Source organism: Macaca thibetana, chromosome 1, assembly GCF_024542745.1.
Source record: "Macaca thibetana thibetana isolate TM-01 chromosome 1, ASM2454274v1, whole genome shotgun sequence".
NCBI classification, from domain to species: Eukaryota; Metazoa; Chordata; class Mammalia; order Primates; family Cercopithecidae; genus Macaca; species Macaca thibetana.
In genome coordinates, this window is record NC_065578.1 from 107,371,198 (window position 1) to 108,465,688 (window position 1,094,491).

The following is a 1,094,491-nucleotide window of genomic DNA, read 5'->3' on the forward strand; positions in this document are numbered from 1 at the left end:
TGAAATGCAGAATTTCTCTGCAGTCTTATGTTTTAATTTTTAAGTCAAATTTTGCATTTGTAATCTGCATTATAAAATTTTTAAAAATTACTTACCAGTGAATTCAACTTAGAATTTTTTCCCCACAATTTTAAGACAAACTGATACTCCACGGCAAGATGAGCCAGGCCAATCCTGTAGCTCTGGGTCCCCCTTGGTACTGGGAACCCCAGGGCTGTAACTCTAGTTGGTAAATGTGGAATTTTGATATCACAAAAAATATCATCTTGTGTCAAAATGCATCATACAGACAATATCTACAAAGGCTGCTCGGGAAGGGCCAAAATGTTTGGAAAGACTACATGGAGCCAGATGTAAAAAGCATGATTCAAACCGGTGCCAAACATCTAAGCCAGCTAAGCTGTAGGACACACTTTTTGCTTTATTTACAATTTTTTTTTAATTAGGAAACTGAGACTTAAGAATTTTCTCTGAAATAATAAAAACTGGAAAACAAGTAATTTTAGAAACAAATATATATTTTTGATAGAAACTGTAAGTAAATATTCAGTACTGCCAGAAATATACTATCTTCAACTCTTGGCTTTTATCCAAAAGATACAGAATTATTTTTTGGAAAAGATACAAGATGTACAGACAAATCACATTCATACCTTACAAATGTTAAATAGGGAACAATTTAAATTCATAATGAACAATGAATATTTTCATATCTTCCAGAAGTTTGAAATTTCAAAAGTTAGCAAAATTATTCATTTCCATAATTTTTATGAGTAAAATTAGAAAGAGCTGATCATGTACCTTAATATTGTCACTTTATATATTACTCAAAAGTACAAATAACCCTTAAAATAGAATCCCAGGCTTATCATATTATAAAAATACTAAGATATTTATCAAACATAACTAATATAAATGAAATTACATTTTAAAAAATGTTTCACAAACACCAGTCCATCTTTCTCTTTGGTTCAGAAAATAAAAGAGGTAGGTTCAAATAAAGAAAATGCCTATTACATCATTAGATTTTCATTAAAATGCTGGCAATTTATAACAGAAATTATTAGAAGTCAAATGAGTTTAAGAACTAAATTAAAAACTGATAATAACTTCAACTAGTAAATATTTTTCTATGTTCCAATCACACAAATAAGAGAGTTGACTACAAAAATGGTTTTAGTAAAATTTAAAAAAAATGCTCTCATTATTATAAATTAAGTCTCCTATATCATAACATGTTCCTAAAACTTGGGGCAAGAGAAAATATGAATGCATATGTTTACAAATTGGGCCTTTCATTTAAAAATAGGTATCTAATGTATAAGAGTAATACATACTACTATTAATATGTATCTCTCACCTTTGTGCTGCCCAAATTGAGAACAGCAAGTTCAAAGACATTCAACAATGAGGGAGAAATAAGCACGTCATTTGCTCACGATCAACCCACTTCATGCAATTAAAAAAGAAATTTCAGGTTACTAAGATCGGTCCCAAGAAGTCTTCCTGACTAAAATGGAATCTGATTCAAAACGTAGGAAACAAAGGACAAAGGAAAACAAAGATGCTCTTCAGAAGCTGATATAAGTCAAAGGATTTCATTTCTTGCTGCTTTTCAAAGCAATGGTAGAATAAACAGAATCTTTCAAATAAGTTGTCTTGTGTTGATAATTTAACAGTAATACACTGAAAATGAGTGTATAACTCCAGGAACCAAATAACGGTACATATAAAATGGAAAAGTGCCCACTGAAATAAATATAATTTCATCACTTCTCTTTAGAAATTCTACCACTGTGTTCACTCCTATTCAGCTGAGAGAAAAAGAAGGACATAAACCCTACACTTCTTTGGATGCTTTTGCTGTAAGGTATATTTTAAATGTAATGATTTTCTATTAATGGTTCTTTTACAAGGAAATTTAAAGAAATCCATAAAGACATTCAAAATATATAAAACAAGACATTTAAGTATAAAGGAACTGGCATAAACATGAACCACCCAAAATAAAGATTAATGATTTATAACTCTACCACACAAAACAAATTTTGTTCAAGCAAGTACATTTTCAGATTTCGGATTCAGGGCAGAGATTTGCAGGATTATTAAGAAAAGACAAAGTATAATTGTGTGGCCTTTTCAAAACACATTAAAACTATGATTTTTAACATTTCTGTGTACATATAATTGAGCCCAAAAGTTTGAAGTGACCATTGTTATCGTCTTCCCTTTTGTGAAAAAAATGCAGCTTCTTTTGCCATAGACTTGTTTCAATTTGAGGAGAAAAAGTCACTCCAAGGATTGTTGAAAGTTTCAATTATCACGCTAAAGCAAAAAATGCAACATCATTTCTGGGTTACTCCTAAAGTTTGCTTCATATTTTCATAAACCACATAACTGATGCCTACAGCAGGTAGCACCTTCATGAAGTTTGGGGTGATGCCTCTGTAAAGTCCTGGAATTCCTTCTTTGGAAATGATTCGTCGAAAGAGGCCAACCATGTTCAGCTGTGGGGAGCCTTCTAACATGGCTAAAAAATAATAAAAGAAGAGAGTAATTTAATATTCAAGCATGTTTCATTATTATTACAACAAACAATTATGATTCAGAATGATATTCTAGAATACGGTAAAAGGATAACATTTATTCCAAGGAGCCCAAGACAATATCCCTTTTATGATCCTCTTTGCATAGCACCTAACAGTGCGTGTCCTAACTATAAAAATGATGGTAATAATAGTTATTTATTAATTACTATGTTCTAAAGACTGGGTTAATTACCTTCCATACCAATCCTGCAAGATAAATATTATATCAATTTTATAAGTGAGCAATTGGAGGCTTAGAAAGATGGAGAAATTTGTCCTAAAAATCCTAAGTAGAAAATGTTGGGGCTGAGATCCAATGGTCTGACTCCAAAGCTGGTATACTTTCCACCACCCCACACTGCTGCTGTCTCCTTCTTACCAGACAAGCGCTGAAGAGAGAACAGTTAAATCTCAGGATGTAAGGGGAGTATGGAAGAAGCTCTGGGAAGCTTGGGGAAAGCACAAGGACCTGGGCCTTGGAAATGACCTCAACAAGCAACAAGAGAAAGCGAAATCCAGTGTTGCTGGCACAACCAAGACAACGGGAGGAGCACCATGTGCTATGGAGATGCAGCTGATTGTCGTATGTGGTTATTACACAGATAGTGAATAAAATGGGGCCAGATTATTAAAGGCTTTGAAATTCCCACTAAGAACTTTGGAACTGATACTGAAAGGTTGCAAAGATGTCTGAACAGATGTAAAATGATCAGACTTTGAGGTCAGAAATGACAATCTATCAGCCACAGACAATCTATCAGCCATATCAGCCATGCAAAGGTCTGGATCGGAGCTGGCAGACAAGAGGGTTGGAATCAGACTGCATGTGTCTGATTTCCAGTCCCACTATTTACCACAGGTATAATCTTGTGGGAGTTACTTAATTTCTCTCTGCCCCAGCTGCTCATCTGAAACACGGGGATAAGAGTAGTATTCCCATCCCCAAGATGGTTATGATGGTGAAATGAGAGAATACATAAGAAACGTGTAGTTCACTACTTTGTGTTTTTCTCTACAGCCATGACTGTCTCTCAGCTCCTCCAATACACCATGTTGGTGCCTGCCTCAGTGTCTTCACACATGCTTTCCCTCAGCTGGAATGTTTTCTGCTCCCACTCCACTGGCCTGTGCCCACTCATCTTTCTAGTCTCAGCTTCACTGACAGCATTCTGCAGCTCCCAAGTTAGGTTATAGCTCCTTGCTCTGTGCTCCCCTAACAAAAGGGGAGTTGGTTTAAACAGGTTATTTACTTGCTGGATATACGTCTTCTCTACTCTACACTGGTGGGGCCACATCTGACTTGTTGACTGCTCTACCCCAAGCATCTGTCAGTGTCTAGAATAGGACAATGGCTCAGGGAGTATTTGCCAATTAATGACTGACTGCTTGGCTGGGGTTGCTGTGGCTGGCACTTGGAAGGGAGGTTGGGAATGGAGCTGTAGATGCCCAAGGTGTACTACTTAAGAAAACAATGGATAAGACTGACCAGGGAAAACATCAAAGAGAAAAGAAAGGCATTTGAATGCATACTTTAATAGAGTTGGGATAGCAATAAAAGTGAGCAAATGGTAGCAGTTATCAATGGGCTGGCAGAACAACCAGGACGGTACAGTGTAATCAAAGCCAACCATGGAGATAGTGTCACAGTGAGGAGGAATCACAGATCAAAACTTGTAGGGTCCACACAACACTAAAAACTGATTCCAGCCACCGTTTACCAAGAATTTAACAAACCCAAGATGCTTTATTTATATTGTTGGTAATTCTTACAACACTGTACAATTTTCATTCCCATTAAAAACCCCAAGAAGTCTGAGGCAAGGATATGAACCCAAATCCATCAGATACCAAAGCTTATAATCTTAAAACGTGCATGTAACACAGTCAAAAAAATCTTACTCTGTTTATATATAAGGCATATGTATGCACACAGTACATATGCAATGCTTCAGTCACATAAAAATTTCATGACGAGGGAGTATTCAGAAAAAGAATTTCTGAGAAGATTCCTTAAGGAGGCAATAATGAAAAAATGGTTGAGAAATGCCATCTTAAAACTACACTCTGCATTTGAGTAGAACTTGGAGTTCTAAAAGCATATTACTGGTGCAGCACTTTTATCGGTGTGGTTCTGTAATCAAAAATTCACCTTGAGCCTGCATGCGAGTTCTCACCAAAGCCAATGGGTAGCTGGCCAGCTGACCACAGGTGCTGGATAAGGCACCGCATCCCAGCAACACCATGACTCCAGGGTTCACAGAGTCTTTTGCAAAATTATCCAGCCAATAGGACTTCAAGAGCTGCCAGAGAAATAAAGAAGAAAAATAATTAACGAACTCTACAACTTCACTCAATGCAAACATTTTCACAGTTATTCTCAGCCTCATGAAAAGCCCCATTTCTGCAGCACGGGGCCACGCACTGGTAGAAGCTGCAGGCACTGTAGGAGGCAGCGGCTCTGTGGAGAGGTGGGAGGCCACTAGGGATGCAGAACACATGAGCTTTGCACTGGTTACTCACCTTCTTCTAAACAAACGTGAACTGCGTACCAAACGCTGCAGGATCTAAAGAACACCTCTTATGGTGAGTATTAATAAAACAATATAATTCTACTAATTGTATCTCATTTTACACTTTACATATATTTCATTTGGGCCTTACAAAAACTCTGACATAAATCTATTATTCTGATTTTATTCTGATTTATTCTGAAATGAGGAAAATTCATCTCAGTGGAGTTCTTCTTTGTTTGTTTTTTTGAGATGGAGTCTCACTCTTTTCACCCAGGCTGTAGTGCAGTGACCCAATCTCAGCTCACTGCAACCTCTGCCTCCTAGGTTCAAGCGATTCTTCTGCCTCAGCCTCCTGAGTAGCTTGGATTACAGGCGTCCACCACCACGCCCAGCTAATTTTTGTACTGTTAGTAGAGACGGGGTTTCACCATGTTGGCCAGGCTGATCTCAAACTCCTGACCTCTCAGGTGATCCGCCCGCCTTGGCCCCCCCAAAGTGTGGAGACTATAGGCATGAGCCACCACACCAGGCCCAGAGTTTTTAAAGAAGGACTCAGAACCAGGCATGCTGATCAAAAGGCCATACTTTATCCCCTATTACTCTAGATCTCTGTATTTCATTAGAAGGCAATAATTAGGAGAAACTGCATAAAATATATATGATAATCAACTTTTTAAACATAAGCTATTTTAAGTATAAAATACATGTTAATTGTTATATAACTAGTTTAATTTTTTTAATCCTGTAAGACTAAAAATTTTAAATCCTACAGGATTAAAAAATTATCTCAATGGATTAAAATCCATTGAGTGCATTTCTCAAGCGAAATCTTGCAGGTTAGAAGGAAATGGAATGTTATATTCTATGTTTTGAAACTTAAAAAAACTGCCGAACAAAAATACTGTATGGGCAAAACTGTCCTTCAAAAAAGGAGAAATTAAGACTGTCCCTGACAAACAAAAGCTGACATAGCTTATCACGACTAGACCAGCCCTACAAGAAAGGCTAAAAGGAGAAACAAAAGGATGATAAATAACAACACAAAACCATATGAAAACATGAAACTCTATGGTAAAGGTCAATATTTAGAATATTATAAAATTCTATAGTGTTGTAATGAAGGTATAAAAATAACTTTAAAATCTATTTCAAAAACAAAATTTAAACAGAATTTAAAGAAGAAAAGCAAAAAAAGTAACTATAAATCTATGTTAAGGATATATAATATCAAAAGACATAAAGTTGGTGGGGAGGAGGTGAAAGATGTAAAGAAACAGTTTTCTATACCACTGAAGTTAAGTTGTAAACAGTTTAAAATAAGTTGCTATAACTTTAGTATGTTTTATGTAGTTGCAATGGTAACCACAAAAATAGCATCTATAGAATGCACACAAAGGGAAATGAGAAGGGAATCAAAACATACCACTACAAAAAAAAAAATCAACAAAACACAAAAGAAGCCAGGAAGAGAGGAAAGGAAAGACAAAAAAGCTACAGGACAAAGACAAAAGGCAGCTAGCCAAATGACAACAGTAAGTCCTTCCCTATCACTAACTGCTTTAAATGTAAATGGATTAAATCCCCCAATTAAAAGATACAAATTGCTGAGTGAATAACACATACAGAATCAACTATACCTTATATATGAGACTCACTTTAGATCTAAGGACACACATAAGCTGAAAGTGAAAGGATGGAAAAAGATATTCCATAAAAACGGGAACCCAAAGAGAGCAGAGTGGCCATAACTACATCTGACAAAATAGACTTTAAGACAAACTATCACAAGAGACAAAGATGGACATTACATCATGATAAATGGGTCACGTTACCAGGAAGAAATAATAATTATAACTATATATGGACCAAATATTAAATTCCTACATATATGAAGCAAACATTTATAGAACTGAAGGGAGGAATAAACAGCAACACAGTAATAGTAGGAGACTTCACAACCCCACTTAATGGTACTGGGGAAGACGTGGACAAATTGGAATCTTGGTGTACACTGATAGAAATGTTAAAAAACAAAAAGGTCTAGTCACTGTGGGAAATGACATGGAGATTCCTCAAAAACTTAAAAATAGAATTACCATCTGACCCAGAAATTCCACTTCTGAGTATATGTCAAAAAGAAATGAAAACAGTATCTTGAAGAAATATTTGCACAACCATGTTCACTGCAGCACTATTCACAATAGCCAAGATGTAGAAACAACCCAAATGTCCATCAACAGATAAAGAAAGTGTGATATATATATACCCAATGAAATATTATTCAACCTCAAAAACAAAAAAAAAATCCTGTCATATGCTATTGCTATCACATGGATGAATCTTGAGGAAATTATGTTACGTGAAATAAGCCAGTCACAGAAACAGAAATATCACATGATTTCACTTATACAAGGTATTTAATGTAGTCAAACTCATAAAATGAGAAAGTAGGTTACACGGCGCTGGGGTGAAGGGGAAATTGGGAGCTGTTGTTTAATGACTATAGAGTTTAAGTTTTGCTAGGTGAAAAAATTCTACAGATCTGTTGCACAACAAACCACAAACAGCTAATACTTACTGTACCATATATCTAAAAATGGTTAAAATTGTAAACTTTATGTTATGTGTTTTTAATCATAATTTTTTTTAAAACTCAGCACAAGAAGTAAAGTCCTAAACCATGATACCACCTCACATCTAAGAGGATGGCTACAATAAAAATAAGCTTTTTTAAAATGGAAATTAAGTGTTAATAAGGGTGTGGAAAAACTGGAACCTTTGTATGTTGCTGGTGAGAATGTAAATGGTGCCGCCACTGTAGAAAACAGTCTGATAGTTCCTAAAAGCTAAACACAGAATGACCACGTGACTCAGAAATTCCATTCCAAGATATATACCCAAAGGAATTGAAGGCATAGACTCGAACAGATACACAGATGCCAATGTTCACTGCAGCATGATTCACAATATTGAAAAAGTAGAAACAATCCAAATGTTCTTCAACAGATGAAGGACTAAACAAAATGTGGTATATACACATAACGGAATATTACTCAGCCATGAAAAGAAATGAAGGGCTCTGATACATGCTACAACATGAACAAACCTTAAAGACATTATGCTGAGAGTAATAAATCAGACACAAAAAGAAAAATACTGTGTGATTCTACTTATAAGATATCTTGAATGGGTGAATTCCTAGACATAGAAACCTGATTAGAGGTTATCAAGGGTTTGAGTTAAGGAGGGTAGGAAGTTATTGCTTAAAGCTTAAGGTGTTTCTGTTTGGAGTGAGGAAAAGGATTTGGAAACAGATAGTGTTGATGGTTGCACAATATTGTGAATGCAATTAATGCCACCGAATTGTATACTTACAATGAGTAAAATGGTAAAATTTTATATTTTATCATAATTTTTAAAAATTATGTAAGAAGCCAGGTGCGGTGGCTCACGCCTGTAATCCCACCACTTTGGGAGGCCAAGCCGGGCGGATCGCGAAGTCAGGAGATTGAGACCATCCTGGCTAACGTGGTGAAACTCCGTCTCTACTAAAAGTACAAAAAACTGGCTGGGCGTGGTGGTGGGCGCCTGTAGTCCCAGCTAGTCGGGAAGCTGAGGCAGGAGAATGGTGTGAACCCGGGAGGCGGAGCTTGCAGTGAGCCGAGATCATGCCATTGCACTTCAGCCTGGGCAACAGAGTGAGACTCTGTCTCAAAAAAAAAAAAATATGTAAGAGGCCAAAAATGATTTGCTTGTATACTTCAAATAAGTGAAATGTAAGGAATATGAAGTAAATCTCAATAAAGCTCTTAAAAAAAAAGTCCAGTCTTCTTTTCATTACACATTACACTCTTCCTCTATGCTGTAGCTTAGGTGCCATCCTAACATTCACCCTGGCTCATGTCTACCACAGCACAGCTAACCACACTAGGTGTTAGTTGTTTGTCTCCCCCACCAGACCTTCAGTTTCTTCAAGGCACACACTAAGTCCTTTGAATCCCCAGATCCAGTGTCTAACCCAGAGGTTTGTATAGTGTGTGCTCAATAAATGTTTGTGAGATTCATAAATTATTAAATGATTTAGATTACAGGGTTGATCCAAGATTTGTATTCTTCAGTACAAGAAATGAAACTGTATTACTCACGTTAGTCACGTTAATCACTTGGCTTAGTGTCAGATTTTTGCAAATCCAAAACAAAGGAATTTATTTGCTTTGTCTTCCCTGAAAACAATCTCTATAACCGCCTTTTAAGGTGAACAACTATACCTAACTTTGGATCTACTCTTCATTAATAAAAGCAATTCCCAAGAAAATCTAATACAAAAGTGGCCCTATGTACATTCACACTCAAGTTACTTGAAAGTTCAAATAACATATACTTGAATTTACTTCTGGTCACAAACTGTTTTATGGTATATGTCTACTTCACATAAAGTCCAATTCTAACAAGAGCTATTTAACTGCATTTTCAGATTCAAAAGATTTCTATAAACTCACCTCATACACAGCAAGATCTATGCCTGCATAAGGTATGATACCTAATAAATTGGGAACATAACCTTTGTAAAAAGCTCCCAAGCCTTCATGTTTCAAAATCTTCTTGGCACAATCATATATTCCGGAGTATTGCCCAGTTTTGCCTACAGCCAGCCTGGTTTTCATAACCTGGATATAAAAAAAATAACAAAATATTATTGTTCATATTAACTCTATCATCACAGAATTCAAATGAAGTAATTTTACACGGATCAAATACCTAGCACATATTGTCACTCAAAAGACTGTACAGTTTGTTGATACATTCTCCTTCATGTATTACCTCTATTGAGGGGCTAAGACCACAGCCAGAGAGACCCGTTGACTGCAAGGAGGATCTGGTGAAGGAAGTGACCAAGGAAATGGAGGCAAGATAATCTGTTAATGCCTTAACAAAACTGACCAGTGACCACCTGCATCTGGAAGGTGAGGGAAATGGTAGTATAAAGGATAACCCCAGTGTTTCTAGCTTGGAACACAGGATGGGGCAGTGGGGAGTTGGGAAGGTGATACTATTAATTGATATGGAGGATATAAGGGGAAAAATAGGTATTAAGATTTTTGTTGAGAGGTGTGTGGAGTAATATAAACAATCATATTAAGATGCTTGGGAAAAAAGCTATATTAGCATGCATACCACATATCGGTGAAAATCGTATTTATCTTGCTTAAGTCTTATCAGTTACTAAAAAATCCTCTGCTATATCAATAAATTCCACATCTACAATATTATTTTTTGCTATAAAGCAGTAGTTGGAAAACTTTTCCTGTAAAGACTAAATAGTAAAATATTTGTCATTGCAAGCCTAAAATATTAGGTCTTGGTTGTACATTCTTTTTGTTTTCTTTTGTTTTTGCCTGCTTTCTAAAAAGTATACTTTAAGCTCTGGGATACATGTGCAGAACGTGCAGGTTTGTTACATAGGTATGCATGTGCCATGGTGGTTTGCTGCACCCATCAACCCGTCATCTACATTAGGTATTTCTCCTAATACTATCCCTCCCCTAGGCCCCCACTTCCAACAGGCCCCAGTGTGTGATGTTCCCCTCCCTGTGTCCATGTGTTCTCATTGTTCAGCTCCCAGTTACAAGTGAGTAAGTGTGGTGTTTGGATTTCTGTTCCTGTGTTAGTTTGCTGAGAATGATGGCTTCCAGCTTCATCCATGTCCCTACAAAGGCCATGAACTCATCCTTTTTTTATGGCTGCATAGTATTCCATGGTGTATATGTGCCACATTTTCTTTATCTAGTGTATCACTGATGGGCATTTGGGTTGGTTCCAAGTCTTTGCTATCATGAATAGTGCTGCAATAAACATACATGTGCACGTCTTTACAGTAGAATAATTTATGATCCTTTGAATATATAACCAGTAATGGGATTGCTGGGTCAAATGGTATTTCTGGTTCTAGATCCTTGAGGAATCACCACACTGTCTTCCACAATGGTTGAACTAATTTACACTCCCACCAACAGTGTAAAAGCATTCCTATTTCTCCCCATCTTTGCCAGCATCTGTTGTTTCCTGACTTTTTAACTAACTGGTGTGAGATGGTATGTCATTGTGGTTTTGATTTGCATTTATCTAACAACCAGGGATGATGAGCCTTTTCTCATATGTTTGTTGGCTGCATAGAGGTCTTCTTATGAGAAGTATCTGTTCATATCCTTCACCCACTTTTGATGGGGTTGTTTTTTTCTTGTAAATTTGTTTAAGTTCCTTATAGATTCTGGATATTAGCCCTCTGTCAGATGGATAGATTGCAAAATTTTTCTCCCATTCTGTAGGTTGCCGGTTCACTCTGATGATAGTTTCTTTTGCTGTGCACAAGATATTTGTTTAATTAGATCCCATTTGTCAACTTTGGCTTCTGTTGCCATTGCTTTTTGTGATTTAGTCAAAAAGTCTTTGCCCATGCCTATGTCTTGAATGGTATTGCCTAGGTTTTTTCTAGGGTTTTTTATAGTTTTAGGTCTTATGTTTAAGACTTTAATCCATCTTGAGTTAATTTTTGTATAAGGTGTAAGGAAGGGGTCCAGTTTCAGTTTTCTGCATATGGCTAGCCAGTTTTCCCAACACCATTTATTAAATAAGGAATCCTTTCCCTATTGTTTTTGTCAAAGATCAGATGGTTGTAGATGTGTGACATTATTTCTGAGGCCTCTGTTCTGTTCCATTGGTCTATACATCTGTTTTGGTACCAGTACCATGTTGTTTTGGTTACTGTAGCCTTGTAGTATGCTTGAAGTCAGGTAGCGTGATGCCTCCAGCTTCATTCTTTCTGCTTAGGATTGTCTTGGCTATAAGGGCTCTTTTTCGGTTTCATATAAAATTTAAAGTAGTTTTTTCTAATTCTGTGAAGAAAGTCAATGTTAGCTTGATAGGGATATCATTGAATCTATAAATGTCTTTGGGCAGTATGGCCATTTTCATGATATTGATTCTTCCTATCCATGAGCAGGGAATGTTTTTCCATTTGTTTGTGTCCTCTCTTATTTCCTTGAGCACTGGTTTGTAGTTCTCCTTGAACAGGTGCTTCACATCCCTTGTAAGTTGTATTCCAAGGTATTTTATTCTCTTTGTAGCAATTGTGAATGGTAGTTCACTCGTGATTTGGCTGTTTGTCTATCATTGGTGTATAGGAATGCTTGTTATTTTTGCACATTGATTCTGTACTGTGAGACTTTGCTTGAAGTTGCTTATCAGCTTAAGGAGATTTGGGGCTGAGATGAGGAGGTTTTCTACATATACAATTATGTCATCTGTAAAGAGACAATTTGACTTTCTCTCTTCCTATTTGAATACCTTCTATTTCTTTCTCCTGCCTGATTGCCCTGGCCAGAACTTCCAATACTATGTTGAATAGGAGTAGTGAGAGAGGGCATCCTTGTCTTGTGCTGGTTTTCAAAGGGAATGCTTCCAGCTTTCGCCCATTCAGTATGATATTGGCTGTGGGTCTGTCATAAATAGCTCTCATTATTTTGTTATACATTCCATCAACACCTAGTTTATTGAGAGTTTTTAGCATGAAGGGGTGTTGAATTTTATTGAAGGCCTTTTCTGCATCTATTGAGATAATAATGTGGTTTTTGTCACTGGTTCTGTTTATTGATGAATTCTGTTATATTGATTTGCATGTTGAACCATCCTTGCATCCCAGGGATGAAGCTGACTTGATAGTGGTGAATAAGCTTTTTGATGTGCTGCTAAATTCAGTTTGCTGGTATTTTATTGAGAATTTTCACATTGATGTTCATCAGGGATATTGGCCTGAAAATTTCTTTTTTTGTTGTGTCTCTGCCAGGTTTTGGTATCAGAATGATGCTGCCCTCATCAAATGAGTTAGGGAGGAGTCCCTCTTTTTCTGTTGTTTGGAATAATTTCAGAAGGAATGGTATCAGCTCCTCTTTCTACCTCTGGTAGAATTCGACTGTGAATGTGTCTGGTCCTGGGCTCTTTTTGGTTGGTAGGCTATTAATTACTGCCTCAATTTCAGAACATGTTATTGGTCTATGCAGGGATTCTGTTTCTTTCTGGTTTAGTCTTGGGAGGGTGTATGTGTCCAGGAATTTATCCATTTCTTCTAGATTTTCTAGTTTATTTGCATAGAGGTGTTTATAGTATTCTCTGACGTTAGTTTGTATTTCCATGGGATCAGTGGTGATATCCCCTTTATCATTTTTATTGTGTCCATTTGATTCTCCTCTCTTTTCTTCTTTATTATTTTGGCTAGTGGTCTATCTATTGTGTTAATCTTTTCATAAAACCAGCTCCTGGATTAATTGATTTTTTGAAGGGTTTTTCGTGTCTCTATCTCCTTCAGTTCTGCTCTGATCTTAGTTATTTCCTGTCTTCTGCTATCTTTTGAATTTGTTTGCTCTTGCTTCTCTAGTTCTTTTAATTGTGATTTTAGCATGTCGATTTTAGATCTTTCTCGCTTTATCCTGTGTTGCACACTTTTTAAAAATGTAAAAAAGCATTCTTAGCTCACAGGCTGTACAAAACAGCCCGTAGGTCTGTGTTTTGCCAACCTATGCAATAATGAAAGGATGTCTAATTAGGATACCACCATATAATCAAATCCTGAGATTCCATTCCTAAATTTATCACACAGAAACTCTTTGGACAGGAGTGAGAATTATATTTCTCACCAACACAGTGGCAGCCAGCCTCTAATGTGACCCCCAATGATATTTGTCTCCTGGTATTCACATCATTATACCATCCCCTCCCACACTCTACCAGGGTTGGTCTGTATGATCAACAGAATACAGCAGAAAAGGCAAAAGATATCAGCTTTCGTCTTGGGCACTCTCTCTCTCTCTTTTTGTTGGATCACTGACTACAGAGAAGCCAGCTACTGTGTTCTGAGGATACTCAGGCAGTCTACAGAAAGGCTCATGTGGTAAGGAACTGATGTTTCCAGCCCATAGCCAGTGAGGCCTGGCAGCAACCACATGAATGAGATTGGAATCCGCCCCCAGCCGAGCCTCCAGGTAACTGCAGCACTGACTACCATCTTGACTATGGGCTGTGAAAAACCCTGAGCCAGAGGCACCCAGCTAAGCTGCTCCCAGATTCCTGACCCATAGAAACTCCGCGATGATAAATACTTGTTTTAAACTGTTGATTTGGGGATAACTTGTTAGAGAGCAATAGACAACCAACACGAACACCATCACACAGTCAGACTGCACAATGGTACTCACCTCCATTGGATATATAAAAGTCTGTGCAGTTGCTCCAGCCATGGAACCAGAAATAAATCTCTCAAATGTTCCAATTTTTTGTCCTTCTTCAGTAAGTAACTTCTTATACTGTATAAATAAGTTTTAAAATGCACATTACTACCTGCCGTGGACTGAGCTGCGCCCCCACCAAACTCATATGTTGAAGCCCTAACCTCCCATGTGATGGTGTTAGGAGATGAGGCTTCTGGATTAGGGTTATGAGGTCATGAGGATGGAGCCCTCATGAAAGGATCAGTGTTCTTGTAAGAGCAGACACCAGAGGGCTCACTCTCTCTCTCCCTCCCCTCACATGTGCACCAAGAAAAGACCATGTGAGCACACACCAGCTGTCTATAAGCTGGAAAGAGAACCTCACTAGAAATCAAACTGGTTTGGCCCTTGATCTTAGGCATTCTAGCCTCCGAAACTGTGAGAAATGAATTTCCTCTGTTGATTCCACACACTCTGTGATATTTTATGGCAGCCCAAGCCAACTAGACAATCCTAGAATACAAATCAGCTCCTAGAAATCAATAAATTGACAAATGTGATGATGTGTCTCGAAATGTATATACTACATTAATAATACGTAGCAGAAGAGTAAGGCCTAAATGCTACTACACGCAGTTACTGGACAGTGGTTTTCAAGTCAGATTTCTACAGAACACAGATGTCTCCCAGGTTGGACCAAGTTGCTCCTTTGCTGAAACAGCATAACAGCATTCTTCCCCAGATGTACAGAAAATACAAGGTTAATCAAGTTTTCACAGTGTTTGGATAGTTTCCCCACAGTTTTTAAAAGATGAGTTTATTTCCACCAGTGCAAATAAAACGAATAAATAGGTGACAAACAAATATTAACACAACAATTCATAAAAACAGTTTTTGCAGGTAATACATAGAATTATACTAACCTATCAAGCCCAGCATCTCCATGGCTATCAGTACTAAAGTGACCCAACATAGCTAACTGGACCAAAGGTGGAAATATGACCCCAATACAGCCAAAATAGTGACTGGTCAGGATATTAATATCATGCGATTGAGAGTCAGGCAGACCTGGGCTGGAACTCAGGCTAGACTGCAATGGTGTGATCTCAGCTCACTGCAACCTCTGCCTCTCGAACTCAAGTGATCCTTCCACCTCAGCCTCCAGAGTACAGGCACACACCCCAAGCCCAACTAATTTTTATATTTTTTGTAGCAATGGGGTTTTGCCATGTTGCCCAGGCTGGTCTTGAACTCCTGGGCTCAAGCAAACTACCTCTCAAAGTGCTGGGATTAGAGGCGTGAGCCACCATGCCCAGCTTCCCTTCATCTTAATGGCTTGAGATTGAGGCAAATTGAGCTCAAATTCCAGTCCGGCAGTTCTGTCTTTTCATTCACTTAATAAGAGTTTCCTGGCACTGGTCAAGGTGCTAGGAATACAAGTAGCTACTGCCTAAGGAAGCTCACAGTCTCACCAAGAAGGTAAGTGCAGAGAACATCAGAATTCAGTGTGAAATAACAAAAGAAAATTAAAACAGAAGCATTCCCGGAGGAACTAACTCCTGAGTAAGGTACTAAAGGACATTCCCCACCATATGACATATAGAAAGAGGAAGGGTGTGTATGTGTTGCTGAAGCAGGGTCAGGAGACAGGGAGTAGCAGAAAGATGACGTGCATGGTGGATATGTTGAGTGTGAGGCACTCCTAGGCCATGCAAGCAGAGATGCTGAAACACACAGTACACAGGTAGATCTATGGTGTTGAGATAAAGAGAAAGATATTGGAGTGGAATGCAGTCAGTACAGAGATGGCAGCTGAAACCATGAGAACACTATCCCACACTACCACCCTGTCAATGACACAATTACACTACTATCGTAATGACAACCCACAGAGAACACAGCTTTACCCCAAACTGATGATGTGTTTGACAGAGCTACACACCAGGTTGAAAAGATCTTTTTCTTAGTTTCCTAAAGTACTAGCTAGTCAATGAACAAAACCTATCTGAATCTAAAAGTGAGCTAGTTACATACTCGGGGAAATTTGAGAATATATACAGCCTATTTACCCTGAAGTAATTTAGAACCCACGGAGAAAACAATGGGTTTACCATCATCCAATGAAAAATGGGATATTCTGCAATTCAGCACTCGAGGGAGGCTAGACAGGGGAGGAACTGATTTTGGTTGAGATGCTTAGGACATGCTTCTCATAGGAAAGTGGCTTTTAGAGAGCCCCGAGGGATGAATGGACCTTCAGCAGGACAGGAGAAAGCGGCACCATAGGCCCAGAGCCCATAAGAACACTACACCACACTGTGTAGACAGCTTTCTCTTGATGTCTAAGAAAGTTAGTGTGCAGAAATCACAATACTATAAACAGGTCTTAGGAAGGAGCTTGGGTGGACAGAAGCAGAGGATGCCTGCTGGTGGTATCCAAGGTAAGAATCTGACAAATGACATAAAGTAAAATATGCATATTTGTTTGTAATACCCATGGACTTTCAAAAATACTAAACTTCTTGCATACTAAAATAACTGCATTGAGTATTTGTTTATTTTAGGCTCTGGCTTTCCTATCATAAAATCCAAGTATGAAGTCAGAATAACCTAAGGGTATCTCAAACATTAGCCCTTAATAATCATGATTTGAATCTTCAAACCTTCACATAAGGAAAATAACCTTCCCAAGGATACGTTCTCATTAAAATCCTGGAGACTAGATTCTCTTTAAATTTTTTTTTTTTTTTTTGCTTCTCTATTTCCCAGGCAAAGAAAAAGGATACCATAATCTTCTCAAGAGTATTCTGTTGCTCAAGAACAAAACACTCTCCAGAATAATCTAAAATCTACATGGAATAATACAAAAACTATGGGGGTGGGGAGTTGAATTTCAAGGCCCTTACAGTCCTTGATAAACAACGATAGAATAAATAATGGAAAAAGTAATCTGTGGCTGCTCAACTAGACAGTTCTGCCAACGACCATAAAGAGAACCCAAACTCTAAAACTTACCTCTGTACTTCCCCTTTACATTGAGTTAGGCTGAAGCAATAGCTCAAAAAATCCAAGTTAACAAAAGTCAACAGAGAAGTGATTCAGAGGTAAATGCCTTTGTTCAGTCATTCATTCTTTCAACACTCACTTGGCACTTATCACATGCCAAGCTCTGTCTAGGTGCTGGAGTACATGGGGAAGAAGCCATGCCCCTGCCTTCATGGAGCTGTCACTCCAAACTCAGCTCAGTTTTACAGCAATGTCAAATTACACAAAGGACTTCAACTTGTAAGTTTTCCTTCCACAGGTTAGATTGTGACACTTTCATAAAACTTACGTTAGTGTGCTGCTTCTGCTCAGAATTCAGAATGAATAAACTAAAATTCTACCCTTCCTTTAAGAACTACTTAGAAAAACAAACTTTCTTTATAAATAATATGATGACTTAAGAATCCCGTAACTTGGTCATGAGAAATCTCTGATTTTATTTAGTCTAATCTATAAGTGATACTTCTTATGGAGTATACGTGAAAGATTATTGTGTATTAAAACAAGAATCCCAAAAGCATTATACATTAACCTTTATTGAATCCGTTTACTAACTCCTCTTTGTTAATAAATTCCATAGGTGATAAAAAATTACCTGTTCATATGCCCAGAACTTAACAGCTGTCTCAGGAGCAATTTTGATGACGTTGGTACCATTTCCCCTCCAAAGGGAGCGGATCCCTCCCTCTTTTACCATCTGTCGAAAGCCACCAAATATGTTCATTTTGTCTGATTTTGAACCATGAACCTAAAAATAAAAGCAGAATGATATAAAATGCTGCTGGCATATTACTGTTACTTTTTCTAAAGCAACCATACAATCTTTTTCAATACTGTTTCTAACTGCAAGAAGATATATTTGAAAATAAAATATAGAAAGGTTGAAAAAATAAATTATACATAATGATGGGAGGGAGTATTGCCATGATTTTAGACACCTGTCTCTGACTCTAAAACTAAGAATAATTGGTATCTTCGGTGTGAGAAAGCAGAGAGAGAAGACAAGAAGAATATTAAAATTATGAACAACCTTCATAAGATAATATTAACTAAATTATGTATCAGGCAATGGAACACCCTTTGAAACATGAACAAGCTCAGTTAAAGAGAAATAAAAAAGTATACTGCAGGTAATTATATTATATTATATTATATTATATTATATTATATTATATATACTACAGGTAATACTGTTTATATTCTTGAGGACAGGGAGTAGTATCTTACTGTAGTCCTCAAGAAGTAGTAAGACATGAACTGTAAATGGGTCTGAAATGGTTTGGATATTGTGTATATCAGGGTATACATACAGCCTGAAACCAAAAATAAAAATTGTACCTTCTTTGGCATTTGAGGCCTCTCTAGGCAATAAATTCATTACAACATGTACCCATCCTGTGAATACTGATAAATTACTTGGCTTATACTACAGATGTGGTAGTCATTTAAAAATACTATACCTTATGACCACCTACAGAAAAAACTGATTAAATCCAATACACCAAAAATAATTAAACAAATCAGACATTCTTCTGATTGTTTCAGCTCACATAAAAGGGGTGATTACCACTAAACAGACACACACACACACACTCACACGCACACACACGCACTCACAGAAGCGGGTAAATTCTGAAGGCCAGCCATATGGCCAGTATGAAAATGGGGCCCAATAAGAACTCTGCACACCAAAGGCTCAGGTGAGCTTCCCTGGTTGGTCTGCAATATTCCGTGCCTAGTGTCACACAACAGTGCCAGGAAAGTAAGACACGGAGATTCCACAGGGAGAGGATAATAGAAGCTCTGCCCTATGAGCTTCCTTACTTGACTGATTTTCATCTGTATTTTTTCCCTGTAATAAACCATAACCAGGGATAATAAGCTTTCAGTGAGTTATGTGAGTATTTCTAGAGAAGTATCGAACCTGAAGGTTGACTGTGAAAACTCCTCACATTTGCAGAAACTAAATTCCAGAGAAATCCATTTTATTTTAAGTAAATAAACTTCACAATAAAATAGGACAAAGGAAAAAATAAATGCTTATTCAAGTTCTCTAAAAGTCAACTTAACTACTGTTCCTAAAGAAAAACACACACCAATCCCCTCTCCTTTTCCTTTAAAGCATTAGCTTTGCCCCTAAATACATTTTGGGATTTGGGTACATTCTGAAGGAATGCTAGTTTAAAATACTGTCAGAAATCTTTTTGTCCAGAAATCTATGGACAAATATAAAAGCTGCTGACCATAAGTATAACAAAGTTTTAAAAATATTTTGTAAACTACTACTATGTTCCAATAGGTTATTCCAGTGTACCGGACATTTTCACATACCTGATATTGTTTGATTCTCACAACCATTCTTGTTAGATATTCTTATCCCCATCCCAGAATGAAGGAAAATGAGACCTCAGAGGTTTCATGCAGCATGAGAACCAAAAGCACTGGAGGCAAAGATACTCCATTTCCCCTCTCATTTGTGGTAAAGGAAAAGTTAATTCTCTGGGCCTCAGATTCCCCCTGGAAAAATGATAAAATACCTACTTCACTGGGCTGCTGCAAGCATTAACTGGCTTACCACAATAAGCAACTACATATTAATTATTTTCCTTTCCCTCTTTCCACTCTGGCCAGCCCAATGCTACACTGCTAGTAAATAACAAAATCAGTCTATAAAGCCAGACTAACCTCAGCTCCAGAACAATTTTTAAAATTACATTGCTGGTCTAAGATTCTAGATTTCAGAAACACTTTACTTTTGATAAAGTATATAAAAAGGAAGGAAACTATAAATAAGGAGAACCCACAAGAATAGCTAGAGATATTATTTAAATGAAACGTTTGAATAGTCATAGAATGCCAAAGATTAAAAGTTCATTACATACACGTACTAACAATCTAAGGTTTGGTACACTGCCATACTTACATGGACTGAATTCAGAGTTAACAGCAACAAAATAGATTTATTTTTTAGGGTATAAAAGATTATTACTGAGAAATTTTAAAACTTCTTTTTAAAAGCACCACATTTCTCACTGTTTTAGAATATTTAGGGCAAACCTGGACACACGATAATAAAGCTCACCTGCATCATGATTTTCAGACGGTCCAAAGGGGCAGTGCTTGTTCGAGAGACAGCACCAGCAATGCCTCCTGCCAAAAGCTGCCTCCACCATTGTCCGGATTTTTTTTCATCTTCCGTGAATTCATCTGGAATAGTTAAGCTATCCCCTATGTCAATTCCCTGTTAAAATGAAAAAAAGATCCCCTTAGTTAAAAATATATAATCCCAGAAGACGTTTCTGTTTTAGAGAGAATCATATGTTATTTTACTGTTAATATGAACTTCACTCCCTAGAATTTATACTAAACCAATTTGAGCACAAAGATTATGTCTTCTATTCACAATGAACAATGTACAGTATCAGTTCACAAGAAATAAAAATAAACAGTAATTACAATATACAAAACCAACAGTTACAACTTTCTTTCATCATAGAATCACAGTATCTTTTCTTCTCTAGGTCTAGGTTAGAATGAAAGGGCAGCATTTTATCAGATATAGTCAATCTTTTTTACTGCAACCACTTTTCATAAGGCTAGAAAACCAATTGGTGATGACATCTTTTAAGAAATTAGTTCATCAGTGCTTAAACAATACTTCCTTTATCTCAAATTTATATCCACATTACACTTTATACCATGATGTTTTGAATATGTAAATAAAAATTAAAATTGTGTATGTGAATACCCCAAACTCATTTTCTACTGTTTATAAAAATATTTTTATAAATCTGACTTGTCATTTAAAACATGCAATAGATTCTATATAAAATTTAGCTAATGGAGAGGTATTGTTTCAAATCATCACCCCTTCAACCTATTCTACATTACCATAGCTTGAGAGAAACAATTCTATAATATTATTTTTACAATTCTATTATCTAAATTGTTTTGGCATAAAATTTTTTTTACAAGCAAGAGTGCCAGGGGAAGGAGCTATCCTATTATCCTATGGTAGTAACCCTCTCTTCCTTCATTCTACCATCAATAAAATGGAGATATGATTGTAGTCTCACCTGTTATCAACTACCTTAAAAAATACAGTAAGAATTATGTAAATAAAACTTCACATAGTGTAAAATTTATCTAGGCAACTGAACTACTAGTATATTATTTTATACAGCTGAGAAGGCACTAATCGCCAACAATTTTATAATGCTTTATGTAAGCTTAGGCATTGTTACTAGTGGCAGTGTGAACTCCTGACTTCATTTAATGCATATTTAATTTAGTAAAATCTTAAGTGCGTAGAAGACAAGCCCACTAAGAAAAAAGAAAAAGGCTGGGCCCGGTGGCTCCGCCTGTAATCCCAACACTTTGGGAGGCTGAGGCGGGTGGATCACGAGGTCAGGAAATGGAGACCATCCTGGCTAACATGCTGAAACCCCGTCTGTACTAAAAATACAAAAAATTACCCAGGCGAGGTGGCGGGCGCCTGTAGTCCCAGCTACTCAGGAGGCTGAAGGCAGGAGAACGGCGTGAACCCAGGAGGCGGAGGTTGCAGTGAGCCGAGATCGCGCCACTGCACTCCAGCCTGGGCGGCAGAGTGAGACTAAGTCTCAAAAAAAAAAAAAAAAACTCCTTCAGAGAGTTCCCAATAGTTTCAGGAGCAGATTGCATAATAATAGAACTTGGTTTACATCAGTATGCAGAATATTAATGAAACAATCAAAATTTGAAAGCTTTGTGGAAAACAAACTGGTATGAAATGCTAAGCAGACGAAGCAAAAAGATTCTGTAACCTTTAATGCCTTTAATGAATATTTTAAGTGCCTTAAGCCAGAGATAAATCTAAGCAAATCTGACCAAACAAGGACACAGATCCTTAGCAACCATGAGGTGCTGAGATTATTTGGACAATACGCCTGTAATCCCAGCACTTTGGGAGGCCGAGGCGGGCGGATCACGAGGTCAGGAGATCGCGACCATCCTGGTTAACAAGGTGAAATCCCATCTCTACTAAAAAATACAAAAACTTAGCCGGGCGAGGTGGCCGGCGCCTGTAATCCCAGCTACTCGGGAGACTGAGGCAGGAGAATGGCGTGAACCCGGGAGGCGGAGCTTGCAGTGAGCTGAGATCGCGCCACTGCACCAACCTGGGCGACAGAGGGAGACTCCCTCTCAAAAAAAAAAAAAAAAAAAAAAGTAAAAGAAAAGGCTACAACTTTTACACTTCCCTATGGCAGAATACATAAATGCCGATAAAAGCTGGACAGCTTATTCATCAAGGTGGTATTTCTTCCAAGTTTTCAGAATGGACATTTATGCAGTCTTGGGTTTTTGTTTTTTTTTTTTTTTTTTTTTTTTTAAATAACTCTATAAATCTATGCCTAATAGAATAAATAGAACTCTACAGGTTAAGGAGCTACTGGGACTCAGGTATCCTGGCCCATAAGTGTTACAGAGTGTTCTTGGTTGATAACTGTACCTATGGTTTATAGCTCCAAATAAGTATAAATACATAAAGTACACTTACTGTAGAATGTTTCCAGAAACGGATAATTTCCTCAATGTCTGTAACAGGATTAAATAAGAAGTAGTCTCTCCATTCATTCCAGTCCACGGTCATTGTCCCATCAGCATCAATGCTGAAATTTAAAAAAAAAAAAAGATCAAAGAACAAAACTAAATTGATACATAAAACTAACAATACTGGCCACTTTACAGAATGACAGTTTCTTTTCTAACATAATATTCTTTTTAAATTAAAAAACCCCATCCACAAATATAGGTTGTTGGAAATGGCAGCAAGCATTTTATGGTTCTGTTAGATAGTTTTAATTATCTACATAAAAATGGGTCCCAAAATTACAGCCAGCTCACCAAAGACTACTTTCAGCACTCTGTCAAACTCTGCCAATGAGCTACAAAACACAAAAACTGAAAGATAAAATATTGAAAGATGGTAATGAATAGATTCACTATCCATTTTTTCACGCACTTAGTGAATCATGAAGATAATTCTTAATGTTCTATTGCAACATTTGAATGTAGTTTTGAAATATACTCAAAACATGTTATCAATTTCCTCCAAGTTAGAAAAATTAAAAAATTAACAGTGATTGTAAAAAATCAAACTCTCAGTGACTGTGCCTTTGCGTCTTAAGAAATCCTGGCACCTCATTTTCAATCTTAAAATTAACATATTGTAGTCTTAAATATTTATCATTAATATTTGGCTTGTTTTACAAGTTTCTTGGCAATTAAGTTTTCTCCTAAGAGAAATTCCAAATGTGCCAGGATTTTGACTGTTTTATTCCCTTCTTTGGGCCACCTCTTACAGCGGCTGGCACAAAGAAGGTACTCATTTATTTACTGAATTAATGGATTTTTTTTTTTTTTTTTAAAAAGCTTTGGTGCACCCTACAAATTTTATTCTATAATTAGTATGAAAATGATGCAAAAGGATAGCAGTCAAATAAAATGCAATTTTCAGATACTCATTATTGTGTTTTCTAGTGTCATTTTTTCATTTTGACCTGCACATGGGAAATTACACTTAAACTTTCACTTGTCCCAGCACAGAGGTATATCTGCATGAGAGTCCTAGTCACTACTTATGTTTATAGTATTACTCTGGGTTGCAATATTTATAGCTTTATTTATATCACTATTTTCTATTTTAATGTAATTGTTTGTTGCCTGACCCCACCACCCAACCTCCCACACATAAGCAGCCTGCACAAGGCAAGGATTTTTTTAAAATTTCATTCAAAGTTATAACCAAGGTTTCTAAAACAGTGCCTGCCACCAAGTATTTATTGAATAAATAAATGAACTACAAACTCTGTAGCTTAAAACCACAGAACATTTAGTGTATTGACAAACTTCTTAGATAAGATAGTCTTGCTGTGGGTATAACTTGCATTTCCCTTCAAATCACTAAAGATGTCGCGCATCTCTTACCATGTTCATTTGCTACTGCTGTTTCTTCCATGTGAAATATGCTGTTCATGTCTTTGCCCATTTTTCTAACAGGTTGTATATCTTTTTCTTATTTATGTAGTTCTTTATATCGTTCATTCTAATCCTTCAAGTTATAAGTTGGCAAATACCTTCTCTTTGTCTTTCCACTCTACGCTGTCCAAGTACAGATGCTCTTGATTTTAATGCAGCTGAATTTAATCTTTTTAATGTAGTTGAATACAGTCTTTTCATTTCTGTGTATGGCTTTTTGTGTCTTCTTTTTAAAATAAATTCTTCCCTACACTGAGATAAAGATATTTCTTCCCCACCACCTCAAGCTGTTATAGTTTAACTTTCACGTTTAGGTTGATGTTTGTGTACAGTAAGAGGCAGGTGTCCCAATTTCCTTTTTGTCTGCATGAGCACGAGCATGAGCATCATCTATTGCATACACTCTCCTTTTTGCAAAGTTTTGCGAAGCTACTTCTTTCATGTGACAAATCCAAAATATGGATGGGTCTGTTTTTGGGCTCTCTATTATGTTCCATTTGTTAACTTGTCTGTTTCTGTAGAAATAGCACTGACTTGGTTATGGCTTAGTAACAACCCTTGGTATCTGATAGGGCAGGCCCCTGGCTTCTTACAGTTCTTCATGGATGTCCTGGATATTCTTAGGCCTTTGCTCTTTGATATAAATTTGAGACTCAGCTTGACAAGTTCCTCAAAAAAAACCAGGTGGGTTTTTTTCAATGGCACTGAATCTCTATTACCAATTTGGAGAGAAGGTACATCTTTTCTATACTGAGTCTTCTTTAATGTCTTCTAATAAATTTCATTAAGTTGCTCTTATAAATGCATTGATTGTGGTGTATTTTTTAATACAGCTGATTCAGTTTGCTAACATTTTCTTTAAATTTTACATATAAGTCATAGGTATCTTGGCCTATATTTCCCTGTTTCATAGACTGTCTGCTTGTGGTGTTAAACAATCTAGAAAGGATAGGATAGTGTACTTCTACACTCTGGAAATGTTTGTACATCTGTTCTTTAATCATTTGCAAGAACCATCTGGGGCTAACGTTTTGTTTATGAGAACATTTTAAATTACTGACCCAATCTCTTCAATTGCTTAGGTACTATCAGCTATTTCTTCTTGATTCAGTCCCAGTAAGTTCTATTTTTCTAGAAATTCATCTACTTTGTCTGTTTTCAAATTTATTGGCATTAATAATTCATAATATTTTATCAGTTTTTTAAAAGTTCTTATGTGTCTCTTTGTAACTGAACATGATTTACTTACATCTCATTTCTCTTTTTTCTTCATCAATCTTTCCAGAGGCTTGCCTTTTCCAACAAACAGCTTCTGGCTTTGTTGATCCTGTTACTGCATCTTTGCTACATATTCTTTATTACCTCCTTCCTCCTACCTTCTTTGAGATTATTCCAGTTTCTCTCCCCTAACTTAGCACATTAATTTTCAGACTTAATTATTTTCTAATAAAAGCTTTCAGACTATAAAATTCCTACAAGTGCCATCTTAGAAATATTCCATAAGTTTTAATGTTTTCAAGTCAATGTGTCCTTGAATTTCCACTTATGATTTCCTTTGACCCATAAGTTGAGAAGTGTATATTGCATTTTAAAATATTGGCATTTTTATAATTTATGTCTGTAACTGACTTCTACTTTAATGCACAGTGGTCAGAGAAAGTAGTTCTTGTGATACCAGTTCTTTGAAATGTGTTGAACCTGGCTTTACCGCCTACTGTGAAATCAATTTTTATACATGTTCCATATGCACCTAAGAAAAAATATTTCTTCTAATTTTTTGATGCAAGGTCCTATTACATGCCCATTAAATCAAGCTTATGTATTTAAAATGTTTTGTCTTCACTAAAGTTTTTCTCTGCTTGACCTACCAAATACAGGAAGAACTGTGTTAAAATCTCTCACCACTGTGATGGATTTGCCAATTTATCCCCAGAATTTTATCAACCAGCTTAAAAATTTTATATCCTTATACTGAATTTTAAAATGTGGTGACATTCTATTTTTACTAATGTTTTTACTATATAATCTATTATGAATAGATTATTAATAATAATTAATATTAAATTAGTTGATATTAACATAGCTATCCCATAGCTGATATTAACATAGCTACCCCAGCTTCTTTTTTTGGTTAGTAGGACTTTATTTTGCTTGTTCTTTCATCTTACAATCTCTACCTTCTGACAAAATGTACATTAATTTTTATTAATTGGAAAGTTCTAACTGATCAAAAGGTGATTATCTTCTAACTTACTAGTCGCCCACCTCAAACCCCCATGGAAACAGGGTAAGAACTTTATTTAGCCTGCCCCATTTGAGAATGGAAATGAAGGGAAATCATGCCCCAACATTATTGCAGGGCACATTTTAGTGGAGTTTTACTGCACTTGAATTTATTTCTCACATCTTACCTATTGCTTTCTAATTATCTCTTTCTTTCTATGTTTTTCCCTCTCCTCTCTCCCCTTCATTGGATTGTTTGAATCTTATGTTTTTGTATTTATTTTCTTATTCCATTTCTTTCCTCCCTGGTTTTGAAGTTATATACTCAACTACTGTAGTTTCAATCATTTACCTTGAAATTTTACCACATACATATAACAAAGTCTAAACTTAATGTTTGACCCCACCATCCTAAATAAGGTAACAATTTTAGAACAGTTTAAAATAAATCATCCCCTCCCCTCTTAACTTACACACTATTATCTAGTATTGTAGTTGTCCTTTTTCTTAAAACTCACAAATGGGTCATTATTATCACATCCATGGCTGTTTCCAACAGACTACTGAAATAATCCATAGACCACTAGCTAAGAGGTGGCCCACTATGGTCTAGAGAGTACCAAGAAACATTGTGTGACCCATTCCCCATATATGCTGCTTCCAGGACTGTATGTGCCCTTTCCCCTACCTACCTTCAACTCACCCTTTTCAGTAGCATAATTCTACTCATTCTTTAACATATTCTTCAGTATTTTCTGAGAGTCCATTATTGTAATATGGTAGACACAGAACTGTTAACCAGATACACATGGTCTGTGCCCTCAGTGGGAACAACGAGCACTAAACAAAAGCAAGCAATACCCAATATTCATTGAGCATTTGCCAGGCATTGTTCTAAGTACTTCCCATGTTAACTCATTTAATCCTTAAAACAAGCCCATGTATTTACTATACTCTCCATTTTACAGACAAAGAGAGGTTAAGGATTTTGTTACAGTCACAAGGCTAGTAAGTAGAGTACAATTAAGAGTTTCAACCCAGGCATTTTAATTCCAAACTGTACTCCCAACCACTGAGATACACAAATAAGTCAATGATTACAAACCATAAGAGCCATGAAGCAGAGAAACAAGTTGAACAGACAAAGAATAACTGGAGTGAAGGGTTCCAAGGTTCTGAATAATTGTGGAGAAAGAAACCTAAAGATATGAAAATGAGAGGAAATGGGAAATGAGATGGAGATGAAAGCCTAAAAGAAAAATGAGAGCAGAAGATAATTATGATGTATGTGAAACCCGTTTCAGAGGGAATGCCTGCTTTAGCTACTTCATATCTATAGCTTCTACTGAACAGGTGTAAGTAGGAAGCTATATTTCAACCCAGTGACTCCTCTCTCACACTGTGATGACCTAGTCACAGCTGTTTCAATCAGCACTGTTAATCTGTTTTGCGTTATTTTAAACGAACACCTGAGACTCAGGAAGTTATAAAGAAATGAGGCTTATGTGGCTCACAGTTCTACAGACTGTACAAGCATGGCACCAACATCTGCTCAGTTTCTGGTGAGACCTCAGGAAGCTTTTACTCATGACTGAAGGAAAAAGGTGAGCAAGTGTGTCAGATGGTGAGAGAAGGACAAGAGAAATGAGGTGCCAGGCTCATAAAACAAGCAGCCCTCATGAACTAATAGAGTTCACTTATCACCAAGCCATTAATGAAGGATCCACTCTCGTGACCAAATTAGTCCCTACTTCCACCACTGAAGGTCACATTTCAACATGAGATTTGGAGGGGACAAATACCCAAACCATATTAAGCACTATTTAGATGTTTTTCCCATGAATTCAGGTTTGGGACACAAAGAGACAGTGAAATGGAAGAAAACAAGCTGACATTTGGAGTGACATGAGTAACACTAATGGCTAAGCACTTGAGGGAAGGTCCATGATGGTTATATAACTATAGGAAACTCTGGTCACTTTCTGCCTTTAAAAAGTGTTTTTAACATTTTTACTGAAGTACAAACACTAGTAATAATAATAATAATAATAATAATATCCCAAAAGTACAAAAAAAGTCACCAGCCATGAAAGAAATATAAATCAAAGCCACAATGAGATATCACTTCATACCAATTATATATTAGTCAGGGTTATCTAGAGAAGCAGAACCAATGGATTGTTAAAATCAAAAGAAATCAAAAGACAGTTCAGATATGATGGCTCATGCCTGTAATCCCAGCACTTTGGTAGGCCAAGGTGGGTGGATTGCTTGAGCCCAGGATTTCAATACCAGCCTAGATGATATGGTTTGGCTATGTTCCCACCCATCTTGAATTGTAGTTCCCATAATTTCCATGTGTTGTGGGAGAGAGCTGGTGGGAGGTAATTGAATTATGGGGAGTGGTTAACCCCATGCTGCTGTTCTCGTGATAGTGAGTGAGTTCTCATGAGAGATGATGGTTTTATAGGGGTTTTTCCCTCTTTGCTCAGCACTTTTTCTTCCTGCCACCATGAGAAGGACATGTTTGCTTCCCCTTCTGCTATGACTGTAAGTTACCTGAGGCCTCCCCAGCCATGCGAAACTGTGAGTCAATTAAACGTCTTTCCTTTATAAATTACCCATTCTCAGGCAGTTCTTTATAGCAGCATGAGAATGGACTAATACAGTAAATTGGTAGCAGGAGTGGGGTGCTGCTAAAAGGGTACCCAAAAATGTGGAAGTGACTTTGGAACTGGGTAACAGGCAGAGGTTGGAACAGTTAGGAGGGTTCAGAAGAAGACTGGGAAAGTTTGGAACTTCTTAGAGATTTGGAGGGCTCAGAAGGCAGAAAGATGTTGGAAAGTTTGCAACTTCCCAGAGACTTGTTGAATTGCTTTGACCAAAATGCTGATAGTAATATGGGCAATGAAGTCCAAGCTGAGGTGGTCTCAGAGGGAGATGAGGAACTTGTTGGGAACTGCAGCAAAGGTGACTCTTGTTATGCTTTAGCAAAGAGACTGGTGGCTTTTTGCCCCTGCTCTAGAGATCTGTGGAACTTTGAACCTAACAGAGATGATTTGGGGTATCAGGCAGAAGAAATTTCTAAGTGGCAAGGCATTCAACAGGGAGCAGAGGATAAAAGTTTGGCAAATTTGCACCCTGATGATGTGACAGAAAATAAAAATCTATTTTCTGAGGAAAAAATTCAAGCCAGCTGCAGAAATCTGTATAAGTAACAAAGAGTGAAATGTTAATCACTAAGACAATGGGGAAAATGCCTCCAGGGCACTTCAGAGGTCTTTAGGGAAGGCCCTCCCATCATAGGCCCAGAGGCCCAGGAGGAAAAAATGGTTTCATGGGCCAGGCCCAGGGCCTTGCTGATTTGTGCAATCTCAGGACTTGGTGCCCTGCATCCCAGCCGTGGCTAAAAGAAGCCAACGTACAGCTCAGGTAATGGCTTCAGAAGCTGCAAGCTCCAAGCCTTGGCAGCTTCTACAAGGTGTTGAGTCTGCAGGTACACAGAAGAACTAAGGTTTGAGATCCTCTGCCTAGATTTCAGAGGATGTATGGCAATGCCTGGATGTCCAGACAGAAGTTTGTGCAGGGGTGGAGCCCTCAAGGAGAACCTCTGCTAGGACAGTGCAGAAGGGAAATGTGGGGTTGGAGCTTTCACACAGAGTCCCCACTGGAGCACAGCCTAGGGGAGCTGTGAAAAGAGGGCCACCATCCTCCAGAACCCAGAATAGTAGATCCACCGACAGTCTGCACCATTCACCTGGAAAAGCCACAGACACTCAATGCCAGCCTGTGAAGAGAGCCAGAAGGGGGTCTGTACCCTACAAAGCCACAGGAGTAGAGATGCTGAAGGCCATGGGAGCCCACTTCTTGCATTAGCATGAGCTGGATGTGTGACATGGAGTCAAAGGAGATCATTTTGGAGATTTAAGATTTGACTACCCCACTAGATTTTGGACTTACCTGGGGCCTGTAGCCCCTTCATTTTGGCCAATTTTTCCCATTTGGAACAAGTGTATTTAATCAATGCCTGTACCCCCATTGTGTATAATAACTACCTTGCTTTTGATTTTACAGGCTCATAGGCAGAAGGGACCTGCCTTGTCTCCAATGAGGCCTTGGACTTTTAGGTTAATGCTGGAATGAGCTGGGGGACTGTAGGGAGGCATGACTGTGTTTTGTAATGTGAGAACATGAGATTTGGGAGGGACCGGCGCAAAATGATATGGTTTGGCTGTGCCCTCACCCAAGTCTCATCTTGAATTATAGTTCCAATAATCCCCATATGTCATGGGAGGGACCCAGTGGGAGGTAATTGAGTCATGGGGGAGGTTACCCTCATTCTGATGTTCTCATGATAGTGAGTAAGTTCTCATGAGATCTGATTATTTTATTTTATTTTATTTTTTGAGACACGGTCTGGCTCTATCGCCCAGGCCGGAGTGCAGTGGCACGATCTCGGCTCACTGCAACCTCCGCCTCCTGGGTTCACACCATTCTCCTGCCTCAGTCTCCTGAGTAGCTGGGACTACAGGTGCCCGCCACCACGCCCAGCTAATTTTTTGTATTTTTAGTAGAGACGGGGTTTCACTGTGTTAGCCAGGGTGGTCTCGATCTCCTGACCTTGTGATCCGCCTGCCTCGGCCTCCCAAAGTGCTGGGATTACAGGCTTGAGCCACCGCACCCAGCCGAGATCTGATTATTTTATAAGGGTTTTTTTTCCCTCTTTGCTAGGCACTGCTCTTCCCGCCATCACGTGAAGAAGGACGTGTTTGCTTCCCCTTCCACCAATGCTTGTAAGTTTCCTGAGGGCTCCCCAGTCAAGCAAAATTATGAGTCAATTAAACCTCTTTCCTTTATAAATTACCCAGTCTCAGGCAGTTCTTTATAGCAGCATGAGAATGGACTAATACACTAGGCAACATGGCAAAACCACATCTCTACAAAAAAATATAAAAAGTAGCCAGGCATTGTGGTACATGCCTGTGGTCCCAGGTACTCAGGAAGTGAGAGGATTAACTAAGCCAGGGAAGTTGAGGCTGCAATGAGCCATGATTGTGCCATTGCACTCCAAATGGGATGATGGGATGACAGAGCAAGACCCTGTCTCTCAAAAAATAAAAATCAAAAAATCAAACGACAGACAGTAATGAGTATTGATATGGCTGTGGAGAAACTGAAACCTTCATTCATTGCTGCTGAGATTATAAAATGGTGTAGACACTTTAGAAACAGTTTGAAAGTTCTTCAAAATATTAAAGATATTTAATTAAATATTAAAGAATCTCTAGACAGGCTAACTGTTGAAGGGCATTCTCAGACAAAGCCAGTCTGCAAAGACTGAAATAAGCGCCTACTTCTTCTAATGCACAGACATAAACACAGGGCCACAACCATCGACAACAATCAGGAACAAATGACATCACTTATGAAACAAAATAAAGTACCAGTGACCATCCCTAAAGAAACAGAGATGTATGAACTTACAAAGAATTCAAAATAACTGTTTTAAGAAAGCTCAGCAAACTTCAAGAAAACACAAAGAAACAATGCAATGAAATTAGGAAAATAATCAGTGACCACAATTAGAAAGGTAATAAAGAGACTGAAATAATAAAAGAAAAACACCAAACAGAAATCATGGGGCTGAAAAATACAATGAACAAAATTAAAATACAATATGGGAGCATCAACTGCAGAAGTAGTCAAGAAGAAGAAAGAAACTATGAACTCAAAGACAGGTTATTTGAAAATACACAGAGGAGAAAAAAGAATGAAAATGAATGAAGAGCCTGGGCACGGTGGCTCAAGCCTGTAATCCCAGCACTTTGGGAGGCCGAGACGGGTGGATCACGAGGTCAGGAGATCGAGACCATCCTGGCTAACCCGGTGAAACCCCGTCTCTACTAAAAAATACAAAAAACTAGCTGGGCGAGGTGGCGGGCGCCTGTAGTCCCAGCTACTCAGGAGGCTGAGGCAGGAGAATGGCGTAAACCCGGGAGGCGGAGCTTGCAGTGAGCTGAGATCCGGCCACTGGACTCCAGCCTGGGTGACAGAGCGAGACTCCGTCTCAAGAAAAAAAAAAAAAAGGAAAAAAGAAAATGAATGAAGAAAGCTTACAAGATTTATGGAACAGCATCAAAAGAGCAAAGTTTTGAGTCACAGGAGTTAAAGAAGGAGAAAAGGAAGATAAAGGGGGTAAAAAGCTTAATTAAAGAAACAGTAACAGAAAATTTTCCAAACCTGAAGATGTAAATCTCTACATACAGAAAAAGTCAAGGGTCTCTAATCAGATTCAGTCCAAACAAGACTACCTCAAGACATATTACAATCAAACTATCAAAATTAAAAACGAGAGGATCCTGAAAACAGCAAGAGATAAGAAGCAAATAACATATAAGAGAGTCCCAATATGGTTGGCAACAGACTTATCAGCAGAGACCTACCAAGTCAGGAGAGAAAGGGATGATATATTCAAAGTGTTCAAGGAGAAAAATACCAACCAAAAGTAATGTACCCAGCAAAGTGTCCTTCAGAAATGGAGAGATACTTTCCCAGACAAACAATAGCTGAGGGAGTTAATCATGACCACACCTATTTTATAAGAAATGTAAAAGGAGTTCCTCAAGCTGAAAGAAAAATATGCTAATGAGTAACACGAAAACATCTTAAAGTATAAAACTGACTGCTAAAAGAAAGTACACAGGTAAATTAAAAATACTCTAATACTGTAATGATGGTATGCAAATCACTTATATCTGTAGTAGGAAAGATAAAAGAGAAAACTATTAAAAGTAATAATAGCTAAAATAATTTGTTAAGGGATACACAATATGAAAAAATGTGAACTGTGACATCAAAAATTCAAAATGTTAAGGGATTAAGTAAAAGTGTAGATTTTGTTTGTTTGTTTGTTTTGGAGGGTTTTTGCAATAAAAATGAAGTTGTCAAGCTAAAATAAACTATTATAACTCTTAAGATGTTTTTTGGTAACCACAAATCAAAAACCAATAGGAGACACACAAAAACTAAAAAGCAAGAAATCAAAACATACCACTAGAGAAAATCACTTCACCACAAAAAAAAGACAGCAAGAGAGGAAGAAAAGAATAAAGGATCTACAAAAGAACCATGAAACAATAAGCAAAATGGCAGTACAAAGTCCTTACTTATCAATAATTACCTTGAACATGAATGGATTAAATTATCCAATCAAAAAACATAGGGTCTGAGTGGATAAATAAAACTAGATCCAACTATATGCTGCCCATGACAGACTCATTTCATCTGTAAATACACACACAGACTGATGGTGAAGGAATGGAAAAAGATATTCCATGGAAACAGAAACCAAAAGAGAGCAGGAGTATACTTATATCATATTAAACAAACTTTAAGTCAGAAAGTGTAAAGGAGAAACAAAGATCCTATATAATGATACAAGGGTCAATTCAATAAGAGAATATAACAATAAGTTATATGAAGGCACTTTTACTCCAGTTCTCCCATTTTGAATTTTCAATGTCACAATTTATATATTTTACATTGCATATCCCTTAATAAATTACGTAGCTATTGTTTTTTATAAATATATATGAACCCAACATCAGTACACCTAAAGATAAATACCAAACATTGGCCAGGCGCGGTGGCTCATGTCTGTAATCCCAGCACTTTGGGAGGCCAAGGCGGGTGGATCATTAAGTCAAGAGATCAAGACCATCCTGGCCAACATGGTGAAACCCTGTTTTTACTAAAAATACAAAAATTAGCTGGGAGTGGTGGCAGGTGCCTGTAGCCCCAGCTACTCAGGAGGCTGAGGCAGGAGAATCACTTGAACTGGGAGGCGGAGGCTGCAGTGAGCCGAGACCCCGCCACTGCACTCCAGCCTGGCAACAGAGGAGACTCCGTCTCAAAAACAACAACAACAACAACAACAACAAAGATAGACTGCAATACAGCAATACTAGGGGACTTCAACACACTACCTTCAGCAATGGACAAATCATCTCAACAGAAAATCAGTAAGAAACATCAGATTTAAACTATACTCTAGAACAAATGGACAGATCAGACATAAAACATTTCACCTAATGGCAAGAGAATACACATTCTTCTCAACTGCATATGGAACATGCACCAGGGCGCACCAGGAGATATCACATGTTAGGCCACTAAACAAGTCTTAACAAATTTAAGCAGAAGGAAATCATATCAAGTTTCTTTTCTGACCACAATAATAAAAAATTAGAAATCAGTAACAGAGGTGCTTCAGCAAATTCACAAATACATGGAAATTGAACAACATGCTCCTGAATGATCAGTGGGTCAATGAAGAAACTGAAAGCAAAATTCAAAAATTTCCTGAGATGAAAAAAAATGGAAACACAGCCTACCAAAACCCATGGAACACAGCAAAAGCAGTTTTAAGAGCAAAGTTTATGGCAGTAAATGCCTACATAAAAACAAAAAACCTCAAATAAACAACCAAAAAACCCCAATAGACATCTTTCAAAGACATACAAATGTCCAAAATGTACAAGAAAAAAAAAAAGCTCAATATCACTAATTACCATAAAAATGCAAATAAAAACCACAATGAGATATCACCTCATACTACACTTAGAATGACGATTACCAAAGAGACAAAAGATAACAAGTGTTGGCAAGTATGTAGAGAAAAGGGAATTTTTGCACCCTGTTGGTGAGGAGGTAAATTAATACAGCCATTATGAAAAGCAGTATGGAGTTCCTTTAAAAGTTAAATACAGAACTACCATATGATCCTACAATCCCACCACTGTATGTATGTGTGTGTGTATACATATATATACATATATAAAATGAAATCAATATATCAAAGAGCCATGTGCATTCCCATGTTCATTATAGCACTATTCATAATAGCCAAGATATGGAATCAACCTAAGTGTCCACCAATGCATGAACAGAGAAAATGTGCTACACATACACAAGAGAAAACTGTTCAGCCATAAAAAAGAAGGAAATCCTGTTATTTGTAACAACATGAATGTAATAAGCCAGGTAAAGACAAATACTGCATGATCTCACTCATGTGGAATCAGAAAAAGTTAATCTCATAGAAGCAGAGAGCAGAATACTTTGGGAGTGGGGTATGGTTTGTGTTAAAGGACCCACAATTTCAGCTTGACATGAGAAATAAGCTCAAGAGCTCCACTGTACAACATGAAGACTATAATTAATAATAATATATTCTTGAAAAATACTAAGAGAATGGATGTAAAGTGTTCTCACCACAGAAATCATTAAATATGAGATGTATCATGTTAATTAGCTAGACTTAGTCACTCCACAATGTATATATACTTCAAAACATCATGTTGTACATGATAAACACATAAAATTGTCAATTTAAAAATGAATAAATGTTTTAAATCACTTAATTGTATACTTTAGAAAAGTGAATTTATGGTATGTGAATTACAACTCAGTAAAGCTGCCGGCTGGGCGCAGTGGCTCACTCCTGTAATCCCAGCACTTTGGGAGTCCAAGGCAGGTGGATCACCTGATGTCAGGAGTTCAAGATGAGCCTGGCCAATATGGTGAAACCGTCTCTACTAAAAATAAAAAAAAATAGCCAGGCGTGGTGGCACGTGCCTGTAGTCCCAACCACTCGGGAGCATGAGGCAGGAAAATTACTCGAACGTGGGAGGTGGAGGTTGCAGTGAGCTGAGATCACACCATTGCACTCCAGCTGGGCAACAGAGTAAGACTCCATCTCAAAAAAAAAAAAAAAGTTACATAAATCGGAGGAAAAAAGACAAAGAGATCTTGGACATACATAATGAAGACTAGGGAGGTGTTTTAAAGCCACACTTACAAACACAGAGTTCTAATGCAGGATATTAAAGTGAAAGTCAATTGTTGACCAACATGAAGAGCTTACCTTTGAAGAATCAACTCTGCTTGTTGTTCAGAAATAGTCAGACCCAGTGTCTGGAGAGACTGGACAATTTCTGAAGCCTCAATTTTTCCTTTAAAAAAATAAAAAGGGCAAAAATAAAACTCAGAACTGACAAGAGCCACAGAAATCATGAATTTCAAATCTCTCATTTAAGAGAAAGCTTTAAACTGATTAAGGCAAAATTATGCATGTAGGTGAGTTATAGATTTGCTTAAATGCCTATCCCAACATCAATACTAAAAATGTAACAAATACATTAAACAAATAAACACACATTTTTTAAAAATTCAGTAATTATAACAGCCTTATAGATAAATAATATTCCCCCAAAGAGACCAACTTCTCAAGTGGCCTTACCAAGTAATGTAATTAAGAAGTAGCAGAACTAAGATCCAAATCAAGATATTCTAACTCTAAGACAAATTCAATTAAAGTAGGATCTAGTCATTTAAAAAGTATCTATTTCTACATTTTTAATAAATTACTAGACATTTACTATGCAAAACATCATATATGGCTGAGTTAAAGAGAAGTAGTAAATGAGGAAATAGAGCTAAAGCACAGACTATTCTTTTAAAAATCTGGCAGTAAAAGGCCAGGCATGGTGGCCCACACCTGTAATCCCAGCACTTTGGGAGGCTGAGGTGGGTGGATCACCTAAGGTCAGCAGTTTGAGACTAGTGTGGCCAACATGGTGAAACCCCATCTCTACTAAAAATACAAAAATTAGCCAGGCATGGTGGCAGGCACCTATAATCCCACCTACTCGGGAGGCTAAGAGAGGAAAATTGCTTGAAGCCGGGAGGCAGAGGTTGCAGTGAGCTGAGATTGTGCCATTGCACTCCAGCCTTGGTGACAAAGTGAGACTCCGTCTCAAAAATAAATAAATAAAAATAAAAATCTGGCAGTAAAAATAAGGGGAGCAAGGAAAAAAGAACAATAATAGAAAATTTTTAATACTAGGGAAATTAGAGCATGTTTGTAGACAGAAGGAGAACAATCAGAAGACAGGAAGAGAATATAGAAAATAAAATAGAAGCAATAAATGTAAGCAGTGCTATATTTCCTTCCAGCAATTCACAGGCTCATGAGAATCCTAAGACTACTGTACATGAAAAAGAATGAAACAAAACAAAGAGAGGGTCTGATGCTGAAGCAGCATAAGCAGCTGACTTCTCCAGAAAAAGAGGAAGACAAAAATTACTGTTAGTGGTGAAAGGATAGACTTTCTTGGAGAAAGGACCCTGGAGAGATGACAGGATTGTGAGAGAATCCTCCTGGGGAGAGGGAAGGAGCAGCATGAGAATCTGGACCATGTAAGGACAGTGAGAGGCAGCATCTGTTAGCAAAGAAATTATGCAAATACCCTTCTGAATATTCTTCTTTAGAACTGCACTCTTAAAGAGATATGCTCAATTCTCATTATTCACAGTAATCATGTTCCATAAAGTTCTATATTCATTGCAAACACTGAATTAGCAAATACCGAACCATTGTTCCTACAGGAAAAACAGGGTTAGGTTCCTGTGAGCCTCTGATCACAACACTTTCATAACTGATTAATACATAACCTTGTTTTATGTCTGTTTCTCTTTGAAGGCACCTCATTTAATGTGTGTTGTTGATTCACTAACATTGAATTTGGGGCAAAGCTTATCTAATGCATATATTTTCTCCATAAGGCATGCCATGGCTTTCTTGCATTTAGGAACACTAGATAGCATTTCAGCACTACATTTGGTGAACATTTTAAAAAGGAAATTACCAATAAAAATACGAAAATGCAAAAACTGGCACAAAATAGACTTTGAAAGGGATATTTGCTAATTAATAGTATGAAAGCTGAAACAAGAAGGCAGAGTGTTGTCTTATTCTACTAGTTAGGAATGTACATGCTAAGCAACTCAAGTTTTTCACTGCTCTGTGCGTGTCCAGGAATGCCTGGGAAAGTACTGTGAGTATATATTTTGGGGTTACTTTTGGGATAAATTTTATTGAGTAGGCAAATTCACAAATACAGAATCCCCAAATAATGAAGATCAACTGTATATGTTTTGTATTAAAGAAGTCTGAAAAATAAAAATATGAACCTATAATGCCACAATGTTTTAAAATATACAAACATGGTAAATTATGGAAACATTGTGTGGATTTCCCACAAATATACCATCAAAATTTCATCTTTAGTTCATTCAGAATTTTATAAAATGAACAATTGATATGTATACAACTTATGTACTGGGATGACTGACCTCTGATTATCTGGCAATTGATCTTAAGGTAGCTCCATCTCTCAGCTACTGCCTGCCATAACAGCACACAGACAATCTGACCCGCAAGACAATCCGAACTGCAGATGGTCCATGTTGGAATGAAAGTTTGCAGAGAAGAAAGAAAGCTGAATTTTGCTAGAAGACTGGACTAAGGCTAGACTTGGTGGCATATATTGTAAGGCTGATGGGCAACAAATGTTTCAACAGTACTACTTCCAACCCAAACTCAGCTCTTCCTGGCTGAGAGTCACAGATGTGAATAATCTTCAAAACCATTTAAAGACTTCAGTTTGTTTGTTTGAAGGAACTTGCTTTGAATTAAACTTTAATATTCAGTGTAAATCAGGGATGGCAAACTATAACCCTCAAGCCAAATAAGGTGTATTAACTATCTTTGGAAATAAAGTTTTATTGGAAATCAGCCATCCCCATTCATTTACATATTGTCCATGGCTGCTTTTTAGGTACAACAGCAGAGATAAGTAGCTACAACTGAGACCACATGACCCACAAAGCTAAAATATTTATTATCTGGACTTCTGGACAAAAAAGTTTGCTTATCTCAGACATGAACCACATCTCCTGTCAATGTATTTGTTTAACTTGTTTCTTTAATAACAAGTCTGTAAATGAAATGACCCTGACTATTCACAAGTAGGGCGGGGTCTGGTACTGCATTACAATTTTTATAAATTCTCTCTTCCTGTTAAAGGTTGCCTCTGGTGATGAGGGCTTCAAGACTCTATTTCTAATTAGAATTAGATAAGGTCTTCAGAGTAGGGTCCCCATGATGGGACTAGTGGCTTTATAAGAGGAAGAGAGATCTGAGGTAGCGCATTTGCTCTGTGATGCCTGCTAGCATGTTATGACACAGTAAGAGGCCCTCACCAGATTCAGCTCTTCAACTTTGAACTTCCCAGCCTCCAGAACTATAAGAAATAAATTTCATTTCTTCATAAATTACCCAGTCTATGGTATTCTGTTATAGCAACAGAAAACAGATTAAGAGAAACTCCAACCTATTAATCAAAATAGAGAAGTCATACTCTTAACTAGAAGGTACATACTTATATGTTTATATGCTACTTTCCCCTAATTTCCAGGATCAGAGTATCTTCTCTAAATTAATTCTTCCAAAAATACTAACAAATGCAAGATAATCTGAAAGTTTTTTAAATTTTAGACTACACAATTGTCATTCTTGTATACAAATAAAAACAAATCTCACTTACCTAGAGGACAAGAAAATGCAATTATTATTTTTAACCTACAGGTTTAAGTCAAATCAGCATAATGTTCCATAGTTAATATTTACAACAGGCCCTGCCCACAGTTTATAATTCAGCAATGTAATTCATTATATTTCAAAGTAATGAAAAAGAAAAGCTATCTATAAGTTTTCTTCACTAAATAATATAAACTCTACATAAAAATCATATTACTAAGAAAAATAAGTATTAACACAAATAATAATTATCATCTAAAACCACAGAGATTAAATAAGCATGCTTTTAGACTCTTGGAAGCACGAGAAATGCTTCTTCATAGCTGATGATAAATATAAAAGAAAGACACACCATCATTATTTTTGTCTAAACTCTTAAATGCCAACTTCATTTTCTTCTCATGGTCTTTAAGGTACTTCATAAATTCTTCAAAATCCAGCTTCCCATCTTTGTTGACATCTCCAGTAGTAAAAATTTTCTATAAAAAGAACAAAAAACATTAGAAAGAAGTTGTTGCCAATATGGGCTGATACACTAAATTATTTCTACACATATTTCAAGCAGATTGGCTGTTTTCCTAAAAGACTATAGTACCTATTTTTGGCCAGATGTATCATCATTCATTATGGCAAAGATCTATAATAAAAGTAGTTGTACTGCTAAAAAAAGATTCCGGGTCTTGTGTTAAATTTTCAATCAGAAAAATGATGCACTGATTTTTATAAAACATGACATTTTTAAAGCTAATATAACCACACCCTAAATTTCTTGACATGTACTTTATAAACCCCAAGATAGAAGACAAACACTTGACCTACCACAGGATTTAAAATATTGCAGCACTTTGGGAGGCTGATGGGGGAGGATCACTTGAGGTCAGGATTCAAGACCAGACTGGACAACACAGTGAGACCTCATCTCCATAAAAAAATTTTAAAATTAGCCAGATGTGTTGGCACATGCCTATAAATACTAGCTACATGGAGGCTGAGATAGGAGGATCACTTGAGCCCAGGAATTTGAGGTTACAATGAGCTATACTGCACCACTGCATTCTAACCTGGTGACAGAGAAAGACCCTGTCTCTAAAAAAGAAAGAAAGAAGAAAGCCTAAAATGGTGTTTTTCCCTTTGATTTCAAAAATTAAATAATCTTTTACTAAGGATGATCCGTATAAAAAGCTGTCATAGCAAACTGTAAGCCCTCTCCTACCACCACCCAAAATATAACCTATCTACCTATTATGACACTCACAATCACCCACTCAAAGATTACAAATTCTACTGTTCTGATGGTCATACTCTTCCAGGTAAATAATGCCAAGTTGGGCCGGGCTCGGTGGCCGACGCCTGTAATCCCAGCACTTTGGGAGGCTGTGGCAGGTGGATCACCTGAGGTCAGGAATTCAGGACCAGCCTGACCAACATGGAGAACCCCCCATCTCTACTAAAATACAAAATTAGCTGGGCGTGGTGGTGCATACCTATAATCCCAGCTACTTGGGAGGCTGAGGCAGAAGAATTGCTTGAACCTGGGAGGTGGAGGTTGCAGTGAGCCGAGATCACACAACATTACACTCCAGCCTGGGCAACAAGAGTGAAACTCCATCTCAAAAAAATAAATAAATAAATAAAAATAATGCCACATTGTGACTGGATAGTTTAATGGTCATAGTCAGATCTCCAACCTCCACACTTAGAGAGACAGATCTGAAACTTGTGAGCTGCAACTAAAGCTACATTTAGAGAAAGATTTCTGGTTTAAAATCTTTAGTAATTAATCTTTCATAATTAGAAAAAAAGAAAGACTGGAAATCAGTGACCAATCACTGAGGCTTATCTCAATCTCAGGAAATTATTTAAAAATGAAGCAAAAAAGAAGTTGAAGGAAATAAGGAGCAAAACGTAATGAGAAAGAAAACACGTCATTGGGAAGATTAACAAAGCCAAAAGACAGTTCTTTGAAAAGACTCTTAAAATTGATAAACTCCTAAAACTGGCCAATAACTAGTGTCAGAAAGTAAAGATGGAAACTACTAGACACTATAGACATTAATGGCCACTATAGACAAAACTGGCCAATAACTAATGTCAGAAAGTAAAGATGGAAACTACTAGACACTATAGACATTAATGATATTATGAACAGCTTTATATCAAAAATGTGAACGTGAGATAACAAACGCCTATAAAAACTTATTAAAAACTGACAGAAGACAGCAGAAATTCTGAGTAGCCCTATACTCAGATTTTAAAGAAATGTAAAGTGTAATTTGTAAACATTCCCATGAAGAAAAATCGAGGCCCACATGGTTTTAACAATAATGTCTACCAAACTTTAAGGAAAAAAAAAACACCAATTTTCCAGAGAATTGAAAGGGTGGGAACATTTGCCAACCCATTTTATGAGGTGGGTATACACTTGATTCTAAAACCTAACAGGGACATCACAAAAAAAAAAGGAAAATTACAAGCAATGTCAACTAGTGAAAAAGATGCAAAACTCCTACAAAAAATACTAGCAAATCAAATCTAATAATACACAAAATGGATGACATTATATATATATGTGTATATATATTCATGCACTGTATACAGTTCAGTCAATGACAGACCTCATATATGACAGTGGTTTAGTAGGATTATAGTACCATATTTTCACCATGGAATACTACACAGCCATAAAAAATAATAAAACCATGTCCTCTACAGCAACATGGCTGCAGCTGATGGCCATTATCCTAAGCGAATTAACGCAGAAATAGAAAACCAAAAACCACATGTTCTTACATATACATGTGAGCAAAACATGGGGTGCACAGGGATATAAAGATGGAAACAGCAGAAACTGGGGACTACAAGAATGGGGAGGGAATGGGAAAGGGTTGAAAAATTATCGATTGGGTACTATGCTCACTACCTGAGTGACAGGGTTCAATTGTACACCAAACCTCAGTATCCTGCAATATACCCTTGTAACAAATGTACACATACCCCCTGAATCTAAACTAAAAGTTGAATAAAATTACCATATTTTTACTGTACCTTTTCTGTGTTTGGATACACAAATACTTAGTGTGTTAAAACTGCCTACAGTATTCAGTACAGTAACCTGCTACAATCCAAGAGAAAATTCACAGCATTCTGTGGCGCCATTTATGTACTGAAGTTTCCTGTAAGAGGTTTATATTTTGGCCAATGGAAACATCAGTGAACAAGAATAGTCACTGACCAAAAGGGGCTTGCTGCCCAATGAACTAGAAGTCAATACTATAACACCAGGTTTTGAGAAAAGAAAAGCTTCTTATTGCAAGATGACCCACAAGAAGACAGGAGTCCAACTCAAATCTGTCTCCCTGTGCTGGCTTTAAGGTAGTCATTTTATTAGAAAAGGTTTGGGGGCAGATTCTGGATTAGTGGGTGATTGGTGGAAGGAAAGGGGGAGGTCTCCCACGACCTTAGGCATGCATAGTTATCTCTTCATGCTACCTCACGGATTGTTAGTGAAAATCTGGGGGGAGTTAGTATAAAATACGTGGTGGAAATTTGGGCTGTAACATCAGCAAGTTCGTTCTGTGCAGACTTGAGTTGACCATATTCATTCCAACCAGTTTTAACTAATTTTGTGTTATAAGTGGAGAGATTTTCAGTGTTTCAGCAAGTTGCTTATTTTTTAATCTGTCATCCTGAAAACAAGATTTTCTCTTAGTCATTGGTTCCTTTCACTCTTTGGGACCGCAGTTTTCACTACCATTTTGGAAGTAACAAGCTAAAGGTCAGTTTTGTTTTGTTTTTTTCAAAAAAATTTCGAATAGTTTTTTTTTTTTAACCCATCCAGCATTTCTTGTGGTAAATCAAGAGTTATGATTGCCTAATGAGTCTGACTTATCAATACAATAGTCATCCCTTATCCACAGTTTCACTTTCTACAGTTTCAGTTACCTGCGGTCAATCATGGTCTATTAATCAATCATTTAATCAAACTATTAAATGGAAAACTCCAGAAACAAACAACTCATAAGTTTTAAATTGCACACCATTCTGAGTAGCATGATGAACTCTCTCAACATTCTGTGCCATCCAGCCCAGAAGGTGAATGTCCTTTCATCCAGCATATCCACACTATAGATGCTACTTGCCTGTTAGTCACTTAGTAGCCATACCAGTTATCAGATCAAAAATATATAGTCTATGGCCAGGCGCGGTGGCCCACCAGCACTTTCGGAGGCCAAGGTGGGCGGATCACTTGAGGTCAGAAGTTCGAGACTAGTCTGCCCAACTTGGTGAAATCCCATTTCTACTAAAATTTAAAAAAATTAGCCAGGCATGGTGGCATATGCCTGCAGTCCCAGATACTCTGGAGGTTGAGGCACAAGAACTGCTTGAACCCAGTAGAGAGAGGTTGCAGTGAGCCGAGATTGCACCCCTGCACTCCAGCCTGGGCAACAGAGTGAGACTCCATCTCAAAAAAAAAAAAAAAAGAGCTAAAACTAATTAAAGTAAAAAAAAAAAAACTAAAATATACATATGTGTGTGTGTATATATATATGGTATATACAGGATTCAATATTACCCCCCAGTTTCAGGTATTCAGTGGGGATCTTGGAAAATATGCTCCCCTGCAGATAAAAGGGGACTACTATAACATGAAAGACTAGGAATGGATTCCCTTTTAAATTTTCCTGTATGTTCCTTGTAGAAATAAAAGACCAATCAAATGAGAAAAGCAAAATCTACCTGGCCCAAGCTTGCTATAGCAAGGCAGTCACACACTCTCACTTGCGTATTGAGAGAGACTCAAAGGCAGGAAGAGGAGAGGGAAAACTTTACAGTGGGAAAAAGGGAAGGCTTCAGGCATTTCCTGACTGGGGGCTGCTGGCCCAGGGAAGCTGTAAGTGGGCTCAATAGAAACAGGGCATCCTATTTGATTAGTAGGTGGTGCATATTTAACTTTCTCTGGTTTGTCCTAAGTTGGAAGTGAAGAAAAAAATTAGAGGGGCTGTCAGTCATTAATCAAATTCTGACCATTTGGGGCTGTTACAGCAGTTATTGCATAGCTTTGTGTATTGTCTCTAGAGATAGTAACCTGACTTCCTATAAGTCTGACATAATAGGCTGGTTTCCTGGTCTGTTTATTTTAGATAAAGGGCTGGTTTTCTGGGCAGACTGCTGTAAATTTTGAGTCAAAGTTCTATTTTTATTTATGGTCTGACCATTATCTCTTCATATACTTAGTTTCTCAACTTTCACAGGAAAAAACAAAACAATATATTGTTCAAAAAACAGACCATTTTCACAACAAAAAGTTATTGCTTTTGTATCTTAATACGACAATGTAAGTACCATTTCTTTCTTTTTTTTTTTTTTATCAGTTGAGTTTTGTCTATATAAACAAATTTTCCTACTAGGGGAGGTAGAGATGTGTGGGAAGAGACTTCATATCAAAACTTCCTAGTGATGTGACTGCCACCTGAGGAGAAGTCACAACGGTGCTCTTCTGAAACAGAATGTTCTGTGTGGTTGGTGCAGAATTCTCTGGGGATACCCCTCCCTTGGGTTTTGACATGTGAACCCTCGTCAGTCACCACTAGGTACACAAAGCCTCCTTGCCAAAAATGCAAGACAGATCTGCAAACCTTTTGTTTCAATAAGGAAGAAATGTGTTTCAAAAGATTCGACTTGATGGCCTAACCCATAATTTCTTATGAAAGGCTAGTTTGTATCAAATAAACGAACACAAGTCACACTTGCAAATCTAAATATGAGTGTCTTTAAACAAATATGAAGAACACTTAACTTTTTTCTTTTCTTTTTTTTTTTTTTGAGATGGAGTCACTCTGTCGCCCAGGCTGGAATGCAGTGACACAATCTCAGCTTGCTGCAACCTCTGCCTCCCAGGCTCAAGTGATTCTCCTGCCTCAGCCTCCTGGGACTACACACACCCACCACCACACCTGGCTAATTTTTATATTTTTAGTAGAGATCGGGTTTTACCATATTGGCCAACCAGGTCTTGAACTCCTGGCCCCAAGTGATCCACCTGCCTTGGCCTCCCAAAGTGGTGGGATTACAGGCATGAGCCACTGCACCCGAACAAGAACACTTAACTTTAAAAGGAGAAACACTTTTTTTTCTAGAAATTAAAAATCCAGATAAGCTTTGCAGAAATAACATTTTGGACTGAATTGGTCCACAGAAAGTACACAGTCCAGGCCTCTGATACAACAGATGAGGATACCAGGGTACAGGGCTTGGAATATAGAATGTGCTCAAACTAGAACTGACCCATGACTAAATGGAGCTTCAATACTCCCAAAGTTCATGTGGCTAATAGAAAGAGTTTTACTAAATTTTAACATGTCAACTGACAGCTTTTTGGGCACAAAGTACCAATTATCCAAAATAAATTCAATAGGCCGCATGCCCATGGATCTCCCAGTCTACTGGGTCAAACATCCAAAGAGCAAATATACTTATAAAGTAATTATTATATACAACAATGAATTCCAAATGGAAAATGACTTGGAAATACTGCAATAGGAGTATCTACGAGGCATTGCTGAGAAGGAGCCTGTACGTTAGCCTGCTGGGAAAGAGAAGGGTTAGCCTAAGCTCAGTACTGATAACTAGGGTCTATTATTAAGACATATTATGAGGAAACCTCAGCACTAGTGAAACCCAAGAGTACAAGCCACTTATACTGCCGCCCTTCCAGGAACAGAAATCAAAACATAACATCAGAAAATTTCCAATCACCACCCCACTCCCAAATACATGTAGAGTGATTATCCCAGTTCTCTGAACTGGGGAGGGCGCCATCTTTGGCCTAGACGCCCCTCTGGGTGACTGACAGGTGAGCACATTGAACAAGGTGACTCTTAAGACAAGGCTGTATGTAGCCAACATCTTGACAGCAATCTGAAGTTGGAGATTTTACTACAGCCAGGGAGAAAACGGAGAAAAATACTTGAGAAATGTGTTAGCTGTGTTGTGTTATTCTTAGTAAACAGTTAACGTTGGTCAACCACCTGAACACTGCAGTGGGCCCAGGTCAAGCATGAGAACATGTAAATTTTGCCCTCTCTGCCCAGTGCCTCTCCAGGGCTCCCAGCCCCAACGTCTCTCTGATTAACAGCGCCAGTGAGACCCACCTTCGCTTCCTCTAGAGACTGAATGGCCCCTATATCCTCCAGGCCTTCCTGAAGCTCAGAAATGTCCAAGGCCCCATCCTCATTATAGTCCAGGTACCAAAAGAGATCTCCGTAGAGGGAGTCCATCGAGGATGTCTCCCTCCTAGCTCCGAGGCCGGAGTGAGCCCCAGCGGGGTGGAAGTGCGACGGACCAAGGGGGATCTCTGCCCACCACACGGCCAGTGGGAAGAGGCCTAAGACAGCATCCTCCTCAGGGGCGCAAACACAAAGCACCTTCATCAGTTAAAGCGCTGGAAGGAGAGGGCTCATCCTAACGGCTCCAGCGCAAAGGCGCGAGCGCGCAGGGCCCAGGACCGGGACCTCGGTGGGACCGCACTTGGGGCTTCGCTGAGAGACCGCGGAGTTCCTGCCGCACTCACGTCTGATCAGAAGTGCGGGCTCCCACTCCAGGAAAAGTCCAGTTGGGGCAAGTCACACCCCTTTCCCCAGAACCTTCCAGGGAGAACCCAGCACAGGGCCATCTAAAACTAGATCTAAAAACTTTAGGGCCATCTAAAAACTTCTTTTTGGAGAGTAGGTCGGGAATGTTGGGACATGGGCTATTGTAGCATAAGTGATTGGCGGTGGGGGCCTGCCAACATTTAAAAAAAAATTGTTTTGCTGCACCTGTCTAGGAATCCTTCTTTTTAAAAATCTTTATAATGATTTTTAAAAATAAAATAATTTTATTGTAGATTCAGGGGTTACACCATCAGCTTGCTACAAGGGTATACTGTGTGATACTGGGGTTTGAGGTCCTAATGGTTCCATCAACCAGATTGTGAACAAAGTACGCAGTAGGAAGTTTTTCCAGCCCTTGCCCTCCTCCCTCCCTCCCTCCTTTTGGAGTCCCTGGTGTCTATTATTCCCATGTTTATGCCCCATTTACCCAAGGTTTAGCTCCCCTCCTATAAGTGAGAACACAGTATTTGTTTTTCTGTTAGTACATTAATTCATTTAAGTTATTGGCTTCCAGCTGCATTCATGTTGCTGTAAAGGACATGATTTTGTTCTTTCTTATGGCTGCATAGTATTCCATGGTGTGTATGTACCACATTTTCTTTATCCAATCTGCTGCTGATGGGTACCTACACTGTGTTGTAGGAATCGTTTTCTAAGGTTGCAGCACTGGAGAATTGCTGTAATAAAGACTAAGAATTGAATGAAAATCTGCCCACATGGGCTGTTTCTTCCGTGACACCTCCCCTCACAGTTTTTTATCTTTTATCTTCATCTAACCACTACAATGGCTCCAGGGCAAGCCTATCCTTCAGCTGTTAGTGGCTGGATTGTAAAGATGATCTCAAAATAGGCAAAAGTTCAGTGATCTTGAGTCCCAGAGAGAAGTTAGGAGATACTCATAAACACTATCCAGGGCTTCCTCTTAATCCTCACCCTCTGGAACCACAGAGGGCCCTGGTTCCCCCAGACAAACACCTGTGGTCCCTCATCCTGCACCACAGGGAATGTGGAGGTGCAGTTTCACAATAAAAACTCTCTACTTTTTATGTAATTTATTTTCCTAAATATGGAGATTGGGTACCCTAAAAAGTTGAATATTAAAATTCAAAAAGAAAATTAATTTAGCCATTATCTGTTAGCTCTTGCTCTACACCACCCATCATGTCAGATACTGGGGACATAAATGGACCATCACATGTCCCTGAAATACTCGTAAGTTTCCCCTGGGAGGAGGTTGCACCATGGTTAGTCAAAAAAAACCACTGTATGCTTCTCAATCAACATTTTCCCCCAGAGCTGTTGAGCAGTGGCAAATGTCTAATGCTGTTTCAAAAGATGTGCTGTGGCCCAATCAAGAATGAATTCTTTCAAAAAGAGAATTTTATGGTCCACAGGGAATGGTGCTTCCCTGTGCATCACAGAGAATGTAGGTAGTGGCAAAGAGCCACAGAAGGCAGATAGCCAGGCAGAGAATGAGCCTTGGGTTAGAGTTTACAAGACCAAGCAGAAAAGACAGAAATCATGGCCAGGGTGATAAGGAACACAGACTGACGGCATTTAACAGAACTGACAGGAGAGAGCAAACCATAGAGTTGAGAGTTTCATCTAATAAAAGGCAGGTATTTTTGTTGAATAGCTCTTTCCGCTTTTTGAAATTACCCTGTTCATTATTTGCTTATTATTTTTTATTCCCCAAGCACCTATGCAACACACGCAGACCTATTTACTATAGGGAGGGTGTTGAGAATACAGTGAAGAAGGCTGTCGGTATTTACTATAGGGAGGGTGTCGGGAATACAATGAAGAACACCGTAGGTCTTGTTTACCACTATATCACCAGTTCATTAAACATGTCTGGCACTGTTTGAAAATATTAAATGAATGAATTTACTATTTATGCTAAGTTACTGGGTAGTTCTTACCATTTGTAGTTAACATTTGAGGCCTCCAGGCATTAAATAACATGCCCAAGGCCACAGTCTAGCAAGTGGTGAAAACATTTGAACCCTGTTGTTTCCACAGCCTGTAATAATAACCATTATATCCACTAAACCAGTTCATGTGTAGTAAACACTACGATCCACATTTCAGGGTTAGGCTTCAAACTTTCTCAACAAATCCTTTTATTTTCATAAATCCTGTCAAATATAGATAACTTGGTGGGCTCCATTTGATCCTTAAAAAGATAAGATTTTTGAACTCGGCATGGTCAAAATAAGCAGTGTATTACAGAATGTTGTCTTGTGGAAGCTTCTTTCTAAATGTTTTTTCCGGAATACCAATAAAGAAAGTGGGCTAGGAAAATTATAAAGGTTAGCTGTGCCCTTAAACAATGGGAATCATATACCAGGCAGAGAAGGGGGAATGAAAGAAATCTCAGGCAGAGAGAAGAAAATAAAGGGATCAATGTACACAGTTGTGGTCTAGTCAGGGAATATGGCATGTTGAGAGTTTGGAAAGGTGACTGAAAAGGCTTAGAATGCTACAAAGATTGAAAGGGTATTTTATGCCTTACTAAAGAATTCTTCCATTTTTTCATTCTTTCAGACACTTTATTTCTGCAGAGAAGGGTAACATCAAATTTGGAATATAAATCAGGAGAAAACACAAAAGATACAGATTTTATATATTTTAGAACATTTGATAGAAATGTAGTTGGAATTTCATTGTTTTTCTTATACCATAATCTTTCTGTTGTGATGCCCTAAAATTCACCCTATCATTTCTATATCATGTCTCCTTAATATTGTGCCAGAAACCATAAAGTGTCTGACAATTAAAATATTAAGTAAATGGGCCAGCCATGGTGGCTCATGCCTGTAATCTCAGCACTTTCAGAGGCAGAGGCAGGCAGATCACTAGAGGCCACGAATTCAAGACCAGCCTGGCCAATATGGCAAAACCCCATCTCTACTAGAAAACACAAAAATTAACCAGGTGTGGTGGCATGTGCCTGTAATCTCAGCTGCTTAGGAGGCTGAGGCACAAAAATCGCTTGAATCCAGGAAGCAGAGGCTGCAGTGAGCCGAGATCGCACCACTGTACTCCAGCCTGGCTGATAGAGCGAGATTCTGTCTCCAGAAAAAAAAAAAAAAAAAAAAGCAATATTAATGAAATAAAAATGGAATGAACTCTCCTTGTTAACAGAGGAATTACTTAATGGAGTGAATCCTGATTCCATTCAATGCAATAAACATTTGCTAAGCTACTATTCTTCTATGTGACTATTTTTTCTGTGATTGTAAATGTAAAAATTTAAAGACAGAATAAAAAAAATCATAGAATGTAAGAGTTAGAAGGGCCCTTAAATCAGGTTACCAGTCCACACACTCCTCTAACACTGGGTGATCATTCGGCATACACTTCATACCCACGGGCACAGAGGGTCCTCAAGAAGTTTACCAGCTAGTAAATGGGACGCCACATTTTAAAGGGTTTTTTAACATGAAATTTCATATTCAGCCACATATGACCTTGTTAAAAGCTCTGTTCAGGACGCAGGCAAGATATCTGCATTTTAAGAAGAAGAAAGTAAAGCTCCAGTAAGGCTCAAACTTGACAAGGGTTACACAGTCAATTCATACCAAGGATGGAACCTTTTGTAGCTTGCTGCTTCCCTTCTTGTTCTTGGCAATTGTCCTAGTCCATCTGGGCTGCTATGACAAAAATACTATTGGCTTACTTAAACAATAAGCATTGATTTCTTGCAGTTCCAGATACTGGAAGTCCTCGATCAAGGTGCTAGGAGATTTAGTGTCTAGTGAGGACCCACTTTCTGGTTCCATGGACCACTGTTTTCTCAGTGTCCTCACACGGTAGAAGGGGCAAGGAAGCTCTTCTGGGTCACTTTTATACAGGCACTAATCCCATTCTTGAGGGCTCCACAAAAAGAAAGAAGATGGGGGTAGAAGGAGGAAGAGGAGAGGGAGAAGGAGGTGCATAAAGAGAAGAAAATAACTGAAGATTTTTAAAAGGAAATAGGATTACTAGACAAGTATGAGAAAATTAGTAATGTTAAATACTGTATCTTCTTGTTCTCATACTACATTCTACTCTCAGTCTATACCCTTATACTACTGAGTCGTAGGAGAACTTAATGTGAATTTTCTCTAATTTTTAACTTTAATTTTTTACTAATTTCATAATGAGATTTGGAACATATAGAAAACAAAGGTCATATCAGAAAAAAAAAAAAGTACGCTTTCACTTCTAATTGGTTCTTAATTTTGTCTCAGGACTTGCCTTGAATTCTTTTCTCTTCCCTGGATAATTCTGGAACATTTAGTAATGGTTAGCTATTATAGTCCTTATGCCTATTTCTACATTCTACTCTTATTTCTACATTCTTTCCATCTAAAATCTAAAGAAACTTAAACAGAAATTTGTTCTCTTCTAAATGCTCAATTCATTACAAATGCTTGGAAACACGGAGATGAGATCAAATCAGATGAAAGTTTATAGAGATTTCGCTTCAAGCTGAGTTTTGGTTTCAATACAAACTACTATCTTGAAACTTTCCACTGAAGAGACATCCCACAGTTCTCATTTCTATGCCCAAGTGGCCAATCTCCCCACTCCTTGACATTACACAAACCCCTGACACACCTCTGAAATTTCCCCCCATAAATGTAATCCTAATTCTATCCCACGTGTGATGGTTAATTTTATGTATCAACTTGTCTGGACTAAGGGATGCCCAGATAGCTGGTAAAACATGATTTCTGAGTGTGTCTGTGAGGATGTCTCTGGAGGAGGGTAGCATTTGAATCAGTAAACCAATTAAAGAAGACTGCCCTCACCAAATGGGTAGGCATAATGCAATCCTGTGGAGGGTGTGAAGAGAACAAAAAGGCAAAGCAAGTACTATGTTTTGCCTGTCCCCACAAAAACTCACGTTGAAGTCTTATCCCTGATGTGGCCATGTTGGGAGGAGGGACCTAGCAGGAGGTGTCAGGGTCACAGAGGCAGATCCCTCATGAATGGCTTGGTGCCATTCTTGCAGTAGTGAGTGAGTTCTCTCTCTCATGAGACTGAATTAGTTCCCTCAGGAATGGATCAGTTCCCTCGAGGCTCGGTTGTTATAAAGCCAGAACAACTCTCATATTTTGCTTCTTCACACATGTCCACTTCCAATTGACTTTCCACCATGTTATGATACAGCAGAAAAGCCCTCACCAGAAGCCCAGCAGATGCCAGCACCACACTTCTTAAACTTCCCAGCCTGCAGAACTGTGAGCTAAATAAATGTCTTTTCTTTATAAATTACCCAGTCTCAGGTATTCCATTACAGCAACACTAAATGGACTAAGATAGGAAGTGAAAAGGAATTCCACCTGCAGAATAGGAGACTTTATAAAGACTGATACCCTGAATGAATGAGGATGTGGAGAAGCAAGCACTGTCAGTCAAAAAAGAGTGAAAATGGGTCCAAGGTTTCCGAAAGGCAATATGTATCCCAATTTAAAATGCGTGTTACCTTCAGACTCAGCAATGTCCACTTCTCAAAATTTATCCTATGAAAGTAACTGGACCAGAATGAGAAAATGAATACAAAGGATATTCATTGCAATTTCACTTACATCGTTTTTAAACTATCAGTAAGCTAAATGGTGGTTTAAAAAGAATTGGTAACATATACTACGATACATACATATAACAGAATATGATGCAGTTATATAAAAAAGATGGTACAGCAGCGATTCTCAAGCTTTTTGATCTCAGGATCCCTTTACAATCTTAAAAATCACTGAGGACTCCAAAGAGCTTTTGTATATTGTAGGGACTATGGAGTTGTACCACTGAGATCTCCCTTCAAAGGCGCCTACTGTAAGGAACACAGTCGACTTCCACCCTCTAGCCTCTAGCCCTGGCATCTGCTGATGCACTGCAGCAAGGCCGTCTCTTTCCTGGGCTGCTTCCAGCCAATGATTGGACATGGTGGGGAACTCCAACAGGGCCATTTCTGGGACAATCAGCAAAAAGTACCAAAAGTTGATTCTTTCAAAATATTAATAAAATACACAAAACTTTGGCAAGATTGAAGGGGAGAAAAGGATAGATATGAGGAATGAAATAGAGAACCTACCTACAGATATAGTCAGAAGTTTTATAAAATCATCAGCGAGTATTATGAACCTTGGATAGAATGGGCAGTTTCAAAAAAGAAAATTGTAACTTACTAAATCTGACTCTAGAAGAAACAGTAAACTGAAGAGGCCTGTAACTACCAAAGACATTAAAAGAGAAGTTAAATATAACAGTATAACAGTTGTAGGCCCTCACAGTAACCTAATCACTTTCCCTCTTTGGATAGAGAATGCCAGTGTCAGGGAACGCTTCAACAGGGTTGGAGAATTTCCACATATCTCCACCCTACTAAAGGGGCAGAAGTTCAGGGGCACAGTTAAGATGACTCAGAGAAAACGAAATTGCTCAGCCGCAGGTTAACCCTTCAGATCAATTTCTGTACCTAGGGCACTAACCTAGAAATGTCTTAAACAATGGAATGTCGCCATTCCTTCTCAACAGGAAGTGGGGGAAACATGCGATTCTTTTTCAAACAGTTTTGAAACAGTAGACAACACATATAGCTGGTATAACAAAGCAGCTTCGAAGAGATCGAAGGTGTGCGCCTTTTTACAGAACCTGGGACACACTTAATTCTGACGGCTAAAAATGATTACATGTTTGCAAGGTATTAAAACAAAACAAAACAAAAAAAACAAAGAACCTGGGATGGATTCAGGACAAAAGGGTCTTAAAAATTTAACAGTGCCCGTGGGCCACAGTGTCCACAACACTCATTTTATCTGGACAAATACCAGTAGCCTTTTGTATTATGACCCACTTCTGTTACCGGGGTCGCCGGTCGCGGCCCCATGCCCGAGTTTCTGAAGCCACCGGAGCGCTGGGCGCCACAGTTCCTCCTTCCTCCTGGCAACGCCTCGGGCCGCCGCCCTCCTCGGTCCTCGCAGCGTCCCCAGCGCCCGCAGCCCTCCCTGCGCTCAGGCGGCGCCCCGGCGGCGACCCACCTCCTCGGCGTCCTGGCCCAGGGGGATGCCCAGGTGCCTGAGACCCTCCTGCAGCTCGCCGATGTCCACCACTCCGTCCCCATTGCGGTCCAGCGCCTGGAAGAGAGTCTCGTAGCGCGTCGGTGGCTCCGCTTCCTGGCAGGCCGCGGTGGGCAGCACGAAGCCCCGCAGCCAGCGCAACATGGTCGCAGAGGCGCGGGCGGCCTGGCCGAGGAAGTCACGGGAGATCGAGGGCTGCGGGGCGCGACTGGGACCAGCGCGAGGCCAGGCTGGGCCGGACGTGCGGCTCAACAGCGTTTGGGGCGCCGTCTGGTGTGCGGCTGCAGCGCGCAGGGCGCAGGAGCGGAGACCTCACCCGAGCCCGCGCGACGCGCAGGGTGTGGCCGTCCCGCCGCTGCTGAGGAGGAGCTCGCCGCGCTGGCCTCCGCGGCACTGGCAGGGCCCGCCTCCGGAGGGCAGGAAGTGAGGGAGCTGCGAGGTGGATCTCGGGAGGGGCTGTGCGGGCCCGGGGTCGATCTCCGCGCAGTTGCCAGTCCCGCCGTCAGCAGTGCGGGTCCGAGGAGGAGGACCCCAGAAGGTCTAGGGCTGCAGCGTCAGCGCGTCAGTGGTTTGGGAGCCGGGTCTTGAAGACCGGTTACTCCACCTAAAGACCCCCTCGGGCCAGAGCCTAGGCGGTCCGCCCAGAGCCGCTTCTCTCTGCCTGGAAAGTGGGCCATGGAGGGCATTGTCTCTCATGGATGTCTAACTTTTTCGTGGTAGCGCACCTGGGATGGCGATTCTGCTTTAAAAAGCGGAGAGTTAAATCCGAAAGCTTCTATTGGAGCAATTATAAAAACAAAAAGGAGAAACTCCTGGATTTGTTGCAGAAAAGACCAACAGCCATCTACGTGGGCAATGGGAAAAAGAGGGACTAGTTTGGTAGACAGCTTAGCTACGATTTGCCGTGATTAAACGTACAGAGTGTGTGCCAGCTGCGCTTATCAGAAAAAACAGCGCCCTCCTCCTTCTCAAGATGGGTGCGGTTCCGAGGTTTGGAGCTTATTACTCAGGCAAGACAGAACTTGTTACTGCCTAGCATGGAATAACGGAAGGAACATTGGACTCAACAGAGAAAGTACCCAATCCTTCAGATGTGACATAGCCTCTCCAGGTAGTCTCTCATCAGTAAAATGAGAATGTAAATATCTGCCTTCACAACAAGGTTGTATATTATGTGTGAATGGTCTTAATTATCTAAGGCGCCCATCCAATGAGATCTGGTTAATTGTAATAATTCTGTTCATTCACAGTTGCTTAAGAGAAACTATTGTTGTACTGCTGTTCGCAGGAAAGAAGACACCTCTGTACTTGTAAATTAGGCTGTCTTACATCTTCTGAATCATTACACAGAAATCAGTTGTTCCAACAGCCAGGAGCTCAGACCCTGAGCTTACCTCCCTTTATATCATTTTGTATGTTTAAGACATATATGAATCTAGAATTTGTAAGTTAAGGGCTGCCTGCTTAGTAAAGTCATCTTGAAACTGATTTCTCTTTTTATATTACTTCCAACTTCCAATCTTACTAAGAATCATCGCTTTCCTTTGGAACTGCCTTCAGACTTCAACAAATTTTCTATCTGTCCTTGAAAACCTCTTTTAATCCCTGCTGTGAATATTCTGTACATGAAGAGCGGTTGCTTGAATTAGTCATCTCACACTTACATGCTTTCATTTTACTTTTTTTTTTTGAGACAGTCTCGCTCTGTCTCCCAGGCTGGAGTGCTGTGGTGCAATCTCAGCTCACTGCAACCTCCGCCTCCTGGGTTCAAGTGATTCTCCTGCCTCAGCCTCCTGAGTACCTGGGGCTACAGGCTATTTTACTTTTTTAAAAAAGTAATACTTAGAAACATTACCTGTCAACATATTTTCTGAGAAAATTATCGTCACACCGAAACTTTCCCTTGAGTGTTTATAGCAGTTCTATTCATAACTGTCAAGCTCAGAAACAAAATGTTCTTTAATGGGTGAACTGGTAAACAACCTGTGTTGCATTTATACAGTGAGATAGTAATTAGCAATAAAAAGGAATGAATTACTGATACCTGTCAACAATGACATTCTGGAAAAGGCAAAACTATAGGGACAAAAAGCAAATCAGTAGTTACCAGGGCCTGGGACTTGGGGGAGGGGAATTGATGACAAAAGAGCATCAGAAGGCTTGTGGGGGTGATGGAACTATTTTACATCTTGCTTATTATGGTGGCAGTGGTTACACAACCGTATGTGTGTGCCAGCAGAGCTGCATACTAACATGGGTTAATTTATTCTGGGATATCTCAATAAATCTGACTTAAACATGAGTAAAATGGAACAAGAATTTTCAAAAGATCAGTGTGAAAATCAAAACGGTTTATGAATAGTTATGAAGTATGGGCCACACGCCAGCAGCATTGGTGTCACATCAGTGTTACTGTGAAAATCAAAGAGTTTATGAAGTGTGGGCCACAGATCAGCAGCATCAGTGTCACTTGGGAGCTTGTCAGAAATAATCTCAGGCCTGCCCAAGCCCACTAAATAAGAATTGCACTTATACAAGAACCCTGGATGAGCATTTCATAAAGTTAGAGAAGCACTGCTAGTATGAAACAAACCACTCGAAGTGCAACCTGTTACCTGTCTGCAACGAGTCAGACATTGAGAGGAAGGATATAGAAATTTTATAGCAATTTGATAGAGTAATTTTTTTTGTTATATCTAATAATAAAACTTGTCTTTTTAATTTCAATTTTCTAGTATTGCATTTTTACTGTATTTTACACAACTATGTCTGCAATGAATTGAGATAATACCATGAAGATAAAAGGTGTAATTTAACACTAGCAACTTCCTGCATAAGAGAAGAAATCTTTACACGGATATTTAAATATCTGGGCGAAAGAAGGCATCCCTGCTTACTTCTGCTGGCAATTCCCAAAGACCAGTGGTTCCTAGAGGCCAGTAGTAGAAACCCAGAATTCACACTTCCTTAATTCATTTCCTTGGTCAGAACAAAAGTCTAGGGTTCAGCCCAATTTAGCTACTTCTATTGTCCCCAACTTCTAGCCTTCTCATGTACTACCATTTTCCACTGGAATAACCTTCAGACTTGACCAGTTTCAGTCCTTGAAGACCTCTTTCAGCACCTACTTTGGAATCTTTTAATAATCATTCTAGATTCGGCTAGTTTTAGTTGGTAAACACATTTCTCCCTTCTATGCACTGAATCACTTACTTATTGTGTAGTGCTAATAAGACCAAAGAATCTGCCTCTCCACAAGGAGCAATTCTATTTCAAAATCCTTCAAGAATATTCAAAAAGGAAAAAAAGATCCTGGTCATTGCTCCCTCAAATTTGAGTAATCACAGCATAGGCTGTGTAACAGAATTTGATTGGTTCAGTGTAAAGCCATAACCATTACTGGAAGGATGCTACTTTTTTTTTCATTGTACTTTAAGTTCTGGGATACATGTGCAGAATGTACAGGTTTGTTACATAAGTATAAATGTGCCATGGTGGTTTGCTGCACCCATCAACCCATCACCTACATTAGGTATTTCTCCTAGTGCTATCCCTCCCCTCCCCAACCCCAACAGGCCCCGGTTTGTGATGTTCTCCTCCCTGTCCATGTGTTATTGGTCAATGCCCTCCTATGAGTGAGAACATGCAGTGTTTGGTTTTCTGTTCTTGTGCTAGTTTGCTGAGAATGATGGTTTCCAACTTCATCCATGTGCCTGCAAAGGACATGAACTCATTCTTTTTTATGGCTCCATAGTATTACATGGTGTATATGTGCCACATTTTCTTTATGCAGTCTATCATTGATGGGCATTTGGGTTGGGTCCAAGTCTTTGCTATTGTGAATAGTGGTACAATAAATGTACATGTGCATGTGAATGATTTATAACCCTTTGGATATATACCCAGTAATGGGATTGGTGGGTCAAATGGTATTTCTGGTTCTAGATCCTTGAGGAATCGCCACACTGCCTTCCACAATGGTGGAACTAATTTACATTCCCACCAACAGTGTAAAAGTGTTCCTATTTCCCCACATCCTCTCCAGCATCTGTTGTTTCCTGACTTTTTAAAGTTCACCATTCTGACTGGTGTGAGATGGTATCTCATTGTGGCTTTGATTTGCATTTCTCTAATGACCAGTGATGATGAGATTTTCTTCATATGTTTGTTGGCCACATAAATGTCTTCTTTTGAGAAGTGTCTGTTCATATCTTTTGCCCACTTTTTGATGGGGTTGTTTTTTTTCTTGTAAATTTGTTTAAGTTCCTTGTAGATTCTGGATATGGCCCTTTGTCAGATGGATAGATTGTAAAAATTTTCTCGCGTTCTGTAGGTTGCTTGTTCACTCTGATGATAGTTTCTTTTGCTGTGCAGAAACTCTTTAGTTTAATTAGATCCCATTTGTCAATTTTGGCTTTTGTTGTTTTTGGTGCTTTTGGTTTTTCAGTCATGAAGCCTTTGCCCTTGCCTATGTCCTGAATGGCATTGCCTAGGTTTTCTTCTAGGGTTTTTACAGTTTTAGGTCTTATGTTTAAGTCTTTAATCCATCTTGAGTTAATTTTTATATAAGGTGTAAGGAAGGGGTCCGGTTTCAATTTTCTTCCTATGGCTAGCCAATTTTCCCAACACCATCTATTAAATAGGGAATCCTTTCCCCATTGCTTTTGTCAGGTTTGTCAAAGATCAGATGGTTGTAGATGTGTGGCATTATTTCTGTGGCCTCTGTTCTGTTCCATTGGTCTATATATCTGTTTTGGTACCAGTACCATGCTGTTTTGGTTACTGTAGCCTCATAGTATAGTTAAAAGTCAGTTAGAGTGATGCCTCCAGCTTTTCTCTTTTTGCTTAAGATTTTCTTGGCTATACGGCCTCTTTTTTGTTTCCATGTCAAATTTAAAATAGTTTTTTTCTAATTCTGTGAAGAAAGTCAATGGTAACTTGATGGGATTAGCATTGAATCTATAAATTACTTCGGGCAGTATGGCCATTTTCATGATATTGATTCTTCCTATCCATGAGCATGGAATGTTTTTCCGTTTATTTGTGTCCTCTTATTTCCTTGAGCATTCATGTAGTTCTCCTTGAAGAGATCTTTCACATCCCTTGTAAATTGCATTCCTAGGTTTGTTATTCTCTTGGTAGCAATTGTGAATGGGAGTTCACTCATGGTTTGACTCTCTGTTTCTTATTGGTGTATAGAAATGCTAGTGATTTTTGCGCATTGACTTTGTAACCTGAGGCTTTGCTTAAAGTTGCTTATCAGCTTAAGGAGTTTCTGGGCTGAGACAATGGGGTTTTCTAAATATGCAATCATGTCATCTGCAAACAGAAACAATTTGACTTCCTCTCTTCCTATTTGAATACCCTTCATTTATTTCTCTTGCCTGATTGCCCTGGCCAGAACTTCCAATACTACGTTGAATAGGAGTGGTGAGAGAGGGCATCCTTGTCTTGTGCCAGTTGTCAAAGGGAATGCTTCCAGCTTTTGCCCATTCAGTATGATATTGACTGTGGGTTTGTCATAAATAGCTCTTATTATTTTGAGATACGTTTCATCAATACCTAGTGTTTTGAGAGTTTTTAGCATGAATGGGGCGTTGAATTTTATCGAAGGCCTTTTCTGCATCTATTGAAATAATCAGGTGGTTTTTGTCATTGGTTCTGTTTATGTGATGAATCACATTTACTGATTTCTGTATGTGGAACCAGCCTTGCATCCCAGGGATGAAGCCAACTTGATCATGGTGAATAAGCTTTTTGATGTGCTGCTGGATTCAGTCTGCCAGTATTTTATTGAGGAGTTTTGCATTGATGTTCATCAGGGATATTGGCCCATTTCTGTGTTGTGTCTCTGCCAGGTTTTGGTATCAGTATGATGCTGGCCTCATAAAATTAGTTAGAGAGGAGTCTCTTTTTTTCTATTGTTTGGAATAGTGTCAGAAGGAATGCTACCAGCTCCTCTTTCTACCTCTGGTAGAATTAGGTTGTGAATCCATCTGGTTCTGTGCTTTTTTTTTAGTTGGTAGGCTATTAGTTACTGCCTCAATTTCAGAACTTGTTATTGGTGGTATTCAGGAAATCGACTTCTTCCTGGCTTAGTCTTGGAAGGGTGTATGGGTCCAGGAATTTACCCATTTCTTCTACATTTTTTAGTTACTTTGCCTGGAGGTGTTTATAGTATTCTCTGATGGTAGTTTGTACTTCTGTGGGATCAGTGGTAATGTCCCCTTTATCATTTTTATTGTGTCTATTTGATTCTTCTTTCTTTTCTTCTTTCTTAGTCTGGCTAGCAGTCTATCTATTTTGTTAATCTTCTCAAAAAACCAGCTCCTGGATTCATTGATTTTTTGAAGGGTTTTTCATGTCTCTATCTCCTTCAGTCCTGCTCTGATCTTGGTTATTTCTTGTCTTCTGTTAGCTTTTGAATTTGTTTGCTGTTGCTTCTCTAGTTCTTTTAATTGTGAAGTTAGGGTGTCGATTTTAGATCTTTCCCCCTTTCTCATGGGGGCATTTAGTGTTATAAATTTTCCTCTAAACACTGCTGTAGCTGTGTCCCAGAGATTCTGGTACGTTGTGTCTTCGTTCTCACTGGTTTCAAAGATGTTATTTATTTCTGCTTCAATTTCGTTATTTACCCAGGAGTCATTCAGGAGCAGGTTGTTCAGTTTCCATGTAGTTGTAAGATTTTGAGTGAGTTTCTTAATCCTGAGTTTCAATTTGCACTGTGGTCTGAGAGACTGTTTTTATGATTTCCATTCTTTTGCATTTGGCGAGGAGTCTTTTACTTCCAATTATATGGTCAATTTTAGATAAGTGCTGTGTGGTGCTGAGAAGAATGTATATTCTGTTGATTTGGGGTGGAGAGTTCCGTAGATGTCTATTAGGTCTGCTTGGTCAGGAGATGAGTTCAAGTCCTGAATATCCTTGCTAATTTTCGGTCTCATTGATTGGTCTAGTATTGCCAGTGGGGTGTTAAAGTCTCCCACTATTATTGTGTGGGAGTCTGAGTCTTTTTGTAGGTCTCTAAGAAGTTGCTTTATGAATCTGTGTGCTTCTGTATTGGGTGCATATGTATTTAGGATAGTTAGCTCTTCCTGTTGCATTGATCCCTTTACCATTATGTAATGCCCTTCTTTGTCTTTTTTGATCTTTGCTGGTTTAAAGTTTGTTTTATCAGAGACTGGGGTTGCAACCTCTGCTTTTTTTTTCTTTCAATTTTCTTTGTAAATATGCCTCCATCTCATTATTTTGAGCCCATGTGTGTCTTTGCACGTGAGAAGGGTCTCCTGAAAACTGCACACCTATGGGTCTTGAATCTTTATCCAATTTGTCACTCTGTGTCTTTTAATTGGGGCATTTAGCCTATTTACATTTAAGGTTAATATTGTTATTTGTGAATTTGATCTTATTTGTTATTTGTTATTTGTGAATTTGGTCGTTATGATGCTAGCTGGTTATTTTGCAAATTATTTGATGCAGTTTCTTCATAGTGTCAATGGTCTTCACATTTTGGTATGTTTTTGCTGTGGCTGGTACCAGTTTTTCCTTTCCATATTTAGTGATTCCTTCAGGAACTCTTGTAAGGCAGGCCTGCTGGTGACAAAAATCCCTCTGCATTTGCTTGTCTGTAAAGGATTTTATTTCTCCTTTGCTTATGAAGCTTAGTTTGGCTGTATATGAAATTCTGGGTTGAAAATTATTTTCTTTAAGAATGTTGAATATTGGCCCCCATATTCTTCAGGCTTGTGGGGTATCTGCAGAGAGATCCACTGTTAGTCTGATGGGCTTCCCTTTGTGGGTAACCTTACCTTTCTCTTTCGCTGCCCATAACATTTTTTCCTTCATTTCAACCTTGGTGAATCTGACAATTATGTGTCTTGGGGTTGCTCTTCTTGAGGAGTGTCTTAGTGGTGTTCTCTTTATTTCCTGAATTTGAATGTTGGCCTCTCTTTCTAGTTTTGGGAAGTTCTTCTGGATAATATCCTCAAGTCTTGTTTTCCAAATGGTTCCATTCTCTTAATCACTTTCAGGTACACCAATCAAATGTAGGTTTGGTCTTTTCACATAGTCCCATATTTTTTGGAGGTTTTGTTCATTTCTTTTCTTTCTTTTTTCTCTAGTCTTGTGTTCACACTTTATTTACTTAAGTTGATCTTCAATCTCTGATATCCTTTCTTCTGCTTGATCAGTTCAGCTATTGATACTTGTGTATGCTTCATGAAGTTCTCGTGCTGTGTTTTTCAGCTCCATCAGGTCATTTATGTTCTTCTCTAAACTGGTTATTCTAGTTAGCAGTTCCTGTAACCTTTTATCATGGTTCTTAGCTTCTTTGCATTGGGTTAGAACATGATCCTTCAGCTCGGAGGAGTTTGTTATTATCCACCTTCTGAAGTCTACTTCTGTCAGTTCGTTAAACTCATTCTCCATACAGTTTTGTTCCCTTGTTGGAGAGGAGTTGTGATCCTTTTGGGGAGAAGAGGCATTCTGGTTTTTCAAATTTTCAGCATTTTTGTGCTGATTTTTTCCTCATCTTCATGGATTTATCCACCTTTGATCTTTGATGTTGGTGACCTTGGATGGTGTTTTCGCATGGGCTTCCTTTTTGTTGATGTTGATGTTTTTGCTTTCTGTTTGTTAGTTTGCCTTCTAACAGGCCCCTCTTCTGCAGGTCTGCTGGAGTTTGCTGTAGGTCCATTCCAGACCCTGTTTCCCTGGGTATCCCCAGCAGAGGCTGCAGAACAACAAAGATTTACTGCCTGTTCCTTCCTCTGGAAGTTCCATCCCAGAGGGGCACCTGCCAGATGACAGCCGGAACTCTTCTCTGTGAGGTGTCTGTCGACCCCTAGTGGGAGTTGTCTCCCCGTTAGGAGGCATGGGGGTCAGAGACTCACTTGGGAAGGCAGTCTGTTCCTTAGCAGAGCTCCAGCGCTGTGCTGGGAGACCTGCTGCTCTCCTCAGAGCTGGCAGGCAGGGATGTTTCAGTCTGCTGAAGCTGCGCCCGCAGCTGCCCCTTCCCCCAAGTGCTCTGTCCCAGGGAGATGGGAGTTTTATCTATAAGCCCTTGACGGGAGCTCCTGCCTTTCTTTCAGAGATGCCCTGCCCAGAGAGGAGGAATCTAGAAAGGCAGTCTCGCTACAGCTGCTTTGCCGCACTCTGGTGGGCTCCGCCCAGTTCAAACTGCCTGGTGGCTTTGTTTACACTGTGAGGAGAAAATTGCCTACTCAAGCCTCAGTAATGGTGGACACCCCTCCCCGCAACAAGCTCGAGTTCCAGGTTGACTTCAGAGAACTGTGCTTGCAGTGAGAATTTCAAGCCAGTGGTTCTTAGCTTGCAGGGCTGCTTGGAAGTGGGATCTGTTGAGTAAGACCACTGACTCCCTGGCTTCAGCCCCCTTTCCAGGGGAGGAAACGGTTCGGTCTCACTGGTGTTCCAGGTGCCACTGGGTTATGAAAATAAACTCCTGCAGCTAGCTTGGGTGCCTGCCCAAATGGTCGCCTAGTTTTGTGCTTCAAACCCAGGCCCTGGCGTGTAGACACCCCAGGGAATCTCCTGATGTGTAGGTTTTGAAGACCGTGGGAAAAGCATAGTATCTGGGCGGGATAGCACTGTCCCTCAGGGCACAATCCCTCAAGGCTTCCCTTGGCTAGGCAAAGGAGTTCTCCCGCCCCTTGCACTTCCCAGGTGAGGCGACACCCCACCCTGCTTCTGCTAGCCCTCCGTGTGCTGCACCGTCTAACCAATCCCAATGAGATGAGCCGGGTACCTCAGTGGTAATTCAGAAATCACCCGCCTTCTGTGTTGGTCTTGCTGGGAGACCAGAGCTGTTCCTATTCAGTCATCTTGCCCCACAAAAGATCTCTAGAAGGATAATTTTATGGTGCAATAAATTTTGAATTTGGGTGTCCTAGTAGTCTTTAGTGAAACAATCATTTTAAGTTTTGGCTCACTTACATCACATTAAGCTAATTGGAAATTCCATCAGGTTTTCCAATTCATTTAGGAAATGGAATTCCAGGTAAAACACATTCCATCTCTTACTCTGCCTATCTACTAACCCCATTCCATCCTCCAAAATAAATGCAAGCAATTCTCAACCACAAAAATGTGGCTCTTAGTTACCGGAAAATTGCCATCATCACTAAAATATGTAAATACTTCTCATTTCAACATAGTTGTGTTAAATTCAAACTGCCTTAAAAACCACATACCTCAGCATTTTGAAATGATTAAAAAGACTATACTAAGACTGTTTCTAGATTTTCAGAATTTAAATTATGTCCTAAAGATTGATATATCTAAAATTAAAAAATGTACTTCCAAGAATCAATAATCATGGAACTTGAATTGATATTTTACACTTATTTTTTATGTATAAAGCCCCCACATCCCTACTTTCCTTCCTTCCTTTCTTCCTTCCTTCTTCCTTCCTTACTCCTTTCTTTTTTCCTTCCTTCCTTCCTTCCTTCCTTCTTCCTTCCTTCCTCATCAGATTAAAGTCATTAGGCAGGCTCGAATGAGAAAAGCTGCTCAACTAGAGTCAGAACTCAGGGCTGAGAAGGGCAACAGCCTAATAAGGCTGAGGGATTGGTTATAAACAAGGGGATTGAGCAAATAAATATGGTGAGGATATTGAGAGCTAAGTCAGAGAAGTGAGTTACAAATATGAAAAGAGTTAAGATAGAATGAATCCCATAGTGTTGTATTATAATTAGTAGTTTTGGTGTGAGATCATGGTTTTAAATATTTGTAGATGTAGAAATATAAAGGGATGTGTGTGTATGTGTGTAATGTGTATGTATGTATGTACACACTTACATACATATATTTTCTACCTCTGTCCACTGACAGGGCCTAGTAGCAATGAGCACATCCAGTACCCAGATCTTTCTTTCTAAATATCACTCTCTGAAAGAAACTAGGGACCCTTGGAGAAATAGCTGATTCCAGGATAGGGAGAACAAAGGTGCAAAATAAGCCCAGAACATCTTGTTTCACCAGATAGTAAGTGCTCAAAGAATGGAGTAGTGTCGAAAGGACACAGAGTCAGCTCCAAGGGGCTCTCCCTGGAAAAACCTAAGACAATTTGCACATCAAAATAAATAATGTTAGCAGATTATATCACAGTAGATGAAACAGGAATCATCAATCCACATAGATGTCATACAAAGGGGATAAAAGAAATTTCTTCTCTAAAGTTGAATGCCAACTAATAAATGTTAGTGGAATGATGGAATTAGGATATCACCATCTGGTGATCATCATGGTAAAAGTAATTAATTCAGGCAAAAAACATCAAAAATTGCAAACATTCAGTGGGTAAGAGTTGAATAAGAAGTGTGATATTTACCTTGTTTCAAACTGTCTCAATAAAATATTATACATTACAAATGGAATAAAGAATTTATAGTGAAGAAGCTTAGCAAATACTTGCTTACTCAAATGACCAAATTTAACATCACCAGTAACAGGAAAGAAGATCCTGGGTCATGTGATAGAGAGAATATCATTTCTGTGATAGTCCCAACAAAATGCATAACATGAATCGAATCATGAGGAAACATCAGAGAAAACAAACTTGAGGATATTTTACAGAATAACCAGCCTGTAACCTTCAGATATGTAAAGTCCCCAAAGATCAGGAATGACTGTGTTGTTCTGAGTTGAAGAAACTGAAGAAATCTGACAAGTAAGTGTAATAAGTTGTTGGGACATTTGGTGTGAAACGTGGATGGAATCTCTGGGTGAACGTATATAGGCATTCCTTAAAGTGTGCTTGCAACTTTTTTGTCAATTAATTTTTCTTATTGTACAAACTTCTAATGCCCTTTAAAAAGCCCTCCCTAACTTCCTCAGATTGTACCACTCCTCAGGTTTGCCTGTGATATATTTTCCCCTGCAAACTGCCTCTGTGTGATCTAAACAAAACCAACCTATAATACTGTATCAGACCAGCAGTGCACTACAGCAAAAGTGGTCAAAGTGATGCTAGACTGATGGAATACCCGCCGTTGTTGCCTAGTTTCATGGCCATGACTGAAGTTTATCAGGGGAACCTGCCCCCGATAGTTAACGTGGGTTCTTTTCTATTTCCCTAAGTGTCAGCTGGTTTGAGAAATAAAGGGAAAGAGTACGAGAGAGAGAAATTTTAAAGCTGGATGTCCGGGGGAGACATCACATGTCCGCAGGTTCCGTGATCCTCCCTGAGCCGTAAAACCAGCAAGTTTTCATTAACAATTTTTAAAAGGGGAGGGAGTGTACGAATAGGGTGTGGGTCACAGAGATCACATGCTTCACAAGGTAATAAAATATCACAAAGCAAATGGAGGCAGGGCAAGATCACAGGACCACAGGATGGGGCGATATTAAAATTGCTAATGAAGTTTCAGGCATGCATTGTCATTGATAACATCTTATCAGGAGACAGGGTTTGAGAGCAGACAACCTGTCTGACCAAAATTTATTAGGTGGGAATTTCCTCATCCTAATGAGCCTGGGTGTGCTACAGGAGACGGGGCTTATTTCATCCCTTCGGCTTTGACCTTAAAAGATGGCCGTCTCCAAGGGGGCCATTTACAGACCTACCCTCAGGGCGCATTCTCTTTCTCAGGGATGTTACTTGCTGAGAAAAAGAATTCAGCGATATTTGTTTGTGAAAGAAAAGAAATATGGCTCTGTTCCGTCTGGTTCACTGACAGTCAGAGTTTAAAGTCTTATCTCCCTTGTTCCCTGAACATTGCTGGTATCCTGTTCTTTTTTCAAGGTGCCCAGATTTCATATTGTGCAAACACACATACTCTACAAATAATTTGTGCAGTTGATGCAATCATCACAGGGTCCTGAGGTGACATACATCCTCCTCAGCTTATGAAGATGATGGGATTAAGAGATTAAAGTAAAAAACAGGCATAGGAAATCACAAGGGTATTGACTGGGGAAGTGATAAGTGTCCATGAAATCTTCACAATGTATGTTCTTCTGTCATGGCTTCAGCAGGTCCCTACATTCAGGGTCCGTGACTTCCCTCAACAAAGTTACAGCAGATAATTTACCTTCCTGCAATCTCTCCACTTGTGATGCTGTCTCTGATGCTGCTAGCATCACGGAGAATGGGTTAGAAAGCTGGCATGAAGACGGCTGCAAAGGTGAGTGGAAGCAGTGATTATTCCATACCCACAAAGGTCACTAAGGGAAAAGGGAATTGTATACTAGGTGCATAGCATATGATCCATCCTTAACCAGACAGAATCACAAGGTAAGATTATGCTGGCATTCGTCCCAAAAATTCCCTCTGGAATACCTTCCTTCTGCTTATTTTGGGGCCAAATGTGTAAAAGAAAGGGTGAACAAAGAATAAACCAAATTCCCGTAATACTCACATTTCTTCCTATTTGTGTAGGAGACATTTCAAATAAGCACTGGCAAGATGCAATGTATGTAATGGGCACTGAGCTTATTTGATGTTGTTTCTTATATACTTTGAGAATATATTCTATGGAAAAAGTTCATAAAGACTCCAAACTTTCCCAGCTTTCATTTGAAGATATCATGTGCCAGGAGCAAAATGTGTTCTATTTGTTAGGTGATACATGGGGATAACACCTCATTCATATGAAGACGGAATTCTCAGCTCCACACAGAGACTGTGCACTGAAACCCTGATTTTTGGTCCTTATTCGGAGACATATTCAATTTTATTTAATATCTGGCTCTTGTCATATTTGCTTAATTGCTTTCCAGCAGAAGAGCAGGTTCATAGCAGGAAAGCCTCAAGGGTAGCTGGGGAGAGGTCAGGAATGTCTGAGCCAGACACAATGACAGAAGAGACTAGTGAGTGGAGGAAGAACTAACATCCAAGCTAGAATTTCATTACAACACAAGGCCATCATAAATATTAAAACAAACAGAAAGCTTAACTTCAAAAAAGGCTAATTATTATCTACATTCTTTGCTTGAGAGGACAGGGGAACTGCTACTACATTAATTAAAAGTTTAGATAGGATTATTTAAAGAGAAGCACAGTTACATGAATTCTCTTATATAAACTACTTTCCCCCAATCATTTTAGATGTCTAAAGTTTTACAAGAAGAGATCCAAACACTGAAGAGTTAGGTACCGTATTGTAACAATGGTGATCAAAGTTCTAAGAAGAAAAGGGCTCTAAGTAAGATGGAAATGAAAGGACAAATCACAAGTGGTTCCATAGTAAACTCTTCTGTGCTTTTCAACACGCAAAGCAGGTGTGTGTAGACATTTCTTCCTACATACTTTGTTCCTTCAATTATTAAATATTTATTGAGTGTCTACTATGTGTCATACGCAGATCTTCATATAGGGGATGCAGCAGTAAAGAAAACCAACACAATTCTCAGTCTTCCTACAGCATATAATCTAGTCAAGGGTCACACTTAAGGGTTTTATAGCTAGAAGAAATTTGGGTCATATAAATAACAATTAACCTAAGAATCTATAAAAATTGTTCCCCTATCATTCATTTTAACAGCTAACACACGCTGCAGAGAAGAATTTTAAATGCACATTTCTTATTTGAAAGTATCTATTACTCATTTTTAAAGTAGAACTTTTTGTTATTTTCCTTCATGTCTTTCTGCTAAAAACACTCAAAAGCTGAATGTCCTTTACATTAAAGTCTGATTGTATCTTCAAACTCATGACTACTTGTTTCTTTGCAGTAATGTGGCTGTAAATGTATAATTGTAATAAGTTTCAAATAGTTTGAGAGCAATTGGATTTGCAGAGAGTTCATCTCTGTAGTGCATTGTCAAAATATTATTTTGAAAATTATATTTTACTTCTGGAAAAAAGGTACCTACTAATGGAAAAATGGCCACAACGTAATGTTGCTAACAGCTCAGCAGAGGGTGCTGTAACTGAAAGCTGAAGAATGGCTCTGGACTAGATTATTAAAGCTGAAAGGTGAATGCAGGCTGAGGGGATAAGAGGAAAGAAAACTAAGTGGATCTTTCCTTTTTTATTCATCACTACAGTTATAGAGCCTTAAAATACACCAACAAACAATACAGAGCTAAAAATATTATGATTTAAAACCTGAGCGTAACACTTTTTTTGTTTTAAAAAATATTCTCTGTCCATATTCACTCACTGTGCACTTCAGTATTACTAAAAAAAAGAAAAGAAATGTAACACATTTATATTTGAGAATTATATTTTATATTGCAAAAACGATTACATCAGCATCCCTCCAACAATAATAAAATTAAAGGTTCATATTGAGTCAGGACTTTTGTAATTCCTGTAAATGATTTATCCATGACTCAGTCATCTATTTAAGCCTGAAGTGTATAATGCAATTTTATGCTGCAAAAATGGCATAAGATGGTTAAAGTTAGTTTTCTTTTCTTTTCTTATTTTATTTTATTGAGACAGTGTTGCCCAGGTTGAAGTGCAATGGCATAATCATGGCTCACTGCAGCCTCAAACTCCTGGGCTCAAGTGATCCTCCTGCCTCATCCTCCCATGTAGCCAGGACTACAGACGTGCACCACGATGCTCAGCTCATTTTTAATATTTTTTTGGTAAACATTGGGTTGCACTATTTTGCCCCATCTGAGCTCTAACTCCTGGGTTCAATGACTCCTCCCACCTTGGCTTTCCAAACTGCCTGGATTACAGGCATAAGCCACCATGCCTGGCCTTATTTCTTAATTGTGGTAAAATGCACATAACATAACATTTACCATCTTAACCATTTTTAAGTGTACAATTCAGTGGCATTAAGTACATTCACACTAGTGCAACCAAACTCTAAATCTCTTCATCTTACAAATAGGAAACTTTGTAGCCATTAACACTAACTCCTTATTCCTCCCTCCTGGAAGCCCCTGGCAACCACCATGCTACTCTATTTATGAATTTCACTACTCTAAGTACTCATATAAGTAAATCATACAGTACTGGTCCTTTTCTGACAGGCATATTTCATTTAGAATAATGTCCTCAAGGTTCATTCATATTGTAACACGTCAGAATTCCTTTCCTTTTTCAAGTGGAATAATATTCTATTGCATGTATACACTGCATTTCTTATCCCCTCTTCATGACAGACACAAAGCTTGATGCAATTGTCACAGGTTTTGAGGACACAGTGAAATAATTAAGAAAGGTCAGCTAACAGTTCTCACAATAAAGTGAAAGAGAAGCTGCTGCCTTGGGTAAGTTTCTCACTCAGTTTGTTGAAAGAAAGAATATATGAATTTTTCTCCTGTACCAGATGTGGACTGTGCAAAACAGCCATGGTGGGGTTGTCTTGGATTTTTTTCTGAAGAGAATCTTCTGGAAGAAATACAGATTTCAGCAGGGGAAAAAATGTTGAGGCACCATCAGACGTCTAGGACCTGAAAAAGGAGACATAAGTGACCAGCCAGGGAGGAGAGAACCTGATCCCCACTAAGAAACTACATGAGAGATCCATAGTAATGGGTGGGGTAAGTCTCCACATAACTCCCCAAAAAGAGTCATAAGAGCAAGAGAGGGTTTTAAAAGCTCTCAGGGCAGAGAACGTAGTGCAGCTCACAATTGTATGAGTAAAGTGAGAACCTGCTGACTGCCCGCTTCCTCTCCTCTCTACCCTGTTGTGACTCTGGTGTGGTTAGAGAGCCAGAGAAGGAACAATCCTGGAAGGAGAAAAAAGAAAAAGGCCAACACATCCACTTTCTCCGCTGCAGGCTTTTGATCTGCAGCTGGCCTGAGTGGAGGGAGAAGAAGTTTTAGCTTGAAATTGAGGTTGAAGTTTTGATGACCACCCTGGGTCTCACATACGAATTCCTTTTTTGAAGAACCTTTCATTAACTGGAAGTGATAAGTTGTAGGAGTTGCCTTTCATCTAGAGCAAGGGAAGAATTTATCCCACAGGAGAAATTCATGGTGACCCAGGGAATCACAGTGAAAATTGTCTATAATTGCATCCCCCAGTCATGCTTGTTTCCATGCTTAAAATATTCAGCTACAACTGTCTCCTCAACATGAAGATATTTAAGAGAAATGAATGGAGATGGCTGTCAAAGAAACATCCTAAATTCTAGATGCTTAACATGTATTATTCTTATTTAAGTCTTATAATATTTCAAAAAAGATGGAATTAATAACTTTTTTTTTCATATGTGAAAACTGATTATCAGTGAGATTGAGAGACTTTCCCAAATAACAGAATCATGACTCATATCCATGCTTGTCTGGTTCCAACCACCTTGTCCTTTCTGAATATCATCTTAGTTCACATTTCCTTCTGTTAGACATCTTCAACTTCAGGCAAATTAACTGAAAATCTCTAAGTTCCAGTTTCCTTATGTACAAGACCAAATTCATAATGCCGGCTCCGCCATCCTGCAAGGAGTATTGAAAGAATCCTGAGACCCACACAGTACACTCTAAAGTACTACATGAACTCAAGAATGTTATTATTGGCAGAAGAGAGTGATACCTTAAGTCCTCACTCTTCTGCAAATGGAAGAATTATACTGGAAGCTACAACATGTGTTTGGGGACCAAAATTCATAATCGTAAATTGTTTAGAATATACTATCACACTAAAGGCCTTTATGACCTCGGAAAAAATACTTAAATACAAGCTTAAGTTGGCCAGATTTGGTGGCATATGCCTGGTAGTCCCCGCTACTCAGGAGGCAGAGGTGACAGGATCACTTCAGCCCAGGAATTTGAGGCTGCAGTCAGCCATGATCACACTTCTGCATTCCAGGCTGGGCGACAGAGTGAGACACCGACTCTAAAACATTTTTTTTATAGTTAAAAAAATGTGTATTGGTCTAAAACAATAACAGTTCTACCAAAAAAAATAAAAGTAGAGAAATGAAGACCATTGCTCTTCATTTGTGTCACTGAATCTAAAAAACTCTTCGGATTATTAATATTATTTTTTTGAAACAGAGTCTTGCTCTGTCGTCCAGGCTGGAGTGTGATAGCACAATCTCGGCTCATTGCAACCTCCGCCTCCTGGACTCAAGTGATTCTCGTGCCTCAGCTTCCCAAGTAGTGGTAATTACAGGTATGCGTCACCCTACCCAGTTAATTTTTGTATTTTTAGTAGAGACTGGGTTTCGCCATGTTGGCCAGGCTGGTCTTGAACTTGTGTCCTCAAGTGATCCACCCACCTTGACTTCCCAAAGTGCTGGGATTACAGGTGTGAGCCACCAACCCGCTCACCTATTTGGTTTATTAAATCGTTATCAACCTAATGATGACTTGGCTACAGTAATCCAGATTGCACATGCATGAATTGGAGTACTGGCCACTACGTGCACCCATCAGAATTTTATTTAGCCAAATTTATTTGTTAAACCTCACAACTTCCTGCTACCCACCAAACATCTTTCACAAACTTCCTGGTAGCCTTTTGCGACCCGACAGGATGAATCAATGAACAGCATTGTAAACAATACTTTGCTTGCATTGAAATATTACCGTGCTCCCCCTCGAAGAACATAGGTTATTTATGAAAGCAATGGTGACTAAGAAAATCAACTCTTATAAAGTTACTAAGTTTTAAAAATAGATTAAAATACACTTGTTTTATACTGATTATATGCTGTCTAAGCAATTAATCTTTAAAACAAAACAAAGAAACTATATTAGCTAACTGGGTCATATTAGAATGAGTTTTTTCAGCAATCTTAAAATTATCTCTTTCGTATCAATTTCTTTTGCTAATTTTAAATGATCTTTGTAATTTCATTTCTGATTATGAAACTGGCACGTATTTACCATATAGAAAATATAGGAGATCACAGAGGAAAAAATACTCATGATTTCACTATCCAGAGATTTAAGTGTGTAAGTTGAGTATCCCTAATCTGATAATCTGAAATACAATTTATTGTTAAGTACTGATCTCATGTCCTGTAACCCTGATGAACTTACTAATTCTACTAGTATTTTAGTACACTCCTTGAGGTTTTCTACATATAAGAACATATCATCTGCAAATAAAGGTAGTTTAACTTCTTCTGTTCCTATCTGGATACAATTTTTTTTTTTTTCATTCTCTTACCTAATTGTCCTGGCTACAATCTCCAGTACAACATTGAATGGAAGTGGTGAGAGTGGACATCTTTGTATTATTCCTAATCTAAAGGTGAAAGCATTCGGTCTGTCCCACTAAACATGATGTTAGCCGAAGCTTTCTGACAGATGTCCTCTATCAGGTTGAGGAAGTTCCCTTCTATTCCTTGTTTGTTGAAAGAATATTGAGTTTTGTCGTATGCCTTTCCTACGTCTATTAAGATGATCAGATTAGTTTTGGTTTATTTTCTACTGATACTACATTAATTGGTTTTCAGATGTTAAACTTACCTTCTATCCCTGGGATAAATCCCACTTGGTCATCATGTATAATTTATGCAGATGCTACTGGATTCAGTTTGCTAATATTTTGTTGAGGATCTTGCGTCTGTATTTAAACACGATATTCATTTGTAGTTTTCTGGCGATGCTTACAGTGTTTGAGTACTACTGGCCTCATAGAATAAGCTGGGAAATGTTCTCTCCTCTATTTTTGGAAGAATTTGTGAAAAACTGATATCAACTCTTCTTTAGATATTTGGTAAGATTTAGCTGTGAATCTGTCTGGGCCCAGGCTTTTCTTGGCCATTAGTTTTTTTGATTGCTAATTCAATCTCTTTAGTTTCGGAAGTCTATTCAGATGTCAGTTTTGATGGCTTTTTTTTTTCTTTTTTTTTTTTTCAGTGTATAAAACTATTACAAACTTCCAGTTTGTAATGGTTCTGATAAGAAATCGAATGTCATCATTACATTTAGTCCTCTGTTTGTAATGTGCTTTTTCTCCTTTTATTCCTTTTAGGATTTTCTGTTTATCACTGGTTTTGATCAATGGGAGTACAGTGTTCCTTGGTGTAGGTTTCTTCATGTTTCTTGTCCTTAGGATACACTGTGTTTCTGGGATATTTGGGGTTTATGACTTTCATTGACCATCAATGACAGACTGGATAAAGAAAATATGGTATATATACACCATGGAATACTACGCAGCCATAAAAATGAATGCCTCATGTCTTTTGCAGGTACGTCATTGAAGTTAGAAGCCATTGTCCTCAACAAACTAATGCAAGAACAGAAAACCAAACACCACTCTTTCTCACATAAGTGGTAGCTGAATGATGAGAACACATAGATACATGGGAAAACAACACACACTGGGGCCTGTCAGAAGTGAAGGGTGAGGGTTGGGGGGAGGGAGAGCATCAGAAAGATTAGCTAACAGATGTCGTGGTTAATAGCTAGGTGATGAGATGATCTGTGCAGCAAACCACATGGCACATGTTTACCTATGCAACAAACCTGCACATCCTGCACATGTACCCCGGAACTTAAAATAAAAGTTGAAGGAAAAAACTAAACAAAGATCTTAAAAATCCACTTAAACCTCCATACTGGCATCACAATTAAATCAAAATTAATTACAGAACTAAATGTAAACTGCAAAACTAGAGAACTTACAGTAGAAAACATAAGAGAAAATCTTCACAATGTGGAGTTAGGCTAAGTATTCTTAGTTATCACATCAACAAAACAATTAAAGAAAACATTGATCAATTCAACTTTATACACATTGAAAATTCTTGGTCAGCACAAGACACTATTTATAGAATAAAAAGACATGCTACAGATTGGGAGAAAAATATGAAAATCACTAATATGACAAAGAACTTGTGTGATGGTTAATTGTGTGTGTCCCTGTGACCGAGCCCCAGGGTGCCAGGACATTTGTTCCTATGTTATTCTGTGTACTGGAGGGGGGATCTGGATGACATTAACACTGGAATAGGCAGTCTACGTGAAGCAGATTGCCCTCCATAAGGGGAGTGGGCCTCATCCAATCAACCAAAGACCAGAGGAGGAGAAAAAGGCCTAATAAGAAGGAAATAGTTTCTTGGGTACCCATCTTTCTGTCTTGGGAATTTCAGCCTCCAGAATCTCATGTCCAAACTGTCTGTATACACACACACACACACACACATATATAAACACATACACAAAACACACACACACATATATGCCATATGCATATACATACATATATATTAATATATTCGTATACACACACACACACACTCTTCATAGGTAAGTAGGAAGGATTGCATTTTGTAAAGCTCAGCCATTCGATGATAATTGTTGAAGTCGGCCAGTGATTATGGGGATGTTGTAGTGTAGGATTCTGTCTCCTTTTTTATACTGTTGAAGTTCTGCATTTGAAGAAGTAGGATAGAATAATAGCTGAATTTCTACACATACACTTCAAAGCCCTAAGGATTAACACAGAGTCAAAAAACCACCCATAATCCTGAGCACTGGGGACCCCAGGTGATTTTATTTAGCCAGGTCTGGGAACCACATAACAGCAGAGGGAGAGGAAACACCAGACAAACAGAGGCCAGCACAGCAGTGAGGGCCTGTTAATGACAAAACACAGGTAAAATATTCCTCAGAAAGCGAGTGTGGAGAAACACAGATGAGGCCTGAGACCTGGTGGATCAGAACCCTGCTACTGGGCAATTGAAAACCTTTTCAGTGCAATGTTAAACGGGAGCTATACAACTCTTCCTAAATAACAAACCAAAAGCACACACACACACACAAACACAAAAAGAAAACAACATCAACAAAGAAATACAGTAAATACAATTGTACAATCTACAATCTACAACATATGGTAAACATAGACTAGAACATGGAGGAGTTTAGAATGAAACAGAAAATAAAAATGGTTTTATTAATCTAAATTCTTATACACCAAAATCAATCATAATAATAAAGCTTAAAACATTATCCATAAAAAATCCAATAGTCCAGAGTGAGAGGCAAAAAATGTTTTAATGAAACAGATTTAAAACTTAAACATTTTAACCGATGGACTAAAATTAATTTTGGATGCAAGTTAAAATTGGGGCAGAGAATATTCTTTTTCACAACAGAATGCCAGCAAAAAGAAATTAAAATTAATTTTGGATGAAAGTTAAAATTCGGGCAGGGAATTTTTTTTTTGTGAAGAATGCCAGCAAAAGCAAGTATAAAGTGAGATTTTGAGATAGAAAGTTTTCAAAGTACAGACATAAATATAATAACTGACACAGGCAGGGGTGGTTAATGATAAAATGTTCAGAGGAAGATTGTTAGAATACAGGATATTAATACTATTTCAAACCGCTTTCCAAATTAATTATAACCAAGGTGTCTTTACAAGGGACAGAGCTCCTAGACCCCTCCTTTACCAAGTGACCATCCTAGTATCACAACAATGGGGATGGACACACTGGGCCTTCTCTGCCTGCAGATGTACTGAGGTAGGAAGCTCACAGCATGGACTCTGCAGTGTTCCTGGCAAAATGTTTACATTGAATTTAATCATGAGGACATTTTCAGATAACTTCAGAATGTAGACCATCGAGCCACACAGCTGACCTGTCCTCTACAAACAAGTCCATGTCACCACCATCAATGACAATAACAAAAAGACGAGGAGACGTTTTGGGTTCAAAATGACTAAAAAGGCACAAGCTACACTGTCTTTTTACACTTTTTGAGCCCAAAATGTCTCTTCTCCTTTTTGTTGTGTTCTTGGTGGTGACATGGACTGTTTGAAGGAGACAGGTCAGTTGTCCTGTTCAATGTTCTACATTCTGCAGTTGTCTGAGGGTTACCTCCTATGAAACTCAGCCTAAGCGTTTTCAGCAAGAACATGGCATTGTTCATACTCTGCCCTGGCAGAGTCCCGGCTGACGTGCAGTCTCCTGCCAGCGGCTCCTGACTCCTGTTCTCTACACGATGGGAATTGAGAGGAGCAGGGCTAAGGCCTGTGAATGTTGTTTGTCCATCTGGGCATTGGTCTCCCTAGGCATTGATTACAATTGGAGGGGGATGGACTGTGGCTTCTCAAATCAAAGGAGCATAGTGGTTTGAAATCATCAAGAGTATTCTGTGTCTAAAATTCAATCCTCAGTGAAGGACTCCTGCAGTATTGTGTTTGGACTTGAACTTGCTTTGCTGTTTTTGTTTTTTTCATCAAGTGTAAAAGCTACTTTTTGTGACATCCTTTCATCCTTTGCATCCTTCCAGCAGTATTTGGTATCTGTAGGGGCGAGAGAGAAAAACTCAAATGAGCATTTTTGTCAGGTCCTCCCCGTGGTTGAGTCTGGAGAGACTTCTAAGTAGTGATATCTCAGGGGCAAACGGATCTCCTGCTGGGAGGATGAGCTGAAGGGTGAGCCCTGGGCTGGCTGAAGGGGGAAGCGCCATCCACAAGTGAGAACAAAACATTCCTGAACTTCCCTGAGCTTCCAGTCAGCCTTGGGTGCAGGATATAAGGACCCCACCTATGCACAACCAGCAGCGGGGAACATCAGCCCCTTTCCTCCTGATCCCCTCTGTCTGGAGCAGAGTGATGGCTTTTCCTCCACGTGAGGATGTGCTCAGCATCAATGATGCCTGCCAAGAAACAGAGGGGAGCAGAAGGAGAGAACCTTCTGCAGAGAAACCCACCCCTTTACAACTCCCTGTCCTAGTCTTCTAGGGAGGAACGTGAAGGCCCTGGGAAGAACCCTGGGTGTGAGAAACAGCAGAAACCTCAGACAATATCCACGTCCAGTTCCATCTTTTACAACAGAGGAGTGGTGATGCCACAGAGGTAAGATTGAGCTAAGGCCACATGACTTGCTATTGACAACCCAGGAATCAGAATCCACCCACTAAGACCCTTTCAATAAAGATTGGAGAAAGTGAGAGGAAAGGCTCCAATCTGGACGTCTCAACAGTCATGAGAGGAGGTTGGGTCACCTTGGCAACTGCAGGAATAAGATTTTACAAATAAATATGATGTTGCTGCTGCTTCTTTGGTTGGTTAAAAAGAAAAAAAAAAAGATAATTATAAGTATTTGTCCAAAGGGGATCAGGAAAGAAAGGAAATTTTTAAAAAGAGACTCAAAATGGAGTTAGTAAAGAGAGAGTGGGGACTGTAACCACGGCCCAACTTATTTTCTCTAATGCCCTGAAGTTGATTCCACATCTGGTTCCACCTGAAGGCATCTCTGGAAATATTCTCAATATCTAGAACAAGAAAACTCTGAAGTACAAAGTGAAACGGATTAGTTTGTGTTTTACTACATTCTCCTCTACCACTTACTGTTTTCCTCAAGTACATTTTGGGAAAGGTTTCTTTTTAATATTTTATGCCAGTGTGAAGAGAGGCATTAAGAAGTATTCATATAAAATCTCTTGCAGAATTTCAGCCTTGGTTTGTTATTGTATTCTCTTCAGGAAAGTGAGACCAATGAGTTCTCTTTGGGGATTTTGTGGAAGGACAATAACTGACCAAAAGTAAAATTTTCACATTGCAGTGGTGATTCCATGAGTGGGCTATAAAATGGGTGTGGGGAAATGTAAACTGGAAGTTTTCTTTTAAAATGCAAAAGAAAATACTAAATTCCACTATATGTAATGTGGGAGGTATTATTTCTGTAAATTAGGTGTTAATATAATGACTATTTCTTATCTTTTATTCAAAACTGAGCAAGTGTGCTTCAAGCAGAGGCTAAAAGTCTAATCTATTAATTTTCTTGTTTTTCCTATTGATTTTTTCTATGCTATACAAACAGTACTATTGGGAGGGGAATACAGATCCCATCAAAGACTGATGGATACTCAGCCTTTTCTGTGGAGTAGCCACACGTATGTGACACTTCCATGTTGGTAAGCTGAGGTCATAGTAGACCAGAGGTCCTTGTCACCTTTAGCCACATATTAGAATCACATGGGAGCATTTTAAAACTACGGATGCTCAAACCACACCCCAGGCCATGTAAGTGAGAATCCTGAGGTGTGAGTTGAAGGGATTCATCTTAATTGAAATCTCACCAGGTGCTTATTAAATGGCAGCAGGAATGTAGAGATACTAAATGGACCAGTCCAATTTCCCATCATTTTCTTCCCTTTCCCCATTTATCTCATGATTGGCTTTGTTCCCAGTGGTTCCATGGATTGTAGCCTTCTCCCTGACAATTTCAGTTCAATCTCTCTCTTATCAACAGGGCTGGGCCAAGGAAAAGATTGTCCTGTAGACAGATTCCTGTCTGTCATCTTGCGTATGCATAAAGCTGGTCCTGGAGTCACTTTTCTCAAAGTTAATTCATAAAATGCTCTCTCATATACGCTGGCCTCAAGATGTATCTGACTTGCATTTTAGACCCTTCACTGGAGTTATAGAAGTGGAAATGAGAATAAAAAGGAGAGAGGTTGGAATGATGAACCTCATGATGTATGCAGTTTTGAAGTCCTGCCCTCTGCATGTACTTTTGGAGTGATGTCCCTTTAGAATGTCATAAGTGTTCTCCAGTTAACGTCAGCTCAAGCGAGTCCATGAGGTGAGAACACTGAGACCCTGGCAACTCCATCCACATTGACACTAGGCTGCACATCTGGGGCTGAAGACAAACCTGACTCCAGGCCAGTGGGGAACCCCCGCCTGTGACCCCGGTTCTAATTTAGTTTCCTAAGTGGGGCTCTTTGTGCTTAGTTTTAACACTTCCCATTCAGAGGAACAAGTGATGATTAAGAGTTGACTTGGTTGGGTTGCTCAAAGAAGATTCAAGGGGAAAATCTATGTGTAAATGATGTATTGAAGCAATGATTTCTGCAGAAAGAGGCAATGGAGTCGGGGATGCAGGGAGGAAAGCTAAATTTCCCAAGAGAGTGTGTGATTCCAGGCAAACGTCCTTGTGTTCAGCAGCTTAACCTATGCACTTGGATGAGGACAAGGAGGCCTGGCTCTCCGGTGTCCATGAGACGGGCTGTCAAGACATTAAAGAAGGAATAGAGCAGAGTTCAGAGAGCAAAGAGGACATGGGGGTAGAAAGGGCTTGTCAGGGTGGGAACCCAGGGGACACAGAGGTAACACCAGACAGAGGTTACAGCTGCTGTTGGAGAGAACAAATGGAAGAGAAAAAGCAGTGGGAGAATGAGGTGTCACCATACACAGAGAAATAAGAAGTGAGTGCAGCTATCAGCCATAGATGTGATTACCTCTGCACCCTAAGCTTGCAGGCCAGGGAATCTGCATGCCAGTCTCCACTTGCTGAGTGGTAGTTTTCTTTTGATGATCTTTGGTTTCGGGACACTGGAGGCATGAATCTGGCCAATGACTTGACACCCTTGTGTGTTGTCTGCTGAGCCTTTAAGTGCATCATCTTCCAGCTGGGGAGGGTTCTTCATCCCCAGGGAGGGCTCCAAAATGAGCTCTGAAAATAAAACCACAGCCAATGGGATCCACTGGCACCCATGATCTTACTGTGACTTTCTCTTCCACCCAGAGGACATTAAATCAAGAAAGGGGCCTTGGACAAGAAAGTCCAAAGAGTGAGGGGAAGCCAATAGAGTCACTTTAATGTTTTCTTTTTGATTATCTTTCCTACATTGCTCAGTAATGACAAGATTGCCAGGAGCCATAGGCACTGCCAATTCACAGCAATATTCAAGAAACACAAGATTAAGAAACACAAATAGCTTCCAGGTAGATAAGGCAAAGGCAAGGATATAAAACTCTATGTAGGCTACGCTTTGGGGAGAGCTGAGATTATAAAAATCAAAGTTAAATCAGAGCTGTGTTCAAACAGGAGATGGGAATGGAAGGGCCTGGCAGGGTGGCAGCCCATGTGGCACCGAGGTGAGATCAGACAGAGGTGACAGCAGGTGATGAGAGAAAGAACCAGGAAGACTAAACCTAGAGAATTTATAAAAGTTGCATCATTATACGATCTGCTACATATATATACACCCTATATAGCATACACACCAGATATACATAATCACACATAATAGGACAAATGATATAAATGCATATATCTGTACATGTTAATTTAGAGAAAAAATATTATATAGGGATTTGGGAGAGATTGAATGTAACAGTATCATCACTATTCAGGTCCATTGAAATGGGAAAAAAAATAGCAACATGAGAAGAATGAGAAAGAAAAGGTGTGGGAGAAACAAATGACCTGGTAGACAGCGGGGAGAAATCACCAGGTGAAGGAAAATATTAATGAAACAAAAGGCATTCACTCTGTCCTCTTACCTGGTCCCTGGTTCAGGCTCTGGACTCCAGGGGAGGTGAGCAACAGGGAGTGTGTCTGAGCCAGTGGGGTGAGTCTTGGCTGGGGGTGTGAGAATCCATAGAGAAGCAAAGGAGAGTCCAGTGGGAAGAAATCAGTTTAAATAAGTCATCCCGGGACGTGTCAGGGACTGCGTATCCCCCGACACTCCCTGAGCGCCTTCCATGTGTCCTCTCCACGGGCCCAGATGGTGCTCGTTATCTCACCCAACCCTCCCTCCTCCTGAGGACAGGGGTCCCCTCATTCCTCAGCGAGGGCATCGCATGACAGATGAGCACCAGGCAGCCCCAGGGGCTCCAGGAGGAGATACTGAGTGGGAAGAGAGTGAGAATAAACACGACCCAGGGTTTTAAGGAAATCTGAGCACAAGTGGATCCCTGTGAGACAGAAACTGAGGACATGGCCATGGACATGAGTGGAGAATTTGAACTAAATGGAATTTCATAAAACAGACTGATGTGAACACTTTCCATGTGAAAGTTGCCCTTTTATTTCCAAAAAAAAAAGCAGAAGAAAAAGCAGAGGAAGCTGGACATGTCAGGAGACTGAGTGTGGGCCGAGGATTTACACTGTTACTCAATGTGCCTCATAGGTTGTTAGTGAAAGTGCCCGATAGGGGAAAATTGGCTTCATGAGGGATGGGGAAGGAGAGGAAGAAAACTGGCAGAAGAGTCTGTGTGAGAAAGGAGAGGAAGAGGGGCCCTAGAAAGCAGAGATCTTCATAACTGCTCTACTTCAGAGGACACATCATCCGTGAAGTCACTTTCTAAGTGTAAATTGAGCAGAAAGATAAAAGGATTAGATAACACCTATTCATAGGTTTATGGGGCAATTCTTATGGAATCAGACCCTTCAGAAATTATAATAATAAATATTCCCAACAATGATTGCAGGTAGATATTATTTTTCAGCTATCTCAGATGAGGGAACAGAGATGTAAATAGCAAAAAGACAAAAACCTTGGCCAAAGTCAACAAGCAGAAAGTGGCAAACCCAGAACCTGAGAGCAGATTTGGTTCTAAGCCCCAGACCTTTGCTCATCTCACTGGCTTGGAGCATCATGAATTTCAACTTGACCCTGAGGAAGCACAGAGTGGTCCCATTCTCTCCTGCACCCACAGCACCATGACCACCAACACCTGGAAGAGAGCTTCATGACTCTGTTTCTTTCCCTACCTTGGAAGGGCCGGTGGTTCCCAGAATCAGCATTGGCTGAGAAGCTGTAGGTGGTGGAGGAAAGGCCCCGCCTGGCCAAGCCATTCCCACAGTGGAACCCTTGATCCAGCTGTAGTCGCAGACATTTGGGCACTAGGGTGCTTGGTTCCAGCTGTGCCTGTGAAGCCTGCACCTCTGACAGGTGGTGGCTCAAGTCTCCACTCCAAGTTCCTTGGGGACAGGCCACCTTGGTGGGAGCTGAAAGGAGAAGGGGCTTCAGTGGAAACAATCTGAGTTTTCCCTTTGTTAAGCATGCCCAGAACACGCATCCCTGATGTCCCTGCTTTCAGTAAAGCCACCCAGTGACCCACGCCACACAGACAGACATCATGTCAGTGCAGGCGACGTCACCTTTCCTGTCTGTGTCTGGGTACACCGACACAGCAGGGGCCCAGGCTGGGGTGTCCCTGAAGTGAAAAACCTCTGCTTCAGTCCAGTGGGCTTTGGATCGTCTAACAAGACCATCTCGATTATTCTGTTATTATTCATCTCTTTCCTGTGCCTAGAGGGAAAGTTCTAGAGAGGCCTCAGAGCACAGGAGAGGCGGAGCTGTTTTTTCCCCACACAGGGCTGTAAGAACAGGCCAAGAGTTAGAGCTGCGAGGCTTTGAGAAAGAACCACGAGAAAGGGGGCTGGGATGCTGCAGACCAAACACTAAGTGAGGCAAAATTTCTGGGTTCTGGGGCATTTTGAATTTCCCATTGCCTATAATGGTTTGACCCCCTGCCCACACATATCCATCCTATTGCCATATAGTGGGTGTCAGCAGGCAGAGGCAATGTAGGAGAGGGACCAGTCCCTTCCCAGAAATTCAGGGGCCACAAGAGCCACAGATCAGCATGTGCGGTTCCTTAGGAAGGTCACAGAGGACACGATCCTCACATTACCCACTGCTCCAGTGGCGTTCGGGTGGCACCCCTTAAACAAATTATTTCCATTTCCACAGGGAGAGGAACACACATTCTGAGTGGACTAAGAAAAGACTTCCAATGACCTCATGCAAGTCCAGGTCAGGCTCAGGATGGGGACGGGGCCTGCAGGGCCAGATCCACGTTGCTGTGAGGCTCCTCTCTCTCCTCCCCTCTCCACATCCTCATTCTCTGCAAGGTTTTCTGTTTTCTTAAAAATGCCTCAGTGACCTCAGCTCCAACATGGAGATGACACTGCCCACTCACAAGTGTCCCTTGAGCCCTGAATGGGTTATAGCAGGACAGAGCTTGCTTGCAAAGGGGCAGGGCATACAGCAGGTGCAAGGACAGTGTGTATTTTAATTGTCTCATGAATCACTGTGATCCTAGAAAAGCATTTGCTGTTTTGAAACTCAAATGCAAAATGGGAAAGGTGATGGTCCCAGTATGAAAGGCACTTACTGACCAAAATAGAATAGAGGCCAACATTTTTGTTGCTAGTTTCTTTCTTTGTGTGTGTGTGCCTATGAGTATGTGTGTGTGTGTGTGTGTGTTTGTGACACAGGGTCTCACTTTGTTGCTCAGGCTGGAGTGCAGTGGTGCAATCATGGCTCACTGCAGCCTCAACTAACCAGGCTCAGGTGATCCTTCCACCTCAGCCACCCAAGAAGCTGGGACTACAGGTGTGTACCACCATGCCCCGCTAATTTTTTCTGTGGAGACAGGGTTTCACCATGTTACCCATGCTGGTCTCAAACTCCTGAGCTCAGGCGATCCATCTCCTTGGCCTCCCAAAGTGCTGGAATTACAGGCGTGAATCACGACACCTGACATTTTTGTTAATTTCATTACAACATAATTCAATATACTGAGGGACAGCACAGAGTTACTTGCTCTTACTAGAAGACAATGTAATGGGTAAAACCCCCCAAAATCTACATGAAATTCCCAGAATAGAGGTTAAAAAAAAGAGAGAGAATGAGCAAGAAGAAATGAAAACTGGATTTTGTTTTTACACGTCCTGTGAAGCTGCTATCTCAAGGGGCACTTGCTCAGAGAAAGGCCTTTTGGGACATAATGGGGACAGGAACCACTCTGCTTTGCTCATCGGTTACGCCAGAACCTCATGAGGGACACTAGTTGTGGATGGTTTTCATGAGAATATAGCACTGAGCCCAAAACTTGATTGAAACTAGAAACCCACACGTGGAGAAAACCACTGGAGCTCTGCAGAGGATGCAAGCCTGGCCACGCACAAAGGAAGGGATGCTGGACTGCGTCAGTGGAGGGAGGACCCCTCGGAGGAAGTAGAGCCGCAGTCCCCAACCTTTTTGGCACCAGGGTCTGGTTTCATGGAAGACAGTTTTTCAGGGACCAGGGTAGGGAGAATGGTTTTGGGATGATTCAGGCACATTATATTTACTGTGCACTTTATTTTTATAAATATTACATTGTAATATATAATGAAACAATTATACAACTCACCATAATGTAGAATCAGTGGGAACCCTAAGCTCATTTTCCTGCAACTAGGTGGTCTCATCTGGGGGTGACAGTCACTGGGAGCCAGTGACAGATCATCAGGCATTAGACTCTCATAAGGAAAGCACAATCCAGATTCCTGGCATGTGCACTTCACAATAGGATTCGAGCTCCTGTGAGAATCTAATGCCCCTGCTGATCTGACAGGAGGTGGAATCCAGGCTGAAAAGCTCTCCCACCGTTCACCTCCTGCTCTGCGGCCCAGTTCCTAACAGGTCATGGACCCATAATGGCCCATGGCCCTATGGCTGGGGATCCCTGAAGAAGAGAAACTAGCTTGGGACACAGGAATCATGAAACAGGCCTCCAAATAATTGGGAAAAACTCCCAGCATATGTGCATGGCCAGAGAAGAGATAAGGGCATGTAGTTAGCAACATAATTTCAGAAAAGACAGATGCCCTATCTTAAAGAAGGAGGTCTGTTATATAAATTTCTCCAAGAGAGCTACTATGGCCAAGAGTTTGCAATAAGCCCTCATCACACCCCTCTCTGGCCTGTTTTGACAGCCACAGCCTGCTCTTGTGAGAAGGATCCAGGTGACAAAGGAGGCACTTGGAACAGGAGAAGAGGATGCTTTACCCAGTGGATGTCTGTCCTTAAAACTGGATCCAAGAGCCAAATTCAAAACAGGCTCAGTGTCTAGGGCCTGCCTGCAGAGGTGGTCTGTCTGAGTTGCACAAGTTGCAGAAACAAAACATACAGAGGCTGCCTGGGAGGACAGCGAAGGTTTGTGACCTCCAGGCTGGAGTACTCACAGGCTATACCCAGAGGAGTGCAGGCGAGTTGATCCTCCAGTGAGGACAAGGTGCTGCTATAAGGCTGGTGGCAGTCAGATAGGTCACGGTCAACTAAAGGAGTCAAGTAAACTTCATCCACGGAGTCCTGTGGAATTTCCTCCTCCTTTACCTCTGGCAGCTCCTGGCTGAGCCTGGAGTAAAGAAGACAGAAGATAAACACCAGAGAGAACCAAGACCACTGCGCCCAGCTGGTTCTATAGGGAGGGCCTCAGGAAGGCCCAGAGGAAGCAAAGTACAGTCCCCTCAGAGAGATACAACCATGCTTCCATGTCTGAAGCAGGAGACAGAGTGTGACGGGCTCTCAGTGCACTGGGCAGGCAATGATCTGGGGAGAAGGAGATGGAGTGATCCCTGTGGGAAACTGCCAGGACACAGTGCATTGGGCACTTTTGCATACATTTTGTTGAAATTAGCATCAGTAGCCAAATGAATACAGACTCTTGAGTCTTCCCAGACAGAGTTCCTGTATCCTCAACATCTCTTGCTCTCAACATTGTAGCATGACAGAGTTATTTTCATTCACTTTCGTGCTGTCAAATACTTGTAAACATGGTAATGCCAAAGAGGCAGACATCAGATGTGCAGCTCAACTTCACTTAAGCAAAAAGGACAGAAAAGGGAACTGAAGAAAATGTCTGTGATTGATCAGTTCAATAGAATCAACTGAATGCAGATTAGTAGAAATGAAAGCAATTAATAAGGAAGAAATACAAATACAGGTGTACAATGAAAAGAGTCAACCTTATGAATATGGCTATTTCATGGTTGGCTGAACAGATGGAGCAGGTATATTCTGTACACTCTGACTTTCCCTGCATCTGAGACTCCTCATATCAACACTGAATTAACTGTCCATGATTCCTCAGAGTTACCTGGGGCACGGTGGGTCTTGATCTTCTAGCTCCTCTTGATCGTTTTCAGTTTCTGCAAATAAATTCAGACAGAGACAGACACATTAAGCAGGTTCTCCTACACACACAAACAATCCACTGTGCAGTCCTAACATAGGAACATCAGTTTCCTCAGTGGGAGAACAGGACAGTGTGAGAGAAACATTCCAGGAGGCCTGAGGTCCTGTCATGAGAGAGATGCTTTGGTTTTCTTCCCTGAGCCTAGGAATGAAATCTCCCTGTTCTGGTAGATCATTATCCCAACATCAACCGTCCTGATTTTGTGCAAATAGTTATGCAATTTTTTCACACCAATTCAAGGCAAACACCCCAACTGCTTTCTAGAGGGAAAACTACACTATTCAGCCTTCAGTCATCAAATAGCCACATTGTTCAAGGTTGCAAGGAGTTTAGACACTGAAATTAGAATGAAGGAGAGAACGTACAGACCCTGCAATCAAAATGAATCATTGGTACTACAAAGAGACATTGTCTATTCGAGACATCTAGGAGTGACAAGGCCCAGTCTTGTTTCTAGAAACGTAACAAAAGCAAATGTACTGCTCACCTAAAACAGGCTAACATCAGAGACACAGACAATGAGACTAGGTTCTTTGAAATGTGGGTAATATCTTTACCAAAACATAGACAAAGATGTCACAGGCCTTGGGCAGGGGTAGAATCTCATAGGACTTGGTTGGGGAAAGAAATTTGTAAGGAACACAATAGGTGGCAAGATGAATCTTATTCAGATTAAGAGGCCTGACAGATACCTGTTGGGCACGTGCTACGTAGGTTGGTGTGAATTTGTCAATGTCGTGGCGGTGGCCCAGGGTGACACAGGCATGGTCTGAGATGAGGAGGAGAGCAAAGCTCACTGACCCACCCCATGTCTGTGCTTCCAACTTGATTTTCGATTCTGATGCAAATCATCCTATTTCTGTGAGTCCTGCTCACACTAATGACACGTCTTTGTCCAGCCAGGGGTGAAAGGAATTCAAACTCTACCTGGGATACCAATTGGAGATTTATCGTGTTCACAATGGGGTACTCACTGTCTACAAGAGCCAAGCTGACTTGCTTTTCTTCAAAACAGTACAAAGTGCTCCAATAAGGGTGGTAGGAGTGACGTAGGTCAGAAAGGATGGAAGGAGTCAAGCAACATCCATCCAGTGACTCCTGGGGGACTTCACGCTTGTCCCCCCTCAGCGGTCCCCTGCTGAGCCTGTAAGGTAGGAAGGAGTAAGGATTAATCCAAGGAGTTTCAGAGCCCTGCTGGATTCACGTGAGGCAGGAGGGAGTGATGGCAGAAAACAAATGGGGCAGCCCATTAAAGAGTTCAATATTCTTCTCTTCTTGGTGGGTCACAGTGTGGTTGCCATGGGGTAGGTTGCAATACAGAGAGAGGGAAAGAGAGAAGAGAGAGAGAGAAGCAACAGGAGCTCAGCGAAGTGGCCAGATCACGATTTTCTGAGGAAGGAGACTGAGTCTCTCTGTATGGTGCAGTCGTGACTTACTGAATATCATGTTCCATAATTATGGCTTCATTACTTTCTTTTAAATGGTATTAAATTTTATGTGTAGTGACCAAGTAAACATAGCATTTGAGGCATAATAATGTTCCCAAAATCTCATGCCATCAAGTCCTTCTTCTCTCATTACTATGTGTGGTATAATAATAATTTTTTTCTACCTAATTTCCTTGCCTTGAAATGCTTAGCACTGTGTTAATGCAAAGCCAGCAGAAAGCAGATATGCATCTCAGGGTGGTTGAAAACATAAGAAGTTAGCTGCTTTACGGAAATCTCTGGGACTGTTTAGTTGTTCAGAAGATCAACTGGTTTTATGTACTGAACCTGAGAAGTTAATGCAAAATGGCCAACGATGCAAGTATCACAATGAAAATGTAAAACATGGTTAGAAAGGATTATTTCTGGTTGGATGAAGGGATTAATTTGGTATATTTAGGACTTTCCGGGTTTCTGTGGATATGAGTTCCAAAGGTATCACCCCTGAATTGACAGCCCCTGATTTTTTTTAATTACCTGGGATCAACTGTTTCTTTTCCTTTCACCTCTTCAAGATTATTTTGCTTTTCTGCAAGGAAATTAAGACCAGTCACATGAACTTTATCCCATTCAAATGGGCACAACCTTGTGTGCAAACCTACCTAGGGGTATACATAAACTCGGTGTGATAACAGGCTATTGTGAGAGAAATTTTCCAGGAGGCCTCAGGGTGAGCCTTGTGAGAAGTCACTAGGTTTGCTTTCCTGAGCCATGGACCAAATCTCCCTGATATGACAGGTCATCATCACAGTCCCTTCTGTCCTGAGTCACAGCAAAATGTTAACCATATCCTATTTACTGACAGATCCCGGAAATCTACTTAAATGTTTCCTAGCAGGTTACTGCAGTATTCAGTATGTTTCCATCTGATAACATGTTTTCGGTGTTTTTGTAGAATGTACATTTAGAAGGACAGATTAAATCAAATGATTCTCTAACGCTACATGGAAACATAGGCCTTTCATGTGGCAGGGAGTTCCAGGGCCCAGCCTCCTTTCAGAAACATACAAAATCTAATAGTGGTGTCATGTTCTGGTACTCAGAGACCTCTTAGCTAAGACAAGCCTGTTAAAAGGGGAGGGAGTCTAGCCTGAGAGAAGTGAACGAGGGTAATGACAGGATATACATAAGGCTGCCAGTGGCCTTGGACAGGCAGAGAAACTCAGGTTGTTTGGGAGGGAAAATTAGAAGATTTCATGTGAGATGACAGATGAAATCTAAATCAGGAGGACTGGTGGATACATCCTGCACCCAGGCTGCAGAGGTGGGTATGAATTTGTCAGGTCAACCTTGGGTACAGTGATTTGACAATGGGGCAAAGATGAAAGACAATATGTGGTTTTGGAGGAGGATGGAGCACAACTCTGACTCCTAGGATGCCTTCCTACAAACTTAATCCTAAAGCCTGGTTCTAACCGGTATATAAGCATCGTGTCTTCCTGAAGGTATGACATCTATCATTATGGACAGATTGTGGGGTGCAAAGAATATGGAGTCTACCTAGGAAGCCAAGTGGCGTTTCATCCTGTTTGGAATTGGAGTAATCCCTGGCAACATCCTGAGCAGAGCAAACTTTCTCTTCATCCAGCGCCAAGAAAGTGACTTCATGATGCAGGTAAGAGTTGGATATATCATGGTGTCTAGAATGAGAAAAATCACATTCCTCTGTTAAGTCCTGCAGGACTCCCTTCTCTTCAGACTCCTGCAGCTTCCTGATGAGCCAGGTAGGATAGGAGCGACAGCAGATTAGATCAAGACAGACTCAGCACCACAGCATGTCATGTGATTTGATGGGACACAAAGGGAGTGGCCACAGAGAGCAAAGGGGGCATCTCCTCCAAGAGAGAAAACCCATCCTTCTAAATGTGGGGTGGATGTGACTGTCCTGGGGACAGAGTAACGCGAGCAGCAGGTGCTCAGTGCACTTGCCACAAACGAGCTGCTGCAGGAGACCCAGACTCTCCCTGTAAACTAGCAGCATGACTTGCCTCAGAGAGATCTAACATGGGACTTCACTTCCTTCACAAAAATTGTGTTGACATTTACATGCAGCATCCAAGTGACCAGAGCTCTTGGGGCATTCCAGACACACAGATGCTGCTTTATGGTCCCCCTTTTTCAATATTTTGACATCATATGAAATTTTTATTTTTAATTTTCTCTCTTGCAACTAAGTAGTTGCCAACATGCTGACACAAAACACACAGAAATCATATATGCATCTCACTCTGGATTAACCACATGGGAGACCACAGGTGAGATCAGGAAATCCCTGAGTTTAGTCAGTTCACCTGGCTCAACTGATTGTCAGTTCCCATGCTTGAGAGAGATTAAGAAATTGAAAGCTATTCAAGTACCACAATAAAGAAGACAACATTGTTAAAGGAGTAATTTGCAGTCGGATAAATGGAGGAGACAATTCGTCGCTTCCTGTTTTCCCTGGATCCGTGGTGTCCAGGTGTCACTATTGAACTAACAATCCACGAATCCATAGTTACCTGGGGAGCACTGGTGCTTTCCCCTCCTCTTCCTCATGATCATTCTGATTTTCTGTAAACAAATTCAGAAGAGCAGGTCACAGTAAGGAAATCACACTTCACACAAGTCGAAATCAGTGTCCAGTGATAGCACAAGAACATAAATATCCTCAGTGTAAGAATGTGACATTTTGACAGGAAGGTTCTAAGGTGCCCTACATTAAGTGATGTCAGAAGTAGATGAGCCTTCTTTCCATACCCATGAAACAAAATCTCCCTCGTCTGGCAGATCATAATTACCTCTCCTCTGACCTAAGTCTGTGCCAACAGTTAAACAAAACTTTTCTCACAAGAATTCAAAAATGGCCCTTACTACCCTCCAGAAGTGTTGTTGCAATACCGATTTATCTCATCATATATCATGGTCAATGAATGGTTAGAGAAATTTATATAGGAGACTGAACTGATGGATAAATTCTAACAACCCCTGCATAAAAAAGAGTCTGCGATGCTACACAGAAACATTGGCCACTCATGGGGTGAAGAACTCAGGGCTCAGCCTTGTTTAGGGAAACTTATAAGCAAGATAAAGGTAGAGGTGTTTATGTCCTGCTTTCAAGGTGACTGCTTAACTGGGACAAGCTGACCTAAAGGAGACCCAGCCTCGGTCTGAGAACAGTGAATCCAGAGAAACAACAGCTCCAAATACACAGGCGAGACTGTCAGTGGCCTGTGACAGGCATAGAAACTCCATGGACATTGTTCAGGGACACTAATCATTATTGCATGTGACAAGAGACATAGGAACCGAGCCAGGAGGCCTGACAGCAACCTCCTGTACACAGATGGCTATGACTTTGTCACACCTGCCTGTGGTCCAACATGCTGACATTGGGGCCAGGAAGACAAAGTGATGCCATGGGCCAAGGAGGAGAGGAAAGGTCTCTGACTCTCAGATAACTGTGTGCAATATTCCATCATAGTTCCTTCCTTCCTTCCTTCCTTCCTTCCTTCCTTCCTTCCTTCCTTCCTTCCTTCCTTCCTTCCTTCCTTCCTTCCTTTTCTTTTCTTTCTTTCCTTCCTTCCTTCTTTCCTTCCTTCCTTCCTTCCTTCCTTCCTTCCTTCCTTCCTTCCTTCCTTCCTTCCTTCCTTCCTTCTCTGTTTCTCTGTCTTTCTTTATTTTTCTTTTTTTCGAGACACGGCCTCTGTCTGTCACTCAGGCTGGAGTACAGTGGTGCAATTATGGCTCACTGCAGTCTCTGCCTCCTGGGTTCAGGTGACTCCCCCGTCAGCCACCGAGGTAGTTCCAATGGCAGGCACGCACCACCATGCCTGGCTAATTTTTCATATTCTGTGTAAAGATTGGTTTCACCACATTTCCCAAGCTGCTCTTGAATTCCTGAACTTAAGTGACCCACCCACCTAGGCCTCGCAAAGTGCTGAGATTACAGGTATGAGCCACTGCACCCAGCTCTGTCTTAGTTTGTAAATCAAACCAATATGTATGTACGCAGCCTGTCCTCAGAATTGATCTTCCTCAGCCTAGACAGAGGCAGGAGGGACAAAGAATAGAGAGGCTACCTGGGAGAATGTTTAGAGCTTCCTTCTCTTCATCATGAGAGGGTTCATTCTCTACAACCAGAGCAGAGTCGACTTTGTCTTCCTCAGATGTGATTTTGGTGCTCCTGTGAGGCTGGTTGGAGTCAGATGGGTCGTGACTATTTGAACAAGTGACAGCACATTCCTCCAGTGAGTCCTGAGAGACTTCCTTTCCTTCAGCCTTCTGCACCTCCCTGATGTGCCCGGTGGGATAGAAATGACAGAAGATCAAACCAAAAGGCATTGGACCCCAGGAAGTCCTACTGGTTTTGACAGGAGGCATAAGAGAGTGGTCTCAGAAAGCAAAGGGGAGTTTCCCTTTAAGAAGGAACAGACAATCCTCTCCTCTCTGCAACAGAGCAGAGAAAACCAGAGAGGAAACAGTGGCTGGTGATCACTGCACTGGGTAGATAGGAGCTGAGGACGGAGACTCAGAAGTCTCTGTATGGTACAGTCTTGAGAGCACACAGACTAAAAACAGCTGCCACACAGTGTGTCTAACCTGGGTTGTAGTTAACACATGGTGGCCACGGGAATACAGGCCTTTGAGCCATTGTAGACTCCAGAGATGGTGTGCCTTCTATTTTTTTTTTTTTAATTTTAATATTGTGCTGTGAAATGTAAACTTTTTGTCTAGGTGCTTTTCTTTGTGTTCAACTTTGCTAGGTACTTCCTAATTCCTCTGCTTGTTGCCTCTCTGCTATTTATCTTTCCGTAAAAGAACATAAAGACAACCGTGTAGAAAGCAGCTTTGCACCTCCTCCTGGCTTTCACTGCAGGGGAGAACATGTCTCCTTTGTGTGTGCAGGAAGTCCCTTGGGCTGTGAGTTCATCTAGGGTCATGCTTAGAGGTACCATGAAGACAATGGACAAGCATGTTAACAGGGCTATTTCCTTGCTGGGTCAGTGGATGGAATCAGTGGACTCTGCAGCTTTATTTATCCTGCATCTGGAATCTGTGACTACCTTCACCCGCCTTGGGTTCTTTCTGAGACCCTTTTCATGTTTTACCACCCATTACTTGCTCCTGATTATACAGTGTTACCTGGGGGCAGGTGATTTCTGTACTTTCTCAACCTCCTCATCTTTCTCATCTTCATCCTCATCTTCATCATTCTCTGCAAATACAGAAGTGTCCATTCAGATATTTCCCACTTCACCTACGCAAGCACAGTGAGCCCTATGTGCATGGACACATGAACATCTATATGGGTCTGCACTGTACTGAACGCTCTGATGTTTTATATTTAGGAAAATGCCCTGGAATGGTTTCCTGATGCATGAGGCAATGCGTTTCTGATCTGCAGGGTCACCATCAAGATGTGGCCAAATATTGAAAAGATCTTTTCCTCTTCATATCACTGAAGACTTGTCCAGCCTCTCTCTGAACTTCAGCAGCTGTCTCCCCAATCCTGCCACACATCTGATTCCCAGGCACAGGCTCTGTGTCCTGTCACAGCTCGCATTTAGAACCTGTATCTTTCTCTTAGAATAGGACAAACAGCCTTGTCCCACAATACTCCATACATCAGGGACTTCATGGGCCCTCCAGGTGCCTTACACTTCGTTATCTAGGGACATCGTCTCCATGGGGAGTGCTCCAGCCTAAGCCACTTCCTACCACCAAATGCCAGCACTTCAAATACCTTCTCCAACAGCACACAGCAAGGGGCTTTATCTCATGTGAAATAGAGTCATAAGTGTTCCCATATTTGAATGCCAGAGACAATTTGTTTGCCTTTACAGATTTAGAGACAGAAACCTAGGAAGAATAAATTAATCAGTTGGTCACAGTTGCTAAAGACATTGCTGAAGACAGAGCCTGGGAACCTTCACTCTTAGTCCGGGTCTCTTTTCACTCTAACAAGCTGCCTCCTGTCACAGCCTCCTTCCTGTCCTTTAAAACTGGATGAATGCTGCCTCTTGCTCCAAAGACCATGTTCCATCAAGAAAGGAGGAGACCTTTGCAATACTGTGACCTCCAGCCCAATGGGTTTCCCATCTCTGTTTTTACACAGGAAGTTCTGGTCATGTCACGCCCACAGATGTTTACTGGAAAGATACACTACCCATAAAATTGTCATTGTGGAGGTGTGGAGGTCTGGGGACTTCCATAAGCCTAGATCTGTGTGTCATCAGGGCCCGTGGCCACCTCACCTGGGCTCAGCTTCTGGAGAAGGCGCTCTGCCAGCCTGCGCCCCTCAGCCAGTTGCTCTCGGAGATCCTGACCCTGGGACTTGTCAAGGTCATCAGGAGCGAGGAGGGCCTTGAAATGCTGATTCAGTGAGCGGGAGGCATCTCTCCCTTCCTGTAACTTCTCCCGTAACTGGGTCAGCTCTCGTGCCTGAGAGTGAACCAGGGCTTTATATTGCCTAAGGTGAGATAGTAGAGAACATTTAATAATGGAAAGGGATGAGTGATCAGTTCTAATACTGCAACAGAGGTTTCTGTGAGAATGTCCTCAAGGAGCCTTCCAAGCAGAAGGTCAGCACATATTTGGGGAAATGCCTTTGGCCAAGAGAAAAATAAAATAAAATATATATATATTTTTTAAGTTATACATATGTATATATTTTTAAAGGCTTCCTCTACATAAGAGAGTACTCCTGTAAGATCCTCCATGATGTTCCATTCATCTTTCTTTTCTGTAAACAAAAGCCGGTGTCTTCCTAGATCGGTTCCAAAAGGATGTCCTTTCAGTTCTTCACTTTGGCCATGGACATTTCTATATGGAAATTCACACAGTGCATCTTGCAGTGACTTGAACTAAAGCCATGCACAGAAATGTGACCAGGTGCAAATGGGGTGAATTGGAAAGATGTAGCAAGAAAAAAAGGACAGGGTCAAGAAGGCAACATTGATTGAACGAATGACATGCGGCAGTCAGGAGGTGATTCTAACTAAGAGTAAATGGGGTGGTGATCACACACCATTTGAGTGTGCTAAATGCTGCTGGGTGGTTCACTTTCTTTTGCATAACTTTGGTTATGCAAATTTCACCTCAACAATGCCTTGTTTTAAAAAGAGAAAACAAGGTTCAAGAAACAACTGCAACCCATAACTTACTAAGATGACTGTTCTCTATTTTATAAATATTTGTGTGACATATGCCTGCCATGTAAATGCCTGCCCTTGTCCTGGCCCAGCTTAGCTCTTAGTTCTCCCAGCTGAGTTGCTGCACTTCAGAGATTCACACCCCTGCCCATCTGCCTGCCCCCAACGGGGCCTACTCACCCGAGCTCCTCAGCTTGTCTGAGCTTCTCTGCCAGCTTCTCCACGAACTGCTGTTCATCCCTCAGCACAGAGTCTATGATGTCTTTGTACTCTTCACACTCTGAGAAAAGACAGACACACCTGCCTCAGTGGAAGGCTGAACAAGCTGCTGGGATCACTGCCTACAGGGCAGGCAGCAGCATCCATCCCAAGGACGAAAGCAGCCCCAGTACCAGGCTCCAGGCGGGCATTTCCACATCTTTAGTTATCAACCTCCCAACTTTCTGGCATCTGATACTCTCCAACTTAGAGATGGGGACAAAAAAACTCAAGGGCACATCAAGTAACTTGAAAAGATGATTCACCTGGAACAAGGCAGAGTCAGAATTCACAGCCCCTGAGGTCTGACTCTGAATCTTGGGACACTTTCCCAAGCCTTGCAGCCTCTCCTGTAAAACACTGCACTGGGGCATGAAGTAATAATATCCTGCACAGTCGGAAAGACCCTTAGCACTATGGGACTCATGGGGGTTTCCCTGGTACTGGAAATTTTAAGCACAAGTATGTCAAATATGTAAAATATCGTATCTGAATATAACTGCATAAAATATGAGGCATAACACCCTGAGGCTTTAGTGGAAATATGCCCAAATACTAATAAACTTTGAATTAAGTTAGACCCAGTAGAATGAAGAACTAATAGAGAGTGTTTTCTCTGTGCCAAGAACTGTTCTAGGAGATTGAGAAGAAATGGATTATGTAAGTCATTGCGGCACTTTTCTGAGGTACGTATTATTGTACAACCCATGTACAGATGAGGAAACCTAGGCACTGAGAAGATAGGCAACTTGGATGGAGCCCAGGAGCCCAGGGTCCCTGCTCTGTACACTACACTGCTACCTCCACAATGTCTTATGTGCCAGCTTTCTTCCTCTTTAGGAATGAGAGCCTGTGCCCCAGGAAGCAGGACTTCCCTCTCACCATGGTACTCCTTGCTCTTGATGCTGTCACTTATGGCTGCCGCAGTTACTATTAGGAGTAGTCTCCTCTTTAAACTCCTTAGTGCGGGTGCTGTGTACTGTCACTATGTTTCCCCCAGGGTGCCCAGAATAGAGCTTTGCCTACTGGGCCTCAAAGAAGTTTGAAGTGAATGGAAGTTCATTAGTCCCAGATGTTTAGACCAACATACTAGATGTTACCTGTCTGCAGCATCTTACATGGTACAGAGAGGATTCTCATAAACATGATTTAGCCTCTTGCTGAGAAGAACAGGTGGTTCTGTGCCTGTGTCAGCAGTCAATATGTTGGATTTTAACTCTCCTCTCACCTCACACCAGACTGCAAATGTGGAAAAGTTGCTAAATACTTTGTGCCTCTGTTTTCCATCCTTAACACCATGAAGTTAAAAAACCCATTTCCATTTTCCTAGAAGTATGGGAAGGATGACATTAATTTTGATGAAGAGACCGTTCATTTTCTCAGAGAGAAGACAGGTGGTCATTCATCACTTTCGTGATGGTGAATCTATAGAACTTACTGTATTTCTTCAGCTGGTTGGCCAGGGAGTAGGCAGTAGCTTGAGTTATAAGGAATTTCTCTTTGAGGTCTCGGAACTGCTGATTGCTCTCTGCCAGCTGGGTACGCAATTCCTGGTTGATTTCTAGGATGTTCATCTCTGCCCTCTCACTGGACAAAGGGTCGGTAGATACCACCATGCTGACGTTTGTGGCAGAAGAGGTAGAGTCAGGGACTGGGGAGAAGAAACCCAAACACATGATGGGTCAAAAACTAGTGAAATCAGTTAGGTTTAATCAGGACTGAGAGATGACAATAACTGCAATTGTTAACTTACAGTTGAGAAAAACTTGATCAACACCCACAACACTTTAGAGTCCTTAACCACAAAAACAGGGTCCAGGATGCCTGAGCTCAGAGGTGAAGGCACTGCCTAAAGCTCCGACTCTGACAAGAGTGAAGGAGGTAGCAGCCAGCGTGCCAGGTAACGGTCTGCAGTTGCAATAACAGAATTAGAAGGTGGGGGTGTCATGGAATCTTAGGAGCCCTGCATTCCAATTGCCCAGCCTGTGCTGAAACACTTGGCTCCCTGGTCTCACCTGATGGTCACTGATGGGGACCATTTCTTTAGCAGTCACTCTCAGTATTAGTGCACCCTGGTGACAATGCTATAGGCCCACCTCTTTCCCAATACATCTAAGCCTATTCCTCATTGCTCATCTCTTGTGTGTATAAAATCATCAAAGTAGAGATAGTTTCCCATAAGGTTGTTTTCTTACTGGTAGTCACAAAGTCACCCCATCTTCTTTTTAAGGTAAAATGATCTCAATGCTTTTCTGCAAGTGAAAGATATCAAATTTTAGACTGCTATGGTATCCTTTGGGTCTTCTGCAGTTTTTTTCTGTGCCTACTGAAAATGAGTGAATAATTTATTTTTAAAAAATATTTTCTATCCTTTCTCAGTATTCTTGATGCATCCCATTGTTATGTTGGTTTCTTTTCTCTTACTGGGGAAGCATCTTGTCCTTTCACTACACTTAAGACCAGTTTCACATCCCTACATCCATAGCTCTTCCTCTATGCGTGGATTGGTTTGCTTTTTTAATGTCACTGAACACTCGTTTCATATTTATCACTTACAAAGATCATTCTGGTTCCACAAGAGTTCTTTTCAAGGTGTCAAGTGATGAAAATCATTTGTATATATCCCCTGAAAGCATGTGTGACCATGTATCTTGGGAAGTCTTGTAAACCTGTAACTATTTTCATTTAGTTTTCCCATATATTGAAAAGAACAGGGCCATGAACACTTCTTATGGAACACTGTTGGATATATATACATTTTGAGTTGCTCTAAACCACTGATGTGTGGTTGCATTCCAGTAACAGAACCTGGCAAGATCAAGCTCATGGTCAGAGGTGGTTGGTGATCCTCAGTGTTCCTGTGCAATAGAAGGTGAGTTTGAGATGAGAGGGATGAGTAGGGGAGCGTGATCCCCTGAACCACCTCCTCACTTTCTCAGCTTTCATCCCCACCTAGATTTTGTGATGCTAGAACTTGGGAGATTGTCCTGTAGCCCAAGTCTCCTAAGTTTGGCTGCTGGACTTGCCTGAGTTGAGGTGTGATAAGTGTGACCACGGGCTACTCAGCATTCATGTGGAAGTGAAGGGAGGAGGACTGGATCAATCCCATTGTAAAGCGTGCCTCTCAGCAGCCTGCACCATCCTCCAACTACACTGTGTAATGACAGTGCTTTGAGAGGTAGCAAAGGCTGTAAATAAATCTATTTTCTGGTGTGTGTGAGACCTGATATTATATGGGAGGAGGAAAAATTTGCAAAATTTCTTCATTTTAAAAATGGTGAAACTGCAGATCAGAAAGATCAGAAAGTTATATGGCTTACTTGAGGTCACACAGGGATGAGTCTTGAGCATTGTCAATAAAAGCAATCACATTTATTCAGTGATTATTCACAGAATCCATAGAATTCAGTGAATATTCATATAATTATGAATAATATTAATCGACCAATTTGTACCAGGCATTTTCCCCAAAACTGCACATATTTAGACTTTGTATTTTCATCATAATCCTTAAGGTAATGTTATTATCTATAAGAAACAGGTATGAAACCTGAAGAAGAGGATAGCAAATCATGTATTTGGTCATATTTCCATTTTTTTGTTTCTGTGATTCTGGCAGAATGACCATATTGAGTCAAGGGAATAGTATTCACTACTGTATCATTTTCCAGAACAGAGATGTGCCTTACTAGAGTATTTGGGGTCAAAGTTTAGAAGTGTCTGCAACCTTGCTTTAACATTATGGGAAATAACCTCTATTACCTGGAATTTCAATGGAACTTCCTAATATACAAGAGAAGTATGACACTTGGGTCTTCCGTTGGCTGCATTTAATTCACTCTTCTATAGAATACCAATTATTCTCATTAAGATTTTTGCCTTTTTGTAACCATTATATATATTTTTTATGGAGAAGATTTTATACTCTTAACTCTATTTAGAAAGAATAAATATAAGCTATGGCTTAGGTTTTATGCCCTGGACTTAATAGTTTTCTGATTTCTATTTTGAGGTTAAATTCTCATGTAAATAGAAAAATACTCGTTATTACTTATAAGAGCAAATTAGTTATTGGTTTGAGTTTCTGAAATTGAAGCACAAACTTTTGTTTTTAATCTTTGTCTGTCCCCATCAGCGCCACTCATTGTCTTTCAGTATGACCTGGCCGTGACCTGCACTTACCCTCATCCTGCTGAACCATTTACATGCACTGTCCAATTCCACCAGTGATTCAGGCTCTTCTCAAAGCTCTCTGAAATGGGTCCAGGTCTCAGGATGTCAGACACTCTCCAGACACAAAAGCAAACCATACTGTAGAGTGGGCAGCTGTGTTCCAACCTCCCTGAAGTTGGCAGGGATGTCCTACAGCAGGAAGGAATGCTTTCCCTTTTTAGGGGGTCTTTTCTTCATGTCTCAGTGCTTCTGATCTAGTGAACACAATTGTCCTGAATGAAAAAGAACTTGCTAAATTTCTGGTTTCTTGTTAGGCGGCTAGAACAGATTTATAAGACTTACTTACCCAAGTCTGCTGAAGTTTGAAGTCTTAGCAGTACGATTCCTTTTCTTGTAAGTTGAGCAGCTTGGAGAAAGTTGGCCCTGTTGCCATGCAAAAAGATGTAAACTTAACATCTACTCAAAGCAAGCTTGAATTTGAAACTAGGGCTTCCACTGTTCCAAGGTTGGACTGTCACTGCCTCAGGCATGTGTCCCGAAGGGCTCGTGTCTCTGCCATACTCAGGATAAAGTTAAGATGGAGCCCAGCAAGGCATGTCTCCTTCACTTCTAGGTTCCCCCAACAGTTTTCTCCTCTTTCGAGACTGCATTGAATACATTCTTGTTCTGCTTTTGTGTTTTGGCTTTGGAATGATGTGATGGAGCTCAATGATTCCTACCCGCAAGTTGACCAGAGTAAGAAACACCTGGAAGGTCAGTGCAAATAGAAGTCCAGTGTCCTCCTTGCAGGGATTCTGATTCAGTGCCCTCAGGTGGGGCCTGGAATGTGTTTGTTAACATGACTCAGATGTGCAGTCAGTTTGGGGACACTCTGATACCACGGACCTTACAGTTTATGGGATGATTCTGTTTTGCTGATGAAGAAACCAAGGCACAGAGAATCTGTAACTTGCCCAAGTTCCCTTTGCTGTAAGCACTGGAGCCCGATGTCAAGAAGAGTCCCCCTTCCCCAATCCCCTTTCCACATTTTCCAATTCAGTTGTGTAGGTGCTTTCCAAGTAGGTGTTTCTCTCCCCCGTACCTCATTTCTGCAAAACAAGCAAACACACATTAAAACAAACAAACAAAAAACAAAACAAAACAAAAAAATTCTTGAATTCAATTTGTTTCATTTAATATATTTCCTTACAACTTGCAGTCAGCATTATATTCTGGCCACTTACTATTAATGTGAGATGCTTGTTTTTTTTTGTTTTTTTTTTTGTTTTTTTTGTTTTGAGACAGATTCTCATTCTGTCATCCAGGCTGGAGTGCAGTTGTTATTAGAGCTCACTGCAACCTTGAACTCCTGGGCACAAGCAATCCTCCTGCCTCAGCTTTCCAAGTATCTGGAACTCTAGGCACGCATCACTATTTCTGGCTAATTTTTTGTTTTTAAATTTTTTGTAGAGACGAGGTCTTGCTATGTTGCTCAGGCTGGTCTTAAACTTCTTTCACTCAAGAACTTTTTATTGAAAAGTCTTTCATTTCCCTAATGAGAAGCACTGGTGTCTTTTTTTTAAAAAACTTTAAATAACTGTATATATGTGAGCATAATGTTTGAGTCTGTATTCTTTGTATGTTGATATACTTCTATATACTTACACTAGTACCATAGTTTTTAAATTATTGTAGCTCTAAAATGAGTTTTGAAATCCAGCAGAATAACTCCTACAACTTACTGCTTCTTCAAGACTGACTTGCCTGTTCTAGGTTCTTTGATTTTCAAATACATCTTGAAATTAGGTTTTACATTTCTCTAAAAATTCCTACTAGAAACATTAATCAGAACTATGTTGATGTAATATCCTAACAAAATTGAATCTTCCAATCCATGAATGTAATATATTTCTCTATTTAGTCTTCTTTAATTTCTCTCACCAATAGTTTTCAGGGGCTTTGTACCTGCTTCATTATATGCATTCTTAAGCATGTAATGATTTTGGATATTAATCTCTATTATTTTTTATTGAATTTCATTTTCTAGCTGCTAATTGCTAGTATGGAGATATTAAGATGACTAAATCAACGTTATAAGGATATTTATTAGGTACAATAGACTGCACCACTTTAAAATGAATAATCCAATGCATGTTTACAAAGGTATACACTAATGGAACTACTGCTACAATCAAGATACAGGAATTTCCATAAGCCCAAAGTTTCTTGTAACCCTTTGCAGTTTATCAATCTTTCAACCCTCAGGTCTGAGGAGCCACTGTCACTTTCTGGCAGTGCATTTTTAACCATTTTCTATAAATGAAATTATACCTGTGTTCTTTTGTGTCTGCCTTCTTTCATGTGTTATATTAATTTTAAAATCCATCCATGTGAGTATTTTCAGCAACAGTTAATGCCTTGTAATTGCTGAGTAGTATTCCTTTGTGTGGCTATACCATGTCTGTTTATACATTCACTTATTGCTGGACATTTGTATCATTCTAGATTTGGGCTATTTTGAATAAAGCATCATGAGCATCCACATACAGATCATTGTGTGGATATAGTGTGTAAATTCCTAGGAGTGGAAGGACTGTCCATCTGATCTGTACACGTTTAGTCTTACAGGAAACTGTTAGCCAGATTTTCAAAGGAGTTGTACCATTTTTCATTCCCGCAAGTATAAAACTTCCAAGTGCTTTATATGTGGTATTTTCTGTCTTTTTAATTTCAGCCGTTCTCATGGATAAGTAATGGTATCTCATTGTTGTATTGATTGATCTCCCTGATGACTAAAGAGTTGAGCATCTTTTCATTTGCAAATTGACCATTTATGTATCTTATTTTCTGAAGTATCTATTCAAGTCTTTTGAGAAATTTTTTCATTGTGCTGTTTATCTTATCAGACTGCATTATATATACATACTATTAAAAAATCCTTTGTTGGAGATAAATATAATTTCTCCTCTATTGTGGCTTCTTTTTATGTTCTCTGAATGTTACCTGCTTTGAAGATAAAGATAGATAATCATCAAAAGGTGATTATGTATATATACATATAACTATGTTCATATCTAAGAATCATTTATTAGACATATACATAAGGATCTATTTCTGAATTCTCTTTTGTCTTATATTGATATATGTTCTATTTTTCAACAATACACATTATCTTGATTTCCATAGCTGTATAGTAAATCTAGAAATAGGGAGTGAATACATTCACCATTGTTCTTTTATAATATTGCTCTCTTATTATTATTGATCCTTGACATTTTCATACAAATCAGCTTATAAATTTCTACCAAATTACCTGTTGGAATTTTTCTTAGAATTGCATTGCATCTGGAGATCAATTTGGGTAGAACTGACTTTTTAACTATAACAGCACTTCTGATTCATGACAAGGTTTATCTCCCCACTAATTTAGTTTTTTTTTTTTTTTTTAATAATTTCTCAAAGCAGTGTTTTGTAGTTTTCAGTGTTCTGGCCTTACATAAATTTTGTTGATTGTTTCTAAGCACATCATGAATTCAGATGTTACTTTAAATGAAATTGTATTTTTATTTTATTTTCCAAACACTCATTGCTAATATACAGAAATACAGCAGACTATTTATATTAAACTTACATTCTGCAACATTGCCAAATTCACTTAATAGTTTTGGTAAATTTCTGTATATTTCTGGAATTGTTTACATACATAATCATGATCTGTGAAGAAAGATAGCTTCAATTCTTTCTTTTCAATCTTTGCAATGTTTCTATTTATTTACTGTTCTTACTTTATTGCAATGGATAATATCTCTAGTATAATGCTGGATTGAAAGAGTAACAGCAGATATTCCACGTTTTTCTCTATTTAATAGAAAGCATTCAATCTTATTAATGTTACCTGTGGGTTTTTCAAATATGCCCTTAGTAGAGTTGGAAGTGTTGCCTTCTGTTCTTATCAAGCTGAGAGTTTGTTTTCTTTAATCATGAAAAAAGTTTTCAATTTGCCAAATGCTTTTTCTGTGTATGTCAAGGTAATCACATGGTTTTTCTCTTTTGTCTTGATAATATACAGAATTATATCAGTTTTTAAATATAAAAAGATTTATTAAATCAAGCTATGGCAGTTTTAAAATAATATTTTAAACTTTTAGCAATTATATTGAGATATAACTTACATGCAAAAAACTGCACATAATTAAAGTGTTTAATTTAAAAGTTTGAACATCGTATCCATCTGCAATCAGGATAGTAAATATATACAGGCATGGTGGCTCATGCTTGTAATCCCAGCACTTTGGGAGGCCAAGGCAGGTGGATAGATTGAGCTCAGGATTTCAAGACCAGCATAGGAAACGTGGTGAAACCCGTCTCTAAAAAATATACAAAAATTGGCCAGGCATGGTGGCATGTGCTTGTAGTCCCAGCTACTTGGGAGGCTGAGTTTGGAGGATGACTTGAGCCCAGGAGACAGAGGTTGCAGTGAGCCAAGAATGTGCCACCACACTCCAGTCTGGGTGACAGAACCAGACACTGTCTCAAAAAAAAAAAAAAAAAAAAGATAGTGGATATATATACCATTTCCAAAGTGTCCTTGCATCGCTAGTAATTCCTCCCTCACCTTTCTACCCCACCTCAGACAACTACTGGTTGGCTTTCTATCATAATAGATTAAGTTTTCTATAAATAGAATTATACACTATGTAAATTATTTTGGTTTGATTTTTTAATTCAGAATAATTATTTTGAGATGTAGCCATGTTGTCATGTGTATTAATAGATCACTGTGTTATACTGCTAATATTCCATGTGATGAATATATCACAATTTATTTTATTTATTCATCTGTTCATGGATTTGGATGGCTTCTGGTTATAAAACTAAAGCTTTTGTCAACAAATCTGTATGGACATATCCTTTCCTTTCATTTGGGTGAAATAGCAGTATCATATGGTAGGTACAGGTTTACTATTTTAAGAAGCTGCTAAACTGTTTATAAAGTGCTTGTAAACTTTCACATTCCCATCAGCAGTGTATGAGAGTTTTTGTTTCCATACATCTTTGCCAATATGTGGAATGGTGATTCTTTTAACTTTAGTCATTTTACTTGGTATACAGTGGTTTAAATTTGCACTTGCCTAATGACTAATGATATCGAATACCTTGTCATATTGTTATGTGCCTTCCATATATCTTCTTTGCTGAATATCTCTACAAATCTTTTATTCACTTGAAAATTTGATTGTCTCTTTATTAATAAATTTTGAGAGTTCCCTTAGTGTTGTAGACAGAGGTCCTTTATCAGATCTATAATTTCCAAACATTTTCTCCTTAAATATGGCTTGTCTTTTCTTTCTCTTACCAATGTCTTTGAGGAGCAATTTTTTAAAAGTGTTATTGAAGTGTAATTTATTGTTTTGTTCTTTTACCAGTTTTTAGGGGGAATGCTTCCAGCTTTTGCCCATTCCATATGATGCTGGCTGTGGGTTTGTCATAGATAGCTCTTATTATTTTGAGGTATGTTCCTTTGGTGTGTAGTTTGCTGGGAGTTTTTTTTAACATGAAGTGATGTTGAATTTTATCAAAAGCCTTTTCTGCATCTATTGAGATAATCATGTTTTCAGTTTTAGTTCAATTTATGTGATGAATCGTATAATGTATGTTGAACCAACCATGCATCCCAGGAATGAAGCCTGCTTGCTCATGGTGCATTGGCTTTTTGATGTGCTGTTGGGTTGGATTTCCTAGTTTATTGTTGAGGAGTTTTGTATCTATGTTCATCAGGCATATTGGCCTGAAGTTTTCTTTTTATGTTGTATGTCTCTGCCAGGTTTTGGTATCAGAATGATGCTGGCCTCTTAATATGAGTTAGGGTGGAGTCCTTCCTCCTCAAGTTTTTGGAATAATTTCAGTAGAATTATTAGCAGCTCTTCATTATAGAAGAATTTAGCAATGAATCCACCTGTTCCGGGCCTTTTTCTGGTTGGTTGGCTTTTTATTATCAATTCAATTTCAAAACTCTTTATGGTCTGTTCCAGGATTTCAGTTTTATCCTAGTTCAATCTTGGGAGAATGTATGTTTCCAGGAATTTACTCATTTCTTCTAGTTTTGTTTTCTGGATTTGTTGAGCTTTTTTTATGTACTTTCACATCTCAATTTTATTCAGTTCAGCTCTGATTTGGTTTTCCTTTCTTGTGCTAGCTTTGGGGTTGGTTTGCTTTTCTTTTTCTAGTTCCCCTTGGTCTAATGTTAGGTTGTTAATTTTTTTTCTTTGATTTTTTTCAGCACAGAGTTGTTGATTCATAGATTTTTCATTTGAGCTGTTCCTAACGTCTACAAGAATGCCCACTTTTACCATTCTTATTCAACATGGTACTGGGAGTCCTAGCCAGAGCAATCAGGCAAATGAATGAAATAAAAGGCATTGAAATACAAACAGAGGAAGTCAAACTATCTCTCTTTGTTGATGATTTAATTCTATACCTAGAACACCCCATTTTTTTGCCCGACTATCCTTTCCACATTGGGTGTTATTGGGGTCACGGTCAAATGTAGTTGACTGAATGTCTTTGCCCAAAGGCTGCTAGAAATGATAAGCAACTTCAGTAAAGTTTCAGGATATAAAATCAATGTACAAAAGTAGTAGCATTTCTATACACCAGTAACATCAAAGCTGGGAGCCAAATCAAGGATGCAATCCCATTCAAAATAGCCACAAAGAGAATAAAATGCCTAGGAATACAACTAACCAGGGAGGTGAAAAATCTCTACAACAAGAATTGTAAAACACTGTGGAAGGAAATCAGAGACAAGACAAACATTTAGAGAAACATACCATGCTCCTACGTGAATTAATGCAGAAACAGAAAACCAAATACAGCACGTTCTCATATATAAGTAAAAACATTATTTGTGATGGACATTTAAGTTGTTTCCATATCTTGGCTATTGTGAATAATGCTGCAATGGATATGGGAGCGCAGATATCTCTAGTAGGTGCTGATCTCATTTCTTTTGGATATATACTCAGAAGAGGGATTGCTGGGCCATATTTTTAAGTTTTTGAGAAAACTCCATGCTCTTCTCCATAAGGACTGTACCAGTTTACATTTCTACCACCAGTGTACAAGTGTTTCCTTTTCTACACACCCTTGCCAACACTTCTCCTTTGTCTTTTATACAGTTGCCAACCTAACAAGTGTGAGGTGATATCATGATTTTGACTTGCATTTCCCTGATGATTAGTGATATTGAGCAACTTTTCATATACGTGTTGCCCATCTGTTTGCTCTCTTTGGAGAAATATCTATTCAGGTCCTTTGTCCATTTTTTATTTATTCGGTGATTGAGTTCTATCAGTTCCTTATATTTTGGATTTAACCTCCTTAACAGATATATGGCTTGCAAATATTTTCTCCAAATCCATCGGCTGCCTTTTCATGTTGTTGATTGTTTCCTTTGCTGTGCAGAAGCTATTTGGTTTGATGTGGTCCCTTTTTTTTTTTTTTTTTGGCGGAGTTTTGCTCTTGTTGCCCAAGCTGGGGTGCAATGGCACAATCTTGGCTTGCTGCTACCTCCACTTTCTGGGTTCAAGTGATTCTCCTGCCTCAGCCTCCTGAGTAGCTGATATTACAGGCTTCCGCCACCATGCCTGGCAAATTTTTTTGTAATAGAGATGGGGTTTCATCATATTGGCTAGGCTGGTCTCATACTCCTGACCTCAGGTGATCCACCTGCCTCGGTCTCCCAAAGTGCTGGGATTACAGGTGTGAGCCACCATGCCCAGCTGGTCCCATTTGTTTGTTTTTGCTTTTGGTGTCCTATCCCCTGCAACTCCCACCCCACCCCGCAAAACAAAAGTCATCACCAAGACCAATGCCAAGGAGTCTTTCCCCTTTGTTTTCTTCTTGGAGTTTTATGATTTTAAGTCTTACACATAAGTATTTAATCCATTTTGAGTTGATTTTTGTGTGTTTTATATATGAATCCAATTTCATTCTTTTGCATGTGGATACCCAGTTTTCCTAATACCATTTATTGAAGAGACTATCCTTTCTTCATTGTGTGTTATTGGGGGCATGGTCAAAAAGTAGTTGACTTTATGTACTTGGGTTTATTTCTGGGCTATCTATTGTGTTCCTGGTCGATGTATCTATTTTAATGCCAATCCCATACAGTCTTGATTGCTATAGCTTTGTAATATAATTTACAAATAGTAAATTTAACCAAGGAGGCAAAGATCTATCCACTGAAAATTATAAAACATTGTTAAAGAAATTGAAGGTACAAATAAATGGAAAGATATCCCATGTTTATGGTATGGAAGAATAAATATCATTAAAATATCAAAATTCCAATAGCATTTTTCACAGAAATAGAAAAAAAAAAACCTCTAAATTTGTATGGTGTAGTGTATGCAAATCAATGTGATACAGAATGAAAGATGAAAACCACATGATCACCTCAGTAGATCCAGAGAAAGCAGTGGACAAACCTCAACATTCTTTCATGAGAAAAACTCTCAACAAATAAGGCATATACTACACCAAACTTATACCCCAGGGATAAATTCCACTTGGTTAAGACATATATTCTTTTTGATGTGTTGTTGAATTTGGGTTGATAGTATTTTATTGAGGAATTTTGCATCTATGTTCATCAGAGATATTGACCTGTAGTTTTCTTTTCTTCTGGTGTCTTTGGCTTTTTGCTATCAGAGTGATGCTGGCTTCATATTTGTTATTGGTCTGTTCAGGCTTTCTATTATTTCTTGATTGAATCTGTATAGGTTGTATGTGTCTAGGAATTTATCCATTTTCTATAGGTTATCCAATTTGTTGCTATATAGTTGTTTATAATAGTTCCTTATGATACTTTTTATTTATGACGCATCTGCTGAAATACCTCCACATCATTTCTGATGTTATTTATTTGACTCTTCTCTTTTTTTCTTAGTCTAGTGAAAAGTTTGTCAATTTTATTTTTTCAAAAAATTAACTCAGTTTTGTTAATTTTACTAGTTTTTCTATTCTTTGGTTGATTTGTTCCTGCTTTGATTTTTATTATTTCCTTCCTTTTGCTAACTGTATTTCATTTTTTTCCTAGTTATTTACAGTATAATGTTAGGTTACTTATTAGAGACCCTCTTTCTTAATGTGGGTTTCCTTTTCTTTCTCTTTCTTTCTTTTCTTTTCTCTCTTTCTTTCTCTTTCTTCTCTTTCTCTCCCCCCTTCCCTCCCCTCCCATCCTTCCCGTCCTTCCTTCCCTCCCTCCCTCCCTCCCTCCCTTCCTCCCTTCCTCCCTTCCTCCCTTCCTTCCTTCCTTCCTTCCTTCTTTCCTTCTTTCCTTCTTTCCTTCACAGGATCTCACTCCATTGCACAGGCTGGAGTGCAGTGGCATGATCTTGGCTCACTGCAACTTCTGCTTCCTTGGTTCAAGAAATTCTCTTGCCTCAGCCTCCTTGAGTAGCTGGGATTACACGTGCGTGCCACCATGCTGGGCTAATTTTTGTACATTTTGGGTAGAGATGGGGTTTCACCATGTTGGTCAGGGTGGTCTTGAACTCCTGACCTCAAGTGAGCTGCCTACCTTGGCCTCCCCAAAGTGCTGGGATTACATGCATGAGTCATTGTGCCCAGCCAATGTAGGCATTTATCATCATAAACTTGCCTCTTAGAGCTGCTTTTGCTGTTTCCAAAGGTTCCATTATGTTTGTTTTCATTTTTGTTTGTCTCAAGATATTTTTAAATTTCCCTTTAGATTTGTTCTTTGACCCATCAGCTGTTCAAAAGCATGTTATTTAATTTCCACTTATATGTGAAATTTTCCAGTTTTCCTTCTGTAGATTTTTAGTTTCATACTATTGTGGTCCAGAAAAATACTTGATGTGATTTCAATCATCATAAATGTGTTTATGATCTATTTTTCACTAATGTTTTAATTGATGTATAGTAGTTGTACATGTTTTGGGAGTATGTGTGATAATTTGATAATTGTATATAATGTGTAATGACCAAATTAGGGTAATTAGGATATCTATCACCTCAAACTTTTATATTTTCTTTGTGTTACACACATTTCAATTCTTTTCTTATAGCTATTTTTAAAAATATACAATAAATTATTGTTAACAGTAGTCTCCCTACTGCACTATTGAACACTAGAACTTATTTCTTCAACCTAACTGTATGGCACAGCATAACCTAACCTAATGTACCCATTAACCAACTTCTACCCTCTCCCCACTCTCATTCCCAGCCTCTGATACACACTAACTTTTATATATGGAATGACACGTGAATCTGATTTTTACTTATTTTTGTATGCACATAGATGTCATGTCCATTTGTTTAAAAGAAAATACTCTACCATTTGTTGAAAGTTTATACATTTTTAAATATTTTTCTTTTTCATGTTTGTCAAATATCTTTTTCTCCATATATGCATTGGTTTATATTTGGACTGTGTATTTTGTTCCTATTTTACTAATTTTTTTTCTTTTCTTTTTTTAAGACACAGTCTCATTCTGTCACTCAGGCTGGAGTGAAGTGGTGTGATCTCCACTTCCTGGGTTCAAGTGATTCTCATGCGTCAGCCTCCCCAGTAGCTGGGATTACAGGAGTGTATCACCATGCCTGGCTTTTTGCACTTTTAATAGAGATGAGGTTTCGTCATGTTGCCCAGGCTGGTCTCGAACTCCTGAGTTCAGGCAATCCACATAGAGGGATTGCCTCAGCCTCCCAAAGTACTAGGACTACAGGCGTGAGATCATATCCCAGTACCATTCTGTTTTGATTACTATAACTTTATAATAATTCTTCAAATCAGGTAGAGCTAGTCCTCCAAGTTTGTTCTTCATTTTACTAGCATTTTGATTATGCTAGTTCATATTAATTTTGGAGTCAGCTGATCACTTTCTACCAAAGATGCTCACTGAGATTTTGAGCGGAATTGCATTGAATTTATAGATCAAATTGGGGAAAATTTACATTTCAACAATATTAAGTCTCTTGACCCACAAAGAATTTCTCTCTAGTTTTTAGGTATTCATTATATTCTCTGTGAAACATTTTGTAATTTTCAGTCAGATTTATCTCTATGTATTTTATACATTTGACACTATTGGAAGTGGTATTGCTTTTTACATTTCAATTGTGCATTGGAATTACATAAAATAGAATTGATTTTTGTATATTGATCTTGTATCCTGCTAGAAACAAATGCTTTTCAAATTGAAGTTACATTTGGCAGTGACAACATCTTTGCAGGCAGGGGAGGGGGGGGGGTCCTGCGTATTTACCAGGTGAAAAGAATCTTTTTCATTTTACTTGGAGCTTTATCATCAGCCCAAGGAAGAGGAATGTCCCAATCTATATTAAGTTTTGAGGCTGGGCAGAGTGTGTACCTTGTGGACCAATGCATGTGAAATGTTCTGTTATGTTCATCAATAGGTTTTCCTTAAGAGTGCTCATGCAGTTGATGAGACTTCCCATGTGCCTGTCTGTTTCTGCAATGTTATCCCTTTTTTAAAATTTAGTATTCAATAATTTATCCCAGCATTATGTAGTATCAGGGACTTTGTGATGGTCTTCAATGATATATCTATCGAGTTATCATGAGTTTGTACCGGATCCTGACTATTCTTATTTCTGGTGTGATCTATTATAAAATGAGACCAAAAGCTTTAAAATAACTAATAATTTTGGGCTGAGGGGATTTCTTTGTGGGATACTCAGCCTTAGGAGACAGTAGATCGTATTACACATCTGAAGTAGGAACCCACTCACTTCGGTATGTGAGCATCAGGACCCTGATTCTGCAGTCCCCTGCTGTATCAGCTTCATTCCCTCAAGGGAGAATGAATGGCCTTCAGTTTGTTATGTCACAGTTGACATGTGTAGCACATTTGAGTACCTCTTTAGTTATTGACCTAGGTTTATATCCAATCATGTCAAGTTTGCTCACCTGGGTGACTCACAAGGTCACGTTCCCAGTGGGTCAGTTGACTGTGTCACAAAAAACAAAAGCATTCATTTGTCATTATGTATCTCTCCTACAGTTCAAACTTGATAGGCTGAAACATGGCTCACAAACAGCTTTAAAGGTGGTTTCTTAAATGTTTGTCTGTGGTTTACTAAAGTCTAGTTACTTAAATGAATTTATCTTATACTCCAGTTTTTTATTTCTCAATGTTCTGCCTCTATGACAGAACCCAAGAGCCAGTACAAACATAGATTTAATTCCACTGATTTATAATCAATCAACAGTTTGTATATTACATATGAATCTGTACACTGGGTTGTCAGCCTTCTTCCTTCTTTTACCTGTTTCCTGTTGGATGTTCAGATGATATGGGCCGAAGGTGATGGCTCAAGCTTGTGATTCCAGTACTTTGGGAGGCTGAGGTGGGAGGATCACTGGAGTTCAGGAGTTTAAGACAAGCCTGGGCAACACAGTGAGACCTCATCTTTTTTTTTTTTTTTTTTTTTTTTAAAGAGGATGTAATGTTATTTGCCACTTTTATTAACATCCCTGGACTACAGTTCTAACATTTCTTTTTTTAGAAAGCATATCTTATTATCATAAGATGTACCTAAATCTTCATATTTGTGAGCATCATTAATATTATTAATAGTTAAAATCTATAATGGTCAATTCTTTGGTTAGGTCAGAGACTAAAATCTGAAAATTAGAAATTCACTATTTCTTTCAGATGTGTGTGTGCTATTGTGCTAATCCCTCACCTCTCTCAGAAAAGTCATTGTAGGCCCAAGCCAATAAGTAGATAGTCTGTGAAAGAATGAATGCAGATCCTAGAATAAATATGTAGTGCCCACTGAGTGGAGGAAAATTTTGCAAAAGTTGTTTTTCTACAACTGTGCAATGTTCCTCTAAGCCAGTTCACCTGCTGCTTCAAGGCCCCAAATAATTTTTTCATCATCTTATGGCCATTGTCATAAACTCCATTCTGCCCCTGCCTATGTCACCTACCATGCAATCTGTTTCACTGCATGGCCCTAGAGGCACACACATTTTTTCCAGTTTTAAGTGTATTAAGGTTCTCCTGTTTCTGCAAGATAATGGAAGTTAGTGGTTCTCTTTTTTGGTATTTAAGTCCATCATTAGGGTCAGTTGGGAAATATGTTTTCTCCAGAAGCTGTTAGATGCTGTTCAGTGCAATAATTTTTCACTTCTTACACTATAATTGATCCCATCTATGCATTATAGTTCCTAAAATCACTTTCTGAGAAGGCCCTTGATCACTTTTTAAAAATCGACAGCCCACCCAGCAGCATTATAATATCTTTTCTAATCATTAGAAGGAACATCCTCATGCTCCTTCTGCTGATGTTCCTACTAACAACGTGTAATCTGTGAAATGAAACAGAGGGAGGAGACCCATGCCACTCTGTGACACTCAACTATGACAGTTGGCAGCTGGGCACTCTCTGCAGAAGATTCTCCTGAGGTTGTTTGATCAGAATCCTTGGGAGGTTGAAAGCCCAGCCCTATCAGAACCACCATCACAAGGCCAGGTGTGGTGGCTCACGCTGTAATCCCAGCACTGTGGGAGGCCAAGGAGGGAAGACTGCCTGAGCCCAGGAGTTCGAGACCAGCCTGGGCAACATGGCAAGACACTATCTAAAAAAAAAAAAAAAAAAAAAAAAAAAGAAAAAAAAAACCCCACCATTTGTTATCATCTCCCTTTTACCAGAATAAGCCTGTGGGTGTTGGCTATTGGTTTTCTCACAACCCAGGCTGAGCTGGGCACAGATACCCAGTGTAACCAGCACAGAGCTTTACTCACAAGGGCTCAGGAAATGCATTTGCTGAGCTCAACAAATTGACAATCCAAGTCATCTCGATAAGCAGAGATTTTGTAGTTTAGAGAATTGATTACGGTAAGCAGAGGAACAAAACAGAATGTCATTTTAGTTTGTTTCTAAGAGTACAAAAATCATAATCATCAACCTCTTGGGAATCCCAAGGCAGAATTTTATTCACAGATCCCCCAACATCCTCACTACATACATGGAAGTTGCTTTACTCCTTTCTACCTTAGTTATTTGACCTATAATTAGAGGATAAAGTACAACATTCTAAAAACCTGGTAATACAGCAGATATATAATTTTATTTTTGATGTGGGTGAGAGTCTTGAAATCTGGAAAGCATTTAAGTTATTAAAAGACAGATCATCGGCCGGGCGTGGTGGCTCAAGCCTGTAATCCGAGCACTTTGGGAGGCCGAGTTGGGCAGATCACAAGGTCAGGAGATCGAGACCATCCTGGCTAACACGGTGAAACCCCGTCTCTACTAAAAAATACAAAAAATCTAGCCGGGCAAGGTGGCGGGCGCCTGTAGTCCCAGCTACTCGGGAGGCTGAGGCAGAAGAATGGCGTAAACCTGGGAGGCGGAGCTTGCAGTGAGCTGAGATCTGGCCACTGCACTCCAGCCTGGGCTACGGAGCGAGACTCCGTCCCCCAAAAAAATAAATAAATAAATAAATAAATAAATAAATAAATAAATAAAAGACAGATCATCATCATCACTCGCCATCAGAGAAATGCAAATCAAAACTACAATGAGATACCATCTCACACCAGTTAGAATGGCAATCATTAAAAAAAATCAGGAAACAACAGGTGCTAGAGAGGATGTGGAGAAATAGGTACACTTTTACACTGTTGGTGGGATTGTAAACTAGTTCAACCATTGTGGAAAACAGTGTGGTGATTCCTCAAGGATCTAGAACTAGAAATAGCATTTGACCCAGCCATCCCATTACTGGGGATATACCCAAAGGATTATAAGTCATGTTGCTATAAAGACACATGCACACGTATGTTTATTGTGGCACTATTTACAACAGCAAAGACTTGGAATCAACCCAAATGTCCATCAGTGGCAGACTGGATTAAGAAAATGTGGCACATATACACCATGGAATACTATGCAGCCATAAAAAAGGATGAGTTCGTGTCCTTTGTAGGGACATGGATGCAGCTTGACACCATCATTCTCAGCAAACTATCACAAGAATGGAAAACCACATACCGCATGTTCTCAGTCATAGGTGGGAATTGAACAATGAGATCACTTGGACACAGGAAGGGGAGCATCACACACTGGGTCCTATTGTGGGGAGGGGGTAGGGGGGAGAGATAGCATTAGGAGATATACCTAATGTAAATGATGAGTTAATGGGTGCAGCACACCATCATGGCACATGTATATATATGTAACAAACTTGCACGTTGTGCACATGTACCCTAGAACTTAAAGTATAATTTAAAAAAAAAAAAAAGACAGATCATCACTGATCATTATGGCAAGGACAAATTTAGAAGACTTATTAAACTTACCTCTGTGGGGAGGGGCCAAGTTGGCCGACTAGAAGCAGCTCTGGTCTGCAGCTGCTGGTGAGAGGAAGGAGGAAGGTGGCTGATTTCTGCATTTCCAACTGAGTTGGAAACTGATACCCAGTTCATCTCATTGGGACTGACTAGATGGTTGGCATGACCCACAGAGAGCGAGAAGAAGCAGGGTATTGCTTCACCCAGGAACTGCACAGGGCAGGGGGACCTCCCTCTCCAGCCAAGGGAAGTGGTAAGGGACAGTGCTACCCAGCAAGGGTACTAAGCTTTTCCCACAGATTTTTGCAATCCGCAGATCAGGAGATGCCCTCAGGAGCCTATCTCAGCAGGGCCTCAAACACAAAACTGGGTCTCAAACACAATACTGGGCAGACCAGTGACAGCTGCTTTTGTTGGCAGCTGTTTGGGCAGGTGCTGAGCTGCAGGCGTTTTTGTTTTTGTTTTTGTTTTTTTGAGATGGAGTTTCGCTCTGTTGCCCAGGCTGGAGTGCAGTGGTGCAATCTTGGCTCAATGCAAGTCTGCCTCCCTGGTTCACATCATTCTCCTGCCTCAGTCTCCTGAATAGCTGGGACTACAGGTGCCCGCCACCACGCCTGGCTAATTTTTGTATTTTTAGTGGAGACGGGGTTTCACCTTGTTGGCCAGGATGGTCTGGATCTCCTGACCTTGTGATCCACCGGCCTCGGCCTCCCAAAGTGCTTTGATTACACGCATGAATCAGGGCGCTCAGCCGAGGAGTTTTTACATACTCCCGCAGCACCCAGAACTCCAGTGAGGTAGGAGAAATGTCCACTTCATTGGAAAGGGGGCTGTAGCCAGGGAGTCAAGTGGTCTCGCTCAGACGGTCCCAATTCCACGGAGCCCCACAGGCTAAAATCCACTGGCTTGAAATCCTTGCTGACGTCAGAGCAGTCTGGAGTCCGCCTGTGACAACTCATTTCCCAGGGGAGGCGCGACCATCATTACTGAGGCTTTAGTTGGAGGTTTTTCCCTGACAGTGCTAAGGAGACTAGGAGGTTTGGATTGGGCGGAACTCCCCCATAACACAGGAAAGTGGCTGTTGCAGATCATGGCCAGACTGCTTCCTATGTGGGACCCGAAGCCATCCCTCCTCACCAGGCAGGGGATCCCTGCAGGAATTCCAGCAGCTACAGTCAGGGGTTTACAGACAGAACTCTTATCTCCCTGGGACAGAGCACCTGGTGGGAGGGGCAGCCATGGTCTCAGGTTCAGCAGACTTAATCTTTCCTGCCTACTGGTTCTGAAGAGACCACCTGATCCCAATGAGGGCTACTCCTCCAGTACAGCACACCAGCTCTGCTAAGACACAGTCAGTCTGCCTCCCTAAGCAGGTCCTGGATCCAATCCCGTGCTTCTTGACTGGGTTAGACCTCCCATCAGGGGTCTCCAGACACCTCATGCAGGAGAGTTCTGGCTGACATCAATCATGTCGATGCCACTCTGGGAAGAAGCTTCTGAAGGAAGGAGCAGACAGCAATCTTTGCTGTGCTGCAGCCTCCACTGGTGATACCCAGGTGAACACGGTCTGGAGTGGACCCCCGGCAAACTGCAGCAGACCTGCAGAAGAGAGGCCTGACTGTTAGAACATAAACAAACAGAAAGTAACAACAACAACCACAACATCAACACAAAAGACCCCACAAAAACCACATCCAAAGGTCAACAGCCTCAAAGATCACAGGTAGACAAAACCATGAAGATGAGGAAAAACCAATGCAAAAACACTGAAAATTTCAAAAGCCAGAATGCCTCTTTTGTTCCAAACGATCTCAACCCTTCTCCAGTAAGAGCACAGAACAGGGCTGAAGCTGAGACTGATTAACTGACAGAAGTAGGTTTCTGAAAGTGGGTAATAATTAATTTCACTGAGCCAAAGGATTATGTTCTAACCCAATACAAGAAGTTAAGAACCATGATAAAAGATTACAGGAGGTATTAACTAAAATAACCAGTATAGAAAGGAACATAAACGATCTGATGAAACTGAAAAACACAGCACAAGAACTTCATGATGCAAACACAAGTATCAGTAGCCAAAGCAACCAAGTGGAAGAGAAGATATCAGACCTTGAAGACTATCTTGCTGAAATAAGGCAGGCAGACAAAATTAGAGAATGAAGCATGAAAAGGAACAAGCAAAACCTATGAGAACTATGGGACTATGTAAAAAGACTGAAACTATGACTGGAGTACCGGAAACAGTTGGGGACAATGGAACCAAGTTGGAAAACACACTTCAGGATATCATCCAGGAGAACTTCCCCAACCTAGAAAGACAAGCCAATATTCAAACTCCGGAAATCCAGAGAACCCCAATAAGATACTCCACAAAAAGTTCTACCCCAAGGCACATAATTATCAGGTTCTCCAAGGTTGAAATGAAGGAAAAAGTGTTAAGGGCAGCCAGAGAGAAAGGCCAGGTCACGTACAAAGGGAAGCCCATCAGACTAACAGTGGACCTCTCAGCATAAACTTTACAAGCCAGATAAGACTGGTGGCCAATATTCAACATTCTTAAAGAAAAGAAATGCCAACCCAGAATTTCATATCAGACCAAACTAATCTTCATAAGCAAAGGAGAAATAAAATCTTTTTGAGACAAGAAAATGCTAAGGGATTTCATCACCACCAGGTCTGCCTTGCAAGAGCTCCTGAAGGAAGCACTAAACATGGATAGGAAAATCACCTGCAAAAACACACTGAAGTACACAGACCAGTGACATGATGAAACAACTACATTGACAAGTCTGCAAAATTAACTAGCCAGTATCATGATGACAGGTTCAAATTCACACATAAAAACATTAACCTTAAATGTAAATGAGCTAAATGCCCCAATTAAAAGACACAGAATGGCAAGCTGAATACAAAGCCAAGAGCGATTCGGTATGCTGTATTTAAGAGACATATCTTATGTGCAAAGATGCACATAGACTCAAAGTTGAGGGATGGAGGAAAATTTACAAAGCAAATGGAAAGCAGAAAAAAAAAAAAAGACAGGGGTTGCAATCGTAGTTTCTGACAAAATAAACTTTAAACCAACGAAGGTCAAAAAAACAAAGAAGGGCATTACATAATGGTAAAGGGATCTATTCAACAGAAGAGCTAACTACCCGAAATATACATGTACCCAATACGGGAGCACCTAGATTCATAAAACAAGTTCTTAAAAACCTACAAAGAGACTCACACCCCCACACAATAATAGTGGGAAACTTTAATACCCCACTGTCAATATTAGACAGATTGTCAAGACAGAAAATTTACAAACATATTCAAGATTTGAACTCAGCTCTAGATCAAGTGGACCTGATAGACATCTACAGAACTCTCCACCCCAAAACAACAGAATATACATTTTTTTGGTGTCACATGGCACTTAATCTAAAATTGATCACATAATTGGAAGTAAAACACTCCTCATCAAATGCAAAAAGAACTAAAATAATAACAGTCTCTCAGACCACAGTGCAATCAAATGAGAACTCAAGATTAAGAAGCCCACTCAAAACCACATGACTACACGGAAATTGAACAACCTGCTCCTGAATGACTCCTGCGTGTGTAATGAAATTAAATCAGAAATCAGGAAGTTCTTTGAAACCAATAGGAACAAAGAGACAATGTACCAGAATCTCTGGGGTGCAGCAAAAGCAGTGTTAAGAGAGAAATTTATAGCACTAAATGCCCCATCAAAAAGCTAGAAAGATCTCAAATCAACACTCTAACATTACAACTAACAGAACTAGAGAACCAAGAGGAAACATACCCCAGAGCTAGCAGAAGACAAGAAATAGCCAAGCTCAATGTGAAACTGAAGGAGATAGACATGAAAAACCCTTCAAAAAAATCAACAAATCCAGGAGCTGGATTTTGAAAATAAAAAATAAAAAAGTCAATAAAATAGACCACTAGCAAGACTAATAAAGAAGAGAAGAGAGAAAATTCCAATAAACACAATCAGAAATGATACAGGGGATTCACGTGCCTCAGCCTCCCAAGTAGCTGGGACTACAGGCATGCACTACCATGCCTGGCTAATTTTTTACCCTGTTGACCAGGCTGGTCTCGAACTCCTGACCTCAAGTGATCTGCCTGCCCAGCCTCCCAAATTGCTGGGACTACAGGTGTGAGCCACCGTACCTGGCCTGTTTCATTAGTTTCTACTCCTATCTTTACTATTTTCATGCTCCTTTCTTTCTGTTTCCTGTTTAATCTCCTGGGTTTGAAGTTTAGGTCATGGGTTGGCAAACTTTGGCCTGAGGGCCCAATCTGACCTGCCACCTATTTCTGTAAATTGAATTTAATTTAACACAGCCACTTCTATTTGTTTATGTATTATCTATGGCTACAAGGGCAGAATTGAGTAACTGCGAGAGATCACATGGTCTGCGGAGCCTAAAATATTCACTCTCTGGACAGTTACAGAAAAAGGTTGCTAATTCCTGGCTTAAATAATTGACTTTTTTTTTTCTTTTCTAGTATATTAATTTAAAGTTTTAATTTCCCTCTAAGTACTGCTTTCCCTACACTCAATAAATTTTGGTATGTAATGTTTTCATTATTGTTCATTTCAAAATGTCCAGTTTCCATCGTGATTTCTTTTTGACCCATCAGTTATGTAGCAATATCTTGCTTAATTTACAAACATTTGGGGATTTTTCCAATTATCTTCCTGATGGTGAACTCACGTTTTAATTGCACTGCCATCAGAATGTGCTCTGTATGATTTCTGTTCTTTGAAATAAATGGATTTTGAAGTTGTATTTTGTGTTCTATATATGTGTTCTATAAGATCAATTAGTTAAATGTGTTATCAAATGTTTTAGATTATTATTAATTTTTTTGTCTGCTTTTCTTACTGGCTACTGAAAAAGGTAAATCTCTAACCACGTTTATATCTCTAACCATGATTGCAGATTTCTCTATCACTGCTCTACATTTGCCACTTTAGCTTTATATATTTTGAAGCTGTATTATTATGTACACACAAATTTAGGATTGACCCTTTTATTATTATAAGATGTCCTTCCTTACTGCTTGTAATAAGAAAGAAAGTCACTGCTTCAAGTTATGGGAGGGCAAACAACGGGACAGCAAACAATGCAAGCAAAACAAAGAGAAGAAAAGTACACTGACATAAGAACTTCATTCACTCTGTTTTTTTCCTTAGATATTTAACAAATTTCAGCGTAGGTGAATAGGGTCCATGTTACTGGACATATGGTAACTATTTGAGAAAGAAAACAAAGATGTTATTAAACTGAGGAGACAGTAAATTGCACAGCCTCTCCTATGAAGTATTTTTGCCCAAATTGTTTTTTACTACAATCTGACCATGTCTTTAGAACTGTAGAAAATACAGGCGATGGAGGAACAAGTTAAATAATACCATTAAGAAACAATCAAACAAATCATGATTGTGGAATATTCTATAAGACAGTTGGGCTGGGTTCTTCAAAAAGTCATTGTTGTGGGAAAAACAGTATTGGTGGTGGACTGGTACCAGTCTTGATTAAGAGAATAAACATTATAAGGGCAATGGGTAAATTTATTTGGATATTAGTTTGAAAAAATCTGTAAATGGCATTTTTGGGGACAATTGGGAAAATTTGAATATAGAATAAGTATTGATGATATAGAGGTTATTTATTTGTTTGTTTGTTTATTTATTCATTTATTTTTAAAGAGACAGGACCTTGCTATGTTGCCCAGGCTGGCTTCAAACTCCTGAGCTCAAGTGATCCTCCTGCCTTAGCATCTCAAGTAATAGAGAATTATTTTTAAATTTCTCAAATATCATCATGGCATTGTGGTTACGTAAGCTAATGTCCTTGTTTTTAGGATATGTCCAAGTACTTTATGGTTAAGTGTCATCATATCTGTAACTTACTTTCAAATGGCTCAGATAGACACACACACATTTATATACATGTTTAAGTAGAATGGAGAGAGACAAAATGTAATTACGGCAAAATGTTGCATTTTATAGGTGGTGAATATATAAATGTTCATTGTGCTATCCTTTCTAGAGTTTACAGTTTTCATAATAAGTTGGGAGAAAATCAATGGGCAAAGTAAATTCAACAGTAGAAAAAAGTAAGAAAGTTTCCAATTTCATTACAAAACTATAAAAACTGGAGGGGATGTTATTAGTTTCTGATTAAAAAAACAAAAAGATGCATACAGCAACAGAACATTTTCCAAGAAATTCCATGGCAAGTAATATTTTCTAAATTTTCAAGGGATCTTCTCTACATTTTAGAGGAGTTATTTAATTTCTTGTAGGGGTGGGTGGGAGGGGGAAACAGAATGTTTAGACTAAAACGAACAGTGAAAGACTTACTTTTCAATTGTCTTGATTTTACTCTATTTAGCTACATCTATTTTGGGAACATAATATAAAGATTAGAGAGAAAAATACTAGGATAATATAAAGATTAGAGAGAAAAATACTAGCTATTGTAATTTGAGAATTTAAGGTAGCCAGGTACTGTGCAACAAGCCAAGCACATGGTATTTGGGTGAGCAAAAAGAGACCCTGCTGTTATAGAATTGATAGTCTAGTAGGGAAGATAGAAATTAATTAAAAATGTATACAAATATATAGTTATAAACTGCGATTAAAAGGGAAATGTCATGGATACCTTCTAGGGTTTCAGTTGCAGAAGCTATATGAATGGTGCAGTCATTCCCTGAAAAGTGAAACACAGAATGAGAAACATACATATATTTTTTGTTGTTTTTGAGTTTGAGACGTTCTTAAGACATGAGAGGTTGAATGAAGGTACCTGTGTATGTCTAGAGAATTTTTTAAATTGTAACTCCACAATAATCATAAGTAGATTTCACTATTTGTGGACAGACTTTGTTCCTAAAAGGAAGGAAAAATAAATAGTGATGATCATCAAATAGTTCCATGAGAGCCTCTGACTATAAACTATAATTAACTAGAGATTTTCCCTTGGGGATCCTTGTGCAATAATTTATTTAATTTTATTTTATTATCTGTTTTAGCATGTTTTAACTTAACATTTAAGAAAGCTAAAATATCAAATTAATTGGTCTTTTCCCTTCCTTTGCATTCTCTAGCCATGATATGAGTCCCACAGCTAAATATGATCAGCTTATTTTGTCAAATTTATAAAAGGAGTGGAGTGACAGGGTTTTCCAGAGGCGTGACTCCAAGTTCCTTAAAGTTTCTTATGTCAGTGTGTTGTAAACTGTGTGGTTTATGAATCAGCAAAACTGCTCTTGGGAATATTTTAGAAATGAAATCTTGAGACTGGGCGTGGTGGCTCACACCTGTAATCTTAGCACTTTGGAAGGCCGAGGTGGGTGGATTGCCTGAGGTCAGGAGTTCGAGACCAGCCTGACCAACATGGAGAAACTCTGTCTCTACTAAAAATACAAAATTAAGCGGGTGGTGGCGCACGCCTGTAATCTCAGCTACTCAGGAGGCTGAGGCAGGAGAATCACTTGAACCCAGGAGGCAGAGGTTGTGGTGAGCCAAGATTGTGCCATTGCACTCCAGTCTGGGCAACAAGAGTGAAACTCCATCTCAAAAATAAAATATAGAAATGAAATTTTGAACAGTCATTATCTGGACACTTGTTTAGAAATATGAAAATGTCTTGGCTTTTTCCTTAATTTGCACAAGGTCTGTATGAAAAGATGCTATATCCATTTTCCCAAAAGGTAAACATACAAATTAGACTTAAATATTGAATTTTAAGTAAACCAGAAATACAGTTTATTAATTTCTTGGTGAATTAAAATCTGCAATATTCATAAAATCTATTTATATTTTTCCAAATGTTAATGATAACAGTCAGAGAAATTTGCATTTAAGTGAATTAAAATGCAATTTATAATACAGAATATAACCTGATTATATAATTAACCTAGTATAATTTCATATTAAAGAGTTAGAATATTTTGAAGCTTTTCTGAATTCTCTACTTTGTATTTTAAAAGCTAATATTTTAGTGCTTTATGTGCATTTTAAATTTATTTTTATTTTTTCACCTCTTCTTGCCATATGTGTATATTTAAAATATTTGAAAGTACTAATAGAAAACTCAAGCATTGAAAACTATAATTCACAGCAAAACAGTCGAGTTGGGGCTCCTTTTCCTTCTCTAAAATAAACAAAACAAAATAGAAAGCCCTAAATGCAATTTCATGGCATCAGAATACCTCAGTCTCCTACCAGTGTTGTGAATGGAATAATTACAAGAAAGTCACCAATGTAACCAAAGTAATTCAGAAAAATGTGTGAGCTCTTATACTTAAATTTGTGTTTAAAAAGACTGGGTTTTTCTTTTTTTCTCTATGTACTTTATATTTTACTTTCAAGCTCCGATCTACTAGAATAAAGAAAGGCTGACTGGAACTTCCCTTTACAGTCTTAAACTTATATGAATAGTATTCTTCTCCATCCCTCCTTTTTTTGCCTCTATCTTTTCAATTTATGTTGAAAGAGACCAGGCCAAAGATATTTTAAGATGTCTATGTATAGCTACATTATAAAGATTAGATGCGTTTTAAAATTGTGATTTAATAAATTTAACTATAATGATATAATTTATAATATACCAAACAACCAGTAATACATTAGATCAGTCAATTTTTCCAGTTTTTCAGGGCACAGAATTTTCTGCCATTTTATAAATTAAAGATTTTGATTACTTTAATATTTGGGGTTGTATCATACTTCTCAAGGTTATTAAAATGTAGTTAAAATCTGCTCTCACTGTAAAGTGTTAAAATTCAGAAGAATATTTGATATAATCTTTTTCCCTCTTGTTAAATGCCACGTTTGAATTTGCTGTGACATTAGAGAAATTCAACTTTCTCAGGTTGGGATAGGGTACTTAATAAACTATTAATGATGGAATTAAGTTGTTACATTTTCTAAAAATTGAAATGAATATAAACGCACAATTAACATAAATTTGAGTAACTAAAGTCAATTTTCAGACAGATTATCCGTTTTTTTCTTAATAGGATTAATAGAAAGATATGAAACATATATAATCAACTCATACAGTTTACATAAATGTGACTAATATAAAGCACATCTTGATAAATTAGTATGTTATCATGACTCATAATTAACAAGCAATTAGAAATTAAATTTGTTTATTTGAACTTCTATTCTAAAATATAGAGGAAAAATAAATGGGAACTGGATCCCTTAATAGCCCTATAGATAATAAAAATCAGAGATTGATTTAAAAGAAATGCATACCAAAGATACTTTGAATGCTTCAGATCTACTTGAAAGTATTTTGCTATTTACTTTTTCTCTCTATTTTAGAACAAAATTTATGAATAGAAATGTGGCATACAAATTGGAACTGTTATGATGTGTGTTTCATATTTCTGGATTTGGAGAAATGTTCTAGTTTAATCGTATGTATCTTACCTTTATTATTTATTTTTATCTTTCGTTTATTAATAGAGATAGAAGTATTTCTGCACACAACCCAATTAACTGGAAAAAGGTTACATAAAAACATGAAAAGTCTAATCCCACTATGGCCAAAATAGGTTTGCCAACATGGGCTCGGCAGGCAAGGAGGGAAGAGAGAGACAGGGATAGGGCAGAGGCTCCTCAGGAGGCCTTTCCTCTTTAGACCGCTTTTGCGGGGTCGCCGGGGTCCTGACCTCTAGGTGCAGGTCCTCCTGGGAGGAAGGGTGGCACCAGAGTACTGGACGCTGGCATAAGAGCGCGTCTGAGCGGCTCACTCCTGGCCACATCTCCCACGGCGGCAGTGACTTCCGGCAGGCACTGAGTCTGCATCGCGAGAATCTCACACCCTCGAGTGCCCTTTGGAGCCTGCTGGGGAACGCGCTCCCTTTCCCCAAACGTCCCTCGGCTCCCCTGTCGACCACCCGTCCAAGGGCCCTGGGTACCCAACGCGACCACGTCTGGCTACTCAACTCATGTCTGGCACCTCACCTCACACCTGGCGCCTCAGATGTCGCGTGGCGCCTCGGCCAGAGGTCCCACAAGGTGGCGCCGCCTCTCCGTGGCCCCGAGAGCCCGCAGGCGCGGGTGGCTGGGCTCGCGTGGGCTCCGAACTGCAGCGGCTCCGCCAGACAGTTGCAGAAGCTGGCTGACAGCCGGGACCCCCTGGTTTGCGCAGCCAGGCGTCGAGGAGGCGGCGGCGAGTGCCGCGGTGCGGGCGGGGTGGCCTAGTGGTCCCCGCAGCCTCTGGACCCAGCCATGCTGCTCTGGATACAGGACTTCGTGCTGGAGGCGGTGGCTTGCCAGGATGACGAAGACTACTTACGCTACGGGATCCTTTTCGAAGACCTGGACCGCAATGGGGACGGCGTGGTGGACATCACTGAGCTCCAGGAGGGGCTGAGAAACTGGAGCTCCGCGTTTGACCCGAACTCCGAGGAGGTGAGACCGTAAGGTGGCACGGGCAGCCTGGGGAGACGTTGGGCAGAAGGTGAAGCAAACCCTGCCCTTTCCAGAGCTGCTGTCAAAGGCCTTTGGAGTAAGGGTGGGGTTCTCCTCTGTGAGCCTCGTCATGCAGAATAATGCGACCCGGCGAAACATGTTCTGGGTCTTCTTAAAATAGCCCCTTTCCGGCCAGGCGCGGTGTCTCACGCCTGTAATCCCAGCATTTTGGGAGGCCCAGGCGGGTGTATCGCCTGAGATCAGGAGTTCGAAACCAGCCTGGCCAATATGTTGAAACCCCGTCTCTACTAAACAAATACAAAAATTAGCCGGGCGTGGTGGCGCGCACCCCTAATCCCAGCTACTCCGGAGGCTGAGGCAGGGGACTCCCTTGAACCCGGAAGGCGGAAGTTGCAGTGAGCCGAGATCGCGCCATTGCGAGATTCCGTCTCAAAATCAAAAAAAAAAAAAAAAAAAAAAAAAAAAAAAGAAAAGAAAAAGAAAAAAAGCCACTTTCCTGGGTGACAAAGACCTCCAGGGTTTTTTTTTTGCGGAGATGCGGTTTTTGGTGACTCGTTCAACATTTATGGAACCAGCACACAGCATCAGGGGCCATGTTAGCCTTTGTGCAGAAGTAAAGTACCATCTCTTTTCTTAGGGGTTTCTCTGCCCAGCGCAGTGTGCTTCAGGGTCGTCTCCAAACGACAGGCACAGATAAGAGCCCCAGAGCTATTCTCTTTCTGACATCCACACCAAGGTCTAGGGGAAGTCAGACCTTCATCCATGGGTTTACACTTCAGCTGATTGTTTTAGAACCTCACGTAAATTAGGAATACCTTCCTTTCTAGGCCAGTCTTGACTTGATTATTTTTAAACTATTTACATGGAAGTTTCAGGATATCAAGAAAAAAAATTATTTTATTTCTTCTCTTTCATTGGTTAGCAGTCTTCACATGTAACTCCTGTTGAATTTTACGAGTTATGTCTGAAGACTGTAAAGCTTTTTTATCGGTGAGTGAGTGTTTTTTTTTTTTTTTTTTTTTTTGGTTGTTGCTAGAAGTCCAAACCATCTGGACTCCTCTTTAGTGATGCTGGGCATCTTTTCATGTGCTTAGTAGCCATGAAAAGAAGTTTGTATACTTCTTTGGAGAAATGTCCAAGTTCTTTGCTCATTTTCAAATTAGGTTATTTTTTGTTGTTGTTGTTGTTGAGTTTTAGGAGTTTTCTATATAGTTTGTGTATGAACCCCTTATCATATATATGATTTGCAAATGATTACTTCCATTTTATGAGTCTCCTTTTTACTTTTGATGCACAAAGTTTTAAATTTTCATGAAGTCTAATTTGTCATATTTTGGTTGCCTGTACCTTTGATGTCATATCTAAGAAATCAATGCCAAATTCATTGTCGAGAAGCTTTTGCCCTATGTTGTCTTCTCTAAGATTTTTATAATTTTAAGAATTGCATATAGGCCATAGATCCATTTTGAATTAATTTTTAATAGGGTCCAGTGTCATTCTTTTGCATGCGGATATTCAGTTTTCCCAGTTCCATTTGTTGAAAAAACTATCCTTTCCCTATTGAATGGTCTTTGCACTGTTGTCAAAAATTATTTGACCACATATGCATGAGTTCATTTCTTGGCTCTCTATTCTATTCCATTGGTGCATATGTCTGTCTTTATGTCAGTAGCACACTATTTTAATCACTCTTGTTTTGTAGTAAGTTTTGAAATCAAAAAGTGAGTCCTCCTGCTTTGTTCTTCTTTTTCAGAATTGTTTTGGCTATTTGGGGTCCCTTGAGATTCCATGTGGATTTTAGTATGGGTTTTTCTACTTCTGCAAATTCATCATTGGGATTTCGGTAGGGATTGCACTGAATCTGTGAATTGTTTGGGGTAGTATAGATATCTTAACAATATTAAGTCTTCCAGCACATGAACGTGGGACATCTTTCCATTTATTTACGTTTTCTTTAATTTGATTCAGAAATGTGTTATAGTTTTCATTGCATAAGTCTTCTACATTCTTGGTTACGTTAATTCCTAAGTGCTTTATTCTTTTGATGCTTTAATGGCGTCGTTTCTTTAATTTCCTTTTTGGATTATACGTTGTTACGGTATAGGTATAGAAATGTAACTGATATTTTTGTGTTGACTTTGCATGTTGCCACTTTGCTGAATTTGTTTATTCTAACAATTTGTGTGTGTGTGTGTGTGTGTGTGTGTGGTGGGGGGATGGAGTCTTTAGGATTTTCTACATATAAAGTCATATAATCTGAAAAAGGGATAATTTTACTTCTTACTTTCCAAATTGGATGCCATTTATTTCTTTTTCTAACCTAATTGCTCTGACTAGAACTTCCAGTACTATGTTGAATGAAGTGGTGAAAGTGGGCATACTTGCCTATTTCTAATCTTAGAGAAAAGCTTTTAGCCTTTCACTATTGTGTATGATGTTCATTGTAGGTTTTTCACATACGATTTTTATCATATTGAGGATAGTTTTCTTGTATTCCTAGTTTGTTGAGTGCTTTTATCATGAAAGGATATTGACTTTTGTCAAATGCTTTTACTTCATCAATTGCAATGTTTGTGTTTTTTGCCATCATTCTGTTAATGTTATGTATTACACTGATTGATTTTTTAAAATTCCTCCTTGTATTCCAGGAATAAATATCACTTGAGGATGGTGTATAACCTTTTTAATCTAATAAATTCAGTTTGTTATCATTTTTTTGGAGGATTCTTGTATCAGTGTTCATGAGAGATACTGGTCTGTAATTTTCTTTTCTTGTAGTGTCTTTGTATGGCATTGGTATTGGGGGTAATGCTGCCCTCATAGGATGAATCAGATTTTAAAACTTTATTTGGAAATACTTGAGAAGTAGTGGGGTTAGTTTTTAAATGGTAGAATTTAGCAGCAAGGCTATCACATCCTTGGCTTTTTTGTTTTGTTTTGTTTTTAATTGGGAGATTCTTGATTACTGATTCAACCTCCTCATTAGTTATAGACCTATTCAGATTTTCTATTTCTTCATAATTTAGTATTGGTAGGTTTTGTGTTTCTAGGAATTTTCTATTTCATCTCAGGTATCCAATTTGTTGGCATGTAGTACATAGTACTTTCTTATAATCCTTTTTATATCCGTAGAATCAGTAGTTATGTCCCCACTTTCATTTCTGATGTTAGTAATTTGAGTCTTGTTTCTTTCTTTTTTCTTAGTCCATCCACCTAAAGGTTTGCCAATTTTGTTGATCGTTTTGAAGAACTAACTTGTGATTTCGTTGTTTTTCTCTATTATATTTCTTTTCTTATTTCCTCTATATCTGTTCTAATCTTTATTTTTTCTGCCTGCTAGTTTTGGATTTAATTTGCTCTTTTTTTTAGTTCCTTAAGTTGTAAAGTTAGGTTGCTGATTTGAGATCGTTCTTCTTCTTTTTTTTTTTAGTGTAAACATTTATCTCTGTAAACTTCTTAGTACAACTTTTTGCCATATCTCGTAAGTTTTGGTGTCTTGTACTTTTGATTTCATTTGTCTAAAGATACATTGTAATTTTCCTTGTTATTTTTTTCTTTGACACATTAGTTTTTCAAGAGTGTGTTATTTAATTTCTATCCATTAATGAATTTTCCAGTTTTCATTTTGTCATTGATTTCCGGTTTCATTCCACTGTGGTAAGAGAAGATACTTGGCATGATTTCAGTCTTTTAAAATTTATTAAGACTTGTTTTGTGACCCAGAGTATGATCTTTTCTGGAGAGTGTCCTGTGTGTCCCTGAGAAGAGTGTGTACTTTTTTTCCTGTTGCATAGTATATTCTGTATAAGCCTGTTAGATCTAGATGGTTTATTGTGTTGTTCAAATTCTCTGTTTCCTTACTTATCTTCTGTTTGGTTATTCTATTCATTATTCAATATGGGGTATTCTTCAACTAATATTGTAGAACTATTTCTCCCTTCTATTCTGCCAATTTTTGCTTCATATGTTTTGATGACCTGTTATATGCAAAAAAAAATTTGTAATTATTGTATCTTCTTGATGTATTGAAGCTTTTATTATCTCATAATTTTTTTTTTAGTTTAAAGTCTGTTTTATCTCATATTAATATAGCTATGGCTGGTCTCTTCTGGTTACCATTTGTATGGAATATCTTTTTCATTCTTTTACTTTCAATGTATTTGTGTCTTTGGATCTTAAGTGAATTTCTTATATAGAGCAGATAGTTCGATTATGTTTTCTCATTTTTCTGCTAATCTCTATCTTTTGATTGGAGAGTTTAATCCACTTAGGTTTAAAGTAATCAGTGATGCATCAGAAGGAAAGTGGTGGATAGTGGTGTGACCTCGGTTCACTGCAACCTCCACCTCGCAGATTCAAGTGATTCTCCTGCCTCTGCCTCCGGAGTAGCTGGGATGATAGGCGTGTGCCACCACACCAGGTAACTTTTGTCTTTTTAGTAGAGACAGGGTTTCACAATGTTGGTCAGGCTGGTCTTGCACTCCTTACCTCAAGTGATCTGCCTACTTCAGCCTCCCAAAGTGCTAGGATTATAGGCATGAGCAACCATGACTGGCCTTTCATTTATTTCCGCGTTGATTTTTAATATTTCCTTTTGTTTTTGCTAACTTTGCACTTAGTTTGTTCTTTTTCTACTTCCTTTAGGTGTAACATTAGGTTAATTATTTGAGATGTTTCTTCTTTTTTTATCTAGGAATTTATTGCTGTAAATTTTACTTTAGAACCGCTTTTGTTGTATCCCACAAGTTTTGGTATATTGTATTTCCATTTTAGTTTGTTTCAAGATATTTTTAAAATTTTCCTTTTAATTTCTTCATTGACTCATTTGTTGTTCAGGGCATGTTGTTCAATTTCTATGTATCTGTGAATTTTCCAAAATTCCTGTTCCTATTTATTTCTGGTTTCATGGCATTGTGGTCAAAAGAGATTCGATACTATTTCAGTGTTCTTTCATTTGCTGAGGCTTGTTTTGTGCCCTAACATGATCTGTCTTGGAAAATGTTCTGTGTGCCCTTGAGAAGAATGTGTATTCTGTTTTTGTTGGATGAAAGGTTTCGTATTTGTCTGTTAGGTTCATTTGGTTGAAAATGTTGGTCAAGTCCAATCTTTCCTTACTAATTTTCTGTCTAGATGAGATATCCATTGTTGAAACTGGGATATTGAAGCTCCTGAGTATTACCATATTGCAATCTATCTCTCCCTCCAGATCCTATAATTTATAAATTATGGTCTGCTGTTGGATGAGTACATATTTATAGCTCTTCTGTTCTCTTGATGAATTGAGTCCTTTATCATTATATAGTGTCTTACTTTGTCTCTTTTTAGAATTTTTGACTTAAAGTCTATTTTGTCTTAAATAATTTTAGCTATCCCTGCTCTCTTTTGTTTTCCAAAATAGTTTCAATTATGTGTGTCCTTAAAAATAACAAGAGTCTTTTGTAGGCAGCATACAATTAAATTGTTTTTAAAAAAACAAGACTTTTAAAATCCATTTATCACTCTATAGCTTTCTATTAGGTTATTTAATACATTCACATTCAAGGTAATTTTTGATAGGTAAGGATTTAATACTGCCATTGTGTTAATTGTTTTCTGCTTGTTTTGTAGATACTTTGTTTTTCTCTCCCTCTCTTGCTATCTCCCTTTATTGTTTGATATTTTTCTGTACTGGAATGCTTTCTATTTTTGTTTTGTCCTTCTACTAAAGATTTCTGATTTGTGGTTACCATGAGGCCTACATAGAGCATCTCGTATTTGTAATAGCCTATTTCAAGCTGATAACAACTTAACTTTGCACATAGCAAAGTACTTTTATGGCCCCTTCCCCATATTTTATGCTTTTGATGTCAGAATTTATGTCATTTTATAATGTGTTTCTTTTGACAATTTATTTTAGCTATAGTTATTAATACTTTTCTTTTAACCCTTGCACCCGGAACAAAATTGCTTTGTCACCATTGCATTCCCAGAATATTCTAAATATGGACCTGTTTTACTTATACCATTTAGCTTAGTGTTTTCATTTGTTTCAATTCATTAAATACCAACCTTTTGTTTCAGCTTAAAGAACTCTCTTTAGCCATCCTTGTAAAGCAGGTCTCATGGTAATGAACTCCCTTAGCTTTTTTTCTGGGAAAATTTGTATGCCTCATTTCTGAATTACAGTTTTGTGTATGAAGTATTCTTGGTTGGCAGTTTTTTTTCTTTAGCACATTGAATATATCATCTTTAGCACTTTGAATATATGTCTCCTAGCCTGTAGGGTTTCTGCTGAGAAATCCACTGATAGTTGTATTGGCACTCCTTTTTATGTGATGTGTTTCTTATCTTTTGCTGTTCTCAGAATTTTTTGTCTTTGATTTTTGGTGGTTTGATTATTATGTGTCTTGGTGAACTCTTCTTTGAGTTGAATTTGATTGAACAACTCTGTGTTTCCTCTACCTGGATATTGGCATCTATCTCCGATTAGGGAAGTCTTTAGCCAATGTGTCTTTAAATACGTGTTCTTGCCCTTTATTCTATTATGCAAAGGTTTTTGTTTGTTTGTTTGTTTGTTTGTTTAGACAGTCTCGTTCTGTTGCCCAGACCCGAGTGCAGTGGTACAATCTTGGCTCACTGCAAGCTCCACCTCCCGGGTTCACACCATTCTCCTGCCTCAGCCTCCCAAGTAGCTGGGACTACAGGCACCCACCACCATGCCCCAGTAATTTTTTTGTATTTTTAGTAGAGACAGGGTTTCACCATGTTAGCCAGGATGGTCTCGATCTCCTGACCTTATGATCCAGCCGCCTTGGCCTCCCAAAGTGCTGGGATTACAGGTATGTGCCACTGTACCTGGCCAGGTTTGATCTTTTGATGGTGTCCATAGTTCCTATAGGTTTTCTTCATTGTTTTTCAGTCTTTTGTCTTCTTGTTCCTCTGAGTGGATAATTTCAAATTTTCTATTTGTTGGCCCATTGATTTCATCAGAAGAAAGATGGAGTCTGTTGTTAATAATTTTTACTGAATTTTTCAGTCCAGTGATTGTATTCTTCATCTCTAGGATTTCTACTTGATTCTTTTTAATGTTTTTATTTTATTGCTGAGCTTCTTACTTTGTGTATTGTTTTGCCAAATGTCATTAAATGTTATATTTGTATACTCTTGTGTTGATCTTTTAGAGGATTATTTTGAATTCTTTGTCAGTAATTTCATAGATCTTCTTTTCTTTGGTGTCTATCATTGGCACTTTATTAGTTTCTTTTGGAGGCGTTATGATTCCTTGATATTTTGTAATCCTTGTGTTCTTGTATTGTTATCTGCACATTTGCAAGACAGCCCCTCTTCTGTGCTTAAAGTTGTTTTGAGGCAGCGATAAATCTTTGCTATTTAGTCCAGCCTTTGATTCTGGAAGGACCAGCTGGTGATGACTCCTGGCAGGCAGAGCTTATTGTGGGTTCTCTAGTTGGTTGAGATGTTGCCTTTGCTCTGATATCATCTGATATCCACATCTGGTATCAGATACTGGCTGGCTTGCACTATCTGATGAGACCACTGGCTGGGCTCTGGTCAGGCCAGTCACAATGTATTCTTTTAATGAACAATTTCACTATTTGGGTTCTTTAGTTGGACAGGACCATAAGCTGGGCTCTGAGTTTAAGCAGAGTTGCTGCTCATGATAGGTGGGACTAGGGGCAATGTTCCTTAGAAATGCATGATTGAGGATTGTTTCCCTGTAAGGGTGAATCCATGGGATGGGCTTTTGGTAGGGTATGACTGCTGCTTGACTTACGTAGTCAAGCTGGTTTTGTCCCTTTGCTTCTTTGAAATGGGTACGGGTAGGCATCTCCCTGCCTGGTTGGGGTCACTGGGAGCCTCTGAGGCTGGGCATGAAGACTAGTTGTCTTGGGACCCAAGCTAGGTCCCCCTGTGTTTCTGAAGGTTAGCACCGTGGGTTATGAAGTTTGCTGGTATCTTTGATTGGGTGCCACAGCTGGCAGGAACACAGAGGTATCACCAAGATTCATGGTGCTCGTACTATGACCACTGCCTCCTTTCTTTGTTTCTACCTGACTCCAGTGGTCAAACCATGCCATTTTCCTTATTTTCTCTGTGAGATGAGACTGGAGTGGGCTTCCTGAGAAGAATCTCAAAATGCTAGGGAAGCTGGATGACTGTTTCCGGTCCTCTTTTCCCTGGTAGAAACCCTGGGCCTAGGGAAATCGTTTGTCTAGTGTTGTGTTGACTTGGGGAGAGGCTGGTGGTGTGGTCAAAGTAAGACAAGTCTTCTTATTCTTCTATTCAGTTTTCATTCAGTTCTTTGGATCACACAGACATCTCAGGCTTGTTTGTAAGTGTTGGAGTTTACAAAAAGATGTTCTGGTCTGTGTATAGTTCCTAGTTGAAGTTTCTTGGAGGGGAACTGGAGCATGAGATTTCCTTTTCCACCATCTTGCTGATGTCATGCTTAAGAAATTTATTTTAAAATAAAAACTTATAATTGCTGTAAATGGAAAATGAGTAGATTACAAGTTAGCATAAAATAAACAAATTGAAAACAAATGAGTATTATTAAATTTTGGCTAATTATTATACAGATACACCTCAGTTTACAATGGGGTTATGTCCTGATAAACCCATCATAAGTTAAAGATATCGTAAGTTAAAATGCATTTAATACTCTAAGAAACCCATTGTAAAGTTGAGAAAAAGCAAACTGTTTTAAGTTGGGGATTGTCTGTATTGTCTGATAAAGGTGAGCCCGAGGCTTATACTCTGATTTTTTTCTGTAAGAAGTTGCCAGTATTGAGGTATTTTAGCACAAAATTGATATGTTATCCATGATATAATCAGAGGATTGAAAGAAAATTGGAACAGGAATAATTTCCTCACACTGTAATTTAGTGTTATTTAACTATTTTCACATATGCACCATATATACTCCACTCATTGGGAAATTCCTGCAGAATTAATTTGAAATCCTTTTTGTGGCATGTAAATCCTTTCATGATCTCTCCCTTGCCTGCCTTATCTTCTACATTTTTCCCTTGCATTTTCTCCTTAGCAAATTGGATAAGGGATTATTACAATGATTAAATGAGTTCATTCATATAAAACACTTAGAAATGCTCAATAAATATTAGCTGTTACTATCATCACTATTATTATTATTATGTTCTTCTAATTAGCATATATTCTGCCTCTTTGCAAACACTGTCACCTATTCCTGGAACATCCTGTCCCATTTATTTGTACAGCTATTTTTCTCTATAAGTCTCAGCTCAAGCGCTCTTCCTCTGTGAAGGCTCTCCTGAAATACACAAACCTCCCTGTACCTTGAATACATTCCCTTAGGTCAGCTAACACATTGCCTTTGGTTATATACATGGTTTCTACTGGTCTGTAACTTCCTTCAGGGCAGAAACTGTATCTTCTTGTCTTTTAATCCCTAGCACCTCACCTAATCAGACAGTGGCCATTGCCTACAGTATTTATTTTTTAATTCAATTAAAATGTATTAAGGGCTTATATATGCCATACTTTATGCTGGATATTGATGGTCCAAAGATGAAAAAATGGTCTAGAGGTAGAAGTTTACTGAAAATTGATTTGCATTACAAATATTAATTTTTTATTTAAAAAAGCATAAGGCTCCAGTGGGACTTGAACATACACTCTCACTTTATAAGGCTAAGTCTCAGACCATTATGCTGAGAGACACACTAGAATTCTACATAATTTTTTTCTTAGTTAACAGATTTTTTAGGTCTCCAATGGCAAAGGCTGTGTATCTGAGTGTTATTATCCCTTTCAGGTACTTGGCATTAATAGTTTATCTCAGGTAAATAATTACTAATAAGATTCATAATTATTTGAAATGGCATTGTGGCTGCTTAATCTACTATTGCACAAATTAAAAAATCACTTAATATACATAGCCTGTAGCTGTGACTGAAAAGCTAGGATAATGGATGCTGATGGAAATCATAATTAGTATGAGTGAAATGTGTACATGTTAACATGGTATAGTAGCTTTATTTATGATACATCTGTGCAATGAGTTTCTTCTTTTTTGTAGATCATTTTTAAGTCTGGAGATACCAACGATGATTTAGTATTGGACTTTGGAGAATTTATGCGGTATCTTCAAGACCATGAGAAGAAAATGAGGCTGGCATTTAATAGTCTGGACAAAAATAATGATGGTATGTGTGTTTTTTAAACTACAGTTAATTTAATATGAATATAACTGTCAGTCTAAAGGGCACTTTTAATAGCCTTTAATTTACTCTTACTATCAAAGATTTGGTTATTTCTGCTAGTTGTTCGGCACTAATTTTTAAATTTCTAAGAATAATACATAAACTATATTTATTAGTACTATAATTCCTATGTGGTTACCATCTTTTTAATAAAATAATTTTTCAGAAGCCTGTGACTTCTAAATTTAAAATTTCTTTGGTTAGTGAGTAGTGTTTTCCATTTTTTGCAATATATGAGCTAAAAGTATTATGATAATTAAAAAATGACATTTGTTATTTTTGTGATGACTATAAAAATGTATTGGTTGCAGGAAAGTTAGAAAACACAAAAATGTCCCGAAAGAAAGTAAAGGTTACTTATAACCCTGCTATCTAGAGACCAATTTTAACATTTTGATACATTTTAATGTTTCCTTCTAGACTTTTTTCTCTGTTTCTTTCTGCCTGCCTTTCTCTTTAAATGAAATTGCAGTCAAACTGCATGTATAGTTTGGTATCTTCCTTTTTTCTTTTAATGCTATATTGTAAGCATTTTCACTTTATTTAATATTCTTCCCTCTGGTCCTTTCAGGCATTATTCTTCCTCTTGGGACTCTCCCGGTTCATCACGTGTTTATATGTGTTAAACAGTAGTAGTAGAGAAGATTCTTTTTTTTTTTTTTTTTTTTTTTTTTTGAGATGGAGTCTCGCTCTGTTGCTCAGGCTAGAGTGCAGTGGCGCGATCTCGGCTCACTGCAAGCTCTGCCTCCTGGGTTTGTGCCATTCTCCTGCCTCAGCCTCCCAAGTAGCTGGGACTACAGGTGCCCACCACCACGCCCGGGTAATTTTTTGTATTTTTAGTAGAGACGGGGTTTCACCCTGTTAGCCAGGATGGGAGAAGATTCATTTTTAATGACCCCTGCCCAGTTGCCTAGAAGGATTTCCAGGCCTTATGCCGATAATGGAGGCAAGTGGATGCATGTGGGCTGGTCTACTATCAAATTCACTCGTTAGAAGGATGCAAGGCCCCATGTGAACTGACCTGGTTAACTTCTTTCACTGTATTAGTCCGTTCTCATGCTGCTAATAAGGATATACTTGAGAGTGGGTAATTTATAAAGGAAAGAGGTCTAATGGACTCACAGTTCCACATGACTGAGGAGGCCTCACAATCATGGCTGAAGGCGAATGAGGGGCAAAGTCACATCTTACATGGTGGCAGGCAGGAGAGCTTGTGTGGGGAACTCTCATTTATAAAACCATCAGATCTCATGAGACTTAATCACTACCATGAGAACAGTATGGGGGAAACTGCCCTCATGATTCAGTTATCACCACCTGGCCCTGCCCCTGACACGTGGGGATTGTTACAATTCAAGGTGAGATTTGGGTGGGGACACAAGCCAAACCATATTAATCACCAAGAAAGCATCTAAACCCCTGCTGTGTTCTGTCAAAATGTCCATGGAATGCTGTTGCAAATATGTGAATGAAGTAATTATCATTAAGGTTCTTTTTTTGGATAGAGCTTTCTGGGGATTGAGGAAATGGAGGGAATGGAACTAACATTTACTGAACTCTCCTACTTGCCATATTTGTTCTACCTATTTTACCTTCTACATCTTATTTTTATCTCACACAATCATCACAGCAGCTACATTTTATAATTGAGAACTCTAAAGCTTAGGAAGGCTCAATAATTTTGCTTACGTTTGGTATCCCAATGACCAAAACCTCTCAGGATTCATGCCCTTTTGTTGCCATGTGCCACACTGACCTGAGCTTGGCCATTTAGCTTACTTTAGCCCTTGGAACATAAGCAAATCTTGATACAAGTACTTGTACATTGGGGCTTGTCTTCTTGAGTGCTGTCTCTTGAACACTGTAAACCACCAGAAAAAAGACTAGCTGACATGGGATTATTTTGGTGCTTCTTCACCAGCTGGAAACCTTTGTGGCTGATGGCGCCTTTGCCCAAGTTTTGCTTGTGCCCACTGGGCTTGCTCTGCCCACTTGGGCTGGCAGGCTACATTCAGCTTGTGCTGCTGGCCTGGATCCCGCACCTGCTGGCTCTGCACTCAGCCCATGACTAGTCCAGGCATGCTGCCTTGAATGCCTTCCACCTTGGGCACCAGTGTCTAGATAAGGGGGATGCAGTAGCACTTGGCAACTCAGGGAAGACAGCAATTGCAGAGCCCCAAGATGTGTTACAGCCTTTTGCTCGGGGAGTCCTGAGCACTGGCCACCAGGAAACGTTACAGCTTGTTTGTGTTACAGCTTATTTGTTCCTGCCATCCACCCACTTTGGCAAATGGGGGCCTGTCACAGCTTGTTTGGTCCCACCACCCTGCTCCAGTCATGGCTCCTGGGCTGGCCCAGCCCTGCTGCTGCGGCTTCCCATCACATAGGGTGGCAGCCCATTGCTGGGGAGAAGGGTTACTGTGTTATAGCTCTGACTTGGGGAATTCTGAGGTCTGGACCCCCAGAAGCATTGTTGCTCTTCATTCCCATAGTCGGGCAAATGGGAGCATGTCACTGCCTGTAGCTCAGAGAGTTGGCCAGGAATGTGTTATAGCCTTTTTTGCTCCTGCTGTTTGGCAGGCTCTGAGTTCTTGTCCTATAACCAAGAAGTATGAGTTTACATGGACACTGGAGAGTCAGCAAGGCAGGGCAGAATTTTATTGAGTGAAAGGAGGAAAGCTCTCAGCAGAGAGGGGACTTGAGGGCGGGTGGCCCTGTGTGTGGGAGTGGGCCTGAAAGTGGGTAGTACAACGTGTGGCTGAGTCTGGGGTTTCTAATGAGCTCTGAATGGGGGAGTGCATGCTGACTGGTCCATGTGCAGGCCTGGAAAAAGCACCATTTCATTGGGTAAAAGGCATTGAGGAAGTTCTCGCATTAGTCGTGGACTCTGGTAGCTCACTTTTCAGACTTTGGGCTGTCTTTGGTTTGAAGGTTGGGTTTCAGCGGGGACTTGCTCATTTTTGCCTGGGAATTCATCTGCCTCCTGCTGCTATCATAGCTACCCAGGGGGAGAGATCACCTGGAGACAGCTACCCAGTGAGTCCTTAACTGTTCTATATTCTCATCTGAGGTGACAGACATGTGATTGAAGTAATCTTGGCCAGCTGCAGTGGAACCAATAGTTGATTAAATTTACATGAATGACCAAGACAAGATCAGAAGAAGAACCAACCAACTGAGCCAACAAGTTTAACCAAACTGAGATTGCATATTCATAACTAAATATAGTCTTTGTAAGCCACTAAATTTTGGGGTGATTTGTAACTTAGCAATAGATCACTGGTACGGGAATGGAATATTTTACATTTCTCCCTGGAATTACATTGTTAGAATGGTTGCAGTCCTCCCCTCCATCTCTCTAAATACTGTTATCCCATTCAATTCATTTCAATTCCATCTTCTCAGTGAAAGCTTACTGCATATAATTAAAGACAACACTGAATGTCCCTTTAAGCCCATAGACCTTGATTATGTTCTGGATTGGATTACCTATTTTTTTTCCTACATATTTGCCTGAATTCTAGGTTCTTTTAGGTAAGGATTACTTCATATATTTTAGTCAATTAAGCAAACAGTATTCGAGCATTATATATGAGCTAGTGCACTAGGAACTGTGTTAACAAAAGTCTTCAGAAACACAGTTTTGGGTGGAGTAATAAAAGACGTATATAGCTATACACAAGGTAGACTATGATCATTGCTATAAAAGTGATACAAGAAGAACTTAATTGTGTCCAGGCACAATTAAGATTTGTACTGGGTTAATATATAAACAGAAATGAAAAGAAACGGTTTCTTGAGCGGATACAATAGCTTGAACAAAGGCATAGTTGGGAAATTACCAGAGAAGGTCAGAGCTGATTAAATGACATTTCCAGTTTGTCCCTGACTTACTATTTTTTTGGAACATTTCATTGATATATAACATATACTGCAAAATACATAAATTATAAATGTAAGCTCCATGAATTTTCACAAGGCAAACTTGCAGCATGAAAATAGCATCTAGACTAAGAAGTAGATTATTACAAGCATCTCAGAAACATTCCTTTTTTACCCACTCCAAATCACTACCCCTGCTCTGCAGGTACCTACTGTCCTGATTTCTGATACCATATGTAAGTTTTCAATACATCTTAGTTAAATAAATATGTGTACCTTGCTCATACTGTACCTATTATTAAAATGCTTTTTGTTTCTTTGGTGGTCTCTTGTTTATCCTTTATAGTATCTCATTTGTGACTCTTATTTACTCCTTAATTTACCCTTCCATTGCATTTTATTCCTAGCTCTTCTATTAACAAACATGTAGCAGTAATTATTTTTAAATAATTGGTGCATCTATACAAATTGGTAAACTCCTTTGGGGTATTTATTAATTTTTGGATTCCTTCACATTTAGCATAGTGATTTGCATAGTAGGTTTTCAAATTTTAAAAAATTATTAAATTGAATTAAAGAGTATAGTATTTGAAGATTATAATGATATATAAGGCAGAGGATCCTGCCTCCCCATTGAAGAAACTTTGATTTCTAGGTTGAGTAATAGACCAGTAAACTACATTCTATGGAGCTTGAAATACTGGAGGCCCTTGAGTCATTGCAAAGAGTCTGAGATTCTATAGATGAATAACGGGCTTTGTCTATTGACCAAATAAGTAACATCTCATACATATATGTGTGTATAAAGGTATGCATAGGCAGCTGTAGTTCATAAATACAAGTTAAAGGTGTGACTAAATTTATAGTAACTTTTTGACATTATGTATTTTTCAACTAGGAGACGCTAAAGTTAATTTATTTTTACATTAAAAACATTGTCCTTATATTTAAAAATATTGGATATCCTCAACTACTTGCTTTATGCAAGGCAGGAATCAAAGTTTCTTTGGACTTGGAGAGTGATAGGATTAGATCTGTGTTTTAGAATTTGAGAAGAATATGCAATACATAATTTTCCCTTCACAACCTCCAGCATTGTGAGTGCAATGCATAGTAAGCTTATATTAAATATATTCATTGATTTGAGTTATTTAACATAGTATATGATGTGTTAAAATATATACTATGATTTAGTATATAAATCATATAGATTTGATTTATATATTATCATAATATATCATAACATATCATATATCATAATATATACATCATATACATCATATTATGTGTTAAATCATGAGTTTGGTGCTGTATTTTAAGTCAATTGTTTCTTTGAAAGCTTACCTTATAAAACATTGACTGGCCTTATTTTCAGGCTCATGGAATTGACTTTTTCAGTTCTTTCCAAGTCAAGAATATCTTATAGCCCTACAATTCCATTGGAAATGCCTGGGGCCAAATGTGGTTTGAAATTTAAAATTTGGATTTTAGAAAAGTAATGCAGTACATATATGATATGGGGACTGTGGGGCATCACCATGTAGTTATAAGTATGAATGCTTCTGCAGTGAAATGTGAATATTCACACTAAATTAGATAAGTAATTGACTAAAATTAACCTAATATCTGTTTAAGGTAGATTTTGCCACCAAATGAACTTTGGTACCAATTTTCCAGAAAGTTTGTTAGGCTTTGACATGTGGATATGGGATTATAGGTCAAAACATATGGGACTTATAGGTCAAAACCATATGGGCCTTTAAAGCCTTTTACATTGTAAGTATATTTGCCTTATTGTCTTTTCAGATACTTTAACTTGACATTTTTTCATTTTTCAAGGAGTAATAGATGCTTCAGAAATAATTGCTGCTTTGAAGTCTCTGGGTATGCATATTTCTGAAGTCCAGGCAAAAACAATTCTGAGCAGGTCAGTCCTTGTCTTTATTTTTAATAACTTTTTCTTGTGTTTTATACTTGATGTTAGGAACTAATTGCTATAAATGTGGCATTTCACCCCTTATTCTATAACTTGGTAAACAAACCTGCTTGTGTGTTTGCTCAATTCTATCTTACTTGAAATCTATCCCTTTAAGAGCAGCCTGCAATGTCATTCCCTAGGTTGACCATTTAAGCCGCCGAAACCAAATGAAATTACACATACTACCAGTGTAATGGTTTTTCAAACTGTTCTTAAGAGGGGCCTCTGTGTATTTGTGGGAGGAAGGAAGGAGAGCCAGATCAGAATGAGTTTCTGGCTTCCAACTATTGCTTGAACCAAACAGTTCTGCCTTCATTTGTTTTATGTCTTAAACTTTCAGGAAGATTTCTTTTGAAGAAGGGATTCCATGGTTGAAACCATTAGTCTCTTATAGAACGGGACAGAGACAATTTATCCTAAGGAGAAATTTTAAAAGAGCATGAGGGATGCGGAAGTAGAGGAAGGTGGAGTTGAAAAGAAAACCTTATGTTTTCTGGACGCTTTTACTCACGCTTAATCTGCCATTGTCTCTTGTACCTGCAAAGCACAAAAGCTTGATAGTAGTATGCTGGTTCTCAAACTTCCTTGGGCTTGAGAGTAAGAACTGTGAAGTGAGCACTTCGGTTAACTGTAGGATCCTCTGGAGGTGGTAGATGGGTTTTCAAACCCTCTTTCAGCTAGCTCATCCCTTAAGTTACAACAGTTTGGATTTGCCCATAATGCTGCCAAGTGTCTAGTGCTTCATATGCCCTCTGCATAGAATAGATTCTGACTGGGTTAGAATGACATGTTTAATGATATCTGTGACTTTAAATAGCCTCAAGCTGTGATATTCTAGTTTTTAACAAGGATGCAAGATGTGTTTATACCTTGAGAAGAACCAGATAAATTGTGGTGTGGGAAGTGGAGGAGACAGAAGCTATAATTGCCATGTAAGATACTACTCGAAAGATAATACTGTGAATTCTAGTGGTTTTATTTCTGTCTTTCCAACCCTTAGACCTTTGATCAATTAGTTTTTCTATTCTTGCTGGAATGCTGTTGGTAGTGATGGGCATTCTCTTTCCTGATCTTAAAGGGAATACTTCTAATATTTTACCATTAAAAGTGGTTTATCATCTTCGTCATGTTAAGAAAGTTCCCTTCTATTTTGTCAAGAGACTTTCAAAAATTACAAATGGGTTTAGATTTGTGAGGTGATCATATATATCTTTCTTTAATCTGTTAATGTGGTGAATTAACTTACAGATTTTTCTCTTTGTTGATTCATCCTTAGGATAAACACAACTTAAAAATATTGTGGTTGATTCGATTTGCTAAAATTTCATTCATGGCTTTTACATTTATGTTCATGGCTGAAATTGTCTTGTTCTTTTCTTTCTCTACTGTCCTAATCTGATTTTGTTTCTTAGATTACAATGACCTCATGGTGCGAGTTGTGGAGTAGTCTCTCTTTTTATATTCTCTGTAAGAGATTGAATGTAATTGGATTGATTGTAATACTGATTTACAGTATTTATAGGGTTTTCTTTTTCCTTTCTTTTCTATAAAATTTTTCTCATCTTTTTTCTTTTTTTTTTTTTTTTTTTTTTAGTGGTTTGGATTTATATACTTTGTTTCTTGTTAGTAGTTAGGCTTGAAATTCTACTATACAAGTTTAATTTAAAGGCTGAAGTTAAACAAAATCTTTATACCCTCTGCAAACAATAGACTTTAGAACACTTTTAGCTCCAGTTACCCCTCTTCTAATTTATATGCTGTTTTATTCTCTTTTTAAACTGAACAAATAGGTATTGTAATTGTTATTTTATAGAGACAATTTGATTGATGTTTTTATATTTAGCATCTTATTTACTCACGATTCTTCCTTGCATCCCACACTACTCATCCAGGATAATTTTTCTTCATGAACTGCATCCTTTGGAAATTCTTTTAGTGGAAATATATTGGTACTTAACTCTTAGTTGTTGAGCATCTGAAAGCATGTCTATTTCACTTTTGTTCTAGAAAGAGAGTTTTGCTCGATACACAGTTTTAGTTTGACAATTATTTTTACTCAGAACTTTGAGATATTATTCTACTGCTTTTAGATTGCACTATTAGATGGAAGATTGGGCTAGTCTTTATATTGATCCTTGGTAGGGGATTTGTCTCTTCTCTCTGTGTTCTCTTATTATCTTCTTTTTGTCTTTTAGGTTCTGTAGCTTTTTATCTAGTGAATAGGCCTGTCTTGCTTTCTTTTTATTAATTTTACTTCCTCAGTGTTGTTGTACTTCTTGAAACTATATGTTTATGTCTTATGACAGTATTAAAAAATTCTCAATCTTTATATTTTAAAATACAGTTTCCTCTTCATTTTCTTTGTCTTTTTTTTATATTTTCTACTTTCTTCTTTTTCTGTGCAGCATTCTGGGTAAGTCCTTCAAATATATCTTCAATTCCCCTCTTCATCTATCTCTTTTCTTCACTTAACCATTCTATTGAGTTTATTAACAATTTTTTATTTATAGAAGTTTATGTCATTTGGTTTTTTCAGATATGTTTGATAATTTCTTATAGTTTATTATTTCTTGATTGTTTTATGATTCTTTTATGTCTTAACATGAAATATATCCTGTTAATCTGTATCTTATATCTGACAAAATATTTTGGCTGTTGCTGTGGACAAAATCTAATTACATACTGTTACAAGAGGTATATTTTTAAGTAAATGGAAGTGTTAGAAGAAAAGGATGGAGAAAGCAAAACATTACAAAAATAAAAAGGGGCATTTTGTAATGATTAGGGATTTTATTTATCCAGAAGATAGAATTCTAAATTTGTATAGGTTTAATAATATAGCCCAAATTTATAAATCAAGAATTAATAAACGTACAAGGAAGAATAGATAAGCAGTCAATGATTATACTAAGAGATTTAACTCAGATTTCTCAGCATTTAATAGAACAAGCAGATGGAAAATACCATTAAAGATTAAATATAGCAATACCATCACCCACCATTACCTAGAAAGCATTCATAGAATATTACACTCGAAAACTGAAGAATATGTTTTTCTTAAAGCACACGAAGGATATTGATAAGAATTGCCCATACATTGGGTCATAAAGGAAATGTGAAATATTTTAATAAAGAACTGGAATCATACAGAATATGTTCTCTATTCATAAGTAATTAAACAAGAAATAAGCTTTCTTAAAATAAAAAATAACATTTTTTTAAAAAAGAAGTAACAGGACAAGTTTTATAGAAACTTGGGAGTTTTGTCAATCTGTGGATTTTTTTCATTGATATGACAAATGGTATTTTATAAGCCAGTACTCACAAAATTATATGTTGTTATGTTTTTGGAAAATTTGAAATACACTGCTGAATCGTACTCTAATTAATTATGAATTACTGATAGCAATGATTTATTCAAAATTTATTTATAGAACTTCTATAAACATCAGTCATAGCTGTAGCTACAAAAGATGCAGTTGTGAACAAAGCTGTGAACAAGCCAAAGTCCCCACTTGAGGGTTTCAGGCTAGTAAATAATTCCAGATGATTACAATGTAATGTCATAAGGCAAAGCAGATTGAAGCGGTACACATTGCTCACAGGTGAATTTTGTAGGGAATATTTAGTTTACCTGAAAATGTCTTTATGTAACCTTCATTTTTGAAGGTTATTTTTATTGCAGTTGCATTCTAGGTTGACAGTTTTTTTTTTTTTCCAGCACTTTGAAGTTATCACTAAAGATGTCTACTATTGGCCAGGCGCAGTGGCTCACGCCTGTAATCCCAGCACTTTGGGAGGCCGAGGCAGGTGGATCACCTGAGGTCAGGAGTTCGAAACCAGCCTGACCAACATGGTGAAACCCTGTCCCTACTAAAAACACAAAAATTAGCTGGGTGTGGTGGCAGGTGCCTGTAATCTCAGCTACTCAGGAGGCTGAGGCAGGATAATTACTTGAACCTGTGAGGCGGATGTTACAGTGAGCCTAGATCGTGCCACTGCATTCCAGCTTGGGCTTGGTGACAAGAGCCAAACTCCATCTCAAAAAACAAACAACAACAACAAAAAAGATGTCTGCTATTAAGAGCTGACTCTGATGTCAGTGGTTGCTTTTTTTAGTTCCCCCTGTATGTAATGTTTCTTGCCCTCACTTCCAACTTTGCTTTCTTTTTTGAACTCCAGTATTGCTCAGCTACTGAATTTCTACAGACTCACAGTCCTACAGTAGCTATTTTTGTCAGGCTGATGGAGTCAAGTGTAGCTTAGTATTCGGCCAAAAATTCAAGGTTACCTGTATAGTTTCTGGAACACTGTCCAAAATTTGACCTGAAAATTCCTGCCGTCTCAGCAACCCTGAGCTCCAATCTTTGTTTATTCTACCTACCTGTTCTTTATTTAGGCTCCTACTTGTCTATGCTACTATTTGAAGTGTCCCCAACCAAAAACGAGAATCAATGGAGAGCTCAACTTCTGGGTTTCCTTCTTTCAAGTATCACAACCCTGTCCTGTTTGTAGACCGATGCCTGAAAACAGTTGTTTCATATATTGTGTCCAGTTTCAGATTGGTTTACTGTGGCAATCTAAGTTCTGTAGCCACTATTTTGTCTTGGCTAGAACTGGAAATTGTACTAATCTTTTTGTTGGCAGAATGGAATTTGTTTTTTAGAATTTGTATTTACAATAATGCTACCTAAAAAGCATTTCACTAATTCCACCTTTTAGTCAGACAATGAAACAACTTAAAAAAATTGAGATGCTTAAAAATTGAGTAAATCCTAAATTTTCCATGGTAAAAAGTGAGTTTTTAAATTAATAAAAGGTTGTTTTAAAGTTGATTAAAAAGCTATAAATAGGGAGAAAAGGATCAGAAGTAAAAATAATATTTGAAGAGCCAAAAGATATAAAATTACCCTTCAATCAGTTTTATTCACTTTTATTGATTCAACAGATATTTATGGAAGGCTAAGTGTTGGAGATACACAGATGACTTGGTCTTTCCCTTCAAAATATCATAAGAAAATATGGGAGAAATACATACAAGTAAATAGTTAAAAAGCAATATGGAATAAAATCCACTAGAGAGGCATTCTGCCAATTACCTGATCAGCACTCCTTGAAGCTATCAGGGTTATCAAAAACAAGGAAAGAGAAACTATCATAGCCAAGAGAGCCTAAGGAGACGTGATGACTAAATGAAATGTGCCATTTCAGCTGGGATCCTGAAACAAAGAGAGGACATTAGTTAAAAACTAAGAAACTCTGAATAAAGCATGGACTTTAGTGAATAATAATGTAGCAATATTGGTTCATTAATTATAACAAATGTACCATAATAATGTGAAATGTTACCAATGGGGAAACTGAGTGTGGGGATATATGGGACTCTCTGTATTATCATCTCAATTTTTCTGAAAATCAAAAATTGCTTAAAAAATAAAGTCCATTTAAATAACAATATGAAAATACAGTAATTTCATGAAGTCCAAAGGAGTGGCTCCAATAATAAATATTTAAGAAGTATTTATTTTTATAGTGGTGCTAACTTTGATATAAATGTTGCAAGCACTATTTTCTTTTTTTAAAAATTTCAGCATGGATACTGATGGGTCAATGACAGTAGACTGGGATGAATGGAAGTACTACTTTTTACTGCATCCTGCAAAAAATGTCACTGAAATTATTCATTTCTGGAAGCGTTCTACTGTAAGATTACTTTGTATTTTACTTTGTTTTTATTTTGTTCTAAATGTCATAGCTGTTATGATAATATCACCCCTAAAATCCTTGCAGCCTCAGGGGCTAAACTTACAATATTTCCCCCCAATAATGTTCTGCTAATTTAATGAGGGGTATTAGTATTACGTGTATAAACATAGCAACCAGTTTCTTTGTTTTCCCAAATCTAGAACTTAACATCCTAATCTACCTGTTGAAAGTGCCTACTTTGTGTTAAGAATTAATTTCGATGACATAGTATTTAGATTGTCCTAGAAAAGTGAAAAATAATGTATTTTTCTTTTTTCACAGATATGCTGTATCTGATTGGGTCTTCTGTCATAGAAAACGTAAAGTCAAATATTAGGATTTGAAAATTTTAGAACCAGAAAGGGTCAAATATTTAATAATCTACCTGCTCATGTTATATAAGCACTTGATTTGGAGTTGTAACAAAGAGATCTTGTAATTGAAGACTTTGCTTCCTTTTGCAGATCTCAGGTGTGGGGGTTAAGTTAATTAATTTTTCATGGCATACTATTCTCATTCACCCTCCTGAGTTTTTGCCTCCTCTCCATAGAGAACATAGGGGAAGCAAAGAGTACAGGCTCTGGACTGCCTGGGCTTGAATTCCACATCTGCCACCCACTTGCTATATCAACCTCTCTGTGCATCATTTTCCTCAGTTATATAGTAGAGATAAAAATGATAAACGTTTTGAGAATTAGATTAGTACATTAGTTAGTATATTTAAAACAGGGCTGAGCACGTAAGTGTTCAATACATGTTAGTTGTTATGATAGGCACTTATTCTATCTAATATGTTTCATTTGTGTTCTTGGATATTTATATATTTACATATTCTTAGGATGCATGTAGTATTGTTTCACACATGTGTTTTTGATTTGTATAGCTAGTGTTGTGCTAGAGGCCACATCTGATTTCTTACTTTATGATTTGTCCTTGACGTTATATGCTCATCTAATTTATTGCTTCTAACATACTCATAGTATGAACTTATTACTTCTTTCTTGTCTATCCCCCAAGAAATGGACATCTATTTTTTCTCCAACTTCACCCATAAAAAATGCTTTCCTTTTATGTACTTTAGAGAATTTCACACAGTTTTGTAAGTCAGAGGGAATACATTTTACAACTGCTAAGGTATCCAGTTTCAATTTTGTTTTAATTTCATGAAATATTGTCATATTTTTTTTTCCAGAATGGCTAGCTGTAGCAATTCACACTCCTGCCAGAATGTATGAAGGTTCCCATTTCTTTATGTGTTGTTTATTACTTGGTATTATTCAGTTTTATAGTATTTGCTGTTCTGTTGGGCATAAAGTAGAACTTCATTGTTTTAACATGCATCTCCTTGATTCCTAGTACATTCTGAACATCTCTTCATAGGAAGATGATATTCACATATTCTTTTCTATGAATTGTCTGTTTATATGCTTTATCTAGTTTTTTATGGATTTTCTATCATGTCCCTAACGTTTCATAAGAGTTACATATTTATCCTAGATAGTAATCTTTGGTGTACTCAGACTTGCACATATTTTTTCTAGTATGCCATTTGTCTGTTGTTTCTTTGTTTTGCCCATGATATTCCTGGTTGAACAGAAATCTTTGATTTTTGGTGAGTAAATCCACAAAATATGTAATGGTTTACAATTGTGGTATCTTATTTAAGAAGTGCTTTCATACCTCTTGGTCACAAAGATGTTCTCTATCTTCTATTCTATGGTTTCTGCTTTTACATTTAGGCCTTTAATGCATCTGTTAGTTCACATTTCTATACGATTAAAAGCAGGGCTCTGATTTTATTGTTTTTATATGTAGAGGGAATTTTCTCACACATCAAGCTTCCATAAATACTTGGATATTTTCTTGAACTCTCTTTTTCTGTTGCATTGTTTTTTTTTTTTAATGCCAGTGTTGAACTGTCTTTATGACTATGGTTGTGTAGTATCATACTGACCTGGTAAATACTTCCTCTTTGTCTTCCTTCCCTCATTGATTTTTCTTATCTTAAAATAATTATTCATTGTATTTATTTATTTATTTATTATACTTAAATTTCTGGGATATATGTGCAGAATGTGCAGGTTTGTTACATAGGTATACATGTGCCATGGTGGTTTGCTGCACCCATCAACCCATTACCTGCGTTTTAAGCCCTGCATGAATTAGGTATTGGTCCTAATGCTCTCCCTCCCTTTACCCCTCACCCCCTGACAGGCCCTGGTGCGTGATGTTTCCCTCCCTGTGTCCATGTGTTCTCATCGTTCAACTTCCACTTATGAGCGAGAACATGTGGTGATTGATTTTCTGTTCCTGTGTTAGTTTGCTGAGAATGATGGTTTCCAGATTCATCTATGTTCCTGCAAAGGACATGAACTCATTAGTTTTTATGGCTGCATAGTATTCCATGGTGTATATGTGCCACATTTACTTTATCCAGTCTATAATTGATGGGCATTTGGCTTGGTTCTAAGTCTTTGTTATTGTGAATAGTGCTGCAATAAACATGTGTGTGCGTGGATATATACCCAGTAATGAGATTGATGTATTAAATGGTATTTCTGGTTCTAGATCCTTGAGGAATCTCCACACTGTCTTCTACAATGGTTGAACTAATTTACACTTCCACCAACAGTGTAAAAGTGTTCCTGTTTCTCCACATCCTCTCCAGCATGTTGTTTTCTAACTTTTTAATGATCGCCATTCTAACTGGCGTGAGATGCTATCTCATTGTGGTTTTGATTTGCATTTCTCTAATGATCAGTGAGGATGAACTTGTTTTCATATGTTTGTTGGCTGCGTAAATGTCTTATTTAGAGAAGTGTCTGTTTGTATCCTTTGCCCACTTTTTGATGTGGTTGTTTTTTTCTTGTAAATCTGTTTAAGTTCCTTGTAGATTCTGGATATTAGACCTTCATCAGATGGATAGATTTCAAAAGTTTTCTCCCATTCTGTAGGTTGCCTATTCACTCTGATGATAGTTTCTTTTGCTGAGCAGAAGATCTTTAGTTTAATTAGATCCCATTTGTCAATTTACGCCTTTGCTGCAATTGCTTTGTATGTTTTAGTCATGAAGTGCTTGTCCATGCCTATCCTGAATGCTGTTGCCTAGGTTTTCTTCTAGGGTTTTTATGATTTTAGGTTTTACATTTAAGTCTTTAATCCATCTTGAGTTAATTTTTGTACAAGGTGTAAGGAAGGGGTCCAGTTTGAGTTTTCTGCATATGGCTAGCCAGTTTTTCGAGCACCATTTATTGAATAGGGGATCCTAAAGAAGCAAGAGCAAACAAATTCAAAAGCTAGCAGAAGAGAAGAAATAACTAAGATGAGAGCAGAACTGAAGGAGATAGAGACACAAAAAACTCTTCAAAAAATCAATGAATCCAGAAGCTGGTTTTTTGAAAAGATTAACAAAATAGAACAGTAGCCAGACTAATAAAGAAGAAAAGAGAGAACAATCAAATAGACACAATAAAGATAAAGGGGATATCACCACTGACCCCACAGAAATACAAACTGCCATCAGAGAATACTATAAACACCTTTATGCAAATGAACTAGAAAACCTAGAAGAAATGGATAAATTCCTGGACACATACTCCCTCCCAAGACCAAGCCACGCAGGAATCGAATCCCTGAATAGACCAATAACGAGTTCTGAAATTCAGGCAGTAATTAGTAGCCTACCAACCAAAAAAAGCCCAGGACCAGATGGATTCACAGCCAAATTCTATCAGAGGTACAAAAAGGAGCTGGTACCATTCCTTCTGAAACTATTCCAAACAATAGAAAAGGATGGACTCCTCCCTAGCTCATTTTATGAGACCAGCATCATCCTGGTGCCAAAACCTGGCAGACACACAGTAAAAAAGAAAATTTCAGGCCAGTATCTTCGATGAACATTGATGTTAAAATCCTCAATAAAATACTGGCAAACCAAATCCAGCAGCACATCAAAAAGCTTATCCACCACGATCAAGTTGGCTTCATCCTTGGGATGCAAGCTGGTTTAACATACAGAAATCAAAATGTAATCCATCACATAAACAGAACCAGTGACAAAAACCACATGATTATCTCAATAGATGCAGAAATGGCCTTCGATAAAATTCAACACCTCTTCATGCTAAAACCTCTTAATAAACTAGGTATTGACGCAACATATCTCAAAATAATAAGAGCTATTTATGACAAACCCATAGCCAGTATTATACTCAATGGGCATAAGCTGGAAACATTCCCTTTGAAAATCAGCACAAGACAAGGATGCCCTCTCTCACCACCCCTATTCAACATAGTGTTGGAAGTTCTGGGCAGGGCAATCAGGCAAGAGAAAGAAATAAGGGGTATTCAAATAGGAAGAAAGGAAGTCGAATTATCTCTGTTTGCAGATAACATGATCATATATTTAGAAAACTCCATCATCTCAGCCCCAAAACTCCTTAAGCTGATAAGCAAAGTCTCAGGATACAAATTCAATGTGCAAAAATCACAAGCATTCCTATACACCAATTCTAGACAAACAGAGGGCCAAATCATGAGTGAACTCCAATTCACAATGGCTGCAAATAAAATAAAATGCCTAGGAATACAACCTATAAGGAACGTGAAGCACCTCTTCAAGGAGAACTATAAACCACTGCTAAAGGGAATAAGAGAGGACACAAACAAATGGAAAAACATTCCATGCTCATAGATAGGAAAAATCCATATCATGAAAATGGCCATACTGTCCAAAGTAACTTATAGATTCAATGCTATTCCCATCAAGCTACATTGACTTTCTTCACAGAACTAGAAAAAACTACTGTAAAGTTCATATGGAACCAAAAAAGAGCCTGTATAGCCAAGACAATTCTAAGCAAAAAGAACAAAACTGGAGGCATCAGACTACATGACTTCAAACTGTACTAGAAGGCTACACTAATCAAAACAGTATGGTACTGATACCAAAACAGATATATAGATCAATGGAACAGAACAGAGGCCTCAGAATTAACACCACACATCTACAACCATCTGATCTACGACAAAACTGACAAAAACAAGCAATGGGGAAAGGATCTTTCTTATCAAAATTAGCTTAGTTTTTTTTTTTTTTAAAAGAAGAACCTCTATTTTAGATTTTCTTAATTTCAACTGAATTTTTGATTTTCTTAATTTCAACTGTATATTTTCAGAAACTTGATTGTGATTACATTTGTCTTGGTTTGGGCTGCTCTAAGAAATTACCATGTCCCAGGTGATTCAAACAACAAATCTTGATTTCTGAGAGTTCTGGAGGTTAGAAATTTGAGATCAGCGTGCTGATATAGTCAGGTTCTTGATGAGTGCACTTTTCCTGGTGTACAGAGGGCTGTCTTCTTTCTATTCCCTCACATAGTGGAAAGAGAGCTAGCTAGCCCTCTGGTGTCATCTTGTAAGGGCACTAATTCCAATTATGATGGATCCACTCTCATGACCTAATTGTGTCCCAAAGGCCCCCAACTCGAAATATCATCACATTTCGATTAGGATTTCAATATGAATTTGGAGGCATACATTTCATTCATTGCATTCTGCCCCTGGCTCCCCCAAGTTCATGTTCTTCTCACATGCAAAATAAATCCATTCCATTCCAACAGCCCCCAAATACTTAACTGGTTCCAGCATTATCTTTAAAAGTCTGAAGTCCAAAGTCTCATCTAACTATCATGTAAATTGGATGTGGGTAAGATTTGAAGTACAATTCATCCTGAGGCAAATTTCTCTCCAATCGCGAACCTGTGAAAGTAAGCAAGTTATGTGCTTCCAAAATATATAGGCATAGGAGAGACATTCCCATTCCAAAAGGGAGACAGAGGAAAGAAGGAAAGGAAAGATGGGTCCTAGGCAAGTTAATAGCAAGGCAAGCTCTGTGAGATCTTAAGGCCCAAGAATAATCATTTTGATGTTCTACCCTCTGGACTCATGGTGGCAGTGGTTCCTCATTTATGACTCTGGCCAGTGGGGGTGGTGTCCCAGTGGGTCCCAACAGCCCTGCCCCATGGCTCTGCTGGGTGTAGGTCCCACCCTTTGAAACTGAGGTGGAGGCAGCCCCATTCTCAGGCTCAGCCCATGGCACTCTGGGCCGATGGTGGGAGTGGCAGCTCTGTGGATTTCTGAATCTCCTTTGGAGTCCTTCTTCCCTTGTTTTGGATAGTGCATGTTTGCTGTTTAGTGGTTGAGTCCTGTAGTCCTGAAGTTCTAAGAAGTCTGATGGTCTTCCTTAATTGTATCCTATTTTCTCTTTCTTTTAGTCTCAGCTTGCTCGAGATTTCCTCTTGCTAATTTCTGCTAGAATTGCCCTATCTCTGTTCCTGGTTTCTGTTGAGATGGCTGATTAAGTCCATGGTTCACACTTACACGAATCTCCTTTTCAAGTGGTTAGTTCACCATACCCTTAGTGTTCTCTTCTGAACATGCTTTTTAAAAATTTTTTTGTAACATTAACAGTTCAGAATTTTTCAAATATTTAAGTTTTGGTTCCTTTTTGGTTAACGATTCCATCTTCAACTTATTTCTCTCTTCTTACGTTTTTCTATAAGTGATCGGGAAGAAGTAAGCCACTCCTTTAACACTTTGCCTAGAAATTTCCTCTGCTAACTATCCACTTTCATCACTTACAAGTTCCACGTTCCACAAAACACTAGAACATAAATACAATTCAGCCAAGTTTTTTACCACTTTGTAACAAGGGTGGGCTTTCCTCTAGTTTTTAATAACATGTTTCGTCATTTCCATTTGAGGTTTTATCAGAATGGCCTCTACCATCTAACATGATTCATAATTATGTACTGTCTTAAGAAGACAGAAGCTTTCTGTACAGCTGTCCTCTTTTATTTCTGAGCCATAATCACACTTGCCTTTAAAATCCCATCATGGCAGCATTGACATTTTCTAGCACGTACTTCACACTTCTTGTAGCCTATACCCGTTACCCACTTCCAAGACTGCTTCCACATTTTCATGTACTTGTTATTGCGATGTGTCATTTCTCAATACCAATTTCTGTCTTAGCCAGTTCATGATGCTATATATACTGGGCTACTTAAACTGCAGGCATTTATTTTTCAGAGTTCTGAAAGCTGGAAGTCGTAGATCAGGTTGCCAGCATGGTTGGGTTCTTGGGGAATGCCCTCTTCCTGGTTGACAGAGGGCCATCTTCTTGCCATCCTCATATAGTATGGAAAGGGAGCTAGCTAGCTGTCTGACTTCTTATGAGGCTCCTGATGTAATTATTTTTCAAAGGCCCCACCTCCAAATACCATCACACTGGGATGAGGGTTTCAACATTTGAATTGATGGTAGAGGGGGATACAAACATTCAATCCATTGCAGCATTGAATTTATAGAATAATTTGGGTAAAATAGGTATCTTCATAATTTTAATTTACTCTATCCACAAACATGATCAAATTCTCTATTCAGATCTGTTGTTATATTATTTAACAGAGTGTTACATTTTTTTCCCTGAAATGGTCTTCTGTACTCTTTGTTAGGTTAAATCTTAGATGCTGTATAGATTTTGCCACTATTGTGAATGTATCTTCTTTCCTATTAAATTTTCCACTTGATTATTTCTGCTTTCAGAAAGTCCTTTTTGTAATTTGATCTTCTATGTGGTACTTTGCTGAACTCTCTTATTTATTATAACAATTTGCCACCTAATGCTTTTGTTTTGCCTTGTTTATATTTTCTTAATGATTTTATTTCTTTTATTTTAGTTCCCACATGAAAATATTTTTAGCTTATATCTTTGGCCAGAATCTTCAGTACTATGTTAGATGGTAGTAGGGATGGCAATCATTGTTTTTTATTCATGAAGCATTTTTTTTAAATGCTTCTAAAATTTCTTCTATTAAATATGATGCTTGCTATGTTGTTCTTATAATTATTAGCAAACTAAGGAAGTTTTCAGAATTTTAAAAATAGAATTATTTAAATACATTTATATAACATAAAATTCACCCATTGTAAGAGTGCAAATAAATTCAATTATTTTAGTAAATTATGAGAACAGTACAACAATCACCATAATCCATTTTTAGAACATTTCCATTATCCCAAAAATTCCTGGTACTTGTTTACAGTTAATCACTACTCTTCTACCTATCCCTGGACAACTGCTCTTTACTTTCAGTCAGATATATATTTTTAATGATAAATCAGTGATGAGATTTATTAAATGCCTTTTTTGCATCCATGGAGATAATTTCCAAGAAGCAGTGCAGTATAGCATACTGGTTAAGAGACAGACTCTGAAACTACACTTCCTAGTCTCAAATTATAACGTTGACAATGACTGATTGGCTGTGTAACTTGGGCAAGTTATTGAATCCGTCTGTGCTTCAATTTCATCAGTAAAATGAGTATAATGATATGAACTATATGAAATTTCTGATATCCAACTATTTTTGACCTACAAGAATGGTAATTTGCAGAAAGCCCCCATCAGTGAGCAGGTTCTCACAGATGTGGCCCCTCACCCTTGGACTTCTCAGCCTCCATAATTGCATGAGCCCAATGAATAAATTTCTGCAATAAACTATCGATCTGTCTGTCTGTCTGTCTATCTATCTATCTGTCTGTCTGTCTGTCTGTCTGTCTGTCTGTCTGTCTATCTATCCATCCATCCATCCAATTGGTTCTGTCTTTCTGGAGAGCCCTGACTAACACAGAGTGCTACCATGTTTTCACCATTTCATGTTTACAGAAGGATATATTTTATGTGTTTCTCAAACTACTGGTACCTGTATTCTGCGAGTTTTTCTTTCCTAGGCTCCAACTGATACCATATATGTTTTGATATATGGTGTTTGTATTGTCGTTCAGGCACCATTCATTTTACAATTTCTCTCTGAGATTTCCTCTTTAATCCTAGAATTAATTAGATATATCTTTATTTTATGCGTGTGCACAATTTTCTGGCCAAAGGTTTCCTTTTAAAGACATCCTTTTGTTATGTATGATATTGAAATATAGTCAGGGATTGTAGAGGGTATGATATAGATTCCTGGGAATTTATTGTGGCTTCCTTTGTAGCCTATTAAATGGTCGATTTAAAAAAATATATTCTATGCATGTGTCCTAAAAAATAATACATATTTTTTTGCTTGTTGGATGTAAATTTCTATATAAATCAATTAAGCTAAAGCTTATTATTTTATATGCATTATAATTTTTATTCTGTTTGATCTGTAAAATTCTGAGAAGAATATTTTAAAATTAGCAAGTATAGTTGCTAATTTATTTCTTCCTGTAGTTCCATTGGTTGTTGCTGAAAATATTTTGAGGCTATGTGGTTAACGTGTATTTATCTTCATGATTTTTATATCTTTTTGATTAGTTGTTCCTTTTAACAATCTCTCATGATGTTTTTCTTCTCAAGTTCAATCTGTATCTTCTCCTAAACAATATAGGTATACTTCAAAATACTCTTACTTCCATTTGGTTTTTGCCATAACCCATATTTTCTTGGTACTATCTAGAATTTTAGTGGATTTTATTCGATATAGTTATATGTGTACAGTGTGTATCTTTGCCTTTTTAAAAAAATAATATATTTTAGCTGACTTTATTTATTTATCCTTGCTTCTCATTTATGTTTTAATGTTCTCCTGGGTTTATTTCTCTGTTTGCTGGAGTGCCTCTTCCAAGAATGTTTTCAAAGAAGGTCTTTGTGTGCTAAGTCTGCTGAGATGTTCAATAATTGAGAATATTGTTCTTGTATTTTTGCTTTTAAGTGATATTTTTGTTTAAAATTCTAGATTAAAAGTTTCTTTCATTGATTGGTTTGAAAATATTACTGCATTACCTTCTTATACCATATGACCTGAGTTGGATTCTTGTTTGTACATTGTCCCTAGGTATCCACAGGCATTGGTTCCAGGATCCCACTCTCCCCCTCAACGCCTGCTGTCAATACCAAAATCCATGCATACTCTAGTCCCGAAGTTGCCTTGGTAGAACCTGTTATATGAAAAGTCAGTCTTCGGTATCAGCAAATTGCACATCTTATGAATACTGTATTTTCAATCTGTTTGGTTGCAGACATGAACAGATACAGAAGGCCAACAGTATTTATTGCAAAAAATCTGTGTATAAGTGGACCTACACAGTTCAAACCTGTGTTGTTCAAGGATCAGCTGATTTGTTCTTTATCTCAGAACACTTAGAAAACTTTTTCTCTCCTCATCTTTGATGTTTTAAAATTTATTATAATGCATTTGGATGGCCAGGAGTGGTGGCTCATGCCTGTAATACCAGCACTTTGGGAGGCCAAGGTGGGCAGATCTCTTGGGCTTAGGAGTTTGAGGCCAGTCTGGGCAGCATGCCGAAACCCCTCTATCAAAAAAATACAAAAATTAGCCAGGCATGGTGGTCAGGAGGGTCAGAAAGGTGAAGTGGGAGAATCATCTGAGCCCAGGAAGTGAAGGCCGAAGTAAGTGATGATAGTGCCACTGCACTCCAGCCTGGGTGATGGGAGTGAGACCTTGTCTCAAAAAAAAAAAATAAAATAATAAAATAAAACAAAACAAAACCTATATATATAAATATGTAACTATGTATATCCATATATTATATATATAATATATGTGTATCTATATATTATATATGTATATCTCTATATTATATATAATATATATCTATGTATATCTATATATAATTTCTATATATATGTAGTATATAATACATTTAGGTAAGCTTTTCTCAAATATCTTCTCTGAGCCCTCCGAATATGAGGTGCTTCATCTCTCTCCAATTTTGGAAAATTGTTGGTTATTCTTATATTTTCTTGACATTTATTTTTTCTACTTTTTAAAGACTCCTTTCTTGTTCTATCTTCACAGTCTCTTACCTTTTCATTTCTAGTCTCTGTGCCTTTCTTCCTGCCTGATGTTTTCTGGGAGAGTTCCTTTACTTGATCATTGTTTGGCTGTAGCCATTTGGTTATTTATTCCATCAGTGGGTAAAGTTATATATTTCACGTCTAATATTTCTACTTCGTTCTTCTTTATACCTCAATGCCCGCATTTGGTGAATAATATGCAATATAGCTCCAATATTTTGGAGAATATTTATTATTATATTTATTATGTATATTTAAATTCTTGATTTGTCTATCTATTAATCCTAATAGATAATGTATCCTAATAGATAATATAGTAGAGGTTTAATTTGTATTCTTTCTTTTTATAGGAGTTACGGATTTCTTTTTTGTAAATTTTATTTTAGGTTCAGGGGTACATGTGCAGATTTTTTTAATATAGGCAAACTCATGTCATGGGGGTATGGTGTAGAGACCATATTTTCACCCAGGTACTAAGATAGGACCCAACAGTTATTTTTCCTGAACCTCTTTCTTCTCCCACTCTCCTTCCTCAAGTAGGCTCCAGTATCTGTTGTCCTCTTTGTGCCCATTGGTTCTTATTATTTAGCTCCCACTTATAAGTGAGAACATGAGGTATTTGGTTTTCTTTTCCTGCATTAGTTTGTTAAGGATGTTGGCCTCCAGCTCCATCTATATTCCTGCAAAGAATATGATTTTGTTGTTTTTTAAGGCTGCATAGTATTCCATGATATATATGTACCACATTTTCTTTATCCAATCTGCCACTGATGGGCATTTAAGTTGTTTCCATGTCTTTGCTATTGTGCATAGTTCTGCAGTGAACATACATGTGCATGTATCTTTATGGTAGAATGATTTATTTTCTTTTGGGTATATACCCAGTAATGAGATTGCTGGGTTGAATGGTAGTTCTGTTTTAAGTTCTTTGAGGAATTGCCACACTGCCTTTCACAAGGGTTGAACTAATTTACATTCCCACCAGCAGTGTATAAGCATTCTTTCTTCTCCACAACCTCATCAGCATCTGTTATTTTTTGAGTTTTTAATAATAGCCATTCTGACTGGTGTGAGATGGCATCTCATTATGGTTTTGATTTTCATTTCTCTAATGATCAGTGATTATATTAGTTCATTTTCACACTGCTGATAAAGACATACCCGAGATTGGGAAGAAAAAGTGTTAATTGGACTTGCAGTTCTACATGGCTGAGGAGACCTCAGAATCATGGCAGGAGGTGAAAGACACTTCTTACATGGTGGTGGGAAGAGAAAATGAGGAAGAAGCCAAAGCAGAAACCCTTAATAAACCCATCAGATCTTGTGAGACTTATTCACTATCATGAGAATAACACGGGAAAGACCTGCCCCCATGATTCAATTACCTCCCCCAGGTCCGTCCCACAACACGTGGAAATTCTGGGAGATACAATTCAAATTGAAATTGGGTAGAGACAGAGGCAAACCATATCATTCTGCCCCTGATGCCTCCAAATCTATGTCCTCACATTTCAAAACCAATCGTGCATTCTCAACAGTCCCCTAAAATCTTAACATTTTAGCATTAACCTACAAGTCCACAGTCCACAGTCTCATCTGAGAAAAGGCAAGTCCCTTCCACCTCTAAGCCTGTAACATCAAAAGCAAACTAATGACTTCCCGGATACAATGGGTGTACAGGTATTGGGTAAATACAGCTATTCTAAATCAGAGAAATTGACCAAAACAAATGGGTTACAGGGCCCATGTAAGTCCAAAATCCAGTGAGACAGTCAAATTTTAAAACTCCAAAATGATCTTCTTTGACTCCAGGTCTCACATCCAGGTCATGCTGATGTAAGAGGTGGGTTCCCATGGTCTTGGGCAGCTCTGCACCTGTGGCTTTGCAGGGTACAACTTCCTTCCCAGCTGCTTTCATGGGCTGGCATTGAGTATCTGTGGCTTTCGCAGGCACACAGTGCAAGCTGTCAGTGCATCCACCATTCTGGGGTCTGGAGGACAGTGGCTCTCTTCTCACAACTCCAGTAGGCAGTGCCTCAGTAGGGACTCTGTTTGGGGGCTCTGACCCCACATTTCCCTTCCACAGTGCCCTAGCAGAGGTTCTCCATGAGGGCTCCACCCCTGCAGCAAACTTTTGCCTGGGCATCCCAATGTTTCCATACATCTTCTGAAATCTAGGCAGAAGTTCCCAAACCTCAGTTCTTGACTTCTGTGCACCTGCAGGCTCAACACCACATGGAAGCTGCCAAGGCTTGGGGTTTCCACCTTCTGAAGCCACAGTCTGAGCTGTATATTGGCCCCTTTCAATCATAGCTGGAGCATCTGGGACACAGGGTACCAAGTCTCTAGGTTGCACACAGCATGGGGACCCTGGGTCTGGCCCAGGAAGCCACTTTTTCCTTCTGGGCCTCCAGGCCTGTGATGGGAGGGGCTGCCATGAATGTCTCTGCTATGGCCTGCAGACGTTTTTCCCATGGTCTTAGGGATTAACATTAGGCTCCTTGCTACTTATGCAAATTTCTGCAGCTGGCTTGAGTTTCTCCCCAGAAAATGGGTTTTCTTTTCTATCACATAGGCTGCAAATTTTTCAAACTTTTATGTGCTGCTTCCCTTATAAAACTGAATGCCTTTAGTAGCACCCAAGTCACCTCTTGAATGCTTTGCTGCTTAGAAATTTCTTCCACCAGATACCCTAAATCATCTCGCTCAAGTTCAAAGTTCCAGAAATCTCTAGAGCAGGGCCAAAATGCCTCCAGTCTCTTTGCTAATACATAACAAGAGTCATGTTTACTCCAGTTCCCAACAAGTTCTTCATCTCCATCTGAGATCACCTCAGCCTAGACCTTATTGTCCATATCACTGTCACCATTTTGGGCAAAGCCGTTCAGCAAGTCTATAGGAAGTTCCCAACTTTCCCACATTTTCTTGTCTTCTTCTGAGCCCTCCAAACTGTTCCAATCTCTGCCTGTTACCCAGTTCCAAAGTCGCTTCCACATTTTTGGGTATCTTCAGCAATGCCCCACTCTACTGCTACCAATTTACTGTATTAGTGCTTTTTCACACTGCTGATAAAGAGATACCCGAGACTGGGAAGAAAAATAGGTTTAATTGAATTTACAGTTCCACATGGCTGCAGAAGCCTCAGAATCATGGTGGGAGGTGAAAGGCACTTCTTAAATGGCAGTGGCAAGAGAAAATGAGGAAGAAGCAAAAGTGGAATCCCCTGATAAACCCATCAGATCTTGTGAGACTTATTCAATATCACAAGAATAGCATGGGAAAGACCAGCCCCCATGATTCAATTACCTCCCCTTGGGTCTCTCCCATAACACATGGGAATTCCGGGAGATACAATTCAAGTTGACATTTGGGTAGGGACACTGCCAAACCATATCACTGATATTGAACATTTTTTCATATGCTTGTTGGCTGCATGTATGTCTTCTTCTGAAAAGTGCCTGTTCATGTCCTTTATACACTTTTTAATGAGGTTATATATTTTTTTTCTTGTAAATTTGTTTAAGTTCCTCATAGATGCTGGATATTAGACCTTTGTCAGATATATAGTTTGCAAATACTTTTCCCATTCTGTAGGTTGTCTGTTTACTCTGTTGATAAGTTTCTTTTGCTGTGCCGAAGCTCTTTAGTTTAATTAGATCCCATTTGTCAATGTTTGCTTTTGTTGCAATTGCTTTTGGTGTCTTTGTCATGAAGTCTTTGCCCCCTATGTCCAGAATGGTATTTCTTAGGTTATCTTCCAGGATTTTTATAGTTTTATGTTTTACATTTAAAATCTTTAATTCATCTCAAGTTGATTTTTGTATATGGTGTAAAGAAGGGATCCAGTTTCAATCTTTTGCACATGGCTAGTCAGTTATCCCAGAACCATTTATTGAATAGGGAGTCCTTTCCTCATTGCTTGTTTTTGTCAACTTTTTCAAAGATCAGGATGGTTGTAGGTGTGTATCCTTATTTCTGGGCTCTCTATTCTGTTCCCTTGGTCTATATGTCTGTTTATGTACCAGTGCCTTGCTGTTTGATTACTAGAGCCCAGTAGTATAGTTTGAAGTTGGGTAACATGATGCCTCGATCTTTGTTCTTTTTGCTTAGGATTGTCTTGACTATGTAGGCTCTTTTTTGGTTCCATATGAATTTTAAAATGGTTTTTCTCTAGTTCTGTGAAGAATGTCATTGGTAGTTTGATATTAATAGCTTTGAATCTGTAAATTCTTTTGGGCAGTATAGCCATTTTAACAAGATTGATTCTTCCTATCCATGACCATGAATGTTTTTCTATTGTTTGTGTTGTCTCATTTCTTTGAGCAGTGTTTTGTGATTCTAATTGTAGAGATCTTTCACCTCCCTGGTTAGCTATATTCCTAGGTATTTTGTTCTTTTTGTGGCAATTGAGAACATTATTGTATTACTGATTCCACTCTTGTGTTGGATGCTGTTGGTTTATAGGAGTGCTAGTGATTTTTGTACATTTATTCTATATCCTAAGACTTTGCCAAAGTTGTTTATCGGCTCAAGGAGCTTTTAGGCTGAGACTTTTGGTTTTCTATATGTAGCATCATGTCATCTGCAAACAGGGATAGTTTGACTTCCCCTCTTCCTATTTGGAAGTCCTTGATTTCTTTCTCTTGTCTCATTGCTCTGGCTAGGATTTCCAGTACAGTGTTGAATAGGAGTGGCGAGAGAGGGTATCTTTGTCTTGTGTCAATTTTCAAGGGGTATGGTTCCAGATTTTGCCCAAACAGTATGATGTTGGCTGTAGGTTTGTTGTAGGTGGCTCTTAGAATTTTAGCAGGAATAGTACCAGCTTTTCTTTGTACAAGTGCAATAATTTGTATTTTAAAGTATGTTTCTTATATGCCTAGTTTATTGAGAGTTTTTAATATGAAACGATGTTGGATTTTGTCAAATGCCTTTGCTGTATCTATTGAGATAATTGTGTGGTTTTTGTGTTTAGTTCTGTTTATATGATGAATCATATTTATTGATTTGCATATATTGATCCAACCTTGCATCCCTGGGATAAAGCCTACTTGATCATGGTGGATTAACTTTTTGATGTGCTGCTGGATTCAATTTGCAAATATATATATAGTTTTAGAGACAGAGTCTCACTCTGTCACCCAGGCTGGAGTGCAGTGGTGTGATCTTGGCTTACTGCAGCCTCGTCCTCCTGGGCTCAAGCAATTTTCCTACCTCAGCCTCCTCAGTACCTTGGAACACAGGTGTGTGTCACTGTACCTGGCTATTTTTTTTTTTTTTTGGTGGGGGGATCAGTGGGTAGAGATGTGATTTTGCCATGTTGTCCAGGTTGGTTTCAAATTCTTGAGCTCAAGTGATCTGCTCACATTGGCCTCCCCAGATGCTGGAATTACAGGCATGAGCCACTGTGCCTGGCCGTTTGCAAGTATTTTGTTGAGGATTTTTGCATCAATTTTCATCAAGGATATTGGCCTGATGTTTTCTTTTATTATTGTGTCTCTGCCAGGTTTTGGTATTGGGAAGATGCTGGCTTCCTAGAATGAGTTCAGGAGGAATCCCTCTTTCTCAATTTTTTGGAAAAGTTTCAGTAAGAATGGTACCAGCTCTTCTTTGTACATCTGGTAGAATTTGACTGTGAATCCTTCTGGTCCTAGGCTTTTTTGGGGGCTTGGGGGTTAGTAAGCTATTTATTACTGCTTTGGTTTCAGTTTCAGAGCTTGTTATTGGCCTGTTCAGGGAATCCATTTCTTCCTGGTTCAGTCCTTAGTATATGTATCCGTCCTGGAATTTATCCATCTCTTCTAGGTTTTCTAGTTTGTGTGCATGGAAGTGTTTGTAGTAGTCTCTCATGGTTGTTTGTATTTCTGTGGAGTCGGTGGTAACATCCCCTTGGTAATTTCTAATTGTGTTTATTTGGATCTTCTCTCTTCTGCTTTATTAGACTGACTAGTGGCCTATTTATCTTATTAATTTTTTCAAAAACCAACCCCTGAATTTGTCGATCTTTTATATGGTTTTTTGTGTCTCAGTCTCCTTGAGTTCAGCTCTGATTTTGATTGTTTCTTGTCTTCTGCTAACTTTGGGGTTGGTTTGCTCTTGCTTCTCTATTGCTTCTAGTTGTGATGCTAGGTGGTTAATTTGAGATCTTTGTAACTTTTTGGTGTGGGCATTTAATGCTATAAATCTCCCTCTTTTTTATTGTACTTTATGTTCTAGGGTACATGTGCACAACATGCAGGTTTGTAACATATGTATACATGTGCCATGTTGGTGTGTTGCACCCATTAACGCGTCATTTACATTAGGTATATCTCCTAATGCTATCCCTCCCCACTGTCCCCTCCCCACAATAGGTCCCGGTGTATGATGTTCCCCTTCCTGTGTCCAAGTGATCTCATTGTTCAGTTCCCACCTATGAGTGAGAACATGCGGTGTTTGGTTTTCTGTTCTTGCAATAGTTTGCTGAGAATGCTGGTTTACAGCTGCATCCATGTCCCTACAAAGGACACAAACTCATCCTTTTTTATGGCTGCATAGTATTCCATGGTGTATATGTGCCACATTTTCTTAATCCAGTCTGTCACTGATGGACATTTGGGTTGATTCCAAGTCTTTGCTATTGTGAATAGTGCCGCAATAAATATACGTGTGCATGTGTCTTTATAGCAGCATGATTCATAATTCTTTGAGTATATACCCAGTAATGGGATGGCTGGGTCAAATAGTATTTCTAGTTCTAGATCCTTGAGGAATCGCCACACTGTCTTCCACAATGGTTGAACTAGTTTACAGTCCCATCAACAGTGTAAAAGTGTTCCTATTTCTCCACATCCTCTCCAGCACCTGTTGTTTCCTGATTTTTTAATGATGGCCATTCTAACTGGTGTGAGATGGTATCTCATTGTGGTTTTGATGTGCATTTCTCTGATGGTGAGTGATGATGAGCATTTTTTCATGTGTCTGTTGGCTGTATGAATGTCTTCTTTTGAGAAGTGTCTGTTCATATCCTTTGCCCACTTTTTGATGGGGTTGTTTGCTTTTTTCTTGTAAATTTGTTTGAGTTCTTTGTAGGTTCTGGATATTAGCCCTTTGATGAGTAGATTGCAAAATTTTTCTCCCATTCTGTAGGTTGCCTGTTCACTCTGATGGTAGTTTCTTTTATTGTGCAGAAGCTCTTTAGTTTAATGAGATCCCATTTGTCAATTTTGGCTTTTGCTGCTGTTGCTTTTGGTGTTTTAGACATGAAGTCCTTGCCCATGCCTATGTCCTGAATGGTATTACCTAGGTTTTGTTCTAGGGTTTTTATGGTTTTAGGTCTAACATTTAAGTCTCTAATCCATCTTGAATTAATTTTCATATAAGGAGTAAGGAAAGGATCCAGTTTCAGCTTTCTACTTATGGCTAGCCAATTTTCCCAGCACCATTTATTAAATAGGGAATCCTTTCCCTGTTTCTTGTATACCACTGTTAACACTTCTCCTCTGGCTAGGCCTTGTTTAAATGCTCCCTCTGGAGGGGCATAGTTGCTCACACCTGTAATCCCAGCACTTTGGGAGGCCAAGATGGGAGGATTGCTTGAGCCCAGGAGTTTGAGACCAGTCTGGGCAACATGGTGAAACCCCATCTCTACTAAAATACAAAAATTAGCCAGACGTGGTGGCGCATGCCTGTGGTCCTAGCTACTTGGGAAGCTGAAGTGGGAGGATCACCTGAGCCCAGGAAGGTTGAAGCTGCAGTGAGCCGTGATCACACCACTGCACTCCAGCCTGGGCAACAGAGTGAGACTCTGTCTCAAAAACACGTGTATGCGCGCATGTGCGCGTGTGCGCGCACACACACACACACACACACATCTTATTCCCTCCGTGAGTGGATGTCCACTGAGTTCAGTCTGCTTTTCCTTTCTGCTTTAACAGGACAGCACTGAGTTTAATGCCTCACAATTGCTGTGCTCCCCCTCCCCCAGTGCCCAGAGACCCTCTCCGTACCTTGCCACCACTGTTGGGGGGTTGTAGGAGGGATTTTTGCCAGTGATTTTAGGCTGTGTTTTCTATCTCTTCAGTGCCTCTTTCAGTGATACAAAGCTAAAATCAGGTACTATGAGGGCTCATCTGATTTTTGGTTCTTACAAAGGTGTTTTATCTGGGTAGATGGTTGTTAAATTGGTGTCCTTGCAGGCGGATGATGGGTAGAGTCTTCTGCCTTCTTGCTCTGCCTCGAGCCTCTATACTGTCTTCTGAAGACACCTTTATTTGCTACTGTTGTTATTGTACTTATTTTCTCTGTATTATAATTGCTTTGTTTCCTTTCCTGTCTCTTTTATTACTCTGTTAATTCCTAGAGGGCAGAAACTAACTTCTGCACTAAACCACATTGCCTCAACATTGCGAAAAAATCGATCATCTTGTCAAAAGCAAGTATGATCACTGAAAAGAAACTAAAATGCAAACGTGGTAGGAGTGTAGACTTTTAAAAAGGAAACTGACATTTGAAGAAAGAGTCAATGCAAATAATAAAGAAATTTAATCAAATCATATAACATGCTACTCTTGAATTTTGACTTAGGTTTAAGTGATTAAAGGAGTTTGAGAGAATTTGAAATAAAAGAGGGAATATTTATTATTTACTCCTTGCCTAGTATGTGGCAGACACTGTGGTGAGTGGCTTGGATGTGATCCATGTACTCAGGGTTTACATTTTTCATAGAACAGATTAACTAAATAGTTTGAGAATTTAAAATTAATAATTGCTCTAATTTAATTGATTTTACATTAAATCGATATGTCAATGCCTTATTAAAAATCATTTTATGTAGTATAGGTGCTAAGAAAATTGTTGATCTTAGTAACAGGAGGTGGTATAAAAAAATCTTTGGATTTTTGGTCCTTGTAAAAAGTTATCCTTGGTCCTTGTAGAAAGCTATCCTTATAATTTATCAAGTGTTTACACTTTTCTTTATTGTCTAATTATTCTTCCTATTTATCAGTTAATTGACATAGGAGAGAGTATAGCTATTCCAGATGAATTTACCGAACAAGAAAAGCAGTCTGGAGATTGGTGGAAGCGTTTGGTGTCAGCAGGAATAGCTAGCGCGGTTGCACGGACATTCACAGCACCTTTAGACCGCTTGAAAGTCATGATGCAGGTTTTTTGCTCACCTTACCTACCCTTTAAGAGTTAAAGTAACTTGAAAAGTCTTTGGCAGCTTTCAAAAAAGGTTTTAAAAAGTGTTTTGGCACATACTGCTTCTCATTAAAAGTTTACATTTTCCTGAAAATGTAAATGCTAGTTTTCAATATTAAAAGATTTCTTAATTTTCTTAAATAAGCTACTGTGTATTCAAATCAGTTTTTATTTTAAACAATAATAGAACTGCTCTATTAGAATCTTTTCAAAAAATTAGCTAAATTTATGAAAGAAATGAGAAGATATCATTAGACTTTGTATTGGTTATCTCTAACCTTGGCACCAACATAATAGCATGGTTCTATTCTACCATTTAATTACTAAGAATATTTCCAAGAGGCAGAAAATAAGTTGTTTACAGTTTATTATTATATTTTGTTTAATTACATTTCCTTCATTGAAAATGGATTTTCAACAGTAGTTATAAAATAGTGCATGGCTTAATGTGTTAATTATCATAAGTAGAATCCACAACTAAAATTTGATATTTGCGGAATACTTTCTCTGCAAGGATATAAAAATTGATAATCCACAACCTAATGAACTTAAATTTCAAATTAAATTTACATAAGTGGGTGTTTTACTATCTTTTGCTTTTTGGTAATGGTGACATTTTAGTAATGGATTATGAACAGTTATTACATAAAGTGAATTAATTGTGTCATAAGTTTAATGTCACATGTTTAAGAACTATTTAGTTTATACTCTTGCCTCATTCTGAAAAATGATTTATCTTAATTAGGAATTAAACTTACATAAATATATCATTTATGGAAAATATAGGTTGTTAGAAGGATAGCTTTTGCGGGGGAAACACTTCATTCACTAATTCCACATGTATTTATTTAGGGTCAATTATGTACTAGCTGCTTTAATAGGCATTAGAGACTATAGGAAAATGTTAGATGTAGTTTTTGTCCTTAGAGAATTTACAAGCTTTCTTGGACAATAGTTAGTTAGATAGGTAATAATAAAATGTGATATAAGTGCTATCTACCCAGACAGATGATGCACATAGTACTGTGGGAGTACCAAGGGGAGTAAATACTATTTCCCCGTATGCCTAATATTTCTTACATAAATATAGGGTGAGATTCTGCTTAATGCATCCCGTGGAGATAAACCTTTAATTCAGTGGGCTACGTGTAGGGAATATACTTTGAATGGCATTAGACAGTAAGACACACAACCCACCATCCTTCCGCATGTTTGATTCCATCTGTGATCTATATTCTTTTCAGATAGGTGACTCAGTTCAGTCAGTCCTTAGGTAAGAGCAGGAGTTGAAAATTCTGTATTGCAAGTGGAAATATAAAACAGCTTCCTCAATAACTATGCCTGTCAGAAAATTAAATAATGAAGTTTAAAGGAGAAAGATACAGACATACAATGCTACACAGAGATAGAGACATGTAGGGAGATGAGAAACATGGAAAAGGGACCAAGAGTAAAAATAACGACAATGTATTTGTCATGCGCCTGTCATATGCTAGGCACTAAAAATACAAAGATGAAAAAGCATATTTCTTATACTCCAGGACCTTACAGAGATACAAACAACATATCTACATGATGATGATGATAATATTGAAAACAATAATTGTCAATTAATTGTACATAATCACTGTGTGCAAGATAGAAAATTATATTTATGGCTATTGTAAGGACACAGGGTAGGGGTAATCAGTTCTCTGAGGGCATGGAAAAGAGTCAGTGGATTAGGGACGGAGCAAATGGGGGATCTGAAAAGAGTGAAAAAAGAGAAAGGAGTAAGGGAGGTGGATAGAGAAGAGTAGGAAGAGGATGGGAGAGAGAAACATAAAAAAGATAAGGAAAACAGGGGAAAAAAGAGGAGGGAAGATGATAGATACAAGCGAGTTAGAAGTGGGGTGAGGAGAGTACTATAATGAGAAACAAAGGAAGGAAGGGAAAGCAGGAAGGAGTCACTGCCCTTTTATGCTATTCTGGGTTGGATCTCTTGGCTTTCATTTATCCTTATATTTGACAGTGAAAATGGGTTCATTAGAACTTGTGCACTCTATTGATAGAGGTATTATTGTGTGAGCTTCACACAACTGGAAAAGAATTCTGTGAAATAGAGGAAGATATGTATTGTGGTCAGAGGTAGTTTAATATGGTTCGTGAGCAGAGACTTTACAGTCAGAGAGCCCTGGGTTGGAATTTTTGATACTTTAATCACTTTTTCTGATCCACAGACCTGTAGGTGGTTTTTACTCCTCCTTTTTTAAAGCAATTATTCATAATTTTATGATGAACACCACTATTTATTAATCTTTTTTCATATTTAAGATTACTTGTTTAAAAAATTCCTAGTTTAAGTAATAATATGAACATTTTTAAGGCTATACATATTTTACCAAATTTTTTTCTAAATTTGTTCTACCCACAGAAGATAATGTTCATTTTGCCTTGTTCTCCCATGATTTTTCTCTTACTTTATAGGCAGGAGGGCATTTTATTAACATTTAACTTTACTTTCTTAAAAATAGCATTTTTTCTTATTATAACACACTAGAAAAATGGGAAAACACAGAAAAGGATAAAGGAAGACATGAAAATGACCTGTACTCCTCATGTATGAGGTTGTTAGGGATGCTGTAACAAAGTTCTGCAAACTGACTGGCTTAAATAACAGAAACTTATTGTCTTGGTTCTGGAGGCTAGAAATCGAAAATCAAGGTGTCGGCAGGGTTGGTTCCTTTTGAGGGGTGTGAGAGAGAATCTGTTCCAGGTCTCTTTCCTAGGCTTGCAGAAGGCGGTCCTCTCTATCTCTTCACATTGTTTCCTCTCTGTGTGTGTCATGTCTCTGTGTCCAAATTTCCTTTCATAAGGATGCCAGTCAGAGTAGGGCACACCCTAATGATGTCACTTTAACTGGTTAAAGACCCTGTCTCTAGGTCACATTCTGAGGGAATGAGGATTAGGACTTCAACATACAAATTTTGGGAGACACATGTTAACCCATAACACCTTGCCACCCAGGAATATCCACTGTTGAAAGTTTGATGTATTTTCATTTATCCTTTTCTCATTGCATATATCAATGCACTCTTTAATAATCTTGTAGTATATTTGTACCATCAACATATCTTGTTTATGCTAAAATTCTCTGGTAATTAAGTTATTTCTGTTTTTTTAAGTTGTCCTTTTTTCTTTGATGTGTTAGATTAAAGTATGTATTTTGGCACAAGAAAATATTAACATATCAGTTTTAGATGTCTCTGAGGGAAAATTAAAACTGTTGAAAATCATGAATTTATGCATAATGTATATTTATTTTTATTAGCAATAGCAATACCAATACCATAAAGCCAGCAAAATGAATTGAAAAGTAAATAAATGTGCTATTTATTTATAGGTTCATAGTTTAAAGTCAAGGAAAATGAGATTGATTAGTGGCCTTGAGCAGTTGGTAAAAGAAGGAGGAATTTTTTCCCTTTGGCGAGGAAATGGTGTAAATGTTTTAAAAATTGCACCAGAGACGGCACTCAAGGTTGGGGCCTATGAACAGGTAACAACATTTTTGTCTGTGGAATTTTAAACAAAAATCAGATTTTAAATTTAATTTTCAAAAATTCATATTCTCATGAAAGAGAAAACTGGAGTGTGTACAAGCAGTAGTTTTCAATGTAAATATTAATGACTGTGTATTCTCATTTGATTTTTTGTGTTTTCATATTGCTATGGTTTACAAGAGAAGTTCCATAAATTACTCTATATTATAACTGATGTCTTTTAGTATATCTTTTAATTTCAATGTCAGTGTAGGAAGTCTTCACAAAACATTTCATCATTGATTTTATCTTTGAACAATTTGAAAATTTTACAGAAATTTCAGTTCATTTGTTAATGAATATAGAGGATCAACATCTTAATTTAGTCAAGTGAAGAGATGAAAAAAATGCATTGAATTTTAAAATTTGTTAATCTCATTTAAATTATTCACTTTGAGATGAGATATGTCTATTTTCAAATATTATAAGATATTAGCATCATATAAGAGTCCAAGAGTGCTCTGGGTGCCTCTCAAGTTTTCCATCTTCACTGTAAAATCTTGTAGTAATTCTCCTTTCTTTAAACATTTTTATAGCATATAGCATTAAATAGCTTATTTTGCAGACTCTTGTTTATAAGGTCACCAGAACCTCAACATTTTAAGAAAATATTAAAGAATGATCATATCCTTTTCCAACCCAAACAGTTGAAAAGCAAGTAGATGGATGAGTAGGACTCTGGACTTAGTTGTAATGCATGCACATCTTAAAAACATGCATCTCTTACTTAAGTGGGGATTGACTTACTCATTCAGCAAGTATTTCTTTTATTAACTAATTTCTCTTGAATACTTAGTGTGATCAGCTTCTTTTCTAGGTGATGGAAGTGTCATAGCAAATAAAACAGGAAACCTACCAACCAACCAACCAAACAACAAAAACCCGACTTCCTTTGTCAGAATTGTATTAGAATATAGGTAGGAGGAGACAATAACTAAAGAAGTGAAATATACGGTATGCCATGTGGTGACAATGGCTATGGGGAAAAGAGGATAGAAATTGGAAATAGAAATTGATAACTCTTTCAAGGATTTTTGCTGTGAAGAGAAGGGAAATGCAATGGTAACTGGAGAAGGTATGGGATTAAGAGAATGTTTTTCTAGAAATTGAAGAGGCAACGTTTGTATGCTTAGGAGAATAATCCACGGGAGGGGGTACAAGTGATAATACAGGAAAGGAGGGGAGTGTTGGTAGGGGATTGTCCTTAAATCTTTGAGTGGGTGAGAGGAGATGGGAGCTAATGGTCATGGACGGGTTTGACTTTGGTGAAGCATTTTATCCATAGTTACAGAAGTGCTACTATGTGGACACAGTCATAGCAGGTTTGTGGAAGCATTTTTCCTAGTGCTTCAGTTTCTTCCATGAAATGGGAAGCAAGGACATGTTGGATGTTTGAAGAAACAGAGGGTATGAAATAGTCTTCTAGGAGAGTGGAAGAGCAAATGGATTGAGGAAACATAATAAGATTTCTGGCAGCAAAGGTGCAGTTGAAGTCAGTAGTTATGAATTTAAAGTGATATCAGGCAGCATGTAGATCTATAAAATCTTGTTTTCAATAGGTTTTGAACTCTGGCAGTTTCATATATCTAAATATTTATTGTGTGCCTACCATGTGCTAGCTAGGTCCCATGTCTGGGAATACATGAAAGAACAAGATAAATACTGTGTTTGGCCTTCTAGATCTTACATTCTATCAAAACTAGATATTAAAATTTAAGAAGTGTTTATTTAAATGCAAATATCAATTTAGGCCAGGCACAGTGGCTCACATCTATAGTCCCAGCACTTTGGGAGGCTGAGATGAGGGGATCACTTAGGCCCAGGAATTCAAGACCAGCTTAGGCAACATAGTGAGATCCTGTTTCTATAAAAAATAAAAATAAAATTGGCCAGATTTGGAGGCACACTCCTGTATTCCCAGCTACTTGGGAGGCTGAGGTGGGAGGATTTCTTGGCACTAGAAGTTTGAGGCTGCAGTGGGATGTGATTGTGCAGCTGCAATCCATCCTGGGTGACAGAGTGAGACCCTGTTTCTTTAAAAAACAAAAAAGAAAACTATGTTGCAAAGTATAAAAGAAGCATACCAGTGTGTATATTCATGATTATTACTAGGAATATGCATGTTGTTATTTGTGAGGTAAGGCACAGATGGAAAAAAAATGGCCTGTACCGTAAATCATCAGTATGTCATCCTCACTATTTATGGTGATACACAGGTGGCATAAAGGACACTCCAGGTAAATGTACTGTTTATTACTAACAGGACTTTGGTTTCAAATTTCTTTCTTGTCTTCAACCCTGATGAGCTGGAGTGGATCAAAATCTGCAACAAAGGACATCCTTTTCTCTATTTAGTGCCAAGCTTGATTAGAGGCAGACTGAAGTAGTCCATTTCATACTTCTGCTCCCTTAGGACCCATCCTGATTCCTGATAGCTTTCCAAGGGCACACCACCTTATGGGGGAAAAAGAGAATGAAAGGAATGCCACAGAAGATGCAAAAACCAGAAGTTGCTGCTGCCCAATTTTATTTATTAATATAATCTCATTTGTTTCCTCACTGTCTAGAAGCCCTACCTTCTCTGGTTAACCCACTTTTCACTTCCCTAGATTTTTCCTGAGGACTCAGTTTTTTTCCTTAACCCATAGCAGAGCACCTTATCATGGGAGGAGTGTTGCATGGGGTGAGGTAAAATAAGTTGTAATATAGGTTGTATTTTACTTCTTGGACCCTGTATAAAGTTCTTATCCCAGCATTATCCATACTTAACATGTCCAGTACTGCTGCTTGACAAGTATTGCTTTTCAAGTAAAAGAATTTTTTTGTTATTCCTTAACAAGTTGTGCTTTTCCTGTCTCCTTGATTTTGCTCACACTTTCTTTCTAGTTGAGTTACCCTTTTTCTCCTTTTAACATATCTAAATTATTTCAAGAACTGAAGTCTTTCCCTTCCGGAGAAGTAACCTATTTCGGTGTCTGCTCTTTCTGCCCTAGTATATTTATTGCTTGTACCACTTATGTAAACTAGAATTAGGTTTAGATGCATGTGACAGAAAACTCCAAACAATAGTGACTTAAATAAGATAGAAATTTCTTTCTTTCTCACAAAGTCTGAGGATAGGGAATTTAGGACTGGTATGGAAGTGCCTTGAAGGTGAAAAGAAACTCACTTGCATCCAGCTCACTGTTTACCATCTGTAGAGTATGATCCTTGTCTCCATGAGTCTGAGCTGGAACTCCAGCAATGACATGTAAGTTTTATGCAACAACTAGGGGAAGAAGCAAAGAAGGGCATGTCCCCTTCCATGCAGGACACTTCCACAAAGTGACATACAATACTTATGCTTATATATTATAAACCAAAACTTGGACACATGAACGCATCTAGTTGAAAGGAATCTAATTATATAGTCTTTAGCTGGGAAACAATATGTACAACTGTAAATTTTTGTTTCTTAGGAAAAAAGGAAGATTGATTCTTGGGATACCACCAGCAGCCTCTGCCACTTAACCAGTTTGTGTCCTCTCTTTTAAAACCTATGTTTTAAACAATGTCTTCTAGAAAAATAGTATGATTCTTTAGAATAGGGACCATAGCATCATTCCCAGAATAGTGCCAGCACATCACTGAGTATTACTAAGAGCCTAGTGTCATTATTTTATAGATGTAAAAATTGAGGCAAGAGAAGATAAATTACTTGAAGTGACACATTTAGTTGGCAATACAGTCAGAGTCAGAATCCTGTCCTTGGTCCCAGTTCTTCTACCTTGGGACAATGTTTCTAATACTATGTTAGAGTATAGGTCCTCAATCAGACTGGTAGGACATATCAGTGTGGCTTTAAGTGGTTAACTGAGATTTGTAAATTATGATTAATAGTAGTTGAATACCAAAGTTTACGAGTGATTTACTCAAAAGGGAGATTTTATAGGGTAATACTTAAGGTCTGGCACTGGAACCAAGCTTTCTAAGTTCAAATCCTAGCTCTACCACTTGCTAGCTATGCAAAATACAGCAAGCTTCTTAACCTCTGTGTGCTTCAGTTTTCTTACATGTTCCTTAACTTAAAATAGAAGAAATAATGATTAGAGTTGTTGTGGGAATTAAGTGAATTAACATGTATATAAAGTGCCTAGAACAATATCTGACACAAGCATTTATATGCATTTTCTATTTTTTTTTTTTTTGTAATAGACAAGGCTATATCTTTAACATAATGGGCACTTTTACTTACTTGCAGCTAGGAGAGAAAAGAGGGCCTTATACTGGCATGTGTGGAATTGTACATAAAACATAACCCGTGGAAATGTGTGGCAAATGTGAATGTCAATTGTCATGTGTTCAGCTGGAAAAAATGTCTAAAAAATTAACAGATATTTTAGATTGTCAGGGTCTGCAAAACCACCCCCAGGTTCAGTGATTTGCTAGGAGTACTCACAGGACTCAGTGTATAGTCACACGTGTGGCTACAATTCATTACAGTGAAAGGATACAAAGCAAAATTGCCAAAGAGAAAAGGTGCATAGGGTGAAGACCAGAGGAAACCAGATGTAAGCTTTCAAGTGTCCCATAGAGTCACATTCCACATGCTTAAATCCTCCAGCAATGAGTTATAATAACACATGAAATGTCTATCCCATTAGAGACTTAGTGCCCAAGGTTTCACTGGGGTTGGTCACGTAAGTACCCTCTGCATGGCATGTTCCAATATTTCAGACTCCCACAAGGAAAGCAGATATTCAGCTCAAATAATATTGCTTGCATAAAAAGTTTAGGCACAGCGAGCCATTCTTATCAGGGAATGATGGGAACCCTTCCCAAATCCAAGTTACCAAACACCAGCCAAGGGCCAACTTTGAGGGCAGTCTTTTCTAAAGATAGCAGTTTCAGTCCTGCTATATTAACTCTTTTCTTCACACAAACCATTTTAGAAATGTCACCATGAAGGGTAAAAAATTTCCTGGTAAACTTTTAGCTTAAAAAAAAAATACTATCTAATTCTTTGGCATCAAGGGATGCTATTATTTCTTTCTTTTATTTATTTATTTTTATTATTATTTCTTATATCTTTTTTTGCCTGTTCTTTCCCCGTACAGCTTTATTGAGGTATAACTGACAATTAAAAAGTTGTATATTTAAGGTATACAACTTGATGATTTGATATACCTGTACATTGTGAGGTGATAATCAAAATCAAGCCAATTAACATGCCCATCGTTTCACATCATAACCAGCTTCTTTTTGGAAATGTGTGATGAGAACCTTTAAGATCTATTCTCTTAGCAAAATTTCAAGTGTACAATACATTGTTGTTAACCATATTCACAGTGTTGCACGTTAAATCTCCAGAACTGATTAACTTTGAATAACTGAAACTTTGTACCCTTTGACCAATGTCTTCCCATTTCTGCCTCCTCCCAGGCCCTTGCAATCATCATTCTACTCTCTGCTTCTGTGAGTTTGACTATTTTCGATTCCACATATAAGTAAGATTGTGTAGTATTTGTCTTTCTGCATTTGGTTCATTTCACTTAGCGTAATGTCCTCCAGGTTCATCCCTGTTGTAAGTGGCAGGATTTATTTCTTTTTAAAGACTAAATAATATTCCATCGTATGGATTGTATGTATTCTGTTGTAATATTCCATTATATACCACATTTTCTTTAACCATTTATTCATCAATGGACATTTAGGTTACCTCCATATCTTGGCTATTGTGAATAATGCTGAAATGAACATCAGAGTGCAATTATCCCTTTGAGATACTGATTTCATTTCCTTTGGATATATACCCAGAAGTGTGATTGCTGGATCATCAGGTAGTTCTGTTTTAAATTTTTTGAGGAACCTACATATTGTTCTCTATATGGATATAGCAATTTATATACCATCATGAGTGTATAAGAATTCTTTTATTCTTTTTTAATTCACATTCATAACACTTGTTATCTCTTGTCTTTCTGATAGTAGTCCTTCTAAAAGGTGTGAGGTGGTTTCTCTTTGTGGTTTTGGCTTGCATTTCCCTGTTTATTAGTGATGTTGAGCAGCTTTTCATATACCTGCTGGCCATTTGTATGTCTTCTTTGAGAAAATGTCTACTCAAGTTCTTTGTTCATTTTACAATCAGTTTCTTTTGCTATTCAGTTGCATGAGTTCCTTATCTGTTTTGCATACTAAACTCTTATCAGAAATATTATTTGCAAATATTTTCTCCCATTCTGCAGGTTGCCTTTTCACTCTGCCCAGTTATTTCCTTTGCTATGCAGAAGATATTTAGTTTGATGTAATTGCTCTTGTTTATTTTTGCTTTTGCTACCTGTGCTTTGGTATCATAAATATTTGAAAAATCATCACCCAGAAGAATGTCAAGAAGCTTCTCCCCTATGTTTCCTTCTAGTAGTTGTACTGCTAGAAGTACAGTACAACTGTACAGGCCTGATGTTTAAGTTTTTAATCCATTTTTAGTTGGTTTTTGTATATGGTGTGACATAAGGGTCTCCTTCTACATGTGAATATCCAGTTTTTCCAACAGTATTTATTGAAGAGACTATCTTTTCCCCATTGAGTGTTCTTGGCATCTTATCAAAGGTCAGTTGACTGTAGATAAATGGGTTTGTTTCTAGGCTTTCTCTTCTGTTCCATTGATCTAGCTGTCTGTCTTTATTACCATCCTCCTTTTGTTATTATGGCTTTATAATTAATATGTTTTGAAATTGGAAAGTGGTTATGCTCCCAGCTTTGTTCCTCTTGCTCAAGACTGATTTGTATATTCAGGGTCTTTTGTGGTTTCATATGAATTTTAGGAGTTTTAAAAATGTCTATAGAAGGAATAACACTGAATTTTTTGGGGGATTGCATTGAATTTGTAGATAGCTTTGGCTAGTATGGACATTTGAACAATGTTAATTCTTTCAATTCTTTCAATGGACATGGATGTCTTTCTATTTATCTGTGTCTTCTTTAATTTCCTTCATCAATGTTTTATAATTTTCAGTGTACAAGTCTTTAACCTCTTTGGTTAAGTTTATTCCTACATATTTTAATCTTTTGTGCTATTGTGAATGGCAAAAAAGATTAAAGATTATTATTTTCTTAATTTCCTTTCCACATAGTTCATTGTTTGTGTACAGAAACACTAATGAATTTTGTATGGTGATTTTTCTATCCTGAAAATTTACTGAATTTGTTTATTATAACATTTTTGGGGAGATGAGTCTTTAGAATTTTCCATATATATGACCATGTCATCAAAAACAGAGATAATTTTACTTCTTTCTTTAGTTATGTCTTTACTTTTTCTTGCCTAATTGCTTCAACTAGGATTTCAGTACTATGTTGAAGTAGCAAGAGTGGACATCCTTGCCTTATACTGAATGTTAGAGGGAAAGCTTTCAATTTTTTCCCATTTATTATGACGTTAACTGTGGACTTTTAATATATGGACTTTATTGTGTTGAGGTAAGTTCCAAATATGCCTATTTTGCTGAGCATTTTAATTATAAATTAATGTTAAATAATGCTGTTTCTGCATCTATTGAGATGATTATGTGTTTTTTTTTTTTCCTTTCATTTTGTTATTGTGTTGTATCACTTTGATTGATTTGAGTATAGTGAACCATCTTTGCATCCCAGGGATAAATCCCACTTGGTCATCGTGTGTGAGCCTTTTAATGTGCTATTGAATTCAGTTTGCTAGTACTTTATGAAGGATTTTTATATCTGTGTTCATTAGGGATATTGGCCTTTTTTGTGTGTTATCTTTGTCTGGTTTGAAATCAGCCTGATGCTGTCCTCATAAAATAAATTTGGGAGTGTTCCCTGTTCTTCCACTTTTTGGAAGTGTTTGAGAAGGATTGGTATTAATTCTTTGAATGTTTGGTAGAAGCTGTCCATAAAGTCATCTGGCCCTTGGCTTTTCTTTGTTGGGAAGTTTTTGATTACTGATTCAATCTCCTTTTTTTAACTGGTGTGTTCAGGCTTTCTATTTCTTCTTTATTCAGTTTTGGTAGATTGTATTCTCCTAGGAATATATCAGTTTCTCTCAAGTTATTCAATCTGTTGGCATATAATTCTTATAATCCTTATCAGTCTCTTATAATCCTTATTTTTATAACATAATGCTCCTTTTTATTTCTATTTTTATTTTATTTTTATTGTTTTTTTTGAGACGAAGTCTCACTCTGTCTGCCAGACCGGAGTGCAAACGGCACCATTTCGGCTCACCTCTATCTCTGCCTCCTGAGTTCAAGTGATTCTCCTCCCTCAGCCTCCCGAGTAGCTGGGACTACAGGCTGGTGCTACCATGCCCAGCTAATTTTTTTTGTATTTTTAGTAGAGACAGGGTTTCACTGTGTTAGCCAGGATGGTCTCGATCTCTTGACCTCGTGATCCACCCACCTCGGCCTTCCAAAGTGCTGGGATTACAGGCATGAGCCACTGTGCCCAGCCACTATTTAATTTTTTTTTTAGATGGAGTCTCGCTCTGTCTCCCAGGCTGGAGTGTGATACATGGTGTTGGCTCACTGCAACCTCCACCTCCCGAGTTCAAGCCCAATTCTCCTGCTTCAGCCTTCTGAGTAGCTGGGATTACAGGTGCCTGCCCCCATGCCTGGCTAATTTTTTGTATTTTTAATAGAGATGGGGTTTCACCATATTGGCCAGACTGGTCTTGAACTCCTGACCTCAGGTGATCTGCCCACCTTGGCCTCCCAAAGTGCTAGGATTACAGGCGTGAGCCACCAAGCCCGGCCTATTTATAATTTTGATTATTTAAGCCTTCTCTCTTTTTTTCCTTAGTCTAGCTATGGTTTTGTCAGTTTTGTTTATCTTCAAAAACAAACAAACAAAAAAACCAACAACTACAACAACAGCAACGCAGTTTTATTGATTTCTTTTATTGCCTTTCTGTTCTCTATTTAATTTATTTCTACTCTCTGATCTCTATGAGTTCCTTCTTTATGTTAATTTTGGGATTAGTTTGTTTTCCTTTTGCTAGTTTCTTCATATTAGGTTGCTTACTTTTAATCCAGGCATGTAAGCCTATAAAATTCCCTCTTAGTACTACTTTTGCTGCATCCTGTAAGGTTTGATATCTTGTAGTTTGTTTGTTTGTTTCAAGATATGTTTAAAATTCCCTTTTGGTTTCCTTTTAGAAACTGGGGTTTGGCTAGGCATGGTACTCGTGCCTATAATCCCAGCAGTTTGGGAGGCCGAGGTGGGCAGATCACCTGAGGTCAGGAATTCGAGATCAGCCTACCCAACATGACGAAACCCTGTCTCTACTAATAATACAAAAAATTAGCCGGGCGTGATGGTAGGCGCCTATAATCCCAGCTACTTGGGAGGCTGAGGCAGGAGAATTGCTTGAACCCTGGAGGCAGAGGTTGCAGTGAACCAAGATCGTGCCACTGCATTCCAGCCTAGGCTATAAGAGTGAAACTCCATCTCAATAAAAAGAAAAAGAAAAAAAAAAGAAATTGGAGTTTAAATTGGTTTTGAAACAACTTATTAGTTGTTCAAGAGTATGTTGATTAATATGCATTTATTTTTGTGAATTTTTTCATTTTCTTGTTGCTTATTATTTTCCAGTTTTGTTCCATTGTGGTCATAAAAGATACTTGGAATGACTTTAGTTTTCTTAAATATGTTAAGACTTGTTTTGTGACCTAACACATGGTCTGTACTGGAGAATGTTTCATGTATGCTTGAGAAGAATGAGTATTCTGCTGCTGCTGTTGGGTGGTAAGTTCTATATATGGTTGTTAGGTCCATTTGGTTTATTTGTTGGTTAAGTCACCTGTTTCTTTATTGACATTCTGTCTGGGAGTTCTATCCATGACTGAAAGTGGGGTATTAAAGTTCCCTACTATTATTGTGTTGCTATCTTTCCTTTCAGTTTTGTCAATATTTACCTTATATATTTAGGAACTCTGATGTTGGGTGCACATATATTTATATTTGTTATATCTTCCTGTTCAATCACTCCTTTTATATTATATAATGTCATTATTTGTCTCTGGAGATGTCTGTTTTGTCTAAGTATAGCCGTGCATGCTTTCTTTTGGTTACTATTTGCATGAACTGTCTTTTTCTATCCCTTCACTTTCACCCCATATGTGTCTTTAAATATAAAGTGAGGTCATGCATGGTGGCTCACACCTGTAATCTCAGTGCTTTTGGAGACTGAGGCAGGAGGGTCACTTGAGGCTAAGAGTTCAAGACCATCCTGGACAACATAGTGAGACCCCCATCTCTACAAAAAGAAAAAAAAAATAGCCCTCCCTATAGTCCTAGCTACTCGGGAGGCTGAGGCAAGAGGATCATTTGAACCCAGGAGTTCGAGGCTGCGGTGAGCTATGATCATACCATTTCACTCCAGCCTGTATGACAGAGGAAGGTGACCTTATCTCAAAAATAAGGGAAAAAAAAAACCAACATATGTATATATATAAAGTGGGTCTCTTGTATGCATTCAGCTACTGTATGTTTCTTGATTGGCGAGTTTAATGCATTTACCTTTAAAGTGATTATTAATAGGTAAACACTATTGCCATCTTATTAACTGTTTTCTGTCTGTTTTGCAGTTGTTTTCTTCTTCTCTTCCTGTCTTTCTTGGTTATTTTATGATTTTTTTGCAATGATTTGCTTTGATTCTTTTCACTTTATCTTTTGTGTATCAGAGTTTTTCTTTTGTGGTTACTTTGAGACTTGCATAAAATATTTGTAATTGTAATAATCTATTTTAAGTTGATACAACTTAACTTCAGTCACATACAAAAACTCTACACTTTACTTCCCTCTCTCATTTTGTGTTATAATCAGAGTTTGATAGTTTTTATATTGTGCATTCATTAACAACTTTTTAAATTTTTTAAAAGTTTTAATTTTTAATTTTTATTTTTGAACATTTACCTTCAGGGGCACATGTGCAGGTTTGTTACATCGGTAAATGTGTGTCATGGGGGCTTGTTGTGCAGATTATTTCATCACCCAGGTATTAATCCTAGTGTCCATGAGTTATTTTTTCTGATTCTCTCCCTCCTCCTACCTTCTACCTTCTAATAGGCCCCAGTGTATATGGTTCCCCTCTATGTTTCCATGTGTTCTCATCATTTAGATCCCACTTATAAGTGAGAACATGTAGCATTTGGTTTTCTGTTCCTGCATTAGTTTTCTAAGGATGATGTCCTCCACCTCCATCCATGTTCCTGCAAAGGACATGATCTCATTATTTTTTATGGCTACATATTATTCCATGGTGTATATGTATATATATACCATTATAAAGAAATGTATACCATTTTCTTTATCCAGGCTATCATTGATGGGGATTTAGGCTGATTCCATGTATTTACTATTGTGAATAGTACTGCAATGAACATATGTGTGCACGTGTCTTCGTAATAGAATGATTTATATTCCCTTAGGTATATACCCAGTAATGGGATTGCTGGGTCAAATGACATTTCTATCTTTAGGTCTTTGAGGAATCACCACGATGTCCTCCACAATGCTTGAACTAATTTACACTCCCACCCACAGTGTATAAGTGTTCCTTTTTCTACATAATCTTGCCAGCATCTGTTATTTTTTGACTTTTTAATAATAGTCATTCTGACCGGTGTGAGATGGTATCTCGTTGTGTTTTCATCATTTCTCTAATGATTAATAATGTTGAGGTTTTTTTTTTTTATATGCTTGCTGGCCACATGTATATCTTCTTTTGAGAAGTATCTGTTCATGTCCTTTGCCCGCTTTTTTTATAGGTTTTTTTTTTCCTTGTAAATTTGTTTAAGTTCCTTATAGATGCTGGATATTAGACCTTTGTCAGATATGTAGTTTGCAAAAAATTTTCCCTTTCTGTAGGTTGTTTGTTTACTCTGTTGATAGTTTATTTTGCTAACAAATTTGTATATTTTAACTTTCATATTATACTTAAAGTAATTTGTGCATCCCCATTGCAATGTTACATTCATATATATTTGTTTATATGTTTACCTTTTCCAGTGAGATTTATTGTTATACGTGTTTTTGCATTGCTGTTTGGCATATTTTCTTTTCATTTTGAGGAATTCTCTTAAGCATTTCTGTACGACAGGTATAGTGTTGACAAACTCCCTCAGTTTTTGTTTGCCTGGGAAATATTTTATCTGTTTTTCATTTTAAAGTATAATTTTTCCAGGTATAGTATTATTGGTTGACAGAGTATTTCTTCTTTAGTGCTTTGACTATCATTCCACACTCTGCTGCTATACATCTTTTAGCTGAGAAATTAACTAATAGTTTTATAAGGGTCACCTTATATATGATGAGTCACTTTTCTTTTGCTGCTTTCAGAATTCTCTTTGTTTTTCACCTTGGAAATTTAATTTGATCATAAAGTGTCTTAATATAGTCCTATTTGGGTTGATCCTGTTTGGGGAATCTTTGAGTTTCGTGAACCTGGATGTCCATTTCCCTTTCAAGATTTGGCAAGTTTTCAGCTGTTTTTTCTTTAAATAAGCTCTCTACTCCCCTTTTATCTCTCTTCTCCTTCTGGAACTTCCATAATGCATATATTGATTTGCTTGACGGTGTCCCATAAATTCCATAGGATTTCTTTTTTCACTCTTTTTTCTTTTTTTCTCTTCTGGATAATTTCAAATGACCTGTCTTCAAGTTGACATATGTTTCACTAGCTTGCTGAACTTCTTTAAAACAATTACTTTGGGTTATTTGTCAGGCAATTTGTGTATCTCCATTTCTTTGGGTCCGGTTACTAGAAAATTATTATATTCTTTTGGTGATGAAAAGTTTCTGTGATATTTTCCTGTGTTCTTTGTAACTTTGTGCTTGCATTTAAACATTTGAAGGAAGAGTCACCTCTTCTAGGCTTTACAGACTGGATTTGGTGGGGGAAAACCATCACCTGCCGGTAGGTGTGAGGGTGTGGATGACTGCAGTGTGGCAGCTCTGGTTAAAGGGGAAGTAGAGTAGCATAGACTGCAGGTATCTCCATCAGCTTAGGTCCACATCAGCAAAGACTGCAGTGGTCCCTGGTGACCAAGGTTAAAGGTCTGCAGTGACAGTGAGGACTGATTAGGTCCTCTGTGGTGAAGGCTGTTGGCATGCCCTTCTCTTCTTTTCACTCACTGGGAGAAGTTGTGGTTGACAGGATCCCTCTTTGTACTAGGATCTGGGATACAGGGGTACTCATAGTGGTGGTGGTGCCATTGTCCAGGACACAAATAGTGGCAGTGGTGCCTAGATCTGGAGTGTAGAACACACATTCCAAACATTAACACACACTGTCTGTGTGTTATCGGAGCCTGAGGCACAAGTGTGTGTGGAGCAGTGGTGGTGCTAATGTTTAGAATGCAGGCATGAGTGGAACAGTTGCAGAGCTGGGGTCTGGGGGTATGTGTGTGGAGGTGCTGGATAGTACATGGCTCTGGCCTGGACGGGGCACAGTGGCAGCACTTTCTGGTTGTGGGGCACAGAAGTGTGTACTTCAGGCAGCTGTCAGCTGAGGCCAGCACTGGCAAAGACTGTGGTAGTCCTTGGCGGTGAAGGCTGCTGGGGTCTTTCTACTCATGTGTCCTCTCACCAGAGGGCAGTTATGACCTAGGAGATCTCTCTTGGTGCAGATCTGGACTGGACTGAGAGCTAGGGTGACACAACTAAAATGCTTCCTGTGTTTTCCTTTGTGATCAGTCTCAGTTTTGTGTTCCATTGGGTTGTTGCTGCTCCTTCTTTGTACTCTGGAGCTCTCTCAAAGCTATTTTCATCAGTAGGTAGTTGTTTAAACATTGTTTTTGTGGGGGACTAATGTTGAGACCTTTTAGTCCACCATCTTGCTAAACATCCAGAAATCTATTATTTCTTATCTTGTAATCAGTATTGCTGGCCAGTCATCTTTTGCCTGGACTACTGCCATGGATTCCCAACTGGTATCATCATATCTCCAATCCATTTTTCACACTGCTACCAGAGTAGTCCCTTAAAAAGATAAATCTGGTTATGTCATCTCTCTACCTTAAAACCCTCCAGTGGTCACTCACTTCTCTTAATTGCAACATCTAAAATCCTTATTTTGACTAGCAAGGTGCAAAATGACTTGGCCTCTTGCCCTCTTCTTCACTTTCATTATTCTTTGCAGCCAAACTGGCTTTTTATTTTTCCACTTATTCTAGTACACCATGCTTCTTTTTATTTCAGGTACTTCTCATATGCTGTTTCCTCTACCCAAAAGGAGGGAATTACAACCAATACTATTGTTAACTGTTCTCAAAGCTATACTTGATATTTGTTATCTCATTTGGCCAGTACTTTGGCTAGGTTTTTGTTTGGTGGGTAACATGAGCTTTTATCCCTGAGGAATCTGAACTTTTAGTTGCTTTGTTCTTCTCTCTTTTTGTTTGCTATCATTCCCCCATTCACTGTTACTACTATGCAGTAAAATACCATATATATAAGTGCTCACCTGTGTATCCTTGGGCTTTACCATATCAATGAAAGGTGACATGATTTTTACCTGCCAGCATCTAAGATCTATTTGCCTAGGGTCTTCCTCTGGCCTCTGGAGCCTGTTCTGTTTCTGGAAATGGCAGGCTGGAAATGATAAGGAATTAAGGCCCCTGGGAGCAGCCTTCACTAATAAGTGATGGACATTAGTAGATAAATACCCTAATGCCCTTGTTCATTTGGGTAGGATAATTCTGAAGTCTATGCTCTACATTATTTCCCAGAAGTTCTTAATAAGATTAAGCCCCAGTTGCATATCACGGCAGCTTGCTTAATAACACATACTTTATCAGCTTTCGCTATTCCCTTTCTCACATCCTCAGTCCCCTACCAGTATGTTCTAGCATCACCTCCAATGCCTTGTCTCAGGGTTGTGAAGCAGGTTCACTGTGCATTGGTTACTCTTCCACTTGCATGGTTCTGGTGAGACAGAACACTCGCACAATAAGTTAAGTGAAGGAACTTTATTACTCATAGATAGGCAGCAAGGGCCGATAGTAGCCTAGAATTCATGGCAAGCCAGTCCCCCAAAGCTCAGGAAGGCCATCCAGGGTGGATGGAGTCTTGTCTACATGTGTCCCATGTTACACTGCAGATGAGGGACTCTGAAAGGCACTCAGCTCTGGGTTTCATACTCAGAGGCAACTTGGCATGTGGGCTACTGCTGTAGGATATCCTGTTTTAGGATGCTTGGCGACTGAGCCCAGGCTAATCTGGCCAGTTTCCCCATCTCAGGATGTTGCATTTCCAGCACATTCTACAGTTATTCTTGAGAACTACAAGCAAGAAAGGAAAGAGCTTGGTTGTCAGGGTCATCAAAGGACTTGTCCTGCAAGAGTCTATTAGTATTATGTCTGTCATAATGATCTGTGATCAGTGATCTTTGAGATTATTATAGCAACATCTGATTTTTGCAGATAGTCAAGCTCTTTAGCATAATCGTATTTTCTTCTCTTGGGATACAGAAGCAGGTGACTTTCAAATATGAAGTGCCATGTTTCTTGACTCTCAACCCAGGCAAAGAAAGCTCCCTTAGCAGAGCTCTATTCCTCCCATTTCTGCTTGTAAAGTGGCTTTGGAGAAGGCCTTGCAGCATAAATTAGAGCAGTGCTTAAGCATTGTCTCATAGATCTTCCTTAAAGCAGCAAGGAGCAAACAACACCAACCAACATTCTGAGATTTTACAAGGAGTTTTCCTAGAACTTCAGGCTCAAAAAGCACATAGTCTACCTTTAAAGTTATCACAGGAGGCAGTTCAGTCAAGCATTTCCGTAAAGCATCAAAAAGGTCATCACCTTCTTAGCCTGTAATATCTGTGTCCTGTCCTAACAATAAAGCAAGTGCCACATATTTTAGGTTTTAGTTATGGCAGCACCCTGTATCCAGGAACAAATTTCTATACTCGTTAGGGTTTATTTTAAGCTATTGTAACAAAGAGATTCCAAAATACAGTAACTTAAATAAGATAGAGGCAAGTGGCCCAGTGTTAACAGTACAGCTCTGCCAACTTCAATACAATTGTCTTCAAAGGTTGTACCTGTCTTTGCCATTTCCCAGGTAGAAGTAAGACAAGTGTCTTTAAGGTGATGTCTCAGAGTTTGTGTGTGCAACTTCCCCTCATAGCTCATTGGCCAAAATTAGACACTTAGCCATATATATCTAGCTATATAATGAATATATATGTAATGAGTACTAGATATAGTATTCATTATACAGAATGTGCTTACTAGAGCTATCTTGGATTCTAAATGGTTTTCTAGTTTTAATCTCCATGAAAATTGACTTTAGTTCCTGTGAAGCCTGATCTATAGGGTTAGATTTACATTTTCTTTTTTTTTCCACATTGTTCTTGTGGTATACTAGCTATTACTCAGGCTAAGGCATAAAATCCTTCTCGTAAAAATAAAAAAAAAAAAGCCTCTCACATTAAGTTACTATTCCTGACTATCCAGTAACCAAACAATATTGAATGCCTTGTATATGTAAAGTGTGGTGCTGAAAAGAGATAAAAGATATGATTTCTGTCTCCTTTGTGTCATTTATATGCCTCTTATGAAATAGCACATTCATATATATGCATAAAGTGATTTAATATTGTCAACTTATTCTGCAAAAAAGGAAAAGAGAGACTAAATGAAAGGGCTTTACTTATTATCTTAGATAATCAATTGCATAAAAATGAAAGGAATTCTAGGTTGTACTAATATTGGGTATCTAGTATACTTTTAAATATAATTTTATACTACTAATTAATATTATAAATATAGAAACAATATATATCTTGTTTCACTAACATTACACATTTCAATATTTTTTATGCAGTATAAGAAATTGCTTAGTTTTGATGGTGTTCATTTAGGAATTCTTGAAAGATTTATATCTGGCTCATTGGCTGGTGTAACTGCCCAGACCTGTATTTACCCCATGGAGGTATGTATTATAAAATCCTAACTAAAGTCATACTTTTAATGCAAATTATAACTTTTTATAAATGAATCTCAGATAAGTATTTTGTACAATAAGCAGCTTTATAGGTATAGGATTAAAATCTCATATCAAGAGTGAGTTGGTGGTCAAGCACAGTAGCTCATGCCTGTAATCCTGGCACTTTGGGAGGCCAAAGTGGGAGGATCACCTGATTCAGGAGTTTGAGACCAGCCTGGGAAACATGGTGAAACCCCATCTCTACTAAAAATACAAAAATTAGCCAGGCATGGTGGTGCATGTCTGTAAAAAAAAAAAAAAAAAAAAAAGTCAGTTAGCCTCAATGGATTTTGTTGTTGTTGTTTAGGACAAAGGTATTATTGTGTATGAACCAAGAAGATAAACAATTTTGTTGATCAATTGATTGAGAGAATCACATATTCATTCATTGGGTAAATTTGTATTGTATACCTACTAAGTTTAAGGTATTTTGCTAGGTGCTATGCAGGGTCCAGAGAAGAGTCATACAGGGATTTTTGGCCATGTAGCTTGTAGTCTAGAAGGGGAAATAAAATATGCACATCAATAATAATAATCTAAAATAAGAATTATAAATTATAGAAAGATCAATATAAAGTGCTATGGAAATTGAGAAGGGGAGAAATTATTTCAAGCTAGGGATTTCATGAAAGACATGAATAAAGACTGGGTGTGGTGGCTCTTGCCTCTAATCCCAGCACTTTGTGAGGGTGAGGCAGGTGGACTATGTGAGCCCAGGAGTGCGAGACCAGCCTGGGCAATATGGTGAAACCTCATCTCTGCAAAAAATACAAAAATTAGCCAGGTGTGATGGAGTGTGTTTGTAGCACCAGCTACTCGGGAGGCTGAAGTGGGAGGATCACTCCTCTATCAGGAGGTGAAGGTTGCGGTGAACCATGATTACACCATTGCACTCCAGCCTGGGCAACACAGCGAAAGAGACTAGAAAGATGAGAAGACCAGATGCAAGATATTGCCATCATTCAGGGAACTGATAATGAGAGTTCAAATTATGATAGTGACTAGGGGAAATTAACTCATGATAGAGCTGTCCTGAGAACTGTCAACTCGAAAAGTGGAAAGCAGGGGAAGGAAGAGGGCGAAGTTCTATTTGGGTCCTGTGTCTGAGTGTTTAGGAGAGTTGCATCGGAGGTACATCTTGAAAACAGGTAGAGAACGGGAGGAAGTGAACCAGACTCAAGAGAGGTGATGAGTTCAGATTTACACATATTTAAATTGAGCTGTTGATGGGACCACCAAGTTATGATTTTCAGTAGGCCGTTGCAAATGTGAAACTGAGACTTAAGATTTCAGGTGTTGGTGTGTTACCTGAGAGAGCTGTTATTTGAGGCCAGGAGATTGCCTCTGAAAAAAGTAATGATTTTAAAAATGCTGAGAAGAAGACTTTTGAGAAGGCCTTAATTTAGGGAGTGAGAGGAGAAAACCATGCCAATGAAGCAGACAGAAAAGATTTACTTGGGTAAGAGGAGAGTGCACTGCCCTGGAGAGGAGTTTTAAAAATGGGACTATCTAAAGTGTCTAGTTCCGCAGAGAAGTCCATAAAACAAAAGGCTTCCTACTGACCGCTCAGAGGCAGCCCCATCAAAATACACAGTTTTGTCAATCAAGACAAAGTTTATACTTAAAAAAAATTTAACTTTTGTTTTAGATACAAAGGGTACATGTCTTGACTGTTTTAGAGAGCCATTTCTCCAAGCATGTATAAAGTACCTTTGAATTAATGGAATTAAGATGACAAGGAGTGAGACTCTATCAGGAGAATTAAATTGTGTGTAGGAATATTGATCATATACAGCCTACCAGGGCCTACTATTATCCTTATAGCTTCTGGGATTTCAATTCTTTATGAGCATAGAATGAGCCCAAGTCATATAAAATTGCAGTTTATGGGCCTCACTGTTACAATAGTTACCAGAGTATGTACTTTAAGCATATGTAGAATGTTTTATTCATGCTGGTTCTTTAGTTTAACATGACCATATATGTTTTCCCTTGAAATTTGGCTTTCTTTATTCTGAAGCAATAATGAATTTATTTCAGAACATGTTGCCTTTCAGCACATTAAAGGAATTTGCATGGATATATCACTCAAAGGCACCGGGATTGATTTTATTTTCCTGCTTGAATAATTTTAAAATATCTCTGTACTGTATCAGTTGTTCATAAGTAAGAGCCAGTTATTGAGAAGTTACAATCATGTTTATGATTGCTTTCTTTTATGATTTCTCTGATTTATAAACATCATGAGATAATGCAAATCCCTGGATTGCTAGATAAGATGGGTGAATCTGATCAATATATCTTTATTATATTCTTTTACATTTAGGTACTAAAGACCAGACTGGCTATAGGTAAAACTGGAGAGTATTCAGGGATTATTGATTGTGGCAAGAAGCTTCTAAAACAAGAAGGTGTCAGATCATTTTTCAAAGGTTATACTCCTAACTTGCTAGGCATTGTACCTTATGCAGGCATAGATCTTGCTGTTTATGAGGTGAGTTTATTCTCATAATATGACGTTATATGTTAGATTTGAAAATATGGCACAAGTTTTATTGTAGAAATATTGTTATAAATGACTTTTCATTAAAACAGCTTCTGACCAAGAGAGAATTGAATGGTTTTATCTTATTTTTCATTTTATATGTTACATATCTGGTATTCCAGTAATACTTTTATTTGGTGTTTTTTGTGAATCAATTTTTGGTAATAATAATTTTAAGTTCTGATAAAACAGTGATTCTCAATCCTGGATGCATATCAGAATCACCTACATATGGCTCTTTAAAAAATATGTTTTTTGTTTTTTTGTTTTTTTTTTTTTTGAGATGGAGTCTTGCTCTGTCACCCAGGCTGGAGTGCAGTGGCGTGATCTCGGCTCACTGCAAGCTCTGCCTCCCGGGTTCACTCCATTCTCCTGTCTCAGCCTCCCGAGTAGCTGGGACTACAGGTGCCCGCCACCTTGCCCGGCTAATTTTTTGCATTTTTAGTAGAGACGGGGTTTCACTGTGTTAGCCAGGATGGTCTTGATCTCCTGACCTTGTGATCCACCCGCCTTGGCCTCCTGAAGTGCTGGGATTACAGGCGTGAGCAACCGTGCCTGGCCAAAAAAATAGGATTCTTGGGCCACATCCTGAGATATTCTCATTTAATTATCCTGAGGAGACCGAGTGCGGTGGCTTAGGCATGTAATTCCAGCACTTCGGGAGGTTGAGGGGGTTGGATCCCTTGAGCCCAGGAGTTTGAGATCAGCCTTGGTAACACAGTGAAATCCCATCTTGACCAAAAATACAAAAATTGACCAGTCTCATAACTTGGTCTCAAAATAAATAAATAGATTTTAAAATTTTTAAAAATTATCCTGAGGAGAGGCCTAGGATTCAGGTTTTTTAACTGCCCGGAAAAATCTGTTGTATAAGTAAGATTGTGAAAGTTGAGATATCATCACACAGTTGTAAAAATGAGAATGGAGGACAGGAGTAATTGCGGCCTGAGGAAGAAAGGCAGGATGGAGATAGGACAAAAAAGCTGATAGTGTAATGCATAGGCAAGATGCCAGCTTACTCCCCTTTCAGCTGATCATTTTATTTCTATGGCCATACATCTGTTTCAGGAAGCGCATCTTAGCAGTATATATACCATTTTGTCATAAGAACCAGGTGAAGGTGTGTGATTAGAGAATAAATTCATTCTCAACACAGGAAGGGCAGTTCTCTAGATATAAGCCCAGTGATATTTTTGGCAAGTGGTGTCATCATCATGTGAAAGACAGATAACTTCCTTTAGCACTTTTAAAAGTACACTTATATTTTTGTAGGTGTTTAAAGTATTGAATATTACAGCATGCATTTATTTTCCTTTTTGTTTTCTTGCATCTATGATCCTATTACAATAAATTTGTTGCTGCTGTTTGTGTTGGGCTGTCGTCATTCTTTGATTTCTATGGTTCAGTATCTTCTGCTTTACACATTTGCCAGATGCCATTACACATTTCTCTTTGTATTGTTACATGACTGTAGTAAGTGCATACTGAGTAAAAACATTTCAAAATTTATTTTTTCAAAAGCATCACATTACACATTTTGTAGTAATCACTGCAGTGCATAATGGTAAAGTTGCTGTCCTTTAATAGATGAACAGTTCTGGAAGCACTTACTGATGTTTTAAACTCAATATTTCTTAATTTCTTACAGTCACTTTTATTCAACGAAAAGAAAATAGGGACAGAGGACTCTTAAAAGTTGAGAAAATGTGATTTTGTTAACCTAGAGTGGATTGTGCAGTCTTCCTCTCTACAATAGTCTGTTGATCCCTGTGAGAATCTCCAGGTTTTTGTTTGAATATAATTACAAACCAAAGAACAAGCAAAGCAAACAAACAAACAAACAAAAAAACACCAAAACTCAAAACAAAACATAGGGGAACTCAAACTGAGGCAGTATGAATATGTTGGTTTGAAAACATTAGTGCAACCTGTCCCTGATAAGACTACAGGGATAAAGGCCGGGTGCGGTGGCTCACGCCTGTAATCCCAGCACTTTGGGAGGCCGAGGAAGGCGGATCACAAGGTCAGGAGATAGAGACCATCCTGGCTAACACGGTGAAACCCCGTCTCTACTAAAAATACAACAAATTTAGCCAGGTGTGGTGGCGGGCGCCTATAGTCCCAGCTACTCAGGAGGCTGAGGCAGGAGAAAGGCATGAACCCGGGAGGCAGAGCTCACAATGAGGTGAGATTGCACCACTGCACTCCAGCACTCCAGCCTGGGGGACAGAGCAAGACTCTGTCTCAAAAAAAAAAAAAAAAAAAAAAAAAGACTACAGAGATAGCCCCCACCTTACTAAAACTTTATTCCACTTAGAGTTGCATAGTAGTAAGTTTTGTTTTCTATTGCATAGTAGTTGCGCAGTAATATATTTACTACTCTCTTCTCTGCCAGATTTTGAAGAATTATTGGCTAGAAAATTATTCAGGAAACTCTGTGAATCCTGGGATAATGATTTTGGTGGGATGTAGTACGTTGTCTAATACTTGCGGTCAGTTAGCCAGTTTCCCTGTGAACCTTATTAGAACTCACATGCAGGCTTCAGGTGAGTTTCTTTTCTTTAATGAATGAATAATAAGTTTAAAATTATGTTTTAGGGCCGGGCGCGGTGGCTCAAGCCTGTAATCCCAGCACTTTGGGAGGCCGAGACGGGCGGATCACGACGTCAGGAGTTCGAGACCATCCTGGCTAACACGGTGAAACTCCGTCTCTACTAAAAAATACAAAAAACTAGCCGGGCGAGGTGGTGGGCGCCTGTAGTCCCAGCTACTCGGGAGGCTGAGGCAGGAGAATGGCGTAAAAACCCGGGAGGCGGAGCTTGCAATGAGCTGAGATCCGGCCACTGCACTCCAGCCTGGGCGACACAGCAAGACTCCGTCTCAAAAAAAAAAAAAAAAAAAAATTATGTTTTAAATGAGTATAAATTAATGACTTCAAAAATAAAACTGTAGAATTGATAAGCAAGAATCCCGAATTTATTATTTTACTGACTTTAGTCAGCTTTAGCTTTTTGTGCTTTTTAGATTTTATTTCCTCTCAAAGTATTGTTTGGAACTCTCCACATTTTCTTCAGTTACTAATGATCTCTTTAAGGAGTTTACAATTAGAAAGTACCATGCAGAACAATAGAAAAGATTATGCTTTTTTTCAAATAAACAGTTATTCCATATGATCATGGAATTTTACCTTAGTTCCACTATTATCATCATATTCTGCAACTGGAACTTAATACATTTGTGGAATGGAACTCAATTTTTTTTTTTCCAATTTACTTAAGGAAGAGATATTAAGAAAAGGGAGGATATCTCTATTGTTTGTCTCAGTAAAATGTTAGGAATTTAGTTTTTAAGAAAATATCTTTATCACTTTTCAAGAAGGAAAAAAAAATCCACACAATCCTATTGTTATCTTCTTGACTAAACTGTTTATAGTTCATGTGTTAAGTGATATTCTTTAACATTCTCTTTCTTCTTGTCTTTTTAGTTAGATTTTTGGTTTTGATTTATATTCTCCAGGTGGAATATCTCTCCATCCATCCCATCGCCCATCCTTTCCTCTCTCTATTTGTGTCAGATCCAATTCCAAATACTCCTTTGAGGTCCCTTATGAAAGACTTTCAAGTGTTGTTTAATAGAATTTTCTGTGATGATGGAAATATTTTATATTTGTGCTATTCAGTATGATAGTCACTATTCCCAAGTGAATACTTGGGATTGTTGCCAGCGCAACTGAGGCAATGAATTCTTAGTTTTATTTAATTTTAATTAATTTAAATATAAATAGCCACATGTATCCATTGGGTACCATATTGAACAGCACAAGACATTCTACAGGTAGGGAGAGAGGTATATTCTGAAATAATTTCAATCTCTGTAAATTCTCATTTATCATTGGATTTTCTTTATAAATATTAAATATTGAATTATGCTTTTTTTTTTTCCAATTTATAGCCCTAGTGGAAAAAGGAAAAACAACTTCTATGATTCGGCTCATTCAAGAAATATATACCAAAGAAGGAAAACTGGGATTTTACAGGGGTTTCACCCCAAACATCATAAAGGTGCTTCCTGCAGTAGGCATTGGCTGTGTGGCCTATGAAAAAGTGAAGTTACTTTTTGGATTAACCTAGAAGTGATATATCAAATTGTTGTCATTGCCGTAATCACTTAATTGTAAGATAATACCTGGATTATAAAGAGATGTTATCTTGTCCTAAGAGGAAAGAAATGTCAGATAATTGTTAAAATATTTTTTCATTATTACAAAATATATAAATTAAATAATAATTTTTATGAAGTTCTTTAATAATTTAAAATCTTTAATAGCCAAAAAATACTATTTACATTTTCTACTACTCTCCCTTGAATCCTAACTTAAAATTTGTTCTTGATTTGATTTGAACACACCATAGAGTAACATAAAACATTTGGTCAGCAATAGGAGTTTATCTTTGAAAACGTTTTTATATTTGAAAACTTATTTTTAAAAAGCTGAGCTTGAAAAAGCTTTATACACTAAAAGAAAAATCAGTGCATTTAAAATTGATGTTATAGCAAATAATTCGGAGTCTGTTTCTTTTACTTAAGCAAAATGGAAAATTAGTTTCTAATTCCTTCTATCACATTTTAGATGGAATAATGATAACATCTTTCTTACATCTCTGGGCGTTTTTATTTGTACATGTGAATACTGTTGGTTCATTTTGATTCTTGATATTGTCAGCTTATATAAGGAAGTTGGCATTGATAACAAATCCAACACTGGACAAATTTTATTTATCTTCTGGTTGAAAACATTCGAGTGGAAGAATTTCATATATTAAAACCATTATCTCATAGTTGTTGAAGCAATTCTTACTTCAACTTAAGAGTTGATTAAGTCAACCCTTTGATACCCTAAATATCTTCTCTTCACTTTTATTTAAAAAAATTATATTCTTTCCTGGGATTAAATAATTGTGTGGAGAGATGGTGGTAATGGGTTGATTGGACACTAACAGGCCTCAAATGAAGACGCCTGGCTCAACCGACTGAAGTCCAGGCTTTGATTTTTAGCCTTGATGGTCCAAAAGTTTGACCTTATTAATTTCCTTAAAATGATCAGTTTTTTGGTGCTAGATTAACAAAAATTGCTCACAGGATTGAGATATAGATCACAAAGCAAACCCATTAAAATTCACAGTGGTGCTTAATACTTTCCATTAACCAGAGAACTTTCGTCCCTTCTCCAAGGCACACTGTTTCCTAGTGTCAAACTACCTTGGAAACCAAATAGTTACTAGGAAGAGTGATGTGGAATTAGAACAAAGAGAAGAAGATACTTTTGAGGAATATTTTACTTAGGCCCATCCCAGTTAAGGTGGGAAGAGTTGGGAAACTTGCATACAAGGGGAGAGGAGCTGAGAACTAAAGTAGGAGAGTGGAAAGAATTGTGAAACTTGAGCTAAATTAAGCCACAGATCAACAGAAGAGAGAAAGGCAAATCTCATGTGAACCCTGGGAATAGGTGTGTAAGAAATTTGACTAATGGCAGTAGTTGTACAGATAGACTTTTATAAAGCATTCCAAGGTTCATGAAACAACTTGAACAGTAACATGAAAATGGAGTTCATGGAACATCGGGAAGATTGCAAGTAACCTGGTCATTTGAAAATGTATAGTATATAGGAAGATATAGTGAGCTACAAGGCTACTGCCTTGTAGTAGGTTGGCAGGTTGGCAACAGGGGCTTTCTATTATATATGCTAATAACATTCTCTAGTGTAAAAAGATAATTTTGGCAATAGAATGAAACCATTGAAAGAAGAGATAGGGCCAAGTGTGGTGGCTCACACCTGTAGACCAAATGCTTTAAGAGGCTTAGATGGGAGGATCACATGAGGCTAGGAGTTCATGACCAGCCTGGCCAACAAAGTGAGACTCTGCCTCAGCAAAAGAAATATAAAAAATTAGCATGGTGGCACACGTGTGGAGTCCCAGCTACCTGGGAGGCTGAGGCAGGAGAACCACTTGAGCCCAATAGTTAGAGGCTGTAGCAAGCTATGATTGTGTCACTGCACTCTAGCCTGGGCAGCAGAGCAAGAATCCATCTAGTAAAAAAAAAAAAAAAAAAAAAAAAAAAAAAAAAGGAGATAGTAGAGCCAAGGAGATCAATTCAGACATTATTACCATAGGTCTAGTTAGAATATGCTGGCTTCTAAGTAAAGACTTCTCTTTAGAGTAGGTAGAAGTCTAGACTTTTTGATTATTGTATCCGAGGTCAAAGTCTAATCTGTCTTTTTTAAAATTAGAAAATTAAAATTTATTTTATTAAGTGCCTAATATGTGCCAGGTACCCTTTCAAAGCACTTTTAAAGGTTCTCTTGCTTAATTCTATCAACTCTACTAGAAGGTTGAGATTATTATCCTGATTTTCAAATGAAGAAACTGAGTTCAGAGAGGTAAGTGCCCTAAGCAAATCTTCTAATATTTCCCACTTTATGAAGGATTGTGCTCATTTCTTACCTTCAGGGCCTTCATTTTGTATAAGAGCCTGCTGTCAGCCATAATCTTGGCTGTGACTTGGATATTTTGTAAAAAACTTAAAAAATGATGATTTAGCCCATGTCCTCAGTGTGCAGCCTCTCAGTACTCTTTTAGTCCAAGCCTGACTGATACTCTTCTTGCTCTTAAATACTGAGAATGCTTGAGAGATAACATTTATGTAAAAATGGTTATCACAATGTAACATGAACACTGAGACTTGAATCTAGAATGAATCATGAAGAAATACCAGCAGTTCTTTCTAAGCATCAGAGAAGAAAATAACTGGATAATATTTTAAGGACTGCGGTGTCAGGAGTTGAGTTTAACACAGAGGCACATTTCTGCATGGTTTCTCAGATAGCACAGTTTAAAGATCAGCCTCCCCAGTTACCTTGCAGGCCTGTGATACAAATTAGTAAAATTCTGTCTCATGGCCCCTGGGTTACTCTGTTTCACTCAGGCCCTTCCCAATTAAGGTGGGAAGAGTTAGGAACCTTGTATACAAGGGAAGAGGACCTGAGACCTAAAGTAGGAGAGTGGAAAGAATTGTGGAACTTGAGCTACATTAACCCAGAAACCGCCAGAAGAGCATAGTAGAATGTTATAGGATATGATTAAGATTTTTGGCTGGGAATTAAATATAAAGAAGACCATAGCAGATGTCATCTGGGAGGTGGTTAGGATTAAGTGCCTATTGAAATTTTTGACTCCAAGAAATCTCTGCATCTCATCCAGAAAGATAAAAAACTCTCTGGACAAGTACAGAATCCTTTCAGGAATTTATTTGCAGTCCACAGAAGCAAAACAGTAAGCCCTCAGATCTCTAGAGTGCTGTAGTAGAGTGCCCACTTGCCTAGTTTCAGGCAGAACCTGTGTTTCTGAAGGCACTGCTGAATGTTTTGATACTCCCACTCTGCTCAGACTGCATATTTAAAAGTTAGTTTATTAACCCATTTATTTTAGAGAAAGCAACTGAAAAAGTCATACTATATTAGTCATAACATGCTAATGGAGGGTTATAAACCTTTGCAGAACTCAAAAAGCAACCATGAGTTCTTGTCATAGTCTTTTTTTTTTTTTGCTGTTATAGCAGAATACCACAGACTGTGTTATTTATTTATTTATTTATTTATTTTTGAGATGGAGTCTTGCTCTGCCACCCAGGCTGGAGTGCAGTGGTATGATCTTGGCTCACTGTAACCTCCACCTCCCAGGTTCAAGAGATTCTCCTGTCTCAGCCTCCCCAGTAGCTGGGACTACAGGTGCGTGCCACCACGCCTGGCTAATTTTTGTATTTTTAGTAGAAACGGGGTTTCACCATATTGGCCAGGCTTGTCTCAAACTCCAGACCTTGTGATTTGCCCACCTTGGCCTCCCAAAGTGTTGGGATTACAGGCATGAGCCCCCACGCCCGGCCTTGTAATTTGTAAGAACAGAAATTTACTTGGCTTATGATTCTGAAGGCTGGGAAGTCCAAGGCTGAGGGACTGTCTCTGGTGAGGGTCGTCTTGCTATGTTATAACATGGCAAAGGCATCACACTGGTGGGTGAGAGAGAGGGAAAGAAGCAAGCCAAACACCCTCTTTTATAAGGACCTCTCTCCTGTGATAATGGCATTAATCCATTTATGAGGGCAGAGCCTCTCTCTCACCTTATATAAAAATAAACTCAAAATGGACAAAGACTTTAAGATGTGAAATGATAAAAATTATGGAAGACAACCTAGGAAAAAAACTTCTGGACATTGCTGCAGGCAAAAAATTCATGACTAAGACCCCAAAAGCAAATGCAATTAAAACAAAAATAAGTAAATGGGACCTAAATAAATAAATGGAACCTAATTAAACTAGAAAACTTCTGTGCAGCAAAGGGAATAATCAGCAGAGTAAACACACAACCTACAGAATGGGAGAAAATATTTGCAGATTATGCATCTGACAAAGGACTAATATCTAGCATCTACAAGGAACTCAAATCATCGAGAAAAAACAAATAATCCCATAAAAAAATGGGCAAATTATATGAATAGACATTTCTCAAAAGAAGATATACAAATAGCTAACAAACATATTAAAAATGTTCCAGATCACTAATTATCAGGGAAATGCAAATTAAAACCTCAATGAGATACCACCTTACTCCTGCAAGAATGGGCTTTATAAAAAGTCAAAAGACAATAGATGTTGGCATGGATGTGGTAAAAAGGGAACGCTTAGACACTGCTGGTGGGAATGTAAAGTAGTGCAACCTCAGTGGAAAACAGTATGGAGATTTCTTAAAGAGCTAAAAGGAGATCTATCATTTCATCCAGCAACCCCACTACTGGGTATCCACCCAAAGGAAAAGAAGTCCATTTATCAAAAAGACACCTGCATACGAATGTTCATTGCAGCACAATTCACAAAGTATGGAACCAACCTGAGTGCCCATCAACTAACGAATGGATAAAGAAAATATGGTATACATACACCATGGAATACTACTCAGCCATAAAATAAGAATGAAATAATGTCCTTTGCAAGAACTTGGATGGAGCTGGAGGCTATTATTCTAAGTGAAGTAACTCAGGAACTCGCAGAACCACAAGATAAGGGGTTGATAAATGAAGGCCTGGGGAGGTAGACAGTGGGAGGGAACAGTCCTGCTCCTGATGTGGAAAACCAAATACTGTATTTTCTCACTTATAAATGGGAGCTAAGCTATGGGTACACAAAGGCATACAGAGTGATTAATGGACTTTGGAGACTCAGATGGGGAAGGATGGGAGGGGTTGAGAGATAACAAACTACATATGGGACACCATGTACATTTCTCAGGTGGTGGGTGCACAAAAATCTCAGACTTCACCAGTATACAGTTCATCCATGTAATCAGAAATTACTTGTACCCCAAAAGCTATTGAAATAAAAAATTATTAATAAAAATATATGCAGAAATGTTAGGTTACAATTTTCATATATTGTAGCAGGTATTTTTGTGCAGGTAAGTTTTCAATGATAAAAAAGTTGGTGCTATTGTGTTTTTTTCCTCATAATACCTTAATTTAAATGCTGAGCATATTCCTTTTTGTTAATCATAGAAGAATGAAATGGAAATTTCTGAATCAGAATTAAAAGTTTCAGTGGAGTAAGTGGGAGAAGGCAGGGTAGTTTTCCAAGCTTCATAGCTCAGGTTAACAGCTTAAAACAGCTGCCTTTGTATTGCCATATCTTGTCTGGTTCTCAGAACTCAGTCTCGCTTAGGAGCTGTGGGCTTCCACGGGTTTTTTTATGGGTTACTATGACTAAGAAACACAATAATCACCTTCCAAGATGATACACTCACTTTTAGAAGTATTAGATTGTGGGCACTTTGTGAATCTGCCCTCTCAGAGTTCTATCCCCCAGCGTTTTCTGAGCATTCTTTCTGCCTTTCTCCACTGGTGTCGTATCCAATTTTCAACTTGTTCACAATAGTTTCTTCTCTATGTCAAGCCCTCTTCTGCAGTATATTTTGTGTAGAGTCTTAGATTTTCCACTCCTGGGCTGTCTGTTCTTCCCTAAGACATCTGTCACACCTCTTGTTCCTGTTTAATTTTTTTATGATTAAAACTATGGATTTAGCAGTCATCACAGATTCATGCATTTTCATTGCTAATAAAATATACCACAATCTGTTCATCCCCACACTCAATGATGGGCCTTTGGGTTGTTTCAAGTTTGTGGGTGTTTCCAGTCTGCAGCACAATGTGGCTATGGTTGTTCTTGAAAGGTGTCCTGGGGCACAGGAGCGCACCTGTCTCTGGGTTATAAAACAAGCAGTGGAATTCTAGGGTCATAGTAACCACAATACAAGCCTTTTTCAGGTAAAACATTTCTAAAGCAAAGTATGCAGATTATATAATGTACACGAACAAAGTAAAACAAATCAGTATACATGATTTGGAGTTAAATGTCAAAATTGTAATCACTATCTTTTCTGTGTACATCATCTCTGCTCCACTCATGCTGGATATTTTCCTAATTGTCATCTAGAATGACCTGGGACAGCTGGATTCAGATTCAGCAGAGACACTCCACCCCTCCATGAGGAGGCCTGGTTTGCACTTCCATTGCATTTTGGAGATTCTTGTACTGTAGACTATGCAGAACCACAAGATAAGGGGTTGATAAATGAAGGCCTGGGGAGGTGGGCAGTGGGAGGGAACAGTCCTGCTCCTGATGTGGAACTTCACAGCCTAAGCCTGGAAAGACCTGGTATCAGGGAACAAGGAGGAGGGGTGAGAGGCTATTTTAGGGGGAAGTACGGACAATGGAGGATGAGAGACCAGGGCAGGACATGTGGGCACAGAATAGGATCAGGAGGTATTACAGAGGAAGAGGCAGCCATTCTGGGGCCAGGGAAGAGAATCATATTACTCAGCTCTCCCTCCTCCCTCCCCTCAGCTCTCCTCGTATTTCTCCCATATTGTGTCTGCTCATTCTGTTCCCCTTTCTTCTGCATCCCGGGAGGACACACAGGGCCTGCTATGGACTGAAAGTTTGTGTCTTTCTCTATTAGTTCATTTTCATACTGCTATAAAGAACTGCCCAAGACTGGGTAATTTATAAAGGAAAGAGGTTTAATTGACTCACAGTTCAGCATGGCTGGGGAGGCCTCTGGAAACTTACAATCAAGGCAGAAGATGAAGGGGAAGCAATGCACCTTCTTCACAAGGTGTCAGGAAGGAGAAGTGCTAAGCCAATGGGGAAGAGCCCCTTATAAAACCATCAGATCTCATGAGAACTGACTATCATGAGAACAGCATAAGGGAAACTGCCCCCATGATTCAACTGCCTCTACCTGGTCTCTCCCTTGACACCTGGGGATTATGGGGATTACAATTCAAGATGAGATTTGGGTGGGGACACAAAGCCTAACCATATCACTCCCCCACATACTTATATCGAAATCTTTACCCCAAAGGTAATGGTATTAGGAAGTAGGAGCTTTTGGGAGTTATAGATTATAAAAACAGTCCTCAGATGGGATTAGGGTCCTCATAAAACAGGCCCCAGAGAGCTGCCTTGTGCCTTGTATCGTAAGAGAGAGGTGACATCTGTGATTTAGGAAAAGAGCCCTCCCTGGACACCAAATTGGCCAGTGCCTCCATCGTGTTCTTTCCAGATGCTAGAACTGAGAACAATTAATTTCTACTGTTTATAAATTGCTGAGTTCATGGTGTTTTGTGGTTTCAGCCTGGATCAGCTAAGACTGGGGGTCATAGGACCCAACATAGTAGGCTCAAACAGTAATGTTTTCATTTATTCTAAAATCAGAAGAAAAATCATGTTGTTTTGGATTAAAGAAAATCTTTTAACATACAGTCATAATACATTCTCTTTATAACAGCACAATGGGATATATATCTTACTCTTTGATAGATGGAGGGGCCCAACAAGGCAAAAGTATTAATATCTAGTGTTTTGGAACATCATAATGTGAATTGGATACTATAAAGTCTTATTTGTAGTGAAAGTAAAGATATACTCAAAAACTCAAACACAAGAGAATGAGTCAAACTTTTTAACCTTTGTCCTTAGCGGCACCTAACTAGAAGCTTTCTTTTTCCAGGGAAGGGGTCCTACCTGGAGAGCCCAGAGTAGGTTTCTTTCAGCTCTTGCAGTTCAGCCTAAGTTTGTTTCTTTCAGGTCTTGCACTTCAGCCTAAGTTTATTTCTTCTTCTTTCCGTGTTGGAGGTTCTCAGAGCTCAGATGAAGAAGGTTTTCCTGAAGATTGCAGATACTGCCTCCTGTTTTAGGAGAAATGAGGAAGAGCTGCATTATGCATCTTATCAATGACGCAACTCTCTCCCAATCCACACAGATGAGCTGAAGTGAAATAATGATTTAAAGAGGTCAGATGATCAAAGATGATCCCAGTAGGACATGGCAGCAGTAGGGCAGCTCCTAAATGAAATGAATCAGCCCCACTACCAGAACAACTATTTCCTCAGCTCTATGGGCCCTGGAAATTGCTGTGAGTGGGAACAGTCCTACCCACAGAAGAAGAGAAACAGCCATCAGAAGGAAGTATAGGATCCCAAAAGTAAGCGAGAAGAAAAACAGTGAGCAAATTTATTGAAAACAAAGGTGTTCTAAAATTATGCTGTGTTTGCTATCTTACCTTTGAGATAAAGTGTCTCAAGGTAACTCTCATCTGTCATGTACCTTCATAAGATCCCCCATAACCTCAGAATTTTTGACCACAAAGAATAAGCCTCAATATTGTAGAGCTCAAAGCTGCATTTTTCCCCTGGTTTTGTTTGTCTTTTTTTTTTTTTAATTACATAGTTAAATCACCCATTCTCTAGGAAAAAAATGAGATGACATATTGAAAACTATGAAAGTTGGTCAACTCCACTGGTCTGAAGAGAAACAGGAGTCTATTTATGCACTTAGAAAAGCTGTACATATGTGTCTGCCTCTAGGATCATGTAATAAAAAAAGTTAGCCAGGCATGGTGGTGCATGCCTGTAGTCTCAGCTACTAGGGAGGCTGAGGCAGAAGAATTGCTTGAACCCGGGAGGCGGAGGTTGCAGTGAGCCAAGATCACGCCATTGCACTCCAGCCTGGGTGACAGAGCAAGACTCTGTCCCCCCTACTCCCGCCCCCCAAAAAAGAAAACTGTCTTTTAAAGAGAGCAAGACTTTATATCATCTAGAAATCACACACAATAAAATTGGATAATTTAGCTCTATGAAAACAAGTTTAGCTCTATGTTATCCAAAATTGCATAATATTAGTTCTCTAAAACCCAACTGTCATACAGTTTTCATCAGGTAACATTGGTCAGTGAGAATTTCCTGTGGTTATCCTGGGAATGACCTGCAAAAAATGCTATTGACAAATAGCATATCTCTTTAATATACCTTGAATAATTTTTTCAAAGATCAAAGGAAGATCTGCTCACATAGATGAGAAAAAACCAGTGAAGAACTCTGGCGACTCTAAAAGCCAGAGTTTCTTCTTACCTCCAAGCATCCATACTAGCTCATCAGCAGTGGTCCTTAACCAGACTGAAATAACTGAAATGATAGACATATGATTGGAATTTGGAAGACAAGGAATCTCATCAAGATGCAACAGAAGGTTGAATCACAATCCAAGGAAACCAGTAAAACAGTTGAAGAGTTGAAAGATGAAACAGTCATTTTAAAAGAGAACCAAACTGAACTTATGGAAATGAAAAATTCAATACAGGAATTTCAGAATACAATTGGAAGCATTGATAACAGAATAGACCAAGCTGGGGAAAGAATCTCAGAGCTCAAAGAACATTGCTTCAAATGAATACAGTCACACAAAAGTAAAAATATAAGAATTTTTAAAATGAACAAAATTCCTGAGAAATATGGAATTCTGTAAGGAAACTAAACCTACATACAACTCATTGGCATTCCTGAAAGAATTGGAGAGAGAGCAAGAAACTTGGAAAATATATTTGAGGATATTGTCTACAAACATTTCCCCCAGGTTCTCTAGAGAACTCGACATGCAAATTCAGGAAATTCAGATAACCCCTGTGAAATACTATACATGATGACCTTCCCAAAGACACATAATCATCAGATTCTACAACATTAATGTAAAATAAAAAAATCTTAAAAGCAACTGGAGAAAAGTTTTGGGTCATGTACAAAGCGGGGACTCCTCAGGCTAACAGTGGATCTTTCAGGAGAAACCTTGCAAGCCAGAAGAAATTTGGGGGTCTACATTCAACATGCTTTAGGAAAGAAATTCCAGTTAATAATTTCATATTCATCCAAAGTAAGCTTCACAGTGAAGGAGAAGTAAAATCCTTTTCAGACATGAAAATGTTAAGGAAATTCATTACCACTAGACCTGCATTACAAGATGTCTTTTGGGAAGTGTTAAACGTGGAAGCAAACACATGTTACTTGCCACCACAAAAACACGCTTAAGTACATAGCCCACTGACACTATAAAGCAACTATATAATGAAGTCTACATGATAGCCAGCTAACAACATGATGACAGGACCAAATCCTCACCTATCGATACTATCCTTGAATGTAAATGGACTAAATGCCCCACTTAAAAGACACAGTGTGGCAAGTTGAATATAAAGAAGCAAGACTCAACTGTATGCTGTCTTCAAGAGAACCATCTCATATGCAGTGACACTGATAGGCTCAAAGTAAAGAGATGGAAGACAATCTATCAAGCAAAGAGGAGAAAAAATAGGGCTTGTAATTCTTATTTCAGGCAAAACAGATTTTAAACCAATAATGATCTAAAAGGACAAAGAAGGGCATTACACCATGATAAAGGGTTCAATTCAACAAGAAGACTTAACTATCATAAAAATACATGCACCCAGCAGTGGTGAACCCAGATTCATAAAACAAGATCTATAAGGAACTTAACAAGCAAAAAACCAACAACCCCATTAAAAACTGGGCAAACAAGGTGAACAAATACTTCCCAAAAGAAGACATATATGTAGCCCACAAGCATATGAAAAAAATTCTTAACATCAGTAATCATCAAAGAAATGCAAATCAAATCCACAATGAGTTACCATCTCATACCAGTCAGAATGGCAAATATTAAAAGTCAGAAAATAACAAATGTTGGCGAGATTGCAGAGAAAATTGAATACTTATACACTGCTAGTAGGAATATAACTTAGTTCAGCCACTGTGTAAATTAGTTTGGAGATTTCTCCAGCAACTTAAAATAGAACTACCATTCAAACCAGCAATCTCATCACTGGGTGTATACTCATAGTAATATAAATTATTTTACCAAAAAGACAAACGCAGTCAAATGTTCATCACAGCATTATTCACAATAGCAGGAAATGGAATCAGCCTAGATGCCCATCAGTGGTGGCCTGGGTAAAGAAAATGTGATACATATACACCATGGACTACTATGCAGCCATAACATACTGTGCCGTTTTTTAAAGGCATAAACATATCCTTTGCGGCAACATAAATGAAGGTCCTAAGCAAATCAGTGCAGGAACAGGAAACCAAATACCACACATTCTCTCTTATAAGTGGGAGCTAAACATTGAGTACACGTGGAAACAAAGGAAAATATAGACCAGAGTCTACTTGAGACTGGAGGGTAGGAGGGAGGTGGAGGGTGGGGGTAGAAAAAATACCTATCAAATACTATTCTCACTAATTAGGTGACAAAAACATTTGTATACCAAACCACAGTGACACACAATTTACTCATGTAACAAACCTGCACATGTACTGCCTGAACCGAAAATAAAAGTTGAAAAGGAAACATAAAATTTGAACCCATGTGACGTATTTTTTCTCTAAATTGAAAACTCTGTACAAAACTAATGTTGCTACTGTCTTCCATCATGCATCAGATGAAACACACGCACACATATATCCGTGTGTGTGTATATGTATATATGTGTGTACATATGGTGTATATGTATATATAATTTTGCATAATGTTGATTTGGAAAAGTAAAGGTGACTCAAGAGAAGATATATTGTCTATTAAAAATAAGTCCACATAAGAAAAAGACTAAGCCATAACATGTAGTGATGAATGAGCAAAGGAATGTTAAAATTTTACTTTATTTTTTAATCAGTTCCCCTTAATCACTCTTAAATTTTAGCATAATCAGCAATGGAAGATCCTTAGAACTTTTGAGAAGTAATACATAACAAATATTAACAACAAAATACAAAAATGAAGAAGAGAATTAAATAATGCAGTGACTACATAAAATAAAACCATTAGTCTAATGCTGTGTTTTTCTAAAGGCATATATACAGGTAATTGCCACATGAAAAGGTGCTGAATATCATTAGTCAGTGGAAAATGCAAGTAAAAACAACGTAAGATACCATTTTACACTCACTAGTGTAGCTAAAATAAAAAAAAAAAAAGAGAACAGCAAATTTGCTGAGAAGGCGGAGAACTGGAACCTTCCTATATTGCTGGTAAAACGTAAAATGATAGAACTACTTTGAAATCCACTTTGGCAGCTTTTTAAGAAGTTAATCGGCGGGGCACCCTGACTCAGGCCTGTAATCCCAGCACTCTGGGAGGCCGAGACAGGTGGATCATGAGGTCGGAGATCGAGACCATCCTGGCCAACACGGTGAAACCCTGTCTGTACTAAAAAAATAAAAAATACAAAAAATTAGCCGGGCATGGTGGCAGGTGCCTGTAGTCCCAGCTACTCAGGAGGCTGAGGCAGGAGAATGGCGTGAACCCGGGAGACGGAGCTTGCAGTGAGCCGAGATTGCGCCACTGCACTCCAGCCTGGGTGACAGAGTGAGACTCCGTCTCAAAAAAAAAAAAAAAAGTTAAACATAAGTTTACCATATAACCCAGCTATTTCACACTTAGAAATCTGAGAGAAACAAGAACATAGGTCTACCAAAAACTCGTGCTGAAATGTTCATTGCAGTGTTATTCATGATAGCAAAACCTGGAAACAAATGTCTGTCACTGTTATGTGAATAAATAAAATGTGGTATTATCTGCACAATGGAATTCTAGTCAGCAATTAACAAGCAGAGAAATCTGATACATGCTACAGCATGGATGAATCTTAAAACACTATGCTAAATGAAAGATGCTAGTCACAAAAGACTGTCTATGGTCTGATGCCATTTATGTAATGTGTCCAGAAAAGATGACATTTGTAGGCAGAAAACAGATTGTTTTGTTGGGGCTGCAGAAGAGAGTAGGATCCGCTACAACAGCACTGGAAAAAATTGGGAAGGTAAAGGGTAATGTTCTAAAAGTGTATTATGGTACTGGTTGAGACACTCTATATAAATTGAGTCACATATTTACAATGGGTCCATTTCATTATATACAAATCTGATATGAAATTAAGACAGGAAAGTGCTAAATCAAGGGGTTGGGTGTCCTGTGATCCTGTGACGATCACTGCATGTTGAGGTGCAACAATCTGAGTCAACAGCAGATGGTTACTTAGAGCAGATGGCGACTCCGATGTCACATGCTTGAGAAAGGGGTTCCTGGGCCTTCAGTCTCTGGCCCTGCAAGCTCCCACAGAATTCAGATAATAGATGTGATAAATGAAGACAGCCTCTGCCTCTCAGGTAGTGCAAGGAGACCAGTTGTACCATATAAAGGTCTGGGGAGAGTCAGTTTGTTGGAAGAAGCTTTGCAGACATTTTGGGCGACAAAAGGAAAAAATCATGGGGGAGAAGTGAGAGCTGCAGAATGAGGGGGTTGCTCGAAGCAAAAGCTGCTCAAAAATCTTTGGTGGGATTTGAGGAGATTTGTGTCTTGTATGGTCTGACCCAGCAACCTTTTGGTTAACAGAAGGCACCAGAGAGAAAAACTGCTATGAACTTTTGCTATATGCTAATAGTACAAAATGAGAACATACTCCCTACCCACAATACTATTTCATTGATTTCCATCTTTATCTTTGTAATTTACTTTCTTCTTACTTTAAGATTAATTTACTCTTCCAGGTTCCTGTGGTAGAAGCAGAAATCACTGATTTGAAATCATTTTAAAATTTTTATGGGCTTTTATAAATACAGGCTTTATAAGTATAGACTTTTAATGCTATAAATCCCCTTCTCCATTTTCATATGTTTTCACCTTCCTTCAGTTCAAAACAATTTCTAATTTCCCCTTTTTAAAATTATTTTATTTCAATAACTTTTGGGGGAACAGGAGGTGTTTGGTTACAGGGAGAAGTTATTTGGTGGTGATTTCCAGGACTGTGGTGCACCCATCACACGAGCATTGTACCCAATGTGTAGTCTTTTATCCCTCCCTCTTCCTTTCCCTTTCCCTGGAGTCCCCAAAGTTCACTTTATTATTCGCATGCCTTTGCATCCTCATAGCTTAGCCCCAACTTATGAGTGAGAAGTAATGATGTTTGGTTTTCCATTACTGAGTTACTTCACTTAGAATAATAGTCTCCAACTCTATCCAGGTTGCTGTGAATGCCATTATTTTGTTCATTTTTATGGCTGAGTCGTATCCCATGGTATACATAAACCACACTTTCTTTATGCACTTGTTGATTGATGGGCATTTGAGTTGGTTCCCTATTTTTGCAATTGAAAATTGTGCTACTATAAACATGAGTGTGAAAGTGTCTTTTTCATATAATGACTTCTTTTCCTCTGGCTAAACACCCAGTACGGGGGTTGCTGGATCAAACGGTAGATCTACTTTTCGTTCTTTAAGGGATCTCCACACTGTTTTCCATAATGGTTGTACTCGTTTACATTCCCATCAACAGTGTAAAAGTGATCACTTTTCACCAAATTCAAGCCAACGTGTATAGTTTTTTGATTTTTTAAATTATGGCCATTCTTACAGGAGTAAGGTTGTATCATATTGTGGTTTTGGTTTGCATTTCCCTGATAATTAGTGATGTTGAGAGCATTTTTTCATATGTTTCCTGGTCATTTGTTTATTTTCTTTTGAGAATTGTCTATTCATGTCCTTGGCCCACTTTTTAAAAAATTTTACTTTTAAGTTCTGGGATGCATGTGCTGAACAAGCAGGTTTGTTACATAGGTATGTGCCCTGGTGGTTTGCTGCACTTATCAACCCATAATCTAGATTTTAAGCCCTGCATGCATTAGGTATTTGTCCTAATGCTCTCCCTCCACTTGCCCCCAACCCCCTGTCAGGCCCTGGTGTGTGATGTTCCTCTCCCTGTGTCCATGTGTTCTCATTGTTCAGCTCCTACTTATGAGTGAGAACATGCAGTATTCAGTTTTCTGTTCCTGCATTAGTTTGCTTAGAATGATGGTTTCCAGCTTCATCCATGTCCCTGCAAAGGACATGCACTCATTCTTTTTTATGGCTGCGTAGTATTCCATGATATATATGTGCCACATTTTCTTTAATCTATCATTGATGGACATTTGGGTGGGTTCCAAGTCTTTGCTATTGTAAATAGTGCTGCAATAAACATACATGTCAATGTGTCCTTATAGTAGAATGATTTATAATCTTTTGGGTATATACCCAGTAATGGGATTGCTGGGTCAAATGGTATTTCTGATTCCAGATCCTTGAGGAATCGCCACACTGTCTTCCACAATGGTTGAACCAATTTACACTCCCACCAACAGTGTAAAAGCGTTCCTATTTTTCCACATCCTTGCCAGCATCTGTTGTTTCCTGACTTTTTAATAATCACCATTCTAACTAACATGAGATTGTCTCTCATTGTAGCTTTGATTTGCATTTCTTTTTCTTTTCTTTTCTTTGTTTTTGATGGAGTCTCGCTCTGTCACCAGGCTGGAGTGCAGTGGCGCGATCTCAGCTTACTGCAAGCTCCGCCTCCCGGGTTCACGCCATTCTCATGCCTCAGCCTCCCGAATAAGCTGGGACTACAGGCACCCGCCTCCATGCCCGGCTAATTTTTTGTATTTTTTTTAGTAGAGATGGAGTTTCACCATGTTGGCCAGGATGGTCTCGATCTCTTGACCTCGTGATCTGCCTGCCTCGGCCTCCCAAAGTGCTCGGATTACAGGCATGAGCCACTGCCTCCGGCCTGATTTGCATTTCTTTAATAACCAGTGATGATGAGCTTTTTTTCATATGTTTGTTGGCTGTATAAATGTCTTATTTTGACAAGTGTCTGTTCATATCCTTTGGCCACTTTTTGATGGGGTTGTTTGTTTTCTTGTAAATTTCTTTAAGTTCCTTGTAGATTCTGGATATTAGACCTTTGTCAGATGGATAGATTGCAAAAATTTTCTCACATTCTGTAGGTTGCCTATTCACTCTGATGATAGTTTTTGTTTGTTTGTTTGCTGAACAGAAGCTTTTAAGTTTAATTATATCCCATTTGTCAATTTTGGCTTTTGTTGCCATTGCTTTTGGTGTTTTAGTCATTAGGACTTTGCCCATGCCAATGTCCTAAATGGTGTTGTGTAGGTTTTCTTTTAGGGTTTTTATGGTTTTAGGTTTCAGGTTGAAGTATTTAATCAATCTTGAGTTAATTTTTGTATGAGATGTAAGGAAAGGGTCCAGTTTCTGTTTTCTGCATATGGCTAGCCAGTTTTCCCAGTACCATTTATTAAATAGTGAATCCTTTCCTCATTGCTTGTTTTGTCAGGTTTGTCGAAGATCAGATGGTTGTATATGTATGGTGTTATTTCTGAGGCCTCTATTCTGTTCCATTGGTCTATACATCTGTTTTGGTACTAGTACCATGCTGTTTTGCTTATTGTACCCTTGTGTGAAGTCACGTAGCGTGATACCTCCAGCTTTGTTCTTTTTGCTTAGGATTGTCTTGGCTATACGGGCTCTTTTTTTGGTTCCATATAAAATTTAAAGTCGTTTTTTCTAATTATGTGAAGAAAGTCAATGGTAGCTTGATGGGAATAGCATTGAATCTATAAATTACTTTGGGCAGTGTGACCATGTTCATAACATTGATTCTTCCTATCCATGAACCTGGAATGTTTTTCCATTTGTTTGTGTCCTCTCTTATTTCCTTGAGCAGTGGTTTGTAGTTCTCCTTGAAGAGGTCCTTCAAGTCCCTTATAAGTTGTATTCTTAGACATTTTATTTTCTTTGTAGCAATTGTGAATGAGAGTTCATGCATGATTTGGCTCTCTGTTTGTCTACTATTGGTATATAAGAATGCTTGTGATTTTTGCACATTGATTTTTTATCCCAAGACTTTGTTGAAGTTGCCTATCAGCTTAAGGAGTTTTGGGGCTGAGATGATGCAGTTTTCTAAATATACAATCATGTCATCTGCAGACAGACAACTTGACTTCCTGTCTTCCTATTCGAATACCCTTTATTTCTTTCTCTTGCCTGATTGCCCTGGCCAGAACTTCCAATACTATGTTGAATAGGAATGGTGAGAGAAGGTACCCTTGTCTTGTGCTGGTTTTCAAATGGAATGCTTCCAGCTTTTGCCCACTCAGTATGATATTATTTTGAGATAGATTCCTTCAATACCTAGTTTATTGAGAGTTTTTAGCATGAAGGGGTGTTGAATTTTATTGAAGGCCTTTTCTGCATCTATTGAGATAATAATGTAGCAATGCAGCTTTTGTCATTGGTTCTGTTTATGTGAAGGATTACATTTATTGATTTGCCTATGTTGAACCAGCCTTGCATCCCAGGATGAAGCTGATTTGATCGTGGTGGATAAGCTTATTTATGTGCTGCTGGATTTGGTTTGCCAGTATTTTATTGAGGATTTTTGCATGGATGTTCATCAGGGATATTGGCCTGAAATTTTCTTTTTTTGTTGTGTCTCTGCCAGGTTTTGCTATCAAGATGATGCTGGCCTTATAAAATGAGTTAGGGAGGAGTCCCTCTTTTTCTATTGTATGGAATAGTTTCAGAAGGAATAGTACCAGCTCCTCTTTGTACCTCTGGTAGTATTTGGCATGAGTCTGTCTGGTCCTGGACTTTTTTTTGTTGGTAGGCTATTATGCCTCAATTTGAGAACTTGTTATTCGTCTATTCAGGGATTTGACTTCTTCCTGGTTTAGTCTTGAGGGGGGTGTGTATGTATCCAGAAATTTATCCATTTCTTCTAGACTTTCTGGTTTATTTGCATAGAGGTGTTTATAGTATTCTCTGATAGTAGTTTGTATTTCATGTGGGATCAGTGGTGATATCCCCTTTACCATTTTTTATTATGTCTATTTGAATCTTCTCTATTTTTTTATTAGTCTGGCTAGCAGTCTATTTTGTTAATCTCAAAAAAATAGCGCCTGGATTCACTGATTTTTTGAAGGGCCTTTCGTGTCTCTATCTTCTTCAGTTCTGCTCTGGTCTTAATTATTTCTTGTCTTCTGCTAGCTTTTAAATTTGTTTGCTCTTCTCAAGTTCTTTTAATTGTGATGTTAGGGCATCGATTTTAGATCTTTTCTGCTGTCTTGTGTGGGCATTTAGTGCTATAAATTTCCCACTAAACACTGCTTTAACTGTGTTTCAGAGATTCTGGTACATTGTCTCTTTGTTCTCATTGGTTTCAAAGAACACTATTTTTGTCTTAAATTTTGTTATTTACCTGGTAGTCATTCAGGAGCAGGTTGTTCAGTTTCCATGTGGTTTTGCTGTTTTGAGTGGGCTTCTTAATCTTGAGTTCTAATTTGATTGCACTGTGGTCTGAGAGACTTTTATGATTACTGTTCTTTTGCATTTGCTGAGGAGTGTTTTACTTCCAATTATATGGTCAATTTTAGAATAAGTGCTATGTGCTGCTGAGAAGAATGTATATTCTGTGGTTTTGGGGTGGAGAGTTCTGTAGATGTCTATTGGGTCCACTTAGTCCAGAGCTGAGTTCAAGTGCTGAATATCCTTATTCATTTTCTGTCTCATTGATCTGTCTAATATTGACAATGGGGTGTTAAATTCTCTCACTATTATTGTGTGGGAGTGTAAGTCTCTTTGTAGATCTCTAAGAACTTGTTTTATGAATCTGGGTGCTCCTGTATTAGATGCATATATATTTAGGATAGTTAGCTCTTCCTGTTGAATAGATCCCTTTACCATTATGTAATGCCCTTCTTTTTCTTTTTTGATCTTTGTTCGTTTAAAGTCTGTTTTATCAGAGACTAGAATTTCAACCTCTGCTTTCTTTTGCTTTCCATTTGCTTTGTAAATATTCTTCCATCCCCCCACCCCCTTTTTTTTTTGTTTTGAGCCTATGGGTGTCTTTGCACATGGAATGGGTCTCCTGAATACAGCACACCGATGGGTCTTGACTCTTTATCTGATTTGCCAATCTGCATCTTTTAATTGGGGCATTTAGCCCATTTACATTTAAGGTTAATATTGTTATGTGTGAATTTGATTCTGTCATCATGATGCTAGCTGGTTATTTTGCACATTAGTTGATGCAGTTTCTTCATAGTGTCATTGGTCTTTATATTTTGGTGTGTTTTCACAGTGGCTGGTAATGGTTTCTCCTTTCCATATTTAGGGCTTCCTTCAGGAGCTCTTGTAAGGCAGGCCTGATGGTGACAAAATCCCTCAGCATTTACTTGTTGGAAAAGGATTTTATTTCTTCACTTATGAAGCTTAGCTTGGCTGGATATGAACTTCTGGGTTGAAAATCCTTTTCTCTAAGAATGTTGAATATTGGCCCCCACTCTCTTCTGGCTTGTAGGGTTTCTGCAAAGAGATCCACTGTTAGTTTGGTGGGCTTTCCTTTGTGGGTAACCCGACCTTTCTCTCTGGCTGCACTTGATATTTTTTCCTTCATTTCAACCTTGGAGAATCTGATGATTATGTGTCTTGGGGTTGCACTTCTTGAGGAGTATCTTAGTGATGTTATCTGTATTTCCTGAATTTGAATGTTGCTTAGCCCACTTTCTGATGGAATTATTTGTTTTTTCTTGCTGATTTGCTTGAGTTCCTTGTAGATTCTGGTTGTTAGTCCTTTGTCAGATGCATAGTTTGTGAAGATTTTCTCCCACTTTGTGAGTTGTCTCTTTACTCTGCTGTTTATTTTGCTGTGCAGAAGCTTTTTAGTTTAATTAAATCCCATCTATTTATCTTTGGTTCTGTGGCATTTGCTTTTGGGTCGTTGGTCATGAAGTCTTTGCCTAAGCCATTGTCTAGAAGGGTTTTTCTGATATTATAGAACTTTTATGGTTTTAGGTCTTAGGTTTAAGTCTTTTATCCATCTTGAGCTGATTTTTGTGTAAGGTGAGAGATGAGGATCCAGTTTTATTCTTCTACATGTGGCTTGCCAATTTTCTCAGCACCACTTGTTGAATATGGTGTCTTTTCCCCATTTTATGTTTTTGTTTGTTTTGTCAAAGGTCAGTTGCTGTAAGTATTTGGCTTTGTTTCTGAGTTCTCTATTCTGTTTCATTGGACTATGTGCCTATATTTATACCAGTACCATGCTGTTTTGGTGACTAAGACCTTTTAGTGTAGTTTGAAGTCAGATAATGTAATGCCTGATTTGTTTTTGTTTTGCTTCATCGTGCTTTGGCTAGGTGGGCTCTTTATGGCTCCATATGAATTTTAGGAATCTACAAGGAACTCAAATCAGCAAGAAAAAAAAAACAATCCCATCAAAAAGTGGACTAAGGACATGAATAGACAATTCTCAAAATATGTGTACAAATAGCTAACAAATGTGAAAATTGCTCAACATCACTAAATATCAGGAAAATGCAAATCAAAACCACAATGCAATACCACCTTACTCCTGCAAGCATGGCCACAATTAAAAAGTCAAAAAGTAATGGATGTTGGCCTGGATGTGGTGAAAAGGGAACACTTTTACACTGTTAGTGGGAATGTAAACTAGTTCAGCCAGTAGGGAAAACAGTATGGAGATTCTTTAATGAATTAAAAGTAGATCTATCATTTGATCCAGGAATCCCACTACTCAGTATCTGCCCAGAGGAAAAGAAGTCATTATATAAAAAAGACACTTGCACATGCACGTTTATAGTGGCATAATTTGCTTATTGCAAAGATATGGAACCAGCCCAAATGTCCATCAATCAATGAGTGGATAAAGAAAATGTGATACACACACACACACACACACACCCCATGGACTACTACTCAGCCACAAAAGGAATGAAATAAAGGCATTTGCAGCAACCTGGATGGGGTTGGAGGCATTTTTTCTGAGTGATGGGGTTGGAGGCATTTTTTCTGAGTGAAGTAACTCAGGAATGGAAAACCAAATATAGTATGTTCCCACTTATAAGTGGGAGCTACGCTATGAGGACAGAAAGGCAAAATAATGATATAATGGACTTTGGGTACTCGGAGGAAAGGATGAGAAGTGGTGAGGGATAAAAGATTGCACACTGGATACAGTGTATACTGCTCAGTTTATGAGTGCACCACAAGCTTGGAAGTAATTATTAAAGAACTTGTCCATTTAACCAAACATCATCTGTTCCCCAAAAACCTATTGAAATAAAAAAATAAAAATTTTTTAAAAATTAAAAAATTGCACAATCTATTGCTATTATTGTTTATACAATCGATTTTCTTTTTCTTTTCCTTTTTTTTTTTTTTTTTTTTTTTTTGATGAGTCTTGCTCTGTTTCCCAGTATGGAGTGCAGTGGTGCAATCTCAACTCACTGCAACCTCTGGCTCCTGGGTTCAAATGATTCTTGTACCTCATCCAAGTATCTGGAACTACAGGTGCACACCACCATGTCAGTGTAATTTTTGTATTTTTAGTAGAGACAGGGTTTCGCCATGTTGCCCAGGCTGGTCTCGAATTCCTGTCCTCAAGCAAGCCACCTGCATCAGGCTTCCAAAGTGCTGGGATTATCAGCATGAGTCACTGCACAGGGCCTCAATTTTCTTTTAAAGAGTTTTAACTAATAAGAAAATGAAATGTGTATATTTGTTCACGTGTTACCATTTCTAGTGCTTGACATTGTTTTGTGGACACCCAGATTTCCATCTCATACCTTTTTCCTTCTGTAGGAAGGATGTCCTTTAACATTTTTGGAGCACAGGTCTGCTGGTGATGAATTTTCACATTTTATATTTTTGAATGTACCTTTATTTCACCTTTGTTTTTTTGAAAGCTAATTTTGCAGTGTATAGAATTCTATGTGGGCAATTTTAGTCTTTGAGTGTTTAAAGCTGTGACTCCTCTGTGTTCTTATGTGCATTGTTGCTGGTGACAGATCTGATGTCATCCTTATAATATCTTTGTTCCAGTGTAGATAAGGTGTGTTTTTCCTCTGGCTTCTTTTAAGAGTTTTTTAATCATCATTGAACAATTTATGATATGCCTTGGTGTCATTTCTTCATATTTCTAGTGCTTGAGTATGTTGACTTTGTGGATCTGTGGATTTATAGTTCTTATTACATTTGGTAAGATTAGATTTTTGTTTTTTGGGGGGTTGTCTCCCCCTTTGGGACAGGATCTTGCTACATTGCCCAGGCTGTTCTCAAACTCGTGGGCTTACCTGATCCTCCTGCCTCAACCTTTTGAATAGCTGGGACCACAGGCCTGTGCCACCACACCTTACCTCGCTTGGTGAGTTTTGGATTATTATTTCTTTCAAGAGTTTTTCTGCCATCACTGTGTTTGCCTTTGATGGACTCTAGTCACCTGTGTATGAGGTCAGCTGAATTGCTCCACAACTCATTGATGCTTTTCCCTTTATTTTTTTTCTCAGTATTTCTTTTTACTTTTCTTTGCTATGCCTTAACATTTACAATATTTTTTCTTCATTTTCTAATTTCCTGTTAATCCCTGGCAGGACACTTCCTCTCAGATATCACAGTTTTTATTTCTTTACTCTTTTTAGCTTTTGTAGAGATGGGGTCTTACTTCGTTTCCCAGGCTGCTCTTGAACTCCTGGGCTCAAGTGATCCCCCTGCATAGGCCTCCCAAAGTGATGGAATTGCAAGCATGAGCCACAGCACCAAGCCTCAGTTTTTATTTCTTAATGTTAGCTTGAATCTTTTTATACCTTTTTTTTTTTCATCTACTTAATTTGGGGGATGTATGGAATACAGTTATAAAAACTGATTTAATGATCTTTTCTGGTAATTCTAACACCTGTGTCAGCTCTGAGTCAGTTTAATATGATTGATTTGTCCCTTCATTGTGGTCATTTCCCTGTTTTAGTGTGGCTCAAAAGTTTGATAGAAAACCAAACACTGCGAATTTTACTTTGTTGGTTGCTGCATACTTTTGTGTCCCTATAACTTTGCGTTTTGTTCAGGGAGGCAGTCAAGTTGCTGTCAAACTGTTTGATCATTTCAGGTCTTGCTTTTATGATTTGTTTCAAGAGGTCCACAGCAGTGCTCAGTCTAGGGGTAATTAGTTCTTACTACTGAGACAAAACCTTCCTGAGATCTCTACTCTATGCCTTGTGAATTATGAGGCCTTTTTTTCAGTCATCTTTGGGAAATAGGCATGATTCTAGCTCCGTATGAGTTCCAGGCACTGTTCTCTCTAATCTTTTGAGATGATTTTTCCTCTGAACCTGAGTGGCATCCTCATACGGATCAGCACTGTGCTGCATGCTGGGTCATGTTCTGCAGTTCTTTCTGATTTACTTTCCACGGTTCGCTGCACCCTGCTACTCTCTCTATGGACTTTATGCTATCTTGGCTTCTCTGGACTCTCAGCTCAGTGTCCTCGACTCAAAAGGCTCACTGAGCTCCTCTTCACTTTGCCCTTCCTGTGCCTAACTTGGAAACCCTCTAAAGGTAGTAAGTTGGAGCAATTATAGGGCTCACTTGTTTGGGCCCTTCTTTAGGCATTACAGTCCTGTCCTGTTTTGCCTGATGTCCACAATTTTGAAAATGTTCTTTTCATGTATTTTGTCTGTTTTATTTTTTTCTTTATTTTACCAGGTAGGAGAGTGAAATCCAATTCCTCTTAATTATAGAGGTTGCAGCAACCATTTAGGGGAGTTTATTCTGCCTACCACAGCCACTCACCTCAGTGAACATATTTCCGCAAGCCCCTCACTCAGTGCTTGCCCCTGACTTCTGAAAGTAAGCCAGTTGAAAGCAACTCTGTCCAATGAGCAGCTCTGAGTGCCAACCAATCCACACCAGCTCACTGAGGTCTGTGCCCTCAACCAGTCTCTGAACCCCACACTTTCCACAAATTCTAAGTCTACTCTGCTCAAAGAGACTGAATGATCAGCAGAGCTTTCTCCCTTTAAGAAGAAATAAATTCAGGCTTGTTTATTAATGCAGAAATTATGAGGTGGTCTCTTCATTTGACAAATGCCTAATGTTACATGTATAGACCTACCTAGAAAGAAAACAGAAAGAAAAGAATGCAAGGAAGGGGGAAACTATAAAGAAAGACCATGCAAGTGCCACTGCAGAGGGATCTGAATCACAGAGAGGAGGAGAAACTGGGGGGGAGAAGAAGAACCTGAGTATCCAGTGCCTGTGAGGCTCCCTCAGAGCTGGGAGCTGCTGACATCTGAATGTGGGGAGCAGGCTGAGGAGGAGCCAGAACTGAAGGTTTACAGCCTTCCAAAATGTACATGTTGAAGCCCTAACCTCAGTGGGACTTATATAGTGCCAAGACCTTTAAGGAAGTGATTAAGATTAATGAGGTCATAAACATGGCGCATTGATCTGATAGGATTAGTGTCCTTCTAGGAGGAAACTCAGGGAGCTTGTTCACCCCATTCCTCCTCCCACAAATCAAACACAGCGAGAGAAGGCCATGTGGGGACACAGAGAGTCTGTGTGCATCTGCAAGCTGGGAAGAGAGCTGTCACTGGAATCCAATCTTGATCTTGAACATTTAGAATCCAGAACTGTGAAACAGTACATTTCTGCTTTTTGAACCACCCTGTTGATGGTATTTTGTGATGGCGGCCTGAGCTCACTAATACAGAAGGTTTCTTAGACTCTGGCCTAGGCAGCTCCTCCCTGGGCCTTTGTGGGAGCAGCCCAAGTTTGCTCAGAGCTCAGTTTCTGTAATCTGCATCCACACCTACTCTACCCTGGTTAAGGCTGACCTTTGGCTTTAGAAAGAGAATTGGTCATAATCGTTTCATAGCTTAACTGTCCACAAGAAAAAATGAACTGAACCAAGGATCTTCTTTGATTTTCTTTGGGAAAAGTTTGACATCTGACCTTGGACAATGGCACTTAGATTCTGCAGGGTGACCCTGTGACCTCAAGTGTCCTGCACTTTCTTTTCCTGAGAGCTTTCAGTGCTCTGGACTCTCTAGAGCCACAAGGCAAGGGTTTGGCTGCAGGTGAAGAACCTGAAAGAGCCCTGGAAGACCCAGTGGAAAAAGAAAGAATCCCTAGGATGAGGAATGGGAGGAAGTGTGAGAGGCTGATCTTATAGGAAGAAAGGAGGCTGGAGGACCAAAGAACTCTGTGTGTGTGTGTGTGTGTGTGTGTGTGTGTGTGTGTGTGTGTGTGCGCGCGCGCGTGCACCCAAGATGAGGTTAGTGGAGTTCCAGAGAGACAGGGATGCCTTTCTGGGGCTGAGAATATGGATTCCTTGGTATTCAGGCTCTGGTCCTCTTCCTCTCCTGGTCCTCCTCATCCTGCCTCCCCACTCCTCCCCTCCTCCTCATTCTGTCCTTCAGGCTGTTTGTCACCACTCCCCCTCCTCTTTCTGCTCCCCCTCCCCCATGCCCTGTCACCTCCTCTTCCTTTCACACACACACAAGCTGAAGGAATGTTTTATGCCAGCAGGAGAATCACAATTACATTTCTGCGTTGTCACGACCTGATTTGAGGAGACCAAGCAAGATAGTTCCAGCTGTAGGGCGGAGCCTCCACAGACAAACCCTGAGGCCAGGGCAGCACAAGCGTTAGGTCAAGCTCGGATATGATGTGACCAATAGGAAGGAAGCACCAGTACTTTTGGTCCCTGGCTAACAACTGGCCCCCAGTCTCCCAGGAACTTGAATATTCCAGGTGCCCTGCTCTTCTGCAAGGGAGTTCCAAGGGGAAGGACCATGCTACTTTCTTGTGTCCCCTTGGAGTGGGGAGGGGGCAAGTGGACAAGGATCCCCATCGTCCTAGGAGCTGGGGGTAGCAGGGGGCTCAGGCCAGGGCACGTTCTAAGCAAACTACCCAGCTTCTCCATTTAGACCTAGCTGAATGTTCAGAGTGGAAGGTTAATGCGGCCCCAGACTCACCTACTCTGTTGTGGCCTTTTCATCTTTTCCATTGGTCTTTGCTTCCTATGAGGGTTCTGCCACTGAAGCCAGCCTATTGGGAAGTAAAAGCAACACTTAAAATAACCAAAGAGACCAGCATTAGTATTGGTGCAATCCTATGGTCCTCAGTGGATTACCTAGGATGCAGCCAGCACCTGGGTCACCTGGCTAGGGCCTGCCCAAAGAAAAGCTTCCCATATGCTCATTGAGACCTAGGTGAGAGTTCCAGGGACCTAGCCGCTCACCAAGAGATTGACCCTTACATCCTCATGAGTGTCTGGAGCCTTGGTGCTGAGAGTTCTTAGTCTACACCAGGGTACTGCTCACTCTCGGGGTCCAGGGCTTTCAGTCCACGAGTGTCTGTGTCTCTAACATTGAATCCTCCTCGTTTGTTGCTCCAAAGGGCCCCTCCCACAAAGTGGGCAGACATGGAGAGTTACCAGATGCAAAAGGTATGCAAAAAGTGTATGTTATGTGATTCATTATATAAAGAGAACTAAAACCAAAAACAACATGATTCTCTCAATAGATGCAGAAAAGGCCTTTGATAAAATTCAAAATCACTTCATGTGAAAACTCCCAACACACTAGGCACTAAAGGAACATATCTCAAAATAATAAAAACTATTTATGACCAACCCGCAGTCAGCATCATACTGAATGGGCAAGAGCTGGAAGCATTCAGCCTAAGAACTGGTAAAAGAACAAAACAATAAATTGCACTTAAACACTTTTAAAATTTGCTCTTCAAAGACGTTGGTAAGAGAATGAAAAGACAAGCCACACTTAGGGAGAAAATATTTGGAAATCGCATATCTGATAAAGAACCTCTGTGTACAACAATAAGGGAACTCTCAAAGTTTATTAATAAAGAGACAAACAATCAGATTTTCAAATGAATAAAATATTTGTAAAGGTACTTCAACAAAGAAGATATATGGAAGGCACATAACAACATGACAAGGTATTCATCATCATTAGTCATTAGGAAATGCAAATGTAAACCAAGTAAAATGGCTAAAGTTGAAAGAATCACCATTCCAAGTGTTGGCAAAGATGTACGGGAACTAAAACACTCATGCACTGCTGATGAGGTTGTGAAATGTTACAAGCACATTATGAAACAGTGTGGCAGTATCTTAAAATAGTCAACCTGTACCTACCATATGATACTGCTATTTCACCCAAATTAAAAGAAAAGCTATCTCCATACAACTTTGTTGATAGAAGCTTTAGTTTTAAAACCAGAAGTCATCCAAACACATTAACAGATGAATGAGTAAAATAAATCGTGATATATCCATCACATGGAATATTACATTACTCAGCAGTATAGTGGAGTGATCTATTAATACACATGAAAACATGGCTACAAATCAAAATAATTATTCTGAGTGAAAAAGATATACAAAAATACCAAAATATATAAATGTATAAACCAAATATGGATACATAGTATATGATTCTATTTAGAGAAAACTTGGGAAAATTTAAATTGATCTATTATAACAGAAAGTCAACCAATGGTTGTCTGAGGTGGGGGGAGAAAGGTGAGGGAGGAATTACTAGGTACACAAGGACACTTTGGAAGTAGGTAGATATATTCACTATCTTTTTTTTTTTTTTTTGAGACAGGGTGCAGTCCTGTCACCCAGACTAGAGTGCAGAGGCAAAATCTCGGCTAACTTCAACCTCTGTCTCCTGGGCTCAAACCATCCTTGTAACTCAGCCTCCCAAGTAACAGACTACAGGCACATGTTGCCATGCATGGCTAATTTTTTTGTTTTTTTAGAGATGGGGTTTCACCATGTTTCCCATGCTGGTCTTGAAGTCCTGAGTTCAAGGAATCTGCCTCCTTGACCTGCCAAAGTTCTGAGATTACAGGCATTCCTTTTTCAGCATTAGATTAGTGATCTTAACCAATGCAATGAAGTAAGAAAAAGTAAATAAAACATTGAAAAGGTTGAAAAGGAAGAACTGAATCTGTCTGTATTAACAGATAATGATTGTGTATGTACACAATCCTAGAAATCTATAAAAATCTATAAAAATTAATAAGTGAGTTTGCAATGTTGCAGAATATAAGTTCAATATAAATGTTATATTTTTGTATATAACCAATGAGCATTTGGAAAGTGAAATAAAAATACAATTTCATTTAAAGTAACATCTACATACAGGATGTGCTTAGAAATAAATTCAACAAAATTGATGTAAGGCCAGTATGCTGAAAACTACAAAACATTGCTTTAAGAAATTATAAAAGAACTAAATTAGTTGGGATGTAAATGTTGTCAAGGATCAGAAGAGTTGTTGTAGTTAAAAAGTCAATTTTCCCCAAATTTGATCTTTGGGATCCAATGCAATTCTAGTAAAAATTCCACAGGCATTTTGGTAGAAATTTACAATCTGATGCTACCGTTTATATGGAAATGTCAATGATCAGGTATAATAAAAAAGGAACATTATAAAAGAACAATGGTGAATGAATTCAATACCTATTTCCAGATTTACTATCCAGCTATGGAAATAAAGATCAAGTGTATTATTGAAAAAAATAGAACATATATCAATGGAAGAGAAGAGAGAATTCAGAAATAGATCCTTTCATATATGTTAGACTAATGATTCTCAGACATAAATATAGTTATATGTGTATATATAATCACCTTTTTGATGATTATCTATCTTTACCTCCAAAATAGGGAACATTAAGAGAACTTAAAAAGAAGACACAATATAGGAGATACTATATTTATCTGCAACAAAGGATTTTTTTAATGGTATATATCCAATGCAGTCTGATAAGATAAACAGCACAAAGGAACGATTTGGCAAAAGGCTTGAATAGATACTTCAGAAAAGAAGATACATGAATGGTCAATTAGCACAGGAAAAGATGCTCAACTCTTTAGTCATCTGGGAGATCAATCAATACAGTGCTGAGATACCATTACATATCCACGAGAACGATAAAAAGGCTGAAAATACAACATGTTGGTGAGGATCTAAAGCACTTGGAAGTCTTATACTTGTGGGAATGAAAAATGGTCCGACTCCTTTGAAAATCTGGCTAACAGTTTCTTCTCAGTTTAAACACATACAAATCAGATGGACAGTCTTTCTGTTATGGCACCTGGCGCATTTGCGGGGGTCCTTGCTCCCAGAGCTCCCAAGATGGTGGCGGGCTGCTTCTAAGATGCTGGCAAACCTTGTGTTCTCTGACTTGGGGTTCTTGGCCTCACGGATTCCAAGGAATGGATGCGGTGAGTGTTATAGCTCTACTAGAAGGGTAGGTCATGGAAGAGAACTATGGAACCCAGTGACTAGTGTTCAGCTCGATTAGGATGAATGAACCCTGGCCCTTAGCCATGCAGGAACAATGACAAGCCTTTAGCCTGACAGGGAGCGGCAATGGGCTCCTCCCTGGATCAGGAGCAAAGCGGACACCCTGCCAGATCCGGAGGGATGGAAGTTGGCGGTGGGTCTGTGATGGTGGCAAACATCAGTGGTGGATGGCAAGCGAAAGCTCAGCTCCAGCTGTAACAAACACGGCCCAGGAGATTGTGCAGTTGCAAGATTTAATAGAGTGAAAACAGAGCTCCCTACAAAGAGAGGGGATCCAAAGTGGGTAGCTGTTGCTGGCTCAAATGCCTGGGTTTATATCCCGATCACTGTCCTTCCCACTGTGCTCTCAGGCAATAGATGATTACCTCCTGTTTTTGCCTAATTAGCACTTTAGTGAGCTCTCTCTACTACCTGATTGGCAGGGCATGAGCTAAGTTGCAAGCCCCGTGTTTAAAGGTGGATGTGGTCACCTTCCCAAATAGACTTTGGGGTTCTTAGTCGGCCTAGGAAATCCAGCCAGTCCTGTCTCTCAGTTCCATTCCTAGGAATTTACATACTATGTCTGCACAATGATTTGTATGTGGATGTTTATGATACTTTATTCATAATAGCCCAAACCTGGAATGACACAAATGTCAAATAACAAGTGAATGTATAAACAAACGTGGTGTAACCACACAAAGGAATACTACTCAGCAATTACAGTGTATTAACTGTTGATGAAAATACTCATATGGATGGATTTTAAAATTAACATGATTCATGAAAGAAGGCAGACACAAAAGAACACAAGTATAATTTCATTACATAAAATGGTTAAAAACGCAAACTGACCTAAAGTGACACTGGCTCCTTGGGGCTGAGGGTTGAAAGAGTGATGAACTGCAAAGGGTTACAAGAAACTTCGGACTTATGGAAATTCCCATATCATGATTATAGCAGTTGTCCCATTTGTGTATACATTTGTAAATATGCATTTAATTATATGTTTTAAAGTGTTGTAGTCTATTGTACTTAATTTATACCTTTATAACATTGATTTAATCATCTTAATTTCTCCATACTAGCACTTACCAGATAGAAAATGAAATTCAATAAAACATAATGGAGATTAATATAGAAAATAATTACATGCTTAAGAATACATATAATGAAGCAGATACAAAGCCCCTAAAAGCTATTGGTGATAGAAATTAAAGAAGACTAAATAGAGAAATATGTATCATGTTCATGGACTGGAAGACTCAATTTTGCGAATATATCACATCAACATAATTCTGATTAAGAATTCTAGTAGAAGTTTTAGAGAAATGTAAATGCTAATTTTAAAATGTATATCAAAATCAAATAATCTGGAATAGGCAAGTTGGTCTTGAAAAAGTTGGAGAAATTACTCTGCTAGATTTCAGAACTCATTTTAGAGCTACAATAATTTAAAAGCTATGGGAAATGTGTAACTATTCATAAATACATCAAAGTAGAAGAGTACAGATTCAAACAATATGCTCCCTATGTACAGTTATTTAAACGTTTTAGAAACAAAGACACCAATGCCCTTCACTGGGGAAATGACTTTTCAATAGAAAGTTTCTGAGTGAAATAATATTTGTTGTTTTAAAAAGTTAATAGTAACCACCACTTTTTACCATACATTGAAATTAACCTATGATGTGAAAGTTAGAATTAGAAACTTTCTAAAGGAAAAAATACAAAATATTTTCGTGAACTTGACATAGGAAAGTATTTCTTAGACCAGAAAATATTTCTTAAACTGTAGCACTGACCACAATAATAAATCAATTAAATGTACTTCATTTTTGAAAAGCTTCTGCTTATTATAGGTTAGTGTTTAATAAGACAAAAGCTATCTGGTGGCCAAGAATAATGATTTGCAACATATATGCATGTTGCAAATAAATATATATTCCATATATATATATACAAAATTAGTCTTGACTAGGTCCAACCCCTATGGTCCCCTCTCTGGCGTGGGCTGAGGAAGTCCATTCTGGCCTTAGAACAGCATGGGCTGCCAAGCATTCTCAGAGAGGCTCTCAACTTCAATGCTTCACATGTACATAAATGAAACAATGGACTCTTTCAAAATGTGTAAATAACTCCAATAGATCACAAAGAAAACAACAAACAGCCCAGTATATCAATGAGTGGAAAAATTTGAAAATGTGCTTTACATAAGATGTCTTAATGATCAATAGGCATGTGAAAACCAAAATAGATGATATCAATACACACCTGGTAGAATGGCTAAAACTTAAAAGACTGAAAATATTAAGTGTGTGGGAATGTAAAGCAAATGGAAATAGCCTATATTTGTCATAGAAATGTAAAATAATATAACTTTTTTGCAAAACTCTGTGTCCATTTTCAGCCTTTCACCAAGCAATTCCATCCCTAGCTATCAATACCCAGGAAAAACGAGTATGTATCTTCACAGAAAGAAGTGTACAAGAATATTTTCAGTTACTTATGCATAGTAGCCAACAAGTAAACCTGTCTACCATCACAAAAGTGGATATCAAACTGTGTGATAATTATACATTAAATAGGATATTTCTAGGCCAAAACAAAATGAAATGAAAGAAAAAAACAAATTAGTAGCATATATATCCAACTGATTAAGAGAAGTCAAAATAAGAGAAGATACTGAAATGATTTCATTGTTATGAAGCAAAAAAATCAGCAAAATTAATCCGATGTGGCTGCTATAGTTTCGATATTTGTCCCCTTCCAATCTCATGTTGAAATTGGATCCCCAATGTTGGAGGTGGGGCTTAATGGGAGGTGTTTGGGTCATGGGAGTGGATCCCCCATGAATAGATTAACCCCCTCCCTGGGAGAAGGTAGTGAGTGAATTCTCACTCTATTAGTTCCCACAAGAGCTGGTTATTAAAAAGAGCCTTGCGCTTTTCCTCTCTCTTTGCTTCCTCTCTCACTATATGATCCTTGCACACACTGGTTCCCTTTCATCTTCTGCTGCAGGGGAAAGCAGCCTCAGGCCCTCATGAGGAACAGTTGTTGGTGCCATTATTCTTGTGCAGCCTACAGAACTATGAGCGAAATACCTCTTTTTTCTTTATAAATGACCCAGCCTGTAGTATTCCTTTATAGCAACACAAAGGGACAAAGGGACTAAGATAGTAACAAGATTTAGAATATATTCTTCATTTGAGGATGAGTATTGACAGGCAAGGAGCATGTCAGAACTCTCTGGCATAGAATAAAAGTGTTGCCTCTCTTGATCTGGATGTTATTATACAATGTACAATTATATTAAAGTCATTAATCTGTACCCTTAGGTTTTTGTAGTTTATTCCATGCAAATTACACCTTAGCGAATAGCTAGTAGCATAAAACAAAGTGACAGATAACAAACACTCAAAAAAGTAAAAATTGACAGAAGATAGGTAACAAATATTGAGCAGATAAATAATAGGGATCCCTTGAGAAAAAACAAAACAAAACAAAAACAATGAAAGAGAACACAAAAAAAGTTTTATTAAAAAATAGAATTTGACATTTAAAAGTTTAAAATATATTAAAGCGACACACTGTTTCCTTGGAAAAACAATGCAGAACCACAAACTCTGAGACTTGCTTTAGCAAAAGTACTGTCATTCAGTTCGATCTAATGGTATAAGGTTAGCTTCGAAGGCCAAAAGAAACTAGTTTCTAATTCTTATTCTTCTCCTCACAACATTTGTGGCCTAGTAATTTTGTAATCTTTCTGAGTCTGTTTTCTCATCAGGAGCAGGACAATTCCTAAGTAATAGATAGTATATAGAAGTAAATATGATCTCAGGCAGTGGACATCAACCATAATTAAGTATTAAGAGTATATTTACATTGAGCTCTCCTTTATCTACTCTAAAATTGCAGACAAACAACAATTGACAAATAACTGATAAAATGTTCTAACATAAATATTCTTCCATTCTTTCTAGGAAGAAGTCACACATACTGTAAAAATAATTAAGAGAGGACCCACTTCATATCGAACAACCTTCCCCAACCCCTGAAACAGGTCTGCTTCCTAACACCAGAGATGAACGCAGTCTATTCCAGACAGAGGGGCTTGTAGGGGCTGGACCCCCTGCAGTCCTGTCTGGCTGGAATAGACTAATAAAGTCTGCTCCAGCCTTAGAATAGCATAGGCTGCCAAGCGTTCCCACAGAGGCTCTCGACTTCAGCTCTAGATGTCTGAGGAATACATGCATGTGGGTCAGGTTAAGGCCAACAGAATCACATGTTCAGGGCTCTCATCAGTGTCAAAGTCAGTGGAAGGATGCCAGTCCCCAGAGCTCTGTTCCAAGCCATTGGATGCTCCATGGAGGGGCGGTGGTCGTATGAATACCAATCAAGAGAAATATCTGTAACAGACAAGAGGCATAAATAAACAATGTCCGTCCTCCACTAAAACCCAGGAGAGTTCTCATTCCAAAAGCGATGTCTTGAAGAAAACATAGGTACAAATCTTTGTGACTCTGGATTACACATTTCTAAGTGAAAATATAATCCATATAATGGGAGAACTATTTGCAAATCATATACCTACAAGGGTCTAGTATCTAGAGTATATAAAGAACTCACATAAGTGAGCAAAAAGACAAATGACCCAATTTAAAAATGGGAAAAATGTTTCAAAAGACATTTCTGTAAAAGATACATACAAATGGCCAACAAGCACATGCAGAGATGTTCAATGTTTTTCCTCATTAGGAAAATGTAAACTTAAATCAAAATGAGATACCACATCAGACCCACAAGGGTGACTTTAAAAAAACACAACATATGTTTGGAAAGTTATAGTGGAAATGGAATTCTCATATACTATTAGTGGGAATGTAAAATGCTGTAGCCACTGAGATTGGAAAACAGTCTGTCAGTTCCTCAAAAACTTAAACATAAAGTCATATATGATACAGCAGTTGCACTCCTAGGTATATAACCAAGAAAATTAAAATCAGATGTTCACTAAAAAAACATGTACAAAAATGTTTATAGCAGCATTATTCATAATAGTGAAAAAGTGGAAACGTTCCAAACCACCATCAGTTGATGAACAGGTAAACAAAATCTGGTATAACTATAAAATGGAATATCATTTGGCCACAAAAAGGATTGAAGTACTGATGCATGTAACAGCAAGGATGAACCTTGAGAACATTGTGATAAGTAAGAGATGCAAAAGGTGATGTTGCATTATTCCATATACAGGAAATGCCCAGAACAAGTATATCTATATACAGAGAAGGTAGATTAGTGTTTGACAGGGACTGCAAAAACGGGGGAATTGGAGAGTGACTGTCAGTAAGTACAGGCATGCTTTCCGGCATTACGAAAGTATTCTGAAATTAGGCAGTGGTGATGGCTGCAAAACCTTGGGTATATAGTAAAAGACGCTGAATGGTATGCATAAAAATGGAGAATTTTGTGATATATGAATTCTACTTTAGAAGTAATAATAATAACAACAGTAATACAGAGAGGTATCTTTCCACATCTCCATGCCCTGCTTTTTTTTTTTTAAAGCTTTTTAGGGCCAGGATCAATGGCTCACTCCTGTAATCCCAGCACTTTTGGAGGCCTAGGTGGGAGAATGGTTTGAGGCCAGAAGTTGGCAAAAAAATTTTAAAAATTAGCCAGAATGGTGATATGTGCCTAGAGTTCCAGCTAATTGGGAAGTTCAGACAGGAGGATCACTTGAGCCCAAGAGTCTGAGGTAGCAGTGAGCAGTACAGACCATTGCACTTCAGCCCGAGTAACAGAATGAGACCCTGTCTCAAAAAGAGGCATGTCACATAGTGAGTTTTCAGAATAGGTTGCTGACAGCATGTTGAGAGGAAATGTATTAGATGAAACAAATTAAATTAAAAAAAAATTTTGAGGCGGGGATGCAGAAATGAGGTACAGGGGAGAGAAACACTTACTTGGAAAGAAACCACACAACTGAATTGGAAAACATGGAATGGGGCTTGTGGGAGGGAGACTCTACCTGAGATCTGGCTTCAGTCCTTACAGCAAAGGGAACTTGGGTGAGTTACAGACTCTCTGTGCCTTGGTTTCTTCATCAGCAAAACAGAATCATCCCATCAACTGTAAGGTCCGTGGTATCAGAGGGTCCCCCAAACGGACTGCACATCTGAGTCATGTTAACAAATAAATTCCAGGCCCCACCTGAGCGCACTGAATCAGAATCCCTGCAAGGAGGACACTGGACTTGTATTTGCACCGACCTTCCCAAGTGTTTCTTTCTCTGGTCAACTTGGGGGTGGGAATCATTGAGCCTCATCACATCATTCCAAAGCCCAAACACAAAAGCAGAACAAGAATATATTCAATGCAGTCTCTTAAAGTGGAGAAAATTCTTGGGGGAACCTAGAATTGAAGGAGACCCGCCTTGCTGCTCTCCATCTTAACTTTACCCTGAGTACGGCAGAGACACGAGCCCTTCAGGACACACGCCTGAGGCAGTGACAGTCCAACTTTGGAACAACGGAAACCCTAGTTTCAAATTCAAACTTGCTTTGAGTAGAAATTAAGTTTACGTCTTTTTGTACAGCAACAAGGCCAGTCTTCTGCAAGCCGCTCACCTTACAAGGAAAACAACAACAATCATACTACCAAGAACTCAAACTTCAGCAGACATGGGTAAGTCTTATAAATCTGTTCTAGCCAACTGAAAAGAAACCATAAATTTTGCAATTCTTTCACATTCAAGACAGTTGTGGTCACAAGATCAGAGGCACTGAGACATGAAGAAAAGACCCCCTAAAAAGGGAAAGCATTCCTTCCTGCCCTAGGACATCCCTGCCAACTTCAGGGAGGTGGGAACCCTGCTGCACTCTCTACAGTATGTGTTGCTTTTGTGTCTGGAAGGTGTCTGACATCCTGGGACCTGGATCCATTTCAGGGAGCTTGAGAAGAGCCTGAATCACTGATGGAATTGTACTGTGCTTGGAGATGGTTCAACAGGACGAGGGTAAGTGCAGAAGCACGGCCAGGTCATACTGAGAGACAATGAGTGGCACTGATGGGGACAGACAAAGATGAAAAACAAAAGTTTGTGCTTCGACCTCAGAAACTCAAACCAATAACTAATTTACTCTTATAAGTAATAAAAAGCATTTTTCTATTTACATGAGAATTTAATCTCAAAACAGAAATCAGAAAAAATATTAAGTCCAGGGCGTAAAACCTAAATCATAGCTTATATTTATTCATTCTAAATAGAGCTAAGAGTAAAATCTTCTCCATAAAATATATATTGTGGTTATAACAAGGCAAAAGTCTTAATGAGAAGAGTGAATTAATTGCAGCCATGGGAAGACGCAAGTGTCATACTTCTCTTGTATATTCCAAAGTTCCAGTGAAATTCCAGGTAATAGAGGTTATTTCCCACGTTGTGAAAGCAAGATTGCAGACACTTCTGATTTTTGTCCCAGTGCTGAAGGAGGGCACACCTCTGTCCTGGAAAATGATATAGGGATGAATGCTCTTCCCATGACTCATTCTGGTCATTCTTCCAGCATCACAGAAACCAAAAAATAGGAATACGGCCAAATACATGATTTGCTATCCCTCTTCTTCAGGTTTCTTACCTGTGTCTTACGGAAAATAACATTGCCTTAAGGATTATGATGAAAATAAGATATCCAAGTATGTGTACAGTTTTGAACAAAATGCTTAGTATGAATTGGTGAATAAATAATTACGTGACTTTTTACTGAATTACATGGATTCTATAAATAATTACTGAATAGCTTTTGTGATTCCTTTTTTTGGCAGTGCTCAAAATTCATCCCTGTATGACCTCAAGTAAACCATGTAACGTTGTGAGCCTGCAGTTTCATCATTTTTTAAATGAAGAAACTAGACAGATTTTCACTCTGACACAGAATGTCAAGTCTCTGAGACACCAGAGACTAGATAAATTTATAGCCTTTAATACATCTCAAAGCACTGTCATTACACAGTGTAGTTGGAGGATGGTGCAGGCTGCTGAGAGGCACGCTTTCCAATGGGATTAATCCAGTCCTCCTCCCTTCACTTCCACATGAATGCTGAGTAGCCCGTGGTCACACTTATCACACCTCAACTCAGGCAAGTTCAGCAGCCACACTTAGGAGACCTGGGCTACAGGACAAATTCCCAAGTCCTAGCCTCAAAAAACCTAGTTGAGGATGGAAGCTGAGAAAGTGAGGAGGTGGTTTGGGGGAGCACGCTCCCCTACTCGTCCCTCTCATCTCAAACTCACCTTCTGCTGCACAGGAACACGGAGGATCACCACCCACCCCTGACTGTGAGCTTGATCTTGCCAGGTTCTGTTAGTGGAATGCAACCACACATCAACGGTGTTAGAGCAACTCAATATATACATATGTATATATCCAATAATATTCTCTGAGAAGCATTCAAGGCCGTGTTCTTTTCAATATATGGGAAAACCAAAAACAACAAAATATCCTCGGGTTTACAAGATTTCCCAAGATACATGGTCATACATGTTTTCAGGGGATATGTACAAATGATTTTGATCACTTAATACCTTGAAAAGAGCTCTTGTGGGACCTGAATGATATTTGTAAGTGACAAGTATGAAACGAGTGTTCAGTGACACTAAAAAACAAATCAACCTACACATAGAGGAAGAGCTATGGACATAGGGATGTGAAACTGGTCTTAAGTATAATAAAAAGCCAAGATGCTGCCCCAGTAAGAGAAAAGAAATCAACATAACAATGGGATGCAGCAAGAGGAATACTGAGCCAGGAGAGAAAATATTTTCAAAAATGAATTATTCATTCACTTTTCAGTAGCTACAGAAAAAAATGCAGAAGACCCAGGGGATATCACGGCAGTCTAAAAGTCTGATATCTTTCACATGTGGAAAAGCCTTAGGATCTGATTCAACTTAGAGAAGGTAGAGTGATTTTGTGACTACCACTAAGAAAATATAAGCTTTTGGGAAACTACCTCTACCTTGACGATTTTATACACACAAGGGATGAGCAATGAGGAATATGCTTAGATGTATTGGGAAAGAGGTGGGCCTGTAGCATTGTCACAAGGGTGCACTAACACTGAGAGTGACTGCTGAAGAAATGGTCCCCATCAGTGACCATCAGGTGAGACCAGGGCCCTAGTGTTTCAGCACAGGCTGGGCAATTGGAATACAGGGCTCCTAAGATTCCATGACACCCCCACCTTCTAGTTCTGTTATTGCAACTGCAGACCGTTACCTGGCACGCTGGCTGCTACCTCCCTCACTCTTGTCAGAGTCGGAGATATAGGCAGTGCATTCAGCTCTGAGCTCAGGCATCCTGGACCCTGTTTTTGTGGTTAAGGACTCTAAAGTGTTGTGGGGTGTTGATCAAGTTTCTCTCAACTGTAAGTTAACAATTCCAGTTATTGTCATCTCTCAGTCCTAATGAAACCTAACTGATTTCACTAGTTTTTGAGCCATCATGTGTTTGGGTTTCTTCTCCCCAGTCCCTGGCTCTACCTCTTCTGCCACAAACGTCAGCATGGTGGTATCTGCCGACCCTTTGTCCGGCGAGAGGGTAGAGATGAACATCCTAGAAATCAACAAGGAATTGCGTACCCAGCTGGCAGAGAGCAATCAGCAGTTCCGAGACCTCAAAGAGAAATTCCTTATAACTCAAGCTACTACCTACTCCCTGGCCAACCAGCTAAAGAAATACAGTAAGTTCTATGTATAGATTCACCATCACAAAAGTGATGAATGACCACCTGTGGCCTCTGAGAAACTGAACGGTCTCTTCATCAAAATTAATGACATCCTTCCCATACCTCTAGGAAAATAGAAATGGATTTTTTAACTTCATGGTGTTAAGGATGGAAAACAGAGGCACAAAGTATTTAGCAACTTTTCCACATTTGCACTCTGGTGTGCGGTGAGAGTAGAATTAAAATCCATCATATTGACTGCTGACACAGGCAACAGAACCACCTGTTTTTCTCAGCAAGAGGCTAAATCATGTTTATGAGAATCCTCTCTGTACCATGTAAGATGCTGCAGACAGGTAACATCTAGTCTGTTGGTCTAAACGTCTGGGACTAATGAACTTCCATTCAGTACAAACTTCTTTGAGGCCCATTAGGCAAAGCTCTATTCTGGGCACCCTGGGGGAAACATAGTGACAATAAACAGCACCCGCTCTAAGGAGTTTAAAGAGGAGACTACTCCTAATAGTAACTGCGGCAGCCATAAGTGACAGCATCAAGAGCAAGGAGTACCATGGTGAGAGGGAAGTCCTGCTTCCTGGGGCACAGGCTCTTATTCCTAAAGAGGAAGAAAGCTGGCACATAAGACACTGTGGAGGTAGCAGTGTAGTGTGCAGAGCAGGGACCCTGGGCTCCTGGGCTCCATCCAAGTTGCCTATCTTCTCTGTGCCTACGTTTCCTCATCTGTTCACTGGGTACTATAATAATACATACCCCAGAAAAGTGGTGCAATGACTTACATGATCCATTTCTTCTAAATCTTCTAGAACAGTTCTTGGCACAGAGAAAACACTCTCTATTAGTTCTTCATTCTACTGTGTTTAACTTAATTCAAAGTTTATTAGTATTTGGGCATATTTCTATTATAGCCTTTGGGTGTTATGCCTCATATTTTATGCAATTATATTCAGATACGATATTTTACATATTTGACATACTTGTGCTTGAAATTTCCAGTACCAGGGAAACCGTGAGTCCCATAGTGCTAAGGGTCTTCCTGACTGTGCAGGATATTATTACCTCATGCCCCAGCGCAGTGTTTTACAGGAGAGGCTGCAAGGCTTGGGAAAATGTCCCAAGATTCAGAGTCAGACCTCAGGGGCTGTGAATTCTGACTCTGCCTTGTTCCAGGTGAATCATCTTCTCAAGCTACTTGATGGGCCCTTGAGTTTCTTTCTTCCCATCTCTAAGTTGGGGAGTATCAGATAACAGAAAGTTGGGAGGTTGATAACTAAAGATGTGGAAATGCCTGCCTAGAGCCTGGTACTGGGGCTGCTTTCATCTTTTGGATGTATGCTGCCACCTGCCCTGTAGGCAGTGACCCCAGCTGCATGTCCAGCCTTGCACTGAGGCAGGCATGTCTGTCTTTTCTCAGAATGCGAAGAGTACAAGGACATCATAGACTCTGTGCTGAGGGATGAACAGCAATTCACGGAGAAGCTGGCAGAGAAGCTCAGGAAAGCTGAGGAGCTCGGGTGAGTAGGCCCCATTGGGGGCAGGCAGATGGGCAGGGGTGTGAATATCCGAAGTGCAGCAACTCAGCTGGGAGAACTAAGAGCTAAGCTGGGCCAGGACAAGGGCAGGCATTTACATGGCAAGCACATGTCACACAAATATTTATAAAATTGAGAACAGTCATCTTAGTAAGTTATGGGTTGCAGTTATTTCTTGAACCTTGTTTTCTCTTTTTAAAACAAGGAATTGTTGAGGTGAAATTTGCATAACCAAAGTTATGCAAAAGAAAGCGAACCACCCAGCAGCATTTAGCACACTCAAAATGGTGTGTGATCACCACCCCATTTACTCTTAGTTAGAATCGCCTCCTGACTGCCGCATGTCATTCGTTCAATCAGTATTGTGGTCTTGACCCTGTTATTTTTTTCTTCTTATATCTTACCAATCCACTGCATTTGCACCTGGTCACATTTCTTTGCATGGCTTTAGCTCTATTTACTGCAAGATGCACTGTGTGAATTTCCATATAGAAATGTCTATGGCCAGGGTGAGGAACTGAAAAGAAATCCATTTGGAACTGATCTAGAAAGACACCGGCTTTTGTTTACAGAAAGAATAGATGAATGGAACATCATCGAGGATCTTACAGGAGCACTCTCTTACATAGAGGGAGCCTTAAAATACATATATATACACCTTAAAAATATATTTTTATTAATATTATTATTTTTCTCTTGGCCACAGGCATTTCTCCAAACATGTGCTGACCTTCTCCTTGGAGGTCTCCTTGAAGACATTCTGAAAGATATCTATATTGTAGTATTAAAACTGATCATTAATTCCTTTCTTTTATTAAATGTTCTCTACTATCTCACCTTAGGCAATATAAAGCCCTGGTTCACTCTCAGGCACGAGAGCTGACCCAGTTACGGGAGAAGTTACAGGAAGGGAGAGATGCCTCCCGCTCACTGAATCAGCATTTCAAGGCCCTCCTCGCTCCTGATGACCTTGACAAGTTCCAGGGTCAGGACCTCCGAGAGCAGCTGGCTGAGGGGCACCGGCTGGCAGAGCGACTTCTCCACAAGCTCAGTCCAGGTGAGGTGGCCACGGGCCGTGATGACACACAGCTCTAGGCTTATGAAAGTCCTCAGACCTCCACACCTCCACAATGACCATTTTATGTATAGTGTATCTTTCCCGTAAACATTTGTGGCTGTGACATGACCAGGACTTCCTGGGTAAAAACAGAGATGGGAAACCCATGGGGCTGGAGGTCACAGTATTGCAAAGGTCTCCTCCTTTCTTGATGGAACATAGTCTTTGGAGCAAGACGCAGCATTTGTCCAGTTTTGAAGGACAGGAAGGAGGCTGTGACAGGAGGCAGCTTGTTAGAGTGAAAAGAGCCCAGCCTAAGAGTGAAGGTTCCCAGGCTCTATCTTCAACGACGTCCTTAGCAACTGTGGTCAACTGATTAATTTATCCTTCCTGGGTTTCTGTCTCTAAATCTGTAAAAGCAAACAAATTGTCTCTGGCATTCAAATGTGGGAACACTTATGACTATATTGCACAATGAGATAAAGCCCCTTGCTGTGTGCTGTTGGAGAAGGTATTTGAAGTGCTGGCATTTGGTGGTAGGAAGTGGTTGAGGCTGGAGCACTCCCCATGGAGACAGTGTCCCTGGATAACACAATCGAAGCCACTTGGAGGGCCCATGAAGTCCCTGATGTATGGAGTATTGTGGGACAAGGCTGTTTGTCCTATTCTAAGAGAAAGATACAGGTTCTAAATGCGAGCTGTGACAGGACACAGAGCCTGTGCCTGGGAATCAGATGTGTGGCAGGATTGGGGAGACAGCTGTTGAAGTCCAGAGAGAGGCTGGACAAGCCTGCAGTGATGTGAAGAGGAAAAAGTCTTTTCAATATTTGGCCACATCTTGATGGTGACCCTGCAGATCAGAAACGCATTGCCTCATGCATCAGGAAACCATTCCAGGGCATTTTGTTAAAGATAAAACATGAGAGCTCTTGTACAGTCTGGTCTCATACATATAGATGTTTGTGTATCCGTGCACATAGGGCTCACTGTACTTGCGTAGGTGAAGTGGGAAATATCTCAATGGACACTTCTGTATTTGCAGAGAATGATGAAGATGAGGATGAAGATGAGATGGATGAGGAGATTGAGAAAGTACAGGAATCACCTGCTCCCAGGTAACACTGAATAATCAGGAGCGGGTAATGGGTGGTAAAATATGAAAAGGGTCTCAGAAAGAACACAAGGCGGGTGAAGGTAGTTACAGATTCCAGATGCAGGATAAGAAACCTGCAGAGTCCACTGATTTCATGCACTCACCCAGCAAGGAAATAGCCCTGTTAACATGCTTGTCCATTGTCTTCATGGTACGCGTAAGCATGACCCTAGATGAACTCACAGCCCAAGGGACTTCCTGCACACACAAAGGAGACATGTTCTCCCCTGCAGTGAAAGCCAGGAGGAGATGCAAAGCTGCTTTCTACACGGTTGTCTTTATGTTCTTTTAAGGAAAGATAAATGGCAGAGAGGCAACAAACAGAGGAATTAGGAAGTACCTAGCAAAGTTGAACACAAAGAAAAGTACCTAGACAAAGAATTTACATTTCATGTCACAATATTAAAATAAAAATAAATTTAGAAGGCACACCATCTCTGGAGTCTACAATGGCTCAAAGGCCTGTATTCCTGTGGCCACAGTAGGTTAACTACAACCCGGCTTAGACACACCGTGTGGCAGCTGTTTTTAGTCTGTGTGTGCTCTCAAGACTGTACCATACAGAGACTTCTGAGTCTCCTTCCTCAGCTCCTACCTACCCAGTGCAGTGATCACCAGCCACTGTTTCGTCTCTGGTTTTCTCTGCTCTGTTGCAGAGAGGAGAGGATTGTCTGTTCCTTTTTTTATTTTATGAGACGGAGTCTCACTGTGTCCCCTAGGCTGGAGTACAGTGGCGCGATCTCCGCTCACTGCAAGCTTCGCCTCCCGGGTTCACGCCATTCTCCTGCCTCAGCCTCCTGAGTAGCTGGGACTACAGGTGCCCACTACCGCACCCGGCTATATTTTTTGTATTTTTAATAGAGACGGGGTTTCACCGTGGTCTCAATCTCCTGACCTTGTGATCCGCCTGCCTCGGCCTCCCAAAGTGCTGGGATTACAGGCGTGAGCCACCGCGCCCGGCCTGTCTGTTCCATCTTAAAGGGAAACTCCCCTTTGCTTTCTGAGACCACTCTCTTATGCCTCCTGTCAAAACCAGTAGGACTTCCTGGGGTCCAATGCCTTTTGTCATTGGATCTTCTGTCATTTCTATCCCACCGGGCACATCAGGGAGGTGCAGATGGCTGAAGGAAAGGAAGTCCCTCAGGACTCACTGGAGAAATGTGCTGTCACTTATTCAAATAGTCACGACCCATCTGACTCCAACCAGCCTCACAGGAGCACCAAAATCACATCTGAGGAAGACAAAGTCGACTCTGCTCTGGTTGTAGAGAATGAACCCTCTCATGATGAAGAGAAGGAAGCTCTAAACATTCTCCCAGGTAGCCTCTCTATTCTTTGTCCCTCCTGCCTCTGTCTAGGCTGAGGAAGATCAATTCTGAGGACAGGCTGCATACATACATATTGGTTTGATTTACATACTAAGACAGAGCTGGGTGCAGTGGCTCATACCTGTAATCCCAGCACTTTGCAAGGTTTAGGTGGGTGGGTCACTTAAGTTCAGGAGTTCAAGACCAGCTTGGGAAATGTGGTGAAACCAATCTTTACACAGAATATGAAAAATTAGCCAGACATGGTGGTGCGTGCCTGTCATCGCAACTACCCGGCGGCTGATGGGGGGAGTCATCTGGACCCAGGAGGCAGAGACTGCAGCGAGTCATAATTGCACCACTGCACTCCAGCCTGAGTGACAGACAGAGATTCTATCTCAAAAAAAAAAGAAAAAGAAATACAGAGAGAGAGAAACAGAGAGAGAGAGAGAGAGAGAAAGAGAAAGAAAGAAAAGAAAGAAAGAAAGAAAAGAAAGAAAGAAAAGAAAGGAAAGAAAGAAAGAAAGAAAGAAAGAAAGGAAGGAAGGAAGGAAGGAAGGAAGGAAGGAAGGAAGGAAGGAAGGAAGGAAGGAAGGAAGGAAGGAAAGAAAGAGAAAGAAAGAAAAAAGGACAGAAGGAGAGAAAGGAAGGGAAAGGAGAGAAAAGAAAAGAAACTATGAGGGAATATTGCACACAGTTATCCGAGGGTCAGAGACCTTTCCTCTCCTCCTTGACCCATGGCATCACTTTGTCTTCCTGGCCCCAATGTCAGCATGTTGGACCACAGGCAGGTGTGACAAAGTCATAGCCATCTGTGTACAGGAGGTAGCTGTCAGGCCTCCTGGCTCGGTTCCTATGTCTCTTGTCACATGCAATAATGATTAGTGTCCCTCAACAATGTTCATGGAGTTTCTATGCCTGTCACAGGCCACTGACAGTCTTGCCTGTGTATTTGGAGCTGTTGTTTCTCTGCATTCACTGTTTTCAGCCGCAGGCTTGGTCTCCTTTAATTCAGCTTGTCCCAGCTAAGCAGCCACCTTGAAAGCAGGACATAAACACTTATACCTTTATCTTGCTTGTAGTTTCCCTAAACAAGGCTGGGCTCTGAGTTCTTCAAACCATGAGTGGCCAATGTTTCTGTGTAGTACCACAGATCCATTTTTATGCAGGGGTTGTTAGAATTTATCCATCAGTTCAGTCTCCTATATAAATTTCTCTAACCATTCATTGACCATGATATATGATGAGATAAATCGGTATTGCAACAACACTTCTGGAGAGTAGTTAGGGCAATTCTTGAATTCTTGTGAGAAAAGTTTTCTTTAACTGTTGGCACAGACTTAGATCAGAGGAGAGGTGATTGTTATCTACCAGATGGGGAGATTTTGTTTCATGGGCCTGGAAAGGAGGCTCATCTACTTCTGACAAGACTTAATTTACGGTGCCTTACAACCTTCCTGTCAAAATGTCACATTCTTACACTGAAGATATTTGTGTCTTGCGCCATGACTGGGCACTGATTCCTTACTGTGACCTGCTCTTCTGAATTTGTTTACAGAAAATCAAAATGATCGTGAGGAAGAACAGGGGAATGTGCCAGTGCTCCCCAGGTAACTGTGGATTTGTGGGCTGTTAGTTCAGTAGTGACACCTGGACACCACGGATCCAGGGAAAATAGGAAGTGACGAATAGAATTGTCTCATCCATTCATCCAACTGCAAATTACCCCTTTTACAATGTTGTCTTCTTTATTGTGGTACTTGAATACCTTTCATTTCTTAATCCCGCTCAAGCATAGGAACAGACAATCAGTTGAGCCAGGTGAACTGACTAAACTCAGGGATTTCCTGATCTCACCTGTGGTCTCCCATGTGGTTAATCCAGAGTGAGATGCATATCTGCTTTCTCTCTGTTTTGTGTCAGCATGTTGGCAACTACTTAGTTGCAAGAGAGAAATTAAAAATAAAAATTTCGTATGATGTCAAAATTTGAAAAAGGGGGAACTTAAAAACACAGCATCTGTGTGTCTGGAATGCCTCAAGAGCTCTGTTCACTTAGATACTGCATGTAAATGTCAACGCCATTTGTGTGAAGGAAGTGAAGGCCTGTGTTAGTTCTCTCTGCTGCAGGTCATGCTGCTAGTTTACAGGGAGAGTCTGGGTCTCCTGCAGCAGCTCCTTTGTGGCAAGTGCCCTGAGCACCTGCTGCTGGCATTTGCTCTGTCCCCAGGGCAGTCACATCCACCCCACATTTAGAAGGATGACTTTTCTCTCTTGGAGAGGCTCCCCCTTCACTTTCTCTGACCACTCCCTTTGTGTCCCATCAAATCACCTGAGATGCTGTGGTGTTGAGTCTGTCTTGATCTAATCTGCTGTCGTTCCTATCCTACCCGGCTCATCAGGAGGGTGCAGGAGTCTGAGGAGAAGGGAGTCCTGCAGGACTTACTAGAGGAATGTGTTTTTTCTCATTCTAGACAGCATGACATGTCCAACTATTACCTGCATAGTGAAGTCTCTTTCTGGCACTGAATGAAGAGAAAGTTTGCTCCACTCAGGATGTTGCCAGGGATTACTCCAATTCCAAATGGGATGAGACCTCACTTGGCTTCCTCGGTAGGCTCCCTATTCTTTCCACCACACAATCTGTCCATAATGAGAGATGTCATACCTTCAGGAAGACACTATGCTTATATACTGGTAGAACCAGGCTCTAGAATTGAGTTTGAAAAAAGGCATCCTAGGGGTCAGTGTTTTGCTCCATCCTCCTCCACAACCACACATTGTCTTTCATCTTTGCCCCATTGTCAAATCACTGTACCCAAGGTTGACCTGACAAATTCATACCAACCTCTGCAGCCTGGGTGCAGGATGTATCCACCAGTCCTCCTGATTTAGATTTAATCTGTCATCTCACATGAAATCTTCTAATTTTCCTTCTCAAATAACCTGAGTTTCTCTGCCTGTCCAAGGCCACTGGCAGCCTTATCTATATCCTTGGAGCTGTCATTACCCTCGTTCACTTCTCTCAGGCTAGACTCCCTCCCCTTTTAGCAGGCTTGTCTTAGCTAAGAGGTCTCTGAGTACCAGAACATGACACCACTATTAGATTTTGTATGTTTATGAAAGGAGGCTGGGCCCTGGAACTCCCTGCCTCATGAAAGGCCTATGTTTCCATGTAGCATTAGAGATTCATTTGATTTAATCTGTGCCTCTAAATGTACATTCTACAAAAACACCAACAACAGCTTATCTGAAGGAAACATACTGAATACTGCAGTAACCTGCTAGGAAACATTTAAGTAGATCTCCAGGATCTGTTAGTAAATAGAATATGGTTAACATTTTGCTGTGACTCAGGACAGAAGGGACTGTGATGATGACCTGTCATATCAGGGAGATTTGCTCCATGGCTCAGGAAAGCAAACCTAGTGACTTTTCACAAGGCTCACCTTGAGGCCTCCTGGAAAATTTCTCTCACAATAGCCTGTTATCACACCAAGTATATTTATGCCCCTAAGTAGGTTTGGACACAAGGTTGTGAATGTATAAATGTGATTAAGTTCATCTGACTGGTCTTCTCTTAATTTACTTGCAGAAAAGCAAAATAATCTTGAAGAGGTGAAAGGAAAACAAACAATTGATCCCAGGTAATTAAAGAAATTCAGGGGCTGTCTATTCAGGGGTGACACCTGTGGAACTCATATCCACAGAAAACCAGAAAGTCCTGAATATCAGGACTTCAGCCAACCAGAAATGATCCTTTCTAACCATGTTTTACATTTTCATTGTGATCCTTGCATTGTTAGCCATTTTGTGTTAACTTCTCAGGTTCAGTACATAAAACCAGTTGATCCTGTGAAAAACTAATCAGTCCCAGCGATTTCCTTAAAGCAGGGATCCTCTTATGTTTTCAACCAGCCTGAGATGCATATCTGCTTTCTGCTAGTTTTGCATTAACACAATGCTAAGCATTTCTAGGCAAGGAAATTGGGTAGAAAAAAATTATTATACCACACATAATAATGAGAGAAGGACTTCATGGCATGAGAGTTTGGGGATATAATTATGCCTCAAATGCTATGTTTACTTGGCCCCTACACATAAAATTTAATACCATTTTTAAAAAAGGAATGAAGCTACCATTATGGAACATGATATTCAGTAAGTCACGACTGTACCATACAGAGAGACTCAGTCTCCTTCCTCAGAAAATCGTGATCTGGCCACTTTGCTGAGCTCCTGATGCTTCTCTCTCTCTCTCTCATCTCTCTTTCCCTCTCTCTGTATTGCAACCCACCCCATGGCAACCACACTGTGACCCACCGAGAAGAGGAGAATATTGAACTCTTTAATGGGCTGCCCCATTTGTTTCTGCCATCACTCCCTCCTGCCTCACGTGAATCCAGCAGGGCTCTGAAACTCCTTGGATTAATCCTTACTCCTTCCTACCTTACAGGCTCAGCAGGGGACCACTGAGGGGGGACAAGCGTGAAGTCCCCCAGGAGTCACTGGATGGATGTTGCTTGACTCCTTCCATCCTTCCTGACCTACCTCACTCCTACCGCCCTTATGGGAGCACTTCGTACTGTTTTGAAGAAAAGCAAGTCAGCTTGGCTCTTGTAGACAGTGAGTACTCCATTGTGACCACAATAAATCGTCCCAGGTAGACTCTGTAATCCTTGCACCCCTGGCTGGACAGAGATGTGTCATTGGGGTGGGCATGACTCACAGACACAGGATGTTTTGCATCAGAATCGAAAATCAAGTTGGAAGCACAGACATGGGGTGGGTCAGTGAGCTTTGCTCTCTTTCTCATCTCAGACCAGGCCTGTGTCACCCTGGGCCACTGTCACGACATTGACAAATTCAAACCAACCTACGCAGCACGTGCCCAACAGGTGTCGGTCAGGCCTCTTAATCTGAATAAGATTTGTCTTGCCAGCTATTGTGTTCCTTACAAGTTCCTTTCTGTAACCATGTCCTTTGAGATTCTCTATGCCTGCCCAAGGCCTGTGGCATCTTAGTCTACTTTTCCTTAAAGATATTACCCAAGTTTCAAAGAACCTAGCCTCATTATCTGTGTCTCTGATGTTAGCCTGTTTTAGGTGAGCAGTACATTTGCTTTTGTTATGTGTCTAGAAACAAGACTGGGCCTTGTCACTCCTAGATGTCACAAACAACCAATGTCTCTTTGTAGTACCAAAGTTTCATTTTGATTCGAGGGTCTGTACGTTCTCTCCTTCATTCTAATTTCAGTGTCTAAAATCCTTGCAACCTTGAACAATGTGGGTATTTGATGACTGAAGGCTGAATATTGCAGTTTTCCTTCTAGAAAGCCATTGAAGTGTTTGCCTTGAATTGGTGTGAAAAATTTGCATAGCTATTTGCACAAAATCAGGACTGTTGATGTTGTGATAACGATCTATAACAACAGGGAGATTTCATTCCTAGGCTCAGGGAAGAAAACCAAAGCATCTCTCTCTTGACAGGACCTCAGGCCTCCTGGAATGTTTCTCTCACATTGTCTTGTTCTCCCACTGAGGAAACTGATGTTCCTATGTTAGGATTGCACAGTGGGCTGTTTGTGTGTGTAGGAGAACCTGCTTAATGTGTTTGTCTCTGTCTGAATTTATTTGCAGAAATTGAAAAGGATCAAGAGGAGCTAGAAGATCAAGACCCACCGTGCCCCAGGTAACTCTGAGGAATCATGGACAGTTAATACAGTGTTGTATCCGGAGTCTCGGATGCAGGGAAAATCAGAGTGTACAGAATATACCTGCTCCATCTGTTCAGCCAGCCATGAAATAGCCATATTCATAAGGTTGACTCTTTTCATTGTACACCTATATTTGTATTTCTCCCTTATTAATTCATTTGAATTCTATTAATCTGCATTCAGTTGACTCTGTTGAACTGATCAATCACAGACATTTTCTGCAGTTCCCTTTTCTGTCCTTTTTGCTTAAGTGAAGTTGAGCTGCACATCTGATGTCTGCCTCATTGGCATTACCATGTTTACAAGTATTTGACAGCAGAAAAGTGAATGAAAATAACTCTGTCATGCTACAATGTTCAGAGCAAGAGATGTTGAGGATACAGGAACTCTGTCTGGGAAGCCTCAAGAGCCTGTATTAATTTGGCTACTGATACTAATTTCAACAAAATGTATGCAAAAGTGCCCAATGCACTGTGTCCTGGCAGTTTCCCACAGGGATCACTCCATTACCTTCCTCCCCAGATCATTGCCTGCCCAGTGCACTGAGAGCCTGTCACACTCTGTTTCCTGCTCGAGACAGGGAATGATGGTTGTATCTCCCTGAGGGGACTGTACTTTGCTTCCTCTGGGCCTTCCTGAGGGCCTCCCTATAGAACCAGCTGGGCGCAGTGGTGTTGGTTCTCTCTGTTGTTTATCTTCTGTCATCTTTACCCCAGCTTGATCCAGGATCTGCCAGAGGTGAAGGAGCAGGAAATGCCAGAGGACTCCGTGGATGAAGTTTACTTGACTCCTTTAGTTCACCGTGACCTATCTGACTGCCACCAGCCTTATAGCAGCACCTTGTCCTCACTGGAGGATCAACTTGCCTGCTCTGCTCTGGATATAGCCTGTGAGTACTCCAGCCTGGAGGTCACAAAGCTCCACTGTCCTCCCAGGCAGCCTCTGTATGTTTTGTTTCTGCAACTCGTGCAGCTGAGACAGACCACCTCCGCAGGCAGGCCCTAGACACTGAGCCTGTTTTGAATCTGGCTCTTGGATGCAGTTTTCAGCACGGACATCCACTGGGTAGAACTTCCTCTTCTCCTGTCCCAAGTGACTCCTCTGTCACCTGGCTCCTTCTCACAAGAGCAGGCTGTGGCTATAAAAACAGGCCAGACAGGGGTGTGGTGAGGGCTTATGGCAAATTCTTGGCCACAGTATATTTATATAACAGACCCCCTTCTTTAAGATACGGCATCTCTGTTTTCTGAAATTATGTTGCAAACTATATGTCCTTATCTCTTCTCTGGCCATCCATCTATGCTGGGAGTTTTTCCCAATTATTTGGAGGCCTGTTTCATGATTCCTGTGTCCCAGGCTAGATTCTCTTCTTCAGGGATCCCCAGCCATAGGGCCATGGGCCGTTATGGGTCCATGACCTGTTAGGAACTGGGCCGCAGAGCAGGAAGTGAGCATTGGGAGAGCATTTCAGCCTGGATTCCACCTCCTGTCAGATCAGCGGGGGCATTAGATTCTCACAGGAGCTCGAATCCTATTGTGAAGTGCACATGCCAGGAATCTAGATTGTGCTTTCCTTATGAATCTAATGCCTGTTGATTTGTCACTGGCTCCCAGTGACTGTCACCCCAGATGACACCACCTAGTTGCAGGAAAACGAGCTTAGGGTTCCCACTGATTCTACATTATGGTGAGTTGTATAATTGTTTCATTATATATTACAATGTAATATTTATAGAAATAAAGTGCACAGTAAATGTAATGTACCTGAATCATCCCACAACCATTCCCCCTAACCTAGTCCCTGAAAAACTGTCTTCCATGAAACCAGACCCTGGTGCCAAAAAGGTTGGGGACTGTGGCTCTACTTCCTCCGAGGGGTCCTCCCTCCACTGACGCAGTCCAGTGTCCCTTCCTCTATGCGTGGCCAGGCTTGCATCCTCTGCAGAGCTCCAGTGGTTTTCTCCACGTGTGGGTTTCTAGTTTCAATCAAGTTTTGGGCTCAGTGCTATATGCTCATGAAAACCATCAACAACTAGTGTCCCTCATGAGGTTCTGGCATAACCGATGAGCAAAGCAGAGTGGTTCCTGTCCCCATGACGTCCAGAAAACCCTTTCTCTGAGCAAGTGCCCCTTGAGGTAGCAGCTTCACAAGACGTGTAAAAACCAAATCCAGTTTTCATTTCTTCTTGCTCATTCTCTCTCTTTTTTTTAACTTCTATTCTGGGAATTTCATGTAGATTTTGGGGGGTTTTACCCATTACATTGTCTTCTAGTAAGAGCAAGTAACTCTGTGCTGTCCCTCAGTATATTGAATTATGTTGTAATGAAATTAGCAAAAATGCCAGGTGTCGTGATTCACGCCTGTAATTCCAGCACTTTGGGAGACCAAGGAGGTGGATCGCCTGAGCTCAGGAGTTTGAGACCAGCATGGGTAACATGGTGAAACCCTGACTCTACAAAAAAAATTAGTGGGGCATGGTGGTACACACCTGTAGTCCCAGCTTCTCGGGAGGCTGAGGTGGAAGGATCCCCTGAGCCTGGTTAGTTGAGGCTGCAGTGAGCCACGATTTCACCACTGCACTCCAGCCTGAGCAACAAAGTGAGACCCTGTGTCACTCTCTCACAAACACACACACACACACACACACACAGAAAGAAACTAGCAACAAAGATGTTGGCCTCTATTCTATTTTGGTCAGTAAGTGCCTTTCATACTGGGACCATCCCCATTCCCATTTTGCATTTCTCCCTGAGTTTCAAAAAAGCAAATACTTTTCTAGGATCACAGTGATTCATGAAACAATTAAAATACACACTGTCCTTGCACCTGCTGTATGTCCTGCCCCTTTGCAAGCAAGCTCTGTCCTGCTATAACCCATTCAGGGTTCAAGGGACACTGCCAAGTGGGCAGTGGCATCTCCATGTTGGAGCTGAGGTCACTGAGGCATTTTTAAGAAAACAGAAAACCTTGCAGAGAATGAGGATGTGGAGAGGGGAGGAGAGAGAGGACCCCACAGCAACGTGGATCCAGCCCTGCAGGCCCTGTCTGTATCCTGAGCCCAACCTGGACTGGCGTAATGTCATTGGAAGTCTTTTCTTAGTCCACTCAGAATGTGTATTCCTCTCCCTGTGGAAATGGAAATAATCTGTTTAAGGGGTGCCACCCGAACGCCACTGGAGCAGTGGGTAATGTGAGGATCGTGTCCTCTGTTACCTTCCTAAGGAACCGCACATGCTGATCTGTGGCTCTTGTGGCCCCTGAATTTCTGGGAAGGGACTGGTCCCTCTCCTACATTGCCTCTGTCTGCTGACACCCACTATATGGCAATAGGATGGATATGTGTGGGCAGGGGGTCAAACCATTATGGGCAATGGGAAATTCAAAATGCCCCAGAACCCAGAAATTTTGCCTCACTTAGTGTTTGGTCTGTAGCATCCCAGCCCCCTTTCTCGTGGTTCTTTCTCAAAGCCTCGCAGCTCTAACTCTTGGCCTGTTCTTACACCCCTGTGTGGGGAAAAAACAGCTCCGCCTCTCTTGCGAGCTGAGGGCTCTCTAGAACTTTCCCTCTAGACACAGGAAGGAGATGAATAATAACCGAATAATCGGGATGTTCTTGTTAGACGATCCAAAGCCCTCTGGGCTGCAGCAGAGGTTTTTCATTCAGGGACACCCCAGCCTGGGCCCCTACCCTGTCAGCGTCCCCAGACACAGACAGAAAAGGTGACGTCGCTTGCATTCAGGCACAGACAGGAAAGGTGATATCGCCTGCATTCACATGAGGTCTGTCTGTGTGGCGTGGGTCACTGGGTGGCTTTACTGAGAGCAGGGACATTAGGGATGGGTGTTCTGGTCGTCTTAACAAAGGGAAAACTCAGGTTGTTCTTACCGAAGCCCCTTCTCCTTTCAGCTCCCACCAAGAGGGCCTGCCCCCAAGGGACTTGGAGTGCAGACTTGAGCTACCACCTGTCAGAGGTGCAGGCTTCACAGGCACAGCTGGAGCCCAAATGTCTGCGACTACAGCTGGATCAAGGGAATGGCTTGGCCAGGCAGGGCCTTTCCTCTACCACTTGCAGCTTCTCAGCCAATGCTCATTCTGGGAACCAATGGCCCTTCCAAGGTAGGGAAGGAAACGGCGTCATGAAGATCTAATCCAGGTGTTGGTGGTCACGGTGCTGTGGGTGCAGGAGAGAATGGGACCACTCTGTGCTTCCTCAGGGTCAAGATGAAATTCACGATGCTCCAACCCAGTGAGATGAGCAAAGGTTCTGGGTTTGCCACTTTCTGCTTGTTGACTTTAGCTTAGGTTTTTGTGTTTTTGCTATTTACATCTCTGTTCCCTCATCTGAGATAGCTGAAAAATTACATCTACCTGCAATCTCTGTTGGGAATATTAATTATTATAATTTCCAAAGGGCCTGATTCCATAAGAATTGCCCCATAAACCTATGAATAGGTGTTATCTAATCCTTTTATCTTTCTGCTCAATTTACACTTAGAAAGTGACTTCACGGATGATGTCTCCTCTGAGATAGAGCAGTTATGAAGATCTCTGCTTTCTAGGGCCCCTCCTCCTCTCCTTTCTCACACAGACTCTTCTGCCAGTTTTCTTCCTCTCCTTCCCCATCCCTCATGAAGCCAATTTTCCCCTATCAGGCACTTTCAGTAACAACCTATGAGGCACATTGAGTAACAGTGTAAATCCTGGGCCCACACTCAGTCTCCTGACATGTCCAGCTTCCTCTGCTTTTTTTCCTGCTTTTTTTTGAAATAAAAGGGACCATGGAAAGTGTTCACATTAGTGTCTTTTATGAAATTCCATTTAGTTTAAATTCTCCACTCATGTCCACGGCCATGTCCTCAGTTCCTGTCTCACAGGGATCCACTTCTGCTCAGATTTCCTTAAAACCCAGGGTCGTGTTCATTCTCACTCGCTTCCCACTCAGTATCTCCTCCTGGAGCCCCTGGGGATGCCTGGTGCTCATCTGTCAGGCGATGGCCTCGGCTGAGGAATGAGGGGACCCCTGTCCTCAGGAGGAGGGAGGGTTGGATGAGATAACGAGCACCATCTGGGCCCATGGAGAGGACACATGGAAGGCGCTCAGGGAGTGTCGGGGGATACGCAGTCCCTGACACGTCCCGGGATGACTTATTTAAACTGATTTCTTCCCACTGGACTCTCCTTTGCTTCTCTATGGATTCTCACACCCCCAGCCAAGACTCACCCCACTGGCTCAGACACACTCCCTGTTGCTCACTTTCCCTGCAGTCCAGAGCCTGAACCAGGCACCAGGTAAGAGGACAGAGTGAATGCCTTTTGTTTCATTAATATTTTCCTTCACCTGGTGATTTCTCCTGCTGTCTACCAGGTCATTTGTTTCTTCCACACCTTTTCTTTCTCATTCTTCTCATGTCTCTAATTTTTTTTCCCTATTTCATTGGACCAGAATAGTGATGATACTGTTACATTCAATCTCTCCCAAATCCCTATATAATATTTTTCCTTTAAAATAACATGTACAGGCCAGGCGTGGTGGCTCATGCCTGTAATCCCAGCACTTTGGGAGGCCGAGGCAGGCAGATCACGAGGTCAGGAGATCAAGACCATCCTGGCAAACACTGTGAAACCCTGTTTCTACAAAAAATACAAAAAAAAAAAAAAAAAAAAAATAACCCGGCGTGGTGGTGGGTGCCTGTAGTCCCAGCTTTTCGGGAGGCTGAGGCAGGAGAATGGCATGACTCGGGAGGCAGAGGAGCTTGCAGTGAGCAGAGATCACGCCACTGCACTCCAGTCTGGGTGACAGAGCAAGACTCCGTCTCAAAAAAAAAAAAAATTAAAAAAATTAAAAAGTAAAATAACATAGTATGTACAGATATATGCATTTATGTCATTTGTCCCATTATGTGTGACTATGTATATCTGGTGTGTATACTACATAGGGTGTATATATATGCAGTAGATCATATAATGATGCAACTTTTGTAAATTCTCTAGGTTTAGTCTTCCTGATTCTTTCCTCCCATCAGCTGCTGTCACCTCTGTCTGGTCTCACCTCTGTGCCACATGGGCTGCCACCCTGCCAGGCCCTTTCATTCCCATCTCCTGTGTGAACCCAGCTCTGATTTAACTTTGATTTTTGTAATCTCTGCTCTCCCCAAAGCATAGCCTACATAGAGTATTATTTCCTTGGCTTTATATTATCTACCTGGAAGCTATTTGTGTTTCTTAATCCTGTGTTTCTTATTGATGTAAATTGGCAGTGCCTTTGGCTCCAGGCAATCTTGTCATTACTGAGTAATGTAGGAAAGATCAACAAAAAAGAAAATTTTAAAGTGACTCTACTGGCTTCCCCTTACCTGTTGGATGTTCTTGTCCAAGACCCCCTTCTTGATTTGATGTCCTCTGGGTGGAAGAGAAAGTCACAATTAGGTCATGAATGCCAGTGAATCCCACTGACTGTGTTTTTATTTTCAGAGCTGGTTTTAGAGCCCTCCCTGGGGATGAAGAACCCTCCCCAGCTGGACGATGATGCACTTAAAGGCTCAGCAGACAACACACAAGGGCATCAAGTCATTGGCCAGATTCACGCCTCCAGTGTCCTGAAACCAAAGATCATCAAACGAAAATTCTCATTCAGCAAGTGGAGACTGGCATGCAGATTCCCTGGCCTGCAAGCTTAGAGTGCAGAGGTAATCACATCTATGGCGGATAGCTGCATTCACTTCTTATTTCTCTGTCTATTATTGACAGCTCATTCTCCTACTGCTTTTTCTCTTCCATTTGTTCTAACAGCTGCTGTAACCTCTGTCTGGTGTTACCTCTGTGTCCCATGGGCTCCCACCCTGACAGGCCCTTTCTGTCCCCATATCTTCTTTGCTCTCTGAACTGTGCTCTATTCCTTCTTCTAGTGTCTTGACAGCCCGTCTCATGGCCACAGGAGAGCCAGGCCTCCTTGTCCTCATCCAAGTGCATAGGTTAAGCTGCTGAACACAGGAATATTTGCCTGGAATCACACACTCTCTTGGGAAATTTAATTTTCCTGTCTGCATCCCAACTCCATTGCCTCTTTCTGCAGAAATCATTGCTTCAATACATCATTTACACATAGATTTTCCTCTTGAGTCTTCTTCTGAGCAACCCAACTGAGTCAACTCTTAATCATCATTTGTTCTTCTGAATGAGCAGTGTTAAAACTAAGCACAAAGAGCCCCACTTAGGAAACTAAATTAGAACCGGGGTCACAGGCGGGAGTTCCCCACTGGCCTGGAGTCAGGTTTGTCTTCAGCCCAAGATGTGCAGCCTAGTGTCAATGTGGATGGGGTTGCCAGAGTCTCAGTGTTCTCACCTCATGGACTCATTTGAGCTAATGTTAACTGGACAACATTTATGACATACTAAAGGGACATCACTCCAAAAGTACATGCACAGGGCAGGACTTCAAAACCATCATGAGGTTCATCGTTCCAACCTCTCTCCTTTTTATTCTCATTTCCACTTCTACAAGTCCAGTGAAGGGTCTAAAATGCAAGTCAGATGAATCTTGAGGCCAGAGTATATGAGAGAGCATTTTATGAATTAACTTTGAGAAAAGTGACTCCAGGACCAGCTTAATGCATACACAAGATGACAGACAAAAATCTGTCTATAGGACAATCTTTGCTTTGGCCCAGCCCAGTTGATAAGAGAGAGATTGAACTGAAATTGTCAGGGAGAAGGCTACAATACATAGAACCACTGGGAACAAAGCCAATCATGAGAGAAATGGGGAAAGGAAAGCAAATGATGAGAAACTGGGCTGGTCCATTTAATATCTCTAAATCCTGCTTCCATGTAATAAGCACCTGCTGAGGTTTCCATTAAGATGAATGCCTTGAACTCACACCTCGAGATTCTCACTTACATGGCCTGGGGTGTGGTTTGAGCATCTGTAGTTTTAAAATGCTCCCATATGATTCTAATATGTGGCTAAAGGTGACAAGGACCCCTGGTGTACCGTGACCTCAGGTTACCAACATGGAAGTGTCGCATACGTGTGGCTACTCCACAGAAAAGGCTGAGTATCCATCAGTCTTTGATGGGATCTGTATTTCCCTCTCAATAGTACTATTTGTATAGCATAGAAAAAATCAATAAGACGAACAAGAAAATTAATAGATTAGACTTTTAGCCTCTGCTTGAAGCACACTTGCTCAGTTTTGAATAAAAGATAAGAAATAGTCATTATATTAACACCTAATGTATTGAAATAATACCTCCCATATTACATATAGTGGAATTTAGTATTTTTTCTTTTTTCTTTTTTTTTTGCATTTTAAAGGAAAACTTCCAGTTTACATTTCCCCACACCCATTTTATAGCCCACTCATGCGCTCACCACTGCAATGTGAAAATTTTACTTTTGGTCAATTATTGTCCTTCTGCAAAATCGCCAAAGAGAACTCATCAGTCTCACTATCCTGAAGAGAATACAGTAACACAGTAAGACTGAAATTCTGCAAGAGACTGTGTATGAATACTTCTTCATACCTCTCTTCACACTGGCATAAAATATTAAAAAGAAACCTTTCCCAAAATGTACTAGGGGAAAACAGTAAGTGGGAGGGGAGAATGTAGTAAAACAAAAACTAATCCATTTCACTTTGTACTTCAGAGTTTTCTTGCTCTAGATATTGAGAATATTTCTAGAAATGCCTTAAGGTGGAACCAGATGTGAAATCAATTTCAGGGCATTAAGGAAAATATGTTGGGCCGTGGTTACAGTCCCCGCTCTCTCTTTGCTAACACCATTTTGAGTCGCTTTTTAAAAATTCCCGTTCTTTCCTGATCCCCTTTGGACAAATACTTATAATTATCTTCTTTTTTTTTTTTTTAACTAGCCAAAGAAGCAGCAGCAACATCATATTTATTTGTAAAACTTTATTGCCGTCCTAACCAAGGTGACCCAACCGTCTCTCATGACTGTTGAGACCTCCAGATTGGAGCCTTTCCTCTTGCTTTCTCCAATCTTTGTTGAAACGGCCTTAGTGGGTGGATTCTAATTCCTGGGTTGTCAATAGCAAGTCATGTGGCCTTAGTTCAATCTTACCCCTGTGGCATCACTACTTCTCTGTCGTAAAAGATGGACCTGGATGTGATGTTGTCTGAGGTTCCTGCTGCTTCTCCCATCCCATGGCCCTCCCATTCCGCCCTAGAAGACTAGGACATGGAGTTGTAAGGTGGTGGGGTTCTCTGCAAAGGGTCCTCTCCTCCTGCTCCCCTCTGTTTCTGGGCAGGCATGATGGATGCTGAGCACATCCTCACTGGGAGGAAAAGCCATCACTCTGCTCCAGACAGAGGGGATCAGGAGGAAAAGGGCTGATGTTCCCCACTGCTGGTTGTGCATAGGTGGGGTCCTTATATCCTGCACCCCAGGCTGACTGGAAGTTCAGGGAAGTTCAGGAGTGTTTTTTTCTCACTTGTGGATGGTGCTTCACCCTTCAGTAAACCCACGGCCCACGCTTCAGCTCATCCTCCTGGCAGGTGATCCTTTTGCCCCTGATATATCACTACCTAGCAATCCGTCCAGACTCAGCCATCAGGAGGACCTGACAAAAATGCTCATTTGATTTTTTTCTCTCTCTCCCCTACAGATACCAAATACTGCTGGAAGGATGCAAAGGGTGAAAGGATGTCACAAAAAGTAGCTTTTCCACTTGATGAAAACAACTAAAACAGCAAAGAAAGTTCAAATCAAAACACAATACTGCAGGGGTCCTTCACTGAGGATTGAATTTTAGACACAGAATACTCTTGATGGTTTCAACCCACTATGCTCCTTTGATTTGAGAAGCCACAGTCCATCCCCCTCCTATTGTAATCAATGCCTAGGGAGACCAATGCCCAGATGGACAAACAGCATTCACAGGCCTTAGCCCTGCTCCTCTCAATTCCCATCGTGTATAGAACAGGAGTCAGGAGCCGCTGGCAGGAGACAGCATGTCAACCGGAACTCTGCAAGGGCAGAGTATGAACAATGCCATGTTCTTGCTGAAAACGCTTAGCCTGAGTTTCACAGGAGGTAACACTCAGACAACTGCAGAATGTAGAACATTGAACAAGACAACTGACCTGTCCCCTTCAAACAGTCCATGTCACCACCAAGAACACAACAAAAACAAGAAGAGACAATTTGGGCTCAAAAAGACTAAAAAGGCTATGTAGTTTGTGCTTTTTTAGTCATTTTGAACCCAAAACATCTCTTCCTCTTTTTGTTGTCATTGATGGTGATCACATGTAATGTTTGTAGAGGACAGGTTGACTGTGTGGCTCAATGGTCTACATTCTGAAGTTATCTGAAAATGTCCTCATGATTAAATTCAGCCTAAACATTTTGCCAGGAACTCTGCAGAGTCCATGCTGTGAGCTTCCTACCTCAGTCCATCTGCAGGCAGAGAAGGCCCAGTGTGTCCATCCCCATTGTTGTGATACTAGGATGGTCACTTGGTAAAGGAGGTGTCTAGGAGCTCTGTCCCTTGTAAAGTCATCTTGGTTATAATTAATTTGGAAAGTGGTTTGAAACAGTATCAACATCCTGTATTCTAACAATCTTCCTCTGAGTATTTTATCATCGATTAACCACCCCTGCCTGTGTCAGTTATTATATTTATGTCTGTACTTTGAAAATTTTCTATCTCAAAATCTTACTTTAGACTTGCTTTTGCTGGCATTCTTCATAAGAAAAAATATTCCCTGCCCAAATTTTAACTTTCATCCAAAATTAATTTTAATTCTTTTTGCTGGCATTCTGTTGTGATAAAGAAGATTCTCTGCCCCAATTTTAACTTGCATCCAAAATTAATTATAGTCCATCAGTTAAAATGTTTAAGTTTTAAATCTCTCCATTAAAACATTTTTTGCTTCTCACTCTGGACTATTGGATTTTTTATGGATAATGTTTTAAGCTTTATTATGATTGATTTTGGTGTATAAGAATTTAGATTAATTTAAAAAGTCTTATTTCTCTGTTTATATTCTAAACTCTTCCATGTTTTAGTCTATGTTTACCATACATGGTAGAATGTATTTACTGTATTTCTATGTTGATGTTTTCTTTTTGTGTTTGTGTATGTGTGTGTGCTTTTTGTTTTATAGGAAGAGTTGGACAGCTCCCGTTTAACATTGTACTGAAAAGGTTTTTAATTGCCCAGTAGCAGGGTTCTGATGCACCAGGTCTCAGGCCTCATCTGTGTTTCTCCACACTGGCTTTCTGAGGAAGCCTTTACCTGTGTTTTGTCATTAACAGGACTTCGCTGCTGTGCTGGCCTCTGTTTGCCTGGTGTTTCCTCTCCCTCTGCTGTTATGTGGCTCCCAGACCTGGCTAAATAAAATCACCTGGGGCCCAGAGTTCCCTAGCCCTGGTTGGGGGCAGGATTATGGGTGGTATTTCTGACTCTGTGTTAATCCCCAGGGCTTTGAAGTGTCTGTGGAGAAATTCAGCTATTATTCTATCCTACTTCTCCAAATGCAGAACTTCAACAGTATAAATAAGGAGACAGAATCCTACACTACAACATCCCCATAATCACTGGCCAGCTTCAAGAATTATCATTGAATGGCTGAGCCTTACAAAATGCAATCCTTCTTACTTACCTAGGAAGTGTGTGTGTGTGTGTATATATGTATATATTAATATATATTTATGTATATGTATATGGTGTGTGTGTGTGTGTGTGTGTGTGTGTGTGTGTGGGGGGTGTGTGTGTATACAGACACTTTGGACATGAGATTCTGGAGGCTGAAATTTCCAAGACAGAAAGACAGATACCCGGGAAAGTATTTCCTTCTCATTAGGCCTTTTACTTCTCCTCTGGCCTTTGGTTGATTGGATGAGGCCCACTGACTTTATGGAGGGCAATCTGCTTCACATAGACTGCCTATTCCAGTGTTAATGTCATCCAGATCCCCCTCCAGTACACACACAGAATAACATAGGAACAAATGTCCTGGCACCCTGGGCCTCGGTCACAGTGACACACACAATTAACCATCACACAAGTTCTTTGTCATATTAGTGATTCTCATATTTTTCTCCCAGTCTGTGGCATGTCTTTTTAATCTATGAATAGTGTCTTGTGCTGACCAAGAATTTTTAATTTGTATAAAGTTGAATTGATCAATGATTTCCTTAATCATTTTGTTGATGTGATAACTAAGAATACTTAGCCTAACTCCACATCATGAAGAGTTTCTCTTATGTTTTCTCGTGTAATTTCTCTAGTTTTTCAGTTTACATTTAGTTCTGTAATTAATTTTGATTTAATTGTGATGCCAGTATGGAGGTTTAAGTGGATTTTTTAAATCTTTATTTAGTTTTTTCCTTCAACTTTTAAATTGTGGGGTACATGTACAGGATGTGCAGGTTTGTTGCATAGGTAAACATGTGCCATGCGGTTTGCTGCACAGATCATCTCATCACCTAGCTATTAACCACGACATCTGTTAGCTACTCTTCCTGATGCTCTCCCTCCCCCCAACCCCCACCCCTCACTTCTGACAGGCCCCAGTGTGTGTTGTTTTCCCATGTGTCCATGTGTTCTCATCATTCAGCTACCACTTATAATTAAGACCATGTGGCGCTTGGTTTTCTGTTCTTGCCTTAGTGTGCTGAGGATAATGGCTTCTAACTTCAACCATGTCCCTGCAAAAGACATGATCTCATTCCTTTTTATGGCTGCAGAGTATTCCATGGTGTATATATACCATATTTTCTTTATTCAGTCTATCATTGATGGTCAATGAAAGTCATAAATCCCTAATATCACAGAAACATAGTGTATCCTAAGGACAAGATACATGAATAAACCTACACCAAGGAACACTGTACTCACATTAATCAAAACCAGTGATGAACAGAAAATCCTAAGAGGAATAAAAGGAGAAAAAGCACATTACATACAGAGGACTAAATGAAATGATGACATTCTATTTCTTATCACAAACATTACAAAGTAGAAGTTTGCAATAGCTTTAAATACAGAAAAAAAAACCACAAGCAATCAAAACTGAATATCTGAATAGACTTCTAAAACTAAAGAGATTGAATTAGCAATAAAAAAAAAAAAAAAAAAAAAAAAAAAAAAAAAAAACCACATGCTAAGAAAAGCCTGGGCCCAGATGGGTTCACAGCTAAATCCTACCAAACATCTAAAGGAGAGTTGATATCACTTTTTCACAAACTCTTCCAAAATTAGAGAAGAGAACACTTCCCAGCTTATTCTATGAGAGCAGTATTACTCCAACACTCCAAGACATCACAAGAAAACAACAAATGAATGTCATCTTTAAATACAGACATAAAATCCTCAAAAAATATTAGGAAACTGAATCCAGTAACATCTGCACAAATTATACTTGATGACCAAGTGGGATTTATCCCAGGCATAGAAGGTTAGTTTAACATCTGAAAACCAATTAATGTAGTATCAGTAGAAAATAAACCAAAACTAATGTGATCATCTCAATAGACGTGGGAAATGCATATGACAAAATTCAGTATTCTTTTAACAAACAAGGAATAGAAGGGAACTTCCTCAACCTGATAGAGGACATCTGTCAGAAAGCTTCAGTTAACATCATGTTTAGTGGGACAGACTCAATGCTTTCACCTTGAATTAGGAATAATACAATGATGTCCACTCTCAACATTTCTATTCAATGTTGTACTGGAGATAGTAGCCAGGACAATTAGGTAAGAGAATGAAATAAAAAAAAAAAAGGTATACAGATTGGAACAGAAGAAGTTAAACTACCTTTATTTGAGGATGATATGTTCTTACATGAAGAAAACCTCAAGGAGTATACTAAAATACCACTAGAATGAATAAGTTCATCAGGGTTACAGAAATTGAGATCAGTACTTAACAATAAATTGTATTTCAGATTTTCAGATTAGGGATACTCAACTTACACACTTAAATCTCTGGACAGTGAAATCATGAGTATTTTTTCCTCCGTGATCTCCTATATTTTCTATATGGTATATATGTGCCAGATTCATAATCAGAAATGAAATTACTGAGATCATTTAAAAATAGCAAAGAAATTTGTATGAAGGAGATAATTTTAAGGTTGCCGAAAAAAATCATTCTAATATAACCCAGTTAACTAATGTAGTTTCTTTGTTTCTAAGATTAATTGCTTAGACTGCATATAATCAGAATAAAACAAGTGTATTTCAATCTATTTTTAAAACTTAGTAATTTTATAAGAGTTGATTTTCTTAGTCACCACTGCTTTCATAAATAACCTTTGTTCTTCTAGGGGGAGCACGGTAATATTTCAATGCAAGCAAAGTATTGTTTACAATGCTGTTCATTGATTCATCCTGTCGGGTCGCAAAAAGCTACCAGGAAGTTTGTGAAAGATGTTTGGTGGGTAGCAGGAAGTTGTGAGGTTTAACACATAAATTTGGCTAAATAAAATTCTGACGGGTGCACATAGTAGACAGAACTCCAGTTCATGCATGTGCAATCTGGATTACTGCAGCCCAGTCATCATTGGGTTGATAATGATTTAATCAACCAAATAGGTGACCCGGCTGGTGGCTCACACCAGTAATCCCAGCGCGCTGGGGACCCGAGGCGGGCAGATCACTTGAGGAAGGAGTTCAAGACCAGCCTGGCCAACATGGTGAAACCCAGTCTCTACTAAAAATACACAAATTAACAGGGTGTGGTGACCCATACCTGTAACTCCCACTACTCGGGAGGCTGAGGCATGAGAATCCCTTGAGCCCAGGAGGCAGAGGTTGCAATGAGCCAAGATTGTGCTATCACACTCCAGCCTGGGCGACAGAGCAAGATTCTCTCAAAAAAATAATAATACAAATAGTTTTTTAGATTCAGTGACACAAATGAAGAGCAATGGTCTTCATTTCTCTACTTTTATTTTTGGTAGCACTGTTATTGTTTTTAGACCAATATACCCTTTTTAAAACAAAAGAAAAAATGTTTTAGAGTCGGTGTCTCACTCTGTCGCCCAGCCTGGAATGCAGAAGTGTGATCATGGCTGACTGCAGCCTCAAACTCCTGGGCTGAAGTGATCCTGTCACCTTTGCCTCCTGAGTAGCTGGGACTACCAGGCATATGCCACCAAATCTGGCCAACTTACGCTTATTTTTAAACATTTTTTCTTAAGAGAAGACATAATGGCCTTTAGTGTGATAGTATATTCTAAACAATTTACGATGATGAATTTTGGTCCCCAAACACATGTTGTAGCTTCCAGTATAATTCTTCCATTTGCAGAAGAGTGAGGACATAAGATATCGCTCTCTTCCGCCAATAGTAACATTCTTGAGTTCATGTAGTACTTTACAGTGTACTGCGTGGATCTTCGGATTCTTTCAATACTCCTTGCAGGATGGCGGAGCCGGCATTATGAATTTGGTCTTGTACATAAGGAAACTGGAACTTAGAGATTTTCAGTTAATTCACCCAAAGTTGAAGATGTCTAACAGAAGGAAATGTGAACTAAGATGATATTCAGAAAGGACAAGGTGGTTGGAACCAGACAAGCATGGATAAGAGTCATGATTCTGTCATTTGGGAAAGTCACTCAATCTCACTGATAATCACTTTTCCCATATGTAAAAAAAGGTATTAAGTCCAACTTTCCTGAAATGTTATAAGACATAAATAAGAATAATACACGTTAAGTATCTAGAATTTAGGATGTTTCTTTAACAGCCATCTCCATTCATTTCTCTTAAATATCTTCATGTTGAGGAGACAGTTGTAGCTGAATATTTTAAGCACGGAAACAAGCATGACTGGGGGATGCAATTATAGACAATTTTAACTGTGATTCCCTGGGTCACCTTGAATTTCTTCTGTGGGATTAATTCTTCCCTTGCTCTAGATGAAAGGGCAACTCCTACAACTTATCATTTTCAGTTAATGAAAGGTTCTTCAAAAAGGAATTCATATGTGAGACCCAGGGTGGTCATCAAAACTTCAACCTCAATTTCAAGCTAAAACTTCTTCTCCCTCCACTCAGGCCAGCTGCAGACCAAAAGCCTGCAGTGGAGAAAGTGGACATGTCTCCCTTTTTCTTTTTCTCCGTCTAGGATTCTTCCTTCTCTGGCTCTCTAACCACACCAGAGTCACAACAGGGTAGAGAGGAGAGGAAGCGGGCAGTCAGCAGGTTCCTACTTGACTCATACAGTTGTGAGCTGCACTACGTTCTCTGCCCTGAGAGCTTTTAAAACCCTCTCTGTCTCTTATGGCTCTTTTTTGGGAGTTATATGGAGACTCCCTACCCCACCCTATTACTATGGATCTCTCATGTAGTTTCTTAGTGGGGATCAGGTTCTCTCCTCCCTGGCTGGTCATTTATGTCTCCTTTTTCAGGTCCTAGACATCTGATGATGCCTCAACATTGTTTCCCCTGCTGAAATCTGTATTTCTTCCAGAAGATTCTCTTCAGAAAAAAATCCAAGACAACCCCACCATGGCTGTCTTGCACAGTCCACATCTGGTACAGGAGAAAAATTCATATATTCTTTCTTTCAACAAACTGAGTGAGAAACTCACCCAAGGCAGGAGCTTCTCTTTCACTTTATTGTGAGAACTGTTAGCTGACCTTTCTTAATTATTTCACTGTGTCCTCAAAACCCGTGACAATTGCATCAAGCTTTGTGTCTGTCATGAAGAGGGGATAAGAAATGCAGTGTATACATGCAATAGAATATTATTCCACTTGAAAAAAGAAAGGAATTCTGACATGTTACAGTATGAATGAACCTTGAGGACATTATGCTAAATGAAATATGCCCGTCACAAAAGGACCAAAACTGTATGATTTACGTATATGAGTACTTAGAGTAGTGAAATTCATAAATAGAATAGAATGGTGGTTGCCAGGGGCTTCCAGGAGGAAAGAATAAGGAGTTAGTGTTAATGGGCACAAAGTTTCCGTTTTGTAAGGTGAAGAGTTCTGGAGTTTGGTTGCATTAGTATGAATGTACTTAATGCCACTGAACTGTACACTTAAAAATTGTTAAGATGGTTAATGTTACGTTATGTGAATTTTATCACAATTAAGAAATAAGGCCAGGCATGGTGGCTCATGCCTGCAATCCAGGCAGTTTGGAAAGCCAAGGTGAGAGGATTCCTTGAACTCAGGAGTTTGAGATCAGACAGGGCAAAATAGTGAGACTCAGTGTTTATCAAAAAAATTTTAAAATTAGCTGAGCATCGTGGTGCACGTCTGTAGTCCTGGCTACATTGGAGGCTGAGGCAGGAGGATCATTTGAGCCCAGGAGTTTGAGGCTGCAGTGAGCCATTATTATGCCATTACACTTCAACCTGGGCAACAGTGTCTCAATAAAATAAAACAAGAAAAGGAAAGAAAACAAAACAAAACTAACTTTAACCATCTCATGCCATTTTTGCAGCATAAAGCTACATTATACACTTTAGGCTTAAATAGATGACTGAATCATGGATAAATCATTCACAGGAATTGCAAAAGTCCTGACTCAATATGAACCTTTAATTTTATTATTGTTGGAGGGATGCTGATGTAATCGTTTTTGCAATATGTAATATAATTTTAAAATATAAATGTATTACATTTCGTTTTTAGTAAGATTGTAGTACACAGTGAGTGAATATGGACAGAGAATATTTTTTAAAACAAAAAAAAGTGTTACACTCAGGTTTTAAATCATAATATTTTAGCTCTGTATCATTTGTTGGTGTACTTTAAGGCTCTTTACCTGTAGTGATGAATAAAAAAGGAAAGATCCACTTAGTTTTCTCTCCTCTTACCCTCTCAGCCTGCATTCACCTTTCAGCTTTAATAATCTAGCCCAGAGCCATTCTTCAGCGTTCAGTTACAGCACCCCCTACTGAGCTGCTTGCAAAATTACATGGTGGCCATTTCTCCATTAGTGGGTGCCTTTCTTTCAGAAGTAAAACATAATTTTCAAAATAATATTTTGGAAATGCACTACAGAGATGAACTCTCTGCAAATCCAATTGCTCTCAAACTATTTGAAACTTATTACATTTATACATTTACAGCCACATTACTGCAAAGAAACAAGTAGTCATGAGTTTGAAGATACAATCAGACTGTAATGTAAAGGACATTCAGCTTTTGAGTATATTTAGCAGAAAGACATGAAAGAAAATAACAAAAAGTTCTACTTTAAAAATGAGTCATAGATACTTTAAAATAAGAAATGTGCATTTAAAATTGTTCTCTGCAGAGTGTGTTAGCTGTTAAAATGAATGTTAGGGGAGCAATTTTTATAGATTCTTAGGTTCATTGTTATTTATATGACCCAAATTTCTTCGAGCTATAAAACCTTTTAAGTGTGATAAACTTATTTCCTGTATCCCCTGACTAGATTCTATGCTGTAGGAAGACTGAGAATTTTGTTGGTTTTCTTTACTGCTGCATCGCCTATATGAAGATCTGCGTATGGCACATAGTAGACACTCAATAAATGTTTAATAGTTGAAGGAACAAAGTATGTAGGAAGAAATGTCTACACACACCTGCTTTGCATGTTGAAAAGCACAGAAGAGTTTACTACGGAACCACTTGTGATTTGTCCTTTTATTTCCATCTTACTTAGAGCCCTTTTCTTCTTAGAACTTTGATCACCATTGTTACAATATGGTACCTAACTCTTCAGTGTTTGGATCTCTTCTTGTAAAACTTTATACATCTAAGATGATTGGGGGAAAGTAGTTTATATAAGAGAATTTGTGTAACTGTACTTCTCTTTAAATAATCCTATGCAAACTTTTTATTAATGTAGTAGCAATTCCCCTGTCCTCTCAAGTGAAGAATGGAGATAATAATCAGCCTTTTCAGAGTTACCCTTTCTGTTTGTGTTAATATTTGTGATTGCCTTGTGTTGTAATGAAATTCTAGCTTGGATGTTAGCTCTTCCTCCACACACTAGTCTCTTCTGTCATTGTGTCTGGCTCAGACATTCCTGACCTCTCCCCAGCTACCCTTGAGGCTTTCCTGCTATGAATCTGCTCTTCTGCTGGAAAGCAATTAAGCAAATATGACAAGAGCCAGACATTAAATAAAATTGAATATGTCTCCGAAAAAGAACCAAAAATCAGGGTTTCAGTGCACAGTCTCCGTGTGGAGCTGAGAATTCCGTCTTCATATGAATGAAGTGTTATCTCCACGTATCACCTAACAAATAGAACACATTTTGCTCCTGGCACATGATATCTTCAAATGAAAGCTGGGAAAGTTTGGAGTCTTTATGAACTTTTTTCATAGAATGTATTCTCAAAGTACGTAAGAAACAACATCAATTATGCTCAGTGCCCATTACATACATTGCATCTTGCCAGTGCTTATTTGAAATGTCTCCTACACAAATAGGAAGAAATGTGGGTATTAGGGGAATTTGGTTTATTCTTCATTCACCCTTTCTTTTATACATTTGGCCCCAAAATAAGCAGAAGGAAGGTATTCTAGAGAGAATTTTTGGAACAAATGCCAGTGTAATCTTGCCTTGTGATTCTCTCAGGGGAAGGATGGATAATATGCTATGCACCTAGTAGGCAATTCCCTTCTTCTTTAGCGACCTTTGTGGGTATGGAATAATCACTGCTTCCACTCACCTTTGCAGCCCTCTTCATGCCAGCTTCCTAAGCCCTTCCCCATGATGTTAGCAGCATTAGAGACAGCAACACAAGTGGAGAGATTGCAGGAAGGGAGATTATCTGCTGTAACTTCATTCATGACCATGAAACTAGGCAACAAAGGCGGGTATTCCATCAGTCTAGCATCACTGTGACCTCTTTAGCTATACAGCACTGCTGATCTGATACAGTTGTATAGGCTGGTTTTGTTTAGATTACACAGAGGCAATTAGCAAGGGAAAATATATCACAGGCAAACCTGAGGAGTGGTACAATCTGAGGAAGTTGAGGAAGGCTTTTTAAAGGGCATTAGGAGTTTGTATGTTAACAAAAATTAATTGACCAAAAAATTGCAAGCACACTTTAAGTAATGCCTATATATGTTCACCCAGAGATTCCATCCACGTTTCACACCAAATGTCCCAACAACATCCTTGGGACCCACATATTACACTTACTTATCAGATTTCTTTAGTTTCCTCAACTCAAAACAACACAGTCATTCCTGATCTTTGTGGACTTTACATATCTGAAAGTTCAGGCTGGTTGTTCTGTAGAATATCCTCAAGTTTGTTTTCTCTGATGTTTCCTCATGATTAGATTCACATTATGTATTTTGTTGGGATTATCCCAGAAGTGATGTTCTCTCTATCACATGACCCAGAATCTTCTTTCCTGTTACTGGTGACATTAAATTTGGTCATTGGAGTAAGCTAGTAATTGCTAAGCTTCTTCACTATAAATTCTTTATTCCATTTGTAATGTATATTTTATTGAGACAGTTTGAAACAAGGTAAATATCACACTTCTTATTCAACTTATTATTATTCTTATTCTTATTCACACTTCTTATTCAACCCACTGAATGTTAGCAGTTTTTGATGTTTTTTGTCTGAATTAATTATTTTTACCACGATGATCACCAGATGGTGATATCCTAATTCCATCATTCTACTAACATTTATTAGTTGGGATTCAACTTTAGAGAAGAAATTCCTTTTATCTCTTTTGTATGACATCCATGTGGATTAATGGATTCCGGTTTCATCTAATGTGATATAATCTGATAACACTATTTATTTTGATGTGCAAATTGTCTTAAGATTTTCCAGGGAGAGCCCCTTCAAGCTGACTCTGTGTCCTTTTGACACTACTCCATTCTTTGAGCACTTACTATCTGGTGAAACAAGATGTTCTGGGCTTACTTTGTGCCTTTGTTGTCCCTACTCTGGAATCAGCTATTTCTCCAAGGTCCCGTAGTTTCTTTTGGAGAGTGATATTTAGAAAGAAAGACCTGGGTACTGGATGCGCTCATGCTACTAGGCCCCGTTAGTGGACAGAGTTAGAAAATATGTGTATGTAATTGTGTATATACATACATCCACACACATTAGACACATATATACACACACATCTGTTTATATTTATATATCTAAAACTATTTAAAACCATGAACTCACACCAATACTACTAATTAGAATCCAACACTATAGGGTTCATTCTAGCTTAACTCTTTTCATATTTGTAACTCACTTCTCTGACTTAGCTCTCATTATCCTCAACATACTTATTTGCTCAATCCCCTTGTGTATAACCAATCCCTCAGCCTCATTAGGCTGTTGCCCTTCTCAGCGACCTTCCTTTCTGAGGTCTGACTCTGGTTGGGCAGGTTTCCTCATTCGAGCCTGCCTAATGACTTTAATCTGATGAGGAGGGAAGGAGGACAGAAGGAAGGAAGGAAGGAAGGAAGGAAGGAAGGAAGGAAGGAAGGAAGGAAGGAAGGAGGGAAGGAGGGAAGGAGGGAGGGAGTGTGAGAGGGAGGGAGGGAGGAGGGGCTTTACATATAAAAAATAAGTGTAAAATATCAATTCAAATTCCATGATTATTGATTCTTGGAACTACAAAGTATTTTTTAAATTTTGGATAAATCAGTCTTTAGGACATAATTTAAATAAATTCTGCAAATCTAGAAACAGTCTTAATACAGTCTTTTTAAGCATTTCAAAATGCTGAGGTATGTGGTTTTTAAGGCAGTTTGAATTTAACACAACTATTTTGAAACGATAATTATTTACATATTTTAGTGATGATGGCTATTTTCCGGTAAGTAAGAGCCATATTTCTATGGTTGAGAATTGTTTGCATTTATTTTGTGATTAACAGATAGGCAGAGCAAGAGATGGAATGTGTTTTACCTAGAATTCCATCTCCTAAATGACTTGGAAAACCTGATGAAATTTCCAATTAGCTTAATGTGATGTGAGCCAAACATTAAAATGATTGCTTCCTTGAAGACTACTAGGACACCCGAATTCAAAATTTATTGCACAATAAAATTATCCTCCCAGAGATCTTTTGGGGGCAAGATGGCTGAATAGGAACAGCTCTGGTCTGTAGCTCCCAGCGAGACCAACGCAGAAGGCGGGTGATTTCTGAATTACCAACTGAGGTACCTGGCTCATCTCACTGGGACTGGTTAGACAGGGGGTGCAGCACAGGGAGGGCTAGCAGAAGCAGGGTGGGGTGTCGCCTCACCCGGGAAGTGCAAGGGGCGGGAGAACCTGGCTGAAGTTTGCAAAGGTTTGCAAGCCAGCTGTTAGTGAGACAGAGTTTGCAGGAGTTCAGGTGTATTTGCAGGAGGGGAGCACAGATGTCTACACGTATTAGAGTAGGGTGCGGACAATGGCTACAGAAACATTAAAAGTAACCACAAAAGTTGAGCAAATCATTTCCACGAAACATTATAGAGTGGATTGAAAGAAATGTGTACCATGTGAAATAAAAAGTGATTGCTAGGGGAGAGAAGGAATTCAACCCCCAAACATAAGTCCTTCTGTTGCATGTCAAGTTACTGTCACATTGCACCTTTCCGACACGGACTCTCCTTCCTCCCTCTCTCATTTACATGCACCCTTGTGATGGTGCTGGGCTCTCCTGGATAATCTGCCTTTCTCAACATCCTTAACACCTCTCCAAAGTCTCTTCTGTCATGGAAAGTAACACATTCAAAGGTCCCAGGGATTAGGATTGGACACCTTTAGGGGAGTTTATTCTGCCTACCAGAGCCACTCACCTCAGTGAATATATTTCTGCAAGTCCCTCACTCAGTGCTTGCCCCCCACTTCTGAAAGTAAGCCAGTTGAAAGCAACTTTGTCCAATCAGCAGCTCTGAGTGCCAACCAATCCACACCAGCTCACTGATGTCTGTGCCCTTAGCCAGTCTCTGAACCCCACTTTCCACAAATTCTAAGTCCAGGCTGCTCAGAGAGACTGAATGATCAGCAGAGCTCTCTCCCTTTAAGAAGAAATAAATTCAGGCTTTTGTTTATTAATGCAGAAATTATGAGGTGGTCTCTTCATTTGACAAATGCCTAATGTTACATGTATAGAACTACCTAGAAAGAAAACAGAAAGAAGAGAATGCAAGGCAGGGGGAAAATATAAAGAAAGACCATGCAAGTGCCACTTCTGGGGGAGAAGAAGAACCTGAGGATCCAGTGCCTGTGAGGCTCTCACAGAGCTGGGAGCTGCTGACATCTGAATGTGGGGAGCAGGCTGAGGAGGAGCCAGAACTGAAGGTTTACAGCCTTCCAAAATGTACATGTTGAAGCCCTAACCTCAGTGGGACTTATATAGTGAAAAGGCCTTTAAGGAAGTGATTAAGATTAGTGAGGTCGTAAACATGGGGCATTGATCTGATAGGATTAGTGTCCTTCTAAGAGGAATCTCAGGGAGCTTGTTCACCCCACTCCTCCTCCCACAAATCACACACAGTGAGGAAAGGCCATGTGGGGACACAGAGACTCTGTGTGCATCTCCAAAGCGGGAAGAGAGCTGTCACTGCAATTCAATCATGATCTTCAACATTTAGAATCTAGAACTGTGAAAGAGTATATTTCTGCTTTTCAAACCACCCTGTTGATGGTATTTTGTGATGGCGGCCTGAGCTCACTAATACAGAAGGTTTCTTAGACCCTGGCCTAGGCAGCTCCTCCCTGGGCCTTTGTGGGAGCTGCCCAAGTTTTGCTCACTGCGCAGTTTGCAATCTTCATCCACACCTACTCTTACCCTTGTTAAGGCTGACCTTTGGCTTTAGAAAGAGAATTGGTCATAATGGTCTCATAGCTTAACTGTCCACGAAAGAATGACCTGAACCAAGGATCTTCTTTGACTTTCTTTGGGAAAAGTTTGACATCTGACCTTGGACAACGGTGCTCAGATTCTGCAGGGTGACCCTGTGACCTCATCTGCCCTGCACTTACTTTTCCTGAGAGCTTTCACTGCTCTGAAGTCTCCAGAACCACAAGGCAAGGGTTTGGCTGCAGGTGAAGGACCTGAACCAGCCCTGGAAGACCCAGTGGAAAAAGAAAGAATCCCCAGGATGAGGAATGGGAGGAAGGGTGAGAGGCTCTTTTTAAAGGAAGAAAGGAGGCTCGGGGATCAGAGAACTCTGTGTGTGTGTGTGTGTGTGTGTGTGCGCGCCCAGGATGAGGTTAGTGGAGTTCTAGAGAGACAGGGATGCCCTTCTGGGGCTGAGAATATGGATTCCTTGGTATTCAGGCTCTGGTCCTCTTCCTCTCCTAGTCCTCCTCATCCTGCCTCTCCACTCCTCCCCTCCTCCTCATTCTGTCCTTCAGCCTTTTTGTCACTACTCCCCCTCCTCTTTCTGCTCCCCCTCCCCCATGCCCTGTCACCTCCTCTTCCTTTCACGCACACAGGATGCAGGTCAACACCAGAAAGGGTTGCCGCAGTCTGAGAAGCTGAAGGAATGTTTTACGCCAGAGGAGAAGCACAATTACATTTCTGTGTGGTCAGGACCTGTTTTAGAGGAGACAAAGCAAGATGGCTCCAGCTGTAGGGTGGAGCCTCCAAAGACAAACCTTAAGGCCAGGGCAGCACAGGAGTTAGGCCAAGCTTGGACATGGTGTGACCAATAGTAAGGAAGCACCAGTACTTTGGTCCCTGGCTAACAACTGGACCCGTCTCCCAGGAACTCGAATATTCCAGGTGCCCTGCTCTTCTGCAAGGGACTTCCAAGGGGAAGGACCATGCTGCTTTCTTGTGTCCCCTTGGGGGTGGTGGAGCAAGTGTACAAGGATCCCCATGGTCCTAGGAGCTGGGGGCAGTAGGGAGGTCAGGCCAGGGCAGGTTCTAAGGAAACTACCCAGTTTCTCCATTTAGACCTAGCTGAATGTTCAGAGTGGAAGGTTAGTGTGGCTCCCGGCGCACCTACTCTGTTGTGGCCTTTTCCTTCTTTCCATGTGGTGGTGGCTTCCTATGAGGGTTCTGCACTAAAGCCAGCCTATTGGGAAGTAAAAGCAACACTTAAAATGACCAAAGAGACCAGCATTAGTATTGGTGCGATCCTATGGTCCTCAGTGGATTACCTAGGATGCAGCCAGCACCTGGGTCACCTGGCTAGGGTCTGTCCAAGAAAAGCTGCCCATATGCCCATTGAGACCTAGGTGAGAGTTCCAGGGACCTCGCTGCTCACCGAGAGATTGACCCTTACCATCCTCCTGAGTGTCAGGAGCCTCAGTGCTGAGAGTTCTTGGTCTACACCAGGGACACTGCTCACTCTCGGGGTCCACGGCTTTCATTGGAGTCTCCACGGCTCTAACATTGAATCCTCCTTGTTTGTTGCACCAAGGGCCCCTCCCACAAAGTGGGCAGACATTGAGAGTTACCAGATGCAAAAGGTAAATTTTATGTTATGTGATTCATTATATAAAGAGAACTAAAACCAAAATCAACATGATTCTCTCAACAGATGCAGAAAAGACTTTTGATAAAATTCAACATCATTTCATGTGAAAATTCCCAACAAACTAGGCACTAAAGGAACATATCTCAAAATAATAAGAACTATCTATGACCAACCCATAGTCAACATCATGCTGAATGGGCAAAAGCTAGAAGCATTCCGCCTAAGAACTGGTAAAAGAACAAAACAATAAATTACACTTCAACAACACTTTTAAACAAGTACTCTTCAAAGACATTGGCAAGAGAATGAAAGGATAAGCCACACTTAGGGAGAAAATATTTGGAAATCACATATCTGATAAAGGACCTGTGTATAACACTAAGGGAACTCTCAAAGTTTATTAATAAAGAGACAAACAATCAGATTTTCAAATGAATAAAAGATTTGTAAAGATGCCTCAACAAAGAAGACATATAGAAGGCACATAACAGCCTATCAAGGTATTCAACACCATTAGTAATTAGGGAAATGCAAATGTAAACCAAGTAAAACGGGTAAAGTTGAAAGACTCACCATCCACATGTTGGAAAAGATGTACTGGAACTAAAACACTCACACACTGCTGATGAGGATGTGAAATTCTACAAGCATATGATAAAACAGTGTGGCAGCTTCTTAATATAGTCAACCTGTACCTACCATATGATACTGCTATTTCACCCAAATGAAAAGAAAGGCTATGTCCATACAACTTTGTGAGAGAAGCTTTAGTTTTAAAACCAGAAGCCTTCCAAACCCATTAACAGATGAATGAATAAAATAAATAGTGATATATCCATCACATGGAATATTACATTACTCAGCAGTATAGCGGAGTGATCTATTAATACACATGAAAACATGGCTACAAATCAAAATAATTATTCTGCGTGAAAAAGATATACAAAAATACCATAATATATAAGTATACAAACAAAAATGTATACATAGTATATGATTCCATTTACAGAAAACTTGAGAAAAGTTAAATTAGTCTATTATGACAAAAAGCCAAGCAGTGGTTGTCTGAGACCGGAGGAGAAAGCTGAGGGAGGTATTACTAGGGACACAAGGACACTTTGGAAGTAGTAGATATATCTACTTTTTTTTTTTTTTTTTTTTTTGAGCCAGGGTCCGGACCTGTCACCCAGATTGGAGTGTAGAGGCACAATCTTGGCTAACTGCTACCTCTGTCTCCGGGGCTCAAACCATTCTCATAACTCAGCCTCCCAAGTAGCTGAGACTACAGGCACATACTGCCATGCCTGGCTAATTTTTTGTTTTTTTAGAGATGGAGTTTCACCAAGTTTCCCATGCTGGTCTTGAACTCCTGAGCTCAAGCAATCTGTCTCCCTTGACCTCCCAAAGTTTGGAGATTACAGGCATAAGACACTGTGTCCTGCCTATATCCACTATCTTGATTACAGATGTTTACATATGTTCAAACTTTTAAATTTATACAGTTTAATTATGTTCAGTTTTGCATGTAAGTTATATCTCGGTATAGTTGTTAAAACAGTTTAAAATATTAAAAAATGTCATAACTTGATTCAATAAATTTTTTGTATATTTGCAGAAAACCCAATGTAATTCTCTACATTATCAGGATGAAAGTGAAAGACTGTATGATTACCTCGATATACACAGAAAAAATGTTTTTGGTAAAATTGAAAACTTTTTTCATGATTATAAAAAATCAAACCCCGCAAAATTCTCAGCTTGATAAGAATAGAAGGCAACACTTCCAACCCCACTAAGGTCAGATTTGAGAAATCCACAGGTAACATTATATTGAATGGCATAAGATCGAATGCTTTTCTATTAAATCAAACAAAAGGGTAGAATATCCACTTTTACTGTTTCAATCCCGCATTAGATTAGCGATCGTAACGCAACGAAGCAAGAAAAAGTAAATAAAGCACTGAAAAGACTGAAAAGGAAGAACTGAATCTGCCTTTATTAACAGATGATTGTGTATGTACACAATCCTAGAAATCTACAAAAATCTATAAAAAATTAATAAGTGAGTTTGCAATGCTGCAGAATATAAGTTCAATAAATAGTCTGTTGTATGTTTGTATATTACCAATGAGCTTTTGGAAAGTGAAATAAAAATACAATTCTAATTAAAGTAACATCTAAATACATGATATGCTTAGAAATAAATTCAACAAAATTGATGTAAGACCAGTATGCTGAAAACTACAAAACATTGCTTTAAGAAATTATAAAAGAACTGAATTACTGGGGAGATAAATGTTGTCATGGATCACAAGAGTTGTTGTTGCTAAAAAGTCAATTCTTCCCAAATTGATCTCCAGATCCAATGCAATTCTAGTAAAAATTCCAACGGGCATTTTGGTAGAAATTTATAATCTCATGCTACCATTTATATGGAAATGTCAATGATCAAGAATAATAAAAAAGCAACATTACACAAAAACAATGGTGAATGAATTCACTACCTATTTCCAGATTTCCTGTACAGCTATGGAAATCAAGATCACTTGTATTGTTGAAAAAAAACAGAACATATATCAATGGAAGAGAAGAGAGAATTCAGAAATAGATCCTTACATATATGTTTGACTAATGATTCTTAGACATGAATATAGTAATATGTATATATATATATATAAAATCAACTTTTTGGTGATTATCTATCTTTATCTCCAAAATAGTGAACATTAAGAGAACTTAAAAAGAAGCCACAATATAGGAGATACTATATTTATCTCCAACAATGGATATTTTAAATAGGATATATATAATGTAGTCTGATAAGATAAACAGTACAATGAAACCATTTGGCAAAAGACTTGAGTAGATACTTCAGAAAAGAAGGTATATGAATGGTCATTTAGCACAGGAAAAGATACTCAACTCTTTAGTCATCTGGGAGATCAATCAACACAACGATAAGGTACCATTACATATCCATGAGAATGACTAAAATTCAAAAGATTGAAAATACCACCTGTTGGTGAGGATATAAAGCACTTGGAAGTCTTATGCTTGTGGGAATGAAAAACAGTACAACTCCTTTGAAAATCTGACTCACAGTTTCTTGTAAGTTTAAACAAATATAAATCAGATGGACAGTCCTTCCATTCCTAGGAATTTACATACTATGTCTGCACAATGATTTGTATGTGGATGCATATGATACTTTATTCATAATAGCCCAAACCTGGAATGACACAAACGTCCAATAACAACTGAATGTATAAACAAACATAGTGTAGCCACACAAAGGAACACTACTCAGCAATTACAATGTATTAACTGTTGATGAAAATACTCATATGGATGGATTTTAAAATTAATGTGAGGCATGAAAGCAGGCAGACACAAAACAACACAGGTCTAATTTCATTTACAGAAAATGGTTAAAAAACGCAAACTGACCTAAAGTAACACTGGCTCCTGGGGGCTGAGGGTTGAAAGAGTGATGAACTGCAAAGGGTTACAGGAAACTTTGGGCTTATGGAAATTCCCATACTTGATTATAGCAGTTGCTCCATTTGTGTATACATTTGTAAACCTGCATTTAATTATACGTTTTAAAGTGCTGCAGTCTATTCTACTTAATCTATACCTTTATAACATTGATTTAATCATCTTAATTTCTCCATACTAGCAATTAGCAGCTAGAAAATGAAATTTAATAAAACATATTAGAGAATAATATTCAAAATCATTACATGATTGAAAATACATATAATGAAGCAGGTGCAAAGCCCCTGAAAGCTATTGGTGAGAAAAATTAAAGAAGACTAAATAGAGAAATATATATCATGTTCATGGATTGGAACACTCAATTTTGTGAGGCTATCGTGTCAACATAATTCTGGTTAAGAATTCTAGTAGGAGTTTTTAGAGAAATATAGATGCTAACTTAAAAATGTATTTGAAAATCAAATAATCTAGAATAGGCAAGTTGGTCTTGAAAAAGTTGGAGGACTTTCTCTGTTAGATTTCAAAACTCATTTTAGAGCTACAATAATGTAAAAGCTATGGTACAGTCGTACATATACATAAATATATCAAAGTAAAAGAATACAGATTCAAACAGTATGCCCCCTATGTACAGTCATTTAATTTTTTTAAAAACAAAGACATCAATGCCCTTCATTGGGGAAATGAGAGATTTTTCAATTGAAGGTTTCTGAGTGAAATAATAATTGTTGTTCTAAAAAGTTAATTGTAAAAACCACTTTCTACCATACATTGAAATTAACTTAAGATGTGAAAGTTAGAATTAGAAACCTTGTAAAGGAAAAAATACAAAATATTTTCATGAACTTGACGTAGAAAACTATTTCTTAGACCAGGTACTGTAGCACTGACTACAGTAAGAAATCAATTAAATTGTACCTCATCTTTAAAAAGCTTCTTCTTATTATAGGTTAGTGTTTAACAAGGCAAAAGCTATCTGGAGACCAAGAATAGTGATTTGCAACATATATGCATGTTGCAAATAATTATATATTTTATATATAATTTTATAGATATATATACACACACACATATAAATATATATATATATATATATATATATGTCTTAACTGGGTCCAATCCCTATGGTACCCTCTGTTTGGCATGGACTGAGGAAGTCCACTCTGGCCTTAGAACAGCATGGGCTGCCAAGCATTCTCAGAGAGGCTGTCAACTTCAACGCTTCACATGTGCATATATGAAACGATGGACTCATTCAGAATATATAAAGACCTCCAATAGATCACAAAGAAAATGACAAACAACCCAGTACATCAATGAGTGGAAAAATTTGAAAAGGTGCTTTACATAAGAAGATATCTAAATGACCAATAGTCATGTGAACACCAAAATAGATGATATCACTACACACCTGGGAGAATGGCTAAAACTTAAAAGACTCAAAAGACTAAATGCATGGGAATGTAGAGCAACTGCAAAGAGCCTACATCTTTCATAAAAATGTAAAGTAATACAAACTTTGCAAAATACAAAAATACAAAATTTGCAAAACTCTATGTCCATTTCAGCTTTTCACCAAGCAATTCCATCCCTAGCTATAGATACTCAGGAAAAATGAGTATGTATCTTAACAGAAAGAAGTGTACAAGATTGTTCAGTTACTTATGCATAATAGCCAACAAGTAAACCTGAATTGTAATAATCCCCACGTGCCAAGATGACTTCAATCACATGTCTGTCACCTCAGATGAGAATATGGAACAGTTAAGGACTGTTCAGGGGCAGGCCCAGGTGGTGATAACTGAATCATGAGGGCAGTTTCTCCCATACTGTTCTCATGGTAGTGAATAAGTCTCAGGAGATACGATGGTTTTATAAATGGGAGTTCCCCGCACAAGCTCTCCTGACTGCCACCATGTGAGATGTGACTTTGCCCCTCATTTGCCTTCAGCCATGATTGTGAGGCCTCCTCAGCCATGTGGAACTGTGAGTCCACTAAACTTCTTTCCTTTATAAATTACCCACTCTCAAGTATGTCATTATTAGCAGCATAAGAACGGACTAATACAGTGAAAGAAGTTAACGAGGTCAGTTCACATGGGGCCTTGCATCCTTCTAACTAGTGTATTTGACAGTAGACCAGCCCACATGCATCCACTTGCCTCCATTATTGGCATAAGGCCTGGAAATCCTTCTAGGCAACTGGGCAGGGGTCATTAAAAATGAATCTTCTCCCATCCTGGCTAACAGGGTGAAACCCCGTCTCTACTAAAAATACAAAAAATTACCCGGCCGTGGTGGTGGGCACCTGTAGTCCCAGCTACTCGGGAGGCTGAGGCAGGAGAATGGCACAAACCCAGGAGGCAGAGCTTGCAGTGAGCCGAGATCACGCCACTGCACTCTAGCCTGAGCAACAGAGCGAGACTCCATCTCAAAAAAAAAAAAAAAAAAAAAAAAAAGAATCTTCTCTACTACTACTGTTTAACACATATAAACACGTGATGAACCAGGAGAATCCCAAGAGGAAGAATAATGCCTGAAAGGACCAGAGGGAAGAATATTAAATAAAGTGAAAATGCTTACAATATAGCATTAAAAGAAAAAAGGAAGATACCAAACTATACACACAGTTTGACTGCAATTTCATTTAAAGAGAAAGGCAGGCAGAAAGAAACAGAGAAAAAAGTCTAGAAGGAAACATTAAAATGTATCAAAATGTTAAAATTGGTCTCTAGATAGCAGGGTTACAAGTAACCTTTACTTTCTTTCAAGACCTTTTCCTGTTTTCTAACTTTCCAGCAACCAATACATTTTTATAATCATCACAAAAATAACAAATGTCATTTTTTAATTATCATAATACTTTTAGCTCATATATTGCAAAAAAATGGAAAACACTACTCACTAAGCAAAGAAATTTTAAATTTAGAAGTCACAGGCTTCTCAAAAATTATTTTATTAAAAAGATGGTAACCACTTAGGAATTATAGTACTAATATATATAGTTTATGTATTATTCTTAGAAATTTAAAAATTAGTGCCAAACAACTAGTAGAAATAACCAAACCTTTGATAGTAAGAGTAAATTAAAGGCTATTAAAAGTGCCCTTTAGACTGAAAGTTATATTCATATTAAGTTAACTGTAGTTTAAAAAGCACACACACCATCATTATTTTTGTCCAGACTATTAAATGCCAGCCTCATTTTCTTCTCATGGTCTTGAAGATACCACATAAATTCTCCAAAGTCCAATCCTAAATCATCGTTGGTATCTCCAGACTTAAAAATTATCCACAACAAAGAAGAAACTCATTGCACAGATGTATCATAAGTAAAGCCACTATACCATGTTAACATGTACGCATTTCACTCATACTAATTATGATTTCCATCAGCATCCATTATCCTAGCTTTTCAGTCACAGCTACAGGCTATGTATATTAAGTGATTTTTAAATTTGTGCAATGGTAGATTAAGAAGCCACAATGCCATTTCAAATAATTATGAATCTTATTAGTAAGTATTTACCTGAGATAAACTATTAATGCCAAGTACCTGAAAGGGATAATAACACTCAGATACACAGCCTTTGCCATTGGACACCTAAAAAATCTGTTAACTGAGAAAAAAATTATATAGAATTCTAGTATGTCTCTCAGCATAATGGTCTGAGACTTAGCCTTATAAAGTGAGAGTGTATGTTCAAGTCCCACTGGAGCGTTATGCTTTTTTAAATAAAAAATTAATAATATTTGTAATATATATCAATTTTCAGTAAACTTCTACCTCTAGACCATGTCATTTTCATCTGTGGACCATCAATATCCAGCATAAAGTATGGCATATATAAGCACTTAATACATTTTAATTGAATTAAAAACTAAATACTGTAAGCAACTGCCACTGTCTGACTAGGTGAGGTGCTAGGGATTAAAAGACAAGAAGATACAGTTTCTGCCCTGAAGGAAGTTACAGACCAGTAGAAACCATGTATATAACCAAAGACAATGTGTTAGCTGACATAAGAGAATGTATTCAAGAAGCAGTGAGGTTTGTGGAGATTCAGGAGAGCCTTCAAAGAGGAAGACCGCTTGAGCTGAGACTTATAGAGAAAAATAGCTGTACAAATAAATGGGACAGGATGCTCCAGGAATAGGTGACAGTGTTTGCAAAGAGGCAGAATATATGCTAATTAGAAAAACATAATAATAATAATAGTGATGATAGTAACAGCTAATATTTATTGAGCACTTCTAAGCGTTTTATATGAATGAACTCATTTAATCATCGTAATAATCCTTTATCCAATTTGCTAAGGAGAAAATGCAAGGGAAAAATGTAGAAGATAAGGCAGGCAAGGGAGAGATCATGAAAGGATTTACATGCCACAAAAAGGATTTCAAATTAATTCTGCAGGAATTTCCCAATGAGTGGAGTATATATGGTGCATATGTGAAAATAGTTAAATAACACTAAATTACAGTGTGAGGAAATTATTTCTGTTACAATTTTCTTTCAATCCTCTGATTATATCATGGATAACATCAATTTTGTGCTAAAATGCCTCAATACTGGCAACTTCTTACAGAAAAAAATCAGAGTATAAGCCTCAGGCTCACCTTCATCAGACAATACAGACAATCCCCAACTTAAAACAGTTTGCTTACAATGTCTCAACTTTACAATGGGTCTCTTAGAGCATTAAATGCATTTTAACTTACGATATTTTTAACTTATGATGGGTTTATCAGGACATAACCCCATTGTAAATTGAGGAGTATCTGTATAATAATTAGCCAGAATTTAATAATACTTATTTGTTTTCAATTTGTTTATTTTATGCTTATTTGTAATCTACTCATTTTCCATTTACGGCAATTATGAGTTTTCATTTTAAAATAAATTTCTTAAGCATGAAATCAGCAAGATGGTGGAAAAGGAAATCTCATGGTCCAGTTCTCCTCCAAGAAACTTCAACTAGGAACTATACACAGACCAGAACATCTTTTTGTAAACTCCAACACTTACAAACAAGCCTGAGATGTCTGCGTGATCCAAAGACTTGAATGAAAACTGAATAGAAGAATAAGAAGACTTGTCTTACTTTGACCACACCCCCAGCCTCTCCCCAAGTCAACACAACACTAGACAAACGATTTCCCTAGGCCCAGGGTTTCTACCAGGGAAAAGAGGACCGGAAACAGTCATCCAGCTTCCCTAGCATTTTGAGATTCTTCTCAGGAAGCCCACTCCAGTCTCATCTCACAGAGAACAATAAGGAAAATGGCATGGTTTGACCACTGGAGTCAGGTAGAAACAAAGAAAGGAGGCAGTGGTCATAGTACCAGCACCATGAATCTTGGTGATACCTCTGTGTTTCTGCCAGCTGTGGCACCCAATCAAAGATGCCAGTGAACTTCATAGCCCACGGTGCTAAGCTAGTCACCTTCAGAAATACAGGGGGACCTAGCTTGGGTCCCAAGACAACTAGTCTTCACGCCCAGCCTCAGAGGCTCCCAGTGACCCCAACCAGGCAGGGAGATGCCTACCTCTACCCATTTGAAAGAAGCAAAGGGACAAAACCAGCTTGACTATGTAAGTCAAGCAGCAGCCAACCCTACCAAAAGCCCATCCCATGGATTCACCCTTACAGGGAAACAATCCTCAATCATGCATTTCTAAGGAGCATTGCCCCTACTCCCACTTATCATGAGCAGCAACTCTGCTTAAACTCAGAGCCCAGCTTATGGTCCTGTCCAACTAAAGAACCCAAATAGTGAAATTGTTCATTAAAAGAATACACTGTGACTGGCCTGACCAGAAGCCATCACAGTACTGCCTGACAGCAGAGCTCAGCCAGTGGTCTCATCAGATAGTGCAAGCCAGCCAGTATCTGATACCAGATGTTGATATCAGATGATATCAGAGCAAAGGCAACATCTCAACCAACTAGAGAACCCACAATAAGCTCTGCCTGCCAGGGGTCATCACCAGCTGGTCCTTCCAGAATCACAGGCTGGACTAAATAGCAAAGATTTATCCCTGCCTCAAAACAACTTTAAAGGACAGAAGAGCCTTGCAAATGTGCAGATAACAATACAAGAACACAAGGATTACAAAAAATCAAGGAATCATAACACCTCCAAAAGAAACTAATATTAAAGTGCCAATGATAGACCCCAAAGAAAAGAAGATCTACGAAATTACTGACAAAGAATTCAAAATAATCCTCTAAAAGGTCAACAAAAGAGTATACAAATATAACATTTAATGACATTTGGCAAAACAATACACAAAGTAAGAAGCTCAACAATAAAATAAAAACATTAAAAAGAATCAAGAAATTATAGAGATGAAGAATACAATCACTGGACTGAAAAATTCAGTAAAAATTATTAACAACAGACTCCATCTTTCTTCTGATGAAATCAATGGGCCAACAAATAGAAAATTTGAAATTATCCAGTCAGAGGAACAAGAAGACAAAAGACTGAAAAAGAATGAAGAAAACCTACAGGAACTATGGGACACCATCAAATGATCAAACCTGGCCAGGTACACTGGATCATACCTATAATCCCAGCACTTTGGGAGGCCAAGGCAGGTGGATCATGAGGTCAGGAGATCGAGACCATCCTGGCTAACATGGTGAAACCCTGTCTCTACTAAAAATACAAAAAAATTACTGGGGCATGGTGGTGGGTGCCTGTAGTCCCAGCTACTTAGGAGGCTGAGGCAGGAGAATGGTGTGAACCCGGGAGGCGGAGCTTGCAGTGAGCCAAGATTGAACCACTGCACTCGGGTCTGCGTGACAGAGAGAGACTGTCTAAAAAAACAAACAAACAAACAAACAAAAACCTTTGCATAATAGGATAAAGGGCAAGAACACGTATTTAAAGATACATTGGCTAAAGACTTCCCTAATTGGAGATAGATGCCAATATCCAGGTATAGGAGACACAGAGACGTTCAATCAAATTCAACTCAAAGAAAAGTTCACCAAGACACATAATAATCAAACCACCAAAAATCAAAGACAAAAAATTCTGAGAACAGCAAAAGATAAGAAACACATCACATAAAAAGGAGTGCCAATACAACTATCAGTGGATTTCTCAGTAGAAACCCTATAGGCTAGGAGACATATATTCAAAGTGCCAAAGATGATATATTCAAAGTGCTAAAGAAAAAAAAACTGCCAACCAAGAATACTTCATCCACAAAACTGTAATTCAGAAATGAGGCATAAAAATTTTCCCAGAAAAAAAGCTAAGGGAGTTCATTACCATGAGACCTGCTTTGCAAGGATGGCTAAAGAGAGTTCTTTAAGCTGAAACAAAAGGCTGGTAATTAATGACATGAAACAAATGAAAGCACTAAGCTAAATGGTATAAGTAAAACAGATCCATATTTAGAATATTCTGGGAATGCAATGGTGACAAAGCAATTTTATTCCTGGTGCAAGGGTTAAAACTATTAATAACTATAGCTAAAATAAATTGTCAAAAGAAACACATTATAAAATGACATAAATTCTGACATCAAAAGCATAAAATATGGGGAAGGAGCCATAAAAGTACTTTGCTATGTGCAAAGTTAAGTTGTTATCAGCTTGAAATAGGCTATTACAAATACGAGATGCTCTATGTAGGCCTCATGGTAACCACAAATCAGAAATCTTTAGTAGAAGGACAAAACAAAAATAGAAAGCATTCCAGTACAGAAAAATATCAAACAGTAAAGGGAGATAACAAGAGAGGGAGAGAAAAACAAAGTATCTACAAAACAAGCAGAAAACAATTAACACAATGGCAGTATTAAATCCTTACCTACCAAAAATTACCTTGAATGTAAAAGTATTAACCTAACAGAAAGCTATAGAGTGATAAATGGATTTTAAAAGTCTTGTTTTTTTAAAAACAATTTAATTGTATGCTGCCTACAAAACACTCTTCTTATTTTTAAGGAGACACATAATTGAAACTATTTTGGAAAACAAAAGAGAGCAGGGATAGCTAAATTTATTTAAGACAAAATGGACTTTAAGTCAAAAATTGTAAAAAGAGACAAAGTAAGACACTATATAATGACAAAGGACTCAATTCATCAAGAGAATAGAAGAGCTATAAATATGTACTCACCCAACACCAGACCATGATTTATAAATTATAGGATCTGGAGGGAGAGATAGATTGCAATATGGTAATATTCAGGAGCTTCAATACCCCAGTTTCAACAATAGATATCTCATCTAGACAGAAAATTAGTAAGGAAGGATTGGACTTGACCAACATTTTCAACCAAATGAACCTAACAGACAAATATGAAACCTTTCATCCAACAAAAACAGAATACACATTCTTCTCAAGGGCACACAGAACATTTTCCAAGACAGATCATGCTGGGCACAAAACAAGCCTCAGCAAATGTAAGAAGACTGAAATAGCATTGAATCTCTTTTGACCACAATGCCAGAAACCAGAAATAAATAGGAACAGGAATTTTGGAAAATTCACAGATACATAGAAATTGAACAACATGCCCTGAACAACAAATGAGTCAATGAAGAAATTAAAAGGAAAATTTTAAAAATATCTTGAAACAAACTAAAATGGAAATACAATATACCAAAACTTGTGGGATACAACAAAAGCAGTTCTAAAGTAAAATTTACAGCAATAAATTCCTAGATAAAAAAAGAAGAAACATCTCAAATAATTAACCTAATGTTACACCTAAAGGAAGTAGAAAAAGAACAAACTAAGTGCAAAGGTAGCAAAAACAAAAAGGAAATATTAAAAATCAAAGCAGAAATAAATGAAAGGCCAGGCATGGTGGCACATGCCTATAATCCTAGCACTTTGGGAGACTGAAGCAGGCAGATCACTTGAGGTAAGGAGTGCAAGACCAGCCTGGCCAACATTGTGAAACCCTGTCTCTACTAAAAAGACAAAAGTTACCTGGTGTGGTGGCACACACCTGTCATCCCAGCTACTCCGGAGGCAGAGGCAAGAGAATCGCTTGAATCTGCGAGGTGGAGGTTGCAGTGAGCCGAGGTCACACCACTATCCACCACTTTCCCTCTGATGCATCACTAATTACTTTAAACCTAAGTGGATTAAACTCTCCAATCAAAAGATACAGATTAGCAGAAAAATGAGAAAACATAATCCAACTATCTGCTGTTTATAAGAAATTGACTTAAGACCCAAAGACACAAATACATTGAAAGTAAAAGAATGAAAAAGATATTTCATGCAAATGGTAACCAAAAGAGACCAGCCATAGCTATATTAATAGGAGGTAAAACAGACTTTAAACTAAAAAAAAATTATGAGATAAAGGACATTATATAATGATAAAAGCTTCAATACATCAAGAAGATACAATAATTACAAATTTTTTTGCATATAACAGGTCATCAAAACATATGAAGCAAAAATTGGCAGAATAGAAGGGAGAAATAGTTAGTTCTACAATATTAGTTGAAGAATTCAATACCCCACATTGAATAATGAATAGAATAACCAAACAGAAGATAACTAAGGAAACAGAGAATTTGAACAACACAATGAACCCTCTAGATCTAACAGCTTATACAGAATATACCATACAACAGGAAAAAAAGTACACACTCTTCTCAGGGACACACAGGACATTCTCCAGAAAAGATCATACTCTGGGTCACAAAACAAGTCTTAATAAATTTTAAAAGACTAAAATCATGCCAAGTATCTTCTCTTATCACTGTGGAATGAAACCAGAAATCAATGACGAAATGAAAATTGGAAAATTCATTAATGGATAGAAATTAAATAACACACTCTTGAAAAACTAATGGGTCAAAGAAAAAAATAACAAGGAAAATTATAAAATATCTTTAGACAAATGAAATCAAAAGTACAAGACACCAAAACTTACAAGATATGGCAAAAAGTTGTACTAAGAGAGAAGTTTACAGAGATAAATGCTTACATTAAAAAAAGAAGAAGAAGAAGAAGAAGAAGGATCTCAAGTCAGCAACCTAACTTTACAACTTAAGGAACTAAAAAAAAAGAGCAAATTAAATACAAAACTAGCAGGCAGAAAAAATAAAGATTAAAACAGATATAGAGGAAATGAGAAAAGAAATATAAGAGAGAAAAACAACGAAATGACAAGTTAGTTCTTCAAAAAGATCACCACAATTGGCAAACCTTTAGGTGGATGGACTAAGAAAAAAGAAAGAAACAAGACTCAAATTACTAACGTCAGAAATCAAAGTGGGGACATAACTACTGATTCTATGGATATAAAAAGGATTATAAGAAAGTACTATATACTACATGCCAACAAATTGGATACCCGAGATGAAATAGAAAATTCCTAGAAACACAAAACCTACCAATACTAAATTATGAAGAAACAGAAAATCTGAATAGCTCTATAACTAATGAGGAGGTTGAATCAGTAATCAAGAATCTCCCAATTAAAAAAAAAAAAAGCCCAGGATCTGATAGCTTTGCTGCTAAATTCTACCATTTTAAAACTAACCCCACTACTTCTCAAACATTTCCAAATAAAATTTTAAAATCTGATTCATCCTATGAGGCCAGCATTACCCCCAATACCAAAGCCATACAAAGACACTACAAGAAAAGAAAATTACAGACCAGTATCTCTCATGAACACTGATACAAGAATCCTCCAAAAAAAATGATAACAAACTGAATTTATTAGATTAAAAAGGTTATACACCATCCTCAAGTGATATTTATTCCTGGAATACGAGGAGGAATTTTTAAAAATCAGTCAGTGTAATACATAACATTAACAGAATGATGGCAAAAAACACAAACATTGCAATTGATGAAGTAAAAGCATTTGACAAAAGTCAATATCCTTTCACGATAAAAGCACTCAACAAACTAGGAATACAAGAAAACTATCCTCAATATGATAAAAATCATATGTGAAAAACCTACAATGAACATCATACACAATAGTGAAAGGCTAAAAGCTTTTCTCTAAGATTAGAAATAGGCAAGTATGCCCACTTTCACCACTTCATTCAACATAGTACTGGAAGTTCTAGTCAGAGCAATTAGGTTAGAAAAAGAAATAAAAGGCATCCAATTTGGACAGCAAGAAGTAAAATTATCCTTTTTTCAGATTATATGACTTTGTATGTAGAAAATCCTAAAGACTCCACCTCCCCACCACACACACACACACAAATATCAGAATAAACAAATTCAGCAAAGTGGCAACATGCAAAGTCAACACAAAAATATCAGTTGCATTTCTATACCTATACCGTAACAACGTTTAATCCAAAAAGGAAATTAAGGAAACGACGCCATTAAAGCATCAAAAGAATAAAGCACTTAGGAATTAACGTAACCAAGAATGTAGAAGACTTATGCAATGAAAACTGTAACACATTTCTGAAACAAATTAAAGAAAACATAAATAAATGGAAAGATGTCCCACGTTCATGGGCTGGAAGACTTAATATTGTTAAGATGTTTATACTACCCCAAACAATTTACAGATTCAGTGCAATCCCTACCGAAATCCCAATGATGAATTTGCAGAAGTAGAAAAACTCATACTAAAATTCACATGGAATCTCAAGGGACCCCAAATAGCCAAAACAATTCTGAAAAAGAAGAACAAAGCAGGAGGACTCACTTTTTGATTTCAAAACTTAACAACAAAACGGGCGTGATTAAAACAGTGTGTTACTGACATAAAGACAGACATACACACCAATGGAATAGAACAGAGTAGAATAGAATAGAATAGAGAGCCAAGAAATGAACTCTTATGTGGTCAAATAACTTTTGACAACAGTGCAAAGACCATTCAACAGGGAAAAGACAGTTTTTCCAACAAATGGAGCTGGGAAAACTGAATATCCGCATGTAAAAGAATGACACTGAACCCTATTAAAAATTAATTAAAAATGGATCTATGGCCTATATGCAGTTCTTAAAATTATAAAACTCTTAGAGAAGACAGCATAGGGCAAAAGCTTCTCGACAATGAATTTGGCATTGATTTCTTAGATATGACATCAAAGGTACAGGCAACCAAAACATGACAAATTGGACTTCATGAAAATTTAAAACTTTGTGCATCAAAAGTAAAAAGGAGACTCATAAAATGGAAGTAAACATTTGCAAATCATATATATAATAAGGAGTTCATACACAAACTATATAGAAATAAACTCCTAAAACAAAACAACAACAACAAAAAATAACCTAATCTGAAAATGAGCATAGTTCTCCAAAGAAGTTATACAAACTTCTTTTCATGGCTACTAAGCACATGAAAAGATGCCCAGCATCACTAAAGAGGAGTCCAGATGGTTTGGACTTCTAGCAACAACCAAAAAAAAAACCACTCAAACACTCACCGATAAAAAAAGCTTTACAGTCTTCAGACATAACTCCTAAAATTCAACAGGAGTTACATGTGAAGACTGCTAACCATTGACAGAGAAGAAATAAAATAATTCTTTTTCTTGATATCCTGAAACTTCCATGTAAATAGTTTAAAAATAATCAAGTCAAGACTGGCCTAGAAAGGAAGGTATTCCTAATTTACGTGAGGTTCTAAAACAATCAGCTGAAGTGTAAACCCATGGATCAAGGTCTGACTTCCCCTAGACCTTGGTGTGGATGTCAGAAAGAGAATAGCTCTGGGGCTCTTACCTGTGCCTGTCCTTTGGAGACGACCCTGAAGCACACTGCGCTGGGCAGAGAAATCCATAAGAAAAGAGATGGTCCTTTACTTCTGCACAAAGGCTAACACGGCCCCTGACGTTTGTGTGCTGATTCCATAAATGTTGAACGAGTCACCAGAAACCGCACCTCCCCAAAAGCCTCTGGAGGTCTTAGTCACCAAGGAAAGTGGCTCTTTTTCTTTTTCTTTTCTTTTTTTTTTTTTTTTTTTTTTTTTTTTTTTTTGAGACGGAATCTCGCAATGGCGCGATCTCAGCTCACTGCAACTTCCGCCTTCCGGGTTCAAGCGAGTCCCCTGCCTCAGCCTCCGGAGTAGCTGGGATTAGGGGTGCGCGCCACCACGCCCGGCTAATTTTTGTATTTGTTTAGTAGAGACGGGGTTTCAACATGTTGGCCAGGCTGGTCTCGAACTCCTGACCTCAGGCGATACACCCGCCTGGGCCTCCCAAAATGCTGGGATTACAGGCGTGAGACACCGCGCCTGGCCGGAAAGGGGCTATTTTAAGAAGACCGAGAACACGTTTCGCTGGGTCGCATTATTCTGCATGACGAGGCTCACAGAGGAGAACCCCACCCTTACTCCAAAGGCCTTTGAAAGCAGCTCTGGAAAGGGCAGGGTTTGCTTCACCCTCTGCCCAACGTCTCCCCAGGCTGCCCGTGCCACCTTCCGGTCTCACCTACTCGGAGTTCGGGTCAAACGCGGAGCTCCAGTTTCTCAGCCCCTCCTGGAGCTCAGTGATGTCCACCACGCCGTCCCCATTGCGGTCCAGGTCTTCGAAGAGGATCCCGTAGCGTAAGGAGTCATCGTCATCCTGGCAGGCCACCGCCTCCAGCACGAAGCCCTGCATCCAGAGCAGCATGGCTGGGTCCAGAGGCTGCGGGGACCACTAGGCCACCCCGCCCGCACCGCGGCACTAGCCGCCGCCTCCTCGACGCCTGGCTGCGCAAACCAGGGGGTCCCGGCCGTCAGCCAGCTTCTGCAACTGTCTGGCTGAGCCGCTGCAGTTCGGAGTCCATGCGGGCCAAGCCACCCGCGCCTGCGGGCTCCCGGGCGCCACAGAGAGGCGGCGCCACCTTGTGGGACCTCTGGCCGAGGCGCCACGCGACACCTGAGGCGCCAGGTGTGAGGTGAGGTGCCAGACGTGAGTTGAGTAGCCAGACGTGGTCGCGTTGGGTACCCAGGACTCTTGGACGGGTGGTCGACAGGGGAGCCGAGGGACGTTTGGGGAAAGGGAGCGCATTCCCCAGCAGGCTCGAAAGGGCACTCGCGGGTGTGAGATTCTCGCGATGCAGACTCAGTGCCTGCCGGAAGTCACTGCCGCTGCGGGAGATGTGGCAAGGAGTGAGCTGCTCAGACGCGCTCTTATGGCAGCATCCAGTAGTCTGGTGCTACCCTTCCTCCCAGGAGGACCTGCACCTAGAGGTCAGGACCCCGGCGACCCCGCAAAAGAGGTCTAAAGAGGAAAGGCCTCCTGAGGAGCCTCTGCCCTGTTCCTGTCTCTCTCTTCCCTCCTTGCCGGCCGAGCCCATGTTGGCAAACCTATTTTGGCCATAGTGGGATTAGACTTTTCATGTTTTTATGTAACCTTTTTCCAGTTAGTTGGGTTGTGTGCAGAAATACTTCTATCTCTATTAATAAACGAAAGATAAAAATAAATAATAAATAAAGGTAAGATACATACGATTAAAATGAGAACATTTCTCCAAATCCAGAAATACGAAACACACATCATAACAGTTCCAATTTGTATGCCACATTTCTATTCATAAATTTTGTTCTCAAATAGAGAGAAAAAGTAAATAGCAAAATACTTTCAAGTAGATCTGAAGCATTCAAAGTATTTTTGGTATGCATTTCTTTTAAATCAATCTCTGATTTTTATTATCTATAGGGCTATTAAGGGATCCAGTTGCCATTTATTTTTCCTCTATATTTTAGAATAGAAGTTCAAATAAACAAATTTAATTTCTAATTGCTTGTTAATTATGAGGCATGATAACACATACTAATTTATCAAGATGTGCTTTATATTAGTCACATTTATGTAAACTGTATGAGTTGATTATATATGTTTCAAATCTTTCTATCCTATTAAGAAAAAAACGGATAATCTGTCTAAAAATTGACTTTGGTTACTCAAATTTATGTTAACTGTGAGTTTATATTCATTTCAATTTTTAGAAAATGTAACAACTTAATTCCATCATTAATCGTTTATTAAGTACCCTATGCCAACCTGAGAAACTTAAATTTCTCTAATGTCACAGCAAATTCAAACGTGGCATTTAACAAGAGGGAAAAAGATTATATCAAATATTCTTCTGAATTTTAACACTTTACAGTGAGAGCAGATTTTAACTACATTTTAATAACCTTGAGAAGTATGATACAACCCCAAATATTAAAGTAACTCAAAATCTTTAATTTATAAAATGGCAGAAATATCTGTGTCCAGAAAAACTGGAAAAATTGACTGATCTGATGTATTACTGGTTGTTTGGTATATTATAAATTATATCATTATCGTTAAATTTATTAAATCACAATTTTAGAATGCATCTAATCTTTATAATGTAGCTATACATAGATATCTTAAAATATCTTTGGCCTAGTCTCTTAAAGATAGAGGCAAAAAAAGGAGGGATGGAGAAGAATACTATTCATATAAGTTTAAGACTGTAAAGGGAAGTTCCAGTCAGCCTTTCTTTATTCTAGTAGATTGGAGCTTGAAAGTAAAGTATAAGGTACATAGAGAAAAAAAGAAAAACTCAGCCTTTTTAAACACAAATTTAAGTATAAGAGCTCACACATTTTTCTGAATTACTTTGGTTACATTAGTGACTTTCTTGTAATTATTCAATTCACAACACTGGTAGGAGACTGAGGTATTCTGATGCCATGAAATTGTATTTAGGACTTTCTATTTTGTTTTGTTTATTTCAGAGAAGGAAAAGGAGCCCCAACTCGACTGTTTTGCTATGAATTATAGTTTTAAATGCATGAGTTTTCTATTAGTACTTTCAAACATTTTAAATATGCACATATGGCAAGGAGAGGTGGAAAAATAAAAATAAATTTAAAATGCACATAAAGCACTAAAATATTAGCTTTTAAAATACAAAGTAGAGAATTCAGAAAAGCTTCAAAATATTCTAACTCTTAAATATGAAATTATACTAGGTTAATTATATAATTAGTTTATATTCTGTATTATAAATTGCATTTAATCCACATAAATGCAAATTTATATGACTGTTCATTAACATTTGGAAAAATATAAATAGATTTTATGAATATTGCAGATTTTAATTCACCAAGAAATTAATAAACTGTATTTCCGGTTTACTTAAAATACAATATTTAAGTCTAATTTGTATGTTTACCTTTTGGGAAAATGGATATAGCATCTTTTCATACAGACCTTGTGCAAATTAAGGAAAAAGCCAAGACATTTTCATATTTCTAAACAAGTGTCCAGATAATGACTGTTCAAGATTTCATTTCTATATTTTATTTTTGAGACGGAGTTTCACTCTTGTTGCCCAGACTGGAGTGCAATGGCACAATCTTGGCTCACTGCAACCTCTGCCTCCTGGGTTCAAGTGATTCTCCTGCCTCAGCCTCCTGAGTAGCTGAGATTACAGGCGTGCGCCACCACACCGGTTACTTTTGTATTTTTAGTAGAGACAGAGTTTCTCCATGTTGGTCAGGCTGCTCTCGAACTCCTGACCTCAGGTAATCTGCCCACCTCGGCCTTCCAAAGTGCTGAGATTACAGGTGTGAGCCACCGCGCCCAGTCTCAAGATTTCATTTCTAAAATATTCCCAAGAGCAGTTTTGCTGATTCATAAACCACACAGTTTATAACACACTGACATAAGAAACGTTAAGAAACTTGGAGTCACGCCTCTGGAAAATCCTGTCACTCCACTCCTTTTATAAATTTGACAAAATAAGCTGATCATATTTAGCTGTGGGACTCATATCATGGCTAGAGAATGCAAAGGAAGGGAAAAAGCCAATTTATTTGATATTTTAGCTTTCTTAAATATTAAGTTAAAACATGAAACAGATAATAAAATAAAATTAATTAAATTGCTGCACAAGGATCCCCAAGGGAAAATCTCTAGTTAATTATAGTTTATAGTCAGAGGCTCTCATGGAACTATTTGATGATCATCACTATTTAATTTTCCTTCCTTTTAGGAACAAAGTCTGTCCACTAATGGTGAAATCTACTTATGATTATTGTGGAGTTACAATTTTAAAAATTCTCTAGACATACACAGGTACCTTCATTCAACCTCTCATGTCTTAAGAACGTCTCAAACTCAAAAACAACAAAAAATATATGTATGTTTCTCATTCTGTGTTTCACTTTTCAGGGAATGACTGCACCATTCATATAGCTTCTGCAACTGAAACCCTAGAAGGTATCCATGACATTTCCCTTTTAATCGCAGTTTATAACTATATATTTGTATACATTTTTAATTAATTTCTATCTTCCCTACTAGACTATCAATTCTATAACAGCAGGGTCTCTTTTTGCTCACCCAAACACCATGTGCTTGGCTTGTTGCACAGTACCTGGCTACCTTAAATTCTCAAATTACAATAGCAAGTATTTTTCTCTCTAATCTTTATATTATCCTAGTATTTTTCTCTCTAATCTTTATATTATGTTCCCAAAATAGATGTAGCTAAATAGAGTAAAATCAATAGACCATTGAAAAGTCTTTCACTGTTCGTTTTACTCTAAACATTGTTTCCCCTCTCCCACCCACCCCTACAAGAAATTAAATAACTCCTCTAAAATGTAGAGAAGATCCCTTGAAAATTTAGAAAATATTTACTTGCCATGGAATTTCTTGGAAAATGTTCTGTTGCTATATGCATCTTTTTGTTTTTTTAATCAGAAACTAATAACATCCCCTCCAGTTTATATAGTTTCATAATGAAATTGGAAACTTTCTTACTTTTTTCTACTGTTGAATTTACTTTGCCCATTGATTTTTCTCCCAACTTATTATGAAAACTGTAAACTCTAGAAAGGATAGCACAATGAACATTTATATATTCACCACCTATAAAATGCAACATTTTGCCATAATTACATTTTGTCTCTCTCCATTCTACTTAAATATGTATGTAAATGTGTGTGTGTCTATCTGAGCCATTTGAAAGTAAGTTACAGATATGATGACACTTAACCATGAAGTACTTGGACATATCCTAAAAACAGGCTTATGTAACCACAATGCCATGATGATATTTGAGAAATTTAAAAATAATTCTCTATTACTTGAGATGCTAAGGCAGGAGGATCACTTGAGCTCAGGAGTTTGAAGCCAGCCTGGGCAACATAGCAAGGTCCTGTCTCTTTAAAAATAAATGAATAAATAAACAAACAAACAAATAAATAACCTCTATACCATCAATACTTATTCTATATTCAAATTTTCCCTATTGTCCCCAAAAATGCCATTTACAGATTTTTTCAAACTAATATCCAAATAAATTTACCCAAGGCCCTTATAATGTTTATTCTCTTAATCAAGACTGGTACCAGTCCACCACCAATACTGTTTTTCCCACAACAATGACTTTTTGAAGAACCCAGCCCAACTGTCTTATAGAATATTCCACAATCATGATTTGTTTGATTGTTTCTTAATGGTATTATTTAACGTGTTCCTCCATCGCCTGTATTTTCTACAGTTCTAAAGACATGGTCAGATTCTAGTAAAAAACAATTTGGGCAAAAATACTTCGTAGGAGAGGCTGTGCAATTTACTGTCTCCTCAGTTCAATAACATCTTTGTTTTCTTTCTCAAATAGTTACCATATGTCCAGTAACTTGGACCCTATTCACCTAAGCTGAAATTTGTTAAATATCTAAGGAAAAAAACAGGGTGAATGAAGTTCTTATGTCAGTGTACTTTTCTTCTCTTTGTTTTGCTTGCATTGTTTGCTGTCCCGTTGTTTGCCCTCCCATAACTTGAAGCAGTGACTTTCTTTCTTATTACAAGCAATAAGGAGGGACATCTTATAATAATAAAAGGGTCAATCCTAAATTTGTGTGTACATAATAATACAGCTTCAAAATATATAAAGCTAAAGTGGCAAATGTAGAGGAGTGATAGGGAAATCTGCAATCATGGTTAGAGATATAAACATGGTTAGAGATTTACCTTTTTCAGTAGCCAGTAAGAAAAGCAGACAAAAAAAGTAATAATAATCTAAAACATTTGAATAACACATTTAACTAATTGATCTTACAGAACACATATATAGAACACAAAATACAACTTCAAAATCCATTTATTTCAAAGAACAGAAATCGTACAGAGCACATTCTGATGGCAGTGCAATTAAAACGTGAGTTCACCATCAGGAAGATAATTGGAAAAATCCCCAAATGTTTGTAAATTAAGCAAGATACTGCTACATAACTGATGGGTCAAAAAGAAATGATGGAAACTGGACATTTTGAAATGAACAATAATGAAAACATTACATACCAAAATTTATTGAGTTTAGGGAAAGCAGTACTTAGAGAGAAATTAAAACTTTAAATTAATATACTAGAAAAGAAAAAAAAAAGTCAATTATTCAAGCCAGGAATTAGCAACCTTTTTCTGTAACTGTCCAGAGAGTGAATATTTTAGGCTCCGCAGACCATGTGATCTCTCGCAGTTACTCAATTCTGCCCTTGTAGCCATAGATAATACATAAACAAATAGAAGTGGCTGTGTTAAATTAAATTCAATTTACAGAAATAGGTGGCAGGTCAGATTGGGCCCTCAGGCCAAAGTTTGCCAACCCATGACCTAAACTTCAAACCCAGGAGACTAAACAGGAAAATAAACAGAAAGAAAGGAGCATGAAAATAGTAAAGATAGGAGTAGAAACTAATGAAACAGGCCAGGTACGGTGGCTCACACCTGTAGTCCCAGCAATTTGGGAGGCTGGGCAGGCAGATCACTTGAGGTCAGGAGTTCGAGACCAGCCTGGTCAACAGGGTAAAAAATTAGCCAGGCATGGTAGTGCATGCCTGTAGTCCCAGCTACTTGGGAGGCTGAGGCATATGAATCCCCTGTATCATTTCTGATTGTGTTTATTGGAATTTTCTCTCTTCTTTATTAGTCTTGCTAGTAGTCTATTTTATTGACTTTTTTTTTTTTTTTTTTTTTTTTTTTTTTTTCCAAAATCTAACTCCTGGATTTGTTGATTTTTTTGAAGGGTTTTTCATGTCTATCTCCTTCAGTTTCACATTGAGCTTGGCTACTTCTTGTCTTCTGCTAGCTCTGGGGTTTGTTTCCTCTTGGTTCTCTAGTTCTGTTAGTTGTAATGTTAGAGTGTTGATTTGAGATCTTTCTAGCTTTTTGATGGGGCATTTAGTGCTATAAATTTCTCTCTTAACACTGCTTTTGCTGCACCCCAGAGATTCTGGTACATTGTCTCTTTGTTCCTATTGGTTTCAAAGAACTTCCTGATTTCTGATTTAATTTCATTATACATGCAGGAGTCATTCAGGAGCAATTGTTCAATTTCCATGTAGTCGTGTGGTTTTGAGTGGGCTTCTTAATCTTGAGTTCTAATTGGATTCCACTGTGGTCTGACAGACTGTTATTATTTCAGTTCTTTTTCCATTTGATGAGGGGTGTTTTACTTCCAATTATGTGATAAATTTTAGATTAAGTGCCATGTGACACCAAAAAAAATGTATATTCTGTTGTTTTGGGGTGGAGAGTTTTGTAGATGTCTATCAGGTCCACTTGGTCTAGAGCTGAGTTCAAGTCTTGAATATGTTTGTAAGTTTTCTATCTTGATAATCTGTCTAATATTGACAGTGGGGTATTAAAGTTTCCCACTATTATTGTGTGGGGGTGTAAGTCTCTTTGTAGGTCTTTAAGAACTTGTTTTATGAATCTGGCTGCTCCTGTATTGGGTGCATGTATATTTCGGGTAGTTAGCTCTTCCTGTTGAATAGATCCCTTTACCATTATGTAATGCCCTTCTTTGTCTTTTTTGACCTTCATTGGTTTAAAGTTTGTTTTGTCAGAAACTACGATTGCAACCCCTGTCTTTTTTTTTTCTGTTTTCCATTTGCTTCGTAAATTTTCCTCCATCCCTCAACTTTGAGTCTATGTGCATCTTTGCACATAGATCTGTCTCTTGAATACAGCATGCAGAATGGGTCTTGGCTTTGTATTCAGCTTGCCATTCTGTGTCTTTTAATTGGGGCATTTAGCTCATTTACATTTAAGGTTAATGTTTTTATATGTGAATTTGATCCTGTCATCATGATACTGGCTGGTTAATTTTGCAGACTTGTCAATGTAGTTGTTTCATCATGTCACTGGTCTGTGTACTTCAGTGTGTTTTTGCAGGTGATTTTCCTATCCATGTTTAGTGCTTCCTTCAGGAGCTCTTGCAAGGCAGACCTGGTGGTGACGAAATCCCTTAGCATTTTCTTGTCTCAAAAAGATTTTATTTCTCCTTTGCTTATGAAGATTAGTTTGGTCTGATATGAAATTCTGGGTTGGCATTTCTTTTCTTTAAGAATGTTGAATATTGGCCCCCAGTCTTATCTGGCTTGTAAAGTTTATGCGGAGAGGTCCACTGTTAGTCTGATGGGCTTCCCTTTTACGTGACCTGGCCTTTCTCTCTGGCTGCCCTTAACACTTTTTCCTTCATTTCAACCTTGGAGAACCTGATCATTATGTGCCTTGGGGTAGAACTTTTTGTGGAGTATCTTACTGGGGTTCTCAGGATTTCCGGAGTTTGAATATTGGCTTGTCTTTCCAGGTTGGGGAAGTTCTCCTGGATGATATCCTGAAGTGTGTTTTCCAACTTGGTTCCATTGTCCCCAACTCTTTCAGGTACTCCAGTCATAGGTTTAGTCTTTTTACATAGTCCCATAGTTCTCATAGGTTTTGCTTGTTCCTTTTCATTCTTTATTCTCTAATTTTGTCTGCCTGCCTTATTTCAGCAAGATAGTCTTGAAGGTCTGATATCTTCTCTTCCACTTGATTGCTTTGGCTACTGATACTTGTGTTTGCATCATGAAGTTCTTGTGCTGTGTTTTTCAGCTTCATCAGGTCGTTCATGTTCCTTTCATACTGACTATTTTAGTTAATACCTCCTGTAATCTTTTATCATGGTTCTTAACTTCTTTTATTAGGTTAGAACATAATCCTTTGGCTCAGTGAAATTAATTATTACCCACTTTCAGAAACCTACTTCTGTCAGTTAATCAGTCTCAGCTTCAGCCCTGTTCTGTGCCCTTACTGGAGAAGGGCTGAGATCGTTTGGAACAAAAGAGGCATTCTGGCTTGTGAAATTTTCAGTGTTTTTGCATTGGTTTTTCCTCATCTTCATGGTTTTGTCTACCTGTGATCTTTGAGGCTGTTGACCTTTGGATGTGGTTTTTGTGGGGTCTTTTGTGTTGATGTTGTGGTTGTTGTTGTTACTTTCTGTTTGTTTATGTTCTAACAGTCAGGCCTCTCTTCTGCAGGTCTGCTGCAGTTTGCCGGGGGTCCACTCCAGACCCTGTTCACCTGGGTATCACCAGTGGAGGCTGCAGAACAGCAAAGATTGCTGTCTGCTCCTTCCTCCAGAAGCTTCTTCCCAGAGTGGCATCGACCTGATTGATGTCAGCCAGAACTCTCCTGCATGAGGTGTCTGGAGACCCCTGATGGGAGGTCTAACCCAGTCAAGAAGCACGGGATTGGATCGGGGACCTGCTTAGGGAGGCAGACTGACTGTGTCTTAGCAGAGCTGGTGTGCTGTACTGGAGGAGTAGCCCTCACTGGGATCCGGTGGTCTCTTCAGAACCAGTAGGCAGGAAAGATTAAGTCTGCTGAACCTGATACCATGGCTGCCCCTTCCACCAGGTGCTCTGTCCCAGGGAGATAAGAGTTTGTCTGTAAACCCCTGACTGTAGCTACTGGAATTCCTACAGGGATGCCCTGCCCGGTGAGGAGGGATAGCTTCGGGTCCCACCTAGGAAGCAGTCTGGCCATGATCTGCAACAGCCACTTAGCTGCATTGTGGGGGAGTTCCGCCCACTCCAAACCTCCTAGTCTCCTTAGCACTGTCAGGGGAAAACCTCCAACTAAAGCCTCAGTAATGATGGTCATGCCTCCCCTGGCAAATGAGTTGTCACAGGCGGACTCCAGACTGCTCTGATATCAGCGAGGATTTCAAGCCAGTGGATCTTAGCTTGTGGGGCTCCGTGGGAGTGGGACTCTCTGAGCGAGACCACTTGACTCCCTGGCTACAGCCCCCTTTCCACAGAAGTGGACATTTCTCCTGCCTCACTGGAGTTCTGGGTGCTGCGGGAGTATGTAAAAACTCCTGGGCTGAGCGCCGTGACTCACGCCTGTAATCAAAGCACTTTGGGAGGCCGAGGCCGGTGGATCACAAGGTCAGGAGATCCAGACCATCCTGGCTAACACAGTGAAACCCCGTCTCTACTAAAAATACAAAAATTAGCCAAGCATGGTGGCGGGCCCCTGTAGTCCCAGCTATTCGGGAGACTGAGGCAGGAGAATGCTGTGAACCCGGGAGGCAGACTTGCAGTGAGCCAAGATTGCACCACTGCACTCCAGCCTGGGCAACAGAGCGAGACTCCGTCTCAAAAAAACACACAAAAAAAACACAAAACAAAAAACAAAAAAAAAAAAAAACTCCTGCAGCTCAGCACCTGCCCAAACAGCCGCCAACAAAAGCAGCTGTCATTGGTCTTCCCAGTTTTGTGTTTGAGACCCAGTTTTGTGTTTGAGGCCCTGGTGATGTAGGCTCCCGAGGGCATCTCCTGATCTGTGGATTGCAAAAATCTGTGGGAAAAGCTTAGTACCCTTGGTGGGTAGCACTGTCCCTCACCACTTCCCTTGGCTGTAGAGGGAGGTCCCCCTGCCCTGTGCAGTTCCTGGGTGAAGCAGTACCCTGCTTCTTCTCGCTCTCTATGGGACATGCCAACCATCTAGTGAGTCCCAATGAGATGATCTGGGTATCTCAGTTGGAAATGCAGAAATCAGCCACGTTCCTCCATCCTCTCACCAGCAGCTGCAGACCAGAGCTGCTTCTAGTCGGCCATCTTGGCCCCTCCCCACAGAGGTAAGTTTAATAAGTCTTCTAAATTTGTCCTTGCCATAATGATCAGTGATGATTTGTCTTTTTTTTTTTTAATTATACTTTAAGTTCTAGGGTACATGTGCACAACGTGCAGGTTTGTTACATATATATACATGTGCCATGATGGTATGCTTCACCCATTAACTCATCATTTACATTAGGTATATCTCCTAATGCTATCTCTCCCCCCCACCCCCTCCCCACAATAGGACCCGGTGTGTGATGCTACTCTTCCTGTGTCCAAGTGATCTCATTGTTCAATTCCCACCTATGAGTGAGAACATGCGGTATTTGGTTTTCTGTTCTTGCGATAGTGTGCTGAGAATGATGGTTTCAAGCTGCATCCATGTCCCTACAAAGGACATGAACTCATCCTTTTTTATGGCTGCATAGTATTCCATGGTGTATATGTGCCACATTTTCTTAATCCAGTCTGTCACTGATGGACATTTGGGTTGATTCCAAGTCTTTGCTATTGTGAATAGTGCCGCAATAAACATACGTGTGCATGTGTCTTTATAGCAACATGATTTATAATCCTTTGGGTATATCCCCAGTAATGGGATGGCTGGGTCAAATGCTATTTCTAGTTCTAGATCCTTGAGGAATCACGCACTGTCTTCCACAATGGTTGAACTAGTTTACAGTCCCACCAACAATGTAAAAGTGTTCCTATTTCTCCACATCCTCTCCAGCACCAGTTGTTTCCTGATTTTTTTAATGATTGCCATTCTAACTGGTGTGAGATGGTATCTCACTGTGGTTTTGATTTGCATTTCTCTGATGGCGAGTGATGATGATGATCTGTCTTTTAATAACTTAAATGCTTTCCACACTTCAAGACTCTCACCCACATCAAAAATAAAATTATATATCTGCCGTATTACCAGGATTTTAGAATGTTGAACTTTATGCTCGAATTATAGGTCAAATAAATAAGGTAGAAAGGAGTAAAGCAACTTCCATGTATGTAGTGAGGATGTTGGGGGATCAGGGAATAAAATTCTGCCTTGGAATTTCCAAGAGGTTGGTGATTATCATTTTTGTACTCTTAGAAACAAACTAAAATGACATTCTGTTTTGTTCCTCTGCTTACCGTATTCAAGTCTCTAAACTACAAAATCTCTGCTTATCGAGATAACTTGGATTGTCAATTTGTTGAGCTCAGCAAATGCATTTTCTGAGCCCTTGTGAGTAAAGCTCTGTGCTGGTTACACTGGGTAACTAGTGATACAGAGGATGAGTAGAGCATTCTTTCCTGAAAAAAACCTAAGATTTCTGTGCCCAGCTCAGCCTGGGTTGTGAGAAAATCAATAGCCAACACCCACAGGCTTATTCTGGTAAAAGGGAGATGATAATAAATGGTGGGTTTTTTTCTTTTTTCTTTTCCTTTTTTTTTTTTTTTTTTTTTTTTTTTTTTTGAGATGGTGTCTTGCCATGTTGCCCAGGCTGGTCTCGAACTCCTGGGCTCAGGCAGTCTTCCCTCCTTGGCCTCCCACAGTGCTGGGATTACAGCGTGAGCCACCACACCTGGCCTTGTGATGGTGGTTCTGATAGGGCTGGGCTTTCAACCTCCCAAGGATTCTGATCAAACAGCCTCAGAAGAATCTTCTGCAGAGAGTGCCCAGCTGCCAACTGTCATAGTTGAGTGTCACAGAGTGGCATGGGTCTCCTCCCTCTGTTTCATTTCACAGATTACACGTTGTTAGTAGGAACATCAGCAGAAGGAGCGTGAGGATGTTCCTTCTAAGAACTAGAAAAGATATTATAATGCTGCTGGGTGGGCTGTCGATTTTAAAAAAGTGATCAAGGGCCTCTCAGAAAGTGATTTTAGGAACTATAATGCATAGATGGGATCAATTGTAGTGTAAGAAGTGAAAAATTATTGCACTGAACAGCATCTAACAGCTTCTGGAGAAAACATATTTCCCAACTGACCCCAATGATGGACTTAATTACCAAAAAACAGAGAGAACCACTAACTTCCATTATCTTGCAGAAACAGGAGAACCTTAATACACTTAAAACTGGAAAAATGTCTGTGCCTCTAGGGCCATGCAGTGAAACAGATTGCATGGTAGGTGACATAGGCAGGGGCAGAATGGAGTTTATGACAATGGCCATAAGATGATGAAAAAATTATTTGGGGCCTTTGAAGCAGCAGACGAACTGGCTCAGAGGAACATTGCACAGTTGTAGAAAAACAACTTTTGCAAAATTTTCCTCCACTCAGTGGGCACTACATATTTATTCTAGGATCTGCATTCATTCTTTCACAGACTATCTACTTATTGGCTTGGGCCTACAATGACTTTTCTGAGAGAGGTGAGGGATTAGCACAATAGCACAAACACACCTGAAAGAAACAGTGAATTTCGAATTTTCAGATTTTAGTCTCTGACCTAACCAAAGAATTGACCATTGTAGATTTTAACTATTAATAATATTAATGATGCTCACAAATATGAAGATTTAAGCACATCTTATGATATAAGATATGCTTTCTAAAAAAAGAAATGGTAGAACTGTAGTCCAGGGATGTTAATAAAAGTGGCAAATAACATTACATCATCTTTTTTAAAAAAAAAAAAAAAAAAAAAGATGAGGTCTCACTGTGTTGCCCAGGCTTGTCTCAAACTCCTGTACTCCAGTGATCCTCCCACCTCAGCCTCCCAAAGTACTGGAATCACAAGCTTGAGCCATCACCTTTGGCCCATATCATCTGAACATCCAACAGGAAAAGAAGGAAGAAGGCTGACAACCCAGTGTACCGATTCATATGTAATATACAAACTGTTGACTGGTTATAAATCAGCAGAATTAAATCTATGTTTGTACTGGCTCTTGGGTTCTGTCATAGAGGCAGAACATTGAGAAATAAAAAACTGGAGTATAAGATAAATTCATTTAAGTAACTAGACTTTAGTAAACCACAGACAAACATTTAAGAAACCACCTTTAAAGCTGTTTGTGAGCCATGTTTTAGCTTATCAAGGTTGAACTTTAGGAGAGATACATAATGACAAATGAATGCTTTTGTTTTTTGTGACACAGTCAACTGACCCACTGGGAACGTGACCTTGTGAGTCACCCAGGTGAGCAAACTTGACATGATTGGATATAAACCTAGGTCAATAACTAAAGAGGTACTCAAATGTGCTACACATGTCAACTGTGACAAAGCAAACTGAAGGCCATTCATTCTCCCTTGAGGGAATGAAGCTGATACAGCAGGGGACTGCAGAATCAGGGTCCTGATGCTCACATACCAAAGTGAGTGGGCTCCTACTTCAGATGTGTGATAGGATCTACTGTCTCCTAAGGCTGAGTATCCCACAAAGAAATCCCCTCAGCCCAACATTGTTAGTTATTTTAAAGCTTTTAGTCTCATTTTGTAATAGATCACACCAGAAATAAGAATAGTCAGGATCTGGTACAAACTCATGATAACTTGATAGATATATCATTGAAGACCACCACAAAGTCCCTGATACTACATAATGCTGGGATAAATTATTGAATACTAAATTTAAAATAAGGGATAACATTGCAGATAAATGGACACGCACATGGGAAGCCTCATCAACTGCATGAGCACTCTTAAGGAAAACCTATTGATGAACATAACAGAACATTTCACATGCATTGGTCCACAAGGTACACACTCTGCCCAGCCTCAAAACTTAATATAGATTGGGACGTTCCTCTTCCTTGGGCTGATGATAAAGCTCCAAGTAAAATGAAAAAGATTCTTTTCACCTGGTAAATACGCAGGACCCCCCCCCCCACACACACACACAAAGATGTTGTCACTGCCAAATGTAACTTCAATCTGAAAAGCATTTGCTTCTAGCAGGATACAAGATCAATATACAAAAATCAATTCTATTTTATGTAATTCCAATGCACAGTTGAAATGTAAAAAGCAATACCACTTACAATAGTGTTAAATGTATAAAATACATAGGGATAAATCTGACTGAAAATTACAAAATGTTTCACAGAGAACACAATGAATACCTAAAAACTAGAGAGAAATTCTTTGTTCGTGGGTCAAGAGACTTAATATTGTTGAGATGTTAATTTTCCCCAATTTGATCTATAAATTCAATGCAATTCCGCTCACAATCTCAGTGAGCATCTTTGGTAGAAAGTGATCAGCTAACTCCAAAATTAATATGAACTAGCATAATCAAAATGCTAGTAAAATGAAGAACAAACTTGGAGGACTAGCTCTACCTGATTTGAAGAATTATTATAAAGTTATAGTAATCAAAACAGAGTGGTACTGGGATATGATCTCACACCTGTAGTCCTAGCACTTTGGGAGGCTGAGGCAATCCCTCTATGTGGATTGCCTGAACTCAGGAGTTCGAGACCAGCCTGGGCAACATGGGGAAACCTCATCTCTACTAAAAGTGCAAAAAGCCGGGCATGGTGATACACTCCTGTAATCCCAACTACTGGGGAGGCTGATGCATGAGAATTGCTTGAACCTGGGAGGTGGAGATCACACCACTTCACTCCAGCCTGAGTAACAGAATGAGACTGTGTCTTAAAAAAAGAAAAGAAAAAAAATTGATAAAAGAGGAAGAAAATACACAGTCCAAAAATAAACCAATGCATATATGGAGAAAAAGATATTTGATAAACATGAAAAAGAAAAATATTTAAAAATGTACAAACTTTCAACAAATGGTAGAGGATTTTCTTTTAAACAAATGGACATGACATCTATGTGCATATAAAAATAAGTAAAAATCGGATTCACGTGTCATTCCATATATAAAAATTAGTGTGTATCAGAGGCTGGGAACAAGAGTGAGGAGAGGGTAGAAGTTGGTTAATGGGTACATTAGGTTAGGTTAGGTTGTGCCATACAGTTAGGTTGAAGAAATAAGTTCTAGTGTTCAATAGTGCAATAGGGAGACTACTGTTAACAATAATTTATTGTATGTTTTCTAAAATAGCTATAAGAAAAGAATTGGAATGTGTGTAACACAAAGAAAATATAAAAGTTTGAGGTGATAGATATCCTAATTACCCTAATTTGGTCATTACACATTATATACATTTATCAAATTATCACACATACCCCCAAGATATGTACAACTACTATACATCAATTAAAACATTAATTAAAAGATCATAAACACATTTATGATGACTGAAATCACATCAAGTATTTTTCTGGACCACAATAGTGTGAAACTAAAAATCTACAGAAGGAAAACTGGAAAATTTCCATAATATAAGTGGAAATTAAATAACATGCTTTTGAACAGCTGATGGGTCAAAGAACAAATCTAAAGGGAAATTTAAAAATATCTTGAGACAAACAAAAATGAAAACAAACATAATGGAACCTTTGGAAACAGCAAAAGCAGCTCTAAGAGGCAAGTTTATGATGATAAATGCCTACATTGGCTGGGCACAATGGCTCATGCATGTAATCTCAGCACTTTGGGGAGGCCAAGGTAGGCAGATCACTTGAGGTCAGGAGTTTGAGACCACCCTGACCAACATGGTGAAACCCCATCTCTACCAAAATGTACAAAACATAGCCCAGCATGGTGGCACGCATGTGTAATCCCAGCTACTCAGGGAGGCTGAGGCAGGAGAATTTCTTGAACCAAGGAGGTAGAAGCTGCAGTGAGCCAAAATCATGCCACTGCACTCCAGCCTGTGCAATGGAGTGAGATTCTGTGAAGGAAAGAAGGAAGGAAGGAAGGAAGGAAGGAAGGAAGGAAGGAAGGAAGGAAGGAAGGAAGGAAGGAAGGAAGGAAGGAAGGAAGGACGGAAGGAAGGAAAAGGAAGGAAGGAAGGAAGGAAGGAAGGAAGGAAGGGAGGGAGGGAGGGAGGGGGGAGGGAGGGAGAGAAGAGGGAGGGAGGGAGGGAAGAGAGAGAGAGAAAAGAGAGAGAGAAAGAGAAAGAAAGGAAGGAAGAAAGGAAGGAAAGAAGGAAGGAAGGACGGACGGAAGGAAGGAAGAAAGGGAAAACCACATTAAGAAAGAGGGTCTCTAATAAGTAACCTAACATTATACCTCAAATAACTAGGAAAATAATGAAATACAGTTAGCAAAAGGAAGGAAATAATAAAAATCAAAGCAGGAACAAATGAACCAAAGAATAGAAAAACTAGAAAAATTGACAAAACTGAGTTAATTTTTTGGAAAAATAAAATTGACAAACATTTCACGAGAGTAAGAAAAAAAGAGAAGAGTCAAATACATAGCATCAGAAATGAAGTGGAGGTATTTCAGCAGATGCGTCATAAATTAAAAGTATCATAAGGAACTATTATAAACAACTATATAGCAACAAATTGGATAACCTAGAGAAAATGGATAAATTCCTAGACACATACAACCTACACAGATTCAATCAAGAAATAGCAGAAAGCCTGAACAGACCAATAACAAATAAAAAGATTGAAGTAGTAACTATAAACCACCCAAAACACAAAAGCCAGGACCAGGACTCAGGACCAAATGGCTTCACAGTTGAACTCTACTAAACATTCAAAAAAGAATTAATGCCATTTCTTCTTAAGCTCGTCTCAAAAACAGAAGTAGAGAGAATACTTCCAAAATCATTTTATGAAGCCAGCATCACTCTGATAGCAAAGCCAAAGACACCAGAAGAAAAGAAAACTACAGGTCAATATCTCTGATGAACATAAATGCAAAATTCCTCAATAAAATAGTACCAACCCAAATTCAACAACACATTGAAAAGAATATATGTCTTAACCAAGTGGAATTTATCCCTGGAGTGTAAGTTTGGTGTAGTATATGCAAATCAATGTGATACAGAATGAAAGATGAAAACCACATGATCACCTCAGTAGATCCAGAGAAAGCAGTTGACAAACCTTAACATCCTTTCATGAGTAAAACTCTCAACAAATAAGGCATAGATGAAAATTTCTTCAACATCATAAAGGCCACTTATGAGAAGCCCACAGCTAACATGATACTCAATCAAGAAAAACTGAAAGCTTTTCCTCTAAGATCCAGTCCAAGTCAAAGTTGCCCAGACTCACCACTTCTATTCGACATAGTACTGGAAGTACTAACAAAAGCAACCAAGAAAGAAAAAGAAATTAAAAGGCATTCAATTTGGAAAGGAAGAAATGAAATTATCCCTGTTTGCAGATAATATGATCCTATATGTAGACACCTCTAAAGACTGCAAGAAAGCCCTGTTAGAACTAATAAATGAATTCAGTAAAGTTGTAGGATATAAAATCAACTAATAAAAATCAGTTGCATTTCTGTACACCAATAGTGACCTATTCAATAAAAAATTTTAAATCCTATTTATGATAATATCAAAAAGAACAAAATCATGAATAAGTTTAACCGGCCAGGCGCGGTGACTCAAGCCTATAATCCCAGCACTTTGGGAGGCTGAGACGGGCGGATCACGAGGTCAGGAGATCGAGACCATCCTGGCTAACACGGTGAAACCCCGTCTATACTAAAAAAATACAAAAACTAGCCGGCGAGGTGGCGGACGCCTGTAGTCTAAGCTACTCGGGAGACTGAGGCAGGAGAATGGCGTAAACCCGGGAGGCAGAGCTTGCAGTGAGCTGAGATCCGGCCACTGCACTCCAGCCTGGGTGACAGAGCGAGATTCCATCTCAAAAAAAATAAAAATAAAAAATAAGTTTAACCAAGGATGCAAAGATCTATCCACTGAAAATTATAAAACATTGTTAAAAGAAATTGAAGGTACAAATAAATGGAAAGATATCCCATGTTTATGGTATGGAAGAATAAATATTGTTAAAATGTTCATACTGCCCTAAAGTGATCTACAAATTCAAGACAATCTGTATCAAAATTCCAATAGCATTTTTCACAGATATAGAAAAAAAAAAGTCTAAATTTGTATGGAACCACCAAAAAACCAGAATAGACACAGCAGTCCTGAGAAAGAAAAGCAGAGTTGAAGGGATCATACTAGCTAATTTCAAATTATATTACAAAGCTATAGTAATCAAGACAGTATGGGACTGGCATTAAAATAGACACATCGACCAGGGACAGAATAGATAGGCCAGAAATAAACCCAAGTACATAAAGTCAACTACTTTTTGACCATGCCCCCAATAACACACAATGAGGAAAGGATAGTCTCTTCAATAAACGGTGTTAGGAAAACTGGGTATCCACATGCAAAAGAATGAAAATGGACTCGCACACAAAACACACAAAAATCAACTCAAAATGGATTAAATACTTACATGTAAGACTTAAAATCATAAAACTCCAAGAAGAAAACAAAGGGGAAAGGCTCCTTGACATTGGTCTTGGTGATGACTTTTGTTTTGCGGGGTGGGGTGGGGGTTGCAAGGGATAGGACACCAAAAGCAAAAACAAACAAATGGGACCAGCTGGGCATGGTGGCTCACACCTGCAATCCCAGCACTTTGGGAGACCGAGGCAGGCGGATCACCTGAGGTCAGAAGTATGAGACCAGCCCGGCCAATATGACGAAACCCCATCTCTACTGAAAATACAAAAAATTAGCCAGGCGTGATGGCAGAAGCCTGTAATCCCAGCTACTCAGGAGGCTGAGGCAGGAGAATCGCTTGAACCCAGAAAGTGGAGGTAGCAGCAAGCCAAGATTGCGCCATTGCACCCCAGCCTGGGCAACAAGAGTGAAACTCCGCCAAAAAAAAAAAAAAAGGGACCACATCAAACCAAATAGCTTCTGCACAGCAAAGGAAACAATCAACAACATAAAAAGGCAGCCTATAGATTTGGAGAAAATATTTGCAAGCCATATATCTGTTAAGGAGGTTAAATCCAAAATATAAAGAACTCATAGAACTCAATCACCAAATAAATAAAAAATGGACAAAGGACCTGAATAGATATTTCTCCAAAGAGAGCAAACAGATGGGCAACACGTATATGAAAAGTTGCTCGATATCACTAATCATCAGGGAAATGCAAGTCAAAATCATGATATCACCTCACACTTGTTAGGTTGGCAACTGTATAAAAGACAAAGGAGAAGTGTTGGCAAGGGTGTGTAGAAAAGGAAACACTTGTACACTGGTGGTAGAAATGTAAACTGGTACAGTCCTTATGGAGAAGAGCATGGAGTTTTCTCAAAAACTTAAAAATATGACCCAGCAATCCCTCTTGAGTATATATCCAAAAGAAATGAGATCAGCACCTACTAGAGATATCTGCGCTCCCATATCCATTGCAGCATTATTCGCAATAGCCAAGATATGGAAACAACTTAAATGTCCATCACAAATGATGTTTTTACTTATATGTGAGAACGTGCAGTATTTGGTTTTCTGTTTCTGCATTAATTTGCCTAGGAGCATGGTATGTTTCTCTATATGTTTGTCTTGTCTCTGATTTCCTTCCACAGTGTTTTACAATTCTTGTTGTAGAGATTTTTCACCTCCCTGGTTAGCTGTATTCCTAGGCATTTTATTCTCTTTGTGGCTATTTTGAATGGGATTGCATCCTTCATTTGGCTCCCAGCTTGGATGTTACTGGTGTATAGAAATGCTACTACTTTTGTACATTGGTTTTATATCCTGAAACTTTACTGAAGTTGCTTATCATTTCTAGCAGCCTTTGGGCAAAGACATTCAGTCAACTACATTTGACCGTGACCCCAATAACACCCAATGAGGAAAGGATAGTCTTGGGCAAAAAAATGGGATGTTCTAGGTATAGAATTAAATCATCAACAAAGAGAGATACTTTGACTTCCTCTGTTTGTATTTCAATGCCTTTTATTTCATTCATTTGCCTGATTGCTCTGGCTAGGACTCCCAGTACCATGTTGAATAGGATTGGTAAAAGTGGGCATTCTTATAGAAGTTAGAAAGAGCTCAAATGAAAAATCTATGAGTCAACAACTCTGTGCTGAAAAAAATCAAAGAAAAAAATTAACAACCTAACATTAGACCAAGGGGAACTAGAAAAAGAAAAGCAAACCAACCCCAAAGCTGGCACAAGAAAGGAAAACCAAAATCAGAGCTGAACTGAATAAAATTGAGATGTGAAACTACATAAAAAAGCTCAACAAATCCAGAAAACAAAACTAGAAGAGATGAGTAAATTCCTGGAAACATACATTCTCCCAAGATTGAACTAGGAGAAAACTGAAATCCTGGAACAGACCATAAGGAGTTTTGAAATTCAATTGGTAATAAAAAGCCAACTAACCAGAAAAAGGCCCGGAACAGGTGGATTCATTGCTAAATTCTTCTATAATGAAGAGCTGATAATAATTCTACTGAAATTATTCCAAAAACTTGAGAAGGAAGGACTCCACCCTAACTCATATTAGGAGGCCGGCATCATTCTGATACCAAAACCTGGCAGAGACATACAACATAGAAAGAAAACTTCAGGCCAATATGCCTGATGAACATAGACAGAAAACTCCTCAACAAAATACTAGCAAATCCAACCCGGCAGCACATCAAAAAGCCAATGCACCATGAACAAGTAGGCTTCATTCCTGGCATGCAAGGTTGGTTCAACATACATTATATGATTCATCACATAAATTGAACTAAAACTGAAAACATGATTATCTCAATAGATGCAGAAAAGACTTTTGATAAAATTCAATATCACTTCATGTTAAAAAACTTCCAACAAAATACACACCAAAGGAACATACCTCAAAATAATAAGAGCTATCTGTGACAAACCCACAGCCAGCATCATATGGAATGGGCAAAAGCTGGAAGCATTCTCCCTAAGAACTGGTAAAAGAACAAAACAATAAATTACACTTCAATAACACTTTAAAAAATTGCTCCTCAAAGACATTGGTAAGAGAAAGAAAAGACAAGCCATATTTAAGGAGAAAATGTTTGGAAATTATAGATCTGATAAAGGACCTCTGTCTACAACACTAAGGGAACTCTCAAAATTTATTAATAAAGAGACAATCAAATTTTCAAGTGAATAAAAGATTTGTAGACATATTCAGCAAAGAAGATATATGGAAGGCATATAACAATATGACAAGGTATTCAATATCATTAGTCATTAGGCAAGTGCAAATTTAAACCACTGTATACCAAGTAAAATGACTAAAATTAAAGGAATCACCATTCCACATATTGGCAAAGATGTATGGAAACAAAAAGTCTCATACACTGCTGATGGGAATGTGAAACTTTACAAGCACGTTATAAACAGTTTGGCAGCTTCTTAAAATAGTAAATCTGTACCTACCATATGATTCTGCTATTTCACCCAAATGAAAGGAAAGGATATGTCCATACAGATTCGTTGATAAAAGCTTTAGTTTTATAACCAGAAGCCATCCAAATCCATGAACAGATGAATAAATAAAATAAAATGTGCTATATTCATCACATGGAATATTAGCAGTATAGCAGAGTGATCTATTAATACACATGACAACATGGCTACATCTCAAAATAATTATTCTGAATTTTAAAAACCAAAATAATTTACATAGTGATAATTCTATTTCTAGAAAACTTAATCTATTATGATATAAAGCCAACCAGTAGTTGTCTGAGGTGGGGTAGAAAGGTGAGGGAGGAATTACTAGTGATGCAAGGACACTTTGGAAGTGGTAGATATATCCACTATCTTTTTATTTATCTTTTTTTTTTTTTTTTTTTTTTTTGAGACAGGGTCTGGTTCTGTCACCCAGACTGGAGTGCGGTGGCACATTCTTGGCTCACTGCAACCTCTGTCTCCTGGGCTCAAGTCATCCTCCAAACTCAGCCTCCCAAGTAGCTGGGACTACAAACACATGCCACCATGTCTGGCCAATTTTGTATATTTTTTAGAGAAGGGGTTTCACCACATTTCCCATGCTGGTCTTGAACTCCTGAGCTCAATCTATCCACCTGCCTTGGCCTCCCAAAGTGCTGGGATTACAAGCATGAGCCACCATGCCTGTATATATTTACTATCTTGATTGCAGATGTATACTATGTTCAAACTTTTTAAATTATACACTTTAATTATGTGCAGTTTTTTGCACGTAAGTTATATCTCAATATAATTGCTAAAAGTTTACATGTTATTTTAAAACTGCCATAGCTTGATTTAATAAATCTTTTTATATTTAAAAAACTGATATAAATCTGCATATTATCAAGACAAAAGAGAAAAACCATGTGATTACCTTGACATATACAGAAAAAGCATTTGGCAAATTGAAAAGTTTTTTCATGATTAAAAAAAAACAAACTCTCAGCTTGATAAGAACAGAAGACAACACTTCCAACCCTGCTAAGGGCAGATTTGAAAAACCCACAGGTAACATTAACAAGATTGAATGTTTTCTATTAAATAGAGAAAAACATGGAATGTCTGCTGTTACTCTTTCAATCCAGCATTATACTAGAGATATTATCCATTGCAATAAAGTAAGAACAGTAAATAAATAGAAACACTGCAAAGATTGAAAAGAAAGAATTGAAACTTTCTTCACAGATCATGATTATGTATGTAAACAATTCCAGAAATCTACAAAAATCTACCAAAACTATTAAGTGAATTTGGCAATGTTGCAGAATGTAAGTTTGATATAAATAGTCTGTTGTATTTCTGTATATTAGCAATGAGTGTTTGGAAAATAAAATAAAAATACAATTTCATTTAAAGTAACATCTGAATTCATGATGTGCTTAGAAACAAATACAACAAAATTTATGTAAGGCCAGTACACTGAAAACTACAAAACACTGCTTTGAGAAATTATTTAAAAAAAAAAAAAAAAAAAAAAAAAAAACTAAATTAGTGGGGAGATAAACCTTGTCATGAATCAGAAGAGCTGTTATAGTTAAAAAGCCAGTTCTACCCAAATTGATCTCCAGATGCAATGCAATTTCTAACAAAAATTCCAACAGGCAATTTAGTAGAAATTTATAAGCTTATTTATATGAAAATGTCAATGGTCAATAATAATGAGAGCAATATTATAAAAGAACAATGGTGAATGTATTCACTCCCTATTTCCAGATTTACTATACAGCTATGGAAATCAAGATAATGTGTATTGTTGAAAAAATAGAACATATATCAATATAAGACAAAAGAGAATTCAGAAATAGATCCTTACATATATGTCTAATAAATGATTCTTAGACATGAATATAGTTATATGTATATATACATAATCACCTTTTGATGATTTTCTATCTTTATCTCCAAACCAGGTAACATTCAGAGAACGTAAAAAGAAGCCACAATATAGGATAAATTATATTTATCTCCAACAAAGGATTTTTTAATAGTATATATATATAATGCAGTCTGATAAGATAAATAGCACAATGAAAAAATTCCTCAAAAGACTTGGACACTTCAGAAAATAAGATACATAAATGGTCAATTTGCAAATGAAAAGATGCTCAAGTCTTTAGTCATCAGGGAGCTCAGTCAATACAACAATGAGATACCACTACTTATCCATGAGAACAGCTAAAATTAAAAAGACTGAAAATACCACATATCAGTGAGGATATAAGCACTTGGAAGTTTTATACTTGCAGGAATGAAAAATGGTACAACTCCTTTGAAAATCTGGCTAGCAGTTTCTTGTAAGACTAAACATGTACAGATCAGATGGACAGTCCTTCCACTCCTAGGAATTTACACACTATATCCACACAGTGATCTGCATGTGGATGCTCATGATGCTTTATTCAAAATAGCCCAAACCTAGAATGACACAAATGTCCAAAAACAAGTGAATGTATAAACAGACATGGTATAGCCACACAAGGGAATACTACTCAGCAATTACAAGGCATTAACTGTTGCTGAAAATACTCACATGGATGGATTTTAAAATTAATATAACACATGAAAGAAGGCAGACACAAAAGAACACAAGTATAATTTCATTTATAGAAAATGGTTAAAAATGTACTGCCAGAAAGTGACAGTGACTCCTCAGACCTGAGGGTCGAAAGAGTGATGAACTGCAAAGGGTTACAAGAAACTTTGAGCTTATGGAAATTCCTATATCTTGATTGTAGCAGTAGTTCCATTAGTGTGTATATTTGTAAACATGCATTGGATTACACATTTTAAAGTGGTGCAGTCTATTGTACCTAATAAATACCTTTATAACGTTGATTTAGTCATCTTAATTTCTCCATACTAGCAATTAGCAGCTAGAAAATGAAATTCAATAAAAAATAATAGAGATTAATATCCAAAATCATTACATGCTTAAGAATACATATAATGAAGCAGGTACAAAGCCCCTGAAACCTATTGGTGAGAGAAATTAGAGAAGACTAAATAGAGAAATATATTACATTCATGGATTGGAGGATTCAATTTTGTTAGGATATTACATCAACATAGTTCTGATTACTGTTTCTAGTAGGAATTTTTAGAGAAATGTAAAACCTAATTTCAAGATGTATTTGAAAATCAAAGAACCTAGAACAGGCAAGTCAGTCCTGAAGAAGCAGTAAGTTGTAGGAGTTATTCTGCTGGATTTCAAAACTCATTCTAGAGCTACAATAATTTAAAAAGTGTGGTACTAGTGTAAGTATACAGAAGTATATCAACATACAAAGAATACAGACTCAAACATTATGCTCATATATATACAGTTATTTAAAGTTTTTAAAAACAAAGACACGAGTGCTTCTCATTGGGGAAATGAAAGACTTTTCAATGAAAAGTTCTTGAGTGAAAGAAGTTTAAGACCAGCCTGAGCAACATAGCAAGACCTCGTCTCTACAAAAAATTTTAAAACAAAAAATTAGCCAGAAATGGTGATGCGTGCCTAGAGTTCCAGATACTTGGAAAGCTGAGGCAGAAGGATCGCTTGTGCCCAGGAGTTCGAGGTTGCAGTGAGCTCTAATAACAACTGCACTCCAGCCTGGATGACAGAATGAGAATCTGTCTCAAAAAAAAAAAAGAAAAAAAAAGAAAAAACAAAAACAAGCATCTCATATTAATAGTAAGTGGCCAGAATATAATGCTGACTGCATGTTGTGAGGGAATGTATTAAAGGAAACAAATTGAATTCAAGAATTTTTTTGTTTTGTTTTGTTTTTAGTTTGTTTGTTTTAATGTGTGTTTGCTTGTTTTGCAGAAATGAGGTACGGGGGAGAGAAACACCTACTTGGAAAGCACCTATACAACTGAATTGGAAAATGTGGAAAGCGGATTGGGGAAGGGGGACTCTTCCCGAGATCTGGCTCCAGTACTTACAGCAAAGGGAACTTGGGCGAGTTACACACTCTCTCTGCCTTTGTTTCTTCATCAGCAAAACAGAATCATCCCATAAACTGTAAGGTCCGTGGTATCAGAGGGTCCCCAAACGGACTGCACATCTGAGTCATGTTAACAAACACATTCCAGGCCCCACCTGAGGGCACTGCATCAGAATCCCTGCAAGGAGGACACTGGACTGACCTTCCAGGTGTTTCTTACTCTGATCAACTTGGGGGTAGGAACCATTGAGCTCCATCACATCATTCCAAAGCCAAACACAAAAGCAGAACAAGAATGTATTCAATGCAGTCTCTAAAGAGGAGAAAACTGTTGGGGGAACCTAGAAGTGAAGGAGACATGCCTTGATGGGTTCCATCTTAACTTTATCCTGAGTATGGCAGAGACACGAGCCCTTCGGGACACATGCCTGAGGCAGTGACAGTCCAACCTTGGAACAGTGGAAGCCCTAGTTTCAAATTCAAGCTTGCTTTGAGTAGATGTTACGTTTACATCTCTTTGCATGGCAACAGGGCCAATTTTCTCCAAGCGGCTCAACTTACAAGAAAAGGAATCGTACTGCTAAGACTTCAAACTTCAGCAGACTTGGGTAAGTAAGTCTTATAAATCTGTTCCAGCCACCTAACAAGAAACCAGAAATTTAGCAAATTCTTTCACATTCAGGACAATTGTGTTCACTAGATCAGAGGCACTGAGACATGAAGAAAAGACCCCTTAAAAAGGGAAAGCATTCCTTCCTGCCCTAGGACATCACTGCCAACTTCAGGGAGGTTGGAACCCAGCTGCCCACTCTACAGTATGGCTTGCTTTTGTGTCTGGAAGGTGTCTGACATGCTGAGAACTCGACCCATTTCAGAGAGCTTTGAGAAGAGCCCGAATCACTGATGGAATTGGACAGCACATGGAAATGGTTCAGCAGGATGAGGGTAAGTGCAGGACACGGCCTCGTCGTACTGAGAGACAATGAGTGGCGCTGATGGGGACAGACAAAGATTAAAAAAAAAGTTTGTGCTTCGACTTCAGAAACTCAAACCAGTAACTAATTTGCTCTTATAAGTAATAACGAGTATTTTTCTATTTATATGAGAATTTAACCTCAAAACAGAAATCAGAAAAATATTAAGTCCAGGGCATAAAACCTAAGCCATAGCTTATATTTATTCTTTAAAATAGAGATAAGAGTAAAATCTTCTCCATAAAAAACATATACCATGGTTACAAAAAGGCAAAAATCTTAATGAGAATCATTGGTATTCTATAGAAGAGTGAATTAAATACAGCCAAGGGAAGACCCAAGTGTCATACTTCTCTTGTATATTAGGAAGTTCCATTGAAATTCCAGGTAATAGAGGTTATTTCCCATACTGTTAAAGCGAGGTTGCAAACACTTCTAAACTTTGACCCCAAATACTCTAGTAAGGCACATCTCTGTCCTGGAAAATGATACAGTAATGAATACTATTCCCTTGACTCAATATGGTCATTCTGCCAGAATCACAGAAACAAAAAAATGGAAATATGGCCAAATACATGATTTGCTATCCTCTTCTTCAGGTTTCATACCTGTTTCTTATAGATAATAACATTACCTTAAGGATTATGATGAAAATACAAAGTGTAAATATGTGCAGTTTTGGGGAAAAGGCTTGGTACAAATTGGTCGATTAATATTACTCATAATTATATGAATATTCACTGAATTCTATGGATTCTATGAATAATCACTGAATAAATATTGTGATTGCTTTTATTGACAGTGCTCAAGACTCATCCCTGTGTGACCTCAAAAAAGCCATATAACTTTCTGGTCTTTCTGATCTGCAGTTTCACCATTTTTAAAATGAAGAAATTTTGCAAATTTTTCCTCCTCCCATATAATATCAGGTCTCACACACACCAGAAAATAGATTTATTTACAGCCTTTGCTACCTCTCAAAGCACTGTCATTACACAGTGTAGTTGGAGGATGGTGCAGGCTGCTGAGAGGCACGCTTTACAATGGGATTGATCCAGTCCTCCTCCCTTCACTTCCACATGAATGCTGAGTAGCCTGTGGTCACACTTATCACACCTCAACTCAGGCAAGTCCAGCAGCCAAACTTAGGAGACTTGGGCTACAGGACAATCTCCCAAGTTCTAGCCTCACAAAATCTGGGTGGGGATGAAAGCTGAGAAAGTGAGGAGGTGGTTCAGGGGAGGATCACCAACCACCCCTGACCATGAGCTTGATCTTGCCAGGTTCTGTTACTGGAATGCAACCACACATGAGTGGTTTAGAGCAACTCAAAATGTATATATATATCCAACAGTGTTCCATAAGGAGTGTTCATGGCCCTGTTCTTTTCAATATATGCGAAACCTAAATGAAAATAGTTACAGGTTTACAAGACTTCCCAAGATACATCGTAACACATGCTTTCAGGGGATTTATACAAATGATTTTTATCACTTGACACCTTGAAAAGAACTCTTGTGGGACCAGAATGATCTTTGTAAGTGGTAAGTATGAAATGAGTGTTCAGTGACATTAAAAAAGCAAACCAATCCATGCATAGAGGAAGAGCTATGGACGTAGGGATGTGAAACTGGTCTTAAGTGTAGTGAAAACACAAGATGCTTCCCCAGTAAGAGAAAAGAAACCAACATAACAATGGGATGCAACAAGAATACTGAGAAAGGATAGAAAATATTTTTTAAAAATGAATTATTCACTCATTTTCAGTAGACACAGAAAAAAACTGCAGAAGACCCAAAGGATATCATAGCAGTCTAAAATTTGATATCTTTCACTTGTAGAAAAGCATTGAGATCATTTTACCTTAAAAAGAAGGTGGGGTGACTTTGTGACTACCACTAAGAAAACATAACCTTAGGGGAAACTATCTCTACCTTGATGATTTTATGCACACAAGAGATGAGCAATGAGGAATAGGCTTAGATGTTTTGGGAAAGAGATGGGCCTATAGCATTGTCACCAGGGTGCACTAATACTGAGAGTGACTGCTGAAGAAATGGTCTCCATCAGTGACCATCAGGTGAGACCAGGGAGCATAGTGTTTCAGCACATCCTGGGCAATTGGAATGCAGGGCTCCTAAGATTCCATGACACCCCCACCTTCGAATTCTGTTATTGCAACTGCAGACCGTTACCTGGCACGCTGGCTGCTACCTCCCTCACTCTTGTCAGAGTCGGAGCTATAGGCAGTGCCTTCACCTCTGAGCTCAGGCAGCCTGGACCCTGTTTTTGCGGTTAAGGACTCTAAAGTGTTGTGGGGTGTTGATCAAGTTTTTCAAAAACGTAAGTTAACAATTCCAGTTATTGTCATCTCTCAGTCCTGATGAAACCTAATTGATTTCACTAGTTTTTGAGCCATCATGTGTTTGGGTTTCTTCTCCCCAGTGCCTGGCTCTAACTCTTCTGCCACAAACGTCAGCATGGTGGTATCTGCCGACCCTTTGTCCAGCGAGAGGGCAGAGATGAACATCCTAGAAATCAACAAGGAATTGCGCTCCCAGCTGGCAGAGAGCAATCAGCAGTTCCGAGACCTCAAAGAGAAATTCCTTATAACTCAAGCTACTGCCTACTCCCTGGCCAACCAGCTGAAGAAATACAGTAAGTTCTATAGATTCACCATCACGAAAGTGATGAATGACCACCTGTCTTCTCTCTGAGAAAATGAACGGTCTCTTCATCAAAATTAATGTCATCCTTCCCATACTTCTAGGACAATAGAAGTGGGTATTTTAACCTCATTTTGTTAAACATGGAAAACAGAGGCACAAAGTAGTTAGCAACTTTTCCACAACTGCAGTCTGGCGTGAGATGGAACTAGAGTTAAAATCCAACATGTTGACTGCTGACACAGGCACAGAACCACCTGTTTTCCTGAGTAAGGGGCTAAATCATGTTTATGAGAATTCTCTCTGTACCATACAAGATCCTGCAGACATATAACATCTAGTCTGTTGGTCGAAATATCTGGGACTAATGAACTTCCATTCAGTTCGAGCTTCTTTGAGGCCCAATAGGCAAAGCTCCGTCCTGGGGGCACTGGGGGAAACATGGCAACCGTACACTGTACCCGCTCTAACAAGCTTAAAGAAGAGACTGCTCCTAACAGGAACTGTGGTATCTGTGACACCCTTCAAAGCAGGTAGTGTGCCAGTGAGAGGGAAGCCCTGCTTCCTGGGGCACAGGCTCTTGTTCCTAAAGAGGAAGAAAGCTGGCACATAAGACATTGTGGAGATAGCAGTGTAGTGTGCAGAGCAGAGACCCTGGGCCAGTCTCCTGGGCTCCATCCAAGTTGCCTATCTTCTCTTTGTCTCAGTTTCCTCATCTGTTCATTGGGTACTATAATAATACCTACCTCTGTAAATTACTGCAATGAATTACGTGACCTATTTCTTGTACATTTCCTAGAACAGTTCTTGCAACAGAGTAAATGTTATGTATTAGTTCTTCATTCTACTGTTTCTAACTTAATTCAAACTTTATTAGTATTGGGGCATATTTCTGTCGTTGCCTCACGATCTTATGCCTCATATTTTATGCAATTATATCCAGATCTGATTTTTTAAATGTTTGATATATTTGCACTTGAAATTCCCAGTACAAGGGAAACCATGAGTCCCATAGTGCTAAGGGTCTTTCCGACTGTGCAGGATATCATTACTTCATGCCCCAGCGCAGTGTTTTACAGGAGAGGCTGTAAGGCTTGGAAAGTGACCCAAGATTCAGAGTCAGACCTCAGGGGCTGTGAATTCTGACTCTGCCTTGTTCCAGGTGAATCATCTTCTCAAGCTACTTGATGGGCCCTTGAGTTTCTTTCTTCCCATCTCTAAGTTGAGGAGTATCAGATAACAGAAAGTTGGGAGGTTGATAAATAAAGATGTGGAAATGCCTGCCTGGAGCCTGGTACTGGGGCTGCTTTCATCCTTGGGATGGATGCTGCCACCTGCCCTGTCAGTAGTGATCCCAGCAGCATGTCCAGCCTTCCACTGAGGCAGGTGTGTCTGTCTTTTCTCAGAGTGTGAAGAGTACAAAGACATCATAGACTCTGTGCTGAGGGATGAACTGCAGTTCGTGGAGAAGCTGGCAGAGAAGCTCAGGCAAGCTGAGGAGCTCGGGTGAGTAGGCCCCGTTGGGGGCAGGCAGATGGGCAGGGGTGTGAATCTCTGAAGTGCAGCAACTCAGCTGGGAGAACTAAGAGCTAAGCTGGGCCAGGACAAGGGCAGGCATTTACATGGCAGGCACATGTCACACAAACATTTATAAAACAGAGAACAATCATCTTAGTAAGTTATTGATTGCAGTTGTTTCTTAAGCCTTGTTTTCTCTTCTTGAAATCACTAATTGTTTAGGTCAAATTTGCATAACACAAAATAAACCAAAAACAAGTGAACCACTCAGAAGCATTTAGGATACTCAAAATGGTGTGAGATCACCACCACCTTTACTCTTAATCGGAATCACCTCGTGACTGACTGCGGCGTTTCATTCATTCAATCAGTGTTGCCTTCTTGACCCTGTCATTCTTTTCTTCTTTAATCTTTTCAATTCACCCCATCTGCACCTGGCCACATTTCTGTGCATGGCTTGTGTCTAGTCACTGCAAGATGCGCTAAGTGAATTTTCACATAGAGATGCCCATGGCCAAAGTGAGGAGCTCAAAGGACATTCTTGTGGAACTGATTTAGGAAGACACCGACTTTTGTTTACAGAAGAAAAAGGTGAATGGAACATTATCGAGGATCTTATAGAAGCACTCTCTGATATATCAGAAGGCTCTGTGTGTGTGTGTATATATATATATGTATATGTATGTGTATATATATGTGTGTGTCTATATGTGTGTGTATGTGTATACAAACACATATATTCTTCTTTCTCTTGGCCACAGATATCTCCCCAAACATGTTCTGACTTTCTACTTGGAGGTCTCCTTGGGGACATTCTGAAAGAAACCTCTGTTGCAGTATTAGACCTGATCACTCATCCCTTTCCATTATTAAATGTTCTCTACTATCTCACCTTAGGCAATATAAAGCCCTGGTTCACTCTCAGGCACGAGAGCTGACCCAGTTACGGGAGAAGTTACAGGAAGGGAGAGATGCCTCCCGCTCACTGAATCAGCATTTCAAGGCCCTCCTCGCTCCTGATGACCTTGAAAAGTCCCAGGGTCAGGACCTCCGAGAGCAGCTGGCTAAGGGGCGCAGGCTGGCAGAGCACCTTGTTCACAAGCTGAGCCCAGGTGAGGTGGCCACAGGCCCTGATAACACGCAGCTCTAGGCTTATGGAAGTCCCCAGACCTCCACACCTCCACAATGACAATTTTATGGGTAGTGTATCTTTCCAGTAAACATTTGTGGCCATGACATGACCAGGACTTCCTGAGTAGGAATAGAGATGGGAAACCCATGGGGTTGGAGGTCACAGTATTGCAAAGGTCTTCTCCTTTCTTGATGGAACATAGTCTTTGAAGCAAGAGGCAGCTTTTGTCCAGTTTTAAAGGACAGGAAGGAGGCTGTGACAGGAGGCAGCTTGTTAGAGTGAAAAGAGACCCAGACTAAGAATGAAGGTTCCCAGGCTCTATCTTCAGCAATGTCTTTAGCAACTGTGGGCAACTGATTAATTTATCCTTCCTGGGTTTCTGTCTCTAAATCTGTAAAGGCAAACAAATTGTCTCTGGCATTCAAATGTAGGAACACTTATGACTATATTTCTCAATGAGATAAAGCCCCTCACTGTGTCGGGTTGGAGAAGTCACTTGCATGGTGGCATTTGGTGGTAGGAACTGGTTTAGACTGGAGCACTCCCCATGGACAGGTTGTCCCTGGATAACACAATGAAAGCCACTTGGAGGGCCCATGAAGTCCGTAATGTATGGAATATTGTGGGACAAGGTTGTTTGTCCTGTTCTAAAAGAAAGATATAGGTTCTAAATGCGAGTTGTGACAGGACCCAGAGTCTGTGCCTAGGAATCAGATGTGTGGCAGAATTGGGGAGACAGCTGCTGAAGTTCAGAGAACCTGGACGAGACTCCAGTGATATGAAGAGCAAAAAGTCTTTTCAATATTTGGCCACATCTTGATGGTGACTCCCAAGATCAGAAACGCATTGCCTCATGGATCAGGAAAACACGCCAGGGCATTTTTTTAGAGATAAAACATGAGAGCTTTCAGTACAGTGTGGACTCACACATAGATCTTCATGTCTCTGTACACATATGGCTCACTGTACTTACGTAGATGAAGTGGGACACATCTGAATGGACACTTCTGTATTTGCAGAAAATGATGAAGATGAGGATGAAGATGAGATGGATGAGGAGGTTGAGAAAGTACAGGAATCACCTGCCCCCAGGTAACACTGAATAATCAGGAGCGGGTAATGGGTGGTAAAATATGAAAAGGGTCTCAGAAAGAACACAAGGCGGGTGAAGGTAGTCACAGATTCCAGATGCAGGATGAGAAACCTGCAGAGTCCACTGATTTCATGCACTCACCCAGCAAGGAAATAGCCCTGTTAACATGCTTGTCCATTGTCTTCATGGTACACGTAAGCGTGACCCTAGATGAACTCACAGCCCTAGGGACTTCCTGCACACACAGAGGAGAACTTTTCTTCTCTGTAGTGAAAGTCAGGAGGAGGCGCAAAGCTGCTTTATACACGGTTGTCTTTAGGTTCCTTTTAGTAAAGATAAATAACACAGAGGCAACAAGCAGAGGAAATAGGAAGCACCTAGCAAAGTTGAACACGAAGAAACGTATTTAGACAAAAAAAATTTACATTTCATGTCACAACATTAAAATTAAAAAAAAAATCTAGAAGGCACACCATCTCTAGAGTCCACAATGACTTCAACACCTGTATTCCCGTGGCCACAGTGAACTACAACCCAGCTTAGACACACAGTGTGGCAGCTGTTTTTGGATCTCTGTGTGTGCTGTCAAGACTGTACCATACAGAGACAACTGAGTCTCCATCCTGCTCAGCTCCTATCTACCCAATGCAATGATCACTAGCTGCTCACTTCCTCTCTCGTTCCCATGGCAGCCATGCTCTGTTGCAGACAGAAAAGGATTGCCTGTTCCCTCTTAAAAGGAACCTCTCCTTTGCATTCTGGGACCACTCCCTTAAGCCTCCTTTCAAAACCAGCTAGGACTTCTTGGGCTCCAATCACTTTTGGATTAATCTTTTGTCATCTCTACCCCACTGGGCTCATCAGGGAGGTGCAGAAGGCTGAAGGAAAGGAAGTCCCTCAGAATTCACTGGAGGAATGTGCTGTCACTTGTTCAAATAGTCACAACCCTTCTAACTCCAACCAGCCTCACAGGAGCACCAAAATCACATTTGAGAAAAACAAAGTTGACTCTGCTCTGGTTGTAGAGAGTGAACGCTTTCATGATGAAGAGGAGGAAGCTCTAACCATTCTCCCAGGTAGCCTCTCTATTCTTTATCCCTCCCACCTCTGTCTAGGTTGAGGAAGATCAATTCTATGGACAGGCTGTATACGTATGTATTGGTTTGAATCACAAACTATAATGGAGCCGGGTGCAGTGGCTCACACCTATAATCCTAGCACTTTGGGAGGCCCAGGTGGGTGGATCACTTGAGTTCAGAAGTTCAAGACCAGCTTGGGAAACATGGTTAAACCCACCTTTACAAAGAATATGAAAAACTAGACAGGCATGGTGGTGTGTGCCTGTCATCCCAATTACCCAGGCAACTGAGGGGGGAGAATCACCTGAGCCCCGGAAGTAGAGGCTGCAGTAAGCCATAATTATATCAGTGCACTCCAGCCTGAGTGACAGAGTGAGGCTCTGTCTCAAAAAAAGAAAAAGAAAGAGAGAGAGAGAGAGAGAGAAGAGAGAGAGAGACAGAGAGAGAGAAAGGAAGGGAAGGGAAAAGAAAAGAAAAGAAAAGAAAGAAGAAAAAGAAAGAAAGACACTATGATGGAATAATAAACACAGTTACTTGAGGGTCAGAGAACTTTCCTCGCCTCCTTGGCCCATGGCATGGACTTTGTCTTCCTGGCCCCAGTATTAGCATATTGGACCACAGGCAGGTGTGACAAAGTCATAGCCACCTGTATACAGGAGGTAGCTGTCAGGCCTCCTGGCTCGGTTCGTGTGTCCCTTGTCACTTGCAATAATAATGTCCATGGAGTGTCTATGCCTGTCACAAGCCGCTGACAGTCTTCCCTATGTATTTGGACATGTTTCTCTGGATTCACTGTTCTCAGCCCCAGCCTTGGTCTCATTTAGGTCAGCTTGTCCCAGCTAAGCAGTCACCTTGAAAGCAGGACATAAACACGTCTACCTTTATCTTGCTTATAAGTTTCCCTAAACAAGGCTGGGCTCTGACTTCTTCACCCCATGAGTGGCCAATGTATCTGTGTAGCACCACAGATCCTTTTTTACGCAAGGGTTCTTAGAATTTATCCATCAGTTCAGTCTTCTATGTAAATTTCTCTAACCATTCATTGACTATGATATTTGATGAGATAAATCAGTATTGCAACAACACTTCTGGAGAGTAGTTAGGGCAATTCTTGAATTCTTGTGAGAAAAGTTTTCTTTAACTGTTGGCGCAGACTTAGGTCCGAGGAGAGGTGATTATGATCTACCAGATGGGGGAGATTTTATCCCATGGATCTGGAAAGAAGGCTCATCTATTTCTGAAAATAAGTCAGAATGGTCCTGTCAAAATGTCACATTCTTACACTGAGGATATTTATGTCTTGCGCCATGACTGGGCACTGATTTTGGCTTGTGTGAAGTGTGATTTCCTTACTGTGACCTGCTCTTCTGAATTTGTTTACAGAAAATCAAAATGATCATGAGGAAGAGGAGGGGAAAGCACCAGTGCCCCCCAGGTAACTGTGGATTCGTGGATTGTTAGTTCAATAGTGACACCTGGACACCACGGATCCAGGGAAAATAGGAAGTGACGAATAGAATTGTCTCATCCATTCATCCAACTGCAAATTACCCCTTTCACAATCTTGTCTTCTTTATTGTGGTACTTGAATAGGTTTCAATTTCTTAATCCCTCTCAAGCATAAGAACTGAAAATCATTTTAGCCAGGTGAACAGACCAAACTCAGAGATTTCCTGATCTGAGCTGTGGTTTCCCATGTGATTAATCCAGAGTGAGATACATATATGTTTTCTGTATGTTTTGTGTCAGCATGTTGGCAAGTACTTGAATGCAATTGAGAAAATTAAAAATAAAAATTTCATATGTCAAAATATTGAAAAAAACAAGACTTTAAAAATGCAGGATCTGTGAGTCTGGAATGCCCAAACATCTCTGTTCACTTGGATGCTGCATGTAAATGTCAACGCAATTTGTGTGAAGGAAGTGAAGGCCTGTGTTAGTTCTCTCTGCTGCAAGTCATGCTGCTAGTTTACATGGAGAGTCTGGGTTTCCTGCAGCAGCTTGTTTGTGGCAAGTGCACTGAGCACCTGCTGCTGGAGTTTGCTCTGTCTCCAGGGCAGTCATATCCACCCCACATTTAGAAGGATGGGTTTTCTCTCTTGGAGGAGACTCCCCCTTCGCTTTCCATGACCCCTCCCTTTGTGTGCCATCAAATCACATGACATACTGTGGTGTTGAATCACTCTTGGTCTAATCTTCTGTCAATCCTATCCTACCCGGCTCGTCAGGAAGCTGCAGGATGTTGAAGAGAAGGGAGTCCTGCAGGACTTAACAGGGGAATGTGTTTTGTCTCATTCTAGACAGCATGACATGTCCAACTATTACCTGCATAGTGAAGTCTCTTTCCTGGCACTGGATGAAGAGAAAGTTTGCTCCACTCAGGATGTTGCCAGGGATTACTCCAATTCCAAATGGGATGAGACCTCACTTGGCTTCCTCGGTAGGCTCCCTATTCTTTCCACCACACAATCTGTCCATAATGAGAGATGTCATACCTTCAGGAAGACACTATGCTTATATACTGGTTAGAACCAGGCTTTAGGATTTTGAAGGAAGGCATCCTAGGAGTCAGAGTTGTACTCCATCCTCCTCCAAAACCACACATTGTCCTTCATCTTTGCCCCATTGTCAAATCACTGTACCCAAGGTTGACCTGACAAATTCATACCCACCTCTGCAGCCTGGGTGCAGGATGTATCCACCAGTCCTCCTGATTTAGATTTAATCTGTCATCTCACATGAAATCTTCTAATTTTCCCTCCCAAACAACCTGAGTTTCTCTGCCTGTCCAAGGCCACTGGCAGCCTTATCTATATCCTTGGAGCTGTCATTACCCTCGTTCACTTCTCTCAGGCTAGACTCCCTCCCCTTTTAGCAGGCTTGTCTTAGCTAAGAGGTCTCTGAGTACCAGAACATGACACCACTATTAGATGTTGTATGTTTCTGAAAGGAGGCTGGGCCCTGGAACTCCCTGCCACATGAAAGGCCAATGTATCCATGTTGCATTAGAGATGCGTTTGATTTAATCTGTCCCTCTAAATGTAAATTCTACAAAAACACCAACAACAGCTTATCGGAAGGAAACATACTGAATACTGCAGTAACCTGCTAGGAAGCATTTAAGTAGATCTCCAGGATCTGTTAGTAAATAGGATATGGTTAACATTTTGCTGTGACTCAGGACAGAAGGGACTGTGATGATGACCTGTCATATCAGGGAGATTTGCTCCATGGCTCAGGAAAGCAAACCTAGTGACTTCTCACAAGGCTCACCCTGAGGCCTCCTGGAAAGTTTCTCTCACAGTAGCCTGTTATCACACCAAGTATATTTATGCCCCTAGGTAGGTTTGGACACAAGGTTGTGAATGTATAAATGTGATCAAGTTCATCTGGCTGGTCTTCTCTTAATTTATTTACAGAACAGCGAAATGATCTTAAAGAGGTGAAAGGACAAGAAACAATTGATCACAGGTAATTGAGAAAAATCAGGGGCTGTCTATTCAGGGGTGATATCTGTGGAACTCATATCCACAGAAAACCAGAAAGTCCTGAATATACCTACTTCATCCCTTCAGCCAACCAGAAATGATCCTTTCTAACCATGTTTTACATTTTTCATTGTGATACTTGTAATGTTTGCCATTTCTTATTAACTTCTCAAGTTCAGTACATAAAACCAATTGACCTTGTGAACAACTAATCACTCACACAGATTTCCTTAAAATAAGTATCTTCTTCTTATGGTGTCCATCAGCCTGAGATGCATATTTGTTTTCTGCTGATTTTGCATTAGCACAGTGGTGAGCATTTCAAGGCAAGGAAATTAGGTAGAAAAAATTATTGTTATACCATGCACAATATTGAGAGAAAGAGGACTTGATGTCTTGCGATTTGGGGGATATTATAATGCCACAAAACCTATGTTTACTTGGCCACTGCACATAAAATTCAATACCATTTAAAAGAAAGGAATGAAGCCACCGTTATGGAACGGGATATTCAGTGAGTCACGATTGTACCATACAGAGAAACTCAGTCTCCTTCCTCAGAAAATCGTGATCTGGGCACTTTGCTGAACTCCTGATGCTTCTCTCTCTCTCATCTCTCTTTCCCTCTCTCTGTATTGCAACCTACCCCATGGTAACCACACTGTGACCCACCACGAAGAGGAGAATATTGAACTCTTTAGTGGGCTGCCCCATTTGTTTCTGCCATCACTGCCTCCTGCCTCACGTGAAGCCAGCAGGGCTCTGAAACTCCTTGGATTAATCCTTACTCCTTCCTACCTTACAGGATCAGCAGGGAACCGCTGAGGGTGGACAAGCATGAAGTCCCCCAGGAGTCACTGGATGGATGTTGCTCGACTCCTTCAATCCTTCCTGAACTACCTCACTCCTACTGCCCTTATGGGAGCACTTCGTACTGTTTTGAAGAAAAGCAAGTCAGCTTGGCTCTTGTAGACAGTGAGTACTCCATTGTGAACACGATAAATCTCCAGTTGTTATCCCCGGTAGACTCTGTAATCCTTGCACCTCACATCCCTGGCTGGACTGAGACATGGCATTACTGTGGGCATGACTCACAGACACAGGATAGTTTGCATCAGCATCAAAAATCAAGTTGGAAGCACAGACATGGGGTGGGTCAGTGAGCTTTGCTCTCTTCCTCATCTCAGACCATGACTGTGTCACCCTGGCCCACTGTCACGATATTGACAAAATCACACCAACCTACGCAGCACGTGCCCAACAGGTATCAGTGAGGTCTCTTAATGTGAATAAGATTTGTCTTGCCAGCTATTGTGTTCCTTACAGGTTTCTTTCCCCAACCATGTGCTATGAGATTCTATGCCTGCCCAAGGCCAGTGGCATCTTTGTCTACTTTTTATTAAAGATATTAACCAGGTTTCAAAGAACCTAGCCTCATTGTCTATGTCTTTAATGTTACCCTGTTTTAGCTGAGCTGTCCATTACCTTTGGTTATGTTTCTAGAAACAAGATTGGGCCTTGTCACTCCTAGATGTCACGAAAACCCAATGTCTCTGTGTAGTACCAAAGATTCATTTTGATTGGAGGGTGTGTAGATTCCCTCCTGCATTCTAATTTCAGTGTCTAAACTCCTTGCAACCATGAACAACGTGAGTATTTGATGATAGAAGGCTGAATATTACAGTTTTCCTTCGAGAAAGCAGCTGGAGTATTTGCCTTCAATTGGTGTGAAAAATTTGCATAACTGTTGGCACAAAATCAGAACAGATGATGTTGGGATAATGATCTTCTGGAACAGGGAGATTTCATGACAGGACCTCAGGCCTCCTGGAATGTTTCTCTCACAGTGTCCTTTTCTTTCACTGAGGAAACTGATGTTCCTATGTTAGGATTGCACAGTGGATTGTTTGTGTGTGGGGGAACCTGCTTCATGTGTCTGTCCCTTTGTCAATGTATTTACAGAAATTCAAAAGGATCAAGAGGAGGTAGAAGATCAAGACCCGCCGTGCCCCAGGTAACTCTGAGGAATCAGGGACAGTTAATACAGTGTTGATATCCGGAGTCTCAGATGCAGGGAAAATCAGAGTGTGCAGAATATACCTGTTCCACCTGTTCAGCCAACCATGAAATAGCCGTATTCATTATGTTGACTCTTTTCATTGTACACCTGTATTTATATTTCTTCCTTATTAATTCCTTTCAATTCTACTAATCTGCATTCAGTTGACTCTGTTGAACTGATCAGTCACAGACATTTTCTGCAGTTCCCTTTTCTGTCCTTTTTGCTTAAAGAGAAGTTGAGCTGCACATCTGATGTCTGCCTCTTTGGCATTACCATGTTTACAAGTATTCCATACCAGGGAAGTGATTTAAAATAACTCATGTCATGCTCACAATGTTGAGAACAAGAGATGTTGAGGATACAGGAACTGTGTCTGTGGAGACTGAAGAGGCTGCATTCATTTGGCCACTGATGCTAATTTCAACAAAATGTATGCAAAAGTGCCGAATGCACTGTGTCCTGGCAGTTTCCCACAGGGATCACTCCATTACCTTCCTCCCCAGATCATTGCCTGCCCAGTGCACTGAGAGCCTGTCACGATGTGTCTCCTCCTTGAGACAGGGAAGGATGGTTGCATCTCTCTGAGGGGACTGTACTTTGCTTCCTCTGGGCCTCTCTGAAGCCCTCCCTATAGAACCAGCTGGGCGCATTGGTGTTGGTTCTCTCTGATGTTTATCTTCTGTCTTCTTTACCCCAGGCTCAGCCAGGAGCTGCCAGAGGTGAAGGAGCAGGAAATCCCAGAGAACTCCGTGGATGAAGTTTACTTGACGCCCTCAGTTCACCGTGACCTGTCTGACTGCCACCAGCCTTATAGCAGCACATTGTACTCATTGGAGGATCAGTTTGCCTGCTCTGCTCTGGATGGAGCCTGTGAGTACTCCAGCCTGGAGGTCACAAAGCTCCACTGTCCTCCCAGGCAGCCTCTGTATGTTTTGTTTCCTGCAACTTGTGCAGCTGAGACAGACCATCTCTGTAGCAGGCCCTAGACACTGAGCTTGTTCTGAATCTGGCTCTTGGATGCAGTTTTAAGCACAGACAGCCACTTGGTAGAACCTCCTCTTCTCCTGTCCCAAGTGACTCCTCTGTCACCTGGCTCCTTCTGACAAGAGCAGGCTGTGGCTATCAAAACAGGCCGGGGAGGGGAGTGGTGAGGGTTTATTGCAAATTCTTGGCCACACTAGCTCAGCTGGAGAAATTTATATAACAGACCCCCTTCTTTAAGATACGGCATCTGTCTTTTCTGAAATTATGTTGCTAATTACATGTCCTTATCTCTTCTCTGGCCATCCACCTATGCTGGGAGTTTTGCCCAATTATTTGGAGGCCTGTTTCATGATTCCTGTGTCCCAAGCTAGTTTCTCTTCTTCAGGGATCCCCAGCCATGGGGTTATGGGCCGTTATGGGTCCATGACCTGTTAGGAACTGGGCCGCAGAGCAGGAAGTGAGCATTGGGAGAGCATTTCAGCCTGGATTCCACCTCCTGTCAGATCAGCGGGGGCATTAGATTCTCACAGGAGCTCGAACCCTATTGTGAAGTGCACATGCCAGGAATCTAGATGGTGCTTTCCTTATGAGAATCAAATGCCTGATGATTTGTCACTGTCTCCCAGTGACTGTCACCCCCAGATGAGACCATCTAGTTGCAGGAAAACGAATTTAGGGCTCCCACTGATTCTACATTATGGTGAGTTGTATAATTGTTTCATTATATATTACAATGTAATATTTATAAAAATAAAGTGCACAGTAAATGTAATGTACCTGAATCATCCCAAAACCATTCCCCCTAACCTGGTCCCTGAAAAACTGTCTTCCATGAAACCAGACCCTGGTGCCAAAAAGGTTGGGGACTGCGGCTCTACTTCCTCCGAGGGGTCCTCCCTCCACTGACGCAGTCCAGCGTCCCTTCCTCTATGCGTGGCCAGGCTTGCATCCTCTGCAGAGCTCCAGTGGTTTTCTCCACGTGTGGGTTTTTAGTTTCAATCAAGTTTTGGTCTCAGTGCTATATTCTCATGAAAACCATCGACAACTGGTGTCCCTCATGAGGTTCTGGAGTAACCGATGAGCAAAGCAGAGTGGTTCCTGTCCCCACGACGTCCAGAAAACCCTTCCTCTGAGCAAGTGCCCCTTGAGGTAGCAGCTTCACAGGACGTGTAAAAACAAAATCCAGTTTTCATTTCTTCTTGCTCATTCTCTCTCTTTTTTTTTTTAACCTCTATTCTGGGAATTTGATGGGCATTGTTGGGGCTTTTACCCATTACTTTATCTTCTTGTAAGAGCAAGTAACTCTGTGATGTCTCCCAGTATATTGGATTACGTTGTAATGAAATTAGCAAAAATGCCAGGTGTCGTGATTCACGCCTGTAATTCCAGCACTTTGAGAGGCCCAGGAGGTGGATCACCTGAGCTCAGGAGTTTGAGACCAGTGTGGGTAACATGGTGAAATCCTGTCTCCACAAAAAAAGAATTAGCAGGGCATGGTGGTAAACACCCGTACTCCCAGCTTCTCAGGAGGTTGAGGTGGAAGGATCCCCTGAGCCTGGTTAGTTGAGGCTGCAGTGAGCCACGAATGCACCACTGCACTCCAGCCTGAGCAGTGAACTGAGACCCAGTGTCTCACACACACTCACACACACACACACACACACACACACACACACACAGAGAGAGAGAGAAAAGAAATTAGCAACAAAGACGTTGGCCTCTATTCTATTTTGGTCAGTAAGTGCCTTTCTTACTGGGACCATCCCCTTTCCCATTTTGCATTTCTTCCTGAGTTTCAAAAAAAGCAAATGCTTTTCTAGGATCACAGTGATTCATGAAACAATTAAAATTTGTTTTTTGCACCTTGCACCTTTGCAAGCAAGCTGTATACTTTGCCAGCAAGCTCTGTCCTGCTATAACACATTCAGGGCCCAAGGGACACTTCCAAGTGGGCAGTGTCATCTCCATGTTAGAGCTGAGGACACTGAGGCATTTTTAAGAAAACTTAGAAAACCTTGCAGAGAATGAGGATGTGGAGAGGGGAGGAGAGAGAGGAGCCCCACAGCCACATGGATCCAGCCCTACAGGCCCCATCCCTGCAGGCCCCGTCCCCGCAGACCCAGTCCCCATCCTGAACCCGACCTAGACTGGCGTGAGGTCATTGGAAGTCTTAGTCCACTCAGAATGTGTATTCCTCTCCCTGGGGAAATGGAAAGAATTTGTTTAAGGGGTGCCACCCGAACGCCACTGGAGCAGTGGGTAATGTGAGGACCGTGTCCTCTGTGACCTTCCTAAGGAACCGCACATGCTGATCTGTGGCTCTTGTGGCCCCTGAATTTCCGGGAAGGGACTGGTCCCTCTCCTACATTGCCTCTGTCTGCTGACACCCACTATATGGCAATAGGATGGATATGTGTGGGTAGAGGGTCAAACCATTATGGGCAATGGGAAATTCAAAATGTCCCAGAACCCAGAAATTTTGCCTCACTTAGTGTTTGGTCTGTAGCCTCCCAGCCCCCTTTCTCGTGGTTCTTTCTCAAACCCTCGCAGCTCTAACTCTTGGCCTGTTCTTACAACCCTGTGTGGGGAGAAAAACAGCTCCTCCTCTCCTGCACTCTGAGGGCTCTCTAGAACTTTCCCTCTAGGCACAGGAAGGAGATGAATAATAAAAGAATAATCTGGATGGTCTTGTTAGACAATCCAAAGCCCTCTGGGCTAAAGCAGAGGTTTTTCACTTCAGGGACACCCCAGCCTGGGCATCTGCTGTGTCAGCGTCCCCAGGCACAGACAGGAAAGGTGACATCGCCTGCATTTACATGATGTCTGTCTCTGTGGCATGGGTCACTGTGTGGCTTTATTGAGAGCAGGGACATCAGGGATGCGTGTTCAGGGCATGCGTAACAAAGGGAAAACTCAGATTGTTCCTACTGAAACCCCTTCTCCTTTAGCTCCCACCCAGGCAGACTGTCCCCAAGGGACTTGGAGTGGAGACTTGAGCCACCACCTGTCAGAGGTGCAGGCTTCACAGGCACAGCTGGAGCCAAGCACCCTGGCACCCAATTGTCTGAGACTACAGCTGGATCAAGGGTTCTACTATGGAAATGACTTGGCCAGGCGGGGCCCCTCCTCCACCACCTGCAGCTTCACAGCCAATGCTGATTCTGGGAACCAACGGCCCTTCCCAGGTAGGGAAGGAAACGGCGTCATGAAGATCTAATCCAGGTGTTGGTGGTCACGGTGCTGTGGGTGCAGGAGAGAATGGGACCACTCTGTGCTTCCTCAGGGTCAAGATGAAATTCACGATGCTCCAAGCCAGTGAGGTGAGCAAAGGTTCTGGGTTTGCCACTCTCTGCTTGTTGACTTTAGCCTAGGTTTTTGTGTTTTTGCTATTTACATCTCTGTTCCCTCATCTGACATAGCTGAAATATAATATCTACCTGCAATCTTTGTTGGGAATATTAATTATTATAATTTCCAAAGGGCCTGATTCCATAAGAATTGCTCTATAAATCTATGAATAGGTGTTATCTAATCCTTTTATCTTTCTGCTCAATTTGCACTTAGAAAGTGACTTCACGGATGATGTGTCCTCTGAGGTAGAGCAGTTATGAAGATCTCTGCTTTCTAGGGCCCCTCCTCCTCTCCTTTCTCACACAGACTCCTCTGCCAGTTTTCTTCCTCTCCTTCCCCATCCCTCATGAAGCCAATTTTCCCCTATCAGGCACTTTCAGTAACAACCTATGAGGCACATTGAATAACAGTGTAAATCCTGGGCCCACACTCAGTCTCCTGAAGTGTCCAGCTTCTTCTGCTTTTTTTGAAATAAAAGGGCAACTTTCACATGGAAAGTGTTCACATCAGTCTGTTTTATGAAATTCCATTTAGTTCAAATTCTCCACTCATGTCCACGGCCATGTCCTCAGTTTACGTCTCACAGGGATCCACTTCTGCTCAGATTTCCTTAAAACCTGGGTCGTGTTCATTCTCACTCTCCGTCCCACTCAGTATCTCCTCCTGGAGCCCCTGGGGCTGCCTGGTGCTCATCTGTCATGCGATGCCCTCAGCTGAGGAATGAGGGGACCCCTGTCCTCAGGAGGAGGGAGGGTGGCGTGAGATAACGAGCACCATCTGGGCCCGTGGAGAGGACACACGGAAGGTGCTCAGGGAGTGTCAGGGGATGCACAGTCACTGACACATGTCGGGATGACTTATTTAGACTGTCCCACTGGACTCTCTTTTCCAACTCTGTGGATTCTCACACCCCCAGCCAAGACTCACCCCACTGGCTCAGACACACTCCCTGTTGCTCACTTTCCCTGGAGTCCAGAGCCTGAACCAGGCACCAGGTAAGAGGACAGAGTGAATGCCTTTTGTTTCATTAATATTTTCCTTCACCTGGTGATTTCTCCCTGCTGTCTACCAGGTCATTTGTTTCTCCCACACCTTTTCTTTCTTATTCTCCTCATGTCTCTAATTTTTTTTCCCATTTCAATGGACCAGAACAGTGATGATACTGTGACATTCAATCTCTCCCAAATCCCTATATAATGTTTTTCCTTTAAATTAACATGTACAGATATATGCATTTATATCATTTGTCCTATTATGTGTGACTATGTATATCTGGTGTATATACTACATAGGGTGTATATAGATGCAGTAGATCATATAATGATGCAACTTTTGTAAATTCTCTAGCTTTAGCCTTCCTGATTCTTTCCTCTCATCAGCTGCTGTCACCTCTGTCTGGTCTCACCTCTGTGCCACATGGGCTGCCACCCTGCCAGGCCCTTCTATTTCCATCTCCTATTTGAACGCAACTCTGATTTAACTTTGATTCTTGTAATCTCTGCTCTCCCCAAAGCATAGCCTACATACACTGCTATTTCCTTGCCTTTGCCTTATCTACCCAGAAGCTATTTGTGTTTCTTAATCCTGTGTTTCTTGAATATTGTTGTGAATTGGCAATGCCTTTGACTCCTGGCAATCTTACCGTTGCTCAGTAATGTGGGAAAGATCAAGAAAAAAGAAAATATTAAAGTGACTCTATTGGCTTCCCCTCACCCTTTGGACTTTCTTCTCCAAGGCCACTTTCCTGATTTGATGTCCTCTGGGTGGAAGAGAAAGACACAGTAAGATCGTGGGTGCCAGTGGATCCCATTGGCCGTGGTTTTATTTTCAGAGCTGGTTTTAGAGCCCTCCCTGGGGATGAAGAACCCTCCCCAGCTGGGAGATGATGCACTTAAAGGCTCAGCAGACAACACACAAGGGCGTCAAGTCAATGGCCAGATTCATGCCTCCAGTGTCCTGAAACCTAAGATCATCAAAAGAAAACTCCCGCTCAGCAAGTGGAGACTGGCATGCAGATTCCCTGGCCTGCAAGCTTAGGGTGCAGAGGTAATCACATCTATGGCTGATAGCTGCACTCCTTAATTCTCTGTCTATGGTGACAGCTCATTCTCCCACTGCTTTTTCTCACCCGTTTGTTCTCTCCAACAGCTGCTCTAACCTCTGTCTGGTCTTACCTGTGTGTCCCACGGGTTCCCACCCTGACAGGCCCTTTCTGTCCTCATGTCCTCTTTGCTCTCAGAACTCTGCTCTATTCCTTCTTCTAGTGTCTTGACTGTCCCTCTCATGGCCACAGGAGAGCCAGGCCTCCTGTCCTCATCCAAGTGCATAGTTTAAGCTGCTGAACACAGGAATATTTGCCTGGAATCACACACTCTCTTGGAAAATTTAACTTTCCTCCCATCGTTCCCAGCTCCATTGCCTCTTTCTGCAGAAATCATTGCTTTAGTACATCATTTACACATAGATTTTCCTCTTGAGTCCTCTTTTGAGAAATCCAACTAAGTCAACTCTTAATCATCACTTGTTCCTCTGAATGAGAAGTGTTAAAACTACGCACAAAGAGCCCCGCGTAGGAAACAAAATTAGAACCAGGGTCACAGGCGGGAGTTCCCCACTGGCCTGGAGTCAGGTTAATCTTTAGCCCCAGATGTGCAGCCTAGTGTCAATGTGGATCGAGTTGCCAGGGTCTCAGTGTTCTCACCTCATGGACTCACTTGAGCTGACGTTAACCAGAGAACACTTATGACATTCTAAAGGGACATCAGTTCTAAAGCACATGCAGAGGGCAGGACTTCAAAACTGCATACATCATGAGGTTCACCATTGCAACCTCTCTCCTTTTTATTCTCATTTCCACTTCTACAAGTCCAGTGAAGGGTCTAAAATGCAAGTCAGATGCATCTTGAGGCCAGTGCATATGAGAGAGCATTTTATGAATTAATATTGAGAAAAGTGACCATAGGACCAGCTTTATGCATACACAAGATGACAGACAAGAATCTGTCTACATGACAGCTTTTGCTTTGGCCCAGCCCAATTGATAAGAGAGAGATTTAACTGAAATTGTCAAGGAGAAGGCTACAATCCATGGAACCACTGGGAACAAAGCCAATCATGAGATAAATGGGGAAAGGGAAGAAAATGATGGGAAATTGGGCTGGTCCATTTAGTATCTCTAAATCCTGCTGCCACGTAATAAGCACCTGGTGAGATTTCAATTAAGATGAATGCCTTGAACTCACACCTGGAGATTCTCACCTACATGGCCTGGGGTGTGGTTTGAGCATCTGGAGTTTTAAAATGCTCCCATGTGACTCTAATATGTGGCTAAAGATGACAAGGACCCCTGGCCTACTGTGACCTCAAGGTACTAACATGGAAGTGTCCCATATGTGTGGCTACTCCACAGAAAAGGCTGAGTATCCATCAGCCTTTGATGGGATCTGTATTCCCCTCTCAATAGTATTGTTTGTATAGCATAGAAAAAATCAAGAAGAAAAACAAGAAAATTAATAGATTAGACTTTTAGCCTCTGCTTGAAGCACACTTGCTCAATTTTGAATAAAAGATAAGAAATAGTCAGTATGTTAACACCTAATGCACAGAAATAATACCTCCCACATTACATATACTGGAATTTAGTATTTTCTTTTGCATTTTAAAAGAAAACTTCCACTTTACATTTCCCCACACCCATTTTATAGCCCACTCATGGGCTCACCACTGCAATGTGAAAATTTCACTTTTGGTCAGTTATTGTCCTTCTGCAAAATCCCCAAAGAGAACTCATTGATCTCACTTTCCTGAAGAGAATACAATAACAAAGTAAGACTGAAATTCTGCAGGAGATTGTGTATGAATCCTTCTTCATGCCTCTCTTCACACTGGCATAAAATATTAAACACAAACCTTTCCCAAAATGTACTTTGGGAAAACAGTAAGTGGGAGGGGAGAAACTAATGCCTTTCACTTTGTACTTCAGAGTTTTCTTGCTCTAGATATTGAGAATGTTTCTAGAAATGCCTTAAGGTGGAACCAGATGTGGAACAACTTCAGGGCATTAGGGAAAATAAGTTGGGCTGTGGTTACAGTCCCAGCTCTCTCTTTACTAACTCCATTTTGAGTCACTTTTTTTAAAATTCCGTTTCTTTCCTGATTCCCTTTGGACAAATACTTATAATTATATTTGTTTCATTTAATTTTTTTAACCAACCAAAGAAGCAGAAGCAACTTCATATTTATTTGTAAAATCATATTCCTGTCCTAGCCAAGGTGACCCAACCGCTTCTCATGACTGTTGATACCTCCAGATTGCAGCCTTTCCTCTCGCTTTCTATAATCTTTATTGAAATGGCGTTAGTGGGTGGATTCTAATTCAGGGGTCATCAATAGCAAGTCATGTGCCCTTAGTTCAGTCTTACCCCTGTGGCATCACTACTCCTCTGTTGTAAAAGATGGAACTGGACGTGGATATTGTCTGAGGTCCCTGCTGCTTCTCACATCCAGGGTTCTTCCCATGGCCCTCCCGTTCCTCCCTAGAAAACTAGGACATGGAGTTGTAATGGGGTGGGTTTCTCTGCAAAGGGTCCTCTCCTTCTGCTCCCCTCTGTTTCTTGGCAGGCATGATGGATGCTGAGCACATCCTCACAGGGAGGAAAAGCCATCACTCTGCTCCAGACAGAGGGGATCAGAAGGAAAGGGGCTGATGTCCCCTGCTGCTGGTTGGGCATAGGTGGGGTCCTTATATCCTGCACCCCAGGCTGACTGGAAGTTCAGGGAAGTTCAGGAGTGTTTTCTTCTCATTTGTGGATGGCTCTTCCCCCTTCAGTCATCCCGCGGCTCACCCTTCAGTTCACCCTGCCAGCAAGAGATCAGTTTGCCCCTGATATATCTCTACTTAGCAATCTCCCCAGACTCAGTCATCAGGAGGACCTGACAAAAATGCTCATTTGATTTTTTACTCTCTCTCTCCTACAGATACCAAATACTGCTGGAAGGATGCAAAGGATGAAAGGATGTCACAAAAAGTAGCTTTTCCACTTGATGAAAACAACTAAAACAGCAAAGCAAGTTCAAATCCAAACACAATACTGCAGGGGTCCTTCACTGAGGATTGAATTTTAGACACAGAATACTCTTGATGATTTCAACCCATTACGCTCCTTTGATTTGAGAAGTCACAGTTCATCCCCCTCCAATTGTAATCAATGCCTAGGGAGACCAATGCCCAGATGGACAAACAGCATTCACAGGCCTTAGCCCTGCTCCTCTCAATTCCCATCGTGTAGAGAACAGGAGTCAGGAGCTGCTGGCAGGAGACAGCATGTCAGCCGGGACTCTGCCAGGGCAGAGTATGAACAATGCCATGTTCTTGCTGAAAACGCTTAGCCTGAGTTTCATAGGAGGTAACCCTCAGACAACTGCAGAATGTAGAACATTGAACAGGACAACTGACCTGTCCCCTTCAAACAGTGCATGTCACCACCAAGAACACAACAAAAAGGAGAAGAGACATTTTGGGCTCAAAAAGAGTAAAAAGACTGTGTAGCTTACGCCTTTTTAGTCATTTTGAACCCAAAACATCTCTTCATCTGTTTGTTGTTGTCATTAATGGTGATCACATGGAATGTTTGTAGAGGACAGGTCATCTGTGTGGCTCAATGGTCTACATTCTGAAGTTATCTGAAAATGTCCTCATGATTAAATTCAGCCTAAACATTTTGCCAGGAACTCTGCAGAGTCCATGCTGTGAGCTTCCTACCTCAGTCCATCTGCAGGCAGAGAAGGCCCAGTGTGTCCATCCCCATTGTTGCGATACTAGGATGGTCACTTGGTAAAGGAGCGGTCTAGGAGCTCTGTCCCTTGTAAAGACACCTTGTTTATAAATAATTTGGAAAGTGGTTTGAAATAGTATCAATATCCTGTATTCTAACGGTCTTCCTCTGAGTATTTTATCATCAATTAATCACCCCTGCCTGTGTCAGTTACTATATTTATGTTTGTACATTGATAATTTTCTATCTCAAAATCTTACTTTATACTTGCCTTTGCTGGCATTCTTCGTAAAGAACAATATTCCCTGCCCAAATTTTAACTTTCATCCAAAATTAATTTTAATTTCTTTTTGCTGGCATTCTGTTGTGTAAAAGAATATTCTGTGTCCCAATTTTAACTTGCATCCAAAATTAATTTTAGTCCATCAGTTAAAATGTTTAAGTTTTAAATCTGTTTCATTAAACATTTTTTGCCCTCACTCTGGACTATTGGATTTTTTACGTATAATGTTTTAAGCTTTTATTTTATGATTGATTGTGGCAGATGAGAATTTAGATTAATAAAACCATTCTTATTTCCCTGTTTATATTCTAAACTCTTCCATGTTTTAGTCTACATTTACCATATGTGGTAGATTGTATTTACTGTATTTCTTTGTTGATTTTGTTTCCTTTTTTGTTTGTGTATGTGTGTGTGCTTTTTGTTTGTTATTTAGGAAGAGTTGTATAGCTCCCATTTAACACTGCACTGAAAAGGTTTAGAGGTCACTAATCCCATTTTAAGTTGACACATTTCTACTATTTGGTTTATAAATTTTAAATTCTTTCTTTCAACTTCAAATTTTTACCACTATGACAATCAAAGACAATATTTTCCTCTTCTCTAACCCCTGTACCTGCAATTTTTATTTGTTATTTTAACCCAAACATTAAGTGACAGCCTATGTGACAGCTTAGTTTTTGGTTGAGACTTACATTTAAATATGTTTATGCACATGAGCTATTCAAAAGTGTGTCCTAAGCATCACTCGTTGAGTGGAATTTATCCTTAACAGAGTCCTCATGAGGGAATCAGGTCTCGCTGACTTTAACATACTTAATAATAAACTTTTCCCAATGTCTTGACACATGGATTGCATCACTGTATATTAGGCACTTGCCAAAAATGATTTTTTCTTGGGATTTTAGGAAATATTGTCTGACTTTGGGAAACAGGCATGTGTGCTCTCATTCTGGGATTGTATTTTGTTCAAGCAGGAACTTCAATTTCTGCCAGTTACTTCATTCATTCTCCTCACCACAAGTCTCCAGAGGATGCTTCCTTTGTCCAGGCCTCCCCGTCTCCCAGCAATTCTGCCCTTCGAAGACTGGCCCCTCTGATCGTCTGCACTGTGAAGCCCCTGCCTTTCAATACCCCAGTAGCAGGGTTCTGATCCACCAGGTCTCAGGCCTCATCTGTGTTTCTCCACACTCGCTTTCTGAGGAAGGTTTTACCTGTGCTTTGTCATTAACAGGCTGTCGTTGCTGTGCTGGCCTCTCTTTGCCTGGTGTTTCCTCTCTCTCTGCTGTTATGTGGCTCCCAGACCTGGCTAAATAAAATCACCTGGGGTCCCCAGTGCTCCCTAGCCCTGGTTGGGGCAGGATTATGGGTGGTATTTTCGACTCTGTGTTAATCCCTAGGGCTTTGAAGTGTCTGTGGAGAAATTCAGCTATTATTCTATCCTACTTCTCCAAATGCAGAACTTCAACAGTCTAAAAAAGGAGACAGAATCCCATAGTAGAACATCCCCATAATCACTGGCCAGCTTCAACAATTATCATCGAATGGCTGAGCTTTACAAAATGCAATCCTTCCTACTTACCTAGGAAGTGTGTGTGTGTGTGTGTGTGTGTGTGTGTGTGTATTAATATATGTATGTATATGTATATGGCATATGTGTGTGTGTTTGTGTGTGTGTGTTTGTGTGGGGTGTGTGTGTACAGACAGTTTGGACATGAGATTCTGGAGGCTGAAATTCTCAAGACGGAAAGGCAGATACCTGGGAAAGTGTTTCCTTCTTATTAGGCCTTTTACTTCTCCTCTGGCCTTTGGTTGATTGGATGAGGCCCACTCATCTTAGGGAGGGCAATCTGCTTCACATAGACTGCCCATTCCAGTGTTAATGTCATCCAGAGACCCCTCCAGTACACACACAGAATAACATAGGAACAAATGTCCTGGCACCCTGGGGCTCGGTCACAGGGACACACACAATTAACCATCACACAAATTCTTTGTCATATTAGTGATTTTCATATTTTTCTCCCAATCTGTAGCATATCTTTTTATTCTATGAATAGTGTCTTGTGCTGACCAAGAATTTTTAATTTGTATAAAGTTGAATTTATCAATGTTTTCTTTAATCGTTTTGTTGATGTGATAACTAAGAATACTTAGCCTAACTCCACATCATGAAGAGTTTCTCTTATGTTTTCTACTGTAAGTTCTCTAGTTTTGCAGTTTACGTTCAGTTCTGTAATTAATTTTGATTTAATTGTGATGCAAGTATGGAGGTTTAAGTGGATTTTTAAAATCTTTAGTTTTTTCCTTCATCTTTTATTTTAAGTTGCGGGGTACATGTGCAGGAGATGCAGGTTTGTTGCATAGGTAAACATGTGCCATGTGGTTTGCTGCACAGATCATCTCATCACCTAGTTATTATGCACAACATCTATTAGCTACTCTTCCTGATGCTCGCCCTCCCCCCAACCCAACCCCTCACTTCTGACGGGCCCTAGTGTGTGTTGTTTCCCCCATGTGTCTATGTGTTCTCGTCATTCTGCTACAACTTATAAGTAAGAACATGTGGCATTTGGTTTTCTGTTCCTACATTCGTTTGCTGAGAATAATGGTTTCTAACTTCAACCATGTCCCTGCAAAAGACATTGTCTCATTCCTTTTCATGGCTGCATAGTATTCCATGATCTATATGTACCATATTTTCTTTATTCAGTCTATCACTGATGGGCAATGAAAGCTATAAACCCCATATATCCGAGAAGCATAGTGTATACTAACGACAACAAATATGAAGAAAACTACACCAAGGAACACCATACTCAAATTGATCAAAACCAGTGATAAACAGAAAAATTCTAGGAGGAATAAAAGGAGAAAAAGCACATTACATACAGAGGACTAAATGTAAGGATGGCATTTGATTTCTTATCAGAACCACTACAAACTAGAGGTTTGCGGTAGTTTTAAACACTGAAAAAAAAAACACGAGCAATCAAAACTGACATCTGAATAGACTTCTAAAACTAAAGAGATTGAATTAGCATTCAAAAAAAATACATGCCAAAAAAAGCCTGGGCCCAGACAGGTTCACAGCTAAATCCTACCAAACATCTAAAGGAGAGTTGATATCAATTTTTCACAAACTATTCCAAAAATAGAGGACAGAACACTTCCCAGCTTATTCTATGAGGCCAGTATTACTCCAAGAGATCACAAGAAAACTACAAATGAGTATCGTCTTTAAATACAGACACAAATCCTCAACAAAATATAGCAAACTGAATCCAGTAACATCAGCATAAATTATACACGATGGCCAAGTGGGATTTATCCCAGGGATAGAAGATAAGTTTAACATCTGAAAACCAATTAATGTAGTATCAGTAGAAAATAAACCAAAACTAATCTGATCATCTCAATAGACGTGGGAAAGGCATATGACAAAATTCAATATTCTTTCCACAAACAAGGAATAGAAGGGAACTTCCTCAACCTGATAGAGGACATCTGTCAGAAAGCTTCAGTTAACATCATGTTTAGTGGGACAGACCGAATGCTTTCACCTTTAGATTAGGAATAATACAAAGATGTCCACTCTCACCACTTCCATTCAATGTTGTACTGGAGATTGTAGCCAGGACAATTAGGTAAGAGAATGAAACAAAAGGTATCCAGATAGGAACAGAAGAATTTAGACCACCTTTATTTGCCGATGATATGTTCTTCATGTAGAAAACCTCAAGGAATGTACTAAAATACTACCAGAATTAATAAGTTCATCAGGTTACAGGACATAAGATCAGCACTTAACAATAAATTGTATTTCAGATTTTCAAATTAGGGATACCAAATGTCTAATCTCTGAACAGTGAAATGATGAGTATTTCTTCCTCTGTGATCTCCTGTATTTTCTATATGGTAAATATGTGCCAGTTTCATAATCAGAAATGAAATTACAAAGATCATTTAAAAGCAGCAAAAGAAATTGGTATGAAGGAGATAATTTTAAGGTTGCTGAAAAAAAATCATTCTAATGTAACCCAGTTAGCTAATGTAGTTTCTTTGTTTTTAAGATACATTGCTTAGACAGCATATAATGAGAATAAAACAAATGTATTTTAATCTATTTTTAAAACTTAGTAATTTTATAGGAGTTGATTTTCTTAGTCACCACTGCTTTCATAAATAACATATGTTCTTCCAGGGGGAGCACGGTAATATTTCAATGCAAGCAAAATGTTGTTTACAATGCTGTTCATTGATTCATCCTGTCGGGTTGCAAAAGGCTACCAGAAAGTTTGTGAAAGATGTTTGGTGGGTAGCAGGAAGTTGTGAGGTTTAACACATACATTTGGCTAAATAAAATTCTGATGGGTGCACATAGTAGCCAGTACTCCAGTTCATGCATGTGCAATCTGGATTACTGTAGCCAAGTCATCATTAGGTTGGTAATGATTTAATAAACCAAATAGGTGATCGGGCCAGTGGCTCACACCTGTAACCCCAGCACTTTGGGAAGCCGAGGCGGGTAGATCACTTGAGGACAGGAGTTCGAGACCAGCCTGGCCAAAAAGGTGAAATGCAGTCTCTATTAAAAATACACAAATTAACTGGGTAGGGTGACACATACCTGTAATTCCCACTACTCGGGAGGCTGAGGCACGAGAATCACTTGAGCCCAGGAGGCGGAGGTTGCAATGAGCCGAGATTGTGCCATCGTACTCCAGCCTGGACAACAGAGCAAGATTGTGTCTCAAAATAACAATAATAATAATCCAAATCATTATTTACATTTAGTGATACAAATGAAGAACAATGATCTTCATTTCTCTACTTGTATTTTTGGTAGCACTGTTATTGTTTTTAGACCAATATACATTTTTGTAAATTAAAAAAATAATTGTTTTAGAGTCGGTGTCTCACTCTGTCGCCCAGCCTGGAATGCAGAAGTGTGATCATGGCTGACTGCAGCCTCAAACTCCTGGGCTGAAGTGATCCTGTCACCTTTGCCTCCTGAGTAGCTGGGACTACCAGGCATATGCCACCAAATCTGGCCAACTTACGCTTATTTTTAAACATTTTTTCTTAAGAGAAGACATAATGACCTTTAGTGTAATAGTATATTCTAAACAATTTATGATTAGGATTCTTCGTCCCCAAACACATGTTATTGCTTCCAGTATAATTCTTCAGTCTGCAGAAGAGTGAGGACATAAGGTATCGCTCTCTTCCGCCAATAATAACATTCCTGAGTTTATGTAGTACTTTAGAGTGTACTGTGTGGATCTCAGGATTCTTTCAATACTCTTTGCAGGATGGCGGAGCCGGCATTATGAATTTGGTCTTGTACATAAGGAAACTGGAACTTAGAGATTTTCAGTTAATTTGCCTGAAGTTGAAGATGTATAAGAGAAGGAAATGTGAACTAAGATGATATTCAGAAAGGACAAGGTGGTTGGAACCAGACAAGCATAGATAAGAGTCATGATTCTGTCATTTGGGAAAGTCACTCAATCTCACTGATAATCAGTTTTCACATATGTAAAAAAAGGTATTAAGTCCAACTTTGCTGAAATATTATAAGACTTAAATAGGAATCATATATGTTAATCATCTAGAATTTAGGATGTTTCTTTAACAGCCATCTCCATTCATTTCTCTTAAATATTTTCACATTGAGAAGACAGTTGTAGCTGAATATTTTAAGCATGGAAACAAGCATGACTGGGGGATGCAATTATAGACAATTTTAACTGTGATTCCCTGGGTCACCTTGAATTTCTCCTGTGGGATAAATTCTTCCCTTGCTCTAGATGAAAGGGCAACTCCTACAACTTATCACTTCCAGTTAATGAAAGGTTCTTCAAAAAAGGAATTCATATGTGAGACCCAGGGTGGTCATCAAAACTTCAACCTCAATTTCAAGCTAAAACTTCTTCTCCCTGCACGTAGGCCAGCTGCAGACCAAAAGCCTGCAGCGGAGAAAGTGGATGTGTTGGCCTTTTTCTTTTTCTCCGTCTAGGATTGTTCCTTCTCTGGCTCTCTAACCACACCAGAGTCACAACAGGGTAGAGAGGAGAGGAAGCGGGCAGTCAGCAGGTTCCCACTTGACTCATACAGTTGTGAGCTGCACTACGTTCTCTGCCCTGAGAGCTTTTAAAACCCTCTCTTTCTCTTATGGCTCTTTTTGGGGAGTTATATGGAGACTCCCTACCCCACCCTATTACTATGGATGTCTCATGTAGTTTCTTAGTGGGGATCAGGTTCTTTCCTCCCCGGCTGGTCACTTATGGCTCCTTTTTCAGGTCCTAGACATCTGATGGTGCCTCAACATTTTTTCCCCTGCTGAAATTTGTATTTCTTCCAGAAATCCCTTTCAGAAAAAAATCTAAGAAAATCCCACCCTGACTGTCTTGCACAGCCAATATCTGGTACAGGAGAAAAATTCATATATTCTTCCTTTCATCAAACTATATAAACTTGCCCAAGGCAGCAGTTTCTCTTTCACTTTATTGTAAGAACTGTTAGCTTAGCTTTCTTAATTATATTCGCTGTGTCCTCAAAACTCATGACACTTGCATCAAACTTTCTGTTTGTCATGAAGAGGGGATAAGAAATACAGTGTATACATGCAATAGAATATGATTCTACTTTAAAAAAGAAAGGAATTCTGACATGTTACAATATGAATGAAACTTGAGGACATTTTGCTAAATGAAATATGCCCATCACAAATGGACCAATACTATATAATTTACTTAGAATAGAGAAATTCATAAATAGAGTAGAATGGTGGATGCCAGGGGCTTCCAGGAGGGAGGAATAAGGAGTTAGTGTTAATGGGTACAAAGTTTCCAATTTGTAAGATGAAGAGTTTTAGAGTTTGGTTGCACTAGTGTGAATGTACTTAATGCCACTGAACTGTACGCTTAAAAATGGTTAAGATGGTAAATGTTACATTATGTGCATTTTACCACAATTAAGAAATAAGGCCAGGCATGGTGGCTCATACCTGTAATCCAGGCAGTTTGGGAAGCCAAGGTGGGAGGATTCCTTGAACCCAGGAGTTAGAGATCAGACGGGGCAAAATAGTGAGACCCAGTGTTTACCAAAAAAAATTAAAACTTAGCTGAGCATCGTGGTGCACGTCTGTAGTCCTGGCTACACGGGAGGCTGAGGCAGGAGGATCACTTGAGCCCAGGAGTTTGAGGCTGCAGTGAGCCACGATTATGCCATTGCACTTCAACCTGGGCAACCCTGTCTCAATAAAATAAAGGAAGAAAAGAAAAGAAAGCTAACTTTAACCATCTCATGCCATTTTAGCACCAGAAAGTTACATTATACACTTCAGTCTTAAATAGATGACTGAGTCATGCATAAATCATTCACAGGAATTACAAAAGTCCTGACTCAATATCAACCTTTTATTTTATTATTGGTGGAGGGATGCTGATGTAAGCGTTTTTGTAATATATAATATAATTTTAAAAGCTAAATGTATTACATTTCTTTTGTTTTTTTTAATAATATTATAATGCACAGTGAGTGAATATGGACAGATAATATTTTTAAAACAAAAAAAGTGTTACACTCAGGTTTTAAATCATATTTTAGCTCTGTATTGTTTGTTGCTGTATTTTAAGGCTCTGTAACTGTAGCGATGCGTAAAAAAGTAAAGATCCACTTAGTTTTTTTCCCTCTTAAGCCCTCCTGGAGGCCTGCATTCAGCTTTCAGCTTTTATAATCTAGCCCAGAGCCATTCTTCAACTTTAAGTTACAGCACCCTCTGCTGAACTGTTAGCAACATTACATTGTGTCCGTTTTTCATTAGTGGGTGCCTTTCTTTCAGAAGTAAAATATAATTTTCAAAATAATATTTTGAAAATGCACTACAGAGATGAACTCTTTGCAAATTCAATTGCTCTCAAACTATTTGAAACTTATTACAATTATACATTTACAGCCACATTACTGCAAAGAAACAAGTAGTCATGATTTGAAGATACAATCAGACTTTAGTGTAAAGGACATTCCGTTTTTGAGTATATTTGGCAAAATGCATGAAAAAAATAGCAAAAAGTTCTACTTTAAAAATGAGTAATAGATACTTTAAAATAAGAAATGTGCATTTAAAATTTTTCTCTGCAGCGTGTGTTAGCTGTTAAAATGAATGTTAGGGGAGCAATTTTTATAGATTCTTAGGTTAATTGTTATTTATACGACCCAAATTTCTTCCAGCTACAAAACCCTTTAAGTGTGGTAAACTTATTTCCTGTATCCCCTGACTAGATTATACGCTGTAGGAAGACTGAGAATTTTGTTGGTTTTCTTTACTGCTGCATCCCCTATATGAAGATCTCTCTATGGCACATAGTAGACACTCAATAAATATTTAATAGTTGAATGAACAATGTGGGAAGAAATGTCTACTCACACCTGCTTTGCACTTTGAAAAGCACAAAAGAGTTTATTATGGAACCACTTGAGATTAGTCCTTTTATTTCCATCTTACTTAGAGCCCTTTCTTCTTAGAACTTTGATCACCATTGTTACAATACGGTACCTAACTCTTCAGTGTTTGGATCTCTTCTTGTAAAACTTTATACATCTAAGATGATTGGGGGGAAGTAGTTTATATAAGAGGATTTATGTAACTGAACTTCTCTTTAAATAATCCTATGTAAACTTTTAATTAATGTAGTAGCAATTCCCTGTCTCCTCATGCGAAGAACATAGATAATAATTAGCCTTTTTTGGAGTTATGTTTTCTTTCTGTTTTAATATTTACGATTGCCTTGTGTTGTAATGAAATTCTAGCTTGGATGTTAGTTCTTCCTCCACCCACTAGTCTCTTCTGTCATTGTGTCTGGCTCAGACATTCCTGACCTCTCCCCAGCTACCCTATAGGCTTTCCTGCTATGAACCTGCTCTTCTGCTGGAAAGCAATTAAGCAAATATGGCAAGAGCCAGATATTAAATAAAATTGAATATGTCTCCGAATAAGGACCAAAAATCAGGGTTTTAGTGCACAGCCTCTGTGTGGAGTTGAGAATTCCATCTTCATATGAATGAGGTGTTATCTCCACGTATCACCTAACAAATAGAACACATTTTGCTCCTGGCACATGATGTCCTCAAATGAATCCTGGGAAAGTTTGGAGTCTTTATGAACTTTTTTCATAGAATGTATTCTCAAAGTACGTAAGAAACAACATCAATTATGCTCAGTGCCCATTACATACATTGCATCTTGCCAGTGCTTATTTGAAATGTCTCCTACACAAATAGGAAGAAATGTGGGTATTAGGGGAATTTGGTTTATTCTTCTTTCACCCCTTCTTTTACACATTTGGCCCCAAAATAAGTAGAAGGAAGGTATTCTAGAGGGAATTTTTTGAACCAATGCCAGTGTAATCTTACCTTGTGATTCTCTCAGGTTAAGGATGGATCATACACTACGCACCTAGTATGCAATTCCCTTTTTCCTTAGCGACCTTTGTGGGTATGGAATAATCACTGCTTCCACTCACCTTTGCAGCCATCTTCATGCCAGCTTTCTAAGCCCTTCTCCGTGATGCTAGCAGCATCAGAGAGGGCATCACAAGTGGAGAGACTACAGGAAGGTAAATTATCTGCTGTAACTTCATTCATGGCCATGAAACTAGGCAACAACAGCGGGTATTCCATCAGTCTAGCATCACTTTGACCACTTTTGCTATACTGCACTGCTGATCGAATACAGTATTATAGGTTGGTTTTGTTTAGATCACACAGAGGCAGTTTGTAGGGGAAAATATATCACAGGCAAACCTGAGGAGTGGTACAATCTGAGGAAGTTAGGGAGGGCTTTTTAAAGGGCATTAGAAGTTTGTACGTTAAAAAAAAATTAATGTACAAAAAAGTTGCAAGCACACTTTAAGGAATGCCTATATACGTTCACCCAGAGATTCCATCCACGTTTCACACCAAATGTCCCAACAACATCCTTTGGACCCACATATTACACTTACTTGTCAGATTTCTTTAGTTTCCTCAACTCAGAACAACAGTCATTCCTGATCTTTGTGGACTTCAATATCTGAAGATTATAGGCTGGTTATTCTGTAGAATATCCTCAAGTTTGTTTTCTCTGATGTTTCCTCATGATTCGATTCAGGTTATGCATTTTGTTGGGACTATCACAGAAGTGATGTTCTCTCTATCACATGACCCAGGATCTTCTTTCCTGTTACTGGTGACGTTAAATTTGGTCATTGGAGTAAGCTAGTATTTACTAAGCTTCTTCACTATAAACTCTTTGTTCCATTTGTAATGTATAATATTTTATTGAGACACAGTTTGAAACAGGGTAAATATCACATTTCTTATCCAACTCTTACCCACTGAGTGTTAGCGTTTTTTGACTTTTTTTTTTTTTGCCTGAGTTAATTACTTGTACCATGATAATCACCAGATGGTGATATCCCAATTCCATCATTCCACTAATATTTATTAGTTGGCATTCAACTTTAAAGAAATTTCTTTTATCCCCTTTGTATGACATCCATGTGGATTGATGGATTCCTGTTTCATCTGATGTGATATAATCTGCTAACACCGTTTATTCTGATGCCCAAACTGTCTTAGGGTTTTCCAGGGAGAGCCCCTTCAAGCTGACTCTGTGTCCTTTTGACACTACTCCATTCTTTGAGCACTTACTATCTGGTGAAACAGATGTTCTGGGCTTATATTTTACCTTTGTTATCCCTACCCTGGAATCAGCTATTTCTCCAAGGTCCCCTAGTTTCTTTCAGAGAGTGGTATTTAGAAAGAAAGATCTGGGTACTGGATGTGCTCATTGCTACTAGGCCCTGTCAGTGGACACAGGTAGAAAATATATGTATGTCGGTGTGTTCATACATACGTACACACACATTACACACATACACACACATATCCCTTTTTATTTCTGTATCTAAAAATATTCAAAACCATGAACTCGCCTGAACACTACTAATTATAATCCAACACTATAGGGTTCATTCTAGCTTAATTCTTTTCACATTTGTAACTCGCTTCTCTGACTTAGCTCTCAGTATCCTCAACATATTTATTTGCTCAATCCTCTTGTGCATAACCAATCCCTCAGTCTTATTAGGCTGTTGCCCTTCTCAGCGACCTTCCTTCCTAAGTTCTGGCTCTGGTTGGGCAGCTTTCATCATTCAAGCCTGCCTAATGAGTTTAATCTGATGAGGAAGGAAGGAAGGAGGAAAGAACGAAGGAAGGAAGGAAGGAGAAAGGAAGGAAGAAGGAAGGAGAAAGAAAGGAAGGAAGGAGCAAGGAGAAAGGAAGGAAGGAAAAAGAGAGGAAGGAAGCAAGGAAGGAAGGAAGGAAGAAGTAAAGAAGAATGAAGAAGGAAAGAAGAAGGAAGAGGAGAGGAAGGAAGGAAAGAAGGAAGGAAGGACGGAAAGAAGGAAAGGAGGGAGGTGGGGCTTTATATATAAAAAATAAGTGTAAAATATCAATCAAGTTCCATGATTATTGATTCTTGGAACTACAAAGTATTTTTTTAAATTTTAGATAAATCAGTCTTTAGGACATAATTTAAATAAATTCTGCAAATCTAGAAACAGTCTTAATATAGTCTTTTTAAGCATTTCAAAATGCTGTGGTACGTTGTTTTTAAGGCAGTTTGAATTTAACACAACTATTTTGAAGTGAGAAGTATTTACATATTTTAGTGATGATGGCTATTTTCCGGTAAGTAAGAGCCATATTTCTATGGTTGAGAATTGTTTGCATTTACTTTGGAGGATGGAATGGGGTTAGTAGATAGGCACCGCAAGAGATGGAATGTGTTTTACCTGGAATTCCATCTCCTAAATGACGGAAAACCTGATGAAATTTCCAATTAGCTTAATGTGATGTAAGTGAGCCAAAACTTAAAATGATTGTTTCACTAAAGACTACTAGGACACCCAAATTCAAAATGTATTGCACAATAAAATTATCCTCCCAGAGATCTTTTGTGGGGCAAGATGGCTGAATAGGAACAGCTCTGGTCTGTAGCTCCCAGCGAGACCAACGCAGAAGGCGGGTGATTTCTGAATTACCAACTGAGGTACCTGGCTCATCTCACTGGGACTGGTTAGACAGTGGCTGCAGCACAGGGAGTGCTAGCAGAAGCAGGGTGGGGTGTCGCCTCACCCGGGAAGTGCAAGGGGTGGGAGAACCTGGCTGAAATTCACAAAGGTTTGCAAGTCACCTGTTAGTGAGACAGAGTTTGCAGGGGTTTAAGTGTATTTGCAGGAGGGGAGCACAGATGTCTACACGTGTTAGAGTAGGGTGCGGATAGTGGTTATAGAAACATTAAAAGCAACCACAAAAGTTGAGCAAATCATATCCACAAGATGTTTCAGAGTGGATTGAAAGAAATGTGTACCATGTGGGATAAACGTGATTGCCAGGGGAGAGAAGGAATTCAACCCCCAAACATAAGTCCTTCTGTTGCATGTCAAGTTACTGTCACATTGCACCTTTCCGACATGGACTCTCCTTCCTCCCTCTCTCATTTACATGCACCCTTGTGAGGGCACTGGGCTCTCCTGGATAATCTGCCTTTCTCAACATCCTTAACACCTCTCCAAAGTCTCTTCTGCCATGTAAAGTAACACATTCACAAGTCCCAGGGATTAGGATTGGACACCTTTAGGGGAGTTTATTCTGCCTACCACAGCCACTCACCTCAGTGAACATATTTCTGCAAGCCCCTCAGTCAGTGCTTGGCCCTCTGAAAGTAAGTCAATTGAAAGCAACTCTGCCCAATGAGCAGCTCTGAGTGCCAACAAATCAACACCAGCTCACTGATGTCTGTGCCCTTAGCCAGTCTCTGAACCCCACACTTTCCACAAATTCTAAGTCCAGTCTGCTCAGAAAGACTGAATGATCAGCAGAGCTCTCTCCATTTAAGAAGCAATAAATTCAGACTTCTGTTTATTAACACACAGGTTATGAGGTGGTCTCTTCATCTGACAAGTGCCTTAATGTTACATGTATAGAATTACATAGAAAGAAAACAGAAAGAAGAAGAGAATGCAAGGAAGGGGGAAACTATAAAGAAAGACCATGCAAGTTCCACTGCAAAGGGATCTGAATCAGAGAGAAGAGGAGAAACTCTGGGGGAGAAGAACCTGAGGATCCAGTGCCTGTGAGGCTCCCTCAGAGCTGGGAGCTGCTGACATCTGAATGTGGGGAGCAGGCTGAGGAGGAGCCAGAACTGAAGGTTTACAGCCTTCCAAAATGTACATGTTGAAGCCCTAACCTCAGTGGGACTTATATAGTGAAAAGGCCTTTAAGGAAGTGATTAAGAGAAGTGAGGTCATAAACATGGGGCCCTGATCTGATAGGATTAGTGTCCGTCTAAGAAGAAACTCAGGGAGCTTGTTCACCCCACTCCTCCTCCCACAAATCACACACAGCAAGTGAAGGCCGTGTGGGGGCACAGAGAGTCTGTGTGCATCTCCAAGGCGGGAAGAGAGCTCTCACTGGAATCCAATCTTGATCTTGAACGTTTAGAATCCAGACCTGTGAAAGAGTACATTTCTGCTTTTCGAACCACCCTGTTGATGGTATTTTGTGATGACGGCCTGAGCTCACTAATATAGAAGGTTTCTTAGACCCTGGCCTAGGCAGCTCCTCCCTGGGCCTTTGTGGGAGCTGCCCAAGTTTTCCTCAGTGCTCAGTTTCTGTAATCTGCATCCACACCTACTCTTACCCTGGTTAAAGCTGATCTTTGGCTTCAGAAAGAGAATTGGGCACAATGGTTTCATAGCTTAATTGTCCACAAGAAAGAATGACCTGGACCAAGGATCTTCTTTGATTTTCTTTGGGAAAAGTTTGACATCTGACCTTGGACAACTGCACTCAGATTCTGCAGGGTGACCCTGTGACTTCACATGCCCTGCACTTCTTTTTCCTGAGAGCTTTCACTGCTCTGAAGTCTCCAGAACCACAAGGCAAGGGTTTGGCTGCAGGTGAAGGACCTGAACCAGCCCTGGAAGACCCAGTGGAAAAAGAAGAATCCCCAGGATGAGGAATGGGAGGAAGGGTGAGAGGCTCTTCTTATAGGAAGAGAAGACGCTGGAGGATCAGAGAACCGTGTGTGTGTGTGTGTGTGTGTGTGTGTGTGTGTGTGTGTGTGTGTGTGTCTGTGTCTGTGTGTGTGTGTGTCTGTGTCTGTGTGTGTGTGTGTGTCTGTGTCTGTGTGTATGTGTAGAGGATGAGGTTAGTGGAGTTCCGGAGAGACAGGGTTGCCCTTCTGGGGCTAAGAATATGGATTCCTTGGTATTCAGTCTCTGGTCCTCTCCCTTTCCTGGTCCTCCTCATCCTGCCTCCCCACTCCTCCCCTCCTCCTTATTCTGTCCTCATTCTGTCCTTCAGACTTTTTGTCACCACTCTCCCTCCTCTTCCTGCTCCCCCTCCCCCATGCCCTGTCACCTCCTCTTCCTTTCATACACACAGGATACAGGTCAACACTGGAAAGGGTTGCCGCAGTCTGAGAAGCTGAAGGAATGCTTTATGCTAGCAGGAGAAGCACAATTGCATTTCTGTGTTGTCAGTACCTGTTTTTGAGGAGACAAAGCAAGATGGCTCCAGCTGTAGGGTGGAGCCTCCAAAGACAAACCCTGAGGCCAGGGCAGCACAGGAGTTAGGCCAAGCTTGGACATGGTGTGACCAATAGTAAGGAAGCACCAGTACATTGGTCCTTGGCTAACAACTGGACCCGTCTCCCAGGAACTTGAATATTCCAGGTGTCCTCCTCTTCTGCAAGGGACCTCCAAGGGGAAGGACCATGCTGCTTTCTTGTGTCCACTTGGGGGTTGGGGGGCAAGTGTACAAGGATCCCCATGGTCCTAGGAGCTGGGGGCAGCAGGGACGTCAGGCCAAGGCAGGTTCTAAGCAAACTACCCAGCTTCTCCATTTAGACCTACCTGAATGTTCAGAGTGGAAGGTTAATGCAGCCCCAGACTCACCTACTCTGTCATGGCCTTTTCCTCCTTTCCATGTGGTCTTTGCTTCCTATGAGGGTTCTGCCACTGAAGTCAGCCTATTGGGAAGTAAAAGCAACACTTAAAATGATCAAAGAGACCAGCATTAGTATTGGTGCAATTCTATGGTCCTCAGTGGATTACCTAGGATGCAGCCAGCACCTGGGTCACCTGGCTAGGGCCTGTCCAAAGAAAAGCTACCCATATGCCCATTGAGACCCAGGTGAGAGTTCCAGGGACCTAGTCGCTCACCAAGAGATTGACCCTTACCATCCTCCTGAGTGTCAGGAGCCTCAGTGCTGAGAGTTCTTGGTCTACACCAGGGCACTGCTCACTCTCGGGGTCCAGGGCTTTCAGTGGAGTCTCCATGTCTCTAACATTGAATCCTCCTAGTTTGATGCACCAAAGGGCCCCTCCCACAAAGTAGGCAGACATGGAGAGTTACCAGATGCAAAAGGTAAATTATATGTTATGTGATTCATTATAAAAAGAGAACTAAAACCAAAAACAACATGATTCTCTCAATAGATGCAGAAAAGACTTTTGATAAAATTCAACATCATTTCATGTGAAAACTCCCAAAAAACTAGGCCCTAAAGGAACATATCTCAAAATAATAAAAGCTCTCTGTGACCAACCCACAGTCAACATCATGTTGAATGGGCAAAAGCTGGAAGCATTCAGCCTAAAAACTGGTAAAAGAATAAAGCAATAATTTACATTTCAACAAGGCTTTTTAAAAATTGCTCTTCAAAGACATTGGTAAGAGAATGAAAGGACAAGCCACACTTAGGGAGAAAATACTTGGAAATCACATATCTGATAAAGGACCTCTGTGTACATACTAAGGGAACCCTCAAAGTTTATTAATAAAGAGCTAACAATCAAATTTTCAAATGCCATTCAAATTTTCAGAAGCCATCCAAACCCATTAACAGATGAATGAATAAAATAAATCGTGATATATCTATCACATGGAATATTACATTACTCAGCAGTATAGCAGAGTGATCTATTAATACACATGAAAACATGGCTACAAATCAAAATAATTATTCTGAGTGAAAAAGATATACAAAAATACCAAAATATATAAATATATAAACCAAAAATGTAAACATAGTGTATGATTCTATTTATAGAAAACCTGAGAAAATTTAAATTAATCTATTATGACAGAAAGTCAAGCAGTGTTTGTCTGAGGTTGGGGGAGAAACATGAGGGAGGAATTACTAGGACACAAGGACACTTTCGAAGTGGTAGCTATATCCACTACCTTTTTTTTTTTTTTTTTTTTTTTGAGACAGGGTCTGGTCCTGTCACCCAGACTGGAGTGCAGAGGCACAGTCTCGGCTAACTGCAACCTCTGTCTCCTGGGCTCAAACCATCCTCGTAACTCAGCCTCCCAAGTAGCTGAGACTACAGGCACTTGCTGCCACGCCTGGCTAATTTTTTGGTTTTTTAGAGATGGAGTTTCACCATGTTTCCTATGTTGGTCTTGAACTCCTGAGCTCAAGCAATCTGCCTGCCTTGACCTCTCAAAGTTCTAAGATCACAGGCACAAGCCACAGTGTCCAGCCTATATCCACTATCTGGATTACAGAGGTATACATATATTCAAACTTTTAAATTTATACAGTTTAATTATGTTCACTCTTGCATGTAAGTTATATCTCAATATAGTTGTTAAAACAATTTAAAATATTAGAAAACTGTCATAGCTTGATTTAATAAATCTTTTTTATATTTGCAGAAAACCCAGTGTAATTCTCTACATTATCAGGACAAAAGCAAAAGACTGTATGATTACCTTGACATACACAGAAAAAAAGCATTTGGTAAAACTGAAAACTTTATTTCATGATTATAAAAAATAAACACCACAAAACTCTCAGCTTGAGAAGAACAGAAGGCAACACTTCCAACCCCACTAAGGGCAGATGTGGGAAACCCACAGGTAACATTATATTGAATGGTATAAGATCAAATGCTTTTCTATTAAATCACACAAAAAGGTAGAATATCTACTTTTACTTTTTCAATCCAGCATTAGATTAGCTATCTTAACCAATGCAATGAAGTAAGAAAAAGGAAATGAAGCATTGAAAAGATTGAAAAGGAAGAATAGAATTTGTCTTTATTAACAGATAATGATTGTGTATGTACACTTTCCTAGAAATCTACAAAAATCTATAAAAATTAATAAGTGAGTTTCCAATTTTGCAGAATATAAGTTCAATATAAATAGTCTGCTGTATTTTTGTATATTATCAATGAGCATTTGGAAAGTGAAATTTATACAATTTCATTTAAACTAACATCTAAATACATGATGTGCTTAGTAATAAATTGAACAAAATTGATGTAAGGCCAGTATGCTGAAAACTACAAAACATTGCTTTAAGAAATTATAAAAGAACTAAATTAGTGGGGAGATAAATGTTGTCACATTTATCAGAAGAGTTGTTGTAGTTAAAAAGTGAATTCTTCCCAAATTGATCTCCAGATCCAATGCAATTCTGGTAAAAACTCCAACAGGCATTTTGGTAGAAATTTACAATCTGATGCTACCATTTATATGGAAATGTCAATGATCAAGAATAATAAAAAACCAACATTATAAAAGAACAGTGGTGAATGAACTCACTACCTATTTCCAGATTTACTGTACAGCTATGGAAATCAAAATCATGTGTATTGTTAAAAAAAAACAGAACATATATCAATGGAAGAGAAGAGAGAAGTCAGACATAGATCCTTACCTATATGCTTGACTAAGGATTCTTAGACATGAATATAGTTATATGTGTATATATAAGCACCTTTTTGATGATTATCTATCTTTATCTCCAAAATAGGGAACATTAAGAGAACTTAAAAAGAAGCCATAATATAGGAGATACTATATTTATCTCCAAAAAGGATTTTTTAAATAGTATATATATAATGCAGTCTGATATGATAAACAACACAATGAAACAAATTGGCAAAATACTTGAATAGCTACTTCAGAAGAGAAAGTACATGAATGGTCAATTAGAACAAGAAAAGATGCTCACCTCTTTAGTCTTCAGGGACATCAATCAATACAACGATGAGATACTATTACATATCCATGAGAACGCTAAAATTCAAAAGACTGAAAATGCCATATGTTGATGAGGATATAAAGCACTTGGAAGTCTTATACTTGTGTGAATGAAAAATGGTACAACTCCTTTAAAAATTTCGCTAACAGTTTCTTCTAAGTTTAAACAAACACAAATCAGATGGACAATCGTTCCATTCCTAGGAATTTACATACTATGTCTGCACAATGATTTGTATGTGGATGCTTATACTTTATTCATAATAGCCCAAACCTGGAATGACACAAATGTCCAGTAACAAGTGGATGTATAATCAAACATGGTGTAACCACACAAAGGAACACTACTCAGCAATTATGAGGTATTAACTGTTGATGAAAATACTCATATGGATGGATTTTAAAATTAATGTGATGCATGAAAGAAGGCAGACACAAAAGAACACAAGTATAATTTCATTTGCAGAAAATGGTTAAACAGGCAAACTGACCTAAAGTGACACTGGCTCCTTGGGGATGAGGTTTGAAAGAGTGATGAACTGTAAAGGGTTACAAGAAACTTTGAGCTTATGGAAATTCTCATACTTGATTATAGCAGTTGTTCCATTTGTGTATATATTGGTAAACATGCATTTAATTACGTTTTAAAGTGTTGCAGTCTATTGTACTTAATGTATACCTTTATAACATTGATGTGACCATCTTAATTTCTCCATACTAGCAATTAGAAAATGAAATTCAATAAAACATAATAAAGATTAATATCCAAAATCATTACATGCTTAAGAATACATATAATGAAGCACATACAAAGTGCCTGAAAGCTATTGGTGAGAGAAATTAAAGAAGACTATATATAGAAACATATATCATGTTCATGGATTGAATGACTCAATTTTGTGAGGATATCACATCAACATAATTCTGATTAAGAATTCTAGTAGGAGTTTTTAGAGAAATGTAGATGCCAATTTAAAAATGTATTTAAATGAAATAATCTAGGATAGGCAATTTGGTCTTGAAAAAGACAGAGGACTTACTCTGCTAGAATTCAAAACTCATTTTAGAGCCACAATAATTTAAAAGCTATGGTACAGGTGTAAGTATACATAAATATATCAAAGTAAAAGAGTACAGATTCAAACAATATGCCAGGTATGCACAGTTATTTAAATTTTTTTAAAACAAAGACATCAATGTCCTTAATTGGGGAAATGAGAGATTTTTCTATAGAAAGTTTCTGAGTGAAATAATATTTGTTGTTTTAAAAACTTAATGGTAACAACCACTTTCTACCATACATTGAAATTAACTTAAGATGTGAAAGTTAGATTAGAAACCTTGTAAAAGAAAAAATACAAAATATTTTCACGAACTTGACAAAGGAAAATATTTCTTAGACCAGGTACTGTAGCACTGACCACAATAAGAAACCAATTACATTGTACTTCACCTTTAAAAAGCTTCTTCTGATTATAGGTTAGTGTTTAACAAGGCAAAAGCTATCTGGAGACCAAGAATAATTATTTGCAACATATATTCATGTTATAAATAATTATATAATACATATATATATATGTCTATATTGGGTCCAATCCGCATGGTCCCCTCTGTCTGGTATGGACTGAGGAAGTCCCCTCTAGCCTTAAAACAGCACGGGCTGCCAAGCATTCTCAGAGAGGCTCTCAACTTCAACACTTCACACATTCATATGTGAAAAAATGGACTCATTCAAAATATATAAATAACTCCAACAGATCGCAAAGAAAATGACAAACAACCCAGTACATCAATGAGTGGCAAAATTTGAAAAGGTGCTTTACATAAGAAGATATCTAAATGACCAATAGGCATGTGAAAAACAAAACAGATGATATCACTACACACCTGGTAGAAAGGCTAAAACTTAAAAGAGAGAAAATAATAAGTGTGTGGGAATGTAGAGCAACTGGAAACAGCCTACATTTTTCATAGAAATGCAAAATAATACAAACTTTATGCAAAACTCTGTGTCCATTTTCAGCCTTTCACCAAGCAATTCCATCCCTAGCTATAGATACCCAGGAAAAATGAGTAAGTATCTTCACAGAAAGAAGTTTACAAGAATATTTTCAGTTACTTATATATAAAAGACAACAAGTAAACCTGTCTACCATCACAAAAGTGGATATCAAACTGTGTGATAATTATACAATAAATAGGATATTTCTAGGCCAAAACAAAATGAAATGAAAGAAAAACACAATCAAACAAATTAGTAGCATATATATCCAACTGATTAAGAGAGGTCAAAACAAGAGAAGATACTGAATGATTTCATTGTTATGAAGCACAAAATTAAGCAAAATTAATCTGTTGTGGCTGCTATAGTTACCATATTTGTCCCCTCCCAATCTCACGTTTAAATTTGATCCCCAATGTTGGAGGTGGGGCTTAATGGGAGGTGTTTGGGTCATGGGAGTGGATCCCCATGAATAGATTAACCCCCTCCCTGGGAGAAGGCAGTGAGTGAATTCTCACTCTATTAGTTCCCACAAGAGCTAGTTATTAAGAAGAGCCTTGCGCTTTTCCTCTCTCTTTTGCTTCCTCTCCCACTATCTGATCTTTGCACACACTGGTTCCCTTTCATCTTCTGCCCCGTGGGGGAAGCAGCTTCAGGCCCTCATAAAGAGCAGTTGTTGGTGCCATTCTTCTTGTGCAGCCTACACAACTATGAGCGAAATACACCTCTTTTCTTTATAAATGACCCAGCCTCTGGTATTCCTTTATAGCATTGCAAAGGGACAAAAGGACTAACATAGTGACAAAATTTAGAATATTTTCTTCATTTTGGGGATGAGTGTTGACTGGCATGGAGCACGTCAGAACCTTTTGGCATAGAATAAAATGTTCCCTCTCTTGATTTGGGTGTTATTATATAAGATATAATTATATTAAAAGTCATTAATCTGTACCCTTAGGTTTTTTTGTAGTTTCCTCCATGCAAATTATATCTTTGTGAATAGCTGGTAGCATGAAACAAAGTGACAGATAACAAACACTCAAAAAAGTAAAAATTGACAGAAGATAGGTAACAAATATTCAGCAGATAAATAACAGGGATCCCTTGAGAAAAAAAAATACAAAAACAATGGAATAGAACGAACACAAAAAAGTTTTATTTAACAAAAAAAGAGTTCGACATTTAAAAATTTGAAATAATATTAAAGTGACACACCGTTTCCTTGGAAAAACAATGCAGAACCACAAACTCTGAGACTTAGTCTAGCAAAAGTACTGTCATTCAGTTCCATCTAATGGTATAAGGTTAGCTTTGAAGGCCAAAAGAAACTGGTTTCTAATTCTTATTCTTCTCCTCACAAGATTTGCGACCGAGAGTTATTTTGTAATCTTTCTGAGTCTCTTTTCCCATCAGGAGCAGGACAATACCTAAGTAATAGATAGTATATAGAAGTAAATATGATCTCATGGCAGTGGACATCAATCGTAATTAAGTATTAAGAATATATTTACATTGAGCTCTCCTTTATCTACTTTAAAATTGCAGACAAACAACAATTGACAAAGAATAGATAAAATGTTCTAACATAAATATTCTCCCATTCTTTCTAGGAAGAAGTCACACATACAGTTAAAATAATTAAGAGAGGACCCACTTCACATCAAACAACCTTCCCCAAACCGTGAAACAGGCCTGCTTTCTAACACCAGAGATGAACTCAGTCTATTCCAGACAGAGGGGCTTGTAGGGGCTGGACACCCTGCAGTCCTGTCTGCCTGGAATAGACTAAGAAAGTCTGCTCCAGCCTTAGAACAGCATGGGCTGCCAAGCGTTCCCACAGAGGCTCTGGACTTCGGCTCTAGATGTCCGAAGAATACGTGCATGTGGGTTGGGTTAAAGCCAGTTGAATCATATGATCAGGGCTCTCATCAGCATCAAAGTCAGTGGAAGGATGCCAGTCCCCAGAGCTCTGTTCCAAGCCATGGGATGCTCCATGGAGGGGCAGTGGACATACGTATACCAATCAAGAGAAATATCGGTAACAGACAAGAGGCATAAATAAATAATGCACATCCTCCACTAAAACCCAGGAAAAGTCTCATTCCAAAAGCGATGTCTTGAAGAAAACACAGGTACAAATCTTTGTGATTCTGGATTAGACATTTCTTTAGTAGGCACAAGCAACCCCAAAATAGAAAGATAAATGTTCTTCATTGAAATAAAAAATCGTTCATGTTTCCAAGGACTCTGTCAAGGAAGTGAAAAGATAATCCATGTAATGAGAGAACTATTTGCAAATCATATGCCTAACAAGTGTCTAGTATCTACAGTATATAAAGAATTCATATAAGTGAGCAAAAAAGACAATTTAAAAATGGGAAAAAAGTTTGAATAGACATTTCTGTAAAGGATACATACAACAAGCACATGCAGAGATGTTCAATGCTTTTCCTCATTAGGAAAATGTAAACTTAAATCAAAATGAGATACCACTTCAGACCCACAAGGGTGACGTTAACAAAAACACAACAAATGTTTGGAAAGTTATGGGGAAAATGGAATTCTCATATATTACTAGTGGGAATGTAAAATGCTGTAGCCACTGAGATTGGAACAGTCTGTCAGTTCCTCAAAAACTTAAACATAAAGACATATATGATGCAGCAATTGCACTCCTAGGTATGTAACCAAGAAAATTAAAATCAGATGCTCACTCAAAAACATGTATAAAAATGTTCATAGCTGCATTATTCATAATAGTGAAAAAGTGGAAATGTTCCAAACTGCCATCAGTTGATGAACAGGTAAACAAAATGTGGTATAACTATAAAATGGAGTATCATTTGGCCACAAAAAGGATTGAAGTACTGATGCATGCTATAGCAAGGATGACCCTTGAGAACATTGTGCTAAGTAAGAGATGCAGATGCAAAAGGCGATGTTGCATTATTCCATATACAGGAAATGCCCAGAACAAGTGTATCTATATAGACAGAAGGTAGATTAGTGTTTGTCAGGGACGGCAAAAACGGGGGAATTGGAGAGTGGCTGCCAGTAAGTACAGGCTTTCTTTCCAGCATTACGAAAGTATTCTGAAATTAGGTAGTGGTGATGGCTGCAAAACCTTTGGAATATAGTAAAAGATGCTGAATGGTATGCATAAAAGTGGAGAATTTTGTGATATATGAATTATACTTTAGAAGTAATAATAACAAAAGTAATACAGAGACGTATCTTTCCACATCTCCATGCCCTATATTTTTATTTAAATATATTTATTTAAAAATAAAAATTTTAAAAAAAAAGCTTTTTAGGGCCAGGTTCAGTGGCTCACTCCTATAATCCCAGCACTTTTGGAGACCTAGATGGGAGGATTATTTGAGGCCAGAAGTTCGAGAGCAGCCTGAGCAACATAGCAAGACCTCATCTCTACAAAAAATAAAAACATTAGCCAGAATGGTGATGTGTGCCTAGAGTTCCAGCTACTTGGGAAGTTCGGACAGGAGGATGGCTTGAGCCCAAGAGTCTGAGGTAGCAGTGAGCAGTACAGACCATTGCACTTCAGCCTGAGTAACAGAATGAGACCCTGTCTCAAAAAGAGGCATGTCACATAGTAAGTGGCCAGATAAGTTGCTTACAGCATGTTGAGAGGAAATGTATTAGATGAAACAAATTAAATCCAACATGTTTTTTTGAGGCAGGGGGCAGAAATGAGGTACAGGGAAGAGAAACACCTACTTGGAAAGAACCCACACAACGGAATTGGAAAACATGGAATGGGGCTTGTGGGAGGGGGACTCTACCTGAGATCTGGCTTCAGTCCTTACGGCAAAGGGAACTTGGGCGAGTTGCAGACTCTGTGCCTTGGTTTCTTCATCAGCAAAATAGAATCATCCCATCAACTATAAGGTCCGTGGTATCAGAGGGTCCCCCAAACGGACTGCACATCTGAGTCATGTTAACAAATAAATTCCAGGCCCCACCTGAGCGCACTGAATCAGAATTCCTGCAAGGAGGACACTGGACTTGTATTTGCACCGACCTTCCCAAGTGTTTCTTACTTTGACCAACTTGGGGGTGGGAACCATTGAACTGCATCACATCATTCCAAAGCCAAAACACGAAGGCAGAACAAATATATATTCAATGCAGTCTCTTAAAGCGGAGAAAATTCTTGGGGGAACCTAGAATTGAAGGAGACCTGGTTTGCTGGGACCCATCTTAACTTTGTCCTAAGTATGGCAGAGACACGAGCCCTTCAGGACACACGCCTGAGGCAGTGACAGTCGAACTTTGGAACAGTGGAAGTCCTAGTTTCAAATTCAAGCTTGCTTTGAGTAGAAATTAAGTTTACGTCTTTTTGTACAGCAACAAGGCCAGTCTTCTGCAAGCCGCTCACCTTACAAGGAAATAAACAAAAATCATACTACCAAGAACTCAAACTTCAGCAGACATGGATAAGTAAGGAAGTCTTATAAACCTGTTCTAGCCACCGAAAAAGAAACCAGAAATTTAGCAATTCTTTCACATTCAGGACAGTTGTGTTCACTAGATCAGAGGCACTGAGACATGAAGACAAGACCCCCTAAAAAGGTAAAACATTCCTTCCTACCCTAGGACATCCCTGCCAACTTCAGTGAGGCGGGAACCCAGCTACCCACTCTACAGAAGGGGTTGCTTTTGTGTCTGGAAGGTGTCTGACATCCTGGGACCTGGACCCATCTCAGGGAGCTTTGGGAAGAGCCCGAATCCCTGATGGAATTGTACAGTGGATGGAAATGGTTCAGCAGGATGACGGTAAGTGCAGAAGCACGGCCAGGTCATACTGAGAGACATTGAGTGGCACTAATGGGGACAAAGATTAAGAACAAAAGTTTGTGCTTCGACTTCAGAAACTCAAACCAATAACTAATTTGCTCTTATAAGTAGTAAGAAGCATTTTTCTATTTACATGAGAATTTAATCTCAAAAGAGAGATCAGAAAAAATATTAAGTCCAGGACATAAAACCTAAACCATAGCTTATATTTCTTCATTCTAAATAGAGCTAACAGTAAAATCTTCTCCATAAAATGTATATTGTGGTTATGAAAAGGCAAAGTCTTAAAGAGAATCATTGGTATTCAATAGAAGAGTGAAATAAATACAGCCAAGGGAAGACCCAGGTGTCATACTTCTCTTGTATATTCCAAAGTTCCAGTGAAATTCCAGGTAATAAAGGTTATTTCCCGCACTGTTAAAGCAAGGTTACAGACACTTCTGAATTTTGGTCCCAGTGCTGAAGGAGGGCACACCTCTGTCCTAGAAAATGACACAGGGATGAATGCTCTTCCTGAGCATTCCTGACTCATTCTGGTCATTCTTCCAGCATCACAGAAACCAAAAAATAGGAATACGGCCAAATACATGATTTGCTATCCCTCTTCTTCAGGTTTCTTACCTGTTTCTTATGGATAATAACATTGCCTTAAGGATTATGATGAAAATATGATATCCAAGCATGTGTACAGTTTTGAACAAAATGCTTAGTATGAATTGGTCAATAAATAATTTTGTGACTATTTACTGAATTACATGGATTCTATAAATAATTACTGAATAATTATTGTGATTCCTTTTATTGGCAATGCTCAAAACTCATCCCTGTGTGACCTCAAGTAAACCACGTAACTTTGTGAATCTGCAGTTTCATCATTTTTAAAATGACGAAAATAGATTTTCATTCTGACACAGAATGTCAGGTCTCTGAGACATCAGAGAGTAGATAAATTTACAGCCTTTAATACATCTCAAAGCACTGTCATTACACAGTGTAGTTAGAGGACAGTGCGGGCTACTGAGAGGAGCGCTTTCCAATGGGATTGATCCAGTCCTCCTCCCTTCGCTTCCACATGAATGTTGGGTAGCCCGTGGTCACACTCATCACGCCCTCAACTCAGGCAAGTCCAACAGCCACACTTAGGAGACCTGGGCTACAGGACAAACTCCCAAGTCCTAGCCTCACAAAACCTGGTTGAGGATGGAAGCTGAGAAAGTGAGGAGGTGGTTTAGGGGAGCACGCTCCCCTACTCGACCCTCTCATCTCAAACTCACCTTCTACTGCACAGGAACACTGAGGATCACCAACCACACCTGATCGTGAGCTTGATCTTGCCAGGTGGAATGCAACCAGACATCAACACTGTTAGAGCAACTATAGATAAAGATAGATATAGATATAGATATAGAGATAGATATAGATATATCCAACAATATTCTCTGAGAAGCGTTCCAGGCCCTATTCTTTCCAATATATGGGAAAACTAAAAACAACAAAATAGCATCAGGTTTGCAAGACTTTCCAAGATACACGGTCACACATGTTTTCAGGGGATATGTACAAATGATTTTGATCACTTGATATCTTGAAAAGAGCTCTTGTGGGACCAGAATGATATTCGTAAGTGACAAGTATGAAACGAGTGTTCAGTGACATTAAAAAAACAAATCAACCTACACATAGAGGAAGAGCTATGGACATAGGGATGTGAAACTGGTCTTAAGTGTAATGAAAAGCCAAGATGCTGCCCCAGTAAGAGAAAATAAATGAACATAACAATGGGATGCAGCAAGAGGAATACTGATCCAGGAGAGAAAACATTTTTAAAAATGAATCATTCATTCACTTTTCAGTAGCTACAGAAAAAAATGCAGAAGACCCAGGGGATATCACAGCAGTCTAAAAGTCTGATATCTTTCACATGTGGAAAAGCCTTAGGATCTGATTCAACTTAGAGAAGGTAGAGTGATTTTGTGACTACCACCAAGAAAATACAAGCTTTTGGGAAACTACCTCTACCTTGATGATTTTATACACACAAGAGATGAGCAATGAGGAACATGCTTAGATGTATTGGGAAAGAGGTGGGCCTGTAGCATTGTCACAAGGGTGCACTAACACTGAGAGTGACTGCTGAAGAAATGGTCCCCATCAGTGACCCTCAGGTAAGATCAGGGCCCTAGTGTTTCAGCACATCCTGGGCAATTGGAATGCAGGGCTCCTAAGATTCCACGACACCCCCACGTTCTAATTCTGTTATTGCAACTGCAGACCGTTACCTGGCACGCTGGCTGCTACCTCCCTCACTCTTGTCAGAGTTGGAGCTATAGGCAGGGCCTTCAACTCTGAGCTCAGGCAGCCTGGACCCTGTTTTTGCGGTTAAGGACTCTAAAGTGTTGTGGGTGTTGATCAAGTTTCTCTCAACTGTAAGTTAACAATTCCAGTTATTGTCATCTCTCAGTCCTAATGAAACCTAATTGATTTCACTAGTTTTTGAGCCATCATGTGTTTGGGTTTCTTCTCCCCAGTCCCTGGCTCTACCTCTTCTGCCACAAACGTCAGCATGGTGGTATCTGCCGACCCTTTGTCCGGCGAGAGGGCAGAGATGAACATCCTAGAAATCAACAAGGAATTGCGCTCCCAGCTGGCAGAGAGCAATCAGCAGTTCCGAGACCTCAAAGAGAAATTCCTTATAACTCAAGCTACTGCCTACTCCCTGGCCAACCAGCTGAAGAAATACAGTAAGTTCTATAGATTCACCATCACGAAAGTGAGGACCGATCACCTGTCTTCTCTCTGAGAAACTGAACGGTCTCTTCATCAAAATTAATGTCATCCTTCCCATACTTCTAGGAAAATAGAAATGGGTTTTTTAACTTCATGGTGTTAAGGATGGAAAATACAGGCACAAAGTATTTAGCAACTTTTCCACATTTGCAGTCTGGTGTGAGGTGAGAGGAGAGTTAAAATCCAACATATTGACTGCTGACACAGGCACAGAACCACCTGTTCTTCTCAGCAAGAGGCTAAATCATGTTTATGAGAATCCTCTCTGTACCATGTAAGATGTTGCAGACAAATAACATCTAGTCTGTTGGTCTAAACATCTGAGACTAATGAACTTCCATTCACTTCAGACTTCTTTGAGGCCCAGTAGGCAAAGCTCTATTCTGGGCACCCTGGGGGAAACATAGTGACAGTACACAGCACCTGCACTAAGGAGTTTAAAGAGGAGATTGCTTCTAATAGTAACTGTGGCAGCCATTAAGTGACAGCATCAAGAGCAGGGAGTACCATGGTGAGAGGGAAGTCCTGCTTCCTGGGGCACAGGCTCTTATTCCTAAAGAGGAAGAAAGTTGGCACATAAGACATTGTGGAGGTAGCAGTGTCGTGTGCAGAGCAGGGACCCTGGGCTCCTGGGCTCCATCCAAGTTGCCTATCTTCTCGGTGCCTAAGTTTCCTCATCTGTTCATTGGGTACTATAATAATATGTACCTCAGAAAAGTGCTGCAATGACTTAACATTATCTATTTCTTCTAAATCTTGGGAAAGTGTCCCAAGATTCAGAGTCAGACCTCAGGGGCTGTGAATTCTGACTCTGCCTTGTTCCAGGTGGATCATCTTGTCCAGTTACTTGATATGCCCTTAAGTTTTTTTCTCCCCATCTCTAAGTTGGAGAGTATCAGTTGCTAGAATGTTGGGAGGTTGATAAATAAAGATGTGGAAATGCCCGCCTGGAGCCTGGTACTGGGGCTGCTTTCGTCCTTGGGATGGATGCTGCTGCCTGCCCTGTAGGCAGTGATCCCAGCAGCATGTCCAGCCTTCCACTGAGGCAGGTGTGTCTGTCTTTTCTCAGAGTGTGAAGAGTACAAAGACATCATAGACTCTGTGCTGAGGGATGAACTGCAGTTCGTGGAGAAGCTGGCAGAGAAGCTCAGACAAGCTGAGGAGCTCGGGTGAGTAGGCCCCATTGGGGGCAGGCAGATGGGCAGTGGTGTGAATCTCTGAAGTGCAGCAACTCAACTGGGAGAACTAAGAGCTAAGCTGGGCCAGGACAAGGGCAGGCATTTACATGGCAGGCACATGTCACACAAACATTTATAAAACAGAGAACAGTCATGTTAGTAAGTTATGGGTTGCAGTTGTTTCTTGAACCTTGTTTTCTCTTTTTAAAACAAGGCATTGTTGAGGTGAAATTTGCATAACCAAAGTTAATTAAAAGAAAGTGAACCACCCAGCAGCATTTAGCACACTCAAATGGTGTGTGATCACCACCCCATTTACTCTTAGAATCACCTCCTGACTGACTGCCGCATGTCATTTGTTCAATCAATCTTGCCTTCTTAACCCTGTCATTTTTTTCTTCCTACATCTTTCAAATCCACCCCATTTGCACCTGGTCACATTTCTATGCGTGGCTTTAGTTCAAGTCACTGCAAGATGCACTGTGTGAATTTCCATATAGAAATGTCCATGGCCAAAGTGAGGAACTGAAAGGATATCCATTTGGAACTGATCTAGGAAGACACCAGCTTTTGTTTACAGAAAAGAAAGATGAATGGAACATCATCAAGGATCTTACAGGAGCACTCTCTTATGTAGAGGAACCCTTTAAAAATATATACATATGTATAACTTAAATATATATATATTTTGTTAATATTGTATTTTTCTCCGTGACAAAGACATTTCCCCAAATATGTGCTGACCTTCTGCTTGGAAAGCTCCTTGAGGACATTCTCACAGAAACCTCTGTTGCAGTATTAGAACTGATCACTCATCCCTTTCCGTTATTAAATGTTCTCTACTATCTCACCTTAGGCAATATAAAGCCCTGGTTCACTCTCAGGCACGAGAGCTGACCCAGTTACGGGAGAAGTTACAGGAAGGGAGAGATGCCTCCCGTTCACTGAATCAGCATTTCAAGGCCCTCCTCACTCCTGATGACCTTGACAAGTTCCAGGGTCAGGACCTCCGAGAGCAGCTGGCTGAGGGGCGCCGGCTGGCAGAGCGACTTCTCCACAAGCTCAGTCCAGGTGAGGTGGCCACAGGCCCTGATAACACACAGCTCTAGGCTTATGAAAGTCCCCAGACCTCTATACCTCCACAATGACAATTTTATGGGTAGAGTATCTTTCCAGTAAATATCTGTGGCCATGACATGATCAGGACTTCCTGAGTAGGAATAGAGATGGGAAACCCATGGGGTTGGAGGTCACAGTATTGCAAATGTCTCCTCCTTTCTTGATGGAACGTGGTCTTTGGAGCAAGAGGCAGCATTCGTCCAGTTTTAAAGGACTGGAAGGAGGCTGTGACAGGAGGCAGCTTGTTAGAGTGAAAAGAGACCCGGACTAAGAGTGAAGGTTCCCAGGCTCTATCTTCAGTAATGTCTTTAGCAACTATGCCCAAATGATTAATTTATCCTTCCTGGGTTTCTGTCGCTAAATCTGTAAAGGCAAACAAATTGTCTCTGGCATTCAAATGTGGGAACACTTATGACTATATTGCACAATGAGATAAAGCCCCTTGCTGTGTGCTGTTGGAGAAGGCTCTTGAAGTGCTGGCATTTTGTAGTAGGAAGTGGTTGAGGCTGGAGCACTCCCCATGGAGACAGTGTCCCTGGATAACACAATCGAAGCCACGTAGGGGGCCCATGAAGTCCCTGATGTACGGAGTATTGTGGGACAAGGCTGTTTGTCCTGTTCTAAGAGAAAGATACAGGTTCTAAATGCGAGCTGTGACAGGACACAGAGCCTGTGCCTGGGAATCACATCTGTGGGAGGACTGGGGAGACAGCTGCTGAAGTTCAGAGAGAGGCTGGACAAGCCTGCAGTGATGTGAAGAGGAAAAAGTCTTTTCAATATTTGGCCACATCTTGATGGTGACCCCCAAGATCAGAAACGATTGCGTTATGGATCAGGAAACCATTCCAGGGCATTTTGTTAGAGATAAAATATGAGAGCTTTCAGTACAGTGCAGACCCATATAGATGTTCATGTGTCCATGCACATAGGGCTCACTGTGCTTGCATAGGTGAAGTGGGAAATATCTGAATGGACACTTCTGTATTTGCAGAAACTGATGAAGATGAGGATGAAGATGAGAAAGATGCGGAGGTTGAGAAAGTACAGGAATCACCTGCTCCCAGGTAACACTGAATAATCAGGAGCAGGTAATGGGTGGTAAAATATGAAAAGGGTCTCAGAAAGAACACAAGTCGGGTGAAGGTAGTTACAGATTCCAGATGCAGGATAAGAAAGCTGCAGAGTCCACTGATTCCATGCATTCACCCAACAGGAACTAGCCCTGTTAACATGCTTGTCCACTGTCTTCATGGTACCCGTAAGCATGACCCTAGATGAACACACAGCCCAAGGGACTTCCTGCACACATAGATGAGACCTGTTCTCCCCTGCAGTGAAAGCCATGAGGAGGTGCAAAGCTGCTTTCTACATGGCAGACTTTATGTTCTTTTACGGAAAGATAAATAACAGAGAGGCAACAAGCAGAGGAATTAGGAAGTACCTAGCAAAGTTGAACACAAAGAAAAGCACCTAGACAAAAAGTTTACATTTCATGGCACAATATATAAATTTAAAAAAAAATTAGAAGCCACACCATCTCTGGAGTCTACAATGGCTCAAACACCTGCAATCCCGTGGTCACCATATGTTAACTACAACCCAGCTTAGACACACCATGTGGCAGCTGTTTTTAGTCTCTGTGTGTGCTCTCAAGACTGTACCATACAGAGAGAGCCGAGTCTCCTTCCTCAGCTCCTATCTACCCAGTGCAATGTCTCTAGTTGCTGTTTCCTCTCTGATTTTCTCTGCTCTGTTGCAGAGAGGAGAGGATTGTCTGTTCCTTCTTAAAGGGAAACTCCCCTTTGCTTTCTGAGACCACTCTCTTATGCCTCCTGTCAAAACCAGTAGGACTTCCTGGGGTCCTATGTCTTTTGGTTTAATTTTCTGTCATTTCTATCCCACCAGGCTCATCAGGGAGGTGCAGAAGGCTGAAGGAAAGGAAGTCTCTCAGGACTCACTGGAGGAATGTGCTGTCACTTATTCAAATAGTCACGACCCATCTGACTCCAACCAGCCTCACAGGAGCACCAAAATCACATCTGAGGAAGACAAAGTCGACTCTGCTCTGGTTGTAGAGAATGAACCCTCTCATGATGAAGAGAAGGAAGCTCTAAACATTCTCCCAGGTAGCCTCTCTATTCTTTGTCCCTCCTGCCTCTGTCTAGGCTGAGGAAGATCAATTCTGAGGACAGGCTGCATACATACATATTGGTTTGATTTACATACTAAGACAGAGCTGGGTGCAGTGGCTCATGGCTGTAATCCCAGCACTTTGCAAGGCCTAGGTGGGTGGGTCACTTAAATTCAGGAGTTCAAGACCAGCTTGGGAAATGTGGTGAAACCCACCTTTACACAGAATATGAAAAATTAGCCAGGCATGGTGGTGCGTGCCTGTCATTGCAACTACCCGGGTGGCTGACAGGGGAGTCACCTGAACCGAGGAGGTAGAGGCTGCAATGAGCCATAATTGCACCACTGCACTCCAGCCTGAGTGACAGACAGAGACTCTGTATCAATTAAAAAAAAAAAAAAAAAAGAGAGAAAGAAAGGAAGAAAGAAAGGCAGAGAGAGAGAAAGAAAGAAAGAAAAAGAGAGAAAGGAAGGAAGAAGGAAGGAAGGAAGGAAGGAAGGAAGGAAGGAAGGAAGGAAGGAAGGAAGGAAGAAAGGAAGAAAGAAAGGAAAGAAGGAAGAAAGAAAGAAAGAAAGGAAAGAAAGAAAAGAAAGAGAAAGAAAGAAAGAAATGAAGAAATAAATGGATAAAAGTAAAGAAAGAAACTATGAGGGAATATTGCACACAGCCATCCAAGGGTCAGAGAACTTTCCTCTACTCCTTGTCCCATGGCATGACTTTGTCTTCCTGGCCCCAATGTCAGCATGTTGGACCACAGGCAGGTGTGACAAAGTCATAGCCATCTGTGTACAGGAGGTTGCTGTCAGGCCTCCTGGTTCAGTTCCTATGTCTCTTGTCACATGCAATAATTATTTGTGTCCTTGAACAATGTACCTGGAGTTTCTATGCCTGTCACAGGCCACTGGCAGTCTTGCCTGTGTATTTGGAGATGTTGTTTCTCTGGATTCACTGTTCTCAGCCCCAGACTTGGTCTCCTTTAAATCAGCTTGTCTCAGCTAAGCAGTCACCTTGAAAGCAGGATATAAACACTGCTACCTTTATCTTGCTTAGAAGTTTCCCTAAATAAGGCTGGGCCCTAAGTTCATCACCCCATGAGTGGCCAGTGTTTCTGTGTAGCACCACACTCTTTTTTCTGCAAGGGTTGTCGGAATTTATCCATCAGTTCAGTCTCCTATATAAATTTCTTGAACCGTTCATTGACCATGATATATGATAAGATAAATCAGTATTGCAACAACACTTCTGGAGAGTAGTTAGGGCCTTTTTGAATTCTTGTGAGAAAAGTTTGTTTAACTGTCGGCACAGACTTATGTCAAAGGAGAGGTGATTATGATCTACCACATGAGGGAGATTTTGCTCCATGGGTATGGAAAGAAGGCTTATCGACTTCTGACAAGACTTAATGTAGGGCGCCTTAGAACCTTCCTGTCAAAATGTCACATTCTTACACTGAGGATATTTATGTTCTTGTGCCTTGACGGGGCACTGATTTCTTCTTGTGAAGTGTGATTTCCTTACTGTGACCTGCTCTTCTGAATTTGTTTACAGAAAATCAAAATGATCATGAGGAAGAACAGGGGAAAGCGCCAGTGCCCCCCAGGTAACTGTGGATTTGTGGGCTGTTGGTTCAGTAGTGACACCTGGACACCACGGATCCAGGGAAAATAGGAAGTGATGAACAGAATTGTCTCCTCCATTCATCCAACTGCAAATTACCCCTTTCACAATCTTGTCTTCTTTATTGTGGTACTTGAATAGGTTTCAATTTCTTAATCCCTCTCAAGCATGGGAACCGACAATCAGTTGAGCCAGGTGAACTGACTAAACTCAGGGATTTCCTGATCTCACCTGTGGTCTCCCATGTGGTTAATCCAGAGTAAGATGCATATCTGCTTTCTGAATGTTTTGTGTCAGCATGTTGGCAACTACTTAGTTTGCAAGACAGAAAATTTTAAAAAAAAATTTCATATGATATCAAAATATTGAAAAAGGGGGACCTTAAAAACAGCAGCTGTGAGTCTGGAATGCCTCAAGAGCTCTGTTCACGTGGATGCTGCATGTAAATATCAACGCCATTTGTGTGAAGGAAGTGAAGCCCCGTGTTAGATCTCTCTGCTGCAAGTCATGCGGCTAGTTTACAGGGAGAGTCTGGGTCTCCTGCAGCAGCTCATTTGTCCCCCCTTTGCTTTCTGTGACCACTCCCTTTGTGTCCCATCAAATCACATGACATGCTGTGGTGCTGAGTCTGTCTTGATCTAATCGGCTGTCTTTCCTATCCTACCTGGCTCATCAGGAAGCTGCAGGATTCTGAAGAGAAGGGAGTCCTGAAGGACTTACCAGAGGAATGTGTTTTTTCTCATTCTAGACACTGTGACATGTCCAACTCTTACCTGCATCATGAAGTCACTTTCTTGGCACTGGATGAAGAGAAAGTTTGCTCTGTTCAGGATGTTGCCAGGGATTACTCCAAATCCAAATGGGATGAAACCCCACTTGGCTTCCTAGGTAGGCTCCCTATTCTTTGCACCCCACAATCTGTCCATAATGACAGATTTCATACCTTCAGGAAGACACAATGCTTACACACCAGTTAGAACCAGGCTCTAGGATTGAGTTTGAAGGAAGGCATCCTAGGAGTCAGAGTTGTGCTCCATCCTCATCCAAAACCACACATTGTCCTTCATCTTTGCCCCATTGTCAAATCACTGTACCCAAAGTTGACCTGACAAATTCATACCCACCTCTGCAGCCTGGGTGCAGGATGTATCCACCAGTCCTCCTGATTTAGATTTAATCTGTCATCTCACATGAAATCTTCTAATTTTCCCTCCCAAACAACCTGAGTTTCTCTGCCTGTCCAAGGCCACTGGCAGCCTTATCTATATCCTTGGAGCTGTCATTACCCTCGTTCACTTCTCTCAGGCTAGACTCCCTCCCCTTTTAGCAGGCTTGTCTTAGCTAAGAGGTCTCTGAGTACCAGAACATGACACCACTATTAGATTTTGTATGTTTCTGAAAGGAGGCTGGGCCCTGGAACTCCCTGCCACATGAAAGGCCAATGTATCCACGTAGCGTTAGAGAATCATTTGATTTAATCTGTCCCTCTAAATGTACATTCTACAAAAACACCGAAAACAGCTTATCTGAAGGAAACATGCTGAATACTGCAGTAACCTGCTAGGAAGCATTTAAGTAGATCTCCAGGATCTGTTAGTAAATAGGATATGGTTAACATTTTGCTGTGACTCAGGACAGAAGGGACTGTGATGATGACCTGTCATATCAGGGAGATTTGCTCCATGGCTCAGGAAAGCAAACCTAGTGACTTCTCACAAGGCTCACCCTGAGGCCTCCTGGAAAATTTCTCTCACAATAGCCTGTTATCACACCGAGTATATTTATGCCCCTAGGTAGATTTGGACACAAGGTTGTGCATGTATGAATGGAATCAAGTTCATGTGACTGGTCTTCTCTTAATATACTTGCAGAAAAGCAAAATAATCTTGAAGAGGTGAAAGGAAAAGAAACAGTTGATCCCAGGTAATTAAAAAAAATCGGGGCTCTCAATTCAGGGTGACACCTGTGGAACTCATATCCCCAGAAAACCAGAAAGTCCTGAATATACCTAATTCATCCCTTCAGCCAACCAGAAATGATCCTTTCTAACCATGTTTTACATTTTCATTGTGATACTTGCATTGTTGGCCATTTTGTATTAACTTCTCAGGTTCAGTACATAAAACCAGTTATCTTGTGAACAACTAATCAGTCCCAGAGATTTCTGTAAAGCAGCTATCTCTTCTCATGTTTTCAACCAGCCTGAGATTCATATCTGCTTTCTGCTGTTTTGCATTAACACAATGCTAAGCATTTCAAGGTAAGGAAATTAGGTAGAAAAAGATTATTATTATACCACATATAGTAATGAGAGAAGAAGGACTTGATAGCATGAGATTTCGGGGATATTATTATGCCTCAAAAGCTATGTTTAATTGGTCACTACACATGAAATTTAACACCATTTAAAAGAATGGAATGAAGCCACCGTTATGGAACAGGATATTCAGTAAGTCACGACTGCACCATACAGAGAGACTCAGTCTCCTTCCTCAGAAAATCGTGATCTGGCCACTTCGCTGAGCTCCTGATGCTTCTCTCTCTCTCTCATCTCTCTTTCCCTCTGTCTGTATTGCAACCCACCCCATGGCAACCACACTGTGACCCACCACAAAGAGGAGAATATTGAACTCTTTAATGGGCTGCCCCATTTGTTTCTGCCATCACTGCCTCCTGCCTCACGTGAAGCCAGCTGGGCGCTGAAACTCCTTGGATTAATCCTTACTCCTTCCTACCTTACAGGCTCAGCAGGGGACCGCTGAGGGGGGACAAGCATGAAGTCCCCCAGGAGTCACTGGATGGATGTTGCTTTACTCCTTCCATCCTTCCTGACCTACCTCACTCCTACCGCCCTTATGGGAGCACTTCGTACTGTTTTGAAGAAATGCAAGTCAGCTTGGCTCTCGTAGACAGTGAGTACTCCATTGTGACCACAATAAATCTCCAATTGGTGTCCCAGGTAGACTCCGTAATCCTTGCACCCCTGGCTGGACTGAGACGTGTCATTGGGGTGGGCATGACTCACAGACACAGGATGATTTGCATCAGAATCAAAAATCAAGTTGGAAGCACAGACATGGGGTGGGTCAGTGAGCTTTGCTCTCTTCCTCATCTCAGACCAGGCCTGTGTCACCCTGGCCCACTGTCATGACATTGACAAATTCACACCAACCTACGCAGCACATGCCCAACAGGTATCAGTGAGGTCTCTTAATCTGAATAAGATTCGTCTTGCCAGCTATTGTGTTCCTTACAAGTTTCTTTCCCCAGCCATGTCCTTTGAGATTCTATGCCTGCCCAAGGCCAGTGGCATCTTTGTCTACTTTTCGTTAAAGATATTACCTAGGTTTTAAAGAACCTAGCCTCATTCTCTGTGTCCTTGATGTTGGCCTGTTTTAGGTGAGCAGTACATTTGCTTTTGTTATGTGTCTAGAAACAAGACTGGGCCTTGTCACTCCTAGATATCACGAAATGCCAATGTCTCTTTGTAGTACCAAAGATTCATTTTGATTCAAAGGTCTGTATATTCTCTCCTTCATTCAAATTTCAGTGTCTAAACTCCTTGCCACCATGAACAATGTGGGTATTTGATGACTGAAGGCTGAATATTGCAGTTTTCCTTCTAGAAAGCTGATGAGGTGTTTGCCTTGAATTGGTGTGAAAAAATTGCCTAACTATTTGCACAAAATCAGGACGGTTGATGTTGGGATAATGATCTACCAGAACAGGGAGATTTCATTCCTAGGCTCAGGGAAGAAAACCAAGGCATCTCTCTCATGACAGGGCCTCAGGCCTCCTGGAATGTTTCTCTCACACTGTCCTGTTCTCCCACTGAGGAAACTGATGTTCCTATGTTAGGATTGCACAGTGGGCTGTTTGTGTGTGTAGGAGAACCTGCTTAATGTGTCTGTCTCTGTCTGAATTTATTTGCAGAAATTGAAAAGGATCAAGAGGAGCTAGAAGATCAAGACCCGCCGTGCCCCAGGTAACTCTGAGGAATCAGGGACAGTTAATTCACTGTAGATATCTGGAGTCTCGGATGCAGGGAAAATCAGAGCATGCAGAATATACCTGTTCCATCTGTTCAGCCAGCCATGAAATAGCCGTATTCATAAGGTTGACTCTTTTCATTGTACACCTATATTTGTATTTCCTTATTATTAATTTTTTTCAATTCTACTAATGTGCATTCAGTTGACTCTGTTGAACTGATCAGTCACAGACATTTTCTGCAGTCCCCTATTCTGTCCTTTTTGATTAAAGTGGAGTTGCACACTTGATGTCTGCCTCTTTGGCATTACCATGTTTACAAGTATTAGACAGTACCATGTTTACGAGTATTTGACAGCAGGAAAGTTAATGAAAATAATGCATGTCATGCTACAATGTTGAGAACAAGAGATGTTGAGGATACAGGAACTCTGTGAAGACTCAAGAGTCTGTATTCATTTGGCCAATGATGCTAATTTCAATAAAATGTATGCAACAGTTTCCCACAGGGATCACTCCATTTCCTTCCTCCCCAGCTCATTTCCTCCCCAGTGCACTCAAAGCCTCCCACGCTCTGTCTCCTTCTCGAGACAGGGAAGGATGATTGTATCTCCCTGAGGAGACTGTACTTTGCTTCCTCTGGGCCTTCCTGAGGGCCTCCCTATAGAACGAGCTGGGCGCAGTGGTGTTGGTTCTCTCTGGCGTTTATCTTCTGTCATCTTTACCCCAGGCTCAGCCAGGAGCTGCCAGAGGTGAAGGAGCAGGAAATCCCAGAGGACTCCGTGGATGAAGTTTACTTGACTCCTTCAGTTCATCATGACCTGTCTGACTGTCACCAGCCTTATAGCAGCACCTTGTACTCACTGGAGGATCAACTTGCCTGCTCTGCTTTGGATATAGCCTGTGAGTATTCCATCCTGGAGGTCACAAAGATCCACTGTCATCCCAGGCAGCCTCTGTATGTTTTGTTTCTGCAACTCGTGCAGCTCAGAGAGACCACCTCTGCAGGCAGGCCCTAGACACTGATCCTGTTTTGAATCTGGCTCTTGGGTCCAGTTTTAAGCACAGACATCCACTGGGTAGAACCTCCTCTTCTCCTGTCCCAAGTGACTCCTCTGTCACCTGGATCCTTCTCACAAGAGCAGGCTGTGGCTGTCAAAACAGGCCGGGGAGGGGTGTGGTAAGGACTTATTGCAAAGTCTTGGCCACAGTAGCTCAGCTGGAGATATTTATATAACAGACCTCCTTCTTTAAGATAGGGAAACTCTCTTTCCTGAAATTATGTTGCTAACTACATGCCCTTATCTCTTCTCTGGCCATCCAGATATGCTGGGAGTTTTTCCCGATTATTTGGAGGCCTGTTTCATGATTCCTGTGTCCTAAGCTAGATTCTCTTCTTCAGGGATCCCCAGCCCTGAGGCCATGGGTCATTATGGGTCCATGACCTGTTAGGAACTGGACCACAGAGCAGGAGGTGAGCGTTGGGAGAGCATTTCAGCCTGGATTCCACCTCCTGTCAGATCAGCAGGGGCATTAGATTCTCACATGAGCTCGAACCCTATTGTGAAGTGCACGTGCCAGGAAACTGGATTGTGCTTTCCTTATGAGAATCTAATGCCTGATGATCTGTCACTGTCTCCCAGTGACTGTCACCCCCAGATGAGACCATCTAGTTGCAGGAAAACGAATTTAGGGCTCCCACTGATTCTACATTACGGTGAGTTGTATAATTGTTTCATTATATATTACAATGTAATATTTGTAGAAATAAAGTGCACAGTAAATGTAATGTGCCTGAATCATCCCAAAACCATCCCTCCTACCCTGGTCCCTGAAAAATTGTCTTCCATGAAACCAGACCCTGGTGCTAAAAAGGTTTGGGACTGCGGCTCTACTTCCTCCGAGGGGGTCTTCCCTCCACCGACGCAGTCCAGCATCCCTTCCTCTATGCGTGTCAGGCTTGCATCCTCTGCAGAGCTCCAGTGGTTTTCTCCCTGTGTGGGTTTTAGTTTCAATCAAGTTTTGGTCTCAGTGCTATATTCTCATGAAAACCATCGACAACTAGTGTCCCTCATGAGGTTCTGGCGTAACCGATGAGCAAAGCAGAGTGGTTCCTGTCCCCACGACGTCCAGAAAACCCTTCCTCTGAGCAAGTGCCCCTTGAGATAGCAGCTTCACAGGACGTGTAAAAACCAAATCCAATTTTCGTTTCTTCTTGCTCATTCTCTTTTTTATAACTTCAATTCTGGGAATTTGATGTGGATTGTTGGGGATTTTACCCATTACATTATCTTCTAGTAAGAGCAAGTAACTCTGTGATGTCCCTCAGTATATTGGATTATGTTGTAATGAAATTAGCAAAAATGCCAGGTGTGGTGATTCACATCTTTAATTCCAGAATGTTGGGAGGCCAAGGAGGTGGATCGCCTGAGCTCAGGAGTTTGAGACCAGCATGGGTAACGTGGTGAAACCCTGTCTCTACAAAAAAATTAGCAGGGCGTGGTGGTACACACCTGTAGTCCCAGCTTCTCGGGAGGCTGAGGTAGAAGAGTCACCTGAGCCTGGTTAGTTGAGGCTGCAGTGAGCCATGATTGCACCATTCACTGCAGCCTCAGCAACAAAGTGAGACCCTGTGTCACACACACTCACACTCACACACACACAGGCACACACACAAAAAGAAAGAAACTAGCAACAAAGATGTTGGCCTCTATTCTATTTTGGTCAGTAAGTGCCTTTCTTACTGGGACCATCCCCTTTCCCATTTTGCATTTCTCCCTGAGTTTCAAAACAGCAAATGCTTTTCTAGAATCACAGTGATTCATGAAACAATTAAAATACACACTGACCTTGCACCTGCTGTATGTCCTGCCCCTTTGCAAGCAAGCTCTGTCCTGCTATAATCTGTTCAGGGCTCAAAGGACACTCCCAAGCAGGCAGTGGCATTTGCATATTAGAGCTGAGGGCACTCAGGCGTTTTTAAGAAAACTTAGAAAACCTTGCAGAGAACGAGGATGTGGAGAGGGGAGGAGAGAGAGGAGCCCTACAGCAACGTGGATCCGGCCCTACAGGCCCCGTCCCCATCCTGAGCCCAACCTGGACTGGCGTGAGGTCATTGGAAGTCTTTTCTTAGTCCACTCAGAATGTGTGTTCCTCTCCCTGTGGAAATGGAAAGAATTTGTTTAAGGGGTGCCACCCGAACGCCACTGGAGCAGTGGGTAATGTGAGGATCGTGTCCTCTGTGACCTTCCTAAGGAACCGCACATGCTGATCTGTGGCTCTTGTGGCCCCTGAATTTCCGGGAAGGGACTGGTCCCTCTCCTACATTGCCTCTGTCTGCTGACACCCACTATATGGCAATAGGATGGATATGTGTGGGTAGAGGGTCAAACCATTATAGTCAATGGGAAACTCAAAGTGTCCCAGAACCCATAAAAGTTTGCCTCAGTTAGTGTTTGGTCTGTAGCCTCCCAGCCCCCTTTCTCGTGGTTCTTTCTCAAAGCCTCGCAGCTCTAACTCTTGGCCTGTTCTTACATCCCTGTGTGTGAAGAAAAACAGCTCCTCCTCTCCTGTGCTCTGAGGCCTCTCTAGAACTTTCCCTCTTGTCACAAGAAAGAATTGAATAACAACAGAATAATCGTGATGGTCTTGTTAGACAATCCAAAGCCCTCTGGGCTGAAGCAAAGGTTTTTCATTTCAGGGACACCCCAGCCTGGGACCCTGCCGTGTCAGCGTCCCCAGGCACAGACAGGAAAGGTGACGTCGCCTGCACTGACATGATGTCTGTCTGTGTGGCGTGGGTCACTGGGTGGCTTTACAGACAGCAGAGACATCAGGGATGGGTGTTCTGGGTGTCTTAACAAAGGGAAAACTCAGATTATTCCTACTGAAGCGCCTTCTCCTTTCAGCTCCCACCAAGATGGCCTGTCCCCAAGGGACTTGGAGTGCAGACTTGAGCCACCACCTGTCAGAGGTGCAGGTTGCACATGCACAGCTGGAACCAAGCACCCTGGTGCCCAGTTGTCTGCGACTACAGCTGGATCAAGGGAATGGCTTGGCCAGGCGGAGCCTTTCCTCCACCACCTGCAGTTTCACAGCCAACACTGATTCTGGGAACCAATGGAACTTCCAAGGTAGGGAAGGAAACGGAGTCATGAAGCTCTAATCCAGGTGTTGGTGGTCACGGTGCTGTGGGTGCAGGAGAGAATGGGGCCTCCCATGCTTCCTCAGGGTCAAGCTGAAATTCACGATGCTACAACCCAGTGAGATGAGCAAAGGCCTGGGGCTTAGAACCAAATCTGCTGTCAGGTCCTGGGTTTGCCACTTTCTGCTTGTTGACTTTGGCCAAGGTTTTTGTCTTTTTGCTATTTACATCTCTGTTCCCTCATCTGAGATACCTGTAAAATAATATCTACCTGCAATCATTGTTGGGAATATTAATTATGATAATTTGCAAAGGGCCTGATTCCATAAGAATTGCCCAATAAACTTATGAATGGGTGTTATCTAATCCTTTTAAGATCTTTCAGCTCAATTTACACTTAGAAAGTGACTTCACGGATGATGTGTCCTCTGAGGTAGAGCAGTTATGAAGATCTCTGCTTTCTAGGGCCCCTCCTCCTCTCCTTTCTCACACAGACTCCTCTGCCAGTTTTCTTCCTCTCCTTCCCCATCCCTCATGAAGCCAATTTTCCCCTATCAGGCACTTTCAGTAACAACCTATGAGGCACATTGAGTAACAGTGTAAATCCTGGGCCCACACTCAGTCTCCTGACATGTCCAGTTTCCTCTCCTTTTTTCCTGCTTTTTTTGAAATAAAAGGGCAACTTTCACATGGAAAGTGTTCACATCAGTGTTTTTTATGAAATTCCATTTAGTTTAAATTCTCCATTCATGTCCATGGCCATGTCCTCAGTTTCTGTCTCACAGGGATCCACTTTTGCTCAGATTTCCTTAAAACCCTGGGTCGTGTTCATTCTCACTCTCCGCCCCACTCAGTTTCTCCTCCTGGAGCCCCTGGGGCTGCCTGGTGCTCATCTGTCAGGCGATGCCCTCGGCTGAGGAATGAGGGGACCCCTGTCCTCAGGAGGAGGGAGGGTTGCGTGAGATAACGAGCACCATCTGGGCCCATGGAGAGGACACATGGAAGGCGCTCAGGGAGTGTCGGGGGATACGCAGTCCCTGACACGTCCCGGGATGACTTATTTAAACTGATTTCTTCCCACTGGACTCTCCTGTGCTTCTCTATGGATTCTCACACCCCCACCTCTGTGCCACATGGGCTGCCACCCTGCCAGGCCCTTCCATTCCCATCTCCTGTTTGAACTCAGCTCTGATTTAACTTTGATTTTTGTAATCTCTGCTCTCCCCAAAGCATAGCCTACATACAGTGTTATTTCCTTGCCTTTGCCTTATCTACCTGGAAGCTACTTGTGTTTCTTAATCCTATGTTTCTTGAATATTTTTGTGAATTGGCAGTACCTTTGGCTCCTGGCAATCTTACCTTTGCTCAGTAATGTGGGAAAGATCAAGAAAAAAGAAAATATTAAAGTGACTCTATTGGCTTCCCCTCACCCTTTGGACTTTCTTCTCCAAGGCCACTTTCCTGATTTGATGTCCTCTGGGTGGAAGAGAAAGTCACAGTAAGATCGTGGGTGCCAGTGGATCCCATTGGCTGTGGTTTTATTTTCAGAGCTGGTTTTAGAGCCCTCCCTGGGGATGAAGAACCCTCCCCAGCTGGGAGATGATGCACTTGAAGGCTCAGCAGACAACACACAAGGGCGTCAAGTCATTGGCCAGATTCATGCCTCCAGTGTCCTGAAACCAAAGATCATCAAAAGAAAACTCCCGCTCAGCAAGTGGAGACTGGCATGCAGATTCCCTGGCCTGCAAGCTTAAGGTGCAGAGGTAATCACATCTATGGCTGATAGCTGCACTCCTTATTTCTCTGTCTATGGTGACAGTTCATTCTCCCACTGCTTTTTCTCACCCGTTTGTTCTCTCCAACAGCTGCTCTAACCTCTGTCTGGTGTTACCTCTGTGTCCCACGGGTTCCCACCCTGACAGGCCCTTTCTGTCCTCATGTCCTCTTTGCTCTCTGAACTCTGCTCTATTCCTTCTTCTAGTGTCTTGACAGCCCCTCTCATGGCCACAGGAGAGCCAGGCCTCCTTGTCCTCATCCAAGTGCGTAGTTTAAGCTGCTGAACACAGGGTCGTTTGCCTGGAATCACACTCTCTCTTGGGAAATTTACCTTTCCTCCCTTCGTTCCCAGCTCCATTGCCTCTTTCTGCAGAAATCATTGCTTTAGTACATCATTTACACATCGATTTTCCTCTTGAGTCTTCTTCTGAGCAACCCAACTAAGTCAAAACTTGATCATCACTTGTTCCTCTCAACGGGAAGTGTTAAAACTAAGCACAAAGAGCCCCACTTAGGAAACTAAATTAGAACCAGGGTCACAGGCGGGAGTTCCCCACTGGCCTGGAGTCAGGTTTGTCTTCAGCCCCAGATGTGCAGCCTAGTGCCAACATGGGTGGGGTTGCCAGGGTCTCAGTGTTCTAACCTCATGGACTCACTTGAGCTGACGATAACTGGAGAACATTTATCACATTTTAAAGGGACATCACTCCGAAAGTACATGCAAAGGCAGGGCTTCAAAACTGCATACATCATGAACTTCATCATTCTAACCTCTCTCCTTTTTATTCTCATTTCCACTTCTACAAGTCCAGTGAAGGGTCTAAAATGCAAGTCTAAAATGCATCTTGAGGCCAGCGTATATGAGAGAGCATTTTATGAATTAACTTTGAGAAAAGTGACTCCAGGACCAGCTTTATGCATACACAAGATGACAGACAAGAATCTGTCTACAGGACAATGTTTGCTTTGGCCCAGCCCAATTGATGAGAGAGAGATTGAACTGAAATTGTCAGAGACAAGGCTACAATCCATGGAACCACTGGGAACAAAGCCAATCATGAGATAAATGGGGAAAGGGAAGAAAATGATGGGAAATTGGGCTGGTCCATTTAGTATCTCTAAATCCTGCTGCCATGTAATAAGCACCTGGTGAGATTTCAATTAAGATGAATCCCTTCAACTCACACCTCGGGATTCTCACTTACATGGCCTGGGGTGTGGTTTGAGCATCTGTAGTTTTAAAATGCTCCCATGTGACTCTAATATGTGGCTAAAGATGAGAAGGACCCGTGGCCTACTGTGACCTCAGGTTAGCGACATGGAAGTGTCGCATACGTGTGCCTATTCCACAGAAAAGGCTGAGTATCTATCAGCCTTTCATGGGATCTGTATTCTGCTCTCAGTAGTGCTGTTTGTAAAGCATCGAAAAAAATACAACAAGAAAAACAAGAAAATTAATAGATTAGACTTTTAGCACCTGCTTGAAGCACACTTGCTCAATTTTGAATAAAAGATAAGAAATAGTCATTATATTAACACCTAATGTAGAGAAATAATACCTCCCACATTACATATACTGGAATTTAGTATTTTCTTTTGCATTTTAAAAGAAAACTTCCAGTTTACATTTCTCCACACCATTTTATAGCCCACTCATGGACTCACCACTGCAATGTGAAAATTTTACTTTTGGTCAATTATTAACCTTCCACGAAATCCCCAAAGAGAACTCATTGGTCTCACTTTTCCTGAAGAGAATACAATAACAAAGTAAGACTGAAATTCTGCAGGAGATTGTGTATGAATACTTCTTCATGCCTCTCTTCACACTGGCATAAAATATTAAAAACAAACCTTTCCCAAAATGTACTTGGGGAAAACAATAAATAGGATGGGAGACTGTAGTAAAACACAAACTAACCCTTTTCTCTTTCTGCTTCAGAGTTTTCTTGGTCTAGATACTGAGAATATTTCTAGAAATGCCTTAAGGTGGAATAAGATGTGGAATCAACTTCAGGGCATTAGGGAAAATAAGCTGGGCCATGGTTACAGTCCCCGCTCTCTCTTTACTAACTCCATTTTGAGTCTCTATTTAAATTCCCTTTTTTTCCTGATCCCCTTTGGACAAATACTTATAATTTTATATATATTTTATTTTTTTAACCAACCAAAGAAGCGCAGCAACATCATATTTATTTCTAGAACCTTATTCCTGTCCTAGTCAAGGTGACCCAACCGCCTCTCATGACTGTTGAGACCTCCAGATTGGAGCCTTTCCTCTCGCTTTCTCCAGTCTTTATTGAAACAGCCTTAGTGGATAGATTCTAATTCTTGGGTTGTCAATAGCAAGTCATGTACCCTTAGTTCAGTCTTACCCCTGTGGCATCACTACTCCTCTGTTGTAAAAGGTGGACCTGGACGTGTATGTTGTCTGAGGTTCCTGCTGCTTCTCATATCCAGGGTTCTTCCCGTGGCCCTCCCGTTCCTCCCTAGAAAACTAGCACATGGAGTTGTAATGGGGTGGATTTCTCTGCAAAAGGTCCTCTCCTTCTGCTCCTCTCTGCTTCTTGACAGGCAGGATGGATGCTGAGCACATCCTCACTGGGAGGAAAAGTCATAACTCTGCTCCAGACAGAGGAGATCAGGAGGAAAGGGACAGATGTTCCCCACTGCTGGTTGGGCATAGGTGGGGTCCTTATATCCTGCACCCCAGGCTGACTGGAAGTTCAGGGAAGTTCAGGAATGTTTTCTTCTCACTTGTGGATGGCGCTTCCCCCTTCAGCCAACCCACGGCCCACCCTTCAGCTCATCCTCCCAGCAGGAGATCAGTTTGCCCCTGAGATATCACTACTTAGCAACCCCTCCAGACTCAGCCACCAGGAGGACCTGACAAAAAATGCTCATTTGATTTTTTCTTTCTCTCCCCTACAGATACCAAATACTGCTGGAAGGATGCAAAGGGTGAAAGGATGTCACAAAAAGTAGCTTTTCCATTTGATGAAAACAACTAAAACAGCAAAGCAAGTTCAAGTCCAAACACAACCCTGCAGGGGTCCTTCACTGAGGATTGAATTTTAGACACAGAATACTCTTGATGATTTCAAACCACTACGCTCCTTTGATCTGAGAAGCCACAGTCCATCCCCCTCCAATTGTGATCAATACCTAGGGAGACCAATGCCCAGATGGACAAACAACATTCACAGGCCTTAGCCCTGCTCCTCTCAATTCCCATCGTGTAGAGAACAGGAGTCAGGAGTTGCTGGCAGGAGACAGCATGTCAGCCGGAACTCTGCCAGGGCAGAGTATGAACAATACCATGTTCCTGTTGAAAATGCTTAGCCTGAGTTTCATAGGAGGTAACCCTCAGACAACTGCAGAATGTAGAACATTGAACAGGACAACTGACCTGTCCCCTTCAAACAGTCCATGTCACCACCAAGAACACAACAAAAAGGAGAAGAGACATTTTGGGCTCAAAAAGAGTAAAAAGACTATGTAGCTTGTGCTTTTTTAGTCATTTTGAACCCAAAACATCTCCTCATCTTTTTGTTGCTGTCATTGAGGATGGTGACATGGACTTGTTTGTAGAGGACAGGTCAGCTGTCTGGCTCAATGGTCTACATTCTGAAGTTATCTGAAAATGTCCTCATGATTAAATTCAGCCTAAACATTTTGCCAGGAACTCTGCAGAGTCCATGCTGTGAGCTTCCTACCTCAGTCCATCTGCAGGCAGAGAAGGCCCAGTGTGTCCATCCCCATTGTTGTGATACTAGGATGGTCACTTGCTAAAGGAGGGGACAAGCAGCTCTATCCCTTGTAAAGACACCTTGTTTATAATTAATTTGGAAAGTGGTTTGAAATAGTATAAACATCCTGTATTCTAACAATCTTCCTCTGACTATTTTATCACCAATTAATCACCCCTGCCTGTGTCAGTTACTATATTTATGTTTGTACATTGAAAATTTTCTATCTCAAAATCTTACTTTATCCTTGCTTTTGCTGTCATTCTTCATAATATAGAATATTCCCTGCCCAAATTTTAACTTTCATCCAAAATTAATTTTAATTTCTTTTCACTGGCATTCTGTTGTGAAAAACAATATTCTCTGCCCCAATTTTAACTTGCATCCAAAATTAATTTTAGTCCATCAGTTAAAAATGTTTAAGTTTTAAATCTGTTTCATTAAAACATTTTGCCTCTCACTCTGGACTATTGGATTTTTTACGTATAATGTTTTAAGCTTTTATTATTATGATTGATTTTGGTGGATATGAATTTAGATTAATAAAAACATTCTTATTTCCCTGTTTATATTCTAAACTCTTCCATGTTTTAGTCTATGTTTACTATATGTGGTAGATTGTTTTACTGGATTTCTTTGTTGATGTTATTTGTTTTCTTTTTTGTTTGTGTATGTGTGTGTGCTTTTTGTTTGTTATTTAGGAAGAGTTGTATAGCTCCCATTTAACAATGCACTGAACAGGTTTTGATGTCACTAATCCCCTTTTAACGTGACACATTTCTACTATTTGGTTTATACATTTTAAATTATTTCTTTCAACTTCAACTTTTTACCACTATGACAATCAAAGACATTATTTTCCTCTTCTCTAACCTCTTTACCTGCCATTTCTTATTTGTTATTTTAACCCAAACATAAAGTGACAGCCCATGTGACACATTGGTTTTTGGTTGAGATCTACATTTAAATATGTTGATGCACATGAGCTATTCAAAAGTGTGTCCTAAGCATCACCCGTTGAGTGGAATTTATCCTTAACAGAGTCCTCATGAGGGAATCAGGTCTCACTGACTTTAACATACTTAATAATAAACTTTTCCCAATGTCTTGATACATGGATTGCATCACTGGATATAAGGTCCTTGGCAAATATGATTTTTTCTTGGGATTTTAGGAAATATTGTCTGGCTTTGGGGAACAGGCATGTGTGCTCTCATTCTGGGATTGTATTTTGTTCAAGCAGGACCTTTAATTTCTGCCAGTTACTTCATTCATTCTCCTCACAAGTCTCCAGAGGATGCTTCCTTTGTCCAGGCCTCCCCGTCTCCCAGCAATTCTGCCCTTCGAAGACTGGCCCCTCTGGTCGTCTGCACTGTGAAGCCCCTGCCTTTCAATACCCCAGTAGCAGGGTTCTGATCCACCAGGTCTCAGGCCTCATCTGTGTTTCTCCACACTCGCTTTCCGAGGAAGGTTTTACCTGTGTTTTGTCATTAACAGGCCCTCACTGCTGTGCTGGCCTCTATTTGCCTGGTGCTTCCTCTCCCTCTGCTGTTATGTGGCTCCCAGATCTGGCTAAATAAAATCACCTGGAGTCCCCAGAGTTCTCTAGCCCTGGTTGGGGGCAGGATTATGGGTGGTATTTTCAACTCTGTGTTAATCCCCAGGGCTTCGACGTGTATGTGGAGAAATTCAGCTATTATTCTATCCTACTTCTTCAAATGCAGAACTTCAATAGTATAAAAAAGGAGACAGAATCCTATACTAGAACATCCCCATAATCACTAGCCGACTTCAACAATTATCGTTGAATGGCTGAGCTTTACAAAATGCAATCCTTCCTACTTACCTAGGAAGTGTGTGTGTGTGTGTGTGTGTGTGTGTATACATATATATTTATATATGCATGTATATGTATATGGCATATACGTCTGTGTGTGTTTTGTGTGTCTGTGTTTGTGTTTGTGTTCGTGTGTATGTATATAAACACAGTTTGGTCATGAGATTCTGGAGGCTGAAATTCCCAAGACGGAAAGGCAGATACCCAAGGAAGTATTTCCTTCTTATTGGGCCTTTTACTTCTCCTCTGGCCTTTGGTTGATTGGATGAGGCCCACTCAGGGAAGGCAATCTGCTTTACATAGACTGCCTATTCCAGTGTTAATGTCATCCAGATCCCGCCTCCAGTACACACACAGAATAACATAGGAACAAATGTCGTGGCACCCTGGGGCTCAGTCACAGTGACACACACAATTAACTATCACACAAGTTCTTTGTCATATTAGTGATTTTCATATTTTTCTCCCAATCTGTAGCATGTCTTTTTATTCTGTGAATAGTGTCTTGTGCTGACCAAGAATTTTTAATTAGTATAAAGTTGAATTGATCATATTTTCTTTAATCGTTTTGTTGATGTGATAACTAAGAATACTTAGCCTAACTCCACATCATGAAGATTTTCTCTTATGTTTTCTACTGTAAGTTCTCTAGTTTTGCAGTTTACATTTAGTACTGTAATTAATTTTGATTTAATTGTGATGCAAGTATGGAGATTTAAGTGGATTTTTTAAATCTTTTTTAGTTTTTTCCTTCAACTTTTATTTTAAGTTCAGGGGTACATGTGCAGGATGTGCAGGTTTGTTGCATAGGTAAACATGTGCCATGTGGTTTGCTGCACAGGTCATCTCATCACCTAGCTATTAACCACAACATCTATTAGCTACTCTTCCCGATGCTCTCTCCCCCCTCAACCCCCACTCCTCACTTCTGACAGGCCCCAGTGTGTGTTGTTTCCCCCATGTGTCCATGTGTTCTCATCATTCAGCTACAACCTATAAGTGAGAACATGCGGTGTTTGATTTTCTGTTCTTGCATTTGTTTGCTGAGAATAATGGCTTCTAACTTCAACCATGTCCCTGCAAAAGACATGATCTCATTCATTTTTATGGCTGCTTAATATTCCATGGTGTATATGTACCACATTTTCTTTATCCAGTCTATCATGGATGGGCAATGAAAACGATAAACTCCAAATATCCCAGAAACATAGTGTATCCTAAGGACAAGAAACATGAAGAAAACTACACCAAGGAACACCATACTCAAATTGATCAAAACCAGTGATGAACAGAAAATCCTAAGAGGAATAAAAGGAGAAAAAGCACATTATATACAGAGGACTAAATGTACGGATGACATTCGATTTCTTATCAGAACCACTACATACTAGAAGTCTGCAATAGCTTTAAATACTGAAAAAAAAAAAACCACAAGCCATCAAAACTGACATCTGAATAGACTTCTAAAACTAAAGAGATTGAATTAGCAATAAAAAAAAATACATGCCAAGAAAAGCCTGGGCCTAGACAGGTTCACTGCTAAATCCTACCAAATATCTAAAGAAGAGTTAATATCAATTTTTCACAAACTCTTCCAAAAATAGAAGAGAGAACACTTCCCAGCTTATTCTATGAGGCCAGTATTACCCCAACACTCTAAGACATCACAAGAAAACTACAAATGAATATAGTCTTTAAATATAGACACAAAATCCTCAACAAAATATTAGCAAACTGAATCCAATAACATCTGCATAAATTATACACGATGACTAAATGGGATTTATCCCAGGGATAGTAGGTTAGTTTAACATCTGAAAACCAATTAATGTAGTATCAGTAGAAAATAAACCAAAATTAATGTGATCATCTCAATAGATGTGGGAAAGACATACGACAAATTCAGTATTCTTTCAACAAACAAGGAATAGAAGCAAACTTCCACAACCTGAGAGAGGACATCTGTGAGAAATCTTCAGCTTACATCATGTTTAGTGGTGAAAGACCAAATGTTTTAACCTTTAGATTAGGAATAATACAAAGACATTCACTCTCACCACTTCTATTCAATGTTGTACTAGAGATAGTAGCCAGGACAATTAGGTAAGAGCATGAAATAAAAGTGTCCAGATTGGAACAGAAGAAGTGAAACTACCTCTATTTGAAGATTATATGTTCTCATATGGAGAAAACCTCAAGGAATGTACTAAAATACTACTAGAATTAATAAGTTCATCAGGGTTACAGGACATGAGATCACTACTTAACAATAAATTGTATTTCAGATTTTCAGATTAGGGATACTCAACTTATACACTTAAATCTCTGGAAAGTGAAATCATGAGTATTTTTTCCTCTGTGGTCTCCTATATTTTTCTATATGGTAAATATGTGCCAGTTTCATAATCAGAAATGAAATTACAAAGATCATTTAAAAATAGCAAAAGACCTGGACACATACACCCTCCCAAGACTAAACCAGGAAGAAGCTGAATCCCTGAATAGACCAAAAACAGGCTCTGAAACTGAGGCAATAATAGCCTTCCAACCAAAAAAAGTCCAGGACCAGACGGATTCACAGCCGAATTCTACTAGAGGTACAAAGAGGAGCTGGTACCATTCCTTCTGAAACTATTCCAATCAATAGAAGAAGAGGGAATCCTCCCTAACTCATTTTATGAGGCCAGCGTCATACTGATACCAAAGCCTGGAAGAGACACAACAAAAAAATAAGAATTTTAGACCAATATCTCTGATGAACATTGATGCAAAAATCCTCAATAAAATACTAGCAAACTGAATCCAGCAGCACATCAAAAAGCTTATCCACCACGATCAAGTTGTATTTATGCCTGGGATGCAAGGCTAATTCAACATACGCAAATCAATAAATGTAATCTATCACATAAACAGAATCAAAGACAAAAACCACATGGTTATCTCAATAGATGCAGAAAACGCCTTCAACAAAATTTACAGCCCTTCAGGCTAAAAAATTATCAATAAACTAGGTATTGATGGAATGTATCTCAAAATAATAAGAGCTATTTATGACAAACCCCCAGCCAATATCATACTGAAGGGGCAAAAACTAAAAGCATTTCCTTCGAAAATTTGTACAAGACAGGGATGCCCTCTCTCACCACTCGTATTCAACATAGTGTTGGAAGTTCTAGACAGGACAATCAGACAGGAGAAAGAAATAAATGGTATTCAATTAGGAAAAGAGGAAGTCAAATTGTTCCTGTTTGCAGATGACATGATTGTATACTTAGAAAAACTCATTGTCTCAGCCCAAAATCTCCTTAAGCTGATAAGCAACTCGGGATACAAAATCAATGTGCAAAAATCACAAGTATTTCTATACACCAATAACAGACAAACAGAGAGCCAAATCATGAGTGAACTCCCATTCACAATAGCTACAAAGATAATAAAATATCTAGGAATCCAACTTTCAAGGGATGTGAAGGACCTCTTCAAGGAGAACTACAAACCACTGCTCAATGAAATAAAAGAGGACACAAACAAATGGAAGAACATTCCATGCTCACGGATGGAAAGAATCAATATTGTGAAAATGGCCACACTGCCCAAGGTAATTTATAGATTCAATGCCATCCCCATCAAGCTACCAATGACTTTCTTCACAGAATTGGAAAAAACTAAAGTTCATATGGAACCAAAAAAGAGCCTGCATTGCCAAGACAATCCTAAACCAAAAGAACAAAGCTGGAGGCATCACGCTGCCTGACTTCAAACTATACTACAAGGCAACAGTAACCAAAACAGTATGGTACTGGTGCAAACACAGAGATATAGACCTATGGAACAGAACAGAGTCCTCAGAAATAATACCACACATCTACAACCATCTGCTCTTTGACAAACCTGACAAAAACAAGAAATGGGGAAAGGATTCCCTATGTAACAAATGATGCTGGGGAAACTGGCTAGCCATAAGTGGAAAGCTGAAACTGGCCACTTCCTTACACCTTATACAAAAATTAATTCAAGTGGATTAAAGACTTAAATGTTAGATCTAAAACCATAAAAATCCTAGAAAAAAACCTAGGCAATACCATTGAGGACATAGGCATGGGCAAGGACTTCATGACTAAAACACCAAATGCATTGGTAACAAAAGCCAAAATTGACAAATGGGATCTAATCAAACTAAAGAGCTTCTGCACAGCAAAAGAAACTACCATCAGAGTGAACAGGCAACTTACAGAATGGGAGAAAATTTTTGCAATCTACTCATCTGACAAAGGGTTAATATCCAGAATCTACAAAGAACTCAAACAAATTTGCAAGAAGAAAACAATCCCATCAAAAAGTGGCCGAAGGATATGAACAGACACTTCTCAAAAGAAGACATTTATGCAGCCAACAGACACATGAAAAAATGCTCATCATCACTGGTCTTCAGAGAAATGCAAATCAAAACCACAATGAGATACCATCTCACACCAGTTACAATGGCCATCATTAAAAAGGCAGGAAACAACAGGCACTGGAGAGGATGTGGAGAAATAGGAACACTTTTACACTGTTGGTGGGACTGTAAACTAGTCCAACCATTGTGGAAGACAGTGTGGCGATTCCTCAAGGATCTAGAACTAGAAATACCATTTGACCCAGCCATCCCATTACTGGGTATATACCCAAAGGATTATAAATCATGTGACTATAAAGACACATGCACACATATGTTTATTGTGGCACTATTCATAATAGCAAAGACTTGGAACCAACTCAAATGTCCATCAATGATAGACTGGATTAAGAAAATGTGGCATAAATACACCATGGAATACTATGCAGCCATAAAAAAGGATGAGTTTGTGTCCTTTGTAGGGACATGGATGCAGCTGGAAACCATCATTCTGAGCAAACTATTGCAAAGGACAGAAAACCAACACCACATGTTCTCACTCATAGGTGGGAATTGAACAACGAGAACACTTGGACACAGGGTGGGGAACATCAGACACGGGGAGGCCTGTCGTGGGATGGGGCAGGGGGGAGGGATAGCATTAGGAGAAATACCTAATGTAAATGACGAGTTAATGGGTGCAGCACACCAACATGGCAAATGTATACATATGTAACAAACCTGCACATTGTGCAAATGTACCCTAGATCTTAAAGTATAATTAAAAAAAAAATGAAAAAAAAAAAAAACTACCATTCAGCAAGTGGAGATTGGCGTGCAGATTCCCTGGCCTGCAAGCTTAGGGCTCAGGGGTAATGACATTTATGGCTCTTAGCTGCACTCACTTATTATTTCTCTCTGTCTATGATGACAGCTCATTCTTCCACTGCTTTTTCTGTTCCTCATTTGTTCTCTCCAGCAGTTGCTATAACCTCTGTTCAGTCTTACCTCTACGTTCCATGGGCTCCCACCCTGTCAGGCCCTTCTGTACGCATCTTTGCTTTGCTCTCTGAACTCTGCTGTGTTCCCATTGTTACTGTCAGTGTCCTCACCTCATGGATTCATTTGAGCTGACATTAACTGGAGGACATTTATGACATTCTAAAGGGACATCACTCCAAAAGTATATGCAGAGGGCGGGACTTCAAAACTGTATAGATCAGAAGGTACATCATTCTAACCTCTCCTTTCTATTCTAATTTCTACTTCTATAAGTCCCGTTAAGGATCTGAAATGCAAATCAGATAAATATTGAGGCCAGAGTATATGAAAGAACATTATATGAATTAACTTCTAGAAAAGTGACTTCAAGGCCAGCTTTATGCATACACAAGATGATAGATAAGAATCTTTCTACAGGACAAACTTTGCCTTGGGCCAGCCCAATTGATAAGAGAGAGACTTAACTGAAATTGTCAAAAAGAAGACTAAAATCCATGGAACCACTGGGAACAAAGCCAATCATGAGAGAAACGGGGAAAAGAAAGAAATGATGAGAAATTGGGCTGGTCCATTCAGTATCTCTAAATCTTACTTCCATGTAATAAGCATCTGGTGAGATTTCAATTAAGATGAATGCCTTGAACTCACACCTCGAGATTCTCACTTACATGGCCTGGAGTGTGGTTTGAGCACCTGTAGTTTTAAAATGCTTCTGTGTGATTCCAATATATGGCTAAAGATGACAAGGACTCCTGGTCTACTGTGACCTCAGGTTACCAACATGGAAGTGCCCTATATGTGTGGCTACCCCACAGAAAAGGCTGAGCATCCATCAACCTTTGATGGGATACAGATCCCATTCTCTTCTCAATAGTACTATTTGTATAGCATATAAAAAATCAAGAAGAAAAACAAGTAAATTAATAGATTAGACCTTTAGCCTCTGCTTGAACCACCCTTGCTTGATTTTGAATACAAGATAGTCATTATATTAACACCTATATACAGAAACAATACCTCCCATATTACATATAGTGCAATTCAGTGTTTTCTTTTGTATTTTAAAATAAAACCTCCAGTTTACATTTCATAACCCACTAATGGGCTTAGCTCTGCAATGTGAAAATTTTACTTTTGATCAATTATTGTCATTCTGCAAAATCCACAAAGAGAACTGATTGGTCTCACTCTCCTGAAGAGAATACAATAACAAAGTAAGACTGAAATTCTGGAAGAGGTTGTGTATAAATATTTCTTTATCCCATTCTTGACACGGGCACTAAATATGAAAAAGAAATCATTCCCAAAAAGTACTTTGGAAAAAAATAAGAGGGAGAGGAGAATGTAGTAAAACACAAACTAATCCTTTTCGCTTTCTATTTCAGGGTTTTGTTGGTCAAGATATTGAGAATATTTCTAGAAATGCCTTAAGGTGTAACCAGGTGTGGTATCAACTTCAGGCCATTAGGGCAAGTAAGTTGGGCTACAGTTACAGTCTCCACTCTCTCTTTGCTAACTCCATTTTGAGTTTCTTGTTTTTTCCTTCTTTACTGATCCCTTTGAGAGAATATTTACATTTCTCCTTTTTGTTTGTTTTGGTATTTTTAACAAACCAAACAAGCAGCAGCAACATCACATTTCTTTGTAAAACCTTATTCCTGTTCTAGCTAAGGTGACCCAACTGCCTCTGATGACTGTTGAGACCTCCAGATTGGAGCCTTTCCTCTCGCTTTCTCCAATCTTTATTGAAAGGGCCTTAGTGGGTGGATTCTAATTCCTGGGTTGTCAATAGCAAGTCATATAGCTTTATTTCAATCTTACCCCTGTGGCATCACTACTCCTCTGTTGTAAAAGGTGGACCTGGACGTGGATGTTGTCTCAGGTCACTGCTGCTTCTCACATCTGGGATTCTTCCCATGGCCTTCCCATTCCTCCCTAGAAGACTAGCACATGGAGTTGTAATGGGGTGGGTTTCTCTGCAAAAGGTCCTCTCCTTCTGCTCCTCTCTGCTTCTTGGCAGGCATGATGGATGCTGAGCACACCCTCACTGGGAGGAAAAGCCATCACTCTGCTCCAGACAGAGGGGATCAGGAGCAAAGGGGCTGATGTTCTCCGCTCCTGGTTGGGCATAGGTGCGGTCCTTATATCCTGCACCTCAGGTTGACTGGAAGTTCAGGGAAGTTCAGGAGTTTTTTCTTCTCACTTGTGGATGGTGCTTCCCCCTTCAGCCAGCCCGTGGCTCACCTTTCAGCTCATCCTCCCAGCAGGAGATCAGTTTGCCCCTGAGATATCACTACTTAGCAACCCCTCCAGATAACCATCAGGAGGACCTGACAAAAATGCTCATTTGAGTTTTTCTCTCTCTCCCCTACAGATACCAAATACTGCTGGAAGGATGCAAAGGATGAAAGGATGTCACAAAAAGTAGCTTTTCCACTTGATGAAAACAACTAAAACAGCAAAGCAAGTTCAAGTCCAAACACAACCCTGCAGGGGTCCTTCACTAAGGATTGAATTTTAGACACAGAATACTCTTGATTATTTCAACCCACTACACTCCTTTGATTTGAGAAGCCACAGTCCATCCCCCTCCAATTGTAATCAATGCCTAGGGAGACCAATGCCCAGATGGACAAACAGCATTCACAGGCCTTAGCCCTGCTCCTCTCAATTCCCATCGTGTAGAGAACAGGAGTCAGGAGCTGCTGGCAGGAGACTGCATGTCAGCCGGGACTCTGCCAGGGCAGAGTATGAACAATACCATGTTCTTGCTGAAAACGCTTAGCCTGAGTTTCATAGGAGGTAACCCTCAGACAACTGCAGAATGTAGAACACTGAACAGGACAACTGACCTGTCCCCTTCAAACAGTCCATGTCACCACCAAGAACACAACAAAAAGGAGAAGAGACATTTTGGGCTCAAAAAGAGTAAAAATACTAAGTGTCTTATGCTTTTTTAGTCATTTTGAACCCAAAATGTATCTTTATCTTTTTATTGTTGTCATTGATGGTGGTGACATGGAATGTTTGTAGAGGACAGGTCAGCTGTGTGGCTCAATGGTCTACATTCTGAAATTACCTGAAAATGTCCTCATGAATAAATTCAGCATAAACATTTTGCCAAGAACACTGCAGAGTCCACGCTGTGAGCTTCCTACCTCAGTCCATCTGCAGGCAGAGAAGGCCCAGTGTGCCCATCCCCATTGTTGTGATACTAGGATGGTCACTTGCTAAAGGAGGCATCTAGGAGCTCTGTCCCTTGTAAAGACACCTTGTTTATAATTAATTTCGAAAGTGGATTGAAATAGTATAAATATCCTGTATTCTAACAATCTTTCTCTGAGTATTTTATCATCAATTAATCACCCCTGCCTGTATCAGTTATTATATTTATGTTTTTACATTGGAAATTGTCTTTCTCAAAATTTTACTATATGCTTGTCTTTGCTGGCATTCTGTCATAGAAAAGAACATTCCCTGCCCAAAGTTTAACTTTCATCCAAAATTAATTTTAGTCTATTAAAGTTAAAATGTTTAAGTTGAATCTCTTTAATTAAATTGTTTTGCCTATCACCCTGGACTAGTAGATTTTTTACATACAATGTTTTAAGCTTTTATTTTATTATTGGTTTTGTGGATAAGAATATAGATTAATAAAAACCTTCTTATTTACCTGTTTATATTCTAAACTGTTCCATATTTTAGTCTTATTTATCATATATAGTAGATTGTATTTACTATATTTCTTTGTCGATGTTATTTGTTTTCTTTGTGTGTTTGTGTGTGTGTGCATGTGTGTGCCTTTTGTTTGTTATTTAGGAAGCATTGTATAGATCCTATTTAACATTGCACTAAAAAGTTTTTGACATCACTGGTCCCCTTTTAACCTAACACATTTCTAATATTTGGTTTACAAATTTAAAATTATATCTTTCAGCTTCAAATTTTAACACTGTAACAATCAAAGACATTATTTTCCTCTTCTCTGACCTCTTTACCTGCCATTTCTGACAGTGTTTTTCAACCCAAACATATACCAGTGACAGCCTATGTCTCCCACCTTGTCCCCACCTTGGTTTTTGGTTTAGATTCACAATTAAATACATTGCTGCTCACGAGCTATTCAAAAGTGCATGTCCTAGGCATCACTTACTGAGTAGCATTCATCCTTAACCATGTCCTCATGAGAGAATCAGGTCTCACTGATTTTTGCATCCTTAATAAACTTTTCCCACTGCCTTGGTACATGGACGCCTCACTTGATATAAGATACTTACCAAAAGTGATTTTTCTTGAGATTTTAGGAAACATTGTCTTGCTTTCAGCGACATGTATGGTGTGTGTTCGCATTCTGGGATTCTATTTTGTTCTACCAGGACCTCTAATTTCTGCCAGTTACTTCATTCATTCTCTTCACTACAAATTTCCAGAGGACACTTCATTTGTCATAGTGTCTCTACCACTCCTGCTGAACGAGCTTGGGTATGTATAAAAACTGAGGCCAAGGGAGAAAATTTTTGCAATCTACTCATCTGACAAAGGGCTAATACCCAGATAAAGAACTCAATCAAATTTACAAGAAAAAACAAACAACCCCATCAAAAAGTGGGCAAAGGATATGAACAGACACTTCTCAAAAGAAGACATTCATACAGCCAACAGACACATGAAAAAATGCTCATCATCACTGGTCATCAGAGAAATGCAAATCAAAACCACAATGAGACACCATCTCATACCAGTTAGAATGGCCATCATTAAAAAATCAGGAAACAACAGGCACTGGAGAGGATGTGGAGAAATAGGAACACTTTTACACTGTTGGTGGGACTGTAAACTAGTCCAACCATTGTGGAAGACAGTGTGGCGATTCCTCAAGGATCTAGAACTAGAAATACCATTTGACCCAGCCATCCCATTACTGGGTATATACCCAAAGGATTATAAGTCAGGCTGCTATAAAGACACATGCACACGTATGTTTATTGCGGCACTATTCACAATAGCAAAGACTTGGAATCAACCCAAATGTCCATCAGTGACAGACTGGATTAAGAAAATGTGGCACATATATACCATGGAATACTATGCAGCCATAAAAAAGGATGAGATCGTGTCCTTTGTAGGGACATGGATGCAGCTGGAAACCATCATTCTCAGCAAACTATCGCAAGAACAGAAAACCAAATACCGCATGTTCTCACTCGTAGGTGGGAATTGAACAATGAGATCACTTGGACACAGGAAGGGGAACATCACACACCGGGTCCTATTGTGGGGAGAGGGGAGGGAGGAGGGATAGCATTAGGAGATATGCCTAATGTAAATGACGAGCTAATGGGTGCAGCACACCAACATGGCACATGTATACATATGTAACAAACCTGCACATTGTGCACATGTACCCTAGAACTTAAAGTATAATTAAAAAATTTAAAAAAAAAAACTGAGGCCGAGTTGTGTCACTGGACACATTTGGGCATCGACATCAAATGTCTGGCATCAAATCCCAGAATCAAACAGGCAAAAAAGAAAGGAAAACATGAAACATAATGAAGAATGTAATAATTCCGTTGAAAATGACACACATGTTAAAAATAGAAGATAAGGACATTAAAGCAGTTATAATTTTATTTAAGTGAAGATATTGGAGATATTTTAAAATATCAAATTCCATAAGAGAAAACTATAGTTTACAGTCTGAAATTTTCAAAATGCACTGAATTAAACATTGCAGTAGAAAATATTGAACTAGAAGAAATAGCAGTAGAAACTAACACAAATGAAACACACAGAGAAAAAATGAATTTAAAAACTAAAAACCAGCCGGGCGCGGTGGCTCAAGCCTGTAATCCCAGCACTTTGGGAGGCCGAGACGGGTGGATCACAAGGTCAGGAGATCGAGATCATCCTGGCTAACACGGTGAAAACCCCGTCTCTACTAAAAAATACAAAAAACTAGCCGGGCGAGGTGGCGGGCGCCTGTAGTCCCAGCTACTCGGGAGGCTGAGGCAGGAGAATGGCGTGAACCCGGGAGGCGGAGCTTGCAGTGAGCTGAGATCCGGCCACTGCACTCCAGCCTGGGTGACAGAGCGAGACCCCGTCTCAAAAAAAAAAAAAAAAAAAAAAACTAAAAACCCCATCAGTGGGAAATCTTTAAATACTCTACTGTAGGGGTAAATGGAATCCCTGAAGGGAATGGAGTGGGTAAGAGCGATAGAAAAATATTTAAACCATACTGGATGAAAGCTTTCTAAGCTTCATGAAAACCATAAACCCCAAATATCCCAGAAACATAATGTATCCTGAAGATAAGAAACATGAAGAAAACTACACCAAGAAACACCATTCTCAAACTGATCAAAACCAGTGATGAAGAGAAACTCCTCAGAGGAATAAAAGGTGAAAAGACATGTTACATACAGAGGACTAACTGTAAAGATGGCATCCAATTTCTCATCAGAACTGTTACAAACAAAAAGTTTGCAATAGCTTTAAAGTACTGAAAAAAGAAAACACTGTCAACCTAGAATTCTATACCCAGTCAAAATATCTTTCAAAAATGAAGATGAGCAAAAAAGTTTTGGAAAGAAAAAAAAATTATCTCAATTTGCAGATGACATGACCCTATATAGAGAAAATACCAAATACTAACACCCCCCACCCTCTGCCACACACACACACACACACACACACACTCACAATTACTGGAGTTAATAAACTAATTCGGCAAACTTGCAGCATACAAGATAAACAGATAAAAACCAGGTTTGTTAGCAATGAAAAATCTTAAAGAAAAATTAATACATTTCATTTATAATAGCACCCATAAGAATAACATACCTAGGAAGAAATTTAAGAAGGTGAAATATATGTACACTAAAAACTACATAACATGGCATAAAAAGATCGAAGAAGAATTAAATAAATGGGAAAACATCCTGTGTCCATGGGTCGGAAAATTTAATATAGTTAATATAGAAATACTACTCCAAGCAATCTACAGATTCAATACAATCTGATCCAAATTCTGTGGCCTATTTTTTTTCAGAAATAAAAAAGAAGAACTTCTTATTCAGAAATAAATTGCAAGTATTCCCAAATAGCAAAAACAACCTTGAAAAATAAGAACAAACACCTCCTATTCCAAAGGTCTTTAATTGCTTCCAGCAATATTGTGTAGTCTTCAGCATATGGGTTTCCACATCCTTTGCAATGTAGTTTTTATATTTTGATGCTACTGTAAATGTTTGCTTAAAATAATCTTTTTAAAAATTTTAGTAAAATTGTATATATTTAAGGTCTGCAACATGATGTTTCCACATACATCTACATAATGAACTAATGGCTATATTCAAGCTAATTAGCATATCCACCTTTTCACATAGTTCCTTTTTTTTAAGAGTAATGAAACACATGATCTACTCCTTTAGCAAACTCCAAGTATACAATACAGCATGAACAATAGTCCCCATGACATACATTAGGTCTCTAAAACTCATTGTGTAACCAAAAGCAGGTTAGTTGCTCACCACATGCAGAGTGCAATTAAGTGTGAGGCCTGGCACAAAAAAAAAAAAAGTGAATTTATTTCCAAAGCTGGCTTGGGGAAAGAAGAATAACATGTCCTGCTTTGAATGTGTCACCTCACCTTTGGAGCAAAAAGTGGAATTTTTATAAGTTAAAGGGAGAAGTGAGCAAGGACAGAGGGGTCTCCCTGCTCTCAGGCAGTTATCCACTGGGCAGTCAAGTTGGTATCTTTCTGGTCAGAAGTAAGTTGTAAAAGTGACCAGGTGGGCATGCTTTCGACATGCCCTCCTAGTAGGTAAAAGTTCTGAGATGACCCTGTATGGTGGAAGTTCTGTGATGGGTATGGTTTGGTCTGCAAATCGACTGTGCACTCCTGAGGAGAGATCTGTCTTGAAACTTGTTTAAAGGGTATGTCTGGTGATGGGGAGGTGATAGGTTATGTTTGCATTTCCAAAGGACTACGTAGACAACAGAGAACAGGGGGAAAAGGGGAGAGGAGAAGAGAAGAAAATAATAATAATAATAAAATAACCCATTCTTTTTATCTTAGGAGAAATTGTGGCAATCTGTTACAATTCATTCTACATAACTGAAGCTCTGTATCCTTTGACCAACATCTCCGCATTCCCCATCTCCCACCCCCCCTCTGGTAACCGCCATTCTACTGTCTGCTTCCATGAGTTCAACTTTTTTAGTTTCCATGTATAAGTGAGATCATGCAGTACCTGTTGTTCTGTGTCTGGCTTATTTTGCTTAGTATAATGTCTTCCAAGTTCACCCATATTATCATAAATGACAGGGTTTCCTTCATTTTCATGGCTGAAAAATACGGCATTGTATATGTGTTACATACACACACACACACACACGCGCACACCAAATACACATTGTGCATTCCTAATAGGTCTGGGTTTTACCTGTAATCATACAGCATGTGTTCTCTTGTTCCTTTGCTTCATTGAAAATTTAGTTTGAAGGATTTCCTTTCATCTTTCTTTTTCTCTGGTTTCCAGAAATAAACATTCTACCTCATTCCAATGGAACCCGAAAATCCAAGTAAGACAAAATATATTCTGCTGAATGTTTAGACTTTTTTTATATTTGACTCTTTTAAAAATATGTATTTTTTGAGATGGAGTCTCACTCTCACTCAGCCTGGAGTGCAGTGGCGTGATCTCGGCTCACTGCAACCTCTGCCTCCTGGGCTCAGGCAATCCTCCCTCCTCAGCCTCCCAAGTGGCTCTGACCGTAGGTATGCACCACCACGCCCAGCTAATTTTTTAAATATTATTTTTGTAGAGACAGGGTTTCACCATGTTGCCTCAGCTGGTCTTAAACTCCTGAGTTCAAATAATCTGCCCGTGTCAGACCTCCCAAAGTGCTGGGATTACAGGCACCAAGGGGGATTTATCTCAGGGACAGAAGGTTAGTTTGATCACTTCACAATGATAAAAGATTCAGCTTACCACGAGCATATCAGCTTTTGGCCTCAATACATATAAAGGAAAAATTGATAGAGCTCCAAGGGGAGGGCAAGGTCTGGAAAGGTTCCTGCCCCATGGCCCTGGGGGTTCAGCCTTAGCAGAGAAGTCTGAGCGAGGGCGGCAGAGTGTAGAACCTTGAGCCTGCCATGCAGGGAGGGTAAAGGAAGCTGGCGACAGAAACAATGACACTACAAAACATTTGGGGAGTTGTCAAGAAATCGGTTCAAAGGGATTTTAGTTCTGTGGTCATTCCTCAGTCCTCTTGATGACAAAGAGAACATAAACAGAATGTGTAGATTCCTTTTATAACAAAAATTCTGTGAGAGAAACATAACTAGAAAATACAACTAACTGTAGAGAAATCTGTATCAGCTACCTAAAATATGAAGTCTTTCATTTTGACCATGAAACAACAACAAAGGATCACCACATGTTTGGGGGCATGAATGGCAGCATAAAAATCTAAAACTAAGATAAACACAGTAACTAATTCCAGAGAATATAGTAACAATTCAGGAAACTACAGTCAACTAAAACAAAACTATATAAAGCACCTCTAATATCCTCAAAAAGAATCAAGATGATAATTAAGAAAAAAACTACCAAGCAAGGAACTATGAAAAGGGATAAATGCAATCAAAGGGATAAAAAGAGCTCTTGGAAGTAAAGATGTGATTGTTGACATGAGTTCAATAGAAGGGATAAACTATATGATTGAAGAAATGTCCTAGAAAATGACATAGTGATAGAAAATATTTATGAAAAGATAAGATGCAGCTAGGTGCAATGGCTCACACCTGTAATCCCAGCACTTTGGGAGGTTGAAGAGGGCAGATCACTTGAGCCCAGGAGTTTGAGATCAGCCTGGGTGACTTAGTGAGACCTTGTCTCCAAAAAAATAAATAAATAAAAATAAATAAATAAATAGGTAGGTGTGATGGTGAACACTTATAGCCCTGGCTACTTGGGAGGCTGAGGTGGAAGGATCACTTGAGCCCAAGAGGTCGAGGCTGCAGTGAACTGTGGTCATGCCACTGTACTCCATTCCTGAGTGACAGAGTGAGACCCTGCCTCAAAAATAAATAAATAAATAAGATTCATGGAGGGTGAGATGGTTAATTTTATGTGTCAGCTTGACTAGACTAAGGAATTTCCAGACAGCTGATGAAATACGATTTCTGAGTATGACTGTGAAGCTGTTTAAGAAAAAGATTAGCATTTCAATCCATATGCTGAGTAAAGAAGATCCACTCTCACCAATGTGGGTGGACATTATCCAGTCATTTGAGAGCCCACATAAAACAAAAAAGCAGAAGAAAGGCAAAATCCCTCTGTCTCTGTCTGTGTCTCTGTTTCTCTGTTTTCTCGAGCTAGGATATCCATCTTCTCTTGCCCTCAGACATCAGAGCTCCTGGTTCTTGGGCCTGAGGACTCTGATACTTACCCCAATGGCCCTGCCCTCCATCCTAGTTCCCAGGCCTTTGGCCTTAGACTGGGAATTTCACCATTAGCTCCCCTGGTTCTCAGGCCTTTGGACTTGGAATTGGAAAGCACCAGCTTTCCTGGTTCTCCAGCTTGCAGAAAGCCTATTGTGGAATCCACACCTTCTAATAATCCCATGAGCCAATTCCCATAATAAACTTCTGATATAGAAATATCTATCAAAGACTGAATACAAAAAGAATGATTTTCTAAATTCTAATAATAATTTTAGCTATGATGAAACACAGGCTACACAAACAACTGATGAGGTAGTAACTATTTAACTGGCAATAACAACAAAGTGTCTTCAGTGTTCAAGACTTCGTAGATCCCTATGTTATCCTCAGTCAGATGCGTTGCCTTGAACAAAACAACTATAAAAGATATATATATCATATATATATATATATGTTTCTCTAGAGAACCCTGACTAACACACAAGGTCTATTTCTCTAGAGAACCCTGACTAACACACAAGGTCAACCCAGAAGGTATGACATCCAAGTAATAAGAATTCTAGAGATAGAAAAGAGAAGGAAGAAAATTAAGAAAAATAATAGAATACACTAATGCTAAGAAAAAATAAATTTATAGTTAGGAAGAGCCCACTAAATGTCAAGCATAGTGAATGAAAAGAAAACCTACCTAAATTCACATTGTAAAATTTCATAACAGCCAGGATAGAAGCATGACTAAAAGTTTGCATGGAGGAAAAACAGGTCATATATGAAAAATCAGAGTGGTTCAGGCTTCTCAGAAATAACACTAGATGCTAAAAATTAACAGGGTAATCAATGCCTTAACAGCTCTGAGGGAAAGCATTTTTGAACTTGATGCTCAAACTCAGCCAAACTGCCAGTCTAGGAAAAAAGCAAAATAAAATAATTTTTAGACATGCAAGAAATTAACTTTCAGTAAAAATGGCCATTGACCACACATATTTTTCTCTTTCCCTCCCAAAACCACACAAAAACACCAATAACGTAATAAAGAAGGCAGTATCTAGGGTGGTACACATATCTTTCTTTGCCCAAGTGTTGTCCCTTGGTGATTATTAAGCACTCCCTTTCACTTTTTTGTGTGTTTGTTTTTAGACGGAATCTCGCTCTGTCGCCCAGGCTGGAGTGCAGTGGCAAGATCTCGGCTCTCTGCAACCTCCACCTCCTGGGTTTAAGCGTTTCTCCTGCCTCAGCCTCCCGAATACCTGGGATTACAGGCGCCCACCACCACAGCAGGCTGATTTTTGTATTTTTCCAGTAGATACAGGGTTTCACCATGTTGGCTAGGCTGGTCTCGAACTCCTGACCTCAGGTGATCCACCCACCTTAACCTCCCAAAGGTGCCGGGATTACAGGCATGAGCCACCACCCCCGGTCCCCTTTCACTTCCAAAAGGATCTTGGTCTGTATGAAAATTATATGGTCACCCTATAACTAATCTACAAATTAAAAAAAAAATACTATCAATTTCAACAGATTTAGAGGAGGTGGAAAGCAAATGGAAAAGTGATAACTGACTTAGCAGAATAAAAATTACAACAAATTCTACAAAAGGGAATGCACATAGAAGTTGATTTGCCCTTAAACACCCCTGGAGGCTTTATTCTCTGGAGAAAATGAAGAAGTTCTTGATTCAAGAATAAAGAATACAGAATTCAATAATTCTGTAAGGACTGGAAACACAGGGATTCAGTGAAAAAAAAATGCACGATGGATAGAAGGCCTTCTGCCTCTTTCTCTGCTTTGAACCCAGAATCCCAGCAGCCAGGCATACTTGCTTGCTTTGTATGTGTCTATAAAAATTAGAAAGAAATATGTTCCTTGATGGCCCAAAAAATGTAAAAGGAGATAGTGACTGTTACAGGCCCATAATTTCTGCCTTGAGTAGAGCAATGAAGAAGGTGGAAACCCTTCTCCCCTATCCTGGTTGCACAGTGAGTTTCTCCATTGCTTGTCCTATCTTCAAAGAGACCAGAACAGTTCTAGGACCCAAAACCTTTCACACAATTAAAGAATTCCATCTATATGACCCTGCATTTGGTAAGGAACACAGAGTGAGTACAACTTTTTCACCAGTCTCTGTCTTTTGGTGTCAAAATTTCTACCTCATAGAGAGAATCACAGAATGGTTTAGATCCACCTCTACATACCTCCCCATAAAAAGGAGGCTTCTCTAATTTTGTCCCTCCTTAGAACACTAGAGCTACATTATTAGACTATGTTTAATTATTTTTTTTAAAGATCTGTCTTCATCACTAAACTCCAAAATGCATATGGTTGAGAATGATATATATTTGGTTTTTGTACTGTCAAGATGAGTTCAGTGCCTGGCAGCTTGTTGAAGAAATTAGTCTAGTAGATTATTGGTAATGAAGCCATTTGCACATGAGAGTATCAGATAATAATATTAACACCTCTGAAATCCTTCTTTCAAAAATTATCAAACATTCATAATGTTGCAGGAAGTCAGGGACCCTGAACAGAGGGACTGGCTGAAGCCACGGCAGAAGAACATAAATTGTGAAGATTTCATGGACATTTATCAGTTCCCAAAATTAGTACTTTTATAATTTCTTATGCCTATCTTTACTGCAATCTCTGAACATAAATTGTGAAGACTTTGTGGCCATTTATCACTTCCCCTATCAATACTCTTATAATTTCCTAAGCCTGTCTTTACTTTAATCTCTTAATCCCACCATTTTCATAAGCTGAGGATGTATGCCACCTCAGGACCCTGTGATGACTGCGTTAACTGTACAAATTGTTTGTAAAACATGTGTGTTTGAGCAATATGAAATCAGGGCACCCTGAAAAAGAACAGAACAACAGCAATCTTCAGGGAACAAGGGAAGATAACCTTAAGGTCTGACTGCCTGAAGGGTCAGGCAGAATAGAGCCATATTTTTCTTCTTGCAGAAAGCAAGTAGGAGAAATATCACTGAATTCTGTTCTCGGCAAGGAATAACCCTGGGGAAGGAATGCATTCCCAGGGGTAGGTCTATGGATGGCTGCTCTGGAAGTGTCTGTCTCATGCAGTTGAAGATAAGGGATGAAATACGCCCTGGTCTCCTGCAGTGCCCTCAGGCTTACCAGGATTGGGAAATTCTAGTCAGACTGGTTGTCTGCTTTCAAACCCTGTTTCGTGTTAAGATGTTTATCAAGACAATGTATGCCCAGTGGGACCTGGAACCTCATCAGTAATTCTAATTTCACCCTCTGCCATGTGATCTTTTATTGCCCTCTGAAAGCATGTGATCCCTGTGACCTACTCCCTATTCATATATCCCTCCCCTTTTGAAATCCTTAATAAAATCTTGCTGGTTTTGTGACTCAGGTGGGCATCACAGAAACCGCCGATATGTGATGTCACTCTCCGAGGCCCAGCTGTAAAATTTCTCTCTTTGTACTCTTTCTCTTTATTTCTCAGACTGGCCGACACTTAGGGAAAATAGAAAACAACCTACATTGAAATACTGAGGACTGGTTCCCCAGATACATATCACTGAAAATCATACACACGAACTATGCAATATACCTGCAGCAGAATTTTCAGATGATCTAATGTCATTGTGCATGTCTGAGCATAAGTACCAGCTATGCCTCCAGCCAACAGATATTTCCACAACAGGCCAGATTTTCTTCCTTCATCAATGAAATTTGTTTCAAAAAGTCCATTTATCTCCCATTTCAATTCCTTATTTTAAAAAATAATAATAATAATTAGATGAACTCAAATAAAAATTTTATCACCTTATAAGATCTAAATAATGTTTTATATATCTCAGATCCACAGTAAATTAATATCCTCTCCAAGAATATTGGGCTTCACTAACTAGCACAATTTAAAATAACTCACAAATAAGCTTGAAGTACTGTCAATTATAAATTAATAAAGAAACTATTTTAAAATTCATATGGAACCAAAAAAAAAAAAAAAAAAGAGCTCACATAGCCAAGACAATCCTAAGCAAAAAGAACAAAGCTGGAGGCGTCATCATGCCACCAGACTTCAAACTATACTACAAGGCTACAGTAACGAAAAGAGCAAGGTACTGGTACAAAAACAGACACATAGACCAATGGAATAGAATAGAGAACTCAGAAATAAGACCACACATCTACAACCATCTGATCTTCAAAAAACCCGACAAAAACAAGCAATGGTGAAAATATTCCCTATTTAATAAATGGTGCTGGAAGAACTGGCTAGCCATACCCAAAAAATTGAAACTGGGCCCCTTCTTATACAAAAATTAACTCAAGATCAATTAAAGACTTAAATGTAAAACCCAAAACTATAAAAACCCTAGAAGAAAATACAGGCAATACCATTCAGGACATAGGCACAGGAAAAGATTTCATGATGAAATCACCAAAAGCAATTGCAACAAAAGCAAAAATTGACAAGTGGGATCCAATTAAACTAATTAAACTAGTTTCTTTGCTGTACAGCAAAAGAAACTATCATCACAGTGAACAGGCAACCTACAGAATGGGAAAAAATTATTGCAATCTATGCATCTGACAAAGGTCTAATATCCAGAATCTACAAGGAACTTAAACAAATTGACAAGAAAAAACAAATGACTCCATTAAAAAGTGGGCAAAGGACATGAACAGATACTTCTCAAAAGAAGACATTCATGTGATCAACAAACATATTTAAAAAAAAAAAAAAAGCTTGACATCACTGATCATTAGAGAAATGCAAGTCAAAACCTCAATGAGATACCAACTCACGCCAGTCAGAATGCCAATTATTAAAAAGTCAAGAAACAACAGATGCTGGAGAGGTTGCAGAGAAATAGGAACACTTTTACACTGTTAGTAGGACTATAAATTAGTTCACCCATTGTGGAAGACAGTGTGATGATTCCTCAAAGATCTAGACCCAGAAATACCATTTGACTCAAATTCCATTACTTGGTATAGAGGAATATAAATATAAATATTTATATTGCAGAGGAATATAAATATTTCTATTACAAAGATACATGCATACATATGTTCACTGCAGCACTACAGCAAACACATGTCACAAGAGCAAAGACATGGAATCAACCTAAATACCCATCAATGATTGACTGGATAAAGAAAATATGATACATATATTCCATGGAATACTATGCAGTCATAAAAAGGAATGAGTTCATGTCCTTTGCAGGGACATGGATGAAGCTGAAAGCCATTATCCTCAGCAAACTAATACAGGAACAGAAAACCAAACACTGCATGTTATCACTTATAAGTGGGAGCTGAACAATGAGAACACATGGACACAGGGAAGGGAACAACACACACTGGGGCCTGTCAGGAGGTGGGTGGGAGGAGGGAGAGTATTAGGAAAAATAGCTAATGCTTGCTGGGCTTAATACCTAGGTGATGGATTGACAGGTATAGCAAATCACCATCACACACATTTATCTGTGCAACAAATCTGCACATCCTGCACATGCACCCTGGAACTTAAAATAAAAATAAAAATTAAGAAAAAAGGCCAGGCATGGTGGCTCTCGCCTGTACTCCCAGCACTTTTGGAGGCCAAGGCAGACAGATCACTTAAGGTCAGGAGTTTGAGACCAGCCTAGCTAACATGGTGAAACCCCATCTCTACTAAAACTACAAAAATTAGCTGGGTGCAGTGGTATGCGCCTGTATCCCAGCTACTCCAGAGGCTGAGGAAGGAGACTCACTTGAACCTGGGAGATAGAGGTTGCAGTGAGCCAAGATCATGCCACTGTACTCCATCCTGGGTGACAGAGCAAGGCTCCGTCTCAAAAAAGAAGTAAGAAAGTAATAGTAGAAACCACAATTACTTTTCCACCAACCTAATATCTTCAGTCAGACTCTTTGCTTTTAATGAAACAGATATAAAATATACAACACACATTTAAAGCAGTTTCCTTTTACATCTTTACCTACGGTGGAAGTGACAAAAAATTAGGTCTTTCTATGTAATGCCCAAAGCAGATAGTAAGCTCTGCTACACATATATCATAAAGTAGGAATATTTTGAGGGCCCAGAAGTTTGATAACATTTGTCATGATTAAGGACCTGGGCTCAGGAGCCAGATAGAATTCAAATTCTGACCTCCTGAATTCCTAATTGAATGATCTCTCTGGGTCTCAATTTCCTCAAATGCAAAATGGAGACAATAGTAATACCTACTTTGTTGAGTTCTTAAGATTAAATGACTTAAAAGTACATAAAGCACTTATCACAGTGCTTCGCACTAAAAGAGACTCAGTGAATGTTAGTTACTGGTATTATCAGTTGTAAAACACAGACTCTTTGGTGGCATTTGGGCGTCCAGTGCCTATGCTATGCATAGTCATTAGCAATAATGTGACTAAAAAATAGGTTAGTATCTGTTACATATATAAAAACTAACATTTGCAGAGCAAAGTCAGTACTATATTAAAGCTATATGTGTCATTTTTAATTTTCATAATAACCCTGAGAAGTATTATCATCCCAGTTTTAGAGTTAAGAAAACTGAGGCCCAGAGAGATTAACTAATTTACCCCAATTCACCCAGTAAGTGGCAGAGCCAGGATTTGAACCAAAGCAGCCTGAATCCAGAGCCTGCACTCTGTATTCCACCCTGAAAACGGGCTGTTTTCTACTTCTTTGCTGTACAGCTATACTGCCAAACCTATTTGTTTCTCATGAAATTACTATAAGCCAAACAGTGAAGGTGCCCCTGGAACAAATGACGCACCCTTTGTTAGCACTACACTTAAAAAGACAGTTTATTGAATTTAATTTATATTTCTTTATTAGATTGTCACAGACAATATGTCATTGAATCTTCAAAATAGCTATTTCCCATGTATTTATCTTCCTTTTATCTTCATTATCAAACAGAAAACTTATCCTATGGTAGGCATAGACAACAAATGTATTTTTTCATTGACTTGAATTTCCTTTAATCATCTTTAAGAGTACAGAGGAAAAAGTACCAAAAAGATAACATATTCACCTAATGATTACATATGTTTTAAATTAAAATAATGTTGGTAACTGAAGAGCGTCGTAAGTAAGTGGTAAGAGTTAAGAAAACACGCTATTCAAGCTAAGGCTATAGTGGAATGTCTTTGATTTTTCTACCTGTCAATAGTAATGTGATTCTACTGATCATCTCTCTTTCTCAGAGCAATCTCTTAAAGATATAGGAAAAGCTATAGAGCTTCATGCAAAACTTGTTTTCACTTAGTTCAGTTTCCTTAGAAGGCAGTTAAAAGGAGTTAAGTTAGGCTTAGCTTTCACATACTTGACTTAGGCATCTTGGGATTTGGGGAGTTATAGAAAATAGGATGGTGGCAGGTTGGTATTTATTGCAACTTTTTCTTAAATACATAGACTATTAAAAGAAAGTCCTAATGTTAAAGAAAAATGAAAGAAAAAAACATAGTTTTCATAAAGAAACAATAGATGTCACAGATTTGAAATACAAGTTTCAGTTCAAGGTTATTTCCTACCAATAATTGATAATAATAGCTAATACGGTGTTTAACATGTGTCAGCTGCTGTTGTAAGTGCTTTGCCTATATTAACTAGTTTAATCCTCAAAACAACTTAAGGTGTAGGTACTGTCCATAGATCATTTTACAAACATTAGGAAACTGAAGTAAAGAGGGGTCACAGCTTGTAAAGGTGGAACTAAGATCTGAACTCAAGCAAGCTAGCTCCAGAGTCCTTGCTCCTGACCACTGACCAGCATGCATTAATTATTTCCTGTTCACAAGGCACTGTATTCAGTATTTTAGTACGATTGTCTCATTAATCCTCTCACCAGCCCTACGGAGTAGGTAATATCACCTCTATAGTTCAAAAAAACGAGACTTAGAAAGGTTAAATGATGTCCCCAAAGTCACAGGGATACTAAGTAGGGGCACTAAGAAGCACACTCCGGAAGTATGATTCTAGAGTTCATGAGCTTAAATGTTACACTAGCCTCCTTACCTTTAGAGGCCAGTTACTTGGGTGCAGTGGCTCATGCCTGTAATCTCAGCATTTTGGGGGATTGAGGCGAGCAGATCACTTGAGGTCAGGAGTTTGAGACCAGTCAGACATGGTGAAACCCTGTCTCCACTAAAAATACAAAAAATTTAGCTGGGCATGGTGGTACATGCCTCTAATCCCAGCTACTCAGGAGGCTGAGGCAGGAGAATTGCTTGAATCTGGGAGGTTGCAGTAAGCCAAGATCACGCCACCACACTCCAGCCTGGGCAACAGAGCGAGAAACTCTGTCTCAAAAAAATTTAAAAAAAGAAAAGACCAGTTACTTAACCTCTCTCTGCCTTGGTTTCCTCATCTATAACATAGGAATAATAATCCCTACCTTAGAGTTGTAGAAGCATATTGTAGTACACAGAAGAACAGTGTAGATTATAACTGGGAATCACCAAGCAACATTTTTAAGAAATGTTTTAAAACCTTTTAAATTTTAAGACTTTTTTTTTTTTTTTTTTTTTGAGACAGAGTTTCACTCTTGTTGCCCAGGCTGGAGTGCAATGGTGTGATCTGCGCTCAGTGCAACCTCCGCCTCCCAGGTTAAAGCAATTCTGCCTCAGCCTCGCAAGTAGCTGGGATTACAGGCATGTGCCACCAAGCCAGGCTAATTTTGGTTAGTAGAGATGGCATTTCGCCATATTGGTCAGGCTGGTCTTGAACTCCTGACCTCAGGTGATCTGCCCTCCTCAGCCTCCCAAATGCTAGGATTACAGGCATGAGCCACCATGCCCGGCCTCAAATTTTAAGACATTTTGAAGCATAGATCTCTAAGAGTACTTGGAGACAAATGCTATGCAGACTATGATATATATATGACTATGTGCCTTGCCATTCTTTCAAGAGAATTCCAGTTATGGTTTATACATTCATCCAGTAAATATTAGGAAAGCATTATCTAAATCTACAATTCACAATTCCTACTTTCAGGTAAGTAAATAGGCAACTATCATACAGCGTGATGGTGTGCTGAGTAGGAGTAACCGACTTTTTTTTTTTTTTTTTTTTTAGACAGAGTCTTGCTCTGTCGCCCAGGCTGCAGTGCAGTGGCGCGATTTCGGCTCACTGCAAGCTCCGCCTCGCGGGTTCAAGCCATTCTCTTGTCTCAGCCTTCTGAGTAGCTGGAACTACAGGGGCCCGCCACTACGCCCAGCTAATTTTTTGTATTTTTAGTAGAGACGGGGTTTAGCCAGGATGGTCTCGATCTCCTGACCTCGTGATCCGTCCACCTCAGCCTCCCAAAGTGCTGGGATTACAGGCGTGAGCCACCGCGCCTGGCAGTAATCAACTCTTAAGAATGTAGTTGTTCTCAATAAATGGATGCTTTTTGCAAGTTGAGACTCTGGTTGAAGTAGATATTATATGCCAATTCTTGGCATTGTACAAATTTCTAAGGAAACAACATTCTATAGCATCACTTGTTTAATCAGCAAGATCTCACTAGCAAATCTAACAGTTTATAATGTATTACATTTTAATGCCCATGACGCATAGCATAAAATATACCAATAGTGAGAAAGAGACCACTTTCAGTAAAATGATTCTGGTAATGGGCAACTTCAACATCTTTTTTTGCAGGTTTAAGTAAAAAATACTTCCTCCATTCAACCCAATTCACTGTCATTGACCTGTCAATATCTGTGCTGTATATTATTTAAGAAGAATATGCTCAAATATAAATTACGATTCATATATTTCAAAAAACATTATCGAAATGACATATTCTTAAAGTCAGAAAAGTTAGGTTATAGTTGAGTTCTTCCTGTTGTTACTTTTATGATATAGAGTCCACTTAACATCTCTGAACTTCAGTTTATGTGAGAATAATTCCTACAACCCAGAGCTATTAGACTATTAAATAAATTTACAAAGAACTACAGAACTTGTAAGTCAGTAGTACCGCATCCCAATTTTCTAGTATTTCTTCTTAAACATTTCTCCTTAAACATTTCTCCTTCTTTCTGTCTTATAACCTCATTTTGTAACTTCTTGTATGTTCTCTAGCAAAGAATGGTTGACAATTACCCTTTTTGGTTATGGATCTTATAAGACAATATACACTTTCTATGGCTATAAAATATCCAGTATCCAAAATATCAAGATGTCCATATATCCATGGAAATATAATTCCCATTAATATGAAATAATAGTTTTGAAGCCAACTTTTTTTGAGACAGGGTCTTACTATGTTGCCCAGGCTAGTCTTGAACTTCCAAGTTCAAGCTATGCTTCCGCCTCAACCTTCTGAGTAGCTGGATCTACAGGCAAGTGCCACTGTCCCTGACTCAAGTCAATTTTTAAAATTTTAGGAATTCTCTGCTATGCAGTCATAAAAAAGAATGAGTCCATGTCCTTTGCAGGGACATGGAGGAAGCTGGAAACCATCATTCTCAGCAAACTAACATAGGAAGAGAAAACCAAAGACCGTGTGTTCTCACTCACAAGTGGGAACTGAACAATGAGAACACATGGACACAGGGAGGGGAATATCACACACTGGGGCCTGTCAGGGGGTGCGGGAGAAGGGGAGGGAGAACATTAGAACAAATACCTAATGCATGCAGGGCTTAAAACCTAGATGACAGGTTGATAGGTGCAGCAAACCACTATGGCACATGTATACCTGTGTAACAAACCTGCACATTCTGCACCTGTATCCCAGAACTTAAAATAAAATAAAAAATTTTTTAAAGGAAAAAAAAGAATGTTAGGAATTCTCATTGAAGAATTTCTCAAATCCCTGAATGCAGTTAAGAATTTGAAGAAAGCCCTTCTGCATGGTCATGCTGAGCCAGCTCCTGTGCCTGGAATTGGGCCACAGTCCCCAAGCTTCACCCTCCACCTCTTGACCATGGACCCCCACCAAGTGAGCAAGCCTGGGGCCTTCATGCAATTGTGAAAGCAGGATCCGGGTGTTCTGCACACCAAGGAAATGCACTTTCTGAGGGAATGGGTGAAGAGCATGTGGGGTAAAGTACCACCTGATATTCAGAAAGCTAAATCAGAAGAAAATATCAAGGAAGGAAAAACAGAGAGCAAGAAGACAGAAAGAAAACGTAAAGACAGATGAACCGTCAAGTGAGAAAACTGATCTAGAAATTGATAATGATGGTGTGACTGAACAAGATACTGATGCCCCTCAAGAAATGGGAGATGAAAAATGCAGAGAAAACAGAGGAGATGATGGATCAGCAAATGGTAAGAAAGTGGTTGCCACTGAAACCGTAAATGATGGTGAACTGCAAAAAGCCATTGGCTCATTCACAGATGCCATTAAGCTGAATCCTCACTTGGCCATTCTGTGTGCCAAGAGAGCCAGTGTCTTCATCAAATTATAGAAGCCCAATGCTGCCATTCAAGACCGTGACAGAGCCATTGAGATAAATCCTGATTCATTTCAGCCTTACAAGTGGTGAGAAAACACACATAGACTTCTGGGTCTTTGGGAAGAACCAGCCCATGCCCTTGCCCTTGCCTGGAAGTTGGATTATGATGAAGATGCTAGTAAAATGCTGAAAGAAGTTCAAACCTAGGGCCTAGAAAATTATAAAACATTGGAGAAAGTATGAGTGAAAACATGAAGAGTAAGAGATCAAAGAAAGAATAGAAAAGGTTAAGAAGGCTCTTGAGAAAAGCATGAGAGAGCCCAGAGGGAGGAAGAAGCCAGAAGATGATCCGGAGCTCAGTAAGGCTCTTTTCCAAGTGGCTTTCTGGGAGAATGCCTGGTAATTTTCTCAGAGAAATGCTTGGAATGGGTGGGGACATATCTGGAATGGCAGGAATGCCTGGACTCAAAATTCTTAGTGACCAGAGGTTCTCACAGCCATGCAGTGTTCAGAAATTATGGTGGCCTTCCAGGATGTGGCCCAGAACCCAGAAAATACATCAAAATGCCAGAGCAACCTGAAGGTTATGAATCTCATCTATAAATTGTCAGCCAAATTTGGAGGTCAAGCGTAATGCCCTTCTGATAAATAAAGCCTTTGCTAAAGGAAAAGCAATCTAGATCACCTAATCGATGCTGCAATAATGCAAACCAGTGTACCTCTGACCTTATCAAGACAGCTGGGGTGCTTTGAAGATAATCCCTACCCATCTACCCCAAATGCAACTAAAGCATTTTACAGTGGTTTGCCATTAGGGTATTCATGGAGATAACGCTTTCCTACTAGGAATTACGAACTTTAAACACTTTTTAAAACTTAAAAATATTTAAAACAAATTAAAAGGGTTTGTTAATTCTTTTTTTTTTTTTTTTCTGAGACAGAGTCTTGCTCTGTTTCCCAGGCTGGAGTGCAGTGGTGTGATCTCGGCTCACTGCAACCTCTGCCTCCCAGGTTCTTGTCTCAGTCAATCCCTTTCTCACTTTCATCAGCAACTATTGCTAAACTTCATGCATCTCCTCAGGCCATCCAGTGAATTCCTGATACTCACTTTCAGGCCATGTCATTCCCTATTTCTCCCTGAAATATGAGTGTGCAAGCAATCTCATCTTTAAAGAAACAAAAACAAAAAACCTCTTGACCCCACTTTCCCCACTATCACCTTTATCTCTCTTTGCCTTTGCAGCAACACCCCTTAAAGACTTGTTTCCCTTGCATGTCCACCTTCTTCTTGTAATTCTCTCTTGAGCCCACTCTCAGGCTCTCACCACCATTACTCCACCAGTGGCCTCCATGGCACTAAATCCAGTGGTCCATTCTCTGTCCTCAACTTAGTCTATCAGCATTTGACAGACAGAACTGTCTCCTCTCTCAAATGTGTTCTTTATTTGGCTTCCAGAACAAAGTATTCGCCTGGTTTTCTTCCTTTCTCTCTGGTTCTTTCCTCTTATTCTCCTTCCCTGGTTTCTCCTCATTTCCCTTGCCACATTAACATTAGAGCATACCAGGACTCAGCATACTGTACTCCCTCCCTGGTCATCTCAGCCATTCTCATGGCTTCAAACATCATCTATAAGCCCGTAACTCCCAAATCTGAACTCCAGACTCATTTCAAGATACCTACTTGATATCTCTACTTGGAGGTCTGATTAGCATCTGAAACTTGAGAACAAAATAGGACTCTGAGATCTACTCCATCTTAAATCTGCTCCTCTCACAGTCTTACTCATTTCAATACATTAAGGCAGCTACAGCCTCCTAGATGCTCAGACCAAAAACTTTGGTAGTATCCTTAACTATTCACTTTCTTTTATGCCCCACACATAATCCAGAAGTAAATCTTGTCAAAATTTCAAACTCTATCCAGCATCCACTCACTTCTCACCTTCCTCCATCCTGGTGCAAGCCGTCCTAAAATCTTGTCTGTTATTATTGCAACACTGTCTTAATTGGTCTCTCTGTTTCACCCTTGCCCCGACAAACTATTCTCAGTACACCAGCCAGAATGACATGGTTAAAACTTAAGTTAGATCATGTCACAGCTCTGTTTAAAACCACCCAATGACTTAACCGAGTAAAAACCAAAGTTCTTACAATTTCCTGCAAGCCTTATGTGATCTGGCCTCCTATTACCTCTAGATTTCATCTTCTACCATGCTCTCCCTAATTCACTCTATTCTGCACACACTGGCCTCCTCTCAATGCCCTAACCCTGTCAGACACACTGCCTACTTCACCCTTTGCTGTTGCCATTTCCTTTGCCTGGAAAGCTCTTCCCCCAAAGATCATCATAGCTCCCTCTCTTACTTCCTTCATATCTCTACTCAAATGTCACTTTCAAGACTTCCCTACTCACCACAGTTAAATTGCATTTCCCCAACACACACACACACACACACACACACACACACACACGAGTCTCCCTCTTCTGTTTTATTTCCCCTTAGCACTTTTCATCATCTAACATAGCTTAATTATTTATTTAGTTAATTGTTTTTCTCCTCTTGTTTATAGTGAGCTCTATGAGAGCGAAGATTTTGGCCTATTTCCTTCACTACTGCATCCTTAGCACCTAGATAAATGACAGGCGTATCACAGACACTCAATAAATATTTGTTAGACAATAAATAAATCCACTCTTCATCGCCACCTCTTGTGCTTTACACTCAGAGGTTGAAATATTGAGTCTTATTCAAGGACTCTCTGTCTTGAGCTGTTGGAACCCTTTTCTCCCAATCAGTCATCTCCTGTCTCTATAACAGATCCAACATGTCCTTCTCTGATGGCTACTTCTCAGATCTCTCCTATCCTCCAAATGATAATAAAAATAAAATTTAAAAAGACTTGTCTTTTCGTATCATTTAAATTTCTCTTAAACCACATACCTACATTAACCATTTCTCTTAAACCACAGTCCTCACATCCTCACCCTCACTCACTCAACAGCCCTATGCAACCTGACTTAACCCTTTACCACCCTACTCAAACTCCTTTCACTGAGATCCCCAGAAATCTCCCAAATGCCAGATCCAATGGATATTTTCCAATAATGTTATTTCTGTTCTTTTCTGTTTAAAAAAGAAAAGATCTAAAAAATGAAGACACATAAAATGTTCAAGAAATAGAGGATGAAACATCATAAATACGTCAGTTCTCCCCAATATTAAGCTATAAATTCAATAAATTGCCATCAAAATTCCAAAAATCATATATGTGTGTGTGTGTGTGTGTGTGTGTGTGTGTGCGCGCGCACATGTGTATGCACATGTATATACCTAAACAATCTGATTTTAAAATTCATATAGAAGAGGAAAGGGTCAAAAATAGCATTGATACTACTGGAGATGAATATAAGTCCAGATATCAAGAGGTATTATACAGTGATAGTAATTAAGACATGTGGTATTGACACACAGTAGACAACAACTAATATAACAGGAAAAGGAAACCAGAAATACATTCATACACAGATGAAAATTTAATATATGACTAGAGGTAAGCATTTCAAATCTGTAGGAAAAGGATGGGACTAACCAATACATGGTGATAGGACAACTGACTATAGAGGAAAAAAATGAAATTGAATCCTTATTTCACACCACACACAAACATCAATTACAGGTGAATTAAAGAACTAAATATGAAATATCAAAAAATTTAAATAAGATATTGATGAATATCTTCATGCCCCAGGGTAAGGAAGAATTTCTCAATATGTCAAAAGCACAACCATAAAAGAAAAAGAGACAAATAAAACTACATTGAAATTTAAAATGTCTGCACAACAAAAAAAGCACTGAAAAAAATTTTTTTAAATAAGCAACAAACTGGGAAAAGATATTCATATTGCATAATATTAACGTAGGATTAATATCCAGAATTTAGAAAGAACACCTACAAGCTATTAAGAAAAAGACAACCAATCCCACTGAAAAATTGACAAAAGGAATGAACAGGTAATTCACAGAAAAGGAATATCCAAATGGCCAGCAAATATATGAAGAGATAGTTTTACTAGTAATAACGAATATAATTAATTATATTTAGTTACATTAAAAATAATGAGATAATATTTCTGACCCATAGGTTTGGAAAATATTAAAATATTAGAATACTACAGTACCAAGTGTTGGAATGGAAATACATTTTTGGTAGGAATATAAAGTGGTACAACTACTTTGGAGAGCAATTTGGGATATTTAATTAAAGTTAAATAACTGTACATTTATGCAGCCAACAGACACATGAAAAAATGCTCATCATCACTGGCCATCAAAGAAATGCAAATCAAAACCACAATGAGATACCATCTCACACCAGTTAGAATGGTGATCATTAAAAAGGCAGGAAACAACAGGTGCTGGAGAGGATGTGGAGAAATAGGAATGCTTTTACACTGTTGGTGGGAGTGTAAACTAGTTCAACCATTGTGGAAGACAGTGTGGCGATTCCTCAAGGATCTAGAACTAGAAATACCATTCGACCCAGCCATCCCATTACTGGGTATATACCCAAAGGATTATAAATCATGCTGCCATAAAGACACATGCACACGTATGTTTATTGTGGCACTATTCACAATAGCAAAGACTTGGAACCAATGCAAATGTCCATCAATGACAGACTGGATTAAGAAAATGTGGCACATATACACCATGGAATACTATGCAGTCATAAAAAGGATGAGTTCATGTCTTTTGTAGGGACATGGATGAAGCTGAAAGCCATCATTCTGAGCAAACTATCGCAAGGACAGAAAACCAAACACCACATGTTCTCACTCATAGGTGGGAACTGAACAATGAGAACACTTGGACGCAGGGTGGGGAACATCGCACACTGGGGCCTGTTGTGGGGTGGGGGAGGGGGGAGGGATAGCATTAGGGGATATACCTAATGTAAATGATGAGTTAATGGGTGCAGCATACCATCATGGCACATGTATACATATGTAACAAACCTGCACGTTGTGCACATGTACCCTAGAACTTAAAGTATAATAAAAAAAGAAAGGTAAATGTCTGTAAAGCCTATGACCAAACAATTCCACCACAAGTAATACACAAGGAGATGTACACAAGAATATCCATTGCAGTATTATATTATATTATATTATATTGGCAAAAAAAGAAACTTTTAACCTAAATAACCACCATCAGAATTCATAAGTAAATTGAGTTATATTTATTAAATGGAACCATACAGTGGTTAAAATGATTGAACTAGAGCTATATGCATTGACATAAATAAATCTCCAAAAATTGAAGGATTAGAAAATAGTCATAAAAAATCCAGTAGGTCACCATTTAAAAGCTTAAGGCATAAGAAACAATATCCTATATTTTAGGAGTGTATCTATAGTAAAATGTACACAAATATAAAAATCTATATGAGAATGATAAGTTCAGAATAGTAGCTACTTCTGGCAGGAATGGAGGAAATGGGTTTAGAGAATAATACATTGAAAATGTTTGCTGCCTATAATATTTTATTTTTAAAAATCTGAGTCAAATATGTAAAATGTTAAATATTACAAACCCAGTGGTAGGTATGGTTTTTGGTTATATTATTCTCTTTATTGTTCTGTATAAAATAGTTCTTTTTTTTTAATTTATTTATTATTATTATACCTTAAGTTGTAGGGTACATGTGCATAACGTGCAGGTTTGTTACATATGTATACTTGTGCCATGTTGGTGTGCTGCACCCATCAACTCGTCATTTACATCTGGTATAGCTCCCAATGCAATCCCTCCCCCCTCCCCCCTCCCCATGATAGGCCCCGGTGTGTGATGTTCCCCTTCCTGAGTCCAAGTGATCTCATTGTTCAGTTCCCACCTATGAGTGAGAACATGTGGTGTTGGTTTTCTGTCCTTTGCAATAGTTTGCTAAGAATGATGGTTTCCAGCTGCATCCATGTCCCTACAAAGGACACAAACTCATCCTTTTTGATGGCTGCATAGTATTCCATGGTGTATATGTGCCACATTTTCTTAATCCAATCTGTCACTGATGGACATTTGGGTTGATTCCAAGTCTTTGCTACTGTGAATAGTGCTGCAATAAACATACGTGTGCATGTGTCCTTATAGCAGCATAATTTATAATCCTATTCGGCCATCTTGCTCCGCCCCAGTAATGGGATGGCTGGGTCATATGGTACATCTAGTTCTAGATCCTTGAGGAATCGCCATACTGTTTTCCATAATGGTTGAACTAGTTTACAATCCCACCAACAGTGTAAAAGTGTTCCTATTTCTCCACATCCTCTCCAGCACCTGTTGTTTCCTGACTTTTTAATGATCGCCATTCTAACTGGTGTGAGATGGTATCTCATTGTGGTTTTGATTTGCATTTCTCTGATGGCCAGTGATGATGAGCATTTTTTCATGTGTCTGTTGGCTGTATGAATGTCTTCTTTTGAGAAATGTCTGTTCATATCCTTTGCCCACTTTTTGATGGGGTTGTTTGTTTTTTTCTTGTAAATTTGTTTGAGTTCTTTGTAGGTTCTGGATATTAGCCCTTTGTCAGATGAGTAGACTGCAAAAATTTTCTCCCATTCTGTAGGTTGCCTGTTCACTCTGATGGTAGTTTCTTTTGCTGTGCAGAAGCTCTTTAGTTTAATTAGATCCCATTTGTCAATTTTGGCTTTTGCTGCTGTTGCTTTTGGTGTTTTAGACATGAAGTCTTTGCCCATGCCTATGTCCTGAATGGTACTACCTAGGTTTTCCTCTAGGATTTTTATGGTATTAGGTCTAACATTTAAGTCTCTAATCCATCTTGAATTAATTTTCGTATAAGGAGTAAGGAAAGGATCCAGTTTCAGCTTTCTACTTATGGCTAGCCAATTTTCCCAGCACCATTTATTAAATAGGGAATCCTTTCCCCATTTCTTGTTTCTCTCAGGTTTGTCAAAGATCAGATGGCTGTAGATGTGTGGTATTATTTCTGAGGACTCTGTTCTGTTCCATTGGTCTATATCTCTGTTTTGGTACCAGTACCATGCTGTTTTGGTTACTGTAGCCTTGTAGTATAGTTTGAAGTCAGGTAGCGTGATGCCTCCAGCTTTGTTCTTTTGACTTAGGATTGTCTTGGAGATGCGGGCTCTTTTTTGGTTCCATATGAACTTTAAAGCAGTTTTTTCCAATTCTGTGAAGAAACTCATTGGTAGCTTGATGGGGATGGCATTGAATCTATAAATAACCTTGGGCAGTATGGCCATTTTCACGATATTGATTCTTCCTATCCATGAGCATGGTATGTTCTTCCATTTGTTTGTGTCCTCTTTTATTTCACTGAGCAGTGGTTTGTAGTTCTCCTTGAAGAGGTCCTTTACATCCCTTGTAAGTTGGATTCCTAGGTATTTTATTCTCTTTGAAGCAATTGTGAATGGAAGATCATTCCTGATTTGGCTCTCTGTTTGTCTGTTACTGGTGTATAAGAATGCTTGTGATTTTTGCACATTAATTTTGTATCCTGAGACTTTGCTAAAGTTGCTTATCAGCTTAAGGAGATTTTGGGCTGAGACAATGGGGTTTTCTAAATATACAATCATGTCATCTGCAAAGAGGGACAATTTGATTTCTTCTTTTCCTAATTGAATACCCTTGATTTCTTTCTCTTGCCTAATTGCCCTAGCCAGAACTTCCAACACTATGTTGAATAGGAGTGGTGAGAGAGGGCATCCCTGTCTTGTGCCAGTTTTCAAAGGGAATTTTTCCAGTTTTTGCCCATTCAGTGTGATATTGGCTGTGGGTTTGTCATAAATAGCTCTTATTATTTTGAGGTATGTTCCATCAATACCGAATTTCTTGAGCGTTTTTAGCATGAAGGGCTGTTGAATTTTGTCAAAAGCCTTTTCTGCATCTATTGAGATAATCATGTGGTTCTTGTCTTTGGTTCTGTTTATATGCTGGATTATGTTTATTGATTTGCGAATGTTGAACCAGCCTTGCATCCCAGGGATGAAGCCCACTTGATCATGGTGGATAAGCTTTTTGATGTGTTGCTGAATCCGGTTTGCCAGTACTTTATTGAGGATTTTTGCATCGATGTTCATCAGGGTGATTGGTCTAAAATTTTCTTTTTTTGTTGTGTATCTACCAGGCTTTGGTATCAGGATGATGTTGGCCTCATAAAATGAGTTAGGGAGGATTCCCTCTTTTTCTATTGATTGGAATAGTTTCAGAAGGAATGGTACCAGCTCCTCCTTGTACCTCTGGTAGAATTCAGCTGTGAATCCATCTGGTCCTGGACTTTTTTTGGTTGGTAGGCTATTAATTATTGCCTCAATGTCAGAGCCTGCTATTGGTCTATTCAGGGATTCAACTTCTTCCTTGTTTAGTCTTGGAATAGTGTAAGTGTCCAGGAAATTATCCATTTCTTCTAGATTTTCCAGTTTATTTGCGTAGAGGTGTTTATAGTATTCTCTGATGGTAGTTTGTATTTCTGTGGGGTCGGTGGTGATATCCCCTTTATCATTTTTAATTGCGTCGATTTGATTCTTCTCTCTTTTCTTCTTTATTAGTCTTGCTAGTGGTCTGTCAATTTTGTTGATCTTTTCAAAAAACCAACTCCTGGATTCATTGATTTTTTGGAGGGTTTTTCGTGTCTCTATCTCCTTCAGTTCTGCTCTGATCTTAGTTATTTCTTGCCTTCTGCTAGCTTTCGAATGTGTTTGCTCTTGCTTCTCTAGTTCTTTTAATTGCGATGTTAGAGTGTCAATTTTAGATCTTTCCTGCTTTCTCTTGTGGGCATTTAGCGCTATAAATTTCCCTCTACACACTGCTTTAAATGTGTCCCAGAGATTCTGGTATGTTGTGTCTTTGTTCTCATTGGTTTCAAAGAACATCTTTATTTCTGCCTTCATTTCATTATGTACCCAGTAGTCATTCAGGAGCAGGTTGTTCAGTTTCCATGTAGTTGAGCGGTTTTGATTGAGTTTCTTAGTCCTGAGTTCTAGTTTGATTGCAGTGTGGTCTGAGAGACAGTTTGTTATAATTTCTGTTCTTGTACATTTGCTGAGGAGTGCTTTACTTCCAATTACGTGGTCGATTTTGGAGTAAGTACGATGTGGTGCTGAGAAGAATGTATATTCTGTTGATTTGGGGTGGAGAGTTCTATAGATGTCTATTAGGTCTGCTTGCTGCAGAGATGAGTTCAATTCCTGGATATCCTTGTTAACTTTCTGTCTCGTTGATCTGTCTAATGTTGACAGTGGAGTGTTGAAGTCTCCCATTATTATTGTATGGGAGTCTAAGTCTCTTTGTAAGTCTCTAAGGACTTGCTTTATGAATCTGGGTGCTCCTGCATTGGGTGCATATATATTTAGGATAGTTAGCTCTTACTGTTGAATTGATCCCTTTACCATTATGTAATGGCCTTCTTTGTCTCTTTTGATCTTTGATGGTTTAAAGTCTGTTTTATCAGAGACTAGTATTGCAACCCCTGCTTTTTTTTTGTTCTCCATTTGCTTGGTAAATCTTCCTCCATCCCTTTATTTTGAGCCTATGTATGTCTCTGCGTGTGAGATGGGTCTCCTGAATACAGCAGACTGATGGGTCTTGACTCTTGATCCAGTTTGCCAGTCTGTGTCTTTTAATTGGAGCATTTAGTCCATTTACATTTAAGGTTAAGATTGTTATGTGTGAACTTGATCCTGCCGTTAGGATATTAACTGGTTATTTTGCTCGTTAGTTGATGCAGTTTCTTCCTAGCCTTGATGGTCTTTACATTTTGGCATGTTTTTGCAATGGCTGGTACCGGTTGTTCCTTTCCATGTTTAGTGCTTCCTTCAGGGTCTCTTGTAAGGCAGGCCTACTGGTGACAAAATCTCTAAGCATTTGCTTATCTGTAAAGGATTTTATTTCTCCTTCACTTATGAAACTTAGTTTGGCTGGATATGAAATTCTGGGTTTACAATTCTTTTCTTTAAGAATGTTGAATATTGGCCCCCACTCTCTTCTGGCTTGGAGAGTTTCTGCCAAGAGATCTGCTGTTAGTCTGATGGGCTTCCCTTTGTGGGTAACCCGACCTTTCTCTCTGGCTGCCCTTAAGATTTTTTCCTTCATTTCAACTTTGGTGAATCTGGCAATTATGTGTCTTGGAGTTGCTCTTCTTGAGGAGTATCTTTGTGGCGTTCTCTGTATTTCCTGGATTTGAATGTTGGCCTGCCCTACTAGGTTGGGGAAGTTCTCCTGGATGATATCCTGAAGAGTGTTTTCCAACTTGGTTCCATTTTCCCCCTCACTTTCAGGCACCCCAATCAGACGTAGATTTGGTCTTTTTACATAATCCCATACTTCTTGCAGGCTTTGTTCATTTCTTTTTCTTCTTTTTTCTTTTGGTTTCTCTTCTCGCTTCATTTCATTCATTTGATCCTCAATCGCTGATACTCTTTCTTCCAGTTGATCGAGTCGGTTACTGAAGCTTGTGCATTTGTCACGTATTTCTCGTGTCATGGTTTGCATCTCTTTCATTTCGTTTATGACCTTCTCTGCATTAATTACTCTAGCCATCAATTCTTCCACTTTTTTTTCAAGATTTTTAGTTTCTTTGCGCTGGGTACGTAATTCCTCCTTTAGCTCTGAGAAGTTTGATGGACTGAAGCCTTCTTCTCTCATCTCGTCAAAGTCATTCTCCATCCAGCTTTCATCCGTTGCTGGCGATGAGCTGCGCTCCTTTGCTGTGGGAGATGCGCTCTTATTTTTTGAATTTCCAGCTTTTCTGCCCTGCTTTTTCCCCATCTTTGTGGTTTTATCTGCCTCTGGTCTTTGATGATGGTGATGTACTGATGGGGTTTTGGTGTAGGTGTCCTTCCTGTTTGATAGTTTTCCTTCTAACAGTCAGGACCCTTAGCTGTGGGTCTGTTGGAGATTGCTTGAGGTCCACTCCAGACCCTGTTTGCCTGGGTATCAGCAGCAGAGGCTGCAGAATATAGAATATTTCTGAACAGCGAGTGTACCTGTCTGATTCTTGCTTTGGAAGCGTCCTCTCAGGGGTGTACTCCACCCTGTGAGGTGTGGGGTGTCAGACTGCCCCTAGTGGGGGATGTCTCCCAGTTAGGCTACTCAGGGGTCAGGGACCCACTTGAGCAGGGAGTCTGTCCCTTCTCAGATCTCAACCTCCGTGTTGGGAGATCCACTGCTCTCTTCAAAGCTGTCAGACAGAGTCGTTTGCGTCTGCAGAGGTCTCTGCTGCGTTTGTTATTGTTTACTGTGCCCTGTCCCCAGAGGTGGAGTCTACAGAGACAGGCAGGTTTCCTTGAGCTGCTGTGAGCTCCACCCAGTTCGAGCTTCCCAGCAGCTTTGTTTACCTACTTAAGCCTCAGCAATGGCGGGCGCCCCTCCCCCAGCCTCGCTGCTGCCTTGCCGGTAGATCACAGACTGCTGTGCTAGCAATGAGGGAGGCTCCATGGGTGTGGGACCCTCCCGGCCAGGTGTGGGATATGATCTCCTGGTGTGCCTGTTTGCTTAAAGCGCAGTATTGGGGTGGGAGTTACCCGATTTTCCAGGTGTTGTGTGTCTCAGTTCCCCTGGCTAGGAAAAGGGATTCCCTTCCCCCTTGTGCTTCCCAGGTGAGGCAATGCCTCGCCCTGCTTCAGCTCTCGCTGGTCGGGCTGCAGCAGCTGACCAGCACCGATCGTCCGGCACTCCCCAGTGAGATGAACCCAGTACCTCAGTTGAAAATGCAGAAATCACTGGTCTTCTGTGTCGCTCGCGCTGGGAGTTGGAGACTGGAGCTGTTCCTATTCGGCCATCTTGCTCCGCCCCTAAAATAGTTCTTAACAAGTTAGTTTTATTTCAGGAATGTTTAACATGAGAAAATCTATTACTATAATTCATTACGTAAATAGGTCAAATGACACATTTATATAGTTTAATAAAATTCAGCACTATCCCGATAAGATACTTTTCTTTGTTGTTCTTCTATGTATTTCTGTCACAATCCTTGCCACATTGCAACTGCCTGTTCACTGTTAGCACACGTGCACACACACACACACACACACACACACGCACACACACAGTGGACTGTCAGCTCTGTAAGGACAGGCACAAGGGCCAGGCTACCATTGCATCCTTATTCGCTAGTACATGCCCAGCAAAAAGGATCAAACTTGATAAATATAAAGGACATAATCTTATAAAAAGCAATAAATATATACACTAAAATGATACCAGGTTAACATTTGGGTGATTGTATTATGGTGACCTTGGGCAAGTTACTCAACCTCACTTGTCAACAATTTCCTCTTCTGTGAAAAATATTAGACTTTGCCTCTAAAGTCCTGTGAGGATTAAATGAGATAATGTATGTAATATTCTTAGAAGAGTGCTAGCAGACAGATGTTCAATAATGAAAAGCCATTTATTCATATTTTTCTAACATTTCCATAGTCATCACTTTTATCACTAAAAAGGGTTTAGAGATAATAAAATTAATAATAATAAAAATTAAGTTTAATATATATACACATATATAAGGGCTGACCTTTCAAGAATCTTCTCTGCCTCTTTTTTAGAAATTTTTATACCTGTTAACTTGAGAGCATCGATAAATTTCTGAAGTATCAATCACTTCTTTAAAGGAATAAAGAAAATAAGGATCAACTGGAAAGTTTGAAAAGATACAGAAGCAAATATTATTTAGTGCATTATTATCCTCAAAGCCACTCAGGCAAAGAATACACTTTTAGAAAAAAAAAAAAAAAGAAATGGCCTCAGGTGTAAGCAACTGGAAGCATTCCTACATGGTTTCTGGCGGCAGAAACACAACAAGATGCCTCTCAGATGACTAGAGGTGAAACCTCATGCCTTGGAATTGCCAAATAAACATTCCCTGGCCTTTGTTGTACACATCCTGAAAATTAATAGCATGAGTTTACTGGTGCACAGAACCACTGCAAGAAGAAAATGGTTCACCTAAAGAAAATTTTTAGTGGTGTCTTTGTAAAAGTCACCTCCAGAGCCTAAAACTGTTGTATATATTGGAATCTAATATGACCTGGGGATTTCAAAATCTGAAGCCCATCTGGGAACTCATCTTCAAACATGGATAAGCCAAGGTCAAGAATAAGACTATCTCTCCAACAGACAACACAGTTAGGAGCACCTGAGGAAGTTTGGTGTCATTTGCTTAGAAGATTTCATTCATGATATTGCCTTCCCAAGGAAGTATTTCCAGGAGATCTCATGGTTCCTGCACCCTTCCCAGCTCTTGGTGGCCCATCACGCTACCAAGAATAGAGTGAGGTTCTTCCAGGAGATGGGCTCGCCTGGCTATCAGAGTAAATGCATCAATCAGCTCATTCACCAGCTGAACTAGACCCAGAATACCTGAATGCATGGTGCATTGGAAGCATGTGTTTCTGTTTTTTTGAATTGTTATCAAAAATAACAACTGGAATTGTATCTTGAGGGAAGAGTATTTCCTGCTTTATCTTCAAAAACTGGAAGAGAAGAGTCAATGAAACTACAGCAAGTTATGTACATGGCAGGCACCTCTCATCACAGTCCAGCTCCAAGGAAACATTCCAGTGTTTCCTACACTGGCTGTCGCCTCCTCTGAAATAACCACATGTCATGAAAGGAGTCCTGCTGTGTCACATTTGCACAAGGCCCCCTAAGACTCCTGCAGCAATGGACCAAGCCCAAGGACATAATTGAATCTGAGAGTTCCTAGGGCCTTGTTTTGAAAAAACTTGAAATACAATTAGGAAGATGGGCACAAAAACAAGTGGTGGGTTGTCTCTTGTGAGTCTACGTTCCAACTTTTCACTGATGTCTTTGAGAGTGCTCAGACCTGGCTGGATCTAATATACCTGCTGGCTTTTGTATCATAGCCTGCAACTAGCTTAGTCCTTTTCTCTAAAAGCTCAGGATTTGAGAATGAAGGACCCCTTCACCAGAAAAACATGTATGTACTCAAAATTTTGCTTGCAGTTTCAGGATGTTTAGACCCTTCTCCTCAGGGACCTATGCACCTTATGTGAGGAAGTCCTGCTCTTATGAGGATTGGTCATCCAGGCCCTGATCTTGCTTGTCTCTGGTTCCATGTCCCATGGAAGACCAAAGCTTACCAAGACAGCTTTTTCCCTTCACTGTGGCAGATTGTGTTGCCCCCTGCACCATCTATAACTCTGGGAAATGCCCGTCATCCGTCATATCTTCTCTTGGGCTTCAGGGTAGAATGTCCTGGTTTCCCTGATGATCAGCACTCTCCTTAAAACCCAGATCAAAAAGGAGTGAACCATTTTCTTGGTTTGGCATAGATAAAATTAGTGCAGTTTGATTTTTTGGGCCCCAGGCAAGTTAATTAGCATTTCCTGGCATATTCTAGTCTCCAGTAGTCTAGTCCAGGAGACTCTAGTCTCCTGCTGGTAATGATACAGTAGTAGAGAGTAGACCAGCAACTGGGCTTCTGGGGATTTTAATCCTGAAAACAGTGGGTCTGACACTGTAGTGTTTTTCATGAGTGTCCACCCCTAAGTGGGCCTTCCCAATACTCCCTTCACTTGGTTGCCTCCACTTGCCATCTGAGCAATTGGCGAGGATGTGCCAGGCCTAGGTTACACTTGAAAACATGCTTGACCTTGCATTCCCTGGTCCTTTCAGGTCAGTTTTGCTGCAATTTTGGCTCATGGGGCCCTCAAACATGGCTGGGAAATTGAGCTCAAGGTATAACAGTGCCTTAAAACGTTTCAGCCTATGAGGTAATTAATTAGGTTGGTTGGCTCCAGAGGTAACCTGGCTCCAGAGGTAACCTATTAGGAAGATGTGCTATAGATGTTATTCTTACACTGTAATTAAACATTGTGAAATCAGATTACTTTAAAATAATGTATCACTAAGTCATGGGAGAAAAGCAGTTGTGGGTATGGAAGCCCAGGGCTTACATCCCAGCTCTCTCATATACTAAATATGGGTACAGCGTTTCCACTCTTGGTCTATAAAATGCGAGCTAATATCCTCTAGCCTCTCTGTCTCACATGGTAGTTAAAAGGATTAAGCAAAACAATAGTTTGTAATTCATAATTCTATACAAATAAAAGATGTGATTATTTTAAAAATAAATCTTGAAGCTTGTAATCTGGTCTTTGGGGAAAAAATCATAAATCATAAAATACAAATTCGGTAAAATTGAAAACATCTGTGCCTCAAAATACATCATTAGAAAGATGAAAAATAAAAGCCACAGAACAAAAATACAAACCTTACAACTAACAAAAGATAGTATTCAGAGTATATAAGAAATTCAATCAATCAATAAGAAAAAGACAAACAATGTAATGAATAAGCAAAGAACATGAAAAGGGACCCCACAGGACCTACAACTTATTCGTATTTCTACATTATCGCAGTCCTCACCTCACTGTGCTCTCATTTCTTTCCTTACTCCCACTTAGATTCCATGATCCATCATCTTAACCAATACCTTACATACCCCTTTACTCCCTCTTTTATTTCCCTTATTCATTTGGCAAAACCATAACCTTGAGTAAATCCCTGCAACTTCACCTCTGTGGCTAACTGGAGCTATAGGCACACTTCTTCCAATGCAGCTGAAAAACGGGTACAAAGTCGGTTAAGAATTTGCAGATATGGTAGCGGAAAGATGAAGGAGGTCCATAAAATGGCTTCCATGTCTTCAGTGAAGAATGAAGCATGTGGTAAAAGTGAGGATGTAAGGATGTGAGGGAGAGAGGATCAGAAAGACAGGATGTGAGGACCAGAAGTTTGAAGGGATTTGAAGAAGGTATAGCATCATTTTTATGGAGACTGGGAGACTATGTTACCAGAGAAACTGGGCACTATGAGCACCAATTTGCAATTACAATTTTTTAGGATATCAATTCGTGAAACTTGCAGTGCATCAAGTAGCTCACAACTGAGCACACTGATCTTATGTAGCTTCAGTGGACCATCACATCAGAACCTTTTGTCAGAGTATACCAGCCTCCACTATGCTATGACACGCAGTTATTCTAATCTACAATCCGAGAGGCTCTGTGCCTATCTATTCCTCTTAGTGTACAGAGTTTAGGCATTAGGAACTGAACAACAGAGGGATCCAGGATCCTGATGACTATGGAAACTTCATGTCATCCTGTATTACATAGGTTTATGTGTGACAGAAATAAACTCGGATTGGACCTTAAGCCACTAGTATTTCAGGTTTTCTCCACCACCCCCAACTGATTGTAAATCTAACCAATAAAAAGCTCCAATGAATAAAGTACAACTATTCAGAGTAACAGATCACCACAAAAATGCCCATGTTAAACCACAGTGAAAACCCTATCAATATAGGGTTTGAAACTGTTAATTAAATTGAAGTCAAAATAACTTTCGCATTTATATGAAATCAAGAGATTAGAAATATCTGTTTTACTAACTTTTATAAGTCCACATAGTAATGATATTTATGAAATAAAAAACTTTGTAAAAATGATAAATGAAGACCGCAACAATTGTGCAAATTACCTCAGCATTTCATTTAGCCAATATTTATTGAGTATATACACAGTGTTACACAGTATGTTGGCTGCTAGGGATATGAATATAAAATAGTCTCTAACTTCCATTGAGGAGCTAACAGAGACATAAACAGATAACTTTCTCTCTGTTTATTTTCAGTATGGGTTTTTATTTATGAACAGATTTTATAGATTTAGCAAATGGACAAAAAAATATTTTTTTAGCCTTGGAAAAGATACCAATTTTGGTGGGGAAAAAGGCTAAATGTAATTTGTCTCACTGATCAGTAGAGGGTGATAGAACATCAAAATGACAGCTTAAGAATGCCTTTAGACCACATTGTAAGTATTTTTCTATAGACAATTCATTCAATTAATATTTTTCCATAAACTCAATGACATATTTAACTATGAATACAAAAGTACATGAGGAAATTATAAATAAAATGCATTCATAATTTGGAAAAAGCAAGGTGAAAAAAACAGCAATTTTCACTTATTCCTGTTTTACTTGTTATTCTTTATTACATTTTTTTCCTCCATGTTACAATATCAGGAAAGCTCATCAACCGAGGAAATACATTGCATCAGTTTTTTCTCATAAGTGTTACAAATACAGGTTGTCTTATTGGTATCTTTCACGTTAAGGGTCAAGTTAATGAAAGCCAATGTGATGGGTGCATGGCGACAGCTATGGCTGTTGACAAAAGAATGATAAAAATCTTTATATCTGTGGGTAGCATCTTTTTGAAGCATGAAATTTAATAACCCTCATTTATGCCATTCTTTTGACAGTAATATTTCATATATAATATTCACATGATAAAACTCTTTAAAATGCAACTACAGCAAAGCGGCATTTCCTCATCAGAATATATTTTGTTTAAAATTATTGTGAAAGTGCCTCTTACTTATGTTATTATAGTGTATTTTCTACAAAAAGAGAAAGTGGTTTTTCTTCATCCGAATATATTTTGCTTACAATTATTGTGAAAGTGCCTCTTATTTATGTCATTATAGACAATTACCTCTCCCTTTTCAAGGGTATAAATTAGCAGTTATTTGTGGAGCACACACTAGGTGCTCAATTTATGTATGTTGAGAGGAAGAGATTTTTGAAACTTTGAGTTAGGCTAGTATGCTGTTTTAGTTTCCTAGGACTGACTTAACAAATTACTAGAAACTGGGTGGCTTAAAACAATAAGAATTTAGTCTCTCACAGTTCAGGAGGCCAGAAGACCAAAATCAAAATGTTGGCAGGTTTGGTTCCTTCCAGAGGTTCTAAGGGAGAATCTGTTCCCTGCTTCATTCCTGGTTGCCAGCAATCCTTGGCATTCCTTGGCTTGTGGCTTCATCACTCTAGTCTCTGCCTCCACCATACATGGCATTCTCTGTGGGTGTCTGTGAGTTTTTTTATATATACTTTAAGCTCTGGGATACATGTGCAGAATGTGCAGGTTGGTTACATAGGTATACATGTGCCATGGTGGTTTGCTGCACTTACCAACCCATCATCTAAGTTTTAAGTGCTGCAATCATTAGGTATTTCTTCTAATGCTATCCCTCCCCTTGCCCCTACCCGCTGACAGGCCCCAGTATGTAATGTTCCCCTCCCTGTGTCCATGTGTTCTCATTGTTCAACTCCCACTTATGAGTGAGAACATGTGGTGTTTGGTTTTCTGTTCCTATGTTAGTTTGCTGAGAATGATGGTTTCCAGCTTCATCCATGTCCCTGCAAAGAACATGAACTCATTCTTTTTTATGGCTGCAAACTATTCCATGGTGTATATGTGCCAAATTTTCTTTATCCAGTCTGTCACTGATGGGCATTTGGGTTGGTTCCAAGTCTTTGCTATTGTAAATAGTCTTGCAATAAACATACACGTGCATGTGTCTTTATAGTAGAATGATTTATAATCCTTTGGGTATATACCCAGTAATGGGATTGCTGGATCAAATGGTATTTCTGGTTCTAGATCCTTGAGGAATTGCCATACTGTCTTCCACAGTGGTGGAACTAATTTACACTCCCACCAACAGTGTAAAAGCATTCCTATTCTCTATATCTTCTGCACCATCTGTTGTTTCCTCACTTTTTAATGATCATTATTCTAATTGGCATGAGATGGTATCTCATTGTGGTTTTGATTTGCATTTCTCTAATGACCAGGGATGATGACATTTTTTTCATATGTTTGTTGGCCACATGAATGTCTCCTTTTGAGAAGTGTCTGTTCATATTCTTTGCCCACTTTTTGATGGGGTTGTTTGCCTTTTTCTTATAAATATGTTGAAGTTCCTTGTAGATTCTGGATATTAGCCCTTGGTCAGATGGATAGATTGCAAAAATTTTTCTCCCATTCTGTAGGTTGCCTATTCACTTTGATGATAGTTTCTTTTGTTGTGCAGAAGCTCTTTAATTTAATTAATCCCATTTGTCAATTTTGGCTTTTGTTGCCATTGCTTTTGGTGTTTTAGTCATGAAGTCTTTGCCAGTGCCTATGTCCTGAATGGTATTGCCTAGGTTTTGTTCTAGGGTTTTTATGGTTTTAGGCCTTACGTTTAAGTCTTTAATCCATCTCGAGTTAATTTTTGTATAGGGTGTAAGGAAGGGGTCCAGTTTCAGTTTTCTTCATATGGCTAGCCAGTTTTCCCAACACCATTTATTAAATAGGGAATCCTTTTTCCATTGCTTGTTTCTGTCAGGTTTGTCAAAGATCAGATGGTTGCAGATGTGTGGTGTTATTTCTGAGGCCTCTGTTCTGTTCCATTGGTCTATATATCTGTTTTGGTACCAGTACCATGCTGTTTTGGTTACTATGGCCTTGCAGTATAGTTTGAAGTCAGATACTGTGATGCCTCCACCTTTGTTCTTCTGATTTAGGTTTCTCTTGGCTATACAGGCTCCTGTTTGGTTCCATGTGAAATTTGAAGTAGTTTTTTCTAATTCTGTGAAGAAAGTCAATGACAGCTTGACGGGAACAACATTGAATCTATATATTACTTTGGGAAGTATGGCCATTTTCACTATATTGATTCTTCCTATCCATGAGCATGGAATGTGTTTCCATTTGTTTATGTCCTCTCTTATTTCCTTGAGCAATGGTTTGTAGTTCTCCTTAAAGAGGTCCTTCACATCCCTTGTAAGTTGGATTCCGAGGTATTTTGTTCTCTTGGTAGCGATTGTGAATAGGAGTTCACTAGTAATTTGGCTCTCTGTTTGTCTATTATTGGTGTTTCGGTATGCTTGTGAATTTTACACATTGATTTTGTATCCTGAGACTTTGCTGAAGTTGCTTATCAGCTTTAAAAGATTTTGGGCTGAGATGATGGGGTTTTCTAAATATACAATCATGTCATCTGTAAACAGAGACAATTTGACTTCCTATCTTCCTGTTTAAATATGCTTTATTTCTTTCTCTTGCCTGATTGCCCTGGCCATAACTTCCAATACTATGTTCAATAAGAGTGGTAAGAGAGGGCATCCTTGTCTTGTGCTGGTTTTTAAAGAGAATGCTTCCAGCTTTTACCCATTCAATATGATATTGGCTGTGGGTTTGTCATAAATAGTTCTTATTATTTTGAGGTATGTTCCACCAATACCTAGTTTATTGAGTGTTTTTAGCATGAAGGGCTCTTGAATTTTATAGAAGGCCTTTTCTGCATCTATTGAAATAATCATGTGGTTTTTGTCATTGGTTCTGTTTATGCAATGGATTACATTTATTGATTTGTATATGTTGAACCAGGCTTGCATCCCAGTAATGAAGTTGATGAAGCTGACTTAATCATGGTGGATAAGTTTTTTGATGTGCTGCTGGATTCAGTTTGCCAGTATTTTATTGAGGATTTTCATAATGATGTTCATCAGGGATATTGGCCTGAAATTTTCTTTTTTTGTTGTGTCTCTGCCAAGTTTTGGCATCAGGATGATGCTGGCCTCATAAAATGAGTTAGGGGGGAGTCCATCTTTTTCTATTGTTTGGGATACTTTCAGAAGGAATGGTATCAGCTCCCCTTTGTACCTCTTGTAGAATTCGGCTGTGAATCCGTCTGGTCCTGGACTTTTTTTGGTTGGTAGGCTATTAATTACTGCATCAATTTCAGAACTTGCTATTGGTCTATTCAGGGATTGGACTTCTTCCTAGTTTAGTCTTGGTAGGGTGTATGTGTCCAGGAATTTAACCATTTTTTCTAGATTTTCTAGTTTATTTGCATAGAGGTGTTTATAGTATTCTCTGATGGTAGTTTGTATTTCTGTGGGATGAGTGGTGACGTCCCCTTTATCATTCATTTTTTATTGTGTTTGTTTGATTCTTCTGTCTTATATTCTTTATTAGTGTGGCTAGCAGTCTATCTATTTTGTTAATCTTTTCAAAAAACCAGCTTCTGGATTCATTGATTTTTTTGGAGGGTTTTTCGTGTCTCTATCTCCTTCAGCTCTGCTCTGATCTTAGTTATATCTTGCCTTCTGCTAGCCTTTGAATTTGTTTGCTCTTGCTTCTCTAGTTCTTTTAATTGTAATGTTAGGGTGTCGATTTTAGACCTTTCCTGCTTTCTCTTGTGGGCATTTAGTGCTATAAATTTCCCTCTAAACACTGCTTTACCTGTGTCCCAGAGATTCTGGTACATTGTGTCTTTGTTCTAATTGGTTTCAAAGAACTTATGTATTTCTGCCTTAATTTCATTATGTACCCAGTAGTCATTCAGGAGCAGCTTGCTCAGTTTCCATGTAGTTGCATGGTTTTGAGTGAGTTTCTTAATCCCGATTGCTAACTGGATTGCACTGTGGTCTGAGAGACAGTTTGTTATGATTTCTGTTCCTTTACATTTGCTGAGGAGTGTTTTACTTCCAATTATGTGGTCACTTTTGGAATGCTATGTGGTGCTGAGAAGAATGTATATTCTGTTGATTTGTGGTGGAGAGTTCTGTAGATGTCTATTAGGTCCGCTTGGTCCAGAGCTGAGTTGAAGTCCTGAATATCCTTGTTAATTTTCTGTTTCATTGATCTAATATTGACAGTGGGGTGTTAAAGTCTCCCACTATTATTGTGTGGGAGTCTAAGTCTCTTTGTAGGTCTCTAAGAACTTGCTTTATGAATCTGGGTGCTCCTGTAGTGGATGAATATATATTTAGGGTAGTTAGCTCTTCTTGTTCATTGATCCCTTTACCATTATATAATGCCCTTCTTTGTTTTTTTTTAATCTTTTTTGGTTTAAAGTCTGTTTTATCAGAGACTAGAATTGCAACTCCTGCTTTTTTTTTTTTTTTTTTTTTTTGCTTTCCATTTTGCTTGGTAAATATTCCTCCATCCCTTTATTTTGAGCCTATGTTTGTCTGCACATGAGATGGGTCTCAATAATACAACACACTGATGAGTCTTGACTCTTTATCCGATTTGCCAGTCTGTGTCTTTTAATTGGGGCATTTAGCCCATTTACATTTAAGGTTAATGTTGTTATGTGTGAATTTGATTCTGTCATCATGATGCTAGCTGGCTATTTTGCACATTCGCTGATGCAGTTTCTTCATAGTGTCGTTAGTCTTTATATTTTCATATGTTTTTTAGCAGTGGCTGGCACCAATTTTTCCTTTTCATATTTAGTGCTTCCTTCAGAAGCTCTTATAAGGCAGGCCTGGTAGTAATAAAATCCCTCAGCATTTGCTTGTTTGTAAAGGATTTTATTTCTTCTTTGTTTATGAAGCTTAGTTTGGCTGGACGTGAAATTCTGGGTTGAAAATTCTTTTCTTTAAGAATGATGTATATTGGCCCCCGACTCTCTTCTGGCTTGTAGGAATCTGCAGAGAGATTTACTGTTGGTCTGATGGGCTTCCCTTTATGGGTAACCTGATCTTTCTCTCTGGCTGCCCTTAATGTTTTTTCCTTCATTTCAACCTTGGTGAATCTGACTATTATGTGTCTTGGGGTTGCTCTTCTTAAGGAGCATCTTAGTGGTGTTGTCTGTATTTCCTGAATTTGAATGTTGGCCTGTCTTGCTAGGTTGGGGAAGTTCTCCTGGATAATATCCTGAAGTGTATTTTCCAACTTGGTTCCATTCTCCCTGTCAGTTTCAGGTACACCAATCAATCGTAGGTTTGGTCTTTTCACATAGTCCCATATTTCTCGGAGGCTTTGTTTGTTCCTTTTCAGTCTTTTTAATCTAATCTTGTCTTCACGCTTTATTTCATGAAGTTGATCTTTAATCTCTGATATCCTTACTTCTGCTTGATCGATTTGGCTATTGATACTTGTGTATGCTTCACGAAGTTCTCATGCTGTGTTTTTCAGCTCCATCGGGTCATTTATGTTCTTCTCTAAACTGGTTATTCTAGTTAGCAGTTCCCGTAACCGCCTATCGAAGTTCTTAGCTTCCCTGCAGTGGGTTAGAACATGCTCCTTTACCTAGGAGGAGTTTATTATTACCCACCTTCTGAAACCTCCTTCAGTCAATTCGTCAAACTCATTCTCTGTCCAGTTTTGTTCCCTTGCTGGCAAGGAGTTCTGATCCTTTGGAGAAGAGGCATTCTGGTTTTTGGAATTTTCAGCATTTTTGTGTGGTTTTTCCTCATCATCGTGGATTTATCTACCTCTGATCTTTGATGATGAGGACCTTTGGATGGGGTTTTTGCTTGGGTGTCTTTTTCATTGATGTTGATATTATTGCTTTCTGTTTGTTAGTTTCCCTTTTTAACAGTCAGGCCCCTCTTCTCCAGGTCTGCTGGAGTTTGCTGGAGGTCCACCCTAGACCCTGTTTGCCTTGGTATCACCAGCAGAAGCTGCAGAACAGCAAAGACTGCTGCCTGCTTCTTCCTCTGGAAGCTTCATTCCAGAGGATCACACAACAGATGCCAGCCAGAGTTCTCCTGTATGAGGTGTCTGTTGACCCTTGCTGGGAGGTGTCTCCCAGTCAGGAGGCAAGGGGGTCAGGGACCCACTTGAGGAGGCAGTCTGTCCCTTAGCAGAGCTCGAGCACTGTGCTGGGAGATCCACTGCTCTCTTCAGAGCCTGCAGGTAGGAACGTTTACGTCTTCTGAAGCTGCGCCCATAGCTGCCCCTTCCCCCAGGTGCTCCGCCCCAGGGAGATGGGAGTTTTTTCTATAAGGCCCTGACTGGGGCTGCTGCCTTTCTTTCAGAGATGTCCAGAGAGGAGGAATCTAGAGAGGCAGTCTGGCTACAGTGGCTTTGCCACACTGCAGTGGGCTCTGCCCAGTCTGAACTTTCCAGCAGCTTTGTTTACACTGTGAGGAGAAAACCGCCTACTCAAGTGTCAGTGATGGTGGATGCCCCTCCCCACATCAAGCTTGAGTGTCCCAGGTTGACTTCAGACTGCTGTGCTGTCAGCGAGAATTTCCAGCCAGTGGATCTTAGCTTGCTGGGCTCCATGGGGGTGGGACCCACTGAGCAAGACCACTTCCCTGGCTTCAGCTCCGTTTCCAGGGGAGTGAATGGTTCTCTCTCACTGGTGTTCCAGGTGCCACTCAGGTACCAAAGAAAACTCCTGCAGCTAGCTCAGTGTCTGCTCGAGTGGTCGCCCAGTTTTGTGCATGAAACCCAGGACCCTCATGGTGTAGGCACCTGAGGGAATCTCCTGGTCTGTGGGTTGTAAAAACTATGGGGAAAATGTAGTATCTGGACCGAATAGCACCATCTCTCATGGCACAGTCCGTCGCTGCTTCCCTTGGATAGGGGAGGGAGTTCCTCAACCCCCTGCACTTTCCGAGTGAGGCAACAGCTCACCCTGCTTCAGCTCACCCTCCGTGGGCTGCACTCACTGTCTAACCAGTCCCAGTGAGACGAACCGGGTACCTCAGTTGGAAATGCAGAAGTCACCCACCTTCTGCATTGGTCTCGCTGGGAGTTGCAGACCAGACCTGTTCGTATTCAGCCATCTTGCCCAGAACCCCCATCTGTGTTTTTATGTAGCCTTCTTATAAGGATACCAGTCATTGATTTAGGGCCCACTCTAACCTAATATGACCACATCTTAATGAATTATATCTGCAAAGACCCTATTTCCAAATAAGTTCGCATTCTGAGGTTCCAGATGAATATGAATTTGGGCGGACATTGTTCAACCCAGTAGAAGTATAGTAATACTATTTAGTATGTCTTCAAATAAATTGTAAAAAGGAAGAAAATTCCTTTATGGAAATATAATATGAATACTGAATATGTTATATTTAGAATAGACACATCCCAAAGTACATTCAACTGAGTCTTTTTATTTTACGTTATTTTTATATTTATGTATATTTATGTTTACATTTTAAATATTTATATTTATACCTTGCCTTGTTCTATGAGGGTTTTGGGGTGTCTTACAATAAAAAGACTTAGTTTATAATATGCGCAGCATAAAATATATGCTGCTCATTGTCAATAGTGTATAGTTTTTATTAACACTGTAAAATTAGAGATTCAGTAATAAAGGAAGATATAGTAAAATCCTTACTATACGTGCAGTCTAAAAAGTTTAATCACATAAAATCCATGTCTACATTATTGCAAAGTTTAAAAAAAAACTGCTCAATTAGTCTTCCAGTTAATGTGTGCTTTATTTGTTTTCATTTATGAGCTATGTAAGAAATAGACCAATTATTACAAAATATGTAGCATACACTGAGTTGAGAAAGCCCCAAATTATCACAAAGTAGTCACTTCCTGACTCTTCACCATGCAGAACATAATACCTTTAGCTGGTCTTCATTTGAGAATTGCACCCAGGTAAAGAAGGGGAGCCAATTGCCAGTTGAATTCCATCTGAATTTACATTATCTCAGAGATATTATCACAGTTTTAACACAGTCAAGACCAGAGAATGCTGAAATAGAGATGATAAAGGGAAATACAGTCTGTTGCGCAATTCTCATTATTAGAAAAAAGAGAATGCATCAGCTCCTTTGGAAAAGCCAAGCTTTGCTATGAGTTGTTTAAAAATGTCTTGCTGAGTATGAAGGGAGTAGATAATGTCCTTTTAAAATTGCTAAAATAATTGCAAACTCAGCTTTAAAAGACTGCTTCTTATCAATTGTTTTGTTATAGTGGAGGCCATAATGCTAAAACACAACTCGGTCAAGGCAGTTATGGGAAGGGCCAAGATAACACAAGCCAATGATTCCAGCTTATTCCAAGAATACAAGTTAAAGTAACTGGATTGTAACTAAAACAAACACCCTTCAAACTCACCTCCCCAAATATCACCTTCCCACCCAGGCATTTGTTAGGTATGGGATAGGAGACTCTACCTTCCTATGCTCACTGATGAGAACACAGAAAGCCAATATTCAGAGCTGCTAAATCTATACATGCTTTAAAAACAAGTGAACTGACAGATAAATTACATATTTCTTTAAATTTTACATTTGGGGGTACATGTTCCAGTTTGTCAGATGAATATATTATGTAGTGGTAATGTTTGGATTTCTAATGAACCAACCAGCAATAGTGAATATTGTACCCAATAGGTATTTTTTGAGCCCTCATCCTCCTCCCATTCTCCCTTTTTCTGGAGTCCTCAGTGTCTATTATTTCCATTTTTATGTCCCTGTGTTCCTATTGTATAGTTCCCACTTACAAGTGAAAGATTTTCTGTTTCAGAGTTATTTCACTTATGGCCTCCAGTTCCATCCATGTTGCTGCAGATGACATGATTTTATTCATTTTTATGGTTGCATAGTATTCCTATATATATATATAAAAGATATATATGACATATTATATATGTCATATATATATAAATATGACATATTACAAATATATATATCTCATATATATGACATTTTCTTTTCCCAATCAACCATTGATGTACACTTGACTTTCCTATTGTGAATGGTGCTGTGATAAACATATGAGTGCAGGTCTTTTTGACATAACAATTTCTTTTCCTTTGGGTAGATTCCCTGTAGATTGCTGAGTTGAATGATAGTTCTATGTTTAGCTCTTTGAGAAATCTCTATACTGTTTTCCACAGGAGCTGTACTAATTTTTATTTCCATCAATAGTGTATAAGCATTCCCTTTTCTTTGCATCCTTGCCAATATCTGTTATTTTTTGACTTTTTAATAAAGCCATTCTGACTGATGTGACATGGTTTCTCATTGTTGTTTACTTTGCATTTCGCTGATGATTAATGATGTTGAACATTTTTTCTGTTTGTTTCACGTTTGTTGGCTACTTGTATTTTGAGAAATGTCTGTTCTTGTCCTTTGCCCACTTTTTTATGGGGTTGCTTTTTCTTGTTGATTTGTTTGGGTTCCTTATAGATTCTGGATATCAGTCCTTTGTTGAATGCATAGTAAGTAAACATTTTCTCCTTATATTAGTCTGCTCTCACACTGCTACAAAGAACTGCCCAAGACTGGGTAATTTATCAAGGAAACAGGTTCAATTGACTCATAGTTCCACGTGACTGGGAGGCCTCAGGAAACTTATAATCATGGCATATGGGGAGGCAAACATGTCCTTCTGTACAAGGCAGCAGGAGAGAGAAGTGTGGCTCGAAGGAGGAAGAGCCCCTTATAAAACCATCAGACCTCGTAAGAACTCACTCACTACCATGAGAACAGTATGGAGGATACCACCCCCCATGATCAAATCACCTCCCACCTGGTCCCTCCCTTGACGTGTGGGGATTATGGGGATTATAATTCGAGATGAGATTTGGGTGGGGACACAAAGCCAAACCATATCACTCCCACTCTGTAGGTTGTCTTAATTTATTCTGTTGTTTCTTTCACTGTGCAGAAGCTCATTCATTTAATTATTTGTCTATTTTTGTTTTCATTGTATTTGCTTTTGAGTTCTTAGTCATAAATTCTTTGCCTAGACCAATATCCAGAAGAATTTTTCAAAGTTTTCTGCTAGGACTTTTGTAGTTTCAGATCTTACTTTTAAGCCTTTAATCCATCTTGAGTTAATTTTTATATATAGTTAAAGATAAGGGTCCGGTTTGATTCTTCTGCATGTGGTTAGTCAGTTTTCCCAGCACCATTTATTGAATAAGGAGTCCTACCTCCATTGTTTATTTCTGTCAACTTTGTTCAAGATCAGATGGTTGTAGCTATATGGCTTTATTTCTGGGTTATCTATTCTGTTCCATTCATCTGTGTCTATTCTTGCACCAGTATCATGCTGTTTTGGTGACTATAGCCTAGTAGTATAGTTTGAAGTCAGGTGATGTGATGTCTCTGGCTTTGTTCTTTTTCTTAGGATGCTTTTGCTATGTGGGCTCTTTTTTGGTTCCATATGAATTTTAGAATTGTTTAGAAAAGTTACATTTCTAAGACAATGAAATAAAAATGCAGCCTGGGCAACATAGTGAGATCCTGCCTCTACAAAAGAAAAATGAAGTCACTAGCCTGTCAAAATACAACTCTAGACAAATACCTGAATGGTTCCTGCAGGGAAACTTGGGATTTCCTAATGAAAAGGTTCTGGGGCCTTCAAGTCCAATACAGTAGACCCAGCACAAAGCTTTTTCTTCTCTACCTTCTGAGACCTAAGGGTAACATACAGGTTAACTCAGAACAGTAAAGAGAACAGTAAGAGGGTCACCAGTGGATGAGAGTTTAAAACAACGGAAGACAGAAAGATACTAGAAGTCTATGGCTAGATAAGAGAGAACCAGCAGCCTAGAATGTGCAGTAAAGGGTTTTAATGTCAGAGTGGGTCTGTCTCTACGGCAGAAACCCACAAAAGCCCAGGGCTGAGCTGGCAGGTGCCTCAGAGGTTAGGGGCAGAGGAGAGGTAAAAATAGAAGGGTTAATTGAAAGTGTGCCTAGTGCACAGTCTACACCAGACACCTCCCTACACTCCCAACCCTCCTCTCCCACTCCTAAATACACAGAATACCAACTAGTATAGAAACCTGGCCACAAAAAAAAAAAAAAAAAAAAAAAGTTTCTTTTCTTGAAAAATTGAGTAAACTGGTTTGTAACACCATTCCTCCCTACAAAAACTAAAAGGCTCCAGCATTCTAACCCTAAAATGAACACGACTAGTGGATAAGTCTACTTTCAAAAGCAATGGCTAGAAGTGAGTGACAAAAATTTGTGTTCCTCATTCCTTACTGTGATGCCTCTTGTGGGAGGTAACTTCCAGGCCAGGGACTATATTTTCCAGCCTTGCTTGCATTCCAATATAGTCATTTAGCTACATGGGATATAAGTAGAAGTGATATGTATCACTTACAGGCCAGGGCTTTTAAGAAAGTAGATGTGCCTTTGCACTTTCTTATTTACTCTTCTGCCAGCCAGAGGCAGAAGGCACCAAAGCCTGCAGAGATGCTAGTAGTGCCAGGCGAAAGAGCCTGGGTCTCTGAATCACCACATGCAAGAAGCCACCTGCCAATCAAGCACTGGACCACAATACAGATGAGAAACAAACATCTGTTATGTAAAGCCATTGAAATTTATATAACTAGCATTACCACAATCAATTATCCGCACCAATCCCCCCGCCACCCCGCGTCCACCACCCATGTACACAGAGCTCCCAACTACTGGCAGATATCCCATGGGAAAACAGACTTGTATATATCACAGTAAGAAACTCCTAAAAGTTACTTAGAAGTCTCATTCTGAAATATGATGGACAACTAAAGATCACAAGAAAGAAAACAAGCAACACAAAAGAGAAAGACCAAGATAAACAGTATTTATCCTAAGAAAAGAACAGAGATTATCTATGGAATAGAAAATATTAAATTTTTAATTAGTGATCTCAGAGACATTTGAAAAGATACTGCTTCCAAGAAACTACGACTGGATACTCCTACACCCTATCCTGACTTCACACACACAAACCAAAATAAAAATCCAAAAGAAGAAAGAGTTCTTGGAAATTAAGCATATAATTGCTGACATTTTAAAAATCAGAAGGGTTGAAAGACAGCCTAGAACCTCTACAACATAAAGCAAAAGATGAAAAGAGAGAAAATGTCAGAAGAAAGATGAAACAAAGAGAATAAATCCAGAAGATCCTATATCCAGCAAATAGAAGTTCCAAAAAGAAAAAAACAAGGAATGAAACATCTTTTAAAGCTATAGTATGTATGTGGGTACACACACACACACACGCTATATATATATATATATATATATATATATGTCTCATCAAGAGTTAAAGAAAGATGTAACTATTACCAGTGAAGGGCGTAAATGAGTGCCAGGCAAAATGAATGAAAAAAAGATCAACTAGACACCACATTATGAAATCTTGGAACATTAAATATTAAGAGGTTTTTAAGTTAATTAATTAATTTCTTTACTGTGGTAAGAACACATAAGACCTACCTTCTGAAAAAAGTTTAAGTTTACAGTACTATTAACTGTAAACACAATGCTATACAGCAGACCTCTAGAACTTAATCGTCTTGCATAACTGAACCTTTACACCCACTGGACAGCCCTCTCCATTTCCCCCTCCCTCAGTCCCTGGCAGCCACCATTCTACTCCCTGCCATAGAAATGGACAACTAGCTTATTTCACTTAGCGTAATGCCCTCCAGATTCATCCACGTTGTCACGAATGACTGGATTTCCTTTCTTATGACTGAATAATATTCCATTTTATGTATATACCAAAGTTTCTTGATCCATTTATCTATCAATGGACATGTAGGTTGTTTCCACATCTAGGCTATTGTGAATAGTGTTGCAATGAACATGGGAAGACTCTAGAAAGGAAGAGAATAAAGGTCACCTACCAAGGAACAATAATACACCAGCATCAAGCTGCTGCTTCTTTTTATTTTTTCTGCCAAGACGGGGTCTTGCTCACCTCAGCCTCCTGCATAGCTAGGACTACAAGCACGAGCCACAACACCCAGTTTTGGTATTTTTTGTAAAGATAGGATTTTGCCATGTTGCCCAGGCTGGTTGTGAACTCCTGGGCTCAAGTGATCCTTTCACCTCAGTCTCCCAAAGTGCTGGGATTATAGGCGTGAGCCACTGTGCCCGGCCCAAGCTTCTTATTAGTAATACTCCATGCTAAAGACAGTGGAACAATTCCTTCACAGTTCTTAAGGGAAAAAATGTTTGAATATAGAATGTTGTACTCTACCTAACTATAAATCAATGTGAAGGCATACTAAAGACATTTTCAGATTTTCAAGTACTCAGAAATTTCATCTCCCATCTGTTTTTTCTGATGAAGATACTTTTGGAGATATTCCAGAGAAGTGAAGTGCAAACCAACAAAAAGGAAGATATGGAATACAAGAAAGAGTAGAACTCATTCAGGAGTAGAATGAAAAGTCATTTCGGAGTGACAGCTGTGCATGGGGTTTACAGAACAATCTAAATCAGAAGAGGGAGTCAGTGGGTCTCAAGTATAACATTGATACTATATTCAGGAAGAAAAATGAAATGTAGTTTACACAAAAAAATAGCATGACCGTGGAAATAGATGATATCAGTGACATGGCGAAGAAAACATGTTTCTTCTCTCAGCAAGATTAAAGAAAGATAATTGGAAATTCCAGGGAAAAAAAAACAAGAATTATATAGAAAAGTCAAGATACAAATATGAAGCCAGCTAAAATGTGGCACAATTTTCAGCAATTTCTGTAATTATAAAAGAGAATTTATTTAATTTAGACTCTAGAATATCTTTCTTCAAAGAGCCCAGATGTCATGGTCTTGGACCTATAAAAAAAGAAGTGTAATTTTGGCATATTATTTGCCTATGAAATGAATATTAATTAAATAGTCATAATAACATAAATTGGGGGGTTATGTTGATTTTTAATTCCCAGAATCAAACTAAGCAACACATAAAAGATGGGTTACAATAAAGAAAGAAGTTAGCATTAACTCTGAAAACATAAAAACAAAAGTCTAGGCCAGACTTGATGGCTCATGCCTGGAATCCCAACACTTTGGGAGGTCAGGGTGGGCGGATCACTTGAGCTCAGGAGTTCGAGACCAGCCTGGGCAACATGCTGAAACCTCATCTCTATACAAAATACAAAAATTAGCCAGGCATGGTGGAACTTGCCTGTAGTCCCAGCTATTTGGGAAGCTGAGGCAGGAGGATTGCTTGAGCCCAGGAGGTGGAGGTTGCAGTAAGCCAAGATCATGCCACTGTACTCCAGCCTGGGTAATAAAGCAAGACACTGTTTCAAAAGTAAAATATATATATATACTTGACAGAATATTATGGTAGGTGGAAGGGTAGAAGGTGGAAGAAAGGAGAAAAGGGCCAATAGTCTCATCAGCGTATCTCCAGAATGTGACCTCTTCTCACCAACTCCATGAGTACCTCCTGATCAGTACTACCCGTATCTCTGTCTTGATGACTGTAAGAGCCTCCCGACTACTACCCTACCTCCCCCTATGCCTTCCTACAGTTCTCAACATGGAAGCTATACAAATCCACAAGTAAGACTGGGTCACTCCTCTGCTCAAAACTTTGCAATGGCTTCTCATTGTACCCAAAGTAAAAGCAAAAATTCTTTATATTGATCCACATGGTCCTATATCATCTCACCCTGTTATCTCTCTGACCTCATCCTCCACCACGCTGCCCTTTGCTCACTCCATTCTAGCCCTACTAGCCACCTGCAATCCTTGAATGTGCCAGGCACACTCTTTCCTTGGGGCCTTTGCTGTTGCCTCTGCCTGCAACTCTCTTCCCTAAAATGCTTGCGTGAATAATATCCTCCTTGCCTTTGTGTCTCCTCAAACGTCATCTCTCAGTGAAGTTAAATCTGACCACCCGATTTAAAATTATTATCCCCACTTTCCAGACTCCTGAACTATCTTTTCCTGTCTTACTTTTTTTCTATGTTGAATGTATTGATGTCTACTATATAATTTCTGTATCTGAACAACCCTACCCCCAACTACCATGTAAGTGCCAATGAGCCTGAGAGCTCTGTTTCGTTCACTGAGCACTTAGAACAGTGCCTGTCACCATAGTAAGTACCCAATAAATAATCATGATTATATAAATACAGCTTGGGCGTCAAGAGGTATTATATATGGCTGATGGGACAAAAGCTAGAGGTTTAAGTGTATTATTTAAAGGTATAAAAGCAACTAAGAATAAAACTATAATAATAACTATAAAAAACTGGGAGAGGGTAGCTAAATCCTTGTTTTTATTATAGAGAATAAGTACAACACATAGAAATAAAGTCTTGAAAGATACACACCAAATTACTTGCAGTTGTAACTTTGCAGGAGGCAGTTTAAAGGAATAAAGGGATAAAAATCAGTGATTAAAATTTTAATCTTGGCCAGGCACGGTGGCTCACGCCTATAATCCTGGCACTTTGGGAGGCAGAAGTGGGAGGATCGCTTGAACCCAGGAGTTCAAGACCAGCCTGGGCAACACAGCGAAACCCTGTGTCTACAAAAAATGAAAAAATTAGCCAGGCACAGGGGCACACTCCTGTAGTCCCAGTACCCAGAAGGCCGAGGGGGAGGATCCATTGAGCTTGGAAGGTCAAGGCTATAGTGAGCCATGGTCACACTACTGCACTCCAGTCTGGGCAACAGAGTAAAACCCTGTCTCAAAAAAAAAAATGCAATTTTTTTAAATCAAAAAAGGGAGGTGGTTTTCCTCTGAAAAGTGGGATTGGGAAGTGTGGCAGACAGCTGTTGTTTTTCAGTACAAACTCCTCAGCACTACCTTATTTTTACTATGTATACATATTACTTTGATGAAAATTAAAAGACAATAAATTTTATTTCAATTTTTTTGCTAATCAGCTGACTTTAGAAAATACATTTTTAAAGAAGCAAAGGAATAAGCAGTTCTAGGTTCACTCTAGTACGTAAACAAACATCCAATAGATTCCCCAAAGTACCATACCTCATAACTGAGATGACGTTGGCCTTGGAAATTTTCAAAGCTGATGTTACCAATTGATCACTATGGTTATAAAAATAAAAGGAGATATAATAACATTAAACATTTGGTTTTAGGCACTTTAACTCCCTGATATGTACCTGTATGGATTTCAAATTTTTCCTCTATTATCTAAGATAGTCACTGTTTGAAAGCCAAGGCCTCCTCTCCCATCCATCTGTTATCTGCTAGGGGATTAGTATAGTATTTGAACATTTGATCTTATTTTCTCCCTTCTGGATCATGTGGATTGGCTTCGCCATTGTATGAGTTTGCCAAAAGCAAGAGTAACATGCCAAACCAAACATCTGTCACTAAACTGCAGATTTATTATTTTTACCTAAAAGAATACTTGCTACATCAAGAATACTGTAGTCATTAAGCCAGATGAGGCCCCAGGCCAGGTGGGTGGTGTGACCACGGACACCAAGGTCTCAGAGAACACCCTGCTCTTCCCAATCACAGAGCCCTGAAGGACCTAGCCTTTCCTAGTGGAGTGCTGTCAAAAAAGACAACTAAGAGGAAAGTTCTGATGAGGGGATATGCATATCTACAAAGAGTTATTTGAGTCACTTTTATAGTTTCTACAAAATTTAAAGACTGAGACTAAAAATGGCCCTCAGCCACTTATTCATTGGTCAGCCCTAGCATCTAATATAAATGCTCTTCCACAACCCCTAGCAAGCCAGGAGGGGGTAACAAAGATAGCTTTTGGCAAGACCTCAGGTGAAAGAGAAATTCTGATTCTCAACACTCTATCCCAGGAGGGTAGGGAAGAAAACAGGGAATTAATATCAAAGGACAGTGTTTCTATATCTCCACAGCATATCTTTAGGATGGGAATCAGGCTGTTACCTAGTTTCAAAGATCAACTTACAATAGCAAAGGTAAGGTGACAAGCCATTCAAGGTATTTAAAACATAAGTACTAAAATTTTATCCGTACATTTATGTGTGTGCTTTTGAAAAAAAAGGCCTGTATTGCAGTCCCCACTGGATAAATATATTTTTTACTAAATTTATTAGACATACAACAATTTTAGAAGACATCTGTCAAATACAATAACTTTAGTTTTAGAACTGTTAACATTATGCCATTTATTTTCTTTTTTTTTTTTTTTTTTTTTTTTTTTTTTTTTTTGAGACGGAGTCTCACTGTGTTGCCCAGGCTGGAGTGCAGTGGCGGGATCTCAGCTCACTGCAAGCTCCACCTCCCGGGTTCACGCCATTCTCCTGCCTCAGCCTCCCGAGTAGCTGGGACTACAGGCGCCCGCCACCTCGCCCGGCTAGTTTTTTGTATTTTTTAGTAGAGACGGGGTTTCACCGTGTTAGCCAGGATGGTCTCGATCTCCTGACCTCGTGATCCGCCTGTCTCGGCCTCCCAAAGTGCTGGGATTACAGGCTTGAGCCACCGCGCCCGGCCGCCATTTATTTTCTAACAGTGTTTATTAGGCAAGGACTGATTGCCTATAATTACCTAGACTCCCCCCACACCATTATCTAAAAGAGTGGGACAAAGGATCAGAAGGTGACCAAGCAAAACAAGTACTTTGTTTTAGAGCCTTTACATTTCAGAAAAATCACTCCTGTGATGCTCAGAGCTTTCAATGCTATTAAACCACAGACTTTTGGCCAGGCACAGTGGCTCATGTCTGTAATTCCAACACTTTGGGAGGCCGAGGCGGGAGGATGGCTTGAGTCCAGAAGTTCAAGACCAGCCTGGCAACATAGTGAGAACCCATCTCTACAATTTAAAAAATGCAAAAATTAGCCAGACATGTGCACACACCGGTAGTCCCAGCTACTCTAGAGGGTGAGGTGGCAGGATCACTTGAGCCCAGGAGCTTGAGGCTACAGTGAACTATGATTGCATCACTGCACTCCAGCCCAGATAATAGTGAGACGCTGTCTCTAAAAAATAAAATAAAATGCATAGCTTTTAAAGCATCAGTAACCAGGAATCTCTATTAAGATTGCACACCATTCTTGTCCTCCTCAACCTCAGTCATCTCAATTCCATCCAGATGTCCAAACCAGAACCCTGGGAGTGATTCTTGTCCTCTCCCTCTACCTCAGTCTCCATATCAAATCATCCCCCACAAAGCCCTGTTGAATATCATTCTAAAATACATCATGAGCTTTTTCACACTCTCTGGTTAAAGGTAGTCCAAGTCAACACTGTCTTACACTGGGGCTTACATTGGGGCTTACAATGCTACAATCAGAATTTTTAAATAAAAATAGTAGCAAACACCTTATAATCCTTATTATGGGTCAGGTACCCCTCTAAGTGCTTTAAATGCATTAGCTGATTTATGCTTCTCAATAACCCTATAAAGCATTCTAGTACCACTTTAAGATGAAGAAACTGATGCACAGAGAATTTAACTGACTTTCCCAACATCACACAGCTAGGAAGTGGAGGAGCCAGCTGTCCCCTCCTCACTGACCCTTTGTATTCACACCTGCCATCCTCTGGTCTGATTTCCACACAGCAACCAGTGTGATTGTTTAAACAAGTAACTTTTATACAGAACCAGAAACCTTGAAGTGAGAACAGAAAACAACTTCTATTCTTTTCTTCCCAACAGCCTGATCAAACCGGCTCTGCAGGACAGGTTCTTTCCTGGAGCCTGGGGCAAGTCCCTTGACATTTTTTTGGCGCTCTCAGTTAATACAAATTCTCTTTTAGTCGCAAATAGTCTCATTTCAATAATAAAAATGCCCAGTTCAACGTGTTGGTTGAACTTCTGAACTTCATTACAGTTAATACTTTCTCTCTACCACCCATCCAAACCCCAAACCTGCTTGGGCTGGCAGCCTTTGTGGTGGGATTGGCTCCTCTCTCCTGGCCTCCTCCTCTTCATTGTCTCAGCCACTTCAGCCAGCCAAGGTTGGCTGTGGCAGTGGCAGTGGCAGGTGTTTAAAGCTGACTCTTGCTCTCAGGACTTTTTTTTTTTTTAGACTCTGGCCGTTGCAGGTGGCCGTGGCAGGTGGCAGGTGTTTAAAGCTGACTCTTGCTCTCAGGACTTTTTTTTTTAGACAGAGTCTCGCTTTGTCACCCAGGCTGGAGTGCAGTGGCGCATGGGCTCACTGCAAGCTCTGCCTCCTGGGTTCATGCCATTCTCCTGCCTCAGCCTCCCGAGTAGCTGGGACTATAGGTGCCCGCCACCACACCTGGCTAATTTTTTGTATTTTTTAGTAGAGACGGGGTTTCACCGTGTTAACCAGGATGGTCTCGATCTCCTTTTTTTTTTTTTTAAACGCAGCCTAGATAGTCCCTGTAAGTTCCTCTGATTGGAGCTCACTGAAATAGGCAAAGCCTCGACCTTAGCTGGATGCTTACACATCCACTCCAGCCCCACGATCAACTTGACATGTGAACTGAATCTGAAGACATCTCCAGCCTCTTTCTGCTAAGGTTGTCTGGTGTGGGCAGAAGGTCTCTTAAGCATGATTCCCTTTTAAATGACCACATGTATATATTCCTGCCAAGGATTTCATACCTTGGAGCTGCCAATGAAACTCTCAATACCAGTTAACTTTCCAAACGCAGTTTCTTACTTTGATGACAGTAAGCTATTTACCGGGTATTTCTGTGACCCATGGACTCCATAGGCTACAAATCAAACCTTCCATATGGTCTCCTTGGAGCATCCCTCACTAGCACACCTGAGGCAAGGTAAAAATACCTGTCCTACCAATCTTTCATGGGGTTATAGGGAAGACACAATGCATTGGAGATTCTCTCAATGGGAATTTCCAAATCTCAACTATCTCCTTGGCCTTTTCAATTTTAGTTCCTATATAGCCTTAAGATAGGCAAATGGGTGAAGATCCACAGAAGTGGTTTCAGCACCTCTTCCATAATTCTGCTATACATGATCCGACTCACTGCACTTTGAAATGTGGGGGTAATTAGGCCCTCAGCTGTGGTGAGTCAGGAAGAGTCCTATTTTAACATTCTGTTAGAAATACTAACCACATCGTGCCTTTCCATTGCCATTAGCATTAAATGCTAAAAAAACACTAATCATATTATGTCCTTCCACTGCTATTGCTATTAAATGCTAACTCTTTACCATGTTCTTTGGAGCACTGCATGATATGGGCCTTGCCTACCTGTCTAGCCTTGTTTCATAACTCTCTTTTCCAGCTTTAGCTGCATGGGTCTTCTTGCAGGTCCTTGGATTCTCTAAGCTCTTTCCTACCTCAGGACCTTCATACATGCCTAGAACATTCTTTCTCCTACCACTCTTGTCCTCATTTGTTAGGTCTCAGCTTAAATATTATCTCATAGCAAAGGACTTTCCTGAAGTATTATAGCTCTCCACCCCCAGCCAACTATTCTCATTCATATATATTATTTTACATTACAGCATTTACCACAAATTGTAAATGTGTGATTGTGTATTTTCAAGTTTATGGCCATATGGCCAGAAACTGGTTAACGATTTACCCAATTATTTCTGCTTTCCTCCTGGACATACAGTTGAACTACATATCCCAGCCTCCCTTGCAGTTAGGTACAGCCATCTGACTGTTGTAGTCAATGGAATGTAGGTAGAAAAAGAATACTTCTAGGCCTGGCCTGTAAAATCTTGCCATGTCTGATCCCCCATTCTTTTTTTCCATTCACCAAATTAATAGAGAAGATTCAAAAGACCCAAAAGAGCATAGAATTACAAGAGGAAAGTGATCTGAGTTAGTGCTTAGAGGGGAGAGTCCAGTATAGTCAAGACATCAGCAGCAGCCTTACTGGACTATTGTTTGAGCAAAAAAACAAACTTTTATTAGGTTAAGTCATTGAATTTTCTCTTATAGAAGTATTCCAGCAAGTAAATTGAAGAAAGAATGACAGAATTAGATTACCACTATATTAAACCCTAATGAATTCACGAATCTAGACAATGATCATCAATGGCTATTATTTGTGATGGGAAGAGGAAGCTTTGAGAATATTCACAGATATTAAATATATTTCATTGCATCCTGGGCTCTCTTTTCTTTCTTTTGTTTTTTTTCAATTTTTATTTTAGATTCCAGGGTACACACACAGGTTTGTTAGAAAGGCATGTTGCATGATGCTGGGGTTTGGAGTATGATTAAACCCATCATCCAGGAAGTGAGCATAGAACCCAATAGGCATTTTTTCAACCCTTGCCCCCCTCCTTTCCCATTCTTGTATTTTCAAGTGTCTATTGTTCTCCTCTTTATGTCCATGTGTACTCCATGTTTAGCTGCCACTTGTAAGTGAGAACATGTGTTATTTGATTTTCTGTTTCTGCATTACTTCAGCTGCATCCATGTTGCTACAAAGAACATGGTTTCATTCTTTTTTATGGCTGCATAGTACTCCATGGTATATTAGTATTAATGCCACATTTTGTTTATCCAATCCACTGTTGATGGGCACCTGGGTGGGGTCCATGTCTTTGCTATTGTGAACAGTGCTGCAATGAACATACAGGTGCATGTGTCTTTTTGGTAGAATGATTTATTTTCCTTTGGGTATAAACTCAGTAATGTGATTGCTTGGTTGACTAGTAGTTCAACTCTTATTTCTTTGAGAAATCTCCAAACTGCTCTCCCCAGAGGCTGAACAAATTTGCATTCCCAGCAACAATGTATAAGCATTCCCTTTTCTCCATAGCCCCACCAATATCTGCTATTTTTTGGCGTTTTAACCAAACCCATTCTGACAGGGTGAGATGGTATCTCATCGTGGATTTGATTTGTATTTCTCTGATATTAGTGATGAGCATTTTTTCATGCTCATTGGCTGCTTGTATATATTTTTTAAGAAGTGTCTGTTCCTGTCCTTTGCCCATTTTTAATGGGGTTGTTTTTTGCTTGTTAATTTAAGTTCCTTATAGATTCTGAATATTAGACCTTTGTCAGATACATAGCTTGCAAATATTTTCTGCCATTCCCTAGGTTGTCTATTTACTCTGTCATTAGTTTCTCTTTCTATTCAGAAGCTCCTTGGTTTAATTAGGTCCCACTTGTCAATTTTTGCTTTAGTTGCAATTGCTTTTGAGGACTTAGCCATAAATTCTTTGCCAAGGCTGATGTTGAGAAGGATATTTCCTAGGTTTTCTTCTATAATAGTTTCAGGTCTTACATTTAAGTCTTTAATCCATCTTGAGTTAATCTTTGTATATGGTAAGAGATAGGGGTCCAGATTCATTCTTCTGCATATGGACAGCTAGTTATCCCAACACCATTTATTGAATAGAGTCCTTTTCCCATTGCTTACTAGCTGTAGATGTGTGGCTTTATTTCTGGGTTCTCTATTCTGTTCCTTCCATTGGCGATTTTCTATTTTTGTACCAGTATCATGCTTTTTTTAGTTACCGTAGCCTTGCAGTACAGTTTGAAGTCAGGTAATGTGATGTCTCTGGCTTTGTTCTTTTTGCTTAGGATGCTTTGGCTATGTGAGCTCTTTTCTGGTTCCATACAAATTTTAGAATAACTTTTTTTATTTCTGTGAAAAATGAAGTTAGTAGTTTGATAGGAATAGTGGACTCTCTTTTCTATTTATATTCACCTCCAGATGATCACATTTGGTCTCAGGCTTTTAATACATCTATCCATTGACAACTTCCACATTTTTATCTCCAGAGCTATTAATTCCAGTGAAGTTCTGGATTTCTATATTCAACTGCCTCCTCAAAGTCTCTACTTGGCTGTCTAAAAATTCCTTAAGTTTAACATGTACACAATAGAACTCTTTATTTCTCTCCAAAAACCTCCTCCCACAGTCTTCCACATGTGAACAGATGAATCTAAGCCACCATCATATCTATCCAGTGATAGCTGATGTCCATATAATGAGTTCTTCACACAACATCTAGGGTGAGTGAACTTTTTAAAATTCAAATCAGATAACGCCACTTCCCTGTTCAAAACCTTTGTACACTCCAATACACTCAAAAAAATTCAAACATTTTTTCATGGCCTCCTGCTTCTTGGCTGCTCTGACTTCATTTTCTACCACACTTTCCACTGCACACTCTTCTCAAATCTTCTTATTGTTCCTTGAAAGAAGCAAGCTCATTCCTGCCTCAGGACCTTTGTATTTGCTATTTCCCTGCTTGGAACTCTGTTCTACCATCTACTTATGGCTTTGTGCTACACTTCATTCAGACATCCTTGAGAAGGCGTGTCCAGTCTATCAAAAATAGCACCTTGCCTCCTCCCACTGTCCCTGCCCTGACTCTTACTCTATTTTATTTTTTTCATTGAAGTTATTACTATTTGATATTACATATTTGCTTCTTTGTTTAAATATCATCTCACTTGCCAGAATGGAAGCTTCATGAATGCAGGAATTTTGTTTGCCTTGTCCATTGCTGTTTCTTCAGTGCATAGAAGAGTCATTACCAATGAGTGGGAACTCAATACGTATTTGTTAAATAAACAAATTGATTAATGGATTATAAACAAATGACCATAAAACCTTCCAAGTTCGACTCAATCACAGTTACGAGCCACATTTAGGAAACCCTGACATACAAGCATTCTGTCATTTATTGACTAGGTAATCTTGGGAGAGATGCCTGATCTCTCTGTGCCTCCGTTTTTTCATCTGTATAATGGAAGAATAATATCATCTGTTTCATAGAGTGCGAGGCTTAAATAAATGAATACATGAAGTTCTTAGACTAGAACAATGCATAGTATAATACATTGTAGGTACTCAATAAATATTTGCTACATTATTATTATTACAGAATTCCAGATTTTCAGTGTTTTAAGAAAGTAGAGGAAAGGGCCGTTTTTCACATTAAAGGAATTTTTAAAGTCATAACCAATAAATATGTATTGGTATTTACAAAGCAGGCCTTAACTGCGTGAGAGGTAAGAAATAACAGAGAAACTCAGAATGAAAGTATTAAAAACCGCTTCCAATTACAAATCAATATGAAATAAAAATAATTCTGAAAATACGATGTAGTCATTCAGATTTGATTAACAACCAAAATAAATCAGTTTACATACAACTTTTCAGGAATACACCTACAGGGTAAATTAAACGACAGCTGAATTCTTCAATACTTAATGTCACTATAATCAGCAAAGACAGATGGAGCCCTTTCCTCCTGCCCTTGCCCCCTCTACTCCACATAACCACTATATCCCTCTCTTACTAACAACTTCTATCTTGAAGGCAGCAACATGATTCATACTATAGCCCAGGCTTATCATATTAGAGCAAGACCAAAATACTTAGCCTGAAAACGGGGTTCCACAAATGAAGGTGCTTGATTAGCTAAGCTACATGTTAAGAAATCACTTCTGCACTAAAAGTAAAGCCAAAAATTGAAGCCAAACACTGAATAATTTTGATAAAACTTGCTTTTAAGTAAGTTGTTTCTGCATTTATCTCAGCTTCATTTCCTACACGTCACTGAGAGGAATATTTCCTCTTTTTATCATCCACAATTATTGTTTTGACATTTTGTTGTTGTGTTGGTTTGTCTGTTCATTTGCTTTCTTGCTTTACTTGCATCCTGATGGATTAAAAGCATCAGGGTGAGATTCTGCTACAATCTCCTTTGGCCAAACTTACTTGCCAAGCATGCAGCAGTCTTCCTGTTCCCACATAGCAACCTCCCATCTTTTCTTAGTATTTGGAGGCATGCCAAAGCAAGAAAATGATACTGGGTGTCTCAACATACCTTAAGATTTGGCCCTCCTGTCCCTCAAACAACCTAACAAACAAAACATAGCCTTTTACAGAGCCCACCACAGCTCAGCAAGGCCTACTGCCTCTGTTGATTCCACCTCTGGGAGCAGGCCATAGCTGTACAAAAGGCAGCAGAAACTTCTGCAGACTTAAACATCCCTGTCTGACAACTCTGAAGAGAGCAATGGTTCTCCCAGCATGGCGTATGAGCTCTGAGAACAGACAGACTGCCTCCTAAAATGGGTCCCTAACCCCCATGTAGCCTAACTGGGAGACATCTCCCAGTAGGGGCCGACTGACACCTCATAAAGGCAGGTTACCCTCTGGGACGAAGCTTCCAGATAAAGAATAAGGCAGCAATATTTGCTGTTCTGCAATATTTGCTGTTCTGTAGTCTCTGCTGGTGATACCCAGGCAAACAGGGTCTGGAGTGGACCTCCAGTAAACTCCAACAGACCTGCAGCTGAGGGACATGACTGTTAGAAGGAAAACTAACAGAAAGGAATAGCATCAACATCAACAAAAAGGACATCCACCAAAACCCCATCTGTATGTCACCAATATCAAAGACCAAAGGTAGATAAAACCACAAAAATGGGGAGAAACCAGAGCAGAAAAGCTGAAAATTCTGAAAACCGAGAACCTCTTCTCCTCCAAAGGATTGCAGCTCCTCTCCAGCCACAAAACAAAGCTGGACAGAGAATGACTTTGACAAGTTGACAGAATTAGGCGTCAGAAGGTTGGTAATAACAAACTTCTCTGAGCTAAACAAAGATGTTCGAACCCATTGCAATGAAGCTAAAAACCTTGAAAAAAAAAAGATTAGATGAATGGCTAACTAGAATAAACAGTGTTAAGAAGACCTTCAATTACCTAATGGAGCTGAAAACCATGGCACGAGAACTATGTGACTCATCCACAAGCTTCAGTAGCCAATTCGATCAAGTGGAAGAAAGAGTATCAGTGATTGAAGATCAAATTAATGAAATAAAGCAAGAAGAAAAGTTTAGAGAAAAAAGAGTAAAAAGAAATGAACAAAGCCTCCAAGAAATATGGGACTATGTGAAAAGACCAAATCTACATCTGATGGGTGTACCTGAAAGTGATGGGGAGAATGGAACCAAGTTGGAAAATACTCTTAAGGATATTATCCAGGAGAGATTCCCCAGCCTAGCAAGGCAGGCCAACATTCAAATTCAGAAAATACAGAGAATACCACAAAGATACTCCTTGAGAAGAGCAACCCCAAGACATGTAATTGTCAGATTCACCAAGGTTGAAATGAAGGAAAAAACGTTAAGGGCAGCCGGAGAGAAAGGTCGGGTTACCCACAAAGGAAAGCCCATCAGATTAACAGTAGATCTCTTGGTAGAAACTCTATAAGCCAGAAGAGAGTGGGGGCCAATATTCAACATTCTTAAAGAAAAGAATTTTCAATCCAGAATTTCATATCCAGCCAAACTAAGTTTCGTAAGTGAAGGAGAAATAAAATCCTTTACAGAGAAGCAAATGCTGAGAGATTTTGTCACCACCAGGCCTGCCTTACAAGAGCTCCTAAAGGAAGCACCAAAAATGGAAAGGAACAACTGGTACCAGCCACTGCAAAAACATGCCAAATTGTAAAGACCATCGATGTTAGGAAGAAACTGCATAAACTAACGGGCAAACTAACCAGCTAACATCATAATGTCAAGATCAAATTCACACATAACAATATTAACCTTAAATGTAAACGGGCTAACTGCCCCAATTAAAAGACACAGACTGGCAAATTGGATAAAGAGTCAAGACCCATCAGTCTGCTGTATTCTGGAGACCCATGTCACATGCAGAGACACACACACAGGCTCAAAATAAAGGGAGGGAAGAAGATCTACCAAGCAAATGGAAAGCAACAAAAAGCAGGGGTTGCAATCCTAGTCTCTGATAAAACAGACTTTAAACCAACAAAGATCAAAAGAGACAGAAAGGCCATTAAATAATGGTAAAGGGATCAATTCAACAAGAAGAGCTAACTATCCTAAACATATATGCACCCAACACAGGAGAACCCAGATTCATAAAGTAAGTCCTTAGAGACCTACAAAGAGACTTAGACTCCTATACAATAATAATGGGAGAATTTAACACCCCACTGTCAATATTAGACAGGTCAACGAGACAGAAGGTTAACAAGGATATCCAGGACTTGAACTCAGCTCTGCACCAAGTGGAACTAATAGACATCTACAGAACTCTCCACCCCAAATCAACAGAATATACATTCTTCTCAGCACCACATCGCACTTATTCCAAAATTGACCACACAGTTGGAAGTAAAACACTCCTCAGCAAATGTAAAAGAACAGAAATCACAACAAACTGTCTCTCAGACCACACTGCAATCAAATTAGAAGTCAGGATTAAGAAACTCATTCAAAACCACACAACTACATGGAAACTGAACAACCGGCTCCTGAATGACCACTGGGTAAATCACGAAATGAAGGCAGAAATAAAGATGTTCTTTGAAACCAATGAGAACAAAGACACAACATACCAGAATTTCTGGGACACATTAAAAGCCGTGTATAGAGGGAAATTTATAGCACTAAAAGCCCACAAGAGAAAGCAGGAAAGGTCTAAAATCGACACCTTAACATCACAATTAAAAGAACTAGAGAAGCAAGAGCAAACAAATTCAAAGGCTAGCAGAAGGCAAGAAATACTTAAGATCAGAGCAGAACTGAAGGCGATAGAGACACAAAAAACCCCTCAAAAAATCAACGAATCCAGGAGCTGGTTTTTTTTAAAAGATCAAGAAAATTCGGTAGACCGCTAGCAAGACTAATAAAGAAGAAAAGAGAGAAGAATCAAATAGATGCAATAAAAAATGATAAAGGGGATATCACCACTGGTCCCACAGAAATACAAACTACCATCAGAGAATAATGTAAACACCTCTATGCAAATAAAGTAGAAAATCTAGAAGAAATTGAAAATTCCTGGACACATACACCCTCCCAAGACTAAACGAGGAAGAAGTTGAATCTCTGAATACACCAATAACAGGCTCTGAAATTGAGGCAATAATCAATAGCCCACCAACCAAAAAAAGTCTAGGATCAGACAGATTCACAGTCGAATTCTACCAGAGGTACAAAGAGGAGCTGGTACCATTCCTTCTGAAACTATTCTAATCAATAGAAAAAGAGGGAATCCTCCCTAACTCATTTTATGAGGTCAGCATCATCCTGATACCAAAGCCTGGCAGAGACACAACAAAAAAAAGAGAATTTTAGACCAATATCCCTGATGAACATCGGTATGAAAATCCTCCATAAAATACTGGCAAACCGAATCCAGCAGCACATCAAAAAGCTTATCCACCATGATCCAGTCAGCTTTATCCCTGGGATGCAAAGCTGGTTAAACATACACAAATCAATAAAGGTAATCCATCACATAAACAGAATCAATGACAAAAAACCACATGATTATCTCAATAGATGCAGAAGAGGCCTTTGACAAAATTCAACAGCCCTTCATGCTAAAAACTCTCAATAAACTAGGTATTGATGGAATGCATCTCAAAATAATAAGAGCTATTTATGACAAACCCACAGCCAACATCATACTGAATGGGCAAAAGCTAGAAGCATTCCCTTTGAAAACTGGCACAAGACAGGGATGCCCTCTCTCACCACTCCTATTCAACATAGTGTTGGAAGTTCTGGCCAGGGAAATCAGGCAAGAGAATGAAATAAAGGGTATTCAATTAGGAAAAGAGGAAGTCAAATTGTCCCTATTTGCAGATGACATGATTGTTCATTTAGAAAACCCCATCATCTCAGGCCAAAATCTCCTTAAGCTGAGAAGCAGCAACTCATGGTACAAAATCAATGTGCAAAAATCACAAGTATTCCTATACACCAATAACAGACAAACAGAGAGCCAAATCATGAGTGAACTCCAATTCACAATAGCTACAAAGATAATAAAATATCTAGGAATCCAACTTACAAGGGATGTGAAGGACCTCCTCAAGGAGAACTACAAACCACTGCTCAACGAAATAAAAGAGGATACAAACAAATGGAAGAACATTCAATGCTCATGGATAGGAAGAATCAATATTGTGAAAATAGCCATACTGCCCAAGGTAGTTTACAGATTCAGTGCCATCCCCATCAAGCTACCAATGACTTTCTTCACAGAATTGGAAAAACTAAAGCTCATATGGAACCAAAAAAGAGCCCGCATTGCCAAGACAATCCTAAGCAAAAAGAACAAGGCTGGAGGCATCACAGTATCTGACTTCAAACTATACTACAAGGCTATAGTAACCAAAACAGCATGGTACTAGTACCAAAACAGATATAGACCAATGGAACAGAACAGAGGCCTCAGAAATAACACCACACATCCACAACCATCTGATCTTTGACAAACGTGACAAAAATAACAAATGGGGAAAGGATTCCCTATTTAACAAATGGTGTTGGGAAAATAGGCTAGCCATACGTAGAAAGCTGAAACTGGATCCCCTCCATGCACCTTATACAAAAATTAATTCAAGATGGATTAAAGACTTAAATGTTAGACCTAAAACCATAAAAACCCTAGAAGAAAACTTAGGCAATACCATTCAGGACATACGCATGGGCAAGGACTTCATGACTAAAACACCAAATGCAATGGCAACAAAAGCCAAAATTGACAAACGGGATCTAATCAAACTAAAGAGCTTCTGCACAGCAACAGAAATGACCATCAGAGTGAATAGGCAACCTACAGAATGGGAGAATATTTTTGCAATCTACCCATCTAACAAAGGGCTAATATCCAGAATCTACAAAGAACTCAAACAAATTTACAAGAAAAAAACAACCCCCTCAAAAAGTGGGTGAAGGATATGAACAGACACTTCTCTAAAGAAGACATTTATGCAGCCAACAGACACATGAAAAAATGCTCATCATCACTGGTCATCAGAGAAATGCAAATCAAAACCACAATGAGATACCATCTCACACCAGTTAGAATGGCGATCATCAAAAAGCCAGGAAACAACAGATGCTGGAGAGGATGTGGAGAAATAGGAATGCTTTTACACTGTTGGTTGGAGTGTAAACTAGTTCAACCATTGTGGAAGACAGTGTGGCGATTCCTCAAGGATCTAGAACTAGAAATACCACTTGATCCAGCCATCTCATTACTGGGTATATACCCAAAGTATTATAAATCATGTGACTATAAAGACACATGCACACGTATGCTTAATGCAGCACTATTCACAATAGCAAAGACTTTGAACCAACCCAAATGTCCATCAATGATAGACTGGATTAAGAAAATGTGGCACATATACACCATGGAATACTATGCAGCCATAAAAAAGGATGAGTTCATGTCCTTTGCAGGGACATGGATGAAGCTGGAAACCATCATTCTGAACAAACTATCACAAGGACAGAAAACCAAACACTGCATGTTCTCATTCATAGGTGGAAATTGAACAAGGAGAACACTTGGACACAGGGCGGGGAACATCACACACCGGGGCCTGTCGTAGGGTGGGGGACTTGGGGAGGGACAGCATTAGAAGAAATACCTAATGCAAATGACGAGTTAATGGGTGCAGCAAACCAACATGGCACATGTATACCTATGTAACAAACCTGCATGTTGTGCAGTTGTGCACATGTACCCTAGAACTTAAAAGTGTGTGTGTGTGTGTGTATATATATATACGTGTGTGTATATATATATATATATAGCCTTTTAGAAAGATGGCTCTTAAGATATAAAGGAGAGTTAAAAATTAGTAAAGTTAAATATGGCATTATAATTATCATACTAAATAGGCCTACTGCATATTCCTACTGTAATTCTTTTTAGAGTGAAAATGAAAAACCATAGATATGGAGTAAAGTACTGCTTGAGACATTATGTCTTTTACAGACTCACTGATAATAACAAATCTTCTCTATCCACCTATTGGAGAAAATGCTCCAGTAAAACAACTGTTAAACCCTTAAAAACATTGTTTTAACCAATTCTACTGAAACCTGAATGTTCCTTCTTAGAAAGGTTGAATAAAAATTATGCTTTCCAACTGAGAAATTATATTTCATTTTATGACGGTAATTGTCTGCAGGCTATTTGTTTTAAATATATTAACCACATCAGATTTAATCTAGAAAGCTCTTCAATTTAAGTGTTCAAAAAGCGTATAAGCTAAAAGCTTAAATCAAGGCCATCCATGGATGGAAACTTTTTGTTGTTAAAGATAAAGATCTTTTGTGCTATTTTAAGAATCTCCTTGTTGAAAGATCTTGAATGCAGTAAGAAAATCTATATACTTCGGACACTTGGCTAAACCAAGGTCAGGTTAAGGTTACAAGAGGGATTTATCCAACTCATCAGAGAACATAAATATACTTAAATAATAAAAGACACAACATTGAATATAAGTAACTCAGCTACTCAGATTACTATCACAGTGCAAAAATTCAAGATATCCCCAGTGCACTTCACATTTTCATCACTAGCATCAGTTAAAGTTAGTTGAATATATGTATATACATGTTCAACCAGAATGTAAAATATTTTTCTTCCCTACAGAGTATATTTTCTACATCAATCTAAATCTGTTTCTCTTCCTCCTCTTTTATGAAGATGTACAATATTGGAGACATTTTTACTTCTTCTTTTCCTTATTCTATCACTATATGCCATAAGTTGCCAGGTCTTATTGATTCTACTTTTACAATAACCCCTCGTGAGCCCCCTCCTCTCTAATCTCCTGGTAGTATCCTAATTCAGGGCCTCATAGCAACCTATCATCTGCATGGCTATAATAACTAGCCTAATAACTGGTCCCTGCATTTAGCCTCTCCCTACCCCAACATAACTTAAATACTTCTGCCAGATTAGTTTTCCTAATGAACAACTCTGATTTTTCATCCCCTTGCGCAAACACCTTACATAAAGTCTAGACTCCCCAGCCTACCATTTAAAAGCAGGATCTAGCCACAAACTATGTTTAAAATCAGATTTTCCTCTACTTTTTCACAGCTATTTTTTCCTTTGTTTTAACTCACATTCTTCTCCTCCCTAATTTCGCGCTTTCCTGCCTCGGAAATGGCCTTTCCTTCCTTCTCTGCTGTTGCAGATTCTACACTTCCTTCAAGGCTCAAGGTCTAGCTCAGTGCCACATCCTCTGCAAAGCCTTTTCTTAATGTCTCATTTGGAAGTAACTGCTTCCACCTTCAAAGTACTCTGGAGGACATTTTGAAAAAGCCTCTTTCTCAACTTTCTTCTGTTTCTTATTTTCTTTACCAACTCCTTAAGAAGACGATCCAACTCTTATTTGCTTTTGTATTCTCTAATTGAATAGCACTCTGATAGTGCAAAATAGCACAGCAATATTTGCATGCTGGTCAACTAAATAAATAGTTGAAGAAATAAATACGTGTATATCCAACAAATAAGAGACAACATCGCATCAGTTTTATGTAAAAGAAGACATGATCTAACACATAGAAAAATACTGTACTTGATACTGTAGCTAGACATCAGCAAAAAACAAGTACATTGAAAAGGAATAAATATTTATACGTAGGTAAAAGTATGAAAGAATCTTTTCTAAGAAAGATCTCAGAGTATTTACTTTAACCAATATATTCTATTGTAAAGCATGTGCATAGTTTTTAATGACCAAATATACCCAATTCTTTCATTTTCACTTTATTTATTACTAATACTAGGAAATGCTGATGATTTGGCTCTAGAAAGTTGAAATAACATTTGAAACACCATCAGTTTTAAATATGGTCAAAGTGAACCCAGAATCTGGTAATTCATTTCCTGAAAAATAGTGTTAAAGTCGGTGTTTCACTATGAACCTTGGAAATCATCATAAAATTCATTTTTTTTCATGTGTGCCTAGTGAAGTGCTTGGCACATAAACACTCACCAAATATTAAATGAATCAATCAATAAATCAACAAGAGTGCTGATAGGAGTGTAGCTACTACCCTCTGAGTGATAATCCTGCACCAATACATTGAGCTGATAAACAGTTGCACAAAAACAGGTGCTCAGTAAATTTTTGTTGAGTTTAATTCATATAATTTTAGAGCTGGCCAGTCACAGTGGTTCATGCCTCTAATCCCAGCACTTTGGGAGGCTGAAGCAGGAGAATCACTTGAAGCCCCGAGTTCAAGACCAGCCTGGGCAATATAGTGAGACCTCCTTCTCTAATTTTAAAAATAGATAGATAGAGAGATAGATAGATAGATAGATAGATAGATAGATAGATAGATAGATATCATGTACATAGAGATTCATAAATACATATAAATATTAAAATATATATTTGAATGTATATATTTATATATTTATATATTAAATATATAAATATATAAAATATATAAATATATATAAAATATATAGGATGTATCTATCTCTGTATTTTTTAATATATACAGAGTTCAAGACAATTTATGAATATATTCATAAATACATATGGATATACCTCTGCTATACAATATTTTAATATATAAATAGGTTTAAATATATAAATATATGAATATATAAAAATATATATTAAAATATACAGATAGATACATATGTACATATGTATATCTATGTATATATTTTAGAGCTATCTAGATATTTAGATATTTAGATAGCTCTAAAATATATACATAGATATAGGTACACATAGATATGTGTATATATACAATTTAATATATATTTACATTTATATATTATATATGTATATATTTAAATATATTTATATATTAGAATATTGGATAGCAGAGGTATATTCATAGATATTTATGAATATATATCCATTTAAATCTATCTAAATATGTATCTATCTAATATATATACATAGATATACATATATAGATATATATCTGTAGATATATACATATATATCTATAGTTATTTAATTTTAGAGCTGGAGAGGACCTTAGAGATGATATACCTTCTGGTTATTGCTCTCTCCTCTATGAGTACACAGAGCTTTTTGCATATGCTTATTGAAGCACAGGTACTAGCAAGTACTTAGTTTTCTTCAAGTTAAGTCCTTCAAGACAAAGATGTTGTGATGTTCTGCCCCACCTAGCCAGATGCTTGCTTGGCAGATTGTAGGCACTTGAATGCTTGCTAAGTGAGTGAATGAGAGTGAGTCTAGACCTCTGCTATCCAATATAGCCATTAGCCACATGTGGCTATTTAAATTAATTAGAATTAAACAAAATTTTAAATTCAGTTATTTAGTCACACCTATTGCATTTCAAGTGTTCAGTCACTACATGTGGCTAGTGACTACTATATTGGACAGAGCAGAGAATATTCCATTATTACAGAAAGTTCTATTGGACAGTGTTGATCTAGACTATTTCCCTCACTTTGCAGAACAGAATGAGCTCAGGGAAGTTGTCACTTGCTCAAAATTAAACCATCAGAAGCAGAACTGAGATTAAAACTGGGAACTCCTAGATCAATATCCACTGTTGTTGAGTCATACCTCTGATTCATTTCAGAATTCTAACTGTATGTAGCCTTAACTTAAAGCTCCATATGAGCTTATGGTATGATACTAGGGAAAACATCGTCTTTGTCTTATGATTGTCATAGAAGCGATTTTATTTTTGTATTTTACTTGATCAATTTGCATGTTTGATAAAAATATACATAACAGGTATAAAAATGTACCTGGAACTTCTGTACCTCTGGTATAAAAAGAAAAAAAGAATGCTAATTTTGAAAATACTTTCCAGGTATCTAGCTAAATAAAATATTATAGTATTCTGGTCTTGTGACAATTTACTTAGAAAATGCATAGCGTAGGCTCTGGTTGAATGTGCTTTTTGCTTGGGTTTTTTAAAAGCATTCCTCTTTGGTTTATTAATTTTTGAAAATTATTTGGATCCAAATCAACAGGTTACTTTTTTCAAAAAACAAAGGGGATTTTTAAAAATTGAAAACAAAGGCCATATTTTAATACAACATCACCAGATATGTGAGTGCATACCAAAGAACTGCAAGAAAATTGGTCTTAAAAAAGAAAAAAGTACAATGACAGAAAACATAATTCAGTGCACCTCTAAGGAGATGGGAACCAGACTAACTGGAGAAAAACACACACCTCCCAACCATTTCCACATACACATATGTACAGGTTATATAAGAAAAGCAAATCAACAAATTACTAAGATTTTCCAGATTTGGAATTTAAGATGGGTTTGGTTTAAATTCTTAAAAGATTTTCGCAACTGTTTTAGAAAGTATCAGTATTTTCTAAAATGCTCTTTCTTAGAGAAAGAGCCTTATTTTCTACAACTTCCGTAAATGTGTGTTGTTATAAAATTAGTATTTAGTATTTCCCAGAAAGAGAAATCCAGTTCTGCCTGGTGGGACAGGAATAATTATATGAGGTCAGGAAGCGATCATCCCCATAGCTATCCTAACATTAGAATGTGAAGGAGGCAAGGAAGAGGGGGCAAAATTGGAGTTGAGATCACCTGCATGCTATCAGTCTAGGGTTCTTAGGGATATTACAATTGCTCAAAGAACACTTTTTGATCCACTCTAGATATGTCTTGACTGGAAAGAAGTTATTGAATAAATATTGTGGTTTCTGATAGAAAAGTATATAATCTTGTGTTACTTTTAAGAATTACAAAGGCAATTTGCCATCTTTCCATAGAAATTTGAAAATTAGATGAAAAAGAACTAGTTATGAAAGAGATCAAGTTTTAGAATTAAAGGAGGTGCCTCAGAAAGTATCTGGTTCTTTCCTTGAAAGCCTTTATTCTCCTGTCAGACAGACTAGTAATCAAGATGATAAAATGTCAGTACTTAGGTATCAATAGCATCCCTATTCAACCATAGGCCAAAGAGAGAAGTTTTTTTTGTTGTTGCTGCTGTTTTTTTTTTAACTGTCATATTTCCTTTGATATAAACTAAAAAACTTTTTGCTTGCCTGGGAATGTAATTATTCAAGCTCCTATGTCATTCTCTGATAATCAATCCTCAACAACTCTAGTCGAGTTTGGTTTTAGGCAATGGAAAATTAAAGCAAGTTCTTGATTCAATTTTCTTAGAATATATGCATTTTTAAACAACCCAATATAGCAGTTTTTCCCAAAAATAAATGATGTATAGGGGTAAAAAGTCATGGACTCCTGATGTTGATTTAAATTATTGTAATTATAATGTTACCTAAATGTATATTACACATAAAATTAAACATCTTATAACTTTTATATCATTATAAAACAATATAAATTTATAAATTAAATACAATGTAATGTCCTAAACATACATTTCAAATTAACAATATTTGTTCACTTACTCAGAAAACATTTTTTTGAGGATCTACTCTTTTCTAGGCACACAGTATGTAATTCTAGCTGCTATAACAAACACATCCCAAATTTCAGTGGCTTAAAAGATTAAACGTTTAAGTGAATAAGCCAGTTACAGAAGGACAAATATTGTGTGATTCCATTCATAGAGACTCAAGGTAAAGGAGTGGTTTCCAGGGAATGGGGAGTTATTGTTAAATGGGTACAGAATCTCAGTTTTGCAAGATGAAAACAGTTCTGGAAAAGGGTGGTGGTGATGGTTGCACAACAGTGTGACTATACTTAATGCCACAGAAATGTGCACTTAAAAATGGTTAACATGGTCAATTTTATGTCATATGTATTTTTCCACAATCTTTTAAAATAGTAATGTTTAAAATCACACACAGCAAATTAAATGCTAATTTCTCACTTACCTCGCAGACCGATTTCCTGGTTATAAATTGCCAGTAGAGACCCAGGCAGGTAGAGGCTTCTCCATCTTCCACATCTGGCGTCCAGCATCATCCTTGACGTCAACATCCAGCTATCAGATGGGAGAAGAATGAAAGGGTCACATGTAAGAGGTTTTTATGGGCCAGGCCTGGAAGTTGCACACATTCTACTGGCTGGAAGTCAGTCTTGCAGCAGCACCTAATTGCAAGGGAGACTGGAAAAAATAGTGGAACTGTGTACTCAAGAAAACAGGTTTGGTGATGACCTAGTAATCTATGCCATAGTCCATCCATTTGATCACCAAAAAAAGCCATTTCACTCTTCTTCCCAAATAAACTATACACTCATTATCGTCACCAAATGAGATAACCTAAAATCCACCCAGTCACTGCTTCAAGTTCAAAGTGCAGGATTTCCACGTAATGCACAGAATTCTCTGTCAGATCTGAATATAATTCCACAATGTACTGTGACCCAGTTATTCTCAACTAAGAATGATTTTGTCCTCCAGGAGATATTAGGCAATGTCTGAAGATATTTTTGATTGACACAACTGGGAGTGAGGGGGATGATACTGGCAACTAATGGGTAGGGGCCAGGGAAACTGCTAAACCTTGTACAATACACAGGACAGCCCCACTGCAAAGAATTGTCCAGTTTAACATTTCAATTAGAGCTGTGGCCTATTATCTGATAAAATATCTTCCCTCACTCACATCCAATATATAGTGATATAACAAATATAGTAAATACTTCCAGGTAGGAAAGGGGGAAAAGTGGGACCCTGGCCCATCACAAAAATGAAATTTTGCAGGGAGGCATTGTGATGGCTCTGAGCTGGCAGTGGCAGCTGTTTCTCAGCTAGACCCTGTTTCCATTCTCTGTGAGGAATCTGCTTATCTGTTGTCCTCTGTGGTCCCTGGCTCTGCCCTCTGGAAATTTTCCCTCTAAGCCCACATTTAAAATGAGTGTTGAGGAACGTGACTTTCTTGAGGGGAGTACAACTTTTAATGCCGGCTCACGATTTCTTTAGCAATACAGTACCTCAAAAACTGAAAAGTCTTTGATCTTTCTGCTTCCAGTCAGTTCCATATGCCAGCAACACTAAGGTTTCCTAGAGATAATTCTCAATCCTGATTATTTCTTTGCTTCTTCACTCCATGCCTCTCTTCCTTTCAATTTAAGGAGGCTACTTTGAGACCATCAAACTTAAATGTGAAGACCACACCCTAAATATAACCTTTGTTTCATGGCTGAGTCTTAATGGGTCCTTGTTGCTCAAGAGCTTTTTCAATCTTATTTCTTATTCTTTGAGGTATAGAGCAGTTAGTTTTTCCAATCCCTTGAGGCTCCAAGTTTCTGGACTGTCTATATTCCTTTTAATTTATGCTTCCAAACCTCCTAATTATTGCATGAGTTCATCTTATGTTTCCAATATCTTACTGAAAGCAGCCAATAAATATAACCTACTAACATTCCATTTTTCAACCTCTTATAGAACTAAGGGTTTTATAGGTATCTTACTTTCTTTCCAAATTATTGTAGGTATAAGGTTGATGGGAAAGCTTCCCTTCTGCCTTCTGAAGCTTTGCTGAAATGACTGACAATAGACAGATTAACAGGAGAAAAGGCATACAAATTTATTCGTGCACATGGACAGAGTAGTCCTGCAAATATGAGACTCAAAGACAGACCAGAGGGTTGAGACTTAAATATCCTCTTTGTAGGGGATAGGTAAAGGGGGAGTGTACTAAATTTTAAGGGGTAGTAAATGCTTTTCAAGGGAATTGAATAAGCCTATAAGAACTGTCACACCTCTGGCAGCAAGCAATCTATTCACTCTATTGTTTTACCTGAGAGTTAAAACACTTAGGATAGGTCTATAAATTCAGATCATTTCAAGAAACATGTATTGAATACCCACTAGGTACTGGGCTATTCAGAAAAGATACAAAGATGATCAGCAAACCACTCCTGCCTTTGAGAAACTTGCATTGTAAGTACTGGAGTAGATACTTAGACCTGCTGCCTCAACATTCATTCCACCATCCTATCTGAAGAAGTTGGAAAGCTGAAAATTACATTTCTCAGACTCCCTTGCCACTCAATTTTTGGGTGCAAATAAGGCCTGCCAAATAAATGTCCATATGAAAACACAGGTGCAAGTGAAATGGAGGCTGTCTTCTTGCTGCTATGTCACTTGCAAGCAAGATGTGATGACATGTCTGTGGCATTCAGACTCCTCATACTCTTAACGGGTGTGATAGCCATTGGTGCTGGCAGCAGCAGTAGCAGTGTTCCAGTGTCAGCTTCCCATCCCAGCTACAGTGTATGTCAGTCAGAATAAACTAGCCTTATGCTGTAGTCACAAGCATCCTCCAAAATCTCAGTGGCTTAATATAATAAAAGTTTCTTTCTCACAGACAAAATGCTTCCTGCAGGTGTGGGCAGTTGCTCTCCATATGCTGACTTAAGAGATTTGGGCTGTTTCAATCTTGAGGTTGCTACATCTTAACCCAAGGTCTCCTCTATAACTATTGCAGCAGGGAAGAGGTAGTCTAGAGAACTGCCCAAAGGCTTTTCACTGTCTCATCCTGGAAGTGACACGTCACTTCTCGCATTTTATTGGCTAGAACTCATCACAAGGCCCCACCTAACTGCAAGGGAACTAGGAACTGTAAACTCCCATATGCAGGAGGACCAGATACTAGTGAATACTAGTAATGTTCACCACAAAGCATGTGACTTTGAATTCAACAGCCTGCTGACCTCAACTTCTCCAGCCCTTCCACAGATTTCAGAAGCAGTGAATTGCTTGGATGAAAGCCCTTTGTTTTTTGTTTTTTTGTTTTTTTTGTTTTTAAATATCCAGAGTGGTTTCAGCTTCCTACAGTGAACCCTGCCTGTATCATTTGTGTGCTGGTGGCTTTCCGTCCCCTTACCTCCATCCATTCTCTAACTTTCAGTGCCCTACTTTGTGCCCCAGGAGTCTGTCCTCTATGAACAGCATGTTTCGGGCCCCTCTATCCTCTGGCCTTGCTTGGTTTTTGGATCACAGAAGGCACCACCAAGAGATCAGAAAGTAGGAGGTGAGAGAAATCAGGATATGTACCCTTCTTCCTTTCAGCTTCTCACCAGACTGTGGGTCCCTTACCCTGTCAACTCTGTGAAGAGTCCTTTCATTAAACTTTCCTCATTTAAACACATTGAACATGATATCTGTTTCCTGCCTTGCCTATGACTCCTATCAGGTGTTTAATAATAAACCATGAGTCTAAAAAAGAGTAACAGACTGTCTCCTATCTTCCATTTTATAAAGTAGAAGAGTTTTATAAAATGCAAATCTGAATATATCATTCCTCTGCTTTAAAACTTCAATGGCTCTTTGTTAACCCCTGTCACTGTACCCAACTCTAAGTTGCAGCCAGACAGAACTAATTTCAGTTCCCTCTGCAACATGGTCTCCTTTCCTCTGAGCCTCTGCACAGGCACTATCTCCTTCCTGGAAACTGCTCCCCACCCATGCTCATTATTCAGGCCTCAGCTCAAAGGCCTGAATTCAGGCTTCAATTACCCCAGAAAGCATTCCATAAACCTACTACTTATCCCTGTTAGATGCTTTTATAGTCTCCCACAGCAGCCTCCATTCACCATCATACACAGAGAGCACTCAGTGTTACATTGTACTGCAACTGCCTGCTTACTTCTCGGTGTCCTCCAGTAGACCATGAGATCTAAGACAGGGACTGCATCTCAGATCCATAGGACCTATTAAGGTGCTTGGCACCTAATAGACACTCAATAAATATTGGATAGTTTCTGAATGTTATTGAAAAAGCTTGAACTGTCCTCCTCTGGTCACCATTCTCTCTCTCTCTTTTCATTTACTGACAAAAAAGTCAGAAAAATATAATTTTTATTTACCCACCTTTGTCACTATCGTACTTTTCACTATCATCTTTTCACTTACTTTGTCACTTTTCATCTCACTTTGTCACTATCTTTTATGATGACTTCTCTTGCCAAGATTACCAACGACCTCCTAGACCTTCAATTCAGTAAAATCCTCTGGGACTGCTCTGCATCACTCTCTTGAAATGATCCTCTATCCTGCATGGATCACGGATCGCCCTCTCTCTCTCTCTCTCACTCTCTCTCTCTCACACACACACACACACACACACACACACACACGCACACACTTTAGTTGATCTGTTTGCATATCTCTGTTTTTCTCCATTCATTTATAAGCTCCTATGTGTTATTCATTTGCATCTCTAGTAAACAGCATAGTGCCTGGCACACAACGGAACTTTGTAACTACGAATGTTACATGATTAAAACTCTCTGGGCTTCCAGGCCATCTCTTTCTTCATCTCCTTTTTCTCTTAACTGCTTGTTCTTAGGCACCTTCACAACCTCCTCTTTGTCTACCCTTTAAATATTCTTCAGAGGAACTCATCCTTATCCACCTTTTGGGCTTCAGCTATCAGTGATTACCTCAATTTCCAAACGTATATTTTCAATTCCCAATGCATTTTTATGAGCTAAGGCTGCCTCTCTCTCTCTACATGTACTGCAAGCAAATCCCATAAAGACTCATTATCTCTTCCATTCCCAACCTGCCCTCCTCCTGCTTTCAATTTCAGTCAATGAAATTAACATTCATCCAGTGCTCTAAATGACAAACCTCAAAGTCCCCTAATGCATCTCACTGTCTTTGCCCCCTGTCCTGCAGGGTAAGAAGCTTTACCCATTACCAATCCCCACCCCCGAACCTGCCTCTGAGTCTTTTTGCCTCTGAGTCTTTATTTTTTTATTTCTTTCTCCTGGAACACCTTACCCCACTTTGTCCCAAAACATTTTCATCCTTTGAAATTCAAAAAACTGATTAATTTCAATCAATTGTTTCTCTGAGTTCTACATAACTTGGTGCTAGGTTTTGTTTTTTTAATGACCTGTCTAAACATATCTTCCTCACTAGATTGTAAAATTCTTGAGGGCAGTTACTGGCTTTTGGTTGTTGGGTCTAGCCAATGATTGACATTTTAGGCAATTTTTTAAATTTTTTATATGAATGAGTGAGTAAATGAGTAAACTGAGAAAGAAAATCTTTTCAATTAAACCCTTTCAGAGATTACTGTGATGGAACCTTAGTGAAAATGACAATAACTCAGTTTAAAAACATGAACATCACGTAACCAACTTTACAACATTCATTGTAACAATATATGCATGATTATAGAAGGCAGGTAATTGTTATTCATCTAGGGAGGTTTTTTGAGTTTGTGTGTGTGTGTGTGTGTGTGTGTGTGTGTGTTTTTGTTTTTTTTAAGCCTGCCCTGATGATTTTGTTTTGTGTTTAGGACCGGGTCTCGTCGTGCTGCCCAAGCTAGAGTGCAGTGGTGCGATATTGGATGACTGCAAGCTCCGCTTCCCGGCTCAGGCTAACCTCCCTCCTCAGCCTCCCGAGTAGCTGGGACTACAGGCGCGCGACATCACGCCAGGCTCCCTGCAGAATTTGATTTTAAGCATTTCAGTTCTCAGTATAGGCAGACAAATTTTTAAAGGGAAGGTATTATTTTAACTGCTTCTTTGCTCTTTTATCTTTTGTCCTGGGTGACAGGAACTAGCTAAGCTATACCCGAAAGAAAGTGCCTGCAGCAGTATGGTGCCTGGGCACTTGATAGGCCCTCAATACATCATTTTCCCTTTTCTTACCTTATCTTCCTTTTATTTGAAGGCTCGTGAATTTAGAGTACCTAGAGGAAATTTTAGTTTTAGGATTTCAATTTGACCAAAACAACGCTGAGATTTTAATTGCCTCTATTAACCCATGGCTCTCAACCCCAAAGGAAAGAAACCACTGGAGGGGGTGGGGGAGAAAGGAGGCGGTGCAAAAACTCAAAAGAAAGCCGGAGAGGAAGCGGTAGAAGGAAGCTTTCTCTCTCGGGTTTGTCTTTTTTTAACCCCAGAAAGGCGTGACGCGCTAACTGCCGTCGCGGGTTAGAGTCCGCGGCCAAGCCCGCGCCCGCCCACAAAGTCCCCGCCCGTTCTCCCGCTTCCGCCCCGCCGTGCGCTGCAGGCCGCGGCCGCTTGGGGCGCCCCCGACCCCCGAGGCGCTGAGGCGGCGGTTCCTCGAGCCTCTCCTCTCCCGACTCCCAGACGGGAGGCAGCGGCGGCGGAGGCGGCGGAGAGCTGCGCACCGAAAGGGCGCTCACCTCTCCGGGCGAGCTGCAGTACGACCGCTCCCCGCGGGCGGTCGGGGTCCGCGCCGCAGCTGCCGCCGCGCTCCGGCCCAGGCTGCCGCGAGAGGCGGCGGCAGCGGCCCCGGCCGCGGCCGGCCTGCGGCGCCCCCCGGCCGCGCCCCCGCGCGCAGCTCGCGGCCCCGGCCATGGGGCTGGGCGGATCCAGGGCTCGGCCAAGCTGAGGCGGCGGCGCCCGGCCGTGCGCCCAGCTTGCAGGCGCCTGGCTCTCACGATGATGAAGAAGAAGAAGTTTAAGTTTAAGGTGGACTTCGAGCTCGAGGAGCTCTCCTCAGTGCCCTTCGTCAATGGGGTCCTCTTCTGCAAGATGCGGCTGCTGGACGGCGGCAGCTTCACCGCCGAGTCCTCCAGGTAACTCGCCTCCCCCGCCTCCTCGCCCGTGTCTGCTTGGCCAGGGCTTGTTGGATAGGCAGCATCTCTCCTTGGCCCATTTGCTCGCCTTTCCCTAGGGACCGCTCTGAAATCAGTCGAATTTATTGATCTGCAAAGTGCTTTGCAAATGGGTTCCTCTCAGCTGGCCTTGGCTCCTGCGCTCCTGACTCCAGATGGTGCCTGGTGTCTGCTCTTCCCTCCCAAATCCTCTAGAAATGGGAGCAATGGCCGGAGAGAGAGGATGCTTCTGGTTTCTCTTAAGACATGTCCATATTTGTGAAATGCAAAGTAGAACTTGAGCTGTTAAAAACAAAAATAACACAAACTGCTGGAGTTCCAAGAGCCCAGCTCTGAACAGAAACCTAGGCTTAGCACAATTCTTTCTCCCTTGTAGGTTACACGGGGACTTGGCCACCCAGTCTAAGACTGGGGTAGGCCTGGCCGGGCTTGACTTGAGTCAAGTGCTCCTGGCAGACGAGACAACAGTCTGTGCCTCATCAGAGAGCGGCGTCTCCAGTTAGACGCTAATGCTGGATGAATTAGTCTTGAAGCGGCCACTAGTGGATCTCCTTGTGGAGAGCTTAGAGCCAGACGGGTAGCCCAGGCCCAGCCCTCATTTTAAAATGAGCCCCTGGGCACTCCCAGAGAGAGGCATTAGCAGGTTACAGAATGAAGCTGTTAAATAATAGGTGTGGCATTAATAATAGGTGTGGCAGTGTTTCTTGAGTAATTTCAGAGCTACTCACAGGTTGACAGATGTACCCTAAGGTGCTTTCTTTAAATATGTATATAGAGAGAAAACAATTTTTTTAATGAACTTTGCAGTTCCTGAGATCAAGAATGGTTAAAAGTTCATGTTTATTTTGCCCATATATACTGGTCTTAGACTTTATTTTTGCCCTAAAAATATTCTACTTAAAAAAAAAATTCAGTCATCCCATTTATAATGTAAAGGAAATAATGTCACTGGATTGTGGAATTGGGGCCAGAAACTTGTCTTCTGGGGCCATATTGAAGGCTATGGAAGCCAGAAAATGTCTAGTTGGCTAAACCAAAGGATATATGAAATTAATAGTTTGCTGAAGACAGTTTTTAAAATTAAACTGTGGTGACACATCAGTAGATATTCAGCTAAGTATTTTAAACACCTGTTAGAGAAGAATGTAACCTATTTTGGTGCAAAAAAAAATATTGGACCGTCTCTTAGTTGTGAAAAAGCCTAAGCCAATTCGTGAAGGTCCTGTTGGTGCAGGTGACAGTCTTACCCTGAGGCCTAGACTGTTTTTCTGCAGGGTCCCACCCCCTATGTCAGGCAGTTAGACTGGCGCTCCTGGGCCAGTAGTGACACCTGGTGGTCAGGGCATTTGTCTACGGGGCTTCGTTCCTACCTCAGTTATGTTGATTTGACTTACTTCCCACAAGTCAGTTATTCTTTCGTTGTAGGCAGTCATTTATTCAGCCAATATATGTTGGCTTCTAAATATATTATCTTATTTAATTCTCACAGCAAGTCTATAAGGTAGGGGTCCCATTTTGTAGATAAATAAACTGAGGCTCAGAAAGCATAACTCACTTTCCTAAGGCCACCTCAGCTGGTAAGTGCGATGCCAGATTCTGATCAGGTCTGTGTAACTTCAAACAGGGTGATGCCAGATAAAGGAGTAAATCGTGTGCCATATATGAAAGTTTCTGAATAGGGAGCTTCCTAATGACTTTAATGAGCAAAAAGTATACTCTGCAAGACTTAGAAATGAAAATGTTGAGTATCTTGGGTTAAACTCACGCCTTTTTCTTCCAACTAAAATTTGACTTTGATCAATTTGATTTTAAGTAAGATTAGGAATAGTGCTCTGTATAGCCAAACCAAAAAGCCATATAGTGTGAGGGAAATGACTCATAATAAGGAGCCTGTGCCTTTGACATTAGGTAGAGATAGTTGGTGTAAAGCTAAGAGCAAGGGTTTGGAATGTGGTGGGTCTAAGCTTAAACCCCAGTTCCACAATGGTAAACCTGGATGGGTTACTTAGAGTCCCAAAACTTCTGTATGTGGAATGGAAACCATCACTGACATGTGGTGGTGTGAGGATTTAGTGAGATGATGTGCCCAAAACACCTAAACAGTGCTTTAGCATCCAGTTGGCACTTAAAGAGGAGACCAGGGACTTGTCCAAGAAGGTCCAATTGCTTTAGATGTTATATTTGATTCCTTTATCCTAACAACTACAAAATTGTTGGTTTGAGAAGGAGGCCTTATTTTACAAGAAAAAAAAAAAAGAAAGAAAGAAAATCTGAAATATCTAAAGGAAGTGAATTATTTCAAAATCACAGAACTTTTAATTAGTGGGTGCCAGTCAAGGCAGTGCATCTCTAATTGAACGCTAGATTTTAACTTTTTAAAAATTGCTCTATGTGCCCCTTAAAAGTCATGTATAATTAACACTGTAACATTTCTCCTGTAAAAATATGAAATGAGTTACATGGAAAAGAGGTAACATAGCAGGCTCAAGACTGCTATTCTTAGAAAGGCCTATGTACGTGGCTGGCCCTTGGCTGGCATCTGGGAGTTTGAATGGTAAATGGTTCCATACATGATATAAAACTACCTAAATGATAAGAGTGGCTCACTGTGCCTAGACTGTACAGAGTGGTTTATGCTAAATTCCGTCTGGAATTTTGGTTCTTGCCAGGCAGCCTGCATGACCGGCCCTAATACGAATTTTAGGCATTGAGTCTCTTATGAGTTTCCCTGTTAGACAGCACATCACAATTGAATGCTAGGGAAATTAAGTGTGTGATGATTCGACTTTGTATCTTTACATTGTAGTAAATCTTAGCCATGAGTGGGACTGTATGCTGAATCCTGTGAGTCCTAATGAATCACCAAATTCAGGATTAGTCTTGGAGACTCCCCGATGGATGAACCTATATAAAATAATACTCATCTTGCTACAGAAAAGCCTTAGAGGCACACAGAAAATTACATATATAGATATAGATATAAATAGAGAGACCCAAATATATATAGGTCATATACATTTGATATATATATTTATATATTTGGCTTTGTACAACAACTAAACATGCAGATCATTTATTGTTCACCAAATATTAGTTGAGCATTTACCAGGTTTCTATTTATGGCTCTCCATCTGGGATTGTGAGAAGTACAACAAATATGAGGATCCACAAGGGAATTACTTCTAATGAAATTAGATCATAGATGTATAATTGCTTGACAGTAGAAGACAGTGTGACTTAGTGCCCAATGAATGGATCAGACAATATATGAGTGTTGTTGAAATTCTAAAGCAAAAGAGTTTATTTACAACTGTAATGGTTACTAACAACCACATTGGTATTTCAGTGGAGCACGCTGGGAGGATGAATTTGCATTGACAAAGTGAGGGTGGGAGGACAGCTTGAGCAAGTCATTAATAAGAGTTGATGATAGATCAGCCTGATTGCAGAGCGTTCACGTTGGACAGAAGCAGAAGATCAGATTAGAGAAACACTTTGAATACCATAGTAAAGAGTTTCTTTCTACTCTCTTTCTACAAATGAGAGTTGCTTTCAGGGTAAAATTAAACCCAAGATTCTTGAACTGACTTGTGTGATTAAAGTGGTGTTTAACCTGGCTGATAGGCTGATGCTATTTGTATTCAAGGTTGGGTGGGGGGGAAATTAGAGATAGGGAGACAAATTAGGAAGCTATTAAAATAAACCAAGCAGGAGCTAATGAGAACCTGAACTCAGAGTTGTCTCATGTAAGTGACTGATAAATGATTATATTATGACAGATGCCTTGATGCCACGACAGAAGTAAAGAAGTCAGGAAAATAATTTGTTTTGTTTAAGGGGAATATTGCATATGGTGGTGGAAGATATGGTGGGTTAAGTTGCATGCTTAGCACTCTACATTTGAGGTGACAGTGAGCCTGATGAGTAGTTGGAGGCATTTATTACGGTATGTGGATTTCTTAGATGTTGTCTATTGGAGCCATATAGGACTGCTTACTAAACTTATTTAGAATTTCCTTACATTGTTTTTACCCTTTTAAAGATTATTACTGAAAAAAGGCCAGGCATAGTGGCTCATGCCTGTAAATCCCAGCACTTTCGGAGGCCGAGGTGGGCAGATTCGTTGAGCTCAGGAGTTTGAGACCAGCCTGGACAACATGGTAAAACCCCATTTCTACAAAAAATATACCAAAAAATTAGCAAGATGTGGTGATGGACACCTGTAGTGCCGGCTACTCAGGAGGCTGAGGTGGGAGGATCACTTGAACCCGGGAGGCAGAGGTTGCAGTGAGCCGAGATCACCGGCACTGCACTCCAGCCTGGGCAACAGAGTAAGACCCTATCTCAAAAATAAATAAATAAAAATAAAGATTATTAGTGAAAATTAATTTTAGAATCCAGTTTTTCTCAGTATTGTTTTCAATGAAGAGATTGGAAAAATATAAAGACTAAAAGGTAATTATTTGTGATAAATGTTGTTAAAATGATCAGGGTAAATTGTCAGATTTTTACATGCCATAGTTAATAAAATATTTGGAAAATACATTGTACAATTATAGTGGTCTATTCAACTGAGGCTAAATTGTTGCCTAATAAAATATAGTCATGTATCCCTTAACAATGAGGATCTGTTCTGAGGAGCGCATCCTTAGGCGATTTCATCATTGTGCAAAAGTCAGAGTGTACTTACACAAACCTAGATGGTATAGCCTACTACGTGCTTAGGCTATATCGTATAGCCTGTTGCTCTGCCCACGTTGTATATTTGGTCTGTTGTTGACCAAGATGTCCTCATGCAGTACATGACTGTATTTCTGAAGATGTTTCAAAAGGACAATATTATTTTATTTAAATATTTTCACAGTACTTCCTCTGCAAAAGCATTTAAATCACTTTTGAGGTTTATTAAAACTGTCAGGGCAGGTTTGATTGTGGCCTACTTAAAGGAATAATTGGAAGACATTTTTCCTATATCTTTTAGAATTCCCTAGTTAGCCTTATTTTGTTCATCTTTTTTTTGTGCTGATAGCCAAATAGTTTTCTAAGTTTCACATGAGGCTGTGGCAGAAACACATGTGAATTTGGGGAGTGTCCGGGAAGCCGATGAGCACATCTGTGTACTGGACCTTTTACTTTGTAAACAAGCGGAAAGAATTTCTTTCTTTTGGCCAGAGTACATCCTTCTGTTTTCAAGATTTTAGTTCACTGCACATTGTGTATTTGTTTTTAGTAAACATTTCTTATTGAAAAAGTAATACAGATTCATGTGGAAATTTTAGAAAATAGAAAGACAAAAAGAAAGGAACAAAAATTGCCCATAAATGAACCACCCAGGGATAATCACTATTATAAATATTTTAGTATAGAAATGAGGAGCCTTTATTGATCCGTACACATACATGTATACCCACACTCCCCCACACGACTATCACATATCCTTTTTAAGCCAAAATGAGATTATACTATACTTAGTACAGTTTTTTACTTCATATATCTTTTCATATCATTAAATATTCAATTGCAAAATTATTTTAATAGATGCATATTATTCTATTGTATGAGTTTCCATCATTTATTGAACCAAGTCACTTTTAAAGTCTTTCTCCTTTCCTTTCTTTTTTATTAATAGTTTTATAAATAAACTACAATAAACATCCTTATAACCAAGTTTGGTATACATCTATTATTATTTATTTAGAATTAACACTTAGAAATGGAATTATAGAGTCACAGGGCGTGCAGATTTTTAAGGGTTTTGATATATATTTTCAACTTGCTCTTCAGTGCATTAAATTGATTTTTTAAGATCAGTAATCACTAACAAGCAGCAAATTATCAAAAGTTACTAGCAGTAGAAAGTACTATCTGACCATATGGCACAGAATTCTTTATACCCTAAATCCAGCAACCCCTCTCCTAGGTATACATTTGAAGGAATTGAAATAAGTATGTTGAAGAGAATTCTGTGCTCTCATTGTCTTTGCAGCATTATTTACAATAGCCAAGTTATTGAAACAACTTAAGTGTCTGTAAACAGATGAATGGATAAAGAAAATGTGGTATATACAATGGAAATTATTAAGCCTTTAAAAAAAAAAAAAGAAATCATGTCATTTATGACAACATGGATGAACCTGGAGGACTTTTTTTTTTAAGTGAAATAAGCCAGGCACAGAAAGACAAATACTACATCATCTCACATATATGTGGGATATAAAAAAGGTGAACTCATAGTGGGTGAGGGAACAGAGAGATGGGGAACTATTGGTCATAGGGTACAGATGGGATGAATGTGTTCAGATCTGTTGTACAAACTGGTGACTATAGTTAATAATAATGTATGATACTTGAAAATTGCTAAGAGAACAGATCATAAGTGTTCTCCAACAGCAAAAAAATAAGTGTGTGAGTTGATGGATATGTTAATTGGCTTGATTTAACAATTTCACAATATATACACATATCAAAACATTACATAGTACACAGTGAGTAGATACAATTTTTATTTGTCAACTATATTTTAATATAGATAAGTAATTAAAATTTAAAAATTTTAAAATTTTAAAAATTTTTATTAAAAAAGTTCCTTATACCCTGACCAGAAATGGAGTCATCAGTTCACATTATTAAAGTACCAGGAATAATAGCAACTGACACTTATTTGAGCACTTTCCCAGTGCATCAGGAACTTTTCTAAGCCTTTACATTTAATCTTCAAGATATTCCTGTGAGGAAGGTGCTATTATTACGTCATTACCATTATGAGTACCCTTGCCATGATTATTGCTGCTATTACTCTCGTTTTATACCTGGGGGAACAGAAGCATAAAGGGATGCTGAAAGTTACTCAGCTAGTAAGTGGTAGAGCTAGGAGGCATTCTAGCTCCAAGGACCACTGTTAATCACTAAATTCTACTGCCTTTCAGGCTTTGTGTTGTATGCTTTCTCATTTTTATGTTTTATAAAAATGGCAGATAAATATATAGATATACTATAACTTTTTCTGAATGTCAGTTTCAGAAAACTGGTTCCAATATGTGACATCATTAAACAGGTTACAAGACCTGGCCCCTTTAGATTTGAGGCAGTTGTATATGAAAGCTAAGTAAAGTGCAGCTGGGCATTTTTGTGGGCTCATGCCTGTAATCCCAGCACTTTGGAAGACTGAAGCAGGAGGGTGACTTGAGCCCCGAAATTCAAGAACAGCCTGGGCAGCGTAGTGAGACCCTGTCTTTGAAGAAAATTTAAAAATTAGCGGGGTGTCGTGGCATGCACCTGTGTTCCCAGCTACTCAGGGAGAAGGAGGTGGGAGAATCGCTTGAGCTTGGGAGATTGAAGCTGCAATGAGCCATGATTGCATCACTGCACTCCAGCCTGGGTGATGGAGCAGGACTCTGTCTCAAAAAAAAAGAAAAAAAGAAAAAAGAAAAGAAAAATGGTACTCATTCTACTTTTTTTTTTCAAGATGTGGCTTTGTACAACCAAGTTCACAAAATTTAGTCACATTATTGGATAGTCATATCTTATAAAAATAGTATTAATGCCATTTTACACCCATAAGTTAATATTCACCATTGTGTCACTGAGCCTTACATAGCAGGCATTTTGTAAATATTGAAAGAAAGCAAATATTTGGAGAAAAGATCTGTTGTAGTTTTGCTAAAGATGACACATATGCAGAGATCACTAAACTAAATATATGGGGGAAGTATATCCTGTTTTATCTACGCAGCTTATGAAAAATTATGTTCAGTTTGGAGTGTAGGTCTTTGAGGGTTATCAAATGGAGGTCCAAGGAAGGTATTGGGATTCTTAAGAATCTTGAGTTATGCTAATAGCAGGAGACTGGGGTTAGTCTTGAGAGAAGATAATGGTCTTAAAATACTAAAAAAATGACTTGTATATATGTATATTTTACATTCCTAATTTTATTTGATTTTTACAAAACCCCTTTAATAGAAGTAGAAAACCATTGTCACCTGTTTTTGGTTTAGGATGAATAGCAGGTGCTATAACAAGGTATTTTTAAAAAGTAACAAGTGGCTTAACCAAGATAGAAGTTTACTTCTTTTTCATATGAAGTCCAAGCTAGTGTGGTAGCTGTGCTCTGTCCAGTTGTCAGGGGCCTGGAGTCTTTTTGTCTTGTTGCTCTCAGGGTATTGTTCTCATCCACAGGGACTAACTTGGCTTACCCCACATCCGAATTCCAGCCACTGGGAAGGAGGAGAGGGGAAGGGGAGGTCCCTTGTGCTCACAGTCCATTGACCAGGACATCAGCACCATGCCACATCCAGCCCCAAGGTTGAGAAATGTAGTCTTTGCTGGGTGCCTATATGCCTAGCAAAACACTCACTTAGAATAAAGGGAGGAGAGGACAGATATCAGGATAATTAGCCTCTGTCATACTGCTCTTTTAGACATGAGAAAGTTGATCCTTAGAAAATAATTTGTCCAAAGTCACATATCAACTAATGAAAGATATTTGAAAAATTGTCCCATAAAGAGGGAATAGACTTATGCTGGGTGCAGCTGAGGACAGAACTAGGACCAGTGGGGAGCTGTTAAAGAAGGCATGTTTCTATTCAGATAATATTAAAACAAATAAGTTATAACATTTAGGAGAGTACAATAGTGAGTAGGCTACCTCAGTACTACTAACAGTTGAATGACCTCACCCTTTTGTCAGGAATGTTACTCATCATTAGGAGGATGGGTCATCTAGATGATGATGCTGATTATTCTTTTTACAGACAGAGTCTTACTCTGTTGCCCAGGCTAGACAGGCTTGAGTGCAGTGGCACGATCATAGCTCACTGCAGCCTTGAATTCCTGGGCTCAAGCGATCCTCTCTCCTCAGCCTCCTGAGTAGCTGGGGCTACAGGTATGTGCCACAGGAACATGCTAAATTTTCTATTTTTGTAGAGATGTGTTCTTGCTATGTTGCCCAGGCTGGTCTCAAATTCCTGGCCTCAAGCAATCCTCCCGTCTCAGCCGCCTAAAGTGCTGGGATTACAGGTGTAAGTCACTGTACCTAGCCTCACCTAAATGATTCTTAAGGCCCTTTCTAACTCCAAAATTCTATGATTAAGCTTTCAATTTTGTCTTTTAATACTACTCTTCCTAATCCTTTCATTATAGCTGGGTCTGGACAGCTTATATCAGCCAATTATATATGCATTTGTGTCTCCTTGATATCCTCTCCTTCACCCTTCTTTTAGTCAATCTATATTTCAGCCATTCTTTAAGATCTAAATCAGATATCTTCTCAGTTTTATACCCATACGTGTCCAACCTACAGTCCACCCACTGCTGCTAACATTACTATACATACTGTACCCTTAATTAATGTTCGTTACTTGTTGAATGAATGAAAACTTTTCTCACCATCCCACTGTGATTTCACTTCTCACTCAATTCTTACAGTTCTTGTTGCTACCAGTCATTTCACACCAAATTTACTCTTTCAGTTACCTTCATGAAAAATTACCATACGGTGTACAATTTGCAGTAATAAAAACAAATTCAAGAATAGGTAGAAAGGTGAAAGTGTTTAACTGGGAGTTTTTTTGTGGGGGTGGGATCAGGGGAAGTGTCATGGAAGAGAATTCCTTAGCAGGGTTTTTTTAAAAGTCTAGCTGGAGGGGAAAACGGAGTGATAAAGGGAACAGAAGACACGGTGACATGAAGCAGTGTTGTGTTGAGGGCACAGTGGGTAGAGTGGTGTATAACTGCTGCCACATAGAGGGAGAGGAAGTGGTCATTTCAAGGAGCCTAGACTTGGTTCTGTGCTGTAGTTTAGGGAGCCAAAAGCAGGGAGTGATATGCAAAGTTAGTGGTTTGGTTTAGGGTTGGAATTGAAGAGAATTCTCATCTGACACATGACCTTAGCTTTCTCAGTAGCAACCAAGAAAGGTAGAGTAAGGGATATGAGGATAATGATGAAAGATCAGAAAAACTTCCACAAGGAATGGGAGAGGAAGCTGACCAAAGACAAGTCCAAAAGTCCCAACCGAAATTTAAAAACATGAATTTTAATGATAGCAGTATACGCATTCATGCAGTTTTCTCCAGCAGGGCTTGTACATTAGGATAGGAGGCAGTGGGTAGTAGAATTGATTCAGGTTTGGAGGTTTATAGGTATGTGGAAAAGCCTAAGGCAATTGGGAGTACTAGTGAAAAAGGAATCTAAAGAATTGGTAATGGAGTCCAGATTTCATAAGGAGCAAAACCAGGCCAGGAATAAATAAGGAAAATATGGAACAGTTGGAGGATGAAGGCCTCAGTGATGTTAAAGGAAGATATGTGTGGAAGGAAAGACGCTGTGCAGAATTAGGTGGTGGGGAGGGGCTGTGCTCAGAGTGGGATATTAATGCTTGTGATTATTTCAGTAGAGCAGTCCACAGTTGGGTGTTGGTATGGATGTTGCTGAGATGGTGTGAAGAATGGCATAGGGCAAAGAACCCTGAGTCTAGGGCGTGCTGTTTGCATGGTATTAAGATAGCCAGAATGATTGCAGGTGTTGGATTGAAGAGAAAAAGACTGCAAAACAGCTACTTCAGTGTCTCATCAACCTGGAAGGGAAGAGTGTGACATAAGCCAGACATCATGTGCCTCAAGCTTTTAAGCCCTAAACTTAAAACTAGAAGAGTTACAGCCTGCATGTGGCAATGAATTGTTCGGAGAGTGCTGGCACTGCCTCTGGACCTGTGGAAGATGGGGGTGGAGAATAAACATCGCCTCTGCTGTAGGGGATACAATACAGCTAGTGTCCTCGTGAGATAGCCGGGTTTCAGTTAGGCAGTAAGAGGAGTGTTCGGTGAAGAGGCTGAGAGTATGAGGGTTTGTTTAATCCTGCAACAGAGGTTTCAGGTGGTATCATGGAATGAGTTGGGAGAGAGAGGAGCAAGAGAGTAAGTCGGAGTGAGGAAGAACGGAACAGTAGGACAGAGCAGATTGAGGATTTAGGGAGAATAGGTGACCAAGACTTTCATCTTAGATTTTTCGTACAGATTCCAGGAATGAAAGGTATAATTTGAACTGACTGGCCTTAAAATTTTCAGTTTTCAATTAAAAGTGATACAAGACAGTTTCTCCAGCTGCTACTTCTTGGAGTGTAAAAATGAGGTTGCGTTAGGTCCTGCCACCCACTGCCTAGGAAGTTGTGCCTTCTTTCTTACTGTCTCACACCCCTCTACTGACAAACTTAATCTTCATCCTCACCAATCTTTTAACTATCATTTCAGAGGATGAACTATTCTTCCTCCTGTTCCTTGCCATTTCTCTGTATCTTTGATCCTATCCTTGTTTACCTTCGTTCTCCTTCTCTATACAATTCTGATACCAACTTCATGAGAAATATATCTACATTTCCTGTCTCTTAAGCATTTGTGCTCTCCCCTCAATCTTGTACTCTGACTGTTGATCCAGCACTCAACTAAAACTGTTTTTGCTAATACCATCAGTCATCCCTGATTGCCATGTCTAGTCAGTATTTTCTCATTTGTACCTTTGTACTCGGTTTGAAACACTCTGAAAATTACCTGTTTCTTGAAACTTGACTATCTTGACTTCCATGAATCCTATTCTTCACATCTCTAATTCCTTCTCTGAATTGCTTGAAGGCACTTCTTCTGCCTGCCCTTTTTTTATAGACTTTATTTTCAGAGCAAAATTGAATGGAAAATACACAGAGTTTCCATATGCCCACTGCCTCCTGCTCACATAGCCTCCCCCACTAGCAACATCCTGCCACACGGTCGTACATTTTTGCCAGTAGAGAACCTACATTGACACATCATTATCACCCAAAGTTCACAGCCTACATTAGGGTTTACTCTTGGTGTTGTACATTCTAGGGTGTTGGCAAGTATCTAATAACATGTATTCACCTATCTAGTGTCATACAGAATAGTTTCACTGCCCTAAAAATCTTCTGTGTTCCACCTTTTCATTCCTCTTTCTCCTCTAATCCTTGATTTATGTTATTTATTTATTTATTTTGAGACAGAGTCTTGCCCTGTCGCCCAGGCTGGAGTGCATTTGCAATGGTGCGATCTTGGCTCACTGCAACCTCCGCCTCCCGGGTTCAAGCGATTCTCCTGCCTCAGCCTCCCAAGTAGCTGGGATTACAGGAGCGCACCACCACACCTGGCTAATTTTTTTGTGTGTCTTTAGTACAGATGGGCTTTCACCATGGTTTTGCCTTTTCCAGAATGTCATATAGTTGGAATCATGCAGTATGTAACTTTTTCATATTGGCTTCTTTTGCTTAGTAATATGCATTTAAGGTTCCTCTTCCTTCATGGCCTCGTAATTCATTTCTTTTTAGCACTGAACAATAGTAATTATCTGGATATACTGTGGTCTATCCATTCATCTACATATCTTAGTTGCTTCCAAGTTTTGGCAATTATGAATAAAGTTGCCATACACATGTGTGTGCATGTTTTTGTGTGGACATAAGCTTTCACCTTATTTGGTTAAACACTGAGGAGCACGACTGCTGGGTCATATTAGAAGAGTATTGCCCACCCATCTTTAAAGGCTTTACAGGATCTGTGAGGCAAGGAGGGCAATTATTAGGATTCTACTTTGCAAATTTTTTTGAGATTCCGTCTCAAAAAAAAAAAAAAAAAAAAAAGATCAGAAAAGGTAAATTATTTACCCAACATTATACTAGTAGTAAGTGATAGAGCAGGTCTAAAATTCAAGATTCCTGCTGACTCATCCAAGACTTTTTCATTATCTTATGTGACCTCTTTATTACATAACAGAGAAATAGAGTTTACATTTCTCACCTGGAGGTCCAGGCCAAAAACTTCTACACAATCCTTGAAAAACTACAGTACCTCGTATAGCCTTGGCTGGGAAAGGGAATAGGCTGGAAAAGTAACTATAGTCTTTGCTAGGGCCTTTAGTGATGAGGATATTAGAGTCTCCCATAAATCCAAGAATTTGTTTGTATTTACAATGTATTAGGCCAAGAGTGAAAAGGCAACTCAGAAAATATTTGCAAATCATGTACTTCATAAGGGATTGATATCAAGAATAAAGAACTCCTACAACTCAATAACAACAAAAACACCAAACAACCCAATAAAAAGTGGACAAAGGACTTGAATAGACATTTCTCCAGAGAAGTTATACAAATGGCCAAAAGCACAAGAAAAGGTACACAACATCACTTATCATTAGGGAAATGCAAATCAAAACCACAGTGAGGTATCACCTCTCACTCATTAGGATGGCAACTGTCAAAAACAAAAAACAAAAACAAAAAAATAACAAGTATTGGCAATGATGTGGAGAAATTAGAACCCTTTTGCATTGTTGGGAATGTAAAATGGGGCAGCCATTGTGGAAAACAGTATGGTGGTCCCTCAAAAAACTTTAAAACAGCAATTCTTCTGGATGTATACTCAAAGAATTAAAAGCAGGGACTTAAATATTTGGACACCCATGTTCATAGCAGCATTATTCTAAGTAACTGAAAGGTGGAAGAAAACTAAGTGTCCATCACAGGATGAATGGATAAACAAAATGTGGTATATACATACAGTGGAATATTATTCAGCCTTAAAAAATGAAGGAAATGCCAACACATGCTACAACATGGGTGAAGGTTGAGGACATTATGCTAAATAATCCAATCACAAAAAAAAAAAAAGACAAATACTCTGTAATTCTGCTTAAATGAGGTACCAAAAGTAATCAGAGTCATAGAGATAGAAAATAGAATGGTGGTTGCCAGGGGCTGGGGTAGGGAAAAATGAAGAGTGTAATGGATATGGAGTTTTGGTTTTGCAAGATAAAAAGAGTTCTGGAGATTGAATGCACAACAATGTGAATGTACTTAACACTACTGAACTGTACACTTAAAAATGATTAAGATGGGCCGGGCGTGGTGGCTCATGCCTGTAATCCCAGCACTTTGGGAGTCCAAGGCGGGCAGATCGCCTCAGGTCAGGAGTTCAAGACCAGCCTGGCCAACATGGTGAAACCCCATCTCTACTAAAAATATGGAAATTAGCTGGGCGGTGGTGGGCGCCTGTAATCCCAGCTATTCGGGAGGCTAAGGGAGGAGAACCGCTTGAACCCAGGAGACAGAGGTTGCAGTGAGCCAAGATCACACCACTGCACTCCAGCCTGGATGCCAAAAGCTAGACTTCATCTCAAACAAAAAGGGGGTGGGGGGTTAAGTGGTCAATTTTATGAGTATTTTACCACAATTTTTTAAATGAATAAATATTTCACCCCCCCAAATTTTTATTAAGCCAAACCAATTATTTGTACATTAATATATTCAACTAATGTAGACTTGTATTTAAAAAAAAAAGTTTTCTGTTTTTTAAACTTCGTAATTTAGGAACATTTTATTATGAATTTTTCTGCAGTAGCAATGATGAGTTCATGCAATCATTCTACCAACTAATGTGATTTAGTAGAATATTCACATATGGGCTTAAACAGTAATTGATTTTTATTTAACAGTTTTAGAAAAATCCCTCTGTCAGATGATAACTGTTTACCATCAGAGGAATTGCCAGACTGTTTTTCAAAGAGGCTACACTGCTAAATGCTTCCCTGATGAAGATTCAGGGTTGCTATAGCACTCTTTAAAGTGGTTTTTCACAATAAGCACAAGTCAAAATGTTATTAGAGTCAAAATGTCTGACATTCTATTATCCCATTTTCCCCCTTCCTCGTTAAGTCCTACTAATCCTTTAAAGCTCATAGATGCCATCTCTTCTAAGGAGTCTTCCCTAATTTCTCAGCTAAAATTAATAGCTCCGTTCCTTCTGGGAACTTTCAGGGATTGGTGGGACTTAAACAGAAAAGGGAAACAGTTACCATATGACTCAGCAATTCCACTCCTAGGTGGAATGAAATTCTGTATTCAAGAGAAAAGAAAATATGTCACACAAAAATGTGTACATGAATTTTCTTAGCACCATTGTTCATAACAGCCAAAAAGTTGAAACAACCCCAGTGTCCATCAACTGATGAATGGATAAATGAAACGTGATGTATCCATAGCATGGAGTGTTACTCAGCAATAAGATGAAATGAAGTACTGCTAGATGCAACAACATGGATGAAGCTTGAAAACATCATGATCAGTAAGGAAGCCAGTCACAAAAAAACACATATTCTATGATTCAATTGATATAAAACATCTGGAATAAGCAAAAATCTACAGAGACAGAAAGTAAATTAGTGGTTGGCTAGGGCTGAGGGACTGGAGGGAAATGGGCAGTGACTGCTAGTGGATATGAGGTTTCTTTTGGAGGTGATGAAAATGTTCTAAAATTGACTGTGGCGATGGTTTCACAAACTGAATATACTAAAAGCAATGAATTTGTACACTTAAAATGAGATACGATATGTGGATGATATATGTGAATTACATCTCAATAAAACAGGCTTTTCCATTTTAATGTTATTTGTTTTGTGTATGTGTGTGTGTGAGATGGAGGTGTCACTATTTGCCCAGGCTGTTCTCAAACTCCTGGGTTCAAGCAATCTGCTCGCCTCAGCCTTCCAAGTGGCTGGGACCACATGCACACACCACTGTGCCTGGCTCCTAAAAAAGCTTTTTTTAAAAAAGCATTTTTTGACAAAATTCCCCTAAACTAATACAATTCCTGGGCAATTCATTTTTTAATTTAGCAAATACCTGCCTAGGTAATATATTGTTTTATTCTGCTTCTATACTGAGTAGCTGGGACTATAGGTGGATGCCACCACCCCCAGATAATTTTTCATTTTTCTGTTGAGACAAGGTCTTGCTATGTTGCCTGGGCTGGTCTCGAGCACTTGGCTTCAAGCCATCCTCTCACCTAAGCCTCCCAAAGTGCTGAGATTACAAAGTGTGAGCCACTGTGCCTGGCTCAGTGCTATTTTTCCAACAGCATGAGCTCACTTCGTATCTCTAGGCCACGTTTTGGTAGTTTTCACAACATTTCAAACTTTCTCATTATTGTTATAGCTCTTATGATGATCTGTGATTAGTGATCTTTGATGTTACTGTTGTAATTGTTTTGGGGAGCCATGAACTGCACCCAGAGAAGGTGGTAAACTTAGTGAGTGTTGTGTGTGCTCTGACTGCTCTGCTCACTGGCCGTTCCCTCATCTCTCTTCCGCTTCTGGGACCTCTCTATTCCCTGAGACAAAAGAATATTAAAATTAGGCTAATTAGCCCTACAGTGGCCTCTAAATGTTCAAGTGAAAGGAAGAGTTGCGCATCTCTCACTTTAAGTCAAAAGCTAGCAATGATTAGGCTTAGTGAGGAAGGCATGTCAAAAGCTGGGATAGGCCAAAAGCTAGGCCTCTTGCACCAAACATTTAGCCAAGCTGTGAATGCAAAGGAAAAGTTCTTGAAGGAAATTAAAAGTGCTACTCCAGTGAACACATGAATGATAAGAAAGTGAAACAGCCTTATTGCTGATATGGAGAAAATTTTAGTGGTTGGACAGAAGATCACACCAGCCACAATATTTCCTTAAACCAAAACCTATTCCCTGACTCTCCTCAATTCTACGAAGTCTAAAAGGTGAGGGAAATGCAAAAGAAAAGTTTGAAACTGGCGTAGGTTGATTCACGGGGTTTAAGGAAAGAAGGCATTTCCATAACATAAAAGTGCAAGGGGAAGCGGCAAATGCTAAAGTAAAAGCGCAGCAACTTACCAAGAAGATCTTGCTAAGATCATTGATGAAGGGGGCTATGCTAAACAACAGATTTTCAATGTAGATAAAACAGCCTTCTATTGGAAGGCAATGCCATCTAAGATTTTCGTAGCTAGAGAGAAGTCAGTGCCTGGCTTCAGAACTTCAAATGATAGGCTCACTCTCTTGTTAGGAGCTAATGCAACTAGTGACTTTCAGTTGAAGCCAGTGGTCACTTATCAGTGTGAAAATCCTAGGGCCCTTAAGAATGATGCTAAGTCTACTCTGCCTGTGCTCTATAAGTGGAAGAACAAAGCCTGGATGACAGCACATCTATTTACAGCATAGTTTACTGAATATTTTAAGCCCACTGTTGAGACCTACTGCTCAGAAAAAAGAAAAAAAAAAAGATTCCTTTCAAAATACTTTCAAATCGTTGGCAATACACCTAGTCCCCAAGAGCTCTAATGAACATGTGTAAGATAAATACTGTTTTCACACCTGCTAAAACAACATGCATTCTGCAGCCTGTGGGTCAAAAAGTAATTTCAACTTTCAAGTCTTGTTATTTAAGAAATACATTTTGTAAGGCTGTTGCTGCCTTAGATAGTGATTCCTCTGATAGACCTGAAAAAATTAAATTGAAAACCTTCTGGAAAGGATTTACCATTCTAGATGCTATTAAGCTTGTTTGTGATTTATGGGCGGAGGTCAAAATACCAACATTAATGGAGTTTGGAAGAAGTTGATTTCAGCCCTCATGGATGACTTTGAGGGGTTCAAGACTTCACTGGCTGTAGATGTGGTGAAAATAGCAAGGGAACAAGAATTAGAATTGACCCTGAAGATGTGACTGAATTGCTGCAATCTCATAATAAAACTTGAATGGACAATGAGGTGCTTTTCTACATATGAGCAAACAATGTGGTTTATTGAGATGGTATCTATTCCTAGTGAAGATATTGTAAAAATTGTTAAACTCACAGCAAAGGATTTAGAATAGTTCATAAACCATAAACTTAGTTAATAAAGCAGCAGGATTTGAGGGGATTTTTAATTTTGAGAGAAGTTCTACTGTGGGTAAAATCCTGTCAAACATCACATGCTACAGAGAAATATTTTATGAAAGGAAGTCAATTGATGCAGCAAACTTCCTTGTTCTCTTATTTTAAGAAATTGCCACAACCACCCCAGCCCTTAACAACAACCACCCTGTCAGTCAGTAACCATCAACATCGAGGTTTGCTACCAACAAAAAGATTACTACTCACTTAAAGCTGAGATGATTGTTGGCATTTTTTAGCAATAATGTATTTTTAAATTAAGGTATATACATTTTTTAGACATAATGCTGTTATACACTTAATAGACTACAATATAGTATAGACATAACTTTTTTATGCACTGGGAAACCAGAAAATTAATGTGACTCACTTTATTGTGATATTTGCTTCATTGTGGTGGTCTGGAAGCGAACCCATAATATCCCTGATATATGCCTATATTCCAAGCCATTGAACTATTTAAATTTTTCTTCACTGCAATTTTTTTACATTATGAGATTAGTTTTTAGTGTTTATTATCTTATCTGCACAAAGTATAAAGATTGTAATATCTATCCTAATTTGTATTAATCTGCCATAATATATATAATGGCTATAATTTTTATTAAATTCAGTTTTTCAGGACTAGATTTTACATACCTAAATTCTGTTAAGAATTTTTAATTTTTTTGTGGCAATTTATAGTCAAGAGCAAATGCTATCATGTCATTTTAGCCAGTGAGTTTTATGTTTGTTATTACTACCACTAATAATCATCATGGATTGAATAAAAGACTTACAGAATTTTTTTCTTTCTTAAGCAAATCCAAGAGAGAATTTTGAGCATTGCCCTCCAGCTCTGTAGCAGGGTTTAGGCAGCAAAGATATTCAGGATAGAAATGTCCTGCTTTGGGGTAGGACAGAAACAGACTTGAAAAGCACATGGAAAGATACATTGCAGAGAATATAGTGGCTGAGTTGGGGAGCAGAGTAGAGCATATTTGGGGGATACAGTGAAGGACAAGACTGGAAAAGTCCTTTGGGAACCAGAATTTGGCAGGCCTTGGATGGATTTTGTTCTTGGATTTGAAGATTGGATTTTATTCTTTAGGTAATATGATTTGAATCCCCACACACACACTTTTTCCTGATCAGCATACAAAATGTAGAAAATATATAAAATTAGAAGAATATGTTGCCTATAAGAGGTAATCACTGCTAATATCTTGGAATATAGCTTTCCAGTTTCTTGCAGTTTGTGTTTTACACAGTTGAAACCACATTACGTACATAATTTTTTATCCTGCTTTTTTTTCTTTTTTTTTCCCTGAGATAGGATCTCACTCTGTCATCCAGGCTGGAGTGCAGTGGCACAGTCATAGCTCACTGCACCCTTGTCCTCCCCGGGCTTAGGTGATCCTCCTCCTGAGTAGCTAAGACTACAGGTGCACACCACCCACACCTGCTAATACTGTATTTTTTGTAGAGATGGAGTTTCGCCACATTGTCCAGGCTGGTCTTGAACTCCTGAGCTCAAGCAATCCACCTACCTCGGCCTCCCAAAGTGCCGGGATAGGAATGAGCAATCGTGTCCAACCCTCCTGCTTTTTTTTTTTTTTTTTTAACTGAACACTGTAATATAAGCATGTCCCATGTTACTAAAAACTTTAGTGTATTTATTTCAATAATACTATACATATTCTTTCATGGATGGAGTGTAAATTTAGTAACAGTTCTTCTGTTTTGGTTATTACTGTTGTTTCCTGTGTATTCCCTTTATTGCTAATTCTGAACTGTTTCCCTTAAAACAGTTGAGTATAAGAAGCAAGGTATATGACAGTATGTGGTAGGTGGCTGAAAATTTAAGTCTGAAAACTGACATAAACTGTTAGGATTGCAAAATAGTTAGGGTTGCAGACCTAGATTTTAAGAAAATCCACCGGGACAAGATAATAAAGCCAAGGATAGTATGCAGAACAAAACACAAGGGCCAGAGGACAGAACCTTGGTAGAAAAGACCTAATTGGGGCCAATGAGACCAAACATTGGGGAGGTATGTGGTATCGCAGAAGCTAACTATAGAAAGTACGTTAGAGGAGAGGGCGTTCAGCTCTGCCATAGTGTGAAGAGATGGGGTAATATGAGAGATGCTCTGTTTATTTGGCAATCAGCAAAGCTAACTATGGAAAGTACATTAGAGGAGAGGGTGTTCAGCTCTGCCATAGTGTGGAGAGATGGGGTAATATGAGAGATGCTCTGTTTATTTGGCAATCAGCAAAGCTAACTATGGAAAGTACATTAGAGGAGAGGGTGTTCAGCTAGAGATGCTCTGTTTATTTGGCAATCAGCAAGTCTTCAGTGAATTCTGAGAGAAAAGTTTCAATGGAGTTGTAGGAGCAGAAACCAGGTTTTAAGGGGTTAGAGAGTGAGCAGGTGGTGAAGGAGCAGAAGCATGGAGTGTAACTTCTTTTGGAAGCCTTATTAATGAAGAAAAGGAGAAAAATGCAATTGGATAAAAGAGACAAGAATAAACAGCAATATTTTATTTATTTTTAGGAGAGGGACTTGAACTTGATTATATTTTGAGGCAAAGGATTACTGTAAATGAAAATAGTGATACAAATATTAAAAACAAACTCATGATTGAGAGTCTGTATGCTTTCTTTAAAAAAATATTTTTTTTTCTGTCTTAAAACCTGATTACTAGTTTAAGAAGAAATTCCCAGGCTTTTCCTAATCAAATGCTATTTCCAAGCATTGTGGCTTAAAAACTGGCTTACACCCGAGCCTTACTTTATCTTACTGAAATGAGGAACTACCCATAGTATTGATTTTGGGCTTTGTATGTTTGCTTTGTTTTATTTAAGTGAGTCATCGCTAGCATAGCATGAGCATAAAAGCATTTAGTGACATTTTATTTCTAGTTAACATGTTCTGTATTTCCTTGTTCACAGATTGCAACCACTTTTCAATGGCAATTTCTGAGAATTCTCTAGTGCTGGTGTCTACATATAAAGTTATTAACAGTTTATCTTCTGTTGTTACCTTTTTGAGGCCAGTTCAGGTTACCGTAAGGTTTTGTATTGTTAAAGTATCACCTCTGTGTACCATCCAAGGCATCTTTATGGTTAAGAAATGACTTACAGGAAATGGACCTGAGGCATTATGTGGGCAGTTCTGTGGTCATCACTATTTCCCTTATGTATGAGGCAGAAAACAGTTTTAGAAATAGCCTCAGGAAGTAGTTAGAAAAGATTATTCATAGTCCTTCCAAAAAAAGGTAATTGGTTGCAAGATTTTGCTTTAAGCTAAATTAATAATCTCTTATAAGCAATCATAAATTACCTTTATAATTTCCGTTAATAGAAAAGTAAACATAATCATCAGACTAGTAATACAGATAATATGCATTTGTAATTATACACAATTGAAAACTGTAACTTCCGTCATTATGGTAATCAAGTGTAAGCCTTCCTGAAGCAACTAGGAACTCAGTAATAACTGCAGCATTAGCTCTTACTTGCTCATTCAAGAAACTGAAAATTATTACCAACTGGTAGTAAGTCAAAATGAATTCAAGAGCTATTTTTGCTAAGATAACTTATATAAGCCCTAGCTGCCACATGACTCTCTGCTGGTACTGTATTGCCTTCAAAGGAACATTAATCCAGCATTCAAAATAATTAAGAAGCTGGTTAACTGTTTGTTAGAGTTTCTCTCACTCGCCTACCCTGCTCCCTCTGGGGTTTTCTTCTATGTGAGGAGTGGTGTCAGATAAGTCAAGAAACACAATGTAAGGCATAAACATGAAGTCTGTTTACACTGGCTGCGATCAATATCAGCAGGAGATACCTCAGCAGGTCTGTGCCACTCAAGGAATGTCCCAGCATGTATGCTCACTACAGTCCTTTTATATACAGCCATCTGTAATCTCATCCTTTCACCAATGCATATGATCCCTTCCATCTCCCCAGACCTTCCTTCAAAGTAGAGCTACATTAATAGTAGGCTGTGCTGCTGTGCCTTTGATTATAAGTTACTTCATCTGCATCATTTCTGAATTATTGTAATATCATTAGTTATAAGGATAAGCAAAACAACCAGAGCAGAGCCTTCATGGTACAGTTTGTACTAACTCTTTGTGCTGTTTTGTCATACCCTGGCCATGTCGTTGGCTCATTTCTCTCTTGATCATAAGAATGTAAACACCCTGCCATCTCCTTACCTATATTTCCAAGTATGTCTTGGTGACCCAGACATATTCTTTTGAACTTACTGCTTAATATTCCTGTTCCAGAAAACTGATACATTTTACTTCTCTGATATTATAGAGTTCCCTTTTGATAATTATACTTGTGAAAATACCAACAGAGGAATACTTTCATAATATGTGGCAATATTTTTCACAGTACTGGAGGATGGCAAAACTAATAATACATAACAGAAATTTCACTAAACTCCTATTTCCCTTACTCTCAGTAGCTTTCATTTGCAAGGAAGCTACTCCAGACATGCATGCAGAAGACTCCAGGAGTTTATAGGAACCAAAGAATCATTTTACCCAAGGACTCAGGAAATGCATCGTAGGAAGAGCTTTTGAGCAATGTCTTGAATTATAACACTTGGTGGTTTACGCAGTGGGGGGTGTGTGTGTGTGTGTGTGTGTAATGCCATTTAATTTAGTAAGTTTTTATAAGCATTTTAGATTCAGACAACATATGTTTACCAATTTGTACCTGACTATAAAACATTTTATAAGAGGAAATTTATGCAGAGGAAAATAATTACAAATTACTTTCACCATCCATTCAGTGTTGAAATTAAACTTGAGCTCAGATCTGCTGAGTCTAAAATTTGTTCCCTCCTCTTTTTACCATGTGGGTGAGGCTGTATACTAGGAAAGGATAAGAAGACATTTGGGAGGGCATCCTAAAGGATGGGAAAGCCAAGAAGGCAGACATGCAGGTGCATAGTGTCAGGGCAGAAAATAGTGAAGAACTGTAGGGACGCAAATTTGAGAGGTTGAAGGGAGAAGACTGAATACTAGCTGAAGAGTTTGGTTTTTCATGTACATACATAAGAAGCCATAAGTTTATTGATCTGGAAACTGGCTGATTGGATCTGTAATTGAAGAAACTGCTTACAGCTATTATTTTCACACACCTTTTTAGAATATTTAGAAAGAATAAAAAGTCTTTTTGTTCAAAAGTAAAGTCTTTTTGGAAGAACAAGTAACCTACTAGTTTGGTTTCTTGCCTTTTCTTTTTCCTATACAACACCAACGTACCTTTTCCTGTTTCTTAAGATCTAACTTGTAATTCATTTTTCATTTCTTCAAGTGTTTTATTCAGAAAGGGTACTTGGGTGATAGTTTTTTGCCTAAGAGTTATCTTTCTTTTTCCTTCCTACACAATGCTTAGTTTGGGCTGGTTATAGAATACATAGTTCACATCAACTTCTGGGTTTTGTGAAGTTATTTATTCCCTGTGTCCTTGTTTTTAAGAGTTTTGGAGAACATATTTTCATCTCTATGTGCATAATCTGATTTTGAATAGACTTTTTTAGAGCAGTTTTAGCATCACAGAGAAATTGAGTGGAAGGTACAGAAATGTCTCCTATACCCTCTGTCCCCACATACACACAGTATCCCCAGCTATTAATATTCCTAACCAGAGTGGTGCATTTGTTAACGTTGATGAACCTTCCTTGATGCAGCATCATCTAAAGTACTTTAAAGTTTACATTAGGCTTCACACTTGGTGTTGTCCATTCCGTGTTTTGACAAATGTATAATGACATGTATCCACCATCATAGCATCATACAGAGAAGTTTCGCTGCCCTAAAAATCCTCTGTGCTCCACTTGTTCATCCCTCCTACTCCCAACCCCTGGCAATCACTGATTCTTTTACTATCTGTAGTTTTGCCTTTTCCAGTATGTCATAGTTCATAAGCTAATTTTAATTACCTATATCCTCGCAGGATTTTTGCCTTATTGGTAGGAAAATTTTGTGTAGTTTTCATCAAATTTCCCAGGCTATGATGTGTATTCTGAAATTTTCAGTATGAAGTCTTTCCTTAAATTAATCTAGGAATATTTTTTCTCCTGTTATTTCATTTTTATTGTGTCCTCTGCATCTGTATTGTTCTTTCTAGAAAGTGGAGAGGTGATGCTATGTAGAATTTGTGTAGTTAGAGCAAAATAAATTCTGTGAGTTTGATTTTTTAGGTTCCACATATAAGTGAAATTATGTGATATTTGTCTTTCTGTGCCTAGGTTATTTCACTTAGCATAATATCCTCCAGGTTTATCTATGTTGTCACAAATTGCAGGATTTCCTTCCTTTTTAAGGCTAAATAATATTCCATTGTATATATATACACCCCACATTTTCTTTATCCATTCATCTGTTAATGGATATTTATGTTGTTTCCGTATTTTGTCTCTTGTGAATAATGATGAAATGAACATGGGGGTGCAGATATCTCTTCAAAATACTAATTTAATTTCCTTTGGATATATTACAGAGGTGGAATTGCTGGGTTATATCATGGTTCTATTTTTTATTTTTTGAGGAACATCCATACTGCTTTCCAAACTGTACCAGTTGACATTCTCACTAGCAGTGTGCAAGGGTTCCCTTTTCTCCATATCCTCACCAACACTTTGTCTTTTGTCTTTTTGATAATATCCATTGTAATTGATAGGAAGTGTTAACTCCTTGCGGTTTTGATTTGTATTTCTCTGATGATTAATTGAGCATCTTTTCACATACTTCTTGGCCATTTGTATGTCTTCTTTTTTTATTGCAAATTGACAATTTGTAATTGTGTAAGTTATGGTATAAAAAGAGATGTCATAATTTATGAGTTTTTGTGGTAACATTTGAAATTTACTCTCTTAGTGTTTGTCTTCTTTTGAGAAATCTCTATTCGGGTCCTTAGCCCATTTTTTAATCAGGTTATTTGATTTTTTTTTTTTTTTTTTTTTTTTTTTTTTTTTTGCTGTTGAGTTGTATGAGTTTCTTATATATTTGGGATATTAACCCCTTATCAGCTATATGGTTTGTAAATATTAGCTCCCCTCTGTAGGGGACATATGTTTTTTAATGAAATTTTTCATCAAGACATCTGTCAGTCACTGAATAAAAACCCTGCATGAAGCTATAAGACTTTTTGTAATATAGAAGATTATAAACAAGTATTCATTTGAGGACCTACTGTGTGCCAATTAGTGCTGTATTTTTATATGAAATTTCTCATATGAACAGTTCTAGACAATGAACAGTTGTCTGCTGACAAACTTCCCTGCATTAAAGCTCACTCTTTTCTTTTTGTCTCCTCATGATGGAAGAGGAGCCTCTTCTCCTGTTCAGGGCCAGTCCCCCTAGCTGTCACCTGGATCACGTCCTCTCTGGCATTCTCAAGGGTAGACCTCCTCTGGCACCATTACTCATACCCTCTCAAATCTTTTCTCCTCACCGTTAGTGCTGGCAGGTTCTTTACTATCAGCACTAAACCATGCTTAAGTCTCTTCTTACATGTTAAAATGAAATCCTCCCTTTATGCATATCCCCATTTCGCTGCCACCCTAATTTTCTCCACTTTATTACTAAAATATTTGAAATGTCTGTGTTCCCTGTCTCCACTCCTCATGGTAATCTGGCTTCCATCCCTCCTTTTACTGAAACTACACTTGCTAGTGTTACTTTATTGCTAATTTTTTTAAAGCCTTTATCTTACCTGATCTCTCTGCCACATTTGATAGTTCAACAATTCTTTCTTTAAAGGTTTTCCCCTTGGCTTTGGTGACAACGTAATCTCCTTTGCTTCTCCCACTGTTGACGTGTTAGCCTCCTTTGCCTGTACCCCTTCTTCTCCTATACCCTAAGTGTTCGTGTTCCTTGGAGTTCCAAACTCTGCCTTCTTCCCTTTCTCCTCTACCCACTCTCCCTGAATGGCCTCATCCATTCCCATAGCTTCAGTGACTATTTACATGCTGAGGTCTCTTGTCCTTTTTTTTTTTTTTTTTTTTTTTTTTTTTTTGAGACACGGTCTCACTCTGTCACCCAGGCTGGAGTGCAGTGATGCAGTCACAGCTCACTGCAGCCTCAAACTCCCAGGCTTAAGCAGTCCTCCCACCTCAGCCTCCCAAGTAGCTAGGATTATAGGTTTGAGCCATCATGTGCAGCCAGTCTTTTACATTTGTATTTTCAGCCCTGACCACCTTTGAGTTCTAGATCTGTGTATCTGTCTGCCTCCTAGACATTTCCAAATAGGGGACCCACAAGCTCCTCAACCTCAAAATGTCCAAAACTGGATTATCATTTCTCTCACTCCCTAATCCCACTAGCAAAATGAATGAGTGAATAAATAAGAAATAAATAAAACAAAATATTCTTCTGTCCAATTCTTCCCGATGAATTGATGTTACTTTTCACCCATTTACTCAAGCCAAAAATATCTCTGATGTCTGAGATGTTCATTTATCCTTAGTGTTGTAATTAAAAGTTACAATTTTGTAGATCTGATTTATCCTTGGAGTGTTAAAATACTTGTTTTTGCCTCTGTTCTCACAGGTTTCTTTTTTCTCAAGAGTCTGTATCTTTTAAGAAGTAGAAATCTTCATTAACATTGAAAAAAAACTTTCCTTATAAATTTGACCATTTCACTCTGGTGGGCAAATTCAGGTGGACTATATACATCCTTTATAATAACTTGCAACATTTATTACTGAGATACACTGTAAGCCAGGCACTGTTCTAAACTCTGTGTGTAGTAATTCATTTGGTTTCCCCAAATTCCCATGAGTTGTACGTATTGTTACATCCTGTTTCACAGAGGAGGAAATGCAGAATACAGGCAGAGAGGTTAGGAACGTGTCCAGAGTGACAGTTGGCAGAGAGCAGAGGCAGGATTTGAACACAAGCAGCCTGGCTCTGGATCTAAGCTCTTAACCTCCATGCAATACTATCTGGCAAACGGTTTGCATTCTTCATAGCAGTTTCTTATCACTGTTTTTTAAAAAGTTAAAAATACACAGAATTACCAAGACATGGCATAATTTTAAATGTGTACCTAGGGTATACATATGCAAGTTATTCTGAGAATAAGTAATGCATTTTGCTGGTACAGTAATTAGTCACAAAAAATGGATCCATCATTTTGCTTTTATATTACTTTTATTTTTTTAAAGACTTTCTAGATTTTCTTCGACTCCTTTGAAACACAAGGCCATCGTAACATTATCTTCTTCTGAGTCCTCTGCTTATTTTATGTCAGCAGCTGTATCACTTTATCTTAGAAATGCTTGGGTTTTCACAGGATCAACACAAATCATATTCTGTTGCTTTGTTTCTGGAAAGTGGTTAAGCAACTGTATAAAAGTCATAGGAAATTAATGACTCACATAACGGAAAGCATTTACTAATGTGACTTTTGTCTCCCATGCCAAGTAGTCTGAGTTTGTTTCCATGGTAACCCATCAGTATAACAAATGGTCGCAAACTAACTTTGCTACTTTTTTGGTTGTTTGTTTCCTTTGGACAGCTTTCTGGCAGCTGTGTATGTGCCTGTATGTACACATTAAAGATTATCACATGCAAAAAAAGTCTGAGTAATTGCCTTAGTTGCACAAACAAAACTTTTTTTTAGAGAGATTGTTTAAGAATCCAAGGCTATGATTTTGATGTTACAAAACTATAAAGGTTACTTAACATATCTTTCTACTTCAGTTCCTATTAAGAAAGGATACAGTCAGCAATTTCTAAGCCCATACATTTAAAAAATTCATTTATAATATTTGTTTATTTAAAATATATCAATCATAGAAGACTCTGCCAGAAACAAGGCAGAGAGAAAGGGAAATGAGGACGCTGTCTTGGGACACTGAAGACTGAGTGAATGATGGAAGAAGTGGAGGCAGCCAGCTCTTCCCCACCCTGCCCCTGGGAACAGTGCTGTAGGGTAAGGAAAAGAGGACACTGAGAAGGGAACCAAGGCAGGCCTGGTCATATGGGACACCGAGTTGCAGAGAGATTTCTAGAGGAGGTAATGGCAAAACTAGGTGAGTTAGAATTAAACTGGTGAGTGCGGGAAGTTGAAAGGAGAGTGGATGGAATAGAAGGAAAGAAAAAGTCATGAACAAAGGCATACAAATGAGAAATAGTGTGAAGTAAATGGGAATGACAAACAGTATGAGACAGAAAGAAAGGGTCAAGAGATAAGACTAAAGACAGGCAGGGCCTTAACATAAAGAGGCCGCATTAAGGAGGTTGAACCTAATCCTATAAGAGGAAGCAGTGAAGGATTTTAAACAGAAATGACATTTTCAAGTTTGTATTTTTAAAAGACTTCTCTGGTACCAATGAGGAAGATAGATCTGCACGGGGACTGTTAAGCAGACTGTTGCCATGCTTGAGGGAAACAATATTGAGAGTCTGAATTGTAGTAGGCGCTAGACACAGGAAAGGGCTTAATTTACAAAGAGTTAGGAAGTAATACAGGCAAGAATTGGTAGCTGGAACCAGTCATTTGTGGCCCATACGTGACTTCAGTTATTCATTTGGTCAACAAATCTTTATTGTTTACTGTGTTTGGCAAATGATTAGTGTTATGCTGTACTCTTTCCCACCTTCATCATTTCTGGGTTTCTTCTCCATTAAGGAGTCTTTGTTTGCACATCATGAGGTAATTAATAGACAAGTGCACATTGCACAGCTCTAGTTCATCCCAACCTGATCTCTTGTCTTGGCTTATTTGACTTTCTTACATAAGAACCTGTTTCAGAGTCCTAGCACATTTGTCAGTCTACTACTTGGGAGGCAGTATCTATGTGTTTGGATAGGGGCTTATTGCCCGGGAAGTGAATCGGAGCTTATTTGTGTCTTCATTGGGTGGGACTCTACAGGTCATGAAAAATATGTGCAATAGGTTCCAATGTATTTCATCCATATACTTAATCTTAAATGAGGGGAACAGGACTCTGGAATGGACCACCTACAACAGTGTGAATAACACTTGAACTTTACAGATTTCTTGGAAATGGTAAGACTTAGTCTATGTCAGTTAGGATTTAGTTCAGCTGCATATAACAAAACCTAAAATAAACATTTTAAATAATAAGATTTAAGAAGTTTGGGCCAGGTGTAGTGTCTTGGCCAGGCACGGTGGCTCACGCCTGTAATCCCAGCACTTTGAGAGGCCAAGGTAGGTAGGTCACTTGAGCCTAGGTGTTTGAGACGAGCCTGGCCAACATGGTGAAACCCTGTCTCTACAAAAAATACAAAAATTAGCCAGGCGTGGTGGCGCACACCTGTAGTCCCAGCTACTCGGGAGACTGAGACAGGAAATTTGCTTGAACCTGAGAGGTGCAGTTTGCAGTGAGCTGAGATTGCACCACTGCACTCAGCCTGTGTGACAGAGTGAAACTCTGTCAAAAGAAAGAAAGAAAGAAGGAAGGAAGGAAGGAAGGAAGGAAGGAAGGAAGGAAGGAAGGAAGGAAGGAAGGAAGGAAGGCAGGCAGGCAGGCAGGGAGGGGAGGAGGATGAGGAGGAGGAAGAAGAGGAGGAGGAAGAGAGGGAGGGAGGGAGGGAGGGAGGGAGGGAGTTTGGAGGGAGACAGTCCAGGGCTACATGTTTATTAGAGACCCACCTTCCTTCTGGCTCTGCACCATCATCACGTGGCTTTTCCTGAGGGTAACCTCGTGGTCCAAAATGGCTGTTGAGAATCTAATCATCATCATGACAGTTTTCCAGGCAGAGGAAAGAATAAAAGGTAAAAGGGTACATTTCAACTATCCCTCTTTTACTTTGCCTTTCCAGAAGTTATACCCAATAACCTCCATTTATATCTCATTAGCTTGTACTCCATCCCATGCCTACCCTGTAGCTGCAAGGGAGGGCAGGAAAATGCAGTCTTTTAACTGGACATATTGCCAGTTTGAGTAAAATCAGGGTTCTCCTTTTAAGGAAGAAGAGAGACTGCATATTGGATAAGTAACTGACAGTCTTTGCCACATACATTCCTGGGCAAACCATTTGACTAGTCAAGCTGCTAGCTTACTTACTAGGCTGCTGGGAAGTACCATGATAAACAGATGTCAGAGACCTAAAGCCTTACCTAGAGGCTAGGACTACTAGGTGAGTTCACCAGTTAACATGTTGATATATGAATCTGAGGACTAAAGAAGAAGACTTAGTTTTGTTCGTTTGTTTGTTTTCTTTTGTTTATTTTATTGTTGTTGTTTTTTGAGATAAAGCCTCACTCTGTTGCCCAGGCTAGAGTGCACTGGCACAATCTCGGCTCACTGCAGCTTCAACCTCCTGGGCTCAAGCAGTCCTCCCACCTCAGCCGCCCGAGAAGCTGGGACTACAGGCGTACACCACCACACTCGACTAATTATTATATTTTTTTGTAGAGATGAGGTTTCGCCATATTGCCCAGGCTAGTCTCAAACTCCTGAGCTCAAGCAATCCGCCTGCCTTGGTCTCCCAAAGTGCTGGAATTACAGGTGTGAGCCACCACGCCGAGCCTGAAGACTTAGATTTTTAAGTTCTCAGTAGATGCGTAATAGTTAAGTCTATCAGAGTAAAAAAAAAAAATGAGAAAGCCAAGGATAGAAGCTTGGTGGACATCAACATTTTAAGGAGACAGAGGAACAAGAAACTGCAAAGAAATAGTCACATAAATAGCAAGAACAAGACTATTGCAAGAATTTATAGAAGGGTCAAGTATGATACTAAAAAAATTACCCTTGGATTTGGCAATTAATTACACACTGGTGAGCAGTTTCAATGGAATTGTGGGGGGTAGAAGCCTGATTAAGAGGGACTGAAAAGTAACTGGGAGGTGAGGAGATGGAAAATGTCTATACTGTAGAGACAGTTCTTCAAATTTCAGTTCCAGCCTTTCCTGCTGAGTGACCTTTGACAAGTCACATAATTTCTGTGTATCTTAGTTCCTTTATCTATAAAATGGAGTTAGTAGTACCCTCCCCATATAGTCGCTTTGAGGATTTAGTAGTTAATATGTGTAATTTTTAATATGTGTATTTACAACAAGGCCTGTAATAATAAGCACTCAATAATAAGCACTCAATAATAAGCACTCAATAAATGCTGTTATCGTTATCCTTAGTATCATCATCTTCAGGGAGCTTGGACCTGAAGGCAGAGTGATAGTAAGTAGATGAGGACATGGAATTGTGGGAAGTGTACTTTTTCCCTTAAGATTAAAAGACACTTGCTGTATGAAAACCAGTTCTCTATCTCTATTTTACACTGTAATTCTAATTACCTGCCCGTATTTAGAATGCTATGCTGAAGAAGTTTTTATTTTAACAAAGTCATAAATACAAATAATTTAGAGTCTAAGTCCTACAAGGCATATTATGAAACAGCATAGTCCCCAACCACTACCTCTTTCTCACATGGCCCAACAGGGAAGGAGCCAGAAGAATAAATGCATCAGCTTCCCTCTCCTCCTGCCCTCTATCCTTGCAGTGTTTGTCACTTTAGCACAATCGGAGGTAGAAGGCAAGGGAGCCTGATTGATGTAATTCATAAGACTGGCCTCCTGGACCACAGAGAAGGGTAGAGTGAATCTGGAATGACAAAATATCAAGCCCAGTAGTTTGGATTTCCATGAGCACTTTAATTTCCTGTATGCTTTTTTTTTTAAAATATAGCATCCTATTCCTGTATGGTAGATGCAGTTTCTTTTTTATATCACTCAAAATTTTTTTTCTTCTTCAAGCACAGGCTCTGTTTTGTTCAAGTTGCTATTTTTCTCTTCTTTTTTTTTTTTTCTTTAAGACTGAGTCTTGCTCTGTCACCCAGACTGGAGTACAGTGTGGCACACTCATGGCTCACTACAGCCTTGAACTCTTGGGCTCAAGTGATCCTTCTGCCTCAACCTTTCAAGTAGCTGGGACTACAGGTGCACGCCACCATACCCAGCTAAGTTTTAATTTTTTTATTGAAACAGGGTCTCCTGTTGTTGCCTAGGCTGGTCTCAAACTCCTGGCTCAAGCGACCCTTCCACCTTAGCCTTCCAAAGTGCTGGAAATACAGGCATGAGCCCCTGCAACCAGCCAAGTTAGTTTTTTTTCTATTCATCTTGGTTTATTTCATATTAAGAGACTTTCCTCACTTATCTGCCCATATTTAACTGTGAAGCACTAAAAGTTGATTAGGAGCTTTGTGTATGTGGTGGGTGCTTGTCATCTCAGATTTTTATTATAGGCTGATTTGGCTGGCTGTGTCATTGGGAACCCTCAACATCCGTCTCATGAAATCTTTTCTTTGAGGCTGGTTGGATTCCCCAGAGAATATTCTTCCCACATCTTGAAGAACAGGTGCCTGGTTCTGGCATTGTGAGAAGCCAGGTTAGGGGAAGGTTGGAAGTCTCAGCATTAAGTCATCTTTCATTACCCCAGCCAGCATGCCGTTGTGCTCTTTGTGCTGTTTCTGATACTTGCCCTCACTTCAGGCTGTCCAGAGATCCTTCTGTTTCATCTTATTAGGGGAATACATCTCAGTCATCCTCAGGAGTCAGGGAAGGAGAAGTCTGCAGTCTATTTCTAAAACAGCTTTTGATCAATCCTCTGCCGTGTCCCTCCTTCATTCGACTTCAAAGCCTGTTTAAGTTTCCTACTCTTGGCTTTTTACTATTACCAGTGTAAGGTTCAAATATCCTCAGTATGCTAAATTAGTTATCACTTGTCTGTCTGTGGCCACTTATTTTTGTCTCTAGTTCTCTTTGTGCCTGTGAGATAATGCCTTTACTTGTTTTTATTTTAGGAGGTTTGGGGAAGGAGCAGAGGCTAATACATGCAATTAACCTGCCATGTTTAACTATAAATTTGTATATAATTTTGTAAGAAAAGTAAGAGTTTTATTGTAAATGTTATTTATTGATATCTGATCATATATCAGTGGTCTCAGTGACAGCAACAACCAAGCGCCTTGATGCTCAGTGGACCTTGAAGGGTCCAGGACATCAATGTTTCTATCTATATCTCCTTGTTGGGAGCACCAGACACCATAGCTGATGGCTCCAGCAAGTCTTGAGGCCAAGAGATGTTGGGAGAGAAACAATAATAAAAAATTTTAGGCCGGACACAGTGGCTCACGCATGTAATCCCAACAATTTGGGAGATCGAGATGGCCAGATCGCTTGAGGCCAGGAGTTTGAGACCAGCCTGGCCAACATGGTGAAACCTCGTCTCTACAAAAATACAAACATTAGCCAGGTGTGGTGCTGCACACCTGTAATCCCAGCTACTATTCAGGAGGCTGAGGCATGGGAATTGCTTGAGCCCGGGAGGCGGAGGGTGCAGTCAGCCAAGATCATACCACTGCACTCTAGCCTGGGCAACAGAGCAAGACTCTGTGTCCAAGAAAAAAAAAAATTCTGGATTTTTTTTCTTGCTTATTTTTATTACTATTCACGGTTTTTTTAATGTATTTATTTTTGAGTATACAGGTTAGCAACTGCCCTCCTTACCAAGGAGTCCTCCAGCTGCCTGACAAGTACCTCCAGGTCCATCCTTTGTCAAATAACACTCATCTCGCCTGCATTGTGACTGTACCAATAAATTACACCCTGCCTGGATTTCAAGGGAGATTCCACTGTGAACCTACACATACATTCTTCATATCATGATTCCTTAAATCACTTAAGGGTTCCTAAGGAAAAAAATGGCCAAAGTTATCATAGTAGAACTGATGGTAAAATGCATTCCCTCCTCTCCCATTTGTGTGTCTGTTTAGTATATAAAAGTAAACACGCATACACATATGACACACAAATACATACTTGATTTTTAAATTATGTTTGGTTTTTTTGTAATTCCTGTTCTTGGATTTCTGTGTATTGATGGAGAAATCAGAAAAACCAGGCCAGGTGGCTCACACCTGTAATCCTAGCACTTTGGGAGGCTGAGCCAGGAGGATCGCTTGAGCCCAGGAGTTTGAGACCAGCCTGGATAACATAGGAAGACCCATCTTTACCAAAAATTACAAAAATTAGTCGAGTTTAGTGGTGCATGCCTGTGTTCCCAGCTACTTGGGAGGCTGAGGTGGGAAGATGTCTTTGACCTGAGAGGTCAAGGCTGCAGTGAGTTGTGACCGCACCACTGCACTCCAGCCTGGGTTACAGAGTGAGACCCTGTCTCAAAAACAACAACAACAACAAAAAATAACTGATAGATCCTAATAAAAATCTGTTTTATTCCCTGAGGCAGCTATAAGTTTGACTGCCTGTCACTTTCACCACAGCGGTTTTCCTGTCTCTAAGCCTTTATCTAAATTTTCAACTCACCTCCCAGTCTTATCACTCCATAGACATTACTTATTACTCCCCTAAGAAAATCAAAACTATTCAACCTGGGCTCTCCTGCCATTCTCTTTTGCTTTCTCTAGTTTTCTCTTTATTTCATCCGTTATCTTTGTCTCCTTCCTATGTTAGAGGAATGGTTTTCCTTTTCTTAGGCTGAGCACCCTCCACCCCAATACCTACACATGATAGCAGAGAGAACAGTATGTACAAAGGCCTGGGAGCTTGAAAGAGCAAAGTTGTGGAAAAATACAGATTTTCCTTTGTGGACAAGTGGGCTTTAGAGTTAAACAGGCCTGGTTTGAAGCCAGTTCTTCTCTACCACCTCCTACTTAAACGACCTTGAGTTCACTTCTCTCATCACACTTCATTTTCTTATCTTTAAAGTGATGAGGCTCACGCCTGTAATCTTAGCACTTTGGGAGGCCAAGGCAGGTGGATTACCTGAGGTCAGGAGTTCGAGACCAGCCTGGACAACATGGCCAAATGCCGTCTCTTAAAAACACACAAAAAAATTAGCCTGGCATGGTGGCAGGCACCTATAATCCCAGCTACTCAGGAGACTGAGTGAGGCAGGAGAATAGCTTGAATCCAGGAGGCAGAGGTTACAATGAGTGGAGATCACATCACTGCACTCCAGTCTGGGTGACAGAGCAAGACTCCGTCTCAAAATAAATAAATAAAGTGAAGAAAATGCTAGCTACTTCACAAGGTTATTGGGAAGTTTCATAGCATATGGTAAGCTCTCAATAAATGGTAGCTGTTCTTGCTGTTGTGGCTGAAGTAAAACTATGACAGTAGTTCCGCTTAAAATAAGGATTTGCTTATTCCTAGAATAAGCATTTGTTCATATTTATGCCTCTTGCATTAACTATGAATATAAGCCCTACAAAGTCAGGAACTCTGTCCTCATCTTTATGTTTTAAACACGTACCACATGCGCAACATATAAAGTAAATGTACATTATGTGTTGAATGAATGAATGGTGTAGCCTAATATATATTGATTTAATTGATAAAGTAAATTCACTTTTTTTCCAGCTTCCTGTGGATAATTAAAACCTTCCAAAGATTTTCAGATCACATTGTTAGGAATTTGCTTCCTTCCTGTTAACACTGTTTACAAATACTGGCTTTTAGCACATTATTTTTGCATGTTAGACTTGAGTGAAAGTATGGGTGTGCTTTTTAACATGTCATCAATAATAGTTAATTAATTGGCTCTTTTTTTCTTTTCTTCAGGGAGGTGGTACAAGCAAACTGTGTTCGCTGGAGAAAGAAGTTCTCATTTATGTGCAAAATGAGCGCAAGTGCTGCCACAGGCATCCTAGATCCTTGTATCTACAGAGTGTCTGTGAGGAAGGTATAAAAATAGCCTATTACTTCTTCCCTTTCAGGAACCATAATTAGTTCCATAGTCACTAGCTTGCTTTGTTTAGCTCTGCTTTATCTTTTTCATTAGAACTGTATATGCAGTTTCACTTCACACTTGCTGTAGTAATTAAAATACCATGGCAAATATGATGAAGAATCTGAGGTTATAAATTACAATTATTATTCAAGAATCTTCATCTCACTATACATATAAGTATTAATCTTATTTGTATTAGTTTGGGGACTATATATATCTATATCCAGTATTTGTTAAATACCTAGTTTTTATTAGGCATTGTTCTGGGAACTTTATGTGTAATATATCCAGTAACCCTGAAATTAGATGTTATTTTCTCCATTTTCAGGAAAATCAGCGCTCAGAGAAGTTACTTGCCCAAATTTACATAGTTAATAAATGGCAAAGTAGAGACTCAAACACAGTTTTCTGATTCCAAGTCTGTTTTCTCTCCTGTATATTGTCTTTCCCAGTGTTAGGTTGAAGCAAATTACCAATAATCTAAAAAAAATGGTAATTTCATATGGTTCAACTTTGTGTGTGTGTGTGTGTATGTATGTATGCATATGTTTTACTTACCAAAATAATACATATAATGGTCAAAAATTAAATAGAGAAGAAGGATTTAGAATGAAAGCAAGAGTCTCTGGCCTTGCTCTTTTCCACGCCAGTTCTGTGTCCTTCTGTATCAGAATACCATTGCCATGGTGTTTTAAGTATATGAAATACTTAATATGATATACTAAATAATATTTTAAGTATTATATAAAAGAAGCCATAAAAGAAAAATTGGTAAACTCAACCATATAAACACTTTATGCATTGCAAAATATAACATAAACAAAGTCTTAAATTAGGGGAAAATAGTCACAAATTGTGACAAAGGACAACTTTCCTTAGTATAGAAAGAGCACCTTCAAATAAATTAATTTTAAAAATCAACAACCCTTTAGAAAAATAGTCAAGGGGCAGAATAAACACTTCACAAAAAACTATAAATAGCTTTTAAACATAAAAATATGCTGAATCTGACACAAATTAAAACTACAAATTAGATACCATTTTTTACCCATAAAGTTGACAAAAATAAAAAAGTTTGATAGCGCACTCTGTTGCCTAGGACACAGGGAAGCAATCAGTGACCAGCCAATGGTACTTTTGCAGGCACTGGGAGGACAGTGGTGAACTGGAATGAGTTTCTGCCCCCAAGGACTTTACTTTCTGGATGGAGTTGGGGGAGGTGTGATAGGAAAGACAGAGACCGTAAACATGTAGCCAAATAAGATTATTTGAGGTCATGATAAGTTTTATGTGTAGGAAACAATTCAGTAATGGAGAATAGCTTGGGCAAAGGAGATTATTTTAGAGAACTGAGGCAGGAGTCAATGAAGACTTCTCTGAAAGGTAACATTTGAAGAAGAGGCAACCATGTAAAGGTCTAGGGAAAGGCCATTCTAAAGGAGTAGGACCTGAAAGCAAGAAGTCCCTGTATTAGTTTCCTAGGACTGCTATAACTAAATAGCACACTCTGGGTGGCTTTAAACAACAGAAACTTATTGTCTCAGTTATGGACAACAGAAGTTCAAAGTCAAGGTGTCAGCAGGGCCATGCTCCCTCTGGAGGTGCTGGGGGAGAAACTCACACCTCTTGCCTAACGTCCAGCAGCCTCAGGCATTCATTCCTTGACTTGTGGATACATTATTCCATTCACATGATTGTTTTCTCCCTTTGTGTCTTCACATCATTTTCCCTCTGTGCATGTCTGTTTCTCTGTCAAAATTTCTTGTTTTTATAAGGATACCAGTCATACCGGATTAGGACCTCATTTTAACTTGAGTACCTGTATGAAGACCCTATTTCTGGCCAGGCATGGTGGCTCACACCTGTAATCCTTGAAGTTTGGGAGGCTGAGGCAGGCAGATTGCTTGAGCCCAGGATTTCAAGACCAGCCTGGGTCACATGGAGAAATCCCATCTCCACAAAGAATACAAAACTTAATCAGGTGTGGTGGCACGCACTTGTAGTCCCTGCTACTTGTGAGGCAGAGGTGGGAGGATCACCTGAGCCCAGAAGGCTGCAGTGAGCCGTGATCATGCCACTGTACTCCAGCCTGGATGACAGAGCCATACCCTGTCTCAAAAAAAAAAAAAAAAAAAAAAAAAAAAACCCTACTTCCAAACAAGGTAACATTCTGAAGTAAGGACTTCATGTCTTTTTTTGGATTAGGGAGACAGGGGACATAATTCAACCCATACCAGGCCCTACAGTATAATAAACATGGAGATTATTTTAATACTTCTGAAACTAATGGACTAGCTTGTTGCAGACCACCGCTCCCTCTAAAAACTATTAGAAAAGCTAGACAGAATATCCAAAACAGCTGCTTGAAGGCATCGGAAGCTACTGAGGTAGTCAGGACTTGAGGGGCTTAGAATCCATAGGGAAGGGAAGCATAGAGATAAGCCTGACATTTGGCATTGCTTTTACCCTCAAAGCATTTTTTGATTTGCAAGTAGTGGCAAAGAAGCTGCGCACAAAAGAATGAGCAGTGAAGACACTAAGTTGAGATTGCAGCAATCTTACAGGTCTAAAGGAACAAAAACTGGAATCTGGGGACCACCAGGGAGGAGGGGCCTTGGTAAACACCTCAGGTTTTCAGTTGGGACTCACTCTCTAAGAGTTTCAACCTACTAGGAAGAGTGTAACACATACAGATCAGCCTTACAAAGACTGAAACCCAGCCTCCAGTCACCTCAATCCCTTCTTAGATGAAGGTGATCTGCCTCTTCCTTACTACTTGCCAAAAGCAAATGTATGCCTTCTCCTATCACTCTGAACCTCAAATTATTTCTTCAAGTTTTCATACACAGTTATCAAGCATATAAAGAGACATGACTACTTGACCAAAAATCAAAAGGAAGAGTATATGATAAAAAGCGACCTATGGAAGATACAGATTTTGGAAAGATCAAAGACAAACTTTTACAATAACTATAATTAGTGAACAAGATGGAGAATTTCATCAGAGAGCTAAAATTGTTTAAAAAAAAAAGCAAATTCTAAAACTGAAAAGTACATTAACTAAAATTTAAAGCTAAGTAAATGAATAAAACTTCAACAGATGGATTTAACAGCAGGTTTACCATAACTGAAGAGAGCATTGGTAAATTGGAAAATAAGACAGAAGAAAATATTCAGGCGAAATCACAGAGAGAACAAGGGTGGAATACACAAGAAAGAAGGTAAGACATGTAGGAGACAGTAGAAAGGTCTAACTGTATAAGCCCTAGGAGGAGAGACAAGTGAGTGTGACTGAGAATCTTCTAAAACTGATCAAAGATATCAAACCACAGATTCAGAAGTACTGTGAACCCTATGCAGTGTAAACAGCAAGTCTGGCATGTTTAAATGACAAGACCAGCCTGGCTGCGGCGTGGGAAACAGAGAGGCAAAGTTATTGGTAGTGGGATTGGATGCACTAGATCAGGCCGGGCCTTATGAAAAGTTTACATCTAATCATAATTGGAAGTATTGGAGGATTTTAATAAGGAGAGACATCATCTTCTGTAAGATCACTTTTGCTGCTGTGTTAGATGAATCACAGAGACCACCTAGGTGTTTTTTGATAGTGGAAGGGAGAAGTGCTTATGTTTTGACATAGAGTTACAACATATAAATGGTCATTATTGTGCAGCCAGATATCCAACTAAAAATAGAGGATTCTGTTACTATGGAGTGGGGGGAAATGGATGATTGGGATATGACTAGCATTCTTTCTACAGAGGTTGAGTGAAGGAATAGGTCCAGCAAACGAGAGTGAGAAGTTGCCAACGAGGTAGTAATAAAACCAGGCAATTGTGGTACTGTGGAAATTTAGCAAAGAAAATGATGCAGCAAAGGAGGTGGAGTGGCCAAGCCTGTCACCTACCGCTGAGATGTTGAATAAGATGAAGACCGGGAACCTTTGGCTTTAACAAAATGAAGATCATTGGTAATCTTAAGAGCTATTACAAAGGGCTGAGCACACCTATAATCACACCTATAATCCCAGCAATTTGGGAGGCCGAGGAATGAGGACTGCTTAAGACCAGAAGTTTGAGACAAAACTAGGCAACATGGCAAGACCCCATCTCTCCAAAAAAAAAAAGAAAGAAAAAAAATTAGCTGGGTGGGGTGGCATGCACCTGTAGGCTTAGCTACTCAGAAGGCTGAGGTGGGAGGATCTCCTGAGCCCAAGAGTTTGAGGTTTCACTGAGCTATGGTCATCCCACTGCACTCCAGCCTGGTTGACAGAGAGAGACCCTGTCTCTAAGAAATAAAATAAATAAAAAATGAAAAAGAACTATTGCAGAGGGAAAATAAGGATGGAAGCCCAATTGGAGTGGGTTGAATAGAGAGTAGGATATAGCAAATATAGATAAGTCTTTTGATGAGTTTGGCTATAGAGGGGAGCAAATAAAAGAATTAGCTAGCAGAAACAAGGATCATCTGGAGAAAATTTTGTTTTCTTAAGGAAAGGCACTATTAAAGAATATGACAGTCACCTAATGAAAATGCGATCATTCATAATGGGGTAGATGTAGTAGCATGGCCACACCTGAAATCAGTGAAGCAGGGAAGGGGAGGAACAGCAAATATTCATGAATGACAATAGAGTTTATCATAGATTGTTCCTTAACATATTTGTATTCACCGCTTGAAAGATGGAAATGATAGATAATGCATTATGTATCTGATTTATGCAAAAAAGATGAGACAACACCATCCAGCAGATGCATTTTTAAAAGTAGGTAGGGAGTGGGGAGTTTGGCCCTAATAATGACAAAGACATATATACAAACACATACCATGTGCTAGGTATTGTCCTGAGTGTTTTATACTTAATTCTCACAGCTGTACGAAAACAAGTCTAAAGATTTGACAAATTTATGTACAGTGACATATTTTAAGTTAAAAAAGACACATGTCTATTTTTTTTATTATTTTCACTTTGGTCAACCTTGTTCACCTTAGGTAAGAGAGTTTGTACTATACTAAATGTACACTTTTACATGCATAGAGTATCTCTTCAGTGATTCATAAAAACTGGTTGTCCCTGGGGGGTGGTTTCAAGTCCTGTTGAAATCTTTCTATACTATATTAGTATGCTTAACTAAGTAAATAATTTAACCTTTGTTTGGTGATTCAGGTTTTTGCAGTGAGTCCACAACACTTTTTGACCATTTCTTCTTCAGCGAATAGATAAAATATTAGCTTATGTTCTCACCATTTGTCTCATTTAGATTAAAGTGAAATGCTAAATAAAAATTCTGGTCATTTGGGGGGCTTGTGGGAGTCTTAAATAGTTGGATTTAAGATCATCAGAATTTTACTGTCTATGATATTTTCCAACATATATATGTCTACTTCAGAATTATTTGACATATTTATTTTTAAATCTTTTATTATATGATATCCTTACAGTATTTTATGTCTTTGGCAGGAATTAAAAGGTGGAAAAGCTTATGCAAAGGTAAGCAGATGTTCTTTAACTGCTTTGGAACGTGTAATGTTGCTTATTGCTATTTATAGGCTTAAAAATTAAATTGTTTACTCTTCTAATATCTGTTCAAGCTTGTCTCTTTTTATATAAAGCAACTTGGAGATTGAACAGTTGGATCTAACAGTAAATTATAGGCATAATCTTTCTAAATGCTGATTATGGGATGTTATTCTTTAGATTCAGCCTCCCTGCTCTAGAGGATGATCTCTAGTTTGCATTAAGCCATAGCATGTGATAATTCAAAGGATCTCACCTGGGAAGTGTGGCCAGGCCCACCTCCCCCCACTGTAAGAGGACCTGTCCTTTTTGCTGTCTTAGCACTCTGTGTATACATGATAAGTACTGCTGGTTTTTACTTTTGCTAGCTCTGTGGAATTACTAGTGGATGTGCTCACCTGTTTGCTGACTAGAAAGATTTAGTAACAACATTACCAGAAACTCACATAGTCCTTTTTAACTTCCAGTCTCTGTGAATGGTACCTCCATCAATCCAGTCACCTGAACTGAGAGATTGTACACTAGTCTTTTTTTTCCCTAACTTTTTAAATTTTGTTTTTTATGTTTGTAGACATGGGGTCTTGCTATGTTACCCAGGCTGGTCTCGAACTCCTGGCCTCAAGTGATCCTCCTGCCTTGGCCTCCCGAAGTGCTGAGATTACAGGCATTAACCACCTTGCCTGGCCCCTGTACATTAGTTTTAACCTCCATATTTACTGAACACCCTAAATCTAGTTGGTTGCAATGCCAGGATGTTCTTTGTTAAAGTAATAGAAAACCTTCCTCAACTAGAGATTTTTTTAATATTACCAAACAAGGAGATGTGACATAGACTTGCTCCAGAACTGGTCAATCCGCTGACTGAAGAACATCATCAAGAAGTCATTATTTTTCTCTTTCCATTCTGCCATTCTCTGTGTGACGACTTTGTTCTTGGCCAGCTCCCCTTCTGGACACCAGCTGGCTGGCTGCTTAATTTTAAGTCAACACATTCACATATGACAAAAATCCAGCTGCTTCTCCCTGTATTACATTTTTTTGAGTGAAGAAACATTTTCTAGATGACCCTCAGAGGGTTTTCCCATACCTTTCATTGGCTGGAACTGGATTATACGCCCACCCTAAACTGGTTGTGGGCAATAGGAATGGATTGCCATGGTTAGCTTAAACTAATCACAGTCTAACAATGAGCTAGGGTTTGGGTTTCCTTCCTTGTACACATGGATGAACTGAGACTGGACACCTGAATAAAACCAGGGTTTTGTGACTGGGCGTGGTGGCTCATGCCTGTAATCCCAGCACTTTGGAAGGCCATGGTGGGAGAATCACTTGAGCCCAGGCATTCATGACCATCCTGGACAACATGGTGAGACCCTGTCTCAGTAAATAATTAATTAATTAACTAATTAAAAATAAATCAAGGCTTTGCTATCAAGGAATAGGAGGGCATTGATTCTGGGCTAGACAGACAACAAGGTCTGCTGTAGTTGACCTGTCCTCTTCATTTTTCCCCTCTAAAAAGGTCTTGAAACCATACCTTCTCTCCATTCCCAGGGCCACTGCCTCAGGTTATGTCTTCATTATTTTTTATTTACAGCCTGCACTGGCCTTCTGTCTAGTCTCTCTGTCTCTGTTATCTCCCTCCATCCTCCATATTATTGCCAAAGTCATCTTTCTAAAATTAAAACGTGATCATATCATTCCCCCATTTTTAGTCCTTTAGCAGCTATTCATTGCTTATAAAGGAAAATGAAAATTTCTTAACCTGGCGTGTAAGACACATCTTGTCATCTCTACTGTCATCTGCACATGAACACACACATACACAATCATACGCTCATCCTTATGCCTCACACATACCACCCTCACAAACCTCCTGGAGTATCCCATGCTATCTTATCCTTTTGCTTTGTAACTTGATGTCTTTTCCTACCATTTTTATATTTCTCCCTCCTCTTGTCCTGTCAACTCATGTATCATTAAAGACTTAGCTTAGTCATCCCTCCCCACTAAGAACTTTTCTTTTCCTCTGTTTCTTGTAACTGTCTCCCTCTATCACAGTACTTTCACACTGCATTAAGGAATCTGTTCACTTTTCTGTCCTCCCCTATTAAACTGTAAGAGTAGGAATGACTTCCATATTACCTGAAATGTAGATGCTGAAGATTATTTCATGAATGAATTAATATCTGTGACAAATACAGCTAGTGTTTATGTATAAATATGCCATTTCATGAGACAGTTACTCAGTGAAGCCAAAGAAAAAGTCGTAAGGAAACATAGACTTTCTGGTTCTTCACTAGAATGTAAGCTCTTTGAAAGCAGAGTAGATGTCCTATTCATCACTGTTTCCCAGTGTCTACAACTGGGCCTGTCATATAAAAGATGCTTGATAATATTGACTTCACTCATTAGTAACTGTTAGCCTGAAATACCACATTGACATGCCCCACGTTTTAATATACTTTCTTAATAGGAGCTGTCTTAGTTAGTTTGGGATGCTATAGCAGATTACCATAGATTAGGTGATTTAAACAACATTTATTTCCCACAGTTCTGGAGGCTGGGAAGTCCAAGATCAAGGTGCTGGTGGATCCAGTCTGGTGAGGGCCTGCTTTCTGCTTTGCAGATGTCTGTCATCTCGTGGTGTCCTCAAATGGCAGAGAGCAGAGAAAAATGAAGCAAGCTCTCTTGTGTCTTTTTAAAAGGGCATTAATCCATTCTTGAGGACTCCACTCTTGTGACCTAATTACCTCTCATAGGCCCTGCCACCTAATACCACCCTTTCGGGGGTTAGGGTTTCAACATAGGAATTTGGGGGGAACATAAACATGCAGGCCTAAGAAGCACTGATCAGATTCTCCCCTTTTTTAACTTATCGACAGTGTAATATAACAACATTACAACAGTAGGTGGTAAGCCAATGGGCTATTCTTTTATTCAACAAATATGTATTAAGTGCCAGACACTGTTCTTGGTACTGTTCTAAGTACTGGAGATACAGCAGTGAACAAGACAGACAAAAACCCCTGCATTTGTGGAGCTTACGTGCTAATGGGAGCAGGGGTCGTTGGAGGGACAGACAATAAGCAAATATGAAATATGTGTGTACGTGATGTGATGATAACTACTAAGGAGAAAAATAGAGCAGGTAAGGGGAGGAAGGTGGTAACTACAGGGTAAGGAAGGGAAGAGGGATGTGATATAGGATGGTCAGGGAAGGCCCCTTTAGAGAGATGACTTCTGAGCATTGACCTGAATGGAGTAAAGGAGAAAGCTATAAGAAAATCTGAGAGACAGCATTTCCAGCAAAAGAACAGTAAGTGCTAAAGGCCTTGAAGTGATCTTGGCATTTTCAAGAAACAGGACATTGTGGCTGCCAGAGTAAATGAGAAAAAGGAGGAAATGAAGTTGGTCAGGAGCAATAGGAGACTGCAGAGAAAACTCTTTCAAGAGAAACAAGATCATGTCCTTTTCAGGGACATTGATGGAGCTGGAATCCATTATCCTCAGCAAACTTATGCAGGAACAGAAAACCAAATACTGCATGTTCTCACTTATAAGTGCAAGCTGAACAAATGTGATCACGTGGACACAGGGAGGGGATTAGCACACACTGGGGCCTGTCGGGAGGGGGCCGGGGGGAGCAAGAGCATCAGGAAAAATAGTTATTGCATGCTGGGCTTAATACCTAGGCAATGGGTTGATAGGTGCAGTAAATCACCATGGCAAACTATGTGACAAACATGCATGTCCTACACATGTATCCTGGAACTTAAAATAAAATTTAAAAAAAAAACCTCTTACAAGAAGTTTTGCTGTAAAGAGGGCCAGAAAAAAAAAATGGTTCAATAGCCTGGAGAGAGATGTAGGGTGAGGTTTTGTTTTCTTTTGTTCATTAAAGTAGGAGAAAATCCAGCATGTTTGTGTGCTTTTGGGAACGATCCAGCAGAGTAGGGAAATTTTAGAATGCACAAGAGCAGAAAGAATAACTGAAGTGATTAACTTGAGTGGGCAAGAGGAGAGTGGTTGGCCTCAGACAGTACTGTAAGTGGGAAAGCAAGTATGTGGGCACAGATGCAGGTAGGTGAGTGGATGTCACTGGCAGTAAAAGCTTATGGAAGTTAAGTGCTCTTTTGATTGCTTTAATTTTCTGATTGAAATAGGCAGTAAGGTCATCAGCAGAAAGTGAGGATGAGAAAGCAGTGTTGGAGGGTCAAGGAGAAGGATAATGTATGAAATAGGGTGCACTGATAATGTGTGATCAGTCATGTGAGTCTTCACATGCCCGGTTGGATATGGCTTTGTCCTGGACATATCCAGGCTTTTTCTGCTGATCTTTTGCCCCTCCAAGAGAGGCAATAAGACAGCTGGGCGCGGTGGCTCACGCCTGTAATCCCAGCACTTTGGGAGGCTAAGGCGGGTGGATCACGAGGTCAGGAAATCGAGACCATCCTGGCTAACATGCTGAAATCCTGTCTCTACTGAAAATACAAAAATAAAAAATTAGCCGGGCATGGAAAATACAAAAAAAAAAAAAAAATAGCCAGGCATGGTGGCGGGCGCCTGTAGTCCCAGCTACTCGGGAGGCTGAGGCAGGAGAATGGCTTGAACCCGGGAGGCAGAGCTTACAGTGAACCAAGATCATGCCACTGCACTCTAGCCTGGGTGACAGAGTGAGACTCTGTCTCAAAAAAAAAAAAAAAGAGGCAATAAGACTAGAGTAACCATGTGTGAATTAGGTGAGTATTACTGCTGCTTGATGTGTGTTTGACTTACTGCATTTGGGGTTTGTGGTCCTTCGACTGCTCTCTGGGTTCTAATTCTTCATTCTTTTTGTATCAATTAAAAGGTGTTAAAATAATGCTCCAGCCTGCAATTAAAATATTCATCTCAAATGTGATTTATATGTGCCCACTGTGTGTTTTAAAACCCTAAGGCAAACAACTTAGAATCACAGCAGTTTTTGAAATGTATAATACTGTGAAATGTATAATACTTTTTGTTGTATATTTATGGAAACATGCTTAATAAATTGCAACTCAATTCATTTTTTGTTGTTAATAAAAAGACTACACTTAGTCATGTAGACTTAGCTTGCTCAAAAAATGATATAATGATAAAATAGGGTTGATTTGTTGTACCACATGGAAATGAGAAACAGGGTTGAGCAACATCAGAGGAAAGACTATACGGCAACCTTTGGCAGCTGCAGAAAATGGGGACTGAACCTGGGCAGTAATAACAAGAAGGAACAGGTTTGAGCTGAACTTCTGCACAGCAGCGGAGAGGGTTGATGTGGGGCAGAGCTCTGAGAAAGGGATGAATTAGGTTTCATAAAGAGAGATTCAGTTCAAGGATAATCAGCAAGAAGACACTGGTACCAAAGAAAATAGGTGATTCACTTAAGTCACTCCAGTTCTTGCATGGGGAGTGAAAACTTAATAACCTGCAACTATCTGCCTTCACCAGTGGTTAACTTGGCATAGAGCCTGACCCAGAATAGGGAGAGGAGAGTCTAATCATTCTTTTCTATGTGTATGCAAATTATCACTCTTGGTTTGCTAGTATTTCCCACAGGGTGGTGTGAATACCATTACTTGCAATGATTTTAGCTGTTTGATATACATTATTTTTACTTTAACAGTAATATATATTTTTAATGTATATAGAAAAAATATATTTACTGCATCAATTCTGATTTCAGAGATCCTGTTGCTGAAGACAAGAATAAATAAATAAATTCATATAAAAGGTGAACCAATTTAAAAACACAAAGCAAATAATAGAACAGGTATTAAGTTGTCAAAAATTACAAATAAATGAAGTTGGAGAAAACCTGTCCTAGGGTATGGGTTGAATATTTATTTTAAGGAGCATATGATAGAAGCCTACTAGATAGTCTATTAATATAATTCTCTTTCTTTTCATAGCTGGGCTTTGCAGATCTAAACCTGGCAGAGTTTGCTGGATCAGGAAATACCACTCGCCGCTGTTTACTGGAAGGCTATGATACCAAAAATACAAGACAGGATAATTCCATTCTTAAAGTAAGCACGTTTCAGGATTTACTTGTCAAGAAATAAGATTATCTGCCTTTAAATAAGCATATGTATATATTGTAAAGGACAAGATGTGAATCAATGCTGATATGATAAACTGACCATACCACTGAAGTATTCATCACCTAAGGAAAAACCCCATCTAAGTCACAAAAGCAGTGAAAAGTAACAAATGTTCACCTTCATGGTCCTAAGGTGTTTTTCTTTAATATTTTGAGCATTCAGAGAATACATACGCCACTACAACATAAGAGTTCATTGGGAGGAAGGAGCATGATGAATTAATGAATACCTTAAAATGTTTGTAGCTCCCATAAGGTGATTTACAGAGCAGCTGTGATAGGTACATAGAAGCCACTGGGTTCTCTTGTAAACTAGTGAAGTGACAGATGGAACCCACTTCTGGGCATCTGCCCGGCTTTTTCCGAGTACCATCAGGAGCCATGTACTCTAGTAATGAGTGCGAATGTATACTTCATAGAGTTAATTGTAGTATTAAATGAAATTAATTGAGAAAATATTTGTAAAGTACTTTGCACCTAGGAAACTCCGTTAGATAAACCTTTTGCAGTGTTTCAGCTAGGTTACCCCATGATGGTAAGTTATCTAATAAGGAAGGAAAATAATTCTGAATAAAAACTGGGTGTTCAGAAGTTAGTGAAGCAAAGAATTACCTTATATTCTACAATTTTCAAACTTTTTTTGCAGCAAATCTTAAGCTCTGCACATATGAAAATGTGTAAAATGGTTATTATAGCCAGTCCAATGCATAAAATGGTTTTTGTAACCCTCACACGAATTTAGCAGCTGGAAAGAAAGGTGGGATAGCGAGTTGATATGGGAAGGAAAATGTTCAGAAGACAAGGAAGAAATTAGAAAAGTATCACAGTATAAACTTCTGTACACATCATGTTGATTATATAGCTTTGTGGTTTTATAACTCTAAGAAGTTTTCAAAGCACTTGCCCGTATCTCCATGAGATGAACAGGGTTAGACAGATGAGAATAGATTGTTATTCACATTTTGTAGATGAAGAGCTGAGACTAAAGTATCTCACAAAAGTAGTCAGTGGCAGAGCTGGGACCACAGCGCATATCTTCTGCTGCCTGGTCAGGGATCTTATTTCTTATATGAAAAGATGGATAATTCTTCTCTGAATGACAGTGTTTTCGTTGGAAATTGAAATAACTTTTTAGTTTCAGACCCTCACATTCCTAAGAGCCAACTCACGGAGTGTTTCCTTCTGGCTTCCCATTCATCCTTCCACACCATCTCTCCCACTTTGTCCTACAAAAAAAAACATACTTTTTGAAGATTACACCATTCAGTCATAACACTCTCTCCTTTCCTAATCTCTGCCATCTCCTGACCCCTTAGGTACCTTCTCGCTCCTATCCATTGATGACTTAGCTCATGGCTCACAGTCTTTCTCTATATCTCTTCTCAGGTCATCATTTTTCCGTGGCTTCACCATCTCTGTGGGCGAGCTAGCCTTGTGGACTATCTTATCTGTATTTTTTTTCCTGATAGCTGATCATCTATGAGTCTAAGGCTTCTCAGTTCCTTAAACTCCCTATCTCCGGCAATATTTTCCTCCTCATCATCTCAGTTCCTACTCCCATGGTCACACTCTAGAGTCTAGACCTTTTTACTCCTAGAAACTTCAGCCCCCCAAAAAAATTCAATTTAAAGTTTTCTTCCTCCTACACTATCTGTTTCCAGTCCTCTTAGTCTCACTTAGCTGTCTTTAACCTTACCACTTTCCCACTATCCATCAGCCCTGACTTGCTTCCACTTCCCTCTTTATCCAGCTTAAATTTCATGGTCCATAAGGCCAGGAGTTCAAGACCAATCTGGGCAACATAGTGAGAACCCCATTTAAAAAAAAAAAAAAATACTCCTGGCTCCTCTGTCCCTGTCTCCCTGCATTGTCTGAATAATCCCCAACTTTTGTTGAACTCAGTTATTAAATATCTATCCTTGCATGCCGAGCATTGCTGAAGAGAATCACACAACCAGACTAGCTGTCATTACTGAAGCCGTGCTCACTGCCATCTGGCAGTCATACTCTACTTCCTTCATATGCTTCCTTTCTCAATTTTAGATATTCTATCTCATACCTTTTTTCTCCTCGTATCCCAACACACTATTCCTGCTCTCAGATACTGGCCTTGCCTTATCCTGTTGAGAAAACAGAAGCCATTAAACTCAAATTCCCTCATCTTCCCATCACAGACTTTACCTGCCTCTCCTGCCTTATCCTTTTTGTCTCCTGTTACAATGGATGGCATGTCCCCTCTCCTATTAGAAGTCAGTCCTTCCTCTTGGCTTCTGGAATCCAAAGTTTGCCTAACCAAGAGCTTTACCCCTTAGATTATCCCCTCTTCTCATCATCTCTACCTCGAATGAACCATCCTCATCAACATATAAAGAAACAGCTCCACTATCTCCCATATTTATTTTAAAAAAGGACAAAAATTAATCTCTCATCTTCTCCAACTACTGTCTCACATCTCTGTTCTACTTCACTATTCAGTTCCTTAAAAGCTGTATGTGCCACCTCCATCTCCTTTCTGAGACATCCATGATATTCAACAGTGCAGTTTTGATGGAGTTGGAAAGCAGACCTCAGGGTTCTATGAAAGAAGAGATGATGAGGAAATCAGTGCAGTAGGATAGATTTGCCATTTAAAGAGAAAAAGAATAGTCATGGAGGTGCTGGGGTGAGGAGATAGGAATGAAATAAGTTTATATAAGATACATGTCAGCCATTAACTGGAGAACATACAACAATGTACATATCATTTTATTCATTAAGACTATGAATTTTGCTATGTGCAGCCCTGGGATCACATCTCAGCTCTGCCCTTTACTAGTTATCTGGTTTTTAAAATATCACTTAATCTCCTGAGGTTAAAATGAAAATATTGTTCTCTCATAGGAATACTGAAAATTAAAGGAAATAATGCATATTAAACACGTAGCTTATGCCTGGCACATAATGAATTCTCAAATCATGATTGTTGTTAATGTTACTGTTACTGTTACCATTATCATTATTATTCCCATAAGAACATAAAGAGGTCCTATGACTGACTGTTAAAGGTAGTCAGCAACTAGAGAATAGCAGCATCTTAGAAAGTATTAGAAAAGCTTTAAATCCTGACTGGGCACAGTGGCTCACACCTATAATCCTAGCACTTTGGGAGGCCAAGGTGGTAGGATCACTTGAGGCCAGGAGTTCAAGATCAGCTTGGACAACATAAACAAGACCCCATCTCTACAAAGGAAAAAAAAAAAAAGAATTCACCAGGTGTGGCATGCACCTATAGTCCCAGCTACTCAGAAGGCTGAGACAGGAAGATCATGAGCCCAGGAGTTTAAGACTGCAGTGATCTGTGATAGCACCACTGCACTTCAGCCTGGGTGACAGAGCAAGACCTTATCTCAAGAATTTAAAAAAAAAAAAAAAACTTTAAATTCTGATCTAAAGCTGGAACAAAGGCCAGAAGCTTTTTACCCTTAGAAGCCACCAGCCAGCATCCCTTGAAACATCAACGTGGCAACTTGAAGGAAAACATTACCAGACACTTAGGCACCACAGAAATTTGAGAGTAAAGACAGATAGATTAGCATGGCCACACACCCACAGGATTATTACTGATGAATTATTATTGCTATTTGTTTCCATTATTTCTGTTCTGATTTTTGCAGTTTTGAGGTTTTGAATGTTAAAAATTATTTTAATCTATATGGAGCAGTAATTTAATATTGAATATAACCCACTTCTTTTTTTTTTTTTTTCTAATAGAGACAGGGTCTTGCTCTGTTGCGCAGGCTGGATGACCATAGCTCACTATAACCTGAAACTCCTGGGCTCAAACAATCCTCCTGCCTTAGCCTCCCATGGATATAACCCAATTCAACAATCATTTTAGTTAATGCTTTCCCAATAGAAAATATCAGACTAGGTGCTGTGAAGGAAGCATTTTATAATTTTTTATAATCATGATGTTTCTTGTTTTATGTTTAGGTTTTGATCAGTATGCAACTGATGTCTGGTGACCCATGTTTTAAAACGTAAGTTGATACCCAATAAGTGGATTATGTATCTAAAAGTATAAGAAAGATTTATTTGTTTAAATTTTTACATTAATATTTTGTAGTGCTTATGGGAAAATACCAGTTAAGAGATAGTTTCTTCCGTGGGAGACTGACCTGACCCTCTTAGAAGTTATGTTTACCTATTACCAAATGAATTCTCCATACTCTAAATTATTAATGCTATAGGTCTTTTATCATCTTCAGGTTTTGGGTAAAATTATATAAACAAAAATTTTTAATACAGCTTCTGTGAACATACTCATTTCTTCAGTAAATACCTATCAAGTGCCTTACCAGGTGCTAAGCCATATTCTAGATACTAGAGAAACCGCAATGAACAAAATAGGTTAAGTCCTTGCCATCCTGGAGCTTATATTCTAAGAGGAAAATGGACAATAAGCTAACAAGTAAATACATAATACACCGATGGTCATAAGCGCTTTGGAGAAAAAGGATGGGAGGGCCATGGTGAAGAGAAGTGTCACTATTACATATATAGTAGTCAAGGGAGGCCCCCCTGGTAAAGATGATATTTGAGTAGAGACCTGAAGGAGGTGGGAAGCAAGTCACACCGGCATTAGGGGAAAGAGCATTTGAGGTGGAGGAAACGAGGACAGAGACCTTGAGGGAGAAGTGTTCTTGGCACGTTCAAGTAGCTGCCTGGAGAGCAGCAGGTCTAAAGCAGGGTGAATAAAGAGGCGGGTGACAGGAGATGAGGTCAGATGATAAGGAGTCTTGTGGCCATTATAAAAAGGACTGCCACTCACACTCTGAGTGAGATGGAAAAGCTATTGGAAGTTTTGAGCAGAGAAGTAAAATTGTCTGACTTGTGGCTGCTGGATAGGGAATAGACAATCTGTAGGAGTAACAAAGGGGACAGGGGCACAAATAATTAGATAAAAGGCTATTTCAGTAATCCAAGGTTTTGAGCCTGAGTAACTGGACAAATGGCACTTTCATTTGTTGAGATGAGATAACAAGTTGGGAGTTTGGGTGTCAGACATTTTAAATTTGAGATCCCTATTTAACATCCAGCGGGGCATGTCAAGTAGGCAATTGGATAGATCAACTAGAGTCCAGTAGGGAGATCTGGGCAGGAGATAGAAGTGTGGAAATTATTACATCATTCGCATACAGGTAGTAATTAAAGCCATCAGACTTGAATAAATAACTGGAGGGAACGAGTAGAAATGGAAAAGGACCAGAGACTGAGGTGGGGACACCCCAGCGTGTTAGAGGTCAGGGAGACTGGGAAGAAGAAGGAGCAAAGAAACCATGAGTGTGATCGGAGGAGGAAAGCAAAGCAGAGTCCTGTCCTGAAAACCAAATGAAGAAATGGCCTCAGAAAGGCAGGAATAAGCACCTGCATCACACGCTGCTGTAGTGGATTTCAGAAAATGAGGACTGAGGATTGACCCTTGGAATTTGCAGTGCAGAAACTGTTGATGACTTTGGCAGGCACTTTGGTAGAATGCCCTTAGACTAAAGCCTTTTGAGCATGGGTTAAAGAGACTTTGGGAGGAGAAAAATTGGAGACAGTGAGTATAAACAGTTCTTATGAGGGGTTTTGCTGTAAAAAAGAAACAGAAAAATGGAGTCATAAGTAAAGAGAGGATTTGGAGTAGGGCAGGTTTTATTCATTTTTAAGATGGAAGATGGTATAGCATATTTGAGTACCAATAGTATTGGCTCAGTAAGAGGGAGAAACTGATGATCCAGAAAAGGGACTGTTGCTAGAACGGCATCCTTGCATTGTTGGAAGGGAGGAAGGCTGAGAACGTAGCTACTGACGCAGGTAGAGGAGAAATGGAAGCATATAGAAGTTCTTTTCTAATTGCTTCTGATTTCTTAGTGCAGTAGGAAACAAGGTGCTCATTGAAGAGCAAGGACAGGGAAGATAGAGGAAGGGGTTTGAAGAAAGGAGAAGGTATGCAGAAGTCTCACAGAGTGTCAGCATGAATGGAATGGGAAATGCAGGATTGCTTCTCAGCAGCCTTGAGGACACTTAATGATTAAAAATGAAAGTTCATTGATATCATTGAAATATCAGAAAAATACACATAGAAAACTAAAGAAAACATTACCTCCCTGTATATCAACTTCATGTTTTTAATAGCTGTAACTTAGAAAGCAACACCTAGCCGGGCGCGGTGGCTCATGCCTGTAATCCCAGTACTTTGGCAGGCTGAGGCAGGAGGATCACTCTACAAAAAATACAAAAATCAGGCATGGTGATGCATGCCTGTGGTCCCAGCTACTTGGGAAGCTAAGGGGAGGATTGCTTGAGCCTGGGAAGTGGAGGTTGCAGTGAGCCGAGATTACACCACTATACACCAGCCTGGGCGACAGAGCAAGCCCATTTCAAAAAAAAAAAAGAAACAATTCTTGATTAAAACCACACATCTTCCTATAACTTAGCCTTCCTATGCTGTCTTCTCAGAAACCATGGTTTCCTGACTCCTTTATTTTCTGCTTTCTTGGGATCAAACCAATTTTGCTATACTATTTTTGGTGTCTCGGGTAACAGTTTGTTTTTCTAGTGGAGTAGGATTTAGGGTAAAATAAGAGAATGAGCAGCAAAACTTAGCAGAAGAAAATAAATTGATCATTCCTTCTCATGAACTTTTTATGGATATTCCCTTTCTTGCCCTTTCTCTGCTCTTTTCTCTCTCTACTTAAACTCACATATTGAAGAACTTGAAAATAGATCATCTAATGTTTTCTATTATCTCCATAAATTTAATTCTGACAATCTGGAGTTTATATTTACAGAGAAAGACTTTTATAATTCATAAAAATAAGCAGACATTACCTAATTCCAAATACATAAAAGTATTTTTCGAGAATCAAATCCTCAATAGTTTTTCTTTTCTCTCTGAAATTGTTCAAATGTCATTGAAAAAGGGGAAATTCTAACACATTCATATACTTGCACATCCTGAATATGTACTGAAGAGAAAAAACATTTTAGCTACTGATGTAAACAGTAAATTCATTTTATCAGGTTATATTTAAATATATATCAAATATGTAAATTCACATTACTTTAGAACTGAAAAGAATGTTGGAAGTTGTCTAATCCAGTGATTTTTTTTTTTCAGATTATTTAGCTACAAAATCCTGTGTTCGAATATAATATGAGGCCAGGCATGGTGGCTTATGCCTGTAATCCCACACTTTGGGAGGCCAAGGCAGGTGGGTCACTTGAGCCTAGGAGTTCACGACCAGCCTGGGCAACATGGTGAAACCCTGTCCCTACCAAAAAATAAATTTAAAAATTAGCCAGGCATGGTGGTGCACCTGTAGTCCCAGCTACTCAGGAGTCTGAGGTGGGAGGATCACTTGAGCCCAGGAAGCAGAGGTTGCAGTGAGCCAAGATCATGCCACTGCACTCCAGGCTGGGTGACAGAGTGAGACCTGTCTCAAAAAATAAAGCAAATATATTATGAATCCTAGTATATAAAATTTTACTCTATATCCCCTCCAACTTAGGTAAGATGAGAATAAATTTTCTACTGGGCACTCTCCCCTATCTGTTTCTACAAGACCCTAAAAGATATCATGAAACCAGTTTTAAAAGTGTTGCTGTAATCCAAGTTCTTATTGTACAGATGAGGAAACTGAGGCACAGAGCAGTCGAGTGACTTTACTGAGTATCTTTGTCCAGTACGAAGATATAAATAACTGCTGGAGGGCTTCATTCTATTATTCTCTGCTTTTGTCTATCTTTAAATTTTTCATGATATAAATTTTTTTAATTTACTTGAGAAACAAGAGTACAGCAGATCCTTAGTCTCAAGTTTAAATCCTAGTTTTAATATTTTCTGAGCAGAAGATCTGTGACATAGATTGTATAATTCTTTTGAAGCACCAATTTTATACTATAAGATCAGAATTTATGAAGAAGACAGCTGGTAAGTCAGCCTAACCACCTACCCTAAACTTTATTTCATAGTTCTCTACAACTCATCAAATATCCACCAACTCTTGTAAAAGAATGAAACTCACTCTGAAAAGTGCTGATAAAGAAAAAAGATATTTTAAGAGAGAAATTGTATACTCTGCTGGCATTTGGGAATCTGGTGGCAAAGCAGATCTAGGGGTGATGTGGCAAAGCAGATCTAGGGGTGATATAAGTCTCTCGAATAGCAAGGTTCTGACGTGTTCATATTCCAAAAGGAAGGAAATTATCATTTGTGAAAATGATTTCATGAATGTTACTGTCTCTCAATTTTTAAAACAACTCTGTAATGTAAATACTATCCATGTTTTTGAGTAAGGACATTGAGACTAGGAGGTTAAGGAATTATTTCTTCCAGGGTCCCAGGATGCAGTCATTCATTCAGTACATGTGTATTGATTGCCTGCCACATGCCAAGACTTAACAAGCTAGAAAAGACCAGCCCCTGCTCTGAAGGGATTCATTGATTATGTGGGAGACAGGCAAACAGCATACAATGTCACTGGGGCACACAGGATAGGATCCCTAGCCACAGTTCCTTAGAAACCAGGGAAATCTTTACTGAGAAGGGGATGCTGAGCTAAGTTTAAGGGATGACTAGGAATTTACTAAGCACAGGAGGTAGGTAGGGACACCCCAGGACAGAAAACAGTTTGCACAAGTTTATGCCATCATTACAGGGCATTGAGTATTTAAGAAGTGTCAAGTAGGTAATATTGTCATTTTATGAGGTCATTTTTCACACATTCTTAACATTACTATAATGCAATCAAATTAATCCCATCTCTTTTTCGATACTTGATCTACATTAAGTGATTTCAGATGACGGATATAAAAGCATTTTCAGAACAAAAGAGGTAATAGAACAAAAACTGGCACATGGCAAGCACTCAGTGATTATTTATTCAACAAGACTGAGTTGTCCAGGGAGCTAAGAGAGCTGCCAAGGCCCAGCTAAGATTTTGGATTCTAAATTTGCTTTACTATTAGTCCCCATAGCCAATGAATTTTCTCCATAGTGCTTAGTTGCCCCAGTAATGGAGCAGTTAGTACAGATGGCTGATATTATGAAGGGTTGCAGTTCTTCAACCTGAGACAGCAGAACAAGGGGTGCCAAATTGAAGGTGTTGCTTAAAGAGTTGTGGCTGTGGAGTCAGGCTGGAAGGGAGAATGGAGCCAGAGGGGAAGAGAGAAGGAAGGGGCCAATGTTTGGGAGGGCTGAGGGCTGGAAAACAGGTGTAAGACACAGAGGGGATAGAGACATTGTAATCAGGTCACCTGTGAAAGAAACTGGCATTAAAAAGGTAATAATTTTTAGACATGCAGGCGTGAGTCAGCTATCAATGATTAATGACTATGACTATAGGCTCCGTTCTTTGTGTTTCTTCTTTATATTAGTTTTTCCCATTAAATATTTAATGCAGTGTGTTTTGTTTTGTTTTGTTTTGTTTTTCCACAAAGCTATTTTACATTATTTGAAAATACTGGCTGGGCATGGTGGCTCATGCCTGTAATCCCAACACTTTGGGAGGCCGGGGTGGGCGGATCACCTGAGGCCAGGAGTTCGAGACCAGCCTGGCCAACGTGGCAAAACCTTGTCTCTAATAAAAATACAAAAATTAGCTAGGCATGGTGACGGGCACCTGTAATCCCAGCTACTCGGGAGGCTGAGGCAGGAGAATCACTTCAACCCAGGAGGCAGAGGCTGCAGTGAGCCGAGATCGGGCCATTGCACTCCAGCCTGGGAAACAAGAGCAAAACTCCATCTCAAAAAAAAAAAGAAAAAAATATATATAGCTGTTGGTAATCCAAGAGGCAGGTCTAGGCCAGACTGCAAATTCTAAGGGATTTGAGTTTTATGCCGAAGAAGCTATGGAAGGGTTTTAAATAAGAGAGTAACATGTTCAGAGGCATGTTTCAGAAAGACCAGTGACAGTAGCATGGAGTAAAGGTTGGCAGACCAGCAAGGAGACCCTTGCAGTCAGCCCGGAGAAAGGTACAAAGCCAAAACTCCAGTAATTAGTAAAGATGGAAACGAGATGATAAGTAGGAAAAATACTAAATGAGGATCTGGGATTTGGAAATTGATTGGATATGGGAAAATGTTATTAGGAAGGAGGCAGAGGTGATATCCATAATTCTAGTTTTGATGACTTTGTGGATTACAATGACATTTACAGAGAGAGTAAAAGAAGAAAGCAGGTTTTGGGAAACATGAGTTTAGTTGGGTATATACTGAGTTTCATATATATGAGTTTCAAGGACAAATACTTGAAAGTGTCTCAATAGGGTATCTAAGTCTAGAATTTAGGAGATCCTAGGCTGGAAGTAGTCAATAAATGCAGTAGATTTAATAACAATCTTAAATGTCTCTATCCCCAAGAATCCGAGTAGCCTGAGAACTCCATTAAGATAACAGGGTAAGAATTTAAGAATTGCCATAAAGCAGATCAGCTTCATTATTCCTTCAACCACCTCCCTGTTTTATCTCAGGTCACCAAGGGATAGTTTCTAGGAAGATGTGGTTTTCCTCTGCAATATCAGCCTCAAAAGGTTAGGGATTGGCTGGGCATGGTAGCTCATACCTGTAATCCCAGCACTTCAGGTCAAGGTGGGAGGATCACTTGAGGCCAAGAGTTAGAGACCAGCCTGGGCAACATAACAAGACCCTGTCTCTACCAAAAAAAAAAAAAAAAAGTTTTTATAAGGTTAGGGATGTTTTCTAATAAAAATCCCTATGATAAAAAGAAAACACAATGGGATGACGACAGTCAACAATAATTTATTGTACATTTTAAAATAACTGAAAGAGTCTGGGTGCCATGGCTCACATCTGTCATCCCAGCACTTTGAGAGGCTGAGGCATATGGATTGCTTGAACCCAGGAGTTCGAGACCAGCCTGGACAACATAGGGAGAACTCCCCATCTCTACAGAAAAGAATTTTTAAGTCTCTACTAAATATTTTTTTAAAAAGCCAGGCATGGTTCTGTGTGCCTATAGTCCCCACTAATTGGGGAACTAAGGCAAAAGGATTACTTGAGCTGGAGAAGTGGAGACTGCAGTGAGCCATGATTGCACCACTGCACTCCAACCTGGGTGATAAAGCGAGACCCTGTCTCAAAATAAATAAGTAAAAAATAAGAGTATAATTGGACTGTTTGTAAGAAAGGATAAATGCTTGAGGTGATGGATACCCCATTTACCCTAATGTGATTATTATGCATGGCATGCCTATATCAAAATATCTCATGTAACTCATAAATATATATACCTACTATGTATCTACAAAAATAAAAAAATAAAAAATAGACTTTTTTTGAGACGGAGTCTCGCTGTCGCCCAGGCTGGAGTGCAATGGCGCGATCTCAGCTCACTGCAACCTCTGCCTCCTGGGTTCAAGCGATTCTCCTGCCTCAGCCTCCTGCGTAGCTGGAATTACAGATGCACGCCACCATGGCTGGCTAATTTTTGTGTTTTTAGTTGAGACTGGGTTTCACCATGTTGGCCAGGCTTGTCTGGAACTCCTGACCTCAGGTGATCCACCCGCCTCGGCCTCCCAAAGTGCTGGGATTACAGGCGTGAGCCACTGCACCTGGCCAAAATTTTTTAAAGGAAAAAAAACTGTTTGAAATTAAACTTACACCTCCTTGCTTCACAGCTTTTATGTGGAATAAGAGTTTGAATTAACCAATGAAAATAGATCCATTACTACTCCCAGAGAATCCAATCCAAAAAGCAAATCTAAACAACTGGGCCTCTCTGTAGACTCTCCCTGGGCAGATGAACTGTTTACAGAGATGAAGGTAGAAGATAAAACCGTGGATACTATTCAAGAAGCAAGTGGAGCCAGCCAGGGAACACAGGCTCTAAAGCAGGAGGCACGAGGCATTCTCCTCCCAGCCTGATTCAAAAGGGCTTGGCGCTGCCTTCCTCAGCTGAAACGTGCCATCCTGAGTTGACAGTTAGAGCAACACTCCCTTGACCAGTGCCGGGTTCACACTGACAGAGGCCTCTCTTTTTAGGACTCTATGGAGACAATGCCCTTTTCTTGTTATGTAAAAAAAAACCTTTTTCTCTTATGAATTGTATTCAAATTTGAAAAGATGCTTATACGTTATCTGCTGATCTTTATGACTTTCACCCTCAAAGGGGTAACATTACCCAGCAGTTTATGCCAGGGCTTCCTCAGCTTACCAATCAATGACTGTGTTGCCAACTTTGAGGCTCCCCCACAACTCCAGTTTGCAAATGTTTTTTACAGGCCTCCCTCCACTTCAATGTCTATACCAATTGCTGGCGAATCTGAATCTTTGCAAGAAGATAGAAAAGGTGGAGAGACTCTCAAAGTGCATCTTGGAATAGCAGGTATGGATGTGTGGCTTACTGGTTTTGTAATTTGTGAGAGACTACTTGATGCCCTAAAAATTCCCAAAGCCCTTCCAGATTTAAAATTGTGTGGATATTTGACTTGAAACAGGCCAATAAGAATCAGCAGTTTTAATTATGTAATTCTTGGTTGGTCCAGTGCTTTATTTAGTCTAAAGTATTGTGCTCTGACAGATTAAAAACTAGATGTTACAATGACACTCCGGTCATCACTGTATGCATCTACCCCCCACAAGTACAACAGAATACTACAGGATTTTTTCCATTTTTCCTATTCCATTACCCTGCAACTTCTGTAAAGCAACTTCTGCCTCTCAGGTGTTGCTCCTCTTCCATGAATCGCTTTCCCTCTGTCAGTGGTTCTCAAGCCCTAGTGTGCATCAGTCACCTGGAGGGCTTGTGAAAACACAGGTTGCGGGCGCAGCAGCCAGAGTGTTTGATTCAGTAGATCTGGCTTAGAGCCTGAAGTTTTGTATTACTAAGACATTCCCACAAGACCCTGATGCTGCTAGTCCCTGACCACACCTTGAGATGCACATTTCCAGGCACACTTCTGGCAGCAGTCAGAATCTGCTCCAGAAGTAAAAGCGTGGTGGGGAAAATGTCAAGGTCACAGGAGGAAAAGGACTTAGGAGCTTCCTTCTGTCTTCAGTATTATGGGAACAGGATGTATTGTTGGAAAGAAGGGAAAGAAAGGTGAAGTGATATAATTAACCCTTTCACTACCTTTTAAAATATGCAAATATATGGTTTCTTATAAATAATGGTGACTCTGAAATGTCCTGTTTTGGGATCAGTGGATCTTTTGGGAACTTGTAACCATTCCATTAGCTCCTTCTCTTCAGCATGTAAATATTCTGAATTCTTTCTCATATTGAAAAAATAAAAACAAAAACTCCTTAGCCCTACATCCTTCTCTATCTACTGCTCTCCCTTAGGCTCCAGCAGGCTGGCACATGTGCTCACATGCTCTGTGTCTTTCCCCACCCTGCCCCAAATATATAGAGACCTCTCTCTCTCTCTCTCTCTCTCTCTCTCTCTCTCTCTCTGTGTGTGTGTGTGTGTGTGTAGAGAGAGAGAGAGAGAGAGAGAGAGAGATCAGCAAGAGATGATATATGTACCACACATTTCTTATAGCCAAAACTTCTAGAAATAATATACCATTTATTCCTGAACACAGTAGCCATCTGGCTTCCATTGTCTGCCCTCTCTTGATGCTATCCCCAGATACATGATTGTCAACTCCTGTGGATATTTGTTCTGGTCTCATCTGATGGCCAGTTATTCTTTCTTGACGCTTTCTCTTCCCTCAGCTCCTTTCTGACCTTTCCTTTTCTAGCTTCTTAGAGTCTTCTTCATCTTCCTCCGACTTCCCTTTACATATTGATGTTCCACAGGGTTTGGTCCCCTCACTTCCTTGAGCAATGCCATCTATACCCTTGGCTTTATCTGTCACATAAATGTAAACGTGATTGTTTGGTGTAAATGTGATCAAATGCTTTGGGGAAAGGTCCACTTCATACCAAATGTTACACTGAAATTCATCTGTTTCTCTTTCTCCCCGGCCAGACTCTTAAGTTTTTCATGATCAGGTCTTATTTATCTCTGTATCTCCGGCAGAAGGCCCGGGACACAGTAGATGTTGAGTGACTGTTGAATAGGCATCCTTAGGTGTCTAATTCCGCATATCTAGCACAAGTCTTCCTACCTTTTCCTCCTGTCTTTTCTACCTCAGTTTTCCTGACACAAACTTCTGCTTTGTTATTGAGTCCTGCTATTTGTACCTAGGAAACATCTCTCACTCTCAGCCGGATTACTATGAAAACCTTCACTCATACGCCCCCCGTTTATCCTGTTGCCAAAGTCTTCTTCCCAAAATGTAGATCTGATCATGTCACACCCTTCCTTGAAGCCACTGAACTGTTTCCTTCTTTAAACTCATAGAAAGTTCTTCATCAACAGGCATCTACTCATCTTTCTAGCCTCTTTGCCCTCAGTTGTTATACTACACTACCCTATATGCCAACTTTACCAAACAATCTGCTTCCCTACAAACAAGGCATGCTCTTCCTGGTGCTTTTCCTTGCTCAGAAGTTCCCAAACATTGCTCAAGTCCTGGGGTTAACCTCCTCTGTGAGGTCTTTCCCCCATTACCAGGTTGTGTCAGATGCACTGTCCTTTGGAGCTCTTAACAGCTGCCTTTTGGTGCTTGTATTTTTGTACTTACCACATTGTATAAGTTTTGCTTCTACCTCTAAACTCTAAGCATGTATTTTGTCTTACTTATTTTGTACTTCCTATACCTTGTACAGTATTAGGCACCTGACTTGATAAAATATTAATAAATATTGATTGAATGAATAAATTTTGAAAACCAGAAGATATGTGGATGACTTAAGATCTGAGCCAAACCCAGAAGTAAAGAGCGCTGCATAACTCTTGATATGAACTAACTTTTTGAGTTCAGATTTTGCTGCATGTTTGGGTTTGGACCACTGTAGAGATGCTTGGGCCACTTATACTCTGTCCAGCAATGAGAAACCTTTGCAGAAGGACCAGGTTACTCCAGTAGCTTCCTTGTTTTGCAGCATTTGTTGGTCCAACTGCATGCAATATCATTTATAGAATGGTTGCTATAATAGCTATGTTAGTTGCTTTCCTTCTGCTTCTATGTTAAAAACGGTTCTTGTTTCCAAATATGATTGTGCCCTAGGGAAAATGGTCACAGTTCTGCATTCTCTGGAAGAAGCCTGGTTCTGAAAATATATAATTGGCACCTGGAATATACACATAATCAGAAACTATTAGAAATGGCTTTGACACTGCCTTTTGTACATTTACTTTGAATCTGAATACTATAATCACTTTCTTAAGAACTTTTATTCTCAGTGCAACATCCCATGCTGTGTTGATTTAAGCCACAGATATTGCCCAAATTACAGCCTAGCACTAGCAACACTAACATTAAAGTAATAGAGTACTCTGTAGCTTGTTGTTGTGATGGATTTTTAAGGAAGCAGTATTTGCTTAGAAACCACACTAAAACCTACCAATTTTGTGAATATTTATAAGAATACATCAGGCTGGGCGCAGTGGCTCAAGCCTGCAATCCCAGCACTTTGGGAGGCCGAGACAGGCAGATCACAAGGTCAGGAGATCAAGACCATCCTGGTTAACACGGTGAAACCCCGTCTCTACTAAAAAATACAAAAAAACTAGCCGGGTGAGGTGGCTGGTGCCTGTAGTCCCAGCTACTCGGGAGGCTGAGGCAGGAGAATGGCGTAAACCCGGGAGGCGGAGCTTGCAGTGAGCTGAGATCCGGCCACTGCACTCCAGCCTAGGTGACAGAGCAAGACTCCGTCTCAAAAAAAAAAAAAAAAAAAAAAAAAGAATACATCAGAGTCGTTTTTATTGGAGAATACTGAACACTAAAACTATAGCAGTTTTAAGATAGAGTGCTGTTAAATGTTTTGAAAAACAGGAGTTTATTGCATGGACTGAACTAATAAGGACCGAAATAATTTTTTTAATGTTATGAAAAATATAATACTAAGGTATTTAAATACTTTGTATTTCTTGCAATACAGTTATTTCCATTGTACTGACTTAAAAGGATATCTCTCATTTTTTAGCTTATTGTTTTGATAATGAACTTGGCAGAGTTTATAAAGTCTGCAGATTAGAATACAAGCTGACCGTTCACTTTTTGGCAATAAGAATGACATCATGTTATGACATATTACAGATCTTTCAGCAAAGAGTGCCTCTGTTCCAGACGAACTTGGTGCCTGTGGACATTCTAGAACATCAAGCTATGCAAGCCAGCAGTCAAAAGTATCAGGTAGAGGCTAACAGTGAAGTTGAATTCCTTACTGTTCCAAAGGGACTTGAAACTGCTGTGGTGTGGGGGAAGGATGTCAGATTGCAGAGTGTTTGATATGAGTATGATATCCAAGGTGATTTTCTCTGACAGGGTATAGCACATGTCACTCCCGGTCATCTAGTTTCTCTGAGCTCTGCCACAGAAGAAATACCTCAGTGGGAAGCACATCAACAGGAGTTGAAAGTATTCTAGAGCCATGTGATGAAATCGAGCAGAAAATCACTGAGCCAAATCTTGATACAGCTGATAAAGAAGATACAGCTTCAGAAAAACTCAACAGGTATCCTTTTAGTTTAAAGAATAAATTTTAATTTTAAAAAAACTTTGTTTTCATAACATAATAAAAAGGAAAAAATGTAATTCTTTTCAAAGATGCCCAGTGAAACAAGATTCTGTAGAATCTCAGCTGAAGCGAGTTGATGACACCAGGGTGGATGCAGATGACATTGTGGAGAAAATATTACAAAGTCAAGACTTCAGCCTTGATTCCAGTGCTGAAGGTGTGTAGATAACTGTTAAGCATAGATTCCTGTAATCCAGGTTTTTGTAATCTGTGTAATCAGCAGTAAAGAGGCTCAGAACATCATGATATGACTGTTGCATATTTGTATAGTAAATTTCATGCCCATAAAAATCTCAAGATAACTTTATAACTCATTTATTAATGAGAATGATTATTGAATTTAGAAAAAACACATTTTAGTTAAAAGTGATCAATTTTAAATAAAACATGTATTGTGTTTTTAATTATGCCCAGATGTCTACAATGTTTGTATACCTAATGATAGGTATCTACATCTGCTTTTGTTACAAGTGCTTTAAGCCACAGTTGTAATTTGGAGGTGGTCTTAGAACAATAATAGTGAATAATGGAATCCTTCATTCCCTCCTTAGAATTTTCACTGAAACTGAAAATTTGTATGCCACCAATTTGAAAGATATAATTACTCATGTTGATGTGAATAGAAAGCACTTAACAATGGACTTATTTTCATTATGTAGCTGGGTATAAAGAGAAATAATTAAACCTTACTTATGGAAATTTGTAGGAAGAGCTATCTCCATTACTCAGCTAAAAGAAAAAGAGCTTTAGAAAAGTTGGTGAGCAATAACCTTTAGAGTATCTTTTAAATTGCCTATTTTAAAACATGTGTATGTAACTTTGGTTTTTAAGTTATTTCTTTAATAAACTGAATTGTAAAATATGGATTATTACAATATCAATACTATTTGACAATATCAATACTATTTGACAATAGTCTAATAATTGTGCATGTAACAAACATTTTAAATGTGTATTGCAGAAGAAGGACTAAGGCTATTTGTGGGTCCTGGGGGAAGTACAACCTTTGGCAGTCATCATCTTCCAAATAGGTAAGTAGTACAAATAGTGTCTTATTAAAATATAGACTAATTTTTTTTTTAATCATGAGTAGAGGATGATGGTTGCAAAGTTTATATTAGGCTGAAGCTAGGAAACACAGCAGTAGTTACATAAGAAGAGTTACAGCTCTTAGCGTAGCTCTGTTTCCTTTATTCTGGATATGTTTGACATTATATTTTATAAATTAGTTTTTAATTTCCTTAGAAGTATTTTTAAAGTGTATTAGTCAAGGACCAGTAGACCATTGGGAAAGCTGCAATATAAAAGCACATTTAGAAAAGAGTACATAGTCTTTTAAAACATTAATTTTTTATTAATTTATTTTCTAGAGACAGTGCTGTTTCCCAGGCTGGAATGCAGTGGTGCAATCATAGATCACTGTAACCTCAAACTCCTCAGCTCAAGTGATCCTCCTGCCTTAGCCTCTTGAGTAGCTGGGACCATAGGCATGTGCCACTGTACATCACTAGTCTGATATTTTAGGAAGAGCAAAGCAAAATTACATTCTCAGTCAATGGTGTTATCTTTTCTGAGCAGTTACACAGCCACTGAGCAACTTAAGCTGCTGTTAACCTTTCTTGTACTCTCCTTTTCTCCACCCCACTGCCATACATATTAAGAAAAGTTCTGAAAACCAAATACCGTTTTGCTAGTTATTCAGATGCAGATGAAGAAAAGTCACCTGCCAAACTTACCACTGATTATCAGCACTGCAGCAGGTAACAGTGAGCACAGACACCAAGGACAGTGTAGGAATTCTGATCACTCCCTTGCTCCTTACAGCCTGCTCCCCACACTTCTGTGCACCCCTAATTCCATTCCATGTCATATTTATGTAGAGTCCCTGCAAAACTACAGAGTGAGTCACAGTTTCAGGGGGGAGCCCCTTGGACCAAGACAGTTATTTTATTCTCTCATGCTCAAAACCTAAAAGAATTTTGCATTCATTTCTTTTACTAATACTCATTTTAATGAGTACCTCCTATTTGTCCAGCACATTACAAGGCTCAAAAATAGACTAACAGCAAAAACCTACATCAACAATTAACTACAATCAGATATCATAGGTAGGTAAGAGAGAGACATATAAAACTACTTCCAGGGAGTAATGTGAAAAAGGATTTACAGAAGATATAACACTATTTAGATCTTTAATTGACTCATCTGCTCATTAAATTCAGTAACTGTTTCTTGGGCCAATTTCTGGGTAAGAATGCAAGTAGAAAAGACCAAGCTCTTACCCTCTGCCGGCTTATGGTCTAGCACATGGGGCTGGCAGGCTATAGCTCATAGGCCAAATTGGCCCACTGCCTGTATTTATAAAGTTTCATTGGAACACAACTATGCCTGTTTATTTGTATAGTGTTTATGGCTGCTTTGATGCATTACAGTAGCAGAGCTGAGTGGTGCCACAGAGACTCTGTGGCCCACAAAGCCTACAATATTTACTGTCTGACTCTTTCTTACAGATGAGATGGACAAACTAAAAATCGTAACATTATAATAAATACTGTAATAGAGAGAAGTAGAGGGAAGTTTGAGAGAACAGAAACGGGACCTCAGAGTTCACACTTGAAGAGAGACTTTGGGAGAATAAAAAATAAGTGGGGGACTTATAAGGTGAATATGATGAATATGAATACTCCTGGTAATGGGAACAAATAGAATGAGTTTATAAGTACAGTTATTATATATAATTATAATAAACATATAGCAACTATAGGTAGCATTGAGCATTTATTAGTTATATGCCAAGCACAGGTACATATATATTTTTTTATCCAATTCTTATATAGTATCTTTCAGTGCTCACAACATACTACAATTAGTTTGGTGTTTTTTTTTTAATGGAAACAAAGATACAAAGAAGTAATTTTAGGCTGGATGTGGTGGCTCACACCTGTAATCCCAGCACTTTGGGAGGCTGAGGCGGGTGGATCACTTGAGATCAGGAGTTCAAGACCAGCCTGGCCAACATGGCAAAATCCCGTCTCTACTAAAAATACAAAAACTAGCTGGGCGTGGTGGTGGGCACCTGTAATCCCAGCTACTTGGGAGGCTGAGGCAGGAAAATCACTTGAACCCAGGAGATGGAGGCTGCAGTGAGCCAAGATTGTACCACTGCACTCCAGCCTCTGCGACAGAATGAGACTGTCTCAAAAAAAAAAAAAGAAGAAGAAGAAGAAGTAATTTGCCCAAGGCCTTAAAACTAGTAAGTGGTAAAACCAAGATTAAAACTCATGTCTCTTTGAGTCCAAATCCCATTGTACTTAACCACTATATCTTACTATATCTTACCAAATCCCATTGTACTTAACACATTAATAATATAACATAGTTCAGGTTCTTCTGAGGAGAGGGGGTTGTGAACAGGTATTTAAGGGCATGAGGATGGCAAGCATCTCTGGGCTAGGCTGTAAAGGGCCTCACTTGCCATAACAAAGTTTCTTCTTCTCATGTTCACAGTGGGGAGCCATTGGCTGTCCTTGCAGGGAAGTGACCTATCAGATTGGCATTTTAGAAAAATAACTGGCTATTATTTGAAGGGTAGATCAGAGCAAAGAGAGACCAGTAGCAGGAGGAACCAGGTAGAAAAGTAACATTTATAAGGACAGTGGTATGAAGGATGGAGAGAACATACGTTTTTGAGTTAGAGACTTGGGTTCACATCCTAGCCAGACCACTTTTGGGGCCTGAGTAAATCACTTAACTTCAATAGAATTTTAGTTATTAAAAGTAGGAATAACCATGCCTATCTCATGGAGTAATTTTAAAGGGCAAATGACATAATATACTCAGTAAACCCGGGCTTTATTTATTTAAGTAGAGGAACAGCAGAAAATATAGTTCCAACCAAATGGTATTTTTTTCTAAGAGATAGGGTCTCACCCTGTCACCAAGCTGGAGTGCAGTGATGCACTCTCGGCTCACTGCAATCTTCAACCCCAGGCTCAGCCTGCTGAGTAGCTAGGACTACAGGCAGGTACCACTACGCTCAGCATTTTTTTTTTTTTTGTAGAGACAGAGTCTCGCTGTGTTGTCCAGGCTGGTCTCAAACTCCTGGCCTCAAGTGATCCTCCCACTACAGCCTCTCAAAGTGCTAGGATTACAGGCATGAGCTGTTGTGCCAAGCCTTCAACCAAGAGGAATTTAAATAGTAAATGATCAAAAGCATGGACTGTCTTATCAGACTGCCTGGGGTCAAGTCCTAGCTCTTCCACTATTGATTGATATTATTGACCTCTGTAAGGCTCCGTTTCCTTGCCTATAAAATGAGAGTGATAAAGAAGATACTGAACTCATAGGATGTAACATTAAATTAGATGACTTACGTAAAGTTTTTTGGTTTTCATTTTTGAAAGACAGGGTCTCACTCTGTTGCCCAGGCTGGGGCACAGTGATGTGATTACAGTTCACTGCAGCCTCCAATTCCTGCACTCAAGTGATCCTCCTGCCTCAGCCTCCTGAGTAGCTAGGACTATAGGTGTGAGCCACCACGCCCAGCTTTTCTTTTTTAACTTTGTGTGGAGATGAGGTCTTGCTGTGTTGCCCAGGATACAGCCTGGCCCACTTGGGTTTTCTCACTGGGACCTGCATGCACCTGCCCACTTGTCTTTAGGGACATTAAATTTTTTCTGACAAGAAGTCTGTCTGTATTTTTATTTTATTCTTCTGTATGTGATTTGTCTTTTATATATATCTGGCTGCTTTTAAGATTTTCTGTTTATTACTGGTTTTTAGCACTTTGGCTATGATGTGCCTTGGTATGTTTTTCCTTGTGTTTATTCTGCTTGGGGTTCATCAAGCTTTTCCATCTATGGGTTTACAGTTTTCATCAAATTTGGAATTCTCAAGCCATTGTTTTCCCCAACCCCTCCTTCTGTTATTCTGATCTACAAATTCTAGTCCCCAGCCCCTCTGAGCTTTGACCTCTGACTCCTCCACTCAGAGAGACCAGCAGGCTGTATTTGGGGTCTTCCTCTCTGCACTGCAGGCTCGGAGGATCCTGAAGGAAACTGCTTCAGGCAGCTAGCTGGGGCGGTTGTTGGGCTCTCTTCATTTATTTATTGTTTCTTGGGACCACAGTCCTGCACTGCCTGTTGTCTAGTATGTGCAAACTGTCATTTCACTCATTCTATCCAGTTTTCTAATTATATAAGGCAGGAGGGAAAGTCTGGTTCCTGTTACTTCATCATGGCCAGAGGAGAACATTTTTAAAAGGGCATCTAAAAGCCAGTGTGCCGTGCTGCCCACCATGGTTTCTTCAAATTCTGATTTTCTGTAGGTATGAATGGGTGCTCACTGGCATTCTGTTGAGGAAGTTCCTATTTCTTCTGTAGAATGAATCTGTGAGAAAAGGAGTTTCTGGGCAGTCAACTGAGAAGTCCAGTCAAGTCCATGGTGGGCTAGTAATCACTGCTATCTTACTTCCATTGTTTAGAATTTCCTCTTAAAATGTCATTAAGGGAGACACTAGTCATGGTGGTTGCTTCTGGGCTTACCAAACTCAGGCACACTCAGGGTGAAATGACCAGTAGTAAGGTATACCCTGACATCTTGACAAATTGGGAAATGGGTACCTGGTGATAACTTTAGGCAGTAATGGGCCAGGCATGGTGGCTCATGCCTGTAATCCAGCACTTTGGAAGGCTGAGTTAGGAGGATTGCTTGAGCCCAGGAGTTCTTGTTGCAGTGAGCTTCAATCACACCACTGCACTTCCATCTGGGCAACAGAATGAAACCCTGTCATGAAAACACCACAATATTATGACAGCTGAAGACCATCATCATTAACTCAGTGGGAGTCCTGATGCACTGCCAGAGTCAACATATGCTCTTGGATGAGACCGATTTTAGAATGGATAGATAAACATGTTTGAGGAGCATTTCTTGCCACCGTTTGTTGATTGGTCAAGAATTGGGAAATTCTAATACATTATTTTGGGAATAAGTGCAAAAGAATCAGGATCTACACTAATCCAATGTATTAATTATAAACATTTAATATTTCACATAGTTTCTATCCATGATGCCTTTAAACCTTGTGGAAATCAAATCTAGTAGAAAAATACCTAATGCCCCATCTCTCCAGGGACAAGGTTACTTGAAACAGTTTCAAACACTACAGCTCAAAACTTTGAAGTTTTTTTCCTCTACTGTTTTAGGGTGGGGTCTGGAGCTTATGAACAAGTTGTGATCAAACGCTAGAAGTCAAGCCGGTGAAAACATTTCCCTGTGGATTTAAGATGTGAGTAGTTGATGTATCAAGGCATTTTATTCAAGCACTTAATAGAAAATGAACCTCAACTATCAAGAGGAAAGCCAATGCTGATTTCTTCTCTGGAAGGACCCACCACCATCCTATACCAGCCACCAAAGGGGAACATCTGCGTGGCAGTCTCCAGGCACCGTGCTGCTATGTGCCTTGGAAGCACCTGGCTTCTGTGGTCACTGCACATGATAATGAAAAGCCTGCTTTGTCTTTTAGAACACCCCAGTGGAGAAAACAGCATTATACACATCAGAATATCATTTTAGGATTCAAGTGTAAAAATCTGTGATCAAGTTGCTCAATAGATTTGGGCTCTATGGTTTGGTTTTTTTAGTTTGAGAGACAGTACATGAATATAACTTAAACCCTATAGATTTGTCAAGATAGGCACAATTCCTGTTCTGGAAATCTTCCCTATTACACTACCTACAGCGTTGTATAAAGCGTGGGTGTTCATGCTTTGAGAAAATGTTAGACTACAATTGAAACATGTGATGTGCTTATTCATAATTCTCAATGTATCAGTCATAAATGAAATAACAAGTGCATTTCAGTCTGAGATACGTGAATGGATGTAATGCCGTTTTTATGCAGTATATATTGTTAATTGTCATTAATATTAGATGAACTGCAGAATCGCCCCCAAGCACTACATAAAAGGCTCAAAATAAGTTTAACACCCACTGTGTTGGGCACCCTAACAGAAGAGCTGTCTTAACTCACTGAATAGTAAGGTCTACTGGTTTCAGGAGTCAAAATGTAGAAAAAGAGGAGAATTGTAATATGGTCAGAAACAGAGAAGCCTTTTCCATGTAAATTCAGATTTATCTGAGGCTAACAGTTTTCCAAAGTGGTGGTGGGTAGCAGCATGACAGCTGCTTGCCGTGACTGATGCGGACTGGTAGGTTTCCATTTTAGTTCTCTGTAAGTACTATTTTCTTCTCCACTGTGTCAAAAGTTAGTTGTTTTGAGGCAAGAGTAGAATATAACATACATCAAATATAGCTTTTAAAATAAGAATACCTGGTCTGGAACCAACTGGATCCATACCAGTTGACTAGCACAGCAGATAAACCTTAGAGTTTTTCTGTCCTTACATGACAGTTTCCACGTGGAAAGATCTAAACTTTCTTGGAATCACTGTTAGTGAAGAAAAATGTAGAATCTGTATAACCAGTAATTCCCCAATTCTTACTTTCAAAGTCATATCCAGGAAAGACAATATGTCAGAATAGAATGACTTTGGTCTAGGTGTTTTCACGTTGGCAAAAATAAGGAGGAAATTATATTATTTTAATATCCAAATTTAAAGGTTTGGAAAATTTTGAATAGTTAATATTAGGACTTTTGTTGCTGTTTTTTATATTTCAAGGATTGGGTATTCTGCATTAATCCAATACTATGTTAACCAAGAGATTCTGGAATTTTTTAAAAGATGATACCCTGTTTTATATTTTGAATGTAGAGAGACTCTGAGAGAGAGAATGTTCTGAGTTATTATACTTTTTATTTTTTAAGATTTATTTTTAAGGATAAAACAATGACCTGAACATTTTAGCCTAACCAAGGGAATTAAGTGGTAAAGACTTGCATTCTGTCTTCACGTGAACTGATCCATTCATTATATATTATGGGAAAAATCAAAGAAAGTTTTTTATAGAGATATGAAGATATTATTTAGAGAGATATTTATTATGACATTTTTTAGAAACATATTTTTCTATTTTCAAAATTTATTTCTAGGCTATATTTTTATTGGTGCTGTGCAGATGATTTTGCAGTTTTGAAAATGATAAAACTAGATTGTAAGTGGGGTTTAGTGAGAACATTCATCAGACATGTAAGAGGTGCTGCAGTCAGGGCGGTGCCCATCTTACTCATCCTTGGCTGCCCTTGGTCCAACACCTCTCTATACAAGACTGGTTCTCAGTATTTTAAATGGTACAGAATTCTTTTTAAAAAGTAGAGAGATTTTGAAAAGCATAAAAATCATGCCTTTATAATCTTAGCAGCCATCAGATACATCTTGATTTATGTAGTAGTAAATATAACAAATATTTTAATAAATAGAAACACTGATTAGGAAGAAAAAAGAACTAATGTGTATGTCTTCTGTAGTCAGCAAAAGTCTGGATCCATTTTATTCTATTTTGTGTTCCATTGGCACACTTTGTATTCAAATTTCAGTGCAGTCCTTTCAAAATACTCGCTAAGGGTTGCCTAAGTGTCTGCCTTACGCTCTGATTCTCCTTTTCTGAGAGCATGGTTAAGAACATCTTAACCATGTAGCCATTGAAAAAATCTGTTTATTAAATAATAAGTCCACTTCTGTTTATGTTTTGAGTTTAGAAAATTTGACTTGAAAATTTAGATTATTAATAAATGTATTTTTAAATATTAAAGTCAAATTTCAAATCACCCAGTGTTGAAGAATTTGCAGATGTATACAATACTTTTTCTAATTATATCCTAGAGAAAAAGACTAATGGTATTTCAAAGCTGTGTATTTGTGATGAGATAAAGAAGAGTCTTAAATATCTTGTTTGGGAGAATGCACAGGCCAGTCAGGAGACCCACCTCCTGCGCCGTGAGCTGCTCACTGAGACCCAACAGGTCATGAAGGCTAGTAGAGGGCAGAGAAGGCCTTGGGCCATCAGTTTACACTCGAATGGTTGACTCCCCTTTGTGGTGTTTTTGAAGGCTGCTTATACCAACAGCTAATGTGGATTAGTGCTTATGATCTTGAAAAAGTCTTGACCAAGAGTCCTAAACTCCACACTCCACCATCCCATTCCAGCTTAACACTATCAGAATAATATGCAAACTCTGGATTCTTTTTTCTTTTTCACTTTTTTTTTTTTTTTTTTCCTTTTTTAAGAGAGACAGGGTCTTGCTCGGTCACCTAGGCTGGAGTGTAGTGGCACAATCGTTGCTCACTACAGCCTCCAACTCCCAGGCTCAAATGATCCTCCCACCTTGGCCTCCCAAAGTGCTAGGATTACAGGCGTGAGCCACTGTGTCCAGCCTAGTTTCTTTTGTATATGCTTTTTCTACAAAACTGTGAGCCACAGAGGTTGACCACTTAGCCAATTGGTTGCTAGAAGGGAGAAAAAAAATCTCCAGCTAGCCTCCAGATAAAACATACTCAAATTCAAACAGCAGTTAGTTTTAATTAACATACAGAAGTTATTTTAGGCTTTCAGATTTCTATGCTGACTAGAACACTTTGCAAGCTGAAGCTGACATTATTATCAAATACTTCATTTAAGTACGTACTCCGAAGTGTCAGGCTTCCAGCATATGTAGCAACACTCTGAGAGACAAACTGGGCTCATATGACGGGGTTGCATTTTATTTTCTTAACAGGTCTTTAAATTGGGCAGTTCTGAAATTCTGTTTGGTCACTTCTAGATGGTACGTCATGTGAATACAACCAAGTACTGTAGTTGAAATTGTGTTATACCACTACTCATATGTTGTTTTAGGTACTATGCATAATGTTAATAGCTGAGATGTTAAAGAATTTGAAGTCTAAAATATAAAAGATAAATATACCTATATTAATCCTATGTTAAGATGCTCTGGAAATAAAGGCCTTATTCCCTTACATATGCGATTTTTGTAAGATAATATATACACAGTGTATTTTAAACATTTGTGTGGGTGGTCCATGTAGTTACTTCCCATACGACAAAGCTGACAAAATTTTTAATTTACACAATGTATTCTGCATTTTCAAATGTTTATCTTATATATATAGCAAAGAAATTATCTTACTGATATGCATTGACCAAATCCCATGGAGAAAAGACATTTAGATACATCTCATTTGAGGCTCCCCTTCCTCTCATGTGTTTGATTTTTTGGAAGATGACACAATGTGTGGGTAACCATGCAAATGTTTATGAATAACTTTATTGAAGTGATTCCATCAGTATTCTGTTCTAATACTTGGAGAATGATCTTCATATTTATATATTTTATTTCTTTGTTTCAACTATACAGTGATAATCCAGGAAATGTTTCCTTTTTTTTTTTTTTTTTTTTTTTTTTTTTTACAAAAACTGATTTTTTATTTGTAAAATGTTTGTAATAATGTAAAGGTGAACATGTTCAATTAAAATCATATATTAAAAGTTTAGATGTTCTTCATCTTTTAAAATGTATCAGTTAAGATTCCATCAGAAAATTGTGCCAAGGTAAGAAAACAGAAATGAAAGGACCAAAATAACTTATCCCTGAGGGTTTCTTTATTTATTACCAGGGAGCATGGGACAGATTTGAACGCCCCCTGTGGCGGACTTCTCTTTGAATCCTGGGGCAGCCCATGCAGTGGCATGGACCTGGGCTTTGGGTGAGACAAACCTGAGTCTGAATACAAACTCTCCTCTGAACCTGGCCTCAAACTCCTGAGCTCAAGTGATCCTCCCACCTTGGCCTCCCAAAGTGCTAGGATTACAGGTGTGAGCCTATGCGCCTGGCCTGAACCTATTTTCTAATCTAGGATGGACATAACACCAACACTCTATTGGGTTGTAATGAAAGACATGGGCATTATTGTTAAGAGTATGCTACTTTCTAGGCACTCAGTGGTCCATCAAGCCAAAATTTGCCTTTGTATAGCATCTGTACACATATACTCATTTCTAGTGTTGGACATACAGATGCTTATTAAATGTGCCACTATTAGTGTATATCCAAAAGAAAGGAAATAAGTACATTGAAGAGATATCTGCAAGTTTATTGCAGCACTATTCACAATACCCAAGGTTTGGAAGCAACCTAAGTGTCCATCAACACTTAGATGAATTCATAGAGAAAATGTGGTATATAAACACAGTAGAGTACTGTTCAGCAATAAAAAAGAATGAGATCCTGTCATTTGCAACAACATGGATGGAACTGGAGACCATTATGTTAAGTGAAATAGGCCAGGCACAGAAAGACAAACTTCACATGTTCTTACTTATTAGTGGGAACTAGAAATTAAAATAATTGAGCTCATAGAGATAGAGAGTAGAAGGATAGTTGCCAGAGGCTGGGAAGGGTAGTTGGGGGGTAGGGTGTGGGAGGTGGGCATGGTTAATTGGTACAAAAAAGAATGAGTAAGACATAGCATTTGCTAGCAAAAAAGGGTGACTATAGGCAAAAATAATTTAATTGTACATTTTAAGAGTATAATTGGGCCGGGTGCAGTGGCTCACGCCTGCAATCCCAGCCCTTTGGGAGGCCAAGGCAGGCGGATCACTGGAGGTCAGGAGTTCGAGACCAGCCTGACCAACATGGTGGAACCCCATCTCTACTAAAAATACAAAAATTAGTTGGGTGTGGTAGTACACGCCTGTAATCCCAGCTACTCTTCTACTGAGGCAGAAGAATCGCTTGAACCCAGTAGACAGAGGTTGCAGTGAGCCGAGATGGCACCATTGCACTCCAGCCTGGGCAAAAGAGCAAGACTCCGTCTCAAAAAAAAAAGTATAATTGGATTGTTTGTAACACAAAGGATAAATGCTTGAAGTAACAGATACCCCATTTACCCTGATATGATTATTACACATTACATGCCTGTATCAAAATATCTCATATACCCCCCATAAATATATATACCTACTATGTACCCACAAAAATGTTTTCACTATTAAAGATCATCACTTAACAAATGGTATTTAGTGTCACCTATATCCTCGTATAGACTGTTCTATTCCCTTAGACCAGAATGTCCTCAGAGAGCAAAAACAATGCCAACAGTGTCCCTCTGCTGATACTCAAATTATAATAGCAATTTAATATTAATAAAGAACTATAGTTTAATGTCAGTTTGAACCCAGATTCTTCTCTGCAGATTGTCAGGGCCTCCCTGGACAGTGCAGATTTTAAAAGGTTATGTGACTAAAGAGAAAGCACCCTGTCTCTTGTCAGGAGAGAGTAGGGTATGGACACTCTATGGGAAACCCTCCACACTCCTCCCCACTACAGAGGATCACCCAGAATAACTTTGTACCAGATCACAGCAGAACCTGGCAGGACTCTGATCTGCCCACATCTCCAGCATGGAATTCTCAGACCCAGCCTTCTTGTTTCACCTTGGCCCACCTTTCTTCAACACCTGGTGATTTTCTTCCTCTCTCTCTGTCTGTCCTTCCCTTTCTCTTTCACCTGTTTTCACTTCTTCGCTCCCTGTACCTGTGCATCACTTATCATAGCAGCACATAATGAAATCTTTCCTTCCATTTGTGTGATAGGTAGGAAATCACTGGTGGAGTTAATTCATTCCACATTATACAAAGTGTAACAAAAAATTAAGAAACCTAGGCTGGGCGCAGTGGCTCACGCCTGTAATCCCAGCACTTTATGAGGCCGAGGTGGGTAGATACCTGAGGTCAGGAGTTTGTGGCCAGTCTGACCAACATGGTGAAACCCCATCTCTACTAAAAATACAAAAAAAAAAAATAGCTGGGCATGGTGGTGGGTGCCTGTAATCCCAGCTACTTGGGAGGCTGAGGCAGGAGAATCGCTTTAACCTGGGAGGCAGAAGTTGCAGTGAGCTGAGATCATGCCATTGCACTCCAGCCTAGGCGACAGAATGAGACTCTGTCTAAAAAAAAAAAAATTAAGAAACCTAAACAGGCACTTTAGTTAGACATTCCCTGGGTCAGTGATCTCTATTCCATGTGAACCTATTTAATAGGAAATGTCAGAAAATTTCCCAAATGAATGTTTAGACCTCCTTCCCATGCATTTATTACCCAGCTAGGTTGAGGTATCACCTCAACCATTTCTTAAGAAATTGACTTCACTGCAGATCTTCAAACCATTTCAACACTGTTTTTCCTTAGTGTATGCATTGCAGAAAATCTCAAACCTCTGCAGAAAGTTGGCATGCCTAAGATTTTTGGCATCTTTTTTTTTTTAATCTTATGTTGGAGAATCCTTAAAGCGAGTATGTGCAGCTACTTAAAATAGGAAAAGTGTGCCACCTTCTGGCCTTAAACGTCTGATGATTCAGTCAAGTCTACCTGTCTCAAGTGATCCTGTCTGCTTCTATTTCACATATATTTCATGAAATTTACACCAAAAGAAAAACACATTTTGTATCTTTTCAGTAATTTTTAAAATTTGAAATAATTTCAACAGACTTTGAAGCATTGCACATTTTGCTTAAAGTAAAATTGTTTCCTTTGGTGTGGGATTAATGAAAAATTCTGTAAGTACAGTTCCATGAAGATTTCTACCCAAAGGCACTGCTTGGGCAGCATGGCAAAGCACATATTTACAAGGCCAGGCGGGACACAGCAGTGAGAACACACAGAGCCTGTTCAGTGAAAGCAAAGGCTCTGATGGGTCAAGGGTGATGTGTGGGAGCAGGGAGTCGTGTTGTTGGGTAAGACAATAAAATCAGATCACAGCTTAATCTGACTAATTATAGCTTGAATCTAGCACACAGGATGAAGTGGAGCAGGCAGAAAGAAATGAGATCGTTTCAGCAATGGAGGCAAAAGTGTGCAGGCAGAGTATATGCAATTCAGCAGGAACATTAAGAACCCAACAGAGAAATAGAGGACACGAATTGTTAACTTTCAAGATAAAAGGTATATAAGACATGCTGCTGGCTTCAAAAGCTTGTATTTAACATTTACTATACACATTTCTGACTGCCAGCTTCTAGCAGCTTGCTAGACCTCAGCAATATTCCCAGCTGTCCCCTTTGTCTAGATATCACCAAGGATGTGCATTATATATGTGAAAGGAAAATATCTTGGTCCCCTAAAATCACTAAGCTGAAAGGAAAATTCAAACTGGAAACTGCTCAGGGCACACCTGCCTCCCATTCTATTCAAAGTCATCCCCCTGCTCACTGAGATAGATGCATATCTGATTGCCTCCTTTGGAAAGGCTTATCAGACACTCAGTGCGACCATTTGTCTCTCTTCTACCTGTGCCCTGGAAGCCCCCTCCTTGCCTTGAGTTGTCCCCGCCTTTCTGGATGGAACCAATGTACATCTTACATATATTGATTGAGGTCTCATGTCTCCCTAAAATGTATAAAACCCAAGCTGTGCCCCGACCACCTGGGGAACATGTCGTCAGGACCTCCTGAGACCATGTCATGGGAGCGCATCCTCAACCTTGGCAAAATAAACTTTCTAAATCAACTGAGACCTGTCTCAAATTTTAAGAGGTTCACATATGTAATGATAAGTCATGTTTGCCGTAGTTAGCATCTAGCATTCTCCATGAAGGCAGAAACCCATGGTTCTCAGTCTTCAAAAGACCACATTGCCACTGCTGACGCTGCTCAGTCCCTGACTTCCTGTCAACTGCTCGACACACAGTCTCCACGGGACCAGGCATGACGAGATAAAGATTTAATGTTCTTGGCACCCAAACTCTAGTTGAGGAAATTGGCTTTATTTGGAGTTCTCCCTTGATAATCACTGGCGGAACTGAGGGCTGAGAACACTTGAAGGGAGTTGAACTGCTGGGCGTGAAGTGGAGCGGGAGGTTGGCAGTCACAGGAGAGGAGGGGAGAGGGTGGGGCAAGCGAGGGCAGCTGGGGAAGGTTAGCTGGGAGCTGCTGCCTGGTGAGGAGGAGGGTAAGGCAGGACATGTTTGAGAAGCCTCAGGGCAGCATAGAAGGGGCTGAGATTCACATCTCACTTCTATGGAACTGAACTTGAAAGCAGGCAGTGCTGTGATAACTTAAGCTTTCAGGAAATCATAGAAGTCTCAGAGTTTTGGAGTTACCCAGACTATGGAAATAGGAGTTGGAGGCAAATTATATTCAGATCTCAAGGGCCAGAGAGGTTTCAATACCTGGTAGTGCAGATTTCCTATCTAGTCTGGGAGGTGGGCAGTGGCAGTGAGAACCTTCTCTCAAAGAAGACTGCAGATTAAACTCTGTCTCCTGCTGAGCCCACTTGTTTTCACATTGTCTGTGGTGGCTTTGACTCAAGCAGAGTTGAATAGTTGTGATAGAGACTGGATCACCTGCAAAGATTTACTATCTAGCCCCAAAAGCATGTTTGGCAACCCCTGACCTCAAGTATTAATGAGCCTTTCAGTGTCAAAGAAAGGCCTGTATCCAGTCTAGGGGAAAGACACACTTCTCAAGAAGAACGTAGGTTCAGAAGTCGTAGAGAGAGCGGGAAGGCCATGGGAAAGAGTGGCTCCAGCCCCCATGGCAGTCATGAGCACTTAAAATATTTCCATGTGGGGGCTCCAGTGATTAGGCTCGAACAAAGTTAACTGATGAACTTTCAAGAAAGATCGGAGAAAGGGCTGGTCTTGGCTAGAAACCTTGGCTCTACCACAGAAGACCAATGATGAGAAGGGAACTCTAGAGTGAAAACTGCGGAGATCTAGAAAGGTGAGGACAGAGGGCCTTTGAGAGCAGGAATAGGGTGGGGCTACAAATCTCTTGTTCATGTGCGCCTTTGAGCATTCATGAGGGAAGTCTGATAGCAGTATTAGAAATTTCCGGGAAAAACAGCTGGTTTACCAAAGTAATGTGATTAAAAGATTGTTCTCATCAGAATCCCTTCATTCTCTCCCCCCTCACCAAATCCCCTTCCCATCTACTTAATTATTAACCCTTGGAAACTCAGCTTGAGAATTACTCCCCCCAGCCCTCTCCCAGGCACCAACTCTGCGTCGGCATAGCCCCCATTCCAGACTGGTCAGGATGTCCCAGCTGTGGCACAGATGGTTATTTGCCACAATGCTCCTTCTCCCCTTGTTCCTTGGCAGACCAAGTGGACACATGACCTCCTGAAATAAAAACTACATTTCCCAGCTGATACGGTTTGGATTTGTGTCCCCATTCAAACCTCATGTCAAACTGTAATCCCTGATGTTGAAGGTGGGGCCTGGTGGGAAGTGATCATGGGAGCAGATCCTTTGTGAATGGTTTAGCACCATCCCCTTGGTGCTGTTCTCATCACAGAGTCCTCCCAAGATCTGTTTAAAAGTGTTTAGCACCACCCCCTCACTCTGTCTTGCTCCTGCTCCCACCACGTGAGACACCTCACCCCAAACCAACCCTTTGCCTTCTGCCATTATTGGAAGTTTCCTGAGGCCTCCCCAGAAGCACAAGCCACTGTGCTTCCTGTACAATCTGCGGAACCATGAGCCAATAAACCTCTTTTATTACCCAGTCTCTGCTATATCTTTACAGCAATGCAAGAATAGACTAATACATCAGCCTCCCTTTGTGTGGCCTGAAGACTTCCTTCTGATCAACAGGAAGTAAGCAGTCGTGTTGTGTAACAACCCACAGTAAGCCTTACCAGACGGCTTGTGTGTGCCCTTTGTCCCTTCTCTTCTTTCTGCTGTTTTAGAATATGAAAATGGTAGCCAGAGCTCAAATCTCTCTGTTCCTGGGTGGCATGCTAAGTAGCCACAACATGCAAGATGGACATCTGGGTCCCTAAAGTGGCAGAGCTCCCATGCCTGGGGCTTACCTCTGGACTCCTGTGCCTAGCATCTCATTTAAACTACTGTTTTCCCCCATGAGGTGAAGCTGTTTCTTTCTCCCATTAGTACTACCACCCCAATTCCATCCTGAGAATAGGGTGCTCAAAAAACAATCCCAGCATTTTGGGAAGCTGAGGCAGGCGGATCACTTGAGCCCAGAAGTTCAAGACCAGTCTGGGCAACATAGTGAGACCCTATCTCTACAAATTTTTAATTAGCTGGGCATGGTGGTACATGCCAGTAGTTCAAGCTACTGGTGGGGGAGAAGGTGAGGTAAGAGGATTACTTTAGCCCAGAGGCTGAGGCTACAGTGAGCCGTGATTATGCCACTGCACTCCAGCCTGGGTAACAGAACAAGACCCTGTCTCAAAAAAAGAACAACAACAACAAAAAAAAAACATGGACAGCAATTACATCATGAAGAGGCTTCTATGCCCTCCAACCACCTGCATTGCTGTTTCATCAATGTTCTAGGCTAAATATTACACAGGTTAGAATTTGGCATAAAGGAGACAGAGAATCCCAGAAAAATTTTAAAGCTACTCTTACCCCAAGGAAAAGGTTTTGAATACTATATTTGATAACTTTCTCTTAAATTTTTAATATCACAATTGATATGGTATTTCTGTCCTTGCCCAAATCTCATGTCAATTTGTAATCCCCAGTGTTGGTGGAGCAGGCTGGTGGGAGGTGACTGGGTCACGAGGGCGGATTTCCCCCCTTGCTATTCTTGTTGTTAAACCTGGTTGTTTAGAAGTGTGTAGACCTCCCCAAGCTCTCTTCCTCAGGCTCTAGCTATGTAACACGTGCCTGCTTCCCCTTCAAAGGCCTTCCACCAAGACTGGAAGTTTCCTGAGGCCTCCCCAGCTTCCCGCATGCTTCCTGTGCAGCCTGCAGAGCTGGAAGTCAATTAAACCTCTTTTCTTTATAAATTACCCAGTCTCAGGTAGTTCTTCACAGCAATGTGAGAACAGACTAACAACAATCAACTCATGGCTCTGACACAAAAAATATAGGTAAGTTCAAAATTAACATATTACCACATCCAACTTTTTTATTCTTGAGAAAACAAAAAAGTCCAAGATCAAAGGAAAGCACCCGTTTTTAGTTAAACCCTAATATCTTTCTCAGGGCTTACTGCAGTCTGGCCATATGTCAAGCAGGTCTGTCCAATGGCTTGGAACACAGACTTTTGCAGTGAAACTTTAAAAACATTACTTGAATTAGGATTACACACACAAAAAAAAACCTAAATTCTAAGTGAGCACAACTATCAGTGAGACCCTGAAATTTCAGGAAATAAACATGGTTCAAAACTCAAACTGTTCATCAAAATAATTACACAGGTCAGTCACCACTGCAGAACCATCACTGCTCAGAGGAATTGAGTCAGCAATGACGGATCTCATCATCTCTTCATTAGCACATAAGCGGTTCAACCTGGGATAAGCAAGGAGTCTCTGCAGAGGTACGAAAAATTTATCTCCAACACAGAAGGGTTTGGGAGAGTTCTCGATCTTGGCCTTCTCAACCTCTGTGAAGACTGGTCCAAAGCATGGGACAGGGGCCTTTGAGCCGCCAATGTCTTTGGGCTTATCACCCTGTTCCCCATCCTGTTCTTTCCGCCTTGGCAGGTGGCTCACTCTTAAGCTTTCCACTTGTTGGGATACCTCATTAACCAACACAAGTTTAAAGAATCTTTCCTGCTGTAAGCTCGGGTATGAGGTGGTAAAAACCTGAAGGGAAAAAACAAAACACTTATATGGAAAATACATGGAAAAATTTTCAGAGCCATCAATAACTTTTTTGCCATGTAAGAATAAATGTACATATTGAAAATATGTCAGATCCTACTAATCGTAAATGCCTCAATTATAATGGGAATCAAATTACTGACACACAGACATTAACTATCTGATTTGCTTTCTAATGCTAATGCCCAATGTCTCCCAGCCAGGTTTCTACCAAGTCACACGAACCCAGTATTTCTACTTGATATTACAGGGGAAAGGGCAAAAAAACGAAAAATGGTTCAGTTAAAAGGGAAAATGTGGGTAAATGCAGTGGCTCACACCTGTAATCTCAGCATTTTAGGAAGGTGGGGCAGGAGGACTGCTTGAGGATGGAAGATCAAGACCAGCCTGGGCAACATAGTGAGACCCTGTCTCTACAAAAGAAAAAAAAAATGCTGAGCATGGTGGTGCACGCCTGTAGTCCTAGCTACTTGGGAGGCTCAAGTGGGAGGATCGCTTGTGCCCAGGAATTCAAGGTTACAGTGAGCCATGATTGTGCCAGTGCACTCCAGCCTGGATGACAGAACAAGACCCCTAATTAAATAAATTTTTAAAGAGGGGGAGGATGTGTTTCTTCTTCTTCTCTTTAAACCAAAAGGGTCTGAGAAGTTTGTAGGCTCAAAGAGTAATGTCCTAAGCCAAGCCGGGGAGAAACTGCTGCTGGCTTTCCTTTTCACTACTGATAATCCTAACAGATTACAAAAAGAGGTTGCTGAAGTATTGCTTTGAAATATTCTGGGTGTTTTTTTGTAGAGATGGAGATCTCACTATGTTGTCCAGGCTGCACTCAAACTCCTGGGTTCAAGCAATCTTTCTGCCTTGGCCTCCCAAAGTGCTAGGATCACTGGTGTGAGCCACTGTACCCAGCCACTTTGAAGTATTCTAAGACAACCCCAGCAATCATTCCCTTTAACATGCCTTGAAACACACCAAAGGGCCAGGCAGTCTCAAAGGATACCGTAGGCTAACTTGGACAGAAGTCATGGGCCTGAAGAATTCTCCTAGGGTGAACCACAAAGCAAGGTCATTTATACTCATCTCTACTTTGGGGATTCTTACTCCCCAAAAAAGTTCACCATCCTAATGTATCTCTAGCCCTGACAGATATCTCACAAAGAATACTCACAGCTTTATAAACATGCTGATCATGCTGCTCTGAAACACATGCTTCTGTTGCCCTTCCTCCGTTTTTCTGGAAGATTCCTATCTGGGTACAGTATCCAACATTTTCAGCTCCAGCTGGTGGTTCCCCAACACCAGTAAACTCCACAGAGTAATCATAGCGATTTGCCACATATAAAGCCCTGAAACCAAAACGAGGACAGCAATCATTTTTCTAAATGTAGAGCTACTGTTAAATAAGGAACCATTTCTGGTCAGCAGTACAATAGAACATGAAAAATACAATTAACATAAATACTTCTAAGTTACAAATTCCTAATTTATTTCTATGAGAAATCAAGGCAAGGATATAGTGTCAGTTTCCAATTTACCCTAAGAATATGGAAGAGGAAAGGAACATCATGGGCAGGCTATAGGGGTGGACAAGGAGACCACAAGGGCTCAACCCAACTATCCATTTGGGTTTGCAACACCACCAGAAAACATGACTAAGCCTCAGGAGATACCCCAGGGAGCGGCATGAGGCTCATTCTCACTGCCCCAAACCTTCCCTCTGTTTTGTTCCTCATCTCCATGCCAGTACTACAGATGCCTTCACATAAAAGGTGCCCAGTGACTACACCTCCTCCCTTTCCATACTTGCCCAAATGCAATGGTTCCTTTGTGATCTTATTACCTACTAAGTCACACGTTGGAATCAATTTTATTGGAAGAAAGTACAAAACAATTTAGGTAATGTATGTATATCAATATTTATTTCCTAAGATTTTAAACTCCAACAGGATCCCAAATAAACAAAAACCCTTCTGAACTTACCAGGTCTGAAACTCCATTCTGGTCCACTCAAATTTATGATCCGAATCTCTTAAAGTCACTGATGGAAACAGGGGATTGAATTCAGAGTTTGGTGTGCTGATGACAATCATGGATGGAGACAGGTACCCAAATACCACTTCAGGAAATCTGGCCAGATCACCTGAATCCAAATGTTCTATTCTAAAACGGTCAATAAGAAAGACATAATAAAATTTAGCTTCACCTGCACATATTTTTCTAATTGATTTATCAAAAACAATTTCCATCTGTATATCGATTTCTCCCTTCTTTGAATATGTAATAATGCTTACATGACCTAAGAACAATTCTTCAGGCCAGCACAGGGGCTCATGCCTGTAATCCCAACACTTTGGAAGGCCAAGGTGGACGGATCACGCGAGGTCAAGAGTTAAAGACCAGCCTGGTCAACATGATGAAACCCTGTCTCTACTAAAAATACAAAATTTTGCTGGGTGTGGTAGCGCACACCAGTGATCCCAGCTACTCGGGAGGCTTGAGGCAGGAGAATCGCTTGAACCCAGGAGGCAGAGGTTGCAGCAAGCCGAGATTGCACCATTGCTCTCCAGCCTGGGCGACAAGCAAAACTCAGTCAAGAGAGAAAGAGAGAAACAGAGAAAGAGTGTGAGGAGAGAGAGTGTGTGTGAGGAGAGAGAGAGAGAGAGTGTGTGAGGAGAGAGAAAGAGAAAGAGAGAGAGAGACTGAGACTCTTGTCACCCAGGCTGGAGTGCAATAGCATGATTTCAGCTCTCTGCAACCTCCACCTCCTGGGTTCAAGCGATTCTCCTGCCTCAGCCTCCCGAGTACCTGAGATTACAGGCACCCACCACCACCCCTAGCTAATTTTTGTATATTTAGTAGAGATGGGGTTTTATCATGTTGGCCAGGCTAGTCTTCAACTCCTGACCTCAGGTGATCTGCCTACCTCAGCCTCCCAAAGTTCTGGGATTAGAGGCATGAGCCACCACGCCCAGCACAGAGGGAAATTTGTAAAAGCAAAACATACACACACTCTTAAACCTACCACCTACCCAGTAATCCCACTCACAAGTGAAGTGAAGTTTATCTTTGCACAAAACCTGTATGTGAATGTTTATAATTGTTCTATTCATAATCACTCCAACGGGAAACAATCCAAATATCTTTAAATGGGTAAAGAATGAAAGGTGGAGCTTCCATACAATGGAATACTACTCAGAAATTATGAGGGACCAACTACTGACACACAGAAGAACTTAGATAACTCTCAAAGCCATCACAAAGTGATGAAGATTATCTCAAAGGTTACAAACTGTGGCCAGGCGCGGTGGCTCACGCCTGTAATCCCAGCACTTTGGGAGGCCGAGGTGGGTGGATCATGAGGTCAGGAGTTCAAGACCAGCCTGGCCGACATAGTGAAACCCCATCTGTACTCAAAATACAAAAGTTAGCCAGACGCGGTGGCACGCTCCTGTAATCCCAGCTACTCGGGAGGCTGAGGCTGGAGAATGGCTTGAACCTGGGAGGCAGAGGCTGTGGTGAGCCGAGGTTGCGCCACTGCACTCCATGCACTCCAGCCTGGGCGACAGAGCAAGACTGCATCTCAAAAAAAAAAAAAAAAAAAAGGTTACCAACTGTATGATTCTATTGTCATCTATTCTCAAAAGGACAAAACTATAGTGATGGAAAATAAAGGAAGATGATGGCAAAGGAGTAGTACAAAATAGGTGTTTGGGTGATGGGCTGTTCTGTACCCTGACCATAGTGATGGCTACATTAAACTATGTGTGTTCAAATTCACACAACTATACCACCTAAAAATCATCAATTTTACATATTATTTTTTTAAGTTATTAAAAATAAAGTCAAAAAACAAAGTGGGGGTAAATATCTGCTATGTGTATCATATTAACTGGGCTAATTTCCCTAACATAAAAAGAAAGCATATGAATTAGTAAGAAAAATATTAACAATCCAATAAGAAAAATTCATTAAAAAAACACATAGTTCAGAGAAGTGCTCTGAACTCTGGAACAGGTGAAAATGTGATACAGGAAAAATATAAGTTGAAAGTACACTGAGATTACTTTCCTCCTAGCAGACTGTCAAAGATCAAGTAGGAAAAGACAACACTGGAAAAGTCATATGGTGAAGGGGTAGGAAAATAAACCCTCCTACATGAGCAATAGGCATGTGAATCAGTACAACTCCTAAGGAAGGCAGTTTGGCAAGGACTTCTGTGGTGGATGCTGCTAGCTGTCCACCAAATTCTACTCTATTCTTCCTCCATAGGAAGAGTTGTCACAGGCATATGGCTGCCTGTTTACAGGATCCATTTCCAGCCTCCTTTGCAGCCAGGTGTGACCACAAGCCTAAGTTCTCACAAACAGAGGGTGAATGGAAGCGATGTTTTCCCCTTCTGGGTCTTAAAATATTTAGCATACATGCCTCTGTGATTTTCCCCTCTCCTATTAACCAGGAGAATATGTCTGTGACCCAGCTATGACCACAGATAGGTTTAACACTCCAGGGGACGGTAGAACAAGACACAGGAATTTGGTTCCTAGTGACTTCAAGGAGCCAAGTCACTGCCATTCTTAGACTAGTAAGTTATTGGTCCATAATGTGAATGTGAAATGGTGCAGCTGTTACAGAAAACAATATAAAACAGTATGGTAGTTCCTCAAAAAAATTAAAAACAGAATTACCATATGATCCAGCATTTCCATTCTGGATATATACCCAAAATAATTGAAAGCAGAGCACAAATGGATATGTGTATACCATGTTCAGAACAGCGTTTTTTACAATAGCCAAAAAGTGGAAGCAACCCAAGTGTCTATCAACAGATAAATGCATAAACAGCCTATGGTATATACATATACCATGGATGATTCAGCCTTAAAAAGAAGGAATTTCTGACACATGCTACAGCATATGGGTGAACCTTAAAGATATTGTGAGAGGTGGCATAAGCCAGTCACAAAAGTACAAATAATGCCTGATTCCACTGATAGAGACAGAAAATAGAATGGTGGCTACTGGGAGACAGGAACAGGGAGTTGTTAACAGGTTGGTAATTGTTTTGGTTTTGCAAGACAAAAAGTTCTGTGGATGGATGGTAGTGTGGCAGCATGACAATGCTAATGTATTTAATGCCACTGAACTGTACACTTAAAATGGTTGACATGGAAAATTCTGTTATGTGTATTTTACCACAATAAAAATAAAAATAATAGAAGAGGTACACGGGAAACTGAAACACTAACTTCAAGAAGGACAAACTGGATATATTTAAGTACGAATGATGAGACCAAAATACCTACGAGTAGATTTTCTTATTGCCAGTTGCTGTTCTAAACTTGATATATGGCTCCTTTGTTCTTCATTCAATTTTGTTTCCTATAACTAATATGTTCCAGGCAATAGAAAATACAAAAAAAATACAAAGTAAACTCTCTGCTTTGGAGGAGCAGTACATATTACTAAAAATTAGAAATCAGGCCAGGCACAGTGGCTCACGCCTGTAATCCCAGCACTTGGGGAGGCCGAAGCAGGCAGACCACATGAGGCCAGGAGTTCGAGATCAGTCTAGCCAACATAGCAAAATCCCATGTCTACTAAAAATAAAAAAATTAGCTGGGTGTGGTGGCATGTGCCTGTAATCCCAGCTACTCAGGTGGCTGAGGCAAGAGAATCACTTGAACCTGGGAGGTGGAGGTTGCAGTAAGCCAAGATCATGCCACCACACTCCAGCCTGGGTGACAGAGCGAGACCCTGTCTCAAAATACATAAATGCATACATACAAACATAAATAAAAATAAGAAATCAACCTGAACGCACAACCAGGCAAAATGACCACAGAGCAAGCCCTTTAACTATTAAAAGTCATTAAGAAGCACCTATCTTAGGTTCCTAAATACCAATCCCCATTTAAAGGAAACAGAGCTCCTTTGAGAAATAAGTTATTCCAGGACCAGAGAAGGAAAAGTAGGAGGGAGGCCTGGCACATCTGGGATGTCAGAGAGTACTTACAAAAACGAGACCTATCTCAAGACTCAGGAGCCAGCTCAATGGGGCCCCCACTAGCCAACCCTGGGACAATTTGAATAAGAAAATAAGTGCAGTAATAAATCATAAACCATCAAAAAGTAAGAATTCATGAGTTCACTTACTGATAAATAAATAAGTGGGGAGAGGGAGGGCTCTTGCTCCTGGTAAAATGCCAAGGGTTGACTGGTAAATGTCTAGAGGTAGTACTGGAATTACAGTAAACATCATTTGCCTCCACTGTCATAAAGATTGGATCAGAAAAGAATCACTGATGATGCTAAATCTAGGGGGAAATACAAATGTGTGACAAAGTATCTACATGGTCTCAATATGTCTCCCTATTAGTCGTGAGAGAAAAAGGCAAAATCAAAACAGTAATTACACAGTGGAGCAAACACCTTGACCGGGGAGCAGGAGAAGGGGAATCAAAATTAATATCATCAAGGAGGGACAGATGGACATTATGTGTTTCAGATGGGAGGCCAAGAGAAAGACCCAAATAACCTCTGTGGCGTTCTGCAGTATTCCAAAGATGCAGAAGCTGAATCTAATCAATGGGAGCCCAAAATAAAAAAATATTCTTATTTAAAAATGGGGGACAGGGGACTGGTTACATAATACCCCTTGCCTTGGAAATAAGCTGAACTCTACATATTTATAGGATGCAGAGTGATAGTTTGATACATGTAGACAATGTGTAATGATCAAGTCACAGTAATGAGGATCTCCATCACCTCAAACATTTATGATTTCTTCATGCTACAAACACTCAAAATCCTCTTCTAGCTCTTTGAAAATACACAACTGTTAACTATATTCACCCTACAGTGCTGTAGAACAATAAAATTTATTCCTCCTATCTAGCTGTAGTTTTGTATCCATTAACCAATCACTCCCTATCCTCTCCTCCTTACTACCCTTCCCAGCCAATAATAATTCTACTCTACACTTAAATTTAAGCTCATTTTTTAGGTTCCCAGATATGAGAACATGTGGTATTTATCTTTCTATGCCTGACTTATTTCACTTAATGCCCTCCAGGTTCATCCATGACAATTTCATTCCCTTTTACCGCTGAATAGTATTCCATTGTGCATATATCCTTTTTTTTTTTTTTTTTTTTTTTTGAGACGGAGTTTTGCTCGTTGCCCAGGCTGGAGTGCAATGGTGCAATCTCAGCTCACTGCAACCTCCACTTCCCAGGTTCAAGTGAGTCTCCTGCCTCAGTCTCCCAAGTAGCCGAGATTACAGGCACCCACCATCACGCCCAGCTAATTGTTTTGTATTTTTCTAGAGATGGGTTTTCACCATGTTGGCCAGGCTGGTCTTGAACTCCTGACCTCAGGTGATCCACCTGCCTCAGCCTCCCAAAGTGCTGGGATTACAGGCGTGAGCCACCACGCCCAGCCTAAATACCACATTTTCTTTATCCATTCATCTACTGAGGGACATTTAGGTAGATTCCATATCCTGGCTACTGTGCTGTAATAAACACTGGGGTGCAGATCTCTCTTCAATATAACTGATTTCTTTCCTTTGGATAAATACCCAGTAGTGGGATTGCTAGATCACATGGCAGTTCTATTTTCAGTTTTTTGAAAAACCTCCACACTGTTTTCCATAACGGCTGTACTAATTTACATTCACACCAATTTATATGAGTTCCCTTTCTCTGCATCCTTGCCAGCATTTATTGTCTTTTTAATAACAGCCATTCTAAATGGGATGAGATATCTCACTATGGTTTTGAGTCGCATTTCCCTGATGATTAGTGATGTTGAGCATTTTTTCATCTACTTGTTAACCATCTGTATGTCTTTTGAGAAATGTCTATTCAGGTCCTTTGCCCATTTTTTAATTATTTGGGGTTATTTTTTTGCTGTTGAGATTCTCGTATATTCTAGATATTAATCCCTTGATGAATACTTTGCAAATATTTTCTCCCATTCCACAGGTTCTGTTCACTCTATTCTTTGCTGTGCAGAAACATTTCAGTTTCGTATAGTCCCATTTGTGTATTTCTGTTTGTAGCCTGCGCTTTTATAGTCTTACTCAAAATCTTTGCCTAGACCAATGTCCTAAAGCATTTCCTGTTTTCTTCTAGTAGTTTTATAGTTTTGGGTCTGCAATTAACTCTTTAATCCATCTTGAGTTGATGTTTGTATCAAGTGAGAGATAGGGGTCTAATTTCACTCTGCATAGGGATATGGAGTTTTCCCAGTACCATTTATCGAAAAGGGTGTCCTTTTGCCAACGTATGTTCTTGGTGTCTTTGTTGAAATCAGTTGGCTGTAAATGCATGGATTTATTTCTGGGTTCTCTCTATTCTGTTCCATTGGTCTATGTCTCTGTTTTTATACCAGAACCACGATGTTTTTATTGCTACTGCTTTGTAGTATATTTTCAAGTCAAGTAGTGTGAGGCCTCCAACTTTTAAACTGAATTTTTCAGTAGAGGCAAAGGGCCATGGGTACACTCTTACTTGACTCAGGAAAAAGAAAAAAAACTCTAAAGGGAGATGGAGGAGGGGGAAACAGAAGAGGGAGGGTGCAATGTACAAATTATTTAAAAAGTGAGGAAGATGTTAACATCTGGATAAAGGGGGGTATAGGTATTCTTGGTACTATGTATTTATGGCAATTTTTATCTGTATACTTGAAATTTCTAAGTAAAATGCTGGAAAAGCAGAGTAAAAAGATATTCCCAACCAATGAGCAGTTTTCCTTACAATAATCAAGACCTAAATATTTAGGACACTAAGATCACTGAGACTTATTCAGGTCTTGCAAATGAACAGTTATACAGCATATCAGTTTAAAACTTACAATTCAATACACGTTATCAAGTCAAATCCAAGCAAACGAGAGTCTCTCTCCACGACCGAGCCATGATACAATATGATGGTCAAATTCAGATCCCGAGGTTTCAGAAAATCCCCCATGAAAGGAGCTAACGAATCCCTGCAAAATAATTATTGAAGAAACTTTCTGAACATAATCTATTTGAAAATTCTCACCAGCTACAGAACTCAGATCCTCTGACAATTATCTTCTACCTCTATTGATGTAAGTCTGCCATGGCCTGTTTTCTTTGTCTTGATATATTAAACACCAGGTTATGGGGAAACTTCCTCTCACAGTGGGAAGCTACTGGCCAATGAAAAAAAGATTTTGAATATTTAATATTGTTATATTGTTTTCATTTGTAATACTTTTGGTTTTCCAGCTTACTTTGATTCAGTGATTTTGAGATTTTTGTTCTTTAGAAAAAGAATATTCTTCAAGCAATCTGTGGAAATCTAATGTATATATACTATATGCACAAGAGATAGGAGAAATGCTATGGTTCAAAATGGAGGTGGTGGCCTGGAGCCTTGGCCTCAGTGTTCTGGGGCATTTTAAATTCTCTGCTATAAATTATCATAGTGTCCAGCATTGAAGTGATGAGATTCTGCTATCTGAATTTTAGTTTGCAATGCTTTGAGTATTATAATCATTTAACTGAGGCTATACTTTAAGTTGGTAGCAATAAAATGCAGGTATTTTTAGTGTTATGGCAAAGCCTGATCATTCAGTGAGATGAAAATCCCTAATAGCCAATCTTTTAAAACAAGTATAAAATCAACACTTTCTCTAAACTCAATTAAAAATGCCATTAGTTTTAGATTAATGCATAATTCTTTCAGAAAGTAGGTATTACCCTCTCCATCGTAATTTATCCTCATTAATATCTACTCCAACAAGCAATTCAATGGATGGATTGACTTTTAGCAGCCTTAAGAGTGAAGTATCACCACATCCCAGGTCTGCAACCTGTAGATGAGACAGAATGTTATTTCAAAGACATTTATAGCCAGAGAAGCATGATCAAAAACTTTTTTTTTTGAGGAGGAGAGAGGGGAGTATATATCAGTAATAAAATAATAAAAGTATTATATGGAAGGATCTTTTTGGCAGAAGATTCTACACACACACACACACACACACACACACACACACACACACACACACACACAAATTAACCTGAGACTTTATAAGCCCACAGGCAAATTTCTTTTTGATCATATTAAAATAGAAAGGTCCATTCCTATTCCAGAACAACTGTTACTGTCTATATTGACCTAATGAGAAACAATTAGGTACACAGTTTTCCCATTCAGAATCAGAATTTGGAGTCTTATTCTCAGCATATTTCAGCAAACAAAGCTTTCTAAAACTTTGCTTTCACCCCTCACACATTTATTTGATTAAACAATTACCTCAAACCATCTGAAATTCCATACTGAACTTTGAGCTGCCAAAAAGCCAATTTTAGATGATTTACCTGAATACACATGCATAGATGGCTACAAAGACATAAACTAATACCTGCGCCTTTGTGTGCAAATGTAGAAACAGTAGTGGTGCAGTTAAGGGAAACCTTCACACACAGGAATCTTCACTAAGTCTTCAATATTAAGCAGAAAAAGAAAGCTTTCATCTAGAAATTCACCTTACCCGCATCTAATTCACATGCAATTCATTAGTATAGTAACCAGGTATGGATGTATGTATGTAGATTGTATGCAATTATGACTTTCCTCTGAAGTTAACTGAGTAGGCTCATTATGATCTGATTTTCTTTTTGAGACGGGATCTTGCTCTGTTGCCCAGGCTGGAGTGCAGGTGGTAACAGCTCACTGCAGCCTCAATTCCTTAGGCTCAAGGGATCTTCCCACCTCAGCCTCCTGAGTAGCTGGGACTACAGGCACGCACCACCATGCCCAGCTAATTTTATTTTTTGTAGACACAGGGTCTCACTATGGTGCCAGGTTGGTCTCAAGCTATCCACCTGCCTCAGCCTCCCAAAGTGCTGGAATTACAGGTGTAAACCATCGCACTCGGCCCATTATCATCTAATTTTGAAAGAACCACAACAGCTGTGGCTACAATACCAGTTTGCCCGATATTCTAACTAAATGCTCTAGAAATACAGTACCTACAAGATCATATCCAACTACAAAATCTCAAGATTTTCTTCACATTTGAACCTGACAATGCTGAATTCTATCTGAGCCCTGTGTTTCTGGTATCTGCTAAAGGAATCCACCTATGCTTTGTGTTCCAGGAAAGGGCTCACCGCAAAGAACCAAAGAACGACCCTCCTCCATAAAACTTAGATAAGATTCCTTGTGTTTCCATTCTTTGCCTCAAATGATTATCATGAATACTTGTCCCCACTGATCAATGGGAAGAAAATTCCTTTTTTAACCATACTTTATTCAAACTTTCCTTCTTCCCCAGGGCCTTGAACTTTAGTCTGAGGAAACAGCCCCCTCCTTAAGGCTCCCCATTCTACTGTCCTTTCAAACCACCCTTTCATCCCACCTCCCTAGTTTCTAGCTTTGTTCACTTCTCCAGTAAAAGAAAAACCTCTTTTGCTTAACTCTTAAGACACTTGCAGATCTTGTGGTTACGGCATTCTCCCTATTGCAGTAATCCCTGTGAAAAGTCTCTCCATACTAATCCATTTGACAAAACACCTCATAAGACTAGTCTACTAGTCTTAATAATTAAATGTTTGGAAAGAGAAATACCTACCTTCTTAGGCTCATGTTGATCCACTAAATTTTTAACGAACTGGTACCGCTGTCTGTATAGTGGAGGTTTAAACTGAATTGCCGTCTCCCTGGGAACTTCTTCAAAATTACCGTCAACCACACTACTGCACTAAAGTTCACAAACAAAAAAAGACAGGTTCTAAATCATGCATGACTTCAGAAATTAAATAAGGGGCAAAGAAAAAAAAAACCCTTTATTTCCCCCAATCACTTTGAAAAACACACTGGCCTTCACATACCCCTTGTCCTAAAATCATTAGGTAGCGCTGCATTTCCTCCACAGTTCATCTAAGCATCCTCATGCCTTTTATTACGTGAGAATCTGGCTCTATGCTCCCTATAGCTTAGTTTCAGCTGAAGGGAACATTACTAATGAATGTATTCAATGAAAACAATTAGAAGACTCCTAACCACAAGGGACATTTTATGAAGTGAGTTGCCAAAGCCTGTGGTCCAAGTAGGCAGGAGGCTGGAAAATATTTATAATGACTGAAAAAATATATATATACATATATATATACACACATACATATATACACATACATATATATTTTTTTTTTTTTCCTTCTCCAAGACAGAGTCTTGCTCTGTCACCCAGGCTGGAGTGCAGTGGCGCGATCTCAGCTCAATGCAACCTCTGCCTCCCTCCAGGTTCAAGCAATTCTCCTGCCTCAGCCTCCCGAGTAGCCGGGATTACATCACAGGCACATGCCACCATGCCTGGCTAATTTTTGTACTTAGTGTTGGGCAGGCTCTTCTTGAACTCCTGACCTTGTGATCCGCCCACCTCCCAAAGTGCTGGGATTATAGGCGTGAGCCACCACACCTGGCCAACACTCTCTCTTTTTAAGTGAGACCCCTGGCCAACACTCTCTCTTTTTAAGAGAGGTGGGGTCTCACTATGTTGCCCAGGCTAATTTAAAATTCCTAGGCTCAAGCAATCCTCCTGCCTCAGCCTCCTGAGTAGTTGGGCATCTGTAGGAACATTCCACCACGCCAGCAAAAGACTCTCTCCCTGACCAAACTTTAGTCAGGTTCCTCTGAGCCATCTTCTTAAATAGACCTCAAACCTGGCCCCAATCCTATCTTTGGGCTGCCTAACCCAGTTTTAATAAGAATACTTCTAAGTCACTTTAGACAGAATCTTCTACCCCGGCTATCTGATCACGCTATGTGGTCAAATTCTTCATCTTCGCAATGTTCTTATTGTAACAGTCCTCAATAAAGTCAGACTAATTTTTTCTTTACTATGACCCCAAGAAAAAAACAGGATTTATAAGATTAATCTGTAACAGCTGTTACTGTTCCTATACAGCAGTATTATAAAAGTAGTCCAAAGGGTATTTGATATCTGGTGTAGCACTGTTCAATAGATAAATACAAGTAGGCAACTTTCTTGTAGCCCAATAATTGGAATTATAATTGGAATTGGAATATTTAACCCAATATATCGAAAATATAATTTCCATATAAAATCAATATAAAAGTGAGATTTTAGATTCTTGTTTTTCACATTGTCTTCAAAATCCAGTATGCTATATATTTTGTACTTCTGCATCTCAGTTCCAAAAGTTTCATCAGAAATACTTGTCTGTATTCGATTTAAAAACTTTACATTTAAAATATACATTCACGTACCCAAGCTATTCCATACTTTTTTCCAATAATGTAATCAAATATCCATTTTTAAACTTAAAATTAAAAATGAAGTTATGAGACCGGGTGCTCAGCGCTGCAGTGAGCCATGACTGGGCCAGTGCATTCCAGCCTGGGCAACAGAGCAAGACCCTGTCTTTAAAAAAAAAAAAAAAGTTAAAGTTCAGTTCCTCAGTTCCACTAGCCACATTTCAAATGCCCACTTGCCATGTGTAGCTACTGGACAGCAGGGAGCTACACCCTAGATACTCCCAATGTGGTTTCTAAACCAGTGGCATCTTCACCTAGAAACTTCAGAAACACAAAAGCGTGGGCCTCACCCGTCTTAGACCTCCTTAAACAGAATCTGCAGCTTAACAAAATCCCTGGGTGATCCATATGCATGATCACACTGGGGAAACACTACTTAGAGTGTTTTTAAAATAGATTTTGCTACTTTAACAGCTAGTGATACAAATAAAAACATTTACTTACATACACCTAGTGTGACTCTTTCATCTATGTATACCCTTGTTTACCTCAACCAACACCCCAGGAAATGCTAGGACCTAAACGTGATCAATTTTGCTTGCAATTATCTCACAATACATCCCGGTGATAATTCTTAAGAGTCAAATACACAGCTAAGAAGGGTGGCATTACCTGTAGATTATTTTCTTCCATTTTGTTTCCAAGTTTTGTTGAAACAAAAATGAAGATTTATCCTTCAGGCTCTATTTGAGAGAATCAACACTGACTCAGCTGTAATAAATACAAAACCGTTTTTGTAAAGAGTTGCCTGAAGGAAATAGCTGCTTAGTTCAGTAAGGAAGAAGGAAAGCCTCTTTCTTACTCCTTACTGCAGTATATAATTTAAATAGAACGCTTAAAAGTAAATAATAAATTCACCTCTGGGTACTCAAAAAAGAAAAGAAAAGAAAAAAACCACGAAAGCAGGACTGGAACAGATATTTATACACCGAAGTTCATAGCCGCATTATTCACAGCAGCCAATCTGTGGATTAAATGTGGACTACCATTTAATCCACAGAATGTATCCAGTATTTTTTCAGACATTCGCAAACAGGCTCAGAAAGTGTAATTTTTCACTATCTCAAACCCTACTGAGAGCAAAAACACTCATCCTTTCCCTTTACTATCATTAATAGTTCAATTAGATACAAACGGAGCAATCTTAGTTCTGCCCATTTCATTGCTAAGACCCTCAACTTCAAATTTTTTCAAGAATTTTTCCACGCATCGTCAAAATGAAATTTCGAGGGGGAAAAAAGTGTCCTTGATAAACCAGAGATGCTCCAACATCTGTCCAATTCTCTCACGAACTTGAATTTAAATTTTGGTTCTCTATTGCACATGTGTCTCCAATAACTAGACTTTAGTCTCGAATCTAGGCAACATGTTAGTCACCAACTTGTATTACGAAACCCTGCTCACTGAAGCCAACGCTTCTGTCTTTGTAATGGCCGTCGCTTCCATCACCTTGCGGTAAGAAACATGCCCAACCGAAAAAGCAAAGCTCGGCGCCGTGCCGCCGGCGTCCTCAACTCAGAGCCGCCCTGACGCCCGCGCACGCGCGGCCTTGCTGCGTGACGCTACCGCCGCGGCTACGCCGGCGCCCACACCTGCGCCTGGGCTTCCTCGCGGTGCTCGCCAACCTCGTGCGCTCTCACGGTCGGCCTTGGGCCCCGGGAGTCCCATGGTGCGCCGAGCTCTGTCCCTCTAGGCTCTCGGCTCCGAGGCGTCGGTTTTGCGTCTGGTAACGGCCGCTGTGGCGTATGCCCGGAAGCCATTTTCGAGGTCCTCGTCCGAACCTTGGCGGCGAGGACCCCTGCGCCCGCCGCGCCGTTGACCCCGCTAGCGTGCGGCTGCGAGCCGACACGGCACGGCACGGCACGGCAGCTATTGGCGGAGGCCCCCGACTCCGAGCATGTCCGCAGACCGCGAGCCGAGAGGCGGCTTGGGCGGCTGTTGGGTTCGTGGCGCTCCCGAAGCGTGGCAAAGGCCTAAAAACGGTCTCGGCCAGCGGAAGGCGGCAAGAGGAGGAGCAAGGCTCCACGCGAGGCGGCCGGCGGATGGAGTCCCAGTCAGCCTCCGCTTTGATCCCAGAGCAGTCCACGGGAGCCTTAAAGGAATGTAGGCTGGGTGAAGTTGGCCCAGTGATACCTGCGCTCAGAAAAACGTTCTTTCCGATCCCAACGCCCCGTCCCCCACCCCCGCCACCCGACCCCCGAAATAGTTTTACCCGAGTGTTGTGGATAGAACTGTCAGATCTCTTAGAAAAGTTACTGTATCCTGCCATCCTTCCCTCTGGAGACTCTACTTAATATATATAAGTACTTTTTTACCTGTGTGTGATGGAAGAGTATTAGGGGGGTGAGGAGAGGGACGAAGCTGCCTTCTTTAGGGAAAAAAGATTGACATATTTTGAAAGATGCAAAAGCTGATGTTTTTACGACTGAATTAATAGCCTATTAATATGCCATAAATGATATATTGGAACTGTATTTTCAAACATTTAACACCTACTATGAGCAAAGCACTATGCTAACACCTTAAGGGTAGCACAGTGATAAATTACACCAATCTTATTTTTGGTATTTGGGGGTCTACTGTCATGGGTAAAGAAGTACATAACTAACAATAAGCTTCAAAAATTCAATTGTAAGGCCGGGCTTGGTCGCTGCCGCCTGTAATCCCAGCACTTTGGGAGGCAGGCGGATCACTTGAGCCCAGGAGTGTGAGACCGCGTCTCCCAAAAAAAAGAAATTAACTGGGCATGGTGGCGCCTGCCTGTGGTCCCAACTATTTGGGAGGCCGAGGCCAGAGGATCACTTTAGCCCAGGAGTCCGAGGCTGCAGTGAGCTATGATTGCACCACTGCACTCCAGTCTGGGCGACAGAACCAGACCATGCCTCAAAAGGAAAAAAACTCAATGATAATTTCACATTACAGTTTGAGAGATTCCTGTTGACTTGGGGAAACTAGTTTTAGCAGACTGTCTTCATTAAAGGAGTGTACACCTTACTACAGGATATAATTTAAAAGAGAACGTTTGAGAGTAAATAATAATTTCGCTTCTGGGTATGTACTCAAAGCAGGAATTCAAACAGGTATTTGTACACCAAAGTTCGTAACAGCATTATTCACAGTAGCCAAAATGTGGAAACAACCCGAATGTCCATTAAAAGATGAATGAATAAGCAAAATGTGATATAAACATATGATGGAATATTCAGCCTTTATTTTTCCAATCACAGAGTTTCAGGAAAATCAACCTTTAAAAGGAGTAAAATTCTAACATTTGCTGCCACATGGATGAATCTTGACATTATGCTGAGTGATATAATCAGTCACAGAAGGACAAATACTGCATGATTCAGTTTATATGAGGTACCTAGAGTGGTCAAATTCATAGAGACAAAGTAGAATGGTGGTTTCTACGGGCTGGGAGAAGGAGGGAATTGAGAGTTGTTTAATGGGTGATGGAAAATTTTGTAGATAGGATGGTTGCGCTGAATGCCACTGAACTTAAAAATTGTTAAGATGGCTTTATGTATATTTAACACAGTTTCAAAAGTTTAAAGGAAAATTTAAAAGCTATTAAATTATGTATACAGCATTCCTGGAACGAGGGTTTTTGCCTCACCTGCTGGTCAATCCATTTATCAACTTGAACTCCTCGAGTCCAGTTCCCTCTCCAAATTTGCCTATTTCATCATTCTCCTGGCCTCCTACTCTTACTACAGTCTGAAAAATCATCCTTGGCTCTATCCACTTCTGTCCTTCCCACACTTGGACAATCACCAAATTTTGACCTCTTCAAGCTGTCATCTACCATCTGTTCCTTCCCACAGCTAATAGCTTAGCCTTTGTCGTCTCATTTTGTCATTATAACTCATCTTTCCTTCATATACCAGGTAAGTCCTACTGAGTTACAGACCGTGTAATGTCTTTTTAGAGTGGATTTTAAGTCAAATAGGCCTTAAATCCTGATTTTACTATTCCTGCATAACCTTTGGAAGTTGACATCCTCTCTGAGTGGTAGGGGTGTTTTTAAAGTTGAAAAATGAGAGTTAAACGATTACTTATTTGGTAAATGTGTAGAGTATTTATTATGGATCAAGCACTGGTTTGAATTAAAAAGATAGATAAAGATGCTTTCGTAGCTTTTACAGTCCAGCAGGTGTAGGTGTCTGGCACACCATAGGTAATCAAGAGTTATCCTGGACTGAGTGAGGTGGCTCATGACTGTAATCCCAGCAGTTTGGGAGGCTGAGGCAGGAGGATGGCTTGAGGCTAGGAGTTCAAGACCAGCCTGGGCAACATAGTGAGACCTGTCTCTACAAAGAAAAAAACATTATCTGGCTGTCCTGGCAGGTGCCTGTACTCCTAGGTACCCAGGAGGCTGAGGCAGGAGGATCGCTTGAGCCTGGGAGTTTGAGGCTGCAGTGAGCTGTGATCATGCCACTGTGCTTCAGCCTGGGTAACAGAGTGAGACCCTATCCTAAAAAAAAAAAAATTTATTTCAAAATTTAAATTATTATTATTTTTTTTTTGAGACAGAGTCTGGTTTTGTCACCCAGGCTGGAGTGCAGTGGCTCAATCTCGGCTCACTGCAACCTCCACTTCCCAGGTTCAAGTGATTCTCCTACCTCAGCCTCATGAGCAGCTGGGATTACAGTCATGCACCACCATCCCAGCTAATTTTTGTATTTGTAGTAGAGACACAGTTTCACTATGTTGGCCAGGCTGGTCTCGAACTCCTGACCTCAAGTGATCCACCTGCCTCAGCCTCCCAAAGTGTTGGAATTGCAGGTGTGAGCCATCACGCCTGACTAATAATAATTTTTTAAGTTACTCTGGATGCCAGCTTGAGCCTGATGCTTAACAGGATAGGATATCTGGAGGTCTTCAGAAGAGGGTGATTGTATATTCCATGTAAGAGGAATGTAAATAGTTTGTGTGCAGAAGGAAGACTGTAACAGACTAAGATGCACGAATTCCTTCTCACCTATTGAGAGAAATGGGATCTATTTCTTTTCCTTTTGAATCTGTGTAGGTTTTGTGATTTCACCAATGAATAGAATACCTCTGCCAGTTTCTGGGCCTAGGACTTAAGAAACTGGCAGCTTCTACTTCCTGTTTCTTAACGCATCCACTCTTGGAACCCAAATGACATTCTGTGAAGAAGACTAAGGGAACCCACGGAGAGGCCCACATGGAGAAAAACTCAATCCCCACTCACCCGCTATCCCAGGCTTTCAGCCAGCACCGCCTTGTCTTGCCAGCCATGTGAGTGAGCCATGTTGGAAGTGAATCCTCCAGGCCCAGTGAGCCATTTAAACTGACTAAAGACAGCAGCTCTGTCCATGTGTACAGAGAGCTGGAAGTGCCTGAAAATTTATGTTTTCCTGGGTAGTGCTTTGCTAATGACTAACTGGTGTGGATGTATAAAAGTCCAGCTCTGTGATCTCAGACTTCTGGCCTCCAGAACTGTAAGAAAATAATTTTTTGTTGTTTAAGCCATCTAGTCTGTGGTATTTTGTTATGGCCACCCAAGCAGACTGATAACACTGAATGATGTATATAACTGAATAATAACCTATGGAGCAATAATAGCACACTTGGAGCATCTTCTCTATCAAGCAAGAAACAAAAACATGCTCTCACCTTATCAATATTCTACAAGTTAACCTCTAACTTCTCAGGGCTGTTAACTGTTCGGACTCTCATGTTTGTAAGGAGTGACTCAGAGAAAGTTACAATCCCCAAGAGACCCATATGCCTGTGAGACAGGCTTAATTCTCTGGCATGTTACTAAAATGTCAGCCATGTGCAGTGGCTCGTGCCTGTAATCCCAGCTCTTTGGGAGGCTGAGGCAGGAGGATTGCTTGAGGCCAGGAGTTTGAGACTAGCCTGGGCAAGACCCCTGTCTCCAAAATTACAAATAAAATTTTTTTAGAAAATGTTAAATACTGTGAAATAATCTGTTTCCAAGTGTTGGATATTTTTTCTGCACAGTAGTGAAATTATTGCTGGCTGTCGTCGTGTAAGAATGGCCACTGAGCTGCCTGGCATCCTGATGGGAAGGTGCAGGGCCAGAAGTTGAATCATACTGTGAGTGTGTCTTACGGGCCAGCTCTGAACCCATGAGGGTAGTGGAGAAGAAATAAGATTTGAAATGCATAATTCCAAAAGAGTCTGCAAAATTCTTCCAGTTGTCAGACATGCAAAGTTGTAATTTCATATCCATAATTCTTTATGCTTTTTCTTATAGAAGGTACTGACATTGTATAAGCTTCAGGCCCCACAAAACCTGGATCTTCCCTGCCAAGATCAGCATCTAGAGGAAAACTGCTTCCACAGTAGCACAACCAGTCTGATCATCCCTGCATCAGTCAGCATTCTCCAGAGAAACAGAGCCAACAGGGTATGTGTATATATGTGAAAAAAGACTTATCTTAAGGAATTGGCTCATGCAATTATGGAGGTGCAAGTCCAAAATCTGTAGGGCAGGCAGATGGGCAGACTGGAGACCCAGAGAAGAGTTGCAGTTCAAGTCCAAAGTCAGTTGGTTGGAAGAATTCCCTCTTGCTGGGTGTTGGTGAGACTGGGGAAGTAGGAGTAGATGGAGAGGGGAGGTGTCAGGCTTTGCTCTACTAAGGAATTCAACTGATTGGATGAGGCCCAGTAACATTATGGAGGGAAATCTGCTTTGCTCAAAGTTTACTGATTTAAATATTACTCTCATCCACAAAAAAAATGAATAACCTTCACAGAAACATTTAGAATATTTGACCAAATATCTAAGTCCCATGGCTCAGATAACACATAAAATTATCCATCACAATTCCATTCTCCCAATACAGGTCGGCAGGGACTTGGGCAGGTGGTAACCTCAGCCCTGGAGTCTACAGCAGTACTCTCACACTCATCACATGTAGTTCTATGGGTCCAGGGCTCACTTCTCAAGAGGGAATCTGATTGGCTAATTTTGACCAAGTCTCCTTTCCTAGTTCAATCACAAGTAAGGCTTAGAGAAAGGGTTGGGCTTACAGGAGACTTAGGGCTGCCTCTCTGGACTTGGGAGAGCAGGACTTCTCAGAGATAAATGGTTAGAGAGTAATATAGTTTGGATATTTGTTCTCTCTAAATCTCATGCTGAAATTTGATGTTCAATGTTGAGGGCAGGTCTGGGACCTCCTTCCCTGCTTTTGCTCCCCCTCTTGCCATATGACACAACTGCGCCCTTCACCTTCTGCTATGAATGGAAGCTTCCTGAGGCCTTCACCAGAAGCAGAGGCTGCTACCATGCTTCATGCACAGCCTGCAGAATCATGAGCTAAATAAACTTCTTCATAAATCACCCAGTTTCAGGTATTCGTTTATAGCAACACAAAGTGGACTAATACAGAGAGGAAATATGTTGAGCACATTGAAGGCCCCAAAATGCTGAGCTTTCTTTTTTTAACCTATATAGTACTTTTCTTGCATCTCAGTTTTCTTATCTATAGAATGAGGATTAGTAAGACCTACCAACTTTAGGGAGTCATTCTGGTGAAAGAATTGAAAAATTAAAATTTGTAAAGAAGTGTATAAATTAACATTGTTTTTTAAAACTAAAATGATCTTTAACACCAAATTGATGATCTGATCACGAAGATAGGGTAGATGAAATGAAGAGAAAAGATTTCTGACATTTGTATACTTAGAAGTGTATCCACGCTGGGCATGGTGGCTCATACCTGTAATCCCAGCACTTTGGGAGGCCAATGCAGGAGGATCACTTGAGGCCAGGAGTTTGAAACCAGCCTGGGCAACGTAACAAGACCCCATCTCTACAAAAAATTTAAAAATTCGCCAGCATGGTCATCCATGCCTATAGTCCCAGCTACATGGGAGGCTGAGGTGGGAGAATCAATTACTTAAGCTCAGGAGTTCAAGGCTGCAGTGAACTATGATCACACCACTGCACTCCAGCCTGGATAACTTGTGTCAGAAAAAAATAAAAATGAGAGAGAGGGAGGAAGACAGAGACAGAGAAAGAGAGAGAAAGAAGGGAGGGAAGAAGGAAGAAAGGAAGGGAGGGAGGGAGGGAAGGGAAAAGAAAAATGTATTCAGTCAGGGTTCTTAATTGCAAACAATGGAATTAACTCAGGCTGGTTTAAGTAGAAAAGTAATTTTTTTTTTTTTTTTTTTTTTTTTTTTGAGACAGAGTTTCACTCTTGTTGCCCAAGCTGGAGTGGAATGGTGAGATCTTGGCTCACTACAGCCTCTGCCTCCCAGGTTCAAGCAATTCTCCTCCCTCAGCCTCCCAAGTAGCTGGGATTATAGGCGCTCACCACCATGCCCAGGTAATTGTTGTATTTTTAGCAGAGATGGGGTTTAGCCATGTTGACCAGGCTGTTCTCGAACTCCTAACCTCAGGTAATCCACCCGCCTTAGTCTCCCAAAGCACTGGGATTACAGACATGAGCCACCGTGCCCGGCTGAAAAATAATGTATTATTGAACTCTCACCCAATCTCTTAGACAACTAAAGAACCCTACTCATTAATTTATTTTTTAAATTGAGATAATGTTTTCCTTTGTTGCCCAGTCTGGTCTCAAACTCCTGAGATCAAGCAATCCTCCTGCCTCAGCCTCCCAAGTAGCTGGGATTACAGATGCATACCACCATGACTGGCTTCTGAATCTAATTCTCAAATCCATGTATCTAATGGATTGAGCCTAGGTTATTTCCAGCTTCAAGAGTCTTGGGTTGTAAAATGTTTTAGGTGGTGGGGATGGGGCTTCCATTTGGGTAAGATGAATATCATTATGTGGGAAACATAATATAGGGAGAGTGTTCAAGTCTACAAACAACAAATTTCTACCTCAGAAAAGTACACGCTGAGCATCCCTAATTTGAAAACTCCAAAATCTGAAACTTCTGAGCACACGAGATGATGCCACAAGTGGAAAATTCCACACCTGACCTCATGTGATGGGTCGCAGCCAAAATGCAGTTAAAACTTTGTTTCAAGCACAACATTATTTAAAATACTGTATAAGAAGGTGGAGTAAGATAGTGGAACAGAAGCCTACACTGTTTGCCCCTTGCGCCTTGGCAGAAACACCAAATTTTAACAACTATCTATATGCAGAAAAGCACCATCACAAGAACCAAAACTCAGACGAGCTATCACAGTACCTGATTTTAACTTCCTATCACTGAAAAAGGCATTGAAGAGGGTCAGAGAGACAGTTCTGAATCAACAACACCACCCCTCCCTCATCCCCTGGCACAGAGAGTCTATGCACTTGGGGGAGGGAGAGCACAGTGACTGGGGGACTTTACATTGAACTCAGTGCTGCCCTGTCATAGTGGAGAGGAGAGCAAAGCTGTGCTGGGATCAGGCAGTGCCTGTGCATAGAGGGAACATTTGGACCAGACCTAGCCAGCGGGGAATCACCCATCCCAGTGGTCAGAACTTGAGTTTCTTAGCAAGCCTGACCACTGCAAGTCAAAGTGCTCTGGGGTCGTAGCAAAGATGAAAGGCAGTCCAGGACACAAAGACTGCAATTCCTAGGCAATTCCTAATGCTGGGCTGGGCTCTGAGCCAGTGGACTAGGATGGTATGTGACCTAGAGAGACACCAGGCAGGGTGGCTAAGGGAGTGCTTTCACAACCCCAGGCAGTGCAGTTCACAGTGGCAGAAGTGACTCTTTCCTTCTGCTTAAGGAGAAGAGAGTGAAGAGTAAGGAGGACTTTGTCTTGCATACCAGCTCAGCTGCAATAGGATAGGGCTCTGAACAGAGTCACAAGGCCCCTGTTAAAGGCCCCCTCTCAAGGACGACATTTCTAGACATACCTTGGGCTGAAAGGGAACCCACTGCCTTGAAGGGAAGGGCCCAGTCCTGGCAGGATTCATCACCTGCTGACTAAAGAGCCCTTGGGCCCTGTATAACCAGAAATGATACCCAGGCGGGATATCATGGGCCTTGGGCTCTGAGATGTGCTGACTTCAGCTGAGACACACCACATTCCCAGCTGTGGTGGCTATGGCAACAGACTCCATCTGATTAAGAAAAGCAGAGGGAAAGGTAAATGGGACTTTGTCTTGCCTCTTAGATACAAGCTTGCCCACAGTTGGGTAGAGCAACAAACAGGCTCTTGCAGTTCCCAAGTCTAGACCTAGGCTCTTGGACAGCATTTCTGGACCTGCCTTGGGCCAGAGAGGAGCCCACTGCCCTGAAAGGTGAATCCCAAGCCTTTCAGCATTCACTACAAGCTGACTGAAGAGCCCTTGGGCTTTAAGTGAAAATCAGGAGTGGCCTGACAGAACCCCCCTCTGGGCTGGTGGTGGCCACAGGGAGAGGCTCTTCTGCTTAAGTAAAGTGGAGAAGGGAACAGGAAGGACTTTGTATTATGGTTTCAGTGCCAGCTTAGCCACAGTAGACTAGAATATCAGATAAATGTATTAGGTTTTTGACTCCAATCCCTGGCTCATCTCTGGACCTGCTTAGGGGAACTTGCTGCTCCAAAGGGAAGGACACAAATCTAGCTGACTTTGCCCCCTGCTGATTGTACAGCCCTAGGGCCTTGAGTGAACATAGGTAGTAGCCAGGTAGTGGTTACAGTGGGCCTTTGGCAAGACCCAGAGCTGTGCTGGCTTCAGGTCTGACTCAGTGTAGTCCCAGTGGTGGTGACCACAGGGGTGCTTGCATCACTACACCACCCGTTTCAGGTGGCTCAGCACAGGGAGAAAGTAAGGGAAGAGAACAAGAGTCTCTGCTTGGTAATACAGAAAATTCTTCCAGATCTTATCGAAGACCACCAAGGCAGTACCTCTATAAGTCTGCAAGAAGTACAGCTTTATTGGGCTTGGGGCCCAAGTCCCTTCAAATACCCGGAAAGCCTTCTCGAGAAGGATAGGTACAAACAAGCCCAGACTGCAAATATTATAATAGATACCTAACTCCCTAATGCCCAGACACTGACAAACATCTACAAGCATCAAGATCATTCAGGAAAACATGATTTCACCAAACAAACTAAATAAGGCACTAGGGACCAATTCTAGAGAGAAAAGGATATGTTAACCTTCAGACAGAAAATTCAAAATAGCTGTTTTGAGGAAACTCGAAGAAATTCAAGGTAACACCAAGAAGGAATTATGAATTCTATCAAATAAATGTAACAAAGAGATTAAGATAATTTTTAAGAATCAAGCAGAAATTCTAGAGTTGAAAAGTGCAATTGACATACTGAAGAATGCATCAGTGTCTTAATAGCAGAACTGATCAACTAGAAAAAAAAAATTAGTGAGCTTGAAGACAGGATATTTGAAAATACACAAAGACGAAATAAAAACCAATGAAGCATGCCTACAAGATCTAGAAAATAGCCTCAAAAGGGGAAATCTAAGGGTTAATGGCCTTGAAGAAGAGGTAGAGAAAAAGACAGGGGTAGAAAGTTTATTCTAAGCAATAGTATCAGATAGCATCCCAAACCTAGAGAAAGTTATCAACATTTAAGTACAAGATTATAGAATACCAAGCAGATTTAACCCAAAGAAGATTACCTCAAGGCATTTAATAATCAAATCCCAAACATTAAGGATAAAGAAAGGATTCTAAAAGCAGCAAGAGAAAAAACCAACATGCAATGGAGCTCCAATACATCTGGCAGCAAGCAGACTTTTCAGTGGGAACCTCACAGGCCAAAAGAGAGTGGCATGACACATTTAAAATGCTGAAGGAAAAAATCTTCTACCCTATAATACTACATTCAGCAAAAATATTCTTCAAGCATGAAAAAACGACCTTCCCAGACAGACAAAAGCTGAGAGATTTCATCAATACCAGACCTGTCCTATGAGAAATGCTAAAGTGAATTCTTCAATCTGAAAGAAAAGGATGTTCATGAGCATGAGGAAACCACCAGAAGGTACAAAACTCACTGGCAATAGTAAGAACACAGAATAGTATAACACTAATTGTGGTGTGTAAACTTCTCTTGACTTAAGTAGAAAGACTAAATAATGAACCAATAAAAAATAATAACTACAGCAACTTTTCAAGACATAGAGAATACAATAAGACATAAAAAGAAACAACCAAAGCTAAAAAGCAGGCAGATGAAGTTAAAGTGTAGAGTTTTTGTTAGTTTTGGGGGTGTGTTTGTTATGCAATCAGTGTTAAGTTGTCATCAGTTTAAAATAATGAGTTATAAGATAGTATTTGCAAGCCTCATGGTAACCTCAAATCAAAAATCATACAACAAATACACAAAAAATTAAATCATACCAGCAGAGAAAATCACTTTCACTAAAAGAAAGACAGGAATAAAGGGGAAAAAAAAGATAAGGCTGCAAAACAACCAGGAAACAAATAACCAAATGGCAGGAGTCCATCCTCACCAATAATAATATTAAATGTGACTGAACTAAACTCTCCAAAAAAGGTTGAGTGGATGAAAAAACGAGACTCAGTGATCTGCTGCCTACAAGAAAGACACTTCATCTGTAAAGATACACACAGACTGAAAAATAAAAGGATCGAAAAGGATATTCCATGCCAATGGAAACCAAAACACAGCAGGAGTTACTGTACTTATATCAGACAAAATAGATTTCAAGATAAAATCTGTAAGGCGAGACAAAGAAGGTTACCATGTAATGATAAAAGGGTCAATTCAGCAAGAGGATATAACCATTGTAAGCATACATGCACCCAACACTGGAGCACCCAGATATATAAAACAAATATTATTAGAACTAAAGAGAGAGATAGACCTCAATAGGATAATAGGTGGAGACTCTAACACCCTACTTTCAGCATCAGACAAGTCTCCCTTACAGAAATTCAATAAAGAAACATTGGACTTAATCTGCACTAGAGAAAAAAATAGACCTAATAGATAGTAACAGAACGTTTCATCTACTAGCTGCAGAATACACACTCTTCTCTTTAGCATATGGACCATTCTCAAGGATAGACCGTATGTTAGGTCACAAAACAAGTATTAAAACATTCAAAAAAAATGAAATAATTTCAAGCATTTTCTCTGACCACAAAGGAATAAAACTAGAAATCAATAACAAGAGGAATTTTGGAAACAGTACAAACACATAGAAATTTAAACAATATGCTCCTGAATGATTAGTGGGTCAATGAAGAAATTAAGAAAGAAATTGAAAAATTTCTTGAAACAAATAATAGAAACACAATGGGCCGAGTGTGGTGGTTCATGCCTATAATCCCAGCACTTTGGGAGGCTGAGGAGGGTGGATCACAAGGTCAGGTGATCAAGACTATCCTGGCTAACACAGTGAAACCCCATCTCTACTAAAAATACAAAAAAAAATTAGCCGGGCTTGGTGGCGGGTGCCTGTAGTCCCAGCTACTCGGGAGGCTGAGACAGGAGAATGGCATGAACCTGGGTGAGCTGAGATCGCTCCACTGCACTCCAGCCTGGTCAGCAGAGCAAGACTCCATCTCAAAAAATAAAATAAAATAAAAAATGGAAACACAACATACCCAAACCTATGGGATACAGTGAAAGCAGTATTAAGAGAAATTTATAGCTATAAAAGCCTATATCCAAAAAAAAGGAAAAACTTCAAATAATAACCTAACAGTACATGCATCTAAAAGAACTAGGAAAGCAAGAGCAAACCAAACTCAAAATTCGTAGAAGGAAAGAAATAGCAAAGATCAGAGCAGAAATAAGTGAATCTGAAATGAAGAAAACAATACAAAAGATAAACTAAACTAAAAGATAAACTAAACCAAAAATTGGGTGTTTTTTTTTTTAAAGATAAACAAAATTGGCAAACCTTTAGCCAGACTAACAAAGAAAAAAAGGGAGAAGGCCCAAATAAATAAAATCAGCGACAAAAAAGGAGACATTACCACTGATAACACAGAAATTCAAAGGATCATTAGTGTCTACTATTAGCAACTATATGCCAATAAATTAGAGAACCTAGAGGAATGGGTAAATTCCTAGACACATACAATTCACCAAGATTGAAACATGAAGAAATCCAAATCCTGAATAGACCAATAACAAGTAATGAGATCGAAGATGTAATAAAAAGTTCCCCAATAAAGAAAAGCCCAGGACCTGCTGGCTTCACTGCTGAATTCCACCAAATATTTAAAGAGTTAATACCATGTACATTTTAAAATAACTAAGAGTATAAACAGATGGCTGGGCATGGTGGCTCGTGCCTGTAATCCTAGCACTTTGAGAGGCCAAGGTGGGCAGATCACTTGAGGTCAGGAGTTCAAGATCAGCCTAGCCAATATGGCAAAACCCCATCTCTACTTAAAATACAAAAATTAGCCAGGTGTGGTGGCGCACACCCGTAATTCTCGCTACTTGGGAGGCTGAGGCACAAGAATCACTTGAGCCCAGGAGGCAGAGGTTGCAATGAGCTGAGATCATGCCACTGCACTCCAGCCTGGGTGACGGAGTGAGACTCTGTCTAAATAAATAAATAAATAAATAAATAATTTGTAACACAAAGGATAAATGCTTGAAGGAATGGATAACCCATTTTCCATGTGATTATTATGCATTACATGCCTGTATCAAAATATCTCATGTACTCCATAAATATATACACCTACTATGTACTTATAAAAATTAAAAATTAAAAAATTTTAAAATAAAATATTGTATAAAATTGCCATCAGATTATGTGTATAAGGTGTACACGAAATACAAATGAATTCCATATTTAGGTTTGGGTCCTAGCCCCAAGATATCTCATTATGTATATGCAAATATTTCAAAATCTGAAATCCAAAACACTTCTGGCACCAAAAATTTTAAATAAGGGATGCTTAACCTGTGTGCCTTCAAGTCTCAAGCCACAAAAGCCACAGGAAGAGTCCAGAAGAGCTGGATTACAGTCAATAATGACATAATAATTTTTTTAAAATTAGTACTTTATTGTAACTTTTTAAATTTTAGGGATGGGGTCTGTATGTTGCTCAGGCTGAATTTGAACTCCTGGGCTAAATAATCCTCCTGCCTCAGCCTCCTGAGTAACTGGGACTACAGGTGCATACTACCACACCCAGCTTTACTATAACCTTTTGTAACCAACTACTCTGTGTACCTTGTGGTACTAGATATTTTACATACATTAATCATTTAATCTTCATAAAAACTTGCAAGCTGAGTATCATTAATTCCTTTTTGTTTCATTCAGAAATGGGATCTCACTATGTTGTCCAAGCTGGAGTGCGGTGGCTATTTGCAGTGTTTTTCTGTTTGTTTGTTGAGACAAGGTCTCACTCTGTCACCCAGGCTGGAGTGCAGTGGCACAGTCTCAGCTTGCCACAGCCTCAACCTCCCAGGCTCAAGCAATCCTCCCACCTCACCCTCCTGAGTAGCTGGACCTATAGGTGCACACCACTGTGCCCAGCTAATTTTGTTTATTTTTTGTAGAGATGAAGTCTCACTATGTTGCCCAGGCTGGTCTCAAACTCCTGGTCTCAAGCAATCTTACCACCTTGGCCTCCGAAAGTGTTGGGATTACAGGTGTTAGCTACCATGCCTGGCCCTATTCACAGTCTTGATCATATCTGTTGACCTTAAGAAAGAAACAGAGTCAAAATTAATATAGAGAGCTTATTTGGGCTAAGATTCAGGACAACTACCAAGGAAATACCTCCCAGAGCCTCAAGTTTTTTAAAGAAAAAATGACAAATCAGGAGAGTGACAATTACAAAAGTTGTTTGCCAGGAATTTTCATTGGTATACAGAAATAACATTGATTGGTGATTGATTATGCATTTTTTAACCATAGGGTATGAGTTATGGTGTCCAGAGTATGACTTCATTAGATTAATATATGGCTATTAGTGGTGACACTCAGACTGGAGTCCATGTAGCAGGGAGATTACTTAGCTCAAAGTGGGGTGTGGAACATGACTTTCAATGGCTTGATGGGTCTTATAATTTAAAGGGGGTTGCATTCCTCAGATTAGTTTATTTTCTTTTTCCTAGAGTTTTTTCTACAGCCTCAAACTCCTGGGCTCAAGTGATCCTCCTGCTTCAACCTCCCTAGTAGCTGGGACTACAGGCACATGCCACTGCAGCCAGCTCCATTGATTCCATTTTACAAATGAGGAACTGAGATTTATAGATATTCAAGATTATAAATTCCATAAGCACCAGAGCTGGACTGAGAGGTCAGGTCAGTTTGGCTCTCACCATGCTCTGGTTGGAGCTGGGAACTGATATTTTCTCCCTTGGTGAGGAAATATCCTCCAAGTGCTATGCACAAATTATATACAGGAGTGCAAAAAGGCTGGGGTTTTCAGCTTACCTGATCTGACCCTACCAGCCTACACCTCCGCTACTTTTTATCTCTACTTTCTCTTTCGTAAAACTTTTTTAGAATAAGGAAGAGTGAAGAACAATTACCTACAGTTGGTCCTCCATATCTGCAGGTTCTGCATCCACAGATTCAAATAACAGTGAATTGAAAATATTTGGGAAAGAAACAAGAAATAAGATACAACAGTCAAAAACAATGAGTTTTTTTGTTTGTTTTTTGTTTTTTTGAGACGGAGTCTCGCTCTGTTGCCCAGGCTGGAGTGCAGTGGCGCGATCTTGGCTCACTGCAAGGTCCGCCTCCCGGGTTCACGCCATTCTCCTGCTTCAGTCTCCTGAGTAGCTGGGACTACAGGTGTCCACCACCACGCCCTGCTAATTTTTTGTATTTTTAGTAGAGACGAGGTTTCACTATGTTAGCCAGGATGGTCTCCATCTCCTGACCTCGTTATCCACCAACCTCGGCCTCCCAAAGTGCTGGAATTACAGGCGTGAGCCACCGTACCCGGCCAAAAACAATATGTTAAAAGTATACTTATTTACAAAGTATTTACATTGCATTAAGTATTATAAGTAATCTAGAAATAAGGCTGGGGTGGTGGCTCATGCCTGTAATCCCAGCACTTTGGGAGGCTGAGCTGGCAGATTGCTTGAGCCTAGGAGTTCAAGACCAGCCTGGGCAACATGGTGAAACCCCACCTTTACAAAAAATAAATAAATAAGTAATCTAGAGATGATTTAAAGTATATGGGAGGTTAAATGCAAATACTACATCATTTTATACAAGGGACTTGAGCATCCGAGGATTTTAGTATCCCTCGGCGGGGGGATGGGGAGGGAGGGTCCTGGAACCAATCCCTCAAGGATATCAAGGGATAACTGTGCATAAGTGTTCCCCACCTCTCAAAAACCTGCTCTTTCCTTTTTGTATTGCTGTAACAGGTTTTAACAATGATGCTTCACGTCTGATGTTGCCAGATATTGCCAGCAGGCTTTGGCTATTGTTGCCATGGGTCACATGTCTTTCTGACCTAAGGAAAGGAAGTGCCCCCTTCCCCAAACAACAGATCCTTTAACCCTATTTTGGGTTTATTAGATGTTAGGTGTTTGACAGGGCTTGAATTCAGAATCAACGGAGAGCTAACTCAGACAAATGGAGATTAAAATGTCATCTTTGTTACTGACAAAAGCTGGATTGGACGTGTTAACCCATTTCCTGTTTAGAAAAAAAAAGTGCAGCTGGGTGCTAGTGCGTTTTTCTCAGGGCAAACAGGAAATGGGTTAGGAAAAATTACCAGGCTGTGTACTGTGGCTCACACCTGTAATCCCAGCATTTTGGGAGGACAAGGTAGGAGGATTGCTTGAGTGCAGGAGTTTGAGACCAGTCTGGGCAACACAATGATACCCTGTCTTTACAAAAAATAAAATAAAAAATTAGCCATGTATGGTGGTGCCAGCCTGTAGTCCCAGCTTCTTGAGAGGCTAAGGTGGGAGGATCGCTTGATCTTGGGAGGTCATGGCTACAGTGAGCTGTGATCATGCCACTGCACTTCAGCCTGGGCAACAAAGTGAGACCCTGTCTCAAAAAAAGAAAGAAAAAAATAATATCAAGCCTTAAAACTAAAGTAGGGGCCGGGTGCGGTGGCTCACACCTGTAATCCCAGCACTTTGGGAGGCCGAGGTGGGTGGATCACGAAGTCAGGAGATCGAGACCATCCTGGCTAACATGGTGAAACCCCACCTCTACTAAAATTACAAAAAATTAGCAGGACGTGGTGGCGGGCACCTGTAGTCCCAGCTACTCAGGAGGCTGAGGCAGGAGAATGGCGTGAACCCAGGAGGCGGAGCTTGCAGTGAGCCAAGATTGGGCCACTGTACTCCAGCCTAGGTGACAGAGCAAGACTCCATCTCGAAAGAATAAATAAATAAATAAAAATAAAAATAAAAAAGTAGGATGAGTGCATGTCCTTTCATTGTCAAAAAATTTGAAAACCAATAGATGTTTTTAATCAGTCAGTTCCTTCATCTCCACCTGAATAAGGTGTTTCAACTTTGTTAATGGTTAAGAAAAAATTGTAAAATTATATGCCAGTTCTTCTCCAAGATTTCTTCAACAAGCTTATTTCAAGTTTCAATGCCTTTCTTGCTATGTTGACCTGCTTATATAAAGGCTCAGCAGCTAAATCACCAGCAAATTGCTTTCCCTCAGCCTCTCCAGTAGCTGGGACTACAGGCGTGTGCCACCCTGCCCAGCTTTTGAACATCTTTTCACATGCGTATTTGCCACCTGTGTATCTTCTTCAGTGAGGTGTCGTTTAGGTCTTTTCCCCAATTTTTAATTGAGTTTTTTTCTTATTGTTGAGTGTTAAGAGTTCTTTGTGGCCAGGCACAGTGGCTCACACCTGTAATCCCAACACTTTGGGAGGCCGAGGTGGGCAGATCACAAGGTCAAGAAATCGAGACCATCCTGGCCAACGTGGTGAAACCCCATCTCTCCTAAACATACAAAAATTAGCGGGGCGTGGTGGTGCACATCTGTAGTCCCAGCTACTTGGGAGGCTGAGGCAGAAGAAAGTTGAACCAGGGAGGCAGAGGTTGCAGTGAGCCGAGATCGCACCACTGCACTCCAGCCTGGAGACAGAGCGAGACTCCATCTCAAAAAAAAAAAAAAAAAAGTTCTTTGTATATTTTGAATAAAAGTCCTTTATTACATGTGTCTTGATGAAATATCTCTCAGCCATCTTTAAATTAATACCTAAATTTTTTCATCAAAAGTTTAAGTAGAAGACACGGAGATCGTTGAGAGAGTTCATTCCACCTTCTAGTCTTTACCTAGAGAAGCCCCGGTCCACACGCGTATGTGATATGATGAGGTTTCTCTTCAAATAATCTGATCAATCTTTTATTCATAGTATCCCCCCAACTTTTTCCTTTTTCTCCTCTTTTCCTTTTTGCCTTTGTTAAATGCCCAGGCAAGCCACAGTACTAGGCATTATCAGTACCAGCTCACATTCCTTTCCTTATTCGGAAAGAGGACTAACTTTCTAGCTCATTACAGACACCCCTTCCCTTTCTCTCTACTTTCTTTTACGGCCCCACCTTATCTCACAAAATCAAATGTTTAGCCAGCAGGGATTAGTTTAGATTGTACCACCCGACCCCGACCAATGAGGAAAGGGTACAGGGGCAGGACTTGCGTCAGGAATAGAGGCTCTCATAGCCCTTTGTTCAGGTGTGCTTTCATGGCAACTGGCTAAGGAGGCACCCCTCTGTGCAGAAGTAAAATTACTTTGCTAAGAATCCTTTGTTCGAATGTTCGATTTCCTTAGGATTTTGAGCATTATTCCTAACACATGGTTTAGACCCTGATACCCCAGATTATGCTGTTTTAGGGAGGAATAATAACTGACTCTTCAGGGCCATGCGTGGAGGGCGCTCAGGGAGGTGTCGGAAGCTCTGAGAGATCCCTCAACAAGGGGCGCTGAGGTTCCATACTGGGATTAATGAGACGTTTAGAAGGTGGTGACCTGCTTTGGGTTCGCCTAGGGACTTTTTGATCCTAAACTTGGAAATGTTAAGTGTTACTAGTCCAGGCTCCTTTTTTTAGATGTTAGGAATAGCTGGTCCAGAGAGGGGATTTCCTGAAAGTTACACGCTAGTTTGGACAGATTTGGGGACGAGGACTGAGTGCTCTTTTCCCTGTATCTCTTAGTTGTAACCTGGAATAGCTAGGTCCAGACATGGGAACCTTCAGGTTTCAGGTGGGAAATGGTCCTTGCATGGCCACTCCACTGCTCTATTCCCCTCAAAGAAATAAGAGAAAGCCCACAGTTAGACTCACTACCTGTGAGTTTACTAACCCAGAGCCAGGCTGGCTTGAACTGAAATGCCTCACTTAGAAGAAAAGCTTCTTATAGCCTGGACAGGACAGTGAGACTCTATAGATGACCCAGAAGTTACTGTTTTCTTCTACGGTTGATTATATATCTTATATTTGCTTGTAAGGGGGGCTTTCCTGCCTTGGTAGTTTAGCCAGTTGGAGCTTTAGCCAATTACAGCCTCAGCCTTTATACACTGACAACTTAAGGTATGATTATTGAGCTTTATCAGTAGATCATTGAACAGCTTCTATAAATCATCCATTCTTTTTGTTTCTTGTTTTTTAATCGTAGTTCTTTAGTTTTGCCACTTTGGTATGATTGCTTAGGGGAGAGGTAATGCAAACCCCCTCCTTTAATCACCTGAACAAAGGCCCTTTGACTATCCCCAACATTTGTGAAAGCTTAGAAAATGGCATTTTACAGTTAATATGAATCAAATAAATTGGTCAGCCTGAAAAGAGTATAAATAGAACTGAGTTATTGATTATTGATTAAATTATTTGATTATTTCCTCCCCTATCTTTTTATGAGCTCCCATTATTCAGAGGTCAGTCCTCTAATTTTCTTGCTTTTTTTCTACATGAGATCTTCACGCTTAAATGGGCCTGGTGTCCTCCAAGCTGGAGAATCTGTTTTACCCTCTTACAAGGCTAAATCTCTGGGCTTCTACTATGATAGGGAAGGAATCTGAGCAACTCACTGAATTTTTTTTTTTTTTTTTTGAGATGGAGTCTCGCTCTGTCACCCAGGCTGGAGTACAGTGGCATGATCTCGGCTCACTGCAACCTCAGCCTCCCAGGTTCAAGCGATTCTTCTGCCTCAGCCTCCCAAGTAGCCGGGACTACAGGCACACGCCACCACACCCAGCTAATTTTTGTATTTTTAGTAGAGACGGGGTTTCACCACACTGGCCAGTCTGGTCTCGAACTCCTGACCTCTTCGTGATCTGCCCGTCTTGGCCTCCCAAAGTGCTGGAATTAGAGGTGTGAGCCACTGCGCCCAGCCGCATCTCACTGATTCTTATAACAGACTTTCTACCATTCCTCATATTTTTAGCCCATCATGCTCTCTTCTAGGGTTATATGGTGCTCCCAATTCCTGAGCCTTATGCAGGGTTTAACTGTGTAAATCAGATTGCTCCACAGCCTGCTAAGATTCCTCTTTCTCAAGTCTGCTGAGGTAACGGCTACTTGACTCATCTACTTTGCAGCTTTTCAATATTTTGTTGCTATTTATATGAGGCAGAAAAAGAAGTGCAAATCAGTTATAAGCATGTGAACAAATATTCAACATCACTCAAAATGTAAATTAAAATAAACAATGAAACACCATTTTTCATCTATCAATGACTGAGAAGGAAGGAGTTAAGTAGAAGATGTATAATCTGTCTTCTTCCTTTATAAATATTCCTAGGAAAGCAAGCAAACGTGATTCTTATAAATGTGGTAATAAACTAAGGGTATTTGCTAGCAAGAAAGTCCTTATCTGGATATGGAGTGGATAAAATTTTATCCTAGTGACAAATGTTTTTATGTTCAGACATCTCCTATTGGTCACATTATTATATAAAATTACCTACGTTTTAAAAATGTTTCATTTCCAATAAGGCTGTTAAGTTCTGAAATTTTTTTCTGCTATTTGACTGTTTAAACAGTTACTCTTAGGACATAACTGATACCAAAATAACAGATATAAATATTGATAAGTAATTATTAAACACAAAAAGCATTTTATTATAACTATATCTTTTGATGAGATGATGTGTCTTTTTAGCCATTACTTCATATAGCTGTTTATGATTTATAAAATGAGACAGTTTAGCATCAATACTATCCCTATTTTTTTATTAGATGTATTGAGAAACCTCATTTATGTGAGTAAATGGATCTCAAAGTTTCGTTATAGCAGTGTGACAATTCTTTAAAAGACTTCCAAGTTACATGCTAACATGACTTGGTGAGCTTTCATCAAAAATTATGGTTAATTACCAGGTGCAGTGACTCACATCTGTAATCCCAGCACTTTGGGAAGCCAAGGTGGGAAGATCACTTGAGCCCAGCTGTTCAACACTGGCCTGGGCAACATGGCAAGACTCCGTCTTTACAAAAAAACAAAACTAACTAGCTGGGCATGATAGCACATGCCTGTAGTCCCAGCTACTTGGGAGGCTGAGGTGGGAGGATAGTTCGAGCCCAGAAAGCAGAGGCTGCTGCACTCCAGCCTGGGCAAGACCCTGTCTCAAAAAAAAAAAAAAAAAAATTATGTTTAAAGATCTCTCAGTGGACAATTTGGTTAGGTCCTTCATCTATTTTGTTGAAAGCGGCACATTGGAAACCACCTGACTTGCAAAAGGAAATTTTACCTGGTCTTTCCAACACCATTTTTAAAAAATGGCACTTTGGTACCTTGAGGTTTTTATACCTCAAGACAATGCACTATTATGAGATTTGGATGAGTGAGATGTGTACCTTTCTTTTGCAATGTGGAAGGGGAGGAGGCAGGAACATATTATATCACCGCTTTTAGATACAAATACAGCATAAAGGTTGAGGACCTGGCAAGTGAAAAAGTGAATCCCTTAAAACAATCTGAATGTCCATGTATACAGGAGAACCTCACAAAACTATGTGATTGTACTACTTGTAAGTTATTTAACAAATTTTTAAAGGGTAATATTGATTATGCTTATTTTCATAGTATACTGACTTGAGAACTTAATCTTTTCTCCACTTCATAGCTCCTGCTTATTTTGTAATACTGCTTACTCAGAACCTGGGTATGAACCTGAATGTTTCCTTCCCTATCTCATTCTATTCTTTCTGTTTTAGTGCCTACTGCTAACTGTTTGATTACGTTCCCCATTCAGATTCCTACAAGGATCTGGAAACCCTAGATCATCTATTCACAAGGAAGCTATATAACAGGTGACTGGCTAGCATTAGATTAGTGCCACCTGTGGTCCAACTGGCTGTGGTGAGAGAGCCAGGGTCCCTTGGTATAAATCATGGGCCACATAGGGTTGCCCTGTCAATAGCACTGTGAATGAGACAATTTCACTTACAAGGATCCATGGGTTTATAAAGGCCAAATAAAGAAGGGACCAGTCAGAACTCTTCTATCCTGACTTCATTTTGTAGCAAAAGCAATTAACAAAAGGATTTAAAAAAAAAAGGTTTGGAATCCATTACCTAATCTCATTTGGGCCCGGATGTGACAATCACCCATTCAGCCCAGTACTCTGTCTCTGATCAGACATACAAAGAATTGTCTTGTAAAAGAGAGGCTGGGCCAGGTGCTAGTGGCTCATGCCTGTAATCCCAGCACTTTTGGGAGGCCAAGGTGGATAGATCACCTGAGGTCAGGATTTCAAGACCAGCCTGGCCAACATGGTGAAGGCCTGTCTCTGCTAAAAATACAAAAAAAATTAGCCAGGCATGGTGGTGGGCGCCTGTAATCCCAGCTACTCAAGGGGCTGAGGCAGGAGAATTGCTTGAACCCCGGAGGCAGAGGTTACAGTGAGCCGAGATCGCCACTGCACTCCAGCCTGGGTGGCAAGAGCGAGACTCCATCTTAAAAAAAATGGCGGGGGGCTGGGTGCGGTAGCTCACACCTCTAATCCCAGCACTTTGGGAGGCTGATGCAGGAGGATCACTTGAGGCCAGAAGTTCAAGACTAGCCTGGCCAACATAGCAAAACCCCATCTCTACTATAAATACAAAAACTAGCCGGGGCTGGTGGCAGGCGCCTGTGGTCCCAGCTACTCAGGAGGCTGAGGCAGGAGAAACACTTGAACCCAGGAAGTGGAGGTTGCAGTGAGCCGAGATTGCACCACTGCTCTCCAGCCTGGGTAACAGAGTAAGACTCCATCTCAAAAAAAAAAGATAGTGACAGTTATCCCCCCTTGTGTAATTTTCCAAATGGTTGAGATATAACTTCTGGATATTTCTTATTTCTTAGCAGCAGCTTAAAATGAATCCAGTATCAACAAATTTATGACCCATCTGCTGAGCAGATCACTTCCATCTGTAACCCTGGCCATGCTACAGAGTTGGCAACCACACAAAAATGTCGCTGGCAAACGTATCAGAATTTAGATTATTCATGGGAATTAAAGTTAACGGTTAGATTTTTAAATATAAGACTACTATAACATTTTCAAGGTGAATTTAGATAACTTCAATAATTTTCACATAAAGTTTTCTAAAATATATAACCCCATGCCATAATCAAATGGCCATAATTTAAATAATTCAGGTTCATTCTTATGTTATCTTACATTATAATACTCCCCCCTTGAATAAAACTGCTGCATCTTTGAGACATATATCTTCTTTCCCCTGACATGGCTTTAACTGACTTCCTGGACTCTTCTCACATTCATTAAAGGCTTTGGATCAGTCTTACTCTCCAGCCAAGTAGAACCAATAATTCATTCATTTATTTGTTCTCTCAATAAGTAAATATTTACTTAGTATCTACTATATGTCAATCACTGTGTGACTGGGGCCTGGAATTATTAGATGGAAGGCATAGACCCTTCCTCTGGTGGCCGGAGATGACAAGCAGATATTCAGCCCCACTATTCAGCCATTATTCATTAGTATGAACCACTATTTATTATTATTATTATTTTTTTTTTTTTTGAGATGGAGTCTCACTCTGTTGCCCAGGCTGGAGTACAGTGGCACAATCTTGGCTCACTGCAACCTCTGCCTTCTGGATTCAAGCAATTCTCGTGCCTCAGCCTCCCAAGAAGCTGGGATTACAGACATGAGCCATGACATCCAGCTAATTTTGGTTTTTTTTTCTTTCTTTTTTTGGTAGCAAAGGGGTTTCGCCATGTTGGCGAGGCTGGTCTCAAACTCCTGACCTCAAGTGATCCACCAGCCTTGGCCTCCCAAAGTGCTGGGATTACAGGCATGAGCCACCATGCCAAGCCACCACGGGTTTTTAATTTGCCCCTGAAAAAATAGCCGAGTGCCTTAATAGTGACAACCCATTCCAAACACACCATCTGTTCTTTCGTGACTCACAGCCTTTGCACAGGTTTGCCCTACCTAGAATATCTGTTCCCCTTTATTCACCTAGTTAACTCCTGGTAATTCTTAAATCTCAATTCATAACTCGTCTGATTCAGTGTTTTGAAATAATAACCAAGGAGATGGGTAGATTTGTCTAACACCCTTGACTCTTTAGCACAAACCACCAATCGCTTCAGATTTTTAGTTCTTGGGTACGTTAGTCAATGGCTTCTTATATGACCCTAGATTTGTGGTTGTTCTGAACAATCACATATTCAGTTTCTGTCATTTTAGTTACACATGGCAATCCATTTTAATCTTCTTATCATTTATTCAAGAATGATACATGTTCACTGAGCACCAATACATATCAATATGCCAGGATTTTTTTTTTAATTGATGGAAATATAAAGGAACTAGAGTAACCAAAGTGACTTTTAAAAGGAAGAATCAAGTTGGGATACTTGTACTCTACCTGATTCCAAAACTTACTGTAAGCAATAGTAGTTAAGATAGTTTGGTATCAGTGAAAAGATAAACACCAAGATCAATGGAACGCAGTCCAGAAGTAGATCCACACATGGCAGGGTTGATTGATTTTTGACAAAGTGTTAAAGCAATTCCAAAGGGAAAGGAAAGTCTTTTCAACAAATTGTGCTGGATGAACTCAGTACCTGTCAGGGGGAAAAAATGAACATCAACCCTACCTCACACCATAGGCATGACACCGAGTGAGGTGTCAGAGCCCCTGCATCAGAAAGCGGTCAACTCTTGGGTTGGTAAGAAGAATCTACAGACAACAGTATAGGTTTAAAAAGGAAACTTCCATTAAATAGAATGCTGCAGAAGAGTGCAGTGGGGTGCCTCAGCAAGAGAGGACTGAGTGTGCCACGGTGAATTTTTCCTTAGGGGTATTTATGGACCTTAGGGATATTTATGGGAGCGGCCATGTAGGTCATGATAAATATTACATTTGTAGACATTCTGGTGCCTTAATGTCAGCAAGGGTCACACGATGAGTTTTGATATGCATGCATTCAAGAGGGATATATAGAAATTCTAGTTACTTATAAATTTGGGGGGGAAAAAACTGGAACCAGATGCCTGTGTTAGATAATAGGGAAGTCTAATTACTTTTGAAATCCTCAGATAAGAAGTTTTTGTCTCCAGGGCCTACTGGATGGTCACCAGGTGATTTTGCTCTGCTCATTTTCCCCTGACAAATATCTTGGACCCTTTATATTCCCCCATGCTCGTGTCTGCCTGCTGCATATCATGGTCTCAAGAAAGAGAAAATAGCATAGTGAAGAGGGGTGTCAAGTCCATCTGGCTACTTCCTGCTGAAAGAGGGCACTCCAGCCTGGGCAACAGAGTGGGACTCTGTCTCAAAAAAAAAAAAAAAAAAAAGTCCACACTGTCTAGTCACAAATGTTCACAGCATTTTTAACACTTTGCGTTATTTCTAATTTGGGGCTATTACAAATGAAAATGCTGTGCCCATCAATGATTAGATAAATAAAATTGTGATAAATCAATACAATGGAATACTAATCAGTAATTTAAAAAAAACACAACCTGCTGATACATGCAATAAGGAGGCAAAAAAAGAGAACACTGTGTATGATTTCATTTATTTAAGATTCAAGAAAATGCAAAATAGTCTCTATTGACAGAAAGTGGTTGCTTCGGTATGAAGTTGGAAAGAGAGATGGATTACAAGGGCACAAGAAAACTTTTGGGAATGACGGAAGATTATTTTTATTGTAGTAATGGTATAATGGGTATACATATATGTCAAAACTGATCAAACCAAACTTACAGCTTTATATATGTGCAGCGTAGAGGTCTTCAATTACAAGTGAATAAACATTTTTTAAAATGGTGATAAAAATAACATCTTCAGCCTGTTGTAGGGATTCATTGAATATGTTAAGCACTTTATCATAATACCTGGCTCCCTGAGTTTGATGCCACTGACACTTAGATATCAAACTCAACCTCTCTACCAAGCTTTTCATCCAAAGTGACTGGGGGTAAAGACTGTTTATACAGAAAGATCATGTATCTGAGGAATTAAAAATAAGCCATACGATTAGGCAATGTGTCACTCAATAAACTCAATAAACTATTATTATCAAGGCAAAAAATATATACACAAAAAGTAAGAACTGGGTTCAAAAAAATTTTTTTCTATGGACTTCTAACGTGGTAACTCATGACACAGGGGTTAGGATCTTCAGTTTTCCTTTGGAAGTTAATAAAAACCACTATAGAGAAAAACAAGATTTGCTACTAAGAAGGTGAAAACTGCTTCTCCTCTTAGGGTTCTAGTTCTCTTGCAACCTAAAACAAAGGAACCGGACAGGATTACCACTTTTGTACTGTACAGCTCTAAACATTAATCAGTCACTCAATTCATTATTTATTTTTTTCTGTTTCCTTGTATTCTGTCATACAACTGTCTCTTGGTTTACCTACTTTTCTGCTTGTCTTCTCTCTCTCCTCCTGGTTTATTTTCATCCAGATGGGATTTTCCCCAAAGTTTCCATCGTCATTCTTTTCTTCTCCTCTGTGTATGCGCCACTGAAGTTAAGATTGCAACGTTCAAACTCCCCACACATTCACACCCCCATTCCCATTTCACAGTATCTCACCCAATGTTTACCACTCCGAACACATTCCTAGAATCGAAAGATCCAGAGCAAGGAGAAAAGAAAAGGCGCCTACCAGATGCCTGGAACAGTCTACTAAGCGCCACAAGTATATTAGCTTTTTCAGTGCTCTCAACAGCCCAGGCAGATGTTATCTCAATCTTACGGTTGAATAAATTTAAGACCTCTGGCTGGACACTAGAGGCTGGCGAAGGACGTGACCTTTGATCAGAATCTCCCGGAGGAGTGGGGTCCCTGACCATTGTCCCTTCCAGAGAACCTTAAAACAGACGCCAGGAGACCCTCTCGGATACTCTGCAGGAGTCAAGAGTCACGATATTAGCAAGCACATCGCAGCCATGCGAACCCTTTCTGGTTCAGCTCTCGACAAAAGAAATCAAGCCCCCAGTCAAAATACAACAACAACGGATTAAGCCTACCACCCTCTCCCCCGGCCCCCAAATTCTCAGGGGAAATCCCCTAAGAGTCAGGTAGGGAGGTCACTGCAGCGACTTCAGGGTGCAGAGAACGCGGGGAACTAGGAAGAGGACGCTCCAGCCCACCTGGGCGTCTCTGATTGGCCGGCAGTTCAGCTTGCAACGCTGGGGTGCGTGGCGTCATATCCGCCGGGTCCGCCATCTTGTTCCCAGGGGCAGTTGGCGGAAGAGATCGAGCTCACTTGCCGCCGGCTCCCCTTCTGCGTGGAGTTCTCGCGGACTGGGTTTCGCTGTTTGCTCTCGGCCCGGGGTCCTTTTGTCGGCGCCCTGGGTGCCCTCTCTTGCCCGGCTGGGGCACAGCAAGGCGGCCCCTTCTCCCGACGACGTTCCATGGAGTAGGGTCCCAGACCGTTGTCCCGAAGAGCGAGATCGAGCTTGGCCCCCTCCCCCCCCTCCTTCCTTCCCTCCCTCCTTCCTTCCGCCGCAACATGGCTAACAACAGCCCCGCGCTGACAGGCAACTCGCAGCCGCAGCACCAGGCGGCCGCTGCTGCGGCTCAGCAACAGCAGCAGTGCGGCGGCGGCGGCGCTACCAAGCCGGCGGTCTCGGGCAAGCAGGGCAATGTGCTCCCGCTCTGGGGCAACGAGAAGACCATGAACCTCAACCCCATGATCCTGACCAACATCCTGTCGTCGCCTTACTTCAAAGTACAGCTCTACGAGCTCAAGACCTACCACGAGGTGGTGGACGAGATCTACTTTAAGGTACGAAGCGTGTAGGCCTTGGCTTTGGGGGTAAGTTCGGAAGAGGGGGTATGGAGGAAACGGGCGAAGGCGGCCCCCGAAATCTGAAGATTTGTGGGTGGGGGAAGGTGGTTCGGCGGAGGGGGAGCTGCGGCCTGTAGTCTTCTCTGGGAGGGGTCGGACTGGGGCCGCCCTCTCGTTTCCATTTTAGATTTTTAGAGCCGGGAGAGCCCGCCACTATTGATCTCTCTCCTCCCCCAACCTTCTGCCCACCCCTGGGGGGAGTTCGGCAAGAGGGATTGGGGAGAGGAGGAAAGAGTAACAGAAGCCTTTCCAGTTTACAGCTTTAAAATTATTCCTTTTGACGTGGATCTACTGAGCGCCAACTTGTTGGTGCTTCTCCCGCTCACCCCTGGCCAGGGCGTGTAATGACTTCAGTATTGGCCTCGTGTTGTTGGTACTCACTATCCGATCCAGACAGGGAAATGGTCAGTGCGTGTGTGTCGGGTGGGGTTGGGGGGATGAGGGTGGAGAGGTGCCATTTCAAGAGGTGTACAGAAGGCCTGGAAATTTTCCCAGCAGGAAGTCAGGAGTAAGAGGTCTCAGCCACCTGTGCATTGGGCTAATTTAGAATTATCTGGGCCCTGGGCTTCTGCGGCAGGGTCGGTGCTGGCTTGGCTGTGCTGGGGAGCTCACCTGGCGCCTCCTCACTGCACTCTTGTCTCAGTTCTTGTTTCGTTAGCAGGATTGACTCAGTCTTGCAGCGAGGCTCGGAGCAGCCCAGGGTCGCAGGTAGAGGTATGCACTATTAATCATGCTCAATCGCCATAAATGCATTTCCCTGGTTAAATGAACGGCTAATTAGATTTTTTTTTTTTTTTTTTTTTTTGGCCATTGCTTTTGGTCCTTCACCAATTAGGTAGGCTTTTTCCAGTTCCCTGCAAATTAGGTAGTGTAAAAAATACCTTCCAGGCCTCCAAAGGTTAATTTCTATTTTAAAGAATATTAATAATAGCCTTAACGGTCTTTAAATATTTTATCCGGAGCATCTAATATACAATCCATTTTTGTCTATATTGACTTTTAAAAACTCGACAGACCACACAAAGTGTTTTCTGTCATTTGAACGTATGTGTAGAGATGGTAACAAAAGGACATTCTCTTTCGTTTTGCCCACCTTTTCCCCCAGTTGAGTAATTAGGTTATTGAAGGATTTTGAGAGATTAGTTGCTTTTTATAGAAAACATATCTTGAGGAATACAGTTCAACTTTGGGTTGATAAAGTACACAGATAAATTTGGAATCCTCTTACGAGAGTAGGTCTGATTATAATTCTATCAATTAGTTTTTTTAGCTTTTAAAAGGTAAGACCTTTTTAGTATGGATACAGTATGGTGAATAACATTTAATCCTTAGCTTTATTTATGCAGTAAACTTTAAGCAGTTGAAAATTGGGTTCCTGCTCTTTTTGCGGCAGGTTCTGTTTTTAACATAGGCAAAATGTTAATGTAATAGAGGAAAGTCTCGTTTTTAAGTTTCAAATGTGTTTTGAAACAAGATTCTACCAGGAATTGTTTTTAAATTCCGTTAAAAAACTAATAGACCCAGCTTTTTACTAATATTATCAGGACTTAAGACGTTCAGATCAAATACTCACTGAAATATGTAAGTTTCCAACGTTGTAATTTTATTTTGTATGCATCCAACCCTGACTTTGGCTAGCTTTTAAGGAATTGAAACATCTTTTACATAGCAGTCTGTGGGGAGTAAAGGAAACGTTAAAGCACTGCGAAATAGTGTAGTGCTTAAACTTAAATGCATGATTTTCTATCTGAAGCCATTATTCAGGACTACAAAATTTACCATGTGCGGGTGGAAATAGAATTTTAGAAATACGTAGTGAAAAAACAGGATTTTTTTTGTATGTTTTTAAAAAAACAAAAATGGGTCTTCCCAAAAGGCCTTTTTGGATTCTATTATAGAGCTAATATTCTTTTGTTGTTGTTGTTGCTATTTTTAGATAAGGAATGGTTTTTGTAAGATGTTCCTTATAGCAAATATGATACTGTATCATCTTTGATGATACTTAGTATATGCCTGTGACTAGTCACACTCAGTTTTTGACACAACTTATATTCTGGGGAATAATTGGATTGGTTCACACATAATTAGGCTGAAGCTTAATTACAACAATGATCTCTGTAAGTGTGGCCTTTGTAATTTTATCTTTAATCAGGAATAAACCTGACCCTGGTGGAAAAAATGTACAAATAAAAAGTTCCATAATTTTGCATCACAAGTAACCTGTTACTGTTTTAGAGATTTTTCCAGTAATTTTCCTTAATTTTATAATGTAGATTTTAAATTACAATAAAATTGAACTATTAAAGGTATTTTCAAGTATTTCAAATTAATGCTTAAACTTCATTAATACTTTTTGCTTTAAATTGGAGACTTAAATCCATTTTTAAAGGAAAATGTTTTAAAAGCAACTCATAAGTTAAAATATTATCAAATATTATCAAAGTTAAAATATTACCAAATAGTTTTTGCAACCAAGGGAGACTATAGAAATTTTCTGACTCCCAGATATAGATATCAGCTCTTTATAAGGCCAGTTTAGTGGGATTTCTCCTCTGCAAAGCTATTAAGGTTTTGTTAAACCCTAGTAGCTTTTGGGTGTTGTTTAAATGTCTAAGCAGTTTTTCCAAAAATGATTTACACACTTAATGTCAGTAAACATATACTTAATGCCAAAATAATTTTGGAAGAGCTGCTCTATTATGGACTTGGGTATACTTTTATCAGGCTTTTAAACAAATTCAAAGTATGAATGTTTGTTGTGTTCCTCTTTTCTATTTTCAGGTCACGCACGTTGAACCATGGGAGAAAGGAAGCAGGAAAACAGCGGGCCAGACAGGGATGTGCGGAGGGGTAAGTAGAAGTACGTGCATTTTTCAGTTTTTCTGTTTCTGATAACTAAGTTTATATTTAGAGAACTAGAGGCCTGTCAATTATATACTTGAGTGACAATTTTTTTAATCTAAATTCAAGTGTTCAGTGAAATAGGGTTAGAAAAGTGTTACTTTTTAATGCTTGTTTCTTAGTTCTGGATTATGGCTTGTTATTAATACCTAACAGGATTAATCAATTGGTGTTAAGAGTCTGTTAATTATTTTACTGCTTTTTCTTAACTCTTGTTTCCCCTAAAGGTTCGAGGTGTTGGAACAGGAGGAATTGTTTCTACAGCATTTTGCCTGTTATACAAATTATTTACCCTGAAGTTAACTCGAAAGCAAGTGATGGGTCTTATAACACACACAGACTCTCCATATATTAGAGCTCTTGGATTTATGTATATAAGGTGAGCGTGCATTTATGTACATTTCCAGGAAATATCTCATTTTAATTCACATATGTTTAATAATAGTCTTTTGTAATTCTAGATATACACAGCCCCCTACAGATCTATGGGACTGGTTTGAATCCTTCCTTGATGATGAAGAGGTATGTCAACAAGGGTAATAATTTGTTTTCTTCTGATTACTCTCATATTTTTATTATCTTTTATTTATTGGTGGTTTAATGTCTTCAAGAATTTCCTGTAGTTAAATTTATTTCAGTCAGATACTTTTGGAATTAATGTCCTTTTAATGAGACCTGATGGCTTTTATATATTTCAGGGTAAATTTCTGAAGTTTTATTTTCTTGTTTTAAAACTGTTTAAATGTGTTTGGTAATTATTGGAAATTTTTCACTTCTTAATTATGTTCTGTGTATTGCATTGATCCTGAATTGTATAGTTAATAGTGATTTTTCAAGATGGGGCATGCTCAAGATCGAGGTGATAATAAAATACATGCACATGGAATACTAATTGTAGCTTTTGTTTCTTCTGGAACATTTCAGTTCTTCACCCTCTAACTTCTTCCATATATCAGTATTCCCACTTGCATAGAAGTGCTGAATTGAAGAACTGGGTGTTACATAAATAGGCTAAGTGTTTGGATGACTTGTTCAAGGTGACAAAATTTTAATTCTAGCTTTCTGACTCCTAGTACACCACATGTACCTTTAAAAAAGAATTTTTTTTAAAATTGTAATTTGAGTCTCCCTAATTTGAAATCTGAAATACCAAGTTAGATTTAAATCATATATGCATGCATATACTAGAGGAGAATAATAAAAAATAAATTGTGTATGCATTGGCTGGGCATGGTGGCTCACACTTGTAATCCCAACACTTTGAGAGTTTAAGACCTGCCTGAGCAATATAGTGAGACCTCGTCTCTAAAAAAAAAAAAAAAAAGTTTAAAAATTAGCTGAGCATATAGGTATGCATCTTATTAGTCCCAGCTACTTGGGAGGCAGGGGTGGGAAGATCACTTGAGCCCAGCAGGTGGAATTTGCAGTGAGCCAAGATCATTGCCGCTGCACTCCAGCCTGGGTAACAGAGTAAGACCCTTTCTCAAAACAAAATGTCATATATGCATTAATTTACTTACATGGTGAAGTCCAACATTTCAAAAATGAAATGATGAGCTGTATTGTCCATTTGTCTACCCACTCTGCTATTTTGTGTTTTAAGGTTCATAAAGACTTTGAGTGCTGTATGTCAGTAGTCTATTTACAGAGTTCATCCAAAGAATTTATTGAATTTAAGGATGGTTCTAATGGAAATCTATTGTGTTTTGTTATTACATGCACACCTTAAAAAAAAAGATCTCATTTAGACATGGAGAATTTTTATTTTTCTCTACTCTTTTTTTTTTTTTTTTTTGCCAGTTAACTGAGTTACTTAATAACTCAGAAGAAGCAAAACGTGTTTTAAATCACAATCTTTAAGGGTTTTTTATCTTTAGATGAGTTTTTCATACTGAAGCACTTCTCCCTTCTGTCTTTAAAAAAGCATGTTCCTCATCATAATTGGTGTTGTATTGGTTTTGTTTCTGGATGCCTCTATTTTATGTTTTTTATTGTGTTTACAAATCTGAGGTCCTCTATTTAAGCTAACTTATTGTTTTCTTCCTTAGATATCTGCAGCGATTATATTTGGATATACTGTATATCTGAACACTTAAATGTGTGTGAGTGCAAGCAGTTTTACCTTTAGCTCTTGTTTTCCTGTTTAGATAACAAATCTCACTTTCCTTGTGTGCTTGCACTATAGGTTTGGGACTGACAATAGCTGACTAACATGTCCTGAGCTGTGAGAGGGCATAGCAAGAAGGCCTTCATGCGGTAATGACCCTTTTCAGAGACAATGGTCATCATGGATTATGCGTTTCCAATTATTTGTTCATTTATTTATTTTCTACATAACTAAATTAGAAACCTCACTGCTTCATGGCAGTTGGTTTGCTATTGCTTCCAGTTTTATTAGGGCTTCATTTTATATTAGAGCTGTTAAAAGATAACCGTTAGACAGGAATTATCTAAAGTAGATGATATGTAGCTAGGTTATGGTGCAAGGTATATGATGTGTGCAAATATGTCCACAGAAATAAATACATAGTAGGTATGTGGAATGTAAATTTAAGTCAATCGTTCCGCATAATTTAGAAATGTAAGGGGCTTTTTCATATTGTTAACTGAGTGAGATCAGTTCCCTTTATGCCCGTGAGGCTGCAGGGTTTGTTCACACCTGCATGCACACACTAAGCCCAAATATTTCTGTTCATTCATTGTCAGATTAGGATACGAAAATAAAATTTTTCTGTTAGTTTTTTTTATATTGAGATTCCAAAGATGGTAATATTTTTATAGTATTAATGTATATATGGAAATACTTTTTTTGACGGCTAGGGTATCTTTTGTGTTTCTGTAGGACCTAGATGTGAAGGCTGGTGGAGGCTGTGTAATGACCATTGGAGAAATGCTACGATCTTTTCTCACAAAACTGGAGTGGTTTTCTACCTTGTTTCCAAGAATTCCAGTTCCAGTTCAAAAGAATATTGATCAGCAGATTAAAACCCGACCTAGAAAAATCAAGAAAGATGGGAAGGAAGGTGCTGAGGAAATAGACAGACATGTTGAACGCAGACGTTCAAGGTAATGTCACTCTTGAATTATGCTTATTTTTTATATATGTTTTATACAAAGTTAATGGTTCTGAGAAATAGTAAGTTGTTAGGAATTTTACTGTTCATTTTATTAGTTTGTCACTTTTACCCCCCAAAGATTATTTTCTTCTTTTCAGGGCTTTTTTTGTAACATTATGCATCTATAAATGAGAAGAATAAACTTTTTTGCTTTGATGATTCTTGACATGGACTTAAGCATGAGGACCTGAATAAATAATGCTGTTGAAAATTACTATGAAAAGAATTTCATGTTTTATTCATTGAAATTTTCTTTCTCCCTCCGCCTTCCTTAGGTCTCCAAGGAGATCTCTGAGTCCACGGAGGTCCCCAAGAAGATCAAGAAGTAGAAGTCATCATCGGGAGGGCCATGGGTCTTCTAGTTTTGACAGAGAATTAGAAAGAGAGAAAGAACGCCAGCGACTAGAGCGTGAAGCCAAAGAAAGGGAGAAAGAACGGCGAAGATCCCGAAGTATTGACCGGGGGTTAGAACGCAGGCGCAGCAGAAGTAGGGAAAGGCATAGAAGTCGCAGTCGAAGTCGTGATAGGAAAGGGGATAGAAGGGACAGGGATCGAGAAAGAGAGAAAGAAAATGAGAGAGGTAGAAGACGAGATCGTGACTATGATAAGGAAAGAGGAAATGACCGAGAAAAAGAGAGAGAGCGATCAAGAGAAAGGTCCAAGGAACAGAGAAGTAGGGGAGAGGTAGAAGAGAAGAAGCATAAAGAAGACAAAGATGATAGGCGGCACAGAGATGACAAAAAAGATTCCAAGAAAGAGAAAAAACACAGTAGAAGCAGAAGCAGAGAAAGGAAACACAGAAGTAGGAGTCGAAGTAGAAATGCAGGGAAACGAAGTAGAAGTAGAAGCAAAGAGAAATCAAGTAAACATAAAAATGAAAGTAAAGAAAAATCAAATAAACGAAGTCGAAGTGGCAGTCAAGGAAGAACTGACAGTGTTGAAAAATCAAAAAAACGGGAACATAGTCCCAGCAAAGAAAAATCTAGAAAGCGTAGTGGAAGCAAAGAACGTTCCCACAAACGAGATCACAGTGATAGTAAGGACCAGTCAGACAAACATGATCGTCGAAGGAGCCAAAGTATAGAACGAGAGAGCCAAGAAAAACAGCATAAAAACAAAGATGAGACTGTGTGAAAATATTTTGTAAAAGTGGATCACATTGAATCCTATAAATGATTAAATCTGCTTTTTTTCCCCCAAGTTGAGATTGTGCAGTAGTTCGCACTCCTCAAGCTCTCCCTGTAGGCTGCATTTTCATTTCCTCTTTTGTGTAGGGAAGTGCCTTTGTAATTCCATTTATTGCATTGGTGTTTTCACCCAATTGTTAAGTTTGATACATGATGCACAGATTGTTCTTGCATTTTTATTGTTTGTTTTTGAAATGTACAGTCTGTACATATGTCCTGAAAATGTTTTAATTCCTTTGGCATGGTTGCCATGTTGGTTAAATTTGTATAAGGCAATAAACTGCCACTAATCTATTTTTGTTTTGTAGGTGTGGGATTATGGTTTGTGTACTGAAGTTAGCATGGCTGTGCTTTTCGTAATAGAATGCTAAAGACTTTGAGAATGGAACTTGGATGTCTGTTGTAGGAGAAATATGTGCTGCCAATGTACATGAAGGCAGCATTGTAGGATTAACATTTTTGTCCACTGTATATTATCTTGGAAGGCTCTTGTTAATATGTTACACTTAATATTCTCCACAGTTACCTTTAGAGAGAATTTATGAGAAGTTAGTTTCTGATGCAGAGGTTTTTAGGCTGTGATTTCATCAAAAGTCCTTTTAGCATTCTACCTCAAAGGGACACTTAGTATGCCTAAAATTTATTCACTTAGTTTTCCTTTTTTATTTGAAAAAATACATGACATGTAATCCTTTTTTCTTGAATTCTTTCTCAGATTTTAAAGTACTATATTAAAGAAAAAAATTAATGTCTAAAGCCTAGCATTCTTGCAGAACCCTATACTAACATGTAATTGGGAGAGGGTGGGGCAAATGAGTAGAGAAACAGATTCAAGCGTCAAGCTTCCAAAGCATTTTTATAAATGGAAAATCCTTAAATTATGAAACAGCTTGATATAGTGTCCTTTTTTTAAAATTCCAAACTTTTTTTATTGATAATGGAGATTGCTGTTTGAGTTTTTAAACTTAATCTAGAACAGAGGAGTATTAAAAGTAATGCTGTGCTGCATTATTTAAGACTATCAGCAAATTTGATAGATTGTTCTTATGACTTGTATTCTGATTACAGAGAACCATCATGAGTGTGGAATAAATACTGGATTAAATCCTTTATCCTGGGTCTTGGCTTTTCCCCCATTTGTTAACTTTTTTTTTTTAAACATGTTTTTATTGTGGAAATTGATGAAACGTCAGTAGAGTCGCACTTTGTGTACAGGGATGTCTTAGTTCCCAGATGACAAGTGAATTTTAAAGAAATGCAGAGACTGGGATTGGGCATGTGGTAATCAATAGTCTTTATTAGAATTCTTGATAATGGCAGTTCGGTTTGTCAGTGGTTACATGTCACTTGATTAATTTGTTCCATGTCAAAGATGTTTATTGGGATATCTTTTACTTGGACAATATATTAGCATTTTTTAAAATTTGGACTTGAAGGAAATTCTTTAAGAGAATTCACCCAGTTCTTTTTAGAAAAGAAAATAGAGGCCCAAAGTAATGTTGTCAGTGCTAGGGCTAAAACTGAGTATTCTGACAGTGTAGTGAACCTGGCACGCACAGTGACGTTTGTTTTATCTCACTAGTTATACTGGCCAACTAATGCGCACTCAGAAGCCACCTTGCAAAAGTGTTAAATGGAGCAAACGAGTACACTTGCAAGAGTCCTCCATATGTGGGCTTAACATTTGTACCACTCCATTTTAGAAAAATCTCATTAAATGAATTCATCAAAAAATGATACGCTTTTTTCTTTTTTAAGAAAGTTCCATTGTGTTTTAAATTGAGCATCAAGTGAATTAGTACTATAGACACCCAGAAGTTAGAAAACATATTGTATAATATGAAAGCCACTAGATTTGTCTTGTGTTGAAAATCCATTTTTAGCATACCTAAATTATGGTGCTACTACTTTGGATATGGTTCCATGTGAAATGTTTATCTGACTGTATTTTAGGTAAAATGTGGAAAAAATTTAAATAATTTCAAATGGAGGTGAAAGAACTATCACCTTGATTGATAGTTTGATGATAGTCACTACATTTGTTTTCTTGTGGTGTTTTTGTTTTTGTTTGTTTGTTTCTGTTTTTGTTTTTTTGAGATGGGCCTGGCTCTGTCACCCAACTGGAGTATAGTGATGCAGTCTCTGCTCACTACAACCTCCACTTCCCTGGTTCAAGTGATCCTCCGACCTTGGCCCCCTGAGTAGCTGGGACCACAGGTGCATGCCACAACCAGACCCGGCTAATTTTTTGTATTTTTGGTAGGAATGGGATTTCACCATGTTGCTGAGGCTGGTCTTGAACTCCTGGCCTCACGTGATCCACCCACCTCAGCCTCCCAAAGCGCTGTAATTGCAGGTGTGAGCCACCATGCTCGGCCCTTATGATTTTTAAATATGTTTGCTTTTGAGGAAAATTATGGTAGGTGTGAGAACATGTAAATTGTGCTAGTTATTGCTATATATATGCATGATTTATTTGGAGAGTGGCTTCCTAAGAAACTGGGAAAACAAGTGGCTATGAAAGACATCTCACATTTCTTGAAACGAGAACATTGGGACACGAGGAACATCACACACTGGGGCCTGTCGGAAGTGGGAGGGATGGCATTAGGAAAAATACCTAATGTAGATGACGGGTTGATGGGTGCAGCAAACCACCATGGCACACATATACCTAGGTAACCTGTGTGTTCTGCACATGTATCTTAAAGTGTAATTTATGCACAGAACTTAAAGTATAATTTTTAAAAAATTTAATATAGCTTAATACAATTAGCATCCTCCATCCAGTTTTGAACTCACTGAAATGATTTCACATTTGCATGTATTAATATCTTTGCCTGTTAAAGTTCAGTTTGCAATTAAATTCTATACATGGGCTAGTATATCATCAATCTTAAACTTTTAATATAAAATGTTCATTTTAATGTTGCCCTGTTTATCTCTTACTCTGGTTTAGTTTCTCAGTTCCTCTAACGCAATGGTTCTTAACTTTTGAGTTCTGGGCCCAATTTTTAGGAATCTGATGAAAGCTACAATCCTGTCTAAAAAAAAAAAAACCCTGCAGAGTGCAGTGGTTCATGCCTGTAATCCCAGAACTTTGGGAGACTGAGGCCAGTAGATACCTGAGGTCAGGAGTTTTGAGACCAGCCTTGCCAACATGGTGAAACCCCATCTCTACTAAAAAATGCAAAATATGGGCTAGGTGCGGTGGCTCATACCTGTAATCCCAGCACTTTGGGAGGCCGAGGCAGGCTGATCACGAGGTCAGGAGTTCAAGACCAACCTGGCTAACACGGTGAAACCCCGTCTCTACTAAAAATACAAAAAGTAGCCGGGTGTGGTGGCGTACACCTGTAGTCCCAGCTACTTGGGCAACTGAGGTAGAGTCGCTTGAACCCAGGAGGCAGAGGTTGCAGTGAGCTGAGATCAAGCCACTACACTCCAGCCTGGGCGACAGAGCAAGACTCCATCTCAAAAAATAAAAACAAAATACGCCGGGCATGGTGGTACGCGCCTGTAATCAGCTACTCCAGAGGCTGAGGCAGGAGAATCGCTTAGAACCTGGGAGGCAGAGGTTGCAGTGAGCTGAGATCTCACCACTGCACTCCAGCTTGGGTGACGGAGACTGTGTCTCAAAAAAAAAAAAAAAGTACCCTAAAATTTGTGTGTAATTTCAAAGGAACTCACAAACTGCCCTAGGACTTTGGTTCTGCTCATTAACTGATATTTTTTAAGCTATGCTTAGGTGTACAGCATTTGGAAACTAATAGCATAATAAACCAGAAATTTAAGTTCCTAAGAGTACTTAGGCGGTTACTTCCAAAGGCAATATCTATTTTGTTTTTTCACTTAAAGGTGCAGAGGGAGAAAAAATGGCAATGGTATTCACTTAATTCTCTTCCCTAAAAGTTGTCCTTTATGAATATAAAGCTTTTGGTTAGTAGAGATGAGGTCCCACTACTGGCAGTTCATACATCTTTCAACTGATGCCAACGTGCAACCTCAAACACTAGTTGACCGATTCTCAGGTGATATTGGCCAACTGATGGGCGTTGATTCTGGCCCTAGTTTGATTCTATTACGTAAATACTGAAATCAGCCTTGAATGACTAAATTATAGGACCTCTAAGTAGAGATGATTTCATGTGGCAGGAAACGCTTCTTGGTAGTGTCACTCTGTGAAATTCCCCCTCTGTCATTCCGTCTTATAAAGTCCCACAGCACTTTGCAAATACCTCTGAAATGGCATTTATTGGGACCATTGTCTATCAACATTTGTTACTGTGGGAAACTGCTGGAACACAACTGGAACACAACTGGAAAATGTTAGCATCATGGCTGACTTAAAATCCGTTATTTGATTTCTCAGAGCATTGATATTCAAAGAATTTCTATTTACATAATCATGATCCACAATGTGTTGCACAGATATGTATCCAGGTGTGTGTGTTAGGGGGTGAGGGGTGCCTTTTCAGCCTATTGTATAAACAGAGAACTGACCTTAACAGTATTTCATGTAAGCCCTGAGGTTTTGCCACAAAGATTGGGAAAGGAACTACTTATTGCAAAGAAATCCTCACATAAGCTTCCCTGATCTGCAGGTACTTAAAGTCCACCAATCTTCAGGTGGTTTTCCTTGGCTGATTCTTCTTCTGGCCGTTCTGAAGCTGAATTATTTCTCTATTTCTTGAGTCAGTGCAATTAGTCACACACATCCCTGCCCCCGCCTTCCAACAAATTTCATCAGCTGTAAACCCCTGACATCCAAAATAAACATATAATGTAAGTGAAAACAAGCAGTGCTTGCTGAGCAAATGCAAGGGAAGACCTCTTGTCTTCTCCTTCCCTCTTATTTAGAAATTTTGAAGTCGGTGTCCTGGATATTGGACTATACCAATAGAGGGAATGTCTTAAATGCAACACTCATCCAGCAAGTCCAGGTACTGGTTCAGTGAACATGTCCTGAATGAAGTGATCCATGAGTTATGCCGAAACTTGTGCAGGGACAGCCAGTGATTTGTGGATGTGCCAGTTATCTATACATTTTCTAGCTCCACATTCACCTTTTATTTCCCTGCTTCGTGATTCTGGGCTGGGCCTTTTAAACGTTTTGCCGTTGCCAGCTGGCATAATGTTAAGCTTGTCAGTGGAGCATGCTTCAGGGAGCTGCGGCAGAGACGTGTGCTTTCTTTTTTCTTTTTGCTTCTCCATTGTGTAGGGGCCACTGGCATGTAGAGCACCCAGCAATACATATCCCCCAGCAAATTTCAGTAGCGTCTCATTGAGAGAAGTGGGAGTTCCCCCATCCACAAGTCCCCCTGCCAGCTTCCCAGCAAGTTTGCTAGTGTTCCAGCAGGCAGCTGCCCAGGAATTTCAGCAGGACCTCACAGGTTTCCCAGTAAGTCTCAGTGGCACCCCAGTGGGTGGCCTCCTAGCTACTTTTGTTGACACGTCTGCTCTCCGGCTCCAACCTTCAGCTTCACAACTGCACCCTCGCCAACAAGGTCTGAATCTCAGTCTTGCAAGGGAACGTCTCCCAATGTTTTCATTTTTTGTTTGTTGTTTTTTGTTTTTTCAGTTGTTGTTGTTTTAGAGCCTTGCTCTGTCACCCAGGCTGGAGTGCAGTGGCACAATCATAGCTCGCTGTAGACTCAACCAGGGCTCAAGCCATCCTCCAGCCTCAGTCTCCTGAGTGGTTAGGAAGGATTATGGGCGGGTGCCCCTACAACTGGCTGATTTTTATTTTTCTTCATAGGGACGGGGTCTTACTGTGTTTCCAAGCTGGTCTCGAACTCCTGGCCTCAAGCAATCCTCCCTCCTTGGTCTCCCAAAGTGCTGAGATTACAGATGTGGGCCACTGTGCCTGGCCACTTCCCCCAAATTTGTTCTTTTCTTGGGTCTTCTGCCTCAGCACTAGAGGTAGTGGCTGCTCCCTACATCCACTATTACTGTTTTTTTTTAGAGTTCTCTTTACCTTTAGTAGTTAACCCCATTACTAGTTAATAATTGTTTGTTTCAAACTTTCCCTCTTGGAATTACTGTGTGTTTTCTGTCTCTGGACTGGACGCTGAGTGATACAACGTATTAAAAATGATGCCAATCATATGGATGCTGCCTCCTTTGGCTAGCTGATGAAGTAGTTTAGTATAAAGGGCTCAGCCCAAGAAGTTTGTTGAGAATTAGGTAAGTGAATCAGATAGGCTTCTTTCAGAATTTTGACTGAAAACTAAGAATTGGGCAGTCCTTATAAGAGCGGACAAGATGCATAGTTGTCTTACAACAGTAACCATGCAAAAGAGTCACCGGACCCTGAAGCTACCTTATTTGCTGCTGGCTTTCTAGTTTTTTCCTACTCTGGTCAGTGGATATCCTTGCAATTTTTGTTTTCCTTAAGGTGGCCTGAGTTTCTCTTCCCTGGAATCCAGGAGCCTAAGTCTGGTTTCTTTTATTGTAATAATCAGGAATCCCTGATCAGTAAGGGTCTTCCTGATATTTTCTAACATTGAGTTTTTAATCTGTTTATCCTTTTTAGTACCAGCAAGAAAATATCATCTACTTAATTTGAGCAAAGAAGAAAAAAAGTGGAGTTTGTTTGTGATAAAAAAGTGGGGTTTGTTCCTTTGTTTGTTTGAGACATGGTTTGCTCTGTGGCCCAGGCTGGAGCACAGTGGCATGATCATGGCTCACTGCAGCCTCAGCCTCCCGAGCTCAAGTGATCCTCCCACCTCAGCCTCCCAAGTAGCTGAGACTACAGGCACACACCATCACACCTGGTTAATTTTTTGTATTCCTTGTAGAGATGGGGTCTCACTGCGTTGCCCAGGCTGGTCTGAAACTCTTGGGCTCAAGTAATCTTCCTACCTTGGCCTCCCAACGTGCTGGGATTACAGGCATGAGATACCATACCTAGCTCAAAAAGGAAGTTTTATACAATTCCTTTTTTTTGGTGGAAATGGTCTGCCCTTGGCGGAAGGGGGATGTAAGGGCATGGTGGAAGACTACGTTATGAATTAGGGCCACTAAAAATCTTGCAATTTCCAATTTTTTCCTGGACAGTTAATCCTACTCTATACTCCTCCTATATCCCTAAACATTTCTTTTTTATGTCCCCTACAATGGCTACTTCAAATTTTTACTAGTTTCTAAAGTTGCTACTCCATCTCCATATTCATTTCATATTCATATTCACTGCAGCCTTGACCTCCCTGGGCTCAAGCACTCCTCCCACCTCAGCCTGCCGAGTAGCAGGGACTACATGCACATACCATCACACCTAGATAATTTTTTATATTTTTGGTAGAGATGGGGTCTCTCCATGTTGCCCAGGCTGGTCTCAAACTCCTAGGCTCAAGTGATCCACCTGCCTTGGCCTCCCAAAGTGTTGGGATTATGGGCGTGAACCACCGCACCTAGCCACCTCTCTCTATATCTTTCTGTTACATGTCTTAAATTCTGCCATTGGCTAATCTACCTATGCACCAGATCACATTCACTTATTCATTCATTTGTGTGGTTGACTGCCAATCGTTCCCCAATAGAGATTGCTGGCATGTATCATTAGTCTCTTCTATCTCCTCTCACTGAATTCTGCTGCTTAGAACTTTGATGTGATAACCGGAACTTTATCTTGGACCAAGAAGAAGGAGGGCCTCATCCTAGGGATGGCAGACTAAAGAGGAAAAAGGAGGCTGGGTCTCTCAAGACTCTGTGGAATAGAATTGCCATGCCACTCCTGGAGGCTTTGCCTCTACTATTTTATATCAGGAGGAAACTTCTGGTTAAGCCACTGTTACAGGTTTTCTGTCCGCTCTCAGCAAAACCTAATCCTGACTAATCACAGTTTTGATATCTGGAATTGCACACGAAGTAACAGAAGCTAAAATAGTGTGTGTGAGCTTAGTGAAGGAGGTTGGGTGTCAGGAAGCATGGACACAGGTACGTGTGGGCTGGAAAGCGTATGATTCTTGTATGGAGCATCCTCACATTTTCTCCCTCTTCCATTCCAGACTATTTTCTTTATGTTTTATTTTCAGTCCCTCTCCTGGCCTTTGCATTATTTACTAATCTTAAATTTCTTGATATTACCTTATTAATACACTAATAATGTTTAAATAGACTTACTCTCGTAGCTGTTTCCTCTCTTGGTTGTCTTAGCTCCATTCCCTTCAGTATCAAAATTCATGCATTCATTGCTTTGCGGAATCTCATTCCTGAAGGGAGAATTTCAGACAGCTGGTAAATTTAGTCATTCAAAGCTTTAAAGTAAATTCATATTACAAAACCAACCACTTTATTTGCATTGTTTCCCGATGGAACAGTTCAGTGATAACACTCATTACCTATTTTGACAACCAAGAAGTTGACATTAGCCAGAGATGGTTGCTAACACAATAGTTATCTTTCCTAACTCATTTCTTTGAAATCATTGTACTTCCAGACCATTGTTTCTCTCTCTTTCCTGAATCCCCTAGGTCCTATAAAACACATGTCATCAGATTACACCATCTACTGTCCCTCAGTTGTCTATATCATCCATACCCGAAAGATACTCCCCTAATATTTTAATACTTATAGAGTTTAATAGATGGCTCAATACCTCTTTCACCACTCTTGCCATAATTCTTAGTGATTCCAATACCCATTGAACAATCCTTCCAATACTCAGACCTCTCAATTTTTTGAATGCCTGACCTCTAATGATTTTTTTCCTCCATCTGACCTCGGCTGTCAGTTCCCATGGTTACATCACAGACCTGGCCATCATCAATAACTGGCATTTCTCCACGGTTTCCATTCCAAGCATCCCATTCTCTAATCACCAACTCCTATATTTCCTGCTTACTTTCTCTAAGATACTCTACAACAATTCTTTAACTCCCTCGGGTCTCCATTCTATTCCATTCTATCCTGCCAACCTTTCATTCCATTGCAGCACCTTTAGCCTCCGTTGCAGTGAGGTATTACAAACCACAGTTCCTTGCTTACCCAGCTTAGTTTCCACCGTACAATATTATAAATCACATTCTTGTAAACACTCTTAACTCCCTTGCTGCGGTCTCCATCACACTTGTCTAGTAATACCCCAATCCAAGTTAGATACTACTCTCTGTCTACTCTGTGCCTGCACACAAGTGGCTGAACACGACTGGCCCTGTTTACCATCACTCCCAATGACCCACTTGAGGGGTTTGTGCTGCCTGCCTCTGGAACTGTGGGCTTCAGCAAACTTCTTTACGTGTTGCACCCTAGGTGCCTCTGTTGCCCTGGTGTACACCATGGTGTACCATCCAGACCTCCCCTCCAGAGCTGTCCTGAATCCGGGCCAGGAGCACTAACATTCCTTTATCCACCAATCACTGGATGTAGGTGGCCCAGGGAGCAGGTATGACTTTAAGCCAGGCAGCTCTCATGAGCCAAGGGCAGGTCTGTGAGAGACTGAGCGGGAGCTGTCAACCACCAACACTCTCTGCTGCTGGGGGCATAAGTGCACAGGCTGTTCTAAGCAAGCTGCTCCCTCCTCAGGGCCTTTGTACTTCCTTTTCCTTCTGTTTGTATGTTCTTTTCCTAGGTTTCCAAAGGATGCACTTCTTCACTTCCCTTAGGCCTTTGCTCAAGCATCTGGTTGCCAGAGAGGTCTTCCCTAACAGCTGTGTTCTCTCCTATCACTCGTTTTTCTTCATAACATTTAGCAACACTCGACATATTTTATTACTTTAGCTGCTTAGTTTGGCCTTCCTTTGCTAGAGTACATGCTCCAAGAGGACAGGGTTCCGGTTTGTTTGTATTTCCCATGTCCTGAATAGTTCCTTGTCTTCATTAGGTCCTCAATATGTCAATATATATTCGTTCGGTGCAAAAATTGAAATGCCTTAAATTCGTAGTAGTCAGCTCACGAGGCAGAGCAGTTTAGTGGAAGGAGTTTAGGGTTTTGGAGTTAGACTGATATTTGAAAACACCTTTATTTAGATATAAGTAGCATGTAATAAACTGCACATATTTAAGACATATTTGGACATATATATACACTCAAAGTCACCACCACAGTTCAGATAATGAGCATGTTCTTCATCCCCAAGAGTTTCCTCTTACACTTTTGTAATCCCTCCTCCCTGCCATTCTCCATCCCCAGGCAGTCACTGATTTGCTTTCTGTTTTTAAGAGTAGTTTGCATTTTCTAGAAATTTATATAATTGGATCAAACCATCTGTATTCTTTTTTGTGTCTGACTTTTTTTAGATTCATCCATGTTTTTGTGTGTTCCTTTTCTTGCTGGGGAATTTTTCATTTGTTTATTACTTACTTTGGCTGACAGACATTTGGTTTGCTTATAGTTTGGGGATTATTAAAAATAATGCTACTGTGAATATTCATGTATGTTTTTGTATGGACATATGCTTTCTTTTTTTTTTTTTTTTTTTTTTTTTTTTTTTTGAGTCAGTACCTATGAGTGAAATGGTGAGGTACGTGTTTAACTTTTTAAGAAACAGCCAAATTATTTTCCAAAATGATTGTACCATTTTTCATTCTTATCAGGTATGAGATTTCTGGTTGTTGCACATCCTTGCCAGCGCTTAGTATACATAGCATTTCTAATTTTATTATTTGTTATTTATTTGTTATTTGAGACAAGGTCTCATTCTATTGCCCAGGCTAGGGTACGGTGGTGCAATCATGGCTCACTGCAGCCTTGACCTCCTGAGTTCAAGTGATCCTCCCGCCTCAACCTCCCAAGTAGCTGACACTACAGGCACGTGGCACCATATCCAACTAGTTTTTTAAAATTTTTTGTACAGACAGGGTTCCGCGATGTTGCCCAGGCTGTTCTCTAAACCCCTGACCTCAAGTGATCCTCTTGTTTCGGTCTCTCAAAGTGCTGGGATTACAGGCATAGTGACTATGACCAACTTCTAATTTTAGACACCCAATAAGTATGTAGTGGTATCTCACTGTGATTTTAATTTGCATTCTGTGGGCCAGGCGCAATGGCTCATGCTCATAATCCCAGCACTCTGAGAGGCCAAGGTGGCCAGATGGCTTGAGCTCAGGAGTTTGAGACCAGCCTGGGCAACATAGTGGAACTCCATCTCTACAAAGAATACAAAAATTAGCCAGGTGTGGTGGTGCACACCTGTGGTCCCAGCTACTGAGGAGGCTGAAGTGGGAGGATCATTAGAGCCTGGGAGGTCCAGGCTGCAGTGAGTTGTGATTGCGCCACTACATTCCAGGTTCGGTGACAGAATGAGACCCAGAATGCAAAAAAAAGCTATTTTGCATTCTGCTAATGACTAGTGATGTTGAGGATTTTTTCCATGCCTTTATTTTCCATGAGTATGTCTTCTTTTGTGAAGTGTTTGTTCATATCTTTTGCCCATTTTATAGTGAGTTGTTTTCTTATTACTAGATTTTGAGAATACACACACACACACACACACACAGAATACAAGTCCTTTATAAGATACATATTTTCCCCCAGTCTGTGGCTTATTTTTTCATTCCCTTAACAGTGCAGAAATTCTTCATTTTAATGAAGTTCAATTTATCAAATTTTAAAAGTGGATTCTGCTTTTAGTGTTGTATATAAGAAATCTTTGCCTAACCCAACATCACAAAGATTTTCTTTTATGTTTTTTTTTTTCTGGACATTTTATAGTTTCAGGTGCTACATTTAGATCTATGATCCATTTTGAGTTCATATTTTAATATGGTGTAAGGTACGAATCAAAGTTTATGTTTTCTGCATGTGGTTATCCAGTTGTTCCAGCACCATCTGTTGAAACGTCTATTCTTCCTCCTTTGGATTGCCTTGTATCTTTGTTGAAAATCAATTATCTATATATGCGTGGGTTTATTTTTGGACTCTCTGTCCCATTGATCTATTTATCTATCTTCATGCCAATACCACCCAGTCTCTATTTTATTTTAGCTTTATAGTAAATCTTAAAGTCAGGGAGGGTAAATGCAGTTCTTTTCCCTTTTTTGTAATTCTATCTTGGTTGAAAGTAGAGATCAGACTGATGCATTTTAACTCTAGTTCGATCATTTAATTCTTGTATGATTTCAGACAAGCCAATTAATTATGTTTATTTCATTTATTTATCTGTTCACTGTTAAAATTTTACACTGTAATTCTTAGATTAAATGCTAATTATTATTAAAAGCGTGAACTAGGAAGACAGCTCTGGAAATAAAAGAAACTAGCCAGGCACAGTGATGCATATCTGTAGTCTTAGCTACTCAGGAGGCAGAGGTGGGAGGATTGCTTGAGCCCACGAGTTGGAGGCTGCTTGGCAAACTAGCAGGACCCTGTCTCTGAAAAAATGAAAGAGAAAAAAAAGGTACTGGAACTGCAGGGTGGTATGGGAGATGGGTAAATGTAACGTGCTCACCAGGGACCTCTCACTTTCTTTCTCAGTACAGACACACGCTCCTGCCCTTTCATATTCCATGTTGAAGTTTGACAGCAAATTCTTCCTGACAGTAGGACTAATCACTCACTTTGAAGTAAAAGAACAACAACAAATAAAGGTGAAAAAGAAAAATAAAACTGGTCAGCATCCCCGAGTCTAAAATAATTACTCTACCACATCAACAATTTTCTGTGCAGCTTTCTAACGTTTTTATTTAGACAGAAATTGTTTTAAAAAGAAGGTTACTTTGAAACCAAGGTTACAGTAGCTTTTTGGCCTGCTTGGCGTGGCTTTCTCCAACTCTCTTCTTCTCAGTTTTTGTAATACCTGTCCCTGCCAGTCTCCAAGTGTCCCTAGTTACAGGTCAGCTCCACACTGAAGGGGAGGAGCTACTTCCTAGGGTCTCTTCCCAGCATCACAGCCCCACATCCCAGCGACCAACGGTGTTGTACTCCAGGGGGCCAAAGAGGACCCTGATTGCTTTGTTTTGTGCCATGTGAGTACTATGTCCAACAGGATGGCTGGTGGACGGGAGACATGTTTGACTTTGATTGGATTCCTTCTTATCTGTATGAAAATGGTGAGTTCATCATTCCGACTGCCCGCAACTATTTAGGGGAAAAAGAAAGACATTATTTTTCTCTCCTTTTTTTTTTTTTTTTTTTTTTTTTTTTTTTGAGGAGTTGGGGAATGGGGAGATAGAAATCGAAATACTTTTCAAAAGTTCGTACCCAGGTTGTATATGTTTGCGTGTTTGAAATTTAATGCCATATACTAGAGAAAGAAAACAAGATTATCATTATATTTTAAGAACAAAGATTTCTGAAAAATCTGTCAGCAGCTACTGACTTAGTTCAATAGGCAGATTCAAAGGGGAAAGAAATGAAATAGTAACGGGATCTGCCTCCAGCCTCAAAATTCCATTTAGAGTTGCTTTCCGGTAGATTGGGGTGCTGGGAAACGATTTGTGTAGAGAAATACTTGTATGGATCGAAAGACTGCTCACATTAGGTATAAAAATGTTGTGATTAATTTATTACCGCTTTTATTCCTGTTTTACGTTTGTCCAAGTGGTGTTTTTCTGTATGGTTCTAATTTTCTAAACTTTCCTTTTCAGGTTGCTTCAGCAAAATCAGGTACAATTTTCTGACATGAAAGTTTTTCCTCTTTGTATTTGATTTTAATTTCCATTGTTAATTTACGGGCTACCCTGAAATCTAAAGGCTCTATGAGAAAAAAAAATTCAATATTTTCTGAGCACTCACACTGGGTGCTAAGCACTATACTGGGTCCTGGGGAATTGATAATTGGTAAGACAAATAAATGGATTGAACTTGAAAGACAAATCTTCAGAAAGTGTTCTTGCTGAGTACTGTAATGTATAGAGTCATGTAGGCATGCATTTTCTCATAGACAGTTAGCCATGTGTGAAATATTACAACGATCATCATTCTAGCTAAGATATTGTACAGAGTCTAATTTATATAAATGTTCTTGTTTATGTTCCGGGGAATTAGAGGAAAAATGAGAAATGCTATCTTTGATTAAATTGGCAATATTCCCTGCTTTAAAAAGGATTTTATACTTCTAACATTGCATATTTAAAATATAGACATCAGTCACTCAGGGCTGAAAGGGGGCCCTCTTTTAAAAATATTTGATCTCCATCTTTCTTAAGTAGATAACTGAAGGCAAAAATAATTTATCTAGAGGCCCTTCCTAGCTCATTTGTGCTAGAAATCTAAATACCTGGAATGGAAATTTATTTTTAGGAGGATTTAGCTTATCTCTAGGAACCACATAATATCAACCATATCACCAATAAACTCTCATAGTGATTCGACATAAATTAGAAAAATTTGCATTTATTATTTTGTCTACACTACAGAAAAAGAAGTGAAATCAAGACAGTTAAAAAATTTGATATAGATGCATGTCTGAGCCATGAAATTTCATAAAATTCATACATATACAGTAAGTTTTTAAAAACTTCTATTTCCTGGCCAGGTACCAAGGCTCATGCCTATAATCTCAGCACTTTGGGAAGCCAAGATGGGAGGATTGATTGCTTGAGCCCAGGATTTCAATACCAGCCTGGGCAACATAGCAACACCCCATCTCTTTAAAAAATTATTATTTCTTGCTTTATTCTTATTTACTTGTCTTATTCTTGAGAGATCTTTAGGATTAGCCAGGAAACTATAGGAAGGACTGTTTGGCTATACACAAAGTGGCTTTTTAAATAAGTGGCCTTTGGGTGGACTAAATCTAACTCTGCCGTCTCTTACAAGGTCCCAGCACACCCAGGACACATCAAGCCCTCAGAACAGGACCCTTTTTGGTCCTCACAGCATCTGCCCTATTCTAGAGAAATGGTGGGTCAGGCTAAGCTAGTGATGCTGCTGCTAATTGACTCAATTCCTAATTGAGTCCTGGCTTTTCATTAGATGGAATGTGTATTAGCTACACTGTATAGAAGGTTTTATTTTTTGTGTGTGTATTTTGATTCTCTTTGGGCTCTGGTATTGCTGTGTATCTGTGTCTGGTCACTGGGGCCTCATGGGCTAATTTAGATCTCTTTGAGCTGGTGGAATGCACAGACGCTGAGAACCAAGGGGTTTCATTTTTGACTGATCAGAGTGGTTGGTTGTACATCTAGGGAATAAAGTTTTCTCTTTCATCAGTCCAGTCAGTGGGCTAACCATAGAATTAAGGAAGAGTAAGGAACTGCTGCTACTTTATGGACTTTACACTCAAGTTTCTCATCTATTAAAGGGCAACATACTACATAGGGGTTGATCTTCTTTCATTGTTGATGCTGGTCAGAGCCTGCCCTAAAACCAGGAGTAAAACAGACAATCTGTCTCTCCAGCCTGTGTTTGCCCCACACTCCTCAGAATCCCATTTTCACAGGACCTCTCCACAGCGGTGCCATATGGTCTGGCTTTTCCAAACCCATCAAAATTTACTTGTCTTGGCTCATACACAAACATACACACACACACTTTCCAAGTGCCCTAACACACACTATTTCATTTAATCTTTACAACAATCCTAAAATGCAGGTATTTTAAATTTCAAAGTAAATCCTAATATGTAGGTATTAATAATCCGTATTTGTCAAGGAAGGTAACAAGTCTAGAAGAGGTACAATGACTTGCATGCCTTCACACACAAAAGTAAATAGCAGGGCCAGGGCTCAAACCCAGAGCTCCTGAATCCAAACCCTTTGCTATTTTCCCACTACACAACCCTGAGTTTCATTCTGTGATACTGGCTTCCTGCATTATGACTTCCAAGCAAATGTGCCTCTCCTAGATCAATTCCATGAGACCAGTTTTGTGAAGCCCTCGGGCCCTGTGACAGGCCTGTGGGGAGAGGGTCTGTGTCATGCTAGCCTTTTAGATGCCTTTCAAACCACTCCGTGAATGCATGATCCGGCCTCCTGTGTCTGTGGCTAGTTTGGTTGTCATTTTCCCAGGAAGTTAGTTCATTCCAATGAACAGAACTGGTAACATAGGAGATAAGATTAACGGTGGGGACAGAGGAAACAGAAGATGTTGAGAGATACCAGAAAACTAGAGGAAAGAAGGCATATAGCACAGGATCATTAGCTGGGGGAGCAGAAGAGGGGTGTGTGTGTGTGTGTGTGTGTGTGTGTGTGTGTGTGTGTGTGTTGGAAGAGGGAGCCCCTGCTGGGACTTTCCGTTCTGCAGGAGAGAGACGGAACGTAGCCCTTTCCTATGGAATTGGCTTCCACTGGCAAGTGGCTATGACAAGCAGGCCTGAGACTTTCCCCCAGTGTATATAACTGAGACTTTCCCCCAGTGTATATAACTGAGACTTTCCCCCAGTGTATATAACTGTCATAATTTTCTTTCAATGGCAAAAGAGACTATCCTGGGTGATGTTCAAGGAATGTCTGGCCAGGGCACAGAGGAGACTTTGTTCATTTTTGCAGCATGGTTATTTCTGAGATGCTGCCAAAGCTAACTCTCTGGGCTATTGGTACAGAAAGAGAAAGTTGTCTGCATCGTGCACATAGGGACTTGGCTCTGGGAGAAGGGGAGCTGATACTGGAGAACCACCTGTCTTTACTCCTTCTCCCTCTTTGCCCTATAGTTCTGCTTGTTTGTCTTCCCTTTAGTTTTAGTTTTGTCAAATTCCCTATATTTGACATATAGTGATTTTACCCAGCAAGTGGAGTACATTAAACCTGAAAGGCCAAGTGCCAGTTGCAAATAAAGCCCAGCTATTTTTGTTTGACCTTTTCTTCCACTTGGATCTCCTATATCCAAGACATTTTTGCGTCTATGGAATTTTGTAAAGTAGTCAATCTGAGGACTGTGCTATAGCTCCTACTCCATACTCCTGAGTGTAGGAATGCCTTGTGTAAACCCATGACATAAGCATTCATATCTCCCTGGCAAACCATAGCCTGGCCCATCGCATTCTTATGCTGAGGCAGATATTGTGATAGAGAAAGGGAGAATAAAGTTTACTTTTATTTTGTATGGAAGAATCTGAGAATTATTCCACTCTGATAATATGAAAGAAAGTGCTATGGAGTAATTATAACAAAGAACTCGATCCTCCCTCCTTCCTCCATTGGATTAAATGTTATCTGGAAAACGTGCAAAGTGCATGAGAGAGTGACCACAGCCATGGGGCACAGGCAGGAGGAATGGAGATGAGTCCAGCTGGAGGCAGTGGGATGGCTGTGGGACCCAGAGGGGAGATCAATGGCAAAGCAGCCTACAAAATTCACAGAATGCCCAACTGTAGTAGAATCCTCTGGAAGAAAGCCTCTCAATTATTCTCTCTGTCTTCCCAGAGTTCTTTCCCGTAATTACTTCCCATTCTTATTTAGCTCTTTTAAAAGTACAAAAAGTGCAAATTACCCCACAGGCACCTGGGGAAAACTTTGAAATACCATCCCCGAGTGAGAGGTTTGAGCTTTCTGGATCTCTTCTGGAGAGTAGCTTTGTCTTTCTTTTTCTCTGTTTTTCCTTGATCTGGATAATAAGGGCAAAGCTTATGTCTGAAGGAAAGCATGAGAATGATTTAGCTTGAAGAATAAAATGATGAAAGAAGTCATCCTTGTAGGTATCTTGGCTAATGTACAACTCTAAAACCTCTTTCAGCTCCTGAAATACCCACTATTGATCAGGCATATTCAAAAATCAGCAACAGTATCACTGTAGAATGGGCTACAGTGCCGGGTGCCACCAGTTACCTCCTCACAGCTGAAGACGGGGACACAGTCATTGAAACAATGGTGGCCAATTCCCCAGGCACTGTGACGGGACTAAAGGCTGCAACCTTGTATGAAATCACCATCAGATCCATCAGTGCTGCTGGGAGAAGCCAGGCATCACCTCCAAAGCAGGCAAAGACAGGTAGCTTGATGGATGCTCATCCTCCGTTGAGTGTTTGCTTGTGACTTGGATCAGTTATTCTGGTGCTGCAAATGCAGAATGTGATTTGGTGTCACATGAGTGCCTACAATTCAAGGCCCAGAAGTGAAAGCTACCAAATGATGCTGTTTGAGAATTCAGCTATCTGTGGAGGAGGTGGCATTTAAATGCCAGATGCTTTGCTTTGGAAAATAAAGCCCATTTCTGGGCATCTTTAAAAGCATCCCAGCTTTTAAATCTCTGAAATAGGGATTTCTGGTTTTAACATGCCAAATGAAGAACACAGAGAAGGGATTTTGCTGCACTCTGACCATATGGCATATATGTTAACAAAACAAATAAAAGCATTTGGAGTTTGTCATCAGCATTACTGAAATTGATTTGATAAATTTGTACCTAGGCATATTTCTGAAAAGTTATGTGCACGTTAAAATAGTGTAACCCCTCATTTTCCCATTGATTTATATTATGATTATAGGAATGTTTGATCTAATTTCTGACCAACTTCAGTTAAAAGTAGTGTCTGATATTTAGCGTTTCTCTGTTTCCCATTCCTCTGCCAAGTTATTTATGGTTAGTATACACTTAAATAGCAATTGTTTAATGAAACTTTGTTGTGAATGCTCTTATAAAGTAAATAATTATTATATATTATGGATATCAATTTACTTGCTTCTAAATTTGAATTATCCTCTATTGGACTTTGGTAACACAAATGCATGTTTTTATTTTTTTAGTGTTGGCTGCACCAATTCTTGAAGTAAGCTCTCCAAGTTCAGACTCCATTCTTGTGCAGTGGGAAGCTGTATATATGGCAATTGGATTCTCTGTGTCCATTATGCAAGCCAATGGCTTGGGGAGTATATGGAAAGAGAATACTACAAACACCTCCTTGACATTCACCAGTTTAGAAGCCGGGACACTCTACACCATAAAGGCCTATGCATGGAATGCCAACGGAATCCCTGGGGACGACTCCACCTGCAATCAAAGAACAAGTAAGAACTTCTCAGCTCAGCCTCGAACAATTTTACTTTTGATTAACGTGGGGGGCTGTGCGTTGCAGCCATCAAGAGTAGTGTTACATGACAAGTACAGAGCAGCTGGCAGCAGCTATTTAAATTTATTATGAAGTTATTTATAGTGCCTTGTCTATTCCTCCTCGGTAGTTTAAACGCTTCCTGCATGGATAAAGAAATGCTACTCAGAATGCACACAGCATGGCACCACCCTCTAATATCCAACTCAATTTCAGCATTCACATTCGACATCACACAGAAGAAGGTGATTCTTGTTAGGTTTACCCATCACCCCTTGTCCCTTTCTGGGTTCAGGCCAATTAGTATAAGAATTGGACCAAATAGGAATTCATTTGTTCTGCAGATACTGAGTGACAGTGTGCCAACTTTGAGCTGGCATTGTTCTAGAGATATGGCAGCAAGCAGAGCAAGGTTTCTGCAGGCACAGGATGCTGTAAGGATCCTGCAGTGGAATTAGTGTTTCAGATCTGTTTCCCAAAGGCCTCAGCTTGGGCCTGAAGTCAGCATGGGGCTTCCCACTACTGCTCCTCCAGCTGTGGGAAGAAGCTGGAGCTTGCTGTGCGTTTTCTCACCGTCCCACCCAGAGATCCCCCAAGCAGAGGATACCCTGCAGCATTACAACTGGAGGTCCAAATTGAGCTGCTGGAGTGAGCCGAGAGAGAGAGAGAGAGAGAGAGAAAGAGAGAGAGAGTGTGTGTGTTTTCTTTTCTTGAGGCAGAGTAAGCCATCCACTGGCAATGTAACCTAAATAGACACAAGACTCTCACCAACCAGATTAGCTGTTTCACCACTTGGGAAGGACGCAGGAAAGGAAGGAAAGAAACCAGAAATGTTCTCTCCAACTTTCCCTAAGTTTGGAGGGGAATGGAAGCCCCGTAGTCTATGGGCCAAGGCAGAATGTAGGGAGAAGAGAGGGGTTTGCCGCCTTTTATACTATTTCCCTAGGAAGGTTGTATAATAATAGCCCTGAGGTGATTCATGACAGGCTTGGTGAGTCAGGATGTCTGTGACAAGTCAGTCTCCTTGGGCCTTTTCCTAGGCTGGCTGGCTTTCCTTCTTCCCTCCTTCCCTTATCTTCCCTTCCCATCCTTCCCTTTCCTTTCCCTTTCACACTGCTTTTTTCTTTCCACATTTGTTAAGGGCCCACTGTGTGCTGGGCATAGGTTAGCTGATGGGAATACAAAAGCAAATAAAGCATGATCCCTCCGTTCAAAGAATGGATTATGTCAAAGGAGAGACCAGTGGTGAGTCAGCGTTTCCAGTTTCACCTGATCAGTGCTTTGGCAGAAGGCTGCAAACACAGCGAGGCACAGGAGGGAGCATCTTCATCAGGCTGGGGCACTGAGACAGCATCCCCTAGAATAACTTGCTTCTTAAAGACTTCCCCTTCATAGGTTTACCCATGTTTTACAAAGCTCTACAGAGTTTAGATTTCGCCCCTGGATTAGTTTCCTCGGGCTGCTGGAACCACAAACTGGGTGGCTTGAACAATAGCAACGTTTGGTTTCCTGGTTCTGAAGGCTACGAAGTCTGAAATCAAGGTGTCGGCTAGGTTGGTTCCTTCGGGGGGATGTGAGGAAGAGTCTGTTCCAGGCCTCTCTCCTTGGCTTGTAGATGGTTATCTTCACATTCACATGGAATTTTTCCTATATATGTTTATCTGTGTCCAAATTTCTTCTTTTTATAAGGAAATCAGCCATATTGGATGAGGGCCCACCCTAATGATTGCATCTTACCTGATTACATCTGCTATGACCCTATTTCCAAATAAAGCGACATTCTGAGGGTACTATGGGTAAGAACTTCAACATATGAACTGGGAGGGAACCCAAGTCAACTCATTACAGGCTCTCACTACTTTACCTATTTTTCCTAGTTCTCCCATGCTCCCTGTGGGAAAAGCAAGTTGCCCTAAAACACTGCAGGCTACCCCTACCAGCCTTGGGCCCAGCACTTCCCTAAAGCAGACCTGCCTCTGCAGACAAGCTGACCATGTAGTGGGAAGGGGCCTGTAGAGATGGCCCACGGGAAAAACATGGCAGGTGCCTGCCTTACAGAGAATGAGTTAGGTCCTCATGTCCTCAAAGAGACCTTCCCAGCTGGACGTGGTGGCTCACACCTGTAATCACAGCACTTTGGGAGGCCGAGGCAGGTGGATCACGAGGTCAGGAGATTGAGACCATCCTGGCTAACATGGTGAGACCTCGTCTCTACTTAAAATACAAAAAATTAGCTGGGCGTGGTGGCAGGCGCCTGTAGTCCCAGCTACTCAGGAGGCTGAGGCAGGAGAATGGCGTGAACCCGGGAGGCAGAGGTTGCAGTGAGCGGAGATTGTGCCACTGCACTCCAGCCTGGACAACAGAGCAAGACCCCGTCTCAAAAAAAAAAAAAAAAAGGCCTTCCCTGTTTGCCCCAGGCATGTCCAGAGGATGCTGGTCTCTGCTCACAGACTGTTTAAGCAGTTTCCTAAGGCCTGCTGCTTGGGCATTATTACAGCACAGATTCCAAAGAACTGAGGCCAATTTCTTCCCTCCCCAGGCCAGGACACCTCCTTATGCTTTTTAATGTGGTAAGTCTTAAGAAAGGAAGGCATATGTACAAGAATGTAGGGTTAAGTGTTTTGGAGACACTAAAAGACTGCCTTAATATGTATGCATCACACTTGATACCTTCCTTCCTTCCTTTTGATGGTGAATGGAAAGAAAATCTGCTCCTCTAGAAACGATTATGACCGAAAAGCTATTGCAGTAAAAGTTGTAGCAGATGTCAAAAGTAAAGAAGGGATATGTTCAGTTTCATTGATCAATAACAGAAGATATTTGACCTTTCACTTAATAATAACATACCCACGTGGCCCTTTTAGTTCTTCCCATTAATAATTTCATTTAATTATTTTAACTACTTATTAAATAATGCCTTAATCCATTCAAAATATGTCTTTTATCACCTATAGGTGTTAGACGTGGATCTTGTTAGATCTATTTATATATGAGAAAAAATTAAATTACAAAAAAGGGTAAACAATATGGCCAATGCCACACAGTTTATTATGAGTTTGCATAGTAGCAGATGTATTACCAGTTCCCAGGCATCATCCTAAATCCCAATTTTATGCTTTGGACACTTGGTAATTATCCAACTACTGGGTATCTTATCCTCCAGTCTCTGCAACACTGTTATGCCAACTCTTACTTAGTTTGTAAGGCTACTACAAAATCTTAATTGTTTCTCAAAAATGTAGGTCCTCGGGCCCCTGCCAACATTCAAGTCTCTTTCGATAGTGGAGCTCTGAAGGCATCTTTTTCATGGGCACTGGCAGAAGGAGCTTTCAATTATACTGTGATGGCTTTGAGTGACTCTTCAGAGCTGACCTGCAGCACAGCTTTCAGTTCCTGCACCATCTCTTCCCTCCAGTGTGGAACTGAATACTTGATTTCAGTTTCAGCAAGTAATGATGCTGGATCTAGCAAATCATCTTCAACAGTGACCCTGAAAACTGGTATGTAAACAAGATTGAGATTGCTGTAGGACTTGCAGCAGTGACTGCTATAAGGGAGACATTCACTGACAATGTTTCTGAATACTCTGGGAAAATATGAAAATGAAAGCCTGGTCTAAATGAAAGCATTGAGTTGAACATTCTCATGAGTTTGAATAATACTGATAGTGAAGCGAGATATTGTGTATTGCAAAAAGCACTTTTTGGAAAATTAGGAGGCCTGGTTTCTATTCCAGATCTTTCATTAATTAGTTTTTTCTTTTTCCTTTGTAAAGCTGTGAAAATTCTAAGATCTGGTTTGAGTTGTACACAGCTCTAACTGTGCGTACAGATAACTGCCTCTTCTTTACATCATGTCTCATGTCCTAGGCTTGGTGGGAGCCGCCATTTTTTTAAGATAAAGACAGGATATTTCTAGTTCTGAATATATGTTTAGATATTTTTCCATTTTCATTCTTATCAGAGCGATAATCACATACACACGTGGAGGTTGACTCCTCTATTTAGAAATATCTATGTGTCTCGGGGATGGAAACTAACAATTAATGAAACTAACACTTAATGAAGACCTACTATGTCTCTGGCGCTATAAGTATGTTATTTCATTTAAATCTCATGACAACTCAGTGAGGTGGGTTCTATTATCTCTTTTTTTAGATAAGAAAACTGAAGCTCAGAGAAGTTAAATAATTTTCCCAAGGGCACACTGATAATAAGCAGTAGAGCTGAGATTCAAGCTGCTCAAGTTTGCCTAATTCCAATGCTTAAAGCCAAAGAAAATGTCGACAACTACAATAATGTCTACTTTATCTCACAGTCAGTTATGTCATTCTAAGTTTTAAAAAGCTTCTGAATAGGAAGAAAAGGAGCTATCCCCAAGTTGATGCACTCCATTCCACAGGAAAAAAAAATAAAGCTATTCTTTCAGGCCCGCACTCTCTTATAGTTATGTTAAATTAAGGTCAATGATAACAAACTTGATGATTTGGCTTCTCTTTTGACAACTGTAATTAAATGTGAATGGTACATTAGAAGTGATTATGAGGACAAGATAGTTGAGAGTGGGAGAAGAGAGAAAAAACACTTTCAAAAGCTTAGCAGTTCTGAGTTAGGCAGTTAGGCATTTAATGCAGGGGAGAACCATGCAGTGTTTTTTAATCTTGGACGCACATTAAGAGCATCTGGGGAGCTTTTATAAAACCCCAATACCCAGGTCCCACTTAAGACCAATTGGAGTTGCTGGGAATAGAATTTGGATATGAATAGTTTGTAAAAGCTCCCCAGTTGATTCTACTATGCAGTCAGGGTTAAGTGCCATTGGAATAGTCCTTCACACTTACAGGTCCAGGAGGTTCTAAGGCAGTTTGTGTATGACACAGTCATGATCATGGGGATGACCTTGACTAATAATAAAGTAACATTATTATTTAATATATTTAATATATTAATATTACATATAATATATATTATATTAAAAATATATAATAAAAGAACTATGTTTACAAAGTACTATGTGTTTCCTGGGGCCCAGAAGTGTGTAATATATTTTGGGAAGATTTCCACTAGTGAAAACTAAAATTTTTAAAGCTTAGCACTTGAATGAACAAACTTTATTTGAATTCGTTCTTTCAGAAGATATTGTTCCATCAATAAATGAGGCATTATGTGGATAAATGAGGTATTGCCTTAACACAGAGAAACAGTCAATATTAACAAATCAATACATGCCTGCTTTTGACATAGTCTAGCATTTATTGTGTGAGATAAATTTTAGGACATCTGAGAATGTCTCCTGGGTTTGTACTGAGTTATACATACTATTTGATTTGTTCCTTATTTGTAGCATCTAGTATCTTAACTCTATGCTTAAGATGCTCCCTGGAAGGTGTAATGGGCATGAGAATGTATTCTGTCATTCAGTGCATGAGAGGCTGCAGTTAGAACAACTTTTCAGGTTGCACATGGTGGCTCATGCCTGTAATCCCAATACTTTGGGAGGCCGAGGCGGGTAGATTGCTTGAGTCCAGGAGTTCGAGACCAGCCTGGGCAACATGTCTAGACCCTGTCTCTACAAAAAAATACAAAAGTTAGCTGGTCATGGTGGCATGCACCTGTAGTTCCAGCCACTCACGAGGCTGAGGTGGGAGGATCACCTTAGCCTGGGAGGCAGAGGTTGCAGTGAGCTGAGATCGCACCACTGCACTCCAGCCTGGGTGACAGAGCAAGACCTTGTCTCCAAAAAAATTAATTAAAAAATAAATTTAGGCTGGGCGCATTGGCTCATGCCTGTAATCCCAGCACTTTGGGAGGCTGAGGGAGGAGGATCACTTGAGGTCAGGAGTTCAAGACCAGCCTGGACAACATGGTGAAACCCCGTCTCTACTAAAAATACAAAAAGTAGTTGGGCATGGTGGTGCACACCTGTAGTCCCAGCTACTCGGGAGGCTGAGGCAAGAGAATCACTGCAGCCCGGGAGGTGGAGGTTGCAGTGAGCCGAGATCACATCGTTGCACTCCAGCCTGAGCAACCGAGTGAGATTCTGTCTCAAAAAATAAACACATGAAATAAAATAAAAAATAAATTTTAAAAAATAGGTTTTTTAAAAAAGAACTTTCCATGCTATGGAGGCTTTACACATAAACCCCCAGAAAGACCCAGCTCCATTCCTTCCCACTTATGGATCTTGGACAACTTACCAACCTCTATAAGCCTCAGTTTCCTCAACTGTAAAATGATGATATTTGCTGGAAGAATTAGAGAATATATTAACATAAAACATAATGAATGATATCTGTATTTTAATCTCTAAAACAGATAACTTCTGGGATATTCATTATTCCACTGAAGCCAAACTAGCTTCATCTCTGGATGAAATCAAATATTTCAACAAATAATCTAACAATGAAAATTTTTATGTCTTGAGATGACTATGAATCTCTGAGGGCTCATTATTTCAAACAGTATTTTGTATAACAAGAGAATGTGACAGGTCATTAAAATTTGTTGTAGTGGTTTGGGGCCTATAACATAGCCTTTGGTCCTATAAAGAAAATCTTCTAATGCTTCCAGTGCACAGTTTTGCATTTTGTGCACCAAATTCAATCTGTCACAAAGCTCAGAGTTGCTTATTTGGGTTGTACTGAAATCTTAGATAATTGCAAACATGTGAAGAAAATCTCCTGCAGTAGTCTCATGTTTGCTTTTTATTGATCATTTCCTAGTTGCTTGTGCACCTGGAAGAGTGACAATCCAAGAAGATCCCCCCGGCCACCTGTCTGTGGCTTGGTCCAATGTAGATCTGGGTGACTACTATGTGGTCTTTGTGAAGAGTGATGACGGCTTGGAAGTACACTGCAACACATCTCTCACTGAGTGCAATTTCTTATCTGAGTGTGGCTTCACCTATTTTATTAGTGTTTTTGCCTATAACAAGGCAGGGCAAAGTCCTTTGGGTGACATATTCAATTATACCACAGGTAAGTCCCATTTGATACTTGTCAAGGGAGTTCTGAGATCACTAACCTCAGCAGCAGAATGGATCACCTATTCCACTTATTAACTTAGCACCTGGGAGTCATTCTAGGATTAAGAACAGAAAGTAATCTCTTATCTCACATTCTTTCCAGACTAGGGAATCTTGGTTTTGTGGACCCAAGCGTAACTAGAATGCAAAGTTTGGGAGTGAAAAGAGGAGGAAGAATGTAGTTGTTCAACCTTGCTCTGAAAGATTGAACTGTCCACAAAGATGTACTCCGTGAGTGTTCTAGCATGTGCTGCTGCCAAAGAGGAGGCAGTGCCTGCGTTTCAGGAGGTCACTCTTTCCCTAAGACCAAGAGAGACATACAATGGCCAAGATGCTACATGGTGTGGAGGACTTTGGAGTAGGACACCTGGGTTGACACCCTAACTTGACCACTCATTCATTCCTTCACTGAGGGTAATGTTGTCCACCTTGCTAGTTCCTTAGTGTTCTTCACTGCAAAATGGGACAAATCATGAGAATATGAATGTGAAAAGGTCTTGTGTGTGATAAAGCATGATGCAAATATTTTTATTAGCATCACAATTGCTGTTGCTATTATCCTCCACTAGACTTGTATCTTGTACAAGGCAGGAATTACGTCTTATTTATCTCTTCATCCTCAGTGCTTATAATAGTATGATCAGCATATGGGAGATGCTCAAGTTTTGAAGAATGAGTGGAGTGATTTGAAATTAAATAACTACATTACAAATAAGAATACTCCAACATAATTATGTAAAAGTCTAGCTGAATTACAGTAAATTTTGCCAGGATGAGGGATCTAAATCATTGGTGCCTTTGGAATGTGGAATAAGAGGCCATCGATAAGGTCCTAACACAGGAGGGTCCTCCAGAGTGGCCTTGAGCTGGATCTTGAAGGATGAATGGAAATGTAAGTGGGGCAAGAGCATCCCAGGGAAACCCCAAGCTGAGTCAGACATTTGCCAGTGGGGTTCTTTAGGGTCTCTCAAGGTCTATACACGGCCGGGCACAGTGGTTCATGCCTGTAATCTCAACACTTTGGGAAGCCGAGGCAGGCAGATCACTTGAGGTTAGGAGCTGAGACCAGTCTGGGCAACATGGAGAAACTCTGTCTCCGCTAAAAACACAAAAATTAGCTGGACATGGTGGCATGTGCCTGTAATTCCAGCTACTCCGGAGGCTAAGGCATGTAAATCACTTGGACCCAGGAAGCAGAGGTTGCTGCGAGCTGAGATCACACCACTGCCCTCCAGCCTGGGTGACAGAGCAAGACCCTGTCTCTTAAAAAAAAAAAAAAAAAAATCTACTTATATAACTATGACCCCCACCCCCCAGTTTTATTTGGCTTAGTGTCTGGAAAGGCTGACAGGATCTGAGAAGTCAGACTACATATGATTTTACCAGGCAGAAGAGGGGACCGGCTTTCCAGTAGAGGGGTCAGCAATTTTCTCTGCATAGAGAACGAGGGTGCACGTGGCATGGGGGAATTGAGGAGTCTGGTGTGGCGGGGAGTTGGGGGAGCACAGCTGAACCTTACAGCTTGTGATGACCTTGAATGTCATGCTGAGAATTTACCCTCTATGCAGTGACAATTAGGCCAAGATTGGACCTGGACAGACCCACAGGGGGTCACTGTAGTCATTAGGGAGGGCAGTGGCCAAGCCTCTGGGCATGGGAGGTCAGGACTCAGTGTCCGCCCTGGTTGCATTGCTCTTGATGGGACCACCATTTTCCCTCTGCTCCTGCTTTCAGCTCCCTGTTGCCCTAGTGACATTAGCCCCGTGTTGGTGTCCAGTGACAGAGTTGAGATTGTGTGGTCTCCCGTCCGTGGTGCCGAACTGTATGAAACCAAGGCTGCAGATGGGTACAACACGGTTGAGTGCAATGACACTGTTCCCGCGTGCACCCTTTCGGCTCTAGAGTGTGACACCAAGTACAACATCACGGTGTATTCATTCAGTGAAGTCCGAGGCAGCAATATGTCATGTACTCCCCAGTTCATAACCACAGGTAAGGCACAGCTATCATTCCACTCACTGCTGTCTGAATGATTCACCCCAGCTGCGAGCCTCAGGATGGGCATTCAGTAAGACCAATAAAAAGGTTAAATCCCATTAATCAATCTTTGTGGGGACCAAGACAGCCGCTGTTGTACGAAGGAGAGTCAGAGGAGAAGGCAGAAGAGGAAAGTAGAAAAAATGAAAACAAAAGGGGAGACCGTGGGGAGAGTAGAAGGTTTTGCCCATGATTACTTCAGCCATTCAGTTCCTCCTGTCTTTGAGGGTCCTGCCTGTACTCACACCATGAAGGTGTGTAAATATGTTTCTTACTTACGTTTGCTTTTGGAGTTCACAATGCTCTTAAACATTTTCCAGCTATTCCAGTACTATATGAACCCAATGCCCAGTGTTAATGTCAATAGTTGTAATGTAATTTGGCCTGCATGCATGACGTGGTTGAAAACTATGATGATCTCACTGGGGGCAAAATCAATTTTAGACCAAATGGCACATGTGATATTTTCGACTCATGCTTTTTCAATTAATACTCTAAAATCTCTCAGCTCCTTGCAGTCCTGAAATAAAAAATGTTTCAAGGGATGCATTCTCCACGATTAACGTGCACTGGCAATCCACTAATGATGACGCTACTTACACTGTGACTGCCCAGGGGGAGAAAGGACTATATCAGTGCAGCAGCATGGGAGAGTCCTGTACCATGCGGGGCTTGCCCTGTGGCTCAGTGTTCTCTGTCACTGCTGTGGCTGAAACACAGGCAGGACGGAGCCTGCCCAGCTACAGTGTGCCCCTGGAAACAGGTATGTAGCAACCACCAAGCCTGAATGTTGACTTCAGTGGGGTCCTTACGAAGTGTTTCAAGACATGAACTTCCTTATTTAATCTACCCTCAGTGCCATAGAAATACATTAAACTCAGAGCCGTTTCAAAGAGTCCCGGTCATAGAAAATAAAATTTTCAATATTTTACAAGTTCTGTAAAAATATCCTCAAGACTAGTATATCCATTCACTGGCATCAGAGAAGGAATACTTACTCATTCTGTGAAACATTTATTTGAATTCATATTCGGCTATGATATAATCTATCAAAACAGCTAACAAATGAGTAGCCAAATGAGCTGGGTTGTTACTTATTTCTTTGGCTCAGCCTTTTCAAATTTTTCTCTTTAAAAAATGCTTTCTGACTTTCAGTTTCCTGATAGGTAAAGGGGAGATAATGGCCTCACAGGGTGGTTATGAGTATTAAGTTGACTAATGCTGCAAAGCTCTTAGCATAGTGCCTGATGCATAGCAAGAGCGCCATAAAAGAAAACTATTATTACAGCATAGCATTGTTTATGAATGAAACGTGGCAAATCACTTCAGCTTTTGGACATTCGTTTTTCTTATATACAGCGATAGACGGCACTTTGGCTTATAAAAGTTGAAATACCTAAAAAACGAAACCAGCAGTAAGATAGAGACCATACAAAATACTGCATGCATGAAGCTCTTAGGCATCCTGTATTCTGGGTAATGGGTCCCTGAAAAATCAGGATGGCTGGGGTATTTTAGGCAGCTAAGAAATCAAGCTTTTATATCAGTGATGTACTGTAACATTTTCAAGAAAGGCAAATTATACTTAATTGCTAATGCTATGAAATGTTCTATTGGGAGAAGTGAATGCAACCGTTACTTTGAAATTTGCAGTTAGAATTGTTGAAGATGGGCCAAAAGTGGTGGCTCACGCCTGTAATCCCAGCACTTTGGCAGGCTGAAGCAGGTGGATCATGAAGTCAAGAGATCAAGACCATCCTGGCCAACATGGTGAAACCCCGTCTGTACTAAAAAATACAAAAAAGCCGGGCATGGTGGCACGCGCCGGTAGTCCCAGCTACTCGGGAGACTGAGGCAAGGAGAATAGCTTGAACCTGGGAGGTGGAGGCTGCAGTGTGCTGAGATGGTGTCACTGCACTCCAGCCTGGCGACAGAGCGAGACTCCATCTCCGTCTCAAAAAAAAAAAAAAAAAAAAAAAAAAAAAAATGTTGAAGATGGGGGCAACAAAGGATTTCCTTCTTATTCTGGAAAAAAAAAAATGGTGGAAACCTTCAACAGCCAGTTGGTGCAGTGCATTCTTGGGGAAACCACCCACTACATACAGTGAATGTTACATGACGCATCAGAGGAAATGAACACAAGGAAATTTTTTATTAACAATGGAAAGTTGGGGAATGTAGGATATTGAGTGAAACACAGGCAAAACACCATTCTTTGTCATTTTTCACAAATAATCTTCAGTGGAAATAAATCTCCAATTCTTTTTCTTTTATCCCATTTAAGTGCCGTGCTGTCCAACTGGTCTGACAGTAACTCAAATCACCCAGTCAGTAATCAACGTGAGCTGGACTATTGGGAGAGTGGCTCAAACCCATGTTGCAGTTCTGGAGTCACACACTGGACAGTCTAAGTGTCACACTCATCAAAACTACTGCCTCCTGGGATGCATCACATGTGGCGTCAATTACACAGTGACATTAAAAGCAATTAGCGCCACAGGGTTGACTGCGGATTGCTCCTACCAAAGTTATTTCTCTGGTAAGCAAACTCCAGCTCTAGAGTAGCAGTAAGGACTTAACTATTGTAAATCCAGGCATAAGCCTTTCCTCCTCATTTAAAAAGATGCTGCATCTCCACCTAGTTTGCATTATAAACTCAGATTACTTTCTAAAATGGTTATAGTTTTCCCTTTGGTTAGAACCTCAAAGCTTCGGAGGCTTCTGTTGGTAGTTGGTGAATTAACTCCCCTAGTAACAATATTCATGCCTGCTTTTTCTGAAGGGACTATGTATCTTTATATGACACAGCTACCTGCAATACAGAGTAACTCAGCCTGGCAGAGTTTTCTGGAAGCATTAGATCACACATTCTGTTTGGTCTGCGTTTTTTTCTTCTCATTATTATTGTGCTACTACCTCTCCTTTCTAAGCTTCTTCAGCTCCTTCAATGGTTTCTTATTTCAACAGGCTAAGAGAGCAAAGGCATCTGTCTACTGACAGTATTGTCGCTTGTTCTTCACAAAGACCAGACCATTAGGGAGTAGCGGCGGAAGCTAAAAGCAGTGCAAGGTTACCAAACAAGATTTCTCTTGCATGATTCTAATCCACTGAAGTGGCTGCTTGTAGCATGGTTTTGAAAAAACTCTTAAGGATGCTTCCTACGCTTAAGGTGAAAGAGTACAATGATCAGTTACCTCGGCCTGGGGCATGGGATGGAAGAGTTGGAATATAATTTTGGCATTCCAGAGGTAGTAGAAAGAGTCTCAACTGGGAGTCAAAATTAGACATGACTTCTTATAAGCTGTGTTGCCTAATCTTCCCTGATTCTGTCTCCTCATTGAAAAAGACAGGAATAGTAATATTTTCCTTCGAAGTTGTTTTGAGAATCAAAATAAATCATAACATGAGAACATTCAGAACATGCTGCATGTATGTCAGCTGGTGTGTACTTTCTTCTGACCCATTATCTTGTATTAGATTTACTGCCTAAGTTCTCACCTTGATATCCAGTTCTCATTGCTTATTCTTTTAAGAAAAAATCAAGTAAGCCTGATTATAATAACTTTTAAAAATTATACAGTAGGATCTTTAACTTAGGTACTAAGGAATCCATTTGGTGCCCTTATTGGCACCTAATGTGTGGCTCGCTCAAGGTATTTAGAAAAGAAAAAAAATACTAATCAGCTACCATGGATGAAGCGTGGACCAGCAAACTTGGTCACTGGCATGTTGTATAAATGGCTGCACCCAAAGTCTCATGCTACTCAGCTCGGCAAAATTGGTTCTTCAATTAAAGCTGAATGCAATTAATTATATTTAAGTTTAATGCCACCAAAAATCAAATGAAACTAGGGCATTATGAGGGATTTTGACAAGGATTCTGTGCCTTTGACTCACAGTTTGAGTAATGTACAATATGTATCTGCCAATTTTTGGACCTTTCTGACTCACCATCGTTCTATATTAAAAATTCATACCTCACACCACCTTCACACATGAATTTCTCTCTCCTTTCTTCCTTTCTTTCTTTCTTTCTTCTTTCCTTCCTTCCCTCCCCTTCCTTTCTTCCTTTCTTTTTTCTTTTCTTTCTTTCTTTTTTCTTTCTTTTCCTTCCTTTTCTTCTTTCTTTCTCTCTCTCTCTCTTTCTTTCTTTTTTCTTTCTTTCTGGATCTCGCTCTGTCACCTAGGCTGGAGTGAGTGCTGTGGCACCCTCATAGCTCACTGCAGCCTTGAACTCCTGGCCTCAAGCCATCCTCCTGCCTCATCCTCCCAAGGGGACCACAGGTGTACACCACCACAACTGGCTAATTTTTTTTTTTTTTTTTGTAGAGTCAGGGTCTCCCTGTGTTGCCCAGGCTGGTCTCAAACTCCTGGGCTTAAGCAATCCTCCTGCCTTGGCCTCCCAAAGTGCTCAGATTATAGGCATGAGCCATCATGCCCGGCCACCCATGGATTTCTGATTATGTGGCCCACCATGGAAATAACTTGAGTACTCCTTCAAATCTTGCTCTGATCTAACCAGTAATTAATCCTGTTACTTAAAATAGTTTACTTATATTTTTTCCCTGCAGTAATCAAGGCCATTTTTCGATGATGGTGGAATAAAACCAGTGATTTTGTGTTTCTTTTTATTGCTTAGGTGCCTGCTGCCCTTTGGGGGTGAAATTATATAGGCTGGGCTCTAACGGCATCCGGATCTACTGGCAAGCCTCCAGGGGCTCTGCCAGTTACAGCACTGACCTCTACGGCTCCAAAGGCATTTTCACGTGCACCCCGAGTGCTGGCCTCAGTTTCTGTGATGTCACTGAGATACCCTGTGGGGATGTATACACTGTGATGGTCTCACCAGTTGCTGAAACAGGATTGAAGCTTACTTTCTGTCCAAAAAAAATATATTCAGGTAAAGCAAGTTATGACGGTTTATCTAAAACTAACCCTGAACTCAGATCTGTGAATTAAGATGCAATCAAACTTATTTGCTATGTAGGAAGGGCACAGAGGGTATAAAATTTCTTTCTTTCTTTTTTTGTTTTTTTGTTTTGAGACAGAGTCTTGCTCTGTCGCCCAGGCTGGAGTGCAATGGCACGATCTTGGCTCACTGCAATGTCCACCTCCCAGGTTCAAGCGATTCTCCTGCCTCAGCCTCCTGAGTAGCTGCAATTACAGGCACCTACCATCATGCCCGAGTAATTTTTGTATTTTTGTAGAGATGGGGTTTCACCATGTTGCCCAGGCTGGTCTTGAACTCCTGACCTCAGGTGATCCACCCGCCTCGGCCTCCCAAAGTCCTGGGATTACAGGCATGAGCCACTATGTCCAGCTGAAGGTATAAAATGTCTATACAGCACAGGTAGATTCTGGCTGTGGAAGACCCCAAAATTCTCTGGAATTGTGATGCTTTATTATTATTTAATTTAGAGATTATTTTCCCTGTCCCATGCTTCCCCTTCCTAAAAAGGACTAGGTGCTTGCTGCTTAACTAGTAAAGCAAATTTAAGATAATTTTCTCCTTTGAGATTTAGGGATAGATTTTTAACATAGTCTTATTGATAATATTGGAAATTAGGAAACTTGAACTTTTATTTGCACAGACTGAGAATTGTGACTGAGGAAAAGTTAGAGGATCAGAAAAAATGAATTTATAAATCACAAGCCAGGCTTGGCAATATGAGTGGGCAGACAGTCTGTGATCACAAAACATGACTGTCAGCAACTACCACCTCACTAGAGCTGGCAGGAAAACATTAGCAATTCTCCGCTCTGTGTTCCAGCACCTTCTGCTACCTTGCCCAGGGCACAGTCATACATTTTTCATATATTCCTAGAAGAAAAGGCATGATGAAGCCCTAGAATTTTGCAGATGAACGCAGAAAAAAGAATAAATATTGGCTCACAAACCCTTATTGATAGCCAGAATCTAAAATTTCCAATGATATGTAGGTGACAAGAGGTTCAGGATGGCCCTTGGTGATGGAAGGAGGACAGTTCCTCCCAAGGGGCTGTTCTCATTGTCCCTGGCTGTCATGCTCTGATTCCTTGTTTTTCCATTATTTGGTCCACAGGACAAACTGGCCCAAAGTATAGTCCTATGGGAAGGGACAGGAATAGGTTCCTGGAGTAAGGATGAGCTTTTAGGAAGATGAGTCTACAGCTCAATAACAATACTGCATTATAACTGCATATACTTTATAATGTGCCAAGCAGTTTCATACTACAAATACCATTGAATGCTCAAAATATGCTATGCTGTAGTCTCAACATATTTCATTATCTCTTACTTTATAAATAAGAAAACTGAAGCTCAGAGGCTCCCAAATCTCTATCTACAACTCTTCTCTTCTCCTGACCCCTAAATCCATATTCAAATTTGATACCTCCACCTGCAGGTGCCCAGGCATTTCAAACCCCTCAGGGCCAAAAGGAATTCCTGATCCTCTGCTGTTTCTGATCTTCCTTCCATTGTCCTTGTTTCAGGCACATTAGCTAAAAACCCTGGAGTCAGCTTCCGTCTCCCGCACCCTCCATATCTAAGTAGTCTTGAATTCTTGTCCTGGTCACCTCCATAATGGTTCCTAAATCCAGATTCTTCTCTTCATTCCACAGCTACTGCTATGCCTCAGGCCCTCACCACCTCTCCCCTAGACTTCTGCACCAGTCACATCTGCCTGTCCTCACTCCAGCCTCTGTACTGTTACCAGAGTTGTCATTTCAGGACACTGGTCCAATTGTGTTACTTTTATGCTTCCAAATCTTCAAAACTTTTCCATTTCCCCATAAGATAACATTCAATCCTCTGGGCATGGTGTTCACAGTCCCTTATAACCTGTCCCCTGTCTGCTTATACCTGTACTGTTCAATAGAAATTTAATATGAGCCATGTATGAAAAATTTAATTTTCTAGTAGTCATATTAAAAAAGTAAAAAGAGGCAAAATTAATTTCATAATATATTTTAGTTAACCCAATATATCCAAAATATTATCATTTCAATACCTCATCAATATAAAAATTATTAATAGATATTTTGTATATTTTTCATACTGTCTTTGAAATCTGGTGTGTCTTTTGTATTTATAGTACATTTAGTTCGAACTAGCCACATGTTCAATAGCTACTTGAGTGTCTACTGTACTGGACAGATAAATTGGTTTTTCGTGGGTTTTGTTTGTTTGTTTGTTTTTTATTGAGACAGGGTCTTGCTTTGTCATCCAGGCTAGAGTTCAGTGGTACAATCACAGCTCACTGCAGCCTTGACCTCCCGGGCTCAAGCGATCTTCCTGCCTCAGCCTCCCAAGTAGCTGGGACTATAGGCATGCCCCATCACGCTTGGCTAATTTTTAAAATTTTTTGTAGAGACAAGGTCTTGCTATGTTGCCCAGGCTGGTCTCGAACTCCTGGGCTTAAGCAATCCTCTCGCCGCAGCCTCCCAAAGAGCTGGGATTACAGGCATAAGCCACTGTGCCCAGCCTGAACAGAGAAATTCTAGGCTCATTCCACAACATCCATTCTCAGAGGACTCTATTCTCTAGTCTAGGCATCTGGCATCATTCACGCATGCCTGCTCCTGCCACACACACCTCCTATTCTATGTCATGTTCTGGAGCTACTGCTGTGCTCTTCTCTTTGCCCGGAATTCCACCCCACCTCCACCAAGAGAATTCTACCAGCCTGAATTTTCCTTATCTGTGAAGCCTTCTCCAATTATCATAAGCTGAGTTAGCCCTCTCTCTCCCTCCTTTATCACCCCACAGCACCCTTATCTGTACTGCAACATATTACTGTGAATTGAATGTGTGTTATTTCTCCTAATAAGTGATTATCTATTTGACTCCCAGTACGTAGCACATAACTGTTGCCTGATATATTTTAAATTTGAAAAAGAATGAATCAACGAATTTATGCGCCTCTGATCATACAGCTAAGTGAGTGATGGAAGTCTTTTGTTCTTTCTCCTGCTCCATGCCCACAATTTCACCCTTAGAGAGTCAGTCCTCTGAAGGCTGGTTAGCCACGAGAAGTCCTTGTGAGTTAGAACTCAAGCTCTTTGATGGGATGCCATCTCAAGCCTGCAGCCATTTCAGCTTAGTAATATTAGGTATCCAGACTCAAGTTAGGAAATCCTCCTTTGCTCAGTGTCCCTGGTAAAAGCCATACATTTGGGAGATGTTTTTTGGTTTTGTTTGTTTGCAATATGAGTGATGCTTTATTCTGATAATCAGGACAATATTGTAAATGACAATAACAACTAATATTTATTGAGTGCCATGTGCCGCCAGGCACAGTTCTAAGGAGTTTACATGTATTAACTCACTTTATAACAAACCTATCAGCTTGGCATTCTTTTTTTTTTTTTTTTTTTTTGAGATGGAGCCTTGCTCTGTCACCCAGGCTGGAGTGCAATGGCACGATCTCGGCTCACTGCAACCTCCACCTCCCAGATTCAAGCGATTCTCCTGCCTCAGCCTCCTGAGTAGCTGGGATTACAGGTGTGCACAACCACGCCCGGCTAATTTTTGTATTTTTTGGTAGAGATGAGGTTTCACCATGTTGGCCAGGCTGGTCTCGAACTCCTGACCTCAGGTGATCTGCCTGCCTGGGCCTCCCAAAGTGCTGGGATTACAGGTGTGAGCCACTACACCCAGCTGAGCTTGATATTCTTATTCTTACTGCTTTTCAGATAAATTGAGGCACAGTGAAGTGACTTGCCCAGATCACACTGCTAGTAGTATCTCCTTCACTTATCATCTAAGTTCGTTCTTGTTCATTTTTTGGTTTACTTTCCTTTTATTATTTCTTAAGTTAAATCTTCACTATCTTAAATACATAAATGAATAGATTTTATTTTAAATGCTTGTGTTTTTATTACAGTAACTTGCTCTGGAAGTACACTTGGAATGGGTAAGTCATTTTTCTCATGGATAAAATAGAACAGGATTTTTGTTACTCCATTTTGGGGTTACTTAATGAAGTCAGCTGACTTTTCAATTAGAAAGCAAATGCTTTCTTTCTTTGATACAAGGGGCTCCTGCTCTCTTATCCCATAACTTTTTCTCCCCATGATAGTGCATCCTCTCAGATTCCACCAGTTGAGATGAATTTCTTTGAATTCTGAAGTCTTTTCAGTATTCTAGGGTCCTACAGGAAAATGTAAATAGTTTTGGGAGGGGCAGCCGCTTTATCCCTCACACTTCAGAAAGTGATTCCCAGCTCAGCTGTACATTGGAGTCACCTGGAGAGCTTAAAATTAACTGACGTCTGGGTTCTGTCCCCAGAAAGTTTGATTTAATGGGTCTGGGGTGAGAGCTGGGCATCAGGAGTTGTAAAAGCTCCTCAGGTGATTCTGAAGTATAGCCAAGGCTAAGAACTGCTACTTTAGAGACATGCTTCTCAAACTTTATTGTGCACACACATCACCTGGGGCCTCGTTAAAGCCAGATTCTGATTTGGTTGGTGTAGGAAGGGTCTGAGATTCTGTATTTCCATAAGGTCCAGGTGATGCTGGCGATGCCGAGGCTGCTGGTCTGACCACACGTGGAGTAGCCAGGTGTTAGAATCTGTTAATGGCCTGCAGAGAGCTACGATGTTTGCTCCTGGTTTGCATGAGTGGGTATATCCCGTGGAGACAGAGGGTGCTGAAAGGGCAGTTGGAGTAAAGAGAACCTTTACTGCCTCCTCGGTTTTGCTCAGGGATGATCTTGTCTAAGCTATTTTGGTTGCCCCCGCAGAGATAACTCTTGGCACGGCAGTGGAGATGAGCAAATGTAGCCATGAGTGCTGACCCAGTAAGCAGTGTATGCTGCCTCATGAGGAGTCCTTTCCACAGCCTTTCAGGGGACAGCTTGGTCTGGAGCCTTAGGAAAAAAATCCCCTGGGAATATTATCAATCCCAAACTACAGAACTTCCCTCCCGCCCACCCCTGCCCCGCCCCTCCCCATTCAGACATGGCTGACTTTGAATGGTATGAGTCTAAATGAAGTCTTCCTGCTTGTAAACCCCACTGGACAACCTTCCAATCGGGGCCGGCTCCCCAACCACACCCCCTTCCACTGGCAGGAACTGGGTCTAGAGTCTCCACTCCCTATTCTCTGCCTGGGCTCCCTTCCTCTCCCAGTCCATTGCTTCTCTGAGCACAGCAGAATACACGCTTTTCAATTCCTGTCCTACCTGCAGGTCTGAAATAAGCATAATCCCTATTAATTTTTCAAGAGTTTTTGTTTTCTATGACTACAATAAGGAACAGACTTGGCTTACTGCAAACAAACTGTGAGGACACTTCTAATTATAGGAAAATCTCCCAAAGTACTAGAGACCATAAGCCCTGGTCTTCAGTGAAAGGTACATGGACCTGGGTCTGCATTCTTTAATCTGCATCTCCCTGAGACATAGAGCTGTGGTAGAAGTGTCCTAGGTTCCCAGGGGAGAGGAGTGGTGTATGATATTTTGGCCTTCCCTATGATTATGTTAAAGGAAGAGTTTCTAATAAAAACAAAAACATAAACATTTTAAAAAGTTTGAAAAGAAAGAGTTTCCATGTGATAACAAAAAACACAAAAGGTGGGGTGGCAAGGAGAGCAAGCATGGTGGCTCATGCCTGTAATCTCAGCACTTTGGGAGGCCAAAGCAGAGGATCACTTGAGCTCAGGAGTTGGAGACCAGCCTGGCCAACAAAACAAGACCTTGTCTTTACAAAGCATAAAAAAAAATTAGCTAGGCATGGTGGCATGTGCCTGTAGTTCTGCTGTAGTCCCAGCTACTTGGGAGGCTGAGGTGAGAGGATTGCTTGAGCCTGGGAGTTCAAGGCTGCAGTGAGCTATGACAGCACCACTGCACTCCAGCCTGGGTGACAGAGTGAGACACCAGCCTCACCAGAGAGCTTTTTAGAAATGTACAGTCTTGGGCCCCATCCTGACCTACTAAATCCCCAGGTGATTCATGCACGTATTCAAGTTTGAGTAGCACTACTTAGGTACTGCTCTCAAACTTTGCTATGTAATAGAATCTCCTGGACAGTTAATAATGAATGCAGAGGCCCCGGCCCTGGCCCAGTGAAGTGCCTCCATATTTCCATCAGGTTCCCAGGTGATTTGGATACATGTGAAGTTTGAGGAGCACTGCTTTAGGTCACTAATCTTCTCTTTTCTGACCATCCAGGCTTCAGCTTACCTTCACCGTTCCCTTCCTTAGCCAGGGCTCAGTCTTCAGTCTGAAATCTGCCACTCTCTTAAAGTAGATACTTGTAGAAATCCTGTAGGAGCCAGACACAGTGTCACACACCTGTAGTCCCAGCTACTCGGGAGGCTGAGGTAGAGAATCACTTGAGCCCAGGAGTTTGAGGCCAACCTTGGCAACATAGTGAGAACCCCCCTGCCCTCAACCCCATCTCTCTGAAAAAAAAAAAAAAAAAATCCTGCAAGGCCCTCAAAAAATAAGAGTAAACCAGATTATCTGAGGGTTTCTAAGGTCATGTGGAAGTCATTATATCTAAGGGGAAATTCTAAATTGCTGTCTTCAATTTCAGCATTTCCCCTCCCCAAACACAGGGCAAGTCCAATCAGGTCCTGGGGCTGACACTGGAGCCTCTGGATATGCTAAGGGGAGCCATGGGAATCTTGCTGGTCTAAGACTTTGGGTTTTCTTTGACTCTTGGAGTATCCTAAAGCTTTTCAAACTTTTTTTTTTTGAGACGGAGTTTTGCTGTGTCATCCAGGCTGGAGTGCAGTGGTGCAATCTCGACTCACTGCAACTTCCACCTCTGGGGTTTAAGTGATTCTTGCGCCTCAGCCACTTGAGTAGCTGGGATTACAGATATGTGCCACCACACCTGGCTAATTTTTGTATTTTTAGCAGAGATGGGGTTTCACCATATTGGCCAGGCTGGTCTCGAACTCCTAGACTCATGTGATCCACCTGCCTTGGCCTCCCGAAGTGCTGGGATTACAGGCGTGAGCCACTGCACTGGCCATAAACAGACTTTTTAAGAGAGATCTGGATTCAAATCCTGCCACCATCACTTGCTCTTAGTCAAGTTGTGTAAATTCTCTCTAAGCCTAGGTTTCCTCATCTGAAAATTGGAGTAAACAATAATCCCTCATAAAAGAACATAAGGATTAAATGAGAATGTAAATTATTGGACACAATAATAGGCTCATAACAACTACTTAATAAATGGTAGTTTTTAATTCATATTCAGTTTAAGCTCATGTTACATTCTATTATGTACCAATTATTAACATTTTAATGTGCTACTTCCAAGATATTCGCATTTTAACCTTGGTCCTCATAATACACTTTCTCGTTGATTCTCTAACTGTGGTCCTGGGACCAAAAGCATCAGCATCAGCTGGGAACCTCTTAGAAATGCAATTTCTCAGGCTCTTCCACAGACCTATTGAATCAGAAATTCTGGGACTAAGGCCCAGCCTTCTTTGTTTTAGCCCTCCAAGTGCTTCTGATGCATGCTAAAGTACGAAAAGCATGGCTTTAATTCAAGAAAGCTATTTCGATGCTGGAAATTGATGCAATTTGGAAGGGAAAGGAAAAAAAAAACCGATTTGAGGTGATAGGGCGCTCTAACAAGAGGTAGATAGATGGGAGGGGTTTGTGCCTGACATCACACCATGAGCAGGGGCTGGGGGCGTTCCTTCATCTTTAGGACTCAACATGTTTCAGTGTCACCTGCACATCCTGGGCAACTTCGAGGAAGTTTCCTGTCTGTGACACGCTTAGCAGCTAAACAGGTTTATGTTCTCCGTATAAAACTCCCTGAGTCATTAAAATTTTGGAGTTCCCTGAGGAGCACAGCAAGTTGGCCTGGGGGTGGAAAGGAAAGTTCTTTTGTTTTGAACCAGCAGTCTGGGATTAAAGAGGCTCTGGGAGGGTTCATTTGGTGAAGCAGGAGAGAGATTGCTCTGATTAGAAATTGCTGATCAGTTTGAACACTTGGTCAGTTGTCATAGTTTCAAGTTTACTTGCTGTGAAGTGCTGTAAAAATAGTATTTCAAATCAAAATACACATAAAATCTCAGACACTGGTGCTTTTTAAGAAAATGTCTGCATATTGAATGCATCTTTTACTGCTTTCCTTCCTTACCCTTCTCAGTGATTTATAGAGGGAAGAGAAATGAAGAATGACAAAGTGAGCCCCAGATAAAAACAAAAATTTGACTAAGTGAGTAATGTAAATTGATTTTGTGTGATTTTATGGCAAAGTTTTTTGTCTTTGTTTAAAATGTTTTCCCATTTGTCTTGCAGAGTTGTCTCATTTGTTAGTGATTAGAGATGGAAAAGATCTACTAGAATGTAGAATAAAATAATGCCTCTAGGATAGGAAAAGCTCCTTTGGCCTTTAGAAGAACAACTCTGACTCTGCTTCCTGAGGGCAAGGTCAGGTGTGTCCTCACCTGCACAGCAGTTGGAGAGCTGCCGTGTGAAGACTCTGGAGAGAAATGGATCCAGAAAATCCCCTGGACAGCTGCCAGGGTGAGTCAGCAAGCTGCGAGAACCCTGGAAACACGAAAGGTCTGCTTAGCAGAAATTCTTTCTGCGATTTCACATCCAGACACACCACAGACTTCAACACATCCACTTCATGAGTGTTTTATTGACAACAGCACTTGCCTGCAGCCCCCTCAGGGACTGGAAATGTTCACTCCCAGAAAGTCGAGCCACCCACATGCAGACAGCACTTATCCCGAGACAAACCTCCAGCAGGACTTCAGTATAGGTTGGAAAGCAGTAGCTGCCAGGGCAACCTGAGATAACAACCGCCCTCATCACAAGTTAGGAGCAAAGCTGAGCTGCTTGCAGGGTTTGCTGAGCCAAAGCATCAGGTGATGTGACATCCATGGGAGCATCTGGGAAAGCAGAGCTGCCAGCCTGTTGCTAGAAGGATTGCAGTTATGCTTTCTGCATGACAGAAGATGTCGAATGGAGAGCCTCAAACTGTGACCGACTGACACACAGGCACCTTTTGGGGGGGAGGACCATCAATCTTATTGGCCGTATCTCCCACTCATACTGTAATTACTTTTTTCATCTTTGGAGGGGGAAGGCTATGAAATATAACATAAATCTCTCATACCTAAAAAAAAGTTTGTCCTTCAAATATCAGTAACCTAATTTAAAAAGTGTGAATAGACTTGTATAACACACACACGCACATGCACACACACAGTTACAGTGTTTGCTCCCCAAACACACGGCTATGGAGCCAAGAATGTCTGTAGTTAGGAACAACCATAAAACTCCACCCAGGGGGAATTGGACCATGGAATTAGGCTTGAATTAAGCATGGAAGAAAGAACAAACTTCCCTTTCTGTTCTCTCAACTTCCTATCAATGTGCGCTGCAAGAGAGAGAAGTGATATGCTTTCTCTATGAGACTGATCAGAAATATGTAATGTGTCACTAATAAGAGATCTTCCCCAGAACATCTGTACATGAATGGAGACAAGCCAAAGGCATAGATCTCTAAAAAATGGAGTTGGAAGCATCAGAGAGCACACCTAATACCGTACAAATACCAAGGCACAGAAAGTGAAATAGCCATCTGCCTAGCTAGGCACTTAAGGCTGAACTGTTTTGGTCAGAATGCCATAGAAGAAAATGTGATCCGCAGTGGGTAAAGATAAAAAGCAATTTATTTAGCGTGTATATAGCACAAACTACCGGCTTGTAAGTGCTCTCCATATACTCATTTTATTCTCATAACAACCCTACAAGCTAAGTAATAACATTATCTCCTTATACAGGTAGGGAAAAAGAAAGAGGCCCAGAAAGGTCAAGTAGCCCACCCATGTTCACACGGCTAATCAATTCAAACACAAAGTTTCAGGGAGAGACATAGTAGCATTGATTAGACCTGCTAATTCATGCTATCTTTTAGTTAAAATTTTAATTCTAATTATTATGGGTACATAATAGTTGTATATATTTATGGGGGTACATGTGACATTTTGATACAGGTATACAATGTGTAATGATCAAATCAGGGTAATTGGGGTATCCTCAATTACCTCAAGCATTTAACATATCTTTATGTTAGGTACCCATGATATCTTTATGGAAAATATTTCTCTAGATTATTATGAATTAGTGATTGATTATTAGAGGAGATCTGGGAATAGGATAGTGAGTGATCTGCCCTAACTCAAGTGCTTGTACATTCAACCCTTCGTTATTTTGGCCATTTGCCTGCTCTGAATTATACAAAGCAGCTTTTCATCCCTGGCCAGTGTTAGCAGATTTTACCTTCCATTCTGATGTGTCACGTTTAGGGAATCCAAATTCATTTTTCAATTTGTTTAGGCAAGCAGACTAGAGGAGACGTAGAGAAACAGCTTAGTGAGCTAATGCAAAACTAGGGGAGCATGGGAGGACAGGCAATTTGGTACACTAGAAAGAGCAATGACCTTGGAGCCAAATGGATCCAGATCCTAGCTCATTTTGAGATTTTTCATGATTTATTTAACCTCCCCGAAACTCAGTTTTCTCATCTGTAAAATGGCAATAGTCATCTTCTTGGGCTGTTGCGAGGTTTGAGATAATATATTAATATTCAGCACACAGGTGCAATGAAACTGAGGTGTTTGAGGTCATACTGCTAGTAAGAGGCAGAGCCAGAATTGGTAGGATGTAAACCTATGCCTACGTGCAGTTAAGGCCCATGCTTGCTCCACTATTCCGCAGTGCCAACAAGGACTCTGGCCTTTAGGAGCATGAGCCACAACGGCACCACATGTGACCAGAGTCAAACTTCCAACCCAGAGGGACCTTGTGTTATTCCTTGGCACCTGGTCATTCTCCTGAAGGGTAAGAGATGGAGGCACCTCACCCATCTCACTCTTCCCTCTTGGTTTGGCTCTTCAGAGTGAGGGGCTTCACCTCAGAAGGATGAATCTTCCCTGGCACATATTTTTCTTATGGACTGGGGCTTCACCCTGCTAAACGAAGCAGAACCTAACTTAAAATGAAAAGGGAGAGGGAAATCATGTGCATTTGTTTAACAAATTGAGCAACTAAATCAATTTAGAGTAGGTTTAAAGGAGGTCAGGGCTCCAGCTTCCATTCTCATATAAGCCCTGAACAGAAAAACCACTTATGCCATAGGTTGTGCCAGAACCCATTTTATGGCCATTTTTAATTTTAGAGACAGGGTCTCACTCTGTTGCCCAGGCTGGAGTACAGCTGCATGATCATAGCTCACTGCAGCCTGGAATTCCTGGGCTCAAGCAGTCATCCTACCTCAGCCTCGCAAGTAGCTATGACTCCTCAGCTTGCAGGTATCATGTGCCATCATGCGCAGCAAACTTTTTTATTAATTTTGTGTGTGTGTGTGGAGACAGCAGTCTTGCTATGTTGCCCAGGCTGGTCTTAAACTCCTGGCCTCTATGAGTCATCCTGCCTAGGCCTCCAAAGGTGCTGGGATTACAGGTGTGAGCCACCATGCCCAGCCTGTTCTTAATTCTTCATTCTCCTTTTCTCTCCTAAAAATCGCGGGTTATCCCACAGACTACTCTATTGCTTTCCATGTAGCCCAAGCCTGATCTTTGTTCCCACTCCACCACCAAGGGCATCCGTGGCAAGTTACTTAACTTCACTAAGCCTCAGTTTCCTTGTTGTTAGGGTTGCTTTGAGGATCAGTGAGGTAATCTGCTTAGCATGGTCCCTGGCATATGGTAAGTAAGCACTCAGTAAATATTAGACATTAGTAGTAGTAGTAGTATTTAACCACTTCTACTTCTGTGTGACCAGTTTGAATCTTTACAGCCACTAGTTCTTTGCAAATCCTTTTCGGAAAGCGTACTTTCTGCCAGTGTCATGATGGTTATCTCACAGTTAGGGCTCTTAGCAACTAAACTGATCTAATTTACGTTTGATGACTTTGATTTAAAGTCCCAAAAGAACCATGTCAGTAAACAGATTTCTGCCTAAACTTTGAGCTCAGATCTCCTCCTCTGTGAATCAACCTTCAACGATAATTTTTGATTCTGCAGCATTAACAGACCCTCCCTACATTTGTTGCACAAATTTGTTAATAAATGATTATTGTTTTGTTGGTTCATTTATGTATATCTTATCATTAAGGCATTCCATTTTTAAACCCAGTTTTAACTATCTGCAGCATTCCAGGAATCGCGCTCTTTAATTAGATTATAAATTCTTCAGGGGGAAGAGTCGGTCTCTCATTTCTTTGACTCTTCCAAAAGTCCAGCACAGTTCTTGGCACACTGGAGGGTACCTCACAGTTCTACGCAATTACTGTGTCCTTGAAAAATGAATGAAATAAACTTTTGGGGACAGTACATTTTCTATTAGGTAGTTGGGCTGGCTACTGAGTAAAATCTATTATGAATCGCCTCGCGAAGTGAAGGGTTCTTCTGTAAAGGGGAGGATCCTCCAGTCTTCGTGTATGTGTGAACTCGGAATTTCATAGACAGCCCTGTCTCACTATCGGTTTGGCACTTCGCCTTCCTAGGCCACAGGACGTCGAACCGCAGGCGACAGCCGCCTCCCGCGAGGGGGCGCCCGACTTCCCTCGGCGCTTCCACCCATACTACGCAGCCTCCGTCAGGCAGTGGGAGGAAATTTCCTTGCTGTCGCGCGTGACGTCACCGGAGGGCGAGGTCTGCAAGAGGGGGTGGGGCCTTCCCCTGCAGCGAGGGGCGGGGCCATCCCTACGCCGCTTTTGCGGCCAAAGTAGGTTGGGAGTGGAAGGTGGTGGCTGCTGTTCCGCAGTGTTGGGAAGATGGCGCCGCCAGTGGCAGAGAGGGGGCTAAAGAGCGTCGTGTGGCAGAGTGAGTGCGGTGGGGCAGGGGTTGAGAGAGGGAAGGCCGGGAGGCTGCCGTGCCGGGTCTCGTTTTGCAGCCCCAACCCAGCGGTCTGTTGAGTCGCCGCCGCGAGCACTTGTTGCTTTGGCATCTGTGTGAGGACTTCTTCCTGCTTTCCTGCCCTGCCCTGTTCCTTGCCAGCACCAGGGATGGGCGGGGTGCGACGGGACGCGGCCTTCTAGTTGGCGTCGGGCACCCACTCGCCTCGGCCGCGCTCCTGGCCGCGAAGCTCCGCCCGGGGTGAGCTGCCCTGGCCCGGCTTTCCCTCCTGCGGGGCCCGCGCCTGTCCTCGGCCGCACTCTCTACTCATCTCTGCTCTTGTCCGCTCTCCACCAGTTGGGGATGTCTCTCCATCCGAGACAATTCGAGTGCTGTTTATTCCGCCCCCATCTCCACCCCACACTGGAGTTTGCAAGGACTGTTTATTCTGCTTATTCGTGTTAGTATCAACCCGTGCTTTTCCAAAAAAAAAAAAACCCTCACTGTTTAACAGACTCCTCTTTCCCTATTCCGAGAGGAACCTACTTTCTGAAAAGTTCTTGAGAAGGGACCATTGGAATGACCGGGTGTCCAGCCGTGACATCTTCCTGCATAGCTCGGGCTGGAGCCGCCGCTCCTTCCGTTTTCCCTACACTCTCGGGGGCCCCTGCTGTGAGGACCGGACTTCTTATTGGTTACTGATGTTCTGCGGTGTCATCCACAACTTTCATAAACATCGCTCCGAACCTAGGTCTGGCAGGTTAGAGAAAGAATGAAACCACCTAACAGGAATAACCATCATTGTCTGGCATTTCTGAGTTCAAAATAATTATGGCCTAGTAGTGGAAAGGGAGTAGCATCTAAGTATTTCTTAGTCCAACTTGTTGAACAAAAAACAGAAATGATTTAGTCAGCAGAATTCTGGGAGTTCCTTGTCTAAAATTAAAAATCCAAATCAGTAACTGGGATAGTGCTTAACATATAGCAGGCACTAAGCAAATGTATAAATAGGTGAAAAATATGAAATTATCTTTTAAAAGATTAATTTTAAGGTTGGCGTTTGCTTTTTCAAGATTTACATGGCTGACTTTTTAAGATTTGGGGATGTTTTAAAACAGTGGTATTTAAATACATTTATGTGAAAATGGGTAACAAATCGTGTTGTATAAATAATTTCCAGATATGTTATTAACATCAGCATGTATGCATTTAAGCCAGTTCTTTACATATTGAATCATAAGCTTTTTCCCTTTTTCACGTTTTCCTTCTGATCCTCATATAGATAAAGACATTGTTTTTATTATCTGTCATTCTGTGACTTCCTTTTTTAAATCAACTGACATTGACTCAACATTTTTCGTGCTGCTTCACAATCTTCGTAATTAACATTTTAAAATTGCTTTTTAAATACCTTGAGGTGGCAAAAAATTTTGATAGCAGAAAAGAAAAGAAAAAATTATGGCCAGGTGCAGTGGCTCATGCCTGTAATCCCAGCACTTTGGGAGGCCAGGGCAAGATGATCGCCTGAGCTTCGGAGTTCAAGACCAGCCTGGGCAACATACTGAACCCTGTCTTAAAAAATAATAATAAAATTAGATTTTAAAAATGTTACATAAAAACAAAATTAATCTTCCTCCCAACCAGACCCGTAGCCTTCCTCTCCAGAGACACTCAGGTTTCTTATAAATCCTTCCACAAGTTTTTTAATGCAATTACAAGCATGCATAGAATCATATGTTTTTGTTTTACTCAATTATCTTTGTTTTATGTCTTTTTTCATTCTGGTTGCTTTCTCTTTTATTTTGTTGGGCAAAATTTTCTTTTTTTAATTTTTGGATATTTACACAGTCATTTATTTAAATCGGTGTTAATATATTGAGTATGTACTCTGTTCTTTGATTTCCTAGAATTGACAATTGAGTGGGAGAAGACAGGTGCACAAGTACTTAAGGACTGCTGTATTAGCAGTATGAAATTTTGGAAGAAGGAATTATTTTCCTCTATGGGAGGAGGTCAGGGAAGGCTCAAGAGGAAGTGACATATAAGATGTTTCTTGAAAGGTAGTAGGATTTTGACAGGCAGAGGGAAATCTGTGTCAAACCCCAAAGGTGACAAAGTAAGTGGTTGATTATGGAAGAGGGAACAATTCCTTTTGATCGAGTACAGGGTATTCATTGCAAGGGATAGGGGGACATAGACCAAAAAGTAGTTTGGAGCCAGATTATGAAGGGCCTGGTTGCTGTATTATTTAGACATTCTGTAGGCAGTGGGAAACCATTAAAAATGATATTTTCTCCTCCTTTTTCAAAGAGCAGTCACTAGCATTTTTGGCATTCTATTAAACAGTGCTGAGAGAAAGTGATTTTCTTGTTCCTATTTTGAAGATAAATTACTCTAAGATTTAATTAAGTGTAATGTTAGCGTGAAGTGCACTAATGATAAGTGCACAGCTGGATGAGTTTTTTACCCATGAAACTACCATCCAGATCACGATAAAAGAATGTTTCCAAGCACCCTATGGCCTTTCCCAGTTCAAGCTCTACCCTCTCCCCTAGAGTAACCAGTATTCTGACTTATATCACCACCAAATAATTTTATAATGGTGCCTTTTTACCATTACACTATTATGTTTACGAGAAATCCTCCATGCCCTTTGTTGTAGTGTTTTCTTCAATAATAAATATTGAATTGTGTGCACCTGTAGTCCCAACTCCTTGGGAGACTGAGGTAGGAGGATCGCTTGAACCCGGGAGGTGGAGGTTGCAGTGAGCCGAGATTGCACCACTGCGCTCCAGCCTGGGCCACAGAGACCCTGTCTCAAAAAACAATATAAGAATACATCTTCAATTTACTACATTTCTACCTAGAAATAATTGCTTTAGTATTTACTTTTGTATATATTTAGTTGGTTATACAGTAGTCCTTAGTTTTTTGTGTATGTGTTTTTTGTTTTGTTTTGTTTTTGAGATGGAGTCTCGCTCTGTTGCCAGGCTGGAGTGCAATGGCGCGATCTCTGCTCACTGCAACCACCGCCTCCCAGGATCAAGTGATTCTCTTCCCTCAGCCTCCCGAGTAGCTGAGATTACGGGCATGTGCCACCATGCCCAGCAAATTTTTGTATTTTTAGTAGAGATGAGGTTTTACCATGTTGGCCAGGGTGGTCTCGATCTCTTGACCTCGTGATCCACCAGCTTCAGCCTCCCAAAGTGCTGGGATTACAGGCGTGAGCCACCGCGCCTGGCCAGTCCTTAGTTTTTATATATTCTGCTTTCATACAATTTTTGATCATTATATCTTGAAAGCCCCTGGGTGGTCTTTCCCATTCACAGTTCAGTCTGTTTTTGTTCAGCTGACTTGTGATGATTAACTTGTGATGATTATTGCTTTGGTTTCCTGCCCCAGGTCCCTGGGTTTGCTTTTGTAAAGATTCTTACCTGTTCACTGAATAATCTGGGCCAGAGGCAGAATCTGTTGGAATCATAATTAGGAATTTAATAACATGTTTTAGTTTTCTTTTTTTTTTTTTTTTTTTTTTGAGACAGAGTCTCTCTCTGTCGCCAGGCTGGAGTGCAGTGGCGTGGTGTAGGCTCACTGCAACTTCTTCTTCCCTGGTTCAAGCAAGTCTCCTGCCTCACCCTCCCCAGTAGCTGGGATTACAGGCACGTGCTACCACGCCCAGCTAAGTTTTGTATTTTTAGTAGAGATGGGGTTTCACCATGTTGGCCAGGATGGCCTTGATCTCCTGACTTCATGATCTGCCCACCTTGGCCTCCCAAAATGCGGGCGTTACAGGCATGAGCCACTGCATGTGGCCTTTTTTTTTTTCTTTTTTTGAGGTGGAGTCTCACTCTGTTGCCCAGGCTGGAGTGCAATGGCTTGATCTCTGCTCACTGCAACCGCTGCCTCCTGGGTTCAAGTGATTCTCCTGCCTCAGCTTCCCAAGTAGCTGGGACTACAGGTGAGCGCCACCACACTTGGCTAATTTTTGTATTATTAGTAGAGACGGGGTTTCACCATGTTGGTCAGGCTGGTCTCGAACTCCTGACCTCATGATCTGCCCGCCTCGGCCTCCCAAAATGCTGGGATTACAGGCGTGAGCCACCGCGCCCAGCCATGTTTTAGTTTTCTGAGAATATAATTTCCCTTATGGCCTACAAGTCTGATTTTTTTACTTTTACTATTTGATTTTCAAAAACATTGTTATGATACACTATTTATAGAAGCTTGGTTTATTATTTCTCCATACTGAAATAATCATTGTAAGACTTGGTTTCTAGTCCAGGTTATACTTCTGTTTCCTAACTTAAACCATGAGGGGTTTGGACTACATTTTCTTCAACATGTTTTTTTCAGCTTGAATTCTCCGTGATTCCATTTTTTAGATCTTCACTTTGTTATATTTTCTTTATTTCTGCTTGCATTCCTGATAGTTTTCTCTGATGCCATAGTTTTCTTTTATGTTGTTTTGTTTGGGACATAAATATTTACTATTAGATTTTCATTTAAGGCTTTTTGCCTGACATCTTTTTTTTTTTTTTTTAATTGTGCTTTCTTGCTCCTCTTTTATATACTTAGGCATGATCTTAGTCCATCTCCAGCAAATTTTAAAAATCATATATATTAAAGATCTAAAATATAAAAAATAAGGCAATAAAATGTGGAGCAAATATAGGATAGTATGGGTTAGACTTTTAAAAAGTAACTGGTAACTCAGATGCCATAGAAAAGATTATATAAAAATTGTAAGCCAGGTACCGTGGCTCATGCCTGTAATCCTAGCACTTTGAGAGTCCAAGGTGGGATGATCCCTTGAGCCCTGGAGTTCGAGACCAACCTGGGCAACAAAGTGAGACCCCATCTATACAAAAAATTTTTAAATTAACCATGTTTGGTGACTTTCACCTGTGTTCCCAGCTACATGGGAGGCTGAGGCAGGAGGATCCCTTCAGCCCAGAAGGCTGAGGCTGCAGTGGACATTGATTGTGTCACTGCACTCCAGCCTGGGTGACAGAGCAAGACCCTGACTCTGAATAAAGAAATAGCGAGCATAAGCCCGGGCACAGTGGCTCATGCCTGTAATTGCAGCACTTTGGGAGGCCAAAGCAGGTGGATCACTTGAGCTCAGGAGTTCAAGACCAGCCTGAGCAACATGGTGAAACTCCATCTCTATCAAAAATACAAAAATTAGCCAGGTGTGGTAACGCACACCTGTGGTCCCAGCTACTCAGGAGGTTGAGGTGGGAGGATCGCTGGAGCCTGGGAAGTTGAGGCTGCAGTGAGCAGTGATCATGCCACTCACTTCAGCCTGGGTGACAGAGCATGACTCAGTCTCAGAAAACAAAAACAAACTAAAGTTACTATCTGGGTAGCATTTGGACTAGTGGAAGATTAATTTAGAGATTAGGTAGAAGCCAGTCAGTGGAGTATGTTAAATAGTATAGTTTAGATTTTATTCTATAAGCAAGAGTGAGCATTTGAGGGAATTTCGAGGTGTGTATTAATATAATCAAACAGTTGTATTTCAGGAAGGTGACTCTGACAGCAGAGTGAAGAATGTATTGAAATAGCAAAGGTGTTGGAGGTGGAAAGCAGGAAATCCAGATAGGATTCTATTGCAATACTTCAGTGAGAATGAAGAATCAAGTTGATGCTGGGTGACAGTGGCAATGAAAAATAATAGCTACCAGAGAGAACAATCAATATGCCTAATAGGTGGTGTGGGGAAAGGAGGAAATAGACAAAGACAATGACTAAGAAAATGACAATAATACTTAGAGAAATAAGTCTAAAGTAGTTTTCAGGGTGCCGTAATCTCACCTTGAGACATGTAGCTGCTTGTATCTGTATTGTATAATCGAATGACATTCAAAGAGAGAAGGGCCGTAAGACTGTCAAAAATTGAAAGACTAATATGATAGATGAAACTTTGATGATGAATATGGTCTGAGGAGACCAGCCACAGGAGCAAATTCTCTTACCTTTGCTCTGAGAACAAGCAGAGCAAAGGTAAGAGAATTGAGTCTTGAGGTATATCCATATTTAGGATGCTAGAGAAAGGGATATAAGGTCAAATGATTTTCATTAGTATTTAGAGGAAATGCCTCCTTAATTCTATAGTATTTGTTGATATGATTTCCTTTGACTCCTCTCTAAACATATCTACCTGTGACTGTGTCACTTTTCATGGATGCCCTTACTATCTCCATAAAACTAGTTATTTCTTTAAGGCAATAACACTGACTCTTTAGGTATCTTCAGATTCTTTTTTTTTTTTTCCTCTGGCAGACACAGATAGATCTAAGTATCTTCAGATTCCAAGACAGTTCTATCACTAGAAATTTAAAGCAAGCTACATATGTAATTTTAAATTTTCTAGTAGTCACATAAAAAGGTAAAAAGAAAAAAGTCAAATTAATATATTATATTTGACCTAGTAAGTTTTTTACATTCCTTTTTTTGTACTAAGGTTTTTGAAGTCTTGTGTATGCTGTACTTACAGGATATCTCAGTTCAGACTAGCTGCATTTCAGGTGCTCAGTAGCCAGATGTGTCTGGTTTCCACCATCTAGGACAATGCAGTTCTAAGGTTTCAAAGACTATAATGAGATGACTTCTGCTTAGGGAGCTTTTCTCCAATCTACTCCATCATACATTCCATGAGCATTCATTTCAGACGGAGTCTCGCTCTGTCACCCAGGCTGGAGTGCAGTGGCCGGATCTCAGCTCACTGCAAGCTCCGCCTCCCGGGTTCACGCCATTCTCCTGCCTCAGCCTCCCAAGTAGCTGGGACTACAGGCGCCCGCCACCTCGCCCGGCTAGTTTTTTGTATTTTTTAGTAGAGACGGGGTTTCACCGTGTTAACCAGGATGGTCTCGATCTCCCGACCTCGTGATCCGCCCGTCTCGGCCTCCCAAAGTGCTGGGATTACAGGCTTGAGCCACCGCGCCCGGCCGAGCATTCATTTCTTAAGAGAAAGACACAAATAAATCTGATAAAAACAAGCAAATGTCTTCAATTTTCAGCTTGTTTGAAGTGTAAAGAACGAAGCTAGCTTTGAAAGGAAAAGCAGCATAATATTTCTGTATCTGAGCTGTACCTGAGAAAATCCTTTATTTTTGCCTGTAGGGTTCTAGAAGCCAGTGCTTTTGGCTTAAATTATGGTTAAATATTTCAGACTTTCACCATAATTCTCATATAACACTATAATCCTCCTAGCAAACAATATATAATTATCTCAGTTGATATTTCTTAACACTTTCAAATCTTCCCAGTCACAATAAAACCTTCCAGCTCACAATTCTGAAAATGACTATAAATAACTGAATTGCTTTTACTAACATTTCTGAAACCAAATATGTGTTTTATTCCCCCCTCACACCAACCAATTCTCCAACTCTGGACCCCAACTGTATTAGTGTCAGAATTGAAATGAATTGTAGGATATCCAGTTAGTTAGGAACTAGTTAGCTAGGAACACTAGTTAGTGTCAGACTCCACAGGTTTGAGGGGTCAGTCTCACAATACTGCCTTCACTTCAAATGCCAGTACCAAGTCCCTAGACCCACACTTCCGTCTGGCTTGGCTACAAAGTCAGGAATTCCCACAATCCCCCTTCCCTTTCAGGTTCATTAATTTGCTAGAATGGCTCACAGAACTTCAGAAAACACTTTACTTACTACCAGTTTATTACAAAAGATATAAATGAACAGCCAGGTGGAGAGGTACATAGGGTAAGGTCCAAAAAGGTCCTAAGCATAGGTGCTTCTATCCACGTGGAGTTGGGTGTCTCACCCTCCTGGCACATAGTTTGTTCACCACCTTGGAAGCTCTCCAGACTCTCTTAAGGGGTTTTTATGGAGGCTTCATTATATAAGCATGACTGATTGAATCACTGGTGATCGAACTCAATCTCCAGTCCCTCTTCCTTTCCCAGAGGTCCTGGGGTAGGGCTGAAGGTTCCAACCCTAATGGCTTGGTCTGGTGACCAGCCCTCAATCTAAAGCTATATAGGGGCCCCTCACCCAAGAGTCATTCCATTTGCAGATGGAAGAGACACTTACCACTCAGGAGATTCCAAGGCCTTTAGGGGCTCTGTGCCAGGAACTGGGGGTAAAAACCAAAATTTTTTATTGTACCACAGTAACTATTATTATTTATACCTTCTGATAGAAGAGCCGTCATTTTTTAACATCACTTGTTATCAAAAACTTGTTGATAAATTTCCCAAAAGCATTAACTTAAATATAAATTAGGAAATGGAAAAGCTTAAGTTAATGAAATAACCATCTCATTAACAGGAATTAATGAAAAACAGGTCACTATAATTTATATTTTAATTATATTTTATGTATTACTATGTATTACTACTGATTTTAAAATCAATTGAACATTAATAAAACATAGTAAGTGTGGGAAATTGTTTTATTAAGTAGAACAGATATTTGTGTAAATTGTCTACATGCGTTATTTAATACATAATGGAAAATGTTTTTAAATCAGTGAACTAATTTTTAAAACATATTTAAAGAATTTTGAAAATCATTGTAAGGAACATAATATTTATTGATTATAAATCAAGATTGAATATTGGTGTCCAAATGTGTGATATGTATTGTTGAAAAGTGTAATGTAGTAAATCATTATGAAAAATGTTTATGCAGATTTGATTGGCAGATATAATTTAGCAATGGGCAACTTAAGGATGTTCCCGTGGGTTTTTTGTTTTCATCTTGTTTTACTTGGGATTTAAGTAGAATAGGAAAAACCAAATCAGGTAATACTTTTAGAAATATTTTCTCGGTATGTTCATGTACTTAAATATATTAACCCTTTTTATAATACCTTTTAAAGTTAAAAAGTGATTACAGTTGAAATGTACTGTATAGGCTAGGCATTAGAATTGGATTTTTCCGTAGGGTTTAACAAATATGTATGCTTTTTATGTAGTTTAACAAATTTCAAATTGGATTTTTCCTTAGCCATTTTGGACTGTTTGAATTACTATGTTTCTGTTGATTTAATTCCTAAGTAATTCCTTTCTTTTTTAAACAGAGATAAAAGCAACAGTGTTTGATGACTGCAAGAAAGAAGGTGAATGGAAGGTAGAATTTGCATACCTTGCTCTTATAAAAAATAATACAAATTTTAAAAACAATACAGTATAAAAACTACATAGTATTTACATGGTGTTAGGTATTCTAGTATAAGTAATCTAAAGATTATTTGACGTATGTGGAAGGATGTGTGTAGGTTACATGCAAATACTACACTATTTTATGTAAGACATTTGAGTATCCATGGAGTTTTGGTATACATAGGGGTCCTCGAACCCCCATGGATACTGAGGGATGACTATATAGGGTATGGAATCACACTGCTTGGCTCTGAATACTATCTTCACCACTTAATTGCTTGGCTCCTTGCGCAAATTACTTGACCTCTCTCTGCCCCCATTTCCTTGTTTATAAAAATGGTGATGGTAATACCTCATATGGTAATTGTAAATATGAGGTGAATTAATCCATGGAAATGGCTTAAAACAGTGCTTTGTGCAATAATTGTTCTACAAGTGACAATTGTAATTTTAAGAAAATTTGATGTTAAACATAATGTCATTTAAAATGAATAAGCTCTGTGCTTCAAATTAGAAATATTTCTGTTTGCTTACTTATGTACAATACTATATGCATGTATACTGAGAAAATCTCTAGATTGTGCAAGATAAAAGATGAGATCATTTTGCCTACTGTCCTGATATTTTATGTTATAAAAGGCTTTATAAAGGTTAATGGATAAAATTCTTTTTTTCATTCTTGGTAATAGGATGCTTACAGTATTTTTTTAATTTGTGTTTGTTTTAAGATAATGCTTTTAGATGAATTTACCACTAAGCTTTTGGCATCATGTTGCAAAATGACAGATCTTCTAGAAGAAGGTATTACTGGTAAGTGTTATTCTTGGCATGAACACTTTTTAATTGTAATTGGGGGAGATCTGAAGTATTAAATTTTAGTTAGTAATTGTGTTTCTAAGGAGCTTATTTTTTAAAATTACTGTAGCCATAACAATTAGATTTAACATTCTTTTCTCTGAATCTTCTGTCAGTTTTTTTTTCCTCAGCTGAGACATATAATTAAGACCCCTAACCAAGCCTAACTCAGTTGCCTTTTTGAGGTTCTTTAAATGTTTTGCTCATATATATATATATATAAAACAAGTTTGTGTATTGATACACAAGCTTTACTTCAGTATTTTGATTTAGTTTATGGTTTCATGTATCGCTTTAAAGTGGATATCAAGATTTATGTCATAAAATTAACTTGTACATACTTACAAATGCATAATGCTGACTTTGTAAATTTATCTTTATTACCAGAAAGGAGGCAAATAATTATAAGTTTAAATCAGTTTTAGTATGAAAATTTGAAATACTTACAGATTCTGAAAAAAAATCATAATGTCACAAGAAGTTATCTTCCTCTAGGCAGGATTATGTTATTGAGATATTAATCTATATTACCTATTGAGGAAAATACTAATATCTTGTAACATTCATAATCGTGTTATCCTTAATTCATCCTTTAACTCACTTATTAAAATTTGATCTTCATAATAACCCTATGAAGACAGATATCAAATACTCTGATTTCTAATGAGGAATCTGAGGCTCCAAGTGAAATATAATTCATTTATATGTTGAATCCTAATGTAGTTTATGTACTGTCTGTTACTCCTAACTTAATGAAGTTCAAAAATATACCCAGTATTTTCAAGAAAGTCTGACCGTATCATATTTATGTTTTGATGTTTATATATAAAATAATCTTTTTTTTTGAGACAGGGTCTCCCTCTGTCACCCAGGCTGGAGTGCAGTGGTGTGATTTTGGCTCACTGCAGCCTCCTCCTCCCTGGTTCAAACAGTCCTCCCATCTCAGTCTCCCAAGTAGCTGGGACTACAGGCACACACCACCACACCCGGCTAATCTGTGTATTTTTTTGGATAGAAAGAGGGTTTCACCATGTTGCCCAGGATGGTCTCGAACTCCTGGGTTCAAGTAATCCACTTGCCTTGGCCTCTCAAAGTGCTGGAATTACAGGTGTGAGCCACCATGCCCAGCCATAAAATAACCTTTATTGTTGATTACATATTCAATTTGTGGTCTTTCTGACCCTCAGTGTAAAAAGCTCTAAACTAGAAATTAGAAAATTGAAGCCTTGATTTTTCTACTGAATAAGTGAAATATTGATTAAGCCACTTAAGTTTTTTAAGTTCCGAAAGGTCATTCTGATGTGAAACTAGGGTGAGAACCATTTGATAACACATAAAAGCTCTGTGGAACTGCAGAGCTGGTATGCACTGTAGGGAGGTTTATTGCATTTTGTAGACCATCGTTTCTCACTGTATGCTCAGTATTAATATTCTTCAAGGAAGGGATTCTGTGGCCAGTACATTTAGGAAACAGTATTAAACACAGCTCAACAGCTTTCTTTAGGACTTCAGAGTCTTTATATGCCAAGGTAGAAGTAAATCCCCTGGGTAAAATGATAGTATTCAGTTTTCTTAACTTATTTGGCCACAGAAAGCTATTTTTGAGAAGCGTTTCATAGGACTGTATATCATAGAGCTCGCTGCTGTGGGATACCTTTGATATCCTCCAGACCCACCTAAGTTTGCTATGGTTTAATTGTAGTCATATCTTCTAACTTAAACTCAAAACAGTCCTTTTGAGTTCCACATTAGCTCTCCTGAAAATCCCTCTATGAAACTGGGCATTGGCAGGTTCAGCAGTCAGACTTTCTGTTGTCATTCAGGTCATTCATGAAAATATTTAGTAGTGTCTTGGGATTTTAAAAAAACTGGGAAAAAAATGCTCTGTCAGGATTTGCTACTTGAGTGGAGAAAAAAGTCAAGTGTAAAAACCTTAAAAAAATAGACTGAAGCTGGATACAATGACTCATGCCTATAATCCCAGTGTTTTGGGAAGCTGAGGCAGGAAGATCACTTGAGCTCAGGAGTTCAAGACCAGCCTGGGCAATATAGTGAGACTTTGTCTCTACTAAATCCAAAAAAATTAACCAAGCATGGTGGCACATACCTGTAGTCCCAGCTACTTGGAGAACTGAGGCAAGAGGATTCCTTCAGGGAAGTCAAGGCTGCAGTAAGCCCTGATTGTGCCACTATACTCCAGCCGGGGTGACAAAACGGACCTTATTTCAAAAAAATAAATAAAAAGTGAAAGACAAATTGGGAGTTAGATTATTCTTTTTCACTATTAAAGACCATTCTCTTTGTTTTTTTGGTTTTTTGATAGGTGTGTACTTTTCGGTGAATGGAGAAGTGGCACTTTCTGTTATTAATAAAGAGATTTCAGAATATTCTCAGAGCCTGAGTTCTAAATCATATCTATCACAGTATTTTCAGTGTTTTAACATGTACATTATTCACCAAACAAAATAGTATGTATAGCATGGCTGTAAGACACTCCATTCTGAGCATTAAACAATTGAAATAAATGAGCACAGATTAAACCTTAATTTTTTTCAAGTAAAATTATAATAGTTGAGAATGAAGAGAAAAAGATTAAATTTTTCCTTGGAAATATTATTTGATTGTCTAGTAGTAGTTATGATAAACCTCTACATTACTAATATACATTCAGGAATGAGAAAAGGAAATCACCAAATTTAAAAGAGAAGTCCAGCAGTAACCTCTCTTGCCAGTCACATTAATGTTAATTCTTTCTAGGCCCTTTGTCAACATGAATCTTGAAAGATGGTTCTCTGGATTTGTTGAAGGATACTTTAAATTAGTTTTAAGAAATATATATGTAGCTTTAAATAATTTGACAAAGTTTATTAACTTTATATTCACTTTGCTTTAGGTAATCTTATAAACGGCTTAATTTCCATAATTAAATATATAATTGACTAAATTCTAGTGATGTTCTGTTGCTGAAAAAGTACTTTATGAATATTTACGTGTGGTTTTAAAAGAATAGGAGTTAATTGGCAATTTATTTAAACAGCACTGTGGCAGGTGAAAACTTGGGCTCTGGAGTCAAATCTGGGTTAGAAGCCTGCCTGTTCCACTTTGTAACTGTATGATTGGATAAGTTACTTCTTTAAGCCTCAATTTCCTCATTTGTAAAATACTTGCAAGGTTGTTATGAATTTTAATGAATAATTCATGTAAGAAAATGAATTATTCATTTAAGAAATGAATAATTTCTTACATTGTTTATGTAAGAAAATGAAGAATTTTCATTTTTCAGGATTTTAAAATGTATCCAGTGAAGACAAAGAAAATGTTAAACCCAGTAAATGTTTTTGTTTTCATATTATTTGTAAATGTATTTTCATATTATTATAAATGGAAAATACAGTAAAGTTTATTTAAAAATTATTTTAAGTGTATAAATATTTGGTTATATAAAATGACCTTTCTTCTTGTTAGTTGTAGAGAATATTTATAAGAATCGTGAACCTGTCAGACAAATGAAAGCTCTTTATTTCATCACTCCGACATCAAAGGTGAGTATTTTGAGGCCTTAAAAAATAGGTTCATCAATATTTCACCATTGTTATGGTTTACTAATAGAAAATTCAAAGTAATGAAGTACACTTTAGTAGAAAAATATTGCCATAAACTAGTTTGCTTAGGAAAGTTTTTTCTGTTAGAAGATTATTTGCATTCTTCCCAATGAGAATGTATAAGTAAAAGAATTCCTTTTTTCCCATATGTGAAAGCAGAATTAAATTGTGTAAAATAACATTTCTTTGCATGTTTTGTTTTTCATGCAGTTCCTATTGAACTATACCTTTTGGGGGGATGGTAATATAGGTAAAAGAAATAATCTATAGTCTTGGATTACTTCTTTATCTCAGTGACTTTCCCGTAGCATATTTGTATTTATATATGAAGATGGATATATATGTGTGTATATATATATTTTATGTGAAAGGAAAGTCTTTAGTTTATAATCTGACCCTATGACCTAACTCATACTTGATGCCAACCTTTTAGAGCCAAATTATCAGATTTCTTTATTCTGTACAATATCTGAGAATGCATTTTTGAAAACCTGATCTCTCACTTATTCCCATGTAGAATGTTAATTTGGCAATCTCTGTTTCATTTCACTTCTAAAAAATTCTAACAGACATTAAAAAAAAAAAACAAAAAAAACTGATACTCACTTTTTAGTCTCTACATGTTGGCTGCTAGTGGGTTTTAATGATATTTTATATCTTATCTGTAATATAATTCCATGAGAGAAAAATTTATGATTGGAAAAAAAAATGCAACTTAAAAAAATGCACCATTTTTCATCTAGCAAATTGACAGAGGGATTTAAAATATATATATGGGTGTGTATGTGTGTGTGCATTCTGACTATTCTGGTTATCAGTAGATAATGGAGCAGAAACTACCATATACTGCTAGTGGGAGTATAGATTGATACAGCCTTTTTGGAAAATAGTTTGTAATTTTTTATCAAGAACCTTAAAAAATGTTTTATATTTTAGAGTTTATTGTTAGGAAATAAATAAATGGTCTAGCTAAGTTTCTAGCAGTAAATAAATCTAATTAAATTTTAGCATTAATAAATAATAGGCCATATGATATCTGAATGAAATATATGAATGAAATGATAAATAAATGAAAACCCATGTGGCCATTAAAAATAATTTTTCTAGGGGTTGTTAGTGACCTAGATAAATGTTCATTTTGGATGTTAAGTGACAAAAGCAAGATACAAAATTGTATATTCCTCATTCTTACAGTCACCTACCAAGTTTTGGGTCTTTCTAATCACTTGATAGTTTAAGCTCCTCACTCACTGTCTCTCACTGCAGCACTTCTCCAGTCATAAGTCTTGGTGGTTTCGTTATCCATGTAGATGATACTTACAGTATGTTGGTTTCTAGTTCCTTAATCTGTTATCTTCCAATAGTCTTGTCTTATATGTTGTTTCAGTTTTCCTAGACCTCTTCATTGCCAATAAGAGCATCCTGTTCATACATATTACCTTACTCTTTTTTTTTTCCCAAAACCAAAACTGGTTAATATTACCTTACTCTTGTTACCTTACTACCTTATTAGCTATCACTGGCTGGAGAATATAGCATCTTAAAAAATCAGTTTATAAATTAAACTTTTAGCCAGTAAGGTTTTATTTTATCACTGAAATAAAATAATATTAGTCATTTCAAAAGGTAACATATTTAAATTAATATTTAATAAAATGTGTATTAACATCTAACCTTTTTTAAGTCTGTAGATTGTTTCTTACATGATTTTGCAAGTAAATCGGAGAACAAGTATAAAGCAGCATATATTTACTTCACTGACTGTAAGTCTTTTAAAAAGTTATTGCTTCATTGTTTAAAATTCCATTAGTTTTAAACTGTTGACTTTTTAAAAATCATCCAGCCCAAAATGTCATTAAAGTATCTACTTTTTATAATATTATTTCAGTCCTGGTGATTTTCTATTTATCATTTATTCTAATTAGGCTAGAAAGAATCTAAAAATGTAAGATTATATCTATCCTAATTCATACTAAGGTGATCAAAAATTAAAAGAAACTATTCCCAACTGCTTTCAAAAGACAATCATTTTGCTGGGGATGAGAGGGATGGGTGGAGAGGGCTAGCCCTCAAATCCTGTGCTGGTGACAGGAAGAAATATTTTTAATCAGCGTTTCAGTTAGGGATTTGATTCTCTTGTAAAAAACAAAGACCTTTTGAGAGGGCACTGAAGAAAACAGACATCTGTTTGGCAAATATGAAGGGAGAAAATCTGTGACATTTATCTTACTCTGCTGTATGATCACATAGAAAACTAGTAGCTAAAGAATCACAGAGAAGTCCAAAGACACATACAATTCTGTCTTATGTTATATGTTATATAATATACTTCAAAATAAAAATATCACTTAACTAAATTAAGTCTTGGTCTCTGCTATTAGAGGTCCTCACTTTAAGTAGTATATCATTTTTCCTATGAATTTTTATCTCATGCCTAATAGTTTGGATTTTAAAAATGTCACACCATAAGTATTTGTTATGTAACCTTATTATACAGAGCATCATGTTTATGGAATTGATGAAATTTAATGAATGTGAACCCTCTTTTAACTTAAGGAATCTTAAGGCTAAAGAATATCATGTTAAAAAATACTAGGAGCCAATGGTTGGTATTCCGACCTAGATCTAATGGAATGATAAACTCTTTGATGAAAGGGGAAAAACACTGGCTCTGAGTTCCAGAACTTAGTATTATAGTGTCTTAGAATTCTCTAATGTTAGAAAGCTGCCTTTAATTGAAGGAAAAATTAACGATTTGTGTTGTATGGTTGTAGTATGGATCACTTAGTGGCAATTTGGAAAAGTAGTATAAATTTCTAAGATGTCCTGAAAGTGCTGTTGTTTGTTAAGTCATAAGTTTGGACATGATTTTTCTTCCTAACAGTTTCAGTTTGCTCTGTTAGCAGATCTTTAAGGAAATATATCTGAGGTTATGGTGGATGTGAATAGGAAAGATGGAATTTCTGTTACAGTCCTTTTGACTAGAATATATCTTTTGTAAAGCAAATAACAATATTTATGTATGATTTATGTCCTCATAATAAATAACTCTCTGAAAGCCAGTAATTATGTATAACTATTCTTGGACATTGGAATGATTTATTTAAAAGGAATAAAGATCTAGATGTAACTATATACTTTGGTTTTTTTTCCCCTCAGTTTGCCCTGATAATCTCTTTAACAAAATTAAGGCTTCTTGCTCCAAGTCAATAAGAAGATGTAAAGAAATAAATATTTCCTTCATTCCACATGAATCTCAGGTACTTTCTATTTTTATTTTTTAGTTCATGACAGGTTTCAAATTTGGTTTTATGGCTTATTTGTTAATAAAGTATATTCTGAAGATATTTTTTATATGTATTTGGTGAATTTTGAACCTAATCCACAAATAGACATTTCCCATGATGAAGTCAGAAGCATGAACAATAAATTGGAATTTAAAATGAATAAAGCAGGGCTTAAATTTCATATCTGCCACCAAGTCCTGTGTTTGTCAAATTACAGAACTACTAGGTTATGAGATCAAGAGAGTTTTGAGCACAGTCTTTGTTAAATGACTCCAAAAAAAAGTATTTCATTTAGCTTGTGTAACCTTTTGTGATATTAAAACAAATGCTCTTTAATCAACTTTTAATATAATATTATATAAATTATTTTAATCTATAAAATGAAGGGATTTTTTGACTTGTTTTGCCTTTGGAACATTGAGCCTTCAATTAATAATAGCAATGATTATAATGATATAAGTAAACACTCATATAATACTCCCCATGTGTCGTATACTTTCCTGAGTGCTTTACATAAATTTATTCATTTAATCCTCACAATAGCCATAGGAATAGATTGTACTTCTATCTCCATTTTGAAGATCAAGAAATCAAAGAGGTTAAGTAAGTTGCCTCAAATCACACAGCTAATGAATTGTTGAGGTTTGTTGTGCTCTGTTCTCTGTGTTTGGATTCTAGCATTTTATAGAATTGAAATAGTTGACTGTTGCTTGAAACTGTGATCAATATTTTAAGGGATAGACAAGTCCTAGATAAGGGATTTATTTGATATTACTTTTAAGATACTGCTGGGTTTTTTGGTTTTGTTTTTTTTTCTTTTTTTGAGACAGAGTTTCGCTTTTGTCACCCAGGCTGGAGTGCAATGGTGCAATCTTGGCTCACTTCATCCTCCACCTCCCAGGTTCAAGCACTTCTCCTGCCTCAGCCTCCCAAGTAGTTGAGATTACAGGCATGCATCACCACACCTGGCAAATTTTTTTGTATTTTTAGAAGATTCGGGGTTTCGCCATGTTGATCAGGTTGGTCTCGAACTCTTGACCTCTGGTGATCCATTAGCCTCGGCCTTCCCAAGTGCTGGGATTACAGGTGTGAGCCACCGCACCCAGCTGATACTGCTGTTTTTGACAAAGAAAGATAATAATCCAAATTATAAGATTTTAACATATCTGGTTAACATTAAACTGTTTTCCAAAAGTTTCCTTTAAACTTATTCTTTTAATATGTAAGATATAGTATAGGGTGAAAACCAGCTTCTGAAAATGATATAGGATTTAAGTGATAGTGTAAGAAATATTACAAACATTTATAGAACATCTCGCTTCACAGAAGATAAATATAATTTTAGCCCCAGAATTTATTAAAATTCTGCAGTTGCTGTATTTGAAGGAATGATTTGTGTAGATATCTGAATAATTTGATGATGAATAGAAATAACCTGTCTTTGCATGTCTAGAGAATGCTCTTGAGGAGTTTCCACTTATCAGTCTTTACAAAATATTGTGATTATATAAGGTCCCATCTGTGAATGGTTTTCCCGTAAGAATTTTTTTCTTTTAATTTACTTACTTGATAAGAGTCATAGGAGGGTCTACTTGACCAGTCACAGTGGCTCACGCCTGTAATCCCAGCACTTTGGGAGGCCAAGGTGGGCAGATTATGAGGTCAGGAGTTCAAGACCAGCCTGGCCAACATGGTAAAACCTCATTTCTACTAAAAATACAAAAAAAATTAGCTGGGCATAGTGGTTAGCACCTGTAGTCCCAACTACTTGGGAATCTGAAGCAGGAGAATCATTTGAACTGGGGAATCAAAGTTTGCAGTGAGACGAGATGGCACCACTGCACTCCAGCCTGGGCAACAGAGCGGGACTCCGTCTCCAAAAAAAAAGAGAGTCTACTTAATAAATCTAACTGTTTTGGAGAAATTACACTGGAAATGTTTTGGATTTTTGATTATTTGCAAGTGAAAATATAAATGAAATACTAGGTGCTTTGAGCTATGAGCAAAGGCCTACTGAACATTTATCAAGATTATGTTGAGTGGACATTGTCTGTTAGATGCAAAGCAGTCTACTGTGAAAAGATGAGCAAAATATATGTCTTACCCTCATTTGAATACTATAAAGAGATTAAAAAGTATCAGACATCTTCAAAAACTATTTCAATCATGGTTAAATCAAGTAGGATTAGGCTCAACTAATTAAAAGAAAACTCTGGACTTTCAATGGATTAAACAACATGGAAATTTATTTCTTCCTAATATAAAAGAAGTCAGGAATAGGCTGTATAAAGGTGGTAATGCTGGCTCTATGAAATTGTCAGGGGTCTAGTCTCCTAGTCATGGCCCTTATGATCTAAGATGATTGTAAAGTTGTTGTTGTTGTTGTTGTTTTTTACTGTTACATCATTTTTTTTAATTTTAAGGAATATTATTTTGAAACATTATAAAAATCATAGGCTTATTTCAATATTTTAAAATATCTTCTGTAACATTCCACTCAGAAGGTAGATAACAAAATTCTTCCCATAGGAAGGGTGCCAGTGGAATGTGGTATTATATTATTCAGTTATTCCATTTTTTCTTCTTACCTCATTTTTGCTGAAGAACTGCTCACTTAACATCCTGGGAGCTATCTTGTTGAAATTTGCCACCATCATGTTGGAGCGATGAACCTTCACCCATAGTATGATGAATGTGACATTGCTTACGTCTATCCTGTGGAACAGCTAAAAGGACAAGACCTCAGCATCACATGCCAACCAGTCTATTGGAGGAATCACACACATAACTACTTCTGCCAAAATCCTCCAGCTTAATTTTTAAATAGCTGAAATATAGTCAAGGCCATATGGGTACTGTACCTGGAACTACAAATATACCCTTTTCACACACATTCAATATTACAGCAACAGCATCCTGGGACAGGTTAGGACACAATCACATTTTTAAAAATCAAGAAGAAGTAAACATAAAAGAGTATTTGCACAAGGCAGAGGATCCTGTTTCTTGGCAATAGACACAAAGCAACTGGCTAAAGAAATAGGTTTACAGATAGATACAATCTAGAATTTGATTCTTTGAGTATTAAACTTGGAGACATAGCTGTATACATTCCAACATGCAATCTAATATTTTACATTAGTAGTTTCTTATTCAATAGTTAAAAGAAAAACCTATCAAAAACCAACCCAAATTATATTTATTAACCATTGGATAACTCCTTTTATCGTTTATTAACCCCTTTACTCCAGATTTGATTAGTGTAATCATGAGATTGTCTAGCCTAATGGTCTAGGGAAAATTCTGTGGTTGTAAGATGATGCCTCGCTATGGAACCATTAATTATTAAGCTCCAAGTGAACTGAAGCAGGTATTTATAAAACGATGATGTATTTCCAAAAATATGAAAAACAGATAAGGCAGATGGTAACTCTAATAAGAGTCACTGAAGTATTATAATGGCACTCTGGAAATGGCTCATAGCAAAACCCAACTTTTTTTTTTTTTTTTTGAGACAGAGTTTCACTCTTGTTACCCAGGCTGGAGTGCAATGGAGTGATCTCAGCTCACTGCAACCTCCACCTCCCGAGTTCAAGCGATTCTCCTGCCTCAGCCTCCCAAGTAGCTGGGATTACAGGCATGAGCCACCACGCCCAGCTAATTTTGTATTTTTTTTTTTTTTTAGTAGAGACGGGGTTTCTCCATGTTCAGGGTGGTCTCGAACTCCCGACCTCAAGTGATCCGCTCATCTCAACGTCCCAAAGTGCTGGGATCACAGGCGTGAGCCACCGTGTCTGGCCCTAACTTTTTTCTTTAACTTTTAGGTTTGGGGTACATGTGCAGGTTTGTTATAGGTAAACTCATGTCAAGGGGATCTGTTACACAGATTATTTCATCACCTAGGTACTAAGCCTAGTACCCAATAGTTATTTTTTCTGTTCCTCTCCCTCCTCCCACCTTCTACCCTCAAGTAGGCCTAGTGCCTATTGTTCCTCTCTTTGTGTCCGTGTGTTCTCATCATTTAGCTCCCACTTGTAAGTGAAAACATGCAGTATTTGGTTTTCTGTTCCTGCATTAGTTTGCTAAAGATAATGGCCTCTAGCTCCATCCATGTTCCTGCTAAAGACATAATCACATTCTTTTTTATGGCTGCTTAGTATTCTGTGGTATGTGTGTGTGTATATATATATATATATATATATATATATATATATATATGCCAATTTTTTTTTAAATCCAGTCTCCCATCGATAGGCATTTAGGTTGATTCCATGTCTTTGCTATTGTGAATAGTGCTGCAGTGAACATATACATGCATGTGTCCTTATGATAGATTTGTATTCTTTTGGGTATATACCTAGTAATGAGTTTGCTGGGTCAAATGGTAGTTCTGTTTTTTAGGTCTTTGAAGAATCACCACACTGTCTTCCACAATGGTTCAATTAATATACATTCCCACCAACAGAATATTAGCCTTCCCTTTTTCCTGCGGCCTCACCAGCATCTGTTGTTTTTTGACTTTTTAAAAATAGCCATTCTGTTTGGTGTGAGATAGTACCTCATTGTGGTTTTGATTTGCATTTCTTTAATGATCAGTGATTTTGAGCCATTTTTCATATGCTTGTGGGTCACCTATATGTCTTTTGAACAGTGTTCATATCCTTTGCCCACTTTTTAATGGGGTTTTTTCTTGTAAATTTAAGTTCCTTATAGATGCTGAATATTAGACCTTTGTCAGATGCATAGTTTGCAAATATTTTCTCCCATTGTATAGGTTGTCCGTTTACTCCGTTGATAGTTCCTTTTGTTGCGCAGAAGCTCTTTAGTTTAATTAGATTTCATTTGTCAGTCGTTGCTTTTGTTGCAATTGCTTTTGGCATCTTTGTCTTGAAATCTTTGCCAATTCCTATGTCCAGAATGGTACTGCCTAGGCTGTCTTCCAGGGTTTTTATAGTTTTGAGTTTTACATTTAAGTCTTTAATCCATCTCAAGTTGATTTTTGTATATGGTGTATGGAAGGGGTCCAGTTTCAGTCTTCTGCATGTAGCTAGCCAGTTATCCCAGCACCATTTATTGAATAGGGAGTCCTTTCCACATTGTTTTTGTCAGCTTTGTCAAAGATCAGATGGCTGTAGGTGTGCGGCCTTGTATCTGGACTCACTATTCTGTTCCATTGAACTGCGTGTCTGTTTTTGTACCAGTGTCATGCTGCAAAACCTTCTTTTCTATTAGGTTCATCACATGGGTGAAACCATTGTCAGTTGAAAACAAACAGGAGGTTCCATGGGTAGGCCCACGCCAAGGGAATTTTCCTCTTGTGGATCCACAAAAGAAAAATAATTTTGGTGCCATGCGGCTTGCACTTATCTGCAGCAAGACAGTCTAGTTCCCTTAACTCCATTGTGTGTCTGGGAAAAGACAGTGAAAATATTTCCATAAGAGGCAAAGACTACAAGAAAGCTACAAGCTTGCTGTGCAAAGTTGTGAAAATGTCATGGTAAAGAAGCACCACATGCTAATTTTTTTTTTTTTTTTTTTTTTTTTTTTGGAGACAGAATCTCATTCCATCGTCCAGGCTGGAATGCAGTGGTGCAATCTTGTCTCACTGCAACCTCCGCCTCCCAGGTTCAAGCAGTTCTCTTGCCTCAGCCTCCAGAGTAGCTGGGATTACAGGCACGTACCCCAATGCCGGGCTAAATTTTGTACTTTTAGTAGAGATGAGATTTCACCATGTTGACCAGCCTGGTCTCAAACTCCTGACCTCAAATGATCTACCCTCCTCGGCCTCCCAAAGTGTAGGGATTATAGGTGTGAGTCACGCTCCCGGCATTTTTTGTTTGTTTGTTTTTTGTTTTTTTGAAACAGAGTCTCACTCTGTCACCAGGCTGGAGTGCAGTTGGTGTGATCTTGGCTCACTTCAACCTCCATCTACTGGGCTCAAGTGATTCTCCTGATTCAACCTCCCAAGTAGCTGGGATTACAGGCATGTGCCACCAAGCCCAGCTAATTTTTTGTATTTTTAGTAGAAACGGGGTTTCACTATGTTGGCCAGGTTAGTCTCAAACTCCTGACCTCAAATGATCTGTCTCCGCCTTGGCCTCCCAAAGTGCTGGGATTACAGGCATGAGCCACCGTGCCTGGCTGATTTTAACAGCTTTTTTTTTTTAACTGGAGAAATCTATTTGCTATGTACACACCACAGAAAAATTGCCCCCAACCCTGAAAAAAAAAGGTCATGCAAGAAAATCAGATTCATAATATAAAAAAAGTATGCTCGGGAAGGGGAACATCACACACCGGGGCCTATCATGGGGAGAGGGGAAGGGGGAGGGATTGCATTGGGAGTTATACCTGATGTAAATGACGAGTTGATGGGTGCTGATGAGTTGATGGGTGCAGCACAGCAACATGGCACAAGTATACATATGTAACAAACCTGCACGTTATGCACATGTACCCTAGAACTTAAAGTATAATAATAATAATTAATAATAAATAAATAAGAATTCTCATGTGACTTAAAAAAAAATAAAATAAAAATAAAGTAGACAAAAATATGGCTTATGTTTTAAAAAGAAAATATGTAAAATTTCACTGTGAATTGCTTAGATTTGCATGTGACTTAGTACTTATTTCATATTAACCATACCCAGTTGCTATGATAAGTCTCTATGTTTTAGAATAGGTATTCTTTAAAAATACCTGTTTTTAAGCCAGAACATATACGTTACATTTGTGCATCCATGTATAAGCTATCCTGCTTGGTATGGAACCAAGATACTAAAAGATTAATAAAATAATTTTTAAAATATTCAGTCACAGACTAGCAAAGAATATATTTCCTCATGTTTTCTGGGCCACACTGCTGACTTGGATTAATGCAGTCTGAAATTTCAGATGTAAATACCCGTCAGTATTAGTTGTTAGTTGTCAAAACTAAAAAGCAGTTGAGTTGGGAGGACCTTCACAATGTTGGCTCTTAAATCATAAGTAAAATTATTCTTAGAGCTGGACCATAGTAAGCAGAAAGCCTTTTCTTAGCTCAAACCCTACAAATTGACTCTTAACATTCATAACCATGCCCTTTTAGGTGCTTTAAAACGGCATACTGATTTTGCAGTCTATAGTTTGTCTATACTTTGTAAGAGATCAGGTAACTCTAGCACAAAAAAACTGTAATGTGGAACTGGGGAGGACTTCAGTGGCACTATTCCAATTTTATTGATCCATACTTTTGCTTTCAACCTTGCATTGAGACCTCCTTGTGTGTCAGTTTCTAACACGTCACCAACTATCACACAGTCCACAGGTTGTACTCCAAGGACATTGCAGCAGTAATAAAATATGGAAGGTGCTGGCTTCTCCCCTCTCTGCTGTTCACCTACAACAGCTTGGACATAGGACTGACAGGCACAAGCCTCATGAAGAGTAGATGGAAGACAGGATCTGTATTTAAGGAGCTGATTATGGGTTTATAAAGATGAAAAAAGCATGTGGCAGTAGTCTTAAAAAACTTTTAATGATGGTGATGGAAAGTGGGGAGGAGGTAGAGGAAGAGGGAAATGGAGGAGATGTGAGTATAGAATGAGAACCAGCCCCCAGATTATCTTTGGTACACTGGGGTATTAGCTTAGATTAATTTGTGGTAGGAACCCCCCACATCTCAGTGCATTACAACAACAAAGGTTTATTTCTCATTTGTGTTGTCCATTGTTGTTTGGCTGGGGCTTTGCTCTACATCCTCTACTTTCTAGTACTGAGGCTGAAAGGCTAGTCTGGGACATAGCCAAGGGAAAAGAGAAAATAGTGGAGCCATACAATGGCTTTTAAAGCTTCTGCTGGGAAGTAGCACGTGTATCTTCTACATACATTCCAGGCGGAGCACAGTGGCTCACATCTGTAATCCCAGCACTTTAGGAGGCCGAGGCGGAAGGATCGCTTGAGCCCAGGAGTACTAGACCAGCCTGGGCAACAAAGTGAGGCCTTGTCTCTGCAAAGAAACTTAACAAAGGAATTAGTCAGGTATGGTGGCACATACCTGTGGTCCTAGCTGCATGGGAGGCTGAGGCGGGAGGATCGCTTGAGCCCAGGACATCAAGGCTTCAGTGAGCTATAACCATGCCACTGCACTCCAGTCTGGGTGACAGAGTAAATCCTCATCTTAAAAAACAAAGACGAAAACAAACCTACACATGACCATGGCCAAACCTGGTATCAGTGGGTGGGAGGGAGAAGCCTTGGGCGACTGTGCAGTAAAAGTTTTTGAACAAATATGTTATCTCCTGCTGTGGGATATTACACTATGAGGAAGCCACAATTCAAGTGTGGGGTGCTTGTTAACTGTCAATACAGCATCCTAGCCTTTGAGCAGGAAAGAGATAAGTGGGTGAGCCACAGCTAAATTTTTATCTATGTTCAGGCTGCTGTTGTTGGTGCTGGGTTATGTCCAGAGAAATGAATGACTGTGTGTAAAAGGAAATGCAAGACATTTATTCATAATTCATTACTTAACCTATAATTACTTGCCTACTTTTACTTACAATAAATTTTCATAGTTTAAGAGAAATTGTCATTGTTTAAAAAACAACAAAACTTAGTTTAATGGGGAACTCTCAATACAATTTAGGGAGCTCCTGCTTTTATATCCTCCAAATCCTCTAATCCAGTTCTTTGTGCATAAGTAAATTATTTTGTTAATTGAATGAATGTATCTGTGAGGTTTTGCTGTACATATGTATAGTAAGATTTACATTATGTCTAGCACAATGCTGTGTCTTTTGGGGAAGTATGTCTCTTATTTTAAGGACATGAAGAGTATAAGCTAAAGAACTATGTCAACTATGGGAGATTTCTGGGTTACTCTCTAATGGATTAAGAGTTTTAATTTATGTCTGATTTATAGGCCGATTTTGGTACTGTTGTGTTTCTTTGTACTGGGAGTTAGATTTTTATTTTAGTTTGACTACCTCAGATTCCTTCACCTGTTGCATGGGTAGTAAAAAGCAGACAGTACAATCTGTATATGAAACAAGATTGAAGGAGAGAGAGAGACTAAGCAGGAAAGGAGAGTGAGAAAGAAAGGATGAAATCAAGATGACAGAGAAAATGAGATTTGATTAAGGTAAAGACACAGTTGTTTCAGTAAACAGTATGGTTAGTGCAAGCATTTTTTTAACTGCCCCAAATAGTTGCCACATTTTCTTGATGTGTGTGTGTGTGTGTGTATATATATATATATATATAATTTTTTTTATCAGGTCTCCAGATTGACAGTGAGTTTTTTTGTCTTAGGTGTATACTCTTGATGTACCAGATGCATTCTATTACTGTTATAGTCCAGACCCTGGTAATGCAAAGGGAAAAGATGCCATTATGGAAGCAATGGCTGACCAGATAGTTACAGTGTGTGCCACCTTGGATGAAAATCCCGGAGTAAGATATAAAAGGTAGGACCCTCAGCATCTGCACATGTTATGCTTCCTATTTACCATTCACTATAGAGGTAAGTAATGTCTCTGTACCTTTGCAGATTGGTTTACAAAATTTATTTCCTTTGTATAATTACCATGCTGTACATATAGGAGATTTAAAGCTTGTGGTTTAAATTTCAGAATAGCAAATAGCTTCTGTTACTGAATTTCAGAGCCTAAATTCGGTACATTTTACAGACAGTTTTTCATCACTTTAAGGAATGCTTAGAGGAAATGTCTTTATAGTCACATAGGGAATACAGTGTTACAATTAATGCTTTTCATTAAATCACCAGCAAATCTAAATGGCCATATTCTCTGGATACCTGTTACAATGTCTAAGTATCTAATCTCAGTGCCTATTCTAAATAAATTTTGGGGTTTTTTTAAAGAGGTAAAATTTAACTTTAGTACTATATACTTTGACTTATATACTTGTTTTTAAAAATGAAGTTTACTGTAAAGTGCATAAATTGTCTATATAGTAAGTCCTCACTTAATGTCGTTGATGGATTCTTGGAAACTGACAAAACCAATCTTACCATAGGATAATTGATATAAACAAGAATTAAGTTCCTTGGTTATGTAATGTCACCAAACTTCTGCATAAAGACCTGAAACACTTCTAATATTAAACATTGAAAGAAATGTGACTGTATGTACATTTAAGAAAGATTAATAAAAACGAGATTATTTGCCCAGTTATTCTAGTTCAGGCTCATTAGAAGGATGACCAGAGCTCATCCCAGCAGCTCATGGCACAAGGCAGGAACGCACCCAGATTAGGATACCATCCCACTGCAGGGCACACTACACACATCCACACTCACTCGGACTGGGACAATTTAGACATGCCAGTTAACCAAACATGCTGCACATCTTTGGGATGTGGGAGGAAACCGGAGTACCAGGAGAAAACCCATGCAGACATGGAGCGATCATGCCAATGCCGTACAGACAGTGGCCCCAGCCAGGAATCTATTTTTTTTTTTTCCTCAGCATTATAATGAGATGACGAACAAAATGACATTATTTGAGGACCTGCTAGATATGGCATGATAATTCATTCCAAAATGAACATATCCATCTAACCCTACCAAGATCAAAAAAAAAATAGAACATTAACAGCATCTCAGAGGCCTCTCTCGTGATCCCTCCCAGCTCTCCCGTCCCCTTTTCTTCCCTAGAGATGACTGCCATCTGACTTTTAACGTATAGTTTAATTTTGCCTGATTTTGAACTGGTAGAAATGGAACCACATGATATTTTTTGTTTTTGACTTCTTTGCTCAGCATTGTTTTCTGAGAGTCATCCATGTTGTTTGTTGTGTGTGTCAGGCAGTTTTAGTTTTAATTTTGGTCTGCTAGTTCATGTGTGATCCTCTCACCTCAGTTTCCTTATCTATGAAATAAGAATGATTAAATAATACCTACCTTATACAGTTGTTTTTAGAGTTAAATGAATTAATATCTATAAAGTATTCCTCACTAATAAATATGGTAGTAAATATATTGCACTACTTGTAATAAGTGTTATTACTCATTTGTCTTTTAAAAAGTCCTTTAATTTGAACATTGGCATTTGTCAAGTTAGCTGGCTGAACTGTTTGATTTTAAATTCATGTAGTACTTTAAGTCACATTACTCTTCACTTACCATTTGAAAATTCCACTATGAATACTTAGAAAAAGTATAGTGATCTCCTGGGAGATTAAGTGATCTCCTCAATTCAGGTATTACCAAACAAGCTCTTTATTCATACCTTGGGTATTAGAAACATTCTTTTTCTTACTTTTTTTTTTTTTTTTTTTTTGAGATGGGATCTCTCCATGTTGCCCAGGCTGGTCTCAAACTCCTGGGCTCAAGCAATCCGCCTGCCTCTGCCTCCCAAAGTGCTGGGATTACCTTTTTCTTATAAGAGATGTGCTAATTACATTCTGGACTCAGTGGAGCTGAGCTAAGTGGTTTGGCTCCTGGTAAGAGTTTAGTAACTGTTGAAGCTTCTGCTGTTGGTGATTGGTTATGTTCGGGGAAATGAGAAAACATAGCCAATTTATAATTGTGTCGCTCACATAGGGGCTAGTTTTGAGTTACGCTAATAAATAATCTGTAATCCTGTCTTTTAAAATTCTACCTGCTTTCACAAAATATTCCTTTACACTTTATCGACTTTAAAGTATAATTTTAAAATGAAGTTTCTTTCTTTTGAAAATATTGTACAAAGAGTTTAATGAATTACCCTTTATAGATATTGCTTGCTTTATTTATTTATTTATTTATTTATTTATTAATTTATTAAAGACGGAGTCGTGCTCTGTCGCCCAGGCTGGAGTGCAATGGCATGATCTTGGCTCGCTGCAAACTCTGCCTCCTGGCTTCATGCCATTCTCCTACCTCAGCCTCCCAAGTAGCTGGGACAACAGGCGCCCGCCACCACACCCGGCTAATTTTGTTGTATTTTTTAGTGGAGACGGGGTTTCACCATGTTAGCCAGGATGGTCTCGATCTCCTGACCTCATGATCCGCCTGCTTCGGCCTCCCAAAGTGCTGGGATTACAGGCGTGAGCATTATTTGTTTTTAAGGTATAAGACCTAAAGATTCTGTAAAACTTTGAAGCCCTCACAATAAGAGCTCCCATTTTCGAGGTTGGTGTGCTGGTGAAGAGCCTTTTTCTTTCTCTCTCTTATTTCTTAATTTTTGTGGATACATAGTAGGTGTATATATTTATGGGGTACATGACATATTTTGATACAGACATACAATGCATAATAGTCACATCAGGGTAAACGGGGTATCTGTCACCTCAAGCATTTATCCTTTCTTTGTGTTAAAAACAATCCAATTATACTCTTAGTTATTTTTAAATGTACTGTAGTCACGCTGTTGTGCTATCAAATACTAGATCTTACTCATTCTACCTATAATTTTGTACCCATTACCCATCCCCACTAAACCCTTGACCACCACTCCTGCCCCTTTCCAGCCTCTGGTAACCATCTTTCTACTTTCTCCATGAGTTCAATTGTTTTCATTTTTAGCTCCCAGAAGCAAGTGAGAACATGAGAAATGTTCTTTCTGTGCCTGGCTTATTTCACTTAACATGGTGACCGCCAGTTCCATCTATGTTGTTGTAAATGTCAGGATCCATTCTTTTTTATGGCTGAATAATACTCCATTCTGTCAATGTGCCACATTTTCTTTATCCATTCATATGTTGCTTCCAAATCTTGGCTGTTGTGAATAGTGCTACAGTAACATGGAGTACAGATTGATATACAGATTTCCTTTCTTTTGGACATATATATTTAGCAGTGAGATTGCTGGATCACATGGTAGTTCTCTGTTTAGTTTTTTGAGGAACCTCCACATTGTTCTCCTTAGTAATTATACTAATTTACATTCTCACCAACAGTGTATGAGGGTTCCCTTTTCTCCATATTCTCGCCAGCATGTGTTTATATTGCCTGTCTCTTGAATAAAAGCCATTATAACTGAGGTGAAATGATATCTCATTATAGTTTTGATTTGCATTTCTCTGATAATTACGTGTATGAGCACCTTTTCATATACCTGTTTGCCATTTGTATGTCTTCTTTTGAGAAATATCCAGATCTTTCGCCCATTTTTAAATCAGATTATTTTTTCCTATGGAGTTATTTGTGCTCCATATCTATTCTTATTAATTTTTTGTCAGATAGGTAGTTTGCAAATATTCTCTTCCATTCTGTGGGTTGTCTCTTCACTTTGTTGATTGTTTATTGTGCAGAAGCTTTTTAACTTGATGTGATTCCATTTGTCCATTTTTGCTTTGGTTGCCTGTGCTTATGGGGTGTTACTCAAGAATGTCCCACAGAGAAATCTGCCCAGTTCAGTGTCCTAGAGAGTTTCCCCAATGTTTTCTTGTGGTAGTTTCATAGTCTGAGGTCTTAGATTTAACTCTTTAATCCATTTTTATTTGATTTTTGTATATGGCAAGAGATAGGGGTCTAGTTTCATTCTTCTGCATATGGATATCCATTTTTCCCAGCACCATTGATTGAAGAGACTATCCTTTCCCCAGTGTATGTTCTTGGCACCTTTGTTGAAATTGAGTTAATGGTAGATGTATGATTTGTTTCTGGGTTCTATATTCTGTTCCATTAGTCTCTATGTCTGTCTTTATGCCAGTACCATGCTGTTTTGGTTACTACAGCCCTGTAGTATATTTGAAGCCAGGTAATGTGATTTCTGCAGTTTTGTTCTTTTTGCTTAGGATAGCTTTGGCTATTCTGGGTCTTTTGGGGTTCCATCTACATTTTAATTTTTTTTTTATTTCTGTGAAGAATGTCATTGATATTTTGATAGGGATTGCATTGAATCTGTAGATAACTTTGGGTAGTATGGACATTTTAACAATATTTGTACTTCCAATCCATGAATGTGGAACATCTTTCCTTTTTTTATTTCCTCTTCAACTTCTTTTACAGAGCTATTTTTCAGCGTTTTTCTTGTAGATTTGGAAGTTACACTAATACCACTGGTCCTGAAGTTACAATTTAGGGTACAGTGTTATTTTAGAAGATAACGATATACAAGATTTTATGCAAAAGACATTGGAAAGTTGATGATGTTAGCATGTGGGCAAATCTCACACTGCTAGTGGGAGGGATGTTGATCAACTAATTTATAGAGTAATTGATAATATTGAAAAAAGTACGTATATGCTGTATGACCCAGAAATTATATTTTTATGTGTAATATACCTAGAGAAACATGTACATGTAATATACTTAGATACATTATACCAATGTTTGTTTCAGTGTTTATAATAGTATAATAAGAATGACTCATATGTCCATCTTTAGAGAAATCAATATATAAAATCCAGTATAATCATGATGGAATACTATATAGGAGATAAAATGAATAAATCTGATATGTGTGTCGATGTCAATGTAGATACATCTCAAACACACACACATACACACACCCACATACACCCACACACGAAACAGAAATGACTGGAGGGAGAATATACATGAAATTAATGACACTGGTTGTCTTGGTTTGAGGCAGGGGTATGGGAGAGGACCAGGACTTAGGAGCAAAATAAAAGGAACTGCAGCTTTACATGTAATATTTTATTTCCTTTATATTAAAAAATCTGAAGCAGATATAAGATTTGTCCTTGTAAATTCCAAATATATCGATATAACATTATTTGATATATTATCTGAACTTTTACGTGTTTATAAAATAATTTTTCATTTTGTAAACATTTTTTAAATTCCATGGTTTAATTTTAGAATTAAACTTCATGATATTATAAAGTATATACTGAAAGAAAGATAATTGTTGGACCTTTTTTTCCATGTCTAGTAAACCTCTAGATAATGCCAGTAAACTTGCACAGCTTGTTGAAAAAAAGCTTGAAGACTACTACAAGATTGATGAAAAGAGCCTAATAAAGGTAATGTATGCAAGGCAAATAGTGACTATGCATAAAGTCTGTCTTATTTCTTTGTAAGCCAAAGAAACTTGCTCATTCATTTTCTAGTATTGATTTGGGAGTCATTAACATAGATCTTCAATACTGATTTGAGAATCGTTAACATACACAGTTGGCAAACCTTAATAGATGGTATGGTTTAGAGGGGACTCTATTAACTAACAGATTTTGAAGTCAGCACTATGCCCAAATCTAGTTCTGCCATTTAATTCATAGTTAATGTCTATTTGGGCAAATTATGTAACTTCTATGTAACTACATTTTCTTTTCTATAAAATGGGAATAATAAAAGAATACCTATTTTAAAAGTTATGATTAAGTGAGTTAATACATGCAAAGTCCTTAGAGTAATGCTTGCCATTGAGTAAACATTTAATAAATGTGGGAATTCCTATTATCACTAGCTCTGTGACCTTGAGTTTGTTTTTCCATCTATGAAATAGATGAAGTAATATATACCTTGCTAGGCGGTGTGAGGATTAAGTTAGTATGTAAGTGTATTTGGCACCAATGGGAATTTAATAAATGGCAGCTGTTGTTATCCCATGGAGATAATATAATCAAAGACTAAGGTTGAAATCTGGGAAATACCAGCATTTACATGTAGGTGAGAGAATGAAGAGCTTGAGGAGACTGACAGAGGTGGTGCCAGAGGGCTAGGAAGCCATATTACAGTAGCTGGAGAATGAAGAAAAGGAACTGTTGCTAGTTTAGAAGAGGAGTTGTGCCAGGAAACCACCAATTAGAATACTGTGTAATAAGTGGAATGTAATAAGAAGAATACAGAGAGTATAATGGGAATATAGTCCCAGGCTTACCTTCTTCTAAACTGGAGTGTTGGAAGGCATCCCAAGAGGAAAGGCCCTTTAGCTTGAAGAATGAGCATAACATGATAAAGAGGGAGTTTATTGCATGGAAAACAGGATTCTTCAGGTAGAGGCAATAGAGAAAAAGGCAAAATCCACAATTAAACGATGTGGCTGGAATGGAAGATATAAACTTAGATGTTAGGTTAGTTACCTTAAAAATTACCTGTTTTTGGTTTAGAGGCCTAGTGAAGGCTGTTATTCTGGTTGTAGTTTTGAAGGCAGAATGGCTTAGTACACATAGTCGATAGCGAATAAATGTTTGTTGAATGAAGAGATATACAATCAAATATGCTTTTAGTCCTTCATGTGTTCAGTGGAAAAAGAGCAAAATCCATAAAAATTAAACTTGTCCTTTCCATTCTTTCTGCCTGGAAAATTAATCATCCTTCAAATACTTGATACCTTTCCTTTATTCAGGGACACCTGATAAAGTGATAAAATGTCACCTCATTTTTGAAGGCTTTCCTGACTCTTCAGGCCAAGTGATGCTTCCTCCCACATGCTGTCATAAGCCCTAAGCCTGCTATAGAACTTATATTGCACTTTTTCCTATTTATATTTCTGAAGCTTCATAGTTCACATTTTTGAGGGCTTGCTGTGCTGTGTTTCATGGTATGATTATATTTAACCTTTACAATAATCTTATAAGGCAAAGATTCCATAATTGTGTTTCATTTTACAAAGAGAATACTGCCATATAAACAAGATAGGCATTTTGTCCAAACTTGTACTGCAAGATTGTGATCAAAGGTAGACTCAAATTCAGACCTGACTGATTTCCAAGGCTGTGCTCTGAACCACCATATCATACTGTCTCAAAATTTAATTAAATGAATGTGCTTAATTTTAAAATATTTTAAAAACATAGCCTATAAAATATACCTGTTATATGTAAATAAATAGAAAATGTTTGTATAATGAGTTATAGTTATTTGTTATTGCTTTGAATAATAATCCAAAGAATTTATTACTTTTTAAAATGAAGTATGAAAGATACTGACATTAACAATATGTTTCCAGCACTATTATTCAGTTTAGTGATGTTTGCGAATTAATGATAACAAGGCTTTCATTGTGATTTATCATCTTAGTTGGTATCAGTACAGTCTTTTAAAATAGCATAACGGTTAAGAGCACAGACGTTGGAGCAAACCTGCATTTGAATCTCCATTCTGCCTCATACTACCTGTGTGATTTGGGCAAGTTACTTCATTTCAGGCTGCAATGCCCTCATGGTCAACTGGAGATGATAATGCCTGTCTCACAGGATTATTAAAAGAATTAGATGAAATAATCCATGTATTTTTGTTTAGTAAAATGTCTAATACATAGAGGTCAAGTAGTAGCTACCATTCATAATTTATGCTTTTTGGAACTCAATTCGTAAGAATTGAGTGCTTTTGGAACTCAATTCATAAGAAAATAGATTTAGTGCAAACAAAATGTTACTTTTTTAAAAGGAATTTTCAGGTTATTATACAGTTGTCCCTTGGGAAACACAGGAGGGTTGGTTCCAGGACCTCCTGTGTATACCAAAATCCACACATACTCAAGTCCTGCATCAGCCCAGCAAAACCTACATATCTGGAAAGTCAGCCCTTCGTACATGCAGGTTTCACATCCTGCGAATACTGTATTTTCTATCTGTTATTTAGTTGAAAAAACTGAGTGTTAAGTGTACCCATGCAGTTCAAACCCATGTTATTAAATGTACCCTCTTACTCTAATTACAAAAGCTTTTAGTTATGTAGTCTTCATTTTTTCTCTCATGCTACTCGGATTTTTCTTTGTGTTGTTATAACTTGACATTCTTAAGACAATTAACCATTTGTTTTGTTTTGTTGTATGTTTTTGGTGGGGAAAAGGGATAGAACTTAGGAAAAGCCTGCTTTGTATTCTAAGATATTAAAAATATGTTCACACTAAGAAATTGAAGCTGCTTAAGATGATTTTATCTTGTTATTCTAGGGTAAAACTCATTCACAGCTCTTAATAATTGATCGTGGCTTTGATCCTGTGTCCACTGTCCTGCATGAACTGACCTTTCAGGCAATGGCATATGATCTACTACCAATTGAGAATGATACATACAAGCAAGTATAACTTGAAGGGCATATAAAGGGCATATACAAACAGGATAGAATATGAGCATTTAATGATTTATATAGGCACCGGAAATCCAAAAGCCCCTGTAACCTTTTCTATTCAGAGACTTTATCCTTCTCTTATTCCTACAGTTATAGTCTTTCACAGATATGTTGACCTTGTAAATTAAAGTGTAATTTGATTGCTTTGGAGCATTTTTGGTGTTTGCTTCCTTAACTATGTGTACAGCAGAGCTATGTTTAAACACATGGAATTTGACCCTTTTACTTTTAAAAGTAAATATCAGGCTCACTATCATAATTTATTGAAGGAGAAACCATATTCAAAATTGTTAGGCTATAATTGTTCTGAATCATACATTCAAAAGTCTGTGTCTTATCAACATAATGTATTTTAGAAGATTGGAACACTAGAAAACTAAATAGGATGGCTATTGAGAGCAACAGGCATAGTTTTACCATTTTGGTACCTTCTACTGAGTTAATCTTGGCATAAACATATTTACTTTAAAAGTAATGTCAAATAAAAACCTAAATGAAAAATGAAATAGTTTTTCTATCAAGGAATCATCTTACTGTATCTCTATCATTTATGGTGTGTGTTATGTTTTACATACATTATAAATGTTATTTGATATCATGATTTCTAAATCCAAACTGGTATTTGTCAGCTAAGATTCACTACTTGAGTACACTAATAAAAATGAAAATTAGTTTTCTGAAATTTTATGTTTAAACCAATTTGGTAGTTTTAAGATACAGACACTTGTGATAGTGATGATACTGTTTTTTTCTTAAATATTGTTATTGTATTTTCTATTGTATTTTTATTTGCATTCTGGTCGAATCTTGGTTTCTGAGTTTTTCTCTATATTATCTGTATTAATGTTAGATAACATAGCTATTTTTCTAATATAAAAGTTATTTTAAGCAGTTTATTCAGAGGGGATATTATTTACCTCTGTTACCCTTTAGGTCTCTAAACCTGCATTGCTCAAAAGGTTTAGAAGAGAATTAATAAACCAATGGATAGTAAAGGATTTAGTTCCAGACTGTAGATATAAATTTTAGACATTTCTAACCTAATATTTAAAATATGTATCTCTTTAGGTTTGCCGGCAAGCAAAGCAAGGTTTAATTTTTTTTAAGTAGAGACTTCTTTAAAAAGCCACTATACTCCCTTCTTTCTGATTCAAAAAAATTCAGAGATAAGAATTTGATGGGAGTAAAGCTCCCTGTGGTTTGGGCTCTATCACAATTTTTTTTTTTTTTTTTTTTTTTTTTGAGACAGAGTCTCACTCTGTCAACTAGGGTGGAGTGCAGTGGCATGATCTCGGCTCACTGCAGCCTCTGCCTCCCAGGTCAAGTGATTCTCCTGCCTCAGCCTCCCAGGTAGCTGGGATTACAGGCACCCATCACCACACCTGGCTAATTTTCGTATTTTTAGTAGAGGCGGGGTTTCACCATGTTGGCCAGGCTAGTCTTGGACTCCTGACCTCAGGTGATCCGCCTGCCTCGGCCTCCCAAAGTGCCGGGATTACAGGGGTGAGCAACCACACCCAGCCTTCATCACAATTTTTTATGGAAACAGAATACAAAGCAGGAAGCTCTAAGTGTCCAGATTCAAGTTTTCATGTTGGTGACTTCTTTAAATTTAGTTTTTTTTTTCCGTTTCGTTTTGTTTTTTTGAGACAGAACCTCACTGTCGCCCAGGCTGGAGTGCAGTGGCACAATCGCCTCATTGCAGCCTTCGTCTTCTGAGTTCAAATGATTCTCGGCCTCAGCCTCCCAAGTAGCTGGGACTACAAGTGTGTACCACTGTGCCCGGCTAATTTTTGTATTTTTAGTAGAAATGGAACTTTGCCATGTTGGCCAGACTGGTCTCAACTCCTGGCCTCAAATGATCCACCTGCCCCAGCCTCCCAACTAAATTTACTTTTAAAATGGGATATTCATATCACCTGAGTATTGTCAGGCTTGCTACTCTTATCTTTGTTTGCAAATCACTTATAAGTCAAAGGTATTGTATAAGAACAAAGTGGTATTTTAAATGACAAAAGGGCTTTCATCCTTAGTGCAGCCTTATATAATTGAGCACAGTGATTCTATCTTTGGACACAGGTGGATGGTTTTACAGAATTGATGTGTAATTTATGGGGGCTATAGAAACGATTATATTCATATAGCGAAGTCTACATTTAGTATTTGTAGTTCAGAGCTAGGAAAATTCAGTGCAGTCCTTCCTGATCTTGACTCAGGAAATCAGGTAGTTTCAAGAATGATTCCATCTTCTCTAGTTCCACAAATGGAAGGAAGGTATCTGCATAAAAAGATAAGGGGAAGCAGTCAGGAAGCCCATTTTGAATAGTTTCATGAATCCTTTAAATTGTTGCTCACTTCAGTAGAACTCATTAAAGCTATCACAATTTTTATGGCTTACATTAATTTTTTTCCTCTCATTTTCTTTCTCATTCTGTAAAGGAAATGTGGTTATAGGGTTGGGGAAGAATAAAGAAACAGATGATAAATGTTTGTGAATTTTGTACCAATTCTGAAACACCTTCAATATTTAATAGGTTATATTGGGGAGGATATTCCTGTTTTGTTTGTTTTGTTTTGTTTGAGACAGAGTCTTGCACTGTCACCCAGGCTGGAATGCAGTGGTGCGATCTCTGCTCACTGCAAACTCCACCTCCCAGGTTCAAGTGATTCTCCTGCCTCAGCCTCCAGAATAACTGGGATTACAGGCGCGTGCCACCACGCCCTGCTAAGTTTTTGTATTTTTTTTTTTTTAGAGATGGGGTTTCACCCTGTTGGCAAGCTGGTTTTGAACTCCTGACCTCAAGTGATCTGCCCCCCTCAGCCTCTTAAAGTGCTAGAATTAACAGGCGTGAGAGACACCACACCTGGCCAGTATTCCTGTTCCTAATGGAGATTTGATAATTGTACTGTGGGTTATTAGCACATCAAAACAGTGTTTTAGGCAATTAGAACACAAAGCGTTAGTATATTCAGTCTTGTTCTTAAAGTTAATTGTAGCCCGTTGAATTTTTCTTTATAAGGTATAATTTTGCTGAACTAAAACTCTATAATAATGACACCTAAACCTAACATTTGAAAATGTCTTGGTAGGCTCAGTGCTTATTTTTAATGTAAGCATAGCAATGTGCCTTAGTTTTGAGTAGGTGTTCACTACCCCCCTAAAATAGTGGATTTTACTTTTCAGTTTCTTGAGTTGTGTCTTGAAATTATTGTTTGTAAAAATGTTTCTTTTGATTTTGGAGGGAAAAAAAATCAAAAAATTTTAGTGCTTCTCTCTACTTGTAGATATAAAACAGATGGAAAAGAAAAGGAGGCCATCCTTGAAGAAGAAGATGACCTCTGGGTTAGAATTCGACATCGACATATCGCAGTTGTGTTAGAGTATGTGAACCCATTTTAATTTTTATTCCATGTTTTTTAGATAGTATGTGATAGTACATTTTGTAACCTTAAAATAGTTCTGTAAAGAATTACATCTTAGAAATTTAAAGAATTCTCTCACAATTTGACAGGGAAATTCCCAAGCTTATGAAGGAAATTTCATCAACAAAGAAAGCAACAGAAGGAAAAGTAAGTCTTACTTAACTTTCCAAATAATAGCGAAGGTGAATTTTAAACTTTGTTTAAAATCTTTATTTTATTTCTTTAACTTTTTATTTTTGGAAAATTCTAACACAGAGATAGAGAATGAACTCCTTCCTATATACCTATTGCCTAGTTTCAGTAGTTAACAACATTTTGTCTGTCCTGCTGCATTAAAATGTTTTTATTTTATTTTTTGAGACAGAGTCTCACCCTGCCATGTAGGCTGGAGTGCAGTTGCACCATCTCAGCTCACTGCAATCTCCACCTTCCAGGCTCAAGTGATTCTTTTGCCTCAGCCACTCAAGTAACTGGGATAACAGGTGTGCACCACCATACCTGTCTAATTTTTGTATTTTTAGTAGTGACAGGGTTTCGCCATGTTGGCCAGGCTGGTCTCGAACTCCTGGCCTCAAGTGATCTGCCCACTTTGGTGCTGGGATTACAGGTGTGAGTCACCGTGCCTGGCCGTAAAGTTTATATTCAGGCCATTTAGTCAATTTTATCAGTGCATTGTTGGGATTTTATATTGAGATATAATTTATAAGTAAAGCACAGAAATTTTAAATTTACAGTGGATAACTTTTACTTATATATACACTGGAAACCACCACCCAAATCAAGATACAGAATATTTTCATCATTCTAGAATATTCCCTCTTGTCCTTTCCCAGTCAGTACCCATCCTGCCAGAGGTAAACTCTATTCTAATTTTCATCACCATAGATCCTGTTCTTGAACTTCACATAATGAGATTCACCTGTGTTACATATTTCAGTAATTCATTTTTTTCATTCGTGTATAGTAGTAATACTGTTATGTAAATATACAACAATTTGTTCATCTCCTTTTGATGGACATTTAGTTTATTTCCAGTTTGGGGTTATTATGAACAAAGCTGCTGTGGATTTTTTTGTACATGTCATTTGGTGGACGTACACACTCTCTTTGGTATATTAAGAGTAAAATTGTTGGGTTATAGGGTAGGATTGTGTTTAACTTTAATAGGTGATGCCAAAAGTTTTGCAAAGTGTTTGAACTGATTTACATCCCCATCAGCAATAATTGAGTGTTCTAGTTGCTCCATATTGTCACTAACACTTGATATATTCTTGTCTTTATTTTCAATTAAAATTTCAGTGCATGAGGTGGTATCTTATTGTGGTTTTAATTTCAATTTCTGTAATGTTCTTGTGCATATTTGCCATTTGGATATTCTATTTTGTGAAGTGCCCATTTAAGGTCTTTGGCCCTTTTTTAATTGAGTTGTCTGTTTTTCTTACTGATTTGTAGAAGTTATTTTCTGGATATGAGTCCCATACATGTATTTATGTATGTATATATCTTTTGATGAACAGAAGATTTCAATTTTAATGAAATCTAGTTTATCAGTTTATTTCTTTTATACTTTCTCTGTGTCCTTAGAAGTCTTGGCTTACCCTGAGGTCTTTAATATATTCTTCTGTTTTCTTCAGGAAGAGCATGTAGTTGAATTTTGTTTTTTTATTTAGCCCCAAAATCTTTTAATTAGAATGCTTGTTTAGTTCATATATATTTCATGTAATTATTGATATGGTTAAATTTATATCTAGTATCTTATTTGTTTTCATCTTTTATATTCTATTTTCCTTTTTATCAAGTCTTTTTTTTTTAAATAAATTCCATTTCATATCCAATATAAACATTTGTGTTTTGCCTTTTAGTCCTTCCTTTAATTATTATACTGGAAATTTAAAAATTTATTCTTACCCTAGTTTAATAGTATAATTTTGTCATGTCCTGAATAATTCAGGAATCTTATAGTAGTTTAACTTCATTTATCCCCTTTTTCTTTTATGCTGTTGTTTCATGTATTTTACTTCAACATACGTTATAAACTCAAAATATTATTTTGTTTAGAAAAAAAAACGAAAATAAAAATAAGATGTTACTTTGTTATAAACACTCAGTAGACTTTTATTATTACCCACCTATTTATACACGCTGGTGCTGTTTATTTCTTACTGCTCTTCAGTTTTTCCAGCTGGGTTAGATTGAATTCTCCCAGCTTTCTTTTTGTGTGAGGACGTCTTTATTTTGCAGTTTTTTTCTGAGATACTTTGCTGGATTTAGAATTCATAGTTGGTATTTTTTTTTCTTTCAGCAATTTTAAGCTTTCAATACATCACCTTCTGGCTACTGTAATTTCTGCTGAAAAAGGGAGCTGTTAAGTATTGTTTTCCTGAAGATATACTGTGTTTATTAATATTTTTTCTGTGTCTTTGATTTTTAGCAATTTGACCATCATATGCCTTACTATAATGTGGTTTGCTTGCTATTTGTCCTCCATGGGGTTTGCTGAGCTTCTTGAGTCACTGGGTTGATAACTTTCATTAAGTTTGTAAAATTCTTAGTCATTATCTCCTCAGATCTTCATTTTGTCCCATTCTCTCTCTCGTCTCTTTCTGGGAACCCAGTCAACATGTTTTTTGGATCTCTTGACTGTATTCTATATCTCTTACATTCTGTTATCTTTTTTTTTTTTTTTACCTCTCCACATTGCAATTGAATGTTCTCTATTAACCTGACTTTGAGTCCCCTACTTCTGTCTTCTTTTGTATTCAGTCTGCTGTTAAACCCTTTCATTGTATCCTTTTGAAAACTGAGGTATAAAGTAAAATTTTCCCTTTATAGAATACAGTTCTGAGTTTTGACAAACGCACACTCTCATATAACCACTACCACAATCAAGATATAGAATTAATGTCATCACCCCCCAAAATGTCCTCATGCCCCTTTGCAGATAACCCCTTAACTCAGTTACCATCCCCTGACAACTACTAAGCTATTTTCTGACCCTGTAGTTTTGCCATTTCCAGATTGTCCAATGAATGGAATAATACACTATGGCTCTTTTCATTTAGCATAATGCATTTGAGATTCACTCATGTTGCATGCAAGAGGAGTTTCATTAGTTTTTATTGCTGAGTAGTATTCCATCATATGGGTGCACCACAATTTGCTTATCAATTTACCAGTTTCAGAACATCTTAGTTTTTCCAAGTTGTTGGGAATTATGAATCAAGCTACTATAAACATTCACCTTCTTCATATCAGACATTCATGTCTATGAACAGATGTTATGTGCTTGGGAGGATACTTAAGAGTGGGATTGCAGAATCAATAATAAATGTATGTTTAAGTTTGTAAGAAAATTTCAAACTATTTTTCCAAGGTGGCTGTACTATTTTCCAGTCCCACTAGCAGTGTATGAAAGTCATTCATTGTACTTTTAACTTAAAGTCTTATATTTAACTCTAGGACATTCATTGGATTTTTAGAAAATAAATTCTAATTCTCTGTTAAAATACTCCATGTTTTGATCCATGTAGTCCATCTTTTCCTCTGTTTCCACTTTAACATAAATATGTTATTTTGAAGTCTCTTTCTGCCAACTCCATCTTAGGTCTACTTTTTGTGAGTTTCTTTGTTTTTACATTTTGAGGTGTTCTTTTCTTAGCTTTTTTATTGGTTCATAATAACTACATATTTATGAGGCATATAATATGTTTATACATGCATACAGTGTGTAATGATCAAATCAGTGTGTTTAGAATACCCATCACCTTGAACATTTATTATTTCTTTGTGTTGGGGACATTTCCAATCTTTTCCTCTAGCTATTTTGAAATACATAATATATTGTTAACTATAGTCACCACTGTGATATCAAACACTAGAACTTATTCTTTATCTTGGGTCTACTTTTATTGACTGTTTTATCACTTGAGTATCAGTCACTTTCCTGTTTCACCTATTAATGTTTTATTGTGCTAGATGTAGTGGATGATACATTGCAGAGGTTCTAGATGATGCTCTCTCTACAGAGAATGTTGAGTTTTGTTCTGGCAGGCAGTTAAGTTGCTGAGGAATAATCGTGATTCTGTTGTAACTTCATGTTAGACAATGTTATGGTAAGTTTATTTCGCTTTTGTACTGAGTCCTAAGGCATAGTCCCAGGACTGAATGTCTAGGATGTTCACTTAGGTCTCTTTACTTTGTCTCGATCAGGGGATGCTAGTATATTCTTAGCACTAGGACCCCTCTGAGATTTCTGTCCAACATTTAGCCACCCATAAGTTGTTCTTTACTATACCTTTGAGGGTTATGCCCTGTACATGTGCAGCTTAGGGGTTCAAGGACAATCTCTCTACACATTTTTGGGTTATGTTCTGTCTAGCTCCTTTCTCTTTAGCACCCTGCTTTCCAGAATCTACCTCACAGCCCCAAGCTCTTATCTCCCTTTTTTTTGTTTGCACCCAGAGAGATAATTGCTCTCTATTTGAACTGTATTTCCTTTCAGTGGTGTTTGGAAAACATCTTTAGGGGAAAGGCAGGGTGAGTGTAGGGATCACCTTTGGTGCTTTCCTTCACTCAGCTGTCTCAGCTGTGAGCTATTTTTATCTATTACTCGAAAGTTTTTGTTTTATTTATTTGTCCAATCTTATTTATTTATGGAGGGAGAGTAATGTTGATATCAGCTGTGTTATTGTGAGTGAAACTGGAAGCCTCCTAAATTCTTCTTTAAAAAAATTGTCAAATAATCAGTAAATTAACTAGATTTGATAATTTGTAAAACTCTAGGATTTCAAAGTTGTAATATGGAATAACTGAATCATAGGTTTGCCTTAAAAAATGTTTGATTTTTCCTAGACATCACTTAGTGCTCTTACCCAACTGATGAAAAAGATGCCCCATTTCCGAAAACAGATTACTAAGGTAAGCAGTATTATATATGAGATACCTAATTAGTTTTAGTTTATATTCAGTTTATATTTAGTTTATATTCAGCTCTGTAGTTCGGTTTAGCAGTGGGTTTCATGGAATACTTGGTATTAGTTGTACTCTAAAACCTTACTATATAGGTCTGAGAAATATCCCATATATCTAAGCTTCTTCATAACTTCTCTACATATATAACCTAGATTTATCTGAATCCAGCTTAAACTTGTCTATATCTTTGTCTTGAATAGCCTAACAGAGTAATATTTATCAACCTTATAAGAAATTCAGCAGTAGATTGACTAGTGGATGTTATTCTACATGTTTCTTTAAAGTAATAGTTACATATTAGTAGATTTAAGAGCATTTAAGCTGTTTAGTCAGGTAAACTATTTTTTTGCTCCTTACAAATACTATCAGAATAATCTTAACATTTTTGTCATGTTGCACCCTAGTCAACCAATGATTTTTGTGTGTATTAAAATACTTGAAACATTTAGAAAGATAAAGAGAATATGAACTTGAAGAACTTCTGGGTATTTTTCTCACTTTCTCTCAAACTCAACACAAATTCAACAATTCAACACTTCCATCCCATTTATGCTGTCTGTTGATTGCCCCCTGTTGTATTAGTCTCTTCTGACATTGCTAAAAGGAAATATCCAAGACTGGGTAATTTATAAAGGAAAGAGGTCTAACTGACTCACAGTTCCACATGGCTGAGAAGGCCTCAGGAAACTTAAAATCATGGCGGAAAGCAAAGGGGAAGTCAGGCACCTTCTTCACAAAGCCACAGGAGGGAGAAGTACATGCAGGGCACATGCCAGATGCTTATAAAACCATCTGATCTCATGAGAACTCACTCACTATTATGAGAACAGCATGGAGGAAATCACTCCCATCATCCCATGATCCAAACACTTCCCATCAGGTCCTTCCCACGACACATGGGGATTATGGGAACTACAATTCAAGATGAGATTTGGGTGGGGAAACAGCCAAACCATATCACCTGTAGATCACATTCTCATTTGCTTCCTATCTTGAGCTGTTCCCTTGCTTACATGTTACCTTCTTTCACCTCAGCCCATACTTTCTTTCAGGCCTGTCTCAAAAGTTTAATATTACCAGTTGCACAAAAGTCATTAAAATCCTTTAAATGATTGATTTCTTCTGTTTTTCAGCAAGTTGTCCATCTTAACTTAGCAGAAGATTGCATGAATAAGTTCAAGCTTAATATAGAAAAGCTCTGCAAAACCGAACAGGTATGTGCAGAGTCAGAAATGCCTCTGTTCATAATAAATTTCCAGGATAAACTTTGTAAGTTAAAACCTAACTTTTTGCTTGATACAGTGGTTGGTTTTTACAGAATCACAGACTCTCTCTTATCAGGGGAACCACCTAGGCAGTATTTAGTATGTTATTCCCCACTGATATTAACAAGTAGCTGTAGAGTATCTTAGTAAACAGTCCCTCGTATTATATATTTTTTATTTAATGGAATGATTTAAATTTTGGGAGCATGATTTCAGGGTAGCGTTGTTGGCAGGACTTTCTCAGTACAGCATTTAGTGTAGCAGCCTGCAGAGCTCATTTTACAAGGGGCCTTTTCTATCATGCCTCAACTGTTTAGAACATTGCCCCTATTAGAATACAGGCTGCATGTAATTTTAAATATTCTAATAGCATATTAACAAAGGTAAAAATTTAAAAGTGCAATTAATTTTACTAATAAGTTGGGTGCAGTGGTGTGTGCTTATAGTCCCAGCTCTTCAGGAGGCTGAGGTGGGAGGATTGCTTGAACCCAGGAGTTTGAGGGCAGCCTGGGCAAGACCCTGTCTCTTAAAAAAAAAAAAAAAAAAACTTTGACAACCTGATGTATTCAAAATATTATTTCAACATATAATCAGTATAAAAAGTTATTAATTAGATAATTTTGCATTATATTACTTCAAGTCTTCCGGTGTTTTGTACCTACAGCACATCTTAATTCAGACTGATCCCATTTCAGGTGCTCAGTAGTCATATGTGGCTAGTGTCCACTGTACTGGATAGCATAGGTTTAATGATTTTTGTGTTTTCTGATTTATTTTTTGACCTTTTGTATTTTGTACAAACAATAGTTTACAAGGTGATGTTCATATTTTCTTGTGTAATGTCATCAGTGTTCCATTAAAATTTGACAAGATTTAATAATATATTTTGTTTATTTGTTTTTTGTTGTTTGTTTTTTGTTTTTTTGAGACAGAGTTTCGCTCTTGTTGCCCAGGCTAGAGTGCAATGGCCCTATCTCGGCTCACTGCAACCTCTGCCTCCCAGGTTCAAATGATTCTCCTGCCTCAGCCTCTCGAGTAGCTGGGATTACAGGCACCTGACACCACGCCCGGCTAATTTTTTGTATTTTTAGTACAGATAGGGTTTCACCATGTTGGCCAGGCTGGTCTCCAACTCCTGACCTCAGGTGATCCGCCTTGGCCTCCCAAAGTGCCGGGATAACAGGCATGAGCCACCGCGCCTGGCCAGTAATAGATGTTTTTAACTAAAAAATGAATTTCGATTATAGATCACTGACAGTATTTTATTTTCATTAAGGACCTGGCACTTGGAACTGATGCAGAAGGACAGAAGGTGAAGGATTCCATGCGAGTACTCCTTCCAGTTCTCCTCAACAAAAATCATGATAATTGTGATAAAATAAGAGCAATTCTACTTTATATCTTCAGTATTAATGGTAATGGATATAATCACTTTTTAATGAGTGTTTTACTATTGATCATAAAAGAATCTTTGAAAACTGAAAGATAGTTGCTGAACTTGGTTAAGATAAAAGGGAAAATATGAAATTGAGAGAAGGCTGAAGGAGATATAATTTGACTGTTTTTATTTTAAAAGCTTCATTCATGGGTACTACCTAAAGCCTTGAAATTACTTTGGTAGCAATTATGTGATTTTGCACTCATATTTTTACCTATTTAAGGAACTACGGAAGAAAATTTGGACAGGTTGATCCAGAATGTAAAGATAGAAAATGAGAGTGACATGATTCGTAACTGGAGTTACCTTGGTGTTCCCATTGTTCCCCAAGTAAGAAGTCTTATGTGTGTGTATAGTTTATATATGTATGTATGTATGTATAGTTGTTTGTATTAACTGTGTTTTTTTTTATGTGGGTGTTCATGTGGACAGTCTTCTTAAGTTCACTCTATAGATTTTGAATAAATAAGCAATTAAAGATTTTGTTCTCTTTTCCATATGTAATTTGGGCAAATGCAGTTTTCTAGTGAATTTGTATTTTATAGCTTCTGTCATAATTCACTACTTATACTTTTGTCTTTATGATTCATTTATAGCAATTGTCATATTTTAGTTAAACATGTAACCTTTAACTATAATATGACAGAAAATAAGTATATATTTTCTTGATTAAAAGAAATTAGGCTTGCTGGGTATGGTGACTCACACCTGTAATCCGAACACTTTGGGAGATGCTGAGGCAGGAGGATTGCTTGAGCCCAGGAGTTCGAGACCAGCCTGGGCATCATAGTGAGACCTCGCCTCTACAAAAAACAAAAAAATAGCCAGGTGTGTTAGTGTGTACTTGTAATCCCAGCTACTCAGGAGGCTGAGGATCTCGCAAGCCCAGGAGGTCAAGGCTGCAGTGAGCCAAAATCATACCACTGTACTCCAGCCCAAAGCGAGACTCTGTCTCTTTAAAAAAAAAAAAAAAAAAAGGGGGGGTTCAAAGTCAAATTTGGAAGGACTCTATTTAGAATCTCAGTGTTTCCCATGAATTTTTTTTTTTTTTTTTTTTGAGAGAGAGGCTCTCTCTGTAACACAGGCTGAAGTGCAGTGGCGTGACCTCGGCTCACTGCAACCTCTGCCTCCCAGGTTCAAGCAATTTTCCTGCCTCAGCTTCCCGCCTGGGATTATAGGCACCTGCCATCCGCGCCCAGCTAATTTTTGTATTTTTAGTAGAGACAGGGTTTCACCCTGTTGACCAGGTTGGTCTCGAACTGTATCAGGTGATCTGCCCGCCTCGGCCTCCCAAAGTGCTGGGATTACAGGTGTGAGCCACTGCATCTGGCCCCATCAACTATTTTTTTTTTTTTTTTTTTTTGAGACGAGTCTCGCTCTGTTGCCCAGGCTGGAGTACAGTGGCTCGATCTCGGCTTACTGCAAGTTCTGCCTCCCAGGTTCATGCCATTCTCCTGCCTCAGCCTCCCAAGTAGCTGGGACTATAGCCATCAAGTTTTATAATACTTTTATTTTAATAGACATATGTTCTGATATGATTATAAATAAATTTTAGCATTAAAGCACAAAATACTGTTTAGTGGAGTTATGTGACCACACTCAGATTTTTTAAAGTAGACATCTCCACTCTTAGTTTTAAGTCAAATACAATATAGTATTTACCGGTAAATTAAATATCTTTGTTAGGAAACATAAGAGTATTATATTTGAATAGAATTACTGGTTTTTAATTTTTTCCTCTTATTGTATTAGTCTCAACAAGGAAAACCATTAAGAAAGGATCGGTCTGCAGAAGAAACTTTTCAGCTCTCTCGATGGACACCTTTTATCAAAGATATTATGGAGGTAAAAATCATTAAATTCTTTTTTTCTACCTGAGTGCCCTCTTTAGAGTATTCTTTACTTTTTGTAGTTTGTGTCGGTCTGAGTATATGTATTGGGCAGGAAGTTTCTGCAGTGGTTGGAGGCTTTACAAAAAAGCCGGTATCTGGGGTCAAGGGAGGAGAGGAAACTTGAAGATTCTTTTTTTTTTTTTTTGAGACGGAGTCTCACTCTGTCACTCAGCCTGGAGTGCAGTGGCACAGTCTTGGCTCACTGCAACCTCCGCCTCCTAGGTTCAAGCAATTCTCTTGCCTCAGCCTCCCAAGTAGCTGGGACTACAGGCACACGCCACCACGCCTGACTAATTTTTGTATTTTTAGTGGAGACAGGGTTTCACTATGTTGGCCAGGCTGATCTTGTACTCCTGACCTCGTGATCTGCCCACCTTGGGCTCCCAAAGTGCTGGGATTACAGGTGTGAGTCACTGCGCCCAGCTGAAGATTCTTTTCTTAAAGACCTCAGACAAACTCACACCACTGACTGCTTCAAAATAAATAAAAATAAACACATATATGCTTTATGAAAAATACTGCTTTGTTTTAAATAACTGTATGTGGCGTAAATATAATTTACTTGAATGAAAGTTCAACAAAATAACATTTGTATGTGGACCACTATTAGAAAGTGTTAGATGCCAATATTCTTGGAAATATATTTGGATTAAAAAGTAAACTTTATTATAGTTTGCTGTCAGATCAATCATGCCTTTAATACTGTTTATGCTTAGAGAACATTATTCAATTACAGGAAATTACAAAATGAGCTAATTTTAAAATTACTTTATGAGCTTAATAAAATTATGACACTTATTCTTCGGTCATGATCATATAGTTTTTATTCCCCTTTTCCTTTGACTTAAACCAGTTTATACTTTCTTTTGGGAGCTAATTTGGTACAGTGCATAACTATGATTTCTCTGTTTTGCTTGGCTAATTTTATGTCATTCACACATGCTTAAACATATATGAAAAATCTAAAGAATTTAGACTTTGTTTTCTGTAACATAAGGTTTTTTTTTTTCTTTCTCACAAGGATGATGTAGCACTAAGTAGTTTCTTATGGCTAGTTTCTTTTTGTTTATTTGTTTGTTTTGTTTTGTTTTTTTAACATATTCCTGATCAGTTTACCATGGCTAGTATTTGTAAAATAAGAAATGACTTTCTTGAACCCCTTAACAAGGATTTGCATGTTAAATTCAGAAAATACACATTTGGATCCATGACAATCTTAGGCCTTTAGAATTTCTCCTGAAACTTGATTTCCTCCCTTCTTGCAGTCTTACTGAAATGTTCTTGGACTACTGAGTACTTTGTGCCCAATCCATGTGCCCACTTGTTAATACTACTTGTACTACCATGCTGTAAAGCAGTGGTCTCCATACTTTTCAGTTCATGCATACCTAACCATAAAGAAATGTGAGCATGAACCTATTGATTTATAAGTTAAGCATTACTGTAATAAAATATAATCTATGTATACAGTATATTTATATACATATATATAATCATAAAATCTAACACTGATAAAAGGGAAAATTTTAATAAAATGAAAAGGAAAACTTCCCATATCCCATTGGATTGTCTTGAGTACCCCTAGGCCATAGCAGTAGTAGCTATGAAGGGCAAAGCTTTAGAAGTGTGTCAGGACTGGAATAATGATTGGAAACCCCTGGCACCATAGAACTAAAAGCTCTGATAAGGTGCCTGAAATCCTTGTAACAGCATGGGGACCCTCCAAATGAAGAAAGGGAGTCATGCAGCAAATATTGGTTTAATCGGTAAATGATTTCACTAATTTTGAAGCAAATAAGATTTGCGAGTTTCAAAGAAAAGGCTAATCTTATACTAAATATGTCTAAGGTTCCTCAATTGCAAATGCAAGTTTTGACCTTTATGCCAAACAAAGTCCTGCAATTTACAATTTTATTGATGGAATTAACTCTTTCCTTCCCTAGGATGCTATTGATAATAGATTAGATTCAAAAGAATGGCCATATTGTTCCCAGTGTCCAGCAGTATGGAATGGTTCAGGAGCTGTAAGGTAAAATCTATAAGTGAAAATCAATGAAATTTTCATTCTACAGACTAATAATTTAAAATGGTACACAGATAACTCATGTTTGGCAACTTTCTTTCAAGTATACAATCCTGTATTTTTTTTTTAAATTGTTTTAAATGAATCCAGATAAGCAATATGAAAATGTACTTTATGTACTTTATTATAAAAAATATTTTCATGAAACAGTAAGTATTTCCTTCCCCACCTCCTCTTCCTTCACATAGCAGAGATGTTAATCCTTTTTGATAACTATTTTTGTGTTGAGGTACTTTAAACATTTAGAAAGATAGAGAATGTTACAATGCATACCCTTATGCCCAGTGCCCAGTTTATTAACTAAATCATTATAAGTATAATTCAAGCTTCCTGTATATCACACTCTGGTTTTATTATTCTCCCTTTATTTTCTGTCCTGAATTTGGTGTTTATTGCCTGTATGTCTTTATACTTTTTCTACATATGTTTGTATCCTAAACAGTGTCTTGAGTTATATCTTGCAGGATTTTCTCTTGATCTTTGGCTTTCAGCCATTTAACTGTGTTGTGTCTAGGTGTAGTTCTCTGTGTTTATTCTACCTGAGGATTGTTGAGATTCTTAAATATGCAAGTTAATAATTTTCATCAAATTTGGGAAGTTTTCAGGCATTATTTTTTTCAAATTTTTTTCTTCCCCTTTGTCTCTCCTCTCCTTCCTCTCCTTCTGAAACTCCTGTTACACACAAGTTGGAGGGTTTAACATTGTCCTGTGAGTTACTGAGGCTCTCTTTTCTTTCATCTTTTTAAAATTTGTTATTGTACTTTTCACATGTAGAATTTCCATTTGATTTTTTTTATTTGCATTTCTGACTGTTGAGATTCCCTGTTAACTTGTTAGCATATTTTTCTTTTTAATTCTTTGATCATATTTGTAACTGCTTGGAAGTCCCTGAGTCTACTCAGGATTAATTCCTATTGAATGTCTTTTTTTTCCCCGAACTATGAGTCACACATTCCTGTTTCTTTGTATACTAATTTTTGGTTGAAAACTGGACCTTTTCGATAATGTATTATAGCAACTCCAAATTGTTTTAGTAATTTGTGTGGACTTAAACTATGGAATCTTTCTTTCTTGCTGTCTTGTAGCCACTGATGTCCTTGTTGAGTTTTTAAAGTTTTAATTTTTTGTCTTAGCTTCTAGTGGTTGCCCCTATGTCTGTGTAGTTTAGAGGTCAATCAGTTATCTGTTCAGACACTTCAAGCCTGTTTGGCTTCCATCCTCTACTGATCAAGCTGAGTGTGGGGTTAGGGGTTGCATTCCAAAATAGGCAGTTCTTAAGTCTCCTTCCCTTTTTTTAATTTTTTTTTTTTTTTTTTAAATAGAGGCAGGGTCTTTCTCTGTTGCCCACACTGGAGTGCAGGAGTGTAGGGGCATGATCGTAGCTTATTATAAACTCAAACTCATGGGCTCAGGTGAGCCTCCCACCTCAGCCTCCCAGGTAGCTAGGGTTCCAGGTATGTGCCACCACACCCAGCTAATTTTTTAAATGTCTTGTAGAGGCAGCGTCTCACTGTGTTGCCCAGGCTGGTCTTGAACTCCTGGGCTCAAGCGATCTTCCTGTCTCAGCCTCCCAAAGCACTGGGATTACAGATATGAAACACTGCACCCAGCCCTTTTTTCCCTCATTTTTTTTCCTGGACTTTCTCAGGTTTTCCCCACACATGCATAGTTTAGCAGTCCATTAATAATGTGCAGAGAGCTTATCTTTCGCTTCTTTACTTCTGGGATTTCCTTATTAAATTTGTACCTGGCCAGGCAGAGTAGCTCATGTCTGTAATCCCAGCACTTTGGGAGGCCAAGGCGGGCGGATCACTTGAGGTCAGGAGTTCAAGACCAGCCTGACCAACATGGTGAAACTCCATCTCTACTAAAAATACAAAAATTAGCCGGACATGGTGGCACACTCCTGTAATCCCAGCTACTCAGGAGGCTGAGGCAGGAGAATCGCTTGAACCTGGGAGGCAGAGGTTGCAGTAAGCAAGATCACGACACTGCACTCCAGCCCGAGTGACAGAGTGAGACTCCGCCTCAAATTATTTATTTATTTGTTTGTTTGTTTGTTTGTTCCTGATTGGCTGCCCATCCTAAGTTGAGACCACACCTAGCAAAGTTGCAGGATTTTGTACTCGCCTCACTGCCCCACCTTGAATCAAGTCTTCCACCAAGTTTGCAGTAAAGCTATAATTTTTCTCTGACTGAGCTGGGAGAGCAGTGAGGGTTAGATGCAGCCCAGGATAGAAGGTTACATATTCACCACCACCATTCTTACCAGATACGTTAGCAGATATTCAAGATTAAATGCTTCTCAATTTGTTGTCTACCTATGGTTTCCAGTTAACCTGAAATGTTTTGTTTTGTTTTGTTTTGTTTCCCCCCACAATTTCATACATGTATATACTTGTTTTCTCAGAGGGGAATCTCCTGACCACCTTATTCTGCCATGACCACAAGTGCTCTCTATATTATGTTTTTAAACTTAATGTAGTATCATATTGTGTGTCCTCCTGCAGTCTGCTTTTTTGTTTCCCTCACATTATGTTTGTGAAATTCATTCCAGACGGATACATGCATAAATTTTCACTGCTAGTTGGTATATAGTTACATGAGTATAGCAATTTATTCATCTCTTTTCCACGTGATAGAAATTTAGGCTCTCTCAAAACTGGCATAATTACAAACAGTATGCAGTGAGCATTCTTGTACTTTTACGTGTATCTGGGTAGGGTGCTTGCCTTGGACTGAGGACTTTTCTTTAGTTTTATTTTTTCCTTTTCTACAAAAGGTTTGGAGATTATGTTATCTATTTATATTCTTGTAGCAGTTTATTACTGCACATATTTGACTCAACAAAGTCTAAGATTAATGAGTATCCCTGCCTTCCTCTTGAACAATACAAGAACCTTAGACCAACTGGATGTAAACCATGCACCCCTTAAATGTTATAATACTTCATTTTTGTTCACTTTGTATCTTTTTTACTCCCCATATTACTAAGCAGCATTATTGGTTTTTTAAAATTCAGTTGTATGTGCATGTGAACCTGTTAAATCGCCCACCACCCCTTTTGTGTGGGCTCAGTTTCTTTCTGAAGTATATCCTTTCACGTGGGTCTGTTGGTGGTAGTCTTTTTTATTTTTTTCCAAGACAGAGTCTTGCTCTGTTGCCCAGGCTGGAGTGTGGTGGCGCCATCTCAGCTTACTACAACCTCTGCCTCCCGGGCTCAAGCAGTTCTCGTGTCTCAACCTCCTGACTAGCTGGGATTACAGGTGTGCACCACCACACCTGGCTGATTTTTCTATTTTTAGTAGAGATGGGGTTTCACCATGTTGACCAAGCTGGTCTCAAATTCCTGACCTTGTGATCCACCCACCTCAGCTCCCAAAGTGCTGGGATTACAGGTGTGTGCCACCGCACCTGGCCAGTGGTGGTAGTCTACAGTTTTGTTCGTTCCTTCATTTGGTCGTTGTTCTTAGCCAGCTATGAATTTCTAAGAGCTGAGGTATGTTCAGTCAACACTTGTAGAAAATATTCTGCTGTTTCTAGGGTTCTACTTTAGCTCTTGGGAAGGTGGAGGGGTCGTGTTTTCTGTCACTCTTGTACCTTGGTGAATAATTAGCCTTTTTTCTCTTTGTTTTTCGTCCTTGGTTCTGTGTATTCCCTGTGCTATGTGTATCTGAGGATTTATTTTTGTTTCTTTCTTTGGGATTCATTTGTTTCCTGAATCTGAGGATTTACATCTTTCATAAATTCTTCAAATATTGCCACTTACGTAGTCTTGGTTTTGTTGGAACATCTTATTCTGTCATAATGTCTCTTAATCTCTTATACTTTTTTATTTCTTCTGCTGGTGTTTCATTCTAGAAATTTTTCTTCAGATTTAGTTTTCAGTTCTTTAGGTCTCTCTTACCCTGTGTCTCATCTGTATAAGCTGTTTTTTCTTTTTCTATTTTCAGTGACTTTATTTTTCCGTTTTAGAAGTTCTCACATTTCTTTTTTAAACATGCTTGGACTTTTTGTTATTTCTTATTTTGTCATACTTTCTATCCTACTTTATTGTCTGTTGTCATATTAAACATACCTAATTTGTAGTCTATATCTAATAATTTCACTGTTTTACACTCTTTGGGTTCAGTTCTGCTGTCTTTTATTTCTGCAGACTCATAGTTAGTTATTTCCAAATGTGTTTTGTACTTTTGAATGTTGAGTTTATTTTGGTAGCCAGCACTGAGAGCGGGTCCCTTCAGGCAGGTTTTGCATGTGCTTTTACCAGATTAGAGGTTTTTTTCTTTTTGTGTTAATTTCTCAGTCTGGGTTTCCTCAGACCAGGAAGGTAGTATAATTAACACCTAAGACTCTATGTGACAGGCCTGTGGCTAAATTATCAGGGGAGAAGCTTCCTTGCATCTCCCCTTGCCTTGGAGGGTGTCCTGACCTTATGCCGGGTGTCAGCTCCCAGTCTCTACCTTGCACAGTACCGAGCGGTCGGCCCCTTGTTTGCTAAGATCGGAAAATACTCCACAAGGCAGACCAAGCCTCAACTCAGTTTACCATTCTAGTATTTAGCTTCCTTTTTACCAATAGCCCCTGGAGATTTCTCTGACTTGTTTACTGTCAGCTATGCTTTAAAAACATGTTTGCTCTTAATCAGTGCTCCTTGGTGCTATTTAGAGGGAAGTTTTCAGGATCTAGGGATTTAATTATCTTTATATCTCTCAGTCTTCATACATATGTGAAACAAATTAAATATAATCCCATTGCTCTAAAATTGCTATTCAGAAGCTTAGAAATTATTAGAATTGTTTTGAGCAGTGTTGTCTCCTTTTCGTTTGCCTTCTGACTCTATTTCTGTCTGTTGAAACAGTTTTTAAGCCAAAGTTATGTTTTTAATATGTCCTTGACTTTGTATGGGAACAAGAGTGGGTCTTGTTCCTGTTTCTTCTTTCAAAGGGGAGGGAAAATTTTAATTTTTAAAATTTGTTTCCTGTTGTTCACTACCTCATTCTTTAAGGTAATGAATGGAAGCAATCATCTGAAAGGCTAGATTAAGAATTTTTTTTTTTTGAGACAGAGTCTTGCTCTGTCACCCAGGCTGGAGTGCAATGCGTGATCTTGGCTCACTGCAACCTCCGCCTCCCAGGTTCAGGCGATTCTCCTGCCTCGGTCTCCTGAGTAACTGGGACTACAGGCATGTGCCACCATGCCCAGCTAATTTTTGTATTTTTAGTAGAGATGGGGTTTCACCTTGTTGGCCAGGATGGTCTCGATTTCTTGACCTCGTGATCCGCCCACCTCAGCCTCCCAAAGTGCTGGGATTACAGACGTGAGCCACCACACCCAGCCAAGAACATTATTAAAAGTTTGCTGTGGGGCTGGGTGCAGTGGTGCACAACTGTAAGTCCAGCTACTTGAGGCTGAGGTGGGAGGATTGCTTGAGCCTAAGAGTTCGAGGCTGTGGTGTCCTATGATGGTGCTGGTCCGCAGCTGCTGCACTGTAGCCTAGGCAACATAGCAAGACCCCATCTCTCACAAAACAAAAATTTGCTATGAGATCCTATATTGCAAGGCGTTCTAGGTCACCCAGAACAGTGACTCTCAAAGTAGGTAACAAAATGAACCATTGGGTACTTACTTTTACCTAAAAAAGAAGAAATTAAGTTTTGCTAATATATACTAGTACATATATGTCATTTACACGTTAATATATTTGTTTATAAATGGATGTGTTTATTTTGAAATATTTACTTTTCAAATAAAAGCTAAAAATTTTTACCAATGGAGCCTGTGAACAAAAAAAGTAATTCCTATGATCTAGAGCAATGCTAGCCAATAGAACTTTCTGCAGTGATAGGTTCTATATTGGCACTGTCCAGTATGACAGCCACTGGCTACATGTGGCTATTGGGTACTGGATATGTGGCTAAGTATGGATGAAGAACTGAATTTCTTATTTCATTTAATTTTAACTAATTTAAATTTAAATAGCCTCATGTGGCTAGTGGCTACTATATGGGACTCTGGGGATCTACAGCAATCTGGAGGAGGAATGGTAAAAGTAATGACTACTGTTTATTGAGTACTTACCTAACACCAGATTCTGTACTTAGTGTGTTCTGTACATTGTTTCATTTCATCCTTGTAACAGCCTTTAAGGTTTAGAGAGAAATTAAGTAACTTGCTGAAAGTCATACTGAATCAAAAACAAGCAGAATAAAAATAGAAACCCAGGTCTAATTCTTAACAGCCGACCTCCTACCATCATAGGTTCCTGAATTCCATTCCAGCAAGGAACAATCGAATACACATCAGTTCCAAAGTAATACTTGCCCCTTTCCCCTTCACATCTTCAAAACCTTTTCCTTTTTCAGTGCCACTAATTTTTAATTTCAAGAAGCTGCAGACTTCTCAGGTATATTATTTCTTCTTATGAAATAATAAGGGAGGGTGTTAGCTCTACTCTATAGGTTAAAATGCCCAGCCAGATTATGCACGACTTGTTAAAATTGTTCTTGAAATGTGGCTGTTCTACTTAACTCTTGGTGCTTTAGTCATACTATGGTTAAGTCATTTCCTTAAAAATCAGTGTAATTGGGCCAGGCACGGTGGCTCACGCCTGTAATCCCAACACTTTGGGGAGGTCGGCAGATCACAAGGTCAGGAGTTCAAGACCAGCCTGGCCAACATGGTGAAATGCTGTCTCTACTAAAAATACAAAATTAGCTGGGCATGGTGGCATGTGCCTGTAATCCCAGCTACTTGGGAGGCTGAGACAGGAGAATTGCTTGAACCATTACCCGGGAGGCAGAGGTTGCAGTGAACCAAGATCACTCCACTGCACTCCAGCCTGGGCTACAAAGTGAGACTCTCAAATTAAAAAAAAAAAAAAAAAAATCAATGTAATTGGTAGCAAGTTTAAGTTTGGTTAAGTTAGGCTTTTTAAGTCTACAAGTATTATGGCTTTGGAAATATTTATAACATGTTTACTTTTTTTTTTAATTACTTTTTAGTGCTCGCCAGAAACCCAGAGCTAATTATTTAGAAGACCGAAAAAATGGGTCAAAGCTGATTGTTTTTGTAATTGGAGGGATTACATACTCTGAAATGCGTTGTGCTTATGAAGTTTCTCAGGCACATAAATCCTGTGAAGTTATTATTGGTAAGACTTTTGTTTTCTTCTTTTCTGTTTTTAAACACAAACTCTAAATGCAAAAGTATACATGTAAAATGTTATCTCGTGTTATACATTTGAGACAAAATTTAATGCAAAAAAATTGTTAACCATAGAATGTGTTTTATCTGATGTGTGCTGGGTTTTTTTTCCTGGTTGACTTTTTGATAGTTTTATTTTCAAACATGCTTATTTGAGGAAAAGGCGCTTGCTCCTTTAAAATAGTATGTTCTATACATTTGTTTAACTATTAAATAGTTTTTGATGTACAAATACATTTCTACTTAAAAAATGTTTTGAATTTTTTGTAGCTATGGACATGACATTGGCAAGGCCTGTGTGGAATTAAGTTTTAAGAATTTCAGGCCAGGCTAGTGGCTCAGGCCTGTAATTCCAGCACTTTGGGAAGCCGAGGCAGAAGGGTCACTTGAGGCCAGGAGTTTGAAATCAGCCTGGGCAATAAAGCAAAACTCCGTCTCTACAAAAAATTTAAAAATAAGAATTTCAGTCAAAGCCAATGATAGGTAAACTCTCCTGACCCATGGAGGTGCTGGATCTGTGTGTTAAGCCTTGACCTGCAGCACTGCTTAGTGGGTCTCTATTATCGAACAATAACTGTTGTAGTGCTAAGGATAGGGTAATCCCCAGTTTTGCTCTTCAGTGTGCCAATGTCTAGCACAAAGTAGACAAAGCACTAGGAATGGCCACTGTTTCTGCACAGTTACTGAGCATGCTCAATGGTGAAGAAGGATTGAAATAGTGCAGTGTAGGCAGATTTCAGGAAGATGTCTTAGAGAACTTTTGTTACATTGCGCCAGGCTACTGCACTTTACATACTTGAAGGACAACACATATTAAGCGAAGGAAAACTGATTTAACTGCTGGCCTCTGAAAAATTCTCTTTTCTCCTACCAGGTTCTACACATATTTTAACACCCAAAAAGCTGTTGGATGATATAAAGATGCTGAATAAACCCAAGGATAAACTCTCCTTTATTAAGGATGAATAGCTTTTCTTTTTGGAGGGTTTAGAGATTCTTACTAATATGTTGAACTAAAATAGAAAATGTTGCTGTTATGTAATTTAAACAATGTAAATATTTTATGGAATAATGGCTTTTCAGATATATTTCTTAAGGAATTGTTTATGATTATGTATTACTGGATTTGTCATTTTTGATAATTTAAATATTGCTGCTGCTTTGTAGATGATGAGAAGAAATGTTAAAATGCTTTCTAAAAGGAAATTTTTTCACCTTTGGAGCAGGAATATATTAGAGTTGTGGGTAATTTCTCACAACCACCTATGTACATACTAATTACCCATTGGATACTTACATCTAAACATCTCATGCTAAAGTATAGTTTTTTGGGAAAGAATGATTTTAAATAAAGAGATTGTAAAAGTAAAAACTGTAAATGTGTATGTATGATAGAATTGTTTCCTCTAAGTGTAGTTTTTCTTTCAACTAAAATTCAGTTTGTTTTATGTGCAAAATAATTCAGTCATTAATAGAAATGGAGTGATTTCACAGTGTATACTATTTTGCCACATACTTCTAAAGAACACAATTTTATATAATTTTGAAATCATGTATGTTTAAATTAGAAAACCAAAAATCATGAACATTCTAAGAGAAAATAAATATAGAATTTAAAAAATTATTCTGGTTTGTTTTTTCTGTAGGGGAGAGGGGAAAGTTAGAAATTTTAAAAGTTCTAGAGTAACAAAGAAGCAAAGGAATCTACCGTAATACTCCCACCAAGATATCTCCTAATGACTTTTTCAAAAATAATGTAATCTCTGTGTAGGGTTAGATAATATATGTCTGCAGATGTGTTTTGTTAAACAAAGGGAACATCTTTGTTTCAAATCTATTCTTTTACTTGACCTCATAGTGTTCTGTCATACAGACCATAGTTGTATGGATTCAGAGTTTTGCTCTTATAAATAATGCTGCATTGTTTGGGTACATACCTTTGCAGACTTACACAGACATTTCCATAATGTAAATTCCTAGCAGTGGTCAAGGGATTTGTGCATTTAAATATTGACAGATACCCATTTTCAATTTTTTTTTTTTTTGAGATGGAGTCTCACTCTGTCACCCAGGCTGGAGTACAGTGGCGCAATCTCGGCGCACTGCAAGCTCCCCCTCCCAGGTTCACACCATTCTTCTGCCTCAGCCTCCCGAATAGCTGGGACTACGGGCGCCTGCCACCATGCCCGGCTAATGTTTTTTGTTGTTGTTGTTGTTGTTGTTTTTTTTTGCTTTTTGTTAGTGTATTTTTAGTAGAGACAGGGTTTCACTATGTTAGCCAGGATGGTCTCGATCTCCTGACCTTGTGATCCACCCGCCTCGGCCTCCCAAAGTGCTGGGATTACAGGCGTGAGCCACCACGCTTGGCCCATTTTTAATTTTTACGTAGATAAATCCATCACTTTTCCATTTTAACTTCTGAATTTCACATGCTGCTTAGAAATACCTTCCACACTCCAGGATTATAAATTCACGCATGGTTTCTTCTAGAACATTTTGATAGATTCATTCTATTTTTTACAGGTAACTCACCCATCTGGAATAGATTTTAGTGTAAGAACGTGTGCTAGATATTGTCTCTTAGCACTTGGCATGGCGTCCCATGCCTCCTTACCCCATACCACAGGGGACGAAAGGCTAAACATGAAGTTTTTCAGACTCTAAGAAAAATAAGGTCTGAACAGTTTACATTCTACCAATGATGTGCACTTGGTCAAGATTTGGAGGCAGAGGCCATCTACTATGCCAGCAGACAAGCTCCTGCAGAAAAGAATTGTTTGTAGCAACCAGACTCCACATTTTAGTGTCTTGTCACCTGCTTCATGGGTATGAGTTAATGCTGTGGCAGCAGCACTAGCTTCCTGTCCTTTGGGTCACAGATGGTAAAATGATCGTGGGCCTCCAGTTTCTGCTCCTACTGCTTTTTCAATGATTTTTGTAAGGACCTAATTCTCTGTATTAAATGCCTTTCTGCTTGAAATATCTAGAGAAGTTTGTTTCCAGCACGGAACCCTGACTTGATAAAAGTATTTCATAGTGGCCCAGCTTCACTCCTTTCTAAACAGCCAGATGTTATACCAGATCCTATTGGGTAATCTCTCTTTCCCCAACTAAACTGAAATACCACGATTATCATAGACTAAATTTCCATTTGTATTGTGGTCTATTTCTGGATTCTCTTTTAATGATGTACAGTTTGTTTTGTGTTTCTTTTTCCCTGTTTCAATTCATGGTATGTTTTAATATGTAGTGGAAGAAGTTCCTATTCCATCCACCTAAATTACTATTATTTTTCAGAAATTTTCTATCAAATTTTTCTAGGTGAACTTTAGTATCATTTTGTTGAGTTCCCAAAAAAGCTATTTTGGTATTTTCATAGGATTTGCATTGTTTATAGGTTAATTTAGGAAAAATTGACATCTTTTATAATATGGAAACTTGATATTCAGGAATGTGGAATGTCTTTTCATTTAAATCTTTATAACCTTCAGAATCTTCATTTTCTTCATACAGTTACTGCACATTGTCAAAATATCTTATTTTTGTAGTTCCATTGTGGGTTGAATCTTTGATTATTTTTCAAATGGGTAGGGATACAGAAAATTTACTTTTGATTTTTTTTTTTTTTTTAATAGAGACAGGGTCTTGCTATGTCACCCAGGCTGGAGTACAGTTATGTGATCATAGCTCACTGGAATTTTGAACTCCTGGGCCGTAGTGATCTTCCTGCCTCAGCCTCCCGAGTAGCCAGGACTACAGGTATGGGCCACCACATCTGGCTAATTTTGTTTGTTTTTTTTTTGTATAGACAGTCTCACTGTGTTGCCCTGGCTGGTCTCAAACTCCTGGCCTTAAGCAATCCTCCTGTCTCAGCCTCCCAAAGTGTGGGGATTACAGGTGTGAGCCACTGTGCCTGGCCAACTTTTGATATGTTAATCGCATAACTTTACTAAGTACTGATAATAAAGTAATAATATACAAATGCTTAGTGCTTTCTATTATTAACTCAGTCCATCTTCTCATGTATTCCTGTGAGCATAGGTACTGTGATTATCATCTTTATTTTAAAACTGAGGAAACTGAGACCCAAGAGATAAATGTAACTTGGTGTGGATCAGTGCATGGAAAGGAAGGGCTTGGCGCAATAAACAGCCCTCTTTGCAAACTACGCATGAAAACAATGTATCTCCAGTAAGAGGACTAGTTTTTGGTGTCTGCATTTTATCTGAGATCTTTGTATGCCTCAGTAACTCCCTCTCCAGGGTTAGGACATGTGTAGAATAGGTATTTAGATTAATCCAATGGCCTGGAACAAATGGAACTAAGAGTGTGATGACAGCAAACACTGGGCTGTTTATTCATTTGATCACTTAACATCTCAGTGACCACTTTATCCTGATCACACTGATATCAGATGCTTTGGGTCCTATATTTCACATATATGTTAAGCTTTGAATTGCAGAGACCTTTTGTTTACTAAACCTCGTATGAATTTGAAGCCATAAGACGTCATCTCACATAAATTCTGGTATGAGCTGATTTTTTCCCCCATAGAATTAGCAATTACAGGCCAAAGCAGGAGGATCACTTGAGCCCAGGAGTTGGAATGAGCCTGGGCAACATAGTGAGACCACATCTTTTTTTCTTTTTTTCTCTCTCTGTGAAGAGTCTGAAAGTAGTGAGACCACATCTCTACAAAAAAAGGAAGGAAAAAAAAAAGGTTGGGTATGGTGACACGCACCTGTGATCCCAGCTACTACTCAAGAGGCTGAGGCAGTAGGATTGCTTGAACCAAGGAGGTGCAGGCTGCAGTGAACTGTGATCACACCTCTGCACTTCAGCCTGGGTGAGAATGAGTCCCTGTCTCAAAAAAAAAAAAAAATTACAGGTTTTGATTTCAAGACCCAGGAAAAGACTTTTTTTGTTGTTGCAACCAACGGAAACTATTTGTTCACTGTCTCTGAAACACAGCTTTGCTTCCTGTTGAAATGTGCTTTATTTATAAAACAGTGGATTCACATTCTTCAACCATATTAGTAAATAAATACGGAGATCTTTATTAATCCTATTATCCTGTTTCCTAGACCCTTCGCCTCCACTGCTCCAGGGTCACAACAGGAGTTCACAAGGTCTCAAAATTCTTGGATTTGAGCAACAAAGGGCCTGACCCCACAGTTTATTGTGTAAGATATGACACCTCCATAGCTCAGTTCTTCCCTCGCTATTCTGTACCCTTTGTAAGTCCTATTGGGATGCAAGCAGATTTCTCCTAAAATCAAAGGAGCAAGAAATGTCTTCCTCCTATAGGAAAAGTTTTACCACCAAAACAATGTTTTGTCTATTAAATATAAACACATACTCATGTTTAGTACAAATTAGGCCTATTTTATATAATTCATTAACAGCAAGATTACAATAGAAAGGATAAAATGAAGAGATTTCTTTTGCAAACTCTAATAGTTAACTAAAGGGGATAGCTAGAGCTTTCTCTTAAAGATGATAGGCTAGGCGCAGTGGCTCACGCCTATAATCCCAGCACTTTGGGAGACCAAGGCAGGCAGATCACCTGAGGTCAGGGGTTGGAGACCAGCCTGACCAACATGGTGAAACCCGGTCTCTACTAAAAATACAAAAATTAGCCGGGCGTGGTGGTGGGCGCCTGTAATCCCAACTACTCGGGAGGCTGCGGCAGGAGAATCACTTGAACCTGGGAGGTGGAGATTGCAGTGAGCCAAGGTCCGGCAATTGTACTCCAGCCTGGGCGACAGAGCAAGACTGTCTCAAAAAATAAAAATAAAAATAAAAAAATTTTTAAAAGATGATAAAAAGCCCTCTACAGAGAGTCCCATTGCATCCTGCTGGCAGCTTCAAGCAGCCAGAGCACAGCTAGACCTTGGAGTAAATACTAAGAGGCCTCTGCACCCTGGAGACTGCCGGGTGTTTCTTTACAGCACCACCGCCCTCAGGCAATGCTGAGCCCTTGACCCCCAGCATTAGGGGTACCATTACTTTTACTTTACAAGCTTGTTTTTCTGGTTTACTACTGGAACAGAATTAGAAGAGAGGTCATAAGAATTGACACAAGAATTGCATGAGGGAGGAGATGGCCAAGACTACAGAATCAGTAAGTATAAAATTATCCTTGTAAATCAGAGCCTAGTGCCTTTCTAGAACTCCTTAAGGGCATTGCCTGCCCTTTTTTGCTATTTCTTAGATTAGTCGTGTTACAGTGATTACTCATCATGACCCCTGATCTTCAAGGAAATGGAAAATTACATTTAGAATATGGTTTGATAAAGCAGAAATGGGCCACATTTTTAAATCAACAATGATTTTAATTGCCAATTTCTATAAATGTTAATTTGAGGGATTTAGAAATACTCGTTAATGGTAGGCGTTTCTAACCAAGGTTCCATGGATTTGTTTCAGGGCGTCCATGAACTTTTAAAAATGTATTCTCTTCCACGAGAAGAAAAAGCATGGGGGAAGGGAGACTCCATAGCTTTCACCAGATTCTCAAAAAATGAGCCCAAAAAAGGTTAAGAACGAATTAATCATATAAGAACACTTCAAGCCAGAGAAGTATGTAATTTTAAACTTGGGGATGAGATAGTGGTACTTGACATACAAAACAGATTAGCAAGTTGTGATTAAATTTAGATATGTAATGATGTTGGAAGCCCCTTGGAACTGCCAAAAAACAAAATGACCTAATTGGCTTTTATTAGCAATTTATGAATCAGGCAGCATCCCATCTATGAAATAGAAAGGCTGAGCACAGAAGTGGGCTTTATAGGCAGAAAAGGCAGAAGAAAACAGAAACAAGGAACAAAAGGTGTCTTTATATGGGTTAAAGCAGAGGGGACTTCCTTATGCCAGCTCAGGTTGACAGGGCCCCTTCTAATGGGATACTGTGAATGTTCTGGGTTTAAAAAAAAAAAAAAAAAACTGGCCTATTTTAAAGTTCAGTTTGATTACGTGGCACCTAGCATGAGTGACTGCATTCTAGTTTGGTCTGGTCTGTTGGGGTCTCCTGCAGGAGCTTAGTCCAAAAACAATGACCTCCCACACGTTTTATTTAATAGAACATACACAGTTTAAGCTCTGTTTTTTTCTGTTATAATATCACCCATAGTTCTTTGCTATCTTCCTTACAGTGCCACAGCTTGAAGTAAATTTGGCCATAAAGTCAGAGGTATTTTCAGACTGACCTGTGCTTTATCTCTTCCAGGGTACCCTCAACCAATTTACAAACCCCAAAGTTAAAAATAGTCCATTCTCCAGCCAGCTAGACAAATACCAGCTGCCCACATTGGCATGAAAATCTAAAGTGGGAAAAGATTCAACTCCCTCCTGACCACTGAGCTAAACTCTGGGAGTCGGGAAACCATTTGTTGAATGTCTGGGGTGAATGAATATCAGAAGTTTCAGGAAAGGGCGAAAGAGCCAATACCCTGCTGTGCTGTCACTAAGGAGGTAATACATCACTCTTAAAGAAGCAAAGCAAAAGCTTGCTCTGAAAGAAAAACAAAAAACAAAAAAAAAACCTGCTCTGGTCTACATGAAACATTACAAATTTACTTAATCCCTGGTACACAGTTTTAATGAATTGTCTTTTCCAAAATTTCATTAAGGCTATTATTTTCACATATTTCTGACTTCAAGAGATCTTTAAACAAATAATGTTGACTTATAAGTATATTGTAAAAATTTCATATGATACAGAAAAGAAGATTAAAAACCCCTTTCTCCCCCAAAACTCCCAGTTTCCTTTACTAGAGGTTCACTTAAGATTTTTAGATATCTTTCCCAAAAATATGTATGCTCTTTAAAAAAAAAAAATACACACATGAAGAGCCAGGCACAGTGGTGTGTGCCTGTAGTCCCAGCCACTCAGGAGGCTAAGGCGGGAGGATTGTTTGAAGTTCAAGTCCAGCCTGGGCAACATAGCAAGACCCCTGAGGTTACAACTGTCTATATATATGCTTAGGTATCTTGCTTCTTTCACTGACTTTTGCAGATAATCCAACCTCATTCTTTTCGGTGGCTACAAAGTATTGTCATTTATGAATCATCACAGGCGGTATTTAGATTAGTTCCCCCTTGGGGTTGTTACGATCAATGCTCCAGTGGCCTTCCCTGTACATACATCGTGCCACATTGTGTGGCTTATATATAAAAGAAATTCCTAGTGGTGAAACTGCTGCTCTGAAGGTACGTGATTTGGAATTTGTGGAACTTGGTAGATATTATCAAATGGTCTTCCAAAAAAGTTGCATTTCCGCCAACAGCATGTCAGAGTACCAGTTTCCTCCATCCTCACTGACACAGGGTTCTTTCATCTTTTTTCAGACTAATAGATAAAAGGAAATTCATTGTTTTGTTTTGGTTTCTTTTATTATGAGTTAGGAAGAACATAGATTTATTTTAAAATAAATACTTGTTGGTTGCTTTTGATTTTAAGAATCAAAAGTCCTTTCTTTTTTTCTTTTTCCTTTAATACTTTGTGTTACCCATTTCTTATGGTTTCTGTGTTTTCTCTAGATAGTCATCTTCCTAAATTGTGTAGTAAGTAAAATACATTTTGGGGGAAGATCAAGTTTTCTTTGCATTTTTTTCTTTTGAATCCTTGGTTGCCTAGCGTTGAACTAGTATTTCAGTCGATTCCTCCACCTCTGTGCTTTAGCAAGGTCTTCTGCAATCGTTTTAATCATTTGATCTGTAGTTTCTTTCAAAATGGTTGCTGTCCTTAGGGCATGATCCAAAGCCGAGTTTAAAATCTACAGAGGAAAAGTCCACACATTTTAATTACATAAACTAACTGCTTTGGGTTCTCTCATTATTAAACATTACAAGGTGGAATTTTCGGAGTATTCCTGTTTTCTACTTGGTCTATTTCTGTTTTTGAGGGTTGGTTTCCTAGGAGACCAGTCTGAGATGGAATATATTTGTTAGGGAAAGGGATTGAAAAAAAGACCAGCACGTGACTGATGAGCATGAATCAGAGGGTGAGGTCAGCCACCAGCTGGGCTGTTTCCCTGCCGCAGAGAAAGAGAAAAAAAGAACAGCTCTTAGGGGCCATTGATGGGGATTTGGGGGCCATAACCACTGAGAGGGTATTCAGGGATACAGCGCATGCGTATGGAAACATTTGAACGTGGCCTGGGGATTTGAGTTAGTGATTTGAAATAGGAAACTGTTGGCAACCCTGATCACAGTGTCACTGGAACAGATCCACTGCCTTCAACCCCCCGCCGGGGAAATCCTGTAGCTGAGGCACCCCCCACAAATCACTTTCTCCAGGAAATTTCCCTTGGAACCAATTTAGAATAATACAGACCATGCGGCTGCTGAGGCTATGTGTCTTTAGCTTAGTGCTGAGCACAAAATTGTCTTTAGCAGAGCTTTTTCTGAAGCCCTGATACTGTAATAACTTAAGAGCTGCCAGTTCTGTGGGCATCAAGATCAAACCTACCAGCTGCAAGGATTCTCGAATGATTTTCTAAGTCCTCACCTCAGATTTTGTTTCTTCAGTGCTATCAAAGTCACATACGGATTTGCTTCCAGAAATCCTGCAGGAGTAGAAATGGGGCGAGGGTGTTACAGGGTCTGAGCTGTAGGTCATGAAAGCCTGAAGGTTTTTTCTGGAAGACAAAAGCGCATTGATACTTGTGTCAAGCGCCACCCTCAAGCACACTCCTGTTCACGTCAGCTCTGTGGTCGGTAATGGCTCTATGTGTGTGGTTTGGGTGTGGGCGGATTCGTGCACCCGCTGCCCTCGTAGCTCTCATACTCCCATGTGGCTGACCGCAGCTGGGCTTCAGAAAAACGTCGTTGCCATGACCATGAGGGTATTTCCTCCCAGAACTGATCTCCTTTTCCTCTAGTACAGATAGAGGCAAGACTCTAAAGACATTTTTTATTCTGTTTTCATTCTTTTGGGGCCAACTTTCTACCTTGCATTTTTATAAAACAAATGCACAAAACTGCCAATTGCAGGTACCTTGGGTTGAGTTCATTCTGGCACCAGTGAGCTTTCACCCCAAGGAGGCAGAAGCAGTCAAAAAATAAAAGCAGCTCCTTTTGAAGTAAACAGCCTCCCCTTGCCTGCTACCCTGTGATTGCTTCTGTCTTAGGGATGGCCGGAAGTCTGCACTAGGTGAGTGAGGGCTGCAGGGCCACTGGGCTCTTCGGGTTGTGCAGAGCATGGCTCTAGGGGGTTATATGCGTAGTCTGTGAAGGGCACAGCCTGGAGTTACGCTTTTCTCAAGCATGAGCCGTTGGCCCTGAGGGATACCACAAGAACTTGCCTATTGACAGGGCTGTCATAGAGCCACCCTCACATCTTCCTCTGGCTTCAGGTTTCCTGTTAAGCATTACTTTGGTACATAAAATACTTGTGAGCAATATCATCTCCAGAAAACGTCCTTTCATCCCTCTCCCCTACCATATGAGCATCAATTGGTTCTGCAAGTTATTTTAACACATTGGATCGATCCTCCAGGCAAGAGGTGGTCCAGCATCCAGGGCCCCTAACTAATGAAATACTCTGGGCAGGGGATGGCAGACTGGAGAAGAGTCCTCTCTCTCCCCATATCCCATCACTGTCCACTGTCAACAACATAACAGCCATCGCTTGCTGAGTACTTATTATGAGCCGGGTACCATTCTAAGTGCTTTATATGTATGGACTCAGTCCTCAATGAGTTTAGCACTATTATGATTCCCACTTTACATGTGGGGAAATGGAGGCACACTTAGGTCAAGGAACCTGCCCAACGACACAGAACCAAGACAAACCCAAGAAGTCAGTCAGGCACGGTGGCTCACGCCTGTAATCCTAGCACTTTGGGAGGCTGAGGCAGGTGGATCACCTGAGGTCAAGAGTTGGAGACCAGCCTGGCCAACATAGTGAAACCCTGTCTCTACTAAAAATACAAAAAATTAGCTGGGCATGGTGGCAGGTGCCTATGATCCCAGCTACTCGGGAGGCTGAAACAGGAGATTCACTTGAATCCAATGGGGCAGAGGTTGCAGTGAGCCATGATTGTGCCACTTCACTCCAGCCTGGGCGAAAGAGTGAAACTACATCTCAAAAAATAAATAAATAAATAAATAAATAAATAAATAAATAAATAAAACCCAAGAAGTCTCCAAAGGCCACATTCTTAAACACTGTGCTAGACTATGGTAGAGGGTAGTACGTTCAGACTGAGTGGCTCTGAGAGCAGAGCCTGAATTGTTAGCCACTCTGCAGTGCTATTGGTTCTGTCTCTTACATAGCTCTTGAATGAATACACAGACTCTTCTCTTTCCATCTCCACCAACCTCGGTCAAGCTGCATCATCTCACCTGAATTATTGCACTGGCCTCTTATTTGGCCTTGTCCTCCAATCTTAACTCCTGTAATTCATTTCCACTCCCTCAGTAGCTAGGCTGATCCTTTAAAACACTAAAAATCTTTTTAAATTCCATGGTTAAAAAACTTAATTGGGGGGGTCCTGCCACAGTGACTCATGCCTGTAATCCCAGTGCTTTGGGTGACTGAGGTAGGAGGATTCCTTGAGGCTAGGAGTTCAAGATCAGCCTGGGAAACATAGACCCCGTCTCTACAAAAAAAAAAAAAAGTAGCTGGCTGTGGTATCACAGGCCTGTACTCCCAGCTACCCAAGAAGCTGAGCCAGGAGGATCACTTGAGCAAAGGGGGTCAAGGCTGCAGTGAGCCAAGATTGTACTCCAGCCTGGGCAACAGAGCAAGACCCTGCCTCAAAATTTTTTTTTAACTTCACTGGGGGGCCAGACACCTGTAATCCCAGTGCTTTTGGTGACCAAGGTGAGAAGGTCACTTGAGGTCGGGAGTTCAAGACTAGCCTGGGCAACATAGCAAGACTCTGTCTCTACAATTTTTTTTTTTTTAAATGGGCACCTATAGTCCTAGCTACTCAGGAGGCTGAGGTGGGAGGATGACTTGAGCCCAGGAGTTCCAGGCTGCAGTGAGCTATGATCACCACTGCACTCCATCCTGGGTGACAGAGGGAGACCCTGTCTCTAAAAATAAAAACGAATTAACAGCCAAAAAAAAAACCCTAATTGGCTTCCTCTTGCTCCTAAGATTCTGAAATACTTCCTGGAGCTGACAAGTCTCTACGGACTGGCCCTGACAATTCCTTCCCTCATCAGCCTCATCTTGCTCCACTGCCGCTCCCTCTTTTGGGTTCCAGTCACACCATTCCTGAACTTGCCAAGTGCCTTCTCACAACAGGAAGCTTTCCTAGACTGGAATGTTCTTCACTGCCCCCAGATCCCCTTGCTAGTTCGTTCATACATACCCTTCAAAGCTCAGCTTCCCTGAACCCCCAAATTAGATCAATAGGACTTTGTACATCCCCTTCTTGGCACTTACAAAGACTATGCGGCTTCTCTGCCAAAAAAGAAAGCTCTGTGAGGGCAGGGACAGTGGCTGACTTTGTCCTGTGTCCTCAGTACCTCGCACAATGACTTGGTTTATTGAATAAACAAATGAATGATTGAAGTATTAGATAGGTTTAGGTTTGAATCCTGGCTGTACTCCTAATGATCTAGGTTATCTTGGGGTAGGTAGTTAATGCACTATCAAGTACACTGTATACACCCAACCAATGAGAGATGTTTTGTTAGTAATCATGAAATAATACTTACTTTCCTGGTGTGGGCTCATGTTCACCTTCAAAGGATTTTGAATTCACTCTCTGAGAACAGATCCGTTTGAGTTTTAAAAAAGCTGAAAAATGTTAGCTATGATTAAATTCAGAGTATCAAAAATGAGCCCCAAATGGTGCATATGTATCATTCCTTGAACTTTTTGTATGAATGAAATATTTCATAAAATTTTAATAAATCAGAAAACTGGGAAACAGACAACAAAGAACTTTTGCTGGGCGGGGTGGCTCATGCCTATAATCTCAGTGCTTTGGGAGGCTGAGGTGGGAGGATTATTTGAGGCCAGGATTTTGCTACCAGTCTTCCCTGTCTCTACCAAAAAAAAAAAAATTCATAAACCCCTTCCATACTAACTATAAATTTTTTGTTAAGTTAGCTGGGCATGGTGGCATGTGCCTACAGTTTTGTAGCCACTTAAGAGGCTAAGGCAGGAGGCTCGCTACAGCCCAGAAGTTCAAGGAAGCATTGAGCTATGATCACATCACTGCCCTCCAGCCTGGGCGACAGAGCTAGACCCTGCCCTAAAAAATAAAATTAAAAAAAAAAAAAAAACTTTCTATAAAGTATTCTGAACTTAGGAAAAGAAATTCAATTTTAAAAGGAGTTTTAGGCCAGGCGCGGTGGCTCATGTTTTTAATCCCAGCACTTTGGGAGGCCGAGGCAGGCAGATCACTTGAGGTCAGGAGTTCAAGACCAGCCTGGTCAACATGGTGAAACCCTGTCTCTACTAAAAATACAAAAATTAGCCGGGTATGGTGGTGGGTGCCTGTAATCCCAGCTACTTGGGAGACTGAGGCATGAGAGTCACTTGAACCCGGGAGGTAGAGGTTGCAGTGAGCCAAGAGCCAAGATAGTGCCACTGCACTGCAGCCTGGGTAACAGAGCAAGACTCTGTCTCAAAAAAAAAAAAAAAAAAGAGTTTTATTATCAGATAGAAACCAGGAGTTTAGGTTCTTTGGGTACTTGCTGTGTGACCTGTGCATGACGTCTGACTTCTCTGGGTTTAACTACCACATCTGATAAATGGAGGAATAATATCTTCCAAGAGGTTGGACCAAATGGATTTCTGAAATCCTCTTCAATTTTAGGAGTTAATATTCTAGGAGTAGAAACTAATGATTATGTTGCAAAGACAATTCCAGAAAATAGAGACTAAACAGAGAAGGAAAATGTGGAAAAGTCATCATGGAAGACAAGAAGACAGAGAAAGAAAAAGAGATGAGTCAGTGGCCAACAAATCTGCCTCCTCTGCCACCAAGGCTCCCTTCTCCCCTTCCCTTTCCCTCTTCTTCTTCTCTTCTGTCTTCCCCTCGTTCTCCCTCCAGGTCTCCTGTCTTATTCACTGATGTCAAGTAGCCAGGCTTCACTCACCCTCAGGAGGGTCCCGTTGGACAAGGGACGCTGGGAGAGATTGTCCCTCAGACATGCAAGGCAGGGCAGAAGCCAGAAACCCAGATTTAGTCATGCTGACCACCTAGACTTGGAGACTTGGGGCATGATGAAGAGGCACTAACCAGCTCAATCTTGATGCTTTGGTAGTCTCCAAATGTAATTTTGGATTTTACTGGAAACTCAGAATTAGAAAGCACCACAGTGTCACCTGGTCCAGTTCTAGTGCAGTGTACAGATCTACAGCATCCAGACAAAGTCCATTGCCTCCCAGTCCAAAGATGAGCTCACAACCTCCTACCACAGCCCACTCCATTTTCTGTCAGCTCCAATTGCTGTAAGGGTCTTTTAACCTGGAGAAGCTGCCTCCCTATGACCTCTACCCCCTTAGTTAGCTAATGGAGTTCAAGATCAAATTGTGGATGAATCCGTTGCAGCCCTTGTTCATATACTGGCATGACACAGGCTGTAGACCTCAAGACTAAGAAGACAGTGAAGAAATCTGAGCTATGGCTTCTCCAGTGTTAGTGACTGTCACTTCAAAAGAATACATGCAGTTGGAGGATGTGGCAGCCGGAGGTGGGGAGGGGAGACACAGCTGAGGTCAGTCAGGTAAATGACATTCTTAAGGCTTGGGCACTGGCCATCATGAAAGATAAGAAACATTCTCCCTGGTGCCCTCTCCCAGAGAAGGAGAGGAAGAGCTCTGAAGGTATGAGGGCAAGGATGTGGCGCCTGTCAGAGAACCAGGTATAGCTGTCATTCAGGGGTAAAACTAGGAGTACTTCCTTCCCTCCTTCCTGTTCCCTGGGCACAGTTTGCCCTGCTTTTAGAACTTACCCCATTTTGCTTTGAGCTTTCCTTATTTGGGTATGAGTTCCTTCCTTTCAAGAGCTTGGGAAGGGGCAGCCATGTCATTCATCTTTTTAAATATGTGTTTGTGGGATTGTAATTTTCTTTCAGACAGCAAATTTTTGCATTGGAAGTTAGCAATGTGATGCCTATGGAGTGTAAAAATAGTCTATTTCTCTACATGCTGACTCTTAGTAGGGATATATGTAAAGCATTAGCCACCTCTGAATAATAACAATAATAGTGGTGATTATCCAATAAGTCATTTATTTGTTCAGCAAACTTATGGGTTGCTACCAACTTGCACTGGTAGAGTCCTTAATAACTTTCAAAGTCCTTGATCACTGTGATTTCATATTTTCTAGCCCCAGCTCAGCCTCTTGCCATCCAGGTGTAGGGCTGGATTTGGAAGTGTCAGGTGAGTACACAAGACCTGGGCAGCAGAATGGAGAGGCCAGGGCTTCCAAGATGAAAGCAGTGGCCAGTGTCATGTGAATGTCCCATACCTGGGACATTAGGTTGTTGACATGGATGGGGTCATTGCAGGAGATGTACTTACAGGGTGAAGAGTTTTTGCTTTCATGTAAAGAATGGGGCTGGACAAAGGCACCTCTTTTGCTATGATTTGAGTAATTCTCTCCTGGAGTGTTGTATCTATAATGAAATTCTGGAAAGAAAAGATTAAAAATGCAGTTCATTGCCTGGGAACAGTGGCTGTCCCCACTCGCCTTTCTGAGGCCCCAGGTGAGTATTACCTTTAGGTGGTTCCTTTCTGCAGGCTCTTCGGGAGGTAGGAATCTTAGTGCCACAGTCCTGACATTTGTTACTCTGCATTTCAGTGCCAGAATCAGAACAGAAGCTGTGTCCTGTATCAGAATCTGAAAAAGCCCAAGTTGCATGAATGAAGGGTAAGTGTCTTAATTATAGTCATAAAATACGGTGTGGAGAGCAGAGCTATAACCATGCAGGGTATGTATTTGGCACCAAAGTGCTTAACGTCCCGGCTGTGTCACCAAGGGGAGTTGCCAGCCTGGGGTAACATTTGGGATTCCCTTCTGACAACTGAGAAATGTTTTGATAATTAACATTTCTTGTATGAAAATCTCAAGAGGTAGCATACATATTTAGGCTTAGTAAAGGTCTGCTGAATGAATGGATCTGCGGCAATTTGGCCCACTGAACTATCAGACAACCTTGTATTTGTATTTGTTTTTCCATAGTTGGCCTGATACGTCCACATTCTTTCTCTCAGACCCTGCTGTGGCCAAGAGCTTGTATTTTGTCATCCAGGCAACTGGAAAGATAGGTTTCTTCTATGTGACATTCATAAGCCTATAAGGGAACCTGAATCATGACTTTGCTCTCTTAGCCTCAGAGAAGCTAGTAGCAGACAGCACATGCATCTGGTGCAGGTCTAGAACCTGTCTGGCAGGCTGTGGACAGAGCAGCACTCCAGGTAAGGCCAGAGTATGAAAGCCTGGGGCCAGGCGGGTGAGCATGTCAGGCCTGGATGTCCAAGCAACATCTTGCTGCAGGACAGATGCTGCAGTGACAAAGCCTCTTCCAATGCTTCTCGCCTTACTGAACTCATGGTTAGACTCATTTTTAACATTATCTTTCAAAGTATGTTAAAGTGAAGTCATCCCTGGCTGACATCTTGACTTTTAACATATTATACAATATATAATAACTTCATTGTATAAGAACAAATCCATTTCATATTAGCAAATGGAATGAGTTTGAAGGCCCAGGGTTGAAGCCTGGCTCTGCTACTTATTAGCTATGATGGTTGAAAATATGTTCACAAATTCTTTAACATGCTGTTTTTATTTTTTTTTTGAACCAAGGTTTCATTCTGTTGCTCCCAGGCTGAAGTGCAGTGGCTCAATCACAAGCCTCAACCTTCTGTGTTTTTTGGTTGTGTTTTTGTGTTTAAATATTGGGTCCCTATATTGTCCAGCCTGGTCTTGAACTCCTGGGCTCAAGCAATCCTGGTTCAGCCTCCCAAAGTGCTGGGATTACAGACATAAGCCACCACACCCAACTGACACTCTCTTTAAAAGGTAGAGCCTAATTCCTCTCCCCTTGAGTGTGGGCTGGGTTTAGTGACCCACTTCTAACAAATAGAATAAAGTGGTAGTGATGGCATATAACTTCCAAAACCAGGCCATGAAAGACACTGAAGCTTCCATCTCAGTATATCTCTCTTGGATCACTTGCTCTGGGGGAAGCTGCCTGCCGTGTCGTAACGACACTCAAGCAGCCTATCGGAGAGGCCCACATGTCTTGCCAATGCTCATGTGAGTGAACCATCTTGGAAGCAGATCTTCCAGCCTCAGGCAAGCCCCCAGATGACGGCATCCTTGGCTGACATCTTGACTAAACCTCATGAGAGACCCTGAGCCTGAACCACCCAGCTAAAGTGCTCCCAAATTCCTGACCCACAGAAACTCTAAGATGATAAATGTTTGTTGTTTTGAGCCTTAAGTTCTGGGATACTTGGTAACACAGCAATAGATAACTAATACACTCACACTCACTCTTTGATCCTGCCAAGTCACTTAACTTCTCTGAGCCTCTAGTTCCTTATCTATAAGCATTCCTGCTTTACAGGGATATTGTGAGAGTTATGTGATATACACTGGCAACAGTTTGCAAACTTTTGATTCCAGAACCCTTTTACACTCTTAAAACTGAGGACCCCAAACAGCCTTTGTTTCTGTGGTTTTAATCTACCATAAAATGATAATATATACCATTTTATATACCTGAGGTGAAAATCCCCACTCATTGGAGAACAGCTATCATTCAATATTCAGTCCACTGCAGATGGATTGGTAGAGAAGTATTAATTTATAGATTACTAGTCATTTTTTGCTTGTGCAGAATCATTTAGATTTCCTAAAACTAAATGAGCAGTTCCAAGGTGCTTTTTTTTAGAATTTTAAACTGAGATGTTTAAAAGACAATTTTATTTATTATAGCATTTAAAAAGTAATAAATCCATTTCATATTAACAAAATAGCATGTTTTTAATGAAAATAACTATTTCCAAAAAATTTAGTGAGAAGAGTGGCATCATTTTATGTTTTGGCAAATATCTTGAATATCTGGCTTAATAAAAGGCAACTGGATTCCACAGCTGCATCTCCATCAGTTGCCTGCAATACTAGAGTTGCACAGCTATATAGCTGGTAAAGGAAGGACCCGGTAGCCCCCCGAAAGGGTTTCAGGAAACCCTGGGGTCCCCCCAATTACAGCTGGAAAACCCCTTCTTCATTATACCATCTGGCACAATACATCTTCAATCAATGAACCCTATTATTATTTATTTATTTATTTATTTATTTTGAGACGGAGTCTGGCTCTGTCGCCCAGGCTGGAGTGCAGTGGCGTGATCTCGGCTCACTGCAAGCTCCGCCTCCCGGGTTTACGCCATTCTCCTGCCTCAGCCTCCCGAGTAGCTGGGACTACAGGCACCCGCCACCACGCCCGGCTAGTTTTTTTGTATTTTTCAGTAGAGACGGGTTTCACCGTGTTAGCCAGGATTGTCTCAATCTCCTGACCTCGTGATCTGCCTGTCTCAGACTCCCAAAGTGCTGGGATTACCGGCTTGAGCCACCGCGCCCGGCCCAGGGAACCCTATTATTATTTGTAAATGTGTTTTCTACAGAGAAGCCAGTGCAGAACGAAGTGTGACTGAACAGAAGGCAGAGCTGGAGGCACGGCTCTGGGCCACAGGCAGTGCGGATGTAAGAAAGCCTGGGCAGCTCTCCAGTGCAACTTCCTGATGCATAAGCTGGGGAGACAAGCTGGGTAGGTAGGTTAGGCTCAGAGGTGATTTTTAAGCTGAGAAGCTGCCTGAGCAGAGGCCTCCAGCCCCACCTCTTCTCCCAGGACAGTTCTGCTAAATGTTTCTCTCTTTCAACTATCTTTGCAGAAAGGATCTTATGACTAAAAACCATTGAATTGCATGCACTGGGACACCTCCCAGCTCCAACTTTCTTTGCTTCTGTGAAATGTATATATCCAAGACAGCAGCAACTCTCACGTAGCCTGTAACCTTACCAGGTACAGTTATGGGTCATGTGGGAAGGATGAGGATGGACAGACTGAAAGACATCTTGTGATTGAGTCCATGGAGTCCTTCATTTTCAGCTAGAAACAGGTGTTCATGCTTCACTCTACTTAACCACATCTTATTGAAAGTGATTCTTTTTTTCTTTTTTCTTTCTTTTTTTTTTGAAATAGGGTTCTACTCTGTCACACAGGCTTGAGTGCAGTGGCATGATCATGGTTCACTGCAGCCTCGACCAGGGCTCAAGCAATCTTCCCACCTTAGCCTCCCAAGTAGCTGGGACTACAGGCGCGAGCCACTACACCTGGCTAATTTTTGTATTTTTTTTTTACCGATGGAATTTCACCATGTTGGCCAGGCTGGTCTTGAACTCCTGAGCTCAAGTGATCCACCCACCTCAGCCTCCCAAAGTGCTGGAATTACAGGCGTGAGCCCCCATGCCTAGCCTAATAATTCTTTACATTTTGCACATAAATAAATATATCATGCAACATCCTAGCATAGGGAAATGCTCTTGGAGTGGCAGATGGCAAGCTGGTGCCCACCGTGAGAAGACCCCATGGGGAGGGACGCTGAAGACTGAGCACCCAGCCCAAGCCCATCAACTTACTGGGAGTGGAATCTGAATGTGGTGCCTTTTCATGGACAGTTGAAAATCTTCCACAGTGGATCCTTCTGTGGCCCTTTTTCTCCACTTTTGGCTTCCTAAAAAAGGGCATGAGATCCTGTAAACTTTCAGTGCATTTCCAATAGAGATAGGGAAAGTTTTGGTAAAGCTGAAACATTAAATTTTGTTATATCAGAGCCTGAAACAGTGTAGGAGGGGCTTGTCATCCTCCACACAGAGCTCTCGTCTGCCTGCCTGTTTGAGAGCTTTTCTACAAAAAATTGCACCCCAGCACAATTTGGCCTGATAAGAAAATGTACACAAGACATGAAAAATAAATGTTTTGTTCTGCAGAGGTTAATATCTAATCATCATATACACATTTACAAAACACATTTGAAGTGTGGAATTATAAAGTTTGGAGTTTTCCTCATGCATCAAAATCCATTCCAGGCTGGATGTGGTGGCTCATGCCTGTAATCCCAGCACTTTGGGAGGCCAAGGAGGGCGGATGGCTTGAGACTAGGAGTTCAAGACCAGCCAGGGCAACATAGCAAAACCTCATCTCAAAAACAAACAAACAAACAGTTCCTACCAGGGGAAGAAACTATGCTATACGTCAGTAAAGGGTCACGTAGCTTTGGCCCTGGAAGTACAAGCTGATTATATCCAACAACTCCAGCAAAGTGAGCTTTGTCAGGTGTCTGTGGGACTAAAGGCTGTGGGAGCATGTGGAGGTGATTTTAGTTGCACATGGCCACCAGGTGGCATCAGAAAGAAGCAACTGCAATGGACATTCTTCAGGAGCCTTCCTGTGGCCCACCTGCAGCTTCCTCCCTCCTCCTCAGAAATCCCAACTCCTCCAAAGCAATTCGAATTAATAACAGTTCTGAACAAAGCTCTTGCTCAGCTCCTGGGATGCAGTAATAGCCCCCACGGAAAGTTGTTCATTCTTAGTGTGGAAGGCACCGTGCCCAAGACATCCTGGCCTGAATGAGGCAGATTGCCCAGGGCTGAGGTTTGAGCCCAAGGCATTGCTGGGCAAACACACGCTCGCTGTGCTGTGCCCTGGCCTGCTGTTGGAGGAGAAGGGACGGGACTGTGGATTCGTGGGGCTGGGGCTGAGAAGCCAGGCCCTTTCCCTCCTCTTGGAAAAACATGCTGTCCTCCTGAGTCACATTTTCTCACACCTCATTTTCTGTCTCCACCCTCCTCCTCTGGGGCATTTGAACATCTGCTCTCCAAAGTGGGAAACTTGGATCTCACTCAAGTGTGTGCAGTCCAACACAGGGCTTTTTCTGCTTTTAAACTCCTTTGTGCACTCAAATCTTCTGGCCAAACTTAATTCCACTGGAGAAGACAGCTTTTCAACAAGACAAAGCAGCTAAAGTGAACCCTTAAATCCAAAGTTTTGCATCAGAAATAACATAAAGGGATAAGCATATTTTACATTTTATACATATATAATTTATCCACTTACATATAAACAATTTACAAATATCCTGAAAATAATATGTACATCAGCAAGCTTCCTAAAGGACAAGCCCCACCAGAGAGAGATTTAATCTTCTAACAGAGTATATAGCCCTCCCTTCAGTCAATAATTCCTCAGGGATTATGTAGGTTACCAAGATTTTAATTCATAAGTCATGTGTATCTCCTCATCACTCCCCAGGAGTGGATTCACTGTGAGATTTGATTGTACACTTGGTTATCCTTCCAGCTTGGCTATCATAAAAAAGTATGACTTAGTCTGGAACATTGGTTCCTGTCTTGGTACTTAATGTACTTCTGTAGGGTATACACTAGGAATTTAGAAGAGAGAAATTTAGTACCTTGAATGCTTAATAAAAATGTTTTTTAAATGTCAAAATACTTTCATTATACTTAGTAAAATCTTTAAAAATCCAAAATTAGACTTTAATTCAATGAATAAAAATAGTAGGCCTGGGATGACTCAGTGAGTAAGCTTCATGAGTGCCCCTTGGATTAAAGGGGAGCTCAAAGCTGATGACTGACATGGTGGTTTAATGACCCACACATGATGACACATGACCATTTTTAGCACAAGCTTCATGCAGTTTCTTTTTTCAGGGGTGGACATTCATTAGAACACTTAAGACAGGTGCCCATTCCCACAACGGAATGCTTTCTAACAGGAAGCCTCAGTCTTTCAGGCCCGGTCATCTGCTTCTATTAGAGTTCATTACGTACATGTAATAGTGGTTGCTTAACACCTGCTGCCTCCCTGACTCTCGACCTTCCAAAGGTCAATGAGCCAAGCTTTGGCTGGAGTCCACAGTGAGCTTAGAGGTAACATCTCTCGCTACCTGAAAGAAGCTTCAGATAAATGATACTGAATCGACACAGATTAATAGTTGCACCAATGGGTGTTTCAAAAACAAAGAATTTCTCCTGAGGATTTGACATGATTTACAGCTTGTTAGCTCTGGAAGATTTAGTGCTTAGGAATGGGAAGAAGTCAGCCCTGAGAAGAGGGATGAGGCTTGTTCCTGGGACTGGGGGGCTTAGATGAAACCCAACAGAGAAGACTTTTGCTTATCATAAGGAGAGAGTAGGGATGGTGGGACCTGTTTGTTATACAGGATAAGATTCCCCCACGTGGGCAATGTTCAAAAGCCTACAGGACCACCCTCCGTGGGCTGTAACCATGATTCTTAACCAACGGGGCTTACCCGAATCACCTGGGGAGATTTAAAAGCACTATTCCTACCAGAGCCCCACCGCTGGCGATGCTGAGATAGTAGGTTGGGTGGAGGCATGTGCATGATTGTAAAATCTCTCATGGTGATTTTGATGTTCTCCCCAGTTGAGGACCACTGCTACCAGATCTGTAGGGTAAGAGGGAGGCTGGGCTCTGTGCCCAGGCCTGAGATCTGTGACTCTGTAACTCAGCCAGCGGCCTCAGTTAGTTGCCGCCCACCCTCGCTGGAGTTACTATGCCAGGACTGACTCCAACCCACCCTGGGAATGTAGCCGCAAGAAGCCCTCACCATTCAAGGAGCCTGCGACAGAAGGCACAGCTCGGACTGGGTGCCGTCGTCTCTGCACAATCCTGCCTTCCTGGAGTGCACCTGGGGTCCTCCTGCGTCACAAAGCACACGGATGGAGATGTTAGAGAGGATGTGACTCACGCCGCGCACAGGCCAGCAAGCAGCTAAGGTCCGGCTGAACTTGCCACGTCAGGCAGAGAGAGAGACTCGCCAAACCTCTCCTCCAGATGGGGAAACGGAGGCGCAGGGGGACAGGAGGAAAAGAAGAAAGAGCCCATCCTTAGTTCTGATGTCTCACTCAGTTGGGGCTGCATCTCTCACGTCCTGGACTGAAGAATGGAAGTTTCCACCCTGGCTTGCTTCTTTCCTCCTCTAAACAAATTTTAAAATCTGGTATACAGATGTCAGAATACTTTCCCCTTTTTATGTTTCCCTTAGTTTCAAATTACTCCAAGCTTCACCAGAGAATGAACAGATTTAGGAACATAATTTTTAGGTCTATTAATCTGACCACTGGCTAGTAGAGTTCTAAAAGCCTTTCCAAAGAAATATATTCAGCTATGAATTAAAACAAGGTTTAGGGACTGTCTGGGGGCCTAAATGCTTGCTTGTATGTCCCTTTCTAACACAAAACAATTACTCCACTGACCTGTGAGGGCTGATACCACCCACTGTGTTTTTGACTATGGTCTTACCCTTTATGTAAGTAAAAAATAAATGTACTTTTCCCATCATTATAAACAATGGCAGAAGTATCATTGTACACATAGCTTTTTCCACATCTTGGATTACTGCCTGAGGAAATGTCTGGGCCAAAGGTTGCGAACATGTTTGTGTGATGACCCATATTGCCAAATGGCTTTCCACAAAAGTTGTACAGATTTCACAGCCACCAACAATGTGGTCGGCTCAGTTTGACCACACCTTCCTCTGCATCAGGAATTACCACTTGAAAATGTTTCTGCTAATTGAATGAGGCGGGGGGGGGGGGGGGGGGGGGGGGGGTGTCACCTTTTGTGTTAATTTGCATTTCCTCCTTGACGAAAGGAAGTAACTCTGTTACTAGATGTTGATTTATTGGTTGTATTTCCTACTTGTGACTTTTTTTTTTTTTTCCCTGAGACGGAGTCTCACTCTGTTGCCCAGGCTGGAGTGCAGTGGCCCAATCTCGGCCCACTGCAACCTCCACCTCCAGGGTTCAAGCGATTCTCCTGGCTCAGCCTCCTGAGTAGCTGGGATTATAGGTGCCCACCACTATCCCCAGCTACTTTTTTTTTTTTTTTTTTAGTAGAGACAGAGTTTCACCATGTTAGCCAGGCTGGTCTCAAGCTCCTGACCTCATGATTCGCCCTCCTCGGCCTCTCAAAGTACTGGGATTATAGGCTTGAGCCACTGCGCCCAGACTTACTTGTGACTTTAGCTCATGTCCTTTGTCCATTAATTTTCTTGGAGGGTTTCAGTGTTTTCCTGTTACCATTTGTTAGTTGTTCATGATGTGCCAGGTGCTTCTTTTATAGTCTCTTTAATACTTCCAGCCATCCTGGCACATTGTCTCCATTTTAATGGTGAGTAATATGAGGCTCAGAGGATTTAAGCAACTTGGCAAGGTCGCATCATGAGTAAGTAGGAGAGCTGGGATTTGAACTTTTACCTATCTGACTGGTATGTTGTGTTTTTTTTTTTTTTTTTTTTTTTTGAGATGGAGTTTCTCTGTGTTGCCCAAGCTAGAGTGCAGTGGCGCAATCTTGGCTCACTGCAACCTCCGCCTCCCTCCCAGTTTCAAGCGATTCTCCCACCTCAGCCTCCCTTCCAAGTAGCTGGGACCAGAGGCACACACCACCACACCCAGCTAATCTTTGTATGTCTTAGTAGAGACAGGGTTTCACCATGTTGGTCAGGCTGGTCTCGAACTCCTGACCTCAAGTGATCCACCCGCCTTGGCCTACCAAAGTGCTGGGATTATAGGTGTGAGCCACTACGTCCGGCCAGTATACTTGTGTTCTTAACCACAGTTCTGTTCCTTGGGGAATTTGTCACAGCATTTGATATAATGAAGTTCTCAGCAATGAACATTATTTGCTCTTAATATTTTCTCAGTTGTCCATCTACATTTTTTTAATTGACTATGGTTTCAGTTTTGTAAACAATTTAAAATATCAGTATTGTCAAGGAGGAGGTGCGAGTGGCCAAGAAACATGAAAATAGGTTGAATTTCAAAAATAGCCAGTTTAAAATAATGAGATATCAGTTTTCACTTATGCATTTAGCAAAAGTTGGAAAAAGAAAAAAATGTCTGGGGTAGGCTCAAACTGGAGACACCAACATTCCCACGCACGCCCTCAGCCTATAAAACCCCCACGGCCTTCCTAAAGGCCAGATTATCAGAATTTTCAGCATGTACCATTTGAACCATTAACTGCAATCCTAGGGTTTTATTCTAAAGAAATGATCAACTACAAAAGTTTGCATGTCAAATGATGTTACCTGAAGCAATGTTTATGATATCAAAGAACTGGAAAAAATGAAACGTCCATCAATGAGAGATTGTCTAAATGTGTCAGAGTACATTAATATAATGAAATACAGTGCAGTCATCAAAAATGAAGTGATAGGTTTATTCTAAGTGATGTGGAGAGCTGCTCAAAATATAACATTAAATGAAAAGCATAAAACTATATATATATATAGAGTAAAATCCTATTTTGGCCAAAATGTATATATAGGAGAAAAAAAGACTGGAAGGAAATACACTAAAATATTAGCAATGGGTCGGGCACAGTGGCTCACACCTGTAATCCCAGCAATTTGGGAGGCTGAGGTGGGTGTATTACTTGAGGTCGGGAGTTCTAGACCAGTGTGGGCAACATGGTGAAACCCCCTCTCTACTAAAAATACGAAAATTAGCTAGGCGTGGTGGCACATGCCTGTAATCCCAGCTACTCAGGAGGCTGAGGCAGGAGAATCACTTGAACCCAGGAGGTGGAGGTTGCAGTGAGCCGGGATCGCACCATTGCATTCCAACCTGGGCAACAGAGCGAGACTGTCTCAAAAAAAAAAAAAAAAAAAATTAGCATTGATTTTCTTCTCAGTGGAAGTTTCTTCTTTACACTTTTCTTTATTTTCTCATTTCTTTTGTAATAAGCATGTATCAGTTTTATAATTTTTTAAAAAGGGTTTTTTCATCCATTTTTCCCGTGTGTTTGGTTTTTTGTTTTTTTTTTAATTTTTATATTTTATCACTGCTAAGCTTACAGGGTTACTCCTGCACTTGACATTTAAGGCAGATTTACATTAGCAGAATGCAGGGAGGTGCCCCTCTTCCTGAGTTGGAGACCTGGGCTTTAATATCGCCTATCATTTACCCTGAACAAATCTCACCTTTCTAAATTACTCTTCCTCAACAAAAAGACTCTGCAAACTGTAAAGCTCTGAGCCAACAGAATTATTATATCATTGTTTACTGCTTATTATAATATTGCTATCATTTAAGACCCCAGGGTTGTTAATCCCAGCATTTCCAATTCATTCAAAATGAAATAATCTCTAGACCCTCGGAACTTCAAGTGTGGTCCCCAGACCAGAACCAGCAGCTTTGGCATCACCTGGGGCTTGTTAGCAATGCAGAATTGCAGGCTCACCCCAAACTTACTGAATCAGAGCCTGCATTTTAACAAGATCTGCAGCTGATTCGTAGGCTTAGCGAAGTTGGAGAAGCTCCGGTCTAGGTACGCCTGCCAAGTTTCTCAGGAGTGCCGAAAGTCAGAAACTGTCAGCAGTACCAGCCATCACCAGCACTGACACCAAGGATGCCATTAGGAAGAGGCAGATGATCTTGATTATGCCAATTTCACAGTCACATTCGGCAACACTGGTTTTAGTTAAAGAACCAACAATGAGAAGAACCCAGCCAGGCCGTGGCTGCAGGACATTACCCCAGAGTTAGAAGACAGCCTCATGGCCACTTGGTCTGGCTGGTTCTGGACAGTTGCATCTCCATAATGACCATTTAGGTAACTAATTTAAAAAGAAAAAACAGTTTGAATTTTAGAATCAGTTCTTGAGCTACCCGGGAGCTCCACTATTTGGAATCATTTGGCTTTATTCTGGCAGAGTCATTGGGAATTTAATTTAGCACCCCTGGGATGGTGGGAGCGAGCAACCTAAGGCAAAGAGTGCTGTGGGCCTCGTGTGGCCATCTGACCTTCACCTCTCCCCCTGCCCCCCAGCCCCAGCCGTCCCGTCCCTCAGATCTCTGCCCAGAGGGTTGCAGAGGCTGGCCAGGCCCTGCTGGTGGGGCAGGTGAGGAGCCAGGCTCCCAGGCTTTGTAACTCGTGGTCCAAGACTGCTTTTCCTGTGGGAGCCCCGTGGGCCCCTCTGGAGGCTGTATGAGGAAAGGGCCTCTTGCTGTGTCCTGTGTCTGCTGGGGCTGCAGGGCAAGAACTCACATCTGCGGGGTCAGCTCACAGAGCTCCTCCTTGGGGGCCTCCTGTGGCCCTCCTTGGGGTGTCCCTGTCGCCTCACTCCCACCTGAGCCTCGAGGCCCAGGAGGGTGGCCAGGGTGCTCCTCGGGAACCTGGAGAGCCACACAAAAGGACTTGAATTAGAGCCACAGTCCCACGGGAGGTAACTCAAAATCAGTTCAGCATCCCTACAGCGCCCCTAAGACACCATAACATCCTGCCTGTCGTCCCCACCCGTCTCCCCCAGCTCCTTACCTAGCTGCCTTCTCATCCTCCAAGACTCAGTCCAAATCTCACCTTCTCTGAAAAACCTTCTCCCTTAGTAATTCAAACCTTCTGCATTTAGTTACTTTTGGTCATATCCCATTACTTAATAGTCATGATAGCATGACTATTACATGACTATTACAGGAGTAATGTGCTTATTGTGAGCCAGGCCCTATTTTCAACACATTACTTATATTACCTCATTTAAACATTGTAACAGCCCCGTGAAGCAAGTATTATTATCCCCATTTTACAGAAGAGAGAACGGAGGCACAGAGAGGTTGCATAACTTTCCTAAGATCACAAAGCTAATAAGTGACAGAGCCAGTATGTGAACCCAGGCAGTCTGGCTTCAGAGTCATGCAGAATGTATTATTATTTTCTGCACCATGCTTTTAACATTTAATAATTATATGTTAATTTAATTTTTTTTTTTTTTTTGAAATGGAGTCTTGCCCTGTCGCCCAGACCAGAGTGCAATGGCGCAATCTTGGCTCACTGCAATCTCCACCTCCCAGGTTCAAGCGATTCTCCTGCCTCAGCCTCCCAAGTAGCTGGGATTATAGGTGTGCACCACCACACCTGGCTAATTTTTTGTATCTTTAGTGGAGACGGTGTTTCACCATGTTGGCCAGGCTGGTCTCAAACTCCTGACCTCATGATCCGCCTGCCTCAGCCTCCCAAAGTGCTGGGATCACAGACGTGAGCCACTGCACTCAGCTTATTTGTTAAGTATATGTCTCTCTCACAGAAATGTAAGCATCTTGAGGGCAGGTGATTTGTCTGTTGTTCATGTTGTATCCCCAGTACCTAGAAAAGGGCTAGCATATAGCAATACATACTGCTGAGTGAATGAAGGATGCCAGCAGTAGACTCTTTCCAGGGCCACTTACCACAAAGTTATTTAGAGAGTTCTCATCATTTCACAACAGTATCTGTAAACTTGGGACCAAGTAAAGAAGAGCAGATCCAGACCCAGGGAGCCGCCAGGTAGAGGGCAGGGCCAACCCTGAGGTGGCCTCACAAAGACTCACGACTCCTGCAGGTCCAAGACTAGCAGGGCAGCCGCTGTGAGCCTGGAGACTGCTTGGGTGCCTTGAGATGGGCTGTTACATCCGCAGTGGCTCGGGGCTTCCTCTATGAAGCATCGACTCTCCTGGGCTTTCAGCTGGACATTCAGGATTCAAAGATGAGGGCAGAGTCACAGAGACAAACGAGACCCAGTGCTGCGGGGACACAGAGGCTGGGGCCAAGAATTCCTCCAGGTGCAGGGGATCGGGGGGCTTGGGGGTGAGGAGGGTGGCTGACTAGGAGTGCATAAATGACCTGACAGTAGAGCTGGGACTTGAATGAGTGAGATTTTGCCAGGCAGGTAAGTGCTTTGAGGAGGCAAACACTTCTTCGGAAGGGCTAACGTTGACATAATCTTTGTCACTTTGTCCTTTGCTCTGACAAAATCCTCATTCAAGTTGGAATATCAGCCCCAGGCTGTGGCTTCAAATACTGTATGAAACTAAAGAGTCAATTTAAGGTATTGATTTAAATGATTCCATTTCTGAGAATTTTAATTTTAGTCTGAATGTTCTGATAGTTGAGGCTACAAAGGCAAAAAGTGTAGAAAGACAGTGGTGGTTGATTTGAATTCTGAATCTTGCATATGTAGAAATCCAAAAGAATTTAACTTGAGAAAAGGAAAATGTAGAAGTGGATTCATGGGAAATAATTATTTCACTGAGTGTGCTATTCTTTCTTTTCAGGTGGCTCACGCCTGTAATCCCAACACTTTGGGAGGCCAAGCAGGTGGATCACTTGAGGTCAGGAGTTTGAGACCAGCCTGGCCAACATGGTGAAACCCCTTCTCTACCAAAAATATAAAAAAAGATCAGCCAGGCGGTGGTGGCATGGGCCTGTAATCCCAGCTACTTGGAAGGCTGAGGCAGGAGAATCACTTGAGTCTGGGAGGCAGAGGTTGCAGTGAGCTGAGATTGTGCCACCACACTCCTGCCTGGGTGAGTACAAAACTATGAAGAAAAAAAAATTATTTCTTCCAGACATGATCTATAAAAACTTTCTTATTCATCTGGAAGAAATAGCTCTTCAGTGGTTTAATGGGTTTAAACAGCATTGTTACATCCTAAACTATAAAGATGTTTCAAAAATTAACACTTGAAATGCTTCTAATCTTTAAACGCTGGTTCCATTTAAAATAATATAATTCATGGGACTTTGGAAAGTTAAGTTTTCATGAGATATTAAAATGAAATTCAGTGAATCCATGAATTAGGAGTCTATAAATGCATAAATACCATTTTTCCTGGCACAAAATTAGGCTGTACATTGCTGTATTACCTCATTTGAGAGTGAAGAGGAGGTGGAGGCCAAGTCATCCAGGGTAACTGGAGAACTCACAGGAAGAGAAGGAGCTGAAGTATATTTGCTTTCATCCATTTTCTCTTTAACATCTTCAAGTAGCATCTCCAACTTGAAGATTTCACCTTCCACTTTTCTAAGTAAACATAAACACACAGGCATCTTCTGAGCTATGTAGTTGGCATTCTAATTAATAACGACGGTTCTTGAATACAGTACTGATTTATATTATTAATGTGGCCTGTCTTCTGGCACAAAGGATAATGGGAGCCCTCATGACTGTTCATAGTTTCTCTGACAGCATGGGCTCTGATCTTCACCTGCTCTCCATTAGCTGCATATCCGTGTACAAATCACTTAGCATTTCTGGGCCTCCAATGTCTCACTTATAACCTGGGATAACAATACTGTACCTTACTTATCCGGATTTGATGATTTTGAGGTCCCTTACAAGGGATTCTAAGAACTGTGATTCTATGGAAATTTACGTGAATTTAAAAAGAGGAAGAATATTAGATATCTGAATAATTTAATTAACAAGTTCTAAACCATATGAATATATGTATGTGTATATAAATACATATTTTACCCAACAAAGAGAATCCATTTTCTTCAAATCTGTTACATTTATAAAAATTTACCTTGTAACAGTCCACAAAGAAAAATTTCAAGAAAATCCAAAATATTAAAAATTATACTACCTACATTCTCTTATCACTAGACATTAACAACGAAAACATAGCCCCCCAAGAAAACCCTATTTAATTAGAAATTTTAATACTTAAATAGCTTTGGATTAAATAGGAAACAAAAATGAATATTAGGCATAACTTACAAGTCAATGACAAATGAGAGAATAACATAGGAAATCAAATGTAATGCAGTTAAAGCAGTACTCTGAGGAAAACTTCTAGTCTTAAATGCATTATTGGAAAAAAATCAACAATCAATAAACTATTTAAATCAGGAAGATAGAAAAGGGAATATAAAATAAACCGCAGAAAAGAATTCATAAAATTACTAGAAATACATGACACTTAAAATAATTTGATCAATAAAATAAAACATGTTTTTTTCCAAAATATCTATAAAACAAATCACTGGAAGTCCAAAAAACGAATAACATTAAGAATGAGAAAGGAAAAATAGGAAACATTTTAAATCAAAAGGCACTGGAAAATTCATATCAACACCATTTAAAATTTAGGTGAATTGGGCAAGTTTCTAGGATAATATAAATTATTCAAATTCACTTTAAAAAGGTAGAAAATATGAAAAGACTAATAACCAGAGAAAAATGGAAATTGTCAAAAATCTACTCCACGAAAGTCATGAAGAGTAGGATAATGGGTGAGTTCTACCAAGCCTTTTAAAAAATTTTTCAATGTCTCTAGTATGTTAATTTTTATATATTACATAGTTTAAAATGTAATTTATTACAGTTTGGAAGTATATATTTCAATATATATTTTCACAGGAGAAATTTAAATCAAGTATATGCAGGCCCCTGAAACACTTGTATAGAACCTCAGAGTTCACTAAACATAATTCTATCAAGACTTTTAAGCAACAGATGAGTCCTATGTTATTAGACTCTTCCAGAACATGAAAAGAAAAGGGAAAATTGCCCAACTCATTCTGTGGTTCAACATTAGGATATTTATTAATATATTCCACTACATTAATAGATTAAAGGAGAAAAACTAGATTTCTAAATCCCATTCGATTAAACATTTTATTAAATTAAATAACAGCAGCCGGGCGCGGTGGCTCACGCCTGTAATCCCAGCACTTTGGGAGGCCGAGGCGGGCGGATCACAAGGTCAGGAGATCGAGACCACGGTGAAACCCTGTCTCTACTAAAAATACAAAAAATTAGCCGGGCGCGGTGGCGGGCGCCTATAGTCCCAGCTACTCAGGAGGCTGAGGCAGGAGAATGGCGTAAATCCAGGAGGCGGAGCTTGCAGTGAGCCGAGATCGCGCCACTGCACTCCAGCCTGGGCGACAGAGCGAGACTCCGTCTCAAAAAATAAATAAATAAATAAATAAATAAATAAATTAATTAATTAATTAAATAACAGCAAAAGCCCTAGTTCTAGAAAGCTAGGAATAGAAGAAAACTTTCTTGATGAAGCTTATTTACTTGAATCATACCTGGGAGAATTCTCATTATGATTAGTAACATGACGAGAATACTGTCTTTTATGGCTCACACCGGTAATCCTGACACTTTGGGAGGCCAAGGCAGTGGGAGGATCACTTGAGCCTGGGAGGTCAAGACTAGCCTGGACAACATAGGGAGACCCTGTCTCTACAAAAAAATTTTTTTATTAGCTGGGCATGGTGGCATGCACCTGTAGTCCCTGCCACTCAGGAGGCTGAGGTGAGAGGATCCCGGAGTCCAGGAGTCTGAGGTTGCAATGAGCTATGATTGTGCCACTGCATTCCAGCCTGGACAAGAGTGAGACTTGGTCTGAAAAAAAAAAAAAATGCTGTCTGTCACTAGCATTAATTATTCACTATTGTTCTGGAAAACCTAGCAAATGAAATAAAGAAAGAAAAAGAAATGAGACATATAAGAGTTGGAGAGAAAAGAAAGTACAATACAAATATTCTAGAGTAAAAAGCTTCTTAATATTTTCAGATGCTATGGATTGTCATACTTAAAAATGAGCACAATCAACTAAAAATCAACAAAACACTAAGAAGAGAATTGCATAAGGTAGCCCAGTACAAGTTAAATATACAATATAGAAATATTTCCTATAATATCAATTAGAGAAAACATCTGTCAACAATACTCAGAAAAACTATAAAATGGCTAGTAATAAACTTAACAAAAAAATGTGTAAAACCTGCATGAAGAAAACATGGGAATACTCACTGCAAAGATTTCAGTTCTTCCCAATCTAACCTGTAAATTCAATACCATCCTAAGCAAAATCCTCATGAAATTTCATTAAGAAACTTGGTGAACTGATTATAAAGTTTATTAGTAAGAGGAGTGTATAAGAATAGCTAACAGAAAATTTTTTTAAAAAAGAAAGCATAAATATACACTAACCTATAATAATTTAAAACTGTGTGGATAATGTAGAAATAGAAACATAGATCCATGGGATGGAATAGAAACAGCTCTGTATACACGTGGAGGTTTTGTATCTGATATAAGGAGCTTTCTCAAACAGTGGGGAAAGCCTGCCCTAACCAATAAGTGGTGGGACAAAGATCTAAGCATGAAAAAAACAAAGTAATAATTGAATAAAATATAGGAAAATATGTTGTGATCTTGCAGGCAGAAGAGAATGAAACAGGGGACAAGGAGAGACTGAAAGTTTAAAAGAAATGAGCCTGGGGAACGGTGGCTCATGCCTGTAATCCCAGCACTTTGGGAGGCCGAGGCGGGCGGATCACTTGAGGTTAGGAGTTCAAGACCAGCCTGGCCAACCCGGTGAAACCCCGTCTCTACTAAAACTACAAAAAAAATAGTCAGGCATGGTGGCATGCACCTTTAATCCCAGCTACTCTGGAGGCTAAGGCAGGAGAATCACTTGAACCTGGAAGGTAGAGGTTGCAGTGAACCAAGATCATGCCACTGCACTCCAACCTGGGCAACAGAGCAAGACTCCATCTCTAATAATAATAACAATAAAAGAAATGAAATGATGGAGCAACGCCTCAAGGTAGTAGAAAGGGATGGGTTCAAGGATCATGGCTAGAGAGGCTGGAGAGCAAATTAAAGAAGGGAGAGGAGGTGAAAACATGGGGATTTGGAGATGGAAGAGACATTTTTGAGGGAAGTTGTGATCTTTTCTATAAAGCGGAAGATAAGATTTCATGCTGAGACTCTCAGGGAGAAGTGGCTGATGAAGGTAGAACCCCATTTCTTGAATTCTTGGCTTCTGGTGTTAGTATGTGAAAGAGTCAAATTACTATTGGACTACTTTCTGATAAGCAATATGCATGAAATCCAAGCAAATATTTTTGCATATTACCTTGTAAAGGTAATAATGAGAAGGCTTTAATGAGAGCACAGCAGGTGATGTAAACGAAGGACTAGTCAATGAATTTGCAGAATTCTTGCCCCTCCAGAAAGCCCTCTGCATTAGCCTTTGGATTCAACACTTAGAAGGTTCTTGACATATCAGGAACCCAAGGGTTGTATAGGATTCTGTCCCTTGTCACATTATGCCTATTTGAGAACAAGAGGACCATTCTGGAGCTGATGAGTCTTTGCCTGTCCTGAGGTGGCTTTAGCTGAGATTTGGGAAAGGCTGGGTCCCTCCCTTGCCTGTGCTGAAAGCTTCTGCCATATATGGAATGTAATTGCAGTTGAAGTTCTTTTTATTTATACTCGTGCCAGGCACAGTGTGGTTGTAACTAGGATATAAATAAGACATTGAATAACTTTGGTCTTAATGTGCACAGAAGTTTGTCTTTAAAATGACTGCCCAAACAGGAGATTCTTTGGAAAATAAATATCCTTACTCTATTAATTTTAAATAGCTGAAGCATGCAGCGTTCTTTCTTCCCCTACCCCCCAAAAAAGCCTTTGGGAAAAAATCAATATTAAAACCTCATCCTTACTGTCTAATTACTCAGTATTGAAATAAAGGTAGACAGAGATTCCATTCATTTTGGAAAAGTAAAGCCATACCTTGGGGAAAAAAATACCACAGAACGCTAGGGCTGAAATGTAAACCATTAAAAAATTTGGCAACAACGATTCCATATTAAAATGCTATGAATAGAAAGGGCTGAACTTACAAATATTAAGCCTACTAAATAGTTTATTTTAATTTATACCAGGAAATTATAGGGAAAGAATCCACTCCTTGAGTCCTGGAATACAGCTTAAAATTATTTGGAATGAAGAGAGGAGAATACAGTGCCATAAAAACCACCAGTTAGAAACTTCAGTTTCGAGTGTGTGTTCAAGGTTCTAATGTGAATTAACTCAGAAATCATTTAACTTTAAGCTTTAACACTTTTCCTTTATCAGGATTTGTAGGTCCCTCACCCTGACACCCATTAACTTTACAATGACCCCCTCCTGCCCAGTGTGCCTTGGAATTATCAGTGAATGGGAAAGAGAAGGGGAAAGAGGGGGACAGAAGAGAGAACCAGGCAAGGACAATAAAGGCAGGTGTGGGGAGAGATAGATAAGAAAGGGAAAAGCTGAGAGGGAGAGGAGAGGAGGAACTTGAGAAGAGGGCCCTCTGTGGTTATCATGTGAGCCTTTCTAGGGTTTTCTTAGGCTCCTCTGGGTCTCCAAACCAATTATAATGATATCCAACAAATTGCAAAATTTTGGTACAATGCCTCTGCTCCAGGAAGCATTTGTTCATTTTGGGTGTTCCATCTGAGTCAATGTCCAGCACAGTACCTTACACTCAACAGGTCCTCCATGCTGTCTGTGGCATGGGGTGACACTTTGTTCATTGGTGACACAGTTTTTGCTGACCCTAGATCAGTGACTCTCCAAGCACTAAACCAGCAGCCACATCAGAATCCCACCTGAAGGAGATCACCTTTGACCCCTCCACCTTACACAGTTGGTTTAAACCTGACCTTTCTGGATCAAAGTCACTGACAATTGTTGATTCGTGCTTGTGGACTTGCTGCTGCAAAGTCAGATGCTTGTCCTTGGTGGCCAGAAAGTTCTGCTCCAGCAGTTCAAGGTGTCCCTGCAGTTTCTCCAGGACCTGCAGCGGTGAAGTCACTGGAATCATTCACATGCAAGTCTGTGTGTGTAATTGTTTTCCCAAAAACACAAAGCAGCCGTACCCTACAGTAGTATCAAAATGAAGCTGCCATCCTTCTCCCAGCAGCATGAATTTTTTTGTCTCAGAATCTGACATCTAAACTACAGACAAACCCAAGGGTCATCTCAGCATTCACAAACCCTCACAGCATATAGCTCAAAAATACAATTACTTCTGATTTCTCTCTCAGAACCCACTCAGAAGCCTCTGGCCTTCCTTAGTGGGACATTCATAATCCTGTATATTTGCAGAATGGTTTTTACTTACAAAGCATTTTTCCATTCCTCATCTTATTTAATCAACACATCAATGTTGTAAATGTGGTAAAGTATATTTTATTTTCCCAGTTTTACAAAGGAGGAAATTGGAGCTCTAGCAGTATGTCTGAGGGCACACATCTTAAAAAGGAACTGGAGTTACATGGCCTGGATTTCAGTCTATGGGGAGTTGGAGGATGAGATGGGGAAGGAACAGCAGGAAGATTTAGCCAGAGCTGTGAATGGGTCTCCAGACATCACCACGTGCAGCCTCAGGCAGACAAATGTTTAAACTCTGCGGGTTAGGGGCATGTTGAAGATGTATGGAGGCTTCAGTCCCACATCCCCAGTCACTAAACATTCCCTGAGCACTGCCTATGTCTGGCCCTGGGCTAGAAGTGTGAGATTGGAAAATTGCATCAGGCACAGTTCCTGGTCTCAGAGATGTTGTTCCATTGAGAAAAGAGACTGTGGCTTAGAGTACTTAGCCAAAGGCCGGGCACAGTGGCTCATGCCTATAATCCCAGCACTTTGGGAGGCTGAGGTAGGCAGATCACTTTAGGTCAGTAGTTCAGACCAGCCTGACCAACATGGTGAAACCCCATCTCTATTAAAAATACAAAAATGATACGGGCATGGTGGTGCATGCCTGTAATCCCAGCTATCCGGGAGGTTGAGGCACGAAAATCACTTGAGCCCGGGAGGCAGAGGTTGCAGTGAGCCGAGATTGCGCCACTGCACTCCAGCCTGGGCAACAGAGCAAGACTCTCTCTCTCTCTCTCTATTTTTTATATATATAATATATATAGATAATATGTATTATATATGTTATATAGATAATATATAATATATAATATATTATATAATATATTTTATATAATATAATTATATATAATTTAATTATATAATATAATATATAATAAATAGATAGTATATTATATAGTATATATATAGATAATATATATTATCTATATAATATAATAATATATACTAAATATATAGTATATTATCTATAATATACATATTTTATATATATTACATATATACCAAAACCAGAGCTCTGGAGCACATATCTATATATGTATATATAGATAGAGAGAGAGACCTTTGCCAAGGCCCAGTGGAAGGAGTGCAACTTAAATCAGGCATAAAGGATGCTCTGGAGGGCCTGGACCAGGCAGTACCCACGAAATGGAGAGGAAGGGATGAATTGGGGAGAGGTTGCCCAGGACAGAAACATAGCTCGGTGAGGTTATAGGATCACACACAACTGGGTTCAAGTTCAGACTCTCACTTACTCATTGTATGAAGTAAACTTGAACTCTCTAAGCTTCAGTTTCTACATCTGTAAAATTAAGGTAATACTCCTTGCCTCATATTATAAAAACTAAATGAGATCATGTGCATTGTGCCAGGACTATAGTACATACTTGACAGATTATTAATTCTTCTTCTTATTTTTTTTTTACTTAAGACAGAGTCTCACTCTGTCACCCAGGCTGGAGTACAGTGGTGCGATCTTGGCTCACTGTAACCTCTGCCTCCCAGGTTCAGGCAATTCTCCTGCCTCAGCCTCCCAAGTAACTGAGATTACAGGCACGTACCACCATTCCCGGCTAATTTTTGTATTTTTAGTAGAGATGGGGTTTCACCATGTTGGCCAGGCTGGTCCCAAACTTCTGACCTCAGGTGATCCACCTGCCTTGGCCTCCCAAAGTGCTGGGATTACAGGCTGGAGCCACCACTCCCAGCCAATTCTTATTAATATTAAAAATGAATAAACAAGAGTTTGGAAACATATTGGCTAAAGGGTGTATAAAAAACAGCAGGCGTGGCAGATGTTTTACATTTCTCCCCAGGTTCATCCTCTGTCTTTCTCTGTGCTGACCTTTCATGGACTGCACCACAGGCTCCCCTGGGCCCTGGCTTTGGTTGGTTTTAGTCAATGGAAGGCAACAGCAGGAGAGAGGTGTTGGAGAATGAGATGGGAGAATTTTCTTCCTCCCTTTGCCGTCATGGAGTTGACTCTGTCCCTCCACCAAAAGCCACAGGGCTTGTCAGCTAGTCCCACAGTGACAGCTGCTCTCTTTAGGCTCCAGGACCTGCTTTTCCTCTGCCCCTTCAGGTCAAAGGGGAGCTCCCCACAGGTCCTTCCAGGAGATGCTTTTCCATCCCTTATTCGTTTCCCTTAGCCTTGCCCACACTGTTGTAAAATAATTCCTTTGTTAAACTCTCCTCGGTTGCACCATTTAAGTAACCATCTGGTCCCTGCCAGAACACTGACACTGTAAATCTCACAGACAACGCTTGAGTTTGTAAGCTTGGGAAGTGAGAAGAATGTGGTAGACCTGACTAAACTGAGGAATTTGGAAAGGCTAACAGGCTCCAAGATACCGATGTTGGACAAGGTAGAGTTTGCAGTGAGGGTGGGATATCCGAAGTGAGGATAGACACAAACATTTGGAACTATAGATGAGAAGTCAGGACGAGTAATTTAGGAACTGGAAGCCTGAAAATGGCAGCTGAGGCCCTGAGGGGGAATTAGGTGTTCAAGGGAAAGAGGGTAATGAGAAAAGAGATAAAAGCTAATCATGAATTATAATTCAGGATCTTGGAATTTAAATTGCGTTATGTTGCAGAAGATAGGGCACAATTTTCTCGGCAGAAATGTGCCTCACTGAGTTCTCATAACAACTCTGAAAGGGAAGACATGCTGTAACATGTCTACAATTGTGTAACCAATAAGTAGGGGCGCGACACCCACTCCAAAATCCAAATGCTTTCTGCTGCGTGGTGCTGCTCAGGCTGAGGCGGCTGCTTGTCGCCCTGTCTGGCTTCTTTCAAGACTGAACCACCTGGGCCCGGAAGTCCCAGACCACAGGCTGATACTGTCAGGAGCCACCTTTACTCTCCTCTCAGTCAGCAGGGATCCCCACATACCCGATAACGTCAGGAAGAAACCTCCCGCATCCAGGCTTCCGAAGGCTCCTGACCGAACCAGTTCTTTCTGCTTTGCTCGGCCCTTTAAAATTCTGCGTTCTTCCAATTCCTGAAATCCTAGCTTTCTGGAGATCTTGTTTATCTGTTGTTTCTTTCATAATCCCTGCAATCTGGCTTCCAGATCCACCACTTCATTCAAAAACAGGCTTGCCAAGGACCCTTATAACCTCTTGATTGCCAAATCCAATGCACTTCTTATTTGAGCCCACTCCCCTCTCCTGCAAACCCTCTTTTCTCCTGGCTTCTTCGCCTCTGCTCCTCCCCAGCTGCCGTTTCCCTGGAGTCTCTCCTGGGCCCTCTTCACTTCTCACTCTGTGTATTTTGCCTGGCCCGTCTCATCCACTCCAGGATCAACCCACAACTATCCCCAAATCTACATTGTTCATCCAAACAGTGGTCTACCTGCCTACTGGACCTCTCTACTTAGATGTCCCAAAGGTAGCTCAAACTCAAAATGCCCCAAACTAAACTTGACGTCTTGCCTCCTGCTTGCCTTCCATACCCGTTTGAAACGGGATCCTCTACTTTTATTCCTGACCTTGGTTACCCAAGCCAGAAATCTGGAGCTCATCCAAGCCTCTTCCCTTGCTCTATTCAGCCCTTTCCATCTGCCACCATTTCCCTAAACCCCCAGATTTGTCCCCATCTCCATCCTCATTGCCAGCTTTGGTTCAGGCCCTCCTGACTTGTTACCTGGATTCTGGCTTCCTAACCAATCTCTGTGCCTTCAGCCTTGCCCCCATGGTGCTTCCCATTTGTCAGCTTGAAAACCTTCAATGCGGCTGGGCGCAGTGGCTCACGCCTGTAATCCTAGCACTTTGGGAGACCGAGGCAATGGGAGACTGAGGCAGGTGGATCACCCTGAAGCCAGCAGTTCAAGACCAGCCCAACCAACATGGTGAAACCCCGTCTCTACTAAAAATACAAAAATTAGCCAGGCGTGGTGGCGCACACCTGTAACCCCAGCTACTTGGGAGCCTGAGGCAGGAGAATCACTTGAACTTGGGGAGTGGAGGTTGCAGTGAACTGAGATCATGCCACTGCACTCTAGCATGGGTGACAGAATGAGACCCTGTCTCAAAAACAAACAAACAAACAAAACAAAAGCTTCAACGTTGCCCAATTACTCAGCCTCAGGCATGGCTTAAAGGCCTTCATGATGTACCCCTGTCCACCTGTTCCATCTCCTCCCCCACACCTGTGTCATCACATGCTCCCCAGTGCCGTATGGTAAATCACAGTGCCCACAGCTCCTCACGCTGGCAGCACTTCCTCACCCCTGTGCCACTGCACCTGCTGTTTCCTTTTTCTAGAATACTCCTTGATCTCCTTCTGCTAAGCTCATCCCTATTCCTCCTGCAACACCCAGCTCAGAAGTGACTTCCAGGAAGCCTTCCAAATGTCCCCTCACTGGCAAAGGTGAGGCTCTTCCAGGCTGCCATTAGCATTCTCTGTAACATTTCTCCAGCTGCATTTTAGCTGCCTGTTTACCAGTCTACTGTTCCTAAGAGACTATAAGCCACTTGAAAAAGGAATTGTTTATTCATCTTGAATTCCTAGTGCCAGGTACAGGGTCTGGGACATACAAAATGCCTGATAAATGTTTGTTGAATGAATGAGTTAATTAACATGATGAATGAGAAAATAATCAACTTTGTCTTTTAGCATTTGGATCCCCTGGTTTTTGTCCATGCTGCTGGGTTTCTGAAGCACAGCCCTCCCTAAACCTTGCTTGTGCCTACATCAGAACTTCTGAACTTATCCCTTGTTGATGAGCGGATGGCCTCAACTACATCTTCAACGTCAGCATATTTCTGGTTCTCCTAGCCTTACCTTTCACCCCATTGCTCCACCCCACTTCCCATGATCCTGGCACTGACAACAAGACTGCTGTGGTGATGACGTAAATTAATGGTTTGATTCAATGCAGCAACTAGCAAGGATGTGAAAGTAAAAGATTTTGATCTGAAAAACATTGCTTCAAGGTTGATTTTATGAGTATTCAAAGTCATATTTAATTTCCAGGCAATGGCAATTTTTATAACCTGAATCCACCAGTACCCATCAACTGTGGACAGGCCCACCCTTTATAACTGATTACAGGTTCTCCTCTTGAAACTCCCATGGTGTCAGATTAATTATGAGTAACTGGCAAGGAGTAACAGCCATAAGTAATAGATCCCCTGAGAAGGAAAGAGGGCTAAATAGAGAGAGAAACAGAATGCTAAGCTCTTTTAGCCCCCATAAACAAAGATGGTTTAATCTTTAGCAAAACATTTCCACTCCTGCCACTGTAGAGAAAACATGGCACTATAAAGTTATTTGTCTTTATCCAAGCCAAATTCTCTAATCAAGATTTTAAAAACAGGATAAAATTCATTACCAGCTTCTTGTCTTGCAAATGATAAGGAGACTCCTGTTTTATTCTTTTGGAAAATTCTTGTACCTGCAGTGAAAAAATTACAGTCTCTCATTAATGGCATGGTGTCTCATATATGAATTTGGTTACTGATATTGTTTATAACAAGCTTTAAAAGTATTACTTTAGTCTTCAGTTGATCAGTCTGTTCTTTTAACTTCTGACACATCTGTTTCCCTTGGGATATCTTCTGAAATATGTAAGAAGAGCTTGAGGAAGTTCCTTTCTGAGAGGTTGGTGACAACTTGGAGATACTTGCCTCAGATTCTATTCCTATACAAGAAAGAATACATTTGGGCTACCATTCATCTCAGCTTATCACAGTTTTATTAAGTACTGAAAACAGAAAGTTGTTGCAGTCACCACAACTTACTATTTTAAAAAAATTTTTTTTTCAAAATATATATCTAGGCCAGGCACAGTGGCTCACACCCGTAATCCCAGCACTTTGGGAGGCCAAGGCAGGGGGATCACTTGAAGCCAGGAGTTCAAGACCACCCTCGGCAACAAAGTGAGACCCCAACTCTACAAAAAAAAAAAAAATTATCTCGGTGTGGTGGCATGCACCTGTAATCCCAGCTACTCGGGAGGATGAGGTGGGAGGATCATTTGAGCCCAAGAGGTCGAGGCTGCAGTGAGCCAAGATTGTGCCGCTGTACTCCAGCCTGGGCGACAGAGTGAGACCCTGTCTCAAAAAGACAAAAAACAAAACACACAAAATACATATATACATATGTATACATATGTGTGTGTATATATGTATACATATGTGTGTATATATGTATACATATGTGTGTGTATATATGTATACATATGTGTTTGTATATATATGTATATATGTGTGTATATATATACACAGATATATATATATATATCTCTGTCTCTCTCAAAGAAGTTTTAAAACATTAGTACCTGTGAGAAGTTCTTGGTGGATATGTACTGTGGGCTCCATCTGCACAATTAAAGAGTAAGAAAACATTACTGTCGATATTGATCAATGACACCACTATTCAGAATGACCCAACATGTTCTGTCATCGTAGAGGCAGCCCAGGTTTGTAGTGAAGAGCTGGGACCATGATGCCAAGGTTGAATTCCACTCTGACACTTACTTGCTGGGCAACCCAAGTAGTTGTCTCATCACTTATACGCCTGCAATTCCTTGGCAGGAAAATGGGGATATTAAGTGAACCTACCTCAGGTGGTTGTTATGAGGATGAAATGTTAAATATCTACCATAGTATCAGGCAGGTGGTAAGCATTTAACAATACATGTTATTTGTTATCACCATTGTGTTTGATACTAGTATGTGAAATGCTGAACTGTTTCTCCTAAAACTAGACCATAAGCTTCGTAAGGGTAGGGACCATTGCTAGTCTTGTCACCAGCTCTGTTGCTGGTGCTCTCACTAACACAAAACACATGGTAGCCACACTCTAGAGAATAACAGAGGATGTATTAAGTTCCAAACTGTGTGTCAAGACAGTGATGGTTTTCTGCCCACCACAGGCTAATGGAACAGTTTAAATTCCAGAGTGATTCACCTTGGGGGGTCTTCCCTTTGTTCCCAACAGATAAAGCTCAGAAATATGCTAGTGCCAGACAGTTGGTCAAAATAGACTATGGTCTTTCTAGATATCCCAACTGTATGATGGATATGAAACCTGCAGGGTCCAATTCTCCAATCTGAATTGACAGGACTGGAAAAAATCAGATACCTGACCTTGAACCCGCATATCAGAGGGAGATGAGACTGATATCCATCTGCTCCTGCTAACCACAGGGCACTGAGAACTGGACACAACGAGGATGTTCTCCTGCAAGCAGAACAAGGAACCCCAACACTTCCCAATACCACGGGGGTGCAGGTTTCTGTCAGACTTAGAGAGCATCCCAGTCATGGCCAGGTGGGCTGTTGGCTCAGGTTTGGATGCTCAAACTCCCCAAAGCATTCAGTTGAAAGAGAGGGGAGCTGAAGCATGAAAATGGAAATGGAAATTTAAAAAAGAAAAGAGAAAAATTACTTCCAAGGTTAGGTTATAGAAAAAAAGAGAGAGAGAATGGAAATGGAAACAGGCAGTGTAGTTCAGTCCAGGACATTTTCATATAAGGCTCAAAAGACAGATCATGCACTGTAGGAAAAGTGCCAGAGAACTAAAATGTTTATTTTGATTGTTAATATGGATTTACCTTACTATTGGGCCTCAATAGTCAATGAGATCCTGAGCCTCAGCATGTTGGGAAGTTGATGGGGGAGTGTGAGAAGATGGGGTAAGGGAAAGGGGGAAATAGCATAAATTAAGCATTAACAAAGTTTTGTACCAAATGATTACCAAGATAACAAGCTTGAAATCCATTACTAACGATCTTAATTCCATTCAACTTAGCATTAAGAACTAAGGGCATAATGTACATAAGACACGAGGCCTGGCCTCTGGGGGAAGTTAGGCAATGGAAAGGCAAAGATAAGGTTGCTGCCCTCCAGAGCCTTAGAATCTAGTGAAGGAAGCAGATGCTTCTGCTATTATGATCCAAAGCAGGCTGAGATACACACTCTGATGGAAGGACTAAACAAACAAGTGTGGAAAAGATTGTGACTTGGGAGACCTGAAAAGTTATGTGGCCCAAGGGAGAATTGAAGGAGGCCATGAAAACAAGCAGGTCTTTGGTAAGTCAAGATGGGATGTGCCATGCAAGGCAGGAAGTCAGAGAGCTCAGGGCCTGGGAAGAGGTTCTGGACCAGCCAGGCAACTGCAGATGACTCCTGAAGGAGGGCAGCTAAGTTTAAGTGAGGAGAGCCAAATTCTGGCTTGCGGAATTTGGATTTTATTCTCTTATATGTGTTTGTCAGCATGGCCCCTGATGCTTCTCATGAGGACCCTGAGAGTCTGAGTGGCCACGTCACTCACCCACGGTGACCCAGGGTGCTGAATGAAACCTTGGAACCAGAACCAAGCTCTATTCACCCTCCAAAAACCCACACTGAAAGAGATGAGCAGTGATCCCAATTAATGTATTTACAGGAGACCATTTCATTTACCTGGATTTGTTGTGAAGGTTCAGTGATTTCCCCTTTCTGCTCTTGATGTTGTTTTTCAACACAGTTTGACTCAGGCATGGTTTCTAAAATATCTTGCACAACAGCGGGTTTCTCTCTCAACTTAGAAAAGCTGGCTTGTTTAGCTATTGCAAGTGGTTTATTAATTATGTTGTTTTTAGGATTTTTCACTTCGGGAGCAATCTTAGAGAAATCAGGGAGCTGGTAATGAACTTGACCTTGGCCATATTTGAACCTGTTGCCCGAACTTGCTTTTTCAGTATGCTGTTTCTGGGGTGCTTGCCCTTGATAACTGTTTTGTTTATCACCTGGACCCTTGGTTTTAGTTAGAATATTTACATTTTCTTGATGGCTGCTATCTCCAGCAGCCACTGTCTCTTCTAAATCAGAGGTATTTTCTTCTGTCATGGTGGGAGAACCAGGTTTATTGCTGTTTTCACCATCCTTTTTGGGGTTGAGTTGGTCAGTGAGTTCTAGGGTTTGTTCTTTTGGCCAAGAATTCTTATTACAACATGAAATAATACTTTTAATAATAGCTTCCTCTTCAAAACTGTCGGCATTTGAGATCTCTGGGAGGGTTTCACAATCAATGCCTTGACCTCGTAAGAATGGCTCTTTGGAAAGATGATGAAGTAAAATATCAGAAATGCTTGACTTAGAAGCATCTCCTTCATTTGCTGGAATATGAAGAGCTGCAGTGCATTGTTTCTCTTTCTCATCTTTTTTGTTGGCAGCATTTTCAGTAGTTTTACCCAGGGGCATGGTCATAGCTGTATTTCCACAAGTCTCATTATGCATAGCCTTCTCTTGAGGGTCATCTGCTATGAAAATAATTTGACTTGAGACTTCAAAGGCATCATTTTTTGAGGTAAAACTGTAATCATTGCATATCTTAATCGGAGAGAGGTCCCCATCATAAGGCAAATCCTCCTGCTTATAAGTCGTGTCTTCTGAAAAGTCAGCCTCATCCATGTGTGTGCAGCCCGATCTCTCTCGTCCTCTGCCGCCTGAGCTGGCTGCTGTCAATTGTAACAATAGCTCTGGTTCTCACTGACTGTCTTCACTGTGCGCTATTCTGTGTGAAATGAGAACAGCCTCATTGTTAAATATATTGGAATAATGTATACAACTATGCCAGAACAAAGTGGATGTTTTTTAATTAGAAAAACTCAGTTACAAACAGGAAGGCAGAAAGCTCAGCCACAAGCTGACCCATCCTCAATCCACACTATCTTAACACAATCAGTAGTATCAAAGCAAGGAATGGGGGGGAAAAAAAAAAAGGAGAGTGTTACATTTTTCATCTATTAAATTTTGAGAGAGACATGAGTCTACAGTTAATGGCCAAATATTTATCAACCTCAGTTAGGAGATACTATTTGGAGTTTATTCTCCCAAAGTAGGAACTTGGGATGCAAGTAAAGGATTGATTTTTTTTTTTAACTACCAGAGCCACGCCTTGTCCACATGTCACTGACAGTCTTCTAAGCCGTATGGCGCTGGAAGCCGGCCTAGCTCACATGTAACACCCATCTTCTCCATTCTGGTGCTTTTTCACCTGTCCCTCCAGACCTTCTGGTCCCCTTCTGACTTTCCCTTGCATGTCTGAGAAGGGCAGAGAAGGACTTACAGAAATATGACCAAAGGGTCAGGCGTGGTGCCTCACACCTGTAATCCCAGCACTTTGGGAGGCCGAGGCAAGCGGATCACCTGAGGTCAGGAGTTCAAGACCAGCTTGGCCACCATGGTGAAACTCCGTCTGTACTAAAAATACAAAAAGTTAGTTGGGTGTAGTGGCGCACACCTGTAGTCCCAGCTACTCGGAAGGCTGAGGCAGGAGAATTGTTTGAATCTGAGAGGCAGAGGTTGCAGTGAGCCAAGATCAAGCCACTGCACTCCAGCCTGGGTGACAGAGAGAGACTCTGTCTCAAAAAAAAAAAAAAAAAAAAAAAAAAAAGAAATGTGACCAAGGGACAAATAGGCTTTCAGACACCTGGAGGCCAGTCTGCAGCCAAATGTCCCTTTTCTAATTTGGACTCAGGCAGGAACCTAGTCAGAGAGGCTGCCTTCCTGAACCCCTGCCAGCCACCACAGCCCACGCGGCAGTCTGGTGGTACCAGAGTCTTTGGGGATATTCCTGAAAATGGCTGGAGTAAAACCAGCTGCCATTTGGTATGAGTCCTATTTTCTCTTCTTTAAACAAAATTCAAAGCACCCATTCAGATATCTCTTCCTGATTTGTGAACTTTTGGGATGATTCCTCAGAAATAGTAAAATTATCTCAAGTTTTAGGTGGAGTAACTGAGGTTCCCTCTCCCCTGGGGCACCAGCCCGGGGTGGCCACAGCCGCTGGCAGCCTCCCTTGCCCATACAATGATTAGGTTGGGTGAGCAGATCTCTGAGGTTCTCTCTCCAACCAAATTTTTAGGAGTCTATAAACTGGTGATTTATTAGGTAACCTCAAAAGCTAAAATCATATGTTTGACCAAAATAAATGTTTTTTGAACTAAGTCGTCCAAGAAAAAAAGGAGTACAAACTAAATGTGGTAGAAACATCTGCGAGACATTGTACAAAAATCTTAATTTATAGACACATGCCAATGTTAGAGAATCCAAATTAAACAGATGCTCTGTTTAGACAGGTGGAGAGAAAGGAGAATATCACTGCAGGATTATTTAAAATCATTTAAAGAGGGTAATATTTAGTATAAAGTGAGGCACATCTTCGTGAAAAGAATTACAGGCTACTCTAACCCAAGTTGAAGAACAAGGGAAAAGGCTTCCCAAGAAAGTGAAAGGTACAGTGGGAAAGCAGAAGCAGAGAGGCATGGATGTGAATTCTCTGGCTTCTCTACTTTCTAGCTGTGTGTCATCTGGCAAGTTATTTAACTCTTGTGAGTCTCGGTTGGTTGCCTTTTCTGAGAAATAGGACCAGCAATACCTGAGATAAGGCACGTAAAGTACTCGGCATAGGGCTTGGCACAGAGTGAGAATTCCATACGTTGTTGTTGAAAAATGAAAACACAAAACCAGTCTCAGTATTGGAATACTGAAGAATGCCCAGGTCCAGGGGTGAGGCACTCCTTATCTGTGGGGATATGTAAAGGATAAAGGAAGGAATTGCATATGTAAAACATAATCTCGGCCAAGAAAGGTGGCTCATGCCTGTAATCCCAGCACTTTGGATGGCCGAGGCAGGTGGATCACAAGGTCAAGAGATTGAGACCATCCTGGCCAACATGGCGAAACCCTGTCTCTACTAAAAATACAAAAAATTAGCTGGGCGTGGTGGTGCACCCTGTAGTCCCAGATACTCAGGCTGAGGCAGGAGAATCACTTGAACCCAGGAGGTGGAGGTTGCAGTGAACCAAGATCACACCACTGTACTCCAGCCTGGTGACAGAGTGAGACTCCATCTCAAAAAAAAAAGACATAGTCTCTACAAGAACGTTAAGACAATTTTAAAACTCAACCTGTAAATAAATATATTTGAAGGTAAAAAAAAAATCAGGCCGGGTGAGGTGGCTCACGCCTGTAATCTCAGCACTTTGGGAGGCCGAGGCAGGTGGATCACTTGAGCTCAGTAGTTCGAGACCAGCCTGGTCAATGTGGCGAAACTCGTTTCTACTAAAAATACAAAAATTAGTCAGGCATGGTGGTGCACCCCTATAGTCCCAGCTACTCAGGAGGCTGAGGCAGGAGAATCACTTGAACCCGGCAGGCAGAGGTTGCAGTGAGCCGAGATCATGCCACTGCACTCCAGCCTGCGTGACAGCAAGACTCTGTCTCAAAAATATTAAAATAATAATAATAATAATAAATCACTAAGCAATTTTAAACAAAATTTTGTCTAATTTTTTAGAACAAAAAAAAAAAACAAAGGGAGTATCTTTTTCTTTTTTTGAGACAAGGTCTCACTCTATCACCCAGGCTGGAGTGCAGTGACACCACCATCGCTCACTGTAGCCTCAACCTCCCAGGCTCAATTGATCTTCCTCCCTTAGCCTCCTGAGTAGCTGGGACTACAGGCACACACCACCACACCTGATTAATTTTTAATTTTTTTTTGTAGAGATGGAGTTTCACCATGTTGTTCAGGATGGTCTTGAACTCTTGGGCTCAAGTAATCCACCTGCCTCAGCCTCCCAAAGTGCTGGGATTACAGGCACGAGCCACTGTGCCCAGCCTGAGAGTATGTTTAAATGCCTACAGAGAGAATGGAGGAAGAAAACAAATTCTAGTTTTGCAATACTTTTAATGACCCAAGCAACAGCCCCAAAGTTATCCTCATGCTTTCTTTACATTTTCAGGAGCTCATTGCCAAACTCCATAGCCTTCTTGTATAGAAAGGAAAGACACTTTGTTGGCCAAATTCCCACTTTTAAAGTATAATTCCATTAAAACTGATACAATTTGAATTTTGCTCTGGCTCTTAAGAAAAAGAAAAAAAAGGCCAGGTCCAGTGGCTCATGCCTGTAGTCTCAGCACTTTGGGAGGCCAAAACAGAAGGATTGCTTGAGGACAGGAGTTTGAGAACAGCTTGGGCAACAAAGCAAGACCCTGTCTCTACAAAAAAAAAAAAAATTAAAAATTAGCCAGGAGTGGTGGTACGTGCCTGTAGTCCCAGCAACTTGGGAGGCTGAGATGGAGGATCAATTGAGCCCAGGAAGTCAAGGCTGCAGTGAGCAGAGATCACACCACTGCACTCCAGCCTGGGTGACAGAGCAAGACCCTGTCTCTCTGTCTCTGTCTGTCTGTCTGTCTGTCTGTCTGTCTCTCTCTCTCACACACACACACACACGCACAGAGAGAGAGAGAGAAAGGAAAAGAAAGAGTGAGATACCATCAAGATAAACCAGAAGCCTGAGGAACACTCTCGTTACATACAGGAAAACAGCTTCTGTTGTTGTTATTATTTGTGTGTGTGCATGCAAAATATCAAGAGGATTTTTCTGGAAAAGGACAGTCCATACCCTTAGCATTGTAATGAGCTTGTTTCAGATAGCTTGAGGAACTGGAGCATCTTCCCATGTCAACACTTGAAATCCAAAGGCACATCCAAAGAGGTTCCGGTCAGAATCCAACAGAACCTTTCTGTAGAATCCAATTTGATTTTCTGAAGTCAGGTGACTACATTTGGGGCCATGCCTGCTTATGCAGCTATCCTGGCCATTATGTGCTCAGCAATACCTCACAAGTCACTCTGAGATGAACACTTTGAGCAAACAGGGCCAGGACATCATAGTGACCCAGGCTGTGAAAACACTTCAGGCCAGTCCCTGAGTAGGAATGAACAACAAGGTAGTCACCATGCTGACAGCTATTCCCTGTGTGATTTACTTTATCATGAAGTCTAAATTTGATGCTGAAGTGCTAGCCTAAGCTCACTAACCTGCCAACTTAGAGAAGAAGGTAACCATGGCTAGGATGACTGGGAATCTGATGGAGTCAATTAAGAATTTCTACAGATGGGAAAACCAAACTCCTTACTGGCAAGAGGCCAAAGGTGGTCTGCAAATTGTTGTTTCTGGCTGGTAGGTGACAATTCTTCTATTTACTAAGCCCATTTTGTGATAACACAGTTTTCCATATTGACAGGATTGTTTTAATCACCAAAGGAAAACCGTGGGGCCATGTTCCTGTGACAATCTCTTTATCTCATTCCCAACACCCTCTGTTCTGTGTTTAAACCTCTACAAACCAGGCAAACTGGGGATGATGTGTAGGACCCAGACATGGAGGAGAAAGCAGGCATTGTTTCTACTCACCCTGCTCTGGCCCTCCACTAAAGTACCAGTTAGCACAGCCACATAACACTCACAAGTCCTACACTTCTAAGAGCAGCCCTACTGACTTTGTCATGGTAAGAGTTGGCTGTTGGAGGCAATGATTCAACAACCTGAATTCTGATTATTCCTTTTTGTATCTGTCATTTAGAATGTGAATAGTGTACAGCTAAAAGCTTTAAGTACATTATCCATCAATAATTTGTGCTGCACAAAGCAATATGCTGCTCTGTCTTCAAACAACACAATGCTACAGTCAACAGAAAGAGGCAAAACCATGGTAATATGGCAATTGCAATAGAAACTCACCAACAACTTGGAGGCTCTGGATATCACAGGGTGAACAAGTTGAATGGCCTTGCGACACAGACAAGCAATCCTTTAACTCTAAATCGTCTTTTTTTCAACAGTTGGAAGTTGACTGCAGTTGAATAATAGAACAAAAATGGAGCTTCAAAATCATGGCATGCCTGCTTCTTCTGGGTTCTTTTGACTGCAAGAAATCAGCTTTGAAGACCACATAGGGAACTTCTGATGTGATACAAACTTTTGTCTTTTTTTTTTTTGTCTTTTAAGAGCATTCAAAAACACTTGGTCTGGCTGTTTCAATTTTCTCTTTCTCTCCTTCTATTCCTAGCTCGAGAATTATATTTACATATGAAAGAAAATAGGAGATGGCTCAGAATAATATGTCCAAAGCCACGCCCAGGGGTCAGGGATTCATGAATTTTGTATCCAGTGTATGGTGTTTCTAGATTAAAATATTTTCAAAGGTAAGGTGATATAGGCTCCTTCTGTAATGACTGCATTTGATTACGCTCTGGTAATTCTATCAGCTAACTTTATCTCAGAAATGTGGGGTACCCACAATGCAGTGCCTCAGCTGTAACCATATACCATTCAGTGAGGCCGTCTGGCTTCACCCTGTCATTGTGGGTGGCAGAAGGGAGACACTGTGATGGGCAACAAGTCAATCCAATACTCCTACAAGAGCCAGATGGATGTATTATTTATAGTCAGTTTCAGTGACGTCATCCTTTTGGGAGTGAGCATGAGTTTGATGACCAGCTGTTACAAATTTGTTATCCCGAAACGATTTTAGAAGGTGGGGGGAAGGGAGAAAAGCCTTTTAAAAGTATGAGTAAAGCAATATTTGGAGAAACTTCCTGCCCGTGTTTTACCAGAAAACTTTACTGGTTTTCCTCGGGCTTTGATGAGGTTAGCACTGTCTTTTTATCCAATTTTGCCATTGACGTAGCCTAGTTTGTGCTATAAACCACGGACCTTTGCTGTGCTTTGGAAACATTTAGAAAACTCTTACCAATTGATTTGCTGAAAATAATTCCAGTGATAAACTTCAAAACACACTGATTTAAAGAAGTATAATTTCTTTTTCTTTTTCTTTTTTTGAGACGGAGTCTCACTCTGTCGCCAGGCTGGAGTACAGTGGTGCAACCTGGGCTCACTGCAACCTCCGCCTCCCAGGTTCAAGTGATTCTCCTGCCTCAGCCTCCCAAGTAGCTGGAACTACAGGCACGCGCCACCAAGCCCAGCTAATTTTTGTATTTTTAGTAGAGACAGGGTTTCGCCATGTTGGCCAGGATGGTCTTGATCTCTTGACCTCATAACCTGCCTGCCTTGGCCTCCCAAAGTGCTGGCATTACAGGCGTGAGCCACCATGCCCAGCCAAAGAAGTATAATTTTTAAATTTTATTTATTTATTTATTTTTTAAAGATAGAGTCTTGTTGTGTCACCCAGGCTGGAGTGCAGTGGCATGATTATGGCTCACTGCAGTCTCTACCTCCTGGGCTCAAGCAATCCTCCCGTCTCAGCCTCCTGAGTAGCTGGGACCACAGGCACATACCACTACACCTGGCTAAATTTTTTTTTTTTTTTTTGGTAGAGACAGGGTCATGCTATGTTGCCCAGGCTCATCTTAAACTACTGGGTTCAAGCGATCCTCCTCCTCGGCCTCCCAAAGTGATGTGATTACAGGCATGAGCCACCATACCCAGCCTCGAATAAGTATAATTTGTTTTTCATCTTGTCCCTGAAACTTCTCTGCCCTTCCCTAAACTTTCAAACTTAAGTTTTGCAACCTCTGCCTGGAGATAAGAACAGCCAGAATATTTTATGAAAACCCTTCCTCCCTTAACCAAAGACTTATGCTTCTCTCCTCTGCCCTCCTCCCCCTGCCTAAAGGAAGAACACTGACTTGTAATTATATATTTTTTTAAATAATGAATACAAGGTTAAATATATTGCACATGATACCTAATCTATGCTCCTCAAAATGATTTCGAAAAGTTATGATTTGGATTAAGTTTATTTTTATATTAGAAGAAATATCTATAGGATGAATCTCAAAACCTGTGGTAGGATTACAGGTAACTTTTATTTTCTCATTAGAACTGTTCCTTCATTTATTAAACAAATATTTATTGAGTGTACCTGTTGGGCATACAGTACCACACTAGGTCCTGGAATCAAAAGGAAATGTAGAGAACAGTTAGGTGTGTGGACTTCGGTGCCAGAGTGAGTTTGTAGTTAGGCTCTGCTACTCATTAGTTGTGCTATCTTAGAGAAGTTACTTCTCTATTCCTTAGTTCGTTCATCTGTAAAATGGGGGTATTAATAGCACTACCACATAGGGTTGTTGTGAAGAGTATGTGAGTTGCTGTTTAAAGCAACATTTACATAGCACAATGCACCTGATGCTATTCTAATCACTTTCCAAATATTCATTAACCGAGTGCAAAGGATTTAGCACATTGTATATTATTATAAATGGTGATAAGTGCTATGAATGATAGGAAGAGACTTCTGGAAGAAAGAATATAAGAAAGAATATAAACCTTTCTTGAGAACGGATAGGCAGGGAAGGGCTCTCCAAGGCCATGCATTTCAAGCTGGAGCCTGAAGGACACAAACCAACCACGCAGAGAGTTGGGGCAGAGCGTTCTGGGCTGAGGGGACATGTGTGCAAAGACCTGAGGATGGAAAATAACATTGTTTATTGGGAAAGCTGAAAGGAACTAGCATGGTGGTGGCAGAGATGAAATAAGTTGATGTGTTCAAGACATAAGACATTTTTGAGTAACAATCAACAAAACCTGGCAATGTGCTTGTGAAGGCAGGGGAGAATTTAATCAGGACCCCTTGTCATGCTTTCTTGTATTTTTTCCAAGTATTTTAGAATAAAGATCACTCAAATCAATTAAAAAAAAAAAAAAAAAGACCCCAAAGAACAAAGGACATGAATTAAGAGAAAAAAGATATACAAATATACATGGTGCTTAAACATATGAAAAGATGATTACCTTTGTTAGAGCATGTTCTATGTTTTAAACATATTTGTAGGCCGGGTGTGGTGGCTCATGCCTATAATCCCAGCACTTTGGGAGGCTAAGGTGGGTGGATCCTTTGAGGCCAGGAGTTCAAGACCAGCCTGGCCAACATGATGAGACCCCCGTCTCTACTAAAAGTGCAAAAAAAACTAGCTGGGCATGGTGACATGTGCCTGTAATCCCAACTATTTGGGAGGCTAAGGCACAAGAATCACTTAAACCTATGTATTTATTTATTTATTTTTGAGACAGAGTCTTCCTCTGTCGCCCAGGCTGGAGTACAGTGCCATCATTGTAGCTCACTGCAGCTTCAACCTCCAGTGCTCAAGTGATCCTCCCGTCTCAACCTCCCAAATAACTGGGACTACAGGTTCCTGCCACAGCACCCAGCTAATTTTTTTTTAATTTTTTGGAGACGCAGGGTCTCACTTTGTTTGCCAAGCTGGCCTTGACCTCCTGCGCTCAAGCAATCCTCCTGCCTCGGCCTCCCAAAGTGCTGGAATTACAGGCGTGAGCCACTGCACCCAGCCTATGCCTACTTTAGCTTTAATGCATGCATAAGGTTTAGAACAGTGCGTGACACATAATGTCTTGATACATGCTAGCTTTAAAAACTTTTTAACCATTATGTAAAATACCTCTCTCAGTATTTCACAGTTTTAGCTTTTTTGTATGGTTTTATATGAGATAAGAATTTGAAATGTAAATCTGTTATAAGTTGTGCCATGGTAGAAAAACAATAGCTATCAATACTTCCCTAACCCCTTTCTTGTAAAAAGCACAAAGCTCTTTGCATAGTCATAAGTTAGAGCCCCCAACACGATTATGAAGTAAATATTACCTGATCCAATGCTGCAATGCTAATTTTTACTAGAGAGTATTACATGACAACCATATGAAAGGTAAATAATCAACGTTTAGCCTTTTATGATAGGCTTGTGTAGGCTTCATAAGCGTTAATTAACTAAAACTCACAACACTTAGGTGAGGTATTTCTTTACCCTCTCAAGCAGTGTCATTATCTCAGAGAAGGAAACTAGGTACAAGGTTAAACAACTTAGGACAGGAAACAATTATCTGCTCAAAAATAACAGCACTTTGCCTCTAAATAACACTTTTCGACCAACAGTATCCAGTCACATTGCAAACTCTAATTAAACACTCTCAGGGACTTAAGTATCTCTAACCTTGTGGAACAGATTGAAGGAGAGGAGGCAGTTTAGCTAAAATTATACAGCAGGCCACTAGCAGCCAGGATTTAATCCCTTGGAATCAGGTGTGAGGTGGGATTAAAAGCCGACTGTGTGGTAGGTGCTTTGTGTATATCTCTTCAGTCCTTTCCACAGCCCCCAAAGTAAGTATCATTGCTTCTTTAAGATGAGGACTGAGGACACGGTGGCTCATGCCTGTGATTCTAGCTCTTTGGGAGGACAAGGCGGGCAGATCACTTAAGGACAAAAGTTTGAGACCAGCCTGGCCAACGTGGTGAAACCCTGTCTCTACTAAAAATACAAAAAAAAAAAAAAAATTAAGCTGGACATGGGGCATGGTGGCGTGCAGCTGTGGTCCTAGCTGCTCGGGAGGCTGAGGCACAAGAATCACTCGAGCCTAGGAGGCAGCGGTTGCAGTGAGCTGAGAGCGTGCCACTGCACTCCAGCCTGGGTGACAGAGTGAGACCCGGACTCAAAAAAAAAAAAAAAGATAACTGAGCTCAGAGGAACAGAGCTAGGATAGGTCATCCAAAGCCAACGTGCTTCTACTCCTGTAAGACCACGTGTCACAAACAGGAAGAAGAAATAGAAGCAGTCAGACTCATCAGTGTTGTTGTTGTTGTTTTAATAAGATTGGTTATTGTTTTAGTTTCATATTGCTTCTATAACAAATTGTTAAGGAACAAAATTTCAACAAATTGATTTCAAAGATCTTATTGGCTTTTATTGGCACTTCATGAATTAGACAGCATCCCATCTGTGAAATAGAAAGTCTCTTCAATGAGCTAAGCAGAGAGGCTGGGCTTTACAGGCAGAAAAGGCTAAAGTAAGCAGAAATAAGGAACAAGGACCCATAAGCAGATTGATTGTTTCAAAGTGACTTCAAGCAGAGGGGATTTCCTTATCATGCCTGATCAAGTTGACTGGGCCCCATTAGGTTGGTTGCTATGAATTTCCTGTTGTTTTGGGAAACTGACCCATTTCTTTTTTTTTTTTTTTTTTTTTTTTTTTTTGAGACGGAGTCTCGCTCTGCCACCCAGGCTGGAGTGCAGTGGCGCGATCTCAGCTCACTGCAAGCTCCACCTCCTGGGTTCACGCCATTCTCCTGCCTCAGCCTCCCGAGTAGCTGGGACTACAGGCACCCGACACCTCGCCCGGCTAGTTTTTGTATTTTTTTAGTAGAGACGGGGTTTCACCGTGTTAGCCAGGATGGTCTCGATCTCCTGACCTCATGATCCGCCCGTCTCGGCCTCCCAAAGTGCTGGGATTACAGGCTTGAGCCACCGCGCCCGGCCAAACTGACCCATTTCTAAGTTCAGTTTGGTTATGTGGCCCCAAGCACGAGTGACTCCATTCTTATTGGGTCTGGTCTGTTGGGGCTTAGTGCAGGAGCTCAGTCAACCAATGACCTCTCATAAATTTTGTTTCACAAAGTTATCACAAATGTAGTGTAAAACTACACAAGTTGATTTAAGTTCTGGAGGTCAACGTCTGAAAATAATTTCACTGCACTGAAATAAAGGTGTAGGCAGGGCTGCATTCCTTCTGGAGGCTTGACAGGAGAATCAACTTTCTTGCCTTTTCCAGCTTCTAGAGACCATTTGTAGTCCTTGACCCATGGCCCCTTCCTTCATCTTCAAAAGCAACATCACAACATATTCAAATCTCCTCTGACTGTGACACTCCTGCCTCAGTCTTTCACTTACAAGGACCCTTGTGATTACACTGGGCTCACCCGGATAATCTAGGATAATCATCTCAAGACCCTTAATTTAATTGCATCTGCAAAATCCCTTTGACATGTAAGGTAACACATTTGCAGATTCCAGGGATTAATACTTGGACATCTTTTGGGGCCATTGTTTTACTTACCATAGTACTCTTTTGGAGGATTCTTAGAAAACTAGGATCTATGCCTCATCATTTCATCCCCAAGCAGCATTTATTGTATCTCCAGAGGGTACTACTACCCCAAAGCTCCTCTTGATGTGAAGCTTTTTTATCCTGTAGAACAATTGTAATTTATTGAGATACAGCAGGAGGGCATACCTCAAAATTGGAAAGCTAAAAAAAAATTTTAAATGATAACTTTGATACATGCAACTGTAATACCTGGATGAATTTCAAAATACAGTTACATGTCACCTAACAACAGATACACATTCTGAGAAATGCATCATAGAGTGTACTTACACAAACTAGATGGTGTGGCCTACTACACACCTAGGCTATATTGTATAGCCTATTGCTTTTAGACTACAAACCCATACAGCATGTTACCATACCAAATGATGTAGGCAACTGTAACACAATAGTAAGTATTTGTGTACCTAAACATAGAAAAGTTTCAGTAAAAATATGGTAATATAATCTTACAGGACCACTGTCATAGATGTAGTCTGTCATTGACCAAAATGCTATTATGTGGTGCATGACTGTAATTTAGCTATTTGAAAGAAGCCAGATTACACACACACACACACACACACACACACACAGAGGGTATATATTGTATAATTCCATTTATATAAAATTGTGAAAAATGCAAAGTGATGTATAATAATAGTAAGTAGATCAGTGGTTGCCTGAGTTGGGTGGAGGTTGAGAAGGGAGATGGGGTGACCAAGAGACATGAGAAAATTTTTAGAAGTGATAGATATGTTGATTGTGGTGATTTTTTTTCAGAACTTCACAAATCGTGCCCTTTAAATATGTCCTGTTGATTGTATGTCAGCCATAGCTCAAGAAAGTTGTTAAAAATAATACGTTATCCCAGTGTTTTGGGAGGCTGAGGCGGTCAGGAGTTTGAGACCAGCCTGGCCAACATGGTGAAACCCTATCTCTACTAAAAATACAAAAATTAGCTGGGCATGGTGGTGCACACCTGTAGTCCCAGCTACTTGGGAGGCTGAGGTGGGAGGATCGCTTGAATCCAGGAGGCAGAGGTTGCAGTGAGCTGAGATCACGCCACTGCACTCCACCCTGGGTGACAGAGCCAGACCCTGTCTCAAAATAATAGTAGTAATAATAATAATAATACATGAGCAGGCCTTGGTGGCTCACACCTGTAATCCCAGCACTTTGGGAGTCTGAGGGTGGAGGATCATTTGAAGTTTGGAGTTTAAAACCAATATAGTAAGACCCTGTCTTTAAAACACACACACACACACACACACACACACACACACACACCAGCTGGGCATGGTGACAGAAGCTCACAAGCTTGTAGTCCTAGCTACTCAGGAGGCTGAGGCAGAAGGGATCACTTGAGCCCAGGAGTTGGAGGCTACAGTGAGCTATGATCACGCCACTGCCCTCTAGCCTGGGTACAGAGGGAGACTCTGTCTCAAAAATATAATAATATATGAAAAGAGACTTTAAAATCCTCCAAAGCACACAGGAACTTCATAAAATGAGATCATAGAGCCAGGGAGAAACTTGTATCAAACAGCAGTAACCTTATCTATAAAGCTCTTCAGAAAATGTTTAATGACCTCATTCAGATGTTATCATTTTAGGATGATTGCAGGTTTGCAAGTGTAACACATTTAGCAGTTTGTTTTGCATACTGTCTAAGCTCCACATGGCCTCTGAGGCCCTTTGTGAACTGTGGCAGCCTACCTCTCCAACCTGTCTTCCTACCACACCTTGCCTTGAAATTCATGCTTCAACAATCCCAAGCTATTTATAGCTCCCCAAGCTCACCTGGTGTTTTATGTCCCCGTCTTTGAAGAAGACATGCCTGGAATGCCCTTCCTCTCTGGCCTCTTTGGCCAGGAGAGGTCATCCCTTCGTCTTTTGTCAATTCATGCCCTGTACAAGGTTCCCCGGTTACACTTTCTCCACTATCTTGTAATTAATTGTTTCATACCTGTCCTGTCACTAGCCTATCTGTAATCCCAGCCAGGGCATATAGCAGGGATGGCAGGGTCTCAACATTTATTTTATGGAACTGGAAATGCTCTCAGTGTGTCATGGTGGTATACATGAGAACCATTAGGATGTCTACAGGGAAGAAGATCTGCCAAAAGAGGAGTTTGAATGTTGCTGGATGAAGGGACAAAGCACGGTCCTGAAGTTGGTGGCAGTGACACTCCTGCAGCCTGAACTAGAGCAGTTGGTTCTCAATAGGATGGCAGGGCCACCCAGGGGCTTTTAGAAATGGAGGGGGAGTGCAGCTGGCATTTAGTACTCAGGGGCCACGGTGGAAGCAAAGTCCTGTGCAAAGAAGAATGCTCTCGTCCAAAATGCCAGTTAGAAACACTACTCAAGGATAAAGTGTGTTTTCTCTGTAAAGACGGCAAATGGGCTGGGCGCAGAGGCTCACGCCTGTAATCCCAGCACTTTGGAAGGCCAAGGTGGACGGATCATGAGGTCAGGAGTTCCAGACCAGCCTGGCCAACATGGTGAAACCCCGTCTCTACTAAAGATACAAAAAATAGCCGGATGTGGTGGCAGGTGCCTGTAATCCCAGCTAGTCAGGAGGCTGAGAGAGAAAGGAATCGCTTGAACCCAGGAGGCAGAGGGTGCAGTGAGCCAAGATCGCGCCACTGCACTACTCCAGTCTGGGCGACAGAGAGAGATTCTGTCTCAAAAAAAAAAAAAAAAAAAAAAAAAAAAAGACTGCAAATAATCCTTTTCCCTAGTGCTTCATGTGAGTGTGATGTGCAGCTAGTGAGGAGACTGGAATCCTCTCCCCGAAGCGCTCACTCTCTGCACTTACTCCTTGACCCCTGGGGATCCTCTGTCCCCTGAACTTCTTTTGCTCCTCAAATACACTGCCTACTGCCTACCTTAGACCTTCCCTTCATCTGTTCACAGGGCCTGAAGTGTCCACCCCACCTTCCTCCTGCCTTTCTACATGGTTCTTACTCAACTCTTAGAATGCCACTTCCTCCAGAACCTTCTCTCATTCCTACAGTTGGCCAGGGTCCCCTGATATAAGCCCCCAGAGTACTCCGCTTATCTCCTTAGTAGCATTTATCACAATAATAAAATACTGGTGAAAGGAGAGAGGGGAGACAGTGAGAAAAGGGAAGGCAGACAGGGAAGAGGGAAGGAAGGGAAGAAGACCTATTTGGCTGCTTGAGGAGAGTGGAAAAGCACAAGTTGTTTAAAAACTGAGTTTGGACCGGGCACAGTGGCTCACGCCTGTAATCCCAGCACTTTGGGAGGCTGAGGAGGGTGGATCACCTGAGATCGGGAGTTCAAGACAAGTCTGACCAACATGGAGAAACCCCATCTCTACTAAAAATACAAAATTAGCTGGGAGTGGTGGTGCATGCCTGTAATTCCAGCTACTCGGGAGGCTGAGGCAGGAGAATTGCTTGAACCTGGGAGGTGGAGGTCACGGTGAGCCAAGATTGCACCTCTGCACTCCAGCCTGGGCAAGAAGAGCAAAACTCCATTTCAAAAACAAACAAACAAATAAACAAAAAAAAAAACTGAGTTTGACCCTTAGCTCTGCTCCTTAGTAATTGAGGACCTGGATGAGTTATCTAAGTGATCTGAACCTCAGTCCCCACATCCACAAAATGGAGAAAAAGGGTGCTCGCGGCAATTAGATAAGTATATGGAAGTGCCTTGCTCAGTGTCTGACACATGGTAAGTGCTCAAAAAATGTCAAACCTTTTTACCTTCTCTCTTTCTCCCTCTTCCCCAAATGGAAGGGCAAGTAAGGGTGAAAATTTAACTGAGAAATGTGGACTGAAAAAGCCTTAGTACCTAGCTTGCTAGAGAGAACATCTATAATCCTCCTAAATGGGTTTGAGAGGCTCTGTGAACACAAAAATGTCTTAAAGAAAGCCTGTGGTCAGGGGATGAACAGTCATAATTGGTGAGAGTGGAGGCAATGGGTAGAATTCATAGACATTGGCATGGTCGTGTTGCTCAAATATTCATAAAAGATCTACCCTTTTCCGCACAATCCCTCCAGCATGCTAGCAAGTATCTGTAGGATGACTACACTTGGTTTCTTGGAAAGAATGTGACCCAATGAGGAAGTGAGACACCGCTAAAAATTTACTTAGTTCTTATGCCTAGTGTTCCATTATTGGAAGGCTAAGCATGTGGGAATTATTTATATCCTACTGCTCAAGGTCATCACCAAGGTCTGATTGCAAAAATTCAAAAAATTGCAACCTCAGGCATAAATGGGTTAATGTCTCTGAGACCAGAGCCCTACCAAGGTTCTACTAATGCAAAACACAATGGTTTGGGAAGCGTCAGTGACAACTATCTGAGGTGGAGTCTAGCCACTAAGGTAGAAAGAATTCCAAATGATGACAATTTGGATTGGTATGATTTGCCTAAACCTCTGGGCACATTTGCAATCCCATTATTAAAACTGATAATAACATCATAAAACAGTGTCATTATCTTCAGAGGAGAACATCTGAGCAAGCATGTTACCCTAAAGGCAAACGGACTCTTAGAAGTTAAGTACATGGAAGACTTCTAGGGTCATCATAAGAGTCTCGCTTCCTTTCTAAGCAAGCCACCCTACTGAGTTTTTGAACAATATGGCAGTAATGAAGTTTTACTAGGCAACTTATTTGCAACTTCCTTTACACCTGACACCATGTAAATTAAGAGTACTTGATTGTTTTGCTGGCAAAGCAAAGGCAGCCTCTAGATCTGCTGTTAACCAGTGATAGCACCCACCTCAACTTTAGTGAACACTAAAAGGTATTAATATATCTTCACCAACCCTGTAAAGAAAGAGAGGTGTCTCCTGGTTAAAGCCCTAAGCTACTTACTTACTTCTCTTTCTCAGACAGGCTTCTTAAACCTACCGTCTTTGATCTACAAGTCCTAAAGGGTTTCCATGCTCAATTGCCTTTGCCAACTCCTCAAGGTTTTAAAATAGGAAGTCCCTCATCCTGGGACCCTATCAGTCTCGGGATGATTGGTCACCCCAGCTCAGAACAGATTCTCTCCACCCCACCCAACCGCTAACATCTGTATTATCTGTCTCCCCCAAGCACTTAATCTCTTTTCATACCTTTTTTTTTTTTTTACAATAGAAAGATACCAGAAGGAGGTGATAAAGAGAGGCACGTGTGGGAAATATATACAAATCCACAGGGGGTTTTCTTAGTTTTCAACTTTTTTTTTTTTTGACACAGGGTCTCACTTTGTCATCCAGACTGGGGTACAGTAACATGATCTCAGCTCACTGCACTCTCTGCCTGCCAGGCTCAAGTTATCCTCCCACCTCAGGCCCACAAGTAGCTGGGATTACAGGTGCATGCCACCATGCCCATCTAATTTTTGTATTTTTAGTACAGATGGGGTTTTGCCATGTTGGCCAGACTGGTCTTGAACTCTTGGACTCAAGCAATCCACCTGCCTCGGCCTCCCAAAGTCTTGGGATGACAAGCGTGAGCCACCACTCCCAGCCAGTTTTTAACTTTTTTATATTTTATATTTACCTGCTTATTGTAGAAAATGTGAAAAATCGAAAAAAGTATAGAAAGACAATGCTTCATCGTAATTGTTTCTTGTGTTTCGAGGACACAATACATAAAAAATTGCATACGATGCTTTTTTCATCTAATGTCAAGAACATTTCCCCACGTTATTAAAAACTTTGAAATGAATACTTGTTTTTAAGAGTTATATCCACTACATGGCTATACTATAATCATTTCCCTAATGACAGACATTTAGGGTATATCCAAGCTTTCAACATTTTCTTTTTTTGTTTTTGAGATAGGTTCTTGCTGTCACCCAGGCTGGAGTACAGCAGTACAGTTACAGCTCAAGCCATCCTCTCACCTCAGCCTCCCGAGTAGCTGGGACTACAGGCGTGTGCCACTATACCTAGTTAATTTTAAATTTTTCAGTAGAGATGGGGTCTTGCTATGTTGCCCAGGCTGGTCTCAAACTCTTAGACTCAAGTGATCCTCCTACCTCAGCCTCTCAAAGTGCTGGGATTACAGGAGTGAGCTACTGTACCTGGCCTCAATATTTTAAAATAACACAACAGTAAAACATCCTTGCCTGTATTTCTAATTATTTCTTTAGGATAGATTATTAGATGGGAAAGTATTAGGACAGAATATAAGTATTTTAATGCTCTTAATATAAAAACAAAATGGATTACAAGCATATTCATCAACAGTGTGGGAATAATATATTGATATGCTCTCTGCAACACTAAATTGTAATTTTTAAAAATCTTTGTTAATTAAAAAAAGGTATTTTAGTGTTTTAATTTGTAGTACTTCGATAATTCATGAAGTTGGACATTTTTCATGTTTATTAACCATTTTTATTCCTTCATTTGTGTATTATCTCTGTCCTTTGCACATTTAGCTATTATCTACAATATGGTTGTTTTTTAATTACAAGTAATACATGCTCACTGTAAAACATATTAGAAAACGTTAATACTTATAGTACTTTATAACCTGCTCCTCAAAGAACTGAATCCAATACATTGTTAATACCTTTCCATGTCAACCAATATGCATCTTAGCTAGCAAATAAATTCAATTGCTGCACAACATTCCACTGTATGGGTGACTTGTTTTCACTGCTCTTTTGGACATGTAAGTGGTTTCAAATGTTTGAATATTAAAAATGATTGTATGATAAGCTTCCTGGTACATTTATTTTGCACACTTGCCTGATCGTTTATGTAGGTGAAGTCCTAAAAAATGGAATTGTTTGGTCAAGAGGTACTAAGGCTTTTGACACATATTACAAAATCTCCCTCCAAAATGATCATACTTATTTGCAGCTCCAACAGCAGCTTATGAGAGGACTCGTTTCATCACATCCTCAGCAACAACGGGTAACATGATTTTTAAAAATCTGAAGTCTGATGGGCAAAAAAGGAGTCCCATTGTTGTTCTCGTTTGCACTTATTTAATAATAATGAAGCTGAAGTTCGTATGTGAGCTCATTGTGGTCACTTAAGTGCTGGTCCTTGTCCTTTGCCCTATTGGGTTGTTGTCTTTTTCTTCTTTGAGGTTATTTCATTGTTAGAGGTTAGGCTGTAAGGTAATTTCATTTAAATACTAAGTATTCGGTATTAACTCTTTGTCAGTAACACAGGTCTCCATTTGTCATTTTCCTTTTGATTTTTTAAAAGTCAGTATATGTAGAGAGAGTAAAAGCATGGCTCCTGAGACAGATTGGTTCTACTATTTACTAGCCTTGGTGGATGCCGTGTTAGGTGCCCTGTTTAGATACCCTTCACTGGCCAGTACACCTGTCTCTCCACTGTTGTGAGGTTGGCGGCTAGAGCTCACAGGTGCCTTTTTCTCTAGAGAGTCTACACTAGGGAAGGCAGCCACACCTGGGGGAAGGTTACGCCCCACTTTATCCTGATACAAAGGTACAAACACCTTTGTGTAAGATGGGGGCTAATTCTGCAGTTTGGTTTATGCTCTAGTTTCCAGAGCCCTCCCTCAGTGGAGCAGATCACGGCTAGGATTTCCTAAGATCCATTTTTCTTGGATCTTTTCCCTTCCCTATCCTGTTTCACTCTCTCCCTTATGGGTTCCTCCTAAAGAGCCCTCCCTCAATAAATTATAGGGATCTAAATCCCATCTCAGGATTGGCTTCTAGGGAAACCAACCTAAGATACTGTAAAATGGGGATGATGTTAGTACCTACTTCATAGGGTTGCTGTGGAGATTAAATAATAGTCAAAATAATAATAATAGCAAAATTTAGCACTTATATGTGCTAAGCCCTGTTCTAAACAGTTTATATGTATTCATTCATTTAATCCTTACATCAGTCAATGTCCAGGTATAATCCTCAAACATGAAAAAAGTTTAGAATTGTGCTTGGCATATATTTAGCACCAATAAATCTTAGCTATTATTATTTACTGATTTACTCTAGATTTCACATGAGAGATTAGGCATGTTAGCAGGCTGTTTCCCTGCATTTTGAAGTCTCTTTCCCATTCTCTTTTTCTTAGCTATTCCTTTGGAAAGCTCTTACCTACTCCGTGCCCTCATTTTTTCCTCCTTTTATTCTATTTTTATTTTATGTATATACACATACACCTACATATGTGTACATATGTACATACATATATACATACATATGTATGTGTATATATGTACACACATATACATACATATATATTTTTTGAGACAGGGCCTTGCTCTGTCGCCCAGGCTGGAGTGCAGTGGCACAATCATGGCTCACTGTAGCACTGGCCTCCTGGGCTCAAGTGATCCTCCCACCTCAGCCTCCCAAGCAGCTGGGACCACAGGTACATGACACCACACCAGGCTAATTTTTATTTTTTTGTAAAGACAGGGTATCACTATGTTGCCCAGGCTGGTCTCCAACTCCTGGGCTCATGCAGTCCTCCCACCTCAGCCTCCCAAAGTGCTGGGATCAAAGGCATCAGCCACCATGTCCAATCTTTTATTCTAAAAGATGGAGTTACAAGTCCACATTCTTGCTGAGGAAACTACACAACCAGTCTTCTAACTTTCTTTTAATCAAAGGAGCACTGTTACTCTGATAGATTTTGTTGGGGGAGGGAAGCAACAAATGTTATTTACTTGGTTATTCAAGTTTGCCTTGATTCAGTGTGGTCATTTATAATTCAGGGAAGTCTAGCGACCCTGGTTTCATCTTAAAGCAAAGCTTGGCGTATCCTAACAACTCCACATGTTGTGAGGCTATGTACATGCTCAGTGCTCTCCCCCTACTCCAACACACTGGAAAATGGTCAAGGAAGCCTGTCAGCAGTGTGAGCACCAGGGGGTTTCATCTAGTATTGTGGAAGTGGTGTGGTAAAAACTTCATTGCTGTGTTCCCAGCATCCAGCAAAGTGCCTGGCATAAAATAGGCATTTAAACATAAATGTTATGGAGCAGATCACAATACGTTTTTAAACAGATCCCTTTCTCTTTCTCTTTCTCTCTCTCTCTCTCTTTCTCTCTCTCTCTCTCTCCGATTCAGGATCCCCAAGAAGACTAATGTGCATTTTTTTGTTTGTTTTCCATGGCATTGACATTTATGAAGAGTCTGGGCTAGTTGTAGAATGTCTGCAGTTCTGGATTTATGCCAGAGTGCTTTTTAAAAAATATAAATCAGGACCAGGCGTGGTGGCTCATGCCTGTAATCCCAGAACTTTGGGAGGCTGAGGCAGGTGGATCACCTGAGGTGAGGAGTTCAAGACCAGCCTGACCAACATGGTGAAACCCTGTCTACTAAAAACACAAAATTAGCCGGGTGTGGTGGCATAGGCCTGTAGTCCCAGCTAATCAGGTGGCTGAGGCAGGAGAATTGCTTGAACCTTGGAGGCAGAGGTTGCAGTGAGCTGAGAGTGTACCACTGCACTCCAGCCTGGGCAACAAGACCAAAACTCCATCTAAAAAAAAAAAAAATCACACACACACACACACACACACATATATACACACATATACATATATAGAAAAATAAGATGAAGTTATTCCCATGTTTAAAACCTTCCACTGACTTCCTATAATATTTAGAAAATAAAGTCCAAACTCACTACCCTGGCTTACAAAGGCCTACATTGCCTTTTTTATGTTTTCTTCTTTCTCACAGTGGCCTTCCTCCAGTTTCTCAAGTCCACGAAGCTCTCAAATCCTGCAAAATCCTCACAGGATTTTGCATTGGCTGCTGCCTTTGCCTAATGTGCTTTTCCCTGAAGTTTGCTTGAAGGCTGCCTCTTTCTCATAATTCAAATCCCAGTTTGAATGCCATTTTCTCAGAGAGGCCTTCCTTATCTTGGCCCCCAATCTGAAACAGTCACTTACTCACTCTCATATCACCCTTCTTTTAACTCTCTGCATGGTACCTATCATATTTTTTCTTTTTCTTTCTTTTTTTTTTTCTTTTTCTTTTTCTTTTTTCTTTCTTTTTTTTTTTTTTTTTTTTTTTTTTTTGAGACAGAGTCTCACTCTGTTACCCAGGCTGGAGTGCAGTGGCGTGATCTCGGCTCACTGCGAGTTCAGCCTCCCAGGTTCATGTCACTCTCCTGCCTCAGCCTCTACAGGCACCTGCCACCACATCCAGCTAATTTTTTGTATTTTTTTGGTAGAGATGGGGTTTCACTGTGTTGGCCAGGATGGTCTCGATCTCCTGACCGCGTGATCCACCCTCCTTGGCCTCCCAAAGTGCTGGGATTACAGGCGTGAATCCCGGCCTCTTTTTTCTTTTTTGAAGCAGGGTCTAGCTCTGTCACCCAGGCTAGAGTGCAGTGGCTGGATCATAGCTCCCTGGAGCCTTGAACTCTTGAGCCTCAGCCTCAGCCTCCTGAGTAGCTGAGACTACAGGTGTGTGCCACCACACCAGGCTAACAAAAAAAAAAATTATTTTTGTAGAGACAGTGTCTCGCTATGTTGCCCAGGCTGGTCTCAAACTCCTGGCCTCAAGCAGTCCTCCCACCTCAGCTTTCCAAAGTGTTGGAATTACAGGTGTGAGCACACCCAGTCCTGATATTTTTCTTGTTATTTATTTTTGTTGAGCTCCAAGAGATCAGGGGCTGTGTTCTGTTGTGCTCACTACTATATTCTCTGTACCTAGAACAGTTCCTGATACACAGCAGAAACTTAATACATACTTGCTGAATACTGTAATGAATAAGCTGAGAGCTGAGGATGAAAAGAAGCCAACCATTTAAGGAGCTTGGAGGAAAATCTAGGCAGAGAGGAGGTCCTGAGAGAACCTTGAGGCTTAGTCCGTTCTACGGCATGAAGAATGCCTTGTATACTTGGAGGAAAGTGAGGCAGCAGGAGGGAAAAAATAGGAGAGAAGAGAGAAATTGGCAGGGGCTAGATGGCTTAAGGCCTTTTTCCCCAATAGGAAGTTTGGATTTTATTTTATTTTTAATTAAATGGGAAATCACTAAAGGTTTACAAGTAGGAGAGTGACATAATCTGACTTATGCCATTTAAAAGATATTTTTCAATTTGAGTGATTAGGAAGATGGAAGTAACTAATATCAGAGATAGAAATCACATACGTAAGAGAAGATTTGCAGGGGGAAATAATTTTGGACATGTTGAATGTAATGTTTTACTTCCAGCTGGGTGAGGGAGCTCACACCTGTAATCTCAGCACTTTGGGAGGCTGAGGCAGGAGGATCCTTTGAGCCCAGGAGTTCAAGACCAGGCTGGGCAATGTAGTGAGACCTTTTCTCTACTGAAAAATAAAATTAGCCAGACATGGTGTCAAGGTCCTGTGGTCCCAGCTACTGGGGTGTAGGGGTGGGGTGAGATTGGAGGATCACTTGGCCCTGGGAGATTGAGGCTGCTGAGCCATGATCTCCAGCCTGGGTGACAGAGGGAGGTCCTGTCTCTCTCTCTATATATATAAAACTTCCTTTGTGGCTTTCACAGTATCCATACCTTAAAAGAATTTATGATTAAGAAGGAATTAATACCTACCTCTGAAACAGTACAGCCAACCAATTCCGTTGTTATTTACCAGAACCTGATATTAAAGATGGTTGTTGATAATAATAATAATAGGTATCAAGTATGGAGCAGTTTCTATGTGTCAGGCCCTATGTCAACCACTTAACAACCTTACCTCACGGAAGCATCATAGCTACCCTTATTAGAAGAGGCTTTATTATGTTTCATAGTTGGGGAAACTAAGACTAAAGAAGATAACTCATTCAAGGTCAATCAGATAAGTAAGTAGCAGAGTTGGAACTCAAACCCAGGTTTAGTTTGATGACAAAGCTGTTCCTTTAAGCAATTTGCCACAACATGCACCTAATGGGAAATGTTGCTCGGATCGCTGGTGATGGCCATCATTCACAGAGATACTGAACCCAGAGTTTTCTTGAACATAGGCTTTACCCTGTAGAAACATTTAAACTTTGTTTCAGAAGAGAAATATCTATTTGAGAAATAATCTAACTAAATTCATCAGATGCTTTACCCCAGAGAGACTCTGGTCTTGGTATTTCGGTTTTTGTTGTTGTTTGAGACGGAGTCTCGGTCTGTCGCCCAGGCTGAAAGTGCAGTGGCGCAATCTCAGCTCACTGCAACCTCCGCCTCCTGGGTTCAAACCACTCTACTGCCTCAGCCTCCCGAATAACTGGGATTGCAGGCGCCCGCCACCAGGCACGGCTAATTTTTGTATTTTTAGTAGAGATGGGGTTTCACCATGTTGGCCAGGCTGGTCTCCAACTCAGGTGATCCACCCGCCTCGGCCTCTCAAAGTGCTGATATTACAAATGTGAGCCACTGCGCCCTGCCGTTATTTTGTGAAGAACAAACTACAAGGTGACTACTATTTTGGGGCCACCTTGACATGGAGGAGAGGTGAATGGAAATAAAACTTATTCTTCCCTGTGTCTTTAGAATGTAGGTGCTGAAACTGAGTAAAACTGCCACCCAATTTTCCTGGGAACCAGCGATTCTGCAGTCAACAGAAGTTTGCTTTTCCAACAGCTGGAAACGCCAAGATTGTGGCACAGCCTCAAGAACTGAGGCTGCCTTGTTCAGACTTTCACACGGTCCCTCTGTTCCTTCCACAGAGGCCTCTTTTTCTTCGACATCCCGCATCTGCCGCTTGGGACACTCATTCTGCAGGGGAGCACCAAGTCTTCCAAAAAGGCGGCGCTGGTTTTGTGCTCCATTTTTAAAGGGATCTAGGCCAGCCCCTATCTGAACTCCGTATGATTTTTTGTTTGTTTGTTTGTTTGTTTGAGACGGAGTTTCACTCTTGTTGCCCAGGCTGGAGTGCAATGGCGCGATCTCGGCTCACCACAACCTCCGCCTCCCAGGTTCACGCGATTCCCTGCCTCAGCCTCCTGAGTAGCTGGGATTACAGGCATGCGCCACCACTCCCGGTTAATTTAGTATTTTTAGTAGAGATGGGGTTTCTCCATGTTGGTCAGGCTGGTCTCAAGCTCCCGACCTCAGGTGATCCGCCCGCCTCGGCCTCACAAAGTGCTGAGAGTACAGCCGTCAGCCACTGCGCCCGGCCAACTCTGGACAATATTTATTGCTCTACTTTTTAGTGTCTGAAGAAGAAAGAAGGGGACAGGAAAGAAACTTCAGTTTGAGAGTTGAGGACACGTGCCAGAGCAGAGGAGGACCAAGCTCCCAAGTCCCCTGTCACCTTGACACGCAGACGGGTCGCCAGGACTGCGAAGAGTGGGGCAACCAGCGCCCCGCCCCGCCCCGCTGCGCCGCCAGCCATTGGCCGGTCCGAAAGACGCGGGGCGTTGTCGGTTTGAATGGAGCGCCTGGAGCCGGGGCGCAGGCGCAGAGGGCGGTGTTGAGGCCGGCGGAGCGGCGGGACCCCTAGGTGGCGGAGGGACGCTCGGGGGAAGCGAGGGGCGCTAAGAGCTCTGGCCCACGTGACCTGCCGGGGGCGGGAGCAGGGGGCGCGCCGGCCTCCCGCGGTGCCCCTGCCTGGGGGAGGGGCCGTGACCACCCGCCTGTCGCCCGAGGCGGTCGCCGCTGCACCTTCACCGCGTACCGGGGACCCGCCGGCCCGCGGGAGGTGAGCGCTACCGCGACGAGGGGTCTGAGACGTTTGAAGGGCTCTCGGAAGGAGGTGACAGGGAGGGGTGCGTGTGCGTGCGTGTGGAGCTTCTGTGTCCAGAGGTCTGGGGGCGACGTCCTTTGTTTTGGGCGGAGGGCGGGCGGGGGACTTTCGGGACCTGTGGGCGCTGCGGGGACGCGGCGTCGATGCTCAAGAAACCAGAAACTCGGCTTGAGGAGTTGCTGCTTTTTTGTTGGAAAGTCTTAAAATGAGAGTAAAGCGTAAGAATCTCACTCCCGAGTCTTTTTTTTTTTTTTTTAAGGTAAAGAGTTTGCTAGAGTCCAGCGACTTCTTACTATTCTGAGTGTGAGTAACAAATTGTGAGTTAAAGCCCGAATCCCCGTGGAATGCAATCCGAGGCTGATTGCAATCACTTGGAGTCGGGCGCTTCCTACCTAAACCAGGCAGTTTGTGGCAAATACCTGCGTTGACCGTGTTTAAATTAGTGAACTTTCGGGCACCCACTGGTCGATTTACGGTAGAAATTGGTAGTTGCTGCAAAAAGTGTGAGTAAACATAAAACGTTAAGAAAACCCTTTCTTGAAATCTATAGAATGCCTTCAAATCAAAAATGAAAAAAAAATCTGAAATTTCCTTGTTTTAGTAGTAACCAATTAGAGCATTAACTCTGGTTAAAGAAAACGAGTAAGGATGGAAATTTTCTTTGCCTTGATGCATAATTTAACCGCACCGTAGAATTAAACGAAGTAGGTTCTTGGCTTTCCTTTCTGTCCGGTTTGCGTTGGAGCCTTCATGGGTTGTGTTGGATGTTAACAGGACCAACCGAGCTGAGTTTTCAAGCTGCCACTTTAGAAGGGTGTTCCAAAGATTTCTGGCCTGATAATAGCCAGTGTGATTGCTTCTGATAAATACCACTTTTGCTTGGGTTCTCACTATTCAGGAGCAGCTTTTGTTGATTGTTTAGAAGTGAATAAACAACATTAAAAAGGGTAGATCACCGTTGGTTGACACGGTGTGTGTAAGGAGAGGGGGGCCTTAGGGATCAGGGGTGGTCTAACACTTACTCCTCTTTACAACTACCATGAGTCGTTTTCACAAGCTATCTCCCAGGCTATTATTTATAATTTAAGTATTGGAGCGGTTTCAAAGTAGAAAGTTGCCCGATGTTGTTGTAGAGGCATGTCTCCAAAATCCTCTTTGGCCAGATAAGCAGTTTAGTTGTATTTTCTTACGTTCTTAAATCAGATATTCGGTGTTACAGACATAGTTTAATATAAATCTGAGACTTGGTTACTAGACTAATTAAAACAGTGATAAGATATAGTAGTTTTTAAAATGACCTTTTCATAAACATAAAATATTTCTAAGATCTATCTTAAAAATTTTGTTATTAGTTCTCTGGAATTTTAAAATTGAAAACGTGACATAGATTTAGGTTATTCTAAATTTGAATATATATTAAATCTGTCTATTTTATAATAACAGTTACTATTATTACTACAGCACTATGTTGAGTACTTTTGTTATGTATCAGAGCCAGGTGCTGGGTCAGGTGCTTTATAAATCATGTCTGTAATTATCACAGCACATTTTAGGTAAGTGTCATTATGCCCACACCAACTGAGAGTTTAGCATAAGATCATATAACTAATAAGTCACTGTGCTGAGATTTCAAATCATGGGCCGATCCCAAAGCACATACTGTATTTCTTCTGTGTGTCTGTTTAAATCTCTGCTGTGTCTCTGAATTCCATTTGTAGGGACAAATTCTACTTTAAAGATGGCTTTAGGTGCTGTGTGTTGTAGCTTCGCAGAAATATTTCAGTCTTTCTGTTGGAACTATCTTGCTTCATTATCTTATAAATCATCTTATGAATCACATTATATTTTCAATATCCTCTTAATCATCTTTATACAAAACATAAGTGAAGAGTAAGACTTTTCTGAGTTTCTTACATAAATATGAATACAATCTTTCCTGTGGAAAAGAAATGTATTAAAGTCCGGTTTTCTCACTGTTACCGGATTCTTTGGCCTCATCATAATTCCTATCTTTTTCCCAGACAAGAAATGAAAGTTTGTTGGGCATCCCTTATGTGCAAAGCAATGTCTTTGGTATTGTGAGATGACAAGAGAATGCTTGCTATTCAGTAGTTGTTTCTGGTGTTTTTGTAGTATTTTTCTTTCCTCCCCATTCCTGCCTTATATGTTGCTGTTGGCTTATCTTCCTAGCAGAGATCCAACTTGGCTATTCCTTTCTGGGGAAAAAATACCAGCAAGGTTCCCCATTGTGTAAATAAAAGGCTGAGGCCGGGTGCGGTGGCTCATGCCTGTAATCCCAGCACCTTGGGAGGCTGAGGTGGATGGATCACTAGGTCAGGAGTTTGACACCAGCCTGACCGACATGGTGGAACCCCATCTCTACTAAAAATACAATAATTAGCTCGTTGTGGTGGTGCATGCCTGTAATCCAAGCTACTCAGGAGGCTGAGGTAGGAGAATCGCTTGAACTCAGGAGGGGGAGGTTGCAGTGAGCCGGGTTCGCGCCACTGCACTCCAGCCTGGGTGACAGAGCCAGACTCCATCTCAAAAAAAAAAAAAAAAAGGCTGAATATGAATCTATGCTTCTGCCACATATTCAGAGTCCCTCACAATTTGTTAACTGTTCTAACTTCTCAGACTTCTCTTTCACTACTCTGAACACTATGTGCTTATCCTGGAACACATTCTGCGCATTTCTACCTCTCCCTTTTTCTTGAGCTGTTCTTTTCCCTTGACTGTAATGCCTTTCCTTCATTTGGCTAATAAGATCAAGCCATCCTTCAAGGTGCAGTACAAACTTCTTTGCTTCCAAAATTTTTCCCTGGTCCTTTTTAGTTAGAATTATTCTTCCCATATTATCTCAAAACATTATTGAATAGAAACATTTATTTTCCCACAGAATGTTGATAACTTTTGGGAAGAGAAGATAAAATCATGCTTAAATATATTTTGCTATGGAGAATTCTAAACTCAAACTCTCTAGGGACCCTTTCTAAGCATTTATAATATTTCCGCATTTGGAATTTATTTCTGCTTAAAAATGTGTTTGGGTCGGGCGCGGTGGCTCACGCCTGTAATCCCAGCACTTTGAGGGGCCCAGGTGGGCGGATCACTTGAGGCCAGGAGTCGAGACCAGCCTGCCCAACATGGCGAAACCCTGTCTCTACTAAAAATACAAAAATTAGCCAGGCATGGTGCTGGACACCTGTAATCCCAGCTATTCGGGAGGCTGAGGCAGGAGAATCACTTGAACCCAGGAGGTGAAGGTTGCAGTGAACCAAGATGTCACCGCTGCACTCCAGCCTGGGCGACAGAGTGAGACTACATCTCTTTAAAAAAAAAAAAAAAAAATGCTTAGTGGAAAGGACCATTTCCTTTCTATTTCACTGTTGAGCTTTAAAATTATCATGTATATGTATTAGTTGATTGAAGCTGATGACCATCATTGGTAGTAATAAATGGCTATGTTTACCAAAAAGATTTATATATAGTTCAGATGATCTAACCTGGAGGCAAGAAAAGTAAATTATATATTTATTGTCTGATGAATGTTACCAGTTTGTATAGATCCATGGATGGAAGAAACAGACCAAATAAACAAACAACAACAACAACAACAACAACAAAAACAAACAGACCAAAAGTTATTGTCAGTTAAGTGCCAATCAGGATCAGATAGGTTAGACAAATTCAAAGAAGCACAAAATGTAACCTGGTTTGCAAACTTTTTACTGCCAATGGAGTAAAGCAGGGCTAGGATCTCTGATAAAGAGCTTTTCTTGTCTGCTCTGATTGCATACCTTGGACAGTGCCTGAAAGTCCACCTAGCTGTCTAAATGAAGTCTGTCTATTTTGACTTTCTAATTAGATAATTAAATGCGAGGCAGTTAGAGTTGTGTACTAGTTGATCTTTCTGTATGTTTCTGTCAATTCCTGGGATATGGAAAAAATGATTGCCTTTTCTTTAGGGTTAGATGCTGTGATCTAGCAATTTTGTTAATTTTGCAGTTTTTGGAGCATTGCTTGGAAGATACTGTTAGGAAACAGATTTGTTCCTTGCAGATTGTTAGTTGTAAATAATAATGGAGGTTGAACTTGATGACTTCTCAGTATCCTTACAAACCTATCATTTATTTTCCAATTGTTGGTCCTGTGGTTAATTTTTCTTATCCTAATGAACAAATTTGTAATTTAATATTTGTTGCAAATTTTACTAGTCTTACACTACATACACACGCATTGTATCTAGGAAGTAGATTTGTTAACTCCATGTAATGAGGAACATGAGTGAACACATTATTGCTAAATTGGCTACAGAGTTCTTGAAACATGAATCATGAATCAAGAATTGCTTGTTTGTTCAGTGAATTTTTTTTTTGTGAAGTGCTACCTAATTGTTATGGAGATTGTAATGTAAGAGGCACTTTTAAAGATATTCTTCCCTTGAGAATAGTAAGACTATATTATAAATTGCTCTTATTGAAATAGTGAATAGCATTCTGTCTTCTTGCTTATTTTGATAGTCTTAAAAATGGTTCTACATGCAGTTTTCATCAAGTAAAGTATTTTGCAACTTTATGTTCATTTACTTATTCGTTAATTTGTTAAACATGTAAATGCTATATGTTTCTTCTTAAGGAGTACGAAATTAACATTTTATAATGATTGCAAAATTTATTTAGAATTTCATTAAGAACTCATGGATGAGAAAAATATTTTATTTTTTTAGAGACAGGATCTCACTCTGTGGCCCAGACTGGAATGCAGTGGTGCGATCATAGATTACTATAACCTCCAACTCCTGGGCTCAAACAGTCCTCCTGCCTCATCCTCCCAAGTAGCTGGGACTATAGACACAGTCCACCACACCTGGCTGATTTTTTAATTTTTTGTAGAAACAGGGTCTTATACATTGCCTGGGCTGGTCTTGAACTGCTGGTCTCAAGTGATCCTCCCACCTTGGTCTTCCAAATCACTGGGATTACAGATGTGAGCTACCGGGCCTGGCTGAGAAAAATATTTACATTTAATATCAGTATCTGTGGGGAATTGGTTCCAGGACCCCCTGAGGATACCAAAATCCATGGATGCTCAAGTTGCTTATATAACATGGTATAGTATTTGCATATAACCTGTACATATCTTTCCACAAACTTTCAATCCTCTCTAGATTACTTATGATACCTAATATGATGTAAATGCTATGTAAATAGTTGTTATACGGTAGTGTTTAGGGAATAATGCCAAGGAAAAAAGTCTATACGTGTTCAGTAGAGACACAACTATTCATTTTCTTTCCTGAATATTTTTGATACGCAGTTGGTTGAATCCACTGTGCAGAACCCACAGATCTGGAGGGCCTACTATAATTTAATTCTCAGGTAAATTAATTCTAATACCTCTCTTTCTGCTCCATTTTATAAATAACAGCCCAAACCTCATAGTGGATAATGGGAGACAATTTCATTGCCAGTTTAGCTATTTGTGTAATCTGGATGCACTTTGGAGCTATTGCTATGAGTGTCCACACTAATTCCCTTTATTAATTTTTTTATTAAGGAAAAAAGAGGCACAATGGAATTCTGAACAAAAGGAAAAGAGATTTGATGTGTTGATAGCTGCTACCTTTTTGTTCTTTCTTAAAATACTGCTTCCTAGCCAATGCTGTGGCATGCACCTGTAGTCCCAGCTACTTGGGAGGTTGAAGCGAGAGGATCACGTGAGGTCAAGAGTTCCAGGCTGCAGTGTGCTATGATTGTGATGTGAATAGCCACTTTACTCCAGCCTGGGCAACATAGCAAGATCCCATCTCTAAAAAACAAAACAACAACAAAAGATAGTGCTTCCTTTTTTGGCCAAGAGAAGGGATCAGAGGAGTTAATATTTTGTCTTTCTTGCATGCTAAACTTGTTATTAATATGAAAACCTCATTTCCTCTAGGAAACTTCGTCAGTATTCCCAAGGCTGTTTCTTTCTACCTTCCCTCCTCTCACCTTACTGCTCTGTTCCCTATTAACCTCTAGCTGTACTTAACTGACAGAGCAGTGAGTACTCATTAGAGTCTGGTTTATGTTATAACTGAAATACTTAAAAGGACGTTATATAGAAGAGGAATTGGGCTTTATTGTATATGGCAGCAGAAGGAAGAAGTGGAACAAATGGGTAGAAATGGAAGGATTGCTCAAAGTATGGAAGAGTTTTCTTATAGGAATATTCAAAATTAGGATTAGCTGCTTTATGACCTATGTAGGAATGCTATAGTAAAATAGTGGACTAACTGACCTCTAGGATTGTTTATAACACTGAGATTCCAGGACTTTATGATTGTTTATCTATGAATTTATCTCATATATACATATGTATATCCTTCTTTGTCTTTCTCAATTGTTATCTCAGAGGTTATAATTTATATCTGATGTGCTGTAGCTCTCTCTAATGTATCGGTATGGATTCGTTTTTGTTTTAAAATTCTCAGTCTTTATCACTGAAGATTTTGCCTTTATTCCTCTATTTCTTTCTCACCCTCCTATTAGATATATTATAGGGCTGCTCATTTTATTCTCCTTTTCTCTGAACTTCTCTGTGTTATTTTTCGTCTGCTTATCATTCTCTCTTTAGCTGCTTAACTAGTACATTGAGGGTTTGTTGTTGTTTTGATGGGGGGAGACAGAGTCTCGCTGCATCGCCTGGACTGGAGTGCAATGGCATGATCTTGGCTCACTGGAACCTCCGGCTCCCGGGTTCAAGTGATTCTCATGCCTCAGCCTCCCAAGTAGCTGGGATTACCGTCGTGCATCACCACACCTGGCTAATTTTTGTATTTTTAGTAGAGACAGGGTTTCACCATGTTGGCTAGGCTGGTCTTGAACTCCTGGCCTCAAGTGATCACCTGCCTCGGCCTCCCAAAGCACTGGGATTACAGGCATGAGCCGTTACACCTGGCCTTAACTAGTACATTGAGTTATTAATATCAGTGTTCATGGTAGTTTTTTGTTTCATTTTGTTTTGGGGCAGGGTCTTGCTCTGTCACCCAGGCTGGAGTGCAGTGGCGTGAATATCAATACTTTTAGTAACAGCAATCAAAAACCTATAATCAAAATGTCCATCAACAGCAGAATGAAAAATACATTTGGTATACAATGGAATATACATGCAAGTTGTAGCTATGCACAACAATTGAGAAAAATCTCAGAAACATAGCGTTCAGCAAAATCATACAAAACTCAATTGTATCTTATTTAGGACTATACCGACATTTGTAGTAAAGTTGTAAAGACAAGCAAAGGAATAAGGAACAAAATTCAGTTTAGAAATCACCTTAAAGGGAAAAGGAAGGAGATGGGTTAGGTTGGACTACCCAGGAGACTTTAAAGGCAGTGGTAATGTTCTTATTTTAAACTGAATGGTGTTATATAAATATTTGTTGTGTCATTCTTTTTACCATATACATATTTCCCAAATTTCTTTTGTACCTACCCAATATTAATAAAAAACATTTTAAAGACCTTAAAGAGTCTAAGTAGAATATATTTTGAAAGCAAATGAATCCAACTATAACCTAAGTATCAGTGTGATATCTTCTTTGAAGAAATAAATTTACTGAGTTTGGAGTTGACTATTTCAAATAATTATTGAATTTTCATTTGATTTGTTAGTAGTAGTTTTTAAAAGTGGCAATTTTGTTTTTAGATGTTAATATGATACCTACTGTTATTCTTTTTTGTTTATAGCAGAAAATATTACATAAAATTATTAAATTTCAAACATTTTAAAAATTAAAGTACAGCTCTCAAATCTCATCTATTCCCACCCCTATTTAGAAGCTCCATGATGACAGTTAAGCCCTGTGCTGTCTTCTGTAGTGATTGACATGACAGCAGTCTGTGGAGTTAGCTTGTGATTATGTACAGCTCAGGGTTACTATAGGTTATTCTTTGAAAATAGGACTTCAAGCAAAGCATCTTGTATTCCTTTTGCAGAAATGTTGCTGAAGTGCTGCTGAAAGGGCCAGAGATGCAAGGATTTGGGACACATTTTGAACCTTTAAGCTGTCTGACATTGACCTCCTTTCGTTATTAATAAAGAAGAAGCAGGAGCTTAGGATGTATTAACACCAACTCATTAATATACTAACCGGACAATGTTCTACAAATAATTCTACACTGTAAAGGACTGGATTGGCACAAAATAAAATAATTTCATTTTATTCAGCTTATAATATGACTTGATGGAGGAAAATTTGATAAGCATGAGGGAAGACCATTCTTTTCATGTTCGTTACAGGTAAGACTATTGCTGTCTTAATGGATGACCTTTAATCCTTATTTTAAAATGTTTTTAACTCTGATGACCATTTCAAGTTTCAGATGAAAATACTCAAATATACCAGCCATAGTATTGTCTGTAGACAATATTTTCTTTTTGTTGTAAGTTTTTATGTCCTTTCTATAGAAAAATGGAAGTAGAGACCAATTGTGTACTATGGTTTGTTTAATGTTCCCTGGAAGAGTTTATGAATAATTTCTTTATAATTTGTAACTTTTTATATAATGCAAATATGTAAATGAAATATGTTTGAAAATCTTTGAGGCTAAAAGATGGATTTTTTAAAAATGTGGTCAGCTGAAGGACCTAACCTTTGCATTGTAATTTAATGGTGATCTTTTAGAAATGAACTTTTTATTTTTGATTTATTTTTATTTTTTGTAGTGTATTGTTTTGATTCCCTTCTCATTTCCTTTTTTGTATTTTTTTATTTTATTAATTTTACTTTTTAACTTCTATATTATTAGAGATGGGAGTCTCACTATATTGCCCAGGCAAGTCTCAAACTCCTGGGCTCAAGCAGTCCTCCTGCCTCAGCCTCCAGAGTAGCAGGAACTGCAGGTGTGTGCCACTGCACCTGGCTTTTTGTTTTATCTTTAAAGGAAATTTTATTTCACTACCATTATTACTATTTTAAATATTTACCTAATCCACATTAATGTAAATACATTATTATTAAAATACAAATAAGCACTGCTCAAAAGAAATATCACTTTTAAGCTTAATGTCTAGTGACATTTTGTGTTGTTTTGCTGATTTAATACATAAGACCACAGTTTTACATGAAGTAGTGGTAATCCCTAATTTACTTCAGAAAGCAAGTCAGGCTGAGGAAAGGCACCCACATTCTCTCACAAGCTTCACGGGCCCTAGGGAAATGGCCTGGCTCCTCTAGGACCTACAGTGTTCCCTTGGATGCCCAAATGGACTGTCTACATTCCAGGTAAAAGGTTGCAGATTGTAGGGACCAGTGTTCCCACCTTTGTTCTGCATCCACAAGTATCTTTCACAAATACAGCACACTCCCTTTGGCTATACCTTATATATAATATGTTATGCAAATGTATGTGTATTGGGGGGGATGCTTCCCACTGATCTAGATCAGGATCCAAATCAGACATACACATCAGGAAAGGAGTGAAGCAAGCCAGGAAGTAAGTGATAGCTGGGCAGAATGAAGGTGTAGAGTGGGCAGGTCTTCCTGATTTTTCAGGAGAGCACAGGAAATCTGAAAATCTGAAGTGTTTGTTTGTTTGTTTGTTTTGAAACAGTCTCACTCTGATGCCCAGGCTGGAGTGCAGTGGCATGAGTTTGGCTCACTGTAACCTCTGCCTCCCAGGTTAAAGCGATTCTCTTGTCTCAGCTTCCCGAGCAGCTGGGATTATAGGTGTGTGTCACCATGCCCAGCTAATTTTTCGTATGTTTAGTAGATACAGCGTTTTGCCATATTGGCCAGGCTGGTCTTGAACTCCTGGCCTCAAGTGATTTGCCTGCCTCGGCCTCCCAAAATGCTGGGATTACAAGCATGAGCCACCAAGCCCAGCCGGAAATGTAAATCTTTAATATGCTGTCTCCAAATTCTGAAATGTTGGCAGCTAATGCAAATTTTTTTTTTTTAAATGTGGGTTGAACATTTTAAGGAGGAGAAAAAGCCCTGTAACAGACGCAACTCTCTAAAAAACCACACAGACAGGTGGGGGAGGTAGAGCTCGAGGTTTTGAGAAAGCTCCTCTCTAGGACATAACATACACTTACCCTGGGACTCCGAGGCTGTAACCCTTCTGCACCTCGAGGTCCAGAACACCAAGTGTGAAGTCTCCATCTCCTGGCCTTGCCCACCTCATTGCCCTCCATACCTCCTCATCACACCCTCCATTCCCCAAACCCCATAGGTTCCTCTGCCTCCCAGACTTTGGCCCTTATTCCTTGGATGGCCTAGAATGCCACTACCTGTCATCCTACCAGGCACTGCCTGTTGCAAGCCAGGGTGCCATTCTCATTCCTCACTCCTGGAGGGTTGCATACAGACCTTCCTATTGCATCCTTCTAGATGGGCTGCTTAGGTCAGTGTCACCCACAGACACCATGCACCCAGTGACAGTCTGTGAGAGCATGCGGCCCACCCCCATCCATGTGTGGAGCTCAGCCTTCGTAAATGAGCATTTTGAAGGAATGGGTATTAAATAAAACCAGAATAGGTGGGTACTTTGTAAACATGATAACCAATAGCCAGTTTAACATTTAGTGATAAAATATTAATGACATCTCTATTGCAATTAGGAACAAAACAAAACTATCTGCACTATGATTATTAACATTTATTCTGGAAGTTCTGGTAATTGCACTAAATGATAAAATAAATGCAAAATGCAAACTTAAATATTATAATCATTTAGTAAGGTGATTAGGGAATATGTTCTTTTTTTTTTTTTTTTTTTTTTTTTTTTTTTTTTTTTGAGATGGAGTATCGCTCTGTCCCACAGGCTGTAGTTCAGTGGTGTGCAATCTTGGCTCACTGCAACCTCTGCCTCTCAGGTTCAAGCAATTCTCCTGCCTCAGCCTCCTGAGTAGCTGGGACTACAGGCATGCACTGCCATGCCCGGCTAATTTTTGTATTTTTAGTAGAGATGGGGTTTGCCATGTTGGCCAGGCTGGTCTCGAACTCCTCATCTCAGGTGATCCACCTGCCTCGGCCTCCCAAAGTGCTGGGATTACAGGCATGAGTCACCGCACCTGGCTTTTTTTTTTTTTTTTTTAACCCCTTGAGACAGAGTCTTGTTCTGTTTCCCAGACTGGAGTGCAGTGGCATGATCACAGCTCACTGCAGCCTCAACCTCTCAGGCTTAAGCAATCCTCACACCTCAGCTTCCTGAGTAGCTAGGACTACAGCCGTGCCTGGCTAATTTTTAAAATCTTTGTGGAGATGCGACCTCACTGTGTTGCCTAGGCTAGTCTCGAACTCCTGGGCTCAAGAAATCCACCTACCTCGGCCTCCTAAAGTGCTTGAATTACAGGAATGAGCTGCCGTGCCCAGCTGGTAATAGATTCTTTATCAAAACTGTTACAAGTTAATTATTAGATAAACATCAGAATATTGTAGCAATTAATAGAATTCAAAATCTCAGAAGGAAGGTGTATCAAATTTTATATGTCTTAACATATTTAGGAAATAGGAGATTTATTATCCTGTAGAGTAAATGGTTCATGTTCGGAAGGTTCATGCCAAGGAAGTTAACATAGGTAAGATGAGGACATTTCTATTAAAAAAGAGTTTCAAGTAAAATAAAATGGAAGACATTTAAGATATAATTAAGATGAGATTTTAATATATGAAATGCTCTCATCCTACCTGTTACATAAACTTCCAGAAACCTGGGAATTATCTACTTTTTTCCTTTCTCATTCTGTATCCAGCATGAAGTATTGCTGGTTTCATCTCCTAAATGTTTCTCAGATTCATCTACTCATGTGCGTCCTTCCAGTTGTATGAAATGCTTGTTCCCTGGTGCCGTAAAGAAATATCACTTGAACATAAATGTATTTAGTAAGACATTTAAGACTTTCTGTATTTCCTGCAGAAAGGGTACACTCGCCAGCAGTTTTGCCACGAGAGTACACTGAACAAAGGAGACAGGGTCATTTATAACCTGACGCATCCACCCTACTGCTGTGTCCGGTTTCCATTGGCTGGAACGGGACCTCACATTCTGTATTTGTCCCGAGTGGCTAGCAACTTAGAACTTTTTAAAAGAGACAAAGGTAGAGGGCAACAAAGGAAGGAGGAAGTAACTTGTGGAATGTTGAGAAAGGTAAAAACACTTTTAAAGAAGGAAGAGGAACAGGTTATGACCTAATGCTTGCTTGGACCAGTATAAGCATGCTAGGGCAAATACTTAGGCTAAATTGTGGGAGCTAAGAACATAAAGTACATTGATTTCCTTATCGTGGCTAGCAGATATTTAAGAATGTTAGCACAGGTCTTTGAATAAATTTTGCTTCTAAGAGAAGTTACTATTTATTCCTAATTAGATGGGGAGGAAAGTCTTTGAAGAGGAACCTCTACTTTTTACACCACCATAGCTCAATTGAGATCCTCAGGATCTTCCTTCCAGACTCCCTCCATTCTTCACTTCTTGGAACCCATCATTTTGATTTGTCACGTAGTGGGCTCAGTCTCAAAACAGAGAGCTAACCGTGCAACCTCTCTGCTCAAAACCTAGGGTGGCTTCTTGTCACCGAGCCAAGCTGAACATAGAACACAAGATCTTCCGTTATCTGGCTTCTGCCTATTCCTTGGACCTTACTTCCTGCCATTCTTTAACTTGCACTTTGAGCTCTGGTTTCCTACATGTCGTGCTGTTTTATTTCTCAGTGTCTTTGCTCATACTATACCCTGTGTTGAATTCCCTTCCCACTTTCTTTGTTTAGCTAATTCTACTCAATATCTAAGATACAGCTCAGAGATTATCTCCTCCTGGAAACCATTTCTAAGCTCCATAGTTAGGCTCTGTGGCCTCCATGTGATTATATTACAATCTGTGCATTTTTCTTAGCACCACCAACTACTTTAAAATTAAATGAATCTGTTTTTATGGTACTGTCTTCCCCCTCACCTCTCCCTTTGAGCATTAGCTCCTCAGCTATGGTCGCTCCTCAGCAGCCATGATAATTAGCATGTTCTCTGGCACGTATTGAACTTCAGTGGAATATGAACATAATAAGATGTTTGTCTTGCTGAATGTTTTGAATAGTATTGTGCTTTCTAATATGGTAAGAGCAGTAGATAAGGAGGAATGGCTTGTACCTCTACCTGTTGGAAGATCTTAGAATTGTCTTTTTTTCCATGATACAGTTTAGATCAAACATGGTTGCACATTGCTATAGGACTTCACCAAGGGAAACTTAAAAATCAGTACTGTCTGTAATAGGACTATACCAAACAAATCCCTGACTTTATCAGTGCTCTACAACCAGCATTCTGTATATTGATTGGATTGTCGTATAATTGGAGGTAATGATTTGAACTCTTTATGTTAGGCCATAGGCTAGTATAAGTTATTCTTCTGCTCTAGTAAATACTTATGAAATGTTTTATCCATCTGGTTCTTCCATTGTGGAAGTCCTTATCTATCCCTGGAGGAGCTTCTGTGGCACAATGAATTTGTAATTTTGAAATGGAATGTTTCTTGGGACACTAAGTCACCTCCTAAGCGGACATCAGAATGCTTTAATGAAATATTTTGCACCTATTTCAGAAGGTGGAGACTGATAGCAAAGTACAGTTTATTTCTAAGTTAAAAAAATTACATGGTTGATTTTTAGGAATTATTAAATTTTTATGTGTGATAATGGTATTGTGATTATATTTTTTGAAAAAGATTAATCTTTTAAAGATATATACTAAGGTATTTACAAATGAAATCATATGCTTTCCAGAATGTACTTCAGACTGATCTGGGGTTGGAAGAGTAACAATGGGAGTAGGAATGAATAAATAATATTTTGATTATATATGTGTAATTATTGAAGTTGAAAGATGGATACATTGGGTTCATTACACTAGTTTCTCCGGTTTTGTGTTTCTTTGGGAAATGTCATTTATGCTGCTTACTGTGAATAATAAACATTTCAATACTTTAATATTGTAAAAGTTAGATTATTGCACGTAAGTTGTGAAGGAATACAGATATGGTGTTGAATTCTTTAATTTTGTTAGCTCAATGTAGTTGTTAATAATGTGCTTTCTTGAATAGTTTAAGTTAACATGGAGTGATGCAAAGACCACTGGATTTGGAGACAAAGACAAATTTTCTTATCTCAGCTTTGCCATCCCATGACCTTAAGCAAGTCATTTAACCTGTCTCAGCATCAGTTTCTCCTTCTGTAGCAATGCCTATCTTAGAAGGTTGTTTTTATTTTATTTGAGAAGGTTATATTTATTTTATTTTATCGGAGTGCTCACTGCACCCTCTGCCTCCTAGGCTCAAGCTATCATCCCACCTCAGCCTCCCGAATAGCTGGGACTATAGGCGCATGCCACCACAGCCAGCTAATTTTTTTTTTTTTTTTTTTTTTTGGTAGAGATGGGGTTTCGCCGTGTTGCCCAGGCTGGTCTTGCACTCCTGGGCTCAAGCGATCCACCCCGCTTAGCCTCCCAAAGTGCTGGGATTACAGGTATGAGCCACTGCACCCCACCTCAGAGGGTTATTTTGAGAATTAAGTTTGATAAAGGTTAAAATCACTTTTAAGACTAAATTAACTTACAAAGTTTTATTTTTAATCATTTTCTTCCTTCTTATTCTATATTATTAATCATCTAACCATACAAAATGTAAATCAATATAATTGAGCACTTTTCCTTTTACAAAATAAATGAGAACAGCTAGATATATGTGGTAAATTGAATGGGTGAAAACTGTTTATTGGGGCTAGGACTGGTGATGGAAAAGGTTCATGCCCAATTAGAATACAGAGAAGGTAGAGCTAGGGTCTATGAAAGAAGATTCCACAACCACAGAAGTGGAAAGCATAATAGAGAAAATGGAGAGTACTCTTGTTTTGGCTCTTAAGTCCTGAATCCCATCATTTATTCTTAAATAGTATGTAAGCTCCTTGAAGCAAGAGTCAAATCTGGACAAAATTGATGTTATTAAGTCTTCTAGAAACTTTATATGTGGGATATATTTTAATGGAGGGGTATTTTCTTGGTTTTTCTTCTATATCTGGGTATGCTCTTTGTTTTCAACCCAACTGGTAAACAAAGGAGGTAATTCTATTCTCTCATAGAGACAGAGAGAATATGAAATTACTTTCTCTGTTACTATTTAATGATCTTCTAAAAAATTTATAAACCAACCTGCCCTATTTTGCAGGCATAAACCTATATTTGATTCAGATGTTAGAGATTTTTGCCAGAATATTAACTTATTTTCTAATAAAATACAACAGAGCCCGAATCTATCTAAGAATTAATCATAAACTAGAGAGTTTTGGACATTATTTCAGGTATTAGTCACTGGAATAACTTTTCTAAGATAGTCTCTCCTGTAGGGCATTCTTACTACATGGACTTCAAAGACAGCCATGTAGCCAGCAAGCTTCCAGTTTGCTGTCATTGTTTCTTATGGCAATTATGTAAAATGCCTTTTAAAAAATGTGTAACACTTATGATGCCATTCAACCTATAGCTAAGTTTTATTGGATGCCACATCATTTGGATCAATGGTTCCAGTAAAATGTTCTGTAAACTTAAATCCAGAAGATCAGTCATTTGTGGTGAAGTTATTTATTTGAAGAAGATAGTTCTTAGCTTTATATGAATATAAGAAAACACTTTTATACTTCTGATTTTTAAATGTTGTTCACATGAATAGCCAGTTCTGCCTTACTCCTAATTTCCTGGCCAGCAACCCAGTCATCCTGAACTGACGGTGCTGTCACATGTGACCATTTCCCCACCTCTCCCTCAGTGACATGATGTGCCATCATTAGTATTCCATTGTATAGTGGCGTGTAATTTTTTTTACCCAGTACTCTATTGGTGGACATTTAATTCATTTGTGGTTTTTTGCTGCTGTAAATATCCTTTCATATATATCTTCTTAAATTTGTATACGTATACCTTAAGATCAATTCCTAGCACTGAAAATGCTTGAGATATAAATTTTAACATAATTAGAATGCTTAAATTAAAAACTTTTTATAGGAAAAAATTTTACATATAAAATATATTTTCCATTTTTTTTAAATATTTCTTAGAAGTTCATTGGTTTCAGTTTTTGACAAATAAAGACAATCAGCTCAGGTACTTCATCTAGCAAAATAATCCTTTAATAAAAATCACATTTTGACTGGGCACGGTGGCTCATGCCTATAATCCCAGCACTTTGGGAGGCCAAGGCAGGCGGCTCTCCTGAGATCAGGAGTTTGAGACCAGCCTGGCCAACATGATGAAACCCCGTCTCCACTAAAAATACAAAAATTAGCTGGGCACGGTGGCGCACGCCTATAATCCCAGCTACTCAGGAGGCTGAGGCAGGAGAATTACTTGAACTCAGGAGGCAGAGGTTGCAGTGAGCCAACATTGCGCCATTGCACTCCAGCCTGAGTGACACAGCAAGACTCCATCTCAAGAAAAAAATCACATTTTTACATATCTTTTGTTGACTTATATCTCTTTATACATAGAATATGACAATAACTTCATAAAATCTTAGATCTCAATTTTTTCTTTTATGAAATCTCTCATTTTCAGAAATGCAATTGTAAAGGGCAATTTTCATTTTTGGAAGACAAAAATAGGCTTTATTAATTGTGAAATGACATATAAAGAAACATAAATATAGCTGTTTAAGGCTTCTGATTTAACCGCTTATCTTACTATGTATTTTAGATCTTCTCTCCTGTATCTAATTGGCTTGTAGTCTAATGTTGTAGCAAAATGTTAGTTACCTGCATTATTTTGCATAGACCCATAAAGTGAAGATGGGGCCGGGAATGGTGGCTCACACCTGTAATCCCAGCACTTTGGGAGGCCACGGTGGGTGGATTGCTTGAGGTCAGGAGATTGAGATCAGCCTGAGCAACATGGCAAAACCCTGTCTCTACTAAAACTACAAAAATTAGCCAGGCATGATGGTGCGCACCTGTAATCCCAGCTGCTCAGGAGACTGAGGCACAAGAATCACTTGAACCCAGGAGGCAGAGGTTAGTAGTGAGCCGAGATTGTAGAGTGACAGTGTGAAACTATGTCTCAAAAAAAAGTGAAGATGAGCAAGCAGTAGCCATTAACTAAGTCATTTGAATTCTTAAAAAAAAAAAAAAAAAAAAGAAAAAAAGAAAGAAAAAGATACCTAGATAGAAAACTTGAAAATTACCTATTGGAATTGGCTACATACATCTGCTTGCTCTGAACTAGAAGTCTGCTTTGAACCTTTACAGTTGGCTCAGTTACTTTTGTCCAGGCTTTTAGCTTCATCAGATATATTTTCCATTTTATAATCCCATTTTAATTTATGGCTGTAAGGACCCTTGACATTTTACAGACTGAAAAACAGCACTCAAAAAAACATGTTAATTGATCTACCACTAGATATACAGAATATAATCATATTTGAATGATATTAGGGTAAGTGGTGGTTTAATTCACATTTCTTATAAAAGCACTGATTCTCAACCCTAACTGGTACTTTAGAATTACTTGGGGCTTTGAAAAAATACAGATGGCCAGACGTCACCCAGAGAGTGGAGTTCAGGGTTGAGAGTTTTAGAAAGTGCTCCAGGTGAGCTCTGCTGTTGTACAACCAGCATTAAGAACCACTGGCTCAAAGCTCATTCTAGTAAGGAGTAACTTAGTGCTGTTCCAAAAATTAAAACATTTCATGAGCTTAATCAGAGCTTTTCAAAGAGTGATATGTATGCCACTGGTGGTACATAAAGTAACTTTACTCACTTTTAGAGTTTAATAATTACATATTTGTTTAATGTGTATTAGAACAGGGATTCCCAAGCCCTGGGCCGCAGACCAGTACTGTTGTGGCCTGTTTGTTAGGAGGTAAGCTGCAGGTGGGCGGGGCGAGTCAGCATTTCCACCTGGGCTCTGCCTCCTGTCAGTGGTGGCATTAGATATTGTGAACTGCACATTCGAGGGATCCAGATTGCACGCTCCTTATGAGAGTCTAATACCTGATGAGATGTCACTGTCTCCAATCACACCCAGATGGGACCATCTAGTTTCAGGAAAACAAGCTCAGGGCTCCCACTGATTCTACATTATGGTGAATGTGTAGTAACAAGAGGAATAAAGTGTACAATAAATGTAATGCGCTTGAATCATCCCAAAACCATCCCCTGCCACCCATCCATGGAAAAATTGTCTTCCACAAAACCGGCCCCTGGTGCCAAAAAGGTTGGAGACTGCCATATTAGAATATAAATATAAGTATCATATCAAATTCACAGTTTCATGAGTACTGCTTTGGATGAAGCTCCATTTTTTTTCAATGATAAAGATAGTGTGCCAATTTAAAGGGAATTTGCCAAATTACAGAAATAATTAAACGAATAGGTAGTTCATACATATGGCAGAAATCATGAAGATGCTGAAGAAACACAATGGCAATTTTGGTGAGGGGCACCCTCTAAAATTTAGGATTTGAATCCGAAGTATCAGTGTTTTTTTCTCCCAGATACGTTTACAGTAACTTCATCCTTCTTTTTCAATTCAGGGACAGACTTCCAAACTTAGTATTTCTGCAAATTTTTGAATCATTATTTTCTAACTTAGTTTCCTGACACTTAGTTCTCTTGTGAAAATGTGCCTTATAGATCAAGAATATTTTGTTCCTCTATTTTTCTATGGTATACGTGGTCATGTGGTGGTAAGAAGAGGAAGGAGACTGAGTGTGTGTTGTGTGTGTATGAGAGAGAGCGAGGGATGGATGGATGGATGGATGGATGGATGGTCAGAGGGGTTGATGAACAAGTGACTAGAATACTTGGATAACTTGGATACCTGGGTAGAGAACAGTATTAATAATTGTAGGGCCTCACTTTCCCACATACTCATCTCCTCAGACTCTAAGGAAGTCCAGAGGTCTGTTACAACTCAGAATTGTTTGGGAAATACTGCTATAGGTTCTTTCACTAGTAACATGGATTGCTCTGGGCCAATTAAAATGAGCTCCACATACAGATATTTAGCTATCCTGACCTCTCTGAGCAGGCTCAGAGAAATTTGAGTAGGCAAATTACCTCTTGCTACAAATAACTGTTTTACTGTTTCATCAGGAATGTATATAGATTTCAGTTATAGAGGCAGCTGCCCTGAACAAGAGTAGCCATATAGTCTACATTTAAATTATATTACTGGAAGTTAAAAATACTGTGATGCAGCTGTAATGTTATGTTTAAATGTCTGTCCTGTATAATTTTGTAGAATGGAAGCTTCTTGCCTAGAGCTGGCCTTGGAAGGGGAACGTCTATGTAAATCAGGAGACTGCCGCGCTGGTGTGTCATTCTTTGAAGCTGCAGTTCAAGTTGGAACTGAAGACCTAAAAACACTTAGTGCTATTTACAGCCAGCTGGGCAATGCTTATTTCTATTTGCATGATTATGCCAAAGCATTAGAATATCACCATCATGATTTAACTCTTGCAAGGTAATTAAGCTTTTAAATATTCTTCCTTCTGAAATTAGCTATTACATTAAAAAATATTTCTATTCAATTAACAAAAACTAACTTAATACATTTAATGAGTTATACTTCAGTAGCATCACTTTTTAAAACTAACCTTTAGGTTGAACACAGTTTAATTGAATGAATAGTAGTGAAATGACCCTAGAGTTTAATTAAATGGATGAAAACTAATTACATTTGAATCCAGAAATGTAAGTTTTAAATATTTATTTAAAGTAGGTTTCAAAGCCGATGGGTTTTTCTTACCTTAAGCATGTCAGTTTGTCCTCTTGGAAAACTGTACTCTGGCTGCTTTATATTTTAACACCATTTGTATTTCAATACCATTTTTTTTGTTGTTTTTTGCTTTTTTCAGGACTATTGGAGACCAGTTGGGGGAAGCGAAAGCTAGTGGTAATCTGGGAAACACCTTAAAAGTTCTTGGGAATTTTGATGAAGCCATAGTTTGTTGTCAGCGACACCTAGATATTTCCAGAGAGCTTAATGACAAGGTAATACTGCAGCATTAGATGGTAGGTCTAATATTTTCATTCAGATGGCTTTGCATTTTAATACTATTTAATTATTCTATAGTTTATTTAAAAATTAATACCAAAAAAGAAAACATTGATAGACTAATAGAAGTAAAAGAGAAAAAAAAATTTAATGGAGAAAAAGAAGGAAATAGAGGTCTTTCTTTTATAAGTAATTATTTGATTGGTTCTGTATGGAGAGCCAATATAAAAATTTCTTTCCCTTGTCCATAATACTAAGGATATTACAAATATATATGATAAATCTGACCTCTGTTTTCAAAATGTAAACTTTGCTGATGTCTTCATTTAGGTGGGAGAAGCAAGAGCACTTTACAATCTTGGGAATGTGTATCATGCCAAAGGGAAAAGTTTTGGTTACCCTGGTCCCCAGGATGTAGGAGAATTTCCAGAAGAAGTGAGAGATGCTCTGCAGGCAGCCGTGGATTTTTATGAGTGAGTAGGGGCTGATATGGGCAATCATGTAGGCCCATCTAAGCCGTGGATCTGCTATACGTTCTTTATTCAGTAGTAAAGTTTTTAAGTTTGGCAAAGGTTTTAAAGCTATGAACTAGCAAAATCATCAATTCAGTTGCTTAAATGTTATAGTGTTATTAGTAGTAATCTGCAGCTTTCATTTAAATTGCAGACCAGTGCCACTTAGTGGCAAAAACAAGAAATATCAATGGTTGGGCTGTTATTTAGAGTAATTTAGTCTTTTTTGTTTTCTTTTTTTTTTTTTTTTTGAGACAGAGTCTTGCTCTGTCGCCCAGGCTGGAATGCAGTGGCCGGATCTCAGCTCACTGCAAGCTCCGCCTCCCGGGTTTACGCCATTCTCCTGTCTCAGCCTCCTGAGTAGCTGGGACTACAGGCACCCGCCACCTCGCCCGGCTAGTTTTTTGTATTTTTTTAGTAGAGACGGGGTTTCACCGTGTTAGCCAGGATGGTCTCGATCTCCTGACCTCGTGATCCGCCCGTCTTGGCCTCCCAAAGTGCTGGGATTACAGGCTTGAGCCACCACGCCCGGCCCTAATTTAGTCTTTTACCAATAGAATTTCATACAACTACTTAACTATAGGGGTTCCAAGATTAACTCTGTGCTTGACCCTGGGCAGAAACCTATCTGAATAGTTTAATAAAGTGTTCCCAGCTATTTCCTATAATTGCTCTTCATCATTGATGTCATCCTTAAAATGTTGCACATTATGGCTGTAAGCTTCCTTACATTTTTTTCTGGTAAAAAGAATTAGCTATGTAAATCACATAAATAAAATTGTTTTGCAAACTTATTTTTTCGTCACTTTTTGCTATCCCTTAGGGAAAATCTATCATTAGTGACTGCTTTGGGTGACCGAGCAGCACAAGGACGTGCCTTTGGAAATCTTGGGAACACACATTACCTCCTTGGCAATTTCAGGGATGCAGTTATAGCTCATGAGCAGGTACAGTGGAAGGCCTTGGAGCCAGACCATTTCCTCCATCAAAGTTCTGAACAGTGATTAGATCATTCTTCCATTTTATTTTAGCTACATCTAATTAAAATTTTCTGTTTCAGCGTCTCCTGATTGCAAAAGAATTTGGAGATAAAGCGGCTGAAAGAAGAGCATATAGCAACCTTGGAAACGCATATATATTTCTTGGTGAATTTGAAACTGCCTCAGACTACTACAAGTTAGTCTAATATTTCTGTAGATAAATGTAGAACGAATAGTTATTCAATCCCATTAATTTATAGGCTTTAGGTTTAAAATCTGATTGCAGCAGGACTTTTGGCAGCTAAGCCTCAATTTCCTTATCTGTAACAGAATATATCAATATATCATTTTGGGGAATACTGTGAAGAGTGAATGAAATAATATATTAAACACTTAGCACAGTGCCTGGTACACAGCGCTCAATAAATATTATTGTACCTAAGATTTAATAGCAGCAGTATGACCCCTTTATAGTACTGGTTTTTATCTTTAAAAGTAATTGTTTTTAAATGAAGTTTTCAACCTTTAATATCTTTTAAACCTACTTAGCATATGTGGTGTATATTGTGTATATGCTTTATTTCACTCAATTATGGGTTGGAAGAGATGCCAAAAGAAAGCCTGGTAACAAAAATATTTATAGTCTGTATCAGTGATCACTGATTTTTTTGCTCTACCTTCCCACCTTCTTACTGAGCAGTTCTCCCTTTACCCTCTTTCTGCCCATATTTGACTGTGTCACTGTAAGCTGCGTCCCCATTCACTTACCTGAGGAGTTTGCAATCCCAGCTTCTTCTGTGGCAGGATGTCTCTTATCAGTAGATTTGAGACATAGATGATAGAAAGTTTAGACAGCTTCAAGTTGCCTGATCTGTGCTTTCTAGATTGAGTTTTCCCTAGTTAGTGGGGATTGAAGGCCCTTATAGATTTTGGGTAGAAGCCAGTTTGACTAAACTGAAGACACAGTGATTGATTTGTATTTTGTTAAAGAATCCAATATGAGACAGTTCTGGATAATTTTGTCATCTTCATAAAAAGGTAAAATTGTTTCAGGCCTATCTAAAAAAAATTGAATAGCATTCCACTTTGCTTTAAACATTAACTAATGGTTAATATTTGTTGGTTGGTTAGGTTAGTTAGATATGAAATAGCCTCCCAAATAAAACATATTACTATGTACTATATGAAGGAGTATATATTTTGATTTTAAATATAAAAGTTTCTTATGTTTTAAAGCCAAGGGATATAGAGAAGTCTTAATTATTAAATGGCATACCTGTGTTACATACTGAAAGGTTCTATTATAAAATGGATAGTGGCTATTTGACTAAAGAAGCATGAATATAAAGTAATGAAACTTACTTTTTTTCTCCCTATAAGCAGGCTAGAACTCAGAACTTTATATATTCCAAGTTGTTGGTTAGAAATATTTTTAGAACTCTTCTTTAGATTTTTTTTTTTTTTTTTTTTTTTTTTAAATACAGAGTTTTGAGTTTTGCTCTTGTTGCCCAGGCTGGAGTGCAATGGCACAATCTTGGTGCACTGAAACCTCTACCTCCTGGGTTCAAGCGATTCTCCTGCCTCAGCTTCCTGAGCAGCTGGAATTACAGGCGTCTGCCACCATACCCAGCTAATTTTTGTATTTTTAGTAGAGATGGGGTTTCACCATGTTGGCCAGGCTAGTCTTGAACTCCTGACCTCAAGTGATACGCCCACCTCGGCCTCCCAAAGTGCTGGGATTACAGGTGTGAACCACACCCAGCCCGGAATTGTTATCAGGGCCAAACAAGAAGGCTGACATAACATTGTAGATCCATATCCTTCCAGATACAAAGCAGTAGTTTAGTAAACCTATGTTAGTAATTGAATTTGGTTCCAGAAAGATTTCTGATCATTTACAAATCAACTGTACCATCAAAGAATAATGGTATGCCAGAAAGCATTATGTCACAAGATCTGAGAGCAATTCCAAAAGTCTTTCAAAAATATTTGAAAAGACAGGCAGCATTAGAATAATTAGGTAGCCTCCCAAGGCGACAGATTTGAATGTATCATCATTAAATATGTAATTTTAGATTTGTTTGTTTAAGAAAAAGCTATCACATTACCGTATAGTAATTTGTCATATAGTTATAAGTGATATGAAGTAATTACACTATTTGGCAGAAATGATGGGAGAGCCATTTAAATTACTGAATCCAAAAGCATCTGTAGGTTTAAGCACTGATAATAATAACATATTAACATTTATACAGCATCTACTATGCACAAGATGCTATTCTAAGCACTTTTTATCTATACATATTAATTTAATCCTCACAAAAATCCTTTGAAGTATTTCTCCCATTTTATATATGGAGAGACTGGTATACATACTTTGCCCTTAGCTTAGTAATTGGCAAAGTTGGGATTTAAACTCAGTCTAGCTCCAAGATCTATACTCTTAACTGCTATGCTAGCTTCTCACTGACAATACCACAGTTAGAATGGGTAATGTTTGGATGCAGCATTCAGTATTTTTCATGAGTTGATGACTAATGCCCTATACATAAGAATTTTACCTAAGTGGTGACTAATAGCCTACACATAAGAATTTTACCTAAATATTTTAAATGTTGACAATGCAAAGGTGACGGTACGATTGAAAACAGATGTCATGTGGAAAAAAGCCAATACTAAAGGGAAAGTTTTTTTTAAATGTTAAAGATAGTATGTTAACCTCTAGAAACTCTTGATTTCATGTTTCAATACTCCTTTACTTTGGTGAATTGTTAGGATTCTCAAATTTATTCTGTCTTGAATCTGCTTTCTGTGTTTCAAAAAGGCCTTTTCATTTTGTCTAAAAGTAATGAAGAAAGTATGGGATATGAATATTAGGCTCTCAGAGATTTAAAGGCAGCAGAAAGCAGCAGAGAGGAAAAATTAGAGTTTTATTTTGTGATCCTTAAAGCCCAAACTGAGAATGATCATTATGTAAGAATTAATTTCTTCTTGTAGGAAGACACTACTGTTGGCTCGACAGCTTAAAGACCGAGCTGTAGAAGCACAGTCTTGTTACAGTCTTGGAAATACATATACTTTGCTTCAAGACTATGAAAAGGCCATTGATTATCATCTGAAGCACTTAGCAATTGCTCAAGAGCTGAATGATAGGTATGTTTTACATCTTTTGACCATAACTAAGGTAAAATATAGATGCATTATTGAATCCCTAGAGTTTTTCCTTTGTTTCTTTTCCTGTGTTTACCTTAAAATCCCTTTTAAGGAATTTTCTTTTTCAGTGATATCCTCTGTATATCGTTGTATGAAGGGCTAGTCTGTGATAGAGGATTAGTCTGTGATAGAGGACTGTCTGCGATAGAGAATTAGTCTGTGATAGAGGATTAGTCTGTGATAGAGGATTAGTCTGGTTCCATATGCCCTTGACCCAAGATCAGTGACTAGGTCCCAAACTCAGTTACCTCTTCAGAAGTCTTCCTGGAGAAACCCCATCTTTACAAAAAGTACAAAAATTAGCCAGGCGTGGTGGGGCACGCCTGTAATCCCAGCTACTTGGGAGGCTGAGGCAGGAGAATCGCTTGAACCCAGGAGGTGGAGGTTGCAGTGAGCCGAGATCACGCCACTGTACTCCAGCCTGGCGACAGAGTGAGACTGTATCTCAAAAAAAAGTCTTCCTAACTACGTAAGTGTAACCCCGTATCTACTAAAAATGCAAAAATTAGCTGCGTGTGGGGAGGGGGCGTGCCTGTAATCCCAGCTACTCAGGAGGCTGAGGCAGGAGGATCACTTGAACCCAGGAGGTGGAGGTTGCAGTGATCTGAGATCACACCACTGTACTCCAGCCTGGCAACAGAGCGAGACTGCATCTCAAAAAAAAAAAAAAGTCTTCCTAACTATGTAAGTGTGGGAATTGTGGTAAACTTAAGAGATAATGCCCAGTGTGAAGGGGGCAACTGCTACCCAACTCCAAATAATTGTTGCCAGGCAGGAATGAAAATCCATTGTGTCCACATCTTCCTGTTTTTTAAAGAAAAGTTGGAAGTGCTGAGTTTTATATGAAATCTGCTTTTTAAATGTTAGTGGCTAATTCAGTTGTTTTGTTTTACTGTATTAAAAAAACAGTATTTGCCAGCATTTAGTCTGTGATATTTGCTTTAGAAAATCGATTTTTTTTTTACCTCAGTATGAAAGAGAACTTTTCGATGCAGTTGTTCAAAATGAAGTATGCTACCTCAAGAGGTAGTGAGTTCTCTCTCCCTGCTGCTCAGACACACACTGAATAATTACCTGGTAGGGCTGTTATAGAAGGAAAATGGGGTAGTGGACCAGAATACCTATCCTTGAGATTTATTACTTTATAATGTATTTTCATATTTTAAAAGAATGTCTTCTATGTTGTAATACTTGACTATGAGTTTAGTATCATGTGGGTATTATTTTTTTTAATCTGGGTATTCTAATATGTCTATAATATCATGATAGTATGTTCTTTATATGAAAGACCAAATCAATCCAAACCTTTCTTTATATCTTTAGTTCCTGCTAGATAGCTTTTATTCTATACATAGGACCTCTTTTTCAAATAACTGCATGTTCGCTTTGAATAATATTTTAGAATTGGTGAAGGAAGAGCATGTTGGAGCTTAGGAAATGCATACACAGCACTAGGAAATCATGATCAAGCAATGCATTTTGCTGAAAAGCACTTGGAAATTTCAAGAGAGGTATGAAACAAAAAAATGCTGTCTGTGCTGTTGTAATTTACAAATTAGAGGTTGGGGGAGGGAACCCTGTTATTTCTCTAGATTGATCATGTGGCTGAATAATAAATTTGATTATATATCATTCTCTTGTCATAAGAACCCCACAAAGCATTTTGAGGTACAGATCACAGTTATGTTTGTATTGTCTTTGATGTAGGAAGACAGGAAAGTGAGGCTGGGCATGGGTAAGTGGAAGGAGGGTACTAAAATATGCCCCTACTCTACCCGCATCTCTACATGGAGAAGTAGCATGGTATTGAAGGAAAAGCATGATTCTTAGAATTAAGGACTGCTTCCTCTTGTAGTTCTGCCACTTACTGGCTATTTGAGCTTGGAAACCTTTTCTGAGCCTCAATTTCTCTCATCTGCAAAATGGGAATAATAATATCTACCTTGCAAAGTGTTTTAATGATCAGAGCTAATGTATATTAAAAGTGCCTAGCAAAATATCTGGTGCTAGCTTAATAAACATTACTATTATACTATGGGAATAAAATATTCTAAGGAAATTTGATTCATATACCAAGTTAATGTGTCCAGGATAATCTACATTATTACTTAGTATGATCCCAGAGAGCAAGAGCAATCTAATGTTTAGAGAGCTAAAGAATTAAAAGAATACAATTAGCTGTCCTATTATGATATTTTAGAAACTTGCTTTTTCTTTCTATATTCTTTAAGACAACTATTAATGGAAAAAAATTTTCATTCATTCATAGTCTCATAATTCTAATAAAACTATTTTCATTCTTCCAGTTTTAGGTTCACTACATTTATAAATAATCTTCACCATTCTTTGTCTTTAAATACTACTCTAAAATATAAATGTTTGTGTTGTAGGTTGGGGATAAAAGTGGTGAACTAACAGCACGACTGAATCTCTCAGACCTTCAAATGGTTCTTGGTCTGAGCTACAGCACAAATAACTCCATAATGTCTGAAAATACTGAAATTGATAGCAGTTTGAATGGTAAGTAATAGGACTTTTAAAACCCAATTTTTTAATCCTCAATATTTACATTAAAGTTATTTATCACAAATTTGGCATATTCAGAGAGAATATATAACATAGGAAGTTCAACTTATTACACTCTTTTTGCTGTACACAGCTCTGTAAATATATATAATTATATATAATATATAATTTATAAATGTAAAATAATATTTTATAGTTTTTATGAATTTAGGAATGGTGATGGTATTGTTCTTTTCTTTTGTAAAAATACATTTAAATTCTTTCTCTAAGCTCATTCAAAAATTTATAAATGTGAAGGTGCCAAAATTTTTAAATGTTATTGTTTATCCTTTTTATCTCATATAGTTTTACATATTTGATTTCTGTTTAGCTCTTTTTCCCCCATTTCATTTCCAAGGTGAATTTTCTTAGGACTTTCTTTTTTAAATTCAGAAAATCTAAGATACTCTTTTTATTTTTCTTTCTTGCTTTTTTTTTGTTGTTGTTTTTTGTTTTTTGGTGGCAAAACCTATTTTTAGGAAACCTTCCTTAGGTGCCGATTTGTTTGACATTTCTATAGCGAGGAAACTTGCTATAATGTCTCTTTTTGAGTGAAAAAAAATGCTTTTAAAGAAATAAAAGGGATAAGATTAGGATCACATTTTAAAATTTCATCAGTATGTGATTCTGTATGAGATCATTTTCCTAAGCTTGAGAGATTCTCAGTCTAAAAAAAACTGACAAATATTTTGAATCTGGAAGTCAGTGATAAATCTACCTTTTTCCAATTTTTTTCTTTAAACTCATGAAAAAGGAAAAGAAATTAGTGGCTAGTCATCTGATTTAGACTTTCAAAGAACATTTAGTGAAAAGTCTGAAGCGTGAGCCGTATAATAATTTGTGACTGCATGCTTTGTGGTTGAATGATGTGCTAAAACGTTTTTCTGGGTTGAACTTTCTTTTTTTTTTTTTTTTTGAGACGGAGTCTCGCTCTGTCACCCAGGCTGGAGTGCAGTGGCCGGATCTCAGCTCACTGCAAGCTCCGCCTCCCGGGTTCACGCCATTCACCTGCCTCAGCCTCCCGAGTAGCTGGGACTACAGGCGCCCACCACCTTGCCCGGCTAGTTTTTTTGTATTTTTTAGTAGAGGCGGGGTTTCACCGTGTTAGCCAGGATGGTCTCCATCTCCTGACCTCGTGATCCTCCCGTCTCGGCCTCCCAAAGTGCTGGGATTACAGGCTTGAGCCACCGCACCCGGCCCTGTGTTGAACTTTCAAATAGGTTATGCCATAAGAGCTCTCATCTTTAAAAAGCAAAAGCAAACAGTCGCTTGTCTTCATGAACCCTATAGACTGTTCCTTTGTTCCCTTTTATAACAAAACCTGAAAAGACACCACTGATGTTCATTGTCTTTACTTCCTTGCCTCCCTTTCTCTCTTTAACCCATTCCCGTTGGGCTTTACCCTCACCATGACTCTGAAACCACCTTTCAAGGTTACCACAAACCTCCATTTTACCAAATATATCATTCAGTTTTCACATGTCAGCTTACTTGATTTTTCTCAGCAGTATCTATAGCCAATCATTCCCTTCTGAGAATACTTTCTTCATTCGGCCTCCAGGATTACTGTACTTTTCTGGTTTGCCACTCTCGTCTTTATTCTCTTCTCTCCTCTTCTTCATCTTTCTGTCCTTTACATTTGCACTGCTCAGGGTTCAGTTCTTGGATCTCTTCCTACCTTCTTTCTCTCCCTATTTTCCATCTGTCTCTCCTTCCTTCTTACTGCTTTTATCCTTTTTCCTTCTATTCTGTGCTTTAAGTCAGTGCTTCCAGTAGAACTTTTCTGTGATGATAAAAACGTTTTATATCTGCCATCCAATATAAAAGCCACTAGCTATATGTGGCTGTTGATCACCTGAAATGTGGCTACTACAAGAGGGGGTGAATTTTTAATATTACTTAACTTTGCTTAATTAAAATGTAGAGAGCCGCATGTGGCTACTGGCTATTGGACAGTACAGCTCTAGATAATCTCATCTGGTTACTTGGCTTTTATATTGTCTATATACTGATTATTTTCAGATTTATATTTCTAGCCAAAATTTCTCTCATAAGTTTGAGACTCATTTGTTTAACATTTTCCATTGTCATGCCATATCTAATTGGCATCTAAAACTTAGCATGTCTAAAATGTTTTCTCCTAAACATGTTCTTCCTGTACCCCACCCTATCTCAGGAAATAGTATCACCATTCACTCAAGTAATCAGGCCAAAAAACTAGGGGTCATACTTGTTCACTTTCTACTTTTATTTATTTATTTATTTATTTATTTATTTATTTTATTTTATTTTTTTTAAAGACAGGCTCTCACTCTGTTGCCTGAGCTGGTCTCGAACTCTTGTCCTCAAGAGATCTTCCCACTTCAGCTTCTCAATTAGCTGGCCTTGTTCCCTTTCTTTCACTCACTTCTACATCAAACCTATCAGAAACCCTGCCTTCAAAATGTATCCCTAATCTCTCCTACAGTTTACTCTGCAATGATCTTAGTATAAGCTACCAACAGCTCCCAGCAGAGTTCTAGCCTACCAATAATTTATCTTACTTCAATTCTGCATCTCTCACACTTGCTTTTCCTCATAGGAGCCAGAGTGTTTTTTTTTTTTTTTTTTAATTAAAAAAAAATTTTGGCCAGGCACAGTGGCTCACGCCTGTAATCCCCAACACTTCAGGAGGCTGAGGCAGGTGGATCACCTGAGGCCAGGAGTTCGAGACCAGCCTGGCCGACATGGCAAAACCCCATCTCTACTAAAAATACAAAAATTAGCTGGGCGTGGTGGCACAGACCTGTAGTCCCAGCTACTCAGGAGGCTGAGGCAGGAGAATCGCTTGAACCTGGGAGGCGGTTTTGAGATGGAATCTCGCTCTGTCACCCAGGCGGGAGTGCAGTGACGGAACTGTAGGTACCATCTCCTAGGTTCAAGTGATCCTCCCACCTCAGCCTCTCAAAGCGCTGGGATTACAGGCATGAACCATCATGCCTGACCTCAGAGTGCTCCTTTAGAACATATGTCGTTCCTCTGTTCAAAACCCTCCAGTTAGTTCCCATCACACCTAGAACTGAATCCTCAGTCCTCACCATGGTTGAAAGGCCCTACGTAATCTGAACCTGCCTGTTTCTTCAGCCTCTTTTCCTGCCATTCCACCTCTTGCTCACTCTGGCTCTATGAAGACAGGTGGTTTTTGGTCTCTCTTGTTCATTGCTATATCCCCAGTGTGAGGAGAAAGGATTTGTAAGAAAACTTGTCTATTTCTGGTGTTGGCTCAAGGTAGAAAAAAGGAGCCTTCGCTAAAAACCTGAATTCATGAATTCATAAGCCTCCCTGTATACTGGTTTGGAATTTGATTTATACCATCTGCACAGTCTAAGAAACCCTAATCCATTAAAGCACTTTTGGGTTAGAGGTGTTCCTAGAGACTTAGCAGAAGTAAGACCAAATAGTTTCTGGGGGGAAGGCATTGTTGATTCCAGGTCATAAGGGTTTCACAACAAAAAAATTACCAAATACATAAAGAAACAAGCCAAGATAGTAAGGAAACAAACAACAAAATTAGGTTATCAAGATCTTCAGATGTTAGAATTATCAGATATAGAAAACAAAATGACTATGGTGAAAAGTTTACAGAAATAACAAGGAAGTGAAACAAGAGAATAACAAAAATGTTAGGTAAACTGAAAAAAAAAACAAATATTTATTGAGTGCTTATGATATGCCAGGCAGTGATTTAAGTGCTTTACATGTTTTAACTCATTGAATTGTAACAATTCTAGTAGTTAAGTTTCTGTTATCCTTAATTTACAGATGGGGAAATGGAGGCAAGAGAGGTTAGATAAATTTCCCAGGGTTACCTGCATAGTAAGTGGTAGAGATGGGAGTTAAACTTAGTCACTCTGGCTCCAGAATCCGTCTTATGTGATAGTTATGTCTTAATGTGATGTTAACACACCTGAATAATTGATAAAAATCAGTCAGGAGTTAGACATCAGTAATAGAGATTTGACCAACACAGTTAATAGGCTTCTTCTAATGCAATATTTTGCGAACTGTGTCTGACCCATTCATGAGTTATAAAATGAGTTGCAGTTACCATTAAAAATACACATATAGGGCTGGGTGCAGTGGCTCATGCGTGTAATCCTAGCACTTTGGGAAGCCGAGGCAGGCAGATCATGAGGTCAGGAGATCGAGACCATCCTGGCTAACATGGTGAAACCCCATCTCCACTAAAAATACAAAAATTTAGCCGGGTGTGGTGGTGGGCACCTGTAGTCGCAGCTGCTTGGAAGGCTGAGGCAGGAGAATGGTGTGAACCCAGGAGGCGGAGCTTGCAGTGAGCCAAGATTGCACCACTGCACTCCAAACTGGGCAACAGAGCAAGACTCTGTCTCAAAAAAAAAAAAAAAAAAATCATACAGGAGGCTGGGCACGGTGGCTCGTGCCAGTAATCCCAGCACTTTGGGAAGGCCAAGGCAGGCGGATCACGGGGTCAGGAGATTGAGACCATCCTGGCTAACAGGGTGAAACCCCGTCTCTATTAAAAAATACAAAAAATTAGCTGGGCATGGTGGCGGGCACCTGTAGTCCCAGCTACTCGGGAGGCTGAGGCAGGAGAATGGTGTGAACCTGCAGGGGCGGAGCTTGCAGTGAGCCGAGATAGCACCACTGCACTCCAGCCTGGGCCACAGAGCGCGACTCCGTCTCAAAAAGAAAAAACTTGCTGTGAGCCGAGATTGCACTACTGCACTCCAGCCTGGGCGACAGAGTGAGACTCCGTCTCAAAAAAATAATTAAAAAAAAAAACACATACAGGAGCCGGGGCAGTGGCTCATGCCTGTAATCCCAGCTCTTGGGAGGATCACTTGAGCCCGGGAGTTTGAGACCAGCCTGGACACACAGGGAGACGCCATCTCTCCAAAAAACATTTTTTAATTAGCCATGCATGGTGGCATGAGCCTGCGATCCCAGCTACTTGGGAAGCTGAGGTGGGAGCATCGCTTGAGCCCAGGAAGTCGAAGCTGCAGTAAGCCATGATCATGCCGTTGCACTCCAGCCTGGGCAACAGAGAAAAACCAAAAAACTACACACATGTGTATGTGTGTATATAAAACTGTTGTGTGAAGATTTTGTTGTATGTTTGTGTATGTTCTAGGTATATATGTGTATTTTTTAATATGGGGTTACACCTTAAAAGTGAAAACCACTGATTTAATGGAAATATATTGACCTAACTGGTCAATTTCCATTATTTTTAAGTATTCATGAAATATTTACAGAAAACTGACAATAAAGCAAATCTCAACAAATTTAAAAGGATTTGTATTACATCTGTATCACACATGCCCTGAGCACAGTGCATTTAATTTAGAAATTAATAAGATAATGTATAAAACATTCAACTGAAAACTTAACACACTTCTCAGTAACTTACAGGTTGAAAAAGAAATCTTAAAGTTAGAAAGTAACTTAGGACTGAATTATAAAAATAGTTTCAATTTTGTGGCACACAACTTACATTGGTACTTAGAGCAAAATTTATGTTGTATTTAGAAAGGAAAAAGGCAGTGGCTCATGCCTGTAATCTTAACACTTTGGGAGGCCCAGGCGGGCGGATCACAAGTTCAAGAGATCGAGACTATCCTGGCCAACATGGTGAAACCCTGTCTCTACTAAAAATACAAAAATTAGCTGGGCGTGGTGGCAGGTGCCTGTATTCCCAGCTACTCAGAAGACTGACTCAGGAGAATTGCTTGAACCCAGCAGGCGGAGGTTGCAGTGAGCCGAGATCACACCACTGCACTCCAGCCTGGCAACAGAGCAAGACTCTGTCTCCCAAAAAAAAAAAAAGGAAAAAGGGCCGGGCGCGGTGGCTCAAGCCTGTAATCCCAGCACTTTGGGAGGCCGAGACGGGCGGATCACGAGGTCAGGAGATCGAGACCATCCTGGCTAACATGGTGAAACCCCGTCTCTACTAAAATACACAAAAAACTAGCCGGGCGAGGTGGCGGGCGCCTGTAGTCCCAGCTACTCGGGAGGCTGAGACAGGAGAATGGCGTGAACCCGGGAGGCGGAGCTTGCAGTGAGCTGAGATCCGGCTACTGCACTCCAGCCTGGGCCGCAGAGCAAGACTCCGTCTCAAAAAAAAAAAAAAAAAAAAAGGAAAAAGGCTGAAAGTGAACTAAATATCTAAAAAAAAAAAAAAAAAAAAAAAAAAAAAAAAAAAAAAAAAACTGAAAGAAGGCAAAAATTTTAAAAGAGCAGAATTTAATAAAATTAAAGATTCAATAGAGATGGTTTTTTTTAAGTCAAAATTTGGTTCCAAATTGTTTAAATTTTGACTAATTAAGTCTACAGCAAGACTGTTCAAAAAGAAAAGGGGACATAACAAATATGCAGAGATTAAAAAGAGATTCTGAGTAACGTTGTGACAAAATATTTGAAAATCTAGGAGAAATGGGCAATTTCTGGAAAAACAAGTTACCAAAACTGATCCAATGGTAAAATGTAATGTGAATGGTTTGCTAATCGCTAAAATTATACAGAAATTAGATCAGTAATTTAAAATCTTCCCACTAGGAAAATACCTGGCTCAGATTATTTTACAAGTGAGGTAAACCAGCCACTTAAGAAAACTAATTACAATACCTTACACAAAAATTGTGTAGGCAACTGAATAAGTAGAAATACTTTTATCAATCTTTCTGAGAACCATAACCTTGATATCCAAACTAGATAAGAACAATACAAGAAAAGTAAATTACGGGCCAGCCTTACTCATGAACATAAGATGTAAAAATCTTTACAAAATATTAGCAAAGCAAATCCAGCATTGTATTTAAAAACAAACAGGGAGCAGGGCACAGTGGCTCACCCCTGTAATCCCAGTACTTTGGGAGGCTGAGGCAGGTGGATGACAAGGTTAGGAGTTTGAGACCAGCCTGACCAACATGGTGAAACCCTGTGTCTACTGAAAAATGCAAAAATTAGCAGGCCACAGTGGTACACGCCTGTAGTCCCAGCTACTCAGGAGGCTGAGGCAGGAGGATCACTTGAACCCGGGAGGTGGAGGTTGCAGTGAGCCGAGATAGCGCCACTGCACTCCACCCTGGGCCACAGAGAGAGACTCTGTCTCAAAAAAAAATTCAAGTGGATTCAACATTAGAAAATCAATTAATGTAATTCACCAATGAACATAGGAAAGAGAAAATCACCCAAATATCCAAATCTGTTAAATATATTTCATTTAATAGTACTATTAAATGAAAATGTTCCATTTATAAGACACAGTAGCAGATTGGAGAAAGAATAAAATGCAACTACACACTACTTGCAAGAGAAATATATAATATAAGGATATAATAAGCCTGAAAGTAAAAGAATAGATGATTCGCCATGCAAAAACTAACCAAAAGACAGCCAGTATAGCTATGTTAATAGCAGATAAAATGTACTTTAAGGCAAAGGGTCTTACTAGAAATGAAGAAGGTCAGCTGAGTGTGGTAAGTCACGCCTGTAATCCCAGCACTTTGGGAGGCTGGGGCCAGTGGATCACTTGAGATCAGGAGTTCGAGACCAGCCTGGCCAACATAGTGAGACCCCCGTCTCTACTAAAAATACAAACATTAGCTGGGGGTGGTGGCAGCGCCCTGTAATCCCAGCTACTCAGGAGCTGAGGCAGGAGAATCTCTTGAACCCAGGAGGTGGAGGTTGCAGGGAGCCGAGATCACACCACTGCACTCTAGCCTGGGCAACACAGTGAGACTCCATCTCAAAAAAAACAAAAACGTAAATGAAGGTCACTTTACAGTGGTGCTTAACAGTGATTAACAGTTCAATTCACCAGGAAGATACATGCATTAAATGCGTCTGGGCTTAGTAGGCCTTTATAACAAGGCCTTAACGTGCATAAAGCAAAATTAAAGAAATGGGAAAATCTACAGTTATAATGGGAAATTTTAACACATCTCTCTCAGTAATTGATGGATGATAAATCATACTCAAGTGGGAAGACAATTTTTTTTTCCCCCCAAGACAGGCTCTTACTCTGTCACCAGGCGGGAGCACAGTGGAGCCATCTCAGCTTACTGCAGCCTCTACCTCCCAGGCTCAAGCAATCTGCCCACCTCAGCCTCTTGAGTAGCTGGAACTATAGGCACACGCCACCACGTCTGGCTGATTTTTATATTTTTTGGCAGAGATGGGGTTTTCCCATGTTGCCCAGGCTAGTCTCGAACTTATGAGTTCAAGGGATCTGCCCACCTCAGTCTCCCAAAGTGCTGGGATTACAGGCATGCACCACCATGCCCGGCTGACAAAATTTTATAAAAGATTTTGGTTCTTCTCAGATTGATAAAAATTAAGTGCACTGCCAAACACATCACAATTATTTTATGGAACTTCATGAAGTTATTCACAAGTTTATATGAAACAAAAAAGTTCTGAGAAATACCAAAACATTCCTAAGGACATGAAAAGTGCTTTCTTTACAGATATAAGTAATAAGACAGTGTGCTGTTGGCATAAAGACAAACAAATAGACCAGTGGAATCAAGTAGAGAGCCTATATTCCTTGCATATATGGAAAATAATCTCACATAAAAATGAATTATTGATGGATTAAGGATTTAAATGTGAAAGACAGATTTAGAGCAGTAATAGTGATGATGCAGGAGAGGTGCAGTGGCTCACGCCTGTAATCCCAGCACTTTGGGAGGTTGAGGCAGGAGGATCGCTTGCATCCAGCAGTCAAGACCAGCCTGGACAATATAGGACCCCTTTCTGTATCAAAAAAAAAAAAAAAAAAAAAAAGTTGGAAATGGTGTTGCATGCCTATAGTCCCAGCTACTTGGTAGGCTCAGGTGGGAGGATCGCTTGAGCCCAAGAGGTCAAAGCTGCAGTGAGCCATGATTGTACCACTGCACTCCAGCCTGGGCAGTAGAGCAAGACCCCTTCTCAAAAAAAGAGATGGGGGCTGGCCAGGGATGGTGGCTCACGCAAGTAATCCCAACACTTTGGGAGTCCAAGGTGGGCAGATCACTTGAGGTCATGAGTTCCAGACCAGCCTGGTCAACATGGTGAAACCCTGTCTCTATTTAAAAAAAAATAGGGGTGGAGGGCACGGGGGGGCAAAAGTGACGAACAGTACACAAATAGCCCATAAATAGAAGATACTTAACTTCATCTCATCAGCAAAAATCACAGTGGAGTACTATTAGAAACTTATGAGGTAAACAAAAATTACTACCAGTATTAAAATGATGCAGGGTAATGGAAACTCTTATATGGATTATATGAAATAGTTTCATATAAAACTATTATATGAAACTGTGTGGATATGGTATTGATGGGATAGAAATTGGTGTACCCTGAAGTACAATCCAGCAACATTCTGGTGAAGTTAAAGATACGCCAATGTATGATCCAGCTGTTCCATTCCTGTTCTGCTCCCAGTTATATACTCCTGATAACCACCAAACTGGAAGAAATGCTTGTTCATGTACACTGAGAGACATTCCCAAGAATATCTGTAGTGTGCTTATCATAGCAAAAAATTGGAAGCAACCCAAATATCTATCACTAGTAAAATGGATAATTTCCTAGTCCACTCTACAGTCTGTTATTTTTGAGACGGTGTGGATAGTATAAACCAGTTATTATAAAAAGCCCTTGCCAAAAATGGCAATGAAAATGAATTAAGGTATACATGGCAACTTGGATGAATCTCACAAATATAAGGTTTCTCAAAGCTGGTTGCAGAATACATACAGTATGATACCATTTATAAGTGTTTCAAAACCCACACATGCTGTATTGCTAAGAAATACATGCATTTGTAATGAAAATGCATAAAAGCACAGGGAAGACAAGGTAAATTATGAGGGGAGTTATACAAGGGGAGTTTAATGTGTTTGTAATGTTTCATTTTTTAAGCTGGGTATTAGGTATTTCTTATGCCTTTTAAAATATTGCCTAATATTTTAAAAGATTAAATGGATATGGAAATTCTCTATATTTAATAACTTTACTGAAAAAAATTTAAGGCCTTGTTTACTTGTTTTCTGACTGGCAGTAAGTCTGTCATCTAATGAGATCTTAAAATGGAAAGGGGTGACCTAGAAAGGAATAACAGCGTGGTAGTGGGGATGCTATTTTGATTCTTTTCACACAATTGAAGGCCTACAGCCTTTTCCTTATGTTGTTATAAGGAATAAACCGCTCTACAGTTTGTTATTTTTGAAACTGTGTGGATAGTATAAAACCAGTTACTATAAAATGCCTTTTTCAAATTAAGGGGTAATGTTAGTTTCCAACCAAAATGTAACTTCCTTACATCAAAGCATTTTAGAGGGGAATGTATATTCTATTTTTGTGTAGCTGGTATGGAAAATCATTATTCTTAGAAGAATACATATTTGTACAGGTTTTCTCCTTCCATATGGGTTTGTGTATCAGATTTTAGAACTGAATAATGTAATGATGCTGAACTTGTACTCTTAAGGGCTCCCTGGTTTATTTGAATTAATTTTTTTTAAACAAAGGTGTACGCCCCAAGTTGGGACGCCGGCACAGTATGGAAAATATGGAACTTATGAAGTTAACACCAGAAAAGGTGGGTGACAGGTTTTATATTTTAAATTTCATGAACTATTATAAAATGTTTTAGTAACTTTTCATTTAATGAAATAATTTAAATAAGGCTTGCCCTATATAGATATCACTTTAAAAGTTGCCTGTAAAAAAAAATCAGAAAAAGTATAGTGCAAAAAGAATGCGTACAGTATGCTGCCATCTGTTTAAGAAAAATACATGCATATATTTCCTTTGTAGATTCCTAAAACATTTCTGGAATAAGATGTAAGAAACAGGCTAACAGTGATTTCTTCTGGGAAGAGGACTGAGTGGGTTAGGCTAGAAATACTTTATATACCAGTTTGAACTATTTGAATCATTTACCAAGTAAATGTATTACTTTTTTTTTTTAATTAGATCAGGAAGATCAAAAGGACAACCTTTTTTTCCCAACTACATAGCAACTTTATTGCCAAGATAAATGAAATTTATGATCAAAAGGAGAGTTGTTCTTCTAGCTGCATTCTTGAAAAGCTTTTTTTTTTTTTTTGAACAAGTACTTTGTGTTGAAGATACATCTTCCTTAGGCTTTTTCTTGGGGGAGAGGGGTGCATAGTAAAAGGGAAGGGACTTCATAATTAGAAACAGGTTATTGAAGAACACATCAAGACTACTTTCTTCCATTTCCTTTGAACTGAATATTACATTGTCAAAATAGGCTCTCAGCCGGGCGCGGAGGCTCGCGCCTGTAATCTCAGCACTTTGGGAGGCCAAGGTGGGTGGATCATGAGGTCAGGAGATCGAGACCATCCTGGCCAACACGGTGAAACCCTGTCTTTACTAAAAATGCAAACGTTAGCTGGGTGTGATGGTGCACTCCTGTAGTCCCAGCTACTCGGGAGGCTGAGGCAGAAGAATCGCTTGAACCAGGGAGGCGGAGGTTTCTGTGAGCTGAGATCGCGCCACTGCACTCCAGCCTGGCCACAGAGCGAGACTTGTTTCAAAAAAAAAAAAAAAAAAAAGGTTCTCGTTCTTTTATGTTTTTGTTTTTTTTTTCGTGATGGAGTCTTGCTGAGACTGGGACTATGGGTGTACATCATCATGCCTGGCTAAGTTTTTTCAGAGACAGAGTCTCGCACTGTGTTGTTTAAACTGGTCTTGAACTCCTGGCCTTTAGCAATCATCCTGCCTCAGCCGCCTGAGTTGCTGGTATTATAGGTGTGAACCACTGTGCCAGCTGTGGTATATTTTTAAAAATACTTTTTATAAAATATCTTCATTACAGCAACTTTAGAAAATTTCAATACAGAAATAAAGATAATCAGTAATCCTGCCTCCTGATGGTAACTACAGTTATTTTGGCATCTATTCATCTGGCATTTTCATATGGATGTTATAGACACTATTTTCTAATATGTGGTAATCTATCAAGAACGTCTTTCCAGCTGGACGCAGTGGCTCATGCCTGTAATCCTAACACTTTGGGAGGCCGAGGCAGGCAGATCACTTGAACCCCGGAGTTTGAGACCAGCCTGGGCAACATGGTGAAACCCTGTCTCTACAATTAAAAAAAAAAAAGATAGAAAAATTAGCTAGGCTTGATGTTGCATGCCATGCCTGTAGTCCCAGCTACTTGGGAGGCTGAGGCAGGAGTATCGTTTGCGCCTGGGATGCAGAGGTTGCAATAAGCCATGATTGTGTCACTGGACTCCAGCCTGGGTAACAGAGTGAGACCCTGTCTCTGGAAAAAAAAAAAAAAAAAAGAAAAGGAACATCTTTCCATGCCATTAAATATTCTTCTGCCCTATCATTATAACAATAACATATGCTTTTTCAATAGTGATAGTTTATGTGTGAATAGTCTTCAAAAAACCAAAATCTAATTGTGTTAGAATCATATCCAAGATATTTTTATTCCAGCAATTCACAGTTATTTGGAAACTCTAGTAATTTTTAAAGGACTTTGTGATTTTTCCAAATGTCCAGCTTTTCTTTGTGAGTGGCTCTCAAATATAAATTTGTTAAATCCACAAATTATTTTTTAAAAGCTTTTAAGGCAATTTTTGTCTACTTTCTTCTTTTAGGAACATACTAATAAGTAGCAAAATTAATTTGCTATCTTCTGCCTACCTATGTAGTGGTACTAACAGTGTTATGTAAGAAGCTGACCAGATTTGACCTTGTAATTCTCCAAGAGCCAAGTGATAAAATTCTATCCTTAATTTAAAATATGTTTAAGTGTAATTAGTTCTTTGTATTGGTTTCTTTTCCTCATAATAAAGCTGTCAAATAATTCATTATTTCATTATTCTCAACAAAGTAAAGAAGCATACATAAGGAAAAAGGGAATTGCTTCGCCCTGTATTCTTGTTTTCAGTATTGTTGAGAAGTTCAAATAAATATATAAGGAACATTTTTAATTTTTCTTCTTGGGTTTTGGGTACAGTTTTATGTTCTCACATCAAGGACCATTTTCCTTTTCTCTAAACAATAGACCATGAAATCCACTGTAGTAAATAATTTCCCCTTATAATGTGTATGTGAAAAGGAATCGATGGCTTGGTTCACTTACTAACCACATGTTTTAAAAACAGCAACAAGGCCTGGCGCGGTGGCTCACGCCTGTAATCCCAGCACTTTGGGAGGCCAAGGTGGGTGGATCACAAAGTCAAGAGATCGAGACCATCCTGGCCAACGTGGTGAAACCCTGTCTTTACTAAAAATACAAAAAATTAGCCGGGCGTGGTGGTGGGCACCTGTAGTCCCAGCTACTCGGGAGGCTGAGGCAGGAGAATCACTTGAACCTGGGAGGTGGAGCTTGCAGTGAGCTGAGATTGCACCACTGCACTCCAGCCTGGCAACAGAAAAAGAAGAAAAAAAAAACCAACAAATGTATTTATATACGTATATATATATATACACATACACACACACACACACACACTCTATATATATATAAATGGGTTCTCACTATGTTGTCCAGGCTAGCCTCAAATTCCTGGGCTCAAGCAATCCTCCTGCCTCAGCCTCCTGAGTAGCTGGGATTATAGGTGTGAGCCACCATCCCCAGCTACATGTCTCACTCCCCTGTACGTTTATTTCAGTTTGTGCCTCATGGGGCACTTTTCTGGATTGGTGGAAATGTTCTATGTATTGATTGGAGTAGGGGTTATATGGCTTCCAATCATAGACTTAAAGTCTGTGCATTTGACTGTAATTTTACCTATGAAAAACTGTGTGTAACTAAAATTATTACATAGCATGAACCTTTAGACTTAATTATAAACATTTAAGACTGAATGTTAAAGCTGCAAATGTCAGAGCTATTGTATGTAGTGCATATTTTTCCCCTGTACTCAATAAATGTTATTTTGTTATTTGTAGGTTGTGTATTTACATCAGATCTAGACCTTTATAAATTGGTTTTGCCTATTGAGAATTTAGTACGGTATTAGTAAAAACAGTACTGTTTTATTTTTTAAAAATTACTGCTATGTTTCAAATATTAATTTTTATGTTTAAAAATTCTACATACATCCAAAAATTCCAGTTGTAACATATTTTTAAGTAACTCACGTCTAGAGTAAAACTTTGGCTCCTTCTCTGACCGTTCATACTTTATAAGGTTTTGGCAAACCTTGCTTTCTTATTCATAGGTTCTTTAAAAACCAGCATTTTAATGTTTTGATAATGAGAAATCCACAGTATGCATTTGGTACAAGATCTTGAAAATAGTGCAATATACTAAAAAAGATATTTTTAAAGAGATCTAAAATTCTTCCTCTCTCCCCCAGTAGTAAATAAGTGAGTATGTCAGGTTAATATTATGGGAAACCAGAAGAGAGCTGGGGATTTGGAGGTGTTTTTTCACCTACCTTCCATTTATAATTTTGTAGATACAGAACTGGAACAGTGAAATTCTTGCTAAGCAAAAACCTCTTATTGCCAAACCTTCTGCAAAGCTACTCTTTGTCAACAGACTGAAGGGGAAAAAATACAAAACGAATTCCTCCACTAAAGTTCTCCAAGATGCCAGTAATTCTATTGACCACCGAATTCCAGATTCTCAGAGGGTACGTTTAAGTTTTTGAGTATTGTGTTTTGAGTACCAACATTTGGGTTTTCTTGTATTCATACTGAATTTTTAGTAATTTAAATTAGACATGTAATATAAAATACCTTTGTATTCATATTTCCCTATCTTTTCTATCTTCTTCAAAATTAGAAATGGTAATTACTGTCTTAGTAGATAAGTTGCTCCCTTGTATTGGACAATAATTATTTTTCTTTTTGTTTTTTTTTTCTCGAGATTGAATCTTGCTCTGTCACCCAGACTGGAGTTCAGTGGCGCAATCTCGGCTCACTGCGACCTCTGCCTCCCGGGTTCAAGCGATTCTCCTGCCTCAGCCTCCCAAGTAGCTGGGATTACAGGTGCGCACCACCATGCCCAGCTAATTTTTATATTTTTAGCAGAAACAGGGTTTCACCATGTTGGCCAGGCTGGTGTCGAACTCCTGACCTCAAGTGATTTGCCTGCCTTGGCCTCCCAAAGTGCTGGGATTACAGATGTGAAGCACTGCGCTTGGCCAATAATTATTTATTTGAGTCACTGTTGTTTGCAAAAATACTACCAGTTATTTCACTGCATTGTCTCCCAGTAAAACCACCCCCTACTCAGCTCAGAAGGCAGAACAAATTAAATTCAGATGCTCAAGAATTTTTAAATATTAATTTAGAATGAAGAGTGTCTGTTAGCATCTACTTCTATTAATCATATTATTGAAACTGTAATGATAGAATTACAAACTTTTGATGAAAAATGAGCCTGGGCAACATGGTGAAACTGTTTCTACCAAAAAATAAAAAGTTAGCCGGGTATGGTGGTATGTGCCTATGGTCCCAGAGCCCAGGAGGTGGAGGTTGCAGTAAGCTGAGATCATGCCACTACACTCCAGCCTGGGCAACAGAGCAAGACCCTGTCTCAAAAAAAAAAAGAGAAAAATGAGCATGGCAAACAGTTTATTTAATTTATTTAGAAATAAAAATATGATGGGTTTACTGACAATCAGTATCAGGGAAATCTCAAATCCAGCTACCCTATAATCTGGTAAAAGTATCAAAGTAAATTACAAAGAAGGTACTTCATATTATCAAATCCATTTATCTGCCAGGCGCAGTGGCTCATGCCTGTAATCCCAGCACTTTGGGAGGCAAAGGTGGGTAGATCTTCTGGATTTAAGAGTTCGAGATCAGCCTAGCCAACATGGTGAAACCCCATCTCTACCAAAAATGCAAAAAATTATCTGCGTGTGGTGGCACACACCTGTGGTCCCAGCTACTCAGAAGACTGGGGTGGGAGGACTGCTTGAGCCTGGGACGCAGAGGTTGCAGTGAGCTGAGATTGCACCACTGCACTCCAGCCTGGGTGACAGAGTGAGACCCCATCTCAAAAAAAATTAAAAAATAAAATTGGCTGGGCACGGTGGCTCATACCTGTAATCTCAGCACTTTGGGAGGCCAAGGCAGGCAGGTCACTTGAAGTCAGGAGTTCAAGACCAACCTGGCCAACATGGCAAAACCCCGTCTCTACTAAAAATACAAAAAATAGCTGGGTGTGATGGCACATGCCTGTAATTCCAGCTACTCAGGAGGCTGAGGCAGGAGAATCGCTTGAACCCAGGAGTTGGAGGTTGCAGTGAGCCGAGATCGTGCCACTGCACTCCAGCCTGGGCGACAGAGTGAGACTGTCTTCAAAAGAGTAAAATTAATAAAATCAATTTTTCCAGCAATGAGAGCCTTTGAAAAAAAAGTTAACCTTTTTGTTTTAAGTTAGAGATTTCTTTTGTCAGCATTTCATTTATACTTATATCCTTGTAGTGTCTTTTGTCTCAATTTCTTTCCCCCAAGTCTGTGGTATTGTTATAGAATGCCTCGATTTTTATCAGTGGTTTCTTACATAGCTTTTCTGGGATAGCTATGACTAATAAAATTAAAACTTATGGGGTATATATAAATTCAGGGATATTTTTGTAGATCTAGAGCAGGACTGGAATTCAAGGAAGTCACGCCTTTGTTCAAAGTTTGGGGTCTTAACTAAGCTCACTTAGCTCAACTGAAAATGCCCATACTTTTGGAGCCATATATATTTTTACGTTCAGTCTTTAATTCTAGGCTTTTTTGCTCCTAGGAAAAAGTCTTTTGTTGGTAATTAACACATTTGACTGTGGCTTATGTATATATCATTCCCAAACCTCAAATTTAACATGTTAAAAACTTCTCTTAATCACTCCTGTTTTCCTTGTCCCAGTTAAAGGGATACCATTTACTCTGTCCCTAAGCCAGGAACCCCAGTGTCGTGCAAGATTCCCTCTTTCACTAACCACATCAAATCTACTGTGTCCCTCAGATCTGCTCTCACCCTCACCCCTTTTAAAAAATATCTGCTACCCCAGCACTTTGGGAGGCCAAGGCAGGCAGATCACCTGAGGTCGGGAGTTCAAGACCAGCTTGGCCAACATGGTGAAACCCTGACTGTACAAAAAATACAAAAATTAGCCAGGTGTGGTGGCATGCACCTATAGTCCCAGATACTCAGGAGGCTGAGGCAGGAGAATCACTTGAACCTGGGAGGCAGAGGTTGCAGTGAGCCAAGATCATACCACTGCACTTCAGCCTGGATGACAGAGCGAGATTCCGCAAAAAAAAAAAAAAAAAAAAAAAAATCTGCTACCATGTCTTAGCCTAGTACTTACTCTCTTACCTAGACTTCAATAGGTACCTGAACTGACCTCCCTGCCTTCATTTATTATCGCTAAACAAAACTGCTTAAAATTGACTATTGCCAGTGCTCATCTTATTTCACATAGGATAAAGTCTACATTTGTTAGTATTGCATACAAAGGCCTCTTCCCTCCTCTATACCTACCCCTACCCTTCAGTTCATCATCAATTGAATACTATTGCATATTAACCAGTATGAAACATCTCTCACCTCCAAATGTCTATTCATTCTTAAGGAGCCAACACAAATACATGCTATGAAATTTTCCCTGTTTCTCCTAAAAATTAGTTCTTCTCTCCTCCTCAGGCCCATAACATTTTTTGTATATGTGCCTCTATTATAATACATCATTATGAAAAAATTAAAATAATTACTTGTATTAAACATTGCATTAATCATTTCAGTTTTGAAGCCTTCCAAATGAAGTATAAATATAGATCTTGCTCTCCTCACAAATATTCATTTATTTGAAGTTTGTATTTTTTCAGGGTCTTCAAATCTAAGTATAATAAAAAGACCTTAGAAATCACTATGGTAGGAAAATACCCTTGTTTTCTTTCTTAGACAGCTCTTACAAAGAGGTAAGTGTACTTAAATTCCACTGTAGAATGTTTAGAACTGAATGCAGAGCCTGAAGTACAGGCCTGTATCACCAGTGTTTGCATAATTCAGTATCTGTAGTGGTTCTGTTACGTCTGAGGTATGTTTCTTTAGCTTCAGAAATACAGGAATTAAAAACTAGAAGTGCTTTTTGTTAGTTGGATTAAAATAAGATTTTATTACCAATATTTGCCATCTTGTATTCTTTTTCAAAATGTCAATTCTCATTTTTAATCCTCATCCTTTACCTTTTGCATTTAAATGCATCATGATGTTCACTGATGATCTAAAAATAATACTGGAATATTCAAATGAACTAGACTTCCTCTCAATATTTTAGAAAATCAGTGCAGATGCTATTGGAGATGAAGGGTTCTTTGACTTATTAAGCCGATTTCAAAGCAATAGGATGGATGATCAGAGATGTTGCTTGCAAGAAAAGAACTCCCATACAGCTTCAACAACAACTTCTTCCACTCCCCCCAAAATGATGCTAAAAAGTAAGTCATCTCTGTTTCTCCCCCGATTTTAATAGTTCTCTTTGATATTCTTGTGGTTTATTTCTGAGAATTGAGTTCCCATCATAAGAGATATAATAAATGAGCCTGAATCCAGGTATATCCGAAATGCTGCTATTATACAGTTCAAACAAGGTTTTTTCAGTTCCCTTACGTATATCTGTGTTTTTAGTCCAATGTGCCTTCTACTAACTATATTATACTACCTCCCTAGTTTTCTTTGAAAAATCTGTTGTGGAAATGTGACTGTGAGCCAGGTGTGGTAGTGCACGCCTGTAATCTCAGCTACTTGGGAGGCTGAAGTGGGAGGATCACTTGAGGTCAGGAGTTTGAGGCTATAGTGTGCAATGATCGTGTTTGTGAATAGCCACCGCACTGCAGCCTGGGCAGCATAGTTAAAGCCTATGTCTAAAAAATATATAAAAATAAAATCTGATTTTATTTATTTATTTGAGACGAGATCTTGCTGTTAGCCAAGCTGGAGTGCCAGGCCATGATCATAGTCAGTGCAGCCTTGTGCTTCTGGGCTCAAGTGGTCCTCCTACCTCAGCCTCCCAAGTAACTGGGACTCCAGGCACACACCACCATGCCCGGCTAATTATTTTTATTTTTTGTGGAGATGAGGTCTTGCTATGTTGTCCAGGCTGGTCTCAAGCTCCTGGCCTCAAGTGATCTTCCTGCCTTAGCCTCCCAAAGTGCTGGTATTCCAGGCATGAGCTACCATGCCCAGCCTTAATATAACTTTTAAAAATACAAATGAGGAAGAAAAGTAGTTATACATACTTTATGATTATATATAAAATGTCAATACTTCGTATCTGAATTAAGAAAGAAAAACAAAGACAGACTGAAGAGGAACCTGTGGCTAAGGCTGAGGCTAAGGCCTGGCTGAGTTAGAAAGGACTAAAATAGGTTGCTTATATTTTTCTATTTCAGCTACCAGAAGACTTCTTATACCATAGACCAAGACTTGCCAGCAGCACTTAACTGTTAGTTTACTAAATGATTTGTATCCAGGGCCTAGAATAAAAAACACTGTCCCACACATCCTGGTCTGAGAAATTATGTAAGAAAAACAGTTTATTCACCTTCTGAAATCTGGTCACATATAGTTACATTTTGAGTGAGCGTTAAATAGAGAAATATAGCCAAATCTGAATAACCCCCAAGTGGGTCATTTGAAGTACTCTAGGGTTCATTTTTCCCTCCCGCCAGTAAAAACCACACCCATCTAGCCAAAGCCCATCCGTGTCAGCGCTATAGCAGGAGGGCAGGGCAGGTATTGGGACTGGCAAGGCTGAAAAGATCTAGGTATATATAATAAATGTGCTTAGGTTTTTTTTGTTTTTTTTTTTTTTTTTTTAACCTTTCGCTTTCTTCTACTATTCTTAGCACCGTCTGTTCCTGTGGTATCCCCCAACACGGATGAGTTTTTAGATCTTCTTGCCAGCTCACAGAGCCGTCGTCTGGATGACCAGAGGGCTAGTTTCAGTAATTTGCCAGGGCTTCGTCTAACACAAAACAACAGCCAGTCGGTACTTAGCCACCTGATGACTAATGACAACAAAGAGGCTGATGAAGATTTCTTTGACATCCTTGTAAAATGTCAAGTATGTCTGTATGTTTTTTTCATTCTGCATACAGCTCAGATGCCACTGAGAACATTGGCAGTGTTATAATTCTCATTCAGGAAGGGCTTATTTTTTATTAGAGAGTTATTATTGTCCCTCATTCAGTAAAAAATTATTGAACACCAATTATGTTTCAGGTGCTATTCTAGGCATTGAGAACACACTTGATTTTTAAAGGATCTTACATTTTAGGAGAGACAAGTGCATGTGTGTGTGTGTGTGTGTGTGTGTGTATAGAGAGAGAGAGTATGTGTGTGTATGTGTGTTGTATTAGGTAATCATACTTGCTATGAAGAACTTTAAAGGAGGATAAAGGGGTAGTGGATAAGCGAAGGTGTTGGTGGTAGGGGGAGTGTCTGTTTTAGGTAGGGTGGTTAGAGAAGACCTTTCTAGATTGTCATTTGAACAGAGACCTGAATGCAGTGAAGCAGTCAGCCATGTGACTATCTAGAGAAAGAGTATTCCATGCAGAGGCAGCAAGTCCCCTCTTGGATATAAAAGCTTAGCCAGTTCAAGGAATGGCAAATGTGACTGGCATGGGATGGGTAGGGGAAGGGAAGAGTCGCACAAAATGAGGATGGAGAAGTAATCAGGGCCTAGATCATCTAGGCTCTTGGAGGCCATGATAAAGTCTTGTGTTTTAGATGTATTAAGAAAGTACTGGGAGTATCCTCAAAGAGGATCCTGGCTACTGATGGAAGAATGTAGAGTGGCAAGGGTGTTAGTATGAAAACCAGCTAGGAAGATAGTATGGCAATGCAGGCAAAAAATACTGGTGATGTGAACTAGAGTGGTAACTGTGAGTAGTCAGCGTAGGGCTACATTATTAGTTATTATATCAGTTATATATTATGGTTAGTTGGCAGGATGTCTTAATAAATTGGGTAGAGGGTTTCAGGGAAAGAGAATCAAAGATTACTTATACCTTGAATAACTGAGAAATGAATGGTTCTATTTACTGAAATGGAGATGACTAGAGGAGAAGCAAGTTTGGAGACAAAAGGCAAGAGTTCTGTTTTAGACATGTTAAATTTGGTAAACTGTTAGCCAGTTCAAGGAATGGCAGGTGTGACTGGTATAGACAATGAAGTAGAGGTGTTAAATAGGCAATTTGATGTGAAATCTGGAGCCCAAGGGAGATGTAAACTTGGGAGGCATCAGCATATAGCTGGTATTAAAGCCCTGGGAAGAAATTACCTAAAGAATAGGACAGGAAGACTAAGCCCTGAGCATTTCAAAGTCTACTAGTTAGATGGAGGAAGATGAGCTGGCAAAGCAGCAACAGCCAGAGAGTTGGAAGGATACCCCGAGGGTGGGCTGGGGTGGGGTGGGGTGAGGTGTGGTGTGGTGGAAATCAAGTGAAGAGTGTATCTTAAGCAGTGCTCAACTGTGGCAAATGTTGCTAAGAACCTGAGTCAGATGATAACTACTAGATTTGATAACATGGAGATTATAAATAATTTTGAAAGATACTGTTTCAGTGGTATGGTGGGGACAAAGGATTGAGTGGGGTGGGAAAATGGGAAGTGTGAAAGGGGAGATAGTAAATATAGAAAACTTTAATGGGTTAAATGGACCATTAGCTAGAAAAGAAATACAAGGCAAATGTGGTTTTTTCTTTTCTTTTTTGGGGTGATAACATAGTTTACAGGTGGAAACGGTCAAGTAGAGAAGAGTCAGTGATGTAGGTAAGTCTGGGGTAACTGAAGAACACAGTTTTTGTGTAGGTGAGAGAGGGAAAGCAGAGTATGCATTTGGAGATGGGAGCAAGTAGGAATTCTCTCTGGATGCTTTTATTGTCTCACCAAAGAAAGAAGTAGTCATTAGTTAAGACTGGGGTTGGGGAGCCCTACAAATTTGAAGAGAAAGGAAGTGGGAAATAGATGACTTAGAGAAACTGAAACTAGGGGAAAGTATTAAGAATACTGTGCTGTGGAAAGAACCCACCTGAGGTTCACAGTCACTGGAAGTAAAACTGGTTGAATGCAATTGTGTATTTATCCAGTCATAACCAGCTGCTTGAAGCAGAGAGATAAATCAAGACTGATATTTTGCCAGGAGAATGGGATTTAGGGGAGAGAATGGTAGTTGAAGACATGTGCCAGGAAGTGATTTTAATAATGGACTTTAGAATCTAGGCTGTAAGAAGGGAAATAAAGAAATGAAAGGTGTGAAAGTAAAAATTAGCAGTGGTCCCAGTAGATTCAAGGAATGCTAAAGATACATAACAAACCATCAAGATCTATGAAGCAAAAATTAACAGAATTGAAGGGAGAAATGGACAGTTCTACAAAAATAGTTGCGGAATTCAATATCGTATGCTCATTAATGGATAGGACAACTAGAAGATAAGTGAGGAAAAGGACTTGAATACACAGTAAACCAACTAGATTTAATGTGCACATATAGCACACTTGACCCAACAACAGCAGTGTGCACATTCTTCTGAAGTGCACATGGAACATTTTTCAGGTCAGTCCATATGTTAGGCCACAAATTCTCAACAGATTTAAAAGATAACTATCATATAAAGTACCTTCTCTGACCCCAAAGGATAAAATAAGCAATAACAGAAGGAAAACAGGAAAAACTCACAAATTTGTGGAAATTAAACACTCTTTTTTTTTTTTTTTTTTTTTTTTTTTTTTTTAATTTTATTTTTTTTTTGAGACGGAGTCTCGCTGTGTCTCCCAGGCTGGAGTGCAGTGGCGTGATCTCGGCTCACTGCAAGCTCCGCCTCCCGGGTTCACGCCATTCTCCCGCCTCAGCCTCCCAAGTAGCTGAGACTACAGGCGCCCGCCACCACGCCCGGCTAGTTTTTTGTATTTTTAGTAGAGACGGGGTTTCACCATATTAGCCAGGATAGTCTCGATCTCCTGACCTCGTGATCCACCCGCCTCGGCCTCCCAAAGTGCTGGGATTACAGGCTTGAGCCACCGCGCCCGGCCTGAAATTAAACACTCTTAAACGACTAATCCATCAAAGAAGAAATCACAATGGAAACTATAAAATAGAGACAAATAAAAATAAACATACAAAAATGTATGGGACATAGCAAAGGCAATGCCAAGGGGGAAATTCATAGCCATAAATGTTTACAATAAAAAAAGACAAAAGATCTCAAGTCAACAACTTCACTTTACAACTTAAGGAACTAGAAAAAGAAGAACAAACAAAACCCTAAACTAGCAGAAGGAAAGAAAGAAAAATAAAGATTATAGCAGAAATAAATAAAATACAGAACAGAAAAAAAATAGAGAAAATCAATGAAGCCAAAACGTTTTGAAAAATAGATTAACAAAATTGACAAACTTTTAGCTAGATAGACTAATTTTAAAAACATTCAAATTACTAGAAACACAAACTTACCAAGAACAAATGATGAAGAAACAGAAAATACACCCATCGTAAGGAGGTTGCATCAGTAATCAAAAACCTCTTGATAAAAGCCCTGGACCTGATATCTTTACTGGTGCATTCTATCAAACATTTAAAGAACTAACACTATGCCTTCTCAAACTGTTCCTTCCAAAAACTGAAAATAAAGGAATACTTCATAACTCATTCTATGAGGCCAGTATTGCCAATACCAAAGCCAGACAGACACTACAAGAAAAGTACAGATCAATATCCTTCATGAATCCAGATGCAAAAATCAACAAAATACTACAATCCAAATTCAGCAGCACATCAAAAGGATTTTACAACATGACCAAGTGGGATTTATTCCTAGGATACAAGGATTGATTGTTCAACATGTGAAAATCAATCAATGTAACACATAAACAGAATAAAGGGAAAAAACAGGCCGGGCGCGGTGGCTCAAGCCTGTAATCCCAGCACTTTGGGAGGCCGAGACGGGCGGATCACAAGGTCAGGAGATCGAGACCATCCTGGCTAACACGGCGAAACCCCGTCTCTACTAAAAACACAAAAAATTAGCCGGGCGAAATGGCGGCGCCTGTGGTCCCAGCTACTCGGGAGGCTGAGGCAGGAGAATGGCGGGAACCCGGGAGGCGGAGCTTGCAGTGAGCTGAGATCTGGCCACTGCACTCCAGCCTGGGCGACAGAGCGAGACTCCGTCTCAAAAAAAAAAAAAAAAAAAAAAAAAAAGGGAAAAAACACATATAGGAAAAAAAAATGACAAAATTCAAAACTCTTTCATAATAAAAACTTAAAAATTAGCAACAGTAGGAAACTACCAGAACATAGTAAAAGCCATATACAAAACATGCACCGCTGACATCATACTCAATGGTGACAGACTGAAAGCTTTCCTCCAAGATCAGGAACAAGATCAGAATGCAGGTTTTGGCCACTTTTATTCAATGAGGTACTAGAAATTCAAGCAATTAGGCAAAAAAGAAAAAAAGGCATTCACATCGAAAAGGACAAAATATCAATAAAATTGACAGAGGTAATCAACAAGTTCAGCAAAATAGCATGATACAAAATCAACACAAAAATCAGTTGTGTGTTTATACACTAACAATGAACAATTGAAAAGAAATATAAAATTCCATTTAAAATAGCATCAAAAAAATAAAGTACTTAGGAATTAATCATTGAGGCAAAAGACTTGTATAATGAAAACCACAAAACATTGCTGAAAGAGATGAAAGAAAACAAATGGAACAATATCCCATGTTCATGGATTAGAAGACTTAATGTTAAAATTTTGATACTATCCAAAGTGACCTACAAATTCAATGCAATCCCTGTAAAAATCCAAATGGCTTTTTCCCCCTACAGAAATAGAAAATATAGCCTAAAATTCCTAAAATTCATATGGAACCTCAAGGGACTTCCAAATATCCAAAACAATCTTAAGAATAAAGCTTTAGGACTCACATTTTTTTATTTCAGGTTATTACAAAACTACACTAATCAAAACAGTGCAGTACTGGCATAAAGACAGACATATAGACCAAAGGAACAGAATACAGATCCCAGAAATAAACTTTGCATGTGTGGTCAAATGATACACAACAGGGGTGCCAAGACCATTCCATGGGGGAAAGGATGGTTTTATCAACAAATGGTTCTGGGTAAACTAGATAGCCACATACAAAAAGAATGAAGTTGGACCCTTACCTAATACTATATACAAAACTCAAAGTGGATCAAAGACCTAAGCATCAGAACTAAAACTATAAAACTAAAGAGGAGCATGTGGTGGCTCACACCTGTAATCCCAGCACTTTGGGAGGCCAAGATGAGAGGATTGCTTGAACCTAAGAGTTCAAGACCAGACTGGGCAGCATAGTGAGATCCCATCTCTATAAAAAAATTTTTTTAATGGCATACACCTGTAGTCCCAGCTACGCAGGAGGCTGAGGTGGGAGGATCACTTGAGTCTAGGAGTTCAAGGCTGCAGTGAGCCATGATCATGTCACTGTGCTCTAGCTTAGGCCACAGAGTGAGACCCTGTCTCTAAAGGAAAAAAAAAAAGGAAAGCCTCATGGCATTGGGTTTGGCAGTGATTTCTTGGTTATAAAACCAAAGGAGCAGGGAACAACAACAACAAAATAGACAAAATGGACTTAAAAACTTGTGCCTCAAAGGACATTATCAACAGTAAAAAGGCAACTCAACATAAAATACTTGGAAATCACATATCTAATAAAGGATTAATATCCAGAATATATAGAGAACTCCTAAAACTGAACAAAAACCAACCTGATTCAAAAATGGGCAAAGAACTGCAAGAGGCATTTCTATAGAGAGAACAAGAGGCTAGAATATGATCATGGGAGCCAAATGGCTAATGCCGAAGTGAAGGATGAGAACACTCAATCAGAGGAAGTCTAGGAACTGAAGTGCCAAGTGTTGGGTTAATTGGAGGACATTGAAATTATCAATTTATGACAGGAGAAATGAGTGAGCCATGTATGTGTGGAGGTGGCACCGACTTAGGAGGGCAGTAAATAACTGCATCCTCTGAGGGTTGTGGGATTAAATACTCAGGGATCTATGTGCTTATCACAGTCCCTAACAATGTAGTGGGTATTCAAATATCAGCTATCACACTTCTATTCTTATTCTTGAGCTACAATGCCAGAAACTGTGGTGTATACTTGTAAGTACATGTATTTTTTATTTGACAAGTAGCATGTCTAATGTAAGAATCATAATACTCAAACTTGAAAGAAAAATTCAGAGACCAGGTATGGTGGCTCATGCCTGTAATCCCAGCATTTTGGGAGGCCAAGGCGGGCAGATCACTTGAGGTCAAGAGTTCAAGACCAGCCTGGCCAACATGGTGAAACCCTTGTCTCTACTAAAAATAAAAAAAATTAGCCGGTTGTGGTGACACATGCCTTTAGTCCCAGCTACTGGGAGGCTGAGGCAGGAGAATCAGTTGAACCTGAAAGATGGAGGTTGCAGTGAGCCAGGATCACACCACCGTACTCCTGCCTAGATGACGGAGCGAGACTGTGTCTCAAAAAAAAAATCAGTCTGGGCTATTTCTTTTTTTTTTTTTTTTTTTTTTTTTTGAGATGGAGTCTCGCTCTGTCGCCCGGGCTGGAGTGCAGTGGCCGGATCTCAGCTCACTGCAAGCTCCACCTCCCGGGTTTACGCCATTCTTCTGCCTCAGCCTCCCAAGTAGCTGGGGTTACAGGCGCCCGCCACCTCGCCCGGCTAGTTTTTTTTTGTATTTTTTAGTAGAGACAGGGTTTCACCGTGTTAGCCAGGATGGTCTCGATCTCCTGACCTCATGATCCGCCGGCTATTTCTTAACAGATTTAACTGCCTAAGACAGAGGCAGGCAAACTTTTCCTGTTAAGGGCCAGATAGAAAATATTTTAGGCTTTGCAGCCTATATGGTCTCTGTTGCAACTGCCCAACTCTGCCATTTAGTAGGGAAGCAGCCATATAGACAGTATATAAACAGATGTATTGATGGGAAAATGAAAATGACTTCATCTACAGAAGCAGGCATTGGGTTACAGTTTGCTGTCACCTAGCCTAAGACGCGATTTTTTTAAGGTAGTTCCTCATGGGTTTGTACATATTTCTAAAGGTTTGTTAAGTTCCACTGTTGATGCCTGTTAGATTATAACCTTGAACTGTCATACTTAGATAGAGTTGACCTTGTGTTTTATCTGTGTTTTATCTGTGTTTATCTTTTTTGTGACCAATTATAATTAAAACAGTATGACTTAATATAATGCACTTACTAAACCCATGAAGCAGCTATACCTATATAAGTCATTTTAAAGGAAAAATTGTATGCAGTTTCAGGTTTAAAGATTAATTTATTTCAGAAATCAGGCTGGGAACTAAAGAAAACAATGTAAAAACAAAGATTAATTTCTGAGAAGCCCCAAATAAGTTTACAACTGTGTTTTCTTGGTATGACTGACAGAGATATAACATAGCTTGGTGCTTTCTTTCCCACAGGATGTCTTTTAATCTCTTTCTCATACACTTTTAGGGATCCAGATTAGATGATCAAAGATGTGCTCCACCACCTGCTACCACAAAGGGTCCGACAGTACCAGATGAAGACTTTTTCAGCCTTATTTTACGGTCCCAGGCAAAGAGAATGGATGAACAGAGAGTTCTTTTACAAAGAGATCAAAACAGAGACACTGACTTTGGGCTAAAGGACTTTTTGCAAAGTAATGCTTTGTTGGAGTTTAAAAATTCAGGGAAAAAATCAGCAGACCACTAGTTACTATAGATGTATTTTTTTTTTCCTTTCAGAACACGGTAAGGAAACAATCTATTAATTTTTTCCTTAAAAGGAGAATTTATAGCACTGTAATACAGCTTAAAATATTTTTAGAATAATGTAAATAGTTAACCTTCAGTAGTCTATTAAGGCATTACTACTTCTCTGGACACGCGCATGTTTGAGGGTGGAGGTGTCCTGTAAAGGTGCTTCATCATCTGTGATTACTTGGGATGTGTTCTTTGGCAGCTTGTTAGGTTACTTTACCTAGTGTTTGTAAAGTAGGAAGTTAAGTGAATCATAGATTAGAATTTAATCCTCTTATGGAAATAATTTTTTAAAATCTTGACAATGGCATTTTTTTTTACACATAACCATGGATGTAGTGGGAAACAATGCTGTTTAGTAAAAATAATGTACTTGATCAATGTAAAAAAGCATATAAAATAGTCTTATTAAAAATCTAGTTTTTTTTTTTTTCTCCATGAAAATCTGTTTTCAATATTTTTTAGGCCAGTCAGTATAAAAGAAACTCTGCTTCTTGGGCTGGGCATGGTGGCTCATGCCTGTAATCCCAGCACTTTGGGAGGCTGAGGCAGGAGGATTGCTTAAGGCTAGGAGTTCAAGACCAACCTGGGCAACATAGTAAGACCCCCATGTCTACAAAAAATAAATCAGCAGCCAGGCGCGGTGGCTCATGCCTGTAATCCCAGCATTTGGGAGGCCTACGTGGGTGGATCACTTGAGGTCAGGAGTTTGAGACCTTCGTGGCCAACATGGCGAAACCCCATCTCTACTAAAAATACAAAAATTAGCTGGCCATGGTGGCATGCATGTAGTTTCAGCTACTTGGGAGGCTGAGGCAAGAGAATCGCTTGAACCCCTGGGAGGCTGAGACTGCAGTGAGCCAAGACCAGCCACTGGAGTCCAGCCTGGGTGAAAAAGCAAGACTCTGTCTCAAAAAAAAAAAAAAAAAAAGAAAAAAGATAGCAAGCATGCTGGCACACACCTGTAGTCCCAACTACTTAAGAGGCTGAGCCAGGAGGACCACTTGAGCCCAGGAGGTGGAGGCTGCACGCCAGCCTGGGTGACAGAAAAAGACCCTGTCTCTAGAAAACAAGTATCTTTTGTGTGTTTTGGGCTATTTGTTTGGGCTATAAAATGGTCTCTTCTGTTCCATAATACTGCTGTAAAACAAACTTTTCTAAGTCCCAATATAAAAAAAACAAAAAGCACCATATGGTTAGGTCAAGAACCTAGGACACATAAATAGAAAACAGATGAAAACTCACAAAAATTAAGTATAAAAGATGTCAGCTAGAACATTAGTTGTCATTAAGCCTTGTCTTCCTTATCCCAGATACTGAAGGCAGTTTACAAGGGGATAACAAAGTAACTGTAGCAAAAGACAAGTATGGGACAGACCAGGGCCTGGAGTAACACTGCATCACAGACTGCAAAAGCCCATGCTTGGAACAAGTTGCCAACTTGTTCCACTCTCCTTGCTTCTGACTGTGCACAGCTGGGATGGGATCTGGGGATGTGGACCCCTATTCTTTCAAAAAGTCATTCAGGTGATTTGAATGGGCAAATAGAAATATTTATCTAAATGGCCAATGTTTTTTAAAGAGAGAGTCATAATCTGGAATTAAAGTGCTCAGCCAAAAAACAAAAAGTACTAAATTAAAACCTGGATTACATTATGTTTTACGTATACTATAAGGTGTGATGTCCTGGATAGCATTTTTAAAACTCAGGTAAGTTTCATGGGGTTCTTATAAGAAAATTCAGTAAGACAGTATACCAAACCACAATGTAAAAAGTTTATTTTGTGTATATAATAGTTCTTACAGCCTGTAAACATTCAACATTATTCCATTTAAACATTGTTTTTAATAGCTGTCTATCTACCCTGTTCTGATTTTCCTAAAAGCTTCACACTATATAGGCTGGGCACGATGGCTCACGCCTGTAATCCCAACACTTTGGGAGGCCGACAAGGGCAGATCACTTGAGGTCAGGAGTTCGAGACCAGCCTGACGAAACCCCGTCTCTACTAAAAATACAAACATTAGCCAGGCATGGTGACGCACACCTGTAATCCCACCTACTTGGGAGGCTGAGGCAGGAGAATCGCTTGAACCTGGGAGGTGGAGGTTGCAGTGAGCCGAGGTTGCGCCACTGCACTCCAGCCTGGGCGACAGAGCAAAACTCTCAAAATTAAATTTTAAAAAAGCTTCACACTATAAACCTTAATTTTAATGACATATTGGCTAGTCAATAAGCCTTATCTCTTTTCTGATAATAAACTGGCCCTGATGTGTTCAATTTGCTTTCATATTTAAGTCTTTCCTGAATTGCTGTCGTCATTCAACAGCAGCTGCACGTTGCCTTGCTAGCTGTCAAAGTAGATTTCATCCCCAAATGGATATCTGTAATGAAAGAATACAGAGGTGAAATTTTATTTAAAATTTAAAAGAATTTGTTTTTGGATTAAAAGGCATGCAAGCAGCTTTAATTCCATTCACAGTTACAGTCTATCACCTGGGGCATTCACTACTTTTCAGAGTCGGATCACAGTTCAAAAGACAGCTCTCACCTTGGGGTCAGTGTGAACATGTCTTGTCCCCAGAGGACTACTTTATATGCATGGATGTTCACAAATTTATTCTAAACTGCAGGTGTCTGTCAGGATTCATTTGTTATATGCCCTCTGTGTTAAAAATCTTAAAATCCTTTTGCACTTCTTAGAAAAAATAACCTTTCTGATGAAATACTAAAGATGTTTGCAATATTAAACTAGAATATATTAACATGTATAATTTTTTTTGAGACAAGGTCTTGCCCTGTCACCCAGGCTGGAGTACAGTGGCTAGATCATAACTCACTGCCACCTCGCCATCTTCTTCTCTCAGCCCTCCAAGTGGCTGGGACTACAGGTGTGTACCACCATGCCTGGCTAGTTTTATTTTTAGTAGATAGCCTTGAACTCCTGAGCTTAAGCCATCATCCTCCCTCGACCTCCCAAAATGCTGGGATTGTAAGCATAAGCCACTGCGCCTGGCCTAAAATTAAATTGTTACAGGCACATAAGTAACACTTCCTGGATCCAAAAATGTGCATTCTGCATTTCGTATTAAAATGAAAAAGCAAGTGCTTGGGATACAAATATCTGCATGAAAATTTAAAGACTTTATTCCTGACTGGTATCATTTTTAGTAAGCAGTTGAACATAACTTGTAGTGTGAATATGGTTAAAACAAAGGACACCTGATGTCTGTGAAATCTTGTAGTGTGAATATGGTTAAAACAAAGGACACCTGATGTCTGTGAAATCTTATAGTGTGAATATGGTTAAAACGAAGGACACCTGATGTCTGTGAAATCTGCTAAGGACAGGTACAAAATTTATGAATTGCTTTTTAAACAGTTTAAAATGAGGAATGCTTTTGATAATAAGAAAGACTAATGTAAAGTGCTGACTGATGTCCTGTCTGCAGTTAAGGAAGACACCCAACTTTTCTTCCTCATTATGGTATTCTCTGTGTACAGATTTCTAAAAATGCAAACTTCCTATGGACAAGACAATATGATCTGCTATAATATAAATTAAGATATGATAATATGCTAGGATTCTGAGTAACATGAAAAATAGGTCTTATAAAAAGCCCATATACTTCATTTGGTGGGGGAAAAGAATAATGTCATTTTCAGTCGACTGACTCTGTAAAACAGATTACCAATGTTATCTAAATTGCCCTGGCAGTCTTCAGTTTTCTCTAAGTAAACATAAAGTAAAAGTGACAATAAGGATGCAGGTGTAGTAATAGCTGCAGAAAAGATGAAACTACGAAGCCACAATGACCTGTGGGCAGGCTACATAGAGACAAGCTGAGGTGTCAGTCAGACTGATCCTGGTAACGACACTCCATGGCTGCATGAAGATGCTGGAGGCACCAAGTGGGTGGCCTGAACTCTAGTGGATTCCACTAGGCAACGTAAGTTGGTTAGTGGGTTCCTGTAAGTGCCTATAACAATAAAATTTCTTTTTCAATGTCCCCAATTCAAACTGGTCTCCTTAACTATCCAGAATCAGTGATGCCTGCCATCTGTTCATCTTAAACACTTCCTACTTTATGGGATGTAAATATCAAAGAGAAGATGAAATTAAAAGCTTTTATATACATACATGTGTTTGTTAATTCTAATTGTCAGTAAAAATGTGAATGTTGAAGTTGGCACCTTTGTAGTAATCAGAATACTTGCAGAGAAGAGAAAGAGAGTGAAGAGTATACTTTACAGAGCTCGGAGGAGACTTGAGGCTGTCGTTTGTGCTGGTGTTCCTCTAGCCACAGGGGCTGCTGACTGGATCCTGTCCACATGGTCCAGCCATACCACTTGTGGGGCTGTATGTGCTGCCTTGGTCTGGGCTGCCCACGGCTTCAGACTTGAGCTGGGCCTTTTCCACTGCAGGTGAACCTTCTGTATTCCCCGATGTGTCTTGGCCAGAGACAGGCTTGGCAGACTGGCTGCTTTCAGTACTGCTTTCTTTCAGTGTGCCTTCCCCCAGGATTCCACCTATCTCCTTGGGCTTTGTATCCAAAACAGGTGATTTCTGCTATAAAGTACAAAATTACATTTTAACTGTTTGATGTAATGTGAAGTCTCAGTAATCAAACATATCTAAAAAGTTCCCACCCTAATCTGTTGTAGCAAGCTCCAAACTCTTTCAAATCCAGGGTCCAGTGCTAAGTTATAATTATGTAAATGTTATTATACCTCACCAAACTCCACTGTACTCCCATGGAGGAGTGGGAACACTTAGGGCCTACTGGGTGGTCTAGTGGCCCAGCTTAGAAGGCGTCAAGAGAATTGGTCATCAGTATTGTTAACATCTCTAGCCTGGTGAGAATAATTCATTTGACAAATATTTATTGAGCATATATTAAGTTCTAGGTGTTAGAGATACAGCAGGAACAAAATACATAAAACTGTTCTCACTGGAACTTATATTTAGGTTAGAAGAAAATCACACAAGTATGATATATATGTTGAATTAAAGAGGCTATGTAAAAAAAGTAGAGAAGATATGACTGCTGAATGTGGGGTGGGCTGGTAGGGTCAAATTATAGTTTAAATCAGGGTGGTCTGAAAATGTGATATGTCATCCAGCCAAACTTAAAGTTTTGTAAGTGAAGGAGAAATAAAATCCTTTACAGACAAGCAAATGCTGAGAGATTTTGTCACCACCAGGCCTGCCTTACAAGAGCTCCTGAAGGAAGCGCTAAACGTGGAAAGGAACAATCAGTACCAGCCACTGCAAAAACATGCCAAAATGTAAAGACCATCAATGCTACGAAGAAACTGCATCCACTAACAAGCAAAATAACCAGCTAACATCATAATGACAGGATCAAGTTCACACATAACAATATTAACCTTAAATGTAAATGGGCTAAATGCTCCAATTAAAAGACACAGACTGGCAAATTGGATAAAAAGTCAAGACCCATCTCACGTGCAGAGGCACACAAAGGCTGAAAATAAAGGGATGGAGGAAGATCTACCAAGCAAATGGAAAACAAAAAAAGGCAGAGGTTGCAATCCTAGTCTCTGATAAAACAGATTTTAAACCAACAAAGATGAGGAGAGACAAGGCCATTACATAATGGTAAAGGGATCAATTCAACAAGAAGAGCTAACTATCCTAAATATATATGCACCCAATACAAGAGCATCCAGATTCATAAAGCAAGTCCTTAGAGACTTACAAAGAGACTTAGACTCCCACATAATAATAATGGGAGACTTTAACACGCCACTGTCAACATTAGACAGATCAACGAGAGACAGAAAGTTAACAAGGATATCCAGAAATTGAACTCAGCTCTGCACCAAGTGGACCTAATAGACATCTACAGAACTCTCCACCCCAAATCAACAGAATATACATTCTTCTCAGCACCACATCACACTTATTCCAAAACTGACCACATAGTTGGAAGAAAAGCACTCCTCAGCAAATGTAAAAGAACAGAAATTATAACAAACTGTCTCTCAGACCACAGTGCAATCAAACTAGAACTCAGTATTAAGAAACTCACTCAAAACCGCTCAACTACATGGAAACTGAACAACCTGCTCCTGCATGACTACTGGGTACATAACGAAATAAAGGCAGAATAAAGATGTTCTTTGAAACCAATGAGAATAAAGATACAACATACCAGAATCTCTGGGACACTTAAAGCAGTGTGTAGAGGGAAATTTATAGCACTAAATGCCCACAAGAGAAAGCAGGAAAGATCTAAAATTGACACCCTAATATCACAATTAAAAGAACTAGAGAAGCAAGAGCAAACACATTCAAAAGCTAGCAGAAGGCAAGAAATAACTAAGATCAGAGCAGAACTGAAGGAGATAGAGACACAAAAAACCCTCCAAAAAAATCAATGAATCCAGGAGCTGGTTTTTTGAAAAGATCAACAAAATTGATAGACCGCTAGCAAGACTAATAAAGAAGAAAAAGAGAAAAATCAAATCGACGCAATTAAAAATGATAAAGGGGATATCACCACCGACCCCACAGAAATACAAACTACCATCAGAGAATACTATAACATCTCTACGCAAATACCTTAGAAAACCTAGAAGAAATGGATAAATTCCTGGACACATACACTCTCCCAAGACTAAACCAGGAAGAAGCTGAATCCCTGAATAGACCAATAATGGGCTCTGAAATTGAGGTAATAATAGCCTACCAACCAAAAAAAGTCCAGGACCAGACGGATTCACAGCAGAATTCTACCAGAGGTACAAGGAGGAGCTGGTACCATTCCTTCTGAAACGATTCCAATCAATAGAAAAAGAGGGAATCCTCCCTACCTCATTTTATGAGGCCAGCATCATCCTGATACCAAAGCCTGGTAGATACACAACAAAAAAAGAAAATTTTAGACCAGTATCCCTGATGAACAACGATGCAAAAATCCTCAATAAAATACTGGCAAACCAAATCCAGCAGCACATCAAAAAGCTTATCCACCATGATCAAGCAGACTTCATCCCTGTGATGCAAGGCTGGTTCAACATACACAAATCAATAAATGTAATCCAGCATACAAACAGAACCAAAGACAAAAACCACATGATTATCTCAATAGATGCAGAAGAGGCCTTTGACAAAATTCAACAGCCCTTCATGCTAAAAACTCTCAGTAAATTCGATATTGATGGAACGTATCTCAGAATAATAAGAGCTATTTATGACAAACCCACAGCCAATATCATACTGAATGGGCAAAAACTGGAAGCATTCCCTTTGAAAACTGGCACAAGACAGGGATGCCCTCTCTCACCACTCCTATTCAACATAGTGTTGGAAGTGCTGGCCAGGGCAATCAGGCAGGAGAAAGAAATAAAGTGTATTTAATTAGGAAAAGAGGAAGTCAAATTGTCCCTGTTTGCAGATGACATGATTGTGTATTTAGAAAACCCCATTGTCTCAGCCCAAAATCTCCTTAAGCTGATAAGCAACTTCAGCAAAGTCTCAGGATACAAAATCAAGGTGCAAAAATCACAAGCATTCTTATACACCAATAACAGAGATCCAAATCATGAGTGAACTCCTATTCACAATTGCTTCAAATAGAATAAAATACCTAGGAATCCAACTTACAAGGGATGTGAAGGACCACTACAAATCACTGCTCAATGAAATAAGAGGACACAAACAAATGGAAGGACATTCCATGCTCATGGATAGGAAGAATCAATATTGTGAAAATGGTCATACTGCCCAAGGGAATTTACAGATTCAATGCCATCCCCATTAAGCCACCAATGACTTTCTTCACAGAATTGGAAAAAAACTACTTTAAAGTTCATATGGAACCAAAAAAGAGCCCACATTGCCAAGACAATCCTAAGCCAAAAGAACAAAGCTGGAGGCCTCATGCTACCTGACTTCAAACTATACTACAAGGCTACAGTAACCAAAACAGCATGGTACTGGTACCAAAACAGAGATACAGACCAATGGAACAGAACAGAGCCCTCAGAAATGATGCCACACATCTACAACCATCTGATCTTTGACAAACCTGACAAAAACAAGAAATGGGGAAAGGATTCCCTATTTAATAAATGGTACTGGGAAAACTGGCTAGCCATATGTAGAAAGCTGAAACTGGATCCCTTCCTTACACCTTATACAAAAATTAATTCAAGATGGATTAGAGACTTAAATGTTAGACCTAAAACCATAAAATCTCTAGAAGAAAACCTAGGCAATACCATTGAGGACTTAGGCATGGGCAAGGACTTCATGACTAAAACACCAAAAGCAATGGCAACAAAAGCCAAAATTGACAACTGGAATTCAATTAAACTACAGAGCTTCTGCACAGCAGAAGAAACTACCATCAGAGTGAACAGGCAGCCTACAGAATGGGAGAAAAATTTTGCAATCTACTCATCTGAGAAGGGCCAATATACAGAACCTACAAAGAACTCAAACAAATTTAGAAGAAAAAAACCCCATCAAAAAGTGGGCAAAGGATATGAACAGACACTTCTCAAAAGAAGACATTTATGCAACCAACACACACATGAAAAAATGCTCATCATCACTGGCCATCAGAGAAATGCAAATCAAAACCACAATGAGATACCATCTCACACCAGTTAGAATGGCGATCATTAAAAAGGCAGGAAACAACAGGTGCTGGAGAAGATGTGGAGAAACAGGAACACTTTTACACTGTTGGTGGGACTGTAAACTACTTCAACCATTGTGGAAGACTGTGGTGATTCCTCAAGGATCTAGAACTAGAAATACGATTTGACCCAGCCATCCCATTACTGGGTATATACCCAAAGGATTATAAATCATGCTGCTATAAAGACACATGCACACGTATGTTTATTGCGGCACTATTCACAATAGCAAAGACTTGGAACCAACCCAAATGTTCATCAATGCCGACTGGATTAAGAAAATGTGGCACGTATACACCACGGACTACTATGCAGCCATAAAAAAGGATGAGTTCATGTCCTTTGTAGGGACATGGATGCAGCTGGGAACCATCATTCTCAGCCAACTATCGCAAAAACAGAAAACCAAACACCGCATGTTCTCACTCATAGGTGGGAATTGAACCATGAGATCACTTGTACACAGGAAGGGGAACATCACACACTGGGGCCTGTCATGGGGTAGGGGAGAAGGGAGAGATAGCATTAGGAGATATACCTAATGTAAATGATGAGTTAATGGGTGCAGCACACCAACATGGCTCATGTATACATATGAACACACCTGCACGTTGTGCACATTTACCCTAGAACTTAAAGCATAATAAAAAATAATTTAAAAAAAAAAAAAAAAAGCATGATATGGCTAGGCATGGTGGTATATGCCTGTAATCCCATAACTTTGGGAGGCCAAGGTGAGAAGACTGCTTGAGGCCAGGAGTTTGAGACCAGCCTGGGTAACAGCAAGACCCCATCTCTACAAAAAATAAATATTAGCCAGGCATGGTGGTATATGCCTATAGTCCTAGTTACTAGGAAGGCTGAGGCAAAAGAATCGCTTGAGCCCAGGATTTTGAGGCTGCAATGAGCTAAGATCACTGAATTCCAGCCTTGACCACAGAGTGAGACCTTGTCTCCAAAAATAATAAAAATGAGTAAAGGCCTGAAGACAGTAACCATATGATATATGAATGAATACTGTAGAGCAAATGAACAGGAGGTACAAAGGCTCTCAGTTCAAGGAACAGTCAGGAGCCCTTGTGGCTGAAGTAGAGTGAGCATGGAGGAAGAAGAGGTGACCAGAGAGGTAGTGGATGTGGGGGAAGGGGAGACCAAGGAGGCTTCTAGGCCATTGTGATAACTGGCTTTCCCCTCAAGTGAGACAGGAAGTCACTGGAAGACTTCTGAGATAGGTGACAGGTAATTATTAACTATAAAAGCTGGAAGGAGCATCTTAAGGTCTTGTTTTTATGTTTGTTTTGGTTTTTGTTTTTGTTTTTTTTGAGACGGTGTCTTACTCTGTCACCCAGGCTGGAGTGCAATGGTATGATCTCGGCTCACTGCAACCTCTACCCCCTGGAATCAAGCAATTCTCCTGCCTCAGCCTCCCAAGTAGCTGGGATTACAGGTGCGCACCACATAATGCCTGGCTAATTTTTTTGTATTTTTAGTACAGATGGGGTTTTGCCATGTTGGCCAGGCTAGTCTTGAACTGCAGACCTCAAGTGATCTGCCTGCCTTGGCCTCCCAAAGTGCTGGGATTACAGGCGTGAGCCACTGCACCTGGTCCATCTTAAGGTTTTCTAGATACATGTAGATGTGTTTATTTTTGTACGAACTCTATGGGAAGGGATTCTATAATTTCCCAGATTCTATTATGTTCATAACTATTTCAAAGGTTTAACAGTTGCAACTTAAACATTTCAAATGACAATACAAATTCCTCCCTCAAACAGAAATGGAAATGTCCCTTTAAAAGACTGATAATGGTGAAACACTTCTCACCATTCTACAGGTAAAAAGTATAGTCTAGCCAGCCAATGACACCGAAGATTTGGGGAAGCAATGTTTTTGATCCCTGGCCCCAGCCCACTCTTCCATCCAGCTAATCCTTTAGGGCCCTACAGTGCCTTCCCTAGAGCTCTGGGCCTTCAGTGATGCCTCCTCTCTGATCTCTTCAAAGATAGAAATTTCTGTCATGCTCACATGCTGGCTTCCTATGAAGGTTTGTATGAATTACCATCTGTTCTAACAAACTACTGTTAAATTGTATTTTACATAAAAGTTAAATCTAATTTTATTTCTTCTGAGGAAGCTGAACTAACTTTTGACCAGAAAGGGGAGAGACAGAGTGACTGTATCACTCATTATATAATTAAGGGTGAAGGGTAAGAGTAAAAACAATCAGAACTCTTCCAGAAGCATTTAGAACCAGTAACGAAGGGACAGCAAAATAAAAGAGTTGCTGACTTACACCGGGTACCACCGTGGGATGCTCTCGTGCCTCTGCGTCTGGTACATCAAATGCCCGGAGCACTTCAGGGCTCTTGTTGCCAGTCTGAAATCTCAAGTCAACATCTCTCTCTCTCAAAATCTCTCTTCTACCCTCATATGTTTTAGCATAAGGGCCTTGCTCAATGGGGCCAGTTTGGCCCCTATAATAGAACTCTGCATCACCTGCCCCACCATCAGGTCTGTAATCAATTTCCTCCTGCCGTCTCCTATCCCGTGGCCGAAGTGCCTGGGGAGGTTCTCTCTCAGGACCGCCTACATGTCTCAGCACATGAACTGATTTGCCAGCACCATAGCAGAAACTCTGTAAGGAAAAGAAATACATTTTCCTAAGGACTTAATGGCTAACCTACAAAAAAGTTATGAGGCATTTTATTCAGAGTGCTAACAAAATTATGTAATTTAACTTACTTGTGGCATTTATAGACATAAACATGTTAATTTGACTTTTTTTCATTAGAGACCTCTTCTTTAGATTAATACAAGGCCAAAGTGGCCCATAAAGCTTAATAAATCACTGACTATTCAGTAGATATTTTAATCAGCTAGACACATTTTGATCGAACTATAACAATGGCAGGCTGAAGCCTAGGTATTTAAATTAGCAGGTTCTAGTCTGATAATTATTCATGTTTCTAGCTTCATGCCCATCATACAAGGTAAATGCTGAAAATATTTAAAGTTGTATATCATTATGTAAACAATCTCCTGTACCTTTACTTTTTACAAATACAAACTAGCTTAAGTTACAGCTAAAATTCAACAGGTTTTGATTCACATTCCATGGGAAAAAGTAGGCAGCAGTTCCTGACAGTGTGGCTCAGGGACCCCTGCGGGGAAACCTGAGACTTTCAGGGGATCTATGAGATCAAAACTTTTCATAATACAAAGACATTATTATTTGTCTTTTTCACTGTCCCCTCCTGAGTGTGCAATGGAACATTCCAGATGCTAGAGTGACAGCCTCACTCGGACTCAGGAGATGCCTGCCTGCGTGTACAGTACTCGTATGTTTTAAATTTGTTTTAACTCCTAATATGTAAATATCAATAAATATAATCACCTTAAGTAAGAGCTGTTTGTGGGCTTCAATTTTTAAGACTGCAAAGAGGTCCTGAGAACAGAAACTTTGAAAATTTCTATACTAGTTTTTCAAACACTACTATTTGAAGACAGAAGCAGCCAAAGTCAAAGAGCATAACTTTCCTTAGGGAGCACATGAAACAAAAACAGATGGTGAAGACTCTGCTGATAATTTCAGTTTCAGAGACTACACTACGACTATAGAACTAATGTCACCTAACAAAAAAAAATACCCGCCAACCACATAATCCTGTAATCACAAGCCAAAACACAAAACCAAAAAAGAAACGATTTCAAAGTGAATAGAGATGGTGAATGTTGTATCCTTAGGGCAGAGAATTTCCCTTGGCACATCTAAGTTTTTGGTTTTATGCAACAACCGCTTTACTTGGGTAATAGCTAAAAAATCGATTAAAAAAAAAAAAAAAACACTGAACAGACCATGGATGAATGACGAGTAATATTTCTTCTTAATGTCTGCTCCTGGATCCCCAAACTCCTTCTCAGCATACCCACGTACTTCCACATCCCTTTCTGGTTCTGTGTCAAACTCAATGCTCTTCCCTTCTCACTGCTGCAAAAACTCAGACTACAAATAAGAAGGCCCCCTTTCTCAAGGAGACAGTAATCAACTTCCTATTTCCTGTGTATTAATTCACCAAGGTTAAAGGACAAATTTAAAAAGAGGGTATTATTCTAAATCACTGCTACATATGCAATCAAACTAGAGAACTACTTTCTTGATTAGAAAAATATACAAGTGGACGCCCACTGCCATGGCGACTCTGCTGCGCCCTGTCCTGCGCCGGCTCCGCGGGCTCCGCGGGCTTCCCGGCCTCCTGCGGCTTGCAGCAGAAATGCCTCTCCGGGCCAGGAGCGACGGCGCCGGCGCCGGCCCGCTGTACTCGCACCACATCCCCACCTCCCCGCTGCAGAAAGCGCTGCTGGCCGCCGGCTCCGCGGCAATGGCGCTCTATGACCCCTGCCGCCACGACATGGTCGCAGTTCTAGGGGAGACCACAGGACACCGCACCCTGAAGGTCCTCAGGGACCAGATGAGGAGGGATCCAGAGGGTGCCCAGATCCTGCAGGAGCGTCCCCGGATTTCGACGTCCACCCTCAGAGCCTGCCAGAAGGCTCCCTGGGTCGCGAGTATCTCCGTTTCCTGGATGTGAATAGGGTCTCCCCAGACACCCGAGCACCCACCCGCTTCGTGGATGATGAGGAGCTAGCGTATGTGATTCAGCGATACCGGGAGGTGCACGACATGCTTCACACCCTGCTGGGGATGCCCACCAACATCCTGGGGGAGATGGTAGTGAAATGGTTTGAGGCTGTCCACACTGGCCTGCCCATGTGCATCCTGGGTGCTCTCTTTGGACCGATCCAACTCAGTGCTCAGAGCCTGCAAGTGCTGGTCTCGGAGTTGATCCCATGGGCCGTTCAGAACGGGCGCACAGCCCCATGTGTCCTCAACCTGTACTATGAGCGGCTCTGGGAGCAGTCCCTGAGGGCTCTACGGGAGGAGCTGGGCATTACGGCACCACCCGTGCATATCCAGGGCTTGGCCTGAGTTCCTGAGCCAGCGGGGCCTGGCCTACTTCCCCCATCTACTGCTTCCCTTGGGGGCAGAGGGCTCCCTTGACTACCTTTGTTCCTCTTCTTTGAACACTGACCCTTGGACAACATTTATCATAATTTGTTATAGCCACTGCTGAGTGGCCTTGAGAACGAACCCCACAGGGAGCAAGCAGTACAGAGGCACTCCCAGGGGGACCAGCAGCTGTCCAAGGAGAACCATGCGTGAACAGTATCAGTCGTCTGGGCTCATGCTGGGATGTTGCAGCACTCCTGTTGCGACTCCGTCCAACCAGCCAGGTTTGCTGGGGGCCAGGCTGGGTGTCCTCACAGGAGTGAGTGCTACACCCAATTCCAAAAGCCCGAGAAGAGAGAAGCGGAGGGGGAGGCGACTGTGTGAATAAAGGCTCCCATCAGGTCAAAAAAAAAAGAAAAATATACAAGTAAGTATAATATAGCTGTATCATTTGGGGGGGGAGGGGAGGAAAAAAAATCTGTATCACTTAAAAATCACCTTCTCATTAAGCATGACTTAGCCTGATTTACAATATCAGAGAAGCCCAGTAAGTTCAGCATTGCTTTTCTGTAAATCTTGCTAAATATTGACAGTGCTAATACTAACCAGTATTAATATATTAACACTAAGATTTAATATAAATCTTGCTAAATACTGACAGTGCATATATATATATATACACACACACACACACACACACACACACACACACATTGTTTTTTTTTTTTTTTTTGAGACAGAGTCTCGCACTGTCACCCAGGCTGGAAGGCAGTGGTGCGATCTCCACTCACTGCAAGCTCCACCTCCCGGGTTCACGCCATTCTCCTGCCTTAGCCTCCCAAGTAGCTGGGACTACAGACGCCCCCCACCACGCCCGACTAATTTTTTGTATTTTTTTAGTAGAGACGGGGTTTCACCGTGTTAGCCAGGATGGTCTCGATCTCCTGACCTTGTGATCCACCTGCCTCGGCCTCCCAAAGTGCTGGTATTACAGGCGTGAGCCACTGCGCCCGGCCTGACAGTGCTAATACATTAATACTAACCAGGATGGCTAATGCCATAATTATCAGCACTGGAAGATGAAGCAGCGCTGGAATTTCCTTCATGAGTGCTTTAATGAATTCCCCAGTTCCTTTTCCAATGTGCTTCAATGGCTCCGTTACAAATGTGGTGAATGTAACTGCAAGTGCCTAAAACAAGAGAGAAAAGCAACTTAATTTTCTCCTCACAGGGCTAAGGTACAGAATGAATCAAAATTCATTGTGCACTGAGGCTGAAAGTATGTTACATAAATTAAAATGCTGTTGTGCCATTTTTAATGTGAAAAATCACTGTGCAATAGTATTTTTTGTTGGACAAAAGCTTATTTGCAAAATGACTCAAACACTAAATTTCTTTAAAATACAAGGGATTTCTGACTTACTTTAAGGAATTTTTACAAAATATATGCGATACCTTTGTTGGTGGGACCAACCAAATAGGGTTGACTAGTAAGAGCTCATAGTATTTTTGGCATGGGTCATCCTTATAGGTCCATGAACTTCTAAACCATTCTGTTTAGAGAAACAGACAAAACACTGATCATTTCTTTTAATGTTGCATTTCATTCCCAAACAAGACACTACTTTGGTTTTGACCCTCTGACCACCCACCAATCAGTTTTAAATTATCTTGTTTTAAGTAGACTCCCTGTAATGCTGCTTTTTAATTTTTCATCTTATGTCCAAAATCATGTTTTAAAAATCCATTCAAATTATACATGTTTTATGCAGATAAAAAAATTGTATTTTATAAAAATGTCTAAAAGGTAAACACTTTAAAAGCAATGCTTCACAAACACAAATGAGTACAGGTAAAATGGGAAGTCAAAATAAGACTGGTGGATTGTATCAAAGTCAATATCCTGACTCTGATATTGTACTATTAAAGCTGTGCAAGATGTTACCATTGGAGGAAAATGGGGAAAGGGTACACCGGCCCTCTCTGTAGTATTTCTTACTATGTGAATCCACAATTACCTCAGTAAATTATTTATTTAAAAAGTCAGTTCTGGCTGGGCACGGTGGCTCAAGCCTGTAATCCCAACACTTTGGGAGGCCGAGACGGGCGGATCACGAGGTCAGGAGATCGAGACCATCCTGGCTAACATGGTGAAACCCTGTCTCTACTTAAAAATACAAAAAACTAGCCGGGCGAGGTGGCGGGCGCCTGTAGTCCCAGCTACTCGGGAGGCTGAGGCAGGAGAATGGTGTAAACCCGGGAGGCGGAGCTTGCAGTGAGCTAAGATCCGGCCACTGCACTCCAGCCTGGGTGACAGAGCCAGACTCCGTCTCAAAAAAAAAAAAAAAAAAAGTCAGTTCTTCATGGAGTTTACAAAATAAAGTAGAATATTAGTTCTAATTTTTCCAAATCAGGCTTATATACATTGGCAAACTAGCCCGAGCTAGAGGACACATTTCACTGTCCACTGAAGCCATGAATTGGTTTAGTTCCCACAACTTTTTAAGAAACATTTATTTTGGAACCCATCTGCAGAATTCTGTATCAGTCATGGACTTGCATTTATAAAATGCCTTAGAACACTATTAAACCATCCCCATTGCTAGATATACACAACCAAAGGTAGTGAACATTCATGAGAATGTTTATAAAATGTGAAAGAATTAAAAAACTAATCTTTCCCAGAGTTAAAAAAAAAAAAGTAAAGCTATAACATAAAATTTCACAAGTCAATATAAGGCCATTAAATTTAAGATGGATATTAATTCATATATACACTCATTCACTTGATTCACTTGTTTAATAAACTTCTATTGTGAATATGCCAGACACTGTGCAAAGGACGAGATGAACAAAAGCGAGCATAGGATCCTTCACACAGTCTTATGAAGGAAGACAGACAATATCAGAGCCAACATATATACAACTTCTATTCCTTCCCTGTGACTTTAGATGAGCATACAAAGTCACTGGTTTTAAACCTCAAATGCTTCTTGCATGTTCTTCTGATATTAAAGATTCAGTCATGGAAAGCCTCCTCTGTTATTTTATCATTCTCTTTGTTCTATGTTCTCTCATTCTCAGAATTTCTATCAAAATAAGGACAAGTGCACAAACACCTTACCCCAGATACTTCCAGTCCAGTCCATCTTCTCGGCACACACATTGTTTAATGGCTCCATCTTGGCGACTTCAGCCTGATGCTGTGCAAAAGCTAGCTGACCAAAACCACAAGGGAACCAGGAGAGGCCGTTACCATGAAGGTTAGGCCTACACATCCAAAAGACCTTCATTCAAAGAGTGTCTTTACCATGCATCCAAACCAGACTGTTATAAAAGTTTTAATTAAAAAAATTCATATTATTACTATTTTTTCTCTTTTTTTCCTGAGACGGAGTCTTGCTCTGTGGCCCAGGCTGGTGTGCAGTGGCACAATCTCTACTCACTGCAACCACTACCTCCCAGGTTCAAGCAATTCTCCTGCCTCAGCTTCCCGAGTAGCTGGGATTAAAGGTGCCCGCCACCATGCCCAGCTAATTTTTGTGTTTTTAGTAGAGATGGGGTTTCATCATGTTAGCCAGACTGGTCTCGAACTCCTGACCTCAAGTGATCCGCCCACCTCAGCCTCCCAAAGTGATTATAGGAAATTATATTATATTATAGGAGGGATTATAGGAAAACATATTATTTGTAAAGAGTAGCTATTTCCAGTTCATGGAAAAGTACAGCCTTAATGCAACAAGTAAGCATAAAGTACTAACTACAATTGCCTTCTCTGTAAGTAATTATAATGAAAAAGGAAAACTTTACTAAAAATAATGTTTTTAAAAATTAGTTCAGCCGGGCATGATGGCAAGGGCCTGGAGTCTCAGACACTCAGGAGGCTGAAGTAGGAGAATCGCTTGAACCCAGGAGGTAGAGGTTGCACTGAGCCGAGATTTCGCTACTGCACTCCAGCCTGGGGGACAGAGTGAGACGGTCTCAAAAACAACAACAACAACAACTAGTTCTAGCCATACAAATTAAATGACTACTTCTCATTTTCTTTTACAGTTGATGATATCCTATTTTGCACTGGATAATTTCCAGCACAATGACCAATATATAATCATTGAGGTGACAATACTCAACAAACTTTCCTTCCACATAGAATCTGTGTTTAATTTGTAAATAATTAGTTCTAGATACTATAATACTTAGGGCAAAAGGTTAAAGAAATGTCATAATGCTTTAACCAGATGAAGTCATTGAAGTCATTGGCTACTTGACTTACTCTGCTAGACAGATCTAAAATTTTCTTTCAATGATTATGCTATGTTGATGGGAACAGTAGTGGTCCTTTCAAATTTCTATATACAGTATGATCCCAACTTTGAAAGATAATTAAAATCTAGAAAAAACTAGAAAGAAATACCTCAAACTACTGACAGATTTTCTCTAGGTGATAAAATTATAGGTGATTTTTAAAATTAATTTCTTTTTATCTGTCTTTTCTACATTCTCTGCCATGAACATAACACTTACTCAAAAAATAAGCTAATTTTTAAAAGATAGTATTCTGGTATCATTTCTAGCAAAGAATAGAATGACATACCCTAAATTACCCACATGAGAATTTTTAAATGTATCCACCTAGCTTTATTCTTTTTTTTCCTTCCTTTTTTCGAGAAGGACCTCACTCTGTGGCCGAGACTGGAGTGCAGGGGCACGATCTTGGCTCACTGCAACCTCCCAGGTTCAAGCAATTCTCCTGCCTCAGCCTGCTGAGTAGCTGGGACTACAGGCACACGCCATCAGGCCCGGCTAATTTTTGTATTTTTAGTAAGGATGGGGTTTCACCATGTTGGCCAGGCTAGTCTTGAACTCCTGACCAAGTGATCTGCCCACCTCAGCCTCCCAAAGTGCTGGGATTACAGGCATTAGCCACCATGCCCAACCCACCTAGCTTTATTCTGACTTACATGCCCAAATGTTAACAGTAACTGGGTTATGAAAATTAGGACTGAACTTTTTTACCCACTAACTGGTCAAGGAATCAAAAAACAGTCAGCTAAGAATTGTCCATTTAATTCCTCCCCAGCGTGGACCACCTCTAGTCACTGCCTCCAACCTACATCCAAGGCAAGATTGCTTTCAACAGATTAGTCTTCTTTCACTGTGAATAAATGTGTTAAAATTGTAAAACCCTTCATCCATGTAATACCTTATATAAATACATCCAATTCCATCCCAGACTGAACAGAAAGCTGATGATTAAAACACGTCTCAACTGAGTGTACCAGCGTACATATGTCCACAGCTCGGTAGCCACTAAAACCACGACGCAGAGCAGACAAAGAAGTACCTTAAAACAGAGAGAAGCAGAAATCAGCCACCAAAAACACTCAGGGCAGCTAAAAAGAACTGGACTCAAATGCACAAAATCATTTCTACAATTTTGCGGCTTGTTCATCAATAAGGCATGAGTGACTTAGTACAGGTTCTTAACATAATTATGGTGGAGTTTGGAAAGTATTTTAAAAAGGAAACTTAATGACGTTGCCCTTGCCCTCATCCCATCTTACCATTAACACATTATATGGATCCACTCCAAAGGAATCTTCAAATCGCCACTTCCATGTTTCAAAATCATGAAACTTAAAATTAATTAAAATATCACTTAGTGCATCATCCAAGGCACCTGGTTTCCAGTCTTCTCCACTGAGAAACTTCTGTATTTCTAACAACGTTTCTCTTTTAAGGATAATCTCGGCATCATAATGCATATCGCCTTTGTTTTCATCAGGCTAAATTAAATTTACCAAAAAACAAACAATAGAAAGAGAATTTTATTACTACTTGGTGAACCATTTTAAGACAAAAGCCAATTTGGAACTAAATATTAGTTTGCAGTATTTCATATGTATAATAGCCTGGGCGAGGTGGCTCACACCTATAATCCTAGTGCTTTGACAGGCCAAGGTGGGAGGACAGCTTGAAGCCAGGACTTCAAGACCAGCCTGGGCAACAAAGCAAGACCCCATCTCTACAAAAAATTCTAACAATCAGCTGTGTGCAGTGGTGTGCACCTGGCTCCCGCCTACTAGGGAGGCTGAGGTAGAAGAATTGTCTGTGCCCCGGATTCAAGGCTACAGTAAGCTATGAGCACACCACTGCACTCCAGCCTGGGAGACAGAGTAAGACTCTGTCTCTTAAAAACAATAATAATAATATCCACCTGTCTTCACAGGCTAACATGAAAACCAAAGATAATACAGGTGAAAAACATTTAAAAATTCTAGAACTCTGTGCAAAAAAAAGATACTGTAAATTTCACTAAAATACAGTTGATTCTTGCTATTCACAGTAGTTATTGTCTATAAAGTCACCTCAAACACCGATTAGCAAGTACTGAACCATTACTCCTATAATAAATATACAGTTTGGTTCATGCAAACCTCTGTCATAACATTTTTATCAATTGATCAATACATAACCTTGTTTTATGTGCGTTTCTGTACATTCCTGTTTAAGGACACCTTATTGAATATACATATAGTTCATTCATTAACATTGAATACATGGACAACTGTCGTATACCTTACGCTTGACTCTAATACACACCTCTCTAATACACACCTTTTCTCTGTAAGTACATCATGGCCTTCTTGCACTTAGAAACACTAGACCTCAGTTCAGCACTACATCAGAGGGCTGTTTTAAACAACGAAATCATGCTGTTTAATGATTGGTCTCAAAATAAATAAAAATAAAAATAATCACCACTCTCCCCTCAAAAAAGCATGAAAAAATATACCACTAAATAGATCCCCAAAAAAAAAACACTTGTTTGCAGTATGAGAGCTGAAACAAGACAACAGTTTTGGTTGCCTTGTTCCATCTCAGCTGGGAATGCATGCAACAGGCAACCCAAATTTTTTGCCACTCTTCACAGTGTCCCAGAGTAACCACAAAACACCTCGATTATTGACCTTGGGGTTACACAGACTTAATGAGGTCGATTCATAAATACAGAACCTGTGAAGAATGAGGATCAACTGTGCATTTTTATTTTATGATTCACTGCATGACTTTTCATTTGCTGAACAGTTTTCAGATAGCCTAAAATCTGTATTAGTACAAACAAGAAAAATAAGGATTTCAAAGAGCAACAAAATAATGGGCTTCCACAAAATATATATTTATAACTACCTTTGTAAGTGTGAGTTCAGCTTAGCAAAATCACTGTAAACAAATTTTGCATTAATTAGCAAGTTGATACAAATAAAATTCCTTTTTCTTTTACAAACAGTAAATACACGGCGGGGCATGGTGGCTCATGCCTGTAATCCCAGTATTTTGGGAGGCCAAGGCAGGCAGATCACTTGAGGTCAGGAGTTTGAGACCAGCCTGGCCAACATGGTGAAATACTGTCTCTAGTACAAATACAAAAATATTAGCCAGACGTGGTGGCATGCACCTGTAATCCCAGCTACTCGGGAGGCTGAGGCAGGAAAATAGCTTGAACCCAGGAGGCAGAGGTTGCAGTAAGCCGAGAGCCTGGGTGATAGAGTGAGACTCCATCTCAAAAAATACATATATAAAAAAGTAAATATGAAAAGAAAAGAAACAAATGTCACATATTATCACAAATCATCAGTAAGCATTTTTAAAAGCCATCATTAATATTAACATGTTTTAAAAATCAGAAACTAGGCCAGGCGCAGTGGCTCATGCCTGTAATCCCAGCACTTTGGAAGGCCGAGGCAGGCAGATCACGAGGTCAGGAGATGGAGACCATCCTGGCTAACATGGTGAAACCCCCTCTCTACTAAAAAAAATACAAAAAATTAGCCAGGCATGGTGGCGGGCGCCTGTAATCCTAGCTACTTGGGAGGCTGAGGCAGGAGAATGGCATGAACCCAGGAGGTGGAGCTTGCAGTGAGCCAAGATTGTGCCACTGCACTCCAGCCTGGGCAACAGAGCAAGACTCCGTCTCAAAAAAAAAAAAAAAAAAAAAAATCAGAAGCTAAGTATTTTCAAGCATTTCCATCCTAGGTATTTTTGTTTCCATCTGTTTCCTTATCCAGGTTCTGTTCCACCCTGTACACAGCTGTAAGACTCAAATTATAGAGTGTACATTTGAGAACACATCTGCTTCTACAATTCCAGAATAAGGCAGCATTGTTATTCATCTAACACTCCCTTTTCTTTTGGTCACTTCTTACTGTACCAGGAAGATGGAGTATATGGCAAGTTTTGCCAGCCTACACTGTGCTGATGCAAGGGCCTTTCATTTTCGGGGCTCTGCCTGTGACCACTTCTGGTAGGTGGGGCTAACGGCCAGATCAAGACCAAAGGCTGGTCTCTGACTCTCTAAATCAATTCTGGTGGCATACACAATAGGGAAAAAAAGTCTATGAGCTTTTAAATGAGCTTTCTAAATGTTATAAGTTATTAAATTACACGTTTTCTTGATGTTTTCACTTTGGTAAGTGAATTAAAACTAAATTAATGCATTAAGTCTGGGAAGTTTTCACTTCCCAAAGTGAAAACAGTGACTTCTTAAAAATAGAAATTTTGGCTGGGTGCAGTGGCTCACATCTGTAATCCGAGCACTTTGGGAGGTCAAGGCAAGCGGATCACCTGAGGTCAGGAGTTCAAGACCAGCCTGGCCAACATGGCAAAACCCCATCTCTACTAAAAATACAAAAATTAGCCAGGCATGGTGGCAGGTGCCTGTAATCCAGCTAGTCAGGAGGCTGAGTCAGGGAGAATTGTTTGAACCTGGGAGGCAGAGGTTGCAGTGAGCCAAGATTGCACCACAGCACTCCAGCCTGGACAACAGAGCGAGACTCTGTCTCAAAAAAAAAAAGGAAATTTTAACAACAATTATGAACAATATGTCTATAAAGCAGCACTCACCACAGTAAGCAACAAGGAGAAAAACTACATAAAATACATTTTTCTTTTTCTCAGCATATACTGAGAGAAAACCAGGAGTAGGGTCAGGACAGAATTATCACCCCACCTCCTCACCTCTATTAACTGGTGGAGCAGAGCACAGAGCTGAGTAAGTAAATCCATACAAACTAAAGGAGAAAGAGCGGTCTGCACTGCTCATCTTCCACCAGACCACTGCAAAGCAATACAGTAGTGCCTTCAATCCTGTATGAATAGCTTCTGGTTAAAGAGTCAGTCAGGTGGGCTCTGTTAAAAAGCATCATGATGCTTTCACTTCTTTATATTATTTGAAATTAATGAATAAAAATATCCAATACTCTGATTAGTATCACACCATCAGATACTCACAAGTCCAAGCTTTCCAGCTTCAATTAAAATCTTATTTAAGTATCTCCTAAAAACAGGATTGCTTTGACTTTCATAGTCTTCCCTCTTTTTCTTTTCGCACTCATCAATCTGTAACCATAAAATCATTCAACATTAGTTAGAGTCAAAGTATAATGTAAGGGTTAAGTTTCTAGCCTAGTGCTGCCATTGGAATCAAGGTAAGGAGCTAGTTGTTTTGATCAAGCTTGCATTTATCAGCTATAATACATTACAGGGCAGAGCTGGCCTGCCTCCCCATGTTCTCTTTGCAAAGGGCAAGTAGGCAACAAACATGGAGCCCAGATCCAGTACTTAGCTCTAACCTGGCGTTTTTCTGCTGACTTTCAACAACTTTAAAGCTAAAGATCATGAGTCCAGGAGGCAGAGATCCACAAGCAGAGCATCTGGACCAATCTGCCTCTTTCTAATTCCAAAGCAACAATTTAACAAGAGAAAGGAGGAAGGAAGGGCAGGAGGGAAGAGCAGAATAAATACACAGAGAGAGACAAAGGGGCAGAGAAACAGAGACAAGATGAAGCCAGAAGATGAAATGAAAGACACAACAGAATATTTCTTCACTGTGCATATGACTTTTGGCCTTTCATTAATGTTTCATCAGCAATTAATCATCCCATGCTGTATGGAATGCTCAGGAAGGCAGGAACCGCAGCTTCTCCAGGGTACCATCCACATGGTAAACCTTCAGCGCACAATTCTACACCGGAGCAGACTTCCTACGAACTTAGCTCTGCCACCACCAACCCAGAAGGCAAGTCGCTGAGGGTAGTGGATATTTTTCAAACATTAAAATAACATGGTGATTATCAACTTGTATTTTTTAACCGAGTGTGGACCACGAGTTCAGCACTGAAATGCACGTCAGTGGATAAACGCGACAATAACTGAGCAGCACACCGACTTAAAATAAGAAGCGCACAGAGCAGAGGAGGACACAGAAGGACGCAGCAGTTTCCTTTGCTCTCAGGCAAGGTTTGTAAAACCAGTTTATTTTCTAAACCTTAAAGAAACAACTTAGGAAAAAAAAAAAGAAAGGATTCGAGACTCCATTTTACCAATCATGTTTCTTATAACGTTTAAACCAGTCACAAATAATGGAATAAAAAAATTCTGTAAAAAGGTATTTCTGCATTTTTGCTATGCAACCAAACTTTTGTGTAGCTCACTATACAGTAATAATACACAAAGTGAAGCAATTTTTTTTCCTTTTCTTTTTCTTGTGGCTTCCTCAAATCATGGGAGCGCAGCAAATTTTATCCAAGCACATTTTCTCAAGCACTCAGGTGAGACAATATTCGCATTGAATAAGAATCACAAGCAAGTGGGTATAGACCTTATTGGGCTCTATCTGGATCTCAATGAACAAACTCTCCCAGTCTCTCAAGCTGGGACTCATTCACTCTTTAGCAATTCCCTATCCCTTAACACCTGCCCCGCTTCCCTAAGCCACCAACATTTGCCTACTCTACCTCATAAAAGTTTAATACCTGCCTCTTATCTTCAACCCATCACTGCCTCATTTCAGACCTTCAGCATTTCTGGAGTTCTGTAGCCTCCACTGATCTCACTGACACCCCCCCGCCCCCGTCTCCATTCCAGGGCTTACCTCCTTACCTCCACACTGCTACCAGTTCGCCCTGCCTACGCAGCCAATTGAAGGTGGCTCCCACACCAAATAACGACTCCATTCACATCCCTTGACTTATTTATTTTTGTGTAAACTCTTCTTTAGCTACATTTTTTTAAAGAGGATTGGATAAGTGAAGGAATGAATACTATTACATGCTAAATTATAATAATCCTTCTTAAGAGTAACTCTTATGCTTATAAGCTGGTAATAGACACATTTCTTCATTTGCTACATTTGAGAGTTTACTATGCCTCAGCACTGTGATAGGTGATAGAGAATTAAGATGAATGAAACGTATTCCTTGCACCAAGAAGTCTGCAGTCTGGTAAAGAAATACTTACAACACAGAGATGTCAATGTTATTACAGGAAAATACAAGGTACTATTAGAAAAACCAAAGCTACAATAACAATGAGAAACCAAGGTCAGAGTATCCAAAGAAAAATTTGACCTATAAAAATCATATGGTACACGGAAACACTAGAAACACAAATGTATCAGCAGAGAGCGATTTAACATAATATAAAAATATAAAATTTATGAATGAAAAAAACTAACCTTATAAGTTAAAGAATCAAGTTTGTGATAACATTCTGATATTTCATCAGCATATGACAAGTCAGGACTGACATCCTTTTCCCCTGAAATACCATATTTTGCCTAAAACAGAGTATAGAAACATTTTATTTCTTTATAGTTTAGTTACAAAAATAGCCTTTGGTTAATGAAGACTAAGATTCTGACTTCATCATTTCATGACTCTGCATGTTATATTCTTAAATTATACTGAACCACAAAAAAAGTTTCAAATGTACACACTAAGAACTAAAATCATATTATTTTGCTACTTCAAGGGCTTTACATTCAAATTCAATACTAGGTAGGTTTGAAATAATTTTAGATTAACAGTGTCAGGAAAATATTCTGCATAATTGCTAATCTTGGATCCATGACCCTCATAGCTCTGTGAAAAACAACAGAGCTAGACTATTTCCATCATGGGACTGAGAAGGTCTTACACACACATGCACGTATTTTTTTTTTAATACCTGCGATTTTCTCATTGTTCCTGAAGCAGCGTCATAGTTAAGCATGTCTGTGGGGTCAATCCAGTCATCATCATGAGCATAACCAGCTACTAGCAACAGACATTCACAAAGGAGCCAAGAACACAGCATCCTGTATAAGGCAAAAACAATTTTCAATATATATAACGAAATAGAATTATTTTTTAAAAAATTGGGTTTTGGGTTTTATTATTATTATTATTTTAGAGACAGGGTCTTGCTCCGTTGCCCAGGCTGGAGTGCAGTGATACAATCACAGCTAACTGCATCCTCCAACTCCCGGGCTCAACGGATCCTCCTGGCTAGCTGGGACTACAGGTGTGTGCCACCACGCCTGGCTAATTTTTTTTTTAATTTTTAGTAGAAACAGGGTCTGTGTTATCCAGGCTGGTCTCAAACCCCTGGCCTCAAGTGATCCTCCCACCCTGCTAGGACTATAGGCATGAGCCATTGTACCCAGCCAGATTGTTCTATAATGAAAATACTTCCTTCTAGAGCTAAGATAACACTTTCTGAATAGTAACTAAGGAAGGAGGTACATTAATAATAAATTGGTATTCATATATAAAAAACATGCATGTATGCATAACATGCTCATTGAGATAAGAAAACAGGCATTTTTCCACATGGCCCAGCAATTCCATTCCTAGGTATATACTCAAGAGAAATGAAAATGTATGTCCACACAAAAACTTGTACATGAATGTTTATAGCCACATTTTTCATAACAGCCAAAACGTTTGGGAAAAACCCAAATTTCCATCAACAGGGCCAGGTGTGGTGGCTCACGCCTGTAATCCCAGCACTTTGGGCGGGTGGATTGCTTGAGCTAAGGAGCTCAAGACCAGGCTAGGCAACAACAAAAAAAAAAAAAACAGAAAATTAGCCAGGTGTGGTAGTGCAGCCTGTGGTCCCAGCCTCTTGGCAGGCTGAGGTGGGTGGATCACTTGAGCCTGGGAGGCGGAGGTTGCAGCGAGCCAAGATCACACCACTGTACCCCAACCTGGGTGACAGAGTGGGACCCCGTCACAGAAACAACAACAACAACAAACAAATTTCCATCAACTGATAAATAAATGAAACGTGATACAGCCATGCAACAGATTATTCAGCCATAAAAAGGGATGAAGTACTGACACCATGCTACAACATAGATGAACCTTGAAAATGTTACATTATATGAAAGAAACCAGATATGAAAGACCACACATTATATAAGTACATATATATGAAATGTCCAGAATAGGCAAAGCTATTAAGACAGAAAGTAGATTAACAGGTGGTTAAGCCTGAAGGTTTGGGAGTATAATAGCTACAGGGTTTCCTTTTGAGGTGATGAAAAATGTTCTAAAATTGTGATAATGGTTGCAAATACATGCAAGTATACCCAAAACCATGGAATTGTATGCTTTTTTTTTTTTTCCAGGCTGGAGTGAAGAGGCACAATCCCAGCTTACTGCAGCCTCGCCCTCCCAGACTCAAGTGATCTGCCCACCTCAGCCTCCTGAGTAGCTGGGACTACAAGCCTGCACCACCACACCTGGCTAATTTTTTTTTAATTAATTAACTTTTTTGTAGAGATAAGGTCTCAGTATATTGCCCAGGCTGGTCTCAAACCCCTGGGGTCAAGCTATCCTTCCACCTCAGCCTCCCAAAGTGCTGAGATTACAGGCATGAGCCACTGCGCCTGGTGGAACTGGACACTTTAAATGGTGGATTATATAGTATGATTTATAGCTCAATAAAGTCAATTTAAAAACAGGTATTTTAATGAACCTCCTTGTGTTTTTGGAGTTTTGTTTTGTTTTGTTTTTTTGAGATGGAGTTTCGCTCTTCTTGCCCAGGCTGGAGTGCAATGGCGCAATCTTGGCTCTTCGCAACTTCCGCCTCCCAGGTTCAAGCGATTCTCCTGCCTCAGCCTCCTGAGTAGCTGGAATTACAGGCATGCACCACCATGCCCAGCTAATTTTGAATTTTTAGTAGAGATGGGGTTTCTCCATGTTGGTCAGACGAGTCTCAAACTCCCAACCTCAGGTGATCCACATGCCTTGGCCTCCCAAAGCGCTAGGATTACAGGCGTGAGCCACCACACCTGACTCCCTCTGTGTTTTTTTTCATTTTAACAAATGATAAATAAGAAAAGTGGGAAATTGCCAGGTACGGTGCCTCACGCCTGTAATTCCAGCACTGTGGGAGGCCAGGGTGGGCGGATCACTTGAGGCCAGGAGTTCGAGAGCAGCCTGGCCAACATGGTGAAACCCCGTCTCTATTAAAAATACAAAAACTTAGCCGGGCATGGTGGTGTGTACCTGTAATCCCAGCTACTTGGGAGGCTGAGGTGGGAGAATCGCTTAAACCCAGGAGGCAGAGGTTGCAGTGAGCTGAGATCACACCACTGCACTCCAGCCTGGGTGACAGAGTGAGACTCCACCTTAAAAAAAAAAAAAGAGAGAGAAGTGAGAAATTACAATTCAAATGAAGTGACTAAACTTCAAAACCATTCAGAGAAAATAACCTGCCTTACCTAAGCCCCTGCATAAACAGTCAAATAATTTAAACATTAGTAACTCTTCTATATAGCTATTTAATTAAAATTAAATAAAATTAAAAATTCAGTTCCTCATTCCCCCTAGCTACATTTCAAGCACTCAATAGCCACATATAGGTAGTCGCTACCATATTGGACAGGGTGGATACAGAACATTTGACCACTTTTATCATCGAAGAAAGTTCTGTTGGATGGCCTATCTCATACCCACCACATGTAAGAATCAGGCAAGAGAACCCCAAGATGACAAAGCCCTGGGCCCTGTCCATAAACAGCTTACAGTCTAGTTGTACAATAAAAATAACTCCAGGCTAAATTAAATACTCCTGTTCCCCATGTGCCTTGTATATTCTTCTGGCATTGGAAGCAATGAAGTTAGCCATTTATCGGTCTGTCTCTTCCATTAGCTCAATGGCTCTCAACCTTGGCTCCATATTAGAATCACCCAAGGAGCTTCTAAAACTCCCAATGTTTTGGCCATATCCCAAAACAATTAAATCAGAATCTCTGGGATTAGGACCCAGGCACTGGAATTTTTTTAAGCCCCTCCAAGTGATTCTTATGTGTAGCCAAGATAGAAAACCACTGTTAAAGAGTGAACTTCTCTAGGGAAAGGTAATATCTTACCTAACTCTGAAGTCACCTTCCCACTCACATCTCCACCTTGTCCCTCCATCTCCCCAGCCTCAACACCCAGCCCAGTGGTTGGTACGTGAAAGACATTCAGTAAACGTTTGTTAAGCAGCAAATGCAAATAAAGCCATAGCAAGGACTCAAGGATTTTAGAGGTTCAAAGGATAAAGAAAGCACATCTGGCCAGGCACAGTGGCTCATGCCTGTGATCCCAGCACTTTGGGAGGCCAAAGCGGATGGATCACCTGAGATGGGGAGTTTGAGACCAGCCTGATCAACAATGGAGAAGCCCCATCTCTACTAAAAATACAAAATTAGCTGGGAGTGGTGGTGCATGCCTGTAATCCCAGCTATTTGGGAGGCTGAGGCAGGAGAATCGCTTGAACCCGGGAGGCGGAAGTTGCAGTGAGCCAAGATCGCGCCATTGCACTCCAGCCTGGGTAACAACAGCAAAACTCCGTCTCAAAAAAAAAAAAAAAAAGAATGCACATCAACTGGAGAAAGTGGAAAGACTGCACAGGAATGAGAATCTGAAGTAGGGGTAACATGTTAAGTGCTCAAGATGGGACAGGCAGAGACAGAGGGCAAAGTGTATGCTTCAACAATTGCAATTGGGAGGATGGATACACTGAGAGGTAGAGGTGGGTGGGTGGTGATGACACTGCTGAGGAAAAAAGCTTATGACTAACTTCACCTGCTGTAATTCTCACGAGGGATGGGAGCCAAAGCTGGGAGCAGGAGATCACGCCTATAATCCCAGGACTTTGGGAAGCTGAGGTGGGCAGATCACTTGAGGTCAGGAGTTTGAGACCAACTTGGCCAACATGGTGAAACCCCATCTCTGCTAAAAATACAAAAATTAGCCGGGCGTGGTGGCAGGCACCTATAATCTCAGCTACTCAGAGGCAGGTAAATCGCTTGAGCCTGGAAGGCAGAGGTTGAAGTGACCGGAGATCACGCCACTGCACTCCAGCCTGGGTGACAGAGCAAGACTCCACCTCAAGAAAGAGAGGGATGTGAGCCACACTGCAGGAAGATAAAACTAGCACTAGGCCAGGCGCGGTGTCTCACGCCTGTAATCCCAGCACTTTGGGAGGCCAAGCAGGTGAATCACGAGGTCAGGAGTTCCAGACTAGCCTGGCCAACATGGTGAAACCCTGCCGCTACTAAAACTACCAAAAAAAAAAAAAAATTAGCCAGGTATGGTGGCATGCACCTGTAAATCCCAGCTACTTGGGAGGCTGAGGCAGGAGAATCGCTTGAACCTGGTTGGGGGACAGAGGTTGCAGTGAGCCGAGATTGTGCCACTTCACTCCAGCCTGGGCGAAAGCATAAAACTCGGTCTCTAAAAAAAAAAAAAACAAAAAAAAAAAAATAAAAAACTAGCACTAAGTGCGAGGAGGAGGAAAACCTGGATTCATTATCCAACAAAGTGGCTGAAGCAGAAGAAAGATGTGGTACTCGGCCTAAAAGAGTGGTGGCAACAAAACCAGGAAGGACACACGTGGCACACTCTGAAGATCAATTCTACAGACCTCAGCCTACCAGCAACAAAAACAGTGATGTTAATTTTAAATAGAAATTCAGAATGAGAATATGGCTGTGGAAGGAGTTCAGCATTAATTTGTTCAACATTTACCAAATACCTACTGTACACTGGGCACTGTGTGTGTGTGTGTGTCGGAGGTTTGCTCTTGTCACCCAGGCTGGAGTGCAATGGCGCGACCTCCTGGAGGGTGTGTGTGTGTATGTGTGAGACAGAGTTTTGCTCTTGTCACCCAGGCTGGAGTGCAATGGCGCGATCTCCTGGGCTGGGCTATGTGTGTGTGTGTGTGAGACAGAGTTGCGCTCATCACCCAGGCTGGAGGGCAATGGTGTGATCTTAACTCACTGCAACTTCTGCCTCCTGGGTTCAAACGATTCTCCTGCCCCAGCCTCCCAAGTAGCTGGGATTACAGGCATGCGCCACCATACCCGGCTAATTTTTTGTATTTTTAGTAGAGAAGGGATTTCTCCATGTTAGTCAGGGATTTCTCCATGTTGGTCTCGAACTCCAGACCTCAGGTGATCAGCCCGCCTCGGCCTCCCAAAGTGCTGTGGTTACAGGCGTGAGCCACCACGCTGGGCACTGTCTTAAGTGACAGGGACCCCAAGAATCTACACAGACAAGGTCTTCTTCAGGAAGCTTACATTCTAGGGGGGGAGGACAGCAAGTTGGCAAAAAACAAAAACAAAAACATGTAACTCGAGATAGTGATAAATCCTAAGAAAATAAAGCAAGACAGTGTTACATATGGATTAGACGATGCTGGGTATTTCAGGGTAGGCCCCTAAAATCCAAGACAGCCACAAATGCTTTGTCACTCTCCCCACGGAGAGATGTCGAGTGTATTTCCCCCTCTCCTGAATCTGGGCTGGCCCTGTGACTACTGAACCAAAATCCTTTGGTGGAAGTGGGGCTGCGATGGTTCCGGGCCTAGCCTTCAAGAGGGTCGCCTGCTTCTACTTCGCTTTGGAACATGTGATGGTTAACTTTAAGTGTCAACTTGACTGGACTAAGGAATACCTAGAGAACTGCAAAGCATTCCTTCCGATGTGTCTGAGGGGGTTTCCAGGGAAGACTGGTTTGTGAGTCAGTTGACTGAGTGTGGAAGATCCACCCTCTGTAGGGGCGAGCACCACTCAGTCATCTGGGAACCCTAATAAAACAAAAAAGAGAAAAGGCAATTTCTTTTCTCTCCTGGAGCAGGGACACTCTTCTTCTCCTGTCACTGGACATCAGAACTCCAGGCTCTCCAAGCCTTTAGACTCCAGAACTTACACCAGCAGCCCCTAGGTTCTCAGGCCTTCAGCCTCAGACTGAAAATTACACCATCAGCTTCCCTGGTTCTGAGGCTTTCACACCTGGACTGAGCCAGGCTACTGGCGTTCCAGGGTCTCCAGCTTGTAGACAGCCTATCATGGTATTTCCTGGCACCCATAATCATATGAACTAATTCCGCTAATAAATTCCCTCTCATCCATCCATCCACCCACCCTCATTGGTTCTGTCTCTCTGGAGAATCCTAAGACAGAACATATGTTCGTGGGAACACGCCCCTCTTGGAATCCAGCTGCCACCTTGTAAGAAGGCCAGTCACACGAAGAGGCTGGGTGCAGGGGCACACTGAGCTCCCAGCCTGTAGCTAATATCAATGGCAGTCATGTGGCTGAGCCATCTTGGTGGTTCCAGTCCAGCCTCTGGTGACTGACTTGATGATGCAGCCAATGTCATGCAGAATAAAAGAACTATCCAGCTGAGCCCAATCACACCCCATAAAACCACAAAATCACCAGTGGTAATAAAAGTGTTGTTTAAAGCCATTACACTTGACCAGGCACGGTGGCTCACACCTGTAATCCCAGCACTTTGGGAGGCTGAGGCGGACGGATCACAAGGTCAGGAGATCGAGACCATCCTAGCTAACACAGTGAAACCCCGTCTCTACTAAAAATACAAAAATTCAGCTGGGCATAGTGGCACGCACCTGTAGTCCCAGCTACTTGGGAGGCTGAGGCAGGAGAATTGCTTGAACCTGGGAGGTGGAAGTTGCAGTGAACCAAGATCGCACCACCACACTCCAGCCTGGGTGACAGAGCAAGACTCTGTCTCAAAAAGAAAAAAAAAAAAAAAAGCCACTACACTTTAGAGTGGTTTGTTACACGTAAGTAGGTAACTACAAGAACATTTAAGGAGAAAAATAAGATAATCTTAGGAAGATTTGAAGAACATCCAGAGAGAAGACACAGCAAGTATAGAGGCCCTGAGTGGGGAAGAAGCTGAAGCAGTCAAGGAACAGAAAGGAGGCCAGAACAGCTGGGTCTTGGGGATGAGCTGGGAGGCAGGGAGGTGGGGAGGGAGGGAGTGGTAGACCACAGTAAAGAGTGTGGTTTTTACTCTACGTGTAACAGGAAGCCACCTGAGGCTTTTAAATAGAGGCATGATAGAATCTGGTTTACATTCTAAAAGAAATTACTGTGGCTATTATGTAGAGATTAGAATGGAAAATTATCAGGAGGTTAGGAGGATCTGTAGTCATCCAGTTGAGAGATGAAGGTGACATGAGCTAAGATAGCAGCAAAGGTGATGACAAATGGTCAGATTTTTAAAATCTGTAGGTAGACCCTACTACATTTGGCAAAGTGACCAGCTAATAGGTCACTAGGCATATTTCTTCTTCCTTCTGGACAAATGATGACTGTATGTCTCAGCCTCTCTTTGTAGAGTATGGCCGCGTAATAGTAAAGTTCTAGCCAATGCAACAGGTAAAAGGGATACGCACCACATCCAGGTCTGGCCCATGAAAACCTCCCAGCTGCCTTCTTCCAACCTGGGAATGTCCAGGACACTGAGCCCTGGAGGAGGGCAGCCAAACTATGCAGGTGCCTGGGCCCACCTGGAAGGCCACCCACTAAGTGGGAATATAGCTTTTCAGTTTCATGTGAGCAAAAATCAACTTCCTTTATGGCATATCCTGAGATATATGGGTTTATTTCTTATAACATCTCTTGCTACTCTAATACAGAAATACACTATAGAAATTGCTGAAAATTTGGATGTAGGTAAGGACAAGTGAAGATTTGGTACAATTTCTAGGTTTGTGGCCAGGCCAACTGGGAGAAAAGACTGAGGAAGACAGCAAGTTCTGAAAGACCAAGAGTTTTGTTTGGATATAGTAAATCTGAAGTGTCCACTGATGTCCAAGTAGAGATTGTAAATATGCAGGATGAAGCTAAGGAGAGCAGTGGGACTGCATTTGAGAGCCCTCAGGATGGAGACGGGGTTTAAAAGAGATGGACTGGGTAAGATCACCAGAAGATCTATTATGAGGACAAAAGACTGAGTCCAGGGCAAGCCAACATTTGGGGATCAGAAAGAAGAGGAGGAACCAGCAAGAGATACTTCTAATGAGTACTATGAGGCAAGAAGAAAACCAAGAGAGGCTGGAATTCCAGAAGCCAAGTGAAGAAAGGAGGAGAGAAGAGACAAATAAGTTGAATGCTGCTAAGAGGTCAGGCGATCAGAGGGCAGCAAACTGACCCCTGGATTTGGCACAGCAGCTTTAACAGAGAAAGCCTAGCGGGAACGGTTAAAGGAATCATTCAGGTGGAGGTTTCGGATCAAAGTGACACAGTAACTCTACAGTGGTACCCCCATCTACGGTTTTGCTTTCTGAGGTTTCAGTTACCCACAGTCAACTGCAGTCTGAATATATTAAATGGAAAATTCCAGAAGTAAACAGTTTCTAAGTTTTCAATTATGCGCAGCTCCGGATAGTGTGAGGAACTCTCTTGCTGTCCTATTCCATCCCACCTGGGATGATGTCCACACTGTAGGTGTCACACTCCAGTCATTTAATATCCATCTGGGTTATCAGATCGACTGCTGTGGTATCTCAGTGTGTGTATTCAAGGAATCTTTACTTAATAATGGTCCTAAAGCACAGGAGTGACAATGCTGGCAATTCAGATATATCAAAGAAAAGCCATAAAGTGCTTCCTTTAAGTGAAAAAGTGAAAGTTCTCAACTTAATAAAGAAAAAAAAGGGCTGGGCGCAGTGGCTCATGCCTGTAATCCCAGCACTTTGGGAGGCTGAGGCCAGCAGATCACTTGAGCCCAGGAGTTCGAGACCAGTGTGGCAAACACAGCCTGTCTCTACTAAAAATACAAAAATTAGCCAGGCATGGTGGTAGGCACCTGTAGTCCCGGCTACTTGGGAGGCTGAGGCAGGAGAATTGCTTAAACCCAGGAGGCAGAGGTTGCAATGAGCCAAGATTACACCACTGCACTCCAGCCAGGACAACAGAGCAAGACTCCATCTCAAAAAATAAATAAATAGGCCAAGCGCAGTGGCTCATACCTATAATCCCAGCACTTTGGGAGGCCGAGGTGGGCGGATCACCTGAGATTAGGAGTTCAAGACCAGCCTGACCAACGTGAAGAAACCCTGTCTCTACAAAAAAATACAAAATTAGCCGAGCGTGGTGGCACATGCCTGTAATCCCAGTTACTCAGGAGGCTGAGGCAGGAAAATCACTTGAATCCAGGAGGCAGAGGTTGTGGTGGGCCGAGATCGCGCCATTGCACTCCAGCCTGGGCAACAAGAGTGAAACACCGTCTTAAAATAAATAAATAAATAAAAATATGCAAATTAGCCGGGTATGGTGGCACACACCTGTAATGCCAGCTACTTGACAGGCTGAGACAGGAAAATCGCTTGAACCTGGGAGACAGAGATTGCAGTGAGCTGAGAACGCACCACTGTACTCCAGCCTGGGTGACAGAGTGAGACTCCGTCTCAAAAGAAAAAAAAAGGCCGGGCGCGGTGGCTCAAGCCTGTAATCCCAGCACTTTGGGAGGCCGAGACGGGTGGATCACGAGGTCAGGAGATCGAGACCATCCTGGCTAACACGGTGAAACCCCATCTCTACTAAAAAATACAAAAAACTAGCCGGGCGAGGTGGCGGGCGCCTGTAGTCCCAGCTACTCAGGAGGCTGAGGCAGGAGAATGGCGTAAACCCGGGAGGTGGAGCTTGCAGTGAGCTGAGATCCGGCCACTGCACCCCAGCCTGGGCGACAGAGCAAGACTCCATCTCAAAAAAAAAAAAGAAAAAAAAAAATTAAAGAGAAAGAAAGAAAGAAAAAAACTCATATGATGAGGTTGCTAAGATCTATGTTAAGAACAAAACTTGTATCCATGAAATTGTACAGGAGGAGAAAGAAATTCATGCTAGTTTTGCTGTCGTACCTCAAAGTGAAAAAATTCCAGCCACAGTACATAACTGTTATTATTGTGTATTGTTATAATTTTTCTATCTTGTTAGTTATTGCTGTTAATCTCTTACTGTGCCTAACCAATAAATTAAACTTTAGCGGAGGTATAGATGTATAGGAAATAACACAGAATATATATAAGGTTCAGTACTATCTGAAGTTTCAGGCATCTACTGGGGTCTTAGAATGTATCCCCCAAGAGTAAAGGGGGGACTCTGTACTCCAACACACTTCCCCAACTCCTACTTCTGGCCAACATGGAGTAACAGGGACCAGATTTACCCTCCTGCCTGAACAATCAAAGCTCTTCACAAAATATATAGAACAATAGTTTCTGGCCGGTTGTGGCGACTCATGCCTGTAATTCCAGCACTTTGGGAAGTCAAGGCAGGAGGATCACTTGAGCTCAGGAGTTTGACACCAGCCTGGGCAACTTAGGGAGATTCCATCTCTACAAAACTTAAAATTTAGCTGGATGTGGTGGCGCACATCTATATTCCCAGCTACTTGGAGAGGCTGAGGTGAGAGGATCACTTGAGCTAGGGAGGTTGAAGCTGCAATGAGCCGTGATCATGCCACTGCTCTCCAAGACGGGTGACAGAGCAAGACCTTGACTCAATTAAAAAGAAAAAAAAAACCCACTAAAATCGCTGTTATGCTCTGGAGATACTTAGAAATACTGAATAACTGTATACTGTATTGGAAAAAATTAAGAGTTCAGCTAAGGAAGAAAGCCATGGAAGAAGCAAATACCAGAGAGGAGAGTGAAGGCTAATAAGGGCAATAGAGGGCAAGCCAAAAAAATGCAATGGGCAAAAACCAAAGAGGGGCTTAATTTCAAGAAAGAGGTATCAAGCATATTCAATACTTCAGAGAAGTGGAGAGGAATAAAGTCTGGAAAAAAACCATTAGATTGGTTAATTAGTTGGCCATTTATGACCTTTCAGAGAATGACAGTGAGAAGCCTAATTCTCTAAGTGGTTAAGAAGTAGGTGACAAAGGGAGTGTGTAAACTGGAGACAGGCTCCAAGATGGGAGTGCATGAAATCAAGGTTACAGGAAGGGTTCTTCATAGGCAATGAGGTTATGCACTCCATAAATAGAAATGAATGAAGAGGGATGAAGACAAAATTTCAAAAGCAAAAAGAGAAGTTGACAGATTTCATATTATAATATGATATCAAGTGGACAGAGAAATTACTAAGAGTAATTTGCATTTCTAACACTGTATGTGAGGAGGTTAAGATGGGGGAAATGGAGAGTTGAAGCGGAAAAAAAGTACTTACTACAGGAGGCATTATACAAAGGGAAGTGAATGAAAAGCCTGTCAAGCAGTTGAGAGCTTTTTTTTCTTTTTTATAGAGACAGGGGCTCACTATGTTGCCCAGGCTGGTCCCGAACCCCTGAACTCAAAAGATCCCCCCGCCCCCCGCCTTGTCTTCCCAAAGTGCTGGGATTACAGGTGAGCCCTGTGCCAGCTAGGCAGCTGAGTTTTGACTGTGACATCCACAAAGTCATACTATTGGCAACTATGTTACTTTCTCCAATAATAACCAGCAGTTCCATAGATTTCTCCAGGGATAGAGATTAGCAATGTAGAAATGATGGAAGACCGGAGGGTAAGACAGAATAGAAGAATCAGCTAGAAATTCAAGCCCTCCTGCCAGATCCCCATGGTCACTGATCGAAGGCTAGAACTCCTTGAGAAATCCTAAAACGAATCTCACATTTCCTCCAAACAAAGCTGCATCTAAACCTGCTGGAGAGCTTGTTTAAAAAAAAAAAAAAAGGATTCTGATTCAGTAAATCTGAGGTAGGTCTGAGATTCTCCACTTCTAACAAGCTCCTGGTGATGCCGCAGACCACACTCTTGAGTAGCAAAGTGTTAATCAAAAGTAACCATCCTAGCTGGCTTCGTTTAATGGTAGCACCTATGTCATTCTAGTACTTGTCAGGGGATACTTCTCTCTCTCTCCCGCAGTCCCTACTAGTTTTACCATTTCTCTCCTGTCTCAGGCTTCGGTACTAATAATTTTTAAATTATAATATATATAATAGTAGCTAAAGGCCGGGCACGGTGGGTCACGCCTGTAATCCCAGCACCTTGGGAGGCCAAGGCAGGAGGATCACCTGAAGTTGGGAGTTGCAGCCCAGCCTGACCAACATGGAGAAACCCCGTCTCTACTAAAAACAAAAGTAGCAGGGCGTGGTGGCGCATGCCGGTAATCCCAGCTACTCGGGAGGCTGGGGCAGGAGAATCGCTTGAACCCGGGGAGTGCAGGTTACGGTGAGCCGAGATGACGCCACTGCACTCCAGCCTGGGCAACAAGAGCAAAACTCCGTCTTAAAAGGAGCTAATATTTTGTTACTATGTGCCAAACACTGTTACATTAATTTAATCCTCACAAAACTACTGGAAGTAGTACTCTTATCCTCACTTATCTTCATTTTACAGATCACACAAAGTAACTTGCCCAAGACCACGAGGCTAGTAAGTGGTAGAACCCAGACTGGCTCCACCTAAACTGCCTCTCCAGGGCAAAAGTACTAACAGGCTCTCAGGGGCTTCTCTGAGAGGATAGGGTCTTAGAGTGGAGAAGACCTGTTAGAACGAATAGTTATATATTTTACTATATAAAATATATATAGTAAATTATAGTCGCTTCTAGACTGGAGAATTACCAGGAAACACAGATCTCCGTGCAGACGGCCAGCCATTGAGTACAAATGGACACAAAAGAAAGTCTTTGGTTTCAACGAATGCACATGAGTAATGGGAAAGGCAAGACTAACTTGGATTAGTAGAGTCAAATCCTGTATTAGGCTAGAAGTACCAGGGCATACGTCGGGAGGTTGCAACTTAGTTCGTGTGATTCTGTAGTTTCTTGGAACCACGGCTCTCAAACTTGTCAATCTGCATTTTTAACAATTTCCCAGATGACGATAAAGCTAGTCTGGGAAGAACACTTCACAATCACTATCATAAAGAAAACCTGAATTGTTTTTCACCACCTAGTTATAAACCTACAGCTTATGGTGTCTCTAACTTTTTACACTCAAATCAGATTTGAAGTCAAGCGCGATGGCTCATGCCTGTAATCCCAGCACTTTGGGAGGCCAAGATGGGAAGATCCCTTGACCCCAGGAGTTAGAGACAAGCCTGGGCAACACAACGAGACCCCTTCTCTACAAATAAAATTTACAAATTAGCCGGGCGTGGTGGCGCGCACCTGTGGTCCCAGCTACTCAGGCGGCTGAGGCAGGAGAATCGCTGGAACCCGGGGGGCTGAGGTTGCAATGAGCGGAGAGAGCGCCACTGCACTCCAGCCTGGGTGACACAGCAAGACTCCGTCTCAAAAAAAAAAACCGATTTGGAGGTTGTTTTGTGTCCTTTTTTGTTGTTGTTAACTGTGTTAATTCACAAATTTGAAGTTTTAGAAAATTAACTACAACTAAATCTGAGCTATTCTGTTGACAGTATTTATTCAAATTATGCTTAAAGTTTTCAGAGATAACCAAAGCCAACATAATTCACCCTGCGCCCGGGTCTCGCTTTGCACTCGCTGTGCCTTCTCCGTAGGCCGCTCTCTGGGCCCAGCACCTACCCGGAATGCGCACAACCACGGCGGACAGGCAGCCGCCGGCGCGGGAGCCGAGGGAGGAGCCCGAGGCACCCACAGGCCGGAGCCGACGCTGCGCAGCGAGCACGGTTCCCGCCCCGGGTCGCGCCTGCGACCTCCCCAGCGTCCGCGCCGCGAGTCCGCGGTACCCGCCGGGGCGTAACGCCCCGCCCCACCCGCCGCACAACACACCCAACTGCACGGACTCACGTCCGGGATCCCCTGCCTGCCTCCCGAGGAAGACACCTGCCCAGGCCGGCCGCAGAAGACGTCGCACAGCCTGCCGCAGCCCAGTGTTTCAGCGTGCTTCCTGCGCCGCCTCATCGACTTGCTCGGCTGGCGGCTGCGTGTCCCTCCCCCGTTGCGAGCCGCTGATTGGCCTTGTTGATTGGGCGGGGCTAGTAGCGGGACCGGCCTCAGCGCGCGGCTGACTTTGGCCGCGGATTTTCTTTTCCTTTTCATCTGCGGAACTCTTTCTGCGAAGGAAATCTCGCCTGGAACTCAAATATATACAACGGATAGAAAACATATTTTCTTACTATTAATGTATGTGATAAGTTTGAATGTGTAACATTCGCCATGAAACGCAAGCATGATTTTTTTTTTTTGAGGCAGAGTCTCACTGTGTTGCCCAGGCTGGAGTGCAGTGGCGCGATGTCGGCTCACTGCAACCTCCGCCTCCCGAGTTCAAGCAATTCTCCTGTCTCAGCCTCCGGAGCAGCTGGGACTACAAGCGCGCACCCCCACACCCAGCTAATTTGTCTTTTTAGCAGAGACGGGGTTTCACCGTGTTAGCCAGGCTGTTCTCGATCTCCTGACCTCAGGTGATCCGCACGCCTCGGCCTCCCAAAGTGCTGGGATTACAGGCATAAGCCACCGCTCCTGGCCACAAGCATTTTTTAAAGGGAGAATCACGGATGACAACTGTAGTTCTACTCAGGGCAGGACAAGGGAAAAGTCTGCACACTGTAGGGCAGTTGGAAATAGTGAAGTTTCGTTTTTGTCTTTAACTGCTGGCCTTGCAATCTCGAGAAACTGTAAAGATGGTAAAACTGTAAGATGGTAAATTTTACCATCTTAACCATTTTTAAAGGTACAATTCAGTGGCATTAGATACATTCACATTGTTGTGCAACCATTACCACCATCCGTCTCCAGCACTCATCTTGCAAAACTGAAACTCTGTACCCAGTAAATGGTAACTCCTCATTCTTCCCCTCCCTTCTTCCCAGCAACTGCCATTCTTTCTGTCTCTATGAATTTGACTACTCTAGGTATTTCATATAAAGATTCATACAGCATTTGTCTTTTTGTAACTGATTTCACTTAGCATAATGTCCTCAAGGTTCATCCATGTGTCAGAATTTCTTTCAAGGCTGAATAATATTCCATTTTATATATATGGCAGTTCATTCAGTCATCTGTTAATGGATAACAGGTTGTTTCCACTTTTGTCTACCGTGAAATAATACTATAAACGTGGATATACAAATATCTGTTTTTTAACCCTTTTGGGTATGTACACAGATGTTCAAATATCTGTTGCTTTCAACTCCTGAGCAATATATACAGAAGTGGAATTGCTGGATTATGTAGTAATTCTATTTTTAATTTTTTGAGGAACTGCCATACTCTTGTTTGTTTTGTTTTTGTTTTTGTTTTTGTTTTTGAGATGGAGTTTCACTCTTGTTGCCCAGGCTGGAGTGCAGTGGTGCGATCTCGGCTCACCACAACCTCTGCCTCCTGAGTTCGAGCGATTCTCCTGCTTCAGTCGCCTGAGTGGCTGGGACTACAGGCGTGCACCACCATGCCCGGCTAATTTTTGTGTTTTTAGTAGAGATGGGGTTTCCCTATGTTGACCAGGCTGGTCTCGAACTCCTGACCTCGTGATCCGCCCGCCTCGACCTCCCAAAGTGCTGGGATTACAGGCATGAGCCACTGTGCCGAGCGGAACTGCCATTCTCTTTTCCATAGTGGCTGCATCATTTTACATTCCCACCAAGAGTGCACAAAAGTTCCAATTTCCCTACATCTCTGCTGACATCTTTTTATTTTTGTATAGTAGCCATCTTATTAGGTGTGAGGTATCTCGTTGTGGTCTTGATTTGCCTTTTGCTAATGACCAGTGATGTTGAGCATCTTTTCATGTGCTTATCAGCCATGCCATTTGTATATCTTCGTTGGAGAAATGTCTATTCAAGTCCTTTACCCGTTTGTTTTGTTAAGAGACAGGGTCTCACTTTGTCACCGAGGCTGAAGTGCAGTGTCATGATCATGGCCCACTGCAGCCTTGAACTCCTGGCTTTGCTCATTTTTTTAGTGGGTTTTTGTTGTGTTTTAGTTCCCTGTATATTCTGGATATTAACCACCTTATCAGATAGGATTTGCAAATATCTTCTCCCACTTTTTCTTTTCTTTTCATTTTTTTTAGAGACAGGGCCTCCCTGTATTGCCCAGGCCGGTGTCAAACTCCTGGGCTCAAGTGATCCTCTTGCCACAGCCTTCCAAAGGGTTGGGATTACAGGCATGAGCCACCACACCCAGCCCCGTCTTCTCCCTGTTAGTGGGTTGCCTTTTCACTCTGTTGTGTCCTTTGGCTTCTTACTGTAAAACAAAAATAAAATTCTAAGCCCCCCAACCGACTAAATAGACCCATCCTGTCAGCCAAGGGCATTCTAAAGTAAACCTGAGGCCGGGTGTAGTGGCTCATGCCTGTAATCTCAGCCCTTTGGGAGGCCAAGGCGGGTGAATCACTTAAGATCAGGAGTTCAAGACCCAGCCTGGCCAACATGGTGAAACCCTGTCTCTAGAAAATCACAAAAATTAGCCAGGCATAGTGGTGGGCCTCTGTAATGCCAATTACTTGGGAGGCTGAGGTAGGAGAATCACTTGGACCTGGGAGGTGGGTGTTACAGTGAGCCAAGATCATGCCATTGCATTCCAGCCTGGGTGACAGAGCGAGACTCCGTCTCAGGAGAAACAAACAAACAAACAAACAAACAAACAGAGACCTTAACACTGATACACTTTGTAGCAATAAGATACCAATGTGACAGCAAGTCCATCCCCCTACCCCCACCTCTGTGTTGTCCCATCTTTCTGGACTGAACCAATGTACATTTAACATGTATTGATTGATGTCTTATGCTCCCTAAAATGTGCATAAAACCATGCTGTGGCCCAAACACCTTGGGCACATCTTCTCAGGATCTCCTGAGGCTGTGTCATGGGCCATGGTCACTCACATTTGGCTCAGAATAAATCTCTTCAAATATTTTACAGAGTTTGACTCTGTCGACATTACAATTTTGAAAAAATAAACATTTTAAAAATAAAATTTGGGGGCAGGTGTGGTGTCTCATGCCTGTAATGCTAGCTTTTTGGGTGGCCAAGGTGGGAGGATTGTTAAGAGGCCAGGAGTTTGAGACCAGCCTAGGTAACATAGTGAGACCCCCATCTCTATAAAAAATTAGCCCCACATTGTGGCATGTGCCTGTAGTCCTAGCTACTTGGGAGGCTGAGTGAGGCAGGAGGATCATTTGAGCCCAGGAGTTCTAGGCTCTAGTGAGCAAGACTTTGTCAATACAACACGATGCAATAAATTTAAAAATTAAACATTTTAAAAATAGAAATAATCTCTCAACTTGATGAGGCAAACACACACAAATAAAATTGGAGCAGACCTCTCAAAGTCCTCCCTGGGAATAATTAAGAACCTCTACACTACCCATCCACCCCAACTCCCCTTCCTTGCACTCCCAAATGAGATGGACCCTGAGAGTATAGATACTTCAGTCCTCTCATTTTCTCTTTTATGTGAACCTCAAAGAACCTAGTCACCCCCATGCAGAAGACATGTGGAGACAAACAAAAAATGACATATGTGACCAACTATTTATTGAAGCAAATATAACAATTTCTGGTGCTTATTATTTTGAGAGGGAGTCTTGCTGTGTCGCCCAGGCTGGAGTGCAGTGGCACAATCTTGACTCACTGCAACCTCCACCTCCCACATTCAAGCAAGCGATTCTCCTGCCTCAGCCCCTTGAGTAGCTGAGATTACAGGCACACGCCCCCACACCCGGCTAATTTATTTTATTTTTATTTTTTTATTTTTTTTTAGAGATGGGGTTGCACCATTGTCGACAAAAAGAGTCAAACTCTAAAATATTTTAAGAGATTTATTCTAAGCCAAATATGAGTGACCATGGCCCGTGATACAGCCCTCAGGGGGTCCTGAGAACACCTGCCAAAGGTACAGATTAGTTTTATGTATTTTAGGAAGGCATGAGACATTAATCAAATACATTTAACAAATACATTGGTTTGACTTAGAAAGCTGGGAGAACTCAAAGCCGGGGGCTTCCAGGCTATAGGTAAATTTAAACATTTTCTGGTTGACAATTGGTTGAGTTTATCTGAAGACCTGGGATCAAAGGAAATGTTCAGGTTAAGATAAAGGATTGTGGAGACGGAGTTTTATTGTGCAGAGGAAGCGCTCAGATAAAAGACTTCAGAGAAAGCAGGTTGTGAAATGTTTCTTACGGGAATTAAAAAGGTGCCTGGTTCTAAGTTGAATACCTCCTGGATCTGGAAAGAAAGGAAGGAAAACAAAGGGGAAAAGGGATTCTTTATAGGATGTGCATTTTTCCCACCAAAGACTTTACAGGGCAATTTCCAGGTATGGCAAGAAAATGTATTTTGGGGTAAAACATTTTGATTTTCCTGTTATGCCAGAGTCAGAGTGGAAAGTAAGTCACAATATACAGGATTAAATAAAACCCATCTGATGAGAATTCATGCTTTGTAAGGCACGACTCCCCAGACCCCTTAGATAGGAATTTAGGCAAGATTTAAAAAAAAAAAAATCGGAGCTTAGTCCTCATCGTGTTGGCCAGGCTGGTCTCGAACTCCTGACCTCAAGTGATCCACCCACCTCAGCCTCCCAAAGTCTTGTGATTATAGGCATGAGCCACCACACCCAGCCGTGGTGCTTATTATCTAATGTACTGCAGTAAAAGAAATGAATTCCATACCTAATGTCCAGGAGAATCTTTTCTCCCTGAGAGTGATGAAGGTGGAATACACAATTTTATGAATATTTTTAACCAGGAACTTGAACTGATCTCCGAGAAATAGCTTATTTTCCTAGTTTTAAACTTAACACAACTTATCTAATATCTAAAATGTGTGAAATTCAACATGAAAGTAAACTAAAGAAGAGACTGGGCCGGGGATGGTGGCTCATGCCTATAATCCCAGCACTTTTGAGAGGCTGAGGTGGGTGGATCACCTGAGGTCAGGAGTTCGAGACCAGCCTGGCTAACATGGTGAAACTCTGTCTCTACTAAAAATACAAAAATTAGCCAGGCGTGGTGGCCAGCACCTGTAATCCCAGCTACTAGGGAGTCTGAGGCAGGACAATCGCTTGAACCTGGGAGGCGGAGGTTGCAGTGAGCCAATGTCATGCCATTGCACTCCAGCCTGGGGACAAGAGCTAGAGACTTCATGTCAAAAATTTAAAAAGAAGAGATTGTGGCCTACTTTTAGCAGAATTCCCTTCTGCATGCCTGAAAGGTAGAAAATTTGTGTACCTATTGAATACCCACAAGCTAGCTGTATTTTATTTCTTCCTAAGTTGAAATTGCAAAATTGTAACTCAATGAAAGAGATCTGATCTCCCCAACTCCATCTTGCTTCCAAGCTGTCATTGTTCATTCCTGGTCGTAGGCCAAACTAACTTTGGTGGCTCAGGCCTATAATCCCAGCACTTTGGGAGGCCAAGGTGAGCAGATCCCTTGAGGTCAGGAGTTCAAGACCAGCCTGGCCAACATGGCGAAACCCCGTCTCTACTAAAAATACAAAAATTAGCTGGGTGTGGTGGTGCGCACCTGTAATCCCAGCTACTTGGGAGGCTGAGGAGGAGAATCACTGGAGATAGAGGTTGCAGTGAGCCAAGATCACACCACTGCCACTGCACTCCAGTCTGGGTGACAGAGCGAGACTCTGTCTCAAAAAAAAAAAAAAAAAAAAAAAAAAAGTGATAGCTCTTTCCCAAAACAAACCCCCTTCTTGCCTGGGGACTAGACTGCCTCCTTTGTAGGAATAACAAATTAGCCACAAGATTAGACATTATAGTTTAGGAGTCATACAGCTGGAGGCTACAAGATTCTGACCCTCCCCACATTGCTCCTGGGGATAACATCATTACTGTAAAACCTAAGATCAGAGATTGAGATACTTCCCAGACCCTGCACTTGATGGATCAGCTGGCACCAGTTATATCGATAAACTGGCTCATCTCATCTTGTGGCCCCCACCCAGGAACTGACTCAAGAAGACAACTTTGACTCCCTATGATTTCATCTACAACCCAACCCATCAGCACTCCCAATTCATTAGGAGTGAACCCCATCCACCAAATTATGCTTAAAAACTCTGATCCCAGAATGCTCAGGGAGAGTGCTTTGAGTGATAATAAAACTCCAGTCTTCTGCACAGCTGGCTCTGCATGAATAACTCTTTCTCTATTGCAATTCCCATGTCTTGAATAAATTGGCTCTATCTAGACAGAGGGCACAGTGAACCTGTTGGGTGATTACCTAATTTGACATATTCATACTCTTGAGTTTGAATTTATACATATTGTTAGGCTTTTATTAGTCAACTTTCACAATATATTAAGAATAGAAAGTTCTCTAAATCTTGGATAAAAGAGATAGAAGACACACAAAAGTTATACAGGCCAGGCACAATGCCTCATGCTCGTAATCCCAACACTTCAGGAGGTTGACTCGGGAGAATCACTTGAGGCCAAAAGTTCAAGACCAACCTGGACAAAGCAAGACCCCATTTCTAGAAAAATTATTTTTTTGTTAAGTTATACAGTTGCCAAGGATTAAAAAGCAAATTAGTAGAAGAACTTTAGAAAGAATCTAAGAAACTGATTACGGGCTTCATCCATTGGACCTCACTTTCTCCCAGTAAACTGAAAAAATAACATTCTTTTGAAAGCCAAAGACTCTGAGGAACAGAAACAGTTTTAGGTGTCAAGAGGTCTTTATTGAAATAATAGCACAGTTACACTTCTAATACCCTTTCCACTTGTATACAACAGATGAAAAATGCTTGCTACATACAGTGCACAGACAGTTCAATAATGAGAACCAATACAACTGCATTTGAAATAAATAAAATAGCCTATTTAAATAATTTAAAGTAAAATTACTGTACAATATGAAAATAAAGATACATAAATGTTAGAATCTACAAAGCTGTAGAAATAAAATCATTATTCTGCATTACACAAAACAGTGCAAGAAAAAAATCCAAATAAGCTTTTGGAGTGCAAAGTTTAAATCTTCCATTTTAAATTATCATGCAGACATAGCATTTCAAGCCATGCTATGGTCTATGGCAAGGATTTTAATTTTTAAGGAGAAAACTGCTAGCCAGTAAATTTACTGCCCCATCAAGTGTTGCATCACATAACTGCTGCTGCTCTGCTTCTATGGTTCAGTTTGGAAGGGAGGTATCCTGTTGCATTCAAAAAACTGAAGTTAACAAGTTTCTGAAGCAAACACATTTACCTTTTAGCCTGAAACAAAATTATATGACAAAATAATCATATCCCTGGGTTTAAGAAAAAAGGGCCTATACCACATAGTGAAGAAGCAGTTTTTCATTCATCTTTAAACTCCATGATGATCCTTAAGTGAAAGCAACCATGTAACTTTTGAGTGACATATATTATGGAATTCTGACCTCTAGAAGACAAGTGATAATACAATATGGGATCATGAGAAGAGCAAAAGTAATTCTGAACACCTGGGAAGTTTAATCTGGGAGGAACTTGGTTGCATTACATTTAATAATATAGTTGAAGTATAATTCCATTGCAATGTGCATATAAAACTGTTATTTAGGCAAAGACCAAGGAATGCATTTAATACTAAACTGTAAACACACTGTCCACCTTGACTTGGAGTGCACACCAACAACGGAAGAGCTCTTCTGCAGACTTTGGCAACGAGACTACATATAGCAGGTCACAGCAGCACGAGCTCACATGGAAGACTGAAAGCACTGCGGAATAACACCACCCAACACCTCCTATCAGTGGGATACATGGTAATAAGGGGCCTCTTCGTGCTAAACCACTTTCCTGGACACTACGTTCTTCAGATTTGTAATTTTCACAACTCAGTAGTCTTAAGTCTCTGTGCTTTTGCTGCATAGACTTACACCATGGGGTGTGCTCTACCCGTTGTAAGTCCAGAGGGTGACAGTTCTATCTGCAGAGGATGACAGGAAGGAAAGATCCTGGGTGTGCCATCTGCACTGAATCACTTTGTCCTTGTGCTCCCCCACCACCATGATAGGAAGCTGCTTGGTGAGGTCCCCTAAATTAGAAAAGAGATGTTGATTTACAATGCAAAATAAGAATAGGTACAGATTTTATAGACTGTTACTTTAAGACATTACAGTATAAAAAATCTTAAACTACATTAATATAATACACTGAAAGGTTTACACAGGGATAAATTACTAACTACCTAATTATGCTATTAGTATTTGGTAACATACCCACACAGCAACATTTGACAAGTTGCTCTCTCTCTTTGAAATTCTCTCAACTTGATTTCTCCCTGATTTCAGTGCCACTCCCATCTTTTGCTAGTTTCCCTTTTCTTCTTGACTTAAAGCTTGGTGAATCCCAGGAGTCAACCCTCAGATTTCTTCTGTTCTCTCTGTACCTAACTTCCTACAAAATTTCATCTAGCAACATGGCCATTTATATATTTACAATTCATACATATTTTATCTCCAATCTTGAGTTCTCACTTAAGCTCCAGACTAGTATCCAAATAGTCATTCAGCATCTCACTTGATTGCCTGATAGTCATCCTAAGTTAAACTTGTCTAAAACCAAACTCGGTTTTCTTGCCTAAACCTGTTCCTCCCCTCGCCTATCTCCCTTATCTCAATGGCACCATCTGGTTGCTCATGACAAAAACCTAGGAATCATCACTGAATCCTCTTCCCCTCACTCCCTAAATCGAATCCAAATAAAATATATCTCAAATTTAGTCATTTCTTACTACCTCCACCTCCACCACCCTAGTCCAAGCCACCATCATCTCACCTGAACTATTCCAACAGCCTCCTCACTGACATTTATATTTCTACTCTTGCCCCCCTTACAATCTACTCTCTACAGAACTCCAAATTCTCTAAAAATATAATTCAGCTCCTATCACTCCCATTTAAAATCTTCCAAAGGCTTCACATTATACTTTTAAAATGCTTATAGCCCACCAACTATAATAAATGTACCACTCTGGAGGGGGATACTGATAATGGGGGGGGGCAGGCTATGCATGTGTGAGTCAGGAGTATATGGGAAATCTCTGTATCTCTCAATTTTGCTGTTAACCTATAACTGCTATTCAAAATAAAGCCCTTTAAAAATGTCTATAAAACCCTGCCATTTATTCTTCTGTGTCTCTCTCTCTTAGTTCACTAAGTTCCGGCCACATTGGCTTCTTGTAGTGTCATGAACGTGCTAAGCTGGTTCCTACTTCAGCATCTTTATACTTGCTATGCTCTTCTCCTAGGGTCCTGGCCTGGCTTGTTCCTCCTCATCATTCTGGTCTCTGTGCAAATGGCATTTCCCTGGAGAGACCTACTCCAATGATCCTATTTAAAGTAGCCCTCCCCCTGCAGTGAGCCGAGATGCACCGCTGCACTCCAGCCTGGGCGACAGAACAAGACTCCATCTCAAAATAAATAAATAAATAGATAGATAGATAGATAGATAGATAGATAGATAGATAGATAGACAGACAGACAGACAGCCTTTCCCTATTCACCCTAGTCACTATCTCCCTACCATGCTAATTTTTTTAAACAGCACTAATACCTAAAATTACATTGTTTATTGGTTTACTTTTCATTGAACTCAATATAAGCTCCATCAGGGAGGGAATTAACTGTCTTATTCTCATCTGTCAGTCCCTAATTGATACACAATATTTGCTTGATGAATGTTTAAAAATAAAACTAGATACTAAGACCTAATTACAAAGATTGTATGCTAATTATTTAATGTAGAAGCTAATAAGAGTACATAAATCTATCATTTATCTTAGAATGAGTCACTATAAATAAATGTTGATTTTAAAAAATATCTTAAGTGGAGGCAGGAGGATCACTTGAGGCCTGGAGTTCAAGACCAGCCTGGGCAATATGGCAAGATCCCATCTTTACAAAAAAATTTTTAAAATTTGCCATCCATGGTGGTGCACAGATGTAGTTCCAGCTACTTGGAGGCTGAGGCAGAAGGATCGCTTGAACCCAGGAGGTCAAGGGTATAGTGAGCAGTAATCATGCCACTGCATTCCAGCCTGGGTGAAAGAGTGAGACCCTGCCTCAAAAAAGAAATCAAAAACTAACAATAAGGTTGGGCATGGTGGCTCACACCTAATAATCCCAGCTCTCTGGGAGGCCAATGCAGGCAGATTGCTTGAGTTCAGAAGTTCGAGACCAGCCTGCACAACATGGCAAAACTTTATCTCTATGAAAGATACAAATATTAGCCAAGTGTGGTGGCATGCACCTGTAGTCCTAGCTACTTGCAGGGCTGAGGCGGGAGGATCGCTTGAGCAGGGGAGATAGAGGCTACAGTGAGCTAAGATCATGCCACTGAACCCCAGCCTGGGCGACAGAGCGAGACCCTGTCTCAAAAACAAAAACAGGCTCGGTGCGGTGGCTCACGCCCGTAATCCCAGCACTTTGGGAGACGAAGGCGGGTGGATCACTTGAGCCCAGGAGTTCGAGTCCAGCCTGGACAACATAGTGAGCCCCTGCCTCTATAAAAACAAAACCAAAACCTAACAATAAGACTATTCACTGCTTATTTAATAATTTGCTATTATATATCTTAATACAGTCTCAGAATCTGCTCAATACCATAAAATGATTGAAAATATTATATAATTATAATTGATTATATAATTAATTATATAATCAATTGAATTAGAATTGATTATATAATCAGTGGTTGTGGTTGATTATATAATCAACCACATTACACTAACAAAAAAAAACAAAGGTCCAAAATAGAACGGGAAAGATTAAAAACAGAGAAGTCGATTTCAATCACCTTGTAGGTCTGTCACCTTTATTTTCATATCATAAGAGCCTGTTAGCAAGTAGTGAGCTCCCGGGGAGAATCGAACAGAGCGAACATCACTGGAATGAGGGTGATAACTTTGTACCATTCTTCCTCCTCTTATGTCATACAACATGCAGCTAGAATCTTCTTGACCCGTGGCTAAGAGACGACCACTGGGATCTACAGCTACAGATGCCACTGCACTGCCTGTAGTGGGAGGAATGAAAGTTTAAATATGGAAAATCAATATACCCAAATGGCAACACAGCTAATTATGTTCACTGAGCCATATACTAACGATTTAATGTAGTTTATCAATACTGTTCAGCTATGAAAAAATCCAAATTAACAGTTAACCAATGAACACTTGTGTCCTTTTAAGGCCCAAGGCCTAAACAAGATTTTGTAAGAAACGAGAAAGTCCATTTTTTGTCATTTGAGAGAACTGTGTGGAACAGCATCACCTATAGTGCAACAGATGAGCCATGCTACAGAAACCACTTTTCTCAATCCAGTGTTTTCACTACTGAGTAAGTGTCTAGAAATGCTCCTATACCCAGCTAAGAGTCTAGCTAAAGAGACAAGAAATTCAGTAACAAAATGCATTTTATTTTAGGACAACAGTATAGGAAATGTACTAAAGCAACACATGATTACTGCCAGTAGGAACTGTGAACAGAAAATAAGCTCTTGGGGGCATATATTCAGGGCAACTTGAATCCACGTCTCCCAGAAATAAAATAAATAAATAGGCTGGGCACCGTGGCTCACACCTGTAATCCAGCACTTTGGGAGGCCGAGGTGGGCGGATCACAAGGTCAGGAGATCAAGACCAGCCTGACCAACATGGTGAAACCCCATCTCTACTAAAAATACAAAAATTAGCCAGGCGTAGTGGCGTGGGCCTGTAATCCCAGCTACTCAGGATGCTGAGGCAGGAGAATCGCTTCAACCTGGGAGGCGGAGGTTGCAGTGAGCTGAGATCGTGCCACTGCACTCCAGCGTGGGCAACAGAGTGAGACTCCATCTCAAAAAAAGTAGACAAATTTTTTTGAGACACAGTGAGACCCTGTCTCAAAAATATAAATAAATAAATAAATAAATAAATAAGAAGTTTGAGTAACACCGCTCTAGACCAAAGTGGTCTAGGAAGACTTCACAAAAAAATGAGACACAAGTTAGATCTTGAAAAACAAACAGTATAAATAAGAGTATGTATGTATGTATACACAGGCAAACACATACATTTATATGTAATAAAGAATAATCTTTTCTTGAAATATATTGAAAGAGAAGAGGGCTATTATGATCAGCAAGAATTACATGAGAAAAAGTTTAGAGGAAAAGTATAAAACAGTTACAGGAAGGTGGACCAGTTTGGCTGGAGTTAAAAGTTTAACTTTTAACAAAAGTTAACATGAAAGGCAACTTGAAACTGAAATGCAAAAGGTGGGTTAGGGCCAGGCCATCAAGCGCCTAAATCTCAAACTGCAGAGTTCTGAACTTGTCTCCGTAGACAGTAAAGCATCACTGTAGGTTTCTAAGCAAGAGAATTACATGATTCGAGCAGTACTTTGGGTAGATTAATCTAAGTGAAAATGTGTATCAAATAAAAGTGGAAAGATTATAGAACAAAAGAGGCCACTGGAAGACAAGAAAGATTTCAGGAACAAAAACTGAATAAACAGTCAACAGTCTAGGAAATTAACTGCCTGAGTGGGGCAGTTAATTAAAATAAAGCACAAATGAGTCCCAGATTTCAAATCTAGTTGCATGAGGAAATAAAAGAACCATTATCAAAACTAGGAAAATGAAAAACAACAACAACAACAACAACAACAGTAGGGAAGGTGGGAAGAATAACTGATTTAGAGGAGAAATACAAAGAGTTTAGTTTTACACGTACAAAATTCATAGTATCAACAAAAATCTTCATTCATTTACTCAAAAAAGTTATTAAATCACTACTCCCTTAGGCCAGGCACTATGGTAGGTGCTAAACCTCTTCTGAAAATAAAAGAGGTATCATTGCTGCCTTGATGAAACTTAAAATATATTGGAGGAGGGAAGCACTAAACAAGTAAACGAGTACATAATTTTAAATAGTGATAAGAGTTCAGTAATAGAAAATAATGGTAAGGTCCCAATTAGGTAAGTCAAAGAAGGCCTCTCTGGCCAGGTGGCATTGAAGTTAAGACCTAAAGACAAGAAGGACCTAACCATGAGAAGACAAGAGGAGGAACATTTCCAACTAAGGAAACAGCGCATGGCTTTACTGGACATGGACCTTGGCATGTTCCAGGAATTGGAAAGAAAAAAAGTAAGTGATCTGAGATGAGACTAGAAGGGTAAAAATGCCAAGTCAAGCAGGGTCTTACAGGTCGTGATAACAAGTGTGCACTTTAAGATTTAAAGCCACTGAAGGTGTGAGGTGACCAGGTTTATTTTTTCAAAAGTGTACTCTAACTGCTATGTGGATCACAGACTAAAGGGAGCACAAGTGAAAGTGTACAGTAAGGAAGCTAGTGCAGTGGTTCAGTTGAGATGCTGGTGGTTTATCCTATTTATCCTAGAGTGGTAGAAATAGAGGAAAATACGTAACTGGGTTTTTTGTTTGTTTGTTTTTTTGTAGACAGAGTCTCACTCTGTCGCCCAAGCTGTAGTGCAGTGGCATGATCTCGGCTCACTGCAACCTCCACCTCCCAGGTTCAAGCGATTCTCCTGCCTCAGCCTCTGGAGTAACTGGGATTACAGGTGCCCACCACCACGCCCAGCTAATTTTTTTGTATTTTTAGTAGAGGCAGGGTTTTACCATGTTGGCCAGACTGGTCTTGAGCTCCTGACCTCAGGAAATCCGCCCACCTCGGCCTTCCAAAGTGCTGAGATTACAGGCATGAGCAATCACACCCGGCCAGGTGCAACTCCTGGGACATTTAACTTTTAGATCATGTAGCTGAGGCATAAAGTTGTTATATACCATGTTTGGTATAAGTTTGTCTTACTGTTTCTCTACTAAGAACTCTTTTTAAGGCCAGGCGCGGTGGCTCATGCCTGTAATTCCAGCACTTTGGGTGGCCGAGGCAGGCGGATCACGAGGTCAGGAGATTGAGACCATCCTGGCTAACATGGTGAAACCCCGTCTCTACTAAAAAAAAAAACAAAAAAATTAGCCAGGCGTGGTAGCAGGAGCCTGTAGTCCCAGCTACTCAGGAGGCTGAGGCAGGAGAATGGCATGAACACAGGAGGCGGAGCTTGCTGTGAGCTGAGATCGTGCCACTGCACTCCAGCCTGGGCAACCTGGGCGACAGAGTGAGACTCCGTCTCAAAAGAAAAAGAAAAAAAAAAAAAAGAATTTTATGAGCCTAGCACACAGAATAGGTTTCAGCTAGAGATAAAAATGTAAGTCCTTCAGCATATGCGTTACACTTAAAGCCGGGGAAATGGGTGCAATCATCTAGAGAAAGAAAAGAGACTAAAGTCCTGAGCCCTAGGGAATGCCAGAATTTAGAAGTTGAGCAAAGAGAAAGAGCCAGCAAAGGAATAATTACCCAGAAAGGTAAAAGAATAGCAGAATGCCCAAAAGAAAAGTGGAAGAAGTCAACTGTGTTGCATGACACTGAGAGTTGAAGCAAAAGTAGGATATAAAAGTTATTTGACAACCGGAAGTTTATTGGTGATCTTGAAAAAGACAGCATTTGTTATAATGGTTGCAGCAGGAACCAGATTAGAATAAGTTAAAGACTGAGGGTAAGGAAATGGCTAACAGTATATATAGGCAAGACTTGTGAGATATCTTGAGTAAAAAAATAAGCAAAAATTGAGGGTAAGAGCTGGAAGGGATATAAGGAGATCAAGAGATGAATTTTTGGCTTGCCAATTCTATAAAATGTTTGCATGTGCATGATAGAGAAGCAGAGGAGGAGAGATACCGTAAGAGGAAGACATTAATGTTATCAGAGAGAGGAGACAACCAAAAACTAGAAGTCTCTGAAATGGAGAAAAAGGGCCTGAAAATAATGTAGAAAGCTAGAGTTTAAAAATAAATTAGTGGTAAGTGTATAGAAATTACACAAATAAACAAACAAAAAAACACAATTATTAACCCCAAGGAAAATATACACAGGAAAAAAAATAAGCTATGAATGGCATTACCCTGGTTAAAACAATGTAAACAATGACTAACTGAGCTAACCAAAACTGATATATCAAAAAGATGCGGAGGGGCTAGGCAGGGTGGTGTGTGCCTGTGGTTCCAGCCACTCAGGAAGCTAAGGCGGGAGGATGGCTTGAACCTGGAAGTCAAAACTGCAGTGAGCCATGAATGCAACACTGCATTCCAGACTGGGTGACAGAACAAAACCCTGTCTCAGAACAAAACAAAAAACAAAAAAAAAAGATGCAGAGAGAGGAAAAATATATGTGAATGTGGGATGATGGGAGTTGGAAAGGCACATGAAAAAGTTAAATCTTCATCTTCTATGGTAGGAAGTCAATAAATAATCCTAAAGAAAAGAAAATAAATTAAATAAATATGAATATGTCCCTTATTCACATACAAATTCTTCCTCTCTCCACATCTTTTCAATATAGTTATATCAGTTTTGGTTAGATCAGTAGTCATTGTTTACATTATTTTAACCAGGGCAATGCTGTTTTTCTTAATAAGCCTTATTGAATTGCTTGATTTCTTAAACCAGGGGTCCCTAAGCCCCACGCCACTGACTGATAGCAGTCTATGGCCTGTTAGGCACCAGGCCGCACAGCAAGAGGTGAGCGACAAGTGAGCGAGCATTACCACCTGAGCTCCGCCTCCTGTCACATCAGTGGTGGCATCAGATGCTCACAGGAGTGGGAACCCTATTGTGAACTGCGCATGTAAGGTATCTAGGTTGCGTGCACCTTATGAGAATCTAATGCCTGATGATCTGAGGTGGAACAGTTTCATCCCTAAACCATCCCTACCCCTTCCCACCCCACCCATGGAAAAATTGTCTTCCACAAAACTGATTCCTGGTGGGTGCCAAAAAGGTTGGGGACTGCTGCCTTAAACTATGTCATATATTAATTTTGAAAATGATACAAACTAAATTTTAACAAATCAATGATCACGGACTCAAATGTGCTGTAAAATATCATATCTGGTTTGAATCAAAGTGAAGAAAAAGGTCCATGAAACTCAAAAGAATAAACAAGGCATTAAAAAAAAAAAAATACCAAAAATTTAGAATACAAGGCAGACCTTTTCACTTGGAATACTACCATAGAATTCTCTTCTAATTCTGCTATTAAAAACTACAAAGGACCAGGCATGGTGGCTCACACCTGTAATCTCAGCACTTTGGGGGGCCAAGGCAGGTGGATCACCTGAGGTCAGGAGTCTGAGACCAGCCTGGCCAATATGGTGAAACCCCATCTCTACTAAAAATACCAAAATTAGCTGGGTGTGGTGCTGGGCGCCTGTAGTCCCAGCTACTCATGAGGCTGAGACGGGAATCGCTTGAACCTGTGAGGCACAGGTTGCAGTGAGCCAAGATTGTGCCACTGCACTCCAGCCTGGGTGACAGAAAGAGACCCTGTCTCAACAACAACAAAAACTACAAAGGTGGAAAAGGTACTTTAGAATAAAATAAGGATAATAGCAGAACACTGTGTCACTCTTAGATACCATGCTTAAAAGGTAGTACAATGCGGCCAGGTGAGGTGGCTCACACCTGTAATCCCAGCACTTCGGGAGGCCGAGGCGGGCAGATCATGAGGTCAGGAGATCGAGACCATCCTGACTAACACGGTGAAACCCCATCTCTACTAAAAAATACAAAAAATTAGCTGGGCATGGTGGCGGGCGCCTGTAGTCCCAGCTACTCGGGAGGCTGAGGCAGGAGAATGGCATGAACCTGGGAGGCGGAGCTTGCAGTGAGCTGAGATCGCACCACTGCACTCCAGCCTGGGCGACAGTGTGAGACTCCATCTCAAAAAAAACAAAAAGGTGGTACAATGCAAAGAACAGTACATGGAACAATCTAAGACATACTGTTAAGTTCAGAAAGAGAAATTTGTAGTGCATGCTACCATTTCTCTGTGTATGTGTGTGTGTGTGCATTTGTGTTTACAGGAGAAGGGAGATTAGGATACATACAAACTTTCTGGTTATATATTTATAGAATATTTCTGGAAGAATAAATAAGAAATTGGTCCTTTAGTGAACGAGAGACCAAGAAATAGGAATGGAAAGAAAATAGTACATTCCATTGTTCAATTTCACTTTTTGCCATGTGCATGCATTTTAAAAAATGTTTCTAGACGTCTGAGTTATAAAATGGCCCTGCTAACAGACAATCTGGGACATTATATTTAATCTCCCTGGGCCTTGGTTCCCTAAGCTGAATATTATTTTTACAAATAAGGTAACAAATGAAAGTATTTTGAAAGAACTGAAAGTAACTAATAAAATATCAAGTATTTATTTCATTATTTTTTCTATTTTTTATATTGCAGGGGAGAGGAAGTTGGCTACTGCAATTTACAAAGTTTTTTTCCTCATATAAATTCATTTAAATTAAAGAAAAACCTACCAGTTCCATGAAATGTTGTGCCAACAACACGAACACAACTTGGTACTCGAAGATCCCAAAATCTAACAGTCTTATCTTGGGAACCAGATGCAATCATCCAGCCACTCCAGGTATAAAGTGCTAAAATATGCCCTATAAAAGATCATATACTCAATTATTAATGTGGGAGAGTGTCTTTCCATAACATATTCAAAGCTAAGCACTCTAGACTTGGGCAAGGTCGCTCATGCCTATAATCCCAGCTACTCAGGAGGCTGAGGCAGGAGGACTGCTGGAGCCCAGGAGTTCGAGGCTGCAGTGAGCTATGATCATGCCACTGCATTCCAGCCTGGGCAACAGTGCAACACCCTGTCTCTAAAAAAGAAAGAAAAAGCTAAGTACTCCTTATTTACAGGGCAAGTGGAGGTCTGGTTAATCAAATGTACTATGTGATAGAGATTTTTCACATTTATCAAATAGACTGACAATTTTAAAAATAAAATAAAATTCAGTAAAATGCACAACATCAAAACCATACTAGGCCAGGCATGGTGGCTCATGCCTGTAATCCCAGCACTTTGGGAGGCTGAGACAGGATGATGGCTTGAGCCCAGGAGTTCAAGACCAGCCTGGGCAACACAGTGAGACCTTGTATCTACAAAAAATGTTTTAAATTAGCCAGGCGTGGTAGCACATGCCTACAGTCCCAGCTACTCAGGAGCCTGGGTAGGAGCATCACTTGAGCTCAGGAGGTTGAGGCTGCAGTGAGCTGCAATTGTGCCACTGCACTCTGTCTGGGCAATAAGAGCAAGACCCAGTCTCTTAGAAAAGCAAATGCAGAGAGGAAAAAACACAGATTGAACAAAAAAGCAGCACTTGAAATTGATATTACATACCAGTATGTCCACTCAAAGCATGGAGGCCCTGTCCTCTTTGACAATCTGTTGTATAAATGTTACAATCCCCTGCTCCAGCACTTATTAAAATAGCTCCTCCGCTTTCTGGGCCTTCCATAAATGCCAAGTCTCTAATTGTTCCATCATGCATACTAAATTCCAGATCTGGTCCTGAAACAGTAATAAGAATTAAAAAAAAAAAATGCTGCTCAACTTACTGTGGTAACTTGAGATTGCTAAACTACCTCAAAACTGGTCAAGAATGGTTCAGAAATATGGTTTGTATTTTCATTTAGGGATTGGTATTATAAGCAGTTTCACTTCACTGAGCAAAGAATTTTATCAAAATAGCTATTACCATAGGGTTATCTTGTCTCTTATCTCAAAGAAAAAGAAAGAGAAGACAGGTGATGTCTAGAAAACATCTGGTAGCTATTTAAAGGTTATTTTTCTAATAATTTTATAAAACTCAAACACCACCTAGACACCTGTAAGAATTTACTAAGAAAGAGTAATACCTCATGAATGTAACTAAACAATTAGAATTACTAAAAAATTCTTAAGATTATATTCTTGGATTTCATTAAAGACAATACAGAAATACAACATGGAGGAAACATAACGTATACACTGGTAAGCTAGCTACTGCTTACATACTTGGGCCCTACCTGTTGCGTTACAAGTCTCCGCATTGAAGGGCAGCACTTTGACGTATTTGTCATTTGATCCTGTTGCTAATAACTGCCCACAAGGACTCCAGGCCACACAGTAAATGGATCCTTTATGATGTTTATTCCTTTTAAAACGTACCACTGGCTGCTTAGGAGTCTCATGTGCACTGAAAAGAAAAATTACAGAAAGATATCTCAATTTCTTGCTTGCTACAATCAATTATTATGAGGTTCCACATTATAGTTGTTCCTGAAGGAGCAAAAAGCATGTCAGACAACAGCTTATTAATAATTTTCAAAATCATAGAAGAAACAAATTAGAAGCATACTTAAAACCCAAAAAGTAAAATTATAAACCAAATCATACTAAACTAACTCTCATTTCAGATGACAAAGGAAACAGAATATACGACTTTAAAAAAAAACTCTCCATTTCTCATATTCTGTATGGATTTTAAACTCAGAAACAAAAAAAAATTAAAAAGCTAACAACGCTTCCAAATTTTTTAAAAATGCAATAAGCATGTAATAAACATATAATAAGCACATAATAAACACGTAATAAACATATAATATGAGCAATGTGCAAAAGAGTTCTGTCCAGAGTTTAAAATCTGGTACAGGTAGATATTGTCATGACTACCTATATACAGTAAGGCAAGTATAAGTTGTTATATAGTCCAGTATAAAGCACTAGGCCTTAAAGGATAGGGTGAATTTTTACAGAAAAAGAAGGCAGAACCACCACTTTAGTGACAATAAAATATAGCAGGGAAAGTACTGGCTGAGTATGCAGCAATGCAAAGAGTCTGTGGGGCTAGCGGTGAAAAGCACGAGGCATTTAGTAGAGTGAGCAGGAGGGATGTGGTGGGTGAGGCGCTGCAGGCTCAGCTGTGGAGGGTTCTAAATGCCACGCTCCTCAAGAGTTTGTCCTTTAATGACAGTCAAACATTGGCTTAATGGGGTAACAGCATTTTATCTACACTTTGAAACACAGACTAATATGAAACTAAAGATTTCTAAATCAGGTATAACGATAAAATCAAGTCTATGTAAGAAAATGTACATGTTTCTGGAGATTCATCCTGAAGGATGAAAGGGTTAAATGACATAATATCTAAGATTTATTTTTAATACTTTAGCAAATAAAAAAGATGAAGGAAGCAATGTTACAAAAATCTTGACAACTATTGAATTTCAGCATACTAGTCTCTCTACTTTTGTGTCTTTGAAAATGTTCATAATTAAGAAATTTTTTAAAAACAAACAAGAAGACCGACAAATCTCTAATACCTAAGAAGCATTTAATATTGATCTAGGCAGGGCACGGTGGCTCATGCCTGTAATCCCAGCACTTCGGGAAACCGAGGAGGGCGGATCACGAGGTCAGGAGATCGAGACCATCCTGACCCCGTCGCTACTAGAAATACAAAAATTAGCTGGGCATGGTGGCACGTGCCTGTAGTCCCAGCTACTCAGGAGGCTAAGGCAGAAGAATCACTTGAACCAGGGAAGTGGAGGTTACAGTGAGCCGAGATCGTGCCAATGCACTCCAGCCTGTGATAGACAGAGTCAGACTCTGTCTCAAAACAAAAACAAAAAACCAAAAAACTGATCTAGAGAACAGACCAGATAAAAAGATTTTCTTTTCAGCTGCACAACCAATTTATCACCAAGTACCACTGATTCCTTCTTTAAATAGATTATACCTCTCAAACCCACCCACTTTGCCCCACCGCCACTGCCACCACATTAGCCATCAAATACAAACAGCTTCCTCCCTTTCTCCCAGCATCTCCTCTTATTGCCATCCAATCACAGGCAGAGGGATCATCTCAAAATACATTTACACTTGATCTGCTACTTTCAGTGGTAAGTACTTTCACTGCACTCAGCATGAAATCTAAAATAGCTAGAAAGCTCTGCTTAATTTAGTTCATGTCTATCTCTGCGGCCTTATCAAACTCAAGCTCATAATTTTCCAACCAATCTGAATTTATTTCAGTTCCTAAAAAAAGCCAAGCTCTTTCTCACCTCATGTTCCCTCTATATTATTCTCTTCTCCCTTCTCTTTACATAGCTAGGTTCTACTCATCCTTAGATCTCAATTTTAGTGCCTCTGCCTCAAAGAAGTCTTTCTCTGACTTGCCAGTCTGCACCCTACCCCATTCCCATTTTATTCTCTCACAGCACCTTGTAATCCTTCTTCATAACATCTACCAAAATGTGTATTTGTGTTCATTTGCATGACATAATGCAAATGAATGCATCTTCCCCACTAAACCAGAAGTTCCATGAAGCCAATAAACATGTTTGCTTTACACACAACTATAGTACCTAACACACAGGAACCCAAAATATGTATTTGCTAAATAAATGTATTTCTTTTCTTTTTTTTTTTTTTTTGAGATGGAGCGCCCGCCACCTCGCCCGGCTAGTTTTTTGTATTTTTTAGTAGAGATGGGGTTTCACCATGTTAGCCAGGATGGTCTCAATCTCCTGACCTCATGATCTGCCTGTCTCGGCCTCCCAAAGTGCTGAGATTACAGGCTTGAGCCACTGCCCCCGGCCTTATTTTCAAATCAGTTTCTTCACAGCCTATGACACATCTGTGTTTGTGTAAGAAATACAAAAGATGAGAAACAGTTACCTTAAGTTCAAGTTAACCCTAAACATACAAGTCTTTGGTTCTACCTCCATAATTATTGCTATTTCTCACTCCCTTATAGAGAATTTTGCCATTCTTTCTTAAATATTTCTACTTAAATAATGCAGTGAGCACCAGTAAATTATAATACTATCAATTAACCTAGGCCTTATTATATTCCCTTTCCCAATCATTAAATGCTATCAACAGTCCAAAAGCCTAAATTATTGGTTTCAGACATAGAGATAGCAAAAAAATACAAACAAATGAAAAATCCCACCCCTCTGTTTCTCAAACTAGGGTTATAATTAAAAAGTCTTGGCCGGGCGCGGTGGCTCAAGCCTGTAATCCCAGCACTTTGGGAGGCCGAGACGGGTGGATCACGAGGTCAGGAGATCGAGACCAACCTGGTGAACACAGTGAAACCCCGTCTCTACTAAAACTACAAAAAAAAACTAGCCGGGCGAGGTGGCGGGCGCCTGTAGTCCCAGCTACTCGGGAGGCTGAGGCAGGAGAATGGCGTGAACCCGGGAGGTGGAGCTTGCAGTGAGCTGAGATCAGGCCACTGCACTCCAGCCTGGGCGACAGAGCGAGACTCCGTCTCAAAAAAAAAAAAAAAAAAAAAAAAGTCTTAAGAGGTGTAAAACAGTAAGAGTTGTATGTAAATTACATGCATAATTTATAAATAGGTGTGTATGAATAGGAAAAAACACAGTATATATAGGGTTCAGTACCAGCCAAGGTTTCAAGAATCCACTGGGGTTCTTAAAATGTATCCCTTGCAAATAAGGGGGGATTACTATATAAAGAATTTTCAGATAAAAAACAAATACAAAAGCCATGGAAATAAAGAAATCTAAAGCAATAAATGAGCAATGTTGTAATCAAAAACATTTTATGAAAAAATTATAAAGTTAATCAATGACTTAAGTATATTTCCTAAGCACTGAAAGTAAAAACAGTTATTTTGTAACAGAAAATAAAGTTTAATCAAAGGAAAGAAAGATTTGAAACACTACTGAATGGCAATTCTGGAAAAGGAACCTATAAGGCTAAATTAAAAACTAAGGTAAGAATGACAGCACAAGTCATTGATCCTTACCTTGGATCAATTACGTCTGGATAGGCACATACTCTCAGAGTTTTTGAATTAGAACCAACAGCATATAAACCTCCAGCTGGATGAAAAGCCACTGCTCTAACAGCTTGTGTGTCTTCTAGGATATTAATACAAACAAACTGCTTTTTTGATTTGTCATCCTATGGAAAGAATGAATATTAAAGTCACCTATTAAAAAAATGAATTTGAAAGAATTCATCTTTCTCCCATTTTAAATTCATTTGAACTGTATTATTCTTGTTGGATCATGTTAGGTTTACTACCAATAACCATATATTATTTTCTCTATGTTTTTCTTACTTTATTAAATCTTAGTAACATCCTTTAAGAGGCAAACACACACACGAGTAGGCTACAGTGAAGAATCCTATTTTGGAGACTTAAGAAGCCACTAAGATACTTCCAGGTATTATCTTCAGTGATGCTTCTTATCTTTATTCTGGGACACCAGGTAATATTAAGCACCTACGCTACCACAAATGCAGCAAATCTTTGAATCCTTTTAATAATGCACCATCAGACGAAACACTATTTGCAAAGTCACCCATGTTTCTCCAAGCTTCATTACAGCCCCATAGATCCTTAGCCCTCCTGCAGCCAGCTTCTCCTGGATGGTTTCTAATGGTGTTTCTTCTATCTTCCATTGTTTATAATCTGGAAATTCCATTTTATTATGTTCATGTTCACGTCCATGTCCATGGGCCATGTCTACATTCTTTAGATGATTCTTTTAAAATGCAGTATTACTGCTTTCCTTTTTAAAAAAGTTTTACTTTTTTTAATTAAAAAAAAAATACAGATGGAGTTTCTCCATGTTGCCCAGGCTGGTCTTGAACTTTTGGGCTCAAGCAATTCGCCCACCATGGCCTCTCAAAGTGCTGAGATTACAGGTGTGAGCCACTGCACCTAGCCAATTGTTCGTTTTGTTTTGTTTCGGTTTTTTTGAGATGGAGTCTTGCTCTGTTGCCTAGGCTGGAGTGCAGTGGCATGATCTTGGCTCACTGCAACCTCCGCCTCCCAGGTTCAAGTGATTCTCCTGCCTCAGCCTCCTGAGCAGCTGTGATTACAGGTGCCCACCACCACGCTAGACTAATTTTTGAATTTTTAGTAGAGACAGGGTTTCACTGTGTTGGCCAGGCTGGTCTCGAACTCCTGACCTGAAGTGATCTGCTTGTCTCAGTCTCCCAAAGTGCTGGGATTACAGGCATGAGCCACTGCACCTGGTTCCAGCCAATTGTATTTAAATACATGTGATTACATGAAGTTTTTCTGATAGCAGTCTCCATATATTAAGTAGCAAATTCAAATTCCCTAATTTTTCTATTTTTCATTACTCATTGCTAAACTAAGCTCAGTTCATAAACACTCAAGTTTTTCTTCAATTATTAAGACAAAATATAGTAATAAATATGGGCCAGGCACAGTGGCTCATGTCTATAATCCCAGTACTTTGTGAGGTCGAGTTGGGCAGATCGCTTGAGCCCAGGAGTTTGAAACCAGGCTGTGCGACATGGCGAAACCCCATCTCTATAAAAATGAAAAAAAAAAAAAAATTAGCCGGGTGTGGTGGTGTGCATCTGTAGTCTCAGCTACTTGGGAAGTTGAAGTGGGAGAATCGATTGAGTCTGGGAGGTTGAGGCTACAGTAAGCCTGGGCAACACCTGTCAGGGAGGGGAGCGGGGAGTGGGGAGAAGGGAGGTAGAAGGTAGGGAGGGCTGGGGCACGAAGAAGGAAGGAAAGAATAAGTATGCATTCCTATATTAAGTTCTCTTTAACTATTAAGAGAAAAAAAGCCCACTAGAAGTTCTAACAAAAATAATAGAGTATCATTTGTGTTTCCAAATGAAGGAAGTACAAAGGATTATTAATCTGCTTAAGAAAAAATGTTTACCATTATCTCTAGCAATGAATATTTCAGTATTTCAAGCTGAAGTTATAAAATATCCCTTTAACAGCCTGGGCAACATGATGAAAACCCATCTCTACCAAAAAAAAAGAAAAAAAATACAAAAATTAGCTGGGTGTGGTGGCACATGCCTGTAGTCACAGCTACTCAGAGCGCTGAGGTGGGAGGATCACTTGAGCCTCGGAGGTCAAGGCTGCAGTAAGCTGAGATCGCACCACTGCACTCCAGCCTAGGCAACAGAGCAAGATTGTGTCTCAAATTAAATAAATAAACAAACAAACATCCCTATAAAATAAATGGAAAAATAATGGAAACATATGAATGTTTCATTTCTACTTTTTTTTTTTTTTTGAGATGGATTCTCACTCTATTGTTTAGGCTGGAGTGCGGTGGCACGATCTTGGTTCACCACAACCTCCACCTCCCAAGTTCAAGTGATTCTCCTGCCTCAGCCTCCCAAGTAGCTGATGTTACAGGCATGCGCCACCACACTCGGCTAATTTTTGTATTCTTAGTAGTGATGGGGTTTCACCATGTTGGCCAGACTGGTCTCGAACCCCTGAACTCAAGTGATCCGCCCACCTCAGCCACCCAAAGTGCTGGGATTACAGGTGTGAGCCACCGCGCCCAGCCTCATTTTTACTTTAAACTGTCAACTCATCCATCCAGATCTATCTTCTGAAGAGAGAAGCTGAAGCAGTTCTGTATAAAAGCTTTGGTGACTCCTACTACTGACGTCATTTGAAACCACCGTGTTACCCCGACCAGGACTGACTGGACATGGTGAAGGAACCTCTACACTAGGTATGGTCAATAGACTCAACCAAACCCTGTCTTTTGAGAAGTATGAATGTCAAGTACACAGACAAAGGAAAATCACTTCAGCTCTGGATGTATTCTGAGAGGTCTAGGACCCATAATGACTACAGCAATGAAAAGACTATGCCTCTCTCTACCTAAGCCTTTATTCATGCAATACAACCTAATGTGTTATACTATGTATGTCCTATGTAAGTGAATTGAATGTATTATTCGTATGAATTTGGCTAGAAATGTTGTATTTTCCAATAATCCATACAAAAGGAATGTGACTGCAAAATTATATAATAGCATGGGGTAGATAAGAGAAAAAGGGAGGAAAGATGACTAATTAACTAAATGGCCTATAGCACATCAATAATTACTAAACATTGCTTTATAGCAGAAGCCACACACATTGATTTTATTTGCTGTCCTTCAGTGTTTTAAATTGACACAGAGTTTTGCTCTTGTTGCCTAGGAGGGAGTGAAATGGTGCAATCTCAGCTCATTGCAACCTCTGCCTTCCGGGTTCCAGTGATTCTCCTGCCTTAGCCCCCCAAGTAGCTGGGATTACAGGCACCCCCCATCACGCTCAGTTAATTTTTTGTATTTTTAGAAGAGATGAGGTTTCGCCATGTTGGCCAGGCTGGTCTCAAACTCCTGACCTCAGGTGATCCACCTGCCTCGACCTCCCAAAGTGTTGGGATTACAGGAGTGAGTCACTGCATCCAACCTTAAAATTTTTTTAATTTGTTGTCATTTAAAAAACTAGGATATTTCACATAAAAATCTAGATTTCTAGCTTTTCTTGAAAATCAGGTCAGGTGCAGTGTCTCACACCTGTAATCCCAGCATTTTGGGAGGCTGAGGTGGGAGGATTGCTTGAGCCCAGGAATTCGAGACCAGCCTGGGCAATGTAGTCAGACCATGTCTCTATTAATAGATATACATACATATATTTTTTGGAGACAGAGTCTTGCTCTGTCCCCCAGGCTGGAGAGCAAAGGCACGATCTTGGCTCACTGCAACCTCTGCCTCCTGGGTTAAAGCAATTCTAGTGCCTCAGCCTCCGGAGTGGCTGGCATTACAGGTGTGAGCCACTATGCCCGGCTACTTTTTGTATTTTTACTAGAGACAGGGTTTTGCCATGTTGGCCACATTGGTCTCCAGCTCCCGACCTCAGATGATCTGCCTGCCTCAGCCTCCCAAAGTGCTGGGATTACAGGTGTGAGCCACCATGCCTGGCCTAATATTTTTTTAAAAAATCAAAGGAACTGGAAACACTGGACTTGCATATTTCTTTTGCAAGGGACAAATGTTCCTTTATGCCTATCTATTTCATCCCTAAAAGCATCTCAAATTAACACCTTTGTTTATGGGGTTAAAATCTGAACTAGGAAAAGTAAGATAGAGTGAAGCTATATACTAGTTAGGAAAGGATGCTTGGTTCCAAAGCAAAAAAAATAGGTGTACTGATGAGAAGCCCAAAGAGATACCAATAATGAAATTAACCATAGGGTTCAGAGAATAACACAGAGCCTCAGTTCATGTCCCAAGGCCGCTACTGGGCCATTAATATGAACACTCCCACATGTCCAACTGTGCTTTCTAAGGCTCCCTCTTCAGTTACACCACTGAGAGCTCAACTGCCCTGAGCCTTGAAATAAATACCAATATTAGCAGTAATAACTACTTTTTTAAAAGTTTTTTTTTTTTTTTTTTTTTTTTTAAAGACACGAGGTCTCACTCTGTTGCCCAGGTTGCAGTGGTGCAGCAGCTATCCACAGGTGCGATCTAGTACTCTACAGTCTCAAACTTCCAGGCTCAAGACATTCTCCTGCCTCAGCCTCCTAGGTACTGTACACCACGTCTGACTAAAACCGTTCTTTCTTTGAATTGAGAATTCCTTAGCAAAATTTACAAGTGCATATGAAAACAAAAAAACTTCCTTCCCCAAAGTATTACCTCTTCCCCTTTTGACCTTGATAGACTCCCTGAAGAATCTCCAAGAGGTGGCTTAATGACCGAATGTTCTGATGAGCTGTGGGAGTAGAAATTCAAGTAAAGTTTACTCCATGTATCAAAATAGAAACTAAATTAATTTACCCTTTCAAACACTAATTTTTCTTTTTAGCAAACAATCCTAGCTGACTCCAAAGTTACTCTCGGGAGACATTTATTAAAATAGCCTCTGGATTCAGTAGCACCAATGGGAGTTGTAAGGAGGAGATGAAAAGCCATTCTGGAAAGAAAATTAAGTCAAAGTCCACATATTTTATTTTATTTTATTTATTTATTTTTTTTTTTTGAGACGGAGTCTCACTTTGTCGCCCAGGCTGGAGTGCAGTGGCCGGATCTCAGCTCACTGCAAGCTCCGCCTCCCGGGTTTACGCCATTCTCCTGCCTCAGCCTCCCGAGTAGCTGGGACTACAGGCACCCACCACCTCGCCCGGCTAGTTTTTTGTATTTTTTAGTAGAGACGGGGTTTCACCATATTAGCCAGGATGGTCTCGATCTCCTGACCTCGTGATCCGCCCGTCTCGGCCTCCCAAAGTGCTGGGATTACAGGCTTGAGCCACCGCGCCCGGCCAAAGTCCACATATTTTATAGTGAGATGTCAAGTACCCTTCTCTTGCTTAGTTCCAGAATCCTGTTTGCTATGCTTAAATCCAACCCCAGACAGGACGCTGGAGAATGCTCCAGGGAAATTATCTGGCCCAAGAGAAAAAAATATCAGAAACTCACAGTTAAGGGTCCCTTAGTAAAACTATGTTTCCACTTAATCACTTTTTATGAGGCCAACAGGCAGACAGATCCACCCACATATGTAGCCCTTCCTTCTAATCAGCTTTTTAATTTTTTATTTAATATTATAAAATATAATAGAGACGGGGTCTCGCTATGTTGCCCAGGCTGGTCTCGAACTCCTGGGCTCAAGCAATCCTCCCCCCTCAACCTCCCAGATTGCTGGGATTACAGGTGTAAGCCACCATACCCGGCCAGTTTTTGTTTTAATGCCTCACTGTTTACAGCCAGCCAAAGCTTTCTAGATACCTGAAGAAAGCCTAGATAAAAGGTATAGACTAAAATGAACAGAAAAATGAACTTGGGAGAAGAGAAGCAATTTAGGGAACAAAAGCTACAAAAATATAATTTAAATCCTTAGATAGAAGAGGAAATAATGGATTAATAAGGAAACAAGAGCAAGATCTATTTTTTAAAAAGGAAAAGAAATTAGATAATAAGAAAGACCTCTTAGAAAATTAAAATATGATGGTAGAAAAAAGTAAATCCATAGAAAACGGAAGTGAGGAAATTGCTAAATAATAATTTTTTAATTTCCTAGAACTTAAGTTTCCAACTTAAAAGGGCCCATGAAATACCCAGAAGAATGAAGAAAAATAGAATCATTCTGAGGTCTATTTTCTATATCATCATGAAGTTTCAGACTATCAGGGAAGCGAAGAACCTGAAAAATTCCAGAGTAGAAGGAGCAATAGGCCTCACCCAAAGAATGAGGAATCAACCAGCCTCACCAACACGGTGAACATGGTGAAACCCCATCTCTACGAAAAATACAAAAATTAGTTGGGTGTGGTGGCGTGTACCTGCAGTACCAGCTGCTAGGGTAGCAGAGACACAAGAATTACTTGAACCCAGGAGGTGGGGGTTGCAGTGAGCCAAGACTGCACCACTGCACTCCACTCTGGGAGCCAGAGCAAGACCCTGTCTCAAAAAAAAAAAAAAGAAAAAAAGACAATGAGGAATCAAAATAGCATCGGACTTTTTACTCAGAACACTAAAATTGGAAGACCATGTAGCAATGCCATTGAAATACTGAGGAATGATTTTCATCCTAGAATTCTATACCCAGCAATACTAACAAAAACGGTGAAAAAGCAAACACATTTTTAGACATGCAAAGTCTCAGAAACTTCACCTCTAATGTATCCCTTTTCAGGTAACTGTGAGATGTTAAAAACAGGGAACTTAATAAAGAGATGAGGTAAAGGAAACCCCAAGAGAACAGTAAGGAAAGTCCCAAGATTCTATCTAAGTGATCAAAAAAGCAATAAATATAAAGTGAAACAGGAGTGATCCTGGAGGGACATCTCCCAAGGAGAAAAAATGGAATAGAGAAATTTCTGATACTTTTTACAATTAATGAGAGAAGTTTTATGATCTTATAATTCTGTCAAAGCACTTACAGATAGTTTAGTGATAAATATTAAGAAAACTAATCATGTACAGACACATGTACAACAACTTGATGCAATTATTGTCTCCAGGAAAAACAAGAAGCTATATGAAAAAGAAATATAATCATATGGCACTACATGACTCAGTTGTAAATAACATTTACAAGGTCATAGTAATGTTAACACTGATACTGATTTAAACAAAAATTGATATATACTGAAGATAAGGGATAGACCAATTGAGGGTGCCATGCATGAAGAGTATGGTAGGGAATCAACACATAGCAAAAACAGTAATAGAGGCTGGGTGTGGTGGCTCATGCCAGTAATTCCAGCACTTTGGAAGGCTGAAGTGAGCGAATCATGAGGTCAGGAGTTCGAGACCAGCCTGGCCAACATGGTGAAACCCTGTCTCCACCAAAAATACAAAACATTAGCTGGGCATGGTGGCACATGCCTGTAATCCCAGCTACTCAGGAGACTGAGGCCGGAGAATTGCCACTGCATTCCAGCCTGGGCAACAAGAGCAAAACTCCATCTCAAAAAAGCAAAACAGTAATAGAAGTATATTATTGAGAAATGCGGATATAGCAAAAGGCTGGGTGTGGTGGTTCACTCCTGTAATCCCAGGATTTTGGCAGGCTGAGGTAGGAGGATCACTTAAACCCAGGAGTTCAAGACCAGCCTAGGCAACATAGTGAGAGCCCATCTTTAAAAAAAAAAAAAAACTGTATTATATGTATCAGAAAAAATAGCCAAATGGGTTGAAAATGGCAGCCAATAAGAAATAAAACCATGGACAAAGATGGGTTCTATTTTAAGCCTTGAAGTACTATTTGTCTTTTGAAATCATGTATGTATATTACATGGACAAAAACAAAAATTAAATTTTAAAATTTGAGTTCTTGTTTCGAAAGTACTCAAAACAACTATTATGAAAACTGTAATAAAAAGCAAATATTAAAAAAATAAAAATTTAGAAAAGCAAAAATTGAATGTATGCTCTGAAATAAAACTAGGTTTTTGACACTAATTATTTATAAAGTGAATTCCTATAAGCATCCAAGTGCCAAAAGCAAGTTATGCATTTTTGTACTTAATCTCAGCCAAAAAGCTGGGAATCTCATCTTATACATTTTTTAATGAACCACCCTGAAAACTGTTTTATGCTAAGAATAAAGAAAACGGTCCTTAACTATTCCCATTGCATAAATTAACACTTGTATACTAATGACAGCAAGATAAAAATTTTCCCTGAATAGTGAAAATGTAAATATGCAGTCTTCCACTGCTGTAATTGCCAAAGCGGCCAACACTGCAGCTGCAATCATTCCACCAGACTGTAAAACATCTTTCTATGCCCTGAAAGTCTGAATTTTAAGATTATTTGTTCAAAGATGCCAATTGAAGAAAAAAGAAAATCAAGAAGACTTAGAGATCCTAAAACTGTAGTTCTTTGAGTAGGATGGCTTATAAAAAATATAATTGCCTTGCTGGTAGTGAGGAAGCAAAAAGAAAAATAGAAGGAAAATGAAAACTATAAAGAGACTTAGACGTTGGTAGAACAGAATATAGACGAATGAAGGCAGATTAGGGAAAAAATATTGGTAGGCAGTAAGCTCTAAAAACTTTTAAGGCTCCAAAGACAAGTTCAACCTTCTAGTCATTAGTAGTAAGCTAATATTTCCAGGTTTTACAAAGTCAAGCACTTACATTTGGCTTCCACAAGGTGATTCCTCCAGAAAAGGTATGTGATTTGTTGATCCAGGATTACGAGGAGTGCTTGTATGAATATTTGAAGCATCATGTGTTAATCTCTGACTAGAGTCTTGGGGTGGCGTAGTAAAACTAGTCACAGAAGAACTATTAGATCCATTGCCTTTGCTCCCATTACATTGCTGGCTGAGTGTTGATACCTCATTACCAAGACCATCCATTCCAATATTTAACTCACCAAGCTTTTGAATGGACCTATAAAATTAAACAATATAATCATTTTAAAATAAAAACTTAAATGCATTCCTAATATATACAAGATTAAAAGTGTGAAAAGGTAAATATATGCACATATATAATCTACGGCAAATTTAGTGTTAAAAATTACCACCATTAACTTAAGACATAACCAAGATACTGAAAGAAGATCCACATTTTCCCATAGTAAAACACTAAAGAAGATAGGCATAATGGGCATTATAGACTTTTCTTTTTTTTTTTTTTTTTTTGAGTCAGGGTCTCGTTCTGTTGCCCAGGCTGAAGTACAGAGTGGCATGATCATGGCTCACAGCAGCCTTGACCTGCGGGACTCAAGCAATCCTTCCAGCTCCCACACATACCTGGGACAACAGGTGCACACTATCATAACCAGTTAACTATTCAAATTTTTTGTGGAGACAGAGTCTCCCTATACGGCCTAGACTGGTCCTCAGCTCCTGGGTTCAAGCTGTCCTCCCGCCTTGGCCTCCCAAAGTGCTGGAATTATAGGCATGAACCACTGTGCCCAGCCAGTATCACAGACTTTTTGAAAGCAGCTTTTATTTAAAAAAAAAAAAAAAAAATGCTTCTTCCCAATATAACTTTGGTTTAATTTTCCATTTAAAACTTAACTTTCAAAAAGAGTCAATAACAATATCACCACTACCAAAATTGCTCATCAACAAAACAAGCCATTTTCATTCCATCTGTCTTGAGTAGTATCAAGTAGGAAATGGATGACTTGAGCAGGCCATGATGAGAAAAAGACAAATGGCATCCCTAATACTCTACATGTACTCATTCACTCATTAATTCATTCTACGAATACTGTTTGCCAGGCTCTGATCTAGACAACAGGGAGATAAAACAGGGAGCAAAACAAGTTAGCCTCAGGGCCTTCCCCTCAACAAATAGTCTTTCCATTACTGTAGCCTGACTCCTTACGTTGAGATCAGGGCTACAAAGGGCACAAACAGGATGCTACTTTACTCTTTTAAGATTTAGACTCATGGGCCAGGTGCAGTGACTCACAGCCGTAATCCCAGCACTTTGGGAGGCTAAGGTGGGCGGATCACTTGAAGTCAGGAGTTCGAGACCAACCTGGTCAACATGGTGAAACACCATCTCTACTAAAAGTACAAGAATTAGCCAAGCATGGTGACAGACGTCTGTAATCCCAGCTGCTCAGAAGGCTGAAGCACGAGAATAACTTGAACCCAGGAAGCAGAGGTTGCAGTGAGCTGAGATCACACCACTGTACTCTAGCCTGGGCGACACAGCGAGACTCCATCTCCAAAAAAAAAAAAAGATGTAGATCCATGGGCAGGAGCAGTGGCTCAAGCCTATAATCCCAGCACTTTGGGAGGCCAAGGCAGAAGGATTGCTTGAGCCCAGGAATTTGAGACTAGCCTGGGCAACAGAGGGAGACCCTGTCTCTACCAAAAAAAAAAGAAAAAGAAAAAGAAAAAGAAAAATGTAGCCAGACATGGTGGTGCATGCCTATGGTCCTAGCTACTTGGAAAGCTGAGGTGGAAGGATTGCCTGGGCCCAGGAGGTCAAGGCTGCAATGGGCCATGATCCTGCCTGGGCAACAAAGTAAGATCCTGTCTCAGAAAAAAAAGAAAGAAAGAAAGAAAAAAAAAAAAGGAAAGAAGGAAGGAAGGAAGGAAGGAAGGAAGGGAGGGAGGGAAGGGAAAAGAAAAGAAAAGAGAAAAGAAAAGAGAAAACAAAAAAAAAAGGAAAGGAAAGGAAAGGAAAGGAAAGGAAAGGAAAGGAAAAGAAAGGAAGGAGAGGATAGGAGAGGGCGCAAGAGGGGAAAGGAGGGGAGAGGAGGGGAGGGGAGGGGAGAGGAGGGGAAGGAAGAGAAGAGAGGAGAAAGGAGAGGGAGAGAGGAAGGAAGATTTAGACCCAAAACTAGCCCAGCATCACTTTCTCCGGCTGAGATTCAATATAAGAAAGGACTAACACAGGGAGTACAATTATTGAGAGGTATTGTGGCTCATGGTATTTTTAAATTTTCCTATATTAAACATTGTGTGTGTATATTTTTAAGGCTTAAAAAATACTTACAAAAAAGCAGCTCAATATTATTAGAGGAACTGTTAGCCTTTACTAAATATGTATCAGTTAAAAATTGTAATTAAATAGCATTTCTCAAATTGTGTTCTGTGAAACACATTTCTTGTGAAATGTACATATATCTTTTTTATACTCTCCATAAAAAAGGATATGAGGTCAAATACACTTCAGAAAAACGCTAAGTATAAAAAGCATTTAAAATGCTAATACAGGCCAGGCACAGTGGCTCATGTCTGTAATCCCAGCACTTTGGGAGGCCGAGGCGTGCAGATTACCTGAGGTAGGGAGTTTGAGACCAGCCTGGCCAGCATGGCGAAACCTCATCTTTACTAAAAATACAAAAATTAGCCAGGCATGGTGGTGGACGCCTGTAGTCCCCGGCTACCTGGGAGGCTGAGGTGGTGAATCGCTAGAACCTGAGAGGCAGAAGTTGCAGTGAGCCAAGGTCACGCCACTGCCCTCCAGCCTAGGAAACAGCAAGACTCCACCTCAAAAAAAAAAAAAAAATGTTAATATAGCATTTGAACTCTCTTAAAATGGGGTGGGATGGGGAAGAGGCTGAATATGCCTATTAACTGTCAAATCAATGGTGCCAGTTATTAGTATTAATAAAAACAAAAGATCAAGAGGTATAAAGTAATGATATAGCATTATTAATAAAATTCATATCATGCTATAATTTTTTCAGTAAGATCTAATTGTATAACACAACTTATTTCTCTTCTTTCTATGCCCCTCAGAAGGAAGAAGTAAAACTTAAATCTGGAAATCATGACCTGCAGCAAGAGTGATTTGGAAGAATAAAACATTAAGAGGAAAAAGCACATTTTAATTTACAGATCCTATCTCCATTCAATTTGTCCTTGATATTAGGTATCTTAAAGCCCTAGTACAGGCTCAAATATATAAAACTAAAGAGTCTAGAATCGGCCGGGCGCGGTGGCTCAAGCCTGTAATCCCAGCACTTTGGGAGGCCGAGACAGGTGGATCACGAGGTCAGGAGATCGAGACCATCCTGGCTAACACAGTGAAACCCCGTCTCTACTAAAAAATACAAAAAAACTAGCCGGGCGAGGTGGCGGGCGCCTGTAGTCCCAGCTACTCGGGAGGCTGAGGCAGGAGAATGGCCTGAACCCGGGAGGCGGAGCTTGCAGTGAGCTGAGATCCGGCCACTGCACTCCAGCAAGGGGGACAGAGTGAGACTCCGTCTCAAAAAAAACAAAACAAAACAAAACAAAAAAACTAAAGAGTCTAGAAAAAATAATGAAACAAAAATATCGGGCCAGGAATGAGCCTGTACCCCCAGCACTTTGGAAGGCCGAGGCAGGTGGATCACAAGGTCAGGAGATCGAGACCATCCTGGCTAACACGGTGAAACCCCGTCTCTACTAAAAATACAAAAAAAAGAAATTAGCCAGGCGTGGTGGCGGGTGCCTGTAGTCCCAGCTACTCCGGAGGCTGAGGCGGAAGAATGGCGTGAACCCAGGAAGCAGAGCTTGCGGTGAGCCAAAATCATGCTACTGCACTCCAGCCTGGGCAACAGAGCAAGATTCCGTCTCAAAAAAAAAAAAAAAAAAGAGAATGCAGAAAATTTATGGGAAACTAATATATAAAAATTTAGGATGGACCGGGCACAGTGGCTCCGTATCAAAAACAAAAACAAAACAATAAATATACTATAAATAAACTTAAATTACAAGACAGAATTTAAATTATTTAAATTCTAGGCCAGACATGGTGGTTCTCGCCTGTAATCCCAGCACTTCAGGAGGCTGAGGCAGGAAGATTGCCTGAGCTCAGGAGTTCAAGATCAGTCTGGGCAACATGGTGAAGAAACTTCATCTCTACAAAAAATACAAAAATTAGCTGTTTGTGGTGGCTGGAGGATCACTTTAGCCCCAGAGGTGGAAGGTCGAGGCTGCAGTGAGCCATGACCACACTGCTGCACTCCAGACTGGGCAACAGAGCGAGACCCTGTCTCAAATTAAAAAAAAAAAAGAAGAATTTAAATTCTATTTATGATTGTCTTTAAAGGAAAGATGAACCTTCCTGAATAATTTCACTTTTTTTCTGAGGACATATATCACTAATCACTACTGGGGAGGAGGGTCACAGAACTTTGCCATTTCATCTTCTCACTGCTAGATATCTGCTCTTACTGCAAAATAAGTTGGTCAGAAATTAAAATTACATTCATGACTTTTATGGCTATGAAGAAAACATCCAAAAATCAGAAATGGCAATTCATCAAATAAGAATAATTCTGACAAGCCACTGACTTCATCAGAGATGATAAGAAAATGATACTCAAACTGGATGTTCAGAGGCCTATTTAGACTCTTGAGACCACCAGTTTAAACAATCCTTGTGTGAGCCGGCTACGATGACTCATGCCTGTAATCTCAGAGCTTTGGGAGGCCAAGGCAGGAGGAGCGCTTGAGCCCAGGAGTTCACGGTTATAGTGAGATATGATCACACCACTGCACTCCAGCCTGGGATGACATAGCAAGACTCTATCTCTATTTAAAAACCAAAAAGGGTGGGCGCAGTGGCTTACACCTGTAATCCCAGCACTTTGGGAGGCTGAGGCGGGCAGATCACCAGGTCAGGAGATTGAGACCAGCCTGACCAACATGGTGAAATCATGCCTCTACTAAAAATACAAAAATTAGCCAGGTGTGGTGGTGTGTACCTGTAATCCCAGCTACTCAGGGGGCTGAGGCAGGAGAATCGCTTGAACCTGAGAGGTGGAGGTTCCACTGAGCCCAGATTGCACCACCATCAGTCTGAGTGACAGAGTGAGACTCCGTCTCAAAAAAAAAAAGGCCAGGTGTGGTGGCTCACACCTGTAATCCCAGCACTTTGGGAGGCTGAGATGGGAGAATCCCTTCAACTAGGGTAGTAGAGGGTGCAGCAAGCTGTGATTAGATCGTGCTACTGCACTCCAGCCTGAGTGACAGAGTGAGACTCCATCTCAAAAAAGAACAAAAAAAACAAAAAAAACCCCACTCCCTTTGTGAAGGTTTGAAGACAGGATCAATTTCAGGCTCATTGACTTACATAACACTCAGAGTTGTCAAGCAGATTACTTCCAATATTGTTGAATCAAGTGAAGAGCTAACAGTCACCATTACAGTTACCTAATTGTAACCATGATGATAGCCAACATTTATAGGACACTTCCTATGTGCCAGAACTATTGTAAGCACATTTGTATATATTAATTGACTTAATCTTCCAACAATCATTGCTTAAATATTTATTATTTTATTGAATTCTAAAAACACACACATAAGACCAGGAGTGCAGTGGCTCATGCCTGTAATCCCAGCACTTTGGGAATGGGTGGATCACTTGAGCCCAGGAGTTCAATACCAGCCTGCCCAACACAATGAAACCCCATCTCTACTAAAAAAATACAAAATTAGCCAGGTGTGGTGGCGTCTGCCTGTAATCCCAGCTACTCGGGAGGCTGAGGCAGGAGAATTGCTTGAACCCAGGAGGCAGAGGTTGCAGTGAGTCAAGATCGCGCCACTGCACTCCAGCCTGGGCGACAGAGTAAAACTCCATCTCAAGAATAAATAAATCAATAAATTAATTAAATAAAATAATAAAAAATAAAAACACGTGTGTATATATTTCTCCTATAATTGCAAACAATAAATGTAGTTCATATTGTTTTGGCAGAAATTATAACAATCATTTTAATATATCAAATCAAAAAAATGTATAGGTTTAAGCACTTTAGTAACAATAAAAATAGCAGCTAACAACACGGTGTTTACAGTGTGCCAGATACTGTTGTAAGCACTTCACACAGATTAACTCTATTTATCCTCATGGTAACCTTGTAAGAAGGTTAGAGGAAATAAGAAGTAGATAAGGGCCAGAACAGGGACTGTAATCCCTGCACTTTGGGAGGCCAAGGTGAACGGACTGCTTGAGGCCAGGAGTTTGAGACCAGCCTGGGCAACAGGGCAAAACCCCATCTCTACAAAAAATAAAAAAATTAGGTGGGTGTGGTGGTGTGTGCTGTAATGCCAGCTACTCAGGAGGCTGAAGCAAGAGGATCACTTGAGCCCAGGAAGTTGAGGCTGCAGTGAGCCAAGATCGCACCTCTGCACTCCAGTCTGGGAGACAGTGAGAGCCTTGTTTCCAAAAAAAAAAAAAAAAGGCAGCAGATAAAGAGATAAAAAGAACTAGAGTAACTTCCCCTAGATTCTCAGTTACCCTGGGACAGCTGAATCCACCTGGCTGTCGGCTATGCACAGGTTCAGCCTGTGCACTGAACCTCTGCACTCTTCTGCTCTAGTTGCTTAGGGAATAAGGACGAAACTAGATGAGCCCTCAGAATGCTGTGACTAGAAAGCAGTATGTAACTCCACATTACTTGAAATGCTTAAAAAGCCTTAAAATGTCCAACTATACATAGAAAGTAGCAGTTATTGCATGTTTTAAATAGCTTTCAAATAACTCCATATTTTAAAAAGTGACTAGAAGACCAACCTATTAAGGAACTGTTCAGTAAGATTCTGCTGCTGATCAGGACCATCCTCCTGATTCACGCCTCCTTCAAGCAACATCTGTTGGTATATCTGCCGCTGTTGCTCCTTCTGTTCTAAATGCTGTTGATAGCGTAATCTTTGCCTATAATATTCTTGAAATTGTTCTGTTGAATCTCGAAGCTTAAAAACATTAGAAAAAATATACATATTTGAGCAAATTATGACAGAATATGTCTTCACTCAACAGTACTTTTTATAAAAGCTGAATAAAATATACAATTAGCTATATTTAACAATCAAAAATACTTAATCTATTGCTCTTTGAAAAACAGTATGAGTCTTAATACTCAAGTGGATCCGTTAATTTGCTTTATTCCACAGAAACAGACTGACCGAAATGAATGGTTGCCTTGGTTCCCTGACTAACCCAAAATAAAAATACAAATTATAATGCTTACAAGGGGGCCATGATCAGAGAATATGAATGTAGATAAAGACTAATACAAATCTGGCATTTCTTTAAAAATATCCATGCTGCGGGATGGCATTAATATTTAATAAGCATAATGAGATACCAACTTACCCCAGCCAGAATGGCCATCATTAAAAAACAATAGATGTTGGAATGGATGGGGTAAAAGGGAATGTTTACACATTGCTGGAGGGAATATAAATTAGTACAGTCTCTATGGAAAAAAACAGTATGGTGATTTCTCAAAGAACTAGATCTACCATTCAATCCAGCAATCCCACTGAGTATCCACTCAAAGGAAAATAAGTCACCATATCAAACAGACACCTGCAAGTGTATGTTTATCGCAGCACAATTACCAATAGCCCTAAATTAGTACTAAAAAATGTTCCATGTACACTTGAGAAGGGTATGTATTCTGCTGTTATTGAGTGGAGTGTTTTATATATGTCTGTCAGGTCTAGTTGGTTTACAGTATTGTTCAAGTCCTCTATATCCTTATTGAACTTCTACTTAGATGTTTCATCCATTATTGTAAGTAGGGTATTGAAGTCTCCAACTATTATTGCAAAACTATTTCTTCCTTCAACTCTCTCAATATTTGCATCATATTTAAAGCATCATATTTTAAAGTACATTGATATGTTTGGTGCATATCAATGTACTTTTAACAGTAATTTTTTTACTTCATTCTTTTTTTAATTTTAATTTTTTTCCTGCATTGCTATAAATACATTCTTAATAGTTGAAAACAAAAAACATATTTAACTTATTAAAACCACTTAACCCCTCAGAAATGGCATGCTATATAAACCTGTTTGTTTGTTTGAGACAGAGTCTCACTTTGTCGCCCAGGATGGGGTGCAGTGGTGCAATGTTGGCTCACTGCAACCTCTGCCTCCCAGGTTCAAGCGATTCTCCTGCCTCAGCCTCCCGAGCAGCTGGGACTACAGGTAGCTGTGCCATCACGCCCTGCAAATTTTTTGTATTTTTAGTAGAGATGGGGTTTCACCATGTTGCTTAGGTCGGTCTTGAACTCCTGAGCTCAGGTGATCCACCTGTCTTGGCCTCCCAAAGTGCTAGGACTACAGGCAGGAGCTGCCACACCCAGCCTATACAAAACTTATATCCTATTTCACAATAAAATTTCCTCACAAAAACACTAGAACCCTGGACTTGGATAAAAGTTTTATTCTATATTTAAAATGTTTAATTTCTTATTCTTAAATCTAATTAGTAAAATATAGGCCATATATCTTAAAAATGTAAACTAGCCATGTTTAATGTAAGCTCAATTACTTGAGTCACAAAGCATGCAAACCATGCAATGTCACCTGTAATATTTTATATTGTTAATAAATTGACCTGTTAAAATTGCTCCAGAATACATAAAGGCAACTAAATACATCACATATTCGTTGAAGAGAGGAGAGAAAGTAAGCTAATAATAAGAAAATCTATGTATATTCTTTCCTACTCCCAAATATCAGAAAATTCTTTTTATATTCTAAGTAAATTCTATTACTTCTTACAAAGAGAATAACTCTGAAAAACACTAGGTATAGTAAATATTACCTCATTTTTTTCTTGTTTAGCTGGTCCTGGATTCTGTGCTCCATTTGCAGGCTCTTTTTCTGAAACTGAACTCTGGCCCAAGATTTCACTGCCTATAGGCCTCTGTGCATCAACAGGTGTATCACTTCTTCCAGAAACGTGCAAAAAAAACAAAAAGGCAGAGGGGGGAGTAAAGGAAAATATATTTTAGTTAGAGAAATTTTATTTTATTATTATTATTTTTGAGACAGAGTCTCTCTCTGTAGCCCCAACTGGACTGCAGTGATGTAATTTCCGCTCACTGTAACCTCCACCTCTCAGGTTCAAGCAATTCTCCTGCCTCAGCCTCCAGAGTAGTTGGGAACACAAGTGCCTGCCACCACACCTGCCTAATTTTTTGTATATTTAGTAGAGATGGAGTTTCACCATGTTAGCCAGGCTGGTCTCAAACTCCTGATCTCAAGCGATCCACCCTCCCCAGCCTCCCAAAGTGCTGAGATTACAAGCATGAGTCACCAAGCCCAGCCAAGAAATTTTAATCTTAAAAAATGAATAGGCCAGGCACAGTGGCTCACGCCTGTAATCCCAGCACTTTGGGAGGCCAAGGCAGGCAACTCGCTTGAGCTCAGAAGTTTGAGACCAACCTGGGCAACATGGCGAAGCCCAGTCTCTTTTAAAAAAAAAAAAAAATTAGTTGGGTGTGGTGGGGCACCTGTGGTCCCAGCTACTCGGGAGGCTGAAGTGGGAGGATCACCTGATCCCGGGAGGTAGAGGTTACAGTGAGTCAAGATCACACCACTGCACTCTGGGTGCAGTGGTGACAGAATGGGTGCCTGGGTGACAGAATGAGACCTTGTCTCAAAAAATAAAAAAAGAATATTTAGCCTGTGTATAAACTATACACAAATAGATTTTTTATATTCCTTTCTTCTCTTAAAAATACCACAAAAAGAGTTTTTAAAAATAGGAAGGTCTTAATGGAGGAGTAATGGGTTATTAGGTAGGGAGAGTGAGAGTAGGTCTCCAGTTTAAAATCAGTTGCATGGGCCAGGCGCAGCGGCTTATGCCTGTAATCCCAGTACTTTAGGAGGCTGAGGTGGGCAGATCACGAGGTCAGGAGATCGAGACCATCCTGGCCAACATGGTGAAACCCCGTTTCTACTAAAAACACAAAAATTAGCTGGGCGTGGTATGCGCCTGTAGTCCCAGCTACTTGGGAGGCTGAGACAAGATAATCGCTTGAACCAGGGAGACAGAGGTTGCAGTGAGCTGAGATCAGGCCACTGCACTCCAGCCTGGTGACAGAGTAAGACTCTACCTCAAAAAAATAAAACTAAAAATAAATAAAAAATAAAATCAGTTGTGTGGCCTTGGGACAGTCACTTATATTCTCTGTAGCTCGGCTTAAAATAGGCTGATGAATACAAATAATAAGTTGGATAACATAATGCCTAAATTATCTTTATAAAATATAAACTTACAGTTTTGTTATCTAAAGATTTTTTCCTCCAATACGTTTCTATACAATTTTAAGAATTTTTGAGATTTTATTAGAAGACTTTCTTTGGGCCAGGCACAGTGGCTCACACCTGTAATCCCAACACTTTGGGAGGCTGAGGGTGGCGGATCACCTGAGGTTGGGAGTATGAGACCAGCCTGACCAACATAGAGAAACCGTGTCTCTACTAAAAATACAAAATTAGCCGGGCATGGTGGCGCATGCCTGTAATCCCAGCTACTTGGGAGGCTGAGGCAGGAGAATCACTTGAACCTGGGAGGCAGAGGTTGCAGTGAGCTGAGATCGCGCCATTGCAGTCCAGCCTGGGCAATAAGAGCTAGACTCCCTCTCAAAAAAAAAAAAGACTGAGGAGGAGTTTTTTGGCTACCAGGCTGTGCTGTAAATTACTAATGACCATAAGAAGTCCCCTTTTATGTCCACAAAGAAAAATTTGTAAGAGCTATTAACTGTATAAAGAATAAAATAACCTTCAAAAAGTAACATTTCATTTAATTTTGCAACATATACAGAACTTCCATATGCATTATCTCATTTAACTTGCACAATAACCTGTGAAACAGGTTATAAGACCCACTTCACAGAGAGGTAACAGACTCAAAAAACAAGTGATTTTCCTAAGATTGCACAGCTAGAAAATAGAGCTTGAACTCGAACTCAGGTCATCAGACTCCAATTCCAATGCTGGCCCATGCCTAAAATACATGCATTTCAAGCTTACATATTTCAAATGACTTTTCCTCCATTTTAAGTGTCTCTGTTCAAGCGGAAGGATATCCTTATAAAATATTACACACTCCCTTTCTTTCATGTTTTATCTTCTTGTTCACCATAGTAGTCCAATCACATTGTAGCATGGTGTTAGCATATAGTAATCACCAAAAAAAAAAAAATTTTTTTTTTTGAGATAGGATATCTTGCTGTAACCCAGGCTAGAGTACAGTAGTGTAATCAAGGCTCACTGCAGCCTCAACCTTCTGGGCTCAACCGATCCTCCCACCTCAGCCTCCCAAGTAGCTATGACTACAGGCACACATCACCATGCTTGGCTAATACGTTTGTATTTTTCTGTAGAGACAAGTTTTCACCATGTTGTCCAGGATGGTCCTGAACTCCTGGGTTCCAGTGATCCACCATGCCTAGTCTGAAATATATTTTAAATGCATACCCACTTAAAGAAAAAAAAAAAAGATACTGACTTCAAGTATTTCAAGTAGTACTCCTCATGTTGCATACTTAGCATAATTGGTCTAATTGAGTTTATATATATATTTAAAAAAACAATAAATAGAGATGGGGTCTCACTATATTGCCCAAGCTGGTCTCAAACTCCTAGCCTCAAGCAATCCTCTCACCTCAGCCTCCCAAAGTGCTGGGATTACAGGTGTGAGTCACCGTACCTGTCCCAATATTTTTTAAATTACATCTAAAATATATTTAAAAATAAGTACATTTGTTCCAAAGTAAACTTTTACACTTTATCCATAGGACAGTAACTCTCACAGCATTTCATTAGTAGTCCTTTTTGACACACTGTCCTTACCAAAGCTATGAGCTCTGAAGGGAAGAAATTTATATTCCCTGAGTACCAATCACATGCTTGCCACTCTACTAGAAGCTTTATCTCATTTTGCAAGTCAATGCTTTATTATATAGAGAAGATAACTGAGGCTCAGAGAGATTAAGTAACTTTCCCAAGGTCACACAGCCAGTAAATGGCAAAGCTATTGTTCAGACCTATGTCTGACTCTAAAGACTGTGTTCAGGCCGGGCGCGGTGGCTCATGCCTGTAATCCCAGCACTTTGGGAGGCCGAGGTGGGCGGATCATGAGGTCAGGAGTTCGAGATCAGCCTAGCCAAGATGGTGAAACCTCGTCTCTACTAAAAATACAAAAATTAGTCAGGCACAGTGGCAGGCGCCTATAGTCCCAGCTACTTGAGAGACTGAGGCAGGAGAATCGCTTGAACCCAGGAGGCGGAGGTTGCAGTGAGCCGAGATTGCGCCACTGCACTCTAGCCTGGGCAACAGAGCGAGACTCCGTCTCAAAAAAAAAGAAAAAAAAAAGTTAACCTACCCTTTAGGAAGTCCCTCACTTAACTGACTCAAGTTAGATTCTCCTCTCTAAAGAACATGAAAGAAAATATCACAACCTTCTCCTCTATAATCTCAGAGCAACTTAACGGAAAAGGTTTCCCTATACATTTATCCTATATTTCTTTTTTCTTTTTTTGAGATGGAGTCTCACTCCGTTGCCTAGGCTGGAGTGCAATGGTGCGATCTCTGCTCACTGCAACTTCCGCCTCCCGGGCTCAAGTGATTCTCCTGCCTCGGCCTCCCAAGTAGCTGGGATTACAGGCACGCACCAGCTAATTTTTTTTTATTTTTAGTAGAGACAGGGTTTCACCATGTTGGCCAGGCTGGTCTCAAACTTCTGACCTCAGGTGATCCAGCCACCTCAGCCTCCCAAAGTGCTGGGGTTACAGGCTTGAGCCACCGTGCCCAGCCTTACCCTGTATTTCTTAAGCTTTAACTAAGGATCTCCACTTGCTCTAATTATTATTATTTCTTGAGACAGAATCTCACTTTGTTGCCCAGGCTGGAGTGCAGTGGTACAATCTAGGCTCACCGCAACCTCCACTTCCCAGGTTCAAGCGATTCTCCTGCGTCAGCCTCCTAAGTAGCTGGGACTGCAGCCATGTGCCACCACGCCCAGCTAATTTTTGCATTTTTAGTAGAGACGGGGTTTTACCATGTTGGACAAGCTAGTCTTGAACTCCTGACCTCAAGTGATCCACCGCCTCGGCCTCCCAAAGTGCTGGCATTACAGGCCTGAGTCACCATACCCAGCTCACTTGCTGTAATTAGAAACAGAAATTCTGAGTCCACTGCTCCTTCCTCTGCAAAGAATGGCTCCAACTATCCTATGTAATGTGAAAAGGTTTCATTTTTATCTCTTTCATGAAATAAATTTATTGAAGTCAACACTAATACTTCATTGTGCCAACTCTAAGTTACAGAAAACCATCCATACATACTCATGGGTTTCCTGGAAAAATGAGGCAGAAAGTTTCCTAACCCTGAAATAAATAACTGTTGATCAGGAGTTTACTATTTCTTGCCAGGTTTGAAGGAAAAACTGAATGGTGGCTTTAACACTTATTTCCTTCATATGTATAAAAATTACTAAATAAAGTAAGTGGAAATAATTATGGAGTTTTAAGTTCTGGTTGTTCTCCACACTACTATGTACAGGAGAAAAAAAGGAGAAACAATCTGGCATCCTTAAGGATAAGGAGTTAAATTTATACAATAAGGAGTTAAATTTGTGACATAGTCATACAATGAAATACTGCATACTTATGATTAATCATTGATATCAAGAAATTTTCAAGAATATGGAAAACAGTCATGATCTTTCAAGTGGAAAAAGCAGATTACGTGAAAATCTATATAATACATTTCCAATTTTTTTAAATGTATTCAGATAGCCGGGTGCAATGGCTCACACCTGTAATCCTAGCACTTTGGGAGGCCGAGGCAGGTGGATCAGCTGAGATCAGGAGTTCATGACCAGCCTGGCCAACATAGTAAAACCCCGTCTCTACTAAAAATACAAAAATTAGTTGGGCATGGTGGCAGGTGCCTGTAATCCCAGCTACTTGGGAGGCTGAGGCAGGAGAATTACTTGAACCTGGGAGACGGAGGGTGCCACTGCACTCAGCCTGAGTGACAAGAGCAAAACTCCATCTCAAAAAAAAAAAAAAAGTACTCAGAGAAAAAAAGACTGGTCTAAGTATGAGATTGTGTGGGATTTTAATTCTCATACTATTACTCTTCTATATTTTCCAAATTTTCTTCACAGCACATATATTACATTTATAACCAGCAAAAGAATAAGATACAAAAATGAAGATTTTTCTCATATAATTTTAATTATCAAAAATTTTAAACACTTACTAAAGTATTAAGGACTAACTTTCAACTAAAATGACCTGAACATTAAGAAAACATACACACTCCTGGGCGTGGTGGTTCACACCTGTAATCCCAGAACTTTAGGAGGCCGAGGCGGGATGATTGCTTCGCTTGAGTCCAGGAGCTTGAGACCAGCCTGGGCAACACTGCAAAACCCCGTCTCTATCAAATATACAAAAATTAGCCAAGTATGGTGGCGTGTGCTGGTAGTCCCAGCTACTAAGGAGGCTGATTTTAACCTGGGAGATTGTTCCACTGCACTCCAGCTTGGGTGACAGAGCCAGACCCTGTCTCAAAGAAAATAAAACATATACACACTATAATTAGATTATCTCGAACTTCTGAAGATTTCCTAATTTTTTTTTTTTTTTTTTTTGAGACAGAGTCTCGCTCTGTCACCCAGGCTGGAGTGCAGTGGCGCGAGCTCAGCTCACCGCAAGCTCCGCCTCCTGGATTCACGCCATTCTCCTGCCTCAGCCTCCCAAGTAGCTAGGACTACAGGCGCCCACCACCACGCCTGGCTCATTTTTTGTATTTTTAGTAGAGATGGGGTTTCACCATGTAAGCCAGGATGGTCTCGATCTCCTGACCGCGTGATCTGCCCACCTTGGCCTCCCACAGTGCTGGGATTACAGGCGTGAGCCACCTCACCCGGCCTAAGATTTCCTAATTTTTATAAGCAAATGCTTACCGCTCAGGGGATTCTTCATAAATACTGTGACATTCTGTATTCTCAAGCATGAGACTTCTACTGAGGTTTTGTACCCCTGGATAATGGAAGTTAGCAAAGGAGTGTGACATTGGAGAAGTTTTGTTTCCAAGGTCTGAAATTCTCTTATCATGACTGGTTAGTCCACAGGTGAGGCCATCTAAAGCAGGATTCAGAGAGCGGGTCATATAGGCATCAGCTGATTGAGGTCTTCTCATTGGGGACGATGGATAGGGAGAGAGTTTGCTGATAAGAGGAGTCAAAAGATCAGCATATGCAGCTTTTGTAGGTTTCAGAAGTTTGTCAACATGAATATTAAGCATTTTCTGTTCAAAAGCACAAGAGAAGACAGAAGATGGAAGATTCTGAAGCCATGACAGTAAACTCAGATCCAAGTCATCACAACCATTACCACATAAGAGGTCGATGCCAAGAAGCACTTCGCTTTCTGTAATTTCTTCTCCGGTTGCTTTACTCTGACAAAATTCTACACAGCATTCATAAAGTAGGCCTTTCATTACAAGCTGAAATAAACGATTGTTACTAGCTTTAAAACCAGCTTCACTTAGCTTCCTATCAGCAGGGATGAATTCTGCAACCATGACACAAGCCTCTTCAAAACAGTGAACTCGTGCAGTACTGGGATTCCAGTCCTTAAACTCGGCATGATTGGTCAGACGAGGCAAAGTCAAAAGCAAACAGAGCTTACTATAGTCATCTTTAGAAGGACAGTATTCTTCTAGAGCATGTAAACATTGCACAGCTTCTTGCATGGTAAATTCCAGCTGTAAGAAAAATACAAATGATCAAATAATCACTATAAAAAACATGCTGTAAAATATGAAAACAACAAGAGTACAAAGAATAAATTATATTGCCACAGAATACTCATATAATCTGTCAGATATGCAACAGCTTTCAAGACAGGAACCAAAATGTTTTCACAACTAAAATAAAAATAATAAAAAATTTGGTTAATTAGCGCATTAAACTTTTATCTATAAAAACATTGTTCTATTATAATTCAGGCTTAAGACGGGATCTCACTCTTCTGCCCATGCTGGAGTGCAGGCGTTATTCATACACACAAATATAGTGCACTACAGCCTTGAACTCCTGGGCTCAAGTGATCATTAGCCTCTAAAGTAGCTGGGACCACAGGTGTGCCACAGCTCTCAAATATACAATTTTTTAAGGGTAAGAATAATTTTTCTAGAAATAAAAATTGAAGCATGCCAATATTCAACTGTTTATAAACCCTGCTATTATTCCAGCTTACCCAAAAGGCAAAAGAGCCATTCTGTTAGTCCTAACTTACCTTAGAGCAAAATTGTGTGGGGACAGAGAGTCAAGAAAAGGGAGCCGAGCGTGGTGGCTCGCACCTGTAATCCCAACAATCTGGGAGGCCAAGGCGGGCAGATCACGAGGTCAGGAGTTCGAGACCAGCCTGGCCAACATAGTGAAACCCTGTCTCTAATAAAAATACAAAATATTAGCTGGGTGTGGTAGCAGGTGCCTGTAATCCCAGCTACTCCGCAGGCTGAGGCAGGAGAATTACTTGAACCCGGGAGGTTGAGGTTGCAGAGAGCCAAGATCACGCCACTGCACTCCAGCCTGGGCGACAGTACGAGACTCTGCCTCAAAAAAAAAAGGAAAGGGAAAGCCTACAGTTGACTTACTACAAAACAATCCAGACAGACCAAAAAGGAAGCTTAGCTGAGAGACAAATTATAATAATTTGTATAGTGAATACTGTCTTTGAATCACAAGCTTTTAATGATGTAAGGAACCTCAGTGCTCACCTGGTCCAGCCTCCATATCTTACATATGGGAAAAGTCAGGGTACACATTTACCAAGGTAATTCAGTTGATTAGTGGCGAAGACAGAATAAAAAATAGGTCTCCTAACTCATGTTCCAGTGTTCTTTTCACTTTTGAACATCATTGTCTGGCAAATATTTCTCTATCTGAAAGTCTCCACTGTAAAATCCTTTGGTTTTTGCCACAGTCTGAATGTTTGTGCCTCCCTAAAATTCCTATGTTGAAATCCTAACCCCACAAGGTAATGGTATTAGAAAAGCCGGGCCTTTGGGAGGTGACTGGGTTATAAATGCTCAGCCCTCATGAATTAGATTAGTGCCCATATAAGAGACCCCAGAGAGCTAGCTAGCCTCTTTAACCAGGTGAAAAACACAGCTAGAAGGCACCATCCATGAACCAGAGCACAAGCCCTCATCAGACAACGAATCTGCTGGTACCTTGATCTTGGACTTTACAGCTACCAGAACTGTGAGAAATAAACTTCTATTGTTTACCAGCCCCCTAGTTTATGATATTTTGTTATAGAAGCTCAAATGGACTAATACACTTTACTTCAGTTAACAGTTACTAGAACTTAATAAAAGTTTTCTCCGTTTTAGTATTAACACTGAATCTTTAAAAGTCACTTTCCTAATCAAAATGAATTTAATTTCATTAAATTTAAATAATCATGAAGATAAACATTTCAGCAAAAAAACTATCTCTGGATCAAAGAAAATACGGAAAAGACAAGAGAAAAAGGAAATAAACATAACCAACCCACTTCTGGGATTAAAAAAAGAAGAAATGAGGAAGAGTCATCAAGTCAAACTTTGGCTATTGCTGACTTACCTTAAACAAGAGAGATGCACACACGCTTCAACTAGCCAGCTATTTATATATCTTGGTTTAAACCATGGAACAAGTTTAGAAGCACTACAGATTGAAAATACTACACCTGGAAAACACCAGATCTTGCCCCAACCCAGCTCATAAAAACTTCGAAAACTTGTGATGCTAATCCTTCGTTTCAGTGACTAAAATACTTATGACTGAAAACAAGACTAGGGCGCAAACCTTCAGGAATAAAAATCTTACATGCTGGGGCTCATCTTCTGCTGACATTGCATTGTTAACACATAAAGCTTCTAAAAACTTCTGCTTCAGGATAATATAACGAAACCTGTGGAAAAAAATGAAACATTAATTTTTCCAATGTCTGATGTCAAATATACTTAGAAGTTACTATATAAGTACTTTTGCTTTAAGAAAATTATTCAAATAATCAAATAATTTACAAGGCTTCTTATCATATTGAAGCCATAACTGAAGAAAGTTCAGTCACAAGTAATCACAATTTAACACTCAGAGAATGAATTTCTATTTCCAATATTAATTGTAAACAAAAATCCAATTTTTATAGAAGATATCAAATGTTACCTAATATTAAATCAAAAGTCTTATATCCAAAATGTTTTGTTTACCTTACATTCTGTTTTTTCTTTATTAAAAAAATTTTCATTGACAAATAGTAGTATATATTTATGGGGTATGTTACATTTTTATATACATATACATTGTAGAAAGATTAAATCAAATATTTTCTTTTTAAATATGAGAAAAGTCTAATAAAAAATGGGACTGAAAGGGCAGGAGAAAATTAACATTTCTAAAACGTTACGAAATAGAGACTTAGAGCTTTTTTTTTTTTTTTTTTTTAAATAGAGACAGAGTCTTCTGCCCGGTCACCCAGACTGGAGGATAGTGGCATGATCACAGCTCACTACAGCCTCAAACTTTGGCCCAAGCAATCCTCCTGCCTCAGCCTCCCAAGCAGCTAGGACTACAATTGTGTATCACAGCACCCAGCCAATTTTTAACATTGTTTTGTAGAGACTGGGTCTCACTTTGTTGCTCAGATTGATCTCAAATTCCTGGCTTCAAGCAATTCTCCTGCCTCAGCCTCCCAAAGTGCTCGGATTACAAGTATCAGCCACTGTACCTGGTCCCAACTTAAAGCTTTTTAACAAGAATTTTTCAGTGAGGGAAGGGATAGCAAAGAGTCTACCTAAGTTGTCTAAGAATCAAAAGCTTTATTGCCCAAAGCAATTTATAGAAAAAGTATTTCTAAGTCTGGAAAGAAAAAAATAATGAACCTTCAGTCATTCTTTCAGCCACTATTGTAGTAGCAAATTGTGTCTAATAAAACAAAACCCCTGCCTTAAAAAAGAGGGTCACCTAATAAATTATATGAAATATTCACAGAATTCAGCAAGGTCTCAAAGAAGTATGAAACCAATTGTACAAAAGGGGTGGAAAGTTAAAAAAAAAAAAAAAAAGACATAATAACTGACTTGCAGAAGACAATCAGAATTGTACCAGGTAAAGGCAGGAGATGGGGAAGGGATTAATATTCCAGATAAGTGAAGAATGTACAAATGCAAAGAAATATCAAGCAGCATGGTCTGAACAGCAAATCAAAAAATAACAAGAGGTTCAACTTCTGATAATGATGGAGTAACTTGTATCTGGCTAACTTTCTGCATATAACAACAATAAATCCTACATAAAATACAAAAAATGACTACTTTATTTGTTTATGGATTGACTGACTGAGACACAGTCCTGCTCTGTCGCCCAGGCTGGAGTGCAGTGGCACAGTCTCGGCTCACTACAATCTCTGCCTCCCAGGTTCAAGCGATTCTCCTGCCTCAGCCTCCCAAGTAGCCAGGATTACAACCATGTGCCACCACACCCAGCCAATTTTTTTTCGTATTTTTAGTAGAGACAGGATTTTGCCATCTTGGCCAGGCTGGTCTCCAACTCCTGACCTCAGGTGATCCGCCTGCCTTGGCCTTCCAAAGTGCTGGGATTACAGGCGTGAGTCACCATGCCTGGCCTCAAAAAATGACTATTTTGAATGCATTTGAAAAGCTGGCACAATTAGAGGGAAGTCAACCCTTAAAAAAAGAGAAATTTGCCAGGTGCGTTGGCTCAAGCCTGTAATCCCAGCACTTTGGGAGGCCAAGGTGAGTGGATCACGAGGTCAGGAGTTCGAGACCAGCCTGGCCAACACAGTGAAACCCCATCTCTAAAAATACAAAAATTAGCTGGGTATAGTGGTGCACACCTGTGGTCCCAGCTACTCGGGAGGCTGAGGCAGGAGAATCGCTTGAACCTGGGAAGCGAAGGTTGCAGTGAGCCAAGATCGTGCCACTGCATTCCAGTCTGGGCAACAGAGTGAGACTCCATCTCAAAGAAAAAAATAAAAATAAAAACACCGAAATTTCAGAGGTCAGATTCAAGGGCATAAGGCTTTCCAGTTGAGGGCACTCTCCAGTTCACACAGTGTGAGCTAGAACTCAAACAGAATGCTGTGGCTTGAAGAGTCTGGTACTGACTGAGCAAAATGGCTCATACTTGTAATCTTAGTGCTTTGAGAGGCCAAGGCAGGAGGATTGTTTCAGCCCAGAAGTTCAAGACCAGCCTGGGCAACAAAGTGAGACCTGGTCTCTATAAAAAATCTAAAAATTAGCCTAGCGGGGTGACACATGCCTGTGGTCCCAGCCACACAGGAGTCTGAAGCAGGCAAATCACTTGAGCCCAGGAAGTCAAGGCTAGAGTGAGTTGTGTTCATACCACTGCACTTCAGTCTGGGCAACAGAATGAGACCTTGTCTCAAAAAAAAAGTTTGGTACTGCCAGAGCAGCTGAAAAATGAGTGGAAGATCCAAAAAAAGGAGGGAGTCACAGTAGGAAACATATCAAAATCTACTGTATAAACTTAGGTACCCAAATCCCTGGCTATCCCCTAAACTGTAAAGATGCAAGGGAGACTCCAAGGAGTCTGGAGAAAACAGATGAAAGGCCAAAGAACTGAGCAGAGATTTTGGCTGGTATCCATAAGAGGGGAGAAAGAGTTTGCATTTTGAAGCTACCTAAGTTAAATAATTGCCTGTATAAAAATCAAACTTTTTATGTAGGAAGAGAACAGAATTCAGAGTCTCAAGAGTGAAGCTACAATGTGCAGATTACATTTACAAAATAATTAGATATAGTTAAAAAAAAAACAAAAAGTGACTCCCAGTTAAGAGAAAAGGCAATCATTAGAGACTGAGCCTGATATAAGCACAAGTCCAAATTACCAAACAAGCAAACAAGCAGCTACTCTCAGTATGTTGAAGGACCTAAAGAAAAATATAATCATAATGAACGAACAGATGGAAAAATCTTACAAAAAAATTATACAAATTTGAAAATGAAAAGCATAATATTCTAAGTGAAAAATTCACTGTGGAATTTGAAACTGCAGTGCCACACACATGCCACTGCACATCAGCCTGGTGGTAGAACAAGAACCTGTCTTTAAAAATTCACAATTTATCATCAGATTGCTAATAGCAGAAGAAAAGCTCAGTGAACATTAAATCAACTTAAAATAAAAACACAGGGGAAGCTGGGGCAACATGGTGAAACCCCAACTCTGAAAAACTACAAAAATTAGCTAGGCTGATGGCACATGCCTGTAGTCCCAGCTACTTGAGAGGCTGAGGTGGGAGGATTGCTTGAGTCCAGGAGACCAAGGCTGCAGTGAGCTGTGATCATGCCACCACACTCCAGCCTGGATGACAGAGAGAGATCAGTTTGTTTACTCTCTGCTCAAAGCCAGTGGAGAAAGAAAAATAAAAATAAAAATTTTTGTTCATTGTTTTGCTAAGCTTCTACCAATGATGAGACAATAAAAACTTTAGATAAAATCTTACCTTTTTTTGTCAAATTTTTCCATACATTCTAGAGGCTGAATGAACTGAAGAACTTCGTCCCATTGACCATCAAGAATTAGCTGCCTGAATTAAAAAACAAACAAACAAAAAAAACCAGTATGTCACCAAATTCAGGTTATACTAATTAAAAGCAGAACAGGTGACAAAACAGCATTCAAACTTCATAAAGCACATAATGAGATTAACATTTTATTTGATTCCTCAAACAAATGTTACATAACTTTTTTTTTTTTGAGACAGAGCGTCGCTCTGTTGCCCAGGCTGGAGTGCAATGGCACGATCTCAGCTCACTACAATGTCTGTCTCCTGTGTTCAAGCAATTCTCCTGCCTCAGCCACCCAAGGAGCTGGGACTATGGGCTCACACCACTATGCCCCACTAATTTTTTTGTGTTTTTAGTAGACACAGGGTTTCACCATGTTGGCCAGGCTGGTCTCAAGCTCCTGACCTCAGGTGATCCACCCACCTCTGCCTCTCAAAGTGCTGGGATTACAGGCATGAGTCACCTCGCCTGGCCTAAATTTTTCATAACTTACTTGTAACGATATATACTATATGAGAAGAATGTGTGAATCTACAACCACTCATACTAACGTATATGTGGTTTTTGACCTACGTAAAAACATTGGACACGCTGGGCGTGGTGGCTCACGCCTGTAATCCCAGCACTTTGGGAGGCCAAGGCGGGCAGATCACCTGAGGTCAGGAGTTTGAGACCACCCTGGACAACATGGCGAAACCCTGTCGTCTACTAAAAGTAGCTGGCCATGGTGGCGGGCACCTGTAATCCCAGCTACTCAGGAGGCTGAGGCAGGAAAAGCTTGAACCTGGGCGGCGGAGGTTGCAGTGAGCCAAGATTGCACCACTTCACTCCAGCCTGGGCAACAAAAGCAAGACTCTTGTCTCCAAAAAAAAAAAAAAAACTGGACTAAGTCTAAAAGTTCCTATATTTCCATATTCATCTTACAGTTTTAAAGCTATTATACATTACTTTAAGAACAAGTGGCTGGGCGCAGTAGCTCATGTCTGTGGTCCCAGCACTTGAGGAAGCTAAGGTAAGCAATTCACTTGAGCTAAGGAGTTCGAAACCAGCCTGGGAAACATGGTGAAACCCTGTCTCTACAAAAAATACAAAAATTAGCCAGGCATAGTGGTGCATGCCTGTGGTCCCAGCGACTCAGGAGGCTGAGGTGGGAGGATCACTTAAGCCCACATTGTCAAGGCTGCAGTGAGCTGAGATTGTGCCATTGCACTCCAGTCTGGGCAACAGAGTGAGACACTGTCTCAAAAAAACACACAGAAAAAGAAAGAACAGGTGATCACTTGAGCCCAGCAGTTCAAGACTAGCCTGGGCAATATGCAAAACCCCATCTCTACAAAAAATTTAAAAATTAGCTGGGCATGGTGGTACATGCCTGTAGCCCCAGCTATTCAGAAGGCTGAGGTGGGATGATCGCTTGAGTCAAGAAGGTCATGGCTGCAGCGACCATGGTCATGCCACTCCACTCCAGCCTGGCAGCCTAGGTGACATAGCAAGACCCTGTTTCAAAAAAAAAGGAAAAAGAATTTTAAAAGCTGGGAGTGGGCCAGGCATGGTGGCTCATGTCTGTAATCCTAGCATTTTGGGAGGCCAAGGTGGGCGGGTCACCTGAGGTCAGGAGTTCAAGACCAGACTGGCCAACATGGCGAAACCCCATCTCCACTAAAAATACAAAAACTACAGGTGCCTGTAATCCCAGCTTACTTGGGAAGCTCAGGCAGAGAGAATCGATGGAACCCAGGAGGCAGAAGTTGCAGACAGCCAAAGTAGCACCACTGCAGTCCAGCCTGGGTGAGAGAGTGAGACTCCATCTCCAAAAAAAAAAAAAAAAAAAAAAAAAAAAGAAGGGCGTGGTGGCTCACACCTGTAATCCCAACATGTTAGGAGGCTGAGGCAACATGGTGAAAACCCATCTCAACTGGGGGTGATTTTGCACACCGTCAGGACATTTGGCAACATCTAAAGACATTTTTGGTAGTCACAACTAGGGATACTACTGGGATCTAGTGGGTGGAGCTACTGGGATCTAGTTGGGGATGCTGTTAAATATCCTACAACAAAGGACAACCCTCCACAACAAAGAATTATCTGGCCCAGATGCTAGCAGTGCCAAGGCTGAGAAACTCTGCTCTACATTGTGAATTCTATGTGAAATCTACAGCTTTGAGAAATCTAACAATAACGTTTACACTGAGAATGAAAACAGCAAGGAATAAGAACAAGTTTCATCCTACTTTAAATGGTCTATGGGAACATCCAAAAGTTACAAGGCATTCTTATTTATTTTCTTTTACAATGGCAATTTCCGTATTTTTGAACGTTTTAGAACAGAGAAATTTTAAATGGGAAGGATGGGCAGGAAGACCTACACAGGATTAACAATATTCTGCAAAGAAGAAATATTAATAAAAGCAGGATGGGCACAGTGGCTCACGTTTGTAAATCCCAGCACTTTGGGAGGCTAAGATGGGAGGATCACTTGAGGTCAGGAGTTCAAGACCAGCCAAGGCAGCAATATAGTAATAGCCCATCTCTATAAAAAAAGTTTAAAATAAAGAAATTTTTTAGGCCGGGCGTGGTGGCTCACGCCTGTAATCCCAGCACTTTGGGAGGCTGAGGTGGGTGGATCGTGAGGTCAGGAGATTGAGACCATCCTGGCTAACATGGTGAAACTCCGTCTCTACTAAAAATACAAAAAATTAGCCAGGCGTGATAGCAGGCGCCTGTAGTCCCAGCTACTCGGAAGGCTGAGGTAGGAGAATGGCGTGAGCCCGGGAGGCAGAGCTTGCAGTGAGCCAAGATCCCACCACTGTACTCCAACCTAGGCGACAGAGTGAGACTCCATCTCAAAAAAAAAAAAAAAAGGAAATTTTTAAAATAAAAATAAAGCAATCACAGCATCTCATAATCATTTTATAAAGGTGAATTTCAATATTCAAAAAGAAAGGATGTAATTTCAAAGGCCAGCCCTTTAAGATGAACATATTTAGTTATTTTTGGTTTTTTTGTTTTTTTTTTTTTTGAGACAGAGTCTTGCTCTGTTGCCCAGGCTGGAGTGCAGTGGCACGATCTCGGCTCACTGCAAGCTCCACCTCCCAGGTTCATGCCATTCTCCTGCCTCAGCCTCCCGAGTAGCTGGGACTACAGGCACCTGCCACCACGCCCAGCTAATTTCTTGTATTTTTAGTAGAGACGGAGTTTCACCATTTTAGCCAGGATGGTCTCGATCTCCTGACCTCGTGATCTGCCCACCTCAGCCTCCCAAAGTGCTGGGATTACAGGTGTGAGCCACCACGCCCAGCCAAACATATTTAGTTTAATGAAAAACCTACTATTTTATTATTATTTGCATTTCACCTAAGACCAGTAAAATTTCATCATAAATCAAGCAGGAGGGTACTTGAGAGCAGCCACTGTTAAATTCTAGGAGTATTAATGCTTGAAAGACAGTGCTTAAAAAAATACTACACTAAAAACTAAGCTCTCTGGGGCTGGATGATATTCATAACACAAAATATAGGGAAGTGCAACAAGTTTAAATAGACTCCCCTAATATAATAAAGCTTTGTTGTTGTTGTTGTTGCTGTTGTTGAATGGTTCCTTAAGTTAGGAATACTTCATTTTTTTTTTTTTTTTTGAGATGGAGTTTCCTTCTTGTCGCCCAGGCTGGAGTGCAATGGTACGATCTCAGCTCACTGAAACCTCCGCCTCCTGGGAGGAACACTTCATTTCTTAAGGCTTTCCAAATCACAAAATGCCACATGTCCAAAAATCTGTACTTCTTGTCAAGGATATTTGGTATCTCATAAAAATAGAATTACATTTCTGCCTGCAAATTTGGGATTTTCTGTTTCTATCCAATTCAAACTAGAATATATTTAGCTTTCCATTTTGGCAAACATGTTACTTCACTTTGCCTTGCAATTCCACCTCTAAGAGTCTTGTCCTAAGGAAATAATCCAATATATAGAAAAAGTCTCGGCCAGATGCATTGGCTCACGTCTGTAATCCCAGCACTTTGGGAGACCAAGACAGGCAGATCATTTGAGGTCAGGAGTTCAAGACCAGCCTTGCCAACATGGTGAAATCTTGCCTCTACTGAAAATACAAAAATTAGCCAGACGTGGTGGTGTGCACCTGTTGTCCCAGCTACTTGGGAGGCTAAGGCAAGAGAATCACTTGAACCCAGGAGGTGGAGGTTGCAGTGAGCTGAGATCACACCACAGCACCCCAGCCTGGGCGACAAAGCAAGACTCTATCTCAAAAAAAAAAAAAAAAAAAAAAAAAAACTCATGTATAAAAGATGTTCTGTAGGGCAATTATTTAAGATAAATTGGGAACAATTGTGTAAAATTAGGGGAACCATTTAGGAAATTAAGTAAACTGGAAATTTTTATTTGTAGCTGGAATTACAGGCATGCACCACCATGCCCAGCTAATTTTAGTTTTGTTTTTTTTGTTTGTTTGTTTGTTTGTTTTTGAGATGGAGTCTCGCTCTGTCGCCCAGGCTGGAGTGCAGTGGTGTGATCTCAGCCCACTGCAAGCTCCGCCTCCCAGGTTCACGCCATTCTCCTGCCTCAGCCTCCAGAGTAGCTGGGACTACAGGTGCCCGCCACCACGCCCAGCTAATTTTTTGTATTTTTAGTAGACACGGGGTTTCACTGTGTTAGCCAGGATGGTCTCGAACTCCTGACCTTACTTAGGTAAAATACCCACCTCGGCCTCCCGAAGTGTTGGGATTACAGGCATGAGCCACCACGCCTGGACTTTTTAAATTTATTATTTATTTATTATTTATTTATTTATTTAGTCTCGCTCTGTCACCCATGCTAGAGTACAGTGGCACCATCATGGCTCACTGAAACCTCCACCTCTCAGGCTCAAGTGATTTTCCTGCCTCAGCCTCCCGAGTAGCTGGGACTAGAGGCATGCACCACCACATGCGGCTAATTTTTGTATTTTTAGTAGAGACGGGGTTTCACTACATTTGCCAGTCTGGTCTCAAACTCCTGACCTCGGGTGATCTGCAGACTCCCAAATGGCTAGGATTACAGGCATGAGTCACCATGTCCGGCCTGAAGATTTTTTAAATATGAATTTGTAATCACACAGAGAAACCTTGTGATGTTAATAGATAAGGCACGATTCTAAATTACAAACACAACAGAATTGCAATTTTTAATAGATGCAAAAAAAAGATGCACAGTAATTACACTCTAAGAATGAAAACAGCAAGGAATAAGAACAATATTATGTCTGCGTGGTGGGGTAATTTTTCTTTCATTTATCTTTCTATATTTTCTACAATGAACACATTTTATTTCTATGGCCAAAAAATGGTATTTCAGAAACATTTTCTTACCTTTTCAAAGTCTCTGATTTTCTCAGTCAAATATCTTTTATTATGATACCACAACCACAATGGAGTTGTGACTCTTGTTCTTTTTAACAGACCTCTGGGTCTTACTACTGAAAACATTCTACAGAAAGCATTATTTTGTAAATGTTCTTTTTTATATTTTTGTATTTTTGAGATGGAGTCTCACTCTGCTGCCCAGGCTGGAGTGCAGCAGTGCCACCTTAGCTCACTGCAACCTCCACCTCCCCGGTTCAAGCGATTCTCCTGCTTCAGCCTCCCAAGTAGATGGGACTACAGCCTCCTGAGTAGCTGGGATTACAGGTATGCGCCACCACGCCCAGTTAATTTTTACATTTGTAGTACAGGTGGGATTTCACCATGTTGGCCAGGCTGGTCTCAAACTCCTGACCTCAAATGATCCGCCTGCCTCAGCCTCCCAAAGTGCTGGGATTACAGGCGTGAGACACCATGCCCGGCCTATTTTGTAAATGTTCTATTTTTAAAATATTTTTTAAAATTACACTTACATAGTCTTTTCATGATTATAAAGTTCTGTCTGTATTAAATATATTACCTTATTAATACTTAACATCTCTTTGAAGGAGCTACAAACTTCACAGTATAATGAAATCATACCTCAGGAAAAGCATATCATCTGAAAACAGGCCATTTATGACTCCACTTTCCTTCTCCAGGGCCAGCATACTAATGTGAAGCTTCTTTGAATTCAGGAAGTCCAAAATTAGCTTAATGATTTCAACCTCTTTTACATTCACTGTTTCCTCAGCCGTCATATTGATAGCCTAAATATGAAACAGAAAAACAATAAAGCTAGTCCTATTGATTTATTTCTAAGTTTAACTGCCTGGAAACTACACATAACAGGTTTACTGGGAATCTTTAGTACACATATTCTGAAGTGAAGTTAACTTAGTATTTATCAAAACCAAGTCATTCTTTAATGTGTGACAATGGTATGGCCATGATTTTTTAAAGTCCTTATTTTTGAGATACATATTGGAATAATTACAGATTAAATGATATAAAGTTTGTGATTTACATGAAAATAATAGAAGAGAAGAGTGGAAAGAGATAAAGATGAAACAAGAATGATCATGGTTACTGAATCAGGGTGATAGGTAAATGAGGGTTATTATATAATCCTGTCTACTCCTACATGTTTAAAATTTTCCATAATAAAGAATATTTTAAAAAGTCATTAATAATCAAACCATGTTTAGCTATGTCCCAAATACATTGCCCCAGGTATGCTCTAATACTTCACTCAATAAGTACTTAATGCCTTTTCTCTGTGACAGACACCATTCTGTACTCAGCAGACATTGGCCTTGCCTTAAGAAGCTTTAGCCTAGCAGCAATACCTAAATGATACCTGGTCAGTACAGTGGAGCCAAACAAAACAAGGTTAGTTAAGATGTGCAACTTTAGGTCAGGTGCAGTGGCATACGCCTGTAATCCCAGTACTTTGGGAGGCCAAAGTGGGAGGACTGCCTGAGCTCAGGAGTTCAAGACCAGTCTGGGAAACATGACAAAACCATGTCGCTACAAAAAATAAAAAAATTAGCAGGCCATGATGGTGTGCGTCTATATTCCCAGCACTCTGGAGGCTGAGGTGGGAGAATCGCTTGAGCCCAGGAGATCAAGGCTGCAGTGAGCAAAGATCATGCCAGTGCACTACAGCCTGAGCAACAGAATGAGACTCTGTCTCAAAAAAAAAAAAAAAAAAGAAAGAAAGAAAAAAGTACAACTTTAGTCATATGGGTAATATCAGTGATATTTCCATACTCTCCAAACTTCCTTCTCTTACCTGTAGGTCTGCTACAACTGAGCACGTAATGCTCAGGTTATGAATCCATAAAGATTTAGACCTGGGAGGACTATAAGATCATTTGTTCAACATTCTAATTTTACCAGTGAGGTCACACAAGTTAAATGGCCTAAACTGTTGCAGTTTTCAAACGTTAAGGCTCAGAGCAATGCAAAATACCACCACACTAGTGGAGTAGCCACAAAGAAACTTCCATCAGATGAAACAGACTATAAGCAAATCTTTCTCACAGGACCAACTTACTCTAACGAAGCTTGCAGAAACATAAACATACACATGTGGACTGGGTGTAGAGACTCACGCCAGTAGTCCCAGCACTTTGTGGGGCTGAAGCAGGAGGATCACTTGAGCCCAGAAGTTAGAAGTTACATACAGTGAGCTATGATCACATCACTGCACTCCAGCCTGAACAACAGAGGAAGACCATGTCTCTAAACAAAACAAAACAAAAAAATATATGTAGGCCCACAGGTGTTGTTTCCATTTATTTAATTTTGGGTCAATTTATTTGTTCATAACAAGAAATGCAGATGTCTACCAGACTACAACGCTCTCATCAGCAGATGAGTACATTTTCTCCCTCAGCTAGAGGCCTGGGCACGGTGGCTCACACCTGTAGTTCCAGCACTTTCAGAGGTCGAGGTGGGAGGATCACTTGAGCCCAGCAGCACGAGACCAGCCTGGGCAACATGGTGAAGCATGGTCTCTACAAAAAAATATAAAAATTAGCCAACATGTGTGCCTGTAGTTCCAGTTACTCAGGAGGCTGAGGTGGAAAGGTCACCGGAGCCCCAGAGGTTGAGGCTACAGGGAGCAGTGATCATACCACTGCACTCCAGCCTGGGTGGTAGTGTGAGACCCTGCCTCAAAAAAAAAAAAAAAAAGAAGAAGAAGGCTGGGCACAGTGGCTCACACCTGTAATCCCAGCACTTTGGGAGGCTGAGGTAGATGATCAGGAGTTTGAAGCCAGCCTGGCCAACATGGTGAAACTCTGCCTCAACTAAAAATACAAAAATTAGCTGAGCATGGTGGTGCGTGCCTGTAATCCCAGCTACTTGGGAGGCTGAGGCAGAACTGCTTGAACTCAGGAGGCAGAGGTTGCAGTGAGCCGAGATTGTACCACTGCACTCCAGTCTGGGCGATAGAGCCAGACTCCATCTTGGGGGAAAAAAAAAAAAAACAAACAAGAAAAAAAAAAGGTGCTAGGGTAAACCAGGGACAAACCACAGAAAAACAATTATACGACTCACTCAAATATTTAATGACATCAGACTACACAAATCCCTCTACAGAGTAAGAACATGTCTGCTTCCGGAAACAGTAAATCACGAACTTCTCTCCCAACACACCAGCTGCCCAACTCCGCATGCTTTAGGTTTCCCTTTGCTATCTTCTGAGCTGACCACCATCCTCCTGTTCATAGACTTCGTCCAAAAGAGGATACAATAAAATGAGTAACATTTCCACTCACTAAAACTCACTAAATTCTTTTTTTTTTTTTTTTTTTTTTAAGACAAGGTCTTGCTCTGTTGCCTAGGCTAGAGTACAGTTGCATGACCATGGCTCACTGCAGCCTTGACCTCCCAGGCTCAAGTGATCCTCCCGCTTCAGCCTTCCAAGTACCTGGGATCACAGGTGTGTGCCACCATACCCAGCTAATTTTTTATTTTATTTTTTGTAGAGACGGGATCTACCTATGTTGCCCAGGCTGCTCTCGAACTCCTGGGCTCAAGCAATCCTCTCGCCTCAGCCTCCCAAAGTGTTGGGATTACAGGGATGAGCCACCGTGCCCACCTTTTTTTTTTTTTTTTTTTTTTCAGGTTATCTGTGGAAACTACTCATTAAATTCTGATCATATCAGAACTGTCTCCCTAATATTATTCTTAGAGCACACTGATTAGTGATTTTAGCATTCCTCAAATCTTTAGATGAAAAACATTCCCTCCTCTGTAGGTTCTTAGATGGCACATCACATGTATCTCCATGTACCAACCACATAAACTTAATGCAGAATTGGGACTGTAATTTTTTTAATATAGCTCAATATACCAATGATACTAAACATTGTATAGGCCTCATATTCAACATTCAATCTAAATACTAGTCCAGATATAAAGTTAATCTGAATGGAATTTATGACAATAGTCCCACTTTAAATAATAACTACAAGTTTAATGCTGCTGTCATTTTTGGTGAATAAAGCCTAAAAGAACTACATTCTTACAAATACATATTTTATACTGACAGCTGAAGGTAACAGAAAATATATCCTAATTAACTTAAAATTGGTTCAAGTGTTTTTAAAAACAAAACTAATTAAAAAAAGATAAGTTTTAATTCTATACCTTGAAATTCCCAGTAGAATAGTATATTTTAATCACCCAACCCAGAATTTTTTTTTTTTTAAGACAGAGTCTCACTCTGTTGCCCAGGCTGGAGTGCAGTGGCACAATCTTGGCTCGACGCAACCTCCCCCTCCTGAGTTCAAGCAATTCTCTTGCCTCAGCCTCCTGGGTAGCTGGGATTACAGGCGTGTGCTGCCACACCCCGCTAATTTTTTGTATTTTTAGTAGAGACGGGGTTTTGCCATGTTGGCCAGGCTGGTCTCAAACTCCTGACCTCAGGTGATCTGCCCACCTTGGCCTCCCAAAGTGCTGGGATTACAGGCAAGAGCCACAGCACCCGGCACAGAATTTTAATTCTTATAAGCTTCACTGTTGCTGAATACAGTATAAATATAGGCATAGGCACATGCCTGATGACTGTATGTTAGAATTATTCTCTTCTAACCCCCTTGTATTACTGAAACATTTATACAGGCTCCCAAAATCCTACCTCTATAAGTGATATATACTATATACTTTTTTTTTTTTCAGATAGAGTCTTGCTCTGTCACCTAGGCTAGAGTGCAGTGGCGCAATCTCAGCTCACTGCAACCTCTGCCTCCCAGTTTCAAGCGATTCTCCTTCCTCAACCTCCCAAGTAGCTGGGATCACAGGCGCCCGCCACTGCACCTGGCTAATTTTTTTATTTTTAGTAGAGACAGGGTTTTACCATCTTGGCAGGGCTGTTCTTGAACTCCTGACCTCGTGATCCACCCGCCTTAGCCTCCCAAAATGCTGGGATTATAGGCGTGAGCCACCGCACCCAGCTATATACATATTTTAAACATCCATTTCCTCTAATCCCAGCTACTTTGGAAGGCTGAAGTGGGCAACATAGTGAGACCTTATCTTAAATAAATAAATAAATAAATAACATATAATTAACATTTTCTAATCTCCTCAAACTATTTACCACAAAGTTAGAACTTTTCTCTAATTCAGAGAAATAGAATTCAATAATAATTACTTCTTCCTCTCTCCTCTGGGGGAGCTATAAATCTGTAAAAGATTTTAACAAGTTTAAGAACTACTAAAATTATCTTTTAAAATGAGATGCACACATAATATGTGTTCAATAAATAACTATTAGCTGAATTAACTTGAGAGGTAAAAAGTCACCAAAGAAATGTCTCTACAAAAGTACAGAACAGATGACTATGGTTTTTTTTGTTTGTTGGTTTTAGACAGGGTCTAACTCTGTCGCCTAGGCTGGAGTGCAGTGGGTCAATCATGGCTCACTGCAGCCTCGGCCTTCTGGGCTCAAGCAATCCTCCCACCTCAGCCTCCCAAGTAGCTGGGACCACAGGCATGTGCCACTGGGTCCAGCTAATTTTTGTTTTTTTTGTTTTGTTTTGTTTTGTTTGTAGAGATTGGGTTTCGCCATGTTGCCCAGGCTTAGTCTGACTATTTGAACTCCTGCACTCAAGCAATCCACCCATCTCGACCTCCAAAGCGCTGGGATTGCAGGCATGAGCCATCACTTTGGCCCAGATGACTTTGTTTTTAATTGTTCAAAAACCCACTGAAAAGGATGGAGCTGTGACTGAAGCAATCCAACTATTTAGCCCAAGTCAACTCTGACAGCTTCTTAGGCAGACCTGCTAGTCCACAGCACATGTGAACAAACAATTGTTTGCCAGATAGAATTTATATAGGTAAACAGTAAGAATGTATTCCACGGAAAACAAAACATAAAAGATTCTGAGTGTCTCAGTATTTCCTTATTAAATAACTTTTTTTTTTTTTTTTTTGAGTCGGAGTCTTGCTCTGTGGCCAGGTTGCCAGACTGGAGTGCAGTGACGTGATCTCAGCTCACCACAACCTCCACCTCCTGGGTTCAAGCAATTCCCCTGCCTCAGCCTCCCAAGTAGCTGGGATTATAGACACGCACCAACACGCCAGCTAATTTTTTGTATTTTTAGTAGAGACAGGGTTTCACCATGTTGGCCAAGATGGTCTCGATCTCCTGACCTCGTAATCTGCCCACCTTGGCCTCCCAAAATGCTGAGATTACAGGCATGAGCCACCGCGCCTGGCCTTAAATAACTTTTTTAAAAAAACATTTTTGAGGTTAATAATTAACATTTTAATTAATTTAATATGTACTTAATAATACATATATAATTTACCATCTTCACCATTTTTATGTGTACAGTTCAGTGCTAATAAATAAATCTATATCTTTTTTCCCTTTCATCCTTGCCTTCCCTCTTTCCCTTCCGGCCTCTGGTTAAAATCACAAAAACGTAATTGTGAATTTTCCTTTAAAAAGTAAATTTTACTTATATCCAATATCCAGACTAGGTAAAGAAATGAGTGTTCTTTAAAAATAAATATGACTGGAAACCAGCTAGAAGGTATTTAATATTCTAGTCCTTAGATACAATTAACATGTACTGAAATTAATTCCAGATGGGGTCTCTATATGGACTCCTATTGATTACTATCTTAGTAAAACAAGATTAGAAGGATGTATTAAAGGGTTAAAAATAAAATTATTTTTAGAAATCTAAGATTAAAGGTAAAATGCTAATAATACATACGAAACCGTCGGGCGCGGTGGCTCATGCCTGTAATCCCAGCACTTTGGGAGGCCGAGGCAGGTGGGTCACGAGGTCAGGAGTTCAAGACCAGCCTGGCCAAGATGGTGAAGCCCCGTCTCTACTAAAAATACAAACAAACTGACCAGGTGTGGTGGCTCACGCTTATAATCCATGGGAGGCTGAGGCTGGTGGATAACCTGAGGTCAGGAGTTCAAAACCAGCCTGGCCAACATGGTAAAACCCTGTCTCTACTGAAAATACAAAAACTAGCTGGGCGTGGTGGTGCATACCTGTGGTTCCAGCTACTCAGAAAGCTAAGGCAGGAGAATCACTTGAACCTGGGAGGCAGAGGTTCCGGTGAGCCAAGGTTGCGCCACTGTACTCCAGCCTGGGTGACAGAGCGAGACTCTGTCTCAAAATAAATAAATAAATAAAATTTCAAAAAAATTACCCAGGCATGGTGGGGGCGCCTGTAATCCCAGCTACTCGAGAGGCTGAGGCAGAGAATTGCTTGAACCTGGGAGGCGGAGGTTGCAGTGAGCCAAGATTGCACCACTGCACTCCAGCCTGGGCAACAGAGCAGGACTCCGTCTCAAAAAAAAAAAAAAAAGAAAGAAAATATACTAGTAATAATAATATATTGACTCTGTGTATTTCCATACAAAGATACGGAAAAACTTCATGAAAAAATATCACTGGTAGCTTTCTAACCAAATATAAGTAGATATGATTTAATTAAATGTTCATTTGCAATGCGGTTAAACACACAGTATGAAGGAAGAAAAACACAACAGGCTAAGAATTATTATAAATATAAGGATAAAAGAACTAGGGCACAGTCATCATAAACCTTATAGTCACGACAAAAGTGCTTAAGAAAGGCTCCATTAATCTGCAATTCCATCTCACACAATAAAAACTGCTCTCTTTAATCTTCCAAGTATTACAGAGTGCCTAACACAGAATAATAGTGCTTTACAATAGAAGTTCACAAGCAAAAATGCAGACAAGAAGATGAAGTGTCATGAAGCTTTTCAATAAAATATCAAACTGCAACACAGGACTACTGCATCTTTTTTTTTTTTTTTTTTTTTAAAAAAAAGGAAGAAAAAAACTGCTAGCTGTTTTTAGTAACATGGCATTCAAAAAACTTTATGTTGCTGCCAGGTCACTTAATTTTAAATGTCCAGACCTGCAGGAATACATACGTGATGTTGCAAGTCACTTAACCTCTATGTGCCTCAATTTCTTCATTCATAAAGTAAGGGGATTCATTTGTCTAATTTCTATGATTTCCCTTCAAGTTTTATAAATTGCTTTAACTCACATTTCAATATCAGAAAGTACATATTCTTGGGAAATATCAATAATATATAGAAAATATCAAGTCTGGGCCGGCGCAGTGGCTCAAGCCTGTAATCCCTGCACTTTGGGAGGCCGAGACGGGCGGATCATGAGGTCAGGAGATCGAGACCATCCTGGCTAACATGGTGAAACCCCGTCTCTACTAAAAAATACAAAAAACTAGCCGGGCGCGGCGGCGGGCGCCTGTAGTCCCGGCTACTCAGGAGGCTGAGGCAGGCGAATCGCTTGAACCCGGGAGGCGGAGCTTGCAGTGAGCTGAGATCTGGCCACTGCACTCCGGCCTGGGCGACAGAGCGAGACTCCATCTCAAAAAAAAAAAAAAAAAAGAAAATATCAAGTCTGGGATAATCAGAAGCCTATAATTAATAAGGTCTGTTTAATAAGAAGAAACAAAATAGATTTGCATTAGATCACTTAAGCAAACAAACAAAAGAAAAGCTCTTTTAACCAAAGCTGTGATGTCTGCTAATCACCTAACATTTGTAACATGGGTGCAGCACATGTCCCTTCTTACTGTTGACAGCTGTTCTCAATTTATCAATTATTTTAATTTACCTTCTGGAACTGTGAATGATTTTTGGCCAGAAGAAATAAATTATGTTTAAAGCAGGTGCAACTTTATATAAGTATAAAAAGAAAAGAACCTAATATAAACTGTATGTTGTATATATGCATAAAATATCTCTGTAAAAAAACGTAAGAAATTGATTATATTGGTTGTATCCTAGAAGGAAAACCAGATAATTAAAGAATAGGAATGGTATCTGTACATCAAAGTAGCCCTGTAACATGAGTTTACCTATGTAACAAACCTGCACATGTACCCCTGAACCTAAAATAAAAGTTAAAAAAAAAAAAAAGAAGAGGAATGGGAAGATAACTTTTCACTATATACCCTTTTCGAATTTTGTACCATGGACGAATATTACCTATTCAAAAAATTAAAAATAATAAAACATAAATAACAAATTTACATTTGCACACACAGAAAGAATTAGTAAACTAATGCATATAATGAAGTAATAACATTTCAAAGGAATTTGTATTTTTTCCGCATAACCCAAGACTTCTCAGATCTGATCTGATTTAAATACCATTTCAATCTTTCTTTTTTTTTTTTTTTGAAGACAGGGTCTTGCTCTCTATCCCAGGCTGAAGTGCAGTGGCACAATCTTAGCTCACTGCAGCCTCTACCTCCTGGGTTCAAGAGATCCTCCCGCCTTAGCCTTCCCAGTAATTGAGACTACAGGCATGCACCATCACACCTGGCTAATTTTTGTGTTTTTTGTAGAGACAGGGTTTCACCATGTTGCTCAGGCTGGTCTCCCACTCCTGGGCTCAAGAGATCTGCCAGCCTCAGCCTCCCCAAGTGCTGAGATTGCAGGCATGAGCAACTGCACCTGGCCTCAATCTTTCTTTATGAGATTAAGGACTAAGGTATGTGTGTTCTTTCCATATTCAAACCCAGACATTTTTAAACAAGTATGTTTAAAATTACTGAAGTACTAAAAATTCACAATATAAAAACGATTTTGTTACTCAAACTGCTCAATTAAGTCATGTAATGCAGAAAAGATAAAGAAAAAAATTGTAAACTTTGAGACTAACAATGTAAAATGTAGACCGGGCATGGTGGTTCACGCCCATAATCCCAGCACTTTGGGAGGCCAGGTGGGCAGATCACTTGACGTGAGGAGTTCAAGACCAGCCTGGCCAATGTGGCAAAACCCTGTCTCTACTAAAAATACAAAAATTAACCAGGTGTGGTGGCATGTGCCTATAATCCCAGCTACTCGGGAGGCTGAGGCAGGAATATGCTTGAACCCAAGAGGTGGAGGTTGCCGTAAACTGAGAGTGCACCACTGCACTCCGGCCTGGGTGACAGAGTGAGACTCTGTCCAAAAAAAAAAAAAAAATTGTAAAACGTAAATCTTCCATTCAACAGAAACTTGCCACAAACAATTATGTTGAAAGACAAGGCACAAAGTAGGACTAAGTAAAACACACATAAAGATATAAATGGGGCCGGGCGCAGTGGCTCACGCCTGTAATCCCAGCACTTTAGGAGGCTGAGGCAGGTGGATCATGAGGTCAGGAGTTCAAGACCAGCCTGGCCTAGATGTGAAACCCCGTCTCTACTAAAAATACAAAAATTAGCTGGGCACAGTGGCAGGCACCAGTAATCCCAGCTACTTGGGAGGCTGAGGCAGGAGAATCACTCGAACCCAGGGGGGTGGAGGTTGCAGTGAGCTGAGATCATGCCACTGCACTCCAGCCTGGGCAACAGAGTGAGATTCTGTCTCCAAAAAAAAAAAAAAAAAAGAGGTAAATGGTTATTATCTAGAGCATATAAATAGCATAAATAGCATCTTCAAAATCAATACCCTCAAAATTCCAGCTGAAAAATGAGCAAAAATCCTAGACAATTCACAAAAGAACTATGAACATCAATAAATTTATGAAAAGATGCTCAACCTCAATAATAGTTGTATAACAAGGTACCAACATGCTCACTTCCACACATAGTAAAACGAGGTACCCATTTATGGCCTACCAGTTTTGAAAAAGAAAAAAGAATACCTGATAATATCTAGTTTTGGCAACAGTGTGGGCAAATGCCTTCATATACTGTTGTTAAGAATGTAAACTGGGGGCCAGATGTGGTGGCTCACACCTGTAATCCCAGCACTTTGGGAGGACAAGGCGGGCAGATCACGAGGTCAGGAGATGGAGAGCATTCTGGCCAACATGGTGAAACCCAGTCTCTACTGAAAACACAAAAATCAGCTGGGCATGGTGGTGCATGCCTGTAATCCCAGCTACTCGGGAGGCTGAGACAGGAGAATTGCTTGAACCAGGCAGTCAGAGGTTACAGCGAGCCAAGATCCGCGCCACTGCACTCCAGCCTGGTGACAGAGTGAAACTCTGTCTCAAAAAAATAAAAATAAAAAAAGAATGTAAACTGCGATGGACTTTTTGAGAGAATTTGACAGCATGAAATTTTTACCTACAAAAATGTTGGCAGAGCGTGGTGGCTTATGCCTGTAATCCCAGCATTTTAGAAGGCTGAAGTGGGTGGATCACCTGAGGTCAGGACTTTGAGATCAGCCTGACCAATATGGTGAAATCCCATCTCTACTAAAAATACAAAATTAGCTGGGCATCATGGCACATGCCTGGAATCCCAGCTACTTGGGAGGCTGAGGCAGGAGAATCACTTGAACCCAGGAGGCGGAGGTTGCAGTGAGCTGGGGTCACACCATTGCCCTCTGGCCTGGGCAACAAGAGTGAAACTCCATCTCAAATAAATAAATAAATAAAGTTAAATGTAAACTACCCAATTCCAATTCTTATAGAAACCCAGCCTGCAAAAAAATACTTGCAAATAAAAGAGGTTTCCTGAAAATTTATTTGTAATAGAGAAAAACTAGAAATAAACGGAACTCTCCTTAATAGCAGAATCGGTAAATAAATTACAGTAAATTCATACTATAACACAGGGGTCCCCAACCCCCAGGCCACAGACCAATACTGATCCATGGCCTGTTAGGAACCAAGCCGCACAGCAGGAGGTGAGCTGCAGACAAGGAAGCATTACTGCCTGAGCTCCCCAACCTGTTAGATCAGCAGCGGCATTAGATTCTCATAGGAGCACGGACCCTACATACGAGGGATCTAAATTGCAGTCTCCTTATGTGAATCTAACGCCTGTTGATCTGAGGTAGAACGGTTTCCACCTCTTCCCCTGTCCGTGGAAAAATTTTCTTCTAGGAAGCCAGTAAACCAACCAGTCTCTGGTGCCAAAAAGGCTGAGGACTGCTGCTATAGAATACTAATGCAGTGATGCATATCTATACATCCTAAAAAGGAAAAGTGCATCACAGAATAGTATAGCTATCAATAAATATTTGTTGAATGAATGAATATAAGTAGGTCCATTTATTTAAAAGGAGAGAGGCATAATATCTCTGTGTCTAAATAAATATACAAAGAAAGGTCTGAGGCCGGGCACAGTGACTGATGCCTATAATCCCAGCACTTTGGGAGGCTGAGATCAGAGGATAGCTTGAGCTCAGGAGTTCAAGGCAACATGACGAAACCCCGTCTCTTAAAAAAAAAAAAAAAAAAAAAAAAAAATTAGCCAGGTGTGGTGGTGCACGCCTGAGGTCCCAGCTACTCAGAAGGTTGAGGTGAGAGAACTGTTTGAGTCTGGGTGGTCGAAGCTGCAGTGAGCCAACATTGCACCACTGCACTCCAGCCTGGGCGAAAGAGTAAGACCCTGTCTCAGGAAAAACAAACAAAAAACAAACAAACAACAACAAAAAAAACAACTCCACACACAAAAAAAGGTCTGGAATGATGCATGCCAAACTGTTCAGTGTGATTATCTCTGAAGAGAGGAATGGCATTGGGGTGGAAGGCAAGGATCTAGCAGAAGAAAAGGGTTGAAGGAGACTTTTTAATTTTTTTCTCCTGCCTTGGCCTCCCGAGTAGCTGGGATTACAGGCGCCCGCCATCACGCCCAGCTATTTTGTATTTTTAGTAGAAACGGGGTTTCACCATGTTGGCCAGGCTGGTCTCAAACTCCCGACCTCATGTGACCCGCCCACCTTGGCTTCCCAAAATGCTGGGATTACAGGCATGAGCCTCTGTGCCCAGCCAATTTTTAATTTTGTACCTTTTTTTTTTTTTTTTTTTTTTTTTTTGACGGAGTCTGGCTCTGTTGCCCAGGCTGGAGTGCAGTGGCCGGATCTCAGCTCACTGCAAGCTCCGCCTCCCGGGTTCACGCCATTCTCCTGCCTCAGCCTCCCGAGTAGCTGGGACTACAGGCACCCGCCACCTCGCCCGGCTAATTTTTTTTGTATTTTTAGTAGAGACGGGGTTTCACCATGTTAGCCAGGATGGTCTCGATCTCCTGACCTCGTGATCCGCCCGTCTCGGCCTCCCAAAGTGCTGGGATTACAGGCTTGAGCCACCGCGCCCGGCCCTCTTCTTCTTTTTTAAGAGAAGGAGTCTTACTATGTTGCCCAGACTAGAGTGTAGTTGCTATTCCCAGGCCTGTTCATAGCACACTACTGCCTCAAACTCCTGTGCTCAATCTATTCTTCTGCCTCAGCTTCTTGCGTAGCTAAGGCTATAGGCATATGCCAGCTCACCTGGCTCAATTTTTAATTTTAAAGCAAAAAAGAACTATGAAAATGAAAAATATATACATATTAAAGGATTAGATCTCAAAAGTTCTAATCTATATTAAGGTACCAACTAAAGTAGAATCCCCAAAACAGGATTAACTGCTTTGTTTACAATGCAAAAACTATTGGGTACTATTTTAGGATCTTACATTCATTGTTTAATTGATCCTTACAAAGACCATTCTTCACCAGAAGGTAGCTTCTAGATCCCCTCCCACTCCTGTCATCCTCCTCTAAATATTTGTTAATCTCCCTCTTAAAGAACCCAAAATAGGCCAGGGGCGGTGGCTCACGCCTGTAATCCCAACACTATAAGAGGCTGAGGCAGGTGGATCACGAGGTCAGGAGATCCAGACCATTCTGGCCAACATGGTGAAACTCCATCTCTACTAAAAATACAAAAATTAGCCGGGCGTGGTGGCCTGCGCCTGTAGTCCCAGCTACTCAGGAGGCTGAGGCAGAAGAATCACTTGAACCTGGGAGGGGAAGGCTGCAGGAGAGGCAGGAGAATCTACTCAGGAGGCTGAGGCAGGAGAATCACTTGAACCTGGGAGGTGAAGGTTGCAGTGAACCGAGATGGCGCCACTGCACTCCAGCCAGGGCAACTGAGCAAGACTCCATCTCAAAAAATAAATAAATAAATAAATAGGCCAGGCACGGTGGCTCATGCCTGTAATCCCAGCACTTTGGGAAGCCAAGGCGGGCGGATCACGAGGTCAGGAGATTGAGACCATCCTGGCTAACACGGTGAACCCTCATCTCTACTAAAAATACAAAAATAATTAGCCGGGCATGGTGGCGGGCGCCTGTAGTCCCAGCTACTCGGTAGTCTGAGGCAGGAGAATGGTGTGAACCCGGGAGGCGGAGCTTGCAGTGAGCTGAGATCACACCACTGTACTAAAGCCTGAGCGACAGAGCAAGACTCCATCTCAAAAACACAAATAAATAAAAAATAAAGCACAACACTCCAGGTGTGGTCTGATCAAGAACTATACACAGTGAAACTAACATATCCCATAATCTAGGCTCTTTACAATGAATACACCTAAAATTTCCTTATATCATCATCTATCTGTGAAATGCTATTTTTGCACTTCCAGCAATTTCATTTCCAAAGCTTTTCTTAAAGTTTCAAAGAAAACCACTGGGCGCAGTGGCTCACGCCTGTAATCCCAGCACTTTGGGAGGCTGAAGTGGGTGGTTCACGAGGTCAGGAGATCAAGACCATCCTGGCTAACACGATAAAACCCCGTCTCTATTAAAAATATAAAAAAATTAGCCGGGCGTGGTGGCGGGCGCCTGTAGTCCCAGCTACTCAGGAGGCTGAGGCAGGAGAATGGTGTGAACCCAGGAGGCAGAGCTTGCAGCGGGCAGGAGATCACGCCACTGCACTCCAGCCTGGGCGACAGAGTGAGACTCTGTCTCAAAAAAAAAGAAAAAAACAAAGATTTCATAAAAGGTTCCACTTTCTTTTTCTTTCTCATCACATCAACAAGAGTCACAAAACATGGTACTTAGCCATAGGAAAAAAACATTATTTGAGTTACATACGTCAAGTGTACTATATAACGAGTAATTATAAATAGTATAAAATTTTATGTCTTTTTGCATTGCATGTAGTACTGTTTTTTCTTTCTTTCTTTCTTTTTCTTTTTCTTTTTTTTTTTTTTTTGAGACTGGGTCTCACTGTCTCCCAGGCTGGTAGAGCCTTGTCAACCTAGGCTCAAGTGATTCTCTCACCTCAGCCTCCTCCCAAAATGCTTGGATTACAGGTATGAGTCACCTCGCCCAGCCCAGTACTATTTCTCTGTAAAATAGGATGTTGACTTATAAAACGAGAACAAGCTCCTAGCAGAGTGGAAAGCATGCAACTGGTGCTCAATAAATGTAAATTTCTTCCCTTCAGAGCTCCTAGCCTTGGTAAGGACAATGTGTCAAAAGGACTGCTAATGAATTGCTGCGGGAGAGCTACTGCGCTGTGCAGTATAAAAATTTACTTTGGAATAAGCTTACTTATTTTTGAAAATATTTCAGTAATTTAAAAAATATCAAGTCAGGTGCGGTGGCTCATGCCTGTAATCCCAGCACTTTGGGAAGCCAAGGCAGGCAAGTCACTTGAGCCCAGGAGTTCAACACCAGCCTGGGCAACATGGCAAAACCCTATCTCTACAAAAAATACAAAAATTAGCTGGGTGTGGTAGCAAGCACCTGTAGTCCTAGCTACTCGGGAGGCTGAGGCAGGAGGATCACTCGAGCCCAGGAATTTGAGGCTGCAGTGGGCTATCATCACGCCACTGTACTGCAGCCTGAACGATAAAGTGAGACCCTGTTTCAAAAAATAAATAAATAGGCCAGGTGCAGTGGCTCACGCCTATAATCCCAACGCTTTGGGAGGCCGAAGTGGGTGGATCACTTGAGACCAGGCGTTCAAGACCAGCCTCACCAACATGGTGAAACCCTGTCTCTTCTAAAAATAAAAAAATTAGTCAAGTGTGGAGGTGTGTGCACCTGCAATCCCAGCTACTTGGGAGGCTGAGGCAGGAAAATCACTTGAACTTGGGAGGCAGAGGTTGCAGCGAGCCGAGATCACACCACTGCACTCCAGCCTGGGCAACACAGCGAGACTCTGTCTCTAATAATAATAATAATAATAATAATAATAAATAATATTGGAAAGTTCATTGAGATCAATTATGTTAAACGTACCATATGAAGAAACCCCTACTTGTGATAATATTCATCTGAAGCCATTTAAACAGGGGAAGTTCAGGTAGGTAATGACTGAGGAGTATTTACTAAGTATTAACAACACGCTACAAACTGGGATACAATGATCGAGCTATTACGGTGAACAAGACTATAGAACACAAAAGAAAGGTTTTAAGGGAGTGTGTGGTATAAATTCCTTTTTTTTTTTTTTTTTTTGAGGCAGAGTCTCGCTTTGTCGCCCAGGCTGGAGTGCAGTGGCATGCACAATCTTGGCTCACTGCAACCTCCACCTCCTGTGTTCAAGCGATTCTCCTACCTCAGTCTCCCGAGTAGCTGGGATTACAGGCACATGCCACCATGCCCAGTTAATTTTTGTATTTTTGATAAAGACAGGGTTTCACCATGTTATCCAGGCTGGTCTCAAACTCCTGACCTCAGGTGATCCGCCCGCTTCAGCCTCCCAAAGTGCTGGGATTACAGGCATGAGCCACCACACCCGGCCGGTATAAATCCTTTTTAAAGGGTATCTTTTCATTTCAACAAAAACAAACTCAATATAGAGAAAAATTAGTTGAAATATGCAAGCTTTGGCTATTCAGTGTAATAGTCTCAAAACTGAAGTATCCTCAGGTGTGGGCCAGCATTGGATTTGGAGTTTGAAGACCTGGGTTTAAGTCTTCTGTTCAAAAATAATACACAGGGTCAGGCACGGTGGCTCTCGCTTGTAATCCCAACACTTTTCGAGGCCAAGGAGGGTGGATCACCTGAGGCTAGGAATTCGAGACTAGCCTAGCCAACATGGTGAAACCCCGTCTCTACTAAAAATACAAAAATTAGCCTGGCGTGGTGGCAGGCACCTGTAATCCTAGCTACTTGGGAGGCTGAGGCAGGAGAATCATTTAAATTCAGCAGGCGGAGGCTGCAGTGAGCTGAGATCGTGCCACTGAACTCCAGCCTGGACGACAGAGAGAGACTCCGTCTCAAAAAAAAAAAAAAAAAAAAAAAAAAAAAAAAAAGGTAATCAACAGATGCCTTCCAAAGTGCTTTCAACTCAGAGCCCATTCTCAAACTAAAACAATAGCAAGCATTATCACTATTTTACGGAATGAGACATTAGTCAATGTTAGGCTTAGTAGCTCTTACAAGAATGCAATCCGTAGCAAAAGAAAGCTCAAATACAGGTAATCTGATTTTTCAGCTTACTGATCTACTAAGGAAAACTTCAAATCTTTTCATAACTAAAGCGTTTCTGAAACTGCAGCATACATTAAGTATTTCACATGCTGTCCATTAAATAACTAATAAACTCTATTTCACAAACAGGAAAAGAGGTTGAACACCATTATGTAAGTAGTAACATAGGATTGTACCCCTGTTCTCTTATGACACATTCTTAACAGTACTGGTTTTTAAGACGAGGGAGAAAAGAACCAGGAAATGGACCAGTGGGAGACAAACATAGGTTAAAATCCTGTCAAAAAAGAAAAAAAAAAAACAACTTACGTCTTCATAATGGCATCCAAATTCAAGTGTCTGGGTTTTGGCTTTTCTACCTAACAATATACTGTTGTGGCTTGACTTTTCCATTACCGTGTAATAATGTTTCTTTCCTATTGGAAGCAATCTATCCTAACCTCCCAAACCTAAGGTAGAATTACTCATTTCATCTTCTTCCTAAATGAGACCTCGAAAATATGCCATATAAAGGAAAATGGGCTCTTAGGCGTTTCTCCTTCTTAGTAAAATGTCAATGCAACATATGCCAACGCTGGAGACAAAAAAATTCTACTTGGATTTACTGTGAAAAAAAGATTTATAGCATTTTTTAAACCTACATGTTAATTTATGTGCCATTAACTTTTTGAGGCATTCTACAGAGTCTACAACAAAGACAGAAATAACTATTAGGATCACAATCTATGAATCTGGGTGGAACAAAGACTTCTCCTTTCATTACGCAGAGAAAACCAAGTTGCCAAAAAAAAAAAAAAAAAGGTCCCCTCAGATACCATGCACGGTTACTAACTGCATGTCTGTGTACAGAGAAGCAAAAATCATCTGGTCAAAAGCCCAAATGCCGCCCTGGCCAACCCTCGCCCCCGCCCCCGCCCCCTTTGCCCACGGCCTCGCCCCGGAGCTAGAGTTCCAATATTTTTCTCCCCAATAAAGAGAAGAGGTTTAACCCTTTGAGTTCCACAACCTTGCGTTCTTCTACGCAGGCGCCCCTCCAGTACAATCCCAGTTCTAAATCGAGTCGCTGCCCCTTTCCGCGACCACACCCAGACCCCCAAAGGCCTGCTCCCAGAGACCACTGATGTAAGAAAAGCCAAACCCGGCCCCAGCGGGGCTCCCAGCCCCGGGCTCCCTCTCCTCCTCCGGGCCAAGGCGTGCCTAGAAAGGGACGCGAGCGCGCCCCTCAGTTCTAGCACGGGCTCGACCAAGGGGCGAGGAAGGAAGAATCGGCGCAGCGGCGAAATGGGCACGAACCTCGAGCTCACTTGCTGCTCGGTGCCAGGGCGAGGGGTGTCGCTCTGCCCCCAGAAACCGACTGGTAATGTGAGAAAGGTGTGGTCCAGGAGCGGTGACCTCGGACCGGGGCCCAGCAGTTCGCAGGTCCTCATCCCGCGATGCTGGGGCCTCACCCACGACCCCAGTCCCCTCCCAGTCGGCACCCAAGCCTACTAAAGACCCCTCTCTGGGGCCGCAAACAGCCCTCGGGGCCGCCCAGTCGAAGCCGTGTCAGGTGGTGACAGGAGGCGACGGGTGACCATGGCAACCCGAGGTGTGCAGCTGTCCGACCCCGCCTCCGCCTCCCGGACACACTCACCTGAGGGCTCCAGGGCAAGCCCGGAGGAGCGACGGAGGAGAACGCGGCTGGGAGGCCGGCGGCCAGGGCACCGAAGCGGCCGGCTCCGGTCTGCGGCGGGAGCACGAGGGCGGCGGTCTGGGTTTGGCGTCGGTCCTCCCTCCTGCCGCCCGCGCGTCAATCCATCAGTTCGTCAACCCGTCCTTCTCACGTCGGCCCCTCCCGGCCCCGCGACTGCTCAGCTCAGCCTCTTGCAGACTGCGGTTGTCAAATGCCGGGGAGCCGAGCTCTACCCGCGAGCGGCAGCCAATCGCCGCGCTTCCCCGAGGCGCCTCAGGACCCCGCCGCGCGGGGCGGCCAGGCAGGTGCCTGAGCCGAAGGGCGAGTCGGCTGGGGTGGGCTGGGCGGCGCTGGGCTGGACGGGGCGGGGCGGGGCGGACCCAAAGCCTGCGCGGGGCGGGGGGCGGGGCGGGCTTGGAAAGACCTGCTAGGGGCCGGGGGAACCAGCAGGACGCGCGCGTCAATAGCGTGAGACCAGTGGCAGGGAGTTAGACCCGTAGCAGGTCGGTGACCCCATGTCCCAAAATAGCACTAACGGGGTTGTCGCCTCCAAACAGAGAAGACTGCGCATTAGGATTGACTCTTCGTACTCCTCCCAGATAATTAATAAAGGTGAATGAAATTAATGTCGCCTTCTACCCTTCTCTCGCTGCTTTCCTAGGTCCCACTTCATCCCAGAAAACTCCAGTAGTTTGTCCCCTTTCTGGTTTCTCATTTTGTAAAGGTGATCTGCCTTGAAAGCATTTTTCAGTTACTTAACATTTAACATGTTCAGTTTTATCTACCCCTGTTGGTTGTAAGCCACTTATTCCACAAATATACGTGATGCTCAACCGAGCTGAATTAAGCATCCAGGAAGTATAACCATAAGGAAGAATACAATTACACAAACCTGTAAGAACATCATCCTCGGCCAGGCGCGGCGGCTCATGCCTGCAATCCCAGCACTTTAGGAGGCTGAGGCGGGAGGATCACCTGAGGTCAGGAGTTTGAGACCAGTCTGGCCAACATGGTGAAACCCCGTCTCTACTAAAAATCCAAAAATTAGCCGGGTGTGGTGGCAAGCTGCCTGTAATCCCAGCTACTCGGTAGGCTGAGGCAAGAGAATCGCTTGAACCCGAGAGATGGAGGTTGCAGTGAGCCGAGATCATGCCATTGCACTCAGGCCCGGGTGACAGAGTGAGACTCCGTCTCACAAAGAAAATTTTAAAAAAAAAATCATCCTCACAGAGGCGAAAGTCCAGAGTGAGCTGGACCTCCCAAAAGGGGAAAATGGGGTAACAGCCTGGTAAAGAGAATAAACATTAAAAATATTTCTGGCACTCCCATGCTTATGCTTATTGCAGTACTATTCACAATAGCCAAAATATGGAATCAACCTAGGTCAATCAACAGACAAATGGATAAAGAAAATGTGGTACATATACACAGCGCAATCTTTGTTTTTTTGTTTTTGAGATGGAGTCTCGCTCTGCCGCCCAGGCTAGAGTGCAGTGGTGCGATCTCGGCTCACTGCAAGCTCCGCCTCCCGGGTTCACACCATTCTCCTGCCTCAGCTTCCCGAGTAGCTGGGACTACAGGCGCCAGCCGCCACCTCCGGCTAATTTTTTTTTTTTCTTTTTTTTTTTTTTTTTTTTTTTTTTTTTTGTATTTTTAGTAGAGATGAGGGTTCACCGTGTTAGCCAGGATGGTCTCGATCTCCTGACCTCATGATCCGTCCGCCTCGGCCTCCCAAAGTGCTGGGATTAAAGGCATGAGCCACCACGCCCAGCCACACAATGCAATCTTATTCACCCATAAAAAAGAATGAAATCCTGTCATTTGCAGCAACATGGATGGGACAGGAGGACATTATGTTAAGTGAAACAAGCAAAGCACAAAAAGACAAATATTGCACGTTCTCACATGGGAACTAAAAGAATTGGATCTCATGGAGGTAGTGAATACAATGGTGGTTACCAGAGGCTGGAAAGTGAGTGGAGGGCGAAGGGGGAATAAAGAAGTTAATGGGTACAAAACTACAGTTACATAGCAGGAATAAATTCTAGTGCTCGATAGCATAATTGGGTGACTATAGTTAACAGTAATCTATTCTATATTTCCAAATAGCTAGAAGAGAAGATTCAGAATGTTCCCAACACAAAGAAATAGTAAATGGCAGGCCAAGCGCAGTGGCTCACGCCTGTAATCCCAGCACTTTGGGAGGCCGAGGTGGGCAGATCAAGACCATCCTGGCCAACATGGTGAAACCCTGTCTCTACTAAAAATACAAAAATTAGCCGGGTGTGGTGGTGCGCGCCTGTAGTCCCAGCTACTCAGGAGGCTGAGGCAGGAGAATCACTTGAACCTGGGAGGCAGAGGTTGCAATGAGCTGAGATTGGGTCACTGCACTCCAGCCTGGTGACAGAGCAAGACTCTGTCTCAAAAAATAAAAGAAAAGAAATAATAAATGCCTGGGCACAGTGGCTCATGCCTGAAATCCCAGCACTTTGGGAGGCTTAGGCTCACTTAAGGCCACTAGTTAGAGACTTGCCTGGCAACATAGTGAGACTCCCTCTCTACAAAAACGAGAATAAAAAATTAGACATGGCGAGACACACCTGCAGTCCTAGCTACTTGAGAGGCTGAACTGGGATGATAGTTTGAGCTCAAAGTTCGAGGCTACCGTGCGCTATAATCACACTACTGCACTCCCACTGGGGTGACTGATTGAGACCCTGTCTCTTAATAATAATAATGCATGTTTAAGGTGATGGATATCCCAATTACCCAGATTTGATCATTACACATTGTATTTACTCTAGAAATATGTACAACTATTATGTAATCATAAAAATTAAAAATAAAATTTAAACCATATTTCTGGGAATACAAAATTTTGTCCAATTCAAGATAAAAGAAGCGAGAGCTTGAAGATACACATTTTTTTTCCTTTCTTTTTTTTTTTTTTTTTTTTTTGAGATGGGGTCTCACTGTGTCACCCAGGCTGGAGTGCAGTAGTGCAATCTCAGCTCACTGAACCTCCTCCTCCTGGGTTTAAGCGACTCTCCTGCATCAGCCCCCAGACTAGCTGGGACTACAGCGCACCACCATGCCCAACTAGTTTTTGTATTTTTAGTAGAGACGGGGTTTCACCATGTTGGTCAGGCTGGTCTCGAACTCCTGACCTCGTGATCCGCCTGCCTCAGCCTCCCATAGTCCTGGGATTACAGGCACGAGCCACTGTGCCTGGCCTTCTTTTTTTTTTCTTTGAGACAGTCTCACTCTGTCACCCAGGCTGGAGTGCAGTGGTGCAATCTCAGCTCACTGCAACCTCTGCCTCCTGGGTTCAAGCGATTCTCCTGCCTCAGCCCTGAGTACCTGGGATTACAGGCACGTGCTACCACACTCGGCTAATTTGTGTGCCACCACACTTGGCTAATTTTTGTATTTTTAGTAGAGACGAGGTTTCACCATGTTGGCCAGGCTGGTCTCAAACCGCTGACCTTAAGTAATCCTCCCGCCATGGCCTCCCAAAGTGCTGGGATTACAGGCACATGCTACTGTACCCATCCGAGGAAACATTTCTAAGAAAAATACGTATGCATTCAGAAAAACAACACACAAAAGCTGAACTACAAAATTTCAATTGCCTAGTCAATAACTCCTGGAAGAAAGTCTTCATTATGAACCCTCTTAATGATAAGTGACAGGCAAATAAATATAAACGTAATTGAATGTTACCCAGGATCTTGATATTGAAAACAAAACAAGCCAACAAACAATGCATTACAGAGTGTATAAATTGAAAAAGTAGGCAGATACGTTATATCCTGGAAGTAGTCTCGCAATTATTTTGCTAGTATAGTTCATTTAAGAAACCACTTCTAAATCTTTATGCTAAACAAGAAGTTTTGAGAACCAATATCCTTTTTTTTTTTAACTTCATTTTTTATCCCATTTGCAACAGTTTTATCAGTTAGAACCTTTTCCCCATGGACTCATATTCTGAAACTTTAGGAATTAATTACATTTTCTTTCTTTCTTTCTTTCTTTCTTTCTTTCTTTCTTTCTTTCTTTCTTTCTTTCTTTCTTTCTTTCTTTCTTTCTTTCTTTCTTTTCTTTTCTTTTCTTTTCTTTTCTTTCTTTTTTTTTGAGACAGTATTGCTATGTCGCCCAGGCTGGAGTGTAGTGGGGCAATCATGGCTCTCTGCAGCCTAGACCTCCTGGGCTCAAGCGATCCTTCCACCTCAGCTTCTCCAGTAGCTAAAACTACAGGTGCAAGTCACCATGACCGGCTAATTTTTCTTTTTTTTTTTTCTTTTTTTTTTTTTTTTTTTTTTTTTTTTTTTGTAGAGACGGAGTTTCGTCTTGTTGCCCAGGCTGGTCTTAAAGTCCTGGGCTTAAATGATCCTCTCCCCTTGGCCTTCCAAAGAGCTGGGATTATAGGCATGAGCCACCATGCCCAGCCCAGCATCCTTTAAATATTTAAATCTTCTACTAGCTCTAGAAAGAGTAACTAATCAGGGATAATCTGACAACCAATCACCTGCTAGGGATAGTGCTTGAAAAAAAAGGAAGAGGCCGGGCACAGTGGCTCACGCCTGTAATCCCAGCACTATGGGAGGCCGAGGCGGGCAGATCACGAGGTCAGGAGATCGAGACCATCTTGGCTAATACAGTGAAACCCCGTCTCTACTAAAAATATAAAAAATTAGCTGGGCGTGGTGGCGGGCGCCTGTAGTCCCAGCTACTCCGGAGGCTGAGGCAGGAGAATGGCTTGAACCCGGGAGGCGGAGCTTGCAGTGAACTGAGATCCGGCCACTGCACTCCAGCCTGGGCGACAGAGCAAGACTCCGTCTCAAATAATAATAATAATAATAAGTTTAACCAAGGAGGCAAAGATCTATCCACTGAAAATTATAAAACATTGTTAAAAGAAATTGAAGGTACAAATAAATGGAAAGATATCCCATGTTTATGGTATGGAAGAATAAATATTGTTAAAATGTTCAAAAGGAAGAATGGCTCAGTCCGACGGGCAGGAGACACTTCTGGAAGGAAGGCCATGATGGCTGCCCAGGGAGAGCCCCAGGTCTAGTTCAAACTTGTACTGGTTGGTGGTGGTGGTACTGGAAAAACTACTTTCATGAAACATCATCTGACTGGTGAATTTGAGAGCTATGTAGCCACCTTGGGTGTTGAGTTTCATCACCCAAGTGTTCCACACCAACGGAGAACGTATTAAGTCAATAAATGGGATACAGCCGGCCAGGAGAAATGTGGTGGACAGAGATGGCTGTTATATCCAAGCCGTAGCCCAGTGTGCCATCATAATGTTTGATGTAACATCAAGAATTACACACAAGAATGTGCCTAACTGGTAGAGAGATTTGGTGCCAGTGTGTGAAATCATCACCATCGTGTTGTACGGCAACAAAGTGGATATTAAGGACAGGAAAGTGAAGGCAAAATCTATTGTCTTCCACGGAAAGAAGACTTAGAGTTTGCTCAGACAGCTGATCTCCCGGATGAGGATGATGACCTGTGAGAACAAAGCTGGAGCCCAGTATCAGAAGTATAGTTTTATAGACAGCTTTCCTGTGATGTCAGCAGTGCAAAGTGTGCCTCACCTTTTTATCTAGCTAAGCAGAACATGTGCTTCATTGGTGGGATGCTGAAGGAGATGAAGGGGCTTCGGAGTAAATGTGGTAGTTTAAAAAATACCTTTGCCGGGTGTGGTGGCTCACACCTGTAATCCCAGCACTTTGGGAGGCCGAAGCTGTTGGATCACGAGGTCAGGAGTTCAAGACCAGCCTGGCCAACATAGTGAAACCCCGTCTCTACTAAAAAATACAAAAATTAGCTGGGCATGGTGTTGGGCGCCTGTAGTCACAGCTACTTGGGAGGCTGAGGCCAGAGAATGGCGTGAACCCAGGAGGTGGAGCTTGCAGTGAGCCGAGATCGTGACACTGCGCTCCAACCTGGGTGACAGAGCAACCTGGGTGACCAACCTGGGTGACAGAGCAAGATTCCGTCTCAGAAGAAAAAAAAAAAAAAAAAAACCTTTGCCAGGCGCAGTAGCTCATGCCTGTAATCCCAGTGCTTTGGGAGGCCGAGGGTGAGTGGATCACAAGGTCAGGAGTTTGAGACTAGCCTGACCAACATGGTGAAACCCCATCTCTACTAAAAATACAAACATTATCCAGGCGTGGCGTTAGGTGCCTGTAATCCCAGCTACTCAGGATGCTGAGGCAGGAGCATTGCTGGAACCTGGGAGACAGAGATTGCAGTGAGCCGAGATTGCACCACTGCGCTCCAGTTTGGGCAACACAGAGAGACTCTGTCCCAAAAATAATAATAATGATAATAATAATAATAATACCTTCGTGGCCAGGCACCATGGCTCACACCTGTAATCCCAGCACTTTGGAAGGCTGAGGCGGGTGGATCATTTGAGATCAGGAGTTCGAGACCAGCATGGTCAACATGATGAGACCCCACCTCTACTAAAAATACAAAAATTATCTGGGAGTGGTGGTGGGTGCCTGTAATACCAGCTTCTCAGAAAGCTGAGGTAGGAGAATTGCTTGAACCTGGGAGGCGGAGATTGCGGTGAGCTGAGATCATACCACTGCACTCCAGACTAGGAGACAGAGTGAGACTCTCTCTCAAAAAAAAAAAAGAAATCTTGGTTGGGTGACCTGCATATTGAGCTGCTTTGATTCCTTCTTGAGTTGCAAATATAAGACTGCTACAGTGACATCTGAAGGAAGGAAGGAAGGAAGGAAGGAAGGAAGGAAGGAAGGGAGGGAGGGAGGGCGGGCGGGCGGGAGGGGAAGGAAGGAAGGAAGGAAGGAAGGAAGGAAGGAAGGAAGGAAGGGAGGGAGGGAGGGAGGGAGGGAGGGAGGGGGAGGGAGGGCGGGCGGGCGGGCGGGAGGGGAGGGAGGGGAAGGAAGGAAGGAAGGAAGGGAAGGAAGGGGAAAGAAAGAAAGGAGGGAGGGAGGGAGGGAAGGAAGGAAGGAAGGAAACAAGGAAGGAAGGAAGGAAGGAAGGAAAGAAGGAAGGAAGGAAGGAAGGAAGGAAGGAAGGAGAATCCCAATGAGGTATTAGATTGGCTTTGGCATTCATTGAACACAAAAGGAAATGCTTTGCTTATGTTCTTATTTAAACCTCATAATCTCCCTTAAAACACCTATTAATTATTCCCATTTGAGTGATTAAATAACTTGCCCAAGGTCACACAGCTAGTATGTAGCAGAGACATTCTGACTCATAAAACTTTCTTTTTCTATTCTACTACATTATTATTATTTTTTTATCTTTGAGAGGGAGTCTCACTCTGCCACCTAGGCTGAAGTGCAGTGGTGCAATCTCAGCTCACTTCAAGATCTGCCTCCCTGGTTCAAGCGATTCTCCCGCCTCAGCCTCCTGAGTAACTAGGATTACAGGCATGCACCACCACACCCAGCTAATTTTTGTATTTTTAGTAGAGACGAGGACTCACCATGTTGGCCAGGCTGGTCTCAAACTCCTGACCTCAGGTGATCTGCCAGCCTCAGCCTCCAAAGTGCTAGGATTAGAGGCATTAGCCACCATGCTCTGCCTCATTCTACCACATTATATTAACTGGAAATTTTATTTTAGTATTTATTTATTTAAGAGACAGAGTCTCACTTTCTCACCCAGGCTAAAGTGTCACCTAGGCTAGAGTATAGTGGCATGATTATAGCTCACTGCAGTCTCAAACTCCTGGGCTCAAACTATCCTCTGGCCTCAGCTTCCTGAGTAGCTGGGACTACAGGTATGAGCCACCTTGCCTGGCTAATTGTTTTAAGAAATTTTGCACCAGACACAGTGGCTGATGCCTGTAATCCCAGTACTTTGGGAGGTCAAGGCGGGAGGATCCCTTGAGCCCAGGAGTTTGAGACCAGACTGGGCAACATAGTGGGACCCCATCTTGACTAAAAATAAAAATTAAAAAAATAGCCGGGCATGGTAACACGTTATCTCAACTACTAGAGAGGCTAAGGCAGGAGGATCGCTTGAGTCTGGAAGGTTGAGGATTGCAGTGACCCATGATTGTGTCACTGTACTCCCTCCCAAAGTGCTGGGATTATAGGCTTAAGCCACCATGCTCAGCCAGAAATTTTAGCTTGAATACAATGGACCCTATTCTGACAAGGTAGAGAAGACAAGAAGTCTTATTAATGTTTATATTCTCCATAACCTATAGCATAGTGCTATTTGCATATTCATTTTCAATGCATAGGAATTCAGCATTGTTCGAAGCAAATATATCACCATTATATTTCTGGAAAAAAGAAGGTGGAAGGAGAGAAAGAAAGAGGCACTGAAACACAAGACATCTGGTACATCTTATCACTTGCACACTTATAAATGCATTGACTGTATATTTGTTTCTTAATGTAACATCAAAGTTTACGTTACAACCTTAATAGCTGGTAGCCTAAGGTATCACCTTTGCTTCTATACTCAGCCCCACTGGTTAAGATTAGATCTTCTTGTCTTTCACTCTAGTTGCTGCAATAGCAGTCAATTGTTCAAAGAGGACAAGGCTTGCTTAGATGAAGGACTGTCCTCAGATCCCAAGATACTGCCTCAATCATTCACCAAATATTAACTGAATGCCAGTTCTGGGTCAGGAACTAGGTTAGGCATCATTTGGAAATGCAGGTTCTTACAAGACAGAATGATTCATTGTGCCTTGTGACTTAAATGCCTATAGGCTAAGGTGGACCTCTTTTAATATGATTCTCAAATGTTATTTCTAAAAAGGAGAATAGAAGTTTTTGGTTTTCCCCAAACAGGAGACAGGAGTCTGAGTACAAGCCCAAGCTAGGAAACTTTGCCTCAAGGAATTCAGGGGAAGTTTGTGGAGCTACGAGAACATGTTTTAGAAGCTCCACTCCCATTACTAGAACACGCACATACATACACACATCAAAGAGCTTTGTGCTTCAGAGACAGTAGCACCTAACCAAGATATGGAATTAACCTAAGTGAGGCTTTAGGAGAACAAAGCACCACCACTGCTGCTTCTCCTTTAAACAGATTCAAGGGCCAGGCATGGTGGCTCACACCTGTAATCCCAACACTTTGGGAAGCTGAGAGGGGCAGATCACCTGAGGTCAGGAGTACAAGACCAGCCTGGCCAACATGGAGAAACCCTGTCTCTACTGAAAAATGCAAAAATTAGCAGGGCCTAGTGGTGCATGCCTGTAGTCCCAGCTACTCAGGAGGCTGAGGTAGGAGAATCATTTGAACCCAAGAGGCAAAGGTTGGAGTGAGCCGAGATCGCGCCACTGCACTCCAGTCTGGGCAACAGAGGTAGAATTACCTCAGTCTTCCAGGGCTCCTATCTAGACCTCTAAACAAAAACTTAGTTATACATAAAAGAGATATGCTGTTATTTATATTAAGTAAATATCTGATATATTCTTGAAAATAAAAATAAATAAAATAAATTATTTTGGAAAACATCCACTATAATCAAGTCAGTGAAATATGTCAATTTTTTTTTTTGTTTTTTTGAGACGGAGTCTTACTCTGTCACCCAGGCTGGAGTGCAGTGGCACAGTCTTGGCTCACTGCAAGCTCCGCCTCCCAGGTTCACGCCGTTCTCCTGTCTCAGCCTCCCGAGTAGCTAGGACTACAGGCGCCCACCACCACGCCCGGCTAATTTTTTGTATCCTTTTTTTTTTTTTTTTTTTTTTAGTAGAGACGAGGTTTCACCCTATTAGCCAGGATGGTCTCCATCTCCTGACCTCGTGATCCGCCTGCCTGGCCTCCCAAAGTGCTGGGATTACAGGTGTGAGCCACCATGCCCGGCCATATGTCAAAATTTTTAAAAGGGGAAACTAAATGTTAGGAAATGTTAGTAATACATAAAGCACATTAAGCATCGTAATTTCAGATAGTTGTTTTAGGATAAGGTTAGAAAGTTTCCAGTAATAAGCTTGTGACCATTTAGTAGAACTTCCTATAAAGATGGAAGAAATGTCATAATCACCAAAACAAGTCTTGATTGGTGTCTTATAAGTTCACATGCCTCCAAAATACTTACGAAAACCCTATTTCAGAAAAAATAAGTATAGCATTAGCATTTCTTTTAGAGTTTGGTCAGTAACTATGCAGGCTCTTTCCAATAAAATTTCAGTTATTTATCTAAAATGGTCATGCAAATACAAATTGAAAAAATGATTTTTGCTTTAGTAATTGTTCTGATCCTAAAAGAATGTACCCAAGGATATCAAGGCAGTCTACCAGATTCTCTGTGTAATCACAAATAATCATCATATTATGTATAAATATAATAGAGTATGATACATAGAAGTCTCAGTACTACAAATAACATGAGATTTTGTACAAAAGTTCAAATAGGAACTCCTATCAACCTACCGGTAAAACACAAAAAAATTTGCTCCTTACTTTATTTCATTGTATTTAGTTATTTGAGTCTGGGCCTTGCTTTATTGCCCAGGCTGGAGTGCAGTGGCATGATCTCAGCTCACTGCAACCTCTGCCTCCCAGGCTCAAGCAATCCCCCCACCTCAGCCTCCTCAGTAGCTGAGTCTACAGGCGTCTGTCACCACACACAGCTAATTTTTGTAGAGATAGGGTTTTGCCATGTTGCCCAGACTGGTCTCAAACTCCTGGGCTCAAGTGATCTGCCTGCCTAGGTCTCCCAAAGTGTTGGGATTATAGGCATGAGCCACCTTACCCAGCCCTATTTCTAACTTTAGAATTCCATTTATCGGAATCACACCTGTAATCCCAGCACTTTGAAAGGCTGAGGTGGGCAATCACTTCAGGTTAGGAGTTCCAGACCAGCCTGGCCAACACCATGAAATCTTGTCTCTACAAAAATTAGCTGGGCATGGTGTCGTGCCCCTGTAGTCCCAGCTACAGGAGGCTGAGGCAGGAGGATCATTTGAACCTGGGAGGTGGAGGTTGCAGTGAGCCAAGGTTGCACCACTGCACTCCAGCCTGGGTGACAGAGCAAGACTCTGCCTTGGGAAAAAAAAAAAAAAAAAAAAAATGCCAGGCACGGTGATTCACACCCAAAGGAATTCCAACACTTTGGGAGGCCGAGGCGGGCAGATCACTTGAGCCCAGGAGTTCGAGACCAGCCTGGCCAACACAGTGAAATTCTGTCTCTACTAAAAATACAAAAATTAGGCCAGGCATGGTAGCGCATGCCTGTAATTCCAGTACTTTGGGAGGCTGAGGCAGGCAGATCACGAGGTCAGGAGTTTGAGACCAGCCTGGCCAACATGGTGAAGCCCCATTTCTACTAAAAATTTAAAAAGTAGCTGCATGTGGTGGTGGTCACCTGTAATCCCAGCTACTTGGGAGGCTGAGGCAGGAGAATCACCTGAAACCGGAAGGCGGAGGTTGCAGTGAGCCAAGATTGCACCACTGTACTCCAGCCTGGGCAACAAGAGTGGAACTCCATCTCAAAAATAAAAATAAAAATAAAATGCAAAAATAAAAACACAAAAATTAGCTGGGTGTGGTGGCACAAGCCTGTAGTCCCAGCTACTCGGGAGGCTGAGGCAGGAGAATCACTTGAAACCGGAAGGCGGAGGTTGCAGTGAGCCAAGATTGCACCACTGGACTCCAGCCTGGGCAACAAGAGTGGAACTCCATCTCAAAAATAAAAATAAAAATAAAATGCAAAAATAAAAATACAAAAATTAGCTGGGTGTGGTGGCACAAGCCTGTAGTCCCAGCTACTCGGGAGGCTGAGGCAGGAGAATTGCTTGAACCCAGGAGGCAGAGCTTGCAGTGAGCCAAGACCATGCCATTGCACTCCAGCCTGGGTGACAGAGCGAGACTGTCTCAAAAAAAAAAAAAAGAATTCCATGTATCTGGATACCACATAGCAAAATGGTACCTGTGCTGTCTCAGATACAATAGGTGTTTAATAAATAAATACTCAATATATGAAAACGTTTTCCTTGAGCCAATCCCCTAATTTTTTTTTTTTTTTTTTTTGAGACAGAGTTTCGCTCTTGTTGCATAGGCTAGAGTGCAATGACACGATCTTGGCTCACCACAACCTCCGCCTCCTGGGTTCAAGTGATTCTTCTGCCTCAGTCTCCCGAGTAATTGGGATTACAGGTGTGCACTGCCATGCCTGGCTAATTTTGTATTTTTAGTAGAGATGGGGTTTCTGCATGTTAGTCAGGCTGGTCTCGAACTCCCAACCTCAGGTGATCTGCCCGCCTTGGCCTCCCAAAGTGCTGGGATTACAAGTGTGAGGTACTGCGCCCGGCCTTTTTCTTTTTTCTTTTTTTTTTAAGAGACAGGGTTTCAGTATATTGCCCAGGCTGATCTTGAATTCCTGGTTTCAAACGATTCTCACCTTGGCTTCCAGAGGTGCTAGATTTACAGGACTGGGCACAGCTTTTTTTTTTTTTTTTTTTTTTTTTTTTGAGATAGGGTCTCACATGTTTGCAGTGGTGCAATCATAGCTCACTGTAACCTCGAACTCCTGGACTCAAGTGGTCCTCCCATCTAGGACCACTCCTCCCAAGTACCTAGGACTCCAAGGGCATGCCACTGCACCCGACTAATTTTATTTCTTATTTTTGTAGAGATGGGGGTCTCGCTATGTCGCCCAGACTGCCCTATCACATAATTTAATGGTGTGAATACTCATATAGTCATTTACAAGGGCCCAGGAAAAGCAGCAGCCTTCAACAACACATTTAACACCTTGTTCCCTGATCATCCACACTTCCAGTATCTATTTGTGGCAAGAAGGAAAACATGGGGACTCTAAGAAAATCAGACCTAGAAAAATGGGTATGTTCTGTGATGTGGGCAGAGCTTTTAAAAGTTCTTGGTTTTAGGCTGGGTGCAGTGCCTGAAACTTGTAATCCCAGCACTTTGGGAGGCTGAGGCGGGTGGATGGCTTGAGTCTAAGAGTTCAAGATGAGCCTGGGCAACATGACAAGACTGCATCTCTTTAAGAAAAAAAAAATTAGGCCCGGCACAGTGGCTCACGCCTGTAATCTCAGCACTTTGGGAGGCCAAGGTGGGCAGATCACGAAGTCAGGAGTTCGAGACCAGCCTAACCAACCAACATGGTGAAAACCGGTCTCTACTAAAAATACAAAAATTAGCCGGGCGTGGTGGCGGGTGCCTATAATTCCAGCTACTCAGGAGGCTGAGGCAGGAGAATCGCTTGAATCTGGGGGGTAGAGGTTGCAGTGAGCCAAGATCGTCCCACTGCACTCCAGTCTGGGCAACAGAGCAAGACTCTGTCTCAAAATAAATAAATAAATTAATTAATGAAATGAAGTAAATTAGATGGGCGCGTGTATAAAAAATATATAATAATAGAAATAAAGTGCACAATAAATGTAATGCACTTCAATCATCACAAAACCATCCCCCATCACCCTCACCCCAGTCCATAGAAAAACTGTCTTCCCCAAAACTGGTCCCTGGCACAAAAATGGTTGGGGACCACTGCTCTAGACAATGCATTCATGTAACTCCCCTCACTGTCATTCACCCTCATAATGTTGTTTTCATTTCCTACATGTGTATGCCTAGAGAAGGAAGAATGTGCTGATCATATAGGTGCAAGTTTTACTTACCTCTATAAACTGGTATCCGTTTTCATACACTGGTCTTATAAGTTTGGATTCTGTGAGTGTACCCAGAGAGATGAATGTGCTATTTGCTGATGAAATCAGTTTCTAAGCCTGCAATGCTGGAAATCAAACTCTGGCTCTGGACTATAGTATACTCACTCAAGTAACGCAACCTCCCAAAGTCTCTTGGGAAATGGCCAAATGACTCTCCAGGCAGCACCCTTCTCCACTGATGACAGGCCAAGTGAGCTCTTTCCTCCATTTTAAAATTTCTACATTTACAATATTACAGTTTTTACTAAAGAACACCAATTCCGGCAAGGCGTGGTGGCTCATGCCTGTAATCCCAGCACTTTGGGAGGCTGAGGTGGGCGGATCACCTGAGGTCAGGAATTTGAGACCAGCCTGGCCAACATGGCGAAACCCCCACTCTACTAAAAAAGTACAAAAATTATTTGGGTATGGTGGCACCCGCCTGTGATCCCTGCTACTCAGGAGGCTGAGGCAGGAGAATTGTTTGAACCTGGGAGGCGGAGGTTGTGGTGAGCCAAGATCATGCCACTGCACTCCAGCCTGGGCAACAGAGTGAGACTTGGTCTCAAAAAAAAAGAGAGTGCTTCACTTAAAGTGGAGACTGTGCACTGTGGCTCACGCCTATAATCCTAGAACTTTGGGAATCTGAGGCAGGAGAATGGCTTGAGGACAGGAGTTCAAGGCCAGCCTGGGCAACACAGTGAGACTCCATCCCTACAAAATTAAGAAAAAAATTAGCCAGGTTCAGTGTAGTCTTAGCTACTTGGGAGGCTGAGGAATGAGGATGACGAACCCACGAGTTCAAGGTGCCGTGAGCTATGATCCTGCCACTGCACTCCAGCCTGAGTGACAGAGCAAGACCCTGTCTCTAACAACAACAACAACAACAACAACAACAACAAAAAGTCACAATGTTTGGAGGGAATTATTATAGATTAAAAGAAATTTAGACATACCAAACAAATGCAATGGGTGACACCTTGTTTAGATCCTATTTCAAAGAAACTGTGGGAAGCAGAATAATAACCCCTCACAGATGTCTATTTCCTTTAGCCAGGCATGATGGTGCGTTGCCTGGAGCCCTAGCTATTCCATAGGCTGAGGCAGGAGGATTGCTTGACAGGAGTTGGAGTCTGCAGTGAGCTATGATCACTCCAGCCTGGGTCACAAAGCGAGACCCCATCTCAAAAAAAAAGTCCACATCCTGGCCGGGCGCGGTGGCTCAAGCCTGTAATCCCAGCACTTTGGGAGGCCGAGACGGGCGGATCACGAGGTCAGGAGATCGAGACCATCCTGGCTAACACGGTGAAACCCCGTCTCTACTAAAAAATACAAAAAAATAGCCGGGCGAGGTGGCGGGCGCCTGTAGTCCCAGCTACTCGGGAGGCTGAGGCAGGAGAATGGCGCAAACCCGGGAGGCGGAGCTTGCAGTGAGCTGAGATCCAGCCACTGCACTCCAGCCTGGGCGACAGAGCCAGACTCCGTCTCAAAAAAAAAAAAAAAAAAAAAAAAAAGTCCACATCCTAATTCCCAGGACCTGAGAATATGTTACTTGACATGGTAAAAAGAGATTTTGCTTGCATGATTAACTTAAGAGCCTTGAAATGGGGAGAGTATTCTGGGTTATCCAGGTGGGTCCAATATCAGAGAATCCTTACCAGCTGGAGTCACAGGCCAGGGAGATGCAACATTGCTAGCTTTGAAGAAGGGTAACAGAAGCCAAGAAATGTAGCCTTTACAAGTTGGAAAAGGCAAGCAAACAGGTGTCTCCTAGAACATCCAGAAAGGAACACAACTGTGTCAGCACCTTGATTTTAGCACAGTAAGGCTAGGGTCAAACTTCTTTTTTTTTTTTTTTTTTTGAGATGGAGTCTTACTCTGTCACCCAGGTTGGAGTACAGTGGCACGATCTCGGCTCACTGCAAGCTCCGCCTCCTGGGTTCATGCCGTTCTCCTGCCTCAGCCTCCTGAGTAGCGGGGACTACAGGCACCCACCACCACGCACAGCCAATTTTTTGTGTTTTTTAGTGGCGATGGGTTTTCACTGTGTTAGCCAGGATGGTCTCGATCTCCTGACCTCGTGATTCGTGATTCGGGCTGGGGTCAAACTTCTTACCTAGAGAATTAGTTAAATAATAAATGTGTGTAAGTCACTAAATGAGCTGTAATTTGTTACAGTAACAATTGAAATAATACACACACTCAAAAAAGATATGTTGAGACAAATCAGCAAGATTTAAAGAGGGATTTGGCATCAGGCACTGTGGCTCACACCTGCAATCCCAGTACTTTGGCAGGACTAAGGCAGGAGGATCACTTGAACCCAGGAGTTCAAGACCAGCATGGGCAACATAGTGAGACCCCTCTCTCTACAAAAAAATTTTAAAAATTAGCCAGTAGTAGTGCTGCACACCTGTAGTCTATCCACTTGGGAGGTTAAGGTAGGAGGACTGCTTGAACCCAGGAGGAAAAGACTATAGTAAGCCATGATCATGCCACTGCACTCTAGCCTGGGCAACAGAGCAAGATCCTATTTCAAAAAAATTTTAAAATTAACAGGAATTGGGTATCAGATGGAATATTGAGGAAATAGTGTTAATTTTTGATAGAATATGGTAATACTATTTGGGCTTTTTAAACTTTGTTAGAAATATGCACTGAAGCAATCCCAGCACTTTGGGAGGCCGAGACGGGCGGATCACGAGGTCAGGAGATCGAGACCATCCTGGATAACACGGTGAAACCCCGTCTCTACTAAGAAATACAAAAAACTAGCCAGGCGAGGTGGTGGGCGCCTGTAGTCCCAGCTACCTGGGAGGCTGAGGCCGGAGAATGGCGTGAACCCGGGAGGCGGAGCTTGCAGTGAGCTGAGATCCGGCCACTGCACTCCAGCCTGGGCTACAGAGTGAGACTCCGTCTCAAAAAAAAAAAAAAAAAAAAAAAAAAAAAAAAAAAAAAGAAATATGCACTGAAGCTCAGGCACGTTGGCTCATACCTGTAATCCCAGCACTTTGGGAGGTCGAGGCAGGTGGATCACTTGAGGTCAGGAGTTCAACACCAGCCTAGCCAACATGGTGAAACCCCATCTCTACTAAAAATACAAAAATTAGCTAGGCATGGTGGCAGATGCCTGTAATCCCAGCTACTCGGGAGGCCGAGGCAGGAGAATCACTTAAAGCCAGGAGGTGGAAGTTGCAGTGAGCCAAGATCATACCACTGCACTCTAGCTTGGGTGACAGAGTGAGACTATGTCACACACACACAAAAAAAAAAAAGAAAAAAAGAAAAAAAAATATGTACTGAAGTATTTATAGATGAAATGATACAAGGATGTCTGGGATTTGCTTTATTTTTTATTTTTTTAAGATGGAGTCTTGGCCTTGTTGCCAGGCTGGAGTGCAATGGCACGATCTTGGCTCACTGCAACCTCCACCACCCAGGTTCAAGGGATTCTTTTTCCTCACTCTCGAATAGCTGGGATTACAGGCTCCCGTGACTATGCCCAGCTAATTTTTGTATTTTTAGTAGAGACAGGGTTTCACTATCTTGGCAGGCTGGTCTCGAACTCCTGACCTCAGGTGATCCACTCGCCTCGGCCTCCCAAAGTTTTGGGATTATAGGCGTGAGCCATTGCACCCAGCCAGATTTGCTTTAAAATAATACTGTCCTCCTACCTTAAAAAAGGTAAGGGTTCTGAAACCAAGGTCCAAAAATAAAAATAAAAAAATTATTTAAAGGTAGGGGGATAGGACAAATTGGCAAAAAGTTGGTTACTTGTTGAAGCTGGGGACTAGTTACACTATTATTGTGTATACTTGAGATTTTCCATAGGAAGTTAAAAAAAAAAAAGTGAATTATTTTAGGAGAGAGCACCTATATATTCCAGATCAGCACTGTCCAAAAGAATTTTCTGTGATGATGGCAATGTTCCATATCAGCACTGTCCAATGCTATACCCGCTTACCATAAGGCTTTTGAGTACTTGAAATATAGGAAACATGGCCAGGCGCAGTGGCTCACGCCTGTAATCCCAGCACTTTGGGAGGCTGAGGCGGGCAGATCACGAGGTCAGGAGATCGAGACCATGGTGAAACCCCGTCTCTACTAAAAATACAAAAATTAGCCGGGCGTGGGGGCGGGCGCCTATAGTCCCAGCTACTCGGGAGGCTGAGGCAGGAGAATGGCGTGAACCTGGGAGGCGGAGCTTGTAGTGAGCTGAGATCACGCCACTGCACTCCAGCCTGGGTGAAAAAAAAAAAAAGAAATATAGCAAACGCAACTAAGGAAGTGAATTTTTCATTTTATCATCATTTTTTAAATATTTTATTTTTTGAGACAGAGTCTTACTCTGTTGCCCAGTCTGGAGTGTAGTATAATCTCGGATCACTGCAGCCTCTGCCTCCTGCGTTCAAGTGATTCTCCTGCCTCAGCTACCCGAGAAGCTGGGCTTACAGGCATGTGCCACCACATGGCAAATTTTTGTATTTTTGGTAGAGATGGTGTTTCACCATGTTGGCCAGGCTGGTCTTGAACTTCTGACCTCAAGTGATCTGCCTGCCTCAGCCTCCTAAAAACCTGGGATTACAGGCACGAGCCACCACACCCAGCTGAATTTTTCATTTTAAAATGTAAATAGCCACATGTGGTTAGTGGCTACCATTTACACAGTGCAGCTGGAGATACTGGAAGACAGCCATGCCACCTTACTACCAGAATTTGAAGTTAATAAGCAAGCTCGTGAATCAAGTCAGCCCGCCGAGCCTCTTTTCCCTTTTTGTTAATAGCAGTATGCAGTATCCCAATCCCACTCCAAGCTCTTTCTTACCAGAAGTGGGGCATGAGATCCGGGCTATAGCACAACTTCTTCCTGGCCATAGTGACTGGTCCAGGAAGAAAATAAGCAGAGCTCGGATTGTCATAATCCTTGCTTGGAATGTTCTATATTACGAAGTAAAGCAGCTTCTTCAATTTGGAGTTGTAAGGAGGGAACCCTAGAACTGCTGGCCATCATGTTCCTTTGCCACTCTGAGAATAAAACCAAAATTAGGATAAAAGACAGAGAGACAGAGTCTTGCTTCTCAAGTACTTAGATCCAGTCAACCCTAAATTCAGCTCCATCCCTTCTTTTCCATGTTTCGGTGAGGTAAGCCAATAACTGCCTTGTTTATGCTATTAATAGTTTTGAGTTAAGTTGTATCACTTGCAACCTAAAATAGTCTTAATGCAAAGCCCCACTCAGTCTGGGCAACACAGTGAAATAGCTTCTCTAGCCAGGCATGCCTGTAGTCCCAGCTACTCGGGAGGCTGAGGTGGGAGGATTATTTGAGCGCAGGAGGTCAAGGCAGTGAGCCGTGATTGTGCCACTGCACTCCAGCCTGGGTGACAGAGTAAGCAGTTTACTGCACCCTTGACCGCCCAGGCTCAAACGATTCTCCCCCCTCACCCTCCTGAGTAGCTGGGACCACAAAGGGACACCACTGTGCCTGGCTCTATTTTTCACAAAGATGGGGTCTTGTCATCTTGCCCAGCCTGGTCTCCAACTCCTGGGCTCAAGCGATCCTCCCGCCTCAGCCTCCCAAGTAGCTGGGACTACAGGCATGCCACCATGCCTGGCTAATTGTTTTGTATTTTTTGTAGAGACAGGGTTTCAACATGTTGGCCAGGCTGGTCTTGAACTCCTGACCTCAAGTGATCCACCCGCCTTGGCCTCCCAAAGTGCTGGGATTACAGGTGCCTGGCCTTGATTTTTGCAGAGATGGGGTCTACGTTGCCCAGACTGGTCTCCAACTCCTGGGCTCAAGAGATCTTCCTGCCTAGGCCTCCCGAACTGCTGGGATTACAGGCATGGGCCATGGTGCCCAGCCCTGCTTTTTTAAATGAAATGATTCAGCCTGATATGCACTGAAATAAAAAAAATTTTCAGTTAGACTAAGCAGCAAGAATTATCATATTACCAGTAATGGGCATAATATTCTGGGAGGAAAAAAAGTCATAAATCAGTCAGATTCAAGGATCAACCTGTTTAACTGTTCATATTTTATTCCTGTATCAGTAGATTAGGAAAGTAAAATTTTCCCAAGCACTGATTTATAGATCATGTTTATAAGCGGCACACAAAAAGTTAAGTTTCATAAACAATAAGTAGATCAGTGATCTACTTAAATTCAATTGTAATCCTTACGTTAAGCTGAGGGCAGTAATAATTTAATACAATAGACTAAATACACACAAACTCGTGTATCCAGAACTACAAACATGGGTTCCATAGCCACATATGGTTTTAGTCACATTTCCACAATGAACAAGTACTTACAAATATGTTAATAAAACACTAACCCAAATGCTTATCCTGCCATGAGCTTTTTAAGCAATGCCATTCCTGCTACTGAAAGCATTTATTTTTAGAAGCTCGAATCTGATCTGGGAAAACGGGTTCTCCTAAAACTTAACAGGATGTTATAAATCTGAAAAGATTTTAAATCAAAAAGCCTTCCAACACAGCATTATTCATGTGAAACTTGATTTCTTAAAAAATAATAACTTGTTATCTGAAGAAAATTAAAACAGATTATCTTTTAAGAGATATAAACATTCTCTCAAAAAACTATATTTTCCTCTATCATCTCTTTAAAAGAAATGCAAACCAGTTCATTATCTGTAGTTGTTATTTTGAGACAGAGTCATACTCTCTTGCTCAGGTTGGAGTGCAGTGGCACCATCTCAGCTCACTGCAATCTCTGTCTCCTAGGTTCAAAGCAGTTCTTCTGCCTCAGCCTCCCGAGTAGCTGGGATTACAGGCACATGCCTCCATGCCTGGCTAATTTTTAAATTTTTAGTAGAGACAAGGTTTTCCCATGTTGGCCAGGCTGGTCTCGAACTCCTGGCCTCAAGTGATCTGCCGGCCTCAGCCTCCCAAAGTGCTGGGATTACAGGTGTGAGCCACCACACCTGGCCTAGTTCATTATCTTTAATAATAATTATCTTTAATAATGAACTAGACAATAAACTAGTTGCTGTCTAAAAACTTCTGAATACATGAAGTACAAGTCTGAGCTGTCGAGTCAAAAATGCCATTTAGATTTCACATATTAAATAGCTACAGTAGTCCAGGCATGGTGGCTCACACCTGTAATCTCAGCACTTTGGGAGGCCGAGGCAGGTGGATCACGAGGTCAAGAGATTGAAACCATCCTGGCTAACACGGTGAAACCCCGCCTCTACTACAAATACAAAAAATTAGCCAGGCGTGGTGGTGGGCACCTGTAGTTCCAGCTACTCGGGAAGCTGAAGAAGGAGAATCACTTGAACCCGGGAGGTGGAGCTTGCAGTGAGCCGAGATCGTGCCACTGCCCTCCAGCCTGGCGACATACCGAGACTCTGTCTCAAAAAAAAAAAAAAAAAAGCTACAGTACAGCTTACAAGGGTATAAACATACCTAACAGACAAATACTACTTTATCCTTTAGATAGTCAAAAGTCAGAAGGAACGGCATGGCTTGCAAGGTACATTGACTTATGTGTGGTCATTAAACCCCAGTAAGTGATTCAAGTATGGTAATACAAAGGCAGGCAATTAAATACACCAATATCACTCTAAAATCAAAGGCATAAAAATAAAGGCTGAAAACTTTCTCTGTCTTTCATTTACATGGCTAGATATCAGAACCTTACTTTAGAAAATATACAATTATTATATATGATTTCCCCAGATGGTAATTTTCAGAAACTACAAAAAGTGTCAAGATCCATAGTTTGCTTCATCAAATGCTTTTCTAGCTCGTTTCAATTCTTCATTCATAGTAAGCAAGTCTTTAACCCTGGCAAACTTTCTTGGGTCCTTTCGAATCAAGAAGACAATATCTTCAACTTGTACTCGACCTTGTCTTCCAATCGACATTGCCTTGTGAGTCTATTACAAAGAAACATATTATATTTAATTTTTTACAATCTATTATTTTACTGTTTTAATTTGCATTTATTAATTGCAAGTGAGTTCGAAGATTTTCTCTTATTATTATGGCTATATTATGGCTATTCATTTGTGAATTATCTTTCTACTCATATCCTCTGTCCATTTTCTAGTGGGTTATTAGCAATGTTCCCTTTATGCTTCACAGTCACTTTAAAAAAATATCTTTTTTTTGTGAGATGGAGTCTCGCTCTGTCGCCCAGGCTGGAGTGCAGTGGCGCGATCTCAGCTCACTGCAAGCTCCGCCTCCCAGGTTCACGCCATTCTCCTGCCTCAGCCTCCTGAGTAGCTGGGACTACAGGCGCCTGTCACCACGCCCGGCTAATTTTTTTGTATTTTCAGTAGATACGGGGTTTCACTGTGTTAGCCACGCTTGTCTTCAACTCCTGACCTCAGGCGATCTGCCCGCCTCGGCCTCCCAAAGTGCTGGGGGATTACAGGTGTGAGCCACCATGCCCAGCCAAAAAAATATCTTAAGGACATTAAAACTGTCACCTTTATTGTTCCTTTTCTGTTTTTTTGATATATGTAGATTTTGTCTTCATTTGTATAAAATAATTTTATCATTTTGTGTACTCACCCATTTCATTTATGCTTTGTGTCCTCCTCCATCTTAATACCCAATAAATATTGGTGGGTTTTCTAAAAATCAAATAAATCTATCTCATCCCCTGTCATTATATACTCACCTGTGCAAAACTGAAGACCTATCATAGTATTATTTCTAACAACAAAAAAAGAGAAGCTAAATACTTAATAATACGGCATTGAGCCGGACACAGTGGCTCATGCCGGTAATCCCACCACTTTGTGAGGCAGAGGGGTTAGATCGCTTGAACCTAGGAGTTACAGACCAACGGGCAACATAGTGAGACCCCGTCTCTACAAAAAATTTAAAAATTAACAGAGCTTGCCAGGCGCAGTGGTTCACGTCTGTAATCCCAGCACTTTGGGATGCCAAAGCGGGCAGATCAAGAGATCAGAAGATCAAGACTATCCTGGCTAACATAGCGAAACCCCATCTCTACTAAAAATACCACAAATTAGCCGGGCATGGTGCTGGGCGCCTGTAGTCCCAGCTACTCCGGAGGCTGAGGCAGGAGATGCCTTGAACCCAGGAGGCGGGGCTTGTAGTGAGGCAAGATCACGCCACTGCACTCCAGCCTGGTGACAGAGCAATACTCTGTCTCAAAAAAAAAGAAAAAGAAAAAGAAAAGAAAAATTAAAAAGAAAAAAAAAAAGCAGAGCATGGTAACATATGCCTATAGTCCCAGGTATTTCGGAGGCTGAGGTGGGAAGACCACTTGAGTCCAGAAGGTCTCAGCTGCAGTGAGCAATGATCATGCCACCGCACTCCAGCTGGGGCAACAGAGTGAGATCCTGTCACACACACACACACACACAAAAAACAGTGTATATCTTTAAATACTGGAAAAGGAGGGGAAAAAAATAAACCTATGTTGGATAATGGCATTATGGGTAGTATTTTTATTTTATTCACGGATTTTAAAATTATGTTCTTATAAAAAATGGAAGAGGCTAGGTGCGGTGGCTCATGCTTATAATCCCAGCACTTTGGGAGGCCAAGGCTGGTGGATCAAATGAGATCGGGAGTTCGAGACCAGTCTGACCAATGAAGAGAAACCCTGTCTCTATTAAAAATACAAAATTATCCAGGCGTGGTGGCACATGCCTGTAATCCCAGCTCCTCAGAGGCTGAGGCAGGAGAATCCCTTGAACCTGGCAGGTGGAGGTTGCGGTGAGCCGAGATCACGCCATTGCACTCCAGCCTGGGCAACAAGAATGAAACTCTGTCTCAAAAAATAAAAGGAAGAAGTGGGGATAGAATATGTATGTATAACCTCCATCCTTAATGATAAACAGTAACCAATAACTTCTGCAAACAAGCACTCAAATGGATAGCTTATTTCAAAGGGATGACATAAGTTCTAGTCTTACCTAAAGTTTAATATTTCAAATCTATTCTTCAATTAAGTAAGACCAGTTAGGAAAGAATCTTACCATTTCAGTGATAAACTCTATGACAAGATCTTCAAGAATATCCACTGACTCAGTGTAAGGATTCTGGTCATCCCCAAAGCCATACATCATACATCGCACTGTAAAAGAACAATCACTTTTCTTTACTTTTACAGATTTAACAATTTAATGCTTTAAAAAAATAAACTAGAAGTGAACCAAGTTATAGACAATATTGGTATAAAAACATATTTGCATTGTATTTGTTATCTCCAAGTATGGATTCTGGTGTAAAAGGTTTAAGGACAGTCTGATGACCAGTTGTTCCCATGTAGCCTCCAACCAAACTCTTCCTTCCTCCGAGCTACTGAACCCTAAGGTAAACAGTGTTTTCCTAATCTCTATCATCTACTTACCAGCTCCTGACCCAGCAGAACACCTTTAAGTAGGAAACTCCGGCAGGGGACAGGACAGATAGCAACAGCTTAGCCTTTTTTGGAGGCAGTTTTTGTGTGTGGGCATGGCAGAGGGGCATTGGAAAAAAGGCAGACTCTTTACTGATATTACCATAGGGGAAAAGACATGAGAGAAAGTTCTCCAAATAGGTTTTTTTTTTTTTTTTGAAACGGAGTCTCACTCTGTCGCCCAGACTGGAGTGCAGTGGCACCATCTGGGCTCACTGCAAGCTCCACCTACTGGGTTCACGTCATTCTCCTGCCTCAGCCTCCCGAGTAGCTGGAACTACAGGCGCCCACCACCACGCCCGGCTAATTTTTTGTATTTTTAGTAGAGACGGGGTTTCACCATGTTAGCCAGGATGGTCTTGATCTCCTGACATCATGATCCGCCCGCCTCGGCCTCCCAAAGTGCTGGGATTACAGGCGTGAACCACTGCACCTGGCCCCAAATACATTCTTACAGGAAGCAACAGGGTAATCAAAATTAGAAAGCAGAGGGCTTACTACAAGGAATTTTGACATTTCCTAGATCAATACAACTGCTGGCAAAGCCCTTTCAGGCTTCATCTGAAGAAACCATATGAAATGAAAAAGGTAAGTCTAGGTTGGGTGCAGTGGCCCACACCTGTAATCCAGCACTTTGGGAGGCCCAGGCAAGTAGACTGCTTAAGCTCAGGAGTTTGAGACAAGCCTGAGCAACATGGCAAAACCCTGTTTCTACAAAAAAAAAAAAAAAAATTAGCTGGGCGAAGGCCAGGATGTTGGCTCACGCCTGTAATTCCAGCACTTCGGGAGGCTGAGGCAGATCATTTGAGGCCAGAAGTTTGAGATCAGCCTGGCCAACAAGGGGAAACCCCGTCTCTACTACAAAAAAAAAAAAACATTGGCCGGGCGCGGTGGCTCAAGCCTGTAATCCCAGCACTTTGGGAGGCCGAGACGGGCGGATCATGAGGTCAGGAGATCGAGACCATCCTGGCTAACACGGTGAAACCCCGTCTCTACTAAAAATACAAGAAAATTAGCCGGGCGAGGTGGCAGGTGCCTGTAGTCCCAGCTACTCGGGAGGCTGAGGCAGGAGAATGGCGTGAACCCGGGGGAGCGGAGCTTGCAGTGAGCCGAGATCGCGCCACTGCACTCCAGCCTGGGGCACAGAGCAAGACTCCGCGTCCAAAAAAAAAAAAAAAAAAAAAAAAAAAAAAAAAAAAACCACACACAAAAGTCAGATGGCGGTATTGGCACATGCCTATAATCCCAGCTACTCGGGAGGCTGAAGCATGAGAATCCCTTGATTCCAGGAGGCAGAGGTTGCAGTGAGCTGAGATGGCGTGATCCACCTGCCTCGGTGATCCACCTGCCTCGGCCTCCCAAAGTACTGGGATTACAGGCGTGAGCCACTGCGCCCCGCCCCAAATACATTCTTACAGGAAGCAACAGGTGTGCACTCCATCCTGGGTGACACAGTGAGACTTCTGTCTCAAAAAAACCCCACAAATTAGCCAGGCATGGTAGCATGTGCCTGTAGTCCCAGCTGCTCACATAAGCCAGGGAGGTTGAGGCTGCAGCAAGCTGTGACTGCAACACCTCTCCAGCCTGTTATACATTACCTGTACATGGGCATTTTTCTGGGAATAATTATAACTTTCATCAGATTCTCAAAGGGGTATATGTAAATGGTAAGAAACTCTGTCAAATGCTGCAAGTCTTTTATTATCTTGATCTTAGTAGTGCGTACAAGTGTGTGAGTGTGTGTGTGTGTGCACGTGTATACAGTTACCCCTTAGTATCCTTGGGAGCTTGGTTCCAGGACCTCCCATGGATACTAAAATCTTCAGATGCTCAAATCCCAGATATAAAATGGCATAGTGTTTGCATACAACCTAAACATCTATATTTTATTTTAAATCATCTCCTATCTATATTTTAAATCATCTCCAGGTTACTTACAATACCTAATACAATGCAAATGCTATGTAAATAGTTGCTATATTATATTGTTTAGGGAATAATGACCAGGAAAAAAAGTCTGCACATATTCAATACAGATGCAGTTTTTTTTTTCTGAATATTTTCCATCTGAGGTTGGTTGAATCCATGGATGCAGAACCCATGGATATAGAGGGCCGACTGTATAGTATACATAAAATTCAGCAAGCTGTTCACTTAAGACTTGCACAACTTATTGTATCTAAGTTCTTTTTTTTAAAAAAACATACTGCCAGGCGCAGTAGCTCACGCCTGTAATCCCAGCACTTTGGGAGGCGGAGGCAGGCGGATCACGAGGTCAGGAGATGGAGACCATCCTGGCTAACACGGTGAAACCCTGTCTCTACTAAAAATACAAAACATTAGCTGGGCATGGTGGCAGGCGCCTGTAGTCCCAGCTACTCGGGAGGCTGAGGCAGGAGAATGGCGTGAACCTGGGAGGTGGAGCTTGTAGTGAGCCCAGATCGCGCCACTGCACTCCAGCCTGGGCGACAGAGCAAGACTCCGTCTCAAAAAAAAAAAAAAAAGGTACTTGTAGAATACTTCTAAAGGAAGAAATGAGTAAATTAAGAATAATTCCTCTATTTAGAAGAAGTAAAAACTAGTAGAAGTACAAAGAGAAGAAAGTAGGCCAGGCCTACAGAAGAAAAGGATGACTTGGAAACCAGCTTGAGATAGACATGTCCCTAGGGTTTACACTGGCAAGAGACTTTAGGTCCAGAAACAGGAGGAAAAAAACAAACACAGGAGCCAATAGTTTTTATCTTTCTGTTTTGGATTCCGTACTTTTTTGCCTTTTTTTTTTAAAAAAAGATAATTTTAGATTTACAGCTGAGTTGCAAAAATAGTACACAGTTCCCATATGCCCTATATTCAGCTTCCCCTTATGTTAACATGTTATACAACCATAGGGAGTCATCAAAGCTAAGAAATTAACATCGGTACAAGTACAGACAGATTTTACGAGTTTTTCCACCAATGTCCTTTTTGTTTCAGGTTCCCATACCATTTAGTTGTCATGTCTCCTTAGTTCCCTCTATTCTCTGACAGTTCGAATTTTTCATCTTTCAAAACCTTGACACCTTTTTTTTAAATGAAACCATTGTTTACAAAAAACCTTGACACTTTTGAAGAATATTGGTCAGTTATCTTGTAGACTATCCCTCAATTTGGGTTTCTTTGATGTTTCCTCGTTAGATTGAAGTTTGACATTACCAGGAAGAATACCAAGGTGATGTGTCCTCTTAATGCATCATATCAGGGGTATATAATGTCAATATACTGTATATTATTAGTGATGCTTTGATCACTTGATTAACATGGTGTCTTCCAGAATTCTCCATTGTAAGTTTACTGTTTTTGTTTAAATATTTCGAGGAAGATACTTTGTCACTAACATTTTGATGGGCGGAATTCACCAGACAGAAAATATATTTCACTGGAAAAGGGAAACTTATTATATGGGAAGTATGTAAACTGTATTTGGCTAAAGGGTCTATAAAGGCATAAACAAATGCCAGATAATGCTTTGAAATTCTATAGGCCTATTGCAACCTCTGCCTCCCAGGTTCCAGTGACTCTCCAGCCTCAGCCTCACAAGTAGCTGGAATTTTTTTTTTTTTTGAGAGGCAGTCTTGCTCTGTCACCCAGGCTGGAGCGCAGCGCGCCATCTTGGCTCACTGCAACCTCTGCCTCCTGGATGCAAGCAATTCTCCTGCCTCAGCCTCCCAAGTAGGTGGGGCTACAGGCATGTGCCACCACGTCCAGCTAATTTTTTGTATTTTTGGCAGGGACGGGGTTTCGCTGTGTTAGCCAGGATGGTCTCGATCTCCTGACCTCATGATCCACCCACCTCAGCCTCCCAAAGTGCTGGGATTACAGGCATGAGCTACCGTGTCCGGCCCTCGAGTAGTGGAGTTACAGGCACGCATCACCACACCCAGCTAAATTTGTATTTTTATTAGAGACGGGGTTTTGCCATGTTGGCCAGACTGGTCTTGAACTCCCGACCTCAAGTGATCCTCCCACCTTGGCCTCCCAAAGTGCTGGGATTACTGGCATGAGCCACTGTACCTAGTCTCCTGCAAATTTTTTTTTTTTTAAGGTTCAGGAAACAGATCTTTCGTCAGTAACCTCTATGAATATTCAGTTAAGATAAGGAGAAGCCTGAAGATTCCAAATTCCTGTCATCACAAACTAATCTCACTGGAAAAAAGGTCTTTGCTAACAACCAACTGAACATCACTCTGGGATGCTCTGGTACAAGGATCCCATTCTTATGCTGATATAATAAGTAAAACCACATAATGGTATAAGGAGCATCAGAGAAATGAAATAAGAAATGGTCAGCTTTAGTGAGGAAACGAAATATGGAAAAGGATTTGGATGGTTAAAAAATAAGAGTGTCTGGCTGGGTGTGGTGGCTCATGCCTGTAACCCCAGCAGTTTGGGAGGCTGAGGCAGGAGGATCACTTGAGGGTAGGAGTTTGAGACCAGCCTGGCCAACATGGTGTAACTAGTCTCTACTGAAAATACAAAAATTAGCTGGGTATGGCTGGTCATGGTGGCTCGGGCCTGTAATCCCAGCACTTTGGGAGGCCGAGTTAGGCAGATCATCTGGGTCATGAGTTTGAGACCACCCTGGCTAACATGGGGAAACCCGTTTCTACTAAAAATACAAAAAATTAGCTGGGGCTGGTGGCGAGACAGGGTCTCACTCTTCTATCACTGGGGCTAGAGTACAGTGGCATGATCACAGCTCACTGCAACCTTGAACTCCTGGGTACAAGTGATCCTCCCACCTCAGCCTCCTGAATAGCTGGGGCTATAGGTACACGCCACCATGCCCAGTTAATTGCAAAAAAAAAAAAAAAGATATACTGACCCTGTAGTTTCAAGGGCATTTGGGAACTGCTCACATATAACCCCGCCTAAATAAACCATATTCATAAATCTGTGTTGCCTCATCTCTCAATACTTAGATATAACTTTACATAAAGGACCCAGGACTGGAGATGGAGAGCACATTCTCATGCTGTGTTCCAGGGCTTGGCCTGTACCATCAGTAGTAGCAGCAGCTCTCCCTTCCTCTTGTTGCCAAAAAGGGTCAAAAGCATCTACTGAGGGGGTAGGATGCAGAATCAATACATTATAATCTCCATGTCATTATTTATTTTGCTTATTTATTTATTTATTTTGGACACAGGGTCTGGTTCCATCACCAAGGCTGGAGTGCAGTGGCGCGATCTGGGTTTACTGCAACCTCCACCTCCTGGGCTCAAGCCATCCTCTCACCTCAGCCTCCAGAGTAGCTGGAACTACAGGGGCGTGCCACCATGCCCTGCTAATTTTTGTATTTTTTGTAGAGAGAGGGTTTCACTATGTCGCCCAGACTGGTCTTGACCTCCTGGGCTCAAGCGATCTGCTTGCCTTGACCTCCCAAAGTTCTGGGATTACAGGCGTGAGCCACTGCATCTAGCCTCCATGTCACTCTAATGTCTTACACTATTCACCACCTTCTTCTTTTTTTTCTTTTTTTTTGAGACAGAGTCTTGCTGTGTTACCCAGGCTGGAGTGCAGTGGCATAATCTTGGCTCACTGCAACTTCTCCCTCCTGAGTTCAAGCGAGCACGTCTGGCTAATTTTTGTATTTTTAGTAGAGATGGGGTTTCATCACATTGGCCAGGCTGGTCTCAAACTCCTGACCTCCAGTGATCCACCTGCCTCAGCCTCCCAAAGTGCTCGGATTACAGGCGTGAGCCACTACACCCAGCTGTACACCATCTTCTTACTTTGTTCATAGCCTTAGTCCAAAGCCCAAGCCCCAACTCACTTGCTACTCTCCCTCAACACCTGGTGCAGGATCCATTAGTATCTGTGGCTTACAGTCAAAGAAGCCTCTGTTTCTACTGCTGCAAAGGCAAGAGGAAAACTAATGGAGGTATGTTCTTCTGCCCTAAATTAAATCACGAACTACATTTGCTCACCTAAAAAGCAACTTATACACAGACACACATACACACACATATAACTGGGGTTAGGATTGGTACTATCTGATTCAAAAGTTAAACAGAATTTGATAGGCTAGTCTGAGAATATTGTCACTACAGGGAAACATTCAAAGCAATAGATGTACTTTGAAAGGATATGTCCAAAAGTTTTCATCATCTATAACAAAATCATTGTCAAATACTACTTACATTCTTTAGAAAAAAGTCTCTTTCTTTTACCCTGTCCACCTTCTGCACCTCCTCCAATTTCTTCATTTTCTTCCTCAAACTAGAAAACGTATATATAGAAATGTCAAATAATTGCCTTGCATTTGATATTTTAATAATAACAATGTTTTTTCCTTTTCAACAGATAGGCCAGAAAGCCTAAAGGAAGCAGAAAAAAAAAAAAAAAAAAAACACAAAACCTTAGCACGGAAGCAGCCTAGGTATCGAGTCCAATTTCCAACTCATCCAAAAATGGCTTCTACAATGTTCCTAACAAATAATCCTACTGCTTCTACGTGTAAGAGTTACAATGACCATAGGTTTTATTTTTAAACAAGTAAGGTGGCCTATTGCTACTGTTAAACAGTTGATACTGAATCAAAGTCTACCTTTGTAGACTTTCAATTAAGCAAAACTAATATTTACTAAGCATTTGCATATACGGTGCTAAAAACGTTCCTTAAGTAAGCCCGTAACCCTATTTTGTAACAAGAAAACTGATGTTCAAAGTTAAATAACTTGCTTAGAGAGAATGGAGATTTTGAAATCCAGGCTGTCTGACTTTCAATGCATTCTTTTCCCACTACTTCACAGTAAGTACAGTTTTGTTAACAATTGATCTGTTGGTTCATAGTGAGCGCTAATAGATGTTAGTTTTGACGTCTGATGATTCTGTAAGTGTTTCAGTGTCTGGCAAATACAGACCAAAATCAAGGGGAAAGGGGTCACAAAACCTACTCTTTCTTCATGTCCTTCCCCACTTTCTAAAATGATCAATCCTTAGGGAGTGAAGTCCCCGAATTCTGTCGGCTGAATTGACTAAGGCAAGCAGATCCGATCCTGAACTCTGCCTCCGCTACTGAGCCCGAAGGAGTGAAGAAAAGAGAGGTTCTGGACACAGACGGTCACTCACGGTGGGGTCTTCTTCCTCATCTGCCATCCCACTAGCCCGCCAACCCACAGCGCCCCGCCGGCTGGTTCTCACCGGGTTACGCTACTTCCGCTGCCTCACTTCCGGTGACGGGCGGGGCTGGAGCTGGGCCTAGCTGACTGAGGCCTGCGGAAGGACGGTGGTGCTTTCCGGCCTAGCGGCGGAAATGCGACAGTCTCTAGCGGAGGAGGCCGGAGCTCCTCCCTGTAATACTGAAGGAATTGAAAACTAACAAAGAAAAGGAAATCACGGGCTACGTGGGATGTATCTCGTTGTCACCCTAAATTTGCTACTGCGCATTGAATCACGGCTTCCTGTTTGGGGACTGCGAAGCTATGGATCGTAGGAGGGCTAGCCAGCGGTCCTTTATCTGACATAAATGCTTTTAAATCATTTTAAAGAGTTGTGGTTCCACTGTTTCTAAGCACTATGTTAATTACTGGGGATACTGTGCTTCACCACAAATTTCCAAGAGATGGTGTCCCAAAACTAAGCATTTAAAATTTTGTGAAGGTTTGTTTTTGTGTGTGTGTGTGTTTTTTGTTTTTTTTTTTGAGACCAAGTCTCACTCTGTCGCCCAGGCTGGAGTGTGCGGTGGCGAAATCCCGGCCCACTGCAACGTCCGCCTATCGGGTTCAAGCGATTCTTCTGCCTCAGCCTCCCGAGTAGCTGGGATTACAGGCGTGCACCACCATGCCCGGCCTCATTTTTGGTTTTTTTTTTTTTGAGACGCAGCCTCACTGTCCCCCAGGCTGGAGTGAAGTGGCACAATCCGGGTTCACTGCAGCTTAGACCTGCTGGGCTCAAGCCATCCTCCCACCTCAGCCTCCAAGTAGCTGGGATTACAGAAACACACCACCTATGCTCGGCTAATTTTTGTATTTTTAGTAGATATGGGGTTTCGCCACATCACCCAGGCTGGTCTGGAACTCTTGATCTCAAGCGATCTGCCCCCCTCGGCCTCCCAAAGTGCTGGGATTACAAGTGTGAGCCACCGTGTCCATTGGGGAAGGCTTTTGGTCGGAACAATGGTTGGGAAAACCACAGGCATTGGAAGGCCAGAGCTAGGGATATAAAATATGTGTCCTACAGTGTAACAGATGATGCTACATAAAGAAAATCCCGCAATACACACGATTTCTGAATGTCCTGCTGAACATTCGGTGAGTGAAAAGTAGTTATGTGAGGCTTGAACCTATCTTTGTTAATAAACACAAAGCGGCCGGGCGCGGTGGCTCAAGCCTGTAATCCCAGCACTTTGGGAGGCCGAGACGGGTGGATCACGAGGTCAGGAGATCGAGACCATCCTGGATAACACGGTGAAACCCCGTCTCTACTAAGAAATACAAAAAACTAGCCGGGCGAGGTGGCGGGTGCCTGTAGTCCCAGCTACTCGGGAGGCTGAGGCCGGAGAATGGCGTGAACCCGGGAGGCGGAGCTTGCAGTGAGCTGAGATCCGGCCACTGCACTCCAGCCTGGGCTACAGAGCGAGACTCCGTCTCAAAAAAAAAAAAAAAAACACAAAGCATTTTCCCACACTTTTAATGTACGTTGAATTTTCTAGGAATGTTATTGCCCCAAAATTGAATAGTAATTGTATTGTTTTGTTTGGAATTCATTAAGAGTTGTGTACCATTTCAAGAAATAACTTCACCAAAAGCAACATCACTTGTAATAATTTGAATAGTGAATACTGAAAAAAGAACTTTGATTTGAGGAAAGTGAGTTAAATTATTAGGCCCTGAGAGGCATTCAAATGAGAGGCAATCTCATCCTACTTGCCCCCTTTTGAGCTATGTATTTATGTCTTAAAACTGCTTGCCATTCCACAAGTATTAGTTATAAATTAGCCTAATTATGCCCCACCAGACACTATATCCCACACCCTATAGCTTGATAATGTTTAGCCAATCACTAATCAATGTTATTTTTGTAAACCAATGAGAATTCCTTAAGGACAACTTTGTGTCAGCCCACTCCCTGTCCTCATTCTTTTCCGTTAAAAATCCACTTGTACCTGCTGCTAATCTTAGAGTGTATTCCGGGCCACTTTATGCTGCTGAGTTGCAATCCTCAAGTCTGGCCCAAATAAACTCTCTATTTATATTAATTTTGCCTCAGCTTCTTCCTTTTAGGTCGACAATACTCACTCAAATCAGTCTGCATTCAAAGTAATTCTACATATAGGTACAAGCATCTGAAATCTTCATTATACCCCCTAGTGCTCGAGTGTTTATATATTGAAACATATGTTGGCTGGGCGCGCTGGCTCACACATGTAATCCCGGCACTTTGGGAGGCCGAGGCGGGCGGATCACCTGATACAGTTTGAGACCAACCTGGCCAACAGAGTGAAACCCTGTCTCTACTAAAAAATACAACAAAAATTAGCTGGGCGTGGTGGTGGGCGCCTGTAGTCCCAGCTACTGGAGAAACTGAGGCAGGAGAATGGTGTGAACCCAGGAGGCGGAGCTTGTAGTGAGCAGAGGTCCTGCCACTGCACTCCAGCCTGGGCGACAGTATGAGACTCCATCTCAAAAAAAAAAAAAAAAAAAAAGAGGCCGGGCGCGGTGGCTCAAGCCTGTAATCCCAGCACTTTGGGAGGCCGAGACGGGCGGATCACGAGGTCAGGAGATCGAGACCATCCTGGCTAACACGGTGAAACCCCGTCTCTATTAAGAAATACAAAAAACTAGCCGGGCGAGGTGGCGGGCGCCTGTAGTCCCAGCTATTCGGGAGGCTGAGGCCGGAGAATGGCGTAAACCCGGGAGGCGGAGCTTGCAGTGAGCTGAGATCCGGCCACTGCACTCCAGCCTGGGTGACAGAGCCAGACTCCGTCTCAAAAAAAAAAAAAAAAAAGAAAAAGAAACATATGTTACTATTTTTACTTTACTTTATATTACCTTTATGCCTGACCTCCTGGACACTGGATCACTGGATCCTGTTACGGTATTATGTTATTTTCAAAATTATGTGAGTAGGTAGATATATTAGTTATTTATTGTTGTATAACAAATCACCCCAAAACTTAGTGACTTACAACAAATATTTATCACACAGTTTCTGTGGGTCAGCAATGTGGGTGCGATTTAGCTGGGTGCCTGTTGCTCAAGGTCCCTCCTGTTGCAGTCAGGATGTTACCTGGGGCCACAGTCATACCTCAAGTGTTGATGGACGAGAATTTGCCAGAGTCACTCACAGGTTGCTGGAGGTTTCAGTTCCTCAAGGTTGTTGGAATAAGGGCCTCAGTTCTTCACCGGATGTTGCCCAGAGGCCTCCCTCAGTTCCTTCCATGTAATCCACTCCATAGGGCAGCTCACAGTGTGCCAGTTGCCTTCCTCCAGAGGATACAAGTGAGAGAACCCAGAAGAGAGAACTCACAGGTTTTTTGTTACCTAATTTTGGAAGTGACATCCCATCATTTCTGCCCTATTCTATTCACTAAAAGTGCAGCTAAGGTGGGGTGCAGTGGCTCACGCCTGTAATCCCAGCACTTTGGGAGGCGGAGGTGGGCGGATCACGAGGTCAGGAGTTCGGAGACCAGCCTGGCCAACATGGTGAAACCCCGTCTCCACTAAAAATACAAAAATTGGCCGGGCGTGGTGGTGGACACCTGTAATCCCAGCTACTCAGGAGGCTGAGGCAGGACAGTTGCTTGAACCCGGGAGGCGGAGGTTGCAGTGAGCTGAGACGGCGCCACTGTACTCCAGCCAGGGCAACAGAGTGAGACTCTGTCTCAGAAAAGAAAAAAAGTGCAGCCCAAATTCGTGGAGAGGGGATTACATAAGGGCAAGAATATTGCGCTGGAGATCACTGGGGGCTTTCTGAGAGGCCACCTACCACAGTCAATTATATTATTTTTGAATTTCACTGCACAATAATGGAGACATTGTATTTGTTATTAATGTTTAAGGGAGATTGTTGAGCCTGATAGGGTTGAGAACTGCTTTTAGGTAGTGATCCAGTGTCCAGGAGGTCATGCATAAAACATTCATAGTGTCTGTTATCAAGGGAGTAGATAGGTAAAATATGCTGGATGCACAGCATAGAGTACAATGCAGCAATCAGAAGCAATAGATGTAGCAACATGAGAGAACTCGAAAGCAGTTCTAAGTTAAAAAAGTAAGAAATAAAATTTATAACATAATATCATTTATAGAAATTAAAAGTACTACTTATTTTACAGGAAAATATAAAAAAGCATAGACATTAAACACATGAGTAAGTTACAGTCTAGGAGAAATGGGAATAAGGGTAAAAGGAATACATTGATCAATAACAAGTGAAGGACTTTGGAAGGGCCAATTGTAATAGTATGCCATGAACTGCGGCATGTGAATAATTCAGTCCTGTGAACCTGAGATCCAAAATACAAAGTTGGGGGAAAAATTGCAGTGTGATAAGCAGAGCAGAAGGAAAACACAGAGTGAAAAGTCATGGTGTGCTTCTACAAGATGTTCTATGTAGGCTGCCAGGGCCAAGTTTGTTGGGTGGGGATGCAGGAAATGAGGCTGGATATGCGTGTGAAAGGCCTTAAATGTTTTCTTCAGAGACTGAAATTCAAACTACAGAGTTCTTGGGAACAGAACAGAATAGAACAGACATAGATGTGTCACATGACTTTATAGTTTTTAAAAAGATCACTTTAGTGGGGAAACTAGGATGAGAGATTATTATAATCTGAATTAAGGCAAAGAGGAAGAAGGAACTGATTTAAGACAAACTTTAAGAGACAATTTACAGAACTTTGTGACAATGTGAGAGCTATGGACAGAAGCATGGAATACTATTAATATAAATAGGAAAGAAAAAGGGGAAAGAAGTTGGAAGTGGAAGGAAATGAGTTTAGTCTGTGTTTGAGAGTCTGGAGATGTCCTAAAAGTGATGGAAATCCAGGCCAGGAATTACAGGCTCGGAAATCCACAGAAAAATTAGTACTAGATCTACGCCAGGCACAGTGGCTCACGCCTGTAATCCTAGCACTTTGGGAGGCCAAGGCGGGCAGATTGCCTGAGCTCAGAAGTTCGAGACCAGCCTGGGCAACATGGTGAAACCCTGTCTCTATACTAAAATACCAAAAAAAAAAAAAAAAAAAAAACAGAGAAAGAAAAGTTAGTACTAGAGAAAATGACACGGGAGACATCACAAAGTGATAGTCTAGAGATTGCACAGAAACAAAGGCTAAGAGAATAGAGGCAAAGGGCACAGCCTTAGAAACAGTACATCAAAGAGACAGAGTGACAGAAGGAATGGTCAAAGAGGTAGGAAAAGATAAAAGTAGGAAAAGGGGAGGAGGAGAGGGAGGAGAACTGAAAACCCAAAAAGAAAAAGTTTCAAAAAGAAGCAGGTGTTGGGAGTTTGAGGCGGGCTGATCACTTAGGGTCCGGAGTTTCAGACCAGCCTGGCCAACATGGTGAAAATGTCTCTACTAAAAATACAAAAAAAAAAAAAATTAGCAGGGTGTGGTGGCGAGTGCTTGTAGTCCCAGTGGTTTGGGAGGCTGAGGGAGAAGAATCGCTTGATCCCTAGAGTCGGAGGTTGCAGTGAGCCAAGATCATGCCACTGCACTGTGGCCTGGGTAAAGAGTGAGACTCTGTCTCAAACAAAACAAAACAACCCAAGAAATAAAAGCAGGTGGTACGGAGTGCTCAGTGCCAGAGATTACAAGATTGAAGATTTAAGAAAAGGCCTTGAATTTGACAACTAGGAGGTATGGGAATAATCTGGAGAACAAAGTTTGAGGGTGTTGGTGAAGAGGGAAGCCAGATTATAAAAGTTTAAAGAATGAGTGTATACTAGGATACTGAAGGTAGAAAAGCAGAGAGGAAAGTAGCCTTAAGAGGGCAGTAAAGACTGGGAGCGGTGGCTCACTCCTGTAATCCCAGCACTTCGGGAGTCCAAGGCGGGCAGATCAAGAGGTCAACAGATCAAGACCGGCCGGGCGCGGTGGCTCAAGCCTGTAATCCCAGCACTTTGGGAGGCCGAGACGGGCGGATCACGAGGTCAGGAGATCGAGACCATCCTGGCTAACATGGTGAAACCCCGTCTCTACTAAAATATACAAAAAACTAGCCGGGCGAGGTGGCGGGCGCCTGTAGTCCCAGCCACTCGGGAGGCTGAGGCAGGAGAATGGCGTGAACCCGGGAGGCGGAGCTTGCAGTGAGCTGAGATCCGGCCACTGCACTCCAGCCTGGGCGGCAGAGCAAGACTCCGTCTCCAAAAAAAAAAAAAAAAAAAGAGATCAAGACCATCCTGGCTGACATGGTGAAACCCCGTCTCTACTAAAAATGCAAAAATTAGCTGGGCGTGGTGGCACACACCTGTAGTCCCAGCTATTCGGGAGGCTGAGGCAGGAGAATTGCTTGAACCTGGGAGGCAGAGGTTGTAGTGAGCTCAGATCACGCCACTGCACTCTAGCCTGGCGACAAGAGCGAGACTCCATCACAAAAAAAAAGAAAAAGAAAAAAGAGGGCAAGAGGGCAGTAGGATCAAGGAATGTGGACTTTGAATGAATGATTACTGAATGAATTGAAGCTGTGAACTTATCCCAGTCATTCAGGTAACTGCTCAGAAAATCCTTTCATTACAGCAAAAAAATGGAATGAGCTTTTAATGAAAAAGGTAATGACAAAAGAGATTTGTTCACAAAAGAATGGATTCAGTAGAGAGGTAATTGATAGAAGAAAGAAATGGAACTGTATGAGAGTAATTTGGAAGGAATGACAGGGGTGGGATTATCAGAAATGAGGAAAGCAGGAGCTGGATGGTCGGTTTGAGAGGTGTTAGTGATGGGATATGGGCAGGCAGGTAGCAGCAGTCAGACTCCAAATCAAGGCAGAAGCTTTGCAGTCCCACCCCTACCTCCACTTTCACCCCTCCATCCCAGGGTGTAAACTTCTACAGTGCTTCTCCCTAATTTGGGCTTAGCAAAGTAATGTCACTTTTTAAATGGCTTTCAGAATTTCTGCAATAATCCTAATACAGTCTTAACCACACTGCCTGTACTCCATGGTTAAATATGCAGACTCTGAGATCAGATAGGTTGAGTTTGAAATCCTAGCTGTATTATTTATCAGCTATGTTACCTTAAGACAACTTACTTGACCTGCTGGTACATCCACTTCCTCATCTATGACGGGGGATAATAATAGTTACTAACCATATAAGGTTATTATGAGGCTTAGATTTATTAATAACCATAAAGTGTTTTGGGTAGTACCTGGCATGTAGTAAATATTCCATAAGTATTGTTGTTTTTATTTTTTATTTGTTTATTTTTTGAGACGGAGTTTCACTCTTGTTGCCTAGAGTGGAGTGCAATGGCGCAATCTTGGTTCACTGCAACCTCTGCCTCCCAGGTTCAAACGATTCTCCTGCCTCAGCCTCCCAAGTAGCTGGGATTACAGGCATGCGCCACCACGCCCAGCTAATTTTGTATTTTTAGTAGAGATAGGGTTTCTCCATGTTGGTCAGACTGGTCTTGAACTCCCGACCTCAGGTGATCCACCCGCCTTGGTCTCCCAAAGTGCTGGGATTACAGACATTAGCCACCGCGCCCAGCCCTTAAATTTTTAAAAATGATTCAACTTCTGGATATTTATAGGTGAGTGACTTCTTTTCCAAGAAGACAGCAATCCCTGGTTATTACCATGGGGAGCATTGGCTTCCCCAGTAGCCCCTTCTCCCTAGGGAGAAGGCAAACGTCATTTTACCAAAGGGAAAGGTGAGGAATAGAGTATGTATGTATGTATGTATTTACTTACTTATTTGTTTGTCACTCATGCTGGAGTGCAGTGGTACAATCATGGCTCACTGCAGCCTCAACCTCCTGGGCTCAATTGATCCTCCCACTTCAGCCTCCCAAGTTGCAGTTGCTGGGACCACAGGTAACACCTGGCTACTTTATTTTCTTTTTTCTTTTTTTTTTTTTTTTTTTTTTTTTTGTGATGGAGTCTCGCTCTGTGGCCCAGGCTGGAGTGCAGAGGCGCCATCTGGGCTCACTGCAATTTCCGCCTCCCAGGTTCAAGCCATTCTCCTGTCTCAGCCTCCTGAGTAGCTGGGATTACAGGTGCGTGCCACCATGCCCAGCTAATTTTTTGTATTTTTAGTAGAGACAAGGTTTCACCGTGTTAGCCAGGATGGTGTCGATCTCCTGTCGATCTCATGATCCATCAGCCTCAGCCTCCCAAAGTGCTGGGATTACAGGCGTGAGCCACCGCACCAGGCCCACACCTGGCTACTGTTTTAAAAAATTTTTTTGTAGAGACAGAGGTCTCACTATGTTGCCCAGTCTGGTCTTGAACTCCTGGGCTCAAGCGATCCTCCTGCCTTGGCTTCCCAAAGTGCTGGGATTACAGACTTAAGGCACTGCACACAGCCAAGAATACTGTATTTAAATCTAAGTATTAGGAAGTCAGGATATCTATGAAATGGGTAAAGATAGGAAGGCATATTCCTGTCCCCACCTAGAGAGCCCTAAGGCTGCCCAGAACTTAATGCTGTGACATCCAAATTTTTGAACCTTCATTTATGGTCATATCTATTAAAATATACATTGACTTCCAAGTTCCAGAATGAGTAGAGTGTAAAATAGCAGTGATTATATAAGCAGAATTAGCTCCTCTCACATTAGAAAGCATAATTTTAATGGCTCAATTCCTTCTTTTTCCTTTTTCAATGAAATGGGTGTTGGGGGGTAGAAATCAGAAGAATTTTGGAGATTAGTAGAAAATGACTTAAGTTCTAATTTGTACTTGTGTACTTGTGCCAGTCTCACCAGGCACTTAAAATAAATAAGGGGGAAAGTACCCATTGTATGTGTCAGAATCCCGCTGGCTCAAGGAATTTTTTTTGTTTTTTTTTTTTTTTTTTAGACAGAGTCTTGCTCTGTCACCTAGGCTGGAGTTCAGTGGTGCAATCTTTTATTGTATTTTTAGTAGAGACAAAATTTCACCATGTTGGCCAGACTGATCTCGAACTCCTAACCTCAAGTGATCCACCCGCTTCGGCCTCCCAAAGTGCTGGGATGAAAGACCTGAACCACTGCACCCAGCCTGGCTCCAGGATTTTCTAGGTGCCTGGCTGGCTAACTTGTTAACTTCATTTGAATGAAGATGTTTATGACTGTTTAGGGCCGATGATACTTGTATTTTAATAGCAATAGTAGGTGAAATGTATTGGGGGTGCTATCTACCTTATTTAATACGCCTCAAAACTTATTAATTCATATATATATGAATATCTTATTCGTATATCTATGAAACCTTACTACATACATTTAGTTATATATATCTCAGCATATCATAGATACATATATATCTAGTTATAGATATCTCTAGATATATCTATCTCAGCTGCCCTAAAGGAGAAAGCTAAGCCAGATTCTTTTTTTTTCTTTTTTTTTTTTTTGAGACGGAGTCTCGCTCTGTCTCCCGAGCTGGAGTGCAGTGGCCAGATCTCAGCTCACTGCAAGCTCTGCCTCCCGGGTTCACGCCATTCTCCTGCCTCAGCCTCCCGAGTAGCTGGGACTACAGGCACCCGCCACCTCGCCCGGCTAGTTTTTTGTATTTTTTAGTAGAGACGGGGTTTCACCGTGTTCGCCAGGATGGTCTCGATCTCCTGACCTCATGATCCGCCAGTCTCGGCCTCCCAAAGTGCTGGGATTACAGGCTTCAGCCACCGTGCCCGGCCTTTTTTTTCTTTTCTTTTTCTTTTTTTTGAGACGGAGTCTTGTTCTGTTGCCCAGGCTGGAGTGCAGTGGCGCAATCTCAGCTCACTGCAAGCTCAACCTCCAGGGTTCACGCCATTCTCCTACCTCAACCTCCCCAGTAACTGGGACTACAGGTGCCCATCACCACACCTGGCTCATTTTTTTGTACTTTTAGTAGACACGAGGTTTCACCGTGTTACCCAGGATGGTCTCAATCTCCTGACCTCGTGATCCGCCCGCGTCGGCCTCCCAAAGTGCTGGGATTACAGGTGTGAGCCACCGCGCCCGGCCAGATTCTGAACTATATAATATATTCAGTGCTGTCACAACGGGATAACAGGAATGATGGTATTCACTAATGTGAACTAAAAAGGTAGGCTATGAACTGAACACAGGGGAGTATTGAACAAACTTCAATAAATTCAGCATGTGACAAATAAATTGACAAAGATTGTAGGGGAAAAAACGTTTATTCTCAAGGATTTGTGCAGACAATGGTGAATAAAAAATTGTATTTCAACCATAAAAAGGAGCTGACTTCATTCCACCCTGGCCTACAGGGTTTAGGGTGATGCCAGTTTGAATCTGAGGCTATACTGCTATCCCCATTCCTCCACCTGTAAAAGATTCCCCCAGAGGAATAACTTCCTATAACTTTTAGTCAAAAATATGCAAGACACATCAAACAAAGTAATGAGTTAAACAAGTTTCTGCTTATCTGCTTAGGGAAAGTCAAGAAATAAAACAAATGTGTATTTGTTTCTTGCTGTAAATTACCTTTACCTTGTGCACTTTTGGTACATTCTGCTATGAAAACATCTCAAAATGTGACAACACAAAGAGTTTAGGTCAAGATGACCCACCCAGGAGGCTGTAAGAACTGGTTTGAACTAGTACTGTGGAATGGAACTAGTTTAAAATATGAAGCAGCTCTAAACACCAAGCTTAGAGACATTAGAAAACAAAAATCATTAAAGCTACGAAATAACAAGTGCAAACATGCTGAACCTGTTTCCAGGGAGTGACATTCCCTTTGGCCAACAGGTCCCAAACTCACACCCACAAGGTGTAACTCTCTTTCCTGTTCCACTAGATTTCCTTTCTCTCATCTCAAAGGTCTTCAGAAATGACAATGGAAAACATATGAATTGTTGAAATTTACCCTGTGGACCAATTCCTGAAGAGATAACAGCCACAACTCTGAGATGATTAGACATGTAGTGTTTACTTGATGACTTTCTGTATTTCTAGAAACCCTCAAAGCATTAAACTGCCTATTTCCAAATCTAAACTTCCTAGCAGCTTTTATTATTTGGAGTAAGCAGACAGAAGACAATTTACTGCCACACAGGAATCAACCACAGCTAACTTGTCCACCATTAAGTTTTACGATAATGGACAATTCAACTGGAAGACCCATGCCTATGCTTGCTTATAATAATTTAATTTTAGACCTACTCTTTTTTTTTTTAAATAGAGAAGTTCTAGACATCCAACAGATCCTTCTGTAGATATAAGGAGGGAATGGAGAAGTCTTCCTGTCAAATGCTGAGCCATCTAAAATGGTCTGCTCAGGAGTTACTAACTCCATGGCAAAATACTTCAGTATCAGTTGCAAAGTTCTGTTTTCTTCTACTTCAGGAAACACCCTCATTTGATTTGTGGATCCTATGAACTGTCCAAACACACTGATGAATATCAGCAACTTCTCTCATTTGAATTTCTCATGTCCTTAAAGTAAGTAGAATTTCCAGAGACAACTAAAGAGTAATGCAATATGAAGAAAATTAAGAGTTGGCTAAGAAAAATAAATAATCAACTAAAAATTGCTGTAACAACTCAGACTTAAACACAAAATAAGTTTGTTGTCTTTTATAAGATGACAAAACTTCAATTTAACATCACAAGTTCTTATACTAGATGAATTTACCAGTATATGAATCAATATATTAGATTTCTTTCTTCTACCCCAACTGCAAATATAAAAAACAATTATTTCTTTTTTTTTTTTGAGACAGAGTTTCGCTCTTTTTTGCCCAGGCTGGAGTGCAATGGCTCGATCTCGACTCACCGCAACCTCCGCCTCCCAGGTTCAAGCGATTCTCCTGCCTCAGCCTCCTGAGTAGCTGGGATTACAGGCATGCGCCACCACCCCGGCTAATTTTGTGTTTTTAGTAGAGACAGGGTTTCTCCATATTGGTCAGACTGGTCTTGAACTCCCGACCTCAGGTGATCCACCTGCCTTGGCCTCCCCAAGTGCTGGGATTACAGGCGTGAGCCACCGCGCCTGGCCTCAAACAATTATTTCTTCAATAGTTTCTTTTTCCTTAGTTGGGGTATTTAAAACTGAGTAACAGTATTTAGCACTAAGTAATTTAGAAAATATAAAAAGGTTTTATGAAATAGCAACAGTTGATTCATTTTTCAAATATACCATCTGATCAAGTGAAGTCTCCATTTGAGGATACTGGTGAACAGAAAAATTTTTTCTTGTCTAAGCCACTGCTTTCTGGTCTCATCACACAGATAATTCTCAAATTTTATGTAGGCCCAGATTTTCTTGGCAAAACTCAAGATACCAGCACATAACACAGCTACTTCATCTGTTCTGTTTTTGCAGTGAGCACTATGCCTCTCTTTTATGTTTCCAGATGGGTACATGAAAAATGAATTTCTAAAGCCAAAGAATATCTTGGCATTTCATAACTGTTTCCCACCCAGCATCCCCTCCCCAATTTGCCAGATCCAAATCAAAGAGTGAAAAGAAGTCTTGAAAATTCTCTCTTCAAAAGAGGTCTGAACACAGCCTAGTTCCTTCCCTAACGAGCTGCAGGTTGAAAAGATCCTGATGAGGAGCTGAAGAACAAAACAGGATGACAGGTTTTTATGAAGGAGGTATGTAATCTTATCACTGAGGGGTGTAATTTATATGGACATTATATGCACTCTGCCAAGGACTGATTTACACACAGATCAAAGGAAGCTGGCTTTCTGTAGTCCCCTGAAGCATAATGACCTCAGTTGATCCACCCACCTTGGCCTCCCAAAATGCTGGGAGTACAGGTTGAGCCACCACGCCCGGCAGTTGTTTTTATTTAAGAGCCTTTCACCATTACCTTCTGCTGTTGTCCTTCATGAGCTCTACATTCCAATTCCACAAAGCCACATTCAAATATTCATGCAATAAATATTCATGAAGCACTTGCAAAATGTTCAACACTAGCTATGGGACTGTGGATAAAATGACAAACAAAACAAATGAACATTACAGTATAGCAGGGGGACATAAGTTAAACGGATATTGTATGCTTTGGAAAGATGACTGGGGAAGGAGACTGAAGGTCCGAGAAGTCTCCCTTGAGCAATTGAAGTCTGAGTTGGGACTTGAGGGATGAATGTGAGTTAGCCATTGAAGGAGGAAGGGGAGGCTTTACTGTGCCCCAATCTTACCTTGCACTTTCCCTCTCCAGGCCTTTGATGGCTCAATTCCCTCCCCCACTAGAATGCTCTTTATTTCTGCTTATTGAAATGCTATATGCTTTTCAGGCCCAGCTAAAATGTCTGCTCCTCAATAAAGCCTTCCCTGAACGCTTCAGCTGAAGGCAGTTTCTCCTTTCTACTGCCCCAGCACTTCGTTTTCATTTTCCTTGGACACTTCTCACTTTCTACTGTATTTTTTGGTTATTTATAAACACAGCTTATCTTTTTCTACTAAATCTTAAACTTTTTAAGAAGAGAGTCTATTTCTCATTCATCTTTGAGTTCCCAAAGGCTAGCACATTCCTTAGATTTAGAAGTGCTGGAACAAATGTTTGTAGCATGAATTAATGCCTATTTGACATCCCTTTTCAAATATGTTGTAATTCAAATGAAGCTATTGTTGCAAGCTGTGCCTTTGAGGCTGAACTTACTCCTTGGTTAAACCAGAATGCCACAGTCATGGTCCCCATGACTGATTAGTGTTCACCACAATAACTGCAACAACTCTAACAAACAGGCCACTGTTCTTGACTGACAGGCGTTTGGCAACAACTACCAGTTCTCCAGTGCACTGAAATGGATTGAGGAAGGACTGTCTGAATTGAGAATCCCTAGGCTGGTAGGCTCTATTTATTCTTTGCAGTTGGGCTGCGAGAGCTGGTGACCCAGGGGGGCTTTGGCCTGATGTGAGACACGATTGCACTACGTGGCAGTGAGGTTTTGAGACTTTCCAGGGGGACAGAAACATTAATGATTGTAACAAAATAATCAAAGATCAATATTAGTGGAAAGCACTGTAATTTGAGGCAGTGTGATAACAAGGGAAAGGGAGCTTTGAGCTTAGACCTGGGTTTGGATGCTAACAGGATATCTCACCCACATCCCTTCTTTAAGTCTCAAGATTTCATTTTTAAAAAAAATCTGTAGAACAGTTGTGCAAATCAAACATGCTGTCTTTACACAATGTTCATGTTCTATTAAAATGTGTTTATTCATCTATCTTTTTTTTTTTTTTTTGAGACAGAGTCTCGCTCTATCGCCCAGGCTGGAGTATGGTGGTGGGATCTCAGCTCACTGCAAGCTCCGCCTTCCGGGTTCACGCCATTCTCCTGCCTCAGCCTCCGAGTAGCTGGGACTACAGGCGCGCACCACCACGCCCGGCTAATTTTTTCCATTTTTAGTAGAGACGCGGTTTCACCGTGTTAGCCAGGATGGTCTGGATCTCCAGACCTCGTGATCCGCCCGCCTCGGCCTCCCAAAGTGCTGGGATTACAGACATGAGCCACCACGCTCGGCTCATTTATCTTATTCAACATATTTTGTTCTCTGAGGACAGGGACTCATTTCTGCAAAATCTAGCAAAGTGCTTAGTACACAGTAGTAGACACTGGCAAATACTTTTTTTTTTTTTTTGAGACAGGGTCTCGCTCTGTCATCTAGGCTGGAGTGCAGTAGTGCAATCATGACTCACTGCAACCTCCACATCCCATGTAGCTGGGACCACAGGCATGCATCACCATGCCTGACTGATTTTTGTATTTTTTGTAGAGATGGGCTTTCACTGTATTGTGCAGGCCAGTCTTGAACTCTTGAGCTTAAGCGATCCGCCCACCTCAGCGCCCAAAGTGCCAGGGCTACAGGCATGAGCCACCAGGCCAACCACAGATACTTTTTAAACAAATGAACAACAACAATAATAGCTATCATTTATGGAACACTTACTCATGTCAGATATTGTTGTAAATAGTAATTCACTTAATCCTCCAACAACCTTAGAAAGGAGCTAACTCAATTTCACAGAAAACTGAACTTTCTTTTTTTTTTGAGATGAGGTCTCGCTCTGTCACCAGGCTGGAGTGCAGTGGCGCGATCTCAGCTCACTGCAACCTCCTTCTCCCGGGTTCAAGCGATTCTCCTGCCTCAGCCTCCCGAGTAGCTGGGACTACAGGTGCCTGCCACCACGCCCAATTAATTTTTGTATTTTTAGTAGAGACGGGGTTTCACCATGTTGGCAAGGATGATCTTGATCTCTTGACATCGTGATCTGCCCACCTCAGCCTCCCAAAGTGCTAGGATTACAGGCATGAGCCACCGCACCTGGCCAACTTTTTCTTTTTTAGAATATAAAAGTCTTGATACAACTAATTTTGAAATAGCCTGGGGAGACTCACTCTATTCAATTAAAAAAATGTAAAATATCTTATACAATATGAAAAAGAAAAAATATGGTGGAGGGAGCAGGGCGCAGTGGCTCAGGCCTGTAATCCCAGCACTTTGGAAGGCCGAGGCGGGTGGATCACGAGGTCAGGAGATTGAGACCATCCTGGCTAACATGGCGAAACCCCGCCTCTACTAAAAATACAAAAAATAATCCGGGCGTGGTGGCGGGCACCTGCATAGTCCCAGCTACTCCTGAGGCCAAGGCAGGAGAATGGAGTAAACCCGGGAGGCGGAGCGTGCAGTGAGCTGAGATGGCACCACTGCACTCCAGCCTGGGCGACAGAGTGAGACTCCGTCTCAAAAATAAAATAAAATAAAATAAAATAAAAATAAAATAAAATAAAATAAAAATCATAATTTGCCACCGGGCGCTGTGGCTCACGCCTGTAATCCCAGTACTTTGGAAGGCCGAGACGGGTGGATCACGCGGTCAGGAGTTCAAGACCAGCCTGTCCAACATAATGAAACCCCATCTCTACTAAAAATACAAAACTTAGCCGGGCATGATGGCGCGTGCCTGTAGTTCCAGCTACTCGGGAGGAGAGGCAGGAGAATTGCTTGAACCCAGGAAGGGAAGGTTGCAGTGAGCCGTGATCGCACCACTGCACTCCAGCTTGGGCAACAGAATGAGACTTCGTCTCAAAAAAAAAAAAAAAAAAAAAATTGTAATTTGCCAATTCATCACTGCTGCTGGTTTTTCAGCTTCGATTTCATCCTTAATTTTTTTCTTTCTGTTTTATGAGACACAGTCTTGCTCTGTCTCCCAGGCTGGAGTCCAGTGGCCCGTTCTCGGCTTAATGCAACCTCTGTCTCCCCGGTTCAAGTGATTCTCCTGCCTCAGCATCCCGAGTAGCTAGGATTACAGACACACCACCACGCTCAGCTAATTTTTGTATTTTCAGTAGAGACAGGGTTTCACTATGTTGCCAGGTTGGTCTCCAACTCCTGACCCCAAGTGATCCACTCGCCTCAGTCTCCCAAAGTGCTGGGATTACAGGCGTGAGCCACCACGCCCAGCCTTTAAATTTTATTCCTTTTTTTTTTTTTTTTTTTGAGAGGGAGTCTCACTCTGTTGTCCAGGCTGGAGTGCAGTGGTGCAATCTCAGCTCACTGCAACCTTCGCCTTCCAGTCTGAAGCGATTCTCCTGCCTCAGTCACCTGAGTAGCTGGGATTGGAGGCGCACGCCCCATGCCTGGCTAATTTTTTTGTTTTTAGTTTTGTGTTTTTAGACGAGATTTTACCATGTTGGCCAGGCTGGTCTTGAACTCCTGACTTCAGGTGATCTGCCCGCCTTGGCCTCCCAAAGTGCTGGCGTTACAGGCGTGAGCCACTGCGCCCAGGCTTAACTTTTTTTTTTTTTTTTTTTTTGAGGTGGAGTCTCGCTCTGTTGCCCAGGATGGAGTGCAATGGCACAATCTCGACTCCTGGGTTCAAGCGATTCTCTCGCCTCAGCTTCCCAAGTAGCTGGGATTACAGGCACCTGCCACCACTCCCGGCTAATTTTTTTTGAATTTTTAGTAGACATGGGGTTTCGCCATGCTGGCCAGGCTGGTCTCGAACTCCTGACCTCAGGTGATCCTCCCGCCTCGGCCTCCCAAAGTGTTGGGATTACAGGCGTGAGCCACTGCGCCCGGCCGATTAACTTTATTCTAACTTCTGAGAGTTACCGAAGAGGAAAGACTTGTCTTTCAGAGCATGACAAAAATTGGAGGTTTTCATCTAGTTAAAAAAAGGGAGGGAGAAAAAATTATATTTAAAAAGTGAGTGGCATGAGCAAAAATGAGAAAGCAAAGACTGTAGCTGAAGAACATAGTCTTTATAGACAAAGCTTAAAATCCATATAGGGAACAGTGGAACCTACTATTGGAAGGCCTTGAATAGCAAGCTGAGGACTTATGCATTATTCAGTAGGTAGTGGTTGCTGTCAAAGGAAACACCAGTGTGGTATGGAGGAAAATTTTCTAGTCCTGATTTCAGAAGGCTGGAATTATTGTGCCAGTGTATTACTTGGCAGTTCTTACCCTAAACCTCGGTTTATTTCTAAAACAGGAGTAATCAGGCAGTTGTGAGGGTTAGGGTGATGGCTGTAGGATTAAAAGAGGGGCAATTTTTTTCTTTTCGGATCTCAGCTCACCGCAACCTCTGCCTCCCCGGTTGAAGGGATTTTCCTGCCTCAGCCTCCCAAGTAGCTGGGATTACAGGCATGTGCCACCATGCCTGGCTAATTTTGTATTTTTAGTAGAGATGGGTTTCTCCATGTTGGTCAGGCAGGTCTCGAACAGCCAACCTCAGGTGATCCGCCAACTTCGGCCTCCCAAAGTGCTGGAATTACAGGCATGAGCAACCGCGCCCGGCCAAAGAGGGGCAATTATTACTATTATTATTATTTTTTTAAACGGAGTCTCGCTCTGTTGCCCAGGCTGGAGTGCACTGCTGCTATCTCAGCTCACTGCAACCTCCGCTTCCCGGGTTCAAGAGATTCTCCTGCCTCGGCCTTCTGAGTAACTGGGATTACAGGCCCACGCCACCATGCCAGGCTAATTTATTTATTTATTTATTTATTTATTTATTTATTTTTTTTTTTTTTTTTGAGACGGAGTCTCGCTCTGTCGCCCAGGCTGGAGTGCAGTGGCCGGATCTCAGCTCACTGCAAGCTCCGCCTCCCGGGTTCACGCCATTCTCCTGCCTCAGCCTCCCGAGTAGCTGGGACTACAGGCGCCCGCCACCTCTCCCGGCTAGTTTTTTTGTATTTTTTAGTAGAGACGGGGTTTCACTGTGTTAGCCAGGATGGTCTCGATCTCCTGACCTCGTGATCCACCCGTCTCGGCCTCCCAAAGTGCTGGGATTACAGGCTTGAGCCACCGCGCCCGGCCAATTTATTTTATTTTATTTTATTTTTTTTAGTAGAGACGGGGTTTCACCATGTTGGTCAGGGTTGTCTTGAACTCCTGACCTCAGGTGATCCGCCTGCCTCGGCCTTCCAAAGTGTTGGGATTAGCTGCTGCCGTTTTAGACAACGGTTGATGAAGGGTTCGAAGGCCTACACAATAGAGCTTTTGTTCTGTTTTGAGTGGTCCTGAACAGTTCTTTTGGGCAGGGGAATTTGTCTGTGTGTGAATGTGCAAACATATATATAATCTGAGTGGCTGCCTGGCCTTGTCCTAGGTTTTGTCCCGTATATATTCCGCCTTTTTTTTTTCTTTTTCTTTCTGCATGTATGTATATTTTCTCAAGGCGTCTGCCCTGCACTAGACTTTGGCTTGCCTTTCCAGGCCAGCTTCCAGAGGATGCTTTGACAGTTTTCCCTCTGGATAACCAAGCGGGCTGCAGCCAGCAGATGGCACTGCAGCAGAAAGGGGCAGAGTCCCTTTAGGCCCTTGACAAGCAGGGCGGGTTAGTAACCTTATAATTTAACCCTCTAGTTAGCCTTGGAGGACTCGGTGTCGCACTTCCGCCCGGACTCTCATAAAGCGGGCCGAGTTGTGTGCAATTAAGGATTTCAGGATGCAAATCTGAATCTGTAGTTTTGTCTCCTCCACCCCACCCCCATTATTAGATTGGCAGTGTCTTTTGTCACGTTGTCAAAATGTTCTCAGAGGAGCGGTGGCAAGTGGCTGAGGTGATCCCAGCATTAATTATATGCAGGAGAATCGAGATTCTCCTTATAGTTTAAGGAAAAGAAAAATTCACACAAGAAAACCGGCAACCATTTGAATGTTTTCCGACGACGTGGTGCTTTAGGATCTGAAAGATGCGACTTGTTTTGTTTGTTTGTTTTTGAGACGGAATTTCCGCTCTTGTTGCCCGGGCTGGAGTGCAATGGCGCGATCTCGGCTCACCGCAACCTCCGCCTCCCAGGTTCAAGCGATTCTCCTGCCTCAGCCTCCCGAGCAGCTGAGATTACAGGCATGCGCCACCGCGCCCGGCTACTTTTGTATTTTTAGTAGAGACGGGGTTTCTCCTTGTTGGTCAGGTTGGTTTCGAACTCCGACTTCAGGTGATCCGCCTGCTCGACCTCCCAAAGTGCTGGGATTACAGACGTGAGCCACCGCGCCCGGCCACGACTTGTTTTTGTTAAAGGTTCCTCATTTCATTTGGAACGTTCAGACGCAGTCTAACTACATTTCCATCCGGAGTAAGGAAGAGCCGCTCAAGGGCAGTCACCGAGGCCGCAGGTGCAGCTTCTTCACCCGCGGTGCTGGAGTTCTCTCAAGTGGAAGCCCACGACGATGAAAACCTTATAGGTGGGCTGCTGCTTACACACAACAGCCGCCACGGCGCAAAATAAACTACAAAACTATAAGCCTTTACCTTTTCAAACACACCGACGCGGGCCAGCCCCAGCACTACGCCCACCCTCAGGGGCACGCAGCAAAGATTTCCTTATCATGGCCAAGTAGGAAGCCTCCGGGATAGCGTTCTTCTTAACCTACGTAAACACGCTGTTTGCCGAGCTCGACAATCGGCTAGCCACTCCTGATAGCGTTCGGCGCTCGCCTCTCGGCCCTTGCTCCTGCGTACTCGGCTTCTTCCAGTCGCCTGGGCCCGGATCGGGAAGTGTCAAGCGGCTGCCTAGTTCCTCCACCGCCGCGGCTATCACCACTGAACCCGGACCGCCTACCCAGGTCCAGGGCCAGCCGCCATGACGAACGGCGAGAACCGATGCCCTGAGCGGAGGGTGGGAGTGAAGGGCGAAGGGAAAACGTGGCGGGCGGGCTCGGGACTGGCGTAGTCGTTCTCCCCGCCCCCTCCCAGCCCGGCCCCCCTTGGCCTCTCGACGCCCATAACTTCTGTACCCCTATCCTCCTCCGCGGGTTCCCCCTTCCCATATTCATCTAGGACCCCCAGTGCCTCTTATGCTCATACGTCGAGTTATTATCCCTATTCTTTGCTTTCCCTTTTCTTTTTTTTTTGGTTCTTTCTGGCCCTTGGAGAGGTCAGTCCCAGAGGTACTGCTGCTATTTAGACCCAGGGAAGAGAGAGACGACTCCTCCCAGCCCCCTACGTTCTCATACTTTCGGACCGTAGTTTTGTGGAGAGGGCCAATAAATCACATAGAATATCAGGCCTCACAGTTTTGGGGGTGCTGATGAATGTAGACCCCACAAAAGGTTCTTGTTACGGAAAAATGCCAGAAAGATTTTTGATTTTAAAGTCCTGGCGGGACGATCTCACGTGGAGACCCTGACTAGTGTTGAAAGGGGTGGATTTAGACACTTCCTCTTCTAGATGATGAGGCAGTTGTCACCCTGTTTATCTGACCTCATTTTCCAGGCCTCTTCAAAAACTTTATAGATATGAATTCTGAATTCCAGAGGAGGACAGGAAGGAGGGCCTTCATGATTTTTAGCGTCAACCTTAGAGGAAAGGAGAAGAGAAAGCCTTTTAGGCATTACGATGATTTGAGGGGCTCCGGAAAGCATTTCTCAAAAGTACTTTGTCCATAGACCTGGCATTGAAGACTCGAATTTAACCTCCTTGTGAATTTTGCCATTGTCTGCAGAAACTTATGAGAGAAAAAGGGTAGCACGTAAAGGTATAGTTCCTCAGAAAACCTTAGTGTATGTGTTAATTTACTGGACCCTTTCTTAGTGACACCCAGCTGTGAGACAGTTTTACTGGAGGGAGAGAGGTAGATAGTGTGGTTAGAACTGGCAGACACTGTTTATATAGAATATTCATTTGGAGCTTTCTGGTAAGTCAGAGGTCTCAGGATAGTAGGCACAGTAAGAAAAGGGACATTAACCAGAGGAAGACAGAATCTGAACCAGGAAGTAAGACAGCAGTTTGACACGGTAATTGCTGAATAAATTTTAGTCATTTTCCCCCATTTTGTGGTCCAGTATCTTCTCGTTTTTTGCAATTAGGTGATTCATTGTGATTACCTGTACAAGAAATGAGCTTGGTTTATATATTTAAGAAACAAAGCTAAGAAGTTGAAGCTTTCTATGTTGAAGCCTTACTTTTTCTTTTTTGTTTTAGAAAAATCTGTTATTATTCTGGCAGAAATTCGGTTTGTTAGAATATCATGCATAAAGTGTAAGATACTGATAGGAAAATTGTAGTTATGTACATTCTCACTCTTGTAATTTTTATTAAGCTTTACTTTTAGCCTTAACGTATTCTTCACCAACAGTTGCACATCTGACAGATTTGGCTACATATCTAGCTCTCCTTTATCATATGAGTGATTTATAACAAGAACATGTTAAATTTTCTGTGCTGAGTCTCTAAGGATTCATATGTCTCAATCTATTGCCAATGCTAGTCATTCTTGCGATGCTAATTTCTGCCCAGGATTTCTACTTCTTGAGAGGTGAGGGGAGGGACCAGTGACATTTTAGTAAAGGGGATGTAAAAAAAAATTTTACTTTTTTTGCGTTGGGGTCTCACTGTGTTGCTCAGGCTACAGTGCAGTGGCATGATCGTAGTTCATTGCAGCCTCGAACTCCTGGGCTCAATCGATTCTCCTTCCTCCTACAAGCAATTTTTGGGAACAGTAAACTAATCTTGTTAGTCCCAGGATCCTGGCTCCCTCTTGTCAAGTGTTGGTACTGCCTGTTGGGGTTATTATTTTGTTATTATGTCACACACTATCTTCCTTAGAGTTCTCAGGCAGGATCACAGGTCCCACGCTAGATCAGTACCTAAGGTGTTATTTTCTTTTTTATTTATTTATTTATTTATTTATTTATTTATTTATTTATTTTCAGACGGAGTCTCGCTCTGTCGCCCAGGCTGGAGTACAGTGGCCAGATCTCAGCTCACTGCAAGCTCCGCCTCCCGGGTTCCCGCCATTCTCCTGCCTCAGCCTCCCGAGTAGCTGGGACCACAGGCGCCGCCACCTCGCCCGGCTAATTTTTTGTGTTTTTAGTAGAGACGGGGTTTCGCCGTGTTAGCCAGGATGGTCTCGATCTCCTGACCTTGTGATCCGCCCGTCTCGGCCTCCCAAAGTGCTGGGATTACAGGCTTGAGCCACCGCGCCCGGCCTTCTTTTTTATTTAACAGTGTACTCCTTGGATGGGATTCTGGTGTTTGGTTTGCTCTTTGTTTGCACGTGTGCCTACTTCAAGAGTACCTCGTCTCAAAACCTGGCTGCTATCAGAGAAGAAGGGTGTTTGGGGTGTGTTTTACAAAGGTGAGGCCATGTCTGGACAGGGAGAAGAGACTGCCATCTCTGGACAGTGTGGAGCTACAAAGTAGGGAGTACAGTGAGCTGGGACTGTATTTGGTTTCATTTTTAGAAAACAACCCCTCAGATTGGATCTGAGAGCCTGTAAAATCAATCATTCTCCAAAGTTGAGGGAAGAGATAAATGTTAAAATTTGCTGGGTGTGGTGGCTCATGCCTATAATCCCAGCACTTTGGGGGGGCCAAGGCAGGAGGATTGCTTGTGTCCAGGAGTTGTAGATCAGCGTGGGCAACATAGTGAGACCCCATTTCTACAAAATATACAAAAATTAGCCAGGTATGGTGGCACGTGCCTGTAGTCCCAGCTACTCAGGAGACCGAAGTGGGAGGATTGCTTGAGCCTAGGAGGTTGAGGCTGCAGTGAGCCATGGTGGAGCCACTGCACTCCAGCCCAGGTGACAAGGTGAGACCCTGTCTTAAAAAAAAAAAAAAAAAAAATTAAATGTTACTTAAAAACATAATTGTCTATTTTAGCATCCAGATGATTTTTGTATTCTCCGTGGAATAAAAGTATACACATCAAACCATTTTAGGCTGGGGTGGAATTCCTCCCTTCAATGGGAAAATGATTTTTCTACAGAAAATTTTTCTTGATTTTCTGTCAAGGGTACATTGGAGTCTCTTTTAAGGTTTGATTTAATTAACTCGGATGCTTTTTTTAGTGTTTATTTGAGGCACATTCATTTGGAATCCTATCTATCTAAATTTTTTTTTTGGAAAAAGGACAAAATATAAACAAACAGTATATTCACCTAGACCCTAAAGCATAAGGATAGCATTTAGAAACATCCCACAGGCTGGGTGCCGTGGCTCATGCCTGTAATCCCAACACTTTGAGGAGGCCAAGGTGGGCGGATCACCCGAGGTCAGGAGTTTGAGACCAGCCTGGCCAACATGGTGAAACTCCGTCTCTACTAAAAATACAATAATTAGCCAGGGAACCAGGCACAGTGGCTCACCCCTGTAATTGCAGCCCTTTGGGAGGCCGAGGCGGGTGGATAACATGAGGCCAAGACCAGCCTGGCCAACAGGATGAAACCCCATCTCCACTAAAAATACAAAGTTTAGTCGGGCGTGGTGGCGGGCCTCTGTAATCCCAGCTACTTGGGAGGCTGAGGCAGGAGAATCGCTTGAACCCAGGAGATGGAGGTTGCAGTGAACTGAGATCGCGCCAGTGTACTCCAGCCTGGGTGACAGAGCTAGACTCCGTCTAAAAAAAGAAAGAAAGAAATTGGGCTGGGCGCAGTGGCTCATGCCTGTAATCCCAGCACTTCGGGAGGCCAAGGCAGGCGGATCACAAGGTCAGCAGTTGCAGACCAGCGTGGCCAACATGGTGAAACCCCATCTCTACTAAGAATACAAAAATTAGCCAGGCATAGTGGCGTTCCCCTGTAATCCCAGCTACTCCAGAGGCTGAGGCAGGAGAATTGCTTGAACCCGGGAGGCAGAGGTTGCAGTGAGCCAAGACCGCGCCATTGCACTCCAGCCTGGGCGACAGAGCGAGACTCCATCTCAAAAAAAAAAAAAAAAAAAAAGGAAATTGAAGACAAAGTCAAGATCATAGAAAAACTAAAGATATGGATATAAATATGTAGTTATACAAAGGTCAAAAGGCTAGGTGCGGTGGCGCTCACCTGTAGTCCCAGCTACTCAGGAGGCTGAGGTGGGAGGATCACTTAAGCTAGGAGCAATGAGCCGTGTTGCGCCACTGCACTCTAGCCTGGGTGACAGGGCGAGAACCGGTCTCCAAAAAAAAAAGAACCACGATTCTGTATGGTGGAAATTAGTACCGCCTTTTCCTGGGACCTATGTTCCCCTCCGAGCCACGCGAGGGGAGCAACGCGCGCACTCTGAGGAACACTCCCTTCTTCAGGATCCGTCCGCCTGTGCTCTGTGGTTCCTCCCAGAATCCTCCAAGGCGCGGGAGGGGGCGGAGGGTTAAAAGCCGCGCAGGGAGTGGGCTTCCGCTGTTTTAGGGAGGGAGAGTGGTGTGTGGTTTGCGTGTTGTGTGCGGAGTCGTGGTGTTGCGTGCGGGCTGAGTGGACGCGTGAGTGTGCGCGCTTGGAGCGTGTTAGGCGAGTGCGTGCGCCCACCCCTGCCCCCCTCCTCTCGCTTACATGTTGACTTATTTGATCGGGTCGTGACCCCCGCCCCGCCGGTCCGACCCGAAATGAAAAGCTCTCCTCCTGTGAAGCCCCCTCCTCGTGGCGCTGTGCAGAGAGGCCCCTTAGGCGGCGGCAGCGCTGCGGTCCCCGAGGTCCCGGAGCTGGCCCTGCGGGGCCCGGCGCTCAGAAGTGATGAATTGATCAGATAGACGAGGCCGGGCTTGTGCCCGGCCACTGATTATCGAGGCGATTCTGATCTGGGCACGGCCACCGGTCTGCGGGCTGCCAGTGGCGAGCACGTGAACGGCGGGTGGCGGGTGGGGACGCTGAGGGCGGTGGCCAAGGGTAAATGAGCCGCCGCCCCTCCCCCGGAGCTGGAAGGTCGCGAAAGCCTTGTTCGCCGCTGATTTATTGTCCTCCCACTTTCCCATTTCTCCTTGTTTTTCTTTTGTTCCTTTTTTTTTTTTTTTTTTTTTTTTTTGAGACAGGGTCTTGCTCTGTCGCCCATACTGGAGTGCAGAACCGCGATATCGGCTCACTGCAACTTCGACCTCCTTGGCTCAAGCGATCCCCCCTCTCTTGTCTCCGGAATAGGTGGGACTACAGGCGCGCGTCACCACGTTCGGCTAATTTTTGTATTTTTTGGTAGAGAGGGTGTTTCACCATGTTTTGCCAGGCTGGTCTCGAAATCCTAACCTCAAGTGATCCGCCTGCCTCGGCCTCCCAAAGTGCTGGGATTACAGGCATGACCCACCGCGCCCAGCCCCTTTTTAAGTTTTTCTTTCTTTTTTTTTGAAACAATCTCACTGTATTTCCTAGGCTGGAGTGCAGTGTCGCAATCATAGTTCACTGCAGTCTCGATCTCCCAGGCGCAAGCGATTCTCCCACCTCAGCCTGCCCAGTAGCTGGGACTATCAGTCCACGCCACAACGCCAGTCCTCTCCCTGTTTTTCTTTAGGCTTGACATTTTTTATATGCTACCAACACTTGTATCCCCAGGGCTAACGGCATGGTGCAGCATCTGCCGCTAAGGGATATATACACACTGTCTAGTATGTCTGTATACACACATATGTACATTAAGAGAACATGAAGTGTTCCAGGGACGCTCGTAGAATATACTGAGTTAGAATTATCAGGGAGGACTAGGAGTCCATGTTTTTAAAAGCAAGTGCCTTTTTTTGATGTTTAATATCTCAGCCTCCAGTATACGATTATTTATTTATGTATTTATTTTGAGATGGAGCCTCACTCTGTTGCCCTCCCGGTTTCAAGCAATTCTCCTGTCTCAGCCTCCCAAATAGCTGGGACTACAGGCACGCACCACCACGCCCAGCTAATTTTGTATTTTTAGTAGAAATGGGGTTTTACCATGTTGCCCAGGCTGCTCTCGAACCCCTGACCTCAGGTGATCCACCCCAAAGTGCTGGGGTAACAGTTTGGCTTAAGGACCCTTCATCTGAGTGCCTGAAAGAAGCCCTTTCATATCTGAATTACTCAACAATTATGTTGTCAAACTTAATTAGAAATAGGAATTTAGGCCGGGCGTCGTGGCTCATGCCTGTAATCCCAGCACTTTGGTAGGCCAAGGCGGGCAGATCACAAGGTCAGTAGTTCGAGATCATCCTGGCTAACACGGTTTCTACTAAAAATAAATTACCCGGGCTTGATGGCTGGCTCCTGTAGTCCCAGCTACTCCGGAGGCTGAGTCAGGAGAATGGCGTGAACCTGGGAGGCGGAGGGTGCTGTGAGCCGAGATTTCACCACTGCATTCCAGCCTGAGCGACACAGCCAGACTCTGTCTCAAAAAAAAAAAAAAAAAAAAAAAAAAAATTTTATTGCACGATATTCTATTCCATTATTTTTCCTTTCTTTTTTTATTTTACTTTTTTAAAATTATTATTATTTTTTTTAGAGGGAGTTTTGCTCTTGTTGCCCAGTCTGGAGTGCAGTGGCCCCATCTCAGCTCACTGCAACCTCCCCCTCTGGAGTTAAAGTGAGTCTCCTGCCTCAGCCTCCCAAGTAGCTGGAGTTACAGGCGCCCACCACCACACCTGGCTCATTTTTTTGTATTTTTAGTAGAGATGGGGTCTCACCATGTTGTCCGGACTGGTGTCGAACTCCTGACCTCAGGAGTTCCACCTCCCTCAACCTCCCAAAGTGTTGGGATTGCAGGTGTGAACCACTGTGCCCAGCTTGTTTTAATTCTTAATTTTTTTTTTTTTTTCTTTCATAGATGCAGTCTCACTCTGTCACCCAGGCTGGAGTGCAGTGGCTCCATCACGGCTTACTGCAACCTGCGGCCTCCCGGATTCAAGTGATTCTCCTGCCTCAGCCTCCGGAGTAGCTGGGATTACAGGCATGCACCACCACACCCAGCTAATTTTTGTATTTTTAGTAGAGACAAGGTTTCACCATGTTGGCCAGGCTAGTATGGAACTAGCTGGTCGCAAACTCCTGACCTTTTGATCACCCCATCTCAGCCTCCCAAAGTGCTGGGGTTAGAGGCATGAGCCACTGCGCCCAGCCAATTCCTAAATTCTTGATATTACAAAACTAAAGTGAAACTTATTAATATTCTACTCTTACATTTTTTATCGACAAATAAAATTCATGACCCAAAAAGCCCAAAACAAAACTAAAAACAGGGAAAAACTTACAAAATTAAATATGGATCCCAGCATTAACAGCTGAACAGAGATGTGATTTTAAAATTCTTAGCAGATAATGAAGTTGTGTAGAAACTGAACACTTACAAATTATTTAAAACCTGGAATCACCAGAAATTACACAGTCGGATCATGGGAAAACAGCACAAAGGCGTTGTTGAGGGAACCTACACTATTCTAGCTGCGCCCCATACCCTTCTCAGAGGAAAGCCTGGCATTGGTTAAATACTGGCCCAGACTAATACTAGCAGCAGAGCCAGTGATGGTACCCTGCCTATCAGAGGACCGTTCCAGTGGGGGCCACAGGGTCGCGAGTAGCAGAGGTCCACCTCCGGCTCACAGTAGTCACCCGTGAAGCCAGGCGGGCGGGCAGCGGCAGCTCAGATCCCCTGCGGGGTGGATGGGCCGGAAGAGCACGGAGGAGGCGATAAAGGGTGCGGAGGAGGCGAAGCGCAGCACCGACACACAGCCCATGTAGTTCTCGCAGGGCTCCCGCAGGCAGATGTTGTCGTCTAAGGGCAGCATGTGCTGCGCCTAGACGGCTGTCAGCAAGCTGCGGTTAAGGTACAGGCGCTCCTGCAGGTCCTGGGAGGGCAGGAAGGGCGGCCCGCCCCCGGGCCCTGGCAGCTGGCCCACCGACAGGCTCACGTTGAGGATGTGGCCCCCCCGGGGCGTCGCTGTCCCGCTGTACGTTGAAGACCACCACGTGGTCCGGTGGCGTGGCCAGCGTGGCGGCCACCGCCTGGATGAAGAGGCCCAGCAGTGGTGACAGGAAGCGCTCGGGTGACATGTCCTCCAGGCGCAGCGTGATGCTGTGGGTGAGCATCTCATCAGTGATGATGGTCACACGCAGCGCGCACTGGGCCTTCACGCTGTGCACGCCGTCTGTGGAGAGGGACACCAGTCAGGACCCAGTCTGGGGTGGGGGGCCAAGCCACAGACCCGCGCAGGGGTGTGGGGAAGGCCCTGCACAGGAGCCGGGGCTGCAATTCAGCCTGCATATTCCTGCACCACCCACCAAGAAAGCCTCTCCTCTCCCACTGGCATAAGGGTGCTGAGCCAGGTATGTCACCTGTGGGCCAGTCACTCCTTCAGGGCTCAGGGGATGAGATTTGCAGAAACTCTCTTTGCATCCTTTCCCAAAACCTTCTGTCGCTGATGCACAGCACACCTCTTAATGTTTGTGCACCTTTCCCTGTCCAACCACGGCTCCGGCTCCCTTCCCCCAGAGTCTGTGCTGCCCTGCACGGGAACCCTATGTTGTCTTTTTCATACTTTTCTACAGGGCCCAGAGCATCCTGAGAGCCATAAAAATCATCCCCATGCCCCCTCAGCCTCTACGCCTCAACACCACGATAATCGCAGTCATGGCTGCAGCAGGGAGTTGGGGGGGTAAACTGGGTCAGTGGGCCACCTAGTCCCCCTCCCACTGAGCCCCACGGCTGCTTGGGCGCAGACCTGCTATCCCCATGGCAACACCCAACACAAAGCATTCTTCCCGCCCAACTCTGGGCTGCTGTGGGTAGCCTGGGGGGCCCCACCCCAGGAAATCCAGCTGAGCCCCGTGAACCAGTGACAACATCACCCACTGCCCCATGCTGGAGACAGGGTGAGTGGGGGTGGGGGACCAGGGGGGCAGAGATAGAAGGGCCTGGGCAGCTCTCCACTCTGAGACCCCAGAGCCCCACTGAGTCAGTCTCTTCTCTGGCCCTAGGGCCTGTAGCTACTCATCACCCACTTGGCTCAAGCATCACACCCAAATGCCTGCCATACCCCCAGGCAACACACTCACTTATAAACAGCTAAGTACTAACACACACTTGCTGGTGTCTCACTCCACCCACACACCCTAAGCCCAGAAATACCACACACACCTGAATGCACATACACATGGGAATGAATTTTATTTAGCTAAAACATGAAAGCTGGGGACCTGGAGATGGAGGAAATGGCTTTGCAGGGCAATAAGGGATAGTCTTATTTTTTTTATTTTTTATTTTTTTAAGAGATAGACTCTCACTCTGTCGCCTCTGCTGGAGTGCAGTGGCACGATCATAGCTCACTGTAGCCTTGAACTCCTGGGCTCAAGCGATCCTCCCACCTCAGCCTCCCAAATAGCTGAGACCACAGGTGCTCACAAGTATGCCTGGCTAATTTTTGTTTGTGTGTAGAGATGGGGTCTTGCTGTGTTGTCCAGGCTGGTCTCAACTTCCTGGCCTCAAGTGACCCTCCATCTCAGCCTTCTAGAGCACTGGGATTACAGGCATGAGCTACCAGCATATTCACATTTTTATTTGTTACAATGCCTTACATATAGTAGGTGTTCAGAAAACACTGAGATGCGGATGACAATCTATTCAGTCTCCATAAAGAATAAATGGTCTTTAAAACATAGCAGGGGGGCCGGGCACAGTGGCTCATGCCTGTAGTCCCAGCACTTTGGGAGGCCGAGGCAGGTGGATCACGAGGTCAGGAGTTCGAGACCAGACTGACCAACATGGTGAAACCCCGTCTCTACTAAAAACACAAAAATTAGTTGGGCGTGGTGGTGGGCGCCTGTAATCTCAGCTACTTAGGAGGTTCCAGCTACTCAGGAGGCTGAGGCAGGAGAATTGCTTGAACCCAGGAGGCAGAGGGTGCAGTGAGCCGAGATCGCGCCATTGTACTCCAGCCTGGGTGACAAAGCGAGACTCTGTCCCCAGAAAACAAACAAACAAACAAACACCACATAGCAGGGGAGCCCAACTAGACATAAAGAGCGAATGCTTACCCTAGCAGTAATGGGGCAGGAGCCCATGTTTCTGGAGGGGGTGTGAGTAGGCGAGGAACATGGGGACAAATTCTGCATCTGTACTGTACCTACTTGGGGTGACTGACTATACCAGCGGTGGCTCAGCTGAAGCTGGGAAGGCTGAAGGCAGACCCCCATCTCAGCCGTGTCCTCGGCCCACTGCCCACCTACCCTCCAGCCTCATCACTTGCTTGTTCTCACCAGCTATCACCAGTAAGCCCTGCTTGTCATCACCCACTTCTGTTCCTCCTGCTCTCGTCTCAAAGCTGTTGCACAGGCTGTTCCTTCCCACCTAGACACCAGCCCACAGTCCTCCGAGTCTTCTAACCTGCCCTGAGCTCACCTGCTCCAGGAAGCCTACCCAGATTTATGTCATCAGGCTCTACTTTCCTCTCTGTTTCGGACTTCCCCGCACGCACTAGGGTGCTCAGCTGGCACAGGGCTCTTGTATACCTGGTACATCTGCTTAATGATTCCTCGACCAGATATTCCCTCCAGGCAGAAGCAGCCCAAGACTCCACACACAGTGCCCATAACTGATTAAGAGACGAGAGGGCAACCAAAGCCACGGAGCAGGAGAAACTTTGCCACCACTCAGCCCTGGGAACGAACACTCCTCGCTGTGTCCCCCGCCGCCATCGTCTTAGGCCCCGCCTGGGCCCCTCTCCCAGCATGTCTCTGTTGCTGCCCATCTGGTTCACCATCTGTGGCCACCTGCCCCCTCTGCTATTGTCCCCATCCCCAACAGTCAACCCACTGCTCTCTCCTTTCTGTGTCCCCCTCCCCTGCCTTGACCTAGGTCACCCCTCAGGTGCAAAGGCAGGGTGGGAACGGGGGGGGGGGAGTGCACTGCCTAAGCTGTCTTCCTGAACAGAAAAGAAAGTGCTAGGATGGCCTCTGACCCCAGGAAATGCCACCTGTGCCCCACGCTTAGCCAGGCACACCTGGAAAAGCGCCAGGTCCCGGTCAGCCTCCCAACCTCTCTTCCCCTGGCAGATGTGCCAGCGGAGGCTGGAGGCCAAGAGGGCTCTGCTGTTCTGGGAGCTGCCCAGACCATGGACAGGAGCTGCTGTGTGTCCGAGCAGAGGAAGAAAGAGGCGAGGAGAATTCAGGCTCCAGGAGAGCCATCGGCCCAGGCTGGGACAGCCGCAGCCATAGGGAGGAAGACAGGGGAGGCACAAACACGGAGACCAAACAGGGGAAGACAAAGCCCCAGGAAAAGAGCCAGTGATGGGCAAGTGGGAGAGCAGGAGAGCCACAGGAGCAGGGAGAGGGCACCGGAGAGAGGCAGTGCTGCAAGGCCCCGCATGGGCAGGGGCGGGAAAGAAGGAAGAGACAAAGAACAAGAGGAGGAAAACAAAGGGGCAGTGGGAGTCAGCTCCCCCTCACCCTGGCCTCCCTGAACTTTGGGGTTGCCGTGGTGACTGCCTCCAAGGGTCAGGGCGGAAGGGAGAGGGTGGGGCCAGAGCTGCCAGGCCAGGAGAAGCCCTCCTGGATGTTGCCCTGAGCCTTCTCTAGACTAGGGAACCAAGGTCTGGGGCTCTGCCCTGGTGGGAGACGGAAAGCCTAGTGGGGACGCTTCTCTGCCCCCATCACTTAGTGTCTGGCCACACTCACCAAGGGCAGGCTGGGTGTGGAGGACCAGAGGGAGAGGCCCTCCTTCCCACCTCCTTCCCACCGCCTCAAGTGCCCAGGCACAGCTGAGGACACAGGAGCTCAGCCTCCCACTTCCTCCTCCTGGAGGGGAAACTGAAGTCTCTGGAGGCTCAGAACCTCAGCCACAGTCCCTGAAAAGCTCCTGCTTCCTGGTTCCTGTGGCTACCTTGAGGGGTGGGGCAGGGAGGCCTCTGTCCAGCAAGGACCCTGAGTGAGGCCACGCCCTGACTCTCCCATACACTTCCTTTGCCTTCAGGCCACACTCCCTGGGGTGGAAGTAGGGGCCTGTCAGCTTCTTCTTTTCCTCCCTTCCCTGACGGGTTTGAAAGCTGCCTAGAAGGGGTGTGACCTGACCCACCCCTGGGGTGCAGCTAACAGCATCCCCTCATGAGGGTCTCAGTTGTTCCCAGGCTTGGGGAAGGCACTCAGCAACTTGGGTGTGGTCCTCTCCCTGCTGCTACCTCTGGCTCCCCACAGCTGATAAAAAAAGACAGAATACTGTCACCAACCCCCTCCAACTCTCCTCCCCCAGCCCTGCTGTCCAGGGAGTCTGTAGGCTGAGCGCTTGGCCAAGCAGCAGGAATGCCCCAGCCTGGGATCCCGCCAGGCTCCCACGCCCTGGGACTCTGTTCTGTCCTCAGATCAGGTGCCTTGGGGTCTCTGCCCTCAAAGCCCACCAGTCCCCTGGCCTGTCCTGGTCCCTACACTCCATTCCTAGAGCTTGGCCAGGTCACAGCCAGCAGGAAATGAAGGCCTGGCACCCTAAGAACAGCCCTTGGGGTGGCAAGGGAGCCCAGAAGGCCTCAGCTTGCCCACCAGCTTCATTGCAGCCCCTCCTCCAAGCCAGACCCGAACCACGGACTCTGAAAGTGGGGTCTGTTTGGACAGACAATGAGCTCTAGCCTCACTTCCTGTGGGAGCTCTGAAGGGGGAGCCAGGCCAGGCTCTTTCTGCCTGGAGGGAAAAGAATGCGCTAGACAAAGTCCATGTCAGCCGATTCTGCAGCTCAGCCAGGAGGCAAAAGGGCCAGAAGAGGAGTGCAGGGTCCTGACCCCTGGGTAGCGGCAGCCCTGTGCTCCCGTGGTCCCCATTTCTGCCAAAGGCTGTATGAGACTGCAGGAATATCTTGATGGGGGTGAAGGGGCCCTGGCCTCGCCTCCTCTCCTGCGCCACAGTCCTCTCTACCCTTCCCCCAGCTCTCCTGGCCCCCAGGCTTCCACGTGCCTTTTTTCACAATTCTTGGCAGCCATAGCCGGGGCAGCCTCACAACACTTCCCCGACCACGTCACAGGCTGGTAGACAGTGGGGGCAGCCAACCGAAGCAGCCCAGCCCAGCCTGGCGGAAGGCGGGGCCTGCACCAGCCGCCGGGATTCCTGGGGCTTCTTCCCAAGCTGGCTCTTGCCCCCTCCTGATCTGTGCCAGGCACTGGGTAGGGAGGTGGGTCTGTAGCTGCTTCCTGGATCGTGCCCTACCTCCAGTGGCTGCCCAGACCCTCCCCATGAGCTACCCCCACCCCAGCACCACCTGGACCCTTCCTTACCTGACACCAACACGCTCATGATGGCCTCCAGAGGCCGGTTGTTGTCCAGCGCGCGGCTCAGCTTCAGCTCGCCCATGGAGGCATTGAGCAGGACCAGGCTGAGTTCATTTCCCCGCTCAAAGCTGTAAGTCAGACTATCTGAGATATCAGGGTCATGCGCAGGTACTCGGCCAATGGCACCCCCAGGGAAGCTGCTTGAGCGGTTGGTGACATAGTTGTTGAAAAGGATCTCAAAGTTGCCCAGCACTGGTGGGTTGTCATTGCGGTCAAGGAGGCGGACGTGGACTGTAGCCCGGCTCACCAGAGGAGCTGACGTGGCCTGGATGACCAGGACGTACTCAGGCCGGTCCTCGTAGTCTAAGTCTACCAGGGCTGTCAGCTCCCCAGAGAAGATGTCCAGCTGGAAGACCTCAGGGATGTTGCCCTCCACGATCTGGTACATAATCTGGGCATTAGTGCCTTCATCGGGGTCAGTGGCTGTGACCCGGGTCACGGCCAGCCCAATGGGGCTGTTCTCTTCCACAAACACATCAAACTCATCCTGCTCAAAGACAGGGGGATTGTCATTCACATCCAGCACAGTGACTGTCACTTCCATGGGCGTGCGGGCTGGGGGCATCCCCTTGTCCATTGCATATGCCCGCAAGACATACTCGGCCACGTTCTCTCGATCCAGCCTCCGCAGCGTTCGCACGATGCCTGACGTGGACTCGACAATAAAGTCACCGTCTCTATCGTCGCCTCCTTGGAAAGTGTAGAAGACCCTACCATTAAGTCCAGAATCACGATCAGTGGCAGAGATCTGCAGGATGCTAGTGAAGGGTGGCACATCCTCATAGACACTGCCCTGGTAGGAGTCGCGCAGGAACTGAGGGGCATTGTCATTCACATCGTTCACCAGGATCTCCAGGTAGGTGGTGTCGGACTTCTGGGGAATGCCGTTGTCCCGAGCAGTAATGGCCAGGGTATAAGACACTTGGTCTTCGTAGTCCAGCTCAGCCTGGGTGGTGACAGCCCGTGTCTGCATCGATGTGGAACTGGGGGATGCTGTCCTCCATGAAGTAGGTGATGCGGGCATTCTCACCTGTGTCCTCATCCGTGGCGCTGATCAGCACCACTGTGGTGCCTGCTGGCCGGTCCTCATTAACATTCACTGTATAGTGGGAGCTCTGAAAGACAGGACGATGGGTGTTGGCGTCGGTGACATTCACCACAATCTGTGCCGTGTCCTGCCGCGTGCCATCGGAGGCGGTAACAGCCAACACATACTGCCGCTCAAGTTTGTAGTCCAGTGGCAGGGCAAGGGATACCAGCCCACCACCACTTTGGCTGGTGGAGAAGCGGTTTCGGGTATTGCCACTGGTGATCTGGTAGGTGATGACACTATGAGCATCACAGTCCACAGCTGACACCGTCACCACGCTAGTGCCCACAGCTGCATCCTCATTGAGCCGCACTGTGTACTCGGGTTGGGTAAAGCTTGGATTGTTGTCGTTGACATCCAGGACAGTCACGCTGACGCTGGCCGAGGCAGTGAGTGCTGGAATGCCATGGTCTCGAGCTTCTACCCCAAAGCTGTAGAAATCAACTTCCTCCCGGTCTAGTTCAGCAGCTACAGAGATCCAGCCTGTGCCATTGTTGATGGTGAAGGGGAAGTCAGGTCCCACCCCAGCAAGGCAGTATTCTAGGCGGGCATTGTCACCAGCATCAGCGCCGATAGCCTGGACGTGGAGAACCAGGTAGCCTAAGGGGACACTCTCCAGGACAGTAGCCTGGAAAGGGGTGCTGACGAAGATGGGGGCATTGTCGTGGATATCCAGGACCTGCACTATCACCAAGCCAGAGAATAATTAAAGAGTGGGGGATGGCCACCATCCTGTGCTCACACCCATAGGATGTACTCCTTGGTGGTCTCATAGTCAAGAGGGCTGACCACATCCAGAGCTCCAGTCTGGGCATCCAGATAAAACTGTCCCCGAGCGTTGCCACTCATGATGCTGTAGTGCACCAGGGCATTGCTCCCCTTTTCTCCATCTGAGGCTGTGACTCGGAGTACTGGGGCCCCCGGAGTCACGTCCTCTCTCACCTGGACCATATAGCGCTTCTCACTAAACTGCGGGGCATTGTCATTGTCATCCTCCATAGAAAGGAAAACAGTGGCTGTGGTACTCCGAGGACCCGGGTCCCGACCCTGGTCACTTGCCTCTACCGTCAACTGGTACGATTCCACCTCTTCCCGATCCACAGGGCCACGGGTTCGGATCACCCCAGAGTGAGGGTAGATCTCAAAGACTTCGGAGGGGCTGCCCCCAGGCCACTACAGCAGGCGGTACAGAATATTGGCATTGGGAGGGGCATCACCATCCGTGGCCCTGACAGTGAGCACCTCATAGCCAACCTCCAGGTTCTCCCTGAGGCTCTCCTTGTACTCCTGCTGCTCGAACACGGGGTCATGATCATTGGTATCAGTAACCAAGATGGTGAGTGTAGCCAGGGTACTTCGTTGGGGCATGCCATGGTCCTGCACCGTGACCCTGAAGACGTGGGTGCTCTTGGTCTCACAATCCAGCTCCTCGGCTGTGGTTACTGCACCAGTGATTGGGTCCAGGGAGAAGAACTGGTTGGAGCCGCTATCAAAGAGGGCATCCATGGTGTACTCAAGTCAACCTGCCTCACCGTCGTCTGGGTCGATGCCCCTCAGGGATGCCTGCTGGTTGGTTCTCTGGCAACCAGCAGGGGTATCTGCTGGTTGGTTCTCTGGCACTGTGGCCTGGTAGCTGGCAGGCTGGAACTGGGGGGTTGTATTAAATTCCTTTTCCGACGCCCACCCATGGACTCTTCTGGTGACCCTTCCCCTGCCCTGAGCCCGGGGGCCTGTGCCAGCTTGCAGGACTGGCATCTGAGCCGTGGGGCTTTTAAGCACGGGTGTTCCTGGGGCAGTGTGAGCTTGCCCTGTGGCGAAAGGTGGCCTCCAATGCCCAGGAGGCGACAACTCCAGGGGCAGCCTTCAGGAGCTGGTGGTAGGGGAATATGGGCCCCGGATTCTGGACACCAAACCCTCAGGCCATCGTAGTGGGGTACCAGGTGGCCAGTCAGCTCAGTGCCCGCATCCGTGCAGCGGCTGGTGTACAGCCAGAGGTTCGACGCTGAGGATGGACAGAGCCAGCCCACAGGGGCGCAGGCCCCAGAGCCGCGTCCCCTGGACCCCAAGGAACGACAGGGCCCAACTTGTTCTCCCAATAGTGGCGGCAGCAGCAGCAGCAGTAGCAGCAGCAACAGCAGCGGCGGCGTTGGGAGGAGAGCGCCGGTGGCCGGGCTACGCATCTCTCCCAGCTCCCGGCCGGCGGCCGAGTCAACAGCGGCGGCGGCTCCTCCTCCGGCTCCTGAAGGCCCTGCCGCGCCTCATGCCCGGGCCAGGGAGCCAGTCCCCGGGGCCCCCCGTGCGCCCCGCGGGGCCTGCGCCTGGATGGCTCGGCGGGGCCCCGCGCTGCGCCCTCCGACGCGCCCGGGCTCCCACCGCCCCCGGAGCCAGACCCGCTCCCTGGTCACCCTGAGCACCGCGGACTGCCGCCGCGCCTCCACCTGCGCTCCGGGCACTCACCACCTGCGCCCGCGGGCCCCGCGGCGCCCCTGGCCTTGCCGGGCCCTGGGTTCCGGAGCCGGGGTGCCCCCTCCGCCCCTGTGGGATCTCCCACCTGCGCCCGCGTAGCCGCGCGCCCCGACCCCGGCCCCGGCGGCCCCCGACGATCCCGCGCCGCCGGCTCGCGCCCCGCGTCCCCGCCGCGGCTGCTGCCTGTCGCCGCGGCCCCGGGCCCAGCCCCGCGCTCCCTCACCTCCCCGGCGGGCGGGCGAGCTCTGCAGAGCCGCGGCGGCGGCGGCGGCGGCGGCGGCTTATTACCATAGACCTGCGCGCGCCGCTGCCGCCTTAAAGCGGCGACGCCGGCCGTGCCGAAGGAGGTGGGCCCCACCCAGCGCACTCCTCCGCGCCGACGCGCCAGGATTCCCTCCAGCAGGACCTTCCATCCCCATTTCCCCAGGCCGGCCTCGCCAGATGGCCGGTGCGAATTAGCGATCGGAAGCCACCCAGCCGATGATAGTCATGGTGGCAGTACCCTAAGTATGTCTAGAGGTTTCCGAAATATTTTAAGGGCTCTCAGAGGCCAAGTTCCCAGTTCATGACAGTCCTAAGGGCCCTCATTGCTGTCCCCTCCCATAGGTCCCGGGTCAGACTGAGTTAAAAGGGCCCCGAGCAACACTACAAAGCCACCAAAATCCCAGAGAAGCACCCACAATGAGCTACTGAGCCCACTCCCTCCCTACCGTCCCCCCCACCCCACCCCACCAGCGAGGCTGCGGTCTGACCAGCATGCCCCTTGAGGTCCGGCTGCTGGAAGAATGACCCCAGCCTCATGTTGGACACCACTTGGGCTTTTCCAGAGAGGTAAATTAGAAGGGTGAGAGCGGGTGGAAGCCAGGTGGTGTAAACACACTATCACCAGATTCAGAGGCCGGCTGCGGTGGAGCCTAGCTTTAACACAGGCTTCCTGGATCGGAGACAAGGGGCTTGCACTGCCCCCTGAGGTCCCGTCTAGAGAGTCGGCCTCTCACCCCCTCCTGCCTCCCTGTCCCTGTCCTGCGGCTACCCCCTCCTTCCGCCACAGCTTTGTGACCAGCAAGGAGGCCTATCCGGTACCCGGGCTCCAGACCCTCTTCACAGCAGCTTCACTCGAGAGGGTGTGCGGGATTCCAGGGGACCTTGGAGAGGACCAGACATGAAGCTGGACCACGGAGAACCAGGCAGGAGCCCTGCAGGCGACCCAGAAAACGCTTCCCTACATCCTGGAGCAGCCAGGGGCCCAGCCAGGCGGTAGAGAGCTGGCCTGGGGGGAGGCCCTGGCCTGGGTCCCAGCCTCCAACCCCACAGCTGTGTGACCTTGCTCAAATTCTGTGCCTCAGTGTCCCTTTTTGTAAAATGAGAGGATTGAATAAGGTGAATGGTTTATTTAGCAGTAGATGTTTATTTAGTAAATGTTTAGTAAATGTTTATTTAGCAGTAGAATCCTCTTCTTCAAGAGAAATCTGAAGTGGAAGGCCAGAATATAGAACAGACGAGTAGTGCTGCTGGGTTGAAGTGAGGGGGTCAGGGCCTTGCCCCTCTTCACCACTCCCCCAGCCAAGAGATCCCTGGGCTGCTCTGCGGCACTTGAGGGTCTGGAGGAACCCATCTGAAAAGTACTGGATCAGGTGCTCCCTTCTACCACTGCCCCCTGGTCACAGTGGTGCCACTCTCACTGGGTCACAGCAGAGGACTTCCAGCCCCAGGCCCAAGGAGTGTCTGTGTGACCACCCAGTGAGGCCAAGGATGAGAAATCAGCTCTTGTCTTTTTTCCTGGGGAAATAGGAAAGGAGATGGGCCTTGGCTACAGCAACAAAGATTAGGGTTAGACTGTGCTGGCAGGATGGAGAGAAGTAGGTAGCAGGGGGACCCATGGCTCAAGGAAATGCCCTCCCCTTTGACCTCTGAGCTTTCTTCCTCTGAGCAAGGCCAAGGGCAGCTCTGGAGATGGAGGTGTGGGTTACGCAGCCTCCACAGGGCTCTGCCTCTCCAGACTTCCTCAGACTCTGGAGTTTGGAAGGATCTAGGGGCTGCGTGGGCATTCTGTTCTTCACCTAATAGCCATGTGGTGCAGAGAATGCTTGGAAATTATACCATCTGTTAAGTATCCTTTGAATTGCGATTGGGTAATGAGACTCTCATTTCTGGTGAAGGCCCAAGCCAACCCGTGGAGACGCTGCAACTCTCCATTCATCTCTCTCCCTTTGTTGCTAAAATAAGCTTTCTGGGTGGGAGGAAAGAGTAGCCCTGGCTCTGGATCATGGAATGTGGTTCTGGAGCCTCGCACCTTGAGGCAGGGTTGCCAGGAAAGGCATGAGCACAGGAGACCCCTCCAGGTGGGCGGCCTTTCCACCCAAGGGCGGATAGGTTGGGGGATCCAAGGAACGCTTCCCGTCATCCCCAGGCATGTTTGGCAAATAGTCCTTAATCCTCCCCAGTCCTCCCTCCAGGGGCACAGGACAGAGCTCTCTCCCCATCACTTCCTCAGATACTCAGATACTTCCAACTCCCAAAAGCAGGAGGGAAATTTCCAAGTTTCAAATGCATCACTGAGAGTCTCAAATGAGGGAGGGGCTGCCCTGGTGGAGGCCTCCCTGATTCCCAGGGAAGGGCTGCCTGCTTCATGGAGCTTTCCAGCTGTAAGGAAGCAATGGACCTCCCTCCTATGTGTAAGGGACATTTAGGCTTCCTTTTTGCGTAGCTTCTAGGTGCTATCAAGGGGCAGCAAGGGCTTGGGGTCTGTTAAAAGAGAATTTATTGCTCTTTCCCCCACCTCACAGTGGAGGCTCTGGGAAGGAAGGAGACCTGCTTGGCTGGCCTTTAGCTCTGATGGGATTCCTTACTCAGCTTGCTTCCTGAGGGCCCCTGGATAAGGCATGGCCCTGGCTTTCAACCCAACGGGGTCGCATGGGTGAAGTGCTCCAGAAGCAAATGAGACAGAAAAGGCTAAAGGAATTCAGAGGAGAGTGGTGGGGGTGGGGGAAATCCCAGAGGGCCTCCTAGAGGAGACAGGACTTGGGCTGCATCTTCAAGAATCAGGAACAGCATTCCTGGAAGAGGAATTCATTAGTTGAGTCTCTTAAGCTACATGTTAAGTGTCTTCTCCATGATTATACCGTTAGTAATGGAAGAACTAGGATTCGGACCCAGGCAATCTGGCCCAGAGCCTACGCTCTTAAGCAGTACGCTATGAATGAATGAAATGAACGAATGAATGAAATGCAAGCATCAGCTTGGCTGGAGCTGAGATTGGGGTGTATCTCCTGTGGCCCAGCACACTGGAGGGGCAGAGAGGAGCCACACTGGGAAGAGCAAGGTGAGCTCTGCCTTGGGCAGGTCCTTGTGGGCTGAAATTCTGGAACCAATGGCCTGCAGGGAAGGAGTGGTAGGGAGGGAGGCCGCTGATGGGAATGGTGACCTTCTGTGGGTGGGCAGGGCAGTTTCTCTGGAAGGAGAGAGTGGGGAAGAGGCCCTGGCACCCGATACCATTTCTGGGCTCCGTGCTGCTTTAGAAAGGGCACAGAAACCAGAAGGAGAGAACCTGGCCATGGGGGGCTCCTGGACTGTGGGGTGGGTGGCGTGAAGGGAACAGGAGCCAGCAGACTGGGGGGTGGGGGCGGCCAGAAACCTGAACACCCTTCGGTCTACACTTGCCTGCCATGCCCCGTCCACTGTTCCCCACTTTCTTCAAGGCTGGAGGGTGCACTCCTTGTGGGGGCTGTGTTGTTTCTCAGTGCCCCACTTCAGGTCTATCACAGAGGGGGATACTCAGTCAGGATTTTATGGATTCTTCATGTGGTCACTTCCCCCCAAACCAGTCTCTGCTCGGCAGCCAAAGTAATTTTTTTTTAAACTATTAAACATTTTTTAGATTTAAAAAATCTCCCCCAGTTTTTTATTTGGGAAAATTTCAAACATTCAGAGAAATCGAAAGAGTGGTGTAATGGTATAAATAATACCAGATATTCTCTGGCTAGATTCAACAATATTTTCTATTTTATTTTTTTCAGACAGCGTCTCACTCTGCTACCCAGGCTGGAGTGCAGTGGTGCGATCACCGCTCACTGCAGCCTCAATGCTTGAAAACAGCCCCAAGCGGCCCTCCCACCTCAGCTTCCTGAACAGCTGGGACTCCAGGCGCAGGCCGCCAATGCCCAGCTATTTTTTTTTTTTTTTTTTTTTTTTTTTTTTTAGAGACGGGGTCTTGCTGTGTTGCACAGGCTGATCTCAAATCCTGGTCTCAAGTGGGATTACATATGTGAGCCACTGTGCCTGGTGTATGGATTCAATAATTGTTGACACTCTGCTTTATCTCTCTCAATTTTTGAAGAATGAGAGGAAAATAAGGTGCCTGAGCCCTGGGCCCCTCCCTCCACAGGCAGCTCCTGAGAGTCAGGGAATGCAGAATTTTTTTCTTTTTTTAATTTTTTGGAGAAAGAGTCTTGCTCTGTTTCCCGGGCTGGAGTGCAGTGGCGCGATCTTGGCTCACCACAACCTCCGCCTCTCGGGTTCAAGTGATTCTCCTGCCTCAGCCTTCCAAGTAGCTGGGATGACAGCCATGCACCACCATGCCCGGCTAATTTTTGTATTTTTAGTAGAGATGAGGTTTCACTATGTTGGCCAGGCTGGTCTCGAACTCTTGACCTCGTGATCCACCTGCCTTGGCCTCCCAAAGTGCTGGGATTACAGGTGTGAGCCACTGCGTCCGGCCAGGAATGCAGTTTTGTGGTTAAAGTGAATTGAGTTTGGAGCTGCCCTTAGAGTAGCCTAGAGACCCAGCTGGCCTACCAGATGGTGGCTCCAGGCATACACGGACATCTGGTCAGCCCTCTCTGCCATCCATCCAGTCATCCATCCATCCAGTCATCCATCCATCCATCCATCCATCCATCCATCCATCCATCCATCCATCCATCCATCCATCCATCCTTCCTCCTTTCAGGTATTCGTTTTTTGACCAATATTTTTCAAGGACTTCCCCTTCTTCCCTTTCTTGCACACCCACAGGACTGCTGCTTCGACCAGGAACATGAAGGGGAATTCCTGGTATCTTCTAATATCCAATCCAATCCAAATTCCTTACTGTCTCCCAAAGGTCTTAGACAGCTGCTGCTTTCAACTTTGTGGATTACATTTGGTCACATGTCACTTTTTTTCTTTTTTTAAATTTCTTTCCTTTTTTGGTGACATCAACTGAAGAGTCCAGTTTTCTTGTTGAAGTGCCACATTCTGGATTTATCTGATTAAAGGACACCTTATGGTATCCTTCACAGGGTACTATTGCACAGCCTTACATCTGAGCATGTGACTTCCCTTTTGAAAGCCCTGCCTTGGGCCTCTGTTGTACCTTGAATAAAATCCAGGGTCCTGGCCGGTCGCGGTGGCTCAAGCCTCTAATCCCAGCACTTTGGGAGACCGAGACAGGCGGATCCCGAGGTCAGGAGATCGAGACCATCCTGGGTAACACGGTGAAACCCCGTCTCTACTAAAAATATACAAAAAACTGGCCGGGGGAGGTGGTGGGCGCCCATAGTCCCAGCTACTCGGGAGGCTGAGGCAGGAGAATGGCGTAAACCCGGGAGGCGGAGCTTGCAGTGAGCTGAGATCCGGCCACTGCACTCCAGCCTGGGCACAGAGTGAGACTCCGTCTCAAAAAAAAAAAAAAAAAAAAAAAATCCAGGGTCCTTATATTTATCCACAAAGTCCAGTGTGGAGTGGCCCTGCCTGTTCTCACTCCTCCCCACTCACTCTGTTCTGGACATGCTGGCTGCCTTCCAGCTGTTGAACATGGCAGTCTTAAATGCCCCCACTTTCCTGGCACATATGACAACTTGTAATTACATAAAGTATTTACGTGGCTAACATCTGTCTTACCCACTGGCAGTGAGCTCCAGGACGAATGAGAACACATATGTCTTGAATGCCTGTCACCTAAAACCTGGCACAGGCCTGACACACACAGTAGGCATGTGGAAAATATTGGTCAAAAAATGAATACATGGGCTGGGCGCAGTGGCTCATGCCTGTAATCCCAGAACATTGGGAGGCCAACACAGGCTGATCACTTGAAGTCAGAAGTTTGAGACCAGCCTGGCCAACATTGCAAAACTCTGTCTCTACAAAAAATACAAAAATTAGCTGGGGGTGGTGGCATGCACCTGTAATCCCAACTACTTGGGAGGCTGAGATGTGAGAATCACTTGAACCCAGGAGGCAGAGGTTGCACTGAACTGAGATCATGCCACTGCACTCCAGCCTGGGTGACAGAGTAAGACTCTGTGTTAAAAAAAAAAAAAAAAAAAATAAAAGATAAAATGAATACATGAATGGAGGATGGATGGATGGATGGATGGATGGATGGATGGATGGATGGATGGCAGAAAGGGGTGACCAGGTGTCCCTTTATGCTTGGAGCCACCATCTGGTAGGCCAGTGGGGTCTCTAGGCTGTTCTAGGGGCAGCTGCGGACTCACTCACTTTAACCACAAAACTGCATTCCCCATGCCTGCTGCAGCCAGGGGTAGAGGTTTTGATGTCCCAGCCCTGTGAGACAGACCTTCTTTGGGGCTTGTTAAAAGAGGATATTGGACGCTTTATCCTAGTGATGGGATTCATCCCACAGTGCCAGTGTACTTTGTCAAGGGTGGCTTAATAGGCCCAGCATTCCATAGGGATGTAGAGCCGTCTAAGATCCAGCTGAGAACACTTTCGGCCTCTGAGCACAGGGCGGAAAGAGGTGGAACCTGGGGCTGAGCTTCGAGTGGCAAATCCCCAAGCACCCTCTGAATAACGTGGCTGTTCTGTTCAGGTTGTCAGAGCAGGCCGAGGAGGGAGGCCCTGTCTGGCCAGAACCATGCTCTAACCACAGGGATAGGTAACTAAGTGTGAGAGGTACACAGATGAACTATGTCCTCGAGGAACAGCCAGTCTCTTGGACAGAGACAAAAGCTGTCACAGAGCCATAGTCACTAATACTTTTGTGTGGGGGTGGAGGAATTAGGGGGGGCTTTTTAAAGAAGGTGGCATTTGGCCCGGGTGCGGTGGCTCGCACCTGTATTCCCAGCACTTTGGGAGGCCTAGATGGCCGGATCACCTGAGGTCAGGAGTTTGAGATCAGCCTGACCAACATGGAGAAACCCCGTCTCTGCTAAAAATACAAAATTAGCCAGGCATGGTGGCGCATGCCTGTAATCCCAACTACTCGGGAGGCTGAGGCAGGAGAATCACTTGAACCCGGGAGGCAGAGATTGCAGTGAGCCGAGATCGTGCCATTGCACTCCAGCCTGGGTAACAAGAGTGAAACTACGTCTGGAAAAAAAAAAGAAGAAGAAGGTGGCATCTGAGCTATTTTGAAGAGGAAGGAATAATTCCACTAATAGGCAGGAGGAAAAGGCATCCAGGCAGGGGAACAGCATGAGCAAGCGTGGAGAGGTACAACGCTCGGTCAGTGCTGGGACACAGGAGGAAACAAGGGGGTGGTGGGAATAAGGAGCAGAGAGCCACTAATCTGAACTGGGGGCACATTTTGATGAGCTGGGACTCCAGCTGAGAAGTCTGGACCTTGTAAGTTGAGGGGAACCATCTGAGGTGTTTTGGCAGGGGACGAGTGATCATGGCTGTGCCATCTGGCGGGTTAATCTGGCACAGTGAGGAGGCTGCACCGGAAGAAGGGACTGAGGTCCAGCAGACTAGCAAGGAGGCTGCTGCAATAGTACAGGGGGAGGAGGGCCTGGGCTGGGGCCAGGGAGCAGGCTGTCAAGGGGGCAGACCTGAGTGATGAAGACTCAATGGTGCTGCGAAACAGACTGGCCCCTAGGGATGGAGAGGAGGGAGTTGTCCAGGGTGAGTCTCAGGTGTGTGTTAGGGTGCCTGAATACTAAGAGGAGATGCCCAACGTGTATGCTGGGGTGGGTGGAGATGCTCAGATGAGAGAGAATGGATTTGAGAGCCCTGCATGTGGAGGTCACAGAGCAGCAGGGAAAGTGGAGGCGGAGGCCAGCATTAGGGTCAGGTGCCATCTCCTGACCCTGCCCACATCTCCAGCCTCCAGTCAGTATCACCCTTACTCTGTGCTCCAGCCATTCAGGCCTTCTTCCTGTCCCCTTATGCAGTTCCCTCTGGAGGAGTTCACCTTCCCTCTGAGGGGGATGGGGGGAAGAAGGGCCAGGAATGTTAATGAGGTAGCAGAGCCTGCAAGAGTCCACTGTAAATTCATCTTTCAGGGAGAGGAGCCAGATGGGATTGCAATTTGACAGGAGCAGCAGGACTGCAGGACGGCTGTTTTCAGATGGTGAATATGTAAGCAGCTCGGGACTGAGGGGACGCGGGACAGGAGGTTCAGCAGAGAACTAGCTCAAGAACAAGGACTCAGGCCGGGCGCGGTGGCTCACGCCTGTAATCCCAGCACTTTGGGAGGCCGAGGCGGGTGGATCACAAGGTCAGGAGATCGAGACCACGGTGAAACCCCGTCTCTACTAAAAAAAATACAAAAAATTAGCCGGGCGCGGTGGCGGGCGCCTGTAGTCCCAGCTACTCAGGAGGCGGAGGCAGGAGAATGGCGTAAACCCGGGAGGCGGAGCTTGCAGTGAGCCGAGATCGCGCCACTGCACTCCAGCCTGGGCAACAGCGTGAGACTCCGTCTCAAAAAAAAAAAAAAAAAGAACAAGGACTCAGGCGACGCAGGACGGTGGGGAGATTCAGGGCACAAGTAGACAAGACCTGGTTTTGGAGAAGGAGTTAAAAAAAAAAAAAGGTTTTCGGCCGGGCGCGGTGGCTCAAGCCTGTAATCCCAGCACTTTGGGAGGCCGAGATGGGCGGATCACGAGGTCAGGAGATCGAGACCATCCTGGCTAACAGTGAAACCCCATCTCTACTAAAAAAAAATACAAAAAAGTAGCCGGGCGACGTGGCGGGCACCTGTAGTCCCAGCTACTCGGGAGGCTGAGGCAGTAGAATGGCGTAAACCTGGGAGGCGGAGCTTGCAGTGAGCTGAGATCCGGCCACTGCACTCCAGCCTGGGCGACAGAGCCAGACTCCGTCTCAAAAAAAAAAAAAAAAAAAAAAAAAAAAAAAGGTTTTCTCTGAGACAAGATGGAAGGAGGCAAGGATGAAACCTATTCCAGATGGGAGCTTAATTCTTCAGTTTCTTCAGGGCTTAAAAACCACTTGTCCCAGAAGGCCACACAGTCTTATCAGCAATTTACACCTCAGTAAAAATAAACTCCCGGACTATTTTGACAGCAGGTTTGTGTCGGGGGAAGGAAACCAAGTCCTACGGTGGGACAGGGACCAGTCTCCAAAACGCAGAGTTTGTGAACCAGCCAGTCAGAGCAGCAGAAAAGGACCTGCCCCTCCATAACAAGAGGTTCTCTTGGAGGTGGCTGGGACACCCTACCTCTGCCCGAAGGTCCCAGAGAGGTAGAGACCTGGAGTTCAGGGCCTCTTTCCTGCCAGGTGGATGGGGAGCTGCACATTGCTGGGTTTCTGCAACACGAACCTGCCTGCAGCACCCCCGCCCCGCCCCCACGGGGAGGGCTTTTTTTTTTTTTTTTTTTTTTTTTTGAGACAGAATTTCGCTCTTGTTGCCTAAGCTGGAGTGCAATGGCATCTCCGCCTCCCGGGTGCAAGTGATTCTCCTGCCTCAGCCTCCCGAGTAGCTGGGATTACAGGCGCGCATCACTGCACTCGGCTAATTTTTTGTATTTCTAGTAGAGATGGGGTTTCACCATGTTGGCCAGGCTGGTCTTGAACTCCTGACTTCAGGTAATCTGCCCACCTAGGCCTCCCAAAGTGCTGGGATTACAGGTTGGCCCCGCCGGGGAGGGCTCTTAAAAGGGCAATGTCAGAGGCCGAGGCATCAGCCCCTCCAGCACCTGGCCAAGTCCAGGCTGCAAAGATGCCTCTCCTTTTTTACCTGGGAAGAGCTGCTGGGGAACCCCATGTTGGGAGGTAACTGGGGGAGCGGCACAGGCCCCCCATCCTGGCACAGGCTTGGACACGGAGCACATTTGTCTGGGGCCCATCCCAGCTCTGTCAGACTCACCCTGGGAGTGCAGCCAGGGCCGGCCCTGCCGCGTACCCCCGGGGAAGGATGCGGACTGGGGAGAGGAGGCACTCTCAGGACCTGGGGTAAACCGGAAAAGCTTCAGGGGAGGAAAAGCAGGACAGACGGCTGGGAGAATGTTGGTTCCCAGGAGTGAGGTTTCAGTGTTTGGCTAAGGAGCTGCCCTGCCCACCCTGGACTGTGAGCGCAGGCAGGTCCCTGGGTCTTACACTGGGTCCCCAGTTACCAGCCTCTTTAGAATTTCTGGAGGTCTGGCTCATGGTTGTCTCTCTTGGTGGAGAGGCCAGACTGTTGGTCTCAGTGTTTCCTCATTCCCTGCCTAAAGCACCCAGACCTGCATCTTGGGCCCTGAACACCGGGTGTGGGAACCCAGGGCTGGTGAGGGACCCAGGGCTCTGACTCACTCCACTAGGCCTCTGGAGGGTGTTTGCTAACTGAGGTAACCTGGGTAGCTGAGGTTGGAGATGGGGCAGGTCAAGGTGCCAGGGATGAGGGCATCAGGCGTGGGATGCGGAGGCAACTAGCAGGGTGGAGTCAAGGCTATTGGGCCTGTTCCCAAATGCTCGGCTTCCAGGTGGGTCGGCCCCTCCTAAATGAAGCTTGATCGGCCCCATCCCACTGCCTCAAGGAGGGAGAGTGTCTGGTTTTCCCTCTGAAGGAAGGCGAACCACACCTTTCCCAACAGTTATTGGAGAGCAAGAACTGTGTTACATTCTTGCTTCTGTAAACCCTGCTCCTAATGGTGCCTGGCCCAGGGTATGTACTCGGTGGCCAGTCGTGTGTGCCCTCCTGCTGTTGTGCTCTTGGGCATGACCTGTGGGGAGGGACCTCAGCCACAGCCAGCCTTGCCTTCACTACCATTGACTTCCTCTCCTCTGGCTTCTGGGAGCACGGGGTCCCTTACAGTTACTCTCTACCAGGCCAGTACGTCCATACAGCTGTCTTCCTAGCCAGGTTCCTACACCAGTCCCCACATGGGCAGGAGGAAGGCTGGCAGGGGAAGCTGGGCTGCCCAGGGCAGGAGGGTCTCTCTGCACAAAGCAGCTGGGAGTCCAGACAGCCAGCTCCAGCAGGTAAGTCAGCTGGGTCCCCAGGGACTCAGAACCCCAGCTTCTGCCCTCCCACAGAGCTCTCAGGGCCGTGGCAGAAAGCAGAGCCTCCCACCTGTAGGAAGGTCACAGGCACCAGGAGCCAAAGCAGGTAGGCGTGGGGAGTGGAGCAGGCAGCTGTAGGGACTTCTAAGGCAGAGCAAGGGCGTTCAGGGCCCTGTGAGAGTTCCCAGTGGGCTTCTGGAATGGTATAGGGGCTGGGGCAAAACTGGCCTCCTGCTCACTGTGTAAGCTGCCTTTCTTCAAACCAAATAGTTGAGGCCACAGGAATGTGAGTTTCTGGCCCTTCTGAATTACGAATGGGAGCAGCTTGCTTTGTTCCCTTGTCCTGGCTTTGTTATCCCAGAGCTGGGGCAATGGGCTATATATAGCCCAGGCGGGCTGCTTGGGTCTGCCTGTGGGCCCCCAGCTGGCATGGCCAGGCAAGACAAGAGAGCCACTGTCACCCTTTCACACACCTACCTCAGTTTTGACAGGGTTTCCTGTAGCAAGATTAATGGGATCAATCCCAAGCCCTCACTGAAAAACGGAGCACATGGCCCCTTTTTCCTTGGTACCATGCTCCAGCAGGCCCAGGGAAGTCACTGCTCAGGGACTAAGGAAGCTGAGGTGAGATAAAGGCTCCTAAGTGACAGCCCAGTTCACACTCCAGCTCTCAACCTCCCAAAGAAACATAAAGCACTGCCAAGGAGTCAGGGCTTCCGACTTCCACCAGGCCACATTGTCTCATCTCCCTTACCATCCTTGTATTTCTGTCTTCCAAAGGATGGAACAGGCATAATCATATAATCATGTCCCCCACCCTACCTTCTGGGACCATCACAAAGATAAAAGAGATCACCTATAGGGAGTATTTTAACCTCCTAGGAGAGAGCCACTAAACGAACAGAAGCTGTTATTAAAGTAGAGGGTTTGTAGACAGCAGATGAAAGGCAGCAGTTAAATAAACAGCCTGAACATCAGCCTCCCCTGCGAAAGGAACTGGCTATTAGGGCAACAGTGGGAGCTCCACAAAGGGACTTCAAGATTTTCCTCCTCTCCTCTGCCCTGCTGGCTATCTCCGCCCTTTGGAGGTACAGCAGGATGGTATGCAGTTGGTCTCCCCATGTAGGGGTGGCTGTAACGAGAGAAACTGCTGTTAATAAGTCCCCAACCTGTGCTAGGGATAGAAGCTAGGGGCTCTTCTGGATTAAATACAGCCTCTCCCTTTCCACAGAGTCCTTTGTAGGGATCAGAAGTGCTAAGAGGCTTTTAAAACTGTTCTGGCTCTAAGCCAGTCCTACCTCAATGATTTCAAGCAGGAACATATTTGTAAAGGAGGATCCTGGCCCTTGCTCTGCAAGCTTGTGTGATTCAGACTCCATTTTCCACCTGCCCCTTGAGCCTTTTCTAAGTACCCCTCCCTTCACCTACCTGTTCACAGGCTCTGTGACTTGCTAACTGGAGGGAGCAGCCTAATTTGGAAGGAAAAGCAGAAGTGTGTATCAGGGAGAACCATCAGAGGCGGGGTTCAAGCCCCGGGAAGAAGACTGAGGAAGAGTCCTAAGCCCTCCCCAGAGATGCTTTATTACATGGTTTCATCAGTCATCAGTGATGGGTTCCTATGCCCATGCAAGGAGACAGGAACATCTGTGTGGTACACGGCACTGCTCCCCTCTCAGCTCCACAGTCAGATGGGGGCAGGGTGATGAATGGGTGCTTGGCTTCCCTGCTGTTGGGCAGGCTCTGAGATCTCAGAGAGTCAAAGCCCTAAGACCTCTGGGGAGAATTCAACAAGACAATGATCCCTTTGAACAGAGGGGTCCCTTTGATAGGCACCAGTTTCCTTTATTCTTTTCTTCCCTAGTCTGAATCTTAGCAGCATTTCAGTATCATACCTGCACTGGCTACTTTCTCAACCAGGCCCCCTGCCCTGCCCAGCCCGAGAGGGCAGACAAGAGTTTCAGGGGCTGTGTCAGAACAAAAAAACCTGGTATATCCCGAAAGGGGCCTGTGATTTTGAAGAATGTGAAGACAGAAAAGAGGAGGGTGATGAGATGAGCTGGGAGTTTTACCTGGCGGCATGAACTCCTTCAATTTCTCAGGCACAGTGATGCCCTTCTCTGTCTGGTAGTTCTCCAGGATGGCGCAGATGGTACGGGTAGTGGCGCACATGGTAGCATTGAGCATATGGACAAACTCCACCTGGAAAGACAGGGTCCCAGAGGGGAAGTCGGGCTCAACTCTCAGCTGGTCCTACTGACGGCCAGGAACCATCCATTCAAGCAGACTTCCCCAACCACAACTGTCCAAATCGAAATGATGGGTTCGACCCCTTAGCAACTTTTTTCTGAATTTGAATTAGTTGGTATTTTTTGCCTGTTAGATAACTGCAGAAAGATCCCTCATGTCTCCATGAGTGACAAGTAGTAGCTTCTGGTATTTTGAGGAGTTGGGCCCTTTGAGGGAAGGAAGAAACTACTATTGTGGCCTTTCCTTTTCACCCCTTTCAAGCCCCTGACTTGGAAAAGAGTAGGGCCTGAGAATTGGGTTTGAAGAGAGCGGCTTACAACCCAGACCTTCTTGGGTGAGAAGAGGGAAGCCTCCAACTTGTTCTGTGTAGATAAATGGAGATTATTCTTTCTCTGGAGTTAAGAAAAACAAAGCCAGAAAGAGAAAAGCTAGAATTACCTTATAGAAGAGAGCTAGATTCAGGTTTCTAGTTAAAAGAACTCAGTCCTGACTCAGGAGAAGGCATTTTCAGATTCCTTTTTTGGTCTAGATTGAGAAGCTTAGATTTTCCCATGATGCTGGGGACCAGTGCACCCCAAAGGCTGAGAAATAAGATGGACGGGCCGTGTACTGAAGGCTCTGTTTCCCACCTCCCTGGGGGCCATCTACCTTGTCCATCATCTTCTTGGTTTGCCCATATCGGATTCGAAGGTGGCGAGCCTGGTAATCCGTGCAATTAGAACAGGAGACCAACTCACGGAAGGCTCCTGAGCCCGGAAACCAGGCCTCCAGGTCAAGCTTCTTACTGGCAGCATGATTCAAAGAACCTGTAAGGAAAAACCCCTAGAACTCATGAAGGAGGAATGGTATTTCAGAAGGCTAACCTTTAGCAAGCCTGGAGAATTCTTTAATTCATGTCCTGTCTCCAGAGGTGAAATCACATCCAGATATTCTTTTTTTTTTTTTTTTTTTTTGAGATGGAGTTTTGCTCAGTCACCCAGGCTGGAGTGCGGTGGCGTGATCTTGGCTCACTGCAAGCTCCGCCTCCTGGGTTCTCGCCATTCTCCTGCCTCAGCCTCCCAAGTAGCTGGGACTACAGGCGTCCGCCACCTCGCCCGGCTAGTTTTTTGTATTTTTAGTAGAGACGGGGTTTCACCGTGTTAGCCAGGATGGTCTCAATCTCCTGACCTCGTGATCCGCCCGTCTCAGCCTCCCAAAGTGCTGGGATTACAGGCGTGAGTCACCGCGCCCGGCCATATCCAGATATTCTTAACACCAAATACTCCCCAGTGAGAAGAGGGTAATATTTTAATTAATGTGGGCAATGACTCGACTTGTGATCTGTTTCTCTGTGTGGCAGCTCAGCTGGTGAGGGTGGCGTCTGTGGGATGCAGGAAAGGGAGGCTGGGAAGAGGCTGGGTCCCATACCTGAAACAATATTCACGATGTGGTAAGGAATGCCCAGGGACTGGTAGAATTCCTCCGCGGTGGTAATCATCTCTTCAAACATCTCCCACGACTTGTTGTCGTGTGGTGATGAGTACACAAACTGTTCAATCTGCAGAGAGGGACCCAAGGAGATGGTAACAGTGGTATAGGGTGAATAAAGGACTGAAGAGGGAGACATCCTTGCTTGAAGATCCGTTTCCACACCACTGGGAGGCAGACGAGGCTGGGCCCCCAGCAACTGGGACTGGACCACAAAAGCAAATGCTTATGGCGCGAACTTCCCATATGTGTGCCAGCCCTGTTCTGAGTGCTTTATATATATTGACTGGGATCATCCTCACAACAGGCCACAATAGGCCTGGTGAGGCAGGCACCGTTACTGTTATCCTCTTCGTACAAAGGCAGAAATGGAGCACTGGGTGCTTATGTATTTTGCCCAATGTTACACAGCTGGTGAGTGGCAAAGCCGCAGCCTGGCTTCAGGGTGGGTACTCCCTGCCACGCCAGCACGCACTTCCCCAGAAACACAGAGGTAAACAATGAGAGGAAAAGCTGGAGCCAGGATGGGCCTCAGCAACACAGATCCCATCTCTCGTCTAACGCTTCTGGAGAGAGAGAAAGGTCCACTCCTTACCCTGACCCATCTACTCACCTTCTCAAACTGATGGACTCGGAAGATGCCACGGGTGTCACGGCCGTGGGAGCCCACCTCCTGACGGAAGCAGGTAGACAGGCCAGCATACTTGATGGGCAGGTCCTCTGGCTGGAGCAACTCATCCCGGTGCAGGGCAGCGATGGGCTGCTCCGAGGTGGCAATCAGGTACTTCTCATCATAGGAGTTGTCATCAGACTTTTCACTGCCTTTGCCAATCACCTGTGGAAGGAAGGAGCCATACCAGTTAAGAGGAAGAGGGGAGGACCTTGGCTAGAATAAGAAACCACAAGAAAGATATCAGTGATAGTGCAGGAAAAACTTCCTTTAATCCCTGCCTGGGAGTGGGGAGAGAATACTAAAAAGATAAAGGAAAGGGTCAGTCCACCTTGGGGTCCCAGACAGAGATCAAAGAAATCTAAATTAAGAGGAAAGAATATTTTCCACTTATCTTTTTTTTTCTTTTGAGACAGAGTCTCACTCTGTTGCCCAGACTGGAGTGCAGTGGCACAATCTCGGCTCACTGCAACCTCCACCTCCCAGGTTCAAGTGATTCTCCTGCCTCAGCCTCCTGAGTAGCTGGGATTACAGGCACGTGCCACCATGCTTGGCTAATTTTTGTACTGTTAGTAGAGACAAGGTTTCACCATGTTGGCCAAGCTGATCTGGAACTCCTGACCTCAGGTGATCCACCTGCCTCAGCCCCCCAGAGTGCTGGGATTACAGGCGTGAGCCACTGTGCCCGGCTATTTTCAACTTATATAATAAAGAAAACTCATCCATGATGAATAATGGTCAGTGCTGGCAGGTATGCAATATACCTGTGCTGGTAACCACATAAATTAATCCTTGTGAGGCGTTTACTAAACACCGATGTGGAGCAAAAAGGGACACCAGTCTCTGCTTTCTTGGTGCTTATAGGTTAGTGGTTATGATCCTTAAAGAATGTACTTTGCTGTTCAGCTCAAGAAAATAATGCCAAAAAAAAAAAAAGTTCAGACAGGACAAAGTTCACTGTAACATTATTTATGTAATATTATACAATCATAAAAATGAAGACCATGCAGTAACACAGAAAAATACTTTTGATATAATGCTACATAAAAAGGCCGCCGGGCACGGTGGCTCATACTTGTAATCCCGCACTTTGGCAGGCCTAGGCAGGCAGATCACCTGAAGTCAGGAGTTCAAGACCAGCCTGGCCAACTTGGTGAAACCCCATCTCTACTAAAAATACAAAAATTAGCCAGGTGTGGCTGGGCGCGATGGCTCACGCCTGTAATCCCAGCACTCTGGAGGCCAAGGCGGGTGGTTCACCTGAGGTCAGGAGCTGGAGACCAACCTGGCCAACATGGCGAAACCCCGTCTCTACTAAAAATACAAAAAAAAAAAAAAAAAAAAAAAATTAGCCAGGCATGGTGGTGGATGCCTGTAGTCTCAGCTACTTAGGAGGGTGAGGCAGGATAATCGCTTGAACTTGGTGGGTGGAGGCTGCAGTGAGCCGAGATTATGCCACTTCACTCTAGCCTGGGTGAAAGAGTGAGACACCGTCTCAAAAAAAAAAAAAAAAAAAAGTCAGCCAGATATGGTGGCGACGCCTGTAATCCCAGCTATTCGGGAGGCTGAGGCACAAGAATCACTTGAATCCAGGAGGCAAAGGTTGCAGTGAGCCAAGATCGTGCCACTGCACTCCAGCCTGGGCAACAGAGTGAGACTTTGTCTCAAAAAATAAATACATAAATAAAAATAGAAATAAAAAATAATGCTAAGTAAAAAGGCAATTTATGTACATGGCAATAATAAGTATGTGAAAACAACATATATATGAAAAAAATCCCAAAGTGAATATTTTAAGATGACAATTGTTATATTAGGTCAATGGAAAAGCAGGTAATTCCCTCTGCCATTTCTAAATTTTCTATTATGTAGCAGTATTTTAATTAAAAAAAAAAAAGGAAGAAAGTTCCTCTGGGTCAGTGTTTAGAGCCTAGAAAACTACCTCGCTACCTGGCAGTAGGAATGTAGCCACTGTGGGGCCATTCACATACAACATAGGAAAGCTCAAGGGCTGTGCAGCCTAATATGGTATAGCCAGCCACATATGACTATTTCAATTAAATCGGGTGGGCGTCGTGGCTCACACCTATAATCCCAACACTTTGGAAGGCTGAGGCGGGTGGATTGCTTGAGCCCAGGAGTTTGAAATCAGTTTGGGCAACATAGTGAGACCCTGTCTCTATAGAGGAAATTAATTTAAAAATAAAAAATAAAAACAAATTAAATTAAATTAAAATGTAGTTCCTCGGTTGCATCAGCCACATTTTCAGTGCTCGAGTCACACGTGGCTCATGGCTGCCATGCTGCATCATGCACACCCAGAACATTTCCATCAGTGCAGAGAGTTCTATTGGGCAGCGCTATATTCATTCTCCAGAACTGAGGTTTTTATCAGACAAGAAGTACCAGCCAAAATTCTTCACTATTGAAACCTGTGATGCTTCCTGCCTGTGGGTCCAAGAAGCGTCTGGATAAGAGATGGAGAACGCAGGACTCAGGGAGCACCGGCTACCTAACAATTTCCATAATACTCCACATAGGTTTCTCCCTAGTGTTACCTGCAGTGGGTATTTCTAATGTTCTTTAATGATTATCTAATATTACGGGTTGAAATTAGAAAAAGAAAGAAAAGGTAAAACAGGTTTTAGCCAGTAAAGGAACACATTCCACCCTTTGTTAAAAGAAAGCAGAGGTCAAGGTTATACTAATGCTCAGGGTTTAGGGAGAACACTTTGCTTCCCAGTGCGCCTTGAATGAAAACTTAACTTTTACCTCATCAGCAGAAACAATGGAAAGATTGTTCTAATTACTGAACTATCTTCCTATATGAATTAGATGAGTCCAACAGCAGTTGTCTAACTCTACCTCCACTGTCTGGAGAGGAAATAAGCCAGTAGGAACGAAGTCCCTATTTCTGACAGAAGAGTTGAAAGGGAGGAGCAAACGAATAGTAGACACTGCTGCATTGGACAGCTGTTAGCAGAGACGCTCTAGAAATCTTGAGTGCCGAACACAGAGTGGGGTGCTGTTATTGGTGTTAGAGCCAGTTGATCAGAATGACCTTCTGAACCTTGACTTGAATTGTCTGGCTCTCCCTGACACGGTCCATGGTTGAGAAGGAGCCACAAACTGGAAGCCACCTCCATCCCAAGGCAAGTATGTCTCACCCTGTGGAAGCTTCCAGTCTGGGGTTAGGAGTGGGAGGAGACGGGAAGCGGGCTAGGAGATCAGTGCCACTTCTGTAATTTCCTTTTGTCCAAGCACCCAGGAATGGGCTTCTTTTCTAAGCTCATGGTGTTGAAGTGTACTTGATTTAGATTCATCATACAGATTACCCAGGGAAAGGTAAAAGAGGCTCTGCAGCTGCACTGTCTAATATGGTAGTCATTAGCTATGTGTTTAAGTTAAAATTAATTAAAATATAAAATGTGCTTCCTCCGTTGTACCACCCACACTTTAAGTGCTCAAGAGTCACAGATATAGAACGTTTCCATCATCGCAGAAAGTCCTATTGGACAGCACCACTCTGCATCACTGAAGTTAAGCTACATAACTTAAGAAGTCATTCTGCCACCTGACCCAGGCTACTCACCTTATAAAGTTCTTCATCAAACTGGCTGAGCTGTGCCACCTCCTGCATGACCTCCTTCCTCATGAAAAAGGGGGTATAAATGGGAGTGTAGACCCGACTTCCCAAGGTGCGAAGGGCATACTGGATGAGAGCCTGTTCCAGGAACACCAGGACCCCCTAGAGGAGCAGAGACACAGAACTGTGTGACTGGGTCATGTCACTGTCATGCTCAGCTAGCACTGACACCCAAAGGCACCTGGGCTGACAGAACAGGACTACCCAGGGGCACACAGGAGGCCAAAAAAAGACCACATATCACAGCAACTGACCTTCTGAACCTTGAGATTCATTCTGAACACTGAAGCCCAGCGAACTATCCAGACACACAGTTAAGAGAATTCTCTTGATGTTCTCAAAGCACTCTGGGCCTACACAAACCACAGTGCTTCTGACAGTGGATTTTGATTCTTTGTTACTTGTCTGACTATCCAATTATACTGAGCTACTTAAAGGCAGAGACTGTTCTGATTCAGTCAGCAAAACATACATTCATTATGGAGGACCACTTAGTGGCTTTTGTTCTATGGAATCCTGATAAGCCCTCTCTTGCTTTAGAAAGAGAATTGCATCTAATTGCCAAAACATTTGCAGAAAGGCGAGTACAACTGGTAGATTTGGGGGCCTCTTTAAGTAGGTTATGTTTCTCTGCAAAAAAAAAAAAAAAAAAAAAAAAATTTGTTTCTTCTTTTTTTTTTTTTTTTTTTTTTTTTTTTTTTTTTTTTTTGAGACGGAGTCTCGCTGTGTCTCCCAGGCTGGAGTGCAATGGCGCGATCTCGGCTCACTGCAAGCTCCGCCTCCCGGGTTCACGCCATTCTCCCGCCTCAGCCTCCCAGTAGCTGGGACTACAGGCGCCCGCCACCACGCCCGGCTAATTTTTTGTATTTTTAGTAGAGACGCGGTTTCACCGTGTTAGCCAGGATGGTCTTGATCTCCTGACCTCGTGATCCGCCCGTCTCGGCCTCCCAAAGTGCTGGGATTACAGGCTTGAGCCACCGCGCCCGGCCTGTTTCTTCTTTATAATCCTATCCTCACTGGTTCCCAGCTCTTACCTTCAAGAAATACCCTTGACTTCCAGCCACCATGGCCCCCTTTTCGCCTTCAAAGCCATCTACCATCACCACCAGGTCCACATGAGAGTACTTCTTCCTGACCGTACAATCACCCCAAATCCTCTCTACTTTGTTGTCCGCATCCTAAGGAAACAGAGCAAGAAAGAAAGATACATGACATGTGATTTTATTTTTTTATTCTTAAATTATTATTATTATTATTATTTTTTTAGATGGAGGCTCGCTCTGTCACCCAGACTGGAGTGCAGTGGCCGGATCTCAGCTCACTTCAAGCTCCGCCTCCCGGGTTTACGCCATTCTCCTGCCTCAGCCTCCGGAGTAGCTGGGACTACAGGCACCAGCCACCACGCCCAGCTAGTTTTTTGTATTTTTTAGTAGAGACGGGGTTTCACCGTGTTAGCCAGAATGGTCTCGATCTCCTGACCTCGTGATCCGCCCGTCTCGGCCTCCCAAAGTGCTGGGATTACAGGCTTGAGCCACCGCGCCCGGCTAAATTAAATTATTATTACTATTTTTTTTTTGAGACAGGGTCTTACTACTCTGTCATCCAGGCTGGAGTGCAGTGGCACAATCTTGGCTCACTGCAACCTCAACCTTCCAGGCTCCAGTGATCCTCCCACCTCAGCCTTAGCTGGGACTACAGACAGGTGTGCGACACCATGCTCGGCTAATTTTTGTATTTTTTGCAGAGATGGGGTTGTGTCATGTTGCCCAGTCTGGTCTTGAACTCCTGGGCTCAAGTGATCCCCCTGCCTAGGCCTCCCAAAGTGCTGGGATTACAGACGTGAGCCACCGCGCCAAGGTTGATATATGATTTCTTAATTCTACAACCTCCATCTTTCCAAACTTTATTCCATGAACAACTTTGCTTTGTGACGTCATTGCTTAACTTAAACACTACTGTGTCTCATAACTAGAGAAGGCATGTTGCTACTCAATGGAGAAGTCATAACTTACAAAGTTTGAGAAGTAATTCTAGCCATGAAACTGGGAATGATGATTTTCCAAGAGGTCTACAGTATTGCCTCTTTTTTTTTGTTGTTGTTGTTTTTTTGTTTTTTACCCTTTTAAATGACCTCTCAAATCCTGCACAAGGACAACTCTTCCCAGACAATCAACATTGCCTGGAGTGCGGAGGAAAATGTAGATTTTTTTTTTTCCAGGCTCTCATTGGTCCCAGGGCCACATGAGGGCGGACTCGGGGCCCTGACCTCCTGAGTCTGCTCATGGTCTGTGCTCTGCAGCCTCCTGCACACCCCAGCCTGCAGTGAGTTTAATGTTCACCAGGGAATGAATGAAAGAGGCACAGATGGGCCCTGCTCCGGCTGGGGTGTCAGGGAACAAAGGCTGGGCTCCGAGCAGCTTTGTGCAGGAAAAGCTCCCGCTCAGCAGGAAACCAGGAAACCTTTATCATGCAGATTTCCCTTCGACCTGCAGCTTCTCAGCGGGGTGTGGGTGAGGGGGTTAGGTTGATTTAGCAGATCCCTCCTACAAGACGCCTGCTACCATGGGCAACTGCAGTGGAGGACAGCAGCCCTATTTAGAAGAGATTTCTGTGCCAGGATCTCCTCCTACCTGCTGTCTCTGCTACTTCCCAATCAGACAAGGATCTGACTCCTGCAATTCTCAATTGGTGGACAGAGGGAATATACAAAGAGCCTGCTTCTGACAGAGAGTGCCAGTGTTCCACAGATCTCCTCCCATCCCCGCCCCTGCAGAGACAGCAGCCACCTAAGGCCGCCTCCTACTGCAGCACAGCCACCTGCCTCATCTCGTTACTGATGGGCACAGAAGGGTGCAGAAGGTTCCCAATCTCTCGAAGGTTCTCAAGTCGCTCTGCTTCCAGCTTTATCCGCTCCGCTTCACACTTCAGGATGGCTTTGTCAATGAGGAGTCGGACTTGATTTGTGAGATTTTCAGGTTCTGTAGATGAACAGGCCAGGCCCATAAGCAGGACAGCGAGGCAAGGACAGCACAGGAATAAGATTTGGTTGCCCTAACCCTGTTGTGCTCTAAAGAGAGCCCTTGCGATAGCATTTTAAAAACTGGAAACAAAGACTTTTAAGAACTGAGATTGATTTCACACACGGATATACACAGTCTTGCTCTACAAATCCATCGGCATTTTTCCTTGGTGGTGCTTGAGGCAGAGATGGATAGTTCTGGCCATTCCCATTGTTCCCATACATCGCAGAAATGTTAGTACTGCCGCTCTTATGAGAACTTTCCCTTAATCTGCAGTTTCTGATTTTCTTGAGTGAACCAATTTAGCACTCTATTGATATGCTGCATTTAACTGTTCTCCAGGAAGATTATAAATTTATTAGGAGTAAGAGATTTGTCTGAAGCATATTTTTGGATTCTGTATTGCAGCTGTTTCAAACTGTGCTCTTACTTCTTTGAGGCGAGTGGTTTAGCAGTAGGGCCAGGCAGGCTCAGGCCCCCAATCCGAGCCCTTCAAGCACAGCAACTTTGCTTTTTTGGTTTATGTTCTTGCTATATGTTAAGGGTTTCAAGAAAGGGTTCAGTGACTAAAAAACTCAAAAATTACTCCTCTTGCCCAGCGCACTAAATACTTACTGTATTACAGTAAGTTGAAGTTTCTTGCCTTTGTGTAACAAAGGGTAGAAAATGGAGCTATATAAACCAAACACAGTTCCTTTCCTTTTTCTGTTCTTCCTACCCTTGATTCTCCCACTCCATCTGTCTCCATCTCCGCTGTCTAATAAATACTCAAATATAGAATATAACAAGAATGGGTGGGGACATTTCCCAGCAGCAGAAATGAAAGGATGTCACAATGTTGTGCACAGCAGCGTGTGAGCACTTGCTGTCTAGGAATAAAATTAAGACAAAACAGCAGAGATCCTAACTTAGAAAAGGACTCTAACTTACAGCTAAAGCGTCTGCAGTAAGGTCATCGAAATTCAACACGTTCTCTGGGACAGACTCATCATCTTCCACTGGCTCTTTTTTCTGCAGGAAGGAAAAAAACCAACACAAATCAATAAAAGAAAATCTCTGGCATTGTTTTATAAAGTAAACACCAAATTAACGTATTATATAAACGAATCGCAGAACTTCCTACATAAATTTTTCTAAAAGATACAACATGTAGGAAAAAAATTAGTACACTGGAAGCCAGAAGTCAAAGTGTCAAGCCCCTATGCTGCCACTTAATAGCGTTTTGGTCCTAAAATCAATTAATCTGTCTGGGTCAGAGAATTAACATCTTGAAGAATACGAGAAGAATGTCACTCCCTGTGCGTAGGTCTTCATAGGAATCAGAAGAGAATTGATTTTAAATGCTCATGAGCTACAAGCCCGGGAGAGGCAGCGCAGTGCTCAGAAGCAAGCCCTGGGGCAGACACACCTGTGTGTGGATTCTTTTTTTTTTTTTTGGAGGGAGTCTCACTCTGTCGCCCAGGCTGGAGTGCAGTTTGCGTGCTCTCGGCTCACTGCAACTTCCACCTCCCGGTTTCAAGTGATTCTCCTGCCTCAGCCTCCCAAGTAGCTGGGATTACAGTAGTGCGCCACCACATCTGGATAATTTTTTTTTTTTTTTTTTTGTATTTTTAATAGAGACAGGGTTTTATTATGTTGAACAGGGTGATCTCAAACTCCTGGTCTCAAGTGATCCCCCACCTTGACCTCCCAAAGTACAGGGATTACAGGCATGAGCCACTGCACCCACCCCAAGTGTAGATTCTTATCTACCTGCTAACAACAATCCCAGCATTGAGGCTAAGGGGGAAAGATGGATGGAGCGATGAAATATCAGACAGCCAAGGAAAACAAACAAACAAAAAGTCACAGGATCTGGAACTAAGTTTAGAACAATCAATGCAATTTACACAATGGCAGGGGTATAACCAGGGCTGGATTTTGTTCTCTCTAGTTTCTCTTCTCGTCCTTCTGTATGATAATTCTGTTAAATCATCACTTGTAATCCTTGCACAAAACCAGGTGAATTTAAGAAGATCCCTTAAAGAGTTAAATTCTTCTTAAATTAAAAAGAGTTGGCAGGGCCCTGTGGCTCATGCCTGTAATCCCAGCATTTTGGGAGGCTGAGGCAGGTGGATCATGAGGTCAGGAGTTCAAGGCCTGCCTGGCCAAGATGGTGAAACCCCTTCTCTACTAAAAATACAAAATTAGGCAGGCATGGTAGCAGACACCTGTAATCCCAACTACTCGGGAGGCTGAGGCAGAAGAATCACTTGAACTTGGGGGGCGGAGGTTGCAGTGAGCCAAGATCATGCCACTGCACTCCAGCCTGGGTGACAGAGTGAGACTCCGTCTCCAAAAAAAAAAAAAGAGTTGGCCGGGCACAGTGGCTCACGCCTGTAATCCCAGCACTTTGGGAGGCCGAGGCAGGCGGATCACAAGGTCAGGAGATAGAGACCATCTGGCTAACATGGTGAAATCCCATCTCTACCAAAAACACACACGAAAAAATTAGCCGGGCATTGTGGCAGGTGCCTGTAGTCCCAGCTACTCGACAGGAGAATAGAGTGAACCTGGGAGGCGGAGGTTGCAGTGAGTCGAGATCGCACCACTGCACTCCAGCCTTGGCCACAGATCGAGACTCCGTCTCAAAAAAAAAAGAGTTAAAGAAAGTTAGTCAAAGGCCATTATAATAAGATATATGAGACTTCAACAAAACTTGCATAAGAATATTTAGCATCTGCTTTGTAAGTATAAATAAAACAAAGTATAACCAGGTATAGTGGCTTGCAACTGTAATCCCAGCTACATGGTAGGTTGAGGTGGGAGGATCACTTTAGCCCAAGAGTTCAAGACCGGCCGGGCGCGGTGGCTCACGCCTGTAATCCCAGCACTTTCGGAGGCCGAGGCGGGCGGATCACAAGGTCAGGAGATCGAGACCACGGTGAAACCCCGTCTCTACTAAAAATACAAAAAATTAGCCGGGCGCGGTTGTGGGTGCCTGCAGTCCCAGCTACTCGGGAGGCTGAGGCAGGAGAATGGCGTGAACCCGGGAGGCGGAGCTTGCAGTGAGCCGAGATCGCGCCACTGCACTCCAGCCTGGGCGACAGAGCGAGACTCCGTCTCAAAAAAAAAAAAAAAAAAAGAGTTCAAGACCAGCCTGGGCAGCAGAGTGAGACCTCATATCTAAATATATAAATATATATATTTTAAATTAGCCAGGCATAGTGGAGTACACCTGTACTCTCAGCTACTTGGGAGGATGAGGCGGGGGGATTGCATGAGCCCAGGAATTAGAGGCTGTGGTGAGCTATGCTTGTGCCACTGTACTGCAGCCTGGGTGACTTTAAAAAATTAGCCAGGCACAATGACATGTGTCTATAGTCCTAGTTACTTAAGAGGCTGAGGTGGGAGGACCGCTTGAGCCAAGGAGTTGGAGGTTGTAGTGATCTATGATCATGCCACCGCACTCTAGCCTGGGCAACAGAGCAAGACACTGTCTCAAAAAAAGAAGAAAGAAAGAACAAAAGGACTAAATCTCCTAAATGTAAAGCATAGAAATCCTTTAGGTTCATTACACATTCTCATACGATCAAAATTCTAACTATAACTCCACTCACACCCTTCAGTGACTCAGAGCAAAATCATCTTAAAAAGCTAGAAAAATCTGGCCAGGTGCAGTGGCAACATAGGGAGACTCCATCTCTATGAAAAAAAAAAAAATTAGCCGAGTGTGGTGGCATGCTACTAGGGAGGCTGAGGCAGGAGGACTGCTTGGGCCCAGGAGGTTGAGGCTGCAGTGAGCCATGATTGTGCCACTGTACTCCAGCCTGGGCAACAAAACAAGACTTTGTGTCAAAAACAAGAAAAAAAGTTGGAAAAATCTGAAACTATCAGAATGAGTCTTGATAAGAATAAACAGACTATAGAGGTAGGGAAAAAATGGACTAAATCTCAAGATTTTTGCAATGGCATCATAGGCAGGGTGATATGTTAGCAAGATAGTTGCCAGGCTCCCTTGCTATTTGATAGTCCCCCAGAGCAGCAAATTCAAGTTCAGAGCTCAAGGTTTGACTCTGCAACTAAGTTAGAGTATGATTTTAAGCAAGCTCTTTAATTTCCTAAGCCGATTCCTATACCCATGAAATAGGGCTGACAAATGTACTATCTGCACTCCAACTTTGCAGTAAGGATGAAAACTAAAATGAGATGTCTGTGAAAGTATCTGAATGTTTTCGAGTGCTCTACAAATTAAAGCACTATCATTACCATTTCAGTGGCAGCGGGAGTGAACACTGCCTGCATGGGTAGCAACAAAATCAGATCTAAGAATGTTATTGTAAATGACAACACTCACAATCCCATCTTCTTGCTACAAAAAACACCCAGCTGGCACTGACTGTACATAGGTCCCAAAGAACACCCAGGGAGGAGTCGATGCATGTGAGACTAAAAAATTAGCCGGGCGACCCAGTAAGTATGGGGTCTGTAGCATGCAAATGACTAACAGTCCCACAAAAAAAAAAAAAAAAAAAAAAAAGAAAGAAATGGGGTCTGTAGCATGCAAATGACTAAGTCCCACAGAAAGAAACTGGATGATTATCAATACCACTTTCCACAGCTAAAAGTGTTACACGCTGAAAGTTTAACAAAATATTGTCAAAGTGGCCGGGCGCGGTGGCTCAAGCCTATAATCCCAGCACTTTGGCGAACACTGTGAAACCCCGTCTCTACTAAAAAATACAAAAAACTAGCCGGGCGGGGCGGGCGCCTCCCACGGGAGGTCAGGAGATCGAGACCATCCTTGCAGGCTGACATGGTGACAAGCAAGACCCGTCTCAAAAAAAAAAAAAAAAAAAAAAAAAAAAAAAAGAGAATTAACGTAAGTATGGGGTCTGCAAATGACTAAGTCCCACAGAAAGAAACTACAAAAAACAGCTAAAAGTGTTACCGGGCGAAATATTGTGTGGCGGGCGCGGTGTCAAGTCCCAGCTACTGGGGAGGCTGAGGTCAGGAGAGAATGGTGAAACCCCGTCTCTACTGAAATACCCGGGAGGCGGAGCTTGCAGGGGGAGCTGAGAGGAGAATCCGGCCAGCTGCACTCCGGCCACTGCACTCCAGCCTGGGCGGCAGAGCGAGACTCCGTCTCAAAAAAAAAAAAAAAAAAAAAAAAAAATTGTCAAAGAGAAAGATGCCGACTGTCATGAAGTCAAGTGTAAGGTGCTAGAATCCCAAGGTCATCTTTTTATGCTCTTTACTGGTGTGGTTCCAAAGTTCTATAATGTTTTTTTTGTTGTTGTTTAGTTTTGAGGTTTACAACTTAAAAGTTATCTAGATTGAAAGTGCATTTAATTAATTCTTTTTTTTTTTTTTTTTTTTTTTTGAGACAGGGTTTCACTGGAAACCCAGGCTGGAGTTCAGTAGCGCAATCTTGGCTCACTGCAACTTTTACCTCTTGGCTTCAAGTGATCTCCCACCTCAGCCTCCTGAGTAGCTGGAACTACAGGCGCCGGCCGCCAAGCCTGGCTAATTGTTTTATTTTATTTTTGTAGAGACGGGGTTTCACCATGTTGTGCAGACTGGTCTTAAACTCCTGAGATCAAGCAATTTGCCCACCTCGGCCTCCCAAAGTGCTAGGACTACAGGCGTGAGCTACTGTACCCAGCTATAATATGTAATGTAATATGATTAAGGGGCTAAACAGGTATTTTTGAAGAAGGGTTAAAAACATGAACTATTCTGGATACTAAAGCAAAAGCTGAGCTGAAACGTGATATTTTTCAGGCATAGGAAGAATTTTTTTTGGATGAAGGCCAGTAACATTACTTGCCATTCATTGTAACTCACAATTGCTGAACAACTACATGTTCTTGACACTATGCCAAATTTTCTACATTTGAAAGAAATTTAGTTCTATCCATAACTATTGCTTGGTGTTTAATTTTTTTAAAAAGTTCTAACAATTCCATTCTATAGGTTTTAGCATTGTCATTTTATAGATGAGAAAACTGAGGCTCAGACGTTAACTTGCCTAAAAGTCACATAACGTAGCAAGATTTGAACTCTGAATCTGCACTGTTTTCATTCTGGAGCACAACTACACTGAGACGACAAATCTGAAATCTGCCATTAAAAAAGATGACTGATGGAATTTATATTTCTAATGTAAGAACAGAATAGACAACAAACGGCTAGACAACAAAGAATCTTACCTGAACACGGAAGATGGACTTGTGGTAAAGTATATGAAAGTGCCTCCAAGTTCCCTGCCTCCCTATCTTTTCAAAATAATATGTTCCCCTTTGGTAAGAAATTGAACATCTTGTAGACTTAAACACTGAGTTAGAACTTCTGTGAACATTAGCTAAGAGCAAGATCAAATATCTCCGCTCAAGCTCTCACGGCTGTTTGTTCCTCAGTTCTCTTACCTTCATTTTCTCTCCGATCGTCTTGCTGCATAGGTTCTTCAGCTTGTTCAAGTTGTCTGCCCGAAATCTACCTAGGAATAAAGAATCCAAGAATATACCAAACAAATGCCCATAATTAAGATACTCCCTTCTCCTGATCTTGACTTCTTAGTACTGATCTCAGGTTAAGGCCTAAATGCCAGCAGAGCTGAAGGATCTGCCTCATGAAGTTATAAACTCTTAGAGCTTTATTTATTTATTTATTTATTAATATTTTTTGGAGACGGCGTCTCGCTCTTGTTGCCCAAGCTGGAGTGTAGTGGTGCAATCTTGGCTTACTGCAACTTCCGCCTCCCAAGTTCAAGCGATTCTCCTGCCACAACCTCCCGAGTAGCTGGGATTATATATAGGTGCCCGCCACCACGCCCAGCTAATTTTTGTATTTTTAGAAGAGACGGGGCTTTCCCACGTTGGCCAGGCTGGTCTCGAACTCCTGACCTTGGCCTCCCAAAGTGCTGGGATTACAGGCGTGAGCCACTGTGCCCGGCCTAATCTTAGAGCTTTAGAGCCCCAAATGTAGTTGGCATACAATGGTGACTACAATGGTGTCCCCAGCATTTGGTGATAAGGAAAAGATCGTTCTGAGGTTAAAATTTAACAGTATCATAACATGTATGACACCACTATAGAGTGACACATCTGGAAAACTTGGAAGACACTCAAGTAACTAACCTGCCCAATTATCTTAAAACTCATTTAAGGAAACTAGGTGCTATGCACAGGACTCTATAAAGAGTGCAGTCATGATTGCCACCTCTCCTTGCTAGAAATGGCTAATGTTACCCTTTTACTTTGATACAATGCTCCTCTGGCAGCCTTGAAAGTAATTTAGTCTCTTATAATTTGGTTTCCTTTGGGGGAAGACAGTGCACTAACTAATCAACATTATTGGCCCAAATTAATATATTGGTATCATGGATCATCAGTCTAACTCTGATTGGTAAAATTTGGACCTCTTGGGGGGCCGGGTGCGGTGGCTCAAGCCTGTAATCCCAGCACTTTGGGAGGCTGAGACGGGTGGATCACGAGGTCAGGAGATCGAGACCATCCTGGCTAACACGGTGAAACCCCATCTCTACTAAAAAATACAAAAAACTAGCTGGGCGAGGTGGCGGGCGCTGGTAGTCCCAGCTACTCAGGAGCCTGAGGCAGGAGAATGGCGTGAACCTGGAAGGCGGAGCTTGCAGTGAGCTGAGATCCGGCCACTGCACTCCAGCCCGGACGACAGAGCGAGACTCCATCTCATAAAAAAAAAAAAAAAAAAAAAAAAATTTGGACCTCTTTAATCTGAACATTAGGGGCAATATGATAAAATTCAAGCACAAGCTTTCTTGTTGCTGTTGAGACAGGGTCTCACTCTGTCACCCAGGCTAGAGTACAGTGGCACAACCTCAGCTTACTGCAACCTCTGCCTCCTGGACTCAAGTGATCCTCCCACCTCAGCCTCCCAGGCAGCTAGGACTACAGGTGTGCGCCACCACACCTAGCTAATTTTTTAAATTTTTATTTTTTGCAGAGATGGAGTTTTGCTGTGTTGCCCAGGCTGGTCACAAATTCTTGGGCTCAAGCGATCCACCCATTTTGGCCTCCCAAAGTGCTAGAATTACAGGTGTGAGCCATGGCATCCAGCCAAACTCAACCTTTTAAGAGGCAAAATTGATGACTAGAAATGAGATAACACCTACAGAACCCATTCTTTAGGGTTTTACCAAGGAGCTTTCCTCTTTGATATCTCTTTAACAAAACTTGATGCAAAATGATATCACTATTTTCTCATTCACTTATTCACATTGATAAAAGTATAGAGATGGATAATAGATTAGTGGTTGCTAGGGGTGAAATGGAGGGCAAAGGGAGTGGACTACAAAGAGGCAGCAAGAAGGATCTTTGTGGTGATGAAACAGTTCTGTATCTTGAGCATGGCAGTGGTTACGCAAATTTACACATGGTAAGATTGCACACAACTACACACGCACGTGTATAAAACTGGCAAAATCTGAATAAGGTTTGTGGATTGTAGCAATGTCAATTTCTTGGTTTTAATATTTTACTAGAGTTATATAAGATGTTATCATTGGGGAAAACAGGACCTTTCTACTATTTTTCCAACTTCCTGTAAATCTATAATCATTCTGAGATTCCTTCCTATTTGCAAGGCACTGGGGTAGGTATTGGGAGCATAGAAGAAAATAAGGCCAGGTGTGGTGACTCATGCCTGTAATTCCAGCACTTTGGGAGGCTGAAGTGGGTGGGTCACTTGAGCCCAGGAATTCGAGACCACAGCCTAGGCAATGTGGCAAAACCCTGTCTCTACAAAAAAAAAAAAAAAAAAAAAAAAATACAAAAATTAGCTGAGCATGGTGGCGTGTGCCTGTGGTCCCAGCTGCTTGGGAGGCTGAAGTGAGAGGATCACTTGATCCCAGGAGGCAGAGGCTGCAGTGAGCCGAGATCGTTCCACTGCACTCCAGCCTGGGTGACAGAACAAGACTCTATCACAAAAGAGAAAAAGAAAAGAAACAAAAAGAAAATAAAACAAAACCGAATATTGTAACAGTGCTGAATGTTTCAATCAATGAATATAGTATATCCCTTCATTACTTTTAATTTCTCTCAGCAATGTTTTATAGTTTTCAGTGTATGAGTCTTAAATGTTATTTATTAGGTGTATCTCTATGTACGTGGTGCTTCTAAACTGTTACTTGTGTATAGAAGTACCTTTGATTCTGTGTATTGTATCCAGTGATTTTGTTAGTTATTTAATTTTAATAGTTCAGATTCTGCATACACAATCAAGTGATCTGCAAATAATGACAGTTTCTTCCATTCCAATCTTTTATTTCTATTTCTTGCCTTATTCATACTGCCTGGGACCTTTGGCATGATGTTGATTAGAAGAGGTGATAACAGACATACTTGTCTTGTTCCTAACCTCAAGGGGAAAGCATTCAACATTTCATCATTAAGAAAAATGTGGCCGGATGCAGTGGCTCACACTTGTAATACCAGCACTTCGGGAGGCCAAGGCGGGCAGATCACGAGATCATGAGATCGAGACCATCCTGGCCAACATGGTGAAAACCCCATTTCTACTAAAAATACAAAAATTAGCTGGGCATGGTGGCACATACCTGTAGTGCCAGCTACTCAGGAGGCTGAGGCAGGAGAATCGCTTGAACCTAGGAGGCAGAGGTTGCAGTAAGCTGAGGTCGCACCACTGCATTCCAGCCTAGCAACAGAATGAGACTCTGTCTCAAGAAAAAGAAGAGAAGAGAAGAGACAAGACAAGACAAGGGTTTTTCTGTAAGTATCTACTATCAGATTAAGGAAGCTCCCTTCTATTCTCAGTTTATTGCATTTTTATCATGAGCAATTGACTCTCCACATTAAAAAAAATTTTTGATCTATCTCACATAAAACACCAAAATTAATATTAAATAAATCTTATACCTAAACGTAAAAAGTAAATAAATAAAATGTCTACCAAAAAAAAAAAAAACCAAAAAACTGGAGAATCTCTTCTGGAGGTTAAGATATAACATGATTTTCAAAACAGAATACAAATTCTGTGATTTATCTATTGTGTTTTGGAAAAATTAGGAACTTCTATTCATCACAAGACTGAAAGAATGAAAAGGCAAGCCACAGAATGGGAGAGGAGATCTGTGGTATCTGTATCTCACAGGTATTCTTCTATCCACTCTATATGAATAATTCCTACAAACCACTAAGAAAAGGACAAATAAAAATTGGTCAAAAGGCTTGAACAGGTACTTCTCAAAATAGGCCATCCAATGCCATCAACTTATGAAAAAGCGCTCAATATCTTTAGTCACCAAAAAAATGCAAATTAAAATAACACTGAGATACCACGATTTATCTACCAGAATGGCTAAATTAAAAGGACTGCCAATGTCAAGTATTGGCAAGAATGCCAAGCAACTGGAACTCTTAGATATTGCTAGTGGGAATATCAATCATTACAACCACTTTGGAAAACTACTTGGTATTATCTACTAAATCTAAACATGTGCCCACCCTACGATCCAGCAATTCTACTCCTTGGTACATACCCAACAGAAATGAGTGTTTATGTCTACCAAAAGACACACATAAGAATGTACACATGTTCTTTTTTTTTTTTTTTTTTTTGAGACGGAGTCTCGATCTGTCGCCTGGGCTGGAGTGCAGTGGCGCGATCTCGGCTCACTGCAAGCTCCGCCTCCCGGGCCGACGCCATTCTCCTGCCTCAGCCTCCCGAGTAGCTGGGACCACAGGCGCCCGCCTCCACGCCCGGCTAATTTTTTGTATTTTTAGTAGAGACGGGGTTTCACCGTTTTAGCCAGGATGGTCTCGATCTCCTGACCTTGTGATCCACCCGCCTCAGCCTCCCAAAGTGCTGGGATTACAGACGTGAGCCACTGAGCCCGGCCAGAATGTACACATGTTCTTATCACAAAATGTAAGTATTTGAGGTGATGGATATGTTAATTAGCTTGCGTTTATTATTCCACATTGTGTTCATAAATCATAACATTACATTGTACCCTATAAATATACACAACTATAATTTGTTAGTTGACAAACCTTTTTTTAAAAAGAGTCTCTAGAAGCTTATTCATAATGCCCTCAACCGGTAACAACCCAGTTTATCTAAACGTCATGAAGTAAATAAGCCAGTAGAATTGATTGGCATATTTACATAATGGAGTATTATATAGCAATGAAAAGAACCAACTACTGCTACATGTTAATAACATGGATGAATCTTACAGACATAATCTTGAAAGAAAGAAGCCATGCTGGTCCCGGTGGCTCATGCCTGTAATCCCAGCACTTCAGGAGGCCGAGGCGGGTGGATGACAAGGTTAGGAGATCAAGACCATCCTGGCTAACATGGTGAAACCCACCTCTACTAAAATACAAAAAAAATTAGCCAGGTGTGGTGGTGGGTGCCTGTAGTCCCAGCTACTCGGGAGGCTGAGGCAGGAGAATGGTGTGAGCCCAGAAGGTGGAGGTTGCAGTGAGCCAAGATCGTACCACTGCACTCCAGCCCAGGCGACTGAGCAAGACTCTCTCAAAAAAAAAAAAAAGAAGCCATATACAAAAGTATATACTACACAAGTCCATTTACATGAAGTTCAAAATCAGGCAAAGGAATTTATGGTGATAGAGGTAAGAATACTATTTTTTTTTGGAGGAGGGGCTGACTGGGAGGTGGCGTAAGGCAATCTGCTGGTGTGCTGTAAATGTCTTATATTTTGACCTGGGTGTTACATTGGTGTATAGATTGAGAAAACTCATCAACCTGTATACTAAGATTTGTGTACTTTACTGTTTATATGTCAATAAAAATAAGTTTCCGAAGGGTATATACAGGAATAGTATAGATGCTGTAGGAGAGTTGTAAGATAACATAAGGAGAGCACTCAACAAATGAGGTGGCACTACGAGAGTAGTTGAGTGGCAAAGAGGGCTGATGGAAGTGGGAGCGGCACACCCTGATAAGAAACGTGCCAGGAAGAAGCAACAGTCACAGAGTGTGAAAGAGTCTAGGAGCAGCAATAACAAGCTAGAGCAAAGAGCGGGAGGTCCTGTGCGGGGAGTGTAGACGGCGAGGCCAGGAAGGCACGGGGGACTTTGTAAAGTGTATTCAGAAATTTGGATTTTTATGTTTTAAGGCTGTACTGCCCAACATAGTAGCTTTTAATACCATGTGACTATTAGCATTTGAAATTTGAAATGAGCACCTGAACAGAGTGGTGCTTTAAGTGTGAAACACACTTTGGAGTTTGAGAACTTCTACAAAAAAAAAAAAAAAGTAAAATATCTCAGTAGTTTCAGTAATTTTTTTTTTTTTTTTTCAGATGAAGTCTCACTTTGTCCTGCAGGCTGGAGTGCAATGGCGCGATCTCGGCTCACTGCAACCTCTGCCTCCTGAGTTCAAGCGATTCTCCTGCCTCAGCCTCCCGAGTAGCTGGGATTACAGGTGCCCACCACCACGCCTGGCTAATTTTTTGTTTTTTTTTTTTGGAGACAGAGTTTTGTTCTGTCACCCAGGTTGGAGTGCAGTGGCGTGATCTCGGCTCACTGCAAGCTCTGCCTCCCAGGTTCACGCCATTCTCCTGCGTCAGCCTCCCGAGTAGCTGGGACTACAGGCGCCCGCCACCTCGCCTGGCTAATTATTTTTGTATTTCTAGTAGAGACGGGGTTTCACCATGTGGGTCAGGCTCATCTCAAACTCCTGACCTCAGGTGATACACCCGCCTCAGCCTCCCAAAGGGCTGGGATTACAGGCGTGAGCCACCGCGCCAGGCTAGTTTCAGTAATTTAAAAACACTGATTATATGTTTAAAATATAATTTTGGGGCTGGGCGTGGTGGTTCACCACGCCCAGGCTGACCTCAGTGCACTGGCCAGGCCCCCTACCTTGGAGGAAAATGATTTGATCTTCCCAAAGAGTGACTTCTTGCTGGTAAAGATGAGGTCGTCTTCCACATCCTCGCCTTCCATGATGGCACAGCTGTCAGCTGCTGGCAGGTCACAGTCCTTGAGGGTAGCATTTATCACCAGCTTGGAGTACTTGTACTCTAGTCTATAAAACAGGAGGATGGGAAAGACAAGGATCCCAAAACGTGTGAATAAGGGGGAAAGAGGTAGAGAGGTTGGGCTACAAACAGGTCCTATTCCCATGCCAAGGGTAAGGAGACTGAAGCATGGTAAAACGGTGTCAGGGCTGCGGGACTAGAAGGAATCGTGGTTCCCAGTTCAGTGATCTTTGTTCCTTCAGCCTGTTTCTGTGATCTCAAAGTTCAATAGAAATATCAAAATCTTAATGTCATTCTCTGTATTGTTAAGAATAACAAATTAAGGATATTCTTTGCTTTTGAGAATTTAACATCCATTTATAGACTGCCACGTGGTACCATCCCTGTTCAGGAGTCAGGATAACCAAACCATGCACTGGATAAGTGGTTCAACAAGTCTCTGGCCAGAGTCACAGAGTCTGTAGCCAATTCCAGAGAAAAACCCCATTAATTTACACTTTCAGATATTCTCCCTGATCAATAATCCAACCCTGTCCATCCCCAAACTCCAATACCGCATCATGTACTTTTGATTCATTTTCCAAAAGTAGCAAGTCAAGACGGTGAGCAGGATGGCAGTACAGGTGCCTGCAGAGATGCCCACTTTCAGCCAGAAATCTATGGTTTTGCAGATGGTGACTCTCTGCTCAGGCAGAGAAATGCCACCAGAGCATAGCTTGGGTTCTCGCCACATGTAAGTAGTCTTCTGTTGGGGAGAAAAACAAGGAACTCAGATCTCTCATTCCTTCTCTCGTGGGAGTGCCCGATCAGAGGGAAACCCACCTGGATCCCAGCCACACAGCTGCTGATGATAGCGTGGTAGTCAGCCACTGAGCAGAGCGGGCAAGCAGCCGCACTCTCCCACAGGAAGTGGAAGTTGCAGCCATCACAGGTCCCATCCGAGCACGTTCTAGCAAAGCAGAAAAGAGGCCTGAGCTCTCACTGGCTGGACTGGTGGGGAAGATCTGGTTGGAGGCCTGTTGTCTCATAGCTTGCCTGATTCACCCTCTCTCTGCCCAAACCGTTAGCCCTACCAGGATCCTTCCAACTAGTCCTTAACACAGGTTTTGATCTCTGATTTCACTGATAAGAGGCCTTCCTGGCCTCCAATGGGCTCTCCACCCTCTGCCCGTTTATGTTTTTGCTGACATCGTATGAGAGCTATTGTAAGTTGGGAGGCCGAGACGGGCGGATCACGAGGTCAGGAGATCGAGACCATCCTGGCTAACACGGTGAAACCCCGTCTCTACTACAAAATACAAAAAAACTAGCCGGGCGAGGTGGCGGGCGCCTGTAGTCCCAGCTACTCAGGAGGCTGAGGCAGGAGAATGGCGTGAACCCGGGAGGCGGAGCTTGCAGTGAGCTGAGATCCGGCCACTGCACTCCAGCCTGGGCGACAGAGCGAGACTCCGTCTCAAAAAAAAAAAAAAAAAAAAAAAGAGAGCTATTGTAAGGTGTCTGAGCTCTAGCACGGCTGTCCCAACAACCCCTTTGAGGTTCCTGTCCTCCCCACAGACTTGTGACATTTGCAATAGCCACTTTGATGCAGCTTCCTGGCGATGGGATTGGAGTTGAGGTGGGGTTCAGGAATGAGCTTCCGGTCATGGATACATGTTATGTACTTTATTGTGATGTTTACAACGGCAAGAACAGGGATTTGACACTCAGACACCACTACTGGGTCAAGACGCCCTGCTTTGCTCCCCATCTCCCCAGTGAGTTGTTTAGGCGCAGCATATCCAAAATGTCTTCCTCGAGACGCCAGTGCCTATCAAGATGTTAGTTGCTGTTATGCGGGGAGGGGAGGGGGGTGTCCTGTGGTCATATTCATTTGGAAATTTTTGATTTAGTTCACTCAGCTATTAAACTCAGAACTGGGTATTTTCATTGCAGAGAGATTCCTAGGATCCCTAAACCTTTACTAAACCTCATAATAGCCAGAGATCATGAAACGTCCTAAAGTCTCCTTGTCTCATTTCATCCTCAAAACAACCCGCTGAGGGAATTTAGCATTACACCCATTTTTTTTTTTTTTTTTTTTTTTTTTGAGACGGAGTCTCGCTCTGTCGCCCAGGCTGGAGTGCAGTAGCCAGATCTCTGCTCACTGCAAGCTCCGCCTCCCGGGTTCAGGCCATTCTCCTGCCTCAGCCTCCGGAGTAGCTGGGACTACAGGCGCCCGCCACCTCGCCCGGCTAGTTTTTTGTATTTTTTTTTTTTTAGTAGAGACGGGGTTTCACCGTGTTAGCCAGGATGGTCTCGATCTCCTGACCTCGTGATCCGCCCGTCTCGGCCTCCCAAAGTACTGGGATTACAGGCTTGAGCCACCGCGCCCGGCCGCATTACACCCATTTTTATAGATAAGGAAACAAGAGGCCTAAAGACGGTAAGAAACGTAGCCATGATAACATAGCCAGTTAGTGGAGGAGATGATTCAATCTGGCTCTCAGCCGAGCTGTTGGTTACAATGCTACGCAGCTGCCACCATAATGGACCAGGAATATGAGAGCAGCTTTCACTCTTCCTTCTACCCCATTCTTGCCATATGAAGATTAAGGGTCTGGGGCCATGACTCTGCCCCTAAGAGCCCATTAATGGATCTCAAACTCTTTTCTTTTTTCTCCTTTTCACTAATCTCTGGATCTCAGGATGGAATGACTTCAAGGAAGGGAGATTTTGGCCTTCGTCACACCCCTTTGCAGGGCTTACCCTGGCAGCGACAAACTTCCAGGGACAGTTTTCTGTGGACTGCACCTGACATGGATGGTGGTTGATCTCCCAGAACTGCAGGACTGGGTCACATCATTGGACCTGCAGAGAAAGCCAGCCCCCGGGGGGAATGAGTCACTCAGCTGTGTTCCTGGACAGCCACCAAGTGAAATCCGCATGGAGCAATTCCCTTGCTGGGGAAGTCGGGACTTGGGCTTTAGCCTGGCACACAGGGAGTGCACAGGCCTTGGATTATATGTGGAAAGGGTGGGGATCAACAATATGTAGTCAAGGGGGAAATGCCCTGGTTTAGGAAAGTCATGGCTAGCATCCACTGGAGGCTGCTTAGGCTGGAAGGGAAGTCCACTGCAGATCATCCAATATTTCTCCTTGCCTCTAGGGCAGATCTGCTCCAATAATATCCAAGAAGCTGGGATCAGGAACTCCCAGCCTTTAGCTATCATGACTGGGCAGATCTGCTAGACCTCAGACATGTTCTGGCTTGATAAGCAGGAGGTGACTAGAGAGGGAGGGATGCAGCAGAAATTATGGAGGAGTCCTAGGTTTCACTTGCAGTAGCCTAGCCTCTCATCTTCACCTATAAAAGAAGATCACGTCCGGTATTCCCAAGGACTCCGGGTGGAAAAGTTCAGCGGGGGAGGTGATTCCATCCAGAGTCATATCTGTTGTCACCCCTGCCAAATTAGAGCTCCTAATTAGTTCTCGCTAGTAGCATTAGCTGGCAACCACTTCAGTTCTTCCAATACCTTCAACATCCAACCTCACTTCATCTCATCACATCCCTGATTGACTTATGAAAGGGTGAAACAAGGGTTTGTCAGAGTCCCCGGGAGCACTTTGCACACAGAGTGGAATAGAAAACACAGGTCAAGAGGTTGGGCCCCTCATGTGGGGCCTTTTACCTCCCAGCCTGGTAACCTCACACTCTCCTACACATACACACACACACACACGCACTCTCTCTCTCTCTCAAACAAGGCTGAGGCAGCAGAGTTACTCACCAATAAGTGGGTCAGCAAGGCTGACAGGCTGTGAGGAAACCCCGGCCTTGTAGCCTGTCACCTCTGGGGGGATGATGACTGCCTGGCAGACGTAGGCTGTGATAGATTTGGAGAACCCTGACTCACCCTCAGGAATCCGGAGGTCAGTGACATTGTCGGTGCACACAGACATTTTCCGACCCTGGTGGGGGAGTGGGAGGAAGAAGTGGGAAGAAGTGAGTGGTCACAGAGGAATTCCCAGAAGGGAATAGGGAAGGCTTTTTTACATCTAAATTTTCAGCGTTCCAATGGTATGTTGCAGGGGAATGATTCGTCCCAGGTCTAATGACGAGATAGATTTGATTTTCTGGTTTTGTTTTGTTTTCTTTTGAGGCAGGGTCTTGATCTATCGCCCAGGCAATGGTGCAATCATAGTTCACCAAAGCCTTCACTTCCTGGACTCAAGCAATCCTCCTGCCTCAATCTCCCAGAGTGTTGGGATTACAGGGGTGAGCCACTGTGCCTAGCCAACATTTTCAGTGTTATATATTTTATTATAAATGGTGCTGGCCGGGCGCAGTGGCTCACACTTGTAATCCCAGCACTTTGGGAGGCCGAGGCAGGTGGATCCTGAGGTCAAGAGATTGAGACCATCCTGGCCAACGTGGTGAAACCCCGTCTGTACTAAAAACACAAAAATTAGCTGGATGTGGTGGTGCGCATCTGTAGTCCCAGCTACTTGGGAGGCTGAGACAGGAGAATCGCTTGAACCCGGGAGGCGGAGGTTGCAGTGAGCGGAGATCATGCCACTGCACTCTGGCCTGGCAACAGAATGAGAGTCCACCTCAAAAAAAAAAAAAAAAAAAAAAAAAAGTGCTAAATCTGGTGTCTCAGCCTTTTTTTTTTTTTTTTTTTTTTTTCCTAGATTGTAAGTAGATGTGCTTGAAAACTGAAGGAAACCTTTACATTACAATAAAATAAAGAGTTCTATAGGCCGGGCGCGGTGGCTCAAGCCTGTAATCCCAGCACTTTGGGAGGCCGAGACGGGTGGATCACGAGGTCAGGAGATCGAGACCATCCTGGCGAACACCGTGAAACCCCGTCTCTACTAAAAAATACAAAAAACGCCGGGCGCGGTGGCCCAAGCCTGTAATCCCAGCACTTTGGGAGGCCGAGATGGGCAGATCACAAGGTCAGGAGATCGAGACCATCCTGGCTAACACAGTGAAACCCCGTCTCTACTAAAAAATACAAAAAACTAGCCGGGCGAGGTGGTGGGCGCCTATAGTCCCAGCTACTGGGGAGGCTGAAGCAGGAGAATGGCGTGAACCCGGGAGGTGGAGCTTGCAGTGAGCTGAGATCCAGTCACTGCACTGCAGCCTGGACGATAGAGCCAGACTCCGTCTCAAAAAAAAAAAAAATACAAAAAACTAGCCGGGCGAGGTGGCGGGCGCCTGTAGTCCCAGCTACTCGGGAGGCTGAGGCAGGAGAATGGCGTAAACCTGGGAGGCGGAGCTTGCAGTGAGCTGAGATCCGGCCACTGCACTCCAGCCCGGGCTACAGAGCGAGACTCCGTCTCAAAAAAAAAAAAAAAAAAAAAAAAAAAAAAAAGAGTTCTTCTGTCTTTGAACTAAGGATCTGTAGTGTGGCAGTACACCATAAGCATTTCTAAACAGGAAAGGAGTAGAGAAAAAAAGTACACCATTTCCCCAAATTCCCCACCTTCGTTGCTCTCCATAATTCGCTGAATGACACTTTTGCTACATGGAGCCTGCTTTATTCAGTCTTATTTCCTAAGTGATCATGACCTGTTACTCCTGAGGCTTCATTTTAACTTCTTCGAAGACTTCTGAAAACAAGATAGAGACACCTATCTCTAATCTTTCACAGGTTAGTTTCTTTCTTGACATGTTCTCTATATAAACACCCATCAAGTTCTTCGCATGCTGCAGAGGATGGGTCAGAGCTCTATGATGTAAAGGCCTTACCACCAACAGAGTCAAAGACTAGATGCTCAAGATGCACTTTATATTGTAACTTTTTTTTAGATGGAGTCTTGCTGTGTTGTCCAGGCTAGAGTGCAGTGGCACGATCTTGGCTCACTACAACTACTGCCCCCGGGTTCAAGTAATTCTCCTGCCTCAGCCTGCCGAGTAGCTGGGACTACACACGTGTGCCACCATGCCCAGCTAATTTTTCTATTTTTAGTAGAAACAGGGTTTCACCATATTGGCCAGGCTGATCTCGAACTCCTAACCTCAGGTGATCCGCCTGCCTTGGCTTCCAAATTCCTAGGATTACAGGCATGAGCCACCGTGCCCAGCCTATTTCGTAACATTTGAAATGAACTTTCCCACTGCTAATTGTGGCTTGCTTGCAGTTTAGTCAAGTGCAGCGGTGGGATTAACCTTTGCATTTCTGCCTTTTAATTTTGGATCTGAAATATTTGCAGCAGCATGAAATGGCTGATGGTGACAATCTTTCCTTATAAAACATTTCATGTTACTTTCTTTCATGCTGTCAGCAAAGAGACATGTGGATGAACTAGAAACAGCTGATTTTATCCAGCCTCTAGGAAACAAGCGACAAATGCAGTGATTGCTGAAGACTGCTTTTTCAAGGAAGGGAAAAAAACCTTTCCTCCTGCGTATTTCTGGGTTTTTGTTTGTTTGTTTTGTTTTGTTTTGTTTTTCTTTTGTTTTTTGAGACGGAGTCTCACTCTGTCGCCCGGGCTGGAGTGCACTGGCGCGATCTCGACTCACTGCATGCTCCGCCTCCCAGGTTTATGCCATTGTCCTGCCTCAGCCTCCCGAGCAGCTGGACTACAGGTGCCCGCCACCACGCCCAGATAATTTTTTGTATTTTTAGTAGAGACGGGGTTTCACCGTGTTAGCCAGGATGGTCTCGATCTCCTGACCTCGTGATCCACCCACCTTGGCCTCCCAAATGCTGGGATTACAGGCGTGAGCCACCACGCCCGGCCTTCCTCCTGCATATTTTTAAATAGACTAATTCTGAGGAAATAAAGGTCAGGTAAGAGTAAAAGAACACCTTATTTTATTTTATTTTATTTATTTTTTTTTTGAGATGAAGTTTCATTCTTTTTGCCCAGGCTGGAGTGCAATGGCGCGATCTCAGCTCACTGCAAACCTCCACCTCCCAGGTTCAAGCGATTCTCCTGCCTCAGCCTCCCCAGTAGCTGGGATTACAGGCATGCACCACCACGCTCGGCTAATTTTTTTGTATTTTTAGTAGAGACGGGGTTTCTCCATATTGGTCAGGCCAGTCTCGAACTCCCCACCTCAGGTGATCCGCCTGCTTCGGCCTCCCAAAGTGCTGGGATTATAGGCGTAAACCACCGCACTCAGCACCCAGCAAGAACACATTATTTTAAACATCTATATTTTCTTAAGTGTTTATAATCCTGATTATTTAACTTGAGGGAAAAAAGTCCTCAGGGAGAATAATATTTAAAAACCTTTGAAGCTCCTCAACCCCCTGCTGCCTGAAGGATTTCTGATTTTCTCCTGTGTCTGTCTCTGGCCTCTGATCCACGGGCCTCCCCCATTCAATTCTCACCCTGTCAAACTTACCTGGTTTCCACAGAGACTGAGGGTAAAGTGATGGAAATATTTCAGCCCTTTGGAAGTGAAGCTTGGCCCTCCAGCAAGAGTGACAGTGTTTGCCAAAGCGGAGAAGTTGTAGTTCAAAGTCCTGGTCGGAGTGTTGCGTGAGAAGATGCAATCGTTGTAGCACAGAGAGTGGATCTGACGGGGAGAGGGACGGGTCAGGCCCACTGGTCAGGCAGGGCCTTGAGGGGCCGCAGCCGAGAATAGCAGTTTTCTCCCCAATCTGGTCCCGCCCAAATGGGGTCAAGAGGAGGAAGAAAGGATTAGGGGTGACTAGCAAAAGAAGTGAAACAGGCACTAGGGGATTTATGTACATTTGCCATTCAGTTATTAGCACATATGTGATGGACAAACCCAAACCTGTTATTGTTCAGAAGGGAGTTTGGTCAAATTCTATAGCCTTATTCCTGTGCCTAGATTATAGAAGCCTCTCAAGACACAAGAGGATCCTTTTTACTTTCCAGCAGAAGACAATGAGGTACTAACCAGAAAAGGGTATCTGAGATGGAAGAAGAGAAATTTTTCTTGCTCCCTCCTCACCCCCCCTCACAGTGTAAAACTCACTGAACTCTGCTTCCTGTTTCTCAGGTTCTCTGTAGGAAACTGAACTCAGAAAGGGGCTTTTCTTCCCATAAACCCGTTCATTGCTCTGTTTTAGGGTCACCATTCAGCGGCAGCCGCACACAATTGTCATTCCCTCGCACAGCAGCAGAGGGAGCTCCAGGGAAGGAAGGTTGTAGCAAAAGTCCAGGGTACCGGAAAGAGGTTGCCAGGGGTCTGTAGAATCGCTGCACTTCATTGCGCAGATGAACTAGGCAACGTTTGCAGAGTACATATTGATAGTGCCTTACAGGTGTATGTGCGTATAGTTGTGATCAGTAAAATACAAATTCATTTAAAAGCATCGATTAATATCTGAGAGCTGTTAGTCGTAAGTACTTCTCAGATGCAGAAAGTACATGGGGGCAACAACACTGCTCCCCACTTTATTTATTAGTTTTTTAAGGTGCTTTTTAAAATTTATTTTGTAAATTAGAGACAGGATCTTGCTCTGTCACCCAGGCTGGAGGGCAGTGGCACAATCATGGCTCATGACAACCTTGAACCCCGGGGCTCAAGTGATCTTCCCACCTCAGGCTCCCAAAGTGTTGGGATGACAGGTGTGAGCCACTGCAGGCAGCCTCTTCCCACTTAGGAAAGGAATCCTTATACTTGTAAAGCTGAGAAGCCACTGGGATAGAACACAGCAATGCCAGTTATCATATGTCCCAGCAATGGTTGGGTTTCTATCTTTCCAAAGAAGGGGTAGATTTCCATAATAACAGGCTGGATTGAATGATGCTGAATATAAGCCACAGGCCCCACCCCACTGTTCCTTCCCTCTGGGTCTCTGCACACCTGCCAAATAACCCCCTGGGCCAGACGGTCACCAACCTGTCTTACCTGCCACTAAAGAGGAGACTTGTCAGTGACTGATTCCTGGACCCTGGAAATCAAGGCCCTGCTCACCCTCTACAGTCACAGCCTGGATGGGTGTCCTCCAGGACTCCAACCTAGGAGTATGCTGGGGGAGCACTTGGGGATCAGCCTCTAAAGAACCCCATCCAGGAGCCAGCATCTTCTGAGCTCATCCAAGCAGAGGGTCAGGTTTAGGATAAATGCCAGACTGCAGGTACCTTGTTGTTCTTGGTCCCTGGACCGCAGGGCACACAGGCCTGGACGCCGTAAGGCTGGTGGGCTTTCAGAATTGTGTTAGGGGGACAGGAGTGGGAGGTTCCTGAATCTCGGTCAATATAGTAACCAGCAGGACAAGAGGTGCAGGAGGAGCCCACATCAGAGGCTTCTAGGGCACAGGGACGGCAGTAGGAGGCCACGCCATTCGTAACATTGGTCATATTGATGGAGTAGATCTTGGCAACGTCATTGGTGTACTTCCTGCTCTGGAGACAAGGAAACAAGAGGGGAGAGGGGAGAGGCCTGAGACAGCAGCAACAATTGAGGCCTCTAGAAAGACAGCAGTTAATCAACAAAGCATCTGACTCTTGGCCGGGCGCGGTGGCTCAAGAGGCCTCTCACGAGGTCAGGAGATCGAGACATCCTGGTACACGTTAATCTTCTACTAAAAAATACAAAAAAACTAGCCGGGCGAGGTGGCGGGCGGGCGCCTGTAGTCCCAGCTACTCGGGAAGAAGAATGGCGTGAACCCGGGAAGCGGAGCTTGCAGTGAGCCAAGATCACGCCACTGCACTCCAGCCTGGGCGGCAGAGCGAGACTCTGTCTCACAAAAAAAAAAAAAGAAGCATCTGACTCTTTTTACTCACTTACCAGTAGCTCTTCATGTGCATTTGGTGTCATTTTAAAATAGACTGAACCATTTATAGGACATATAAAAATATTAAGTACCATGGGGAAAATACATAATATATACTGTTTTATGAAAAAAGCAAATTTTCTCCTTGTAAAAGAGGCAAAAATGTATTTGTACAGAAACAAACAGTGTATAGGAGATGGTCCAGATGTTAACTGGTTTATCTCTGGGTAGTAGGATTATGGCTGATTTTATTTCTTATTTTTGTTTATTTCTATTTTCTGAGTCTTCTGCAATGAGCCTGTATTCCTTTGAGTTAAGAAAATAAAACCAGAGTTGTTATTATTAAAAACAACAACAAGTGTGGTTCCACATGTATCAGGGCAGGGACTACAAGGAGGGCCAGCTTATTTCTTAGTGTCATCTTTCCAGGAAGTCATCCGGACAGACGAGGTGGTCCTCAGAGGCCTGGGTCAGGCAGTTTCCTGCTTGACTCCCTAAGATCCTTCTCACCCTTGGATTCTGAACTTCAGACTCACACTTAAGCTAATGCTAGGAATCCTCCTGCGTTCAGAGGGTCTCCCCTGGGAGCTGAGGGTCTGAGGAAGGGGAGGAACTTACTGCCTCATGAAAAGTGGTCCTCTGGAAGGCCCAGGTGAAGCTCGTGGTCGTGTTCTCCTCAATGATGTAGGTATAGGACTGTTTGCCTTTGGAACCTTTCCACGTCTCCACGGGAGTGTTGGTCCTAGAATTCACACCCTGAACCCAGGACAGACAAGTGAAGAGGGTGCGATGGCCAGAGGGGAAGTGGGTGCCCATGTGGCTGCCATCCCAGGTGCCATCACAGTTGGTGAGACCCTTGTTAAACTGTGAAGTCCCTGCCGGTCAGTCTGGGCCTTTCCTCTGTGGAATCACTACAAGGGGGGTGTCAGTCACGTGGACACACCAATGGGGCAGACGGGGTAACCCTCCCCTGAAGGCCCTCTAGCGGGCAAAGAAAGGAAAATGTACCACCATGAAGTAGAGCTCACAGTTCACAGAACAGAGGGTCTCAAACACAAATGTGATTCTGGCCACCTCTTTATTCTCTGTGTCTGCCATCACCGACTGCGGAGGTCTATAAGGGCAGAAATTAAAAGTCAGTTCTAGAGGCCAGGCAGTGCTTACTGAAGAGCCCAGACAACAGCAGAGGGTCTGTCGGGGGATAGGGTTAGGTTCTGAGTATGATGGAAAGTGTGTGGACTAAATCCAATTGTGCCCTCCTAGCTATGTGACCTTGACCTAGCCAAACCACAGTTTCCTCATCTGTGAAATGGAGGTGATGAAATATCTTTCTCACCTACCTGCCATCATTGCAGGGAGACCTGAATGCATGACAGATGTGGTGGTCCTTTACAAAATGCTGTATCACCTCACTAGCAGAATATGGTCTACAGACCAGCAGCTCGGCCATCTCCTCGAGTTTATTAGAACTGCAGAACCTCAGGCTCCTCCCAGGCCAGTGAATCGGAATCTGCATGTTAATAGATTCCCAGGCGATTTGTGCGCACATTTAAGTTTGAGAAGCACTTCTATCCCAAGACTGTAAACTGTCGACATTTGCTCAGCAGCTCTCTCTCCAGCACTGGGGAGATTTGCCGGGGTTAAAGGAGCGGAATTTGTGATCCAGCAAAGTCCTCCGTTTGGTCCTCCTTTGGAAAGACAGAGCCATGCCCAGGCAGACTGGGGTGGTAATGGGGATGAGGCAGCACTTTACTGTGATGATGAGATTTGCAAATTGGAAAGTACTTTTTGAGTGTTATTCCAAAAAGCCTAAAAAGTTTGCTCGCCTTGCAAACACAGGCTTTATCTGGCCAGCTCTGAGTAATGTATGTTAAGGGAAGGCAAACTGAGCACCATCCCAGGGATGGGAAGCAGGGACCTCGAAGGAGGGAATGAAGGCGTCAGATTGGCACTGGGGAAGCACATTCAGTGGCTGCCCCTTATCTTAAAGCACATATGGGCAGAAGAGTTCACTTTGGCCTTGGAAATTCATTCACGGCTTTCCTTTTGGCTTTAGCCATTTCCTGAATTCTGAGGACCTCCAGTTCTCAGCTTATGTCTACGCAGTTGTGTTAACCAGTGGGCTAGAAAAACCATCTCAACCTCAGTGAGTCCTAAATCACACACTGGTTTTATGGATGAGGGTCCCGAAGCCTGAACAGGTGAAGTGACTTTTCCCAAGGTCGCGCAGCCAGTAAGCGGCAAAGCACAAGTGCCCTGTCTTCCAGTCCAGTGTTCCTTCCACCACACCACACTGCCAGGAGGTGTGTTTGTGTGTTTGTTTAGTGGGAAACAAATTTTCCTGTTGCCCTACGTCTTCCTGGGATATGGGGACAAATATAATAAGAACAGTCCTTCCCAATCTTCTTGCCCCAAATAAAGATGAACTGGCAATGGACATTTCTGACCGTATTATTTTTTATTTTATTTTATTTTTTTCTAATCTTAAGTGATGCTGTGTGGTGAAAAAATTGGAATAGCATGTGGCTAATGGAGGGAGAAGCTATACGGGATGAGAGAGCAGTTGGTAAATCAACACGGACAGCAACTTGAAAAACGTATTAGCATTTGGTTACATTGGTCAAATATGACTGTGCCCTCTGTTCTCAACTGACATTTGAAATGAAATGAAACACAACCCCAGAAGGCCTCTCCTCTACAAGATTCCAAAATACGTGGGAATCGGATATGGCCCCGCTGGCCTGGACTCCCCTGTGCTTTGGATTCCTCACCTAAATCCTGGCACAACCAGAGTGAGAATCATGAAGTCATTGTCTGAGGCTCCAGCCGCTGTGTAAATGTGATCACCAGCCACCTCCCAGCCTGAAAAGGAAAGGGAAGAGTTAATGCCTTGTGCTCTTGGGTGCAAGGCAAATGTGCACCCAGACGACACTCTGGAAGGAAGGTTTGACACCATCTTTTGAGGCGCCCAGAACCACCACTGAACATGAACCATGTTACTTATCCTGCCACTTTGGTCAAAGACCCTGAAGCTCTCAGAGCCAGACCTTTGAAGTGCACGCTCATGTTTCTAGCTCTGTTCCTTCCTCTAAAGCCATCTTGGCAGAACATATGTCCATGAGGAATGGAACTTTCAAGGGAATGCATGACATAGTTAGCTTATTTTTCTCAGACATCACTATTATGAAGAAATGTGAAGTTGGAAGAACTGAGGGTGTGCAGGGAGCTGACAGCTCATGGCACAGGGAGAGGCAATTACCTGTCATGCCCTTGTACTCGAAGTTGATCCCACTGAGAACGGTCGTTTCCATGTTTGTGGGCAGCGTGTTCCACCATTTGTATTCAAATCCCACAGCAGGTTCAGTCCCCGCAGGGCAGTGGGTACAATCTGGGGAACCACAAGATCCATGCATTCAGTGGGAAGGCTGCAGTCACTCTGACTGGAGCTGCTGCCACACAGACAAGTGGCAACAGTCGTGGGCAGCCCACAAGCCTGGCTGCTAAGTACCGCTGCAGGAAGTTGTACCAAGTGGACTCAAAAACATTCTGACAATGTATTTAACTAACTCAAGATGTAAACACTAAGCCTTCATTCCAATATGCCAACCATCCTATTTGCCCACCCCAATTTTCATTTCAAAACTTAACTGTATCTCTAGTCTGATACATGTAATTCATATTATTGTCATATTATCATTAAATGCATTCATATTAACAGGTACACAATCACCCCAAGGCAGCATGGCTTATAGGTTTTGGTTGTGTCGAGCTGGTCATCCCAGCCCCTTAAGCCTTCTAGTCAGCATCTCTGCCATATGCTGGAAGCTCTGCTTTGAGGATTGGGCACTTTCAGGCCTGAGTCACATTTGCAGTTGGAGTGAGGAGGAAGGAAGGCGGCCTCAAGTCTGACTCTGACCTGCAGACGAGGCCAGCCCTGACCTCTCTTCTGAATTTAGTCCTCAGAGGTGGCCTGGTCCTTACTGCCTCCCTTGGAAGGGTGGGGTCTGCATTCAACTGGCCACTCTGAGTGCCCACGCAGCCCACCCGCACAGTCGATGTGGGGATGGGTGTGCTGCAGGGAGTGGGGTGGTGAGGCGGTTACCTGAGCCATTGGAGTAGGAACCGTATGGGCAGGGCTGGCAGGTGCTGTTGCTGGTTTTGAAGAAGCCTGGGTTGCAGGGTGGGCAGCTGGTCTTCACACCAGAGGCAGGCAGCTTCACCGCCCCCTCAAGGTCCTCGCTACAGATTTTCGGCTTGGCCCATTTGTACATGAGCTGTGTCTGCAGAAATGGATTAAGCACAACTCAGCCTGTGTGAGATTTAGGACGTCTCTGGGACTCTGCCTTGAGGATGGGGGTTGGGGGCAGAGATCCAGATTCTGGGCCACATAGAGCTCCCCTGGGGTGGGGAACTTTGTGTTGGTCACAGATGTATCCCAAGCACCTAGCGCAGTACCTGATTCCTGGTTGTGCTCAGTCACTGTCTGCCAAATGAATGTTGCTTGGGTGACAAGGAATAGCTCTAATGAAGATTTTATGACACAGCATATGGGACCAGTTGTCTTAGAGAAAGCTCCGATTCCACTGTAGAATCTTATTGCTACCAAGGTCACAGGAAGCGCAGCTGGTGAAAATCCCAGAACACAGAAAGGCACAGGGTGGAGGTGGCTCAGATGCCCCCTGGGGACTGAGGAGGTGGCAGAGATGTCCCAACTTATTTTTTGAGGGGTGCATTCTTTGCTGTTTTATTTATTGGATAAACGTTTACAGAAAGCCTAATGCATCTATGTGCCAGATCTGGTGTCTCAGAGATGAATGAAACGTGACCCCTGCACTGGGTGCAGAAGTGGCGGGCGCCTGTAGTCCCAGCTACTCGGGAGGCTGAGGCAGGAGAATGACATGAACCTGGGAGGCGGAGCTTGCAGTGAGCCAAGATCGCGCCACTACACTCCAGCCTGGGCGACAGAGCGAGACTCCGTCTCAAAAAAAAAAAAAAAAAAAAAAGAAATATAGCAAATGCAACTAAGGAAGTGAATTTTTCATTTTATTATCATTTTTTAAATATTTCATTTTTTGAATCAGAGTCTCACTCTGTTGCCTGGTCTGGAGTGCAGTGGTGCGATCTCGGATCACTGCAGCCTCTGCCTCTTGGGTCCAAGTTATTCTCCTGCCTCAGCCACCCAGGTAGCTGGGATTACAGGAATGTGCCACCACACCTGGCTAATCTTCGTATTTTTGGTAGAGATGGTGTTTCACCATGTTGACCAGGCTGGTCTTGAACTTCTGACCTCAAGTGATCTGCCTGCCTCAGCCTCCTAAAAACCTGGGATTACAGGCACGAGCCACCGCACCCAGCTGAATTTTTCATTTTAAAATGTACATAGCCACACGTGGCCAGTGGCTACCATTTACACAGTGCAGCTGTAGATACTGGAAGACAGCCATGCCACCTTAGTACCAAAATTTGAACTTAATAAGTAAGCTCATGAGTCAAGTCAGCCCCCCGAGCCTCTTTTCCCTTTTTGTTAATAGCAGAATGCAGTATCCCAATCCCACTCCAAGCTCTTTCTTACCAGAAGTGGGGCATGAGATCCGGGCTATAGCACAACTTCTTCCTGGCCATAGTGACTGGTCCAGGAAGAAAATAAGCAGAGCTCGGATTGTCATAATCCTTGCTTGGAATGTTCTATATTACGAAGTAAAGCAGCTTCTTCAATTTGGAGTTGTAAGGAGGGAACCCTAGAACTGCTGGCCATCATGTTCCTTTGCCACTCTGAGAATAAAACCAAAATTAGGATAAAAGACAGAGAGACAGAGTCTTGCTTCTCAAGTACTTAGATCCAGTCAACCCTCAATTCAGCTCCATCCCTTCTTTTCCATGTTTCGGTGAGGTAAGCCAATAACTGCCTTGTTTATGCTATTAATAGTTTTGAGTTAAGTTGTATCACTTGCAACCTAAAATAGTCTTAATGCAAAGCCCCACTCAGTCTGGGCAACACAGTGAAATAGCTTCTCTAGCCAGGCATGCCTGTAGTCCCAGCTACTCGGGAGGCTGAGGTGGGGGGATTATTTGAGCGCAGGAGGTCAAGGCAGTGAGCCGTGATTGTGCCACTGCACTCCAGCCTGGGTGACAGAGTAAGCAGTTAACTGCACCCTTGACCGCCCAGACTCAAACGATTCTCCCCCCTCACCCTCCTGAGTAGCTGGGACCACAAATGGACACCACTGTGCCTGGCTCTATTTTTCACAAAGATGGGGTCCTGTCATCTTGCCCAGCCTGGTCTCCAACTCCTGGGCTCAAGCGATCCTCCCGCCTCAGCCTCCCAAGTAGCTGGGACTACTGGCATGCCACCATGCCTGGCTAATTGTTTTGTATTTTTTGTAGAGACAGGGTTTCAACATGTTGGCCAGGCTGGTCTTGAACTCCTGACCTCAAGTGATCCACCCGCCTTGGCCTCCCAAAGTGCTGGGATTACAGGTGTGAGGCATTGTGCCTGGCCTTGATTTTTAGTAGAGATGGGGTCTACGTTGCCCAGACTGGTCTCCAACTCCTGGGCTCAAGAGATCCTCCTGCCTAGGCCTCCCAAAGTGCTGGGATTACAGGCATGGGCCATGGTGCCCAGCCCCGCTTTTTTAAATGAAAAGATTCACCCTGATATGCACTGAAATAAAAAAAATTTTCAGCTAGACTAAGCAGCAAGAATTATCAATTACCAGTAATGGGCATAATATTCTGGGAGGAAAAAAAGTCATAAATCAGTCAGATTCAAGGATCAACCTGTTTAACTGTTCATATTTTATTCCTGTATCAGTAGATTAAGAAAGTAAAATTTTCCCAAGCACTGATTTATAGATCATGTTTATAAGTGGCACACAAAAAGTTAAGTTTCATAAACAATAACATTCAGTGATCTACTTAAATCCAATTGTAATCCTTACGTTAAGCTAAGGGCAATAATAATTTAATACAATAGACTAAATACACACAATACCCGTGTATCCAAAACTACAAACATGGTTTCCATAGCCACATATGGTTTTACTCAAGGACACATTTCCACAATGAACAAGTACTTACAAATATGTTAATAAAACACTAACCCAAATGCTTATCCTGCCATGAGCTTTTTAAGCAATGCCATTCCTGCTACTGAAAGCATTTATTTTTAGAAGCTCGAATCTGATCTGGGAAAACGGGTTCTCCTAAAACTTAACAGGATGTTATAAATCTGAAAAGATTTTAAATCAAAAAGCCTTCCAACACAGCATTATTCATGTGAAACTTGATTTCTTAAAAAATAATAACTTGTTATCTGAAGAAAATTAAAACAGATTATCTTTTTAGAGATACAAACATTCTCACAAAAAACTATATTTTCTTCTATCATCTCTTTAACAGAAATGCAAACCAGTTCATTATCTGTATTTGTTATTTTGAGACAGAGTCACACTCTCTTGCTCAGGTTGGAGTGCAATGGCACCATCTCAGCTCACTGCAATGTCTGCCTCCTGGGTTCAAAGCAGTTCTTCTGCCTCAGCCTCCCGAGTAGCTGGGATTACACGCACATGTCTCCATGCCTGGCTAATTTTTAAATTTTTAGTAGAGGCAAGGTTTTGCCATGTTGGCCAGGCTGGTCTCGAACTCCTGGCCTCAAGTGATCTGCCTGCCTCAGTCTCCCAAAGTGCTGGGATTACAGGCGTGAGCCACCACACCTGGCCTAGTTCATTTCTTTAATAATAAACTAGACAATAAACTAGTTGCTGTCTAAAAACTTCTGACTACATGAAGTACAAGTCTGAGCTGTTGAGTCAAAAATGCCATTTAGATTTCACATATTAAATAGCTACAGTAGGCCAGGCATGGTGGCTCACACCTGTAATCCCAGCACTTTGGGAGGCCGAGGCAGGTGGATCACGAGGTCAAGAGATTGAAACCATCCTGGCTAACACGGTGAAACCCCGCCTCTACTAAAAATACAAAAAATTAGCCAGGCGTGGTGGTGGGCACCTGTAGTTCCAGCTACTCAGGAGGCTGAAGAAGAAGAATCACTTGAACCTGGGAGGTGGAGCTTACAGTGAGCTGAGATCGTGCCACTGCCCTCCAGCCTGGTGACAGAGCGAGACTTTTTAAAAAAAAAAAAAAAAAAGCTACAGTATAGCTTACAAGGGCATAAACATACCTAACAGATAAATACTACTTTAACCTTTCGATAGTCAAAAGTCAGAAGGAACGGCATGGCTTGCAAGATACATTGACTTATGTGTGGTCATTAAACCCCAGTAAGTAATTCAAGTATGGTAATACAAAGGCAGGCAATTAAATACATCAATATCACTCTAAAATCAAAGGCATAAAAATAAAGGCTGAAAACTTTCTCTGTCTTTCATTTACCTGGCTAGATATCAGAACCTTACTTTAGAAAATATACAATTATTATATATGATTTCCCCAGATGGTAATTTTCAGAAACTACAAAAAGTGTCAAGATCCATAGTTTGCTTCATCAAATGCTTTTCTAGCTCGTTTCAATTCTTCATTCATAGTAAGCAAGTCTTTAACCCTGGCAAACTTTCTTGGGTCCTTTCGAATCAAGAAGACAATATCTTCAACTTGTACTCGACCTTGTCTTCCAATCGACATTGCCTTGTGAGTCTATTACAAAGAAACATATTATATTTAATTTTTTACAATCTAATATTTTACTGTTTTAATTTGCATTTATTAATTGCAAGTGAGGTAGAAGATTTTCTCTCATTATTATGGCTATATCATGGCTATTCATTTGTGAATTATCTTTCTACTTATGTCCTCTGTCCATTTTCTTTTTTTTTTTTTTGAGACGGAGTCTCGCTCTGTCGCCCGGGCTGGAGTGCGGTGGCCGGATCTCAGCTCACTGCAAGCTCCGCCTCCCGGGTTTACGCCATTCTCCTGCCTCAGCCTCCCGAGTAGCTGGGACTACAGATGCCCGCCACCTCGCTCGGCTAGCTTTTTGTATTTTTTAGTAGAGACGGGGTTTCAACGTGTTTGCCAGGATGGTCTTGATCTCCTGACCTCGTGATCCGCCTGTCTCCGCCTCCCAAAGTGCTGGGATTACAGGCTTGAGCCACCGCGCCCGGCCCCTCTGTCCATTTTCTAGTGGGTTATTAGCAATGTTCCCCTTTTTGTTTCACAGGCACTTTAAAAAAATATCTTTTTTTTTGAGACGGAATCTCACTCTGTCGCCCAGGCTGGAGTGTAGTGGCGCGATCTCGGCTCACTACACGCTCCGCCTCCCGGGTTCACGCCATTCTCCTGCCTCAGCCTCCTGAGTAGCTGGAACTACAGGTGCCCGCCACCACGCCCGGCTACTTTTTTAAATATTTTCAGTAGATACGGGGTTTCACTGTGTTAGCCACGCTTGTCTTGAACTCCTGAACTCAGGCGATCCACCTGCCTCGGCCTCCCAAAGTCCTGGGATTACAGGTGTGAGCCACCATGCCCAGCCAAAAAAATATCTTAAGGACATTAAAATGTCAACTTTATTGTTCCTTTTCTGTTTTTTGATATATGTAGATTTTGTCTTCATTTGTATAAAATAATTTTATCATTTTGTGTACTCACCCATTTCATTTATGCTTTGTGTCCTCCTCCATCTTAATACCCAATAAATATTGGTGGATTTTCTAAAAATCAAATAAATCTCATCCCCTGTCATTATATACTCACCTGTGTAAAATTGAAGACCTATCATAGCATTATTTCTAATGACTAAAAAATAGAAGCTAAATACTTAATAATACGGCATTGAGCCGGACATAGTGGCTCACACTGGTAATCCCAGAACTTTGTGAGGCTGAGGGGTTAGATCGCTTGAACCCAGGAGTTCAAGACCAACCTGGGCAACATAGTGAGACCCCGTCTCTACAAAAAATTTAAAAATTAACAGAGTTTGCCAGGCGCGGTGGCTCACGCCTGTAATCCCAGCACTTTGGGATGCCAAGGCAAGCAGATCAAGAGGTCAGGAGATCAAGACTATCCTGGCTAACATGGTGAAACCCCATCTCTACTAAAAACACAAAAAATTAGCCTGGCGTGGTGGCAGGCGCCTGTAGTCCCAGCTACTTGGGAGGGTGAGGCAGGAGATGGATTGAACCCAGGAGGCGGGGCTTGCAGTGAGCGGAGATCATGCCACTGCACTCCAGCCTGGGCGACAGAGCGACACTCTGTCTCAAAAAAAAAAAAAACTAAAAAAATTAAAAAAAAAAAAAAAAAAGCAGAGCATGGTGGCATATGCCTGTAGTCCCAGGTATTTGAGAGGCTGAAGTGGGAGGACCACTTGAGTCTGGAAGGTCTCAGCTGCAGTGCACAATGATCATGCCACTGCACTCCAGCTGCGGCAACAGAGTGAGATCCTGTCACACACACACACACACACACGTATATATTTAAATACTGGAAAAGGAGGAGAAAAAAATAAACCTATATTGGATAATGGCATTATGGGTAATATTTTTATTTTATTCAAGGATTTTAAAATTATGTTCTTATAAAAAATGGAAGAGGCTAGGTGCGGTGGCTCACGCTTATAATCCCAGCACTTTGGGAGGCCAGGGCTGGCAGATCACCTGAGGTCGGGAGTTCGAGACCAGTCTGACCAATGAAGAGAAACCCTGTCTCTATTAAAAATACAAAATTATCCAGGCGTGGTGGCACATGCCTGTAATCCCAGCTCCTCAGAGGCTGAGGCAGGAGAATCCCTTGAACCTGGCAGGTGGAGGTTGCGGTGAGCCGAGATCACGCCATTGCACTCCAGCCTGGGCAACAAGAATGAAACTCTGTCTCAAAAAATAAAAGGAAGAAGTGGGGATAGAATATGTATGTATAACCTCCATCCTTAATGATAAACAGTAACCAATAACTTCTGCAAACAAGCACTCAAATGGATAGCTTATTTCAAAGGGATGACATAAGTTCTACTCTTACCTAAAGTTTAATATTTCAAATCTATTCTTCAATTAAGTAAGACCAGTTAGGAAAGAATCTTACCATTTCAGTGATAAACTCTATGACAAGATCTTCAAGAATATCCACTGACTCAGTGTAAGGATTCTGGTCATCCCCAAAGCCATACATCATACATCGCACTGTAAAAGAACAATCACTTTTCTTTACTTTTATAGATTTAACAATTTAATGCTTTAAAAAAATAAACTAGAAGTGAACCAAGTTATAGATAATATTGGTATAAAAACATATTTACATTGTATTTGTTATCTCCAAGTATGGATTCTGGTGTAAAACGTTTAAGGACAGTCTGATGACCAACTGTTCCCATGTAGCCTCCAACCAAACTCTTCCTTCCTCCGAGCTACTGAACCCTAAGGTAAACAGTGTTTTCCTAATCTCTATCATCTACTTACCAGTCCCTGACCCAGCAGAACACCTTTAAGTAGGAAACTCCGGCAGGGGACAGGACAGACAGCAACAGCTTAGCCTTTTTTGGAGGCAGTTTTTGTGTGTGGGCATGGCAGAGGGGCATTGGAAAAAAGGCAGATTCTTTACTGATATTACCATAGGGGAAAAGACATGAGAGAAAGTTCTCCAAATAGGTTTTTTTTTTTTTTTTTTTTGAGACAGAGTCTCCCTCTGTCACCCAGGCTGGAGTGCAGTAGCACCATCTTGGCTCACTGCAAGCTCCACCTTCCGGGTTCACGCCATTCTCCTGCCTCAGCCTCCTGAGTAGCTGGAACTACAGGTGCCCACCACCACGCCCGGCTAATTTTTTGTATTTTTAGTAGAGACGGGGTTTCACCATGTTAGCCAGGATGGTCTTGATCTCCTGACCTCGTGATCCACCTGCCTCGGCCTCCCAAAGTGCTGGGATTACAGGCGTGAGCCACTGTGCCTGGCCCCAAATACTTTCTTACAGGAAGCAACACGGTAATCAAAATTAGAAAGCAGAGGGCTTACTACAAGGAATTTTGACATTTCCTAGATCAACACAACTGCTGGCAAAGCCCTTTCAGGCTTCATCGGAGGAAACCATAGGAAATGAAAAAGGTAAGTCTAGGTCGGGTGCAGTGGCCCACACCTGTAATCCAGCACTTTGGGAGGCCCAGGCAACTAGACTGCTTGAGCTCAGGAGTTTGAGACAAGCCTGGGCAACATGGCGAAACCCTGGCTCTACAAAAAAACCCCACAAAAATTAGCTGGGCGAAGGCCGGGATGGTGGCTCACGCCTGTAATTCCAGCACTTCGGGAGGCTAAGGCAGATCACTTGAGGCCAGAAGTTTGAGATCAGCCTGGCCAACAAGGTGAAGCCCCGTCTCTACTAAAAACAAAACACAAAAGTCAGCTGGGGGTGTTGGCAAATGCTTATAATCTCAGCTACTCGGGAGGCTGAGGCATGAGAATCGCTTGAATCCAGGAGGCAGAGGTTGCAGTGAGCTGAGATCGCGCCACTGCACTCCAGCCTGGGTGACAGAGACTGTGTCTCAAAAATAATAATAATAATAATCATAGAGAGAGAAGTCTAATATACAGAAAAAAAAACTGCAAAAGATAAACCGTATATAGTCCTTATTATATGCCAGGTACTCTCATAAGTCTTTACATATATAACTCATTTAATCCTCACAATGATCCTTTGAGGTAGATACTATTGATTATCCCCATTCTATAGATGAGAAAATTAAAGCACTGCAGTAACTGATTTACCCAAGGTCACAAAGCTAGTAAGAGATGGAACCTGAGTTTGAACCCAGCTGATCTGGTTCAGGTCTTTCCTCATACCCACAACAGCATCGCACTTGTTGGTACTTGTAGTTTAGGGCAGACAGGATCCATATGAATTCTTTTTTTTGCTCCCCTTTTTTTGAGCCAGTCTTGGCTCTGTCGCCCAGGCTGGAGTGGTGTTGCAGTCACAGCTTGCTGCAGCCTCAACCTCCCTGGCTCATGTGAGCAGCTGGGACTACAGGCACATGCCACCATGCCTGTGCTAATTTGTGGGGTTTTTTTGAGATGGAAGTCTCACTGTGTCACCCAGGATAGAGTGCAATGGCATGATCTCAGCTCACTGCAACCTCCACCTCCCAGGTTCAAGAGTTTCTCGAGCTTCAGCCTCCAAGTAGCTGGGATTACAGGCATGCGATACCACACCCACTAATTTTTTTGTATTTTTTAGTAGAGTCAGGGTTTTGCCACGTTACCCAGGATAGTCCTGAATTCCTGGCCTCAAGTGATCTGCCTGCCTTGGCCTCCCAAATTATTGGGATTACAGGCATGAGCCACCACACCCAGCCATTTTAAATTTTTTCTAGAGACAGGGGTCTCGCTATGTTGCCCAGGCTGGTTTTGAACTGGTTTCTAAAAATTTATTTATTTTTGTTTTCTCGTAGAGACAGGGTCCCACCTTGTTGCCCAGGCTGGTATCGAACTCCTGGACTCAAGCAATCCTCCTGCCTTGGCCTCCCAAAGTGCTGGGATTACAGGTGTGAGCCACCATACTCAGCTGAAATCCACATAGGTTCTTATCCTATCACCTATAAACTCCCAGTCCAGAGACAAGCCAGCGCTGTGGTTCACGCCTATAATCCCTGCACTTCTGGAGGCCCAAGTGGGCGGATCTCCTGAGGTCGGGTGTTTGAGATCAGCCTAAACAACATGGTGAAACCCCGTCTCTACTAAATATACAAAAATTAGGGGGGCGTGGTGGCGCTCGCCTGTAATCCCAGCTACTAGGGAGGCTGAGGCAGGAGAATCGCTTGAACCCAGGGGGCAGAGGTTGCGGTGAGCCAAGATCACGCCAATGCATTCCAATGGGCGACAGAGGAAGACTCCGTCTCAAAAAAAAAAAAAAAAAAAGTCCTTGAGACCACCCTAAAATCATACAGAAAAATTTTATACATTATCTGTACATGGGCATTTTTCTGGGAATAATTATAACATTCATCAGATTCTCAAAGGCATATATGTAAATGGTAAGAAACTCTGTCAAATGCTGCAAGTGTTTTATTATCTTGATCTTAGTAGTGGTTACAAGTGTGTGAGTGTGTGTGTGTGTGTGTGTGTGTGCGCACGTGTATACAGTTGCCCCTTAGTATCCTTGGGAGCTTGATTCCAGGACCTCCCGTGGATACCAAAATCTTCAGATGCTCAAATCCCAGATACAAAATGGCATAGTGTTTGCATATAACCTAAACACATCCTATCTATATTTTAAATCATCTCTAGGTTACTTACAATACCTAATACAATGTAAATGCTATGTAAATAGTTGCTATATTATATTGTTTAGGGAATAATGACCAGGAAAAAAAGTCTGTACGTGTTCAATAGAGACACAGTTTTTTTTTCCTGAATATTTTCCATCTGAGGTTGGTTGAATCCATGGATGCAGAACCCATGGATATAGAGGGCTGACTGTATAGTATACATAAAATTCAGCAAGCTGTTCACTTAAGACTTACACAATTTATTGTATCTAAGTTTTATTTTTTTAAAAAAAGGTACGGCTGGGCGCAGTGGCTCACGCCTGTAATCCCAGCACTTTGGGAAGCGGAGGTGGGCGGATCATGAGGTCAGGAGATGGAGACCATCCTGGCTAACACGGTGAAACCCTGTCTCTACTAAAAATACAAAAAATTAGCCTGGCGTGGTGGCGGGTGCCTGTAGTCCCAGCTACTCAGGAGGCTGAGGCAGGAGAATGGCGTGAACCCAGGAGGCAGAGCTTGCAGTGAGCCGAGATCACGCCACTGCACTCCAGCCTGGGTGACAGAGGGAGACTCTGTCTCAAGAAAAAAAAAGAAAAATTACAAAAAGATACTTGTAGAATACTTCTAAAGGAAGAAATGAGTAAATTAAGAATAATTTCTCTATTTAGAAGAAGTAAAAACTAGTAGAAGTACAAAGAGAAGAAAGTAGGCCAGGCCTACAGAAGAAAAGGGTGACTTGGAAACCAGCCTGAGATAGACATGTCCCTAGGATTTACAATGGCAAGAGTCTTTAGGTCCAGAAACAGGAGGAAAAAAACAAACACAGGAACCAATAGTTTTTTGGATTCTGTGCTTTTTTTTTGCCTTTTTTTAAAAAAAGATAATTTTAGATTTACAGCTGAGTTGCAAAAATAGTACACAGTTCCCATATGCCCTATATTCAGCTTCCCCTTATGTTAACATGTTATACAACCATAGGGAGTCATCAAAGCTAAGAAATTAACATCGGTACAAGTACAGACTTTATTCAGATTTTACGAGTTTTTCCACCAATGTCCTTTTTGTTTCAGGTTCCCATACCATTTAGTTGTCATTTCTCCTTAGTTCCCTCTATTCTCTGACAGTTCCTCAACTTTTTCATCTTTCAAAACCTTGACACCTTTTTTTTTTTAATGAAACCACTGTTTACAAAAAACCTTGACACTTTTGAAGAATATTGGTCAGTTATCTTGTAGACTACCCGTGAATTTGGGTTTCTTTGATGTTTCCTCATTAGATTGAAGTTAGACATTACCAGGAAGAATACCAAGGTGATGTGTCCTCTTAATGCATCATATCAGGGGTACATGTCAATATACTGTATATTATTAGTGATGTTTTGATCACTGGGTTAACATGGTGTCTTCCAGAATTCTCCATTGTAAGTTTACTGTTTTTGTTTAAATATTTTGAGGAAGATATTTTGTCACTAACATTTTGATGGGCAGAATTCACCAGACAGAAAATATATTTCACTGGAAAAGGGAAACTTATTCTATGGGAAGTATGTAAACTGTATTTGGTTAAAGGGTCTATAAAGGCATAAACAAATGCCAGACAATGCTTTGAAATTCTATACGCCCACTGCAACCTCTGCCTCCCAGGTTCCAGTGACTCTCCGGCCTCAGCCTCCCAAGCAGCTGGAATTTTTTTTTTTTTTTGAGAGGCAGTCTTGCTCTGTCACCCAGGCTGGAGCACAGTGGTGTCATCTTGGCTCACTGCAACCTCGGCCTCCCAGATTCAAGCGATTCTCCTGCCTCAGCCTCCCAAGTAGGTGGGGCTACAGGCATGTGTCACCACGTCCAGCTAATTTTTTGTATTTTTAGTAGAGACGGGGTTTCACTGTGTTAGCTAGGATGGTCTCGATATCCTGACCTCATGATCCGCCCACCTCAGCCTCCCAAAGTGCTCGGATTACAGGCATGAGCTACTGTGTCCAGCCCTCCAGTAGCGGAATTATAGACACACATCACCACGCCCAGCTAATTTTTGTATTTTCATCAGAGACGGGGTTTTGCCATGTTGGCCAGGCTGGTCTAGAACTCCTGACCTCAAGTGATCCTCCCACCTTGGCCTCCCAAAGTGCTGGGATTACAGGCATGAGTCACTGTATCCAGTCCCCTGCAAACTTTTTTTTTTTAAGGTTCAGGAGAACAGATCTTTCATCAGTAACCTCTGTGAATAGAGTATCTGGCTGGGAGTAGTGGCTCATGCCTGTAATCCCAGCAGTTTGGGAGGCTGAGGCAGGAGGATCACTTGAGGGTAGGAGTTTGAGACCAGCATGGCCAACATGGTGAAACTAGTCTCTACTGAAAATACAAAAATTAGCTGGGTATGGCTGGGCAAGGTGGCTCACACCTGTAATCCCAGCACTTTGGGAGGCCGAGTTGGGTGGATCACCTGAGGTCAGGAGTTTGAGACCAGCCTGGCTAACATGGTGAAACCCGTTTTGTATTTTGTAAAAATACAAAAAAATAGCCGGGGCATGGTGGCGCATGCCTGCAATCGCAGCTACTCAGGAGGCTGAGGCAGGAGAATTGCTTAAACACAGGAGGTGGAGGTTGCCGTAAGACGAGATCACGCCACTGCACTCAAGCCTGGGCGACACAGCAAGGCTCTATCTCAGAGAGAAAAAAAAAAAAAAAATTAACTGAGCATGGTGGCATGTACCTATAGTCCCAGCTATTCAGGAGGCTGAGGTGGGAGGATCACTTAAGCCCAGGAGTTCAAGGTTGCAGTGAGCTGTGATCATGCCACTGTACTTTCGACCCAGTGATAGAAGAGTGAGACCCTGTCTCTAAGAAAATAAATAAAAATTAAGAAAACAATTTTTCTTAAAAAAAGATATACTGACCCTGAAGCTGGGTATGGTGGCTTATGCTTATAATCCCAGCACTTTGGGAGGCTGAGATGGCAGATCATGAGGTCAAGAGATCGAGACCATCCTGGCCAACACGGTGAAACCCCGTCTCTACTAACAATACCAAAATAAGCTGGGCGTGGTGGCACGTGCCTGTAGTCCCAGCTACTCGGGAGGCTGAGTCAGGAGAATCACTTGAGCCACTGCACCCAGCTGTTCACCACCTTCTTACTTTGTACATGGCCTTAGTCCAAAGCCCAAGCCCCAACTCACTTGCTACTCTCCCTCAACACCTGTTGCAGGATCCATTATTACCGGTGGCTTACAGTCAAAGAAGCCTCTGTTTCTACTGCTGCAAAGGCAAGAGGAAAACTAATGGAGGTATGTTCTTCTGCCCTAAATTAAAACACGAACCACATTTGCTCACCTAAAAAGCAATTTATACACACACATACACACACATATAATTGGGGTTAGGATTGGTACTGATTCTGGCCGGGCGCGGTGGCTCAAGCCTGTAATCCCAGCACTTTGGGAGGCCGAGGCGGGCGGATCACAAGGTCAGGAGATCGAGACCATCCTGGCTAACACAGTGAAACCCCGTCTCTACTAAAAATACAAAAAATTAGCCGGGCGCGGTGGCGGGCGCCTGTAGTCCCAGCTACTCGGGAGGCTGAGGCAGGAGAATGGCGGGAACCCGGGAGGCGGAGCTTGCAGTGAGCCGAGATCGCGCCACTGCACTCCAGCCTGGGCGACAGAGCGAGACTCCGTCTCAAAAAAAAAAAAAAAAAAAAAAAAAAAAAAAAAAAAACGGATTGGTACTGATTCAAAAGCTAAACAGAATTTGATAGGCTAGTCTGAGAATATTGTCACTACAGGGAAACATTCAAAGCAATAGATGTACTTTGAAAGGACATGTCCAAAAGTTTTCATCATCTATAACAAAATCATTGTCAAATACTACTTACATTCTTTAGAAAAAAGTCTCTTTCTTTTACCCTGTCCACCTTCTGCACCTCCTCCAATTTCTTCATTTTCTTCCTCAAACTAAAAAATGTATATATAGAAATGTCAAATAATTGCCTTGCATTTGATATTTTAATAATAACATTTTTTTTTCATTTTTAACAGGCAACAAAGCCTAAAGGAAACAGGAAAAAAAAAAAAAAAAAAAAAAAAAAAAACAGGAAAACTTAGCACTGAAGGAGCCTATGTATCTAGTCCAACTTCCAACTCATCCAAAAATGGCTTCTACAATGTTCCTAACAAATATTCCTACTGCTTCTACGTGTAAGAGTTCTAATGACCATAGGTTTTATTTTTAAACAACTAAGGTGGTCTATTGCTACTGTTACTGTTAAACAGTTGATACTGAATCAAAGTCTACCTTTGTAGATTTTGTAGTAAGCAAAACTAATATTTACTAAGCATTTGCATATACGGTGCTAAAAACGTTCCTTAGGTAAGCCCGTAACCCTATTTTGTAACAAGAAAACTGATGTTCAAAGTTAAATAACTTGCTTAGAGAGAATGGAGATTTTGAAATCCAGGCTGTCTTTCAATGCATTCTTTTCCCACTACTTCACAGTAAGTACAGTTTTGTTAACAATTGAACTGTTGGTTCATAGTGAGCGCTAATAGATGTTCGTTTTGACCTCTGATGATTCTGTACGTGTTTCAGTGTCTGGCAAATACAGACCAAAATCAAGGGGAAAGGGGTCACAAAACCTACTCTTCCTTCATGTCCTTCCCCACTTTCTAAAATGATCAATCCTTAGGGAGTGAAGTCCCCGAATTCTGTCGGCTGAATTGACTAAGGCAAGCAGATCCGATCCTGAACTCTGCCTCCGCTACTGAGCCCGAAGGAGTTAAGAAAAGAGAGGTTTGGGACACAGACGGTCACTCACGGTGGGGTCTTCTTCCTCATCTGCCATCCCACTGGCCCGCCAACCCACAGCGTACCCCCGGCAGGCTCCCAGCGGGTTACGCTACTTCCGCCGCCTCACTTCCGGTGACGGGCGGGGCTGGAGCTGGGCCTAGCTGACTGAGGCCTGCTGGAGGACGGTGGTGCTTTCCGGCCTAGCGGCGGAAATGCGACAGTCTCTAGCGGAGGAGGCCGGAGCTCCTCCCTGTAACCCTGAAGGAATTGAAAACTAACAAAGAAAAGGAAATCACGGGCTAGGTGGCGTGTCACCCCTAAATTTGCTACTGTGTATTGAATCACGGCTTCCTGTTTGGGGACTGCGAAGCTATGGATCGTAGGAGGGCTAGCCAGCGGTGCTTTATCTGACACAAATGCTTTTAAATCATTTTAAAGATTTGTGGTTCCACCGTTTCTACGCACTGTGTTAATTATTGGGGATGCTGTGCTTCACCACAAATTTCCAAGAGATGGTGTCCCAAGACTAAGCATTTAAAATTTTGTGAAGGTTTTTTTTTTTTGAGACCAAGTCTCACTTCCTCGCCCAGACTGGAGTGTGCGGTGGCGCGATCCCGGCCCACTGCAACCTCTGCCTCCTGGGTTCAAGCGATTCTCCTGCCTCAGCCTCCCGAGTAGCTGGGATTACAGGCGTGCACCACCATGCCCGGCCTTTTTTTTTTTTTTTTTTTTTTTGAGACGCAGCCTCACTGTCCCCCAGGCTGGAGTGAAGTGGCACAATCCGGGTTCACTGCAGCTTAGACCTGCTGGGCTCAAGCCATCCTCCCACCTCAGCCTCCAAGTAGCTGGGATTACAGGCGCACACCACCAATGCCCAGCTAGTTTTTGTATTTTTAGTAGAGATGGTGTTTCGCCACATGGTCCAGGCTGGTCTGAAACTCTTGGCCTCAAGCGATCTGCCCCCCTCAGCCTCCCAAAGTGCTGGGATTACAAGTGTGAGCCACCGTGTCCATTGGGGAAGGCTTTTGGTCGGAACAATGGTTGGGAAAACCACAGGCATTGGAAGGCCAGAGCTAGGGATATAAAATATGTGTCCTACAGTGTAACAGATGATGCTACATAAAGAAAATCCCGTAATACACACGATTTCTGAATGTCCTGCTGAACATTCGGTGAGTGAAAAGCAATTATCTGAGACTTGAACCTATCTTTGTTAATAAACACAAAGCATTTTCCCACACTTTTAATGTACGTTGAATTTTCTAGGAATGTTATTGCCCCAAAATTGAATAGTAATTTTGTTTTGTTTGGAATTCATTAAGAGTTGTGTACCATTTCAAGAAATAACGTCACCAAAAGCAACATCACTTGTAATAATTTGAATAGTGAATACTGAAAAAAGAACTTTGATTTGAGGAATGTGAGTTAAATTATTAGGCCCTGAGAGGCATTAAAATGAGAGGCAATCACATCCTACTTGCCCCCTTTTGAGCTATGTATTTATGTCTTAAAACTGCTTGCTATTTCACAAGTATTAGGTATAAATTAGCCTAATTATGCCCCACCAGACACTATATCCTACCGCCTATAGCTTGATAATGTTTAGCCAATCACTAATCAATGTTATTTTTGTAAACCAATGAGAATTCCTTAAAGACAACTTTGTATCAGCCCACTCCCTGTCCTCATTCTTTTCCTTTAAAAATCCACTTTTACCTGCTGCTAATCTTAGAGTGTATTCTGGGCCACTTTATGCTGCTGAGTTGCAATCTTCAAGTTTGGCCCAAATAAACTCTCTATTTACATTAATTTTGCCTCAGCTTCTTCGTTTTAGATAGACAATACTCACTCAAATCAGTCTGCATTCAAAGTAATTCTACATATAGGTACAAGCATCTGAAATCATCATTATACCTCGTAGTGCCATCGTGCCTGAGTATTTATATATTGAAACATATGTTGGCCGGGCGCGGTGGCTCATGCGTGTAATCCCACCACTTTGAGAGGCCAAGGCGGTCAGGAGATCGAGACCATCCTGGCTAGCATGGTGAAACCCTGTCTCTACTAAAAAATAAAACAAAAATTAGCCGGCATGATGGTGGGCACCTGTAGTCCCAGCTGCTGGGGAGACTGAGGCAGGAGAATGATGTGAACCCAGGAGGCGGAGCTTGTAGTGAGCAGAGATCGTGCCACTGTACTCCAGCCTGGGTGAGAGTGTGAGACACCATCTCAAAAAAAAAAAAAAAAAAAGATACATTACTATTTTTACTTTACTTTTATATTACCTTTATGCCTGACCTCCTGGACACTGGATCCTGTTAGAGTATTATGTTATTTTCATAATTATGTGAGTAGGTAGATATATTAGTTATTTATTGTTGTGTAACAAATCACCCCAAAACTTGGTAGCTGACAACAAATATTTATCACACAGTTTCTATGGGTCAGCAATGTGGGTGCAATTTAGCTGGGTGCTTGTTGCTCAAGGTCCCTCCTGTTGCAGTCAGGATGTTGGCTGGGGCCACAGTCATACCTCAAGTGTTGATGGAGGAGAATTTGCCAGAGTCACTCACAGGTTGCTGGAGGTTTCAGTTCTTTGAGGTTGTTGGACTAAAGGCCTCAGTTCTTCACCGGATGTTGCCCAGAAGCCTCCCTCAGTTCCTTCCATGTAATCCACTCCATAGGGCAGCTCACAGTGTGCCAGTTGCCTTCCTCCACAGGACACAAGTGAGAGAACCCAGAGGACAGAACTCACAGGTTTTTTGTTACCTGATTTTGGAAGTGACATCCCATCATTTCTGTCCTATTCTATTCCCTAGAAGTGAATAAAAAAGTGCAGCTAGGGCCGGGCGCAGTGGCTCACGCCTGTAATCCCAGCACTTTGGGAGGCGGAGGCGGGCGGATCACGAGGTCAGGAGTTCCAAGACCAGCCTGGCCAACATGGTGAAACCCCATCTCCACTGAAAATACAAAAATTGGCCGGGCGTGGTGGCAGGCGCCTGTAATCCCAGCTACTCAGGAGGCTGAGGCAGGACAGTTGCTTGAACGCAGGAGGCACAGGTTGCAGTGAACTGAGATGGTGCCCCTGTACTCCAGCCAGGGCGACAGAGTGAGACTCTGTCTCAGAAAAGAAAAAAAGTGCAGCCCAAATTCGTGGAGAGGGGATTACATAAGGGCAAGAATATTGCGCTGGAGATCACTGGGGGCTTTCTGAGAGGCCACCTACCACGGTCAATTATATTATTTTTGAATTTCACTGCACAATAATGGAGACATTGTATTTGTTATTAATGTTTAAGGGAGATTGTTGAGCCTGATAGGGTTGAGAACGGCTTTTAGGTAGTGATCCAGTGTCCAGGAGGTCATGCATAAAACATTCATAGTGTCTGTTATTAGGGGAGTAGATAGGTAAAATATGCTGGATGCACAGCATGGAGTACAATGCAGCAATCAGAAGCAATAGATTTAGCAACATGAGAGAACTTGAAAACAGTTTAAAGTAAGAAAGAAACAAGATCTACAACATAATACCATTTATAGAAATTAAAAATACTACTTATTTTACAGGAAAATATAAAAAAGCATAGACATTAAACACACGAGAAAGTTGCAGTGTAGGAGAAATGGGAATAAGGATAAAAGGAATAAATTGATTAATAAAAAGTGAAGGACTTTGGAAGGGCCAATTGTAATAGTATGCCATGAACTGCGGCATGTGAATAATTCAGTCCTGTGAACCTGAGATCCAAAATACAAAGTTGGGGGAAAAATTGCAGTGTGATAAGCAGAGCAGAAGGAAAACACAGAGTGAAAAGTCATGGTGTGCTTCTACAAGATGTTCTATGTAGGTTGCCAGGGCCAAGTTTGTTGGGTGGGGATGCAGGAAATGAGACTGGATATGCGTGTGAAAGGCCTTAAATGTTTTCTTCAGAGACTGAAATTCAAACTACAGAGTTCTTGGGAAGTCTTTAAACAGATGTGTCACACGACTTTACAGTTTTTAAAAAGATCACTTTAGTGGGGAAACTAGGATGAGAGATGATTATAAGCTGAATTAAGGCAAAGAGGAAGAAGGAACTGATTTAAGACAAACTTTAAGAGACAATTTACAGAACTTTGTGACAATGTGAGAGCTATGGACAGAAGCATGGAATGCTATTAATATAAATAGGAAAGAAAAAGGGGAAAGAAGTTGGAAGTGGAAGGAAATGAGTTTAGTCTGTGTTTGAGAGTCTGGAGATGTCCTAAAGGTGATGGAAATCCAGGCCAGGAATTACAGGCCCAGAAATCCACAGAAAAATTAGTACTAGATCTACGCCAGGCACGGTGGCTCACGCCTATAATCCTAGCACTTTGGGAGGCCAAGACGGGCAGATTGCCTGAGCTCAGAAGTTCGAGACCAGCCTGGGCAACATGGTGAAACCCTGTCTGTATACTAAAATACCAAAAAAAAAAAAAAAAAAAAAAACAGAGAAAGAAAAGTTAGTACTAGAGAAAATGACACGGGAGACATCACAAAGTGATAGTCTAGAGATTGCACAGAAACAAAGGCAGAATAGGGCAAAGGGCACAGCCTTAGAAACAGTACATCAAAGAGACAGAGTGACAGAAGGAATGGTCAAAGAGGTAGGAAAAGATAAAAGTAGGAAAAGGGGAGGAGGAGAGGGAGGAGAACTGAAAACCCAAAAAGAAAAAGTTTCAAAAAGAAGCAGGTGTTGGGAATTTGAGGCGGGCTGATCACTTGAGGTCTGGAGTTTCAGACCAGCCTGGCCAACATGGTGAAAACGTCTCCACCCAAAAAAAAAAAAAAAATTAGCCAGGTTTGGTGGCGAGTGCTTGTAGTCCCAGTGGCTTGGGAGGCTGAGGGAGAAGAATCGCTTGAACCTGAGAGGCGGAGGTTGCAGTACTGAAGGTAGAAAAGCAGAGAGGAAAGTAGCCTTAAGAGGGCAGTAAAGACTGGGAGCGGTGGCTCCCAGCACTTTGGGAGGCCAAGGCGGGCAGATCAAGAGGTCAAGAGATCAAGACCATCCTGGCTAACATGGTGAAACCCTATCTCTACTAAAAATGCAAAAACTAGCTGGGTGTGGTGGCACGCACCTGTAGTCCCAGCTACTTGGGAGGCTGAGGCAGAAGAATCACTTCAACCTGGGAGGCGGAGGTTGTAGTGAGCTGAGATGGCGCTACTGCACTCTAGCCTGGTGACAAGAGCGAGACTCCATCTCAAAAAAAAAAAAGAAAAAAAAAGAGGGCAAGAGGGCAGTAGGATCAAGAAATGTGGACTTTGAATGAATGATTACTGAATGAATAGAAGCTGTGAACTTATCCCAGTCATTTAGCCAACTGCTCAGAAAATCCTGTTTTCCATTATAGCAAAAAAATGGAATGAGCTTTTAATGAAAAAGGTAATGACAAGAGATTTGTTCACAAAAGAATGGATTCAGTAGAGAGGTAATTGATAGAAGGAAGAAATGGAGCTGTATGAGAGTAATTTGGAAGGAATGGCAGGGGTGGGATTATCAGAAATGAGGAAAGCAGGAGCTGGATGGTCGGTTTGAGAGGTGTTAGTGATGGGATATGGGCAGGCAGGTAGCAGCAGTCAAACTCCAAATCAAGGCAGAAGCTTTGCAGTCCCACCCCTACCTCCACTTTCACCCCTCCATCCCAGGCTGTAAACTTCTACAGTGCATCTCCCTAATTTGGGTTCAGTGAGGTAATGTCACTTTTTAAACGACTTTCAGAATTTCTGCAATAGTCTTAATACAGTCTTAACCACACTGCCTGTACTCCATGGTTAAATATGCAGACTCTGAGATCAGATAGGTTGAGTTTGAAATCCTAGCTGTATTATTTATCAGCTATGTTACCTTAAGACAACTTACTTGACCTGCTGGTACATCCACTTCCTCATCTATGACAGGGGGATAATAATAGTTACTAACCATATAAGGTTATTATGAGGCTTAAATTTATTAATAACCATAAAGTGTTTTGGGTAGTACCTGGCATGTAGTAAATATTCCATAAGTATTGTTGTTTTTATTATTTATTTATTTATTTTTTGAGACAGAGTTTTGCTCTTGTTGCCTAGGCTGGAGTGCAATGGTGTGATCTTGGTTCACCTCAACCTCTGCCTCCCAGGTTCAAAGGATTCTTCTGCCTCAGCCTCCCGAGTAGCTGGGATTACAGGCATGCGCCACCACGCCCAGCTAATTTTGTATTTTTAGTAGAGATAGGGTTTCTCCATGTTGGTCAGACTGGTCTTGAACTCCCGACCTTAGTTGATCCGCCCACCTTGGCCTCCCAAAGTGCTGGGAGTACAGGCGTGAGCCACCGCACCTGGCAGTTGTTTTTATTTAAGAGCCTTTCACCATTATCTTCTGCTGTTGTCCTTCATGAGCTCTACATTCCAGTTCCACAAAGCCACATTCAATTATTCATGCAATAAATATTCATGAAAGCACTTGCAAAATGTTCAGCACTAGCTATGGGACTGTGGATAAAATGACAAACAAAACAAATGAACATTACAGTATAGCAGGGGGACATAAGTTAAACGGATATCGTATGCTTTGGAAAGATGACCAGGGAAGGAGACTGAAGGTCCGAGAAGTCTCCCTTGAGCAATTGAAGTCTGAGTTGGGACTTGAGGGATGAATGTGAGTTAGCCATTGAAGGAGGAAGGGGAGGCTTTACTGTGCCTAATCTTAGCTTGCACTTTCCCTCTCCAGGCCTTTGATGGCTCAATTCCCTCCCCACTAGAATGCTCTTTATATCTGCTTATTGAAATGCTATAGGCTTTTCAGGCCCGGCTAAAATGTCTGCTCCTCAATAAAGCCTTCCCTGAACGCTCCAGCTGAAGGCTGTTTCTTCTTTCTACTCCCCCAGCATTTCGTTTTCATTTTCCTTGGGCACTTTTCACTTTCTACTGTATTTTTCGTTATTTATAAACACGGCTTATCTTTTTCTACTAAATCTTAAACTTTTTAAGAAGAGAGTCTATTTCTCATTCATCTTTGAGTTCCCAAAGGCTAGCACATTCCTTAGATTTAGAAGTCCTGGAACAAATGTTGTAGCATAAATTAATGCCTATTTGACATCCCTTTTCAAATATGTTGTAATTCAAATGAAGCTATTGTTGCAAGCTGTGCCTTTGAGGCTGAACTTACTGTTTGGTTAAACCAGAAATGCCACAGTCATGGTCCCATGACTGATTAGTGTTCACCACAATAACTGCAACAACCCTAACAAACAGGCCACTGTTCTTGACTGACAGGCGTTTGGCAACAACTACCAGTTCTCCAGTGTACTGAAATGAATTGAGGAAGGACTGTCTGAATTGAGAATCCCTAGGCCGGTAGGCTCTATTTATTCTTTGCAGTTGGGCTGCAAGAGTTGGTGACCCAGGCTTTGGCCTGATGTGAGACACGATTGCACTGGGTGGCAGTGAGGCTATGAGACTTTCCAGGGTGACAGAAACATTAATGATTGTAACAAAATAATCAAAGATCATTATTAGTGGAAAGCACTGTAATTTGAGGCAGTGTGATAACAAGGGAAAGGGAGCTTTGAACTTAGACCTGGGTTTGGATTCTAACAGGCTATGTTATCTCTCCCACATCCTTTCTTTACGTCTCAAGATTTCATTAACAACAAAAAAAAGTCGGTAAAACAGTTGTGAAAATCAAAGATGCTGTCTTTACATAATGTTCATGTTCTATTAAAATGTGTTTATTCATCTATCTTACTCAATATATTTCGTTCTCTGAGGACAGGGACTTATTTTTGCCTCATTGCTGGAAAATCTAGCAAACTGCTTAGCACACAGTTGTAGACACTGGCAAATACTTTTTTTTTTTTTTTTTTTTGAGACAGGGTCTCGCTCTGTCATCCAGGCTGGAGTGCAGTTGTGCAATCATGACTCACTGCAACCTCCACTTACAGGGCTGAGGTGATTCTGTTACCTCAGCCTTCCATGTAGCTGGGACCACAGGCATGCATCACCATGCCTGGCTAATTTTTGTATTTTTTTTGTAGAGACGGGCTTTCACTGTATTGTGCAGGCCAGTCTTGAACTCTTGAGCTCAAGCGATCTGCCCACCTCAGCACCCAAAGTGCCAGGGCTACAGGCGTGAGCCACCAGGCCAACCACAGATACTTTTTAAACAAATGAACAACAACAATAATAGCTATCATTTATGGAACACTTATTCATGTCAGATATTGTTTTAAATAGTAATTCATTTAATCCTCCAATAACCTTAGAAAGGAGCTAACTCAATTTCACAGAAAACTGAACTTTTTTCTTTTTTCGAGATGAGGTCTCGCTCTGTCACCAGGCTGGAGTGCAGTGGCGCGATCTCAGCTCACTGCAACCTCCTTCTCCCTGGTTCAAGCGATTCTCCTGCCTCAGCCTCCCGAGTAGCTGGGACTACAGGTGCCTGCCACCACGCCCAGTTAATTTTTGTATTTTTAGTAGAGACGGGGTTTCACATGTTGGCCAGGATAATCTTGATCTCTTGACCTTGTGATCCGCCCACCTAGGCCTCCCAAAGTGCTGGGATTACAGGCGTGAGTCACTGCACCTGGCCAACATTTTTTTTTAGAATATAAAGGTCTTGACACAACTAATTTTGAAATAGCCTGGTAAGACTCACTCTATTCAATTAAAAAAAGGTAAAATATCTTATACAACATGAAAAAGAAAAAATATGGTGGAGGGAGCCGGGCACAGTAATCCCAGCACTTTGGGAGGCCGAGGTGGGTGGATCACAAGGTCAGGAGATTGAGACTATCCTGGCTAACATGGTGAAACCCTGTCTCTACTAAAAATACAAAAAATTATCCGGGCGTGGTGGTGGGCGCCTGCATAGTCCCAGAGACTCCTGAGGCTGAGGCAGGAGAATGGCGTGAACCCGGGAGGCGGAGCTTGCAGTGAGCTGAGATCCTGCCACTGTACTCCAACCTGGCCGACAGAGGTAGACTCCGTCTCAAAAAAAAAAAAAAAATGGTGGAGGGAGAAAGAAGAAATAAATTTAAGAGCGGGAGAAAAAAAGTAGGAAGAATAGAGACAGACATGGAAAATGGAAAATGAAGAAAGAGAAAAGTAAATTTTGAGCGGAGTAAAAAAACCAACTGTTTAATCAGAATAAAATACTCTGTGCAATATTTTAAAACTCGTAATTTGAGGCTGGGCGCAGTGGCTCACACCTGTAATCCCAGCACTTTGGGAGGTTGAGGTGGGCAGATCACGAGGTCAGGAGATCGAGACCATCCTGGCTAACATGGTGAAACCCCATATCTACTAAAAATACAGAAAATTAGCCGGGCGTGGTGGCGGGCGCCTGTAGTCCCAGCTACTCAGGAGGCTGAGGCAGGAGAATGGCGTGAACCCGGGAGGCGGAGCTTGCAGTGAGCTGAGATTGCACCACTGAACTCCAGCCTGGGCGACAGAGTTAGACTCCGTCTCAAAAATAAAATAAAATAAAATAAAAATCGTAATTTGGCCGGGCGCGGTGGCTCAAGCCTGTAATCCCAGCACTTTGGGAGGCCGAGACGGGCGGATCACGAGGTCAGGAGATCGAGACCATCCTGGCTAACACCGTGAAACCCCGTCTCTACTAAAAATACAAAAAACTAGCCGGGCGAGGTGGCGGGCGCCTGTAGTCCCAGCTACTCCGGAGGCTGAGGCAGGAGAATGGCCTAAACCCGGGAGGCGGAGCTTGCAGTGAGCTGAGATCCGGCCACTGCACTCCAGCCCGGGCTACAGAGCAAGACTCCGTCTCAAAAGAAAAAAAAAAAAAAAAAATCGTAATTTGCCACTGGGCGCGGTGGCTCACGCCTGTATTCCCAGTACTTTGGAAGGCCGAGGTGGGTGGATCACGCCGTTAGGAGTTCAAACCAGCCTGGCCAACATAGTGAAACCCCATCTCTACCAAAAATACAAAACTTAGCCCGGCATGATGGTGCGTGCCTGTAGTTCCAACTACTTGGGAGGAGAGGCAAGAGAATTGCTTGAACCCAGGAAGGGAAGATTGCAGTGAGCCATGATCGCACCACTGTACTCCAGCTTGGGCAACAGAATGAGACTTCGTCTGGAAAAAAAAAAAAAAAAAATGTAATTTGCCAATTAATCACTCCTGATGGTTTTTCAGCTTTGATTTCATGCTTAATTTTTTTTTTTTTTTCTGTTTTATGAGACATAGTCTTGCTTTGTCTCCCAGGCTGGAGTCCAGTGGCCTGATCTTGGCTTAATGCAACCTCTGTCTCGCCGGTTCAAGTGATTCTCCTGCCTCAGCATCCCGAGTAGCTAGGATTAAAGACACACCACCACGCTCAGCTAATTTTTGTATTTTTAGTAGAGACAGGGTTTCACCATGTTGCCAGGTTGGTCTCCAACTCCTGACCCCAAGTGATCCACCCGCCTCAGTCTCCCAAAGTGCTGGGATTACAGGCATGAGCCACCATGCCCAGTCTTTAAATTTTATTCTTTTTTTTTTTTTTTTGAGAGGCAGTCTCACTCTGTTGTCCAGGCTGGGGTGCAGTGGTGCAATCTCGGCTCACTGCAACCTTCGCCTTCCAGTCTGAAGCAATTCTCCTGCCTCAGCCACCCGAGTAACTGGGACTGGAGGCGCACACCCCCATCCCTGACTAATTTTTGTGTTTTTAGTTTTGTTTTTTTAGATGGGGTTTCACCATGTTGGCTAGGCTGGTCTTGAACTCCTGACCTCAGGTGATCCGCCTGCCTTGGCTTCCCAAAGTGCTGGGATTACAGGCGTGAGCCACTGCGCCCGGGCTTAACTTTTTTTTTTTTTTTTTGAGGTGGAGTCTCACTCTGTTGCCCAGGATGGAGTGCAATGGCACAATCTCAACTCACTGCAACCTCCATCTCCCGGGTTCAAGCGATTCTCT

General features: G+C 40.7%; 20 protein-coding genes, 2 long non-coding RNA genes, 1 other non-coding gene and 3 pseudogenes across 52 annotated transcripts; 12 read left to right on the top strand and 14 right to left on the bottom strand.

Annotated features, from left to right (window-relative positions):
- Positions 1-500: 500 nt before the first annotated feature.
- Positions 501-56,291, bottom strand: LOC126929676 (calcium-binding mitochondrial carrier protein SCaMC-1). Of its 2 annotated transcripts, none has more exons than XM_050746263.1 (10): positions 54,771-56,291; positions 40,440-40,566; positions 36,572-36,659; positions 22,943-23,054; positions 20,489-20,647; positions 18,002-18,154; positions 14,350-14,457; positions 9,601-9,768; positions 4,738-4,888; positions 501-2,530 (listed from the first exon to the last, which is right to left on the bottom strand). In XM_050746263.1, exons 1-10 carry the CDS (start codon positions 54,951-54,953, stop codon positions 2,346-2,348), a joined length of 1,434 nt encoding a protein of 477 aa, XP_050602220.1. In that variant the 5' UTR covers positions 54,954-56,291; the 3' UTR covers positions 501-2,345. The 2 variants fall into 2 exon arrangements, with proteins under 2 accessions (XP_050602220.1, XP_050602214.1); XM_050746257.1 differs by lacking the exon at positions 54,771-56,291 and adding an exon at positions 47,239-47,577.
- Positions 56,292-77,616: 21,325 nt separating this feature from the next.
- Positions 77,617-98,181, bottom strand: LOC126929515 (neuroblastoma breakpoint family member 4-like). Of its 2 annotated transcripts, XM_050745959.1 has the most exons (15): positions 98,041-98,181; positions 97,726-97,938; positions 96,210-96,309; positions 95,133-95,347; positions 94,021-94,093; positions 92,958-93,169; positions 91,398-91,449; positions 90,400-90,539; positions 89,377-89,428; positions 88,387-88,556; positions 87,314-87,365; positions 86,400-86,572; positions 83,154-83,390; positions 80,893-81,107; positions 77,617-77,947 (listed from the first exon to the last, which is right to left on the bottom strand). In XM_050745959.1, exons 2-14 carry the CDS (start codon positions 97,901-97,903, stop codon positions 80,902-80,904), a joined length of 1,860 nt encoding a protein of 619 aa, XP_050601916.1. In that variant the 5' UTR covers positions 97,904-97,938; positions 98,041-98,181; the 3' UTR covers positions 77,617-77,947; positions 80,893-80,901. The 2 variants fall into 2 exon arrangements, with proteins under 2 accessions (XP_050601916.1, XP_050601911.1); XM_050745954.1 differs by lacking the exon at positions 98,041-98,181 and having other exon boundaries at positions 97,726-98,015.
- A 27,758-nt stretch (positions 98,182-125,939) lies between these two features.
- On the top strand, positions 125,940-198,881 carry LOC126929750 (calcium-binding mitochondrial carrier protein SCaMC-1-like). Of its 2 annotated transcripts, XM_050746418.1 has the most exons (10): positions 125,941-126,248; positions 136,327-136,453; positions 142,232-142,319; positions 147,962-148,073; positions 167,966-168,124; positions 171,545-171,697; positions 188,565-188,672; positions 191,053-191,220; positions 193,667-193,817; positions 195,223-198,881. In XM_050746418.1, the coding sequence occupies exons 1-10, from the start codon at positions 126,066-126,068 to the stop codon at positions 195,399-195,401; spliced, it is 1,428 nt and encodes a 475-aa protein (XP_050602375.1). In that variant the 5' UTR covers positions 125,941-126,065; the 3' UTR covers positions 195,402-198,881. The 2 variants fall into 2 exon arrangements, with proteins under 2 accessions (XP_050602380.1, XP_050602375.1); XM_050746423.1 differs by lacking the exon at positions 167,966-168,124 and having other exon boundaries at positions 125,940-126,248.
- LOC126930283 (uncharacterized) lies at positions 173,968-221,688 on the bottom strand. 2 transcript variants are annotated; one of them, XR_007717552.1, is made up of 5 exons: positions 221,393-221,688; positions 203,403-203,566; positions 201,121-201,361; positions 189,142-189,222; positions 173,968-174,194 (listed from the first exon to the last, which is right to left on the bottom strand). It is a non-coding gene; the product is annotated as an uncharacterized LOC126930283 (long non-coding RNA). The 2 variants fall into 2 exon arrangements; XR_007717553.1 differs by lacking the exon at positions 221,393-221,688 and adding an exon at positions 204,788-204,851.
- A 12,341-nt stretch (positions 221,689-234,029) lies between these two features.
- On the top strand, positions 234,030-254,959 carry LOC126950627 (neuroblastoma breakpoint family member 4-like). Its single transcript, XM_050784492.1, is given in 16 exon segments — positions 234,030-234,484; positions 235,902-236,001; positions 236,862-237,076; positions 238,119-238,191; positions 239,337-239,548; positions 241,095-241,146; positions 241,335-241,421; positions 242,010-242,047; positions 242,050-242,148; positions 243,131-243,182; positions 243,992-244,161; positions 245,175-245,226; positions 245,968-246,140; positions 249,160-249,369; positions 251,725-251,931; positions 254,880-254,959. Coding segments are annotated over 16 exon segments (2,058 nt in total). The 5' UTR covers positions 234,030-234,246.
- A 61,541-nt stretch (positions 254,960-316,500) lies between these two features.
- On the top strand, positions 316,501-381,336 carry LOC126929540 (neuroblastoma breakpoint family member 4-like). 3 transcript variants are annotated; one of them, XM_050745997.1, is made up of 18 exons: positions 316,501-316,848; positions 318,263-318,362; positions 319,272-319,486; positions 320,526-320,598; positions 321,464-321,675; positions 365,080-365,292; positions 366,408-366,507; positions 367,373-367,587; positions 368,627-368,699; positions 369,541-369,761; positions 371,315-371,366; positions 372,132-372,271; positions 373,255-373,306; positions 374,126-374,295; positions 375,317-375,368; positions 376,104-376,276; positions 379,282-379,506; positions 381,066-381,336. In XM_050745997.1, exons 1-18 carry the CDS (start codon positions 316,611-316,613, stop codon positions 381,269-381,271), a joined length of 2,730 nt encoding a protein of 909 aa, XP_050601954.1. In that variant the 5' UTR covers positions 316,501-316,610; the 3' UTR covers positions 381,272-381,336. The 3 variants fall into 3 exon arrangements, with proteins under 3 accessions (XP_050601954.1, XP_050601948.1, XP_050601946.1); XM_050745991.1 differs by lacking the exons at positions 365,080-365,292; positions 366,408-366,507; positions 367,373-367,587; ... (8 more) ...; positions 379,282-379,506; positions 381,066-381,336 and adding exons at positions 323,062-323,113; positions 323,979-324,118; positions 325,098-325,149; ... (4 more) ...; positions 333,395-333,609; positions 336,541-337,816 and having other exon boundaries at positions 316,639-316,848; positions 319,272-319,414; XM_050745989.1 differs by lacking the exons at positions 316,501-316,848; positions 318,263-318,362; positions 319,272-319,486; positions 320,526-320,598; positions 321,464-321,675 and adding an exon at positions 364,818-364,977.
- Positions 343,625-400,835, bottom strand: LOC126930294 (uncharacterized). Its single transcript, XR_007717557.1, has 4 exons — positions 400,515-400,835; positions 352,587-352,702; positions 347,628-347,848; positions 343,625-344,874 (listed from the first exon to the last, which is right to left on the bottom strand). It is a non-coding gene; the product is annotated as an uncharacterized LOC126930294 (long non-coding RNA).
- Positions 400,836-413,436: 12,601 nt separating this feature from the next.
- On the top strand, positions 413,437-414,809 carry LOC126929810 (hsc70-interacting protein-like; annotated as a pseudogene).
- An 11,161-nt stretch (positions 414,810-425,970) lies between these two features.
- On the top strand, positions 425,971-427,821 carry LOC126950686 (60S ribosomal protein L7-like 1; annotated as a pseudogene).
- Positions 427,822-474,163: 46,342 nt separating this feature from the next.
- EEIG2 (EEIG family member 2) lies at positions 474,164-548,807 on the top strand. The gene is made up of 11 exons (XM_050746521.1): positions 474,164-474,599; positions 509,925-510,045; positions 515,555-515,584; positions 521,545-521,661; positions 525,708-525,754; positions 534,003-534,106; positions 537,873-537,968; positions 538,101-538,290; positions 538,383-538,510; positions 539,315-539,384; positions 544,560-548,807. The coding sequence occupies exons 1-11, from the start codon at positions 474,463-474,465 to the stop codon at positions 544,600-544,602; spliced, it is 1,083 nt and encodes a 360-aa protein (XP_050602478.1). The 5' UTR covers positions 474,164-474,462; the 3' UTR covers positions 544,603-548,807.
- On the top strand, positions 531,268-717,755 carry STXBP3 (syntaxin binding protein 3). 5 transcript variants are annotated; one of them, XM_050746028.1, is made up of 20 exons: positions 531,268-531,277; positions 652,144-652,256; positions 661,320-661,369; positions 662,130-662,211; positions 665,722-665,798; positions 667,543-667,621; positions 669,018-669,118; positions 678,437-678,591; positions 683,974-684,064; positions 686,941-687,065; positions 690,405-690,500; positions 690,632-690,689; positions 695,394-695,459; positions 696,647-696,727; positions 698,055-698,193; positions 698,440-698,546; positions 699,969-700,061; positions 702,052-702,137; positions 709,196-709,344; positions 710,272-711,021. In XM_050746028.1, the coding sequence occupies exons 2-20, from the start codon at positions 652,208-652,210 to the stop codon at positions 710,364-710,366; spliced, it is 1,779 nt and encodes a 592-aa protein (XP_050601985.1). In that variant the 5' UTR covers positions 531,268-531,277; positions 652,144-652,207; the 3' UTR covers positions 710,367-711,021. The 5 variants fall into 5 exon arrangements, 4 of the variants coding, with proteins under 4 accessions (XP_050601985.1, XP_050601995.1, XP_050602019.1 ...); XR_007717243.1 differs by lacking the exons at positions 531,268-531,277; positions 710,272-711,021 and adding exons at positions 713,033-713,156; positions 714,064-717,751 and having other exon boundaries at positions 652,135-652,256; XM_050746038.1 differs by lacking the exons at positions 531,268-531,277; positions 710,272-711,021 and adding an exon at positions 713,033-717,755 and having other exon boundaries at positions 652,135-652,256.
- HENMT1 (HEN methyltransferase 1) lies at positions 556,168-572,922 on the bottom strand. Of its 4 annotated transcripts, none has more exons than XM_050746479.1 (8): positions 571,832-572,922; positions 570,819-570,917; positions 568,501-568,629; positions 566,621-566,733; positions 565,747-565,881; positions 558,871-559,050; positions 558,059-558,236; positions 556,168-556,875 (listed from the first exon to the last, which is right to left on the bottom strand). In XM_050746479.1, the coding sequence occupies exons 2-8, from the start codon at positions 570,837-570,839 to the stop codon at positions 556,450-556,452; spliced, it is 1,182 nt and encodes a 393-aa protein (XP_050602436.1). In that variant the 5' UTR covers positions 570,840-570,917; positions 571,832-572,922; the 3' UTR covers positions 556,168-556,449. The 4 variants fall into 4 exon arrangements, with proteins under 4 accessions (XP_050602436.1, XP_050602444.1, XP_050602448.1 ...); XM_050746487.1 differs by having other exon boundaries at positions 571,799-571,873; XM_050746491.1 differs by lacking the exon at positions 571,832-572,922 and adding an exon at positions 571,611-571,828.
- PRPF38B (pre-mRNA processing factor 38B) lies at positions 598,034-607,647 on the top strand. Its single transcript, XM_050746215.1, has 6 exons — positions 598,034-599,268; positions 602,113-602,181; positions 602,460-602,611; positions 602,694-602,754; positions 605,075-605,298; positions 605,624-607,647. The coding sequence occupies exons 1-6, from the start codon at positions 598,993-598,995 to the stop codon at positions 606,480-606,482; spliced, it is 1,641 nt and encodes a 546-aa protein (XP_050602172.1). The 5' UTR covers positions 598,034-598,992; the 3' UTR covers positions 606,483-607,647.
- On the top strand, positions 619,437-648,589 carry FNDC7 (fibronectin type III domain containing 7). The gene is made up of 13 exons (XM_050745802.1): positions 619,437-619,525; positions 620,063-620,081; positions 624,090-624,344; positions 625,100-625,360; positions 628,644-628,901; positions 632,123-632,377; positions 634,159-634,416; positions 634,970-635,224; positions 636,746-637,000; positions 639,101-639,361; positions 643,329-643,358; positions 647,561-647,629; positions 647,713-648,589. The coding sequence occupies exons 1-12, from the start codon at positions 619,451-619,453 to the stop codon at positions 647,590-647,592; spliced, it is 2,214 nt and encodes a 737-aa protein (XP_050601759.1). The 5' UTR covers positions 619,437-619,450; the 3' UTR covers positions 647,593-647,629; positions 647,713-648,589.
- A 20-nt stretch (positions 717,756-717,775) lies between the features above and the next one.
- On the bottom strand, positions 717,776-758,770 carry AKNAD1 (AKNA domain containing 1). 5 transcript variants are annotated; one of them, XM_050745645.1, is made up of 16 exons: positions 758,606-758,770; positions 753,615-754,707; positions 751,487-751,526; positions 750,699-750,847; positions 750,539-750,601; positions 744,705-744,838; positions 739,113-739,269; positions 736,482-736,609; positions 735,969-736,050; positions 732,037-732,128; positions 729,026-729,120; positions 725,093-725,215; positions 724,897-725,004; positions 722,076-722,157; positions 718,912-719,041; positions 717,776-718,177 (listed from the first exon to the last, which is right to left on the bottom strand). In XM_050745645.1, exons 2-16 carry the CDS (start codon positions 754,602-754,604, stop codon positions 718,046-718,048), a joined length of 2,505 nt encoding a protein of 834 aa, XP_050601602.1. In that variant the 5' UTR covers positions 754,605-754,707; positions 758,606-758,770; the 3' UTR covers positions 717,776-718,045. The 5 variants fall into 5 exon arrangements, with proteins under 5 accessions (XP_050601602.1, XP_050601607.1, XP_050601635.1 ...); XM_050745650.1 differs by having other exon boundaries at positions 718,912-718,969; positions 758,606-758,743; XM_050745678.1 differs by lacking the exons at positions 717,776-718,177; positions 722,076-722,157 and having other exon boundaries at positions 718,964-719,041; positions 758,606-758,743.
- Positions 758,771-778,567: 19,797 nt separating this feature from the next.
- GPSM2 (G protein signaling modulator 2) lies at positions 778,568-835,015 on the top strand. Of its 3 annotated transcripts, none has more exons than XM_050745849.1 (15): positions 778,568-779,454; positions 787,479-787,782; positions 798,761-798,982; positions 799,377-799,512; positions 799,847-799,989; positions 800,852-800,975; positions 801,089-801,204; positions 804,006-804,161; positions 805,624-805,732; positions 806,612-806,741; positions 817,322-817,392; positions 821,249-821,425; positions 825,074-825,233; positions 826,644-826,861; positions 834,321-835,015. In XM_050745849.1, the coding sequence occupies exons 2-15, from the start codon at positions 787,727-787,729 to the stop codon at positions 834,558-834,560; spliced, it is 2,058 nt and encodes a 685-aa protein (XP_050601806.1). In that variant the 5' UTR covers positions 778,568-779,454; positions 787,479-787,726; the 3' UTR covers positions 834,561-835,015. The 3 variants fall into 3 exon arrangements, with proteins under 3 accessions (XP_050601806.1, XP_050601819.1, XP_050601809.1); XM_050745852.1 differs by lacking the exon at positions 778,568-779,454 and adding an exon at positions 784,536-784,880; XM_050745862.1 differs by lacking the exon at positions 787,479-787,782 and having other exon boundaries at positions 779,209-779,454.
- On the bottom strand, positions 834,558-874,275 carry CLCC1 (chloride channel CLIC like 1). Of its 9 annotated transcripts, none has more exons than XR_007717248.1 (12): positions 874,179-874,275; positions 860,296-860,425; positions 859,805-859,906; positions 857,581-857,688; positions 853,854-854,075; positions 853,493-853,633; positions 851,414-851,507; positions 849,745-849,842; positions 849,333-849,479; positions 845,575-845,916; positions 837,931-839,178; positions 834,558-837,830 (listed from the first exon to the last, which is right to left on the bottom strand). XR_007717248.1 is itself a non-coding variant. In XM_050746084.1 (12 exons), exons 1-11 carry the CDS (start codon positions 874,250-874,252, stop codon positions 838,906-838,908), a joined length of 1,731 nt encoding a protein of 576 aa, XP_050602041.1. In that variant the 5' UTR covers positions 874,253-874,275; the 3' UTR covers positions 834,558-836,992; positions 838,861-838,905. The 9 variants fall into 9 exon arrangements, 6 of the variants coding, with proteins under 6 accessions (XP_050602041.1, XP_050602062.1, XP_050602031.1 ...); XR_007717245.1 differs by having other exon boundaries at positions 834,558-837,880; XR_007717246.1 differs by having other exon boundaries at positions 837,881-839,178.
- Positions 846,875-848,709, top strand: LOC126930050 (ubiquinone biosynthesis protein COQ4 homolog, mitochondrial-like). The gene is given in 2 exon segments (XM_050746671.1): positions 846,875-847,811; positions 847,814-848,709. Coding segments are annotated over 2 exon segments (795 nt in total). The 5' UTR covers positions 846,875-847,471; the 3' UTR covers positions 848,269-848,709.
- A 6,700-nt stretch (positions 874,276-880,975) lies between the features above and the next one.
- Positions 880,976-951,905, bottom strand: WDR47 (WD repeat domain 47). Of its 3 annotated transcripts, none has more exons than XM_050745570.1 (15): positions 951,532-951,905; positions 933,299-933,465; positions 927,243-927,326; positions 923,579-923,663; positions 920,663-921,465; positions 914,501-914,627; positions 912,455-912,633; positions 905,609-905,866; positions 901,662-901,737; positions 896,972-897,129; positions 893,220-893,389; positions 892,552-892,722; positions 891,677-891,808; positions 885,093-885,311; positions 880,976-882,330 (listed from the first exon to the last, which is right to left on the bottom strand). In XM_050745570.1, the coding sequence occupies exons 2-15, from the start codon at positions 933,454-933,456 to the stop codon at positions 882,188-882,190; spliced, it is 2,763 nt and encodes a 920-aa protein (XP_050601527.1). In that variant the 5' UTR covers positions 933,457-933,465; positions 951,532-951,905; the 3' UTR covers positions 880,976-882,187. The 3 variants fall into 3 exon arrangements, with proteins under 3 accessions (XP_050601527.1, XP_050601538.1, XP_050601518.1); XM_050745581.1 differs by having other exon boundaries at positions 914,501-914,624; positions 951,532-951,866; XM_050745561.1 differs by lacking the exon at positions 951,532-951,905 and adding an exon at positions 951,192-951,289.
- LOC126930260 (NADH dehydrogenase [ubiquinone] 1 beta subcomplex subunit 3-like) lies at positions 897,141-901,655 on the bottom strand (annotated as a pseudogene).
- A 19,057-nt stretch (positions 951,906-970,962) lies between the features above and the next one.
- Positions 970,963-982,855, bottom strand: TAF13 (TATA-box binding protein associated factor 13). The gene is made up of 4 exons (XM_050747088.1): positions 982,733-982,855; positions 981,802-981,880; positions 975,204-975,301; positions 970,963-973,121 (listed from the first exon to the last, which is right to left on the bottom strand). Exons 1-4 carry the CDS (start codon positions 982,757-982,759, stop codon positions 972,951-972,953), a joined length of 375 nt encoding a protein of 124 aa, XP_050603045.1. The 5' UTR covers positions 982,760-982,855; the 3' UTR covers positions 970,963-972,950.
- Positions 982,856-1,007,320: 24,465 nt separating this feature from the next.
- Positions 1,007,321-1,007,717, top strand: LOC126945781 (small Cajal body-specific RNA 2). Its single transcript, XR_007722546.1, has one exon. It is a non-coding gene; the product is annotated as a small Cajal body-specific RNA 2 (non-coding RNA).
- A 228-nt stretch (positions 1,007,718-1,007,945) lies between these two features.
- Positions 1,007,946-1,017,963, bottom strand: LOC126950728 (cadherin EGF LAG seven-pass G-type receptor 2-like; the record flags this gene model as incomplete). The annotated part of the gene is given in 5 exon segments (XM_050784739.1): positions 1,007,946-1,010,490; positions 1,010,492-1,010,791; positions 1,010,793-1,011,010; positions 1,016,114-1,017,126; positions 1,017,128-1,017,963. Coding segments are annotated over 5 exon segments (2,511 nt in total), but the record flags the coding sequence as incomplete, so codon positions are not given.
- A 3,217-nt stretch (positions 1,017,964-1,021,180) lies between these two features.
- On the bottom strand, positions 1,021,181-1,055,038 carry LOC126930276 (serine--tRNA ligase, cytoplasmic-like). The gene is given in 13 exon segments (XM_050747134.1): positions 1,021,181-1,021,502; positions 1,032,956-1,033,085; positions 1,033,460-1,033,525; positions 1,033,782-1,033,939; positions 1,034,541-1,034,670; positions 1,035,214-1,035,435; positions 1,038,863-1,039,018; positions 1,039,951-1,040,094; positions 1,041,734-1,041,870; positions 1,041,873-1,041,894; positions 1,042,867-1,042,947; positions 1,048,344-1,048,410; positions 1,054,809-1,055,038. Coding segments are annotated over 13 exon segments (1,548 nt in total). The 5' UTR covers positions 1,054,943-1,055,038; the 3' UTR covers positions 1,021,181-1,021,401.
- A 252-nt stretch (positions 1,055,039-1,055,290) lies between these two features.
- LOC126929564 (endosome/lysosome-associated apoptosis and autophagy regulator 1-like) lies at positions 1,055,291-1,070,419 on the bottom strand. The gene is made up of 13 exons (XM_050745998.1): positions 1,070,186-1,070,419; positions 1,068,716-1,068,893; positions 1,067,873-1,068,001; positions 1,067,385-1,067,475; positions 1,065,622-1,065,727; positions 1,065,232-1,065,369; positions 1,063,979-1,064,242; positions 1,062,267-1,062,440; positions 1,058,695-1,058,875; positions 1,058,271-1,058,367; positions 1,057,673-1,057,774; positions 1,055,750-1,055,876; positions 1,055,291-1,055,672 (listed from the first exon to the last, which is right to left on the bottom strand). Exons 2-13 carry the CDS (start codon positions 1,068,882-1,068,884, stop codon positions 1,055,427-1,055,429), a joined length of 1,824 nt encoding a protein of 607 aa, XP_050601955.1. The 5' UTR covers positions 1,068,885-1,068,893; positions 1,070,186-1,070,419; the 3' UTR covers positions 1,055,291-1,055,426.
- Positions 1,070,420-1,071,377: 958 nt separating this feature from the next.
- On the bottom strand, positions 1,071,378-1,083,642 carry LOC126930245 (transcription initiation factor TFIID subunit 13). Its single transcript, XM_050747102.1, has 4 exons — positions 1,083,612-1,083,642; positions 1,082,673-1,082,751; positions 1,075,639-1,075,736; positions 1,071,378-1,073,265 (listed from the first exon to the last, which is right to left on the bottom strand). The coding sequence occupies exons 1-4, from the start codon at positions 1,083,636-1,083,638 to the stop codon at positions 1,073,095-1,073,097; spliced, it is 375 nt and encodes a 124-aa protein (XP_050603059.1). The 5' UTR covers positions 1,083,639-1,083,642; the 3' UTR covers positions 1,071,378-1,073,094.
- Positions 1,083,643-1,094,491: the final 10,849 nt, after the last annotated feature.

Excerpts from the sequence above, each read along its gene's own strand:
- TAF13 (XM_050747088.1), bottom strand. The coding sequence starts at position 982,759 with ATGGCAGATGAGGAAGAAGACCCCACC. Across the intron at positions 981,881-982,732 it reads ATGAGGAAGAAGACCCCACC|TTTGAGGAAGAAAATGAAGA; the intron begins GTGAGTGACCGT and ends TACGTTTTCTAG. Across the intron at positions 975,302-981,801 it reads GAGACTTTTTTCTAAAGAAT|TGCGATGTATGATGTATGGC; the intron begins GTAAGTAGTATT and ends GTTCTTTTACAG.
- LOC126930245 (XM_050747102.1), bottom strand. The coding sequence starts at position 1,083,638 with ATGGCAGATGAGGAAGAAGACCCCACC. Across the intron at positions 1,082,752-1,083,611 it reads ATGAGGAAGAAGACCCCACC|TTTGAGGAAGAAAATGAAGA; the intron begins GTGAGTGACCGT and ends TACATTTTTTAG. Across the intron at positions 1,073,266-1,075,638 it reads TAGAGTTTATCACTGAAATG|ACTCACAAGGCAATGTCGAT; the intron begins GTAAGATTCTTT and ends TCTTTGTAATAG.
- AKNAD1 (XM_050745645.1), bottom strand. The coding sequence starts at position 754,604 with ATGGATGAGGCTGACTTTTCAGAAGACACGACTTATAAGCAGGAGGAT. Across the intron at positions 725,005-725,092 it reads CAGAAAGGAACCACCTAAAG|AATTTCATTATAGATACAAC; the intron begins GTAATACTCACC and ends TTTTCTTTCCAG. Across the intron at positions 722,158-724,896 it reads AAGCAAAAACTCTTCACCCT|CTTTTTTAAAACTCAAACGG; the intron begins GTAAGTACATCT and ends AACATTTTTCAG.
- LOC126929676 (XM_050746257.1), bottom strand. The coding sequence starts at position 47,517 with ATGAAGGTGCTTTGTGTTTGCGCCCCTGAGGAGGATGCTGTCTTAGGC. Across the intron at positions 36,660-40,439 it reads TTTAGACAAAAATAATGATG|GAAAAATTGAGGCTTCAGAA; the intron begins GTGTGTCTTTCT and ends ATTTTTTTAAAG. Across the intron at positions 2,531-4,737 it reads AACTCGCATGCAGGCTCAAG|CCATGTTAGAAGGCTCCCCA; the intron begins GTGAATTTTTGA and ends ATTATTTTTTAG.
- CLCC1 (XM_050746084.1), bottom strand. The coding sequence starts at position 874,252 with ATGAGGCGGCGCAGGAAGCACGCTGAAACACTGGGCTGCGGCAGGCTG. Across the intron at positions 854,076-857,580 it reads AAGCTGGAAAGCTTGGACTT|CCTGATGAAAACAAAGGCGA; the intron begins GTGAGTATCTGA and ends AATTTAATTTAG. Across the intron at positions 849,480-849,744 it reads GGTTGGTCCCACCAACAAAG|GCACTTGCAGTTACATTCAC; the intron begins GTATCGCATATA and ends CTCTTGTTTTAG.
- PRPF38B (XM_050746215.1), top strand. The coding sequence starts at position 598,993 with ATGGCTAACAACAGCCCCGCGCTGACAGGCAACTCGCAGCCGCAGCAC. Across the intron at positions 602,182-602,459 it reads AGACAGGGATGTGCGGAGGG|GTTCGAGGTGTTGGAACAGG; the intron begins GTAAGTAGAAGT and ends TTTCCCCTAAAG. Across the intron at positions 602,755-605,074 it reads CCTTCCTTGATGATGAAGAG|GACCTAGATGTGAAGGCTGG; the intron begins GTATGTCAACAA and ends GTGTTTCTGTAG.
- FNDC7 (XM_050745802.1), top strand. The coding sequence starts at position 619,451 with ATGTCCAACAGGATGGCTGGTGGACGGGAGACATGTTTGACTTTGATT. Across the intron at positions 624,345-625,099 it reads TCCAAAGCAGGCAAAGACAG|TGTTGGCTGCACCAATTCTT; the intron begins GTAGCTTGATGG and ends TTATTTTTTTAG. Across the intron at positions 632,378-634,158 it reads CATATTCAATTATACCACAG|CTCCCTGTTGCCCTAGTGAC; the intron begins GTAAGTCCCATT and ends TCCTGCTTTCAG.
- STXBP3 (XM_050746028.1), top strand. The coding sequence starts at position 652,208 with ATGGCGCCGCCAGTGGCAGAGAGGGGGCTAAAGAGCGTCGTGTGGCAG. Across the intron at positions 652,257-661,319 it reads AAAGAGCGTCGTGTGGCAGA|AGATAAAAGCAACAGTGTTT; the intron begins GTGAGTGCGGTG and ends TTTTTTAAACAG. Across the intron at positions 690,501-690,631 it reads CATATCGCAGTTGTGTTAGA|GGAAATTCCCAAGCTTATGA; the intron begins GTATGTGAACCC and ends ACAATTTGACAG.
- HENMT1 (XM_050746479.1), bottom strand. The coding sequence starts at position 570,839 with ATGGAAGAAAATAATCTACAG. Across the intron at positions 568,630-570,818 it reads TGGAAGAAAATAATCTACAG|TGCAGTAGTGTGGTTGACGG; the intron begins GTAATGCCACCC and ends TGTGAACTTTAG. Across the intron at positions 559,051-565,746 it reads TTGATAACGTGTATTGAATT|AATAGAACATTTGGATTCAG; the intron begins GTAAGTTTTAAA and ends TGACCGTTTTAG.
- LOC126929564 (XM_050745998.1), bottom strand. The coding sequence starts at position 1,068,884 with ATGTACAAATGGGCCAAGCCGAAAATCTGTAGCGAGGACCTTGAGGGG. Across the intron at positions 1,068,002-1,068,715 it reads TTCCTACTCCAATGGCTCAG|ATTGTACCCACTGCCCTGCG; the intron begins GTAACCGCCTCA and ends GTGGTTCCCCAG. Across the intron at positions 1,055,673-1,055,749 it reads GCTGTGTGGCTGGGATCCAG|AAGACTACTTACATGTGGCG; the intron begins GTGGGTTTCCCT and ends TCTCCCCAACAG.
- LOC126929750 (XM_050746418.1), top strand. The coding sequence starts at position 126,066 with ATGCTGCTCTGGATACAGGACTTCGTGCTGGAGGCGGTGGCTTGCCAG. Across the intron at positions 126,249-136,326 it reads TTGACCCGAACTCCGAGGAG|ATCATTTTTAAGTCTGGAGA; the intron begins GTGAGACCGTAA and ends TCTTTTTTGTAG. Across the intron at positions 171,698-188,564 it reads AGGTTGGGGCCTATGAACAG|TATAAGAAATTGCTTAGTTT; the intron begins GTAACAACATTT and ends TTTTTTATGCAG.
- GPSM2 (XM_050745849.1), top strand. The coding sequence starts at position 787,727 with ATGGAGGAAAATTTGATAAGCATGAGGGAAGACCATTCTTTTCATGTT. Across the intron at positions 798,983-799,376 it reads CATGATTTAACTCTTGCAAG|GACTATTGGAGACCAGTTGG; the intron begins GTAATTAAGCTT and ends TGCTTTTTTCAG. Across the intron at positions 805,733-806,611 it reads ACTTGGAAATTTCAAGAGAG|GTTGGGGATAAAAGTGGTGA; the intron begins GTATGAAACAAA and ends TTTGTGTTGTAG.
- EEIG2 (XM_050746521.1), top strand. The coding sequence starts at position 474,463 with ATGATGAAGAAGAAGAAGTTTAAGTTTAAGGTGGACTTCGAGCTCGAG. Across the intron at positions 525,755-534,002 it reads GGTGACCCATGTTTTAAAAC|GCCTCCCTCCACTTCAATGT; the intron begins GTAAGTTGATAC and ends TGTTTTTTACAG. Across the intron at positions 538,511-539,314 it reads CCTTGATTCCAGTGCTGAAG|AAGAAGGACTAAGGCTATTT; the intron begins GTGTGTAGATAA and ends TGTGTATTGCAG.
- LOC126929540 (XM_050745997.1), top strand. The coding sequence starts at position 316,611 with ATGTGTTTGGGTTTCTTCTCCCCAGTGCCTGGCTCTAACTCTTCTGCC. Across the intron at positions 365,293-366,407 it reads CAACCAGCTGAAGAAATACA|AGTGTGAAGAGTACAAAGAC; the intron begins GTAAGTTCTATA and ends GTCTTTTCTCAG. Across the intron at positions 379,507-381,065 it reads GAACCAATGGAACTTCCAAG|AGCTGGTTTTAGAGCCCTCC; the intron begins GTAGGGAAGGAA and ends TTTTATTTTCAG.
- WDR47 (XM_050745570.1), bottom strand. The coding sequence starts at position 933,456 with ATGACGGCTGAGGAAACAGTGAATGTAAAAGAGGTTGAAATCATTAAG. Across the intron at positions 914,628-920,662 it reads TATGAAGAATCCCCTGAGCG|AAGTGATACACCTGTTGATG; the intron begins GTAAGCATTTGC and ends CGTTTCTGGAAG. Across the intron at positions 891,809-892,551 it reads TGCTTTGAGTGGACATACTG|GGCATATTTTAGCACTTTAT; the intron begins GTATGTAATATC and ends GATCTTTTATAG.
- LOC126929515 (XM_050745954.1), bottom strand. The coding sequence starts at position 97,963 with ATGTGTTTGGGTTTCTTCTCCCCAGTCCCTGACTCTACCTCTTCTGCC. Across the intron at positions 91,450-92,957 it reads AGCTCTAAACATTCTCCCAG|AAAATCAGAATGATCATGAG; the intron begins GTAGCCTCTCTA and ends ATTTGTTTACAG. Across the intron at positions 90,540-91,397 it reads AAAGCACCAGTGCTCCCCAG|ACACCATGATATATCCAACT; the intron begins GTAACTATGGAT and ends TTCTCATTCTAG.